General features: G+C 40.3%; 5 protein-coding genes and 2 long non-coding RNA genes across 18 annotated transcripts; 3 read left to right on the top strand and 4 right to left on the bottom strand.

Annotated features, from left to right (window-relative positions):
- Window positions 1-11,855: 11,855 nt before the first annotated feature.
- Window positions 11,856-161,728, bottom strand: LOC135702193 (uncharacterized). The gene is made up of 4 exons (XR_010517687.1): window positions 160,917-161,728; window positions 73,325-73,354; window positions 53,746-53,793; window positions 11,856-11,930 (listed from the first exon to the last, which is right to left on the bottom strand). It is a non-coding gene; the product is annotated as an uncharacterized LOC135702193 (long non-coding RNA).
- A 103,502-nt stretch (window positions 161,729-265,230) lies between these two features.
- Nrx-1 (Neurexin 1) lies at window positions 265,231-824,804 on the top strand. Of its 12 annotated transcripts, none has more exons than XM_065223149.1 (23): window positions 265,231-265,814; window positions 293,835-294,843; window positions 362,479-362,612; window positions 406,452-406,596; window positions 431,548-431,601; window positions 474,034-474,267; window positions 552,345-552,480; window positions 622,725-622,874; window positions 692,717-692,877; window positions 693,094-693,120; window positions 700,786-700,944; window positions 701,004-701,156; window positions 746,592-746,699; window positions 746,764-747,148; window positions 747,218-747,594; window positions 747,790-747,910; window positions 797,988-798,135; window positions 808,420-809,177; window positions 809,237-809,415; window positions 809,479-809,650; window positions 809,718-809,950; window positions 820,420-820,753; window positions 820,813-824,802. In XM_065223149.1, exons 2-23 carry the CDS (start codon window positions 294,259-294,261, stop codon window positions 821,958-821,960), a joined length of 5,901 nt encoding a protein of 1,966 aa, XP_065079221.1. In that variant the 5' UTR covers window positions 265,231-265,814; window positions 293,835-294,258; the 3' UTR covers window positions 821,961-824,802. The 12 variants fall into 12 exon arrangements, with proteins under 12 accessions (XP_065079221.1, XP_065079224.1, XP_065079225.1 ...); XM_065223152.1 differs by lacking the exon at window positions 265,231-265,814 and adding an exon at window positions 293,501-293,567; XM_065223153.1 differs by lacking the exon at window positions 265,231-265,814 and adding an exon at window positions 293,512-293,535.
- On the top strand, window positions 554,716-556,224 carry LOC135702115 (uncharacterized). The gene is made up of 2 exons (XM_065223115.1): window positions 554,716-555,723; window positions 555,788-556,224. The coding sequence occupies exons 1-2, from the start codon at window positions 554,752-554,754 to the stop codon at window positions 556,025-556,027; spliced, it is 1,212 nt and encodes a 403-aa protein (XP_065079187.1). The 5' UTR covers window positions 554,716-554,751; the 3' UTR covers window positions 556,028-556,224.
- On the top strand, window positions 558,691-561,157 carry LOC135702175 (uncharacterized). Its single transcript, XM_065223200.1, has one exon. It carries the CDS (start codon window positions 559,941-559,943, stop codon window positions 561,009-561,011), a length of 1,071 nt encoding a protein of 356 aa, XP_065079272.1. The 5' UTR covers window positions 558,691-559,940; the 3' UTR covers window positions 561,012-561,157.
- Window positions 569,797-573,487, bottom strand: LOC135702114 (uncharacterized). Its single transcript, XM_065223114.1, has one exon. It carries the CDS (start codon window positions 573,115-573,117, stop codon window positions 571,912-571,914), a length of 1,206 nt encoding a protein of 401 aa, XP_065079186.1. The 5' UTR covers window positions 573,118-573,487; the 3' UTR covers window positions 569,797-571,911.
- Window positions 608,119-617,683, bottom strand: LOC135702194 (uncharacterized). The gene is made up of 3 exons (XR_010517688.1): window positions 617,544-617,683; window positions 617,341-617,467; window positions 608,119-608,961 (listed from the first exon to the last, which is right to left on the bottom strand). It is a non-coding gene; the product is annotated as an uncharacterized LOC135702194 (long non-coding RNA).
- A 33,228-nt stretch (window positions 824,805-858,032) lies between the features above and the next one.
- On the bottom strand, window positions 858,033-858,861 carry LOC135702113 (zinc finger CCHC-type and RNA-binding motif-containing protein 1-like). Its single transcript, XM_065223113.1, has 3 exons — window positions 858,697-858,861; window positions 858,503-858,614; window positions 858,033-858,447 (listed from the first exon to the last, which is right to left on the bottom strand). Exons 1-3 carry the CDS (start codon window positions 858,810-858,812, stop codon window positions 858,040-858,042), a joined length of 636 nt encoding a protein of 211 aa, XP_065079185.1. The 5' UTR covers window positions 858,813-858,861; the 3' UTR covers window positions 858,033-858,039.
- Window positions 858,862-861,422: the final 2,561 nt, after the last annotated feature.

Genomic DNA, 861,422 nt, shown 5'->3' with positions numbered 1-861,422 from the left:
TTTTGATTTTTGATTTTTGATTGATTTTTGATTTTTGATTTTTGATTTTTGATTTTTGATTTTTGATTTTTGATTTTTGATTTTTGATTTTTGATTTTTGATTTTTGATATTTGATTTTTGATTTTTGATTTTTGAAAATTGCACGAATGTGCAACTGTTGCTTTGATAATTAAAATTATCACCGAATCAGAAATCATCCAGAAATCATCAAGAAATCATCCAGAAATCTCATCAAGAAATCATCCAGAAATCATCCAGATATCATCCAGAAATCATCAGTGTTCACTCGGCTGTCGACAAAAGCAGACCACTCTTGATGTGTGCTACGCGATCGGCTGTTTTCTCGGCAGCAACCATTGTGTGGTCCTCCTCATTGTTCTTCATCAGCAGTTCTTTCGGTCGATGCGTTCGTGACTTTGGAAAGCAACCGTTTCGTGATGAGTGTGTGAGTGCTGACCACGTTTTGCGTCCATTGCTGCAATGGACGCGCTCTGACCCTCGTTGGCGTACAACAATTTGCCATACAATGAAACTACTGGAAGCGGCTCCAGTTCTGATGGAGGAGGCTTTTTGGATAGCGGAAGATAAAGTGTTTATTGTGTTGTACCTTTTGACTATATTTTTAAGATGTATTGTATAGTATACCAAGAATCCTCGGCTCTGTAAAGTTAATTCGGTTGAGCCTTACCAAATAAATTTAATAAACAATCCAGAAATCATCCAGAAATCATCCAGAAATCATCCAGAAATCATCCAGAAATCATCCAGAATCATCCAGAAATCATCCAGAAATCATCTAGAAATCATCCAGAAATCATCCAGAAATCATCCAGAAATCATCCAGAAATCATCCAGAAATCATCCAGAAATCATCCAGAAATCATCCAGAAATCATCCAGAAATCATCCAGAAATCATCCAGAAATAATCCAGAAATCATCCAGAAATCATCCAGAAATCATCCAGAAATCATCCAGAAATCATCCTGAAATCATCCAGAAATCATCCAGAATCATCCAGAAATCATCCAGAAATCATCCAGAAATCATCCAGAAATCATCCAGAAATCATCCAGAAATCATCCAGAAATCTCCAGAAATCATCCAGAAATCATCCAGAAATCATCCAGAAATCATCCAGAAATCATCCAGAAATCATCCTGAAATCATCCAGAAATCATCAGAAATCATCCAGAAATCATCCAGAAATCATCCAGAAATCATCCAGAAATCATCCAGAAATCATCCAGAAATCATCCAGAAATCATCCAGAAATCATCCAGAAATCATCCAGAAATCATCCAGAAATCATCCAGAAATCATCCAGAAATCATCCAGAAATCATTCAGAATCATCCAGAAATCATCCAGAAATAATAATAACTTTCACGAGCAGCTCAATTCCTGGCTAATCATCAGCAACGGAAGATCTTCCATTTGGACACCGCGAGTGCACGTACATCGACGGTCTGCAGGACCAACAATATCCCCCAGCTTGTTCCTGGGGCCACTGTCAAGCCAGCAAACCCCAACGTCCCATCGTTCAGTGCGATCATGTTGCCGAGGTAGGACTTTCAAGTGTCAGAGAGAAGCTTACAGCTGACAAACGTCAAATGGAAATCGGGAATTTGGTTAACATTGGAGGCATTGATTTTAGTAGATCTTCATAGATGTCAAGACATTTTTTGAGTTCTTCACATAAGTTCAGTGATCTTCATGGAATCTTAGACATTTTTAGGACAGTTTAATTTAATTCATGGCAGCACAACAAGCTTCAAGCGAACTTCAAAACGTTAGATAGGTTTCTAGATTTTCAAGAAAGAACAGAGAACCTTAGGGCAGTTCCATAAACTTTAGAGAAATTACATAAATTAAAAAAAAAAAAAACAGTTCGGAGAACTTCTGCGAATTGTTAAAAGATCAGGAATTTCTAGAGTTCTAGAATAATTGCGAAAAACTTCACTGCCGTCAGATGAAAAAGTGACGTAAGCGACACTATGATAAATTTTCACTATTCACAATATTCGAGTTCTTCATCCTGAATGACATCCAAACCACTGGACACTTGCACAACATTCGATTTTGAAGCAAAGTGGCAATGTGACCGTTCGGAAAATTGAGGAACTTTAGGGAAATTCATCAAAGTTCAAATACATTTAAAAAACTACAAGGGCCAGCCTTATGGGGTTGTACGCAATGGTGACGTAGGACTACGTGGTCTTATATGATAAATCTTATTTGTTAACTGCAGCAGGAGCTTGTGTTTTGTCTAGGGATAGGAATTTGAGTGGGGTTCTCTCTGTTTATACTCTTTAGTATGACGCGCTTGACATACTAGTAGATGGCACACAAAGACTTACGAAGAGCTACTGATTCCCGATCAATAGTGGTGCGGCTTCTTCCTCCTGCTATGGATGCTCATGTTGGACTGCAGCTCGCTGCTTGCAGGCAACCTTTCGTTGTGAACTTGAGAACGGCACCACTCACTACGTAGTTATTGAATAAACACCGTTTGGTGAGACCGGATGGAATTCAACTTTGAAATCTGTGCTAGGGAAATCGTTTTCGCAGGCAATCGGTGATAATTTTAATTATCAAAGCAACAGTTGCACATTCGTGCAATTTCAATAGTGACATTTTGAAAAATGATAAAGTCTTAATTTAACAGATCTGTAGAAATATATCTGATCGAGTGGTGATAACATTATTGAAATTGGTCCAGGGGCAGCTGAGTTATTAACGTTCAAAATCTTTCATAATTTTGTTACATGTTCCATTTTCGGTTTTCACAAAGTGTATCCCCATATAGAAATCACAGACGTAGTCCTACGTCAATAATTGAAGAAAAGTATTGTGTGCATCAGGCTGGATTCTCATACTACAAATGAACTTCAAGGTAGTTTAAATACCTGCTGGGAAATTTGGGGAACAGTCAAGTAGTTCTGGTAGAAGAGTCCAAGAGATTTATTTGAAATTTCACTTATAGTAATTCTCCCGCCGTTCCATGGAATTAATCTAGAAAATCCATACATTTTCTGAAATCCGCCTCATAATTCGCTTCCAACGCTTCTTTGAATTCTCTAAAATATCACCGGAATACTTACTTTTCTGAGTTCACTAGAAATATTCCTCAAAACGTTGGAACTATCCTCAGAATTCAATTTGTTGCTACCGGTCAAGGGGCCTCCCTTAGATCAGTCGGTAAACGTGCAGCTGTAAAGTAAGGCCATGCCAGCTGGAGGCGGTTGGGTTCGATTCCCGATCTGGTCTACAATTTTTGTACTTGCCACACAATTATACTAATGCAAAAACTGTACAAACTTAGAACGCTCTCAATTAACAACTGTGAAAGTGCTCAAGGAACTTAGAAGCAGCGAACCGGCGTAAACCCCCCGTAGGAACTTAATAAAAAAAAAACCAAAAGATGCAGCAAATCTGTTGCTACCAATTGCTGCCGACAGGCGGTCATCAACAATCCAAATGTGAAACGACAAATCCCTCTTGGCAGTAGTCGACCTTTTACGTCCTCACACTTACTCACATAACTTCTGATGAACAAACTCTCTCAGCCCAGTTTAGGAGGATTTGTGGAAACTCAGCAACCCAAAAAAAAAACAAGTTCAGTAGCCACGTTGAAGAAACTCCCATAAATTCGCCAACTTATTTCGCTTATCGCACGCATTTGCCTTAGCAACAAAACTTCCGTGCGGCAGCAAAGTGAAAAGTTTACTTCATCTGACCTGGGCCCTGGGCTGTTGCTTCGGGGGTAGTAATTTGTCCAAATTAATGTGCCTGTTTTTCATCGGGACCGACCGGGGAAGTGGAGGAGCAGCGAGCGGCGTAAGCTGAAATAATAACGGATGAGTGCTTCCCGATTCGATGGGTGCGTTTCTGCCGCTGCTTTCGGGCCTTTTCACCTTCCCGTCCCATTATCGGGCAGGATTTTCTACCGAACAATACCGGACAATTGCGAAACAAATGCTTCCTTGCTGGCAGCGATCGGGTTAATGTGGTTGTTGAAATTTAATTAATCAATCTACGCGCGAGACTTCGTTGGAATTCGAAAGCGAGGTCAACATTTATCCATGATTGAAAATTGAAACTTCCACCGCCGGCAAGGAACAATAATTCGAAAAATCAATTAGCGAATGGAGGGAAAGTTGGCGTGATGCTCACTTTGTTGGAAGCCGTCCTCGTACATCGAGAGTTCTTCTTGGTAAATGATTTGATAAATCTTGTGGTCGTGTTTAGAACATGTGGAATCGATGCGACTATTTATTGTGGAGTGGATTGATTTTATGATCAGTAAGCAAAAACGATCGCTACAAGGCTCCCGAACCCCTCACTTCATGACGGACCACTACGCCCGTTAAAAGAAATTTATTTTCTTATTTCAACCCCGCACTATCGTTCAAACGGGTCTACTCCATTTCGGAAAAAATGGATTTACTCAAAAGTGAGTTGAATTTTCCGAGCAAAACCGTGGAAAACCAGCAAAAACTTCTCGAATATGAGAAAAGTGAACAACATTTTACTTGGTCTACGTGTATACTAATAGACTGAGTGAAACCTCTATCGATTTTCCTCATATTCGAAGAGTTTTTCCTGGAAAATCCAGGAAAATTCAACTTACCGAAATTGAGTCGACTCCTGGGGGCAAGACAGCTATCGATCATGAGTAAAACCGAAGTTAATTTTGAGTAACTCTGAGTAACTCACGGTGCTCAATGTCTGATATACACATAGCAACCTGATTGTTATATTGAAAATAATGTTGAAACCGATGCTGTCAAGCATTACTTTGCTTGTTTGCTTACTTGTTGACGTGTTTTCTTGGAATTTCTGTATAGGAACTTTTGGTGATTCGATAGGTTCGGATTATACTAAAATAATTCAATAAATTCAATTCTTAGAGCAACACAGTTTTGTAGCACTGCTGCCATCTCTCCTGTTAGCGTTGAATTCAATTTTCTGTAATTTTTTTAATTGGACCGCTAAAATTCATTAAATGGTCGTTTTTTTATTTATTCAGTTTCTGATATTTATTCACCATTAAATACATCCAGTTTAACTTCACAATTGCTTGTTTTAATAAATATTAATTCATTGCTAGAGGCAATACATCTGGCAACGCTTTTTCAATGATACATTTACGATTGCTGGCAAAGCGCTAAAGTTGAAGTGGTTTTCTTTCGCCGGCGAAGCTGGCCAAATCTGGCCTAGAATCAGCAGCTACATAATATGCCACAATCAGCAGTCCCAATTCAATTGACCATGAAGGAACCTTAAAGCTCTGGTTGTACCTCAGGTAACCAAAAAGGAGCATTCTCCTTTTGGAACGGATCACTCCTGTATCGTCCTAGGCCGTGTCAATCCTCACCAATGAGGGAAGGCGCCTGAATGGCATCCAAGCCACACACGAACGACAAGCCCCGTAAAACCAACGTGTAGTCAAACCACCACAGTAGCATTTCGTTTGTCCACAATTCGATTTCTAAACGCACGATTCGATCTGCCAAATGGGCAAATAGATGCTTCAAACGAAATATGCTGTCAGACGATATTTCTTTGATCAGAAAATCGAGACTACTTTGATCATTTTTGAGTAAATATGAGTAACTCAAATTTACTCGCTGCAAATATATTTACTCTGAGTGCAGCTGTCTTGCCCCTAGGTCGACTCTACCTCCATCTAAAAGTATGATTTAATGTTCGTTACATTTACCACCTCTGGACTCTACTCAATTTTGAGTCACTCTCGTAAAACTCGTCACTCTCCACGATAATAAAGCCTTCTTGCAATGTCTCCATTGCTCTAGTGCATTCTGAGAGGAGTTCAGAAATACACCAAGGATCTCAGAGAACTACCTAGACTTGATAGAAGTTCTAAGAATTTAAGAGAATTATCAAGACCTTCAAAAAAATTGCGAGAGGTCCAGTGCTGTCATGGTAAATTTAGAGCTGATTACTAACTGATTTCTTAGATGATTGCACCCCATCCACCTCAAAGCCATGCACTCCCATTCAAGAGCATGCTTAATTCCAATAAAGGAGTATACACACAATTTCGTTCCCTCAAACCAAGAGTAAAACTTGTCTTCATTCAGCTCGCCATGCAACTAGCTGAGATGTAGTTCTGTAGCTAAGGCTCACGTAACTGCCCTACCCAAGTAACATTGCGGGTTTTACCGTGGTTTTACAGCATTCTACAGGTCTAAATCATGGTCTGCAGAACCCTCATAAAACCAAAATTGTTGCTTGCGTAATAATCTGTAAACATTTGTGAAATTCTCTATACTTCCTCCAAGTTCCAATGATTCCCTTACTGTCTCTGGACTTCCTTGAAGTTCACTAGAAGTCCTTAGAACTTCTTAAAAGCTACAGAAGTTTCCTGAAGGTGCCTCATAATTCATCCGAAGTTTTCGGAAAAAGTCAGATCCTCACTGTGCTTCCCTTGAAATCTTTAAACTTCTCTGGACTTCTCTGGACTTCCCTAAATCTACCTCAATTTCCCTAGTGTATCATCATTTTTTTTCTCAAATTCTAGGAACGTTTTGAAGTCTCAAAAAGTTTCCTGAAGTTCTCAAAACGGTTGTAGTTTCTCTGAAATTAATAGAACTGTCCTAAGGGTCTCTGATCTTGAAGTTTTTGGAAATTCTCCAAAGTTCTTGCAATTATCGTTCTTCTGAGTTCTCTGAAATTGAAGTTCCCAACAATTTTCTTAAAGTTTTTCAAACATCCCTGAAGTTTTCTGATTTTTCCTGACGTTCTCTAGAATTGTATGAAGTTCCTGCAGTTTTCCTAAAATTTGATAACTTTCCTTGAGTTCTTTAGAATTAAAAAAAAATGAACTCCATTAACGCCCCACAATTTACTTGTAATTGAATTGAAATAAGATTTTCACTTAAGATCTCAACAGGTTCCTGATGCTCATGAAAACGCTCTAAAACTAATCATATATTTTTTAAAATTAAAAAGTCCCCGTAATTTTGCTGTAGGGGAAAAGTTGGCTTCCGCAATACCTTAACCAATTATCGTCAGGGGGGTAAACAACGTCCTTGAGAGCGCAATTTTGGCATGTGGATACAATGTGTTTCAGATTTGAGTGCTCTAGGACTTTGTTTACCCCCTGACGATAATAGGTTAAGGTATTGCCGAAGCCAACATTTCCCCTAGTTAATTTAATTTCCTGCACGTTCCCGTTCCTTAAGTTTTGAAAACTTCTTAAAAGCTCACGGAACTTCACCAAAAAAAATCTATTTTGTTCTGAACTTTTCTGGATACCCATGAATACATGCTCGGAATATTTCATAATTCTTTGCAACTGCAATTTTCCTTAAATTAATGAGGCTGCTCTGAAGATTTCTGATTGGTCCCTGAAGAACTCTGACCTGAATATAATTAATCTTCCTAAGCATCTCTCAACTTTTCATCAGTTCAGTGATATTGGGTGAGGCTTATGCCTTGTTTTTTAAAGTTCTTGAAACTAGCATTAAAATCATGGAATTCCCTTTAAATGCGCTCACAATTTCCTGATGTTCATATTTCTTGCCAAAACTTTAATGAAATTCTCAGAGCTTCGTTATTTTCCTGAGTTCCCCGAACTTCTATAAAGTTCATTATGTCCTTAGGTTCTTTGATTTGTCTTAATGATCTTGAAGCATCCCTAGAGTTCTTTCAATTCTCCTGAAGATCTTGGTATTGCCCTAACAATCCATGAAATTTTCTTAATGTTCTCTGGGCTTCTGTGAAGTTACCGAATTTTCATTGAAGTTTACTTAAGTTCTTTGGAGATCACTGGAATACTATGAAACACCCGAAACTGTTTTAGGATTCTCGAAATTTTCGTGAAGTTTATGGAACTTTTCTGAATTTATTGGAACCTACGCTTACAGATCTTTTAAACTTCCCAGAAAATCTTGACTTTCCTGCAGTTCTCCGAACTTCCCTGAAGTTATTGGAACTGCCTCTAAGATCTCTGAAATCCTCCAAAGATCTCCAGACGAAGCTTCTCTGCGGTACTTGGAACTTCTTTAAATAATCCACAATTTTCTTTAAGTTATCTGTACATTTCTGAAGTTCGATTGGATTTTCTGGATATTCCTGAAGTTCTTAGAAAGTTTCTACAGTTTTCTTAAAGCAAATGGATCCACTTTGAAGTTTTTTAAGCTTCGCTGAAGTTTAGAAAAAAAATTCTGGAATTTTTGGAGCATTCCTTATATTCTCGCAGTTTGTTTATGAAACTTCCTTGAACTTCTCATCCTTTCCTTTAATTCCTCAGAATTTCTTCAAAGTTCCATCAATTTCTGTGAAGTCAATGGGACTACCCTGAAGATCTCTAATCTTTCTTGAAGTTCTCGAAGCTTCCCTGAAGATCTCACTAGTTTACTGATGATGATCTGGAATTGCCCTTAATATCTCTAAACCTCCCTAAAGTTCTTCCGGGAACTTCTCAAGATCTATGTGACCCTTCCAAAATTGTTCTTAAGTTCACTAAACCATATGGAATTTCTCAAAGTGTGTCGCAGTCGACAAACATTTGAGAACCACTGAACTAGAGGAAAGTTCTGTTAACTTCAACAACATCTTTGAGTACTTTTCAGAAATTCTGAGCACTTCTCAGATACTCTGAGAACTTACCAAACATCCAGTGAATTCCCATAAGTCCCAAGAACTTTCTAGAAATTCCAAAAGCTTCCAGAATTTCCTAGATCATCCCAAAAAAATCCCAATTATTCTGAGAAATTTCAACAACTTCCAAAAACGTTTCAGAATTCACAAGATCATCCCAGAACTTGACAGAACTTCTAAAAAATTCCATTAAAATAAAAAAAAATGCCTTCATTTTCCCAGAAGTTTTGGTATTTTTATAACTGCGAACATTACTTTGATCTATTGTGAGCTCCTAGGATTTAGTAGAAATGCCTAGAACCTCGCACCAATTCCAAGGTGAGCCCAGAAAACCCAAAACCTCCCATAAACTTCAAGAGCTTTTAAGATGTAATAAATTCCATGAAAATCCCGGAAATTCCAAGATTTTCCCAGAAGTTCTGTGAACTTCACAGAAAATCCAAGAACTTTACAGAAATTCCGACAAGTTTTCCGAAGTCACAAAACCCATTGTGATGGGTATTTTTTATCACTGTGACCATTACTTTAATCTATATCGAAACTTCAAGGACACTTGAGAAACTTCAGAGAAAACCTGAGAACTTCTGGACAGCTGAAATAAATTAAAGGAAGTTTCAAACACTAATGGATAACTTTGATAGGTTCATGGAAGGTCCAGGGAATTTCAGAAAACTTAGATGTAACAGTTATGGATATACGTTCCTAGTATGGTGTATTCCAATCATGGAACACACCATAAAAGGAACGAAAAGAAGTAAAAAACATCAATGGAGTACCAAGAACCCTTTTCCTAGAAGTTTTTGGAACGTCCAAAAAATACCATGAATTTTCTTCAATTTCTGAGAACATTTCGGAAATATTGAGCACTTCTCAGATACTATGAGAACTTATCATCCCAGAACTTCGTAGAACTGCTAAAAACTTCCTTGAAAATTCAAAAAAAAAAATGCCTAAATTTTCCCAGAAATTTCCAGAAAATCCAAGAACTTCACAGTAAGTCCAAGAACTTTCTCAGAAATTCCGGAAAGTTTTCGGTAGTCACAAGTCCTTTTTGGTGATGGGTAGTTTTATCACTGCGACCATTACTTTGATTTACTGTGAGCTTCTAGAATTTCCTAGAAATTCCAAAATAAGCCCAGAAAACTCAAAATCTTCCCAAAAATTCCAAGAACATCAAGAGCTTTTCAGATGTCGCTAATTCCAAAAAAAATCAAAAATTCCAAAATCTACCCAGAAATTCTGAGAACTTCACAGAAAATCCAAGAACTTCACAGAAATTCCAACAAGTTTTCGGTAGTCACAAGACCTTTTTTTGTTGGGTATTTTTTATCACTACGACCATTACTTTGATCTAGAACCGAGAACTTAGTAGAAATTCCTAGATGTAGGGAAGATCCTAGAAAATCTAAAAGCTAACCAGTAATTCTAAGAACTTCCAAGATTTCTTCATAAGTCACAAGATCTTCCCAGAAATTGTATGAACTTCCGAGAAAATCTAAGTACTTCACAGTTATGGTAATTTTTATCACTGAGACTATTACTTTGATCTATTGTAAGCTCTTAGGATTGGCTAGAAGTGCCTAGAATTTCACTGGAATTCCAAGATGTACCCAGAAAATCCAGAAACTTCCTAGAAATTCCCAGCACATTCTAGAAAATCCAAGAACTTTCCAAAATATCCGAGAATTGCCCAGAAAATTCTTCCAAGAAGTTCCGAAAAACTTCCCAGAAGTTCCGAAGAACTTCCCAGAAGTTCCAAAGAACTTCCCAGAAGTTCCGAACGAACTTCCCAGAAGTTCCGAACGAACTTCCCAGAAGTTCCGAACGAACTTCCCAGAAGTTCCGAACGAACTTCCCAGAAGTTTCGAACGAACTTCCCAGAAGTTCCGAACGAACTTCCCAGAAGTTCCGAACGAACTTCCCAGAAGTTCCGAACGAACTTCCCAGAAGTTCCGAACGAACTTCCCAGAAGTTCCGAACGAACTTCCCAGAAGTTCCGAACGAACTTCCCAGAAGTTCCGAACGAACTTCCCAGAAGTTCCGAACGAACTTCCCAGAAGTTCCGAACGAACTTCCCAGAAGTTCCGAACGAACTTCCCAGAAGTTCCGAACGAACTTCCCAGAAGTTCTGAACGAACTTCCAAGAAGTTCCGAACGAACTTCCAAGAAGTTCCGATGAACTTCCCAGAAGTTCCGATGAACTTCTCAGAAGTTCCGATGAACTTCCCAGAAGTTCCAAAGAACTTCCCAGAAGTTCCGAAGAACTTCCCAGACATCTTCCCAGGCTCACAATATTCCTGTAGTTCACAAAACTGCCTTGAAGGTTTCTTAACTAGGTATTTACGATCAGTGGGAAAATTCAGTGTAAATGTTTACTTTGGTAAGCTTTGTAGTATTTTAAGTCCTGAAATTAATCTTGTTGGTTTTCCCGACAAGTAACTCCATAAAATGTGTTCCTATTTTAACTAAGTTCTCTTGATGTTTCCCACGAATCCAACTTCCCATAAAATTGTCGTTTCTGATAAAACTGTGCTAAGATTTAGAAAAAAAACATACACCTCCACACGAAAAGGAAAATGTAATTTTTCTGTTTACCGTCGGGCAAAATCTTTCATCAAACATTTGTCCTCCTTTCATCCACCATCTAACTTTGGTGCCGCGTTTTTTCCCCATCGCCAACTTCGCATGACACAGACATCAAACAGAAAAGTTTGTTGTGCTCGTTCGCACACGGTCTGTGTAGGAAATCAAAAACTCATCTCCAACTCACACCGAACGGAATAAGCGAAAAACAGGTATGTAGGTGGTAGCTACCTAGATAGGTATCAGCGTCGTCCTCGACTCCGACAAACAAACCTGCTTCTTCACAGGAACCCCTCGAGAACGAACCCCCGCCCGTGCTGCCATTCACAAGCAAAAGCTGTCTCAAGCACTTGGCGTCCTTCAAGCATCCGCTTTGCTTTACCTGTCTTCCGCTCCCGTTTCGTGATTCTTGCAAAGAGGCAAAACAGGTGCTAAATGAAGACGGAAAAAAAGGTGAGTGTTGGGAGACGATCTCCCGCGCACTGCCACCACCACCACCACTATGTGGTGTTTGTCAACTTTTTGGACTTGACATTCGTTCCTTGAGACAGCTCCGGGGTCTGGGATTTTTCGTGATTTCGGAACGGCTTAAGGTTCTGGCACATTGTTTCGCCTTTTTTGTCTAGCTGCCATATGATACTTACCGTAAACCAGGCCATCGTTGAATCGTCGTAGAGTACCACCCATTCCTCCGACCATCGACTCCAGAGGACTGATTCTGTAATGGAAGATGAGAGAAGAGCGGTGGGGAGCAATTAGAATGGGTTCTATCAAAAGGGCAGTCGAAGAAATACAAAAATACTCTTTATAGAGATAGCAGCTTTAACGGAAACGTACGGCTCATTATGGCCGTTAAAAATCCGAACATGTGTCCTTGTCGTGATGGTTGTTTGTTATTTTTCAATGGTTCTATTAAATTATTCGAATATCAGCATTTACTATCCTATTTACATTTGTTACATACGACCTATCGAAAAATGATTCCAGAATGGTATAATTGTGTTTTTGTAATGTTACACACAAAGAGGATAATTGAAAGTCTACAATAGCGACCGTCACGAAAAGGTGTTACGTTTTGAATGCTTATAACTTTGTCATTTATAGTTGAAATCCAATTCCAAATACACCAATCGATAGGAAATAACTCTACAAAATTGCTAAAATAAATACTTTTAGAGTTTTCTATTAAAAAAGTTTTGAAAATTGTTCAAATCACTGTTTTTATGGAATAAACGTTTTTTCCCAACCCAGTTGTCATAATCGAGTACCATTTTGTAGCGCATCGTTCTGCTTGAGGCTGTAAGGCTGTAAGACTTTTAAAAGTGTGCTGCTGTCACGACACCACTCATTTTTGCATCGGACGGTGTGGTGAGCGGATGGCTTAAGATAGCAGTTGTTGTTGTTCCTCAAAATGGACCTTTGCTCGCTTTGAACTCCTTTATTTTCATCTTCTCATCTATCGTATAAAATGACCAACTAGGGGAAATGTTGGCTTCGGCAATACCTTAACCTTTTATCATCAGGGGGGGGGTAAACAAAGTCCTAGAGCACTCAAATTTGGCCAATGAATGCTCTCAAACTCAATGTATCCACATACCAAAATTGAGCCCTCAAGGACGTTGTTCTGACGATAATAGGTTAAGGTATTGCCGAAGCAAACATTTCCCCTATGTAAATTGTTAACTTCACGCATGAAGTTATCCAAACATGTTTAGTTAAAAAACAATAGTTGTAATCATTTCATCATCCGCAGGTTTTCGTGAATAAAAGCATACTCGCACAAACTAGCACATCTCCACATAGAATAATATTTTTCCTCTACCAGTTAGTATGCGTAGTTTGTTTGCAAGATTGAACTTTCATTCGCGAGAATTCGGTGATTAAAGTAAATGTTTACGAAAGCAGTTTCGTCATGACGAACCTGTTCCATCAAACTTCATCCGCGGCGTTCCATCGAAATCCTGTTCTATTCCGGAAGCGGATGCATGCTGTTTTTCAACAATCGACAAAAGTTGACACATAGCGATGGGAACCGTCGTTCCGGTGAACCCGGTTCCGGTCCCGGGGTACAGGATAGAATTAGTTTCGCAGCTTGGGAGGAACCCGGGCAGACAGTTATTGACAGACGATACCCTGCTCATCTCCAACTGACTTTTCTCCCCAACAGGATGTTGAAATCGACTGTTTAGACAAAAAGAAACAACCGAAAAGTAAATAGGCCGCTGGTGGGGAGTTTGCCATTCAAACGGGCATCAATGGGGGAAAATGGGATGACAACTTGTCCGTAATTTCCCGTTCGATGGAAAAGGATACTGCGGCCGTATGTATTGGGATATTGACTGGATGGCCGAATCGGCTCTTTTGAATTGGTGTGTAAGGATGTTGCTTTCCGTTGATGGAGGAGAAGATACCTTCATAATGGAATTTTTTAAATGGATACCTAATGGACTATCCACAGTTTGAGAAGGGAACGGATTTCTCCGAAATGGGAATCCCATTATCGATGGCGAAGGTGGAGGTGGTTGGCATCGTTTGCTCATTGTGATCTTCGGAATGCAAATTCTTTTACGTACTAAAGAGATTTGTTTGGTGTGAGGAAAGCAGTTTGGTACTCTACGGTCAGGGAAGTTGGGAAATTGTTTGACAAGGAACGAGCCTCGCGAGAGGTTTCACTTAAAAAAAATGCTCTGTGTAGGAATATGAAGGAGATGTTTGAAATTGTCGTCCCACAGCAGTTCTTCTTTCTGGATTTTCCGATCTTACACGAGGTTTCACCTGCTCTCGACTTAGTGAAGCACTACCACAGCTATCAATTGATCGAACTATATCCATGTAGTTTCATGGAGGCAAAATCCAAGCAAGATTGCAAGTTTTATCAAGTTTTAAAGCAATCTACAGGGCTAAATCTAGATGAAATTTTCAAAAGGTCCTATCTGCTTTGATCGATTCTCTTCGTCGACTTTCCTTTTTGATACCCACCGATCTGTTTGATCGAATAATATTTTTGCAGCTGAGTGATTGAAGAAAGAGAAAACCGATGAAGAGAATCGAACAATGCATATAAGACCTTTTGAAATGTTCATCGAGAAATCATGGTCTTCAACAATTGTTCAGTTTGTGGGAAAAACTCATCGAAGCAAATGTAAAGGGACATAATCCAGCTAGTCTTATTGGAATACATCGGAAACGATTGTTAAAAGGATAAAACCTCCCTAATAAAAATTGTATGGTTAATTTGCTTAACGACGTGTTCTGGGTATCATCCAAACCATTTGTGGAATAGTTCAATGATTTGGGTTGTCGTTCGTTTATGGTTATTTTTTATTAGGGCTGGGACGGGCCTTGACAATCGGGTACCGATTTCGAGCCAATTTGCTGTCAAATCCGAGTTTATGATTGGTCGATTTGACTGTACACCGTTTGAAAAATTCATGTTAATTTCTGCGAGATATAGCGCACATAAAATTAACACTAGTTTTGGCATAAATTTACGCGATATTTCTTGTAAATTTAAGCGCAATATCGCATAAAATACCAATATTGTATGCAAGTTTGTAAACAATTTTGCTGTTTATGCCAAGTATAGCACAAAATTAAACAAAGGGAGATTTTACGCGATAGTTAAAGTTCAGATTTTTTTTCTGTGTAGCAATCGTGTAATAAAAAACATGGACAGTTGTAATCAATAGGACGTCGACTCTACTCAGTGAAATTATTTTCCTGAAGAGGTACTAGTAGCATATAGAACTTCTACCTATCACAATCACGATCGTCAAACAGCTGATGGTAGTTACGCTTTGTACATTCCTATCAATGTGCTCGTCGAAGCTCTCTCCATGACCATCCATCAAGTTGACGAAAGAAGTAAAAAGCAACTGGTGAATGTCGTCTTCGGTTGCGATCCATCTCCGATCTGGTCATTCCCTACAATCACGACACTCATCTGTGCTCCTTTTTAAGCAGTTGCTGCTTTGCTTGCATATGTGAGTGTGTTTGTGAATCAGCAACAGCTTCCGTTTAATGTTGCCTGCTTTGTTTGTAACTCACACAGTCGCGCCTGCCGAGACGAACTCGGAATGCGTAGGCATTGTTTTCATTTTCTTCTGTCGTTACGTTTTTTCTCATGATCGTACTGCAGAAGTCTTCACTGTTTTCGTTTTGCTTTTCATCATCAGCAGCGAGTGTAACGTTTTGCTTGTGAGCAGCGACCATTACTGGTGATTGTTGTTTGCCATGGCTCTACCTATCACTGCGTGACAAAACGTTCTGTCAGCGATAGTCGGTTGATGCGTATACGAGTGTCGAGTGAGTGTCATGATATTTTGCATCACTGTATAGAAGGAGAAACAGCGAGTGCTTTAGCCCACCTAAATCGAAGTCAAACGTCATTTCTGACAGTGCTGACTCCATTGTGTTTCTGCCAATATTCGTGGTCGTCGATTCCTGATGTGCAATATCTACATTCCACCGGACAAAAGCCGTAATGTCGATCTGATTGAAGAACACATCGCCACCGTTCGTGAATTCTGCGACAACGCTTCTCTGGGTGACATTGTACTCGTGTGCGGCGATTAAGTCAACCTCATACTTCCTGGTCTGAGGATGAAAATGGCATTCGTCTTGCTTCTTCGACGCTTTTGACTCTGGCGAGTACAGCGTTATTTGACGGTATGGACTTCTTGAACCTGAATCAAGTTAACGTGCAGCTGAATAATTTAGGTCGCACTCTCGATTTGGTTTTCGCGCCCGTGGGTAGCTCTTCTGTAGTATATTCTGCTGATGGTCCATTACTGCCAGTAGATCTGCAACCCTCCCCCCCCTCAGAGCACTCAATTACCGCAAAATCGACTTTGATGTGCTTTCCGCTTATCTGTCAGGTCTACGACAGTGTGGATGTCCATGACATGGCCTCAAATTTTTGTGTAATCATCCGCCAATGGTTGAAATTAAACGTTCCTACGAAGAGAAAACCTGTCTTTCCTCCTTGGAGTACGCCCCTTCTTCGGAAATTTAAGAAAGAACGCAATCGGTGGCAACGTTATTTCCGGGCGCAAAAAATCCGTATTTGCAAAAGCTAACTTCAAACGAGCGAGCGACGGCTACTACAGAAAGTTGAATACTTCAGTCTACAAATCACACGTTTTGAAGGTGCAGTTTGGTTTACGCCGGGATCCGAAATCGTTTTGGGTTTGGTTGTCGCCTAATGTGATCTATGATGGCAAAGAGTCCAATAGTGAAGAAGAAGCATGCAATTTCTTCGCGATGCATTTCGCATCCATCTTCGAACCAGTGTCATCGTCCGACGTCGAGGCCGAATTGGCTGCGTCAAATGTCGCGCTGGATGCTGTTGATTTAGGCACGTTAGAAATTTCATCTGCAATGATCATCGGTGCTTCAAAAAAGGTGAAGAATTCATTTGCTCCTGGCCCGGATGGTCCCTCCTGATGTTTTCCGTCGCTGCGCATGCGTAGTAGCTGAGCCGCTAGCCTTCATTTTCAACCGATCGTTTGAGCTTGGTGAATTTCCCATGAGATGGAAACTATCGAACTGTTTCCTGTGCACAAAAGTGGTGACCGACGAGATGTTAAAAACTACCGTGGGGTAACCAGCCTTTCTGCCGCATCGAAGCTTCTCGAGATTATCGTCAGTGATCAAATTCTACGCGCTACAAAAAACCACATTTCGTCAGATCAACATGGATTTATTCCCAGTAGGTCTGTTGCTACTAGCTTGCTGGATCTAACTACTACCTGTTTTTCGGCTATGGAAGATAAAGCGCAGGTTGACGTAATCTGTATGGACCTAAAGGCGGCTTTTGACAAAATTGATCATAAAGTGTTGCTCTGTAAGCTTTCGCGATTGGGAGCCTCAAATCGATTGGTGTCGTTGTTGTTACCGTACTTGACTGGCAGAACGCTGTAAGTTAAACACGAATCTTATGTTTCATCGCCATTTGCTAGAACGTCCGGTGTCCCGCAAGGAAGTAATTTCCCTTGGCCACAAGTGCAAGCTCGTATATGCTGATGATCTGAAAATCTATGTGGTGGTACGCTGCATCGAGGACTGTTTTCACCTGCAAATGTTGCTCAACATGTTCGTTCAGTGGTGCCGCTCGAACAAGCTTGTCATCAGCGTCGCGAAATGACCTTCTATCGGTCAAAAGACCCGTTAATTTACTGTTCTTAGCAGAGTGGATCAAGTGACGGATCTTGGTGTCGTATTGGACTCGAAGCTTTCCTTTCATTCCCATTATGCATCGATTATTTCCAAGGCTAATCGTCAACTTGGCTTAATCTCTAAGATTTCCAAGAATTTCACGGATCCAGACAGTCTAAAAGCATTGTATTGTTCACTCGTAAGGCCGATCCTAGAAAATGCTTCAGTTGTATGGGCCCCAAACGACGTATCATGTAATCTAAGAATCGAGCGTTTGCAAAAAAGATTCATACGACTTGCGCTCAGAAATCTACCGTGGCGTGAACCGTTTACCTTCCAGCATATCCCGATAGATGCCGTCTGCTTGACCTCGAAATGCTTGATCCTAAGCGACGTAAGCTACAACAGGCTACGTTTATAGCTAAATCACTCAACGGTGACGTCGATTGCTCTCATCTTCTGTCACTACTTGATTTCCGTGCTCCAAGGTAAGATGTTACGTCAGCAATCCCTGATGCAACCGAGCTTTCATCGTACTCTCTATGGCTACAACCAGCCTATTTGTGCAATGGTTCGTACGTTTTATTTGAAAAATAAGACTATAAATTACTCACCATGGCGGTCAACACCATGCACTACGTTTTACAACGATTGCACCGAAACGTATTTGGTCCACAACACTCAACTTTACCAACCAGTGGAAACTAACGATTTTAAATTGGCTCACTAATTGACTAGCCTATTGGTCCCAAGCAAATCGATTAAGGTACCTAATTCTAGTCAAAATTCTAGTACTACACTATGTTTGTTTTGATTCGCTATGAAAGTTTGACAGATAAAATGAAATGGATTTGCCTATGTTTCGAGGGGTACACCTTTTAGCTTGGGACCGAAAAGAGTACCAGAGCTGAGCCAAAAAATTGAGCACGTTTCTTCGGTACCTTCTAGTCTTAGAGTTACCTCTCTGACTTTACCGTTTTTATTTTGACGTATGATGGAGAAAGCTAGTAACCATAGCAACATGTGAAAAGGGCCTATGTGCCAAATGTAAGAAATTACTTCAAACGTCGATTTCTCGTGAATGCAGACTCATTCTGGCAAACCAACTCCAGCATCTGAGATAAAGTTTGCTTTATCAGATGATATAGTAAGTTTGTGTAGGCGTGTTGCAGTTCGTTAACAATCGACGTTTAAAAGCATTGTTTACGTAGTAAGTTTGTGTAGGCGTGTTGCAGTTCGTTAAGGTGATTCCCTGTAGCGACCTTTTTCGTGTTACACTTCGCAATTTCACATATAAAAATAATAAGGTTTCTGTGAATGCACGTAGCTGAAACTACTAACTTGTTGTTTGCTGCGGAGAAGCAAGGAATGTCTGAAATTTTCAGATGTATACACCTCGTAGATCTTGAGATGTGTGCTCTTGAAATTGCGAGGTGTGATGGAAAAACGGACTCTACGAGGAAACACCTTAACAATCGACGTTTAAAAGCATTGTTTACGTATGGCCTCTTTCACATGTTGCTCGAGATCGTTCTGGTGCACTCAAATCTGTGTACACTGCCACTGAGGATAACTCAGACAGAGAGTCACGGGTAGTATACTCAGTTGCACGATAATTTTCTAAAAACTGCAGGTACTCAGCTCTGAGTTTCTGCAGTTTTAAGAAATTTCTCCATACCTCTGAGTAGAAGTGACTCTCTCTCTCTTTCTTTGAGTTATTCTCAGTGGTAGTGTAAATCAATTACCCAAATTTGGGTTAACGTTTCTTAGCATATTGACAGTTGCCAATCTGGTATGCAAAGAAGGATGGCAGATATAATTAGCCTTTTCCTTTATATTTTTTGGTTCACCTTAAAGCTAATAGTTCAGACTTTAGCTGACATCACGTAATATAAGTGTTTAGAATGAAGTAGCTCGGATAAGCCTATGGTTTAAGTTGTGGACCTGTGTGTGATGCAGTCTATAGGTTGATTGATCGAGAGATGAGAGGAGTGATAAGAGCATCATCCGAAATTAATGGGAAGTTTGAAACGATGACGTCACGAAGTACGCGGGTACAATGATCGGGTCTGGGATCGGATTAGGGTTAGGAGATAAGAAATATAATTTTAGGTGCTACATGTTAAACACGGTGTCCGGTCAACGGTCTATTTTTGTATATCAAGTAGGCAGATTCGGAATATTAGTTTAAGTTCATTGTGTAATAAATGTTAATATAAATGTTTTTGTTTGCCTAAAATAAATGGTGTATTGCTTAACTGGGCAGTGTCGGGATTGTGTGTCACAGTGAACAGTCCACTCACTTGGATTCGCCCTGCACCTTCAACCTGCTTTAGGAACCAGGTTTGGGATTGCTGCAGTTGGAAATCGATTGGTAGGAAGGAACTATTGATTACACCCCGACAATAGGTTTTCTTGATATTATATTATATTGCTTGATACCAACTATAGTCTGAACGTAGTATCATGACGTCAGGGTAGGTATGTAAGAATGCATGAGAAAGCTAATACCACAGACAAACAGACATAACACATTTAATATTTCTCACTGGAAAACACCGTCTTTAAAACACTACCGCCTTCTGTTGAGTACACTGTGGTGGGCACTACGCTGAACAGATGGCGGTAGTGTGTAAACGTCAAACGCAAGGGAATTGACTATGCACGCCACAAATAGCAGTACTACCATAGAGGTAACTCTAAGACCAGAAGGTCCCGAAGAAACGAGCTCAACTTTTTGGCTCAGCTTTGGTACTCTCTTCGTGTGGCCGGAAACTTGCGGCGCGGGCTGCAGACAGTGTTGTTGCAGCTTTGGGAGAATGGCGGATCTGGTGGCGTTCATCAGCCACATACGGCTCAGCAGGCGTTGCTGAGTCGTTTGGCTGGCCGGCGTCTTCCGTCGTTGACAAAATCAGCTGACCGTGGCCACCTTGGTCGAGCCGAGACGGGACCCTCCTTGGCAATTGAGGCCACCGGCCTGAGGGAATCGTCCCTGACGGACGATCGAGGATCATTTACTATTAGGCTCGGAAGCCATCTTGACTTCCGAGCCGAGCCGTGTAAAACCGTTTTGTTTACGGTACGAGGTGTACAAAATGTGCAAAAGCACAAGAGGTCCTTAACGGAGGTAGGCTTTCCAGTCCAAACCCCACAAGGGGGGGGGGTTTGTTTTATATATGCACTACACTTAACACTCAACTGGTCTACACAGACACCTGGTTACTTCTGCCTAATCTTCCAAATCTCAGATGGCTAGCTATTTATCATCCAATTCGCGCATCCATTGTTATTTTAAAGCCAAGATATTCCTCCCTTCAGTAACGTTACGTTGTTGTTTGCAGCGGCACAAACCCTCTAGCTCTTGTGTGTGTCTACTGTTTTAGGTTTAACAAAACGTGAATTTTCCAAACAACAACAACTCATTCAAACGAAAATCCACGGATTGTAACCAACTGGTTACCCAAGCAAATCGATGCACCCCTCGAAACATAGGAAAATCCAGGAAGCCCTCATTTTATCTGTCAAACTTTCATAGCGAATCAAAACAAACATAGTGTAGTAATAGAATTTCGACTAGAATGGGGGTACGTTATTCGATAATTTAAATCAAGAGTTTTTGGAAATCTTATCTGAATTGTACGCAATAACCACACAATAAAAGGTTAAGACGTCACCTTAATTCTGAAAATACCCACGTTGAAATGTATTTGACTGTATATCACAGTTTTTCTATAACCGGAAGCTGCCATCTTTGATTTCAACATGGCGTCAGACATCTATTTCCGGTCTTAAGACGTCATCTCGATTCTGAAAATACTCATATTGAAGGGTGTTTGATTGTATTCCCTTGTTTTTCGACAAAAAAAAAAATCAGATTGACCGCCCACGGTTGCTGCTCTGTTATTACCAGATCAGCTGCAATTACACAGAGAACCAACAGATGATGTTTGGGACTAACATTCATCCTCAATGTGTAAGAACTGGAGATCTAATATTTAGCAATAACAGCGCCGGCCGTGTCCGAATGCAGGTCAACTAGGGAATGGGAAGGAATGTGTTGACGTGGTACTCGCTGTGAAGGAAACCGAGAAATCCTCTGCGCTTCCACGAGAAATCACTGGGATGTTGGATGTGGGGAAAGGTTGCACGCACACGCAGGGGATCGTTTTTGGTAGAGCGATTATAATACACAAACACACACACACACACACGAGCGCGCACTCATCCAATTTCTATTTTTAGATCAGGACCCACACTGTGGTAAGTGATGCGATCGGTGTTAAAGAAGAATTTGTTTTCATTAAAATCTAGTGGGTATAGAATAAGGCAAAGTGAAAAATTGCAAGGAAGGGGACGGGCCTGGGATTGAACTCCCGACCTTCTGCTCAGTAAGCAGAAACGGTAACCACTGAGCTACCGAGCCTCGTCGTATTCCCTTGTTTTTTGACAACCGAAAATCGCCATCATGGGTTTCAAGATGGTGTCAGACATCGTTTTCCGATCTTAATACCACCGACAAACCGACATGAATGACCATAGCAAAAACAATAAAATTTCTGACCAAAGCATACTACTGACATCTGGCTCCATGTTCGCGGGAAATATTTAGCTCAACCATGAACCCGCATGCAAAAGTCATGAATTGGTTCGTGTCTGATCTATTCTGGACAAACTATTTTTATCTAGATAAAAGAATCCTATGGTTTGGACAGTTCGGATCACTGCACATTTAAATCGGCCGTTTACGATTTTCCGGCATAAATCAGAATTAAGTGTCATGTCGGTTTGTCGGTGTTAATACCACTGACAAACCGACATGAATGATCATACAAAGTATCATCAAAATTCTGATCAAAGCACAAAACTGACATCTGCCGCCATGTTCGCGAAAAATGTTTATCCTAGCCACGAACACGCAAACAAAATGTATGAGTTGGTTCGTGTCTAATCTATTCCGGGCAATTTATTTTTATCTAGATAACAAATTTCTATGGTTTTGTCAGATGGGATCGCTGCACATTCGAATCCACCGTAATGGATTCTCGATCAAGAGTTAAGTTTAAGTTTCATGTCGGTTTGTCGGTGTTAATACGTCGTCCCAATTCCGAAAATACCCAGATTGAAGGGTATTTTACTGTATTTCCCAGTTTATCTGTAACCTGAAGCCAGCATCCTGAATTCCAAGATGACGTCAGACATTGATTTCCAGTCTCTAGACGTCACTCCGATTCCGAAAATACCCATATTGAAGGGTACGTAACAGTCTTTCCCAGTTTTTCTGCAACCGGAAGCCGCCATCTTGGATTTCAAGATGGCCTGGGACATCGATTTATGGTCTCTAAACGTTAGCCCGATTCCGAAAATACCCATATTGATGGGTATGTGACAGTCATCTCCAGTTTTTCTGCAACCGGAAGCCGCCATCTTGGATTTCATTGTAGAAAAAGATGCAAAAGTTTGAAAAACTTCAACGAAGCTTAGATACCTTAAGGAAAGTTACGCGAACATACAGTTCTGGTAACTTTCTGGTAGTTTTATTTAATTCGGGAATTTTTTTTTCGGAACATCAAACAAGTTGTTAGAGTTTAATAAAAGTTCCGAGAACGTCAAAGAAGATCCGAAAACTTCAGGGTAGTTCCAAGATTTTCAAGATCATCTGGAGTGCTTCAGGGAAGTTTAATGACCTTAAAGGGTACGTTCCACTAAAAAATTCTAGCCCTTCTGTGAAGATTATAGACCATCAAGGCAGTCTCATTGAGTTTTCAAAATTTCAGGAACTTTACAGAAGTTTTCAAATCTTCCAAAGGGAAGCTTAAAAATGTTTCGGCAAGTTACGTAAACTCCTGGGTAATTCTGAGAAGGTCGGTACAGTTCCGTGAATATCTGGAAATTTGTGGAATCTTCTGGGAAATATCTAAGCGAGAACTTTGTGAAAGTTCTAGGAACTACAGGGAAGATTAGAGAAGTGTAGGGAAGTCCTAATAACTTCACAACAATTTAAGGAACTTTAATGAAGTTCCGGAAAATGAAAATAATTTCTTAGAATTTCTGGAGAGTTTCTGAAACCAACTGCGGGGAACATAAGGAAAGTTCTCAGAACATCTGGAAAAGTTTCAAGCTCTTGTAGGAAGCTTCCAGAACTTCAAAACTTTAGTAATTTTAAAAAATTCTGAGAACTTCAGGGATATTTGGAGAACTTCCAGAAGTCAAAAAAACTGCAGAGCTGCAGAGAGCTTGAGGAAAATTGTAAAAACTTCAAAAAAGTTCTACGAAGCTCAGGAAAGCAAAGTTTAGAAATTTTCAGGGATGCTTTGAGATTTTAAGGGAAGTTCCAATAACTTCAGTAATATCCCGAGAATTTACTGGTCAGTTCCAAGAATTTCAGGAAAATTTCTCAATTGATTGATGGGCGTTTTAGTAGAATAATTGTGTTGTTTTCCCATTTAATTCTACTATTATTGTATCACTTTCACTTTCACTAATTCACTTTCACTATTTATTTACTATCAATTTAAAAAAAAAACTACAATAGATACGTATTTCGTTTACTACTTACAAACTTCTTCAGTGTTTTTAAGTCTATAACTACACACTGAAGAAGTTTGCAAGTAGTAAACGAAATACGTATCTGTAATAGATTTCTTTTAAGGTGATAGTGAAAATATATAGTGCAAGAGAATTAGTGAGAGTGAAACGGTACAATGTTATTAGAATTAAAAGGAAAAACAACTCAATAAGGTATAGGAAAATTTCTATAAACTTCTAAAGCTCCGGAAATTTGAAAGAAGTTCAGTTTAAGGAATTTTTGGTAATTTCCATTCACTTCAGAACTTCAGAGCAGCACTTCAGCAGAATTTGCGAGATGTTCAGGAAATCTCCGAGAATTTCAGAGAACCGCAGAGCAGTTCAATTAACTGTGTATGTGTAGACTAGACTAGACTAGAACCGCAGAGCAGTTCAATTAATATCAATGGAATTACAACACTTTCAAAGAAGGTCTGAGTAAATGGGGAATTTTTGAAAACTTTTGCAAAGTTTTGAAAGCTTTAAGAAAATTGCGGAATCCTTGGTTAAAGTCCCTGAACCTTAAAAAAAAAAAAAAAAAAAAAAAAAAAAATTGCGGGATTTTCAGCGTGGATGAAAGAACATTTAAGGTGTTCCGCGATGTTTAAGGAAGCCCAAAGAACTTCAGAGAAGTTTAATTTTTTTGAACCTATCGTGAGCATAAGAACATTTTCCCCTTGAAAACCATGCTTGCATCCTACTATTTGTACATCAGAGCAAACAACTCCAACTCCATTAATGAACGGTGCTTGTCCCTCGTTTGTTGATTGCTCCACAAACATAGTTGAAATGTCCATTTCATTTAATCCCTTCCAAACATCACAGGCTCACTTCAAGAGCAAAACCATTCAAACCGATCGACCTCTCTCCGGTCGGTTGAAGTGAATAATTGAAAAATAAAATTTCCCGCGAACAATCATCTCCCGACAGCACCGGCGACGACGACTACGATATTTGCATCCCCGTGAAGAGCCGTTCGCTGAATGTTCGAATGTTCGTTCCATGGTCATCATCACCGCTGTCGTAGCCCCTGTGGGACTGACGGTTAGATGGGATAAGGAATCAATACCCGATGGCAAAAAACGTGTTTTGGTCCACTGATCGAACGTTGCTGGTTGGGACGAATCCATTCATCCAAAGTGGGTTGACGCGAACGTTTATAGTGATGGATGAGGACGGTTGCGGGTTTCGATTGGTGGACATGTGTTCGACCTGATTGTGCTTGGTCCCAGAGCGATGTTTTTTTTTTGGGGACAAACGTGGATCCTCACTCTGTGGAAAGCTTTGATTGAGATCCAAACACACTTATCTAATGCTCGGAATTTGGAATTCGGTTCCACTCATCCAAGATGAGCTGCATAATTCAAGCAAACAGAGAACCGTGACTACACATTCTGGCGGTGAGTGGCTCATCCATATGTGGAAGAGCGATGGAAAGACAAAACAGATGCGTCATAGTCATTCCTACATCCAAACGAGAAGCTCTGAGAATGACAATTTATGTCACAACCAAAAATGTCACACCACATCACATGCATCCATCGCAGGCAGGCAGCAGCAGCAGCAGTTGAGTTTTCTCGAATTTATTTTCAATCAACGAACACCGGCTGAGTCTGCAAGTAGTCAACCGACTTTTAACGCCTGCAGGTATGCTAAGCCGGTCCGAGCTCTCGGATTGCATGCTGCTGCACAGGCACCCTCAGCTCCCGTGTGTCGGTCTATTTCAGCTCAATTCAATTTCGGTTCGAGTCATTCAAGTTAAAATACCCGTGCAGTTTTCCTCCAGCCCTTTCGGCCACACCCTGTTTGTATGTACGAAAATCGAATTTATCTGCTGCTTCGCACCGATCCAGCTCCATCCATCGGGCAGCTTCTTCCCGAGACATTTTGCTAGCAGGATTCGGTATAAGGGAGAGAAAAAAAAATAAATAAATAGGAGACTCATCCGCTTAAGATAGTGAATTTATGGGACACACAGCTCGGGCAGCTTCCGTTTTCGCAGAGCAAGGAAATTAATGGCACGTCTTATCGTATTTCGAGCCAATGCAGAGGCTGCATTCTGTTACTCAAACCGTTTCTCTCTCTCTCTCTCGCTGTATCTGGAAGATGGCAGACGTCTTCCGGAGTGGAACGAAGGAGCTGTCTTGAAATAAAGTCGATGATTGATGAAAATTTCGTTCCGCTTTTGCGCTTTTGCAAGCCGGATTTTGACGGATTTGAGACACCGGTGCGTGTCTATGTGTGTTTATCTAGGATTTGGGACCGGGAATGTACGGTTTTAAAACATGAATTTTTTGGGTGAAAACAGAGTCAAATAGTCAAGTAGCCTGAAGGTCTTGTTGATATCTGTAAGGCTATCAAGCTCAAGAAATTTTGTTTGAAAACGGTTATTGAATCTGGGTAATATTTGCGTTCCGTTAAGTCAAATTCGCAAAAACGTAGGGCACTCACCGACGGAGTAATTTTTTACTCAGTCTATGAGTGTTCTACGTTTGTGTGAATTTGAGAAAACTGAGCTCAAATATGAGTCAGACTCACCGAGCGTGAATTCCTTTACAGTCAAACTTGTTCTTGGCGAACTTTGGAGTTCTGTGAGAACTCTAAATCGTACTGGTTGGCCGGGCTTTTGAATCATTCTTGAACTCTATCAAGTAGCAGTGTGGGCTTTCTATAGAGCAGTTCTAACGCCAACTAACGAATCTATTTTATTTATCCCTCTCCGAATTCCATGAAACATCGCCTAATTTTTCGTTAGGGACAAAGGCCAAAGTTTGTCATATGATTCAGCCGCTGGCATAATTGTTCCAAATGATGTTTTCCATGTTTTTTTTTTAATAAAACGGCTCATCTAATTGAAATAACGACTGATACACACTGAAAAAAAAAAGAATCATAAATGTCCGTCAAAATATAAAAAAAACTTCACTAACAAAAATTGACAGTTTTAAGTTTTTAATACTCATGATTATTTGAAAGCTTATCGAATATGCTAAATTATCTTAAATGGACACAACGGACACTTATGAAAAAAAAAACCAACATCGTAGAAGATTAGGTTAAAGTCAAATTTTCGAACTTATTTTCACAAAAAATTTTTTGTGATTTGTGCAAGGGAAACATACTTTACTGAACTTAGCAAAACAATACAAATTATGTGTTGAATAAATAGAGGAAATTACATCCATGTCGGCCTAAATGCCCCTAATTTGGGCCCATACATAAATTCAGCAATCGACTAAATTTTCAGTAGCGACCAAAAATATACATTAGTATCGTCCCAATGACGCGTTCATCTAGATAAAATTGATAAATAGCAGATGTTTAGCGATGGGCCAAATCTTAGGCCAACATTAGAGCCATTTTTTCTATTCAAAAATATGCTGCAAGTTAATGTTCTACGATTTTGGCCAAATTAAAGTGTTCATTGTTTACAGTGTCAGAATAGTTAGCATTTTTGATAATTCAATTTCAAAGCGTTTATAAGTTTAAATTTTTTTGAAATGTACTGTTTTTGCTATCGAAGTTTTCCACATTATTTTTAAATTTTTACACGAGAATATTTAATATATTTAAGAGTGCCTATTTTTTATTGAAAAAGCAATCCTGTTACCTACAACTTTGTGGGAGACGTCATTACGACTAGACTCGCCCCAAGTTAACAATTATGTGAAGTTTCATGGAATTATAAGAGGTAAAATCTAAAATTGGTCTATATAATCTCTAAACCTTCAAATTTAAATTTTAAAGTTAAGGGCTGTCCATCATAAATTCCTTGTGGACAGTTTTTGACATCCTTGTTCTCATGCATTTTATTAAAATTTACATAGTCCGTGAACATTCGTCAAGTTTCCACTCTCATTCTGGCGGTATCGCTATGATGAGATAAGGAAACCCTACCCCCAAGTTCCTCCCCTTTTCCTATTCTTGGACTATGTCCCCCTCTAACCTCGGGTAAGCCGCAAGTATTCGACCCAACTCCTACTAGACATAGAATTAAGTGAATTTTGTTACAAACAAAGAACAATGAATTATCGGCTCCGTAAAGCTAACAAGATTGAGCCTTACACTCAACTCTCTTCCTGTACCAATTTGCGATATTTTAATACCCAATTTTCCACGGTTGATATTTATAAATTTTCCAATTTTCCAAATTGTCAATTATGTAATTTTCCAATTTCCAAATGTTCCAAACTGCCAATTGGCCGGTTGGCATATTTTCCAATATTCCAGTGTGCCAATTTGTCGATTTATCAATTTGCTAATTTGTCAATTCCCCATTTTGCCAATTTATCTGTTACTTTTAATTTTTATTTTTTTCAATTTTAAAATTTAAAAAATTCCATTTCATTTTTTCAATTGCCAATTCTTACAATTTTGCAATTTATAAATGTTTGAAATCGTCTATTTTGCAATTTTCCCGTTCTGTTAACTTCCAGTTCACAAATTTTCTTATTTTCTTCTTTTCAATTTTGCCAATTTTAAAGCATTCTAATTTTTCAATCTTCCAATTTGTCAATTTGTAAATTTTCAAGTATTCTTCTTTTCAATTTATCCATTTTCCACTTCGGCCAAATCCATATTCCCAATTCTTTTTCCTGTTAGTGGCCTGTTTGGTGAAAATAGGCCATTTTTTTAAAATTTGGATACCTGCCGGTAATCAGCCTGTTTACTGTAGTTACTATAACAAAAACAAAATGTAGATTCACCTTTAGGAATCTACCTTAAAAACCTTCAAATTGACGTTCTAAGATCACAAATAGCTTATTTGGTTGTGGAGTAATCTCTTCTGTAAATTGAAATTTTAGAAAATCTTGGAAATCCAGGGTTGTAGCCTAAAAGGATCTCGGCACTTTAGAGCAAAATCAAAAGAGGAGTTTGTTCAGAATGTAAAAATAAGCGTTTTGGCCAAGTTTGGCCAAGTTTGACTCCAATCGGTTACATCGACCGCAACTTTTTTAAATTCTGCACCCACTTGAACTGGAATGACCGAAATATGAAAACTTTTGAAATTTTCCAATATAGAAAAATTTTCAATGGTTAAATTTGGCAATTTTTCAGGTATTCATTTTTAAAGTGTTTTATTTTCATTTTTACAAATTTACAATTCTATGATTTTACAATTTAACAATTTAACAATTCTACGAGTTTACAATTTTACATTTTTACAATTTAACAATTTAACAATTTTACAATTTTACAATTTTACAATTTTACAATTTAACAAATTTACAATTTTACAATTTAACAATTTAACAATTTAAAAAATTTACAATTTTACAATTTTATAATTTTACAATTTTACAATTTAACAATTTAACAATTTAACAATTTAACAATTTAACAATTTACAATATAACAATTTTACAATTTTACAATATAACAATTTTACAATTTAACAATTTTGCAATTTTACAATTTTACAATTTTACAATTTTACATTTTTACAATTTTACAAATTAACAATTTTACAATTTTACAAATTGACAATTTTACAATTTTAGACATGAACTAGCCTAAGCCTAAAAATATCTTAAATAAAGCCTTAAAAAAAATTACAATTTTACAATTTTACAATTTTACAATTTTAAAATTTTAAAATTTTAAAATTTTAAAATTTTTAAATTTTACAATTTTACAATTTAACTATTTTACAATCTTACAAATTTACAATTTAACAAATTAACAATTTTACAAATTTACAATTTAACAAATTTACAATTTTACAATTTAACAATTTAACAATTTTTTCAATTTTACAATTTTACAATTTAACAATTTTACAATTTTAAATTTTACAACTTTAAATTTTTACTTATTTACAAGTTTACAAATTTACAATTTTACAAATTTACAATTTTACAAATTTACAATTTTACAAATTTACAATATTACAAATTTACAATTTTACAATTTTACAATTTTACTTTTTTTAATTTTAAAATTTTACAATGTTCCAGTTTTCTTATTTATTGGCCAAATTTTCAAGCTTCTAATTTTTTAATTTTCCTATTTTTCAGATTGCCAATTTTAGACTTTTTTGTTTTTTTTTCAATTTTCCAAATTGCCGATTTGTTTCAACGCAACATTTAAAAATTTCAAATTTTTAACTTTGCAATTTTGCTGTTTTTAAATTTTTAATTTTAAAAAATTTCCAAGCCCCAAATGTTTCAAATTTTCTAATTTAATTTTTACAATGTGCCAAGTTTCATGTTTCTGTGTGTTAAATTTTCCAAATTTCGAACGTTCCAAATGGCCAATTTTATTTTTTTTTAATCTGTCATATTGCAAGTTTCGAAATTTTCCAATTTTGCAATTTTCAAAAGGTTTTGAATCTAAAATTGACTTATTGGCATATTTTTAAGCTTTTTTTTTATTTTTCCATTTGCAATTGCCAATTTTCAATTTTCTATGGTGACATTTTTTTTCAATCAACCAAATAGTAAATTTCACAATTTCAATAGTTTAAAATTTGCAAGATTTTATGTTTTTTAAATTTTAAACTTTTGAATTTTTAAATTTACCAGATTTTCATGTGTTTTAATTTGTAATTTTCCAATTAATTTTTTACTAATTTACAATTTAACGATTTTAAAATTTTCCAATGTTCTTGTTTTCTAATTTCCACTTTTCAAATGTTCCAAATTGCAAATTGGTTAATTTTCATGTATTATAATTTCCGTATTTCTCAATTTCGCATTTTGTCAATTTAACATTTTGCCAATAAGTCGACTATAAACATATATAGGAAGGCTTATTTGCCTGTTTTGAAATTTGCCTATTTTGAAGTTATTTTAATTTCCATTCAATTTCCCAATTCTTTATTTTCTAATTTTCCAATTAATATTTAAACAAGAGGATGAAGAATAAAAAATAAATAAATAAAAACTATGAATTTAATTATTTTTTTTTTTAATTTCAAATTTTGCAATTCTACTTTGTTACAATTTTCTATTTTTCTATTTTCAATTTTGCCAAATTTGCCAATTTTTCTATTTTGAAGTTTTTTTTTTTTTAATTTTCCAATTTTCAAATGTTCCAAATAGCAAATTTTCTTCTACAAAATAAATCTTCTTTTTCTTCTTCTTCTTCTTCTTCTTCTTCTTCTTCTTCGTCTTCTTCTTCTTCTTCTTCTTCTTCTTCTTCTTCTTCTTCTTCTTCTTCTTCTTCTTCTTCTTCTTCTTCTTCTTCTTCTTCTTCTCCTTCTTCTTCTTCTTCTTCTTCTTCTTCTTCTTTTGATTTCAAGCTTATTGCTTATCGCTTATTAGCTTTTTGCGTGCTCTCAACTTAGTGTTCTAGATGCACTTCCACAGTTCTAAATTGGAAGCTTTCGATGCCTGTACCATTTTTGCATTGGTATAATTGTGTGGCAAGTACAATCATACTCTATGCCCAGGGAAGTCGAGAAATTTTCCAACCCAAAAAATGCCTAGACCGAACCCAGCCACCTCCAGCATGGTCTTGCTTTGTAGCTGCGCCTTTACCGATTGAGCTAAGGGAGGTCCCACCCATTTTTATGTATCAATTGCCAAATGTATGGATTTTACAATTTACAAAGTAACAGATGCCCAAACTTCCAGTTTTCTTGTTATCTTATTTTCAAATTTGCCAATTCTCAAATTTTTTCAAATTTCATCTTTCAAATTTTTTATGATTCCAGTTTGCCAATTTACCAATTTGCAAGTATTTTAATTGTTCAATTTTGCAAATTGCCAATTAGCCAATTGAATTTTTCCAAATTTCTACAATTTTCCAATTATTCATGTTTTTGTTTTTGAGATTTTCCAGTTTTACAAATTTCAAATGTAACAAAATGGTGATTTTCTTATTTTTAAAAGTTTAAAGTTTTCTTATTTTGAAACTTTCAAATTTGCTAAGTTTCAGGTTTCCAATTTTAAAATTTTCCAATGGTTCAATGTTCAATTTTTCAAAATTGTAAATTTTCTAATTTTTAAACTTTTTATATTTTAAAATTTTATACTTTAGCATTTTTCAAACTACCCAATTTTGAAATTTTTCAATTTTCAAATTGTAAATTTTACAATTTTGCAGATACATAATTTTTCTGTGTTTTTGTCCTATTTTCAAATGTACAAGTTTTCACGTTTTCTGATTTTCTATTTTTTTAATATGACAGTTTTAAATTTTATGAATTTAAAATTTAGCAATTTTGCAGTTTTCAGTTTTTAAAATTGTAAATTATTCAATTTAACAAATTTACTATGTCTCAGTTTTTAAATTTTTAATCGTTCCAATTTCCTATTTCGCCAATTTTCCAGATTTCTAATTATTAAATTTTCCAATTTGGCAATAAATTTTTCAAATCTTCACTTTTCCGCACATCCGACTCTCCAATTTCCAAATTTTCCAATTTTTCATTTTTCCAATTTTGAAATTAATATAAGATAGAATATATAAATTTCTATTATACAATTTTTTATCTTAATTTTTTTAAATATTTTCAATTTTTAGTATCTCATTTTTCAATGTATAGGGGAAATGACGGCTTCGGCATGACAGACTATTTTCGGCAACCTAAATTGAAACACTATTTTCACTGAATTTTCTTACGAAAACACTTCGCTGACTGCATGCAAACGATTCTTTAGGCTATCAGCTTCAATTTGACTATATTTTTACCTCTGAGAAAAAGCAATCTAGCAGGGTTTTCTTGAAATGAAACACACGCACTACAAATTGTAGCTGATTTCGAGTTGCCGATAATAGAACAGCAGATTTACATGCAGTTCAAATGGAACGGTTGCCGAAGAAAAACTGGTTGCCGACAATACTCGGTCTCACTAGAGAAAATTGAAGCTTTGTAAAAGCGTTTCAAAACGGTTTTTAACCATTCTTTCGACTAAAATTGTTAGAGCAGCTGGCAGCAAAAGATTGTTATCAAACCAATACTGCATATGTGTGCGTTCCTTAGAGAAAAAGGCTATAGAAAGAAGGTCGCTGCTTAGGTTGCCGATTATACGTAAATTCCCCTATTTGTTTTTTACAATTTAGCAACTTTTCAATTTTCTTATTTGGAATTTATCAATTTTGCAAATGTTCAATTTTAAGTTTTCCATCGATCCGATTTTTAAATGTTCAATTTTCCAATTTTCTTATTTTACAATTTGCCAAGTTTAAGGTTTTCATATTATAAAGTTTATCAGCTGTCCAATTTTCCAATTTTCTAGGTATCAAATTTTCAAATGTTCAAATTATCTAAATTGCTGATTAGAAAATGTCAATTTTTTTTCAATTTTGCCATCTTTCTGTTTTCCAACATTGCAATTTTTCAATTTTTCACTTTTGCTATTTTTCAAGTACGCAAGTTTCCAATTTTTCAATTTTAATAGGGGAAATGGATGTAATGCTGGCCTAAGAGCCCCTAAATTGGGCCCATACATAAATTCAGCAATCGACAAAATGTTCAATAGTGACCAAAAATATCCATTAGTACCGTCCCAATGACGCGTTCATCTAGATAAAATTGATAAATAGCAGATGTTTAGTGATGGGCCCAATCTTAGATCCATAGGCCAACATTTTAGCCATTTTCCCTATTACAATTTTACAAATTTCTAATATTCCAGATTTCTTCTGTTATTGTTTTCAAATTTTACAATGTGCGGAAAATTGCGGAATCGTCAAAGAAGTTCCATGACCATTGAAAAATAGGGGAGGTTCCGATAACTTCGTGGAAGTTTCGGACACTTCAGAAAACTTTTTGGCAGTTTCGAGAAGTTCGGAATGATTGCTGGAACTTCTGCGACGATCAGAGAACTTTAAGGCAGTCCCATTAATTTAAGAAAACGATCAAGAAATCATTACATTTTCGAGACTTTCAAGGAAATCCAAAGAACTTCGAAGAAGTTAAAAGATTTTGAGCAGTTTTTTGAACGTCAGGAAAGTCCCAAGATCTTCAAGCAAGATCAAGGACCTTACGAGCACTGTCAATAATTTCAGTAAAATCTCAAATCATATAAAGAAGTATCGAGGAATTATGGTTAATAAAAAAAAAAATCATAGATGGGTAGCCTTGTTTGCATGTTTAACGGTACGCGCAGTACATGTTGAAGTCGCTCACAGCCTCACCACTGACTCCTGTGTGAAATGCATGTGGCGATTCATATGCCGTCGTGGTTCTCCGGCCGAAATATGTTCGGACAACGGCACCAATTTTCAAGGCGCCGAAAGACTACTAAATGAGCAGATCGAGCAGCTAGCAGTTACATTCACGGGTACCAACACGAAGTGGCTCTTCAACCCTCCAGGAACACCCCACATGGGCTGAGCGTGGGAGTGGATGGTACGCTCCATCAAAGCTGCAGTGGACGTAGCATACAATAACAACCGCAAGCTAGATGACGAGGCGTTGGAGACATTCATGGAGGAAGCTGAAGCGGTCGTGAACAGTCGTCCACTCACGTATCTACCGTTTACATAGGATGAATACGAATCCCTTCCGTAAAATCATTTTCTTCTGGGCAACTCAAGTGGTGTGCGGCAACCGGCAGTTCTGGCAACAACTCCAGCGGACGCTCTACGAACCTCTTGGGGCCAGATACAACAACAGCTCGACGTGTTCTGGAGAAGATGGTCCCGCAGGGTTGCTTCCACTCACTTGCTATAAAAACTTGTTTTTCGGAATTGTGTGGTCGTTGGATGTTGTAGTGATGATTGGTACTTTTGAGTTGCAGGAAGTGGTTGTAAACTAGGTGTTTGACACATGAGGCCTGTCATTATTTCTTTCAGTTCATCACAGTCGGCGATTTTACGATTCGTGAGCGCTCACTCTGAGTGAACGCTCACGAGTCGTTAATTCGCTGATTGTGACGCATTGAAGGCGAGATTGACAGGTTTTATGTGTCAAATACATGCTATCCAACCTCTTCTTGTGTCTGGTAAGTACACAGTATTATTGTAGCATCCGGTGGTTCCATAATTTCGAGAAGCATTTTTTATAGTGAAGTGAGTGGAAGTAACCCTGAGTCCCGGGAGTATCTCTCAAGTTTGACTAAACGTCCGAAGTGGTGCGGCGAGGTGAAGCCGATAGCTGAAAAAGAACTGGTCTTGATAGTTGGCGATGGGCGAAGGAATGAGTGGATAAGAGGTCGTATAGTCCAAGCAATCAAGGGGGTGGACGGAAGAATACGGCAGGCTATGGTACAAACTGCGAGGGGGATAGTGCGTAAGCCGGTGGCTAGATTGGCGGTCCTAGAGGTTGATGAGACGAGTAAAACTGGACCTGGTGGCCAGTGTTACGGGGGAGAGAATGTTGGCACTGGGAACACTGCTTGTGACGTTACAGTAGCGGCTCGGGTGAACTGACAACGAAACTGTCACAGTGACAGAACCGAAAGAGAGGAGGGAGATAGAGCGTGAAGATCTACATTGTCTCGTTTATTGTAGATCATTATATTGAATTCAATCAAGTAAACGTGCTACCAGAAGGAGAAAAGTTAATAAAAATTGGATTAAATTTTGCTTAAAATTACATAAAATTATTCCTTACAGCTAATAATCATACCGCTAAACCTATTATTGAAATTAGTTGTTCCTACCTTAAGTTTCATGCAAATTCATGCAAATTGTAAGTTGTTAATCTAAATTGTTTGAACCTAACCTAACTTACCTTACTCATGCAGGGAAAAGTGAAAAGTTTGGTCTAGTACAAATGAATTGTCCTTAAAGCTACACATGCACACCGATTTTTGTAAGTAAAACTAAATCTCATGAACTTCACTCTAAAACTAGGCTGCCTTTAAAGTCTCCTGAACTAACTTTTGAGATCTTTTGGACGATAACATGTAGGCCTTCAGAAAGTAAATTTTCTTTATTAAATCATGAAACTAAGTTGCCGAGGTAAAATGGCGTTAGCTTTACGGAGCCGTAATCCAATAGTTGATTACCAATGTTTGCGAAACCTAAAAGCAGAGTTCAATGCCAAAAATCGTGTATGAAACAACTTATAAAGTACAATCATGGCTGTCTCGAAATAAGCTGTAATAATTATTACTTTACTACGATTAAATGGCTTTCAGCCAACTTATATTAAATTGTTACAATTATTACCATTCTCACATCAAGAGCCTCAACAATCCCAACCGCATCAGCTCTTTCTCTCTCTCTGTGTCTTTCTCGATCCAGAATCCTGTTCAAGCTCTTCAACGTCCTGTACCCAATCTTCAAAGTTTCCATTCACCCTTTACTCCACTCCCTAGTCGTTACCCACCACAGAACCAGGACGGCTCAAACAGGAAACAAGCTTCCCCCTTGTCGCCTCCAAGGGGACCACCTCCCTCCACGTCAGCTGTTGTTCGATTTTGTGTTGTCACTCCTCCCCGCCCCCAAGGAACAAGCTCCTTCTATTGCAGCCCATACCTCTCCAAGAGCTTCCCAGCACCCAGAATGAAGAATGAATGTTTTGCTTGGTTTTGCTGTAGTTTCCCTGCCCGTTGCCCGAGGAAGCTAGGAAGCCAACAAAATGGGAAAAGTTGTAATTGCAATACACAGGTAAATAATGAAAAGACGTGTTGCTTCAGAAACGTTGGGGAGGATGAGGTGCTGCTAGGTTTGAAGGCTAGTTTGACCAGTGACGTGGGATTTGTAGGGGCTCAAGTGTGTCGCATTTCTTTAAGCTGACTCGCATTGAGATTCAAAACGTAGAAGCGCCATCTGTGTCCGAGCATCGAAGCGAGTGATTGCCTAAATTTAGGAAATTTTCTAATCTGAAGGTTTATGCAGCTCAAACCGAATACGCCCCTGGTCAAAAGCAACTGGCTTGCCACGGTAGAGAATCCAAGAGATGTGATACATCCGAGTAGGGCGTGTCTGTGTGCAGCGTTTCTGCCCTCTGGTGGAACAGGAGCCAGCTAGAATGCAATTTGTTTCAGCTTCTCCGTTCGAAGTTTACGACTGTGGCTGAAGTCTGCATGTAGCAGCACTCCTGCGCTGATGGAAACATCGTAACAGCTGGTGGCGTCTGTGGTGTGGTAAAAGCCCGGAGGGACCGTATGCTCCCCACCCCACCGGCATCGAAAGTTTATTACTTTGGAATTAAATATTGAGCTACCCACTTCGAATGGAAACTAATTTTCAGCTTGTTTCTTTCATGAGTGTTTTATCGGGAAGGACTCTGGATGCAGCAGGTGTGGGTAAAATGTGGTTGATGTTTCCGAACGTGACAGTTTTGTGTGACCACGTGGCCGTCTCAAAAATTGCAAATTTAGTGATGGATACATTGATAGAGAGCAGGTTTATATTATATTTTTTTTTCCAAAATCAAATTTAGCATTTGTCCTACAGTTTTCCATTATTTCAGTTTTGAAATGATCAAATTTTTTACATTTTTCAAAATTTTTCTATTCACTTAAGTCTGGTTTGAACTGGGTTTTAAACGATGTTTTTTTCTAAGTTTTTTTTTCCTTCATTGGTACCTGTCAATCGCAATTTACATGGTCTGGCTTTAACGATTTCTCAAAAACGATACAACATATCGAACTTATTCCAATCACATTGTCCGTTTGGAGTCGTTGGTAATCAAATGGCGTACTTAAAATAGTTTCCCAATTTTTGATGAAAATGCAGAATTTTTTTAAAAATATGCTGGAACTGGCATCAAAACATAAACGATTGAAACTATTTAGGCATTTGGCTTCCAAATATTGGTATTTTATTTTAAAATGATTTTTACACGATACGTAACCCCCTTTTAAAAAGTCCTGACTGTATTGCGTTTTTATAGTTTTCTTATGGCCCAATTTCCAAATTTCGGATTAGCCAATTTTGAAATTTAAAACTAATTAAATTTTATAATTAATTTTTTTTTTAAATTTGTATATATTTCAATGTTTCGCTTTTCCAATTTTCCAACTGTCCATTTTCAGATTTGCCAGGTTACCAATTATCCTTTTTTCCATTTTTTAAATTTTAAAGTTTTTCAGTGTTAATTTTTCACCTGTGCAGTTGTGTTATTTTAATATTTTGCAGTTTCTGGTTTTTAAATTTTCTTATTTTATTCAGTTCAAATGTTCCAGTTTACCAATTTTACAATTGCATATTTAGTATTTTTTCTAATTTTTTTTTATTATTTAAAATATTCAAATTTTCCTGGCTAATTTTCAATTTATCATGGTTTTAAAGCATTCTTTAAGTCTCAATCATGGTCTACAAGACTACACATATTGATGAAACACAAATTATTACTTGGGCTAGTACAAAAGACTTTCAGTGTAGCTACCAGGTCTAGTCCAAAGAGCTTCCAGAAAAAACTCTGGGGTCTTCCAAGACAATTCTTATGCACCTTCCGTGTATTTATAGAAGACTTCATGGACAAGCTCAGAGAACTACCATGTGAAATTCCGAAGACTTTTAGGGAAAGTTCAAAAGACTACCGAGTTCAGAGCAATTTTAGGTCAATTCCAGAGGATTCACATATAACGTCCCAAAAACAGATGTCCCAAATGGTTCTAGAAGAAGTACATAGCTGTTTAATGATAAGTTAAGACGTTACTGCCTGGACTTTCATAGCAAGTACTGAGGACTATCAGCGTATGTCCAGTAAACTGCTTGGTCAAGTCCAGTGAATTTCCAGAGCAAGTGTTGAAACGTTCCAGATGACTTCCAAGGCGAGTTTAAAAGACTTCAAGGACAAGTCTAGAGCAAATTCAGAGGGAAATCGTGATAAGCTGAAGACTTCCAGTGTAACTACCAGGAGAAGCTCTGTGAAATTTTCGCGTAAGTCTAGAGGACTTCATGGGTAAATTTAGGGAACTTCTAAAAAAAGCTTAGATGAATTACAGATCAACTTCATAGAGCTTCATCCCAAGTAACATTGCAAATTTTATCAAGGTTTTAAAGCATTCTACAAGTCCAAATCAGGGTCTACAGAACCTTCATAAAACCCAAATTGTTACTTGGGATATCAAGTCCAGACAACTTCCAGGACATGTCCAGAAGAACTCCTGAGAACTTCCATATCAAGTTCATACGTTTTACAGAAAATGTGCTGAAAACTTCCAAAGTCAGTCCAGAATAAGTCCATTGGACTGTTATGACTAGTTTAGAGGGCTTTCAGAGTAAGTCCAGAGTACTTCACGGTCAAACCCTGAGGGTTTCCAAAGTAAATCCATGGGATTTCCAGTTCATGTTCTAGAACCTTCCATAGTTAGTCCAGAGGTCTACCAAAATAAGTCTTAACGACTTTCTGGACAAGTTCTGAAGACTTCCAGGCGAAGTCCCGAAGACATCTAGGGCAAGTCAAGAAGACTTTTATGATACGGTCAGTGAGAGGATCTGTACCAGGTCAAGCACAGAGGACTTCCAGAAATTCAATAAACTTTCTATGTAGTTCTAGAGAACTTCCTGGAAATTTTCAAAAAACTTGCAAGTCAACTTCAGATAACAGTCAACAGAAGCAGGCTACTCTCGATGTGTGTAACGCAATGATTTGTTTCTAGATAGAGCTGGAATTAGGGTGTAACAGCCACGCCTACACAAACCAATATATCCATCGGGTAGGAGAAGTCTTCCTCTACTCGATGGTGATGTTGATTTGCCAGGGAGAGCCATGGCTTCCGAGAAATCATCGAGAGAAGTCATTGCTTACAAAAGCTGTTACGCCCTAATTCCAGCTCTATCTAGGTTTATTCGGCAGCAACCGTTGTGTGGTTCTTCTCATTGATCTTCATCAGCAGTTGCGTCATCGACTTTGGAAAGCGTCAGTTGCGTGATGAGTGTGTGAGTGATGACCACGTTTTGCGTCCATGGCTGCAATGGAAACGTTTTGCTCCCCGTTGGCAATACTGACATACAATGAAACCACTGGAAGCGCATCCCGTTCTGATGGAGGAGGCTTATTGGCTAGCAGAAGATAAAGTGTTTATTGTGTCGGCTCTGTAAAGTTGATTCGAATGAGCCTTATCAAATAAATTTCTAAACAACTACAGATAACTTTCAGTGGCACCGGTGGTGTAGTGGTAAGCGTGATTACCTCTCACCCCAGCAGGCCTGGGTTCAATCCCAGTCGGCGCCGCCGGGATGTTCCTTCGGAAGGGAAGTAAAGCCGTTGGTCCCCGGTTCATGAGTTGATGGGTCGATAGGTAGGGTCCAGGTGTGGGAGCTGCCTTCTTGGATCGACGGAAAACAAATCAAAGGAAAAAAATACCGATAACTTTAAGGTCAAATCCCAGAAACTATCAAATCAAGTCCAGTGGACGTTCATGGAAAATTCAAAAGACTTTCACGATAAAACGAGAGAACTTCCAGGGGAAATTTGCAAATTCAATGGACTTCCATATCTAGTTCAATTGATCAAATCAGAGGAGTTCAGTTGTCTTGAAAAGTTGAGCCCGGTTCAACTTTTTTCGATTCAAGTGAATTAGATTCACTTGAATGACAAGATTTTCACCTTAAATTCACGTTGAAGTAAGTGGAATTCTAATAAGTTGATTAATTGACTTGCCTTATCTAAACCCAGCTTTATAGAATAAGCTATAAATGCCAAAGACAGTCCAGATAACTACAAAGACAAGATCTGTAGACTTCTAGGGCAGACTAACAAAAGGACTTCCGGGGTATCTACCAGGTCAAATCTAAAGGTCTTTCATGGTGAGTTCTCATGACTCTCTCGCAGGATAAGTCCAGAGGTCAAGTTGAAAAAACTCACTTATAAAGGGGACTGCAAAGACAAGCTCAAAAGACTTCCAGGTTAAGTCCAGTGGACTATCAGGGAGAGTCCAGATTACTTCTAGGTGAGCTTCAGAGGGCTTCCAGGTCACGTCCATAGGATATCCAGTACAAGTTATGTATACTTCCTAAGCCGAGACTCCCAGAACAAGTCCTGCAGACTTCTAGGACAAAGCTATAGGTCTTTTATGAAAAATTAATAAGGGAATAACTAGATAAGAGGTCTTATAGGGTAACTGCCAGATCAAATCTAGATGATTTTATCAGTTACTTCAGAAGTCTACCAGGGTAAGCCCACAGATAATCCTGGTTTAAACCAGAGGAAATCCAGGACAAGTTAAGAGCTCTCCATAGATAGGTTCAGTGAACATTCCACCTCAACTTCCCATACAATTCAACGCCCATAGAACTTCCAGGTCAACTCCAGAGAGTAAGTTGAGAGATTTATCCAGAGGACTTTCAGATGAACAAGTGCTGAAAACTTCAGAAGTCAGTCCAGAGGACAACCAAGACAAGATCAAAAGCCGTCCAGGACAAGTTTTTAAGAATTATAGAACATATCCAGAGGCCTTTTCCGGTAAGTTCAGAGAACTTGCAATGTAATTACCCGGTCCAGAGAACTCCCTGCACAAGCTCAGAGGTCCAGTGAATTTTTCGCGTTTGTCTAGAGGACTAGGCTAAGTACAGATTACTTCTAGGATAAGTGCACAGAATTATCAGGGAAGCTCCCAAAGAATACCTGAGTGAGTTCAGAATTCTTCCAGGTTCAGATCCATAGGATTTCCAGAATAAGTTCGCCAAAGTCAGTAAAGAGACAATTCTTGAAGACATGTAGGGCAAGCCTAGAGACGTTTTATGATAAGATCAGATGAATCTATGACAAAAGATCGAAATGGAAAAAAGTTCCAATGGAAAAATAGGTCAAATAGACAAAAGGTCGAATGGAAACAAGACCGAATGGACAAAAGGTCGAAATGGACAAAAGGTCGAAATGGACAAAAGGTCGAAATGGACAAAAGGTCGAAATGGACAAAAGGTCGAAATGGACAAAAGGTCGAATTAACAAGAGGTCAGATAAAATGTATACGGACAAAGGTCGACTTGGAAAATGTCAAAATGGACAAAAGTTCGAAATGGAAAAAAAGGTCGAATGGACAAACGGTCGGATGGACACAAGGTCGAATGGAAAAAAAGGTGAAATTAAATTTATAGAGACAAAAGGTCGAAAAAAAAACAAAATGTCGAACTGACACAAAGTCGAATTAAATTTACAGAGACAAAGGGTCGAATGTACTAAAGTTCTAAATGGTCAAAAAGTCGAATGGACAAAAGATTAAAATGGAAAAAAATAGGTCGAATGGACACAAGGTTGAATGGACAAATGGTCGAATCGACACAAGGTGGAATTAAAATTATATTGACAAAAGGTCAAATGGACAAATAGAATAAATGGACAAAAGGTCAAAATGGATACAACGTTGAATGGACAAAAGATAGATGTGGGAAAAAAAGCTGAACGGACACAAGGTCGAATTAAATATATAAGGACAAAAGATCGAAATGTACACAAGGTTGAATTGGAAAAAGAAGGTCGAATGGACACAACGTCGACTGAAATTTATAAGGATAAAAGGTTGAAATGAACAAAATGTCGAAATGGCACAAGGTTGAAATAAATTTATAGGAACGAAAGGTCGAATTGAATATAAAGTAACAAACGGTCGAAATGGAAAAAAGGTCGAATGGGCACAAGGTCGAATTACATTTATTTGGATAAAAGGTTGAAATGAACAAGATGCCGAATTGACACAAAGTCGAAATAAATTTATAGGGACAAAAGGTCGAATGGACTAAAAGTCTAAATGGATAAGCAGTTGAAATGAATAAAAGGTCGAATGAACAAACAAAAAAAGACGAATGGACAAAAGGATGAATGAAATTTATAGGGACAAAAGGTACAAATGCAAAAAAGATCGAATGGACACAAGGTCAAATGAAATTATAGGTCGAAATGAACAATATGTCGAATTGAATTTATAAGGACAAAGAACGAATGAACTAACGTTCTAAATGGACAATAGGTCAAAATGGTGAAAAGGTCGAATGGACAAAAGATCAAAATGGAAAAATAGGTCGAATGGATACAAGGTCGAATGGACAAAAGGTCGGATTGACACAAGTTCGAATTAAAATTATAGTGACAAAAGATCGAATGGACAAATGGTATTAATGGACAAAAGGCCAAAATGGACAAAACGTGGAGTGGAAAAAATAATGAAATGGAAAAAAAGATCGAGCGGGCACAAGGCCGAATTAAATTTATAGGGACAGAAGGTCATCATGGACACAAGGTTGAACTTAACCAAGGTTGAATTAAAGTTAAAGAAACGTAAGGTCGAACTGAATATAAAGGGACAAAAGGTCGAAAAGAAAAAAAAGTTCGAATGAAATTTGTAGGGATTGATTGACACAAATGATAATCGAAATAAATTTATAGGGACAAAAGGTCGAATGGGCAAAAATTCTAAATGGACAAGAGGTCGAAATGGACAAAAGGTCGAATGGTCAAAAGTTTTAATTGACACAAGATCGAAATAAAATTATAGGGACAAAAGGTCGAATGGACAAATGGCCTAAATGGACAAAAGTTCAAAATGGACAAAACATCGAATGGACAAAAGGTCCAAATGGATAAAAGGTCGAATGAAAACAAAAACGAATGAAATTTATAGAGACAAAAGGTCTAAATGGACAAAAGGTCGAATTAACAAAAGACCAGATCAAATTTTTAGGGACAAAGGTCGACTGAAAAAATTTCGAAATGAACAAAAGTTAGAAATGGAACAAAAGTTCGAATGGACACAAGGTCAAATCAACAAAAGGTCAAATTAAATTCATAGAGACGTAAGTTCGAAATGAACAAAATGTCGAATTGGCACAAAGTCGAATTGAATTTCTAGGGACAAAAGGTCGAATGAACTGAAGTTCCAAATGGATAATAGGTCAAAATTGTGAAAAGGTCGAATGGACAAAAGATCAAGATGGAAAAATAGGTCGAATGCACAAAAGGTCGGATTGACACAAGTTCGAATTAAAATTATAGTGACAAAAGATCGAATGGACAAATGGTATAAATGGACAAAAGAACAAAATTGAAAAAAAATATCGAACGGACACAAGGTCGAATTAAATTTATAGGGACAAAAGGTCAAAATGGACACAAGGTTGAATTGACTCAAGGTTGATTTAAAGTTAAAGAAACGTAAGGTCGAATTACTATAAGGTCGAATTTAATATAAAAGGACAAATGGTCGAAAAGAAAAAAAAAGGTTGAATTAACACAAGGTCGAATGAAATTTATAGGGATAAAAGGTTACAATGAACAAAATGTCTAATTGACACAGGTCTAATTAAATTTATAGGGACAAAGGTTCAAAAAGGACACAAAGTCGAATTAAATTTAAAGAAACGTAAGATCGAATTGATACAATGTCTAATTAAATACAAAGGGACAAACGGTCGAAAAAGACACAAGGTCGAATGGAATTTATAGGGATAAAAGGTTACAATGAACAAAATGTCTAATTGACACAAAGACGAAATAATTTTATAGGGACGAAAGGTCGAATGGACTAAAGTTCTAAATGGACAAGAGGTCGAAATGGACAAAACGTCGAATGGACAAAAGTTAGAACTGACACAAGGTCGAAATAAAATTATAGGGATAAAAGGTCGAATGGAAAAATGGCCTAAAGGGACAAATGGTCAAATGGAAATGGAAATGGCAAATAAAAGGTCGAACAGACACAACGTTGAATTAAATATATAGGGACAAAAGGTCGAAATGGACACAAGGTTGAACTGTCGCAAGGTCGAAATAAATTTACAGGAACGAAAGGTCAAATTAAATATAAAGTGACAAATGGTCGAAATGGAAAATAAAGGTCGAATGGACACAAGGTCGAATGAAATTTATAGGGATAAAAGGTTGAAATGAACAAAATGTCGAATAGACACAAGGTCGAAATAAATTTATAGGAACGAAAGGTCAAATGAGATTCATAGGGACAATCGGTCGAAATGGAAAAGAGGTCGAATGGGCACAAGGTCGAATGACATTTATGGGGATAAAAGGTTGAAATGAACAAGATGCCGAATTGACTCAAAGTCGAAATAAATTTATAGGGACAAAAGGTCGAATGGACTAAAAGTCTAAATGGATAAGCAGTTGAAATGGATAAAAGGTCGAATGAACAAACATAAAAAAGACGAATGGACAAAAGGATGAATGAAATTTATAGGGACAAAAGGTACAAATGTTGGGGGCAACCCCGGCGTAGTGGTTAACATCCATGCCTCTCACGCCAAAGTCACGAGTTCAAATCTCACCCCCGGACAAGTCACGAATAACCCAAGAGTGTTAAAGTGACTATAATAAAAAAAGGTACAAATGGACAAAACGTGGAATGGACAAAATAATGAAATGGAAAAAAAAAATCGAACGGGCACAAGGCCGAATTAAATTTAAAAGGACAAAAGGTCAACATTCACACAAGGTTGAATTTACTCAAGGTTGAATTAAAGTTAAAGAAACGTAAGGTCGAATTGATATAAGGTCGAATTGATATAAGGTCGAATTGAATATAAAGGGACAAAAGGTCGAATGGGCTAAAATTCTAAATGGACAAGAGGTCGAAATGGACAAAAGGTCGAATGGTCAAAAGTTTTAATTGACACAAGGTTGAAATAAAATTCAAGGGACAAAAGGTCGAATGGACAAATGGCCTAAATGGACAAAAGGTCAAAATGCACAAAACATCGAATGGAAAAAAATTCGAACGGACACAAGGTCGAATTAATATACAGGGAAAAAAGGTCGAAATGGAAAAAAGGTCGAGCGGACACAAGGTCGAATGAAATTAATAGGGATAAATGGTTGAAATGAACAAAATGTCGAATTGACACAAAGTCAAAACAAATTTATAGGGAGAAAAGGTCCAATGGACTAAAAGTCTAAATGGATCAGCGGATGAAATGGACAAAAGGTCGAATGAACAAAAAATGGAAAAAAAGACAAATGGACACAAGATTAAATGAAATTTATAGGGACAAAAGGATGAAGTGGACAAAAGGCCGAATTGACACATGGGTGATTTAAATTTAAAAGGACAAAAGGACTACATATTCAAAAGGTCGAAATTGACAAATCGTCGAATGGAAAAAAGGTAAAAATTGAAAAAAGTTCGAGTGAAATTTCCCGGAACAAAAGGTCGAATTGAATATAAAGGGACAAAAGGTCGAATGGACAGAAGGCCGAATGGACAGAAGGCCGAATGGACAGAAGGCCGAATGGACAGAAGGTTGAATGGATAGAATGTCGAATGGACAGAAGGTCAAATTAAATTTATAGGGACAAAAGGTCGAAATGAACAAAAAATCGAAACAGAAAAGAGGTCGAACGTTCCCAATGGCAATAGGCAAAAATGGACAAAAGCTCGAAACGACACAAGTTTGAATTACACATATAGGGAAAAAAGGTCAACATTTGAAAAACGGTCGAATGGACACGCGTTTGAATGAAATTCATAGGGACAGAAGGTCGAACGGGTTAAAGGCCAAATGGGTAAAAGGTCAAAGGGACAAAAAGTCAAATGGGAAAAAAGTGGTCAAATTTAATTTATAGGGACTAGAGGACGAATGGAAAAAGGGCGAAGGGAAAATGGTCGAAATTGGCAAAAGGTCAAAATGGACAAAAGGTCGAATTAAATTTATAGGGACAAAAGGTTGAATGGACAAAAGTCCGAAATGGAAGAAGGGTCGAACGGACCCAAGGTCGAATGAAATTTATAGGGAAAAAAGGTTGAAACGGACAAAAGGTCAGATTGACACAAGGTCGAATTAAATATATAGGGACAAAAGGTCCAAAAGGAAAAAAAAAGGTCAAATAAACACAAGGTAAAATTAAATTCATAGGGACAAAAGGTCAAATGGAAGAAATGTCGAATGGATTAAAGGTCGAAGGAACAAAAGGTCGACTGGAAAAAAGGTTGCATCAGCAAGGCCGAAAGCACTGTCGAGCACTTTATGATGGAGTGTTTAATAGCTGTTATCTTTTTAAGAATTGCTCATGTTAAAATAAATAGCTTTACCACAGACAAACAGACGTAACGCTCGCAAGTTGTTCATCGAACAAACATTTAACTGACAATTTAAAAGTATCGTAGTTGGTAGTACCAACAATCAATACGAAACTAACGATTTTAAATTGGCTCACTACTTGACTAGCCTATTGGTCCCAAGCAAACGATTAACGTATCCCATTCTAGTCGGAATTCTAGTACTACGCAATGTTTGTTTTGATTCGCTATGGAAGTTTGACTGATAAAATGAGGGGTTATTCGATTTTCCTATGTTTTGAGGGGTGAATCGATTAGCTTGGGACCGAAGATAGTACCAGAACTGAGCCAAAAAGTTGAGCACGTTTCTTAGGGAGCTACTAGTCTTAGAGTTACCTCTATGGTAGTACCATAGAGGTAACTCTAAGACAAGAAGGTCCCGAAATAACGTGCTCAACTTTTTGGCTCAGCTCTGGTACTATCTTCGGTCCCAAGCTAATCGATTCACCCCTCGAAACATAGGAAAAATCAATAACCCCTCATTTTATCAGTCAAACTTTCATAGCGAATCAAAACAAACATAGTGTAGTACTAGAATTTCGACTAGAATGGGATACGTTAATCGTTTGCTTGGGACCAATAGGCTAGTCAAGTAGTGAGCCAATTTAAAATCGTTAGTTTCGTATTGATTGTTGGTAGTACTGCCACCTGTGGCGCGCATAGTCAATTCCTTTGCGTTTGACGTTTACACACTACCGCCATCTGTTCAGTGTAGTGCCCACCACAGTGTACTCAACAGATGGCGGTAATGTTTTAGCAACGATGTTTTACAGTGAGAAATATTCAATGTGTTATGTCTGTTTGCCTGTGGCTTTACATCATTTTCAACTGGAGTGTACAATAGGTTTTATATATCCAAGTACTGCTCATGTTACAAAGAAGGGCTTAGCTTCAAGACTAAGAAAAATACGTTTCAACCATGTTCAGCTAGATAATTCAATAACTTTTGTCGGCCAAAGAACTGCTCATGTTTTAAAGAAGGAATAAACTTCAAGAGAGAGAAAGAAATAACTTTCAAGTATTTACTTGGTTTACTTGCTAAACTTAACATATTTCCTTTCAGAATATTTATTATTTATATTCTTTGATCCAATAAAAGTTATTTGTCCTTTGTTATTTTCGACTTTTTGTCCCATTAAATTCCATTCGACATGTTGTCTTTATAAATTTAAGTCGAACTTTTATCTATTCTGTCCATCTTCTGTTCATTCGACCTTTTGTCCATTCGAACTTTTGTCTTTCAAGCGTTCAGAGTATTTCTGGACTGTGTTTCCATAAAAGTTCCATAACAAGTCCAAAGGACATCGAGGGCGACTTCAGGGGATTCTCAGTCTTGAGAAGAGAAGCCTTGAGGCTTTCTGGATGAATTTCAGAGTCTTTCACGTAGCGTTTGAAAACATTCAAAGCAAATCAGACGAAATCCGTGGAATAACTTTCCGGCAGATTGCTAAAATGTAAATCTTGATTTGAAAGTCTCATTTCAATGCATTATTCATTCCATTTTAGGGATCAGTTATTCCAAACGAAAACTTTCCAAGAAAGATGAATTCAGTTACAACACTACACTTTCACTCATGCATATTGGCACAAAAGATAACTTTCCACATTCACTGTTTCCAGTTTTCCCTCTCGAAAGTCTTCTGCTGTGTCGAACTCCCACCTCCCAGAGGGAAATTTTCCGTAAAATTTCGATGTGTGCTGCGTGGGTGGGTGTGTGAATGTCACATCCCGATGTCAGTTCAGCATGTGACCGTCAGACAAAGTTTCCACTTCCACATTCCCTGCTATTTTCCGCCGCAAGGATGGAAACCTTTCGAAAGAAAAGCATTTAAGTTCGAAGTGCATAAATGTTGCGCCCTCCCGAAAAAAAAAACCGGGTGTCATTTACTCAACGGACTCAAAGCAGTTGAAAGTGCCTCTGGAACGACTTGGACCCAGGATAAAGTCATTCAGAGTGTCATGTTATTGTTGTTGATGTAACACCCGTCCAACGCGGCTCTCTGTTCGCAAGGAGATAAGCTCTGAGTTCACTTCCATCCGGTATAGAGGAGATTTGCACATCTCAGTGCACCCATCGGCAGTGGCAGGAGCAGCAGCAGCAGCAGTTCAGTCTGCCGGTCCGTCATCTTGACTGCTGAGGATGAAGAAGAACGGTTGTTTTGTACCATAATATTCACGGTCCAGTAACTTTGGCGAGATGCTTTTGTTATTCAGACTCAGCCATTGCGTCGAAAGCGATGCGGGCGTTGGCTGTTCAAAGTGCGACGTCAACATTGATTGATTCAAGCGCTTACGCCGGGCTTCCTAAGCTGTCTTATCGTGTGACACAAGGCGTTCTTTAACTGAAACTTATTTCAGTTGGTGGGCTTTCTGTGAAAGGACTGTAATTCCATAAAAGGGCAGAGTTTCAGATCCCATGAAATTTTTAGTGCTTTCCTGAAGTTCCTTAAATTTATGAGTAATGTATTTTAGTAGTTTATTTTATAGTTCACCAATCATGTCGTTTCAATCCACAAGGTCAAAATCTGTGATGAATCTGTTTCGTCAATTGTTTGTTTCCAAAAAAAAGAAGACTGACTCATGATTTATGAAAAGTTTAAAACCCCTTGTTATTGGAATAGCATGAACCAACCATAAATCAAACCCAAACACAACCTTCTCCAAGCGTCAACATCACGAATAATTCACACCGTTTGACCTAGAAAACTTTGATTCCCCCAAATTCCTCTTGGGGTCCCTCGAAGCTATTTTGCGATGCAACATTTATCAAGGGTTCTATTTTCATTGACATAGGACGACTAACATTCCCGCCATGGTCCAGTCCCATTCATGCTTGTTTTTTGGTGAGATGTCCTGTTGGAATATTGAGCAAACAACCTTTTTGATACTACATTTCCTTTCTTTTCTGGAGCTACTGTCCTCCACTAGAAAGGTTTACATGTTGCGAAGACACGTGGAGAAAATTAAGGTGTGTTTTCCTTTGATTTTGTTGTGATTGATTGCCTTTTTATTTCAATGTCGGAACAAGTTGACAACATTTTCAAGCTTCAATTCTCAATTTTCAATACTTTTCCCCGTTCAAACTGGAAGTCGATTTTTCATTGGCAAAGAATCCGGAATATCCTATCCATTCATTCCCCGTGAACAAAACAGTGAACCGTTTCTCCAAAGGACATTGTTTGCCACCGACAAAGGACAAAGAGCGCCGTCTTTTGTTTTTCTTGTTGCAGCAAAACAAAAGACCAGCTCAAGCTCCTCTCAGTCAGTTAGTGCTATGTAGTCCCTACCGCTGGAAGGTCAATCGATACAGCAGCAGAGTCGAGCAAATTGAAAGGCTTTGTCTCTGTCAAGGTTAGAGATCCTGCTTCGGCTTCCTCCTTCGTCCCGAAAAAAAAATGGGATGAATGCAAAGGAAAGTGATGCTTTTCGTTCGGAATGATTGATGCCATTCTAATTAGCAGCACCACTGGACTGGTCGGTGTCAGCAAATTAGACATGGATAGAGAGAGAGAGCAGAAAAGTTACGCGTTCGGCTTCGTTGCTGGCTGAATTGAGTTCCGAAACTAGGATTGGGCGATCTTCAGAGAAAGATCGATCTTATATTTGGCTCTAGGATCGATCCACTGCAGTGTGGGAATTCATTGAAAATCTGCTTTTCAAGAGTGCTATACAACTCCATAACTTTGGTAGGATCCAATACTCTAGAAGAAAGCGCCAGGCAACTGATGAGCCGCAGATTTTCCACCAGGTCCTTGTGTACGCCGATGATTTTTGCAAATTTTCCGGGTTCTGCCAATAAACGGTGGGCCATATTGCCGTTATTGCAGCTTACGGACCCACCAACCTTAGGACGGTTGATGTTCATGCCATACTCCCGTTCTAGTTCATCAGCTACCCAAGTAACAATTTCCAGTTGAAGAAACGCTTTCGTTTTGATTTTGTTCTGCTGCATGTTGAATAATAATTGCACAATGTGTTCACCACAACTTTTATAAAACCCTTGTTTACACTGGTTTGGAGAACCTATACAACTGCAACACAAAGGTGTTGTCTAACGCAGTGTTGGAAAAGTTCGCGATATTTCACGAAGTTCACCAAGGGAAAAGTTCGCGAGTCATAGTGAGTTTTCGCGAACTTTGCCATCACTGGTCTAACGTATTCAGTAAAACGTTTACTCAAAATCAATTTCTTGTTGAAGAAACGCTTCCATTGTGATTTTATTCAACTGCATGCTGAATAATAACTGTACAATTTGTTTATTACAACTTCTGTAAAACTCTGCTTTGAAATTTAGTAGAGAGTAAACCTGAGAGGCGTTTGTTGCACTCTTTTATGACTCCTAAATAATCATTGACAGCAAGCGGTGAAAAGCGTTTATAGCACTTTTTAATGACTCCTTAATAACCGTTGTGTAAGTAATACAATTTGGCAACACTGTGTGTGACGGTCAAAGATACTTCGGCACTTATATATTTTATTAAAATCTATGTTAAGTTAGTGTCTTAATTCTTATATGTGATATTTTGCTGTTGTTAACAATTGTCTGTTCAGGTTTAAAAATAAAGCAAACGGTAAGGTGAAACATCAACTGCAGAAAATAAGTTTCAATCTTGGTGACCGATGGAAATTGAATGGAAATGAAATGAAAATGAAATGAAAATGAAATGAAAATGAAATGAAAATGAAATGAAAATGAAATGAAAATGAAATGAAAATGAAATGAAAATGAAATGAAAATGAAATGAAAATGAAATGAAAATGAAATGAAAATGAAATGAAAATGAAATGAAAATGAAATGAAAATGAAATGAAAATGAAATGAAAATGAAATGGAAATGGAAATGGAAATGGAAATGGAAATGGAAATGGAAATGGAAATGGAAATGGAAATGGAAATGGAAATGGAAATGGAAATGGAAATGGAAATGGAAATGGAAATGGAAATGGAAATGGAAATGGAAATGGAAATGGAAATGGAAATGGAAATGGAAATGGAAATGGAAATGGAAATGGAAATGGAAATGGAAATGGAAATGGAAATGGAAATGGAAATGGAAATGGAAATGGAAATGGAAATGGAAATGGAAATGGAAATGGAAATGGAAATGGAAATGGAAATGGAAATGGAAATGGAAATGGAAATGGAAATGGAAATGGAAATGGAAATGGAAATGGAAATGGAAATGGAAATGGAAATGGAAATGGAAATGGAAATGGAAATGGAAATGGAAATGGAAATGGAAATGGAAATGGAAATGGAAATGGAAATGGAAATGGAAATGGAAATGGAAATGGAAATGGAAATGGAAATGGAAATGGAAATGGAAATGGAAATGGAAATGGAAATGGAAATGGAAATGGAAATGGAAATGGAAATGGAAATGGAAATGGAAATGGAAATGGAAATGGAAATGGAAATGGAAATGGAAATGGAAATGGAAATGGAAATGGAAATGGAAATGGAAATGGAAATGGAAATGGAAATGGAAATGGAAATGGAAATGGAAATGGAAATGGAAATGGAAATGGAAATGGAAATGGAAATGGAAATGGAAATGGAAATGGAAATGGAAATGGAAATGGAAATGGAAATGGAAATGGAAATGGAAATGGAAATGGAAATGGAAATGGAAATGGAAATGGAAATGGAAATGGAAATGGAAATGGAAATGGAAATGGAAATGGAAATGGAAATGGAAATGGAAATGGAAATGGAAATGGAAATGGAAATGGAAATGGAAATGGAAATGGAAATGGAAATGGAAATGGAAATGGAAATGGAAATGGAAATGGAAATGGAAATGGAAATGGAAATGGAAATGGAAATGGAAATGGAAATGGAAATGGAAATGGAAATGGAAATGGAAATGGAAATGGAAATGGAAATGGAAATGGAAATGGAAATGGAAATGGAAATGGAAATGGAAATGGAAATGGAAATGGAAATGGAAATGGAAATGGAAATGGAAATGGAAATGGAAATGGAAATGGAAATGGAAATGGAAATGGAAATGGAAATGGAAATGGAAATGGAAATGGAAATGGAAATGGAAATGGAAATGGAAATGGAAATGGAAATGGAAATGGAAATGGAAATGGAAATGGAAATGGAAATGGAAATGGAAATGGAAATGGAAATGGAAATGGAAATGGAAATGGAAATGGAAATGGAAATGGAAATGGAAATGGAAATGGAAATGGAAATGGAAATGGAAATGGAAATGGAAATGGAAATGGAAATGGAAATGGAAATGGAATGGAAATGGAATGGAAATGGAATGGAAATGGAATGGAAATGGAATGGAAATGGAATGGAAATGGAATGGAAATGGAATGGAAATGGAATGGAAATGGAATGGACATTGTTCCATCGCATTGGTCTAAATTGAGGCTCCAAATCGTTTTCTTATGAAATATATTGCCTCCGTCGTCATCATCGGAGGGTAGCAAAATGTCACAGCTGCTGCAGCTTACAGTGAGACGCGATATGAAGTGCGACGTCCAACAGCTTTTCCAGTTTCTGCCACCACCACTTCGTACCGTTGAACGCGAACGATGATTGATTATGACATCCACCGTATGGTGCTGCCTGGCACGAATGAACACGCGGGGACACATTACGGATGGTCAGTCTCTCTCTCCCACTTCCTCAACCTGTCACGGTTGAGATGTTTGTGGAATTAGGGAGAGACGGTGAGAATGGTCAGTAATTTGAGCTGGTGGATGTTGGAATCCCAAAGGAAGATTTATGGTCTTTGGGGATGCCTCGTTGATCCCGATGGAATTCAGTGCGGAATGGCAGCAGTGCGAACTATTTTCAGCAGCTGCCGGAGATGTCGGTTCGAATGCAAGTGTAGGGGTTACCGAACGGAATCAATTATGAGATGTGATTTATTATGAAACCGCTGAGTTGGAAATTTGGACTTTCATGAGTTGTTGAAATTCGAAAATACTTACTTTTGTATCGCAATAGATAGCCGCCTTTAATCTGTTTGCCCACGGATGCTGCAATGGAAGAATCAGAAAACAAACAGTGAATTTAAAATTCAAACAGAAAATCGGAAAACCAAACAATCAATTCAAAAATCTTTCAAGAAACCAAAAATATTCCGTATTTCTGTCATCATTTTTCAGATGTTATATCATAATCCATCCGATCGCATCGTCTCGCACAGATGGATATTCATCACAAATATTTACGTTCCATTCCTCAATCCTGAAATGAAGGATTAACAATTCATTCCACGGATCATTGCCGGCTTCCTGTTTTGCCCCTCCAACCCAACTTGTTTCATTGTAGCCATTATTACATCGTTTGTCTTTCCACGAACCCTCTGCCACTCTTCAATTCGCTGAAATTTCAGACTGCCAGCATTTACCTCTCCGCTAAATGGCGAACGCACCTCCGCCGAGACTCATAATAAAAGTTTTTAATTGCATTTACATTTAAAATTTTATCATCTCATATATCACCGACACAGGACCGTGTGCCAACCGACCTACGTAGGTAGAACTCTCACACATAACCTGGATTGGAAAGCAGTGCAAAAAGGTGGCGTCACGACGGCGACCGACTACGCTTTTGGGGAGAAGCAACAGTGTGTGCCACCAACAGGCACCTTGTTGGAATTTTCTGCTGCCATTCGTCATCTACCCACCCACCCACATCGCTCCCCATCCTTTCCATTTGGGCTGGGACCAGAAGTTTCACACGCTCAGGGTGTGGAGATTACACGCGTATAAATTCGTAATAGCGTTGCTCGACACCAAGTCATGCGGGAAAAGTCCTTCCATCGTTTGGGAAGGGAAACAGCCGGAACGGAAATGGAAATTTGCAACCGAACTTCTCCGGTTCTCGGTCGGCACGGTATTCAAAGCACATAGGCGCAGTACATTTTCCCGTCTTACTCGTAGGGCCGATTGTTGGTTGTTGGAGCAGTCCCAAAAGTGCTCACACAAAAAGCACACGTTCTCGGAAGGACATTTTTGGGTGGACGGTCGTTTTGGTGGCTTCTCTTGCGACAGACAGTCAGCGGATTGCAATGTCTTGACCATTTATCACTTTAGCCTAGCAGGGGGATGGACGTGGATGGGGATCCAGAGGAGAGGAAAACAAGGCTCTTTGATCACTTGACAGTGTGTATGTGTTTAGTTGTTTGGGATACTTCAAGGACTGGGATGTAAATCCTGCATGTATCATTTTCTTCTCCAGGTAATTTTGTTCAGCTGAAAATTGTGTACAATGTTTCAAAACTAAATTATTCGCTATCTTGTGTACCTTGTTCATCTGAACAGCTTTTCAGAAAACAGAAACTTTGCATCTTGCCTAGGTAACAAAATATAGAATACAGTCTATTGGGATCTTTGTTTTTGAAAAATATATCGGTTACTATACAAAACCACATGGTTTTGTGAAAAGGATCTAACTAGATATTATCTATTCCAAGTCCAAAACAATAATGAATTGCATTTCATTTGCCAGAAGTTACAGAGGCCGCACTGGAGAAACGTGCCTTAGATATGTGAGGAAATAGAATTGCCGTCGGGATGCATTGCTGATGAAGCGCGTTGTAGATTGTTTGATTTGTTGCTGATGAAAGGTTTTGATTTGATTAATCCTTGTGTATAAAATTCAAATGATTTCTGGAACACTGCGATCTTAACTTACATCGTCTGAAAGAGCTTCGTTTTAATAATCACTTCGCTTTGTGACACAAAACTAACAAATTGACAGCTCTCTCCTATACACAGTACCATCTCCCGAACGCAATCAATAGCAACAAGCAATACAAGAAAGAAGTTCTCATTTATTCGATTTCCCGACATTATCATGAAATTAGTTTTACTTATATTCAATCTCAATTGATCAGTGGTGTAATGGTAATCGTGACTACCTCCCACTCCAAAGGGCCTGTGATCAATCGCAATCGGCGTTGTCGGGATTTTCTGAGACAAATCTCTGATCACTCCAGGGAAGTAGGGTCCAGGTGTGGGGGCTGGGAAGAACGCTGGGCGCAATTAATGGCAGTCAAGTTGAATGAGGTTAAATACGAATCCGAAAAGTGGACTGACCAGCAAAGTTCCACCGACCAGCGAGTGCTCACTCGACTGCGCATCGGCCATACAAGGCTTACACGCGAGTTTTTGCTGAAAAAATCATCACCACCAGTTTGCGAATGCTGTTGTCCGCCACTGCAGGAAGTTCGAAACAGCCAGAGTGAAATACGATATTGAATCAACCAGCCGGACGGAACGGATGAAACGTGGTGAAGGGGACAGAAGAAGATGAAAAGGATAACAGGAAGGAAGCTGACGAAGAAGAGGGCAAAAGAAAATGTAGAAACTTAGAAGATGACGGATAGTAAAAAGAAGATGACCGAGCAGAAGAAGATTAATGGAAACGTAACTAAACAAAAAACAATGAAAAGAGGCGAAAATGCGGATGAAGGATTGCGAACCAAAACAATGTCCAGAGAAGGCAAGAAGAAGACACGGATTCAAGGCGAAGCAAGAAAATTACGAAGGAGGTAATTGAAGAAAAACAAGCAATTATAAGGACGCAGACGAAGTGAAGCGGCAATTGGAGCAAATCGAAAATATGGCGGATAGAAAGAAACGCACGAAGGCTACATAGAAAACAAAGATGGTGAAAAAAGAAGATAATGAAAAGATAGAAGAAGTAAAGGGGAAATTAATAAAGAAGAAGACGTGAAAACAAGAGAATATAAAATAATATAAAATATAAATAAAAAAACCGTAAATATATAAATAAATAGAAGAGGGGCTGTTCATAAACTACGTAGACAGTTTTTTGGGATTCTTTACCGCCCTCCCCTGCGTAGACAATTGTCTAAACAGTTTTTTTTAATTTGTATGGGCCTATAAATTTAAGAATCGAACAAAAAAAAAAAAAAAACAACTGAATAAATGATTAAATATAAAAAAAATCAAAAACAAATAAATAAACAGAGCAGAATGATGTGCAACCAAGTGGTATTCGTTTAAGATGGCTGGGTTTGGGGAAAACGTTTAGTTCATGAAAACAGTGATAAAATTATCATTTGAGCATTTTTCAATAGTGTTTTGATTAAAAATTACAAAAATATTTACATAAACAGATTCGTTAAGTTATATCCTATCGATTGGCGTATTTGGTTTTTAATTTCATCTATAAATGACAAAGTTACAAGCATTTAAAACCTAACACTATTTAACCACACATATTTTTTGATTTGTACCCCAGTATAGTCAACAAAGACGTAGTTCTACGTCAAAATAAATGAAAGACTAATCCAATATAATAATAAAAAAATACTAAAATATTAAAGAGGTAGATAATTAAGTATTTAAAAAAAAATATTTAAAAAATAATCAGCGGCGCAAGTGGTGTGGTGGTAAGTGTGATTATCTCTCACCCCAGCAGGCCTGCGGAAAACAAGATCGACGGAAATTAATCAAGGAAAAAAATATTGATAACAATTTATCTATTTATTAACTGATGTAGGCCATTGGAAATTGTTAAATAATTAAAACGAAATAGAAAATAAATTAGAAACCGGCGCTCCTTATTTATTTATTTTATTTATTTATTGTTTATCAGTCAACAGGTAGGGCTACAAAATGGTGAGTGACAATCTGGAAGGAGCGATATACCTAGCTCCGGTCCTCACAAGTTCCTACCTCACGCCTCCACGAGTCATATGATCACAAAAGACTGCCAGCTGAAACATGGACACAGCTGGTTGGCGTAGTCTGGGCAATGTTGTCAATCCGACAATAGCAGAGTGAGGAGGTGCGACGCGAACACTGGCGCGGTAACCATAGCACGGTGATAGAGGAAATGCTTCGCCAACCCGAGCGTCTGTTCACAATGGAGGTGCGGCTCAAACAGCGTCTGACTGGCATCCAGCGGCTGAATAAGAAATGCTCTTCCCCGGAAGCTACACCTAAGATGGCAGCCCCATCACGGCGGATAGGAGACCTTAGGCCAACCACCTACTGTCTCTGAAACCTTAACAATTGTTACAGAAACCAACAGAGAAAGACATCGAACTGATTTAACGGCAATGACTTTTAGCGCAAAACAACGGACACGAATTGGATCATGGAATGTATTGACGTTAGCCCAGCAGGGTAAACTGGCACAACTCGCCAACGAGTGAAGTTCGTTGGCCAAACTTTGCAGAACACAAACTGCCGTCGGGACAGGTACTACTATACTCTGGTATTCGAGGTGAAAACGCTTCCCGCCATCGTGGAGTTGGTCTCCTACTTAGCGTCCAGGCAAGTGCTGCGCTCATCAAGTGGGAGCCTGTTAATGAGAGGATAATCGTTGCCAGATTTAGAACACGGGTTAGAAACCTTACCATAATCCAATGTTATGCGCCAACCGATGCTGCCGAGCTACAGGACAAGGAGAATTTTTACAGTCAACTGAATGCCGTCGTGGATAAAGTTCCAAAGGGTGACATCAAGATCTACGCTGGCGGCTTCAATGCGAAGATCGGCTCCGACAACACGGACCATGAGCGTGTCATGGGACGCCATGGTCTCGGCGAAATGAGCGAGAACGGTGAGCTGTTTGCAGAATTTTGTGGCAATAACGACATGGTGATCGGGGGCTCGCTCTTCCCCCATCGGCCAGTGCCCAAAGTCACATGGGTTTCCCGTGACCGAGAATCAGATCGACCACATCTGCTTCAGCCGAAAATGGAGACGGAGCTTTCTTGATGTCCGGAATAAACGCAGCGCCGACATCGCGTCTGACCATCACCTTCTAATCGGTGAAATTCGCCTACGCATGGCGCGGATCCAGCGACGGGAGGAGAGACTCGGGCGGCGGTTCAACACACGTTTTGTTCATGAACTTGAGACTCGAGCTGCGGACGTTCCAGAAGGTGGCAGCGTAGAAGAACAATGGACGGCCATCAAGAATGCCTTTATAGAAACAAGCGAGAACAACTTGGGTGAGCTGCGCACCCAGAGGAAAGAGTGGATCACAGATGAAACCTGGCGGAAGATTGAGGAGCGTAGAGAAGCAAAAGCCGCGATAGAGCGGGCGAGAACCAGAGGAGCCAAGAACAAAGCCCGTCAACGGTACTCGGCTCTAGAGAAGGAAGTCAAGCGCTCTTGCAGGCGGGACAAGCGAGCGTGGGTGAACTCCCTGGCCGACGAAGGGGAGAAAGCCGCAAACACTGGCGATATACGCCTCCTCTACGATATCTCACGACGCCTGAGCGGAGCAAGGATGAACCCGAGGATGCCAGTGAAGGACACGACTGGGCAATTGCTTACCGACCCTACTGACCAGCTGAAACGCTGGTTTGAGCACTTCGAACAACTTCTTCAAGTTTCGACGGCCAACCAGCCATCAACATCTCGGCATGATCCGCCTAGGGTGCGGCGCATCACTCGCGTCCATTCCGAGGCCCCATCACTGCAGGAGATTGAAGCAGCTATCCCAAGCATGAAATCCAACAAGGCTCCAGGGGTCGATCGCATATCAGCAGAGATGCTCAAAGCTGACCCCATGCTATCCGCACACATGTTGCATCAACTATTTTGTAATATCTGGGACACCGCGACTTTTCCGGCCGACTGGATGCAGGGCATCTTAGTGAAGGTCCCAAAGAAGGGGGATCTGACTGTGTGCGACAATTGGCGAGGCATCATGTTACCCATGTCCGACCCTATCCGGGTAGTCGCTGGTGTGAGACAAGGATGTATACTATCACCGCTACTGTTTCTCATCGTAATCGACGAGATCATGGTAGGTGCAATTGACCGTGTACCGAACCGTGGGCTGCTTTGGCAGCCTATCACCATGGAGCATCTCAACGACTTCGATTTGGCTGATGATGTTGCTCTACTAGCACAACGGCGCTCTGATATGTAGAGTAAGCTCAATGACCTAGCCGAACGCTCCTCTACGGCGGGTCTCACCATCAACGTCAACAAGACCAAATCGTTGGATATCAACACGGGCAACCCTTCCAACTTTACGGTAGCGGGGCAAGCAGTGGAGAAGGTCGAAAGTTTCCAATATCTTGGCAGCCAAATAGCGTCGGACGGCGGGACCAAGAGCGACATAGGTGCACGAATCAAGAAGGCTAGGGCTGCCTTTGCGAGTTTACGAAACGTATGGAGATCCAACCAGATAAGTCAACGCACCAAAATCCGAATTTTCAACTCGAACGTGAAATCTGTGTTGTTATACGCCAGCGAGACGGGGTGTGTATCAGCGGAGAACACTCAAAAGCTGCAGGTCTTCATCAACCGATGCCTGCGGTATATAATTCGTGCCTGGTGGCCTCACAACTGGATCTCGAATGCCGAGCTCCATCGTCGATGTCATCAGAAGCCGATAGCAATAGAAATTCGAGAGCGAAAGTGGAGGTGGGTCGGCCACACACTTCGACGGGGCGGAAACGAAATCTGCAAGCAAGCGCTGGATTGGAATCCAGCAGGACATCGCAGCAGAGGCAGACCCAGGGGCTCATGGCGGCGGAGCCTCAATAAGGAAATTAAGCAAGTCGATAGAAATCTGACCTGGGCCCAGGTCAAGGCAAAAGCGAGCAGCTGCCCAGGATGAAAGTCTTTCACGTTGGCCCTTTGCACCGCTGGTGGTGCACAGGACCCTTAAGTAAAGTAAAGTCAACAGGTAAAATGTGACAATGACACTTATTCTACAACTAAATACAAAACTAACGAATAACATAAATTAACATAAAACTCGTTTAAAACTACGCTTATTTGTTTCTCGTGAGTCGTGACACGTTGAAATCGTACACATAATAACACCGGTTGAATACACGGGACATGCTTCGCAAAGGTTCGTGTAAGCCATAATTAGTTCTTGCCGGAGGGATGGTGATAAACGAGTGCGACCGAAGATTGCGACGACGTGTGTTGATGTCCAAGAGACTATGAAGCGTAGGACTGTCAATGTTGCCTTGCAGAAGATCCCCAACAAAGCACGCTTTTGCCACGTTGCGTCTTGCTTCTAGTAATTCCAGATTTATAAGTAGACAACGGCTTTCATAACTGGGCAGGTTGAATGGATCTCTCCACCTAAGATGACGTAGAGCGAACCGGACGAATTTTCGCTGAACAGCTTCGATGCATTGAATTTCATTCTGGTAATAAGGAGACCAGACGATAGACGAATACTCCAAGATAGGGCGCACAATTGAGCAGTATAAAGCTTTTAGGTAGTAAACGTCCTTGATCTTTTTTGCAAACCGAAATTAAAATCCTAGTTGCGATGAGGCTTTAGACACAACGTACGCGATGTGATCCTTGAAGGTTAATTTTGTATCAACCAGAATCCCCAGGTACTTGACTGTCGAATCACGTTGTAGATTCACGCCTCCCAATGCATAGCTAAAATGGAAGAGTGATTACTTGCGTCCAAATGAAATAACCGAACATTTGGACACGTTCAGGCTTCCAGTTGTTGTTGCAGAAAAAACGCGTCTTGTGGTTGCTTAATCATGTAGTAAAGCTTCAGGTCATCGGCATACGAGAGTTTTAGGCATTTCAAGATGAAATTGACATCGTTCATATACAGCAAGAATAGAAACGGCCCCAAGTGACTTCCTTGGGGAACACCGGACCAAACCGGAAAGGAGGGCGAAACGTGGTCTCCAATTTTGACGGACATACCGGTAAGGTAAGATCGAAGCCAGGAAAGCAAGTTACTGTTCATTCCCAGCTTGTCGATTTTAGCAACTGCGATTTGATGATTCATTTTATCAAACGCCGTGAATAAGTCTGTGTAAATAGCGTCTACTTGTTGACCATTTTCTATTTGGCGGCGTCGTCAAACGGTTAGGCATAAATCCGTGCTGATCAACCGAAATATAGTGTGCCTAGTTCTGAACCAGCTTATGCAGAACGATCACCTCAAACAGCTTAGAAGTGGCGCTCAACGCAGCTATGCCCCGATAGTTCGAAACAATCCGTTTGCAGCCTTTCTTGAAAACTGGGTAAACATACGACTGCTTCCAGCAGTTTGGGAATACACCAGTAGCCAAAGATAGGTTGAATACTCTTGCTAGTGGTGTTGCAAGTGTATCCGCGCAGCATTTGAGGACAAGCGATGGAATCCCATCCGGACCACATCCCGTGGATGATTTTAAATCCTTTCCGGCTGATATAACCATATCGTTCGTGACCACGAACTGTAGCCCAGAGGTCGAAAGTCGAGGAACATTTCTGGTGGCGACGGCTACATCCTGCGGGTCAATGTGTTCATTAGTGAAAACATTGCTGAATTGAGAACGGAACAGGTCGGCGATGTCAGTGGTGCTATCAGCTTCGAGCAATCCGTTGGTCATCGTAGAGGGCAGTCCGGATTCCATCCGTTGGGCATTGACGTAACGCCAAAAACTTCTGGGATTTGCCTTGAAGCGCCTTTGCAGATGGTCCTGATATGCGTTGTACAAACGATTATTAAGTTGGTTGTATTCAGTGCTCGCCGCCATATATCTCGTTCTCGTGGAGTCCGTGCGATACTTGCTATGTCGTCTGAGAGCTGCCCGTTTCACAGTCTTAAGATGCTTGAGGTCAGCATTTGACCAGGCTGGCTTAGCCGGCTAGCGTCTAGACTTCACGGGAACGAACTGATCGATGGCATACCACAGGATACCAGATATGGTCGACGCAGCGAGGTTGGCATCACAATTTTGAAGCACCTCGTCCCAATCGACATGTGCGAGGAACTCGTTCATGCTGTTGAAGTCAGAATTTCTGAAATCATAGCCGATGCTTTCAGAGGTATCTTGGAAGCGTTGCTGTGGACTTATCTTGAATTCCATCAGTACAGGAGGATGATGCCTGCAGATTTTAACGAGCGGTGATGGAGCTTGCATAACTGTACTGTGCTCGCAAAGTTCCTCACTAACGAAGCATAGATCAAGCGAACGATTGTTTTCATTTGCAATTCCACTCATTTGTCTGAGTCCACCGGTGCTATACGCATCAAGCAGCTTCCGTGATGCCAGGCTAATCGAGGATCGTGATGTAATCAGGTACAGGACTACGCTGCCAAGATATCGAGCTCAAGTTAAAATCGCCTAGGATGATAACGTTGTCTCTTGGTCCTAACTGCGAATCCACCCAGTTGAGCGAATCAATATGCTTTTCGATCAAAGATTAATCGTTTACTCGATCAGGGGGAATATACACAACGCATAGGTAGAGTGTTGCATCGACAGTGGCAATTGCGATACATATTTGCTCAACCGCCGAGCCATCTTACAGTATTTCCAAGTTTTCTCACACACACGTCTCTTGGCGATGTTAGGTGTTAACCTCTGAGTATGTTCCAACTTTTTTTTATAAATAAGTAAATAAATATTTAAATAAATTAAATCAATCTATGAATAAATAAAATATTAAATTATAAGAAAAAATACATTTTATACTAACACAAACAAATGAATAATTAAAAAGACAATCCACCAATAAACAATTATAAAATAAATACATTAATTATAACCATGCATTCCTTAATACAAATATAAATAAATTAATAAATCAATAGATAATCATTACTCAAATGAATCCATATATAAATAATTAAAGAAATTAAAAATATTTAATTAAAATAAATTAAGCTAACATTGCATGGTATAAAATAATAATAAATCGCTTGATAAATAATTAGGTAAATGAATAAATGAATAAACAAATAAATAAATAAATACAGAAAAAACTTAATAAATAAAAATAAAAAATAAGCTTAATAAATTTATAAATCTATTAATTTATTTATTATTTTTAAATCAAACAAATGAATAATAAAATATGTTTTTGAATTTGTTCAAATATAAAAATATATAAAAACAATAATAATTATATAAACAGATCAAAAAAGGAAAAATGGAACAAATAAATGTTTCAATGGTTTTATAAATAAATAAATATCTTTATTTAAGAATTAATAAATAAATTAAGCAACGAATAGGTAAGTTTTCAAAAAAAAAAAAATTAAATATTTATTAAAAATATACTTATTTGTTTATTTATTTTACTAAATGTTATGTAATTTATTTACTGATTTTTTAAGTTATTTATTTCTTTATTCAGACATTAATTTATATTCTTTTCTAATTTTTTAGTTTTGCTTTTGAGTTTTTTTAAATTTTAGCTTAAAATAAATAAATTAATATTTTTTTTTTATAAATTAACAATTAAATTATAAATTTATGTTTTTTATTGCATTATTATTTTTTGCAATTATTTCGTTTTTATTTTAATAATTAAGTTATTTCAAATAACAGTATAAATAAATAAATTATTAGTTTATTAACATATTGATAAACAAATAGTTAAGTAGATAAATAAAATAAAAATCAACTCAAAAAAATAATTTATATAAAAAATAAATTACTTAGTAGTAAAATAAATAAATGAACAAATTAGTGAATAAATATATAAGGAAAGGAATAAACTTCTGAATTAACTACTGATTTATTTATTAATTATGTTATCTATTAAGCAATTCTTTTTTTCTTGAAGTTCATTTGTTGAGTTGTTAATTTATTTATTTAAATATTTTTGATATGTTGTTAAGTAATTTGGTTATTTTTTGTGTTAAGTTAGTTATCTATTTATGATTTTTTTTTTGTGAATTTACAAATATTTAATATTTCAAAAATTAATTTATAAATGTATTATTTTTATGCCTTTATTTATTTGTTTTACAAATAATTTCCTGATTGTATTATGTATGTATCTCTAAGATAATGTTGCTATTTTTCAACCTATTCATATTTTGATTAATTTATTTTTTATTTTTTATTAAGTTATGTGTTTATTATCTTAATTTAAAAAAAAATAATTTATTTAATGATTGATAAAAAAGTAAATAAGTAAGTTACCGGTGCTCTTAGAATATTTCGCAAATTTTCTCATACACACGTCTCTTGGCGATGTTGTGCGTTAACCTCTAAGTATCTTCGAACTTTTTTTTTGTATATAAATAAGTAAATAAATATTTAAATAAAACAGAAGTAAATCAATCTATGAATTAATAAAATATTAAATTAAAAAAAATACATTGCTCAGAAGAAAACAAAAAATAATAATAAATAAATAGATAATCCACCAATTAATCAATTATTAAATAAAGACATTCATAAAAATGATGCATTCCTTAATAAAAAAATAATAAATGAATAAATCAATAAATAATCATTACGCAAATGAATCCATATATTATAAATAAAATAAAATAGTACATTGCATGGTATGAAAAATGAATACCAAAGGTTTGAGCCACGCGCGCGTATTATGGATATAAAGGACTGAATTTAACATTTGATAAAAAAAAATGCAATTTTGAAGCTTATTTGGAAGATACCTTGAGTTAGTAGTAAGTTTTCTGGCAAATGTTGGGGGTTCGTGAGCATTCCTGACATTGCTGAAAATTATGATAGCATCAGATTGCGGGGTTACTAGTGTAATAGGATGCTTTGTTGATTGTTCATTAACTCTTGATTGCTTGTAATGCTTATGAATATTTTAGGTGGACAAAAAGGCGAACTAAGAGGTGGATGCCTGAGCTTTTCCACATTTATATCGCTGTGAAGCAACTGTAAACTCTAGAGGGAATTTATATCTGTAACTGAAACCAGTTCGATTTTGTTTGCCAACCTGGTTAAAATGTCATATTTAATTATCTTAAAGATAAATCTTAAAAATAAACCTTTGTAGGGGTAAGAGGTGGGACCATCATCATCATTTTATTAATATTGATTAATAAATAAATAATTCGTTAAATAAATAAATGAATAAATAAAAAAAATATTCACTAAATTAATTAATTAATGAAAAAAAAAATAAATAAACAAATAAAACAAAACTTTATAAACTAAATAATAAATAAATAAATTTAAAAAAATATTAATGATTTAATAATTTTTAAATAAAAAAAATAATAAATTTAATACATGTTTGAATTTGTTCACAACTAAAAATAAATTAATAACAATAATAATTATATAAACAGATCAATTGAGAATAAAAATAAATTTATCAATGGTTTAATAAATCAATAAATTCTTTAATTAAGAATAAATAAATAGATTTATGGACAAATAAGTAAGTAAATAAAAAAAAAATAGTTTAGTAAATAAATTACTTATTTATTTATTTATTTATTTATTTATTTAACTAAATGTTATGCAATTTATTTACTGATTTTTTAAGTTATTTATTTCTTTATTTTGACATTAATTTATATGTTTTGCCAATTTATTTGTTTTGTTTATCAATGAGATTTTTTTTAAATTTTAGTTTAAAATTAATAAATCAATTTATTTATTTTTATAAATGAACAATTCAGTAATAAATTCATTCTTTATTACTGTGTTTTTATTATTTTTGCGTTTTTTAAATTAATATTTTATTCATTTAATTATTTAGAAAAATTAATTAAATAAATAAATAACCAGTTAAAAATCAACTTAAAAAATTCACTTATAAAATTTAAAAAATTGCTTAATAATTAAATGAATTAATTAACCTACTTAAACTAATAAAGAAAGGAATAAACTTCCAAATTAATGACAGATTTAATTATTTATAAAGTTATCTTTAGAGCAATTCATTTTTCCTGATGTTACTTTTATATATTTATTTATTTAAATATATTTTATTTCTTCTTTTTTTATGTTTTTGATTTATTGGTTTATTGATATGTTTATTTATACATTTATTTATTTATTTATTTATTTGTTTTTGTTTTGCTTTTATTTATTGATGCATTGTTTTATTTATTTTAGGATTTTAAAAATATGTGATAATTTATTAATTTATTTTAAATGAATTATATTTTTATGCTTTTATTAATTTGTTAATTAAGTAATTTCGTGATGGAATTACAGTGTATCTCAAAATTGAGCGTACACCTGAATGGGCAATTTTTTGAAAGACTGTGACTTTATTGGCAGAGTATGTATGAAGTTTGAGTAATTTCAGTAAAACGGTCGATTTTCAACTTTTTTCGTAGTAGGCGGATTTTAGTAAAATTGGCAGCATTTTGAAGATCTTTATTATGACTACAGATAAGCAAAATTTCAAAATGTTTGGCTCATCGTATTTCAAGAAAATATGTTTTTTAGTACATCTAGTTTTTCTAAAATAGCCCTAACTTCTTACATACTCATCCAAATAAGCCCAATGCTATACCGATAATCAATGAATGGATGATGAGCCAGCATCCAAAAAAAATAGATATCCATCTTTTTAAGTTGTTAAACTGAAAATTACATTTGATATCCATTTTTCCTGTTGATAACAAAATAAGTATTCCATTTGATGTTATGCTTAGGCAAAATTAGGTATCAACCCGAGCAAAGTCCAGCATCAAAATAACAGCAAATTGAAATCAAGTTTTGATATCAACATCAAACTGAAATCATCATTTTAATTTCAGTTTACGCAATTGACATAAAGGGTGATACGGTCAAAATTTGGTCAAGGGAAAACGCGTGTAAATCGGTGAAATCGTTTATTTAAAAAATCAAATTAGTATAAAATTCAGGAAAAATATTCAGTTAGGCTTCCGCTTTTCCAAATCTGAATTGCCGGGCCTTACGCTTGACCCCTGCCATCAGATTTTGTACAGTCACCTTATCCACCTTCTTCGCCGCAGAAAGCCAGTTTGCCTTGAACTGCTGCTCGCCCTTAGCAGTTTTTTTGGTCTTCTTTAGGTTCCGCTTGACAATAGCCCAGTATTTCTCAATTGGGCGGAGCTCTGGCGTGTTGGGAGGGTTCTTGTCCTTGGGAACCACCTGCACGTTGTTGGCGGCGTACCACTCCATGGCCTTTTTACCGTAATGGCAAGATGCCAAATCCGGCCAAAACAGTACAGAACAACCGTGTTTCTTCAGGAAAGGCAGCAGACGTTTATTCAAACACTCTTTCACGTAAATTTCTTGGTTGACAGTCCCGGAAGCTATGAAAATGCTGCTTTTCAAGCCACAGGTACAGATGGCTTGCCAAACCAGATATTTCTTTGCGAACTTTGACAGTTTCATGTGCTTGAAAACATCTGCTACCTTTTCCCTTCCTTTTGCCGTATAAAACTCCTGTCCCGGAAGCTGCTTGTAGTCGGCTTTGACGTAGGTTTCGTCGTCCATTACCACGCAGTCAAACTTCGTCAGCATCATCGTGTACAGCCTCCGGGATCGCGCTTTGGCCGTCGTATTTTGTTTATCATCGCGATTTGGAGTCACTACCTTCTTGTAAGTCGATAGTCCGGCTCGTTTTTTGGCTCGATGCACGGTTGTAGACGATACACCCAGCTTATTTGCGGCATCTCGGAGAGAGAGGTTAGGGTTTCGCTTGAAACTACCGGCAACTCTCTTTGTCGTCTCAGCGGCTTCCGGTTTTCGATTTCCCCCCGATCCAGACTTCCTGGCTGTCGACAAACGTTCCCCAAACACTTTAATTACATTTGTAACGGTTGATTTGGCAACTTTTAGCGATTTTGCCAACTTTGCGTGCGAGTAGCTCGGATTTTCGCGATGCGCGAGCAAAATTTTGATACGCTGCTCTTCTTGCTTGGACGGCATTTTGACAACTGAAGAGTGAATTCCAAAATCAAAATAGGAGCAACATTCTACACACACTTTCAAAATGAGGGGTGTTCAGGTTTTTTAAATGCAAAATTGAAAGAAATACGTCAAGTTGATATTGACCAAATTTTGACCGTATCACCCTTTATTTGATACCAAATTTTGTTTTCATTTTGCTGTACATTTGCTTTTCAAAAATATGTTGTTGCGGGTTTGTTTTCATTGCCTTAGCATAACATCAAATTGAATACTTGTTTTGTTATCAACAGGAAAAATTGATATCAAATTGAGTTTTCAGTTTGCTCTCACTGATAGCAGAAATAGCTTTCAATGTGATGTCCCAGAAAGATTTTTTTTGCTCTCAGCCAACGAGCAAAACGACAGCAACCTGAGTTATCATTTTCAGCGAAATCACAACATCAAACTAAGATTTCAATTTGATCTCAGACTTTGCTCGGGAAATTTGTCAATTGCGTAAACTGAAATAAAATTATGTTTTCAGTTTGATGTTGATATCAAAACTTGATTTCAATTTGCTGTCATTTTAATGCTGGAATTTGCTCGGGTATGTCGTGACCGGACCGAGGTTTCCAGCCTCGGTCACGGCTACACGAATCTCGGCTGCTACGGCCGGTCCGCTTCCATTACTGCTGCTGCTACTATTGTTGTTACTGCTGCTGCTGTTGTTACTGCTGCTGCTGCTGCTGTTGTTGTTACTGCTGCTGCTGCTGCTATCCGTCGCTTCCAAAACTCGTTACAAGAATGTCTTCAACAAGTTTAGGTATAGCTCATATTTATACCATCCGTTTTTTCCCTCATTTATCCAGCACTGCTTGCTGTGTCAGGATTTCCTTTCACTTCTGTCATGCTTCACGCTAATTTAGCTCAACTCAAATGGAGTGTTGCATTACTTGACACAACTCTCAAGTATTTTATTTATTTATTTTATTATTATTTTTATTCCGCATCAACCTTATCTACCACAGGGTACAGTGGCCATATTGAGAGTCCACGGTCACATTGTTCTGGTGCTTCCGAGGAAGTGTGCAATTTTCGTCAACATCCAAAATTTGTCGAAATGAATTCAAATCCAAAAATTGATGGGCAATAGGGTAATAGTAGCGAAGATCGAGGTAGGCCGTGTAATGAAATTGAAGTGTTTTGATTTTGTTGTTGCTTCATTATTCGCGAATTGTACTGCGTGTTAAGACCAACCGTACCAATGAGTAAATAAGGCAAATTTACCATCCTCTACCATAACGCTACTTGCGTACCAGGCAGTCTTGTAAGCGGTCACGGTAGTCGACACATTTTCTGTGATAATCGACTGCTTTTGCCTCCGACACTTGGAAAACAAGCTATCATAGTACAGTACCAAACTCAAATGTCATACGACAGGCTCTGTCATATGACACTGTCGCCGAAGACCGTCACGAATGTATTTTTTTAATTTTTCTCATAATAAGAGCTGCTGATGTTGTGCTTGTGTGAATTCTGAAAATAGCAAGCAATGATGTCCTAGGAATAACATTTCTGATCAGATATGGTTTAATTTACACCCAGTTGAGGAATTAGAACGAAATTACTCATGTCACACGATAGTTATTTGATAATTTGCTTTTCGCTCGAATGTTATTCTACCGGTTGTGTTGTGTGAGAGAGACGACGGTAGAGCATGAGTGTACGAATAAAAACAGACTGTCGCGCACGACAACGAAGCGAGTGTAGTAAAAAACGTCAACTGTTTCAACCCCTGGTACCAGGGGTTGCTATTTAGGTGTGGGAAATAGCAATCCGCACCTCGGGAAGTAGTGAGTTCACAAATTTAGCAACACGGTAGCAACGCATCAGAAGGTTGCTATTTTGAATAAACGTCAAAAGTTTGTTTTACTTTCTATTTATATCAAGTTTATTCTAATTTTTACTGCTGTTTCAACAGTGTTAATATTACAATTATAAGGTAAAATGTGTGGTTTAAAACGAGGAACAAGCTCGAGAACAAACTGGACCACACAAGAAGATGAAGCGCTGTGTATTGCGTGGCTGAACACATCGCAAGATGCAAGTGTCAGCATCAATCAGCTTGCGATAACTATATATGAATGACCAAAATATATGTTTGCAGTTTCATCATCTGCTACAAGGCACATGAATATCTTCCTTCTCATGCGAAAACGTCTGCGAAACTGGTTGTAACTGTAGGTGCAATTATCAGAAAAAACAATCTGACACCAAACGTTCTGATGCTCCTTCAATCACCATGTTCGATTTTGTGAGATGTTTGCAAGCACCATGTAAAATTGTAGATTTCAAGTATTTCGTTCCGGCCGGTGTGGAAAACGGTAACTTAAATTACGACTCTGATAGTAACGACCATTAAGCCAAAATTGAAACGCAGTGCGTAAGTAAAATAATGCCACAAATGGCAACGACTGGTACGGTTGCTCTAAACGTCAAACGTCAAACATCTTAACTACACGAAACGAAAATTAATTATTTTATTCATGTGTTTCACTTATACTTCTTCTTCTTCTTCGCATTTCAAGCTTATTGCATATCGCATATTAGCTTATTGCGTGTTCACAGTTGTTAATTGAGAGCTCTCGATGCTGTACCATTTTTGTATTGATATGATAGTGTAGCAAGTCCAATCATACTTTTATGCCCAGGGAAGTCGAGAAATTTTCCAACCCGAAAAATTCCTAGACCGAACCGGGAATCGAACCCAGCCACCTCCAGCATGGTCTTGCTTTGTAGCTGCGCCTTTATCGACTGAGCTAAGGGATGTCCCGTTTCACTTATACATTTTTGCCAAAACATCAGCCTTATACATTCCATAAGACAAACCACGTATGTAGGTCCTATAAGAATGCATAAAAGGTATATGTGACCGCATATACATTTCATTTGACACATGATATTCATTAACTTTTTGCAAGGCGTCTGCTTATTAGTTGACTTGCCTAAAGGTATAAGGCAATTTCTATCCGTGTACACGGTAAGAAAAAAGTACCCAACGGCCAGTTCACTTTTACCTACTTTTGACTAGTTTGTCTCCTTTTCTCCTTCTAATGTTGTCAAAAACGGAGGAGCAAAACCACCCAACTTACTAAATTGGGTATAAAGCGAGTGGAAAATTCCATACGAATTGCACACAAGTAAATGAAAACTACTTTGGCCCGCTTAACCTACTTTTGGGTTCCTGCACTATAGTGCCGAGATGAGTGAAAAGAACTTACTTTTGGGTACTTTTTTTTACCGTTTAGTGGACGCCCGAAAATTGCGTGTGTGTTTGAAAATGCTGTGCATGGCTGAAAGATTATTTTAGATTGCCGCGAGTGAACAAACGTGTGCTATTTATGAGGTGGAATTTGGTGAGATCTATCTGAAAAATAATAAATTATAAATGCCTATTTCCAATTACAACTAAATACAATCCGGATTCTGAAACTTCTCCTACCAAAACCGGACGTTTGTTTAGAGTACCATTATCCATATGATTACGGTAGTGTTTAAATGCGAGGCTTATTGTTTGTGAAAGTGACCGCGGAATGGACGGGAATTACCAGGCATTCTGAAATGAGGAGCTGGATCTGCAGATCACATTCAAACTCCCGGACTAAAGCTGCATTCAAGTGTCACTTCAAGGATTATTGCAAGTAGATTTCTTACATAATACTACTGCCGGCAGTGGAGGTTAGATTGAATACACACATACACATATTCAAAATGTGTCGAATTGAATTCAACAAAAACTCTAATCTGCATCCATCACCATTCATTTCACGTTAATAAATCCCCTTCGTCATACCACACACACACTCACAGCCGTTGCACAAACACATGCAAACCAACCTATGAAGTGTAACTTCCGGCTAAACCAACCCTCTGCTGGTATCCAATAAAATGTAATAAAGTTCAATTGTATTTCAAATTGACGAGATTATGGGGGTCTTCTCAGGAGTAGCTCAGCATCACTACGGTGTGGAAATGCCCAAGGAAAAACTAAATCACCAACTATCATGAGGGCGAGAGAAAGAGAGTTTGCCCGCTTACGAACCGGTTTCTTCTGGCGTTAAGTACCAATAAGGGATGAAAAAAAAAGACGGAAGAAGCCATCTGATATTGAAAAGTTCCGAACCGAGTTATGTTACTACCCCAGCATCAGCAGCAGCAGCAGCAGCGCGTCCCAATTCAATATCAACTCAAGTGAAATAAGGGGAAAACTTTTGCAACTCGAACCCCGTTTTTGGCGATCGCCCGCGGTAGCTGCCTTTTGGGGTTCGGCGAGTTTCGGGTTCAATGCAGGTACTCGAAACATGAAAGCGCGAGTGGGACCCCACTTGAAATAAATTACCACGCGAGGGTGAAATAATAGCGAGTGAGCTCCGGAAGAAGAATGGTGAGCAAATTTGAAAAGTTTTATGAACTTGGCTGCTTGAGATGAACGTTCCGGAGGAATGACTAGGGGTTGTGGTGGAAAGCGGTGCGATGTTGAACCGCAGGTCCCACAGGGTAGGGATCGGAATTTGTCGATGATGATGAAGATTCAGATCGCCAGGCGAAGGATGTGGTATTGATCCGTGGGGAAATAATGGAGAAATTTGCTGCCGGCAATTGTGTGAGTTTTGAATGAGTTTGAGAAGAGTCTTTGGTGGAGGGGCAAGGCGATTCTTGGTAGGTACATGATTGATTATCTGCGGTTGGAGAGGTATATACATTCGGATTTGTGCAATTAGTGCTTTCTAATTTTCAATTTTGATTCGTTCAATTCATGACTGTTTCAAATTTTTAAGTGTTCTATGCCCAAATAATCAATCAATTGTTCAGTTTTCAGGTGTTCAGTTTTTAAGTATTCAACTATTCCATTTTAACTATCTGTTCATTTTCAATCGCATATATCTTAAATTAAAGTACGTAAAGAGAAGATACTAAAAATGTATACATACACAGCTTACAGCTGCATCCTTTGCATGTGCCTGAAATGAGATAGAGAAATAGACGTTAGAGTGGTTAGTAATACTGAAAACGGATCATTTTTTTCAAATTATCATATTCACTCCACCAAACACAACCAAATCAGACCCAAATATAATCCCAGCAATCTTTTGGCCACGCTTCAAATTGGAAAAATAGACCAACCAAACAAATGGTGGACACGTTCCTCGCCCAGCAAATACCCCATAATCCGATCAAGCTATAATTTGGTCCCACTTTCAAAACAGTTCCACCAGCAGTGCTCAGCGTACCATTCTAAAAATACGATTCCAATTCCTTGAGCCATTTTTTTCGGCCACGCTATCTCCTACCATTGCACTGCCGTCGGGATGGTTTTTCCTTGCCACACGTAGGTCGTCGAAAGGAAATGAGCTCGCTCCGTCTCGTCGGAATTCATTGCCGCGCCGCAGCTGTGGCCTTATCGGATGGTGAACAAGCAGTTCATTTCATTTTCATCCCGATCTCGATGGAGAATGATGAAAGGACAAGAACGAACGAACGAACGAATGAACGAACGTCGAATAATGCGCTCTGTCTTGGGGCCCTACCCGAGTAGAAAGAAATAACTGACCAATAGCAAATTTTGATATTAAACTCTTTTGCTTTTGCTTTGACCGATAGAAGAGGTGAAGTATTATTAAAAAATAAAACAGAATAATTATTTTTGAGTAATTTTTAGTAAAATTTTTAAAAAGTGCTAAGACTCCAATATTTAATCGTAGAACAAGAACTTTCGGTAAATTTTTTTGAACTTTTTGTAAGATCATTTGTTAATGTATTTTTTCCGCAGGAAACAATATTTGAACTATTTCAAACCGTATCACGCAAAACAATTACTTTAAAAGTGTACTGACAAAAAATTCCAGAATTTGACCAAAAGTGCTACTATTTATGATAATTTTCAAGTATGCATGGTTTAAAATATTCCAAAAGTTTTCGGTTTGTGTGATCTTTTCTTAAAATAAAAAAAAATATTAAAATTGAACAAGGATATTAAAAAAAATGAGAGTAAACACTTTTTTAGAATTTCGTCAATTTGGTCAAAGTGGCCATACATAGTTTGTAACATTTAAAAAGTCTTAATTTTTCATTCATGCAAAAAAAAAAAAATTAAAAAAGTACCTACATTTTGAGATATTTGAGTGCTTTTTTTTTAAATTTTTTATAAAAAATAAAAATAATTAATAACCGCGCATATTTTTTAACCCAAAAAGAAATTACATTCCTCGCCAACTTTGTCTCAGACGACATTTTGAAGTGACGTTTACGTGCTGGTTCTCTGGTTCTCTGTCGAATTAGTTATGGTGTAAATTTTCAATTTGGCTTATTTTAGTTAGCTCTTCTTTCGATCGAGCTGATTTTGATTGAATATTGTTACGCACACTTTAAATTTTCTATGGCTCTAATTGGAGGCGGATTGTGCAAGAGTTTCTTTGAAGGACCCGATGGAATGTTGTGAAATGTTGAGCTAGAATTAGGAACAGTCTTTCAAGTTTTTGCTTCACAGGCAAAGCATCGTTCATTTGGTGAGTTCGACCCTGTTTATTTATAAACCTGTTTTGGTACCTTTTGACCCGTTCTAGGCCAAATAGGATAAACACATAAAAATGTAAACTCTACCTCTTCCGATTTGCATGAAACTTGGCATAATTGTGTGTGATGGTCAATCAATTATATTTTTGCAACAGTTCGGCAATTTTAGATCTTGTAATTTTTGTTCAAAATGGCGTCATTTACATTTTTCAATAAATTGTAGCACGAAAACCAAAGGGTTGGTCATTCCACACAGTGTTCCAAAAATACACATGGGCACACCAGTGCATTTTCATTGGCATGGTAAAAAATTTGTCGTATTATTCCTTTATTTAACGTCGGTCTCTGTTCCGCAATCTAGTGCCAATCATCGACGGACATCGATTGCCATCCATTGACGGCAATCAAGTGTGCAGGAAGGCAGCTTCCACACCTGCGTAGGATATCGCACCCATTCAACACACATGGGCTGGGACCAACGGCTTTACTTTCCTTCCGAAGGAAGACGTGACCAGAGATTTTTATGCCTCAGAAAAATCCCACCGACCTCGGCTGGGATTGAACCCAGACCCATTGGGGTGTTAGAAAGCAGTCACGCTTACCACTACACCACCGGCGCCGGCTCGTGTTTGTCGTATTAGATACTAGATAAAACTTCTTTTATCGATCTGTGTGCTGAAAATACCTGGGAATGTATTTACATGGCCGTGGGAATACATAGAGAAAGTCGACGAAGAGAATCTGTCAATGTTACTTAGGACCTAATGCAATGTTCAGCTTGAACTGTTCTCTGACCGGCACTGCTTTTCGCCAGAGACATCATACTTCTCTCCATTTGTCCGAGGGAAGTCTGCTTCCGGTTGAAAATCCCACTCGCTGGCGACGCATCTTTGACTGAGTCGAAATGTCATTTGGCGTGGAACTGCTTTTTTATCAGTTTTCTTTAACTTTGTTATATTGTTATATTATATTACTTATCGATTTATTTGATAACGCTCAATCGAATTAACTTTATAGAGCCGAGGATTCTTGTTCACTATACAAAACATCGTAAAACTACAGTCAAAAGGAACATCACAATAAACACCTTATCTTCCGCTATCCAACAAGCCTCCTCCATCAGAACGGGAGCCGCTTCCAGTGGTTTCATTGTATGGCAGTATCGCCAACGGGGGGCAGAGTGCTTCAATTGCAGCAATGAACGCAAAACGTGGTCAGCACTCACACACTCATCACGAAACGGTTGCTTTCCAAAGTCGACGACGCATCGACCGAAAGAACTGCTGATGAAAAAACAATGAGGAGGACCACACAATGGTTGCTGCCGAGTAAACACACGATCACGTGACACACATAGAGAGTGGCCTGCTTCTGTCGACAGCCGACAAGTTTGTCTTAGACATCATTTCGAAGAGGCCAAGTTCTAGCACAGATTTTCCCATTGGTTAATTCGGCAAGAGACTCGTCCTAGTACTTTTGTTTCAGTGAGTTTTTGTACTTGAAAGGTCCCATTTGAGCGATCGTGATGGTTTTAAAGAGTTTTTGAAATAGTTTAGGCGATTAGGAGGACAAAATTATGATATTGGATGATCTCTTTACTTTATTTTTATTTTTATACGCTTAAATTTATAATATATTCTCGTTCCATTTTTCTCTACTTAAATCTACACGGATAGAAATCTCCTTATACCTTATGGCAAATTTCTATTGTGTATTATTCATTAAATGTATAAGTCAAGTAATAAAGGGTGTCCACGATGAAATTGCCACACTATGAAATTGCTCTAACTTTTTAACCGTTGGGTAGAATTTAATGAAAATTTGGGTGGATTTAGGTCATAGTGCATTATTTACATCCTGCAAATTTTAAAGTCATGTGATCAAAACTCGCGGAAATGGAGTCGAAAGAACAGCTCGTGCGTGATAAAATCTTGCGCATTCATCACGAGAACAAGGATCTCTCGCATCGTTCCATCGCTAAAACGTTGGGAATCGCGAATTCCACGGTGTCGCGAGTGATTAAGCGGTTCGAGGAACGGTTGACCACCGATCGGAAGCCCAGAAGTGAAGGAAAAAGTATTCCGTACAACACCAAAAATCACAACCGCGTAGTTGGGGCCTTCAACCGAAATCCGAACGCCTCCGTTAGGGATGTGGCTAAGAAGCTGCACCTAAGCCGAAGTTTTGTCCAGAAGGCCAAAACTAAGGCTGGGCTTCGAACGTTCAAGGTACAAAAGGCCCCTAATCGCGACGAGAAGCAGAACAAGTCCGCCAAAACCCGTGCCAGGAAGTTGTACCTCAACATGCTGACGAAAGTTGAATGCTGCATCATGGACGACGAAACATATGTGAAGGCCAACTTCAAACAGATCCCCGGCAACCTGTTTTTCACGGCCAAGGATAATTTCAGCGTTCCGGAGCATGTCCGCACTCAGAAGATGTCCAAATTTGCGAAGAAATTCCTGGTTTGGCAAGCCATCTGCACGTGCGGGAAGCGGAGTGCACCTTTCGTGACCCAGGACACGATGAACGGACAGGTGTACATAAAAGAGTGCCTCCAGAAGCGGCTGCTTCCTCTCCTGAAGGCCCACAACGTCCCAACAATCTTCTGGCCGGATTTGGCCTCATGCCACTACTCCAAGGACGTGCTGAAGTGGTATGCGGACAATAAGGTCAATTTCGTGCCGAAAATGTTCAACCCTCCCAACACTCCGGAGCTCCGCCCCATCGAGAAGTACTGGGCGGCACCTTCTTAAACGACCTAAGATAGTGAAGACAGTCGAGGAACTGAAGAAAGTATGGGTTTACATGCAAAAAACGGTTGATTCACAGGTTGTGCAGAATCTTATGGCCGGGGTTAAGGCCAAGGTGCGGGCATTTGCGTATGGACTGTAAATAAAATACGAGTAAAATGGTAAAATGAAGTTTAATAGTTATTTCTCAATCCCTAAAAATTTGATGGCAATCGGATGAAAACTCGAATTTTGCGAATCAATTTTGTGTGTGGCAATTTCATCGTGGACACCCTTTAAGCAGACGCCTTGCAAAAAGTGAATGAAGATCATGTGTCAAATGAAATGTATAAGCGGTTACACATACCTTTAATGCATGCTATAGGACCTATGTGGTTTGTCGTATGGAATGTATAAGGCTGATGTTAAGGCAAAAATGTATAAGTGAAACACATGGATAAAAAAATTGATTTTTGTTTCGTTTTATCAAGTTCACAAGCTCACAACAGAAAATGTTTGCGAGTCATTGTCAGTTTGCATACAAGGCCAGATAGAACTAGGGGTTCTTCCTCCTTTTCCTCTACGTACTTTCTTCCATTCTTCTCTTTTCAGAAAGCGAGTAATGGCCAGGTCACACTGCACACCAATCTTGGGTCAACTTTTTTCTCAGTGTGCCGCAAATATGTGCCGATTGTGCCAGTTGTAGAGCATGCTGCGATTGTTTTTAAAATTCGTATTTCTGACAGTTTGAATGTGTTGGTTTGCAATCCCAAAGATAACATTGGTCTTGCGGCAACCAAGAAGGCAATGTCGAAAAAGAAAATATCATCGAAAAATACCAGGAAGGAGCAAGCGCTGTCGGACGTATTAGTAGAAAAATGTCTCACATAAATTTTGTTACTACCTCATCGGAACTAATCGGACCTGATTCTGCTTCTATGTTTTTGTAGATGATGCGCCAATTCGTAATATTCGTTCTTAGTGTTAATAATATATTTTCTCCTGCTCGGGTTTTACTAGATGAACTAGTCAAACCCAAGCAGGAACGAATATCTCGATACCTTAAATTGGTATGGATGAACCTGACATAGGAGGAAAAATACCAATTATTAGTATTGTTTTGATATCCAAATATCAATTTTTGTTATTTAATAATAAGTATTTTGCATGCAATTTTTTGGTATTATTCTCTATTATTTGACCTCTTATGTCATGCTGATCAACATAAAATGTTTGTATCGGGTCAGAATGAGGTATTCATTAGTTATTTTTTCCTGCTCGGGTAGACATTTTTTTTAAAGCAAGAATAACCTAATTTGCTATTCAAATGGTCTTTTAATAACAATCCAATAACTGTTTCAGGTGATATCAGGATCACGTTTTGTTATATAAGTTTTTTTTTACTAATAGACTTCTTCATGACAGCAGCAGTCAAAGCACTGACTGACCGGAAGTCTCCGGAGAACCGGAACGGACGGATACCCCTCGACACCCTCCAGCGGAAGAAGGTGAAACATTTGGCAAGTCGCATGATAACCTGTGTCACACTCCCCCGTCCGGACGAAGAATGCAGCGAGACGAGTGATAACCTCATACTTCCTCGCCCGGACCAAGATGTACCCATCCAGAGCGGTAGTCAAGGCACCAGTAGACCGGAAGTCTTGGGAGGACCGGAACGACTGGAACACCCTTGGCGCCCTCTTGGGGACGAAGATCGAACCAGGAATTTAGGACTCTCCATGAACATGGACCAAGGCAACTGTCGTTCCCCTAACAACCGACCGAATCCCCGCCGATCGGCCAGACTACGTGCCAGAGGCGCAATCCCCTTGGACGCTAGAACGAACCAGAGCAAGTACGATCGATAGAGGAAAAGCTTGGGGGACCCCTCAACCCCTACTGCTGAACCTTCGTCGACATCGTCCCATTTTCCCACGACTCTGGTATCTCTGCCGGTTGCGGGGTCTCCACGTACTGCTTCCTCCGATAAAGCTCTACCGGAGTCTGTGCCCTACCACAACACAAACACTAGTACTTCCTCGTCAGCGAACGATACCAACGATGCCGCATCAGCCGATGGCCCCAGACCAAGCAACGCCAAACGCTCCACCCTTGCTGTCCAGTGGAACATCAACGGAATATATAATAACATTGGGGACAAGAATGGTGATTAGACAACATGAACCACTGGTTCTGGCCCTCCAAGAGATCCACCGTGCTGATCCAACCCGCTTGAACCGATCCTTCTCGAACAAATACTCCTGGATCATCAAGATTAACCACAACGTATACCAATCCGTCGGTTTAGGTGTTGCCAGAGAGATCCCTTTCACCGCAATACCAATCGACACCGACCTGCCTGCAGTTGGGGTAAGATTAGAGGCACCGTTCCCGATCTCGATCGTCTGCGTTTACCTTCCCAACGGGAAAATCAACGGCTTAGCAAACAAACTGACCAACATCCTCCGTTCAATCCCGGAACCGATCCTTGTCTTAAGCGACGTAAACGGACATCATTCAACATGGGGAAGCTCTAAGAACAACACCCGAGGATCCATAGTTGCGAACACAGCCGAACAATTTGACCTCATCATTCTCAACGACGGATCAAACACCTTCATTCGACCCCCAATAGAATCGGCTGTAGATATCACGGCTGTGAGTGGGGATATCGCCCACCGAATGTCATGGAGAGTGGCTGACGACCCAGGAGGCAGTGATCACCTCCCCATCTTCATCACGGTGAACGATAGCCCTCCGGAAACCTCCCGTCGCCCGAGATGGCTATACGGTCGCGCCGACTGGGAGCGCTACGACGAATCCATCAGAAACATTTGCCAAGAGAACCCCCGCATAGCCTGGAGGAATTCACATCAAATATTATTAGAGCAGCGAATCTGGCCATCCCCAAATCCCGGTCAATTCCCGGGCCTAGACCCTTGCATTGGTGGTCGCCTGAAACAAAAGCGGCAATTAAAGCCAGGCGCAAGGCCCTTCGCACGGCCAAACGCCTACCGCACGGACATTCCGAAAAGGAGGGAGCCATTGAAGCCTACCGAGCTGCCAGAAACCAATGCCGTCAACCATCCGTGAAGCAAAGGAAGCGAGTTGGAAAAGCTTCCTGGACGAAATTAACCCAAATCAGTCATGCACCGAAATCTGGCAGAGGATCAACGCTATCCGAGGAAACCGACGTGCCCGAGGTTTTGCCCTCCGGGGCCCGGATGGACTCTCCCGAGACCCAGAGACAATTGCAAACCTCCTCGGCGACTACTTTGAGTCGCTGTCCTTCATTGAGGCCTACAACGATGATTTCAGGAACCGTAACGGCGTCTCCACCTCCAGCATCGAGAACGTGACCATACCCGATGACGAAGATACACTCACAATTAACAGGCCCTTCACCATGGATGAATTAAACTTTGCCCTCAGAAACGCCAAAGGCAACTCCTCCGGACCGGATGAGGTTGGATACCCGATGCTGCGAAACCTCCCACCCACGCACAAAGGAACCCTTCTCGAGCTTCTCAACCAGGCATGGACGGGTCGTCGGCTGCCTGATTCCTGGAAGCATAGCCTTATCATTCCCATCCCGAAAAACCTCGGTCCAGCACTATTACCGAAGGATTTCCGGCCGATCTCCTTGACCAGCTGTGGCAGCAAAATAATGGAGCGTCTAGTCAACCGGAGATTAGCGAGATTCCTTGAGGGGAACAACCTACTAGACCACCGACAGCATGCTTTCCGCCCGGGGCACGGAACTGGTACATACTTTAACAGTCCTGGCCAGATAGTACATGAGGCACTCCGTAAGGACCAGCACGCCGAGGTGGCCTTCCTGGATCTGGCCAAAGCTTACAACAGAGCCTGGACACCCCAAGTACTACAGCAGCTAGCCAGATGGGGCCTCGGAGGAAATATCCTCTACTTTTTAAAGAATTTCCTGCAGGACAGAACCTTCCAGGTGACCGTGGGGAACCACCGCTCCAGCACCAGACGGGAAGAAACCGGGGTTTCCCCAGGGTTCCGTAATTGCAGTGACCATCTTCCTGGTGGCAATGAACGGAATCTTTATGGGGCTCCCCAAGGAGGTTTACATTCTCGTCTATGCGGACGACATTTTGCTACTGATCATAGGGAAGACCCTGAAGGCCATGAGGATAAAGCTCCAAGCTGCGGTCTCCGCTGTTGGCCGATGGGTCGCTAGGACCGGCTTTGAGATATCTGCTGAAAAGAGCTCAATCTCCCACGTCTGCCGCCTTGGCCACCGACCACTTCCGACACCAATCAAAATTAACAGCCACACTATCCCTAGAAAGAAGACCATATCCATCCTCGGGGTCACGATTGACCGGAACTTTCGGTTCGGCACCCACCTTAATGATGTCAGGACTAATTGTCGAACACGATTGAACATCCTCCGCTCCCTCTCCGGGCAGCATAAAACGAGCAACAGGGCCATCGTACTCAATACCGCCAGAGCCATTGTTCATAGCCGACTAACCTACGGAATTGAGCTCCTCTGTGCGTCCAGCGATTCGGTCGTCACCCGACTAGCACCGATACATAACCAGGCAACACGAATTGCGGCTGGACTTCTGCCCTCAACACCAGCCGATACCGCCTGTATTGAAATCGGAGTGCTCCCTTTCCGATATTACATTGCGGAAACAATCTGTACCAGAGCCGTGGGCCTCGACGAAAAATTAAGCGGAGACGGAGAATTCTAGCTCATCACAGAAGGGAAACGAATCCTCCAGGAAATCGCTCACCAGGAGCTCCCCCCGGTGGCCCAGCTCCACTGGAACGGAGCCAGAGAGTGGGATTCTTCCCCCATCCGAGTAGACAAATCCATGGCCAAGCAGTTCCGAGCAGGAGACAACTCTACGGCAATGAGATCCTGCCTCACCGAATTATTACAAACACGGTACCACAACTATGAACTCCGTTTCACCGACGGCTCCAAGGCAGGAGACAAGGTCGGCTTTGGAGTAACTGATGGACAGATCTCACACTTCTGGAGACTCCTCGATCAATGCTCGGCTCGGTCTTCTCGGCCGAGACTGCAGCCCTCCATCACGCAGCTTCCTTACCGTCCTCCTCCCCGCTATGTGTACTAACCGACTCTGCTAGCGCCCTGGCGGCACTGGAATCCACCACTGCCCGCCACCCCTGGATTCAGGCCATACAAAACCACACCCTCCCTGGCACCACTTTCATGTGAATACCGGGACACTGCGGAATTGCCGGAAACACAGAAGCAGACCACCTCGCTGCCATTGGACGAAATGGCCGACTCGCCAACACTTCGGTCCCCAGACAGGACCTGAAAAGTTGGATCAAGTCAACCCTCAGGACGGCATGGGACCGCGAATGGTTCGCCAGGAGAGACCTCTTCATCCGGAAGACCAAAGGGGTAACCCTTCCCTGGACGGATGTCCCAAGGTTTAACGACCAGAGATTCCTGTCCCGGTTAAGAAGCGGCCATACCCGCATCACCCACAACATGGGGAGCAGCAGTGGCAGAAACATCCGCCAAAGATGCGACACCTGCAGAACAATAATGACGGTCGAGCACATTCTTATAAACTGCCCTTGTTTCCACGGACCACGAGAACTTTACGGGATCCCGGGCAACATCCGAGACGCCCTTCAGAACGACCCGGTAGTAGAGGCACAACTGATATGTTTCGCGAAGGAGGCCGGAATCTACAAGAGGGTTTAACCCAGATACATTATGACAGTAGGCCCGGCATTCCCTGCCGGTAGCGGGTGCCAGGTGCCAGGCAATAAAAAATAGTGATTTTCTCGAACAAATTTGATCTCATCACACTCATTTTCATTGTTTGAGCATTGTATCGTTAAAAATCGAAATTTATATTTTCTCCCGTACAATAATTTAACAATACATTTTAATGTACTTGAAATTCAACACTAAAATTCATTGTAATTTCGTTGTTTTATTATAATTATTTTTTAAGGGCTCTTGTCAGGCTCGTCAGTACCATATTTAGGTTGCCGTTATGCTGTACTAATTTCTGATTTTGGTATTCTTTTTTTATTTCCTCCTGCTCGGGTCCACGGGTAGTCAGTCGGGAAACGAATAAAAGGCGGAGCAGTGTTTCCTCGCTGAAGCTACCACCTCCAGTTTTTTTTTTCATATAGATGGAATCAGGTTTTTCGAGGTTCATAATGATGTAATCGGGATCTGTGCGGCGATGGGCCGGGGGTGGTTTTTTTTTCCGGGGTAGGGATCGTTCATGGTGGGAAATTTATTTGGGTTTGGGATCGGCCCAACCCTTGGGTTTCCAATATTTTCTAGCCGGTGGTTGTTCAACGATGGGTGCCGGATTCCGATAATTGGATTGTTTTTTTGGAGGTAGTTCAATAATCAACTTTCACTTTAAATTGTTCAAGTTTAGCTGTCCAATTGTTAATTTTATAGATTTAAATAGGTTCATTCTCGATTCATAATTTCTGTAGAGTATTTTGATCGCAAAAAAATGAAAATAGGGTCGTCTACTATTATTTAAAAGCGAAAGAGTCGTTACACGTTTTTTTCTTAAATGTGTGTTTATGGGTTTTGCAAGTGGCATAAGCTCTTTAATTTAGATTAATGGGCACACATGTTTATAATTAGCCATAATACAGTCACGGTTCCTACAAATGGATCCAGGAGTCAACGGAACGGTCCTCGGGAAGATCCAGAACATTCGTAAAAGTTGTCAATCCATGAAACTGATCCTAGAGCTCCGTGGTTTTTTGACGTTGTATAACGTCTTTCGGCAACATACAACATACATACATACGTACAAAATTGAAAACAGTCATTTTGGATGCGTTACGAAAAATTAAAAGATTTTGAACGATAATAACTCAACCGTCTCTCGATAGATTTACGAGATAATGGCATCAATCGATTGGAAATATTTCTAGCAATTTTCTGAATGTTTCAAAACTATTGATTTCATTCTGTAAACTATTGAAAAATGGTTAAAAGTAAACCAATGTCTAAAGATGGTGAAAATCGATTGATTTTTTTATATTCTTGTACTTTCTCCAACCGAGACATCAGATGCGAGTATCTGACACCTCTGTTATTTTCTGTTCTACTATATAAGCGTCCAACAAGGTAGCCCGTTCCACCATTGTCTATCCGATCGTCGACCCAGCAGCAGAGCAGCAGAGCAGCAGTACCAGAGCAGCGGAAGCAGAGCAACTGCAGCAGAGCAGCGGCAGCAGAGCCTGGGGGCGAAAGGGCAACTACGCCGAGTGCGTTGGTGCCAGTGCTCCGGTATACTGGGCCGCCGTCATGGAATGCCCAGCTGCTGCAGTTCTCAGTCGGTCGTATTCACCGTCTGCTCCGCAAGGGCAACTACGCCGAGCGCGTTGGAAAAATGGCCCTTTTCAGGGCCACAACATTATCAAGAAAGAGTTTAACGTACGTATGCGAGTATCTGACACCTCTGATATTTTCTGTTCTACTATATAAGCGTCCAACAAGGTCACCCGTTCCATCATTGTCAACAACATCAGCCCAACAAAACGGCCCTTTTCAGGGCCACCAAACTTTCGCAAAAGAGTTATTAAGGAATATTCCTAAAATATAATATACACAATTAAGTACAACACATAACCGACGTTATCCATCGCCAACCCTGCGGTCGTATCTAGTATACAACCCTTCCAACTTTTTCGAAAACGTTTGAATCTGTGTTATAAGAAAGAATTTGGAGTCGTGAAATAAATATGGTCCCGGATGGCCATGTTGCCGGCCACCGAAAGATCCGGAACATCCGTAAAAGTAGTCAATCCATGAAACTGATCCTAGAGCTCCGTGTTTTTTGACGTAGGACTATGTCTTTGATTTCTATATGGGGGTACACTTTGTGAAAACCGAAAATGGAACATGTAACAAATTAAGAAAGATTTTGAACGTTAATAACTCAGCTGCCCCTGGTCCAATTTCAATAATTTTATCACCAATCGATCAGAAATATGGCTACGCATCGATAACAATCCGAATGTTGATTTTCAACAAGAAACTATTGAAAAACTGGTAAATATCCAGCATTGTCCAAAAGCGTCGAATTAACTAACAAATCCACCAATTACCTACATGCATATGCTGCTTCCCCAGCACAGCCGTCGGCGAGTAGTAAGTAGACGAAACAAGTCGAAGTGGCATTCACCTCCGATCCTCGGGCGCGTGCGAATAGGGAGGATGGAATTGCGTAATATTTTGCACACTCATCGCCATGTTCAGAACCAAACGCAAATTCTTCGAGATAACCACCATTCGTCGTCTGGCTCGCCATGGCGGTGTCTGACGTATCTCCGGTCTGAATTACGAGGTGTGCTGAAGGTGTTCCTGAAAAATGAGATCCGTGATGCTGTCACCTACACTAAACACGCAATGCAACTCATGAACAGGGGATCAACGGCTTTTCTTCCCGAAGGAAGGTGGGATCAGATATGTTATGCCTCAGAACATGCTGGTGCGACTGAGATTGAACCCAGGCCTGCTGGGATGAGAGGTAATCACGATAACCACCGGCGCCGATATCTTTCAAGGCGAATGAGATCGGCCCAAATTTGAGTTTGGTTATCTCAGAAAGAAGAAATAAAGGGTGATACGGTCAAAATTTGGTCAAGGGAAAACGCGTGTAAATCGGTGAAATCGTTTATTTAAAAAATCAAATTAAATTTCTTTTTCAAGTTCAATTAGTATAAAATTCAGGAAAAATATTCAGTTAGGCTTCCGCTTTTCCAAATCCGAATTGCCGGGCCTTACGCTTGACCCCTGCCATCAGATTTTGTACAGCCACCTTGTCCACCTTCTTCGCCGCAGAAAGCCAGTTTGCCTTGAACTGCTGCTCGCCCTTAGCAGTTTTTTTGGTCTTCTTTAGGTTCCGCTTGACAATAGCCCAGTATTTCTCAATTGGGCGGAGCTCTGGCGTGTTGGGAGGGTTCTTGTCCTTGGGAACCACCTGCACGTTGTTGGCGGCGTACCACTCCATGGCCTTTTTACCGTAATGGCAAGATGCCAAATCCGGCCAAAACAGTACGGAACAACCGTGTTTCTTCAGGAAAGGCAGCAGACGTTTATTCAAACACTCTTTCACGTAAATTTCTTGGTTGACAGTCCCGGAAGCTATGAAAATGCTGCTTTTCAAGCCACAGGTACAGATGGCTTGCCAAACCAGATATTTCTTTGCGAACTTTGACAGTTTCATGTGCTTGAAAACATCTGCTACCTTTCCCCTTCCTTTTGCCGTATAAAACTCCTGTCCCGGAAGCTGCTTGTAGTCGGCTTTGACGTAGGTTTCGTCGTCCATTACCACGCAGTCAAACTTCGTCAGCATCGTCGTGTACAGCCTCCGGGATCGCGCTTTGGCCGTCGTATTTTGTTTATCATCGCGATTTGGAGTCACTACCTTCTTGTAAGTCGATAGTCCGGCTCGTTTTTTGGCTCGATGCACGGTTGTAGACGATACACCCAGCTTATTTGCGGCATCTCGGAGAGAGAGGTTAGGGTTTCGCTTGAAACTACCGGCAACTCTCTTTGTCGTCTCAGCGACTTCCGGTTTTCGATTTCCCCCCGATCCAGACTTTCTGGCTGTCGACAAACGTTCCCCAAACACTTTAATTACATTTGTAACGGTTGATTTGGCAACTTTTAGCGATTTTGCCAACTTTGCGTGCGAGTAGCTCGGATTTTCGCGATGCGCGAGCAAAATTTTGATACGCTGCTCTTCTTGCTTGGACGGCATTTTGACAACTGAAGAGTGAATTCCAAAATCAAAATAGGAGCAACATTCTACACACACACACCTTCAAAATGAGGGGTGTTCAGGTTTTTTAAATGCAAAATTGAAAGAAATACGTCAAGTTGATATTGACCAAATTTTGACCGTATCACCTTTTAAAGTGCAGGAACTCAGTGATGAGTAAATTTGCCTCATGTTTTCCCAGGTTTTTCCAGGATTTTCCTGGGAAAAAATCCCGAATTTGAGAAAAGTAAAGATAGGATTCACTCAGTCTATTGGTACTACTCCGAGACTGAATAAAATTTTCGTCAATTTCCTCATTTTTTGGCAGATTTTTTAGGTTTTCCACAGGAAACCATGAGACAAATTTACTCATCGCTAAGTTCCTGCACTTTTGGCGATTATGAGTGAACTAAACTCAAATTTGAGTCGTCCTCATTCGCCGTGTACGCAGAAGGAAAAGAGCCAATGTCGCTACTTGATGGCAAACTACTCATAATGGGTGGAGTCTTTGTAGCTTTTATACCACTTGGTTGCACATCATTCTGCTTTAACCTGAAAAGATATAAAAGAGCGCTGCTGTATGGCATTAGCTCAACATAATCGCTCAGATTCTCTGCTTGTACGTCAAGCAGTACAGTTCGGTCTTTGCTCGCTCTGTCGAGTTGTTCTAAAGTTTCTAGTTTGTTCCAAACATTCGCAGTTTAATCGCGTCGTCAGTAGTGTCGGTCGCTTCGTGTGATGGGAAGACAGCGCTCCCGGAGCAGGCTCCGAGAGAAAACGGAGAAGAAGAACAGCGGTGAGGGTAGCTTGAGTGTACCTATTTCGAATAGGTACGCTACTCTTCCCACCGATGTAGGGAATACCACCTCAGCCACGGTGAAGCGGTCAAAGAAGAGGAAGAAAAATCAAGGCCAGTCCGATGGTGCGAGTGGACGGGACGATGCCACCGCGACGAACGTCAGCGTCATTGGTGATTTCGGCGACGCCGTCGACAACGAAACTGCTGCCACCCCGAGTGCAGCAAAAATGAAGCTTCCTCCACTGGTTGTGAAGCAAGTCCCACTCAACACGCTGATTGGCGATCTTTCATCGCTGGGCGTTGCAGCTGAGTTTAAGCTCGGCAGGATCGGCACCAAGGTGATGCTCCGAACCAAAGCGGAGTACGAAGTGGCCGTGAAATATCTGAAGGATACCAAGGCGGAATTCTTCACGCACGACATCCCCGGTGAGAAGCCCTTCAAGGTAGTCATCAGGGGTCTACCAAACTTCGACCCCAAGATGGTCGAAGCTGAAATCAACCGGTACAAGCTTGCCCCAATCGCTGTCTTCCGAATGACAAGGAGAGACGAAAACGTGAAGACGTACCCGGATTGTCTTTTCCTGGTGCACTTCCAGAAAGGGACGGTGACGCTCAATGCGCTACAAGCCATCCGATCAATCTGCTCCATCATCGTACGGTGGGAGCCATACCGTGGCGGCCATCGTGACGTAACGCAGTGTATGAGGTGCCTCAATTTTGGACACGGTACCCGCAACTGCAACATCAAGCCACGCTGCAGCAACTGCGCTCAAGAACACGCCACTTCCAACTACCCTGCGGATGGAGCCGTGGCGATAAAATGCGCTAACTGTGGTGGTGCACATCAAGGTTCCGACAAACAGTGCTCCAAACGCGAGGACTTCAAACGCATCCGAAAGCAGGCGTCAAGTAACAATCAACCAGGACGCAAGAAGGACAAAACCCCAGCATTCAGGACGGAGGATTTTCCGCCTCTTCGTGCTCCCCAGCAAAGGCAAGCGAATTCGCGGGTGCAACCCGCCCCCCCTCAAGAAGCTTCCGGTGATTTTGCTGGCCAAAGCTCTCCATCCCCCCCTGGATTCTGGAGACAACCAACAGCGCAAAACAACAACCCCGATCTGTTCTCAGCGGATGAACTGATGGAAATTTTCATCAACATGTCCGGTGCTCTTCGTAAGTGCCGCAATAAGCCCGAACAGATCCAGGTGCTCGGTAAGTTCATCATCCAGTATGGCGTCTAAACCGCTAACTATCGTCACCTGGAATGCTTGCTCTGTAAGAGCAAAAGAGATTGAGCTTGCCGACTTCCTCCGCAAGCACAGCATCGACGTGGGTCTTCTAACCGAGACCCATCTAAAGTCCGGCGACAGCTTCTGGTTGGCTGACCACAACATTATCCGGCTTGATCGCACCAGCTCCAGGGGGGGTGGTGTTGCGGTCGTCGTCAAGAAAGGAATAAAATACCACACTCTGTCCCATATCCGCACCACTATCATCGAGGCCCTTGGTGTGGAGGTGGAGTCGTCGACTGGATACGTCCAGTTCATCGCCGTCTACTGCCCTCGACAGTGTGCCGCCAGCAGTGGACTAGCGGCTAAATTTAAGAAGGACCTGTCCACCATCACCCGTACCAGTTCCCGCTTCGTTGTTGGAGGAGATCTGAATGCTCGTCATGAGGCATGGCGGAACTACCAGCAGAACCAGAACGGTCGTCTGCTGTTCGACCATTCGCAGCATGGGCTGTACTCCGTTTGGTTCTCGGACGAGCCAACATTCATCTCACCGGCAGGCAACCCATCGACGCTAGACCTGTTTCTTTCAAATACCGGCTTGTCCAAGCCGGTAGCCTTAAACGAACTCAGCTCCGACCATCAACCGGTGGTGGCTGAACTGGGATACAACGTAGCTGCTGCTCTAAGCCTGCGCAAGGACTACCATCGCGTAAACTGGGCCCAGTTTGGACGCGTGGTAGACAGGCACATCATCGACAACCCGCCGCTTGACTCCGTGGAGGACATCGACCGAGCGTTGGAAGTACTCCACCAAGCCATAACCGTGGCTGACGAAGCGTGCGTCCGACGAATTCCTGTGAGGGGTAAGTTTATTGCCATTGATTCCCACACCCAACTCTTAATTCGCCTGAGAAATGTTCGTAGACGCCACTTTCAGAGGACTGGAGATCTAGCGAGGAAACGTGAAATGGCCAATCTGAACAAGGAGATTGCTTCCAGAATGGTTTCACTCCGGAACGAAAGTTTCGGGCGGCTTGTCCAGAATCTGGACGACCGCTCCAGACCATTCTGGAAAGTTGCCAAGGTCTTAAAGACGCACCCTAAACCCATTCCGCCACTAAAAGATGAAAATGATGACGATCGGCTCATAATCACCCCTCAGGAGAAAGCAAATGCGATTGGTGAGCATATTGCCAAATCGCACTTGCTTGGCTCCAACATCCAAAGTCCGCTCGAAGTTCAGGTTGAGCAATGCGTACTCAACCTTGATTCCTCCCCTTGTGCCATCCCTCCGGAGGATAGAATCACAGTGGAACAGATTTGCTCAGCGCTGAAATGCACCAAAAACATGAAGGTCCCCGGGTTTGACGGAATATTCAACCTAGTGTTGAAAAATCTCAGCATGAAGGTTCACTCTCTGCTGGCTGCTGTCTTCAACAGATGCTTGGAACTGCACTACTTTCCAAGTATCTGGAAGACAGCGAAAATCATACCTATCCGCAAACCCGGGAAGGACCCAACGCTAGCTTCAAGCTACAGACCAATCAGCCTCCTTTCAGCGCTGAGCAAATTGTTCGAGAAACTCATTCTCAATTGTTTGCTCAAGTTTGTCGAGGAAAATAACATTCTCCTTCCGGAACAGTTTGGGTTCAGAAAGGGGCACTCCACCAATCACCAGCTAGTGCGAGTGATGAATAACATCCGAAGTAACAAAGCTGTATCCAAGTCCACAGCCATGGCATTGTTAGACGTTGAGAAAGCGTTTGATAATGTCTGGCACAATGGGCTTGTATACAAGCTTTTTAACTTCAACTTTCCATTACATCTGGTTAAAATCACCGGTAGCTACCTCCAGCAAAGATCGTTTAAGGTATCGTTGAATGGTTGTCTTTCCGACACGTTTTCCATCCCAGCAGGAGTCCCGCAAGGCAGTCTGCTGGGACCCTTGCTCTACAGCATTTACACTTCCGACATTCCTCCCCTTGGAGACGGTTGCGTGTTTTTCCTGTTCGCAGATGATACCGCAATAGCCGTCAAAGGAAGGATGCCTCGCGAAATAACGAACAAACTTCAACGATGCCTTAACGCCTTTGCTGATTATGCTACCACGTGGAAAATCAAAATCAATGCTTCCAAAACACAAACAATCATGTTCCTCCATCGGCAATCACCCAAACTAAAACCGGCTCCCTCTTGTACTGTAATCATGGATGGCACAAGGGTTGAGTGGTCCGCCGAAGTAACCTATCTCGGGATGTTGTTTGACGAAAAGCTCCTATTCCGCTCGCATGTGGAGAAAACCGTAATCAAGTGTTCCGCCTTGGTTAGGAGTCTGTATCCGCTGATTTGCCGCAGATCCCGCCTCTCAAGGGTGAACAAACTGGCCGTCTACAAACAAATCATAGCACCTGCGATCCTCTACGCAGCTCCGGTGTGGGAATCATGTGCACAGACTCACAGGAACAAAATCCAGGTCGCTCAGAATAGAGTGCTGAGGATGGTTCTTGATCGTCCTTTCGACACTAGAATAACAAATTTACATGAAGAGGCAGGCATTGCCAAAATAGATTCTAAAATTAACGAAATTAAGACTAAATTTACACAAAAATGTAATTTATCAGAACATGCTTTGATAAGCAATTTGTATATAGTAGGTTAGGTGTACATAGTAGTTGTAGGTTAGTTGTAGTTGTAAATAGTAGTTATAAGTAGTCTCCTTTTTCCAATTCAAATCAAACCAATCCCACCAAGGTGGTCATACTTTAAAATAGGCCTGATAGGACTAGGAACTGTAAATAATAATTAAAATCTCAAATGTACTAAAGTTGAAAAGACGCATCTGTGTCACTTAACAAATTCATACATGTAAACCACACAATCACAAGAAATAAAGATCATTTAAATGGAAAAAAAAAATGGCATTAGCTCATTTTCGCTTCGGACGGCGTGGTGAACAGCAATAGCAGCAGTAGGAACAAGCAACAATTGACAAAGGAGGAAAAGGTCTTGCGTCATCGCAAAATTCTTCGAGATAACCGCCATCGGTCATCTGGCTCGCCGTGGTGGTGTCAAACGTATCTCCGGTCTGATCTACGAAGTGTGCAGAAGGTGTTCGAGAAAAATGAGGTCCGTGATGCTGTCACCTACACTAAACACGCCAAGCGTAAGTGGCCATGATGTCCTCTTCAATAAAACGGCCCTTTTCAGGGCCATCAAGCTTACATAAGTAAAGAGTTGGAAAAGAATTTATCTGTGCTTGTTTGTCCATATTCAGAACCACAAGCCCCAACGACCACACAAAATGCTATCCAGAGTTGTAATCTTGTAACCAAACTTGGAAGCAGGGGTACAAGTGATTTTGATTGATTCTCTTAATCAACTTTCACTTTGAAAAAAAAAATTACTACAAATTTGGTACGCCTACAATTCAAAAACGGAAAGAGCTTAGATAATAGATAATTGACCAATTAAAAGAACTAAATGCTCTTCACATTTATTCCGTCCACTAGCGGTCCTACGTCAAGCTTCCGTTCGTGCCGCTAGGAACAGACCCTTCTACTTTTTTCGAATACTTTAAGATCTGTGATATAAGAAAGAATGTGGTGTTGTCACATAAACATGGTTCCGGATGGCAATGGGACCATCCTCCGGAAGATCTGGAACATTCGTAAGAGTAGTCAATATATGAATCTGATCCTAGAGCTCTGTGGTTTTTTGGAAAACATTTAGATCTGTGATATAAGAAAGAATTTGGGGTCATCACATAAACATGGTTGCGGATGGCCGTTGCACAGTGGTTCCCCTTAGAACAAAAGTTGGCCAAAACCTCAAAATTGTTGCTAATAGGCAAAAAACAGTTGAAATAGATATTTTTTAGCTGTACGAAGAAAACTTGACAATCAAGACGTCACCAAAAGGAGTATAGTAGAACCAAAACCAATGCACAATGGTCCCAGCCGTATTTACCTAGGAAGACAAAAATGTTTGCGCTCAAACTGTCAGTTTTAGGTATCTGGTTTCTTAGGGAAAGTTGCTTCATATTTTTTGTTCAATCTTTTTATGTTCGTAAAATGAGGGTGGTCCATAAAATTGGTGAATTAAAAATACAAACTATTTATTATTTGAGATAGACCAAAGCTGTGTTCTAAACAGTTGTAGAACATTAAATTCAAAGCAACTTTGTGCAAGACACAATGTTTTTATCTCTTATGGTTCATGAGTTATGATTTTTTAAACAAGCAGGTTAGGGTGGCTACTAAAATCGATTTTCTTTGAATATCTTTTCATGCGTTAATTTCTTGCAAAAACATTGTTCTGATTACACTTAGAACTTTTGATGACGCATATTTTTGCTCAAGCAACTAGGTTACTATCTTTTTTGATTAGAAAGTTAAAGGCTATTTTCTTCGAAAAAATGACTCTTTTCAATTGTCAATACAGGTCGGACTTGATTATCCGGAGTATTAATTTATTTTTACTCCGGAAAGTCAAATCCTCCGGATAGTCGAATCACAAAAAAAAAAATTCAAATCTGCTCTTCCTCTTAGCTACATCCAATATTGTTAAAATAATCATATTGTATATTATATTACTAAATTATTTCAAATGTCTGCATAAAAACTAAAAACAAAAACGCAAAAAAAAAAATACTCCGTATAATCGAGTTTAAAATTCCGGATAATCGAATCCCGGATAATCGAGTCTCCGGATAATCGAATCCGACCTGTAATCATATTGTATATTATAATACTAAATTATTTCAAATGTCTGCATAAAAACTAAAAAAAAACCCAAAAAAATACTCCGGATAATCGAGACTAAAATTCCGAATAATCGAACCCCGGATAATCGAGTCTCCGGATAATCGAGTCCGACCTGTATCATTCATTGGAAACATCGATTTTTTTTCATTTTTGGAAAAAAAAAACGGCAAGAGCTTTTTGTGTTTAAAGCATTTAATTAAATTTAAAAAAGTAATATTTTTCAACAAAACTAGCCATAACTTTTCAAATTAAAGAGATAACAACTTTGCAAAAATATGCGTCATAAAAAGTTCTTAAAGTATATGGTATAAAAATGTCACGAGAAATGAACGTATAAAAAGATATTTAAAGAATGCCGATTGTCTAGGGGCCACCCTAACCTGCTTGTTTAAAAAAATCATAACTCATGAACCATAAGAGATATATATATGGTGCGTGTGTGTATGAGTGTGCGTATTGGTGTGCTTTGAAAAAGGCATTGTGAAGCTTGCTACGGTATACACCGCAGATTATATAACTTAGAAACAGATTTTTTCAAAGAACACTTTACTTGTTATTCCTAATTTCAACATGTTTCGCAAAAAATCGCAAAACACATTAAAGCCCATCTGAAAGCTAACTTTTTTAGCTATCTTTTGGTTACTAAATGATAGTGGGCGGATGTGTCCGTCATATGTTTTGCTTAGTCTAAATGCGAAAAAAGTATATTTTTACTAATTTTTATATCAGAAACTGTCACTAAAAACACTAAGACACTGTTTTTTTACATCTATTTGACGTGAAATAAGCCGAGGAACATTTCTTCTGTAGCAACTAAGTTTATAAACACATTATTTTTTGCTATATTTGAGCAAAACAGTAACAAGAAACATAACGATTTTTTTCAAAAAAATTTGATATCTCTACACTATAACAGCCATAAAAAAATATTTAATCAACAGAACTACACAAATCATTCAATTTAAGATACTCTTAACATGTAAAAATGATAAAAAAATATTGAAATAAAAAAATATGAACTTTAATTTTTGAGGTTTTTGCCAGCCAGGAACCACTGTGCGTTGGGCCGTCGTCCAAAAAATCCGAAACATTCGTAAAAGTGGTCCATCCATGAAACTGATCCTAGAGCTCCACAGTTTTTTCGCTCCTGGCAGTTTTCGATCAAATTCCACTACTCAAATTCCACCAAACAGTGGCACAACGAAAATGCCGTCACTGTGGTTACCAACGCGATGAAACCGGCCAATACTCCAGAACTAAGGCCAATTGAGGAATACTGGTCAATTGTGAAGCACATGCTGAAGATAAAGGGTGACCTGGAAGATTTCAAGCGGAAATGGGATTTGGCACCCAAACAAGCTCGTGCAAAAGATAATGGGCCGTGTACGAAGAAAAGTTCGAGCAATGGTCTATGGTAAGGAGGCAGACTGAAACAATGGTCGTACAATAAGCACAATACCTACTACTGTGCGTAGCTGTTACATTGGACTATGAAAAATAATACGCAGTTTTAAACCCTAACAAGATTTTCGCGTCCGGATTTTTTTCGTGTTTAACCTTTATTCTAATGTTCTTAGAAAATAACTCCATAACTTCAATGAAATTATAAGACTTCTGGAAGTTCACAGAAAAATTACTAAAGCTTTAGCAAAGTTCCGCGAGTTCCAGGTAAGTTGCAGAATCTTCAGGGAGCATCCATGAACATCGGAAAAATTCGCGGACATTTTAAGGGAAGTTCCGATAAATTTATGGCAGTTTAGAGGATTTCCGAAAAATTGCGGGAACTTCAGCGATGATGGCAAAGATCATAAAACATTATGGCAGTTAATCGAGAGCTTTCAAAACGTTTCAAGACCTGCAGGAAACTCTATAGGAGTTCTGAGAACTTGAGAAACATTTAAAATAGTTAAGGAATCTTTCTTAATATTTTTCAGAATCGTTCTTTGGTCCTTTGTGTTTAATATGCCTGCGATCCATCTTATTTCTAAATTCTCATGTAATTTGGTGTGTCGATTCTGATAGGGGGCGCATGGATTTTTAAGAAAAATCCTTGAGTAACCAACGCCCCGTAACGTGGGTAGATCACCTTTTCGTGGTACGTTCATCGTTCACGTAAGATCTACCACCGATTCCTAGTCCTGACTACTTCAAACTAGGGGAACAGGCTTTTTCAGTAATCAAAGGAACACCTTAGTCCTTTTTACTTTTTATGCCTTGTTGATAGTGACAAGACTCGGTTTTGTACAGCGAGGATGATCTTGAAACAAGAAAAAATTAGTTAGTTAGCCTTCATCTATGTGATTCCTAATCTTCTATTCGTTGTTCCCTAGTTTGAAGTGGTTAAGAGTCTTAACTCAATACTAGGGTTCTGATGCATGGTCACTATTGGTGTCATTCCTTAATTTTGTTACTAAGGAACTGACAAAGGTGCGCGCCTTTGGAGGGTGTTTCAACACTCCGAAGGGTATAAATAGCGGGACCTTTCAATTAGAGTCGGATCCTTGCCATAAATGCGAGAATGCCAACTGTAAAAACATCGAATACTTCATTATTTCTCGATAGTGATGGAATAATACGACATGCACTAAACTAAGGACACGGGATATACTACAATAGATCAAATTACTGGTCGAAGTGGTGTTAGGTCCCGAACAGAAAAAACCAACGCAAAAATTATCATAACAGCATTGGTCGGGTGTAGAATTATTGAGGAATGCAGGCCCCAACAGATGGCGAAGAAAATGTGCTCCGGCAATTCTCTTTACCTATTTTCATGCGTCAAATTTAGCCAATCGATGCTCTGAAACATGATGCATTTTCATGCAAAAAATGGGCGCTCAAGGATGTCATTCCTGTTATACCAGTTAAACCAGAAGCACAAGTAGGAGAGAAGTTATAAAATAGTTCAAATGGAACGTTAACTTCGGTTTAGATGCCAAAATTGAAGTGCCTCCCAAGTAAAATTGCAGGTTTTATAGCATTCTAAAAGTACAAATCATGATCTACAGGACCCCTAATAAAACCAAAATTGTTACTTGGGCTGTAAACAAACATCACATTTTCATGTGATTTATTTTCAAATTTTCAGTAACTATCATCATTAACTGATCATCTTTAACCTTCTTAATTTTCAATTTCTCCATCCGAGCAGCTGTCAACTGTTTAATTTTCAATGATGAAGCGATTCATTTTAAAATTTTCAACCAACCAATTTATATTTTCCAAATTCAGACTCTGAGCCACCTTAACCACCTCAGTTGATAAGGAACTGCATCCCCCCGGGGGATTGGTACTCATCAAATGCGGCAATGGGAACGGAAATGCTTCGTTAATCCCCCTGCTGATCTTGGGAATGCCAAGCCGTACATTGGTGTTCAGAAAGGATGCCAACGGCGGCCGTGCGCTGATGAAAGGGATGCCTCACGAGGGTTCTCATCTACATTCGCACCACCTCCCGACCAACCGACCGTCCATTTTCCAGTTTCAGTTAACGGTTAAGGTATACACACGTATAATCTCGGCCCCCAGCTGACGCGGAAAATCGGTACTTCTTGGAACTGTCGGTGAATGGAACGGCAATTTTGAAAGGGTTTTGTACAGCTGAAGGGATCCGAATGGGAAACCGTCAAAAGTCGAAAAGCCGTCTTGATCCTAGCCGTCGTCGTCGTCGCCGTCGTCGTGGTGGGTGGAGGGATTATGGCATTAAAATTCTACCCAATAAAATTGCACTGATATGGGTCGAGAGCGAGGGTGAACATCGGTGGCGCAGCTGGATTTGCTTGCGGTGGACAAATATAACCGGGTCGGAGGTTTCGCGATTGGTGGGGTTGAATGTTGATTAAAAATGGATTTTGCTCACAAAGTTGAATTGGAAGGGTTCGGAGGGAAATCGATTAAATAGATAAAATCCAAATGTTTAAATTCCAACACATGAAAAGTAAAGTACTGAAAATTGTTCTATTGAAAATTGGACATTGAACCGGTGAAATTTGAAAATTAAATTTACGAAGTCCAAGCACAGTTTGCAAAAAGTCTCAACGTCCCCAGCGTCACTTTTTCCCTCTCATTAAAATCGCTTCAGATGATTGATTTTGCATAATCAACTTGATCGCAGTCCTCGACTCGGGGGACTCCATTACCGAGGGCCACCCAGGATGACGACGACGACGACGACGATTCGAGAGAGTCAGCACAGTCCTGCCTGATGTTTGAAGTTGTATGCTTTTCCTCATTCCCATTGTACCACAAGTACTGTCCTCCACCACCCTCCGGTTTCGATTTCAAGTTCATGGAATTTCCCAACTTCTTCACTTTGGTCTGCTTTTCGACATGGTCGGTTGCTTGAAAGAAAGAAAGAATGGAAAAATGCTGATTCGTGGAGAATTTTCCCTCCACGACATCGGTTTGTCAACGCAGACACTGGCAAAAGCGATCCTGTTGTTACCGTAGTATGGTTTAGAAAAAAAAACAACTTTCTATTCTAACGGGAATACAAGTGGAATTGCATAAAGACTTTTCAAAAGCATGCACGGACGATTCAACCGACTCAAAAGTGAGGTGAATTCGACTCCATTGTGCCAAAAAAAAAAAAAAAAAAATTAAAATTTTACTCTGTCTAGGAATATACTAGGCTAATACTCATATACGAGAAGTTTTGCTCAGGAAAATCCCGGAAAATTCAACAAACTTTTGAGCAAATCCACTTTTGTCGAAATTGAGTCAAATCCAACTCTCTATTGAGTCGGTTTTATCGTTCGTGTGCTGATCCATTCCGGTGGGATGTGATGCTTTTGCATCGTCATCCAAAGGACTTACACGCTGTGTGCTTTATCGTCATTACACATCCGTACCCGTAAGTCAGTTGGGCTATACAGCCATTGCCATCAGCGTCGTCATCGTGGTCACAGAGCTACTCCATTGCTCTTCATGTGGAGAGGTTTTTCTTGTGAAAGTGGAAACAAAACTGAGTGTGAGATACATCCCCTCATGAGTATGGGAAGATGAGTGCATTAAAGATGGAGCTTTCCTCGTTGAAAGAATCTGCTGCGAACGGCAACCGGTCAGCGATCGAGCTACCAGAGTGAATGGATTTATTAAACTATCTGTGAATCGCCCCTCAGGTCAAACCAGAACAATAAGCTTTCGACCTGAGGTACAATATTTAAGTATCTCAAAACTCTGTCCATTTGGAATCAAACTAATTCCATGCACATTATCCCCAATTCAATAAATACTGCTCGCTCTAACAGGTCCTTGATGTACAATTAGTTCATGCCTACAGAGTTCGAAAAAGTAGTGTAAATTTCCGTTACTATGATGCACATAAAGGAGCGTCACATATTATACAAGTTGACATTATAGATTGGGTAAATTTATGAGACAATTAATAAAGTTTTCCAAATATTGTATGCAATCATTCTTCTTTGTTAGGAACAGTTTTTGCTAGTTTACGTTAAAAGGAAGATTTTATGAATGGATGTTTACATCACTATTAAAATTCAGATTTTTTTTCTGTGTAGAACGCATTTTCTGGAGAGCGCTTAGAACGAACATTTGCCTCCCTAGTGCCAACATTTAGCCGAAATAGTAGTCCTAGAGCTTTTGCTGCAATATTTATCCGTTTGGATCTTTGGTGATGTTTTTGTGCTTGAAAAGTCCCTTCTTTTGATGTTTGTAAACATTAGGGTGGACTTCATTGAAGACACCAAATGTCTTAATAGTGAAACAGAAGTACTAAATCACTTAATGAGGCCCTCTGACAACCATCTTTTGTCTGTGTATTTTGACGTAGACTACGTCTTACGGAAGGTGCAGGGGGTAAATCGAAAATCTAAAATTTAATTTCATCACTTATGAAATAAACGTTTTCCCTAACCAAGTCGTCATAATCGCATACCATTTGGATGCGCATCGTTCTACTTCAACCTGTAAAGCTATAAGAGAGTGCTGCTGTCGCACTACCGCTTATCTCATCATTCTCTGCTTGATCGTCAAGCTGTTCAGTTCAGTTCGGATTCTGGCTCGCCTTCTCGAGTCGATGAAAACCGTGTGCTACAAAGCAACCAGTTCTCAGTGCTCGAGGAAGACAATTGGTGGTGACGCTGTTGCCATTACAAAAAAGGAGCGGATTCCCCCCATTCTTCACTTCAATGAAGGATGTCAACCAGCTTATGACTGTGTTGACAGATCACAACCTACAGCCTCGGTTCAAGTCTGGAGGAGTACTAGGCGATCGGAAGTTTCATGAAAGACAACAAGGTGGATTTTTACACCCATGATTTGCCATCACTGAAGCCACTGAAGGTAGTTTTGCGAGATTTGCTGTCATTCGAGGCAGCCATTGGGAAGGCTGAGAACACTACCGGGACCAATTATTCCTGGTCCACTTTATCAAGGGCTCCGCCACACTTGCCGGGATGAAAGACAACATCCGGAATCTGTTCCAGGTTATCATCTCTTGTCAGTCGTACAGACTTCAACACTGTGATGTAACGCAGTGCATGAACGAAAAATTGCCATATGAAGCCACGCTTTGACAAGTGTGGAGGTACCCATGCTACAGCGTCCTGTGGTTAAACTCAGTACTCTGCAATCCAGCCCCGTTGACTGGTCCCAAACCCTCAACAATCAACGAGCCCTTATCACCCCCGCTGGGTATTCTCCAACAGAGCAAGCGGCCTCCGGCCGCCAATCAGCCCACCATCGCCTCACTGCTGCAGCGGCCCAGCCAAATCAAGGTCCCTCCACTGCCTCAGCCAAATCAAGGTCCCTCCACTGCCCCTGGTTTATCATTTGCCAGTGCTGTGTCAGGTGAGTCCATCGACGATTCCCCATTTACCTCGGAGGAACTTGTGAATCTCGTGGCAGAGGTCATAATCATCCGGCGCACCCGCAAGACCCGATCTGAACAGCTTCATGCTGCCCTGTCCCTTGTTACTAAGTATGGACCGTGAAGCTATAAAGATTGCAAATTGGAACGCTTGTTCGCTGAAGAACAAGCATATCGAACTGCTTGACTTCCATTGCCATCATCACCGAAACCCATCTAAAGCCGGAAGTCAACATCTACCTATCGGACTTTCGGCTCTTGAGACTCGACAGAACCAGTGCAAGAGGAGGGGGAGTAGCCGTTGCTGTGAGGTGTAACATCAACTGCCTCCTGCTGCCGAACTTCCAACCCAAAATTATCGAAGCTATCAGGGTTGAAGTCGGGACATCGCTTGGCCTCATAACCATCATTGCGGTTTACTGCCTCAGACAAATCAACAACAGAGATGGGTCGGCAGCGGACCTTCGACGAGATTTCATCAAGCTGACTAGGCGGCGGGAAAAATATATCATTGCTGGTCACCTGAACGCCAAACATCAAGCCTGGTGCAACAGTCGGCGCAATCAAAACGGCACCATCCTGAACAACGATCTGCAGGAAGCGCAGTACAACATCTTGTGTCCGGACACGCTCACCCGGTTGAGTCGGTCCGGTGCTCACATCACCATCGATATCTACATCAGCAACATGGGCAACATCTCGCAACCTGTCGTGATCAGGAACTCAGCTCGGACCACTATCCGGTGGTGGCTGAAGTGGGTTCCTCAGTCAACAAGTTCCAAGCATTGCGACGAAACTCGGGTAGATTGGTCGTAGTTCCAACACTGCGTTGACACCAGTATCGACTATGACGTCCACCTGGAAACGACCGACGACATCGACCGGTGTATGCGCTCCATCGATGAAGCGATTTCTCGGACCAGGGATCAACATGTTCCAGTACCTTGACAGGCCCACTAAAGACTGCATTAGACTCCGCAACACGATTCGTAGGCAGACCAATTGCAACCGTTTGAACAAAATCATCCAAGCCAGGTGGATCTCAGAAATATCGATTTTGCGAACAAGATTCGCTCTCTCCCAGATTGTGCTAAGCCATTCTGGAAAATGGCAAAGATTTTAAAAAATAAGCCGAGGCCCATCCCTCCCCTTTCCTCTCCTCATCAGAATTCGGATCCAACCTTACCCATAACCCTAGTTGAAAAGGCCTATGCTCTTGGTCAACACTTTGTGAATTCACATAACCTTGGTGAGTCCCCACGAGCCTGCAGTATCGGAGGCAATGTCTAGAGTTGCTGCCACCCCCCGTAGTTGTCCCTGACAAAAGTAGAATGTCGGCTGATGAGGTGATAGCAGCGATTAAATCAACCAAGAACATGAAGGCCGTTAGTATCGGTGGAATGGTCAACCTCGAGTTAAAAAAAAAATGAGTGTTGACTTCTTCGAGCACATTGAAGCGGTCTCCAATAAGTGTTTGGTGCTTGGCTACTTACCTGCATCACAGACAAACAGACGTAACTCTTTGGAAAAAATTTCATGAAAACATAGTATCTCAAAACATAGGATCTCAGTAGCGACATCTTTCAGGCTTCTCGCGGAAAACAAGCTTGCTCGCTAACTCGCAAACAATATTGCATAAAAGTTCTATAGAATGTATAGAAACGTCAAAGTGATCCGATGCCAGCGCTGCGGCGAGTAGTTCGCGGAACTGATAGTATTCAAAACAACCGTTAAATGCGTCAACGAAGGTACACAATGAAGAGTTACGTCTGTTTGTCTGTGCCTGCATGTTCGAAGTTAGCCAAAGTCATTCCAATCCAAAAGCTATCGCCCCATCAGCCTCTTGTCCTCCATCTCGAAGCTATTCGAAAAATTGATACTCAGCCGTCTTCTGGTGTTTACAAATGATTTTTTTTTTTTTCCTTGTCGGGTATTTTCATCACTGCGACCATTTTTCTGATCTATTGTGATACAATGATAATAACATATTTCTTAAAGAGCAATTCGGGTTTAGGAAAGGCCACTCTACCAACAATCAATACGAAACTAACGATTTTAAATTAGCTCACTACTTGACTAGCCTATTGGTCCCAAGCAAACGATTAACGTATCCCATTCTAGTCGAAATTCTAGTACTACGCAATGTTTGTTTTGATTCGCTATGAAAGTTTGACAGATTAAATGAGGGGTGATTGGTTTTTCCTATGTTTCGAGGGGTGCATCGATTAGTTGGGACCGAAGATAGTACCAGAGCTGAGCCAAAAAGTTGAGCACCTTATTTCGGGACCTTCTAGTCTTAGAGTTACCTCTATGGTGATACCATAGAGGCAACAATCAATACGAAACTAACGATTTTACATTGGCTCACCACTTTAGTAGCCTATTGGTCCCAAGCAAACGATTAACGTACCCTATTCTAGTTGAAATTCTATTACTACACTATGTTTGTTTTGATTCGCTATGAAATTTTGACAGATAACATCAGGGGTGTGTGGATTCATGCAGAACATGCAGGGGTGAGTGAAATAGCTTGGGACTGCTTGGGACCGTTGTTCTGGTACTGAGTGAGCCAAAAATAATAATGATTTTCTTCGGGACCCAGTGGTCTTAGAGTTACCTCTATGACTCTACCATCCACCAACTTGCACGGGTTATTGCCAGTTCAGAGAAAAATTAGCCTTTGGCGACAGATTTGACATCCGAAATTGACAATCGTCACTGACAGCTGCTTTTGGGATTTTCGAACACTGAACCAAAATCATTCCTTGAAGACCGAGTTGGAGACCTTGTTCGCATGACAACACATAAAACATTCAAACTGCATTTCAGCGCATTGGGACAAGAAGATCCTCCAACCAATCTATGGACTGCTACAGTATAGCCTGAGTGATACAATTGATAAGCCAGCGGTTCGGGTCGAACCATCAAGCAGTTTGATCCGTCTTCTATCGAGGCTTCGAAGAATGATAGTTCAAGAGTCACATGTGAAAAGGGTATAGAAGCTTTTTGTAAACAATCCTTTGTAGGCCCTTTTCTCACAAACCGAGGGCCACCCATGCAAACCAACAATATCATCGGGAAGGGGAAAGTTTCCCCTACCCGGTGATGCTGATGGCTTGCGTTGGTGTCATATGGGTAGCGAGAAAAGGCCATAAGAAGGTTTGTTTACAAAAAGCTTGTATGCCCTTTTCACATGTTGTTCTTGAGTTATTGTCGGGTTGGGATTTGTTTCGTGTTGTGTTTATGTTTGATAGCTGCGGCTGTTGCTTCTTCTTATTCGTGAAATGTCAATGCATGCTAAGATTTCTGTGAATCAGCAATACTAACATTATCAAGCGGAACATGTCAGTTTCCAACACATCTGTCATGGCATTGTTTGGACGTCGAGAAGGCGTTCGACAATGTCTGCCATGATGGCCTAGTGTACAAGCTGCATCGATACAACTTTCCGATCTACCTCGTGAAGATCATCAAAAACTACTTGTCGGGCAGATCATTTCAGGTCTACTTGAACAATGCCCCCTGTGATACGTTCAACGTTGATGCAGGGGTCCCTCAGGGTAGCCTGCTTGGGCCTATCCTATTCAACATTTTCACGTCAGACGTTCCTCCCCTGCCGGGTGGTGATATCCTGTCAATGTTCACAGATGGCACCTCCATCATCTATAAGGGTCGAGTGATCCGTGCTCTGGCTAGTAAACTACAATCAGGCCTCGATGTTCTGTCCGACTATTTCAAAAACTGGAAGATTTGTATCAATGCAGCTAAAACTCAGACCATATCCGCACTCCAACTCACCTTGGCTTGTTCCGCCTGGTAACTCAAAAGTCCACCTTGATAATACTCCCATAGAGTGGTCAAGTGAAGTCATCTACCTTGGTATCACCCTTGATAGCAAGTTGCTGTTCCGTTCCCATGTGGAAAATCATCCACCAAGTGCAACATCCTGATTAGGTCGCTCTACCCACTTATCAACAGAAAGTCCACCCTTTCCATTAAAAACAAGCTTGCCGTCCACAAGCAAATCAACTTTTTCACAACCATTATTCAATTTGTCAGTCGCATTGAATAACATCACCCAATAAACGCTAATGTTACTTCTATGCAAATATTAATCAACTTTCAACTTTAAGCTTCAAAACAAAGCTAATAAAGCGGATATATTACTCATTTGATGGCTTCTACACAACCAACCACTCTTGCTGAATAACATAAACATCAAAAGTGTAAACGCTTTAATCATTTCATTTATACAGCCTCAAGCTGTATTCAAATGTTATACGATATGAGGAAACCTTTACTCAACCTCTATACTAGCAAATCTGGCGAACTTAGTCAGCTAATTATGGTTGCTGGGACGGGTTGGGACAAGCTCTTATTGCATATACATTAACGCTTATATACAGCTGTTATCCTGCTGTTTAGTTGTGTGCGAAGTTGAAAGGCGCTTATTCAACCTTTTCCCGGTTATCGAATAATCACTTCACAAATTATTTACCCTGCACCGGAGAACCTGGAATCGAACTCGAGACGACCGATTGGCCAACCTTGACACTACCAACTGTGCTACGCCAACACTTTGAACTGACGTAAACAAATCAACATGCCCTTCTATAACAAAATCGCTGATTAGAGGCTTTATAATAGTGCACATGAATCACTTCTCTCGACTAGAGGAGCAGAGTAAAAGCTGTAAAACTGCACACGTCTAAAAATAAACCTAGTTGACTGTGAAAATGCTTCCGAAGTACAGTGGGGGAAATTCGTTTAAACGCAATGTCATTTTTGCGTTTATTTTCAACACAAAAGATCGAGACAAAAAATCAAATATAGTTTGTCATAGCCCATCAGAAGTCTCGTATTTGAGAACACAATTTGATTGGAAGTTCATAATGACTTTTGAAAAAATCCCAAAAAAGGTGATTTTGGGGGGGAAATTCGTTTAAACGCACTTTTAGTTTTATTAATCAAATCGAGTTCACAGTTCAAAAATCAACAATAAACAATAGTTAATACTTCGTTTGCTTTCCGTTTTTCTGAATAGTTTCGAAAATTCTGTTCGGCATTGATTTCACCAGCTTCTGCAGAGTTGTATCAGGTATCAAGCTCCAGGCTTCTCTTACGGCTGACTCAAGTTCACGAACTGTTTTAAACTGCCTTCCGCCTTTGTAAACCTGTCGTGCCAGGATGCCCCACAAGTTCTCGATAGGATTTAGATCCGGACTACGAGCTGGCCAATCCAAAAGACTGATGTCTCGTTCAGAAAACCATTTCAAAGATTGCTTGCTGACATGAATTGCTGCATTATCCTGTTGAAATACGAAATTTTCCGGCATAACGTCTTCAGTAAACGGGATCAAAACATCTTCCAGAAGCTCCAAGTACTTTCCCGAATTCATCCTGGTTGAAATGGTGGCAATAGGGGTCTTTCCATGGATCGAAAAAGCGGCCCAACACATTAGAGTACCACCTCCAAAGTTCCTGCTCAACTTAACCTGCGGAGATTTCCTCAAATCGTGCCAATAATATGCGGTGCAGTCTGGGCCGTCCAAATTGAATTTCTTCTCGTCAGAAAAAATAACATTGTCCCATTCCGTAGTCCAAGACATGTATTTTTTAGCGAAATTCAATCTGGCGCTAATGTGGGCCGGTTGAAGATTGGGTTTTTTTGCTTTTTTGGTGTACTTTAAGTGGCCACTTCCATGTAGAATCTGCCGTACACGCCTCTTAGAAATGGAAAGCCCCATTTCTTGCTTGATTTGCGCAGCAGAGAAGTTTCCAGAGTCTCCCATTTGTATGATTTGGTTTCGGACACGGTTGGTGATCTTCGAATTTCCCTTTGTTTTCTTTTTTACGTCATACGTCTTGCCTTTTTTCAGCAGGTTCCTGATTGCTGCTTCCGATCTGTGGATCACACGTGCAATTTTGCGATTGCTCTCACCGCGACTTTTGAGTTCTCGAACCAGTATTTGCTCCGACTGGCTTAAATACTTTCCTTTACCCATTTTGCTGAAAACAAGCAACAACTACCGCGCAACGCAAATTTAAACTCGTGTTAATGGCGAACGAGGGCTATACAGTGTAAATATGACAGATGCGCAAGATAACAGGAGCATAGGTACGCTCAATGCGGCTTTACGTTAGTGTGCGTTTAAACGAATTTCCCCTCTAAAATCACCTTTATTGGATTTTTTCAGAGACCACAATGAACTTCCGTTCAAATTGTGTTCTCAAATACGAGACTTCTGATGGGCTATGACAAACTATATTTGATTTTTTGTCTCGATCTTTTGTGTTGAAAATAAACGCAAAAATGACATTGCGTTTAAACGAATTTCCCCCACTGTAGCTCTATCACAGTTTATCAGCGGAGTACAGGATGTTTAGTTGTTGAAAAAGCACTTTTGATGTTCATGTTTTTCAGCAAGAGTGGTTGGTTGTGTAGAAGCCATCAAATGAGTAATACATTCACTTTATTAGCTTTGTTTTGCAGTAACAAGTTGAAAGTTGATTAGTATATGTATAGAAGAGACATTAGCGTTTTTTGGCTGTTGTTATTCAGTACGACTGACAAATTGAATAATGGTTGTGAAAAAGTTGAGTAAACGCTCTCCAAAAATATTTTGCTAGCTTCTGCTTGTTGCTGTATCTGCAGCTTCTTTTCAGCTACTTTACAGCACAACGCTGGAAAAGTTGGCTTATAAAACTGAAAATGTTAGTTGGGATCATACACAATCTTACTAATCAGGTAAAGTTATTAGTAGTTGGGGGTCGTCCATTAATTATGTCACACATTTAGGGGGGAGGGGGGTTTTGGGTTGGGTTTGAAAACTGTGACGAGCCATACAAAAAAAAATAAGGTCCATACAACTAATTTGACAAAGGGGGGAGGGGGGTTGAAAATGGGCCAAATTTGCGTGACATTATTAATGGACCATCACTTAGGTAGGTTATAAATTATTTTTAAATTCAAGCAAAACACACCCCAAAAGGGTATCTTGTATCTAGTTGAAAAACGTAAACACGTAAATTAGGATAACAAATTAAACAAAGATGAAGAGTCCTTCAGGCTAATCAATTGAAATGCATGAAAAATGTAAAATCCTAATCAATGGAAAATAACCTTAATTTTACTACTACCACTACCACTTTTCTTTTTCATTGGACGAGTGAGTTGGTGAGTTGATCACTTAAGTTTTGACTACCTGGAAAATCAGGGAATAGCCGGAAATTCATTTATGGACCCGGAAAATCAGGGAATTTTATTCAAATTCAGGGAAATATTTCTTAATCACAGAAACTTATTGAAAGGTATAACTGACAAACTTAATTACTCGGTGGGTTTGAGGATGGTTGTTCAGTTCAAAATTAGATGTGCAAACTTGCTTCTCTTAATAGATGTTTCACCCCGAATCGTCGAAAATTGTGCCTGCTGATTTTCAATATAAATTTTTTATAGTGGAACTACCCCCAAGGAACAGGATGAGTGGAATAAATATGTATAGAAAGGTCAAAATCAACTATAGAAGTGAACAGGATCAGTTTATTTTGAAAGATAAAGGGTGATACGGTCAAAATTTGGTCAATATCAACTTGACGTATTTCTTTCAATTTTGCATTTAAGAAACCTGAACACCCCTCATTTTGAAGGTGTGTGTGTGTAGAATGTTGCTCCTATTTTGATTTTGGAATTCACTCTTCAGTTGTCAAAATGCCGTCCAAGCAAGAAGAGCAGCGTATCAAAATTTTGCTCGCGCATCGCGAAAATCCGAGCTACTCGCACGCAAAGTTGGCAAAATCGCTAAAAGTTGCCAAATCAACCGTTACAAATGTAATTAAAGTGTTTGGGGAACGTTTGTCGACAGCCAGGAAGTCTGGATCGGGGGGAAATCGAAAACCGGAAGCCGCTGAGACGACAAAGAGAGTTGCCGGTAGTTTCAAGCGAAACCCTAACCTCTCTCTCCGAGATGCCGCAAATAAGCTGGGTGTATCGTCTACAACCGTGCATCGAGCCAAAAAACGAGCCGGACTATCGACTTACAAGAAGGTAGTGACTCCAAATCGCGATGATAAACAAAATACGACGGCCAAAGCGCGATCCCGGAGGCTGTACACGACGATGCTGACGAAGTTTGACTGCGTGGTAATGGACGACGAAACCTACGTCAAAGCCGACTACAAGCAGCTTCCGGGACAGGAGTTTTATACGGCAAAAGGAAGGGGAAAGGTAGCAGATGTTTTCAAGCACATGAAACTGTCAAAGTTCGCAAAGAAATATCTGGTTTGGCAAGCCATCTGTACCTGTGGCTTGAAAAGCAGCATTTTCATAGCTTCCGGGACTGTCAACCAAGAAATTTACGTGAAAGAGTGTTTGAATAAACGTCTGCTGCCTTTCCTGGAGAAACACGGTTGTTCCGTACTGTTTTGGCCGGATTTGGCATCTTGACATTACGGTAAAAAGGCCATGGAGTGGTACGCCGCCAACAACGTGCAGGTGGTTCCCAAGGACAAGAACCTTCCCAACACGCCAGAGCTCCGCCCAATTGAGAAATACTGGGCTATTGTCAAGCGGAACCTAAAGAAGACCAAAAAAACTGCTAAGGGCGAGCAGCAGTTCAAGGCAAACTAGCTTTCTGCGGCGAAGAAGGTGGACAAGGTGGCTGTACAAAATCTGATGGCAGGGTCAAGCGTAAGGCCCGGCAATTCGGATTTGGAAAAGCGGAAGCCTAACTGAATATTTTTCCTGAATTTTATACTAATTGAACTTGAAAAAGAAATTTAATTTGATTTTTTAAATAAACGATTTCACCGATTTACACGCGTTTTCCCTTGACCAAATTTTGATCGTATCACCCTTTATACTGAACAGTTTTTTATCTAGTAGGTATCAAAGATTTTAAATATTGAGAAATAACATCAACTGAACATACCAAACTCGTTTCGGGGGCTAAACAACCTAAAATCAAAGCACATCTCAGTCATTTATGCATTTTGTAAACCTGGTTAGCCCGGAAAATACGCTTCTCAGGCAAGTTTCAATATTGTGTTTGCTGTTCAGGTGGAATATACTTACAGAATTTTAAAGGTAATAGCGCTGCTTTTTTGATTTACCACCGGAGAAATCCAGCCTTGATTTAGCGTTTGGATAAACGTATACTCCGGAATAATTTTCTTCCGAAGGGATTAAAGACAAGTGTTTCTCCCTCGCGACCGTATACGCGAGCGTGACCTCATCGAAACCCATTGCCAATCGGTTTTCTCTGTTCGGGATGCCGTTAAAGCAATGTGTTTGGTGACTTCAATTTCCCGGGGATTTCATGGGAAAAAAATACTCACAACGGAGTCCTCTATTCTGATTTGGATCACTCTGTCATCCATTCCAACGTTTCACTCCTTCTAGACATTTACAGCTCAGCCACTCTTTCTCAAATCAATCATGTTATTAACCAGAAGAACCGCAATTTGGATTTTTCTTTTGTTAGCGCCCAGGACATTCCTTGCTTATGCGAGGCGCTTATGCTGGATCGTCACCACCCGCCGCTACTGGTGACGTTAAGTACTAAGTTTATGCATGATTTTAATGCTTCACCTGCCACCGTTTGCTACGATTTTCGCAACGCCGACCTTGGTAGTATCACCGAGTTACTCTCCAGTTTAGATTGGGACGACTTATTGGACACCGTTGACATTGAGCCCGCCGCTCAAACTATTTCCAAAGTCTTGGCATATCCCATAGACAGACACGTTCCGAAAAAGATTCATCATCACACGATCCATCCACCATGGCATTCGAGCGAATTTCGTCGACTGAAATCCAGAAAGAGAGCCGCTCTTAGGAAATTCACCAAGCACCGCACACTATCCCTTCAACGTCACTATGTCAGGATCAATCACGAATACAAACAAGTTACGAAACGGTGCTTTCTTCAATATCGACGTGGATTGCAGAGAAAGCTTAAGCCACGTCCCAAGCAGTTTTGGAAGTTTGTCAACGAACAACGTCATGAAGCTGGTCTGCGGTCGTCTATGATACATAATGGTAACGTGGCCTCATCCACGCAAGATATCTGTTAGCTGTTCTCGGAAAAAAATGCTGGTGCCTGAGTGACGACCATGCCTGACTGGCTGCCAGTTACGTACCACTCTCTAGCCAAACCATGACCAGAATTGACATCAATCCCGAGATGTTTTCTAGGGCTTCCTCGAAACTCAAGTCGTCGTACAATCCGGGTCCTGACGGAATTCCATCGGCGTTCCTCAAAATGCACTTGGACAGTTTGTTGTCTCCACTGCTGCACGTTTTTCAACGGTCCGTGAACGTCGGCATTTTCCGATCCTGTTGGAAGCTAGCGCACATGCTTCCAGTACACAATGAGGGCAACTACCGTGGAATCACTTCGCTAGCGCTGTTGCTAAATTGTTCGAAATCGTTGTTATGGAACCGCTTACTCGCTCACTGTAAGCCGTATATTAGCATCGACCAGCATGGTTTCATGACTGGTCGCTCCACTGCCACTAACTTGCTGTGCCTTACTTCCTACATCTCTAACAGTATGTAGGATCGTGCTCAGACGGATGTCATGTATACTGACTTATCTGCTGCATTCGATAAATTTATTATTATTATTAATTTAGAGAGCCAAGGATTCTTGTTCACTATACAATACATCTTAAAACTATAGTCAAAAGATACAACACAATAAACATTGTATCTTCCGCCAACCAATAAGCCTCCTCTACCGGGAACGGGAGCCGCTTCCAGTGGTTTACTTGTATGGCAGCTTCGCCAACGAGGGTCAGAGCGCTTCCATTGTAGCAATGGATGCAAAACGTGGTCAGCACTCACACATTCATCACGAAACGTTTGCTTTCCAAAGTCGACGACGCATTGACTGGAAGAACTGCTGATGAAGAACAATGAGGAGGACCACACAATGGTTGCTGCCGAGTAAACAGACGATCGCGTGACACACATTGAGAGTGGTCTGCTTCTGGCGACAGCCGAGTGAACACTGATTCGATAAATTTAATCACCGTATATCAATCGCAGGGCAGTCACCTGGGACCGCTGATTTTCCTGATTTACTTCAACGCCGTGAATCTGGTTATTGAGGGACCACGATTATCTTACGCAGATGACCTAAAACTCTTCCTTCGAATTCACTCAATTCACAAATTCACTGTTGCTTCCTTCAACGTCAGCTGAATGCCTTTGCTGATTGGTTTATTCTGAATCATACGGAGGTTAATCCGTCCAAATGCTCGGTTATCTTTTTTTAGCGCAAGAAAGAGACTGTTATGTTCAGGTATGTTTAGTTAGACACTGAAATTGAGCGCGTCAGCCAAATTAAGTACCTAGGTGTGATACTGGATACACAACTCTCTTTCAAGCATCGTCGACAAAGCTTCCAGAATTCTAGGGTTTATCTTCAGGATTGCCAAAGACTTCACGGATATCTACTGGCTTAAATCGTGGTACTGCTCAATGTCTCGCTCCATATTAGAATGCTGCTCGAAACAACATAAGGTCGACTAAAATTTAACGGAACAAAAGGTCGAATGGACATAAGGTCGAAGCATAAGCATGAATTTACAAAAGGTAGAAAATTAGATTGTATGACAAAGGTTGCTAAGCGGAATCAAAGAACTTTGCTATGAAATGAAATCAGGTAGAAAATACCATATCCGGAGATGGTCTAGTAAAACGTATTCGTAACACCCAGCAAGAGCCTGTAAAATTTCTACCTTGTTTGACTCTTATTTCTCTTCGATCCTTGTTTGGACCCTACCATAGGTAATCGTGCCTGGATATCGATTTGGAAAATTCTTCTTCGATCCTTCGGATTCTTATAGTAATCTGGGCGTACGATTGGACCTTCACCTCATCTTTGGCGACGACACTGAGATGAAGAAGAGCTTCCAATCAAGAATTGATCTACTTCGGACCCTGTCCAGAAGACATCTAACAAATAACCGATCGATCCGTGTGCGCGTGAGCAAAACGCATAAGAAACAGTTTTGGATTTATCATGGTCTTGAAGAATGCTTTAAAACTTTTATGTAACATGAAATTTTCGTCAGGCTCAGTTTTAACTCATCTGGGTGGATCCTACTCAAATTTGGATGTTTTTGGAAAATCGTGAAGAGCTATCAGTTTCGCGGAGAAGACAACAGGAGCATATGATGGAGTGTCCGATCAAAGTTGAACGTAGCATGGAAGGTATTCGGACAGATGAAAATTGGGCACATTCTTATTTGAAACAAGAAAATTGGATCGGCTAGTGTTGTATAGATGATAATATTATAGCTGAAAATGGAATAGTCGAAAAATCGTACAGTTGAACCTTCCCTTCAAGACGAACCGTCCAATTACTATCCCATCCGTGAAACGGATTTTTACCACTATCGTTCAACCCCCAGTAATCCTATTGACTCGGGTGAATGAAATTGCTCCGCATAATGTACTGTGCAACCATCATCGGAGGGCTTCAATGAGCTCTCGTTCCACCCGATCAGATTCAACAGAAGGGAAGCGGCAGCGGAGGACTTTCCGAGTGGAGATTTGTTCTGCTCCAAATGAAATGAACTGAATAATAGCCGGATTGATGAGTGGAGCACAAACAGAGAGTTGATGAACAGGTTGCACATGAATGCATTTCACTCCGGGTTGGTCGACTGACAGCTGTGCAAGCAAGAGGTGATTTTTTTTTCCCATCTGTGCTACAATAGAGAATCTCGTTAAGGAGCAAATGTAATATTGACTGAATCCGACGAGAGCTAGCCATTTCATCATGGTAATCGAGTTTCGCGTCAGCAGCATCACCGTTACAGATTCGGTACGGCAGGTGCATTTTTCTTAAATTCAATCCGTTTGTTTGGTAGGGGTCAACTGTCTTAATTAAACTCTGCAGAGCCGAAAGTCTACAATCAATACAAAACAAATCACGATTAGGAACTGAGTGTCTTGAGTCCTTCTACGGAAGGTTTGGATTAACCTGAAGATTTTCGCGACTGTACCTGAACACCAGAAAAACCTGAACCAGGAAGCCTAATCACATTGGGAGAAAACTTTCCCGACGGTAATCAATTGCTCTGTTGGGCTGTCGTAAGCAAGCAGAAATGGGAGAACTTCTCTCTATTGTGTTCGGCTTGAAAGGGTACCATTTTGGGAAACTTTTTCTCGGGTGAATCAAAGTGTACTTGAAACTCATCAAACTGGAAATGACTCCGCTTCCATTTTGATGATTATTTTGGTGCCGTTTTTCTTGTTCCTTTTCTTTCATTTGCCTAGGATTGAAGATTCCGACCTGCTTTGTTCAGTTGAGAATGATAGCATCGTTTGAGAGTGTTATTTTGCTAGTTGTAATCACGAAGATGAAAGGCTAGGTGGTAGATGTCAATGGTCAAAGGAAGATATTTTCAATTATAATATGATGTTCGAATTGATTGTAGTTTTGACATTCCTAATAGCCCGTTCTCATTACGCTTTCGAATGCTACACCCAACTGGGAACTGTAAGATTTGCTCAAATCGCAGGATCTTAGTGGGGACCGCATGAACGGAGGATGAGATATACCGAGCTGTGGTCCAATGCAAGAAAATAGAGTTTGAAAAATTCGGAGCAATTATCAAAGATGTGCTTTCTCCACTTTTAGAGTTTCAGCTCTAAAAAGATCAATTTGTTCCGTCTTTTCCGTTCTTACCGAACAGATCAGACAAAACAGAACAGTGTCTCGGCTTTCGTTTTATTGAAACAAATTGATTTCAAATTTCTTTGACTTTTAGAACTATGGGAGAGAATCCTCAATAATAACGACAAAATAATCGAATCATTGCTTGCAAGCAAGAACCATCACCATCACCGTAGCAAGTACACTGATCAGAAGATTGCAAACATCCTTTGAGGAAATCAAAAAAGGATGGAGCTGACATTGACGTTGACAAGAACTTCAATAACCGAGTGAAAACAGCTTTCAACAGGAAGTAACCTCCATATTTGACAACATATTCCAACAGATGGAGCAGCGTGGAGAAGAATTGGCGAATATAGCGTCGGAGTTTTCAACTTTTAACAGGCCACGGACTGACATCTATGAACATGCATGATTTTAAGAAGGTCACGGCAGACTTCAGGCTAAAGTATTATTCTAACATTACACAGTGGTCCAGAATGCAGATTTAGGTTGAATGATACGTTTGAGCCTGAAATTGAAACTTTAGACTAAAAGTCTCTTCTACAAAGTTGTTACTTATAGCTACGCCCTCATTTTTATGACAATGAATTCTAGGGTGGTTCCTATTATGATTAAAATCAAAAATCTAACTTTTTTGTTTGAATAAATTAAGGTATATATTCTTGAGCAAAGTTATAGCTGAGCTAATTTCAAGCAACTTTGTTGAAAATAACTTTTTTGTATCTCTTAAACTGGAATTAGAGCTATTTTCTTGAATTGAGTTAGGGTGGCTCTTAAAAAATAGTTGTTTTGCTCTAGTTTTCTTATTTCGAATTTCTCAGCAAAGGTGTCTTCAAAATTTATCATCTTCTAGAGACTTTTTAAACTCTTTCAGACGAATGTTGTATAGCGAGGTTTGTTGCCTGTATCTCTTCTAATAAAAAAAGTATACCCAAATATAGTAAAAAATATGATCAATTTCAAATTGATTTTATACGAGTTTAAAAATAACATACCTCCAATTTTTTCATATTATTGAGAATGACATATGCCCTTTCAAATGCCGTAAAAAAACTTTTTTTTTGTTTGCCCCAACCAGAGATATTAACATTTGAAAAGTGTGTATTTTTAGTATAAAAACGTCAATAACTCTTGATCGGCGAAAGACATTGACAAGCTTTCTGCAGCAAAAATTTGCGCCTTCTTAAGATCTAAAAGTTATTCTGAGACACCTTTGCTAAGAAATTCGAAATAAGAAAACTAGAGCAAAACAACTGTTTTTTTAAGAGCCACCCTAACTCAATTCAAGAAAATAGCTCTAAATTGGCCAATTTAAGAGATACAAAAAAGTAATTTGCAACAAAGTTGCTTGAAATTAGCTCAGCTATAACTTAGCCCAGAAATGTATACCTTAATTTATTCAAACAAAAAAGTTAGATTTTTGATTTTAATGATAATAGGAACCACGCTAGAATTCATTGTCATAAAAATGAGGGCCTAACTATAAGGAACAACTTTATAGAAGAGACTTTTAGTCTAAAGTATCAATTTCAGGCTCAAAACATATCATTCCATCTAAATCTGCATTCTGGACCACTGTGCATTGAGACAGTGGAGCTTGCATCTGAGGTGGAAGTTTTTAAAATACAGATTAAAGAGCTATATAGAGCCTGACCTGAGTTCTTCGACTTTTATAGACATCTTGAACTATATCCTTGGATATAATCTCGAAGCATTTTATCCTAACATCGAAACGGTTCTAATTTTTTTTGGTAACGCTTCCAATTACAGTGAAATCGTGTGAACGTTGCTTCAGTTAGCTGAAAATAATAATAATTAAAAAAAATCATCTACGTTTCAAAATGAGCCAAGACCGACTTTCTGGCTTGGCTGTTCTTCCGATAGAAAAGAAATCGCTTCGAGAACTTGATTTGGATGCTATTGTGTATCAGTTTTCTTCAGCTATCCCTGTAGTGGTTTGATCTGGATGAATAGTAACAGTACGATGCTGTAATTTAACTTTAACTGTACGCTATTATTTTAGTTTTTCGTCTCCTGTTTCCAAATCGCGTCCTCCCGCTACCAGCTCCATCCTCCTCGCCCCTTGTCTCTCTCAGTCTCCCACTCTCTTCCTTTCTCTCTTCTGTACAAGGTTTTTCGACGTAGGACTACGTCTGTGATTTCTATATGGGGGTACACTTTGTGAAAACAGAAAATGGAACATGTAACAAAATTATGAAAGATTTTGAACGTTAATAACTCAGCTGTCCCTGGACCAGTTCCAATAATTGTATCACCAATCGATCAGATATATTTCTACGCATCTGTTAAATTTAAGACATTGTCATTTTTCAAAATTTTACTATTGAAAATTGCACGAATGTGCAACTGCTGATTGTCTGCGAAAAGTGATTTCCCTAACACAGATTTCAAAATTGAATTCCATCCGGTCTCACCAAACGGTGTTTATTTAATCACCACGTGGTAAGTGTTGTTGTTCTCCAGTATACAACGAAAGGCTGCCTGCAAGCAGCAAGCTGCAGCCCACGTGAGCATCCATATAAAGAGGAAGAAGCCGCACCACTGTTGATATTAATCAGTAGCTCTTCGTGAGTTGCTGTGGGCCATCTATGTTAAGCGCGTCATCCCAAAGAGTGTTTTTTTTTCTATTATAGAGAACCCCAGTCAAATTCATATTCCTACACAAAACACAAGCTGCAGTTAACAAATAAGATTTATTATATAAGACCACGAAGTCCTATGTCACCATTGCGTACAACCTCATAGGGCTGTCCCTTGTAGTTTTCTCTTTCAGTTTAACGCTTTCTTCTCAGGACCCTACATTCTACCTTATTTCTAATTTTAATATGGCACATAGTCTTCAAACTTGTTTGGTTCCAGACACCTTCGCTTAGCTTTAAGATATGGATTTAATTCTGGTGCCTCGTAAGTTCCCGTTTCTATCTCCTGTCCACCTACCGACAAATTGTCGAATTTAGCTTCAAGGTTCTACTAACAGTTCCGTGTACAACTTAATCACCTTTTGAACCCGTGCCTGAATCTGTTGCTTTCAACTGAATCTCTGCCTTCTTCAAATGTGTAACATGTCGTTGATATTCATTTCCGGTTTCCAATGTCTTGACTGTCGCTTCTGACTCCGTACGCTTGATTTCTCCTTTATCAGGATGACGCGTGCTTTTCGTTGATTATCTGCATATTCCTTTCCCTTTCCCTTAATTAATTTGTCGCGGTCCCGAACTTGTTCATCCTTTGTGCAGTATGGCATTGAAGGTAATTTGTTTCTTATCCTGCGACCGAACATCAATTCCGATGGTAACTCCCAGTGACCGAATGATTTGTTGAGTGGTATGCCAACAAAAACTTCCTCAGCTCCAAACGTCAATCCTTGCCTAACTCCTGCGCTATTCGTAAACGTGACAAAATTGTTTCAAATATTCATTGTTTAGCTGTGGCCCATTATCAGCCCTCATAATCGTTGACAACTCTCGTATCACTTGCAGTGATTTTAGCCATCTCAACGACTTCAACAAAATGGGTGTAATAGTCCAGCACTACGAAGAGCCATTGACCTTCTGGTAGAGGCCCTAGAACGTCTACCGCCACGGCCCCGCTGGCATTTGCCTTCTTCTCATCGGTTCTGGAGCATCCGGTACCGACACAGGTATACAAACTCGACATGGCTTTACGAAGCCTTCCATTTCTCTGTCCATTTTGGGCCACCATACTGATGGACGAAGTGTAGATTTCATCATAGAACTTCTCAAGTGTCCTTTGTAAGCAATATTAAGAATCCGTAATCTTAGTGACTCGGGAACAACTATCCGATCACCGCGCAACAGGGTGTCTCCTACTTCGCAAAGCTCATTACCGATCACTCGGAACTCTACCGGCAAATCTTGCCGTTGATCTTGGCGAAGCCGCTCCAGAACTTGGTTGCTTCGACCAGCTCATTCCAAGGAACAGCAAAATTCACTATATCCCTGATCATAATTTCTTCACGATGATCAAATGTCAATGTCGACAACCTAGATAGCACATCGGCCAATTTTTGCTCTCCCGGAATGTAGGTTATTGAGTAGTCGAATTCTTGCAGCTGAAGCACCCACCTTTCAATCCTGGCACAAGGTCTTGAATGGGAGGGAACAAGTTTGTCAGAGCTTTACAATCAGCTAAAATTTCGAACTCCATCCCATATAGATAAATATAAAACTTCTCAACACTCCAAACAAGTGAAAGCGCTTCTTTTTCAGTGTGGCAATAGCGTTTATCCACCTCGTTAAGGGATTTTGATGCAAAGCTAACGACCCGATGTTTTCCTTGACAATCAACTTGTATTAGCAAGGCTCCAAGTCCGATAGGACTTACTTCTGCCATCATTAAAGTTCTGTCCCCTCGTTTGAAAAATCCTAATGTTGTTGACTTGGACAACGCTGACTTAATTTCGTGAAACGCTGTTTCAAGTTTGGCTAGTAGTTCGAATGGAGTTCCTTTTCTTGTCAGATTCCTTAAGGGAGCATCCACTGTTGCCAAGTTTGGATTTCATCCATTGTTTTTTGGAAAACTTCAGGTGCTGTAACTAGACCAAACGGCATTTGTTTGAACCGGTACAATCCCCGAGGTATCAAGAAGACCATTGTATCCCTTGAGGTTTCATCTTTGCCCTACTCTAGCGACCTGTACCCTTCTCATTGGCTGAAAAATTGGTTTCGTTTCCGAATCTAGAATGAACCGAAACATCCTTGATCTTGGAAAGTGGCTCCAACTTTCCCGTCACCTGATCAATATCCAGACCGACCTTCAGTATACCCAGCATTTTAGCGGTTTGATCTCCCAAAAAGGAACTCCTTGAATCACGAAAAACTCAGCTTCAACAGATATACCTCTTACGCTTACATCAGGTCTGAAGGTTCCTAAAACTGTTAGTTGAATACTACTTGCATAGCTCTTCAGCACGCGATCACTGCCCTTCTCGCAGCTTCGAATGCGAACCCCTGCTGATTTTAGTTTTTCCCAAGCTGTATCGGTAATCAAATTTGATTCTGCTCCTGAATCGACCAACATAGGATGTACCACTCCACCGATCTTGCAGTTTATTACGTTGGACTCATTACCCGAATAAAAAGCGTAGTACGTTTTCTGGGAGTCGTGTGTAGGTGGCTCTTCTGCATCCACCGCATTTGATACTCGCACAGGCGAATCACGACTGTACATTCCACTACTCGAATCCCGTTGCACACTCTACTACATGAACTTTCTTAGTTTCCGGTGATTGGCCTCGAGACTGTTCCTTCCACGTGGACGAAGGTTTATTCTAAAGTCAGCAACGTGACTCAAAATGCCCTATCTTCTTGCAGCGCTTACACCATTTTCCTCTGGCTGGCTGGACATTTACTGTCAGTCGAAATGTGTCCCAGGAATCCACATTTGAAGCATTTTACTTCTGCACTTCCAAACTCGGATCGAAAATCTCCGAAAAGATTCGGCTTTTTCTAGCTTGCACACCTCTTTATGGACTGAAGTAAAATCCCGCATCTGCTTTTGAACACCTTCCACTCAAGTAACCAAAAGTTCTGCTAAAAGGCTATTTGTGGCTTAAGCAGCTTGGTTGAAGGTGGTGTATAGAATTCTAAGCAGCCTCATTTTTAAGTCGTTATAAGAACTTGAAAGTTCCGGTACTATAATCGGATGTAGGATGAAATTTATCTGCCAAGTCTGAGTATCGGATTTGATTCACGTGAACCATTCGAATGTTTCCTTCGACACTAATTAAGTACGTTAAAGGACTGAGCTTTTGCAAAATTATCGCGGGAATCAATCGGATTAATTCCTTATCTCTGACGTTGAACGACTTCCTTACTTCCGGTGGAGATTGTTGAATTTTAGCTTCAACTCGAACGGGTTTAGAATACACGGACTCAAGTTCGACTTTACGCGGATTAATCATATTCGTTAACGTTCGCGGCGTATACAAGAATATTATCGATGACGGCGTACGACTCGTGACGGTAGATGGAGTGTTACGGTAATTAATAAGGAATCGATTAATCTTCCGCGATATCGATAACGACTGATGCCTTTCATCGAGCAGGTATTTTTTTAAAACGTCTTTCACCGTCCTTACGCCTCTCTCGGCCAACCCGTTAGATTGGGGGTGGTAAGGTGGGGATTTAGAAACCTTAACACTATTTGCTTCGAGAAATCTTACGAAGAGTTCCGAGTTAAAGGGGGGACCATTGTCGGTGACGACCTCTTCGGCTATTCCAAAGTAAGCGAAAATCGATTCTACTTGCATTAACCATGTGCAAACTATTTGAACCTTTCATTAAGCGAACATCAATGAGCTTGGAATAACCATCTACGACTATCAATAGGGTGCTACCTTCAAAATAGAACAAATCCTAGTGAATCCTTTGAAAGGGACGTTCACACTTTGGCCATTTCGATTCAACAACCTCTTTAGAAACCGCTTGACGTTGTTGGCAAACATTGCATTTTCGGACATACTCAGGCACATCTTTATCGAAATTTTTCCACCAAACGGACGACCGACCCAACATTTTCATTCTAACGATTCCATCATGGTTTGAATGTAACTGTTCTACAATAATCGATTTTAGACTATCCGGGACAACAACCCTATCATCGAACTATAACACTCCTTCATCGATTCCTAGATGACAGCTCACTTGACAATGTGATTTGAATGACAGATCAACATTTTTCGGCCATCCACTGGAGACGTATTCCAACACTCGAGACAAAATTGGGTCAGATTTTTGGTTATTACGGACAACATCTACATTAACAACATCAGAACCATTCGACGAGAGATTGTTGATACCCAGACCTACATGTTCTACATCTGCTAGACCGGATAACGGAAGGCGCGACAGTGTATCAGCATGGCTCATGAATTTACCAGGACGATGCTCAATGGTGTAATTGTAACCGGCCATAATGAGAGCCCAACGTTGCAACCTAGCAACAGCGATAGAAGACGTACCCTTAGCTGGATTGAGGATCTTCTTGATACCGGTGTTATCTGTGATCAATTTGAAGGTGGTACCATAAACGTATTTGTGGAATTTAGTGATTCCGAATATGACAGCAAGAGCTTCTTTGTGGACTTGAGCGTAATTCTTTTGCGCGGGGGGGGGGGGGGGGAGTAGACGACGCGAAGCAGATTGGTTTTTCGACCTGATCGACTAAATGGGACAAAACAGCTCCAACCCCATACGGACTAGCATCGACAACTAAGATTATCGGTTTCGCAGGATCATACGGCTCGAGTAAATTGTTATCCACCAATAGCCGTTTAGTTTCCTCGAAGGCGACTTGGCATTCTGATGACCACAGAAATCGACCATTTTTCTGCAGTAGCTCATACAAGGGCCGGAGTTTTATCGACAGATTGGGAAGGAATCGGTGATAATAGTTGAGCAAGCCAAGGTACGCTTGGAGTTGGTTAACATTTTCCGGCGAAGGAGCGTTAACTATTGCCCTAACTTTGGACTCGCTAGGACGTATACCATCAGCAGTGATAGTATGACCTAGGTACTCAATCTCGCTTTTGAAAAAACAAGACAAGTTAATTCTCACGTTATGGTCGTCAGCTTTTGAAGAACCATAAACAAATTTTGCTGACACTCATTGTAGCTAGCTCCACCAACTACGATATCGTCCAGGTATGCAATACCTGGTGAATCGATCAAAATTTGATCTATGATCGACTGAAAAATGGCGGGGGCAGAAGTTATACCGAATGGCATTCGCGTGTATCGAAAAAGACCGCGGTGGGTGTTAATCGTGCACAAAGACTGAGACGATTCGGACAATGGAACTTGAAGATAAGCTCCGGACAAGTCAATTTTGCAAAAAAAAAAACTTTCCAGTTAGCCAACTTGGCCAGAATATCGTCGATTCTGGGCAAGGGATAATGCTCGACAGTAGTATAACGGTTTAGCGCTGCCTTCCCATCGAGACAAATCTTAATCGAACCGTCTTTTTTAGGCACAACAACGATTGGATTTGCCCAAGAAGAAAAGCGAACAGGGACTAAAACGCCATCTTCAACTAACTTCTCTTAACTGTGTTCAACCTTTTCACGGAAAAGAAACGGAACCGAATAAGCTTTATGAAAAATTGGGGCAGTATCGGGCTTTAAAACTATCTCCGCGGTGAAACCGGTAATCACGTCATTCGCGGACTCGTTAATTACGTTAGGAAATCGCGTTTTCAATTCCGACTCGAAGGAAACGTCCAACTTACCCACAGACTTGACAGAAAAAATCCTTCTCCAGTCCGAGAACATCATATCAAGACCGTCTCGACCGAGTAACTGGTTTACTGCTTTGTCGGTTCGAATCACCACCAGCTCTAGCTTGCCTTGGATCCCCGAAGGTGCGGATACGCGGACATCAATCGTACCCAGCGGTTTGATTCGTTGGCCTGAAACAGAGACAAATTCCAATGCAGTACTATTTAACTTACTTTTAGCAAAATACTTCTGATACGTATCTACAGAGATGACGCTACGACAGGCTCCACAGTCAGCTTCGAATTCCAATCGACGACCATCGCAATCCAGCGATACGAACTCCGGTGAATCGACCTGATCCGGATGCGAGACTACTTGCTTGCTCCAGGATTGACAGACTGTTATTCGGTTGATTGGTTTGCTGTTCCACCGGCTGATGTTCAAGACTTGACAGGTACGACTTTTCCGGTTCTACTAACTCGATGGGACCACCCAGCATGTTCAGACGAAGGACTTCGACGGCTTCCGACATTTCCGCGACTCGATTGCTTCCACCAGACTTCTTGGGTTGACTGTTTTTCGACCGACAGCATGTGGAAACATGACCTACCTTCCCACACGAGTAACACTTCCAGCTGCGTGCTGGGCACGTGTTCGGATCATGGTGACGGCTGCACCGAAAGCATGGTTTTGATGACTGTTGACTACGACTTGGTTTGCTCTCCTCCTTTTCCTGGTTGCTTCGTTTCGGTTTCGTCTTTTGATGTACATCCTTCCTAAGTGCTCCGAGCTTCTGCGGCAACTGACTCGACATCTCCTTGTTCTGACTCAAGGCTGCTTCCCAACTTCGGGCTAGCGAACACGCTTTGTCGAAGGTTAGGTCCGGTTCTGTCAATAACTTTTTCCGGAGACTCTGATCCCGGATGCCTACGACGAACTGATCTCGCAGTGAATCCGACAAAAACGCTTCGAATTTGCAGGGTTAAGCGGTGGTTTTCAGGCTGATAATAAATTCCGTGATGCTTTGCGAGACGTGCTGCTCACATTTCCGGAACTTATACCTCTCAGCGACGACATTCGTGGTAGGAGCCAAATGTTCCTTGAGGAGACGAACTTTGTACGAGGATCGTCCGGGGCACACAATCTGGCAGCGATTGAATACAAGCTGGGACCAGAGACTGTAACTAACACGGGGACTTTTTTATCATCCGGCATGTCGTTCACAAGGAAGAACATTTCAAGGCGGTTGATATATTCTTCGAAATTCTCCCAATGACGAAGTGCTCGATTTGGCCAAACAGGCCAGCTCGAACGATAGGAACTATTGCATTCGGCTCCTGCTTAACTGCACCGCTTCCACTATCACCAGTCGACATAATGATGTTTGAGGTTATGTTTTTTAACACGTGTAAACGACCGTTTCACACTTCGCGACTTCACTTCGTACTAACGCGCGACTATTCACGTTTTATCCTCGTCGCCAACTTGATATGTTGCGAGGAAGGAAGGAATCACTTTACACAGTTGAATCAATTAAACTAGAATACTTTATTAATTAATTATAGAATTACAATTTGTACGTCCGCTCTGCAGGCTGGTCGGATGGAAAAGAGACCGAACGGAAGTCTTCTATTGCTAGCTAACCTGACTGCTATAAATGTACTATAATATAAGATGAATCACAGTATACTATTAATTCATCAACTATGGACTTCCCTATAGATACACTACACATAAATGAAGAGCATTCTAAGCAACTTCTGGTGGAACTTGAACGGAACTCTTAGAAAATTAATTTAAAAAGAGTGTTGTCCTCTACACCACAATTCTATATTTAGTTCGCACCTTTATGAAAGTTAGTTATAAAGTCAGGTTTTTATGAAAGTTATTTCTAAAGGCAAGTATGAACGTGTGTTGATTTATCAAGCATTAGTAGTAGTATTGGAGCTGTTTGAAGAATTAAACCCAGTCCTTCTGAGTGAGAGCCCCAGCAAGAACCGCTACGTCATCTGAGATATATTAAAGTGAGCTGTTGTCCCGCCTACTGTTGAAGTTTTCAGTGCCAGCTGACTGATCTGAATACGAAATACAACACCTTGATGAATTTTAAATTAGTGCCCGCGGTATTCCAATATACTTGTAGCGCAGTGATCATTTCATATATTTACGTACTTTAATTTTTGTTCCTAAAAACGACTTGTGCGGATTGCTTCTTCATGTGGGCTATGACGGACCTTTTAAGAAATTTTCAAGTTGCTAAGAAGTTCCGCAGGGAGCTTTTAAGATACTTTAAAGTAGCTAAGAATTTCTGCTGGGAACTTGTTCGGAGCTTTGTTGTGGCCATGTTTTCAGCTTTGCCTGAAGTTCCTAAGAAGTGCTTAGGGATGCTTTTTGGAACTTTTTTTTTGAACTTCAAGAGCCTGAAGTTCCTCGTGGGCTTTCTTTAGCTTCTAAAGTAGCCAAAAGTTGTGTTGGAACTTTATATGCACTTTATGAAACATGAAAGTGGGTTTTATCGTTGAATCTGGAACTTTTGGTTGCTTGGGAAAGTACTATTTGAACTTGATGGAACTTGAAAGGTCTGTCGGAACTTTAATTGAACTTTATGAAACTTGAAGGTTCTGTCGTAATTTTATTTGAAATTTATGGAACTTGGATATGTGTTTTATCGTTGAATGCGGAACTTTTGGTTACCTGGGCAGTGACTTTCCGATTTGTTCAATCTCCTTTACTGACCGATCCTTCTACAAAATTTGCTTATGAAGTTCCTCGGATACGCAACCTTCCACTGTGGTGTCCGTCAACATAATGTCCGGTTCATACATATTCACGCCACAGTCGCTGATTCGCTGTCAAATTCTGATCACAAATTCAGCAAAGCGCTCACCTTCCAACTGCTTCATTCGTCACAAATGATGCCATTCCAAAACATCTTGCCGTCCAGGTTGAGCAATCGAACTCAATCATTTCATGATTGCAGCAGCATTTTACATCTCAAAACTCGGTGCACTTTACTATTTTAATTTCTTTTGTTTACCTGTTCCTCATTTCCATTCTGCAGCTCAATTTTATTTCTCTTGCAACGAAAACTAAAATCACAACACAAACACCGTTGACATAATGGGAAACGACTCACATCCCTCATGGCCACGGCCAACATCTTCTTTAGCACTCCGAATACGGTGGGTAAAAAACTTTACGCCGACTACGAAGCTTCCGAAAAGCGTGTAACGGTATGTTTGCAATGGCATAGCTTAGCCATTTCTAGATGAATTTCAAAAAGTGTGGTCACAAAAATATTGAAAATAGGGTTGTCTTATTTTTTTTAAAGTGAAAAGAGTCGTTACACGTTTTTTTTAAAGTTGTGTTTATGGGTTTTGCAAGTGGCTTAAGACCTATAATTTAGATTATTGGACACAAATTTTCATAATTAGCCAGAATACAGTCATGGTTCCTACATATGGATCCAGGAGACAACGAAAGATCCGGAACATCCATAAAAGTGGTCAATCCACGAACTGATGTATATGAAAGAATGTGGGTCGTGGTATAAACATGGACCTGGATGGCCATAGGACCATCCTTTGGAAGATCCGGAACATTCGGTAAAGTGGTCATTTCATGAAACTGATCCTAGAGCTGCGCAGTTTTTGAAAAACACTAGGAACTGTGATGATTAAATGAATTTGGGGTCGTGACATAAACATGGGCTCTGATGGCCATGGGACCGTCCTCCGGTAGCGGTAGCGAAGAAATCGCGTTAAACGCGGTAGCAAAATTCGCGTGGGTACCCACACCGAAGCGGCAGTTTTTTTTCCGATATTTGCAGAAATTTGTTTACAGTTTTGTTTGATATTACAGATTTCTGACGACTGGTGATCACGAAAGTTCATGGAATTGAAAAGAAAATTTATCAATCTTTAGAAAAAAATTACAAAACTTATCTTCCCCTGGAAAGCATATCATCAGAAGAATTTGCAGATCTTCGGGAAATTTCATAGATAGAACATCGGGGAAGTTCGCTTAACTTCAGAGAAATTTGCAAAACTTCAAAGAAAGTTTGTATGTCTTAAGATAAATTTGCAGAACTTCAGGAAAATTCGTAGATCATCAAAAACTTAGCATAATTTCAAAGAGGTTCACAGAACTTCAGAAATAAATCATCAAAGAAATTCAATTTGAAGATTGAAAAACATATCTTCCGAGGAATTTTTGAAAGTTCAAGGAAGTTCATAGAATATCAAGGAATTCCGTAGAACTTCAGGGAAATGTGAAGAGCTTCATATCTGAGGCGTGTTGAGCTGTTGAATATTTCCAGAAGAATGATCATACTGAAGTCTTGGGTGTTTACGATAATTTCTGAGCATGCTGCTAATATTCTCCCGATATTTCAGATGAATTGTCTAAGGATTTTTTTTTTAGTTCGGCTAAATGCTTCTTGGGAACTCACCTTTGAATTCATTTGTCATTCTCCTAAAAAAGCAATGGGATTATTATGAGAACTGAATTTATTTCTAAAATCGCTTTGGATTTTCTCCTTCCCTTGGAATTCAACTCGATGGTAGTATGGCGTACAAAGTAGTGTTTTTGTTGAGTTGTGCTGTGAAAATAAATTAATAATTTCGTGTGAAATAGTGGCGTGTGCCGCGAAAGGATTATTCCAACGCGTGCCCGTGGTGTTTTTCTAACAGGATAAGTAGAGGAAAGGTTGCCTAGCAACTAGTTTTTGTTTAATTTTGTATTTTCCCCCCGGCGCGCTATTGATTTGTATAGTGAGCTGTGGCGGTAAAATTTTATTTTGTGTTCTCCTCCCCTGTATATGTCTGCTGCTAACAGTGTTAGCGTTTAATTTGGTAGAATGGATGTGTGTAATGTATGTGAGCAGTCTATTGCTATGAGTGGGCTCCCAGTTACGTGTGTAGGTCCGTGCAATGGAACGTTCCATTTCGCTTGTGCGGCACTCACTAAGACTGCGGCCAGGCTTATAGCAGATAATGCAAATATTCTGTTCAAGTGTGATAGTTGTCTATCAGATCAGAGTTGTGACGAGCAGAATGATCTGATCTCGCGCGTCAAAAGGATAGAGGAAGAGATGAAGAAGGTTTTTCAACTCTCGGACTCGATCACTGGCATGCGAGATCACATTGCTGCTCAGGTGGACATCGCGGTTAAAAGCGGGATGGCAGATATTAGAATAAATGTAAATGGTCTTGAAAATTTGATTTGTGAGAAATTGGATAATATGAAAAGTTCATTTTTTAAAATTGATGCGGAAAACCAATTAGCTGTAAAGAATGATCCGTGCAGTTCATCTAGGACGATTCAGTCGGAATCGGACAAAAATACCAGACGCAAAAAACGTAAATTAGTAATTAGTAATAGTGATCATGATGATGATGTTGTTTTTCAAGAAAATGCGAGTTTTGCGGATGTTGTAAAAAGACATAGTCGTATTAGTCAAAGTAAAACTAATAGTAACAGTAATAGTAAAAGTAACAAACCAGAAAATCGTAAGACTCGTCCAGTCATTGTGATTAAACCGAAAGAGTCCAAACAACCTTGCGAAGATACTCGTAAGTTTTTAAAAACTCAGTTGGATCCAAAAACACACAAAATCAGTAATTTTAGGAATGGTAAAGATGGCTCCATTATTGTTGAGTGTGCAACAGGAGCAAACGTAAGTGATGTGAAAAATGGTATTGAAAGCAATCTGGGTGAAAAATATAGTGCTGTTGTTCCCACTTCGGTGCCAAGATTGAAAATAGTGGGCATGAGCGATCAGTTTTCCTCCGATGTCTTTATTGACTACTTAAAAAGTCAAAATGAAGACATCGCTATTAATGATGTAAAAGTAGTGAACATGTTTGAAAATCCACGCTTCACTTATAACAAGTTTAGTGTTGTAATTGAAGTCGATGTCGATACTTATAAATGTTTGTTATGTGCGAAAAAAGTAAATGTAGGGTTTGATCGGTGCTCGATAGTTCCCGCGATTAATGTGTTGAGATGCTTCAAATGTGGAGAATTTGGGCACAAGAGCATGGATTGCAAAAATTGTGATAGATGCTCTAGGTGCAGCCAACAACACAAAACGTCGGAGTGTACGTCAACTGTATTGAAATGTATTAATTGTTTGAAAATGAATAAAGAACGAAAAATGAACTTGGACGTCAACCATGCCGCATTTAGCTCGGAATGTTTGCTCTATAAAAGACTTTTTGATCAGAAGAAAAGCAGCTTGCGTTTCAATAAATAGCAGCCAAGTTCCAGGAATGTGAATCAATTCGATTTTTTATATTTGAATATTGCGGGGTTGTCAACAAACTACGTAGCATTACGTCAGATTGTTGAGGAAAAACGTCCTCTTTTAGTTTTATTATCTGAAACTCATATTGTAGAAACTGAAGCTTTTGATCAGTATAGTATTCCGGGATATATTGTTGCTGCTTGTTTATCACATTCTAGACACACTGGCGGTGTTGCTATTTATGTCAAAGAATCAGTTCAATTCAACCTTCGTACCAACGAAGTTATTGATGGCAACTGGTTCTTGGGCATTACAGTTGTACGTGGCATGAAGATGGGTAATTATGGTGTTTTGTATCATTCTCCCAGTTCTAGTGACCAGCGTTTTGTTGAAGTTTTAGAGAACTGGCTCGAGACATTCCTTGATTCTAGTAAATTAAATATATTGGCTGGTGATTTTAATATTAATTGGCGTGATAACCATAATTCGAATCATTTGAAGCGTTTAGCTGAGTTTTTTAATTTAAAGCAAACGGTAAATGAATATACGCGTATTTCCAGGCACAGTAGAACTTTAATTGACCACGTTTATTCCAATTTTGATTCCATTTGTTCAGTTACGGATACTGATTTGAAAATAACCGATCATGAGACTTTAGTGATTAATGTCTTAGACCATGTTAACGATAACGATAATTTTGTAAAATTGAAGTGCTGGAGGAAATATTCGAAGCAAGCTGTTTCAAATCTTGTTGAGAGAAGCCTGGATTTTCCATTCGCGGCCGGTAACTTAGATGAATCTACAGCTGTTCTTAATAACGCTTTGAAAACGTGTACCAATCAACTAGTTGAGCAAAAGTTTGTTTCTTTGAAAAACTCGAACAGCTGGTACAATTTGGATCTTTTGCGTCTTGAACGGAAAAGGGACAAATGGTACAAAAAGTTTTGTAGATCTAATAATGACAATCATTGGACTAGGTACACAATCGCGCGTAATAAGTATTCACAATCGATAAAGAAAACTCGTTGTGAATATGTTCAAAGGAAGATTGATCAGCATCAAAACAACAGCAAAGAGTTATGGAAAATTTTGAAATCTTTATTAAAACCTAGTAATTGCAAACCGCGGTCCATAACTTTTAATGGCACATTAGAACAGTCAGAACAAGTAATTGCATCTAAGTTTAATGATTATTTCGTAGACAGTGTTTCATTGATTAATCAATCTATTGAATTGGTCGATGAACCTGACGAAATAAAACAGCCAGTTAATAGTAGTTGCAGATTTGAAGTTTTTCACCCAATTACATTAGATGAACTTAGAGTTATTTGTTTTTCATTAGGAAAATCGGCTGGAGTAGATAATGTTAATGCTAGAGTTATTCAAGATTGCTTTCATGTCATTGGCCACATCTTTCTGGACCTTATTAATGAATCATTGCAGAATGGACATGTGCCACAAATTTGGAAGGAATCCTTAGTGATTCCTATTCAAAAAGTTGCTGGAACGATTAAAGCCGAAGAGTTTCGTCCCATCAACATGTTGCACACTTTAGAGAAAATCTTAGAACTTGTTGTTAAAGGCCAGCTGTTGGAGTATTTGAATAGCAACTCTTTGTTGATACCAGAACAATCGGGATATCGGGAAGGTCATTCTTGTGAAACTGCATTGAATTTGGTGTTAGCAAAGTGGAAAGACAACTTGGAGCGTAAAGATACGATTGTTGCTGTTTTTTTGGATCTGAAACGCGCTTTTGAAACAATTTCTAGGCCCTTACTGTTAAGTACAATCAAGCGCTTTGGAATTACGAGTACTGCATATAAATGGTTTGAAAGCTATTTGTCTGACAGAACTCAACGGGCTGTTTTTAATGATTCTGTTTCCAGTCCCGTGGGGAACAACCTTGGAGTGCCCCAGGGAAGTGTATTAGGGCCCCTTTTATTTATTATGTATATTAATGACTTGCTACGTGTTTTACGGTTTTGCGACATTAACCTTTTTGCAGATGATACTGTGTTATTCATTGCAGCTAAGGATTTAGAAGTTGCCGTCTCACACTTGAATGAAGATTTGCAGTATCTAAGTAGATGGTTGAAGTGTAAGCAGTTAAAATTGAATACAAGTAAAACTAAATTTATGGTAATTTCGCGGAATCGATTAAATGAGAACGTCTCTGTTGTAATTGATGATGAGACTATTGATCGCGTTCAGGAGATTAAATATCTTGGCGTGATTATTGATGACAAACTTAAGTTCAACTCTCACATTGACAATGTCATCAAGAAAATTGCCAAGAAGTATGGAATTCTATGTCGATTGAAAAACGATTTAACTATTGCCAGTAAAATACAGCTATACAAATCAATCATCTCTCCTCATCTAGACTTTTGCCCTTCCATTTTATTTCTGTCCAATGCAACACAAATATCGAGATTACAGCGCTTGCAGAATAAAATAATGCGTTTGATTTTGAGATGTAATAGATTCACTTCCTCAACTTTGATGTTAGACGCCTTACAATGGTTGTCGGTGAAGCAAAGAATTGTATATTTGACTATGGTGTTCATTTTTAAAGTAGTTAACGGTTTGCTGCCTCGATATTTGTGTGATCGAATTGAAAGAGGAAGTGATTATCATAGATATAATACTAGAAACGCGGATGAAATAAGAACACCACATTTCTTGACTTGTGCTTCACAGAATTCATTATTTTTTAAAGGAATAAATGTTTTCAATTCGATGCCTAGACACATTAAACGTTCAACAACATTAGCAGAATTTAAGAGACATTGCATTTCACACGTTAAAACTGTCTTTTGAACGGTTATCCAGTGATTTTTTTTTTATGAATTGACAAATTATGTATCTTGACGAAGTTATTTTTAACGGATTACTTTGTATGGATAGCTGTTATAACGACTTTTTAATAATTATTGTAGCACTGCAAAAACTATTTTGTTCGCCACGATGGTGATGATGGATTTTTGATATATGATTTAATAGTAGTAGTAAAAAAAAAAGTAGTCTACAAAGGTTTGAGCCTCGCGCGCGTATTACGGATATAGAGAACTGAATTTAACATTTGATAAAAAAAAAATGCAATTTTGAAGCTTATTTGGAAGATATCTTGAGTTAGTAGTAAGTTTTCTGGCAAATTTTGGGGGTTCGTGAGCATTCCTGACATTGCTGAAAATTATGATAGCATCAGATTGCGGGGTTACTAGTGTAATAGGATGCTTTGTTGATTGTTCATTAACTCTTGATTGCTTGTAATACTTATGAATATTTTAGGTGGACAAAAAGGCGAACTAAGAGGTGGACGCCTGAGCTTTTCAACATTTATATCGCTGTGAAGCAACTGTAAACTCTAGAGGGAATTTATATCTGTAACTGAAACCAGTTCGATTTTGTTTGCCAACCTGGTTAAAATGTCATATTTAATTATCTTAAAGATAAATCGTCCAGCTCAAACCTTTGTAGGGGTAAGAGGTGGGACCATCATCATCATCATCAACTTACAGTTTCTTAATTCTCCTTATAAATAAATGTAGTTCTACTAACACATTCCTTAGATTTAGCATAGCATATGCAATTTTACAAATCGTGGATCAACTATCCTCACAAATACCTTAGATTTCTCCTCCGGAAGCTTCTTTGAAGGGCAGTGAGTTTTACAGCAGTTTACCGATCTTTGTACAAGTTGAGCGTTCTTGGAACTACATAGAAGCTCTGCTAGAATTTGAAGAATTTCGGGGGATTCAGGGAGTTTTGTAGATGGAAATATTGTAGAAATTCCAATGATAGTCTGAGATGTTGATCAAATTTCAGGGAGCAGTAAATTAAATTTACAAGCTCAGAGGTCTTTGAAAAAAATAGTTTCGAACCAATTGTATTAAGGTTTCCGTTTTCTCCATTTTTTATCACCTGAAAACATAGGTGTAGCCAGAGGGGGGAACACAAAGGCTTTCGGGGAAATGGCGTTAGGTGAAATGGCATTCTGCCAAATTTTCGATAGTAATTTTTTTTTCGCCCCTCCCTAGCTCGAAACCTTTCTACGCCCTTGCCTGAAAATCACCTTCGGTACAAAACCGCGCTTCTTCGGCGGCAAAAACGCTGCAGACAGCGAATCGAATGGGAACGCAAAAGAAACGCTGCCAAAACGCGCAAACAGCGTCAACTTGCCGCGTTGATTTGAGCGCTTCCGTAACCCGCCATGCATTTAAAACGCGGCGAATTATTCGCTGCCGCCGCGTTAAAAACGCGCCAGTTTAGAAGGACCTTGATACGGATTCTAGAGCTCCGCGATTTTTTTCGAAAACATTTCAAGCTGAGATATATGAATGAATTTGGGGTCATGCCATAAACATGGACTTGGATGGACATTGGACCATCCTCCGGAAGATCCGGAAGATCCGTAAAAGTAGCTCATCCATGAAGCTGTGGAAAAACGCATTTTTTTTTTCGGAAACTCTTGAATTTGTGACGGTCTTCCAAAAGATTCGGAACAACCCCCTAATCGGTAAATCTGTGAAACTGATCCTAGAGCTCTGTAGTTCATCTTTAACCACTTTGAACTGTGATATAAGAAAGAATTTTGGGTCATGACTTAAAAATGGATTCAGATGGCCATGGGACCATCCTCTAAAAGTTCACAGAGTTTGTTTACAAAATTAAGTTGAGGCCTTTTCAATTGTTGGTCTTGAATTGATCGATTTAGATGGTAAGGTTTTGAACCCACCACAGCATGCTTTTGGCGCTACTGTATAAGGACGATCAAATGTAAAATACTGTGGTAGCCACAGCATAGTGCTGTGAAAACCTTAGCATTTTCATTGATCCATTGCTAATAGAAGTGTGGACGCTGTTTATATTGATGAGAATACGTAAAATCCCCTAGTTGTTTCTTCATGACAGGTTTGGGTTAAGTTAGAAAATGACTATCAAACATTGCTTTGATTAATTGACGCTCTTGAAACAACTCTAATGAATACTGCGCTACATGCTTGGCATGCACAGTTGTACACACCAACTGCTCATTGGTTAATAACTTTTCACTCAGTTGTTGAAATTTGTTTTTCTTAAAGCAATTGCTAGATTAGGATCATAGCTTACTATTGATATGCAAAGAGTAGATAAATCTTAACATTTGAATAAACACCAATGCATTTTTACACTTAAAGTCCGGGATGTGCAGCGAGCATTTCTCACTTCATTTTTACAACACAAAAACAAATACAGTTTATTACTAAAATTAAAATCTACTTTTTTGTACGTACTTACAACCGGCTTAAAATCTATTCTGTCTACTGCTTCAAAAAGAGTTATGTTTCGTCAACTGTGTGCAAAGTCAATAAGAAATGAGCAGTTCGTGACTAAAACTGTGTATGCCAAGCATGCTGCGCTATTCCCAAAAAATCGTTTCAAACACTCCACAAGGACAGGAGTGACAACCATTTGGGTGGATCCGGGAACAAACGACCCCATAACTCTCCATAAACCGCAGAGAACCTGAATCTGTACACCCGGCGCCAGTTCCAATCGATTTATTTATTTACACAGCATAGTCACAGTTTGCACTTCCAGCAGAGCCATCCGCTTTAGCTGAGCAATCCTGCCGGTTCCAGTGAATTGACTATGGGGGCATGCCAAAATGGAATTACGACAGGACAGCTTTCAGCTGCCGGGAAAGCATTCGTTCTGTTGTCTCCATCGGTAACTACACAGACAACGGATTTCTCTGTTTACTGTCACGGGCAGGCCTTCTTCGGCATTGGTGGCGATGCTCCAGAACGAGATGGTTTCATAAGAAACTGGCAATTGTTACAAGTGGAAATTTTCCTACAATGACTTTAGCAGCAGACGCTTCGAGCCAAATTTGACGTTTTTTCCGACTAAATTCCTCCATTCGCCAACCGTTTCGGTCGATTTTCCGCCTCCGAAATCCGAGCAGTGTAGCGCACGAGCTCCACAGTGTAATCATAATTTCCAGTTGAATGATCTTAGCAAATTTGCCGACAAGCTTTCCTCCATGCAGTTCGTCTGTTTCCCCCTGGGGAGCACCCATGGGGAGCTAGAGAAAGGAACCCATTAGAATACACGGTTCAGCTATCCCCAGCAGGTGCAGTGTAAGCAATTGGAAAGCAGAGCTCCCAGAACCCATGGGTTTCCCTTTGTCTTCTGTGTGTTTGTGTCTGTATCTCGTTTGTATCTACCGGTAAATTTATCATTTAGGTTCGGAATATGCAACCCAGTAGATATCGATGAAGCCATCTACTTCCAATAAAAGCCGGATTTATTCTGCTAATATACTCAATCGATATCGGATTGGGGAACGCTCGATTGCGAATTGGTTATTTTCGATGTTAAATTAAGTGAATCAAAGTGAGTTTGAAAGGGAGTTCGTGCCAACGGTATTGGATTGAAATAGTCCTTCGTGCGAACAACTGACTTAACCACTGTAAGCGTTTGTTTTGAAACGCTTGAGAAATACTTGATACAGTTGTGTAAAGTTGTTTATTATTTTCCTCTGACTAACCTAGAAATGCATGAAATTTCAAACGATTCATCAACACGCTCTTTTCAGCTTTCGCTTTCCTCGAAATGCTGATGAGTTTCGCAAAAATTGTTTCGTTAAAAATCACTAACCGTTCCATCAAAAACGCTTGAGCACTTCCGTTAATGTTTTCCAACTAAAAACTCATCCACTGTTCTGAATGCGAAACTGCTTCTTAAGTTCATGGAACTAGTCATACCGCCCCAAATTTGACCACGAGCCAAAACAAATCCCCCAACCAGATGAAAAAATATAAACAAACGCTTGAATTTGGTCCACAAAAAAAAAAGTTGGAAAAGTATCCACTCGCACATGGAAAGCGGCCTTGATGGTGTCGAGTCGAGCATGTTTCATGTTTTGAATTTAATTCAAACATCGTCCTCCTTTTGCGCCATGACCATTCCACGCCAGTGAGCTGCGAGAGCAAACTGATGATAAAATATTCCAAACAGGAAATGAGCTTTTTCACCAATTCCCGTGTCGGCACCCGGCCGCTTGGCTCCTATATATGAGTGTTCGTTTGTTGGGATGCCGGGGAAAAGCTTTTTAAAAAAAGAGAACACTTTCCCACCCCGGTTCGGATGGTTCCCAGTGCCGTCTAAATGCTGATTTGATTAAATACGCCAGCCCGTTCCAGTCGAGGGATTTCGCGGGGGAAAAAAGTTTCACGGTTGGTCCCGCAGGAGGCGAAGAAGGATGATGGCTGCGAAGAATGCTTTCAAAATGCGTGCCAAATTAGGAGGTGGAATTTTAATTTTGCGCCACATTTTCCACGAAGCTCAACACGGCCACGGCACACGTGTTTCGATTTTGGATCCGTTCGGGGAAGTTCAACACAGACGAATGGGCTAAGACAGTTGAGCGCTTCAGTCGGGGCTTTGATGCGTGGAAATATGAAACATTCCGAGCGAAATATTCTAGGATTTGAATGTGTTCTGAGATTCACAAAGGGTACCGTTTTCATCATTTAAGTTTGTGCAGCATACCATATTTTAAGCGGAACCGTATGCGATAACAATTGGACTGAACTGAAATAATTTCTTGGAAGTTCTCGGAACTTCTGGAAATTTTTCAGAATTTCTAGGAAGTTCTTGCAACTTCTTGGAAGTTTTGAAAAGATACGAGAACTTCCCTAAAGTTCTCAGAACTTTTCAGGAACTCCAAGATCTAAGAATTTCACAGAATTTCCGAGGACTCCGAAAACTTTAGAGAAGATCCGAAGAGTAGCCAGACAATTCCTAAAAATCCTACTGTGTTATTATTATTTTCTGCACAGTAGAAAGACCCGTAGGAGTGAAGCTTCTAAACAGCCTCATGTGTCATAAACACAAAACCTTTACTTTTTTCAATAAACAATTCAAAACAGTTGCATTCCCAGTGAGTTGAGCTCTTTTAAGGTAATGCGTTTGCTGGCTTAGACTTACAGCTCCAAGCTAAACTGACAACATTGGCTGAAGATTGACGTGTGGCAGGGTGCGTTGAAACTTGGAGATGGTGATGGTGTTGATCAGGTATGGATTCCAGAAGGATCGGAGTGGTTAGGTGCCATAGGTGCAGGCTGCAAGATCTGAAGAAGAGCTGCTGTTCCACCAGACCGAAGAACACATGAGAATCCCAGAAGCATCGAACTTGACAGTTGCTGAAGCTACAGGCGCAAAGATGGTCGGACATCGAAGATTGCGAAGGTTTATATCGGAGCTAGAACAGTTTGTTGTATATCTGATGAAGAGGTGGTGTTTTGCCTACAAGCTAGTCGAAGCTACGGGCGCAAAGATTGGTCGGACATCGGAGATTGCGAAGGTTCATGTCGGAACTGGAACTGGTGGATATCTGGTGATCCACTAGACCGAGGAAAATATGAGGATCCCGGACGCATCGGATTCGATGGTTGCTAAACTATAGGCGCAAAAGTGGCCGGACATCGGAGATTGCGAGGGTTCATGTCGGAACTGGAACAGTTTGTTGTACATCTATTAGAGGCGCATTATCACTGGTGGCTTCGGCCAGACGGCCACCATTTCGAAGAACAGATGTGGATCCTCATATACACAAATACACGTTCTGCCCATGGACATCAAATTCAACGCATATTTCGTCTAATTTATGCATTTTCAATGCAAAATCAGACCTCTTCATATTTCCCTGGATTCCAAATATATTTGTTATAACGCAGGTAGATTTTTCAAGAAATGCAGAAATTATTATAATGACTCCAGGAGATCCGAGAACCAACCAGAAATTCCGTTCTTAAACACTCCAGAAATTTTGAGAATTTAACAGAAAATCCAAGAAACTCTTCATCTTAAAAAAAAAATCCGAGATATACCGAGAACTTCCCAGATATTCTGAGAGCTTACCAGAAATTTCTAAAACTTTCAAATGCTTTCGGAATTCTCGAATCTTGAAAAGATTTTTTGCCGAGATGGGCACCACCGAGTAGCTCGGCATTTTATTTTGCTGGATCTCAGTGAAAAACTTGCCGAGATTCAGCTAACAAATGGGAATTTTGCCGAGATCTCAAGCTAACAAACATAATTTTGCTGAATTTAGACAAATTTTTCACTGAGATAATAAAATGCCGAACTGCTCGTTTGTGCCCATCTCGGCAAAAAATCTAAGTGTGTGGGATTTTTGAAAGCTCTCCCAATTTCTGTAAAGTACTCGGATCTTGTGGCAAGTTCTAGTTACGATATTCTGGGAAGTTCTTGGAAATTCGTGGAAAATCTCAGAAAATACTACATAATACTACATTCTGGTTAATTCTAAAAACTTCTGGGATGTTCTCGCATCTTCTGGAAAGATTTGTTAAATTTGAAGAAACGAATTAAGAAGCAACTATGAATTATTGTTTTCTTTGAACTCATGCAAATCTTCTAAGAAGTTCTTTGAATTCGTCGATCCTCTGGGAAGTTCTAAGAATTTTTGGGATATTCTGGGAATTTCTGGGAATTTCTGGGAAATTTCTCGATTTTCTGAACGGTTTTTGGAAGAAATTTCTGGGAAGCTCGCATAAACTGTGAGTAGTCATCGAATGTTCTTTGAAGTGTAAACATATTGGAAGAATCCAAATCTGAAATTCTGAGAAGTTATTGGCAATCCTGGGCAGTACTCGGAATTTTCAGGACATTCGAAAAACTTCTAAGAGGTTTTCGGAATTCCTGGCAAGCTTTCGAAAATTCTGGAAAACTCTCGGAACTGATGGGAATTTTTCGAATTTTTTGGGAAGTTCTTGCATCTTCTGGAAAGATTTCGAAATTTCTGGGACGTTCTTTGAATTATTGTATAGTTTTTTTTCTTTCTGATAAGTTCTTGGAATTACTAGGAAAATGCAAATCTTCTTTGAAGTTCTCAGAATTTCTGGACAGTGCTCGGACCTTCTTAGAAGTTTTTGGTATTTTTGTGAAATTCACCGATCTTCTGGGTAGTTCCCGGAATGTTTTGTAAGTTCTTGGAATTTCGGGACAGTTCTCGGAAGAATCTTCTGGAAGAATCGGAATCCGTGCATAGGATTCCTAGAAAAATTAAAATATTCTGCGACACTCTTAGAATTTTTGGAAAGTTCTCTGAACTTCTGAGAAGTTCTTGGTTTTTCTGCGAAATTCGCCGATCTTCTGGGAAGGTCTTGAAATTTCTGAGATGTTCTTGGAATTTTTGAAATTTCTGGGAAGCTCACATAAATTGTGGGCAGTTCTCGGATGTCCATCGAAGTGTACGCACCTTGGAAGAATCAAAATCTGAAATTCTGAGAAATATTCGAAAATTCTGGGCAGTAATCGAGTTTTTTCGGAAGTCCTCAGAATTTTTAGTAAGCTTTCGGATCTTCTGGGAAATGAGCAAATTCCCTTAGAGGTTCAATCCCTGGAAAGCTTTTGAAAATTCTAGAAAGCTCTCGGAACTGATGGTAAGTTTTCGAATTTTTAGGAAATACTTGCATTTTCGAGGCAGATTTAGACATTCTTTAAATTATTGCAAAATTCTTTGAACTCCTGAGAAGTTCTTACGATTCCTAGAAAAAATGCAAATCTTTCTCGAAATTTCTCTGAAATCTGAGAAGTTCTTGGTATTTCTGTGAAATTTGCCGATCTTCTGGGAAGGTCTTGGAATTTCTGGGATGTTCTTGGAATTTCTGAACAGTTCTTGGAAGAATCTTCTTAGAAGCTCACATATATTGTGGGTAGTTATCGGATGTTCTTCAAAGCGCACGCATCTTGGAACAATCAGAATCTAAAAATCTGAGAAGTTCTCGGAATTTTCGGGAAATTCTCAAATCTTCTATGAGGTTTTCGGAATTCTTGGCAAGCTTTCGAAAATTCTGGAATGCTCTCGGAACTGATGGGAATTTCTCGAAATTTTTGGAAAGTTCTTGCATCTTCTGGAAAGATTTTGAAATTTCTGGGACGTTCTTTGAATTATTGTAAAGTTTTTTTTTTCTTTTAAGAAGTTCTTGGAATTACTAGGAATATGCAAATCTTCTTTGAAGTTCTCTCTGCGTAGTTCCCGGAATATTTTGTAAGTTCTTGGAATTTCTGGACAGTTCTCGGAAGAATCTTCTGGAAGAATCGGAATCTGTGCATAGAATTCTAAGAAAAATGAATATCTTCTGCGAAGTTCTTAGAATTTTTGGAAGGTTCTCTGAACTTCTGAGAAGCTCTTGAAATTTCTGTGAAATTTCCCGGCCTTCTGGGAAGTTCTTGGAATTTCTAGGAAAATGCAAATCTTCTTTGAAGATCTCAAAATTTCAGGAACTGGATTCGGACCTTCTTAGAAGTTTTTGGTATTTCTGTGAAATTCGGCGATCTTCTGGGTAGTTCCCGGAATGTTTTGTAAGTTCTTGGAATTTCTGGACAGTTCTAGGAAGAATCTTCTGGAAGAATCGGAATCTGTGCATAGAATTCCTAGAAAAATGAAAATCTTCTGCGAAGTTCTTAGAATTTTTGGAAAGTTCTCTGAACTTCTGAGAAGCTCTTGAAATTTCTGTGAAATTTCCCGGTCTTCTGGGAAGTTCTTGGAATTTCTAGGAAAATGCAAATCTTCTTTGAAGATCTCAAAATTTCCATAACTGGATTCGGACCTTCTTAGAAATTTTTGTTATTTCTGTGAAATTCGTCGATCTTCTGGGTAGTTTCCGGAATGTTTTGTAAGTTCTTGGACAGTTCTCGGAAGAATCTTCTGGAAGAATCGGAATCTGTGCATAGGATTCCTTGAAAAATGAAAATCTTCTGCGAAGTTCTTATAATTTTTGGAAAGTTCTCTGAGCTTTTGAGAAGCTCTTGGAATTTCTGTGAAATTTCCCGGTCTTCTGGAAAGTTCTTGGAATTACTAGGAAAATGCAAATCTTCTATGAAGTTCTCAGAATTTCTGGAAAGTGCTCGGACCTTCTTAGAAGTTTTTTGGTTTTTCTGTGAAATTCGCCAATTTTCTGGGTAGTTCCCGGCATGTTTTGAAAGTTCTTTTAATTTCTGGACAGTTCTTGGAAGAATCTTCTGGAAGAATCGCAATCTGTGCTTGGGATTCCTAGAAAAATGAAAATCTTCTGTGAAGTTTTTAGAATTTCTGGAAAGTTCTCTGAACTTCTGAGAAGCGCTTGGTCTTTCTGTGAAATTCGCCGATCTTCTGGGGCGTTCTTGGAATTTCTATGAAATTCAAGGATCTTCTGAACGGGTTTTGGAAGAAACTTCTGGGGAGCCCACATAAATTGTGGGCAGTTCTCGGATGTTCTTCAAAGTGTACGCATCTTGGAAGAATCAGAATCTGAAATTCTGAGAAATATTGGAAAATTCTGAGCAGTTATCGAATTTTTTGGGAAGCCCTCAGAATTTCTACTGAGTTTTCAGATCTGCTGGGAAATTAGCAAATCCTCTTAGAGGTTTTTTGGAATTCCTGGAAAGCTTTTGAAAATTTTGGAAAGCTTTCGGAATTGATGGGAAGTTTCAGAAAATGTTGGGAAGTTCTTACATTTTCTAGGAAGATTTAGAAATTTCTAGGACGTTCTTTGAATAATTGCAAAATTCTTTGAACTCCTGAGAAGTTCTTACGATTCCTAGAAAAAATACAAATCTTCTTCAAAGTTCTCAGAATTTCTCGAAATTTCTCTGAAATCTGAGAAGTTCTTGGTATTTCTGTGAAATTTGCCGATCTTCTGGGAAGGTCTTGGAATTTCTGGGATGTTCTTGGAATTTCTGAACGGTTCTTGGAAGAATCTTCTTAGAAGCTCACATACATTGTGGGTAGTTATCGGATGTTCTTCAAAGCACACGCATCTTGGAAGAATCAGAATCTGAAATTCTTAGAAATATTCGAAATTTAAGTAAGTTTGGGAAGTCCTCAGAATTTCTACTGAGTTTTCAGATCTGCTGGGAAATTAGCATATCCTCTTAGAGGTTCTCAACATTCCTGGAAAGCTATTAAAAAAATCTGGGAACCTCTCGGAACTGATGGCAAGTTTTCAAAAAAATTTGGGAACTTCTCGCCTTTTCTAGGAAGATTTTGAAATTTCTAGGACGTTCTTTGAATAATTGCGAAATTCTTTGAACTCCTGAGAAGTTCTTACGATTTCTAGAAAAATGCAAATCTTCTTCGATGTTCTCAGAATTTCTGGAAAGTTCTCTGAACTTCTGAGAAGTTCTTGGTATTTCTGTGAAATTTGCCGATCCTCTGGGAAGGTCTTGGAATTTCTGGGATGTTCTTGGAATTTCTGAACAGTTCTTGTAAGAATCTTCTTAGAAGCTCACATACATTGTGAGTAGTTATCGGATGTTCTTCAAAGCGCACGCATCTTGGAAGAATCAGAATCTGAAATTCTTAGAAATATTCGAAATTTAAGTTAGTTTTGGGAAGTCCTCAGAATTTCTACTGAGTTTTCAGATCTGCTGGGAAATTAGCAAATACTTTTAGAGGTTCTCAAAATTCCTGGAAAGCTTTTAAAAAATTCTGGAAAGCTCTCGGAACTGATGGGAAGTTTTCAAAAAATTTGGGAACTTCTCACATCTTCTAGGAAGATTTCAAAATTTCTTGGACGCTCTTTGGATTATTGCAAAATTCGTTGAATTTCTGAGAAGTTCTTACGATTCCTAGAAAAAATGCAAATCTTCTTCGAAGTTCTCAGAATTTCCTGAATGTTCTTTGAACTTATGAGAAGTTTTTGGTATTTCTGTGAAATATGTCAATCTGCTGGGAAGGTCTTGGAATTTCTGGGATGTTCTTGAAATATCTGAACAGTTCTTGGAAGAATCTTCTTGGAAGCTCACATACATTGTGGGTAGTTCTCGAATGTTCTTCAAAGCGCACGCATCATGGAAGAATCAATATCTGAAATTCTGAGAAATATTCGAAAATTTCGGAACAGTTCTCGTAAGTTTTGGGATGTCCTCAGAATCTGTAGTAAGTTTTCGGATCTTCTGGGAAATTTGCAAATCTTATAAGATGTTCTCGAAATTTCTGGCAAGCTTTCGAAAATTCTGGGAAGCTGATGGGAACTGACGGGAAGTTTTCGATATCTTAGGAAAGTTCTCGCATCTGCAGGGAAGATTTCGAAATTTCTAGGATGTTATTTGAATTATTGTAAAGTCCTTTGAACTCCTGAGAAGTGCTTGGGATTCCTAGAAAAATGAAAATCTTCTTTTAAGATCTCAGAATATCTGGAAAGTTCCCTGAACTTTTTAGAAGTTCTTGGTTTTTCTGTGAAATTCACCGATCTTCTGGGAGGTTCTTGGATGTTCTTCGGGGTGTACGCATCTTGGAAAAATCAGAATCGGAAATTCTGTGCAGTTTTCGGGATGTTTGGGAAGTCATCAGAATTGCTAGTAATTTTTCGGATCTTCTGAGAAATTCAAAAATCTTTTAAGAGGTTCTCAGAATTACTGGCAAGTTTCCGATAATTCTGGAAAGCTCTTGGAACTGATGGGAGGTTTTCGAAACTTCTGGGAACTTTTCGCATTTTCTGGGAAGATTTCGAAATTTCTAGGACGTTCTATGAATTACTGTAAAGTTCTTTGAACTCTTTAAAAGTGCTTGCGATTGCTATAAATAATTAAAATCTTCCTTGAAGTTTTTAGAACTTCTGAGATGATCTTGGTATTTCTGTGAAATTCGCCGATCTTCTGGGAAGTTCTCGGAATTTTTGGGAAGTTCTTGTCATTTCTGAACAGTTCATGAAAGAATCTTCTGGAAAGCTCACATACATTGTGGGCAGTTCTCGGATGTTCATCGAAGTGCAAGCATCTTGGAAGAATCGATGGGAGATTCTGAGAAGTTGTCGGAAATTTTGGGCAGTTCGCGGAATGTCTGGGAAGTCCCAAGAATTTCTAGAAAGTTTTCAGATCTTCTAAGAAATTCGCAAATCTTCTAAGAAGCATTCGGAATTCCTGGCAAGCTTTCGAAAATACTGGAAAGCTCTCAGAACTGATGGGAATTCCTGGAATTCCTAGGAAAATGCAAATCTTCATTGTAGTTCTCAGAATTTCTGGAAAGTTATCGGAGCTTCTTAGAAGTTCTTGGTATTTCTATGAAATTTTCCGATCTTTTGGGATGTTCTCAGAATGTTTTGTACGTTATTGGAATTTCGGAACAGTTTTTGGAAGAATCAAAAATTCTGAGAAGTTTTCGGAAATTCTGGTCAGTTTTTGGAATGCTTGGGAAGTCATCAGAATTTCTTGTATGTTTTCGAATCTTCTGAGAAATTCGCAAATCTTCTAAGGAGTTTTCGGAATTCCTCGCAAGTTTTCGAAAATTATGGAAAGCTCTCAGAACTGATGAGAAGTTTTCGAAAATTTTTAGGAAGTTCTCGTTTTTTCTGGGAAGATTTCGAAATTTCTGACGATCTTTGAATCAGTGTAAAGTCCTTTGAACTCCTGAGACGTGCTTGGAATTGAAAATTTTGGAAAGCTCTCAGAACTGATGGGAATTCTTGAAATTTCTACGAAAATGCTAATGTTTTTTATAGTTCTTAGAGTTTCTGGAAAGTTCTCGGAATTTTTCAGAAGTTCTTGGTATTTCTATCAAATTTGCCGATCTTCTGGGAAGTTCTCGGAATGTTCTTGGAATTTTTGAACAGTTCTGGAAGAATCTTCTGGAAAAATCAGAAATTCTGAAAAAATTTCGGAAATTCTGGTCAATTTTTGGAATGCTTGGGAAGTCATCAGAATTTCTAGTAAGTTTTCGAATCTTCTGAGAAGTTCGCAAACCTTCAGAGGAGTTTTCGGAATTCCAGGCAAGTTTTTGAAAATCACGGTAAGCTCTCAGAACTGATGAGAAGTTTGCGAAATGTTTAGGAAGTTCTCGGATTTTATGGGAAGATTTCGAAAAGTCTGGAACGATATTTGAATTATTGTAAAGTCCTTTGAACTCCTGAGAAGTGCTTGGGAGTGTTAGAAAAAATGGAAACCTTCTTCCATCTTCCATCTCAGAATTTATGGAAAGTTCTCTGAGCTTCTGAGAAATTTTTGGGATTTCTGTGAAATTCGTAGATTTTCTGGGAAGTTCTCGGAATTTTGGGGAGTTCATGGAATTTATAAACAGTTCTTGGAAGAATCTTTTTGCAAGCTTACATAAATTGTGGCTCTCGGATGCTCTTAGAAGCGCACGCATCTTGGAAGAATCAGAATCTGAAATTCTGAAAAAATATTCGAATATTATGCACAGTTCTCGTAAATTTTGGGAAGTCCTCAGAATCGCAAATGGGAAATTCGCAAATCTTCTAAGAGGTTCTCGGCATTTATGGCAAGCATTAGAATATTCTGGAAAGCTGATGGGAAGTTTTCGAAATTTTGCAGAAGTTCTCGCATCTTCTGGGGTAGTTCTCGGAAAATCTAGGACATTTTCAGAATTTCTTCGAAGTTCTAGGATCTTCTGGAAATTTCTGGGAATTTTTGGGAAGTTTTTGGATTGTGTTGAAAATGCACGTTTTTTTTTTGGAAAGTTCTTAAATCTTCTGAGGATATCTTGGAACTAATGGGATGCTCTCGAAAATACTGGAAAGCTCTCAGAATTTCTGGGAAGTACTCATATCTTCCAGGAAGATTTTAGAAGTTCTGATATCTTCTGGGAATTCTCGGATTTTTTTGGAAAGTTCTAAGAATTTCTGTGAAGTTTTCGGATCTGCTAGGAACTGCTAGGGTCTTCTGAGAAACTCTCGGAAATACTGGGACATCTAGAAGATCTAGATCTAGTAGTACTCGCAGCTAGTGTGAAGTACTCAAAACTTCTGGGAAGTTGCTGGATCTTCTGTGAAGTTCTCAAAATGTATGCAAAGTGTGCAGTTCCCAGAACTTCTGAGTATTTACCGGAACTTCTGGAAAATTCTCTATTATTTTTTTAAATTTTTGAGAAGTTCTCGCATTTTCTGGGAATTCTAGTATTTATAGAGAAGGTCTCAGAATTTATGGGATGCACTCGGATCTTCAAGGAAGTCTTTTGAATTTCTGAAAAGTTCTGAGATCTTCTGGAAAGTTCTCGGAGTTTTTGAGAAGTTCTTGGAATTTCTGGGAAATTCAAGGATCTTCTGAACAGTTCTTGGAAGAATCCTCTGGGAAGCTCACATAAATTGTGGGCATTTCTCGGATGGTCTTCGACGTGTACGCATCTTGGAAGAATCGGAATCTGAAATTCTGAGAAGTTGTCGGAAATTCTGGGCAGTTCTCGGAATTTTTGGGAAGTCCTCAGAATTTCTAGTAAGTTCTCGGATCTTCTGGGAAATTCACAAATCTTCTAAGAGGTTCTGGGCATTTTTGGCAAGCTTTCGAAAATTTTGGAAAGCTCTCGGAAGTGATGGGAAGATTTCGAAATTTTTGGGAAGTCCTCGCATCTTCTGGGGAAGTTCTCTGAATTTCTGCGCAGTTCTTGGATCTTCTGGAAAGTTTATGGAGCTTCTGGAAAGTTCATGGAACTTCTGGAATTTTTGGGAAGTTTGCGCATTGTGTTTAAAATGCACTTTTTTTTAGTAAAGTTCTCAAATCTTCTGTGAAATTCTCGGAACTAATGGGATGCTCTCGCAAATACTGGAAAGCTCTCATACTCATATCTTCGAGGAAGATTTTAGAAGTTCTGAGATCTTCTGGGAAATTATCTAATTTTTGGAAAGTTCTAAGAATGTCTGTGCAGTTTTTGGATCTGCTAGGAAGTTCGAGGGTCTTCTGGAAAACTCTCGGAATTACTGGGACGTTCCAAAAATTAGAAGATCTAGATCTAGTAGTACTCGGAGTTAGTGTAAAGTACACAACACTTCTAGGAAGTTGTTGGATCTTCTGTGAAGGTCTCAAAATTTTTGCAAAGTGTGCAGGTCCCAGAGCTTCTGAGTGATTATCATAACTTCTGGAAAGTTCTGTTTTTTTTTTATTTTATTTTTATTTTTGAGAAGTTCTAGGAGTTTTGGGCAAGTTCTAGTATTTATAGAGAAGGTCTCAGAATATCTGGCATGCACTCGGATCTCCAAGAAAGTCTTTAGAATTTCTGAAAAGCTATGAGATCTTCTTGAAAGTTCTCGGATTTTCGGGAAGTTCTTGGATTTTCTGGGAAATCCAAGGATCTTCTGAACGGTTTTTTAGAAAAAAAAATTCTAGGAAGCTCACATAAATTATGGAAAACTTTCGGATGTTCTACGAAGTGTACGAATCTTGGAAGAATCAGAATCTGATATTCTGAGAAATATTCGAAAATTCTGGGCAGTTATCGAATTTTTTGGGAAGTCCTCAGAATTTATAGTAAGCTTTCGGATCTTCTGGGAAATAAGAAAATCCTCTTAGAGGTTCTCGGAATTCATGGAAAACTTTTGAAAATTATGGAAAGCTCTCGGAAGTGATGGGAAGATTTTGAAATTTTTGGGAAGTTCTTGTATTTTCTGGAAAGTTTATGGAACTTCTTGTAAGTTCTCGGAATTTTTGGGAACTTTTCGGATTGTGTTGAAAATGCACAGTTTTTTTGAAAGTTCTCAAACCTTCTGATAAATTCTCGAAACTAATGGGATGCTTCCGAAAATACTGGAGAGCTCTCAGAATTTCTCAGATCTTCCTGGAAATTTTAGAAGTTTTGATATATTCTCGGAAATTCTCGATGTTTTTGGAGAGATCTTGTTTGTGTGAAATTTTCGGATCTGCTAGGAAGATCGAGGGTCTTCTGGGAAACTCTCGGAATTTTTAGGTCATTCCTAGATCTAGAAGATCTAGATCTAGTAGCACTAGGAATTTGTCTGAAGTACACAGAACTTCTGGGAAGTTGTTGGATCTTCCGTAAAGCTCTCAAAATGTATGTGAAGTGAGCAGTTCCCAGATCTTCTGATAGTTACCGGAACTTCTGGAAAATTCTCTAATATTTTTGGAATTTTTGAGATTTTCTGGGAAGTTCTAGGTTTTATAGAGAAAATCTCGGAAATTGTGGGTTGCACTTAAATCTTCTAGAAGGATTTTAGAATCTATGAGAAGTTCTGAGATGTTCTTGAAAATTCTCGGATTTTTGGAAAGTTCTAGGAATTTCTGGGAAGTTTTCTGGGAAAAACTCTTAGAATTTCTGGGTCGTTTCTAGATCTAGAAGATCTAGTTCTAGTAGTACTTGGAATTTGTCTGAAGTACACAGAACTTCTGGTAAGTTGTTGGATCTTCGGTAAAGTTTTAAAAATGTATGCGAAGTGAGCAGTTCTCAGATCTTCTGATAGTTATCGGAACTTCTGGAAAATTATTTAATATTTTTGGAATTTTTGAAAGTTCTCAGATTTTCTGGGAAGCTTTAAGTTTTATAGAGAAGATCTCATAAATTGTGGGATGCACATAAATCTTCCAGAAGGATTTTAGAATTTATGAGAAGTTCTGAGATCTTTTTGAAAATTCTCGGATTTTTTGGAAAGTTCTAAGAATTTTTGTGAAGTTTTCGGATCTGCTAGAAAGTTCGAGGGTCTTCTGGGAAACTCTCGGAATTACTGGGACGTTCCAAAATATAGAAGATCTAGATCTAGTAGTACTCGGAGTTAGTGTGAAGTAAACAAAACATCTGGGAAGCTGTTGAATCTTCTGTGAAGTTATCAAAATTTATGCGAAGTGTGCAGGTCCCAGAGCTTCTGAGTGATTATGGGAACTTATGGAAAGTTTTCTATTATTTGTTTAAATTTTTGAGAAGTTCTCGCATTTTCTGGGAATTCTAGTATTTATAGAGAAGGTCTCAGAATTTATGGGATGTACTCGGATTTTCAAGGAAGTCTTTTGAATTTCTGAAAAGTTCTGAGATCTTCTGGAAAGTTCTCGGAGTTTTTGAGAAGATCTTGGAATTTCTGGGAAATTCAAGGATCTTCTGAACAGGTCTTGGAAGAATCTTCTGGGAAGCTCACATAAATTGTGGGCATTTCTCGGATGTTCTTCGTCGTGTACGCATCTTGGAAGAATCAGAATCTGAAATTCTGAGAAGTTGTCGGAAATTCTGGGCAGTTCTCGGAATTTTTGGGAAGTCCTCAGAATTTCGAGTAAGTTTTCGGATTTTCTGGAAAACTCGCAAATCTTCTAAGAGGTTCTTGGCATTTCTGGCAAGCTTTCGAAAATTCTGGAAAGCTCTCAGAAGTGATGGGGGGATTTCGAAATTTTTGGGAAGTTCTCGCATCTTCCGGGGAAGTTTTCGAAAACTCTAGGAAGTTCTCAGAATTTCTGCGAAATTCTTGGATCTTCTGGAAAGTTTATGGATCTTCTGGGAAGCTCTCGGAATTCTTGGGAAGTTTTCGGATTGTATTGAAAATGCAGTTTTTTGGAGAGTTCTCGAATTTGCTTAGAAATTCTCGGAACTAATGGGATGCTCTCGAAAATACTGGAAAGCCCTCAGAATTTCTCTGATCTTCCAGGTAAATTTTAGAAGTTTTGATTAATTTTCGGATCTGCTAGGAAGGAAGAGTCTTCTGGGAAACTCTCGGAATTTCTGGGTCGTTCCTAGATCTAGAAGATCTACATCTAGTAGTACTCGGAATTTGTCTGAAGTACACAGAACTTCTGTGTAGCTGGATCTTCCGTAAAGTTCTCAAAATGTATGCGAAGTGAGCAGTTCCCAGATCTTCTGATAGTTACCGGAACTTCTGGAAATTTGTTTAATATTTGTGGAATTTTTGAAACTTTTCAGATTTTATGGGAAGCTCTAGGTTTTATAGAGAAGATTTCGGAAATTGTGGGATGCACTTAAATCTTCTAGAAGGATTTTAGATTTTATGAGAAGTTCTAATATCTTCTTGAAAATTCTCGGATTTTTTGGAATGTTCTAGGAATTTCTGGGAAGTTCTTGGATCTACTAGGAAGTTCGAGGGCCTTCTGGGAAAGTATCGGAATTTCTGAGATGATCCATTATCTAGAAGGTCTAGATCTAGTAGTACTCGGAATTTGTCTGAAGTACACTGAACTTCTGGGAAGTTGTTGGATCTTCTGTGAATTTCTCAATATGTATGCGAAGTGTTCAGTTCCCAAAACTTCTGAGTACTTACCGGAACTTATGGAAAACTCACTAATGTTTTTGAAATTTTCGAGAATTTTGCGGATTTTCTGGGAAGTTCTAGGTTTTATAGCGAAGATCTCGGAAATTGGGGATGTACTCAGATCTTCTAGGATGATTTTAGAATTTCTGAGAAGTTCTGAGAGCTTCTTGGAAATTCTTGGATTTTTTGGAAAAATCCATGAATTTCTGGGAAGTTCTCGGATCTGCTCGGCAGCTTGTGGGTTTTCTTGGAAACTCTCGGAATTTTCGGAACTTTACGAGATCTAGATGATCTAGTTCTACTAGTATTCAGAATTTGTGAGAATTATATGGAACTTCTGTGAAGCTGTTGGATCTTCCGTGATGTTCTCGAAATTTATGGATGGTTCCCGGAACTTCGGTGCAGTTCCCAGATCGTCTGAGTAGTTATCGGAACTTCTTGAAAGTTCTCTAAAATTTTTGAAATTTTTTAGGCGATCTGGGATTTTATGGGAAGTTCTAGGATTTATAGAGAAGATCATGGAAATTGTGGGAGCATTCAGTTTTTTCTGGGAAACGTTCGAAAATTCTGGGAATTTCTCGAAATTTTTGGAATTTCTTGAAAAGTATCGGAGTTTTACGAAATTATCAGATCTTCAGCAAAGTTCTACGATTTTTTTTGAAAAGCTCTCAGAATTTGCAGGCAGCTCTGGATTTTCAAGAATGTTGTGCAAAATCTTGGTACTTCTTGGATTGTCCAATAATTATTTAACTAGGAGAAATTTCTGCTTCGGTGATACCTTAACCTATTATCGTCTGTGGGGATAAACGAAGGCCTAGAGCACTCAAATTTGGCCAATAGATGCTCTGAAACACAATGTATCCACATGCCAAAATTGAACTCTCAAGGACGTTTACCGCCTGACGATAATAGAATAAGGTATTCCCGAAGCCGTCATTTGCCCTATTCTTAGATTTCAGGGAACTTCCACGGATTCTTTGTTATGCCTAGAACTTTAGGAAAGTGTCAAAAAAATTCTCAGTTCTCAGATGTTCAGGAAAGTTTTCGGATTTTTTTGAAAAGTTCTCGAAGTTTCCGGGAAGCTCTGAAATTTATAGAATGTTCTGCAAAGTTCGAGCACTTCTGGGATGGTCTAAGAATTCTTTAACTATTCCTAGATTTTCAGGTAAGTTCCGAGCATTCCTGTTAATGCCTAGAACTTTGAGAAAGTATCGAACAAATTTGAAAAGTTCCGTGAGCTTCAGGGAAGTTCCGTATATTCGAGGAATGTTCTGTAAACTTGAGGTAAGTTTTGGAGACTTAAGTGGAAATTTCCCAGAACTTTAGGAACGCTTAAAGTGTTCAAACACGACCAAAATTTTCAAAGAACATAAAAGAAGTTCTCTAGAGCGCTTTGAACACATTTGCGAAATCACGGGAGCTTAGGGAAGTTCTCAGAAATTTAAGTCAATTCTTAGAAGGAAATTGTATTTGGTAGAATGCTGACCTGCAGTTTCAAAATTTTACCGAAGTTCTCGAAACTCCCCTAAAGCCTCGGAGCTTCATTGAAGATCTCGCTATCCTGAAGTTCTCGGAGCTTCACTGAATTTCCTTCAAATGATCTGGACATTTCGTACTTGAAAGTATTGCTAGAACCGGAAGTCGCCATATTGGATTTCAAAATGGAGTCATACCACGATTTCCGACCTCTACACGTCATCTCAGTTTCAAAAATACCCATAGTGTAGGGTACTTATCAGTTTTCTAGAGCCGGAAGTTGCTATTTTGGAATCCAAAATGGTGTCAAACATCAATTTCCGGCCTCTACACGTCGTCCCCGTTCCTAAAATATGTATAAAGTAGGGTCAAAAAAAATCCGGCCTCTACACGTCGTCCATTTTCCAGGAAGATCCATATTGGTGGGTATTTAACAGTTTTTTCAAAAACCGGAAGTCACCATTTTGGATTCCAGAATGACGTCAAACATCGATTATAACAAAAATTTCGGACGCGTGGCCTCAGACTTTAAGCTTCATCGGAATACCTACGAATTGTGACCACAGTATTGGGATTAGGTCTGAATATTTGAACTGGATACGAAGTTCAGTAAGGCTGAAAACTATACTTCACGCCTGGGCAACGCTTGTCTTCAAAATTCCAAAAACCATCTGCCAGTTATGCATCGAATAATTCCGATCCTCATAAAATGGATTTCCATCATCCAACACAGACAGTTCAGTATCGCACCGGAAAGCTTCTTATGCAAAAACGCTTCGCCCATCGCCCACTCAAGCCATCATGATTTATCGAGGTGATTATGAGTTCATTATAGCCCTCCATTTACCACCATATTGCTCCTCCACAAACAAGATGTTTACATCCACGGTTGGAAATCTTTTCGCCATTAACCGTCCCATCGAGAACCCATCAAGCAGCCATCTCGGCAACCGTTCGAGTGTTGAGTCAGGAGGAACTGATGCTGCACCTTATGATGGAGTGGTCCCCCGCCCCCCTTCCTAAACTCATCGAGTTGAAATGAAGCATTTAATGGTGATTACTGGCACTGCCGGCGCACTACTGTCGTCGTTCTCGCACTTCGTTTAACCAGCTGCTAACTTTCCCTCGGATAGAAGCGTCTAGCTACGTGTAGAAAAACGAACCGGGACATTGTCATCCCGAAGTGGTGTTGTTGTTACAGGTGAAACGCGAGATGATGACAAACCGGTTTCCGTAACATCATTTGCAGTAAATTAAGAACCCGGGAAACTCGATCCGTTTTTCTTCGGCTTGTGCTACGTGGCTCCGGTAACGTCTCCGGACCGGCATGCGGGGAGAAATTGTTCCGATTTTCAACCTTCATCGGATATGTCCGTAGAGCTAATTTCTCCCCGCCAAGCGATTGTTTCTGGGGCCTCCTTTAGCTCAGTCGGTTAAGGCGCAGCTGGCTGGGTTCGATTCCCGGTTCGGTCAATAATAGAGTATGATTGTTCTTGCCACACAATTATACTAAATGCAAAAATTGTGCCTGGCATCGAAAGCTCTCAATCAATAACTGTATAGAAGCGCATCTTAGAACTCTGAGCGGAGAGCTCGCAATAAGCTTTAAATGCGAATAAGAAGAAGAAGAATCGTTTGTTTTCGAAGTCACCGTGGTCAGTGTCAAAGCAACCGTCGGGCACGGTACACCAGTCCCGTAAGTTATGATAATCACCGCTATCGGTTTCAAGGACCCCCCAGCCAACAGTAACACGCTGATAAACCCGTTCTACCGGATCCTCTATATGACAAGTGTCGGGGGATGTCCTAGGCTGCCGAGTGTGTCGCTATCGCGTATAATCACTCAATTAGAAGGCAACGAGCAACATGGCACGTGAAGTACGGTTTAACGAGATGATTCCGGGGAGGGGGGGGGGCGGTTTGGGACGGATTGACGGATGGGTGGATTCACCGCCACCGCAACAGAGATAGATGCCTGAAACTGTGGAACTGTGAAGCGTTCCGCATCGAAGCACAGGTGGCGCTCCAATATCCGAGCCGAAGGGTTTCAACGGGAATTGGCAAACGGGAAGGATGGGGGGTAGATGATTATCATTAACAACGATGAAATGGTGAATGAATGTTGAGACGCGATTCGCTTTCGGAACCGCCTTTGGGGTGCGGGAGGATTTGATTGATTGAGAGTTGCTTGCGGGTGGAATGGGTTTCCCATGGAGTGGATGGTTTTGCAAAAGGGGGTTCGTAAAAAAGATAGCATTGTCTTTGTATGGTTTCGTTCTAGTGGTTGACCGACAGGTAAGTTAAACCTTTGGAGAATCCTTGTGACAGATTGCTGCAGCAAGGGTAATAACGTCGTTGCGTCTCGTGTTTCAAATGATCGTTAACCCAGTATTAGTTGCGTAGAGTAGGGTTCCTAAAAAGTGGCAAGGGAGGTTTTTGTGGGAAAATCTGATATTTTTTTCCATACTCTCCATAGTTTAATAATGTTTGACTGTCGAAGACACACATTTAAATTTGTCTATGAATCTTGGAAGAAAGGCCATGCTCATTTGTTTATTTGTTAATTTGGTTCTTAATCAACAGACTGGGTTTAGTCCTAATGGTGGATTAAGCAATACTAGAAAATACAATATAGTCAAGAAATAACAAGCTGCAAGGCCGTGATGTCCAACTTAATTCCTAATTCTTAAAAATATATTACGGAATCTCTGACGCAGCGTCTCGCGTGCCAAGTGAAAATCGAAAAAGGAAGCAACACGATTGAAAACCCTTTGTAGCCCATTGATAGCACCATACGAACTATAGTTTGTACGACAAAAAGGTATCCTCAGCATTGCGTAGCTACGGAGTGCCCGTGGTTGAACGTTAACGTCGATTTGTTGTAGAATAGAAGGACAATGGATTCTGCCCTGTAGACTATCTGCCACAAACAGGGCCCTTGTCGTATCTCTTTGACTCCACAAAGGATCCAGGTAAATTAACTGGCACCGACTTTCGTAGCTTGGAAGGCGATGAGGATCCCTCCAAGGCAATCGTCGAAGGGCAAACCAGATGAATCGTCGTTGAATAGAGTATACTCTTTGTACACTGGTTTGGTAATTGGGATTCCATACAGGACAGCAATATTCTAACACCGATCGGACGAGGGAGCAGTAGATCTCCGTCAAACATTAGATGTCCGTGAAACTTTTAGCTATCCTGAAAATGAAGCCGAGCGTTCTGGATGCCTTGTCGATCACGTACGAGATATGCTGGCTGTATGTGAGTTGACAATCTAAGATGACTCCCAGATCCTTAATGTAATTCACATGATGTACGTCAATGCCTTCTAGGATATAACTGAATGTATTTTGGATGTTTCTTCCGTGAGAACGTGATTACTGAACATTTTGTTGGATTTACAACCATATGGTTCAGTTAGCGCCAATGAGCAAAAGCGTTGAATTGGAGTTGGAGAAGGTGGCAGTCAGCGATGGCTTGGATTCGGAAATAGATTTTCATATCGTCTGCGAACGACAGTCGTCGACCGTCGGGGACGAAATTGAGGTCGTTGAAATACACAAGAAACATCAACGGGCCAAGGTGGCTACCTTGCAGAATACCCGAAGTGACAGGGAACGAATGAGATCGGCAGCCGACGATTGCAACTTCCAACTGACGATCAGATAGATAGGATGCGAGCCTATCAAGTTTGGCGATCGCTATAGGATGGTTCAACTTGTCGAAGGCGGCTGATAGGTCAGTGTAGATGACATCTGTTTGCATATGGTTGTTCTCATTAACCACGTGGATGAATTGCTTTAGAGTGGCGATACTGTAAAGATCCAAATAGCGTACAGCTTTATAATCAAAAACCCAATTTAAAAAAAAAAAAGTTTGAATGCAGGTTCGTTACACAGTGGTTCAGCAATGCAATCTAGCGGAACAAAATTAACAACTCTTAAGCAAGTCACTTGAGTGAGTTTTTTAAATGTGCCATCTTTTGTTCGAGAATTAGTTGTACTAAACTTGTATGCTATTCAACATGTAACTTTTTAATAATTTATTTTAGAAAGTTGGCGTCTTGCACAAAGTTGTTTCTTAGTCTAAAATATAAAACTCTTGCAAAGACGTCAAAATTACAGCGGTCTTAGTTTTCAAGATGTTGATTCATATTCGAAATTATTTTGCTTTTGCTAGCGTCCTGCAGAAAACCTTACCGTAATTCGAAGTGTTCCTGGTTAATTGACAAGGTCATGTGGTATTCGGTCACTGCGTGAATTTGTATGTACCACTTAAATATAGTACTGTTACGCATTTGACCACAAACTTTAGGTTGCTGGGTACATTATGAAAGAGCTTTGGGGGTGATGTGGCTGGCAGCAATGCGAGCGAACGTTCAATGATAATTAACTCTTAAACAACAATCATTTATGGTGGTCCTGAAAAGAACCGCGATTGAATAAGCACCATTCGGTGAGACCGGATGGAATTCGATTTTAAAATCTGTGTTAGGGAGAGTGCTTTTCGCATGCAATCGGTGATAATTTTTACTATCATAGCAACAGTTGCACATTCGTGCTATTTTATATTTCTTAAGTCTTAATTTTAACAGACTCGTAGAAAAAATTCCTATCGATTGGGTTATCAAGAATTAAAATTTATCGTCTTTGGATCAACATCAGACCACTTTCATGCTGCGACTGACTTGGGTTTTGGAAATTGCACTCCCAATGTTGCTTTAAAAATGCATGCCATGTTAGATTTAAACTTATGGGAACTGACATCCGATTGATGTCAGGACCTTGACAAATGTCCAGAAAATACTATTTAACAAATTTATGGTGGTCCTGAAGAGGACTATTTTGTCGTAATGGTTGAGTAATGCTGAGCTATTAGGGCGTTCAACACAACATGTTGATTGGGAGAAGGACGTGCTTGGCATAGATGGCCCACAGCGACTCATTTTTTTGGTTAATGGACGCTCATGTGGGCTGCAGCTTGCTGCAAGCGGGCAGCCTTTCGTTGTGTACTGGAGAACTGCTGCTGCTGATGACGACCGACCGGACACCACCATAGTCGGTGATTCAATAAGCACCATTCGGCGAGACCTGATGGAATTCGATTTTGAAATCTGTGTTAGGGAAAGCGCTTTATGCAGGCAATCGGTGATAATTTTGATCACCACTGCAACATTTGGACATTTATGTAGTTTTCAATAGCGACCTATTGAATATTGATAAAGTGTTCAATAGTGGATTCGTAAAAACATTTCCAATCGATTGGTTTGTTTAGAATTTAAATCCATCCGCTTTTGATAGAGTTATAAGAGGTCAAAACCTGACCACTTTTCGTAACGCGGTCGATTTTGGTATTTGAAAATTGCACCCTCAATAACTTGCTGGAAGACGTAATCCTACGTCAAAATTAAGAAAAATAACTTATTTAAAGAAGTCCGTCCTGGTGTAGTGCTTCGCATCTATTCCTCGCACGGTAAAGGTCACTGCTTTAAATCTTTTTTCCCATACAAGTCACGAACCACCTAAAATTGTTAAAGCGACTGTAAAGAGAATGTTTTTATTTATATGAAATATTATGAAATATCTCCAAGATTTTTATCTCTAATCAAAATATACGAATTTAATTTAACGTATTTTCTCTTATATGAGAACGAATTTTAGTCACGAAATTTTCAGACTCAGAAAAAGTACAAACTTTTCATAAATAAGACTGCAACTTGGACTTCTACAACAACACATCCTAAGCTGCCTTTGGCTAAGCTTGGTGATAAAATTTTCGTGATGCGCTACTGGAGTAGGATTTTTCATCGGGCCCTAGCTCCGACTTGTTAATTTTTTGTGGCTTGTTAGTAGTGGCAAGACTTGGGTAGTGACCGCTCCAGTTATGTATCGGAAATAACGTCGCATGAAAATGGAACTTAATGAAGGCCAAAGAGCTTTTTCGGAGCTTTGACTTTTCGGATTTGAAAGATTGTCGCTTGCAGTGGCTTGCTTACTGAGCAGAATAATACGGTCCCAAGAATATCCATATCAAAGAGATTTATGGTGAAATCGCTTGTTTATCATGCATTTTGCGTAACTTGTCGTTGTTGTCGGTGCCGGGTTTGAATGGTTACAACAACTCTAGCGGTATGATGTGATATGAAGGGCTCGGTGGCCGTAGAGTGACCGTTTTTGCTTACTGAGCAGAACATCGTGAGTCTAATCGAGTCATCCACATTCAAAAACCGTCGTCAATTTTTTCATTTGTTAGTATGACTACATGGTTAAAAACAGCAACTCGATGATTAAAAAGAGCTCGTTTGCCTATTGATTTTTTTTTTCATCTGTTCGGGACATAACACCACTGCGACCAGTAAGTTGATCTAATTTGTATATTCCGTGTTCTTAGTTTAGTGCATGTCGTATTACTCCATCACTATTGAGAAATGATGAAGTATTCGGTTTTGATAGAGTTGTCATTCTTGCCTTCATCGCACGGAATCGATTCTAGCTGAAAGGTTCCGCTATTTATACCCTTCGGAGTTGGAGCACCCTCCAAAGGCGCGTCAGTCAAAATTGGATTCCTTAACAACAAAAACAAGCTATGACACCGATAATGACCATGCATCAGAACCCTAGTCTTAACCACTTCAAATTAGGGAACAACGATTAGAAGATTAGGAATCACATAGGTGACGAGATGAAGGCCCATGTTAAACCGAGAAACTTTACCAAAGACCAATTCAATATAATGCAAACCCAATGCGCTAGAGGTTTTGTCTTGCTAATCTTGGTTCCTAATTCAATGCTCTTATTTAGGTTCTCATAAATTTCTCGATAGCCCAACCTAAGTACTTCTATTAAGTTCTTGCATTTTTCCTTAAGTTAATGGGACTGCTCTGAAGCTTTTTCATCATCATTGAGTTTCTAGAAGTTTTCTGAAATCTATCGAACTGTCCTGCAGCTATCAGAGCTTATCTGAAAAATCTTAAAACCTGTTCGTAGTTCAGGACGTTCTTGAAAATTTTGGAAATATTGTGTCTGTGTGAATTGTGTTTCGCGTGTGTTTTTGGGTGTCGGAAAGTGTTTCTGTGTGTTTTTGCATGTCAAGCTAGCTGTCAAAACGTTGAGCGAAGATTAATGATTACTGGCAACCATTACATCTCTATTTGTCTACAAACAGAATTCTTTTTTTTTTGCTCTCACCAAAAATTTACCAATTTAATTATGCACAGTGTAAGCATGGAGTCCCATTAAAAAGCACCCGTCAACGTAAAAAAGTTACAAAAAATAAAATTCTCATCCCTGATCGTCATCCGCATCACCTATCTAAAAGAGTGTGCTGTATATGTCCGACTCCGATCTCAAAAAGTACTCCCTCAGCCGTCAAATTCTCATGCTGGAGATCCTGGCTAAAACCAGTAAGGCCTTCTCTAATTCATTCCAAACGAATTCCAGTCGCAATAAAGTCATGATAACCCAGCCGAGCATGCCCCTTTCTAAGCAATCGCTGGATCTAAATTTCAATAAGAATATGAACTTTTTTGTACGCCGCAGCTAGTAGTATGGGTCTCTCTGATTTAGTATTGAAAGATTTTAGAATTAGAAAGAAATACCTCTCTTTAGCTATCAGTCAATAATTGACGTGTTAATTACTATTCGCTCTTTCATTCATACACAGTTGCAGATATTCTAGCTTGTTCTAGAGGCTAAATTGTCTGTTTTTTCAATGTCCCAATTGCGGAAGTGAGTGTTACTTCCATGTCCCGACCAGTTTTCTGTGGAATCCTACCGATTGCTGGAGGGAGGTGTCTCCTTCACAAAAAAAAATAACAAAAACAAAAACGAATGTAAACATGCTTTTGCTCTAGGCAGTGCTGCCAGAAAAGATTGAAAAATTATTTCTCATGGTGGTTGTGAACAACACTCAATCTCTCTAATAAAGTAAAAAAAAAACAAAACAAGGTGGCAGAGTGACTTACCACCTGATACGGATACATTTATATTGCACATTAGCCATCTAGTTTTTCAAGTCGTTATCCTCGCAAATCATTTTGTTTTGGAAAGTTTATGCAGTAGGGACCTATCACCTATCAAGTAACACAATTTTCTCGATTTTGACAAAAATGGTATATTAGCCAATTTCTCATTAATGGGCAGTGTAGGAGAAATAGATTGGGCTTAACACGTGGAACGCATTTCAGTTAGCGAATGCCAGTCGCCAATTGAAAAGTAAACATGTTTCAGTTATCGGACGTCTAGTGTACTTGTAGTTGCCTGGTTCTGAGGGTCACAAATAGGTCAACTGTGGTCACGATGGCCACTGAGACTAATTTAAATTTGAGTACAGTTCTACGCATTTTCCAAACTGTTGAGTGTAATTTACTCAAATCCTGAAAACTATTGCATGAGTAAGCCCGGTTTTGCGAACATTAGAAAAATCCTTTGCATTTTTAAGTAAGCGATCGTGTGGTACTTTACTTTTGAATTTCTGCCAAAAGGTGGCACCAGTACCCTCCGCATAGAGATGCGAGCCGCCCACTATCCATCACGCACATAACCCTGTGCACTCCTCAGCAGACGCGACGGGTGACAACGAGAACACGCAGCAAACGTCTCTCGAACTCTTTGCCCTCGGATCACGACCCCGTACGGACGCATAGGTAAGCTCTCAGTAGAACTCCCACAATGGACACCAAACCATACCCCGGGACAATCAGGCTTTTCTCCGGATTGGTGGAACCCCACAGGTACGACCTTTTTCATTCCAATATCTCATGATCGTCACCAGATAAAGACATGCTTTCTTCAGCTAAATGATTCAGATTGACTCATTATCATGCGATGAATCAAAAAGGCCAATACCACATCTACCCGAAAGGGCAACAAAGTAATGCCATTTCTCTAGCGCTCGTTAAAAGTAATACGACATTTACTACGATGCTGCCTTTTACTGCTTAACCATTAAATGGAAATGCCAACGTGCACTCAAAGTAGAGCAACCAACATAGGGAACCACCACCCACAGCCAGCCACAACCAGATAGAGTTCAACGTACCAAATTGAACCACATGGAGAAAGCCATTCAGGCAGAAGCGAAAACAGAACTTCCCAGATCCAGCATCGAATTCAATCAACTGAGAGCCAATTCATGGCTGCATTTCATTGCCACCCCCTGGTAGCCCATGCCAAAACGCGAAATGCCCATCGCAGTAATGCACTATTTATAGGTCGGGAGGAACTTACCGTGCTGCTGAGTGCGGTTTGATGACGAAGCACTGCTGGAAGCTGGTTTCGAGCAGAGTGAGAACATGGTTGGTTCGGTTTATCGGTGTTTTCGTCGGTGGAAAATTCAATCAGCGATTGTCGCCGGCTATGAGTTTTCGTTATATTTGTTGAAGAGTGCGTGCGTGCGACAATCGCCGCTGATGATTGCGTGAAGCTGCCCTCTCTCGTTCCTCGATGGCCCGACGGATTGCGTTGTAACCGGAACCGGTTCAAAGTTAGCACATTCTGCAGATGTAGGATTCAGCTCCGTTCACTTGACCTACGACAACTGCGTCTTCTCGGGCTGCTTCGAATTGACACTGACAGGCCAGTTGCATCATTTCGTTTCAACCCACAAATTTCCAACCACCGAATTTCTCTCCGTGCAGTGAATTCACCTTTATTCGCTCCGATTGGGACACCGGCCAGCACCTGGCAATTTGTTGGGAGGCTTTCAAAATAAAATTCCCATCACAGAGGTTTAGATATCACAACAATTCCACCGACCGACGAGGACGACGACGAACTGCTATGAGTAACGGCACAGCCCTCCGCTTTTTATTTTTGAAACGACCAAAAGACACGCACTTTTCCACTTGAACGGGTGAGATTCTTCCGTCCGCTGCTGCAAACCACACGGATCACGCGATATTTTCCCGGATGATTAACCTCTTGTTCTTCCTCGCGGTCTTCTTACGCCCCTTTCAGCTATCACTAATCACTGAGCTTAGGAAAAACTGGATGATTATGCTGGTTATGTCTTCCTGTCACAAAAAGCAAACTACGAACGACGACGACGATGACGACGGCGACGACGAGAACGACGACGACCGTTTTTTTGGTGGGGGACTCTTTCTGAAAATGCTTGCTCACTGGGTGCCGGCCGAGACTCTACTGGACAGTGATTTGCGGATTGCTGGTGATGCTGCTGCTACTACTGCTTTTGCGAATCGAGAGCAGGTCATGAATGGGATCCTTGGTCTATGCCACTGCCACCGCCACCGACTGCTACCGATGATATCGACTAAAGCGACGCGACGGTTCCTGGCTATGGTTGTGTCCTGGAATGCTGGGTGGATGGCGAGAGTTTATGCTGAAATGTGTTTGTGAGGTGGAGAGTGGGAGCGTAGTAGGTTTCTCTCCTGAGAGATTGAAAAAGGACCAAATATTTGCGGAACGGGGATGTTTTCGCTACGTAATAGATGATCAGGTTGAGCTGAGGGTGGATCTTAAGGAAAGATTAGGAAATTCCAGCATGAAGTCTGATTGAATTTGATCAAATGTTCCGACACCCAAACGGTAAATGTAAGATTCTATTACAGATTTGAAAATCATCTCGTGAAGGTTTATGAGAGGAAAGTTGATACTAGCTATTTAAAAAATAAAAATATTAAATATTGCGTTTTCACACCAAAGTAGATTCCTACGGTAAAATTTATTAATTTTCCAAATTCAATGACTACTAGAATGTCAATATGATACTCTATTGAAAAATTTAGCACTTCGTTACATTCAAATGGTTAACTTTTATTGTTACTGGGCTGAACGAAAAAGTAGGAGGTTGTCTCCAAGACACGACCGAAAATTTTACGTAGGATAACGTGCTCGGTATCCAGGGATGGAAAATCATTTACATTCATTTCGTACATTCATTTGCCTCTAACTTTTTTCATCAACAGAATACCGTTGAATGATGTATGAAGCTTTTGTAGCTTTTGATATTAACTAAAATCTGAATCTCTTATGCATGATGAAATAGAGCTAGCAGAACATGTTATTGTGTTTCAGTGAATGCAATTAACATTCACTGAAAAACAAAGGTTCTTATCGCTTTGATTCATCATGCATAAGAGATACAGATTTGTGCTGTTAACAAAAGATGTAGTTAATATCAAACCATACAACAGCTTCAAATACTATTTTACGAAATTCTGTTGATGAAAAAAGTTAGAGGCAAATGAATGTAAATGAATGAACGAAATGAATGTAAATGATTTTCCATCCCTGTCAGTTTCAATATTCGGCGACTGTGTTAGGGAAACTATTTTTGCCCATCTTGGAATTTTTGGCTTATTCAATATATTAAAAAAGCAAAAATTGATTGGAGGAATTTCTTGCTAAAATTCATATAAATTCGAGATTTTTTGCTTTTCTCTAGCGTCCTGGAGAAAACCTTGCCTTAATTCGAAGTGTTTTTGGTTAATTGGCAAGGTCATATGGTATTCGGTCATTGCGATAATTTGTATGTATCACTTCAATACTGTTGTTGCGCATTTGACCACAAACGTTTCGTTGCTGATTAACTCTTAAGCAACAATAATTTACGGTGGTCTTGAAAAGAACCGTTTTGTCATGATGGTTGAGTAATAATGGACTATTAGGGTGTTCAACACAGATAAGACTGGCGAGCTGTATGTTGTTTGGAACGAGAGTGACGTACTTGGCATAGATGGCCTACATCGACTCACGAAGAGCTACTGATTCCGATCAGTATCTGTGCGGCTTCTTCCTCCTTCTTCGGTTAATGGACGTTCATGTGGGCTGCAACTCGCTGCTTGCGGGCAGCCTTTCGTTGTGTACTGGAGAACAATGTTCACTGCTACTGCTGCTGCTGATGATGATCGACTGGACACCGCCACACACGGCGTTTGAATAAGCACCGTTCAGTGAGACCAGATGAGACCGCACCCAACCCAACTCGATTTTGAAATCTGTGTTAGGGAAAGTGCAATAATTTTGATTACCATTACAACAGTTGGAGATTTGTGTATTTTTCAAAAGTGACCTATTGCAAATTATTAAAGTGTTCATTTCAGCAGATTTGTAGAAAAATTTCCAATCGATTGACTTGTTTAGAATTAAAATCCATCCGCTATTGACAGAGTTATATGTGGTCAAAATCTGACCACTTTTCGTTGTGCGGTCGATGTTGCCGAAAGACGTTATTCTACGTAAACGAAAGGTGGATTATTTTTAGCGCATGAGCCTATTTTAGTGGAAATCAAATATTTTTACAATTTTGATTTGCCATAGTGAGAGCGAAGAGAAACGAATAGGTAAGCAAAGCTTATATAATATCAAAAATGGGAATTTCCATTATTGAAATTAATCTTTAAATTCTTTTCACTACGTATTTGTATTCTTTCTACACTTTGCAAGTACGGAAAATGAACATGTAACGAAAAGTGGTCAGGTTTTTAACGCAGATTTTTCCAAAGCATTAATGTGAAATATGTCATGCAATATGCCATTCGACGGGGGCTTCATTCAGCAATTTTGTGGCATATAGTACAAATAATGAAAATAGTTAAACAGCTAAAACATTTAACTAAAATTGGTAGCATCAAAATTCCTCATACACTTGCTTAGACCACAAGGTGTCTTTCCTAACACAGCCATAGTTGGTCCCAAACGAAACAAGCTCAAGCCGAATTTCTTTTGGAACTTTGGACATGTTCATATCGATCGCCCAACACACGACTTGCGGACCGGTGGAGAGGCTCCAAGGCTGCCTGCAAGAGCGCTCTAGCAAAAGAAATAGTAAAGGAGTCACACCGCCACTGTTCAGGAACAGTTGCTCATCGTGATAAACATCACTGTGGATCATCTTCATCAAGAGCGTCATCGTCATGCCGAAGAACATCAAATTAGCTGCTAGATGAATACGAATCTGTGATAAGTGGCGTCACGAGATAGTGCGTGTTGTTCATCGTAAACTGGGGATCTGTCTAATATCAAGGCTACACTTTTGCCTAGGTCCAACAGCCGGGTAATTTGCTTGCCACTCGACAGACGACCATGCGCATCAAACCAAACCCGTCCTTTTCAGGGAGCAAAAATATTTCCCCTTGAAGAGTTGATTTTCATAATTTTGCCAGAAGCAAAACCCATGTGAGATTAGTGAATCAATTGCTTCCCGCTCGACCGAAAACCATACGCGCAAACCAAAACCGTCCTGTTTAAGGCAACAACATTAATTTCCCCTTAAATTTTGGTGAAGGACCAGGACCCCGGTGAAGGAAGCTCGGGTGCGAGATGTTTTTAAGACAGGTGGGCAGGAACTCACGGTCTCCCAGTGTTGGTGAGTTCTTTGATGTTAATGTTCACGAAAAGTTCACTATTTTGCCATACAGAAATTCAAAACAAAAATTTTTATCTGCGGATTTGGACTGTTTTTGACTTGTTTCGTACGACCGGAAGGTGTATGCTGGTCACAAATGCCGTGCCAAACTGATTTGAAGGTTTGCTATTCTTACTATCGATGGCAATACCCAGCCAGCTGTGACGGAAAAGCGTAGTAAATAGAGGAAGAAGCATCGAGGCCAGTCCGATGGCACGATTGATCGCAAGGATGTTACCGTGACAAATGTCAGCGATATCGGTGATTTCGGTATCGCTGTTGAAACCGAGAATGCCAGCCCAAGTGCGGCCAAGCTACCACCGTTGGTAGTAAAAAATGTCCAAGGCGGAATTCTTCACTCACGATATCCCAGGCGAGCAACCCTTCAAAGTGGTCATCCGTGGTTTACCGAGCTTTGACCCGAAGTAAATGGAAGCGGAAATCAACGACCGCTACAAGCTGGCCCCAACTGCCGTTTTTAGCATGACAAAGAGGGGCGAGAACGTCAAGAAGTATCCGGATTACCTTTTCCTGGTGCATTTCCAGAAGGGAACGGTGACACTCAATGCGTTGAAGGCCATCCACTCCATCAATTCCATCATTTTCCGATGGGAGCCATACCATGGCGGCCGTCACGACGCCATCCAGTGTCAGCGTTGCCTGAATTTCGGGCACGGCACCCGAAACTGCTAAATCAAGCCGCGTTGTAGCAAATGCGCCCAAAACCGTATCTTCTCCGAGTGTGATGTCGTCGAGTCAAATGCGCTAACTGTGGTGGCGCTCATCAAGGCAACACGGTCAAGCAAATCCGCGGGTGCAATCCGGCCGTCGTCAAGAAACGTCTGCTGCTTCTGCTGGACAAAGCTCCCCATCCCCCTGGATTCTGGAGACAACTCTGCGGATGAGCTGATGAAGGTTTTCGTCGACGTGGGCCTCCTTACAGAGACCCATCTCAAATCCTGTGACAGCTTTTGGTTGCCTAATCACCACATTATCCGGCTTGATCTTGTTGACTCCAGGGGGTGTGTTATTGCGATCATAATCAAGAAAGGTTCAAGCTCTTCACGCTGCCCCATATCCGCACTTCTATCATCGAGGCCCTTAGTGTGGAGGTAGAATCACCAACTGGAAACGTCCGGTTTATCGCCGTATGCTGTCCTCGTCAGTGTGCTGCCAGTAATGGATTAGGCATCCAATTCAAGAATGACCTGACCACCATCACTCGCACGACTTCACGATTCGTCATTGGGGGCGATTTACTATAAATGCTCGCCACGAAGCATGGCGGAACTATCAGCGGAATCAGAATGGACGTCTGCTCTTCGGCTATATACAGTGAAATTCCCGTTGAACATTTTTTTACCGAACTTTGGACTATCCAAACCGATGGCGATCAAAGATCTCAGCTCCGACCACCAACTGGTTGGTGGCTGTAGTCGGCATCAACGCGGCAGCTGCTCAAAGCATGCGCAAAGATTACCATCATGTCAACTGGGTGCAGCTTGGGCATGTGCACCGTTCGAAAAATTCATGTAAATTTCTGCGAGATATAGTGCACATAAAATTAACGCTAGATTTGGCATAAATTTACGCGATATTTCGTGTAGAGTTAAGCACAATATCGCATAAATTAGCAATATCGTATGCAAACTTGTAAACGATTTTGCTGTTTATGCCAAGTATAGCTCAAAGTTAATCAAAGGGAGATTTTACGCGATAGTTAAAATTCAGATTTTTTATCTGTGTGGTTGATAGAAACATCGATGAAAATCCGCCGCTAGACACTGTAGAGGACATCGACCGGGCATTGGAAGGACTCCACCAGACCATATCCGTGGCTGACGAGACGTGCGTTCGACAAGTTCCTGTGAGAGGTAAGTTTGTTGATTCCCCCACCCAATTACTGATTTGCTTGCGAAATATACGTAGACGTCAGTTTCAGATCGGGTGATCTGGTTTAAAAAACGTGCAAACAGGCAGATTGCTACCAGAATGGACGCACTCCGAAATGAAAGTTTCGGGCGTGTTGTTCAGAATTTGGATGGCAGTTCCCGTCCATTCTGGAAGGAAATCATATTGCTGCATCGCATTTGCTTGGCTCTACTATCCAAAGTCCGCTCGAAAGTCATGTCCCCTTGTGCCGTGCCTCTGGAGGATAGAATTACGGTAGAACAGATTTGCGCAGCGCTGAAATATTCCAAGACTATGAAAGCCTCCGGGTTTGACGGTGTATTTAACCTAATCATGAAAAGGCTTAGCATGAAAGTCTATGTAGTTTTAACTGCCATCTTCAACAGATGCTTGGAGCTGCACTACTTTCCAAGTACCGTATGCGTGATAATGTGTGCACCATCGTACAAATATGGTTCCCGTTTCACCTGTGCATACAATGCCTTGGTTTTCTTTGCATGCACGTAGCCTATAGCTCATACCGTAGTAGGCTGTGTATAAAAGAAAATGATTTACTTAGTTTGACAGTTGCACCATGACGAAGTGGCAGCGTATTCGTGATTTGTCCCACGCGCAAATGTCGCAAAAAGACATTTCAATCACCGTGGGAGCGTCTCGGTCGAAGATTCGGGTGAGTCCAGTGCGTTCAATAAGGAAAATGGCAAAGGAACACGGGATCAGTGACTTTACGGCACGGAAGATCGTAAAGGAAGATTGCGGGGCGAAGTAGAGGGCACGGAAAAAACTCACATGATTACCAACCGCATCCGGAAGCTACGAGTCGAACGATGCAAGAAAATCTTGAACTTTTGTCAAGCGAAAAAATTCGGTAATCCTGTTCACGGGCGAGAGCACGTTTACCGTCGATCCAGTATCAAATTCCAGACGGCCGACGAGCACAAGAACGTGTATCTGACCAAGCATCCTGCTAGCGTTATGGTATTTGGATTGGTGGCTTCCGATGGCAAAAAAATGGACCCGGTGTTCATTCCAGAAGGCGACAAGGTCAACACGGAGGTCTACATCGGGATTTTAATTAAGTATGTTCTTCCGTGGATCAAAGAACAGTACGGTTCGAAGCCAAATGTTGTATTTCAACAAGATGGGTGTTGGTACGGCCAAATAAAAAGGCGCGGCACTGTTATTGAACAGCGTTTCTTTCCTTTTAGGATCGCTTCAAACTAGAAATTTATGTTAGGGTTAGTTTAGCAATGTAGTTCTCCATCAGAGTCAGCGATGATCCTTCGTCCAAGAAAGCATACGTATTCACCTCACCAGTTTGCCCATAAAGCGTAACAGGCACGATCCGAAACAGAACGCTTGATCCGAGCTACTCATGAGTATGACTCTCTGCCTGTTCTGTTGGCGCAGTAGCTGCTGCAGTTCGTCTTGTTGAATGCAGCAACGGATGATGGCGATACTGACAGCCATCGATATTACAACGGTTGTTGCTTCTACACGACCGCCTTCCGTGACTGAATAGACAAATCTGACATAGCGACAAAGCTCTAACTTTTCGCCAGCGACATTCAAAATCTTGAACCCCAAGCACTCGCGCAACCGATGCCCCACCTTACTGCAGAAGATGCATTCGATTCGCTTGCTTGCTACCGACGGCTGATCATCAACGGCGTTCCCGGTGTGGGAATTAACGTACCCTCTCGGCTTTGGTTTGTCCTTGCTCCTGCAAGACTCCGGTTCGAACAGCACCACACTAGATGCATCACTGACGACGTTCTCCATGTATCTGCTGAATGTCTTCAGATTCACCACGCCGAGACTTCGCTTGTACCCGGCCCACATAAGCTTCTGGTCGGCTGGTAGCTTTCCGATAAGTTCCTGAAGAAGCATCGGATTCGACAGGTGTGCATGTTCGTTGGCTGCTTCGATATGGTCACAAAGAGCTTGCACTGCCATACCATATTCGATCAGCCCTTCCAACTTATCCGACTTTGGAGCGGGAATTTTCCGCACCTTTTCTAGCAACGCGTTAATCAACAGCTCCGGGCGTCCATATCGCATACGAAGTGCCTCGATTACCTGTGGTACCGCAACAGGCAATACACCGTCTCGAGAGCGGGTTCTTTGAGGCACCGTTGTAGTCGGAGCATGTTCTCCCCGTGCGTGTACCCACACGACGCCGTCGTATACTCGTAGTTGCAGATGAACATAGGCCAATCCGCGGGATCACCCGAAAACTGTGGCAGATCGCGCGCCAACGATTGACGTGCGGCAAGCTGATGCGGTGACGGACCGTTCTGGTTAGCGTTCAATCGCTGCTGCTGCTGCTGCTGCTGCCGATGGTACCACTCCTCCAACGACGTAGGCTGTACGTTCATATTCGTTGTGCGCGCGAATGGTTCACGCTGCTGTTCGTTGTTGACGAAGGGGATGCGTTGCTGTTGGCGACTATCGAGGGTATTTTGCCCGAAATCGCGAGAATCAAACCGTTGTTCCCTCGTAACAATGGGAACCGTTTCGAAAGGGATCGCGAAGGACTTATGAGGGACATTACCACCGTACATTTTATTGAGGAAACCACTATCGTTAACATTACTCTTACCTGCACCGCCAACCTCATTAGCATGCGTTTTCGGGTAGGCACCAAGGTTCCTTGGCCTGGATAGATTCGGGTAATTCCTCTGACCGATCGTTGGGCTGATGTTCCAATCGGTTGGGTCTAATGCAAGCTGCCTTTTGCACTGCTGCAGTTCACGTCGCAGTTCCTCCATTTGCTGACTGGTTGGAACTGATTGTAGTTGGCAGCGTTCAAGCTGCTTTTCGAGATCGTGTAAAGTTGCCACTATGTCGCTATCGTTTACATCCGCGGGCTGAGCGACTGCTGGTGGATTCGATTGTCTACCCACCGTGCCGTCTTCTTGCTCCGGATGATTGCTGATCCAATCGGCAACTCTTTCTCGTCGTTCGCGATTGCTTACCCGATTCCGGGATTCGATCGCCTTGTCCATCAGCTCCAACTGCTCGTCCAAAAATTTCTTCTGCAGTTCATGCTCCATTCGTTGTCGTTCGAGCTCCTGGCGTTGCTTCAACAGGGCGAGATTGCGTTGTACGTTGGTTGTACAGCTGCTCGAAGAGATGTTACCTGGTGGGGGTGGATTCGGTGGTGGTGATGCAGTACAGTTCGAACACATCCACGCTCGGTCACTGACGGACTCCGTCACACCAGCACACGAAAAGTGCCACAACAGATCACACCCATCGCACTGCACATAATTTTCATCGGCATCTGGATTGTCGCAGGCTACACAATCGCCGTGCTGTACCATCTCCGGATCTCTTGCGGGAACCGGCAACTGCTCGATGATTTTTTGAAGATGTTGGAACGGCCAAATAAAAAGGCGCGGCACTGTTATTGAACAGCGTTTATTTCCTTTTAGGATCGCTTCAAACTAGAAATTTATGTTAGGGTTAGTTTAGCAATGTAGGTTTAGATTTATAGGTTACCACTTACAAATCAGTGGCCCTTCCTTCACAGGCCATTTCACTGGCTGTCCAACTTAGCTTTTGTCCTAGTTTTAGTGTTAGTCTAGGTAGAAATCAGTATAATTAGGTTTAAATTCACCCTGTCGATTTAGGATTATTTACCGTACGCAATAATAGGAAACTAGATTAAGAAACGAACTATTTAGGCACTAGTTTAAGAAAAATACTTTTCACCCGCGTGATTCTTCGTCTGCTTGACTCAAAGGATGACGTCTTTTTATTAGGTGACGTTTATGCTGTCGATCATTCCGTCGCACATAGATTGGCGGTCTGCTATGCACAGTTGATTGGACCGGTTGCCAGTTCGCCGGGCGGTTGAGCAAGTGCCCCTGTGGCAACATCCTCCTCCGGGTGCGGTCCACTGGACTCCATGACCGCACTGCTATTCCTAACGTCGAGAACCGCTAACTTCAATACCGATCGACGAAAAACTCCTCTCGTTGTCTTGATCATAGCTTGGCGAACGTGGCCGTCTGGTGCCCTGATCGATTCGCACCCAGCCGTTCCGCTTGCCTTCGTCTGCTATCAGCACCAGGTCACCCACTTCCACACGCCGAGCTTCGTCGAACCACTTAGCCTGCTTCCGAATCACGTGCCACACCTCGAACCGCACTCAGAAGTGGTTGCAGGAACATCTTCCGTTCTGGGCGAAGGATATGTGGCCGCCATGCAGCTCCGATCTTAATCCGCTGGATTACTCAGTATGGCGCGTCATGAAGGAAAAAGCCTGTTCTAAACGCCACCCGAGTACAGCAAGCCTCAGACAAACATTGACCCGTACCTGGAGAGAAATGGACAAAGACTACATTATTAGAACCTGCCGTGCATCCCGAAAGCGTGTGGAGGCCGTAATTGCAGCAAGTGGAAACTCGATCGATGATTAACATAGTTTAAGACTTTGAGAAACATTTCCTCTTTGAATAAATAAAAAAAACTCGAAAACGGAATTTTGGAGAACTTTTTTAATTTTGACATTGCTAAATTTTGCAAACATTATCACGCATACGGTATCTGGAAGATAGCAAAAATAATACCGATCCGCAAACCCGTTAAAGATCCAGCCGTCAAGCTACATGCCGATCAGACTTCTCTCAAAGCTGAGCAATAGATTGCTCAAGTTTGTGGAGGAAAACAATATTCTCCTACCGGAACAGTTTGGGTTCAGGAAGGGGCACTCCACCACTCATTAGCTAGTACGGGTGATAAACAAAATCCGAAGTAACAAGGCTGTATCCTAGTCCACAGCCATGGTCTTGCTAGACGTTGAATTGGCGTTTGACAATGCCAATGTCTGGCATGACGGACTTTTTTACAAGCTTTGTAACTTCAATTTACCGTTGTATTTGGTCAAAATTACGCGTAACTACCTACAGCAAAGGTCGTTCAAGGTATTGTTGAATGGTTTTCCGTAAGGCAGTTTGTTGGGCCGTTGATCTACAGCTTGTATACTTCCGACATTCCTTCCCTAAGAAACGGTTGCGGTTTCAAACAAACTAAAGGGTGTCCACGATGAAATTGCCACACACAAAATTGATTCGCAAAATTCGAGTTTTCATCCGATTGCCATCAAATTTTCAGGGATTGAGAAATAACTATTAAACTTCATTTTACCATTTTACTCGTATTTTATTTACAGTCCATACGCAAATGCCCGCACCTTGGCCTTAACCCCGGCCATAAGATTCTGCACAACCTGTGAATCAACCGTTTTTTGCATGTAAACCCATACTTTCTTCAGTTCCTCGACTGTCTTCACTACCTTAGGTCGTTTAAGAAGGTGCTGCTTCATAATCGCCCAGTACTTCTCGATGGGGTGGAGCTCCGGAGTGTTGGAAGGGTTGAACATTTTCGGCACGAAATTGACCTTATTGTCCGCATACCACTTCAGCACGTCCTTGGAGTAGTGGCATGAGGCCAAATCCGGCCAGAAGATTGTTGGGACGTTGTGGGCCTTCAGGAGAGGAAGCAGCCGCTTCTGGAGGCACTCTTTTATGTACACCTGTCCGTTCATCGTGTCCTGGGTCACGAAAGGTGCACTCCGCTTCCCGCACGTGCAGATGGCTTGCCAAACCAGGAATTTCTTCGCAAATTTGGACATCTTCTGAGTGCGGACATGCTCCGGAACGCTGAACTTATCCTTGGCCGTGAAAAACAGGTTGCCGGGGATCTGTTTGAAGTCGGCCTTCACATATGTTTCGTCGTCCATGATGCAGCATTCAACTTTCGTCAGCATGTTGAGGTACAACTTCCTGGCACGGGTTTTGGCGGACTTGTTCTGCTTCTCGTCGCGATTAGGGGCCTTTTGTACCTTGCACGTTCGAAGCCCAGCCTTAGCTTTGGCCTTCTGGACAAAACTTCGGCTTAGGTGCAGCTTCTTAGCCACATCCCTAACGGAGGCGTTCGGATTTCGGTTGAAGGCCCCAACTACGCGGTTGTGATTTTTGGTGTTGTACGGAATACTTTTTCCTTCACTTCTGGGCTTCCGATCGGTGGTCAACCGTTCCTCGAACCGTTTAATCACTTGCGACACCGTGGAATTCGTGATTCCCAACGTTTTAGCGATGGAACGATGCGAGAGATCCTTGTTCGCGTGATGAATGCGCAAGATTTTATCACGCACGAGCTGTTCTTTCGACTCCATTTCCGCGAGTTTTGATCACAGGACTTTAAAACTTGCAGGATGTAAATAATGCACTATGAACTAAATCCACCCAAATTTTCATTAAATTCTACCCAACGGTTAAAAAGTTAGAGCAATTTCATAGTGTGGCAATTTCATCGTGGACACCCTTTACAACGATGCCTGGACACCTTTGCTGACTATACAAAAACTTGAAAAATCGACATCAAAGCCTCCACAACTCAAACTATCATGTTCTTGCTCAGGCAATCGTCCAAACTGATACCGGCGCCTTCTAGCGCACTAGTCTTGGACGGCACAAGGGTTGAATGGTCTGCTGAAGTTACGTACGTTGGAATGGTATTCGATGAGAAGCTCCTGTTCCGCTCGCATATAGAAAAGACGCTAGTTAAGTGTTCAAGCTTTGTTAGGTGTTTGTATCCGTTGATTTGTCGCAGATTCCGTCTCTCTAGGGTTAACAAACTGGTTGTTTACAATCACATCATGGCACCTGCAATTTTCTACGCTGCACCGTCGTGGGAATCAAATGCTCAAACTCACAGGAACAAAGTCCAGGTGGCACAAAACAGAGTGCTTAGGATGATCCTCGATCGTCCTTTCGACACTATAATAACAAATTTACACGAAGAGGTAGGCATTCTCAAAATAGATTCCAGAATTAACAAAATTACCACTAAATTTGCGCAAAAAATAAATATATTAGAACATGCTTTGATAAGCAATTTGTGTATAGTAGGTTAGGTGTATATAGTAGTTGTAGTTGTAAATAGTAGTTATAAGTAGTCTCTCTTTTCCAATTTAAAACAAACCAATCCCACCAAGGTGGTCATTCTTTAAAACAGGCCTGATAGGACTAGGAACTTTAAATAATAACTATAAATTGCAAATGAACTAAAGTTGAACAGACGAATCTGTGTCACTTGATAATTCATACATGTAAACCACACAAATACAAGAAATGAAGATCATTTAAGGTGGTTCGCTGTGGGATCCTTATTCTCGCTACCACTTCGAAACTATAAGTGCACAAACATAAACTTCCACGACACGTACTACAATGAAACTGTAACTCCACATGCAGCAGCAATTTCAGGTGAAATGGGACTCTAATTTTCGAGATTTGTGTAATTGAAAATTCGAGGTGGAAGTGCAATTATAGCTTACGTGGCGGCCATTTGTGGACTCTGATGAAGGAGAAGCTTCGCTCGTCAGCAACATGGAGAACATCTCCCAACCGGTAGCCCACCAAGAGTTAAGCTCGGACCACTTTCCGGTGGTGGCCGAGGTGGGCTCCTCCGTTAATCGATTTCATGCTTCCCGTCGGAAATACCATCGGGTAAGCTGAGATCGAGTCCAACAAGCCGTCGACGAAGACGACTGATGTCATCGATAGATCTTTGTGTGCCGTCGAGGAGGCGGTATCCCGCGCCCGCGAACAACATGTGCCAACTCCCAGAAGGGTGATTAATTCTCTGAACCTTGATCAGAATACTAAACCTAGTCAGACTCCGTAACGCCATGCGTAGGCCGTACCAGAGAACTGGAACTGACTATCTTGAAGATCCATTCCAACCATCTAACCAAACTTATCAAAGCCAAAATGGTGGAACTCAGAAATGACAATTTTGCTAATAACATCCGTTCCCTCCCAGATTGTGCAAAACCCTTTTGGAAACTAACAAAAGTCCACCGACACAAACCGAGGCCTATTCCACCGCTGGTTCTACTGAACTGTCCCGACGGTTCAGTGGTTCCCCTGATAACACCTGAAGAGAAAGCTGCCATGATTGGTCAACATTTCGTCAGCTCCCACAATCTCGGACAAAACATCACCAGCCCTCACGAAGTTGAGGTTGCTGAAAATGTAAGCAATCTCCACCAGGTTCCTAACATCTTTTCCGAGGAATCCGAGATCACGGCTGACTGTTGGCTTATATCAAAACTTCCAAAAACATGAAGGTCCCTGGTTTCGACAACAACCAGCGTTCCTCATTCGGAAACCTGGGAAGGATCCTTCAATTTACCGACCCATCAGCCTTTTCTCAGGGTTATCCAAGCTGTTCGAAAGAGCAGTCTACTAACATCTGCCGAAGATCTCAACTTGTTACTCGAGTAACAGTTAGGCTTCCTGAAAGGTCGCTCTGCCGTCCACCAGCTGACTCGAGTGACAAACATTCTCCAACGGAACCAATATGTTTCGAAAACTTCTGCCATGGCATTGCTGGACGTTGAGAAAGAATTCGAAAATGTCTGGCACGACGGCCTGGTCTATAAATTGCAGCAGTACGGTTTTCCAATCTTCCTCGTGAAGTTCATCCAAAATAATGTATCGGACAGGACATTCCGAGTCTCTCTGAATGGCATTTTATTGATTGCATTCAACATCGGTGCCGGGGAACAAGGAAGTATCCTTGGACCCATTCTATTCAACCTGTTCACCTCCGATATGCCGGCTCTCCCTGATGGTGGATCGTTGTCTCTGTTCGCAGATGACACATCCATCGTCTACAAGGGTAGGGTCATCGGAGCTCTGACTGCCAAACTTCAGAGAGGCCTGGACGTCCTGTCTGAACATTTCAACAGCTGGAAAATCCTTATCAACGCGGCAAAGACCCAGGTCATCTTCTTTGCACACTCTAAATCTCCCAGAATTAGTCCGTCGGAGAATAATAAGATCTGCCTGAACGGCACAGTGGTGGAATGGTCGAAAGCGGTAGTCTACCTCGGCTTAACACTAGACAGCAAGCTGATTTTCAGGGAGCACGTTGACAAAACAAAAACAAAATGCAGCATCTTGATAAGGTCGCTGTACCCGCTTATCAATAGGAGATCCACCCTATCCCTGAAAAACAATCAATCTGGGAGAATTGCGAAAATTCTCATCACAAGATACTGAGGATGATCCTCAACAGTCCACCGCGAACTAGAAATTCTGAGGTCCACCGTCTGGCTGGTCTTAAAGACCTTGGCGTTACGGAGAACTACTACCATCGAAAGGTTCAAAGATTGCTGCATGCGATCCGATCAACAGATTATTAGGGTTCTGGCACGTTAGGTTAGGCAACTAGGTTGAGTAGGTAGAATATCAAATTTTTTAATTAAAATCCAAAAAAACTTGCTTTCATTAAAACTATTATAATGAAAAACTCAAATCAAACAGTAACTTATTACAGACATAATCACCAAAGATGAAGAGCTTTCGGGCTAAATCAAATAAATAAACGAACATTTTAGTAGTAGTAGTAGAAGAAGCTTTGCTCGACTGCAGTTCACAGTCGGTCGCATCCTTTATGTGCTCTGGAAGAATAACTACGCCGAGTCTGGGTACCGGTACTGCTGAAATCGGTGAGATGATAAGAAACGCCGGCTGTGATGCAAAGAAGGCAAACATTACAGTATCACCAAAACGGTCCTTTTGAGGGCCATAAAACATCCAAACAGCTCTTTTCCGAGCCACAAATCAGCGAAACAGCCCACAACATTTTTCAAAGAAAGAATTAGTTTGGAATATTTTCTTACAAGAATAATTATACATTTTTTTAACCGTCGATCTTGTTTTCTGTACTGAGTACCAATGCTACACCGACGCCGGGCCAGGGAGGCATCTTCCACACCTGGACCCTACCTATCGACCCATCAAACTCATGAACCGGGGACCAACGTCTTTACTTCTCTTGCGAAGGAAGGCGTGATTAGAGATTTTATACCTCAGAAAATCCCGTCGGTGCTGACTGGCAATCACGCTTACCACTACACCACATGAATCGTTTCAATAGCCAAGTTATTAACTAAAAAGTCGACAAAGAAAATAGACCAAAGTTACCCAGGACCTTGTCCATTGTTCGGCTTGAAATAAAAAAAAAATACAGCTTGAAACATGTTCAACCAACATAGATACATCCATTATAAAAAGCAAGTTTAGAATGGTTGAACTGCCCTGATCCAATGGGGCACATCTTCTGGTCAGCCCTTAGAACCCTTTCCAGGACATAATTTCCCGGAAGACTCAGGAACACTTAGCTTCCATCTGCGAGCAGGTAAAAATTTCCCTTTTCCATCCAATCAGGCAACTTTCGTCCACATGTTTTGCTGATAACAGAGCCAAACACCTGGTCAGCGAAAAAGAAAACTGCAAACGTTATCAGTTTTTCTCGGAAAACTCATCCGTCATCAAGCGAAAACATTTAGTTGTGAGCGAAAGTGAGAGTTGTTTTAGCCTCTTTCTCTTTGGCAAAGAAAAATCAAAACAAAAATTTGCAACCCACCGGAGAGAGAGAAAGGGAGAGAGAACCGAGAGCGAACGAACTCCGCCTTGTTTCGTGCGAATGTGTTCGTGTGTGAGGTGAGCGTGTGTTATCATCCTTTCGTCATTGATAATGCAAAAGTCGGTCACGTAATCAGCTGCTGCTGCTGCTGGCTTTTCTGCTTGTGAGCGAAGAAGAAACGGGAGACGATTTTCCTTTGAGAGAGGGAGAGTGACCCACCCGCGTGCAGGAATTTTTATCAATGAATTCAACTCTCCATGCACACCAACACATTTGCGTTGTTGTTGTTGGTCACTGACTGACGGCCGATTCGGTTGATTCGGCGGAACAATTGGCACATGGTACCCTTCCTTTGATGCACACATTGGAAATGGGGTTGCGATTCTCTTGGTCGGAGCTGGAATGCATTGTGCTGAGTGGGAAACATGTCAGCGAGAAAGAGAGATCTATGAAATTTTGAAAATACGGGGATCAAACGGGGCCCAACGGGAGACGGTTGAAGACGATGGCGAAAGAAGTCGTCGTTTTGCTGAAATTGAATATTGATGAATTCTCGATTGATGTTCAAACGAGATGGAATATTCATTTCTTTGGCAAAGTTTTTGAAGGAACGCGTGACTAGTTCATGGAGAACATTTTACTTCGGGAGTTACTCACTAATGGGATTATTATTTTTGTTATAGATCATGATCATATCCTATCATATCCAAATCCAGTAGCGATAATTTCCGATCATCATCATCAACTGTCGTCACTGAAGATTCACCAAATTAGGCGAGAGTAGTCTGTTTATCTTTAGCTCCCTGCCATTTAGACAGTACGTTCGATTTTGGCAACAAGTCAAACAATTTAGTGTTGCCAAAATCGAACCGTGCTAAAATCGAACGGTTTTATTTTGAAATATAATTAATGATTTCGTTGATTTTAGACCACCGTGAGTATTTTTTATGAAATTGACGTTATTAATCATAATAATTATTCTTTTACTTAAAATTGTAATCACAAGGAGCAAAAATACATTACACATCGAACGGGTACTGTAGTTGTCTTCGGCAAAGTAATTCCGATAACCACAGCCTTTCGAATGGTGAATAAATTAGTTCTGATTTCTGCCACTACAAGGCACTAGTGTGCATGTGAATTTTCAAAATGTGCTATTTCTCGACAGCCTGACTATCTGAGAAGGTACTGTTTTCGGAAAAGCTGTTAAACTAACCAAAGACTTATACATGGTGGATACGTCAGTTGAAAATTTACTCACGAAATATGTGGCGCAAATGTGCATATGAACTTCCAACATGTTCAAACAACCAAAACCGGTCGAATAGCGACTGATTAGTTCAGGATTATAAGCAACACTGCTCCAGTAGAATCATATAGAGCTCAATATCGTGGTTTCATTTTAAGATAGTGATTTCGAATGTTCAGCAAAGTTTGAGTATGTGTCAATGGTCATCCAGGATTGACATGAATTATTTGAAATGCTGTCATTAGATGAAAACACAGTTTGTGTAGGATCAATGAAAGCTCAAAATCTCGATATCATTTCAAGATAGCGACTTCTAATACTCAGAAAAGTTGAAATATGAGTCAAGCAGGCTTGATGGAGCCTCACTCGCGAGTTTGACATGAGCCGAGCGTAGCATTTTTCTGAGGAGTAGAATGCCTACTGCCAAATCATTCCTCTGAGCCTCAGAGCTTGTGAGCGAAGGGGGATAAAATGAGAGTGAGGTTTGCTGCCATCCATGTTCATGTTTTCTAAAACACGCTTTTAAGCTGGGTTTAGACAGGGCAAGTCATTTGATCAATTCAGTTGAATTCAATTGGCTTGAAAAGTTGAGCCTGGTTCAACTTTTTTCAATTCAAGTGAGTTGATCAAGTCAGTTGAATGGCAAGGTTTACACGTACAATTCGCGTTCAAGTCAGTTGAATTCAACTGACTTGAACAATTGACTTGCCCTGTTTAAACCCAGCTTTACTCTCACTCTGGGTGAACTCTGAGCTTCTTGCGTCAAACAAACAAGTCATCCGGAGTCTCGAAAAGCGCACCTCACGTCAAATCATCCTCTCGCTGCAGTTCACTCTCCCTCTCTCTCTCGAGGAGTTTTTGTTTACTTCTGCCATATTCCTGCCGCCACTCACTCGAGGTGAGGGCTGGCTAGACAAGAGTGTTTTAAAACCTCCAGTGAATTTGAGGAGTTCTAGGAAGCCTGGCAACTGAGTCAATCAAATGAGTCAATCAAGAATCAAGAATCAAGAATCAAGAATCAAGAATCAAGAATCAAGAATCAAGAATCAAGAATCAAGAATCAAGAATCAAGAATCAAGAATCAAGAATCAAGAATCAAGAATCAAGAATCAAGAATCAAGAATCAAGAATCAAGAATCAAGAATCAAGAATCAAGAATCAAGAATCAAGAATCAAGAATCAAGAATCAAGAATCAAGAATCAAGAATCAAGAATCAAGAATCAAGAATCAAGAATCAAGAATCAAGAATCAAGAATCAAGAATCAAGAATCAAGAATCAAGAATCAAGAATCAAGAATCAAGAATCAAGAATCAAGAATCAAGAATCAAGAATCAAGAATCAAGAATCAAGAATCAAGAATCAAGAATCAAGAATCAAGAATCAAGAATCAAGAATCAAGAATCAAGAATCAAGAATCAAGAATCAAGAATCAAGAATCAAGAATCAAGAATCAAGAATCAAGAATCAAGAATCAAGAATCAAGAATCAAGAATCAAGAATCAAGAATCAAGAATCAAGAATCAAGAATCAAGAATCAAGAATCAAGAATCAAGAATCAAGAATCAAGAATCAAGAATCAAGAATCAAGAATCAAGAATCAAGAATCAAGAATCAAGAATCAAGAATCAAGAATCAAGAATCAAGAATCAAGAATCAAGAATCAAGAATCAAGAATCAAGAATCAAGAATCAAGAATCAAGAATCAAGAATCAAGAATCAAGAATCAAGAATCAAGAATCTGAAATCTGCAATCTGAAATCTGAAATCTGAAATCTGAAATCTGAAATCTGAAATCTGAAATCTGAAATCAGAAATCAGAAATCAGAAATCAGAAATCAGAAATCAGAAATCAGAAATCAGAAATCAGAAATCAGAAATCAGAAATCAGAAATCAGAAATCAGAAATCAGAAATCAGAAATCAGAAATCAGAAATCAGAAATCAGAAATCAGAAATCAGAAATCAGAAATCAGAAATCAGAAATCAGAAATCAGAAATCAGAAATCAGAAATCAGAAATCAGAAATCAGAAATCAGAAATCAGAAATCAGAAATCAGAAATCAGAAATCAGAAATCAGAAATCAGAAATCAGAAATCAGAAATCAGAAATCAGAAATCAGAAATCAGAAATCAGAAATCAGAAATCAGAAATCAGAAATCAGAAATCAGAAATCAGAAATCAGAAATCAGAAATCAGAAATCAGAAATCAGAAATCAGAAATCAGAAATCAGAAATCAGAAATCAGAAATCAGAAATCAGAAATCAGAAATCAGAAATCAGAAATCAGAAATCAGAAATCAGAAATCAGAAATCAGAAATCAGAAATCAGAAGAATCAAGAATCAAGAATCAAAAATCAAGAATCAAAAATCAAGAATCAAGCATCAAGAATCAAAAATCAAGAATCAAAAATCAAGAATCAAGAATCAAAAATCAAGAATCAAAAATCAAGAATCAAAAATCAAGAATCAAGAATCAAAAATCTTAAATCCAAAATCTGTAATCTGAAATCTGAAATCTGAAATCTGAAATCTGAAATCTGAAATCTGAAAACTGAACCCTGAACTCTGAACTCTGAATTCTGAAATCTGAACTCTGAAATCTGAAATCAGAAATCTGCACTCTGAAATCTGAAATCTGAAATCTGAAATCAAGAACCATGTTAGTTACTTACTTGAACTACTTTACCGAAGACAGCGTCATCCCAGACGGTCAGGGTCTGCAGATAATGGGCTGGCTAGAATTCCACAAAGTTTAGTGAGTGCATTTTGAACTTACGTGCTAACCATTCAGTAGGTCTTGATAACCTGAGAAGCTACTCCGAATACAGCATCTTCCCAAATTGTTAGGATTTTGAGATACAGGACATCCTAGAATTCTAAACGCTAACTAGCACTGCGTAGTGAAACGAATTTGTATCTTACGGTTTCACCATGTGGAAGGTCCTACTTACCTGAACTACTTTACCGAAGACATCGTCTTCTTAGAAGGTCAGGGTATTGAGGCATAGGACATACTTGAATTTTACAAGCTCGCTAGCGCCTCGTAGTGAGTGGAATTTGAACTTATTTTGCCACCATGTAGAATGTCTTATTTACATACCTGAACAACTTTGTCGAAGATAGCATCTTCCAAGATGATTCGGATTCCGAGATAGAAGACATAGTGAAAGTACATGTACTCTGTAGCTGCACTTATCGGTGGATTATTGGTGTTTGTTCTGATCTTGAGTGTAACAAAAATGATAAAAGGGTAGGCAACTACTTTGGCTTGATCGCCCAAATATTTCCATGATTTAGGCGCAAACGAGTCAATTTTTATGTTTGGTACGATACTTCAATTCAAAACCCGAGCAAAAGAAATACCTTATGGATAAAAAAAAAATAGGTATGACAATAGCATAACTGGCGACCTTAATATGGTATTGACGAGGCTGACAGAAGCGGAAAATACCAAAAATAATACCTTCCTCCTTCTTCGGTGAATGGACGCTCATGTGGGCTGCAGCCTTTCATTGTGTACATTGTTCAACGTCACGCGCCGAAAGCACTGCTGCTACTGCTGCTGATGACGGCCGACCGGACACCATCACACACGGTGATTGAATAAGCACCGTTCGGCGACACCGGATGGGATTCGATATTGAAATCTGTGTTAGGGAAAGCACTTTTTGCAGGCAATCGGTGATAATTTTGATCCCCATAGTAACAATTGAACATTTGTGTAATTTTCAATAATGACCTATTGAAAACTACTAAAGTGTTCATTTTAGCAGATTGGTAGAAAAATTTCCAATCGAATGGTATGTTTAGAATTAAAATCCATCCGCTATTGACAGAGTTATAAGTGGTCAAAACCTGACCACTTCTCGTAACGCGGTCAATTTAGGTTTTTGAAATTGCACCCCCAATATATTGTTGATAATATTTTAGTAATTTGTGACTCTTTAACAAATCTAACGGTATGTATGGGAAGCTCAATAAATTTGAAATACATCTGTAATCGAAAAATTACATTTTATGTAAAAATCCACTCGAAAAATAGAGGCAAAGTGCGGATTGTGCTAAGTAGGCCCAAAATTAGGTCTAAGACCTTGCATTATCCTCTCAGAAATTCACGATTTGGATTTGCTGGTTTGCAATGCTCATTAGTGTAACAGTAAGAGACAACCTCATTATCATTATCAGCTAACAACCATGAGAAACCAAAGATCTGCCCATTCTTTCATCTTGAGCAACAAGGCATCTTCCAGCACATGTTCCACCGCTCCCCCCGCCAAAACCGAACGCTACCCTGACGAATGCAATAAATAGGTCAGGCACGCGTGCATCATCCACGCCCTGATGCCGAAGCGAAAGCCAGGCAGAGCTCAACATAACAGCAGAATCAAACCACCACCACCACCACCATCGATGAACAACGGGGTCATGGAAGAGGGATGACAAAAAGCGGACTAGTTATTGATTTTATCTCATTCTGAGTGCGAGTGCAGTGCAAGTCCGTCGGTCCAGTTTGACAACGGTAATAATGATGACGATCTCGGGACGTGTGTGTGTGTGTGTGTTTGTTCTGGAATGCAATTATCTCGCTGCCCCCTCCTGATGTGTCGGTGTGACTCTAGCCGGGATTCACTCTCCGCCGGGGTTTGATCTCATTTGTTCTGAGGAGATTTTGGGGGTTGGGGGAGACGGGGTAAAAAGTAGGACAACAACTACTGCCTCAGATCGTCGTCGTCCGGCGGACTTTGTTTCATATCAGGAGAATTCTGACTGCTAGATGGTAGGTTGGTAGGTATAGAGTGGAGAGAGCAATGTAATCTGATAATTGGTTTGTTTGAACTTTGAATTGCTAATGCGCTTGGGTTTGGTTTGTTCGTCTCAGCGCTAGTTGTGGTCGTTGGGATTGAGCACTGGTTGTTTTTCTCTCTCGTTGGATTGTCATCAGAATTTGGATAAATTGTGGGAAAAAGTTGGACATGTAGATGAGATGTAATGTAACGAGTCCAATCGATTGTCCGAGACGACAAGGGTCGTTGTTGAGAAGTAAAATATTAGTGGGAGAAAGTTTCTTGTTTCTGGTTAAATTACTCGTGAACGTTGGAAGGGAATGGGACTCAAAGTTGTTCCTTACATTAACTGATTGAATCACTTCTTTGGCGCAAGATATCACTTGGGTGATCAAAAAAGTTCAGGAAACTGAGTTGAATTTGTTAGGAAAACATGGTCTTTTGAATTACATTTTGTAAGATAAATCAGTTCTAGTAATGCTTTGAGATAGGTCTTTCGCTTTCAACGGATTAAGGGTAATATCGTGTATTTGTGTCATGAAATCCGTTCAAGCTGTCACGATTGATAATTGAAAGTAATAAAATGAGAACTACTTGTCAGCTTGTTTTCCCGAAGACGATTTGAAATCAATTTATAATTAGGGGTCATGCATTTATTATCGCCACGTTTTTCCTAAGCCAAATGCATTGCTTGTCTCAGAGTTCTCTCTATCCCATTAGAGCGTAACATAATTTATGCATCACCTTTTAACGAAAATTACTCTTGAAATATGGATCTTATACTAGCATAAAAAACAGCCCCATACAATGATTCAAACGCCAGCATTAATGTTGAAGCTTTCAAATTTGCAAAATAGGTCACTGATTTCATCGAAGGCACTGCAAAAATTTGAAACATTTCAACACCAATTGAAAGCTAACTCAAACCGAACTTATCAACGTCATGCTTTTATCCAGCTACTGAAAAGCTTTTCCTTTGATCAACTTTGCTTGCGATAAAATTATTGATGCCATGCGCATGACCACCATTTAGGAAAGCACCGTTTCGAAAATGTTCAACAACTAGAATAAAAAAGGCTTTTTGTTCATTCTCACTTTCTACCTAACAACAGTTATGGAAAAGTGTGCTAAGCACGCTGAGTTGTCTCGGTAACCATTTATAATAAATCTTGATGTGAGCACGAATCTTACGATTAACGATGTACACAGCAAACAAAATTGTAATATCGATCAACGATTGTCGTGACGTAATAGCAAAAAGCAGGTACAATATTACATCAATGGATGTAATGTTGTTCGCAAAATCGATGTACATCGTACAACGTAACATTACACAACCATCGGAATGACAAACATACTTTTGCATATGCGTCAATTCACGCCAAGTCACAATGGTCGGAGATGGCAAAATCACGAACCTAATTGAATTGTGTATAAACTATTGAGGCCTTCTTTAGCTCGGTCGGTAAAGGCACAGCTACAAAGCAAGACCATGCTGGAGGTAGCTGGGTTCGATTCCCGGTCCAGTCTAGGAATTTTTCTGGATGGACAATTTCTCGACTTTCCTGGACATAGAGTATGATTGTACGCAATAAGCTAATATGCGATAAGCAATAAGGTTGAAATGTCAAAAAGAAGAAGGAGACAAACTTTTGACTTAATAAAAAAAAATCAGAGGGATTTTTCATACAAAAGATAGAAGGATACTTTTTTTTGGGAAAAGTTGTAGAACTACTCAACATGTGAAACTTTGTTGAAAACACAAATTTTCTATGTCTAATAGTTTTGAAGATATGGTAATAATGTTCAAGACTGAAAACTACATGTTTCTGCTGAACCACAGTATGTGGCCATATACATTATTTGCAAAGTTATAGGAATTTTTTAATTTATTTTTCTCTGCCATTTTCTATACAAAAACGAGCCAAACTGAACTAACTGCTTCTCAATTCCTTACTTACCTTACCAATCAGGCTAAGGCCTTGATGTCCTCTGCTGTCCGAAGAAGTCGTCTCCACTCTACTCGATCCATGGCCACACGTTGCCTGCCTCGTAGTCTGCGAAGGGTTCGCAGGTTGCCTTCTACTTGGTCGATCCACCTTGCCCGCTGCACGCCTCTTCTTCTTGTTCCTGTTGGGTTGCTTTCGATAACCAGTTGCCCAGCCCACCGTAGTCGCCCAATTTTTGCCATTCGGACGATGGATGGTTCTCCCAGCAGCTGGTGCAATTCGTGGTTCATTCGCCGTTCCGTCATCCATCTGCACTCCACCGTAGATGGTACGCCACACCTTCCGTTCGAAAACACCAAAGAAGAAGCGTTGGTCCTCCACGAGCATAGTCCAGGTCTCGTGGCCGTAAAGAACCACCGGTCTAATCACCATAACGCCATCGCCATCGTCGTTCGTGATTCAGTTTTTGTACTACTGCTTTCTGTTTTCGTGAATTTCGTTCGGTGTGTTGTGATTTTCGTGGTGCGGTGATAAAGTGAAAGTGACTCATTGTTTACATACACTTTCCGAAGCACTCCCCACGCGAATTTTTTTTTTCCGAGGCGCCATCTGCCAGCAAAACTTTTAAGCTTGCAATCTTTCATTGAGCTCGTGGTGTAACTGCTGCATAAATTTCGGCGAATTGCTGTCGTCTGGACCCTACTGTTGTATTGCGCTACGTTGGAATTTCGTTGTTGGTCTGCATCGCCTTGTTCCTGCAAAATGAGTGTAATCTGCCACGCTTGCACCAATGATGTCCAAGAGGAACGCATTACCTGCCGTGGGTTCTGTAGCGCGGTGTTTCACCTAAAATGCTGTCACCTGCCAAGTGAAATGTTGGATGAAATCGATCGGAATAGGCAGCTCTTCTGGATGTGTAAATCCTGTGCTGCCATAATGTCAGACGTTCGTCACAAGAAAAACGTGAAGGCTGCTTACAATGCTGGTTTGGAGAAACAACTGAGCGGTCATACTGAGCTACTGGGGAAACTAAAACTGGAAATTCTGGAGGAATTGAAAATCGAAATTCGATCCAATTTCACAAAGTTGACCAATACCACTTCCACCACTCCGGTGTCCTCTAGACGGTCTGGTAATAGGTCACGCACCATAGGAAGCCGACGGTTATTCGAGAAAAAGGACAATAACTTGCCACCTCTTATGACTGCTACCGGAGATTCACCGTCTCCAAGTCTAGGCCGTCTAACTGTTCCCGTTTCTAAGGATAAGTTTTGGTTATACCTATCTCGGATTTCCCGTGACGTTTCTGCTGAGCAGATCACCGAACTTGCCAAGCATCGTTTGTCAACTGAGGATGTTGAAGTTATCCGACTGGTTGCTAAGAGTAAAGATATCCAAACCATGTCGTTTGCCTCCTTCAAAGTAGGCGTCTCTACAAATTTGAAGGCGAAAGCATTGTCGTCCTCTACATGGCCCAAAGGAATGCTGTTTCGTGAATTTGTTGACAACCGCAAAGCCGAAAATTTTTGGAAGCCGCCTGGATTGCCAATAAATACACCGCAGACAACTCCGAAATCCAGCGAGTCACCTCATCAAATGCCTATGACGGAGTGATATCACTGAGTCAAGACCCAGAGCCACTACGTCGTATTACCTACTACCGGAATCCGGGACGCTCACTTGCCGCTAGCTTCTTGGAAGCCCCTGATCCCCTCATCACAGTCGAGCACCTCCAGCCAGTGACCTTCAGCCGTCCCGGTCCTGTGTATGAGTCCGGAAAAGGGGTCTTCCAAAATCCAACTGCAGGCGAGTATTCTAGTTTTCCGAACAATTCTGTCCCTGAAACGCTTATCACTTCTAGTCGTAATTCGTCAATAAACTCGTTCGTGGTTTACCCTAGTCGGACACCGGGACGCACACTTGCCGCATGCTTTTTGGAAGCCCCTAATTCACCCATCGCAGTCGAGCCAATTCTGCCAGCGACCTCCAGCCGTCCCGGTCCTGCGTTTGGATGTGAAGATGGGGTCTTCCGAAACCCTATTTCAAGCAAGTACGATGATAATTCGAGCAATTCTCTTCCTAAAATGTATGATGCTTACAGCCGCTTATTGCAAAACAAATCACATCCTGTTGTCTTCAACATGCCACTGGGACGCACACTTGCCGCCAGCCTTGTGGAAGCCCCTAGTCCTCTCATCGCAGTCGAGCCTAAGCTGCCAGCGTTCAACAGTCGTCCCAGCCCTGCGCATGAGTTGAGAGAGGGGGTCTTCCAAAATCAAACCGTAGGCAAGTACAGTCAGCAAACAACAACTTCTCTGCCTGTAAATATCTTGGTTTCCAGAGTACCATCTTACGTCTCTGCTCCACGACAATTGTGGTCTAATATTGACAATAACAGCACACCAGCCTCACCATGTTCAATCCAGTTGCCGCTGCACGTCGCAGGTAATTCTCCAGAAGCATCGAGGCCCTCTGACCTTGTCCTGCAAGATGCTGTTTTTGTTCATCGCAACCGACTCGTTCCTGAGATTGAAAGTGGTAGTCCTGTAATCCACCCAGTCTGCGCTCAGACTCAACAGATTACTGGCATGCCTCCCTCAAATTCTTCTTCTCAACTTCGTATCTTCTATCAAAATGTCCGTGGACTCCGAACGAAGATCGATGCCTTCTATCTCGCTGCGGCAGATTCGGAGTATGATGTGATAGTTCTAACCGAGACGTGGCTCGACACTTGCATCCTATCAACTCAGCTATTTGGTGGATCATTCACTGTTTTTCGGACTGATCGCAATCCACTGAACAGTAGAAAGCTGCGCGGCGGTGGAGTTTTGATTGCAGTGTCTACTAGATTGTGCTGCTGTGTCGACCCAGCTCCAGTTAGTGATGCTTTGGAACAGCTGTGGGTAAAAATCAAATTGCAAACGTGTTCAGTCAGTATTGGAGTATTATATCTACCACCTGATCGTAGAGATGATCTGTCTCTCATTCAGCTTCATAGCGATTCTGTTAGTTCAGTAATATCATGCTTGAAACCTCATGATTTTGCGCTTCAGTTCGGTGACTACAATCACCCCAACATGCATTGGACTGCTTCAGAGGATGGCGGACTTCATATAGATTCCAGTATTTCCCGTTTTTCAACTTCGGATGGTGCTCTATATGATGCCTTTTGTTTCAATGGTCTGACGCAAATCAACTCTGTGAAAAATGCCAGTTCTCGTACTCTTGACTTAGTACTGGTGAACGATACAGCACTACCTAACTGCAGCATTTTTGAAGCGGTTGAATCTCTTGTAGAACTCGACACTGCACATCCCGCTATTGAGGTTGCCGTTTCTTTGCCGTCACCAGTGAGATTTGATCAGCCACACGAGAACCCGCAATTTGATTTCCGCCGTGTCAACTATGACTTGATGAGTGAAGCATTTTCTGTGATTGATTGGCAATTTTTGGATGACGAACGAGATCTGGATGACATCGTTGAGTCGTTCAACTCTGAGATACGTCGTGTTATCGAAGCTCACGTGCCACTTCAGCGTCCTACTCTGAAACCTCCATGGACAAACAATCGGCTTCGTAGATTGAAGCGCCGTCGACGTACTGCTCTTCGGAAATTCAAACGTAATCGATCACAACACCTGAAACGTCGTTTTGTTCTGGCCAGCAATAAATACACTAGCTTTAACCGCGAAATGTATGCTCGTTATATAGACCGTACGCAGAGAAATCTACGCCTGCATCCCAAACGTTTCTGGTCATTTGTTCGGTCGAAGCGTAAGGAAAATGGGTTACCTTCGTCTATGTATCTCGGTGCCCGCTCTGCTAGCACAGATGCCCACAAGTGTGAGCTGTTTGCTGATCACTTCAAGAGTGCCTTCTCGGACATGTCGATTTCGTCCTCGCATCTAAATGCAGCCATCCATGACACACCATCAGATAGGCTCGACTTTGGAATTTTCCAAATCACTGAGGAGCACGTACAAAAAGCGATACGTAAACTTAAACATTCTGCGTCATACGGTTCGGATGGTATTCCTGCATGCATTCTTAAGAATTGCTCAAGTGTCTTATTGATGCCGCTAGTGAAATTGTTTAATATTTCATTACAGCGAATGACATTCCCATCCGCGTGGAAGACTTCGGTCATGATTCCTATTCACAAAAAGGGGGACAAGTGTGATATTTCCAATTACCGCGGGATAACGTCGTTGAATGCTTGCTCCAAACTCTTTGAGATAATCGTGAACGATGCCTTGTTCGAAGCTAGCAAGAATTACATCTCTAGTGCCCAGCATGGATTTTTTCCAAAAAGATCTGTGACAACGAACCTCACTCAATTCACTTCATTGTGCATTCGATCGATGGACGCTGGCATGCAAGTAGATGCTATATACACTGATTTCAAAGCTGCATTCGACCGAGTGAACCATGCTATTCTGCTTCGAAAACTCGAGAAATTTGGAGTATCCGTCGCCTTTGTTCGTTGGTTCGAATCATACCTGTCAGGACGGTCTATGAAAGTTAAATTAGGCTCCTCACATTCAACCGCCTTCCCGATTGTATCCGGAGTTCCACAAGGGAGCAACCTAGGCCCCCTATTGTTTTCGCTTTTCATTAATGATGCATCGTTTGTTTTACCATCTGGAAATCGTGTTTTCTACGCCGATGATGTTAAGATTTACATGGTAATCACATGCATCGAGGACTGTGCCTACCTGCAGAGTTTGTTGGAGTCATTTGAGGATTGGAGCAAACGGAACTTACTGGAACTGTGTGTAACGAAATGCAACACTATTTCGTTTTCCAGAAAACGTCATCCGATCATCTTCCACTATCGTCTTGCTGGTCATGATCTAGAACGGCTGAATCAGGTTAGAGACCTTGGTGTGATATTGGACTCTGAACTTAACCTCCGGACACATTATGCTGATGTGATTTCAAAAGCGAATAGGCAGCTTGGATTTATCTTTAAACTTGCCGATGGATTCCGTGACCCTCTGTGTCTGAAATCACTGTACTGCGCCTTGGTTCGCTCGATCCTTGAATCTGCTGTAATAGTTTGGTGTCCGTACAGCAGTATATGGGTTGACCGTATAGAATCGGTTCAAAGAAAATTTGTGCGCCTAGCTCTTCGTTATCTACCTTGGCGTGAACATCTAAATCTACCTCCCTACGAACATCGATGCATGCTGTTAGGAATTGAAACACTGGAGAAACGAAGGTCTGACATGCAAGCGGTTTTTGTCGCCAAAGTATTAACTAGTGAGGTGGATGCACCTGCCATTCTTGCCGATATCAACGTTTATGTACCTGAACGCCCCCTTCGTCGGCGTAACTTCCTGCATTTGGCATCCCGCAACAGTCGATACGGGCAACACGACCCAATACGGTTCATGGCCTCTCGCTTCAATGATGTATCTGAGCTTTTCGACTTTGAAGCTTCTGCAGCTACTTTTCAACGCCGCCTAAGTAATCGATTGTAAAGCTGTTATGTGCATGGATTGATTATGAGCAGGTGAGTGACTGTCCATCCCCTGATGACTGTATGAATTGTGCTACCTGTTTTCATTTTTGTTTCCGGTTGCTTTCGACCCTTCCACGAGGACTTGACAATCAATGACGATGCTGCACTGTTGCTGACACACTTTTATGACACTGACCGCATTTTAACGTTTTTAATTTACACTGTAGTAATTATTGTATTTTGCATTGTTTTTGCTGTGAACTGTGTAATTGTTAATGTTTAGTTTCTGTTTCTATGTACTTAATTTAAGAAAAGAAACAGGGTTTTTATGCCAATTTGAGTTCACCATGACTCAATTTGGCTTTTCCCTGTCCAACTTCATTAAGACAACCTTGTCAGATGGAGGAATACAAATAAACAAATCACTATAATGCGTCTTTGAATTACTCTGCTGGTATCATTTTCGACGGTCACCAGCAGTTTCTGTTTTTATAATATACCATCACACGCAAGGAGTAGGGCTTCAACCAGGAGTAGATGAATGGCGTTTTGTTTTGAAAATCTTTGCTTCACTGTACATCAACGTATACGCGTTTGTTGATATTCAACAGTGCTTGATTATCCAACCCAAAATTGTCAAAATCAGAAGCGATCCTCAGAAGCAAAATAAAAAAATTCATTCTGGTAAAATGATTATTTTGAATATTGTCGACCCCAAGAGCCTAAAACCTCGATATTATAATCAAGAGGCAATCATTTTCTATCGATCTTTTACACCCAGATGACATGAAAATAATAATTTTACATTTGATCCTCAAAATCATACCCACCAAGATGAAGACGAATATTAATATGGACAACAACACAGCCGATAATGAACATCCAATCAGGAATGAAGAAAATCATATGTTGACTTCGATACTCAGCGGTTGCCTTGATCCAGCGAATGTTGTTATGTCAAAATTCAAATTCATGCTGGTAGTTGGTCTATCTGATAAGGTTGTCTTCATTTTCAGCTAAGTTGAGTGTAGAAGAAATGATTTTTATCAGCACTGGTTAGCAGTGAGTGCCATGATGTCGATGTCATCGGCGAAGCCAAGAAGCTGGATGGACTTCCTGAAGATCGTGCCACTCGTGTCTATCCCAGCTCTTTTGAGCACACCTTCTAACGCAATGATGAATAGCAGACACGAAAGTCCATCACCTTGCCGTAACCCTCTTCGAGATTCAAAGGGAGTCGAGATTGTCCCCGATACTCGAACAACGCACATCACTCGATCCATCATCGCCTTGACCAATCGCGTCATTCAAAGTGTTTTTGACGTAGGACTACGTCTTTGATTTCTATATGGTGGTACACTTTGTGAAAACCGAAAATGGAACATGTAACAAATTAAGAAAGATTTTGAACGTTAATAACTCAGCCTTCCCTGGTCCAATTTCAATAAATTTATCACCAATCGATCAGAAATATGGCTACGCATCGATAACAATGCTTTTGAGTGTTGATTTTCAACAAGAAACTATTGAAAAACTGGTAAATGTCCGGCATTGTTCAAAAGCGTCGAATTAACTATCAAATCCACCAATTACCTACATGCATATGCTGCTGCCCCAGCACAGTCGTCAGAGAGTAGTAAGTAGACGAAACAAGTCGAAGTGGCATTCGCCTCCGATCCTTGGGCGCGTGCGAATAGGGAGGATGGAATTGCGTAATATTTTACACACTCATCGCCATATTCAGAACCAAACGCAAATCATTCGAGATAACTACCATCCGTCGTCTGGCTCGCCGTGGCGGTGTCTGACGTATCTCCGGTCTGATTTACGAGGTGTGCTGAAGGTGTTCCTCAAAAATGATGATCCATGTGCTGTTCACCTACACTAAACATGCCAAGCGTAAGCGGCCATGTATGTCATCTTCAAAACGTAGACAGAGAGTGACAGAGATGCACTCTGTTTGGTTTCGGAGGTTAAATCATTACCAACTTTGGCAACAAAACGACTCTTTTCAGGGCCACCAAGCTTATTACAGTAAAGAATAGGAATAGAATTCATCTGCCTGCTTTTCCATATTCAGAACCAACGAACACACCAAATGCTCATGTAATCAAACTGGAAGTAGGGATACAAATTATTTTGATCAACCTTAATCAACTTTGAATCGTCACGGCCGGATATTTTTGATGGAAGAAACAACAATCTAGCATCTAATTCGACGAAGACGGCAGGAAACATTTGTGAAGCCGAGTTATTTACTAAAGATAGTGTCGATGAAGAGAATCGATCAATGTAGATAGGACCTATTGAAAAGTGACGCGAGATTTGTCTTCCGTACTGAGCTCCAATGCTACCGACGCCAGGGAGGCAACTCCCACACCTGGACCCTACCAATCGACCCATCAACTCAACCGGGGACCAACGGCTTTACTTCCCGAAGGAAAACGTGATCAGAGATTTTTTTTTTATTTCTTTTGGTTTGTTTTTTCCGTCGATCTTGTTTTCCGTGCTGAGCACCAATGCTACCGACATGCCAGGAAGGCAGCTCTTACACCTGGACCCTACTTATCGACCCATCAACTCATGAACCGGGGACCAACGGCTTTACTTCCCATCCGAAGGAAGGCGTGATCAGAGATGTTATGCCTCAGAACATCCCGGCGGCGCCGACTGGGATTGAACCCAGGCCTGCTGGGGTGAGAGGTAATCACGCTTACCACTACACCACCGGCGCCGTTGTGATCAGAGATGTTATGCCTTAGAACAAGCCAGAGGCGCCGACTGAGATTGGACCCAGGCCTGCTGGGATGAGAGGTTATCACGCTAACCACCAGGGCCGATATATTTCAAGGTGATATCACGGCGAATGAGAAATTTGAGTTTAGTTATCTCAGAAATAAGAAATAAAGTGCAGGAACTCAGCGATGAGTAAATTTGCCTCATGTTTTCCCAGGTTTTTCCAGGATTTTCCCAGGGAAAAATTCCCGAATTTGAGAAAAGTAAAGATTGGATTCATTCAGTCTATTGGTACTACTCCGAGACTAAATAAAATTTTCGTCAATTTCCTCATTTTCTGGTAGATTTTTTAGGTTTTCCACAGGAAACCATGATTCAAATTTACTCATCGCTGAGTTCCTGCACTTTTGGCGAATATGAGTGAACTAAACTCAAATTTGGGTCGTTCTCATTCGCCGTGTACGCAAAAGGAAAAGAGCCAGTGTCGCTACTTGATAGCAAACTACTCATAATGGGAGGAGTCTTTGTAGCTTTTATACCACTTGGTTGCACATCATTCTGCTTTAACCTGAAAAGATATAAAAGAGCGCTGCTATATGGCATTAGCTTATTTTCGCTTCGGACGGCGTGGTGAACAGCAATAGCAGCAGTAGGAAGGTGGTGGCTAGTCCACTCCTTCACACATAACAAGCAACAATTGACTGGTCGTGGCAAAGGAGGGAAAGGTCTGGTAAGGGAGGCGCCAAGCGTCATCGCAAAGTTCTTCGAGATAACCGCCATCGATCGTCTGGCTCGCCGTGGTGGTGTCAAACGTATCTCCGGTCTGATCTACGAGGTGTGCTGAAGGTGTTCCTGGAAAATGAGGTCCGTGATGCTGTCACCTACACACTTAGATTTTTTTGCCGAGATGGGCACCACCGAGCAGCTCGGCATTTTATTTTGCTGGAAATTCAGCAAAAAATATGTTTGTTAGCTGAGATCTCGGCAAAATTCCCGTTTGTTAGCTGAATCTCGGGAAGTTTTTCACTGAGATCCAGCAAAATAAAATGCCGAGCTGCTCGGTGGTGCCCATCTCGGCGAAAAAAATCTAAGTGTGTACACTAAACACGCCAAGCGTAAGTGGCCATCAGACTGATGCAAAATTTGGAATTTTCGCTCCACAGTGTTCAAACGGCTTCAAATCGGGTTCTGATTAGCCTCCGAAAGTTTAAACTCATATGATAAGAAACTGACTTGGCACAAACCATTCGAAGTTTAAATGGAAATTACTATGGGAAAACAAAACTTTTTGTTAATTGTCTTTTAGCCTTTCTACATATTGTTCTGTTAACAAATTCTATTGCTATTATTATGGGAATTTTTTATCAGCTACAACTTTGCAGAAAATCGTTTTTCAGCCAATCGTCAAATTAAATAGTTATTAATTGTTTAAGAGATTTATAATCTTATGGCAAGATAAAGCAACTGTATTGTGGGCAACACTGTATTCTGCAGTGTGACATAGTAGCCATGATTTGTGTTCTCTATTCTACGCGCCATAAACACCCATGTTGCCTGCTGAACAGATGGTTGAGCATAATCATAAGACATCAAAGACTTGAATCATTTATAACTTTTGTTCCTTACATTTTATAGAAAACTGGTCTTCTACAAAGTTGTAGCTATCATTTTCTAAAGAAAGGTGAACTGGTGAATTTTGAGATAGGTATGAATCGAAATTATGGTTTCTCCATAGTAATTCCCATATAAACTTCAAATGGTTTGTGCCATGTCAGTTTCTCAATAAATGAGTTCAAATTTTGAGAGGCTAATCAGGGACCAATTTGGAACCGTTTGAGCACTGTGGAGCGAAAATTTCAAATGTTGCATCAGTCTAGTGGCCATAGATGCCCTCTTCAATAAAAGGGCCCTTTTCAGGGCCATCAAGCTTACATCAGTAAAGAGTTGGAATAGAATTTATCTGTGCTTGTTTGTCCATATACAGAATCACAAGCCCCCAACGACCACACAAAATGCTCTCCAGAGTTGTAATCTTGTAACCAAACTTGGAAGCAGGGGTGCAAGTGATTTTTGATTGATTCTCTTAATCAACTTTCTCTTTGAAAAAAATTACTACAAATTTGGTACGCCTGTAATTAGATAATAGGTAATTGATCAATTAAAAGAACTTAATGCTCTTCACATTTACTCCGTCCACTAGCGGTCCTACGTCAAGCTTCCGTTCGTGCCCCTAGGCACAGACCCTTCTACTTTTTTTTTATGTTACTTCATACGCGAAGTTAGCGATTTTCAGAGTTGGTTGGAAATGTTAACATGAAGCTTTAGTGTGATAATTTATAAGCTAGGGAATGATCTTTAGAAGAGGGTAGGTGGATAGTTCCGTTAGAGTACGGCAGTATGAAAATTGAATAGAAGTTGAAAATGAGCGAAATGCCATTAATGCGACAGTTTTTAAAGTTAGACCCACATCTTTTGCCTAACCCGTACGATATACGCGGAGACTTGAAGTATGTCTTCAAGTCTACAGGCAAAAGATGTGCGTCCTCCTTATGCTCATAACTGACTGCGGCTGTGGAACTGTCGCATTAATGGCCCAAAGCAGATCGCAGCCCAAATTCAATTGTTCATCAAGGCAATTTGTGTATCAAGGAAGATTATTGATTAATGTGCATTGTTGATTAAATCTTACTACAATAATTACAATAATAGATCAAGACAGGTTGTTCTTCAAGGCAAATAGGTGATCGAAGCATATTGATTATCAAAGACAATTGTTGGCGAAATTGTTGATCAAAGCAAGTTGTTGTTGACGGAAGATTGATGACCAATTTGTATTGTTGATAAAAGCTATATATAATAAATCCAAATTATTGATCAGGACAGGTAGTTTATTAAGAGTGATTGTTGACCAAAGTAGACTGATATCAAAGGCAAATTGATGATTAAAACAATGATAAACGAACATTGAAGACCAAGGCAGATTGTTGATCAAAGCAAGTTGTTGATCAATGAAAATTTTTGATCAAGGCAAATAATTTATCAAGGCAGTCAACTAAACTGTTGATCAAAACAGATGAATTATAAAGTAAATTGTTTTTTTTTTTTATTATCTGGTTCGTTTATTTGTAAGGCTCAATCGCGTTAGCTTTACGGAGCCGATAGTTCATTGTTCTTTGTTTGTAACAAAATTCACTTAATTCTATGTCTAGTAGGGGTTGGGCCGAATACTCGCGGCTTACTCAAGATTAGAGGGGTACACTGTCGAAGGATAGGAAATGGGGAGGAGCTTGGAGTAGGGTTTCGTTGTCTCATCAGAGCGATGTCGCCAGTATGAACGGTAGTGTGATTCTAGATTCGTCTGGAGTTCGACCGGCTATGGTGACCAGTGGGCGACGATGAGACTCATCGAGACGGGGGACAAGACAAACAAAAACTAATAAAGAGATACAAAAGACAAACGAATTTAATTCTTATACTAGATATTTGCAGAAACACATAAATCGACTGCATATAGCAGAGATCGCGGGTACCCAACACGTCTCTTATAGGGATATAGGGTTGTCTTCCTTGGGCCTCGAGGGTATTCAAAACTCGCTCTCTGGCGGCGTCACTATCCGTACATTGCCAAACTGCGTGATCGATGTCGCCGTAACCGTTTCCACACCGACATATGTTGCTGTCCACGAGGTTTATTCTATTGACGCATTTCGCGCCAAATCGTATTCGGAGCTGGCAGCACCCTCTCAGATTTCAATGAAACTTTCTGGATGTGTGGACCTTGACTTAATATGCCACTTTGCATACTTAGTTTTTCCAAAATTTATCTAGACTAACATTTGAGAAGGGAAAAAACTTTTTCTGACGATTTTTTTCAAAAAAATATTATAGAAAAATGACAAATCTTGCAAAAATGTGTTGAATGGATGACTTTTAGGAAATTGTCCAAGTTTTCGAAAAAAAAAAATACTGGAAAAAATTTTGAGACCCAAACTGAAACCATAACGAACCACCTTTGCGTTCGGACGCGCTTTAGCAGCGCTCTTGTATATACTTTTAAATATCCAAACAATTTTTTATCATATTTTAAAAACTGACCCGCGCGAACTCCGTGTTTATTTTAAACGTTTTTTTTTTATCATCCGACGCGAGTGCAATGAAGTGCGGAATAGTGAATTGCGTGCAAAAAGACAATCGCTTTCTATGGCGCTGCCATGGCACCTGCAACCGGACCTTTCACGCAGGTTGTGTTGGTGCACAGCGAAATCATGAAGACATTCTTCGGACCTTCATGCTGCCTTTGTACTAAGACTGCCAGGATAAGTTCATAGATGAACTTAATCTGAAGGAACTGTCTACAACATTGAATGGCATCAAAGAAAACATTGGCAATACTTTGGAAGCTTATCACAAATTGCTTACTAACTTCAAAAACCTCAGTGCGACGCATGACGCAGTGCTTGAACACATTGAAGAAATGCTTGACAATATTAAGCGTAGCATGTCGACCGTCACCAGCAGCAACAAACTTATTGCTGTTGAAATGAAAAATGCAATTTCATCAATTCTGGACACACCTTCGGCGGACACCTGCACAGCTGTAAAAGCGGCAGCCAAATCAGCGGCAACAGCAGCAGTAGCGGCAATAACAACAACAACAACGCACTCAATTAACCAACTACCTGCAATAATTTCCACACTCAAGAATGAGTTAGCGGTCTCCCAAAGTACTCTAGCATGTGAAATAAAATCTCACATAGAAGAAATGGCAAAATCTCTTTCAACACCAGCCGTCATCATTTCCAAGAATTACACAATTGACGAACCAGCCCCCAGCTGGCGAATCTTGGGAAATAAAAAAGTATGGAAGCGTGACTGGACAGAATATGACGCCAAGCAACATTCTCCCCCCCTCTCCATTAAAAAAACTTAGAAAAGCCACTTAGCCAAAACGAAAAAGGATCCAACAACCCCCCCACCCCCCCCCCACCCACAACAACAACAACACAACAACAACAACAACAACAACAACAACCAACAACAACAACAACAACAACAACAACACAACAACAACAACAACAACAACAACAACAACAACAACAACAACAACAACAACAACAACAACAACAACAACAACAACAACAACAACAACAACAACAACAACAACAACAACAACAACAACAACAACAACAACAACAACAACAACAACAACAACAACAACAACAACAACAACAACAACAACAACAACAACAACAACAACAACAACAACAACAACAACAACAACAACAACAACAACAACAACAACAACAACAACAACAACAACAACAACAACAACAACAACAACAACAACAACAACAACAACAACAACAACAACAACAACAACAACAACAACAACAACAACAACAACAACAACAACAACAACAACAACAACAACAACAACAACAACAACAACAACAACAACAACAACAACAACAACAACAACAACAACAACAACAACAACAACAACAACAACAACAACAACAACAACAACAACAACAACAACAACAACAACAACAACAACAACAACAACAACAACAACAACAACAACAACAACAACAACAACAACAACAACAACAACAACAACAACAACAACAACAACAACAACAACAACAACAACAACAACAACAACAACAACAACAACAACAACAACAACAACAACAACAACAACAACAACAACAACAACAACAACAACAACAACAACAACAACAACAACAACAACAACAACAACAACAACAACAACAACAACAACAACAACAACAACAACAACAACAACAACAACAACAACAACAACAACAACAACAACAACAACAACAACAACAACAACAACAACAACAACAACAACAACAACAACAACAACAACAACAACAACAACAACAACAACAACAACAACAACAACAACAACAACAACAACAACAACAACAACAACAACAACAACAACAACAACAACAACAACAACAACAACAACAACAACAACAACAACAACAACAACAACAACAACAACAACAACAACAACAACAACAACAACAACAACAACAACAACAACAACAACAACAACAACAACAACAACAACAACAACAACAACAACAACAACAACAACAACAACAACAACAACAACAACAACAACAACAACAACAACAACAACAACAACAACAACAACAACAACAACAACAACAACAACAACAACAACAACAACAACAACAACAACAACAACAACAACAACAACAACAACAACAACAACAACAACAACAACAACAACAACAACAACAACAACAACAACAACAACAACAACAACAACAACAACAACAACAACAACAACAACAACAACAACAGCCATCTCTACAACAGCACTGCATTACCTTTGGATAAAGAACTTTTGGCTGCTGCACGAATACAATTTTCTCGGCCACCCAAAGAAAGCGGACTAAATGAAGCCTTCTTCCAAAGTGCTGAGCAAATTCTATCTGAGCTTCCTCCTGAGGTTAAAGTTCACATCTATGGAGACTTTAATCAACGCCATGCTGACTTCATTCTGGACTCTGAAAATGAATGTATCTTACTCCCAGTCGTTGGGGATAATGAAACATTGCAGTTCATTTTTGACAAAACTGCTAATTTAGGACTGAACCAAATTAACCACATCAAAAACCAACAAAATTGCTATTTGGACTTTTTACTAACGAATATTTATGAAGATTTCTGTGTGACCGAATCATTAAATCCACTGTGCTGACTTCATTCTGGACTCTGAAAATGAATGTATCTTACTCCCAGTCGTTGGGGATAATGAAACATTGCAGTTCATTTTTGACAAAACTGCTAATTTAGGACTGAACCAAATTAACCACATCAAAAACCAACAAAATTGCTATTTGGACTTTTTACTAACGAATATTTATGAAGATTTCTGTGTGACCGAATCATTAAATCCACTGTGGAAAAATGAAGCGTTTCACACAGCAATCGAATATTCTTTATTTATGCATGAAAACCAAAGACCCAACGACTGCGAATACGAAGAAGTCTTTGAATACAAATTAGCAGACTACGAAAAAATAAAATTTAAATTAAACAGTGTCAATTGGCAATTAATTTTAAGGAATGTAGGAAATGTCGAAATTGGTATAGACGTGTTCTACAAAATTTTAACAGAAATAATTTCGGAAGAAATACCTTTGAAGAAAAAAAGACGTAACAGAAACACACAAAATCCAGTCTGGTTTAACAGACAAATAAAAAACTTGAAAAATCGGAAGCAAAAAGCACATAAAATTTATAAAAAACACAATAGTAGTAATAATTTATTAATTTATTTGGATCTATGCGATCAACTGAATTTAGCTATCAGTACTGCATTTGAAGAATATAATGCAAAAACTGAACGTGAAATAAAGCCCTGTCTGAAGAACTTCTTTAATTACGTAAAAACGAAATAAAAATCTGACAATTTTCCTTCAATAATGCATCTATACGAAAATGTCGGTGATAGTTCGGAAAAAAACTGTAATCTATTCGCAAATTTTTTTCAAGAAATTTATACGACATTTTTTGAAGAAGATCGTGACCGCGATTATTTTGCATTTTATCCAGAATTTTCAAGGGACATTGGCCTCAATCAACTTCAAGTGCAGGACATTTTGCAGGCTTTAAAAAATTTAGATGCCTCAAAAGGTCCTGGACCTGACGGAATTCCTCCAGTATTTATTAAATGTCTAGCAATGGAACTCACTGCTCCATTGTTTTGGCTTTTTAATATGTCCCTGGAATCCGGAACCTTCCCTAAAATTTGGAAAAGCTCATTTCTAGTACCTATCTTTAAATCGGGTTGAAAATCTGACGTACGTAATTATCGTGGTATAGCCATTATCTCTTGCATTCCTAAGTTTTTCGAGTCAATTATCAACGAAAAATTATTTCTCCAAATCAAAAATAGAATTACTGACATGCAACACGGCTTTTTCAAAGGTCGTTCGACCTCGACCAACTTACTTGAATTTATAGACTATTCATTGAATGCAATGGATAATGGAAACCACGTAGAAGCTCTCTATACAGACTTTAGCAAGGCATTTGACCGCATTGACATACCAATGTTACTCTTTAAACTGCAAAAAATTGGAATTAAGTCAGGGCTCCTGAAATAGCTTGAATCATATTTAACTAACCGCCAACAAATTATTAAATTCAACGGAAAGAAATCGAGCCCAATTCAAGTCACTTCAGGCGTCCCCCAAGGCTCTCATTTGGGACCTCTCCTTTTTATTCTATACGTAAACGACATATCTTACATTCTCAAAAAACTTAAATTACTTATTTATGCCGACGACATGAAGCTCTTTTTGGAAATAAGAAATGAAGAAGACATCAATATATTCCGGAATGAAATACACATATTCTACATATGGTGCAAAAAAGTCTTCTAGAATTGAATGTTAAAAAATGTAACTTAATATCATTTAGTAGAAAAAGAACAACTTCAAACATTTCAATTGCATTAGGAAATCAAACTGTAGACAAATGTGAAAGAGTTAGGGATTTAGGAATTATCTTAGACTCTAAGCTAACTTTCATAGACCATTACTAGGCTTTATCAAGCGCTTTTGCTATAACTTTCAGGACCCTTACACAATTAAAACACTATATATCGCCTATGTGAGGTCAATACTGGAATATTGCAGCATTGTATGGTCTCCATTTTCAATCACGCACGAAGAAAGATTAGAATCAGTACAAAAACAATTTCTATTATACGCTTTTCGTAAATTAGGTTGGACTTCATTTCCTCTTCCATCATATGAAGCACGCTGCATGCTTATAAACATACAAACATTAAAAGAGCGTCGTGAATATGCAATGGTTTCATTTGTAAATGATATCGTTTCGCAGTGAATTTGACTCAACAGAACTTTTATCAAAATTAAACTTCCATGCACCACCTCGGCAACTCCGAAATCGAAATTTTTTTGCCATAAAACATCATCGCACAAATTATGCAAAATATGGGCCATTAAACCGCATGATGGCCTCTTGCAATAAACACTGCGAAACCATTGACTTTACAATATCTCGGCATAAACTAAAGCAATATTTTTATTCCATAAGAAATAACAACTCATAAAAGAAAAGACAAGAAAGCTGAAACTACTTTTTTTTATATAGATATATATTTAAGAAAACAAAACTGTATTAGTTGTACTAGTCTACGTTGGTTGACGAAATAAATAAATAAATAAATGTGAAAAAAATCGATTTTTAAAATTTAAAGTCGATTTAAAAAAATGGCCATGTTTGATTTGGATGAAACTTTGCCTCAAGATAGGTAATTCTGTTTACTACCAACCATCCATAAATCGCGAGATGGGCACTTTTAAGGTAAAAAAGTTTTTCTTACAAAAACTTTTTCATGTCTGAACTGATTTTTTTTTATTTGCCATTTTCATACAAAACTAAACCAGTGAAGCTCAAAATCATCTCAGAACCCAATGAAGCTCAATTTGCTATTCAATTTTGTCTAATCAACACTTAAGTTCACTTTGATTAATCGAGAATTTCATATGTAAAGGGCTCATGATGCATTTCTCGACAAATTGTATTTGGAATTGGCAGCACCCTCTCAGAGTGCAATAAAAGTATTTGGACATGTAGACCTTTTCAAAAAAATATCATTCCCTTATTCTGTTGTCTACTACTGATGAAAAGATTTTTCATATATCATTTATTTATATATTTTCAATGTTTTAAACCTATTTTCATACATGCTATTTTTCCTTTTTCCAATCAAGTTAAATATTTTTGGTTCATCTTCTGAATTAGAATACCTTTTTGCCGCTACTTTGTCACCAGTTATAGGCACAAAACTGTGGAATTTCTGTGTGCCAGATATTGTCTTTGTGCTGTAATATAGTTCTTCGAGTTCTTCTGACATTTCGATGTAATGTTCAGTGGATATGTATCCCCAATGCGAAGTTGATTGCTGCCAGCTCAGCATTGCCGCAAACTCAGTTCCTGGAGTTTGCAGAAGGCGCTAGAGTTTTCATTCAAGACACCGAAGCCAGTGGATCCATTGAGACGTGACGCGTCTGTAAAATATCTTTTCACGCAATTGACGTGTTGGTACTTTTCAGTAAAAATACGTGGGATAATAATAGTTCGAAGTTGATCTGGAATCATGGACAGATCATATTCAATTGAGGAACTGCGATTGGTGAAGTGAGCACGGTCTGGAGTATAACAAGGAAGACACATATCCGACGATATGTAGTGGTGGTAGATTCTCATAAATCGAGATTGTGTGTTCAGCCCAAGAATTTCTTCAAAATTTGCAATTATAAGTGTGTTCGTCACTCCGCATTTGATTAGTATTCTGAGAGAGAGCTCCCAGAAACGGTTCTGGAGGGGTGTTACTCCTGCCAGAACCTCGAGACTCATGTTATGCGTTGAGTGCATACAGCCAAGAGCAATACGCAGACAATGATATTGAATTCGTTCCAATTTTATTAGGTGACATTTTCTTGCCGAGAGAAAGCAGAAAAAGCCGTACTCTAGAACAGAGAGAATAGTTGTTTTATAAAGCGTTATAAGGTCCCCCGGATGACCACCCCACCATGTGCCGCAAAATTGAACGGAGAAAGTTGATCCTCTGCTGGCATTTTTGCTTCAAATACGTAATATGGGTATTCCAAGTGCACTTTGAATCAAACCAGACTCCAAGGTACTTGAAAGACAATGATTGAGTAATGTTTCTGCCAGAAATATTAAGTTGCATTTGGGCTGGGAATGACACTGATGCAGACTACACATTGTAGTCGAAGTACGTATCGGTCATGGATACCGAAATTATTTAAGTGGAATTAAATGAAAGATAACCCTTTTTTGCTGTTTTACATAATTTTGATATTGATATGTTTAATTTGAAATATTTACCATTTAAATTCCCCTTCACATTTATTATGCATGAATAAAACTGTTATAAATAAATAAAAACATCCATTCCATAATATGTACATTTTTAATAAAAACTCTTGTGATAAACTTCAAAAAACTGAAAAATATCTGAACCTTTAACATTTATTAAATTCTATTCATTATAAAAGTTTAACAAAAAACAAGCTTCGAAACCTCAATCATTGGATTCACAACCTGATGCTTGTGACCACTTGTCTATAAGACCATTGATGCTCAAACAAATCTTTATTAAAAACAAACTGGTTGCTGCGCTCGGTTTCAGACTCTACATGCACATTAGACAATTTATCATTTATATTGCACATTAGCCATCTAGTTTTTCAAGTCGTTATCCTCGCAAATCATTTTGTTTTGGCAATATTATGCAGTGGGGAATTGACAAGAGTGCCACCTATCAGTTAGCACCATTTTCTAGATTTTCACAAAATCACATATTACCAAATTTCTCATTTATGGGCATTACAGCGTTGTTGAAATTCTCATGAAGAGCAGTTTTATCAACGTTGTATTTTAAATTATGGACGATTTTCGACATAGCATGTTGCGTGTTTTTGAGCCCATCTACTTCCAGTTTTAAATTCTCATTTTCTTTCTTCAACTCTTGAAAATCAGCTACAATGACATTAAATTTGTCAGAAAGGAATTGTTGAGATTTATCAATGGCAGTTGTTATTTGTTGTACTTCGCACCTAACGCTCTTCATTTCCTGCACCGTTTGAAAAATTCATGAAAATTTCTGCGAGATATAGGGCCGCTAAATGACCGCTAGATTTAGCATAAATTTAAACGATATTTCGTGTAAATTTAAGCGCAATATCGCATAAATTAGCAATATTGTATGCAAGCTTGTAAACGATTTCGCTGTTTATTCCAAGTATAGCTCAATATTAAACGAAGGGAGATTTTACGAGACGGTTTAAAATTCAGAATTTTTTTCTGTGTGAGAGACAGCATTAGAAACTGCTCCCTTAAGTTCAGCAGGCTAGCGTATCACCTACCTATTAAAGATTTTTGATTTTGCATTTCAGTGATTTGTTGGTAAATGCTGGAACAGTTATGCGAGCAGAAATAAATCATGTCCTTTATACGCCGGGCTGCATTGCCAACGAGATTTCGGTATTTGTAATGCGCCTCAGAGAAACAGTACATGCAAGTAACCAATTTACTAGCATCTTTCTCCTTTTTTTTACATTCTACACACATGCTGTCTTCACCATCCATCAGTGCGTGTTAAAAACAACAACAACAGATCCTAAATCAATCGCCGGTGGTAAACAAGCAGCTGCAATAACGAAAGAAACGTACACACACCAATTAAACAAACTCAATCGACAGTTCACAAATCAGTATACCAGTTGGCTAAACAAACAAAGAAGCATCTACAATTGGAGCTGGCAGTACACCGTTCGAAAAATTCATGTAAATTTCTGCGAGATACAGCGCACATAAAATAAACGCTAGATTTGGCATAAATTTATGCGATATGTCGTGTAAATTTAAGCGCAATATCGCATAGATTAGCAATATTGTTTACAAGCTTTTAAACGATTTCGCTGTTCATGCCAAGTATAGAACAAAATTAAACGAAGGAAGGTTTGACGCGATAGTTAAAATTCAGATTTTTTTCTGTGTACAAACAGAACAGTCACGGATACTTCCAGAAAAATTGATGTATCATTGCTAATATGTTACACATGAAACTACCGTATGAATGTAAACTCTTGACTCATACTCCAAAACTGAACATGTAATCAGTGCAAGATGCCCGTTCATTCAGATTTGGCTGAATCTGCCTACCCAGTCAGAAATACTCAGACTTGCATGCAAGGCTTGCACGCAACCGATTCCACTCTCGCCAGAAACAACAGAAACACTCAAGGCCGGCGCACAATAGAAACGTTTTCGGGTTTTTTGACAGTTATCCCATGCATTATCTGTCAAAAAACCCGAAAACGTATCTATTGTGCGCCGGCCTTCAGAGTGTTACTATTCAAACTTCTATAGCACCAGTACACCAAAGCACGAACCAACGGCTAGATTGTGCAAGACGCCTGTTCATTCGATTTTCGCTGAATCTATCTAACAAAATAGCATGTATTTCACATCTAATACAGTAAACAGAACCACTTTGTGGGCACTATACGAGATACTTCAGCACCCATACACCAAGTTCTGCTCAATTATTGGAAGAAATTTCACTCTATAAATCAAAATCAAACAAACAGTGTTGCCAGAAGCATATTATAAGCAACAACTTCACAGAAGACCACTGTTCATTGATTGGCATAGAAAGCTCTCAATAAAAAGCGATGCTTCAAGAACCCTTGAGCCCTTCCTTAGCTCAGTCAGCAAAGGTGCAGCTACTAAGCAATACCATCCTGGAGGTGGCTGACTTCGATTCCCGGTCCGGTCTTTGCATTTTTCGGGTTGGAAAATTTCTCGACATCCCTGTCTTGCCATACAATTATACTAATTTAAAAATGGTACATGCATCAAAAGCTATCAACTATTAACTGTGGTAGTGCATCTAGAACACTAAGTTGAGAGCACGCAAGCTGAGAGCATGTAATAAGCTTCCATAAGAAGCGTCGTCGTAGTCAGAAATAATAAGAAGAAGATTACCAATGTAGGCCTTTGTGGAACTTGGCCTAAATGATACCTCGCTCATGAGGATTTAAGCAGTACATTAGGCTCAACGAACATTTTTTACTCGTTTAAGACTTATTCCAGAAGTACGATTTAAAACAAAATCCCAACGTCTCTCAATGAAGTCGAGTACCAATCCTTTTTCTGCCCAAGCTGGTTTGTTGAATGTGGGACGAAAATCGAAAAGCAAATCAGGAGCACCCCGAAGAAAGCGAAGCAAAAAATCCTGGAACAAATCCACATGAGCAGCCCCGGACCTACCATTACTGAAATTACATGTTCTCGAATGCAATTCGCTCAGCTACGATGGTGTCCCCCTTTTTCTCCGTCGCTCTCGGAACCATGGTTCCGATTTCTTTTGCAATCGAGCTTATCATCAAACCCACATCGATTACGATTTCGATTTCAGATTTTGAAACTCCACCCGTCTCTTTGGACGCAGCACCCGCCGCCAACCGTTTCGATGTGTGGTGGAGGGAAATTGATCGGAAAACCAAACCCGTCGGTACTGTTTACTGTGGAAAAGGACGGTTGTTTGCACTCAGCGCGATTTTTTCCTGGATTTGTGGAATCAGGGTAACGAGCAGAAAATTACCAGTTCCCTTCCCTTTGTCGGAAAGTACCAACACTCGATTCTAGTTAGCACACACCATGTCTGTGTGTGTGTGTTTATGATGTCGAACATCGTTCTGTCATCATTCAGTTCTGTTTGTAAAGAGTGGTACGTGACGTTCAGTAGCTACAATGTACAGTTATAGACAGAATGAGACGGGGTGACCTCAATGTTGGTTGCATTGTTCTACCACCCACTTCGGCACTGCACTGCAATAGACGTCCTCGTCAGAGGGAGAGAGTCCTGAAAAAGAGACAACAACCCCGGAGGCTGACAAATATTACTGTCTGTCTGTCTGTCTGCCTGTCGTGATGTCGTCGATTGTGCCAAATGTTTGCCGCTGGCATATAAAATAACCTACTCGATGCGATGATGTGTGGCACTCCAGCTTTTCCCATTGCCGATTTTGGATAGGAAAGGCGATGACATCTCGGATGACCTCTCATCCCTTGCCATCATTTGACGACGACGACGACGACGACGACAACATGCTCTCGTATGTCACTTAATCAATGTTTTCAATTGCTATTCAAATCAGTTGCATGCAAGGTTGCAAAGACTCATTTCAGCTAAAATAATGTTTTTCGGAATAATAAAACCAAAATATGGTATGATGGCATGTTTTACTTGTAACTTACAAGAAGAGGTTACAAAGTATGCGTTGGAAACATAAAACCTGTAAATTTTGCTTTCTATGAGTCACAATCAGCAATTTGCTGATCGCTGAGTGAGTGAGTGAGTGAGTGAGTGAGTTTGTGAAAAATCGCTGATTGTGACTCTCATGAAGTGAAATAAACAGGTTTAATATGTCAAACACATTTTTTGCAACCTCTTCTTGTATCCTACCAATTCAAAATTTGATCATGGCATCTAATTATTTCATAATTTAGAAAAACATTGTTTTAGCTGAAATGAGTCTTTGCAACCTTGGTTGCATGTGCCGCTTTTATCTCTGGTTTGTTCTTTCCATATTTTTCTTGTTTTCAATGCGATTTCCATGCAGCATGGCTGTTGGCCAGAGGTCGTTGACATATCGGTACGTTTTGCACGAGCATGCTGGAGCACGAATCTACAATTTGGTTGATATTTCTTAGTGGGTCGATCCACCTCCTTATTACGTCGACGATTCTATGAAGTCCCATTAACTTGTGGGAAGTTACCTGAACTTTTACGATTTCTTCATAACTCGTACAATGCTTACTGAATATCTAGAAAATTAACTGAATCTCTTTCAAGTTTTCTGAACTTCTTAAAATTTTCTACAGCTTATAGAATATTCCATGAAGATCTTCAAAATTCCCACAGTTTTTTAAAAAACTTTCTCGAAGTTCCCTGAATTTGATCTAATTCCCAATTTTTTATAACTCTTTAATGCTAAACCTTTTTATCGAATATTTATGAATATGCGGGAAATAGGGGAATTTACGTATCCTCGGCAACCTAAGCAATTGTCAAAAACTGTTTTGAAACGCTTTTACAAAGCTTTAATCTTCTCTAGTGAGAGCGAGTATTGTCGGCAACCGTTCCATTTGAAATGCATGTAAATCTGCTGTTCTATTATCGGCAACTCGAAATCAGCTACAATTTGTAGTGCGTGTGTTTCATTTCAAGAAAACCCTGATAGATTGCTTTTTCTCAGTGGTAAAAATATAGTCAAATTGAAGCTGAAAGCATAAAGAATCGTTTGCATGCATTCAGCGAAGTGTTTTCGTAAGAAAATCCAGTGAAAATAGTGTTTCAATTTGGGTTGCCGAAAATAGTCTGTCATGCCGAAGCCGTCATTTCCCCTATGTGTTTTTTTGCTGGGAGGAAACTTTCAAAAAGGCCATCATGCCATCGCTTGACGACCGGGCGCACGGTCGTGGTGACACGGTGTATAGGATTCTTACTAATCTAATATAATCTAATCTAATCTAATCTAATCTAATATAATCTAATCTAATCTAATTTAATCTAATCTAATCTAATCTAATACAAACGCAGTCAGTACGAGAAAGCATCCTGGAAAATGATTAGGTTAGATGAGGTCTGATCATTTTTCTTGTCTAATTGTTGTTTACAGCATATCTGAGGTATGATATAAACATCAATACGGCCAGGCCTACTGCGTTGTATTTGTCGCAAAGATGATTCTTGGAAATGAATGGGAACATTTCTTGAATCTACAGGGGTGGAAGGATGCGTGGACATACCGTACCAAACGCTCCGAGTTACTATGTGTAGTTGTGTGTAATGTGTAAATATTTGTACAATATTAAAGAATCATAAAATAATGCAATTGAAGGATCTCACCTCATTTTCTCCTATGTTGGTAACACGGTGTATGGGATTCTTACCGCACTAAAACTCCTTGGACGCCTTACCCTTTTTCCCCAGAACCACTTGTTGTATTACTTCGGAGTGGGCTGTGCATTACGCACCTCACTTTACCTCAGCTAACTAGCACTTCCACTTCGCTGATCGTCGCTCCAATTTGTGAGCCATTTAGCCCCCAGAGTAGTTGCGTTCTATTTGGCTAACCCCCGGCGGTGGATTCAGCCTACTCTGACGGAGAGCACATTACTACTTTCTAGCTGATCTGACTCTGCTGACGGCGTTAAAGGTGCCCTCCTCTCGACACATTTTTTCGACGACATTCTCCTCTCACACATCATCAAATCTAGGACATTCGAAGACCACGTACTCTGGTGATTCTTCCACATTCCCACACTACGGACAGTAGGGTGACGTTGTGTGTCCGAACCGATGCAGGTACTTCCTGAAGCAGCCATGACCAGACAAGAACTGCTTCAAGTGAAGTTGACTTCTCCATGCTTCCTGTTCACCCAGGTCGAATGAGTCGGTATTAGCCGCCATCTACCGTTCTCTGCTGCATCCAACTCCTGCTGCCACTTAGCCATCGACACCGTTCTCACCATTTTTCGTACTCCTCTGGCTTCTCTTCTCATATAGCACGTGCAGTCCTCCGCCAAAGTGATGCCGATTGGGATCATACCGGCGATAACGCATACTGCCTCCATCGAAATGGTTCTGTATGCACTCACGACTCGCATGGTCATGAGCCGGAACGTACTGCTCAATTTATTTTTGTTCTGCTTCGTTTTCAGCGCTTCAATCCAGGCTGGACCTTCGTACCTTAGTATCGATGAGGACACACTAGCCAGAAGACGTCTCTTGCTGCTGCTTGAACCAGAATTGTTCGGCATGATTCTGGCTATTGCGTTGAAGACCTTCGCCGCCTTCTCGCAAGCATATTCGATCATCACTCCACGATACTTCAGTACGCGCTTCGAAACAATGGTGTGCTCTCCAACGGTGATTTCAGCCTGCTGCACTGCTGACCAACATCACTTCTGTTTTGTGGTGGGCTATCTGCAGCTTCGCTCCTTGCATTCAGTTACCAATCGTATCTATCGCCTCGGCCGCCAGCATTTCCACTTCTTCTAGGGTCTCACCTGTTACCGTCAAGACGACATCGTCCGCAAAGCCAACGATCTCAACTCCATTGGGCAACTTGAGCGTCAGCACGCCATTGTACATTCCGTTCCACAGCGTGGGATCTAGAATGGAGCCTTGTGTAACCCCCACTGTGTCTGTCTCGTAGACCAGGACCCGGTTCTGGAAGTAACTACTTAGAATCCTGCAGAGGTAGTCTGGCACCCTCATTCTATGGAGCGCCTTGCCGATTGCCTCCCAGCTGGCGCTATTGAATGCATTCTTCACATCAATCGCAATCACGGCGCAGTATCGATTTCCTCTCCGCTTCTGTTTGGAAGCTTTCTCGGCTCTGTCAATCACTGTCCGAATTGCATCCACCGTCGATCTCCTTTTCCAGAATTCGAACTGCCTCTCCGACAATACGTGTTCACTCTCCGTGCACTTCGTCAGCCTGTTCAGGATGACCCTTCCAGGATGAGCTTTCCGACAGTATCCAGCGGTTTTCCAAGCTTTTGTACCTTCCACTTATCAGCGAACTGACCCTCGTCCAGACATTTCTGCAGCACCATCCTGAACATGTCCGGGAACGTCTGGATCGCCGCCTTCAACGCCACGTTGAGAATTCCATCCAAGTCCGGAGCTTTCTTCGCCATCAACCCTTTCGCTGCTGCTAGGAGTTCCTCGTTGGAGACTTGTTCAACGTTGTCTCCATGTTCAGGTCTTAGGGTCATGCTGTTGGAAAAGTCCCTCCACGATGACTTTCAGCTTGTTGGGGCACATTTCGGTGGACATCTGATCTTAGCCATCGCGACTCGGTTTACGTTGCCCCTGGGGTTGCCATCGGCATCTCGACACAGCTCCTTGAAACTGTTTGATTTGCTCAGCTTTATCTATTCACAGGTCTGGCCTCTCGGAACACCACCCTGCGCTCCTCTCTGTCTGATTCCGTTTTTGCTCTCTGAGCGCGCCTTCTGGCTAGAAGACAAGTAGCACGGAGGGTGCTAATTTCCTGTTCGTTGGCTCAAGTTTTCTCGGCATAGTTGTGTCACATGCCCTTGCTAATGACTCGGTCAACTCGTTCGCGCTTAGGCCCGGGACGCTGCTGTCTACCCTTGGAGCTTCGATGAAGAGATCCTTATTGAATGCCTTCGTCTTCCACTTCCACTCGCTTACTTTCGTCCTCCGCATTTCCACCGGTGTCCGTTCGCCGATACTGTACCGGATCGCCTGATGGTCACTATGGGTGTACTCTTCGCACACTCTCTAGCTCATATTTGCCACTAGCGACGTACTGCAGAAAGTGACGTCGATAATGGATTCCCTACCATCTTTGCGGAAGGTGCTGCTGGTTCCTAAGTTGGCCAGACTGACGTTCAACTTTGCCAGAGCTTCCAGCAGGCTGTACCCTCTTGCGTTGGTACACCTGCACCCCCAATCCACTGCCCAAGCATTGAAATCTCCTGCGATGACGCCTGGTCTCCGTCCAATGAGCTCTCCGGTAACCACTAAAACCTTACTCGCCTCTAGCCACTATCCCCCCGGAACTCCCCTAGAGTATTTCGACGGTGGGGGCCCATGCTCAAGCACTTCTCTCTAGCTCAGCTAGCCGGCGTTGCTAACTCGCTGATCATCCATTTTCGCTGCCTTGCTGACGACGCTCAACGTCCTCTCATCCCGGCACATTTCACTGACAACATTTCCCGCTCTAAGGGCCGCCATCTCCACTCGCACTGCCTCAAATCTTGGGCAGTTGAAGACCACGTGCTCCGGCATTTCGTCCACGTTGCCACACTCCAGATAAAGGGGTGACGTTTCGTGTCCGAAGCGCTGCAGGTACTTCCTGAAGCAGCCATGACCAGACAGGAACTGCGTCAAGTGGAAGTTGACTTCTCCATGCTTCCTTTTCATCATTCCGATGTGGGAAGCATTAATAATGTACTGGAACTTTCAATCAACCTGTATTGCTTGATTGATGCGTATTTAATAAATTGGAAATGTTTGTAGTATCACTAGTACAAGTACTCGGATATTAGTATGAAAATATTATAAAGGACAAAATTGATCGAACTCACCAAAGCTGGCCTGATGTGTTAAAGGGGAAGTCGCAATTGTAGACGGTTCGCTTCACGGGGTAATCCGGTTTCTCTACCACAAATGTCCCGAATGTAGTTTTGAAACACCTCTTGGCCGTCCGACGCAATCCACACACTGTGGAACTCGATTCAGGAAATTCAAGTATCACTTTACTGTTTAAAAAAAAGCCGGAACAACGCAAAATCCAAAATTTTGACGGGAGGAAATTTTTTCGCTTCCACCTACAAGCACAGCACTCTTTGATCTTCTGAACATGTGGGAAGTTCCCTCAAAATAAGCGTCGTTCCCAAATCTTCCAGGAACTTCAGTAACGGAGATCCCTGAAGTTTTTTTTAACTAGTTCGTTTATTTGGAAGGCTCAATCGCGTTAGCTTTACGGAGCCGATAGTTCATTGTTCTTTGTTTGTAACAAAATTTACTTAATTATATGTCTAGTAGGAGTTGGGCCGAATACTCGTGGGTTACTCGAGGTTAGAGAGGTACATTGTCGAAGGATAGGATCAGGGGAGGAGCTTGGTGGTAAGGTTTCGTTGTCTCATCAGAGCGTTGTCACCAGTATGAATGGTAGTGCGGTTCTAGTTTCGTCTGAAGTTCCCTAAAGTTCTATGAAGCTTGTTGAGCTATTCCGAAATTTCTTTAGATTCTTCCAAGTGAGCTTCTACAAAGTTTGACAAACTACTACGAAGTTAGATAATCTTTTACAAACTTGTCTACTCTTCTATGAATTTTTATGAAGCTCCTCGTATTGCTTCGTAATTCGCTGGACTACTACGAATATCATTGCAATTCAAAAAAGTTCGTTGTACTTCTACGTTTGACGTAGATTTTCTTCGAATTTTCCTGAAGAAATTTTATGAGAACTTGTACTGAATTTCCTGTAGTAATGCCTGTTAATGGAACTGTTATGAAGATGAAGATCACGTAATTATCATGGAATTCATGGATCTGGATTGACGTTCTCTTAATTTACCCTTGAAGAGCTTTAAACTTCCCCAATGTTCTGGACTTTTCTGTAGCTCTTGGAACTAGGCGGAAGTTTTTGAAAAGTCTCTAAATGTTTTGGATTTTCCTGAAGTTCTCAAAGCTTTCAAAATTAGTCTAAGGAGCTCTGAACTTCCCTGATTTTTTGAAGGTGATCCTCAGGCTGAAAGCCTCCCTAATAAAGAAAACCTTTCCTAACCTTCCCTGATTTTTGTGGAGTTCCCTGGAGTTTTCCAAGCATCTTAAAAGTTCTTATATTTTTTTCTGAAATTATTGGAACTGTCTTGAAGTTTTATATATATATATCACGTAAACAAGACGTATAAAAAGCGACCAACGAAACATCATGGCTCCTGCAAACATGTGCACAGACTCACAAGAAGAAAATTCAAGTCGCTCAGAATAGAGTTCTAAGGATGGTCCTAGAGGCGGACGTTCCAAAATTAGAATTTAAATTTGCTGACATTAATACTGGGTTTGTGCAGAAATGTAACACATGACACCACCTACCTTCCCTCACGTGCTGCCTCTCCAAGGTTATGGAGAGGATGGCCAGGCCAACCGTCGTCTCTGCAGCTTATTTAATGACCACGACTTGTCAGATCACCGGCAGCATGCGTTTCTTCGCGGTTACAAGACGAATACGTATTTTGGTACGCTTGGGCAAGCATTCCATGATGCTTTGGCGGGCGATCAACACGTCAAGATAGCTGCACTAGACATCACTAAAGCTTACAACCACACCTGGATGCCGGCCGCAGCCTTTCTTTCAAGGCCCACTTCGATGACGTTAAGACCAACTACCAACCTCGACTGAACCTACTCCGCTACCTCACTATTTGGCCGTCCCGATTGCAACCAGCACATACGAATCCGTATTTCCCAGACGATCATCAAATCCCGGCTTACGTACGGGATCGAACTTACGTACATGGCTAGATCAAACCTCGTAGAAAAACTATCTACTGTCTATCAAAGGGCAATCCGCATCACCTCTGGTCTACTTAACCCCCCCCCCCTGGTTTAGCAAGAAACTTATCGACATGACCATCTGCCGCCAGACCATCGGATTCCTTGAGAAGACTTCGGGTTCTAGTGAAGCAGTGTTCCTCTTCGAGGAGGCCAACCAACTCCTTACCAGAACTGCCAATCAGACCCTCCCCCGAGTGTCCAGGGTCTACTGGTGGAGAGCCAGATGGTGGAAACAATCTTAATCGAACACCGATACAAAGGATATAGCTTACGTTACTCTGACGGATCACTTTCCCAGGGTAAAGTTGGCATTGGGATCTCCAGAACCGAAGTTAGGGTTTGTTACAGCCTCCCAGACCAGTGTAGCGTGTTCTCGGCTGAGGCCACCGCCACTTTCTTTGCCATCTCCACTCCGTCAAGCAAACCAATCGTCTTTTTACTGACTCACTTCTTCTTCTTCTTCGCATTTCAAACTTATTGCATATCGCATATTAGCTTATTGCGTGCTCTCAACTTAGTGTTCTAGATGCACTTCCACAGTTATTAATTGAGAGCTTTCGATGCCTGTACCATATCTGCATTGGTATAATTGTGTGACAAGTCCAATCATACTTCTATGCCCAGGGAAGTCGAGAAATTTTCTAACCCGAAAAATTCCTAGACCGGACCGGGAATTGAACCCACCCACCTCCAGCATGGTCTTGCTTTGTAGCTGCGCCTTTACCGACTGAGCTAAGGGAGGCCCCACTGACTCAACCCTTGTTGTAGTCGCCATTGATGCCGAACACCCCACATGGATACAGGCCATCCTCTCGAGTGCCCCGCGACGTCATCCAGACGGCAGAGGTGGTCCACCGGAAACGAAGGGGCATTCGTTACTGCGCGGTGGTAACCTTAGATGTGAAGAACGCGTTCAACAGTGCGTGCTGGGGGGCGATAGCCCGCTCGCTACACCAGCTCCAAATTCTTGGAGGGTTGTACAAGATTCTGGAAAGCTACTTCCAGAATCGTGTGTTGACGTACGACACAGAAGATGGTGAAAAATGCGTAAGAGTCACCGCAGGAGTGCCACAAGGCTCCAGCCCGGTTATGGAACGTCATGTACGATGGATTGTTGAAGATAAGATTCCCGGTAAATAGGCGTGACAGCGGCTCACTGCGTCAAGCTTGTGGAGGAATGGATGAGATCCAGGAAACTGGAGCTTGCCCATCACAAGACGGAAGTGGTCGTAGTCAACAATCGCATGTCGGTACAGCATGCGCCGTTGACAATCGGCGGAAGCACAATTAGGTCTATGCGCTCTCTGAAACTCTTGGGGGTTATGCTCGATAATAGGCTCAGCTTAGGCTGCCACGTCGAGTACGCCTGCAAGAGAGCGTCTACGGCTGTGGGGGCATTATCCCGCATGATGTCAAACAGCTCGGCAGTGAATGCCAATAAGCGCAGGCTCCTCGCTGGGGTCGTAGTATCTATCCTCAGATACGGCGGCCCTGCGTGGGGTGCGGTACTGGATATTGACTGTCACAGGCGGAAATTAGAGAGTACACACAGGCTAATGTGCTTGAGGGTGGCCTGTGCATACCGCACCATCTCGAGGGAGGCCGTCTGTGTCATAGCAGGGATGCCAATCGGCCTTATCATTAAAGAGGACGTGGTGTGCTATGACGCGAGGACCGTTCGAGGGGTGCGCAACAACGTGCGAGCGGTGTCGATTGCGAGATGGCAATCGGAGTGAGAAAACTCCACAAAGGGGAGGTGGACCTACCGCTTGATACCTTCCGTATCAAGCTGAGTCAACAGGCGCCACGGGGAAGTAAACTTCCACCTGACACGGTTCCTGTCAGGCCATGGCTGCTTTAGGAGTTACTTGCATAGGTTCGGACATGTAAGTACTCCCACCTGCCCCGTGTGTGCTGGAGTCGAAGAGACGACCAAACACGTTGTGTTCGCCTGCCCACGCTTCGAGCCAGTATCGAGCGCCATGCTAGCAATATGTGCAGCGGATACCAGTCCGGATAACATCGTCCCTAGGATGTGTGGTACCACCGAGAACTGGAGTGCGGTGGTGACTGCGGTCACCCACATAGTTTCGGAACTACAACGACAGTGGCGTGCCGAGCAGCAGTTGCCTACTGCCCGACTAGATCGTTAGACTATTGCTAGAGAAGCGCCATAGCGCTATAGCGACCCCTCCCACGAAGTAATGCCTTCGGGCGGTTCCGGGGAGGTCAAGGGCCAAGTGCACAGGGTAAGGTTTAGTGAGTTGGAAGTGCAATTCTCCCATCCCCACACCCTAAGTCCATTCTCAGGTGTCTGTGAGCAGATTCCTCCCTGTATAAAAAAAATGCATATGTGCCTATACATGGGTAAAGTCCCTGGCCCAGACCTCAAAAAATAGATTTTTTGCATCACTTGGATGGCCTGGAATAGGGACTGAATTAACTCCCGCGACCTCTTCATCAGGAAAATCAATGGAGACACTGGCAAATGGGAGGATCCAGCAGACCATCGCTCTTAAATTGTCCTCTCCCTCCTAAGATGTGATCATACTCGCCTTTTCCACAACCCCAGTGGAAACCATGATTTCCACAAGACCTGCCTTCTATGCCACATTCATAACTCTGTTGAGCATTTCCTATGTCACTGCCCCGAATACCAGGGAGCAAGAGAGCTTTACGGGATTCCAAAGGATTTCTCAAAGAGGCAGAACTCTTCCACCTAGTTTGACAACTACCACTTCAATGCTCGCTGCCAGCAGCGAACCCCTCATTGAAGCCTGCTACCGGTGGCAACCTCCACTTCATCATAGACCGACCACCCTACCATCACCCGGATTACCGAGCCTAAACTGATCAATGATACAACCAAGACCCATGCGCACCAAAACTCGGACTACTGACCCCAATAGACCTACGGCACAACCACAACCCGACCGCAAACAACTATCGATCCTCCCTGACAGCAAACTAGACAGCATACAACACTCTGTTTTAAACAACTCTGTGTGAGGGGGACCCAATTCTGGGGTCTCATCCTCCTTCCCAGGACCTCCCTCTGAGATCCCCAGAGACAAACCAGCCAATGGCTGAAAGTCCCGTGCAAAATCATAAAGTTTGAAATGTCGCACGACAGATTTTGGTTCTTGTCAATAATTGAAAATATACCCGGGGACGCCGGAACATGCCAGGGAGGGCCAATGGGATGTTGGGCTCTCAAAAAGACCATTACTGGCCGAGTTCTTCTTCTTCTTCTTCTTCACATTTAAAGCTTATTGCATATCGCATATTAGCTTATAGCGTGCTCTCAACTTAGTGTTCTAAATGCACTTCCACAGTTATTAATTGAGAGCTTTCGATGCCTGTACCATTCCTACATTAGTATAATTGTGTGGCAAGTCCAATCATACTTCTATGCCCAGGGAAGTCGAGAAATTTTCCAACCCGAAAAATTCCTAGACCGGACCGGGAATTGAACCCAGCCACCTCCAGCATGGTCTTGCTTTGTAGCTGCGCCTTTGCCGACTGAGCTAAGGGAGGCCCCGAGGCTGGTCGAGTACAGCAGAATCATAAAGTTTGATATGTCGCATGACGTGTTTTGGTTTTTGTGGAGAATCAGTCACTTGCCCGGGGACACCGGAACATGCCCGAGAGGGCTAGTGTGACCGTCGAGTCTCATTAAGGCCATTACCGGCCAAGATTTGTAAAATCATGCAGTTTGATATGTCGCACGATGGGTTTTGGTTCTTGTTCAAAATTGGCCACTTCCCCGGGGGCACCGGAACATTCCCGGGAGGGTTAGTGTGACCATGGACTCTCAATAAGACCATTACCGGGCAAGATTTAGAAAATCATGTAGTTTGATATGTCGCATGATGGGTTTTGGTTCTTGTTCAGAATTGGCCACTTCCCCGGGGGCACCGGAACATTTCCGGGATGCCCAATGTGTTCGTGGACCGTCGGTATAGCTGCCATTGGTCCAATTACATCATTTGAGAGAAAAAACATGATGTTCATCGTGTGTATACTTATTACAGAACAGTAAAGCCGAATGCCGACCAAAAGTGACCCCAACGGGAACCTGAATAACTCCGGAACCATGTATTGATCCAAATATTTTCAGATGGATTCAAAAACTTCAATAGATTCCCGACAAAATGCAATTTTTTCACACCACACCGAAGAAAACAAATTATGTTTTTAGAGCTAATTGAATTTTGAAATCTATTCAAACATAGACGTTAGGCACGCAAAGGTTAATAAAGTAACCTAACCCTAAAAGTCCAGCAAATAAAAGCATCCAGAAAATGGTAATCCGAGAAATGGGAAAATGATTTTGTAATTCAGCCCATTTCAAATGTGAGTCTAGAATTAAAAAGTAGAAGGGTCTGTGCCTAGGGGCACGTACGGAAGCTTGACGTAGGACCGCTAGTAGACGGAATAAATGTGAAGAGCAGTTAGTTTCTTTTAATTGATCAATTATCTATTACCTCAACCTTTTCCTCCTTTGCCACGACCAGTCACTAGCCACCACCTTCCAACTGCTGCTATTGCTGTTCACCACGCCGTCCGAAGCGAAAATGAGCTAATGCCATACAGCAGCGCTCTTTTATATCTTTTCAGTTTAAAGCAGAATGATGCATTCTCTGCTTGTACGTCAAGCAGTACAGTTCGGTCTTTGCTCGCTCTGTCGAGTTGTTCTAAAGTTTCTAGTTTGTTCCAAACATTCGCAGTTTAATCGCGTCGTCAGTAGTGTCGGTCGCTTCGTGTGATGGGAAGACAGCGCTCCCGGAGCAGGCTCCGAGAGAAAACGGAGAAGAAGAACAGCGGTGAGGGTAGCTTGAGTGTACCTATTTCGAATAGGTACGCTACTCTTCCCACCGATGTAGGGAATCCCACCTCAGCCACGGTGAAGCGGTCTAAGAAGAGGAAGAAAAATCAAGGCCAGTCCGATGGTGCGAGTGGACGGGACGATGCCACCGCGACGAACGTCAGCGTCATTGGTGATTTCGGCGACGCCGTCGACAACGAAACTGCTGCCAGCCCGAGTGCAGCAAAAATGAAGCTTCCTCCACTGGTGGTGAAGCAAGTCCCACTCAACACGCTGATTGCCGATCTTTCATCGCTGGGCGTTGCAGCTGAGTTTAAGCTCGGCAGGATCGGCACCAAGGTGATGCTCCGAACCAAAGCGGAGTACGAAGTGGCCGTGAAATATCTGAAGGATACCAAGGCGGAATTCTTCACGCACGACATCCCCGGTGAGAAGCCCTTCAAGGTAGTCATCAGGGGTCTACCAAACTTCGACCCCAAGATGGTCGAAGCCGAAATCAACCGGTACAAGCTAGCCCCAATCGCTGTCTTCCGAATGACAAGGAGAGATGAAAACGTGAAGACGTACCCGGATTGTCTTTTCCTGGTGCACTTCCAGAAAGGGACGGTGACGCTCAATGCGCTACAAGCCATCCGATCGATCTACTCCATCATCGTACGGTGGGAGCCATACCGTGGTGGTCATCGTGACGTAACGCAGTGTCAGAGGTGCCTCAATTTTGGACACGGTACCCGCAACTGCAACATCAAGCCACGCTGCAGCAACTGCGCTCAAGAACACGCCACTTCCAACTGCCCTGCGGATGGAGCCGTGGCGATAAAATGCGCTAACTGTGGTGGTGCACATCAAGGCTCTGACAGACAGTGCTCCAAACGCGAGGACTTCAAACGCATCCGAAAGCTGGCGTCAAGCAACAATCAACCAGGACGAAAGAAGCACAAAACCCCATCATTCAGGACGGAGGATTTTCCGCCTCTTCGTGCTCCCCAGCAAAGGCAAGCGAATTCGCGGGTGCAACCCGCCCCCCCTCAAGAAGCTTCCGGTGATTCTGCTGGTCAAAGCTCTCCATCCCCCCCTGGATTCTGGAGACAACCAACAGCGCAAAACAACAACCCCGATCTGTTCTCAGCGGATGAACTGATGGAAATTTTTGTCAACATGTCCGGTGCTCTTCGTAAGTGCCGCAATAAGCCCGAACAGATCCAAGTGCTCGGTAAGTTCATCATCCAGTATGGCGTCTAAACCGCTAACTATCGTCACCTGGAATGCTTGCTCTGTAAGAGCAAAAAAGATTGAGCTTGCCGACTTCCTCCGCAAGCATAGCATCGACGTGGGCCTTCTAACCGAGACCCATCTAAAGTCCGGCGACAGCTTCTGGTTGCCTGACCACAACACTATCCGGCTTGATCGCACCAGCTCCAGGGGGGGTGGTGTTGCAGTCGTCGTCAAGAAAGGAATAAAATACCAAACTCTGTCCCATATCCGCACCTCTATCATCGAGGCCCTTGGTGTGGAGGTGGAGTCGTCGACTGGATACGTCCAGTTCATCGCCGTCTACTGCCCTCGACAGTGTGCCGCCAGCAGTGGACTAGCGGCTAAATTCAAGAAGGACCTGTCCACCATCACCCGTACCGGTTCCCGCTTCGTAGTTGGAGGAGATCTGAATGCTCGCCATGAGGCCTGGCGGAACTACCAGCAGAACCAGAACGGTCGTCTCCTGTTCGACCACTCACAGCATGGGCTGTATTCCGTTTGGTTTTCGGATGAACCAACATTCATCTCACCGGCGGGCAACCCATCGACGCTAGACCTGTTCCTGACAAATATCGGCTTGTCCAAGCCGGTAGCCTTGAACGAACTCAGCTCCGACCACCAACCGGTGGTGGCTGAACTGGGCTGCAACGTGGCTCCTGCTTCAAGCCTGCGCAAGGACTACCATCGCGTTAACTGGGCCCAGTTTGGACGCGTGGTAGACAGGCACATCATCGACAACCCGCCGCTTGACACCGTGGAGGACATCGACCGAGCGTTGGAGGGACTCCACCAAGCCATAACCGTGGCTGACGAGGCGTGCGTCCGACGAGTTCCTGTGAGGGGTAAGTTTATTGCCATTGATTCCCACACCCAACTTTTGATTCGCCTGAGAAATGTTCGTAGACGCCAGTTTCAGAGGACTGGAGATCTGGGCAAAAAACGTGAAATGGCTGATCTGAACAGACAGATTGCTTCCAGAATGGACTCACTCCGAAACGAAAGTTTCGGGCGTGTTGTCCAGAATCTGGACGATCGCTCCAGACCAGATAGTCCAGATAGTCGAAAATGATGACGATCGGCTTTTAATCACCCCACAGGAGAAAGCAAATGCGATCGGCGAGCATGTCGCTTCATCGCATTTGCTTGGCTCGAATATCCAAAGTCCGCTCGAAGATCAGGTTGCGCAATGCGTTCAAAACCTAGATGCCTCCCCTTGTGTCGTGCCTCCGGCGGATATGATTACAGTACAACAAATTTGCTCAGCGCTGAAATGCACCAAGAACATGAAGGCTCCCGGGTTTGACGGTATATTCAACTTGATCTTGAAGAGACTCAGCATGAAAGTGCAGTCTCTTCTAACCGCTATCTTCAACAGATGTTTGGAACTGCACTACTTTCCAAGCATCTGGAAAGTAGCAAAAATCATACCAATCCGCAAACCCGGTAAGGATCCAACATTGCCTTCAAGCTACAGACCAATCAGCCTCCTTTCAGCGCTGAGCAAATTGTTCGAGAAACTCATTCTCAATCGTTTGCTCAAGTTTGTCGAGGAAAACAACATTCTCCTTCCGGAACAGTTTGGATTCAGAAAGGGGCACTCCACCAATCATCAGCTAGTACGGGTGATGAATAACATCCGAAGTAATAAAGCTGTATCAAAGTCCACAGCCATGGCCTTGTTAGACGTTGAGAAAGCGTTTGATAATGTCTGGCACAATGGGCTTGTATACAAGCTTTGTAACTTCAACTTTCCATTACATCTGGTTAAAATCACCCGTAGCTACCTCCAGCAAAGGTCGTTTAAGGTATCGTTGAATGGTTGTCTTTCCGACACGTTTTCCATCCCAGCAGGAGTCCCGCAAGGCAGTCTGCTGGGACCCTTGCTTTACAGCATTTACACTTCCGACATTCCTCCCCTTGGAGACGGTTGCGTGTTTTTCCTGTTCGCAGATGATACCGCAATAGCCGTCAAAGGAAGGATGCCTCGCGAAATAACGAACAAACTTCAACGATGCCTTAACGCTTTTGCTGATTATGCCACCACGTGGAAAATCAAAATCAATGCTTCCAAAACACAAACAATCATGTTCCTCCATCGGCAATCACCCAAACTAAAACCGGCTCCCTCTTGTACTGTAATCATGGATGGCACAAGGGTTGAGTGGTCCGCCGAAGTAACCTATCTCGGGATGTTGTTTGACGAAAAGCTCCTATTCCGCTCGCATGTGGAGAAAACCGTAGTCAAGTGTTCCGCCTTGGTTAGGTGTCTGTATCCGCTGATTTGCCGCAGATCCCGCCTCTCAAGGGTGAACAAACTGGCCGTCTACAAACAAATAATAGCACCTGCGATCCTCTACGCAGCTCCGGTGTGGGAATCATGTGCACAGACTCACAGGAACAAAATCCAGGTCGCTCAGAATAGAGTGCTGAGGATGGTTCTTGATCGTCCTTTCGACACTAGAATAACAAATTTACATGAAGAGGCAGGCATTGCCAAAATAGATTCCAAAATTAACGAAATTAAGACTAAATTTACACAAAAATGTAATTTATCAGAACATGCTTTGATAAGCAATTTGTATAAAGTAGGTTAGGTGTACATAGTAGTTGTAGGTTAGTTGTAGTTGTAAATAGTAATTATAAGTAGTCTCCTTTTTCCAATTCAAATCAAACCAATCCCACCAAGGTGGTCATACTTTAAAATAGGCCTGATAGGACTAGTAACTGTAAATAACAATTAAAGTTTCAAATGAACTAAAGTTGAAAAGACGCATCTGTGTCACTTGAAAAATTCATACATGTAAACCACACAAACACAAGAAATAAAGATCATTTAACTGTTAAAAAAAAAAAAAAAAAGCAGAATGATGTGCAACCAAGTGGTATAAAAGCTACAAAGACTCCTCCCATTATGAATAGTTTGCTATCAAGTAGCGACACTGGCTCTTTTCCTTTTGCGTACACGGCGAATAAGAACGACCCAAATTTGAGTTAAGTTCTCTCATAATCGCCAAAAGTGCAGGAACTCAGCGATTAGTAAATTTGTCTCATGGTTTTCTGTGGAAAACCTAAAAAATCTGCCAGAAAATGAAAAAATTGACGAAAATTTTATTCAGTCTCGGAGTAGTACGAATAGACTAAGTGAATCCAATCTTTATTTTTCTCAAATTCGGAAATTTTTCCCTGGAAAATCCTGGAAAAACATGAGTTCCTGCACTTTATTTCTTATTTCTGAGATAACTAAACTCAAATTTGGGTCGTTTTCATTCGCCGTGATATCACCTTGAAAGATATTGGCGCCGGTGGTTAGCGTGATTGCCTCTCACCCCAGCAGGCCAGAGTCCAATCTCAGTCGGCTCCACCGGCATTTTCTAAGGCATAACATCTCTGATCACGCCTTTCTTCGAGAAGTAAAGACGTTGGTCCCCTGTTCATGAGTTGATGGGTCGATATGTAGGGTCCAGGTGTGGGAGCTGCCGTCGGTGGCATTGGAGCTCAGTACTGAAAACAAATCTCGGGTCACTTTTCAATAGGTCCTATCTACATTGATCGATTCTCTTCATCGACACTCTCTTTCGTAAATAACTCGATTTCACAAATGTTTCCTGCCGTCTTCGTCGAATTAGATGCTAGATTGTTGCTTCTTCCATCGAAAATATCTGGCAGTGGCGATTCAAAGTTGATCAAGGTTGATTAAAATAATTTGTACCCCTGCTTCCAGTTTGATTACATGAGCATTTTGTGTGATCGTTGGTTCTGAATATGGACAAACATGCAGATTAATTCTATTCCTACTCTTTACTGTAATAAGCTTGGTGGCCCTGAAAAGAGCCGTTTTGTTGCCAAAGTTGGTGATGATGTAACCTTCGAAACCAAACAGAGTGCGTCTCTGTCACTTCAAAACGTAGATGACATGCATGGCCGCTTACGCTTGGCCTGTTTAGTGTAGGTGACAACATCACGGATCTCATTTTTCAGGAACACCCTCAGCACACCTCGTAAATCAGACCGGAGATACGTCAGACACCGCCACGGCGAGCCAGGCGACGGATGGTGGTTATCTCGAAAAATTTGCGTTTGGTTCTGAATATGGCGATGAGTGTGCAAAATATTACGCAATTCCGTCCTCCCTATTCGCACGCATCCGAGGATCGGAGGCGAATGCCACTTCGACTTGTTTCAACTACTTACTACTCTCTGACGACTGTGCTGGGGAAGCAGCATATGCATGTAGGTAATTGGTGGATTTGTTAGTTAATTCGACGTTTTTGGACAATGCTGGACATTTACCAGTTTTTCATTAGTTTCTTGTTGAAAATCAACATTTGGAAGCATTGTTATCGATGCGTAGCCATATTTTTGATCGATTGGTGATAAAATTATTGAAATTGGACCAGGGGCAGCTGAGTTATTAATGTTCAAAATCTTTCTTAATTTGTTCCATGTTCCATTTTCGGTTTTCACAAAGTGTACCCCCATATAGAAATCAAAGACGTAGTCCTACGTCAAAAATTAAACTTCACGTTCATTGTGAATGTCAAGAAAAGAGGGGTTTATTCCTGCTACTGGAAGAACCTTTCGTAGCTTTTTCGTACTGATCTACAAGACCTTGTCTGATGTTAAGTCTTAGCAGTCATCGAAAAAATTTCAAAAATTGGGTCATTGGTTTGATAGCTTCTATATAAATTAAGTCATTTGTGCTGCTGATTTCAACAAATCGTAGCTTGATCAAACAGATTTACTTCACCATAAAGACAGACACTTGGAGGAAAACAGGATGAATTAACTGAATTCCTTTGGTGAGACTTCCAGATTCCCGTTAACTATTTTTTACATAGCAAAATGAATTGCGCATCAATTTCTTGACAAACATCGCAAAACTTCGCTCTAATGTCGAGTTGGCTAATCATAATTAGCTACATTCACCGTTCAATATCTCCACGAACTACATTCTCAACCGCCACCACCCAACGCATAAAAGCACTCATGGAAAGGTAGTAATCCTTAACCACACGTCGTGGTCGTCGTCGTCGTCGGTGGAACATCATCAAACGAAGAGTTAGTGCTGCTCTGTTTGCCTAGGAGCGTTCCACCAATGAATGTCACACCACACCGACCGCGGTCGTTTGTCACCGTCATTTACGCTTTCAAGTCAACTGTCCTGCTGTTGTTGACTCGTTTTTGGGTGAGGGAGGTGACTTTCCGAGTTCTTATACCACATTCTAGGTCAAGCCGTCTTTCGTCTGTCAAACCGCGACGACCGTCGTGTCATTACCGTTGATGGTTTGTTGATGACTGTAATAATGAGTTAGGTGACAACGGCGACATTGGTAATGGTGCTGGTGCTGGTGCTGGTGCTGGTGCTGGTGGTGGTGGTGGTGGTGGTAATGAACGTGATTTTGACGGAATCCTTAAAAAAAGAGACATGCTTTTGCCTCCCAAATTGGAGCAAGGTCTCGAAATATATATTTATATATATATTTTTTTGACGAGCTGATTTGAATTTCATGGCCCTCCACCGTCAAGTAAACTCGCTGTTCTTTAATGGCATCATACGAGGGGAACAAGAAACAGTAATTCGCCAAAACAAAAACTTTTATCAAAAGCTATTTTTTGTTCAACTCTTTCGAAAGTAATCCCAGCAGGTTCAACGTTAAACAAAACGCTTCAAACAAAGCCCTCTCGAACCCCCCTCTCCAAGTAAGGTATTTCGTTCCAATTCGCTTAACGAAAATTACCCTCGAAAACTGAGTTCTTCCCCCTCCCGAACTCCATCCACTCCCCGACAAGCTCAGTAAGTATGATTTAGATAATTTAAATTTATTTCAACTTCCGGTCTGACTTTATCCTTCCCCTACCCCCATCACGCCGTTGTTGTTTGCACTTTCAGCTTTTCGGCTTCGTTCGCTTGTTTTTCGCTGTTTGCTTCTCGCTATCGTCGTCGTCGTCGTCGTCAGCACTGTATTTACATTTTCCTGAGCTACAATCCTCGACCCGTTCCGCCCTGCTCTTGATGGGAGTAAACTTTTCCCATCCAAAAAACAAAAATGCTGCTTGGAATGTGATTTCTTGTTTGGCTTTGGGATGCAGCTGGCATTTCCTTTACACAAACCCCTCCCAAACACCGCACCACGTTTTGTTCTGATGCAGGTCGTTTTGGAAAACTTGCTCTCCGGTGAGAGGAATTAATTTTACGCGATAAGCAAGGACCAGGTTTTTACAGCAGGCGTCGTCTAATGGTAAGAATTTTCACAGATGCAAATTGTTATTCGTGTGACAGAGACGCTTCCTAGAGACCTTGGCCCGGATCCGTTCGTCAAGCGAATCGATGGAGTACACACGTGTTTAATTCACGGTCGTCCACCCAATTATCACGTCGTCCCGTTGGCGACGGTTGACCTGAAATGTGTGCGAGGAATTCACCCCACCCTAGGCATCCCGTCCGCAAAGGATCCAAAGGTGAGTGGAGGTGAAAAAAGACGGTCGTGACACATTAGCGGTATGCTACTCGGCACTTGTGTGCTTGATGGCAACCAACATGCAAGAAGAGTCATGCTTGATTGAGGTAACTCGGAATGTAGATTTTGTGTTGGAAACAGTTCAATCGAACAATGGAACTCATTTGACCTAAGTCTGGTTGTCTTTTGACTGTAACTTGGAAGCTTATATTGGTTTGGAAGTCCTCTGGATCTGTGCAAGACGTCGTCAAAACGTGCCTTGATATTTGCCGAAATTGCATTGGAAGTCCTGGAAGTCTTGTTTCTCTTATGGCTGTCGGCTTGCAACGATTATACGGGATTTAGTCTAGAATTTCAATCTAGATTAAATTGTAATACCCCATTCGGTAAGCACCAAGAGAGGATAAAAATTAGGAAGCACGCAGTCATTTTCTCTCGCTCAGTAGAGAATGTCCAGGTTTGAGTGAATTCAGTTATGCAGGCGGTAGAATAATATTCTGCTTATTTCTGCTTTAGGATCTGATTCGGCGTTGGAAGCCGTCTTCGAATACCTACTTCTACCTTGTTCAACAAAGCTGCACAAATACAAACAAATTAAAAATTGCGATCTTTTCATCCTGACGCGTGCGGTTGAACGGTGGATGATACCCGTCGTGTGGTCCTGTATGCACTGACTTATCATCTACGGGAAAGTAGCCAGCATCACCGGCTCATCCATGGAGTGCGTGTTTTTTTTTTTTTTTTTTTTTTTTTTTTTTTTTTTTTTTTTTTTTTATACAGGGGGGAATCTGCTCCCAGACACCTGAGAAGATAACTCAGGGTGTGGGGATGGGAGAAGTAGCTCTCCCGACCCACTAAACCTTACCCTGTGCTCTAGACCCTTGCCCTCCCCGGAACCAGCCGAAGGCATTACGTCATGGGAGGGGGCCGGTTGCGCTATGGCGCATCACTACGTGTTGTGTCAGACATGACACTCGCTACTGCACAGTGAGTAGCTGTGCAGGGCCTTCCTCTTGTTGCTCGCTGTTCGTTGTTCGCCTGAGTTCTAGAGCAGACGTGATAGCCAGCCAACTGTCCAGGGCCCGTACAGGACAGATGTGACCGCTTACCAGCTGCGTGTGCTAAGCACTCTAAGAACCCGGCGTCACTCCTGCCTTTGCACAACGAGGGTTTGTGCAGGGCTTCTCAACCTCCTCTTGTTGTTCGCTGTTCGTTGTTCGCCTCGGTTCCAAGCAGACGTGATAGCCAGCCAACTGTCCAACAGGGTAGCTTAGGACAGATGTGACCGCTTACCAGCTGCTTGTGCTAAGCACTAAGAACCCGGCGTCACTCCTGCCTTTGCACAACGAGGGTTTGTGCAGGGCTTCTCTGCGGTAGTTCGTTTAGCCGCAATATCTCTCCCTTGGGTTCGATAATTAACGTTTCCAGGGCACACCACGAGGAGGCGAACTACTTCATGCCCCATGGAGTGCGTGTATAGGCAGCCTAATATGACGACCGGTGGTAGTGGTCAACGGTGAGTCTGGTATAGGCGACTGCTTCCTCTTGATAACACCTAGATAGCGTTGCTGAACATCCTGCCCCCGGCAGAAATGACTATTTCTGGAGATTCTCGACGCTGGATTCGTGGAAGAGCTCGGTGACATGAACATATAAAGAAGACCCGGTAGGATTTCCCAAAAAATTAAAAGTGTTGGACAGGTCCTTACCTGGACCCTACTGTTCGAGGGCCTTGTATGCTGATAATCTACGATGAGTTCTGCCGCCGGCTGACGTGACGTCCTTGCTTTTTATCGCTTTCGTTGTGGAGTTGATGGTACGATTACATTGAGAAGCACCAGCAGTTGATCCGATCCTCGTGGAGTATAGTGGGAAACACTTACAGGTACATGTAATGTGAATAAGACCCGGTAGCCAATTTCGAGAAGGTATGTGTTATTGGAAAGGTCCTCACGTGGACCCTTCGCATTTAGGGCCTTGAATTCATTTCGTTCCCAGCAACTTTGTAGAACTTGGTTGAAATGCTTCTGCAGAAACCATGATGTTGGCCAGGTTGATCCACAGAGGAAACCTCTAGCCCGACCGCGGTTGCGGTGCTGCTGACGTTGATGGCTGATCGTCGACTGTTGATGGTATTGGAAGTACGCAGATTTTTGCCGCAGAACGAGTTAGGAATTCGGTTGCTGTTTGCAGAGTGACTACTCGTACTACGCCGTCCTTTCCTGGGTGTAGATCGTAGATTCGTCCAGTGGCCCAGCGCATCGGTGGCTGGTTCTTGTCTACGATGACTACGAGCTGGTTTTTCTGCAGTGGTACAGACGGTTTGCACCACTTACTACGTGGTTCCAGTCGTTCCAGTTTCTTGATGAGCTGCCATTGGTGGAGACGGTTTGCTGGAATTGATTCATAGTCGACGTCTGGGACGGACTGTAAGGACGAACCGATCAGAAAGTGTCCCGGTGTGGGGGTTTGCAAGTCTGACGAATCCTCGGATAGTTTGGTGAGCGGTCGTGAGTTGAGACAGGCTTCAATCTGCACGAGGAGTGTCTCCATGTCGCCGAAGGCTAGCTTACGATCTCCGAGTACACGGACGTAGTGCTTCTGTGCAGAGTTGATTGCAGCTTCCCATAATCCTCTGAAATGCGAACCACTGGGCGGATTGAAGTGCCAACGAATCCCGTTGGTAGCACATGCACTGGCGAAAGTGTGCTGAAAGCCTTTGTCACGTAGTAGTTTCCGGATTTCATTCGCTGCCCCAACGAAGTTTTTACCGTTGTCGCTGTAGACGTCTGAACAAAAACCCCTACGAGATACGAAGCGACGGAAAGCCTGGAGAAACTTGACTGTAGTTAGGTCCACGACGAGCTCCAGGTGTACAGCTTTTGTGCTGAAGCACACAAATACTGCGACGTAAGTTTTCGGAGGTGCATCTCTGCGGTGGCGAGACTTGAGGTAGATCGGTCCCCAGAAATCAACACCGACGAAGGAAAAAGGTCACGAAGCGGTAACACGCTGAGTTGGAAGTTCAACCATGAATTGCTCGACTGCTTTCGGTTTGGCTCGAAAACAAGTGACGCAGCCGTGAACAATGCGACGAGTGATGTTTCTACCGCCCAGGATCCAAAACCGCTGCCGAATAGTGTTCGTAAGCAGCTGTACAGTTGCGTGCAGAAGGCGTTCATGCTGACAACGGACGAGAAGTGTCGTGAATTGATGCGATCCTGGCAGAAGTATCTTATGGCGGGAATCATACAGTTGTGTGGAACGACTCAATCGTACTCCGATGCGTAAAACGTTATCAGGAGCAATCATAGGATGGAACCAGCGAAGTTGTGAATTCGAGGAGACCATTTGATTTGCCTGCAGTGCCTTCCATTCCATAGGAAAGCTGTCCCTTTGAACAAGTCGAGCGAGTGCTAGTTCGGCGCTACGGAGTTCAGCTGCCGTTAGCGGGGATGAAACGGTTCTCTCGGCCTTGGGTAGTCAAAGGTTTTCGAAATATCGCCGCCAGTAGGTAGTGATGCGTAACATATGCTGGTAGTTGGAGAACCTGCTTACGTATTCCTCGACGAATGATGAAGAAGAAGAAGTGACTGCAAGCGGCGATTTCCTTGCTTCCTTGGCTTCTTCGTTGTCAACACCTGCGTCAACTGGAACTGTCCACGATACCTTTTCTCCTCGAAGCCATGGACTTGCCACCACAGTCTACACTGTATCAAGTCCGCAGCTGGAAGACCTCTCGAGATGATGTCAGCGGGATTCTCTCGTCCTACTACGTGGTTCCATTCGCAGTTCTCGGTCTTCTGCTGGATTTTGGATACCCGGTTTCTATCAAAGGTGGACCAGGTAGATGGTGTAGCCTTGAGCCAGCTCAAAACGGTGATTGAATCTACCCAGAAATACGCCTTGGGTGTGACTCGCAGGGTTTCGGAGACCTTCTGGTAGAGCTCAGCAGACAGAAGTGCGCCACAAAGGTCTAGGCGCGGAATGCTTTGCTGTTTGAGTGGAGACACCTTCGAGCGAGACGTTAATAGAGCGAGCTTGACTTCACCTGACTCATTCGACGATCTGATGTAGGCACACGATCCATATGCAGCTAAAGAGGCGTCCAAGGAGAAGTGCAGCTCCACAGAAGTAGCATTTGGGAGTATGACGAATCGATCAATTCGCAGAGCGTTCAGGCGGGGAAGTTCGGTGTAGTATTCAACCCAGAGTTTCTTCATCTGCTCCGGTAGTTCATTGTCCCACGCGTACTGCTTTCCGCTGTCATCTTTCAATCCCCACAATGCTTGCATGAAGGTCTTCACAATGACTACGACCGGACCCACCAAACCAAGTGGGTCAAACAGTTTGGCGATGCAGGAAAGTGCACTTCGTTTCGTGACGACTGTTGAGGACTTGGTTGTCGCTTCAGGAACGACGTATTTCAACTGGTCAGAACAGGGTTCCCAGTGTAGACCCAGTGTCTTGATGGCCTGATCCTTGTCGAAATCCATCGAAGCCTGCAAGGTGCGGTTGTTTTCCGGAAATCATTCTAGAACTGCAGGGTAATTGCTCGCCCACTTTCGTAGTTGCATTCCAACTGAGTTGAACATGGCATCCATTTGCTCCCGTAGTTCGATTGCTTCGGTGACAGTCTGTGCGCCCGAAAAGAAATCATCGGTGTAAAAATCCTCAAAGGTTACTTTCGCTGCGAGGGGATATCTCTCCTTCTCATCCTCCGCTAGCTTCTTCAGTATTCGAGTGGCTAGCTAGATACGGAGCTGAACCGGTGCCGTAGGTTAAGGTCTTCAATTTGTACATGCGGATCGGTTCTCATAGTGAAGGACGCCATAATATCAAATGAAATCGGCAGTCTCTGGGAAACAAAACCATTTGCCGGTACATTTTGGCGACGTCAGCAATCATTATGATTGGATGCAGGCGAGATCGCATCGTTATGGACCGCAAATTTTCTTGAACAATTGGACCCACTAGCATAGCGTCGTTCAGGAAAATTCCGGTGGAGCTCTTTCGTAAGAAGCATCGAAGACGACACGAACCTTGGTTGTGCTGCTCTCCTCGTGAACGACTGGATGATGTGGAAGGAAGTATGCAGGCCCTGACACTGCATCTGATTCTTCGATTCGCTCCATGTGTCCCAACTCTTCGTACTCGTCCATGAATTTACGATATTCGGCGGCTAATTTTGGATCGCGCCCGAAACGACCCTCGATCAGGCGAAAACGGTGGAGTGCAGTACGCTTATTGTGTCCTAGTTTGTCCAGAACATCTTCCTTGAACGGTACTCGTACCGCTTTCGCCTGATCGAGGGTCGTTTCGGGCGCGTTCCAAAATTAGCCGCCGAATATCGAATTTGAAAAAAAAAAAAACATACCCAATGTATTCCATGACGATGATGCTATCCAGGAAACATAAAACTCTGTAGTGATTGGTGACGGTCCGGCAGGCGTGATTAACTTTAGGCAGGATATTGTACCGTCGTGTATGCAGTTTATTTCAAAGATGCTGTACTGTGGATTGATCAAGGATAACACTTCTCATCGTCAGAATAATCCGATGAATCGTGAATTTGATACCGCTCATGTAATTGTTTTCTATGGACTTGAAGGGTTAGTATTTTGAACTGGTGGGCAAATCGCTATGTCTTGTTGAAGAGTAAAAAAAACGGTTGACACCGTCTTCAACTAGACTGAACACTTAACACTAGACCAGTGCTGAAAAATTTCAACTGACAAATTGGAAAATGACAAACCAAAATATTTCAGTGTGGTGTTTTCTCTCTCACTATCATTATTTTCGCCTTTGTGAGAAGGATTGACAGGCCGCCGTGAGCACAATCCATCAGTGATTCTTACACTCGCCTGTTTTTGTTCTTTTCACTCTTTCTCTCGATTTCTTCATTCTGTCTGGTGTCATTTCGAGAATGACTAGGCAATGGTGCTTCGTCATTTTTGGTTTTTTCTATATCACTTCCTCAGTCATTCGCTATGTGACATGACAGGCTAAAGTGAATGACCTCTGCCTTTCAAAGGTTCGTTCGCGGCCCATGTCTCGCCTCTTTCAAATAAAATTTGACACGTGCTTAAGTAAAATTTTTCTTCGCTTCTCTGAAGTAGTTGTATTTGCCTAGGCTTGGTGAAATTCAGGTTTTTTTTTCGTGATTTTTAAGTGCTAAGTGAAAATATCATACCACCAGCTAAAGGGTATCCAAAAGAACATGTTTTTATGTATTTGTAAAAAGAAATCTAGAGAAAATAGTGATAATTTACCGAGCTACAGCTTTTTTTCTCGAAACGCCTCAGTTTTTATAGCAGTTGCGGTTAGCACAATATCTCCATAATAAATTCACCAATCGATCTGTTTTTTTCATGAGCTTTTGCTTACTATAATAGCTAGTTCGTGAAAAAGGAAACGGCGAATTAAGTGTTGGGAAATCCAGGGTTTTTACAAACATTTGCGGATTTCGTGAATTTTGCGGATTTGTCGCGGATTTGAACTTTCAGTCGCGAAAATCCCGGAAACATTAAATTATATCACGAAAATCGTGAAGAGACTGACGTGCTATCACATAGTTATGTATAATTTATGATAATTTTTAGGAAAAATTATCACGATTTTCCATTTATGTGTATTATGAGGTACAGAGCAGTGAAGTGTGATGATGCCTGGTGATGCCTACATGGTCCAGGTTTTTAGGACGCATCTAGTTAAACAGTTAAAGTTTGAAATCTTCCACTTTTTTAAAAATTCATCCAGTTTTCCACTGTTAATAGCAAAATATGTTGAGGTATGATTACCAGTATGATTGGAATAAAAATCTGTAAATTGCAGTATTCAAATTAAATGCAATATTTCAATTGAAATCTGCAAACTGCGTGGCGATGATAAAATCAAGCTCGCTTCACGGCAATGAGACAGGCGTGCTGTGTCACAACATCGACACGTATTTTGCAGGTTCTTATGCAGTTACAATTTTTCATGTTGTTTGTTGTCTCACAATACCAAAGGAGCTTGTAAATAAATAACAAGCTTGATATTGTGTTCCAATATCACTAGAAAGATTAAAAGCGAATACGTTTATTATCGGGGTGCGAAACCGAACTTTTTGTCAGTGCGAACCTCAACCTGAGCCAGGTTTTAAAAACAAACGAGCAAACTGACGTTTGTCAGAAAACAAGCAGACCCAATCTTGAAACCCGGTGCAGGTTGGAGCTGAATAATAAACGAATACGATATAAGAGTCTTTGAGTTCACAAAAAATCAATTAAGTGATAATTATGCCGTCACTTAGTCCGATGATTTAGTTTTCTGAGCATTAAAAATACAATTTCCATCCAAATTAAAATCCCTTCGTCCACGAGCTAGTTAGATCAACCCCTGGACATTTCAGATCGATCGGTGCATTTGTTGCGGAGATATTGTGCACAACGCAAAGTTTTCGTAAAATGTAATTCGAGTTTAAAGTTGCACGCTGCACTCAAAAGTAGAACTGCTAGTGCTAGTGCTCGGATCTTCATGTTCACTTAATCCGAATATGAGCGCGCTCTTTCAAATAAAATTTCACTCCACTTCTCGTGATCTGAATTCGAGCGCTCTTTCAAGTAAAATTTCACTTCGCTTTTCTTAATCCGAGTTCCATTGCTATACTATTGACTGTACCTCTCAAAATCCAAATTTGAGCGCGCTATTTATTGCAAGATTTGACTTCACCTCTCTTAATCCGAATTTGAGCGCACTCTTTCAAGTGAAATTTTACTTCGCTTCTCTTAATCCGAATTCGAGCGTGCTTTCTAGTCAAATTTGACTACGCCACTCAAAATGCAAATTTGAGCGCGCTTTTAAGTGAAATTTTCCTTCGCTTCTCTTAATTCGAATTCAGGTGCCCTTTCTAGTGGAATTTGACTTCGCTTCACATTATCCAAATTTGAGCGCGCTCTTCCAAATAAAATTTCACTTCGTTTCTCATTATCTGAATTCGATCGCGCTTTTTCAAATAAAATTTGACTTTGCTTCCCTTAATCCAAATTCAAAAGCGCACTTTATAGCAATAATTGACTACGCCTCTCAAAGTCCAAATTCAAGCGCACCCTTTCAAGTAAAAAATTACATCGCTCTCGATTAAAATTTTACTTCAGTTCTCCTAATCTGAATTTGAGCGCGCTCTTTCAAGTAGTATTTGACTTCACCTCTTGTAATCCGAATTTGAGTGCGCGAGTAAAATTTCGCTTCGCTTTTTGTAATCCAATTTTGAACGCTCTCTTTCAAGTAAAACTACACTTCAATTCTAATACAAAGTCGAGCGCGCCTTGTAAAGTGAAATTGACTGATTTGAATCCAAATTTAAGCGCACGTTTTCAAGTATAATTTCACTTCGCTTCTTGTAATATGAATTCGAGCGCACTCTTTCAAGTAATATTTGGCATAGCTTCTTCACATTTAAATTGCTCATATGTATATTTTCCTTGTATTGAAATATTTTTTCCCTTTCAGCGAAGTTCTGAACGTATCCAAAATGGAAAATCAAAATAACATGGAAGTGTCACCCGCCGGTAAGAAACAAGTTGGTAAAAGGCGCAGTGGTTCCAACGAAAACCAAAGTTCTTTGACGGAAATTGCTTCGAAGTTCATCCTGAGGAACGGAAATAAAGCTTCATGTCAAATCGACCCAAGCAGCAACTGTAAATACACGCAGGGATCCTATGACGTTGGCAACTTCATTCGCCATTTTCGTGCTCGGCACACGGAGGTGGCAAATGCAAAAGGATTACAAAAAAGTCCTGATGGATCCAAAAAGCCTCGAATTGCTGCGAAAAGACCCATCGCAATCGACAAACAACTGTTTGTTGATTCAAGCATCAAAATGGTATCGTACCACAATATGCCACTATCCTGCTTCGAGTGGGAAGGAATAAAGCAGCTTTTTGATCCGATCGCAGCAGCTGTTGGTGTATGTATTAATCGAAGTAACATAAAAGTCCATTTAAAAGTGGCGTATGAGAAAATACACGATTACATAAAAGACGAAGTTCGTGGAAAATTACTTTCGATCAAAATCGACTCTGCTTCCCGGTACAACAGAAGTGTACTAGGCATAAATTCACAGTACACAGTAGATGGCGTGGTTGTAGTCCGCACATTAGGTTAGTAAATGTTTTCTAAAAGATTCTGGTTACGGAAGTCTTAAGCGTGGAGGTCTCTCTATTCTTAAACAACTACGCACAATGGATACGATTTTGTTGCTTTGCCCTAAGTTAGACGGATAACCCATGGGTTAACTGCCAAGCTAACGTCAACGCAACGTAAACGTATACATTGTGCTTGGGTCTTTAGCATCGAATTTTCATTGAAATTAATTGAAACACATGCGAAGAATTAAAGTTTTCCTGCTCCGTAAAATTAATGCAATTGTCCAAACAAACAATCTAGCTAGAAAAGAATTTGAAACTTTTTTCGCCATTTTTTTAAAATCAACATTGCACATTTAAGGTTTAAGTCACGAGTAACAATTCTGTATGCAGGGGGAAATGGCCTATCTGCTGTGATCGATTCTTTTCATCGACTTTCTCTTTTGAAAACCACAAAAACGTTCAAATTCCAAATCGTCGAACAGAACAAAATTTTTAATTTTAAATTTTAATTTTAATAAATATTTAATAACGTTGTCGATGTACACGGATAGAAATCTCCTTATACCTTTTGGCAAATTTCCATTGCTGATTATTCATAAAATGTATAAGTCAACTAATAAGCAGACGCCTTGCAAAAAGTTAATAAAGATCATGTGTCAAATGAAATGTATAAGCGGTCACACATACCTTTTATGCATTCTAATAGGACCTATGTGGTTTGTCTTATGGAATGTATAAGGCTGATGCTTTGGCAAAAATGTATAAGTGAAACACATGAATTAAATAATTGATTTTCGTTTCGTGTAGAGAAGCGATTAGAGCAGATAGGCCATTTTTCTAGCTCTGTATAGAACTAAAAGCAATGGCTTCTAACGTTAATTTGACGGAACTAGTCACGTTGATGGTAGTGCGAATTTGCGAAAGCAAGCTAGGAATTCCAGGAAATTGACGTTTGAAGTCATAGTTTACGTTAAATGTGAACAGATTTTCTTATTTTCAACCAAATGACTTTTCAAATAGAAATGCTTTCTGCTTATTGTTTCCATGTCCACCAATTTCTCGAGAAAGTTTCAAATTGTTGAAAGCTAAAACTGTTAAAAATTACTTCACATGTCAAATTCTGAGCAGTACTTAGAATTTAACGTTTGAAATTTAGGGGAAACGAGTCAGTCAAAACGTAAAAAATAACATGTATTGTCGATTTCTCATAAATTACAACACCCACGCAAACTAACTAAATCATCTGATAGAAAATTTTTTGATCTAACAGATGGTGTACATTAAACCACAGACAAACAGACATAACACATTGAATATTTCTCACTGTAAAACATCGTCGCTGAAACATTACCGCCATCTGTTGAGTATACTGTGGTGGGCACTACACTGAACAGATGGCGGTAGTGTGTAAACGTCAAACGCAAGAGAATTGACTATGCGCGCCACACGTGGCGGTACTACCAACTGCGATACTTTTAAATTGTCCGTTAAGTGCTTGTTCGATGAATAACTTGCGAGTGTTATGTCTGTTTGTCTGTGATTAAACGTTCGCTTACTGAAAAATGTTTACTTTTTAACTAGTGGACGGCATTCACTAACTGAAATGCAGTTTTATTGTGTCGAACTAGCTATCATTTTTTTTTTTCAAAATGCCAGTGTTCATCAGCTTCTGTCAGTCTCTCTGACATTTTGAAAGTTCATCATTTTGACTGATAAATGCTCTTTAACTGAAAAATAGTTTCAGTAAACGGACATTCAGTTAAAACCATTCAAGTTAAAAGTCTATTGCTAAGATTGCGTGGGCATTCGCGGGAAATCTATGTTCAATGTTTACGTAAAATTGTGTACGTTTTATGTTAGGCCATTTTAAAATGTTTCCCCTGAATTGTTATTTCCAACCTTAAGTAAACATTCTCGAGATTTTAGATCCTTTGACCAATTAAAAAACAATGTTATACCTTTCAATTATTACGTAACATTTTACAGGTATGCTGGAAGTACAACAAAGACAAACTGCTTCATTCCTTAAATCTAAGGTACTGGAAATCATTAATGGTTACGGAATAACCATTGAACAGATTTTTTCTGTAACATGTGATAACGGTGCAAATATGATAGCAACGGTGAAGCTTTTGAAGCGTGAACTTGAAACTGAAATGTTGCGTTGCGAAGATGCTGAAGAAGATGCTGCTAATGACACTGAACAAAAATTTCTGGAATCTTTGACAGAAGAGTTTCAAGGTCAATTAAACTTGGTTAGGTGTGCAGCGCATACCATTCAACTAGCCATATTAGACGTAGTGAACAAGGGAAACGAAAACATCAGGCAGATTACAGATGTGGTAAAAAAATGTAAACAAATCAAGTACCGAACGAGCTTTGAACTATACCATGCATCATACCCGCCGGTCTGGAACCAGACGAGATGGTGCGGCATTTATTTAATGATGGAAAGCTTAACCAAGCAAGAAGTATTTTTCCGCCACCTTGCTGAGGAGTTTCCTGAGTTAGGTAATTTTAATCAAATATTTCAATGAAAACTGAAGGGCTTAACTCAAAACGTAAACAACAGCTTGAATCGTTAGTTCCTCACGTTCTATCAGAGGGTATAAACAACAATCAATGCGAAACTATCGATTTTAAATTGGCTCACTACTTGACTAGCCTATTGGTCCCAAGTAAATCGATTAACGTACCCCATTCTTGTCAACATTCTAGTACTACACAATGTTTGTTTTGATTCGCTATGAAAGTTTGACAGATAAAATGAGGGGTTAGTGGATTTTCCTATGTTTCGAGGGGTGAATCGATTAGCTTGGGACCGAAGATAGTACCAGAGCTGAGCCAAAAAGTTGAACACGTTTCTTCGGGACCTTCTAGTCTTAGAGTTACCTCTATGGTATAAGCAAAAACGAAGTGACAGACGGAGCGGCTTTAAAACTTTGGTGACGAACCTACTATTGCAATTTTTCAGTGTAACACATGGCAACACTACTACTGGATTGTACTAGCATTTTCATCAAATGTACTCGAATGTTTTGGTTCTATCTCTTTCACTCTACTCAAAACTGAAATGCCTAAAAAATAACAGAATGATACACTCTTTGCACACTGTCAAAGATCATTAGCACACAAAATCAACTTTGTTCAAATAAAAACAAAAATACTAGCCTATCTGGTGGCTGATGACACAAGCTTCTAAGGAAATTCTATTACAGCGAACCACATTATTTAATCGATTTTTTCGCCAGTTAGTCGTCTGTCACTTCGTTTGTGCTTGTAAGAAAATTCTATTACAGAGGCATTCCACGAAGGTTCACAAATTGATCCTGACCGATCATTTCCAATTAAGCTGAAACTTTGCACAGTTGTTCCTTTTAAATAAAGATGCCAATTTGTTTTATCAGTTCTTCAAATTGAATAATGACTACTTTTTGAAAAGGGCCTGTGTAAAAATAATACTAATGAGTTTAAAAACATATATTGCCGAAACGCTTTGTTCGATTGATTTGGTGTTCTCAGCAAAGTTGTAGATATTATTTTGGCAATTGTGTAAAAAATAGACACCGTAAAAAAATTTGTTTGTTTCAATGAAAAAAAATTATATTTATTATTAAAAAAGTTCATTTCTCAAAAAGTACATTTTAATACATTGCAAAAACGGCTTGCTTGATTGCTATGGTGTCTTCAAGAAAGTTGTCCAAAATTTAAATGCGATTCTTGAAAAAATATACACGGTTGAAAAACATGTATTTTTAATAAAAATGTAAAAATCGTGAAATTTTCAAAAAATCATAACTTTTTTGTTTTTGAGTTTACCATCACCAAACTTTGCCAGTTTGTAGCAAACAATATGAGCTTCAATAAGGTATAAAACGAAAATTTTCAAAAATGTACTTTTTGAGAAATTAACTTTTTTAATAACAAATATAATTTTTTTCATTGAAACTAACGAATTTTTTTACAGTGTATATTTTTAACATTATTGCTAAAATTATATCTACAACTTTGCTCAAGAAACCAAATCAATCCAACAAACCGTTTCAGCAATATATATTTTTAAACTCATTAGTACTATTTTTACACAGGCCCTTTTCAAAAAGTAGTCATTATTCAATTTGAAGAACTGATAAAACAAATTGGCATCTTTACTAAAAAAGAACAACTGTGCAAATTTTCATCAAAATCGGAGCCGACAAATTAAAAAAAAATTAAAAAATTCGTCAATCTGTAGAGAATTGCTCTACAGCGAACCACATTATTTAATTGATTTCTTCGCCAGTTGTCTGTCACTTCGTTTGTGGTATAAGTGGTTAACGTGGATATTGTAAGAAATCGAAGTTCATAGTCATGTTTACGTTTCGAGTTAGATGCTTCTGACATGTTTGCCCTGATTCCTAAAATAAAATTCATAAGATTGAAAGTTTCAAGGGGTCATCCACAAATTATGTAACGGATTAGAAGGGGTAGGGATTCTCAGCATTTCGATTCAGGAACTTTTAAAATCTTTCTTAGATTTGAGTGAGAAGGGAGTTTAAATGGCAATCTTAAAGGGTCTTACAAGGGAGGGTTCCATAATCAAAGTCCCTTACATAATTTGTAGATGGCCCCCAATTGTTAACAATGACTTCAAACATTAATTTCTCAACACTGCCAGCTCAATGATCTGTAAACGATGAGCTTGCCGTCTGTTTCGTTTGCTACACTCCGTCATAAATTTAAATAGCCGAGTACTAAACAGACCTCAAATGCACTAGTCCTCACCTGTTTACATCTCATTGCTGCAACTGTGTTACCTGACTTATAGCGAATAATACGAATACACGTTGGATACGAGTATCTCAAATACAACGTATAGCTCGTCTAATATTGAATTGCAAATGCTATGCAAAATTAGGTGAGTTGTACGTTGTATTCGGGGTACTCGTAAGCAACGCATATTCGTTATAAGTCAGGTAACACAGTAGTTCACCCACGTAAACAAACACCAGAAGAAGGTTGGATAAATTTCCCCCTTCCTATTGATGGTGCTAGTCGTGGGCGAGCTAGTAGTGTCGTGAAATGACGTCATTGGGTAAAATTGTTCCTTTCGACCATATGACAATTTTCTCGAGATTATTTGAGTGTTAATCCTTTAAAAAAAAATAAATGTGTTGTTGAACAATTGCAGAGCTCTCCAACTACTGGCCATTCATTTGTCAGTATGAAACAGCTTTCCGCCCTCTGTACGTATGTACTAAGAGAATGCAGGCCAACCACTTGCCACTGTCTGAGTGTTATATTCAGTGGTTGATGGTTGTTAATGAGATTCGGAAGCTAGATTCTAACCCGTTTGCAGCCGATCTCACTCAGTCGCTCAGCAATCGCTTGGAAAGTTTACGGACATCTAGAGCCTTTAAAATGGCCATTTATCTAGACCCCCGATTCACATACTTAGGATCGAAGATAATTGAACATGACCAAAAGGATATAGTACAGGTTTGTTTTTAATGTATTATCTTCCATGTGGTTAAAATATCATGCTATTTTTATTATTTCAGTCTTATATTGTCGAAACCTGGAAGCGGATCTGCCAGGTCAATCCTGTCCCAAATGAAAAGGATACAAACACCCCAGTAACTGTTGGACATGATTTCGATGACTTCCTAACAGAGATGTTCGGTGGGTCTTTGACATCTCCATGCGCTGCAAGTGGCTCCTCGACATTCATGGAGCAGTTAAAAGCGATTGATGTTGGACAGCGTCAGCCACATGATTTTGATGTGTGGCAATACTGGGTTAGCCGAAAAATTACACACCCCGAATTGCACGCAGTTGCAATGGTAGTGTTTGCCACTCCTGCAACTCAGGTAACTGTGGAGAGAGCATTTAGTGCCCTTGCTCTAGTGCTTACAAGTCATCGGAGCACACTTGGTGAAGATACCCTTCAGAACATTTTGACTACCAAGCTAAATAAGGACTTGTACGAGAAACTGCTTCCAAATTTGTATAATTGGAGGGAGGATTCGCTGGATGAAAAGCTTGATGCGAGACTGGATGCTCTAAGTACTTCCTCGAGTACACTTCAAAGTCCAAGTACTACCTCGAGTACACTTTTAACTCCGAGCACATCATTGAAGTAGTCGGTTTGATGTCCGTCCGTCCGTTACCGTAGACTATAAAGTTGAATTTAACACTTAAATCCACGATTAGACACTTGTTGTTTTTAAGTTCCATGACGAAGGTGATGTTTTTTCAAGATCAAAGTATGTTTAAATAGTAAATTGTTATAATCTGCAGAGAAATAAGCAACAAAATTAAATTAATTGTTTAATAATAAACCAAAAAAAAAAGAACATTTTATAGGGAAAATGGCTTCAAAATTGACTTTTGAAAAATCTTCTGTTTCCTGTAGATTGCGCGCAATTCGGCTCTCTTGAAAAAAAACACTCGTTTCCGTGCAGCACCATTTCACCGATGCCGGATTTGGCAGTGTTTCGCACCTCATTGTTGGACAAGAACATGGGCAACTGCAACTCGACCCAGTTCGCAGTAAACACTTTCAGGCCACGGAAGCACTCGTACAGTACGCCAATTGCAAAGGTCCGTCGTTTGGTTTTCTCCTGGTCATTAGAATAGTCAATGGTCAATGATTGGATAGGGGCCTAAGAATCGATAACAACTTACGATTTTTTGAATGAAGGCTAAACGCTTCCAAAATACACGGTAAATTTGATCGGAGGTAGGGCACTTCCAAATTTAGCCAGAATACCAAACCGACTCGATGATTGCCTCACTGACTCGCTTTCCTCTTGCTCTTCTTCGACTGGTTCATCAAATTTGCAGACTACTTTACCGTTCAGGACATCAACGACACACCCAGAAATGGCATCCTTCTGTTCTTCTGCATGCATAGTAGCAGCACCAACTGCATCCGTCCAGAGCCGACTTGACGATGATCCGTTCCTCGTTCGTCCGGATAGTATCGCTCTGCTTGGGAATCAAAATCCGAAAATTTTTAATGACTTCCTCGACGTTTCTCAGCTCGTGGAGCGACACGACGAACCGCTTCAAGACATCAATCGAAGCTTTGCGGATGTCTTTGTTGCGGTAGATAAGTTTGTAGATTTCTTCGAAAGCGGTTTGATTGAACGGCGCAAAGACTGGTTCAGTATGTTGGGCAAATTCCATCAATGCCAAGATAGCTTCCTCCTCTTCGTCCACGCAGGCGTTTTCCACTCTTTCGTCGTCGGCACCGTTCACTGCCAGATCATCCCAATCATCCTTGAACGTTGGCACGATTCCTTCCGTACTTTTGACGCTTTCCAGCAGATTCTTATCTTCGCAACTGATCAAAACAAAACAAACGGATCAAAACGTCAACTTTGATTTTCGCCCGTTTCGCTTGATATGGAAGGAGCAAAAGAGACAAGGAAAATGACTAGAAGAATACGTGAGTGATGAGATCGCTCGTTCTGAGATACGAGCGACGAGAATTTTATTCTTTTGTCATTGACAAAGCGAATGAAAGAGGTGAAACCTTTGTCAGTGAATGACTGGGGATGACTGAGAAAGTGTTGGTGAATGACAAGAAATTGTTCTTTCTCGTTGGCGACTGAGCAGTAATAAATTGAAAAATGACGATAAAAGAATGTAGTTTTCGGCGAATTTTGATAGTTGATAGTGATAGTTTTCAGCACTGCACTAGACAATGGGCAACACACAAACCCCAGTAAACCACAGTAAGGAAATTTTCGGGTCGCGAAAAGTTCCACCGGCTGCAGCGAGAATCGAATCCTCACTTCGTGTCATTCACACGGAAACAAATCCAATTTCATTTTTATGAAAAAAGAATCATGAAATGAAAAAACTTGCCATCCCATGAAATTGTAAGAATGATTCATGATTTCAGGATGGAAATTCATGATTTCATAATGCAGAGGAATCAAGACCGCTAAAAGTGTTGCACATACTTGGCAAACTGTGTTCATAAACCGCACTACATAGGTATCTCTTATACGCCTTTTGCCTTCCATCTTATACAAGTACTGACAGTCTAGTGGTCAAAGTATGGGTTTAGTGATCTCAAGGTTCTTGGTTCGGATCCAGTGTGATGCTTTATTTTATTCTTTTTACATTTTTTGGTGAAAGTTAAAGCCGTGAATTTAGCTCATTGGAAATGTTTGCTGCGCTACGCAAAAGTTACTCATGATATCATGAATATTATTCATGGTGTTTTTTCATAACAGGAAAATACGCTATGTTCATAAAATCATAAAGCCATTTTTCTCAATTCAGAGATCGGATTTTTTTCCCGTGCACAATACGCCTGAGTGACGCCGCTTTTCACACGACCACAAAGCCCACCTTTAATCGAAAAGGCTTGCATTGTCAGGTGGCGTCTCATTTGCGTACCCTTCAACGCGTCCCAGTAGAAAACCCTCACCCTTAAGTCAATCACTAACTAGAGCGATATCATTCCTCGTCGTCTCCAAGCTATTCATCGTCGCAAACCAACGGTGCATTGTATTTTTCAACTTCTTCATATTCATTTATCGAACATTCCAAGCTTCTCCAACTATTTACCAAATTTCCACTGCATACCACGTAGCAAAACCTACTTCCTTTATAAGTTCAATCACTCAATCCTTTTCCCATAAATGCCGTCATATTCTGAAGCTTCTTATAATTCATCAATCTTAATAAGCAGAAAAATTTGACAAATTTCATTGAAGTAATGGCTCGAAAAACGTCAAATAGCTTCGATAGAGTTCTCTAAATTACACTAAAAATCTCAAAACTGTTCTGCATACATCACAGAAGTTCAGACAACATCAGAGAAGATCTGTGAATTTTAGCAAAGCTCTGCTATCATAAGAAAAGTTCTAGGCGTTCTGATGAAGTCTGCCCTAATTCAGAGTGGTTTCACAAATTTCGAGTACTCTTCCCAATTTCAAATTTACAAACTGATCCTTGACCTCTGCGGTTCTTTAGAAGCCTCTCATAGACGTGTAATCGATGAACTTGGACTCTGGGAACCAAGGGGTGGTCCACTACGGCTTGTACTCGAAGAAAATGTACCATTTTTATCCGTGTGTAACTATTTTATCCGTTGGTAAAAATTGATGAAAATCTGGGTATAACTAGTTTGGAGTGATTTGTTTACATGTGCAAAATTTCATAACAATCGGTTAAGTGGTTATTGAGATGTCATCGAAACAAGAAGAAAATCGCCGGAGAATTTTGCGCGCCGTCTTGGAAAATCCGACTGCGACCATGAGATGGATAGGAAGACAACTGGGAATCACCCATACAACTGTGTCTCGGGTGGTAAAATCGTTTAAGGAGTCCCAGACGACCGAGCGGTGGGCTGGAAGTGGAAGAAAATCGAAGACAGCTGACCCCGTGAAGGCCCGGAAGGTGTTAGATTATTTCAAGCGTAATCCGAACCTTTCGATTGGCGACGTGGCTTCAGAGGCAAAGTGTTCCGCCTGGTTTGTTCAGCAAACCATGAAACGAGCTGGGCTTCGTGTATTCAAGGTCCCCAAGGCACCGAACCAGCGTGATCAACAAAACACGGCGGCCAAATTCCGGGCAAGGAAGCTGTATCAAGAGTGGTTACCGAAACCGATGTGTGTGGTTATGGATGACGAAACCTACATCAAGGCAGACGCAAAGCAGATACCGGAGCTGGAGTTCTACGTTGCCAAATCACGGTTTGATGTTCCGGCAGACATAAGGAAGAAGAAAGTGGACAAATTCGCCAAAAAATACTTGCTCTGGCAGGCCATATGCCAATGCGGTCAACTGAGTAAACCGTACATCACAATGGGTACCATCAACAGCGAAATTTACCGCACCTAGTGCCTTCAGAAGCGTCTGTTGCCCTTCCTGTGGTCCCACGGAGGCGAGACATTATTTTGGCCGGACCTTGCATCATGCCATTACGCGCGATCGACGTTGGATTGGTACAGAGACAATAACGTTGTTTTTGTACCAAAAACCGCCAACCCGCCAAATTCACCAGAGATTCGTCCAGTGGAAAGATGTTGGGCCATAATGAAGGCCAAAGTTCGAAAATTTTCCAAGGTGTTTAAGAACGAGCTGGAGTTGAAGAAAGAATGGATGAAAGTGACCAAAAAGGTCGGCTCCACCATTGCACAAAATGTAATGAGGGGTCTTAAGGGAAAGGTGCGGGCTTTCAGCGATGGAAAGGAAATTGAATAAAATAATTATGCCGGAACATAATCCATATGTATTAGTTCCTTCCCTGAAAGTTTCAAGAAAATCCGACTTAAAATAAATTTTTGGCGAATACTTTGGTCTGGTGCATTTTTTTCAAGTACAGGCCTTAGATGTTCCGGAACATCCAGAAAAGTGGTTAATTCATGAAACAGATCCTAAAGCTCAGCGTATTTTTCGAAACGTTGTAACCGTTTAGTTACAATGCCCTAGGTTTTAATTTGTGCATGTTGTTTTAGGAAACTGTAGTGTTTGTTTAGTGTCAGTGTTTAGTTAGTAGGATTGGTAGGATTGTAGGTAAAATTACTGTTATTGAAAAATGTACAAATTTGTCTTAGTAGGTAGTTTGAAAATGATATTTGTTTATAAGCTTAATTGGATGTGACAGGATCGAAAGGGTGTTATAATCAACTGTGGTAGAAAAACTCAATAGGCGATGGGTGGTGATAAGCTACAAGGAAGGAAAATGGAGAAAATAAGGAACGAATTGAAAACTGGATGGGAAAAGGAGGGCTTTTGATAGCTGGGATGGTCAACCATTGCCCAAAAGTAAACCGACGTTTATGCCTAGAAGACGTGAGTAGAGTGCAAAAGTGAACCAAAGTGCAGAGAACGACCTTTTTATGTTCCTGGTGTTCATTCAGGTAACTGAATTTGACCAAAAATGATTTTGGCTTGGTTTTAAACAACCATTTGTCCTTTAGAACCTTTTTTTTTGGTATTCCACGGATATCCTCACGATCGGCACTTTTCGACCAAGTCAGTCTCGACTGTCTTGTTCTAAATGTCAAGGACAGTTTGTTCCGCGTACCCCTCCGAATTACCAAGTAGCATGCCGGCCCTGTCACACAGTTCAGGGGTCTCATGTTACTGAGCTAGATATCCGGGAGTCTTGGATGAGCCACATAGGGTGAGTCTCATCTAGTCTCAACGTCTTAAAGCCGTCTAATCAGAATGAATTCGTTCTTGTGACCGGAATAAGAATAATGAACATCTAAGTATTTCTCGAAAAAATACACCCGCTTAAAACGAAGAACCCTTTTTGCATGTTTTATTGCTCAAAAAAAAATGCACTAACTGTTATTAAAAGTTAAATAGTTACGTATTTGAGGACTAAAACTTACTCATTTGTGGGAATAATCTGCTTTTTGTATGAAAAAGTACCCATCACTCCAAAAAATACAGGTCTCATTGGATGGGTAACGGTTTTAACGCACAAATGAGCAACGACCACAAAATTAAATTTGGAAAACTAACATCGCGTTTCACACCTAGCCACCTTTTTCAATCACAGGGGATAGCAAGTCAAATTTATCAAACATCTTCTTAGAAAGGAGCAGGGAACACATACTACCTATATACATCTCGATATAGGAGTGTTTACTCGGTTGTCGACAGAAGTAGACCACTCTCGATGTGTGTCACGCGATGGTCTGTTTACTCGGTAGCAACCATTGTGTGGTCCTGCTCATTGTTCTTTCGATCAATGCGTCGTCGACTTTGGAAAGCAACCGTTTCGTGATGAGTGGGTGAGTGCTGACCACGTTTTGCGTCCAACGCTGCAATGAAAGCGCTCTGCCCCTCGTTGACGATGCTGCCATACAATGAAACCACTGGAAGCGGCTTTCGTCCTGATGGTGGAGGCTTATTGGATAGTGGAAACCAAAGTGTTTATTGTGCTGTACTTTTTGACTATAGTTTTAAGATGTATTGTATAGTGAACAAGAATTTGCGGCTCTGTAAAGTTAATTCCATTGAGCCTTATCAAATATATTAATAAACAACAATCTCAATATGGAAGGGACCATCGGGTTGTGGGTTGAGGAATCAATGCATAACTAAGATATGAACATTTTTTGGAGAGTTGTGTCATTTTTTTAGCGTGTGAAATAGTAAACATGTTCAACAGGTTAAACTATACAATACTTTAAGTGGTTTACAAAACATTCCATACTCCGGTCTAAACTCCTAATTCATTCTGATGAGACGTTCATGAGTGTTTACGAGAAAAAAACTGCAGAGTTCCAGGATCAGTTCCATAAATTGATCACTTTTTCGGAAGTTACGGATCTTCCGGAGGGCAATTACGTGGTCCTCAAAGGCTATTTTCTGATCACAACTCTGAATTCATATTGATAAGAGTTCTAATCTAATAATCTAATCTAACACCAACACAGCCAGTTCCTGAAAGCATCCTGGAAAATGATGGATACACCTCCATATTTTTTCTTGTCACATCAAAGATGCGTCACACATATCAAAACGGCCAGGCCTACTGTGCAGCATTTAAGGGGCAAGATGATTCAGAAAACATCGGGCCTGTCTAAATCGAAGATTTAAACACAATACTTCAGAATCCAATAAATGGATGAAACGTGGACATCTCGAACCGTGCGTTCCGAATTTGATAATAAGATATTGATATTGGTTGTTCGAAGCATCAAAGCTAGAAAGGTTAAGTGATGCTCCATTTTCTTCTGACGGTTTGGACATGAGCACTAACTCTTGTCCTAGCCTTTTATGACTTATGGCTATAGCGCCATTACTCGCTTTCTGAAAAGAGAAGAGGGAAAGGAAAAGTAGAAGGACAAAGGGGACAAAGGGAAAAGAATTATCAAGTCATAAAAACTAACAAGCACTAAAATGTAATCCTTTGATTACTGGAAAATCCTGATTCCCTGGTTTGAAGTTGTCACGACTAGAGTTCGGTGGTAGATCTTATACCAGTAACGCACCACAAAAAGATGATCTCCCAATGCTACTGGTTTGAAAAGATAAAAATTTGGTTCAACGTTCAACGCTGCGACTCAACGAATGATGGGACGCCTTGTGGAGGTTCTACTTGGCTTCAAAACAGCCTCTCAGCGGCAAATAATAGGGATTGAGGAACTAGAAATTGTCTCCTGGGCCTTGTTTTGGCCAGATCAGCAACTGATTATAGATAAAAAAAAAACACCACGGAAAAAAAACAAACCGAATTCATATTGATAAGGGTTTTGCGAATAATTTAGAAAAATTCTGAGAATCAGTTTCATGAATTGATCATTTTTACGGATGCTTTGGATTTTCCGTAGGTCCATTTCGTAATCCCCTGGATCCATATTTCGATCACAATTAGCCAAATTAATTCTGATAAGACGTCTATGAGTGGTTTCGACAAAACCGTAGAGTTCTAGGATCGGCTTCAATAATTTATCACATTACGGATGTTTTGGATCTTTCCCATGATTCCCAGCGACAATTTTCTGGACACAACTCCGAATTCATTCTCATAAGACGTCTATGAGTGTTTTCGAAAAAAATACGGAGTTCTAGAATCAGTTTCGTGAAATGACCACTTTTACAGCTGTTCCGGGCCTTTCGGTAGTTCTTAGAGTCCATATTCAGGTCACAACTCCGAGTTCATTCTGATGAAACATCTATGAGAGGTTTCGAAAAAACGGCGGACTTCTTGGATCAGATTCATGAAATGACCACTTTTTCTAATGTTCCGGGTCTTTCGGTGGACCAACTTCAACTTCAACTTCATTCTGATAAGACGCCTTTAACAGGTTCGAAAAAACCGCAGAGCTGCTCAGTTTCATTTTTACGTATGTATGGATCTTTTGACAGTACCATCCTGTTGTTTTGTGTGTTCATAATCTGATTCCAACTCTTAATTCATTCTGATGAGACGTCTATCAGTGGTTTCGAAAAAACCACGGAGTTTTAGGATCAATTTTAAAAATTGATCACTTTTTCGGATGTTCCAGATCGTTCAGTGGACCATCCCGTGATCCCCAGCGTCAATTTTCTAATCAAAACTTCATTCTGATAATACGTCTATGGGTTCGAAAAAAAAAACACGGAGCTTGAATGAATTCACCACTTTTACGGATGTTCCGGATCTTCCGGTGGGTCTTCCCGTATTCCCCAGAGTCCTTTCACAACCCCTCATTCATTCTGATAAGACATCTATGAGTGGTTTCGAAAAAAACCGTGGTACTCTAGGATCAGTTTCACGAATTGACCCCTTGTACGGATCTTCCGAATCTTTCGGTGGACCATCATCTCCAGTGTCAATTTTTTGGTCACAATTCCGAATTCATTCTGATAAGATGTCTATGAGAGGTTTTGGCAAAAACACGGACCTTCCGGTATCATTCCGTATTCCCCAGAATCCATATTTCGATCACAATTCCTAATAAATTCAGCTAAGACGTCTATTAGTGGTATCGACAAAACCGAAGGGTTCTAGGATCAGCACTTTACGGATGTTCCGGATCTTCCGGTGGGCCATCCCGTAGTTTCCAGAGTTCATATTCCGGTCACAACTCCTAACTCGGTCTGATAAGACACCATGAATTGACCACTTTTTCGGATTTTCCGGTTCTTCCACAGAACCAGACTTGTGACCTACCGGCTTGTGACTCTTCCCAAAAAGTGGCCAACTTTATGATTAACAACTTCTCCAAAGACATCAGGATGCTATCTTTTTAAATTGCTGTACAATCAGTGTTTGGTTCCAATTAGCTCAAATCCTATATGGTACGTGTATTCATTAATTCCGGATCCACCGTATTATAGGAATCCAGTGGCAGCCGTACTCTAGGAATCCGGCAAGCACGAATCCGTAGTATAAGTATCTTCGCTTTTTGTCCGATATTAAAATTGAGGATAATACGGCATGGTGCTTAGTAAAATCGAGGATAATTTGAGATTGACGTATTGTCCTCGATCGAGCTTACCGCTATTAGAGGTCGAAAGTCGATGTCCGACGCCATCTTTAAATCCAAGATGGTGGCCATCGGGTTCAGAGAAAGTTCAAATTACGAGCAATATGGATATTTTCGGAACGTGGACGACACTTAGATGCCAAAACTTGATGTCCAACACCATTTTGGAATCCAATATGGTGGCCATCCGGTTCTGAAAAGTATCATATACCATTCAATATGGGTATTTTGGGAACGGGAAGGACGCGTAGATGCCGAAAATCTGAATCCATTGATTGCCTTCAATCCTGTAAAATCTGTATCGATTTTCGGTATCTACCGAAAATACTCATATTGCAGGGAATTTGGAACTTTTACTGAATCCGATCCCTAGTAGCACGGTTGTCACAAATCAACTGTAGGAACTTATATACGACTTATTTCAGTCATAAACAAGTTGCTGTAACTTATTGTGATCAAAGTGTGCTACTCGGGATGGCCGCCATCCGGAATTTCAAAATGGCGTCGGATATCGATTTCCAGCATCTACGCATCGTCTCTAATCTAATCTAATCTAACACCAACACAGCCAGTTCTTGAAAGCATCCTGGAAAATGATTTATATATATATACCTACATCATTTTTCTTGTCCATTTGATATATGTTTCACATCGAAGATGCGTCAAACATATCAAAACGGCCAGGCCTACTGTGCAGCATTTAAGGGGCAAGATGATTCAGAAAACATCGGGTCTGTTTAAATCGAAGATTCAAACACGATGCTTCAGAATCCAATGAATGGATGAAACGTGGACATCTCGTACCGTGTTTCCGATTTTGGTAATTATATGATTGGTTGGTTGTTGGAAGCATCAAAGCTAGAGAGGTTAAGTGATGCTCCATTTTCTTCTGGCGGTTGGGCCTTTTATGACTACAGCGCCATTACTGGCTTTCTGAAAAGAGAAGAGGGAAATGAAAAGGAGAAGGACAAAGGGAAAAGGATTATGTGAAACCTATGAACATAAGCAATTTGATTTGAAATATACAATATAGAAATGCATAACGGCGCGGAGTCTTGTCACTATTATCAAGTCTTAAAAAGTAGCAAGGACTAAAATGTGATCCTTTGATTACTGGAAAATCCTGATTCCCTAGTTTGAAGTTGTCACGACTAGGGTTCGGTGGTAGATCTTATACCAGTTATGCACCACAAAAAGGTGATCTCCCAACGTTACTGGGTTTGAAAAGATAAAAATTTACTGCCTGACATGTGTTGATGTAGAAGTCCAAATTTTAGACGAAGCTTGACGAAGTTCAACGTAAACTAGTCCGGTTTAAGGTAGTTGCGCGGAATGTCTTCCTTCGATTTTAGATAAACAAATGTTCGGATGTATGTAGTCGATTTTTGATGTGCGTTGGCAAGCCTTTTCGTGACCAATAGTCAGGTTCAACGAATGATGGAACTAATGATGGGACGAATGATGGGACGCCTCGTGGTGGTTCTACTTGGCTTCGGAAATGCTTCTCAGCGGTAAATAATAGGGACCTAGAATGAGGACCTAGAAATTGTCTCCTGGGCCTGATTATGACCATATGAGCAACCGTTTAAAGATAAAAAAAACTCCGCGGAAAAAATCAAAAGTCAGGTTCGAACACACGCACAGCCTACTCTCTCCAGCGTCTACGCATCGTCTCCGTTTAAAAAAATACTCATATTGTAGGGTATTTGACATTTTTTCTAAACCTGATAGCCGCCATGTTGGATTCTAAAATGGCGTCGGAAATCGATTTTAAGCATCTACGAGGCGTTCTCGTTCTGAAATCACCCATATGGTAGGATATATGACACTTTTTCTGAACCCGATGGAAGTCGTCTTGGATTCCAAAATGGCATCAGTCATCGATTTTCGGGATCTACGCGTCGTCTCCGTTCCGAACATATCCATATTGTAGGGTAGAGAGGGTCAAGTATAAGAGAGGAGCGGACTGGTTTGTTTTGAGCCAAAAGAACTGTCAAAGCCAGAGCCAATCGAACGGCGCCTATCTTGATTGCATTGGCAGTGTTGCTAGATATCACCTAGGCATAGGTTGCCAAGGTAGTTTGTTTTGAATCCGCTCCTCTCTTATACTAGACCCTCTCTATTGTAGGGTATTTGACATTTTTTCAAAGCCCGATGGCCACCATCTTGGATTCTAAAATGGCGTCGTATATGGGTCTTCAGCATCTACGCGTCGTTTCCGTTTTGAAAATACTCTTACTGTAGGGTATTTGACATTTTTTTAAACTTGATGGCCGCCATATTGGATTTAAAAATGGCGTCGGATATCAATTCCTGGCATCTACGCGTTGACCTCGTTCCAAAAATACCCATATTGTAGGGTATTTGACATTTTTGCTAAGCCCGATGACCACCATCTTGGATTCTTAAATGGCGTTGGAAATCGATTATAGGCATCTACGCACCGTCTCCGTTCCAAAAATACTCATATTGAAGGGTATTTGACACTTATTATAAGCCCGATGGCCACCATCTTAGATTCTAAAATGGCTCGAAAATCGATTTTAGGCATCTGCGTGGCGTTCTCGTTCTGAAAACACCCATATGGCAGGGTGGAAGTCGGCTTGGATTCCAAAATGGCGTCGGTCTCCGTTCCAAAAATAATCATATTGTAGGGTTTTTGACATTTTTTCTAAGCCCGATGACCACCATCTTGGATTACAAAATGGCGTCCGATATCGATTTTCAACATCTACGCGTTGTTCGGAGAAACTCAGGAAAGTTCCGAAAGCTTCACCAGAGAGCCGCGCGGATCAGGAAAATTGCGGAATCTTCAGGGAAGATTCATGAACATCGAGAAAATCCAAGGACATTTTAAGGGAAGTTCCGAATGCTTCATGGAAGTTTCGAGAACTTCTGATAAATTGCAGGAATTTCAAAGATGATGAACTTCAAGGTAGTCTCGTTGATTTCAGAAAAAAATCAAAGGCATCAACATTCATGTAGTTCCAGAGGGAGCTTTCTTAAGAGATTATCAATCCCAATGACCATCAGGGAAGTTCCACTAATGTCAGGAAAATTGCCGGAACATTAAGGAAGTTTCGAGAACTTATTGACAGTTTAGGTAATTTCGAGAAAGCTCCCTAAAACTGCATTTATTATTTAGCTATAACTTTCGGAAAATAACGGGAACTTTAAATTTCCAGAAATTTTACGAAGAAGTCCAGTGAAGGATTTGGGAATTTGGAAGACTTCTGTTCCTAAACGAAGAAACGGCTACTATGCCACCCATTTTAAGTCACCAATAACAGCATCTCGTGATAGATATGATCTCTATTCAAGACCGTATCGTAACTGATTGCTGAAAAACAAAATTTTGAGGGCTGTGGAGAGAAGTTCTGAATACATTATAGGAAGTTCCAAGAATTCCAGAAAAAAAGGCAGGAACTTAATGATAGATCCAAGATCATTAAGAAAACTGATGAAACTTCACGGATGTTCAGGGATGGTAAGAGAAGTTTACTGCCGATGAAAGCATATCAGTTCAATCTGAAAAAAAAACAGCAAGTCGAGAAAAACGCTGTTGAAAGCTTATTTATCCACAGACTCTTATGGATGGGACAAACAAGTTTTGGTAGTTTTAAACCATATTTTATGAACAAAACATGTGACTTTTAGTGCAAAGTGTAAAATACATTGACAACACATTTCTGAAAAACAAACCCACATGGGACTGTTATGCTTTCATGGGCAGTTTGAAAATATTTAGAAAAGTTTCGTGTGCATCTTACTTTCGAAAACTACAGGAACATTTTGGGTGCTTCCGGGAACATCAAAGAACATCAAGGTAGTTCCACTAACTTTGGGAAAATCGTGGAATTTATTAAGAAATACTGAAGATTTCTGCGAAGTCCAAAGAATTTCTGGAAAGTCCCAGGAACTTCCAAAGTTTTAAGAAGATTACGAATGTTTAGAGAGTTTATGAAAGTTACGTTTGAAGTTCACATATGAGAACTTCGGGAAAATTAAGGGTAGCCAGCGCTTAATTTGCCATGACAGCACTGGTAGTAAGAAACACCTTCCGGACCATTAGTAGAAAATGCCTTTCGCAATTTGGAGGCTGTCCGGAGTTCAAAATCTTCAAACGCATGTTTTCTCCGTAAATATCACATACACACATACACAAGTACAAACCTTCCGATGCTGCATTAGAAAGCCAACTTTCCCCGTCAAGCTTTCGAGATCCTCCAATTCAATAGCGCTTGCAGAGTCAATATTTCACAAAAACATCGTTGTAGTGCAACTTCTTCCACCAATCATCTGTCACTTCCCATCGTTTCTATTTAACAAGCGTGCACTTCTTCACTAACTAATGCACAGAGAACTGCAGCAAAAGCCATCCATCCGCCGCCATCCAAGTAAATGGTGCATTCTCTGACTTTGACTCGCACAACACACAGCATTTCAATATTCCCCCCTCCCTCCATTTCCTTTCACCGTCTGCCCAGAGAAGTGCAACCATGTGGAAGCAAACTGAAGATGGATTTCAATCCATACACTTAACGAGACGAGTCCAGGAACCATTTAATTATGTTTGCACAAGAGCTTCGTCCTTCGCTTCGTCGTCGTCGTCGTCGTCGTCAATGCAATATCCGTCTATAGAGCAGCTGATGGATGCGAAGACGTTACCTGGCCGGAGGGAGCGTTTTCAAGAAGCGGTGAAAGTAATTCAATGCGAAATGCTGACGATGACGCTGATGCACGTCTAGAACGTCGGAGGGAGATTTCATTCCCGGGAGCCAGTTTGGGATGCCTTTTCAATAGATGAATGACGGATGATGATGATGATGCTGATGGTGAAGAAGACGATGGATTTTGCGACTGAATTCGATTCTGATCAACCATTTCCGGACTTCGCATTTCAGCGGATGCAGCCTCCATGGCGACGGACGAGTACTTCTATCAGTGGCAGGAAGACGGGAAGGACAGGAAGGACGACTGTGTGCGGTAGGTTGTGTTCTAACCGAAACCGAACCGCCTCAGCTGATGTGGAAGCCCCAGCGGAAGAAGAGGTGAAACAGAGGGCGAACCGATCCAGGTGGGAAGCTTTTACGCTATACAATCGACGCTTCTCGTGGTTTGTGGAGGAAAGCTTTTGCAGTTCAGTTGAGTAGTTCTGCTCTCAAATTTTGAGGGTTGTGGCACTCATTGCGAGCTGGCCGAACATGCGGGACTTACAGAAGCATTTTAGAATGGGTGTACAAGTTCTAAAGTGGGAGTCTTGATTCTATTTGGATGTGTATTTGTGTGCCTCGGAACAACACTACTGAGCGATGCAGAATGGCTGCGCTTTTGACTGGTGTATGTGGGAGAGCCTCCTCTCATAATCTTTAATTTCGTTTGTAGAGGCATTTCTCTGCTTAGAATTTTCGTTATATGGGAAATTGAAACATTTTCACGGGATTTGAAGGGACTGTTGAATCATAATACTGTTATTTATCCATTTTATCAGCTTCCAGAAGGGCTTGCAGTGTTTGGGCAGTTTTCAATTTTGTTGGTCCACAAATCGTGCCTGCACTATATAATTAAAGGTCCTAGCTATTAACTATTTCTCAGGATGGTGAGTTCCCTAAAACGATTTAGGGGTATAAAGTCGAAAGACACTGAAAGACAGACATAACAGAAGGTCGAAAGATAGAAGGTCAAAAGACAGAAGGTCGAAAGACAGAAACTCGAAAGACAGAAGAGCGAAAGACAGAATGTCGAAATACAGAAGGTTGAAATACAGAAGGTCGAAAGACAGAAGGTCAAACAACAGAATGTCGAAAGACAGAAGGTCCAAAGACAAAATATTGAAAGACAGAAGGTCGAAAGATATAAGGTCGAAAACAGAAGGTGAAAAGACAGAAGGTCGAAAGACAGAAGGTCGAAAGACAGAAGGTCGAAAGACAGAAGGTCGAAAGACAGAAAGTCCAAAGACAGAAATTCGAAGGACAGAAGGTCGAAGGACAAAAGGTCGATGGACAAAAGGTCGAAGGACAAAAGGATGAAGGATAAAATGTCGAGGGACATAAGGTCAAAAGACAGATGTTCAAAAGACAGAAGTTCGAAAGACATAAGGTCGAAAGACAGAAGGTCGAAAGACAGAAGATCAAAAGACAGATGGTCGGAAGACAGAAGGTTGAAACACAGAAGGTAGAAGACAGAAGGTCGAAAGATAGAAGATCAAAAGACAGAAGCTCGTCAGACAGAAGGACAAAAGATAAAACGTCAAAAGACAGAAGATCGAAAGATAGAAAGTCAAAAGACAGAAGATCGAAAGACAGAAGGTTTAAAGACAGAAGGTCGAAATACAGAAGGTTTAAATACAGAAGGTCGAATGACAGAAGGTCGAACAACAGAAGGCCGAATAACAGAAGGTCGAAAGACAGAAGGTCGAAACACAGAAGGTGAAAAGACAGAAGGTCGAAAGACAAAAGGTTGAAAGACGGAAGGTCGAAAGACTGAAGGTCACAAGACAGATTGACGAAAGAGAGATGGTCGTTAGAGAGAAGGTCGTAACACAAAAGGTAGAAAGATATGAAGTCGAAAACAGAAGGTGAAAAGACAGAAGGTCGAAAGACAGAAGGTCAAAGGACAGAAGGTCAAAAGACAGAATGTCGAAAGATAGGAGGTCAAAAGACAGAAGGTCGAAAGACAGAAGGTGAAAATACAGAAGGTCGAAAGACAGAAGGTCGAAAGACAGAAGGTCGAAAGACAGAAGGTCGAAAGACAGAAGGTCGAAAGACAGAAGGTCGAAAGACAGAAGGTCGAAAGACAGAAGGTCGAAAGACAGAAGGTCGAAAGACAGAAGGTCGAAATACATAAGGTCGAAAGACAGAAGGTCGAAAGACAGAAGGTCGAAAGACAGAAGGTCGAAAGACAGAAGGTCGAAAGACAGAAGCTCGAAAGACAGAAGGTTGAAAAACAGAAGGTCGAAAGACAGAAGGTCGAAAGACAGAAGGTCGAAGAACAGAAGGTCGAAGGACAGAAGGTGGAAAGACAGAAACTCGAAAGACAGAAGGTCGAAAGACAGAAGGTCGAAAGACAGAAGGTCGAAAGACAGAAGGTCGAAAGACAGAAGGTCGAAAGACAGAAGGTCGAAAGACAGAAGGTCGAAAGACAGAAGGTCGAAAGACAGAAGGTCGAAAGACAGAAGGTCGAAAGACAGAAGGTCGAAAGACAGAAGGTCGAAAGACAGAAGGTCGAAAGACAGAAGGTCGAAAGACAGAAGGTCGAAAGACAGAAGGTCGAAAGACAGAAGGTCGAAATACAGAAGGTCGAAATACAGAAGGTCGAAATACAGAAGGTCGAAAGACAGAAGGTCGAAAGACAGAAGGTCGAAAGACAGAAGGTCGAAAGACAGAAGGTTGAAAGACAGAAGGTCGAAAGACAGAAGGTCAAAAGACAGAAGGTTGAAAGACAGAAGGTCGAAGAACAGAAGGTCGAAAGACAGAAGGTCGAAATACAGAAGGTCGAAATACAGAAGGTCGAAAGACAGAAGGTCGAAAGACAGAAGGTCGAAAGACAGAAGGTCGAAAGACAGAAGGTTGAAAGACAGAAGGTCGAAAGACAGAAGGTCAAAAGACAGAAGGTTGAAAGACAGAAGGTCGAAGAACAGAAGGTTGAAAGACAGAAGGTCAAAAGACAGAAGGTTGAAAGACAGAAGGTCGAAAGACAGAAGCTCGAAAGACAGAAGGTCGAAAGACAGAAGGTCGAAAGACAGAAGGTCGAAAGACAGAAGGTTGAAAGACAGAAGGTCGAAAGACAGAAGGTCAAAAGACAGAAGGTTGAAAGACAGAAGGTCGAAGAACAGAAGGTCGAAAGACAGAAGGTCGAAATACAGAAGGTCGAAATACAGAAGGTCGAAAGACAGAAGGTCGAAAGACAGAAGGTCGAAAGACAGAAGGTCGAAAGACAGAAGGTTGAAAGACAGAAGGTCGAAAGACAGAAGGTCAAAAGACAGAAGGTTGAAAGACAGAAGGTCGAAGAACAGAAGGTTGAAAGACAGAAGGTCAAAAGACAGAAGGTTGAAAGACAGAAGGTCGAAAGACAGAAGCTCGAAAGACAGAAGGTCGAAAGACAGAAGGTCAAACAACAGAATGTCGAAAGACAGAAGGTCCAAAGACAAAATATTGAAAGACAGAAGGTTGAAATACAGAAGGTCGAAAGACAGAAGGTCAAACAACAGAATGTCGAAAGACAGAAGGTCCAAAGACAAAATATTGAAAGACAGAAGGTCGAAAGACAGAAGGTCGAAAGACAGAAGGTCGAAAGACAGAAGGTCGAAAGACAGAAGGTCGAAAGACAGAAGGTCGAAAGACAGAAGGTCGAAAGACAGAAGGTCGAAAGACAGAAGGTCGAAAGACAGAAGGTCGAAAGACAGAAGGTCGAAATACAGAAGGTCGAAATACAGAAGGTCGAAAGACAGAAGGTCGAAAGACAGAAGGTCGAAAGACAGAAGGTTGAAAGACAGAAGGTCGAAAGACAGAAGGTCAAAAGACAGAAGGTTGAAAGACAGAAGGTCGAAAGACAGAAGCTCGAAAGACAGACGGTCGAAAGACAGAAGGTCGAAAGACAGAAGGTCGAAGAACAGAAGGTTGAAAGACAGAAGGTCAAAAGACAGAAGGTTGAAAGACAGAAGGTCGAAAGACAGAAGCTCGAAAGACAGAAGGTCGAAAGACAGAAGGTCAAACAACAGAATGTCGAAAGACAGAAGGTCCAAAGACAAAATATTGAAAGACAGAAGGTTGAAATACAGAAGGTCGAAAGACAGAAGGTCAAACAACAGAATGTCGAAAGACAGAAGGTCCAAAGACAAAATATTGAAAGACAGAAGGTCCAAAGACAAAATATTGAAAGACAGAAGGTCGAAAGATATAAGGTCGAAAACAGAAGGTGAAAAGACAGAAGGTCGAAAGACAGAAGGTCGAAAGACAGAAGGTCGAAAGACAGAAAGTCGAAAGACAGAAGGTCGAAAGACAGAAGGTCGAAAGACAGAAGGTCCAAAGACAGAAGGTCGAAAGACAGAAGGTGAAAATACAGAAGGTCAAAAGACAGAAGGTCGAAAGACAGAAGGTCGAAAGACAGAAGGTCGAAAGACAGAAGGTCGAAAGACAGAAGGTCGAAAGACAGAAGGTGGAAAGACAGAAGGTCGAAAGACAGAAGGTCGAAAGACAGAAGGTCGAAAGACAGAAAGTCGAAAGACAGAAAGTCGAAAGACAGAAGGTCGAAAGACAGAAGGTCGAAAGACAGAAGGTCGAAAGACAGAAGGTCGAAAGACAGAAGGTCGAAAGACAGAAGGTCGAAAGACAGAAGGTCGAAAGACAGAAGGTCGAAAGACAGAAGGTCGAAAGACAGAAGGTCGAAAGACAGAAGGTCGAAAGACAGAAGGTCGAAAGACAGAAGGTCGAAAGACAGAAGGTCGAAAGACAGAAGGTCGAAAGACAGAAGGTCGAAAGACAGAAGGTCGAAAGACAGAAGGTCGAAAGACAGAAGGTCGAAAGACAGAAGGTCGAAAGACAGAAGGTCGAAAGACAGAAGGTCGAAAGACAGAAGGTCGAAAGACAGAAGGTCGAAAGACAGAATGTCGAAAGACAGAAGGTTGAAAAACAGAAGGTCGAAAGACAGAAGGTCGAAAGACAGAAGGTCGAAGAACAGAAGGTTGAAAGACAGAAGGTCAAAAGACAGAAGGTCGAAAGACAGAAGCTCGAAAGACAGAAGCTCGAAAGACAGAAGGTCGAAAGACAGAAAGTCGAAAGACAGAAGGTTGAAAGACAGAAGGTCGAAAGTCCGGAGAACTTGCTGAACAACTCTAGAGAACTTTGCGAAGAAGTCCGGAGAACTTGCTGAACAAGCCCGGAAAACTTGCTAAACAATTTTGAAGAACTTACCAAACAAGAACTTGCCGAAAAAGTCCACAGAAATTGCTGAACAACTCTGGAGAACTTGCCGATCAAGTTTGGAAAAATTTCCAAACAATTCCTGAGAACTAGCTGAAAAACTCTGGAGATCTTACTGAACAAACCCGAAGCACTTACTGGACAAGTCCGGAGAACTTGCTAAACAAATTCGGAGAACTTCCTGAACAAGCTCGAAGAACTTACCGAACAAGTCCAGAGAACTTACTGAGTGAATCCGGAGAACTTGCTGAATAAGTCCGGAGAACTTGTTGAACAAGTCCGGAGAACTTGCTGAAAATGTTCAGAGATCTTACTGAACAAGCCCGAAACTTACTGGACAAGTCCGGAAAACTTGCTGAACAAATCCGGAGAACGTGCTGAACAAGTCTAGTGAACTTGATGAAAAAATCTGGAGATCTTCCTGAAGAAGCTCGAAGAACTTACCGAACAAGACCGGAGAACTTGCTGAACAAGTCTAGAGGACTTACTGAGTAAATCCGGAGAACTTTCTGAAAAAGTTCAGAGATCGTGCTGAACAAGTCCAGAAGACTTGCTGAAAACGTCCGGAGAAATTGTAATATGAGATGAGTCCGGAGAACTTGCTGAACATGTCCGAAGAACTTGCTGAACAACTCTGGAGAACTTGCTTAACAAGTTCGGAAAAAAATGCCGAAACAGTCCGGAGAACGTGCTGAACAAGTCCGGAGAACTTTCTGAACAAGCTCGAAGAACTTACCGATCAAGTCCGGAGAACTAGCTGAAAAACTCCGGAGAACGTGCTGAACAAGTCCGGAGAACTTGCTGAATAAGTCCAGAGAATTTTCTGAACAAGTTCGACGAACTTACCGAACAAGTTCGGAGAACTTGCCAAAAAAGTCCGCAGAACTTGCTGAACAACTCTGGAGAACTTGCCAAACAAGTTCGGAAAAATTGCCGAAAAAACCCGGAGAACTAGCTAAACAACTCTGGAGAACTTTCTGAACAAGTTCGGAGAACTTGTTGAACAAGTCCGGAGAACTTGCTGAAAATGTTCAAAGATCTTGCTGAACAAACCTGAAGCACTTACTGAACAAGTCCGGAGATCTTGCTGGACCAGTTCAGAGAACTTACTGATTGAATCCGGAGAACTTGCTGAAAAAGTTCAGAGAACATGCAGAACAAGTCCGAAGAACTTACTAAACAAGTGCGAAGAGCTTTGCGAACAAGTCCAAAAAAATTGCTGAACATGTCCGGAGAACTTGCTGAACAAGTCTAGAGGACTTGCGAGATAAGTCTAGAGGGCTCGCGGGCAAAGTCTAGAGGACTTGCGGGACAATAAACTTGGGGGCCTCCCTTAGCTCAGGCGGTAAAAGGCGCAGCTACAAAGCAAGACCATGCTGGAGGTGGCTGGGTTCAATTCCCGGTCCAGTCTAGGAATTTTTCGGGTTGGAAAATTTCTTGACTTCCCGGGGCATAGAAGTATGATTGGACTTGCCACACAATTATACCAATGCAAAAATGGTACAGGCATCGAAAGCTCTCAATTAATAACTGTGGAAGTGCATCTAGAACACTAAGTTGAGAGCACGCTATAAGCTAATATGCGATATGCAATAAGCTTGGAATACGAAGAAGAAGAAGAAGAAGGGACAATGAACTTGTGGAACATGTTCAGCGTGTTTGCGAAATACGTCCAGTGAACTTATAGCACAAGACCAAAGGTTTTCCTCTGTGGATTTGACCCGCAAGTCGCCTGAACTTGTTTCACAAGATCTCTGGACTTGTTCCGCAATTCCTCTGGACTTGTCTTGCTAGTCCTCTGGTCTTGTCGTGCAAGTCCTCTGAAATTGTCTTTCAAGTCCTCTGGACTTGTCTTGCACACTGAACTTTAACTTGTCTTGCAAGTCCTCTGGATTTGTCCTGCAATTCCTTTGGACTTGTCTCGCAAGTCTTCTTGACTTGTCTCGCAAGTCTTCTTGACTTGTCTCGCAAGTCTTCTTGACTTGTCTCGCAAGTCTTCTTGACTTGTCTCGCAAGTCTTCTTGACTGGTCTCGCAAGTCTTCTTGATTTGTCTCGCAAGTCTTCTTGACTTGTCTCGCAAGTCTTCTCAACCTATCTCGCAAGTCTATAAGACTTGTCCCTTCAAGTAAGTCTTCCAGACACGTGTTGCTCCTGAACTAGACTCTAAAGAGCTTCTACAGTACTCTGGACTTACCTGCAGCTCCCACTGGGTTTATTGGTGATGCCCTACCTCGAGATTTTTGGCTTTCTTCAAAAGGGCATTCTTGCCCTGTAGTTCACTGGAAAAGCTATTGGAGTCCTCAGTCGTTGATATCCTTAGAACTTGTGCCGCAAAATATTCAGGATTTATCTGAAATGAATGTGGCAAAAATATAAATGACACCTTAAGAATTCACACCTTGTACTTAAAATGGTCATAATTGAGCAATTAACCTGCTTGCCCAGGAGCAATAAACTATTGGTCCTGAGCAAGCAGTTAATTGGTAATTTCATATTAAACTACGAGAGTTTTCTCTTCTTCTAGCGAACATTTATTAGGCTGCCAAACCGTGTAGACTCGTCAAGGAACGCATTGAGATTTTCAACGGTAATCTCAAACCGCTCTAGTAAACGTCAAATGTTCGACCTCAGCTCTTCTAACCCATTCAGTCACTAATGTGTGAGTGCTGTGCTTTCTAAGCAAATCCACCCTCTGCCAACCCACCCATTTGATAAACATTTACACCCGACGCATGTATTGGTACCATCAACCCACATTACTTTCCCATTGATGCATTGATCAGTGGATTCTACTCCACGCATTCTGTCACACGGGATGAAAAATCGAGTTTTCCAACCACTCGCAGAAGCAGAAAAAACACTAGCAATCCCACCTGCGCCGAATCGCTCTCCTTCCGATCTCTGCTTCCTTCGCTTCAAGTGACGAGCGACCAAAACAGAGAGCGTGAAGCGTGAAAAGCTCTCTACCGATCGCCCGCCCGCCCCCTTACAGCGATGCAATCTAGCAATCCGAATGCGAATGAGAGAGAAACGACGAAGGAGAAAGTTGTAACGCACGCGGCAAGCGCCACATTCCAATGCACCCGAGTTGCATGCCGAAAATTTACGAACGAAAACATCCCCTTTCCGCTTTCCGTTCTTGAGTGAGAGAGTGAGTGGTCCGGTGGGTGGACCACTCACCTAGAACAGGGGGAGGAAAGCTTTCTCCGCTCTGCTGATTGATTATGTCCGACTGCGAGCGGAGGCTGATGGCGTGTGAAGTGAAGCTGCTGTGGATGATGAAGCTCAGGCCGCGAGAGATCCGTTCGACCGAGTTTAAGTCGGAGGACCGAGTGCAGTTGAGCTTTGTAACCCGATGTAGAACGACGTCTCCGGTTGATGTACTGCAGGACTGCGAAACGGGTCGGTCGGTTTACAGTCAGTCAGCCAGTCAGTCAGTTAGTCCCCGGGAAGTGCTTGAGAAGTTGTCTGATTCTTTGTTCGAAATTGTCCGAGGGAATTGTGAAATTTGTGACAAGTGATCCGCTGGAGAAAAAAATAAATAATTGGAGAACAGATTTACCGCATTGGGAAAAAAATTCGGCTGAGAAGAACAAGAAGAGCAACAACCGAGGATTCGTTCTGAAGTGGATGGAGGAAGAGGTTTTGTGAGAGTGCAAAGTTTTGAAAATTCCGTGGAACTGTGGTGGAAAATGGCAAATTTGATGATTTACAAAGTGGTCAAGTGTCGACTAAAAGCGATTTCCGAGCGGAAGATGGTTTGCGAAGAACCGAAGAGAGGATAAAGCTAGCGAAAGTTCCCGGATGATTCTGTGTGCGGAAAATTTAAGGGTTCTGGGCTCCAGCTAGAGAAAGGATTACGTGACAGCAATAGACTTGCTTTGCAGTAAATGTTCCTAGAAAAAGACGTGAAAATTATTTGGCATAAATCTAATCTTAAAGGTGATTATCGTGTTTGCAATCCTTGCTGGATACAAATAAAAAAAAAAACGGGGAAGAGAGGAATCTGAAAATTTCATAATCTTCGTCCTGAGGAAACATTGGAAATGGGAAACCAATACATTCGCACAAACGTGGAAATTGAGGAATTCCGAGGAAAACATATATTTATTAAAGAAAAAAAAAAGTAAATGTACCAGAGGAAAACTGTTCCCTAAATTTTTCACTAAAATTCAAAGGAGGAAAAGAGACGGAGCAAACCATCCAGTCAATATTCAAGGATATTACTTCACTGCCGGAGGAGGGCAACAGTAAAAGGCATGGAAAGTCGCGTGAGAAAAAAAAAACGCGAAAAACTGGTCGTTTCTTGTCAAGGATTTTTGTATCGATTTCTGGTGGCTCTGAATAAGAATGAGAATGAAAATTTCATGTGTCACACCGATGTGTGAGTGTTGGGGGGCCGCGTGAGTGACTGGCCGACTGAGCTTTCGTGCGTTCCCGCTCGGGAGTAGTCAGGGATCTCACTCATACCAACGAACGGACACGACGACGACGACGACGACGATCTGCTAGTACTATTACTATTACACTATACTACTCTGTTTTCATTGTGGCGATACTATCGGAAAATGTTCTGACGCTACGATGGCCCTACATTACACTGCTACTGCTGCTGTCAATCCCCCTGTTGTGGATTACTGATTCATAGGAAAATAAAAAAAAAAAAACAAAAAAAAAACGCTGAGAGAGCGCAGAGGAAACTGTCTGTCAAGGGAGTTGATGGAATGATTGACTTGGAAAATTAGTTTTTAGATGAATAAGAACATTTCTTTGCGCCGTTCTTTGATGCAAAATGTGATGTTTGGAAAGTTCTCAATTCTCCATTCTTCTCATGTTTGCTTGCTGTCCCGGAGGATTAGTTTTCAATTGTATGTATCAAAATCGAAGTTTTTCGTTGAATCGATTTGAGTCCCGTTAAGAGGCGATTGAATCATGTTGGAATTTATAGAGACTCACTTCCTTACTTTTCATGTATAGGATCGAATGAATTGTGCAAGTTATGCTATTGTAGATACGACTTAAAATCAAAGCGTCAAATCTCGCTGGCAGCACTGCATTGGGCTCACTTTGTCGCAAATATTAGCTTTCACTTCGGAAGTCGCTTTGATGCCAAAATAATTGTAATTTACTATTTATTTATTTATTTATTTATTTATTGACTTATAATTTGTAACTTAAGACTTATGTCTTTCTTCTGTTACATCGATTATATCAAAGTATAACAAGCGCCACAAGTATATTACAAAACAAAAAAAAATGATACGTAACACAAACTGAACTACATTTACTACTCAACTAAAATGCTCAATACATCCTCTCTTAAATGCTGTTAACGAATTTACATTAGTTAGACTATTGGGTAAAGAATTCCAGTGAACCACACCTCGCACGAAAAATGAGTTCCCGTACTTTGACGTGCGATGTCTTGGCAAAATATATTTAATGGACCGATTGCTTTGTGAAACTTGCAATTTTCTGTGTAGATAACCGGGTTGTTTTGTTCTCGACAGACTATGCAAAAATAAACAACAGCGTAGCTTGCCAAAGTTTACCAAAGGGCATCCTATAAGATGATGTTGCAAGTGAGAAACTCTAGAATATCTACTTAATTTAAAAACATATCGAACACATGAATTAAGAGCCACCTTAAGTTTATTGAACGTACCAGCAGATACATCATCGAGGAGAAAATCACATGCCAAAAAATAAGGAAGAAGGAGGCTTTTGAATAGTTTAACTTTAACATCAGTTCTAAGAAATGATGATGTTATGTGAAGTGAACGTAAACAAGCATACATTTTTCCACATTGTGACAACACATATTTATCCCATCCAAAATTGGATTGAATACGGTTACCCAAGCTGGTAGCATTATCGACGTATTCAATTGTTTCATTGTCTAAAAGCAATGAAGGTTTTAATATATTTTAAAAAGAACTATTTGTAATAAAAATTGCGTTTGTTTTCTTGGAGTTCAAGCTAAGCATATTCTTTACAGGATTCTCTTCAAGTCTTCATTAATTTTCTGAGAAATTTCAGCAACAGAATTACTTGCACAGTCAAAGTATACCTGAGCATCATCGGCAAACAGATGAAATTTACAATTCTTTATTACTTCAGGGAGATCATTAATGTACAATGAGAATAAGATTGGCCCCAGAATAGAACCCTGGGAAACCACAGATGTTATGGAAATAAATTGAGAAAAAAAAAACATTATTAAATACAGCCTGTGTTCGCATACTTAAATAAGAATTAATCAAGTTTGCGGAATGATCGGAAAAACCAAAAATTTGATCTGAGTTTTTGACATAAAATTCTATGCGACACAGTATCAAACGCTTTAGAAAAATCTAATAGTATTAGAACAACCGGGCGACCCTTGTCTACTACTATTCCTATATCATCAATTATTTTGAGCATAGCTGTTTTAGTACTATGTTTCGAACGATAACCTGACTGAAATTGATGCAGAAGATTGTGTCTATTGATGTGATCGCAAATGTTTATCTTAACAATTTTTTCAAATACTTTTGATAATGCACAAAGGATGCTTAATAGGTCGCAAGTTTTCTAAAGTGTTCAAATTAGCATTTTTCTTAATTGGTATAATTTTTGATTTCTTCCAAGCATCTGGAAATACACTTATAGTTACAACAGTGTTAAATAAGTGTTTTATAGGCTCAATTAATAGAGGACAAATAGCCTTTAAGAATTTCATTGATAGCATGTCGACTCCAAGAGCATTTGATTTGATGGAGTACATGGCATTTATGACATCTACTTGGTTTATTCTATCAAAATAGAAAACATCGTGGTTAAACCCGTTTGAACCCGTAGAACTAAAACTTCGAATATTATTGTTGGAAAAATAATTGTTAAAGTTACGGTTTATTTCATCAGCCGTAAAGCTGTTCGATGATTGTTCATTTGCTTGACCGAATCCAAGTGCCCTGAGATTTTTCCACAATTCCTAAGGAGAAACCTTCGGATCAAGACGATAAGCAAAATAATTTTGTTTTGCTGTGCGTATCATCTTATTTACGTGGTTTCGTGCTCTTTTAAACTCATGATGATCAACCACGTTGTTACTTAATTTCGATTGTTTGTATAATAAGTCACGATTAAGGATGGCCCTACATATTCTAGAATTGAACCAAGGATTATCCTTTTTATTACTAATAGTAGTTCGGATTGGAACGAAAGTGTTGTGGAGATCTGTCAAAACATTGTTAAAAAATTCTAACTGCAGGTTGGAGTCATCAACGTGATAAAAAGAGCTCCAATCAACCGAGTTAAAAGCTTCCACCAATGAATCAACTTGAATAGCATTGTAGTCACGATATTCGATTTTCTTTGAAGTATGCATGACACTGAAATCAAGGGATGCAAAAATTAAGTCATGGTTGGATAATACAGGTACTTCAATTTGGTTAAATCTCAACACTTTTGACGAATCATTAGCAATAATTAAATCCAATTGCGACGCTCCACTTCTATGAAAGAATGTTGGCTCGTTACCCAATGAATATAGAGAGTGAGTGGTGAGCAGGTTACAAAGCCTGGCAGACTTTCCTGAATGATTGGTCAACAAGTTCGTGTTGAAATCACCCATAAAGAAAACATTTTTATAGGCAAAACCATAAGACGACAGTAAATTATCCATTGTATCCGAGCAGTCAATTTCAGGAGGGTTGTAGCATGCAGTCATTAGAAGTTTTTCATTTTGTACGATAACTTCGACAGTAATAAATTCTGTGCAGGTTACTCCTGTCTGGTTATTTGACTTGGTTATAATATTGAAGGCAATGCCATTTTTTATGTATAGTAGTACACCACCTCCCAGCCGTCCTACACGATCATGTCTAACTATATTATAGCCATTGATATTTTTTGCATTTAAATGATCTTTATTTCTTGTGATTGTGTGGTTTACATGTATGAATTTGTTAAGTGACACAGATTCGTCTTTTCAACTTTGGTACATTTGATATTTTAATTATTATTTACAGTTCCTAGTCCTATCAGGCCTATTTTAAAGTATGACCACCTTGGTGGGATTGGTTTGATTTGAATTGGAAAAAGGAGACTACTTATAACTACTATTTACAACTACAACCAACCTGCAACTACTATGTACACCTAACCTACTATATACAAATTGCTTATCAAAGCATGTTCTGATAAATTACATTTTTGTGCAAATTGAGTCTTAATTTCGTTAATTTTGGAATCTATTTTGGCAATGCCTGCCTCTTCATGTAAATTTGTTATTCTAGTGTCGAAAGGACGATCAAGAACCATCCTCAGCACTCTATTCTGAGCGACCTGGATTTTGTTCCTGTGAGTCTGTGCACATGATTCCCACACCGGAGCTGCGTAGAGGATCGCAGGTGCTATTATTTGTTTGTAGACGGCCAGGATCTGCGGCAAATCAGCGGATACAGACACCTAACCAAGGCGGAACACTTGACTACGGTTTTCTCCACATGCGAGCGGAATAGGAGCTTTTCGTCAAACAACATCCCGAGATAGGTTACTTCGGCGGACCACTCAACCCTTGTGCCATCCATGATTACAGTACAAGAGGGAGCCGGTTTTAGTTTGGGTGATTGCCGATGGAGGAACATGATTGTTTGTGTTTTGGAAGCATTGATTTTGATTTTCCACGTGGTGGCATAATCAGCAAAAGCGTTAAGGCATCGTTGAAGTTTGTTCGTTATTTCGCGAGGCATCCTTCCTTTGACGGCTATTGCGGTATCATCTGCGAACAGGAAGAACACGCAACCGTCTCCAAGGGGAGGAATGTCGGAAGTGTAAATGCTGTAAAGCAAGGGGCCCAGCAGACTGCCTTGCGGGACTCCTGCTGGGATGGAAAACGTGTCGGAAAGACAACCATTCAACGATACCTTAAACGACCTTTGCTGGAGGTAGCTACGGGTGATTTTAACCAGATGTAATGGAAAGTTGAAGTTACAAAGCTTGTATACAAGCCCATTGTGCCAGACATTATCAAACGCTTTCTCAACGTCTAACAATGCCATAGCTGTGGACTTGGATACAGCTTTGTTACTTCGGATGTTATTCATCACCCGCACTAGCTGGTGATTGGTGGAGTGCCCCTTTCTGAACCCAAACTGTTCCGGAAGGAGAATGTTATTTTCCTCAACAAACTTGAGCAAACGATTGAGAATGAGTTTCTCGAACAATTTGCTCAGCGCTGAAAGGAGGCTGATTGGTCTGTAGCTTGAAGCTAGCGTTGGGTCCTTCCCGGGTTTGCGGATAGGTATGATTTTCGTTGTCTTCCAGATACTTGGAAAGTAGTGCAGTTCCAAGCATCTGTTGAAGACAGCAGCCAGCAGAGAGTGAACCTTCATGCTGAGATTTTTCAACACTAGGTTGAATATTCCGTCAAACCCTTCATGTTTTTGGTGCATTTCAGCGCTGAGCAAATCTGTTCCACTGTGATTCTATCCTCCGGAGAGATGGCACAAGGGGAGGAATCAAGGTTGAGTACGCATTGCTCAACCTGAACTTTGAGCGGACTTTGGATGTTGGAGCCAAGCAAGTGCGATTTGGCAATATGCTCACCAATCGCATTTGCTTTCTCCTGAGGGGTGATTATGAGCCGATCGTCATCATTTTCATCTTTTAGTGGCGGAATGGGTTTAGGGTGCGTCTTTAAGACCTTGGCAACTTTCCAGAATGGTCTGGAGCGGTCGTCCAGATTCTGGACAAGCCGCCCGAAACTTTCGTTCCGGAGTGAGACCATTCTGGAAGCAATCTCCTTGTTCAGATCGGCCATTTCACGTTTCATCGCTTGATCTCCAGTCCTCTGAAACTGCCGTCTACGAACAATTCTCAGGCGAATTAAGAGTTGGGTGTGGGAATCAATAGCAATAAACTTACCCCTCACAGGAACTCGTCGGATGCACGCCTCGTCAGCCACGGTTATGGCTTGGTGGAGTCCCTCCAACGCTCGGTCGATGTCCTCCACGGTGTCAAGCGGCGGGTTGTCGATGATGTGCCTGTCTACCACGCGTCCAAACTGGGCCCAGTTTACGCGATGATAGTCCTTGCGCAGGCTTGAAGCAGGAGCCACGTTGCAGCCCAGCTCAGACACCACCGGTTGGTGGTCGGAACTGAGTTCGTTGAAGGCTACCGGCTTGGACAAGCCGATATTTGTCAGGAACAGGTCTAGCGTCGATGGGTGAGATAAATGTTGGCTCATCCGAAAACCAAACGGAGTACAGCCCATGCTGTGAGTGGTCGAACAGGAGACGACCGTTCTGGTTCTGCTGGTAGTTCCGCCAGGCCTCATGGCGAGCATTCAGATCTCCTCCAACTACGAAGCGGGAACCGGTACGGGTGATGGTGGACAGGTCCTTCTTGAATTTAGCCGCTAGTCCACTGCTGGCGGCACACTGTCGAGGGCAGTAGACGGCGATGAACTGGACGTATCCAGTCGACGACTCCACCTCCACACCAAGGGCCTCGATGATAGTGGTGCGGATATGGGACAGAGTGTGGTATTTTATTCCTTTCTTGACGACGACCGCAACACCACCCCCCTGGAGCTGGTGCGATCAAGCCGGATAATGTTGTGGTCAGGCAACCAGAAGCTGTCACCGGACTTTAGATGGGTCTCGGTTAGAAGGCCCACGTCGATGCTGTGCTTGCGGAGGAAGTCGGCAAGCTCAATCTCTTTTGCTCTTACAGAGCAAGCATTCCAGGTGACGATACTTAGCGGTTTAGACGCCATACTGGATGATGAACTTACCGAGCACTTGGATCTGTTCGGGCTTATTGCGGCACTTACGAAGAGCACCGGACATGTTGACGAAGATTTCCATCAGTTCATCCGCTGAGAACAGATCGGGGTTGTTGTTTTGCGCTGTTGGTTGTCTCCAGAATCCAGGGGGGGATGGAGAGCTTTGGCCAGCAGAATCACCGGAAGTTGCTTGAGCGGAATGCACCCGCGAATTCACTTGCCTTTGCTGAGGAGCACGAAGGGGCGGGAAATCCTCCGTCCGAAATGCCGGGACTTTGTCCTTCTTGCGTCCAGGTTGGTTGTTAGTTGCCGCCTGTTTTCGGATGCGTTTGAAGTCCTCGCGTTTGGAGCACTGTCTGTCGGAACCTTGATGAGCACCACCACAGTTGGCGCATTTTAACGCCACGACTCCATCCGCAGGGAAGTTGGAAGTGGCGTGTTCTTGAGCGCAGTTGCTACAGCGTGGCTTGATGTTGCAGTTGCGAGTGCCGTGTCCAAAGTTCAGACATCGTTGGCACTGGGTCACATCGCGATGGCCTCCACGGTATGGCTCCCATCGTACGATTATGGAGTAGATTGAGCGGATAGCCTGCAGCGCATTCAGCGTCACCGTTCCCTTCTGGAAGTGCACCAGGAAAAGACAATCCGGGTACGTCTTCACGTTTTCGTCTCGCCTCGTCATCCGAAAGACAGCGATTGGGGCCAGCTTGTACCGGTCCTTGAGTTCTTCTTCGATCGCCTTGGGATCAACATCCGGTAGACCCCTGATGACTACCTTGAAGGGCTTTTCACCGGGGATGTCGTGCGTGAAGTATTCCGCATTGGAATCCTTCAGGAATTTGACTGCGATTTCGTATTCCGCTTTCGTCCGGAGCATCACCTTAGTGCCGATCCTGCTGATCTTGTACTCAGCTGCGATGCCCAGCGATGCGAAATCGCCAATGAGCGTCTTGAGTGGCACTACCTTCACCACCAGTGGAGGAAGCTTGATTTTCGCCGCACTCGGGCCGGCAGAATTCTCGGTTTCGACGGCGTCGCCGAAATCACCGATGTCGCTGGCGTTCGTCGCGGTAACATCGTCGCGTCCGCTCGTACCATCGGACTGACCTTGGTTCTTCTTCCCCTTTTTCGTCCGCTTCACCGGGACTGGGTTGGTATTTCCAACATCGGTGGGCAGAGTAGCGTACCTATTTGAGGTAGGTACCGAGCTACCCTCACCACTGTTCTTCTTCTCCGCTTGTTAACGAAGTCGGCTCCGAGAGCGCTGTCTTCCCATCACGCGATGCGACCGACACTTCTGACGACGCGACGTGCAGTATATCTGCAAACGTTTGTAACAAACTATAGATTTATCGAACAACTCGACAAAGCGAGCAAAGACCGAACTCAACTGCTTGACGTTCAAGCAGAGAATGATGACTGATGTTGATATAGCCATTGATAGTTATAACAGAGTCTTTTATACTTTCATTCAACCAAGTTTCACTCACACATACAATATCAACATTACTAATTTTTACAATCTGACGCAATTCCTCAATTTTACAAAGCCTATGAGCACAAATACTTTGGCTATTTACACAGCATACAGAAAGCTTACCATTATATAACGCGGATTTCATTACGGTACCGGGAATGCACCAGTTCGTCGAGGTGTAAAAGCTGGAATTGTTAGCCATTAGACAAATGAGAAGACGACACAGCAATAAAGAGAGGGTAGTATATGAGCATTTCTTCAAAAACAAAGTTTACAATTTTCAATATATACATAAAGTTACTGCAAATGTGACGCAAACAATATAAACAAACTATAGATTTCTTTACCAGAGCCCGAAGCATTAAGGTTATAGCACCATCCAAAGCTATCATAGCTAGATCACAACAACGACAGCAGCAGCAGCATCTCGAACAGACTTTTAGGAAGGGAAAATCAAGGAACTCAAGGAGAGGAGAGGAAGGAATAACAAAAACTAGTAAGGAAAGGGTTTAAACTGGTATGTTGAAATCACTCTCCGACGATACAGCAATCTCCTTCTCTTCTCCGCTTCGCTTCACGAACAGTATACCACCTCGCGTAAACACGCCCTGCAGCTTACCATTCTTCTTCAGTTGCAGTGCCTTGGACCGTAATTCTCTGATGTTAGGTCCCAAATTTTCATTAATGTAAATTCGTTTGTTAAATGTGAATCCGATCCCGGAGAGCGACAAAGACCGAGAGCGTTAATACCGGGAGTAAAAGTCGTTTCGCTGGACAGTGATTGCAAATTGCAACAAGATCATGTAGACGTTTCCAGCAGCCAGAGCTCCCTTTGAGAGCCGACGGATGTCTACCAGTGGAAAATTACTCTCAGCGTAGCCGAAATTTCTGCACCATGTGTGGAAGTAGGACAGCAGATCTTCTCCATCCACGAACGGGATTCCGCTAATCACGAGATCGTTCATACGAGTGGATCTGTCCAGTGCCAATGATGTCTGCCTCTTTGCCTTATCAACCGAAGAGGAAATTTTGGCAAACGTTCTGTTGTTCTCCTCTCGTAGTTTCTCCATATCCGATGCTATGTCTTCCCGAAGTTCCCTCAGCTGTGATGTGAGTGATGTGAGCGAAACTCCCAATTTTGGAAGTCCTCTTTTGCACTCTGTTGATAGCTAGCCAACTGAGACTGCATAAGGTTCGCGAGATCCACAACGGTCATATCGCCATCTGACTTAGCGGTTGAGTTATTACGCAAACGTGTTTGTTTCTCAGCCATGGCGGGATTTATCATACAACACAAGTAAACAACTGTTCGAATTTCTGTCTTTTGTTCACCGCACAAACAGCTTATGGCGAAAAAACTGATACCAAAAATTCACTTTTCTCCGATAATCGGCGTGTAATTCAATTACAATTTACTCGCTTGCGAATCCGGATCACTTAATCTTCTACTTTATTAGTCTGTGGTGATTTATTCGCGGGAATAAAACATCTGTTTTACTGTTTGCACTTCGACAGCAAACTTTATGTACACTTATATTACATCTTTAGTATGTGTGACTTTACGTAAGCTTACCGGTTACACCATTGCTCAGGTCAAGGAAAACGCAACATTTGATTTTTAAACTTGAGGAAAACAATAAAAAGTCACTGTAAGTGTGTGTAGCTTTCTGTGTGTAGGTGAAAGTAGCTTTCTTAACCCTCCGTTAGTCGCGCTGTTGTACTTTGTACGAGCAACGAGCATTCCTCAAAAACTTGTTTTGATCTAAACAAGCTAAACTTTGATTACAGTAAACACCTAAAAATGCGGATAATAGGAAAAATGTAAATGGAAACCGCGTAAAATGTGACCGTACTACGTGGGATTTGACTTAATTGATTACAACCAAGGTTGCGAAGACTCATTTCAGCTAAAACAATGTTTTTCTAAATTATGAAATAATTAGATGCCATGATCAAATTTTGAATTGGTAGGATGCAAGAAGAGGTTGCAAAGAATGTGTTTGACATATTAAACCTGTTTATTTCACTTCATGAGAGTCACAATCAGCGATTTTTCACAAACTCACTCACTCACTCACTCACTCACTCACTCACTCAGCGATCAGCAAATCGCTGATTGTGACTCATAGAAAGCAAAATTTACAGGTTTTATGTTTCCAACGCATACTTTGTAACCTCTTCTTGTAAGTTACAAGTAAAACATGCCATCATACCATCTTTTGGTTTTATTATTCCGAAAAACATTATTTTAGCTGAAATGAGTCTTTGCAACCTTGATTACAACATGGAATATATCGAGATCCTGGCCAGATAAAAAGTTACTGTCTCCGACAAAGTTGTTCAGGAGATCATAGCCTTGTCGCTGGTGGACAGTAGTTCAGAATTTTCTCACTAAGTAGCGCTAGTATACATGTGAAATTCTCGCATATGATATATCTCGAGATCCTGACCAGATAGAAAGTTACTGTCTTTCAGGAGGTCAAAACCTATTGCTTGGTGCTCAAAAGTTCAGAATTTGCTCACTACGCGACGCTAGTATACACGTGAAATTCTCATATAAAATAACTCGAGTTCCCAACCAGATAGAAAGGTACTGTCTTCGGCATAGTTGTTCAGGATGTCAAGGCTTTTTCGCAGGTGGACAGTAGTTCAGAGTTTTCTCACATATAAAATATTTCTAGATCCTGACCAGATAGAAAGTAAATGTATTCGGCAAAGTTTTTCAGGAAGTCAAGATCTTTTTGTTGTGTGACAATAGTTCAGAATTTACCCACTATGCGGCGCTAGTATATACGTGCCTTTCTCGCATATTCAATAGCTCGAGATCTTGATCAGCTAGAAAGTTAATATCTTCGGCAAAGTTGTTTAGGGGGTCAAGACTTTTTGGCTGGTAAACAGTAGTTAAGAATTTTCTCACCACGTGGCGTTAGTATACATGTACACTTCTGGCATATGCTATATCTCGAGACCCTGATCAGATAGAAAGTTACTGACTACGACAAAGTTGTTCAGGAGGTCAAAGTCTTTTGGCTGGTGGACAGCAGTTCAGAATTTTCTCACTTCATGGTGCTCCTTAGAGATGAACTAGCCTAAGGCTGAAAATCTCTTAAATAAAGAATAAAAAAAAAAAAAAACTTCATGGTGCTAGTATGCATGTGAATTTCTCGCATATAAAATATCTCATGTTCTTGACCAGATAGGAAATTACTGTCGTCAGCAAAGTTGTTCAGAATATCACAAAATTTTTGCTCGTGGACAGTTGTTCAAAATTTTCTCACTACGTAGCGCTAGTGAAATGTGAAATTCTCGCTTGTGATAGATCTCGTGATCCTAACGAGATCGAAAGTTACTGTCTTGAACAAAGTTGTTCAGGTGGTTAAAACCTATTTTTTGTTGCACAATGCTTCAGAATTTTCTCACTACGCAGCGCTAGTATACACGTGAAATTTTCACGTATAAAATATCTCGAGATCCGGACCAAATAGAAAGTTACTGTTTTGGGCAAAGTTGTTCAGGAGGTCATGGTCTTTTGGCTGGTGAAAAGTAGTTCAGAATTTTCTCACTGCGCTGCGCTAGTATACACGTGAAATCCTCATATATGCTACAGCTCGAGATCCCAAATAGCTAGAAAATTACTGTCTTCGGCAGAGTTGTTTAGGAGATTAAAGCTGTTTTGCTGGGGAACAGTAAATATTCCAGAATATTTTCGGTGTGCGACGTTAGTGTGCATGTAAAATATTTGTATATGCTCTAGCTTAAGGTCAGGAAGTAACTGTCATCGTCAAAGTTGTACATGCGGCAAAGTTCTTCCAGATGACGAACATGCAAATGTGTTTTTTTCAAAGCTCTTTCATTTTACGTCCAATTTTTGATCTCTTTAGGTTATTTGAATGGTATGAATGAACGATAATAATGTAGTAATGACAGTTCGACATTTGTTCGCCTTGTTCGCCTTGTTTACGTTCGTGTTTTACCATAGAATTTGTGTGTGTAAATCTGGTTTTTAATGTTCAAAATTGTGCGTAAACAATACTATTTTCGACAATCTCTCCGAAACGTGTGGAATATCGATAAATTTCGTGCTGTCGTTTGCTGTAATCAACACGTCATCCTCGCATCATCGAATCCCAACCCGTCTCCATCTTTTCACTGTGCAGCTCCGTCAAAGCAGAATGGACCAAAAACAATGCGGAGAATGTCAGCTCGTTATCAACGAGCTCGAGCCGCTGCGCTGTGGTTTTTGCGAAACATTCTGCCACATCAGCCAGCAGTGTTGCGGTATTAATATCCGCAATCTGAAGGACCCATTATCAGCTGGAAAGATACTCTTCGTTTGCAATTCCTGTCGTGGGGTTCTACATGGCCGCTCTATCCGCTGTTTCATTGACGATCAGCAGCAACAACAAATGCAACCCCCCTCGCTTGCTTCGTTGCCAGATCAGGTTCGGCAACTGTATGATGCCATGGCTGAGCTAAGTAAAAAAGTCGACAATTTCGACATTTGTTAGATCTTGTTCTGGCAAATGACTCAGCATTACCAGACACTTCTGTTTCTCTACCGGTCGAGCCACTGATCGATCTAGATGCCGACCATCCCGCTCTCGTCGTGTCACTCAGTTTATCCACTCCAATTGAATATATACCGTTTTCCGAGTGCTGCTTTCTGGACTTTTGCCGGGCCGATTACACTGCATTGAACAATGCGCTTGCCGAAATAGATTGGCACTGTATCGAAACGGCCGCTAGTGTCAATGATGCTGTGGATTGCTTCAGCTCTGCGCTGGAAGAAGTTATTTTCCGCACTGTCCCAGCAAGACGTCCCCCGCAGAAGCCTCCATGGTCGAACCCACGCCTACGTAAACTAAAACGTCAGCGATCCGCCGCACTCCGAAGGTACTGCAGCTCTCGCTCACCGTTCTACAAGCAACAGTTTAATTTCGCAAGTCGTCGCTATCGAAACTACAACCACTTCCTCTATAATCGGCATGTGAGACGCACGGAAGCAAACCTTCGGTCGAACCCGAAAGGTTTTTGGTCGTTTGTAAATTCAAAACGGAAAGAATCCGGGCTGCCTTGTTCCATGTTCCTCGGAGTTGATACGGCCAGCCGCGAAAGTGAAAAATGCCGCTTGTTTGCTCATCAATTCAAACAAGTCTTCCACGATTTTTCCGCTTCACCGACACAGGTGTTGGTCGCAACCTCCGGGATGCCACGTGATGTTTTTAGTTTTGACATACCTCACATCACTGAAGACATGGTGATAGCCGCAACACGCAAAACGAAGAACTCATTCGCCGCTGGTCCTGACGGAATTCCCTCGTCAGTTTTAAAACGATGTGCAGTCAACCTCTGCCTTCCACTTGCGCGACTTTTTAATTTCTCGGCACAGCAAAGTGAATTCCCCGCTGGAAGCTTTCCTATCTGTTTTCAATTCACAAAAAAGGAGACAAACGGAATGTCGCTAATTATCGTGGGCTTTCCTCCATGTGCGCCTGCTCTAAACTTGCCGAAATTATTGTAAATGATGCTCTGTTTATGTGCTGTAAAAATTATATCGATACGGACCAACATGGTTCTTACCCCAAGCGATCGGTTTCCACGAACCTGGTGCAGTTTACCTCTGACTGTCTGCGAAGCTTGGATGCTGGATGGCAAGTTGATGCTGCATACATGGACTTAAAAGCCGCTTTTGACAGGGTGGATCATGAAATCCTGCTTGCTAAGTTGGAGATACTAGATGTCTCGTCTACGGCTGTGAAATGGTTCAGATCGTACTTAGTGAATCGCTCTGTACGAGTCAAGATTGGCGCGACGGAATCAAATGTTTTCTCAAACAACTCGGGAGTCCCGCAAGGCAGCAACCTGGGACCTCTGCTGTTTTTGATCTTTTTAAACGCTCTGTTGTTACCATCTGGATGTCGTCTTTTCTACGCAGATGACGCCAAAATCTACAAAATTATCAAAAGCCTCTCGGACTGTTGGGATCTCCAGCATATGCTATGTATTTTCGCTGACTGGTGCACGAGAAATTTGATGGGCCTGAGCATCGAAAAATGCAACGTCATCTCCTATCACCGTAAAAACGAACCAATTATGTTTGACTATGTGCTCTTTGGACGTTGCATTGCCCGTGTAGAACAAATAAAGGATCTCGGTGTTACTCTGGACTGCGGGCTCACCTTCAAAATCCATTACAACGACATAATTTCCCGAGCCAATCGCCAACTGGGTTTTATTTTCAAAATTGCCGATGAGTTCCGGGACCCGTTATGCCTCAGATCACTTTACTGCTCACTTGTGCGGTCTATATTAGAATCAAGTGCAGTTGTATGGTGCCCTTTCCAAGCCACTTGGATCGCTAGAATCGAATCTGTTCAACGAAAGTTTGTGAGATGTGCTCTTCGTTTCTTGATCTGGCGTGACTCATCGAACCTGCCACCGTACGAGGAGCGTTGCCGTCTTCTGGGCATCGAACCGCTAGTGGTGCGACGGACGGTCGCTCAAGCTATGTTTGCTGGAAAGCTTCTCACGGGTGACATCGACTGTCCAACGTTGCTGGCCCAGCTAAATATATATGCTCCTGAGAGACCTCTTCGTCAACGCGAATTTCTGTTTTTGGAGCCACGAGGCAGAAATTATACGCAGAATGAGCCAATTCGTGCAATCAGCCGACAATTTAACTACTTTTATTGCGAATTTGACTTTAACGTATCAGCAAATGTGTTTCGTCACCGGTTACTTGACCGTTTTCGGTTCGTTGACCATAACTATTTAGATTAGGTTTTATTCATTAAGACATTAATTGTCAGTTGAATTATTGAATAAACACATAAACAAATAAACAAATGGTATACCATAAGGGTTCTACTACTATTTATATTTCGTTTTATGACTTTCTCAGTCAGTTTGACGACAAACGGAGACTGTTTTACCCTTGAAAAAGGCCACAATAAACGGCCGAAACGTCGGGCAATGCACAACTAACGGTTTGAATTACCCTAGACTGAGAAAGCCATAAAAACGAAATCTCCATACAACCAGTCGAACAACCAAATCAATCACTACTTATATTTTCAATTTTTTTTTTAAAGAAATCCAGAATATATTTGTCTTATCCCACTTAGGCTGATGTAAGTTGTATTTTTATTTTATGATATTTGATATGCGAGAATTGTCCGCCAAGTTTTGAGAAATTTCTGAGCTACTGTTCATCAGCCAAAAGATATTTATCTCCTTAACAGCTTTGCCAAATACAGTAAATTTCTACCTGTGCAGTACCTCATGATATTATATATGCGAAAATTTCACGTATATCCTAGCACCGCGTAGTGAGAAAATTATGTACTGTCGACCAACGAAAAAGTTTTGATCTCTTGGACAACTTTGCCGATGACAGTTTAGTAGGTCTCGAAATATATCTAATGCGAGAATTGCACGTGTATACAAGCGCAATCATGTGAAAAAAAAATTGAATTTCTGGCCACCAGCCAAAAGGCCTTGGCCCCCTGAACAACTTTGCAGAAGACAGTAACATTATATTTGGTCAGGATCTCGTGATATTTTATATGCGAGAATTTCACGTGTATACTAACGCCACGTAGTGTAAAAATTCTAAACTATTGTGCACCAAGCAATAGGCATTGACCTCATGAACAACTTTTTCAAAAACAGTAATTTTCTACCTGTTCAGAATCTCGAGCTATAGCATACGCGATAATTGTACACGTTTACTGGCGCCACGTGGTGAGAAAATTCTGGGCTACTGTCTATCAGCCAATAAGTCTTGACTCCCTGAACAAGTTTGCCGAAGACAGTAGCTGTATATCTGCTCAGGATCTCGAGCCATTGTATATGTGAAAATTGCACGTATATACTAGCGCCACGTAGTGAGAATTTTCAGATCTACTCCACCAACGAAAAAATCTTGACTTCCTGAAAAACTTTGCCGAAGAAAGTAACTTTCTATCTGGTCAGAATGTCGTAATATTTTATATGAGAATTTCACGTGTATACTAGCGCCGCGTATTGAGAAAATTTTGAACTATGGTGCACCAAGAAATAGGCTTTGATCTCATCAACAACTTTGTCGACGACAGTAACTTTCAAACTGGTCATAATCTCGATAATTTCACATGTATTCTAGCGCTACGTAGTGAGAAAGTTCTAAACTACTCTCCACCAGCGAAAAGGTTATGATATTTAGAACAACTTTGCCCAAGACAGTAACTTTCTATCTGGTCAGGATCTCGAGATTTTCTATGTTGTAACCAATTAAGTCAAATCCCACGTAGTACGCACACCGTTTACGCGGTTTTCATTCACATTTTCTCTATTATCCGCATTTTTTGGTGGTTAACTGTGATAAAAGTTTAGCTTGTTTAGTTAAAAACAAGTTCTTTAAGGAATACCCGTTGGTTTCATATCGATTGGTAGCTCGGCTGCAAAATGGCAATGGAAAACTCACACTGTTGTACAAAGTACAACGCGCGAGTACTCGTGTAACAAAAGTTGGCGCGAGTAACGGAGGGTTAATAGGTATGAAGCTCTAAATCTAGGTTTGAAATCTTGTTGAGAGCGCTGCCTTGAATGCGTTGATCGTTGTCTGGTGTTTTGTTCCAGATGATAGCACCTGCGATCATCACACTCTTGTTCTTCGAAGTGGTGTGATGGGGAATCGCAAAGCAACGCGTCCGCTCATGCTGTCCTCTTCTCAGGTGTTGCTGCAGATAAGGAGGGAAAGTTCCAGCGGACCCCTGGTGAATAAAACAGCTAATTCTATTCCGGTAGTTCGTGTCAAGATCGTGTCCCAAAATAGAGTTCATAACCGCAGCAGTAGCCTTGAAACAACGGTTTAGCTGATCACGGAGCGCTGATGACAGTCCACGATAGTAAGTGACGTCACAGTACACAGCAAAAAAATAATTTTGATATCACATCAAAGTGGATGCACTACAATCATGTCGAAAATTTCATGTAATTTTTATGACCACATAAATAAACAAATGCAGTAAAAGCAGCGTAATGTCAGTTCATGCATTGTATTAATGATAATTTTGTCCTTTTTAGCATATTACTACATCACCATATTTTCGACATGATTGTAGTGCATCCACTTTGACGTGATATCAAAATTATTTTTTTGCTGTGTAGGTAGAAAACGGCACGACCACTTCTTGCACCAATTTTATTCGGCTTTGAACTGACCAAACTGGAGCGAATCTTCGGACCGTCCGCAACGTTCCAAAAACTTTGGCCGTTATATCGTTCACATGTCCATTCCACTTCAGATTACGATCCATTTTTAGACCAAGATTCACTACGTTGTCTGACAAAAGAATGTGTTCTCCACAGAAAACGATTTTAGTAGCTGGTGCTACCGCCCCTTCTTTGCAAAAAATGATTGCTTTCGCCTTCTTCGGGTTAGGGAAAAGAGAGTTCTGTCTGGCCCATCGCTCTATGCTCTCCAGATCGTTTTTCATGATTTCGACGAGTTGGTTGGTGTAGATCCACCGACAAACCGACATGAATGACCATAGCAAAAACAATAAAATGTCTGACCAAAGCGCACTAATGACATCTAACTCCGGGTTCGCGGGAAATATTTAGCTAAACCATGAGCCCGCATGCAAAAGTTATGAATTGGTTCGTGTCTGATCTATACTGGACAAATTATTTTTATCTAGATCAAAAAATCCTATAGTTTTGACAGTTCGGATCACTGCACATTTAAATCGACCGTTTACGATTTTCGGGCATAAGTCAGAATTAAGTGTCATGTCGGTTTGTCGGTGGTAGATCTGTAGGTCATCAGCGTTGAGCTGATAGCTACATCTCAGTCCACGGGGTAGGCTATTGATGTAGAGGCTAAACAGTAAAGCGCTCAAACAAGAGCCTTGGGGTGTACCATCCACCACTGAGAAGATATCACATTTCCTATTCGTACCACCTGGGTGCGATGATCGAGGAAAGAAGAGATAAGATCACATGCACCATGGGTGAAAGAAAATCCCTCTGTAATTTGCGATGATCAATACAGTTGCATGCCAACGAGAAGTCAACAAGGACCATAACTGTGCACTGTTCGTCATAGATATCGTGCTTCACCTTTGCCAAAGCTGTTGTTGTGCTATGACCTTTTCTATAGCCTGATTGGTTCGATGCAAGAAGCCTACGATCATCCGCGTCCACGTGCCCAACAAATTGGTCGGGCAGGATCTTTAGGTTCAGTCTGATTTGTTACTTTCGGTATAGGAATGATGAGAGCCTTTTTCCAGACAGCAGGGAACGATCTAGCATCAACCACCGCATTGTAGAGGTGAACCAGCATAGGCAATACAAACGGAACCAATATCTTAACAAATGAGATAGGGATTCCATTTGAACCTGCAGCGTTGGTTTGAACTTCCATGACACTCGTGACACTTCGTTGGTTGTAGTCCTTGGGAAATCGAGCTGCGTCCTACCACGGTCCGTAGCGGTACGGTGTGCCTGTTCAACTTCTGCTCTATTGTCTGTCACAAGAAGTCGATGTCTTTCGCAGAAGAAACGGTTCATCTCATCAGGATCAGCATGTTCAGTGGCTACGTTCTTCTTGGCATTGTTATGCACGCCTTCACGCCGGAGGTTGCTCAAAGCTTTTTTTGTTTTGCAGGAAGGTTGTGTGCAAAATGCGTTTCCGCGTATCACCTCTTTGCTGCTGATATCAACGATGCTACCTTACTGCGTTTTCGTACGAAGTCGTTCCATCATTGATCGTCGTTTCTTCTCCTGTTCAAGGTTGCAAATACTCATTTCAGCTAAAATAATGTTTTTTGGAATAATAAAACCAAGAGATGGTATGATGGCATGTTTTACTTGTAACTTACAAGAAGAGGTTACAAAGTATGCGTTTGAAACATAAAACCTGTAAATTTTGCTTTCTATGAGTCACAATCAGCGATTTTCTGATCGCTGAGTGAGTGAGTGAGTGAGTGAGTGAGTGAGTTTGTGAAAAATCACTGATTGTGACTCTCATGAAGTGAAATAAACAGGTTTAATATTTCAAACACATTCTTTGCAATCTCTTCTTGTATCCTACTAATTCAAAATATGATCATGGCATCTAATTATTTCATAATTTAGAAAAACATTGTTTTAGCTGAAATGAGTATTTGCAACCTTGCTCCTGTTGGGATTTCGCGAGTAGAGTGCGTGTGCTAGGTCTCTCACGGCAATCGCCATTTCAATTTCTGCTGTAATCCACGGCGTACGTATATCTTTTACTACAATTTCACGTTCAGGAGCATGTCTAATAGACAACGTCTATCCATTAGGTTATGCAGTTTGGTTGTTATGATCTGTGCCTTAGTGTTAACGTCGTCAGTATTGAGTGCCTCTCTGAAGTCCGTTGCTTGGAAGTCTGCCTTAAGTGCAACAACATCAACATTACGAAAATGTCTGACCATACTACGTTGAGGTGCTGCTTTCCTAACTCTAACGTCGGAGGTCAAGAAAATGAACTGATGATCTGAGAGGCTCGAGGGTTTTTGTCTTAGCTGTACGTATAGATTCAGGACTGTCTGTGATGAGCAGATCGATTGTCGTTGAACTGCTTTCTGCTATTCTTGTAGGTGGTGTTGTTAGGATGGTAAGATGGAAAGCATCGTGATTACGGATGAGCGCTCTTAGATTTTCTGATGGTTGTGGAGCAGTGACGTTGATGTTAAAGTCTCTGGCGACGAAGAATCGGTCGGAGGCGAAATTCTGGTTATCGAAAGGAAGCTTCTCGTACTCTCGTACAAAATGCGGGTTCGAAACGGAGGGATTGTAGATGGTGACGATTCCAATGTTGAGATCGTTGATTTTTACCTTAACGACGAGATATTCGAACCTTTGCGCTAGAGAAACATCTGGATCGTATGTAGATTTGAGTACAGGGGTTGCCGTCAGACCTTTTAACACGTAAATCCCAATTCCTCCACAGGATTTGCTTCCACGGCCTTGGTTGGATGGTAATGAATGTTTCACGAAGTTATATGCTGGTACATGAACTGGTTCAACAGTAGCAGATGATTTTAGTTTCATTTCCGTTACTGCGAAGAAGTGGTATTCCGTCTTGTGAAGCGATAGTTTGAGTTCGTCTATGCGGTTTTCAAGTCCTCTTACATTTAGATGTCCAAGTCGTAGGTTAGAGATGTTATTGTTCGGCATATTTGTTGGAGATATTCATATTTTGAGAAAGGTTAGCGCACGGTGGGTGGCCATTGTTGGTATGATACGTCTGCAGACACGGCGTCGTAAAACACTGAGGACTCATCCATGCAAGCATCAGTCCCAGAGATCCTATCGTGCCGGACGAAAATAGACTGGGCTATTTTCTTTTGCTTCAGCCTTAGGGCATAACTTGGCGTCTTTGTGCTTTTCGAAGTAGCGTTTGAGAACTAGCGATCTCATCTCTCTGCTATCGAAAGCGACAAGCACCGTGGGGGTGAGGCTTCGGTCACTCCATTTGAAAGGCTTCACTGGGGGGTCGGAACCAAGCTATAACGTGCGACATATTTTCTGTGATGCCGAAGAAGCAGAAACGAACGTTTTCGCCAGAACGAAAAGGAACCTTCCCAAGTAACATTTTAAGTTTTATGAAATACTACAAAGCAACTATAAAACAACATTCATAAAACCCTGGTCAAGGCTATTTTATCATTAATGCATCCACCAAAAACTCATTAAGACTAGAATATGTCTAGTTGGCCCACCATGGAGAAGGTTATGAAGGGTGTATTCTCGAAGCTCTTCAAGATTTATTTACTGCAAAAGGTTGTATGACGAACGCATTGAGAACCATTTGAAAGCTACAATAAAAACTATTTAGCAACAATAAAAACCCTTTCCACGCGATTTCCCCTAGCCGCTCGCTAAATCCACTAGGAAAGCATCAATCAAAATAGAAATGGATTTATGAATATCGATCTTATCAAAATAATTAAAATAGAAACTGATGGTATAAAAATCTTGTTGAATGTCCAAATTTATAACAATAGTTCTCAAGTAGCCATTTAGGCCTAGTTTTAAGTATCTGCACGAGCTTTTCAGTGGCAATGCACGTCATCTCAAGACCGTACAGTAGGCGACTATCGATGACGGCTTTTGCAACCCGGAAACGAGTGTCGCGATTGTTAGACCGGTGGGGGCGAGAGATGGTGCGGATCAAGTTGATCCTACTGCGGCAGTCGTCCTTGATCGCCTTAAAGTCGATCGTCGATCGGACCGCCTTCTTCAGTGGTATGGGCTGGCTTTGAACTTTGATAGGTGGCCCGCTGACACGGTGCCGGGATGGACACACGTGGCACCTGACGCTTTTGGTGGCCGAGAGCTGGAAACCTACCGCGCTGGCCCACCTGGCTACAGCGGAGACAGCTGCCTGAGCATTATATAACAGTAAAGCTGAATGTCGTTCCAGAGTGACCCAAATGGAAACCGAAATAACTAACATGGTTATTTCTGACAATCAAGAAGTTAAATTTTGACAACCATGGCTCAAAAACCGGTCGATCGACAGCACGGGGATTTTCGAACATAGAAAATAACTTTCGAAGTGTCACTTTTATCCACGAGTTAAATTTAACTTAGCAAATGGTTCACAGCCTAAAGCGTGTCATTATTCAGCGTAAGATTCTGCGTTCACACATTCGGATAACTGTACATGCCACATGATTAATTATACTAATGCATAAATGGTACAGGCATCGAAAGCTCTCAATTAATAACTGTGGAAGTACATTTGGAACACTAAGTTGAGACCACGCAATAACCTAATATGTGATAAGCATTAAGCTTGAAATGCGAAGAAGAAGAAGAATAAGAAGAACACCAAAATTAGTGAACTCACTACTATCAACCGGTGGAAACTAAAGATTTTAAATTGGCTCACTACTTGACTAGCCTATTGGTCCCAAGCAAATCGATTAACGTACCCCATTCTAGTCGAAATTCTAGTACTACACAATGTTTGTTTTGATTCGATTCGCTACGAAAGTTTGACAGGTAAATTGAGGGGTTCGTGGATTTTCCTATGTTTTGAGGGGTGCATCGATTAGCTTGGGACCGAAGAGAGTACTAGAGCTGAGTCAAAAAGTTGAGCACGTTTCTTCTACTAGTCTTAGAGTTACCTCTATGCTACTGTGCTGCGAATGGTCAACATTGCATGCATAACAATATCCCACTCAATCAATTCCACATTCTTAACATTACCGATTGTTATATGAAGAAAATGTTCCTCCATGAAATCTAATCGCTCTAATCCTCGGTAAAAATCTCATTCCTGCCGGATGCATGATACCCTCCAGCTCCGTAAGCTCAATCTGTTATTTATCTACACACTTAGAAATAACTAATTTTACACGTGACGGAATCCATCTTTGACATAAAAGATGAGACGTAAACAAACATGGCATGCAATATTAAGTGCTCCGAGCCTGAAAAGTTCGTTGCTCGAAAAACAGTACGTTTGAATAAGCTATATTTCGCGTCTGTTATGGCTCAAATTGTCAAAATTGACGCTCGTATATGTCACTCTCAAAGCACCTAAATTAACATGATTCTGTAGATATATAAGCTGACAGTGGATTTATGTCCAGAAGAAAAATGCTCAAGCTAATTTTTTTTAGCAGCCTGAAATACCATCCGGCAGGAGCTACTCGTCCTGATACTGCGCTGTTATTTTTCACCGTACTGCTTCCACGACGGCAGGTGCTGCTGCTGCTACACCGGACATTGCAACAACGTTTCGCAAATCTTGGCATATTTATCGCGCAGCCTGTCACGCAGCTTAAGTTCCGTTTCTCGGCTAGCGTCGTCCCGGTCGTGCTCCCAGTATAATGTTCTAGGCAAGAAAAACAAAACATTCAAGGTGTCAGAATACCGGGCTGCCAAGCATGCAATTATTCACAACCAAAGTTAGCCCGATGATAGGCACTGTCGGCACTGCCAGCACAGCGCGGCATCCTTGAGGCACACTGAGAAAAAAGTTGGCGTAAAATAAGCGTGTAGAGTGACCAACACTTGTATTTTGTCCATAAATCTTTTGTTCATTCAGCTTTTTGTCAGGGGGCTCATCATTTGACCTTTTCTTTATTTGAGATTTGTTCATTCAACCTTTTGCCCAATCGACCTTTTCTCCATTCGACCTTTTCTCCATTTGACCTTTTTGACGTAGGACTACGTCTTTAATTTCTATATTGGGGGTCACAATAAAAAAAAACGAAATTCAGTCATGTAATGAAAAATCCCAAACACGGACGCAACGATAGAGCGCAAATCGAACAAACGACACATTGTGCTTGCTCACAAGAGCAAGCGCAATGCTCGGTTGATCGCTCACCAGTTCACCACTGAAAGGAAGAAAGGAGAAAAGCAGCGATTGTAAAAACGCTTGGCAAATCTTCTTTTCTTCGTCATTTGCTTTCGAGCAACGGACGAATAAGCGTCAGAAACGACGCATGAGTGGAACAGCACGCATCGCAACAATACGAAGACGACCACGACAACGAAAGCACCCACATCGACCGGAGGAAAGGCTTCCCGCAATAGGAAGCATGATTTGGCATCGACTTGCACTGGTGTGGCCACCATTTGAAGAACAACCGGCCCTTTTCAGGGCCACCAATTTGAAAACGGAAAGAGTTAAGAACTAAATTATCAACATAGTTGTTCCGTCCACTAGCGGTCCTACGTCAAGCTTCCGTTTGTGCCCCTAGGCACAGACCCATCTACTTTTTCCATTTAACCGTTTGTGCATTCGACCGTTTTTCCATTCGACCATTTCTCCATTCGACCTTTTCTCCATTCGACTTTTTCTCCATTTGACTATTTGTTAATTCGACCATTTGTGCATTCGACCTTTTGTCTATTCGACCGTTTGCCCATTCGACCATTTGTCCATTCAACCTTTTGTCTATTCGACATTTTGTCCATTTGACCTTTTTTTTTCCATTAGAACTATTGTCTAAAGGGTGTCCACGATGAAATTGCCACACACAAAATTGATTCGCAAAATTCGAGTTTTTATCCGATTGCCATCAAATTTTCAGGGATTGAGAAATAACTATTAAACTTCATTTTACCATTTTACTCGTATTTTATTTACAGTCCATACGCAAATGCCCGCACCTTGGCCTTAACCCCGGCCATAAGATTCTGCACAACCTGTGAATCAACCGTTTTTTGCATGTAAACCCATACTTTCTTCAGTTCCTCGACTGTCTTCACTACCTTAGGTCGTTTAAGAAGGTGCTGCTTCATAATCGCCCAGTACTTCTCGATGGGGCGGAGCTCCGGAGTGTTGGGAGGGTTGAACATTTTCGGCACGAAATTGACCTTATTGTCCGCATACCACTTCAGCACGTCCTTGGAGTAGTGGCATGAGGCCAAATCCGGCCAGAAGATTGTTGGGACGTTGTGGGCCTTCAGGAGAGGAAGCAGCCGCTTCTGGAGGCACTCTTTTATGTACACCTGTCCGTTCATCGTGTCCTGGGTCACGAAAGGTGCACTTGTAAATAATGCATTATGAACTAAATCCACCCAAATTTTCATTAAATTCTACCCAACGGTTAAAAAGTTAGAGCAATTTCATAGTGTGGCAATTTCATCGTGGACACCCTTTATTCGACCATTTGTCCATTAGACCTTATGTCCATTCATCTTTTTATCAATCTTCTCATCATTCGACCTTGTGTCCATTTGAGAAGCATGTTTAATTCTTAAAGTCAATCTATAATATCTTTACAACGGTACCAAAAAATTCAAATTTGGTCAAAAAATGACAACGTTACAGGCTCAAACGTGAATTTTTTTTTATCAAGAATATCCGTATACACAATACTTTATTTCAATTATAACTATACCAGAATATTATTTCAGAAGCATACTTTGTTGCAAAAGTTCTTAGTACACGTAATTATCATTAAATTAGTGCCCAAGATTCAAATTGGGTTAAAAACTACAAAGTAGATTGATTTTTGACGTAGGACTACGTCTGTGATTTCTATATTGGGGTACACTTTTAAAAACCGAAAATGGAACAAGTAACAAACTTTTGAAAGATTTCGAACGTTAATAACTCAGCTGCCCCTGGACCAATTTCAATAACTTTATCACCAATCGATCAGAAATATGTCTACGCAATTGTTAATATTAAAACTTTATCATTATTCAAAATGACACTGTTGAAATTTTCCCGAATGTGTAACTGTTGCTATGATGATTTAAATTATCACCGATTGGCTGCGACAAGCGATTTCTCTTACACAGATTTCAAAGTTGAACTCTATCTGGTCTCACCAAACGGTGTTTATTTTAATCACCGGTTGGTTAGTGGTGGTGTTCTCCAGTACACCACGAAATGCTCCCCGCGAGCAGCTAGCGACCAAGGCTGGCCTCAACCGCTGATCGGATTTCCAATCTCCGTGTGTGGGGGTGTCCGGTCCGTCGGCATCAGCTGCAGCAGCAGCATTGCTTTCGGCTCGTGTCGTTGAAGATTGTTCTCCAGTACACAACGAAAGGCTGCCTGCAAGCAGTGAGCTGCAGCCTACATGAGCATCCATAGAAGAAGGAAGAAGTCGTGAGTCACTCTGGGCAATCTACGCCAAGCGCGTCACCTTCATTCCAAACAACATACAGCTTACCAGCCTTATCTGTGTTTAACACCCTAGAAGCTCAGCATTACTCAACCATCACGACAAAACGGTCCTTTTCTGGACCATCATAAAATTGTAAAAGAGTATTTTTTGAACATTGAATCGGATGTCAGTTCCCATATTAAGATAGATCTGGAATTAGGACGTAACAGATTTTGTAAACAATGACTTCTTTCGATGATGTCTTGAAAGTCAAGGTTCGCCCACGCAAATCAACAACACCATCAGGTAGGGCAAGACTTCCCCTACCCGGCGGTAATGTTGGTTTGCATGGTTGTGCCTTGAATTCCTAAAAATCATCGAGAGAAGTCATTGTTTACAACAACTGTTTACAACAACATTGGGGGTTCAATTTCAAAAACCAAAGTCGGTTGCGGCTACTTTCATGTCTGATTTTGATCCAGAGATGATGGATTTTAATTCTTAATACGCCAATCGATAGTAATTTTTTCTACGAAATTGTTTAAATTAAGTCTATCATTTTTCAAGAAGTCACTATTGAAAATTGCACGAATGTGCAACTGTTTATAGTTAAAATTATCACCGAATGCCTGCGAAAAGCGATTTCCCTTACTCAGATTTCAAAATTGAGTTCTATCCGGTCTCGCCAAACGGTGTTTATTCAATCACCGCGTGGCTCCATTACACAACGAAAAACTGCCTGCAGGAATCGATCTGCAGCCCACATGATCATCCATAGAAGGAGGAAGAAGCCGCGCCGCTGATTGGAATCAGTAGCTCTTCGTGAGTTGCTGTGGGCCATCTATGTCAAGTGCGTCATACTAAAGAGTATAAACAGAGAGTACCCCACTCAAATTCCTATTCCAAAACACAAAACACAAGCTCCTGCTGCAGTTAACAAATTAGATTTATTCTATAAGACCACGTAGTCCTACGTCACCATTGCGTACAACACCATAGGGTTGGTCCTTGTAGTTTTATAAAAATATTAGATAAATTTTAAGAAAATCACGTTAAACTTAGTGCAGAATTAGACAGAAGTTAGGTTTTACAAACATTTTAGGAATTTAGTTATGAAGAAAATAGTGCAAGTGGAACTTAAACTGGTTGACAAATGATAGAGTTACGATGATTCCAGTAAAAGTCGTTTCTTAAAGGTCAAAAATACACCTTCCAGACATTTACGCCACCTCTAAATCTAAATATTTTTGCCTAGCCAAGCCATTTTGAAAAAGAAAAACGAACGAATTTAAGATTCGAAAAATTAGCCGCACCCTATTGTGCATTGAGCCAGCATCTACCAGCAGGAGATTTCAGAAATAACTGAAACTCGTGCTAGTTGCTTTAGCTGTATGAGTGAACTAGCATAAGTGTAAACAGCCCATTATCATAAAATTGGTTAGAATACTGGGCCACGGAACCTTTGAATCACCATTGTAGGAATGGTCCGAATCAGTAGTTTACTTGAGCGGTAAGCGGGATTTCATTAGTGACAAATTCTTTGAAAAATAGTTAAAATTTACATCACTCATCAAGGTCATGAGCAAAAATCTCATCCCTTGTATGTTGCGTCTGAAGTTCATTAGGTATTGATTAGTCTACTGATAAAGCAACCGGGTTCAGAGAAATATGAATGTTGCAATAATATTGTGTTGGTTCCTTGACTGATAACCCACAGTATGACTCTATAAAACAACTTTCTTTCTCAGAATTTGCAGTCGCAGTTCTTATACGACGTCTAGATCAGCATCGTCGAGAGAATACTGCGAGAAGTGCGATTCAGTATGGGATTAGAACTGCTGCGAGGCAGAGTGGTGTGTTCAAAAATAGTGACTTTTGAATATTTGATGGATTTTCTGTGGAATTATGTGCCGCGATTAGAACATACAGTCTTCGTCACTTATCTTTCCGGTTTCCTTGACGGATGATTGTTGATGTAAACAAAGTAATAACCGTGCGAACGTTTGTCCATATCACGGCCTACTTGAATTCCTATCTCTTCCCCGTTGCAGCGAGAGTGACAAGTTCCGCTAAAACGTGACACTGATCTAAATTTCAACCCCATTTTTTCATCCTTTCAGCTTTCCATCGTTGACAACCGTGTGTGGGGAAAAAAGTGAAAAACTGATAGAACAAAACAGAGGAAAACTGATCCTAGTGAAACAAATTGCCAATACGAAAAAAAAATCACCCCTTTGAAAAGAAGAAAAGCTCCCAAAGTGTTACAACACATACACGCAAGCGGGGTGAGAGCGAGAAGCCATCACTCCCCTTCGAGTGAGAGTGAGCAGGTCCCAAATGGGCCAAAGGGAAAACAGCGTGAGTGTTTTGGAAAAGTGACAAAAACGGCGTTTGGTGGTGCGTCTGTGTGTTAGTGAAGGTAATGCGATTAGAACTTTTTCGCCAGTGAAACAACAGTGAGTGCACAGAGCGAGAGATCGATCGAGAAAGAGTGAGGGAGTGAGTGAGAGCGGGAAGCTCTCGCACCAGTGTGGTGAGACCAAGATGGCGTCGGCGCCTAAAGTTATTCCAGCAGCAGCAGCAGGTCAGGAGGAGCAAGCTGCTCTTCGTGCCCCTTCCAGCAGCAGCTGCACCGTCAACGGACGCCATCGTTCTCGGTTCTACAACTGTCAGCAGCCCAGCTGCTCCTGCTCCACCTCCCCCAACTCCAGCGAATGCATCCGGCACAGTCGTAACAATAATCATAATCGCAATAATAATAACCGTAACAGTTGCAACCGTCGCCGCCGACGGTTAGATCTTATGAGTGCGTCTCGAGTGTGGCTGTCGGTGGGCCTGGTCCTGGGCTATCTCGGGTGCCTGGGAGCCGGTTTCGTGCTGGATGGATCGCAGAATAGCTTCGCCCAGTTCCGGAAGTGGTACACCGGACTGAATGGCACCCTGGAGCTGGAGTTTAAAACCGAACAGCCGAACGGGTTGGTGCTCTACACCGACGACGGGGGGACGTACGACTTTTTCGAGCTGAAACTGGTGGAGGGGGCACTGAGGTTACGCTACAACTTGGGTGGTGGAGCGCAGATTATCACCGTCGGGCGGGATCTGCACGACGGACACTGGCACAAGGTTCAGGTGAGTAGCAGCGTCTATTGTGGGTTGTTTTGGTGGTGGGGGAATGAATTTCTAATTAGGAACCTACGCGGAATTTTATGAATGTCGGTGAATGCGTTGGAATCCCTGATGATGGAGGAATTTCTAGGAGGAGGGACAATTTGCGCGGGTGCATGCATTGTTAATAACAGTTAGCTTCGTGGAAGTGCTGACCATTCTACTGGAATGGGCTTCCGGTAAGTGAGAAAAATTTGCTACCTTAATTTCTGCTACGGATCGAATTTAAATATTCTGTAGGGGATGACGGAGTAAGACCGCCACCCTAAACAATAAATTGTGTAGCTCTGAATGAGCGGGAAATATCACATTTTGCTATGCTACATTTGAATTAGCGTTCCCCTGATAAAAAAAATGTATGGCTTTATTGCTAAACTACGTGTTAAGGGTATTATAGACATCATTTGTGGAATAGTTCTACCATTCCGGTTATCGTTCGTGTATGGTATTTGTTTATTAAAGTCAGTTACCTACACACAACATTTTTTAAATTTTCTTATTCATCACATTTTCTTAAATTTCCATCAATTTTTCGAACGAAAAAATGACTGCTTCTTTAACAAGCGGGGCAAAAATGGACAAAACCGTGACTTTAATGAATATATCGGCTGACAAACGGTTTCAGACAACATGTTGTACATACACAAAAACTCTGCTGAATAGATTGGTGGCACTCTCATTGGCCGGAGACTGTTGCCTGCTGAGATAAAAGGCCGGGATCAACCCGAGTTCCCAATCAAATAGGAAATGCCACTGATATATTACTGAAAATTTGTAGCACCAACAATCAATACGAAACTAACGATTTTAAATTGGCTCACTACTTGACTAGCCTATTGGTCCCAAGCAAATCGATTAAGGTATCCTATTCTAGTCAAAATGCTAGTATTACACAATGTTTGTTTTGATTAGCTATGAAATTTTGACAGATAAAATGAGGGGTTATTGGATTTTCCTATGTTTCGAGGGGTGAATCGACTAGCTTGGGATCGAAGATAGTACCAGAGCTGAGCCAAAAAGTTGAGCACGTTTCTTCGGGACCTACTAGTCTTAGAGTTACCTCTATGGTAGCACTAAGTATATATGGTGTAACGACACCATACACATCCTCGACAAAGTGGCAAATTATTTAAATTGTCCAAGATCCTTGCAAGTTTTTCTTTATCACCGTCGGGTTTCAGAATAGCAAGTTAAAAGCCTATTTCATATGGAAATGATATTTTGAGATAAAGTGGCCATATCATGGTTCTCCATTTTGTAAACAAACCTTGTAAGGACATTTTCTCGCAAACCGAAACCTACATTCGCAAACCAAAAACACAATCGGGTAGAAGAGAATTTCACATACTTGTTCATTGTGTTGGTTTGCGTTGGCGGACTTCGGTTTGCGACAACAAGGCCTTTTTTCCGTGTTGGGTATTTTGATCACTGCGATTAGTACTTAGATCTATTGTGATATATTCCCCGTTTTAATATTGCTTTATCAGCATGCAGCAGGAAAGCATTTTCCCAGTCAGGTATTACATTTCGAATGAATTGCACTACTTGGCTGGAAACTGAATTCCAAATATCATAGCGTTCTGTCAGAAAAAAATCCGCCTCTTATTGAAGATTGCTGTACAACAGCATAGCAGGTGTTCAGAGTCTTCGTTTTCTATGCCACATAATCGACACATGTCATCTTGAAGTTTTCCTATTAGCTTCAAGTGATATTTACATGGACAGTGCCCTGTTATTAAACCAGTATACATACTGAGATCTTTCTTTGATAGTTCAAGAGTTTTGCTAGTCATTGAAATGCTCGGATTAATAAACCGATTCGACTGCCTAGCAATGAGAGTGTTATTCCAATTGAACTCCATTCTAAGAGAGCAAGCAGAAACTCCACAGATTGGTTCTGGTCCTAAAAAATGTTTAGATGATCCAAGCCTAACTAGTGTGTCGGTTTTCTCATTCCCTTGAATTCCGCAGGAACCCAAAATAGGTTCTCTTGGTTTTGACAGGCCAATTTTTGGAGTGACATTACACATTCTCACACAAGTTTAGAATTACATGTTGCTGATTTCAAAGCATTTAGTGCTGCTTGGCTATCCGACATAAGGCAGATATTCGAATGTCTTTCATTTCTACGCAAGCAAATTTTAGAACATTCAATAATTGCTTGGACTTCTGCTTGGAACACGGTAAGCCAGTAGCCCATAGATATTGAGATATTTATTCCTGGACCTGTTACCCCTACTCCTACACGATTATTCAATCTAGAGCCGTCTGCATAAAAGACAATTGATTCTGCACGAATGTTTGGTCCCCCATTGTTCCACAAATCGTGATCCGCATCTGCTACATTGTAAAGACGATCGAAGTGATATTTTTTCTTCATCCAATCTTCATTTTGTATCACAAGAGAATCAATATTGAACATTTTTAGGATGCTCATATGTCCTCTAAGATCACCTTCAAGGAAGTGCTGTGACCGTTGGATCCTTAATGCACTCCTTTCGGCTTCTAATTGAGTAAATTGATGCAACAGAAGCAGATAAAGTAGAGCATCTAGTGCCATACTTGGTGTGCGCTCATTGCTCCAGTTATTGAGAGAGTAGCTAGCCTTTGCAGCCTCCCCAGCTTCTTCTGAGCTAATTTTTCATTGGTTTTAGGCCACCAAACCAATGATGCATAGCTTATTCTGGGTCTTACAATCGTCAAATAAATCCAGTGGATCATTTTAGGTCCCCATTTCCTACCAAAAGTTGTTTTACTTATCCAAAGAGCAACAATTACTAATTAATGACTTGTTCTAGATGCGAATTCCAATTTAGTTTGCTGTCAAAAGTAACTCCCAAATACTTGACTGTGTTTGAAAGTTCTAAAATTATTCCTTTCAGTTCAATACTATTTATGGACATTTTTTGACGTAGGACTACGTCTGTGATTTCTATATGGGGGTACACTTTCTGAAAACCAAAAATAGAACATGTAACAAAATTATGAAAGATTTTGAACGTTAATAACTCAGCTGCCCCTGAACCAATTTCAATAATTTTATCACCAATCGATAAGAAATATTTCTACGCATCTGTTAAATTTAAGACTTATCATTTTACAAAACGACACTATTAAAAATTGCAAGAATGTGTAACTGTTGCTATAAAAAACATTTGGTAATAAATGGGGACTGAAACCTAAAATGATCGATTGGATCTATAAGGCTATAATAAGACCCAGAATAACATATGCATCATTAGTTTGGTGGCCAAAAACAAAAGTAAATATGCTCAAAAAAAACTCGAAAAGTTGCAAAGACTTGCTACAATTTCCATCACAGGAGCAATTCGTAGCACGCCCTCTAAAGCGCTAGATACAATGCTAAATCTGCTTCCCTTACATATATTTGTGCAGTTAGAAGCCGAAAGAAACGCACTAAGGTTAAAAAGAACAAAACAGTTTTTTGATGGGGACGTTAGGGGTCATCTCAGTATTTTGAAGGAATTTAAAATTAATTCTTTATTAACTCATGAAGACTGGATGAATAGACAGTACAACTTTGAAAGACTATTCAACGTCACTGAACCTAGTCGCACTGAATGGGAATCAGGGGGACCTAGTATTCAACCAGGATCAGTAATTGTCTACACTGATGGATCCAAATTAAACAACAGAGTTGGCGCTGGGGTAACGGGTCCTGGTGTCAACATATCAATATGTATGGGTAAGTGGCCAACCGTATTTCAAGCAGAAATACAGGCAATTATTGAATGTGCTACGGTTTGTTTATGTCGTAATTACAAACATACAAATTTATATATTTTCTCTGACAGTCAAGCTGCCCTAAAAGCATTGAGGTCAGTTACATGTTGTTCTAAACTGGTTTGGGAATGCATTCAATTACTACAGCAGGTGGCTAAAAATAGTACAGTTAACTTATTTTGGGTACCTGGGCACTGTGGGGTTGAAGGTAATGAAAATGCTGATTTATTAGCAAGATTGGGATCATCAAAACCATTCCTAGGTCCAGAACTATTTTGTGGGGCCTCAGAATGTACCCTCAAAATAGAACTAAAAAACTGGGAAAAATCGATGATAGATAACATTTGGAAAAACACTAAAATAGCTCGACAGTCCAAAAGATTTATATCACCTAATAAAGGAGCAACTCAAAGACTTCTTAGTCTCTCCAAAAAAGATCTATGTACTTTTAGTGGCCTAGTTACGGGCCACTATTCAAGTAAATATTATTTAAAACAGCTAGGCAAATTGGAAGATGACAAGTGTCGATTCTGCAACCTAGAGAGTGAAAACTCGGAACATTTACTATGTAACTGTGCAGTACTTTTTCATAAAAGGAAAACTTTTTTCGATAAGCGTTTAATACAGCCCTCAGAAGTATGGATGACTCATCCCAGTAAGGCAATAAAGTTCATTCGTTCTATAATGCCTTACTGGGACAATGCCTATAGTCAGCTAGTGGAAATCACTCAAACAAATAGTGATACAACACCCTGATGTGGCATACATTAAACCGGGGCCCGCCACAATAGATCAAATAACTGGTCGCAGTGGAAAAATGTACCCAAAAAAAGGAAAAAAAAAACTGTTGCTACGATAATTGAAATTATCACCGCTAGCGTCCGAAAAGCGATTTCCCTAACACTTATTTAAAAAATGAATACCATCCGGTCTCACCAAATGGTGTTTATTCAATCACCGCGTGGTGAGTGATGGTTTTCTCCAGTACACAAAGAAAGGCTCCCCGCAAGCAGTTAGCTATCAAGGCTGCCCACAACCGCTGATCGAATTCAGTTCCAATCACCTTGTGTGGTGGTGTCCGGTCGTCGGCATCAGCAGCAGCATTGCTTTCGGTGCGTGACGTTAAACATTGTTCTCCAGTACACAAAGAAAGGCTGCCTGCAAGCAGCGAGCTGCAGTTCACATGACAATCCATAGAAGGAGGAATAAGCCACACCGCTATTGATCAGAATCAGTAGCTCTTCGTGCGTCGCTGTGGGCCATCTATGTCAAGCGCGTCATACTAAATAGTATAAACAAAGAGAACCCCGCTCAAATTTCTATTCTCACACAAAACACAAACTCCTGCTGCAGTAAACAAATAATATTTATTATATAAGACCACGAGGTCCTACGTCACCATTGCGTACAACCCCAAAGGGCTGTCCCTTGTAGTTTTTTCTTCGTGTGAATGGTACAATAGTTGTTTTAGATGGATTAATATTCAATCCTTCGCTAGTGCACCACGATGAAACATAATTTAAAGCAATTTGCATTCTACTTGAATTGACATAGTCATATTTTCCACGCACTAATATTACTATATCATCCGCGAAGCCAATAATCTCGAAGCTCTGTGCTTCTAAGTTTTTGAGAAGATCATCAACTATTAAAGACCAACTAGAGGTGAAAGAACACCTCCTTGAGGACACCCTTTTACAGCTCTTACTGTTGTGGATGAGCTTCCAAGGCTTGCTGAGATTTCTCTTTTGCAAAGCATTTCGTTAATTAACTATTCTTATATCGAACTCATGTTTTATCATAGCGTTTTTCATTGAGTGATAAGATGCATTATCAAATGCTCCTTCAATATCAATGAACGCTGCTAGGGAAATTTCTTTTAATTCAAAAGATTTTTCTAGTTTTGTAACCAGCGTATGAAGAGCTGCTACGGTTGATTTACCAGTTTGATATGCAAACTGATATTTATTAAAAGGAATTCAGCAGTTCCATTTCAAATGACAATTTTTTTTAAAATTTTTTGATCGACCTTCTACGATTATGTTGAAACTTTGCACAGTTGTTTGTTATTGTCTAACATCTTCTTCTTCTTCCTCTCATTTCAAGCTTATTGCGTATGGCATATTAGCTTATTGCGTGCTCTCAACTTAGTGTTCTAGATGCACTTCCACAGTTATTAATTGAGAGTTTTCGATGCTTGTACCATTTTTGCATTGGTATAATTGTGTGGCAAGTCCAATCATACTTCTACGCCCAGGGAAGTCGAGAAATTTTCCAACCCGAAAAATTCCTAGACCGGACCGGGAATTGAACCCAGCCACCTCCAGCATGGTCTTGCTTTGATGCTGCGCCTTTACCGACTGAGCAAAGGGAGGCCTCATGTCCAACATGCCATTTTAAATATTTGGTTCCCTAGTTTTGTACACGACTAACACTTGAAAAGGGCTTATGCAAAAATGATGCGCATCAATAGAAAAAAACATATATCTTGCGAACGATTTGTTTGATTGAGATGGTGTCTTCGAAGAAGCTGCGGACGAGAAAAAATGTGCACTGTAAAAAATTTTAACACTCTTGGGTCATTCGTGACTTGTCCGGGGGTGCGATTTGAACTCGTGACTTTGGCGTGAGAGGTATGGATGTTAACCACTACGCCGGGGTCGCCCCTCCAAACAAAAAAGTTATGAATTATTGAAAAAATAAGTATTTTCTAAAATACCACCTACAGTTATCGAATATCTTTAAAATAGTGTTAATATTAAAACACATCAAATTTACAAACAAAAAAGCTCATAATGCTTAAATTGCCCAAAATTGTTATTTTCGAGATACTCGTAGGTTAAAATTCGCTTGTCGCATAATTTGAGCAACTTTCACTCTTTTGGGATGTTATTCGTGAGTGTTCAATCTTGAAAATATTTTTAACAAAAAGCCCAATTAATTTCCTTAAACTTTGCTGCTCACAGTTTTTCAATCATACGCATGAGTTAAGGCACCATCTCGATCAAACAAATCGTTCACGAGATACGTATTTTTCTATTGATACGTATCATTTTTGCATAAGCCCTTTTCAAGTGTAAGTCAAGTGCAAAACTAGGGAACCATATATGTAAAATGGCATGTTGAGCAATAACAAACAACAGTGCAAAGTTTCAACATAATCGTAAAAGGTCGATCCGAAACGATTTGTGTGGAACTGTTCAATTGTAACCAAGTACTTTGACTTTATATACTCATCTATTATTTTATCCATTTTTTTCAGCATAATGGAAGATAGGCTAATCGGTCTGAAGGATTTAGGAGACGTTTTATCCTTTTTTCTAGCCTTCGGAATAAATATAGCCTTAACTTGACGCCAGTTTATTGGAATATAGCTTAATGTTAAGCTTGCTCTAAACATGTCTGTAAGAATAGGTGTCAATGTTTCTTTCCCTTTCTGGAGTAGTACTGGAAAAATTCCATCCCTACCTGGTGATTTGAAAGGTTCAAAATAATCAATCGCCAATTCCATTCGTTTCTCTGTAAAAATTAATTTGGCCTGATTTTGAGCATATTTCCTGGCTCTCGAGTTCTCAAAAATTTCGTTTTGAGTTTTTTTTTTATTTATTCAAAGGGAGGATGTTTCTCAGAGTCTTAAGCTATGTTAATCATCAATCGAGTTTCCACTTGCTGCAATTACGACCTCCACACGCTTCCGGAATGCACAAGAGGTTCTAATAATGTAGTCTGGATCCATTTCTGTCCAGGTACGGGTCAATATTTGTCTGAGGCTTGCTGTACTCGGGTGGCGTTTAAAACAGGCCTTGGCCTTCATAACGCGCCATATTGAGTAATCCAGCGGATTAAGATCGGGGCTGGATGCCGGCCACATATCCTTCGCCCAGAACGGAAGATGTTCCTGCAACGACTTCTGAGTGTGGTTCGAGGTGTGGCACGGAGCCCCATCTTATTGAAATACAACATTTGGCTTCGGACCGTACTGTTCTTTGATCCACGGAAGAACATACTTACTTGAAATCCCGATGTAGACCTCCGTGTTGATCTTGTCGCCTTCTGGAATGAACACCGGGTCCATTTTTTGCCATCGGAAGCCACCAATCCAAACACCATAACGCTAGCAGGATGCTTGGTCAGATACACGTTCTTGTGCTCGTCGGCCACGTCTTTTACCGGAAGAGAACTAATATACCGGTCGGCTCTAGACTGTCAAATTCCCTATAATATGGATATTTTCAGAAAGGGAACGACGTGTAGAAGCCGGAAATCGATGCCAGACGTCATTTTGGAATCCAAAATGGCGGCCATCGGTTCAAGAAAAACTGTCAAATACCCTACAATATGAGGGGATGACTCGTAGAGGCTGGATATCGATTCTAGGCGCCATTTTAAAATTGAAGATTGCGGCCTTTGCTTTAACGTGAACTATTAATGGGGATGACGTGTATAGGCCCAAAATCGATGTCTGTCACCTTTTTGGGATCCAAAATGGTGGCAATCGGCTTTCGAAGGGACATTTAGTGGCTATGGACAGCCTCGTATCAGTTCAGCACAGTTAACGTGTACCGTTTACGAGCTAGGTTTGGCGATAATCCATTAGGAAGATGAATTTTGTCTAAATAATGTTTTAGGGTATGTTGGAGCTCAAAATCTTGCCTCGCTTCTAAAATGACATCTGGCATGGATTCTAAAATGACATCTGGCATGGATTTCCGGCCTGTTCACGTTGTCCCCTTTCCGAAAATATCCATATTGTAGGGTATTTTACAGTTTTTCTTGACCATATGGCCGCCATCTTGGATTCCAAAATGGTGTCTGGCATCGATTTCCGGTCTCTACATGTCGTCCCCTTTCCGGAAATACCCAGATTGTAGAGTATTTGACAGTTTACTTGAACCGATGGCCACCATGTTGGATTTCAAAATGGCATCTGGCATCGGTTTGTGGCATCTACACGTCGTCTCCTTTCCGAAAATACCCATATTGTAGGGTATTTGATAGTTTTTCTTGAACCGATAGCTGCCATCTTGGATTCCAAAATGACGTCTGGCATCTATTTCCGGTCTCGAAACGTCATCCCCTTACCGAAAATACCCATATTGTAGGGAATTTGACAGTTTTTCTTGAACCGATGGCCGCCATCTTGGATTCCGGCTTCTACACGTCATCCACGTTCCAGAAATACCCATATTGTAGGGTATTTGACAGTTTTTCTTGAACCGATGGTCGCCATCTTGGATTTTAAAATGGCGTCCGAAATCGATTTCTGACCTCTACACATCTTTCCTTCTCCGGTTCCTGTCCCCACATTGCACAGCAACATCTTATATGGACAAGCTTTCCACACATAACATATTAAGGAAGTTCATGTGCACACTAGCGCCGCATAGTGAGAGAGTTCTGAATTAATATAACCACCATTCGAAAGGACTTGGTCACCTGAACAACTTTGCTGAAGACAGCAACGTTCTATATGGCCAGGATTTTGAGATACAGCTTATATAGCAAGCTCACGTGCACACTAGCGCTGTGTAGTGAGAGAGTTCTGAACTAATATGGCCACCATCCGAAAGGACTTGGTCACTTGAACAACTTTGCTCAAGACAGTAACTTTCTATATGGCCAGGATCACGAAATATTCTATGTTGGACCTATGATCCATATATTATAGCTCCCGTCATAAGTAACATAAAAGTGAAGCACCTCTAGGGGCGTAGTTTCCAATTAAACCTGAATCCAATGACACAGGCTTGTTGGTCTATCTAAGTACAACAACTTTGTCCAAAACAGTATAGCTCTATATATTGAAACAAATGAGATAATCCACCACAGCCCCTATTAGTGAAAATCTCATAAGCTGTGGGTATCCTTATTCGCGGATAGCCCGGCAATAAGGATCCGGCAATAAGGGATACCGGCAATAAGGAATCCGGCAATAAGGATTCCCGACTGTAGATAAGACCCTATTCAATGTAGTGTAGAAACAGTGACGTGAGAAAGTAAATAACTGTAACGTATAATAACAATTATTCTCATGGATGCCTTAAGTGTTTTCAAATGCAGTGCTGGAATTTCGAATCCCAAGTGCAACCGAAACAAACTACGTTACTTAACACCAGCGTTAATTCAAAAATGCAATCTATGGGATATACTCACCAACTGAATGTACAGATGCGCATTTGTGAGTCATGCCGTGCATTGGTTCAGCACAATAGATATACATCCAAAAAACCGCCCTCGGATCTGTGCGATCCACAACCATCCACAAGTGGGTATGAACCACCAACAAGTGATGAACATTACCAAGTTACCAAGTTACCATTGGAATAACGCTCAGGCAACTATTCACCCTTTTGTGGTTTATTATATGAAGGACAGTAAAATAGAAAACGTTAGTTTTATAATAATATCAGAGGTATTGGCCCATGATACAATAGCAGTTCAATTGTTCATTTCAAAACTGATAGAATTGTTGAAACTATCAATAGATTTCTCCAAAATTAAATTTATGTCAGATGGAGCAGCTGCTCATTATAAGAACAGAAATTTTGTTTGCCAGTCTATGTAACTTCAAATCAATGCACAAATTGGAAGCAGATTGGCATTTCTTTGCAACATCTCATGGCAAAGGTCCCTGTGATGCTATTAGTGGAACTTTAAAACCAATGGCAAAATGAGCAAGCCTTGCCTAAGAATACGGAAATACTATTACAACCCCACGAGATCTCGACGACTGGGCAGTTAAACAAACAGACAAAAGCATCACAAAATTGAATTTCTTTTTTTTTTTTTTTATAATTACTTTATTTGTACAGGCTCAATCGAATAAACTTTACAGAGCCGAGTTATCCTTTGCGTTATACATTATTACTGTCTTAAATTTAAAGTTAAAGGAACTGGACCGAGTACTCGCGGTCGTCTCGAGGTTAGTGGAGATTTACAATTTTTTGGATGGGAAAAGGGAAGAAGGAGGTTTGAAATGTGGTTTACGATACAACTATTTAATTAATCCTAAAGCATGAAATTATTTCTATTCATCTTGAAAACAAACATTGAAAAAAAACCCACACGTACAAAATACAAACTAAACACAAGGTTAATCAAACTTACAATCTAAGGTTAATATCCTTAAAGTAAACATATATGAGTTTCATAAACTCCAGATCGCGTCTAGCCAAAATATCCCGAACTGGAACATTAGGTTGTCTACCTCGAGCCCGAAGGGAATCATAAAAATGTGATCTGACTCCACGATACTCCGCACAAGACCAAAGGATGTGATCAGCGTCCTGGTAACCTTGTCCACATTCACAGAGATTGCTGTCTCCCAACCCCACACGGAACAAGTGAGCGTTTAGACAATAGTGATTGGACATGAGACGAGACATCACGCGTATGAAGTCTCGACTCAAGTCCAACCCTTTGAACCATGCAAACTTCGACACCTTAGGGATAATTGAATGTAGCCATCGTCCCAAGCTCCCTTCACTCCATTGATGTTGCCAGCTAACGAGCGACTGCTGACGATAAATAGAGAAAAATTCACTATAGGCGATCTGTCGATCATAAATGTCGCCTTCCATAGCGCCCACCTTCGCAAGTGAATCCGCCTTCTCATTGCCCAAAATTGAGCAATGCGAAGGGACCCACGCGAAGGTGATGATGAAAGAGCGCACGGATAAAGTACTAAGCAGTTCTCGTATTTTCAAGGGAAAATACGAGAAGTGCTTTACCGGCCTAATGGAACGGATAGCCTCGACAGAACTGAGACTATCCGTAAAAATAAAGTAGTGGTCTGGAAGAAGTGAAGCAATAGTTTCCAAGGTGTAGTGAATTGCTGCCAGTTCAGCCACATACACAGAACAAGGATCTTCAAGTTTTCGAGAGGCGCTATGAAATTCATTAAATACACCAAAACCAGCGGACTCCTCTATTAGAGATCCATCTGTGAAAAACGTTCTTGCAGAATCAACATGGCCAAACTTTGCAGCGTATAATGACGGAGCAATCATAGGACGATGATGCTCTGGAATTCCGCGGATTTCCTGCGTCATAGATAAATCAAAATTCACTGAATTGCCGAAATCGGAGAAGATTACACGATTGGGAATATTTCTTGAAGGGCTGACATCCTGTGTTAAATATAGGTAGTATAAAGTCATAAAACATGTTTGAGGATTTAGCTCCAGAAGCTTCTCAAAAATTTCGATCACCAGTGGGTTCATTACTTCGCAACGGATGAGGAGCCTCAGAGATAACTCTGAAAAACGGACGGATAGTGGCAACATGCCCGCCAGCACTTCGAGACTCATAGTATGAGTCGAGTGCATGCATCCTAACGCGATACGAAGACAACGATACTGGATCCGTTCCAGCTTGATGATGTGCGTTTTAGCTGCCGACTGGAAGCAAAAACTACCGTACTCTAAAACCGATAAAATCGTTGTCCGGTACAACGTCAGAAGATCTTGTGGATGGGCTCCCCACCACGTTCCGGTAATTGATCGAAGGAAATTGATCCTTTGTTGGCATTTTCGTCTCAGATACTCAATGTGGGATCTCCAGGTGCATTTGGAATCGAACCAGACCCCGAGATATTTAAAAGACATGGAATGAGTGATCGGTTTACCCAAAAGTTGAAGCTTCGGTTGTGCTGGGCTATGCTTCCTAGAAAAAACGACCAACTCAGTTTTCTCCGTGCAGAATTCGATACCTAGCTGAATAGCCCAAGTAGACAAATTGTCCAAGGTATCCTGTAAGGGTCCTTGCAGGTCAACCTCTTTTGGCCCTGTGATAGACACTACGCCGTCATCTGCAAGTTGTCTCAACGTGCAATTGTCACTAAGACAGACATCAATTTCTCTAACGTAGAAATTGTACAAAAGGGGGCTTAAACATGAGCCTTGGGGGAGACCCATGTAGCTAAATCGAAAAGCTGTAGAGTTTCCATGAGAAAAGCTCATATGTTTTTCTGACAGCAAATTGTACAAAAAATTATTCATTAATGGAGACAATCCACAAACGTGGAGTTTCTCTGAAAGAACTTCAACGGATACTGAATCAAAAGCCCCCTTGATACCCAAGAACACAGAAGCCATTTGCTCTTTCTTAGCAAAAGCTAACTGAATTTCCGAGGAAAGCAACGCGAGACAGTCGTTCGTTCCCTTACCCCTACGGAAACCAAATTGAGTATCTGAAGGAAGGTGGTTCGTCTCAACCCATTTGTCGAGGCGAAAAAGGATCATTTTCTCCATCAATTTCCGAATACACGACAGCATCGCGATGGGCCGATACGAATTGTGATCCGACGCGGGTTTATCAGGCTTTTTAATGGCTATCACCCTTACTCGTCTCCAATCGTCGGGAACAATATTGAGCTCCAAGAACTGATTGTACAAGTTCAACATGCGCCTCTTAGCGACGTCTGGGAGGTTTTTCAGCAAGTTGAACTTGATTCTATCAGATCCCGGGGCAGAATTGCCACACGAAAGGAGAGCGAGTGAAAGTTCGACCATTGAAAAAGGGTGACTGATTTCGTCTACCGAATTCGCGGTTTCGCGAGGAATCAACTGCGACGGCACGGAATCCGGACACACTTTTCGCGCGAATTTAAGGATCCATTGATCCGAGCATTCCTCGCTTTCGTTGTTAGTAGACCGGTTACGCATTCTTCGCGCCGTACTCCAAAGCGTATTCATAGACGTTTCGCGCGACAATCCGTCTACAAACTGCCGCCAGTAACCCCGTTTTTTGGCCTTGATGAGGCTCTTGAGTTCGCGTTCAAGAGATGTGTATGCGTCGAAATGCTCGCGTGTTCCGCGTTTCCGAAAAAGTTTAAACGCGTCGGACTTTTTACGGTAAACCTCCGTGCATTGTTGATCCCACCAGAGCGTTGGTGTTTTCTTACGAATAGACGATCGCGGCACCGGTCGTGTTTGAGCTTGAAGTGCGCTGTCGACGATGAGATTAGATTGGAAATTATATTCCTCCAACGGCGGAAGCTCTTCCACTGACGATACTGTATCGTCTATCGCGGATTGGAACTTAGTCCAATCGATGTTACGGGTTAGATCATACGCGACGTTAACGGATTCTGACGAGTTGAACCCACTGGCAATCGAAATTTTGATCGGCAGATGATCACTACCGTGCGGATCCTGGATTACATGCCAAGTGCAATCCAACGATAGTGAATTGGAGCAAAAGGTGAGGTCTAATCTGCTACCATTCGAGGATGGACCAGCCAAACGTGTTACTTCTCCATTGTTAAGTATTGTCATGTTGAAGTTGTCGCAGAGATCATAAATCAAAGTAGAACGGTTATCATCGTACAGCTCCCCCCAGCCTGTACCGTGGGAGTTGAAATCTCCCATGATCAACCATGGAGCGGGAAGTACCGCACATATGTCGAAAAGTTGTTTGCGATTAACAGAGACTCTAGGAGCAATATATACAGAAGCAATACAAAGGCTCTTACCTTTAATGGTAGCCTGACATGCGACAACTTCAATACCGGGGAATTCGGGAAGATTCACTCTATAGAAGGAATGGCACTTTTTGATCCCCAAAAGTACCCCTCCTCCACGTGAATCCTCACGATCCAATCGAATAATGTTAAAATCGTAAAAAGGGAGATCAATTTCTGAAGAGAGCCATGTTTCACAGAGGGCAAATGCATCGCAATTATTGTTATGGACTAAATACTTGAACGAATCTAATTTCGGAATAAGACTTCGACAATTCCACTGTAGAACAGTGATCAAATCCCCGACCTCGTTTGGAAAATTATCCATCGAAGGAGATGATAGCTGCAAGAAGGGGCCATTTTGAAGTCAATTGCTTCAAGAAGGATTTCACAGTCGGAAGCAATGTGAGGACAATGCTTTTCAGAGGATCAGAAATGTTGAGGTATTTGAGAATACCGTCCACAATGTCATCAAATGAGAACAACCCAGATGAAGAAGGGGCTTCTGTTCTTAAAATTGGGGCATCAGGGGTTTTGGATGTCCCCGGAAGAGGTGGAAAATCCTGGGTATAATCAGTTCTGTGGAATCCAGGAGGAGTAGAAGTCTCCTTTTTTCCACCACTCCTTGATTTGGGCAAGCTGATTTGGGGTTCTTGATCTGCAACTTTCCGCGAACGGATGCGTTTTCGTTTCCGGGCAGAACCTTCCGGAAAACTGAAAGAAACTCCCTCCTCAGCCAAGTCAGAGCCAGACTCGTCATCTGACAAAAGAGCGAAGGGATTTGTTTCGTTGGTCGATGGCTTGGCTGTCTTAAGCATTTCTGCAAAAGACCGCCTGGAACGTTCCTTAAGGGAGCGTTTCATTTTGTCCCCGAGCTGTTTGTACGCCGGGCACGACGAGAGAGCATGAGGAGGAGTTCCATTGCAGTACACGCATTTTGGTGCAGTAGCTGCGCAGGCGCCATCCTCATGCTTCTCCCCGCATGTGGAGCAGCGTGCCTTGTTGCCGCAGTGGGAGGCCGTATGTCCCAACCGCTTACAATTCTGGCAGTTCATGACCCGAGGTACAAACAACCGCACAGGAAGACGAAGTTTTCCCAGCTCGATGTATTGAGGAAGGGCAGATCCAGAAAAGGTCACCCGAAACGAGTCTGTGGGGGTAAAACTCTTTTTACCCTCGCTGAGCGATACTGACTTCATTCTATGAACGGCCAGTATCTTTACCGGAGGAAGCAAGGGGTTCTTGAATCGGCCAACCGCTTGCTTCTCCAGTATCTCGGGGTTCAGGCTCGCCTCAGTGACCACGCCTTCGATCTCCACATCAGAAGCTAGAATGTACACCCTATATTCCAGTGTGAAAAACTGGGAAACAGCAATTTCATTGGCCTGTTTCAGGTTAGCGACGGTCACACGAAGTTTGTTGTGCCTAACCTTCGTTATTTCGGTCACGGCAGAGAATCGCTTTGTCAGATCATCAGATATCTGAACAACATTCAAGGGTTTGTTTTTGGGCTGAAAATAGACAACCCATGGGCCAGTCGAGTCATTCGGGTAGGCCCGCAATCTGGAGCTTTTCTCAGCCTGCCCATCGACAGACTGAGACGACGAACCAGGGATGACATCATCATTATTCTGAGATGAATGGTCATCCATGTCGTCTTCTGACAAAACATCCATTTTGTTCAACTAGTGGGAGCGCAAAACGCTCTCCCACTGAACGCACAGACACAATACACAGAAAACACTACAAACACAGAAATACAAAATGAAAATTTAACTAATGGGGGAGGAAAAGAAACAAGAAAAAACAAAAACTTATCTGATAATCCTATACTACTACCACCGAGCGTTATATGTGTAGGCGTTTACACCGATGGCTGGGAAGCGACGCGCAGCGTGGATGACCTTCGCTGTGGTGCACTTGATCGAGGCGCGGCACTCAGCGCACACAGGCGCACGATGATTGATGAACGATGTAGATGTAGAAACGGGTGCTCACACTCGATGATGATGATACGTAAGCGGGTATGCGTGAGCGCGTATGCGTGACCACGCAACGATGATGCCCAAATTGGTTTGCGAATTACCAATAGCACGGATTAATCGTTCCGAAAATGACACTTTCTACTTAAAAAAAAACTCACTTTTCGATCAATTTACCGGGAACTATGCCAGAAGTCACTTAGTGAGAAAAAACTGATAATTTATATCAAGCGAATACCGAGAAAACTTCCAAAACAACGGAGCGCGAAACAAGTCGACCGTACTTCTTGCTAGGACGTAACGATTGAAAATTGAATTTCTGTTATACATCTACTGAGCAATACGAAAAAAAAATGTCAGAAAAACTAGAAGATTTGTTTCACCACCCAAAGACGATATCTGGTACACAACAATTTCACAGTTTTCAGCCTATTGCCGATAATCAAATTGCAGCTAAAAATATTCTAATTCAACGTAGCATAAATACCTCTCACCCCAGTAGGCCTGGGTTCAATCCCAGTCGGCGCCGCTGGGATGTTCTGAGGCATAACATCTCTGATCACGCCTTCCTTCGGATGGGAAGTAAAGCCGTTGGTCCCCGGTTCATGAGTTGATGGGTCGATAGGTAGGGTCCAGGTGTAGGAGCTGCCTTCCTGGCACGTCGGTAGCATTGGTGCTCAGCACGGAAAACAAGATCGACGGAAAAAACAAACCAAAGGAAAAAAAAAAAAAAAAAAACGTAGCATAAAAAAAAATTACTTTTTTGACAATGTTAAGAAATAATGTACATAAGTTATTATTTAAATAAGATAAAATAAAAATTTATGAAATTAGAACATCATTGTTTCATACTCTGCCAATTAAACATAACATTAAAATTAAATTTTCTATATCATTCACATTAGGATTGCATACGTCTTCAATATCTTTTTTGGTGTCCTTTCATTTGGAGCTTGTTGAGTGAAATTCGGTTGAGTGGTAGGTTTCACATGAGTCTCAACATTTCAATATTTTTCATGTCTCGATGTCTCTCAGTGCGAACACGAAAAAGTTTTTGTTAAATAGCTTTTTTTCTTTAAAAAAGTCTATCTTGAGATATATGAACGAGTTATAGATAAATGGTCTGCCTATCTGTAGAAAAAAATTCCGATTTAAAAAAAATGTATTTTTGAGAAATCTTAATTCTAACTTTAAACATTTTTTTTCTTCAGTTCAGCAATAACATTTTTAATGTTTTGGTATTTTATTATGCAAGCTCATTTATTTATCTACAAATCATTTTCGGGCAACATTTTTGTAGGACTTGAAATTATTGAGTTATAATTTTTTGAAGAAAGCATTAATAAAAAAAAAAGTTCCGCCCTTTTTAAATGTGGGTCTAGCGTTTAAAAAAATAAGTATGCAAAGTTGCTTCGCCCGATACATGCCAATTCTTGATATTATCAGAAATAGAAAGGCTGCACAATGTTACGTCAAGAACTTCTTGCCTAATTGCATTTATAAAAGTTGCATCCACCCCCTTATTATTTCATGCTTAGCTTAGCTTAGCTTAGCTTAGTCTGACTGCACGTATCGATAGTTGCACTCCGTGATTGATCTGAACCAGTGAAATTGTACAAAGAATCAACTGAATGGGGCTTGGGAGTAACCTGCCATTCTCAGTGTACATGTTCCAGTGACTCCTACCTTTAAAGATCAATAACGTCACCGGCCACGTCCTTGCAATCAGGTGGGAGAGGGAAGGAATGTTAGTGTGTGACTTTTGTTGTTTTGGGACCGTGTTTACCTCTGCATCCCACAAAAGTCACAGGAAGGAGGTTTTGTTAGTGGGTTAGGTTCGTTGGATCAGGATTCACCTTGATAAGTGATGCGATCTTTTGTTTTGTGTAGTTATTTATAAGTGTTTTCGATTTATGCTCTAAACAGCCGGCTGTCTAGAGATGTAGATCATTATTAGATGTGTGTATACCGATTTAAACCAACAATAAGGATACTGTTGGGGCCACTCACAAAGTGTGATGATGGTTTATTTTATTTTATCAATGACCAAAATAATTAATTATAAGCGGTTTGAACCGATTTAAACCAACAGCAAGGATGCTGTTGGGGCCACTCACAAAGTGTGATGGTGGTTTACTTGATTGAATATAAAATAATTATTAGAACCGATTTGACCCGATTTAGACCAACAGCAAGGATACTGTTGGGGCCACTCACAAAGTGTGATGGTGGTTTATTTAGTTCGGAAGAAAATGAATATGTATACTTCTTTTTTTTTTATATAATAGAACGAATTTGTACTGATTCAAACCAAAAGCAAGGGTTCTATTGGGGCAACTCACGAAGTGCGATGGTGGTTTATACTATAAGGGCATAAAACAAAATCAAGAGCCATTTCGGTTTCCATAGCTTCCTAGACACTCGGCCGCAAAATAATCTTATCCGACGGAAACGTCTCGATCATCGCGCGATTTACCGTATTGATTCAAATTCCGAACAGTGCGTTAAAATCATCCTTTGAAAAACACCTTTTTTACCTAAAATATTGCTGATCCGCTCAGAATGTATTTAAACTCACGACTTATCGTAATATGGACATCCTAAAAGAAAATTTTTCAAAATCCGTCCCATACAAAAACACAAGTGCTCAGAATTTCAGGCCTATATGCCTGCTGGATACACTCGGAAAACTCTTGGAGAGGATCATCCTAAACAGGCTGACGAAATACACGGAGAGTGAGCACGGATTGTCGGAGAGGCAGTTCGGATTCCGGAAAGGGAGATCGACGGTGGATGCAATTCGGATAGTGGTCGAGAGAGCTGAGAAGGCGTCTAAACATAAGCGGAGAGGAGATCGATATTGCGCCATGATAACGATCGACGTCAAGAATGCGTTCAACAGCGCCAGCTGGGAGACCATCGCCGAAGCACTGCATAGAATGAGGGTCCCTGACTACCTGTGCAGGATCCTGAGGAGTTATTTCCAGAACCGGGATCTGGTCTACGAGACAGACATGGGACTGAGATCGATTAGGATCACAGCGGGAGTTCCACAAGGCTCCATCCTTGGTCCAACGCTCTGGAATGGGATGTACAACGGCGTGCTAACACTGAAACTGCCCAAACGAGTTGAGATCGTTGGCTTTGCGGACGACGTCGTCTTGACGGTAACAGGCGAGACGCTGGAAGAGGTGGAAGTGTTGTCAACCGAGGCAATCGACATGATTGGTAACTGGATGCAAGGAGCGAAGCTGCAGATAGCCCACCACAAAACGGAAGTGTTATTGGTCAGTAACTGTAAAGCGGTACAGGGGGCAGAAATCACCGTCGGGGAGCACACCATAGCCTCGAAGCGTGTGTTAAAATACCTGGGTGTGATGATCGATGACCGGCTAAACTTCAACAGCCACGTCGGATATGCCAGTGAGAAGGCTTCAAAGGCCATCAACGCGATAGCTAGAATCATGCCAAACAACGCTGGTCCCAGCAGCAGCAAGAGGCGTCTTCTGGCCAGCGTGTCATCATCGATACTGAGATATGGAGGTCCAGCCTGGGTTCCAGCGCTGGAAACGAAGCAGAACCAAAGGAAATTGAGCAGTACGTTCCGGCTCATGGCCATGCGAGTCGTGAGTGCGTACAGAACCATCTCGTCGGAAGCAGTATGCGTTATCGCCGGTATGATCCCAATCGGCATCACCCTGGCGGAGGACAGCGAGTGCTACAGGCGGAGAGAAGCCGGAAGAGTACGGAAAGTTGTGAGAGTGGAGTCATTGGCTAAGTGGCAACAGGAGTGGAACACGACGGAGAACGGTCAGCAGGGCAGTCACGCAGATTATGTCGGAGCTGCAGCCTAAATGGAGAGAAGAGCAGCGATCTAGCAACGTCAGCTAGCGCTGAGAGTACGACAAGTGCATGAGCACAGCCACCCCTCGAAGTAGTCGCTTTACAGTGGTCCCGTGGGGATCCAGGCAGAGGAGAGAGTAAGGAATGGATTTTAGTGAAGCTGTACTAGGCAACTAGTGGATACCACACCGTGCCAACTTCACTACAGGCTAGGCTTCTTGAAGCTTTCCTAAACCTTACTATAAAATAAAGAAAAAAAAAACACATGCATAACGTACATCATTTTCAACTAGCCCCTCAACCCCTGCTTCCCCTGCTTTGATTTTGCCACCACTGCACATTTAATTCTCGAAAAATGTCATTATTGAGCTAGACAATCAATAAAATACGAATACGACTGTAAAAAACAGTTCACCTCAACCAAAACTAATTGAATCATATAGGCTGACAAAATCGGGTCAAAAAGCTAACAAAATCGGGGGCTGACAAAATCGGGTCACCACTGTATACACAATGTAATTAATGAAAATAATGTGACTCTTACTTTTGTAATAAGTGCTATATTCGCACCCCTCGACTGTAATTGAATGATTGTTGCTGACCTTTTTCAACGCTAGATGGTGCGTGAAGCGATATTTTGCGGGTCGCCATTGAGCAATTCTCTACAGATTGACGATTTTTTTATTTTTTTTTTAATTTGTCGGCTCTGATTTTGATGAAAATTTGCACAGTCGTTCCCTTTCAGCAAAGACGCCAATCCGTGCCATCAGTTCCCCAAACTGAACCACGACTACTCTTCTAACAGGGCCTGCGTAAAAACAGCACTTTTTGAGTCAAAAATACATATTGCTGAAACGGCCCGTTGGATTGATTTGGCGTCCCCAGCAAAGCTGCAGACATCATCCCGGCAACAATGCCAAAAACACACACTGTAAAAAAATTCGTTTGTCTCAATGAAAAAACCATATTTGCTATTAAAAAAGTTAATTTCTCAAAAAGTGCATTCCCGAAAATGTCCGTTCCAAGCCTCACTGAAGCTCACAACGTTTGCCACAAACTGGCAAAGTTTGGTGAAAAAGCTATGATTCTTTGAAAATTTCACGACCTTTACACCTCCACCAAAAACACATGACCTTCAAGCGTGTATACTCCTTCAAGAACCGCACCCCAACCTTGCACAACCCTCCCGAAGACACCACAGCAATCAAGCAAGCCGCCCTTTGCAATATAGGCATGTTCACTTCATTAGCGTCCTCCACACAGGCCATATTGAAAAGTTAGGATTCATTACATCTGATCAGGGCTCTACATTTTCGAAGCTCTAAAATAAACTCGTGTTTTTTTTTCTCATACATACGTGTTCGACGCTTCATTTCTATAACGCCTAGCTAGACTATCAGCAAGAAATGATAGTGAAAAAGAAGCACGCTTAGAAGGAAACGCTGGCTGTGGAACTTCTCGTCGTTGCTTTGCTCATCGCTTTCAATGTAACTAACGTCGATTTTTTAGTTAAACGAACCTCATTATGGCTTTCAATCCCCTTTCACGAATACTCTATCACCGATCTTTCAATTTGTTTAAAATGCGTTATGTCCCGTTTTTGATAATTTTTTTTAGATAAATATATGGATGGAAGATAAATTAAAAATATTACGTGTACTCTTCACGTGTTTTCACGTGAGAAATGCTTTAAACGTGTTACCCCCTTATTATTTCATGCTTTGAGATAAAGTCTAAAAGGTACTCACCTCTGTTGTTGATGTCTGTACTGGCCCACAACGTAAATGGCCTTACAAGGTTTGTTTACAAAATGGAGTTGAGGGCTTCTCAATTGTTGGTCTTGAATTAGAAAAAAAAACTTTCCGTTAAAAAAACATACCTAGTATCTCACTTCTGGCAGGTGCTTTAAAAAAATGTATTTTGAAGCGAAACATTGAACACATTTCCAGAACTGTAGAGCAGATTTCAACTCAATTGATCATAACAGAACAAAGTTGTAGAGCGATTCCAATCAAATTCGCAAATCCATTAATTTTCGTTTTTTTTATTTGGCTGAAATTTTGTAGAAGCGTTCCAATGCCATTTTGCAACTTCATAATAAAATTTTAAATCAAGTTTGATTTTGAAAAGGGCCTATAGACAATGTTAAGCTTAAAGGGTGTACCGTTTAAAATCCGCACACATACAAAATTCATTCTCAAAATTCGAGTTTCTGGAGAGCTCTTCACTTCTTTCGTTATGCTTTACATCATCAGCAACGAGTGTTACGTTTTGCCTGTGAGCAGCGACCATTACTGGTGATTTTTGTTTGCCATGGCTCTACATCTCACTGCGTTCTGTCAGCCATAGTCGGTTGGTGCGTTAACCGAGTGTCGAGTGAGTGTCATGATATTTTGCATCACTGGATACAGTAACCCCCCTCCCCTATCAAACTACGCCTATTAGATTTAGCAAATAGTTTTGAATAAAAAATCTGAGCATACCAACTTGACAAGATGAGAAACACCGCAGTTATTTCAGTTTGAAGCTTTACTTCCATTGAAATGAGTGAAATGAACTTTTTGACAGTTGAGTGGTACTGTTTACAAGCACTTAGAAGTTTTTTTTTTCGAAAAAATACATTTTAAAATTTCCGAATTTCAATTTGAAAATTGTCGAGGAAATGTGCGGTACGAACATCGCAGCAGTGTGATTTACTTCTCACTGCAGTCTGAAAAATATCGAGAAAATCTACCCAAGAAAAAGTCGACTAAGTCCACGTAAACAGTAACACTGAATTATTGTCATCCGAGTGAGGTTAACCTTGGCGGTGCAAAACCTTGTTGGTACATATTGGATACAAGGTGCTGCCATCTTTCGGCGATCCGTTGACGTACCCTTCCAAATGCCCTACTCTGTATTCGGCTGATGGGCCTTGCCTTTCCACACCATTTTTTTCCGCAAATTCCCAGGAGAACCGAAAACGAGTTTATTTCCATTCTCGAATTCATCATTCACTTAACATTCCGGGCAATATTCCGCTCTTACCGAGTCAACACTTCTTCCTCGTCTTATCGACGTCCGTGGGAGGCAAGTACAAACGCAGACACACTTTGGACCGTTTTTCTTCGGAGATGAAAGTGGCTTTATGTACAGGGGGAGGAGGAATGGTACCTTTTTTACATATGCAAGCAACGCGGTTGAATGAAGAAGCGAATTTCGTCCTCGTTAGGGACGTCCTTGAGCTTGCCTGCCGTGCGGAAATTAAAAGCTTGCACATGTAATATGTAAATTGTAACACATTTTCCCTTTCGGGGAAACGGGCGAGCTTCTGAGAATGGCATTTTGTTGGCAAAAGAATGCCGCACAGGAGTGAAAAGCATTCTCTTTGTGTTGTTTAGATGCCCGTGAAGCATTTTCGTCCGTCCTTTCAGACGATTGCAGAAAATTCTAAGGAGGGTGAGTGCTTTTAAACGGTTCTTTTCATTTGAAAATCGTGCATCAGAGCATGACGGAAGCACCTCCTGGCATCATCAACCTTGAGATGCTTCCCGTACATCAAGCGGTACGGAGCGAACGCGTCAAGGTGAATTTTCCATCACCGAGTTGACTAATTGGTCTGTTCGGCCATCTGTCCATCGTAAAAACGGAGAAAGGACTCAAAATTGACATCCAAAATAAACGGGCATCTTGTTGCACCAAAATTTGACGCACGTCTCGAGGAGAATGAACATAAATTAGAGGCTGCAAGGAGCCATCGAGCGGAATGGTCGTTTGATGAGCGTTGTTTACGTTGACAGCACGCGCGGCAACATCTGGTTCCGTGCCGACGACGACTGTTGAGTTGAGCTCGTTCGTTCCGCCGAAACGACGACGTTGAGCCTTTTTCCTGCCTGACGTTTTATGAGGAAAGCGTGATGAAACGTTCCATGGGGGGAAATAAAGAACGAGAAGGGAGCCTTTTTCTCCAAATGGTTCGCCGGGCTGTGATCGGTGTATAATAAATGAGGATGGCGGCGAGACTGGAGCATTACAGCGTCGTTTTCGAGGGGGAAATTGGTTTTCGCCAGAAGAGTCAATATTGGCGATTTTTTTTTAAAAGTACTATTGAAACTTGTTCAGCTGGGAATTGGGCAATAATCAGCTTCGTTCGAGTTTTTTTTTCGATATGGAAGGGGATTCTGGGAGACTGATTTCTGCGAATCGATTTTGATAAAATTCTCCAGTGAATGCTCTTTGCGGGAAAACGCTTCTGCCAAGTTATCTGAGAAAACCGTTGTTGAATTCACAAACTGAAGAGTGCACGAGTGAATTCGAGCTTATGCAAGAACAACAAAATTGAAAGGGTGCTAAGCGCTTTGTTTAATGAAAAAGAAAATCATTTCGCTCACGCATATTTCAACGATGTACATAAGAAAGTTTCACTGTAGCATCGTTGGTGTAGCTAGAATAATGCTTCTGTAGGGGGAATAGGGGGAGCATGTTGTGTTTTGACATAGGATCACGTCTTTTGGCAACATATTGGAGGTGCAATTTAAAAAAACCAAAATCGACCGCGTCACGGAAAGTGGTCAGGTTTTGACCACTTATAACTCTGTCAATAGCGGATGGATTTTAGTTCTACACAAGCCAATCGACTGTTAATTTTTCTACAAAGCTGCTTAAATGAATACTTTATCAATTTTTAATAGGTAACTATTGAAAATTACACAAATGTCCAACTGTTGCAATGGTGATCAAAATATCACCGATTGCCTGCAAATAGTGGTTTCCCTAACATACTCACCAAATATTGATACCGAGCACGTAATCGTACGTCAAATCTACGGTAGAGTCTTGGATAAAACCTCTAACTTTTTTATTTTATTTGTTAAACTACGGTTAAATAAAATCTCGAGAAAATGCTAGTCTATCAAATGGCGTGAAGGCAACTTGTCATTTTATTTTTCTGTTTGATTAATTTCCACTGTGATCAATAACAAAAGGTTACGTCGATAAAATTTTACACACAAATAAAAAGCTGTAACTTTTGGGCTAAACCCATAGCCAGTACTGCGTGCTGTCAACAATGTCAATTGACGTAAGATATTGGCTTTGCACTGAATTTCACTTGGGAAATCATTTATGAATATCACTAGGAAAAAGTTGAAAATCTTAATTTTATTTCAATGAATCCACTTTTTTTTGTATAACCGTTGCATTGTTTTAATATAACTAATTAGTTTCCTAAAGATGGGTACTCGATTAGCTGGCTTATATGAGAAACATTTGCAGCAGAACGGTGAATATCGGTGGCCCCTTTACGATGTCAATGTCATTTGCGCACTGCTATTGAGGCGAATGATATTGATATTCTAACTGTGTGAACTGATACTGACATCAGGTGGCTAGGGAAATTCAGCATTTTGTAGGCATTGATATCGATATTTTGCAGCACTGCCCATTAGACTGATGCAAAATTTGAAATTTTCGCTCCACAGTGCTTAAACGGTTCCAAATTAGTTCCTGCTTAGCTTCCCAAAATTTGAACTACTTTAGAAAGAAACTGACTTGGCACAAACCATTTCAAGTTTATACGTGAATTACTATGGGCAAACTTATGTTTTTGTTGATATCTATCTAACAATTCACCACATTACTATGCTTTTAAAAATAATAGCAGTGATTGTAGCAAATTTTCCCAGCTACAACTTTGTTGGAAACCACTTTTCAATCAAATGAAAGGAACAAAAGTTATTAATGATTCAAGTCACTGATGTCTTATGATTATGCTCGTTCAACTGTTCAGCAGGCAACATTGGTGTTTCTGGTGCGAAGAATAGAGCACAAATATCATGGCTACTATGTCACACTGCAGAATACAATGTTGCCCACAGAACAGTTGCTTGATCATGCTATAAGATTATCAATCTCTCAAACAATTAATAACATTTGGCTGAAAAACGATGTTCCAGAAAGTTGTAGCTAAGAAAATTTTCCTTAAGAATAATTATAGAAATTTTCGAAAAAGCAATGCGGAAAATGGGTAGAAGGCAATGAACAAAAGCTTTGGTTTTCCCATAGTAATTTCCATATAAACTTCGAATAGTTTGTGCCAAGTCAGTTTCTTACCAAATGAGTTTAAATTTTGGGAAGCTAATCAAGACCTGATTTGAAACCGTTTGAGCACTGTGGAGTGAAAATTTCAAATTTTGCATCAGTCTACTGCCCATAGCCGACTTAGGCTGTGTTCCATTTGGTAAATTTTCATTAAAATTTGACAGATGATTTTTTTTAATAAAACTGCTATTGCATCAGACTTATTTCTGACAGACCTGGAATCAATTTTGACAAACACATTATCGAAAATCGAATGATCTTCAACAGAGGGGTTTTCGAACATTATAATTTATTTTCGAAATGTCAAATTTAACTGAAAATTCACCAAATGGATCTCAGCCTAAGTGAAAGGCTTGCGTTAGGATGGCTGATCCGTCAAGCTGAAAATTTGGTTGAGGGATATCACAATCCTTGAGCAACTATCTCAAGTGTTCATCCATGAGCCTCTCGAAAAGGAATCAGGACTGTCAGAAATGGGCTTCAGCCCAACTAACGGAACCCCAACTAAAACATTTCCCACTTTAAGATAGCCCACCGACGAGGGGGATGAAAGTAATCCTTTCTACATTTAATTTAACAAATTTAACTAAAATTTGCTAAATAGTTCAGTTTTTTTTGATAAACTTCCTTCATAATGAATAATAACACGCGTCTGCCGATATCATCCGATTTTATCCACTATTCTTCGATAATCTTGGATGAGTTAGAATTATATATCTGTTTACTCTAATATGTTTTAGTGTGTCCAGTTGAAGATTGTTCTCTCTAAATATCCCTTTTTTGAATACGTTTCATTAATCAAACATTATTATATGCTGGGTTTGGGGGGGCAGCCTAAGGGTTTCAATGGATTTGTAGACTGGACAAGGGTTCGTGGATTTGCCAGTCCCTTGTCACGTGTTGATAGACGTCATCATCAGGCAGAACTTTACAACCAGTGAAGTATCTGCAGTCATAGGTAATCCTTGCACTGATGGTGGGTTCTATTCACATCACATCACATCACTCTAATATGTTTTAGTGTGTTTATGTTTACTGTCACTTTCATGATCGCGCGGTTTTCGCATTCGATCAATCTCGAAAAAATCGCAAATCGAGCGGCAAATTCTTTTAGGCCACTACACTCTTCCCTGGACTAACAACAAAAACCACTCTTACCTGCCAATCTTCCGTTCAGCAAAGCAGTTCCTTTCAGTTGATGCAGTCTTTGACCCCAAACAGTGGATCCAGCAGATGCGCTTCTCAGTTATCTAAATTGAATTCCAAGATGAAAGAACTCATCGAGGACTGGACTAGCATCCACCCCCTGGGGTCAAGTTAGCTAATCTGTACTCCAAGGGGTATCCGGCTTAAATACTCATCCCCTCCATCCTCTGTCTCTGGTCCATGACCGCCGTCCCATTCCCTGACCCATAGATTCCGATCGCGATAATCTACCTAAATATCAGCGACAACGCCTCGCAAATCACCTAACCACTCCCCGGTTCGCAATCAATCAGAAGAAGAAGCTTATCTCCGGCACTCCGCCTATACCGCTCCCAACCAACAACCTCCCTCGCAAGATCGAGAAAACCCCTCACCGAGTCCTCCCGAAATCCAGCCGTCAACCGAATCTCGTTTGGTCTTACCGAGGCTCTTACAATTGGGTTTACTTAAAGACGCACTAGACTTGTTCGAAAATCAGCTTCCTTCGATATATTGGACTTAGGCCACTAGCGCCACCTCTAAATCTTAACAAAAAACGCTCATTTTTCTTATATGTTGTTCGTTTGGCTCTAGTAATCATTTTCCACATGAGAAAACGTGTCCCCGAAAGGTTTTGAAAAATAAACCCCACCCTACTCTTACAACCACCTTAGCCTCCCATCCGGAAAACGCTCAATTATTTCATGATTCTCAGCCATGCAAGCATCCAAGCAAACCTGGTGCTGCTCGGTCAGACGTCGGTTGCACCTATTTGGACAGAACCCATTATCCAGGTTGCGATTCGTGAACTCGAAGCACCCACATTCCTGATCGAACTCTGACGAAATCCACCTCAACATCTCGACAATGAGCGTTCATAAGGGCAAATGTTGTAAACGTAAACAATGGCTTCATTCTTAAATTCTCTCCCTCTACACAATCATTGTGATATTTTACTTGAGCGAGTTTTCCTTTTCGAGAAATTCGCGGAAGAAGTCATTGTTTACGTTTGCGACATTGGACCTTATGAAAAAGCAGCAAAGAGTTGTTAGTTGTAATCTAAGAGGAAGAGGAAACAACTGGCTTCTTACTCTTTTATCTCTATCTCTCTCTATTTTACGCACTTCAAATCGGCCAATCACGAACTGGTTCGCGTCTGACAGTAAACTGGTTCGTTTTCGCCCCCGTATTGTCTACTCTTCCTCTTAGGTTGTAATGATAAATCCGGAGTGATTTGAGATTTGGGCGTAATTGCTTTTGTAAACAAACACGTCAATCGCCGATTTCTCGTGAATAAAACCTAAATCTCGTAAGCAAGCTATGCCAAATGAAAGAGGAATAATTTCTTCATCTCATAGTGTTATTATTTTTCGAAATTGAGCATTCATTCGCGAGAAATCGGCGATTGACGTGATTGTTTACAAATGCAATTACGTTCAAATCTCAAATCACTCCGGTAAATAATCTGTCATGTGATAGATAGAGATGTGGCCCGATATATTAGAGATGTGACCGATAAAAAGACGATATTATTAATTTTAAAGATTTGTACGCGATTCTTTCGGATAAAATAAATTTGCATAGATTCAAATCATTTCATCAAACTAAAAGCACAGACAAACAGACAAAACACATTGAATATTTCTCACTGTAAAACATCGTCGCTAAAACATTATCGCCATCTGTTGAGTACATTGTGGTGCGCACTATGCTGAACAGATGGCGGTAGTGTGTAAACGTCCACCGCAAGGGAATTGACTGTGCGCGCCACAGGTGGCGGTACTACCAACTACGATACTTTTAAATTGTTCGTTAAATGCTTGTTCGATGCACAACTTGCGAAAGTTATGTCTGTTTGTCTGTGCTGAAAGGTATTTTTGGATAAAATTTGAATAAATCTGGGACTTTCGTCCACCTCGCCCACCGAGCAAAATTCTACCTTTTAACAAATATTCTACCTCAAGAAATTCTACCTAATTAAAAAAATATATCTTTAAATTTTCAGAGAGATGTTGAACAAGTAAAAAATATAGCTTGGATCGCGTACGAGCTTTGACTTGGGTTTAAATCAAGAAAAGAAAGTGTTGTCTTAAACATTATGTACAGTGGCGAAAAACTACATTTTATCATAATATTTGAAGTTCCTGGCAACACTGCACTACCTCTGCCCCTGCGCAGCTCATGTGTCAAATCTTTGTTGTTTACACGATCCAATTTTTGGATTCGTATAGCTGCAACAGCGAACTTTTTACCTATACCCGCCAAATATTCCGCAAAACCTAACGTTTAATACATCAAATCCAATAGTAGTAATACCAATCTCAATCAATTCGAAACTAACGATTTTAAATTGGCTCACTATTTAACTAGCCTATTGGTCCCAAGCAACTCGATTAACGTAACCCATTCTAGTCGAAATTCTACTACTACACAATGATTGTTTTGATTCGCTATGAAAGTTTGACAGATAAAATGAGGGGTTAATGGATTTTCCTATGTTTCGAGGGGTGAATCGATTAGCTTGGGATCGAAGATAGTACCAGAGCTGAGCCAAAAAGTTGAGCACGTTTCTTCGGGACCTTCTAGTAATAGAGTTACCTCTATGATAATACCATAGAGGTAACTCTAAGACCAGAAGGTCCCGAAGATACGTGCTCAACTTTTTGGCTCAGCTCTGGTACTATCTTCGGTCCCAACTAATCGATGCACCCCTCGAAACACAGGAAAATTCACGAGCCCCTCATTTTATCTGTCAAACTTTCATAGCGAATCAAAACAAACAAAGTGTAGTGCTAGAATTTCGACTAGAATGGGATACGGCAGTTTAAAATCGTTAGTTTCCACCGGTTGGTAATACTATAGTAATAAACCGCATATGAAATCGCTTTAAGCTTCGCTTTTTGAATGCACCCACCTGCAGATACCGCTGAAGCAGCCAGCGTTAGCAATAGTAACAAAGGAATCAAAAATATTACCAAATGACAAAATGACAAGCGATCAACGAACCGAATGATAACGCTATGTCAGAAGTTGAAAGCAATAATGATATAATCTTCTTCCTTCTTTTTCACGACACAGCTCACTCAGGGCGGTAGAAGGAAACGAGCAAATTGTTGGCAAGCTGCTTCACGAAGTACCTAAAGCCGAAGATGATACACATGTGTTGATGTGATTTTTTTTGTTATGTCTTTTCTCGCTTCAGATCAAGCTATGTCCTCATCCGTGTACACTCAAAAAATTTCACACGTTTGATCGAAGTGTTTAAACACTTGATTTTCTAAATGCACAATCACATTTACTTTAAGTGTATTTCACCTTGGTTCAATGTGTTATACACGTTAATTTATAGTGTTTCAAACTTTGAAATGTTGAAAATCTTTCACTATCTATTCAAGTGTATTGCACATTGAATCACGCTACTGTTCAAAACAGATGGATTAGTGTTTTGCATTTCAATACGATGTGAATTGCTTGCTCAGAAAGGTAAGCATCTATAACAAGAGTTGTAACTTTATCCTATCAACCTGCCTCATATATGAGAACAACCGTGGCACAGTGAGATCGAACGAAGACTCCGGCAGCAGCATACCCCAACAGTCCATGATCGAATCCCAAATCAGACCCATTAAAAATATATGTGAAAGCTCTGGCCTCTGGCAGTTTTGTTTATATATTTGTCGATTCATTTTTAGAGTCGGTAAAATAGAATTCGATAAAGTAGAATATTGTAGAATATTGAACTATGGTGTGCAAAGCTTTTGATATCACCATATGAGGCACATAGAATCCAAGTGTGTCACAATTCAAATCCACAGTGTTCAGGCATGGTTCGTAGCATAAGATTCACACATGAAATGGATGTGTTTCACAATATGCGCAAAATTAAGTGTGAGACACATGATGATGACGTGTGGAATTTTTTGAGTGTATAATGCAACGAAGCAAGCAAGCAATAGGGGAAACGCTCCTTTAGTTGGGTACGTTAGAAGCGTTAGGTTCCTACCCAAGTAACCAACAAGACCGTTAATCGCCCTTTTTGCTATATAAGGTTGCTATACGACTGATATAAAGTTCGGAAACCCTATATTTACCTTATATCGCAAAAAGGGCGATTATCGGGTAGTTAGCAGGCATGATGGTTACTTGGGTATAGTTGTGCATGTGCGCTTCTAACGTACCGCAACTATAGGAGCGTTTACCCTATATCATTATCCTTCTACCACTCCGATCGAGCGGTGTTGCAGTGAGAGTTCAAGACCAACAATTGAAATGGCCTCAACTCCATTTTATAATCAAACCTTGTAAGGCCATTTCTGTAAACAAACCTTGTAAGGCCATTTCCTCACAAACCGAAACCTAAACCACAATCGGGTAGAGGAGAAATTCCCCTACCTGTTCATTATGTTGGTATCCCTTGGTGGACTTCGGTTCGCGAGAAAATGGCCTTACAAGGTTTGTTTACAAAATGGAGTTGAGGTCTTGTTGGTCTTGAGTTTATCGTGGTAGCCGTAGCAAGCGATTTGTCTGTATCGTTGGTTGGTTTATGTGTTTGAATTCGCTGATAGGAACACTTTCGTCGCATTGCACAGTGGTTCAGAATGCAGATTTAGGTGGAATGAAATGTTTTGAGCCTGAAATTGAAACTTTAGACTAAAAGTCTCTTGTACAAAGTTGTTCCTTATAGTTAGACCCTCATTTTTATGACAATGAATTCTAGCGTGGTTCTTATTATCATTAAAATAAAAAATCTAACTTTTTTGTTTGAATAAATTAAGGTATACATTCTTCAGCAAAGTTATAGCTGAGCTAATTTCAAGCAACTTTGTTAGAAATAACTTTTTTGTATTTCTTAAATTGGCCGATTTAAAGCTATGTCTTGAATTGAGTTAGGGTGGTGCTAAAAAAATTAGTTATTTTGCTCTAGTTTTCTTATTTTAAATTTCTCAGCAAAGGTGTCTTGTAATGACTTTTAGATCTTTAGAAGGCGCAAATTTTTGCTGCGGAAAACTTGTCAATACCTTTTGCCGATCAAGAGTTATTGACGTTTTTGTACTAAAAATATGCATTTTTAAAATGTTAATATCTCTAGTTGGGGCAAAAAAAAAAGTTTTTATACGGAATTTGAAAGGGCGTATGTTGTTCTAAATAATATGAAAAAAATTGAGGTATTTTATTTTTTTTACTCGTATAAAATCAATTTAAATGTATTCATATTTTTTACTATATTTGGGTATATCTTTTTTATTAGAAGATATACAGACAACAAATTCTGGTACAAAACATTCGTCTTGAAGAGTTTTAAAAGTTTTTAGGGGATGACTTTCATGAGAAATTTTAAATAAAAATGTTAGTGCTAAAAAACTATTATTTCCAGGAAATCCCTAGGTCAACTCCTATAAATTACTCTAAAATGAGAACGTTAAGAGATAGAAAAAAAATTCTCTGACAAAGTTGCTTGCAATCATTTTAACTACAACTTTTTCAAACAACACATGTTTTTATTTTGTAAAACAAAAAAGTTAGTTTTAAAAATTCCATAATTTGAGGACCACCCTGACGTTTGCAAACACCAAAGAAGGGAACTTTTAAGAACAAAACTTCGTCTAAGACACTAAATGTCCAAATATTGAAACAAATGTGCTAGCACATTTTATTCAAATTTATCACTAGAGTGGTCCTATGAAATCCATCTTATGTCAATAACTTTTTTATTTGATATTTCTCATGAAAGTCATCTTGTACAGACTTTTAAACTCTTTTAGGCGAACGTTTGTTGTCTGTATCTCTTCTAATAAAAAAGATATACCCAAATATAGTAAAAAATATAATAATTAAAATAATTTCAAATTGATTTTATACGAGTTTAAAAAATAAAATACCTCCAATTTTTTCATTTTATTGAGTAAAACATACGTTCTCTCAAATGCCGTAAAAAAACTTTTTTTTTTTTGCCCCAACCAGAGATATTAACATTTAAAAAGTGCATATTTTTAGTATAAAAACGTCAATAACTCTTGATAGGCGAAAGATATTGACAAAAATTTGCGCCTTCTAAAGATCTAAAAGTCATTACAAGACACATTTGCTGAGATATTTAAAATAAGAAAACTAGAGTAAAATAACTGTTTTTTTTTTAGCACCACCCTAACTCAATTCAAGAAAATAGCTCTTAATCGGCCAATTTAGAGATACATAAAAGTTGTTGAAATTTGTCGAAGAATGTATACCTTAATTTATTCAAACAAAAAAGTTAGATTTTTGATTTTAATGATAATAAGAACCACCCTAGAATTCATTTTAATAAAAATGAGGGTCTAACTATAAGGAACAACTTTTTAGAAGAAACTTTTAGTCTAAAGTTTCAATTTCAGGCTCAAAACATTTCATTCCACCTAAATCTGCATTCTGGACCACTGTGCATTGATACAGGATTTTGACCACCTCTAATCGTGCTTCCGCGTTATCCCGGGCCGTTGATAGGTAGCAGTTGTCTCCGCAGCCGATTTAGATCTTTGGAAGAGCTTCTCCTGTGCCTAATTGATGACCAGCTTCACACTTTTACAAACAACTTGTCAGGCCTTCTTCACGCGAACCCAAGAACGCCCACCAAACCAATAGCACCCGATAGTGTTTTTGGTTTGCGTGGGCGTACTTTGATTCGTGTGAAAAAGGCTTAACAAGTGGTTTTTAAAAGTTGATAGAGTCTTTTCTAAAGCATTACGTCATGTGTTCATTTTTAGTAAACACGGCACCAGACATGGGAATTGTCGCGTTTGTCATTGACGCACGACAAGATACATTAAAGATGGTCATCCTGGAAAATTCTCGTCAAACAACAATTTCTTGTCGCACGACAAGATCACCACGACAAAATCAATAATCCATCCAGTCGCGACTATCTATTCTAGTCGTATGTCACTCATACTGTTCCCGGTGACAAAGTACTATAGGTCATTTAAAAAGGAGCATCACGACAAGAAACCATCCATTCTAATACGGAGGTTGGATTTAAAAAAAGGCCGGAAATAATGTTAATTCCCTTCAATATAGGTATTTTCAGAATCGGTATTTCACGATGGCGGCTTACGAGAAAGTGGGAAATATGGATATTTCCAGAATCGGGCTGACGTCTACTGGCCGAAAATCGGTGCCTACCCAACAAACAATTTTAGCTACAAACTAGCTTATACAGGCAAAAATTAGCTGTATAAACCAATTTTTGGTTGTATAAGCTAATCTACAGCTAAAATTGTTTGTTGGGTAGTGCCTGATATTGAAGGGTATTTGGGTAGTATTTCCCACTTTTTCTGATACTGGATGCCGTCATATTGGATTTAAAGATGGCGCTGGACATCGATTTTCGGTCTCTAGACGTCATCCCGATTCCGAAAATATCCATATTGAAGGCTATTTGTCAGCATTTCCCTCTTTTTCTGAAACCGGAAGCCGCCATCTTGGATTTCAAAATGGCGTTGGACATTGATATTCGGCATCTACATCTCAATAAATCGATAATACGGTATTTGACAGTTTTTCTGAAGTCAATGGCCACCATCTTGGATTCAAAAATGGCGTCAGACCTCGAAAATACCGTCAGACTTCCGATAATACCCTACCTATTGTAGGGTATTTGGCAGTTTTCCGAATCTGAAAGCCGCCCTCTTGGATTTCAAAAATGGTATCGGACATCGATTTTCGGCATCTAAACGCATCCTGTACCGAAAATATCCATATCGTAGGATTTGACAGCTTTTCAGAAAAAAGGCCACCATCTTGGATTCAAAACTGGCGTCGGACCTCGATTTTTGGGATGTACACGTAGTACTTGTTCCGAAAATACCCAAATTTGATAGTTTTCCTGAATCTGAGTGCTGCCATCTTAGATTACAAAATGGTGTCAAACATATAGTTTCGGGATGTACATGTCGACTGGCTATATGACAGTTTTTCAGAATCTGAGAGCCACCATGTTGGAACACAAAATAGCGTCGGACATCGATTTTCGGCATCTACACGCAAACCAAAAATCTATTACAATGAATGTTAGTTCCGTTTCCTATCATCCTCTGTTCATGAACATCGCAACGAATGTTATAAATTGACCATGCAGGCGATGTAATGGTTTTTTGTCTTTTTTATTTCGTGTTCTATCTACGCTTTCGACTATACCAGTAAGCTTGTAGAACGACGCACATTGTAGAACATTGTAGAACGACGCACACACTTGCCTCGAATCTCTCCAGCAGAAAAAGTATACGAAGTCGAGTATGCGAGAAAATGAGCGCTTTTAGGCTATCCATATTCAGGAGCATGTAGAGAGCAGTGGAGAAAGCACAGGTCTGATAATCGCAACGTTCATGGTTCGAGTCCAGTCGGCCACCAATTTCCTATTTTTTTTTCGACACAATAAATTTACCTCACTAATACACTCTAAATTTTTCGGTCTCCAATTTTCTTGCATTGGACCGCAGCTAGGTATATCGCATCCTCGGTTCATGCGGTCTCCACTTACATCCTCTGATGATGAATCCCACATAATTGTAAGCGAATCTTACATCCACCGGTTGGGTGTAGATACTTGCAAACACGAAGTTCAGCGCCAAGATTCAAGCTACTTCGAGTCAGAGGTGAAATCTTGTACAAACAACACAATTCCAGTTATTTCAATCTTGTTATGTCTCGTATGCAAAGCGACATGCATTTACTAGAAAACGACCAGCGTCAGTTTTGTCGCGACAGAATGGAAGAATGACATGACAGACTTTTTTCGTCAATAACCATGTCAACAGTGCCCGTCAATCTTGTCGTCCGACGTACGTGAAACAACTAAGTCGTTCTGGAAAACGTCACGCAACAGATGTTTCTTGACCAAATGAGAGAAAGACAAGAATAGAAAATGTTTCGTCGAGAGACAGCCCAGTAGATCAGTCTTTCAGGCAGAAATTTGTTGCATCGTGCTTGTCAGATGAGCGTTGACTTTTTGTTGCTGTCTTTGTTACATAGTTTATCGTAAAGCCCTACAGTAAAAGTATGGACGACTGTCACCACAAAACTGAAAAAAGCTGTTCCAATCGAGCAAAGCGGTCCATTTTGACGGTTCGATTGGAACAAATTTTGACAGACGTCCATACTTTTACTATAGGGCATTAGTTTATCGTGATGAGGTTGACAATTCCCAAGCCTGCACGGTACCACTCAAACATCATGAGTTCCGTGCATTGGTCATTTTCCAAAATGCAACGTCGAGTGGTTTGAATCGATAATGAGAGTTCGTTCCAGCGGTTGAAACATCAGCAGAAGCTTGCTACAGCGGCTGTCAATTTTGAAAGCCACCAGATGCGTTTCGATTTTGTCTTTGTTGAGCGGTCGACGAAAGCATGCTCTACTGGAGTGTCCCTGTATCATCGTCTCTTGCTTTGGATTCCTCTGCTATTGAGTTCTCCAAGCAGGATCTCACGAACACTACACTAATAATATTATTTTACACACACTAGCGTATACTGTCATGTGCACGGTAAGAATGAGTAAAAGTGAACCCATTGTCAATAAAATTGGCACAACTAATTAATGAGTAACTTGTTATACCAATTAAGTAGTAACTGTTTGCTACTGTTAGCAGAAACTCATTGTTGTTAAAATAATTTACTCATTAATGAGTAAAGCCACTTTTATTAAAAATGGGTTAACTTTTACTCATAAAAGGGTATTTGACTGTTACCGTGCAAGCATAGGGTTTGTTGTCGTTCTGTTGTTTATTTTTACTTTAGAATGACAGTTCTTACAGCAAACAAAAAATTTCTCACAGCTAACAAAAAATGTTATCTCACTAACACACGCAAATCGCGCCAATACGAACCCGCTTGGAGAGGACTATTCGTGTTGTTGCTTCAAAACAAAAAATTGAACTGTCAAATTAACTGGGTTGTCAAACATGCCATTATTCACAAACAAATAATGTCAGTCCGATGACTGACTCTCTTGGCACTGCCAGCACAGCTGAGGTACACGTGAGGCACACTGAGAAAAAAGTTGGCGCTAAATGAGTGTGTACACAGCAAAAAAAAAATTTAATATTGATCAATGTAATTCAAGCTGACGTATGAAATAATGATGTAATAGCAAAAAGCAGATACAATATTACGTCAATGGATGTAATTTTGTTCGCAAAATCGATGTACATCGTACAACGTTATATTACACAACCGATGGATTGACCTGGTTGCAGCAGTTTGGATGTAATATTCAACAACTGACAAAAGGTCGTAATGTACAAAAGGTCGAAATGCTGGTTGAGAGTACATGTACATCTAAATTTGAATGAGATAGGATTTGCATGTTGATACCTGTGATCAAATGTTCAATCTGGCAACGACGGAGTAGCATCTTCGGGCGGTCATTCCAGGTCACGCTGGAGTAAGAATGAAAACAAGTAGTGAAGGTATATCTACCCCCATCAAATACTGTTCGGTTGATGATTTTCACTGACAAAAGCAAAATTATCAAAGCTCGCCCAGGGAGCCGGTGAATTGAGGAATCAACCCACGCTAAACCAGAACGGACGGTACTGTCAAGTTTAAGTCTTCCAGACATCGTCGTTATCTGATTGTTGATTGCTTCCATCTGCTCGAAAAGCACGTGGGTGGTCCAAACAGCGCACAGTGGGGCAGCGAACCCGGTAGCGTGTCCAAAACCTCTAGTGCCGTGGGTATGGCATCCAAGAGATTTGCAGTATTCGACAGAGTTGCTCAGTTTACAGAGGGCCAGTTTTTGGGAGTTTTTGATTGGTTCGCATAGGTGGTGCTCGAATCTACCTATGAAACGGAGCGTCCTATGAGGATCATTTCTTGGGCAAAGTTGTGAATTTTATAAGTTTGAGTGATGTTGTGGAAGACATCAAAGACCTCTGACTCGCTGAAAGTGAGATGTCGGCTTAACAGCATGGTTGATTTTCACAACAGATGTCGCTAGTAAAAAAAACGGTTACGGTGATTGTGTATGCACAAAACCGAACAAAGTCTTCGGCTACATTTCTCAGAACTATGCAATGCAAAACTTTGCCGAAGAAACCATCCTTCAAATACACTCCATTTAAATAATAGATTCCAGCGCCACCTATGCGATAGGAAAACGAACTAATCGGAAACCACCAAAAGCTGACCCTTTATAAACTTTGTCGAAGACTGCAAATCTGTAGGATGTCATACCCACGACACCAGAGATTTAAGCCACGCTACCGGGTTCGCTACCCCACTGTGCACCGGTGGGCGATGACATTTTCTCCAGAAATTCTTCAGAAAGTAACCACCTAGTCTGAGTGAATCACAAACATCAGCCAAAACAGCAACCACGATAAAGCCCACCAACTCTTTCACAGTACGTTCCTCCAGACCAACTCCGGCGGCTGCGACGGCGGCGATGGAGTCCATTGAAAGTCAGCCGTGCGTGCAAACTTCCGGGGACATTTTCCCAAGAGTTGTTCGTTCTCATTTTACCACCCCGAAGGATAGCACAACAAAAAAGGCAGCACAAAAATCCTCTGTCGATTCCGGCCGTGGCATAGAAGGCACGCACGCAGCATAGAAATGATTATTGCTCCGAAAATTGCTCGAATTATGATTCTTTTCGCTCGTGTTCTCGCCCATCCTTGCTCAGCCTGGTGGGTTATCGATTGGATCGCGAGATATGCTTTTATCTTCGCCACACACACACACACACACGCACAGTTTTTCATGGAATTCGGATGGAAGCGTCGGGAAGGAAGCATCTGTAGGTGGCGGGGTGGATGAGAATCCTATTATTCTTCCGCCACAAGCAGCTAGAGTTTGTGCGATAGGAACGACGAAATGAATTAATGATGGCCTGGTGATAGGAATCGCGGAAAGCTCCCAACCGGCAGACAGACAGAGAAGGAGACCAAGAAGCACTAAAGACCGGAGCGGAAATTGGCTTCATTCGGTAATGATTCGGCGGAAGGAGTGGTGGAAGTCATAAAAGACCTTGTCTAGGCCAGATGGTGCTGCAGATTATGACACCAGTCTCAGCCCCGGCGTGTTGTGCGTCGTGTGTGTGTGTGTGTGTGTGGGACCCGGTGAGCCGTTTGAGGTCGGATGTGTGGGAGTCTGACAGTGGGACGCGTTGTAGGTCGGGTCGAGTTGGGGTAAACGCCCGAATGAACTCCGATGCGGTAAGAATACGACTCGGGGAATTCGCAGGAAGTGGCTGACGAGGGGGAAGATTTTGGCGATGATGGGGGATTTTCTTAGGAAACTTTTTAGGCGTAGCTTTTTCAGCTACATGGATGTTTTGATTCGAAAGGATGTTCTGGGTACTTTTAGCGTTGGTGGGGTTAGTTAAAATGATTGGGAAATTTCGAGAAATTTTTAATATAGTGATCTTCTAGGTTTTAACAAGAAAGCTAGGGAACTTTGAAAGATTAAGAAACTTCTAGGGGGCGTAGGATTTCCTCCAGAGAATATTTAACAATTTGATGATGTGTTTTTAAAAAAATAATACACTTTGCTTCCATTTTCTCAATAGGAGAACGAGATCCTCCTGGGAAAAGAGAGAGAGAAAGTTTCTTGGAAGTGAAAGTGTTATCTTTTAAGGTGATATCTATTTTTTTATGAATTCCCCTAAAGCTGCTATGATTTTTTTTTTTCAATTAGTTTGTTAGACTCAAATGTCCAAAATGACTCCAAGCAGCCTGAGAACCATTCAATAATTTTAAAACTATAATTAAGTTTTAAAGAGCGACTCAAATTAAAGGGTGAGTTGATATATATTGCGACACTTTCAAACTTTCGTAACTTTTTTCATACTTGACAAATTCAAATTAATAATTAATCAAATGTTGCCCAATTTCTCTTTAGGGTGTATTGTTTACATCCGCTCAGTTGTGCAGTTGTCAGTGGGATTCCGGTCGAGATGGAAGAAAATCAGCAAACCGTTCGCGAAAAGAATTGTGTTCACCTCCATGCAAAATCCTGGGTTGTCACACCCTAATTTAAAATTACAATAAACGAACGATAACCCAAATCATTGAACTATTCCACAAATGGTTTGGATGATACCTTGAACACGTCGTTAAGCAAATTAACCATAACATTTTTATTAGGGCATCGCGCCTTGGGAAAACTGATGAATATACATCATTCGACCGTCTCAAGGGTCCTCCAAAGGTTCCAGAAACGGATGACAGTGGACCACAAGCCAGGAGCTGGACGAAAACAAGAGCGCTGATTTATCATTTCAAGTGGAATCCGAAAATTTCGACTCGAGACTTGATGTTTCGCCAGAGGGTCAAAAAACGATTCGGATTAAAAACGTTCAAGGTGCAGAACTTCCCAAATCGGGACGAATGCCAGCAGAGTGTGTCTTCATGTCACTACTCCAAAACCGTGCAGGAGTGCTATGTGGCTAATTCTGTGGATTGTGTGCCGAAAGACATGAACCCACCAAACAGTCCTGAACTCCGTCTGATCGAAACCTATTGGGCCATGATGAAACGCGAACTTCGGAAGACCAAAGGAGAGGCGAAGAACGAAATGGAAATGATGAGGAAGAGGGAAAAAACTGAGAAAACGTATCGGAAACGACTGTACAGGTTCAGATGGAGGGCGTCAATAGAAAATGTCGAGCATTTTACTCAAACTCAGCCTAAAATTTATCCGACGTATGTAAGCTTAAATAAATACATTTACTAAACTACTGTAACAATTTGGTTTCAATATTAATAACTATATCGGATCTACCAATTTTTCTAAAGTGTCGCAATAATTATCGACTCACGAGTTGTGGAAAACCTGAGGTAATTAGGCCCAATTAGGATTTGGAATTTTGATAATTTACCTGCAGACTTCTGTCAGGTAAATAATTTTAGAGTGGAATATTAAGCTTTTTCAATTTTGCAATTAAACCTTCATGCCAAACACTGTCGAATCCTTTTTCTATGCCATCCACCCAGTCACTGGGTAGATTCAGAATAGCGTGTAAATTTCAAAACAAAACTGTATCAGGAATCAAAAGTAAATACTTCCATAATGAATTACCGGAAAATTCCTATAGCTTTGTGGAGTAGGAAATTGTTGCTCAGGAGGAACACCGGCAGGGACCTGGCTCATCTTGTCCTTCAAGAGCTGCGATATGAAGTCGAAAAAAGATTTCAAAACTTCGCCAGGACGTCGATCCAAACTTTCGACAAGCTAGTGGGTTATGTTCTCTATAGATCTACATGATTTCTTGAGTTCTGAAAATTTCTATTAAGAACTCAATTCTGCAAATTTATGTAAAGACCTTCGGACGTCCATGATTTTTTTTTCTGTTCTCTGGTAAAATATCTTTGAAGATCAACTAACTTTACTGATGATCTGCTAATTTCTCGGTAGTTCTGTGTGTTCTTTAGAAGTTCTACAAAGTTCTCTAAAAATCTACTAAGTTCATGAATCCCTGCAGATTTAAGATCCTTCAAGATCAACAATTATCTCTGATGTTCACTAGATTTCTAATAATCTACGAACTTCTCGAAGGTTCTGTAAATTTCATGATTCAATGAATGTGTGCAAATATCTCTGTACATCTACACAATTCCCTACAGTATTAAAAAAAAAATATGTAGAAATTATGAGCTTCCCGGAAGTCTTAGGAAGTTCTCTGGCGATCTACTATTTTTTATGAAGTTGTTCAAATATCTCTAATGAACAGCGAACTTCCCTGAAATAATGTAAATTTATCTTAAAATTCAAAATCCTAAATAAAATTCTGAAAATTTATTTAAACAACTTCAGATTTGTCGGTAGATTTACGATCTATTCACTTAACTTTTCTGAAGTTCCTAAAATTTCTTTAAAATCCTGTAAAGCTTTCCCAAAGTTCTGTAAGTTTTGCTAAAGTTTTGCAATTTTTTCTAAAAATACACGAACTTTCTGAAGTTCTACTGACCTTAGTCTACGGACTTCTCTGAAGTTCTTTAGATCTAAAGTCTGGAATGTGCAAAAATTGGTCAACGTCAAGTTGGTGTTTTACTGTTAAAAATGGATTAAAAAACATGAAACGCAGCATTTGAAAGTTGAGTGTATATACAATGGTTGCTATGATGAGTTTTCACCGTTTGCTCTCCAGTTTTCAAAATGACGTGAAGGCGGATTTCAAGCAGCTTCCGGGGCAGGAATTTTACACCGCATCAGTAAAAGGGAAGGTGGCTGAAATTTTTAAAATCATCAAACTATCGAAGTTCCCGAAAAAATATCTCGTCTGGCGGCATTTTCATTACTACGGGTACCATCAATCAAGAGATCTACGTCCAGGAGTGCCTGGAAAAGCGGCTGCTACCATTCCTAAAGCAACATAATAGACCTGTGCTGTTCTGGTCGGACTTGGCGAGCTGCCACTATGGGAAAAAAGCAAACGAGTGGTACAATGCGAACAACGTGGTTGTGGTACCCAAAGACCACAACCCTGTCAACAGCCCAGAAGTCCGCCCTATCGAGCGGTATTGGGCCTTGATCAAACGGAATCTCAAAAAAACTAATAAATCCATGGAAAACGAGCAGCAATTTAAATCTAACTGGCATTCGGCGGCGAATAAGGTCGATCAGACCACTGTGCATAATTTAATGGAAGGGGTTAAGCGGAAGGCACGGCAGTTCGGATTTGGCAAACCAAAAGAATAACCAAACATTGTTTCCTTTAAATATATGAAATGAACTACTAAAAGAAAAATAAGAAGATTTTTGTGATATGGATTTTGACTGAAAGAAACGATTTTTTTGTCGACCAATTTTTGCGCGTTCCAGTCTTTATCTATTTCCAACTTCCATTCGTACTTCAATGAGATTTGTTTTTGAAATTGAAGTACTCTTCTGAAGTATTACGAATTTTCCTGAAGATCTCACATTTTTCTGAAACTGTGAAGCTTTTTGAACCTCTGAATGTCTCATGAAGACCAGGAAAATTCCTTGCATTTCTGCAGATTTCTCTTAATATCTACTCTTTTGAAGTTTTGTAAATATCTTTAAAGTTCTATAAAGATGTCTGACGCTCCGTAGTTCTATTCTCAAGATCTACGAATTACCTTGAGGTTCTATACATTTCTTAGTAGATCTGCAAATTTTTCTCAAGTTTTGTAAATTCCTCTGTAGACTCTCGGGCTTCCCTGAAGATCTGAAAATTTCCCTGAAGATCTTCTGAATTACCTAAAGTTTTCAAAAGGTATCTGAAAACATTTGAGCTTCTTGTGGTTTCAAATGTTTGTATGAAATCGTATAAACATTTCTTTTAAAATCGCCGAGCTTCCCAGAAGTTCTGCAAATTTCACTTAAGATCCATTAACGTTTCTGAGATTCTAAAAATGTATTAGAAAATCTGCACACTTTCTTGAAGGAAAGTGTCAAATTTATCTGAAGATGTATGACCATTCGTGTGATTTTTTCAGAAGTTCTGTAATTTTTTTCAAAGTTCTGTAGCTTTGTTCTGAAGATCCACCAATTTCCTTTTCAATAATTTTTCAGTAGATCTCCAAACTTCTGTGAAATTCTTTACATTCACTTAAGACTCTTGGACTTGTCTGAAGTTCTTAGAATTTCCCGGAAGATTTGCAAAATTGTCCTTATAGTTTTACAAATTGATCTGAAAATATTTTAGCTTGCTTGAAGATTTCAAAATTTCTTTGAATATTTATCTAAAGATCTAGAATGTTCTGAAGTTTTGTAGTTCTGTTCTCAAGATCCTGAAGCTCACCAAATTTCTCAGTAGACCTCCGAACCTGTCTGAAGCTTTAAAAAAATTTTAGTAGGCTTTTGGACCTGCTGTCCGCCATGCTTATTGTGACAATGAGGTGGCTAAACACTCCCGGGTAACTAACGATACCGGCATGTTACTGGGTATTCGGAGGGGCTACGCGCGCAAAGTATGAAAACAGGAATATTCCCATCTTCTATAACATTTATTGCCCAATTCTGTGGCGTGTTGGTGTGGGACTTCACAAATAATTGGCGTGTATGCGAGGGTTTAGAAAATTTAGTACTGTACTCACTGCTGCAGTGGGATCTCCTACGGCGTCGCGACTCTGGCGTTGAACCACACGGCTGCTCCTGCACTGCCGTGTGGTCGGAAACTTGCGGCGCGGGCTGCAGACAGTGTTGTTGTAGCTTTGGGAGAATGGCGGTTTTGGTGGCGTTCATCAGCCACATACGGCTCATCAGGCGTTGCTGGCTCGTTTGGCTGGCAGGCGTCTTCCGTCGTTGACGGCATGGTCTTGGTCGAGCCGGGACGGGACCCTCCTTGGCAATTAAGGCCACCGGCATGAGGGAATCGTCCCTGACGGACGATCGGGGTTCATTTGCGGTTAGGCTCGGAAGTCATCTTGACTTCCGAGCCGAGCCGTTTATTTACAGTATGAGGTCCTGAATGGAGGCAGTCCAACATCCCAGAAATCCCAAAGGGGGGGGAGGGAGGGATACAGTAAATGGTCTACACGGACGCCTGATTACTTCTGCTCATTAGAAGGTTTTTGTTTTAGAAGATGGCCACTCGCATGCCTTTTGCCGATCGTTCTCCATTTTAAGCTGAAGGCTACTTCCTCCCTTTAGTATCGTTCGAGTGTTTTTGCAGCGGTACTAACCCTCTCGCTACTGTGTGTTGCCTTCTGTCTTTGACATTAAAATACGTGAATTTTCCAAACAGCAACAACTCATACAGACGAAAATCCACGGATTGTAACCAACTGGTTACATTATTCTTATATAATACATGCTTCGTATTATATAAACACTGTTTAGTTGACCATGTCATGATCAAAGTCATTACGGCATATTTCGGCCAATAATACTGGAAAATAAAAATCAGTCAAATCATGCACAGGACAATATTGAATAGTGAAATCGGTTTACCTTGTTGATGGGTGCCATCTTAACACAAATCAAGCGTTCTTTAGCGGATCAAATCGATGAAATTTTAGAAAACAAGAAATCAATATTTGCAAATCACTTGCGGCTTTTTTGATGAATGAGTCGAATGAATATTAAACACAAACCCATGGACGAGGAGGTCACGGGGGGGGGGGGGTGGCCATGTGCGGTTTTAGGGCAAATTGTAAACAAACTCGGTCGCTGTCCCATACAAAAATTCCACATGGCTGAATCATGAATTTGTTACATTAGAACACCTATATGTAGTCACCTTGCACAAACCTATAGAGCTTTTTGACGTTTAATCGGCGCACACTACTGCACCATTTAAATCGAACGAGCAAGAGGGAAACAGATTAGTGGGAAAACAAACCGTCCATTCAACCATGTGTGCTAGATAGAGAAAGACGATTAAACGTCAAAAAGGTCTATAAGGCTGTCCACGAGACAGTTGTGATCAGCCAAGTGTAGAGTAACCAAGAACTTTTGACAGATCACAGTAGGCCTGGCAGTTTATTCTCATTCGAATTAATGCTTTGTTTATGTTTATATTCGGCACCATAAACATCAGATCACTCACACACTCTAGATTTCTAGCTGTCAGTTCCACTGAGAAACGTCTCTTGAATCACCTTATTTCGTTCGACAAATGAAACGTCAAATCTAATCATAATATCGAAAAAGTGTGAACGCATCCGACCATTGCATGCGACAAAATAATCGAGCAGTCCGCTCGAATCGGACCAACAAATCAAATAGTCTAAACGTACCTTAATTAACTCATTTTTTCCTTGTTTCAAGATGATCCTTGGTCAGAGCAACCCGAGGACTTATCACTATCAACAGGGCATAAAAAGTAACAAGGACTAAGACTCCTTTGATTACTGAAAAATCCTGTTCCCCTAGCTTGAATCTGGGATGGGGCTTGACAATCCGGTAGCGATTTCGAGCCAATTAACCACTTCATTCGAGCAGTTAGAATGACGTTTACTACAAATCGAATTTTGAAATAAAACATTATTTTGAGATTTTTTCTTCTAGAACCTCGAGAAAAGTTGCCAACATTTGTGCGTTTCATAAAAAAAAATTAGTTGGTCCAGTTTTGTGAAATCGCTGGTAGAAAGTCACGCCAAAACTGCTTCACAAAGTGGTCAATTTGCTGTCAAATCCGAGCCAATTTCCGATTGGTCAATTTGACAGTAGCAATCGTGGATTAAAACGAAAGAGGGATCGCATCAATCCGGATGGCAGTGATGCCGGAATCAATGTTGACGTCAATGGCGTTGTTAATTGTTTATATTTGCGAAAGGAAAGTTGAAAAATTGAGTGCACTGCGTGTTTCAAGCGATGAATATTGTTGTTTGTTTATGGTTGTTTTTATTGTAATGAGCAAAAATGATATATAAGCTGCTAAACTGCGGTAGAAACTTCAAATAAAATCCAAGTTAAAATTGAAAAAAAAAAATATTTACAATCCTGGCATCCTTGGTCAACTCCGCCAAACACCACGCACAAGTTTCCGAATGGCATTCTTCAAAAACATTAAGAAGAGTAAGAAGCTCGATTGTCAAGTTCAGTCCCGGGTTTGATGTAGTCTGGTCTAAGAATCAATGGTAGATCTTACATCCCGTAACGTACCACGAAAAGGTGATCTACCCACGTTACGGGGCCCCCAGTTTGAAAAGCTTTGAATTAGTAAACATTTCATTTAAGGAGCAGTACGTAATTTAAAATCATCAAAATTTGCTAGAATTTTGATTTCGAGTTCTACCAGCTGAACATTGTTAGCAGCATATATAGAGGGAGAATATGAAGCAGGAGAGTTTTGCCAACAATCAATACGAAACTATCGATTTGAAATTGGCTCACTACTTGGCTAGCCTATTGGTCCCAAGCAAATCGATTAACGTATCCCAATCTAGTCGGAATTCCTATACTACACTATGTTTGTTTTGATTCTCTATGAAAGTTTGACAGATAAAATGAGGGGTTCGTGGATTTTCCCATGTTTCGAGGGGTACATCGATTAGCTTGGGACCGAAGATAGTACCAGAGCTGAGCCAAAAAGTTGAGCACGTTTCTTCGGGACCTACTAGTCTTAGAGTTACCTCTATGGTTTTACGTACCTACGGGTACGAATGTAGAATTTGTTCCTAGCTGACCGTTGTTAACAGCAGAGAAATTAGTACATGTTCGGGAACGTGGAACGTTTCCTACCTGTCACTTAGAATGAGAGTGTATTAGGATCACTTTGTGAGTCTTCACTGCAAACACGGACAAGACTTTTGATAAAACAAAATGATACCCCAGGAGCTTCTTAAAACCGCAGCACGAACCAAAGGCCATATTCTATAGAACGGCAGCATGTCTCCGATGAACAGCCCAACGCCTTCCCGACCAGTCAGTGACACGGTCTCGTTAAAATATCCAGCCGTGAACGACATCTATGCGATGACGTAGGGGATTTGTTGAGTCGGCTGTGTCCAAGGTCAGAATGTTCTCCAAAACATTCACGTCGCAAGCTCTTTCGTCTGGGCACCGATTGACAAGCTGTGGATATATTGGCTCACTAAAAGTAAAATGGTACGCCCCTCGCGCGCTGCTAGCACGCCTCTAGTGGTGGGAGTTGAAAATCTTTGACAGTGGTTTGTTTACACTTCTGTAATAGAGAACAACTGGTGCAAGTTTGATCAAAGTAGTCGATCGCGTTCAAAACTAACGTCAAATGGAACTCGAAAGAAGAAAAAATATTGTGCAGAAACACCTGGAAAATCCGGAGTGGTCCGGATTCAAGCTGGCTAAAGTACTGAAGATGCCGAAATCAACAGTTTGTCGAGTGCTCAAAACCTACAAGGAAAGGAATCAGCGGACCTACGAAAAAACTTGAGCCAAGGATTGTCAGCTGCGCAGCAAGGTGTTGAGGTGCGTTAAAGCCAATCCCGGATCCCGGATCCGAGATGTGACTAGAAGATACAACGCCAACTTTCAAACGACGCGGAACATCCTTGCCAGGGAAGGAAACAAGTCGTACAAAGCTAGTAAATATCCGAACCGGCACATGAAGCAGAATTCCGTGGCCAAAAAACGTGCAAGGCGACGAAACACAAGGGCTGCACTTTGATCGATGACGAAACATACGTCAAACTCGATTTTCAGCGGCTTCCCGGTCAAAAGTTTTCCAGCAAGTTCAAGAAGAAGGCCATGATTTTGCATGAATATATTTTTGTTCTGTGCCCTCATCCCTGGCACTTACGGCACTGGGTGAGGTTTTGGAAATTTCCTCCAGTATTCCTGAAGTGTTCCCACATCACTCGGACATGGAGCATAAGGCTAGTTTTTACTAAGGCTTTACGGTTGTTTAGATAACTAGACTTGAAGTCAACTAAATAAAAATCATTAGAAACCTCATTGCGCGAATCGCCCGGGCTGGATTTCATATACATTTTGATTACTTGGACTTGCTGAGCTCCAAGTAATTTTGTCAATTTATCTTTGATATGATCCAGGGATTCACCGCTGGGCAGGCCTTTCAAGACTACCTTGAACAGCCGTTAAGAATTGGTGTCGTAAGTGCAAAAATTGAATCTGTCCATGGGTTCAGTCAATACACGGCATTCACCCCGACAGCCAATTTGAAGTGAAAACTTCCTTGCGAAGGGCATGGAAATCGGAAGTGGTTATCACAATAGGGGGGGACCTTTTCCTTCTTGGCATTAATCTGGGAACGTTGAATGGAATTTTGCCTGCATGATGGATCGTGAGCATATCAAATTGCTCAAATAAATGTCATCAGAAGGAGGATAAAGGGATTGCCCTTTCCCTTTGCCTTTAGGCACCATGGTGGCAGAACAACGTTTCTCCAAATCGACTTCAAAGTAGATTCCTATAAGAATCCGAAGAATTGAAGAGGAATTTTACAATTCGATGTACAAGCTGGATTACCTCGGGTAGGGTCCAAGCAAGGATCGAACAAGGTAGATCATTTTCAAGTCATTAATAGCACTGAGAAGTGCTGTTTACATTTGTTGTAGCTTGTTGCGGACTGGCGTAGTTTTAATGATATTAACTGAACTCAATCTTTGGCCCCATTTAACCGTGCATTTCTTGTATGCTTTTCTTCTCCAAATTGGCGAAACGGCAAACTCATATCGATCAGCTTAATCGTCAGACTATTAGGCCAAATCCATAAGAACAACACCAAATTTGACCACCATAATCTTCCGAGCAAATGGTCCGGAATAGCCGACATTGCCAGGCTCAGCACAACTGGTCGATCAACGGAGCATTGCTTATTTGTGTAGGAAAATACAATATGCAATTTTATGGTCCGCTCTCCGTCCAGCCAGCAAAAGCAGAAGAAGAAAAAACCAAATAACCTTCCCAGCTAAATAAGCCAATCAAATTGTCTCCATCCCATTTGCGCCGGATTCGATCCGGATCCGGAAAAAAAAAGTAGGAGGAAAACTGACCGCAAACGATCGGGGAGCTGACAGTTTTATTCCTTCCTCTCCCCGTCTGGGCCTTTTTGTTATGGCACCAATTAATAAGAAGAGAGATGGGTATCGTTTGTTTCGGTTGGACTTTGCGTCTGCTTTGTTTCGCTTTATTATCATTGAGTTTGAGGAACAAAGTGCCACACAAAGTTTCAGCAGTGGGGACACTTTCCACTAGGTACCATCATTGAACCGTTCCAATCCGAATTGAGGCGATTTATTTTCTCTATTTGACCTTCAAAGCATCGCCGTCGTGCTGAAAGTGGAGGACCCACTTCTGAGAAGTCACCTGGCAGGCGGCAGCAGCCACTTCACCCACCCACGCGCGTCAGTTCCATTAATGAAGCACTCATCCAAATATTTGAAGCCACTTTGAAGCCCAGCTCCCGAGAATTGGTTGACAGGCAGGCAAGAACAGCGGAGCAGGTGAAGTAGCGCTCAAGATAAAAAGCAAACATTCTGCTTGAGCTTTCACACTCCATCCAATACACGGGCACAGGTCCAAAGCCACTATAGCCGAAGGATAAAATGCTTCCCACACCTCCTGGATTCAGTACTGCGCGATGGTGGAAAAAAAAGCAGCTGGCGTGGGAGAATCCCAATTCGGCATGTTGAACCTTCCTCCCACCTACGACGCGAATGAACTGTCTGGACTGGCATCTACTGGCCTGGAGTGACATCGAACAAACTCAACCAAGCGATGAAATTGATCGCCTCTCACGTACAACCACCACTGCCGTCGACTACCTGCACCTTTCCTGTCGATTTCTATTTTATTCTGTTTATGGAAGGAAGTGTGTGGGTGATAAAATGCAAACAAGACGAGAAAAAAAAAATGCAAACAAACGCCCTAATTGAGTTACTTTAAATCTAGCGCGAGAGTGCGCGAGCAGGAACTGGGTAGGGGAAAATGGGGCAGTTTGGCCACCTTTAGTGGAAAATTCGAATGATTTGCTATCAAATGGATAGCTTCAAGCCCTGTTTACATCCAGAATTCAAATTGGATATTAAAGGTAAACTTTTGAATCCTATGAGAGAAGATTTAAAAAAACTACTAGGGACAGCCCTCTGGGGTTGTACGCAATGATGAGGTCGAACTACATGGTCTTATTATAAGGCTCTTATATAATAATTGTTGTTTGTTAACTGCACCAGGAGCTTGTGTTTTGTGTAGGAATAGGAATTTGAGCGGGGTTCTCTCTGTTTATACTCTTAAGTATGACTATGGTTGCCCTGACAAGAACCTTGTGATATGAATTATAGTTGGGAAATGTTCAGAAATTTAACTCTTTTGGAAAATCTTGGAGGCCCTGAAAAGGGTCGATGGTAGTACAGGCATGAATACCATGATACTGTTGCACCTGTAGTTTTGGCATACTTTCATTGATTGCTTCCCGAGGATCCTTGTTCACCCATAGCAAGATGTGCGCGTGAGTACTTCCACGGTGCTGAAATGCAATCGTGTCAACCAGCTTGTTGTGCGGCGCCGGTGGTGTAGCGGTAAGCGTGATTGCCTCTCACCCCAGCAGGCCTGGGTTCAATCCCAGTCGGGGCCGCCGAGATGTTCTGAGGCATAACATCTCTGATCACACCTCCCTTCGGAAGGGAAGTAAAGCCGTTGGTACCCGGTTCATGAGTTGATGGGTCGATAGGGTAAACGCTCCTATAGTTGCGGTACGTTAGAAGCGTTAGGAGACTCCATACACAACTATAGGAACCTAACGCTTCTAACGTACCGCAACTATAGGAGCGTTTCCCCTAGGTATGGTCCAGGTGTGGGAGCTGCCTTCCTGGCGTCGGTAGCATTGGTGTTCAGCACGGAAAACAAGATCGACGGAAAACAAATCAAGGAAAAACACAGCTTGTTGAAGTACACACAGCATATGACTCGATCGTCATTGACCAGAGTTGCGATTTGTAGTGCATTGCTGGATAGGATCTGTTAAGTCATTGCTATTGTGTCCTTCTGACAATTCAACAAATAAGGCCACTTCATCTCATTCGCACTTAATGTTAGGAACATCGCGGTCCCCGTGCACTTAAAAGTGCATTGCAAGCCTTCGGAAACTCTAAGGCGAAGAACTTTCATTGCCATATACAACAAATGTTGGGGTTTTGCCCCACGCCTGTCTCGGTGGCAAGTTCCACTGGATGCCATCATGACATATGTCACCTGAACACCTGGCTTGAGTTTCCGTGGATGGTTGAAATTTATGACAGGGAAAGCTAGCTCTTCGCCGTGCTCATCATAAATCAATGACAGAGGAACCCTGTTTTGCGCGGGAGCAATCTCCAGGCATTTGTCCTCTTTCCAAAGGAGCGTTTCCTATTGCCCAAGCAGCAATTCTGTCTCGTTATCCACGGCAATGGTTTCCAGCTCCATTTGCAGGGGCTTTAATACCATCTATGGCGATCTGATCAATTGTGATCCCGTAGCGGCGGTACAGTGGTATCGTAATCTAATAAGAAAACCACGCTTTAACCACGCTTTAACCGGAACAAGTTTGACGACTTATGGATTACGTGCTTGTTGATGAACACGTTAAAGGCCTGATCATCATCGAGCTGACGGAAAAGAGCGTTTACCATTTGAGCCATATCCACGGGACAATTGATCACCTGCCAGATAATAGAATAGCTGCCTGTAATTGAAAACATAGTTGATACATTACAAGTCGTAAGGCATTACAATTTCATTTACCTGCTCCAAACGCAATCGGTGGATTTGCATGAATGGCAACCGAGGGGATACCAACCGTTCCGTGACGATATCAAGTGGTGGCAGTCCAGATGGCTTGTCTGGAAATGCGAAACCGTTCTTTGTAGTGTAGTGAAGTAGTAATGATTGGTGGTGCCGTCAACGTCAATTTTGAAAGCACAGACTCTCTTCAAGACCTTCATAAATTCAAGAGTGATTTTGCATTCGACATTTTTTGTAGAGGTATTGCAAAAGTAAGATGCACTGTTTTAGAACTTTCAAAAATTAAAACCAAAACATATTATTTTGGAGATTGTTAAAATCTGGGAATAATCAAGAAAACTTTTACATAGCTCTTATAAAACGAGGGATGTTTTCTGTATAATACGTTTATAAAGCAAGCTTTTCAAATTCTTGTTTAATGTTTAACTTGGGTAATCCAGCTTGGTCATCGATTTAGAAAATTACTCTTCGATCCTTTGGATTTGTATAGTGATCTGCTTGGAAGTCGATTTGGAGAAACTTTGTTCTGCCACCGCCATGGCACCGCTAAACGCAAAATAAACGGGCAATCTCTTGGTCCCCCTTTTGTTGAAAATTATTTGAGCAATCAATTTGATATGCTCACGAATAATGAGAATGATCCGTCATCCAGGCAAAATTATATTAAACATACCCGGCTTAATGCCAAGAAGAAAAAGGTCCCCCCTATTGTGGTAACCACTTCCGATTGCCGTACTCTTCGCACGAAACTTTCGAACTTCATTAAATTCAAGTTTTCACTTCAAGTATTGGCTATTATCTTGGACAGATTCAAACGTCTTCTCAAGTATCTTACTGAAAAGCAATGCAAATTTTTCACTTACGACACCAAACTTGTCTGGAAATGTTTGCCAAGCGGTGAATCTCTGCATCAGATCAAAGATGAAATGACAAAATTACTTGAAGTTGAGCTTTTTGAGAGTTCATAACGTGCACATTGCCGTTATAACTGAAACGTTCCTTAAACCTGACCATAAGGTTAAGAAGGACGCAAATTACTTGATTTATAGAAATGATCGTCTTGATGGAACCTGTGGTGGCGTTGCCATCATTATTCATAGACGAATCAAACATAAAATTCTTTCTTCATTTGAAACCAAAGTTTTTGAAACCTTGGGAGTTTCTGTTGAAACAAAATTTGGACAACTTACGTCTATTTGCCATTCCAATACGTAGGCCAGAAAAAGAATTTTCTCAAGGGTGACCTCCAGAAACTTACCCGTCATAGGTCTAAATTCTTCATTATTGGTGATTTTAATGCAAAACACCGCTCATGGAATAATGCTCAAAGCAATTCCAATGGTAATATTCTGTTTGATGATTGTTCTGCAGGTTATTACACTATTCAATATCCAAACAGCCCAACATGCTTTTCTTCTGCGAGAAATCCCTCAACTATTGATTTGATCTTAACTGATTCATGTCAACTTTGTAGCCAACTGGTTACCCATGCTGACTTCGGTTCTGATCACCTTCCAGTAACTTTTGAAATATCCCAAGAAATAATTTGTAATCCCAACAGCTCTACTTTCAATTACCATAGAGCTGATTGGGAGCAGTATTGAACATTTATGGAATATAACTTTGATCCAAACATTCCTTTGCAAACCAAATGCTCTTGAATCTCTGACTACTTCTATAGTTGCAGCAAGAGCTGCCTCAGTACCAAAATGCGAGGTTAAATTCGATTCAATTATAATAGACGACGATCTTCAGCTCTTGATCCGTCTTAAAAATGTCCGTAGGAGACAATATCAAAGAACACGCGATCCTGCCATGAAGGTTATCTGGCGGGATTTGCAAAAACAAATTAAAAAGCGATTCTCTGCCCTGAGGAACAAAACTTTTGAAAATAATATTTCTAAATTAGACCCGAGTTCCAAACCCTTTTGGAAACTCACAAAAATTTTGAAAAAACCTCAAAAGCCTATTCCAGCGCTTAAAGAAGGTGGTAAAATTTTGATCACAAATTTGGAAAAAGCTCAGAAACTTGCTAAGCAATTCGAGAGTTCCCATAATTTCAGTTTGGGTCTTACTAGTCCTATTGAGAATCAGGTTGCTCAGGAATATCTGAATATTTTCTCTCGGGAAAATATTTTTGATGATTCCTGGGGGACTGATTTGGACGAAGTAAGGTCTATAACTAAAAAGTTTCAAAATATGAAAGCTCCAGGTGATGATGGAATTTTCTATATCCTCATCAAAAAACTCCCAGAGAGTACTTTGTCTTTCTTGGTAAAATTATTTAACAGATGTTTCCATTTGGCATACTATCCTGATAAATGGAAAAATGCAAAAGTTGTTCCAATTTTGAAGCCGGATAAAAATCCAGCTGAAGCTTCTAACTACCGCCCAATAAGTTTGCTTTCTTCAATAAGTAAACTTTTTGAAAAGATAATTTTGAATAGAATGATGCTTCACATCAATACGAACTCAATTTTTGCAGATGAGCAGTTTGGATTTCGCCATGGGCATTCAACTACTCATCAACTCTTAAGAGTTAACAATTTAATTCGTTCAAACAAATCTGAAGGCCACTCAACTGGAGTTGCTCTTCTAGACATAGAAAAAGCATTCGACAGTGTTTGGCATGAAGGTTTGATTGCTAAATTGAAAAAGTTTAATTTTCCACTTTATATTATGAAATTAGTTCAAAATTATTTAACTGACAGAACTCTGCAGGTAAATTATCAAAATTCCAAATCTAATCGACTACCTGTTAGAGCAGGAGTTCCTCAGGGTAGCATTCTTGGGCCTATATTGTATAACATTTTCACTTCGGACCTCCCTGATTTGCCTCAGGGTTGCCACAAATCTTTGTTCGCTGATGACACAGGCATTTCCGCTAAAGGAAGAAGTCTTCGTGTTATTTGCAGCAGACTGCAGAAAAGTTTAGATATTTTCTCTTCTTATTTACAAAAATGGAAGATTTCTCCCAACGCTTCCAAAACTCAACTTATAATATTTCCACATAAGCCCAGGGCTTCCTTTTTGAAACCTAGTAGTAGTCACATAGTCACTATGAACGGAGTTCCAATTTCCTGGTCAAACCAAGTGAAATATCTTGGATTAATACTTGACCATAAATTAACTTTTAAAGATCACATTGAGGGCATTCAAGCCAAATGTAACAAATATATAAAATGTTTGTATCCTCTTATAAACAGGAAATCCAAACTTTGCCTGACGAATAAACTTCTAATATTTAAACAAGTTTTTAGACCGGCCATGCTTTACGCTGTGCCAATATGGTCTAGTTGTTGCACTACCAGGAAAAAAGCACTTCAAAGGATTCAGAACAAAGTTCTGAAAATGATTTTGAAGTTGCCTCCCTGGTACAGTACTACCGAGGTACATAGAATTTCGAATGTTGAGACTTTAGAACAAATGTCCAACAAAATAATGAATAATTTCAGGCAAAAATCGTTGCAATCCTCAATTGCAACGATTAATTCCCTTAGATAAGATTTAGTTTTAGTTTTTAGTTTTTCAGATATCAATTGTTATACTGACATGCAGGTTAAAAAACCTGTTTAAAATACTTAATTGCCAAGACATGAACAATGTAAAAACACTTAGATATATATCATAACAATTAAGGCTGGTACGTTACTGCAGTAACTGGAGCACCTGGGTTAAAAAAATGAAATGTAATTTATTTTGAATTTGGAACAAATAAAGAGTTAAAAAAAAAAGAAAAAAAAAACTTGAAGTTGAGCCAGTCCAAGTAATAAATATGAAAATGGTGATTCACGCCACGGGATTTCTAATTAATTGTATTTAGTTCACTTCAAGTCTATTAAACTGAACAGCTAAGGCCTTAGGTTTTCGTTTGAGCAGCTTCCGCAAGATTCCGGTGGAGATTTCCGATGCTGCCAACGGAATTTCACGTTCTCTGCGGAGCAGGTTTTGCGCAATTCCGGTGGAGGTTTTCAATGTTAGCAATGGTTGCTCCGGAGGGAGGTTCGGGGGAGTTTTCGAATGGTTACGGCTGAGAGGGTTCCGAGCAATTTTGGTGCTGCCAACGGAGGTTCCAGTGAGTGTCAACGGACTTTTCCCACGTTTTCGGTGGAGGAGGTTCTGAACGATTCCGGTGGTGATTTCCGATGCTGCCAACGGAGGTTCTTGGAGAATTTCACAGAGTTTCTCACGTCCGATGCTGCCAGCTGGATTAATTTTCTTGAGTCAGGAGAGTGGATTTGAGCGATCCGAGGCAAACAAAAACCAGAACAAAGCGTTTTATGCATGGAGCTGTCAACGGTTAGTGACGTTAACGGTAGCTCATTTTGCCCCATTAAGCCCAAAACTCATTATTTAGGGATAATTATTAACAGTTTTGAAAACTGCCGACTGAAAGTCCAAAGAATCGACAAATAAAGACTGTACTCGAAAAAATGGAACAGACAAAAATGTTCAGATATTTTTGAAATTCTCAGGGAATAAATAAACACATATTTATTTATTATTTGTCGTCAATCAGTGTAGACCGTTTTACAATTGTTGTCTTAAGTGCTATTTTTACAATTTTGTCTTTGTTTATATTTTTTATAATATGTCTTAAGAAAAAGTTAAAACATTACTTCTAGTTGACGTTATGCGACGAATTAAAATATTGCTTTAATTTAGTTTTTGTCATTGTAAAGTCAATGTTATCGCAGTGCTTATTATATGTATCCATCATTTGGTTCAAGGGTCCAAATTTGGCATAATTCGTACGATGACGATTTGTAGCAAATATATTTCTATTTCGTAAATGCCTAGATGGTGTATATAAATTTAAGGATGACAATAGTTCTATTGAATCAATTCGATGTAATACGATATCGTTTACGAAAGAAATCATAGCAAATTCACGACGCTTTTTTAATGTTTGGATATTTATGAGCATACACCGAGCTGTGTAAGATGGCAGAGGAAATACAGTCCAACCTAACTTGCGGAGTGCATACAATAGAAACTGCTTTTGAACGGACTCTATTCTTTCTTCGTGTGTGATTGAAAAAGGTGACCAAACTATGCTGCAATATTCTAATATCGATCTTACATAAGCAATGTACAATGTTTTTATCGTATACGGATCGTGAAAGTTATAGCAGAAACGTTTTATGAAACCAAGCATGTTGTTAGCTCTGTTAATAATTGTGTTATAATGATCGGTGAAAGTAAGTTTTGAGTCTAAAATAACACCTAGATCCCTGACTCTATCACATTTTTCTACGATCTGGTTTCCTAAAGTGACTGTTATAACAGGTAGCTTTTGTTTTCTACTAATGGTAATGGAGTTACATTTTTTATATTTAATTCTAGCAGGCTTTTTTTACACCAAGTATGGAATATTTGAATTTCCTCTTTGAATGTGATGATGTCTTTGGCATCTTTTATTTCCAAAAAAAGTTTAATGTCGTCAGCATATATTAAAACTTTCAATTTCTTAATAATGAAAGATATGTCATTGACGAAGAGTATAAATAAAAGTGGTCCTAAATGGGAGCCTTGAGGAACTCCTGAAGTGACATCAACGGGATTTGATATCTTTCCTTTGTATTTTACTATTTGATGACGGTCAGTTAAATATGATTCAAGCCACTTGAGGAGTGCGTAATGAATTCCCATTTTTTGAAGTTTAAAAAGAAGCATGGGTATGTCAATGCGATCAAACGCTTTGCTGAAATCTGTATACAACACTTCTACATGGTTTCCGTTATCCATTGCATTCAAGGAATAATTAATTAATTCGAGCAAATTCGTAGTTGTTGAACGGCCTTTAAAGAAGCCATGTTGCATAGTAGTTATTCTGTTTTTGATTTGAAGAAAGAGTTTTTCATTTACAATCGCCTCGAAAAGTTTCGGAATGCAAGAGATAATAGCTATACCACGATAATTACGTATGTCGGATTTTTTACCCGATTTAAAGATAGGCACTAAAAACGAGTTTTTCCATATTTTAGGGAAGTTTCCGGATTCCAGTGACATATTGAAAATCCAAAATAATGGAGCAGTAAGTTCAATTGCTAAAGTTTTCATAAAAACTGGCGGAACACCGTCAGGGCCAGGACCTTTAGATGCATCTAAATTGTTCAAACCCTTTAAGATATCATGAACCTTGATTTGACTTACGCTGATGTCACTTGAAAATTCTGGATATTTACCACCAACTGACTGTAAAACATATATGGTAACTCTATGTATGCAATTAGATAAACATCCGAAGTCCATCCTTTTTTACATATTCTACACAAAAGATACTTTCTGCCCCGCCCCATTCATAAAAAATGGAGGGAAATCCTGTCAGGGGCGGGGCTTAGAAAGTATTTTTTGTGCAGAATATGTAAAGAAGGAGGGATATCAAAAATAAACTAAATACATGCCAGGTTTGAAAAATATATTTTCAAACCTGGAAGCGTGTATGTAATACAAATATCCATTTGATAACGGTGATGCATACATGCGGGGCTTATTGTAAGTGAAAGTAACCTCGGAATGGGCGTGACTCTCCAGACATTCTGAAATGGGTTGCTGGATCTGCAATAGAGCTATGACCTTCTAACCAAGGTTGCAAAGACTCATTTCAGCTAAAGCAATGTTTTTCTAAATTATGAAATAATTAGATGCCATGATCAAATTTTGAATTGGTAGGATACAAGAAGAGATTGCAAAGAATGTGTTTGACATATTAAACCTGTTTATTTCACTTCATGAGAGTCACAATCAGCGATTTTTCACAAACTCACTCACTCACTCACTCAGCGATCAGCAAATCGCTGATTGTGACTCATAGAAAGCAAAATTTACAGGTTTTATGTTTCCAACGCATACTTTGTAACCTCTTCTTGTAAGTTACAAGTAAAACATGCCATCATACCATCTTTTGGTTTTATTATTCCGAAAAACATTATTTTAGCTGAAATGAGTCTTTGCAACCTTGCTTCTAACTCCCGGACTAAATCTGTCTACAATGACCATAAATACGACATTGTAGAGAGAATTCTACCATAATAACACTGCCGGCCAGTGGGGGGTTAGATTGCATACACACACACACACACACACACACACACACACACACACACACAGAATATGTAAAGAAGGGGGGACGTCAGATGTTAACCCAAATGCATATACCGTGCATCATAGAGAAAGAAGCTCTATCTACTGTTTCCAATTAGCGTAATTACTAAGGAATTCTTGTGTGATTACGAGCCCGCGTTTCAATAAAATCCTATTTTGAGAACATTGTTCATTTTTAAGTATTATTAGACACCAAACACAAATTTTTCATGTCCATATGTAATATTCATGGAAAAAACACGGCATACATTTAGACGCAGTGCGAAAATGACATGAATAGGTTCAACCAAAATCCATTACCCTACTCCGGGCTAAGTAGAAACGGGTGGGGAAGCTGAAACGGTAGATGTATCTCTTAGCGGAAGTGAATAATCACTGATATTATTTCTAATATAGTTTGCGGTAGTACACAATGCCTCTCAAATATAATAACAGTGGATATTCATTTCCAAAGAGATATACACACTGTTTCAACTTGCACCGGTGTACCTCAACTATGATGTTTACTGTCAAAATATTAAACAGGTGGAGAACCTGTATACAAGCTTTTGCTCTGACTTTGAAATTCTCAGCCCCCTAATTTTCAATTAATGTTGTACTAAGCACCTACTTATTGGTAACCAAACGTTTAATTAATGTATTTTTTGACATGGCGTTTTTGTGTACTATACTGAGGTGCAAATCAACAAAAAATGAGTGACGAAATAGTGTCAGTTCCAATTGTAGTTGATGTCGATGTCAAATTTAGTGTACATTGATCACAGCAAAATAGCTCAACATTGATCAACCAAAGGTAGTTATGTAGGTCAAATTCTGTTAATTCTTAACCATTACATTAAATTTAAATACATTATCTTATGCGTAAGATGAACCGTGGTCTGATTATGCTAACATGAACTGTCGCGAGTTTTGAACCATAACCGAAACATTGAAAAACTTGAAAAATTTAAGATAAAGTATAATAATCAAAAATGCATGACATACATCAATTGCGTAGCATGGACCCCAGACCGACTCAACCGGGTGGGAGAGTCCGGGGCCAAGATGGTATAGTGGCCCTCTAGCAGGTCTTCATTCAGGATGGTGCCGTTTCGATTGCTCCGACCGTTGCCCCAAGCATGGTGTTTTGCGTTCAGATCGCCAGCGATGGAGCACATGATCTTTGTTCCAACGCTACAGATTTTGAATCGCGGGAACAATTTGCGTTTTGCCAGCTCATCCCTAAGCTGGGCGACGTCCTTCATCGGGGTAAACAGCGGGGGAATTCACTCCTTTCATTTTCTACTCCGAGCACCGAGAATTGGTTGCTCTGTAGCAGCCGATTTGCTGCGTCATCCGAAGCAACGCTGGGATCCGTTTGGGCCTTCTTGCTAGGGCCATCCGATGTATGAGCAGTAGTACGCTTGCGTACCATGCTTTGTTTATTGGCAAGTGCAATTAGACTTTCCAATGCGCCTGTCGATGACGGCACTTCCTCGACGCGAACGTAGCAATAAAACGAACTAGAAAAAGCTCGATAGCGAAGCGAACGAACGAACGAACTATGCTACTAGACGGTCTAGCAACGAATGTCGAGCCAGACGACGAATGGCAGGCCCTGGATGTTATCACACGATGACACCGACACCGATGTTTACCGTTGAACGGGTGAATCGCAACTGCTCAAATCTATGCTTTTTTTTTGCCATTTAAATGATCTTTATTTCTTGTGATTGTGTGGTTTACATGTATGAATTTTTTAAGTGACACAGATGCGTCTTTTCAACTTTAGTACATTTGAGATTTTAATTATTATTTACAGTTCCTAGTCCTATCAGGTCTATTTTAAAGTATGACCACCTTGGTGGGATTGGTTTGATTTGAATTGGAAAAAGGAGACTACTTATAATTACTATTTACAACTACAACTAACCTACAACTACTATGTACACCTAACCTACTATAAACAAATTGCTTATCAAAGCATGTTCTGATAAATTACATTTTTGTGCAAATTTAGTCTTAATTTCGTTAATTTTGGAATCTATTTTGGCAATGCCTGCCTCTTCATGTAAATTTGTTATTCTAGTGTCGAAAGGACGATCAAGAACCATCCTCAGCACTCTATTCTGAGCTACCTGAATTTTGTTCCTGTGAGCCTGTGCACATGATTCCCACACCGGAGCTGCGTAGAGGATCGCAGGTGCTATGATTTGTTTGTAGACGGCCAGTTTGTTCACCCTTGAGAGGCGGGATCTGCGGCAAATCAGCGGATACAGACTCCTAACCAAGGCGGAACACTTGACTACGGTTTTCTCCACATGCGAGCGGAATAGGAGCTTTTCGTCAAACAACATCCCGAGATAGGTTACTTCGGCGGACCACTCAACCCTTGTGCCATCCATGATTACAGTACTAGAGGGAGTCGGTTTTAGTTTGGGTGATTGCCGATGGAGGAACATGATTGTTTGTGTTTTGGAAGCATTGATTTTGATTTTCCACGTGGTGGCATAATCAGCAAAGGCGTTAAGGCATCGTTGAAGTTTGTTCGTTATTTCGCGAGGCATTCTTCCTTTGACGGCTATTGCGGTATCATCTGCGAACAGGAAGAACACGCAACCGTCTCCAAGGGGAGGAATGTCGGAAGTGTAAATGCTGTAAAGCAAGGGGCCCAGCAGACTGACTGCCTTGCGGGACTCCTGCTGGGATGGAAAACGTGTCTGAAAGACAACCATTCAACGATACCTTAAACGACCTTTGCTGGAGGTAGCTACGGGTGATTTTAACAAGATGCAAAGGAAAGTTGAAGTTTCAAAGCTTGTATACAAGCCCATTGTGCCAGACATTATCAAACGCTTTCTCAACGTCTAACAATGCCATGGCTGTAGACTTGGATACAGCCTTGTTACTTCGGATGTTATTCATCACCCGTACTAGCTGATGATTTGTGGAGTGCCCCTTCCTGAACCCGAACTGTTCCGGTAGGAGAATGTTGTGTTCCTCGACAAACTTGAGCAAACGATTGAGAATAAGTTTCTCGAACAATTTGCTCAGCGCTGAAAGGAGGCTGATTGGTCTGTAGCTTGAAGCTAGCGTTGGGTCCTTCCCGGGTAGGTATGATTTTCGCTATTTTCCAGATACTTGGAAAGTAGTGCAGCTCCAAGCATCTGTTGAAGACAGCAGCCAGCAGAGAGTGAACCTTCATGCTGAGATTTTTCAATACTAGGTTGAATATTCCGTCAAACCCGGGGGCCTTCATGTTTTTGGTGCATTTCAGCGTTGAACAAATCTGTTCCACTGTGATTCTATCCTCCGGAGGGATGGCACAAGGGGAGGAATCAAGGTTGAGTACGCATTGCTCAACCTGAACTTCGAGCGGACTTTGGATGTTGAAGCCAAGCAAGTGCGATTTGGTAATATGCTCACCAATCGCATTTGCTTTCTCCTGAGGGGTGATTATGAGCCGATCGTCATCATTTTCATCTTTGAGTGGAGGAATGGGTTTAGGGTGCGTCTTTAGGACCTTAGCTACCTTCCAGAATGGTCTGGAGCGGTCGTCCAGATTCTGGACAAGCCACCCGAAACTTTCGTTCCGGAGTGAGACCATTCTGGAAGCAATCTCCTTGTTCAGATCGGCCATTTCATGTTTCCTCGCTAGATCTCCAGTCCTCTGAAACTGGCGTCTACGAACATTTCTCAGGCGAATCAAAAGTTGGGTGTGGGAATCAATGGCAATAAACTTACCCCTCACAGGAACTCGTCGGACGCACGCCTCGTCAGCCACGGATATGGCTTGGTGGAGTCCTTCCAACGCTCGGTCGATGTCCTCCACGGTGTCAAGCGGCGGGTTGTCGATGATGTGCCTGTCTACCACGCGTCCAAACTGGGCCCAGTTTACGCGATGATAGTCCTTGCGCAGGCTTGAAGCAGGAGCCACGTTGCAGCCCAGTTCAGCCACCACCGGTTGGTGGTCGGAGCTGAGTTCGTTCAAGGCTACCGGCTTGGACAAGCCGATATTTGTCCGGAACAGGTCTAGCGTCGATGGGTTGCCCGCCGGTGAGATAAATGTTGACTCATCCGAAAACCAGACGGAGTACAGCCCATACTGTGAGTGGTCGAACAGCAGACGACCGTTCTGGTTCTGCTGGTAGTTCCGCCAGGCCTCATGGCGAGCGTTTATATCTCCTCCTATTACGAAGCGGGAACCGGTACGGGTGATGGTGGACAGGTCCTTCTTGAATTTAGCCGCTAGTCCACTGCTGGCGGCACACTGTCGAGGGCAGTAGACGGCGATGAACTGGACGTATCCAGTCGACGACTCCACCTCCACACCAAGGGCCTCGATGATAGAGGTGCGGATATGGGACAGAGTGTGGTATTTTATTCTTTCCTTGACGATGACCGCAACACCACCCCCCCTGGAGCTGGTGCGATCAAGCCGGATAATGTTGTGGTAAGGCAACCAGAAGCTGTCGCCGGACTTTAGATGGGTCTCGATTAGAAGGCCCACGTCGATGCTGTGCTTGCGGAGGAAGTCAGCAAGCTCAATCTCTTTTGCTCTTACAGATCAAGCATTCCAGGTGACGATAGTTAGCGGTTTAGACGCCATACTGGATGATGAACTTACCGAGCCCTTGGATCTGTTCGGGCACTTACGAAGAGCACCGGACATGTTGATGAAAATTTCCATCAATTCATCCGCTGAGAACAGATCGGGGTTGTTGTTTTGCGCTGTTGGTTGTCTCCAGAATCCAGGGGAGATGGATAGCTTTGGCCAGCAGAATCACCGGAAGCTTCTTGAGGGGGGCGGGTTGCACCCGCGAATTCGCTTGCCTAAGCTGGGGAGCACGAAGAGGCGGAAAATCCTCCGTCCTGAATGCTGGGGTTTTGTCCTTCTTGCGTCCTGGTTGATTGTTGCTTGATGCCTGCTTTCGGATGCGTTTGAAGACCTCGCGTTTCGAGCACTGTCTGTCGGAACCTTGATGTGCACCACCACAGTTAGCGCATTTTATCGCCACGGTTCCATCCGCAGGCCAGTTGGAAGTGGCGTGTTCTTGAGCGCAGTTGCTGCAGCGTTGCTTGATGTTGCAGTTCCGGGTACCGTGTCCAAAATTGAGGCACCTCTGGCACTGCGTTACGTCACGATGGCCGCCACGGTATGGCTCCCACCGTACGATGATGGAGTAGATCGATCGGATGGCTTGTAGCGCATTGAGCGTCCCTTTCTGGAAGTGCACCAGGAAAAGACAATCCGGGTACGTCTTCACGTTTTCGTCTCTGCTTGTCATTCGGAAGACAGCGATTGCGGCTAGCTTGTACCGGTTGATTTCAGCTTCGACCATCTTGGGGTCGAAGTTTGGTAGACCCCTGATGACTACCTTGAAGGGCTTCTCACCGGAGATGTCGTGCGTGAAGAATTCCGCCTTGGTATCCTTCAGATACTTCACTGCCACTTCGTACTCCGCTTTCGTTCGGAGCATCACCTTGGTGCCGATCCTGCCGAGCTTAAACTCAGCTGCAACGCCCAGCGATGAAAGATCGCCAATCAGTGTGTTGAGTGGGACTTGCTTCACCACCAGTGGAGGAAGCTTAATTTTTGCTGCACTCGGGCTGGCAGCAGTTTCGTTGTCGACGGCGTCGCCGAAATCACCAATGACGCTGACGTTCGTCGCGGTGGCATCGTCCCGTCCACTCGCACCATAGGACTTTCCTTGATTTTTCTTCCTCTTCTTAGACCGCTTCACCATGGCTGAGGTGGGATTCCCTACATCGGTGGGAAGAGTAGCGTACCTATTCGAAATAGGTACACTCAAGCTACCCTCACCGCTGTTCTTCTTCTCCGTTTTCTCTCGGAGCCTGCTCCGGGAGCGCTGTCTTCCCATTACACGAAGCGACCGACACTACTGACGACGCGATTAAACTGCGAATGTTTGGAACAAACTAGAAACTTTAGAACAACTCGACAGAGCGAGCAAAGACCGAACTGTACTGCTTGACGTTCAAGCAGAAAATGGGTGACGATCAATTCTATGCTGACGACGTTCAACTATATATAAGACGGTTTGGCCCGTGTGTTCGTGAGCTAATAAGAATGGTGAACGAAGACCTTGAGAGAGTTGCTGAATGGTCTGATCGTAACGAGCTTTTTGTGAACCAGTCGAAAAGCAAGGCAATTTTCGTTAAGGGACGCCGTCGTAACTCTGTTCACACTGATCCGCTGCCTGTTATCTCCATGAAAGCGAGGGGGACGACTCTATCTACGATGCAAAACAGATTGTGTTTTGCTGTAGCTACCTGCGTGCACGCTGAGTAGATAGAAAGAAGATTGATGACGATTCGGAAGATTTCCTGCAAAAACTTGATGAGCGATGCAAGTAGATGCTACAAATGAAAGAAGATTGTTTGAAGATTGATTCGCTAGTGTGAGATTTGTTGAGCATCTAAACTTGAGATTTAGATGTGTCGCCCCCCTCGCATGAAAGGACAATCCTTTGAATGGACCGACAGAGCTGTAAATCTTGGTTTCGTGTTTCAAGCTGACTTGGAGTGGGATGGACTAATTAATCAGCAATGCGGAAAAATCTACGCTTGTCTGCGCACGCTCTATAGTACAGCTTCTGCCGCACCCTCGAATGTTCGGCTTAAGATGTTCAAAGCTCTAATACTGCCGCATTTTCTGTTTGGAGATCTTCTGCATGTAAACCCCAGCGCAAACTCCATGGGCAGGTTACGAGTTGCACTTAATAGCTGTGTCCGTTTCGTCTATAGGCTTGACCAGTACGCAAGAGTGAGTCATCTCCAGCCAAACTTGATCGGTTGCTCGTTGCAGAATTTGTATGCATACCGATCTTATGTCTTTTTGTGGAAACTTGCCAAGACGTGTTCCCCACCAGCGCTCTTCCAGAAGTTGATCCCGTTTCAAAGCCGTCGACCGCAAAATTTGATCCTTCCACCGAACAGCACGTCAGGTTACGCAAGCACAATGTTCGTCAGAGGTGTGGTAAATTGGAATATGCTGCCTTCTACGATTAAACGTTCGACTTCAGATGCAAATATTAAGAGGGGCTGCCTCAAGTTTTGGAATTGTCGATAAAGGTTAGACATAGGTTAGTGTTTGAATTATATAACTGACGACATACGATGTTATGTACAAAACATTTTACAACACGGAGGTAGTATTTTAAAAGGGGCTACCCCTTACACTGCCAGATGATAAATAAACAAACAAACAAACAAATAATCCTGTCATCTGCGAACAACTCGAGTGAAGCCGAGGGGGGCGACACATTTAAATCTCAATTCTAGATGCTCAAGAAATCTCACACTAGCGAATCAATCTTCGAAAAATCATCTTTCATTTCTCGCATCTACTTGCATCGTGCTCATCTTTTTGCAGGAAATCTTCAAAATCAACATAAATCTTCCTTCTATCTACTCAGCGTGCGTGCAGCTAACCACAGCAAAACACAATCTTTTCTGTATCGTAGATAGAGTCGTCCCCCTTGAGTGAAGCAAAATTTCTCTGGTGCTCTGGTGCTAATTTGACAGCTCCTCCTTTTCCTCTATGATTAAGATTGGTACATGTCACGCCGCGTTGGAGAAAATAGATGGAGTTTCCTAGATAACGTGATAGTAAAGCATGATTCACGCAAATTGTACTCGTCAATTCGAAAACAACTAAATCATTTTTCAATTGTCCATTACGGGAAAGTAAGAATGGTTTTGAAGGCATTACATTTGTTGTCACCTTGCCACATTTAATATTACATGGTTGGAGCTTAAATATGTTATGGATCATGATGTTTTCGGTAGTTTCAAGAACTGGATCGCATTGCAGGGGGTTGGATATAACATGTTGCCTATGCGCCTGACCTAGACTGGAAAAAAGTAAACGTAAGCAAAAAAGATGTGATCCACAAAATTCGATTTCGCTGGAACGTACCCATATGTTTACACTTCCAAGCGAAGTGATATATTTGCGAATTTCCTTTTTCACGCAGGTGAAAAATGTAAAATTTTGTATGAGATTTTCACTTCGCTCCGATCTCGGTACAGGCCTATACGGAAAGAATACAATCGCAATTATCTAATCATTGTTGTTTTCTTGTTAACCTTCTTTCAGGTCCTCCGCAACGACGAGCACTCCACCCTGACCGTCGATGGCGTGTCCCAGAGCCGGACCTCCCGAGGGAAGGAATTCCTGTTTGGGAAGTTCGCCACCAACTCGGACGTGTTTGTCGGTGGCATGCCCAAGTGGTAAGTACCAATAGTCAAAATCTCAACACTAGATATTTTATTTAACTTCATCCAAGAAGTAAGGAAAGTGTACAAGTTTGGCACTAGTGGTCCTCTCATTGGCATTGTTATTAAACTAGAAATTTCATTCACAGGATATTAGTCTCAACGCTGTCCTGCATGACTACGTTGAAAAATTTGGAAATAATTAATTTGAACTTGATTTAGGCCGCATGGCCAGTTGACCGCAGTTTTGGCGTGACTTTCTACCAGCGATTTCATAAAACTGGGCCAACTAATTTCTATTTTTTATGAAACGCACAAATGTTGGCTACTGTTCTCGTGGTTCTAGAAGAAAAAATCTCAAAATACTGTTTTATTTCAAAGTTCGAGTGGTATTAAACGTCATTTTAACTGCTCAATTGAAGTGGTTAATTAGTAAAGCCCGACCTCGAACCACGCCGTATCCATTTAATAATATTGCATAACTATTCAACGGGATAAGATTTGTTAAGTGAATCCGGAATGAAGAACCGCCGCCCTCACCGCCATCAGTCCGTGGTAGAAATGCTTTTCCATAATTAAAAACATTTAATATAAAACTTTATCCTGTTTTGGCTTTTCGGTTCCACCGGGCCACAGAGTGATATAAAAGCTACAGACAGAGGCAGATGCGGGAAAGCGAAGTGGATTCAGTCGTGAACTTAATTCCACCTCCGGTTTAAACCCCCGTAGCACACCAGCACTCCGGAAAGGAATCCGCAAAAGGAACGGTGCGAAACGAGCTTCCTCCCGAATTCGGAATTTTTCCGGCTAGGTCGGTGGGTTGGAGAAAACGGGGAGCTGTCAGATAAATTTCGCTCGGTTGTTCGGAATAAACTTTTTCCATTTGGAAATGTTTTTATGCTCTCTGCCGGTGGTGGTGCAGCTGCAGACGCGCAGACCGAGATTCTGAGGACACCGAAAATAGACGTGCTAGAAATTGGTTTTCCGGGAAATTGGCCTGGTTTGAAGGGGTATTTTCAAACGATATTGATTCCATTGTATTCTTCTTCAGAAAACAAGTAGTTTGATGTGTCGCACGGTAGGCTTCGGTGCCAACCGGGAATTGGCCACCGGTGCAATCCGTTCCGGATTTTTTACCGGTGAAATATTCCACAGGCTGTATCTCGGTGGGTTTGCGCTGTAAAGAAGTATTTTTTTTTTCAAATCCATGAGCTTGAGTAGGAGCTCTTCACATAATAAACACCAACATGCCTACCAATTCACAGAGTGCAGTCGGGTAAATAGAGCGAGAGACAGGCAGGTGACATCTGTCTCACATTCGCAATTTTGCTAGAATCTCAACCAAAGTTTCCATCGTCGTCGTAGCTATCTTTTCGACCCTAAATTGAATAACGTGCTTCCATTGCCGTATCACTTTTAATTAGTGAGAATGCTTTTTGCCAACCTTCTGGCAACAACCGGCTCGCTCTTGAAACGAATGACGACGTTGAGCGGAACGAATTTGGGTCAAGTCTTGGGTGCATGCATGGACTGACTGGGGAGGGGTGGCTGATCCACCTGCTGTGTGTGGTGATGAACAAAGTCTGTTTTATCCTTTCGTTCTTTTTCGAGTCAGAATCAGATACGGCAGCTGCTGATGGGAGTCGGGTGCGAGAAAAAAAAACAGTGCACGACATCTGGATTATGTCGGCATGACGGGTGCTGAGTAATTACCTTGGCTGGGTGGCCATGGACAGATCATTGTACTTGAAATTCTATGTTTCAGAGATAATTTCAGCTCTTTGCTTTCGGTGGAATCGAGTTGCTAACATCGAACACGATTTAAATTGGACGTGGATATTTCAGTCTACTTAAACAAATATCTCATCTCCAGCATGCTTGACATGCACAGTTGTACACACCAACTGCTAATTTGTTAATAACTTTTCACTCAGTTGTTGAAATTTAGTTTTCTTCAAAGTAATTGATAGATTAGGATCATAGTTTACTGTAGACATGCAAAGAGTAGGTAAATTTTATCATTTGAATCAACACCAATGAGTTTTTATACTTAAAGTACGAGATGTGCAGCGAGCAGTTCTCGCTTCATTTTTGCAACGCAAAATCAAATACAGTTTATTACTAGAATTAAAATCTCCTTTTTTTACATATCTATAAAAAAGCTCAAACTCTATTCTATCGACTGCTTCAAACAGAACTATGTTTCGTCAACTCTGTGCAAAGTTATTGGCAAATGAGCAGTTCGTGAGCAAAACTGTGTATGCCAAGCATGCTCACCAGAGTCCTATTCCAATTTGACAGGCGCTCTCTAAAAGGTCTGAGAACTTACCTGTGACCACCATGTTGAAAGAATTGGTTATCAGAACAACATTTCCCAAGACAGCAACGTCCCAGATGGTCAGATTCTCGAGATATAGCACAAACTGGAAGCTCACATTGACACTAATGAATGGATTTTCAACTAACCTAAATGCCCTAGCTACCTGTACCACTCAATCGAAGACAGGAACTTTCTATTTCCTGATTTGAACTACCCATCTGAAGCTTCTGAGGACTGCTGGAAACATTCCAATTCACCGATGAAATCAAAAACTTTCGAAACGTGAAAGACATTCTTGCTCTCGAAACTGTAAGGCTTTCAAGAGTTTCCGGAAGTCCCGAAACTCTGTGAACTCTTTGAAATACAACAGGTTCGGAATACCAGAATAGAAATATACAGCACTGCATGAACCTTTTAAGCTTCAGCATATTTCGAAACTCTGGTACTCTGGAAGCTTTTGAGAATCCTGGGACTTCAATCTTACTATTGTCCATGCGACCTCTTGCCCCTATTCATTTCATTCAACCTTTTGTAAGGTCGAAGGATAAAAGGTCGAAGGACAAAAGGTTGAAGGACAAAAGGATGAAGGACAAAAGGTTGAAGGACAAAAGGTTGAAGGACAAAAGGTTGATGGACAAAAGGTTGAAGGACAAAAGGTTGAAGGACAAAAGGTCTAAGGACAAAATGTCGAAGGACAGAAGGTCGATGGACAAAAAATCGAAAGGAAAAAAGGTCGAATGGATAAAAGATCGAATGGATAAGAAGTCGAAGGACAAAAGGTCCAACAAGCCATCCAATGCATGAGGTCAAAGAATCTCGAATCTACGACAAAAGGTCGAGTGGGAAAAAGGTCGAATGGATAAAAGGTCGTATGGACAAAAGGCCGAATGAAATGTATAGGGACAAAATGTCAAATTAAATTTGTAACGACAAAAGGTCGAATGATCAAAAGGTTGAAATTTACAAAAGGTCGAAATGGACGCAAGGTTGAAAGAACTTTTGTGCAATTTATGTTGAAGTGATTAGTAGCTTTAGCTTCTAAAGAACTGCTCATATTTCAACAAGAGTTGAAAGAATTAAGTTCAAGAAATATCTTCCAAGCATTTTCAGCTGGAGTAATCAATAGCTTTTATCTGTCAAAGAACTGCTCATGTTACCAAGAAGGAGTCAACTTCAAGGTTGAGAAATAACTTTTGAACATTTTCAGCTAGGTTGTTCAATAACTTTTATCGACCAAAGAACTTCCTATTTTAAAGAAGGATTTAACTTAAAGTGGGAGAAAGAACTTTCGATTCTTTCAGTTAGGCTACTCAAAGCCAAAGCTTGGTTTACTTAATTTACATAACATATTTTCATTCTGATTTTTTTTTTTCTTTGATCCACTAAAAGTTATTTGACTATTTGTTCATTTCAACCATTTGAGCATGTGACCATTTTTCTTATAAATTTCATTCGACCATTTTTTTTAATTCGACTTTTTGACCATTCAACCTTTTGTCCATGTCGACTTTTTTCCATTTAAAAAATTAATTCAACCTTTCGTAGATTCGACCTTTTGAGCATTCCACCTTTAATCCCTTGTAATTTAATTCGACCTTTTGTACATTCAACGTTTTGTACATTCGAATGGACAACCTTATGTCTATGCAACCTTTTGTTCTTACAAATTTAATTAGACCTAGTGGGGTGACCCCGGCGTAGTAGTATCCATACCTCTCACGCCAAAATCACGAGTTCAAATTTCACCTCCGGACAAGTCACGAATGACCCAAGAGCGTTAAAGGTACTATAATAATTGAAAAAAAATTAGACCTTTTGATGTGTTGACCTTTTGTTCCGGTATTATTTAATTCGACCTTGAGTCCAATTCGCCGTTTTGTCCATACGACCATTTTGTCTACTTCGACTTTTTGTCCGTTCAACCTTGTGCCCTTATAAATTTAATTTGACCATTTGTTCATTCGACATTCTAGGAATTCGACCTCCTGTCCCTTTAATTTGATTAACCCGATTCGATATTTTGTCCATTGGACTGTTTGCCCATTCGACCTTTTGTCTATTAAGACATTTTGTCCATTTGACCTTTTGCCCTTATAAATTTAATTTGATCTTTTGTCCATTCGACCTCTTGTCCATTCAACCCTTGGTTCATTTGACCTTTTGTCCCGTTTCAATATAATTTGAGCTTCTGTTCATTCAACAGTGGGTCCTTTCGAATTTTTATTCATTTGACTTTTTATCCATTCCGCCTTTTTGTCCATTCAACTATTTTGTCTAATTCAACATTTCGTTCTTATAATTTTATTTTGATCTTTATTCCATTCGACTTTTTGAGAATTCAACCTTTTTGTCCCTTTAATGTAACTCATCATTTTGTCCATTCGACATTTTTATCTATTTCGACTGTTTGTCCGTTCCATCATTTTTCCTTATACTTTTAGTTCGACCTTTTGAACATTCGACCGTTTGTCCCTTTAAATTTGATTCGACCTTTGGTTCATTCGACGGTTTGTCCATTTAACTTGTTGTCCTTTTGACCTTTTGTCCATTTAGACTTTTAGTCTACTCGACCTTTTTGTCAATTCCAACTTTTTGACTTTTGTTCCCTTTAATTTCAATCGACCGAAGTTTTGTCCATTCCGACATTTTGTCCATTCTACTTTTTAGATTTTTGTTGGTTCAACCTTATGTCCTTATAAATTTATTTCGACCTTTTTTTCCATTTGACTTTTTGATCATTGGAACTTTTGTCCCGTTTAATTTTCATTCAACCTTCTGACCGTTCGGCAATTTTTCCTTTCGACTATTTATCCATTCCAACTTTTGTCCATTTCAATTTTTTGAACATTCGACCTTCTGCAAATGTCGGTTGTAAGTCCATTCAACCTTTTGTCCTTACAAATTTAATACAACCTTTTGTCCACTCGAACATTTTGAACATTCAACCTTTTGTCTATTTTAATGTAAATCCCTTTTGTTTATTCGACGTTTTGAGCACTCGACTATGTGTCCATTTGATGATTTTCCTATTACGACTTTTTGGCGATTATACCTTTTGTCGATTTAGACTTTTTGCCCGTTTTTATCCTTTTGAATTTAATTCGTCCTTTTGTTCATCTGACATTTGAAGCATTCTACCTTTTGTCCCGTTTAAATTTCATCGGATCTTTTATTCATTCGACGTTTTGTCCATTCGGCTTTTTGTCTATTCGACCTTTTGTCCATTTTGACTTTTAGTCTGTAAAATTTTTTGTCCGTTAAGCTTTTTGTTCCTTAAATTTAATTCGATCTTTTCTCCATTCGACCTTTTGAGCATCCGATCATTTGTCTCATTTACTGTAATTTAATTTAATTCGACTATTTGTCCCTTTAGGCTTTTTGTTAATTTGACCATTTGTCTTTTTCCACTTTTGGTCCAATAAACCTTTGGTACTTATAACGTTATTTTCAGCCTTTGTCCATTCGTCCTTGTAATTATTCGACCTTTTGGCTCGTTTTAACTTAATTCGACCTTTGGACCATTCAACGTTTTGTCCTTTCGAATTTGTTTCCATGCGACCGTTTGTGTATTGCGTCTGTTTGTCCATTCGACCTTTTGTCTTTTGAGACTTTTTGCCGTTGAACCTTTTTTCCATATAAATTTAATTTGACATTTTGCCCATTCGACCTTTTGTACTCTCCACCTTTCGTTCAGTTAATTTCATTTGAAATTTTGTACATACAACGCTTTGTCCATTCGAAGGTTTGTCCATTCGAAATTTTGTCCATTTGACGTTTTGCCCATTCGACTTTTTATCCATTTCGACTTTTTGCCCATTTGACTTTTTGTATTTATTCGACTTTTTGTCCATTCAATCTTTTGTCCTTAAACATTTTATTTAACTTTTTGTCCACTCAACCTTTTGAGAATTCAACCTTTTGTCCATTTAATTTCATTCGACGCTTTGTTCATCCAACTTTTGTCCATTAGAAATTTTTCCCATTCGACCATTTGTCTATAGCGACTTTTTATACGTTCAACCTTTTGTCCTTATACAATAAATTTGATGTTTTTTTTCTATTCAACCTTTTGTCTTTTCAACCATTTTAAATTCGAACTTTTGTCTATTCGACCTTTTGTATATTCGACAATGTGTCCATTCGACCTTTTGTCCCGTTTTAATTTCATTTGATCTTTAATTCAGTAAACATTTCGTCCATTCGACTTTTTGTCCATTTCAACTTTTTGTCCATTCGAACATCTGTCTATTGCAAATTAACCTTTTTTCCATTCGACTTTTGAAGCATTCGACCATTTTTCCGGATTTAATTCGATTTGACCATTTATCCATCCGACGTTTAGTTCATTCTACTTTTTGTCCATTCGAGCTTTTGTACATTTCAACATTTTGCCTGTTCAACGTTTTATCCTTATAAATTTAATTCGACCTTTTGTCCATTCGAGTTTTTGAGCATTCGACCATTTGTCCTTTTTTATTTCATTCGACATTTTGTTTATTATGTATATGTTTTGTCCATCTTAATGTTTGTCCATTCGATCTTTTATCGATTTCGACTTTTTGTCCGTTTAATCTTTTGTCCTTATAAATTTAATTTGGCCTTTTATCAATTCGACCTTTTGTCTCTTTAAATTTCATTCGGCCTTTTTTTCATTCGAAGTTTAGTCCATTTGACTTTTTGTCTATTCGGCCTTTTGTCCATTTCGATTTTTTGTGCATTTCGGCTTTTTGCCCGTTCAACATTTTGAGCATTCGACCTTATGTCCTGTTTTAATTTCATACGACCTTTTGTTCATTCGACGTTTTGTCTGTTCGACTTTGAACCTTTTGTCCTCATAAATGAAATTTGACATTTAGTCAATTCGATCATTTGTTCATTCGACCTTTTGTCCATTTCAACCTTTTTATCCATTCGTCGTTTTGTGCTTCAACCTTTTGTCCATTTCAACCTTTTTGACCTTCGATCTTTTGTCCATTCTTCGTTTTGTGCTTCGACCTTTTATTCATTCGACCTTTTGTCCATTTCGACCTTTTATCCTTTGACGTTTTGTCCTACAATCATTTAGGGTATCCACAGTTTGTTTGGGGAAGTTCCATGATCTTTTCCTTGATTGAAGGTTTGATAAGATCTTGGAGAACTTCAGATGAATTCTTAAGGAAATTTGGAGAACTTTTGTGGCAAGTTTTAAACGTCAAATTAGGTCTTTCAGAGCTTTAACATTTTGGAGACTTTCTAGGAGAAGTTCACTCAAGTAACAATTTGGTTTTATGAGGGTTCTGTAGACCTTGTGGCATGCTTTAAAATCACTATAAAGCTTGCAGTGTTACTTGGGCAGGAGCCTTCCAGAGGAAGTTCAAAGGATACTCCTCTTCAAGTCGCCTTGGAAGTTCTTCAAACATATCTTATCAAAGCGCTAGTAAGATAGCCAGGAAGTTCCTGAAATGTGAAGAAGTTCACTTCTAGAATGAATTGTATGACAAGTTTCCAAAATGAACAGCATCAATAGATCATATCCACAATTGTTTCCAATGTCTTCCAGGGAGTGGTTATTTTGTGGGTCATTAGGATGATGTTTAACGAACATCCAGGGGTCGTCCAGATCATTAGGTCAGATGCCTTCCAGGATAAGTTCAGAGGTCTGTCAAAAGTTCTACGATCTTCTTGGTCCGTGATGAGAACTTCAGATGATTTCTTGATGAAATTTGGAGATCTTTCGTTGGAAGGTGTGTCCAGGAGTGATTTGGAGACCTTCTAGGAGAAGTTCAGGAGCCTTCCGGAGTAGCTGCAGACGATACGCAAAGGAAGTTTTATTCCTCCTCAAACTACTCTGGAAGTTCTCCGATCATATATTCTCAAACCGCTAGGAAAATGACCTAGAAATTTCTGAAATTTTAATGAAGTTCATCTCTATCGGTCAAAGAAGACTTGTGCTACATTTTGGATCTATCGAGTTCTGACGAAGCTTTTAGAAGTCACAGACGGCTCATTCGTTTTCCTTGTGTTTTCCATAGGACTCGTTGGTTCGCCAGCAGTTCGACTAGCTGGTTCAAGTTCAGCGATCGCCAGGTGGTTCAGGTGGTCTTCTAAAAGAAGTTTGACGAATATGCAGAGGTCATCCAGAGCATTAGCTCAGAAGCTCAGGAAGTGATTTAGAATAATGTCAAGTAGTAGTTCAACGACCTACGTGGAAAGACGAATCAAGTTCTGGAAAAATCGAGGAGAAGTTAGAACTTCGTTTGACTCCAAGGGGAAGATCAGAAGTATTTAATGAATATCCCTGAGGAAGGTCTTCTACTTGAAAGTGATTCCCCTCTCTAACTCTATCGGCATTCGATTACGCTGGAAATTACAAAAAAAATGACACAAAAAACGGCTACGTTCGAAGCTATCAAGGATTTGACCACCCGGATAACCCGTTCTGGATTGATTTTCGGTGAAATGTTCCGTCACCGATATCTCGATTGGTTCAACGAATTATAGAACGGTCTCTTCGGCAAACGTTCTCTACGTTCTGAATGCAATTGAATAAGAATTCAAGCTTCAAAAAATCATGTTTCAAACGACATTTCCCGGATCATTCAAATTCGCCCACCCAAAGAATAATAATCGATTGAACAAATTACCGCCCACCGCCAAATTTCAACTCTCCGAACGAACTTCCTGCAGTCCATCAGCAAGGAGAATCCTCCCACTTGAAGCCCCCTCCATCAAACATCATTCCGGCGGATTAAGTTTATTAATAGCTAGATTGTGGTCGGCATTTCCATGACCATTTCCACGATGTTCGGATATTTCGGCCACTGAGTCCATGAAGTGTTTCACTTTCTCTCACTCTAAGCTGTGATATCGGACCGTCCCACCACCGCCACCATCTACACAATCACAAGAAATGTGATTAACTAGAATTATGAACCGGGCGGAATCCCTTCACAGGTTCGTTTCCGTCCAGTAGGAGGACTAACGTAATTTGTTACATAAGAAAATTCTTTTTTCGCCGCCGGCAGGGAAGAAAAGGGTCTACCTGCCACGTGGGAGCAAAGTGAGTTTTAATTAGTTTGTCGATTTATGCCCGGCTGAACCTGCACGGGCGCCGTTGCCGACGCTGAACGACAATTTCTTCGTAATTTAGAACAATATCATTTACGTGCCGCTTCCGTGCGTTCGTAGATTTCCGGTGGAGGTCACCACCGGAGCTGGTGGCAAGGGGAAACGAAAATGAATGAGCTTGGTACAATAACATACTGCGATGGGATCGGGTGAGATAAAAAAAATCCTGACAGTGTTGCCAGTTGGCCTATTTGCACGGCTTGCAATGTTAGTGCCCGGAACGTCTCCCGGAGTTATTCGACATCACCTCAATTTGCGTCGTTCTTTGCGGTCAAAGGTTGAGATTGGAGTGAATTTTCCAACACTGCCATCCACAGCCAAACATTTGCGGATAGGTGTTTTTGTCCTGATTGTACCCCACATCCTTTTAGCAATCCTCTCACGCTCTGTCACTGGCAGAGTCGTTCCTTCTGTTGTCACGGAGGTTGAGAAGCTCGATTCAAAGTTGTTTTTGCATGCAAAAGCAACCCACCTCCGCTCCCACTCGACCTGGAAAATAAAAACGTCGACAGCAAAATCGAGCTCCGGTTTCAGTCGAAGCTAAGTGGTATCCTTTTCCAGATTGAGTCTCCGTGCAACCGAAAAATCTCGCTCATCCTACACTCAAACGTTGATCGTACCCTTTTCCCACCCAGTCTCAATTTCGACAAAGGCATTAATTTCACTGAACCGTATGAGCTAGTTATCACACAATTTTCTGTTCTTTGAGTCAACCCTTCCGACTTTGGATCCGAAAATTTCCAACCATATCTCTTTAATCCTCAAAATTGCAACCTTTCCAACCTATGTAAAATCAATGTTTCTCCCTAGCCAAACGATTCATGGCTTTCCACTTGATTAAATTCCATGACCCTCCAGCTCTCAACACCCCGGAGCATGATTTTCCATCCAAATAAAAGTTGCCATCATCAGCAACTGTCGCCACCGTCGACGTCGTCCTCATCGTCGTCTCGTCTGCACCGACTGTGCGCTACTTGTCAAGTCAAAGAAATAATTCCATTCGCTTGCCGTCTGCTGGTAACAATCGAGAGTGAAATTGATTCGAAGACCGTCGTCCGACGGAGGAGCAGGAGTCTGTGAGTTTGTCCTTTAGAACTCGATTTTTTCTGCACGCAGTGTTTTTCTTTCCAGCTAGTTGACTGTCCCATGAATAATTTACATTTTATTCTGCTTGGAAAGTGGGGCCCTTGACGTCGACGGGCGATGCCGCTTAGTCAGAGGAATAATTCAGAGCATTTGTGTGCGGGGGTGATAGGGAAAATTGTTGGATTGGGTTCTTTCGCCACTTTTACGTAGATTTCAGCATGACAGGAGGCAACAGCAAGCTGAACTGAAGAGCTTTGTCGAAGAAAGCAATGCGATTCATGGCATATTGAGCGAGATACAGCTGCCGGAACATTTCACCGGTGAAAAATCCGGAACGGATTGCACCGGTGGCCATTTCTCGTCTATCATTCAATGTCGCCGTCCGACATATCAAACTTCGCGTTTTGGCATGAGGAATTGGATGGAGGTACTGTCACTTGACGAATCACATATCAACTGGAAATATTTCCCGAAAATCTTATTACATTTCGTTTGACCGTTGAGGAACATGTTCAAATATTTTATTTTAATCAATCTGTGAATACTCAAAGGGGCCGTCCATAAACTACTACGATGATGGTTTTTGAGTAGACAGTTGTTCCTGCTGTAGAGTCAGTTCGATCGGGAGTTCATCTAACTTGCCGCCGTTCACAACACTGGTCTGGATCAAAGTGGCCGAGTCGTTTGTTCGCGCGTTTTAACAACTAGCGATTCGATCACACTCAGGGTGGCCAGATTATTTTTTTTTTTTCATTATCGGTAGCTTCTCAAAACTTTTATCGGTAGTTATCGGTAAGCCGTCTTAAGAAGCCTTCCCGAAACTTAAAACCTTTGTGAGCGGGGGAAGGATGAAAACAAATGACGCACAATTTTGAACTTTCGACCCGAGCCACATTGGATAGTCTAATCTAGAGTCGGTGTATAATGAATCACGCCAAGAGTGAAGCCAAGTCTCCCAATTGAACTGTCAAACCGGCTACCTATCGTGCAAAGTAAACAAACATTACGATCCTATGAAAGGTCCACGAAACACAGCAAAAAATTAATTTGCATATCACATCAAAGTGGATGCACTTCAATCGTTTCAAAAATATGGTGTAATATTACTTGCCAAAAAGGACAAAATTATCATTAGTACAGTGCATGATCTGACATTACGCTGCTTTTACTGCATTTGTTTAATTTTGTATCCATAATAATTACATGAGATTTTCGACATAATTGAAGTGCATCCTCTTGGAAGTAATATTAAAATTAATTTTTTGCTGTGAAGGTATATAAAAATAAAAATATACAACATAATAGAAGAAATGATCATAAGCACGCAGTGAACATTAAATTGTCGTGGGATACGTTTGGTAATGATCAGTAATGAGAATTTCTACTATTTTTTGTTAAGATAATTTGACAAAATCCAAGGGGTAAGTGACTCAGCACATTGTAACGAAATTAGATTCGGCACAGCTTGGGCACATCCATCGGCACATCTTCGGAATACCTTCGGCACACCTTCGGGACAATCTCGTAGGCATTGGATTGTTGTAAATAAAATGGGAGCACTGCTGAACAACTGTCATTGAAGTTGTTCCCAACATTACGTGCTGTTTTACTGTATATTCAGGAACATCCTCTAATTGAATATACCAGAGGAAGTCAGAAATGTAGGTTCTAGAGTGAGCTCAAGAGGAAGTTAAGCAGACCCCATTAGTACCCTTAATCAGGGTTCCTTCATTCATTTCAGCTAAAAAAATGCTTTATTAAATTATGGAATGATAAGGTATTATGATAATATTTTGTTTGTGTAAGCAACAAGAAAATATTGTAAAGTTTGTGTTTGACATATAATAGCTGCCAATTTTGCTACATGAGAGTCGCAATAAGCGATTTTGTCATTTATTTCACCCACTCTTCGCTCTTCATTCTTCGCGAAAAGGTAATCACAAAACCACTCATTGTGACTCTGTCAAAGCTACATTTGCAAGTTTTATGTGTCAAACACAAACTTTACAAACTTGTCTTGTTACTTACACATACAAAATATCATTATAATATCTCATTACTCCATAATGTCATAAAATATTTTTTAGCCAAAATAAATGGAAGGAACCCTGCCCTTAATTCAAATAATACTGCAACTCACACAAAACAAACTACAGAAGTCTATTCATCATCCTCTATAGTCGGTCTCCTACAATGTTCCCCACTTGTTCTGGCCGCTGATAGACTGTTGTTTTACACATCACGAAAGGCTAGGTTTCTGGTCTACCTTTGAGGACATTATAATACCCAAAAATACAGGACTTTTATTATCCTATGAACACAAACAAAAATAGCACACCCGCCACTTCCCAAATCATTCTCAATCCAATTTATCCTTGCGATTTCAAACCAAAATATTCCAGGTGTCATGACCGGCACAATTGGCACACCAGCGGCACACAAGTGGCACACTGGCAAAAAAGATGACCCAATATTGGTGTACCTCTCGACAAAATCGCTGATATAATGATTTACTACAGCCACTATTTTTTTCTCGCTAGAAGCAATTTTTTTTAATATATTGAATGAACCGTACACGCTTGCTAAAACCGCTGGACCCCGAATACGTCATTTTGAAAAATTTTGCGAGATTCAACAAGGGCGGAATTTTAGCTCAAATGTGAATAATTGAACATCGCTAAGAATTCTGCAAATTGAAGAGGGTTGCATCTGATCGACTTGTCATGACTGTTTTCAGATGAAATCAGAAATTGGACGCTTCCCCTGGAGGGTTTCGGAATCTGTTCCGGGGCCATCGGATGACGATTGGTGCCCGGACCTTTTTGAAATCGTGTTAAGTATTTTTCATAAAAAAAATCACATGCTGTAAAATCGTTTTCTGTTGATAAGAAACATTTCCCAATTTCACTGGTGCTTCGGGAACCTGTGCTGAGGATATCGGGAGACCATTGTCTCGTTGATTAGTTGGCATGGTCTCTCAAGAACTGTCCATGAATTTAAAAAAAAATTGTTACGTCATTTGCCATTTGTCATTTGACTATTTTTTGTTGAAATCAGAAATTGGCCACATGGCTTTCTGATCTTCGATTGATTAAAGGGTTTTACGGCTCTTTCAGTCTTTTTAGTGCAGCAAAAACGTTGTATTGCTTCAACTCTTTTGAGCCATCGAATGACTACTGTTCCTCTGATCATTTTAGTATTGTCTCTAAACAATAGATTCTGAAAATGTACGATTCTGCTGATTTTTCTGATCAGAGTGTAACAGTATTGACTGCTTAGGAGTGTGAAAGCTTTACACTATTCAATTCATTTCTCTATCCAAACTGTTTGTACCCAACAGTAGAAGAAGAGGCAATGAAAGAGCCAAAAATGCTATTTGGTCACTCACAAACAGGCGAATCACACCGCTTGCATTCGCTCGCACTGCATTGTAATTGTGGCATTTTTCCATAGAAAATATACGCTCAAGCATTCAAAGAAAGGATTGGGTACCATCATGGAAGAATAAACGTGTTGACTGAGTGCTCTGCTGTCAGTGACTTGTTTACTTCCCAATCATTAAGACTCTCACGAGGCAGTGAATGATGAGGCGGATGGCTCATACGATTTACGACCATACGATTACGTCTGGCATCGATTTCCGGCCTCTACACGTCGTCCCCATTCCAAAAATATCCATATTGTAGGGTATTTGACAGTTTTTCTTGAACCGATGGCCACCATCTTGGATTCCAAAATGGCATCTGACATTGATTTCCGGCCTCTACACGTCATCCCTTTTCCGGTTCCTGTTCTCACATTGCACAACATCTTATATGGACAAGCTTTGGAGACATAACATATTAAGGAAGTTCATGTGTACGTGTACGTGTAGCGCCGCGTAGTGTGAGAGTTCTGAAATAATATGACAATCATCCGAAAGGACTTAGTCATCTGAACAACTTTGCTGAAGACAGTAACCTTCTATATGGCCAGGTTCTCGAGATACAGCTTATACAGGAAATTTACTTGCTCACTAGCGCCACGTAGTGAGCGTGTTTTGAACTAATATGACCATCATCCGAAAGGACTTGATCACCTGCACAACTTTTCTCAAGACAGTAACCTTCTATATGGCCAGGTTCTCGAGATACAGCTTATACAGGAAATTCACTTGCACACTAGCGCCGCGTAGTGAGCGTGTTCTGAACTAATATGAACATCATCCGAAAGGACTTGCTCACCTGCACAACAGCAACTTTCTATATGGCCAGGCTCTCGAGATACAGTTTATATAGGAATTGCACATGCACACTAGCGCTGCGTAGTGAGAGAGTTCTGAACTAATATGGCCACCATCCAAAAGTACTTGATCACCTGCCCAACTTTGCTGAAAACAGCAACTTTCTATATGGCCAGGCTCTCGAGATACAGTTTATATAGGAATTGCACATGCACACTAGCGCCGCGTAGTGAGCGTGTTCTGAACTAATATGAACATCATCCGAAAGGACTTGGTCACCTGAACAACTTTGCTGAAGACAGTAACTTTCTCTATGGCCAGGATCACGAAATATTCTATGTTGGAAATTTGATCCATATATTATAGCGCCCGTCATAAGTAACATAAAAGTGAAGCGCCTCTAGCGGCGTAGTTCTCAATCTCGAATCCAATGGCACAGGCTTGTTGGTCTAACCCAGTACAGCAACTTTGTCGAAGATAGTATAGCTTTATGTATTAAAACAAATGAGATAATCCACTACAGCCCCCATTAGTGAAAATCCCATAAGCTGTGGGTATCCTTATTCGCGGTTCCTTATTCACGCCCCCGTTACCCCGGCAATAAGGATTCCTGACTGTATATTCTTATGCCTTCAAAAGTCTTCATAAAACATGGAATGTCTTCAAAATGTCTGCGGAATATAAAAGGCTTTACAGAATGTCAAGTGTCTTCAAAATTTAGACATGTCGTCAAAACTGGCAGCCCTGTTCCTGATACAGACAATAAAAGACAATCCATACACTGAAGCAAAGAAACGGCAATCTTTCATAAGTCGAGCCTTATGAAATTCTTAAGTTTGTTCACTTCAGTGTACATACAATAATCATAACTATCTGGCATCCCTGGCCAATCCTGCAGGATGATGGGCTTGTAGCAAACAAATCCCCGACATTGCAAACTTCTCTCCATTCATCCACGCCTTGTAAAATCCACCAACCTCAGCGGATTGCACTTCATTTCAACCACTTTATTGGAATTTTTTCACGTTTCTCGCTCGACTGCCACTCGGAATGGAAGATTTTTCAGAGCTCTGTTTTGCGTATAACCTGCCATCCGGAAAACTCGGAAGGAATCCACTTTTCTTCACACTCAGCTCCACCGACTGCGGCACTGCCAACTGGTCGCATGAACAGCAACATTCCAGGATCCGAAGCAAAGTGGAAGATTTGGAATTTCAATTACAGAGCGATTGTCAATGCATGCGGAGTTAACCGCAAAGAATGTCATCAATTTGGGCGCTTCGGATGGAGTCGACTCAAACTGGAGGCTGTCTCTGAGAGAAGCAGGGAAATCTAATTTTCCCGGAGCAAATTTGATGTGTCGATCGAGCAAAGATCGAGTCATCAAAATTGATCAAATTTGCATTTTAATTCCCAGTTCAACACGTACCTAAAGCGGTAGGATGATGATGAGGGGCAGGTTTAATCATCCCACAGCTTCTTGGGTCTTCCGAGCTTTATTAAACCATCTTTCACTTCATCCAAGGCACATCGTTATTGAGTGGTGACCCTGAGGCAGAATCCTTCCGTTGTTGGTTGGGCTTCTGCCTTCTCTTCCCAGCAAGCGCAGTTAATACAGTTCCAATTTGTCGGTGCAGTCACGTGCGCACTAGCTGACGTGGCTAAAGAACGAGAACTCCCCAGCTCGGGGGTCCCCAGAGGCGGCGGAATCGCGTGAGAACTAGGACCGAGACCGACCTACGGCGACGTGCAACATGGTCTTTTGTGCATTGTTGGAATTCGCTTCTTATTTTTTTTTCTCCCTTGAACAGTAACACCACCAGAAAGGATGCGAAGTATGTGGGACGATGTAAGCTAGATGAATTTTTCAAAAGGTCCTATTCGCTTTGATCGATTCACTGTATCTTCAGCAGGAAATGTTTTTGCTGCTGAGTTATTCACGAAAGAGAAAGTCGCCGAAGAGAATCGGTCAAAGCGGATAGGAGCTTTTGAAATGTTCGTCTAGCAATAATGTGACCGTTTGAAACTAGGTTATGTGTGCTTAGGACCCATCGTTTGGTTTACAGCAAAGCTAGTGGTTCCGGGGGAAATTTTATTTGCGATCGAATTCTTCTTGCCGCAGTCATCATTTTATCCGACGAATTTAGGTTTAGTTTGTGGTGCTTAAACGGTAGGTTAACGGTGGGTTAATGTCTGTCCTCCAAGGCTGTGGACCATTTGCCGAGTTAAATTTAACGCAGGTGAATGTTCACTTTAATACGACAAATGGATTTTTTTTTAAATAAACATTCTATTTTAGCAAACTTATTTCTGGCAGACAAGGAATCAGTATTGTTGATGCCGATCAACAATAGAGAAATTTTCAAACATTTTAATTTATTTTCGAAATGCTATATTTAAGTGAAAATTCACCAAACCGGTTCACAACTGTCAGGCCATCTCCCACTATCCATACGGATCCAAATTAAAGATTGCGTAAAATTGCGAAAGTCACTGCCAACGCCAACACCCCGCAAATCCGAAATCGCAAGCAGCAAAAGTTCCAGAACCGAAGGAAAACAAATTTGTTCCAGGCTTAACAATCGTATCAAGCGAAAGTGACCGAAGAAAATTTCGTCCCATTTATGCTGAAACGCCTCTTCGTTCCGACTAAGTCGCAGCGATTTTTTTTTGTTCTCTAGTTGAGATTCATGAGAACAGAAAAAAAAAGTTCTTCTCAAGCTGCGGTAATTTTTGAGGCATTTCGCATTTGAGAAAAGTTCCAACCCCGAAGCGACTCGTTGCGCCGGACATAATGTGTCGTTTTATTGGGCCACTCAATCCGGAGGGGAGGATTCCAAAGGGAAAAGTTTTGCAAGATTTTGCAGAGCACTCGGTTTTCTTTCCTGTCCGGATTTTCCGGACTGCCTTTTCCGCATTGTATTGGCAAGACAATGGCCAGCAGCTTCTCGATGATGGTGAATGGGTGTACGGCGAATGAGAACGACCCGAACTTGAGTTAAGTTCACTCATAATCGCCAAAAGTGCAGGTACGCAGCGATGAGTAAATTTGCCTCATGGTTGCCTGTGGAAAACCTCAAAAATCTGCCGGAAAATGAGGCAAATTTACAAATCGCTGAGTTCCTGGACTTTAGGTGATTTATGAGTTAACTAAACGCAAATTTGGGTCGTTCTCATTCGCCGTGTGAACGATTGTTGAATGATGATTGTTCTGAAGAAAGAAGGAGAGAGCTCCATTAAGGCAGAGAGGCGTTTTTTTTTTACTTTATTGTGTTGGTTTGCTTCCGCACTCTGAAGAGGGAAAGTTGCAAATGGACTCCCGCGAGCTGTTTGAAGACGTTCAGGGTAAAACTTTCAAGGTCTTTGGAAAGTTTTCACTGACGGTGCAGTAGCTCGCTGTTTTGAGCAAGGGACGAGGGTAAATCGGTAGGGTTATATACCCCATTTCCGGCCTATTAAGCATAAGACGCACTTAGTCTTTCTTAATCTAGATCAGTTTAGCACCAAACGGAATGTTATTATTACTGATGGCTTCCAAATTTATTTGCCTTTCCGTTCGTACCATAAGATTTGAAAACGAGAAACCAAACGTTGAGATATTGTCAAAAGTCCAACACTGCTTCTTGAAGCCAAACTCGGCCTACGGATTTTAAACTCGGCCTAACGCATTGAAACGCAATTGAAACGCCAATGAATTCACTTCGGCCTATCGTATGAAGATAAAAATTGATTCGGTGGGAGCGCTTCTTTTGTTTTTGGGAATAATGGGTGCAAATTTTCATACCACGCGTTCTCATTGACTTCGTTCGGTAGCTTATTAACTAAAGTATCGTACCAAACGCATAATTGACTTGTTAACTCTGAAATCATGGATTTATTTGAAGTTTTCTGCTCGATAGGCCCAAAATGGGCGATTAGGCCGAAGTAGTGCTCTACCCTACTTTAAGACTAGGTGACTGTGTGCCAGATGACATAATAGAGCAGCTCCAAGCCAAATAGCGAAAAAGAAAATTAATTTTTGACTGGACCTTGTACGATTTGCATGAAACTTTGTATAGGGTAGATGTACCAGTTATGGTTATACGTTCCTATTATGGTGTGTTCCAATTATGCACACTTAGAAATTACTACTTTTACACCAGACGTAATCCATATTGAACGTAAATCATAGAACGTAAACAAACATTGTATGGTAAATTAAGTGTTCTCAAAGCGAAACATCAGCTAGTCGACGATGGGGACCTTTGAATGAATTGATTTTCACGTTTCTTTCAACTGATTCTTATGTCAAAAGGCCCGCTTACACGTGTCGGTCTCAGGGAACCGAAATTTACATGACTTTTTAGTAGTGTGCATGGCCTATGGGAATTCCATAGGCCATAATTGGAACACGCTTTTAAAGTTCGAAAGCAAATTTTATCATCTTTAGTTTGGCGTTAAAATAAATAATGTAGCTTCATTACAGTCGGAGATATTTGTATTTTAATAAACACATTTTTTAAAGTGAAATTTCATTTTTTAGTTATATTTTGAAAACTATCCTACTGATTTTTTTTAGACTACATTTATGAATTAAGCGCACGATTTTACATGGGAAATGACCATCAGCGTACAAAGTTAAAATATGATTCCAAAAATCAAATCAATTTTGTAAGATATTCTTGCAAGAAAATCAGATGATCAGGAATTATTCCAAAAACCATCGGTTGATCAAATACATAACAGGAAATAGAACATTTAGTTAACACATTAACAGAACTCGTCCTAAATTTGTCCCAAAATATGTCTAATCTAATCTAATCTAATACAAACGCAGCCAGTACGAGAAAGCATCCTGGAAAATTATTAGGATAGATGAGGTCTACTGGGGGGGGGGGGGGGGGAGGATGCGTGGACATACCGTACCAAACGCTCCGATTTGCTATGTGTAGTTGTGTGTAATGTGTAAATATTTGTACAATATTGAAGAATCATATAAGAATTCAATGGAAGGATCTTACCGAATTTTCTCCTATGTTGGTAATGATTCTTTTGCGCTTAAAAGTTTCGTTGGATGCATCCGCTCCTTGCTTATCATGGGGTTTGGGATGCAGTTCCTCGTCATTTCACGTGGTTATGATTAGTGATGTGATCGAGATCATTTCTTTCACTAGAAATTGCAAGAATCATCAAAGCTGCTAAATTTCCATCCTGGGCCTCTGGTGCTTCCGATCGAAATCGATGCACAATCCGCTCACAGTCCATTTCGCTGCGCCCGATTCGGTAAAACAAACACAAATTTCCATGACCATGTAAAGAGGGCTTCCCGATTCCTCCACTGAATTTTCACCAAACATTCCGTAAAATTTGCGGAAGAAAATTTGCTGCAAAATCAAAACACGCCAGTTATCCAGCGTGCCCTACTTCGATCACATTAGATTAAATTCATTTTTCCGGCTATTTACCGGTTATTTTTCGGTTTTCCCGGTTTTCCCGGTTTTCCCGGTTGGGTGGCCATCCTACAGATTATTATTATTATTATTCTTGATCAACCTTGCAACTTGACTTTCTTGCAAGAATATCTTAGAGGAATGATTTGAGCTATTGAACAATTAGAAATCTTCAGAATAATTACTTATCAACCAGAAGAGTGCTAATACACTCAGAGAACATTATGCAGTTATCTGATGAATTGAAGGTCTTTGGAATAATTACATCTGTGGACTTCAAAACATTCTTGTTAGCTTCACAAGAGTTCAAAATAAGTCACTAAAATTCTGTGTATTTCACATGTGCTTTGAATTTTTTTTTTTTTTTTATTCAACAAACATCATAAATACTCAATATTTTCAAAGGTGCAAACCTTTGAGAAGCTTGTCGAATTGTAAGAAAAATCGCATATAAGCAGAATTTCCGAATTTTTTTAAGAAATGTTGTGTTGTATTGTGAATGTTATGTTATTAAATTTTTCTGAAGTTCACGATGTTCTTTGAAATTTGCAGGACTTTGCAAAAGTTGGTATTTATTTCCTAAATTTCTAAGATCGTCTTTTGAAGTGTACAGAAATGATAAAATAATGTATTATTGAATTATAAGAGACGGTGGGTGGTCCGCGCTCCCCTTGCCCATTCGTAGCACTGGTTCTTACGACATAAGAGACGCGGATGCTAGCTTCTTCATAGTAGCATGCAGAAGTAGCTAAGCTGCGCACTCTTCCTTCTAAATAGCACCGCAGCTGAGCTGCGCGTGCAATGAAATAAAAGGGATATCGACTTATTACCACTACCTGCTTCTCTCTCTTCCGCTTTAGGATTCGCCGATTCGGTGTCTTTCGTTGAGTGTTCTACTAAAACGGAAAAATTACGCATAAACCAAGGTGACTACATATAGGTGTTCTAATGTGTCATGTTGGATTTTTGTATGGGACAGCGACCGAGTTTGTTTACAATTTTCTCTAAACCGCAACACCCCCAAAAAATGAATAAGATTTTGACGAAGGTTTTTTTGAGGATCAAGTCTGTCAGTGACTATGTGACGAACAATTTTGTCAATATCGCGCGAAAGTCTGTCAATGACAATGACAAATCTCAGCACTGGTCTCCATACACAACAATAGGCTTCTAACGCTGCTAACGTACCGCCACAATAGCGCTGTTTCCCCTAGTAGAATAGGAATATCAGATAAGTTTTTGTTCTTGTTTCGTTCTCTCGCCCATCAGTTGAATTTCAAGCTTGTGTTTCTGTGTTTATAGTTTGTTCTGTGTATTGTGTGAAGTTGAAATTTGTCTTAGGGGTAGAGCGGTTTACGCTAGCCCTAGTACGGCAAAATGGACATTTTGTCAGAAGGCGACCATACTTTGCCACCCGATGGTAAGATGGGTCGAAAACGCACATCATCTCAAAAGAAAGATGATACGGTCGCTGGTTCGTCGTCTCAGTTTGGTGATGGACAAGCGCAGAAAGCCTACCCGGAAGACTCAACTGGCCCGTGGGTTGTCAACTTTCAGCCCAAAAAGAAACATTTGAATGTTATGCAAATCAGTAATGATCTGACAAAACGTTTCTCGGCCGTGACCGGAATATCGAAGGTTAGGCACAATAAACTTCGTGTTGTCATCTCCAACCTGAAGCAAACTAACGAGATTGTTTCCTCCCAGCTCTTTACGCTCGAGTATAGAGTTTACATCCCAGCTCGTGATGTGGAGGTCACTGAAGCAAGTCTGACCCCCGAGATCTTGGCGAAGCAGGTGGTTGGCCGTTTCAAGAACCCCTTGCTTCCCACGGTTGAGATACTGGAAGTTCAGAAACTGGACTCAGAATCTTTCAGCGAGGGTAAAAGTAGCTTTACCTCCACAGACTCGTTACGGGTGGCCTTTTCTGGTTCAGCCCTTCCTCACTACATCGAGTTGGGAAACCTTCGGCTACCTGTGCGCTTGTTTGTTCCTCGGGTCATGAACTGCCAAAACTGCAAACAGTTGGGACATACGGCCTCTCACTGTGGCAGCAAGGCACGCTGTTCCAAATGCGGGGAAAAGTACGTGGATGGCGCCTGCAAAATGCGTGTACTGTAGGGGAACTTCTCATGGCCTCTCGTCGTGCCTGGCGTACAAACAACGCGGAGAGAAACTATAACGCTCTTTTTAGGAGAACAGTCTTTTGCAGCAATGCTAAAGACAGCCACACCATCGTCCAACGATAAAAATCCCTTTGCTGTTTTGTCTGATGACGAGTCTGACTCTGACTTGGCTGAGGAGGGAGTTTCTTTTAGTTTTCCGGAAGGTTCTGCACGGAAACGAAAACGCATCCGTTCGCGGAAAGCTGCAGGAACCCCAAATCAGCTTGCCCAAATCAAGGAGTGATGGAAAAAAGGAAGTTTCAACTCCTCCTGGTTTCCGCAGAACTGATTGTAACCAACATTTTCCATCTCTCTCGGGGACATCAAAGACCCTTGATGGCCCATTTTTAAGAACAGAAGCCCCTTCTTCATCTGGGTTGTTCTCATTTGATAAAATTGTGGACGAGATTCTCAAGTACCTCAATATTTCTGATCCTCTCAATGTTTCCTTCTGTGAAGACCCTCTTGGAGCAATGGACATTGAAGTGGCCCCTCATTGCAGCAATCATTTCCTTCGATGGATAATTTTCCAAACGAGGTCGGGGATTTGATCACTGTTCTACAGTGGAATTGTCGAAGTCTCATTCCTACACCCAACCGGGGGATGTAAGATTTTCTTACAATTATGTGGGATTCATCATCAAAGGATGTTAGTGGAGACCGCATGAACCGAGGATGCGATATACCTAGCTGCGGTCCAATGCAAGAATAGATAGATAGAAAACAAAATAAAAAAGACAAAAAACCATTACATCGCCTGCATGGTCAATTTCTAACATTCCTATCGATGTTCATGAACAGAGGATGATAGGAAACGGAACTAACATTCATTGTAATAGATTGTTGGTTTGCGTGTAAATTAGATTCTTCTAAGTGTTTAGCTAACAATAATGATTGTGATGCATTTGCTCTTTGTGAAACTTGGCTCGCTTCAGATATCGATCTTCCTTTTTATGATTTTAACATTATTCGACTGGATCGTGAGGATTCGCGTGGAGAACGGGTACTTTTGGGGATCAAAAAGTACCATTCTTTCTATAGAGTGAATCTTTCACAATTTCCAGGTATTGAAGTTGTCGCATGTCAGGCTATTATTAAAAGTAAGAGCCTTTGTATTGCTTCTGTTTATATTCCTCCTAGAGCCGTTGTTAATCGAAAACAACTTTCAGATATCTGTTCGGTACTTCCTGCTCCACGGTTTATTGGGAGATTTTAATTCCCACGGTACAGGCTGGGAGGAACTGTATGATGACAACCGTTCTACTATGATATATGACCTCTGTGACAACTTCAATATGACAATTCTTAACAATGGATAAGTAACACGTTTGGCTGGTCCATCCTCGAATGGAAGTAAATTAGACCTCACACTTTGCTCTAACTCATTATCGTTGGATTGCACGTGGAATGTGAACCTGGATCCCCCCGGTTGTGATCACTTGCCAATCAAAATTTCGATTGCCAGTGAGTTCAATCCGTCGGAACCCGCTAACGTCGCGTACGATCTCACCCGTAATATCTACTGGACAACGTTCAAGACCGCGATAGATGAAGCCCTAACGTCGGTAGAAGGGCTTCCACGTTTGAAGGAATATAACTTCCTCTCCAATCTGATCTTGGAAAGCGCGCTTCGAGCTCAAACTCGGCCGGTTCCTGGAACGTCTTTCCGTAGGAAACCTCCTTCCTCTAGGTGGGACCAGCAATGCACTGAGGTTTATCGTTAAAAGTCCGACGCGTTTAAGCTTTTCCGGAAACGTGGAACACCCGTGCATTTCGAAGCGTACTCGACTGTTGAATGCGAACTCAAGGGCCTCATCTAAGCCAAGAAATGCGGATACTGGCGGCAATTCGTTGACGGATTATCGGCGCGAAGGATGCGTAACCGGTCTTCAAACAACGAGAGCGAGGAGTACTTGGATCGGTGGATTCTCAAGTTCGCGCGAAAAGTATGTCCTGATTCCGTGCCGGCACAGATGATTCCTCGCGAAACGACGAATTCGGTAGACGAGATCAGCCAGCCTTTTTCAATGCTGGAGCTCTCACTCGCGCTCCTTTCGTGTCGCAATTCGGCTCCGGGGGCTGATAGAATCAAGTTCAACTTGTTGAAGAACCTCCCAGACGTCGCTAAGAGGCGCATGTTGAACTTGTTTTGTCAGTTCCTGGAGTTCAATATTGTTCCAGATGATTGGAGGCGAGTGAGAGTTATAGCCATTAAAAAGCCTGGAAAACCCGCGTCAGATCATAACTCGTATCGTCCCATCGCGATGTTATCGTGCATTCGAAAATTGTTGGAGAAAATGATCCTTTTTCGCTTGGACAAATGGGTTGAGACGAACCACCTACTCTCAGATACTCAATTTGGTTTCCGTAGGGGTAAGGGAACGAACGACTGTCTCGCGTTGCTTTCCACAGAAATTCAGTTGACTTTTGCTAAAAAAGAGCAAATGGCTTCTGTGTTCTTGGATATTAAGGGGGCTTTTGATTCAGTATCGGTTGAAGTCCTTTCAGACAAACTCCACGCTTGTGGCCTTTCCCCATTAATTAATAACTTTTTGTACAATTTGCTGTCAGAGAAACATATGAGCTTTTCTCATGGAAACTCTACAGCTTCTCGATTTAGTTACATGGGTCTCCTCCAGGGCTCATGTTTAAGCCCCCTTTTGTACAATTTCCATGTCAGAGAAATTGACAATTGTCTAAGTGACAACTGCACGTTGAGACAACTTGCAGATGATGGCGTAGTTTCTATGACAGGGCCCACAGGTGTCAACCTGCAAGGACCCTTACAGGATACCTTAGACAATTTGTCTACTTGGGCTATCCAGCTAGGTATCGAATTCTCCACGGAGAAAACTGAGTTGGTCGTTTTTTCTAGGAAGCATAGCCCAGCACAACCGAAGCTTCAACTTTTGGGTAAGCCGATCACTCATTCCATGTCTTTCAAATATCTTGGGGTCTGGTTCGATTCCAAATTCACCTGGAGATCCCACATTGAGTATCTGAGACGAAAATGCCAACAAAGGATCAATTTTCTCCGAACAATTACCGGAACGTGGTGGGGAGCTCATCCGCAAGATCTTCTAACGTTGTACCGGACAACGATTTTATCGGTTTTGGAGTACGGTAGTTTTTGCTTCCAGTCGGCGGCTAAAACTCACATCATCAAACTGGAACGTATCCAGTATCGTTGTCTTCGTATCGCGTTAGGATGCATGCACTCGACTCATACGATGAGTCTCGAAGTGTTGGCGGGCATGTTGCCACTATCGGATCGGTTTTCGGAATTGTCCCTCAGGCTCCTCACCCGTTGTGAAGTTATGAACCCACTGGTAATCGAAAACTTTGAGAAGCTTCTTGACCTAAACCCTCAAACTCGTTTTATGTCATTGTACTACGTGTACATAACTCAGGATGTCAGCCCTTCACAGCATAATCCCCATCGTGTATGCTTCTCCGACTTCGGCAATTCAGTTAGTTTTGATTTATCTATGACGCGGGAGATTCGTGGAATCCCAGAGCATCATCGTTCCATGATTGCTCCGTCAATTTTCGCTGCAAAGTTTGGCCAAGTTGATTCCGCAAGATCGTTCTTCACAGATGGATCACTAATAGAGGCGTCCGCTGGTTTTGGTATTTTTAACGAATTTCATAGCGCCTCTCGAATGCTTCAAGCTCCTTGTTCCGTATATGTTGCTGAACTGGCGGCAATACACTATACGCTAGAGACGATCGCCTCACTTGCACCAGATCACTATTTTATTTTTACGGATAGTCTCAGTTCTGTCGAGGCTATTCGATCCATGAGGCCGGTAAAGCACTCCTCGTATTTTCTCATGAAAATACGAGAGCTTCTGAGTGCTTTATCTTTAAGATCTTTTGTCATCACCTTTGCATGGGTCCCATCTCATTGCTCGATTCCGGGCAATGAGAAGGCGGACTCACTTGCTAAGGTGGGCGCTATGGAAGGCGATATTTACGATCGACAAATCGCCTACGATGAATTTTTCTTCATTTATCGTCAACAGTCACTCGTCAGCTGGCAGAATAAGTGGAGTGAAGGGAGTTTGGGACGATGGCTATATTCGATCATCCCTAAGGTGTCGAAGAGTTCTTGGTTCAAGGGGTTGGATGTGGGTCGAGACTTCATTCGTCTGATGTCTCGCCTCATGTCCAATCACTACTCGTTAAACGCTCACTTGTTTCGTGTTGGGCTGGGAGACAGCAATCTCTGTGAATGTGGACAAGGTTACCAAGACGCCGATCACATCCTTTGGTCTTGTGCTGAGCATCGTGGAGTCAGATCTGAGCTGTGCGATTCCCTTCGGGCTCGAGGTAGACAACCTAATGGTCCAGTTCGGGATATTTTGGCTAGACGTGATCTGGAGTTTATGAAACTCATATATGTTTACTTTAAGAATACTAACCTTAGATTGTAAGTTTGATTAACCTTGTGTTTAGTTTGTGTATTGTGCGTGTAGTTTTTTTTAATGTTTGTTTTCAAGATGAATAGAAATAAGTTCATGTTTTAGGATTAATTAAATATTTGTATAAAAAATCACATTTCAAACCTCCTTCTCCCTTTCCCCATCCAAAAAACTGTAAATCTCCACTAACCTCGAGACGACCGCGAGTAATCGGTTCAATTCCTTTAATTTTTGATTTAAGACATTAATCATGTATAATGTAAATGATAACTCGGCTCTGTAAAGTTTATTCGATTGAGCCTGTACAAATAAATTAATATAAAAAAAAAGTCGGGGCTTCATTCGCGTTATGTCGAGACTACTACTCGCTAGACGCACATCTCTACAGAATAAACCTCGTTGACAGCAATATATGTAGGTTCAGAACCGGCTATGATGACATCGATCACGCAGTATTGCCCGGGTAATGACGCCTCCAGAGCACGACTTTTGGATACCCTAGTGGCCCGAGGTAGACAACCCTTCCGTGAAGTAAGAGATGTATTGGGAACCTGTTATTTTCCCTACATGCAGGCGATCTACGAATTCCTTTGTTTGTTTGATGTTAGAGTTTGATGTGACCATCCCCTCCTTTCCAAACAATTTCCAGCCATTGTGTCCCAGCCTTATTATCCTCCTGTTTCTGTGCTGCTTGCCCCTGCCCAGCCAGAATTTGGTCAACCGTCCGAGAGTAGTATCTGAAGGAGGCTTCAGAAACCAGTTTCCTATTTACCTAGCTCCTTCCAATCGAAATGGGAGCCCGCCACGAGTAATTAGTACTCAATACTTACCTAGAACTACTGCTGTATAAAATGTAAATTCAAACATTACTGATTTTGGCTCCGCAAAGTGTCACACACGACTGAGCTTAGTAAATAAACGAATTAGTTAAAAAAAACTCAATAAGAAATCCTCTGAATATTTTCTAATGAGAGTGCTCGTTTGGCTCACATTTTGACAGTTCTCGCTGTTCGATTGGCTGGAGATGGCCGCTTCCGTGAATCTCTATAGGATTACCAGTATAACTGGTTCTAAACGCATACAAGCCAGAAGAAACCTACATTGTTTGTTTTCGTTTGGCACCAATTTCATACAAGAATGATGAGTAGGATGATTTGGCGCAGTTCGAAATGTTTGCTCGGTTGACGAATTGGTTGAAAGTCATCCAGTCGAAAAATCAACGAAAATAGCTTCATTCAAATCTACAGAGAGATATCGTTGTTTGTGAATGGAGTTGTAACCGGTATCTTTTTTTTTTTTTTTTTTGAAACAGTCAACTTTCTCTCTTTGGCTTTCGTTAGTTGGGCTGAACTGTCAAGCTAAAAATTTGTTGAGGGATACACCGCTTGTTTATTAAATATCATCAAAATCGTTTTGCAACTTTCCAAATTGTTCATCCATGAGCCCCTCGAAAAAGAATCAACACTGTCAGAAATGACGTTTGACTTCGGTTTAGGAGGGCTACAGCCTAACCAACGGGAGCCCAACTAAAACGTAGCCCACTTAAAGATAGCCCAACAAGTGAAATTCGACGTATCTGCTTTTCGGTAATAAAGGTCATTATTCTTACGACCAATTCCCAGGAAAGAGGGATTTTATTTTCAGTGTGACGATTGAAGTCTTTGTTTCCCAAAGTACTAACGGCTATTTGAAATTTTGTTCTTCAAATTATAACGCTACTAGACCCATGAATTTCCACCCCCCAAAACAAATCTTGACCGAAAGATGTGTTGGTCCAATTTGGCCGCAGAACCGTAAATCAACCCGGATCGATACTGGCCCACATTGTGCTCCACCCACTGCGTCGGAGGCATGGAGGCACACTACACAACCAGTTACCACCTACCAAACAGCCAACCATGCATTATCCCATCGATGCGTGAAATGGCACAAAAGTGGCAAGCAAGCAAAAATAAGACACCTACACACTGCTGCTTGTGCTTCTGATTCTGCTGCTGGCTAAGACACTTCCTTTCCGTCCCTTAAAAGCCCACACTAAAGCGGCTCCGGTAGGAGGCAGCAGCTTCGCAACACATTTGTGTGCAAGTCAATCCTTCTCCACTTGCTTCCTGCCAGTTGCTTCCATGGTGGAAACAGAGGTTAACAATACATGTAATAAGCTCCAGGCGTCGTCGCCGTCGTCGTCCGTGGGTGGGAGGTTGGGTTGGTGAAAGCACTTTAGGGTCGTTTTTTTTTTCTTCAAGGACTGCATTCGGTTTTGAGCAAGTGGAACGGGAAGGCACGAAGACGGATGATGGGGCACAGAGAGAGAGAGAGAGGCTATGTTTGCATAACCCATCCATTCGGAAAGCTTAGCCGGGGTTCGGTTCGGAGGGTGTTGGTTTGGGTGAAATTGATACCGAGGATAATCTATGGCAAAATAAATATAAATAATATTCCTGGGAACTGCGCGCTGCGTTGCGTTGGGTGGTGTGAGTGAGGACCGACGGATGGACGGACGGATGCTGTGCGTGTTTCGTGAAACCAGGTTAAGGTGAAGGAAAGGCTGCTTGGGCGTCCCTTCTTCTTCTTCTTCTTTTTTACGTGATTCATCGAATTTGGCCTCCGGTCGATTTGCGGGGATTTTCGGGCCATTTTTAAAAGAGGATTTATTTCCGACGGTGATTTGTTGGATTTGATTAACATCGATGCGAGAAACGTGGTGGCACGGATTCCGGAGTGCTGGTGGAGTGTTGGCGAAGGGAGGGGGTAGGTGTTGGTAATGGATTAGAACGGATTATTTTTCGGCTCGTTTTTCTGCGCCTCTGGAAAATGATTTCTTCGATTGTGCCACGTTTGGAATGGAGCAATTTGGCATAACAGTCGTTTGGCATAATTAGTAAACTTGAGTTATATTCTGGTTCGATTAAAAGTAATGGATTTGTGATCAGTGCTTTAATAGCTGTTAATTCACTGGTATACCCGTGAGGCACATTAAACGTTGTGAATTTTCCGCAGTTGTCAATGAATAAATTGTACCTGCTAATGTCTATTATATCTATCCGGGATAACAAATCTTCCAAGTTCTTCAGTTTTGTGCCATCACAAATCCAGTCAACAAACTTTCGATTCGTTTTCGTATTTATACGCGTTCTCGCAGCTGTTTTGCTTATTCCAAAAGCATGAACTCCGATCCGCTGGAACCCATAATCAATGCACAGTGGCTCAGACGAATTAAAATTAGGAGGAAATAAATATTTTGACCAGTGTTGGCAAAATCAGAAATCAATTGATATTTTTTCGCTCTCATGGGCTCGCAATATCACGCGTGATATTGGAACAAAATATCATGCTTGATATTGATTTTACAAGCTCCTTTGATATTGCGAGACTATTCACAACGTGCAAAAATCAAGCTGAGAGTTGACTCGACACAAAAATGATTCCATTGCACATCGTTTTCTTAGAAAGAGAAAGCGTAGCTTCCTATCTCTTTTTAATCTTCACCGATGGCAGACGCGAAGGGACTGCTGCAAGCCGTTATGGAAGTTTTTGTTGCAGTCGGGTGCAAAGCAAAAATCATTAAACTCAATCTCACCACAGTTTGGTGAGATATGCAGTTGGTGAGTTTTGTTAGCTTGATATTCTGAGCTGCGATATCACAGCTTGCAAAATCAACGGCAGTTGCTTGCTTGTTGTATTTTGTCTACGAAAATTAAGCGTGATCTTGGGCGTTGGTGAGATTTGATTTTTTGATATTTTCCCAACACTGATTTTGACCCAGAAATTGCATCTTTAACAACACAGTGTCTGCTGTGGCGGCTCTGCTTATAATAAGGGCTTTATTTTGCTGAGAGTTGCTAAGGGGCTATTCATCAATCACGTAGACAGTTTTTGGGATTCTTGACCCCCCCTCCCCCTGCGTAGACAATTGTCCATACAAAACTTTAAAATATGTATGGGCCGTTGATAATTGTCGAACCTAACCTAAACTGTGTACGTATTTCATGAACAGCCCCTAATAGGGTTGACCTTAAAATGACCATGGAAACACTTCTCACCATCCCTCATCAGCAGATGAGTTTAGTAAAGGGACTCAAAAGATTCCAAATCAGGTCCTGATCAGGCTTCAAAAGTATCCACTGATTTAAAGCAACTGTAACATGGTCACAACGTATGTTAGTCTAGTCCCAGAGTGAAAACCCAAAACTAGATAACTTAGAAAAAAATAACTCAAAACGAAAAAAAAAAGAAAAATCGCTTATTGTTTATGTGTTGTGTAAAAAAGCCTTAATTTTCAAGGAAAAATATAAAACGTATTGCGCCCTCTCTCTGAAAAGGATTTACACCATAAAAAATGCAATCCATGTTTTTCAATAGAAAATCCTAATGTTTTAATGTGATTAAGTTTTTTTTTCTAAAACAATTTTGAATAACCTTTCATTTTATATTTTGATCTTTGAAATCGGCCAAGTTGTTCAAAAGTTATGAATTTTTGAAGAAAGTCATTTTTGGAAGAACAAGTCGATTTTTTTGGACCATGGAAATGATCACCATAATCACAAAATATGGCTACAAAATGGTGATTTGACAACCTGGAAGGAGCGGAATACCTAGGTTTGGTCCTCACAAGTTCCTATCTCTTCTTCTTTTTCTTCATTCCTTTATTTAACGTCGGTCTCTGTTCCGCAATCTAGTGCCAATCACCGACGGACATCGATTGCCATCCATTGACGGCAATCGAATGTGCAGGAAGGCAGCTTCCACACCTGCGTAGGATATCGCACCCACTCAACACACATGGGCCGGGACCAACGGCTTTAAGACGTGATCAGAGATTTTTACACCTCAGAAAAATCCCACCGACCTCGGCTGGGATTGAACCCAGACCCATTGGGGTGAGAACGCAATCACGCTACACCACCGGCGCCGGCAAGTTCCTACCTCACGCCTCCCCGAGTCATATGATAACAAAAGACTACCAGCTGGTCACCTTTTTCAAGAGAGCCCTTGGGGCAGGCGGGATTCATGGATGCCCGCGCTACCACGGAAATGCCACGAATACAACGTGCCCATACATCTTTTGTTTATCGATTTCAAATCCGCATACACTCAAAAAATTCCACACGTTTGATCGAAGTGTTTAAACACTTGATTTTTTTAAATGCCCAATCACATTTACTTTAAGTGTATTTCACCTTGGTTCAATGTGTTGTACACGTTAATTTAAAGTGTTTCAAACTTTGAAATGTTGAAAATCTTCAATCAATTCAAGTGTATTGCACATTGAATCCCACTACTGTTCAAAACAGATGGTTTTAAAGTGTTTTGCATTTCAATGCAATGTGAATTGCTTGCTCAAAAAGGTAAACATCGAAAACAATAGTTGTGACTTTATCCTAACAACCCGCCTCATATATGAGAACAACCGTGGCACAGTGGGATCAAACGAAGACTCCGGCAGCAGCACATCCCAACAGTTCATGATCGAATCCCAAATCAGACCCATTAAAAAGATATGTGAAAACTCTGGCCTCTGGCAGTTTTGCTTATATTATTTGTCGATTCATTTTTAGAGTCGGCAAAGTAGAAGTCGATAAAGTAGAATATTGTAGAATATTGAACTATGATGTGCAAAGCTATTGATATCACTATATGAGGCACATAGAATCCAAGTGTGTCACAATGCAAATCCATAGTGTTCAGGCATGATTCATAGCATAAGATTCACACATGAAATGGATGTGTTTCACAATAAGCGCAAAATTAAGTGTGAGACACATGATGATGACGTGTAGAATTTTTTGAGTGTACGACACAATCGATCGAGATCAGCTATGGCAGATTATGCACGAGTAAGGATTCCTGGATAAACTGACGCGATTGGTCAATGCGACGATGGATTGAGTGATGTGCGTTGTTCTAGTATCCGGGACACTCTCGAGTTCCTTTGAATCTCGAAGAGGGTTACTGCAAGGTGATGACACTATCAATAAATAGAGTAGTATCTCGAATACCTCCGCCATGGCAGGCCGGTCAATCAAACTGTGTCTTTTATTCATACATCCTTAAATAAACACAACGTAGGGAAGTTCTGGCCGTGCGCGATCAGTTTCCTATACGAAAGTAAGGTTTCTTGTACGAGAGCCAAATGGGATGTGCCATTTTGCATTATTTTACATATATTTTTATGGTTACTATTATTTTATGCTGGCGATTGATTTATGCTATCTTAACAGCAGTCATAATTTATAATATGGGCTTCGTGGTCGTGCGGTTAGCGGCGTCACCCGTCGTTCAGGCGTATTGTGAGTGCCACGAAGTGAGGGTTCGATTCCCGCTCCAGCCGATGGAACTTTTCGCAACCCGGAAATTTCCCTACTGGTCTACTGGGTGTTGTGTGTTGTCCATTGTCTAGTGTTTAGTATTCAGTCTGTACAACCTTTGGTTGAAGACGGTGTCAGTTGTCTTTGTCTTTGTATAACTACTCAAGATATCACAAATCCACCACCTCCAGCATAAATTGAACAGCAACGTAGAAACCAAATTGTTAATCCATATTTATGTATCTATATTTTTTTGTTTTTTGATTTGATCATCAAATCCATAATCTTCCCCTTATTTAGCCTAGTACTTGTGACTTAAGAAAGGGGCCTCGGAGAAACAAAAGTCCGTTGCGCCATTGTTTCGGTTAGCGCAGTAAAGCTGGGTTTAGACTAGGCAAGTCAAATGATCAACTCAGTTGAATTCAATTGGCTTGAAAAGTTGAGCCTGGTCCAACTTTTTTCAATTCAAGTGAGTTGATCAAGTCAGTTGAATGGCATGGTTTACACGTTCATCTTGCGTTCAAGTCAGTTGAATTCAACTGACTTGATCAATCGACTTGCCCTGTTTAAACCCAGCTTAAGTGCTTCAAGGAGAAAGTCAAGTATGATATGAGATAAATAAGAAAACACAAATTATGGTGCTTGGAAAATGTTGACGGAACTTTTGGAAATAAATCATATTTTCAAGAAGAAACGATAAAGGGACTTTGTAGATATTCAAGGAACACGTGTCTGCTATACAACATCGCGTTGGAAGGTAGACACGACCTAACAAACAATTTGAGTTGATTAATAGTTGAATAAGCTATTTTTTAGCTGAAGAAGCATATTTTTGCCTGAATAAGCTCTTATTCAGCTTTCAATGTTTGTTGGGGAGTGGCACGATCTTCAGAAAGCCCATCCAGCTTCTTGGCTTCACCGATGACATCGACATCATGGCACGGAACTTTGAAACGATGGTCGACGAGTTAATGTATTTGGGATCACTGGTGACCGCCGGAAATGAAGCCAGCAGAGAAATTTAAGGACGCATTATGCCAGGGAATCGTACCTACTTTGGACTCCGGAGGACGCTCTGATCGAATAAAATTCGCCGCCGCACGAAGTTGACTATCTACAAGACGTTGATTAGACCGGTGGTCCTCTACGGCCACGAGACCAGGACTATGCTCGTGGAGGACCAACGCGCCCTTGGTGTTTTCGAACGGAAGGTGTTGCGTACCATCTACGGTGGAGAGCAGATGGATGACGGAACGTGGAGGAGGCGAATGAACCACGAATTGCACCATCTGCTGGGTGAACCATCCATCGTCCACATTGTAAACATTGAGCGACTACGGTGGGCTGGACACGTCGTAAGAATGCCAGACGACGACCCAGTGAAAATGGTTCACGAAAGTGACCCAACTGGAATAAGAAGAAGATGCGCGCAGCGGGCAAGGTGGATCGACCAAGTAGAAGGTATCCCGCGGACCCTTCGCAGACTACGAGGCTGTGGCCATGAATCGAGTAGAGTTGAGACGACTTCTTCGGACAGCAGAGTACAACAAGGCCTTAACCTGATTTGTAAGGTAATGATAAAATATAAAAATACGGGTCTAATATTTTGCGATAAGGAACAAAACTACAAATTTTTACAAAATTTTGAGATCCAATGCATTGTTTTGCTATGAAATGGCTGAATATGGGTACTTTTGGAATTGAAAATCCAGAGGCCAGAAATTGATATCCGACGCCATTTTGAAATACAATATGGTTGATTCCTGTATCATAAAAAGTGGCAAATACTCTGCTATATGGGTATTTTTGGAACGGGGTCGACGCGTAGATGCCGATAATTGATAACCGACGCCATTTTGGAATCCAAGATGGGTTTCCATAGGTTTCAGAAAGTGTCAAATATCCTACAATATGGGTATTTTCGGGACGGTGTAGATGCCAAAAATCGGTGTCCGATGCCTTTTTGTATTGCAATATTTGGGCCATCGGGTTCCAAAAAATAATCAAATACCCTTAAATCTGGGTATTTTCAGAACGGGGATGCCGTGCAGATGCCGAATATTGTTTTTTCTTTTGATTTGTTTTCCACCGATCTTGTTTTCCGTGCTGTGCACCAATGCTACCGACGCCAGGGAGGCAGCTCCCACACCTGGACCCTACCTATCGACCCATCACAACTCATGAACCGGGGACCAACGGCTTTACTTCCCTTCCGAAGGAAGGCGGGATCAGAGATGTTATGCCTCAGAACATCCCGGCGGCCCCGACTGGGATTGAACCCAGGCCTGCTGGGGTGAGAGGCAATCACGCTTACCACTACACCACCGGCGCCGCTATGCCGAAAACTGATGTCCAATGCTATTTTATAATGCTATATGTCGGCCATTGGGTTCAAACAAAACGGAAAATACCCTGAAATATGGGTATTTACGGAACGAGGACGACGTGTAGATGCCGAAAATCGATGATCGACGCCATTTTTGAATCCAAGATGGCGGTCATTGGGTTCAGATAAGTGTCAAATACCCTAGAATATTAGTTTTTTTTTCTGAACGGTGACAACGTGTAACATGGTGGCCATCGGGTTGTAAAGAAGTGTCAAATACCCTAAAATATGGGTATTTACTTTCACGGGGACGATGTGTAGATGCTGAAAATCGATGTTCGATGCCATTTTAGAATCCAACATGAACGCCATCGGTGTCAAATAGCCTGGAATATGATAATTTTTGGAACGAGGACGACGCGTCTGTGCGTTTACGGTATTTTACACTTTTTTTTAAATAGGTGGCCTCTATCTTGGATTTCAATTAGGCGGCGTACATCGATATTCAGCCGCTAAACGTTGTCCCTATCCGAAAATACCCATATTGTAGGGTATTTGACACTTTTTTTTTTAAACAATGGGTGCTTTCTTCCGAAATGGCGTCGGACATCGATTTTTGGCATCTACGTTACACACTACGAAAAAGTCATGTAAATTTCCGTGCCCTGAGACCGACACATGCAAGCGGCCCAAATGACATAAGAATCAGTTGAAAGAAACGAGAAAATCAATTCAATCAAGCGTACTTATCGTCGAGTTGCGCATGTTTCGGTTTGGGAACACTTAATTTTACATGAAATGTTTGTTTACGTTCCATAATTTACGTCAAAGATGGATTACGTCTCGTGTAAAAATAGTTATTTCTAAGTGTGTAGTTCTCACACATATTTTTTAAATGAAACGTAATGGAAGTAATAAGGACTGTTCATTAATGAAAGTAGACACCTGTCAAAGGAAAATATTTATTTTCGAACAAATTCATAGGTTTACTTTATATAAATGAAAATTAACATACCCCAGACAACCAGAAATCGTATAACAATGTACACACAGTATCGTAAATTGCTACAGTTTAAGTTAAAATCGCATATAAGAATGGCATACCTCGCATTATGTTTAAGTTAAATCGTATAGAATGCAAATTTCCGACCTATATGCGATGACTCATTTTTCCGTCGTACTGTATCCCAAATTAAATCGGATTACATCGTAAGACTTTTCAAAATGAATTTGTTATTACAGATGAAATCGTGTATGATGTTAAATCAACTCGTTTAAAATTAATTTAAAATATGCACGTATATGGCCTCCACTTTTGTACGTATAAGCCATTTATTTGCATTCTATACGAATTGTTTGTTTGTATATATATTTGTATATCACGAAAACAACTTTGAATATACGTGCATTTTGGTTGTCTGGGACATATGACCGATTTCACGTGAGTTTGAATGTTTACTTCTCATTTCTGAAGAACGCTTGGACTTTTCTCTCGATACCGCCCATTACCCAACAAACAATTTTAGCTGCAGACTAGCTTATACAGGCAAAAAATAGCTGTATAAGCCAATTTTTGGCTGTATAAGGTAATCTGCAGCTAAAATTGTTTGTTGGGTAGATTCTGCACAACTTTGTTCTTAAATTTTAGTTGGGCTGCAGACCAAATTTTCTTGAAGCAGTCAACAGAGCTTGCTTCTCTTCCATCTTTCTTAAGATGCTGTTTAATTATTGCCCAGTATCTTTCGATAGGACGCAGCTCAGAGCAGTTTAGGGGATTTTTGAATTTTTCGACGAAATCGACTTTTTCCTTCTTGAGCATCTCCAAACAAAGGAGGATCTGTATGCTTTGGATAGATGGGTAGAAGCCGTCTTTTGATGCGTTCTGTTCTGTAATTTTCATTGATTGTGTGCCCAGGGCGTAAAATTATTGACTGCTTAGGCTGAGTGTGAAAGCACTGCACTATTCAATCCATTGCTCTGTGCAGACCGTTTGTGCCAAACGGTAAAGGACGAGGCAATGAAGGAGCCAGCAAAAACATTCAGTCACTCACGAACAGACGACTCACACCGCTTGCCTTCGCTCACACAGCATGTAATTGAGGCATTTTTACATAGAAAATGTACGCTCAGTCCAAAACAAGTATACGGAAGAATAAACGTGCTGACTGAGCTACTGAGTGAGTGCTCGGCTGTCAGTGACTCGTTTACCTTTCAATCATTCAGACTCTCACGAGGCAGTGAATGATGAGGCAGATGGCAGTTCATAACACTAGTTTACAAAACAACATAAAAAGTGTGAACTTTAGTGGTTGACCAACGTTTCTAATGCAAAATCCTACGCTGAATTCAATGCCGTGGTCAGAAAAAATTAAAGTAGAGCCATTTTTGAGATATACAAAAATTTTGATTTTTTGAATATTGGACAAAAGTACTATTACTAAAATGTCAATATCTTTGGAACTAGTGCATCAATTTTAAACCTTTTTTATGAAAATGAATTTAAATAAATTTGCTATCGTTCACTAGAATATTATGTCTTAATTAAAAATTTAATTTTGAAGTCATTTAAAAATTTACAGCATTTTTTTTTTATTTTTCCTGCGAATTTTCCATAAAAATCTTGTTTTAATCAACATTTTTAATGGGATAAATAGATTCAAAAAATCATTCCATAATTTATTCTTAAAGTCCATTAAAAACTGGAGAAAATGAGCCTTTAATGGATGAAATCGGTTGGAAATTGTCGAAGTTATGAAATTTTTTGTAAAATCATGGAAATTGAATGTTCCAAGATTGGCCGTTGTCCCGCTCCTAGGTTCATGCACCACTTCCAGTAAGCCTTTCTGCGGACGTGTACGCATACGGTGCATTTCACTAACACTACCAGCTGTCACTCAAAATTAAATGGGATATTTTCAACAATATAATTTACGCTAGTGTTTGTGGGACCGCTCGGCGAGAACCTAACGCAACCAACTCAATTTGACAGCTTTCTTTCGTTAACATTGCTTAACGATGTATACGACAAAACGTGAATTCAAGTGTAAAAATGATCCTCAAAAGTTTTGTTACGCGTGTGGCAACTATATATTTACAAAATCGGTCAATTTCACTGCTTCGTTGCAAACTGCATACAGGCTTTATTTTAAAATTGATCCTGGAGACTGACGAACCGTGGTATTATGTAGTTCGTGCAAAACGTGCTTGGCTAGGTGGATGTCAGGCGCAAGGTAAATTGATTTTTTGAATAACTTTCATATAAACAATTTATGTACAGCATGGTAGTGCTTTGTTCTTTCCTGATCGACATTATCTTACTTCATCTATTTTTGATAAGTGTTAATGTCTTACTTACTAACTCACTTATTTGTTATCTGTCAGTCGCTATTTGTCCTTTGACATGCCCACCATATGGCGTCGACCGTTTTGTCATGCAACGGATTGTTATTTCTGCTTGACAAAAGTTAAGCAACAAGGACGTCACAAAACAGTTGAGTATCCACAAGTGGCTTCTATGACAAAACCTGTTCCACATTCAAGTTCGGTCCCGTATCCTGTTTATCCAAAGCGGAAACGAGCGCCCTCTGTTGAATCGACCGTTACAAAAAGTGAGGAGGAATTCAAGGAGGAATGCGAGGAAGACTTCGAGGTGGAATTGGAAAGACACCCAAAACTGTTTACACAATCCGAATTTAATGATTTGGTGCGAGATCTCGACTTATCGAAGGAGAAATCCGAATTGCTGGCATCACGCTTGAAAGAACACAACATGCTGAGCAAGGAGGTCAAAATTTCTTGTCACAGGAATCGTCACAAGAAATTTGACAAATATTATTCTACAAAGGACAAGGCATGTTTTTGCCATGACGTAAACGGCTTGTTTGAAGAGTTTGGTGAGCCATATGATCCAGCTGAATGGCGTTTATTCATCGATAGCAGCAAGTTGAGCTTGAAAGCCGTTTTACTGCATCAAGGGAATGAGAAACCTTCTATTCCATTAGCTCATGCCGTTAATATGAAGGAAACGTATGAATCAATGGCTCTATTGCTCAATTTGATAAATTACAATCAACACAATTGGAAAATTTGTTCCGATCTTAAAGTGGTTGAAAATATATGTGTTTTTTGTGTAAATGGGACAGTTGAGCTCGTAAGGAACACTACGTCCGAAAAGATTGGCCAAAACGGGATAATTTCACAATTGGTAAAGACAACGTTAAAAATGATCCTCTTGTGGTAAAAGAACGCATAATACTTCCACCACTACATATAAAACTTGGGCTATTCAAAAATTTCGTCAAAGCGTTGCAAAAAGAAGGGCCGGCATTCCAGTACTTGAAATCAGTATTTCCAAATTTATCTGACGCAAAGATAAAGGAAGGTGTATTTGTTGGCCCACAGATCAAAAAACTGCTCAATGATTCCGCATTCAATACAGTTTTGACACCAGATGAGGAAGAAGCGTGGAAATCGTTCCAGCGTGTTGTCACAACCTTTTTAGGAAATTTCAGAAGCCCAGATTATGAGGAAGCCGTCGATGAATTGCTCAAAAATTATGAGAAAATAGGTATAAATAAAACATATTGTGTTTGTTGCATATTAATTTCAAATCCTTTTATTTCACTGAACACAGGTGTGAATATGTCTTTGAAGATACATTTCCTACATGGATTTTTTCCCGGAAAATCTTGGTGACGAGAGTGATGAGCACGGCGAACGTTTTCACCAACAAATGAAGATGATGGAACGTCGTTACCAAGGGTTTTGGGATGAAGCAATGATGGGTGACTATTGCTGGTTTCTGATTCGAGAAACAAGTTCAAAACATCGAAGACAAAGTCATTCGATTCTCAATCATTTTTAATAAAACCTAAATAAAATTCTAGAAAAGGAACTCTAAAGCTGTTGTATTTCAGCAACATTTTTAAGTGTTTTACAAAAATGCTCATAACTTCGACAATTTCCAACCGATTTCATCCATTAAAGGCTCATTTTCTCCGGTTTTGAATGGACTTTAAGGATAAATTATGAAATGATTTTTTGAATCTTTTTATCCCATTAAAAATGTTGATTGAAACAAGATTTTTATGGAAAATTCGCAGGAAAAATAAAAAAAAATGCTGTAAATTTTTAAATGACTTCAAAATTAAATTTTTAATTAAGACATAATATTCTAGTGAACGATAGCAAATTTATTTAGCTTCACTTTCATAAAAAAGATTTAAAATTGGTGCACTAGTTTCGAAGATATTGACATTTTAGTAATCGTACTTTTATCCAAAATTCAAAAAATCAAAATTTTTGTACATCTCAAAAATGGCTCTACTTTAATTTTTTCTGACCACGGCATTGAACTCAGCGTAGGATTTTGCATTGGAAATGATCATCACCTTACCGAGTTCAAAAATGCTGTAAACTAGTGTAATCATATGAAAATGACTCATTGAACCTGACTCTTTTGCGCACTGCCGATGCCCCCTATTTTGCGCCCAGATTTCGGTAAATCTTCAAGAGAACACGTTTCTCCAAACTGTTTAACAATCTTGAACACTGTAGATTTATTGCACTTCACGCTTTTTGCCAATTCTCGAAACGACAACTTTTCGGAAAACCATTTGTGCAGAATTAATCTGTGAGTTGATAAGCTGATCCGACCCATCGTTCGAAATTTCTCACTTTTTCGTCTGATGTGTTGCCAAAATAAACAATGTGTTTACACACTGAGCGAAATTTTGCAATTTTTCGTTATGTTTTAACCCTAAACCATAAACAGGTGTCCACTTCCTTTAATAAACAGTCCTTAGCTATTAGGTATACATAATATTAATATAAGTTTTACTAAAATAATAACATTTATTTTTGTATTATTGCATACATGGGGGGGTTGGTCCATACAAATTTAAAAAAAATGTTATGGTTTCAAAACCTCTCAAAATCGGTCCACGTAGTTAATGAATAGTCCCTAATAGCCCATAAACTGTATCATATTTATTTGTATCGGGGATAGTGCCAACTTCATGGAATGCCTCATAGCGGGTCGTAATAAACGTTAGTTTGAGAACCGCTGCTTTCAAATAAGTGGAATTGTGGAAGCGAAGAGCAATCGCTGATGCCACGGTTCGATAAGGTTCGCCCTCGAAAGGTCAAATAGCTTCGAAATTCGGAATGAAATCATTAGCCGGATTATTGGCTTCCTGCAGAGAAAGGAAAGAACAACCGAAAAACCCTTAAATAATGAAGTGTGTTTGCTCTTGCTGCATGGCTAATTAGCGATTCCTTGGGAGGGAAATTGGACCGTGCTTTCGATGCCATTTTTTTTTCGGTGTCGTGGCAGAATTCCACTTAAAGGGTGATACGGTCAAAATTTGGTCAAGGGAAAACGCGTGTAAATCGGTGAAATCGTTTATTTAAAAAATCAAATTAAATTTCTTTTTAAAGTTCAATTAGCATAAAATTCAGGAAAAATATTCAGCTAGGCTTCCGCTTTTCCAAATCCGAATTGCCGGGCCTTACGCTTGACCCCTGCCATCAGATTTTGTACAGCCACCTTGTCCACCTTCTTCGCCGCAGAAAGCCAGTTTGCCTTGAACTGCTGCTCGCCCTTAGCAGTTTTTTTGGTCTTCTTTAGGTTCCGCTTGACAATAGCCCAGTATTTCTCAATTGGGCGGAGCTCTGGCGTGTTGGGAGGGTTCTTGTCCTTGGGAACCACCTGCACGTTGTTGGCGGCGTACCACTCCATGGCCTTTTTACCGTAATGGCAAGATGCCAAATCCGGCCAAAACAGTACGGAACAACCGTGTTTCTTCAGGAAAGGCAGCAGACGTTTATTCAAACACTCTTTCACGTAAATTTCTTGGTTGACAGTCCCGGAAGCTATGAAAATGCTGCTTTTCAAGCCACAGGTACAGATGGCTTGCCAAACCAGATATTTCTTTGCGAACTTTGACAGTTTCATGTGCTTGAAAACATCTGCTACCTTTCCCCTTCCTTTTGCCGTATAAAACTCCTGTCCCGGAAGCTGCTTGTAGTCGGCTTTGACGTAGGTTTCGTCGTCCATTACCACGCAGTCAAACTTCGTCAGCATCGTCGTGTACAGCCTCCGGGATCGCGCTTTGGCCGTCGTATTTTGTTTATCATCGCGATTTGGAGTCACTACCTTCTTGTAAGTCGATAGTCCGGCTCGTTTTTTGGCTCGATGCACGGTTGTAGACGATACACCCAGCTTATTTGCGGCATCTCGGAGAGAGAGGTTAGGGTTTCGCTTGAAACTACCGGCAACTCTCTTTGTCGTCTCAGCGGCTTCCGGTTTTCGATTTCCCCCCGATCCAGACTTCCTGGCTGTCGACAAACGTTGCCCAAACACTTTAATTACATTTGTAACGGTTGATTTGGCAACTTTTAGCGATTTTGCCAACTTTGCGTGCGAGTAGCTCGGATTTTCGCGATGCGCGAGCAAAATTTTGATACGCTGCTCTTCTTGCTTGGACGGCATTTTGACAACTGAAGAGTGAATTCCAAAATCAAAATAGGAGCAACATTCTACACACACACACCTTCAAAATGAGGGGTGTTCAGGTTTTTTAAATGCAAAATTGAAAGAAATACGTCAAGTTGATATTGACCAAATTTTGACCGTATCACCCTTTAAACGTGAAGGTCAATCGCATATTCAAAATCTCGACCAAGATTTCCATCGTGAACTGAATTTATAAATGAGTTAGCAAGAAACGTACAGTAGTTGCATTGATGACTTTTTTTTCCCATGACCAATTTGTATGTAATAGCAGACATTCAAATGTCAAATGCTGAAGAAAAAAAACACGGTCCAAATGAAGTGAACATCGGCGTCACTTTTTTTTCGAACCTCGTTACACGCCCGACAGTTTCAGCCGTAATCAAATATGACACCTCGTGCCATCACGAAATCCCCACGCAAAAAATGAAACGAGTAAATTTAGATTGAAGTGACGGTTGCGCAAGAGGATTCCATTTCCCATTCCATGTCCCTCCCACACACCAAATTTTCGGCGAAACAGAAAAACAAATTCTTTTGCCAGAATCCCCTGACAAATGCTTTACGGCATCATCGGGCCAACCATCGCGCACTTGTCGCACATAAACTGCCGAATTCCTGCTTTCAATTCAGGTGACGTCAGACGAAAAAAAAAAAGCGAAATTCTCTGATCTTATCACCATAAAGTAAATCCTCACCGCACAGAACCCAGCTTCCGTCTGTTCTCCACGACCACGGTGAAGAAGCCGGAGACTGCTCAGTAGGCTTTTCCCCGATTCGCAAGAAAGTGCCATGAAAAATTAATTCCTGCCCCGTTATGGAACTGTTCTTTTTTGTTTGCCTCTTGCTCAAGTTCGACAGCCATTTATCAAAAAACACCTGCGTGCCGGCCATTATAAATTCTCTTTATAACGATTGAATTTTTTTTGTTTTCTCTCTGTTCTTCCCCTTCCACAGGTACAACTCCAAGCTGGCCCTGCTGGCACTGCCGAGCGTCATTTTCGAGCCGCGGTTCCGCGGCTCGGTGCGCAATCTCGTCTACTCCGATCAGCCCGGAGTGTCCCCGCGGCGGCAGGAGATGCGCCAGCCCCGGGACATTAAGGTGAGTTGATTGCGGAGATTGGTTTCGGGGATAACTGTTTTCAATCGGTTAATTAATTTTTTGAAATTTAAGTTTGTATTTACCTATTATTTTTAATATATATATATATATATTTTTAATCATCTGACAAATTTTGTCTAGAGTCTGTGTATAAGAGTCACATCCATCAATCATACTTTATGTATTTATTATTATTATAGTCCATCTGACTCCCTAGTACATATGAGGGTGTCGCTAATTCGGTGGCGTCTCGTTGAGTAAGTACTACATGAAAATTTCCTTCCCTATCCCTAGTAACAGCAACGAAAGGCATGGCCGGGGATAGCAAGTCATGCTTTTGGTATCATTGTTTGGATTTCAAATAATGTTTACTCCGCAGCATTATTCCTGAAATCAGCCTTACTAAAAATTTCAAAAGAGACGTCATTGTCACTAGTTTCCAATCTACGAAGTATACCGTAACAACACTGAAGCTAACGCTAACATGTTGATCGCAAATTCATATCAAATCCTTATCAAGATCAGGTGTTGTCGTCGGTGAGGTCACCACCGGGATCGAAATCTTATGACGGCAAGTTGAACGGGAACTTGATACTAATTGTGTTTTGCTCGGTGGCCTTGTGGCGACTAATTTTGCTTACTGAGCAGAAAATGATGGGTTCAATATCAAGCTCCCTCACATAATAGAGTAGTAGGTGCTCTGAATGATGTTTGAACCGTTTTTAGTTTGCACGTCGTGCAGATTAGCGGGGTTCAAACATAAAATTGTTCAGATTAAAGGCAGGCCAGGGGGTCCACAATATAAAACAAAATAAAATAAAAATTTAAAAATTATAAAAATAATTAAACAAAACAAAAGTGAATGAATTCTCTACTATTCTGCCCACCATACAAAAGGTCTTGGTGACTTTAACAACTTTACCAAAGACTGTCCTAAAGTTGTCAGAACTTTTCCGACGCTATTTGTCTTTACCTAAAGATCCTTAAACTTACCTAAAGTTTTCTGAAGTTTCTTGAAGTTCTTTAAAAATTCCTGTAATTTTCCAGAAGTTCGCGGAACTGTACTGAAATTCTTGGAACTTACCCGTAAAGACCTTTATTCTTTCCATAGTTCTGACCTTTTCTGTTTTGTTGTGTAGATCGTATAAAAATACTATGCAGTTTACAGAAATTTCTCTACGGTCGCTGCAAATGGCAAGTCACATTCGGTGGATACATAAGGAATATATTCAATCAGATGATGATTTGTGTCAAGGACAGATAAAAGCAGTGGACGTCACTAGAAGCTCCAACGAGCATCTACGAGGTGACATTTAGGTTGACGTACTTTCCCTGCTCGATCCAATTCGTTAAAACCTAAACAATGAGGAACTCGCCGCTCAATATCCAAAAACAGCTACAGCCATTACAAACCCATACTAAGTCAACATGGTGGATGATGCAGTCAACTCACCAGAAGTGCTTCGTTAAAAGCTTCGTCAAGTTCAGAAGTCTTGATGGCAGCATGCAAATCTCAATGGAATTCTGGAAGCCGAAGTCAACCTTTCTTCGAAATCGGAAGCCCGGTCATTGCGTCCTAACTAAATTTGAGTTACCCTAGCCATTGTTCGCCGCTGTAACCTTCTAGCATTCCCAACAACCAAACAATCGAAAAACCGTAACGATAAATTCGGCAAACGGGTTCGGAACAATACACACATCTGCAGCATGAAACGAGAGCATAGCCAACAGACTTTCGAATAAACAAAATATATGCCGCATATAAGTGGCTCAGCACGGTAGCCCAAACAGGAAAAGGCCAAACGGAACGAGGAGAAAAGTTTAAATCGATTTCCCAACCCGCCTTCCCCCAGTTTCTGCCAGTCAGTCAGTGAAGCAAGATTGTTGCAACCCAACCAACAATAACGACTTGACCTCTACTCCTCTCAACACTACAACTCCACCCCTATAGAAGAAGTAGCTGTTTCAAGATGTTGGATCAAACCTCCTAGAAGACTCCAAGTTTCTTTCTCACAAAACCCGACAACAACCTTCTTAAATCCTTCACTCCAATTCATTCCTGTTTCGCCTGCATCCCGTCAAGCATTCTTTCAAGAGGGTTGATCCAAGGAAAGAGAAAAAAAAACCCAGGAAGTAAATACTGACCCAAAAACTAAAACAGAAATGAAATGAGATATCGAGAAAGCGTCCCACGTCCCCCTTCCAGCCGCCGTTTGGCAGAAGCTCGAGAACAGTTACTTTTCCGCTACACTGGCACTGGTGGCGAACATCGAAATTGCTTTCGGCCTCCTATCCTACACAACACAGTCAACGGAGTCAACAGCAGCAGCTTCTGGAGTTGTTGGCTGTTTTATTTCTTTATTCATTTCCTCCGTGCCGGGCCCGGTTCGGGGGTTGTTGTTCCGATTGTTTGGAATGGGAACCGGTTCGGATCTCGAAACAACTTTATTCGACAAACTAGAATTTATTGAAATTTCTTTGGCGCCGAACTCCCACTGACATGGCATGGACAAAGGGAAATTTTGGGTGATGGGGATAGGGTAGAAAGGACTCCGAATAAATGGGAAAACTCGCACCCAGGGATCTATTTTCTTAGGAAGGCTGGTCAAACTAGAAAAGGGAGGTGATACTTCACATATGCTGCCCAAGGGTTGGTTGAGAAAAGTGTTTGACTGTCGAATCGGAAAAGAAATTGAACCCAAATTTAAAGGTGGTGGATCAAGAATGCAGCAAAATCTCGCGGGGGGTTTCATCAGAATACCGCTTGGGGATTCAACAGAATCCCACTTGGGAATTTATCAGAGTTCGGCTTGGGGATTCATCAGAATTCCACTTGGATATTCATCAGAATCTCGCTTTGGAATTTATCAGAATCCCGCTTGGAGATTCATCAGAATCCTGCTGGGATTAATCCGGGATTCAAACGTTTAATTTTCCACTGATTTTGCCCTTGATTAAAGGTTTGAAGAGTTTTTTAAGGACTACAGATGACTTCTTGAGGCCATATAATTCCATGAAAAGTTTACACATATCTTCTAGATCCATTAGTAAGATGACCTGAAAGTTCCAGACATTTCATGAAGTCCACATCTGCTGTGCTGCCATGGTTTTTGTAAAGCTGGCTCTTCACTGATTTGTGAGATATGCACTGCCCCTCATCGCAAGTCGGTCCCAATTGCGTTTTTGTCAAAACTGAGTTTTCCAATGGAAATGAAATGGTAGCTAATCGCAAATGTGCCAAATGGCAAATACCGAATGCGCCAAATGGCAAATGCCGAATGCACCAAACGTCAAATCCCCAAAATTCCAAATTCCAGAAATGCCAACTGTCAATTGCCAAATGTGCCAAATTCAACCCAAGCAGCAAACTTCCGTCAAAATAAGATGCTGCAGCTTGATTGTGACTGAAATAAGTTGCAAAAAAAGTAACCACAACGGTTAAGTGACAGGTGTGCTGCTAGGAAAAATGTCAAAAGCGTCGAATGCCAAATGTGAAAATCATGAAATGCCAAATGTCGAATTCGCCATATGCCAAAAGCCAAATGCATTACGCGCCAAATTTCAAATGCCAAATTCCAACTGCCAAATACGTCAAACATCAAACGCCAAATGACAAATTACATTTGCCATGCCATATGTCAAAAGCGCAAAATGTCAAATGCCAAACGCCAAATCCAAAATGTCAAAGGTGCCAAATACGAAATGCACCAATTTCCAAATGCCAAATGTCAAAACCGTCAAAAGATAAACGTAGAATGCAACAATTGTCAAATTCTATATGCAATACGTGCGCAATGTCACATGCCAAATGCCAAATACCAAATGTACCCAATACCAAATACCAAATTTCAAATGCGCCAAATTTTAAATGCCAAATATGTCAAACGGTAAATTCTAAATTCCATACGTGAAATGCGCCAAATGCCCAATACCAATTGCCAAATACGTCTAAAACCCAATTTCAAATAACATATTACAAATGCCATACATAGAATCGAGGGGGACAACTCTATCTACGATGCAGAAAAGATTGTGTTTTGCTGTGTCTAGCTGCGCGCACGCTGAGTAGATAGAAAGAAGATTGATGACGATTCTGAGGATTTCCTGCAAAAATATGATGCTCGATGCAAGTAGATGCGACAAATGAAAGAAGATTTTTCGAAGATTGATTCGCTAGTGTGAGATTTGTTGAGCATCTTAACTTGAGATTTAGATGTATCGTCCCCCTCGCGTAGAGTGCACTAAATTCCAAATGTCAAATACTAAACGAGCCGAATGCCAAATTCGCCAGATACGACAATAGTGCAAAATGTAAAATGACAAACACGAAACGCCAAGTGCCAGATGAAACGCCAAATGTGCCAAATCCAAAATGTCAGAAACGCCAAATGCCAAATGTCAAAACAGTCAAACGACAAATGTAGAATGCACAAATTGTCAAATACCATATGCAATACGCACCAAATGTCAAATGAAAAATGCCACATGCGCCCAATACCAATTGCCATATGTGAAATGCGCCAAATTTTAAATGCCAAATACGTCCAACGTCAAATTTCAAATGACACATTACAAATTTCAAATGCGCTAAATACGTGAAATACGCCAAATGCCAAATGCCAAATGCTAAAAGAGCCGAATGCCAAGTTCTCCAAATGCGACAAAAGTGCAAAACGTCGAATGCCAAATGACAAATGCTAAATGACAATTTAGAATCGCCAAATGCGCCAAATTCCAAATTCCAGAAGTGCCAAAGGACTAGAGATGAACTAGCCTAAGGCTAAAAATCTCTTTAATAAAGCTTAAAAAAAAAAAAGTGCCAAAAGACAAAATGTCAAAAGCGTCGAATGTAAAATGCATCAAATTTCAAATGCACTAAATGGGGAAAAGGCAATGCCAAATGCCATATGCAGTACGCCAAATATCAAATGTTGAATTCCATCTTACAAATATGTCAAACGCCAAAAGCCACTAGTTAAATGTTCTAAATTCTACATGCCCTATGCGCGAAATGGTAAATGCCAAAAAGTGCCAAAAGGAATATGTCTTATACGCCAAATCCAAAATATCAAAATGGGCGAAGGACAATTACCAAATGGACCAATAGCCAAATGATTGCCAAATGCCAAACATCAAAACCAATTCCAAATTCTATACGCAATAAGCCAAATAATGCCAAATTACAAATACCAAATCCACTAAAAATGGGCCAAATGCCATTTGCATCAAATGCCACATTGCCGATCAGTTTTGCGATGGCCTACTAAAAGAGGTTTTGAGAAAATGAGGCTCATTGTCAATTGCTGATTTTTCACGAAGAACACGGAGGTTCTGGAAGAAAGATTCTCAAAAATATTGTTACACGGCCAAGATACAGTAGTAGGAAACGTTGTTTTGAACTGCTTTGATTAAGTGATCCATTTCAAATGTCAATTTCTAGATGCCAAATGTAAAATGTGCCTAATGGCAAGCATCGAAAGCTTCAAATGCCAATTGTTTCAAATACCAAATGTCAAAAGATTCAGATAGGGATTTCTTATTATCGGACAAGTTTGGGCTGAAGGGTCATGGTTTTATGAGTTTTCATCCACAGGTAGAATGTATGTACATTAGCTCAAAAAATGGGCAAAAGCATATCAGAATTCGGAACTTCGGTAATTCCAAATGCTAAATTCAAAATGAAAAATTCCAAACACTAAATTCCAAACGCCAAATTCCAAATGCCAAATTCCAAATTCTAAATGCTAAATTCCAAATTCCAAATGCCAAATTCCAAATTCCAAATTCCGAATTCCAAATTCCAAATTCCAAATGCCAAATTTCAAATGCCAACCTCCAAATGCCAAATTCCAAATGCCAAACTCCAAATGGCAAATTCCAAATGGCGAATTGCAAACGCCAAATTCCAAATACCAAATTTTAAATACCAAATTCCAAATGAAAAATTCCAAATGCCAAATTCCAAATGCCAAATTCCAAATGCTAATTTTCAAATTCCAAAAGCCAAATTCCAAATTCCAAATTCCAAATGCCAAATTCCAAATGCCAAATTCCAAATTCCAAATTCCAAATTCCAAATTCTAAATGCCAAATTCCAAATGCCAAATTCCAAATGCCAAATTCCAAATGCCAAATTCCAAACGCCAAATTCCAAATGCCAAATTCCAAATGCCAAATTCCAAATGCCAAATTCCAAATGCCAAATTCCAAATGCCAAATTCCAAATGCCAAATTCCAAATTCCAAATGCCAAATTTCAAATGCCAACCTCCAAATGCCAAATTCCACATGCCAAATACCAAATGCCAAATTCCAAATGAAAAATTCCAAATGCCAAAATCTAAATTCAAAATGCCAAATTCCAAATGCCAACCTCCAAATTCCAAATGCCAAATGCCAAATTCCAAATGGCAAACTCCAAATGGCAAATTCCAAATGGCAAATTGCAAACGCCAAATTCCAAATACCAAATTTCAAATACCAAATTCCAAATACCAAATTTCAAATACCAAATTGCAAATGCAAATTTCAACTGCCAAATTCCAAATTCCAAATTCCAAATGCCAAATGCCAAATTCCAAATTCAAAATGCCAAATTCCAAATGGCAAATTCCAAATGGCAAATTGCAAACGCCAAATTCCAAATACCAAATTTCAAATACCAAATTCCAAATACCAAATTTCAAATACCAAATTGCAAATGCAAACTTCAACTGCCAAATTCCAAATTCAAATGCCAAATTCCAAATGCCACATTCCAAATGCCAAATTCCAAATGCTGAATCCCAAATGCCAAATTGCAAATGCCAAATTGCAAATGCCAAATTGCAAATGCCAAATTGCAAATGCCAAAGTGCAAATGCCAAGTTCCAAATGCCAAATTCCAAATGCCAAATGCCAAATTCCAAATTCCAAATACCAAATTCCAAATACCAAATTCCAAATACCAAATTCCAAATACCAAATTCCAAATACTAAATTCCAAATACTAAATTCTAAATACCAAATTCCAAATACCAAATTCCAAAAACCAAATTCCAAATACCAAATTCCAAATACCAAATTCCAAATACCAAATTTCGAATGCCAAATTCCAAAGTCAAATGCCAAATCCCAAATGCCAAATTACAAATGCCGAATTCCAAATACCAAATTCTAAATGCAAAATTCCAAATTAAAATGCCAAATTCCAAATGCCAAATTTCAAATGCCAAATTTCAAATGCCAAATTCCAAATGCCAAATTCCAAATGCCAAATTCCAAATGTAAAATTCCAAATGCCAAATTCCAAATGCCAAATTCCAAATGCTAAATTCCAAATGCCAAATTCCAAATGCCAAATTCCAAATGTCAAATTCCAAAAATGTGAATCATTGCCTATAAATAACAATCAACCAAAGATTCAAGCAAATTGGAGAAGGTTGAATTTGTCCAATTTGTCATTTGGCGTGGAATTGCCCCAAATGTCAATTGAGCCAAATGTGAAATACTAAATGCACCAAATGTAAAATGAAACATATCGAAAGTGTCAATTGCCAAATGAGCCAAATACATAAAATGCCATGCTAAATGCCAAATTCCATATTCAAAATGTGCCCCAAGCAAAATGTTCCAAATGCCACATGCCAAATGTATCGAATGACAAATGCCATATTCGTCAAATGCTCCAAATCCCTATGAACTATTGACCTGTTGACCTGTTAAACTATATTCAAGATTGAAAATTTTAAACTTTAAATATCAACAACTGCCGTTCCCCACGTAGATTCCACTGGCACACCCCGCTCCAAAGTCCGTTAATAACTTAGCAGAGGAGAAAAAACCTGATGATTTGATGGACTTATGATGGTCCAACCAGAGCTATTTAATGCGACCAGAAAGCTCCTAACATCCCTTCAGGGCAGCCCCATTCAGAGATACTGTTTTCAGTGACAAAAATCCCATTCCCAAAACATAAAAGACAGACGGACCTGTTTACCTTTTCTATCAACCTGCAGCAACCGTCACAATACACATTCATAAAACACGACACGGCTTGCTCGAGGGGTACGACACAGAGCAGGAGAGGCGGCGAGTCGTAGCCGTCAAAAAAGGGAAGGTGCTCTTATCGTATTAGATTGCTGTTTGCTGCCATTCCGACCCAACCACCCCATCGGGTTCCTTGTAGAGCTTCCCCATTTTAGAAAGATTTTCTGATTGGTCCTTTTGGGTTGCCAGGTAGCATCATCCAGAGTTTCCCTTTCAATGCTTTTCAGAATAATTTATTTGCTCTGCTCGGAAGAAGTGAAGTTTTTGAATGAATCAGTGGTGCAGTTGGTTTTTTTTTTTGTTTTCGGCGAAATGGCTAATTATAAAAGAAATATTATATCGCATAAGACTAATGCGATTGAAAAGATCCTAAGCGTGCTTGAAAATTGAACTAGCGACCTTGATGAACGCTTACTCAAAAATTCGATTGAATTTCGGATTTATCCATGAAAATCAGTCCCCCTACAATGTGGCCATTTGGCATAAAACTGTGATGAACCTTTCCACTAAATGCACCCCTGCTCGACGACTGCTGCAGCACTTCACCATACCGACGAGAAAGTAGGTAGAAAGGTAGCAGAACACAGATCTTTGTCTGGAAGGTGTTTCCCTTCACATTTTATGTGTCAACCAGATTTTTTCCATTGAGCTTTCCTACCGCCTCCGGTCTTCTGCCCGCCCGTTCCACCTTTCTCATCCAATAAAATACCCTGCTCAAAATATGAAGTGTTCACCGCCACCGTCGGCTGTGCACTGGAGCAGAAGGCCCCAAGATTATAAGGATTCCGTTCCGTTTTGGTTGATTTTTTATTTCTCCCAGTGAGAAGGACCTTCCTTTCTTCTGTGAAAGAGTCTGACCTCGTCGTTGGAAGCACTTCATCTTTAAATCTCTCTATCTGTCTCCTGGCGTTGCTGCGGCAGCAGATAGACGTAACGCGTTCCATTTCGGATGGGAAAATCTGTATTCACAACGTTTCTTCCCACTAGACGGAGTTTCAGCAGCTTTGGCTTTGTTCACACTGCTGCCACTAGGCAAGTAAGTAGCGTTAAACAGCCAGCGATGAACGAACCTGGTGAAGGTGAAACCTGTGATAAATTTTTGGCTTTGCATCCCGTTTTGGGGGAGTGAAACAATGCATAGGGCTTCAAGGTCGGAACATGGAGACGCCTGGTTGGTTGAAGATGCCAGGGCAAGGGACTCGGCTGGAGGAGAATTTATGACCAATAAATCATACCGCTGCTGTCACCGAACGAGTCCGGTTCGCTCTGATATGATGTATGTTTTAGGTTGTAGAGAGGTCTTGTTGCGTTTTTTTTTGTTCAGTGCTAGGGCGAGGAAATGGGTCCTTTTTGAGATGGGTACGAAGGTACAAGATACTGACGTGGTTGAAATTGTAGATGATGCTTTTTGACGGAGGATGACATTTTTTGTAGTAAACGCAGAAACCGTAGGAAACTGGAATCAAAGTAACTGAAATTTGAACGTCGAATAAATCTTTGCACATAATTTCTTTGCGAAAATAAAGATCACGTTGAGGGAAGTTTGAGGCAGCTTCAATTGAAGCTCAAGGCAATTCGCCGAAATGATTTTTTCTCCTTTCCACTGAATTCCGCGTATTTCCCCCAGATCAGAAGTCAATATTTCTCAATTACTTCCAAGAGCCGGCAAACGCATTCAAAATTCCATCAGAACTGGACCTACTCCAACGAAATTCCCCATTTGGCCTTCACCGACAGCGAAAGATTTATTCCTGACAGGCTTATATCTCTTTCCATGCAGCCCCATAGATGAAGTGGCCATCGATTGGAGAGGAGGGGGGCACGGAACGATGATGAACAGACCACGCTCGACTCATATCGCCGCAGCAATCCATCACCTGGTTCGCTCGAAATCAGGCCATTCTCGCCCTCTCTCCACAATCGATGTCGATTTAGAAATGACCGAACGGATGATGTTTTTTTTTCTCTCACCCTCTCGAAATACTTATTGCCAATCACACACACCAATACCGTATGCTCAGCTAACCGGCAGGGGAGAAATAATCATTCAACTCACCTCGGGTGGGATGGTCCCTCAACGGCGATCGCACTGCGTCCGATTTCGAACAACTATTAAAATGAGGGAAAAAAAGCGAACCGATTCGGAAGAGGCTGAAAGGGACGTTTGATTGCTGAAAAGTTTGCCCGGTCCAGCGCAAATCCCCCGGGGGGAGCACAAGTATTTCGGACCGGGTGGGGGTCTTTTGGAAGCGAGCAATCAATTCCAACCGTTGCGTCGTTTGAACGTGTGTAGTGAAATATAGGTGGGGGTTGGAAATTTGATCGAAATCGAATCAGGTGGGCAATTTTTTGAATAACATTAGTGTGTATATTTGACCTAGAAATACTTTTTGTCTCAGACGTCATTTTCATTAGAGGATATTGTTTCATACTACAATTTATTTGAAAATGTCAAAAATGACATTTAAAAAAATCAATGCTTTACTTTTACTTTACTTTTACTTTACTTTTACTTTACTTTTACTTTACTTTTACTTTACTTTTACTTTACTTTTACTTTACTTTTACTTTACTTTTACTTTACTTTTACTTTACTTTTACTTTACTTTTACTTTACTTTTACTTTACTTTTACTTTACTTTTACTTTACTTTTACTTTACTTTTACTTTACTTTTACTTTACTTTTACTTTACTTTTACTTTACTTTTACTTTACTTTTACTTTACTTTTACTTTACTTTTACTTTACTTTTACTTTACTTTTACTTTACTTTTACTTTACTTTTACTTTACTTTTACTTTACTTTTACTTTAATTTTACTTTACTTTTACTTTACTTTTACTTTACTTCTACTTTAATTTTACTTTACTTTTACTTTACTTTTACTTTACTTTTACTTTACTTTTACTTTACTTTTACTTTACTTTTACTTTACTTTTACTTTACTTTTACTTTACTTTTACTTTACTTTTACTTTACTTTTACTTTACTTTTACTTTACTTTTACTTTACTTTTACTTTACTTTTACTTTACTTTTACTTTACTTTTACTTTACTTTTACTTTACTTTTACTTTACTTTTACTTTACTTTTACTTTACTTTTACTTTACTTTTACTTTACTTTTACTTTACTTTTACTTTACTTTTACTTTACTTTTACTTTACTTTTACTTTACTTTTACTTTACTTTTACTTTACTTTTACTTTACTTTTACTTTACTTTTACTTTACTTTTACTTTACTTTTACTTTACTTTTACTTTACTTTTACTTTACTTTTACTTTACTTTTACTTTACTTTTACTTTACTTTTACTTTACTTTTACTTTACTTTTACTTTACTTTTACTTTACTTTTACTTTACTTTTACTTTACTTTTACTTTACTTTTACTTTACTTTTACTTTACTTTTACTTTACTTTTACTTTACTTTTACTTTACTTTTACTTTACTTTTACTTTACTTTTACTTTACTTTTACTTTACTTTTACTTTACTTTTACTTTACTTTTACTTTACTTTTACTTTACTTTTACTTTACTTTTACTTTACTTTTACTTTACTTTTACTTTACTTTTACTTTACTTTTACTTTACTTTTACTTTACTTTTACTTTACTTTTACTTTACTTTTACTTTACTTTTACTTTACTTTTACTTTACTTTTACTTTACTTTTACTTTACTTTTACTTTACTTTTACTTTACTTTTACTTTACTTTTACTTTACTTTTACTTTACTTTTACTTTACTTTTACTTTACTTTTACTTTACTTTTACTTTACTTTTACTTTACTTTTACTTTACTTTTACTTTACTTTTACTTTACTTTTACTTTACTTTTACTTTACTTTTACTTTACTTTTACTTTACTTTTACTTTACTTTTACTTTACTTTTACTTTACTTTTACTTTACTTTTACTTTACTTTTACTTTACTTTTACTTTACTTTTACTTTACTTTTACTTTACTTTTACTTTACTTTTACTTTACTTTTACTTTACTTTTACTTTACTTTTACTTTACTTTTACTTTACTTTTACTTTACTTTTACTTTACTTTTACTTTACTTTTACTTTACTTTTACTTTACTTTTACTTTACTTTTACTTTACTTTTACTTTACTTTTACTTTACTTTTACTTTACTTTTACTTTACTTTTACTTTACTTTTACTTTACTTTTACTTTACTTTTACTTTACTTTTACTTTACTTTTACTTTACTTTTACTTTACTTTTACTTTACTTTTACTTTACTTTTACTTTACTTTTACTTTACTTTTACTTTACTTTTACTTTACTTTTACTTTACTTTTACTTTACTTTTACTTTACTTTTACTTTACTTTTACTTTACTTTTACTTTACTTTTACTTTACTTTTACTTTACTTTTACTTTACTTTTACTTTACTTTTACTTTACTTTTACTTTACTTTTACTTTACTTTTACTTTACTTTTACTTTACTTTTACTTTACTTTTACTTTACTTTTACTTTACTTTTACTTTACTTTTACTTTACTTTTACTTTACTTTTACTTTACTTTTACTTTACTTTTACTTTACTTTTACTTTACTTTTACTTTACTTTTACTTTACTTTTACTTTACTTTTACTTTACTTTTACTTTACTTTTACTTTACTTTTACTTTACTTTTACTTTACTTTTACTTTACTTTTACTTTACTTTTACTTTACTTTTACTTTACTTTTACTTTACTTTTACTTTACTTTTACTTTACTTTTACTTTACTTTTACTTTACTTTTACTTTACTTTTACTTTACTTTTACTTTACTTTTACTTTACTTTTACTTTACTTTTACTTTACTTTTACTTTACTTTTACTTTACTTTTACTTTACTTTTACTTTACTTTTACTTTACTTTTACTTTACTTTTACTTTACTTTTACTTTACTTTTACTTTACTTTTACTTTACTTTTACTTTACTTTTACTTTACTTTTACTTTACTTTTACTTTACTTTTACTTTACTTTTACTTTACTTTTACTTTACTTTTACTTTACTTTTACTTTACTTTTACTTTACTTTTACTTTACTTTTACTTTACTTTTACTTTACTTTTACTTTACTTTTACTTTACTTTTACTTTACTTTTACTTTACTTTTACTTTACTTTTACTTTACTTTTACTTTACTTTTACTTTACTTTGGCTGAAATTTAGCTGAAATTGGACGAAATTTTGCTGAAGTGTACAGGACCTGAATTTAACTATTACATTAGCTGATCTTTAACTGTAATTTGACTAAAAGTTTGGCTGTACTTTAACTGAAACTTGGCAGAGATTTGACCAAAAGTTTGCTGAAATTTGGCTAAGAAGCCTCAATTGAAATTTGCCTCAAATTTGGCTACAATTTTGAGTAAAGTTGACTGAAGTATTGTTTAAATTTGGTTGAAGTTTGGATGAAAAATGTCTGCAATGTGAAATCTGGATACAATTTGGCTGAACTGGGATTTGGATGAATTTTTTTCTGAAATTTGTCTAGTCTGAACTTCATTATTGTTTTAGCTGAACTTTGGAAGATCTTTGGCAGAAATTTGACTGAAACTTGACTGAAGTTCAGCAGCACATTAGCTGAAATTTTGTTGAAATTTAGCTGAATTTTGCGTCAAATTTGGCAGAAAATAACCCTTGTCTCTTTTTGACATGAACTTTACTATCACTAAAGTTGAGCTTTGACTGAAATTCAGATGATCTTTGGCAGAAATTGGACTGAACGTTGACTGAAGTTTGCCAGCACTTCAGCTAAAATTCGCCTCAAATTTGGATAAAATTTGACTGAAATATGACTTAAATTTGAATGAAATTTCTCTAGCCTTTACCTGACCTGAACTGAACTGTTCTATTACTTTAGATGCACGTTGATTGATCTTTAGATGATCTTTGGCAAACATGTTTCAGAAATTTGCCAAAAAGTTGAATTAAATTTAAAAGAAACATTGTTGTAATATGACTGCCAAATGGATGCAATTTCACTGATCTTGAATGAACTTTAGCAGCAATTTCGCATAAATATGGCTGAACTTTAACCTAAGTTTGACGGATATTTTGTTGAACCTAAACCTGACCTGAACTTAACTAATACTTAAGTCTAACTTTGATTGAACTTTAGCTGAAATTTGGCTGAAAGTTTGTTGCAATATGCCTGAGATTTGAATGAAATTTAGTGGCTGAAATTTGGTAGACTTTTTTTTTTTAAATTTGGCTGAAATTTGCGTAAATTTTGGCAGAAATTGTCTGTAGTCTTTGCCTGACACGAACATTACTATTACTATACTTGAACTTTGACAGAAATCTCGATGATCTTTGGCAGACATTTGCATGATTGTTGACAGAAGTTCACCAGCGTTTTAGCTGAAATTTTCCTGAAATTAGGATAAAATTTGGATAAAATTTGACTTAAATATGATTTAAATTTGGATGATATTTCTATGAACTTTGCCTGACCTGAACTTTCCTATTACTGTAGATGAACGTTGACTGATCTTTGGATGATCTTAACCTGAAATTTGATAAACTTTTACGGACCTGAACTGCACTATTACTTTAGCTGAACATTGATTAAATTTGAAAAAAAAAAATCTGAAATATGGATACAATTTCGCTAAACTTGTTCAGAACTTTCAATTATCTTTGGCAGAAATTGACTGAACATTGAATGAACCTAGGCAGCACTTTAGCTGAAATATTGCTGAATTTTAGCTAAAGTTTGACCGATATTTTGTAGAACTTTGACTGTCCTGAATTTAACTATTGCTTTAGCTGAACTTTGAGTGAACTTTAGCTGAAATCTGGCTGAAAGCTTGCTGCAATTAGGCCGAGATTTGGTTGAAATTTTCCTCAAATTTGGCTGCAGTTTATTTAAAGTTGACAAAAAATTTGTTGACATTTAATATATGACTGAAATTTAGATTACATATCCCTGAATTTTGCGTGACGTGAACTTAAAATAACTTTATCTGAAATTTGACTGAAACTTGACTGAAGATCGGCAGTGCTTAAGCTAACAGTTTCTAACAGTTGACCTAAATTTGGCAGAAATTTGGCAGAAATTTGGCAGAAATTTGGCAGAAATTGGCTGACTTACTGAAATTTACATAAAATTTCTCTGAACTTTGCTGAACTTAACTACCTATAACTTTAGTTGAACATCGACAGAGCATTAGAAGATCTTTGGCAAAAAGTTTACAGAAATTTACTGCAAATTTTGCAGAAATTTGCTACACATTCGGATTTAGTTTTAAATAACAAATTGCTGAAATATTATTGATCGCGCACGGACTGAACTGTTTCCTACGTTGTGTTTACGGATGTTTGAATAAAAGACACAGTTTGCTTGACCGTCCTGCCATGGCGGAGGTATTCGAGATACTACTCTATTTATTGATAGTGTATAGGGATACAATACAACACACAGCTGGTAGGGTAGGAACACAGGTAGTGGACGTTTGCACAAACAATTATATATTGCTGAACTTTGTCTAAACTTTAAATTATCTTTGGCAGACATTTTACTTAACATTTGATGAACTTTGGCAGCACTTAAGCTGAAATATGCCTGAACTTTAGCTGAAGTTTGACTGATATTTTGTTAAACTTTGCCAAACCTGAACATAACTTACCAAACATTAACTGAATTTTGACTGAACATTGATTGAACTTTGACTGAGCTTTGACTGAACTTTGAATGAACTTTGATTGAACTTTGACTGAACTTTGATTGAACTTTGACTGAACTTTGACTGAACTTTGACTGAACCTTAGTTGATCTTTGACCTAAATTTTACTGAAGTTTGGCAGTATTTTAGCTGAAATTTGGCAGCTTCCAATTTGGCTGAAATTTTGATGAAAAATTGCTGCAATATGACTGAAATGTGGATGAAATTTTTCAGAACTTTGCCTAAATAAACTTAATCATTGCTTTAACTGAACTTTGACTGAACTTTATCTGCAAAGGCTGGCAATTAGACGAAGCACGTTGACTGGAGTTTTACAGTGCCATAGCTGAATTTTGCCTCAAATGTGGCTGAAATAATAAATAAAAATGACTGAAATATGACTGAAATTTGGAAGAAATTTCTCTGAACTTTGCTTACTTTTAATGAACGTTGACTGATCTTTAGATGATCTTTGGCTGAAATTTGACGAACTTTGACTGACCTGAACTTAACTATTACATTAGCTAAGCTCTGATTAAACTTTAGATGATCTTCGGCAGTTGAAATTTGACTGCAATTTTGTTGAATTTGTACTGAAATTTGCGTCAAATTTGGCTAAAAATTGAATGAAAATTGAACGAAATTTCTGTGAACTTTGCCTTACCGGAATTTAACTATTAGTTTACCTGAACTTAGAAAAAACTTTCAAATGATGTTTGTCAGAAATTTTACTAAATGTTGACAGAAGTTTGGCAGCACTTTAACTGAAGTTTGGTTGAAATTTGACTTAAGGGGGTATTCCCAATCTTTTGCCTTTTTTCGGCCTGTTTTTCAATTAATTTTTTTTCAAGGAAAATGAATAGTAATGCGCCTAACTCTTTTGGATTCTTGTTTATTGAACATTAAAGTTTACAAATAAATTTTTTTCGACATAAAAAAAGACATTATTGACGTCACAAAATGGCGGCAAACAGACCCCTGTTCGCCGCAAACGCCTGGACGGGCGAAGACTTTTCTCTGGAACGGCTTCATCTGAAACAGATTTCGTGATTAAATTAATAATCTGCATAAGATTCTCTGGAGCTTCTCCCGTTGGCAGCAAAAAATCTTGCAAATTAACAAAATGGCAGCCATATGAAAAAACAGGAGATTTTTAGCCCGCTTTTTTGCAGCTTTAAGGTGCTTCAAACAATGTTAAATGTTAATATTTTTGGCTGAAAGTGGGAGAAGCTCCAAAGAATTTAATAAGGAACAAAATGCGCAAAGATTCAAGTCAATATCTCTTATAGTTTCTGAGAAAAATTTTCGCCCGATAAAAAAAAATGTGGTTTCGAGAAAAACGCGTTTAAAGTTTTGACTTTAGTTAAAACCATTTGGGGGTTCTTACCATTAGTCAGCTATGCCTGGACACCGAATTCGCTGATCGGAAAACGGCTTGGGGGGGTGAAAGTATATAGTCTAAAGACAAAAAAACGTGAAAAAAAAAATTTGATTTTTTGAAAAAAAAAAAGATCGGGAATACCCCCTTAAATATGACTAAAATTTCAATTTCATTTCTCTGAACTTTGCCTGACCTGAACTTAACTATTACTTTAGCTGAACTTGGATTGAACTTTAAATGATTTTGGCTGAAATTTTCTTCAAATCTGGATGAAATTTGGGTTAAATTTGGATGAAATTTTTCTGAACATAGCCTAATCTGAACTTAACCATTATTTTAGTAGAGCTTCGATTGAATTTTTAGCTGAACTTTGCTTCATATTGGAATGAAATTGGAATGTAATTTGTTCGAATCAATGTTCGAAAAATCTTCTGTCATTTCTTGCACCTACTTGCATCACGCATCATTTTTTACATGAAATCTTCAGAATCAATCTTCTTTATATCTACTCAGCGTGCGCACAGCTAGCCACAGCAAAACACAATCTTTCCTGTATCGTAGATAGAGTCGCCCCCTCGGAACTTTGGATGAAATTTTGATGAAATTTGGATAAAATTTGGATGATATTTCAATGAGATTTCTCTGATCTGAACTTAACTATTACTTTGGTCGAACTTCGATTGAACTTTCGAAGATCTTTGTCCAAAGTTTGCTTCAAATTTGGATGACACTTTAACTATTACTCTACCTAAAATTTCAATGAAATTTCTCTGAACCTTGGCTGATCTGAATTTAACTATTACTTTAGTAGAACTTCGATTGAACTTTTGCAGATCTTTGGCTTAAATTTGCCTCAAAATTTGGATGAAATTGGGGTAAATTCGGATTAAATTTGGATTAAAAAAGGATGCAATTTTGATGAAATTTGGATTAAATTTGGATGAAATTTCTCTGAAATTTGCCTGATCTGAACATAACTAGGGAAAATGTAGGTAATGTCGGCCTACATGTCCCTAATGTGGGCCCATCGCTAAAAGTCTGCTGTTTATCAATTTTATCTAGATGAACGTGTCATTAGGACGGTTGCTATTGAAAATTTAGTCGATTGCTGAATTTATGTATGGGCCAAAATTAGGGACATGTAGGCCGACATTACCTACATTTCCCCTTTTACTTTAGTTGAATTTTTACAGATCTTTGGGTGAAATTTAAATGAAATGTGGATGAAATTAATAGGGGAAACGCTCCTATAGTTGCGGTACGTTAGAAGCGTTAGGTTCCTATAGTTGTACATGGAGACTCGATACACAACTATAGGAACCTAACGCTTCTAACGTACCGCAACTATAGGAGCGTTTCCCTTATGTGATTTGTATGAAATTTGCATGAAATTTTGATGAAATTTGTATTAAATTTTGATGTAATTTGTATGCAATTTGGATGAAATGTGGATGAAATTTTGAAAAAAAATTGGATGAAATTTGGATGCATTTAGAATGAAAATGTGATGAAATTTCGATGGAATTTGGATTAATTTTTGATGAAATTTCTCTGAACCTTGGCTGATCTGAACTTAACTATTACTTGCCTCAAATCTTTGATGAAATTTGGATTGAATTTGGATGAAAATAGGATGCAATTTTGATAAAATTTGGATGAAATTTATTTAAAATTTGCCTGATCTGAACATAACTATTACTTTAGTCGAACTTCGATTGAACTTTCGCTGATCTTTGGCTGAAATTTGCCTTAAATTGCGATGAAATCTAGATGAAATATTGATTAAATTTGGATGAAATTTGCTAGGGGAGCGACACATCTAAATCTCCATTCCAGATACTCAACAAACTAACCAATATTCGAAAAAAATTCTGTAATTCTCGCATCTACTTGCATCACGCATAATTTTTTTGCATGACATCTTCAGAATCGTCATCAATCTTCTTTATATCTACTCAGCGTGCGCACAGCTAGCCACAGAAAAACATAATTTTTCCTGCGTCGTAGATAGAGTCGTCCCCTTTGGAAATTTGGAAGAAATTTGGTTGAAATTTTGATGAAATTTTTGATGAAATTTTGATAAAAGTTGGATTTAAATTTGGATGAGATTTCAATGAGATTTCTCAGATCTGAACTTAACTATTACTTATGCCGAACCTTGATTGAACTTTCACAGATCTTTGGCTAAAATTTGCCTTAAATTTGGATGAAATTTGGATGAAACTTCAACTATTACTTTACGTAAAATTATAAAGAAATTTCTCTTAAATTTGCCTGACCTGAACTTAACTATTACTTTAGCTGAACTTCGATTGAACTTCAGATGATCTTTGGCGAAAATTTGTCTCAATTTTTAATGAAATTTTAATGAAATTTGAACGAAAATTTGAGGAAATTTATATTAAATTCGGATTAAATTTGGATGAAATTTCTCTGAAACTTCTCTGATCTTAACTTAACTTTTGCTTTAATAGAACTTCTATTTAATTTTTACAGATCTTTGGCTTAAATTTGCCTTAAATTTTTGATGAAATTAGGATTAACTTTGGAAGAAAATTGGATGCAAATTTGATGTAATTTGGATTAAATTTGGATTAAATTTCTCTGAAATTTTCCAGATCTGACCCTATCTATTTCTTTAGTCAAACTTAAATTGAACTTTCGCAGATCTTTGGATGAAATAATGATGAAAGTCGGATGAAACTTAGATGAAATTCGGAAAAAAATTTGATGAAATTTGGATGAAATTCGAATTAAATGTAAATGCAATTTTGATGAAAATTGCCTGATCTGAACTTAACTATTACTATAGTTGAACTTCGATTGAACTTTCGCAGATTATTGGCTACAAATTTTCCTCAAATTCGGATGAAACTTTAACTATCACTTTACGTAAAATTTCAGTGAAATTTCTCTAAGCTTTGCCTGAACTTAACTGTTACTTTAGCTTAACTTCGATTGAACTACAGATGATCATTGGCTGAAATTTGTCTCAAATTTTTATGCAATTTGGATGAAATTTGAACGAAAATTTGATGAAATTTATATTAAATTCGGATTAAATTTGGATGAAATTTCTCTGAACCTTGGCTGATCTGAACTTAACTTTTAGTTTAGTAGAACTTCTATTGAACTTTTACAGATCTTTGGCTCAAATTTGCCTCCAATTTTTGATGAAATTTGGATTAACTTTGGAAGAAAATAGAATGCAAATTTGATGAAATTTGGATTAAATTTCTCTGAAATTTGCCTGATCTGAACCTATCTATTTCTTTAATCGAACTTCAATTGAACTTTCGCAGATCTTTGGATGAAATTTTGATGAAATTTGTACGAAATTTGTATGAAATTTGGATGAAATTTGGATGAAATTTGGAAAAAAAAAATTGATCAAATTTGAATGAAATTCGAATGAAATTCGAATGAAATTTGAATGAAATTCGAATGAAATTCGAATGAAATTCGAATTAAATGTTAATGAAATTTTGATGAGAATTGCCTGATCTGAACTTTACTATTACTTTAGTCGAACTTCGATTGAACTTTCGCAGATCTCTGGCTACAAATTTGCCTCAAATTTGGATGAAACTTCAACTATTTCTTTACGTAATATTTCAATGAAATTAACCTTAACTTTGCCTGAACTGAACTTAACTATTACTTTAGCTGAACTTCGATTGAACTTCAGATGATCTTTGGCTGAAATTTGACTCAAATTTATATGAAATTTGGATGAAATTTATATTAAATTCGGATTAAATTTGGATTAAATTTCTCTGAACCTTGGCTGATCTGAACATAACTATTACTTTAGTAGAACTTCTATTGAACTTTTACAGATCTTTGGCTCCACTTTGCCTTAAATTTTGGATAAAATTTGGATTACCTTGGGAAAAAAATTGGATGCAATTTTGATGAAATTTGGATTAAATTTGCCTGATATGAACCTATCTATTTCTTTAGTCGAACTTCGATTGAACTTTCGCAGATCTTTGGATGAAATTTTAATGAAATTTGTATGAAATTTTGATGAAATTTCGATGAAATTTCGATGAAACTTGGATGAAATTTGATGAAATTTGGATGAAATTCGAATTAAATGTTAATGAAATTTTGATGAGAATTGCCTGATCAGAACTTTACTATTACTTTAGTAGAGCTTCTATTGAACTTTTGCAGATCTTTGGCTTAAATTTGCCACAAAATTTTGATGAAATTTGGATTAAATTAGGATAAAAATTGCATGCAATTTTGATGAAATTTGGATTAAATTTGGATGAAATTTCTCTCAAATTTGCCCGATACAAACTTAACTATTACTTTAGTCCAATTTCAATTGAACTTTCGCAGATCTTTTGATGCAATGTGGATGAAATTTGGATGAAATTTGAATGTAATTTGGATGTAATTTGTATGTAATTTGCATGTAATAAAATTTGCATTAAATTTGGATGAAAATTGGATAAAGTTTTGATGAAATTTGGATTAAATTTTGTTTAAATTTCTCTGAAACTTGCCTGATCTGAACTTAACTATTCCTTTGATCGAGCTTCGATTGAACTTTAGCAGATCTTTGGATGAAATTTGGATGTAATTTGTATGAATTTTGGATGAAATTTGGATAAAATTAGGGTGAAAATTGGATGAACTTTTCCTGATCTAGCCTGTATAAAATTTTGAGGAAATTTGGGTGAAAATGTTATGTACTTTGTATGAAATTTTGATGAAATCACTATAGTAGAACTTCTTTGAAATTTGGATGAAATTTGTAAAAAAAAATGGATGAAATTATGACATTTGAATTTAATTTTGATAAAGTTTCGATGAGAGTTGCCTGATCTGAACTTAACAATTACTATAGTAGAACTTCGATTGAACTTTCGGAGATCTTTGGCTGAAATTTGCCTCAAATTTGGATAAAATTTGGACGAAATCTGGATGAAATTTAGATGAAAATTGTAAGAAATTTGAGATGAAATTTTTATATAATTTGGGAAAAATTTGGGAAAAATTTGGATTAAGTTTGGATGAAATTTTGATGAAATTTTGACGTAATCTGGATGAAATTTGGATGAAAATTGGAACAAATTTGGATGAAATTTTTATGCAAGTTGGGTGAAATTTGGAGGAAATTTGTATGAATTCCCCAAAACCCCATCAGATTTGAATGAAACATTGCTAACATGTTCGCTACTACCAATGATCTGATTCGTTATCTAAATATTTTTGATCTCAAGAGTAAATTTTGAAAAGGGTGTTTTCTAAAAATGAATTATATTTTTCATAACATGCAAATGATTGATCTGATAAAAATAATAGCTCGAAATAAATTTTAGTTAATTAAGTTTTTTTTGAGAAAAAAAACTACACTCAAATAAAAACTGAGGTAGTTCATAGCAATAAAACATGAAACGCTGATTTTCTCAAAACATGACACAGTCACTTTAAATAACTATTAAGAAAATGATGAAATTTCAAAAGGAATTTTGAGGAGCAATAAGAATAAATTCTAGGGATAACGCCAAAGTATTGCATAGAAAAATTCCAAGGGAGTTTTGGAAATGACTTTAAGATAGTTTTGAAAAGAATTTATCGTCAAATTTAGGAAAAGATCCAATGCTCTTGTATGAAGAGCTCCAGGTGGATTTTGAGGACAATTCCATAACGATTGTGGATAGAGTTCCTGGTCCTTTTCAAATGACTAATCCAAATAAGTTCTGAGAAGAAATTCTAGAAAGTTCTAATAATATTTCCAATAAAATTCCGAGGGTATTGAATTCTGAGGATAGAACCATGATAGTTCCAAGGAAATTCAGAAAAAAATCCCTAAGGAATCAAATTAAGAAATTCTGAGAAGATTTTTAAGCAATTTCCAAGGATAATTTAGATATGAGTATAGATAATTCTGAGCAGAATCTCAAGACTTATCTGAGGTGAATTGTACGGAAATTCTATGGAGAATTCAAGCGATTTAAAAATAGCATTATGAAAGGAAACTTTAGTGAAATTTTGGAAGAATGATTTAAAAATCATCTTAGGATGAATTTCATGATTTTTGTAAGAATTGTTCTGCATAAAATTTCTCAACTGTGATGAAGAAATGTCAAGGGAATTCCGGACAAGGGTTCTCAAATTTGATTAGAGGAATTCTTTAAAGAACTATGTCAACGAAAATGATTTAAGAAGAATGATTAGAACATTCCAAAAAAAGAGTTCTATGCAAATTTCCACGACTGTTAAAATATAGACCAACTCAGCTATCTTTGTAATTTCTCATTTAAGTTAGTGATGCTTTCGGCTGAATCCTGAATCGCATTCGGCCTATGCTTAATTTAAATGAAAATCACTCAACCGACAAGTTAAAACGAAGAACAAATGACCTGTCAGATGCAGTCGACCGAATTAATCACCGCTTTCGGTCGGGGTTGAGTTTTAAAAGCAATCAACGAGGAATTCGACGGATGACAATTTTCCGATGAAATCTGCGAATCTTAAAATCAGCTCCGTTTTAAGCAACCGACATGAAGTCCTACATACATCTGAAGGTGGCTGAAAGCAATAAAACCAGAGGAAGCCATAGTAACCTGGTAGCATTTTATTACTTTTCGCGGTGGCTTCTGCGGTGAAATGTTACGATTGCTGCGTCTGGAGCCACTCGTTTTAGCACTCTTTTCGTTTGAATTCAATCATAAAACCAAGATTAATCCATCTATCGGCGTGACTTGAGCCATTTCTCCTACGCAGTGCAACTTATTCGGTAGGCAAATGGCAAAAGGATCAAATATTTTCGAACGATAGTACAGCCTTTCGGAATACCTAGATGCACGAAGAATGATAAAAATGGTAGAAATTCACCCACCGACCGCTGTTCAATATTCCTATCGAAAACTGGTGAGAGAATTTTACTACCCCAAACCAGCGCTCTTGGAAGAAGTCAATAGTAAAACTTGAAATTCCATTTTCCCCTAATCGCCATTGTTTCTCCTCCTACAGCAAAAAACGATTCCGTCTGCTGCGTAAACTGCTGGATTTTTTTAAAATATTTAAGCTGCTGCAGCACTTCATCCAAAACACTCATATTGAGGCCTCTATTGCTTCTTGCACAGCGAACTGGATTCACGGCTATCGCAGTGATGCCAGATTCACAGATATAAAATGTGCGGATCAAAATTAAACATTCGGAATATTTAAGTCATATTTATAGAGTTGAAAATTGAGCAGATTTCCAGGTGATGTCAGATTCAAAGTTCACAAAAAACTAAAGAATTTACAAACGATTTTGAGACATAATTCAAAGGGAATTCTTAAAGTGGCACTCCAATGGAAGTCGAGATTTATTTGCTATGGGGGCCTTGACATGTTCTCAAGTGTTCGAGGTGTATACATAGTGAAGTAAAAGGAGACTCCTTCCACACATACTTTGCTCCCCCTGGATGGGAAATACATGTCATGACGGGAATAAAAATAACTGCTTCATATGCAAGACGAAGGAACACCGGATGACTTCCAGCTCCATACGAAAGGTCCAAAAGCAGCTCGAAAAGCAACCAGATAAGAAACAAGCCCTGGACAAAGAACCTAGCGATAGCAGCTTGGATAGCACGGCTATGTTCTTAGATAAATAAGAGCTCTTTCAGAGGTTTTTGAAGGCGTATCCAGAGAACTTCAAGGGTCAGCCTATAGGCCGTCAGAGACAACTTTGAACCGCTTCTAGGGGAGATATAATTCAAAGGGCTAGTTCAAAATTGCGCAGCCACAATGAAATATAGATTTCTACGCAATCCAATCGTCCAATCTATTCGTCCAGTTCTTTAGGATGACCATTTTACTACAACAGTTTTATCCATCCCTTTTTCGTTTCAGTGCGGTGACTCACCTTGTGATTTGACGGCCATTCCACGGGAAAAAGTGACACGGGTAAGTACAGAGTGGCTGTCTACCTATCTTCTCTGCTCCTAGCCCATCCATGCAAAACAATAAACACAATATTGCTAGACGCTAATTATCGTTATGAAACTGTAATTATTGGTTCAACGGGGAAAGATAAATAAATGGGGAACCAATCAATTGCCGTGCTATTAGCCATAGATTAATGTACTCGGTGATAGTGTATTGCTAGATGGAACTGAGTAAGGTAGTTGGGGATCCGTCGTCCGAATGATATTGCTTTTAAATTTTTAGCCATCAGTTATCGTTTGCAATTTTAAGCTTTCGTTATCAAGTCTACTTAATCATCGAATTTCCAATAAAAGGCTCACTTAACCGAAGCAGACGAGGGAAAGTGCTTCAGATCCCATATCAATAAAATATGATTAAGGGCCCAAAATATTAAAGGCAATTAACACCGCAGCTATTCAAGTTGCTCTCCGAATGGGATTAATGAATCATTCATCAGCATCGTTACCCCCGGAAAATGTGCGTCTACCGTCAATTGCCCAGTACTAGAAAAGAACACACAGCCAAACCAAATAATCGATCTTCCCCCCTTCTCCAGCCCCAAACCAGGCACACGAACCAACGAACGAATGAACGTCCTAATTGGGTTACCATTAGGAGCTACTTACCCATTCCCCCATTCCTCCGGTTCACAATAATTCACCGCTCGAGACAGACTCAATGAATGAAACCAACGACGACGACGACCACCACGATCAAGAGGGTGAACTGGACTCTCATACTCCCCCATGTACGTCATGTCTATTCACATTGATTTTTACTCGCTTTTCATCCTCCCCCACGAACAATGGGCTCACCGCAGTTCAGAACAAACACGAAACTCCAATCCATCTTGCACCGCCTACGTCAAAGCGTGAAGGGCAAGAGGAGGGATGCCACGTGTGAATGATGAGCGAAGTTGTTTGCCGCTGACTGCCGGCCGCGTCTTCCCAGCAGTTGATCCGAGCGCCCCGGCTGACTGAGTGATGACGAGGTGGTAAAATGGATCGACGAAGTTGCTGCCAATGTCGGCACATTTGGTTAATTTTGTTAGTCGGTAGTGCTTTCGTGGAGTCGAGCAGCAATGTTTTGGACGTGGTTGGACAGTTCCAAGCTAGGCAATAGGAAATGGAACACCTGAAAATTTGACCCTTCGAAACGGAACGGCTCAGTGGCCAGCAAATTTGCTGGCTATTGAAATTCATCGTTTTGTTCCATTAAATTGAATTCGACCATTTGTTCATTCGACCTTTCGTTTATTCGACCTTTTGTTAATTTAGACCAAATTCCGTTCGACCATTTGTTAATTTAGACCAAATTCCGTTCAACCATTTGTTCATTTCGATTTTTCGTCCATTAAATAAATTTCCTATCTTATTTAATTCGGCGTTTTGTACGTCAAATTTTAATTCGACCTTTTGTCCTTTCGACTATTTGTCCAATTCGATCATTTGTTTATTTCGACCTATTGTCAATTTCAACCTTTTCTTTATTTACACCATTTGTCCTTTTCGACCATTAGCCCTTTTTAATATCATTTGACCTTTTGTCCATTTCGACCTTTTGTCTATGTCGACCTTTTGTTCATTTCGACCTTTTGTCCATTTCGACCTATAGTCCACTTCGACCTTTTGTCCATTTCGACCTTTTGCCCATTTCGACCTTTTGTCCATTTCGACCTTTTGTCCATTTCGACGTTTTCTCCATTTCGTGGAACAAATGGTCCAAATGAATAAAAGGTAGAAATGAACAAAAGGTCAAAATGGACAAAAGGATAAATTGACCTATTTTAAATTTAATGGCCAAAACGTAGAATGGTTGTTTAATCCAGCAAATCAGCCGTCACGGATGTAACGGTTGAAAATATAGAGACATTCCTAAAATTCTCGAAGTTTTCCAGAAGTTCCCGAAACTTTCCAAAAGTTCTCAGAGGCTCCGCAATTTTTCAGGTGTCCATAAAGCAGCCCTTAAAATCGCTTATTTGTCCAAAAGTTCTCGGAACTGCCTTGAAGTTCGCGTAACTTTCGTTAAGATCTCTAAATTTCCTTAAAATTCTCTAGCGTCTTAAAAAGGGAAGTTCTTGAAGTTCATTGGACTTACCTGAAATGCTTGGGCATCTTTGATGTCTTCAATATGCATTCCAAGTTCCCACAGTTTTCCTAAACATAATGGAGCTGCTTGATGATCTTTGCTCTTCCAGAAAGGTTCCAATTTTTTTCTAATGTTCATAGAGTTTTCTTGAAGTTCCACAATGTCACAATTTGTGTGGAATTTTTAGAACTTCCTGACATATTTAGAACTTTACTGAAAATATCAAAACTGCTCTGAGGTTTCGATCTTCCCTGATGTTCTCGGAATTTATCGCTAGTTCCTGCGATTCTCCTGAAGTTTTTGATACTGTTGTTCCATGGCGATCTTCTGTGAAATTCCGGAAAACTTTCTGACGATTTCTAACCTTCACTGATGTTTTCTGGACTTCCAGAATACTGAAATTTCCTCAAAACATATTTAAATCCTCCTGGAAGACAAATGGAACGGCAATGATCTTCCCTGAAGTTCCCACCATACTTGAAACTGCCCTGAAGTTTACGGAACTTGAATTAAAACGTTTCTGCATAATCCTGAGGAACTTTGAACTTTTCTGGAGATTTTGCAATTTTCCGGACATTTTTGGAACTTTCCTGAAGATCTCAAAATTTCCCTAGAATTTCCAAAACTTCACTGGGGTTCTATGGACTTCTTTTTCATAAAAGTTCAATGGACTTGCTTAAGATTCCCGGAAATTCTTCTGTTCATAATTATTCAGAACTTATTCCTCAATATTTTTAAACTTTTCTATAAGTCTAGATTTTTTGCCAGACGTTTTCGCTGCTTCCGTGAAATTTCTGGAACTACCCTAAAGTTCTCCATAGTTCCCAACATTTCTCAGAACTTGTTAAATGTTCCCCCCTTTTTCTGAAATTAATTGGACTTTCAACGGTGATCTTCTCTTAAGCTCCCGAATTTTTTCCTTTTTTCTGGACTTTCCTATCAGTCAAGATTTTTTTCCAGACGTTTTCACTGCTTCTGTGAAATTTATGGAGCTACCCAAAAAATATCTAAAAAATTTTGAAGTTCTCCATACTTCCCAGAATTTCTCAGAACTTTTGAGAAGATCCCACCTTTTCCTGAAGTTAATTGAACTTCAACGTTGATCATCTCTGAAGCTCCCGGAATTTTTCTCGAAGTTTTCGAAACATCCATGATGGTCACGAATGATCTTTTAAAATCTCTAATCTTTGCTAAACTTGCTGACATACAATTGAGTTAAAGATTAAAGCTAAGTACGTCTGTTTTTAATTGCCTATGGCCGATCTGCAGCTTGAATTGTTTACCCTGAAGTTTTCGGTGCTTTCCTAAAGTTCCCTAAATTGTCAATAAGATCTCGGACCTTCCGTAGTGTTCTGGCAAATTTTCCTGATAATTATGGAACTTTCGTGGGGACCCCACCATTTTCCTGAAATTTTTGGAAAATTCATGAAGTTTTCAGGAGTTCCCATGATTCCTTGAAATTTTCTGATAGTTTTAGAAACTTTTCTGAAGATAATGAGGAACATTCCTGAAGATAAAACGACTGCCTAAAAATGTCCCAACTCCTCCAAAATTCTGCTAATTGAATTTTTCAGAAGTTTTCTGGACTTCCAGAATACTGAAATCCCTTCAAAACTTTTTTCAATCTTCCTGAAAAACAAATGGAACTGCAATGATCTTCCTCAAGTTCCCACCATACTTGAAACTGCCCTGAAGTTTACGGAACTTTCTGCATAATCCTGACGATCTTTGAACTTCTTTGGACATTTTGCAATTTTCCGAAAGTTTTTGGAACATTCCTGAAGATCTCAAAGTTTTCCTAGAATTTCCATAACTTCACTCGGGTTCTATGAACTTCATTGAAGGTCCTCAAGTTTTCATAAAAGTTCTATGGGCTTGCTTAGGATTTCCGGAACTTCTTTAAAGTTCCCATTATTTTCTGGAAGTTAAAACAAAACAGTTAATGCAATTTTGAAACTTCCACTGAAGTTCATGGATTGCGTCAAAGTTCATCAAACTGCACATAGTTATTCAGAACTTATTCCTCCAAGATCTTTAAACTTTCCTATAAGTCCAGATTATTTGCCAGACGTTTTCGCTGCTTCCGTGAAATTTTTGGAACTACCCTAAAATGATCTAAAATTTCCTAAGGCTCTCCATACTTCCCAGAATTTCTCGGAACTTGTCAAACGATCGCACCTTTTCCTGACGTTAATTGTACTTCAACGTTGATCTTCTCTGAAGCTCCCGGAATTTTTCTTGAAGTTTTGGAAACTTCCATGATGCCCACGAATCATCTTTTAAAATCTCTACTGTTTGTTAAACTTGCTCATTTTAATTGCCTATGGCCGATCTGCAGCTTGATTTGTTCTAAGACCTGCCCTGAAGTTTTCGGTGCTTTCCTGAAGTTCCCTAAATTGTCAATAAGATCTCGGACCTTCAGTAATGTTCTGGCAAATTTTCTTGATAATTATGGAACTCCTGAAAATTTCAGAAAATTCACAATTTTCTGGATTTGCCATGATATCTTGAAATTTCCTAATAGTTTTAGAAACTTTTCTAAAGATAATGTGGAACATTCCTGAAGATGAAGCGACTGCCTTAAAAATCTCCCAGCTCCTTTGAAGTTCTGTGAGCTTCGCTGAAGAGCTCAGAACTTCTTAAAAGTGTTTCTTGAATGTTTGTTTTTCTAAAATTAATGGTTAATTCAAATTTGTCTACCCTGAGGTTTTCTGATCTGAGGTTGTTCTTGGAGCATTCCCGATGTTCTCGCAATTCTCCTGAAGTGCTTATCTTTAAACTGAACTTTCCTCGAATTTCTCGGGACTTCTTTAAGGTTATCGAAATTTTCTTGGAATTCCTATAGCTGACCTTTTTCGAAACTTGTCCTTACAGATTATTAAACTTCCTAAAAGTCTGGACTTTCGAGAAGTTATTGGAACTTCCCATTACTATCTATGAGCTTCAATGATTATGGTGACCTCACAAATTTCTTGATTTTTTTTTTATTTCCATGATTTCTTGAAATTTTCTGATAGTTTTCGCCATTTTCCTGAAGCTAATGGAAGTGCTCTGAAGATCCTTGACCTTACGCGAAGTACATCAAACTTTTCAAAACATAAAGGGAGTGACTAAAAATTTCCAAACTTTTTTGACGATCTTTGGTCCTCCGTGATTTTTTCTGAAAATAATGGGACTGCTTTAAAGTTTTCTGATCTTTGCTGAAGTACTTGCGAAAAAGCTTGATAAACTGCCATACAGTTATCGGAACTTCCCTTAAAATGTTCCCGCATTTTATCGATATTCATGGAACTTACTCGAAGACTCCGCAATTTTCCTAAAACTTTCGGAACTTTGCTAAAAGTTGATTGGCTGGAAATTGTGGAAATGTGCAGGTAAAATTGTTTAGTTGAAAATTTGACATCTGTAAATTGGACAGCAGTAAATTGATCAGCTAAAAAATTATAATTTAAAAGATGATAGCCTTAATAATCGTTATCTGTTAATTGAACAGTTAAAAAGCCAACAGTTGAAAATTATTCTGTTGAAAATTGCGCAACTTAAATTGATCAGTTGACAAATGGACAGCTGCAAATTAAGCAGTAGAAAATCTTTCAGCTAAAAATTGATCAAGTTGAACCGATTAGCTGGAAATATGACAGCTGTTAATTGAGCAGTAGAAAATTCAACAGCTATAAATAGATCATTTAAATGCTGATAACAGCTTAAAACATTAGCAGGTAATTTAACAGTTGAAAGTTCAATGTTTATAAATGTTCAGTTGGAAGTTGTACAGCTAAAATCAAACAGTTGCTAAATGTGCTGCTGCAAATTTGACAGTAGAAAATTTAACAGCTATTGTACAGATGAAATTTGATTGAAAATTGTTTAGCTGAAAATGGTCAGTTGAAAAATGGACAGGTGTAAGTTCAACAGCAGAAAATTGAACAGCTAAAACAATACTACCACTACAAAATTTAGTCGACGAATGGACATCTGCTATTTAAACAGCTTAAAATTTAATAGTTGAAAATTGATCAGTTGAAAATTGTACAGCTAAAATTGAGCATGTGAAAATTGTACGGCTGTAAGTTGAACAACATACAATTGAACAGCCAAAAATTTATCAGGTAAATGCTGATTAACTGAAAAGTGACACCTGTGAATTGAACAGCTGAAAATTGAACCGCTGAAAATTGTACATCAAATGATGGTCAGTTGAAAAGTTAACAGCTGAAAATTTATCAGTTTAATGTTGAGTAGCCATTGAATAGACATCTGTTAATTGAACAGCTGAAAATTGATCAGTTGAAAACAGATCTGTGAAAAATTGTACATCTAAAGCTGATAAGTTGACAATTTAACAGCTGAAATTTTTATCAGCTAAAAGTTGAGTAGCTGTAAAATGGACATCTGTTAATTGAACAGTTGAAAATTGAACAGCTGAAAATGGATAAATTGGGAATTGTTCAGCTGAAATTGATCAGTATAAAAATGAACAGAAGTTAATTGAACAGCAGAAAATTGACAAGCTAAAAAATATCAGATAAAAGTTAATCTGCTGATAAATAGCCATCTGTTAGGGGCTGTTCATAAACTACGTAGACAGTTTAAGGAGGGGGAGGTGGGTTGACAATTATCCACGGCCCATACAAATTAAAAAAAAATGTATGCACAATTGTCTACGCAGGGGGAGGGGGGTCAAGAATCCCTAAAAGCCGTCTACGTAGTTAATGAACAGCCCCTTATTTGAACAGATGAAAATCGAACAGTTGATTAAGGATCGATTAAAAATTGTACAGGTAAAACTGATCAGTTGAAAATTGAACAGTAGAAAATTGTACAGCTGAAAATGTAAAAGCTATAAATAGATTGGGTAAATGCTGTTTAGCTGAAAAGTGACAGACGTTAATTGAACAGCTGAAAATTAAACCGTTGAAGATAGATCAGTTCAAAATTGAACAGCTGAAACCGAGCAGGTGAAAATTGAATAGCTGTAAACTGATCAGTAGAAAATTCAACAGCTGGAAATTTATCAATTTAAAGTTGAGTAGCCTTAAAATGGACATCTGTTGATTAAACAGTTGAAATTGAACAGTTGAAAATAAATCAGTTGAAAGCATTTCAGCTTAAATTAATCAGTTGAACACTAGACCAAGGTTGCAAAGACTCATTTCAGCTAAAACAATGTTTTTCTAAATTATGAAATAATTAGATGCCATGATCAAATTTTGAATTGGTAGGATACAAGAAGAGGTTGCAAAGAATGTGTTTGACATATTAAACCTGTTTATTTCACTTCATGAGAGTCACAATCAGCGATTTTTCACAAACTCACTCACTCACTCACTCACTCACTCACTCAGCGATCAGCAAATCGCTGATTGTGACTCATAGAAAGCAAAACTTACAGGTTTTATGTTTCCAACGCATACTTTGCAACCTCTTCTTGTAAGTTACAAGTAAAACAAGCCATCATACCATCTTTTGCTTTTATTATTCCGAAAAACATTATTTTAGCTGAAATGAGTCTTTGCAACCTTGCACTAGACAGGTGTCAATTGAATTGCAGACAATTTAACTGCTAAAAAATCATCGCCTAAAAGTTTTCTGTAACTTGAACAGCTGAAAATGGATCAGTTGACACATGTGCGGCTAAAATTGATCAGTTGAATATTGGACAACTGTTAATTTAACAGTCGAAAATTGAACAGTTGAAAATAGATCTGTTAAAAATGGTACATCTAAAGTAGATCAGTTGAAAATTTAACAGCTGAAAATGTATCAGCTAAAAGTAGAGTAACCGTAAAATGGACATCTGTTTAATTGAACCGTTGAAACCGTTGAACAGCTAAAAATAAATAAATTGGGGATTTTTCAGCTAAAACTGATCAGCATTTCTTCAAGAGATGAACTAGCCTCAGGCTAAAAATCTCTAAAATAAAGATTAAAAAAAAAAAAAAAAAAAAAAAATGATCAGCATAAAAATGGACAGGAGAATAGCAAAAAATTGACAAGCTATAAAATATCAGGTCATAGTTAATCTACTGATAAATGACCATCTGTTATTTGAACAGTTGAAAATTGAACAGTTGATTAAGGATCAGTTGAAAATTGTACAGGTAAAACTGATCAGTTGAAAATTGAACAGCTGAAAATTAAACTGTAGAAAATTGAACAGCTAAAAAAATAAAAGCTATAAATAGATCGGGTAAATGCTGATTAGCTGAAAAGTGACACACGTTAATTGAACAGCTGAAAATAAAACAGTTGAAGATAGATCTGAAAGCAAAAAACTGAGCAGCTGAAAATTGAATAGCTGTAAACTGATCAGTAGAAAATTTAACAGCTGGAAATTTACCAATTTCTTAAAACCTTAAAAATGGACATCTGTTAATTGAACAGTTGAAATTGAACAGCTGAAAATAAATAAGTTGAAAACATTTCAGCTAAAATTAATCAGTTGAACACTAGACCAATGTAAATTGAATTCCAGACAATTTAACAGCTAAAAAATCGTCACCTAAAAGTTTTCTGAACAGCTGAAAATTAGACAGTTGACACTTGTACGGCTTAAATTGATCAGTTGAATATTGGACAACAATAAATTTAACAGTAGAAAATTGAACAGCCTAAAATTAATCAGGTAAATGTTGATTAGCTGAAAAAGTGACATCTGTGAAGTTGAATAGTTCAGTTAAAAAAAGTGCAACTAAAGTTGATCAGTTGAATAAAGGAATGCTGTAAATTGAATAGTTAAAATCTAAACAGCTAAAAATTGAACAGCTAAAAATTAAACAGCTATAAATAGATCGGGTAAATGCTGATTAGCAGAAAAGTGACATCTGTTATTTGAATAGCTAAAAACTAAGCAGTTGAAAATAAATCAGTTCAAAATTGAACAGCTTAAATTTAGCAGTTGCAAATCTAACAGCTGTAATCTGATCAGTAGAAAATTCATCAGCTGAAAAAAAATCAGTTTAAAGTTGAGTATCCGTAAAATAGACATCTGTTAATTGAACAGTTGAAATTGAATAGTTGGAAATAAATTAGTTGAAAATAATGATCAGTTATACACTGGACAGGTGTTAATTGAATTGCAGAAAATTTAATAGCTAAAAAAATGATCGGCTTTAAGCAATATATTATTTGAACATCTGAACAGCTAAACCTTTGAAAATGGATCAGGTGGCACTTGTACAGCTTAAATTGATCAGTTGAATATTGGACAACTGTAAATTTAACAGAAGAAAATTGAACAGCTAAAAATTAATCAGGTAAATGCTGATTAGCTGAAAAAGTGACATCTGTGAATTAAACAGCTAAAATATTAACAGTTGAAAATAGATCAGTTAAAACTAGTACAACTAAAGTTGATCAGTTGAAAATTGGAAAGCTGTAAATTGAACAACTGAACAGCAGAAAATTGAACAGCTTAAAATATAACAGTTATAAAAAGATCGGGTGAATGCTGATTAGCAGAAAAGTGACATCTGCTATTTGAACAGCTTGAAACTAAACAGTTGAAAATAGATCAGTTAAAAATTGAACCGCTGAAATTGATCAGTTGAAAATCTAACAGCTTTAAACTAACAGTAGAAAATTTATCAGCTGAAATAATTCAGTTTAAGGTTGAGTAGCCGTAAAATATACATCTGTTAATTGAACAGTTGACATTGAACAATTGGAAATAAATCAGTTGAAAATTTTTCAGCTAAAATTGATCAGTTGTACACTGGACAGGTGTAAATTGAATTGCAGAAAATTGAACCGCTAAAAAAAATATCGTCTAAAATTTATCTGTTATTTGAACAGCTGAACAGCTTAACCGTTGGAAATGGATCAGGTGATACTTGTACAGCTAAAATTGATCAGTTGAAAATTGGACAACTGTAAATTTAACAGTAGAAAATTTATAGCTAAAATTCATCCGGTAAATAATAATTTGCTAAAATAGTGACATCTAAGAATTAAACAGCTGAAATATTAACAGTTGAATATGGATCAGTTAAAAATGATACATCTAAAGTTGATCAGTTGAAAATAGTACAGCTGTTAATTGAACAGTAGAAAGTTCAACAGCAAAAAATTGATCAGTTAAAAGTAGAGTAGCTGAAAAATGTACATTTTTTAATTGAACAGTTGAAAATTGAACAGTTTAAAATAGATAAGTTGGAAAAAGTTCAGCTGCAATTGATCAGTTGAAAAATTTACAGGTGTTCATAAAACTGCATAAAATTGACCGTCTTAAAATGTATCAAGTAAAAGTAAATCTGCTACTAAATGGCCATCTGTTATTTGAACAGTTGAATATGGATCAGTTCAAAATTGTACAGCCTAAATTTATCTGTTGAAAAGTGAAGAACTGTTATTTGAACAGTTGAAAATTGAAGAGCTAAAAATTGAACAGCAGAAAATTTAACAGATAAAAATTTAACAGCTAAAAATTGAACAGCTATAAATAGATCGGGAAAAATCTGATAAGCTGAAAAGTGACATATGTAAAATTAACAGCTGAATAGTAAACAGTTGAAAATAGATCAGTTCAAAATTGAGCAGTGGTAAATTGGACAGCTGGAAGTAGCCATAAAATGGACAACTGTTAATTGAACAGTTGGAAATAAATCAGATCAAAATATTTCAGCTTAAATTGATCAGCTGAACACTTGACGGGTGTAAACTGAATTTCAGGAAATTTAACAGCAAAAAAACTTTGAGCCAAAATTTATCGGTCTTTTAAACAGCTGAAAATTGGACAGTTGAAAATAGAATCAGTTGAAAATTGTACCGTTCAAATTGATCAGTTGAAAATTGGTCTGCGGTAAATTGAATATTATAAACAATAACAGTTCAAAATTGATTAGGTAAATGCTGATTAGCTGAAAAAGTAAAAACTTTTAATTGATCGGCTGAAAATGAACAGTTGAAAATTTAACAGGTAAAAATTTAACAGGTGAAAATGGTACAGCTAAAATTGGCAAGTTGAAAACTTAACAGTAGCAAACTCAACAGCTAAAAATTACACAGCTATAAACAGATCAGATAAATGCCGATAAGTTAAAAATCACTCCTGTTAATTAAACAGCTAGAAAAAAACAGCTTCAAATAAACCAGTTCAAAATTTAACAGATGATATTGATATAAGCTAAAAGCTGAGTAGCCGTAAAATGGACACCTGTTATTTGAACAGTTTAAAGTGGCTCGGTTGAAAATTGAACAGTTGAGCATAAATTAGTTGAAAATTGATCAGCTAAAATTCATCTGTTGAAAATTGGACAGCTGTTTATTGAAAAGCAGAAAATTCAAAATAAACAAAGTGAACAGTGAAAGTATAGCCACTGAAAAAAATCACATTTGTTCATTGAATAGCTGAAATTGAACTATTGAAAATTGTTCAGCTGAAATTGATCAGTTAAAAAATGAAATATTTTAAATTGAATTCCAGCAAAGTGAACAGCTAACAAAATATCAGGTAAAAGTTAATCTGCTGACAAACGGACATCTGTTATTTGATCATCTGAAAATTGGACAGTTGAAAATGGATCAGTTGAAAATTGTACAGCTAAAATGATCTGTTGGAAACTGGATAGCTGTAAATTCAATAGTAGAAAATTAATCAGCTATAAATTGATTAGCTGAATTAGTGACAGATGTTTATTGAACAGCTGAAAATTGAACAGTTGAAAATTCATCAACTGAAAAGTGATCTGTTTAATGAACATTTGTCAATTGAAACTGGATCAGTTGAGAATTGTACTGCTAAGATGTATCAGTTAAAATTGAACAACTGTAAATTGAACAGTAGAAAATTGAACAGCTAAAATTTTAAAAGCTATAAATAGATTAGGGGCTGCGCATTAACTACGTAGACAATTGTTTTGGGATTCTTAACCTCCCCTCCCCCTGCGTAGACAATCATCCATACAAAAAAATGTGTATGGGTCGTGGATGATTGACACCCCCCCCCCCTAAACTGTCTACGTAGTTTATGAACAGCCCCTTACAGAATAGTTTTTTTTGTTACTGACACCCCCCCCCCTCCCCTGCGTAGGCAAATGTCCATACACTATTTTTTTTTTAATTTGTATGGACCATGGATAATTGTCAAACCCCCCCTCCCTCAACTGTCTACGTAGTTAATAAACAGCCCCTTAGCTTAAAAGTGACAGCTGTTGATTAAACAGCTAAAATTTAATCAGTTGAAAATAGATCATATCAAAATTTAACAGCTGAAAATTGATCAGTTTAAAGATAATTAACCGTAAAATGAACATATTTTAATTGAACAGTTGAAAATGGATCAGTTTACACCTAAATAGTACGCTTAAAATTGATCAGTTGTAAATGAAACAGTACAAAATTTAATAGCTACAAATTGAACAGTTAGAAAAGAGCAGGTGTAAAATGCACACTTGTTCATCAAACAGTTGAAAATAAATCAGTTTAAAATTGTTCAGCTAAAATTGATCAGTTAAATAATGACTAGGTGTTAATTGAATTTAATAAATCAGCTAAAAAAACAGAAAAAATTTAATCGAAAAATGGACATGTGTTATTTGAACAGCTGAAAATTGGACAGTTGAAAAGGGATCAGTTGAATATTGTACAGCTGTAAAATTAAAAGAAAAAAATTTAACAGCTATAATCGATCTGATAAGCTGAAAATGACACAGTTGTTTGATGAACAGCTGCAAATTTTACAGCTGAAAATTGTAAGCTTAAAATTGTACAGCTGAAATTGTGCGGCTAAAATTAATCAGTTTAGAATTAAAAAGCTGGAAATTAAACAGTAGAAAATTCAACAGCTAAAAATTCAAAAGTTATAAATAGATCAGATAAATGCTGATTAGTTGAAAATTGACATCTGTTAATTTAAGAGCTAGAAATTATACAGTTGAAAATTGATTAATTCAAACTTGAACTGCTGAAATTGGGCAGCTGAAAATGTATCACTTTAAAGTTGATTAGCCATAAAATGGACAGCTCTCAATTGAACAGTTCAATATGGATCAGTTGAAAATTGTGCTTCTAAAATTGATGAGTTGAAAATTAGACAGCTGTAAAGTTAACAGTAGAAAATTCAACAGCTTAAAATTTAACAGTTCAAGTCGAGCAGTGGTAAAATGCCATTTGTGAATTTAACAGTTGAAAATTGAACAGTTGAAAATAAATAAGGTGTAACTTTTAACACTAGAAATTTGAACAGCTAAAAATTGATCGAGTGAATGCTGATTAGCTGAAAAATTTACATCTGCTAATCTGTCTGAAAAATAAGCATCTGAACATTTGAAAGCTGGCTTGCAATTGCTCATTACAGCTAAAATGCTAGTTATCGTAATTATGAAACTATGGGATACTATAATGATAATTTATATATGTAAGAAGCAAGAAGAGGTGGTAAAGTTTGTGTATGATGTATAAAATTTGTCAATTTTGCTTTCAGAAGGTCACAACTAGCGATTTTATGATCGCTGATTGCTCGCTCATCGCGTTGCTCATCGTTACAGATAATCGCTGTTGTGACCCTCTGAAAGCTAAATTGACAGGTTTTATGTGTCAAACACACACTTTACCCTCTTTTCTTGCATCTTGTAAATAAGAATTATCATTGAAATATCTCATAGCTTCATAAATCCGAAAAATAGCATTTTAGCTGTAATGAGCATTTGCAAGCTTGTTTGAAAGTAAATCAGCTCAAAATTATACAGCTAAAATTTATCAGTCGAATATTTAACAGCTAAAAATGTATCAGTTAAAAGTTGATTCACTGAAATTTTTAAATCTGTTAATTGGACAAGTGAAAAATTAAACAGTTGACAACTGAACAGATGAAAAATTATCAGTAGAAAAATAGCCAATAAAAAATTGGACATCCGAATATTCAGCAGTTGAAATTAATGATTTACAAATCGGACCGATGGACATCGAACAGATCAAATTATTCAGTTAGTAATATACTGCAGTAAATTATACTGCTGAAAATTTAACAGCTAAAAATATATCAGGTAAAAGCTGTTAAATTACCTGTTAATTGAAGAGTTGAAATTTGTTAAATTGAAAATTGTACAGTTGAAATTGCTCTGAAAAAACAGCTGTAGTTGTAGCTGTATTTTAATCATATAATGTAATTTATCGTTTGAAAAAGGACAACTGTAAATTTAGCAGATGGAAATTGAACAGTTGCAAATTAGGCAATAGAAATGTATCAGCTGAAAGTAGAGCAGTTGAAATTGAACACTTCAAATTGAGCGATGATATGGATCAGTTGAAAAGCTGACAACTGTTAATTGAACAGCTGCAAATTGATCAGTTGAAAAATTTATAAGTTGACATGTTTTAAATTCGATAGCTGTTAATTAGACAGCTGAAATTTTAACATTAAAAAAAATGCTACCGATAAAGTTTGTACCAAATTGCAACATCGCACAACCTAGAACGTCCAAACCACAGAATTCCTTTAAAGAGTCTTCGCTCAAATTCCCAAAACCCAAATTGACCGTCATGCGTATCCCCCCCTAACCCCACAATCCCCCTCACCTAGCCGATTCAACCCGACGAAATTCCATCGGCAAATTGAAAACTAATCAGTGCAACCGCTCGCACACGCTCTCATTTCACCGAGAACCCAATTAGCAACCATCCAAAACAACCCCCCTCCCCCTTCGTGCGAAATGAAAACTCGATAAGGTCCTTCCTTACCCCCCCCCCCCCCCCGCAGTCACGACCAACGACGACGACGACGACGACGCCAAGCCATGTTTGGGATCGATTTTCTAATTTTAGGATTTCCCGGCTTTGATGATGGTTCCGTTTCAACCTAGAATGAGAGAGACCCGGTGCGAGATCGATGGCCTTTTCGACAATGACGACGACGACGACGACGACGACGACGACGACGACGAAGTCGATAACAAACAGTTGAACGACCACCCTCTTCCGAGGGTGCCTAGCTTTGAGAAACCACTTGGGCAATGGAAGTTTCGATAATGATGCGGAAAGATGCGGTCGAAACTTTGACTGCCGTCTGTCTTGCAGTGAGTGAGAGACTCACAAATGAGTTTGCATGTTTACGAGAGTTCTTGTTAGAAAAGATGAAAGGAAGTCATGTGCCATCCCCGTCTGTCAGTGGATCGGTTTTGAGTCGTCGATGTTTCTAGCTATTTGAACGAATTCATAAATGCATCAAAAGACAGTTTTTTTTTATGAGGGATTGAATACCTAGGTGGTTATTCACAGCACGAATCATTTTCGGGTAGTTTGGGGTGAAAATAAGGGTTTGGAAAAGATTACTAGAAAATCCTGTTTTCCTAGATTGAAGTAGTCAGGACTAGGGTTCGGTGGTAGGTCTGCCCGTTTTACGTGGGATCCTGTGGACTTCCTCGAAATCACACTGAGTAATTCCTCCAAATCTTCCTGTGGACTTTCTTCAGATCTTTTTGTAGACGTCCTGCAGATTTCCTTGTGAACTTTCTGCAGTTCGTTTTTGTAGACTTCCTCCAAATCCTTCTATAGACGATTTTGTTCAGATTGTCCTGTGCAGCTTCCTTCAGATCTTCCTGTGGTTTTCCATCAGTCCTTTGCGGTCTTTCTTAAGATGTTTGTGTAGACTTCCTCCAAATTTCCCTGTGAATTTTCTGCAGTACTCATCCTGCAAGAGGCATGAGGCACAACGGTTTGCAATAATATTAAGATTTGTTTGACGTAGAACTACGTCTGGGATTTCTATATGGGGGTACACTTTGTGAAAACCCAAAATGGAACATGTAACAAAATTTTGAAAGATTTTGAACAGTTATAAGTCTGTCCATAGTGGATAGATTTTAATTCTAAACAAGCCAATCGATTGGAATGTCATTTACAAATCTGTTAAAATGAACACTTTATCAATTTTCAACAGGTCACTATTGAAAATTGCCTGAATGTACAACTGTTGCTATCATAATTAAAATTATCACCGATTGCCTGCGAAAAGCGCTTTCCCTGACACAGATTTAAAAATTGATTTCACTCCGGTCTTGCCTGGTGAGTGGTGGTGTCCGGTCGTCATCAGCAGCAGCAGCAGTGCTTTCGGCGCTTGGCGTTCTCCAGTACATAATGAAAGGCGCCTGCAAGCAGCTAGCTATCAAGGCTGCCCACAAGAACCCTCGATTCACCGAAGAAAGAGGATGAAGCCGCACCGCTACTGATCGGATTCAGTTGCGCGTCATGTGCCGCTGTGGGCCATCTATACGAAGTGCGTCACCCTCGTTCCAAACAACATACAGCTCACCAGCTTCATCAGTGTTGAACACCCTAATAGTAGCTCAGCATTACTCAATCATCACGACAAAACGGACCTTTTTAGGACCACCATAAATTTGTTAATGAGCTGCTTCTGCAGTTAACAAATAATATTTTTTCATATAAGACCACGTAGTCCTACGTCACCATTGCGTACAACCCCATAGGGCTGTCCCTTGTAGTTTTTTTTTTACATATTGAGAACCCAGTTTTTACTAACCGGTTTATGTTTGATGGCATATAGCGTCATTTTGATGTTATTTACAATGAATAGAGTGACCACAGTGGCAGTGAACCCTCAGTTTAGTTTTCAATTAGTGATTCCTACCCGGGTCAACAGCAGATAATTCTAGTATAAAATAAATGCTCTTTTGCAGTATGTTGGAAAAAACTTGTTCAGATGAACAGGACCGATATTATGAAAAAGAGTTCAGCTCATAATTTACTCACCAGGCACCGTGAGTGACCATTCATGTGTCATTGATTGCCCTAACTGAACATATTGACTAGATAGAAGGTTCTCGTCTTAGAGATAGTATTTTAGAAGTACAATATGTATCCGAAAGTAAAGAGATTGAATAAAAATTAGTGACTTATAGTCAGATTTATATTGTTTATGAGAAAGTTAGAAGATACTGAGAAGTAAGCACATATCATCGTTAAAAGATGTGTGTGCGAGAAAATTTGCGAAAGAATCTAAGGTCACCGGTGGGATTCGAAGCCACAATTCGTATTCAGTACACGGGTGCATTGCCAATTATACAACGGTGGACCTATGGCTAATGATAATTTGAGTTTCGAATCCGTTTCACTCCCTAGTAGTTTTGCTCTAATACACAACAATCGTCTATTATCGACGATATTTAGGTGCTTGTACGGCAACCACTCAGTATCAGTCGATGCGAACAAACACAGCTCGGTTGTGTTCTACATCATCCCATGTTGGATTAGGGTTGTCCAACCCAGTATGAATAGAGCAGGAAACTGCCGGCGGAGCTAGTACCAAACTCTTCCGTTGAGAGGGAAATACGATGCCGTAGATATTATGGTCAGGACGAAAATCGGCCAGTGACGACGAAGCTGTCAACCATCACATTCAATTGAAAATCATTCTGTCTGATTCCGTCTTGCTTGAAGAATCTCTCCATCGATTTGTTCTTGAACTCACCACCGTTATCTGAGCGCACGACGGCTTCGGCGGCTTACCGAATGTAGTCTTCACTTCCAGCAAGCAATCCACCAGTTTCTCTTTTACATCACATTTCTCCCACAGGAAAAACACGGTTGTGTATCGTGAATAGTCGTCGGTGATTGTGAGATAGTACCGACATCCTCCCGGCGTAACATTTTTCATCGGACCGCAAACGTCCACGTGGATCAGATTCAAGGGCTCCAGTGATCCTCTCTTTGCTTTCTTCGGAAACGGGAGTCATGCGAATTTACATTTATAGCAACATTCACATACGGTCGCTAATGCTTTCGGAACAGCTCTTGAACGGCATCATTGTCACGGTGACCCATCTTCCTGTGCCAGGCGTGTTGGCAATTTTGTGTGTGCGTTTTCTCGTTGACCTTAATGGCGTTGTGGGCGTTCCTAATGTAATAAGTCTGCGGGACACACCTGCTATAGCCGCATCAGTGTCAAAAATTACTTTTGCCTTTATTTGATAAGGCTCAATCGAATTAACTTTACATGTTCACTATACAATACATCTTTCAATGAACACTTTATCTTCCGCTATCTAATAAGCCTCCTCCATCAAAACGGGAGCCGCTTCCAGTGGTTTCATTGATTGGCAGTATTGCCAACGGGGGCAGAGCGCTTCCGTTGTAGCAATGGACGCAAAACGTGGTCAGTAGGGTGTTTCATTCTGGAAAAAGATTGATATTTTTGATAGGCCACCCCCTAGTTCAGTTCATAACACAAAAACAAACATCTATGCAAAGAATCAGCTAAATTGGTCAACGTTAAGAGGTCGCGCCAACAATTTCAATTTTGTTCGGGATTTTCGTTAAATTAGTATGGGAGAAAATTATGACACACTAAAATAATTCTAACTTTTATTCTAATTAACTGATTTGCATGAAATTAAAATATCTTATACTTAAAACTATAATGAACAACTTTGTTGAAGGCTGCAAGTTGATTTGATGCTTCAAAAAAATAGAAATTGGCTTTCGGAACTCAAAGTGCAGATAAACCTTGATTTGAGCAGAAAAGCAGGTATGCTGATAGGGTGAGATTCATAGTATGCTTTGCCAGATTTTTTTTACCTCAATCTTTATAAACACATTGTGCTGTCATCTCTGGATACAATAGTGCCATGGAGTTGAGAAGTGATACGGAGCCGGGACGGGACTTGACAATCGAGCTTCTCACCCTTCTTAATGTTTTTGAGGAATGCCTTTCGAAAAGTTGTGCCTGGTGTTTGACGGAGTTGACCAATGATGCCAGGAATGCAAAATATTGTGGTCAGTAACTTAAACATTCATCACGAAACGGTTGCTTTCCAAAGTCGACGACGCATCGACCGAAAGAACTGCTGATGAAGAACAATGAGTAGGACCACACAATGGTTGCTGCCGAGTAAACAGACGATCACGTGACGCACATCGAGAGTGGCCTGCTTCTGTCGACAGCCGAGTGAACACTGGTCTATCCGGCATCTTCCGGACCGCAGCAACTCACTTGACATCTTGACAATTTCTTTTCCATTTGCAGCTGTCGCCATTCCGTCTGCTAGCGTGACGTTTTTGTTCCAGCACGCAAACCAAAAATCTATTACAATGAATGTTAGTTCCGTTTCCTATCATCCTCTGTTCATGAACATCGCGACGAATATTAGAAATTGACCATGCAGGCGATGTAATGGTTTTTTGTCTTTTTTATTTCGTGTTCTATCTATGCTTTCGACTATACCAGTAAGCTTGTAGAACGTCGCACATTGTAGAACATTGTAGAACGACGCACACACTTGCCTCGAATCTCTCCAGCAGAAAAAGCATACGAAGTCGAGTATGCGAGAAAATGAGCGCTTCATTTTTGCTTTTAGGCTATCCATAATCAGTAGCATGGAGAGAGCAGGGGAGAAAGCACAGTTCTGATAATCGCAACGTTCGTGGTTCGAGTCCAGCCGGCATTCTGTTTCCATTTTTTTCGACATAACTAATTTACCTCACTAATACACTCTACATTTTTCGGTCTCCAATTTTCTTGCATTGGACCGCAGCTAGGTATATCGCATCCTCGGTTCATGCGGTCTCCACTAACATCCTCTGATGATGAATCCCACATAATTGTAAGCGAATCTTACATCCCCCGGTTGGGTGAGCTCAAGATAGAAATCCCGCTCAGCGCACATGAGGGATGTCACCCCCGAATCGACTATCCACCCTCCGAAATGTTCCATTTCTATTCATTGTGTGAAGGCACAGTAGCTACTCCTCGTTTCCCGAGCTACCTTGCCTTTGGATGGATTCTTCCGTACCTTTTGAACGTTTTTGACTTCAGCTTCTTGATCACTAGCTTGCTTCCGACATTCCTTCTGCTTATGGCCTGACTTCAACCCTGACACGGAAAGACGTTCGACGACTTCTTGATAGAGCTGGAATTAGGGCGTAACAGCTTTTGTAAACAATGACTACTCTCGATGATTTCTCGAAACTCAAGGCACGCCCACGCAAACCAACATGACCCGATGGTGACGTTGATTTCAGTGGGCGAGCCTTGGATTTCTAGAAATCAGCGAGAGAAGTCATTGTTTACAAAAGCTGTTACGGCCTAATTCCAGCTCTATCTAGACTTCCTCCATTTCGTTGACGTGCTCCTTCATGTCCTTGCCTTTACAGTACGGTTTGGAAATCAGGCTCCGCAGATGCGATACCTGTAGGGTTCTTGGTGAAATACATTCATAGCTTTTATACTAGCATACCTTGTACTATACATTAATCTTGTGATAAAGGGTGATACGGTCAAAATTTGGTCAAGGGAAAACGCGTGTAAATCGGTGAAATCGTTTATTTGAAAAATCAAATGTTCAAGTTCAATTAGTATAAAATTCAGGAAAAATATTCAGTTAGACTTCCGCTTTTCCAAATCCGAATTGCCGGGCCTTACGCTTGACCCCTGCCATCAGATTTTGTACAGCCACCTTGTCCACCTTCTTCGCCGCAGAAAGCCAGTTTGCCTTGAACTGCTGCTCGCCCTTAGCAGTTTTTTTGGTCTTCTTTAGGTTCCGCTTGACAATAGCCCAGTATTTCTCAATTGGGCGGAGCTCTGGCGTGTTGGGAGGGTTCTTGTCCTTGGGAACCACCTGCACGTTGTTGGCGGCGCACCACTCCATGGCCTTTTTACCGTAATGGCAAGATGCCAAATCCGGCCAAAACAGTACGGAACAACCGTGTTTCTTCAGGAAAGGCAGCAGACGTTTATTCAAACACTCTTTCACGTAAATTTCTTGGTTGACAGTCCCGGAAGCTATGAAAATGCTGCTTTTCAAGCCACAGGTACAGATGGCTTGCCAAACCAGATATTTCTTTGCGAACTTTGACAGTTTCATGTGCTTGAAAACATTTGCTACCTTTCCCCTTCCTTTTGCCGTATAAAATTCCTGTCCCGGAAGCTGCTTGTAGTCGGCTTTGACGTAGATTTCGTCGTCCATTACCACGCAGTCAAACTTCGTCAGCATCGTCGTGTACAGCCTCCGGGATCGCGCTTTGGCCGTCGTATTTTGTTTATCATCGCGATTTGGAGTCGATGCACGGTTGTAGACGATACACCCAGCTTATTTGCGGCATCTCGGAGAGGGAGGTTAGGGTTTCGCTTGGAACTACCGGCAACTCTCTTTGTCGTCTCAGCGGCTTCCGGTTTTCGATTTCCCCCCGATCCAGACTTCCTGGCTGTCGACAAACGTTCCCCAAACACTTTAATTACATTTGTAACGGTTGATTTGGCAACTTTTAGCGATTTTGCCAACTTTGCGTGCGAGTAGCTCGGATTTTCGCGATGCGCGAGCAAAATTTTGATACGCTGCTCTTCTTGCTTGGACGGCATTTTGGCAACTGAAGAGTGAATTCCAAAATCAAAATAGGAGCAACATTCTACACACACACACCTTCAAAATGAGGGGTGTTCAGGTTTTTTAAATACAAAATTGAAAGAAATACGTCAAGTTGATATTGACCAAATTTTGACCGTATCACCCTTTAGCCTTGAATTCGCGAACCCTGCGAATACGGTCGGATCCTTGGCTAGTGAGACCTACACGGAGATGAAAAACTACCCAAAATTAAGTACTTTTCCCTCAACTCCGGGGTTCAGCCCAAATTTGAGTAAATTGCATATATCTAGATAGAGTTGGAATTAGGGCGTAACAGCTTTTGTAAACAATGGCTTCTATCGATGCTTTCTAGGAATTCAAGGCACGTCCACGCAGACCAACCTACCATCGGATAGAATCTACCCGATGAGGATGTTGGTTTGCGTGGGCGAGCCTTAAATTTCTAGAAATCATCAAGAGAAATCATTGTTTACAAAAGCTGTTCGGCCCTAATTCCAGCTCTAGATATCTAGTAGTTTCCATTTAAGACCAGCAAAAAAATTGCCTACTCTTAAGTATATTCTACCCAAAATTAAGTAAATTTGAGAATATGCAATTTACTCAAAAGTACCTTATTGGGCTGAACTATATCGTTGGATAAAATCTCTCGTTACTTTTTTAACAATAATAAAGTACTAAGTAAAAATAACTCAAATTTTGGGTAGTATTTTTTCTCCATGTAGATTTGAAAGAGGTGAAGGAGGGGTGTTTAGAGTAGAACAGGCTGCGAGTAAAGAAGGTGGAAATTATCTGCGAAATAAATACTTAGTTTGTGTCTCGACGATCGGGAAGTTAACTAGGGATAAACCGAAGACAACATATCAAGAAGACTGGCAACTCTACCATTTTCTCATATGACTGCTATGAGACCGGCACAATCGCGTCATTCGAAGCATTTACGAACGAATTGGATAGCAAAGATTGCAACCTCAGAAGAATGGTTTGTGTATTTGCTCATTTTTGCGTTACTCCCACCTTCGCTCGAGCGCAGCGGTACTGTATCTGTCACTTGGATTATGGCAGAGTTGCCAGTCTTCTTGATTTGATGGCTTCGGATAAACCCTATATATCTTCGATATTAGTGTCGGCTTCTTGAAATGGTTCTTCAGCTTGTTCCACGTCTCACGTCTGTTTGATGAGACCGTGTTCATTTGTCTCCTTCAAAAGACCAATTTTTGCTTGCGCTCGTTGATCGCCAAGCTTCGAGTGCAGCAGTATTTCCGGTAGCATTCTCTATCGCTGCTACTTCTGCTGGCCTTGGTTTGACGAAGAACTTCCAGAGGTCTTCACGGTATGTGCTGAACTTCCAGGTGCTGTAATTCAAACCACCTAAACTTGAACTTTCTTCATTTTGACTTCCGCTGCTTGAATTTTTTTCTAACTTGTTGATCGGTTTCGACGGTAATGCTGATCGAAGCACCTGGGCCCATAACCTCTTGGACGAAAAAGAGAATACAACCTCCTTGCTTGGTGGTGCAATAGTTACTAACGGTATTTGTATTTCTAATCATCTACACTTGGGGCAAGTCAGCTTTTGATCATGAGTAAAATTTGAGTTTATTTTGAGTAACTCGCGTTGATCAACATCAAATACACATAGCAACGGATACTGAAGGTCCTTCATATTTTCTAAAAATCATAAATCTCTAGGTCTGCCTCAAGAAATTGACCTTGATTCCAGTGATTTCCGATATCCAGAGGACCGGTTTTCTGGTCACTCGGAAGCTGCATAGATATGGTGGTGGCATATTTCCTCTGAGCTCATACTTGTTTGCAATTAAAGAAAGAAATCGTGGAACTCTAGGACCATTTTTAAGAATTGGTGAATCCGGATATCTAAAAGGGCACTTTATGGCCATCCGGCAGCTGAATCGATGGCATATTTCCTCGATGCTCATGCTTGTATGCAATTTAGAAAAAAAAAATCGCGGGTCTCTAGGTCAACTTTTAAGAATTGACTTTTTTCCTAGTGATTTCGGGTATGCAGAGTACCGTATTCCAGCTACCCAGTGGCAGAATCGATATGATGATGACAAATTTCTTCTATGCTCATGATTCACACTAAGATTATTTTACCGAAATCTGTGAAATTTTACCGAAATCTCAACAGCTGAACGTTCGATAAACAGTTCGGTGATTTTTCACAGATTTCTTGTAATTTTTCACAGATATTCGGTGGAAAATTACAGGAAATCTGTGAAAAATCACCGAACTTTTTACCGAACGTTCAGCTGTTGAGATTTCGGTAAAATTTCACACATTTCGGTGAAATAATCTTAGGGCCTGTTCATAAACTACGTAGACAGTTTTTTTTTGGGATTCTTGACCCCCCCCTCCCCCTGCGTAGACAATTGTCCATACAAAAATTTTAAAATTTGTATGGGCCGTGGATAATTGCCACCCCCCCCCCCCCTAAACTGTCTACGTAGTTTATGGACAGCCCCTTTAGTGTGTTGTAAGCAAATCTAAAAAAAACATGGATCTCTATGTCTACTTTGAAGAATTAACTATTTTCCTGGTGACTCCGGATATCCACAGGACCGTTTTCTGGCCACTTGGTTGCAAAATCGAATTGGTATGAAATTTATAAAAAAAATCACGGATCTTTAGGACTAATTTTCGGAATTGAACATTTTCCCGGTGAATCCGGTTAGCCAGAAGGGCTTTCAATAACCCCTGCGGGATCAAATAAATATGGCACTGACATATATCTTCTTAACTAAGGGTTCTTCACATTTTCTAAAAAGTCACGGATCTCACAATTTTCCCGGTGATAATCCTGGATATCCAGAGGACCGTATTCTGGCTATCCGGTAGCAAATTTGATATGTTGATGTCATATTTCCTCTATGCTTATGATTGAATGCAATTTAGAAAAAAACGCGGATCTCCCGGCGGATTTTCCCGGTGAATCCGAATTTCCACAGAGCCACCTTTCACGGGTTTTATCGTTCCGATTGGCCACCCACAATTCCAATCGGTACCTTGTCTGTTCCGTTTGAAAGTAGGTAGTCATACCTTTCAAGTAGTGGCTCAATCTTAAGATATGGTAACCAAATTGCCGAGAGCCAGTCATGTCAACATGAATCGACACGCATTTTGCTCGGGACTTTTCCGGGTTTTTTCGGTTCCGGCTGGCCAACCACAGGTTCAATTGGGTTTCTATCTATTCATAATAAAATAAGATAGCCATATCTTTCGATTGGTGGATGAATAATAACCATGGGTCATTGCATTGCTGAGAACCAGCCATGTCAACATGCATCGACACGCTTTTTGTAGCCTTGGAAGTTTCGATGGCTTGGTATTATGTCAGTTAATGCTGAATTTCCCCATTTTAGACATTAATGCAACAAGATGAGAAACTGTTTTGACCGATTTTGTGAGATTGAGTATTAATTTTCAAGAGCTAAAAATAATTTTCTGAAAACGTTTGGCCAAATTACACATACTTTGGTCGTGAAACCACATCACCTAGCGTTGCCCTTACCCGGAAAATTCATAAGATTTATCATTTCTCGACTCCCGGGAAAGTAGTTTGTGTTCCCGGGAAACAGTTTTATTTATAATTCTGGAGAAAATTTGACGAATCTTTAGTGCGAAGTCAGGAAAACTTCCAGGCGGAGAGTCTGCCATGTGACACCGGCAGACGCTTCTGAAACAATTTTTGAGAAATTCCTGTGTGAAGTTGGAAGAGTCTTCCTGAAAAAGTTGATAAAAGGCCAATGCAAATTTAGGCAGCCAGATGAAACGTTCAGAATAATTCAGAAAAGTTTCCCATGGGAAGTCCGGCTGAAATGGAAAATAATTACCACTGCCAGCGGTAGCCAGTATTACTTCTGAGGGTATTCTGAAGATACTGTTGAAACGGAAAGTTGATGAAACTTCCGTTTAACGATGGAAGAAATTTGCCGGAGAAGGTGGACGATTCTTCCAGGACAAGTTTTAAAAACTTCCGGGAGATGTTGGAAGAAACCTCCATGCAAAGTCGGACGAAACCTCCCAAAGAAATCATAAGAATCCATCCAAAGAAGCCGGTCGAAATCTTCAACGGAAAGTTGGAAGAATTTGTCAGAAAATGTCGGAAAATTTTCTGGGGGAAATCCTGGTGAAGTTCAAATTTTAATAAATAGCTACCGAAAATTATGTCACTGGATAAAAACATTTCCCGATTCCCGGGAACTCCCGGAAGAGTCTTCAGATATTTCTTGATTTCAGGGTATCCAGAAATAGCTGGAAATTGGAACCACTAACACCACTGCAAAGCACAAACACCACAAAAGCTTCAAAGACATTACAGTTAAGCATAAAGCAAAAGAGCTTTAGCATCCCCTGGCCTGGACAAAAGCAATCTAACTTGGATCTTTTAATGAAAGAAAACTAAATCTTGAAATTAAAACCTTATGTCAGACGGCGATTGTTTGAAGATCATTTGATGAAAAATATTAAACTACTTTGTTTATTTTGAGTAAATATGAGTAACTCAAATTTACTCACTGCAAATATATGAACTCTGAGTACAGTTGTCTTGCCCCTTGCATCTACATCAATATAATCATGGCATGCTATCCATCGTTCTTGTTCTCCTACTTCCAACAATATTTCACATTAATGCTTTGGAGAAATGTGCGTTTGAAAGCTGCCCCATTTTCGTTACATGCCTCATTTTCGATTTCTTAATGTGGCCCCCAGTATAGTACAGAAAAACGTAGTCCTACGTCTATAAACGTTTGCATTGTCCAAATGAGACGTTTCTCTTTAAAAAATAAGATCAGTTCCGAGTGCTTTCTGTCCAAATCAGCAATGCGTTAAAATGCATCACATGAAAATTCAAAAACAGACCCACATACAATTCAGAAATTATCTTACTTACTCTTCCCTAAATGCGGACTTGAACAATTTTGTCGAAATTTAAATAAGTAAGAAGGGTCAAATCTCACTATAGGTGGATAAATTTAGGTTTTATCCTGTCATAAGATTTTCCTGCTACCGTTGTCGGTGCGGCCATATGGTGCGAGCATGTTCTACCGATGTCGTGAACAGCAGAACAGCAAGTGCATCAGTGCACACTGCACCGGTTATCCATCAAGCTTAGATAAACCAGAGCATCGCAAAAAAAGGATAGAAATAAATAACGTCATGAAATAGAGATGAAAAATTGTCGGGACAAAAGAACCGGACAGTTTTGCTCTTTATTTTCACCACACCACAGCAACATCAAACCAGCTATATATATAGTAGTATGAAGTCGGTGGAATGCAATTCAGACACAAATGGAAACGAACAGTCTGTAGCAGAGCAGTTGAGTGACTGACATATTATAGTAGTGTGGAATGTTGCAGAACATGGGAGCGGGAATTTCAGTTGAGGGAGGAAGGATTTGTCGGATGTGATTGCATTTAGAGATGGATTCATCTGGACATTACATACACTCGGGCCACTATTGTATCAATTTTGGCCTGGTTCGAAAGATCCAATTGTTCCACTGCTCGTTGATGAATAGCATTGTGGATGGTTTTCTGGCTGTTTTCATTCACAATAGAGGATGCAAACCGATGAGCTGAAACATTCCCAGCCCATTCCCAGCCCATTCCCAGTAGAGTAGCAATCGAGACCGACGATTAGGCCTGTTACCGCATCCAAGAATGGTCAGTAATTGAATTCCGTCAAAATTAATTGTCGTAAAATCACATTAATAATCCCGCATCGCATCGCACATCTACTGCATTATTCACAAAGTGAACCGACCCCAACGATAAAAGTTAGAGCATCCACGGACGAGCGAACGAACGAACGAACGAAAGAACGGTGGTGTGACGACGGTCGATGTCCCGCCTGCCGGAGGCCTGGCCCCATGCATCATATTCATATTCATCGCAGCTCTCGCACATGGTTAAAAGGTGAAACGACCGACCGGTTGGTCGGTCGGTCGGTCGGTCGGTCGGTGGAGGATAATTTGTTTATCCTACACCAGGGATTAATGAATGGAGAGGTGTGGAGCCTGGGACATTCTGCTGCAGCTCCCGTGTTCCGAGAAAGCGCATATGATGCATACATGTTGACCTCTGACTCCGGGAAAAATGAGAAGAACCACAGGCAGCCGAGCGTCGCAAGAAAGCTCGGAGAGGGAGCGGAAAGAGCGCGAGCAAGAAAGTGTGGAGGTGAATAATGAGGAAAACTGGAAACTTTGATGCTGACTATGGAGGTCTGGCACAACAGTGGAGGCGAGCCAGAAGGATTACGTTACTTAACTGCAACGCAAATCCCTTTTAATTGGCGACTTGTGACTTATGAAATTAGCGTTGTAAGAGGCGTCGCCAGTGGGAACCAGTTTCAATGCTTACCACACTTGTGTCAGACGGATTCCTTTACAAAAAGATCTGCTTGACTGAACCCATATCATCGCTATCATTTGTTCCGATATGTGGCGCTGTTGAAAGCAATGAATGGTACCGAATCGTACCAAATGGGAATGGAGAAGGGTCCTCGAAGCTGGGAAAGCTGAAAGGAACGGTTGTTATCTGTGTTCATCGTGGGAGGGGGGTTGCCTGCTGTACAGACACTCATGCTGAGCTTTCCCGCTGAGCAGAGGATTCAGCAATGTGAAGCGACGAGATTTATCGGTTATCGATTTTGGTTGAGTTAGGAAGATTGCCCGGTATTTGCGTGTGGAATAGTTTCCCAAAGTTCGATCACCATTCATCCTGAATTGATATCTCGCTGCATCAACCTCTTGAAGTGGACCAAAATGTATGGTCCAATTTTCCACAAAAACAATGCCGATCAAATTGAAAATGATTATCCTCAATGTAGAGCCAGTGCCAAGCCGGGGCAAGGTCGGGCCCAAAAAATTCCACCTAGAAGGTTTCCGTGTTTTACCGGTGAAATATGAAGACAGACAGAGAAGAGCAACGAACGACGACCGTCACCTGAGACTGCAACCGATGGTTCATATTTCAAGTTTTCAATTATGGCTCTCCGCTTCGACACACAGATCGAGTGTGCTTCGAATGGAACATATACGTCAACCCATATGCCGGCGGCGGTCGACATGAAAACCTGAAGAAGAGCAGGAACGTAAAACCGCAAAACAAATTATATTTTCTGGGTAAAGTGGAATACAAAGCAGTGGGTTCGGAAATTCGATACGACGAAGGAAAATTGAGGGTTATCGATGTGGTTTTCCCCCTTTTCCGATCACATACGGCGGGGTGCATTGTGGCAGCTTTAAGCCAGCGGTTCGGATCCGGAGCGGTTTTCAGCCTCAGCGTCAAGAACAATGTAAAGTTTACATGGAAAATCAATTGACGTCAAACTTCGCCGGTGGGAAAGCTGAACGATTCCACCCACTGCTTAAATATTCACAACAAGTGAGGTACATGTACCTACCACCATGTATTCTTTGCGTGACTCTTTATTTGCTCGGCCGAATAAAAAAAATACGCTCTCAGTTGAGCTGAATTTGAGCCCGCATTACGATTTTCCGATGGACTGTGAATGGAAGAACATTCGATGTTAGTTTTTTACTCGGGCTACAGACACGACCGCACACGCAGCCAGAGAGTCCTTGTGTGGGGTTAGTGTTTGACCAGAAACGATAAAATCCAAGGTACAGCCTTTATCAGAACTATGACTCGAATTACGGGCTTTGCTTCAAGAATGGTATTTGTGCTTAATTTTCAATTTCTAATTTTCTACTGCTAAGCTAGTAAATGTTCAATTCTGAAACTTTTTCATTTTCATTTAATGTAATAGATTAATCTACTTTTTAAAGTTAATTTTTTCACGTCAAATTATATCTTTTGGCAACATATTGGCGGTGCGATTTAAAAAAAAAAACCAAAATCGACCACGTTACGAAAAGTGGTCAGGTTTTGATTACTTATAACTTTGTCAATAGCGGATGGATTTTAATTCTAAACAAACCAATCGATTGGAAATTTTTCTACAAATCTGCTAAACTTACTTTTTAACCAATTTTCAAAAGGTCTCTTTTGAGATTCACACAAATGTCTAACTGGTGCAATGGTGATCAATATTTTTACCGATTGCCTGCAAAAAGCACTTTCCCTAACACAGATTTCAAAATTGAATTCAATCCGCTCTCACATCAACAGCAGCAGCAGCAGCGCTTTCGGCGCGTGGCGTTGAACATTGTTCTCCAGTACGCAACGAAAGGCTGCCCGCAAGCAACGAGCTGCAGCCCACAAGAGCGTCCATTCACCGAACAAGGAGGAAGAAGCCACACCACTACTGATCGGATTCAGTAGCTCTTCGTGAGTCGTTGTGGGCCATCTATGCCAAGTGCGTCACCCTCGTTCCAAACAACATACAGCTCGCCAGCCTCATTCGTGTTACGTGCATTACTCAACCATCGCGACAAAACGGTTCTTTTCAGGACCACCATAAATTATTGTTGGTTAACAGTAAATTTTCATTTAACGTTCGCTTCCCTTGTTGCCAGCCAGGTTTCCTCCAGAACGCTAGAAAAAGCCAAAAAATCTCGCATTTATTTAATTGATCGCGAATATCTCGCGATTGGAAAATGTTAGCAAGAAATACCACCAAACAACTTTCTATTGAATAAACAGAAAATTCCTTGCGTTTTGTGCACGAAAATGCGTAATTTTTTCATCAGAAATCTAGCACGTAATACTACGTCAAATCTACAGTCGTGTCGTGGATACAACCTCTTAATGTTTTTTTGTAATCACGATTCTTCGACTCCCCAGAAAATGTATTAAAGGTAGTACAGGTGACCAAATCTGGCTCTGGCTAAGCTATTGAATTAAACTCGTTAAGTAAATTTGGCCACATTTTGCATATAACGTGCTCGATCCTGATTGGAATTCACGGTACAATCGTTCCGAACAGGTTATTCTACGTATCTTCCAAAATTTCTGTTGTTTTCCAACTTTTTTTTAATGTTGTGTGGCGGTCGCAATCTTCACGGATTTTAACGGTAAAACCAGCAGCCCAGTTAAAGGTGTTCCAAGCAATCGTAGTGGTATGTAGTGATATGAGAGGCTTGGTGGCCTAACGGCATCCGTTTTTGCTTACTGAGCAGAAGAGCATGGGTTCAATCCTAAGCTTCTTCACAATGAGAAAAGTCGGTTTATTATCACGTTCAAATATGACGAACGCTTGATCAGGATTCGAATTGTTATTCATCGTACAATGGAAGTGTGCTGGTGCAGTCGTCTTCGCAGAAGCCACCGCCAAGATTAAGCGATAATATCAACAACCTGATCGGAAGCTCGACTTTAATTGTTATCAGCACCGTGCCAGCAGGTGGCGAAGGTATTTTTTACTTAACGGTGAGATCAAAAATAATTTCTGTTCGAAAATCGTTTGATCGATAATGTCGATAATATAGAAATGTTCGAGTTTGATTTTTTTAACTGTCACTAAACATGCATAAATTTTTCTTCAAATAACGATTCCTTTATGTTGTATCCGTATGATCTAAAAGACATATCTCAATTGATTGACCACCCAACGATGCAACTCCGTTATTGCCCGATCAGCTGTTATTACACAGGGAACCAATAGACGTTGCTTGGGACTAGAATTCATCCTCAACGTGTAAATACTGCTGATTCAAAACTAGGCAATACCAGCGCCGACCACGTCCGAATGCTTGTAAATAAAGAAGTGGGTACAAATATGTTCACGTTTTAATGAAAGCCGAGAAAACCTCTGCACTTGCACGAAAAATCACTGGGATGGTGGATAAAAAGGTTGGGATTGCAGCAGGATTCGTTTTGGTAAACGATTCTATAGCGCGAAGGAGCTCGGTAGACAAAATCGTTCGCCACTAAGCCCCCGAGCTTCTTATATCACAAATCAATTACGATCAAGTTTCCGTTCAACTTATTGTTATTAGGTTTCGATCCCGGTGACGACGACAACAACTGGTCTTGAGAAGGATTTGATATGGATTTCCGATCAACACGTCTTTATCAGAACTCAAATGTTACCTCTTTTACGTAGCCGTTCCTTCAACCAAATTTCATTACGCTTCATATCATATTATGAAAGAAAGCCGATTTAAAGTATAGCTCTATAATGTACAGGAGCTTGGGATTGAACCCATGATTTTCTTCTCAGCAAGCAAAATCGGTCTCCACAAGGCCACCGAGCTCCTTATTTCATCAATCAATTAGGATTTAGTATTCATGTTCTACGGACTCAACAAAGTCTATGATTCTACGCTTTGCTTTGAGATTTCAAAATACTATAAAATGAAATAACAACTACATATCCTGTATGATATAATGGGCTTCATGAGCTCTGTGTGTTCAAAAAAATGTGGTCGAAGCAACGAACTCTCGTTGAGTCTGAAGAATTTTAAAATCTGATTTCTAAGATTATTTGGATAATATCTGTATGTCTCACATGATGCGATGAGGTCTACCTTTTAGCTTAATGGATTCAAATAATAAGTCAGAATATCGTACAAGACTTCGGTTGAGCCTACAGAAGTTTAAGATGTAAACTTCTGGATGATTTGGAGGGCTTGAATTATTTAGTCATTTCATCTATGTTTCCTCCATTATAAAAGGGGGTCACGAGGCTCTACGAATGCCAACATTTAGTCGAAACATCGTACAATATCTCGGTGAGTCTACTGTACGTCAATATAAGATCTCTAGGACAATTTGGTGAATAGAAAATGTTTTGGTTTCATAACTTCTTATTTCACTTGATGTTGTGAGGTACCGCGAAGCGTCATTGATCCGTATAATAAATCTGGACATCATAGAATACTTTGTTGAGCCTGTAGAACACCACGACCAAATTCTCAGGATAACTTAGAGACTCCAACATATGTTGTCATTACAACTACATATCCCACATGACATTATGGGGTTCCACGAAGCTTTTTTTTTTGGTTCAACAATTTTTATCAAGACCTCGTTGAATCTATAGAACAGCATTATCTGATCTCCAGGACAATTTGGAGAATGGAACATATAGTGTTAGTACAACTTCTCATCTCACTTGACTTGATGCGGTTTCACGAAGATCCATGGATGCAAATAATATGTCAGGACATCACACAAGACTTTGGTTGAGCTTGTAGAACTCCATGATATAAATTCTAGGATGATTTGGGAAATCTGAAATATTTTTTCATTGCAAATATAAATCTCACATGATATAATCAGCTCTAAACAAGTTCAGTGGAGCCGTACATTTAGTCGATACAGCGTGTAAAACTTGATTGAGCATGTAAAACTTCAAGATCAATTTTTCAGGATCTGCCTCGTATATGTTGTTTCTAATTTCATATGATGTGTTTGGGCTCTACGAAGATTTTTGAATACATATCTTTGAATAAAATCTCAAAGGAAATTTATTTAAATCCTTTAAATATAAAAGTCTGAACTTCAGAACAATTTGGACGTCCTAGATAATCTTGTGCAAGTGTGTATAGGTAGGCATCACCTGGAATGGCTACAGAGTTGCTTCAACACAGTTCCCATATTTTTCCTAAGGATCCAGGAAATCCTAAGCATCCAGGAAAGTTCTACGAACTATATAGACGTTTAGCGAGCTTCAGGGAACTGCACTGTACTTTATGATAAGTTCGGCAAACTTATTGCTTCAGGTAACATCTACAAACTTCAGGAAAATTTTGCAAACATCCGGAATGTTTTACGAGCTTCAGGAAAACTCTACAAACATCAACTCCAGGGAACTTATGCAAACTACAGCGAAGTTCTGCGAACTTCAAAGAAGTTCTGATAATTTCAAGGAATCACTTCAAACTTTTGGGGGCGTTCTGCATTTTTTTTTCGGCAAGATCTATGAAGTTAAGCGAAACTCTGAACTTCAGTAAAGATCTGCAAACTTTAAAGGCGTTCTGCGAACTTCAATTCTTCGCAAACTGGAGAACTCATGTAAATTCTACGAACTTCAATAAAGATCTCCAAAGGGAAGGAATATTTAATGAACTTTAGTTTTTGAGTGCCTAAAGTCTAAATTAGCAAAGATTTCAAAATTAAATTAGCTCTAATAACATCATTCTTAATCTTTTTCTGCAAAACAGTAGTTATTCTGGTTTCCGTTGGGGTTACTCTGTGTCGGAACTCGATTTTACGGTTTTGTAATAATTATACACACGGTGAACTTAATATTGCCTCACTCAAATGATGTTATTGGACTAATGGTGGTTATAACGATTGTCCATCATCACATTGAGCATCCCAGAAAAGTTCCGGTGCCCCGGGGAAGTGGCCAATTCTCGACAAGAACCAAAACCCGTCGTGCGACATATCCAACTTCATGATTTTACAAAACTTGGCATGAATGGCCTTATTGACAGTCCACGGTTACTTTAGCCTTCCTGGGCATGTTCCGGTGCCCCCCGAAATGTACCGGTACCTCCGGGGAAGTGGCCAATTCTCAAAAAGAGCCAAAACACGTCTTGCGATATTTCAAACTTCATAATTTTACCAAACACGGCAGGTGGTGGCCTTATTGACAGTCCACGGTCACATTAGCTCTACCGGGCTTGTTCTGGAGCCCACGGAAATGTTCCGATGCCCCAGGAGATGTGGCTAATTCTTGACATGAACCAAAACCCGTCATGCGACATATCAAACTACATAGTGTTTCAATACTCGGCGGGTAATGGATTTATTGACTATCCACGGTCACATTTTCCCTCCGGGAAATATTCCGGTACCTTCGGGAAAGTAGCAGATTTTCGACAAGATACTTACTAACACGTTGCTATCTCCCCTGAATAGATTTTATTTCACGCAATGCATATTTTATAACTGCTACGGTCCAGTGATAAAAATAGTATGTTTAACATTTAGTTTGAAACATATATTCACTACAAAATACATCATGTTACCTCTGGTAACGAGAACTTCTGATTTGATCGTTGCATCTGGCAACGCTTTTTTTTCAATGCAATGCCTTCAACTGGTTGTGATCCAAATAGCACAACTAAGCATGTACAGTGAACTTAATTTACAGAGGAAATTATGGTGTCACGTTTAGAAAATACGTGTATGAAATATTTGGGAGATTTGAGTGACAGTGATGATTGAAGAATATGAAGTTCACAAATATCAGTTCCCCGGCACGTCAAACTGTTAATTCACGTTTGCTGTACTGCAGCATACATGAAATAGAAATTTCAGGAGAAATGGGGCATTAATTTCCGAGATTTGTGTAATTGAAAATTCGAAGTGGAAGTGCATGTATAGCCTACGTGGCGGCCATTTTTGGACTCAACAAGGAAGCACCTTAATATTGTGCTTCCGACTAAAAATCAGAGCGACATTTCTCGCTGGCATCACTGACTGGTCTTCCTATAGAGTTCTCCAGATGCACAAAAGAGTGCGTTACACTGCGCGCTATCTTTTTAAAGTAGTTGTGACATCGCGATACCTTTTTGGTTCTTCTTCTTCTTCATTTTTATATATGAACGTTGGATTTTAGTGTTCGTGAGATTGCGCTTGGAGATCTCTATGTCGCCAATGTCTTTCAACATAGACACTAGTGGACACAAATGGACGATCAAATGCATTGTTTACAAAAGCAGATACGTCTCTTCGAAAAAGTAATCGATAATGAAAGATTTTCATATGAATTAACCAATGCACGGAATTAACTGCCGTGCTTACTAAAAATTATCACATGACGTTATGCTCGCGTAGGTTTAGAAAAAGGCCTATCAACTTTTATTAACAACTTGTTAAGCCCTTTTCGCGCGAACCAAAAAATGGCCTAACGATTTGTTTATAAAAGTTGATAGACTCTTTTCTAAAGTTACGTGAGCATTAAATAATGTGTTCATTTTTAGTAAACACGGCACTGCTCAAACTTCAAATTTTTGTTCGTGAGTTCATTCCGTGAATCGGTCAATTTGACGGATATCGTCTTCACTTTCACTTCCTCGTGAGAAGCTAAATTTAAATATGGACCAACAGGTCTGTGCCATAAAAGAGGAAAGGCTTAATTCATGAAAGTAAACAAATCACTGACAGCAGAGTACTCATTCTGTAGTGCAGCCCGCAACTGCCTTGAGCCAAATGAATTGTTGTTTTATATAGAGCTTTTTGACGTTTAATCGGCGTAAAATGTTGCACCATCTAAACCCTGGGACGGGACTTGACAATAGGGTAGCAATTTCAAGCCAATTTGCTGTCAAATCCGAGCCAGTTTTTGAATGGTCGATTTGACAGTAGCAATTGTGGAAATGGCGTTGACGGCGACTCTGTAGCTCTATACTCCAACTGTAAAATCCATAAGCACACGCCAGACTTCACGCACAGCGGACATAACGGACTTCGTACTATCTTTTCACTCCACTGAAAATTCTCATAAGAAACTGTCAATCTTTGCTAGAAGAGACGATTTTTCAACATCAATAAAAGGACAGAGGGACCACCGACAAACCATCATGAATGACCATAGCAAAAACAATAAAATATCTGACCAAAGCACACTAATGACATCTGGCTGCAGGTTCGTGGGAAATATTATATCTATTCTGAACAAATTATTTTTATCTAGATCAAAAAATCCTATGGTTTTGAGAATTCAGATCACTGTTCATTTAAATCGACCGTTTACGATTTTCGGACATAAGTCAGAATTAAGTGTCATGTCGGTTTGTCGGAGGAGGGATCTCATCAATCTGGCTGACAGTAATGCCGGAATCAATGTTAACGTCAATGACGTTGTTAATTGTTTATATATGCGATAGGAAAGTTGAAAAATTGAGTGCCCTGCGTTTTTTAAGCGATGCATATTGTTGTTTGTTTGTGGTTGTTTTTATTGTGTTGATGTACAAGCTGCTAAACTGCGGTAGAAGCTCCTAATAAAATCCAAATTAAAATAGAAAAAAAATATTTTACATTCCTGGCATCATTGATCAACTCCGTCAAACACCTCGTACCACTTTCTGAATGGCATTCTTCAAGAATATTTAGAAGAGTATTGTCAAGTCCCGTCCCGGTGTAAACCTAAGAGAAGAGGAGTCAATACGGGGGCGAAAACGAACCACTTTTATGTCAAACGCGAACCAGCTCGTGATTGGCCGATTTAAAGTGCGTAAGATAGAGATAGAGATAGACATAGAGATAAAAGAGTAAGCCAGTTGTCTCCTCTTCCTCTTAGGTCTAAACCTAAGATGTTTGAGCAAGAGGGAAACAGATTAGTGGGAAAACAAACCATCCATACATCCAAATGTGCTGGATAGAGAAAGACGATTAAACGTCAAAAAGGTCTATACTTTTGACAACCTGACATTATCATTCACGTCGATAAGCACCAACAATGCCGGCGCCGGTGGTGTAGTGGTAAGCGTGACTGCTTTCTAACACCCCAATGGGTCTGGGTTCAATCCCAGCCGAGGTCGGTGGGATTTTTCTGAGGCATAAAAATCTGTGGTCACGTCTTCCTTCGGAAGGGCCGTTGGTCCCGCCCCATGTGCCATGTGTGTTGAATGGGTGCGATATCCTACGCAGGTGTGGAAGCTGCCTTCCTGCACATTCGATTGCCGTCAATGGATGACAATCGATGTCCGTCGGTGATTGGCACTAGATTGCGGAACAGAGACCGACGTTAAATAAAGGAAAGAAAAAAAAAAAGCACCAACAACCAGTAAGCAGGATCCCGATACCATTTTATCGATTCACATCAGTAGAGCCACTCAGCGGATCGACTATTGGACATCTCACCAACTACCCACCCATCCACCACAGGCCAACAAATCAGATGCAGTAAATCCTGTCATGTGGTTGCATTATGAAGTGGGGTTTGGTTGAAACTTGCCCACAACCGATCATTGTTGGCCGTGGCTAAGCGCATAATCGAGACCATGATTGGTCCCTGATGAGCCCGCTCGAAGCACTACTGAGCCAGCATAATTGTTAGCCACAAAGTTGCAATCGATTGACAGATTGATTCTGGCAACAGTAAGCGCTGTTCGGAGAAGTAATCGATTTGTTTACAAAGCTTTCCACGGGGTTAAAGTTTCTCAAATAGAAATACACCGTTTAGTGCGAGACACACGGCCAATGAGATCAACCCAAATTTGAGTTCAATTTACGCATAAATCGCAAAAAGTGCAGTGAGTAAATTTGCCTCATGCTTTTCCAGGTTTTCCCAGTACTGATTGGATTCTTTCAGTCGATTTGTACTACTCCTATACTGAGTAAAGTTTTCGTAAATTTTCCTCATTTACTGGCAGATTTTTCAGGTTTTCCACAGAAAAGCATGAGGCAAATGTACTCATTACTGAGTTACTGCACTTTTGGCGACTATGAGTGAATAAATTAAAATTTGGGTCGTTCTCTTTCACCGTGTAGAAATAAGAAATAGCTGATAACTTCGTTCACACGGTTCACACGCTATTTCAAAACTACCCAAATTTGGGTAGCATCTACCCAGATCGATCTAAACTGAACCTACCCAAAAATGGGCAAATTATGTTGTGAGTGACAGGATGGCAAATGGACAACATCGACATGAATCCGGTCGACGTTGCTCATATGTCAACTTGTCATTCTCAATATAGTTTACCCATTTTTAGTTAGGTTTAGTTTTGACCGATATGGGTGGATGCTACCCAAATTTGGGTAGTTTTGAATTAGCGTGCAGAACACCTGTTCAAGCTAGATTACCGAAGTGAAGCAATTGGTTAAGTTGTGTTAGTAAAACCCCTGTACGATACAAGCAAATAAGTACGTTACCTGGGAGGGAGAAGCAGATGGCAGACACGGAAATTATATTATAGCTTGTTCTTCATGTCATGAGCATTTGTGCCATTGAAATCAATTCAAAACAGAAATAGCCTGTTTTGCTTTGAGCGTGTAGTGATTGCATGAGATTGTCCAGTGTGCAGTGAAAACATGTACTGTTCTGTTCTGTATTTTATTATGTCACTAAATATTTTGACAAACACCTTGGTTAATGGTATCTCTCAATATTGATTTGAATATATTCAATGAATGAATTTAAAAAACGATGTCCCATTGAATAAAATAGCTGGGAACGACCGTTTGTCACAAACTAAATTACGCAAGATTCCAATACCACCTTGTGTATTCTTGTTCAACTGTAAGAAAAGCATAATAAAACCAACCGATAGAAACTAACGATTTAAAATAGGCTCACTACTTGACTAGCCTATTGGTCCCAAGCAAATCGATTTACGTACCCCATTCTAGTCGAAATTCTAGTACTACACTATGTTTATTTTTATTCGCTATGAAAGTTTGACAGATAAAATGAGGTTTTCTTGGAGTTTCCTATGTTTCGAGGGGTGCATCGATTAGCTTGGGACCGAAGATAGTACCAGAGCTGAGCCAAAAAGTTGAGCACGTTTCTTCGGGACCTTCTTGTCTTAGAGATACCTCTATGATTAAACTGCTTAGCTCCCAATGACAGTTCGTGACAGCTTGATTCTGGCTCCTTTTGACGTTAATATTTTTCGAGTCTGCTTCCCATGCCATTTGAGTTTATGTTGAAACCATAAATCAAGCTGAACAATGCATTAGGTCCTAAGTAACATTGATCGATTCTCTTCATCGACTTTGTCTTTCGTTAATAACTTGGGTACAGAACAGTTTCTTGTCGTGTCCGCCGTATAAGAAGCTAGATAATAGCTTCTTTCGTCGATCTGTGTGCTGAAAATAGCAGAGAATACCTTAACATGGCCGTGAAGATGTACAGAGACAATCGACGAAGAGAATCCGTCAATGTTACATAGGACCTAATACATTGATCAGCTGGAAATATTTCACGATCTGCTACACACGCTATTTAAAATCTACCCAAATTTGGGTAGAATCCACTGAGAACAGTCAAAACCGAACCTACCCAAAAATGGGTAAACTATGACAAATGGAAAACATAGACATAAATCCGATCGACTTTGTTCATTTGTCAACGTCACTCCCAACATAGTTTACCCATTTTTGGGTTGGTTCAGCTTTGACCGATCTGGGTGGATTCTACCCAAATTTGGGTAGTTTTGAAAAAGCGTGTACTTATCTCTGTATCTCATTGGTTTCGGGATAAGAGGAAGAGGAGACAACTGGCTTCTTTTTGTCTGTGACGTGTTCTTCTTTTCTCGCGGAAACGACCGCGAAAACTATTTCACTCAAAATCAGCGAATCCAAACACATAAAGCAACCAACGATACAGACAAAACGGTTGCTACGACTACCATGACAAACTCGCTCTGTAACAAAGCTCGATCCGAGTGGTAGAAGGATAATGATATATTGCTTGCCTGCTTTGTTGCAATATACACGGATGAGGACATAGCTTGATATGAATCGGGAAAAGACATAACAAAAAAAATCCCATTAACACACGTGTATCATCTTCGGCTTTACTTCGTGAAGCAGCTTGCCAACAATTTGCTCGTTTCCTTCTACCGCCCCGAATGAGTCGGGTCGCACGAGCTGCTTGTCATGAAAAAGAACGGTGAAGATTATATCATTATTGTTTTCAACTTCTGACATAGCGTTATTATTCGGTTCGTTGATCGCTTGTTATTTTGTCATTTGGAGATATTTTTGATTCCTTGCTCAAAATACATGAAAATAGATTTCCTGTTTTTAAAATTCTTGCATATCTATACGTTCGCCCGACCAATCAGGCGCTGGTTTGCGTTTTGATAGAAAATTGGTTCATCAAATACCCCATATTGTCTCCTCTTCCTCTTAGGTTTCGTATGGCTTCTGACAGGACTCATCAATAGAGCTTTTTGACGTTTAATCGGCGCACACTACTGCACCATTTAAATCGAACGAGTGCGAACAAGAGGGAAACAGTTTAGTGGGAAAACAAACCGTCCATTCATCAATGTGTGCTAGAAGAGAAAGACGATTAAACGTCAAAAAGGTCTATAGAGGGCGAGCCACCTTCGATCTTATGGAGCTGATGGAAAATCGACTTTAGAATGTATGGAGAAATGCTTTTTTTTATTATTTATATCGATAGTGGTGCACTTTGTTCGATATATTATTTCCACATAATATTGCTATTACTACAAGGAACAATATATAGAAATTTGGTCATCTCTATTCAGCAAAACTGGTTTCTTTACCACTGGCGAAATCTCTTGGTTTTGATGGATGAAAGTAGTACACATTTAGGTGTTTCATGCTGCTTCTGACAGCACTCACCACCAGTGCACTATGGGCAAAAATGGGTCCAAAATTACCCAAAATTCAATATATCAACAGCACGCTGAATTCCGGCTATGACAAACGACTTTTCCGAAGGGAAATCGTCCGGGGAATCGATTGCACGTAGTCCCATAGACCGGAGAGCCTTGTAGGTATGTGTTTTGGACCATTTTACCCCATTTTCCCTTACTTTTTGGAGGAAATGATTTTCACAGCTCTATTTTTCGTAAAACATAAGCACTTTATGCATGGTTTTAGAATACTATGTATTTAAACAACAGTTCATGAGATATTAGGCGAATACGGGGTACACTTTATATGGGAGTAAGGGGTAAAAGTGAACCCTCGCTAAATTTATTTTAATTCATAAAAATGTTGAACGATGCGATTGTTTGAATGACTCCAAAGGTTGCCTGCAATAATAAGATTTTTTTTTTCAAATTTTTAAGATTAATTGGGGTTAAATAAGTTTTAATTTACTGCTATCTGTTTTAAAAGAGTTTTCACTTTTTTTGTCTGTATACAGCAAAACGCTATAGTGGTTCTCAGAATTTTGAAAAAATTGGTAGTTTTGTTCCTTATCGCAACATATTAGACCCGTATTTTTTATTTTGTCATTAGGGTGTTTATTTATATATTAAGGCGGTTAAAAAAAATTTTTTTTTTCGATATTTTTCAAAAATTTATAACTTTTGAACTGTTTGGCCGATGACGGAACTCAAAATACCAAATGAAAGTTAATTAAAAGTATTTTTCAGAAAAAAATATGATGATATTAAAAAAAAATGATTTTGTATTTAAAAAACATTGATTGTATTTTCACTTTTACCCCTTACTCCCCTATAAAGTGTACCCCGTATTTCCCTAATATCTCATGAACTGTTGTTTAAAGACATAGTATTCTAAAACCATGCATAAAGTGCTTATGTTTTACGAAAAATAGAGCTGTGAAAATCATTTCCTCCAAAAAGTAAGGGAAAATGGTGTAAAATGGTCCAAAACACATACCTACAAGGCTCTCCGGTGAATGGGACCACGTGCAATCGATTCCCCGGACGATTTCCCTTTGGAAAAGTTGTTATTCATGGCCGAAATTCAGCGTGCTGTTGAGATATTGAATTTTGGGTAATTTTGGACCCATTTTTGCCCATAGTGCAGTGGGTGATCAGCCTTCAATCGAAATCGGTAGAGAATCGATTTAAGAATGTATTCACTTTTAATAAAAAATATCATGGTGCAATATGTCCGATATATTATTTCTACATAAAAATCACTAAAAAGAACAACATATAGAAATTTTCTCACCGCTAAAAGCAAAGTTTGAAGAGAAATCGACGGTTTTTCGAAAATCTTCATATCGCAAAACTGGTTCATCCACCACTACTGGCGAGGCGACATCTGTCGGATTTGATGGTGGAAACCTTTACTCAATTCAAGAAATGTTGATCTCAATGAGACCCATTTGTCATGACTTACTTAGTTCCTTTCTCTCTTTCTCTGTTAGCACAGTTCCTAAAATAGACCGTAGAGGGCGTAGATTAGTTCGGGGAACTTTCGATAACCTTTTTTACAAGTAGAGTAGAATTACGTTTCGAACCAACAAACCACAAGTTTTGTGCACTAACGTTGTTTTCTTTTTCTTTTCGGTTCATTCTGTGTTTCTTTCTTCTGTTTCATTTCTGATTTATTGATGAAAACAATTAACAATTCACCACCACCACCACCACAAAAACCACAATCGAAATGCAACACAAAATCACTTTCTTCGTCGGCACCCGCTTCCGAATGGATTCTAGCAGGACAGCACGCACCTTCCCTACCACCACCACCACCACCATCACCAGCACAACTACAGTCACAAAGTGCCCGGCGGCCCACGGCCAACGACGCTGGCTGGCATCGCCACCGCCACTACCAGGACGGCACGTGACGCACAATTTTCCGGCGTCTATCCGCCCAACTACGACCTGGTGCACAACTGCATCCGGACACTGCCCACTGCCCACGGCGACGACGCCGACAACAGCAAGGTGAATGCATTATGCACCCTCACCCACACTTCCTTGCAAATATCCAATATAACACTTGCCTTACAGTAGACTCTTGCTAGACAGAACTTCTGAATTTCGTTTTCCGACCGGTTTTGTAATGGTGCTTGAATTTCCTGTTCAGAGTTCCTATCTCTTTCTCTCTCTCTTTCTCTTGTACGTAGCGTATCTTCATAGGCCAATATTGATATAACCAGCTACTTTATGTGCCTTTCGAGGAGTGCTTGCAGGCTGATGTTCATGCCTGTACCTCGATGTAACGTAACTGTCACTTTTGACTTCCATCGTCAATATTTCGCTAATAACAATTGGATCGTACAAATTAGTAATACCATTACTTTGCTTCTTTGAACGATCGTTTACGAAAAATCAACGATGGAAGTCAAAAGTGACCGTTACGTTGTATCGAGGTTTACCTGTAATCCGATTGTACAGTTTTGTGTTGCTTGTTTTAAACTCTTTATAAGCTTTTGATTTCATTTCAAGTCATGTTTTATTATGAAAAAAAAATCAAACTTTGGTTTCCGTTGTGTTAGACTAGTTTGCGTTACTAAAATCTAGTAGAATAGAATGTACAAAGATATGACTTGATTAAATATCGTATTGTACTTATTTATATAAAAATTTCATAGCATTCTTGAAGTTCAACATACCGGAATCCCCGCATAGCACGGTGTGTGGAGCAGTCCATCCATCGGGTGTCCTCCAACCAATTGAGCTGACACTTTTTTGTGATTAGTGTAAATTATAAACTATTCACCTACTCCATCCTCAATCGGTTGGAGGATAGCCGATAAATAGCGGTGCATTTATCGGAGGATTCCAATAGTGCGCATAATATAAAACACTCTAGTAAAAGTATGGACGGCAGTCACCACAAAACTGATTAAAAAGTTGTTCCAATCGAGTAAAGCAGTGTATTCGAACAACTTTTGACAGACGTCAACACATTTACTTAGATGACTTAAGCTTAATAGCGAAGACAACATATCAAGAAGACTGGCAGCTTTGCCTGATTCCAAGCGACAGACGCCAACAATTAATACGAAACTATCGATTTGAAATTGGCTCACTACTTGACTAGCCTATTGGTCCCAAGCAAATCGATTAACGTACCCCATTCTAGTCAAAATTATAATACTACACAGTGTTTGTTTTGATTCGCTATGAAAGTTTGACAGATAAAATGAGGGGTTATTGGATTTTCCTATGTTTCGAGGGGTGAATAGATTAGCTTGGGACCGAAGAGAGTACCAGAGCTGAGGCAAAAAGTTGAGCACGTTTCTTCGGGACCTACTAGTCTTAGAGTTACCTCTATGGTAACACTGCGCTCGAGCGAAGCGCATACAAAAAATGAGCAAATACACAAACCTTTCTTCTGAGGATGGAACCTTTGCTATTCAATTCTAAAGGAGCATTTACCTTTGAGCGGCAGATGACGCGATTGTGCCTGTCTCATACCGGTTGTATGAGAAACAGGAAGAGTTGCCAGTCTTCTTGATATGTTGTCTTCGTTAATAGGGCCCACGCTAATGAGCAGTTCTAGGCCAAATAGCGAAAAAATTAATAAATTTTAGATGTTACCTCTGAGAATTCCATGAAACTTCGCATAATTGTTCGCTAGAGCCAATGGACCAAATTAACGCTCTAAATCAGCCATTTTTGTCAAATTGCGTCGATGTTTTTCAACAAATCATAGCACGAAAGCAGCTCATCGAGTCGAAATGACTTCTGATACAAGGTTCTAGGAAACTGTATTGCCTTTGCCGATGAACATTTCAAATCTCAATGAACATTTCAAAAGGTCCTATCTGCTTTGATCGATTCTCTTCATCGACTTTCTCTTATGATAACCACGCCTACGCAAACATATTTTGTGCTCTTTTTGCCACACAGTTTGATAGCAGAAGTTATTGTCTTGCGCTTAGAACTTTGAACACAGCAAGGAATGCTTTTGAAATTGAGTTATTAACGAAAGAGATAGTCGATGAAGAGAATCGATCAACGCAAATAGGACCTTTTGAAATGTTTATCTAGAATGGTCCTATATGCTTTGATCGATTCTCTTCATCGACTTTCTCTGTTGATAACCACTGCTATGTAAACAGATTTTGCGCTAATTTTACCACACAGCTTGGTAAAAGAGGTTCTTATCTAGCGTCCAGAACATCAAATACAATAGGGAAATGTTTTGCAGCTGAATTATTAACGAAAGAGAAAGTCGATGAAGAGAATCGACCAATGCAGGTAGGACGTTTTGAAATGTTCATCTAGAATTTATTTATTCTCCCACTATGTAGCGCTAGTGTGTATGTGAACATTTTGCATATGCTGTACCTTGAGATCCTGACCCATCTAGGAGGTTGCTGTCTTGGGCAAAGTTGTTCAGGTGACAAAGACCTGTTGGATCATCCAGAGCATCTCGTTGGTAACCATGAACGAATCATCCATGTGGACATGCTCATCGTCATCTTCACCAAAGACATCATCCAAAATTAAACTGTGACGAATTGATTTCCTCCGTCATCCATTCCGTCTCCAGTATGGATGGTGATTCGAGTTTTGGGATTCTTGTTCAACAGCAATTCTTCGTAGGATTGCATGATTTTCTCAACGTCCACGAATGGGTTCTCGAAGAACATCAACACATACAGTTTCACACCGAGAGCCCACATTTCTAGTTCTAGGCTGGGTTGCCTGCCAACACTTCCGGACTCCAGTACTCGGTCGTGTCGTAGAAGGTAGAAAAAAGTTGCCCTTCCTGTACGAAGGTCGCCGATCCGAGGTCAATCCGCTTGATATGGAAATTATGATCGATGATAACGTTCTCGTCTTTGATGTCCCGGTGCAGAAACCTAGTGCAGGAAAGCAACCGCATTAGCAATCTGTCATCACGGATACGGATAAACTCGAACAGATCCATCCCGGAGCCGTGGAATTCCATCACAACCTGGAAGAACCTGTAGTTCTCGAACCTGTTTTTCTCATGCGTCAACACAACACTGGTACACTTCCATCGGAATTTCCCGCTTCTCCTCGGTCTTAATCATAAACTGCGGCACGAGCTTCTCCTTCAGTATTAATTTCGATATCACCAGCAACCTATCCGAGTTCCGATAGCTTAGCTTTACATACCCGTACGCGCTCTTCCCGATGTTCCTCACCAGTGTGTAATATTTGCTGTACTCTCCGTTGATTAAATCTTCATCACACTGGAACATACGGGAGACGGAACTGGGCCGATTCGAGTGCTTCACAGCAGCAGTATTCTCAACCAGTGGAAACTAACGATTTTAAATTGGCTCACTATTTGACTAGCCTATTGGTCCCAAGCAAATCGATTAACGTACCCCATTCTAGTCAAAATTCTATATGTTTATTTTGATTCACTATGCAAGTTTGACAGATAAAATGAGGGGTTCGTGGATTTTCCTATGTTTCGAGGGGTGCTTCGATTAGCTTGGGACCGAAGATAGTACATGAGCTGAGCCAAAAAGTTGAGCACGTTTCTTCGGGACTTTCTGGTCTTAGAGTTACCTCTATGGTATTCTTGTTGGTCTGCCCAAACGAATTGTCCACCATACTGGTCACACTGTTGAACGTCAACGTAAGATTCTGATACTTATCTTCATCCTCCAGGTTGTTACTTATCCTCAGCCTCCGATGCAGTAGACCTTCCTCCCGCAGGGAAGCGTCTGATTCAAAATGGTGTACTGTATGTCGATCACGTTGCCGTCGTAGTGAATCGCCTCCCGGACGTACTTCCCATCCGAATAGATCGACCTGCGTGGTGCCCACGGAATCGGAAGCTTTCCAACGGTCGAATGTCGTTTCTGTTGATCTGACCTTTACGTGACCACACAGAAAAAAAAAAGTTGTTGAATATTACATCCAAACTGATGCAACCAGGTCAATCCATCGGTTGTGTAATATAACGTTGTACGATGTACATCGATTTTGCGAACAAAATTACATCCATTGATGTAAAGGGTGATACGGTCAAAATTTGGTCAATATCAACTTGACGTATTTCTTTCAATTTTGCATTTAAAAAACCTGAACACCCCTCATTTTGAAGGTGTGTGTGTGTGTAGAATGTTGCTCCTATTTTGATTTTGGAATTCACTCTTCAGTTGTCAAAATGCCGTCCAAGCAAGAAGAGCAGCGTATCAAAATTTTGCTCGCGCTTCGCGAAAACCCGAGCTACTCGCACGCAAAGTTGGCAAAATCGCTAAAAGTTGCCAAATCAACCGTTACAAATGTAATTAAAGTGTTTGGGGAACGTTTGTCGACAGCCAGGAAGTCTGGATCGGGGGGAAATCGAAAACCGGAAGCCGCAAAGAGAGTTGCCGGTAGTTTCAAGCGAAACCCTAACCTCTCTCTCCGAGATGCCGCAAATAAGCTGGGTGTATCGTCTACAACCGTGCATCGAGCCAAAAAACGAGCCGGACTATCGACTTACAAGAAGGTAGTGACTCCAAATCGCGATGATAAACAAAATACGACGGCCAAAGCGCGATCCCGGAGGCTGTACACGACGATGCTGACGAAGTTTGACTGCGTGGTAATGGACGACGAAACCTACGTCAAAGCCGACTACAAGCAGCTTCCGGGACAGGAGTTTTATACGGCAAAAGGAAGGGGAAAGGTAGCAGATGTTTTCAAGCACATGAAACTGTCAAAGTTCGCAAAGAAATATCTGGTTTGGCAAGCCATCTGTACCTGTGGCTTGAAAAGCAGCATTTTCATAGCTTCCGGGACTGTCAACCAAGAAATTTACGTGAAAGAGTGTTTGAATAAACGTCTGCTGCCTTTCCTGAAGAAACACGGTTGTTCCGTACTGTTTTGGCCGGATTTGGCATCTTGCCATTACGGTAAAAAGGCCATGGAGTGGTACGCCGCCAACAACGTGCAGGTGGTTCCCAAGGACAAGAACCCTCCCAACACGCCAGAGCTCCGCCCAATTGAGAAATACTGGGCTATTGTCAAGCGGAACCTAAAGAAGACCAAAAAAACTGCTAAGGGCGAGCAGCAGTTCAAGGCAAACTGGCTTTCTGCGGCGAAGAAGGTGGACAAGGTGGCTGTACAAAATCTGATGGGAGGGGTCAAGCGTAAGGCCCCGGCAATTCGGATTTGGAAAAGCGGAAGCCTAACTGAATATTTTTCCTGAATTTTATACTAATTGAACTTGAAAAAGAAATTTAATTTGATTTTTTAAATAAACGATTTCACCGATTTACACGCGTTTTCCCTTGACCAAATTTTGACCGTATCACCCTTTAGAGTATGATCCGAGCCGTGACAGTTTAGCCAACAGCACATTGTGATCGATCTTGTCGAAAGCCGCCTTCAGGTCAGTATAGATGACATCAACTTGAGCCTTGCTTTCTATAGCAGTTATGCAAGTGTTGGTGACGCTTAGTAGATTCGTCGTGACCGATCTTCCAGGCATAAAACCTTGTTGAACGGTAGAAATATAGCTGTGCGACTGGCGTAGAATCATATCGCTGACAATTATTTCAAACAGCTTTGACGCAGCTGATAAGCTCGTTATTCCTCTGTTGTTCCTGACCTTTTTCTTGTCACCATTTTTGAAGACGGGAAACATAAATGACTGCTTCCATACCTCAGGAAAAACCCCTTCATCGAGTGACCGGGTGAAAATTGCAGACAGTGGCTCAGCTAAGTCAACAGCACAGCGGCAAAACAAAATCGATGGTACACCGTCGGGACCAGCAGAAAGCGAACTTTTCAACTTTTTGGCAGCAGATATGATCATTACAGGAGTAACTACGAATGTCGACAGACTAATGAAGTCCATGGGAATGTCTAAAGCAGCAGACTCAGCTTCGATTTCAGAGGCAGGAGTTTGGTCAAACACAGAAGCAAAAAATCTGGCAAACAGTTCGCAGCTTTCAGTAGAAGATTTCACTTCGACGTCGTCAAAAATCACGTTGCTCGGTACAGATGAACTATTCCGCTTACTATTGACGAACTTCCAAACGCTTTTTGGATTTCTCCGAAGATTAGTCTGCACTCTCATGACATGAGCCTTGTACAAAGCTGAATTCAAATTGAGATACGCCTTACTAGCACGTTGGAATCCAAGCTTGCTGTCAGACGACTGTAGAGCACGATGCTTACGTTGTTTGGCATTTTTCTCACGTTTCAACTTTCGCAGCAGTGGCGTACTCCAGGCAGGCGAAAATGGACGTCTTGTGGGTGGAACATTCCTCTGCAACCACTGTTGAATAATAGAGCAGAAGTTTGAAGCCATTTCATTAACATCCTCACAATTCAGACAAGCCCAGTCAATCGTAGAAGGGTACTCACGAAGCATGCCGTAGTCAATCTTGCCAAAATCAAGAGTAGGCTCACAGTCAGCATGGTGCGGATCATCAACCTGGCACCTGGCTTGAACGGGAAGAAACATTTCCAGCGGAGGATGGTGCAAATCTATAGGCAACAGTGCAACAGTAGCCTCATTTACGGTTACCCCACGAACAAAACACTAGATCAAGCGTTCGATCAGAATGGTTACGAATCCAGTTAGCTTGATACAAATTCAAAAAATCCACTCCATCAATCAAAGCAGCACTTACTGGAGGTACAGTTGACGTTGCAGCCAGAAACACCTCGCCGTCTGCATTCTGCAACCACTGTAGGCGGGGCTGGTTGTAATCACCACATATCAGCACCTGGTCATCAAACGAAGCGCTGTCACACAGTTCACGAACGGAGGCCACATGTTCATCTATCAGCTCTGCATCACGGCTACGGTCAGGAGGGATGTACACAGCACCAATCAGCAAACGATTACGACCAATAACAGCATCAACAAACACCTGTTCCAATCTTTCACCGTGGCGCGTCACCGTGAACTTGAGTACAACGGTAACGGTGATGGACTGCAATCAGTACACCTCCGAAGCTCGATTTTTTTAAGCAACCTAAGGAATTTTCAAAACTATTAAAATATAATTTGTTTCTCGAAACAAGAAGGACATTGCAACATGCAAAAAAACTTGCTTATAACGGAGTATTTAGGTTTCGAGATTTTAGACCACCCAAACGGCAATATCAAACCACTTAGCGATCTAGAACAAAATTCAAATTTCAGCTAGAATTATGCGCTATTTGCTGAACAACTCAAAACTATCAAAAAATGTATCGAGAGTGTCCTAAAACCCTGTATTGTTTAGACATTTTTAGGCATTTGAGTAGTCGAGTGAGCAGTCGATCGGATCGGTCAGATTCTCTATTAGCTCCAGAGCCTCACACGATAAATTAATTGCATTAGTTGGTTTTCCTTTTTGTTATGACGGGTAACCTCGATAGTGCGAGATTGATTGTTCGGTTGGTCCAATGATCCAGGTTTTTGTTAACGCGAGTGTGATTTTTGTTCGAACTGGTGTGGGGCGTTCTTGGAAAAAAAAATTTCGCGATCAGACGTGCAAATTCTGGACTAGGCCGTTATGAAAGTGCCAGCTAAATTATGATTATCGGGTTGCGTCTACAGTGGTGATTTGGAAGTTGTTTTGGTAATTTAAAAGCTGGTTACTAACTAGTTTTCCTTATGTGCACCCCCACTCAGCCTCAAATCCATGCGCTGCTTTTAAATAGAACCAACAATTGTGTGTTGGAACTTCCTCGAAAGTTCCTAGTATTAATTGGTGGAACTGTTCCTCAGTAATCAAGTAATCGGAACATCCCTAAAAATAAAGAACAACCAAAAGTATTGCTTGGCTTGTTCAGTCGAGCCAACTCATTTTTTCAATACATATTACAACCTCGACCTCGGTCAGACTGTGGAAGTAAAGTCTTCCTTAGCGTTCAACCCAACATTTTGCTGCTGCTGCTGCTGCTGGAATTGACGCAAAAACTTTTTTAATCTTACTGAATCTCGGGTGATTTTTTGTTCGTTTCGTTTTGGACGTGTCCTTCGTGGTATAGTTGAAGGGGGGAGGGGGAGGTGGGCTATACTGAAGAAAGTAAGTATCGTGATTACGAAAGCTGAAAGCTCTCATCGTTGGCGTCGTCACAACTACTACACGGTCGATCAGAGCGACACAAAATTGAGTCGAGGTGACTCAATTTCGTCAAGATTTTCTAAAAAATGAGATTAATTTACCGGGCTTTTCCAGGAAAATCTTCTCGAATATGAGGAAGTCTGCTATTTGAGTTTTATATGGGTTCTATCGACCATGATTTAGCACCTCAATAAAACTCGAAATGTTACTAGTGTCTAGAGTGAGTAAATTTTTCATGGATTTACCTCATATTTGAGATGGTTTTCCACGGCTTTTGTCCGGAAAATTCAACTCACTTTTGAGTAAATCCACTTTTCACAAAATTTTACTCAATTTAGAGTTGGTCTGATCGACCGTGTACACCCTACTATAGCTATATAGAAACTCGTTCACTGCCGGAAATTCACTGTTTAGGGACCGCACATTTTGTTGCAGTACGAGCAAGGGCATAGCACTCTGCTTCTTTGGCGCTCCACTAGTGTGGTGTTATTAAGAAAGTTTAAGAGGTTACACTTTCCGTGTCACCGAGTGGAATAGTTTTTGCTTTGTTCCTCCTCAGTGACAACTTCAAAGGTGGCAAATGAACTTGCCATGAATTATGGGGAACTGCTGAAGCTCGTCACCTGTTGTAGTTGAAGTCGCTTGGTCTTGGTTTAAATGAGGGGGTTAGAAGGAAAGGGGTGTAAGTGACTTTGATCGATTCTCTTCATCGACTTTCTCTTTCGTTAGTAATTCAGCTGCAAACACATTCTTTGATTCGTGTGCCATTCTGGATGCTGGATGAGAACCTCCTTTATCAAACTATGCGGCAGAAGTAGCGCAGTTTTATAAAAAAAAACTGTGGCTATCAGAAGAGAAAGTCGATGAAGAAAATCGATCAAAGTCACCTACACCCCTTTCCTTTCAACCCTCTCAAATGTGTTCATGAGCAGTTCCAGGCCCCATAGGAAAAAAAATATTCCGGCTGTCTACTATGGCCGTTTTTGCTAAGGGTAGATGCATAAATAACGTAGAATTATAGGGTAACCAGCCTATAAAAATATGCTGCAAGTGGAAGTGGGACCAACGTTGGTGATTCTTGAAACGTAAACACACGTTAAACGTTTGTTTACGTTTGATGAAACACCAACTTTGCACCCCTCCCCCTTGTAGCGTATTTTTAGACATGACTGGTCACCCTAAAATTCAACGTTTTTATGCATTTTTCCTCAAATTCAACCTTTTAAAATTACGTAAAATACTTCAAAATGGCGCGATCGAGATTTTTTAGCAAATCATAACTCGAAAACGTCACTTTCAATCGGAATGACGTCTGACATAAAGTTGAAGGGAAAAATATTTAAAAAAAAAATGGTTTATACATAAAGTTTAAAAGTTGTGTGGGTGATGGGACACCATGCTAATTATGACAATGACTCAATGTCCCTGGAACAATTTCCGGAAGCCCTGAAAGATGTGGTCAACCTCTAGTTTCAACAAAAACTAGACATTTGGCGTGGAACTGCTCTTTAGGGAAATGAATTTATGCTGAAAAAAAAGCAAAAAATGCATTTTATTGAAACGCATCGTCCCAGGTAAGCAAGTGTTTGTATGCGGTAGAATGTTGAATTCCCCCCTTCCCTTACAGATCCAACGTAGGACGTGGTTGCATACGGGAATTTCCATTATTAATCGACGTTTTCTACTTTCCTTCGCCCCCCACCTCGATTCTCAAACGTAGAACAAAGCACACCTCTATCTCTTCTTGAAAAGGGAGCAAATACCAAAAAAAATACAAAATCGAATAAAGTGGTTTTCGACTTGGCCGTGCATGTGAGATGACATGAACGGAAGTGAAGTAATTCAATTTTGAATGCTCTCCGGTACGAGTGGGTAGGAAGTGGAGAACGGGTTGGAGCACAAGGTGAATTGGTTGCTGTTGTTGTTGTTGTTTCACCCATCCACATCCATTTGGAGTGGATCCAATTCTGCACCTGGGCCCTGATGGGATCGATTCTTTCAATTGCAGAGACAGCTGCTCCGAGGGTGACAAGGGTGATTCTGAGAGAGGGGTGAAAGGGAGAGAGGTTGACGTCAGGTGACACATTCCTTGGCTGTACCTGGCGGACGGACGACGTGAGACGGGAGGAGGGGATTAATCAATTATGGAGAAAGTTCTTGGCTTCCGGTGTGGATGGCTCAGGCTTAGATGGAGGCTTAGCAGGGCATTCGAAGTTGTTGAATGATGGGACAAGTTTGCTTTGGATTGATGCTTAATTATAGGAGGGATCCATTGAAAGGTTTGTGTTTGCGTAAGAGGATTGATGAAGGGATCGTTGGTGTATCGAATGGGGATGTCTAGAAGGCCAGGCCTCCTCCTATTTTTAAAGATTAATATAATTTCAAATGCCGGTAGGGTTTTTGATCTAATTTCCGTTCTACTAAGCATAACCCACGCTTTACCTCTCTTTCATGAACGGGTTCTAATAATATCGAAGATGACTTATAAATTCATTCCCCTTTCCACAAGTACCGTTGAATTTGATAAAGAGCCACACATTGTTGAGATATTGTTAAAAATCTAACACTGCTTCTTGATTCCAAATTCGTCCTACGAGTTTCAATTCCGTCCAAATGCATTGAAACGCCATTGGATTTTCTTCGTCCTTCGGAGACGAGCCAGCCAACGGCTGAAAGTCTCCTTAATAAAGATATAAAAAAAAAAAATTCTTCGTCCTACGGATGAAGGTAGAAAAAGCGAGTTCACTAGGAGCGCATCTTTTGTTTTGAGAACGTTGAGTGCAAATATTCACACAATACGCTCTAATAGGCTTTGTGATGTAGCTTGTGAACTAACGCATCGGTATAAAAGTATTACTGATTTGTGCACGGTGACATCATTGATTATACTGATGTTTTCTGTTCGATAGAACGGAAATGGACGATTACGACGAAATAGCGCTCTTCCCTATTGGAATCAAATTTGGAGGAGGCCTAGATCATTCTGGAGGGGGTCAGGCGCCCTAGGCACCCCCATTAGCTACGCCTATGGGAGGGATGAAGTCGCTTGAAAATTGACCCTATCACGCTATGGATTATCATTGAAGTTCAGGAAATCGAAAAAGTCGAATTAACATTTTCCTGGCAGTTATATTTTTGTGCATGAGGCAGCAATTTTCATCAAAAAAAATAAAAAATTGTCTTGAATAAAAGCGAATCACTCGAAAAATGGTTTTTCCCGCTTTTCTTTGTGAATTTCCTTCATCGTGAAATTTTTCGTGGGAAACATTTTTCAGATTATATAGGGGAAATGTCTCCAATGTTGGCCTAAGGATCTAAGATTGGGCCCACCGCTAAAAATCTACTATTTATCAATTTTATCTAGATGAATACGTCCTTGGGATGGTACTAATGGATATTTTGGTCACTATTGAAAATTAAGTCAATTGCTGAATTTATATATGGGCCCAAATTAGGGGCATTAAGGCCGACATACCATCCATTTCCCCTATTAAAGGGCGAACACGAAATTATTGCGACACCGAAAATGTCATGCCAATTTTCTTATAATGTTTAGAATCAAACCAAAATTTTAGGGTAGTTTTATACATATATTTACTTCAAAAATCAAAAGAAAAGTTAATCGATGGAGCTTTGAGTGTAAAATTGAACGCATTTTCGCTTGATGCCCTCCATCAAAGTCTTTACAGTGTCATCCGGTACCAGTTTCTCAGTTTTTTTTTTCCATTTTCTTAACATGTCCTTCTCGTCTTTGACTGTCTTCTTGCTCTTCCGAAGTTCCCGCTTCATTATTGCCCAGTACTGCTCCACCGGGCGCAGCTCCGGACAGTTTGGCGGATTCATGTCCTTTGGAACAAAATGGACAGAATTGGCCTCATACCACTCCAGGACACTTTTAGAATAGTGGCATGATGCCAAATCTGGCCAAAATAGCGGAGCTTTGTCGTGCTGCTGCAAGAACGGCAAAAGGCGCTTCTCGAGGCACTCAGATTTGTAGATCTCGCCATTTACTGTGCCCTTTGTCACGAAAGGCTCACTCCTCAGTCCGCAAGAGCAGATGGCCTGCCAAATGAGATATTTGGAGGCGAACTTTGACATTTTCTTCTTCTTAAATTTGTCGTCCACATCGAACTTGCTCTTGCCGGTGAAAAACGCCAACCCCGGAATTTGCTTAAAATCGGCTTTTATATACGTTTCGTCGTCCATCACACAGCAGCCATATTTTGTCAGCATCTTCTCGTAGAGCTTCCGTGCCCGAGTTTTAGCCGTCGATTGTTGCCGCTCATCGCGGTTTGGGAAGTTCTGTACCTTGTATGTATGTAGTCCAGCTCTCTTCTTTGCATTCTGGACGTAGCTCTGCGACATGCCGATCTTTTTAGCCAAATCACGGCTTGAGACGTTGGGATTCGCTTTAATCATCCGCTTCACCTTTCCCTCCGTCTTTTTGTTCTCCGGTCCCGGTTTTCTTCCAGCTCCTTTGCCGTGGTCCAACGTCAACCGCTCCTGGAACCGCTTCAACACTCTAGAGACGGTTGAATGGTGAATGTTCAACATTTTTCCCAACTGCCGGTGCGACAGGTCAGGAAATTCCAGGTGTTTGGAAAGAATTTGTTCTCTCAACTCGCGTTGGTTCACCTCCATTTTCGTTGAATCGAAAAACACGACTTCGAGTTTGACAGCATGTGCACAATACACATCAATGAGAAAGTGTGCAAAATTTGGTTGATTTTTACCCAATGGTAAAAAAGTTATGCCCTGTTGAATGTGTCGCAATAATTTCGTGTTCGCCCTTTATATGGATTGCTGAGATAATTTCCTTATCATTCCAATACGTGCCATTTGATCTACAATGCTCGGTTCATGAGTTATAATTTTTCAAAGTACGCGATGTCCGGGAGAATCTGAAAACTTCAATTAAAGTTTTCTAACAAGGTAAAACAATATGGTTTCGAGAAATGTGCTAAAAAAGAAACAGTCTGGGCTGATATTTTTTTAAATATAAACCTGACATGTTGCTTAATAACATACTGAAAACTCGAAGTGATTGCATTTATTCTAATGTTCTAAAACAAATCTAGATAGAGCTGGAATTAGGGCGTAGCAGCCGTTGTAAACAATGACTTCTCTAGATGATTTCAAAGAACTCAAAGCACGCTCACGCAAACCAACATAACCGTCGGGTAGGGGAAGTCTTCCCCTATCCGATGGTGATGTTTATTTGTGTTGACGAGCCTTAACTTTCTATAAATCATTGAAAGAAGTCATTGTTTACAAAAGCTTTTACGCCCTCATTCCAGCTCTATCTACAAATACAAAAAATACCCTTGTTTTAGAGACCTCAACAGATGTTTCCCTTAATATGTAACTGTAAGCAGTTCGATTTTGTTTGCTAATTAGATTAAGCTGCTATACTTAATTATCTTAAAGATAAATCACTCAGCTTAAATCTTTGTAGGGGTAAGAGGAGGGACCAATTATCATCATCTCACCTCACCTCACCTCACCACCCATCACATCAATTAACCTCATCTCATCTAACCGCACCTAACTTCACTTCATCTCATCTCACCTCACCTCACCTCACCACATTTCACCTTACCTCATCTCACTAAAATCTCACCTAAATTCACTTCAACTCACCTCAATTTTCGTTACCTCATCTCACCTCACCTCAACTCAATTGCCTATGGTAATGTTTAAACCCCTTAGAGTTGACATGGCATTCTATTTCAGAGTGGTCCTTACTCAGAAATGTGTATTGGAGTTCTTTTGAATTTCCCATACAATAAAATCAATGAAATTCTCATCAGGATTTTCTTGAAATACTCTTCCAAGTTATCTTGATACTCTTCTTATGAACCATCCTTAGAATTCCCTAGGAACAAAGCTTAGGATTGTCTTCTGAAATTCCTTAAACTTTTTCTAAAAATCAAGGAATTTCATATTCTCCTAAATTCCTTCAGAAGAATAATCCTTCGAATTGTCTCTTGAAATACCTTAAATTTTTTCTAAAAAAAAAACATCTTCTCCAGAATTCATTTACAGCTATCATCATAATTCAATTCTCTTTGATTTCTTCCTATTGTTCTATTTTGTTCCTCAGCATTAGAATATTTTATAATTTATCACCAGAAGACTTTCTAACCCTTATTCGAATCCATATCGAAATTCCCTTCAGAATGGGATGATGATTTTCAATATATTGAAAATTTACAAAAATCGAACAATCTTTAAGATTTCAGTAGGTATTTCGTATTCCAATTTCAAAGTTTCATATCTGGTTGGTTGGTTGGATGGTTGTTTTAATTAAGGAGATTTTCAGCAAGACGCTGGTTCATCTCCGGGAACCCCTGAAGGAGGTTCTCCAAGTTACATAATTGAAAATTGGAAGAAGTGTCCGGAGGGGGACTTCTGAAAAATTGAGGAAGCTCCAGAGGGGAGTCCCCTTAGTGATGGAATACTTATGTAAGACAGAGCAATACGTAAGGTACGGTTGTTGTCTTTTGATGCTGTCGCCGGCGGGGGGTTCCCTGGGATGGCTGGCGGAGCTGTGGTCGTGGTTGTTGAGGGTGTTCGGGCTGGTCGTGGTATGGTGTTCAGGCAGTTGTCCTCATGGTCGGAATTGGAGGTCTGACAGCAAGTATCATTGAGGGGTCCGCTTCCGTTATATTTGAGAGAACATGCCTGTCTCACGGAGGAAAGCCAATAGTGCCGCTGAGCGGCAGGGATCTTCGCTGAGGACATCTTGGATGCTGCTGGGGATATCGAACAATGCTCTAGCTCCTTGATATTGCGGGTATTGGCATATGAAGTGAGTTCCATATCTCAATTTTCACATTTCTTTCTTTTTAACAATTCAGTACACTAGCTTTCGGTGAGTGATTGATTATTCTTTATTATTAGTATTATTTATATACTTCAATGGCTCCCATGAACATTTCCAGGCAAGATAGCAAAAACAGACTCAACCTTCTTCGATTTCCATAAAACTTTGCATAATTTTTTGTTCACATTTGAGTTGAAATTCGTCCATTTTTCAAAAACGCCACTTCCAATCTAAAAAAGGTCTTCTGGAGTTGGCTTGAGCCTAGCTTCGCCAATCTTGTCATGGAATTCCTTTGGAGAAGGCTTAGAAGCCTCTCAACTTGCCTTGGAAGACCCCTGGACTAGCCTTGGAAGTCCCCTGGACTTGCTTTGGAAGTCCCTTTGCTTTTGAAGTCCCCTGGACTTGCTTTCGAAGTCCCCTAAACTAGCCTTGGAAGTCCCCTGGACTGGCCTTGGAAGTTCCCTGGACTGGCCTCGGAAGTCCCTTGGACTTGCTGTGGAAGTCCTCTGGACTAGCTGTGGAAGTCCCTTGGACATGTTTTGGAAGTCCCCTAGACTTGTTTTGGAAGTCCGCTGGACTTGTTTTGAAAGTCCCCTTACTTTGGAAGTCCCCTCAGGACTTGCTTTGGAAGTCCCCTGGACTTGCTTTGGAAGTCCCAGGACTTGCTTTGGAAGTCCTCTGGACTTGCTTTAGAAGCCCTCTGGACTTGCTGTGGAAGTCCTCTGGACTTGCTTTGGAAGTCCACTGTAAGTATGCAGTAAGTGCATTGTAAGTCCTCTGGACTTGCTGTGGAAGTCCTCTGGACTTGCTATGGAAATACTCTGGACTTGCTTTGGAAGTCCTCTGTAAGTATGCAGTAAGAGCATTGTAAGTCCTCTGGACATGCTTTTGAAGACCCTTGGACTAGCCTTGGAAGTCCCCTGAACTAGCCTTGGAAGTCCCTAGTGCTTGCTTTGGAAGTCTTCTTGCTTTTGAAGTCCCCTGGTCTTGCTTTGTAAGTCCTCTTGACTTGCTGTGGAAGTCATCTTGACTTGCTGTGGAAGTCCTCTGGACTTGCTGTGGAAGTCCTCTGGACTTGCTGTAGAAGTCCTCTGGACTTGCTGTAGAAGTCCTCTGGACTTGCTGTGGAAGTCCTCTGGACTTGCTTTTAGAGATGAACTAGCCTAAGGCTAAAAATCTCTTAAATAAAGAATTAAAAAAAAAAAAAAACTCTGGACTTGCTGTGGAAGTCCTCTGGACTTGCTGTGAAGTCCTCTTGACTTGCTGTGGAAGTCATCTGGACTTGCTTTGGAAGTCCTCTGGACTTGCTGTGGAAGTCCTCTGGACTTGCTGTGGAAGTCCTCTGGACTTGCTGTGAAGTCCTCTTGACTTGCTGTGGAAGTCCTCTGGACTTGCTGTGGAAGTCCTCTGGACTTGCTGTGGAAGTCCTCTGGACTTGCTGTGAAAGTCCTCTTGACTTGCTGTGGAAGTCCTCTGGACTTGCTGTGGAAGTCCTCTGGACTTGCTGTGGAAGTCCTCTGGACTTGCTGTGAAAGTCCTCTGGAGTTGCTGTGGAAGTCCTCTGGACTTGCTGTGGAAGTCCTCTGGACTTGCTGTGGAAGTCCCATGGACTTGCTGTGGAAGTCCCATGGACTTGCTGTGGAAGTCCTCTGGACTAGTTATGTCTGTTGGATTTTATTTGAAATTTCGGAGGATGTGCGTCCGAGTTCTCTGAACTTGTCTAGGAATCCCTCTTGGCTAGTACTAGGAGCCCTCTGGACTTGCCTGTTAGGACTTTTGGAATTAGCATGGAAGTCTGGAGGACTTGAGCCGTGCTCCTCTGATCTTGTGTAGTAATCCCTTTGGAGTAGGGCTAGATGTCACCAGGTCTTGCTATGGAAGTCCTTTGGACTTGCTTTAGAAGTCCCTGGACTTGCCTGTGAGGTATGTTGGAGTTGGCTTGAAACTACGGATTATTTGCGACTGAGATCTCTGAACATGTCTAGGAATCCATCTGGACTAGTCCTAGAATCAATATGGGCTTGCCTCTGGTCTTGCATTAAAACAGCTCTGGAAGTTCCCTAAAGAAAAAAAATGTCATTCCCACTACCCCGTAACGTGGGTAGATCACCTTTTCGTGGTACGTTACGGGATGTAAGATCTACCACCGATTCCTAGTCTTGACTACTTCAAACTAGGGGAACATGATTTTACAGTAATCAAAGGAACACATCTTAGTCCTTGTTACTTTTTATGCCTTGTTGATAGTGATAAGTCCTCGGGTTGCGTGGACCGAGGATGATCTTGAAACAAGGAAAAAATGAGTTAGTTAGTCTTCACCTATGTGATTCCTAATCTTCTATTCGTTGTTTCCTAGTTTGAAGTGGTTAAGACTAGGGTTCTGATGCATGGTCATTATCGGTGTCATGTCTTGTTTTTTTTTGCTAAGGAATCCAATTTTGACTGGCAAAGGGGCGCGCCTTTGGAGGGTGTTTCAACACTCCGAAGGGTATAAATAGCGGGACCTTTCAATTAGAATCGATTCCTTGCGATAAAGGCAAGAATGACAACTGTATCAAAACCGAATACTTCATCATTTCTCAATAGTGATGGAGTAATACGACATGCACTAAACTAAGAACACGGGATATACTACAATAGATCAAATTACTGGTCGCAGTGGTTTTATGTCCCGAACAGAGGAAAAAAAAAAAAAGACTTATCAAAAACCTAACCCCCCCCCCTAAGGTTCTACAAAGGGTCAATAATTTGTTTACTTCTTCTTTTTGAAATATTCTTCGATAATCATTTTCTTAATGTATGGGTAAAATTCATTGGAAGTGCATGTCCCCACGCCAAAACTGCCCATGTTTCATAAATATCAACTGGTATGATGAGGAAATTTCACCATCTCTTTTTTTCCTTCATTTCAATACAACAGCAAATGTGATGTCACACTATCTAGTGCATAAGAATGTAGCAGACAAAACGTTCACACTGCCAGACCTTGCTGTATGCAAGTTTGTTTACACCCCTGAGCGGGAAAGTGAATACCAGGCTACGTGCACTGCTGCGATCAACCCTGTTAGTGTTGAATTCAATCTTCTGTGGCTTTTTAAATTAGACCGGTAAAATGCCTAGAATGGTCGTTTTTGTATTATTTACTCAGTTTCAGATATTTATTCACCATTAAATACATGCATTCATCTATATTAATGACTCAAACTTCACAATTGCTTGTTTTAATAAACTTAAATCCATCGCTAGAGGCAATACACACCAAATTTAAGTTTTCAATATTAGTCAAACGGATTGCTGGTCATGATCCAGCATACTGAAAAACAGCAAACGATATTTTTACTGAAAACATCAGCTAACATAAACTAACACCCAGTAGAAGAGCTGTCAAAATGTTAGCATCACAGTCGCAAGTATTTTTGCATTCGTACACCACCATTCAAACCGTAGGAAGAGGAAGAGCTAAAAAAAACTACAAATAGATAAAATTATGTAGGTAAGGACACTGGCTCGGACACTGGTTACATTTAATAAACGATACTTGGAAAGGAATCTGGCGATTTTATCTTTATTATTCGTATATTTACAGAAGCTGGAAGCTCATATAGTGAAAACAAATTTGATTAACTGAATTTAATTGTTTAATCAGCAAAATGCTACCAAATGTCAATTTGACAGAAGTTGGAATTGCTGAAAAAAACAGCAGCATTATTTTGCTGGAACTTTTCCTGATCTTTCATCAAGGCTGAAATCAGCAAAATTTTGCTGATGTTCAGTGATTTAAATTTGGTGTGTACATCTGGCAAACGCTTTTTCAATGATACTTTTACGATTGCCGGCAAAGCAGTAAAGTTGAAGTGGTTTTCTTGGCGTTCGATTTTGTTCACCAAAAGTTTTGAGTAGCAGTTGTTTTGGATTTTGTGTATTCGATTGTGTGTTATTGTGCTAAGTTTCAAAGAACACAAGTAAGTAAATACAGTGGATATGTTTTACCCAGGAATGTTCGTTCTAAAATCATGAAATACAAGTGTTAATTTTTTGTATTAATAATATGAGAATGTATGTGTAAACCATTGATGATGATTGAAGAATATTTCAAAAAGAAGACAAATACAAATTTAATTACCCTTTGTAGAACCTTAAGTACTCATCCCCTAGGAGAAAAACTCTATTCAAATCTTTAATAAGGAAAAAAATCCCAAAGGCTTGGTAGCCATCATAATGAAGTAATGAAAATGGGTTGTTAGCGGAATGCTTAAATAAAACAGCAAGAAACCCTGAAGAACTGATGAAGACTGCACATTGTAGTCGAAATACGTATCTGTCATGGATACCAAAATTATTTAGTAGTATTAAATGGAAGATAACCCTTTTTTGCTGTTTTATTCAAGCATTCCGCTAACAACCCAATTTAATTACTTCATTATGATGGCTTCTTCATTACTTCATCTAACGTTTGTTTTTCCTTTTAATTCTACTAATATTGTATCACTTTCACTTTAACTAATCGACTTTCACTTTCACTAAGGTATACAATTATTCTACTAAAACGCTCATCAATCAATTTAGATGAACAATGACGGTTTAACATTGAAGAACATTGATTATAATCGATTTTCATGATTTTCATGGTCTCGGAACCAACAGCGCTGTTGATTGTTATGTTTTGTCTTGAAAATTTGGACTTTTTTACACGACAGATCAAAATGCAGCGATGTATGTTAACTTGATTTTTTGACAAAATGTAGGAAGAATTGGCTCTTAGAAACTTAAGATAGGCACTCATTATCAAGAGCATAAGAATTAGGAACACATGTCGAACTCGCATCCCGTGGCCTTCTAATTTTGCCATATTGAAGAGTCACAAATTACCCACCCATCAACACCCCACTCGGAAGGCCCCATTAAGAACATCCCTCGCAAAAGACTAATCCTCGAAATTACAAATCCACCCTGAAAGCCGACGCCACACAGATTGGCCATTGTTCCAACTTTTTTGTAAATTGCAAAAATCTTGCTGCACAATCACTTCAATAATGCGACGACGACGACGACGACGACGACGACGACGACGACGACGACGACGACGGCTTCGAAAGCTCAGTGCACAGTGGACCAGGATGGGAATTTAACAAGACACAAGTCATAGTGCCTTTGTCTTATTTTTTAGGGGTTTAGTGTCTTCTGGGAGCATCGCTCTTCTTTAGGTTGTTTTTTCTTTCTTCTTTTTATTAGGGTGGTTCTCAAAATATTGATTTGGAACTCCTAGCTTTTTAATTTTTGAAAATAATGTCGTATGTTCTCCAAACATATTGTAGCTGAAATGATTTCAAGCTATTTTCCTTAAGAAACATTGTTGGGGAAATGGATGTAATGTTGGCCTAATTTCTCCAAATTGGGGCCCATACATAAATTCAGCAATCGACTAAATTTTCAATAGCGACCAAAAATATATATTAGTACCGACTCAAAGACGCGTTCATCTAGATAAAATTGATAACCAGCAGATTTTCAGCGATGGGCCCAAACTTAGATGCATAGGCCAACATTAGAGCCATTTCCCCTATCTACTATATCTCTTGTCGTTCTCATTTAAGAGGAATTTCATGAACATCCTTGTTGGGCACAGCCAACAGACACGAACGAACACGATTTTTCTTGTTGGCTCACTGCCAACGAGATCGACGGACAGACTGATTGTTGACCACTGCCAACGATGAACACGAACTATGCTTCGTTGACCCACTGTCAACGACAAGCGATGGAACGGATTGCTGCTCCCGGAACGGAGTGGGCACTAGTTCTGCTGCTGAAGCCACTTACCACACGATATCGGAAGTTCTGAAAAGAACTCCGATGAAATAAACTCTTTTGGAAAAGTGATAATGTGGAAACACGCAGCAGACAACTAGTAGGACCATGTCAGAGCAGGACGCTGACGACCGGAACTTCAAACAGCAAGCAGACGAAACCAATCAACAGCAGGAGCAAACAAACTGGAAGACGTTTCTTCTTGAAATAATACTGCGAGAAACCTTTTTACTTGTTGTGGTTGCTTTGTTCTTCAGGATGCAAGAAAGACTGACAAAGTTTTTGGTGCGTACTCTACTTTTAAACATTTTAATATTTGATCAGCCACTGCTGATTGGCTGTTACTGCGCAACGCAAAAAGGATAGAAAAGTGTACTAAAAAATACAATCTTGATTGTGATTGGTTGTTGTCATGTTAGTAAGGAGGCCGTTTTCCCGCGGCTATCTCGGGGTTAGTAAAAAAAGGATGAGGAGGAAGGAAGGGAGATTTTTTCTGCTGCTGATGCGTTGACGGTCGGTAAACTCAGGACGTTTACAGTGCCAGCGGCGGTGCAGGGTCGTCTCGAAACTTATTCGCTGTTGCGAACATCCTCCCCCACGCGATTCGATGATTCACCTGGAGATTCCTGATTGTTGACCTTAGGCTTATTGTCATCTATGGGTAGAATGGAAATTTTCGTTATTGGGCGTCGGTAAACTGTATCTCCCACTTTTACATCAACAACTCTCACTAAGTTGTCTTCGCCAGGGTGCGAGTGGACAATTCTTCCCAATTTCCACTGCTGTGGTGGCAAATTTTTATCTTCGAGTAAAACGACTGAACCGGGGTTAACATTGGGCTGACGAATCTGATTTTTACCCCTTGGTTGCAAACTAACAAGATAATCATGGACCCAAGACCTCCAAAAATGCTCTCTCATTAGCTGTAAATGCTGCCACCTGGACAACCGGTTTTTACTCAGGCCTTCATAGGAAGGCTCAGGAATAGCGGTAAGTGGTCTTCCGATGAGGAAGTGTGCAGGGGTAATTACTTCGCCTTCAGTTGGATCATCGGAATGGGAAAACAAAGGTCGTGAATTTAGAATTGCTTCCACTTGAGTAAGCAGCGTGTAGAATTCTTCGAAAGTCAACGGAGTTTCCTTGAGTATTCGTTTCAGGTGGTACTTTGTGCTTTTGACGCCAGCTTCCCACAAGCCTCCAAACTCGGGAGCATCTGGTGGAATGAAATGCCAAACAATTTCCTTGGTTTGGCAGAAGGATTCAATTTCATGAACAGCGGAGTGATCACGAAATAAGACAAAAACCTCATGTAGTTCTGTCCGGGCACCTCGGAAATTGCTACCGTTATCCGAGTGCAACTCTCTAACTAAACCTCTCCGATTGATAAACCTCTGTAGAGCGGCGATGAAGGCAGCCGTAGTCATGTCCGACACTAATTCCAGATGAATGGATTTTGTTACCAGACATACAAAAACCGCAATGTATGCCTTCACGAGAATTGGTTTCCTTACTCCATGCTTAATAACGAACGGCCCTGCATAATCGACTCCAGATACTTCAAAAGGAGCTGCAGGAGTAACGCGACTAACTGGCAAGCTACCCATATATTGAGTAACTCCCTTAGGTTTTATACGGAAGCATCGGACACATCCTCGTGTAATCTTCCGTACAGCCGATCGAGATCCCAGCAACCAAAAGCGTTGACGAAGAGCGGACAACAAACCAGACGGTCCGACATGGAGGTGTTCCTCGTGGTATGCTCGAATGAGAAGATCGGTCAAAGGGTGATTTGGCAAGATGTACTGGTGTTTCGTACTCAGGGGAACCCGGGAATTCTTAATCCGTCCTCCAACACGTAGAACGCCATCTTCCAGAAAAGGTCCTAGCATTCCGATTTTTCGACAAGGTTCTCCATTCTCAACCCTTTTTATATCGTCAATCAGTACATTTTGTTGGATAACCTTCACAATCGTATGGAGAGATGATCTTAGTTCGCCAATGGTAGCGAGACATTTCTTAACACGGTTCTCAGAAATTTTCGTTCGACAGTTATTTATGAAACGCTGTACGTACGCTAGTACACGTTGTAATTTACGGAAAGAACTAAATTTCTTGAATAAAGGAAGATCGTCAGAATTTAGAACAGGCATCACAACTACCGGAGCGGATTTAAATTCTGGGAGTTGTTCATCGGGAATATTTTCAACCTCAGGTTGATTGAAAGAAGTGGATCTCAAAAAATCAGGACCGTCCCACCATAACGAATTTGATTTCAAAACTCCTGGTAATTGTCCCCGGGAAACCACATCTGCTGGATTGTCTTTAGAACGTACATAATTCCACTCATTGTGACCATTCTCGACCGTGATTTCCAAAACACGATTGCGTACAAATGGTTGCAACATCGATGGGGGTTTACGGAGCCATGCAAGAACAATTTGACTATCTGACCACAAGAACAAAGACGAGAAGTTTAATTGCATGGCAGGAATGGTTTTTTGGACAAGCTTCGATAGCAGTAAAGCGGCACAAAGCTCTTTACGAGGAATCGTCAGTTCATGGATAGGGGCAATTTTCGACTTGCTACGAAGAAGTCTCACCGTGATCACATCATTTGCTTGGACACATCGAACATAAAGACAAGCTCCATAGGCGATCCCTGAAGCATCAGCGAACCCATGTAATTCAACATACTCAAAATGAGGAACCAATACATGTCTTGGAACTCGAATGTTTCTAACCTGAGCCAAGGAGGAACGGAATTGCAACCAAGAATGAAGAATTTCACCTTCAAGGGGCGTGTCCCAACCAATCTTCAGAGTCCATGTTCTTTGCATTAGGTGCTTAGCAAGCACGATAACTGGGGACACGAGGCCGAGTGGATCAAACAGTTTCGCGATTTCTGAAAACATACTTCGTTTTGTAACGGGTGACATCTCGGAAAGATCAGGGTTGATCGCAAATAGAAATTCATCGCTATTTGGACACCAAAGAAGACCGAGGGTTTTTATGACTTCATTGGCGGATATTTCGTTCAATTGGACAAGAGTTTCACGCTCAGATTCGGGAACACCTTCGAGAATCCTTTGATCATTGGAACACCATTTATGCACTGGGAAACCTCCTTTCTGCAACAAATTCCGAATTTGTTGACGACATTCGATGGCCTTCTCGATACTGTCAGTACCTGACAGAACATCGTCAACGTAGCAATCCTCTCGAATAATATGCGCTGCCAGCGGAAACTCGTCACCTTCATCAATACACAACTGAAGCAACGTTCTGGTTGCAAGAAACGGAGCAGCAGAGGTACCGTAAGTCACGGTTAGTAGCTCGAGAACTCTGAGAGCTTCCGATGGCTTTGAACGCCAGAAAATTCGAAGGAAAGCGACCTGTGAAGGATCAAGAAAAACCTGTCTGAACATTTTAGCAATGTCAGCAGTGAACACGTATGTGTGTTTCCGAAATCGCAAGATAATTTTCTCAAGGTCAGATTGGACGACTGCACCAACCTGCAAAACGTCGTTTAGTGAGGTTCCGGAGGGGAGCTTTGCCGATGCATCGAAAACAACTCGAAACTTGGTACTTGAACTCGACGGCCTTAGGATAGCATGATGTGGCAAGTAATACTTCAACATGCTGGGAGGATCATCTGACTCACGAACTTCTCTGCAATGCCCTAGGCTTTCATATTCCTCGATAAATTTCGAGTATTGCGCGTGAAGCTGAGGCTCACGAAGGAGACGCCTTTCAAGAAAGTAAAAGCGACGAAGAGCCAACGAACGATTATCATCGAGCTGAGAAACATTTTCACGGAATGGTAACTTCACAACATATCTACCGGTAGGATCACGACGATGAGTGCTGCGGAAAGTCTCTTCACACTCCTCTTCTTCAACAGTACGCTGGGAAACATTGCTGATTTCTTCAATTTCCCAGAAACTTTTAATCATTTCGTTGAGCGATTCGATAGTAACGGTGTTGATTTGCTGGGGGCTTAGGCACGCTACAGACTCATCACGAATTTCACCGGAAACAACCCAACCCAGTTCGGTTTCACGCAACTCTGGAAGACCATCACCAAGAACGAGATGTCCAGTCCTCAATAGTCTGAAAAAATGGCCAAGTCCAATCAACAGATCCACATCAGAAGGTACATAGAAATTAGGGTCAGCCAACTGAAATCCAGAAGGAATGTTCCACTGACTGATATTAACAGGTTTGGATGGGAGAGCATTCGTGATCTTTGGAGTTACCAAACATTTGAGATCTACTTGAAAGTCCTTGTAGAGGGATTGGAGGCTCACGGTTACTAGACGTTTGGATTTGGTGCGCACATTGCTGACTCCAACAATGTCAATGGAAACAGGAACTCCCTCGAGACCAAGCTTTTCGTACATGGGAAGAGAAATCAGATTCGTTTGAGCACCACAATCCAGGAAGGCACGGCATGGAATATGCTTATTATTTTTATCAACCAAGCTCACCACAGCAGTTAGAAGCAAGACATTAGGGACGGCAACACTCAGAGAACAGACGGACGGCTGGGTGGACACAGTAGAGGAATTTGCGGAATCATCACACGGGGTTTGGGGAGTTACCACAAGGGAAACCCGTTCATTCTCACCTTTGCTCTGGACGGGATGGTTGTTGGAATTCACATTACTTTCACGTTTGAATCCATCCTCATGCAAAAGAGAATGGTGTCGCTTGTTACACTTGCTGCAGTTTCTCTTAGACGAACAAGCAATGGATCCATGTCCACGCCGCAAACAGTTAAAACACAAATGGGACTCTCTCACCTTTGCTACTCGATCCGACACAGGCAGTTTATGGAAATCGGGACATTGGTAATTAAAGTGACTCTTAGCACAGAACTGACAAGACTCACTACTACTGTCGGATGTAGTAGCGTGAACCTTCACGCTATTGGGCTTAGCGGTTGGTTGAGATGGTTTAACAGGATGGGATTTTACGATTGTAGGATGATCCGCTTCACAACGTTCAAGGACACGACACTGATCCTTCAGGAATGTCAGTGTCTTTTCAAGATTCGGTAGTTCCCCATGGGCAAGAGAGCGTTCCCATTGCTTACGTGTGGATGCGTCGAGACAAGAAGTCAAAATCTTATTGATAATTAACCCAGTTGTACCCTCAACTGATTGTTTCATAACCTTAAGACCCTCAACGTGCCGCGTACACGTATCCACCAAATCACGTAGTTCCTTGTGAGACTCTTTGCACATCTTTCTCATAGCTAGAAGCTCGTCAATATGGGTATCGATAATAATCCTCGGATTTTCATATCTATCGGTTAGTATTTCCCACGCGTGGTTGTAGTTGTTATCAGACAGGGTTTTGGCATCAAGAATACCGGAGGCAGCACCAACTAGTGCCTTTTCTAGATAATGCAGTTTGATCGCATCCGAATCAGAACATCGGCTGACGATGTCTTGGAACATGGATTTAAAACGAGGCCAATTTTCGTAGCGCCCGTCAAAAGTGGGGATTGGGGCCTTGAGCGGCTGTTGCTGTACTATCACTTGGGTGGCACTAGCTGGCGTAGCGGCGTTGGTAAAGGAAACACTGGTAGGAGTACTTAAACTTTCCATGAGAAATTCCAACCGAATCAAACAATCGGTATGAAGTTTGTCGAATTCGTTCAATTTTTCATCTTGATCATCCGTTTTACCAGGAGGAATGGAACAAATAATCTCCTTGTGTAAAACGGAATATTCGGCGTAATGAGCTTCTAGCTTTTTGGCGTAAACTTTAAGAAACGGAAGACTCACCTGGCTAGGATCATTTTCGTATTTTTCCAAGGCATTGGCGATCGCAGTCACCTTGCCCTTTACCTGACCGCGTTGGTGGATGAGCGGCTTGATTTCCTCCATGGTTGGCTTAAGCGGTTTCAATGGGGTACGATCCACTGGCATCGGAAAGGAATGGTAATTGCTACGGAGAGAGCAATTCTCGAACGTCACACGATGATACCAGATGAAAGGCAGGAGCACTAACACTTGAGTTCTTGGAGTTCTTTTTGCGTTCTAGCAAATAACTTTACTGTTCTGTTACTGTCACATAAGCATCGACGGTAGCGTTCAATGTTCACTAAAAGTTTTTGTTCTTCTTCACTTGCTACCGTGACGCGAGAAAAAATTCACTTCAATAGCGGACTGTATACGCTTCACAAATCCGGTTCCGAACGGACCACTATGTTGGGCACAGCCAACAGACACGAACGAACACGATTTTTCTTGTTGGCTCACTGCCAACGAGATCGACGGACAGACTGATTGTTGGCCACTGCCAACGATGAACACGAACTATGCTTCGTTGACCCACTGTCAACGACAAGCGATGGAACGGATTGCTGCTCCCGGAACGGAGTGGGCACTAGTTCTGCTGGTGAAGCCACTTACCACACGATATAGGAAGTTCTGAAAAGAACTCCGATGAAATAAACTCTTTTGGAAAAGTGATAATGTGGAAACACGCAGCAGACAACTAGTAGGACCATGTCAGAGCAGGACGCTGACGACCGGAACTTCAAACAGCAAGCAGACGAAACCAATCAACAGCAGGAGCAAACAAACTGGAAGACGTTTCTTCTTGAAATAATACTGCGAGAAACCTTTTTACTTGTTGTGGTTCCTTTATTCTTCAGGATGCAAGAAAGACTGACAAAGTTTTTAAATGTTTAAATGATCTTTATTTTAGTTTAACTTGGACGATTACCATATAAATTTTTACTAAGTGATTTAATGATTTCTTCATCTTTAGGTATGGGCAAAATTCAAAATTTGTTTTACAGAATTAGTCCTAGACTTAGTACACGGTCGACCACCTTGGTGGGATTGGTTTGTTTTGTTTTTAGAATTTGAAGAGAAACTACTTAATACTACTATTTACAGCTTAAAACTAACCTACTCTACTATATACACTTAACCTACTATGTACAAATTGCTTATTAAAGCATGTTCAGAAAGATTGCATTTTTGAATAAATTTAGTTGTCATATCATCAATTTTGGAATCTACTTTGGGAATTTCTGCCTCTTGATGGAGGTCTGCTATTCTTGTGTCGAATGGACGATCTAGGATCATCCTCAACACTCTATTCTGTGCAACCTGGATTTTGTTCCTGTGGGTCTGAGCGCACGATTCCCACACCGGGGCGGCATAGAAGATCGCGGGGGCTATGATCTGTTTGTAAACAGCCAGTTTGTTTTGCCTTGAGAGGCGGGATCTGCGGCAAATGAGCGGATACAAACACCTAACCAAGGCGGAGCACTTAACTAGGGTTTTCTCTATGTGCGAGCGGAACAGGAGCTTCTCATCGAACAACATCCCGAGATAAGTAACATCAGTGGACCACTCGACCCTTGTACCATCCATCATTACGGTACAGGAGGGAGACGGTTTAAGTTTTAATGATTGTCTGTGAAGGAACATGATCGCTTGGGTTTTCGAGGCGTTGATTTTGATTTTCCACGTGGTGGCATAATCAGTAAAGGTGTCAAGGCATCGTTGGAGCTTGTTCGTAATTTCACGAGGCATCCTACCCTTGACAGCTATCGCGGTGTCATCTGCAAACAGAAAGAACACGCAACCGTCTCCTAGAGGAGGGATGTCCGACGTGTAGATGCTGTAAAGCAGTGGTCCCAGCAGACTCCCTTGTGGAACACCTGCTGGGATCGGAAATTGTCCCGAAAGGGAACTATTCAACGACACCCTGAACGACCTTTGCTGGAGATAGTTACGGGTGATTTTCACAAGGTATGGTGGAAAGTTAGAGTTACAAAGCTTGTATATAAGTCCGTCGTGCCAGACATTGTCAAACGCCTTTTCGACGTCTAACAAGGCCATGGCTGTGGACTTGGATACAGCTTTGTTACTTCGGATGTTATTCATCACCCGCACTAGCTGATGATTGGTGGAATGCCCCTTGCGGAACCCGAACTGTTCCGGAAGAAGAATGTCATGTTCCTCCACAAACTTGTTTAGTCGGCTGAGGATCAATTTTTCGAACAGCTTGCTCAGCGCTGAGAGCAGGCTAATCGGTCTGTAGCTTGACGGTAGTGAAGGGTCTTTCCCAGGTTTGCGGATCGGGATGATTTTTGCCACCTTCCAGATGCTTGGAAAGTAGTGCAGCTCCAAGCATCTGTTGAAGGTGGCAGCTAGCAGCGAGTGCACCCTCGGGCTGAGATTTTTCAACGCTAGGTTGAATATTCCGTCAAACCCGGGAGCCTTGATGTTCTTACTGTATTTCAGCGCTGAGCAAATTTGTTCCTCTGTAATCCGTTCTTCTGGAGGGACGGCACAAGGGGAGGCATCTAACGTCAGGACGCACTGCGCAACCTGGTTCTCGAGTGGACTTGGGATTTTAGAGCCAAGCAAATGCGACTGGGCAATGTGCTCCCCAATCGCATTGGCCTTCTCTTCGTTGGTGATAAGCCGTTCGTCATTGACTCTAAGTGGTGGAATGGGCTTGGGGTGAGACTTCAGCACCTTGGCAACCTTCCAGAATGGTCTGGAACGGTCGTCCAGGTTCTGAACGAGCCGCCCGAAACTCTCGTTCCGGATTGAGACCATTCTGGAAGCGATCTGCCGATTCAGATCGACCATTTCGTATTTACGATGCAGATCCCCAGTCCGCTGAAACTGGCGTCTACGAACATTTCTGAGCCGAATCAAGAGTTTGGTGTGGGAATCAATTGCTTGAAACTTACCCCTCACAGGAACTCGTCGAACGCACTCTTCGTCAGCCACGGATATGGCTTGGTGGAGACCCTCCAGGGCCCGGTCGATGTCATCCACTGTGTCGAGCGGTGGGTTGTCGTCGATGTGGCGGTCGACCACGCGTCGAAACTGAACCCAGTTGACTCGATGGTAGTCCTTCCGCTGGCACGGTGCAGGGGCCACGTTGTAGCCCAGCTCGGTCAGCACCGGTTGGTGGTCCGAACTCAGGTCGTTGACGGCAACCGGCTTGGCTAATCTGGTGTTTGCCAAGAACAGGTCCAGCGTCGATGGGTTGCCCGTCGGTGATGTGAAGGTTGGTTCGTCCGGAAACCAGACGGAATAGAGACCATGCTGGGAATGGTCGAATAGCAGGCGGCCGTTCTGGTTCTGCTGGTAGTTCCGCCAGGCCTCGTGCCGGGCGTTCAGGTCCCCTCCGATTACAAAGCGGGCATTGGTGTGGGTTATGATGGCAAGGTCGTTCTTGAACTGCTGTGCTGTACCATTGCTAACGGTACATTGCCGGGGGCAGTAGGCGGCGATGAACCGGACGTTTCCGGTCGATGTTTCCACCTCTATGCCAACGGCCTCGATGATGGAAGTGCGGTAGTGGGGTAGGGTGCAGTACTTGATGCCTTTCTTGATGATGACCGCGACACCGCCCCCCCTGGAGCTGGTGCGATCAAGCCGGACAATGCTGTGGTCGGGCAGCCAGAAGCTGTCACCGGTCTTGAGGTGAGTCTCGGTGAGAAGGCCCACGTCGATGTCGTGCTTGCGGAGGAAGTCTGCAAGCTCAATGTTTTTCGCCCCTACGGAGCGAGCGTTCCAGTTGGCGATCTTTATGGGTTCACGGTCCATAATTAGCGACGAAGGAGATGATAGCTTGGAGCTGTTGTGTTCTTGTTGCGCAGGTGCGCTTGATGATGATGGCCTGGGCCAACAGTGTGACGATCTCATCCGTTGACAGCGGAGAATCGTCTGTAGCTTCACCGGTTGTACCGGCCAATCCCGGAGCAGGGGGATCCGTCGATGGGCCGGAGGCTTGACTGGGTACTGCAGCGGCAGCCGACTGGGCAGCAGCCAACTGTTGGTTGAGCGGGAGCGGCGCCAACACTGGAATTGGCCGTGGTTGGACCGGTGATAACGGAGGAAAGTTCTGCGCGTTGTTTTCCGGGACCTTCTTGCGACCGGGCTGGTTGTTGGACGAGGCCTTCTTCCGGATCTCGGCGTATTCGGCCCGCTTCGGACAGGCCTTACTCGTGGCCTTGTGGGCAGCACCGCAGTTGGCGCATGTGGGAGCGGCTTCCTCGATGCTGTCGCAGTCGTCGATCTTGTGGTTTTTGCCGCATTTGATGCAGCGGCTGGCCATGCGGCAGTTCCTGGTGCCGTGCCCGAACAATAGGCAGTTCGAGCACTGAGTGACGCCACGGTGGGTTGGCTTATACCGCTCCCACTTCACTACGATGTGGAACAGTGTGCGTGTCGTATGGAGATCCTTCACGGTTGTGGAGTTCTTCTGCAGATGGACCAAGTAGAGCTGGTCACGATACTTGATGGTCTTGCTGCGGGTCATCTTGTGGATTTCGACCGGCTTGAGGCCGTTCGCCTTAATCTCGTCCATTAAGGTGGTGGTGTCCATGTCGTGGAGCCCGCGCAGCTCCACTTTCAGCGGCTTGGTGGCCTCGACGTCGTGGGAGAAGTACTCCAGCTTCATCCTGTCCAAGAGGGCCTGGACTGCGTTGTAGTGATTTTCGGCCGAGACCATCAGTTTGTAGCCTTCCGTGCACCGTTGAATGGTGCAGCGAAGGCCCTGCTTAATGTAGAAATCCAGCTGCTCCCATAGCCCGGGAGGGAAGCCCTTCACATAGAAGGGTGGCAACTTAACTTTTTTAGGCACCGTCTCAGGGTCCGACTGCGGCTGGGCTCCGTTCTGCAGGGCGGAGAACGGATTGTTGCTCAGCAGCTTTTTTGCTGCCGATGCGGTGGCGCTGATGTCTTCAGGTCTGGGTCGTTTAGTTCCGGGAGGCCCCGGCTGCGGGTCCGCAACGCCTGTCGGGACGGGCAATGGGGTTTTCTTCTGCTTCTTCTGAGCTGGCTCGGTGGTCGCGCCGTCTCCTGGGAGAGTCTGTTTTCCCGGTAAGCCGGCACTCGCGTTACCGCGCGATTTCTTACCCATGGCTGGGTCAGCGAGAGCGTCACTATACAACGCGGAGCTAATTCGACTTGCGAACGAACGAACGAAACTAGAGAGAATTCAAATCGACTGAACTGCTCAACAGTCTGGCAGCGAAATGATCTTTTTGAACTGACAAAGTTTTTGGTGCGTACTCTACTTTTAAACATTTTAATATTTGATCAGCCACTGCTGATTGGCTGTTACTGCGCAACGCAAAAAGGATAGAAAAGTGTACTAAAAAATACAATCTTGATTGTGATTGGTTGTTGTCATGTTAGTAAGGAGGCCGTTTTCCCGCGGCTATCTCGGGGTTAGTAAAAAAAGGATGAGGAGGAAGGAAGGGAGATTTTTTCTGCTGCTGATGCGTTGACGGTCGGTAAACTCAGGACGTTTACAGTGCCAGCGGCGGTGCAGGGTCGTCTCGAAACTTATTCGCTGTTGCGAACAATCCTAAATCACATTAGAAAAAAATGCTGTAAAGTGAGAACGTGGAGAGTGAAAAAATATTCTTGAGCATAATATCTTGAAATCATCTCAGCTAAAATGTTGCCCAAGAACATATGTCTTGTTTTTCAAAAAATAGGAAGTTAGTTTTTCAAATCCAATAATTCGTGGACCACCCTTATTTTAAAAACGTTCTTTAGAAGGAGCCTGTTAAGCTGAAAATGTTCATGTGTGAAAATCGATATCTGACGCCATTCTGATATTCCAGATGGCGGCTTCCGGCTTCAGAAAAAGTGGGAAATACTGTCAAATATCCATCAATATGAGTATTTTTGGAATCGGGGAGAAGTCTAGAGGCCGAAAATCGATATCCGACGCCATTTTAAAATTCAAGATGGTGGCTTCCAGCTTCAGAAAAACTACAAGGAACAGCCCTATGAGGTTGTACGCCATGGTGACGTAGAACTACGTGATCTTATATAATAAATGTTATATGTTAACTGCAGCAGGAACTTGTGTTTTGTGTAGGAATAGGAATTTGAGCAGGGTTCTCTCTGTTTGTACTCTTTAGTATGACTATGATTACCCCGAAAAGAACCTTTTGATATGAATTTTAGTTGGGACATGTTCAGAAATGTAACTCTTTTGGAAAATCTTGGTGGCCCTGAAAAGGGTCGATGTTAGTACAGGCTTACAACCTTTGAAAGATGATGATAACGTGTAGGCAGCTGGATCAGCAAATCGGACCGGGCAATCCCATATTCTTCGGTTCAATGATTGGGCACTCGCAAAAGTCTCTGCTACTCGACAGGGGTTGAACTGGTGTCTGCGACAGGTTGGAAGGCCGCAGAATATCAGTGTCCACCCAGCTAAATCTCCTCCCCTTTTTAGTTTTTTCGTTAAACTCCTTCTCTCAACAAGTTGGTAAATCTTAGCCTTTAGCAGAAAGACGCTTAACACTGTTTTCGGCGAATGTATGATCCTGTTTCACGTCATGGTTCAAAATTAGTTCTTTTATTTATTTTCTCTACGAATAATTGAAAATTCTATAAATATTTCTTCGAATAGCTGGAAAAACTTTTACGATTAATCGTTAATCGAATAATTGGACTTTTAGGCATCCCTAGAAAATTGTGTAATTTCTTGTTTTTTTTTTGTGGTCCTTCGAAAATGTCGAACAGCAGAATTGCAAACAGCAAGTGTAACCCAAGAACCAAAAGCGTTGCGATGCTAGTTTTCATTGCTATGATGACGACTGAATTAAAAGGCTTAGAGGGGTGAAAGTCAATTCTCTTCATCGATTTCCTCTTTTGATGACCATGGTGTACCCTCTGGTGTTCCCCAAGGTAGCCATTTGGGGCCTTTAATTTTCACCCTGTTCGTGAACGATCTGTGTAGTCGACTGTGTTCTTCGAAACTTATGTTCGCCGATGACTTAAAGATCTTTCGTACAATTAAGTCAAGACTTGACTGTTGCGCACTCCAGAAGGATATTGATTCCCTTTTGCGCTGGTGTATAGTCACAAAATGCTGCGCAATATCTTTTAGCCGTTCACGCGAGCCCTTACGACATGACTATAGGATAGGACTCAGTAGTTTGCTCTTCGTTTCTTCAGTTAAGGATTTGGGTGTTATCATCGACTCTAAAGTCAGATTCAATGAGCACATCTCCATAACTGCTAAAGCATTCGCAACATTAGGTTTCTTGAAACGAAACACAGACGCATTCCAAGACATCTACGCGCTGAAATCACTATACTGTGCTCTCGTCCGCAGTCTTCTAGAGTATGCTGTTGTTGTGTGGGCACCCTTTCACGCTATTCAAGCTAACAGAATCGAAGCCATTCAGCGAAACTTCGTAAGATACGCTTTACGTGTTCTGCCCTGGAACGATTCGGTAAATTTGCCGCCTTACGAAGAACTGTGCAGGCTGATTGACCTGGACACGTTGGCAGCAAGGAGGAAACTACTTCAGCGACTCTTCGTGTTTGGATTGCTTAACGGTGACGTGGATTGCAACTCTCTTGAGAGCCAAATCTACATCAATGCTCCTCAAAGAGTTCTACGTAGTTACACGCTTCTGTGGCAACCTGCCCATCGGACCAACTATGGATTCAACGAACCGTGGACTTTGTGCTGTCGTGTGTTTAATGAAACGTTTGATGTATATGATTTTAACATTAGTAAGTCTACTTACAGACATAGAATTCGACAGCTAGCCAGAAAATATCTGTACAACATTATGTTGAAGATTTAATTAAATAAATAAAAATAAATGGCTTCACTAACCTATTTCGCACAATTTCTGCTATGCTCTTCTATCACCCAGAACAACTAACGTATCAATGAATGTGTTTGCCGTCGAGTTATTAACGAATTAGGAAGTCGATGGAGAGAATCGATCAAAATCACTTACACCGCTGCTTCCAAGTTCGGTTACAAGATTACAACTCCGGAGAGCATTTTGTGTGGTGGGTGGTTCTGAATATGCCGATGAGTGTGCAAAATGTTACGCAAATGCCACTTCGACTTGTCTCTTCTACTAACGACTCTCTGTTTTGACTACTAACGACTCTCTGTTGACAGTGTTGGGGAAGCAGCAATGTTACAATGTTACATTTCGTCTAGAAAGGACTCTTTGATGACTGTGTTGGGAAAGCAGCGTATGCATGAACGTAATCGGTGGATTTGTTAGTTATTTCGACGCTTTTGGACAATGCTTGACATTTACCACTGTTTCAATAGTTTCGTCAACATTGTCAGCATTGATATAGATGCGTTGAAATATTTCTGATCGATTGGTGATAAAATTATTGAAATTGGTCAAGGGGCAGCTGAGTTATTAACGTTCAAAATCTTTCATAATTTCGTTACATGTTCCATTTTCGGTTTCCACAAAATGCACCTCCATAAAGAAATCACAGACGTAGTCCTACGTCAGAATGCTGGATACTTTTTCTTTTTTTTTCAATCCGGATAATTTTCAAACGGATTCTATCCGGTTAGTTTTAACTCGGATATTATCCAGTGATAAATTGGGTAATGGATAAAGATAATGTTTTTGCCTGGTAACGAAACACTTTGATTGAATGTAATAACTCAAGGCGGGAGTAACCGTCAAAAATGCTAATGATGGTATAGCAAACAATACCACCTTACTGTTTCTCTCTGAGATGACAACGTTGGTCAGAACGAAAGAAGCAAAACAAAAGTTGAGTCAAGGGGTAAGTAACTCAGCACAGTGTGCCGAAAGAAGATTCGGCACAGCTTGGGGACATCCTTCGGCACAATCTCGTAAGCATTGGATTGCTCATTAAATAAAATGGGAGCACTGCTGGACAGCTGTCATTGAATTTTTTTACAACAGTACGTGCTGTTTGACTGTGTATTTCAAAAACATACTTTAATTGAATATACTAGAGGAACTCAGACCAGCAATTCACTTCATTTAAATTTGAAATGTTGGCTTCCGAGGGATGTCGATTGCTATCGATGCCGGTCACAAGTCTTTTAGCTACTACGTAAACCAAGTGTACTGCGAACCGGAATACAAGAACAATTTGGATGGTGGTGGTGGTTGGATACGGAAAACTCAAAGTAGAAGATTACTGGCTAATCAAGAACTCCTGGTCCAACTACTACGACAACTGAACTTCAAACTGTAATTGCCGCCCGACTGGATAGTCGACGGGTAGCACATGTCCAACTAGTTGGTATCCACACCGGAGACGTACTTTTTGTCCGTCAGGGCCTGCTCGACACCCTCCGACAGTTTGGCACATTTTACTTTCTTATCAGCATCCATAATCTCCATGATATGATGCTTGAGGTATTTGTTGAATACGTCTACCGTCTGATGGTGAAAACCTCCTCCTTAGAGAACATGATGTACGTGATTTAGACGGTGATATCCACCGTGTCGAAGCTCTTGTCCTTGATGAAGGCTCGCCACGATTCACAGAATTCACCCGAGAAGTTTTCCTTGGAGAAGACGCCCAACGTTTTGCCATCCTTGGATCCCTTAATCGCCTCCAGCAGCTTTTCAAAATTGGCCTTGTCTTTGTCGTTCTTTTCCCGAGCCAACAGCTTCACCGACGACATGCCCACCTCACCGTCCTTCTCGATCTGCTTCAGGAAATCGACCTTCTTCTTGCTGGTCAGGAAAAAGATTGACTTTTCGCACAGCACTGTAATCGTATCGGTCAGAATGCAATTCACCTTCTGCAGCGAATCATCGTGTGAAAAATTTGGTTCCTTCCAGCTGGCGTAGAGGCGTTTTATTCGTCGGTGGAAGGAATCCTTATCGAGTACGATATTCGACATTTTCGGGGCCGTTGCGATTGCAAACCTAAACATTCAAGCTGTCAGAAATACCGGATTGCAAAATATACCATACTATACGTATTTAAAAAAAAAATCGCAACTTGCTCTATGCCCGGCACTGCCGGCACATTGGCACACCAGCGACACACCAGAAGTACACTTGCGACGCACTGAGAAAAATGTTGACCCAAGATTGGAGTGCGGAGTGACCTACCCCTGGAGTTGGGTAAAGAAAAGTTTCATGATAAAACACCATCGCCTGGAAATGCTTTCGGCAACGTGGGGCGTTAGCTAGCGATAAACGTCGCTAGAACTATTCCACAGCCGCAGACAGTATATGAGTAAGTCAAACGCGCCCTTTTTTTGCCTGTGGATGTGAGGAAATACCTCAAATCCTCTCATCCATCTAAGTGTGAGTTAGGTAAATGAGTGCGGGTTGGCCCTTCGATCAATTTCAACTTCTGTTCAATTCAATAAACACTGCCGTATTCTGGCGGAACTGTCAATCCATTCTCTTCAGAACTTACTCTAGCTATTGAATTATCGAACTTAAGCTTCATGTTGATCCCAACTCTGAAAATCGTAATCTTCACGCATGAAGTAACAAAACACTTTAATTGAATGTAAGGCCGATCGCAATGCTGTTGTATTTTATATGGAATGTTTCAGTTTGAAACTAGAACTGAAACTGTTTCATTATTCGACCACTATTTCGAACCAGATTTGCAGCTGCTTGAGCATTCTGTTTTATTTCTTAGCGGGTTTGAAACTTGAATGGAACTCTGTTTCCAATTTCTTTAGATGTATTTGGTGAGCCCTTGAATCCTGATAAATGTAGGCGTCTTAGTGGAATACCTGCATAAAGAAAGGGAGACGGATTAGTAATTTCCATTTAATTTCACTACCTTTTTTTGCTTATCCTTGACGCGTATTTGGTCTACAATGTGCAGACTTCTACAGTGGCTTGTATTAATATTCGAGTCAAGGATAAGAAAATAAGGTAGTGGAATTAAATGAAAATTATTAATCCATATCTTTTCTTTACACAAGCCCTTATTTACTGCAGTCACAGATGTCACTGCAAACACTGCAAAGTAGAAAAACGAGCTTCTAAGGCTGTGAAGCATCTGCCGAGTTAAATTTAACGCGTGGCTAAAAGCGACATTTCGAAAGTTAATTTCCATGTTCGAAAATCCATGTGTTAAATTTCGTGCAAAACTCAGCCACGGTTGTCAAAATTTAACTTCTTGAGTGTCAGAAATAACCATGCTTTGATAAAGGGTGTCCCACATCAAATTGAATCACGGAAAAAACGCTGTAGAAAATTACCTAGCTGACCGATCCTTTTCAAACTTTCAGATAGTAAAATATAACTCATTAGTAATCTTTTTGCATATTTATTTCATTCAACTTCAAAACCATAACCGTACGCTCGCACCTTACGGTTAACTCCACTCTTTAGGTTCTGTACAACATCTGGCTGCAGCTTCTTCTGTACGGAAACCCACTTTTTCTTCATGTCTTCCTCAGATTTGACCTCCTTGGAATGCTTCCGTCACAGACAAACAGACGTAACTCTTTGAAAAAGTTTTTCTTGAAAACATAGTATCTCAAAACATAGGACCTCAGTAACGACATCTCTCGGGCTTCTCGCGGAAAACAAGCTTGCTCGCTATTCGCAAACAATATTGCATTAAAGTTCTATAGAATGTATAGAAACGTCAAAGTGATCCGATGTCAGCGCTGTGGCGAGTAGTTCGCGGAACTGATAATATTCAAATCAACCGTTAAATGCGTGAACGAAGATACACAATGAAGTGTTACGTCTGCTTGTCTGTGCTTCCGTGGTGCCTGCTTCATAATAGCCCAGTATTTTTTGATGGGCCTTAGTTCCGGTGCGTTGGGGGGTGGGGGGGGGGGGGGTTTCATGCCCTTGGGTAAGAAAGTGACCTCGTTGGCTTCGTACCACAACATTTGAATAGCGGCACGAAGCTAGATCCGACCAGAAGATCGTAGGGCCTTTGTGTTGCTTCAACAGAGGAAGCAGACGCTTCTGTAGACGCTCCTTGAGGTAGATCTCCCCGTTTACAGTATCGGTCACAGTCACGAACGGCGCACTCCGTTTGCCACATGAGCAGATCGCTTGCCAAATCAAGTATGTCTTGGCAAACTTTGAAAGTTTCTGCTTCCTTACTTCCTCCGGAACATCAAATTAGTGCTGGGCGGTGAAGAACAGTAGCCACGGAAGCTGCCGGAAGTCCACCTTGACGTAAGTCTCATCATCCATTATGAGACAATGAGGCTTCGTCGGCATCTGGGTGTACAGGGCCCGTGATTTCCCCACCGTATTTTGCCTGTGTGGAGCCCTGTGCACTTTGTACGTATGCAGTCCCTCCTGGTCCTTGGCTTTCTGAACGAAAGGCTTGGACAGATTCAACTTTTTGACCACATCCTTGACCGAAGCATTGGGATTCCGCTTGAACGCTTTCACGGCACGCTTGTGATCCTGATCACAAATAGAACATCAATTCTGACCGCATTTCTCCTTCCGTTCGATGCTCAGAGTTTCGTAGTAACGTTTAATCATACGACTCACCGTAGACTGCACGATTCCGAGTTGTTTTCCGATGTCCCGATGAGAGAGTCGAGGATTTTCCAGGTGCTTGCGCAAAATCAATTCGTGACGTTGCTTTTCGGGTGACGCCATTTTTTCCAACTTTTGAAAAACTGACAGCGATAAAAACAATACACTCTAAACTACTTCCACCCAAATGTTCAAGAGAAAATACCCAATGGGTAATTTTCTCCAGCGTTGCCAAATCAGCCAAATGGTTCAGAGCCTAATCTCACAGTGGGCAGATGGTCAGTGGAAAACGAGGTGACGAATCCAAAATCTCATTCTGTTATTGTTCGGAATCGACAAATTGGTCGAGAAAAGAGGTTTGCTTTACATCATAGAATTTGCAGGTCATTAAATTGAAATTATTGCTTCTGAAACGGATTTGCTTTGCAGTTGAAGAAAAGTTATAATTTAATATAACAAAATTTAGGAAAATATTAAAACTTGAAGTCTGACAGTTCTGCTTCTTTCGCTAGCATTCAGCATTTTCAGTGCAGTGTGGTTGCTGCGATTTCTGTTTTCGATCTGAGGCTGATTTTTCCCCGAAAGATTGTGAAGTTCCATACGGTATCAGATATGGCTATAAATTGTAGATCGGGTGCAGTCGTTTCGAAACAAAGATACAGGCAATTGCAACTTCTGCTGACAAAAGTTAGATTATATTGAGATCCCAAGGATGACTCCGGCGGAAGTTGTAACAGGGAACAATTAGTGATTGCAATTACTAATAGCCAGCTGCGTTTTGTAAATTTATCCCAGGAAATTTAATAGAAATTTACTTATAGTATATTATAGAACATCATTAAATTCATGGATCTTCACTGAATTTCATGAAATCACTTGCGTCTTTTACAGCAAACAGATATTCTTTCATGTGACAGGCTGCTCAGAAATTATTTTGAAGATCTTCAGATATTCTAAGATCTTCATGAAGTTCGAGTACTATTTTTTCAAGAATTCAGGTTGATTAGGTATTATTCTAAAGATTTTCAACTATCCAAAAATTTAAATCACGCGTATTAGATGTTCTCTCATGATACCAGTTTGCTTAGAAACTATTCCGAAGAACCTCAGGTGATCAAAGATCCCCATGATAACCTCAGGATACTCTTTCAACACATTGAGTTGATCAGGTATAATTGTGGAAATACCGTTCCGATTCAAATTTCGGACGATTCAAATTTCGAACACTTTCATTTTTAATTAAATATTACATCCAGTTAGAAACAAAGTAATAATGTTAGATGATCGTGCACTAGTCATAAAAATTTAAAATTTACAAGACATGTGGATCATATTCGACCGAGATAATCAACTTTTAAAAGTGTCCGAAATTCGAGTTTAAGTGTCCGAAATTTGAATCGGTACGGTATCAAACAATCCAATCACATCTTTCATATATTCTCTCATATGATACCAGGCAGCTCAGACATTATTCCAAAGACCTTCATGTACTTCAAGATTTCCATTTCTAAAACGAATCGTCTGGATACTTTTCCAATACTTCAGGTTGGTAAGGTGCTATTCTGAAGATTTCATACTGTCCAACAATGCAAATCACATCACAAGATGACTCAGAAAATATTCCAATGACCTTCAGGTGATCAGAGATCTAAAAAAACTTCTCATGATTATTTTTCGAATCTTCTAACGGCCGAAAAATGAAGATTTTTTTAGCACAAAAAAAAAGTTCACTGAAGACACTAAACTTCCGAAGCATGAAACAAAGGCACTGTAGGACTTTTGTCTTGCTAACTTCCCATCCTGGACCACTGTGCCAGCGAGTGCGTCAGTTTGCGCGGCAGCAATTTAAAAATTTAATTTAATGAGTTTTTCCGCTCTGGACCGATTTTTCTTCCCGGCGACCGACGACGTGGCAGCGGTGGGGGAGAGGAAGTGAGTGCCATTATTATCGTTTCCTTGCTGATGCTCTTTGAGGGGGGAAGGGAGGACCACAGGAGATTTTTCAAGCTTCAAACATTCTTATTTGGGATCGACGGAAGGGTTGCCAGTTTGTCATTAATTTGAGTTTGATTGAGTTATGTGCTGAAATTCATCGCCCTAACCCCAAAATACCACGTCCGGTTGTTCAACCAGCAGAAAGCGTTAAAAGTATCAACCTACCTCTTCCTGACTAGCTGGCAGCCCATCGTCGTCGTCGTTGTCGTCCTCGGAAAACTGTGGGAGTAAAAAAAAAGTTCAATCTTAAACCGCCCACCCGTGGTGGGCTGCGTTGGATGAGTAGACCGGTTGACGATGCGAGATGGTGGCAACAGCAACACCAGAAGCCTTCTTTCTGGCAGCTAGACTAGCTGTCAGTAGCAGCACCCCGACGCTCAAGTGGTGCTAAGGGGTATAAAATTTAATATATAAGACCCCCATCATCTTAATGAGGCTAAAGTAGTTGATGTAATTAATGTACGAGTGTCAACGCCAGGCAGCCACCACTTCAGCAGCCAATGACAGTAGCAGCGTGACATTTCACACTTTGATTGTATGGTTGCTGTACTCGACCGGTTGAGTGCAGGTTCGAACACAACATCCAGGGCCTACTACCAGCATCGTCAATAGCATCATCGATGGGGGCAAAACCGGGCCAAGTGGTGCTTCGTTCATAGCCACCATAGAGATAGAGAGAAAGCGAAAAGGCAAATTCGATTTGACATAAAATTTGCCAAAGAGCCTATCAAACCCAGGACGAGATGTGTTCGAGAGAGGCGTTTGCACATTCATTCATTACATAAGCATTGCTCCGATGATGATTACACGCAACGATTTGCTCTTGTCCGTTCTTTACCAGGCCCATCTCGGGGAAATGGAAGAGTTTTGTGGCTTGGCTTGTTCCGTTACTCCGTAATATATTCTCTATTTAATCGAAGACAGGCATATCGAGAAGATTTATCACTCGCAAGCAAAGCTGACAGCTCCAAATGGATTCCAAGAGAGGTTTGCGAATTTGAGCACTCTTCAATTCAATCTTTAAACCCAACATACTTTCATCAACTTGAAGCTGACAATTTGTACCAAAACCTCCTCAGCTCGAAATTCTCCACCCAGTTGATTGCTTTCACCATCCTATGCCCGCAAATGTATCTTCCATTAGGTAAATGAATAAGCACAACAATGTATGCAAAGCTTTCAGACACCCACCCTTTCCACTTTCGCTTGCCGGAGCACTACATCAGAACACCATCATATTTCTCAGTCTTTCGCTAATCCCCCCTCCTTCCATAGCGATTCGAAGGAGCTGTGAGCGCTGGCTGTCAGTTCCATGTTTTACGATTCTCGAAACAAGTGCAGCCCCTCAAAATGCGGCAGCAACTGGAGCCGGTCGGTTGGCGTGCGATAGCATTTTATAACACATTTACAACTGGTGCTGGCGCTGTGTACAGTACAGCATAGTAGCAAGTGTAAATGCCACTCACTGGCAGGCTACATAACATTGTCAATTTCTGATGGCTAGCTGCTTGCCAACAGTGCGCATTCAAATCAAAATCTTTTTTAAACAGGACCGCATGTTTGAAATGAACTTCTACAGAACACGATTTGAATGTGTCCGTCATTGGCTTGCAGGCATCACAATTATCTCTACCTGTTATCCATTATCCAAAATGTTAATGATGCCGAAAATCGGTATACGACGCCATTTTGAAATACAAGATGATGGCCATCGGGCTCAGAATAAGTACAGTATCTGTTCGATTTTGGTACGGTTCGAATTTGGCAACAAAACCACAAAACCGTCCCTTTTTAGCTCGGTGTTCGATTTTGACGCCGTGAGCCTTCTTTTGAGGATTGGGTCTAACAGTCTGAGGGAGCCAAATCGGGCGAATACGGTGGATGCGGAAGCAATTGGAGCCGTAAGTCATTGATTTTAGCCGTGGTTGCGATGCTCTTGTGCGCCGGTGCATTGTCTTCAGGGGGCCCAACGAAGTCACTTTCAATCGAAAATCGTCAAGCGACGATGAAGCTGTCAATTGAAAGTCATTCTGTCTTCTCTTCGAGCAGATCCCCGTCAACATCAACAGAACCACTTTCGATCAGTTTTCATGCTGTTTGTGCTGGCCTGACTCGTGTTCATTTCTTCTTTCATTGTCAAATGAACTTACTTTTGCATTGAAGCGAAGTTGTTCGATCCAAACTCGCGCAGTTTTTATGACTTTTGTTGATTGTTCACTCGGTTCATTTAAGCGTATGCGCATAGATCTGTGCACGTGGATGTTAAATTCATCATTGTCGGGTGGCTTGTTTACCCATCAATGTGGGTATTTTTTTAATCGGGGTGACGTCTAGGGATCGAAAATTGATATGCGACGCCATTTTTAAATCCAATATGGTGGCATGCAGGTTAATAGAAAGTAGAAAATACTGTCAAATACCTATCAATAAATGTATTTTTGGAATCGGGATGATGTCTAGAGGATGAAAATCGATATCCGACGCCATTTTGAAATCGAAGATGGCGGCTTTCGACTTAAGAAAAAGTGGAAGTACAGACAAATACTCATCAATATTGACATTTTTGTAATCAGTATGAAGTCTACAGATCGAAAATTGATATGCGACGCCATTTATAAATCCAAGATGGCGGCTTCCTTTTTCAGAACAAATGGGAACTATTGTCAAATACCCACCAATATAGGTATTTTTGGAATCGGGATGGCGTCTAGAGGCCGGAAATCGATATCCGACGCCATTTTGAAATCCAAGACAGGGACTTATGATTTGCGGAAAAGTGTCAAATACCCTAAAATATGGTTATTTTCAGAATAGAGATGAGGCGTAGATGCCAAAAATTGATGTCACACCGTCTTTAAATCCAAGATGGTGGCTTTGGTTCAGAGAAACTGTGAAATATTGTCAAATACCGATCAATATGGGTTTTTTGGAATCGGAGTGACATCTAGAAGCCATAAATCGATGTCCGACGCCATCTTGAAATTCAAGATGATGGCCTGCAAATGGCACCGAATACCGATTTTCAGCATCTACGCGTCGTGCGAATCGGAAAGGTCCCCGTTTGGGAAAATACCCTGATATTAGGGTATTTGACACTTTATATGAAACCTGATGGCCGCCATATTGGATTCAAAAATGGCATCGGATATCGATTTTCGGCATCTACACGTTGTCCCCGTTCCGAGAATAACCATATTGTAGGGTATTTGACGCTTTCTGAACCCTGATGGCCACCATATTGGATTCCAAAATGGTAATACCGATTTTCGGCATCTACACGTTGTCCCCGTTCCGAGAATAACCATATTGTAGGGTGGTTGAAACTTTTTCCGAAACTCGATGGCCACCATATTGGAGCCCAACATAGCGTCGGTTATCGATTATCGGCATCCGTTCCGAAAATATCTTAGGGTATTTGACACGTTTTATTAAACTTGATGGCCACCATCTTGGATTCCAAAATAGCGTCGAATATCGGCTTTTGGGAATCGGAATCGGAAAGGTCGTGGGAATCGGAAAGGTCTCCGTTTCGAAAAATACCCTGCTATTAGGGTATTTGACACTTTATATGAAACCTGATGGCCGCCATATTGGATTCAAAAATGGCATCGGATATCGATTTTCGGCATCTACGCGCCGTCCCCGTTCCGAAAATACCCACATTGTAGGGTATTTGAGACTTTTGCTGACCCCGATGGCCGCCATCTTGCAAAAAACGAAGGAAGCAGTTATCGAGTCATTCATTGCGTCCATTGAAACAAGTCTTTGCTTCAAATGAAATGAACTGAAGCACTTGACGAACGAAACAAGCGATAGTCAAGTCATGTTTGAAAGGAGGAATGTTCATCGTGACTCGATAACAAGAAACACAATGACTTACACGAAAATTATAATGCTCTAAATGAAGCGATTCTGCGGAGAGTTCATTTTCTTTTGTTTGTTTCGAAAATGGATAGCACTGATTGTCTTACAAAAACAATTTTTTTTTCGCTTCATGTGATGCCGTTTTGTAGCGATTTCGACCTTCAATCGCTCCAATAATGCGCTGTTGATGGTTTTTCCTTTTTCGAAGTAGTCTGCGAGGAGTATGCCATGACAATCCCAGAAAACCGACGCCATATCCTTTCCGCTCATCGAGCCTCCGTCGGCCGCTTCGGAGCACTCGTGCCGGCTTCAGTCCATTGCCGGGTACTCATTCTGTTCTCTGGCGTGTAATAGTGGATCCAGGTTTCATCAACAGTTACCAATCGACGCCAAAAGACCGCTCGATTCCGCATCACCAAGTCCAAAAACTCTTTCGAAGTGCTCTCGCGTTCGTGTTTTTGGTCAGGAGTGAGCTTGCGTGGCACCCAGCGGCAGAATAACTTTTTCATATGCAGAATCTCGCCCAAAATATGACGTGTGAGGGCCTGCCGCTGCGGACTTGATCGGTAGTGGAGTTGCGGCCACCACGAAACACTCGAAACCAATATTTGACGGTGTAATCTGACGGATGGTGTAGTGGTAAGCGCGATTACCTCTCACCCCAGTAAGACTGAGTTCAATCCCAGTCGGCACCGCCGGGATGTTCTGAAGCATAACATCTCTGATCACGCCTTCCTTCGGAAGGGATGTACAGCCGTTGGTCCCCGGTTCATGAGTTGATGGGTCGATAGGTAGGGTCCAGGTGTAGGAGCTGCCTCCCTGGCATCGGGAGCATTGGTGCTCAGCAAGGAAAACAAGATCGACGGAAAACAAATCAAGGGAAAAAATGATGGGTATTTGACTCTTTTTCTGCATCCCGATGGCCACCATTTTGGATTTCAAATGGCATCGGATATTGATTTTCGACATCTACGCGTCGTCTCTGTTTCAAAAATACCCATATTGTAACATTTCTTCTTAAACCGGAAGCCGTCATTTTCGATCTGACATCAATTTCTGGCCCCTAGATGTCATCCCGATTCCAAAAATACCCAAATTGATGCATATTTGACCATATTTCACACTTTTTTCGGAAACCAAAGCCGCCATCTTGGATTTAAAAATGGCGTCGGACATCGGTTTCAGGCCTCTAGACGTCACTGGGATTTCTAAAATACCCATGTTGATGGGTATTTGACAGGATTTCTCACTTTTTCTAAAACCATAAGACGCATCTTGGAATTTAAGATGGCGTCGGACGTCGTTTTTCATGTTCTACGTGTCGTCTTCGTTGCGAAAATACCCATATTCATATATAAGGTTTGTAGTTTTGTTCCTTATCGCAAAATATTAGCCCCGTATTTTTTTTTTTTAATTCGTCATTAGGGTGACCGTTTCCATGTTAAGATGGACGAAAAAATCGATGTTTTTTTTTTCGAAAAAAACCTTTCTATAAAAGTTTATAACTTTTGAACCACTTGGACGATTTCAAAAATCAAAATATCAAATTAAAGGTATTTTTTGTATTTTTCTGTCCTTGTTATAAAACGTTTATCAAATGTAAAATATAATGTAACAGTTGCTTTAAATTAATGGCGACGCATGGTAGTCTAGTTGCATTGGAGTATTGAGCGAAAACCCAAAACCTGATAAGATCAAAAATATTTAACTCAAAAACAAAAAAAACACATCGCTGATTTTTTGGTATGTTGTTTCAAACAGCCTAAACTTTCAAGTAAAAATATAAACACTTGTTGCCATAAACCATAAAAACATAAACAATCAATGTTTTTTCATTACAAAACCCCAATTTGCTTATATCATTATATATATTTTTTTTAAAGTATTTTTAGTTTCCTTTCATTTGATATTTTGATCTTTGAAATCAGCCTAGTGCTTCAAAAGTTATCATTTTTCAAGGTAAAAGATCGATTATTTGAACCACCTAATCGTGGAAATGGTCACCTTAATGCCAAAATATAAAAAATCGGGTTTAATATTTTGCGTTGAGGAACCAAACTACCAATTTTTACGACATTCTGAGAACCACTGTATCGTGTTGTTATGGAATGGCTGTAGGGTATTTAATACATTGGAAATGGCATCGGACCTCGATTTATAGCCTCTAGACCTCTAGGGTATTTTACAGTGTTTCTCTCTTGTTCTGAAATTGGAATTGGATTCAAAGTAATCGATTTCCGATCTCTAGACGTCACCCCGACTCCAAAACTACCGATTTTGATGGGTATTTGATAGTATTTCCATCTTTTTCTTAAATCAGAAGCTGTCATCCCAAACAGTCAAAAGTTCCGCATTGAACGATAAAACTCACTTCCAAGTTCCATAAAGTTCAAAAAAAAAGTTCCGACAGAACTTTCTTCCCAAGCAACCAAAAGTTCCGCATTCAACGATAAAACCCACTTTCAAGTTCCATAAAGTGCCTAACACACCCAAGCGGCACACTTCGATTGAAATAAGTTGCTGATACTTGATTGTGACCGGAATCAGTTGTACACAAGTGTCCACAATTGTTCAGTGACAAGTGTGCTGCTAGGGCAACTTTCTGGCTACTTTAGGAACTATAGAAAGCACACGAGGAACTTCAGGCTCCAAAAAGTTCCGATGCATACTCCTAGCAACTTGAAGTTCAAAAAAAGTTCCAAAAAGCATCCCTAAGCACTTCTTAGGAACTTCAGGCAAGGCTGAAACATGGAACTTCTTAGCAACTTTAAAGTTAAAAGTTCCATGTGGAACTTCTTAGCCACTTGAAAGTTTTTTAAAATGTCCGTCATAGCCCACATGATAAGGTAGTGATGACACGTCGCTAGAACTATTCCACAGCCACAGGCAGTAATGAGCAAAGGCGAGCGCACACTTTTTGCCTGTAGATTTGAAGACATACTTCAAATCTCCGCGTACATCGTACGGGTTAGGCAAAATGTGTGCGTTTGACTTTTTACTGTCGCATTAATGGCCCTTCGCTCATTTTCAACTTCTATTCTTTTTTCATACTGCCGTACTCTAACGGAACTATCCACCTACCCTAATAAAAATTGTATGGTTAATTTGCTTAACGACGTGTTCGGGGTATCATCCAAACCATTTGTGGAATAGTTCAAAGATTTGGGTTAACGTTCGTTTATGGTAACTTCTTATTAGGGTACCCTCTTCGAATATCATTCTCTAGCTAATAAATTATCACACTAAAGCTTCATGTTAGATAGCATTTCCAACCAACGCTGAGCTCACTTTAGTTTATTTTAGATGACGTAGCGGTTCGTGCTGGTGCTGATAAATCAATACACGTTCATATCTGCAACTATCATTAAAACCTGAATTTAGAATTAAGTTTCATAAAAGTGCGAACCAAATATAACATTGGTGTAGAGGACAAAAACCTTTTATTAACTTATATTCTAAAAGTTCTGTTCAAGTTCCGCCAGAAGCTGATTAGAATGCTCTTCAACTATGGTACCGGACCTTTCAAGTTCTTATAACGGCTTAGAATTCTATAGACCACCTTCAACCAAGCTGCTTCACAAATAGCCTTCTATCAAAACTTTTGGTCACTTGGGATGTTGGATTTTAAAATGGCGTCATTTCGGTCTCCAGACGTCATCCCGATTCCATAAATACCCACAATAATGGGTATTTGACAGTATTACCCTCTTTTTTCTTTAACAGGATGCTGCCATCTTGGCTTGTCTGATTTTAATTCGTCCAAAAACATTCAACTGTTTTGTTTTGTCGTTGACTTATTTTGCGTAAATAATTGTTAAACAAGCTATTTGCAATGAAATTAAACTGATTTTCACCGTACAGTTTTACCAGCTTTACTACCAGTCCCCAGAGATCCAACAAATTCAAATGTGAGAGAGAAAATTCGCTCTCACGAGCTCCATCTCGCATCATGCCATATATTTTGAGATGACACTCTATTTGTGATTTCCCTATCACAGACTACAAAATAGAGTACCTGACACTGCAAACATGGTATAAAGAAATTACGCATACACTTAGTTCCGTTAATTGTTAACAGAGGGCCGTGCAGTCAAAACATGCCACACCCCTTTCGTAAAAAAAAAACGGCGAGAAATCCTGTCAGGGGCGAGGCTTAGAAGGTATTTTTTGTGCAGAATATGTAAAAAAGGAGGGGCTTCGAATTTTAATCTAACTGCATATATAGAGGTACCATACATGTTTTGACTGCACGGCCCTCTGTTAACAATTAACGGAACTAAGTGTATGCGTAATTTCTTTATACCATGTTTGCAGTAAATTCGCTCTCACGAGCTCCATCTTGCAACATGCCATATATTTTGATGACACTTTTTTTGTGATTTCCCTATCACAGACTACAAAATAGAATACCTCTATTTTGTAGTCTGTGATAGGGAAATCACAAATAGAGTGTCATCAAAATATATGGCATGTTGCAAGATGGAGCTGGTGAGAGCGAATTTTCTCTCTCAAATTTGAATTTGTTGGCTCTCTGGGGACTGGTAGTAAAGCTGGTAAAACTGTATGGGGAAAATCAGTTTAATTTCAGTTTTATAAATCTGAAATATTGAACAGCTTCCACCGCCCGCAAATTTTTGAAAGTTGCGGTAAATAGATGTGAAAATATATCGAAGATTTATTCTAAGTACACCAGGCATCCCTGCTAGCGTTGTAACATCGCACCATATGCCCAACGGTAACCAAGCACTGTAACAGTTCTTGGATTGCTGACAGTTTCTTAGATTCTTAGTCAAAGTTGCCAGTCTTCTTAATACATTTTTTTCGATTGAATCCACGATCAAATTAAGCCTCCTGGTTCGTACGGATGCTTTAGGAGCATTTAATAGGACTTGTTTGATGACACATAAACATTCATCCATCGCAACAACGCCTATGCTATTCATTTAATTCCGGTTGTCTGGTTCAATGTTGATTTGAAATTATGCTGCCTTCAGCAAAGTTCTGCTTCCATCATCAGTGTGCCGCATCTCAGCATTTATTAAAAGAGCGATATCTGTCTCGTCTTGCCATGACCTTCTCCGGGGGGCACGAAATAAATACCAACCAGCCTGCTGTACGAGCCAGGTCCCAGGTCCAGAACAAAGTCGAATTTCGTCGAGCAATTTAAGCGGAATTGGATTAGTCCGGACCGAACCAACCGAAAACTATAAAATGAACGATGACATTGCCCCGAGAAAAATGCTCCAGTTTTCATATCATTTTGTCGTCGTCGTCTTCGTTGTTGCAGCATTTCGTGCCGCAAGTGGAAAAACCCCTTTCGCAGCTCAGCTAGCTCATCTAGCTAGATTCTCGTATTGAGCAAGCAAAATTTCCCACCCAACGACGAAACCAGCCGAGCCAGCAAACGTCTAATAAAATTATGAAAATGAATTATTTACCCTCCTCTCACTCCAGTGACCCCCTCCCCCTCCCTCAACAACCGCCTTAAGTTTCGAAATCTTCCAGTTTTATCGTCACCATTTTTTTGTCGCCTCATTTCTTGATTATAAACGGGGAAATTTTCCCAGAGCCGGTTGCCAAAAACGTTGCTGCCCGAATGAAACGACGATCTGCGGCGAGCAAGCAGGCTCTGGTGGGTCATGTCGAGATCCCTATCGCGGGGCTCAGCTCTAGCGACCTGATGGTGCTGCTACGCCCTTCGCCGAGGTGGGCCCGTTCGCGCTTACACTTGCATGCAATTATTTCGAACTGATTGTTTCATATTTTTCCTCGTTCCGCTCAGCCGAGGGTCGTTCGTGATTTATTGCGACGGAAGTGGTCCTGGCGTCACGCGTGCGTTTCTTCTCGGTAGATGCAGTGATTGGGTGAGAATTACCATATGACGTGGTGCGAGGGTATTTCTCGCTGAAGGTTCAAGATTTCGATGAGCATTTTAATTGCACTGGGCACTAGCTTTTCAATTATTCCATGTTGGGTGTAATACTGCTTTATCAGTATGTCGTATCACCATTATGTGAAGCGACCGACAGCCCATTTCCCAGCCAGGTATTACTTTTCGAATGAAATTTACTACAGTATAGATCGGATTTTGTCAGCCTTCTTTTTGGGAAATCTTTCCAAATCTCATGCGCTTTTTCAGTGGTCTTTTTGCGCCAAAGTCCATTATTAGAAAGATTTGCAATCATGGCTATGTTAAATTATTGAAAGATAAAAGGAGGGGCTGACAAAATAGGATCATTACTGTACTGGGCTGGGCTGCGGATTGCGATTTTTGGGACAATGGGGGATCAAACATTCGTCCAGGATCAATTGTCTTTTATACAGACGGTTCTAGATTGGATAATCGTGTAGGAGCAGAGGTAACGGGTCCAGGAATAAATATCTCAATATCTATGGGCTACTGGCCTACCGTGTTCTAAGCCGAAGTCCAAGCAATTCTTGAATGTTCTAAAATTTGCTTGCGTAGAAATTATAGACATTCGAATATCTGCATTATGGCTGATAGCCAAGCAGCACTGAATGCTTTGAAATCAGCAACATGTAATTCTAAACTTGTATGGGAAGTGCAATGTCACTCCAAAAATTGACCTGACAAAACCAAGAGAACCTATTTTTGGTTCCTGCGGAACTCAAGGGAATGAGAAAACCGACACACTAGCTAAGCTTGGATCATCTCAACATGTTTTAGGACCAGAACCAATCTGTGGAGTTTCTGCTTGCTCTCTTATAATGGAGTTCAATTGGAACAACACCCTCATTGCTAGGCAGTCGAATCGGTTTATTAATCCGAGCATTTCAATGACTAGCAAAATTCTTGAAATATCAAAGAAAGATCTCACTATGTACACTGGTTTAATAACAGGACACTGTCCATGTAAATATCACTTGAAGCTAATAGGAAAACTTCAAGAGGACATGTGTCGATTAAATGGCATAGAAAAAGAAGACTCTGAACACCTGCTATGCTCTTGTACAACAATCTTCAATAAGAGGTGTATTTTTCTGGATAAGGAGCTGACAAAACCCTTTGATATTTGGAATTCAGTTCCCAGTCAAGTAGTGCAATTCATTCGATATGTAATACCTGTCTGAGAAAATGCTTTCGGTCAGTTTATGTCGGTCGCTTCTTAAAATGGTGATACGACATGCTGAGAAAGCAATATTAGAGCTGGGAATATATCACAATAGATCCAAGCACTGGTCGCAGTGATCAAAATACCCAACACGGAAAAAAGAAAAGAAAAATGGGTATTCAACTCTGCACACCGTAATCTGTGCTGCGAGATTTAGTTGTGCCGAAAGCTGTGCCGAAGTAGGCCGAAGGGTACCAATCAAAGTGTCAATATCTCATGAGTTTGGCAACCCTGAAGCTATAATGACTACTGTGATTGTGTAAACATTTTCAATTTCTTTGATGATTTATGGCAAACATTAAGCTTCACACTCATTTTAACGTGAGTGGAGTGGGTAGTGGAAGAGGAACTGGAACCCATCCCTATACGGTGTTCAATCAAATTCGACCCGTCCAAAAGAAACGTGTCCAGAAACGAAGGTGTATCCTGATTGATGGTGGACGAAATTTCATCCAGCTGGCTGTCAAATGATCCACAACAAAATCAAATCCAGAACTCCAACGGACGAAAGACCTTAGAAACAACATCCTCGAACTAGTTCAGCTGATCGACTCAGAAGTAAGTGACCTACATAGAAGACATCACCCAAGCCTATCGTGTCGCCTTCCACCACCCAATTACACACGTTCAAGTTAACCAAGTTCATGATCTTATGTAGTTGTGCTACCTTATGCAATGTACTACCAATGATAACCAATGGCCAATGTATTTACCACCGATGAAAACCATCAAAATTTGAGATTTAATATCCCCGTACTCTAGATCAGTCATACTTCGGTAATGGTTTTTGATCCAGATAAGCTTCGCATCTGCAGTTCTACTGCAGGCAGGACCCTGTGGTCATTGTTGCTCATCTGAACGCCCAGTGGCTTAGTATCGTTATGCCGAAACCGTTGTTCACACCAGATTGAGCAAGGCCTTATTTGCCTTACAAGAACTGATCGGTAGGCCACCCATCGCATCGGGGCCTCTTGAACAGTGTCAAGTAAATAATTCTCAAATCTATTTCATTTAACCTTCCTGTGAGAATAAGCGGCAAACAAAATTGACACTCATACTCACAATGCCGAAAAATTATGTCATCTTCAAACTCATAAAAACCATTCAAACGTCAATTTTCCAATTAGTTTTCAAACCCCTGATGCACAAACAATAGTAATAACAATGAGTAATACCAAACTATAAAGAAATGATTTTTTGAACCTGAAAACTCATCTGTTATTTGGCGACGTTGAATTTTGCAAGGCATAACTCATAGGCGCATAAACTCATGCATGAGATTTGAGTTTTTGAATTTTTCCGGACACTGCTCTTGAGACAAACTAGTTCAACAGAAGGATGATGACAGAAATGCATCTGCAAAATGGCCGGATTGCTTGTGGTCGGACTCATGGAATGGAATGCACTGATCTATTTCTATTAATCCTATTCTATTGCGCTAAGGCAACCGTACGTATGTTAAGATATTATGGAACATTTTAGGTTAATTCGTTTTGACATCTCCTAGCAGTATAGGAACTTCTATGGACATCCATATCCATATCCACAGTCCTGTGGATTTCGCATCTAACTACATATCCTATTGAAACCAATGACTGGCAAGAATATCTAAGGAAAACGCAGAACATTCCGATCCCGGAAGACCCTTGGCAATACTGGGATTTCTACCTGTTGTCAACCTTAGCAACCTTAGCGGCAAAACTTCAACACTCGACAGTGATGCCGTTTCATATTATATTGTTTGTGTCCTGCTTGTCGACGTGTGCCCTAGCGTACCGAACAGTTTGCCATGCCTTGTTTCGGTACAGTGTGCAGAGTTGATTACCCCTTGCATATTACGTATAATCTTCAAGTGTTTTCTCGCAAGAAATGATTTAAATATATATTTTCATTTTCCATCATATAGGGGAAATTACGTATTCTCAGCAACCTAACCGCTGCGACCATCTTTGTATAGTTTTTTTTCTCGAAGGAACGCACACATATGCAGTATTGGTTTGTTTACAATCTTTTGCTGCCAGCTGCTCTAACAATTTTGGCAACGTCAATTGTCACAAACTGTTTTGAAACGCTTTTACAATGCTCCAATCTTCTCTAGTGAGAGCGACTATTGTGGACAACAGCTTTTTATTCAGCAACCTTTCTATTTGAGCTGCGTGTTAAACAGCTGTGCTTTCACCGGCAACTCGAAATCAGCAGAATTTTGAAGTGCGTGTGTTTTATTTCAAGAAAACCCTGCTAGATTGTTTTTTCAAAGTGGCAAAAATATAATCAAATTGAAGCTGAAAGCCTAAATAATCGTTTAAATGCATTCAGCGAAGTGGTTTCGTAAGAAAATCCAGTGAAATTAGCATTTCAATTTGGGTTGCCGAAAATAATCAGTCACGCCAGTCAAGACGAAACTATCAAAGTTGAGCACTCGTCCGTTTCGCCGATGCTTGAAATAAGACGAATGAAGCGACGAGAGAATGCGAGACGACACGAATGAAAATGTGTTTGTATACGCCTACTGAGCTGCTAGAATGCTGAGAAGCTGCTCGACTTCAACAGAAATAGAAAGCTAGTAGTCTCTTCGTCACATCAATTTTAACGATTGAAGCTGATAATGTGGCGCCCTGGTTCAGAGTTTTTCTTTTCTACGCCGCATAATCGACACATATCATCTTGAAGTTTTCCTATTAGCTTCAAGTAATTTTTACATAGATTGTCCATATCCTATTATTAAACCAGTGAGATCTTTCTTTGATAATTCAAGAATTTTGCGAGTCATTGAAATGTTCGGATTTTATTTTAGCTAAATTTAAACACATATTACGCAAAAATAAAAGCAAATATTAAGCAAAAATTTAACAAAAGCTCAGCAAAAGCTAAAAAAAGTTAAGCAAATATTGAGAAAAAGTGAAGCAAGGGTGTAACAAATGCTAAGCAAAAAAAAGTATTTGCTAAATTTAAGCAAATATTAAGCAAAAGTAAAACAAACTATTGGGGCAAACTTCCATTATGTGTTGTACTACCCTACCAGCAATGAGTTGAATTGTATCCTATACACTATCAATAAATAATAGAACTTCTACCTCCGCCATGGCAGGACGGTCTATATCCATCCGTAATACACAAAGTAGGAAGAAGTTCTGCTCGCATTGTTGTTCAGCAAAGTTTAGGCACAATTTAAGCAAAAGTGTAGCAAAATCAAAGCAAAACTTGAGCAAAAGTTAAGTAAAATATTAGCCAAATTTATTCAAATTTGCAAAAGTTAATCAAAATTTATGAAAAAGTTTTGAAAAGGTTTAGAAAAACTTAAGCAATACTATGAAAAAAGTTAAGCAAAAGAATAGCAAAAGTTCAGCTAAATTTAAGAAAATATTTAGCAAAATTTGAACAAGATCTAAGCAAAAGTTAACCAAAATTACACCAAAACTTAAGTAACACTTAAGCAAAAAATAAGCAAAAGTAAACCAAAAGTTAAGTAAAAGTAATGCAAGACAAAATGAAAAGCAAAAGTGTTGCAAAAGCTAAGCAAAATTTTAGCAAAAGTTCAGCCGTATCTAAGCAAATATTAAGGAACAGTTAAGCAAAAGATAATCAAAATGCATGCAAATGTTAAGTAAAAGTTAAGCATATTTTGGTTAAATATTACACAAATTTTAAGCACAAGTAAAGCAAACGTTTATTGAAAGTTAAGCAAAAGTAAAAGTAAAGCAAGACAAAAGCAAAAGTTACGCAAAAGTGTTGCAAAAGCTAAGCAAAAGTTACGCATAAGTTTAGCCATATTAAAGCAAATATTAAGCAAAAGTAAAGCAAAACTAAATCGAAATTAGTGCATAAGTTAAGCAAAAAATAAGCAAATATTAAGCAAAAATTAGTCAAAAGTTATTCGAAAATTAAGCAAAAGTTAAGCATAGCTTTTAAAAAAGTTAAGCAAATATTGAGCAAAAGTCAAGCAAAAGTAATCCTAAAGTGTAGTAAAGCAAAAGTTGAGCAAAAGTTTGCTTGAAAAAAAGTTTAGCAAAAGTTAAGCAAAATTTTAGCCGTATTAAAGCAAATATTAAGCAAAAGTAAAGCAAAATTTAATCAAAATTAGTGCAAAAGTTAAGCAAAAGTTATCCTAAAGTGTAGCGAAAGTAAAGCAAAAGTTAAGCAAGAGTTTAGCGATAGTTGTGCAAAATTTCAGCCAAATTTAACCAAAACTTAAGCAAAACATTAGAAAATACTAAGCAAAAGTTAATCAAAAGTAAACTAAAAGCTAAGCAGAAGTTAAGCAACATTTTAGCACAATTTAAGCAAATAATCAGCAAATTTAAAGCAAACTTTAAGCAAAAGTAAAGTAAACCTTAGCAAATATTAACAAACAAAAGTTTTGCAAAATATAACCAAAAGTAAAGCAAGACTGAAGCAACAGTGTAGCGAAAACAAAGCAAAAGTTTAGCAAACGTTTAGCAAAATTTAAGAAAATATTAAGCAAATGTAAAACAAAGGTTAATCAAAATTTTAACAAAATTTAAGCTAAATTAAAACAAAAATTTAGCAAAAGTTAAGCATAATTAAAGCAAATATTTAGCAAATGTAACGCAAAGTTTCAGCAAAATTTAAGCAAAAGTTTAGCAAAACTCTAGCAAATATAAACAAAAATTCAGCAACAGTTAGGCAAGACTAAAGCACAATTTAAGCAAATGTGTAGCAAAAGCTAAGCAAAAATTAAGCAGAAGTGTAGACAAAATTAATCAAAATCTATGCAAAAGTTATATAAAAGATATCCAAATATCCAAACAAATATTAAACAAACGTTAAGCAAAAGTTATGAGAATATTAAACAAAAGTGAAAGAAAAAGTTAAGCAAAACTTATGCAAAATTTTAGAAAAAATCAAGCAAATATTAAAAAAATGTTAAACTACTGTTAAACAAAGGCAGAGCAAATATGTAGCTAAAGTTAACCAAAACTTATTAAAATATATAAAAGCAAAAGTAAAGCAAAGGTAAAGCAAGACTAAAGTACAATTTAAGCAAAATTGTAGCAACATTTTAGCAGAAGTTTAGCCAAATCTACGCAAATATTTAATAAAATTAAAGCAAAAATTAATAAAAATCTTTCTAAAAGTTAAATAAAAGTTATTCAAATATTAAACAAATATTTAACAAACGCTAAGCAAAAGTTTTGAAAATATTTAACAAGAGTAGAAGGAAAAGTTAAGCAAAACTTAAGCAAAACTATAGTAAAATTTTAGCAAATATTATGAAAAAGGGAAGCATTGGTTAGTTAAAAATTAAACAAAAGTGTAGCAAAAATTAAGCTAAAGATTAGCAAAAGTAAAAAAAAAATGAGCAAAAGTTAAGCAAATATAAAAAAACGTTCAACTACTGTTAAGCAAAGGTTGATCAAATATGAAGCAAAAGTTAATCAAAAGTAATTTAAATATTAAGCAGAAGTTAAGCAAATCTTAAGCAAAACTATAGCAAATATAAGGCAAAAGTAAAGCAAAGGTAACGCAAAATATAATGCAAAAGTTCAAAAAAATTTAATCAAATATTAGGCAGAAGTTAAGCAAAAGATAAACAAATCTTAAACAAAAGATAGGCAAAAGTTAAACAAAAAATAAGCCAAAGTCAAGAAAATATTAAGCAAAAGTAAAGTGAAGGTTAAGCAAAAGTTAAGTATAGGTTAATTAAAAAGTTATGCAAATATTAAGCATATGTTAGACAAATGTAAAACAAAAGTTGATCAAAAGTGAAGCAAAAGTTTAGCAAAAGTAAAGCAAAAGTTAAGCAAAAGTTTAGCAAAAGTTATTTAAATATTAAGCAAAGGTTAAGCAAAATGTAAGCAAAAGTTATTGAAATTTTAAGCAAAAGTTATTGAAATTTTAAGCAAAAGTTAAGCAAAATTTTAGTAAAATTTTAGCAAATATTAAGAAAAAGTGAAGCACTGGTAAGTTAAAAATTAAACAAAAGTGTAGCAAAAATTAAGCTAAAGATTAGCAAAAGATAAAAAACATTAAGCAAAAGTTAATCAAATATTAAACAAACGTTTAACTACTGTTAAGCAAAGGTTAAGCAAATATGAAGCAAAAGTTAATCAAAAGTTATTTAAATATTAAGCAAAATTTAAGCAAATCTATAGCAAACTTTAGCAAATATAAAGCAAAAGTTAAGCAAAGTTGTAAAGCAAAATATAATGCAAAAGTTCAACAAAAGTTAAGCAAAAGATAAGCAAATATTCAACAAAAGATAGGCAAAAGTTAAACAAAAGTTAAGCCAAAGTCAAGAAAATATTTAAAAAAAAACTGCGTAAAAAGCGACTCCAGCGTAAAAGCTAAGCGTATATTGGTTAAATATTACACAAACATTGAGCACAAGTAAAGCAAACGTTTATTGAAAGTTAAGCAAAAGTAAAAATAAAGCAAGACAAAAGCAAAAATTAAGCAAAAGTGTTGCAAAAGTTTAGCCATATTAAAACAAATATTAAGCAAAAATAAAGCAAAACTTAATCAAAATTAGTGCAAAAGTTAAGCAAAAAATAAGCAAATATTAAGCAAAAATAAGTAAAAAGTTATTCGAAAACTAAACAAAAGTTAAGCATAGCTTTTAAAAAAGTTAAGCAAATATTAAGCAAAAGTAATCATAAAGTTTAGTAAAGCAAAAGTTGAGCAAAAAATTGCTTGAAAAAAAGTTTAACAAAAGTTAAGCAAAAGTTTAGCCATATTAAAGCAAATATTAAGCAAAAGCAAAGCAAAATTTAATCAAAATTAGTGTAAAAGTTAAGCAAAAGTTATCCTACAGTGTAGCAAAAGTAAAGCAAAAGTTAAGCAAGAGTTAAGCAATAATTGTGCAAAATTTCAGCCAAATATAAGCAAAACTTAAGTAAAACATTAGAAAATACTAAGCAAAAGTTAATCAAAAGTAAATTAAAAGCTAAGCAGAAGTTAAGCAACATTTAAGCACAATTTAAGCAAATAATCAGCAAAGTTTAAAGCAAAATATAAGCAAAAGTTAAGTAAACATTTAGCAAATATTAACAAAAGTTAGGCAAGATATAACCAAAAGCAAAGCAAAAGATTAGCAAAGTTTAAGCAAAAATTAAGCAAAAGTTAAGCAAAGGATAATCAAACTTTAAACAAAATTTAAGCAAAAGTAAAATAAAAGTTAAGCAAAATTAAGCTAAATTTTAGCAAATATCAAGCAAAGTTTCAGCAAAATTTAAGCAAAAGTTAAGCAAAACTTTAGCATATATTCACAAAAATTTAAGCAAATATTAAATAAAATTAAAGTAAAATAAATCAAAATCCATGCAAAAGACAAATGAAAGATTAACAAATATTGAACATATATTAAACAAATGTTAGGCAAAAGTTATGAAAATATTTAACAATAATTAAAGAAAAAATTGAGCAAAACTAAAGCAAAATTTTAGTAATTAAGGCAAATATTAAACAAAAGTGAAGCACTGGTTAAACAAAAATTAAACAAAAGTGCTTCAAAAGTTAAGCTAAAGATTAGCAAAAATTAAAAACAAATTAAGCAAAAGTTAAACAAGTATTAAACAAATGTTGAACTACTGTTAAGCAAAGGTTAAGCAAATATGAAGCAAAAGTTAATCAAACGTTAAGCAAAGGTTTAAGAAAAGTTAAACAAAAGTTATTTAAATAGTTAGGAAAAGCTATGCAAAATTTAAGCAAAACGTTAGCAAATATAAAGCAAAAGTAAAGAAAAGGTTAAGCAAAAATAATGCAAAAGTTCAACAAAAGTTATACCAAAAGCTAAGCAAACGATAAGCAAATATAAAACAAAAGATAGGCAAAAGTTAAACAAAAGCTAAGCAAAAGTCAAGAAAATATTAAGCAAAAGTAAAACGAAGGTTCAGCAAAATTTAGGCAAAAGTTAAGTAAAACTTAAACTTATATTAAGCAAGAAATTAACAAAAGTTAAACAGTAGTTCAGCAAAAGTTAAGCAGATATCAAGCAAAAAGTAAAACTAAAGTTAATCAAAATGTATGCAAAAGTTAAGTAGAAGTTATGCAAATCTTAGCATAAGTTAAATAAACGTAAAAGAAAACTTAATCAAAAATTAATTAAAATTTAAACAGAAGTAAACCAAAAGTAAAGTTAAAGTTAAGCAAAAAAAGTCAAATATGGAATAAAAATTAAGCAAAATTTAATCAAAAATTTAGCATAAGTTAAGCTAAACTTTAGCTTAATTTAAGCAACTATAAAGCGAAAATAAAGCAAGGATTATGCAAAACTTAAGCAAAATTTAATTAAAGTTGTATCAAATAACAGGGTGCCTTCCATTCATTTTGACTAAAAAAATGTTTTAGGAAATTATGGAATAATACGATATTATGATGGTATTTTGTATGTGTAAGGAACAAGACAATTTTTTAAAGTTTGTGTTTGACACATAAAACCTGCAAATTTAGCTTTGACAGAGCCACAATGAGCGATTTTCTGATCGCCTCTTCGCGAAGAGTGAAGAGTGAAGAGTGGGTGAGATAAATGACAAAATCGCTTATTGCGACTCTCATGCAGCAACATTGGCTGGTATTATGTGTCAAACACAAACTACACAATCTTTTCTTGTTGCTTACACAAACAAAATATTATTATAATATCTTATTATTCCATAATTTTATAAAACATTTTTTTAGCCAAAATGAATGGAAGGAACCCTGTCAAATAATAATCAAAATATCAACAAAAGTTAAGTGACAGTTAAGCAAAAGTTAATCAAATATGAAGCAAAAGTTAATCAAATATCAAGCAAAAGATAAGCAGAAGAAACACAAAAGTTAAACAAAAGTTACGCAAAATTTAAGCAAAAGTAAAGTAAAAGCTAAGAAAAAGTAGAGCAAATATTAAGCAAAAGTTCAGCAAAAGTTTAGTTAAACAAACGCTAGTCAAAATTTATGCAAAAGTCAGGTAAAGATTAAGCAAGAATTAAGCGTATGTGAAAAAAAATCAAACAAAATCTAAGCAAAAGTTTAGGAAAAGTTAAACGAAAGAATAGAAAAAGTTAAGCAAAAATATGACAAAAATTAGTTAAAATGTAAGCAAAAGATTAGGAAAATTTTAGCACAATTCTAGCATAATTTAAGCAAATATTAAATAAAATTAGAGCAAAGGTTAGGCAATATTTATTTAAAATTTATGTAAAACTTTAGCAAATATTTAAGCAAAACTTCAGGAAAGTTAAGTAAAACTTTAGTGAAAGTAAAGGTTATAAAGTTAAGTAATAGATTTGGAAATATTAAGCATATATTGAACAAAAGTTAAGCAAAAGATAAGCAAGAGTATTACATAATTTGATACAAAAGTTAAGCAAAAATTGAGCAAATATTCAAAAACATTATTTAAAAGTTAATCAAAAATTAAGCAAAACCTTGGCAAAGTTTTATCAACATTAAAGCAAATATTAAGCAAAAGTAACGAAATGGTTAAGCAAAAGTTTAGTAAAACTTTAGCAAATATAACAAAAGTTAAGCAACAATTTAGCAAAAGTGAAGCAAATATTAAGCAAAAGATATCCTAGTAAAACAAAAGTTAAGCAAAAGAAAAGCAAAAGTTAAACAAAATTTAGGCAAATATTAAGCGAAAGTAAAGCAATGGTAAGGCAAAATTTGAACAAATGTTCAGTAAAACTTTAGTAAAAGTAAAGTAAAAGTTGAGCATAAGCAAAGCAAAAGTTTAGCAAATATAAAGCAAAATTAAAGCAAAAGTCAATCAAAATGTATGCAAAAGTTAAGTAAAAGTTAAACAAATATTAAGCAAATGCAAAACAAATGTTAAGCAAAAAGTAGGCAAAAGTTTAAGAAAAGTTAAGCAAATATTAAGCAAAAGTAAGTTAATCAAAAAAAAAGCAAAAATTAGCCAACTTTCTAGTAAAATTCAAGATAACATTAAGCAAACGTAAAGTAAAGGTTAAGCAAACTTTTGCAAATATTAAACAAAAATAAACCAAAATTTAAGCAATAGTTAAGCAAAAGATAAGCAAATGTTAACTTTCCTAGTCATTCGGGTCTCTTATGGCCTGCAAACACTGTAAATGTTTTTTTAACGCATTGTTAAGATTAACCAACAATAAAACTAAAGATAAGCGACAGTCACACAAAAATTAAGCAAAAGTAAGGTACAGGCAAAGTGAAAGTAAAGGAAAAGTATGCAAAAGTAAAGAAAAAGATAAGCAAAAGTATATCAAAAATAAGGCAGAACTATGGCAAAAGGTAAGCAATAGAGTGATGCAAAATTTGAAATTTTCGCTCCGTAATACTTAAACGATTCCAAATCGGATCCTGACTAACCTCTCAAAATTTGAACCCATTTGGTGAGAAACTGAGAGGGCACAAACCATTTGAAGTTTGTATGGTAATTACTATGGTAAAACCAAGATTTTTGTTCATATCTATCTAATAATTCACCATACCAGTCTGCTTCAAAAACTTTCAACTGTGCTTGTAGGAAATTTTTCCAGCTACAACTTTGCTGAAGACCACATTTTGATTAAATGCAAGGATCGAAAGTTATCAATGGTTCAATGCGCTGATGTCTTATGATCATGCTCAATCAGCTGCTCAGCAGGCAACATTGGTGTTTCTGGGGCGTTGAATAGGACACAAAAATCATGGCTACTATGTCACACTGCGGAATACAGTGTTGCCTACAGAGCAGCAGCTTGATCATGCCATAAGTTTACCAATCTTTTAAATAATTAATAACTTTTTCCTGTCTCGTTTTACATAGAAACGATCTTCAGCAAAGTTGTAGCTGAGAAAATTTTCTATAAGAATGGTTATCGAACTGTTCCGCAGCTCAATATGGAAAAAGTCTAGAAGGCAATGAACAAAAAGTTGAGATTTCCCATAGTAATTTACATGTAAACTTCAAATGGCTTGTGCGAAGTCTGTTTCTAACCAAATGAGTTGTAACTTTGGGAGGCTAATCAGGACCCGATTTGAAAACACTTAAGCACTGTGGAGCGAAAAAGTCAATTTTTGCATCAGTCTAGTAAGCAAATATTATGCAAAAGTTAATTAAAAGTAAAGCAAGACTTAAGCTAAAGCTAAGCAAAAGTTAATCAAGAATGCAAAAGATAAGAAAAATATAAGCAAAAACTAGGCAAAGGTTAAACAAAACTTATCAAGACAAGTAAAACTGTAGCAAGCAGTAAGCAAAAGTCAAACAACAGTTATGCTAAAGTTAAGCAAAAATAAAGCTATGATAAAGCAATAGTAAAGCAAAAGTTAAGCAAAAGTTAAACTAAAGTAAAAGTAAAGAAAAGCAAAAGTAAAATACAAGTTAAGCAAAAGTAAAGCAATAGTAAACCATAAGCTAAGCAAGACTAAAGTAAAAGTTAAGTAGAAGCTACCTCTAGCATGCTCTAGCTTTGTGGTTGCATCTTTTACCGACTGAGCTAAAGGAGACCCCCTGCCGAGAAACACGATTCTCAATTTTTGTAACACACACACAAAAGTTAAGCTAAATTAAGTCAAAAGTTTAGCAGAAGTAAAGCAAAAGCAGTATAGTTGAAGTAAAGTAACAGTAAAGAAAAATTAGAATAAAAGTAACGTAAATGTAAGGGAAAAGTAGAGTAAAGAAAAGCAAATATTAACCTAAAGTTCAAGAAAAGTTAAAGAAAGGTAAACCAAAAGTTTATCAAATATTGAACAAAAGTTAAACCAAAGTTAAGCAAAGCTAAAGAAAGACTACAAAAAAGTTAAGCAAAAGTTAATCAAAATTTACCCAAAAGTTAAGCAAAAGTAAAACAAAACTAAAGCAAAAGTTAAGCAAAATATAAGCAAAATTATAGTAAAAGTAAAGCAAATGCAAAGCCAAAGTAAAGCAAAAGTAAACTAAAATTAAAGTTAAAATACTTCAACTTTCGGTATCCCGCCCCGTGGGAGCCATCTTTTTCGCACTCCTCGCAATGTGTGGCAAGTTCATGACAAGTTCAGCGGTTCATTAAAGTCGATGTGAACCTTCTGTCTATACCCATCCACGCCAGCCACGAATGTGCGAGCGAGGGTGGTAAAGCAGCAGCTCATACAGAATCCAATTTTCGGAATAGCATAAATTCTTCTCGCCACCAGAAATTGGATTGCGCTTCTGAGTCGCTCGCTCGGTGGAAGAGCTTTGATAAGCGTCCGCAATCCTACATTCTTGCTCCACAAGCACAGTCAAGTATGCACATCAAATTGTGCGAGCCCGCAGCGAAACGGCGAGACGAACATCGCTCAAGACACACGAGACAATGCCGTATCAGCAACGATTCCAAACCTTTTCCCCATTACTCACGGGGGAAACGAAATGGGAAATTGATTCCCTTTCCGTTTTTTTTTCCCCGCTGGATTTTAATTTTCTCGTTACGCTTCACGCAAATCCCTCCCCAGTCAAGCCTGTGAAGGAGCGCTTTCGAATTTCAAATCTTGCTCTCCCCGCCCCCCGATTTATCGCTAATCGAAATCGGGGATGTAAATTTTTTTTAGAAGTCATCGTTCTCCACCAACTTGAGACTGAGGCGAGGTTTTTCCGCCGGCACTTCTGATTGAGCGAGGCTTGTGTGCAACAAGCTTGTGAAACGGTTTTTAGGGCAGGGTGCGCTGCAGGAAACCAGTTTACGATACCCCCTTGATCGTCCTTGTCGTCGTCGTCGTCGTCGTCGTCGTCGAGTGGATTGGGAAATTGTTCCGAAGATGAAACCGGCTCCGATTGCTGATTGGGTTCAATTGAGAGATAAGAATTTATGGCGTGCTTGGAATCTTTGCGATTTTCTTTTTGAATAATTTAAGAACCTCGTCGTCGGATGATGGGAGGGTGAATGTGCTCAAGTTGTCCGTAAAATTGGTTAAAATTGCAGGGTTCGTTGCTTGCGGGCCATTGAAGTCGCTTGGGTAAAAATCGATGTTTTCGCGATGTTTTTCGGTAGTTATCAATTTCAACGAACCTTTCCAACCGTCAAAAGAACCAATTCATTGAAAATGATAGCCCCAAAGGTAGGCAAAGCTCCTCGAGCTCGTCAATTTCCATCGACTTCCTAGAATTGCGATGGATCATCACACCTTTTGATTGTCTGGCTCGCAATCCTTTTTCTGTCCATTCGAAAGGAAACTCCTTCGCAGAAGATTCACCTTTCAGACCCCATCAGTCACAGGTCGATGCTTTTTGCCAACGACGAAGATAGTCCGGCTGAGTTGTTTTTTTTTTCTAATTGGAATGTAATCCGACAGATGGCGGCCCCGAATCAAACAACACTGACACGTGCGATCGAACGACCGACCGATTATGAAACCGCATAAGCATGAGAAAAAAGCGAAACGGCAACCTCGGCAGGGCAGAGCAAAAACCGAAAAATCAAGTCCGGGGGACATTGGCAGAGAAAATCGACTGCGATTAAAATTCTGCTCACACATGGGAACCGGAATGTGTGACCGGCGAAGTAGACCTTCGTCAACTTTTTGCCGCTTTCTTCAAAAGAACATTTGAGCCAGCTGTTACTGAAAAAAAAGGAACAGGAAAAGGATCGTGTTTGCTGGTCTGGTTGAGGAAATTTTTATTTGAATTTAGCGACACTTGCTGCCGAGGGAGGTTTGAAAGATGAAAAAAACATACAGTTGGAGGATAGAAATGTTGCAGCAATCCAGGCGGGGCTTATCTTAATCTGTTTCCATTTGTTACAGCTTGTGTCCCTGCCTGCACATTCGGTGCGGTTTCGGGATTTGCGCTTGCCGGTCGTTTGGCGGTGAACAATGGAATTATAAGGATTCCATTTGCTTGGAATAATGGAAGCGATTTGGAAAGTTTTCCTGGTGTTTTTTTTTATGATTTCAGAAAAACAATTTTGCCTCCTTGTGTGTTTACCCTATTTAAGATATGTCTTTGGACTGTTTGAAGTCCAGTGTTTTTAAATTCATGCAAGCGAAGTTTTTGGCATTTCCAATATTCAGTATTTTTGAGTGATAAAATTAATTCCAACATAACCGACCTAATTTAGAGTCTAGAGACGCAATGAAATCCATTTTCGACCCCTACACCATGCATCTTTTTTATTTTCAATATCAATATTTCAAACATCGTCTGAAATTTGCTCAGCTGCTCAATTTCCTGTTTGTGCACTAACCGCCCACGGAAGCTGCCGGCAGGCAATAAAACCTAACCCACCCATCTTAAAAGGATTAGAGTGGCGATCTCCGGTCGTATACAAGAGCCGTCCATATGCCCTAAAAATACAAACGCCCGATTCCTCTGCGGAAGTCCAAAATCGTCGGTTGATTGGTTGGTCCGCTTGAACCTTCGTCGTCCGTCGTTTTAAAGAGAGACTGGAGAATGGGAGGTTTTTCTGTGCGTTGCTATAACGAGCACTTGGGGCATCAGGCCAAAGAAAAACCGGCAATCGATTGATTCTTCCAATCAATTATTTATTTACGACTGCCCCGACTCTATATATATATATACTAAGGAGAGGTTTTCCGGATGGTACTCACCTGTGGGTTTTAGAGTTTCAAATTGGAGAGAATGCGGTGAAATGGATTCTTGGAACAGTCAGCGAGATTAGGAAATTCTAAAACGGTACGGTGCCATCTGTTGGCGAACATAGAAACTTTGCACCTTTGGGAAGACCCGCAAACCGATGATGACTTCTCTCCTGCCTACGCCTCCGGCTTTCCTCAATGTGCCTGACGAGGGTCGAACGGCGCTGTGTGGCTCGTATAGGATTAATTGTTCTCCAGTGAGGTCGATCTGGATGATTGATTAAAAGAACGGAAGAATTTGTGGTTTTTGGTGCTTCATTGAGTGTCTGATGTTTTGCTAGTGGGATTCTGTTTCTTCATAGGTAGGAAACGATTTTCTATAACCCTTAAGGGAATTTTGAGCATATTTCATAAAGATACAGATTGGCAACGACCGTTCGAGAAAAGCTGTTCGACGTTGAATAGAATTTTGCATTGCAAATTTAATTTCGGATAGCATTCTGATAGTGTATTGCTTGGCAAACTTCGGACGATTTCCAAGGAAAGATAAGGTTATCATCAATTGGAATTCAGATGGAAGGTACATCCATCTTTGGCACAATATTTTTTTCAGAATTCCGTGTAAACTGAACGCAGTGCTGATGAAAATCATTTCTTCTACACTCAACTTAGCTGAAAATGAAGACAACCTTAACAGCTAGACCAACTACCTGCATGAATATGAATTTTGACATAACAACATTCTCTTGATCAAGGCAGCCTGTGAGAATCGAAATCAACATTTGTTTTCATTCGTTTGTGACTGGATGTTCATTATCGCCTCTGTTGTTGTCAATATTAATATTCGTCTTCATTTTGGTGGGGACGATTTTGAGGATCAAATGCAAAATGATTATTTTCATATTACACAAACACAGCGCTATAGAACGGGTTGTGTTGGTCTCTACACATAGATCGATGGAAAATGATTTTCACATGCTGAATTGATGATAATATCGAGCTTTTAGGCTCTGATGTCGGCAATATTCAAAATAATTATGTTCTTACCTGTACCGTGGAGGGGACCCTTATTTCGGACACTTGAAATATTTATTCTTGAATAAATGAACACTCGCGTTGACAATATAGAAAACGAACACTTTATTGACCGACGGAGTTCGATTGCAAAAACTGTTTATTTGCTGCTATTTGGAGCACGATCGATAGCTAACTAACTGTGCCCTGGTATATTGAAACGATACCTAGGGTCAGTGGTGAATATGAAGACCGAGAGAAATACCGATCGCGTACGATCAGTCCTATCCTCATCTAGTTTGCGCCCTAGATAGTGATAAGGAAAACTGATAACGATCACCATGGGAGAGAACGGGAAGCTACTATTCATTGCTGTGGAACATGTCCGGGTTGCCAGTATTGCTGGTTTCTAGTAATTCTCAACAAATTATTTAGCCCAAAATGAATTTGATTGACTTGCTTTTGAGGATCGCTTCTAATTTTGACAATTTTGGGTTGCACTGGTGAATATCAACAAACGCGTATTCGTTTGATGTATAATAAACTCAATTGTTCATTTCGCTCGTACGTGACAGCGAAGATTTTCAAAACAAACGCAAATCATCTACACTGGGTTGAAGTGCTGCTCGTTGCGTCTGATGGTAAATAATGATAAAAACAGACACTGACTGAGGCTCTGAACCATTTGGTGGATTATTTTATCTTTTGGTTAAAATTTGACAGATGGAAAGTTATCGATAAACCCTGCTATCCGAGCGTGGTTACTTCTGACAGACAATAAGTTAAATTTTAACAACCGTTGTTTAGTTCTCCTCGAAAACCGGTCGATCGACAGCACAGAGGTTTTCGAACATAGAAAATAACTTTCGAAATGTCACTTTTAACCACGAGTTAAATTTAACTCGGTAAATGGTTCACAGCCTTAAGGTTCAATTTACTTTGATGCTTTTTGGAAAATTTCAAAAGCAGTTTTTTCCGACGCATTATTTTAGATTGCAAAAAGCTCGCACTATTCGATTACTGTTGATATTGTACACAAAATGACGCGAGCTTTTTGCAATCTAAAATAATTATTCGAAAAAAACTGCTTTTGAATTTTAAAAAATGCATCAAAGTAAATTGAACCTTAATGTATGAATCTCATTTTACATTTAACTGAAATTTTTTGACCATAAATAACACCAAAAGTTCGCTAAGTGACCCAAGACCTTTAACTGAAATGTCTTTTATCGCAAAGCGGAGCAACTATTGTCAAAAGATACAATAAACACTTTATCTTCCGCCATCCAAAAAGCCTCCTCCATCAGAACGGGAGCCGCTTCCAGTGGTTTCTTTGCATGGCAATATCACAAACGGGGGGAGGGGCAGAGCGCTTCAATTGGACGCAATGGACGCAAAACGTAGTCAGCACTCACACACTCATCATGAAACGATTGCTTTCCAAAATCGACGACGCATCGACCGAAAGAATTCTCGATGAACATTTCAAATAGTCCTATCTGCTCTTCATCGACTTTCTCTTTTCATAACTACTGCTATGCAAACAGATTTCGCGCTAATTCTACCACATAGTTTGACAAAGGAGGTTCTTATCTAGCGTCAAAAACGTCAAATACAACAGGGAAAGGTTTTGCAGCTGAGTTATTGACGAAAGAGAAAGTCGATGAAGAGAATCGATCAATGCAGATAGGACCTTTTGAAATGTTTATCTAGAATTGCTGACGAAGAACAATGCGGAGGACCAAACAATAATATTGTAGCTTGAGAATATAACGACTTGTTCGTTACACGTGTTATAACAGAATGAAGAAAATTTATTTCGCTGATTGATGAATTTACGCAAAGGTAAAACGGGCCATGCGACACCTTTTTTGCAGATATGCAATTACAAAACTGATGATGTACTAAATATTCCATACGATTTGACAGGTAGCAAAACGTCATTATCATTTTCACATCATTTCCATCTGCTGGTCGACCGTAATGCTGGGTTTAGACTAGGCAAGTCAAATGATCAACTCAGTTGAATTCAACTGACTTGAACGCTAATTGAACGTGTAAACCATGCCATTCAACTGACTTGATCAACTCACTTGAATTGAAAAAAGTTGAACCAGGCTCAACTTTTCAAGCCAATTGAATTCAACTGAGTTGATCATTTGACATTTGGTTTATAAGTTCAATTCGTATTCAAGTCAGTTGAATTCAATTGACTTGATCAACTGACTTGCCCTGTCTAAACCCAGCTTAACGGTTTCGTGAGACCATCGACGGGTTGGTTTTCCGAATCGACATACTTGATTTTGACGACTTCTCTTTCCAGCGCATTCCGTATATAATGGTGTTGAATGTCGATGTGCTTGGTCCGAGGGTTGTAGCCGACATTTTTTGCCAACGGAATTGTGCTCTGATTGTCGCAGTTGATGGTAATTGGACCGCACTCTTCAAATTACTCTGTCTCACAGGTCGATAAGGCAATAGATAGAAATAGCTGCTCCCTGCAACATGGAAGCCACTTGTAGAATTACGAAATGTTGACCATCTGATTCCCATCATCATCGCTCTTCGGTGACATGTCCTTCGTCAGCTTGCGGTACCTTTGCTGGTTTGCAGTTCATCATGCTGAATTTGTCCAGCATCGCCTCCACATAGGCTTCCTGGTCGAGCGCTATCGAATCTTCTATGCAGGTGATTCGAATTCCGAGACAGTTCTTGGATCCTTCATGCGGAAGTGACATCCAAAATTGCTTTCACCTGTTCTGTCCATTCATTGGCGTTCCATCCACATAAACTGCTACGAATATCATGCTACCAACCTTGGATGCGATAGTACACACAAGGATCGTACTTCACTGGGTCAGCCCGAAACCCTTCAACATCTGATCCAGTTTCTTGTTCCAGACGCGACTGGATTGTTTCAGCCCATACAGTACTTTGTTTAGACGGCACATTTCGTCGATCTACAAAGAGCGGAGATTGCTCCATGTAGATTTCTTCCATCAGTACGCGTTGGAGGAAAGCCGCAACAGTATCCAACTGTTGCATGTCCAGATTGTGCTTCTCTGCCATCGCGAACAGATATCGCAGCGAACTATGACGAACAACGGGGGAGTATGTCTTGTCATAATCCACTCCCTTTCGCTGCGAGAACTCCTTGAACTCCGATCAAGGTTTCCTTCGGCATCCAGCTTTGTTTTGAACACCCACCTGCAACGGATCACCTGCCTACTCTTAGGAAGTTCCGCCAGGGTTCACGTTTCTTTATGCATCGCATTCCTTCTTGAAGCGTAATTGCGTCATCGGGGATTGTGGGTCGCTCGTCACTCCGCTGCTGAGAAACCAAACCACGTGAATTAAGTCGGCCTCTCAGGTCCCAGGGATGGACCATTTGCTTAGCTGCTCGACTTAACGGGTTTTGGACGGAATGTTGCCATCGGATGTAGCAATCTGCGATGATGGAGAACAGGGTAAGCCTTTGCTTGAAATAGCATAATCTCTAGACTTGCCTGAAAGTTTGTGCTCCCGACCACAGCGCTTCAGCACCTGTGACAAAGGTGGATGTGAAGTTTGCTGTGGAGGGAGCACAGTCACATTGGTCACGGTATCAGTAGAGCTACTAATGTTGCTTTCAGCTTCTTCAAAGTCTTCATCATCCCAGCCGCTCTCCTCGACTTCAGCTGGACCAGTCGCATTATTCACGGAAATCGAATGTTCGTCGGTAGCTTCTTCTTCAGTGTGATCACCGGCTGAAACAGGATTCTGCTTGATCGTATTGGTGGAGTTGAAGTATCGGTCTATTTTCGCCGGTATTGTTTTGGAGATTTTTTCCAGTACTTTTGATCCATTTACAATTAAAAATAAGCAAATCAAAATGACAGCAATAGCAAACCCTAAACGCAAATAAATCCTGGGAAAGCATCGAAAGCATACTTGCACTTTACACTATCTATATACATAAAGCATGTTTATACTAAGTTCGCATTCTCTCTCTCTTTATACCGAGCTATGGGTCAACTATAGGCGAATAGCAATTTAGGGAGGATTTTAAAGCAGTTAGTTTAGATTTTTTTCTGAGTGTAGTGCATGATGTCGTCCGCCATACACGCTAACTTCTGCTTACTCACCAGGTGAGTCGATCGTACTCACTTTCGTCCGATGTATCGAGTTGTCAAAAATTGAGTAAACGAGAAATGTCAAGCTGAGTAAAAGCCACTCAGTCAGCAAAATCCAGGACTTGGAAAAAATTCCGGTCATGCCAGTCATGTCGGAGCAGCGTTGCCAGATTGTTTTCCAGCCTATCGGTATCAAATGTTTAAAAAATCGGTATTTATCGGTATTCACAATTTTAATTCGTTTTATATTTTTGCCTTTTTGTAGGCGAAAATTCAAACCTTTGGACTAAGAACGAAGTAGTAAGTCGGAAGAAATTTCCAGGAATATTTGAACTAGTCTCTTGATGATACCGAAAAAACCTCCAGAGAAAGAATGAAGAAGATCTTGTGGTGGAAATTTGCAGGAAATTCTTAGAAAAACATCCGATGAGGATCTTCCAAGACAAATATTGAGAAACTTCTGACGAAAACTTTAGAAACTGTCGGAATAAAATCAGATAACACACCCAGGAAACCAGAAAAGTTTTGGAAATTGGAAGGCAATTCCAGGGGAAGTCATAAGAAGCTCGAAAAAACCTTCCAATAGAAGTCGGAAAAAAACCTACGGAGAATGACTTATGGAGAAACTTCCAGAGGATGAAAGAAACTTCTGGGAGAACTTCCTGTAGAAGATGGAACAAACTTTTCGGAGGCGCTGGGAGAAACTTACTAAGGTAGATTGGAAGAAACTTCTGGAAAAAGGCGGAAGCCAGAGGGCTTACGGAACAGAAGGAGAAGTTGGGAAAAATCTGGAAGAAATAGAATTCTGGGTGGTTCTTGAAGTTCCTTACATGATCAAATGATCCAGCAATATTCCTGATATTTATAAATAAATAAATAAATAAATAAATAAATAAATAAATCACAATTTCTCGAAAGTTTTCAGAACATTCCTGAAATGCACTTCGGAATATTCTTTAATTCCTTGGAACTCCTTGAAAGTTCTAGCAATTTTCCAGAAATTAATGGGGCTGTTTTGAAGTTTACAAAGTTTTCATGAACCTCTGGGAACTTTGCTGAAGTTTTTGGAAATTCTCTGAGTTTCTTGGAACTCCTTTAGGGGTTAAATTTTTTTCATGAATTGGCGTGTCCTGATATTCTCAGAGCTTTCCTAAAATTACCTCAATTCTCCTGAAACAAATGGAAGTGTCATGAAAACCATTAAGTTTCTATGAAGTTCTTTGGACTTGTGAAGTTTCCAAATTATTTCAGATGTTTCCTTCAATTCACGGGAGTTCACTGGACTTTCCTAAAATTCCCGGGTTCTCAAATTTCAACAGCAGTTAATGAAACTGTCTTTAATTTATCGGAACTTACCCAAAAGTCCGAACTATTCTGCAGTTTAAGAATTTCTGAAAAGATCCTGCAGTGTTCCTGAAGCTAATGGAACCGCAATAAATCTCTGGAAGCATTTCTGAAGTTCCGGGGAAGTTGAAAAAACTGATGCGAGAAGACGAAGTAGAAGGCGACCTGCGGACCATTCGTAGGCTACGAGGCTGACGACGTGTGGCCATGGATCGAGTAGAGTGGAGACGACTTCTTCGGACAGCAGAGGACAACAAGGCCTCAACCTGATTGGTAAGATAAGGGAGAAGACGAAAGAACCTTTCAAGGGCAGCCAGAAGAAGCTTCCAAGGGAAGTCGAAATAGATTTCCGAAAGGAATTGTAAAATAACTTCGAAAATAACTTACACCGAAAATTGCTTGGGAAAGTTGGAAGAAACTTCGAAGGGAAGATAAGAGAAATTTCAGGAAGGAAAAATTAACATTTTGATGGATTTATTTGTTCACTGAATAAAAGTATTTCCCAATTTACAGGAAATACCGGGATGCGCCATCAGCTGTTTCTCGACCCCTTGGTAGCCAAAAAAGGCGAGGAAATGGAAGCATTAGTCGAAAGAATATCAAGCAGAATACATTTTAAAGAAGTTTTTTTTAGAGCTGGCTCAAAAATTTTATTGTTTAAATAAATAAAAGCCTCTCACAATAGTTTCAGCGCATGTGAGCAGTAATCATTTTGATTATTATTAAAATCGGTATAAATCGGTATTAAAACTCAAAAATCGGTATTCTGAGTTACCTTATCTGCACGGCGAATGAGAACGACTCAAATTTGAGTTTAGTTCACTCATAATCGCCAAAAGTGCAGGAACTCAGCGATGAGTTAATTTGCCTCATGTTTTCCCAGGTTTTTCCAGGATTTTCCAGGGAAAAATTCCCGAATTTGAGAAAATTAAAGATTGGATTCACTCAGTCTATTGGTACTACTCCGAGACTGAATAAAATTTTCGTCAATTTCCTCATTTTCCGGCAGATTTTTTAGGTTTTCCACAGGAAACCATGAGACAAATTTTACTCATCACTGAGTTCCTGCACTTTTGGCGATTATGAGTGAACTAAACTCAAATTTGAGTCGTTCTCATTCGCCGTCTGTACATCGGTATCAAGTGTGAAAATCGGTATAAATACCGATAAATCGGTATATCTGGCAACGCTGTGTCGGAGGGAACCTCATAGAAAATGTTACCCAAAACCGGCTGAAATGCCTTCAGGTAAGTACGAATTGCTTAGGAAAACGGTGTTGAACCGTGTTTTGCTCCGGTAGAATGAATCCAGAGCAGGCAATTTCCATTTCCTTGAATGAAAATCAAAACAAAAACCCTCCCCGCAACTGAAAATACCAGCGAGTGGATTTGACTCAGTCTACGTGAGAACGTAGTTTACTCAAAAGTGAGTCAACATAACTCAGATTTTGACAACCTAATGCATCAGACAAAATTTACTGCGATCGACTCACTCGGTGAGTAAGGTGAAGTAAGCGTGTAAGTAAAAGTATGGACGTCTGTCAAAAGTTGTTCCAATCAAACCGTCAAAATTCACTGCTTTGCTCCCGGGACGGGACTTGACAATCGAGCTTCTCACTCTTCTTAATGTTTTTGAAGAATGCCATTCGGAAACTTGTGCGTGGTGTTTGACGGAGTTGACCAAGGATGCCAGGAATGTAAAATATTTATTCTATATTAATTTGGATTTTATGCGGAGTTCCTTCCGCAGCTTAGCAACATGTGCATCATTTTTGCTCAACACATAAAAACAACCATAAACAAACAACAATATCCAACGCTTAAAACACGCAATGCACTCAATTTTTCAACTTTCCTTTCGCAAATATAAAAAAATTAACAATGCCATTCACGTCAACATTGATTCCGGCATCACTGCTAGCCAGATTGATGCGATCCCTCTGTCCTTTTTATTCCACGATTGCTAATGTCAAATCGACCAATCAGAAACTGGCTCAGATTTGACAGCAAATTGGCTCGAAATCGCTACCCGATTGTCAAGTCCCGTCCCAGCTTTGCTCGATTGGAACAACTTTTTTTCAGTTTTGTGGTGACAGTCGTCCATAATTTTACTACACGGATAGAAATCCCCTTATACCTTTTGGCAAATTTCCATTGCTGATTATTCATAAAATGTATAAGTCAACTAATAAGCAGAAGCCTTGCAAAAAGTTAATAAAGATCATGTGTCAAATGAAATGTATAAATGGTCACACATACCGTTTATGCATTCTTATAGGACGTATGTGGTTTGTCTTATGGAATGTATAAGGCTGATGTTTTGGCAAAAATATATAAGTGAAATACATGAATAAAGTAATTAATTTTCGTTTCGTGTAGAGTGCTAAACTAAAGTCCACAACACTCAACTTTATCGTTTTGATCACATCAAATCACAGCTTGATTTGGTATCAAATTTGAGTTAAAAAGATTCATTAAAAATCCGTGTGTAAATTCTGACTAACAAGAAGAGTTGTGAACAGAAGAAAACGTTAACTGTCCAATTGATATTGACGGAATCACTAATATTTTCTTTTTTTTCGGTCACGAAATTGTCATAGACCTATCAAAAATGGTCAGAGGTTTCGACAAAAGTTATAGACCCAATATTATGGCTATTTTAGTTCGAGATCTTGAATGTTTTCCTAGCCTAAAATGTCAAAAATGGTCTAGTCTAGCGCTCGACTTTTTTTCAAAGGTTAGAAGCTTAAAAAATCTTTGGCACTCGGTAGCTTTAGTGTTAAATTGTATTGTATTTTTCTCGTACAAAATAAATTTCCAGGTCCAGGTCTTAGAAAAAAAAATCCATAATCAAAAAATGTTTTCTATGTTTAAGGAGCATTTAAATTTTTCAAAGAATGTGAACTTACATTCTATAATGATCCGATTTTTTCTGCCCCTCCGTGCATCAGACTTTTATTTTTCGTTATTTTCACATAACCGCAATTCCAAATCTTTCTCATTCATGTTCAAGACTACTTTGGTGCAATAAGACCACTGAAAAGCGGATGGGTTTCGTAGAACAACAGATTTTCAAAAAGGGGCTGACAAAATCGGCTCATTACTGTATAGAACATTATTTCAGGCCGCAGTTTTTTTTTTCAATCTGTTTGTCTTATGGTCCAAAGCTCTCAAATGTATCCCTATATCCCTAATTTTTCACGATCGAGATTTTAAGGCCTAGACGCATTCAAATTTTGTTTTATGTCCGTGATCTTTCCATCTGGGATAACATTCCTCGTTCCATAATAATGAGATTTTGTCTTAGACTGCGATCTAGAAAACTTGTCTAGATCCCAAAGTTATGATTTTTTTTTTCTATGGTGTTACGAGGATGGAATGGAGACGACCAGTCCGCTATAGCGGCTATAAAGAAGAGAACAATATTTTTTATTAACATTAATTAATTAATTTAGCTTTATTTAGGAGGCTTTCAGCTTTTTTATTAACATACTCATGGCTAACTTAAATATAAAGGCTGACTAAAAGTAAATTGGTACGCACAAAAGGACCTGTAATTCGTGATTCAATAAGTTTAAACAGTCCATTAATGGTTGCTTTACAGTACTTTTGTTAAAACTTCAAAGTTATGCTGTAACATTGATTACATTTCTCCAGATCGAACGAGATCTCGATCCTTCCTCTTGATTGAACGCTGCTTTGAAACTGCCCAGTATTTTTAGATAGATCAAAATTCCGGGAAATTCGGAGGATTCATTAGCTTGGGGACAAAATCAATCATGATGGCAGCATACCACTCCAGAACCACCTTGGAGTAGTGACCCTATACTTGCGGATGAACGGCAATACACGCTTTTTCAGGCATTATTTGATGTAAACTTGGGATTTCATCGTCGAGGATGTGACGAAATTATTCCAGAAGCTCCTCGACCGAGAACGCGGAAAAAATCCGTCGATATTCCCGTTCGATTCTAGATGCTACCACCGAAGGTTCTTGGCTTTTCATCTGGTTCTGATGAAGGGTTCATCCACCAGGATTTCGTTTGACTCAGTTTGGCTAAATAAACTACTTTGGGACTGCATTGAGTCTGTTGATTATGACAAATAAATAAATTACGATTACATCAATATGGCCCATTAAAAAACGCGAAATTTCAATAGCGTTTTCTTGCGTTCATATTGGACGAAGTTCAACCAACAATCAATACGAAACTAACGATTTTAAATTGGCTCACTACTTGACTAGCCTATTGGTCCCAAGCAAACGATTAACGTATCCCATTCTAGTCGAAATTCTAGTACTACACAATGTTTGTTTTGATTCGCTATGAAAATTTGACAGATAAAATGAGGGGTTATTGGATTTTCCTATGTTTCGAGGGGTGAATTGATTAGCTTGGGACCGAAGAGAGTACCAGAGCTGAGTCAAAAAGTTGAGCACGTTATTTCGGAACCTTCTAGTCTTAGAGTTACCTCTATGGTTCAACACGGTTTCGGAGGCGAAGTGTTTTTCTTTTTTTTTTTTTCGTTTTTGAGTTATATTTTTTGAAGTTACCAAAACTTTGGTTTTTCACTCAATACTCCTATGTGACAAGTCTACCATGCGTCTCCATTGTTAACTAACATAGTCACATAGTATAGTATAGTCGCATAGGAGTGCTTCTTGATCAATCGAATCATCAATCGAGCGAAAATAAAATTTGATAACTTATAAAGGGGGTAGGACGAAGGGGGTGATTAAGATACAAGAAAATTTTCGTTTTGCTGTTGTGAGATGCGCGCTCGCTTATTAGATAGAAAAGAGGATTGATGGAGATTTTGAAGATTTCCTGCAAAAAAGTGGATAGCGATGCGAGTTATATGGATTTAGACGCAAGTGATGAAAATAGATTGACACGCTAACTTGAGATTTTTCATCTATATAAATTGAGATTTAGATGTGTCGCAACCCAAGGGTAAGCAGATAGTACAAAAGCTTAAAAACTGTAAAACCATATTTTAAAATGAGTTTGTGTCTTCAAAACAATGTTCTGTATGGACTAAGAAACATCTTAAAACAGCCTACTTCGACCAAAAGAAATCCCTCCTGAACTAGTCTACCGTACATCCAATCGACATAAATCAGCTACAACCAAGAACCAACTATAACCCAAAATGCACAATTCGATTCAATATTACAAAGTGACACATTTCTTCTGTCTCTCCTCTCTTCTTCCAGGGAACGCGCAGCAACGTGACGGACGCCTGCGAGCGGCACGATCCCTGCCAGCATGGCGGCATCTGCATATCGACCGACTCCGGACCCATCTGCGAGTGCCGAAATCTGGAGTACGAGGGGCCCTACTGCGAACGAGGTAGGTCTTTCCGCCACCGCCACCGTTTGTATATATGTATTTACTGACTGCAGAGGCGAGAAATTTTCAATCTAAATTCCGGACTATCCTTTCCTCCCATTCCGTTACTACTGAGCGTGGTAATAACGCATAAATTTCAAATGCTTTCTAACAAATAGTTTTGCACTCCGCGCTTATAAGCCTTTCCGTGCCTCAGCGAACGACGGAAGTGATTGCCACAAAATAGACAACCACTGATTTGAAATTCATGGATACATTTTCATCATGGGCCAGGGTTCGTACTATAGCTGCTATATTCATAGTCTGGCGAAGCCAATCGTGCATTACTGTTTCTTTTTGTATCGATGGGGTGGAAGTATTGTGGTCGTTACGATAATTAAATCGAACAAAAATTAAATAAAAGATCGATGACGAGGGAATCGGTTCCCAGCTGAATCAGGAAGTAGGTCTTCAGTTGCCGTATGGAGCAGCGTTTGATGCCGTTCGACGCGGCTAACGAATGCCTGTTCAAGTTTATCCCAATGCTTAGCAACACTACGAACCGTTTCCTCAAGCGACCCAACGTTTTCGAAGAGGCGCGCACAAAGTCTTAGCCAAGCAGGCGGAACTCCTGATCACCTGATGATGATGTAAAGCAGGCAGGATCAGAAGAAGAACATCCCAACTAACAATTTTCACAATGTAAACGCTTTACTCATTTCATTTATACACCCTCAAGCTGTATGCAAACGTTATACGATATGAGAAAACCTTTACTCAACCTCTATACAAGCAAATCTGACGAACTTAGTCAGTTAATTATGGTTGTTGGGACGGTTGGGACAACCTCTTATTGCATATCCATTAACGCTTCTATACAGCTGTTATCCTGCTGTTTAGTTGTGTGTCAACTTGAAAGGCGCTTATTCAACCTTTTCCCGGTTATCCAATAATCACTACACACCTTTCTCTTGAAGCCGGGTTAAATACTGTTTACGCTTTTTTGTTATGGAGGAATTTATTGAGTTTCTTTGGCTGTGAATCAAATTAATCGAAATTAGTTAGGCAGAGACGAGCCAGCCAACGGCTGAAAGTCTCCTTAATAAAGATATAAAAAAAAAGAAATTAGTTACACAAGTCATCACCAAATTATTTACCCTTGCACCGGAACCTGGAATCGAACTCAAGACGACCGCATTAGCAAACCTTGACACTACCAACTATGTACACCAACACTTTGAACTGATGTAAACAAATCAACATGCCCTTCTACAACAAAATCGCTGAGTAGAGGCTTTATAACAGTGCACATGAATCACTTTTCTCGACTAGTTACTGCACACGTCTAAAAATAAACCTATTTGATTGTGAAAATGCTTCCAGAGTAGCTCTAACACAGTTTATTAGCTGAGTACAGGATGTTAAATTGATGAAAAAGCACTTTTGCTGTTTATGTTATTCAGCAAGAGTGGTTGGTTGTGTAGAAGCCATCAAATGAGTAATATATTCACTTTATTAGCTTTGTTTTGCAGTAACAAGTTGAAAGTTGATTAGTATGTGTATAAAAGAGACATTAGCGTTTTTTGGCTGTTGTTATTCAGTGCGAATGACATTGGTTGAATAATCGTTGTGAAACAGTTGAGTAAACGCTCTCCTAAACTATTTTGCTAGCTTCTGCTTATAGCTGTATCTGCAGCTTGTTTTCAGCTACTTTACAGCACAACGCTGGAAAAGTTGGCTTATAAAGCTGAAAATTTTAGTTGGGATGGATCCCGTTTCGAACTGAATGTAGAAGCTGTCACTGCCTGGATTGTCGAAAATGTTGATCAAACGGTTGCAGCACATCATCACTACGAATGAGTTGTCATTGCCTTTGAAGGCGTGGTGACCGTCTGATTTGAACTGAACGCCGATCTGCGAAGGTGATTCGGAAATTTTAGGAGTTCTAGGTGACTTGCTTGGCGGGATCGACTGTTACGAACTATGTTAGAGGTTATGTGGCTTTCAGTCTTTTGATGCGCAAAAACGGGGTTTATAATGAAAACTTCCAACACAGTAGGTGACCTTCATCGGAAGGACGGGACTCGTCAACAGCTGTCGTAGAAAGTTTCCTGTGATAATTGCAGCGGAAATTTTTGTCAAATAACTTTCAGGGAAGTTTGAACTGTTAATTTGATTGAAATTCACTGAACAGGGCGAGTTAAAATGGGTGGGAATGCAAGCATATGTCGTTATCGGTCGGTAGATAGTTTTCCAATAACTCAACCATTCAGTTCACATCAGACGCTCACCATGATTGGAATTCTTCGCTACGTCAAGTCCTACCTTGTTGGAAAGTACCAATCCTTCCGTGACAGTGAAAACTCCTTTGTAGTCATGATGTTTTGCAATCGCTTGGTCGGCATCTTTGATAATCCTAACAGTGAGTTAAACCGGCTTCACCCAGTCAAGAACGTCCTAATTACGCTCGCAATAGTCTACACACTACTCGAAACGGGTTCCATCATTTTCTTCAAGCCGTTCAACACGAATCAACACTTCGAAATTCTATTTATGACGTTTAGTCGGCAGCTTTGCGTCATCTTATGGACCTCGCTAGCGGTCTACCGTGGTGATTTGAAGCAGATCTGGATCTACCTGTTTGATCTCCAGTGCAATACCCCAGATGAACGCCGAAGCAAACCAATCCGCACCATCAATCGATTCATGCTCACCTTTCTAATGCTGAACCTATTTCCAACGGTGGTATGGTCCTTGAACGGCCGATCCGGATCCCCGATAGATCTCTTCAAAAACGATCTGATCGACATGTTCAACGCCATTCTGAATCCTATCGCTGTATTCGTGCTGACATTCATGTTCCATTACTCCATGATCGTCGTCTGTTCGATTCTTCCGGCACTGACCCTGGAATTCCGACTGCTCGGCTTAGATTTTGAGCGCATCTTTGAAGACGTTGGATCGCTCGAGGAAACAGTACGTAGTGCTGCTAAGCATTGGGACAAACTTGAACAGGCATTCGTTAGCTGCGTCGAACGTCATCAAACGTTGCTCAACACTGCAGCCACATTCCGTCAGCAACTGAAGACCTACTTCCTGATTCAGCTGGGAATAGACTTCATCGCCATCGTTCTCAGTACATTGATGTATGCTTTCACTCGACAACAAGTGGACTCGAGCTTTGTGTTCACCGTTTTTGCAGCGATTACCAACTTGTTCAACCTTTTGTTGTTCGGGTTCCTGTGCGATCAAATGGAAGAGCAGGTAGGTTGTTGATCTTCGTTCACCGACGATGCGTTCATCGCTATCACGTTGAACTCTCCCATAGGTTGCTGCCATCAACTACCATCTGTACTGCTCCGGTTGGACGGACAAGCTGATCTACTCGAGAACGTTCGGATGGCGGTACATTAAGCTCCGCAAGATGATACTGATCGTGATGGAGCGCACACAGAAGAAGGTCGGCTTTACCTGCGGGAGTATGTTCGGGATGTCGTTGGTCATCTGCCGGAAGGTGGTGTGGTTCGCCTACTCGGTGCTGACCGTGCTGATTGGTTTCCTGCAGTAAATTGATGTACAGTATTTCAAGTTTTCGTAGAATCCGTACAGTTCTGAATTGATATGAGTGTTGATATCGAGGTCGACGGTTCTGTTCAAGAGCAGTTCCAAGGCCAAATAGTGAAAAAATAAACAAATTTCAGATTTTACCTCACATAATTTTATGAAACTTCGCATAATTGTTCGCTAGGGTCCAAGTTTGTGATGGAATTCGGCCATTTTGACACGTTCGTGTGTGGCGTGTTCGATATTTTTCAATAAATCATAGCACGGAAACTGCTCATCTAATCGAAATGACGTCTGAGATATTTATGGGAAACTGTATTGAGTTTCCAGGCACTACACTGCACTGCGTAGATGATATTTCACATCACGGACAACTGAATTCCTCATTTACTCCACACTTCACGAGTGTTCTTACCGATATGAGTCCATGTCACTCGTGTCCAGATTGTCAAAGAACGACTTGTCGTTCGTTATGTGGCTGGAACGCACACTATCAACGATCCAAGGTCCACTGCACTTTGTTACAGCCACAAAATGCTCCGATTTGCCGTACTGAAAGCCCCCTCTAAATCAGCCAATCCTATTAGCGACCTCATTTCACGGAACCGTCCAGTGCATTTGTGAATGGATCTGCTAACTGTCCATAAGTTCCTATTGGTTCCACACGAAAAGTTCCACGTAGAAGTTGGCCCCGCAAAAAGTAGTGCTTGATATCAATGTGCTTAGCACGTTTACATTCAGTATTACTTGCCATTGCAATACATCCAGGGTTGTCTTCGTATATTGTGAATGGTTCTTCAGCTGGCAGTACACCTAATGGAGCTTCCTTCGGATGCCGCAGCGCTTAGAGCCACATACTCAGTCTCGCTTGATGACATTTCCACAGTTTGTTGTTTTCTGCTCCGAAGACCTCTTCCTCGAAGAACGACGTCCGCCAGCCTCGAGCGCAGGAAGGATTCCCTCCTGCCACTCGCCTCTCACCTGGCCCCACACTGTACCGAATCGCCTGATGGTCACTATGGGTGTTACCCTATCGACCCTCCAGTGTAGGTTACCCTCCAAACACGGGCTGCAGTACGTCACGTCGATGAAGGATTCTGCAACATTCCTTCGGTAGGTACTGACCGAACCGGTGTTGGCAAGTACTACGTCCAGTTTGGCCATTGCCTCCAGTAGGATGCATCCTCTCTGGTTGGTGTGGTGGCTGCCCCACTCCACCGCCCATGCGTTAAAGTCGCCCGCAATGACCACCGGTCTAAGGCCGACAAGTACCGCAGTGAGTCTGTCCACCATCTGCGAGAACTGCTCGATAGACCACCTGGGCGGAGCATAACAGCTACTTAAATATACTCCATTGACCCTGGCGATCACGAATCCCTCGCTCGAGTTAGACACGACTACCTCCTGAACGGGGAAGCTCCCCATCGTGCATATCACCGCCATCCCCAACGCGTCCGTGATCCAATTCCAGTTGTCGGTTGGGACGCGGTACGGGTCGGAGATGATTGCGACATCCGCTCCCCATTCCGCTGCCGATTGCTACAACAGTTGCTGGGCAGCCGAGCAGTGGTTCAGGTTCAACTGCCCTACCTCGAACATGGCTGAGCATGCTCTTTGCCGGGGCAGCATTGCTCTTGGCCCGTGGGCAGCGTGGGCCACCTGCTATGTGGTTGGTAGGGGATTTCTCTTTCTCCGCGCATATAGTGCACGTCGGCGGCTTTTGGCAACCTTGCGCCTTATGGCCCTCCGAGCCGCACCATCTGCATAGCTTGCTTCTGTCGGTGTTCTTACAGGCACGGGCCACATGGCCCTGACCGAAGCACCTAAAGCAAGCTGCAACCGGTCGGGGAATACTCACAGGGCAAACCGACCAGCCCACTCGCACCCTCCTTGTGGGTACCGCCTTTCTGGCATCAGCTGCCGAGAGCTTGACGGTAGCCACTTGGGTGGAAAACAGTCCCTTCCTTAAGGTAATCGTTCTTTGCGGTACCTCGACTCGACACTGCTCCCTGAGCACCGTGACTAGCGACTTCACCTGCACCCCATTACCAACGACCTCCTTTGCCAGTTTCTGGTAGGTTGGTCCGTGGTCTTTAGCGCCACGCTTGAGCACCAGGAGCATCTCGCCTGTACGAGTGCGCCTGATGCTCTTCACGTTGCTGCCCATCTCCGCAAGACGCTCGTCCGTTCTCATCTTCTTCAAGACTTCCGCGTATTTCGACGCTTCCATCTTGAAGATGAGAGCCTCGCCCTTCGTCTTGTTCCTGTTCCGGGCAGAGCTGCTCTTGGGGGCAGTTTTGTCCGGGGGTTTCGGGGGTTTCGGTGGAGCGCCCTTCTTACCGCCCTGCTTACCACCCTGCTTGGAGCCGCTATTTTTCTCAACTGATTTTCCATTCACTATTTCAGCCCTCTTCTACGGAACGTCCACTGTTGCAGTGGACTGATGGGCAACCGCCACGCACTCCACCTGGGCAGAGACTTTCCGTTTCTTAGGGCGTGCCGCGCCCTTTACTGGCGAGGGTGAGGGCCGATCGTGCTTCTATCCCTGCGTAACGGCAAAGTGGAGGGCCTCGCTGGCCATCGTGTTGTTGCCCGCGAAGGTGAAGGCGTCCGTCTGGGAAGACTTCGGCTCGTTCTGTTCCGCTCTCTCGGTGACCTCTAGTCGCTTCCTAAGCCACTCGTGGTCGTCCTGGGCCTCGTTCACGATTGCGCTGAGCTGTCGCAAGGCCTGCTTTAGGTCCTTCGCGATGTTGCTCCGCGTGCTCGTGAACTCAATGATGGTGTCGAGCTGTCCCGCGATTGCAAGCAACCTAGGGAGGGGCCCAAAGCTATTCATGGCTCTGATTAGCCCGGGTCAATCCTTCGGTTGCTCCTCCGGCTGTCCACCGATCTCGACCGTTATCTCTGCGTCTCGCGGAGATTTCGACCGTTTGTTCGGATCACTATGTTGGGGAGATCTGGTTAGACTTGTTCTCTGGGGGTTTGGGGTTTCGAGCTTGTTTGATGGGTGAATCGATTAGCTTGGGACCGAAGAGAGTACCAGAGCTGAGCCAAAAAGTTGAGCACGTTATTTCGGGACCTTCTAGTCTTAGAGTTACCTCTATGTTAGAACCACGTACAGAATCTCGTTTGATGACATTTCCACAGTTTGTTGTTTTCTGCATGCCCAACTGACAGTACAGCCGTTGATCTTGAAAAGGTATCCGCTTATTGATTTTCAATCGCTTCTATCTGAAGCCCAGTCTGCATCTGCATATCGGTCAACGCTGATGCGTCATGCTCGCGGCGAAACAACAATCTCGATGACTTGGTCCCCTTCAAATATCTAACAATCTTCTTCAGAGCTTGCCAGTTGCTATCGCTGGGGCGTTGCTGGTATCTTCCCATCATAACAGATGTCAGGTCTGACGCTTAGCATATGGTACATCATACTGCCAAGCAGCTCGCGGTAGGGTTGATTAATTCGGGAAACGCAAGGCCCTTCTCCATCGGATTTTCCATTCCAAATTTCGGCAGAAGTTTGTCAATGGCCGCCTCTGACACTTAGAAATACCCATTCTTACACGTGATGGAATCCATCTTTGACATAAAGGATGAGACGTAAACAAACATGTCATATAAAATTAAGTGCTCCGAGACTGAAAAGTTCGAAAGTACGTTTGATTGAGCTGAATTTCACGTCTATTATGACTCAATTTTATGTCAAAATTTACGCTCATTTATGTCAGTCTCAGATCACCTAAATTTACATCAAAATTTCTAAGTGTGTAGGTGACCTTCATCGGAAGGACGGGGCTCGTCAACAGCTGGGGTAGAAAGTTTCCTGTGATAATTGCAGTGGAAATGTTTATCCAATAACTTTCAGGGAAGTTTGAACTGTTAATTTGATCGAAATTCACTGAACAGGGCGAGTTAAAATGGGTGGGAATTCCAGCATATGTCACTATCGGTCGGTACATAGTTTTCCAATAACGCAACCATTCAGTTCAAATCAGACGCTCACCATGATTGGGATTCTTCGCTACGTCAAGTTCTACCTCGTTGGAAAGTACCAATCCTTCCGTGACAGTGACAACTCCTTCGTAGTCATGATGTTTTGCAATCGCTTGGTCGGCATCTTTGATAATCCTAACAGTGAGTTGAACCGGCTTCACCCAGTCAAGTACGTCCTACTTACAATCGCAATAGTCTACACACTACTCGAAACGAGTTCCATCATTTTCTTCAAGCCCTTCAACATGAATCAACACTTCGAAATTCTATTTATGACGTTTAGTCGGCAACTTTGCGTCATCTTATGGATCTCGCTAGCGGTCTGCCGTGGTGATTTGAAGCAGATCTGGATCTACCTGTTTGATCTCCAGCGCAACACCCCAGATGAACGCCGAAGCAAACCAATCCGCACCATCAATCGATTCACGCTCATCTTTCTAATGCAGAACCTATTTCCAACGGTGGTATGGTCCTTGAACGGCCGATCTGGATCCCCGATATTTCTCTATAAAAACGATCTGATCAACATGTTCAACGCCATTCTGATCCCTATCGCTGTAGTCGTGCTGACATTCATGTTCCATTACTCAATGATCGTCGTCTGTTCGATTCTTCCGGCACTGACCCTGGAATTCCGACTGCTCGGCTTAGATTTTGAGCGCATCTTTGAAGACGTTGGATCGCTCGAGGAAACAGTACGTAGTGCTGCTAATCATTGGGACAAACTTGAACAGGCATTCGTTAGCTGCGTCGAACGGCATCAAACGTTGCTCAACACTGCAGCCACATTCCGTCAGCAACTGAAGATCTACTTCCTGATTCAGCTGGGAATAGACTTCATCGTCATCGTTCTCAGTACATTGATATATGCTTTCACTCGACAACAAGTGGACTCTAGCTTTGTGTTCACCGTTTTTGCAGCGATTGCCAACTTGTTCAACCTTTTGTTGTTCGGGTTCCTGTGCGATCAAATGGAAGAGCAGGTAGGTTGTTGATCTTCGTTCACCGGCGATGCGTTCACCACTATCAAGTTGAACTCTCCCATAGGTTGCTGCCATCAACTACCATCTGTACTGCTCCGGTTGGACGGACAAGCTGATCTACTCGAGAACGTTCGGATGGCGATACATAAAGCTCCGCAAGATGATACTGATCGTGATGGAGCGCACACAGAAGAAGGTCGGCTTTACCTGCGGGAGTATGTTCGGGATGTCGTTGGTCACCTGCCGGAAGGTGGTGTGGTTCGCCTACTCGGTGCTGACCGTGCTGATTGGTTTCCTGCAGTAAATTGATGTACAGTATTTCAAGTTTTCGTAGAATCCGTAGAGTTCTGAATTGATATGGGTGTTGATATCAAGGTCGACGATTCTGTTCAAGAGCAGTTCCAAGGCCAAATAGCGAAAAAATAAACAAATTTCAGAGTTTACCTCACAAAAATCCATGAAACTTTGCATAATTGTTCGCTAGGGTCCAAGTTTGTGCTGGAATTAGGGCATTTTGACACAAGCCTATTTTTTTAATGGCGTATTCGATATTTTTCAATAAATCATAGCACGGAAACTGCTCATCTAATCTGAGACAGTTATAGGAAAAACTGTATTGAGTTTTCAGGCACTACTCTGCACTGCGTATTTTTTTTTTTTTTTGAGTCTGTACAGGACACCCCCTCTTAATCAGCCAATCCTATTAGCAACCTCATTTCACGGAACCGTCCAGCTTCGAGTGCCTTTGTGAATGGGTCTGTTAACTGTCCATTACTTCTTATTGGTTCCACACGAAAAGTTCCAGCCAGAAGTTGGCCCCGCAAAAAGTGGTGCTTGATATCAATGTGCTTAGCACGTTTATATTCAGTATAACTTGCCATTGCAATACATCCAGGGTTGTCTTCGTATATTGTGAATGGTTCTTCAGCTGGCAGTACACCTAATGGAGCTTCCTTCGGATGCCGCAGCGCTTAGAGCCACATACTCAGTCTCGCTTGATGACATTTCCACAGTTTGTTGTTTTCTGCTTGCCCAACTGACGGTACAGCCGTAGACCTTGAAAAGGTATCCGCTTATTGATTTTCAATCGCTGCTATATGATGCCCAGTCTGCTTCTGCATATCCGATCAACACTGATGCGTCATGCTCGATGACTTGGTCCCCTTCAAGTATCTAACAATCTTCACAGTCTGACAGCTCGAATTTCAGCGACAATGTTTTCTTCAGCTGATCTATCATACCAATGTTGTCCCCCATCAGGAGTAGACCATCCACGTACACAATCGCGTAGAGTATTTCGTCTCGGCTCAGCCTGGTGTACAAACGATGATTTCCCTAGTTTGCACACCATATTGCTTGGAGCTTCTACTCCTGTTGGAACTGCTATAAACATATCTTCTCTTAGTTCACCACATAGGTGTAACGTGCCAGTGCGGTGTTACTCCCAGCACTGATGAGACCCCCGTCTCCAAGCCTCAGGGTCGGCACACGCTCGTGATTATTCCGCGAACCAAGAAAACACTCAAAGTTCACTTAAGACAAACTCCCACTTTATTCGTTTTGATGACACTCACTTCACGGACGGTCTCCCACTTCCTTAGATGTCTACTCCTACCTTGTGCTAGCACTGCTCTTCTTTTGTCTTCGGGGCCCCTTCACCTACCACTGCCGTCGTCGTTGTTCCTCTCCTTCCTCTGGTACCGCCTCACCTTCTTGGGCCAGGGGTGGACGCCTCTACCTGTCCCGTACGCCCCTCGAGTATGGTGACGGACTCGAGGTTTCAACGAACCACAAGGGTAAGTTGACTTGCCTGGATTGGTGGCGTACACTGTAGCTGAGGGATCAGATTCTCGAACTGCGATTCGGACACACTACCGGCGATTGGCGTGGTCGACTCCGGAAAAATACGTGGAGCTCACAAATGTTACGGTAAAACCGCGAGGTCCTGGCTGTCCAATGGTATGTGGCAACTTCCTCTACAACTTCTTCAAACTTCCAACTTAGCTCACTTTAGCAGTTTAGCTTTAGTTTTCACCTTCAAACTATTAATTTTTAGCTTTGACTTTCGCTATGTGACCGTAGTCTATAATGATCACCAGGCTTATGACTGTGCCTCTTGGTGGACGATGACCCCAAACCGTGACCGTTGAACCATCGTACGTGCCACGAATTCTCCACGCAATGGCCCCGATTACGCCACCCCTATGGATGTCCATTCATGACTGCACACAGCGTGCTCTGGTGGTGGCTAGTGGCATTGTTCTACAGTTTATAGGGAAATGTCTCCTACTGGCTGCGTTCGTGGGGATTCTGGGACGTTTTACCTTTTACGAACATTTAAACTTTTTCTTGGAATTTAATAACTAAATATACGAAAACTACATGCGATAAATCTCACCAATCTTGGACGCAACACTTACACTTGTTACATAGGAAAGCAGTTTTGACATCAAGTTGATGAACGTGAAACTTCTTCTGAACCGACACTGCATGTGCTGTCCTTATGGAGCTCAGCTTTACGTTTCAGCATAGTCCACGGCAGCCTTCTGTTGGAATCCCTTAGCGACCGAATTCGTCCTCTTTGACTCGAAATACCCAATTTTGGTTGCAACGGCTTGATTCCCTCAGGACGCTTCACAAGACGCCAAACGTTATTGATGTGCAGTTCATCGTTCACAGCTTTCAACCAGCAGGTCTTGTCAGCTAGACCGGAGATCTCATCAAACGTAGTTGGAACATCTAGAACACAGGGAGATTGGTCAGCAGAAACCGTTTCTGTTCCAGTTAACATCGTAATTGACTTACCACAGAACGAGCGCTCCCGTTCGCAAGACCTCGTAGAAGTTTCAACGGAACTAGATCTAAGTTCAAAGCACGAAGGAAGCGCACTAAGTGTCATCCTCTTGTCGTCTGCAGGGGATGTATACGCAGAAAATAATCCTCCAACTAATAAATCTCGCAACTTACCGGGGAGCTTGCGCTCCCGTTCGTGGTGCCTCGTGGTTGCCGTTTCAAGGTCATGACCAGGCAGTGATGCAAAATATCATGACACTCACGCGACATTCGTCTCAACGCATCATCGACTATCGCTGACAAAACGTTTTGTTACGTAGTGAGAGGTAGAGCTCACAGAAAAGCCCAACGAAAACAGTGAAGATTTCTGAAGTCCGATGATGAGAAAAAGCGAAACGACAGAATAAAATGAAAACAATGCCTAGACACATTTCAAGTTCGACTCAGCAGGCTCACCTGTGCGAGTTACAAACAAAGCTGGCAACAGTAAACGGAAGCCGTTGGGCTCACACACCAACACACTCACACAAGTAAGCGATGCAGCAACTGCTTCAAAACGAGCACAGATGAGTGCCGTCATGCGCGACGCATGCAGGTTGGGGATGGATCATCACCGGAGACGACATTTGCCAGTTTCTGTTTTGCTTCTTCCGTCAACTGGATGGATGGTCATGGAGAGAGCTTCGATAAGCACTTTCATTGGAATGTACCAAGCGTTACTACCATAAACTGTTTGACGATCGTGATTGTGATAGATTGCAACTCTTTGACCAGGATCTAGATACGAAGGGAGCGCAGCCGATGTGTTGGAAGCAGTATCTGGTTCGACATCCTCTTGACCATCTGATTCGATATCTTCATTTGATTATTTTCCCTCTTGTTCGAATCTTCTAGTGCCACAGCCTGTACCCATCAGGTGCGTAGTCGACCATTTCTGCCAACTGACTCTTCGAATCTAGCTTTTTCCTCTGCTGAGTGGGAACCCATGCGTATGCCTTGCAGCCTCTGAGCTTCATCATATTAGGCTTTTGATTCGTCCACATCTCGAAAAGAGGGTTGCTTTCCGAAACAGCATTGGTTGGACTTTCATGAGACAGACTCCAGCTAGTGCAGCTTCACTCCACATATGTTTCGGTGCCTTGCACTCGATCAGCATCATACGAACATTCTCGATTAACGCCCGATTGAATCTCTCGGAGACTCCATTCTGCTGTGGAGTTTATGCAACCGTTGGTTCTATCTGGACACTCTTCTCGGAATAGAATCGTGCCTGGTCTTTTGAGCAGTATTCTCTGTCCTGATCCGCGGTAAGTGGCCCGTTGCAGCTGAAACCATTGCTTCATAGTTTCGAAACTTCGAAGTGCGTGAAATCATCAATGAAAGAGACGATGTACCGAGAACCATCCCAAGCTTTTGGCGTAATCGGTCCACAATGGCCGTTGAATGGTTCTCGGCACTGCCTCCCGAGAACACAAGTATCGAAAAAATCAAGTTTACCTTGTTCCACGGTCATACCTGATACCATTCCCGTTAGTTTACGCAGATTTTGTATCCCGAGGTGACCTAGCCTGCGGTGCCACAAATCAGCATTTCCAGCTACGCAAAGGTTTGCAGTTGCATGCTCCAGGCCTAGCTCGTAGAAATCGCCTACAATCTCACCATTGTGGCTCATCTCAGCCGATTTTTCTCCAAACGGCACCTTGAAACGTGCTCTAGTCAGGTTTCACCGATAGAAGGTTCGCTCGCAAATCTGTTGCATAGAGAACGTTGTCTATGGTACACTGAACACCGAGACTGTTGACTCCGACGATTTTTCCCTTATGTCAAGCTGTTACGGACTGGTCATCTTTTGCAACACATATGATGACGGGATTCTTCGCTAGGTGCTCACTAGCTCCTAAGTCCAGTTTGAAGGTAACTTTTCTTCGATCGCCGCTATCAGAAGATCTAACACCCATGAACACAACAGCCTTTCCGCCACTTGGTACATTTGCATCCGCATGAATCTTGCTTCTTTCTTGAGACAATCTCTCTCGAACGGCATCAAGGATCAACTTATCTTCATCGAGGTTCTCCAACACTGTGACTAACGGGTCATAGGGTTACAAACAGCTGCGAAGCCAGATCACATTCTTCTAGTTTTGCTCCTGCTGACTTCAGTTAACGATTAATCTCGTCGAAAGTCTTCAAATGGTCCTTGATTGATGTATCTTCGACCATTGCCAACTTTGCGGGTTGCTTGTGAATAAGCGGGCTGCTTGCGATGAAACCAACTTCTTGGCGTAGATTCCTTCCAGAGTGCTCCAACTTTCCTTGGCCGTTTCTGTTTCACGAATCAAATTCAGTAAATCATCCAGTGGATGAAGGAGATGATCACATTCGTTGCCTTTCTATATATCTCTTGAAACTTCACTGCTTCATCCGCTACGTTTGGTGCGTCTTTCTTTACCACATCCAGCAATCCTGTCGACTTCAGGGTTTTGTATTTTTTTTTTTAGAATAATACATAACAAACCTTAACGATTTAAATCTATAAGTGAACCGAGAAGCAAACTGCTGTACTGAGTTCCTTTGGCATATTCAATTCGAGTAATGTTGTGAACAACTTCAATGATAGTTGTCCAGCAGTGCTCCCATTTTATTTAATAAACACTCCAATGCCTACGAGATTGAGCCGAATGTGTGCCGATGGATGTGCCCAAGCTGTAAAACGAATCAACTTTCGGCACACTGTGCTGAGTGACTTACACTTGGCTAGATATTTTGATCCGTTGAGTTAATAGATGACTACTCAACTACTCAACACAATGAGAAAGACATTTGTGAGCAGTTGATTATGTAAGTAGGTCTTCAGTTGCCAACGGAACGCTACGGCCGCAATCCAACGCCTTCAAACAATCGCTCCCAGTGAAATCCAAACAGGTGTAATTCCAAGCTCAGGGCTGGTAGAATCGAGCGGAGGGCGATGATCGAATAGCATGAGTATTAGGAACCCTGGGTTTGTCATCTGTGACCAGCAATGGTCCTTTTCAAATTGGCAGAGCTTTTATATCTGACATTGACGTTGGAAGTCAAAATGACGCTTCACATTCATTTAGTGCTGACCGATTTTTATTTGAATAATCGACAATTCGATTAACGACCAAAAATTCAAATTTGACAGGCTGTTTTGTTATTGGCCTCGATGTTAATTAATACTATACTTAACAAACAGACGGCGCCGGTGGTGTAATGGTAAGCGTGATTACCTCTCACCCCAGCAGGCCTGGGTTCAATCCCAGTTGGCGCCGCCGGGATGTTCTGAGGCATAACATCTCTGATCACGCCTTCCTTCGGATGGGAAGTAAAGCCGTTGGTCCCCGGTTCATGAGTTGATGGGTCGATAGGTAGGGTCCAGGTGTGGGAGCTGCCTTCCTGGCACGTCGGTAGCATTGGTGCTCAGCACGGAAAACAAGATCGACGGAAAAAAACAAACCAAAGGAAAAAAAAACAAGCATTTGGCAGATCCTGCAATCAGGGACGATATCAAAAGTTAATCCAATTAGTAAACACTGCCCGCAGCGGGTGTCACTTTTTCTCGAATGAGTGAACTCAAATCCATCCATGCACTCGTCTATCGTCTGTCGGCGGTAGTAGTTTCAATGACGTCAATAGCCTTTTCTCAGAAGAACAGGGATAGAAAACAGCTGCTTGAAAAACTTTCTGAATGCCAGATGGCCAAATTCCCACCTGTTCAGTGAGCAGGTTAAAAACTTTTCCAACTACAATTGGATAAAAATTCCGCTCCAGTTTACTGGGGTCACCTCTGGCAATCATCAGTTCCAGAAGCACCTTCTCGCCAACCGGTCACCAACAATGGATACAGTGAAGAAAATCAATTCCCACATCGTCGGAAGGATGCGTGCCTTCCACAATAGCGACAACTGCTTCGTAGTCATGATCGCCTGCGATCGCGTCATCGGTATCTTCACAAGTGCCGCCAACGATCGACTGCGCCCACTAAAGTACATCCTCATTGCCTATACCGTCATCTACGAACTGCTGGAGTTCGTTTCGTTCTTCTTATTTAAGGCCATCACCCTGGAGCAGCACTTCACCACGATATTCCTGATGTTCTGCCGCGTGCTTTGCGTGATCAACTGGTCATCGTTGGCCTTCTTTCGGCACGATCTGCAGCAAATCTGGGTCACCTTGCGTGATCTCCAACAGAACCACTCAGACCAACGTCGGCTCAAGTATATCCGAGCCATCAACTGGTTTGCGTTCGGTTTCCTGGTGGAAAACTTGGGTCCCTTCTTTGTGTGGACCCTCAGCGGTCAAGTCGGTTCCCCGATCAAGGTGTTCCAGAACGATCGTCTCCATCAGGTGAACAACGTCATCTACCCCCTCGCTGTGATGCTTGTGACCCTTATGTTCTGCTACTCCATCATCGTCATCTGTACAATCCTGCTGGCCCTGGCCTTGGAGTTCATGCTACTCGGTACGGGATTTGAACAAATCTTCAAAGACGTTGGATCTCTTGAGGAAACGGTTCGCCGTGCCCAGCGCAACTGGAATCACCTGGAATTGGCCTTCAAACTCACCGTCGAATGACATCAGAAGCTGCTGGATCTAGCCATCAACTTCAGGGAGCAGGTCAAGCTTTACTTCTTGACCCACTTGATTACTGCCTTCATCATGATCACGTTCAGTTGCTTTCAATACGTGTTGACTCAGGACGTCAACCATTCGAGATTTACTTTAACGGCATTCTCCGCCGCAGCCATGACCAGCACGATCAACCTGCTGCTGTACGGATATCTGTGCGACCAGCTGGAAGGTCAGGTGGCTGCCGTCAACTACCACCTGTACTGTTCCGCCTGGACCGACAGGTTCATCTACTCGAGGACGTTCGGTCGCCGGTACAAAGCCTTCCGCAAGATGATGCTGATCGTGATGGAGCGGACTGAGAGGAATCTTGGACTAACGTGCGGCAACTTTACCGCGATGTCGTTGGTTACCTGCCGCAGGGTGTTGCAGTTTGCCTTCTCGGTGCTGACTGTGCTGTTGACGTTCTTGGACCAGGATATAGGAAGACGTTAAGACGATTGGGGGGTGTTCCGGGTTCTAAATTAATATTGCAATGCTTGACTGTATTTAGATGTGTTTGATCAATAAATGTGGTTTCTGTGTTTACATTCATCCTTGGGCTTCCCGTTGGATTCAGATATGTATTGAAGTCTTCAGTGTAGTCTTCAGCCGACACGATTGCTATTCATCGATACATCAAATTTCGGACGATTTGTGACGGCTGAAGACGGTTCAAAACCATTGAAGCGTCTGTTGACTACCGGAAACATAAAGAGGCTTCTGGAGTGTTGATAGTTGATTTAAGTTATCGGTAGTAGTCTTGAAATCCTCTGCAGACACGTGATCGAAACATGAAGCATCAGGCGGACGAAGATGTTTCAATCTCTGGAAGTCCTTTGGAAGTGATATGGTAGACCTTTTGCATTTATTCAAGTCGCCTGGATTTCTGTTTGGAAATTCTCTGAACCTACCTTGTAATTGCTCAGGCTACACAATGTCTGAAAGTGCTCTGGAAGTCCTCTGGATTTGCATAGAAAGCGTTCTGAATGTATCGAAATCAAGGGCAGATCACTTGAGCTACATTTATTAAAACAAACTAATACCTACTACCTAGAAACACTGGAATAAGAGACCAGCGGAGACACTGTTATGATTCCAATCGAACTGTCAAAAGCGGTTCCAATCTGCAATGTTTACAAATGGGTTGCTTCAATTAGGGAGGAGTATTAAAATCGTTGGACAATCACTCATGAACTCGCTCGTCGGTGCATTGGCGAAGTCACTCGCAAGCTGTTACAAATGCAAGTGTTGCCAGGATTGCTTTGATGTTTATCTTGTTGCCAAATTCATGTTTTTTTTCTCCGCTGGTCTCTTATTCCAGTGTTTCTACTACTACCTAATACCTAAAATACTAAATACCTCTAAGACCAGAAGGTCCCGAAGAAACGTGCTCAACTTTTTGGCTCAGCTCTGGTACTATCTCCGGTCCCAAGCTAACCGATGCACCCCTCATTTCATCTGTCAAACTTTCATAGCGAATCAAAACAAATATTGTGCAGTACTAGAATTTTGACTAGAATGGGGTACGTTCAACGATTTGCTTGGTACCAATAGGCTAGTCAAGTAGTGAGCCAATTTAAAATCGTGATAGGATATTTCCAGATATTTTCGACACACAGTTCGATGGAAGAAGAAACAATCTAGGATCTAATACGACAAAGACGACAGGAAACGTTTTTGAAGCCGAGGTATTTACGAAAGAGAGCATCGATGAAGAAAGTCGATCAATGTAGATGGATCTATTTGAAAAGTGACGCGAGATTTCTGACAGACGAGGAATCAATTTTGATAGACACATTCTCGAAAATCAGACGATCAACAACAGAGAGATTTTCGGTGTCAGACAACAAGGTGTCTATCAAAATTGATTCCTCGTCTGTCAGAAATAAGTGTGGTACAATATCAGGTTTATTTGAAAATTTTCCATCTGTCAAATTTAAGTGAAACAAAACATTCCATTGCCGTTCCGCTTCCGTTCACATTGCGTTTGGGCCTTAACACTCTAGAAAACTATTCCAGAAGCTCCTCGACCGTGAACGCGGGAAAAATCTGTTGAATTTCCATCGGAAATCTCCACCAGAATCGAGTGGAAGCTCCCCCTCCAAACACGCGAGAACACTATGTCGAAATTCTCTAGAACCTCCGAACTGTGCTCAACCTCCTCGAACAACAACACGAGCAAATTCCCTGAAACTTCCGTAGACAGCATCGGAAATCTCCATCGAAAGCTTGCGGAACCTCCACCGAGAACGCGGAGAAAATCCGTAGAAATTCCCTGTAACCACTGGTAGCATCACACACGATAAACTCTTTCGAAATCGACTGGAACCTCCGTTGGCTCCATCGGAAATCTCCAACGGAATCGTGCAGAACTTCCTCCGAAAACGTGAGATAATTGCACCGAAACTCACTGGAACCTCCGTTTGCAGCACCAAAATCTCCCGGAACCCTCTCCACCATAAACATATGAAAACTTCCCGGAACCTCCGCCAGTAGCATGGAAAATCTCTACCGTGAGCACGCAAAAACTTGGTCGGAACTCCCCTCGAGAATTCAGATGCTACCAACGGAGGTTCCCAGAGAGTTTCGACGGAGCTTCCACGCATCGTCGGCAAAGGAAGTTCTGCACAATACCAGTGAAGAGTTTGGATGCTACTGACGGAAGATACAGGAAATATCGTTGGTGTTTTCTCGCGTTCTCGGCGGACACGGTTTTGCGCGATTTCGGTGATTTTGGATGCTTCCAGCGGGAGTTCTAGGCAGTTTGTTACCTCTCAGGCTGCTACGAAGAGAATTTTCTTAGGAAGGATATTCGCAGAGCATGTTGTAGCACTGTTACGCATTTTCAACCCAGGTCACTTACCTTGGCAGGAGTTACACACATATGGGTGGAAGGTTCCTGAACGGATAGCTACCATCTACTTTTTGAATACGAGGTGGAGATGATCCAAAATAAAGGCTCTAATAAGGCTGTCCACGAGACAATTGCGATCAGCTGACTTTTTTGTTTACCAAGAACTTTTGACAGATCACAGTAGAACTGACAGTTCACTCTCATATGAATTTCTGTTTTGTGTATGTTTACATTCAGCACCATTAACACCAGATCACTCACACACTCTTGATTTCTAGCTATCAGTTCCACTGAGAAACGTCCGACCACGGACCTTCTCTTACAACTTTGAATTTTACGTCCCGTTTATGGACGGTTTGAGACGTTTGTACGATAATCCAGTTGGTAACCATTCCAACCAGGACGTCGATTACTACTAGACCGGTTGAAGCTAAGGCTTAAGGACGCTGTCAATGAACGACAAGGATGAAATGCGTAATGGGTGCTTTTGGAAAAAAAAACCGCTTAGCCGATGAAAACACCTCAAGAACCACATTTATTCATTAATTACATCTCCCGATACTTCAAAATATAGTAAACTATTGTTATGCAAGCTAGTCATCTATGCAAACCCCCTTTCAGACCCATAGCTTCTTCCTAGTCCAAGAACGACAACAGCACGGCCAGCACCGAGAAGGCAAACTGCAGCACTCTCCGGCAAGTGACCAACGACATCGCGGCAAAGTTGCCGCACGTCATCCCAACCTTCTGCTGCGTACGCCCCATCACGATCAGCATCATTTTGCGGAAGGCTTTGTACCGGTGACCGAACGCCCTCGAGTAGATCAGCTTGTCCGTCCAACCGGAGCAGTACAGATGATACTTGACGGCAGCCACCTGACCTTCCAGCTGATCACACAGATACCCGCACAGCAGTAGGTTGATCGTGCTGGTCACGGCTGCGGCAGCGGTAAAAGTGAACCTCGGACTGTTGACTTCCTGAGTCAACGCGTATTGAAAGCAGCTAAAAGTGATGATCACAAATGACGTTATCAAGTAGGTCAAGAAGTAGAACTTGACCTGCTCCTTTAAGCGGGTGGCCATGTCCAGCAGGTGCTGGTGGTGTTCGATACATAGTTTCAAGGCCTGTTCGAGTTGGTCCCAGTTGCGCTGCGCGCGGCGAATCGTCTCCCCCAGAGATCCAACGTCTTCGAAGATTCGTTCAAATGCCGTACCGAGAAGCATGAACTCCAACGCCAACGCCGGCAGGATCGTACAGATGACTATGATGCAATAGCAGAACATGAAGGTCACAAGTGTCACCGCGACGGGGTAAAGAACATTGTTGACCTGATGAAGAAAGTCGTTCGGGAACATCTTGATCGGGGAGCCGACTTGTCCACTGACGGTCCACACGAAGTAGGGACCCATATTCTCGATCATGTAGCCGAGTGCAAACCAGTTGATGGCCCGGATATACTTCGACCGCCGGGGGTCCGGACGGTTCCGCTGAAGATCACGTAGATTTAACCAGATTTGCTCCAAATCTTTTCGAAACAAAGCCAGCAATGACCAGTTGATCACGCAGAGCATGCGGCAGAACATCAGAAATAGCGTGGTGAAGTGTTGCTCCAGGGTGATAGATTTCAAAAAGAAGAAGAACAGGACAAATTCAAGTAGTTCGTAGACTATGGTACAGGCGATGAGGATGTTTTTGAGTGGCCGCAGTCGATCGTTGGTGGCACTTGTGAAGATACCGACGACGCGATCGCAGGCGATCATGACTACGAAGCAGTTGTCGCTATTGTGGAAGGAGCGGAAGCTTCCCACGATGTAGGACTTGATTTTGTTTACTCTATCCATCGTTGGTCCTCCTAGTACTGATGATTGTTATTCGCTTACTGTGCAGCCAGAGGTGACCCCCCTTCAATGGAGGTAATTTTCATCCAATTAACCTCGGAAAAGTTTTTAGGAAGCTCACTGAGCAGTGAGTTTGGTCCGATGGGAATTTGACCATCTGCCAGTCGAAAAGTTTTTAAAACTGCTGTTTACCATTTCAATGTTTCTGAAAAAGTTCATCGAATTCAACCAAAGCGGCCGCAATGACATTCAGTCTGAAGTAGAACTCCACGTCGAGCAGAATGGCCAACCGATCTGTTAAGGAAAGTAGCACAAGCGTTCCACATTAGTGACAACTGCTTGATAGTGACGATGTTCTGCAGTCGCTTGATCGGTTTCTTCGACTATCCGGGCTGCACCTCAGTTGCCATTCGCCTAATCAAGCACGTCTTTATCGCGTTCGCGATCATGTACGTAGCGCTCGAAATGATTTCCATAATCTCCATCGTAGTGCCATCGTCGAGCAGCTCTTCGGAACCGTATTCCAGTCGTCTATTTTGTATCACTATGTATCGCTAGTTGTTCATCGCCACTTGATTTGAAACAGATATGGATCAACCTGAGCGTTGAGGTAAATACATTCGAACCGACATAGATCACGCTAATGTTCACTTTATCCAACATCGCCGTCCACTCGATTCTACAGGCTCTAAGTCTGGAATTCCAACTGCTCAGATTTGATTTTGACCGATTGTTTGAAGGCCTTCAATCGTTGGATGAAACTGTCAGGAAATCGGTGCAAAACTGGGATCACCTAGAGGAGGCCTTCAAACGCTGCATCAAACGGCACCACACTCTACTCAACTAGCGGTGGCAACGGTTCTACGGTCGTTGAGAAATACAGCATCAGTGAATCTGAAGAACTTCCTCTAAGTTCTGGAAGAACTTCCCCAGTTCTGGAAGAACTTCCCCAGTTCTCGAAGAACTTCCCCACAGTTCTGAAAAAAACTTCTTCAATGTTCTAGAAGAACTTCCCCAAAATTCTGGAAGAACTTCACCGCTTCATGCTGCCTCGAACGGCACCAGACTCTACTCAACTAGCGGTAGCAACGATTCTACGGTCGTTGAGAAATACAGCATCAGTGAATCTGAAGAACTTCTTCTATGTTCTGAAAGAACTTCTCCGAAGTTCTGGAAAAACTTCCCCGAAGCTCTGGAAGAACTTCCCCAGTTCTGGAAGAACTTCCCCACAGTTCTGGAAAAACTTCTTCAATGTTCTAGAAGAACTTCCCCAATATTCTGAAAGAACTTCACCGAAGGTCTAGGAGCACTTTCCCGAAATTCTGGAAAATCTTCCCCAATTTTCAGGAAGATCTTCCCCGAAGTTCAAGGATAACTTCCCTGAAGTTCGTTTAGAAGGGTTGTGCAAATCTGAGATCACCTAGAGGAGGCTTTCAAACGCTGCCTCGAACGGCACCAGACTCTACTCAACTAGCGGTGGTAACGATTCTACGGTCGTTGAGAAATACAGCATCAGTAAATCTGAAGAACTTCCTCTAAGTTCTGAAAGAACTTCCCCAAAGCTCTGGAAGAACTTCCTCGAAGCTCTGAAAGCTGCCTCGAACGGCACCAGACTTTACTCAACTACCGGTGGCAACGGTTCTACGGTCGTTGAGAAATACAGCATCAGTGAATCTGAAGAACTTCCTATATGTTCTGAAAGAACTTCCCCGAAGCTCTGGAAGAACTTCCCCAGTTCTGAAAGAACTTCCCCACAGTTCTGGAAGAACTTCCACACAGTTCTGAAAAAACTTCTTCAATGTTCTAGAAGAACTTCCCCAAAATTCTGGAAGAACTTCACCGCTTCACCTCGAACGGCACCAGACTCTACTCAACTAGCGGTAGCAACGATTCTACGGTCGTTGAGAAATACAGCATCAGTGAATCTGAAGAACTTCCTCTAAGTTCTGAAAGAACTTCCTCGAAGCTTTGGAAGAACTTCCCCGAAGCTCTGCAAAAACTTCTCCAATGTTCCAGAAGAACTTCCCCAAAATTCTGGAAGAACTTCACTGAAGTTCTAGGAGCACTTTCTCGAAATTCTGGAAAATCTTCTCCAATTTTCAGGAAGATCTTCCCCGAAGTTCTAAGATAACTTCCCTGAAGTTCAGATTCGTTTCGAAGGGTTGTGCAAAACTTGTTCCCCGAAGTTCTAAGATAACTTCCCTGAAGTTCAGATTCGTTTCGAAGAGTTGTGCAAAACTTGTGTTCTACAAGAACTTCCCCAAAATTATGGAAGAACTTCCCCAAAATTATGGAAGAACTTCACCGAAGTTCTAGGAGCACTTTCCCAAAATTCTGGAAAATCTTCCCCAATTTTCAGGAAGATCGTCCCCGAAGTTCTAAGATAACTTCCCTGAAGTTCAGATTCGTTTAGAAGGGTTGTGCAAAACTGGGATCACCTAGAGGAGGCTTTCAAACGCTGCCTCGAACGGCACCAGACTCTACTCAACTAGCGGTGGCAACGATTCTACGGTCGTTGAGAAATACAGCATCAGTGAATCTGAAGAACTTCCCCGAAGCTCTGGAAGAACTTCCCCGAAGCTTTGGAAGAACTTCCCCGAAGCTTTGGAAGAACTTCCCCGAAGCTCTGGAAGAACTTCCCCAGTTCTGGAAGAACTTCCCCACAGTTCTGGAAAAACTTCTTCAATGCTCTTGAAGAACTTCCCCAAAATTCTGGAAGAACTTCACCGCTTCACGCTGCCTCGAACGGCACCAGACTCTACTCAACTAGCGGTGGCAACGGTTCTACGGTCGTTGAGAAATACAGCATCAGTGAATCTGAAGAACTTCCTCTAAGTTCTGAAAGAACTTCCCCGAAGTTCTGGAAAAACTTCCCCGAAGCTCTGGAAGAATTTCCCCAGTTCTGGAAGAACTTCACCGAAGTTCTAGGAGCACTTTCCCGAAATTCTGGAAAATCTACCCCAATTTTCAGGAAGATCTTCCCCGAAGTTCTGGAAGATCTTCTCCGAAGTTCTGGAAAAACTTCCCCGAAATTCTGGGAGAACTTCCCTGAAGTTCAGGTTCGTTAAGGAGGGTTGAAGAAGGAATCGGTCGTAAAATGAATATACGGTTGAATACTTTCTTTTTCTTGAAATAAAAGGACTAGATACGGAATATCGATCAACACTGAATCCCTTTCAAACAATTCGGAATCACTTCGGAAAGATCACGTTGCAAAGTTCGGAATTACTTCGGAAAATACTGAATCATTTAATAAAAGTTCGGAATCATTTCTGAAGGTAATAAACTACTTCAAAAATATATGGAATTACTTTGGGAAGTACTGATTCAGTAACTTATGAATGGATTCAGTACTTTTCGAAGTGATAACAAAATTTTCTGAAGTGATTCAGTGATTCCGAACATTTCAGGAATGCTTCAGAACTTTCCAAAGTGATAACTAACTTTTTCTGAAATGTTTCAGTACTATTTAAAGTGATTCCGGAATTTCTGTATTGATTCAGTAGTTTCTGAAGCAATTTCAAACTTTTCCAAAATGATTCAGTTATTTTTGAAATGATTTAGAACTTACAGAAGTGATTACATACTTTTCTGGAATAACTCAGTATTTTCTAAAGGGATTTAAAAAATTTTCTGAAGTGATTCAATAAATTTTGAAGTAATTCCAAACTTTTTCTAAGTTGTTCGGAACTTGGCGAAGTGATTCTAATCAATTCCTAAGTGATGTAGGACTTTTTGAAGCGACTGAAAACATTTGTGATGTGATTCAGTACTTTCCGAAGTGATTCCAAACATTCCTGAAGTGATTCAGTACTTCCTGAAATAATTCAGTACTATCCGAATTGATTCGGAAATTGTATGAAGCAATTCAGTCCTTTTTGAAGTGATGCCAAACTTTCCTGAAGTGATTCAGTATTTTCCTAAGTGGCTAATATTCGAACTTTGTAAAACATTTGAAGTCACTTCCTTGAACTGATGCCGTGGTATTGGGTCCTATTTGATTCTACTCCAGTGTTGGCATATACTGGCGAAATTTCAAACATCCACGACAACCCTGGCTGGCTATTGACTCATACTCCAACTTTGCTGAACAGGCGAAGTCGCCATGTTGAAACGCTCGATATCGATAGTGTGCTTTATTTGGATTTACTCTTTCTGTGATGCCATATCAGAATTTAGAATCATCGATGGCAACCCTGACTGGCTCTTGATTAATACTTCAACTTTACTGAACATTCGAAGTCACGATCTTTAAACGATACTGAAATATTGAGCTTTAATTGGTTCTACCCGAGCAGTGTTGCCATGTAATGACAGCAGTCCGGGTTATACATGTCAATCCTGGATGACCCTTGACACATACTCAAACTTTTCCGAACCCTCCAAGTCACTATCTTTAAGGTGATTCCCTGTAGCTTCTTTTTTCGTGTTACACTTCGCAATTTCACATATAAAAATAATAAGGTTTCTGTGAATGCACGTAGCTGAAACTACTACTTGTTGTTTACTGCGGAGAAGCAAGGAATGTCTGAAATTTTCAGATGTATACACCTCGTAGATCTTGAGATGTGTGCTCTTGAAATTGCGAGGTGTGATGGAAAAACGGACTCTACGAGGAAACACCTTAAACGAAACCGAGATGTTGGGCTGTAATTTATCTTACAGGAGCAGTGTTGCCATATCACAGCATAATTCCGAGCCATTAATGGAAAACCTGGATGGCTCTTGACACATATTCTAACTTTGGCTAACATTTGAAGCCGTTACCATGAAACATAACATGGTATCAATTATATCTGATTCTACTCGAGCAGTGTTGCCGTATACCGGCTGAATTTCAAATTATTTATGGAAACCCTGGATGGCTCTTGGATTTGCAACTTTGCTGAACATTCGAAGTCACTATCTAGAAACGATCCCGAGATATTGAACATCTAACGGCAGAATTTGTAGCCACTCATTATCATCATGGATGGCACTTGACTCGTACTCCAAATTTGCAGAACATTTGAAGTGGCTACCCACATAGGCGTAACATTTAAAAAAAAAAGGCACAAAAGCTTGTGTAAACAACAGTTTAAAGGCCCCTGGCAGCAGTTTTTGCGGCAATTCATCAATTCCCCAGGCAGTTCTGAACACATTCATTCGTTTCGATTCGCATTCCAGCAACTCTTCTTCACAGCACCAAATTCGGTACTCCGTCTACCGAAACAGCTCAATTCTTCCAGAAAAATAGATGAATAAACAAAAAGTGCATGGTATCCCTTCTCTTTCCATTTGAGGTATAATGGAGCTGTTCAGCAGAACCGTATGAAGATTTAAGGCCCCACGGCCTACCGGTGCAAAACCACCGATAAAACAAAAGCGACAGTTTCAGCCTACCGGAAAATTGCTGCAATAAATCTTGAGCGCTTGCTTGCTTGCGGCCTTTCCTGGTGGAGTCTGATTTATTCCATCGTCAGCTCGGTCCTCTTCTTGGACAGCGACAACCGCATCAGCGGATTATTCCAGCCCCGCGATGAAATACGGAACCCCTTTGATTGCTGGAAAACGATAACAGGAATATCGTTTATCTGTCAATTTGGGGAAAAGATGGCCGCTGACGCTCGGAGTAATCGGCGAAACGGTTAATATTATAATTTATGATAACGCACTCTTCGACTCCGTTCTCATGAGAAATCTCGGAAAATGTTTGCATTCAAAGAATTTGGTGCCAAACTCAAATTGAAATCCATGCAAGAAAATCCACATTCATTCAAAGACTGCACGAAGCTTCCAGTGCACTTACAAACGCATTATTCAAATGCTCGTTCCACTTTCGACTCAAAGTACGAAAACGAAGCACCAGAAGTGAGTGATGCTGTGTTTCTCAACTACCGTAGCATCCATTGCCACCGCCACCAACGTCATTATCATAAAATGGATGAATCAGTACTTTGTTTCCCATCGCTGTGGCGCACAACACAACAAGCTTTATCGGAAATCGACTGTGGCCCCGAGTAAAAATGGAAAAAAAATGTACGCATCGTCAGCCCCGTTAACACTTTTCCATTGTTTATGTTTGACAGATGGGGTGCAATACCTTCGTAGTGAATACACTCCACTTTTTCGTTTGCAATTAGGTTTTGCACCGTCGGGGTTAACCTCAATCTGATGACAGTTTAGTGGTACTGTTTACGTGGACTTAGCCGATTTTTTCTTGGGTGGATTTTCTTGATAATTTTTCAGACTGCAGTGAGATGTAAACCATATTTCTGCAATGTTCACGAGCAACATCCTTGCATTGCGCTGTTCCTTGACAATTTTCAAGTTAAAATTCGGAAATTTTAGATTTTTTTTTTTCGAAAAAACGACTAAGTGCTTGTAAACAGTACCACTGAACTGTCAAAAAGGTTCAGCCGATTAACACTGAGTTCATTCGTGACGTCACGCTGCAGAACATAATTTCGAAAATCAAATTTCCATTCGGGCGGCGCAGTTCAGCACGTAAATTGCAAATAGAAAGCTTTCTATTTATTTATCCTGCACAGAGGCAAAAGTTCCATCTTTTCTCATTCTAATTTGCTCTGCAAGGTCAATCGTAGACGGCCCAAGTGGTTGGAGCCAGATGCAATTATGCAATCCACCATGCAATAGTTGACAGGAGATGCGGTAGGATTTAATTTGATCCCCCACCTTCGAATGCATCTCTTGAACAACCACCACTGTGGGGTGGTGGGGGGGGGAGGAGCAGTGAAATGCGTAGATACCAAAGGGAATTGAATAATTACGGACTGTCCGGAAATTTCAGCAAGGCACCGCAACCATAAGGAAAGCGTTGGATGCGTTGTCACACGGAGTTATTAGCATTGCAAATTGTAGCAGAGCTGTGAGGTCAGTCGGTGGTGTCTTGGAAATGTGTCATTTGGGCTGACTTGCAGTAACATCCGTCCGGACAAGGTACTTTGCGTCGTATTCGTTGAAGATCGGTGTACTATGACAATGCTAATTTTGAGTGACTTTATCATTGTGGACCCTGAAGAAGTACAGAAGCTGGCAAGTACACGCTGGAGCACGTTCACATAGTTTACCCATTTTTGGGTAGGTTCAGTTTTGACCGATCTGGGTGGATTCTACCCAAATTTTGGTAGTTCTTAAATAGCGTGTGAAACATCAATTGTTTCTACCATTTCAGTGCCAACATTTCAAAGGGGCGTAATAACATTTGTAAACAATGGCTTTAGCCGTCGGTTTCTCGCGAATAAAAGCACACTCATGAAAAATAATCACACCAGCAGGTAGAGGAATGTTTCCTCTACCAGCTAGCATTGTAATTTTGGAGAGGTAAGATTTCATTCGCGAGAAATTGACGACTAAAGTCATTGTTTACAAAACAATTACGCCCTTTTGAAATGTTGGCACTGATTTGGTGAATTTTCACTCAAATTTGACACTTCGAAAATAAATTAAGATGTTCGAAAACCCCTGAGAAAAGGGCCTATCATTTTTGATCGATTCGCTTCATCGATTTTCTTTGTCGTGAATAACCCGACTGCAAATGTACAGGGGTTGTGAGAAATATAGGGTACTAGCAAAATTTTGTCTAACTTTGGACTGTTGAAACTTCGTTGAATATTGTTCGATTTTTAATCTTCAAGAAACATTCGACTGGAAAACTAATCAAGTTTTATGTTGAGGCAATGGAAGTGACCATGGCTACCGGATACCGGAGATATTCCGGGTTTCCTGAGGGCATGCCTAAATTGCTAAATTTGTGATGAGTTTTTCTCAGAGTGTCCGTTGCTAATCTGTGTTTTTTGTCCATACGCCAAAAATAGAACCATTTCCAAAGCAAATGACGTACCAAGAGCTAAAATCGACTCAGAATCAACCGAGATATGGCCATTTCCCTGGAATCGGTCCTGAGGGAGGGTTCTGAGTGCGGTCAGTTCTTTCATTCACTCAAAACATGCCATGTGACACCTCTTTCTTCATGGTTTATTACCAATAGGCTTTCTATAGACTTTAAATGGATCATTGACCACATTGGCCACTTCCGGAACCACCGGAGTACCCCCGGGGAACCTGCAGTAGGGTACAATTTCATTTTTACACCAAAACATGCCATGCGACACCTCTTTCTTCATGGTTTTGCATCAGTAGGCTTTCTATAGCATTGAATGGATCACAACAACTGGAAAACAGGTTATCAGCTGATTTTCGAAATACTAATACAGATGCAAGTCAACATCAAGGCTATGCTATGATTATCTTGGTCGCAATGTTCATTGTTTACATTTTTCATAACAATCGCAAAGAATGAATATGCATCTTTGTCTTTTTCTCTTTTTCAATCTGATCTTACTACATACTCGCTGCGAGTGTGAGTATAGTCACATGAACACAGACAATAGAAAAATTTGAATATTATGTAAGGATGAACTAAAATGCACCCCTGGGCGCACGTCATGTTTAGGTGTAAAAATGCAATTTTCCCCTACTACAGGTCCCCCCGGGGGTACTTCGGTGGTTCCGGTAGTGGCCAATGTGGTCAATGATCCATTCAAAGTCTATAGAAAGCCTACTGATGAAAAACCATGAAGAAAGTGCGCATGGCATGTTTTGGTGAAAAAATGAAATTGTACCCTACTTCTGGTTCCCCGGGGGTACTTCGGTGGTTCCGGAAGTGGCCAATGTGGTCAATAATCCATTTAAAGTCTTAATAAATCCTACTGATGAAAAACCATGAAGAAAGAGGTGTCATACGGCATGATTTTTGTAAAAATGAATTTGTCCCCTACTACAGGTTCCCCCGAGGGCACTCCTGTGGTTCCGGAAGTGGCCAATGTAGTCAATAATCTATTTAAAGTGTATAGAAAGCCTATTGGTAAAAACTATTAAGAAAGAGGTGTCGCACGGCATGTTTTGAGTGAATGAAAGAACTTACCGCACTCAGAACCCTCCCTCAGGACTGATTCCAGGGAAATGGCCATATCTTGATTGATTCTGAGCCGATTTTAGCTCTTGTTGCGTCATTTGCTTTGGAAATGGTTTTATTTTTGGCGTATGAACAAAAAACACAAATTAGTAACGGACACTCTGAGAAAAACTCATCACAAATTTAGCAATTTAGACATGCTCTCAGGAAACCCGGAATATCTCCGGTATCCAGTAGCCATGGTCACTTTCATTGCTTCACCATAAAATTTGATTAGTTTTCTAGTCGAATGTTTCTTGAAGGTTGAAAATCGAACAATATTTAACGAAGTTACAAGAGTCCAAAGTTGGACAAAATTTCGCTAGTACCCTATATTTCTCACAACCCCTGTATTTCCCATTCAGTGTGGTGTTTCAGGCGCAAGCTAACATCGTCTTCTGTCGACTGTACTGTGAGCTTTGCGAGAAATTCGTTTATGCTGCCGTAGTAAACCAAAGAGAAAGTCGATGAAGAGAATCGATCAACGAGGAAAGGCCCTGTCCAAATGCTACGCGAGAAATATAAGTAAAAATTCACCAAATGGAACACAGCCTGAGGCCCAGACAAGGAATCAATTTTGACGAACACCTTCTCGAAAATCGGCCGATCAACAACAGAGGGATGTTCGAACATCTTAATTTATTTTCGAAGCGTCAAATTTAAGTGAAAATTCACCAAATCTCGCGCAACACGAGAAAAGGGCCTATCATTGTTGATCGATTCTCTTCATCGATTTTCTTTGTCGTGAATAACCTGACTGCAAATCTAGATAAACATTTCAAAAGGTCCTATCTGCATAGATCGATTCTCTTCATCGACATTCTCTTTCGTTAATAACTCACCCGGTTGTATTTAACGTTGAGGACGCTAGATGAGAACCTTTTGTCAAACTATGTTGTAAAAATAGCGCAAAATCTATTTGCATAGCAGTGGTTATCGAAAGAGAAAGTCGATGAAGAGAATCGAGCAACGAGGATAGGCCCTTTTCAAATGCTACGCGAGAAATGGAACACAGCCTGAGAAAGGTTGACAGAATTTTTCGGGAAACTTATCTGAACATCCGGAGAAAAAAGTCGTATGTGCGAAGCTTAGTGAGCTTATAGAAACTTTCCAGCACCAGGTTAGTTCGTCAAGATGGAAGACTCTGTTATTGGGTGGGAATTCAGAAGAGCGGTAGGCAATCTTTGGAACTGGAGACACGTACAGCCAGGCATGGAAAATCATTTGCATTCATTTCGTAGATTCATTGGCATTCATTTGCCTCTAACTTTTTTCATCAACAGAATTTCGTAAAATTGTGTATGAAGCTTTTGTAGATTGTATAATCAACTACATTTTTTGTAAATGACTCAAATCTGTATCTCTTATGCTTGATGAACTAGAGCGGGTAGAACATGTTATTATTTTTCGGTGAATGTAATTTACATTCACTGAAAAACAATGGTGGGTTCAGTTTGCTCTGGTTCATCATGCATAAGATATACATATTTGAATCGTTGACAAAAGTTGTAGTTAATTATAATACCTACAAAAGTTTCATACATTACTATACGGAATTCTGTTGATGAAAAAAGTTAGAGACAAATGAATGCAAGAAATGAATGTAAATGATTTTCCATGTCTGCGTACAGCCATCTATCGAATGCAATGGAAATGACTAAAGAGCCTGAATTTATAAAGAGACGACATGTCAAAATTGGAACAACCGATTGTCTGTCAAAGTCATAGGAAAAGTCATTCCAATCGAGCAGAAGATCTGTCAAATGGATAAGGTGTCGCCTCTTTATAAATTCAGGCTCTTTAGAAATGACTTCTGTGTACAGCTTAGAAAAGGACTCCTTTTTGATACCCACTCCTAAGCCCAAGCATCTCGGAGATAAGATTTTACCCATTTCTTCACGTCAGGACCGGGGAACATCTGCCGGATCAGCCATTAGCAACAAGATGATCAGTTTCGCAGATACAGCGAACCTCGCCGTGTCTGGGAATCCATGGGCAGGGAGCGTTCGGTAGAGGTTTCTGTTCTGGAACCCTTGGATCCATGGTTTTTTGCCAGTTGATAAACTCAGAGTGTAGTTAGAGTGCTTGCGAAGTCTGAGAGGATGCAAAAAGATGTCTGCCTTGCCTGTCTTGTTGCTAGATGGAATAGCTTTCAAACGCTGGTGGCCACCCAGGGAACAACATTCAGCTACTCCAGCACCCCTCGGAGTGGAAGTTCACTTTACTTTTGAATGAAAAGACTACTGGATTTCTGGAAGAATAGTTCCCTAGATTTCTGGACGGATAATTTTAGAGGCAATTCGCAGGACTTCTTGAAAATTTCAAGCGGACTTATATATGAAATTCACAGGACTATGAGACAGTCACCAGAAGAAGTCAACAGCATTTCGTGGCAAAACTTCAACCATTAGAAATGCGAGTTTCTGATAGCCTTACTAGTTGTTTTGTTTTGATTCTGTGTTCCGTTTCGCATCGTTCCATTTCGCTTTTCTCTATTCCATGTGCTAAATGACGTTAGAGCATTTTTTTTTTGTTTTCACAGCGTGCAGATTAGAGGGGTGTGTTCAACCGGAGGTCTACTATATTGGATTTTCAGTTTAACGGTGGATCAAAATGCTAGGATCAGGGTTCTGCATTTTCGAAACAAAGAAAATAAAATGAACTCTCCGCAGAATCGCTTCATTTCGAGCAATATCATTTTCGTGTAAGTCATCCCTTTTCTTGTTATTGAGTCACGATGAACATTCCTCTTTTCAAACATGACTTGGCTAACACTTGTTTCGTTCGTCAAGTGCTTCAGTTCATTTCATTTGAAGCAAAGACTTGTTTCAATTGAAGCAAAGTATGACTCGAAAACTTCTTCTTCGTTTTTTTCACTTTCACTTCAATTCGGGGCTCATTCGACTTTTCACGACCTGACGACGCAGGCATCAAAATATAGTATCCGGATAGTATCCGCACAATATCGGTTGCCGATACGGATGGCATCCGGATTATATGTAGTATTAATATATTATTTTATATTAAACGAAAATTAAATTAACGAGGCCATTCTGGAGTCCAAGATGGTAGCCATCGGGGTCGGGGAAAGTCTTAAATACCCTACAATACGGGTATTTTCGGAACGGGAACGACGCGAAGGTGCCGAAAATCGATATTCGACGTTATTTTGGAATCCAAAATGGCGGCCATCGGGTTTCAGAAAAAGTGTCAATTACCCTACAATATGGTTATTTCCGGGACAGGGACAACGTGTAGATGCAAAAAAAAAGTGTCAATTACCCTACCCAAGCAACACACATTCATCAAAATAGGTTGCTGCAACTTGATTGTGACTGAAATAAGGTGCATACAAGTAACCACAACTGTTAAGTGACAAGTGTGCTGCTAGGGTAAGATCTGGGTATTTCGGAACGAGGACGACGCATAGATGCTGAAAATCGATATTCGATGCCATTTGTAGGCTATTTGACACTTCTTTTGAAATCGGAAGCCACCATCTTAAATCGCCATCTTGAAATCGGACATCGATTTCTTTCTTCTAGATGTCAACCCGATTCCATAAAACCCACATTGACCGGTATTTAAAAGTATTTCACAGTTTTTCTGAACCAAAGCCGCCATCTTGAAATTAAAGACGGCGTGACATCAATTTTCGGCATCTACGTCTCATTCCTATTCTGAAAATAACCATATTTTAGGATATTTGACACTTTTCCGCAAATCGGAAGCCACCGTCTTGGATCACAAAATGGCGTCGGATATCGATTTCCGGCTTCTAGACGTTACCCTGATTCTAAAAAAAACCGTTTGTATGGGTATTTGATAGAAATTACAACTTTTTCTCAAACCGGAAGCCACCATCATGGATTTCAAAATGGCGTCGGATATTGATTTCCAATCTCCAGACGTCACCCCGATTCCAAAAATACCCATAATATTGATGGGACGGCATTAGAATTTCCCATTTTTTCTGAAATAGGAAGCCGCCATATTGGATTTAAAAATGGCTTCGGCTATCGATTTCCGGCCTCTATACGCCATCCCGATTCCAAAAATAGCTATATTGATGAATATTTGACAGTATTTCCCACTTAATCTGAAATCGGAAGCCGCCATCACGGATTTCGAAATGACGTCGCTTAACAATTTTCGATCTGTAGACTTCATACCGATTACAAAAATACCAATATTGATGTGCATTTGACTGTATTTCCACTTTTTCGTCAATCGGAAGCCACCATCTTCAATTTCAAAATGGCGTCGGATATCGATTTTCATCCTCTAGACATCATCCCGATTCCCAAAATATCTTTATTGATAAGTATTTGACAGTATTTCCCACTTTTTCCTAAACTGGAAGCTGCTATCTTGGATTTCAAAATGGCGTTGCATATAAATTTTCGATCTCTAGACCCCCGATTCAAAAAAGTACCCATATTGATGGGTAAACAAACAACAAACTACCCGACAATTATAAATTTGGCATCCACGTGCACAGATCTATGCGCATACGCTTAAATGAACCGAGTGAACAAACAACATAAGTCATAAAAACTGCACGAATTTGGATCGAACAGCATCGCTTCAATGCAAAAGTAAGCTCATTTGACAATGAAAGAAGAAATAAACACGAGGCAAGCCAAAACAAACAGCATGAAAACTAATCGAAAGTGGTTCTGTTGATGTTGACGGGGATCTGCTCGAAGAGAAGACAGAATGACTTTCAATTGAAAGTGATGGTCGACAGTTTCATCGTCGCTTGACGATTTTCGATTGAAAGTGACTTTGTGGGGCCCTGGCTAGGATGTTTATCTCTAATGTTTCGGTCTTTCAACTTGGCGTTCTTCGTACCGCTTAAAAATCTTTATGATGAAATACTTCTTCAACCGGTTTTAAGAACAGCACTTGCGCCTTTCCTTCCTCACACAGCAGAGTAAACCCCCATCAAACACGAAACACACTCTAACTGCTCCAACTAGAGTGATCTCAGCAGAGGAAAAAATTACTGCGTCCACTTTCCTTCAACAATCTCTCGCGACACAACGGCTTCTTTTCGCTAGTAAACAGTCTGTAAGGAGCAGCGCCAGTTTCCTCACCGGCCGAATCAACTCACGACCAACGCCAAAATCAGAACCGACAACTCCATCAACCGAAAACAAACGCATCTAACAGAGGCCACGGCACACTTCGATTGCATTTCTGAAACACATATTCGACGTAGAAACATGACGACGAAAACATTCGACAAGCGCCTTTCATCCGGGAGGCGGAACGCCAGCACGTAGCAAACAAGGGAGGAAAAAATGCGCAGAGAACGGCACGAGTTGAACTGCTAACGTTGACAGCCAAACGCGAACTGCGTACCGCTCAAAAAGCTTTACGACTAAAACTAGGCCACATGAAGTTTTCATGGATCGAAATGACCACTTCTTTAAAGTTTCCACAAACTTCCTCAAGTTCTCTAAGCTTTTCGGAAGTTTTCTTGGCATTCCTGAAGCTCTCTGGATATTCCTGAAGCTTAAAGTAACAATCTTGGGTTTATTTTAGACCATGGTTTGGGCTTGAAGAATGCTTTAAACCCTCGATAAAACATGCAATGTCAGGTGGGCTGAAGCTGATGGAACCGTCTTGAAGTTCTCGAAGCCTCCTTGAAGCGTCCGAAATGTTATAGAAGCTTCCTTATTATCACGCAGTCTGTTAGTGAAATTTCTTCAAAATACTCAGTATTTCCTTTCATTTCCCCAGACCCTTATCAGCTGTAATGTTCTTGAAATTAATAAAACGGCCCTAAAAACCTCTAAGCTTGACGACGTTTTCTGTAGAACCATGATTTTTTTTTTCTGTGAGCTTATGACAGCTTATTTTCTAAACCTCCTGTGTTCTCTAGACTGTCATTAATTTTTGAAACTTATTGGCGAACTGCCCTAAATTTATCTGAAATTCTCGGAACTTCCCTGAGGTTCCCATGATGTTCATGATAATCCATGAAGCTTCCCTGAACTCTCATAACTGCTTGAAGTTCCGCAACATCCCTTAAACTTGAGCTTGAGCTTGAGCTTGATTGACCGCCCACGGTTGCTACTCTGTTATTGCCAGACCAGCTATAATTACACAGAGAACCAATAGACGATGCTTGGGACTAGCAATCATCCTCAATGTGTAAAAACTGCTGATCTTAAATTAGGCAACACCAGCACCGGCCGCGCCCGAACACAGGTCAAGAAAGGAATGGGAAGGATTGTGTTGACATGACACTCGCTTTGATGGAAGCCGAGGAGTCCACTGCACTTCCTCGAGGAATCACAGGGATGTTGGATAAGAGGGTTGGGTTTGCAGCAGGGTTCGTTTTGGTAAACGATAAGCTGAATGGATGTCCTAACGATCATATAACGCGAAGGAGCTTGGGACTAAACCCACGGTCTTCTGCTCAGTAAGCAAAAACGTTTGCCACTAGGCAGACGAGCACCTTTTTAATCAGCGAGTTGCTGTTATTACCATGTAGTCATATTAACAAATAAAACGATTGACGAATCTTGAATGTTGATGGGCCTGAGATTAGACTCATGATGTTCTGCTCAGTAAGCAAAACGGTTGCTCTAAGGCCACCGAGCCCCTCATATCACATAATACCGTTGCTCAAACTTTTGTATCCATTCAAACCCGAAACCAACGACAACAACGAGTTTTGCAAAATACACGATACACAAGCGATTTTATCATAAATCTCTTTGATATGTAAGGACCTGGGACCGCGTTTTTCTGCTCAGTAAGCAGGCCACTGTAACCGACGATCTTTTAAATCTGAAAACTAAAAACTACGAAAAAGTACTTAGGCCTTCATTAAGTTCCACTTTCACGCGACGTTCAATGTTTCAATTTGCAGTCTATTAGAAAAGTATAAAAACAATGGATAAATAAGTATTAAAACAAAACTACTTTATAATTAAAAATGCAATCCCTAATAAAAAATGACCATAAACGAACGACAACCCAAATCATTGAACTATTCCACAAATGGTTTGGATGATACCCAGAACACGTCGTTAAGCAAATTAACCATACAATTTTTATTAGGGATGCATGAGCGTTAGTTTTGGGATCATTTTAGTGTTAGAGTTATGTTAGCCTTGACCCGTAATCAACCCTGCGGCCCCTCCAACACTAGTTGCAGACAGTGGTTGTTAAATCATGCAACACTGTAACTACTACTATATTCAAGGTATGATTCGTCGAGTTTATACAACTCAGTGATTCAATCCAGGTAAACTATCTATCAAACAATTACAAAATCAACCTCAAAATTACAATTATATGCCAATCACAGACAAGCAGACATAACACTCGCAAGTTGGTAATCGAACAAGCATTTAACAGTCAATTTAAAAGTATCTTAGTTGGTAATACCGTCACCTGTGGCACGCATAGTCAATTCCCTTACGTTTGACGTTTACACACTACCGCCATCTATTCAGAGTATCCACCACAGTGTACTCAACAGATGGTGGTAATGTTTTAGCAACGATGTTTTACAGTGAAAAATATTCAATGTGTTATGTCTGTTTGTCTGTGTACCAATACTACGTTTCTGATATAAACAACTTTGAAGAAAACAAAAGCAACTGCAGAATGAAACCTGACAAATTATCGTCAATCCTCTCCTTCTTGGGCAGGGCGGTTTGCAGAAGGGTTCGTTTTTGGTGTCAAACTATTGCCTTGTGCAATTCTAAGCGATGTACCAGAGAAAATCGCCTCCAAACTCCAAAAACACATGCTCGTTCCCGTTTAAGACGCATACAAACTCTTACAAACAAATATCCACAAGCTCATCAACCAAATTACTCCCACGCCAACCAATAACATCATGTAGGGAAAATGTTCACCTCCGTCTACCTTTTTGAAAAAGAAAAAAAAAAACAGTGGGAGAGTAGAAGAGACGACCAATTCATAGCCCCCCCTACATCTACATCTCATTGGTTCGCATTAATAGCGAACCGATTTATAAGAAGTTCCGCAACATCCCTTAAGATCTTTGAAGTCAACTGAAGCTTCTGAAGTTCCTGAAATGTTTGCTGAATTTAATGGATCTGCTCTGAAGCTCTTTGATATTCACTGAAGTTTTCGAAACTTTCCAGAGATCTATGGAACTTCCCTGAAGCTATCGGAACCTACCCTAAAGATCTTAAAACTTTCATGTTGTTCGGAAAGTTGGTGATTTTTCTGGTACTTTTTTAAACTCCTGGAATTTCAATGCAGTTCGCAGTTTTTCTGATGTTAATGAAAATAACATAAATTTATAAAATAAATCTTTAAGATCTTGGATCTTCATCTAAGTTCCAGCAATTTTTTTTACGTTGCTGGGACTCTTAACTTTGTTGAAGTTTTCTGGACTTTGTTCTTGAAATTTTCTTGAAGTTTTTGGAACTTGCTTCAAGTTTCCATAATTTTCCGGATGGTCATGGAACAGCCATGAAATTCTGAAACTTTACCAGAAGCTCTCTGAGCTTTCTTCAAGATTTTTGAGCTTTCCTGAAGTTTTCTGAAGGTTCTTGAAGGTCTTGAAAAGCTCCTGGAATTTTCTAGAAGTTAATGGGACTATAAGTTCTCTAATCTTCATCTTAGTTCACAAAATGTTCCTGAAGTTTTTTTAATTAGTTTATTTTTTCTGCTCAAATGTCCAAAAGGGATCCACGAAGCCGAGAACCATTAAATAATTTAATAATTACAGTATATTATGAATGAGGGACAATGTTAACGAATGCTTCTTACTCTTCCTTGGAGGCGACTTAAGTTAACAGCTTCCTCACTTGGCGATGCACCTCCAGTAACTACACTAGCATAAGTACTGGCATCTTCCTCATTCCGTTGTTGGTTGACTTATTCCGTTCGTTGTTGTACTGACTGCTTCCGATCCTTCCGCTTGGGGCAGGAAATGCAGCGAGTTAGGAACCTCCTTTTTTACATCCATACATAGACCCCACACACCTGTGTGCATGTCGAGCCCCAAGGCAACTGGAAATTTCTCCCGATCTACACGCTTCCCATCACTGTATTTCCCTAGCACCAATGCTAGATCCGGGATTTCTGGTGGGATGTCGCACACTCTCACGTATTGAACGGTGCCCCAGCAGGCGACATGCGTTGTTCACAGTTGAGTGAGATTTGCATCCAGCGATTTCAAAAAATTCGCAATATCTTCCATTGATGGTTTCGCCAATCCATGTGGGAAGCTGAATCTTATCGTCAGTTTTATTTCCACTGACATCTTCACTATCACCAAGTTCTGAACTTTACTGTAGTTTGTGGAAATTCTCTGAACGCATCGGATATTCCCTACAGCTTTTGGAACATCACTGAAATATCCACAGTTAATCTGAAGAGCTCGGAATTTTCTTGATTTTTTTCTGGAGTTTCCTGAATTTCACAGAATTTCTACATATGTTCCTCACATTTTCCTTAAACTAATGTTACTTTCCTGAGTTTTGTGGAAGTTCGAATAACGCATCGGATATTCCATTCGGAGTTCCTTGAAATTCTCAGAACTTCTACAAATGTTCCTACAATTTTACTAAAATTAATAAAACTGTCCTGAATTTCGTGGAAGTTCTCTGAACCGATCGGTACAAGTTGTTGTTGGAGAATCATTGAAGTTTCCAAAATTAATCCAAAGAGCTCGAAACTATCCTGATTTTTTCTGGAGTTTCCTAAATTTCTTAGAACTTCTACAAATATTCCTGAAATTGATGTAACTGTCCTGAATGTATCTGGAAGTTCTCTGCAAACATCGGATATTTCCTACAGTTTTTGGAACATCACTGAAGTATCCAAAACTAACCTGAAAAGCTCGGAACTTTCCTGATTATTTCTGGAGTTCTCTGAATTCCTCAGACCTTCTATAACATTTTGCTGAAATTAATGTAACTGTCTTTGCACAGCTTTTATAAGAGATGCTTTGATGTGATTGATATGTTTGCGCCCAGTTAGTATCGAACGAAAAACAAGACAAATCGGTGTTTGGAGCTGGTTACTCATGGAGTAACCATGAATAACTAAGCCCAACAAGCAATTTAAGCTGATTAAATGCTGAATAAGCTATTTTTTAGCTGAAGAAGCATATTTTTGCATTAATAAGCCCTTTTCAGGTAACAATGTTCGTTGGGAGGCCTGCTTTAAAGATTTTCGAAAATTTGATTGAAATCGCCGTTTGAAACACAAACGAAGTGACAGACGGAGTGGCTCGAAAACTTTGGTGACGAACGTGCTATTGCAATTTTTGGCAACACTACTACAGGATTGTACTGGTCTTTTCACAAAATGTACTAGAATGTTTTGGTTATATCTCTTTCACTATACTCAAAACTGAAATGCATAAAAAAAAAACAAAATGATACACTCTTTGCACACTGTCAAAGATCATTGCACACAAAATCGACTTTGTTCAAATCAAAACAAAAATACTAGCCCATCTGGTGGCTGATGGCACAAGCTTCTAAGAAAATTCTATTACAGCGAATTATATTATTTCAATTGATTTCTTCGGCAGTTAGTCGTCTGTCATTTCGTTTGTGCTTCTAGCGCACCTCCTTGAAGGATCCTTGATCTTCCTCTAAGGTGTTTCCGGACCTAACTAATAGGAAGCTACATAATTTTCCTTACTGCTAATTCCCTTGAAAGTTTCCAGAAATTACTTTCGAAACATCTTTATGGATGTTCTCTCTCTAGAATATTCCTCAAGCCTCCTCAAGGAAGCCACACTGGGGAACCTTGGGCGGTGGAGATGCTCTTAACCAGTGATTTGGCATTTTCTTCCGAAACGAATCACAGAACTTTATCAGTTATTGCATGTCTCACGTCACCCGCCAAGAAACGTATAATTATCAACCGTTTGGTATTGCTGAACATGTTATTAAGTCACCGATAAACAGTTGAATCGTTCATAAAATCAGTCTACAGCACTCGTCTCAAACACACATCGGCCGGCGGTGGTGATAAACACGTTCGGTCGTTTACTGTTTGCATGATTTAACGGGGGGCCCCAATCCGAAAGGATAATAAAACAATGTAGGCATTTCACTGTAAACATCCGCGTTTCTGTCACACACATGAACCCGGCGGTTTTACGAGTCCGTACTTGGAAATGGCGATTTATTAAAACATTAAACACTCTACGGTAAACAAACTAATTTGCCGTTAAAAACAACGATGTAAAACGATGCTGCCGGGGAAGGCGTCAACTTTCGGCAGCTAAACGATATAAGCTGATTATCGACGAACCATTATCCGGATCTGGGAGCCTCTAGCAGTTTCAGCCATTGACCAGAGACTCAATCAACTAGTCCATTGTTTCGCCACTTAGACCGGAAAGCAATGGCGATGGGATTTGCCAAAAATTGAATTAATCACCCGTGTGACGGACAGAGTCCCGCATATGACGACCTGGTGAGGACATGGTTCAGCCCGGGTCACTCGTGTGCAACAGCAGAGGAATGACCTCGTTTGCTTGAGGCGGTCGATTGGAAGCAGCAGCAGCCACAGAGCATCTGACCACGACACGTTGAATAGCGAGTGAGCAAATTTGTACAATAGTTAGTTGGCACCCTGCCGCCACCCATCAAAGCTTCCGTGCTCCCCTGACTGAACCATCATCGTCAATATTAACGCGCGTTAAATCGTTGTTGGGACCGTTCGAAGGGGTGATCTTGAATCGCATGGGAGCTGAAGTGCGGTCATGAAAAGGAATTACCAACAATCAATACGAAACTATCGATTTGAAATTGGCTCACTACTTGACTAGCCTATTGATCCCAAGCAAATCGATTAACGTATCTCATTCTAGTCGAAATTCTAGTACTACACAGTGTTTGTTTTGATTCGCTAGGAAAGTTTGACAGATAAAATTAGGGGTTAGTTGATTTTCCTATGTTTCGAGGGGTGAATCGATTAGCTTGGGACCACAGAGCGCACCAGAGCTGAGCCAAAAAGTTGAGCACTTTTCTTCGGGACCTTCTGGTCTTAGAGTTACCTCTATGGAATTACCAACAATCAATACGAAACTAACGATTTTAAATTGGCTCACCACTTTAGTAGCCTATTGGTCCCAAGCAAACGATTAACGTACCCTATTCTAGTTGAAATTCTATTACTACACTATGTTTGTTTTGATTCGCTATGAAAGTTTGACAGATAACATCAGGGGTGTGTGGATTCATGCAGAACATGCAGGGGGGAGTGAAATAGCTTGGGACTGCTTGGGACCGTTGTTCTGGTACTGAGTGAGCCAAAAATAATAATGATTTTCTTCGGGACCCAGTGGTCTTAGAGTTACCTCTATGGAATTACTGCGTGCATTTTTGAAGCAAATGAAAAGTGTAAACGGGGCTGACCTCGCACACGTAGTTATCTCTATGGACTTCTTTGACTTTTACTGAATGCTTAAGTGTGAATGCAAGAATGCTGTCAGCTCTCTTATAGGTACACGGTTTTCTTGCACTTGGCGAGTTTGGAGAAACCCCAAGTTCTACACTAAGGACTTGGGCATTTATAAAAGTCGCGAGCATTGGTGATCCGAAAGTGTGAATTTGAAAACACGTCCTTTTCAGCTGGAAGCGTTAACGCGTCAATTGACACCAGGGTTGACACAATTAACGAACGCTCTATGATAGGAGGCAGTCACCTATCCATTGTGAGAAACAACATCAGTTTCATTGCGTCAGCCCGGTTCACACTTTGAATGAGGTTCTCTTTCCATGAATGCTCATTAATTTACTCCGCGCTGTGTCCATATAAACTTTACCAAAAGATCATCCTCTGTTCGAATAAAACCTCAGACCATTCAAATCGAAACATCGAAATCGCTTTTTCGAATAATAGCTGCGGATGGCGGTTGTTTCGTAATCAGATGATGCTCCTATAGAATACACGATGAACATTGATACGGGAAGCGAACGGACCTCAGTTGAAATACGTAATGCTGTATGTAAGATGAGTGTCATCATAAATTGAAATGCATATGATCAAAATCATCCAAAATGATGATGTAAATATTTCTATCGACCGTCATTTGCTGATCTGAGCTGACAAACGAGGTGGAAACCTTGTCATCGCTATCGGAGTGATTGGTGTGATTGGTGAAAGCCGAATATTATCAATTTCGTGATGGAGGAAGACTCTTCTGCCAACCAACGATTTTTGTATCCATGATGAAATGGCTGTTCATGGCTATTCAAAACGGAAATGTACACAATCAAATTATTCTTAAAATTGTTGTCCCCTGAGTGCTGGTTTTCCCTTTGGGATCCGTATTCGGTTTCCACAGGGATCCGCATTTGGTTTCCACATCGGAACCCGTCTACGGAATCCCCATCGGGATTCGTATTCAGTTTCTCCATCGGGATCCATATTCGGTTTCCCTATCGGGATCCGTATTCGGTTTCCCTATTGAGATCCGTATCCGGTTTCCCCATCGGGACCCGTATTCGGTTTCCCCATCTGAATCCGTCTACGGAATTCCCATTGGGATCCGTATTCGATTTCCCCATCGGGATCCGTCTACGGAATTCCCATTGGGATTCGTATTCGGTTTCCCCATCGGGATCCGTATTCGGTTTCCCCATCTGAATCCGTCTACGGAATTCCCATTGGGATCCGTATTCGGTTTCCCCATCTGAATCCGTCTGCGGAATTCCCATCGGGATGCGTATTCGGTTTCCCCATCGGGATCCGTATTCGGTTTCCCCATCTGAATCCGTCTACGGAATTCCCATTGGGATCCGTATTCGGTTTCCCCATCTGAATCCGTCTACGGAATTCCCATCGGGATTCGTATTCGGTTTCCGTCTACGGAATTCCCATCGGGATTCGTATTCGGTTTCCGTCTACGGAATTCCCATCGGGATTCGTATTCGGTTTCCGTCTACGGAATTCCCATCGGGATTCGTATTCGGTTTCCCCATCGGGATCCGTATTCGATTTTCCCATCTGAATCCGTCTACGGAATTCCCATTGGGATCCGTATTCGGTTTCCCCATCTGAATCCGTCTACGGAATTCCCATTGGGATCCGTGTTCGATTTCCCCATCGGGATCCGTCTACGGAATTCCCATTGGGATTCGTATTCGGTTTCCCCATCGGGATCCGTGTTCGGTTTCCCCATCTGAATCCGTCTACGGAATTCCCATCGGGATTCATATTCGGTTTCCCCATCGGGATCCGTATTCGGTTTCCCCATCTGAATCCGTCTACGGAATTCCCATTGGGATCCGTATTCGGTTTTCCCATTGGGATCCGTATTCGGTTTCCCCATCTGAATCCGTCTACGGAATGGAGATCCATATTCAGTTTTCCCATTGGGATCTGTATTCGGTTTCTCCATCTGAATCCATCTACGGAATTCCCATCGGGATTCGTATTCGGTTTCACCATCGGAATCCGTATTCGATTTTCCCATCTGAATCCGTCTATGGAATTCCCATTGGGATCCGTATTCGGTTTTCCCATTGGGATCCGTAATCGGTTTCCCCATCTGAATCCGTCTACGGAATTCCCATCGGGATCCGTATTTGGTTTCCCCATCGGGATCCGTCTACGGAATCTCCATTGAATTCTCCATCGAATTCACTTAATTTTTAGTAAACTTTACTAACCTTTATCTACCTTCTTTTGGGATCCTGCATCGGTTTGCGGTTGGATGTTGTAGTGCACTTTCCTAAAAAAAAAACAAAAAATTAAACAACAAACATTCAAGTATACCTATCAGAATAAACAGCCTGTCGTTTTCGGGGAACTTACATTTGATCCTCCTGCTCCGACCATCACAAAACAAAAACAAAACAAACAAAAAACAAATCAAACCAAGACGAAGATGTTATTTAGTAACCCGCAGTAGGAGTTTGAGCTTCTACAATTATACCCACCCAGCGGTGGGAAATCGAATTTTGTCGGGTTTGTAAACTAAATAGAGACCCATTCGGGGCGTAATTTAACGACCGAAATGAGAACCAGCGGTGGAGATGCTCTTAGGACCTAATGCATTGTTCAGCTTGAATTTGTTCACTCAAATACCGAACAAAGTCACCCCCATGCACGGCCACCTCGCTCGAAATTGACCTGAAATCAATTTCGTGTGCCTCGAGAAATGTCATTATAATTTCGTCGTCGGCAAATCGTATGCCTGATGCCATTATAGGAATTTTCGGCAGCACCCATCATCATCGGTAGAGGGGGGCCACAAAAGTCGATGTGTTTTGTCAGCTCTTTTTCTCGCGCGTGTAGCAGCTGTGCGTCCGGGAACAATAGACGACAGATTTGACCACCAAGTGCTGCCGTTGCTCGTTGCTGCTGACTGGTGGCAGCCACCATTTCCACCACAGCCGGTCGTCATCATCATCGTCGTCGTTATTCGCGAAAGCACGCTGTTGGTTCGCTGGATGGCATTCTGAAGCTGAAGCTTGCTACTGCTGCAAATATCCCATTAAGGAGATTGAACATTTAGGTGGTTTTGATGGGTTTTCCTGGTACGTTTGGTGGCTCCGGTGGACGTTAAGTGTCACTTGCTGCTGGAAGCGCACTCATTTCATATAAATGAATTTGAAAGATTTTATCTCGCAAAGTGTGGAGGATGATCATTTCTGATTCAAAATGGCGCCTGATTTTCAACCGAATTCGAAAGAAAGACCAATGAGGTTTTGCACCGATCGGATGACAGTTCAGTGGTACTGCTTACGTGGACTTAGTCGATTTTTTCTTGGGTAAATTTTCTCCACAATGTTTCTGGTGGCAATGAGATGTAAACCACAATTCTGCTATGTCCGCGAGCAACATAATTTCACCGCACATTGACAATTTTTAAATTAATATAACACAGCAGATTTGAGTCTTTCCTTAACATGTACATCTAGCATTCAGAATCATAAGGACCTAACTTGAATGATCGATTCTCTTCGTCGATTTTCTCTTTTGCTAATAACTCGGCTGGATTAACAGTTTTCGGTACGTTTGCTGTTACTTTTGTTAGTAATAGAAAGCGAAAATCGATTCAAAAGACACCTACGGAATGAACCTTGGAGAAATCTGGCATCACTGCTTCCTAGTCAGTATATGCACGGTTGATAATGGAACAAGAAACGAGAGGTTTGAATCGATACTGCCCCTACTACACTACCACACCATCCCTCCTGTAGACAAACAGCAACATCCACAACACAAGAGACAGAGTCTTAATTTCCTGTTTCGGTAAACAATGTTGGGACGTAGACGATACGAACCTGTATTGCCCACAGATGAGCTTCTGTTGCCGATTCATGCCTGGAACGGGTCAACCCATCAACGCAAGATTCGAAGCAAAGGCTCTGCACCGTTGCCCTTTGCTCTGCTCTGGAACGGAGCAACTAATGAGTTTGTTTTCTCAATTTCAAGATATGCATCCAACCGGATAGACGATGGATATTTCCAAAGTCCGATCACACAAAGCCAACATAAACAACCTCTGATTCCGAGCAAGTTCAAAGTTCGTTCAACCATCCACACATATCCCATTTGCCATGCTTGCTAACAGACGTGCACCTTAAAAGTCAATCCTTTCTGATCGCTTAAACAAACAAATTGCAGCCTTTGACTGGAACCAGCGAAACGCAACAATCCCATCGCCAATAAAACGTGTAAACACACATTACGACGCTCATTCCGCTCCGACGCGTATTTCCACGTGCTTGTCGTTAACCAAGCGCGTCATCGTGAATACCAGTTGAGAAAATTGTTGCTGGATGTCAGAAAACTAAACTGATTCAATTTATCGATACGGTCACGGTAATTTCGGTGCCACCTGAGATCTCGGCAAACAAAACCATGTGTGCCAAACAATCCGATTTTGACAGTTCAGAAATCGCCGTCTGGCAACCCTGCAGCCCTCATCGTCCGCCGACGTCATCATCAATGTTTATGGAAATGTGTGAAACACAAATCCAAGCCCAAACAAACAAACCCCATCGTCTTATATATAGTCGACTGCGGCCATTATTGCTCCTACGAGGAAGCACCCAACCGACTTGAACAGGAAATGAAGATGAAAACGGAGACGGCGGCACACGACACGACGATACTCCGGCACCATTAATTTGTAAGCTTTGTTCACAATAAAGCGTCTTATGCTGTTGTTCGTACGTTATGGCTATTTGCGAGCATAATCTGCCGATACGCTGCTGCCGTTCGGGTTCGGTAGTGCAAGTATAGGCAGAATCTTCTTTGCTCTGGACTATAATAGTGGATGCTGCAGCATCTCCCACTGTCTGCCACCCGCGCGCCGGTTGCAAAACGGACCGGACATAAACATCAACAACAATAGACAGTGGCTGGTGGCACTAACTGGAATCCCAGGAGGGATTTCGCTTGGGATCGGGAATCTTGGTAGCATGTGTCGGGAGAATTTATCGATGTTTATCATGGAATGGCGAATTTATGAGAGGCTAATACCGGGTTTGTTGCTTTCCGGAAGAATGAGCTGCACAGCAAAGTGGAACTGAATTCCCTTTTATAAATTGAAGCGAACGATGACATTATAATGCATGACATTTGTTTCGTTTCAAATGTAGCATTCTTATTCGTATTTCTGGCTCTTACAAGAGCTTGTTCCTGCTATTATCTTATTATTCTCTGACAGTAATTAATTGAGAGCATTCAATACTAACCAAGGCATGAATTTACAGATTAACTAGAGGGGTACTCAACTCTGCACACTGTACCGAAACACAGTATGGCACACTGATTGACCCGAAGGGCACACGTTGACATGTGTGACGCAAGCAATACAATTTATAAAACGGCAGCACTGTTGAGTTTTGCTAACCGTACTCATTACTATGGTTACTGCTTTGTTTACTTCAAAGATAAATAGTGAACAATTTAAAAAAAAATCCTGTGGGAAGTTCACTACCGATCGGAGTCTGCTGCAAGAAGATCTTAGCGTTACCTATAACGGTTCTATCATAGAGGTAACTCTAATACTAGAAGGTCACGAAATAACGTACTCAACTTTTTGGCTCAGCTCTGGTACTCTCTTCGGTCTCAATCTAATCGATTCACCCCTTGAAACATAGGAAAATCCACTAACCCCTCATTTTATCTGTCAAACTTTCATAGCGAATCAAAACAAACATTGTGTAGTATGTACTAGAATTCCGACTAGAATGGGGTACGTTAATCATTTCCTTGGGACCAATAGGCTAGTTTAGTAGTGATCCAATTCAAATTCGTTAGTTTCGTATTGATTGTTGGTTCTATTGCACGGAAAATACAGCATAATATATACAATATTATATAGTTCTTTAATGTTTATTTTCAATCTGATCAGGTACACGGGGGTAGCAATCAAGAATTTCGTCGTAGCTCACATCAATGTGATGAATATAGGGGTTAGGATGACTGCAACAGACTACTCTTTCTAGCATTCAGCACTCCGATGCAAGTGTGAAAGAGTAAGCTGATTTCAAGCTGAACATTGCATTAGGTCCTAAGTAACATTGATCGATTCTCTTCATCGACTTTTTTTTTTTTGATAACTTGGGTTTAGGCATGTTTGTCGTATTAGAAGATAGATAATAGCTTCTTTCATCGATCTGTGAGTTGAAAATAGCTGGGAATGCCTTAACATTGCCGTGACGATGCAAAGAGAAAGTCGACGAAGAGAATAAGTCAATATTACTTAAGACCTAATGCAATGTTCAGCTTGATTTGTTCCGTCAGTTTTACCGCTGACAGTAGTTCAGATAAGATTTCTCAAAATACAGATTTTTGAGATTTTATTCCTATTTATAACGATTTTTTTTTTTAATAATCACAATTATTATTGCCTGTCTGCGCTGAACTGTCAGAGGAAGCTATTGTGAAAGACTTTGTTTTTTTTTTTCTAAATATCACAATTGTTTTGCCTCAAAATACTCAAAAAATTGTTCATCTTTTAAAATGTCTTAGGCTTGATATATTCGACTAATGGTTCCATTCCCTCACCGTTTTTGGCTACCCAGGAATCGAAAAACAGCTGATAATCCATCCCGGTAATTGCTGGGATTCGTGAAACACTTTTACGCAGTGAACAAATGGGTTCATCAAAATGTTAATTTATGAACTTCCAGAAGTTTATTTAATCTTTCCTTGGAAGTTTCTTCCAATTTTCTCTTGGAATTTTCTTCCGCCGTAAGTTATTTTCGAATTCTTCCCAGAAAGTTATGCCGAATTCCCTCGGAAGCTTATTCTGGCTTCGCTCGAAACGTTCGTCCATCTTCTACCGTCGGATTTCCTTTTTTCAATTTCCCCGGAACTTGAGGGATAAGCTTTCAGAAAACTGCTGGCACTTTTGAGAAGTTCTGGAACTTCAGGTAAGTTCAAAGATCTGTTGAAGTTCAAGAACCCGGGAGTTTCAGGAAAGTTCTGAAAACTCCAGTGAACTTACGGAAACATCAGAAATATTTCGGAAAGTTCACAAGTCCAAAGAACGTTAAGGAAATTCAATGGCAGGCTTGCAATTGCTCATTACAGCTAAAATGCTATTTTTCGTCATTATGAAACAATGAGATACTATAATGATAATTTTTATTTGTAAGATGCAAGAAGAGGTGGTAAAGTTTGTGTATGACATATAAAATTTGTCAATTTTGCTTTCAGAAGGTCACAACTAGCGATTAGCTGTAACGATGAGCAACGCGATGAGCGAGCAATCAGCAATCATAAAATCGCTAGTTGTGACCTTCTGAAATCAAAATTGACAAATCTAATATGTCATACACAAACTTTACCACCTCTTATTGCATCTTACAAATACAAATTATCATTATAGTATCTCATTGTTTCATAATTACATAAAATAGCATTTTAGCTATAATGAGCAATTGCAAGCCTGTTCAATGGTTTTCAGGACACTTCCATCTGTTTCAGGAGAATTGAGAGAACTTTAGGGATGCTCTGAGAACATCAGGATTAATTGATTGCGAGGTAATTACAGAAACTTTAAAGGAGTTCATAGAAACTCAGGGAATTTCCGGAAAACTTCAGCAAAGTTCCGAGAGGTTCATGAAGAAGTTAGTACATGTAACTTCAGAAAATCGTGAGAATATTTTAAGGGAAGTTCCGTGCTTTCTAATGGCAGTTTCGAGAAATTTAAATGTTTTTAAAAATTTGGAAGATCAAAGAACTATACTGCTGATGTTTTTTTTTAATTTCAAGAAAAGTACTTAAGAACTTTTGAAGAAGTTCCGAAATCTTCAAGATAGTCCAGAGACCTTCAAAAAAGATTTTCCGGTAGTTTCATTATAATCAAGGATGTTCCAAGTACTTCGAGGATGATCAGAGAGCTTCAAACCAGACCCACTGATTTCTGGATAAATCGCAAGAACTTTTAAGTAGTTCCGAGGAATTAAAGGATGTATTTCAGGAATGTTCCGATAACTTCAGGGACATTGTGGGTTTTAGGGGCCTCATAGCCTAGTCAGTAAAGGCATGGTATTACCAAGCCGGAGGCGGCGGGTTCGATTCCCGGTCCGGTCGAGGGAATCTTTCGGGTTGGAAATTTTCTCGACTTCCCTGGGCATAGAGTATCATTGTGCTTGCCACACAATATAGAAATTCATGCATTGGTATTGGCATCGAAAGCTCTCAATTAATAACTGTGGAAGTGCATTTAAAACACTAAGTTGAGAGCACGCAATAAGCTAATATGCGCTAAGCAATAAGCTTGAAATGCGAACAAGAAGAAGAAGAAGGGTTTTCAGGGATGTTTTATGAATATCAGGAAATTTTTTAGATCATTAGAACATGTAAGGAACTTCAGGGAACATTGCCCTATTGTCCTCCGGATTTTTTCTTAACTTCTCCTTGAAGTTTCTGTCGACAGCTCCGTGAACGCTCTGTCTTCCGATCTTCTCCAGAAGTTTCTTCCAATCTAAATAAGGAAGTTACTTCCGTCTTCTCTACCGGATGTATCCATTGAATTCTCTTAGAATTTGCTTTCGTCTTCCTCTGGAAGTAAGCCATTCTCCTCCGTAGGTTTTATTTTCGACTTCTAAGGGAAGATTTTTCCAAGTTTCTTCTGGCTTCCCCTGGAAATGGCCACCCCTGGAATTAACTTCCGATTTCTGAAACTTTTCTGGCATCCACTGGATGTTACATTCGATTTTTTTTCCGAAAGTTTCTTTAAATTTTCGCCAGAAGTTAACCATTATTTTCTTGCAGCGCAGCGGAAAATATTGACAGGGATTTTCATGAACCCAACATCTTCCAATTGATTTCTCTTGCTAACCTTCACCCATAATCTTCCATAGATCGAAGAATGACTCCTAGGTGAATTTATGATCACTGCAAAATTTTGTCAACGGCATTACCCCAAGATCAAACAAATCTACGAAGTCCATACCTAGCCTGTAGTTGCTGACATCACTAATGAACTGCGAAACGATCTTCAAAGGCTTTCCAGATGATGAGAAGGCTTAGCCAGAAGCAGAAGCTGATGTAAGCCACGACCTCTTCAGTAAGGAGTTCTTCTTAGACTCACTGACTCCAATGATCTCAGGGTCGGGCCGCTTACCGATTGCAATTACGATGGGCAGGGCCATGGCGAGCACCGTATTACACGGCCTGGGCCTACGAGTTGCAGACGTACTCTAGCCGGCAGTCAGAGACAGAGTAACTCACTGTCTAAATTTAGCTAGCTTGCTATGATCAACCGTTTTAGCGATCAGTGATTTTGTATTTGAGCCATTGGGTAACTGCTCCAGGCTGCCATCAGTGATACGGGCCATTGGTCGTTCATCGCCAGCTTGTCGTGCTCGTTATCGTTATCATGGCCATCTCTATCGCCACACCTTATGGCCTCTCAACAGGCAGTTGTTCGCCCATCTGGTGGTTTTGCAAAGTTTCGGTGGAATGGATGGCTGCGTTCTGCGGTAAGCCCTACTATCTTTACCTACCAGGAAGTTTACCAATGGAGAAAACTGCACAACACTCACGAACACTACCTGACACTTTTCAACAATTTAACGGAAACTAAAAACCATGAGAATCTAAAAAAAATCCTCGAAACGAAGGCGCTAACTCTTACACTTAAGTTAGATCCCGTATCCAATTGAAGACATGTTGACTTTTTTTTTTCCTGTGTTCGGGACCTAACACCACTGCGACCAGTAATTTGATCTATTGTAGTATATCCCATGTCCTTCGTTTAGTGCATGTCGTATTACCAACAATCAATACGAAACAAACGATTTTAAATTGGCTCACTACTTGACTAGCCTATTGGTCCCAAGCAAACGATTAACGTACCCCATTCTAGTCGAAATTTTAGTACTACGCAATGTTTGTTTTGATTCGCTATGAAAGTTTGACAGATAAAATGAGGGGTTATTCGTTTTTCCTCTGTTTCGAGGGGTGAATCGATTAGCTTGGGACCGAAGAGAGTACCAGAGCTGAGCCAAAAAGTTGAGCACGTTATTTCGGGACCTTCTAGTCTTAGAGTTACCTCTATGGTATTACTCCATCACTATTGAGAAATGATAAAGTATTCGCTTTTTTTTACAGTTGTCATTCTTGCATTTATCTCTTATAAATAATTGACTCTAATTGAAAGGACCCGCTATTTATATCCTTCGGAGTGTTGAGACACCCACCAAAGGTGCGCCTCTCTGTCAGTTAAAATTGGATTCCTTAGCAACAAAATTAAGGAATGACACCGAGAATGACCATGCATCAGACCCTAGTCTTAATCACTTTAAATTAGGGAACAACGAATAGAGATTTTCACGTCCGGTTGTATTGGTGCGATATGTGAAAGCGTGTTAGTGAATATCCGAGGAAAATACATAACAAATCGATGTCAAACTCATTTTGACAGATCTACTTTCATACATTTTTTAGGTTAGCCAGAGGAAAATAATAAACAACTTTACACGGCGTTGCTCCCCCTAGTGTACGTGCGGTAAACGTCACTAATCTCTATAGAAGATTAGCAATCACATATATGAAGACTAACTTTCCATTCATCTCGATTTGCACGAATCTTCTTTGGTTCTGTAGATTATCGGTGAAAACGGACTTGATCTCGAACGGCTTCCGCTTCTTGAAATTCCTCGCTTTTTTGGCACTCATATATCAAGAACAACATGTGAAAAGGGCATACAAGCTTTTTGTAAACAAAACCTTCTTATGCCCTTTTCTCGTCACCCATATGACACCAACTCAAACCATCTACATCACCGTGTAGGGGAAACTTTTCCCTTCCTGATGATATTGTTGGTTTGCATGGGTGACCCTCGGTTGGTGGGAAATGGGCTTACAAAGGTTTGTTTACAAAAAGCTTGTATGCCCTTTTCACATGTGGCTCTTGATATGTACCTTCCATGTGACCAAGCTGACCGCATTCCTTGCATTTCCATATGTACCGTTGGCTGAGCGCATAGAACCAAAATTTCAACTTCCAACACGTCATTCTCTTCGGTTGACGATTCTGTTGTCTGAATGACTGGCTGCTTTGCGGAGGACTGCTTGCGCCGAACCAACTTGATAGTTACAGCTGCTTATGCGCCTTCAATCATGGCAGTGTCAAGCTTAATGCTCTCAAGAGTCGTTGACACTCTGCTCCATAGAAACATGACGATTTTCTTCCATCCGAATCAAGTACCATAAAGTCGAGAAATCAGAAAACCCACCATTGGCAGCATCGAAAATCTCCACCAGAATTGACTGAAATCTCCTCCGTCGACAACGTCTGAAAAAGCAAATGGAACTTGGCAACATCGAAAATCTTCACCGAAATTGCCTGGAGCCTACTTCGTCGATAATATAAAAAAAATCAACCGGAACTTTCGTCATCGAAAATCTTCACCGGAATCGTTTAGAACTTGCTCCGTCGACAACGCCTGAAAATCAACAATCAATACGAAACTAACGATTTTAAGTTGGCTCACCAGTTTAGTAGCCTATTGGTCCCAAGCAAACGATTAACGTACCCTATTCTAGTTGAAATTCTATTACTACACTATGTTTGTTTTGATTCGCTATGAAAGTTTGACAGATAACATCAGGGGTGTGTGGATTCATGCAGAACATGCAGGGGTGAGTGAAATAGCTTGGGACTGCTTGGGACCGTTGTTCTGGTACTGAGTGAGCCAATAATAATAATGATTTTCTTCGGGACCCAGTGGTCTTAGAGTTACCTCTATGTGAAAATTCCACCAGAATCTACGGATCTTTCGTCGACAGCATCCGAAGTCTCCACCGGAATCGACTGGAAGCTTCTACGTCGAGATCCGTGTTGAGAACGTAAGCAAAATCCATGGCAGCATTGAAAATCTCCACAGAAATGGAAAAGAACCTCCTTGGTCGACGTCAGAAATCCATCGGATCTTTGGTTGGCGGCATCCGAAATCTCTATCGGGATCGACTGGAACCTCCTCTGACAAAAATTCAGACAAATCCACTGGAACTTTCGTTGGCAGCATCGAAGGCGGCTCGAACTAAAGCACACTAGTTAAGGTTCAATTTACTTTGATGCATTTTTTAAAAATTCAAAAGCAGTTTTTTTCGACGCATTATTTTAGATTGCAAAAAGCTCGCGTCATTTGTTGTAAAATATCAAAAGGAATCGAATAGTGCGAGCTTTTTGCAATCTGAAATAATGCGTCGGAAAAAACTGCTTTTGAAATTTTCCATAAAGCATCAAAGTAAATTGAACCTTAAGCACGCAGAAAAATGGATTGCACGTTCAACAAAATATTGGGTCAAAATCAACAAACATGTTTGTTATCTGAGGGCTAACAAACAATTTTATTGATTTCAACCCGGTATGTTTATTGATTCTACAATCGTGATAGTTATCACCACCACTAGATATGATTGTCGTTACAACAATCTTTTTTGGTTGGGTCCACAATCATGTTTGTTAAATCAATTATAATGTTTAGTTGAACTGACAATGGTAGGTTATTAGAATTAACAAACATTTTGTTAACTTAATAATGTTCGGTAAGGACTTTTTTGCTCACAAAAAAAAGTTCATGTTTTGTTTTTTATTGAATTTTTATTGTTATTCTATATTTGCATTGAAATTACATTGCTGCCTTCCCAACTAACATTTTCAGTTTTATAAGCCAACTTTTCCAGCATTGTGCTGTAAAGTAGCTGAAACAAAGCTGCAGATACAGCTACAAGCAGAAGCTGCAAAGTAGTTTTGGAGACCGTTTTCTCAACTTTCTCACAACCATTATTCAATTTGTCATTCGCACTGAATAACATCAGCCAATAAACGCTAATGTCACTTCTATACACACACTAATCAACTTTCAACTTGTAGCTGCAAAACAAAGCTAACAAAGTGAATATATTACTCATTTGATGGCTTCTACACAACCAACCACTCTTGCTGAATAACATAAACATCAAAAGTGCTTTTTCAACAGCTAAACAACCTGTACTCAGCTAATTAACTGTGTTAGTGATACTTTGGAAGCATTTTTACAGTCAACTAGGTTTATTTTTAGACGTGTGCAGTTTAACAGCTTTTACTCTGCTCTTTTATAACTAGTCGAGAAAATTGATTCATGTGTACTATTATAAAGCCTCTACTCAGCGATTTTGTTGTAGAAGGGAATGTTGATTTGTTTACATAAGTTCAAAGTGTTGGTGTAGCACAGTTGGTAGTGTCAACGTTTGCCAATGAGGTCGTCTGGAGTTCGATTCTAGGTTCCGGTGCAGGGTAAATAATTTGGTGATGATTTTGTAGCTAATTTCGATTAATTTGATTCACAGCAAAATAAACTCAATAAATTCCTTCATAAAAAAGCGTAAACAGTATTTAACTCGGTTTCAAGAGAAAGCTGTGTAGTGATTATTGGATAACCGGGAAAAGGTTGAATAAGCGACTTTCAAGTTCACACACAACTAAACAGCAGGATAGCAGCTGTATAGAAGCGTTAATGGATATGCGATAAGAGCTTCTCCCGACCGTTCCAACAGCCATAAGTAGCTGACTAAGTTCGCCAGATTTGCTTGTATAGAGGTTGAGTAAAGGTTCCCTCATATCGTATAACGTTTGAATACAGCTTGAGACTGTATAAATGAAATGAGTAAAGCGTTTACATTGCGAAAATTGTTAGTTGGGTAGTCGAGAAAAGTGATTCATGTGCATTGCACTATTAGACAGCCTCTACTCAACGGTATTGTTGTAGAAAGTCATGTATATTTGTTTAACTCAGTTCAACGTGGTGGCGTAGCGAAGATGGTAGTGTCAAGGTTTGCCAATACGGTCGTCCAGAGTTCGATTCCAGGTTCCGGTGCAGGGTAAATAATTTGGTGGTGTGCTTTATAACGAATTTCGAATAATTTGATTCTCGCATCAAAATAAACTCAATCAATCTCCAACAAAAAAAGCGTAGATAATATTTAACTCGGCTTCAAGAGAAAGCTGTGTAGTGATTATTGCATAATCGGGTAAAGGTTGAGTAAGCGCCTTTCAAGTTCACACACAACTAAACAGCAGGATAACAGCTGTATACAAGCTTAAATAGATATGCAATAAGAGCTTGTTCCAACCGTCACAACAGTTAGAAGTAGCTGACTAAGTTCGCCAGATTTGCTTGTATAGAGGTTGAGTAAAGGTTTCCTCATATCGTATAACATTTGAATACAGCTTGAGGCTGTATAAATGAAATGAGTCAAGCGTTTACATTGCGAAAATTGTTAGTTGGGTTGTCCTTACGTGACAGAAGCTTGAGGTCAGATGAATTGTACTTTTCCATGATCGATCTTCATTCTGCAGAGTGAGTGAGTAGATAGGATGCCGTACACTCTTCTCGAGATACTGAGGTTTTCTCAACGTGTGCGACAGGAGTTGACGTGTGTGACAGGGTTGGAAGACCCTGAAACATGAAAAATTGTACCTGTTACTACGGTGAATAGGAATTGAGGAGGAATAGCAAAAACAGTTTTCAAGCGATGTACAGGGTAGGCCCAAATAACTGACTCACTTTTTTGCTTCAGAGTAAAGTTCTTCTGGATTATGCGAGAGCTATCTGGTGGCTAACACATGAAAGAGTGACTGATTAAAATGTAAACAAACTACTGTGCGCTATATTACATTAACAGGAAGTGCCTCAGTTAGAGATGGATTTCAAAAGAAAAAGGATTTTGCAGTTGCATTTGGAGGGTTAGTGTGCTTACCAGATATTGGCTGAGATCAGGAAGGAAGGAATATGTCGCACATTAATCGACCGGACGTTGAGAAGATGGAGGACGGAGGGGACCATCGTTCCGAAATTAAAACCTGGTCGTCCACGCAGCGTACGCACTAAACAGCTTGTGAAGGTAGTACGAGAACGAATTCAACGAAATCCTTGTCGATCGTCATATAAACTCGCTCAGGATCTGGCGGTTTCCAGGAAAATTATCAGATCAATTCTCAAAGACGATTTGGGATAGGTGCCGTACAAGAAAAGAAGAATTCATGGACTTTCAGAAGCTAACAAGAAGAACCGAATTATTCGTTGTCGTGAACTGCTTCGCCAGCACAGTGATTCCTTGATCGTTTTTTCGGACGAAAAAAAACTTCGTATTGCAGCAAAGTTTCAACGCTCAAAACGACAGGGTCTATGCAGCGATGATTTAGGATATCCCTTCTTCAATTCACGGAGTCGCGGACTGCTTTTTATTGACAAAGGAGTGAAAATCAACGCGGCTTACTATGTAAGAGAGGTTCTGGAATACCATTTGAAGAAGCATGCTTCAACGATGTTCGGTAACCGCAAATGGGTGTTCCAGCAGGATTCTGCCCCGTCCTATGGAGCAAAGATTACCCAAGCATGGTGCACCGCAAATTTACCAGATTTCATTCCTATACACACAAAAAATAATCGTTAATAAATCTAAAAAAAAACATTGGTAAAATTAAAAGTTAGCGTTGGTTCTTTTTGGTAGAAAGTATTTAGCATTCAAAACTAAAGTCCCCTTACTGTCAATTCAAAAGTAGCTCTCTTTCTACTTTTAAAAGTTGAAACTTTCAAATCGAATTGTAGAACTGTCAAACTGAAAGCCTATAGTTTTTAAATTGACGTATACACTTCTCCTCAAACCGTCGTTAAGAGCGGACCACACGAACCAAGCCATATAGTGCGTCAAGTGTAGTGAAGCGAATTTTACAAACCGCGTGCGTTGGGATTGATAAAAAATTTCTTTATTTTCCTTTTAATTCGATAAATTAACAGTTTTTTTCTTAGTGTAAATACTTGTAATATCAAATAGAGTGATATTCTTTAAGTGATCGTTAGTTTTTAAGGTGTAAATAGTAAAAAAAGAGAAAAAGTAGGTAATCTTTGAAGTTAGGTTAGGTTAAGTTTTCATGCTTGGGTAAAACCAAGTATGGAAGACACACGGGAAGAAGGTCCCAACTTACCACCAGACAAAGGTAAGGAATGGCTGGAGATATCGTTACCCCTATCTGACAATGACCTCTTTGAGGGATTTCCGGAAGACGAAATGGAAACAAACACAGACGAACAAAGAACAAGGAAAAGACGAGACAAATATACAGAAAACAAAGACAAAAACAAACAACTCAAAAAAACAAAACAATCACAACAACAATCAGAATCAAATTCACAAAAACAAACACTAACTTTTACCACTACAGTCAACTCACAAACACCAAGCACAAGCAAAAATAATACGACCACAAAACCAACAGAAAAAAACAACAAAAATCAACCAGAACAACATAACTGGGTTAAAAACGACCAACACAATGTAGTATTCATTGAACCAATCTCGATTAGAGAAGGTGAAAACTTGCTAGAACCCATGGAAGTGGGTAAATTTTTACATGAAATGAAACTTGACCAATTCACAGAACTCAAACGAGCAGGACAATACAGATATAAACTTACATACAAAAAACCAAAAGACACAGAAAAAATCCTTAATTCAACACAAACATTAAAAAACAATAACTACAAAGCTTTCATTCCAAAAATGTTACTTGAAACTACGGGAATCATTAAAAACATACCTACGACAATCACAGAGCGAGAAATCTATCAAAATGCAGTAAGTGAAAAAAAGATAATCAGAGTAGAAAGAATAAAACGAAGGAAAGATCCGAAAGACACACGATCGGGACTAATCGATACAAGATCTGTGAAAATAACCGTTGACGGTTCACAACTACCAAGAACAATCCAAATATACGGAGTTTATGCGAAACCAGAAATTTACATTTATCCTGTCAGAATTTGCACAAAATGTTGGAGGTTAGGTCATAAAAATGTAGCATGTAAGAGTAAGACGACATGTATTAAATGTGGAAAATACGAGACAGAAGATCACACAGAATGTCAGAAAACGAACAGACGAAAATGTAGGAACTGTGGAGGAGATCATTTACCGACTAGTAAGGATTGCCCAGAACGCATAAGAATGGAACATGTAAATGTTGCAATGACAGTGAACAAAATGACATATCAAGAAGCAGAACAACTATATCCAAAGCCTGAAATTAGCACTAGGAACAGCTATGCTCTTCTGGAGTCTACCGTTGATTTCCCTGAAATGGAACAACCAAGTACGACAAACAGAGAGTTCAGACAAGTAAATAACTCGAACAAGACAAAAATTGACTACAAACAAATTGTGCAAAATCTAACACAAAATAACACACCAAATCAGACAAACAATTATAAACCGGAAATTAAAAAAAATACTTACCCAACAGTAGAAATAATCCCAGAACAGGTCAGAACTATTAATTACAACTCACATAAAGTCACAGAAGCTGAAAAACTACAAACCACACAAAAACAAAACCTTACAATACTACTACAAAACATCTTTTCCAAAATCACGGATAAAAAAATCGTCAACAAGACAGAATCAGATTTACTTTTGATCGAGATTGGTTCAATGATACAAAACTTATTAAGTCTAACAAAAGAACAACATAAAACATAATAAATCTTATTTTGAAGTCATGGATCAATCCTACTTAGGAGACTTAAATATATCCCAATTAAACATTCACAGTTTAAGACCTCTTCATAAAAGAGAAACAATTAAAACATACCTAAAAAACAAAAATATTCACATATTTCTACTTCAAGAAACTTGGCTTAAGCCAGACGAAAAATATAAATTTCTTAACTACAACTTCGTAAAAAGCTGTAGAATAGATGGTTACGGGGGTACAGGAATATTAATTCACCCCACACTCATATTTGAAGAAATTACATTCCCAAATATTGACTTAGAACTAACAGCAGTAAAAATAAAAAATCTGAAACAACCTATAATATTCATATCCATTTACATTCCACCAGACTCTACATTATCAGAAATTAAAAATCATCTAGAAAACCTTTTTAACTATATGGATAAAAGTTCAACCCCAATCCTCTTAGGGGGGGACTTCAATGCCCACAACCCAATTTGGGATAATCAAACTGACAAAACAGATAGAAGAGGAGAGTTCATCAGTGAGCAACTAGAACTCAGTAATATAATATTTCTAAATACAGGAGTTTCAACCCGATGGGAAGACTTGAATCAAAGACCATCAGCAGTAGATCTTACATTTACATCAGCAGAATTAGGAACGAAAATCAGTTGGGAAACCAGTACAGAAGACTTTGGATCAGATCACAAATTAATCGAATGTGTAATAAACGCATTCAATAAATTTGATAATAATATTCCAAAAACATTAATTAACAAAGGAAAAGCAATTCATAATATAAATCAAATTAATCCTAAATCTCTTAAAAATATAAATGATTTAAATAATGAAATTAACGAAGCATTAAAACAAGCTACCTACACAATATACCCAAATAGCAAGAAAAAAATTAAACCTTACTGGAATGAAACATGAATGTATGAATGAACATAAAAAAACTTTACGAAACAAAAAATAAAAAACATATTAAATTCAGACAAAATCTAACCCTAGAAAACAAACATGAATTTAAAAAGGCAGAAAGAAATTTTAAAGTGGCACTAAAGAAAGAAGTAATGCAATACAGAAGCAATATGTTACAGGAAATCAATGAAAATACAACTATTGATAAAATGTGGAAAATAGTAAGATGTGTCAGTGGTACCTACAAAAATAAAGATAATATAGAACTATTAAATAATAAAACTCTAGCAAATAAATTTCTAGAATTAAACTTCAAACAAGAAAGTAACACAAATTTACAATTCTACAATTACAACGTAGAACAAGAAAAATATGTACAACCATTAAACATTGAAAATATGATGAAAACAATAAAAGAGAAAAAAGATACGTCTGCTGCTGGACAAAATAAATTGTCATATTATTTCTTAAAACAAATAAAATCTGATCTATTAATACGCATACTTGAGCTCACAAATGAAGTTTGGATGACCCAAAAAATACCAGATGAATGGCTAATCATAAAAATAATACCAATCCTAAAACCGGGCAAAGACAAAACATTAGAAACATCTTATAGACCAATAGCACTTATCAATATAAATTTAAAAATAATAAACTGTGAAGTTAAAAAAAGAATTAACTCTTTCATAGATGAAAACGAACTAATACCCAAACTTTCATTTGGTTTTAGAGAAGGCTATTCGGCAATAAATTGTATTAATTATATTAACTCCGTAATAACAGAAGCAAAACGCTCTAAACAAGTCATAGCTACAATTTTTTTAGATCTCACAAAAGCTTTCGATTCGGTAGACATAAACATATTATTAAAACAACTAGATAATCTTAAAATACCAAGAAAAATAGTTGCTTGGTTGGAAACATATTTAAAAAAACAGAACAATCACAATCGAAACCACACAGGGAGAAATAATTAAAAATACTAATAAAGGACTGCCTCAAGGATGTCCCCTATCACCAATTTTATTTAATTTATATACCAGGAACCTTCATGAAATAACGAACGATAAAATAATTTTTGTACAATTTGCAGACGACTTCTCAATAACAATACTAGGAGAATCACGTGAAGAAGTAGAAATAACAGCAAATATAATACTAAACCAACTTAAAGACCAATTGAAGTCACTAAAAATAGACGTCAATCCTGATAAATCAGGGGTTATATTATTTAACTCAAAGAAAAATGATAATATTATAATAAAAATCAACGAAAAACAAATAGAACAAAAAGAACAACAAAAATACCTAGGTTACATAATCGATAGTAAAATGTCACATAAAATGCACATAAACTATCTAAACAATAAAATTAAAAAACGATTAAATATTATGAAAATGATCTGCAAAAAGCAGGATGGAGCACATCCTAAAACAGCACTAAAAATAAACAAAGCAATAATAAGAGCGCAAATAGACTATGGAATAACAATATATGGGGGAGCAGCAAAGACAAACTTAACGAAAATAAACTCAACATTCAATGCCTCACTTAGAACATGTTTACGTCTTCTAAAATCAACACCGATAAATGTATTGTACGCGGAATCAGGGGAAATCCCGATTCAATGTAGGGCAAAATGGCTTGCAAAGAAAGAAGCAATAAAAACATTTACATATAACAAACCGTTAGTTAACATAACTCAGAAATTCCTAGAAATAGATAAACTTCCTAAGCACTACACTTTTTTGGAACACACGATATTTGAAAATAATTACCTAATCATTTTAACACACAACTCAACACAAACAACAAAAAATATAAAAAAATATATAAATGAAAACATTAAAACAAACATACCAGGTCTTAAAATTAACGATATGAATAATGATACAATAAAAACCATTTTCATAAACTTTTTAAATGAAACATATGATAATTTTTATAAAATATATACCGATGGATCGAAAACAAAAGAATCATGTGGAATAGGAATATGGATCGAGAATAATAACGAAAAAATTAAGTGCAAAGTCAGTAAGGAACTATCGATTATGAATGTAGAATTAATGGCTATAGACATGGCTTTGGACATCACAAACACAAAAATCGAAAACCAATTTGTCATATGCACAGATTCAAAATCAGCATTAACCAGCATAAATAATAAAAACTTAAAAGATAATTTTTTAATTCACAATATCATCACAAAACTAAACACAACAAATAAAACGATAAAACTACAGTGGGTTCCAGGACATAAAGGAATATTAGGAAACGAGAAAGCAGACATACTAGCAAAAGAAGGATGTCAAAGTACTCAAAGTATAAATTCAAAAATACCATTGGGAGACTCTCTCAATTTAGCTAAACACGAAACTATAGAAGATTGGATACAAGAATACACTACACTTTCATCACAGAAAGGCAAATTACACTACAATTTATTAAAAGACCCGACACTAAAACCATGGTTTGATAAATATAATTTAGCTACACACGAAATAGTCACAATAGGTAGACTAAGAACTTTTCACACACTAACTAAAGAAAAATTATATTCATGGAACCTGGTTAGAGACGACAAATGTGACACATGTGGGGTAAAAGAGGATATCAACCATATTCTATTTGTTTGCTTAAAATATTCTAGAACAAATTACAAAATTTTAAATGAATTCAACAATATTGAAGAATTATTACTTAATTCTGACTACAGAGATTACAAAAAAATAGCAAAATTTATTTCCTTAAACAAAATAACACTATAAAAACTAGATTTCACGTAGGTGTATCACTCTATAATCATATCATATATTCAACTGTTCATTAAATCGAAGAAAAAAAATAAATAAAGAGATCGCGACCGACGATCCAATAAATAAACATGATTAAAAATAAAAACGAAATCGCTTCATGACTTGACCACACTTGGCAGTATGGACCAACTATGGTCCCGCCACCAAAAGGAGAAGAAGAAGAAGAAGAAGAAATTGACGTATAACAAATTTTAATTCAAATTATAAGCATTTTAATAGCAATTACATACGTTTATATCTTACATGTGAATTAGTTTTAAATCAATTACTTTTATTTTTTAAAAGAAATAACCAGGGAAATTCCTTTTATTCTAATTTATTTTTTATAATAATTATATTGTCCATTTCAAAGCAGCAGAAGTGACGCTCCCGATGCTTTTACAATATGAATTATATTATTTTACAGATTGTTGATCAAAGCTGGAATAATTTGCTTCTGACGGACTCGGTGTGGCGGTGTGGGGGTACTTGAATGAAAGTGGCATCTTGATGGGGGTGAGAGTCGAGGTGGGAGTAACCTTCCTTTCCGGCAAGCCTGTGGCTGCTGAAAATTAAAACATCTCAATTAGAACAATCGGAAATTCATTGAAAATTATACCAAATTACCGTCAATTCCAGCACATGAATAGTTTCTTTTGCCCGAGAGCGCCATCATTGCCGCCATGTTATGATAGAGTTTATGTTTCATCTAAGATTGCTTCCCTCCGTTGGCTGCTTTGACGATCACCTGCAATCCGATGAAAATGAATTAGAGGTGCCGTACCACTTTTTGGGAACCAATTCCAGTTCGAAAGAGATACCGACGGAAGAGTAATGTGGAAACGTAGAAGACACGGTTTATTTTTCACGCTTTCGAATTTAGCGGCAAACGAAGGTTAAGTGATGCCAAAATCTTTGCAATAACGAGGAAGTTTTGAAAGATCTGCGACTTTTATTTAAAAAAAATAACTTTTGAAATTACAAGTTGAAATTGAAAGAAACACTGTTAATCCGAAAAAAATGTTTTGATTTTGAATATTTTCGTTGTTAAAACTACAAAATAGGAGAAACTTTTAAATTGAAGTTTCGTTATTTTTATAGGAACAATTTTTGTTCTTTGTGTGTAAGGAGCTATGGCCAGCTTCTTCGCCAGATGCAAACCCTCTGGATTTCTCTATATGGGGAATCATGGAAGCACATTTTCGGGATCTTAAGCCAATGGGTATAGAAAAATTCAAGGATACTATACAGAAGATATGGGATGAAATTCCCGAAAATTAGATGCGTGCCGCTGGTAATGCCTTTCCGAAGCGAAGGGCAATAGTTAAAGCAAAAGGCGATAGAATCCAAAAGTAAATATGTACATTTAGACTACAAAATGTAATAAAGAGAATAGAAGAGAACCATTAAAACCATTTGTCTTTCCTTGGGAGATCCGATCCTTAATTCATGCGTCACTTATTTGGGCCTACCCTGTAAACAATGGGTTTAAATTGACAAGTTGGAGTACATGTTTGGCAATACATGTTTATTCCATCCACTTTATGCTACGTTATAAGTGGTTAAAAGTCTTAAGTTATCTGTTAACACATACCTGATTATATCGCCACTGGTTCAGTCCGTGGATAACCTTAGTACTTTCAGCTAGGAACGGCGCCTGGATTAGCTCTTCACTTCCTTCCTCTCTATAAGCCGGAGCGAAGGCAACGAGTACTTATTTCCTGATAAAAAAAGCATCGCCCATTTTTTAATTTGTTTTTGTTTTTTTGTGGATTTTTTTCTTTGGGTGATACTTACTGATGAATGCGGTAATAACCTCCAAAACAAGTCGAATTGCTTCAACAGCTTAACCACCTCCAGCTCTTCAGGGTCCAGTTGATCAAACTGTACTTCCTCAAGGAATTGCTCGACGAGCGATTCCGCATCCGCTTCCGCAATTTCTGAATTCTCGTTCATTTTGCGACAAAATGGTGCCAATATTTACACTCTACATTTTTTTGTACACGCTTCGAAAAACATACTCACTATCAACAAAATAATTTGTAAATTCGAATAACATCATTGTCGGTTCTACAAAATACGTTTGTTGAAACGGTAAAATGGGATTGTTGATTTAACAAACCAGAGGGGTTGAATTTAACAAATCATTTTGTAGATCCAACTTTGCACAATTTCTGTGCGTGAGACTGAGAGGACTTTGGCTCGAACCTCCTTCTGTGGGAACGTTTGCAATCAAAACATTCGTGACTTGCGCTTCGCTCGCGCAATGAGTTTGACAGAATAGAACCACAAACGAAGTGAGCCGAGGAGGAAGACAGTGAGAAACTCAGAGCAATCCAGAGTAACTCTGAGGAACTCTCTTGCTCTCTGATGAACGGTTGTTTTGACAGCGCAGCCCAAGCAATCACATTTATCGGAGTTTGGAACTCGCAGGACTTATCCTCAAGTACATGTGATCACCGGAGCTGGTTGCTGGAAGGAAATATCTATCTATTCACTTACTCTAAGCATCTGGATGCTCAGTAGTATTAAGGTGGCAAGATCCTGTACAATTTCAATACCATTGCAAAACGAAAAGTGTCCTCCAGGAAGCCATAGCCAAAACCTCTATGACAAATGCAACGGTACGGTTTCTGATTGTAAATCCTAAGTTCTCACCAGCAGCAGTCCAATCACGACCCTACCAATTAATTGCAAGTTGCACCATGTCCTTCTTCCCAGGTCAGTCAATGCCCGTGTCCAGGACTAATCTGCACACCAACAACAGCAAAGGAGTCGCATGGGGATTTGTAATTTTCAGCTTTATGTTATGGTTGAGGTCCTCAATTTAAGGATATGATTGCCAGCAGAGTTGATAATAGAAGAGTTAAGGCCGGACAGTAGTCATGGATGACATATGGGTTGAGTGGGAGGGACAAGGAAACAACTGGTAGAAAACGAGATCATTTCCATTATTTAAGGACACTTATGACAGAATCCATTTTCCACACAATTTAGTTTGACCACTTCGCAATTTCACGGGTACACATCTGGCGATCTACTTAATGGACAAAGTTCAAAATTAATCTACATGTCTGCTGCAGAGAGGCAAGCATTTCATGAAATGTGCCCACCTGTATGACTTCTGGATTGACAGTGCCAGTGAAAACGCGAGTTGGTGAAAATGGTAATGACGGTTTGATATCTGTCAAATTGCACGACATTTTTTTAGTACATCATCATTTTTGTAATTGCGGATCTTAAAACTAGGTGTCACATTACCAGTTTTGGCTTTGCTTTGATTCGCCAATAGGGGGACGTTACTGGGCGAACGTATAGAAACGCGAGAATTTTTACAACAGGGAATCAATTTTCTTGTATTTTGACAGTCGACTGCGTCGCCCATAATGAAATAGTTTTTTGCACGATCGTTTCCGCGAGAGAAGAAGAACACGTCACACACAAAACGAAGCCAGTAGTCTCCTCTTTGATTTGACAGCTATTTGAGAATCAAAGTGACGATTGACTCACAGATAGCGAGTGGCTGAAAATGGTATTGACGTTTTGATATCTGTCAAATTGCATGATTTTTTTAGTACATCATCATTTTTGTATTTGCGGATCTTAAGACTAGGTGTCGCATGACCAGTTTACAGCTTCTGGTATGTAACTGCTTCAAACATGTAAATGCTACAAGCTTGTCATGTTAGTTTATTTGCAAGTCATGTAAACTTACATGATGATTATGTACATGGTAAATGATTTCGAATTACAAGTTTCTCCATTGACATTGAATCACAAGTTACATTGACAAAAAGTTCATACAGTGTTCACTCGGCTGTCGACAAAAGCAGGCCACTCTCGATGTGTGCCACGCGATTGTCTGTTTTCTCGGCAGCATTGTTCTTCATCAGCAGTTCTTTCGGTCAATGCGTCGTCGACTTTGGAAAGTAGCCGTTTAGTGATGAATGGAAGCGCTCTGACCCACGTTGATAATACAGCCATACAATAAAACCACTGGAAGCGAGTCCCGTTCCGATCGAGGAGGCTTTTTGGATAGCGGAGGATAAAGTGTTTATTGTTTTGTACCTTCTGACTATAGTTTTAAGATGTATTGTATAGTGACCAAGAATCCTCGGCTCTATAAAGTTAATTCGATGGACCCTTATCGAATAATTTAATAAACAACAAAAAGTTCATACGAAAAAGATCGAATTTCAAATACCTTTTTTTTTGCTGTGCGGATTCTTCCTTAAATATTGATTGAGATTTTTTCCGGCTTTCAAATGAAATTCTCTCTGAATCTCGGGAAGAGATTCTCCCCGAATCACGTAAAAGATTTTCCCTTGCGTCTCGAATTAGATTTTCTTTTAATCTCGAATGAGCTTTTATGGATCTGCATTCAGAAATTCTAGACGCAAAACAGCCTAGCAACGATCTCTGATATTGTCTTCGCAAAAATCATTCTGTAGTGCAAGTCAATCGATCATACCGCTAATCCGTCAATGGATGTACAGTGATTTAAACCCGATAAGTTCCTTTTAACGATTTACTTTTACTAGCCAAGCATTTTACGAATGTGTCCAACCCTTTTCTGCACAGAACTTTAAAGCACTTAAAACTGAAACAATCCAACAAGCCGATCATAATGCTAAACGAAATGGGCATTAAACACTGTATATGATAATAAACCGTTTTTCATTGGAAACCATGTAGACTCGGGTCTGTATGCCGTTTGCCATGCTCCATCTTCCCAAGAGCAGTAGTGTAGTGCTACCCCCAAAGTACAGACCCTAAATGGCTGAATGCCAAATTTCATTATTTTTATGATCTCCGTACAATTATTTATCGTGTGTCGCCTGCTTCCAGCCAGTGCCGCCTCCCTTTAACCCGATTCTGGGTGATGCGGAGTGAATTCATTCATCGTCATCAGTTGGCGTCAAACGCTGTCAAACTGCATGTATCATAAAGCCGTGACTCTTCCATTGTTTGTTTACGTTCGTAAATTCACGAAAGAGAAGAAAGAATCGTAATGAACCGTTTTAAGATGGAAAAGTTTAGAGAAATAATTGTGAAGCTTTGACAAAAAAAATGTGGCTTACATTTTCATATTAATAGACTGCATTTCTTCATGCTGATATGGTAAAATATTGATTCGATTTGTCCGCCCGAAAGTGGTTCGATTTCGGTGTCCGTCTCCGCATCACCCAGGCCCGATTTAAGCGACAAAACCTGCTCGCACTCTCATGCTGATTATTTGCTTTTGTACATCCGGAGCTGTGTGTAAACACTAATGCATCACACGCACACAATTATGAATGTGTCTCTCCCCTTTCGTGCTTCACGGCGCACCAGCGAGCCCTTGCTTGGAATCTTGGAGGACCAGATCCGAACGCAACAACGATTAATCTTGCTTCTTGTTTCGCAGTGGGTAACTTGGGTTCCTCCGCTCAAAGCACACTAAATCACTTCTTGCTGACTCATTTCCCTGAAAATTTCGCCAGAGCAATGAACTCCGGCGCTCCGGAGAGTCAACATCAACAGTCGGTTCGTGTTCGTCTCTTTATCACCAGAAATTTAATTATTGTTGGAGCAAATATTGTGATAGGCCTAATAAAAAGCTCCGACTTTGTGGGGCTGCCTTTTCGGTACGCAGGAAGGGTGCGGGTGGGTAATGGAACTGGACGGAAGTGATAAGAAGCCGGTCCTTCCAAGAACGGACTAATGTGTCAGACCCCTCTGACGACGGCTGCCGATAAGAGCATGTGTCAAAATATTCAGCACCAACACCGAAAGGTCGCTTTTTCTTTGTTCTTGTGGCGACTCCCTGATAGAAATTAAGATGAGGAATTTGTCTACGAAATTGCTGAACAACAGCTTCAAGGAACAGCAACATTTTTGCTCGGGATGCGTCAGTCGGATCTCGATAACAAACGGCCAAAAATTCACCACACAGAGCGTAAACACGTTTCAGTGTGAACCGCCGCTACATTAGCGAAATGGGAAAAGTTTCCAACCTGTACGTGGAAAATATGAAAAGTTTGCGAGCATCACATTAAACCGACGAGGGAATCGCTTTGATCCAATCGAGTAAATTTTCCAGAATTAGGATAGTAATGTTTTTGTTTGAAAACGAGTTGGACGCTTTTTGACAGATAAACGATAGATAATTATCGTTTTTTTTTCTGACATTCAGTAGTAATTAAACAAACCGAGCTACGGAAAAATGGCCAACTATTTTCGCTTTGGCAAATGAATAGCAAAAGTCAGACGAACGAACGATGTTCCAATTAAAATATGAAGTGGCTAGACAAGCGGAGATGATGAAGCTGTAAATTCAACTCAATTAAAATTTAATATCCTCGCTCGCTCCATGCTCCATCGTGGTGTAGAAGAAGGCACGTGTCGAAACCGCTCGTCCTCGTCTTGGCACCGTCGTTCGTCATTTCCAGATCGGAATGAATTGCGACTTTGCAGGGTAAAATCCCTCCCATGCTACGCTCTTTGACTGACAAGAACCCGTTAGAAATCGAGGAACCTTGTAGTATTCATGCAATACTATACTAGAAGAGTGAGGCTTCTCCTGAACACAGGCACCGCATATGTGAAGATGTAAATTTATTCGGAAGCTGCAGCAGCTAGGCCCGGAGGCCTGGACTTGTACCACCATCACTACTAGAGGTACACCAAGCCTACCAAAGTTATTTTTAGACTTATCACTGGCTGTGCAGCAGCACCGACCGCTTTTGACGCTCTCGGAAATTGTACAATCGAATGCTGTACTTTTCGTCCCCATACCCATTTGCACACCCCTCGGCCGTACGCGAAATGTATAGGTACAAGAGCTCTAAATAGAAGCGATAAGGAGGAAAGCTTTTCCGGATGGAATTTTATTTGAATTTTAAACTAAAGGTCTCACTTGCCAGCCACGACGATCTGGATCCAAGTTTTTTTTTTATCACCACCCTGTTACGTTCTTTTTACGTCTTTCCATTTCAGATAAAGCCCCCTCGGAGGCAACCTTTCGCGGGACGGAGTTCCTCTCGTACGACCTGGGCCAAACCGGCGGAGAACCGATAGTAAGCGCACAAGACGCCATCACGCTCTACTTCCGGACTCGGCAACCGAATGGGCTGCTGTTCTATACAGGTAAGTGAAATAAAAGGGGGGAGGGGGTGGTTATTCGGTGAGAGAACTGTGTGTGATGCCTCGTCGTCGTCATATACATACCGCATAAATCGAATGCAGTGTTGCCAAATTGGGAAAAAATCGGCAAACGTCGAATTTAGTTACATCAGAATTCAATTGCATCAGCCTTAAACGTCGAATCAACAATTAAATCGAAAAATTCACAACACTAAATTAAACAACAAATTTAAATCTCGAAAAAGAAATTTTCAGCATCTCGATCAGGATCTGGAAATTTCAACGTTGAATCCTGGATTGAGTTGCTTTCCTGAGAACTTTACACTCACATCTCCAGACTTCGGGAAGAAGCTTGTTTCGAGTTCCTTGAATGAGTTTCGCACAGAAGCTCCGAAAAAATCCTCATCGCAGAATCAGTGACGTAGCGAGGGATTAATGCGCTTTTCCCAACTAAGGCTTGTAGCTGCAGGCTTCCTTATACAGAAAAAAAATAGCTATATAAGCCCATTTTTGCCTGTATAAGGTATTCTGCAGCTAAAATTGTTAGTTGGGTTGGCAATCTTTGGAAATGGCGCCCCTTTTCTAATTGAAATAAAAATCTGCATCTGGTGGGACTGCATTCTCATGCCAAATTCTGATTTCCGTGAAATTTGATCGGAATTCTCTTGAAATGCATGTCAGAAGTTCTTTGGAGCTCCTGTCATAATTTTCTAGGAATTATGGACGAAAATCAAATGGAATTGTTATTTGAGTTATTGTCAGAGCTATTTAAACATTTTGCTCAGAAATACTCCAGGGCTGCTCCTTCCAATCCCAATGGAATTCTCTTCAGATTTACTGTACCTTAACTCATAATACCTTGTACAGACATACAAAGTTCTCTGTTGTACTACCGTTGTACCATAGAGGTAACTCTAAGACTAGAAGGTCCCGAAATAACGTGCTCAACTTTTTGGCTCAGCTCTGGTACTCTCTTCGGTCCCAAGCTAATCGATTCACCCCTCGAAACATAGGAAAAACCAATAACCCCTCATTTTACCTGTCAAACTTTCATAGCGAATCAAAACAAACATTGCGTAGTACTAGAATTTCGACCAGAATTTAAAATCGTTAGTTTCGTATTGATTGTTGGTTGTACTCCTTTAAGCTAGTACCACAAATTGTACGTTTTGAGGTACTTGATTAAAGGAGTACAACGGTACTAATTTGTATGTCTGTCTGTGGTATAATGCTCATTCGACGAATGCAGCTTAAGTTCTCCTTGCAAAGCCTTCTAAATTCATTTAAGAATCACCTTGAAATTCTCCACTGAAATCATTAAGAATCAGGATGTAGAGCCGGAGTCGAAGTCGCCTAGTCGGAATCGGAGATGAACGCATTTTTTTTAACTTAAGGAGTTGGAGTCGAAAAAAAGTACCGACTCAGACGTCGCCTCTTAATAAATCATGATTTAAACTAATGCTTCTCGAAATGTGGTCCCCGTCCATCTTTTTTGGCTCTTAATAATTCGATTGGATTTGAGTGACTATCATGCAAATTTATCAGTACTAAAGGGTGTCCACAGTGAAATTGCATCTTTTTCAAAAAGCTGCGACATTTTGCCCTTTGGGTTAATATTTATGAAATTTTGGGTGAGATGGCCTCAGCGTGTGTTGCTTACACTGCGTGAATTTCATTGAGAAATGATTAGTAGTTTTGAAAGTGGAGAGGAAGGAACAGCGAGTGCGCGAGAAAATTATGCACAAGTTAAAAACGTTGGGAATCCAACAATCTACTGTTTCTCGTGTCATAAAGCATTTCGGAGAACGTTTAACTGTCGATCGGAAGCAAGTGATTGCAAGAAAAAGTGTTCCGTACTGCGTTGAAGATCGCAAGCGCTGCTGCCTTAAAACGGAAACCCAACTATTCCGTTCGGGATGTCGCGAAAAAACTGCACCTTAGACTGCCAGCGAAAATGGTAATTTTTAATTTAGCTAACAAACCCCTACAAAATGTTTATTGCCTCGAAAAATGACCCTATGCAAAATTTGAGCTCAATCGGACATGATTTAGGGGTGGCGCAAACGCACTCTCACTCTCGAAAATCTCCCAAGGGGGGGGGGGTACATGAAATTTCGGAAATCAATTTTTTTTTTTTTGTTGCCAAATGTCTTAAAAATGCATGAAACGTCGAGATTTGGTGTTATCTCGAATTTTTTTTTTTTTTCAAAAATCGACTTTTTGGGCCTTGGATTTTTTTTTTCATGAGTTCTATATGGAATATAGAAGATTGATGAGTCGGCTTCTAAAACTGTTCACAATTGTCTTCAACCTGCTTATATATCGAATTAAACCACCATTTCTAATACAAAAAATTCACTAGGGTGGTCCAATTATTCTTCATTAGGGTGGTCCAAAAATCAAAATAGGTATGTAAAAACCATTACTTTTTACCAAACGCATGTATCTGAAAATATCATCATATTGTGTTTTGGAATTTTTAAGAATCCAAACTTCAAAACATTTGATGATATTACTTTTTAGTATCTGAGACCACGTAAAATAGAAGCAACCCTTGGGAGATTTTCGAAACTGAAAAAAGTCAAACTTTGACGCGTTTGCGCCACCCCTAAATCATGTCCGATTGAGCTCAAATTTTGCATAGGGTCATTTTTCGAGGCAATAAACATTTTGTAAATGGTTTGTTAGCGAAATTTCGTCAAGTGCATCAGTTCATTTCATTTGAATCAAAGACTTGTTTCAATGACTCGAAATCTGCATCCTTCGTTTTTTTCCACTTTCACTTCAATTCGGGGATCATTCGACATGTGACGCGTCGCGTATCCAGATAGTATCCACACAATATCGGTTGCCGATAGGGATGTCATCTGGACTATGTAGTAATGAAATGTTCTTTTATATTAAACGAAAATTAAATTAACGAATTCAAGATGGCGGCCACCGGGATAAGGAAAAGTCTCAAATACCCTACAATTTGGGTATTTTCGGAACGGGAACGACGCGAATGTGCCGAAAATCGATGTCTGACGCCATTTTGGAATCCAATATGCCGGCCATCGGGCTCAGAAAAAAATGTAAAATATCCTAAGATATGAAAATCGATATTCGACGCCATTAGTACGGTATTTGACACTTGTGTGTGTGTGTGTGCGTACAATCTAACCCCCACTGTCCGGCAGTGTTATTATGGAAGAAAACTGCTTTTTATTACCAATTAAAGCAGGTTTAGTCCGGGAGTTAGAAGGTGTTAGCTCTATTGCAGCTCCAGTGACCCATTTCAGAATGCCTGGTAATTCACGACCACTCCAAGGTCACTTTTACTTACAATAAGCCCCGCATGTTCACTCTACCTTTATCAAATGGATAATGGTATCATAAACACACTTCCAGATTCAAAAAATATTATTTCCAAATCTGGCACGTATATAGTTTTAATATTGTTCAACTGTATTAAATCGATTTGAAGGAACATTTCTTACCAATTTTGTTTGGAATACCTCTTGATTCATCTGCTGGCAGCACTTACTGGCCCTTACCGGCGACCAACTCGTCTGCCCGCAAAAGCAACAACGCCTAAATCTCAAATCTCTCCGGACGTCCCCTCGAAAATACAATCGAGATATGTATAAGAACAATCTTCAACTGGAACGTACTCACCAAATCAATACATCCGGGAGCACATTCCCGATGCTTATTTTTCTCTCGCATGCCCGTCGTCGGCGAACGGCAAAAAAACGGGAACTCGGTGAGCAATTTTGTGATACGGAATTTTCACTGAACATAAACCGCGAATTTACGAATTTCACCACTCCCAACTGCGAAACACGTTCAGAAGCACTTTTGGTACACTTTCGATCAATTACTTTTGAAAACACAAAAAAAAAAATGCAAGCAGCGAGCCAACATCAACACCGATTGTGCCAAACTCTTTCACGCACCTTGCAGCGCGTAAATAAACTGAAATTAAAAATTATCACTCGCGATGCACTAATTTCTGGTCCGGGAGAAAATCAAATAACGCAGATTGCGACATCTCTTCTGATGCTTGCAAACATGTTGAATCACGTTTTCTTTCCATTAGTACGGTATTTGACACTTCTCCTAAAATCGGAAGCCGCCATCTTGATGTCACTCCGATTCCTAAAATACCCCCATTGATCGATATTTGACAGTATTTCACACTATTTCTGAACAAAAGTCACCATCTTAGCTTTTAACATGGCGTCAAACATTGGTTTCTGGACTCTAGACATTGCTGCAGTTTTGAAAATCTTGGTTTTAAATATGGCGTCTGACATCGATTTTCGGCATATACGTTCTGAAAATTTCCCATATTTTAGTTCTAATTCCCTTATTTTAGGGTATTTGACACTTTTTCTCAAATCGGAAGCCGCCATGTTGGATTTCACAATGACATCGGATATTGATTTCCAGCTTCTAGGCATTAACCTGATTGAAAACTGTATGTATGGATATTTGATAGAATTTTCCATTTTTTCAAAATTTCAAGAATTTAAAAATGGCGTCGGACATTGACTTTTATTCTCTAAACTGCCGCTATTCGCATGTCCGTCCCATAGCGAAAATCAGTAAGCCGAGAAAATCACTTTTTAAGTTTGCTTCGTACCATTGCTTCTTATGTGATGGGACAACTAATTTGACTGTATTTCCAAACTTTTTCAGAACAAAGTTGTTGAGTTCATCCAGTATTGTGAAAATATGCGTGATTATCTAGCATTTGCACTGAAAAACTCATTTTTGACAAAAACAACTATGGGACCGACATGCGAAGAGCGGCAGTAAAGGACATCCCGATTCCAAAAATACCCATATTGATGGGTATTTGTTAGTATTTCCCACTTTTTCTAAATCTGGAAGCCACCATCTTGGATTTCAAAATGGCGTCGCATATCTATTTCCAATCTCTAGTCACCCCGATTTGAAAAACTACCCATATTGATGGGTATTTGACAGTATTTCCTATTGTTTTCTTAAATCGGAAGCCGCCATCATGGATTTCAAAATGGCGTCAGACATCCATTTCCGGCCTCTAGATGACATGCCGATTACTTATATACCATTATTAATGGGTATTTGACAGTATTTCCCACTTTTTCTGACATCGGAAGCCGCCATCTTTGATTTCAAAATGGCGTCGAAGATCGATTTTCAGTCTCTAGATTTCATTCCAATCCCAAAAATACCATATTGATGTGTATTTGACAGTATTTCCCACATTTGTTTGAACCGGAAGCCACAATCTAGGATTTCAAAATGGCGTCGCATATCTATTTCCAATCTCTAGACGTCACCCGATTTCAAAAATACCCAGGGTCGACATCAGTATTTTACCCTTTTTCTGATATCGAAAACCACCATATTGGATTTCAAAATGTCGTCGGATAACGATTTTCAACCTCTAGACGTCACCCCGATTAAAACATTACCCTATTGATCGCTATTTGACAGTATTTCCCATGGAAGCTGCCATGTTAGATTTCAATATGGCGACGATCATTGATTTCAGGACTATACATGTCATCCCGATTCCAAAAATACCCATATTGGTGGGTATTTGACAGTATTTCCCACTTTTTCTGTTATCGGAAGCCATCATCTTGGATTTCAAAATGGCGTCGGATATCGATTTTCAGCCTCTAGACGTCATCATCTTTTTTAAAATGGAAGTCGTCATCTTGGTTTTAAAAATTGTGTCGCATATCGATTTTCGATCTTCAGACGTCACCCCGATTCCAAAAATCCCATATTGATAAATCGTTGTCAGTAGTTCACACTTTTTTCTGGAATCAGATGTCGTCATCTTGGAATTCAAAATGGCGTCGGTCATCGATTTCCGGTCTCTAGACGTCACTCCGATTCCAAAAATACCCTTATTGATGGGTAAACAAACCACCCGACAATGATAAATGTTACATCCACGTGCACAAATCTATGAGCATGCGTTTAAATTAACCGAGTGAACAATTAACAAAAGTCATAAAAACTGCGTGATTTTGGATCGATTGCGCAAGTAAGTTCATTTGACAAACTGGCTATACAAACAGCATGAAAACTGATCGAAAGTGGTTCTGTTGATGTTGAAGAGCATCTGCTCGGAGAGAAGACAGAATGACTTTCAATTGAAAGTGATGATTGACAGCTTCGTCGTCGCTTGACGATTATCGATTGAAAGTGACTTTGTTGGGCCCGGGTCCAGTTACAATTGGAACGAAAAAAGGTTTTAGATCTACAGGAAACTGTTAAAGAGTTTAGTTTTTTTTATTTGAAAATAATGGTTCCGCAGAAACTCGATTGATTTCCGTTGTTTTGTCTTGTTTGTTTTGAACTGATTTGACAGTTCATTTGGATACACGGTCAATAAGATCAACCCAAATTTTAGTTCAGTTACCTCATTAATCGCAAAAAGTGTTAACTCGATGTTTCAGAGTCCCTCAGGAAATAGCAAGTGTTGAAGTTCCCCAAAAAATTCATGACTTGGCTTGTCTTGTCGGAAAACGGAGCAAGCTTTTCGTAACAACTACAACCGTAAATCAATGAGTGCCTGAAGAAACGACTGCTTCCGTTTCTCAAATCACACAACGTTCCTACAATTTTTTGGCTGGATCTAGCCTCTTGTCACTACTCCAAAGAAATTCTGGAGTGGTACAAGACAAATGGGGTCAATTTCGTGCCGAAGGATCTCAATCCTCCAAACACACCGGAGTTGTGGCCGATCGAAATATACTGGGCTATAATGAAGCACGAAATTCGTAAGCATCCTAAATCTAGTTGTCAATACGGAGCAGGAAATTTTGAAATCATGGTTGAAAGCAGAAAAAATGTCGATTCAACCGTTGTAAAAAACCTTATGGGTGGAATTAAGTAGAGCATTCGGGCATTTGGGTTTGGTGAAGAAATAGAGTGAAATAAAGATACGTAAACCAAGCTCAAATCTAGATAGAGCTGGAATTAGGGCGTAACAGCTTTTGTAAACAATGACTTCCCTCGATGATTTCTACAAAGTCAATGCTCGTCCACGCAAATCAACATCACCATCGGATAAGAGAAGACTTCCCCTATCTGATGGTTATGTTGGTTTACGTGAGTGTGCCTTGAATTCATAGAAATAATCGAGAGAAGTCATTGTTTACAAAAGCCATTACGAACTAATTCCAGCTCTATCTAGAAATATAGTTTTACATTCCCTGGAAATTTCATGACAATCGGTTAAGAGACTTATTTTTGATGAGTACTTCTAAGTAATACAATTTAACTGTGGACACCCTTTATCTAAGCCCAGCTTTACTATTAATTTCGATCTAACAAACCTCTTCATCATAGTTCATAAATCCAGGAGGTTTTAAGATTGTGACATTCATTTCTGGGCAAGAGAATTGCGAGAATTTCAGGAAAGCTCCAAGAGCATCTGGGAACATAAAAAAAAACTCAGGGCAGTACAATTTACTTCAGATGATTGAAAACACTTTTTAGAAGTTCCTTCGGGGTAGTTCAGACAACTTCTGAGAAGTTTAGAGGAAGTAAGGGTAAATTTATAAACTTTTGGGAAGTTTAGGGGAAGATCAGATAACTTCGATGCAGTTACAATAATTTCAAGAAGTTGCAGGAATTTGCAAGAAGTACCGAAGAAAATTCAGAGATTTTGAAGAATGAAAAGAGGAAAGTTCAGGAAAGTCTATTCTATTCAAGATTCTATTAGAGTAGAAAAATTCATGTAAATTTAGATGCTCTGAGACTGACATGTACGAGCGTCAATTTTGACATAAAATTGAGTCATAACAGACGCGAAATTCAATTCATTATTATTATTAATTTATTTGATAAGGCTCAACCGAATTAACTTTACAGAGCCGAGGATTCTTGTTCACTATACAATACATCTTAAAACTATAGTCAAAAGGTACAACACTTCTTCTTCTTCTTATTCGCATTTCAAGCTTATTGCTTAGCGCATATTAGCTTATTGCGTGCTCTCAACTTAGTGTTCTAAATGCACTTTCACAGTTATTAATTGAGAGCTTTCGATGCCAATACCAATGCATGAGTTTGTATATTGTGTGGCAAGCACAATGATACTCTATGCCCAGGGAAGTCGAGAAAATTTTCAACCCGAAAGATTCCCTCGACCGGACCGGGAATCGAACCCGCCGCCTCCGGCTTGGTAATACCGTGCCTTTACTGACTAGGCTATGAGGCCCCACAAAAAACACAATGAACATTTTATCTTCCGCTATCCAATAAGCCTCCTCTACCAGAACGGTAGCCGCTTCCAGTGGTTTACTTGTATGGCAGATTCGCCAACGAGGGTCAGAGCGCTTCCATTGTAGCAATGGACGCAAAACGTGGTCAGCACTCACACATTCATCACGAAACGGTTGCTTTGCAAAGTCAACGACGCATCGACTGAAAGAACTGCTGATGAAGAACAATGAGGAGGACCACATAATGGTTGCTGCCGAGTAAACAGACGATCGCGTGACACACATTGAGAGTGGTATGCTTCTGTCGACAGCCGAGTGAACACTGAAAATTCAATTCAATCAAACGTATTTTTTGTCGAGTATGGAACTTTTCAGTCACGGAGCCCTTAACTTAACATGACATGTGTGTTTACGTCTCATACTTTATGTCAAAGATGGATTCCGTCACGTGTAAAATTAGTTATTTCTAAGTGTGTAGTTTAAAGACCTTGACGAATTAGTTCCTATAAATTCAGAGCAGTTCCATGAATTTCAACAAAATTTCTTGAACCTCAGTGACAATCTTGGAACCGTGACAAATATTGGAATTAAGAATTTCCTGATAACTTCAAGGAAGTCCAAAGATCTCCAAAGAGTCTTGAAAATTCCAGTAAAATTACGGGAGCTACAGAGAAGTTCCAAAAATTCCAGTAAAATTATGGGAGCGTCAGAGAAGATTCATGCACATGAGGAAAATTGCGGCAATTGAAGAGAAATTCCAAGAACATCTAATAAATGTTGGACACTTCAGGAAAATCCAAAGCAGGTCAAATAAATTTGAGCATATTTCATAGAAAATTAAAGAACTTCTGGAATGTTCTATTACCACCAGGAAAATTTTTGAGATTTTTTTGAGAAATTCCAGGAAGTCCAGGTAATTTTTAAAAAAATTAAAAAAAAGCTTAAAGATCATTACAAGAGTCACGTGAAGTTTGGGGAAGTTCCAAGAATTTCAGGAAAAATACGGAATCTTTATGTCAGATCATTGAACATCTGGAAGATTTTGGGAACTCTAGGAAAATTCCGACAACTTTAGATCTCCGGTTCATGAGTTGATGGGTCGATAGGTAGGGTCCAGGTGTGGAAGCTGCCTCCCTGGCGTCGGTAGCATTGGTGCTCAGCACGGAAAACAAGATCGAGAAAAAAGAGAAGTTGGAGTCAGAGTAGGTCAATTTGGATTCAACTCCAAATCCCTGTTAAGACTACTCTCCAGAATTCCCTAGAAATTCTCTGGAGAATTCCTTAGGAATTGTGCCCATTGATTAAATGTCAGCCATTTCGCCCTTTAGGGATGCCGTTTTCTCCAACCTCTCACTACATTCCTGCTCAGAAATATGATGCTTAGAATACTGAAAGGACTCCTCCTGGAGCCTCGGAAAAAACCTTCCTGAAAACAACCCAAAGCACTTTGAGGATTCTAATTTGTCGTAGACACATAAGAAGATAATTTCTCAGACCTCCAAACTGATATGCCTTAGAATTGGTCGGTTGGAAACCTCAGATCATCAGACAAGAATTCTTCCCGAATCATGAAAAGAGGATTGCCAAACGCTTCGTGAAAATACTTCAAAATTCTGGAAAAAAAAGCTTTCCAATAACTATAGAAAAACATTATCCGGACGCCGGAGCGAGAAGCCTAGAAAATAACTATCGAAAATGTATCTCCGACTATTGGAAGGTTCATTAGAATCTTGGCAGATGATGACTGGGCATTGGATTCAGTATCTTATATTCCCAGAATGGGAATCTGATCTATAACTATAATCCAACCTCTGACCTAGGAATATAGCTCAGAAACCAAACTGTAATTACTTATAAAATTCGTCAGACATCTTAACACAGAACGTTGGAAAGGATACACAAAATTCTAATTCGTAAATTATTCAGAATCCCGGTAAAAATTATGCAAAACCCACAATGAAAATTTTCCAAGATTCCGAAAAGAGCCGCTACTATTTCAATAAACCATTTTACGCCACTTCTCGAGTCAGGAGACCACCACGCGTGATATTCGAGCAAAATATGATGCTTGATATTGATTTTTCAAGCTCCTATGATAGGGTTAACTACCCCATTTCCGGCCTATTTCACTTAGATTTGACACTTCAAAAATAAATTAAGATGTTCGAAAATCCCTCTGTTGTTGATCGGCCGATTTTCGAGAAAGCGTCTGTCTAAATTGATTCCTTGTCGGTCAGAAATAAGTCTGCTGGAATAGCAGGTTTATTTGAAAATTTTCCATCTGTCAAATTTAAGTAAAAATTCACCAAATGGAACACAGCCTTAGTCTTTCTTAATCCAGCGCAGTCTAGCACCAAACGGAATGTTATTATTACTGATGCCTTCCAAATTTATTGACCTTTCCGTACGTACCGTAAGATTTGATAAAGAGACACCAATCGTTGAGATATTGTCAAAAGTCTAACACTACTTCTTAATGCCAAACTCGGCCTACGGACTCTTAACTCGGCCTAACGCATTAAAACGCCATTGAAGCGTCAATGAATTCACTTCGGCCTATCGGATTAAGGTAAAAATTCATTCGGTCGGAGCGCTTCTTTTGTTTTTGAGAATAATGGGTGCAATCCTTTATATCACGCGTTCTAATTGGTTTCGTTCGGTAGCTTATTAACTAAAGCATCGTACCAAACGCATAATTGCCTTGGTAACTCTAAAATCATGGATTTATTTGAAGTTTTCTGCTAGATAGACCCAAAATTGGCGATTATGCCGAAGTAGTTCTCTACCCTATTGCGAGACTATTCACAACTTGTTAAGTTGAAGCTGAGAGTTGAACCGACTCAAAATGGATTCCGTTGCACCTCGTTTTCTTAGAAAGAGAAGGTACAATACTGTTGATAATACTGCTATCTCTTTATTCTCTTCACCGATGGCAGACACGAAGCGACTGCTGCCAGCCGTTATGGAAGTTTCGGTTGCGTTCGGGTGTAAAGCAAAAATCATGAAGCTCATTCTCACCACAGTTTGGTGAGTTTTGCTGCTGGTGAGTTTCGTTTGCTCGATATTCCGAGCTGCGATATCACAGCTTGCAATCTCAACCACAGTTGTTTGCTTGTTGATTTTTGTCTACGAAAATCAAGCGTCATCTTGATATTTGGTGAGATTTGATTGTTTGATATTATCCCAATACTGGCGTGAAGAGTCAATGCCGTCAACACGAATGCTATAACATGTTCAAATCAAGCTATCAGAGCTAATGAACCGTTGTGTTCAGTGATGCCGAATCTTCGGAATGAATTTGAATAGTTATAATATAATGCATAGTTGGTGATGCTTAACGTCAATTTCCGATTTAAGTGAACTTTCCATACGATTGATGAGGTGGTGAGTTGAAAGTAGAAAACAAGCAAAGAACAATTTTGAGGAATTTACAGATCGGATCGAGTATTTCCTTTAACAAATTCAACCTTTGATAAGGGGCGGTGAGAAGCTTTTCCCCCTGCCACGTCTAGCAAAAGGAATGATCGCCAATTCGCGAAAAGGGAATGCTCGATCCGATTCGTACCTTCCTCAAAATTGTCCTTTTACTCGATTTCTGCTATCTATATACAATTTCATACTGCCGTACTATAAAGGATCTATCAATTTTATACTTTCATCACCTTATCTATCGTATAAAGTATTTACTTTAAGTTTGACGTTAAGCATCCCCAACTATGTAAATCGTCAACTTCACGCATGAAGTAATAAAAACATGACTAGTTAGAGCGAATATAACGATATTCACCATGATATTCGAATAGATTTCTATATTTATAATTGAAAGTTCACTAAACCACATACTGGTAAAATGTGATCGATTTTACTAAATGTTTGGACAATAAAAAAGCAACTTACTATCGTGATCACTGCAGATCGCAACACTAGTGGCAAGATCTTCGGGCGTTCTCCAAGAGTTGCTTTCTCAGTTCATGCATTTTGACGATCAACTGCAATCGGCAATATAGAAGTTAGTAACCCAGAACTGTGGACCAGCGTTTTTTCTTCTTTAAATTCCAGAAGATAATTTTGCAAAACTTAGAGCGCAAGCTCCTCAAAATCATCCCCAGAATCTCGGAACAGCACGCTTTAGTTAAGTTTTATTTGCTTTATTAAAGAGCCTTTCTGCTCTTGTCTGGTTCCTCTTTGAATAGCACTCCTCAGTTGCAACATGGGATTTATGGAAATCCCGGAATATGACCCCATACAAACTAATGTTAAAGTTATGAAATTTCCGATTCCTTGGAATCCAAAATGCAATGCAAAATCCCGGAGATGAGCTTTTCCAGGTGGATTTTATTGTTATAATAGAGGCTTCAAACCTGATGGTAGGAGAAAATAGGACTCCGCTTCTCGTAATACAAATTGAAATTTGATTCAGCTTTTTCTAAGTAAAATTTGACATCCCTTCTCGTAATCCAAATTTGATTGCGCTTTTTAAAAACAAAAAACTGACTTCGCTTCTTGTAAGCCAAATTTTATTGCGCTTTTCCAAAAGAAAATTTGACTTCGTTTCTCGTAATATAAATTTGATTGCGCTTTTCCAAAACAAAAATTGACTTAACTTCTCGTAATCCAAATTCAATTTTGCTTTTCCAAGTAAAATTTGACTTCACTTCTCGTAATCCAAATTTGATTGCACTTTTTTAAAACAAAAACTGACTTCACTTCTCACAATCCAAATATGATTACGCTTTTCCAAAACTAAAATTGAATTCGCTTCTCGTAATCCAAATTCGATTGCGCTTTTCCAAATAAAATCTGATTTTGATTCTCGTAATCCAAATTCGTTGCGATTTTTAAAGTGAAATTTGACTTCGTTTCTCGCAATTCAAATTCTTATTCGATTGAGCTTTTCCAAGTAACATTTGACTTCACTTCTCGTAATCCAAATTTGGTTTTGCTTTTCCTCGTAAAATTTGACTTCGCTTTGCGTTATTCAAATTTGATTGCGCTTTTCCAATACAAAAACTTACTTCGCTTCTCGTAATCAAAATGTGATTGCTCTTTTCCAAAACAAAAATTGACTTCGCTTCTCGTAATCCAACTTTGTTTGCGCTTTTCCAAGTGAAATTTGACTTCACTTCTCGTAATCCAAATTCGATTTTGCTTTTCCAAATAAAATTTGACTTCACTTCTCGTAATCCCAATTTGATTACGCTTTTCCAAAACAATAACTGACTTCACTTCTCGTAATCCAAATGTGATAACACTTTTCCAAAACAAAAATTGACATCCCTTCTCGTAATCCAAATTTGTTGAGCTTTTCCAAGTAAAATTTGATTTTGCTTCTCGTAATCTAAATTCGTTGCGATTTTCATAGTGAAATTTAACTTCGTTTCTCGTAATCCAAATTCTAATTCGATTGAGCTTTTCCAAGTAAAATTTGACTTCACTTCTCGTAATCCCAATTTGATTGCGCTTTTCCAAGTAAAATTTGACTTCACTCCTCGTAATTCAAATTTGACTGCACTTTTCTAAGTAAAATTTGACTTCACTTCTCGTTATCCAAATTCGATGCGATTTTCAAAGTGAAATTTGACTTTGTTTCTCGTATTCCAAATTCTAATTCGATTGAGCGTTTCCAAGTAAAATTTGACTTCACTTCTTGTAATCCAAATTTGATTACGCTTTTCCAAAACAAAAACTGACTTCGCTTCTCGTAATCCAAATTTTATTGCGGTTTTCCAAGTAAAATTTGACTTCACTTCTCGTAATCCAAATTTGATTGCGCTTTTCCAAGTAAAATTTGACTTCACTTCTCGTAATCCAAATTCGATTGAGCTTTTCGAAGTAAAAATTGATTTTGATTCTCGTAATCCAAATTTGATTGCGCTTTTTTAAAGCCAAAACTGACTTCACTTCTCACAATCCAAATATGATTGCGCATTTCCAAAACTAAAATTGACTACCCTACTAGTAATCCAAATTCGATTGAGCTTTTCCAAGTAAAATTTGATTTTGCTTCTCGTAATCCAAATTCGTTGCGATTTTCAAAGTAAAATTTGACTTTGTTTCTCGTAATCCAAATTTAATTTTGACTTCACACCTCGTAATCCAGATTTGATTACGCTTTTCCAAAACAAAAACTGACTTCGCTTCTCGTAATCCAAATTCGATTTTGCTTTTCCAAGTAAAATTTTACCTCACTTTTCGTTATCCAAATTTGATTGCGCTTTTCTAAATTTTCAAAGTGAAATTTGACTTTGCTTCCGTAATCCAAATTCTAATTCGATTTAGCTTTTCCAATTAAAATTTGACTTCACTTCTCGTAATCCAAATTTGATTGCGTTTTTCCAAAACAAAAACTGACTTCGCTTCTCGTAATCCAAATTCGATTGAGCTTTTCCAAGTAAAATTTGACTTCACTTCTCGTAATCCAAATTTGATTACGCTTTTTTAAAACAAAAACTGTCTTCACTTTTCGTAATCCAAATTCAATTTTGCTTTTCCTCGTAAAATTTGACTTCGATTGGCGTTATCCAAATTTAATTGTGCTTTTCCAAAACAAAAACTGACTTCCCTTCTCGTAATCCAAATTCAATTTTGCTTTTCCAAGTAAAATTTAACTTCACTTCTCATAATCCAAATTTGTTTGCGCTTTTTTAAAACAAAAACTGACTTCACTTCTCACAATCCAATTATGATTACGCTTTTCCAACACAAAAACTGACTTCGCTTCTCGTAATCCAAATGTGATAACGCTTTTCCAAAACAAAAATTGACTTCCCTTCTCGTAATCCAAACTTGTTGAGCTTTTCCAAGTAAAATTTGATTTAGCTTCTCGTAATCCAAATTCGTTGCGATTTTCATAGTGAAATTTGACTTCGTTTCTCGTAATCCAAATTCTAATTCGATTGAGCTTTTCCAAGTAAAATTTGACTTCACTTCTCGTAATCCCAATTTGATTTTGCTTTTCCTCGTAAAGTTCGACTTCGCTTTGCGTTATTCAAATTTGATTGCGCTTTTCCAAAACAAAAACTTACTTCGCTTCTCGTAATCAAAATGTGATTGCGCAAAACAAAAATTGACTTCGTTTCTCGTAATCCATATTTCTTTGCGCTTTTCCAAGTGAAATTTGACTTCACTTCTCGTAATCCAAATTCTAATTCAATTAAGCTTTTCCAATTAAAATTTGATTTCACTTCTCGTAATCCCAATTTGATTACGCTTCTCCTAAACAAAAACTGACTTCGCTGCTCGTAATCCAAATTTGATTGCGCTTTTTAAAAACAAAAACTGACTTCACTTCTCGTAATCCAAATGTGATAACGCTTTTCTAAAACAAAAATTAACTTCGCTGCTCGTAATCCAAATTGGTTGCGCTTTTCTAAGTAAAATTTGACTTCACTTTTCGTAATCCAAACTCGATTGCACTTTTCCAAAACAAAAACTGGCTTTACTTCTCGTAATCCAAATTTGATTTTGCTTTTCCAAGTAAAATTTGACTCCACTTCTCGTAATCCAAATTTGATTTCACTTTTCCAAAACAAAATTTGACGTTGCTTTTCGTTATCCAAATTTGATTTTGCTTTTCCAAGTAAAATTTGACTTCACTTCTCGTAATCCAAATTTGATTGCGTTTCTGCAAAACAAAAACTGACTTCACTTCCCGTAATCCAAATTCGATTTTGCTTTTCCAAGTAAAATTTGACTTCGCTTTGCGTTATCCAAATTTGATTGCGCTTTTAAGTAAAATTCAACTTCGCTTCTCGTAATCCAAATTCCAATTCGATTGAGCTTTCCAAGTAAAATTTGACTTCCCTTCTCGTTATCCAAATTCGTTGCGATTTTCCAAGTAAAATTAAACTTCGATTCTCATAATCCAAATTTGTTGCCATTTTCCAAGTGAAATTTGACTTCGCTTCTCTTAATCCAAATTCGATTGCACTTTTCTTCGACCTTTAGTCCGTTCGACCTTTAGTACTACAACCTACCGCGTCCTGGATAACATCTCCCAGACCGGTGAAATAGGTTTCGGTTCCGTGGCCAGATCTGCAGGCGTGCTGCCGGTGGTCAAGGTGGCGAGTATCCTCCAGGAATCGCGTTCTCCGCCCAGATTTTGTTAAGTATGCAAGTTTAGTTTCAGGCGGTAGATGTCTGAGCAAAACCTTTAAGAGGAATTACTCTTAATACCGGATAGTGATCAGTTGAAGATCAGATCAGATTTCTTTGAATCCAGTAGATACATTCCTCTCAATCTCCAAGATAGAATCCTCTTAATTCCCTCTGTCTCCTGGAGTGATATCCTTAAATTTCGGAGAAGACTTCCTTTGGATTCCAGTATGAGATTCCAGGACAGATATTCCTTTAAATCCTGGGCAGAGAATCCATTTAATTACTGATAGAAATTCCTTCCTCGCGGCCTCTCAACGATTGCTGAGCTCAATCGTCGATGCCATCAGAAGCCGATATCAACTGAAATTTGAGGGGCAGAATCGAAAAGGTTTACTCAGTTGACAAATATCATCATTTGGGTAACTGTTACCCAGTTTCCTCCATAGGCACGTTTACTCAAATTTGCGTAAAAGCATGTTTATCCATTTTTGGGTAACTTCCCTTTTGGCTGAACTGAGTGATTTGCGACTCAAAAATGAGTACCCGCAGATCAAAAGAAACTGGGACGTAGAAATGGTACAAACACAGGCACAATTTTACACGTCAACGCTGTGATTTTCTCATTGATTTTGACCTATCTGGCCAGACTACATACGACCTCTCTCTCTCTCTCTCAAACAACCAGAGGCCATGCAGAAAAGCAAATCAATTTCGCTAATTTTAAATTTATATTTGGCAAATCGAAACAGCATCCCCCACGCGTTGCTCTTTCTATTTTTATTCCTCCATTAAAGCATCACGTGTGAGCGTGGATTTGTGTCGAACGGTGACCATTCGACAACAATATTTATAACATCGAATCAAATTAAAATTGATTCGATTTGTTTCCGATCTCGCCGCTGCAGAAATAGTTGCGAAGGCACAGTAGGCTATAAATAAAGGGGTCATCCAATGGAAAACCGACCTAACTCCCCGCAACCAAAGCCAACTACGAATACACTGAAGCTCTTGCGAGTGGACATGTGAACGAGGCAAAAAATCACCATGATAATTGAAGAATGAATTTTTGATGGCTTTAAAGTGCACACAAGGTTGAAACCCGGTCACGGTTCCTACACATCATCAGTATGTGTCCCTGCCGGCAAATCAAGCAAAATGTTTTGCTGCACGCGGATAAAGGTTAGGATTTAGCCGAGTTCAATTTGCAGTTCGGAGAAAATTAGTTTTTTTCAAATATCGTAGTGGACGACAGTTGGGTTCGTTTTTTTTTAATTTGGTTTGTACGAAATTACATTACACCGGTTTTTTCCCCTCCTTTGCTAAAGCGCACTAGACGGAGTCCTTTGACACGCGAAATGTCACGCGATCGGCACGCAAGGGTTACAACCGCCATTTTTGTTTTCCATTCTTCGCCGCCTTTGCTGTTGCTGCACGCCAAGTCAATCGATCAAAAAGCTTTCAACTGGCAAACATTGGTTCTTTTTCCGGCCATTGTTGTCGGTGCCAACGTTGTCATGCAATTTGTTTACCCAACCAGAGCATCCACTTGGAAATGCGGGCAGCACTAGCAAATGGAGCTAATAACCTCATAATGTTTCGAATAAATCTGTCACTCGTCTTCGCTCGCAGCCAAGAGGTCGCTGCAGCAGCCAATAAATACAAACATGGCGGCGGTGGATTGATCACTTCATTGTAGTGCACTTTATTTAGTAACATCCATTTGCTCAGCTGTCACTGTTGTCGCCAGTAACAGGAATGGTGACCCGAGGTGAAACTGTTCAGGGTATGGTTGACTTTTATATAATATAATATTAAATGTAATGAGACTGAATTGGATAAAGAGGCGACATCTTATCCATTTGACAGGTCTTCTACTTGATTGGAATAACGTTTCCAATGATTTGACAGATAATCGATTTTTCCAATTTTGACATGTCGTCTCTTTAATTAAATTGGGTTTTAAAGTCCGTTGTAATCTTATAAAATGCTAAAGGTATTATAATGGATCCAGGAAATGAAGCATAGACCAAGTGAATGTCACGATTTAAAACATAACCTAACGCTACTGCAACTTCCATTCGGCGAAGTCATAAAACTAACTGTGCTCACTTCATCGCCTACTGTGAATGGATTCCGGAAAACAACAATTATATTTTCATTCCGTCCCACAGTCCTGTTTTCCTGCTATTTCCTTCCATCCAGAGCGCTTGCACTGACGACTGCGGCCAGCTGCTAATCTACTGTGTTCAGGAATGAATCGATCGTTCCCGTCCTGGTTGCCATTAGCAGCCACCGCCTACTATCGTACAAACGCCAAAGTGCACCGAAGTTAATGCAGAACACGTTCCGTGTTTCTAACCGGAAAGTTGTATGTAACCATCCTTCCAGAAATGGTTTTGCTGAGTGGTTGTTGGTAACTGCACCGCAATTCATTACCTCTTTCTGACCGCTGCAGCAGTGTTCCGAATGTTTATTAGTGTTGTTGTTTAGTGTGCGGCGTTCGTTTATCGTGGAAAAAGTTGGGGTTTACGGAACGCAGTACATCCGGTTCTGATGAAAGAAAGATGATTTAACTTTCGTTTGAAGTGGACGTTTGCAAAGAGGAGTCAACTGCAACGGGTCTTCTAACCTCAATTTTTGCCTGCTGGAATATCACTGCTTGAATGTAAAATAAAAATCAGAAACATCAAAACGTCATCAGTTGTCAATCGAAAATACTTAAGACCTAGCTTTAGACTTAGGACCGAAGTTGATGTACAACGCAGTGGATTATAGTGGGCCAAGTTTGAAGAGATTATAACCCCCTGTTACCCACTGCTCTTTATATTTCTCGCTCAATTGGGTTCTTTAATTTTGAAAAATATATCGGTTATTATATATTATCTGAAAGAGCTTCGTTTTCTGAGCACAGCGATATTTTTTTCGAACCCACACACTTTCATCTCGATTTTTAAATAAAGATTTAAAGCAAAATACTAACTTCACTGTTTGAAACTAAACTGACAAACTGACAGCTCGCTCCCATACAAAGTGACACCGAGGGGTGCTAATAAGGTGATTTTTGCAAATGTAATCGTACTTACTTAAAATAGTTCCAGTGTACCAAAATTGATGAAATTTTGGGTTTGGGTTCCATTTTTAATGCAGACTACGAATATGCATTTACCTCAATACCCTTAAAGAACCCAATTACAGTGATTTTTTTTAATTAGAAACGAAATTTCGTTAAATTTGACCATTGTTCAAATCTGAGACGTTTCTTTTGATCTGTTGGTTAAATTAATGCGTTATAATTGGACAGTACAAAGAGCAGGGGACTAGCCAAAATGGCAGCACTGGTGTCAAACAGGATTAGTACATTTTCTTCAACGACTATCAGGGTGCCTTCCATTCATTTTGGCTAAAAAAAAACATTTTTTATGAAATTTTGGAATAATAAGATAATTTGATAATATTTTGTTCGTAAGACATTATTGTAAAGTTTGATTTTGACACATAAAACCTACAAATAAGCTTTTTAAGAGTCAACTTTTTGGCTCAGCTCTGGTACTCTCTTTGGTCCCAAGCTAATCGATGCACCCCTCGAAACATAGGAAAATCCACGAACCCCTCATTGTATCTGTCAAACTTTCATATCGAATCAAAACAAACATAGTGTAGTCCTAGAATTTCGACTATAATGGGGTACGTTAATCGATTTGCTTGTGACCAATAGGCTAGTCAAGTAGTGAGCCATTTTAAAATCGTTAGTTTCCACCGGTTGGTAATAGGGTGTTCTCTATAGTGCCGAATCGTTATTAACGGCCAAATTGTTACACATCGTGAAGTCAACCGATTGCTTTTTGTTTACATTATGAACTGTGAAGCAACAGCTTTTTCATGAGTTAAATCAAACTCCTACCCCGATAACATCCATAATCATCATCATCATCATCATCATTACTGACGCGACCCGGAGCAATCGCCGACGCGAACTCTGCTGATATACTTTTGACCCAGATTGTGAGAAAATTCCCGCATAATCCTACTCACTCCTAAAGGTATCCAACACAGCAGCAGCAGACAACTAGCGGGAATCAATTGATTGATGAGTATTGCCTGACATGCACCACCCGTTTCGTTTGATAGGCAGGCAGGAGGAGGCACATCACAAAGCAAACTCAACTCTGCGAACCCGTGTGCCGATCTCCGGCCTCTTATGACCTACCCCTCCCTCGCTCCATCTTTCCACGGGGTAGAAGGTGGCTTGCTAGTCATTATTCATCATTTTGCCAATATGAATGTTCATCATTTAGTCAGAATGGGAGGATTTTTTTTCTCGTTCTCGTTGGCTCAGTTCGGTGGTCTAGGGTTGTCAGATGATATATCTATATAGGTAGTTCAGGAGACTTGAATCGAGGGAAAAGTCGAAAAATGACAAAAACGACTCTTCGGGGCAAAAACAAAGTTAAGAGAACTTCAAAAAAGTTGAGCAAATCTTGAAAATTTTATGGAAACCTTTCATAAGATATAAAAATAACTACAGGAAATTGAGCGAATGTCACAACATTAAATAAGTCCAGAAAACTTAATCAAATTTAATATTATTATCATTTGGTGGAACCACAGACAAACAGACATAACACATTGAATATTTCTCACTGTAAAACATCGTCGCTAAAACATTACCGCCATCTGTTGAATACACAGTGCTGGGTAGTACGCGGAACAGATGGTGGTAGTGTGTAAACGTCAAACGCAAGGGAATTGACTATGCGCGCCATAGGTGGCGGTACTACCAACTGCGATACTTTTAAATCGGCTGTTAAATGCTTGTTCGATGAACAACTTGCGAGTGTTATGTCTGTTTGTCTGTGGTGGAACTATCAACAAAAATTCAAGAAACCTCAAAAACCATAAAAGAAGTCCCGCAAATCTGATAAATCGACTATTCGGAAAAAGAGGATTATTCTTGAAAGTTCTGAAAAAGCTCAAGATAGGCTCAGGAAAGTTCACAGAACTTCCAAAAGCAGTTGAGATAACCCTCGTTGAAAATTCCTTATTACAAAGTTTACTTTAAACCTTAGAATTAAGGTTCAAGCTCGGGTTCAAGTGGATTATCAATTGAAGAATTTACGTTACGGTCGACCAGCAGATGGAAATGATGTGAAAATGATAATGACGTTTTGCTACCTGTCAAATCGTATGGAATATTTTTTAGTACAACATCAGTTTTGTAATTGCAAATCTGAAAACTAGGTGTCGCATGGCTAGTTTTACCTTTGCGCAAATTCATCAATTAATAATGTTTTGTTGTTTTTGACATCATCCACATCCAGAGGGTCAGTCACTTCGAACACAGAGAACAGACATTGAGGCTCGAACAAAATTTCTCTAAAAACTTGTGTAAAGATTCCTATTTGACTTAAACGCCACTAACGGCGACTTTCCCACTTAAAACCCTCTTTGACAACATGATGGCGCTGGCGTTGCAAAACTTACACTAGACACTAAGTGCTGGTAGCACCAAGTGGCTATTTTCAACAGATAATTTATCGATACTAGCGCTCAATTGGTCGAAAGTGATAAATTTTTAAAGGAAATCAGGAGATGCTAGCGGTACGTAACGGCGACGTTTCCAATTAACTTTACACAAGTTTCTGATCGAACTTGAACGTCTGTTCTCTGTATGTATGGGAATGGTAGGAAACCATTTGGAAATTCATGAAAATTTTCAGTTTTTATTCATTATCGTCTTTATGGGCAGTTTTAGCGAGGGGGACGACTCTATCTACGATGCAGAAAAGATTGTGTTTAGCTGCACGCACGCTGAGTAGATAGACGGAAGTTTTATGTCGATTTTGAAGATTTCCTGCAAAAAGATGAAGCGCGATGCAAGTAGATGCGAGAAATGAAAGATGATTTTTCGAAGATTGGTTCGCTAGTGTGAGATTTTTTGAGCATCTAGAATTGAGATTTAGATGTGTCGCCCCCCTCGAGTTTTAGCTGCTCAAAAATTGCACGAGTACATTACTATGGTGATAAGGTAGACACTCGTTTATTTGTTTCCTTCTGTGAAAGCATGTTTAGTTACAAATCGTGGATTTACTGATATTCTCCATACTGCAAAAATGTTTTTACTACCACTGAAGGGGCGACATCTCTCGGATCTTCAGTATAGCTACTACTCAAATCATATAATTAATTGGAACTACTTTTTTCAATTTTTTTGTTTGAGCTCGGGTTTGAGTCGTCCATACCTTTACTAGAGGGCTTTAGTGGCAAGACGTACGATAGGCACAGAGAACAGACGTCTAAGTTCGATCAGAAACTTGTGTAAAGTTAAGTGGAAACGTCGCCGTTACTTACCGCTAGCATCTCCTGATTTCCTCTATAAATTTATCACTTTCGATCAATTGGGCGCTAGTATCGATAAATTATCTGTTGAAAATTGCCACTTGGCGCTACCAGCACTTAGTGTCTAGTGTAATTTGTGCAACGCCAGCGCCATCATGTTGTCAAAGAGGGTTTTTAAGTGGGGAAGTCGCCGTTAGTGGCGCTTAAGTCGAATAGGAATCTTTACACAAGTTTTTAGAGACATTTTGTTCGAGCCTCAATGTCTGTTCTCTGTGCGATAGGCGAGTGTTTAAATTGAACGAATTTTGTTTTTGACCGCTCAGGACTGTTGATCTGTTAAGAGCCGCAAGCTGGCGAATGTTTCAGCTCCGGTTCAGCCTGTTTCCCCATCACCAGGTATTTTACACTGTTGCGAAGGCAGTTCTAGCTTCTCCATAAGAGGTGAAGATAGCTCAACTCGTTGGGAAATTGCCTCCGTGCCATCCGCAAAAAAACACTGGAAAACTTGTTTTTTGGCTGGAGCTAATAGCGGAACGTTCCGGCAGAAGCACTTTCTTATACAGTTTCGCTTGAAAGTGACGGTAGCCTTGCTTGATTATTTTCCATGAATCCATGTTAGAATAGAGTAGGGGAATTTACGTATTCTCGTCAATCTAAGCAGCGTCCGCACTTCTATTAGCAATTTCTCAGCATCACACATACATATGACGTGTTTGTTTGTTTACATTTATCTGCGGTTTGGTATTCTATCCATTCAAATCGACAGAATTCTAGATAAAGCTAGAATAAGAGCGTAACAGCCTTTGTAAACAATGACTTCTCTCGTTGATTTCTAGGAATTCAAGGCACGCCTACACAAACCAACATATCCATCGAGTAGGGGAACTCTTCCCCTACTCGATAGTGATGTCGATTTGCCAGGGACAGCCATGACTTTCGAGAAATCCTCGAGAGAAGTCATTGTTTACAAAAGCTGTTACGCCCTAATTCCAGCTCTATCTAGAATTGTCCATAACGGGTTGAACACGTTTAACAGCACTCCAAACTTCTCAAGTGAGTGTGACAACTGTCGGCAGACTATTTTTTTTCAGCAACCTTTCCATTTAAGCCACAGAGAACAGACGTTAAGACTCGAACAAAATTTCTCTAAAAAATAGTGTAAAGATTCCTATTCGACTTGAGCGCCACTAACGGCGACTTCCCCACTTAAAAACCCTCTTTGTCAACCTGATGGCGCTGGCGTTGCACAAATTACACTAGACACAAAGTCATGGCACAGAGAACAGACGTCCATCTTTGGTCAGAAACTTGTGTCTTCTGATTTCCTGTATACATTTTCCACTTTCGACCGATTTGGCGCTAGTATCAATAAATTTTCTGTTGAAAATTGTCACTTGGCGCTACCAGCAGTGTAAATTGGGTAATGCCAGCGCCACCCGGTTTTCAAAGAGGGTTTTTAAGTTGGGAAGTCGCCGCTAGTGGCGCTTTAGTCGAAAAGGAATCTTTACACCAGTTTTTAGAGACATTTTGTTCAAGCCTCAACGTCTGTTCTCTGTGAAAGAAAGAAGGAGATTCTAGCACCACGTAGCAGCGACGTTCCCACTTATCTTTACACAAGTTACTGGTCGAACGTTAACCAGCTGTTCTATTATCCGCAACTCAAAATCAGCCATATTTTGTAGTGCGTATATTTCATTTGAAGAAAAACCTGACATAACAGGTGCTTAGTCGTAAAAATGTAATCAGATTGAAGCTGAATGACTAAGGCTGTGAACCATTTGCTGAGTTAAAAGTGACACTTCGAAAGTTATTTTCTATGTTCGAAAATCCCCGAGCTGTCGATCGACCGGTTTTCGAGCCAGGGTTGCCAAAATTTAACTTCTTGTCGGTCGGAAATAACCATGCTCAGATAGCAGGATTAATCGATAACTTTCCATCTGTCAAATTTTAATAAAAATTAAAAATATCGCCAAATGGTTCACTGCCTAAGGAAACATTCAGCGAAGTGTTTTGGTGAGAAAATACCAGCAAAATAAACGTTTAAATTTTTGTTGCCGAAAACAGTCAATGTGTTCCAAAGCAATCATTTACCCTACACTGTTTCAAAAATGATTATTCATAGCCAACCAAGGGGGAGGAGGAAGCCGGCGCCGGTGGTGTAGTGGTAAGCGTGACTGCTTTCTAACACCCCGATGGGTCTGGGTTCAATCCCAGCCGAGGTCGGTGGGATTTTTCTGAGGCATAAAAATCTCTGGTCCCGTCTTCCTTCGGAAGGGAAGTAAAGTCGTTGGTCCCGGCCCATGTGTGTTGAATGGGTGCGATATCCTACGCAGGTGTGGAAGCTGCCTCCCTGCACATTCGATTGCCGTCAATGGATGGTAATCGATGTCCGTCGGTGATTGGCACTAGATTGCGGAACAGAGACCGACGTTAAAAAAATAAAGGAAAGGGGGAGGACGGCTTTAATGCTAGTGTCTCTTTAGCTGAGAGTTACTCAGACTAACTCTGATTTGCTCTAATCTGAACCGGAAAAATAAAGAACAAGGCATATCTCGCGTAACACGTGAAAGGGGCCTATAATCAAAATGTAAACAAATCGATTTTTGATACCTCTCATAGCACCGCTTGATAGCTACCAATTGTGTAGGAATGTTCCGCATAACTAGTAAAAATCATTATAAATAACTCGATTTTCAAAACGGCCGAACAAAGAAATTTATCAAATCATTTATTGGCCCGAACGCTAAAACAGCCAAACATGTATTATTTGGGTGTTGTGTGCTAAGACACAGATTTTATTGTCATACTGAACTATAGAAAAGCTAACCAAAAAACTTAGGGTTTCTTATATAGGAATAGAAAGAGGTAGATTATTTACAATCCATTTTCTGGTTTGTTTGCGAGATAGAAATTAAAATGATTAAAAAGGCCGAGAAAAAGACAGAGATTATTAACAATCACCTTTCTGGTTTGTTTACATTTTAGTTGGAGGCCCTTTTCAAATGTGAACTGCTAAATCTCGATTTTAAATGGTCGAAAAGTCTCACACTAGCGAATCAATCTACGAAAAATCTTTTTTCATCTCTTGCATCTAAACCCATCTACCCGCATCGCTCTCCACCTTTTGGCAGGAAATCTTCAAAATCATAATCAATCGTGTTTCTATCTATTAACCGCGAGTGCATCTCACAACAGCAAAGCAAAAAAATCCTGTATCTTAGATAGAGTTGCCCCCTCGGTCTTAATCGAAACTGCCGTAAAAATCTGACATTTTCAGAAATCCATCTGAGTTTCGGACCCGAATTCGGACCAGTCTGGAAATACTTGTGGAAGCACATCGCATTTGCTCTTCAATACTTTTGCATTGAATTGTAATCAGCTCTTGGAAGTTAATGATGTTTTGAAGATTCAGAGCTAAATTTCCAACTTCTTGCTGCATTCGATGCCAAACTATATTCTTGATGGAAATGTGACGTTTCAAAAAACCTCGATTATAGTAAAAACTTACTGTTCGCTTTCCGGCTTGCTTGGAGCTGCAAGCTGAGTGTGAATCCGATGATGAGGAAACATTATTCTGCATCTCGATGTTTGATTCGGATTTTAGTATTCAAGGTAGTTAACAGCAACAACAGTGAAATATAAGTCTTCTGCTGCTCTTGATCACTTTCAAAACAAACGATGTTAAATATCTAGTTGATGATTCCAAAAAGTCTTAAACGAACCTCAAACTTGAATTATTGTCAAGAAATAAATAAGACCTTTTGTAAAAATCCACTAGAAATGAGAGAAAGATTCGCTCAGATAGCAAGAGATTTCTCAGAATAACTCTAAATTGCTCTTAATGTTTCACTGCAGAACCTAATTTCAGGCGTAACATTTGATAACGGCACAAAAACTTTTGTAAACAAAAGTTGTACCGCCCTTTACACGTGAACCGAAGTACGCCCACGCAAACCAATAGAATTATCGGAAAGGGGAAAATTTCCCCCACCCGATGATGTTGTTGTTTTTTTGACACTTCAAAACAACCATAAAACTTTTTATTAATCAAAATAGCTTTCCCAATCAGGGCGTCACAATATCAGCTTGCTTTTACCAACAATCAATACGAAACTAACGATTTTAAATTGGCTCACCACTTTAGTAGCCTATTGGTCCCAAGCAAACGATTAACGTACCCTATTCTAGTTGAAATTCTATTACTACACTATATTTGTTTTGATTCGCTATGAAAGTTTGACAGATAACATCAGGGGTGTGTGGATTCATGCAGAACATGCAGGGGTGAGTGAAATAGCTTGGGACTGCTTGGGACCGTTGTTCTGGTACTGAGTGAGCCAAAAATAATAATGATATTCTTCGGGACCCAGTGGTCTTAGAGTTACCTCTATGCTTTTACTGTTGAAGTCGAACAGATTCGCAGCATTCTAGTACCTCAGTCGGCGTCTTCAAACAATTTTTAAATCACTTGTCTCTCTTTCTCCGTCGCTCTATTGCTCCTTCTTTCTAGCTTCGGTGAAGCGGACGAATGAAAGAGCGCTCTACTCCGATAGCTTCGTCTTTCATGGATCATGGAACACATCAACAGAGGCTTCATGGACGAGTGCTCGGATGGATTTGAGTACACTCACTCGAGAAAAAGTGGCACAAGCTGCTGGCAATGTTTACTGATCATGAACACTAAATGTTCATAAATAATGAATCATGAACATTTAGTGTTCATAATTAGTAAATATTGCCCGCAGCTTGTGTCCTTTTCACCGAGTGAGTGAACTCAAATCCATCCGTGCACTCGTCTATTAGGTTCTGCAGCGTGACGTCACAAATGAACTCAGTGTTAAACGGCTGAACCTTTTTGACAGTTCAGTGGTACTGTTTATAAGCACTTAGTCGTTTTTTCGAAAAAAAATTTCTAAAGTTTCTGAATTTTAACATGAAAATTGTCGAGGAACAGCGCGTTGCAAGGATGTTGCTCGCAAACATTGCAGAAATGCTGTTTACATCTCACTGCAGTCTGAAAAATTATCGAGAAAATCCACCCAAGAAAAAATCGACTAAGCCCACGTAAACAGTACCACTGAACTGTCATCAGATTGAGGTTAACCCCGACGGTGCAAAACCTAATTAGGTTCTGCAGCGTGGCGTCACGAATGAACTCAGTGTTAATCGGCTGAACCTTTTTGACAGTTCAGTGGTACTGTTTACAAGCACTTAGTCGTTTTTTCGAAAAAAAAATTCTAAAATTTCCGAATTTTAACTTGAAAATTGTCGAGGAACAGTGCGTTGAGAGGATGTTGCTCGTGGACATTGCAGAAGTGTGATTTACATCTCACTCTAGTCTGAAAAATTATCGAGAAAATCCACCCAAGAAAAATTCGACTAAGTCTACGTAAACAGTACCACTGAACTGTCATTAGATTGAGGTTAACCCCGACGGTGCAAAACCTAATAGGATGCTGCACACTGACGTCACGAATGAACGCGATGAACCCACATTCATCAGTTTGACATCCAGTGGTGGTTTGTTTACCTTTGTTTGTTAGTCGTTTCAAGTAGATTTGAGGTTTTAAATAAAAATAATTAAAAGATATGATATCCGACCGAGTATATCATATAAGTCCCTCTTATGACCCTCTTATTATTTTGAAGAGCTGACACAATTAATTCTGCCCATTAAACCAAAATACACCCGATCGAGCAAGTGAATTTCAAAATGCTTTAAACAACCAGAAACGATGTTAAATAAGAGACGCACGAAGACTGAAGCCAAAAGTTCCAATCGAACCGTCAAACGCGGTTCCAATCGAGCAATGTAAATAAACACGAGCGCTTCACAAAGAAAAGCGTGGGAAGTATTGATATTGGGGTTGAATTTAATTGTTGCTGTTAACTTTTGAGATTTAAATAAGTATAATTAAGTTTGCGTATGATGAAAAGTGAAATTGGTCAGGGAATATTATTGTTATTCACCACCTGTATTCTAGTTTTGTTCTCACGAAATATTTGCTCCAGTGCAACGGAATACATCTACACATCTACACTAAAATTTGAAAACGACTTCAAAAGAGTGATTTCAGGAAGCAACAATCGCAGATTGAATAATTTTGTGCAACGCTCTGTAGAATATACCCTCCAATGTGGTATTTGGATTCACTCAGAGTTTTCAAAAATATAGCGCCATTGAATAGCGATACTACCGATACGGTTAAAAAAGTATTCATTTTACCGTGATGCTGGAGCAGATGACAGTCGCTCAAATTAAAAGTCACTTGAAGTAAACACAAAATTGTGGGTTGCCAAATCTTGCAGAAAAAGAAATTAGTTGGCCGAGCAACCAGATATACTTTTATTCTCTCCGCGCGTCTCTTATACAACATCGCCTCTGAAAACAACCAGTTTTGAATGTTGCCGTTGAACATTTTGATTTACCAGACAAATCATATTTGTAAGGGTAAATACCAAGGGGTAAGACAGCTCCTAATCATGACCAACTTTAGAGCTGCTTTTGAGGCACCTCGAGTAACTCACATTGCTCAGTGAGCAAGATCACTGTCATTTGCATTCTCACTTTTCACATCACAGCAACATATGAAGATGCGAAGCCAAAAAGCTGCTGTCAAGCAAAACAACAACAACAAAACCCGGCTTGATGTGGTAGAAGAACTCATTACACCTGACCAAATACTCCAGATCCGGCTAGATGAAACTACGATCGTTAAATGGGCCGTTTTTTGCGATACACCACCGAGATTCTCCGGATGAGGATCGTACTTACCGGAAATATTGGGGGCTGTGTCTTCATCGGCCTCCTCCTCTTCGACTTCAGCAGTGTCGACTGTGTTGATTCTCTGGCTGAACATTCTGGGGCAGTGGTTGGCAGCGTATCCTTCGGAGCTGGAATCGGGAATCGGATGTTAATCATCGGTTTTTATCCAACAGGGAAGATATTTCTTATGTATGCCAGTGATTTCCCACAACGATTTCACGTTCTCCTCGGTGGACATCTGAAAACGATTCCTGTGGTTATTTTACGAGAACAAATCGCATATGTCCACCTACCTACAGTTAATTCACATTCAACGTTTTGAAACGGAGGAATTCAATAACAGCAGCCAATTGGCACAGAGAAGCAGATGAAAATCCACGCCAATGCGCTCCCTTTAAAAGCTTTTCCAGCATCGTTGAAGCCATTTTCTGAACAAAATCTGGAATTCACATCGTTTCAATAGCCGAACAATTCTATTTTGTTTACAAACAAGACTTAGGTATAATATGGGAAAGGGATAAACGGAGTAAGCCAAACAGTAGCCAGACAAAACCATCGATGAACGTTGACTAAATGTTGAGGTACAGTGAGTTACTCACGAATTACTCGCTGCAAATAAGCAACTCAGAGTAAAGCCAACAATCAATACGAAACTAACGATTTTAAATTAGCTTACTACTTGACTAGCCTATTGGTCCCAAGCAAATCGATTAACGTATCCCATTCTAGTCGAAATTCTAGTGCTACACAATGTTTGTTTTGATTTGCTATCAAATTTTGACAGATAAAATGAGGGGTTAGTGGATTTTCCTATGTTTCGAGGGGTGAATCGATTAGCTTGGGACCGAAGATAGTACCAGAGCTGAGCCAAAAAGTTGAGCACGTTTCTTCTGGACCTACTAATCTTAGAGTTAGGTCCCGAAATAACGTGCTCAACTTTTTGGCTCAGCTCTGGTACTCTTTTTGGTCCTAAGCTAATCGATTCACCCCTTGAAACATAGGAAAAACCAATAACCCCTCATTTTATCTATCAAACTTTCATAGCTAATCAAAACAAACATTGCGTAGTACTAGAATTTTGACTAGAATGGGGTACGTTAATCGTTTGCTTGGGACCAATAGGCTAGTCAAGTAGTGAGCCAATTTAAAATCGTTAGTTTTGTATTGATTGTTGGTAAAGCTGTCTCACCCCTTGGTAAATACCGTGGACCACCGGTAATCTGAGCTTTCTTAATCTGAACACTTTTTAGTTTGAATCCCGCTAATCTGCACCCCGTCTAAAAATGGCTCAAACGTCATCTAGCACATGAAATAGAGTAAAGCGAAATCAAAGAGGAAAAGGAGACAATAGGGGGACTTTCATGAACCAATTTTCTGTCAAACGCGAACCATCGCCTGATTGGTTGGGGCGAACGTATAGAAACGTGAGAATTTTTACAACAGGGAATCTATTTTCTTGTACTTTGACAGCCGACTGCGTCGCCCATAGTGAAATAGTTTTTGCTCGGTCGTTTCCACGAGCGAAGAAGAACACGTCACAGACAAAAATAAACCAGTTGCCTCCTCTTCCTCGTAAAGGGAAATAGAACCATGCGAAACGGAATGCAATATCAAAACAAAACAGCAATTACTAAGAAGTTCAAATTAAAAATTAACCAAATCCAAGGGGTAATCAACTCTGCACACTGTGCCAAAACACAGTATGGTATACTGATCGGCACGTAGGGCACACATTGACAATTATGACACAAGCAATATAAAATATAACAGCAGCACTGTTGAGTTTGGTTGAAAATACTTCTAAAAAGTAATCTTTCAGAATAGATGGCATAATTTGGGAAAATTCATCGTACTTTTACAAAGCACTAAAAACTAAACGGCCAATCCTCAAGTAAAACCGGAAAGACTTTATTACTGCTATTTTTTGCACTTGGTTCCATCTTATCACAATAAGTTAAATATTTAAAACTGCCAAACACAAGCCGAATCCAAATACTTCTGGATGTTCGATGAATCGAAATACTTCTAATAGCGCTTCTTCTGCTGGTGTCCGAGGGCCGAAACTTGTCCGTCTCGGTGTAGAACATATTCATCGGTGATTTCCCGCTGGGAAGATATCGTTACGGACTAGGGGTAGGTCACTCCGCACACCAATCTTGGGTCATCTTTTTTGTCAGTGTGCCGCAAGTATGCCGATTGTGCCGGTCATAAAGCAAGCTGCGATTGTTAGTAAAATACCCATCCCGGCAACCCGGTATTTCTGACACCTTGAATGTTTTGGTTTGAAATCGCAAGGATAAATAAATCGGATTGAAGATGACGCGGGAAGTGGTGGGTGTGCGAAATTTAAGTGATTTGTAATCCATAGGGTAATAAAAGTCCTGTGTTTTAGTGTTTTATAATGACCTCAAAGGCAGACCAGAAACCTAGCCTTTCGACCGGAAAGAGTTGAAACCGGTGGAGAGCATTGTTGGAGACCGACTATCCAGCATTTTACGAGCGCTTATAGCCGCCACAATCTGGCTGAGTTCATGGTAGGGAACATATGATTTGACGTTTGGGCTGAGTCGTTTGACGTGTAAACGTTCAAATTTGATCGTTTATACGTCAAACGACACAAGTCAAACTTCAAATCTTATGTTCCCTACCAGAAACTCAGCCAGATTGTGGCGGCCATAAGCGATCGCAAAATACTGGATAGTGGGTGATGAATAAACTTCTTTAGTTTAGAGTTAAGGGTACTAATGAGGTCTGATTAACTGCCTCTTTCTCTTAAGCCCACTCTAGAACCTACATTTTGTATTTAGATCTATAAGAGAACTGCTGATCTGAGTTGCTCTGATGTATTCAATTAGAAGATGTTCCTGAACGTACATTCAAACAGCACGTAATGTTCTGAACAACTTGAATGACAGTTGTTCAGCAGTGCTCCCATTTTATTAACAACAATCTAATGCCTACGAGATTGTGCCGAAGGTATGCCGAAAATGTGCCGATGGATGTGCCCAAGCTGTGTAGAATATAATTTCGGCACAATGTGCTGAGTAACTTACCCCTTGGTTACGGACCTCTTAAGTCCCTTTTCATCTGCTTTGCGGACTTTCTCGGCACGTTTGGCATCACGTTCCCTGTGGAACTCTAGCTGGAACTGACTAGCTTCAGAACAGACGCATTGCCTTCGCGTTCCCGCAGCCAATCGTGAAGGTTCGGGAGAGTGTTTTCACGTGCACAACGATCTTGAGAAATCGGAGACAAAAAGCATTGTTTGAATTGAGTTCGTAGTTCTAAAGCAATATAGTACTTACATCAGTATCAAAAATAGATTTTTCTGGGCATTTTCCCACCGAGAAACCGATGTAAACATAAACGAGCACAAAAGTGATTATAAATTCAGGGTTGCTAAACTCATGGGATATTGACGCCTCGATTGACAGACTTCGGCTCATTTGGCACAGCGTAGGCACAGCTTTTGGCACAGTTAAAGCACTCGGCACAGATTAAGGCTAGGCATGGAAAATCATTTACATTCATTTCATACATTCATCTACATTCATTTGCCTCTAACTTTTTTCATCAACAGTATTCCGCAAAGTGATGTATAGAGCTTTTGTAGGTTTTATTATTAGCTACAACTTTTGCTCATAACTCAAATATTTATCTCTTATGCATCACGAACTAGAGCGGGCTGAACGTAGTGGCTTCTGTTCGCTCTGGTTCGTCATGCATCAGAGATACGGATTTTACTTGTTAACAAAACTTGTAGCTTATTACAAAATCTACAAAAGCTCTATACATCATTTTGGGGAATGCTGTTGATGAAAAAAGTTAGAGGCAAATGAATGTAAATGATTTTCCATGCCTGATTAAGGCGTGCAGAGTTGAATACCCCTTGAGCAAGTCTCAATTTTATAAATCTTAAATATTGAACAGCCCCCCTCACTTTTTGGAATAGTAGCGATGAAGACATGTGAAAGCATTTCGTCGATCTCAGTGAAGATTTTTTTCTAAATCTATATAGACGAACAATTCAAAAGGTCCTATATGCTCTGATCGATTCTCTCAATCGACTTTCTCTTTCGTTAATGGCTCAGTTAGGACCAGAACAGATTTGAAATGTTCATCGATAAATATCACCTGGTATCCGTCGACGACACGTGGGAACAGCTATCCCGCTTCCCAAGTGGTCACCCTATCCCATTTCGGCCATAATGAACAAGTTAAAAAATTTGATCCGAACTGTCGCGCGCACAGTCAGAAGGACGGCCGTCCCACCAGCCAGTGCCTAGCAAGCTGTCCGCGTCAAATAATGATAATTGGTTATGTGATAATGGTTGTTGACACTCCCGGGACGGCCACTGTCCAACAGTTCTTGTGCGTGTGTGTCCCCGCACAGCCAGGGCCTGGCATCGGACAAGCCAATTAACTCGATGATGCTGTCCGTCGTGTCGCCGACATTATGCTACGCATCTCTGTGGCAGTGTAGTGCGTTTGTGGTCGACGAACCTGCTGTCTGTCCCAGTCCCGGAGAAAGAGCGGCGGAAAATGGCGTGTCGGCAGCAGCGGTAATTCGTGTTTTTCTGAGGGAAAAAAAAAGATGACACCCTCCACTCAGGAGGATATCGCAATCCTTTCCCTTGAACTTTCGTTCATGAAGAAAAAACGTTGTAAAATTACACGTTGAACAGACTATTTTGCTTTTGCCCAACATTTGACAGAAGGTAAAGTTAGTAATCTATTGTCGCATTTCAAAAAGACCAATCCTACATTGATCGATTCTCTTCATCGACTCTCTCTGTTGCTTCTTCCATCGATGTGTGTGCCGAGAATATACGGAAATATCACACGGTTGTGGCAATCCAAAGAGAAAGTCGATGCATCGAATCGATCAATGTAGATAGGACCTATTGAAAATGTCATGTTGTAGATTTCATAATATTCTTTTTTCGAGCCAAAAAACGAATCAAAGCAACCCACAATTTACCTAGGTACTTAACCTCAAATATTCAATATCGATCTTTTTTTTTGTATGTGCGCTAGCCTTAGAAAAGCCAAGAAGTAATGAAAACATCGGGAAAACGGGTGCACCTCTATAAGAAAAATCACCCTTTATGAATAGAAGATTCAACGAACTACATCCAAGGACCAACCCTCCAAAAAAAAAAGAACAAGCCAGAAGACGGCGATGTTAGTCACTTTACGGTTAGGGTATGTACTCGTCGTCTTACTTTAGCACCAAGTCGCCCCGTGACAGACACAACTCTTATATGGTGGGACGGTGGCAGGTGGCCTCGCGTAAGTTCGCTGCACTCAGCTTTGTTGTTGGCAATATACCCGGAGCGAGCGATTTGCTGGTGGACGCGGAGGTGGATCAGCAAAAGCGAAAATAAAAGTTTTGAATAATGCAATGCGAACGTGAGGAAAATAGATTCTGGCAGGTGACAATGGCTCCCATGTGCCATCCAGAGAGATAGGTTAGAATGAAAGGCCAATGGCTTGGTGCTTAAAGAGCTGTAGTATAAGTTCGAAGGAATAGCGTGTTTATTCGATTAAAGGGACAACAGTTCCTAGCGAGCATCAGTCGAAAACTTTAAGTCAGCAACAAGTTATCACTGCTAGTGCAATCAAGCCATTTATCAGCGCTTCTAATGCTTAAAAATCAATCAGGGCTTAACAACAAGGCTGCGATTTTTAAAGCTTATAAACACTCAATTATAGCACTAAAACTGAATCTCTTAGTTAATATTTTGTTGTTCTCCTGATGCTGAATTTATGTGTGCAGCGCACTTCAAGGGAATCATTTCTAAAAACCAACCCACTGACTGAATCGATGGGTTTTGCCTTCTTCCAACGAATCCCCGTGGGAAGTAATTTCAAACTAATTTCCAACCATCTAGATATAGAAACCAACAGCTGCAGTCAGAGCATGACTTTCCATACACATTGATGACATCGGAATATGTAAAATTTCTTCTTGCCATCCCACAGACCGCATCGACGCATTAAACTTTCATTAGAGGCTTCAGGCAAGTGCCCGACTTGGCCGTCAACGTCATGAGAAGCAATTTCTCGGAACATGACCTATACCTGGTTTCCGTCGTTCGTACGCCCATTTAGTCCATCCGGTGGGGGAGGCGGTCGGGCAGTACGGCGCGGCGCTACGGTGGGACTATCCTCAAACAGACGGTAACTTGAAATTGAGCCATATAATGGCGTGTGGCTTGAGAGTTCCGTTTTCGCCCGTTGTGCTTCCTTCCGTTCCTTCCTCCTCGCTTCCTTTTCCGTGTATATTAGCCTAACTTTAGGCGAGACTCGACTCCGGTATGTAACGACGGCGAAAGGTGGCAAATCGATTTTTTATCGTAACCGCTGCCATTTTCGCGGGTGGCTTACAACAAGCGTACTTTATTCCGTCCGCTCGGAGGAAGATTCCACCGGTACCGTGCTTGGTTCTTAGAAGTAGCAACAACAACAACAAAAAACACACGTAATGAAGACGCCTGAAGGTATGCGCTACGATGGTAAGTGCAAGAGCAATTTTTATGATAAAAATTTGGCAATTTCTTTTTTCTCTGGTGCAACGAAATAATGGCTATGCCTTGAAGGCAAAAGGAAAATGCACTTTTCTTGTAAAATTGCCCGCTGTAGCGCGAAGGACGGAGCGTGAAAAATTTGAATGCATCCGGTGACGGTGAGAAGTTGAACCGTGACATTTCGGTAGTGCGGTGCTGTGCGCAGGAGGTGGGGGGAGGGGGGGGGTATGATGTAAAGTCCTCTACACAGTAAAAAATTAATTTGCAACAGCACGATTGAAGTGCATCCTCTTCAGGCCAGTGACAAGGCCTATACCAACAACAGCGTTTGACAGTAAGCAGCATGTCCCGGGCTCAAATCGCTTATTTTGCTGTACTGGGCCCGCTGTCACGGTATAACATGTTGACTACGCGCCTGCCTGGCTGAGCCTCTTGGATGTACAGCTTTCCCCCGAAGAACGCGTTACCCACTGAGTAGCGCCCACCGCTTTGTCTGGTGGGGTTTCAACCAAGCGCTCTGATTTTCTGCGAGTGACTAGTTCTCCATTGACCCTACTCTCATTCAAAAAATCAGATGTCTGTCAAAAGTTGTTGCTCGATTCGAACAACTTTTTTTTTTAGTTTTGTGATGACAGTCGTCCATACTTTTCCTTAAGGCCTTTAGTCTGGTGAACATATGTTATTCAATATCGAATAGATCCTCGTATTAATATCTAAACATTTAGGGTCTATTTAGGATTTGAATTAATTTATTTAAAAACGGTTTTGACTCAAGTGCATACTACCAACCGGTGGAAACTATCGATTTTAAATTGGCTCACTACTTGACTAGCCTATTGGTCCCAAGCAAATCGATTAACGCACCCCATTCTAGTGGAAACTCTAGTACTACACAATGTTTGTTTTGATTCGATATGAAAATTTGACAGATAAAATGAGGGGTTAGTGGATTTTCCTTGATGATGAGAATTGTCGTTTGAAAGGTCGTTGAAATACTTCGGTAATTTGACGTAAAGGGTGATACAGTCAAAATTTGGTCAATATCAACTTGACGTATTTCTTTCAATTTTGCATTTAAAAAACCTGAACACCCCTCATTTTGAAGGTGTGTGTGTGTGTAGAATGTTGCTCCTATTTTGATTTTAGAATTCACTCTTCAGTTGTCAAAATGCCGTCCAAGCAAGAAGAGCAGCGAATCAAAATTTTGCTCGCGCATCGCGAAAATCCGAGCTACTCGCACGCAAAGTTGGCAAAATCGCTAAAAGTTGCCAAATCAACCGTTACAAATGTAATTAAAGTGTTTGGGGAACGTTTGTCGACAGCCAGGAAGTCTGGATCGGGGGGAAATCGAAAACCGGAAGCCGCTGAGACGACAAAGAGAGTTGCCGGTAGTTTCAAGCGAAACCCTAACCTCTCTCTCCAAGATGCCGCAAATAAGCTGGGTGTATCGTCTACAACCGTGCATCGAGCCAAAAAATGAGCCGGACTATCGACTTACAAGAAGGTAGTGACTCCAAATCGCGATGATAAACAAAATACGACGGCCAAAGCGCGATCCCGGAGGCTGTACACGACGATGCTGACGAAGTTTGACTGCGTGGTAATGGACGACGAAACCTACGTCAAAGCCGACTACAAGCAGCTTCCGGGACAGGAGTTTTATACGGCAAAAGGAAGGGGAAAGGTAGCAGATGTTTTCAAGCACATGAAACTGTCAAAGTTCGCAAAGAAATATCTGGTTTGGCAAGCCATCTGTACCTGTGGCTTGAAAAGCAGCATTTTCATAGCTTCCGGGACTGTCAACCAAGAAATTTACGTGAAAGAGTGTTTGAATAAACGTCTGCTGCCTTTCCTGAAGAAACACGGTTGTTCCGTACTGTTTTGGTCGGATTTGGCATCTTGCCATTACGGTAAAAAGGCCATGGAGTGGTACGCCGCCAACAACGTGCAGGTGGTTCCCAAGGACAAGAACCCTCCCAACACGCCAGAGCTCCGCCCAATTGAGAAATACTGGGCTATTGTCAAGCGGAACCTAAAGAAGACCAAAAAAACTGCTAAGGGCGAGCAGCAGTTCAAGGCAAACTGGCTTTCTGCGGCGAAGAAGGTGGACAAGGTGGCTGTACAAAATCTGATGGCAGGGGTCAAGCGTAAGGCCCGGCAATTCGGATTTGGAAAAGCGGAAGCCTAACTGAATATTTTTCCTGAATTTTATACTAATTGAACTTGAAAAAGAAATTTAATTTGATTTTTTAAATAAACGATTTCACCGATTTACACGCGTTTTCCCTTGACCAAATTTTGACCGTATCACCCTTTACTTCCGACCACGATGACTGTTGAATCCACACCTATCTGAGGGTTTCTGGAACTTCTATTCGTTCACTTTGACTTGATCCGTGGAAAAGGCGAGAGTGCGAGTAGTTGATACTTAAGTGTACTTAGTGCCGGGCTGTGTTTTTCGTGGTATGTGAAGTTTAAAATGTGAGAAGTCTAAAAGAATGAATTTAATGTTACATTTCTCGTTCCTTTCCGTTAGCCTGTAGAGTTCAAACCTTAGGTTAGAAGTTACGTGCAGTCAACTTTTTGTGTGTGCAAAGTGTATAGAAAGGTAAGGTGAATAATGTCTTTTGTGTCGAGATTCTACTTAAATGTGTCGAACAGCCGTTCGACGGCTTTTTGTGCAGGATCGTTTTGTTCAGATTGGAGATTGCCCCGCATCGCTTCTAGCGATACATGGCTTTGCTCGGCACACCGCATCTATGATAAAATTTCGCGCTCTCTAGACCCCACGCTTCAGCGTCAAGGTTCCCGGTTTGGGAAGAATCCGGAAGGGAGACACCGTTAACCTATTATCCGACAGAGCGTTGACCAAATCCGCCAGCATCCACCACGTGAACTAACGTGCTTCCGTGCATAACCGATGATCCCTCGTCGACATCTGCGCCACCGGCTATCGGCGCTAGTATCAGTACTAATTCGAGGATTCGATTGGGAATTTCCGCACCATACCAGTCCGGGGTGCAATGTGCATCACCAACACCAATCAATAGAGTGCTTCTTTGCCAACCTCACTCCGACAAAGGGATGCTTCTGTGCCGATACGGATGAAGCAGCGACGACAATAATTGGTACCGTGAGTAAACAAAATGCATGAAAATCTCCACACACACAAACACATGAGCTCGAAGACAAGTAATAGGATAGGCTAGCAATCGCTAGAACTAGATTAGAAAACCGCACACACGATTAGGGAGAGCAAACAAACAAACAAACATATTGAAAGGAACAAGCTATGAACAAACCTAGGTTAGGAACTCTAATAAATTATACAATGATTTGTTAATTTTGGTTGACAAGGTTTTTCACATTTGGCGTCGTTCTATTTTTGCGTTATTTGTTGTTGTATTTATTTTTTGTTAGCAGAATTTACTTCAGGTTGGACTGCCTGGGAAAACAGTCTCCGCACTCAGGAAATCTGAAAGGGGAAGTTCCTCCAGTGATGATAAATGTGAGTGGGGTTTGTTGTGTTTCGGTAGAACGGTGGCTAGCACCAACTTTCGCTTAAGACTATTTGAAGCAGCCTCTATCTGTGAGCATCTCAATCCCTCATGGGATTTCAGTCTAATGAATCGCCCTCAAACTCTTCTACACATAAACCCGCCCTGAGGTTGGGTTTCTTGCCGGGCAAATCAAACCGTGACGAGTGGTCCTCTTCGGAGGTGGCGCTTAAGCTACTTGTTTTGAGACCGGAAGCATATTCAGTGATCGAAATCTCGCATGTTGCGAGGCTTCCGTTGTATGTCAACGATCAAAAATTTAAATCTTGATTTAAAAATAGAGATGAATGCCTTCGGGATCGATAAAAATATCGTTGTGCTCAAAAAACGAAGCTCTATCAGATGATGTTTAAAAAAAGGTGTATTTTTTCGAAGCTAAACAACCCAATTGAGCGGATTCAGGGTTTTGCGGAACAAACTGGTCTCCGATGTCATTGTACCATTGCTGTACTCTTCCCGGGTGTAGTGACAACTCGCAAGATCCGGCCAAAATGTCACAGAACCATCATGTAACTGGATGAAGGGCAGAATTCGCTTTTGGAGACATTCGGTTTTGTCTCGGTCATGGAAGCTGTCCGTTTTATCATCCATAAGTATGCACCAACCGGACTTGGTCAGCAGGTTATCATACACTCAAAATAATGTTCACGTCAATGCTACGTGAAAACATACGTAGATTTTTTCCATCATACTTTTCACGTAAGAGCTACGTGATTGTCATGTACGGGTTCTCATTTTATTGAGCCCAAACGTCATTGGATTATCACGTAAAAGTTACATGAATTTGTCGATGGCATTCACTGGTGAATTCACATTTGTTTGTAGTTGTTTACAACAGATTTTTTTATAAGATAAAATCAATTATGCATAGAAATCTGATAATATTCCTTAATTTATTGATGCACATATTCAACAAAAAAAAACCAAAATCAGAAAAAAATTTAATGATATCCGATATGCATCCCAAACAATCCTGGAGATACGAACAATGGGATAGGATGAATTTTCTTTTCACTGCCCGATCGTTTGCCGTCTTTCTATTGAACACAATAAAACAGCCAATGTATGTTTGATAATCATTAGAAATAATCAACATTTGTACTTACATCCTGCGATTATTATACAAAAAAAACGGACATAAGCACATCACGATGTCGCCGTACTTTGCACCACTCTGAGTGTAATGCTTGTAAGCCTTTGCAAATTCGGTGCACTGTACTCCGGGCGGCATCATACTTTTTACTCAAATCGCGATCGGACATACCTGGGTTGCATCTGATGGACCTCACGACCTTTCCATGGAGCTGACGGTTGGCAGTTCCACTCCAGCGTTTACTTTGAGGCTTCCGATTCGTCGTCAAGGTTATCCTGTACGTTTTGAGCACGTGTTAGCCAGCTTAGATGCGGACCACGATGGATTTTCCGGTTACTGTTCATGGTGACTGTCTCCAAAACAAGAGCGTTTTATGAACTGAAAAAAATGTTATTGTTATTGATGTTGTCAACAAATTTATAAATGGCAGATTTTTAGCGATGGACCCAATCTTAGATTCATAGGCCATCACTTCTGTCACTATCATCGGATGAGAAAACGATGACAGAGATTTTCTCCAAAATCTGATAGATATTTTTGTCATGACAGAACGTGGCAGTGTTGTGATCATCGTGATTACTAGCTCATTTATTGCTATTAATGTTACTTGTACCGAGGAAATCTTAAAAGTATAATTACTCTACCGATTAAATTCGGTTGCTTACTTAAATTCATCTAAATCAGTTAGAAATGTTGATGTCAAAACCGCATAAGAAATATTCTCGTGAGTGCTTGATCAGTGAGAGGACCTGTTTTCTCATTGTGACATGACGACCGTGATATTTACCTGCTCTGGCCAAGACCTTTTGAATTGAGGACAGATTAGTTCGGAATTTTCTTACTAGGCGGCACTAGTGTGTCGTAAACCAAACCACGCTACACATCCATTCACTACGCAAAGTATACTCACCAGAATCACGAGTTGTTTCATTTACTATGTTTCGCAAAACTTCATGCTATTGACTTCTCGCCGCAAGATCTCACTAATACAACCTTGTTAGTGTAGCCGTGTAAAATCGATGTGTTTCTAGCAAAGTGTTCAACTTGACAGCGATTTGTTCTTTTATTTTCAACCAGTAGAACGCATTTATTAGTAAAACTGCTCACTAATACTAGCGTTGGCAGAGAAGTCTATATCTAGATAAACATTTTAAAACGTCCTATCTGAATTGATCGATTCTCTTCATCGACTTTCTCTTACATTAATAACTCAGCTTCAAAACCTTTCGCTGTTGTATTTGATGTTTTGGACGCTAGATGCAGTTAGGTGTGCAGTTTTACAGTTTTTACTCTGCTTCTTACAAAGCTGAATTAACTAGTCGAGAAAAGTGATTCATGTGCACTATTATAAAGCCTCTACTCAGCGATATTGTTGTAGAAGGGCATATACATTTGTTTACGTCAGTTCAAAGTGTTGGCGTAGAGAAGTTGGTAGTATGAAGGTTGAGTTCGATTCCAGGTTTCGGTACAGTGTAAATCATTTGGTGGTATGCTTATAACTAATTTCGATTAATTTGATTCGCAGTAAAATAAACTTGATAAATTCCCCCAACAAAAAAAGCGTAAATAATATTTAACCTAGCGTCAAGAGAGAACTGTGTGGCGATTATTGGATAATCGGGTAAAGGTTGAATAAGCGCCTTTAAAATTCACACACAACTAAACAGCAGGATAACAGATGTATAGAAGCGTAAATAGATATGTAATAAGAGCTTGTCCCAACCGTCACAACACCCATAAGTAGCTGACTAAGTTCGCCAGATTTGCTTGTATAGAGGTTGAGTAAAGGTTTCCTCATATCGTATAACATTTGAATACAGCTTGAGGCTGCATAAATGAACTGAGTAAAAAGCGTTTACATTGCGAAAATTGTTAGTTGGGTTGCTAGGTATATAAAGTTGCTGTTTTCTATATTGTTATTCAGGAGGCTATGACCTTTTGAATTGTTCACAGATTAGTTCAGAATTCTCTCGTTTTCCGTCGATCTTGTTTTCCGTACTGAGTATCAATGCTACCGACGCCAGGAAGGCTGCTCCCACCGCTGGACCCTACCTATCGACCCAACAACTCATGGACCGGGGACCAACGGCTTTACTTCCCTTCCCAGGGAAGGCGTGATGAGAGATTTTATGCCTCAGAAAATCCCACTAACTGAGATTGAACAAAGGCCTTTTGAAGTGAGATACAGTCACGCTTACCACTAGAATACCAGCGCCGCTAGGTGGCACTTGTGTACTTATAATTTCGTGTAAATGCTGGGTGGACATCACAGTACGCCACGCCTGAAAGCTGACGTGTTTTCTTTTGCTGCGTATTTTTCATTAGCGAATTAAACAGTTTTTGCTCAAATTTGTTAATTTTGTGCTGAAATTCAGTTTCAAGTGTTCATAAAGTTATCATTTAGTGATTGCCTTCAGTGATTCGGTGCACCTTGAATCTAACCTCGAAAATCTATGACGCAGCTTCAGTTCCATCGTTCGGTGTCGGTTTCATTGCATCCCGGGAGCCCCGTTCTCCGAGTTTGGATGTCACACGTTCGGCGTGTAGTTCTATCATAGAAGTAACTCTATGGTTCTATTGAGAAATTCGTCACCGTGGGCGAGTTTGAACCCGGTCCGGTTGGTGAATTAGCCCGGAAACGTGCTGATAATATGTCCGATGTGAGTTTTGGTGATAATTCGGTGGCCGACGTAGCCGTGAATCAGGAAGTTTTCCGCTTGCAAAAGTGCTCGACTGCTGGTCGCTCGCCGGTGTCGGAGATTGCGATTAATCTGAAAGATTCCTCGCTGGATACGCCCAATAATGGACGGGCCGCGAACGGTTCCTGGGGAAAGCACTAGACGCGAACTTCCTCCCAGATGACCATGACAATGCAAGACCATTTTTGTTCGTTGAAGAAAGTATTACCACGTGAATCACGAAATGAGATGCACAGCGTTGAGAGAAAACTAAACTACGGAACCCATGGACTGGAGGATGAAATTAACATGGTGAGACCAGTCCAAATATATTTTACAATTTAAAAATGAACCGTTAATTAAATACGTGCCAGTGTTCAAGGAAACATTATGAAACTGGAAGTGTGTGTGTAATGCTAATATCCAATTGATAGAGGTAATACTTACATGCGGGGCTTATTTGTAAGTGAAAGTAACCTCGGATTGGACGTGACTCTCCCGACATTCTGAAATGGATTGCTGGATCTCCAATAGAGCTATCACCTTCTAACTCCCGGACTAAAGCTGTCTACAATGACCATAAATGCAACATTGTAGAGAGAGTTCTTCCACAATAACGCTGCCGGCCAGTGTGGGTTAGAGGGAATACACACACACACACACACAATGCTGGGTGGACATCTCGAGATGTTTGCTAGATACAAAGTTGCTGTTTTCTGCATTGTTGTTCTTAATGCTAAAACCAAATATATTATAGTTGAAGATGCTAATTTCAAATAACAGACTGTAGTGGTAATTTTTATACGATAGATGGAGTAGATGAAAGCATAGAGTTGATAGTTCCGTTAGAGTACGGCAGTGTGAAGAGCATATAGATATTAGAATAGCGAGCTAGAACAACTTTTAAGGAAGGTACAAATCGGTTTTTTCATCTCTCTTTACCAAACTCCCCCTTTGGAGAGGGATGGTGAGGGGTGTTTGTCCAAATTTGTTGAAAGTGTTTGATATCTTTGATTCCTTACTTCTTTCCAGAAAGCATCCGCTTTATCCGAGCCCAATATCTCTCGATTGGACGTAACTCTGGACAATTTGGCAGTTTTGCGGTTTTTGGTACAATATTCACTTGATTTGCTTCGTACCACTCCATCACAGTTTTAGCATAATGGCATGATACCAAATCGGGCCAAAACATAGGGTTTTTTTTTTTTGTAGCTTTTCATGAAGGGTAGCAATCGCTTCTGCAGGCACTCTTTGTTGTAAATCTCCTAGTTGATTGTGCCTGAAGGTATTTTTGGGAAATTTCGATGCCTTCTTCGTCCTGAAATACTCAGCTGTAGCATTTTTGGCCATAGCAGAATAGAAAACCAGCCCTGGAAGCTGCTTGAGATCCTCCAGGACATAAGTTTCATCGTCCATAACAACGCATGAAAACTTCGTCATATATTCGCAGTGCAAACATCGAGCCCGTGATTTTGCTGTCAAATTCTGTATGTCGTTGCGATTTGGAACTGTGTTTACTTTATATGGCTTCAGCTCCAAACGCTATTTTGATTTTTGGGCAACATCAGGTGACATTCCTATTTTACGAGCCACCGTTCGAACAGAGAGATTCGGGTTTTCCTTCAATGTCCTCTTCACCTTTCGGTTCATGACAGGATCAGAACGTCCAATGTTTTTTATAACTTCACGTGTTTTGACGTAGGACTACATCTGTGATTTCTATATGGGGGTACATTTTGTGAAAACCAAAAATGGAACATGTAACAAAATTATGAAAGATTTTGAACCTTAATAACTCAGCTTCCCCTTGACCAATTTCAATAATTTTATCACCAATTGATCAAAAATGTGTCTACGCATCAATAACAATGCTTTCGACCGATGATTTTTAACAAAAAACTATTGAAAAAAAATGAAATGTCAAGCATTGTCCAATGTACCCATAAAAGGTGATAATTCCTGCAAACTTTGAGATTAGAGCGTAATTGCTGTTGTAAACAAACACGACAGTCCTTTGGTTTGTTTTTTTCCGTCGATCTTGTTTTCCGTGCTGAGCACCAATGCTACCGACGTGCCAGGAAGGCAGCTCTCCCACACCTGGACCCTACCTATCGACCCATCAACTCATGAACCGGGGACCAACGGCTTTACTTCCCATCCGAAGGAAGGCGTGATCAGAGATGTTATGCCTCAGAACATCCCGACGACGCCGACTGGGATTGAACCCAGGCCTGCTGGGGTGAGAGGTAATCACGCTTACCACTACACCACCGGCGCCGTTTAACACGACAGTCGATTGAGTTTCAATTTACGAGAAATCGGCGATAGACAAAAGCAATTACGCCCAAATCTCAAAGTTCTCCGGAATTTTATTACTGTTTTCATGAAATAAACGTTCCTCCCAAACCCAGTCGTCATAATCGAGTACCACTTGGTTGCACATCATTCTGCTTTAACATCTTAAATGAAAACACCAATTATAGTCTTTTTCATCAATGAGCTATACCTCAGCGAAATTTTTCACTCCTACGTGCAATATTTCAAAAGTTACAGTGATTTGAAGGTGTCCGGATAAATGTGGATACAGACCTTACTTAAAGACATTTGGCTCCGTAATGTTTTTTTTGTAAACAGTGGAGTCTTACCAAATAAACAAATCGAAAAATAAAAATCCTGAAATGTTCATTTTTATGAAGATCCAGTTTTTTTTAATGCATTTTTCTAGTGATTTATTAAAATCGGTTGGCAACCTTGAGCATAATAGAGGCTTGAGGGCGATAACTGGGGTTTATATTTGGATCCAGTTTCTGGTCCAGCCGTTGATTGGTTGATTTTCAAGGTAAATATTGGTTTTATGTTTTCTATGTGAACTAAACTATTCCCCCTGCGAGTCACGTGACTCTCTGTCACCGTGCAAATCAAATGGAGGGTCACTTCAAACGAGGTGACAACTGGTAAGAGAGAGAGAGAATATTGGGGACTATCAGAAATGTTTGTACAGTCAACTTTCGCTCGTTGGGCTAAACCTGTTGTACACTTAGTGAAAGACTTTCGTTAGTTGGGCTGAGCTGTCAAGCTGAAAATTGATTGAGAGATACACCGATTGTTTATGATCATCACAATCCTTTAACAACTATCCAAATTGTTCATACATGAGCCCCTCGAAAAAGAAATAGCACTGTCAAAAATGACGTTTGACTTTGATTTAGGTGGGCGACAGCCCAACTAACGGGAGCCCAACTAAAACGTTGCTCACCTAAACATAGCCCAACGAGCGAAATTTGACTGTACGGCAGGAACAGCAGGAGCAAATAAAGAACCTGTAAAGAAGAATAAAAAGAAGCCAGATGTCCTGTCTTGCTTTAGAATAGAGGGCGCTAGTGTCCATACAAAATGTGCTTGACGATATTAGTTTGAAGAATTTTCTTCTAAGAGTTATGTCTGGTGCCTATAGTTCCGTTGTAATCCGAAACATCCTGCTCACGCTTGTGACCTTCATTTTCGCAGAATCAGGTAATGGAAAAATGAACCTTTACCGTAAGAGTGAAAATTCACCCCACCCCCTCTACCTCCATCGGTACTCCCCTGTGCACAACCTCAGTCGCTAGAAATGAAGTTCATATGGTTTGAGTGAGCGAGCTGACTCGGCACTTTTTGGTGCGACCACGTGCAACTGCCGACGAAGTGCTGTGGACAGGAAGCTCCGTGCACCTTCTTATAGGCACGTTTTCACCGGCGATGATGCCGTGTCACGTTAGTTAATTTCATGCTGTCACGACGATTCACCGCTGCTCCTGGACGAAAGTCAGCCAGAAATGAGGTGCAGTAATTAACGTCGGAGCTTATTCATCAACCAACCGAGAAATCACCACCGCCAGAAAGCGTTCGGCTTTGAAGGATGTGTGCTTGGGATGTTTTTGTCGTGTTCGAGCCGTTTGTGAATTGGCGTGGAATTGCCAGCGGAGGAAACATGCAATCGCTTCACCGGTACGGTTTTGTTGCATTGGAATTTGCTGTAAGCATTCGGCTTCGGAAAAGTGATTCATTTCCAGTAATATTAAAAGCACATCGTTGTTAACCACCATGCATAATTGTAGAGTGAGTTGGGTGACTGGATCCATAGAATTCTTCATTTTTTACATCTTATTGTCAATTATTCAACAGGATAAATTCTAAATGCCGGGGATTTTCAAGATTTGTTGAGTATTTCTTTAAATCGATTCGAGCATGTATCCCAGCACACCTCCGGCCGGCTGATCTTTCCATGCGAAACGACTTACATACACCATTATTCTAAATACCACCTCAGGTCTTGTCGTCCTTTTTCCTCATTCCGCATTCCTTTGTCCCATGACAAAGTCGGAGAGAAAACATAAAAAATTACAAGCGCAGCTCACAACACCTGTCCGGGGGAAAATCCAGCCACTTGACCGTCCTCTCTCCAGTCTTCTTGGGCAGATCTAGATTGAAATTAATGTCCCTTTGTTGTGCAACCAACCAAATGTCCCTTTGTTGTATTTTCGCACGTCCTAAAAAAAAATCCCCGTTCCCAGCGTAGTTCGTACAATCGTAAAAGTCACTGGACGTCGTTCTTGGACCGTTCCGTTCCCGTGGGCAGTCCAACCTCTTATTGGGTCTTTTTTGAAGAGGAGAAAAGGGAAGCAGCGGAAGATGCCAGGGCAGGGAGAGGACTAACGACGAAGCAACCTTTGTTTTATGATGATCCTGTCAGCGTTTTACAGTGTGCAGCAGCAACAGCAAAGCTACCCGATTAGGAATAGAATCGAATAAAATGGGAGTCGGACAATCTGGAGATGAACGACGATTCAGGGTCAGCTTTAAGTTTTTGTTTTTACTCGGGCTGCCTTCGCTCGCAGGAGCAATCGTTAAAAGTAGTCACTTACGAGTAACGCATATAGGAACACGGTAGCAGCAGGAGCTAAGAAAGTATCGCTCCGACGCCACCGTCAACGACGACGATGATGACAACTTGGAGAGCAATAAAAATATTACTTAATGTCCACCCGAGAGCTTACACCGTTCGGTGGTCACATTTTCTCCCGGTCGGGGCCGGACCGACACTCTGAACCGGATGTCGAGAATCCGTTGCTGTCTGGTTTATATTCATGGCCAAATGGAACGTCTTCTCCGGTTGTGCTGCTTCCTCTAGGATGAATGTCTGCGCAAGCAAGAATTTACTGCGAAGCCCGGACCTGGACATGGATTCGAGGAAAGAAACGCTTGCACACTGTCAGTAATCTAATTAAGATAATTGCTCCTCCGACGGAGAACATTGTAACCGGATCTGCAACTTTGACTCACGACGACGGCGACGACGCCCTTAGCTGGAAATCGAGCAAGCGGTGATCTGGAACAATTCGAATGGGAAAACTTGCAGAAACTGTGGAGATAATCCAATCAAGGGCTCATCCTCCTCCGCCTTCTCCTTGGTTCCTCACAGCCAACGGAGAAAGGATTAGACTGGTTGGAGACCACCACGTGGGAAAAAAGAAGAAGAAAGGTTAAACTGTAGCTCTAATCTCCCCCGCACAAGAATAAGGCACCGGATGATGGCAATTAATGCCCCCTCCTGGACCACATCGTTTGTGGCCGGTGGGTCGGAGAATGAAGCACGGGAAGCGCGTCAATCGTTTTGGGTTTAATCCACCCACAGTTATAAAATTGTGCGAGCAGCGTCATCAGGTGGGCCGACGGAATGTGAGTTTGATTTTATTGCCCAATCCGATTCCGCCAACGTCGTTGGGGCCACGCTACACTCAAAAAATTCCTCACGTCATCATCACGTGTCTCTCATTTCATTTTGCACTTATTGTGATACACATCCATTTCATGTGGGAACCTTATGCTGACCATGTCATGCCTAGATAGGCTGAATTTATAAGAGACGACAAGTCAAAATTGTAACAATCGATTATCTGTCAAAGTCATAGGAAAAAGTTATCGAATCGAGTAGAAGACCTGTCAAATGGATAAGATGTCACCTTTTTACCCAATTCAGCAAGGCATCCTAATCTGTGCCGAGTACTTTATCTGTGCCGAAAGCTAGGTCAAGCGTTGTGCCGAACGTGTTGAAGTGAGACAATCAAGGTATCAGTCTCAGAAACCCATGAGTTTTGCAACCCTGCACTTATAACTTTTGAGATTGTGTGTTTACATTTTCAAATCAAGGACGGAAAAAAGTCGTGAAACTTAATTCCAATATATTATTCAACGAGCTGGTCGCCGATCATCCGCTTCAAGAAAATGGCACTCGAAGATTAGCCCCTCCGCGAGAAGGAGAAGGGTGACTGATGGCAGAAGCTGTCCATCCAGGAGAAGACAGTTCTCTACCGTGCGTCATTCTGGCAGACGTTTGCCGAAACCAAGTACCCAACCGGCAAGTGGAAGATGAATCTTGTCTGCAATATCATCATGCTGTTCGGGCAGTCTTACAATCTGAAAAATAGGAAGGACTCGATCTAAAATGCCCACCGACCGGTGGTAGTAGTAGCAGCAATAGTCCTGCAGTAGCTTCCCAGTGTCAGCAGTCCGTGGTTAGGTAAGAAATTCGTTTGACTGCCCCCTATCCAAATGTCGGTCCAGAATCTCGATACTGGTTGCAGTCGTTTATTTCTAGATAGAGCTGGAATTAGGGCCTAACAGCTTTTGTAAACAATGACTTCTATCGATGATTTCTAGAAATTCAAGGCTCGCCCACGCAAACCAACATCCTCATCGGGTAGGGAAAGACTTCCGCTATCCGATGGTTATTTTGATCTGCGTGGGCGTGCTTTGAGTTCCCAGAAATCATCGATAGAAGTCATTGTTTACAGAAGCTGTTTCGCCCTAATTCCAGGTCTATCTAGATTTATTTATTGTAATTCATCTGACAGTAGTTATCTTAATGAATAAAACTTAGATAATACACAAAAAAGCAACATAAACAGATTACAAAAATAATCACAATTCCGGAGTGATTTGAGATTTGGGCGTATTTGCTTTTGTAAACAAACACGTCAATCACCGATTTCTCGCGAATAAAGCTCAATCTCGAAAAGTAATAACACTATGAGGTAGAGGAATGATTCATCTATCATTTGGTATGGTTTGTTTGTGAGATTGAGTTTTTATTCAAGAGAAATCAGTAATTGACGTGTTTGTTTACAAAAGCAATTACGCCCAAATCTCAAATCACTCCGGAATTCCGGAGAACTTTGAGATTTGAGCGTAATTGCTTTTGTAAACAAACACGTCAATCGCTGATTTCTCGTGAGTAAAAGAACAATCTCGCGAACAAACTATACCAAATGATAGAGGAATCATTCCTCTACCTGTTTGTGTTGTTAGTTTTTAAGATTGAGCTTTCATTCGCGAGAAATCGTTTAATGGCGTGTTTGTTTACAAAAGCAATTACGCCCTAATCTCGAAGTTCTCCGGAATTTTCTCAATCGGTTTCGAAATTGGTTCGATGTTTCTCCGAATTCAAGTGCTTCTTCCACAGCGGAGAATGCCCGAATCATCGCAGATATTGGCTCATGGTATCGATATGCAGTCCGATGGAATCTTGGTTGTAGTAAGGATGATTGCCGCAACATCCTTTGAGGAACACGGAAGTTTAATTGTGAAAGCAGTTGAGGGCAGTCCACATCGCCATTTAAAAGTTTCGCTACAAATAAGGCTTGTTGCATTTTTCTTCTGTGCTCCAATGTGTCCAGGTCCAATAGCATGCATCGGTCTGCATAAGGTGATAAATTCATTGGATCGCGTCACGGCAGGCTGTGCAAAGCCAACCTCAAAAATCTTTTCTGAACACGTCCTATTCGGAGATTCCACACTGCATTCTCAAGTATGGGCCGAACTAAAGAGCAATATAGTGCCTCCAAGCAGTGAGGGTCTTTGAAATCTCGTGCAATCTTGGAAAAAAATCCCAGTTGACGATTCCCCATAGAGATGATCGAGGAATAGTGAAGATTGAAGGTCAACTTTGGGTCCAAAAGAACACCAAGTTCAATCATACGTTCTACTCTGCGAAGCGTTACATTGTCAATGCAGTAGTCGTGAAGGATTGAACTCTTAGAGCGGTGAAACGTCATCACTGCACACTTTGGAACGCTGATGATGAACTTGTCGCGACGGCACCAATCCACAAACAAATCTAGCAGAGCTTGAAGACGACGACAATCCTCAATCGAGTGAACTATGACGTATAGCTTAAGATCAGCTGCATAAACGAGCTAGCATTTAACTCCCAACAAAACTGCTACAATCGTTCAAGAATAACGTTAACAAAAGGGGACCCAGGTTACTTCCCTAAGGTGCTCCAGAGGTGCTGGTAAACGTAGAAGAGACACAATAAAGGGTGATACGGTCAAAATTTGGTCAATATCAACTTGATGTATTTCTTTCAATTTTGCATTTAAAAAACCTGAACACCCCTCATTTTGAAGGTGTGTGTGTGTAGAATGTTGCTCCTATTTTGATTTTGGAATTCACTCTTCAGTTGTCAAAATGCCGTCCAAGCAAGAAGAGCAGCGTATCAAAATTTTGCTCGTGCATCGCGAAAATCCGAGCTACTCGCACGCAAAGTTGGCAAAATCGCTAAAAGTTGCCAAATCAACCGTTACAAATGTAATTAAAGTGTTTGGGGAACGTTTGTCGACAGCCAGGAAGTCTGGATCGGTGGGAAATCGAAAACCGGAAGCCGCTGAGACGACAAAGAGAGTTGCCGGTAGTTTCAAGCGAAACCCTAACCTCTCTCTCCGAGATGCCGCAAATAAGCTGGGTGTATCGTCTACAACCGTGCATCGAGCCAAAAAACGAGCCGGACTATCGACTTACAAGAAGGTAGTGACTCCAAATCGCGATGATAAACAAAATACGACGGCCAAAGCGCGATCCCGGAGGCTGTACACGACGATGCTGACGAAGTTTGACTGCGTGGTAATGGACGACGAAACCTACATCAAAGCCGACTACAAGCAGCTTCCGGGACAGGAGTTTTATACGGCAAAAGGAAGGGGAAAGGTAGCAGATGTTTTCAAGCACATGAAACTGTCAAAGTTCGCAAAGAAATATCTGGTTTGGCAAGCCATCTGTACCTGTGGCTTGAAAAGCAGCATTTTCATAGCTTCCGGGACTGTCAACCAAGAAATTTACGTGAAAGAGTGTTTGAATAAACGTCTGCTGCCTTTCCTGAAGAAACACGGTTGTTCCGTACTGTTTTGGCCGGATTTGGCATCTTGCCATTACGGTAAAAAGGCCATGGAGTGGTACGCCGCCAACAACGTGCAGGTGGTTCCCAAGGACAAGAACCCTCCCAACACGCCAGAGCTCCGCCCAATTGAGAAATACTGGGCTATTGTCAAGCGGAACCTAAAGAAGACCAAAAAAACTGCTAAGGGCGAGCAGCAGTTCAAGGCAAACTGGCTTTCTGCGGCGAAGAAGGTGGACAAGGTGGCTGTACAAAATCTGATGGCAGGGGTCAAGCGTAAGGCCCGGCATTTCGGATTTGGAAAAGCGGAAGCCTAACTGAATATTTTTCCTGAATTTTAAACTAATTGAACTTGAAAAAGAAATTTAATTTGATTTTTTAAATAAACGATTTCACCGATTTACACGCGTTTTCCCTTGACCAAATTTTGACCGTATCACCCTTTATCCTAGTCGTACTCGAAGGACCTAAGTTGCTCAGACACTCCTAGTCGGGAAAGCTTGCATAACAAAACCTTCTGGTCGATTTTGTCGAATGTGGCTTTCAGATCAGTATATATGACGTTGACTTGTGCCTTATCCTCCATCGCGGTGATGCATGTACTGGTGAAATCCAAAAGGTTAGTAGCTACCGATCTACCGGGAATAAATCCATGCTGGTCAGTTGAAATGTAGTTCTTCGAGCGCTTCAGGATAAATTCACTCAAGATGATCTCAAACAGTTTGGACGCTGCCGAAAGACTGGTGATACCGCCGACAAACCGACACGAATGACCATAGCAAAAGCAATAAAATTTCTGACCAAAGCACACAACTGACATCTGGCTCCATGTTCGCGGGAAATATTTAGCTAAGCCATGAATCCGCATCCAAAAGTTATGAATTGGTTCGTGTCTGATCTATTCTGGACAAATTAGTTTTATCTAGATCAAAAAATCCTATGATTTTGACAGTTCGGATCACTGCACATTTGAATCGACCGTTTAAGATTTTCGGGCATAAGTCAGAATTAAGTGTCATGTCGGTTTGTCGGTGGTGATACCTCGATAGTTCTTCACATCCCGTTTACTGCCAGCTTTGAAAACAGGAATACCATATACGACTGCTTCCACAATTTTGGAAATTTTCCTTGCTCAAATGATGCATTAAATATGGCTGCTAAAGCCTAAAGGTTTTGCTAAGGCAGCTGAGCAACGGCAGAACACCACTGCCGGAATTCCATCTGGACCAGGAGAGAGTGAGGTTTTCAGTCTCCTTGCTGCTGAAAGTACCATATCCCGAGTTACTTCGAATGTGCTCAGTTTCACCACAAACGAAGTGACAGACGACTAACTGGCGAAGAAATCCATTAAAATAATGTGGTTCACTGTAGTAGAATTTTCTTGGCAGCTTGTGCCATCATCCACCAGATGGGTTAGTTTTTTTCTTTTGATTTGGACAAAGTTGGTTTTGTGTACAATGATTCGTTGACAGTGTGTCATTTTGTCATCTTTTTATGCATTTCAGTTTTGAGTAGAGTGAAAGAGATAGAAACAAAACATTCTAATACATTTGGTGAAAATGCTAGTACAATCCTGGGGGGGGGGGACGTGCTGACAAATCAGCCTACTGATCATTCTTGTATGAAACTGGCTCCAAACGTAAACAATCGCTGTAGGTTTCTTATGGCTTGTTTACCTTTGGAACCAATTATGCGAGGCATGCAAGGTAGGCGACGATTGTTCGTATTTGACAGCCACCTCCCCCCCTTGGTACAATCTAGTAGTAGTGGTGTTGCCATGTGGTTCACTGAAAAATTGAAATAGCAGGTTAGTCACCAAAGTTTTCGAGCCGCTCCGTCTGTCACTTCGTTTGTGGTTCCAGTAAGTCACAAGGCAGCAGATTCAGCTTCAACGTCACAGCTTCAACGTCATCGAAGACAGATGCAAACTGTTTAGCAAACATCTCACACGCTTCGCTAAGAGAAGTGGACTCTTTCCCATCGTGTAGCATGTTGGACCGTATACTCTTTTGCTGTTGACAAAGCTCCAAAAATGTCGGGGGTTACTCCGCAAATTCCACTGGACTCTGAGACACTGTTACGTTTAATGTAAGCAATACTGGCACGCTTGAAGTCACGCTTCGTGTCAGCTGTTCTGTGACGACGTAGTTTTCTCTGGACTGCGTTACGCTCACGCTTCAGCACGCTAAGCTGAGGCGTACTCCAAGCTGGGGAAATTGGTCGTCTTTTGAGAGGAACATTTGAGTCCAACCAATGTTGAATAATGCTACAGAAACGCACAGTCATCTCATCAACATCAATGCGATCAAACACATCGGCCCAGTCTTGATCAAAAAGATACTGCAGTAATGAGACATAATCAATTTTCTTGAAGTCTAGAAGCCCTGCTCTATCATCCACGTTGCAAGCTGGGTGAAATGGCCAGTCAAGTGGAGCAGGTAGCGTCAGAATTAAGGAAGGATGGTGAGCATCAATAGGTAAAAGCGGCACAGCGGATTCGTCGATACCGAAATCATTTTCACCGTTGCAAAATACCAAACCAGCGTGCGGCCAAATTCTATTCGGACTGTATTGTGTTGACTGAGACTAACCAAATCCATTCCATCAACGAGAGCGATACTTGCAGCGGTCAGTGAAGATGTTTCGGTGAGGTAGACCTTGTTGTCATCGATTCACAACTGAAGACGAGACTGATGATAATCGTCACAAACAAGAATCTTATCACTAGATGCTCACTCTTTGACTGAGGCAATATGCGCTTCCATAACTTCGACTTCGGTCGGACACAGCGCATAAATATAGTCTATAGCCATATAAGTCCAGTGATACACAGACTTGTTCCAGTCTAGTACCGTGTCTGACATTCGCAAATGAGCTGACATAACATTGCGTCACAGCTATCAGCACGCCACCAAAGCATGTTTTATCGCTGTTGCGTAAGTTGCGATCACAGCGAAACACGTTGTAGCCAGGTCCAAAAATCTGAGTCGAATTGATGCTATCGTCAAGTCCGGTTTCAATCAAGATGATAACGTCATACTCGCAATCAGCAGCAGCCAGGAATAGATCATCAAGTGTTGTCCGAATACCTCGTACATTTTGGTAGTACACCCAGATCCGATTTTCAGCCGAACCAGCCGGTTGTTGCTCTTTGATGCATGTTTGATGACTACCTCCTCCTTGTATCTGCCTGTTATTCCTTTATATTTTTTATCCTTGGTCATGCCAGGATCGCATATTAATCTCCCTGAAACTGCCGCCGGTTCCGATTTCGTTCATTAAGACCGCGATTCAGATTGGCGCTGTTACCTCCGGTGTGGTTACCTTCACAATTCTGTTAGCAGCATCTTTCTTAATGTTGTTGTTGCCGTCGGTGATGCGAATGGTTCCGAAAGAGCCTAGAGAGACCTCCACAGTCAATCGAATCCGAGTTCAGTCCATAGAATGAGCTGTACGGCTGACTGATTGGTGAACCATCAATCGTACCGGGGTGTTCTGCGGGAGAAACTATAATGACTCTGACTAGTTCGTTTGGACTTCCCTGAAACTATGGACATCTCTCAAACGCCGTGTGGACTTTCTGTAGAGGTTCATTCCCACAGAAGGCATAAGGAAAAAGAGCGTCTCGTCAATTATACAATCTTTTATTATGATTAGGGACAATTTCGCTGGATAATGGCACTGACAAAAAAATCCCTTGAACTTTGAAGTAAACGAAAAGGTGAACCTTAGCAACGATTGGCAAAATGTCAACACAAAACAGTGATGCAATTTTATATTATATTTTGTGCTCTACTTGTCAACGTGTGCCATGACCCGCCGATCAGTGTGTCTCGATGTGTTTCGGCACAATGTGCAGAGTTGATTACCCCTTGTAGTGCGCAACAATCCACGATCAATTTGATCACACGGTACAGCTTAAGATCATCCGCATATAGCAACTTACAGGAACTTAGCATATCACACACATCGTTAATAAACAGAACGAAAATGAGAGGTCCTAGGTGACTCCCTTGTGGAACCCCCGATGGTATATGGAATACCTCGGATCTGGAATCACGTACCTTAACGAAAGCCTTCCTGGATGACAAGTATGATTTCAACCAACAAACGATCCACGGTGGAAGACCAAGGCGGTTTAGCTTCATAATGGCTAGGTCGTGAGGGACTTTGTCAAAAGCCTTAGAGAAGTCGATGTAAACGGAGTCCACTTGCTGACGCTTCTCGATGCTACCTATAAGAGTGTTCGTGTAAGTCATCAAGTTAGAGACTGTCGAGCGCTTTTTCATGAATCCAACTCTCAGATTATGGGTTGAACAGCTGGATACAACTTCTCATGCAGAAGACTTTCGAGAGCTTTGGCCTAGCAGTTCAGGATCGAGATAGGTCGTTAATTTTCCACTTTGTGCATGTTACCGGACTTGAAGATTGGTGTAATTAAGGCGAGCTTCCAGGCATCCGGAAAAAAAAGCCATCCTTAAGCGATCGATTGAAAATAGACATAACGGGAGTGGCCAACGATGCTGCACAGTTCTTGACGAAAGACGGTGGAATACGGTCCGGGCCTGGACTTTTCGATGGATCGACTGAGCAAAGGGCTTTGAGAAATAGCGTCTTGACTGAAGATGAGCTGCTGCAGGTGAATGTCGTATCTTGATAGCTGATCAATGTATTGCTGCGGTGGAGGAGTTTGATCGGGTTCGAAAACACTTCGGAAAAAGCCAGCAGAAGCGGTGTCGGTGGTGAAGCTTCGACTACCGGCTTTACTTCCCTTCCAAAGGAAGACGTGACCAGAGATTTTTATGCCTCAGAAAAATCCCACCGACCTCGGCTGGGATTGAACCCAGACCCATCGGGGTGTTAGAAAGCAGTAACGCTTACCACTACACCACCGGCGCCGGATCAACTCTTGTTTTCGATGTTTACCTTTCTGAACAAGCAATTCACACGTCGCATTGAAATGCGAAACACTTTTAATCCATCTGTTTTGAACAGTAGTGTTATTCAATGTGCAATACACTTGAATAGATAGTGAAAGATTTCCAACATTTCAAAGTTTGCAACACTAGAAATTAAGGTGTATAACAAATAGAACCAAGTGTATTTCACCACTACATAAATGTGATTGTGTATTTGAAATATCAAGTATTTAAACACTTCGATCAGACGTGGGGATTTTTTTGAGTGTAGGGCTTTATGACGGCAGTGGATTTACTCCCTAAAGCTGGGTTTAGACTAGGCAAGTCGAATGATCAACTCAGTTGAATTCAATTGGATTGAAAAGTTGAGCCTGATTCAACTTTTTTCAATTCAAGTGAGTTGATCAAGTGAATTGAATGGCATGGTTTACATTAAGGTTGCAAATACCCATTTCAGCTAAAACAATTTTTTTTTTAATTATGAAATAATTAGATGCTATGATCATATTTTCAATAGGTAAGATACAAGAAGAGGTTGCAAAGAATGTGTTTGACATATTAAATCTGTTTATTTCACTCCATGAGAGTCACAATCAGCAATTTTTCACACACTCACTCACTCACTCACTCACTCACTCACTCAGCGATCAGCAAATCGCTGATTGTGACTCATAGAAAGCAAAATTTACAGGTTGTATGTTTCAAACGCATACTTTGTAACCTCTTCTTGTAAGTTACAAGTAAAACATGTCATCATACCATCTTTTGGTTTTATTATTCTGAAAAACATTATTTTAGCTGAAATGAGTATTTGCATCCTTGGTCTACACGTTCAATAAGCGTTCAAGCACAAACGAAGTGACAGACGGCTCGAAAACTTTGGTGACTAACCTGCTATTTCAATTTTTCAGTGTACCACATGACAACACCACTACTACTAGATTGTACCACATGGCAACACTACTACTGGATTGTACTAGCATTTTCACCAAATGTATTAGAATGTTTTGGTTCTATCTCTTTCACTCTACTCAAAACTGAAATGCTTAAAAAAATGACAAAATGATACACTCTTTGCACACTGTCAAAGAATCATTGTACACAAAATCAACTTTGTTCAAATCAAAACAAAAAAACTAACCCATCTGGTGGATGATGGCACAAGCTTCCAAGAAAATTCTATTACAGTGAACCACATTATTTTAATGGATTTCTTCGCCAGTTAGTCGTCTGTCACTTCGTTTGTGGTTCAAGTCAGTTGAATTCAACTGACTTGATCAATTGACTTGCCCTGTCTAAACCCAGCTTAAGACAATATGGTGGTTGATCATTTGTAAGGGATTTTACGGGAGAACGTTCATCTAACAAGCTTAATAGCGAAAAAATAAACAAATGTTATACTTTACCCCTCAGCATTCTATGAAACTTCACATAATTGTTCGCTAGGGGTATTGAACCAAGTTTGTGCTGGAATTCGGCCATTTTGGCTCTCATGGGAATTAGTTAGCAAACAATTTTTAATGTGTTTATGCAGAAATCACAAAATTATTGCGAGAAAAAAAAAATACGTTAATATTGAAAATAATTTAATTATAAAATGTTGTGAGTAATTAAAGTATTTATTGAAATTAAGAGTGTATTTAGAGTATTTAATGCAGTAATGGCAAGATTTTAAATAGCTGGTCAGCAGGCTGTGTAGTATTGAAAGACTAGTGCGTGCCCCTCGGATTTTTTTTAGTGTACAGCAGATTGACAGCTGTGGTACTGGCTATTTTTCTTCTTTTCTTCTTTGTTTTCTTCTTCATCATCTTCTTCTTCTTCTTTATTCCGCTAAATGAGAAGTTTTCTGTGGATCAACATTCATTAACATTCATAACATAAAATGCATCATGTAACATTAACCATTTGACTTTTTCACTTAGAATACAACATTTATTATTCACCATTTAACCAATACTCGTGAATACTCGTGTTTATTTCAGTTACCGTCGGGACGTAATTTGTCATTAGCCCCAGTTCCTTTCAAATTGTATCATTATTTATGTGCGGTCCTTATATTTGCAATGACGTTTCACCACTGACGAACCGATATGCCAAAGGAACATAGTTTGTCCACAATTCGATTTGTTAAACGAGCGATTCCATCTGTCAAACGGGCGATCAGTTCTTTCAAACGAGGTGAGACGCAAACAAAGGCAATATAAATTCTACGTGTGTTCGTGTCCTTGCTCATGATATGACGCGATCGGATGAGTAGATGCCGGTAGTGTTTGACGTGTTTTAAATATGGCGTCTTGGGCAAGAATTTGAGTGTAGCTTGTATGAGCTGTCACGTCGGTTCATCGATGGTTTCACACCAAGAGGAAGTATAGTCGCTATATTCATAGTCTGGCGGATAGAATCTCGGGAACCAATTGAGCTGTCAAATAGCGGAACCAATCGAGCAAATCATGACCAACAACAGAAAAGAGCAACTCAGCTATTGTGAACAAAACTTCGGAAACTCTTTTCTTGTGACTAAAGGCCCTCCTACGCCATCTTTGCAGCGCTGCCATTTATACAGATTTATCTGTATTATACAGATTTTTTAATCTTAATACAGACCCGATACAGAATACAGATTTATCACAGATTTTTAAATTACAATACAGATTTATACAGATTTTTATAAAATGCTTGAGAAAAAAAATTCAAAATTTATAAAAACAAAATAACTTTTTTGATTGTATGGGGATTTACAGTATTAATTGAATATTTCCAATATAAGCATGTAGGGGAATTTACGTATTCTCGTCAGTCTAAGCAGCGTCCGAACTTCTATTAGTGATTTCTCAGCGTCACACACATACATGACTGGTTTGTTTGTTGACATTTATCTGCTGCTTCCTGTTCTACCAATTCCAATCGACAGAATTGATCAAAACGGGTTGAACATGTTTTTACAACGCTCCAAACTTCTCAGGTGAGTGAGACTATTGTCGGCAGTCTCTTTTTCTTCGGCACCCTTTCCATTTGAACTGCGTGTTAACCAGCTGTTCTATTATCGGCAACTCGAAATCAGCCGTATTTTGTAGTGTGTATATTTAATTTAAAGAAAAATATGGCATAACAGGATTGGACAATCGTAAAAATGTAATCAGATTGAAGCTGAAAAGGTAAGGAATCGGCTTAATACATTCAGCGAAGAGTTTTGATGGGACAATACAGTGAAATTAACGTTTCAATTTCGGTTGCCGAAAACAGTCAATGGGTGCCGAAGCCATAATTTACTCTATGTTAAATACAAGAAAAGTGCCCGAGCACATTAAAATGGTACACATACAAGTACTCGTAAACATTTTACTTGCATTGAAAATGTATTTCTTAAGAAATTGCGGATTTTCTGATATTATCCATACTGCAAAAATGATTTTACCAGCACTGGCGGGGCGACATCTCTCGACTTTTCGGTGTAACTACCACACAAATGATGTAATTAATTGTATTCATCTATATTAAAAATATCAAATAGTAATGAACTCGTGCACTTTTTTGCATTTAAAACTGCTTATCAGGAAGATAATGAATAGAAACTAAAATCTCCCTACATTTTCAAACGGCTTCATATCACTCTTATAAATAAGTACGGACGATATGGACAAATGGCGCAATTATATCCCGTATGGTTAGTACGACAGCCCGAATAGGTGGTTAAGCACTTTTTATGGTTATTTTGTATGCACTGTATTTGTAAAACAACAAGACATGATTAATTAAGAAAAAATCGTCAATACAGAAAATACAGATTTTTTAATAGAGTGGATACAGATTTTTTATAAAACCACCTGGCAGCTCTGCATCTTTGGGTTGGTGAAAGTTTCCCCTATCCGATGGTGCCAGTAATTTGCGATCGATAGGCGAGGAAAGAATAATTAACGTTTGTTTAAAAAAGTTGATAATACTTTTTCAATTGTTGGTCTACAAAATATTGAATTGGTTCCGCTTTTTGATAGATCAAAATTCTATCCGCCAGACTATGAATATAGCGACTATAAGAGGAAGAGGTGACAATTCGACAGTGAGCAAGCATAAGGGCGAATACGCGATGATCGATTCTCTTCATCGATTTTCTCTTTGCATTGCTACAGCTAAGCGAAACAATTTTCTAGAATTTGTTCAATGCAGAGTAGTAACAGGTTGTACTGGCTATAAAAAGCGACAGCAAACGCACCGAGAAACGTTAAATCTAGCGAGTTATTAACAAAAGAGCAACAGTCCGCATCGTGCTCTCTTGCCGTGCGGATCTATTTGCTTTTTGCTGAAGGAAGTGTTACTACTACCTAAAGCTACAACAAATTTAAACAGCACTTTTCAGTGCTCAACCTGTAAAAATTTTCTACCTTGTTAAACTCTTATTCCTCTTCGATCCTTGTTTGGACCCTACCCGAGGTAATCCTTCTTGGATATCGATTTGGAAAATTCCTCTTCGATCCTTCAGATTCTTATAGTAATCTGCTTGGAAGTCGATTTGGATAAAAATTTACTGCCGCCATGGCGCCTAAACGCAAAAGAAAGGGGCAAACTCTTGACCCCCCTTCTGATGAAATTAATTTGAGTAATCAATTTGATTTGCTCACGGATGATGAGAATGATCCATCATCCAAGAAAAATTCTAGTAAACTTTCCCGGCTTAATGCCAAGAAGGAAAAGATTCCCCCTATTGTGATAACCACTACCGATTTCCATGCTCTTCGCATGGAACTTTTGAATTTCGTGAAAGTTAAGTTTTCACTACAAATTGGACGTCGGGGTGAATGCCGTGTATTGGCTGAAACCTTGGACGGATTTAAATGTCTTCTCAAGTATCTTACTGAGAAGAAGCACAATTTTTTTACTTACGACACCAAAACTGAACGTGTGTTCAAGGTTGTCATGAAAGGACTGCCCAGTGGTGAATCCCTGGATCAGATCAAAGATGAACTGGCAAAATTACTTGGAGTTGTGCCACTCCAAGTAATCAAAATGAAAATGAAATCCCGTCCTGGCGATTCGCGCAACGGTATTTCTAATGATTTTTATTTAGTTCACTTCAAGTCTAGTGAACTAAACAACCTTAAGGCCTTAGAAAAAGCTAGCCTTATGCTCCATGTCCGAGTGAAGTGGGAACACTTCAGGAAGACTGGAGGAAATTTCCAAAACCTCACTCAGTGCCGTAAGTGCCAGGGATGGGGTCACGGAACTAAAAATTGCTACATGCCAGCTAAATGCATGAATTGTGGTGATTCCTCTCACGCAAAGGACGACTGTCCTGTGAAGGAAGATCCTAAGAAATTTAAATGTTCAAATTGTGGTGAAAACCACAAATCCAATTTTTGGGAATGTAAGACTCGCAAAGCGATCCTACAATCTCGTTCTAACCGTCAGGTAGGAAACGCTCCACGTTTCCGACCAGGTACAAATTCCTCTGCTGTTAACAACGGTCAGCGAGGAACAAATTCTACATTCGTACCCGTAGGTACAAATATCACCCCTGCTTCAAATTTTTCATCTGTACCTACTTCCTTCGCTGCTAACAATGTTCAGCGAGTTAATGGAGCTACCTATGCTGCTATTGCAGCGGGTAGAAATCAAAATACTAACCAACGTTCTAACGGAAATTTTGACAATTTTGACTTAGGAAGCATTACTGCCCCCAAAATGGAATTTTTACAGAAATCATTAATTGACATGATTTCTGATATGCTTAAATCTAACTCCATGTTTGATGCTATTCAAACTGGAGTAAAATTTGCAAATAATATTGTCATGACTTTAAAATTCAGTAATGGATTTTAAAGCATTAAATATTGTAAATTGGAATGCTCGATCTCTTAAAGATAATGAAGACGAGCTATTTAACTTTTTGCGAGTTCATAACGTGCATATTGCCGTTATAACTGAAACGTTCCTTAAACCTGACCATAAGGTTAAGAAGGACGCAAATTACTTGATTTATAGAAATGATCGTCTTGATGGACCCTGTGGTGGCGTTGCCATCATTATTCATAGGCGAATCAAACATAAAATTCTTTCTTCATTTGAAACCAAAGTTTTTGAAACTTTGGGAGTTTCTGTTGAAACAAAATTTGGACAACTTACGTTTATAGCTGCCTATTTGCCATTCCAATGCGTAGGCCAGCAAAAGAATTTTCTCAAGGGTGACCTCCAGAAACTTACCCGTCATAGGTCTAAATTCTTCATTATTGGTGATTTTAATGCAAAACACCGCTCATGGAATAATGCTCAAAGCAATTCCAATGGTAATATCAACAATCAATACGAAACTAACGGTTTTAAATTGGCTCACCACTTTAGTAGCCTATTGGTCCCAAGCAAACGATTAACGTACCCTATTCTAGTTGAAATTCTATTACTACACTATGTTTGTTTTGATTCGCTATGAAAGTTTGACAGATAACATCAGGGGTGTGTGGATTCATGCAGAACATGCAGGGGTGAGTGAAATAGCTTGGGACTGCTTGGGACCGTTGTTCTGGTACTGAGTGAGCCAAAAATAATAATGATTTTCTTCGGGACCCACTGGTCTTAGAGTTACCTCTATGGTAATATTCTGTTTGATGATTGTTCTGCAGGTTATTACACTATTCAATATCCAAACAGCCCAACATGCTTTTCTTCTGCAAGAAATCCCTCCACTATTGATTTGGTCTTAACTGATTCATGTCAACTTTGTAGCCAATTGGTTACCCATGCTGACTTCGGTTCTGATCACCTTCCAGTAACTTTTGAAATATCCCAAGAAATAATTTCTAATCCCAACAGCTCTACTTTCAATTACCATAGAGCTGATTGGGAGCAGTATCGAACATTTATGGAATATAACTTCGATCCAAACATTCCTTTGCAAACCAAAGATGAAATTGATTATGCTCTTGAATCTCTGACTACTTCTATAGTTGAAGCAAGAGCTGCCTCAGTACCAAAATGCGAGGTTAAATTCGATTCAATTATAATAGACGATGATCTTCAGCTCTTGATCCGTCTTAAAAATGTCCGTAGGAGACAATATCAAAGAACACGCGATCCTGCCATGAAGGTTATCTGGCGGGATTTGCAAAAACAAATTAAAAAGCGATTCTCTGCCCTGAGGAACAAAACTTTTGAAAATAATATTTCTAAATTTGACCCGAGTTCCAAACCCTTTTGGAAACTCACAAAAATTTTGAAAAAACCTCAAAAGCCTATTCCAGCGCTTAAAGAAGGTGGTAAAATTTTGATCACAAATTTGGAAAAAGCTCAGAAACTTGCTAAGCAATTCGAGAGTTCTCATAATTTCAGTTTGGGTCTTACTAGTCCTATTGAGAATCAGGTTGCTCGGGATTATCTGAATATTTTCTCTCGGGAAAATATTTTTGATGATTCCTGGGGGACTGATTTGGACGAAGTAAGGTCTATAACTAAAAAGTTTCAAAATATGAAAGCTCCAGGTGATGATGGAATTTTCTATATCCTCATCAAAAAACTCCCAGAGAGTACCTTGTCTTTCTTGGTAAAATTATTTAACAGATGTTTCCATTTGGCATACTTTCCTGATAAATGGAAAAATGCAAAAGTTGTTCCAATTTTGAAGCCGGATAAAAATCCAGCTGAAGCTTCTAGCTACCGTCCAATAAGTTTGCTTTCTTCAATAAGTAAACTTTTTGAAAAAATAATTTTGAATAGAATGATGCTTCACATCAATACGAACTCAATTTTTGCAGATGAGCAGTTTGGATTTCGCCATGGGCATTCAACTACTCATCAACTCTTAAGAGTTACCAATTTAATTCGTTCAAACAAATCTGAAGGCCACTCAACTGGAGTTACTCTTCTAGACATAGAAAAAGCATTCGACAGTGTTTGGCATGAAGGTTTGATTGCTAAATTGAAAAAGTTTAATTTTCCACTTTATATTATGAAATTAGTTCAAAATTATTTAACTGACAGAACTCTGCAGGTAAATTATCAAAATTCCAAATCTAATCGACTACCTGTTAGAGCAGGAGTTCCTCAGCGTAGCATTCTTGGGCCTATATTGTATAACATTTTCACTTCGGACCTCCCTGATTTGCCTCAGGGTTGCCACAAATCTTTGTTCGCTGATGACACAGGCATTTCCGCTAAAGGAAGAAGTCTTCGTGTTATTTGCAGCAGACTGCAGAAATTTCTCTTCTTATTTACAAAAATGGAAGATTTCTCCCAACGCTTCCAAAACTCAACTTATAATATTTCCACATAAGCCTAGAGCTTCGTTTTTGAAACCTAGTAGTAGTCACATAGTCACTATGAACGGAGTTCCAATTTCCTGGTCAAACCAAGTGAAATATCTTGGATTAATACTTGACCAAAAATTAACTTTTAAAGATCACATTGAGGGCATTCAAGCCAAATGTAACAAATATATAAAATGTTTGTATCCTCTTATAAACAGGAAATCCAAACTTTGCCTGACGAATAAACTTCTAATATTTAAACAAGTTTTTAGACCGGCCATGCTTTACGCTGTGCCAATATGGTCTAGTTGCAGCACTACCAGGAAAAAAGCACTTCAAAGGATTCAGAACAAAATTCTGAAAATGATTTTGAAGTTGCCTCCCTGGTACAGTACTACCGAAGTACATAGAATTTCGAATGTTGAGACTTTAGCACAAATGTCCAACAAAATAATTAATAATTTCAGGCAAAAATCGTTGCAATCCTCAATTGCAACGATTAATTCCCTTTATACTTAGATAAGATTTAGTTTTAGTTTTTAGTTTTAAGATATCAATTGTTATACTGACATGCAGGTTAAAAAACCTGTTTAAAATACTGAATTGCCAAGACATGAACAATGTAAAAACACTTAGATATATATCATAACAATTAAGGCTGGTACGTTACTGCAGTAACTGGAGCACCTAGGTTAAAATGAAATGTAATTTATTTTGAAATTGGAACAAATAAAGAGTTAAAAAAAAAAAAAAAAAAAAAAAAAAAAAAAAAAAAAAAACAAAAGAGCAAATCGACGAAGAGAATCGATCATAGCGCATAGTTCCTTATGCATGCTCACTGTCGGATTGGCTTCTTCCTCTTTTATTTCTATCTCTATCTCTATCTTTATCTATCTCTATCTCTATCTTACGCAAATGAAATCGGTCAATCGGGAGCTGGTTCACGTTTGACAGAAAAGTGGTTCATTTTCGCCCCCGTATTGTCACCTCTTCTCCAGAGAGAATAGGTAGAGAGGCGAAGAGTGAAAAACCGTGGAAACGGCAGCACTCTTTTTATTATGATTCCATCCTACAAGTTCTGGCAACTGTTTCTGAAGGGCACACTTCAAGTGACTTTTTTCAACCATCTATTTGTGTTGTTTTTACCCGCGTCAGAATTATTTTTTTATCGTTATTAAAATTTAATGATTGCTGATAATGAAGTGCGTTGCGAGGTTTTGTAAAAACCAGTATGTAAGTGGATACAAAAATATAAATTCGTGTAAAAATATGTTTTTAGGCGTATTTTCCGAGTCAAACCCAAATTTCGGTTAAATTTGACAGATAGGAATGAAGACTGAACCGAAAAGTACGGTAAAGTAGCGATATTTACCAGTTCGGTACTTGAAAACCGAGAAAACTCGGTAAACTGAACCGAATATTCGCTAAACTTTCTCAAACGTCAAACTCAAAACTTCGGTTCAACTTCACGACGGAAATTTTAACCGAAACTCGGTTTTCAGCTAAACCAAATATCGTCAGCAATTTTTTCTCGCGGGTGCGCGTTGTGTTTTTTTCGCAAGACGTGTTTTTTCGTTAGTGTCACACGGTGAATTGATTTGAAAATGGAAAAACTTCTGGAGGAACTGCATGTTTGATTGAATTCCATGTAGGAGGCATTATCACGACGTGTGAGAAGTTTTTTGTTTCCCTCTAGGGGGTTAACCCTCTCTTTCCCCCTGCACAGGTGAGCCATAATTTTCCGGTTCGTCTCAAGTTTGTTGTCAATAGTTAGTACATACAAAGCATATTTATGCATTAAAACAACATCTGACAAATATAATATAAATCATGCATCTCATTAAAAAAAACTAGTTTTATTTCTGATTCGAAACATCGTAAGTTTTTGGATTTGAGCGCTGTCAAAAAGAACCGAATTCCGTGATTGCAACCGGTGAGTCGGTTTGTTTGACAGCGTTCGGTAATACTTGGGTAAACCGATGTTCGGTTATTCCTGCTTGAATTGACTTTTTGTCAACCGAGTTTTTTCGGTTAGTTTGACAGGGTGTGGGAAAAGAAACTTTACCGAACACTCGGTTGTTTCTTTTTGAACCGAACAGACTACCGAGCGTTCAGCAGATAAAAACTCGGTTGAAATTAAACCGAGTTCGGTACTATTTTCTAAGTGTGTATGCTTTTGCAAATTTTACAAAAAATTGATCTTTATACTAAAAGAATAAAGAAATAAATATCCTGAATATTACTACATTTTAAATTCAAGCATTACTTTTTATTTGTTCATGTATTTTTCTCATCCTTAAAAGTTTTCTTCCAAATATATTCGCAGCGATTACAATACTTGCCTTCACCAAATTGGGGAACATCAACTTTTGTTTATTTTGTTCGATAGGATACCAGTTTGACGGTTCGATAAGGTTTTTTTTGCTTCACACTCTTCGCCTCTCTACCTATTCTCTCTGCTCTTCTCTTAGTTTTCACATTCATCTAGTGATGGCCGATTTTCATTCGAATAATCGATTAATCGATTAACGAACTAAAAATTTAAATATTGGTAATCGGTTATTTCATTCCTCTGCCCAAGGCTGAAAATCTTTCTAATAAAGCGAAAAAAAAAAAAAATTCATTCCGATACAAGCATTAACTTCTCCAGAGGATCATCACCGATCGTTTCAAACATGTGCTGCTTGGTGGAAAAATGACAGCACAGCTAACAAAAAATAATCGATTAGTTGTTAATCGAGTAATTCAAAAATGGGACATCTCTGATTTTGGTGTGATTGTTTTGATAAAAAAGTGCGCGAGGGGGCAACAAAACCACAAAATTACCTTGCAAACGGGAGGTATACATTGGATGCAAGGAACCCTAAAATAGAAAGTTTTTCTTTCGACAGTAGTTCTTAGTATTCTTCTTTGATTTAACATTGAACATTTAAAATTTAATAAGAAAAAATAAACTTTTAAAATATAAAATTTAACATTAGAAATTTAGATGAAATGTTTAACATTAATAATTTAAAAAAAATTTCAAATGTAAAATTCTAAATTGAACATAAATTTTTCTTAAATTTAAATTATAGATTTGAAATGTTTAAACTTTTAAATATTTCAAAATTTTGCATTTGACATTTATAATTTGAAATTTTAACCATTTATATTTTATAATATGAAATTTTGAATTCAGCATTTCAAATTTCCAGTTCAGAATTTTAACATTTCAAATTTAAATTCAACATTTAACAATATAAAAAAAGAATTTTCCATGAGGGGGGCGAGTCTATCTACAATGCAGAAAAAATTGTGTTTTGCTGTGGTTAGCTGCACGCATGCTGAGTAGATAGAAAGAATATTGATGGCGATTCTGAAGATTTCCTGCAAAAAGATGATGCGCGATGCAAGTAGATACGAGAAATTAAAGAAAATTTTTCGTAAATCGATTCGCTAGTGTGAGATTTGTTGAGAATCTAGAATTGAGATTTAGATGTGTCACCCCCCTCGATTTTCCATTATTTACAGTTTGTGTTCGATTTTACATTGAGTTTTTTTAGTATACAGCAGTTTGACGGTTGTGGCACTCTCCCTTATCCTGCGTCGCGAGTGAGGTGAGGTAACTCGCTGTCACCAGTGCACAGAGGTCTAAAAGTGCCCAAACGTGCGTTTTTAGATTTTGCGAAAACGATCCTTTTAAGCCATATAGTGTCTTGGGAGAAGTTTGTGCACTTTAAAGCCCCTTCTTTTGGGCTTAGCCATTTCATGATTATTATACAAACATTTTTGCTGAATACGTCAACCTTCTATCTTTTACGTTTACAGAAATATGTGATTTTTTTGGCAAGAGCCTTCATAAGATCAATATTTTGCAAATAACTTTTCAGGAAGCAATTTTTGGACAGTAGTATGCATGTAGAGACCAATCGTAGTTCAGTCAATTTTTGATTACTACAATAGTCAAAGGACCAACCTGCCACGAGAAACAAGAACCGCTGTTCATTCAGTCAACCGATCACTACAATAATGTCCATCTTCATTAATTTTGTCTTCACTCCAAGCAAGCGCCACGTCTGAGTTCGACGTACTGTTCTGAACTGTCATACTATCTCTCACCGTGTCAAACATAGCTTTTTTAACCAAACAATACACACACACAAAATCACCATCTCTAATCCGCCTTCATCTACTTTCTTTAATTTCCAAAACAAAAAAAACAACAGGTCACGGCACCGACTACCTGAACCTGGCGCTCCGCGACGGGGGCGTCTCGCTCACGATGGGACTCTCGAACGGCAAACAGGAGATGCACATCAAACCGGCACGGGTTCGCTTCGACGACCACCAGTGGCACAAAGTCACCGTCCACCGACGGATACAGGAGGTAAACCCCCAAACCTCGAGCACTAACCTAACCTAACCTAACTCACGTAAACGTGATCGAATTATGGAACTCTTCATTCTTTATACTTTTCTTCTTTTTTGGAGGGATGCGAGGGGTGATGGAAATGTCATGACTAACTCTCGTATCGTGTTCGATATTTTTGTTTCTTTCCACGCTTTTATGTGAATTCTAAACGAACTGGAATGCTAAACGCAGATCTCATCGATAACAAGCTTCTGTCGGGTAAGTACCTACTAGTACAGTACACTCGCGTTAATCCGACGAAACAACATCAATGTTGTTTGCAAACGTATTTACCGGATTAACGGGGATGTACTGTAGTCCATAACCAAGTCAACGCTCGTAGCGATGAGTTTTCTTAAAGCACAAAATGAGAGCCAGACGACGACGACGGAACGGAACGGGGCGAAAACTTTCCCTAATTGCATCGAGAAGTTGTAACTGGGTGATAGTTTGAAGGTGGAAAGTTTTTCCCCTAAGTGCGTCGTCTGCTGTCTGCTTGGCGCTGCAGTCTGTGTCAATTTCGGAAAAGCGCGACACGTCACTGCCATCGTCGTCGGTCACCTTGACTAACAGTAATAATGATTGGAACTTTCAGCAGATAAAAAAACGAGACGATTAAAATTGCTAAGATTTCCCACCAGGAGCATTTTACCGCTCATTCCCCGAGCTCATAAGTTATTGCTCACCATCATTAATCTTGCTCGCAGAAGCAGTGAAACATAATTTATCTTATCACCCCTTTTTCACTTTCCCCCAACCCTTCCACAGCATCCGGGTGACCCCCCCCCCCCCCCCCCACCAATGATTCAACGCGTAATAAACCGCACCAAATAGGTACGCTGCTGACTGGGCTGCTGCCACTCGACAAACTCGCGAAAATAATGAGTAAACTTAATTCCCAATTAGCGTCTCATCATTTGCAAACTGCTTCTTCGTCACCATTGGCCATTCCGCCGCCACTGCGCCGCCAGACTCATCATCATTATCTTATCGTCTACTGACTGGCATGTGCAGTCCTGACGAGCCTTAAATACCTGTCAAACGACATTAGCGGAAAAGTCTATCCACGCCTGCTCAGAGCTTGTGGATGTGGAACCAACGCCGCCTTCGCACTCACTATACTCATTACCTCTGGCTGTGACTTGACAGTGAAAAGGGAAGGGGTAAATGTTTTCCTCGGAAAGGGCCTACAGAATGGGAAATGTGAACAACTTTGTACAGTCAAGAGATTTCAGTAGCTGTTGTTATTGTTGCGAAGAGCGACAGGAAGTTTACTCCCTTTTTCGAACATTGTTGCTCGCTACAAAATGGCGTGTTTTATGGCCTTTGATCCTTTGCCGTGGAAGGAAGGGCAACTTGAGGGGAAGGGCAACTCTAGACAGTGGCGTACGAAGATTAATTCTATGCACGACGTGTAAATATTTACATCATTGACAAATCTCAGGTAATCATGACATTTTAATCTTTGAAAACAATGTGAATGAAAAAAAGAGACCTCAGGATCTGTCAAAAAAAAAACCGAAAATATTTACGCTTTGTGCAGCAAAGAATGGTGAGACTCATTCTAACTAATTCAAATTTCAGCCGCCTATTCAAACTTAAATTCGCCATCCGGTATCCCAAAATGGCTTAGATATTTTGGGAAATACCAGCCATCTTGGATTTACATTTTCGAATTATAGTGAAATAAATGTGGCAGTTTCCATTTTCGGTATGAATACGATACCTTGAATCATATGAGCACAAACAAACAGACATAACTCTTAGAAGGAAATTCTTCAAAAAATATCGTCAAGCGAATTTGCACGCACCACTGCTAGACTAGCCTATTGGTCCCAAGTACATTTGTAAGCGTACCCCATTCTAGTTGAAATTCTAGTACTACACTATTTATTCGCTATGAAAGTTTGACAGATAACATGAGGGGTTCGTGGATTTTCCTATGTTTCGAGGGGTGCATCGATTGGCTTCGGACCGATGATAGTACCAGAGCTGAGTCAAAAAAATGAGCACGATTCTTATGGACCCGTATGGTCTTAGAGTTACCTCTATGCTAGCACCAAAGAAGTAACTCTAAGACTTTTGTTCAACTTTTTGGCTCAACTCTGGTACTACCTTCAGTCCCAAGCTAATCGATGTACCCCTCGAAACATAGGAAAATCCACGAACCCCTCATTTTATCTGTCAAACTTTCATAGCCAATCAAAACAAACATAGTGTAGTACTAGAATTTCGACTAGAATAGGGTACGCTCATAGATGTACTTGGGACCAATAGGCTAGTCAAGTAGTGAGCCAATTTAAACCGTTAGTTTCCACCGGTTGCTAGCACCCTCTATTGTGCACATTTCTAAGCATTGATTTGCAGCCGGCGCATCCCTCGGACATGCATTTTTTTTCACTAGTTGGTTTTCCCTCGATCTGTCAACACCTCCGCTGTGTTGAATAAAAACAAAAACAGATGCAAGTCTGTGATGTCAGTTCTACGAAATTTTCCGTAGATCTTTAGAATTGATTGAATTTTGCAGGAATAAGGATCCGTAGGAGAAGTTCACAGAATCGTAGTCTTTATTTTTTAAGGACTCTAAACAAAGTGTGATTTTTCTTTTGCTGGAAGCAAGTTTTAAAACGTGGTAATGCATCACTAATGAGTGTCCCTCATCAAAATTATTTGTTCAAAAAATCCTGATAGAGATTCCAGTTGCTCTCGAAGGATACTCTAGACTCCAGAGTGATTCCTGACATTCCCGGAGATGATTCTTGTAGTTCCCGATGGAGATTCCGGACATTACCGACGGAGATTTAAGACGTTTTCCATACGTCCCCGAAATGAGTCCGGACGTTCCTGACGAGAAATTCAGCAGTTTCCGGTGAAGATTCCAGACGACCCCAAAATGATTCCGGACAATCCCGACGAGAATGTCAGCAGTTCACGATGGAGGTTTTAGATATTTCTCTACGGGTACTTCAGGCTTTCGAAAGTGATTCCAGCCATTTCCGATGGAGATTCCAGCAGTTCCCGATGGAGATTTCAAACGTTCATGAATTGATTCCGGGAATTCCAGACGTTCCTAGTGGCGATTCTGGCAGTTCCCGAATAAAATACCAGACATTCCAGAAAAAATACCGATAGAGATTCCAGACGCTCTCGAAGGGTACTCCAGACTCCAAGGTGATTCATGACAATCCCGGAGATGATTCCTGTGGTTCCTGATGGAGATTCCAGACATTCCCGACGAGATTTTCAGCACTTCCCGATGGAGATTTAAGACGTTCTCTATGCGTCCCCGAAATGAGTCCGGACGATCCTGACGAGAAATTCAGTAGATTTCAGACATTCTTGATGGATACTTCAGGTCATCGAAAGTGATTCCAGCAGTTCCCGATGAATATTTCAAACGTTCATGAATTAATTCCGGGAATTCCAGACGTTCCCAGTGAGGATTCTGGCAGTTCCCGAAAAAAAATACCAGACATTCCCGATGAAAAAAAAATCCTGATAGAGATTCCAGACGTTCTCGACGGGTACTTCAGACTTTACAAAGTGAATCCTGACATGCCATATGATGATTCCAGCAGATCCAAATGGAGATTTCAGACGTTCGCGAATTGATTCCGAGAATTCCAGACGTGGGGTTTCTGGCAGTTACCGAAGAAAATACCATACATTCCCGACGAAAACAAAATCCTGATAGAGATTCTAGACGTTCTCGGAGGATATTCCAGACTCCACAGTGATTCCTGACATTCCAGGAAATGATTCCTGTAGTTCCCGATGGACACTCCGGACATTTCCGACGAGATTGTCAGCACTTCCCGATAGAGATTTTAGACGTTCTCCATACGTTTCGAAATGATTCCGGACGTTCCTGACGATAAATTCAGCAGTTTTCGGTGAAGATTCCAGACGACCCCGAAATGATTCCAGACAATCCCGATGAGGATGTCAGCAGTTCCCGATGGAGGTATATCCGACGGAGATTTCAGACGTTCTCTACGGGTACTTCAGACTTTGCAAAGTAATTCCTGGCATTCCCTATGGATATTTCAGACGTCAATGAATTGATTCCGAGAATTCCAGACGTTCACAGTGGGGATGCCGGCAGCTCCCGGAAAAAAAATACCATACATTCCCGATGAAACCAAAATCCTGATAGAGATTTCAGACATTCTCGAAGGGTACTTCAGACTTTCCAAAGTGAATCCTGACATTCCCGATGATGATTCCAGCAGTTCCCAATGGAGATTTCAGATATTCTTGACGAAAAAAAAATCCTGGTAGAGATTCCAGACGTTCTCCAAGGTTGGTTAGTTGGTAGTCCTTATTAAGGAGAGTCAGACGTTCTCGAAGGGTGCTCCAGATTTTCAGATCTGATTCCTGACATTCCCAGAGGTGATTTCTGCAATTCTCGAAGGGGATATCTGACCCGAAGTGATTCCAGACATTCCCGACGATGATTTGTTCAAAACCGAAATTCTGTTTATGAAAATGTATTCACTAGAAAACAGTAAACATATACGCCTTTTTAATAGAAACTAAACGATCGATTCAACCTCTGGTGATGAATAGGAAAACGTCAAAAAGAGTGTTGTGAGCAGAAATTTCTACCGTGAGACAGGAAACGGAACACTTTTTTACTTTTCCTGATAAATTGATTTATCAGAGATGCTCCAAAACTTGATCTACAATTGAAAAATTTAATTCTGTAACGTTTTTGCAAAGATCCTGCTGGTGTTCAGGAATATTTTTGTTGAGAAAAATGGAAAATTCGAAAAGTGCCTTGGTGGTTATGATCTTCCGGATTTCTTGTGTGTGAATAGTTAAGGTACAAATCAATTCAGATCTGTGGAAAATCGTACAATAAGACAATTACCGATGGAAATTGGCAAGATATTGAATTAAAAATGCTTTAATTTGCGTTGTGAAAAATAGTTATTCTGATGTAAACAAACGATTTGGTTGACGTTTCTTCTCGAACTCGCGAGGCGCACTCTACGTTGGTGGTGCATTAAAAAGGCCTATTTTCATGAACAGAATTTCAGTTTTGAACGAAAAAAAAACTTGTTTTGCTCAGGAATCAAACCATACTAAAGTAAGCTGCTACGGAAGACATACGGTGATGTTCAAGCTTAATCAACCCCTCCCCAATATTAGATTCCAGCTCAGTGCCTTTTTGGAATCTACATCGGGAACGTCTCAAGTCCAAGTCCAAGTTGGGAACGTCTGGAATCTTCGTCGGAAACGTTTGGAATCTCAGCTAGGAATCGCTGAAAACCCCGTAGAAAATGTCTGGAATAGGCACCGTGAACATCTGGAACCTCCGTCGGGAATGTCTAGAATTCAAGTAAGATATCTTCGTTGAAAACTTATTGAATCTTCTTCGTTGGGAACGTTTGAAATCCCTCTCGAGTACATTCGGAATATCTGTTACTCTGTTTGGAATCCCGTAGGGAACGTCTAGAATCGTCGTTGGGAACATCTCGAATCCCCGTTGAGAACGTTTAGAATCTCAATCAGGAACCTCTGAAATCCCTGGCGAAAATATCTGGAATCCCCGGCGGGAACTTCCAAATCGTCTGGAATCCTCGTCCAGAACATCTCGAATCTAAGCTGGGAACGTCTGGAGTCTCCGTTGTGAACGTCTGGAATCCGCTCCGGAAATGTTTGCAATGTCCGCTGGGAATGTCTGCAATTTCTGTCGGGAACGAATGGAATCATCTTCGAGAACAACTGAAATATAGATATGGAACGTCTGGAGTCCCTGTCTGTAACGTCTAGAATCCCCATCGGAAACGTCTGTAATATGCACCAGAAATGTCTGCAATTTCCTTAGGGAACATCTGGAATCTCCGAATATTCGGGATTCCTGTCGGCAACTTCTGAAGTCCCCGTTGAGAACAGTTGGAATCTCAATAAGGAACCCCAGGAATCCCCGACGAACATGTCTAGAATACCCGGCACGAACGTCCAAAACCTTCACTGAGAGGGTCTGGCATCTTCGTCCTGAACGTCTCGAATTTAAGTTGGCCATTTTTGGAATAATCTTCGGCAACGTCTGGAGTCCCCGTTGAGAACGTCTAGAATCCAGTCCAGAAATGTTTCCAATGTTAGGAACCTCTGGAAACCAGGGAAAAATTAATAGGTTGCTTTGATATTTCATCTACATGAAGGTTTCAAAATGGGGTTCAGTTAATAGTTCCCTGAAAAAAATTCCAGCGTCTCGACTTCTGAGTTGGTTAATATCTAGATTCACAAACAAGAGCGTAACTTCCTGTGCACGCGCCTGACAGACACTTTCATACAAATAACAAAGCTACTCTCTTTCAATCCATTCCACATTCTTTACAAAGTGAGAACACAAACACCCCTTCTGCTGTGTGTATGTGTTTCTATTGATCCCACGGATGAACGGATCACAAGGCCCAGTTGACTCACTTCACCTACTAGCTGCGTTCTCAGAAGGATAAAACCACCCGACCATCAGCCGGCGCGGGAGTGTCGTTCAAGGGTTCAACAAAAGCGATGTAATCGCTAGAAGAATTTGAGCTACACAATAACAAAGGAAGACCTTTCCCCGGAAAGTGGAGAAACTCACATGAATTGATGTGACCCTCTTAAACTTGCTGGCTGTACTCGGGCTTCATGCAAGGGAAAATTGGTCTCATTTGTCGTCGGCGGTTGTTCTTTTCCAATTCTCCAATCGATTCCGTCCGGATCCGGACGGTAAAAGGCGAAAGTTAAATTAATTTTCCGATTCCGACAATGATAGGGGTGGGTTCGATTTCCTCCTCTCACGGAATTTGAGGTTGGGACTGAAAAGCAATCTAATTTAGATGTCAATTTCGGTGATGGGATTTGTAATGTGATAGTGCGTAGTTTGGGGTGTGGTGGAATGGAACTGGAAGATTGGCCATTGCTGTGGGGCCGAGATGAGGTTCTTTGACAGATCGAGTGATTAGGTTTGGGATTCTGAACTGACTGCTTCGATTGAACCAGTACTGTCGCTAAAGCAGTCAATCGAAGCTAGCGATAAATAGGGTTTCGCCCTCTGCTTCAGACGTTCGACCTAGTATAGGAGAGATGCGCATTCAAAACAAACGGCCTTGGCAACCTATGACTAAGCGGTTTCTAACAACACTGCCAATGAAATCAAGCTGTGCACTCCTCGATTGGCTCTGGATTTGACAGTTCGCTTGGGGTTATTGTACTCACAAGAACTTTAAACCATTCCATCAAATTCAACGACAAACAAATCCAAAAACTCCATTCCGGAAAATCATCTACCATTTCAAATTTGAAAGAGCTATGAAGGCAACCATTTGTAAAATGCAATTGCTGCATGCCCTTCCTAAACCACTACATCTCTCGAAAACTCCCGGAAACTGCAAATATAGTTAAAATCGGATTCGACCACCAACTGGAAGCCAAAAATTCCATCGCTTCGACTGCATGCTGCAGAGACGAGCAGCAGCAGCCCAGCAGCCCCATAGTTATAACCGAGTTAAATTGTTCGAAAAAGAACCACCAAACTTTGTTACAAACCGCGCCGCCATCGCCATCGCCACCACCCAGATAGGGCTTCCTTCATCCTCCTGCTGAGGACGACGCGAGTTTTCCTATGATGAAGTGAATAAAAATGCAAATAACGTCATAAATTAAGTGGGTAAAAAGAGGGGCAGCAGAGGTGGGGGGGACGTACGTTCAAACTTTTCGCCTCCCGGTGTGAGTAAAAGTTGCTGCTACACAGCGCACAGCTTCCCAGTAGCTTTCCGGAATTGAACAGACTGCCGAAAAAAAAAACATCTAATTCGGAAACTTATTTGCTATTCGAAGAATTCTTACCGATTTGGAAATACAAATTCTTCCATTTTTTCCTATCCATAGCTGGTAGCCGTGGTGGACGATGTTTACACTGACCATTCGCACATTGCCGGCAAGTTTACGATGCTCTCGTCGTCCCGGGTCTACGTCGGTGGTGCAGTAAACCCGCGGGCCCTGCTGGGAGCCCGGGTTCACAACAACTTTGTCGGATGTCTACGAAAGGTAAGTGAGGTAATTTATGTCCAGCCCAAATGACTTGCTAACTTGTTTTCTTACTTTAGGTGGAATTTTCGGCCGATACCCTCCGGTTGAACCTGATCGACTTGGCCCGGACCGGTTCGAAGCTGATACAGGTGGCCGGACGGGTCGACTACCAGTGTCCGAGCGGGGATCCGCAGGATCCGGTGACCTTCACTACGCGCGAGTCCTATCTGGTAAGTGGATCAGCACTATTATTTTAAAATCTTCCTTTAGGCATTAACTTTCATGACGAATGAGGTTTAAACGGATCATACTGACCCGAATTTTGTACTCGGTTTCGATAGGGTTTTTGTAACTAAATCTATTAGGGTAGAGAACAACTTCGGCCTAATCGCCCATGGTGGGCCTATCGAGCAGAAAACATCACATAAATCCATGATTTCAGACTTAACAAGTCAATTATGCGTTTGGTACGGTACTTTAGTTCAAAAGCTACCGAGCGAAGTCAATGAGAACGGGTAATATGAATGTTTGCACGCATTATTCTCAAAAACAAGAGAAGCGCTCCGACCGAATCAATTTTTATCTTCATCCGATAGGCGCCAAATTGAATTCAATGGCGTTTGAATGGCGTTTCAATGCGTTAGGCCGAATTTAGAATCCGTAGGCCGAGTTTGGAGTCAAGAAGCAGTGTTAGATTTTTAAAAAAATATCTCAGCAATTTGTTCCTATGCTAATACCATAGAGGTACCATACATAGGTTATTACACTGTTACTGAAAAGTCCCCATTAATGATTTTTTACCCATTCAATGGGTTAACCTACTTTACTTCAAAATGGGTGAAATTGTACTCATTAATGGATACTATAAAGTTAGAGTGTACACCGATTCTACTCCTGTCATTTTTTGTATACCCGACACGCATCAATATATTGACGCGAAAGGGAATTATTGACAATAATATTGATGATGTGAATTCAGAAATATTGTCAATCTCAATGTATTGACGTCAATATAGAAGGTATTGACAATACGATTATTGTCAAATAAACGAATAGATAGAGCTGGAATTAGGTCCTAACAGCTTTTGTAAACAATGATTTCTCTCGTTGATTTCTAGATAATCCTACACGCCCACACAAACCAAAATATCCATCGGGTAGGGGAAGTCTTGCCCCACTCGATGGTGATGTCGATTTGCCAGATAGAGTCATGACTTTCGAGAAATCATCGAGAGAAGTCAATGTTTAAATAAGCTGTTATGCTCTAATTCCAGCTCTATCTAGAAGTTTTCATTGTCAAAATTCACCAATTTTCAAACTTTAAAACAAAATAATTATGCACCTGTGATCTCGCCTGTGATCTAAAAATCAGATAAAGTTTATGATAACCACATTAAATGCAATCGAAAATGCAACGACAATTAAATCTTCGGTTTAACATGCTAACGGCGGATTGTTGCCTCTTGCTTACGAATGTTGCATCCGTGGGAATGAGTTTCTGAGCCTCTGCAAATTCCTGTCGAAGAAACGACTTTCCACCCCTGTTCCCACCTCGTAGGATCTCAGCGGGAACCGTAGAAAACACCCCGAAGGGACCGACTCCTAAGCTCAAGCTTGTGTTGGTTGTTCCATGTTGGGGAAAGAGAGCTGCTGCCGAGATAAGAAGCTATCAGGATCCTCTACACAACATCAAATGCAAGTTTTTGGAGCTGCATGAGTTCCGGATTTGCCACGACGTGCCAAAACCCGCATGAATTCAAATCCTGTCTGGCTCGTGAAAAAAAAATACTCCCTTCTGCACTATTTACTTTAACGATTCTGATGACGTCACTTTGGCCTACTTCGGTTGATGTTTACTCTCTAATGAGTTAGCCTGGTATGCAAGTAGGCCGTGGGGTTGTGACAGAAGTTTGTCCAGCCACTTAAAGTTTAGTAAACCGAAACATGGCTTAGCTGAAAATAACAATATTTGGAAACCTGTTAACCTGTTTGTACACACACAAAATAATCGTTAATAGAATTAATATTGGTTGAATTAAGTATATTCATTGGTTCATTTTGGTAGAAAGTCCCGAGGAAAGTCCAGAGCTTTCAATATAAAAAACGGGAAACTTGTCAAATAAAAAGTTGACATTTTCCGGTGGAACAACCACAGGAAATCCTTTGTTTCGACTGATGCGGTGTTACACCGGCTGTGGACGATGGTTCCCAATGCAGATGGCACTGGCAGCAGTGTCCTGCTTCACGGAGGTAACATAGAGGTAACTCTTAGACCAAAAGGTCCCGAAGAAACGTGCTCAACTTTTTGCCTCAGCTCTGGTACTCTCTTCGGTCCCAAGCTAATCGATGCACCCCTCGAAACATAGGAAAATCCACGAACCCCTCATATTATCTGTCAACCTTTAATAGCGAATCAAACCATGCATAGTGTAGTACTAGAATTTCGTCTGGAATGGGGTACGTTAATCGATTTGCTTGGGACCAATAGGCTAGTCAAGTATTGAGCCAATTTAAAATCGTTAGTTTCCACAGGTTGGAGGTAATCTGTTTCGTCTATATGGTTGTCGAAAAACAATGTGAGATAAATTATTTTATCAATACATAAATCCATTAAACCAAAAATGATTTCAACGATTCACAGATTCTAGCTTATTTTTGGTACTTGGATGTCCCAATTTTTCTGCACCACACGGTAAGAAAAAATTCCTCAATATTGAGTTTAAAAAAGTTAACCGTTTGAGTGAATCAGAAAAGTGACGTTGGTTAAAATTTAGTCATCTATTGAGTAATAATACATGAATTAAATTTAAGTTTATTTTCTTTTAATCATTGTTCAGCTCAAAACGTAATATTTTGCATTATCACTTTCCGTATTTGTTTAAAAGTTACATGTTCGTGAATTGTGTTGCATAAAGTAATTAACGAAGAATATCTTGAAATATTTATCATGTCCTTCATTTAACTAAAACACGCTGCAATCGAGGAAGAATAAAGTCCCAAATTTATTCAAATGTTGCCAAAACTAGCTCTAAAGTTCGATGAATTGATTCATAGTCGGACAAATCTATTTTATCGATTATATCGGATACAATCGAGCTTAAATCTCTAAAAACGGATAATATCTGTTTGTATCGTTCACATCTCTGTTAAAGCATCACATCTCTATAATTATCATGACAAGTAACGGTGACACCCGTTTGTTTATAAGAAAGGAACATCGTGAAATCTCGACCAACAATACAATAAGCTAAGCGAATAAGCTTTTGTAATCAAACTTTTAATGCTCTTTCCTCGTGAACCGAAGGTTTTCTTACCAAACCAACAACACCATCAGGTAGGGAAAATTCTCTGCTATTAGATTGTCTAGGTGAGCTTCGTATGCGAGATAAGGTCATTACAATTTGTTTGATCCGCCCTTGTGTATTGTTGGTCGAACTCGAAAATCTTTGCCCTAAAACAAATCTGTAGATAGAGCTGGAAGTAATGCGTAACAGCTTTTGTAAACAATGACTTCTCTCGATGATTACTAGAAATTACAGGCACGCCCACACAAACCAACATAACCATCATATAAAGGAAGCCTTCTAGAAATATTTTTATAAAAGTGGAACCACAAACGAAGTGATTTGACGCACTTACATTTACAATTTTCGAATGTACCTCACGGCAACACTATCTACTCATATGTACTAGATTAAACTAGGGGGTACCGCCTGTTATCTCTTTTTCTCTAACGAAAATTGAAAGGGAGAGCCTGTTGTCAAACAGCATGTCATTATATCGCTTCTTTTGTATAATGAAAGACCATAGGCCAAAATGATTAGGGATGAACACATCGGGTTAACATTTGCTTACAAGTAAACGATGTTGAGCTGTCAATGACTCGCGCTTGTTGCAATTGTTGCTACAGATTTCTTCAGTCCGTGCTAGAAGCCTAAGTCACAGTCATTCGCGACCGAGAAGACATAGACATCGTTGTTGGACGCCAAACAGAACCCGGCCATACTCGGTATGCTGGTATACATTCACTCCTCCGTAGCGGAACTGGAAGGATCCACCCAAGCTGCCGGATATCAGTTTTGTCTGCTCCAGCTTCTTCTTATTATTCTGCAGAACCAGACAGTGCGAGTACTGGTCGTGTTTGCCAAACCAACCGGTGGAATACTAATCTGAAAGCCGATTTCTTAGGCATGTTGAGTTTGTCGCAGTAGATCGTCACTTGCCGCTGCACTTTCATGGAGCGGATTACAATCGCCGTGGCAGTAGTTTCGTCGTACAGATCGATCACTGGATCGATATCAACCCGATAGGTATGGCCGGCATGCTTCGCGTAGTGACGCTCGCTCATGTCACGGGGAATCCTTTCCGAACAGGCGGCGCATTGAAACTTCTGTACGAATCGATCGGGACATAGGATTTGATGTCACGCTTTTGTCTCTTGCTGCCTCGACTGCTCAGCCTCTTCTTATTCATCATTCAAAACATTTTCCGGTACGGGTGCGGGTAGTGGATGTCCCTGTCGAATTGGTTGATTAGACGAGATCATCGTCATCGACAAGTACCAGTTATTAAACTTTCCAGTTATCATGCAGATAAAGTTTTCAACGGAGTAATCTCTTCCACCTATGCAGCACAAGCTCGGTTAACAAGCTGCGGCAAGCTTTTACGTCGATGCAAATGGGAAATTGGAATTCCTTTGGTTTGTTTTTTTTCCGTCGATCTTGTTTTCCGTGCTGAGCACCAATGCTACCGACGTGCCAGGAAGGCAGCTCCCACACCTGGACCCTACCTATCGACCCATGAACTCATGAACCGGGGACCAACGGCTTTACTTCCCATCCGAAGGAAGGCGTGATCAGAGATGTTATGCCTCAGAACATCCCGGCGGCACCGACTGGGATTGAACCCAGGCCTGCTGGGGTGAGAGGTAATCACGCTTACCACTACACCACCGGCGCCGTTAAAATTGGAATTCAATCTGAAATTGAAAACCAACCCTAATAAAATTGTTATGGTTATTTTGCTTAACGACGTGTTCGGGGTATCATCCAAACCATTTGTTGAATAGTTTTATTATTTGGGTTTTCGTTCATGTATGGTAGTTTTTTATTAGGGAAACAGTAAAAAAAAAAAGTTGTTGCATATATTACAGCAGATAAGCTGCACATAACATATACACATTAATCCAGTCAGTAATGTTTTACTGGGTTTTTGAATTGCGGACTGTTCGAAAAAAGTTTAAAACTTTGCAGGAAATTCAAAAATATGAAACTTTTTCTGAACTTGTACAGATAAAGTTCTGTTAATCTCATTTCTTTTCTTTTTTTGTTTTTCGTCGATCTGGTTTTCCGTACTGAGCACCAATGCTACCGATGCCAGCACTGATAAAAATCCCCTTATACCTTTTGGCAAATTTCCATTGCTGATTATTCATAAAATGTATAATACCCTGGACAGACTATGGCTTATATCATGTAATATAGGCTGTCTTGCAATGAGCACTCATACATAGGATTTCCTGTGAAAACTAGATGTATGAGTGCTCATTGCAAGATAGCTTATATTACATGATATAAGCCATAGTCTGTCCAGGGTATAAGGCTACCACCAACCAATTTGTTCCGAACGGCCGGAAGACCAAACTGAGGCATGGGATGCTCACTATGCCCCACTTGTTCACTATGACCCTCTTACCCCTACCATAAAATCACAACGAAAATCATGGTATATGAGAAATGTACAATAAAAAAAGGGGGCTTGTTAAGCTAAGCATCTTAACAATAAAAAAATGATTTTTTCGAACAAATTTGATCTCATCAAATTAATTTTCATTGATAATTGTATCGTTAAAAACGAAATTTATTATTTCTCCTTTCCAATAGTTTAATAATAAATTTTTAATGTGCCCAAAATTCAACCGTAAAATTCATTGTAATTTCGTTATTTTATTATAATTTTTTTTTGCGGCCATCCTCGGGATGCATTCGTTACTCCGTAGCGGAACCGGAAGCTCTCGACGAGGGCGATCTAAAGGAGGAAAATTTTCTCCAAAATCATGCCGAGATCCATCGAATCAAAGAGGCGATCGACGTGCTGGAGGTGAGAATGAAGGAGGATCGGATGAAACCGATTTTTTTTTAAATAAAACAGCAAAAGGGTTTATCTTCCATTTAATTCCACTTAAATAATTTTGGTATCCATGACAGATACGTATTTCGACTACAATGTGCAGTCTTCATCAGTGTCATTCCCACTAAAGAACTTATCAAAATCTAACCCCCTTAAGTACTCATCCCCTAGGTAAAAAAAGTCAAGATCATAGGTATAAAAATGAAACTACAATGTGTTGAATCGGAACCTACCTAACTAATAAAAACCAAAGATTTAAGTAAGCTAAAGGAGAAAAATCTATACAAATCTCTAATAAGGAAAATCCCCAAAGGCTTGGTAGCCATCATAATGAAGTAATGAAATTGGGTTGTTAGCGGAATGCTAAATAAAACAGCAAAAGGGTTTATCTTCCATTTAATTCCACTCAAATAATTTTTTTTAAATTTATTACGGCTAGAGATGCTGTATTTCAAGCGTTTGAGCATGATTGCGGTACGATGCACTATTCTGGACTGGTCTACTATACGTGGCAAAACTAGTCATTATACCTGCTACGTGTACCTTGTTACCTGAAGACGAGGAGGGAATCTTCGGATTCATGGAGGAGGACATCAGAAATGAGGAAGCTCGTATGCGAGGACAAAAGTGTACGTTGATGCATATATTATGTCACGCTCTAGGGGGGGAGGGGGTCTATGATTTTGTGACAAGCAATGCATTAGGTATAGGAAAAACGTCACGATAGGGGGGGATAAATTTCTCTTCGATTTAGCGTAACATAATTAATGCATGGGCCCCAAGGAACGGTATGCGAACGTTTTGTGTTGCACGAAGAAGCGCTTCCGTTCATTTCAGACGCTTTGTGGGATGTAGAATGAGTGCCTGTCGCATTACGTGGATACGTTCCAGTCGTGGTGCGATAAGCACGTTGCGCTGGTGGGTAAGGTGAAATAATCCGGGACCGAAGCCTGTGGGATTTGCTACGATGAGATGGGACCGTACAGGAAGCTGGAATCGATTCGTGCTGTCAGAATGTCTGGTTCCATCGGAGCTGCATGGCACAGTTTGCCCAATCGGCGGGGTACTTTTTCAAGTGCCCTTTGTGCAACAACAAGGACGACTTTAGTCAGCAGATGCAGCAGCGTGGCATTTATATTCCGGAAAAGTAAGTGAAGCAGAGGTGGGTATTTGAATACTGAATATTTTATTTTATTTGTTCCAGGGATGCCTCGTGGGAGCCTGAACCGAATGCATTCAACGATCAGTTGGAACGTCCTTCGGAGTGTGACGTTGAAGCGTGTCGCTGACGGTATGGGCGAGATTACGATTGCAAGCGTTGGGATATGATCCTGTGTGCAACGTGCGGTTCGACTTGTCGCTACGATCAGTGCATGGAGGTTCCCTCGAAGAACTATGTTTGCACCTTTTGTCTTCCGATTGTTTGAAGCTAGCCGAGGCTTCCCGAAGAGCGGAAGCAGCTTGACGTGCGGAAGCCAGTAGCAGAGAGGGGAGTTCTAGGGGCTGATCTCGTGACAGACGTCATATTAAATCGGATGATTCAGATTCTGAAGAGTCAGTTGCATCGACGACCAAACGCAAATCTCAGAAAAGACGAACCACAAAAGACAGTGACGACAGTGATTCCGATCTGGTTTCTAAACGAAAGAAACCAACGACGAAGCGACGGCTGTCCACGTCTTCGTCTAGTTCTTCCTCGTTCGTTTCTTCGAATGGCGAAAAAATCAGTCTGGAGGAACTGATCAAGAAGATTCCACTGCCACGAGGAACTTCCGTCGAAAAATTGCTTCGAGCCAAACCGGTCGTATCAAATCGTTGACTTCTTTGGACAATGAAGACGAAGCATCCTCCGCCGGATCGTCGACCGTGTTCAATTTCAACTATCGTGTGAATTTAACCAAAAAAGCAGTGCCGAAAATCGATGGTAGAATTGCAGTCGATCAAAGAGTTCATCCATTCCGACACGGACACGCTAACGGATGCCTCGGTGGGACAGGAGATCGTGCGTCCCAAGACGCCTGCCAGAAATCTTTTGAAAAACTGTTCAAATTGTAGCTTTTCGGGTCGAAAACCGTCCCACGAAAACGGTACACCAGCGAGTCTGATCCGGAGTACGTTACAGCGAAGAAAATTAGGTTGATTTAATTTTAATGGTGACGTTCCTTAAACGGTGAATTTTCCAGCACTAGTCAGGTCTTTCCCACGGTGCAGTGGATTACTGCCAACGGTGCCACCTCAAGTGGGAATGCGTTTCGAAACCGGGTTGACGTTGATGCTCAAAAGTGAGAAAATGTTCCGGATGCTGTCGATGCTGTCATTTTTTTTTGCGCTCCATCGCATCCGTACGTGCTCCATTAGTATTAGTATTTGTATCTTTTACTGCAGGTTTGCATCGACCAGTGCAGTGCTTATTGATGAATTTACGTTACGGTCGACCGGCAGATGGAAATGATGTGAAAATGATAATGACGTTTTGCTACCTGTCAAATCGTATGGAATATTTTTTAGTAAATCATCACTTTTATGGTTTTGGATTTCAAAACTAGATGTCGCATGCACTGGAGCAGCTTCGCGTAAATTCATCAATTAATTGCTATATTATAACTTCAAATAAATTCAGTTTAACCAACAATCAATACGAAACTGACGATTTCAAATTGGCTCACTACTTGACTAGCCTATTAGTCCCAAGCAAATCGATTAACGTACCCTATTCTAGTTGAAATTCTAGTACTACACTATGTTTGTTTTGATTCGCTATGAAAGTTTGACAGATAAAATGAGGGGTTAGTGGATTTTCCTATGTTTCGAGGGGTGAATCGATTAGCTTGGGACCGAAGAGAGTACCAGAGCTGAGCCAAAAAGTTGAGCACGTTTCTTCGGGACCTTCTAGTCTTAGAGTTACCTCTATGGTTTAACCATAGAGGTAACTCTAATACCAGAAGGTCCCGAAGAAACGTGCTCAACTTTTTGGCTCAGCTCTGGTACTATCTTCAGTCTCAAGCTAATCGATGCACCCCTCGAAAATAGGAAAATCCACTAACCCCTCATTTTATATGTCAAACTTTCATAGCGAATCAAAATAAACATTGTGTAGTACTAGAATTTTGACTAGAATGGGGTTCGTTAATCGATTTGCTTGGAACCAATAGGCTAGTCAAGTCGTGAGCCAATTTAAAATCGTTAGTTTCGAATTGATTGTTGGTTTAACTTTGGTTGTAATATATTCGATGATTTCCATTCTAAAGAAAGGAAAATTATAAAACAAAAAATCCAGCGTTGGGTAAATTTTACCTATTCCATTCGATTGATCGTTAGGTTATTTTCACTCAATGAATTGTTGATCAGGATTACTCACAATTGAGTTTTCTTCTTTAATTTAATTTTACCTAACCCCACTCAATTTTGGGTACTTATTTTCTTACCGTGCAGACGGCTGACGAAATTTCCACTACCGGAACAGGTGGCAAATGAGGGTTCAGTCATGTTAAGTGCTGCCAGTAAAAACGGCCACTTAACTTTTAAAAAATTCAGTTTTCAATTTACAAGTCGAAAGTGAAAGAAAAACTTTCATACCGAAAGGATAAATAGGGGAAATGTATGTAATGTCGGCCTAAGTGTCCCTAATTTGGGCCCATACATAAATTCAGCAATCGACTAAACTTTCAATACCATTAAAAATATCCAATAGTACCAACAATCAATACGAAACTAACGATTTTAAATTGGCTCACCACTTTAGTAGCCTATTCTTCCCAAGCAAACGAATAACGTACCCTATTCTAGTTGAAATTCTATTACTACACTATGTTTGTTTTGATTCGCTATGAAAGTTTGACAGATAACATCAGGGGTGTGTGGATTCATGCAGAACATGCAGGGGTGAGTGAAATAGCTTGGGACTGCTTGGGACCGTTGTTCTGGTACTGAGTGAGCCAAAAATAATAATGATTTTCTTCGGGACCCAGTGGTCTTAGAGTTACCTCTATGATAGTACCATAGTTACCTCTAAGACTAGAAGGTCCCGAAATAACGTGCTCAACTTTTTGGCTCAGCTCTGGTACTCTCTTCGGTCCCAAGCTAATCGATGCACCCCTTGAAACATAGGAAAAACCAATAACCCCTCATTTTAACTGTCAAACTTTCATAGCGAATCAAAACAAACATTGCGTAGTACTAGAATTTCGACTAGAATGGGGTACGTTAATCGTTTGCTTGGGGCCAATAGGCTAGTCAAGTCGAGGGGGGCGACACATCTAGATTACCTTCATTTTATTGGAAATTTCACATATATTTTGCATATTTATTTACCGTCCACTATCTGTTTCCATCTGTGGCATCTACTTTCACTTCTTTCGCATCTTTCTATCGTCTGGCATCTTGTCGCGATCGAACCAATTGCTGAACGAACAAAAGCAGCAAGCGGGGTAGGGAATCAAAGTTGTTTGTTTACATTTTGCTACGAGGTGGAGGTAGTGACCGTAGAGCCGCAATTGTAAATCGTCAACGCCGGAATTTGAGTTGCACGAATCAGAGGCAGTCTGTTCGAAGAGTGAGCTGGTGTCACTGATCGATTTTCCAATAGGAAAGCTTTGCAGATCGTAAGATGCTTGATGGATTACTTCGAAGTGAAGTACAAGAATTTTCCAGTGCTACGAGCTTCGCTTTGCGGGTACGAGTACCCTGTTGTGACAGAGAGCGGTTATCCTATCCTTCGACATTTGCCGCACGGAAGTTCCTGTGGAATATCTGACGAAGCGATATCGGGATGTGATCCTCAACAGTAATGTGTAGAAACTACTATAAAGCTACGCTTATCTTTAATTACTGAGCGAAAAAAGAAGCTGAAATAAACCGGGACATTATTTTGTACAAATGTCCGTGTTTTCAATAATCGTTTAATAAATCATAGAATTCACAGGTGGGATATAAAGTATTATAATAAATCTATGAGGACCATTCAAAAGCTACTGGGTATCTGTAAGTTGTTCGCAATCGTAGATGTCAGATAAACTCGGGAACACTTCATGATTGAAGAGATCAGTCCCGAGCCGGATGTCGTCGGATATAGCACTTTTGATCTTTTCCTAGAGCTCATCTTCCAGCCATCACCAGAATGTAGTAAATCTTCCGGGTGTCTTCCGTGCTAAACCTAAAGAGCGAAGCAAGTTGGTATTAGCCGTACTAGCCCAATAATTCTCATTCAATATGTGTTTCTCAACAAACCTGGGTACCTCGCTTTCCTTGATGACATTTTGAAAAAATTGCCGAGATATTATGCAGTTCCTTTGTCTAAACCAGGTCCAGATGCTTGCCTGATAAATGGGTGAAGATAGAAAGGATTAGATTGAACATATCTCTCGTACCTGTACGCCAACGACTGATCCTATGAGAGCTGGGTCACGTGACTTTTGAGCTCCGTAAAACAAGTTTGAATTTCTTCTGCGCCACATCCGGGGAAATTTTATAGATTTCTGTTTTGGTGTTCAGTTGCTCAGTTTTCAGAAACATGCACAGTCTATTTAAGCAGTAGTTGAAGTTTTGCTACCGTCCGATCAAATGTCCGTAGAAAATGGTAGAAGAAATTTATTTCCCGTCCACTGGTAAAGTTTTGACGCTGTTTGAGTCACTAAAATCAATACATTATTCCGTAATTTTAATAATTCACTGCTAATCACCTCTAAGAATCCGTTACACAGTATAATACGAAATATAATGAAACAACACTCATCACTTAAAATAGTTAAATTTACGGAAGGGTTTAAAATACCCAACATTTTTCTCTGTGCACTCATATTCAAATGTATTTTTCTCATTTCTTGTTCTGACATCTAAGTCAAAAACTACGTCTATCTTCTGCATCTTTTAAAGCATCGGAAAAGTAGATGCAGCCTGATGCATCGAATGATGTAGCGAACGGTAGGATGTCTTATCTGAATAAACTACACTGATCGAAAAAAGTAGATTCATCTTATCTGCCATCCACATGCCATTTTAGATGTGTCGCCCCCCTCGAGTCAAGTAGTGAGCCAATTTTAAATCGTTAGTTTCGTATTGATTGTTGATAGTACCGTCTCAATGACGCGTTCATCTAGATACAATTCAGTGCCAACATTTCAAAGGGGCGTAATTGCATTTGTAAACAATGGCTTTAGCCGTCGATTTCTCGCGAATAAAAGCTCACTCATGAAAAATAATGACACCAGCAGGTAGATGAATGTTTTCTCTACCAGCTAGCATTGTAATTTTGGAAAAATAAGATTTTATTCGCGAGAAATTGACGGCTAAAGTCATTGTTTACAAAATCAATTACGCCCCTTTGAAATGTTGGCACTGAATTGATAAATAGCAGATTTTTAGCGATGGAACCAATCTTAGATCCATAGGCCAACATTAGAGCGATTTCCCCTATTATCGTAGTTGAAATTATGCATTTTGGGAAACTTTCAATTTGAAAATGCATTATATTTATTGATACAATTTTAGTTTTTTTTGTGTTTAGCATTAATCCAGAAGAAAAAAAAAATATTGGAAGGACTTTCTTCTGAACTGGAATTTCCAGAAACTGCGCAAAACGAACGACTCAGATAGTTGACAGATGAGTTAACAGAGAAATTGAGAGATGTCGGCGGTACACGGTCCATGAAATCAATTCTAAATTGAGTATGATTCACTTTTTCTAGGCTTTTAACGCTTCTGTAGTGAGTATTTTGCCGGATCTCAACTTAAAACAAACAATATTAATCGTTTTAGACACATGTTCTTTTCATGTCCATTACATATTATATTCTGTTTTGCCATAACCTCTAGTTTGAATAAAATTGTAGTATAATTTAAAACAGGTATTTTTTACAATTCTGAGTAAAATTTTACTCAACTACGAGTTGTTTTCCATGGCCTTGTTGAAATTGAGCTGTCAACTGCTAAGCGCTCAATTTACAGTGTACTGAGCACTTTTCGTGTCACTATGTGGCGCTAGGGTCGGGGAAAATCGTGGCTTGGGAATAACACAAGAGCAGTGATGGCATAGTTATCACTCAAATGATTTTGTTTCGCTCTCAAGGGCTCCCAATATCACGCATGATATTGGAATAAAATATCAAGCATGATATTGTTTTTACAAGCTCCTTTGATATTGCGAGTCTATTCAGAACATGTAAAATTGCAGCCACGAGTTGAAAAAGTAGAAGGGTCTGTGCCTAGGGGCACGAACGGAAGCTTGACGTAGGACCGCTAGTGGACGGAATAAATGTGAAGAGCATTTACTTCTTTTAATTGATCAATTATCTATTAGCTCAACTCTTTCCGTTTTTGAATTGAAGGCGTACCAAATTTGTAGTAATCTTTCTCAAAGAGAAAGTTGATTAAGAGAATCAATCAAAATCACTTGCACCCCTGCTTCCAAGTTTGGTTACAAGATTACAACTCTGAAGAGCGTTTTGTGTGGTCGTTGGGGGCTTGTGGTTCTGAATATGGACAAACAAGCACAGATAAATGCTATGTAAGCTTGATGGCCCTGAAAAGGGCCGTTTTAATAAAGAAGACATCCATGGCCACTTACGCTTGGCGTGTTTAGTGTAGGTGACAGCATTACGGATCTCATTTTTCAGGAACACCTTCAGCACACCTCGTAAATCAGACCGGAGATACGTCAGACACCACCACGGCGAGCCAGACGACGGATGGTGGTTATCTCGAAGAATTTGCGTTTGGTTCTGAATATGGGGTTGAGTGTGCAAAATATTTCGCAATTCCATCCTCCCTATTCACACGCGCCCGAGGATCGGAGGCGAATGCCACTTCGACTTGTTTCGTCTACTTACTACTCTCTGACGACTGTGTTGGGGAAGCATCATATGCATGTAGGTAATTGGTGGATTTGTTAGTTAATTCGACGCTTGTGGACAATGCTGGACATTTTCCAGTTTTTCAATAGTTTCTTGTTAAAAATCAGCATTCAGAAGCATTTTTATCGATGCGTAGCCATATTTCTGATCGATTGGTGATAAAATTATTGAAATTCGACCAGGCGCAGCTGAGTTATTAACGTTCAAAATCTTTCTTAATTTGTTACATGTTCCATTTTCGGTTTTCACAAAGTGTACCCCCATATAGAAATCAAAGACGTAGTCCTACGTCAAAAAATGATTCCTTTGCACATCGTTTTCTTAGAAAGAGAAGCATAGTTTGCTATCTTTCTTTACGCTTCACAGATGGCAGACACGAAGTTACTGCTGCCAGCAGTGATGGAAATTTCGTTTCGTGTTCGGATGTACAGCAAAAATCTTGAAACTCAAACTCAACACAGTTTGGTGAGAATTGTAGCCGGGGAGTTTTGTTAGCATGATATCATAGCAACCGTATCACAGCTTGTAATATCATCGGCTGTTGTTTGCGTGTTGAGTTTTTGGTCTACGATACTCAAATGAGATTTTGCACATTGGTGAGATTAGATCTTTTGATATTTTCACAACCCTGCACAAGAGTGGACCATATTGATTTTTTTTTTATTGAGTGCATATTCTGTAAAAGACGAGGAATTTTTCGCTGGCAAGGGTCCCACGAGTCTTCTTATCATAATGCCTAAATGGCAATTTTGTAACAACTCAATTTTGCTTCCTCGTTGTGACATTGTCTCATTGAGTTTTAAATTCCATCAAACACATTTACCAACGCTTCCTTGGCCAAAAACCGCAAACCCCACAACCGAAACCAAGTTCGCCCTGGGAAAAGAGACAACCAACCACAACCCGCACAAAATTTCCTTTTACCAAAAAAAAATCGAGCAGCGAAAAACTGACAACCATTACCTCACCTTCCAGTGGCCGTTTCCGGTTTCAGTCCGACGCTAACAGCGTCGTAATGAATCTTTGCCCCTATCTTGCATATGAGCGACGAGACGACCATCATCCATGTGTTGTTCGGTCACAAATCTGGTTAAATTAACGTGAGCAGCGCTGTACATCAACGATATTTATTACACCCGGAGAGTTTCGTGGAATCGTCTTCATCAGCACTGACAGCTAACCGCAAAAAAAGCCACTGCCCCTGCCCGAGTGAAAGTGGTGATGCCCATTATTTGAAACATTGTAGTTCGAAGGCACACGCATCGTGTGGCGACGGATAGACCATCATCGTCGTCGCCGTCGTCGAGGATAGATAGAAGGAAAAGTTCCAACGGAGGGCGGTTGAATTTCCCTGCCCGCCGTAACCGTTTGCCTGACAGCATGTGAATAATGTCTGTTACAATGAGGCTTTGGGGAAGGCTGGCTGCGTGCGTGTAATTACCCCAAGCCACCGTCCGTCAGTCAGTCAGTCAGTCAGGATGTCTAGTTTGTCGAAAGGAAGTGGATGAAAGTTGCGAAGTGCAACTATTAAAAGTTGACTTTGAATCACGTGCGGCAGTTTGTGCTTATGGGGGTGGCCGGCGAAGTGACGTGTATGGATGGCGGCTTGGAATTTAGTTAGGTTTCAGTGTACATTTTGTACAACACATAACTGTCATACGGGAACCACCGACAAACCAAAATGAATGACCATAGAAATTACCCTGAAATTTGTCTGCTTAAAGCACACTACTGACATCTGTCTTCGTGTCTGCGGAAAACGTTTATCTAAGTTAAGAACACGCGTGCACAATGTATGAGTTGGTTTGTGTCTGATCTATGCTGAACAAGTTATTTTTATCTAGATAAAATATTCTATGGTTTTGACCTAGGGGCAAGACGGCTGTACTCAGAGTTAATATTTTCACAGCAAGTAAATTTGAGTAACTCATGTTTACTCAAAAGTGATCAAAGCAGTCTCATATTCATCCATAAATTAAAAATAAATCAATATAAACATACACTCAAAAAATATTGAAATCTAAATAGTATAAAAGTTACGCTAAATCGCAACTCTCCTTACCGACGCAAAGGTCGGTATAAAGGGAGAGAATGTAAACTTAGTATAAAAATGGTTTATGCGTGCCATAGTACAATGCATAGGTACGGTTTATTCGAGAGAATGTATTTTTCGCATCTTTATTTTATTTATGGTAAATATTATTGTTTTCAAATATAAATAAAAATTGTGTCAGGAAGTTTTTTTAATTAGTTTATTTTTTATGAACATTATTTAAAAAAATACTTACAATTTCAATGCTGCCCAGTAGAAATCCGCCGGGACAAAGCTCTTCACCAGCACAAAGCTGGTGCAAAAGAATCCAGATGTTCTTTTTCCTGTCATTTTAGTAAACACTGATCGAATTCCACTCCGTTATTCGGACTTAGTATAATTTTGACGAAAATTTTAATCGAACCAATGTATAAATTTTGAAAAAGCATAAAATGCATAAAATTTAATCTATATTCGTTTTGTAATATTTTTGAGTGTACATTATCTGTCAGAGTGTTAGAGGGATCCTATCCGTATATTATTTTGTATTCTTGCATCAAATACTCATTAATCTGTGTGTATTTCTTTTCAGTGTAATTTTTTACTCTTGTATGCGTGGTCTCTACTATGGAGGGACAATAAAGTTGAAAATCGAAAAAAAAAAGATATTTCTGATATGATCTCGAGAAACGAACCCGTTATTTGGCGTGATATACGATGGGTTGCCAAGGATGTATTATTTCAATTGTTAATTTCAGCATCTTATATAAATAAGTTAAAATGAGATGCGAATTCTAGTTTTAATTGTTCTGATAGAGCAGTAAATTTGTAAATGTGACTAGACAATGGTCTTTCCATCAATCCATGGAAAACTACAACTCCTCAATGATTATTGCCCTCCACAGTCGCGAGTTAAACGCGATGCGAAGGAAGACACAACGTACTACCATCAAAAACTTCGGTTTTCATTCGTGGGCAATACAGTCCTGGAATCACAAGGCCGTAGTCTTTGATGCCACGTGAAGTGAAACTTTTATGGGGCACTGAAACATTTTGAATCTTGTTGGTAGGTATGCAATCTGCCAAAATGTTCACAATGGAATGCCTACCATGTGCATCAAGACGTTAAATTATGGTACAACTCCATGTTCACTTGAAAATTCAATAATTTTCATCGTCAACCAATAATAAGCATTCACAGATTTGCATGCTGCGACATAGGTTTTGTGGATTGCAATCCGGTATATAATGCTGTTGAATGATGGACGTAGATTTTTCTCGTCAAACGTCTTTGTTTGACAATCGTGGAATACACACAAAACAAATAGGTTGCTATGTCACCGTGCATTTAATATTGAGCAACTCGAGATACTCAGAGTTACTCAAAATTTACTCCAGTATGACTCATTATCAAGAGCTGTCTTACCCCTAGGTTTTGACAGATGGGACGGAGATGGGAAACACTACCGCTATCTGACTGTAAAACGCGTGTTCGATGAACAACTTACGTTGAAGTTAAGTTTGTCGGTGCTGGAACTGTCGTAAGGATCTGTGAACTTCAAAAAAAAACGCCCCTGAACTTCTCAAAACTTTTTAAAAGTCCTCTCAAATTAACTTGAAATTCCCGTAATTTTCCTGAAGTTTTTGAAATTTCCTTAAAGCTCATGGAATTTCCCATTAAATCTCTAACTTCCTTGTTATTCTCTGGACGTGTCTGAAGTATCCGTTCCTTAATGACTGAAATCATTGGAATGTGTATACAATTATCGGAGTTTTCAATAATTTCTCGGAGCTTCTTAAAAGTTCCTAAAATTATTTCAAGAAACTGCTGGCAGATTTGTCGCATTCCGGTCTTTTGGCACATATGCTGTATTTTGAACTTTTCGTCGTATTTCCGGGTCATCCAGCGCATTTGGGATTTCACGGCTGGGATTTGCTCGTCAGTGTACTCTGAGGATCTGGTTTTCGCTCTACGCACTATTCCCTCCTTCCTTAGAGTCTTAGAGTCACACATCACTTCGAACAACGGAACTTTCTGGCCGCTTCCCTTGTTGTTGAACATGAAGAGTGAAATAAACTGTATGACAACTCTGGAGGGTGTACAGTGGGGCAGCGAAGCCATTCGCGTGGCCAAAACCTCTAGCGCCGTTGGTTTGCTTTCTACAGCGGTACAGTGTTCTACAAAGTTGCTCAATATTAAAAGCGCCATCTTTCGAAAGTTTCATATTAGTTCATTTTTACGCTACATAGGTGGCTCTCGAGTCTATCTTTTGAACGGATCATCCTAGCCGAATGGATGATAGGAAAGCGATGAAAATTGACAAAAATGATGCTCGTGTGCTTCCTGTGCAACTTACCTCGAACAAATATAAATCGGAGCTTATTAAACAATCTATCACCTATAGCTAAATTTCAACAAATTTGAAAGAATTTAAAATATGCAATATTCAAATGATGTTATATGAAAATGCCTGGAGTTGCCTGTTGATTTGTGGTCGTTATTTTACCCAACAAGATCTACACTAATCACTGTAAAAAATAAAACAGCAAAAAAGGTTATCTTCCATTTAATTTCACTTAATAAATTTTGGTATCCATGACAGATACGTATTTCGACTACAATGTGCAGCCTTCATCAGTGTCATTCCCACTACTGATGAAGACTGCACATTGTAGTCGAAATACGTATCTGTCATGGATACCAAAATTTATTAAGTGGAATTAAATGGAAGATAACCTTTTTTACTGTTTTATTTAAGTATTCCGCTAACAACCCAAAATTGGCTGCTACTTTTTGCTATATTTTGAGTAATTGACATTTTTATGCATCACTGTTTTGAGACATTTATGTTAACAACTTTATAATAAAGCATGATATATAAAAAATGATTGAGTCAAACCATTTTGATAATTAGCAGAGTATAAAACTTATACATTTGACGTATATAGGTGAAACAAGGGGATAACTCAATTTTAGAGGTTAGTTTTCCTAATTTCCCAATATCTCGCTTAATGTGAGTCATAGAGTTTCGATGTCTTGGACAAAATTTCTTAACACTTCAAATTACACAACTTTGCCGTAAAAACCATTCGGCTAGGATGCTCCGTTCAAAAGATATACTCGAGCGCCACCTATGTGGCGTAAAAATGAACTAATATGAAGCTTTCGAAAGATGGCGCTTTTGATATTGAGTAACTTTGTAGAACACTGTGTCGCTGTAGAAAGCAAACCAACGGCGCTAGAGGTTTTGGCCACGCGAACGAGGAGGATGACTCTATCTACGATGCAAAAAAGATTGTGTTTTGCTGTGGCTAGCTGCGCGCACGCTGAGTAGATAGAAAGAAGATTGATGACGATTCTGAAGATTTCCTGCAAAAAGGTGATGAGCGATGCAAGTAGATGCGGCAAATGAAAGAAGATTTTTCGAAGATAGATTCGCTAGTGTGAGATTTGTTGAGCATCTAAACTTGAGATTTAGATGTGTCGCCCCCCTCGCACGCGAATGGCATCACTGCCCCACTGTGGGGTGTAAGGATTCATTTACCTAAGGTGAAATTTCTCTGCGAACGTGTTGGTTCTGCTAGAAAAGTATTGGAATCATTCTCATTTTTTAGTGGACACCCGTTAGTTAGTTTTCGCACATCTCCTGCAGTTCTTGGCATTGCGTTGAGATAAATTGAACTTTCCTGAAAATCTATGGATTTCGATAAAGTTCTCAAAATATGTCTTAAATTTTCTAAGCTTATAAGGACCCTAATAAAAATAACCATAAAATAGAGTTCAACGACGTGTTCGGGGTATCATCCAAACTATTTTTGGGATAGTTTACCCATTCGGAATGCAGCTCGTTTATGGTATTTGTTTATTAGGGGAGTTCTCTGAACTTCCCGAAACTTCTTGATGTTTCTCGGAATTTTTTTGAAGTTCATGAAGCTACCCTGAATTTATCAAAACTTGCCTTCACAGGTCTTTTAAGTATCCTGGTAGTCTGGGCTACCCTGAATTTATCGGGACTGCTGATAAAATCTCGAGGCCATGCATCTCTGAGGTTCTTAGAACTTCTTTAAAGTTTTTCCGATTTTCCTCAAGTTCTCTGGATGTCTCTGAAGATTCTTGAACTCTAGATATCCTTGAAGTTCTGTGAACATCTCAAATGTTACTGCAGCTTCCCTTTTCCAGTCTTGAAGTTCTCAATGCTTCCCGAGAAGTGCCCCAAATTTTACAAAAGTTCTCGGAGCTTCCCTTATCGCTTATTATCTCTCAGTATGTTCATGAAACTTCGCTGGCATTTCCTTTCATTCCTCAGAACATCTTCTGATGATGTTCCCGGAATTGCGCTGAGATTAATGTAACTGCTCTAACGGTATCTAAGCTTTAAGACGTTTTCTAAAGGGCGAACACGAAATTATTGCGACACCGAAAATGTCATGCCAATTTTCTCATAATGTTTAAAATCAAACCAAAATTTTAGGGTAGTTTTATACATATATTTACTTCAAAAATCAAAAGAAAAGTTAATCGATGGAGCCTTGAGTGTAAAATTGAACGCATTTTCGCTTGATGCCCTCCATCAAAGTCTTTACAGTGTCATCCGGTACCAGTTTCTCAGTTTTTTTTCCATTTTCTTAACATGTCCTTCTCGTCTTTGACTGTCTTCTTGCTCTTCCGAAGTTCCCGCTTCATTATTGCCCAGTACTGCTCCACCGGGCGCAGCTCCGGACAGTTTGGCGGATTCATGTCCTTTGAAACAAAATGGACAGAATTGGCCTCATACCACTCCAGGACACTTTTAGAATAGTGGCATGATGCCAAATCTGGCCAAAATAGCGGAGCTTCGTCGTGCTGCTGCAAGAACGGCAAAAGGCGCTTCTCGAGGCACTCAGATTTGTAGATCTCGCCATTTACTGTGCCCTTTGTCACGAAAGGCTCACTCCTCAGTCCGCAAGAGCAGATGGCCTGCCAAATGAGATATTTGGAGGCGAACTTCGACATTTTCTTCTTCTTAAATTTGTCGTCCACATCGAACTTGCTCTTGCCGGTGAAAAACTCCAACCCCGGAATTTGCTTAGAAAAGGCTTTTATATACGTTTCGTCGTCCATCACACAGCAGCCATATTTTGTCAGCATCTTCTCGTAGAGCTTCCGTGCCCGAGTTTTAGCCGGCGATTGTTGCCGCTCATCGCGGTTTGGGAAGTTCTGTACCTTGTATGTATGTAGTCCAGCTCTCTTCTTTGCATTCTGGACGTAGCTCTGCGACATGCCGATCTTTTTAGCCAAATCACGGCTTGAGACGTTGGGATTTGCTTTAATCATCCGCTTCACCTTTCCCTCCGTCTTTTTGTTCTCCGGTCCCGGATTTCTTCCAGCTCCTTTGCCGTGGTCCAACGTCAACCGCTCCTGGAACCGCTTCAACACTCTGGAGACGGTTGAATGGTGAATGTTCAACATTTTTCCCAACTGCCGGTGCGACAGGTCAGGAAATTCCAGGTGTTTGGAAAGAATTTGTTCTCTCAACTCGCGTTGGTTCACCTCCATTTTCGTTGAATCGAAAAACACGACTTCGAGTTTGACAGCATGTACACAATACACATCAATGAGAAAGTGTGCAAAATTTGGTTGATTTTTACCCAATGGTAAAAAAGTTATGCCCTGTTGAATGTGTCGCAATAATTTCGTGTTCGCCCTTTACACTTCCTTGAATTTCTCGAAGCTTTTGTGAAGTTTCGATTTTTTTCTTAAGTTCGCAAAACCTGATGTTCTGGACTATCTTTAATTTTCAAACTACTTTTTTTTTGTAAATTACTTTATTTTTACAGGTTCAATCGAATAAACTTTACAGAGCCAAGTTATCATTTGCGCTATACATTATTAAAGTCCTAACTCTAGAGTTAAGAAAACTGTTCAACGCCAAATGCCGGATCTGGAAAACTCGTCCAGATGTATATTATGAGCAATCGTTCACATTTTTGCGATAGCTCAGCCATTTTGGATCATGTTATTTTTTTTTTTTTTTTCAAAATCACATCTTTGTCATTTTTTAATAAATTGTAACACGAAAACTTGACCTCTGATCGAAATGGCGCCTGAGACAAACTTGTGGAGAAAAGTAAAGTATTTCTGCAATAATTATACATGGTATTCTTTTAAGTAATTTTGAGTAAGAATTCTAAAAAAGTTATAGAAACTCAAATTAAAAAAAAAAATTGTATCTTCGATTTTATTTTATTTTTTAACAAGGCAAACTTCTAAGAACTTTAAACAAATTTAGAAAACATTACTTTAATTCCATTAACATCTGAATTTTCGACAAGGGAAATTTCAGGGTAGTTCTGAGTACTTAAAGAACGTTGGTTACCATAGCTTCAGGGCAGTTCCATATATTTCTGGAAAATTTCGAGAACTTCTGTGAAGGATAAAGAGCTTCAAAGCAGTTCCATTATCTCCAGGAAAATTACAGGAACTTTAGTTCGGCTCTGTTAAGTTTAAAAATCAAAATGGAAGTTACGTGAATTTAGACCAGTTTCATTGATATCACGAAAATTGCGGGTATTTCATGGAAGTTCTACATATTTCTGGAAAATTTCGAGCACTTCTGTGAAGGATAAAGAGCTTCAGAGCAGTTCCATTATTTTCAGAAAAGTTACAGGAACTTTAGTTCAGTTCTGTTAAGTTTAAAAATCAAAAAAGGAACATACGTGAATTTAGGCCAGTTTCATGGATATCACGAAAATTGCGGGTACTTCAGGGAGGTTCCATTTATTTCTGGAAAATTTAGAGAACTTCTGTGAAGGATAAAGAGCTTCAGGGTAGTTCCATTATCTCCAGGAAAATTACAGGAACTTTAGTTCAGTTCTGTTAAGTTTAAAAATCAAAAGGGAAGTTACGTGACCAGTTTCATGGATATCACGAAAATTGCGGGTACTTCATGGAAGTTCCATTTATTTCTAGAAAATTTCGAGAACTTCTGTGAAGGATAAAGAGCTTCAGGGTAGTTCCATTATCTTCAGGAAAATTACAGGAACTTTAGTTCAGTTCTGTTAAGTTTAAAAATCAAAAGGGATGTTACGTGACCAGTTTCATGGATATCACGAAAATTGCGGGTACTTCATGGGAGTTCCATATATTTCTGAAAAATTTCGAGAACTTCTGTGAAGGATAAATAGCTTCAGAGCAGTTCCATTATCTTCAGGAAAATTACAGGAACTTTAGTTCAGTTCTGTTAAGTTTAAAAATCAAAAGGGAAGTTACGTAAATTTAGACCAGTTTCATAGATATCACGAAAATTGCGGGTACTTCATGGCAGTTCCATATATTTCTGGAAAATTTAGAGCACTTCTGTGAAGGATAAAGAACTTCAGAACAGTTCCATTATGTTCAGGAAAATTACAGGAACTTTAGTTCAGTTCTTTTAAGTTTAAAAATCAAAGGGGAAGTTACGTGAATTTAGGCCAGTTTCATGGATATCCCGAAAATTGCGGGTACTTCAGGGAAGTTTCAAAAATTTCACGTAAATTTCGAGAACTTAAGGGCAGTTCCATTAAATTTAGGAAAATAGTAAGTAGTAGCAGCCGGTGGAAACTACCGTTTTTTAATTGGCTTACTACTTGACTAGCCTATTGGTCCCAAGCAAATCGATTAACGTACCCCCATTCTAGTCAAAATTCTAGTACTACACTATGTTTGTTTTGATTCGCTATGAAAGTTTGACAGATAAAATGGGGGGTTCGTGGATTTTCCTATGTTTCTAGGGGTGCATTGATTAGCTTGGGACCGAAGAGAGTACCAGAGCTGAGCCAAAAAGTTGAGCACGTTTCTTCGGAACCTTCCGGTCTTAGAGTTACCTCTTTGGTAGTAGTGCGTTTCAAAATATATGATTACCTTCGGGCGCGAGGTAGACAACCTAATGTTCCAGTTCGTGATATTTTGACAGACGCGATCTGGAGTTTATGAAAGTGAATGTTAAATCCGTCGAAAAGAGGGCAGCAAGCTACCAGCATATATCTTGATAGAGCTGGAATTAGGGCCTAACAGCTTTTGTAAGCAATGACTTCTCTGGGTGATTTCTAGAAATTCAAGGCTCGCCCACGCAAACCAACATCCCCATCGGGTAGGGAAAGACTTCCCCTATCCGATGGCTAGGTTGGTCTGCGTGGACGTGCCTTGAATTCCTAGAAATCATCGATAGAAGTCATTGTTTACAAAAGCTGTTATGCCCTAATTCCAGCTCTATCTAGATATGTACGATAGCATTGGGTCTATGAATGGTGTGCCGATGTCGGTGAAGTGCCACTGCAAATCAGCTTGGTTGTCATCGCGAAATAGGAGAGCGATGACTCAATCGAGACGAAATCGAACCTAACGATTCCACATGCTCACGGATGACCGGGCAGTTGTTTTTTCGGTCGGGAGGCGGGTAGACATCGCATATGGACTATAGTCGCTATATTCATAGTCTGGCGGATAGAATTTCGATCTATCAAAAAGCGGAACCAATTCAATATATTGAAGACCAAGAATTGAAAAGGTACTATCAACTTTTTTAAACAAACCGTTGATTATTCTTTCCTCGCCTATCAACGCAAATTACCGGCACCATCGAATAGGGGAAACTTTCCCCAACCCAAAGATGGTGTTAGTTTGCGTAGGAGAGCCTTGAGTCACAAGAAAAGAGTTTCCGAAGTTTTGTTCACAATAACTGATTTGCTGTTTTCTGTTGTTCGTCATGATTTGCTCGATTGGTTCCGCTATTTGACAGCTAAATTGGTTCCCGAGATTCTATCCACCAGACTATGAATATAGGCGAATCGAATAGAAACTAAGCGATTGTTTCAGCCTCTGGCGGTGAATAGGGTAACCCTCAAAAGAGTGATGAGGGTGGAAATTTTCACCGTAAAGCATAGGAAGAGAAAAATATTTTCACCTTTTCTGATTAATTTATCCACCGCAGGTGCTTGAAACTATCATCCACGGGGAATATTTTGTTTTCTGAATCGGGTTTGCAGTGATGCTTTGCTGGTGCTTCGATATATTTTTGATGAGAAAAATTAAGATTTATAAAATTGTTTCAGCGGTTATAGGCCTTTTTAATAAAAACTAAGCGATCGATTAAACCTCTGGTGATGAATAGGAGAACGTCAAAAAGAGTGTTGTGAGCAGAAATTTTTACCGTGAGACATAGGAAGTGGAACACTTTTTCATTTTTCCTGATAAATTGTTTCATCTGAGATGCTTCAAAACTTAATCTACAGTTGAAAAAGTTAATTCTGTATCGTTTTTGCAAATATCCTGCTGGTGTTGAGGAATATTTTTGTTGAGAAATTAGAAAAGTGCCTTAGTGGTTAGAATCTTCCGGATTTCTTGTGTGTGAATAGTTAAGGTACAAATCTGTTCATATCTGTGGAAAATCGTACAATAAGACAATAGCTGATGGAAATTGGCAAGATTTTGAATGAAAAATGCTTTAATTTGCGTTGTGAAAAATAGTTATTCTGATGTAAACAAACGGTTTGGTTGACGTTTGTTCTCGAAGTCGCGTGGCGCACTCTACGCTGGTGGTGCATTAAAAAGGCCTATGATCTTCCGGATTTTTAATGTGTGGTTATTTCAGCTGCAAATCAGTTCAGATCTGTAGATAAACGAAAAATAAGACCACTCCCGATGGAAATTTGAAAATTTTGCTATAAAATTAACATTATTTTGAGTTTTGAAAACCGTCATTATGATGTAAACAAATGGATTGAATGACATTTTCTCCCAAAATCGGCTAGCGCACTCTACATCGATGATGCATGAAAAGAGCCTATAGCGACTAGAATATGGACAAGTGCGCCAATGAATTTGAGTTCATGCACTGACGAAAACTTGACAGGAGAGCTGGTCAATGTTCACTAACTGTTCATTATTAATGGACATTGCCCCGTCTGTCAAATGTCCATCAGTCTATACTGACAATGTTTTGTGGAAATTCCACGACAACCCAGAGCTGTTCAAGTAGACTAGAAATGGGTGAGGTACTTACGTAGCTGTTTCGTCTCGTTGATACAGCAATCAGAATGCCTCCACCGTGCGATTTTTTTACTGTTCAGGGGAGATCGGTCAGTTCTGAAGACGGAGTAAAGTGATCCGAAAAGTTGCGAAGAATAGATCCGATCATCAAGCCAAGTTTCCGTCAGTACGATCAAAACATATTCAGCCTCGGCAACAGCCAAGAAAAGCGAGTCGATTTTAGTCCTCAGACCATGCACGTTTTGGGATCCTAGGAGCTGAAAACAGAAGGAAGTTTAGGCACAGCAAGTTCAGAATTGCAATCATACTTGCCTGGAGTTGCACACTCAAAAAATATTGAAATCTAAATAGTATAAAAGTTACGCTAAATCTCAACTCTCCGTACCGACGCAAAGGTCGGTATAAAGGGAGAGAATGCAAACTTAGTATAAAAATGGTTTATCCCTGCCATAGTATAAAGTCGAAATATACTTTCAATGCATACATATGGTTTATTCTAGGGAATATATTTTCTACTTCTTTTGTTTTATATTTAATAGTATTGTTTTCAAATCAAAATTAATGTTGTCTTTTTTTTAATATTTATTATTATGAAAAACACGTACAGTTTTGAAATGTTCTTTTGGAGAACTCGTATTAACGCAGTCTTACTAAAGAAGAACTAACTGTCTAGCTGATCACATGCGTAGTAGAAATCCTGCTTATCGACCGGGACATTTGTTAGTCAAAGCTCTCCACCAGGACACGTTCTCACCATATGCGAGCCCAATAAGTCCAACCCGTTGTCCCGTTTGGTGGTATTGTATACACACCGCCACCAATATGATAAAGCTTGCGGTGTTTCAATGCATTGAGTACATAGTACTTGAGCAGATTCTCTTAGCAGACTCTGACCTTGACCAAATGATTCGTCAAAAATGCTGTGAGAACCACATTTTGACCAGTGGGATATCCATCGCTGGGAGGCAACGTCCCGAGCGAAGGTTGAAAGCGCCCACAGAAGAAATATTCCATTCGCAGTGCTGTCCTTATACAGAAGTGTATCCTGAAGGAACGGTAGGGTAAATTCTTCGTCAACATTCGGATAGGCCTCGATTGATTTGACGACATGACGGTGGGCGATCAGATTGATCACCAGATCGGATTACTCGATTTTGATGAAGATCACGTTCGGAGTGTAATATCTGGGGATGAGAAGCGAAGCAGGATATTTTACACGAGGTTTTCTCGGAAACTAGAGATTACATCCATTGAGCAAATTACGGCCGGGAATATATAATGATCTGGATACTGCAACGATGAATTCCTTTCAAGCGATGATCTTTAATAATAATTTAAAAAATACTACTTCTCAACTATCCTGTCACACAAGTCGAGCTATCCAAACCAGCAGGATTGGAAATAGTCACACAATTATAATTTGAATTGCATTTATATAAAACACCAACCGCACGACACCAACGCGAGATAATAGCAACAAGGAAATGATTACGAACGACTACGAGCGCTATCGCGTTTGATTTTGTAATTGTTTATCATTTTAGTATACACTGATCGAATTCCACTACGATAATCGGACTTAGCTTAATTTTGACGAAAGTTTTAAACGGACCAATGTATACATTTTGATTAACCATAAAATGCATAAAATTTAATCTTTATCCGTTTTGTAATATTTTTGAGTGCAGGCCGGAAGCCCCCGGTTTTATAGTTATTTTGCTTGACAACAGCTTTTCGGCTTCGCACAAAGTGAGAAAGCAAATCGACAGTGAGCATGCATAAGGGCATAACCACCATGATCGATTTTGCGTTTGTTTTTGTTTTTAATAGCCAATACTACCTGTTACAGTACTGTATTGGAAAAATTTCAGAAAATTGCTTCCTTTAGCTGTAGTAATTTAATGATAAAATCGATGAAGAGAATCGATCTTCGTTGTTAGGCCCTTCAAAAGACAGTGATCTTGCTCACTGAGACATGTGAGTTACTCGAGGTGCCTCAAAACCAACTCTGAAATAGCTCATGATTAGGAGCTGTCTTGCCCCTTGGTCTAAATGGAGAAAAATATTCACAGTGTTCGGCAGCAGACTTTAATAAACTTTTTAAAAATTAACGAATATCACGCATCTGGCTTTGGAAATATTTAGGATTTACACTGGAATCATTTAAGAAATTCTTGGACGATCTTGTGTTTGACAAATATTCGAAACTCGGGGACATTGATATTACCTGTGGACGCGTTTCATCTAGGCAAGCTTTTTTCGAGATGGCTCATGCGATCAATATGGTTGATATCTCGTTCGATAGGCCCCATTGCGCCATTGATCGCTATTGAATTTTTTCTCGATCTGACTTCCGGTTTCGGAGATATATAGGCCAGAATGATTTTAATGAACGATTTTTTAAAAATCACCGGTACACTTTATCAACATGATTTTTTTAACAGTAGAAAGATCTCATCCATATCTACTTGGGGAAAAAATTTCATACCGATCTGACTTCCGGTTCCGGAGATTTGCAGGATAGAATGATTTTAGTTAACGATTTTTTACAAATCAACGGTACATCCCATCAACGTGAAATTTGCAGCAGTGGAAAGACCTCATCCATATCTACCTACAGAAAAAATAGAACTCGGCGCGATGTGGCTCGACAGTTGAAGTACGACATCGTATGATACCTGCAATAATAAATCAAGAATATGGTTGATACGTGCATGTCGGTTAACCCCTGGTTTTTTTTTTTTTTTTAAGTCAGAAGAAGGCTTTATGTTTAGTTTGGGCGTTATGATGAGAAGAAGAAATTGTACGCAAAATCGTGGAATGTAGGGGAGAATAGTCCATAATGCACCCCTGGGGTAAAATGGCCCCGTGCAGTTTTTAGATCCTTATCCATTACTAATTCTGGAAATATCATGTGCCAGAATGTTAGTTCAAGCACTGAACTAGCAATGCTGATTTTTAAATTCACGAATTGACAATCAGAAAGCTATGAAAAACAGCGCAGGGCCATTTCACGCCAGGGGTGCGTTGAGAACCATCGTACCCTACGTATTCCAATAGACCTTCTCGATGCTTAATCGTCTTTCTCTATTTATCACACATGTATGAATCGACGGTGTATTTTCCCACTAATGTGTTTCCCTCTTGCTCGCACTCGTTGGATTTAAATTGTACAGTAGTGTGCGCTGATTAGACGTCGAGAAGCTCTGTAAGACCAGTTAGATGTTGTCCCTTCATATTTGGCACGGCCGATGAGATCAACCCAAATAAAAGCCTCAATAATCTGCTGGAAAATGAGGAAAATTTACCAAAATTTTACACAGTCTAGTAGTAGTACCAATAGACCAAGAAAATCCAATCGTTTGAACTCTGGCATTTTTTCCGTGAAAAAGTGCGAAAAAACTGGAAAACATGAAGTAAATCGTACTTTTTGCGATTAATAAGTAAAGTAAAATCAAATTTGGGTTGATCTCGTTGGCCGTGTGCAGAGAGTTTTTCCACCTGTCTGCACACGTTATTTCTAAACAATCCAAATTTAAGTAAGATCTACTCATTTCCATTAGAATTAGGGCTAAACAATATAGAGCGAACTAGATTGTAACTGACAAGATAACAAATTAACATTCGGATTCAGGTGTTCATTCGCCATCTTGTCAGTCCCAACTTTGTTTACTCAATTTTGGGGGATATGAGTAGATCCTAGTTGTTTAGAAATAGCGTGCATCCTGCATTGTTTTGCTCAGGATAGTGTATCTGACGCTTTAAACCTTGGTCTCTATATATTATATAATATATATAATATTCACAAGGAGGATAGTGTAACTGACGCTTTAAACCTTGGTCACCCTCATTTTTAAAAATCGCTATTAGGTTTTGCACCGTCGGGGCTAACCTCAATCTGATGACAGTTCAGTGGTACTGTTTACGTGGACTTAGTCGTTTTTTTCTTGGGTGGATTTTCTCGATAATTTTTCAGACTGCAGTGAGATGCAAACCACACTTCTGCAGTGTCCACGAGCAACATCCTTTCATCGCACTGTTCCTCGACAATTTTCAAGTTAAAATTCGGAAATTTTAGAAATTTTTTTTTCGAAAAAACGGCTAAGTGCTTGTAAACAGTACCACTGAACTGTCAAAAAGGTTCAGCCGGCTAACACTGAGTTCATTTGTGACGTCACGCTGCAGAACCTAATTAGGTTTTGCACCGTCGGGGTTAACCTCAATCTGATGACAGTTCAGTGGTACTGTTTACGTGGACTTAGTCGATTTTTTCTTGGGTGGATTTTCTCGATAATTTTTCAGACTGCAGTGATATGTAAACAGCATTTCTGCAATGTTCACGAGCAACATCCTTGCAACGCGCTGTTCCTCGACAATTTTCAAGTTAAAATTCAGAAACTTTAGAAATTTTTTTTCGAAAAAACGACTAAGTGCTTGTAAACAGTACCACTGAACTGTCAAAAAGGTTCAGCCTATGAACACTGAGTTCATTTGTGACGTCACGCTGCAAAACCTAATTAGGTTTTGCACCGTCGGGGTTAACCTCAATCTGATGACAGTTCAGTGGTACTGTTTACGTGGACTTAGTCGATTTTTTCTTGGGTAGATTTTCTGGATCATTTTTCAGATTGCAGTGAGCTGTAAACCACACTTTTGCAATGTCCACGAGCAACATCCTTTCACCACGCATTTCCTCAACAATTTTCAAGTTAAAATTCGGAAATTTTAAAATATATTTTTTTCGAAAAAACGACTAAGTGCTTGTAAACAGTACCACTGAACTGTCAAAAAGGTTCAGCCGTTTAACACTGAGTTCATTTGTGACGTCACGCTGCAGAACCTAATTAGAACTGGTACATCGTGAATCTCTCACCGATCAGCTCCTGCCGAGTTCACGGTAGGATTGGGCGATCCTCAAAGAAAGATCGATCTTGACGGATCGATCTTATATTTGGCTCTACACGGAGAAAAAATACTACCCAAAATTTGAGTTCTTTTTACTTAATTTTGGCTTCAGCCTCTCACTTGCACTCGTCATTGTTGTCAAAAAAGGAACGAGAGATTCGACCCAACGATATAGTTCAGCTCAATAAGTTACTTTTGAGTAAATTGCATATTCTCAAATTTACGTGAATTAAACTTAATTGATCATTTTAGATGGTCAAGTTTTGAACCCACCACAGCATGCTTTTGGCGCTACTGTATATGGACGATCAAATGTAAAATACTGTGGTAGCCACAGCACAGTTCTGTCAAAACCTCATCATTTTCATTGATCCATTTTGGGTAGAATATACTTAAGTGTAGGTAATTTTTTTGCTGGTGTTAAATGAAAACTACAATATGCGATTCTTTTCATCGACTTTCTCTTTGATTAACCACGGCAACATAAATGAATTTCTCGCTAAGCTCACAAGACAGTTCGACAGAAGATGATGTTAGCTTTATAGTCGCTATATTCATAGCATGCCGGATAGAATCTCGCGAACCAATTGAGCTGTCAAATATCTGTTTGACCAATTGATCTGTCAAATCACGACCAACAACAGAAAAGAGCACATCAGCTATTGCGAACAAAACTTTCGGAACCCGTTTTCTCGTGACTTAAGGCTCGCCTACGCAAACTAACACCATCTTTGGGGAAAATTTCCTGCCGGTAATTTGCGTTCGATTGGCGAGGAAAGAATAATCAACGGTTTGTTTATGAAACTTGATAGTACCATTTCAATTGTTGGTCTACAATATATTGAATTTATTCCGCTTTTTGATAGATTGAAATTCTATCCGCCAGACTATAAATATAGCGACTATAGTTAGCTTCAATTGCAATCGGGTTATTCGCGAAAGAGAAAATCGATTAAGAGAATTAGGCTGATTGATTATTCAACTTTATTGGTATATATTGTATATAATAAGATTGTGCACATACTTTAATGTAGAGCACAATAAAGCAGATTAAGTATAAAGTCATAAAGCTCCAGTTGTAAGCCAAGAAGAAGAAAGTGATTTATATATACTTCGCACTACGTTAAACTCATATCAGCTCCTCATAGATAAGCCACAATTATATCTTAAAATTATTGTCATGTTAGAAAATTAAAGTGAAGACTCAATTGATTATTGAATTATAATTGCTGTTCAATTGAGCAGTGCAGAAACTGAGACCAGTAAAAATAAAAATATCTATTAAGGCCTCGTATATCTATGGCTAATATGAAAAAACGAGATTATACTGGGTAACAAAGGTTCTATTCACCTGCCCGGTGGATCAATTTGGGTTTTTATTTTTAATCTCGGGTATCCTGTTCTAAATAAAAGTTCAAAACTCCGAACTTGAAGAATTGTTTAAGATACTAAATGAAATATTGGAGATATTGAACATACCTACATCTTATAATATAACAGAATTAAATTAAAATAGGTATTTAAAATATATGTAAAGCTCTAATCAAACTACTGGCTTTCCCGATTCAGTGGCCATCCTGCGATCAACTGAATGAAATCTAATCATAATCGTCTCAAAAAACGACAAATCCGAACAAAAATCAATCTCCTTTCATTCACATCTGACTAGCTTTGGAAAAAATCGCCCGGAAAATTCCACAAATGATCAAACCTCCTCCTGGGAATTTTCCCTAGCAAAAGCGAATCGACCGGCGTCAAAATCCGTTGGAATTTTCAACTGTCGAAACTTCTCGCATTGTTAATGTCCTTGAATTCCTTCGGGGGGAAATTGTACGTAAAGAAAAGTCCTTTCATCCATAGCAGACGCTTGCTGGCGAATGCTTGTTTGTACCTCGATAAATTTTCCTCCCAAACATGAGTTCATCGGAAGCACGAAGGATGCTGACGATAAAAAACTAAGAGCACAAAAAAAGTGTACGTATCTAACCGATATGAGTACGTACGTACGAGTGCAATCATTTACCGTGGTCGGGCTCAAAGTTAATCTTGTATGGCAGGTGAATGAACTCCCTCTAGAAAGTTTAATTTTTCCTCATTTTGTTAAAACAATGGGCAACACTAAAAAGAAATATAATTCATCAGATAGAAATTAAATTAAATTTATTTCAACTGAATTCCTCAGAACCTCACTGTATTCACCATACCATCTATCTGTTTCCCACCCTATCTACTGATCCTGTTTTGCCCTCCGGGAGGACGCCAGATGGGTGGTATATAAATTTCACAAAACCGTAGGTTTATCCGACAACGCATTCCAGCATCGTCGTAGCAGAAGAAGAAGAAGGTAGGATGTAGGTAGCGGCAATACTCCCGGTGCAGTCTATCCCGGAGTACAGAACTGGAAGCCGCCAGAAATGGATTTCACTGCATAAATCTTTTGCCCAAGGTGTGTGTATCTACGATGTACCTCCCATGCTCGCAGCAAATCTAAACGCATGACGGGAGGAACTTTGTTATCACAGCAAGACAATCATCCTACCCGTTGTTGTTCTGGTTGCTGTACACGGGAATGTCTGACTGTACGAGAAGGTTGGGAAAGTTGGTTGTTTCGGATCGGTGAAGCTTCACAGCAATAATGGCAAGAGGCGAGAGGTTTATAAATTATGACGATCGTAACGGACTGATAACGTGTCCGGATAACGGCGGTTTCGGAAATGAGAAGAGACAGCTCAACATTCCAGCAGCAGGCGAAGTAGGGGGTTCGGTGGGGACTTGAGTGGGAAAGTGATTTCGCTTATCAAATCTTAATCTCCCAAACTGGGTGATCTGCGGACACACAGTGTGTTGCTTGGCGAAAGGATGGCTACCGTGCTGGATTGAGTTCCGGAGACGCACCACCGACAAACGAAAAAAAATATCGCCGAGTTACTCTCCAGTTTGAATTGGGACGACTTTTTGGAGACCGTTGACATTGAGTCCGCCGATCAAACTATTTCCAATGTCTTGGCATATGTCATTGACAGACACGTTGGCAACTACCGTGGCATCATATCAATCCCGAGATGTTTTCCAGGGCTTCCTCGAAACTCAAGTCGTCGTACAATCCGGGTCCTGACGGAATTCCATCGGCGTTCCTCAAAACGCACTTGGACAGTTTGTTGTCTCCACTGCTGCACGTTTATCAACGGTCCGTGGATGTCGGCGTTTTCCCATCCTGTTGGAAGCTAGCGCACATGTTTCCGGTACACAAGAAAGGCAACAAACAGGACGTTGGCAACTACCGTGGCATCAATTCGCTTAGCGCTAAGTTGCTAAGTTGTTCGAACTCGTTGTTATGAAACCGTTACTCGCTCGCTGTAAGCCGTATATTAGTATCGACCAGCATGTTTTCATGGCTGGTCGCTCCACTGCCACTGACTTGCTGTGCCTTACTTCCTACATCTCTAGTAGTATGTTGGATCGTGCTCAGACGGATGTCATTTATACTGACTTATCTGCAGCCTTCGATAAATTGAATCACCGCATATCAATATCAAAACTGGACAGGCTCGTTATCCACGGCTGCCTTTTGCAATGGTTTCAGTCGTGCCTCACCGATCGCTATCTTAAGCTGGGCTTAGACAGGGCAAGTCAATTGATCAAGTCAGTTGAATTCAACTTACTTGAACGCGTATTGAACGTGTAAACCATGCCATTCAACTGACTTGATCAACTCACTTGAACTGAAAAAAGTTGAACCAGACTTAACTTTTCAAGCCAATTGAATTCAACTGAGTTGATCATTTGACTTGTCTAGTTTAAACCCAGCTTTACTGTTGTCATTGGTGATCAACAGTCCCGTATGTTCGCTGCCACGTCCGGCATAGACCTTTTTGACGTTTATTCGTCTTTCTCTATCTAGCATACATGTTCAATGAACGTTTTGTTTTCACACTAAAGGGTGAACACGAAATTATTGCGACACATTCAACAAGGCATAACTTTTTTACCATTGGGTAAAAAGCAACAAAATTTTGCATACTTTCTCATTGATGTGTATTGTGTACATGCTGTCAAACTCGAAGTCGTGTTTTTCGATTCAACGAAAATGGAGGTGAACCAACGCGAGTTGAGAGAACAAATTCTTTCCAAACACCTGGAATTTCCTGACCTGTCGCACCGGCAGTTGGGAAAAATGTTGAACGTTCACCATTCAACCGTCTCCAGAGTGTTGAAGCGGTTCCAGGAGCGGTTGACGTTAGACCACGGCAAAGGAGCTGGAAGAAAACCGGGACCGGAGAACAAAAAGACGGAGGGAAAGGTGAAGCGGATGATTAAAGCAAATCCCAACGTCTCAAGCCGTGATTTGGCTAAAAAGATCGGCATGTCGCAGAGCTACGTCCAGAATGCAAAGAAGAGAGCTGGACTACATACATACAAGGTACAGAACTTCCCAAACCGCGATGAGCGGCAACAATCGACGGCTAAAACTCGGGCACCGAAGCTCTACGAGAAGATGCTGACAAAATATGGCTGCTGTGTGATGGATAGGGACAGTGGAAATTCGCAGTCAAAAATCCAAAATTTCGCGGTCGATAAATGTGAAAAAGTGGAAATTTCGCGGCAATTTTGCGGTTGATTTTTTTTCTTTCAATATACCGTAGAAAAGTGAAATTTTCTTTGCTAAAACAACCAATGAGTCTTTATTGAACTAAAATACAGTTATTCAACGGTACATTTTATGCTTTCTTTGCATTATTAACCAAAAGTACATGATTTGTCAAATTATCTTCGGTCATATTCTGTCGTCTACAAGTATTAATTAAATTGTACTGACTTACGCTCCGTTCTGCATCAACCTAGTTTCCAGGGATTGACAGGTACTTTATCGCTATTCTGAAAAGCTCAGGAAAACGATTACGATTCGAAAACCAAAACGTCAATGGTTTCACACTGTCACATATTTCCAGTACTGCTTGCTTGTATGCTGTCAGTTCATCTTGCAAGGTCAATTTTCTGGTTGTGCACTCTGGAATCCCGTCGTACAGGTCATCAATAGACAAAAACTTCGCTTAATGGGGATCCAGTAGTCGAACCGCCCGAAGAAACTTCAAACCAGGTTGACATTGACAGAATCGCGTTGTGGCTGTGGGTGTGTGATAGTACTGTTTCATCTTATTCGATGCATCTGCAAAGGCTTCCCGCTGCCATCGAGGTACAGACTTTTCTTCAGATTTGTCTGAAAATACTGTAAAAAAAAAATTATCAGTGGACTTTTTTGAAAAAGTACTCCATTAATGTACCTGCTAGCAAGTCCATGATTTTATTGTACGCTAAATGTATCAGAACATGGCGGCTTTCAAACCAGGTCAAAAGCTCAACCAATTTGGTCGTACTTTTGTGGATGAACAGTATTTTCTCTCTCAGTTTTCGGTCCTGAAGCAATTCATGTAGCTCATTCAACGCATTTGTTGCTGCTGATATTTCAAGTTCGTTGCCGATGAAATTTTGGTAGTGATTCACATACTCAGCATGGTAGGCGACAGCATTTAGCCAACTATTCCATCTCGTAATGACTGGAACGGGAGGTAACGGTACTTTGTCCTTCCCAACCCCGGTAAGTTCAGCCATCAGCTCCTTAAAACGTTGCTTTCTCGAGGCAGAATGAGTAAAAATGGACTTGAAGCATGCCACTAAACGATCAACGCTAGGGAACTTCTTCCTCCACACTTCACCGATCAACCCCAAAATATGTGCATTGCACGTCATGTGAATGCAACACGGAAGTAGTCCTTTTAGATTCTCGAAAGCTTTAGTCATGTAAGTGGCGTTATCCGTCACAAAGGCTGTAACAGCATCAAAATTAACACCATATTTAGCCAATGTTTTTATTATACTTTGGGACACAGTTGTAGCATTGACATGTTCCAAGTAAATAATATCAGCTGTTACAGCTTCCATCTTCTCCTGTTCAGAGGTCGTAACAGGAAGAACAAATATTACATGTAGAACAAAACGATCCTGTGAATCACTGGCTTCATCTGTTATGATTGCAATCGAGGTTGAGGTTTTAACTCTAGCTTCAAGTTCTTTTTGGTTCTGATCGAATACCTTTGGAAGGTATTCCTTTCGGAGGTGGGATGAATTTGGTAGTTGTCCCAGATTTTTAACACTCGATTGGAGATACTCACGCAGTTTAGGATGGTCCAATTTATGTAACGGTACATTCACGGCACAGAAAGCCTCTACCAACTCGAAGTGTGCCACGTTTCGCGCATCTCTGGAGATCGTTTGACGCTGAAATGCTCCGACAATACTCGCTTGTTTTTTTTTTCTTTTTGCGCAGCCTCGTCCTGTTGCAATTTTAGTTTTTGCAAGTGCTGTTGTGATTTCAGGTGCTTGTCGATTGAGTTTTTCTTCGAGTTGTCCAGGGTCACGTTGCAGCAGGAACAAAACAGTTGTCCGGCATCCGCATGTAAAACTCCCTGCGGGTATTGTTTAACACGGTCTTGGCACGATATGTTCACAGCTTTCTTCATGATTCTATCACAACACGTCGAAACGCAATCACAAATTCACTTTGTATCAATTGTTTCCGGACAAAATAGCGCGATAAACAGCGAGCTCAGCACCGAGCGGAATTTCCTAAGCAGAGCTTTTTGACGTTTAATGACGCACACATGAAAAAATGCAAGAAGGAGGGAAAAAATAGTGAGAAAACTACGAAATCATGCATCCCCGTGTGCTAGATAGAGAAGGACAATCAAACGTCAAAAAGGGGGATTGGCACAAATGTCGAAACTCGTCGAAAGAAGGAAACCCCATGGGTATTGCATGCAAGTCGCATGAAAACAAAACGAAATATTTCAAGGTCGACATGCAGTGTTAGTTTTTTTCATGAATTTCGCGGCATTTCGCGGGTTTTTCTAAATTTCACGGACGATGCCAAATTTCGCGGAATTCGCGGCTTCCGCGAAATCGCGAATTTCCACTGTCCCTAGTGATGGACGACGAAACGTATATAAAAGCCGATTTTAAGCAAATTCCGGGGTTGGAGTTTTTCACCGGCAAGAGCAAGTTCGATGTGGACGACAAATTTAAGAAGAAGAAAATGTCGAAGTTCGCCTCCAAATATCTCATTTGGCAGGCCATCTGCTCTTGCGGACTGAGGAGTGAGCCTTTCGTGACAAAGGGCACAGTAAATGGCGAGATCTACAAATCTGAGTGCCTCGAGAAGCTCCTTTTGCCGTTCTTGCAGCAGCACGACGAAGCTCCGCTATTTTGGCCAGATTTGGCATCATGCCACTATTCTAAAAGTGTCCTGGAGTGGTATGAGGCCTATTCTGTCCATTTTGTTCCAAAGGACATGAATCCGCCAAACTGTCCGGAGCTGCGCCCGGTGGAGCAGTACTGGGCAATAATGAAGCGGGAACTTCGGAAGAGCAAGAAGACAGTCAAAGACGAGAAGGACGTGTTAAGAAAATGGAAAAAAAAAACTGAGAAACTGGTACCGGATGACACTGTAAAGACTTTGATGGAAGGCATCAAGCGAAAATGCGTTCAATTTTACACTCAAGGCTCCATCGATTAACTTTTCTTTTGATTTTTGAAGTAAATATATGTATAAAACTACCCTAAAATTTTGGTTTGATTCTAAACATTATAAGAAAATTGGCATGACATTTTCGGTGTCGCAATAATTTCGTGTTCACCCTTTAATCTGTTTCCCTCTTGCTCGAACTCGTTCGATTTAAATGGTGCAGTAGTGTGTGCCGATTAAACGTCAAAAAGTTCTATACTCCAGGGTAGTGACCAGGGACCGCTAATTTTCCTGATTTACTTCAACGACGTGAATCTGGTAATTGAGTGTTTTGGGCAACCCTAATGCGGAATATATCAGTTTCATCGTTCGTTCGATACTCCGTAAAGTCGCAGGGCTCACATGGGCGGCAGCATAGCTGTCACTGCGCGATGCTGGAGATACGCATCAATGATTTTAAGGTGGTTGTGAGTTGTTGTTGTTTTGTACTGTAGTGATTCAGTTAGTTATGTTTCGTCCATAATAGTTATTCTTTGTACCGGGTTCCGAGAACATTCCGAGTGCGACATGCGAGAACATTCAAAAGTGGCGACGATTAATCACGAGTGAGCGTTTTTTTTTTCGTCGGAAAAAACAAAAACACCCAAAATTGCATCTCCCGCGCGGAAGAAGCGAAAGTGGAGTGCAATTGCGAGTGATGGTGAACAAAATGGTGCTAACCCCCCGAGGGTAATAATTCAGCGGCAAATCAGCAATCAGCCGATTATTCCCGTGCCGGCGGTCCACCAACAGCAACAGCCGTTTATTCCCGTTTCGACCGCACAGCAGCAGTATGTACCCCACCAACCGCAATTCCAGGTTAACACCGAAGCAATGCTCATTCAAATGATGCAGCAGCAGCATGCCAAACACCAACAAACGATGGCTCAGATCCTCCAGCGGCAGCAGCAAAGCGACGCAAATCAGGAACTTTTCCTTCACAGCATTGTGTCGTCTATCAACGTCCAGGTACCTAATCCGGAACAAATCCTTGACTCGCTGGCCAGTAACATCAAGGAATTCCGGTTCGAGGCCGACTCCAACGTGACGTTCGCTGCCTGGTACTCAAGATACGACGATCTCTTCGAGAAGGATGCTGCTAGGCTGGACGACGAAGCAAAAGTTCGCCTTCTGTTGCGAAAGTTGGGTGCATCGGAGCATTGAAGGTACGTGAGCTATATTTTACCAAAATTTCCGAAAGATTTTAGCTTCGTACAAAGGGTGGCCAAGCTCAAGAGTCTGAACCGATGCCTGCAGCTAGCGAAGAACCCTGCAGAGGACCATGTGGCATTCGCTTGCAGACTGAACAAGGCTTGCGTGGAGTTTGAGCTTGGCAAGCTTTCAGAGGAGCAATTCAAGTGCTTGGTCTACGTGTGTGGCCTGAAATCGGAGAACGACGTCGAAATTCGCACCCGTCTCCTCACGAAGATCGAGGAGAGAAACGACGTGACATTGGAGCAGCTTTCTGAGGAATGTGAGCGCATCTACAACCTCAAACACGGTAGTGCGATGATCGAGTCTCCGTCCACGTATGATCAAGTACAAGTGATTCGCAAGTTTGGTCGAAAGCGGTACGAAAAGCGTGACCACGAGTCACCGAAACGACGACCTTCCAGGCAGGAAACCAAATTCTCCTTGTTGGTTCTGCGGTGCATTTCACTACGCAGGGAGATTTGGCGGAAACTTGGCAGTCCTGCGTTATCTTCGGCAACGGTGAAAACGAAAACGGCATCTGGCAGCTTCCTATCACTTGACGGAGAATTCGAGTGTGACGTCACCATCGGAAGCAGCACACGATGTGAGCTCATCCGTGTCACCGAGAAGCAGCTGCAGTTTGTAACTCTCCTCTAGGGTGACAATTAATAACCCACCCTTTTAACGTGTTTGCCATGAGCGTGTGCCTTGTCTGTTATGATTTGTTTTTGTTTTGGTCACACGCTCGGCAACATACTAACCACTGCTTTATTTGTAAACATATTAATTTGTTGTTTTCTTAGTTGATTCGTGTAGGCATGTTTTTAGGATTAGAATGTAGTGTAAAAATTATCGATTTAAATTGTCTCGTATTTAGAATTAAATTAGGTCCCGTTTCTCCTCCCGCTGCAAAAGAAGGCGAAAAACATAAGCAGCATGACAGACGAGCGCGGTTGCAGGAGAACGATGGCGGTTGTTGTGATTGTCAGTCGGTACGAACGAGAAAGTTACGAGCCACGGTTGGAATGCGACACGTTTTTTGCCCCGTCCGTTTAAGTGGAAACGAGAGTTGGAGTGCCATTTTCGTGGCGTGTGTCCGCTGAAGGGATAATTCCCAGCATCGTAGCTCAATAGTGACGTCGTTTCCCCGAAAAGTGCCGTGGTTCGTGAGCAGGAGGAGGATTTTTCCGCTTCCCGGCTAACCACCAAGGATCTCCGAACACCCACCGTTCTCACTGTGGTGACTCAGCCAGTAGAGCCAGTCTCGCTACCGCAGTTAAGAGCCAAGGATGGACGAAGCTGGCCGAACCGAAGGAGCGTTCGCCTGGGTAGTGCACTGTGGTGACTACCGGGACCATCTACGGCGAGTAGTTGGTTCGGTGATTCGTCACCATCGTCGCCGGGGGGGGGTTCCGATAAAAGAGCCTTGCTCATTCCTCCCACTAAAAGCAAAGGACCGCTGCTAGGCAGCTGAAAGTGAAGTAGGAGACGCTCGGCACAGACCGTGTCTGGAGCCGACGTGAACAAGCAGCAACCACCGACGCTATCGTCGAAGGGCCCCACCGAGTAACACCGAGGACAACGAGGAGAGAAAGGGAAAGGTCAGATTAGTCAATAGACGTCTTAAATTTCATATTGCTTTCTCTTTTTCTTATAAATCCATCCAAATCCGAACTTCTTTGGGAGAAGTACTCTGTACGTAGCCGCCTCGCCGAGGTAAAATCGGGCCAGCTATAGGCTGGCAGGTAAGAAGGACTTACAAGTTACTCGGATCCGATTTGGTCGACAGTTTCAACCTTTGGTCCGTGCCAATGGACACCTTCTGCTGTCACGTGTCAGGATTACCACCGTCGACAGCTGCACTCAAGTCGTATTTTCCAAAGGTCTTCAGCGAGCAGCTCGGCTTGTGCAGCAAAACGTTAGAGCTGAAAGAACACGTTCGACCCGTCTTCGGTCCGAAGCGTCCGGTAGCTTACGCAATGTATGACACCGTTGACCGCGAGCTCGACCGGCTAGAGAAGCTGAAAATCATCACCCCGGTCGATTATTCGGAGTGGGCCGCTCCGATCGTCGTAGTTCGCAAAGCCAATGGCTCCATCAGGATTTGCGGAGACTACTCTGAACTCAGCTCTCCAACCACAGCAGTATCCACTTCCACTTCGAAGTCGATGAACAGTACCGTAGTTTGCTGACGATCAACACTCATCGTGGCCTTTACTTGTACAACCGCCTCCTGCCGGGTGTGAAGATCGTGCCTGGTGCGTTTCAGCAGCACATCGACACGATGTTAGCCGGACACAAGGGTACCTCTGGTTATCACGACCGCAGTCTACGGTAAGTTCTACAGCGTATCCAAGATTTCTGATTGACGATCCGAGTCGAGAAGTGTACGTTTCGCAAGCAGCAAATCCGTAACCTTGGGGCACATCATCGACAATCGTGGGTTACGCCCGGATCCGGTTAAGGTCGAGGCAATATCCAAGCTGCTGCCTCCAACCGGTGTGCGATCGTTCTTGGGGGTCATCAACTACTATGGCAAGTTCGACCCCAACATGCGTATGCTCCGCTACCCGCTTGAAAATCTCCTTAAGACATAAACGAAGTTTCACTGGAATCCAGAGTGCGAAGCGGGAGATCATCGTTTCTGCTGACGCTTCTTCCGTTGGACTCGGGGCAACCATCAGCCACAGGTTCCCCGACGGTACCACAAAGGTCGTCCAACACGCATCCAGGGCACTCACGAAGGCAGAGCAAGGATACAGTCAGCCCGACCGTGAAGGTTTGGCCATCATTTTCGCCGTTACGAAGTTCTACAAGATGCGCTTCGGACGGCACTTCCAGCTTCAGACCGATCATCGCCTTCTGCTTCACATCTTTGGTTCCAAAAAGGGAACTCCAGTCTACACTGTGAACCGATTCCAACGCTTTGCTCTCAACTTACTGCTCTACGATTTCAACATCGAGTACGAGTCCACCGAGAAGTTTGGCAACGCAGACTTGCTCTCGCGGTTGATCAACTCGACAGGTCAGACGTTCGTCGGTTCCAATCGAGACAGAAATCGCTCTCCGTGGTGGATGGGTGCATCCTATTTGCCGAACGACTCATCATTCCGTCGCTGCATCAAAAACGATGCCTCGAACAGCTCCATCGTGGTCATCCAGGCATGCAGCGAATGAAGGCCATCGCAAGAAGCTACAGAATTGCAGGTTAGTTTCTAATGAATATTCTAAATAAATTCCGAGAAGAATGTAAAGAGAGTTCTTATGAGAATTCGATCCGAGAGTTTTGAGTTCTGAGGAAATTAGAATGATAATTTCAAGTGAATTCTAATGAAAATTCCAAGGGTCATCCGTGAAAAATATCAGGGTATTCGAATTTTCAATTAAATTTCTAAACCATTTATTTTGTCATTTTGTCATATATATAATTGAATGGAAAAGCAAATAATCTCGTATTTCTACGTCAACAATGCGGTCGTGCTTTGGACACAAACCTTTAACTTATTTACAAAAAAAATGTCACTATGAAAACGTATGTCTATGGAATTTACCACCTCTGGCTCCAAGACAACATAAGATATGAGCTTCTCTAAGTCTCTAATGATATAAAATTCAAGGACAACCAGACATGAACTTCAGCTCAATCAAATGTAAAATTCATCGAGTTACTTAATTTTCGGTATTGAGGCACCTAATTTTACAAGACATTTTTGCCAACATGAATTCTGTTACATTTAAAGTTAGTTTTTCTTCTTCTGAGTCCTAGAGTAGTCCTAGAGGGCTTCTGTGACCCCAGAGGGCCACCACGGATGGTACATCGCAAGAATCAAAACATTCGTTAAAAGTCGAATTCATAAACATTCACAGCAAGTGATGTAGAAACGAAGTCTCCGCGTGGCATTCGATTCAGCACGGTATTCAGAAAATCGAAGACGAGTTGAGGTGGAGGTGCAAATGTCTGCGGTGATGAGAAATGACGTTAAACAGAAAGTTATAAAACCGTACATGTATCAGTGTTCTTCTGGTGGCTTTGCCTGCCGCCTCCGGCTGTCTGTTTTGGCTGCTAGTTGGTTGGTTGGTTGGTTGGTTGGCTGGTGGGTGGTTGGGAAAAGTTTTCCTTGTTAAGTTCGCACCGTTGACGTCGTCGATGTTGAACTTGCCACTACCGCCGCCGATGTGATGTTCATCTTATTCTTGGTGTGTTCTTCCACGCGCAAACTTTAACCCCAAATCTAGCGATCTAAGTAGCAAGGGGAGGGGGAAGGGGGGGGGAGTAAGCACACATCATAGAGATAATCAAGTGAATACAAACACACATTCGGATCGGGAATGAGTTTCATCTCGATGATTCGTCAATAAGGTGGTGGGAGATTCCAATGTCATTAGCTGGAGGTGTTTTCGGATCGGTTTTGGTATCTTTTTCGTTTATCTTGAAAATCCGTTGGGCACATGACTAAACATATGTGTGGAAATAGAAAATTGGCTTTGAAATTTCTTACATTTAATTAATGTCAGAGGACCACTTCTGATCAGAAATTTCCAATCGTGAACTTATATTTCTTCGTACCTACATGATGTCGACTTTTAGTAATGATAAAAATAGTAGTTTGTCTCATGGCTCCGTAAAGCTTTCTCACTAGAGCTTTATCAAATAAATTAATTGGAAAAATACTCGGCTGCGTCGCAACAAACATGGGGAAGCAGTTTTGTTATTGTATGTTTTCTGGTAGCTGATAGTTGTACTCCACAAAATCAGACGATTCATTTTTCATTCATGAATACCTCTTGATTTCCAGTGTTGCCAATATTTCAAATTTGAGCTCCGTTCACTCAGTTTAACATAAATCATGGTACGGAGTAAATGTCACTCATATTAGACCGAATGTTTCTCGAATATGAGTCACATTTATTCAAGTTCGAGTAGATCGTTACTCAGTCTATGAGTAACCGTGCGGTTTTAGTGAAACTGAGTAAATGGAGCTCAACTTTGTATCAGATTCTACGGCCCTGCAAGTCGATATATCAAACTTGACAAACAAACTTGCATGCACCCATGCAGCGTCACGGCAAATCCTTCAAAACGGCAATCATTGCTGCACACGGCTCACAACTCATACTAAATAATTCAACACCCCCAATTCAGGCACGCAATTTATCATCGCGTGACACTCCGGGACCGAGGATAATGATACCGGACCTGATTTAATTTCACCAGTCAATAACATTACGGGAAGAGAGCTCCGAGACGAGCCCATTTGTCAGAAACAGAAGGCAGGAATCCGAGAAAGCCGTCTACATCCAAATAAGATGAACACACCCGACACACGCAAATGGTTGGTGCTCTTCATCGAATGATAATTGCGATATGACACAGTCGATATTGTACAGGTCGCCGGCGACGACGACGACGACGTCGTAGGTTCATAATGTATGCTAATTACCTGCTGTTGTACATTTTAATACATAAATTACCCGCGTGGTGGTGAAAGGGAAAGCGTGGAAGTGCTTTCAGCACTTTTTCCTCGGGAAAAAGCACACGTGTTCCGAAGGATTCCACCGCCATCGCCCAAGAAAGGGAGAAACACGGCAGGTGGTTAAATTACATTTACATTTTCCCGCGGCGCTTGAAATCAGGAAAAAGTTTATGCTGGGAAATATGAATATAATTAACGGCTCCGGCAAACTTTCAAATAAACAAAACGCAAAAACGTTCATCTTCCGAGAAAGAAAATTAGAAAAGCTTTACAGTGGATTCCCGCTGCGGCAGAGCAAAATTTATATTTGTTTTTGCCATTTTCTGTACAGCGCCATCTTTGAACGAGCGAGCCCGCTTTCCGCCAAAAGTTATGCAACCGCGGGTAAACACTCATTTGTCATCCGGCCGTGTGCACCATTAAAACCGGAATTATCTTATCCAGCATCGACAATCATCTGCGTGCCCCTCACCATTGGATCATCGTTTTCATGTTCTGTCATTCTGTTTTCCATTTTCAGCTCCTACCGCCGTGGAATGTTTCGAAGCAGAGTATGCTGTCGTTCAAGTTTCGCACAAATGAACCGAACGGATTGATCATCCTGAACACTGTGATACAGCTATCGAGGGTGAGTATTTCGAAAGCAATTTTCAGGGAAAAGAATTTGCCACAAACACCATGTCCATTTGCAGCCGGACTTCTTCGCGGTTGAACTGCTGAACGGGCACATCTACATCCACATGGAGCTGGGATCGGGAGCGGTTAAGGTCCGAGCGTCAAGACGACGGGTAGACGATGGCGTTTGGCACGAGCTGACGATGAAGCGGAATGGGCGCGAAGGAAAGGTGGGCGTCGATGGACAGTCGAACGACTTCCGGATGCCTGGCGAATCGACGCAGCTGGAACTGGATAGTCCCATGTACGTGGGAGGCATCGGGCCACCCTATGCAGATGTAGTGATTCCGCCGGCGATCTGGACAGCTACGCTACGTCAGGGTTTTGTCGGATGTTTAAGGGATCTGTTGCTAATGGGGAAACCGGTCGACATAGCTGCCTACGCTAGGCAGCAGGATTCAGGTAAGCAGAGCTGCCGGGGGCTAGCTTGACGGCAGCTGTATTGTGTGTGTATGTTGTACTTAATTGCAGGAGCCATCAAACTGTCCTGCCACGTGGTGGCAAATCAATGCGGCGGCTCGGTGTCCCCATGTCAAAACGGAGGTCAATGTACGGAAGGTTGGAACCGACCGCTGTGCGACTGTTCGGCAACACTGTTCACCGGTCCGACGTGTGGTCGCGAGTCGGCAACCCTGGCGTTCAACGGCTCGCAGCACATGGCCATCTGGATCGGTGGCACTCAGGGTACCCGAACACAAACCGAAGAGCTGGTGATACGGTTCAAAACTTCCCGCCCGGCCGGCCTCCTACTGCTGACCAGTGCCGAGTCGAGCTCATCCGATCGACTCGAAATCGGACTGGTAGCGGGCCGCGTACGGGCAAACGTCAAACTAGGTGAACGCGAGAAGGTAACGCACTTTTGCTCACAAAATTCACACGCTTTCCGAAGTTCGATCACTCACCGATGTAGAATAGAACCTCAAAGCATTTCTCTCTATCTTCTCTTCCCCCATTTTAATCGCAATCAATAACTTCTTTATCGTCCATCAAAACCAAAAAAAAAACTCGTTCCCATAACAACGCGTCCATATCTGAAACCAAAGAATCTACTGGCCGGCCAGGGCGTCCTGAACGACAACAACTGGCACACGGTGAGATTCTCCAGGCGGGCGTCCAATCTGCGACTGCAAGTTGACGGGGCACCTCCCGTCAGGGGTACGTTATGTATGTATCAACAGCACCATATTTTGCCCTATTACGTGTCGTGACGTGTCGTTTCTCTTTTTTGATGAATAACAAATACGAACGGGCTTGGGGAGAGCTCTTCTGCTCTCTCCGCCAAAACGTTCCAAAATTAACTTCGATCCTAAAAACAAGTAAAATCAAAAAGAGCAATAATAATGAAACTCTGAATTGGTATCGATCGAGCGGAAGAAAAATCGGTGTAACTTTTCTCGGTTCCTCTGAACAAAAAAAAAAACAACCAAGAACAAAAAGTCAATCAAACAACTCGACCTATTGTTCCGAATCCCCACCCCCCTACAAACAACCTTCCCAATCTTTATAACAGAGACAACGAAAGGAAAACAAACTCATTTACTATCATCTTCCGTTGTGCTTCACCACCACCAACCACCAACTACCACCACCACCACCACCATCAACACCAAAGAAAACAAAAACCTAACCTCAAACAAATACCAAACCGCCGATGAAAAAGCGCAGAACATCAAATTGCCCCTTCTTGTACTTCTTCTTCTTCTTATGTGTCTCTTATCGTTAATTTTCCATCACCGTTCGTTTCTGTTCGGTTTTTCATTTTTGCTGTCACCAACATTCACCACTCAACCTTCCCGCATTGTCTTCCCTGTCGTGATCACGTGAAACAACGGACGACAACCGAAAATGAAACAAGACCGACGCCATCGAAAACAAAACTTCATAACCGAACTTTATAACAACACCTGCTTTCACTGACCACCACCACCCACCATCAGTGTACATACCTCCGTCAACCATCAGTACGCGCTTATTCACCACAAGATTCATCGCCTTCATCACTCACTTGCTCATACGCACTCACCACAAATAGAACCGAAAGTTAGTTCTGAATTAGAATTCATGAAGCTTTTCCGGTTATGTTTTGAGCAGCTGGGTGGCATCCCTATCTTGTTTGCCTTGCCTTGAAAAGAGCTAACATCGCTGCGGGCCCGCGAATCGTGGGCCCCACTGACAGCTCATAATTTGTAAACAAATAGAAGATTCAAGCCAGAATTTCAAAAAAGGCGTGACTGATATTATGGATATTCTTAATATTTTTGCTTACATTTTGTGAAAAATAAACTTAGAACTCATAAAATATTATTTTTTTGATTTTCTACCACGAAGTCAACCATTTATATGGCATAAAAGGGAAAATAATTTCAGTTGGTAAAAATAAGACAATTCAGTCACGCCATTTTTGCAGTTCACACTGGAATTGTGACGTTTCAGATGTTGGTTTCAATAACATGGCGGCATGTCAGCCAGCTGGTTTTGAGTCATTGACGGCTCATCTTAAGCGCCCTTTACACATATCAATATATTGACAATAAATTGACATACTGACAATATTATTGAAGAGGTGATATTGAAGACGATGATTGATGACAAGTATTGACGAAAAGCTGATTTTAATTCACTTTGTCAATACTCAGAATGTATTGACAAAAAACCGTCAATATTGACAACATTAATGGCAATACGTTAGAAGTCGTTTTTACCTCAATGTATTGAAGTCAATATTACTTGTCTCAATTTCCCCACACAAGAAACATGGATCAGCGAAAGAAAGTGTGTTTAGAGTTCATGTTTGCACTTGGCTCCAAACAGAAACGGTTGCTGAACCTGTATGTATTGAAAATACTAGCTACACGGTAAGAAAAAAGTACCCAAAATTGAGTTCCTTTCACTCATCACGTGGCTTCCGTGGGGCTAGGTAAAATTAAGTTAAAGAAGAAAACTCAATTTTGAGTAATCCTGGCGTTGACCAAGTTAACAAAAAAATAATAAAACGGAGCAGACTGGAACCGAACCATGGACATTGAGATTACGGGGCCCGTGTGTTGACCACTCGTCTATCAACGCTTGTGTAAATGTAATGGTTAAAGGCGCATAAAAGCAACCTCATTGAAAATAAACTTATATTTGAGTTCATTTATTATTACTCAATAGTTGAGTAAATTTTAACCAACGCCGCTTTTCTGATTCACTCAACGGCGGACCTCAAATGATAGAACCCAACGTTGAGTTTTTTTTAACTTAATTTTGAGTATTTTTTCTTACCGTGTACACACTGAATTCGGGTTTTTGAACAGCTGAACAAATTGGAAAAATTTCAAATGACCGTTACTCGAAGGAAATCAACAAAATCGACAATTTGGTTTTGTATCGTTCAAAAGGGGTTAACTAGGTCTGAACATTTTCGGCATAAATTTCCATTTTTTTTTAATTTTTCACTGATTTGTAAACATTTACCGAACAGTTCCGTAGTTCAAAAATTACCAAACAGCGGAGTCCTGGTTTCGTGGATATACATAGAAACCAACTTTCACCCAACTTCAACTTACTTGCTCATTTCAAATTAATTTTCAGGATTTTCAGAATAGACAGTGTTAAATTATGATCTATTCCAGGCCTACTATTTAGTTCTCAGAATGATGTAAGAACTAGGTGATTAATTATAGCATCCAATTTTATTTTTGATATCACTGAACTCTCCTGTTTCGTTAGAACAATAATGTTTACCTAATGTTACCCATACATATAGGGGGTTATTCCGAGAGTCGAAGTGATTTTTGTCACTAGTGAAGTGAGAAAAGTCTCGTCGTGGTGTCGTTACTCTCTATGCAAATCAAATGGAGAGTCACGTTACCACGACGTGACTTTTCTTACTTCACTAGAGACAAAAGTCACTTCGACTCTTGAAATAACCCCCATAATGCTTAGCTTTATCATAATGATACACTAGTTTTATCATGATGAAAATCTTCTTATACTTTCTGGCTAATTACTATTGATGATTATTAAAATCAACTAATGTGATATGTGATATAAACTGTATTAATGACCACACATATAGTATATTAATTAACATAGGATGTAACGTTATTCTGCGTGAGCAGTAAATCCGCGGATTTGTCCTTCAAATACCAAATGGGTATACCAAATGTTGTAACTTTTTGACAGGACACAGAAAATACACAGGACATGTACTTCCAAATTGATCGAATTTAATCAAATCGATTGTCGAGTGCGCGGAATTACTACACTTGTGGAATACCCCACGTTAACGGTACGCAGTTTCCCAAATACTAACTATCATGCTGATGTTTTGGTAAACATTCATAAATGAAAATCATGCATATAATAATTAATTTACGTTACATGTAGGTATGTGAAACGCTGATAGTATTTATTTTATTTAACAGCAGAAAAAAATAACATGATTATGCTTGTAATTTTGTAGAACGTGTACATCCATATAAACGAAGCCTGGGTGATTGGTGACTGTAAAAAGATACATTTTTTATTTAGTTTGAAATCGATTGCATATCACACCCGAAAATTTGAACTAATGGCAACACTGCATTTGACGCTGCATGCGCGAAGGTGCTTTGTGAGTCAGTCTATCTAAATGACGTACCTTCTCCCTCCTCTTGGGTAGGGGAAGAATATTGACAAAGTGAAATGAAAATCAGTTGTTCAACAATCCATCGTCATCAATATTACCTTTTCAATAATATTGTCAGTATATCAATTTACTGTCAATATATTGAACCGTGTAACGAGCGCTTTAGCGTATTGTCATTAATGTTGTCAATATTTATTTTTATTAATTACTTTATTTGTACAGGCTCAATCGAATAAACTTTACAGAGCCGAATTATCATTTTCGTTATACATTATTGATGTCTTATATTATATATAAGTTAAAGGAGCTGGACCGGATACTCGCGGTTGTCTCGAGGTTAGTGGAGATTTACAATTTTGTCAATATTTATGTATTGATAATATTGTACGGAAAATTGACAATACGATGTTTGTCAATATATTTACATGTGTAATGGGCGCTTTATCATCAAAATTATGGATGCAATGCCTCCCGGAACCCTGCAGAACTTTTAACTATGGACTAAGGCTGTGAACCATTTGCTAAGGCTCTGAACCATTTGACAACTTCCCATATGTCAAATTTTAACCAAAAGTTAAAATGATCCACCAAATGGTTCAGAGCCTTAGGCTGTGAACCATTTCTCGATGAACATTTCAAATGGTCCTATCTACTTTGATCGATTCTCTTCATCGACTTTCTCTTTTCATAACCACTGCTATGCAAACAGATTTCGCGCTAATTCTACCACATAGTTTGATAAAGGAGGTTCTTATCTAGCGTCCAAAACGTCAAATACAACAGGGAAAGGTTTTGCAGCTGAGTTATTAACGAAAGAGAAAGTCGATGAAGAGAATCGATCAAAGCAGATAGGACCATTTGAAATGTTCATCGAGATTTGCTGAGTTAAATTTAATTCGTGGTTAAAAGTGACATTTCGAAAATTATTTTCTATGTTCGAAAATCACCGTGCTGTTGATCGACCGGCTTTCGAGTCACGGTTGTCAAAATTTAACTTCTTGTCTGTCAGAAATAACCATGCTCAGATAGCAGGGTTCATCGATAACTTTCCATCTGTCAAATTTTAACCAAAAGTTAAAAAAAAAATCGCCGAATGGTTCAGAGCCTAAGAACTCGGATGGTTCCCGACCAACCGTTCGTGAAACTTCTTCAAAGTTCTTTATACAGAAATAAAGATTAATGTCGGAAATTCTTTACTTTAAATTTTCTATGATTTCGATGTACACATTTAAAAATCTTTATGGATCGATACTTACATTTAAGATTATTTCTTCATCGGTCATATGATAGTAATCTTCAAAGGTGCCATACTAAATTTCTTTTAATTTCGATATGTCACATGGACTTAAGTATTCTTTACAAATATTTATCAATAAATATTTAAATACTGATATCATCGTAACTTTGAACTTTGACAAAGAACAACAAAGATTGCCATCGATGCACATTTATAATCTTCTTGTTATTGATTTGCATCGCTGGTTAAAGAGAGTTCGATACACACCAGTTGACAGATGGCAATGTTTATATTATTTATCGACATATATTCGGCATTTCATCGGAAGAAACAATCTGCCGGTAAATGAACGAGAAGTCCGATGGCCGCGACGCAGCAAATGTTTACCATTGTAGTTCTTCAAGTTTACGTCTATATATTTAATAACCCGTGATAGCATGCGTGGTGGGATTCTCGGCATTTGGAACCCAATGAGGAAAATTGATACTTTTTTGCCCTCTATTACACCTACATGGCTGACTGGTTGATGGTTATGAGAAATAAATTTATATAAATATTGAATTCATGTATGAAAAGATTTACAGAAATTCCAATACACCACATACTAGAGTGTGTTTGCCTGTCGTTGATAAGCTCATCAACAGCAGCCGTGGACCCGAGGATTAGCAACCAACAACGAAATCAATACACCCCAGATGGCATGGGATCGAAACTAGAAATTATGCAGATTAAAAATCACAAATAAAATCAGCAGTTGTGTATCGATATTTTGATTTTACAACAGAAATCGGTATTTTGATCTGGCAACACAATCGATATTTTAGCATTGGTAACGATTGGTAGCAATATTTTGAGAAAGATCTTTATAAAGGATTCACGATTATACTTTTAGCATCTTTACAATTATTCATGAAATGGTGACGATCGCTATCGATTTTTCTTATGAATGGCTTTGAAGATCGATGTATAGAAAATTAAAGAAAATTAACGAAATTGTTGGTCGGGTTGAGCTATACCACAGTTTGAATTTTACGTGTGTATTATACACGGTGTTTGGCGAAAAGCCAGGCATGGGTAAAAACACCATTTCTGCTGAAACTGTCCCTCCTCATATGGGTAAGCTGTATAGTCGCTATATTCATAGTCTGGCGGATAGAATCTCGGGAACCAATTGAGCTGTCAAATAGCGGAACCAATCACGACCAACAACAGAAAAGAGCACAGCAGCTATTGCGAACAAAACTTCGGAAACCCTTTTCTCGTGACTCAAGGCTCGCATATGCAAACTAACACAATCTTTGGGTTGAGGAATGTTTCCCCTATCCGATGATGCCGGTAATTTGCGTTCGATTGGCGATGAAAGAATAATCAACGTTTTGTTTATAAAAGTTGATAGTGCCTTTTCAATTGTTGGTCTAAAATATATTGAATTGGTTTCGCTTTTTGATAGATCAAAATTCTAACCGCCAGACTATGAATATAGCGACTATAGTAAGCTGGGATTTACTCATTAATGGCTAAATGTGATCATTGTCATAAAATAGAATAGAATCGAAGACAACAAAGGTAAATGCTTCGAACGAATTTTATAGCAAAGATTACATCCTCAGAAGAAGGGTTTGTGTATTTGCTCATTTTTCTATGCGTTGCTTTCACCTTCACTCGAGGGCAGCGCTACTGTATCTGTCGCTTGGATTCTGGCAAAGTTGCCAGTCTTCTTGATTTGTTGTCTTCGATAGCTGATTTCTTAAATTATAAATTTCAAAATATAAGCAGCATGATATGGTTTTGATTACCTTTTATTTGGATTTTGTAAAAAGCTTGAAGCGAAGCTCTAGTACAGACTGTACATGTAAATTTAATAAAATATCCTCCATGATAAGATGTGGTCTGGCTGTTTAAAGTTCCACTCGGAAATGTGTTCGTGCTGCCCAGCTTGTGGCATTCCCTTGTGCATTCCATTATTCTGTAAAAAAAAAGATTTCAAAAATATATTTACTAGCTAATTCCTTAAGCAAAAAACTAACCGGAATTAATCGCTCCAATGGTCCTGCAATCTGCTTGCTTCTTTCGTAAATCTAGATCAATTGACAGGACATGTGACATGGAAAGATCTCTAGGTTCAAAAGCTTACAAAATTATTCAAACTGCCGGAAATAGGACATCAAAAACTAGAGAGGGGCTAGTATAAGAGAGGAGTGGACTGGCTGGTTTTGAGCCAAACGAACTGTCAAAGCCAGAGCCAATCGAGCAGCGCCTATCTTAATTGCATTGTCAGTGTTTCTAGAATTCACCCAGACATAGGTTGCCAAGGCAGTTTGTTTTGAATCCGGTCCTTGCTTATACTAGACCCTCTCTATCAAAAAATTATGGAGATATCGAAGTTAACCAAAACTTACTCTTCTCTCACCCGTAAATTTTAACAGTTTTGGGTGGTTTGTTTTGGCTCCCATTCGTTGCCATCTCTTTTACTCAGAGGCAAAATGATAGGGAGCAAAAAATGAGGTTAGAGACCGTGTAATGATCAATAGTCAAGGAAAGTTAAGGACCACGCACAATCGATCCGGTTATGATCCGTTCCTGCAAATTTTACAGATAATAAATATAAGAGCTAACTGACAAATTTGCCGAAACGGATCACAACCGGACCGAGTGTGCGTGGCCTTTGAAGACAGAAGCTTCAGTGGCAGCGGAAAGGAACATGATCGTGATAAAAAAAGCATGTCACTACAATCTATGAATCTTCATAAACGAATAATTGACCAACACGGCCAGTAATTACAGTAAACATCACATATGTCCACGCCGCTGAGCAGTTTCAATTATATGCACTGCAGCAGCAGCAACATGGGTCAACAAACAAAGCTTTATTGCCATTTCCATTGCCACCATCAATTAGGCTGTAAAGGGATTTCTTGCACCCAAATCAGAGCTGAAATAGACGAAAACGCATTTTGGAATTGATTGCCTGTCGATTGAGATAAAAAGACAAGCTCAAGCATCAGCCCCGTTCACATTTGTTATTTCGATAAATGAGATGCTCTTGTTTTGAATAATCTCTATTTCGTATCCTTTTGAACCAGAGACGATGTTGTATAAGAGACGCCCGGAAATAATAAAAGTAAATCTGGTTGCACGGCTAACTAATTCCTTTTTCTGCAAGATTTGGCAACCCGCAATTTTGTGTTTACTTCACGTGACTTTTAATTTGAGCGACTGTCGTCTGCTTCAGCATCACGGTAAAATGAATACTTTTTTAACCGTATCGGTAGTATCGCTATTCAATGGAAGTATTTGAAGACTCAAGTTTTTGCAACTCTGAGTGAAACCAAATATACCACATTGGAGGGTATATTCTACAGAGCGTTGGACAAAATTATTCAATCTGCGATTGTTGCTTCCTATAACTGAAATCGCTCTATTGAAGTCGTTCTCAAATTTTACTATCTTGAAAAATTACACCGGAAACGCCTTGATCTTTGTTACAGAGCCTGTATAGATGTATTTCGTTGCACTGGAGCAAATATTTCGTGAGAACATAACTAGACTACATTCCCTTTTCATTCGCAAACTTGACTATAATTATTTAAATCTCAAAAGTTAACCAGCGTCTGGTTGAAAATCTCCTTAATAAAAACAACCAACCTCAAAAATTAAATTCAACCCTAATATCAATACTTCCCACGCTTTTCTTAGAGAAGCGCTCATGTTTATTTACATTGCTCGATTGAAACCGCGTTTGACGGTTCGATTGGAAGTTTTGGCTTAAGTCCCCGCGCGTCTCTTATTTAAAATCGTCTCTGTTTTGAACGTGAACAGGAATACTTCATCTGAAAAAAAGTAGAACAACAAAAGTGTGAACGGAGTTCATGGTTGAATTTCCTTAATAAAAATGCCCATACAAAATTACTTACCGACGTGTTCGGGCAAATGTTCGGGATATCATCCAAACCATTTGTGGAACAGTTCTACCATTTCGATTATTGTATTTCTTTATTAAGGTTGTCTCCTTTAAGCCCTTTAAAATTAAATTGTGCGTGATGTATACACATCGCGGTTCCAGTGCAGTTTTGTTAATCGGAAATCAATGACATAAATTAATCCTTCAAGTTCAGGTTCGCCCCACCCGTAGCACTATTTTCGCATGGGTTAGCATGAATCTGTTGTGGGGCACCACCAGTGAGCAAATCATTTAAACAACACAAACAAAATTGCTACATGAACGATTGAAATTAATTAGCCTCATGATCAAACTGAAAAGTATAATGAAGAGAAGGCATTCATATCGATTACCTCTGAGCCCATGCTTTCCTCCTTAAAATTATGCGGAATTTAACATTTGCACATTTTTTTTTAAAATCAGATATACACAACTAAACGGGTCAAAAGTTTGGCTGTCATCATCAAAGCCACTCTTGCGGTCACCGCACTTTTCTCTAGTACGGGAATTTGCTTCTCATCTTTGAACACAACGAGAACCTCAGACAAAGCTCCCACTAACAATGTGGTCAGCAGCTTACTTTGAATTTCTGCCTTACTGTGCCTTCTCGTAAGAACAGGGTGAACGGTGCATAACGACCGAAGTATTTTAAAGCAAATAAGTATTTAAGGTACTTTGCATAACGCTGCGCTTGATAGTAGACAAATAATTTCAACAGGCGAATGCTCGTGTCAGCTCCGTTCACACTTTTCATTTGTACTTCTGACCATCTACTTCACATTGATTTTGGTGAGTTGCATTTTGGTACCCACTTTCTGGTTGCTGTACCCCAAAACTGGTGCAATGGCTCATTGAGATCAGTGCAGATGCAAATCATTTCTATCTTCTACACTCAACTTATCTGAAAATGAAGACAAGGTTAGTAGATAGACCAACTACCTGCATGAATTTTAATTTTGACGAAGCATTATTATTTTGATCGTGGGCAACCCCTGAGCAGCGTTGCCAGTATTCCAGATTTATCTGGATTTTCCAGATTTGCGGTCATCCGGCCAGATACACAGACAGATCACGTATATTTCCAGATTTTTAAAATATGTTCCAGATTTTCCCAGATTTTTCAAACATGTACATGTTGCTTTAAAAATGTCATTGCAATTAATTTACACTCTAATAAAAAAAATAAAAACTGCTTTTTAAATTATTAAAGGCCATCAACGTTGGAAATTATAACAACATCGTACATGGAATTGTTACAACATGTTTGCATGTTAATGGGTTGCAGAATCATGAAAATGGAGCCATTTTCTAAAGATTATTCGCTGAAAAAAATCTTCAAACTTTTAAAAAAAATGGGCCTGAAGGTATTTTTAATTGAAATTTATATTTATTTTCTATATTTACAACCACCAGGAGTTTGAAGTATGTTTATGAGATTTTTGAGGATAATTCATGAGGAAAATTTGAAAGGCATCTGATAATTTTTAGCATTTTTTTAAGTACCTGTGAATATTGAGTTACAGCAGTCTGAATTTCTTTAGAATTCTGAATTGCCCTAGAATTTCAAAATTTTAAGGTAATGTTGAAAATAGTTTACAGTGAAGTGTATTCTTTGCGAAACCAAGTTATTTCTGAGTAGAGTTCCATATATCTTTGTAAGTGCGATGTCACCCGTCCTTCAGGCGTATTGTGAATGGCACGAAGTAAGGGTTCGATTCCCGCTCCAGCCAGTGGAACTTTTCGCAACCTGGAAATTTTCCTACTGGTCTACTGGGTGTGGTGTGCTGTCAGTTTTCTGTCTGTGCAACCTCTGGTTGAAGACAGTGTCAGTTGTCTTTTAAAAACTCTGATGACAATTGCATGGAGATTTTGTGAAGAATGGAAATAGAATTCGCGAGAGAAATCAAAGAAAGTTCTTATGATGAAACTTAAGGAGTATGCTGATACAAATAGTGAGAATAATTTCAATGAAATTCTGTTCAATGTGTCTATGGAGAATCATTTTTATAAAATTTTAAGAAATTTAATCGGAATTATGCCAAAAGAACATCTAGCAATTTCTGGGAGACTTTCAATGCCATTTTGGCAAAGTATTTCAGTACTTAGCAAATACTGAAAAGGATTTCAAAAACAATTCTGTCCTTACCTACAAAGAAGCTTAAAGGGAATTATCGGATAAGTCTGAGAATTGTGTGACGGTTATTCTAAAGAGTGTGCCAAGGAAATTATTATTCTAATGGAATTTCATAGAGAAATATGAAAACAAAATTATGCCAATTCTTGGAAATTATTGCTAGTTTGAGGGAATTGTGGAATCGGAGAGTGATTTATAAGAGATAACAAGAGAACTCTTAGAATGTTACTGAAAACGTTGGGATATTATCAAGATTATTTTAGGGGAATCCAGAAAAGAAATATGATGGAATTCTAGGATGATTCAAATGGAACTCGAAGATATCCTGTAAATCCTGTAAAGAAAAAGTTTCATGATCTGGGACCCAGGAAATATATAAATTCCGCTTTCAGACTTTCATTTTAGTTATATAATAAAATCATTCGTAATGGTAATGCAAACAGTTGAGTTACCTGTAGTTTAGGTAAACTGTGTGTGAATACCACGATGTTAGGCTTTGATTTCCACTTCAGCCTGGTGAATTTTACTTTAAAATAAAAATTTCCTACTGCCTACTATGATGTCAAGAATTACATTGTAAAATGCTGTCCAGACTGGAGAGTTATAACATGTTATAACGGTTGTCAAATAATTGCAACACAGAAACCAGCATCAAGATAGCGCTATAACATGTTATAACTATGTAGTATGAACGTACTATAAGCACAAACGAAGTGACAGACGACTAACTGGCGAAGAAATCCATTAAAATAATGTGGTTCACTGTAATAGAATTTTCTTGGAAGCTTGTGCCATCATCCACCAGATGGGTCAGTTTTTTTGTTTTGATTTGAACAAAGTTGATTTTGTGTACAATGATTCTTTGACAGTGTGCAAAGAGTGTACCATTTTGTCATTTTTTTATGCATTTCAGTTTTGAGTAGAGTGAAAGAGATAGAACTAAAACATTCTAATACATTTGGTGAAAATGCTAGTACAATCCAGTAGTAGTGTTGCCATGTGGTACAATCTAGTAGTAGTGGTGTTGCCATGTGGTACACTGAAAAATTGAAATAGCAGGTTAGTCACCAAAGTTTTCGAGCCACTCCGTCTGTCACTTCGTTTGTGCTATAAGTCTGACCAACCTCAGGGTAATATTAGAATTATTTAGAACCATTGAAATCTTTAAGACATATTATGGTATTGCATCAAAAAGTAAGGACTATATCGACTATTAGTTTAAAAAAATCCATCCCATCAAAGTTGATTGATTCTTTGCTTTTCATTCTTTTTTAAAAAAAAGTTACAGTTCAAAAAGCAATTCTATAAATATATTCTGCAGTATTTTACCAACGATTTAACTCAATTTTTGAAATGCGGCGTAATGGATATTCAAACTTTTTGGGCACACTGTGTCAATACTTTTCTTATCTTTCGGACGATTTAAGTAATGCTAACAAGTTATTTGTTTTATATAATTTATTTAAACATGTAATTCATAAACATTCTGGTAATATGAATAAATTCCAGATGATCATACAGACCAATTTTTACGGGAGATTGGCACATCACTTTGATTTCAATAGCATTATGTTAAAAACAGGATTTTTGAAGCCTTCCAGATTTTTCCAGATTTTATATTTTAACTGGTCCAGAATTTTATGAAAATGACCTGGCAACGCTGTCCCTGAGTATCGAAGCCAACATTTGTTTTTCTTCATTCGTGGCTGGCAGATATACCGATTTATCGGTATTTATACTAGATACCGATATACAGATAAGGTGCCTCAGAATACCGATGTTTGAGATTTTATATCGATTTAAACCGTTTTTTTTTTTTTAATAATTAAAATTATTATTGCCTGCCCGCGCTCGAATTTCAGAGAAAATTTTTGTGAGAAACTTGTATCTTTTTGAATAGGGGAATTTACGTATTCTCGGCAACCTAAGCAGCGACCTTCTTTCTATAGCCTTTTTCTCTAAGGAACGCACACATATGCAGTATTGGTTTGTTTACAATCTTTTGCTGCCAGCTGCTCTAACAATTTCAGTCGAAAGAATTGTCAAAAACTGTTTTGAAACGCTTTTACAAAGCTCCAATCTTCTCTAGTGAGAGCGAGTATTGTCGGCAACCAGTTTTTCTTCGGCAACCGTTCCATTTGAACTGCATGTAAATTTGCTGTTCTATTATCGGCAACTCGAAATCAGCTACAATTTGTAGTGCGTGTGTTGCATTTCAAGAAAACCCTGCTAGATTGCTTTTTCTCAGTGGTAAAAATATAGCCAAATTGAAGCTGAAAGCATAAAGAATAGTTTGCATGCATTCAGCGAAGTGTTTTCGTAAGAAAATCCAGTGAAAATAGTGTTTCAATTTGGGTTGCCGAAAATAGTCTGTGATGCCGAAGTCGTCATTTCCCCTACCTTATATTTTTTGAGCCTTTAAAATTCTAAACAATCATCTCTAAAGATGCCTTATGTTTGATAATCTTTCTACTAAAGTTTGCATTTCCTCGCTGTTTTTGGCCACCCATCAATCGAGAACTAGTCGATGGCTCTTTCCGGTAATTACTAAGGAATCGAGAAATATTTCTTAAACATTATTTAACTCCTGGAAGCTTTTATTCATTTATAAAATTCCTGAAGTTTTATCCAACTTTCCCTGGAATTTTCTTCTACCTTACCTTCGAAGCTTCTTCAGCCTTCGCTCGAATGATTCTTTCATCTTCTCCCGCCAGTTTTTTCAACTTTCCCGGAACTTCAAGGATGCTTCCAGATTTTTAAAGCGGATCCACACTAGCTGCAGGCACATTTAAGAATTTCTGAAGCTTCAGAAAAGTCCAGACTTTTGTGTAAGTTTCGATAAATTAAAGACAGTTTTATTAGCTTCTGATAAAATCGGAAAACCCGGAAATTTCAGAAAAGTCCAGCAAACTCCAGTGAACTTAAGGAAACATTTTAAATATTTTGGAAACTACACAAGTCCAAAGAACTTCAGGGAAATTTAATGGAACTTTAGTGAAGCTCACCAGAGAACATCAGGACAGATCAATTAATTTCAATGAAATTGTTGAAATTATAAAGGAGTTCCGAGAAACTCAGGCAATTTCCGAAAACTTCAGCAATGTCCTGAGGGGCTCATGCAAATTTATGAAACGTAAGGAAAGTTACATGAACATTAGAACATTGTGAGCAGATTTGATGGGAAGTTCTATGCTTTTTAATGTCAGTGTTGATAACTTTTAAATGAAAAAAAAATCGGGAAGATCAGAGAACTTCAATGCTGATGTTACAATAAATTGAAGAAAATTCTGAGAGCACTTAAGAGATTTCGTAATCTTCAAGAAAGTCTAGAGATCTTCAAAAATGATTAGAGATATTCCGGTAGTCTCATTATAATCAGAAAAATTCCGAGCACTTCGAGGATGACTCCATGAGAACTCCAAAACAGCCCCTAATTTTAGAAAAATTACAAGAACTTTTAAGGAATTTCGAGGAATTATGCAATATTCCTATTTATGCATTTCAGGAATGTTCCGCAAACTTCGGGGAAATTGCAGAGTCTTCAGGGATGTTTTATGAATTATGTCCTAGTTTCTGTCAACTGTTCCATAAGCGCTCTGGCTTCCAACTTTCTTCAGATGTTTCTTCCAATCTACCTTAGAAAGTTTCTGCCAGCGTCTCCAGGAAGTTTCTTTCGTCATCTCCAGGAAGTTCAATTAATTCTCCCACAATTTTCTTTCGTCTTCTATTGGAAGTTTGCAAATAGCCAAATTTTTTTTTTGTTCGACTTCTATTTGATGGTTTTTCCGAGCTTCTTCTGGCTTTCCCTGGAAATGGCAACTTCTGTAAATTTACTTCCGATTTCCGAAACTTTTCTGGCTTCCTTTGGATGTGACATCCATCACCATCGTTAAAATTTTCGCTTTCAAAAACGGCAAAAATATAAAATTAATTAAATAGTAAATAACGATTTTTTAATACCTTTGATACCGATAAGCTTTATAACAATCTGGCAACGCTGGGCTGGTTGTTCATTATCGCCTCTGTTGTTGTCAACATTCGTCTTCATCTTGGTAGGGATGATTTTGAGGATCAAATGATGATTTTCATTTTATACAAATACAACGCTTAAGAACGTTTCATGTTGATTTCTACAAACAGATCGATGGAAAATTATTGCTTAAATCATGCTTAAGTGATGATAATATCAAGGTTTTAGCATAGAGGTAACTCTAAGACTAGAAGGTCCCGAAGAAATGTGCTCAACTTTTTGGCTCAGCTCTGGTACTCTCTTCGGTCCCAAGCTAATCGATTCACCCCTCGAAACATAGGAAAAACCAATAACTCCTCATTTTATCTGTCAAACTTTCATAGCGAATCAAAACAAACATTGCGTAGTACTAGAATTTCGACTAGAATGGGATACGTTAATCGTTTGCTTGGGACCAATAGGCTAGTCAAGTAGTGAGCCAATTTAAAATCGTTAGTTTCGAATTGATTGTTGGTTTTAGGCTCTGGGGTCGGCAATATTCAAAATAATCATTTTGCCCGATAATCAAGCACTGGTGAATATCAACAAACGCGTATTCGTTGATGTATAATAAACTCATTTCAAGAGCAAATTTTCATTACGTCGAATGTAACAAAGGTAAACAAAGTCGAGCTATCAGTGTCAATCGATGCTCCTGAATTACACTATATACTGTCCGAATATAGGATCACATCCCATTTTTAAATTTATTTACCTGTCGAATTGCTTTTTGACGTAATCACCTTCCGATCAAAATAGTTTTCGATGTTACTTAAGTCACCCGATTTCTATGGAGATGCCGTTTGCTTAAGTAACAGCACTGAGAAACCCGTGAGAAGTGTACTTTCGTTGTTTCGCTTTCTCATTATTAAAGTGAATAAATTGAACTGTTTGTTGCTAAGATGATTTCGGTGGTCCTAAAATGATGAATGGGCTGCACGTAAGGAGACGTCATTGATAATTCTCCCGAATATCCTGGTAAATACACTTTGACTTAAGTAACAATAGGGGCCACCAAACGACGTATAATAACTTTTGACTCAAAAACCAGTATTTCTTAGCATGAAAGCTAGCGATTTGCCTTTGTATGATTAAAACCCGGCTGAATATGTTAAACATTGCTACACTATGAGATTATATGTGTTTAATTGGAAATAGGAATAACTTTTCGGTCATCAAAACAAAACTTTATTTTTCTCGGATCGGTGCGAATGTCACTTACGACATAATGAAAATTTGCTCTTGATTTGTTCATTTCGCTCGTACATAACAGCGAAGATTTTCAAATCAAACACAATCATCATCGACACTGGGTTGAGAAGCGCTACTCCTTGCGTTTGATGGTAAATGATAAAAAGAGGCACTGATTGAGATCAGTTAACTAGTTTTGGAATTTCGATGTTTTCAATATATCGCTGCAAAAAAGGTTATCTTCCATTTAATTCCACTTAATTAATTTTGGTATCCATGACAGATACGTATTTCGACTACAATGTGCAGTCTTCATCAGTGTCATTCCCACTAAAGAACTTATCAAAATCTAACCCCCTTAAGTACTCATCCCCTAGGTATAAAAGTCAAGATCACAGGTATATAAATGAAACTACAATGTGTTGAATCGGAACCTACCTAACTAATTAAAACCAAAGATTTATACCTAGGGGATGAGTTCTGTGCCTAGGGGCACGAACGAAAGCTTGACGTAGGACCGCTAGTAGACGGAATAAATGTGAAGAGCATTTAGTTCTTTTAATTGATCAATTATCTATTATCTCAACTCTTTCCGTTTTTGAATTATAGGCGTACCAAATTTGTAGTATTTTTTTCAAAGAGAAAGTTGATTAAGAGAATCAATCAAAATCACTTGCACCTCTGCTTCCAAGTTTGGTTACAAGATAACAACTCTGGAGAGCATTTTGTGTGGTCGTTAGGGGCTTGTGGTTCTGAATATGGACAAACAAGCACAGATACATTCTATCCAACTCTTTACTGATGTAAGCTTGATGGCCCTGAAAAGGGCCGTTTTATTGAAGAGGACATCCATGGCCACTTACGCTTGGCGTGTTTAGTGTAGGTGACAGCATCACAGACCTCATTTTCCAGGAACACCTTCAGCACACCTCGTAGATCAGACAGGAGATACGTTTGACACCACCACGGCGAGCCAGACGACCGATGGCGGTTATCTCGAAGAGCTTTGCGATGACGCTTGGCACCTCCTTTACCAGACCTTTTCCTCCTTTGCCACGACCAGTCAATTGTTGCTTGTTAAGTGTGAAGGAGTGGACTAGCCACCACCTTCCTACTGCTGCTGCTGTTCACCACGCCGTCCGAAGCGAAAATGAGCTAATGCCATACAGCAGCGCTCTATTATATCTTTTCAGGTTAAAGCAGAATGATGTGCAACTAAGTGGTATAAAAGCTACAAAGACTCCTCTCATTATGAGTAGTTTGTTATCAAGTAGCGACACAGGCTCTTTTCCTTTTGCGTACACGGCAAATGAGAACGACCCAAATTTGAGTTTAGTTCACTCATAATCGCCAAAAGTGCAGGAACTCAGCGATGAGTAAATTTGTCTCATGGTTTCCTGTGGAAAACCTAAAAAATCTGCCAGAAAATGAGGAAATTGACGAAAATTTTATTCAGTCTCGGAGTAGTACCAATAGACTGAATGAATCCAATCTTTACTTTTATCAAATTCAGGATTTTTTCCTTGGAAAATCCTGGAAAAACCTGGGAAAACATGAGGCAAATTTACTCATTGCTGAGTTCCTGCACTTTATTTCTTATATCTGAGATAACTAAACTCAAATTTGGGTCGTTCTCATTCGCCGTGATATCACCTTGAAAGATATCGGCGCCGGTGGTTAGCGTGATTACCTCTCACCCAAGCAGGCCTGGGTCCCATCTCAATCGGCGCCACCGGCATGTTCTAAGGCATAACTTCCTTCGGGAAGTAAAGCCGTTGGTCCCCCCCCGGTTGAGTTGATGGGTCGATTGGTAGGGTCCAGGTGTGGGAACTGCCTCCCTGGCGTCGGTAGCATTGGAGCTCAGTACGGAAAACAAATCTCGCGTCACTTTTCAATAGGTCCATCTACATTCATCGATTCTCTTCATCGACACTATCTTTCTTAAATAACTCGGCTTCACAAATGTTTCCTGCCGTCTTAGTAGAATTAGATGCTAGATTGTTGCTTCTTGCATCGAAAATATCCGGCCGTGGCGATTCAAAGTTGATCAAGGTTGATCAAAATAATTTGTACCCCTGCTTCCAGTTTGATGACATGAGCATTTTGTGTGGTCGTTGGTTCTGAATATGGACAAAAAGGCAGAATAATTCTATTCCTACTCTTTACTGTACTAAGCTTGGTGGCCCTGAAAAGAGCCGTTTTGTTGCCAAAGTTGGTGATGATTTAACCTCCGAAGCAAATAGATTGCGTCTCTGTCACTTCAAAACGTAGATGACATCCATGGCCGCTTACGCTTGGCGTGTTTAGTGTATGTGACAGCATCACGGATCTAATTTTTCAGGAACACCTTCAGCACACCTCGTAAATCAGACCGGAGATACGTCATACACCGCCACGGCGAGCCAGACCATGGATGGTGGTTATCTTGAAGAATTTGCGTTTGGTTCAGAATATGGCGATGAGTGTGCAAAATATTACGCAATTCCATCCTCCCTATTCGCACGCGCCCGAGGATCGGAGGCGAATGCCACTTCGACTTGTTTCGTCTACTTACTACTCTCTGACGACTGTGCTGGGGAAGCAGCATATGCATGTAGATAATTGGTGGATTTGTTAGTTAATTCGACGCTTTTGGACAATGCTGGACATTTACCAATTTTTCTATAGTTTCTTGTTGCAAATCAACATTTTCGAGCATTGTTATAGATGCGTAGCCATATTTTGTATCGATTGGTGATGAAATTATTGAGATTGGACCAGGGGCAGCTGAGTTATTAACATTCAAAATCTTTCTTAATTTGTTACATGTTCCATTTTCGGTTTTCACAAAGTGTACCCCCATATAGAAATCAAAGACGTAGTCCTACGTCAAAAAATACAGTGAAATCAAATCAGATAAAATTTTTAGCAAACTGGACCCGTTTTTGGGGATATCTGATCACTTGATGGGCTATGAAATGATTTCTGAGTCACGTGGTATCATAAGAGCATATCTGAGAGACGCAATTTGAAATGTTGGATACCTTCAAAATGGTACCTGTTTAGCATGAAGGCTTGAAAAAATATCCTGAGGATTTAATGCAGCTCTCTGGTCACCTGATGGCTTTTGGAATAATTTCTGAGCAACCTGATATCATTAGAGAATATTGGAGGGATGTGATTTGAATTGTTGGACAGTAGAAGGTCGTCAGAATAATTGATCTACCAGAAGTATTGAAACAATATCCAGGAAGTTTATGGGGATCTCTAATTACCTGAAGATCTTTGGAAAAATTAAAAAGGCATCTGAATTCCTGAGAGAATATCTGAGAGCCACTATTTGAATTATTGGACAGTTTGGGATCTTCCAACCAGATGTTTTCAGAATAATACCTGAACAACCTGAAGACTTGAAAAAATATCCTGCGTACTTTATGAAGCTCTGATTACCTGAAGGGTTATGAAATAATTTCTGAGTTACTTGGTATCATATGAGAAAATATCTTGAGGATGTGATTTGGATTATTGATTATTTATGGATATATCTGATCACCTAATGGTTTGTTATTTAACTAAATTTGAATTTCAATCCACTTTCAATCATGTTTATATACAGTCAACTTTCGCTCCTTGGGCTAAACCCATAGCCCACTCAGTGAAAGGCTCTCGTTAATTGGGCTGAGCTGTCAAGCTATTATCATCACAATTGGCATTGACGGCGATTCTGTAGCTCTTTACTCCTATGGTAAAATCCATAAGCAAACGTCAGACTGTGCGTGAAACATGGCGGACTTCGTACTATCAACAATCAATACGAAACTATCGATTTTAAATTGGCTCACTACTTGACTAGCCTATTGGTCCCAAGCAAATCGATTAACATACCCCATTATAGTCGAAATTCTAGTACTACACTATGTTTGTTTTGATTCGCTTTGAAAGTTTGACAGATAAAATGAGGGGTTCGTGGATTTTCCTATGTTTCGAGGGGTCCATCGATTAGCTTGGGACCGAAGATAATACCAGAGCTGAGCCAAAAAGTTGAGCTCGTTTCTTCGGGACCTTCTGGTCTTAGAGTTACCTCTATGGTACTATCCTTTCAGTCCACCGAAAAATGCTATAAGAAACTGTCAATCTTTTCTAGAAGAGACGATTTTTCGACGTTTTTTTTTTTTTTTTTTTTTTAATCTTTATTTTAGAGATTTTTAGCCTGAGGCTAGTTCATCTCTTAAAGATTTTTCGACGGTGCCGTCAACGCCAATCCTTTAGCAACTATCCAAATTGTTCATACATGAGCCCCTCGAAAATGAATCAGCACTGTCAGAAATGACGTTTGACTTCGATCGAATACTACAAATCATTGATTTGCAGTCTTCGCTTCGATTTAGGTTGGCTACAGCGCAACCAACGGGAGCCCAACTAAAACTTAGCCCACTTAAACATAGCCCAACGAGCGAAATTTGACTGTATTGGAATCTGGCCATTGTGGTTATAAGTTTTCGTTGTTTTGAAGCCTGAGAACTAATAAATTAAAATGTCTGAAATTACCGAAGTTGATAATCATTTCAGAGTCTGTAGATTAGAAACTCCACAAATACATCCAAAGAAATTTGAAACATGTCTGGGAAGCTGCAAAACAAAAACCAAAGGAAAAGTGTGAACGGGGCTGTTTTCTCCAAAGGTGCGTATTGCTCCGTGAAACCGTTTGTCGTCAGGTGCACCCAAAAATAGACCGACAGCTTTGTCCTTTTCCACCACGGCACTCCCGGTCCGCCTTGGATTGGGGTGCCATCCAAAGACGCTTGCGTCCTCCTTTCGGGAGATTTTGCTGGGAAAGGAGCAAACCGAAATGACTTCATTATGATGTAACCTCAAGGGAAAACTTTGGCACACAGAGCAACATCAAACCGGCGCGGAGCCGGTGGCTTTTGGCCTCCCTTTGTGTGGAACCAAAAGTCTTCCATTTCGCATTAATAATCGAGCACAGGAGCTGAAGCGCTGCCGGCCTTGGTGCACCTTAACTTATACCGTTTTAAAAGTGCCATTAACACACCGTTTTATGGCTGTTACACCTTCTGTTCTCCCAAGATGATGACGACGACGACGGCGCTGATGATGGTGGGCGTATGAATCTCATTTTCCAATAAATCGAGACAAATGGCCAACGTGGCATGGCGCACCATGCGTGTCCCATTCATTTTAATTTTTCTGCTATTTGCAAGGTGGGTAGGAGAGTAAACAAACCCGAAGGGTGGCACAAATTGCAATAAAATTAAGAATCATGTCGAATGTGGGAGGAAATCTATGGACAAACCAAATGCCCACGTCAGCCCCGTCTACACTTTTCGTTTGCTCTTTTGGTGGATAGGAACTTTTCTTCAAGAACGCTTGCCACCTAATTTCAACATTTCAGCGAATCGAAACTGTAAACTGCACAAAAATAGTCGAAAAGTTCGCCTCAATTGAAGCGAATCAATCATCGGTCGTCAAATATTGTCTCTTCTCAGGAGGATGGATGCAAATCCATCGCAAATGTTATGGGTTTGAATCGTCGATCACACCCATAGACAAACAGACGAAGCTGTGCGAGAAAATAGACGAATTGGGCCCTTCGTGAACGCACTCCATTTTTTTCCCATGTGGATATGTCAATTTCAAATGGGTATATGTCCTGTGTGATTCGAAGTAGGTTCCTGGGAAATGTTTACTGATGAAATTGATAGCTATATTTCGGGTCCATTGCGTAGGATTGTTGGCAGTATGGTTGGATGGAACCGATGTTTGCTTTCAATCGAAGGAAAACAACACTAAAACGGATGAAACTGCACGGTCAGGTGGGCTAATTTATGTGCACCGATGGTGCTCAGAGTTCCGGAACTTTCTACTATTGATTCCATTCCATTTTACCGATATCGACAGATCGGCAGTAAGCATTCATAAGGGCCTCAGTCACAAACATCGACAATGGCTTCTTGCGCAAATTTCTCGAGAATGGCAACACTTCTTCTTCTTCTTCTTCTTCTTCTTCTTCTTCTTCTTCTTCTTCTTATTCTTCTTCTTCTTATTCTTCTTCTTCTTCTTCTTCTTCTTCTTTTGCATATTGGCTTTTAGCGTGCTTTCAACTTAGTGCTCTTATGCACTTCCACAGTTATCAAGTGAGAGCTTTCGATGCCAATTCCAATGCATAAATTTGTATTTTGTGTGGCAAGCCCAGGGAAGTCGAGAAAATTTCCAACCCGAGAGATTCCCTCGACCGAACCGGGAATCGAACCCGCCGCCTCCGGCTTGGTAACACCGTGCCTTTACTGACTAAGCTATGAGGTCCCCTATGGTAACTCACTCAAACTAATAACTAGGATGATTGTCACTCTACCCGTTAAAATTGGTGGCTTACATGGATGGACTTTGAATTACGAGAAAATTGCCGAGAAGCCATGGATCCCTTTCAATATATCTGAATTTTTTTAATTGAATTATTTGAGTTCTCCACACAATCTCTCAGACGTGTGTTGCAATTCTACTCAAAATTTACTTGGGATTCTCCTTTGAATTTACAAGAGGTTCTCCTTACGCCCAACTAAAACGTAGCCCACTTAAAGATAACCCAACGAGCAAAATTTGACTGTAAATAGCTACAAATTTCCAAATAATTCTGAGTATTGTCGCGCTTATGTTAAATTCTCATTTGGTGACGGTCGAAACGCGCCGCTCAGAAGTGCGATGAAACCCCGCCCATAAGAATTATACACAGGTGTGTAACTTAGATAGTATTTTATGGCAGCGGCTTGAGGAGCGAATCATGGATAAATAGCCACCGTGTGTTAAATCAATGGGCGCAGTCGTACGGCCATAAATGGAAAGCAGTTGGTTTAATCCCATTCTGAGAAATTATCCTGCAACACACAATAGCATTCCAGGAAGATTCAAGGGACTCGAATTCTCAGAATAGTTCCATTCCAAGGAAATTCTAAAGGGCCACCCAAATTAGATCCATTTGCGTTTCGTTGACATAAATTTGACATTTAGACAATAGATTTAGCTGTCACTTTGCCGCAATGCGTCAGTTCCGGATCTAATATGGGTGGCCCTTAAAATATTCCCTCAAGGGATTTTAAGAAGAGTTTCAAGAGAACTCAGAGAAACAATCCAATGTAATTTTGAGCCGGGGTCGGAATTGGAGTAGCCGGAATTTCAGCACCGATGAGTAGCAGCCTACCACCACAATGCTCGGTTTTCTCCGCTGAAGCTGCGGCCATCTTTGTTGCCGTTACAACACCCTCGGACCGGCCCATACTGGTGCTATCCGATTCGTACAGCGTGATACAAGCCCTTACATCGGAGACCATGACTCACCCCTGGATACAGGGTATTGTGGAGGCCACACCTCCCAACACGGTGTTTTCCTGGATCCCTGGGCACTGCGGTATCCCAGGCAACAGCGAAGCCGACAGCCTGGCAGGGTCTGGACCAGCTGGCCCCCGTTACACCGACGAAGTGCCACTACAGGACATAAAGCGATGGATAGTCAGCAAAATGTGGGAAGCCTGGGAAGCAGAGTGGTGCCAATCCCAATCCCTCTTCATCCGAAGAATCAAAGGAACGACAAGCAAGTGGACGGATATGTCGAAACTACGGGACCAGAAGGTGGTTTCTCGTCTTAGGACAGGCCATACAAGGATCTCACATAGTTTTGGTGGGACGCAGTTCCACAGAATGTGCTACGTTTGCGGAACCACTGCATCGGTGGAACACATCCTATGCCTGTGTCCGCAATACCAACAACTAAGGGAGCAGTACGCACTTCTCAACAGCATTAGGGACATACTGGGCGACGAACCTTCCACTTTAGCGACAGTTATTTATTTCCTCAAGGACGCTGGGTTATACAACAACATTTAGGTCCTTTTAACTTTGTTTTGGCTGACGGTACATCTCTACCGGACGGGGGATTACCCCTCCTACGGTGGAGCTCTTTCAAAACCCTACCTAACTTTGATGTACCAGATTGTTTTTTTTTTCTTCTCGTTGCCTGTATTCTGGAATCTGTTTTAATTGCTTCTATTTGAGTACATGTGAATTGTAAGCCAACTCCGTAACAAAATTTGCTGGCGGAACCCCCCTCTGGGGCCTCCCATTTTATAGAGATGAACTAGCCAACGGCTAAAAATCTCTCTAATAAAGTTATAGTTATAAAAAAAAAAAAAAAATTGATGTGAATTCCAGGATAGTTTTGGGACAATGCTTTAGGAAACCTCGGGTGGGTTCCAAAAACAGAAGAATCCTGAGAATAATTGTAATAAGAAATTCAAGAATTTTATGGAATTCTGAGGAGCATTCCGATGTAAGGAATGAAGAAGTATTCTAGATTCTTTGACATAAAAAGTTCTCAAGGTTCTAAAACATACAAAGCTATTAAAACTGCTGGACCTAGAGCATCAAAAAACGTTTGAGATATCGAAGTCAACCAAAACTCAACTTAATTTTTGGTATCCTAACTATCTCTCTGGCACCACAGAGAACAGACATCCAAGCTTAAACATTTTTTCCGAAAAATTATGTGTAAGAATTCAAATTGAAATACGTTAGAAACACTAGCGCCGCCATACGGAATGTTACTACTCGAGTTATCACTTTGTGCGATTTTGAGTAAACTGAACTAAAATTTGGGTTGACCTTATTGACCGTGTATTCAAATGAACTGTCAAATCAGTTCAAAACAAACAAGACAAAATAACGGAAATCAATCGAGTTGTTTTGTAATGTGGTAAGATTTGAACACTGCTTACCATGCATCCGTTCTTCCAGGAATTCGAAAAGCCTCCGGGGGGAAGTGGTCGGAAGGCTTGATGGAGCCTCGCTCAAGAGTTTGAAAAGAGCCGAGCGTAGAATTTTTCTAAGGAGTAGAATGCCTACTGCTAAATCATTCCCCTGAGCTTCAGAGCTTGTGAGCGGGATACAATGAGAGTGAGGTTAACTGCCATTCATGTTCATGTTTTCTATCACACGCTATTATTCTCAAGCGAACCCTCACTCTGGGTGAACTATGAGCTTCTTGCATCGAACAAAAAAGTCATGCGGATTCTCGAAAAGCGCACCTCACGTCAAATCATCATCTCGCTGAAGTTCACTCTCCCTCTATCTCGAGGAGTTTTTGTTTACTTCTTCCATATTCCTACCGCCACTCACTCGAGGTTAGGGCTGGCTAAACTCGCAGGACAAGAGAATTTTAAAACCTTCAGTGAGTTTGAGGAGTTTTAGCAAGCCTGATCGGAACATAACTTTTTCGTTGCAAGCGCTTGGACTCCACGTGAGAAGAAAATCTCCTGTAGTTCGGGCAATACAGCATCCCTAGGAAAATTGTGAAAAGATTTTCGATTGGTAACACCTTGTTTATTTGCGCACTTGCGGCCCATGTTTTATCGGTTTTAAACAAACAATGTTTTATGTTAAGATGACGATGGGCAGCGACACTGGCACCACCACGATATTGCTAGTTTCAAATGTCTATTAAAAATAGCAGTTAATTTCTTACACACTTTAGGAATTTGACTTGGATGTCTGTTCTCTGTGCTGGCACTAAGGGAAAGTTAAGAATATGGAGATTGAAAAAATATTCAATATATTGGTCTTTTCATTAATAGAATTCGATTATTTCTCGGTTTTTGCCAATTCCTGGTTCTACCGGTTTTTCGGTTCAGTAGCCACCCTATTTTTTTCTTAGTTCAAGATTTATTAAACAGTAAATTTTTAATTTTGTATGGTAGGTACTGCATACTAAAAAGTTTTTGAAAATTCTCAAGTATTGAATTTTATTTTTTGAAATTTGTGTCTTTGAAAATTTGACTTACATTTCTTAGATTAGAAGAATAAGTTGTCATCAACGAGCTTAACAAATATTCAAATAGTTGAACTTACAGAAAAAAATCAAAACTGCCTCACCCTGACTACGTGCATGTCCAACTTTAACGCAATAATACATACCATTCTAAAAGATTTTGGGTTATTTAAATTAAAGAAAAATTTCTAGCAATCACTCGAGTAACTTTTTTATAATATACAAATTTCCTCATTTTCCGGAAGATTTTTGAGGTTTTCCACAGGAAACCATGAGGAAAATGTACTCATCTAAGCTAAGTTTTGTTTTGTGGAGCAGAGAAAAGCCCGCTGGAGTAGAGCATTACAACGTAGCCCATCCTCCAGAAGGCATAAAACCTTCTCATCTTTTCTTAAATTCCAAAAAATAAGTTCAATGATATTTTCACATGACACGAGACATCTCCAGTGAGTTTGCACTCTTTTAACGAGATGAGGTTATGAAAGCTTTTCTAATGCACAGTTCAACAGATGAAGGTGGACAGTTGCTAGTGAAGGGAACGTGGACTGCGATGAATCGGTCAGACGCCGAAGGTATATAATGCCAAGCTAAAGATGTCGTAATGAAGCAGGGCGGTGGGTGCATTGACTCAGCTAGACTTTGAAAGCTTAGGATACCATGCTGACAGAGAGTTGGTGATCAATCAGACCAAAGGGCAGATGATGACTGCTGGGAGCGATGGAACAGCTAAACGTCAGGAACGAAGGATGCCAGAGTTGCTGACAGAGAGCTGATATTCAAACCGAACGAAGGACAGATGAGGGCCGGTGGGAGCGTCGACGCCACTAGACGTCGAAATCGACTCCACTAGAGATCTGGTGTTGAACCATACCAAAGGACAGATGACGGTAGCTGGGAGCATTGACTCAGATAGACATCGGAAGCGTAGGATGCCATGCTGATAGAAAGCTTTTGTTCATTCAGACCGATGTGCAGATGACGACCGTTGAGAGCGTTGGAACAGCTAATCGTCGGAAGCATAGGATGCCAAACCATCAATCATGTCGATCTGGAACCATTTGTTGGACAAACCATTAGGGGCGCAGTATCACTGGCGGCTTCGGCTAGACATATACCAGTCTTAGTTACCTTTCAGAGAACTGGTGTTCAACCAGGCCGAAGGCGATTTACGATCTCGTTTGATGTTCGCCTTGAACAAATCGATGGATTGCTGTTGTTTGATAACTGTTGGGATCTCGTTGTATAGTTTACCACCATGGTAACCAAACCGTTTTTTCCGAGTTCTGAATGGGGTGAGACCAATCGAATGAGAGGTTCATTGTGACTGTCTGTTGTGATGTGTGGCTGGATTTGTTGCAATGTTATACATGTGTCTTAAGTCCTCGAATTGGTAGAAGCGAATTCTGCAGGTCATTGTACAGCCACAGACAAACAGACATAACACTCGTAATTTGTTCATCGAACAAGCATTTAACGGACAATTTAAAAGTATCGTAGTTGGTAGTGCCGCTACGTGTGGCGCGCATAGTCAATTCTCTTACGTTTGACGTTTACACACTACCGCCATCTGTCCAGTGTAGTGCCCACCACAGTGTACTCAACAGATGGCGATAATGTTTTAGCGACGATGTTTTACAGTGAGAAATATTCAATGTGTTATGTCTGTTTGTCTGTGGTACAGCTGTTCCGTTGAGTAAAAATGGGTTTTTTAAAAGACGACTCTCAAGCAACGATTTTGTAGTACCTGAAGTTCTCGTAGCCTGGACATGCTTGTGGTTTCTCCATAAATCCACTAAATATTGTAGCCGCGAGTGAACCAATGAGTTCCTGCACTTTTTGCGATTCATGAGTAAACTGAATTCAAATTTGGGTTGATCTCATTGGCCGTGTATCAGAAACGGAAACAGTCTGTGTCTGTGCAATCGCAAATGTGGGGTTTCACCTTTCGCAGCCCGAACCACTCGTTTTTCGCTGCTGTGCCTTAATTTATGAATTGAAATTGAAATACGTTCACATAAACATTCAATTTTTTTTTTCATTTGACTGGAATCGAAAACAATCAATTACACATACGGAAAATAAAAGCCACACACCGTGTCCGTACCGCAATGGATTACGGTCTTTTTTTCTATCTGCTCAAATGGGGAACTTTTTAATTGAAAATCCATTTCGATTTCGCACCATGCGTGCAGCTCATCTGCCTTCACTCGCTTTGTCATTAGTTCGTTGGAATCATTTGTATATAGGAAGCCACATTCACACAGAATCATAAGCGTCATATTCAGCAAATTCCTATCAGACGAATTCCACCACCTCAAATTGATCAATCGACACAGCGCCTGAATGTAGCTAGACTGACCCAAAATGAGCATGAGTATGAGCATGATTGACCACCCACGGTTGCTACTGTGTAATTGCCAAATCAGCTGTAATCACACAGAGAACCAATAGACGTTGCTTGGGACTAGCAATCATCCTCAATGCGTAAAAACTGGTGAACACAGGTCAAGAAAGTAATGGGTAGGAATGTGCTGACTTGACACTCACTTTGATGGAAGCCGAGAAATCATCTGCACTTCCACGAAGAATCACTGGGATATTGGGTAAGAGCGTTGAGTTTGCAGCAGGGTTCGCTTTGATAAAAATACCTAATATCTCAAAATTCAAACCTTGCACCATGAAATGATAGTTTGGGTTCCTATAGGCCTCTAAAATTTACCTGTTTGAACCACTATTATTAAATATTTTGAAAATTTTCAAATATTTAATTTAATACGTCTATTGAATTGCCCTTGAGATTTCCTCCCCGTTGAATCATTTAAAAAAAATAACAAATTTATTTGGGAAATAGAAACATTTTTAAATTTCAATCCTATACCTCACCGTGCAAAATTTTGGAATCTGTATCATCAAGCCTTTTATTCCAAGATGGCGAGTTTAAGAGGCCTATTAAGATCCCCTAAAAATCTGACTTTCCCTTGGCTTTCTTTCTCCACGCTCCATTGACCAAAACCAACTAATTGAATTTCAAATCAACTCTTAGGTCAAATAAGCGAAGATGAGGATAGGTTAATAATGCATGTGACTTGAGCGCCACTCTTGTGAAAGAGGCCACAGACACAGATGAGTCCGGCTAGAGACTATTCTCCTCAGAGCGGGTGTGATTTTCCCTATCTCACTCAACGAACACTTACCAGGTCCCAAAACCGACAAGAACTTAAATACATTGGATTGGATCTGGACTAAATCCGAGCTCGAATGGTGTGCACTGATTGTTTTATTGGGAAAATTCTAGCAGCGTAACTAAATCCATTCAATTTATTCTACGGGGTTAAACGTTAATGGTTCATTGAATCTATCAATGCTCACAACTCAACTGAAAGGTTCATTTCAACCTGAATTGACTTTTATTGAACGGGACAAAGTTGTAAGATTTTACTAGAGCTATTTGAAGTGTGTGCAGTTAGTTGGGTTTTTCGCTAGCTTACTGTTTGCGCTCCCTCATCGGTCGACCAGGATCTACGACGGGCGTGCAACGGTTTCGGGAATTCGGCACTCGTGTCCTACATCGACAGGTGCCGGCACAGTGTGACTCACGGAAAAAGAAACCACTCGCACGGGGAAGAGATGTCCCCGGAATAGATTGATGGACGCTTCGCTACTTGCTAGCCGACGGAAAATTTGCTCAGCCGAATCCATGCGCCCCAACTAAACACCCACAGTTAACTTACTGCACGTCTAAACTTTAGCCTATCTCTTATCTGGTTCAATTTGCGCAAATTTGCGCTTAACAACTAAATCGCCAACTGCCCGAACCGCAAAACGTTGAGAAATTCTATAATATTTTAAATTCATCGAAACACTATCCACTGTTTTAAGGTTAGAATTACTCACATTAAATCAAACATTAAATGTCAAATGATACGAAGTTTTAAAATATAAGAATCACTGCTCGAGTTAAAGGTCTAACTCGTTTGAAGCTTCCACCAAAAAGGAGATCATCTTAGTTTCAAAATCCGCTTTTTGGTTAGCACCTAGGGTAGGTGTTCCAGTAATAGTGGTGTACCTATAGTTGCAGTATGGAGGTTGTGCCGGAATAGTGAGGAGGATCCGGATAAGATTATTTTTCATCGGTAGCTCTCCTAAAATAAAGCATATTTGCATATTTCAAACTTAAAGTGTGCCCAAAAGTGACGGAAAATAATTAATTTTCCTTAAGATTTTCACTCCTTTGCACCTATAGTTGCGGTAGTGTTCCTGTAATAGTGGAACCCATAAGAAACCAACGCATTCCACTATTATAGGAACCAAAGTTAGCAACTACCACAACTACTGGAACAGTGGTCCTATTAATGGAGGACGATCTTTCTAAAATTTTATGCAATTTTATTACAATGTAATATTTTTCTATCAAAATAGAGGTTGAAAGCTCACCCACCCTACCTGCTCTAGATTTAATTTTTATTTATCGGCTATTTTCCGGATCATTTGCATATAGGAAATCAAATAGCTCGACCTTGACAAGGCTAATGTAGGTTGAGTGAGTGAAAAGGAGAAGCCTCCCTCCGCCTAAAGTTAGGCTACTTGGGAACTGACCAATGGGTTGAAACTGATCGAATGTTCTAAATGTATGCAATTTGGATTGAATTTCGGTTCTTTTTTTTTGTCTTTATTATAGAGACTTTCAGCCTTAGGCTGGTTCGTCTCTTTATTTAACAGAAGATGCATAGAAGGAGACCCCCTTCGCAAAGCATATTTCGTAGCTTTCATAACAATTATTTTATAAAGTTCCATAAATTGAAATATCCGGTTTAGTTGCGTTGTTCATCATCAAGTCAGTAAAAAAAGTTCCAGAAGTTCCCGTGGTTGATGTCAGCTAAATTTGTTCGTACAGTTTTGTGTCTATAATCAATCAACATAACTTCTTCTTGTCTCGGGAATACTCTCGATGTTCGTCCAAAATCCGGCTGGTAGGAAATCGAGTCCACCCCATGCTCAGCTGGCGACGATAGTACCTTTTCAGAGTCATAAAGCTTAAATCGAACATCTCCGCAGCACCTTTGATAGATGCTCCTGCAACTACACATGTTATCGCATTCTTAATCCGATCCGGGTTGACTGGTCTGCGTTCCACTGCACCTTTTTTCCGGATGTTACTATACCCAAGAGTATGTGAAATAATTTAAACATATTATAACCACAGACAAACAGACATAACTCTTGAAAGTTGTTCATCGAACAAGCATTTAACGGATAATTTAAAAGTATCGTAGTTGGTAGTACCGCCACCTGTGGTGCGCATAGTCGATTCCCTTGCGTTTGACATTTATACGCTACCGTGAACAGATGGCGCCCACCACAGTGTACTCAACAGATGTTTTACAGTGAGAAATATTCAATGTGTTATGTCTGTTTGTCTGTGTTATAACTATTCCATACTTACAACAGTATTTTGAGAAGCAGAGATTTTTGAAAAACCGGGTAAACAAGTAATCACGATCCACTTATTGCAAACGTTACAACTGATGTGGGTGTGGCTGTTTGTTTACCCTTTTTGATCTTTTAAAGCAAAGGCAATATGGTGATTTCTTTTTGGGGGAGACTTGATCCCGAGATCAAGTGTGTCCAAACTTGCTGGGATCAAGTCTCCCCGAACTGTGTTTTCAATATCAAATCAACCTGATCTCAAAATAATACAAAACTTACCAATGCAATTATACAGATCGATTCTACTTTTTCAGAGGTTGAAAAGATCAAAAGTTATTAAAAAATTATTATTCAATTAAACAAAAGCTTCGAGGTGGTGAAAAACTAGCAACTGATCCCAAAAATAAATAACAAGACCAAATTGGTTCAAATGTAACTATAGTTTTACCACCGACGAACCGACATGACAGCTCATAGAAGCTACTCTCAAAATCTTGCCGCCATATTTAAAATACGTTAAACACTACCGCCATCTACTCATCCGATCGCGATATATCATGAGCAAGGACACGAACTCACGTTAAATTTATATTCCAGTGTCATGTCGGTTCGTCGGTGGTTTTACCTTCCGTCTATGATGAACGATTGTGGGGGGCTGGCATTTATCCATGGCCCATACAAATTTTAAAAATTGTGTATGGAGAATTATTGTATCCGCAGGGGGAGGGGGGGCAAGAATCCAAAAAAACTGTCTACGTAGTTAATGAACATCCCTCATGGGGGGATCAAGTCTCCCCAGGGATCAAGTCGGTCCAGTCTCGCCTGGGAAAAATAAGAGACCGCAAGATCCATCGAGTTATACAAAATACCGAGTCATTGATCATCGAATCGTTGAGAGTTGACTGTATATATAACCGTGGCACTATGGGGCATTTTCATACAACCAGGCGGTCAAAAATATTTCTATCATTTTTTCACAATTTCTGCTATTATTCTTGCTTGGTTTCATCAATATAAGGTGTGCGTATCACTTTTCAACATTTTCACGACCAACTTTTGAAAAGGGCCTAACTTTTGATTAATTAAAATTTAATTTTTACGATTTTATAACGGTTACAGTTTCAAGCTTGTTTTCAGAGAATAAAATCTATTTAACAAAGGCAACCTACCATGGTTTTATTGGGGGGAACACCGTAAAAAATAAAAATAAAAAACCTTTTTTTTGGAAATATGTTTTTTTTTTTTTATTATTATTATTATAGTCACTTTAACACTCTTGGGTCATTCGTGACTTGTCCGGGGGTGAGATTTGAACTCGTGACTTTGGCGTGAGAGGTATGGATGTTAACCACTACGCCGGGGTCGCCAACAAATCTTCTGTAAAAAAAAATACAAAAATCCATGATACAAAAATCAAAATCAAATATGTTTCAACGAATTTCTTTTTATTCCTCTGTTAAAATATCATCATGAACAAATTCTTCTTCAATTTCATCGACTGCTTTCATAAGTTCCTTCAAGGCATTGAAGTTATTAGTATCGACTACTGAATCACTTACAGAATTTTCAAATATCATGAAACTTTTCACGATGTCGGAATAATCCAGGGATACTTTTTTCTGTCGTCTTTTTGCCATCCAAATGGAACTGATCAGTGGGTTCGATTCATTGATGGCACGTATAAAGACATCATGTAAATTTTCTACTCTTGATCGTTTTCTTGCATGATGGGTTCGATATTTTTTCAATTGTTTATGTTGACTTTCTGCTGCCTCTTCCGCTAATGAACCAAGTGGTGCTGGTAAATGTATGATTATTTCTCCGGCATGAGCGAGAACTTTATGCACGGTTGCAGAAATTTTGTACCAATCATACAATTTAAGATAGAGCCTATATGTTTCCTTGCAATATGCATCAAACTTTTCCGGGTTTATTGGCTCTTGGCAGTTAAAAGCAATTAATATATTCCGGAATCTGAAAATTAACTCTTCATCAATGTTCAGCACGGAGCTTAAAAGCTTGGGATTTCCAAATGCTCTTCGACAAACGTTTCCTGGAGTACTGGTACCTGCTCCACCCGATCGTGGTTGATCTACTCTTACTCCAAATTTTTCGTAAAGCTGTGTCGTCACATGTTTTTTTCTTTGTTCATATAGTTCTTTGAACGGTTTCGTTACCTTCAATTTTTTGATATCCATTCTGTATGCAATATGCAAAAGGCATTCGAAAAATCTTATCCAAGCATGAAGTGGAGATATGTCGTACACACTTCGAAAAAATCGTGTAAAATTATGATCAAAAGCATGCACATAAAAGGAGCGGCTTAATTGATTTAATATTCAGTTGCGAGTAAAATTACATGACCCATATAAACTTGAATTGTAAACTTACAACGTGTAATATTTAGTTCATGTAATATTCCAGGACGACGTAATTGCCACGGAACGTAAAAATATGTAAAATGGATGCTAAATTAAAGAAGTGGGTATCGAAGATCGTGTATTTTGAGTTCAACATGGTAACCCGGTAGTTCTATCATATGTGGTAGGACCACCAGCACAACTGCGGAATAGCAAAAAAAACTACTGATTTTGACTCCAGATGCTTCAAACATTCGTCCGGCTTTGGCCCGACTCCACGCTTGATGGGTTGAATTTGTTTCTGCGTTCCATTGAGCGCATCGCAATTCAGCAATACATATCACGTTTATATTTTCAAGTGACTAAACCACTGTTTGCTTTGAGTCATTACTTCACATTGGAAAAAGCTCTCATCGGCTTGTGCGAAATAATAAAAGAAATAAGCGACGGGAGCGAAGAAATTTTAGGAATTCATCTGATCAACTTTCACCTTAAGCATTAAATGCCTGAAAATAAAAATTGTTCTTAATTAAATCCAGCCTGTCAGGTTCTTAACGAAAAAACTGCGAAAAGTTTAGACTGATAATGAGTAATTGAAATCGGTTATTATCTTTTTCATCAATTTATGGAGCATTCTTATTTTCTTCTGGATTTTTTGTATAAATAAATTTAACAAAATTAATTTGACTCATTCGATTGTTTATTTTTCTCTTGCATTAGTGTAAACAGCTACAATTTTGTTTAAGACATTTTGGGCCTAACCTAAATGAAACCTGAAATATCAACTTTCTCTATTTATCTATGAACATTTTGTCATTGATGATTGATGATTGATGCTCATATTCATACGGAGTGGTTAGAAATAGCTGCAATTGTTCTTGCAACGACGCGCTGTTGTTGGTTTTTGCGCGTGGCATTCGATTTTGAGCCAGTAATTGTCAAAATTTTTAAAAAATATTCCTGGACGAACTCAAGAAATTTGGATGCCTTCATCAAATACATAAAGTTATGGATATAATAAACATACATCAAATCAGAGACTGCGGTAATCACATTGTCAGAGCCTTCTGTCAGTCGCACTTGCTCGGCATATACGTAATGCATCAGTTGTCCGTTACCAATATCTGAAAGATAAAAAAAAATCTATCATTCTTACTCTGTTAACGTTTACTACTACCGTGGACCGCTGCTAATCTGACCAATTTTAATCTGAACCACACTAATCTGCACGACATCTGCACAAACGTCATTTAGCACATGAAACAGAGTAAAGCGAAATGAAAAATTGCGAAACGGAACGCAGAATCAAAACAAAACAGCGAAAACTACCAGAAACACACTTTTCTGATGCTCAGAGGGCTACTAGAAGTTCAAATAAAACATGAACCTTGTCAATATGAACGGAGTGTCGATGAGATTAGCGGGAGTCCACGGTAAAACTAATCTAATTGATGACAAAGTAATTCAAAACTTTCTGGATGGTTTTAACTATATTAGATTACACATTAATACGTTTAATTATAGACATAGAGGCTGTTCAAAACTACAAAGACCAATTTTGAGATGTTTTAGAAACCCCTAAACTGCCGGTGGACGCATAATTGTCCCATATGTAAATGAAGCTCCATATCACATGGGAAAATTATGCGTCCACCGGCAGTAAAGTAGTTTAAAAACAGCCCCCTATCAGTATTTATCGCAAATAGCATATTTTTGAATGAATGTCTTGAAGTTTCTAATCTAAAGAGACACACAAAAAAAGCAACTGGCTGTGTTCGTGTAGATTAAGCTAGACTAGACTAAAGCGATACACAAACAGGCAAGCATCATCACAAAGTTGGTCTCACGACTCAACTCGTCAGGTTTGCCAAGCATTAAAAGGCAAGATGGACCAACCAATGGCAACCATTGTCTCAGCCGTCATCAGACAACAGCAAACAAAAAACAAAAAGCATTAAAAACTTGTTTTATCCATACCTACGGAAACGATCGCTGGTCCTGGACTATTTGTCGTTATGTCACGAAGTTGAGTTCCTTCCTGAAAAATAATCAATCAATATTTATTTTTACAAATTTATTTACAAAAATTACCTCTTTGTGCTCAAACAGATCCGAAATATCTTCACCCAACAGCAGGAATAAGAAATTCAAGATTTCGTAATCTGAGGCATCCTCATTCAACTGTAGCTTTTTGCGAGCTGTCTTAGAATAATCGATGATTTTGCGACGTTTGGCCACGAAGTAGCTCAATAAAGCACCTGCTTGAACCCCAGTGGCTTTTTCAAAATGGAAGGCCAGTAATTGACGACGCCGGAGAACTGGAAGTTCATCAATAGTCTTCTTCAAATCTGGACAGCCTAAGCGAAAACGGACGTACGACTGAGATTGCTCCATGAATTCATTAGTCAGCAGGCCAGGTTCGTTTCGAATTAGCTTCGAGATAATATCTTTGCTGCATTCCTTCGACGTCAGCTCCCAGTATTCCTTTATAGTTCCTGCTTTTACATTTCGGTTCCTCTTGATATCACTTGTAGATGGCATTTGTACATCCGGGTCTTTAAAGCGATTCAAGTATGTGTTCCTGTTGAGCATTTTGTGTTTCCAAACGACATAACTTTGCCCATTTCCGAAACCGTCGTCATCCACAAAGTTTAAACCTGGATATTTTTGCAGAATTTGCTGGGCGACTTCTTCCATAGTTGCAGCACTTATTTTAGAATCAATTAGCCTCAGTTGATCCACCACTATGTTGCAAAGGTTGTTCATTTCGGTTTTCGAAAGTTGTATTGCACGAGGAACATTTATTGTCGCATTTCTGTCACGGAAGTCCTGAAGACATGAAAGTCGGTTTAATAAGCCGTCACTTATTTTCGACCAGTTTATTTTGAAGAAGCGAAACTTCATCTCAGTTGAAGCCACCCCGGGAGCAACTAAACAGCTCCAGTGTAATGCTAATGTACCCCGAAAATTCTGGTACTCTGGTTCTGTCAAATCGAATAATGGTGGAGTAAATTTACAATTGGTCTTATTTTTTTATCAACTTTTTTTTCCCCGTTTTTAAGTTTTTTGTTTTTTTTTTTAACTTTTTATAAAAACATTGATATTTTTTTCTAATAGTCTTCCAATCGACTCAGCATGACGGGATCGGAAAATGTCTGTCTATTTATGTGTGTGAGAGAGCGCGTAAGACAATTTTCTTATATGTATTTCTCGGCAACCACTCTACCGAATTGAACGCAACAACAACCAAATAAAAGCTACCATGATTCTATAGAATGTTAATAAATAGACTTTCAATCTATTAACTGGTTCCGGATATATGGACGGAATAAGACCCTAAAATCCGGGAACTAAGTGATGTTTGTCGGCAACCACATAACCGAAATAAACGAAACCCTTTAATCGGGTTACTGCCCAGTGCCCACATAGGAAATAACCATAAAAAGTGCAAGCGATGATGATGAATTTTGATATAATTAAATCGATTGAATTCCAAGATACAATACAACACCAGTAATACGTCTCACTCAAAATTTATTCTTGGTTTGCTTTCGACGTCCACATGAAGTGAAACAAAAACATGTTTTCTGATGTGAAAAAAGTTGTGCCACCAACGATGGCTGACCCCATTGTTTACGTACGGTGGAGACATCTACAATTTGCAAGTGGGTACGTGAAACTAAGGTTTTCTGTCTAGATGCTCGGGGGGTGGTTGAAGCATACTTTTTCACGCTTTTCTGCAAGTTTAATTCCTCGGACGTCTTTCTCTTGAAATCAACATTGGGTGAAATGTTTTCCTGTTCGTCAGTGGGGGAATTTTCTGAATGTTGGGTGATGTTGGATTCAAGATCGATAGCTTCCTGCATTTCTGTCGGTTTAATTTCTATTTCCTCAGTCTTTATGGGTGACATGCTTTCGAGGTCAAATGTCATGATATCGTTCTCCGGAATCGAATGAATTAATCCATCTTCTCGTCCACTTGGAATGGACACCGAGTGCGCACTTGTTAGTTGTGACTCAGCAACTGGCAGCGGTGTGGTTATCACTGTGATAACATTCTGAGGTGGTTGGAAGGGTCCAACAACTAACGAGTTGTCAACGTTTCCATTTGATGTTTGCTGCAGCGGAACGAAGTTAGTGGCAGGAAACGATTCTGTAAATAAATGTGTAATGCGTAAGAAGTTTAAAATCTCGCTGAGGCTCAGCTCACAATATAAAATAAAAGGCATGAATTTCTGTTTGTGTTGTACTGCACATTAAATTCAAGTTGATTTCACAGTTTGGGGGTGTGTAAAACGGTTTGTTTAGATATGCTGATGGGCCCTTTTCTATCGTTCATCCAGATTTGGTGAATATTCCGAATTTTCACTTGAAACGACAGCTCGAAACGTAAAAGTCCTTTCTATATGCGCGTGTATTGCTGGTCCGAAAGTGTGGATAAAATAACAAACTTTTTTTTTTGGCTGCACGGTTAGAAAAAAGTACCCAAAATTAGGTTTTTTTCACTCATCTCGGCACTATAGTGCAGGAACCCAAAAGTAGGTAAAGCGGGTCAAAGTAATTTTCATTTACTTGTGTGCAGTTCGTATGGAATTTTCCACTGGCTTTTTAACCAAAAGTAAATTAGTTGTACCCAACAGTAGGTAAATATGATTATACTCAACGTTGGGCTCCCACACTTTACTACCCCTGTTGGGTGGTTTTGCTCCTCCGTTTTTGACAACATTAAAATGAGAAAAAGAGACAAACTAGTCAAAAGTAGGTAAAAGTGAACTGGCCGTTGGGTACTTTTTTCTTACCGTGTGGAGTGAAAGTGAGGATAACAAACCTCGCACTTGAAAATGAGATTACTCAAGTGTGCGTGTTATAAACGTCAGAAAGGTCAATTAAAAACTATGTCGACAGTAAGCATTCATAAGGGCCAATACCGCATCATGCTCAAACGGAGAAAACCGCGTTTGAAATTTCGTTGGGGTTTTTTCAAATATTAATTTGTTTTAGCATTAATTTGTTCCATGATTTATGTTTCATTTGTTTGATTAGACACTGCACTACAAAGGAATTATGTTTGAAATTTCTTTATCATTAAAATTTAAAGAAAATAAAAATAGTCATACGCCCATTTTTTGCGAGGTTATGCATTCGTCTCTCAAAAATGTATTAGTAACTAATACATTTTTGAGAGACGAATGCATAACCCATAAAGGCCCAAACGCAATGTGGACGGAAGCGGAACGGAAACGGAAAGTTTGACAGTTGTCACAAATGACATCAAGATGCCTAGCCGAAGTCGATTTGGTTCTAACAAGTTTTCAATCCGACAAGTTGGCTTAGTCAGATCGGGCTTTTCCGCTGCCGCTGCCGTTCCGTTTCCGCTGTCATTGCGCTTGAGCCTTAACTCTTTTGATAGCCTGTACAAATTTCAGAAAATTGCTTCCCTTAGCTGCAGCAATTTAAAGAGAAAATCGATGAAGAGAATCGATTATCGCAATTAGCCCTTATGCATGCTCACTGTCGAAATATCGTTGAAGCCGAAATGTCAAAATTTATTTTGTGTACATGGTGGACATGGTGGGTAGAACATGATGCTTATATATAGGTGTTCTAATGTGTCAAATTCAGGATTCATCAGTTTGACCGAGTTTGTCTACAATTTGCTCTAAAACCACACCCCCGGGATCTCTACGCCCATAGAGGAACAAAGCTGTATCACCATGTTCTACCCACCATGATAAGTACCTTGGTGTGGAGAATGTTGATAATATTTATCACTCAAGTGATATTATAATCTTTTATATTTGGCTCAACTTTAGCGTAGACTCCCTGATAACGGTGTCAATGGTTCGAATTTAGATCAAATCGATTGTTTGTGACGTGCTGGTGTTGACAAAATTCATTGAAATTTCAGAGATTCTAAAGGCAAGATTTGTTCTTCGGCAGGAATATCGTAACAAGGCTAACAGTTTGTGTTTGGCTGAACGTGGGTGAAATAGAACTGGTCAAGCTGTTCCAGAGAGTTCGAATTACGAAGGCCAATGATAAGAGGTCAATAGTTCGTTCATTGAATTGAGGATTTCGCACCAACGACGTCAAATCTCTGACCATGCTCCACGATGTGTTACTCTCCAGTGAAGTTGGTGATATTATACGTTTGTTTTGAGCTCATTTTTACTAGAAATACTCAGAGAATTTCTAATTTTTACCATTGACATTACTACAAGTATCATTAGGGCAGCGGTCTATGCTTGTGCTGAAATATGTGAACTCTTTTAAACCGTTGACCTTGAGTTTCCCCATCGGCCGAAAGCAAAAAGGTTCTGCATGAACACATCGAGCAATACACCGTTTCGTCGAATTTCAAATGGATAATCTACTCGAGCGATTCAACCTTTCGGCTGTCCCGATGACCAGCGAGCAGTTCCGGAACAGTGTGAACCTGACTACAGGGTTGAATTCACCCACGATTCGAAGGGAGTTTTCCTATTAAAGTGTAACGAAACGATTGGTTGCATTGCTTTTAACGATGAATACAATCTCAATCAAAATCAGACAATAAAACGGAAAATGATTCGCCGATAGGCTTTGCACCAGCAGATGAGGGAAGCGAAATCAGTAACATGCAGCACAAGAGAAGAAATTCAGGCATTAAAAGTGGGCCAAAGGAGAATGAAGGTGCCACACCTCCCATAGGGTAAGTGCACTAATTTTCAACCTATTTCTAATTTTTGACTTTTTTTTGCCAAACATAATTTTTTTCACGTATTTTGCCTATTATGGATGCTCTGATTATTTTGATAATAAAAAAAGTTAAGTTTTAAGTTAAGATTTTTTAACGTTTAAAAGTATTCTGAGTGGATATATCACAGAAACATTAATGTTGTACGACTTGAAAGAACACTTACCGCATGATGCTGCGCCGTCATCCTGTTCGAAGGATGGATAAAGTGTTTCAACTTGGCTCCATAGTTCATCCTGTTCCAACAACATCAGTAGGTCACCCTTGAGTGCATTCAATACCAAATCATTAGTGATTAGGCATCCGTCCGAATCAGTAACGATTTTTGTAAATTGTCTCTTCAGGGTAAAAGATGCTGAAAAATGTTTACAAAATCAAATCAGCATGTGGATCATGGTACCAAATTATACAAATACAAAGAAAGCACCTACCTTGATGAAGCAAGCTTCGCATGTTGCTTATAGCCGGTATAGCAATCCGGTTCAGGCGTGCGGAGTCGCATATTTTGAAAACCGTTACAGTGTCCATCTCTGATTATTTTTTTACGAAGCCGAGTGAAGCGTTGATTTACTGCATAAGCGGAATTGTGTGTTTGATAAACAAATAATGTTGACCTTTCTCGTGATAAGCGATAATCGGTGTCGTATCAATAAAGCTTTCAAGGTGCTGAAGGTCCGTTCGCAATGGAGCGTCTTCGATCACCATTAATCCTTGTTCGTGAATGTTTAAAACCTGATGAACCTCACCCAATATAATTATGTGTTTGCTTGTTCTTTGAAAAATTACAATATCAATCTTGAGTACATAAAAAAATTCGCCATATGAATCGTGGCTTAGAAATAGGAAATCATTTGCTCTGTACGTATGTCCACAGTATGAAGCAATTTCAGCGCAAATGATATCTTTATCTTGATATTTGTGCGCTGCCAGCTTGTCTTTAACTGTGGGAGATAGGTCCTCTACGCTATCGACGTATTTCTCGACCAAAAACTCCTTATCAAAACGAATATTCCTCGTATTAAGCAAACCCTGGTAGTATTGGTGATGCTCTGAGCAAAATTTTAAAACATTTTTAAAATTCAACGTGCTGCGTACTGCTCTTTTGAAAAAGCAGTGCTTACGCTCGCAAAACAAAGTACAATACGACATAAGAGGACCCAACGAAATAATGAAGCGAGGGTAATGCATCATAAAATGATGCTTGGGTCTTAGTGGAACATCGATCAGTAGGGTTCTCATTTCCAGATACTCAGTGATAATGCAAGTCAGCAGTTCGATCTGTGCGGTGCTTACAATTGGTGAAGTCACGATATCAGTGATTTGCTTAATCAACATAAGCATTAAAAACATTGGATTGGAGTAATCAAATGATTTACTAATAAAAATTAATGGTAAGATTTGCACGAGATGCCAAATATCACATGCTTTTGCTTTGATATTCCTAGCTTTTCTAGCAAAATCAATTGTTATTTTCGTATCAAGCTTTAGTTGACGAGATATGTTGTTAATTCTAGCTTGGAGAAAGTTGATTGAAACCAATTTATCTTTTACAATCTTTCGCAGTATAAGGAACAAGTCAGCATTGACCCATCCTTCGAAAAGATCGTGAGCAATGCAGGGGGGAGCACCGGATTCGAACACATTGAAATGCTTCAGTTCATTGAAAATGCACTGTGCTTTGACCCCCCTATAAGGAATGTTTGACGGATCGTGTGTAATGATGGCAATATCTCTAGAAGCTGACTCCGAGGTTCTGATTTCCGCAGTATTCGTAAAATCCTTTTGGAACGTCTGGTAATCTATGTAACATGTACGACAAAAAAATGAACTTCTAGAGAAGTTCTCAGTTAATCCGGCCAATTGGTGGGCACCGAGATTGTCGTTCATAGTGGTGAAAATAGAACCATATATCTGCTCCTCTATTCCACCACCGTGGATTGTTATTCCTTCTTCCTCCAGAACCTTAAAATCTTCCACAAGTCGCCTGAATACAGCATTTGAACCGCAATGAGCAAAGTCCTTCGTTTTGCAGATTAAAACCAATTGAACATTTTCAGTTAAGCACCGTAGATGCGGATCCAGATTTCCAATGACCGCGTAAACACATAATACTTTATAGCGGCCAGTAGCATTTCCAATGGAATTGACTACAAGTTCCGCTGCATCTTGGTATAGGAAAATATTAAGAGTTTTGTCACTAAAAAAATCGCTATTTATGAACTTTAGTCCACCCCGGTAATCTGATAAGTATCCTGACTTCTTAGGTTTGTCACGGAAAACGGCACGATACACCCTTTCGTCGTTCAACATAGCTGTAAATGTTTCAAGAATTGGAACGTAATAATAGAAACACTCTCTGTGATCGTTGTCTTTCTGTAGTGGTATTTGCACTGGGGAAACATAAGAAAAATTCTCGCGGAAGAATTTTTTTCGCATGTGAGCTGATCGAAATTTTCCTTGAGCTCCAAACAAACGATCTAGAACGTTTTGACTGGCAATCATCCGCTCTAATTGAGTTTGTTGTTCGCAGGTTAGATTCAGGTCCTTGGCAACTTGTTTACACCGCACTTCGAGAAACTTTTTCTGAGCGATTGTCACTTCTTCCAATGTCACAACTATTTCCTGCACCGCTGCATCCGGAATATGATTTTTTGAGATGAGTTTGATAAAAAGGCTACCGAAGAGTGTTTCTATAGCACTGTAGCCTTTATCGGGTGCTGTATCTTCTTGGAAGCACATATCTTCAGATTTCTCACGACTGTATGAAACATTGTCTTCTTGTTCTTCTTCTTCGTTCGTATCAAAGTTGCCATTAAACTGCGAGCGCAACACGTCCCGTTTTACACGATGGCAATATAGATTGTGTAACCGTAAGCTGTTTACGGTTGCAAACGGTTTCCGTGTACGACACTTTAGTGGGCAAAACACGGGTTGGCCGGCTTCGATGTGCCGCTGAACATGCTTGGTAATAAGCTTAAAACTTGATAAATCTGCGTTGCAGCCATACACCGGACACAAGATACGGGAGCAAGAATTTTTTACAACATGGCGTTGGTTCAAATGTTTTCTCAACGCCATTAATGACTTGAAAATCACGTCACAATTTGCTTCCGGACACTCAAAAACTGCCAAATTTTTGTGCACTCGCAAGTGTTTCACTAAACATTTAATGTTTTCACTCTCCGTACCACAAATTTTGCACACAAATGCCATTTTTTCATTCGTTTACCGTTGTTACCGCTTCCGCAAAAAAAAAAAGACGCACGCCGACGACCGTCGAGAACTAACTGCAGCGTATTTGAAGCGAGGGGTGGCTCGGTTAAGCTTGGTTTACACGAAAGATTTTGTAATTTTAAATGGACATACACAGGAAAAAAATAAAAGGAAATGTATTTTTACTTCCAACCGGAATGGTTTTTGGAAGTCATGTAATATTATGTTATTTTGTTTGTATGATTTAATGGTTCGTAATGGATGTCAGAAATACACCAAATGGAACGGAATGTTACAGAAGCGAATCATTATGTCACTCTAAATTACGTGATTATTTAAAATTGCGTTTCGTGTAGTTTTCATATTTTTTTAGTGTGTAATGCAAGGCTTCTTCCTTCCTCGAATTTCTCTGCATCATTCATTACATTTGGTGTTGCCCCACATATTGGAAAATTCTACATCGACGAATTTCCAGTGATATAAGTTAAGACTTTTCCGTCTATCATACTGAGGACAAAATCAAAATCAACAAGTATAAACTTGTCGTTTGAGAGTTCAATTTTCACTGGCGTTAGTTCACTCATTTCTTTTTCTACATTCTGTCTTGTAGCCAGAATAACTTCTTTACTCTCTTTAATGAATTCAAGGATGAATGGCCTACAAAATCGAATACTTTGAGGCATGGGATTAAACCACCTAATTTCCTTTCGATCATTGTACATGAACAACTGAATTGGTGTTAAAGTGGACGAAAATACATCTGAATCGTCCTGACATCCTTCTGGTAGCACTTGATGATATTGCGAATATCCAGTTGATCCGTCCATACCCCAGCTACATAGAAGAACCAGTTCCGTAGAAACTAGATCGTTGCTATCCATATACTCGTTGAGCTCTGCATCAATTATTTGGACGATTCGTTTCACTGTATTTTCCATCAGCGCCTGGAGTTTCACTCTTATTTTCAATGCACTTTCTTCGATGAATTCACTAGGAGGGGCGCATATTTGTTTCACTGCTCCGATCACATAGTAAGGTGGAAATCTTGAAGGTGATTCACTATGTATTACTTCGTATTGAAATCTACTCATTTTGGATCAACTGCTTCTTTATCGATGACGCGACGTTTTCCTCTTTCACTCAAATCCAAGAAAGGTTTTGAAGGTCGTCCACGTTTTGTTCCCGAGGCCGAGGTTGAGGCAACACATTGCTCCTGTTCGATGAATTCCTCGATGCCAAATTCTCCATCAAGCCAATTCCGAAAATACGACTCAAATCGCTCTTTCGTGCGATTAGCTTCATGCCATTTGTTGATGTATTTAGTAACGATTTTATGGATCTTTTCATCGAGACGTTTACGTTTTTCCACCGAGATGTTATAATTTTCACAAATGAATTCAATGGCTCTGTGAACATTGTCACTATGGCTAAATTTTGCGTCTAATAGATTAATAATGGTTCTATTATCCATGCTCACACTTGGTCTCAACCGTAAATTTGAATTACACTGTAGTAGTTTAAATAAAAGCTACACAAAATACACTATGGCTTCAAATTGGCACTACAGTAGGTTAAGTACATACTTAGGTATAAATTATACTCATCTGCGCATATGCGTAGGTACATACTTACGCATATGCTTCTATAATCGTCATAACCCAGGTACTTACTTTAGAATAAAGCATAAACTAATGTAGTTTTACGTTCATCCAGCAGTGAACTTTATGATAATGATGACTTCTTTTTGTACAAAAGCTTAAGCCCTTTTTGAAAGTTGGTCATGAAATATTAGAAAATGTTCTTTAACAATATATTTCGACTATACCAACCGAATATAACTCCAAATAATATAATTCCAAAAGTTGCAAAATAATTGTTGAAAAAGTTTGTTTCCAAGCCGGCTCTTGTACAATTTGAAATCTCCCATAATAACCGAAAATTTTCAAATCGCTTATATTTCCAATGGGGCAGGTTGGGGCAGACAAACTCTTCAGTACTTGTTAGAGTACACTCAAAACTTCATCCAGAGCTGATAATTAGCCTGGGAATGTGCGAGACTCGAAAGTTTGTGATCAGTAAAGTTAAATTTTCATTAATTTTCAAATTTTTTTTTCTATTTTAATTTTTAATTTTTTTTGTTTCTATCAAATTTCCAAATGGATTTTATTTTCGGAAAGCTTATTAAATTACCTTTCCAACGATGTATAATGATGTGATAGTTATATGATAAATAGTGGATGACATTTTATTTGAGTAGTAGTGTATTTTTGTGGCAAAGTTTGTACTTTTCTTACTTTTTTTTTACTTCGACATCCGATATCTCAGAAACTAAAACTGCTAGAAGCTTGAAACTTTCAGATTCTCTTAGTTGAAATGTTTACTATCGACCAAAAATAACGAAATAAGGATTAGTGAAAGTCGATTTTTTGATTTTTGACCGCCTGATATCTGATAGTGCGTGGGTTTTCATAATAAAAATAATGCCAATTTGGAACATTTCAAGTCTAACGCAATTGTCTACATTCAGGCATGCAAAACATCATTTCTCTTTTTACAATGTATGTATATATTTACCATTTACCATATCATCGCATCATCCATTCATTCATCCACCATCGACGGAGGTAAACCCCGATAAAAACAATCATATTAAAACCATCCTGCAAATTGAAATTCGATTGAATCTTTCCAAAAAAAAAATATGGACCACATAAACACCCTCCACAAACGCCACCATCTATCATATTTTCCTTTCCCACTTACCGATTATCCTCCTGTACTATTTCCACAACACCTTGAATCACACAATCCCAAGCAATATAAAATACAATATTGATGATATAATAGCCCACACACAAAAACCACACACCCCTCTCAAACACCGACGACGGACGGCGGCGCGTTTTCCAAGCGAAATTTATTGCATTAATAACTGTCTCGGATTGGAAAACAACCAAAACAACAATAAACAGACAACTCCAACCCCTTCCGGCCTGAATAAAAAAAAATGCATACCCGGTGCCAACCAGAACACACTACTGCTCCGATATTCCAAACCATTTTTGGCTCAACTTTTTTCCTTCGGTTTGGATCGGAAACGAAATAGCTCGCGGTTCCTCTCAGTTTGGCGCACTAAGATCGGAACGAAAGTTTTTCCTCAATTCGATGTAACGAAATGCTAAACCAAAACAAACTCGAACGTCAGGGCGCTAGTTTATTTGCACCACAATTTGAAACCAAAAAAAAAGTATTAATTATTAATCGTTATTAGTTAGTTGAATTTGTTCCCTTCAGTTTCCGTTTACTCTTCTGTCCTTGAAATATGCATCAGTTTCTTTCCGATTTGATCGGTATGATTTTCCTCTTCTTTTTGTACCTCAACTACTTTCCCTTGCTTGCTATGATTACCACCTACCGATTCGATTGAATTGGATCTTGTTTTCATCTGTCACTTTTCATTTTTTTCTACGATTATCATTCTAACCTATATCGTTTCGTAAGTTTCATTTTCGTTTCATTACGATATCGGAATTGCCTGCGGCTTTACTCTGGCATGCACAAAATTATATTACCCCAATAACGAAACAACCAACTGCATGCGGTTTATTTCCAACCAATCAAAAAAGCAAGTTTCACATTCACCGGAAAAAAAATAACAATTGAAATTTCAAAAGTCACCACCCCACTTCACCACTATACTGTTTATGTTAACCCCGAACGCTAGCGAGAGCAATCAATAATTGGAACTGTCACCACTGCTATGTACTGAAAATTTGCAAACAACAAGACCCCGCCTGCCCCTGCCCTTAAAACACCCCTGTCTCTGTTCTGATGTCTCCTGTCAATGCTTCCACGATCACCACGATTCCATAACTAATAGTGTTGTTTACCATGGTAGGGTACCCCATCCAAAAACACGAGCCGGATGATGTTGTCCTTTTATGTTTTATGGAAACTCATAGTTTTTGATTTTTTGAGTTTTGTTCGCCAAATGCAAGCGAGCCTATATTTGTCCGAAAAGTCAACTGTTTATGGGTTTTTGTTTTTCGCTGGCTGAGCTATTCGTTTTAATTAACACAGTAAACAGTAGTTAGTAGAACCGCCTCCTCCCGTTCACCTTTCTTCTTTTCGGGTCAAGAAAAGCTCCATGTCGGAATTTTACTTTTTTGTACATCAGGTTGACAGTCAGATTAAAACCGTCATATTCGTAATCTACTATCAAACAGCTTTCATTTGACGGTCGTTGAAACTAACTCAAAATTACCTTACTGCTGTCGAGCACATGTTTTGTGGGTTTAGAGAGAAAAAGTCGAAAGGACAAAAGGTCGAAAGACAAAAGGTTGAAAGACAAAAGGTTGAAAGACAAAAGGTCGAAACACAAAAGGTCGAAAAACAAACGGTCGAAAGAGACAAAAGGTCGAAAAACAAAAGGTCGAAAAACAAAAGGTCGAAACCTTTTGTCCTTTCGACCTCATGTTCTTTCGACCGTTTGTCTTTCAACCTTTTGTTTTGCGACTTTTTGTCATAGATTCGTATTGTGAATCGAGCCTGATGAACATCACATTTTTCTTTCGGCATGAAGTTGTTCTCAAGACCACCCAGTAGATTTAATTGTATCCGTGAAAAAGTCAGCCATTTCTCCAAAATTCTTCGAATCATGTGACTTCAAGTGACTCCCTCTTACCTTATAAGGGCTTATAGAGATACCTCATAGAGTGCTTTACATCAGGTAGGCTAAAGTTTGGTGTTAGTTGGCGTGGGTCAGCTAAGAGTTTCGACAAATTGACGATGGAATCTTTGTTTACAAAAGCAGATACGACTATTTGAAAATTCATTCTTGATAAAGTCCACAAATCAACAGTGCAATGCAGTGCAATATGAATTAAATCTGTTTGAAAGCCAATGGGAGTTCCTGAACGTCACATGACCCACAGAATTAAGAAGACCCCTTCCAACTTCCAGTTTGTAAAACAAACAAAAACCTCCTCACTGAACCCCCCTTATCCCATTGCACAACCATGACAGCCGTTCTTGCACCAACTGTCTCAGTTCCTATTGTTTAATTTATTGTCTTTAATATTAGAGATTAGATCTACATGCTAATTCAAAACTACCCAAATTTGGGTAGAATCCACCCAGATCGAACCTACCCAAAAATGGGTAACAAGTTGACAAATGGACATGAACCCGATCGACTTTGTTCATTTATCAACTTATCATTCCCAACATAGTTCACCCATTTTAGGGTAGACTCAGTTTTGAACGATCTACCCAAATGTGGGTAGTTTTGAAATAGCGTGTACCATGGCAACCACAATGATCATCATCATCATCACCAACATCAGCAAGACCGTCCCCGTTGTTCGCTTTTTCACCGATTGACGATGATTGTATCCGTTTGTTATCAGTTTCTGCGCACAGACTTACCCACACAGTTCCGTTTCTGAGTTGTGAAAGCAAATGCACCACCTTAATACACCGCCCTCACCACCCCACGTTCACATAACCCCCCACCATCACCACCACCACCACTCGTTAACTGAAAGCGCACTGAATTTCGCACCAACACTCACAACCCAATAACCCACCACGTTTAAACTCTAATTTTGAAATGTGCACCGTTTTGTCTGAACCAACTACTGTTATTGTAGAGAAAAGCAGCCGTCGACACCATTTTCACCATTTTATTATTATTGTTATGATATGGCGATTGAAATCATCCTTCGAAGCAATCACAAGGCAAACATTAGTTTCCGCTTTTTCGGCTGAATATTGTTTGATTTTCCCTCCTTTTTCCCGCACTTTCCCCACAAATCCGCTTCCTGTCATTGTTTTTTTTTTATTCCCTGCCCAAGCCCGCACTTCTTCTTTCTTCGTTTCGATTTCCATGTATCAAAGCAAAACAAAAAGCTTTTTGTGCGTCTGTTGTCGTGGTGATCATCAAACGTCACCTGTGTACACACACACACACTCATTCCCCCCCAGCCTCCAACACCTTTTCCACCACCCTTCGGGAGTTTTTCACCAAAACCACCACCACCACCACCACCACCGCCTTCCAAGATCAAAAATCAAATCAAACAACAATCAACAATACAGCCTTCCCCCCCAAGCAAGTTTTCAAGATTGCCTTCTAATGAAACCCATATAATATGCATTATACAAGTTTTTCTTTACCTGTACAAAAAAAAAAGCAAACTCTCCACACCAGAGAGGAGAAACGAAACAGTTCATTTTTACTAGAATGTGTCCTCTTCTTTCTCTTCTTCTTATCTCTTTCTTCCTTTTTTATCTCTTTCTCTCTCTCTCCATTCGCGTGTATGTGTGTGTGTGTGTGTCTGTGTGCGTGTGCTTCCACTTTCATATTGTGTATTTTCACAAACCTCATCGACGACGCCGACGTCAACCGAATCGACGCTGAATTGGTTATCCAAAACAAAACTATTGCGCGCGTATTCCCCCCAACATTCCCTTTATCGAATGTCGTCACACGTGTACTAAACTCACCTCACCACACCTTCACATATGCAAATCGCAAAACAAAACAAAACCCAACACAACAATCTAGCGGAAGCAATCCTCGGAAAGCACAGCACCCTGGAGGTGAAATCGCTGCACCTGGGCGGCCTGTTCCACGCCGAGGAGGAGATCCAGATGACGGCCGCCATGCCGAACTTTGTCGGCCAGCTGCAGGGCTTCGTCTACAATGGGCATCGGTAAGTAGTAGGCTAGAGGGAATTAGCGAGTGTCTATGGAAATACCTTCGACAGAGCGGTGTACCAACAATCAATACGAAACTAACGATTTTAAATTGGCTCACTACTTGACTAGCCTATTGGTCCCAAGCAAATCGTTTAACGTACCCCATTCCAGTCAAAATTCTAGTACCACACTATGTTTGTTTTGATTCGCTATGAAAGTTTGACAGATAAAATGAGGGGTTATTGGATTTTCCTATGTTTCGAGGGGTGATTCGACTAGCTTGGGACCGAAGATAGTACCAGTGCTGAGCCAAAAAGTTGAGCACGTTTCTTCGGGACCTACTTGTCTTAGAGTTACCTCTATGCTATTGGTCCCAAGCAAATCGATTAACGTATACCATTCTGGTCGAAATTCTAGTACTACACTATTGTGGTGGATATAGTTGGTGTGAAATAATAATATTAAAATAAATATATAAAAACTTGAGAGTTGTGTCAAGTAATGATACACTCCATTTGAGTTGAACTAAATTAACGTGAAGCATGACAGATGTGAGGTGAAATACTGGCAAAGCAAGCAGTGCTGGATAAACGAGGAGAAAATACGGAGGGTATAAATATGAGCTATCTAAGCTCGTTGACGACATCAAACCAATCCCACCAAGGTGGTCGACCGTGTACTAAGTCTAGGACTAATTCTGTAAAACAAATTTTGAATTTTGCCCATACCTAAAGATGAAGAAAGCAATTAAATCACTTAGTAAAAATTTATATGGTAATCGTCCAAGTTAAACTAAAATAAAGATCATTTAAACTAAACTCGTTGACGACATTCTTGTAACTAACTTTGGCAGCGAAGGACATCAGCAGCAGCAGCAGTAGCAGCAGCAGTAGCAGCAGCAGAAGCAGCAGCAGTAACAACATCAGCAGCATCAGTAATGGAAGCGGAGCAGCATCACTGATTTGTGAAGCTGTTGTACCTGATTAACAGCTTGCTGTTTATTCAGACATATGGCTGAGGCTGGAAACCTTGGTCAGGTCACGACAACTATGTTTGTTTTGATTTGCTATGAAAGTTTGACAGATAAAATGAAGGGTTCGTGGATTTTTCTATGTTTCGAGGGGTGCATCGATTAGCTTGGAACCGAAGATAGTACCAGAGCTGAGCCAAAAATTGGAGCACGTTTCTTCGGAACCTCCTGGTCTTAGAATTATCTCTACGGTTGTACTTCTTTAATCCAGTACTACAATCGACGTATACTAGATTAAAAGAGTACAGGTACAACCATAGAGCTAACTATACCAAGCCAATCTAAAATCGTTAGTTTCCACCGATAGGTATAACGGTACTATAATCATGTCTGTCATAAGTATAAAGCTGGGTTTAGACTAGGCAAGTCAAATGATCAACTTCAATTGGCTTGAAAAGTTGAACCTGGTTCAACTTTTTTCAATTCAAGTCAGTTGATCAAGACAGTTGAATCATAGAGGTAACTCTAAGACCACTGGGTCCCGAAGAAAATCATTATTATTTTTGGCTCACTCAGTACCAGAACAACGGTCCCAAGCAGTCCTAAGCTATTTCACTCACCCCTGCATGTTCTGCATGAATCCACACACCCCTGATGTTATCTGTCAAACTTTCATAGCGAATCAAAACAAACATAGTGTAGTAATAGAATTTCAACTAGAATAGGGTACGTTAATCGTTTGCTTAGGACCAATAGGCTACTAAAGTGGTGAGCCAATTTAAAATCGTTAGTTTCGTATTGATTGTTGGTTGAATGGCATGGTTTACACGTTCAATTCGCGTTCAAGTCAGTTGAATTCAACTGACTTGATCAATTGACTTGCCCTGTCTAAACCCAGCTTAAGAGAGCAACGAGTTCAAAACAAACTGCCTTGGCACGGCGAGCAGAGGTGCCATTAAAACAAGATAGAAGTTACTCGATTGGTTCCGACTTTGACAGGTCGTTTGGTCCATTGGATTTGTCCTTGAGATCTTTTGATACTGAACTTATCCGAAATCTTCCGAATGTAAGCTTATTCACGATGAAAAATTACCCTTCGTGGTGAACATTTGAACTATCGTGGAACCATAGAGGTAACTCTAAGACCACTGGGTCCCGAAGAAAATCATTATTATTTTTGGCTCACTCAGTACCAGAACAACGGTCCCAAGCAGTCCTAAGCTATTTCACTCACCCCTGCATGTTCTGCATGAATCCACACACCCCTGATGTTATCTGTCAAACTTTCATAGCGAATCAAAACAAACATAGTGTAGTAATAGAATTTCAACTAGAATAGGGTACGTTAACCGTTTGCTTGGGACCAATAGGCTACTAAAGTGGTGAGCCAATTTAAAATCGTTAGTTTCGTATTGATTGTTGGTGGAACTGTGATGATTTAACAAAAAATCAGGCAATAAGGTAGTGGCGTGGACACGTCTTAAGAATCTCGGACGACAACCAGGTAAAAATGGTTCTGGAAAGGCGAAGATGAACAAAAACGAAGTTAGAACAAATCAAATTCCATTAATCCTTAGAATTTGAGCAATTTCTTAAATAAATCTACGAAATTTTTCGTAAAAATGGCATCACTGATCGACAGTGTTGTTACGCCCTTCGACCATTAGCCGTACGTTTGGTAAAATTTTGCCTTGCTAAATCAAAAAATTACCTCAAATTGTATGTTACACGCACAGTTTTCGAGAAAAGCGGCTGCACACTCATGAAATTACGTGATCTCAGAGAGAGTATATCAAACTTCTTTAGATTCCAATCATACTGGGATTCTGAGAATCTCGAATGGGATCCGTAGAAGTTGATTGGAACCCGACGATATTCTTCTCCCTTTAGAACTGCATCGAAAGCATTTATCCCTGTCAAAATCCAACTGGATTTGATTATCAGATCCGTTGGAATCCTATCGAGATCAGTAAAAATTCTTGACTGGTTTCATAGCTCCAGTCAAGATCCGTTTAAATGCCATCAAGATGGAAGTCTTTACCTTTATATGGAATTATTGTCACGATCCGTTGGATTTCTAGTCAGGATCGATTGGAATCGATAAAATCTCTGAGGGAATCCGTCTGATTCTCTGTCAGTATCCATTAGAATCCCACTTCATGTCGATTGGAATTCCTGTTCAAATCCGTGAGAATCACAGTCGAAACACGATCAGCGATGATTCAACGTCAACGTTAACTATATATAAAAGCGAAGACAACATATCAAGAAGACTGGCAACTTTGCTTGAATCCAAGCGACAGACACAGTAGCGCTGCGCTCGAGCGAAGGTGGAAGCAACGCTTATAAAAAAGAGCAAATTCACAAACCTTTCTTCTGAGGATGGAACCTTTGCTATCCAATTCAATAGGAGCATTTACCTTTGAGCGGCAGATGACGCGATTGTGCTTATCTCATACTGGTTGTATCGGAAAATGAAGAGTTGCCAGTCTTCTTGATATGTTGTCTTCGATAAAAGGCATGGCGTGGTTTAAAGGTCTGGATGTAAGTCGGGGAATCATTCGCGTGATGTCAAGACTTATGTCCAACCACTACTCGCTAGACGCACATCTCTACAGAATATTCCTCGTTGACAGCAATATATGTAGGTGTAGAACCGGTTATGATGACATAGATCACGCAGTTTGGTATTGCCCGGGTTATGACGCCTCCAGAGCACGACTGTTAGATACCCTAGTGGCTCGAGGTAGACAACCCTTCCGTGAAGTAAGAGATGTATTGGGAACCCGTGATCTTCCCTACACGAGGCAGGTTGATCTTGTCTGATATTAGAGTCTGATGTCACCATCCCCTCCTTTCCAAACAACTTCCAGCCATTGTTTCCCAGTCCTAATATCCTCCTATTTCTGTGCTACTGGCCCCTGCCCAGCCAGGATTTGGTCAACCGTCCGAGAGTAGCATCTGAAGGAGGCTTCAGAAACCAGTTTCCTATCTAGCTCCTTCCAATCGAAATTGTTACCCATTAACCTCGAGCCCGCCATGAGTAATTGGTACCCAATACTAACCTAGAACTACTGCTGTTTAAAATGTATATTCAAACATTACTGATTTTTGGCTCCACAAAGTGTCACACACGACTGAGCCTAATGAATAAACGAACAAGTTAAAAAAGGCATGGGAAGGGCCATGGACGCTTTTGAATCCAATATGGAGAATTTCTTCAAAGATGGCGAACCGAAATCCACGGTGGCGACTTCCGGTATGCTAAAATGCCTCGAAGACCCTACAATTTGGGTACCTACGGAACGGTCTTGACGAGTGGAATTCAAAAATCAATATCGGGTGCAATTTTGAGAACCAATATGGCGAACAGAACTCCGAGATGGTGACTTCCGGTATGCTAACATGATTTGGACATCCTTCAGTATGGGTATGGGTAGTAGATGTCATAAATGGATATCCGAAACATTTTTTGAGATTCAAGATCGCGATGCACAATCCAATACGGTGACTTCCGGTTTATGAAAATGCCTCGAAGACCCTACAATATGGGTATCTACGGAACGGGCTTGCCGAGTAGATGTCAAAAATCGATACCCGGTGCAATTTTGAGATCCAATATGGTGAACTGAGATCCAAGCTGGTGACTTCTGGTCTATGAAAATCGATATCCGGTATGTTAAAATGCCTCGAAGACACTACAATATGCCTATCTACGGAACGGGAACAAGTAGATGCTTAAAATCAATATCCGGTGAAATTTAGCTCCGCCATAATCCAAGATGGTGACTTCTGCTTTATGAAAATACCTTATTTAAATGCCTTGAAGACCCTTAAATATGGGTATCTACGGAACGGGATTGACGAGTAGATGCTTAAAATCGACATCCAGTGAAATTTTGAGATCCAAGATGGCGGATCTAAATTCAATATGGCGACTTCCTGTTAGTGAAAATGCCTTGAATACCCTACCAAATGAGTTTCTACGGAACGGGGTTGACGAGTAGATGTCGAAAATCGATTTCCGGTGCAGTTTTGAAGTCGAAGATGGTGGACCTAAATACAAGATGGACTAAAATGCTACACCCTACAGTATGGGTATATGGTCTCTACAGAATGGGCTCGACAAGTCTGGAGAACTTTGAGATTTGGGCGTAATTGCTTTTATAAACAAACACGTCTATCGCCGATTTCTCGTAAATTGAAACTCAATCTCGCAAACAAACCATACCAAATTATAGATGAATAATTTATCTACCTGTTAGTGTCGTTAATGTTTTAGATTAGGCTTTAATTTGCGAGCATTCGGCGATTGTCGTGTGTGTTTACATAAGCAATTACGCCCTAATCTCTAAGTTCTCCGAGTAGATGTCAAAAATTGATATCCGGCGAGGGGGACGACTCTATCTACGATGCAGGAAATATTGTGTTTCGCTGTGGCTAGCCGTGCGCACGCTGAGTAGATAGAGAGAAGTTTGATGACGATTCTGAAAATTTCCCTGCAAAAATATGATGCGCGATGCAAGTAGATGCGAGAAATGAAAGAAGATTGATTCGCTAGTGGGAGATTTGTTGAGCATCTAGACTTGAGATTTAGATGTTTCACCCCCCTCGATATCCGGTGCAATTTTAAATCTAATTTGGCGGACTGAAAACTACAATATGGGTATCAACGGAACGAGCTTTATAAGTAGTAGCAATTTTAATACTCAAGATGACGGATCAGAATCCAATACGGCGACCTTCAAATATAGGTATCTACGGAGCGGGCTGGACGAGTAAATGACAAAAGTCGATATCCGGTGCAATTTTGTGATCCAATAAAACCAGTCGAGATCCATTTATACGCTATCAATATTCGTTGGAATCCCAGTCAGAATCCGTTGGAATCCCGGTCGGGATGCGTTTGAGTTCCCTGTCAACATACATTGGAATCTCGTTTCAGGATCAGTTGAAATTCTTGTCGGAATCCATTGTACTCCTAGCCGGAATCCATCTGGGACTCTAGTAGGAATTCAAATCCATTTAAGGTCGATTTGAACTCCTGTGCAGACCGATTTTACTCCCTATCGGGATTCGTTACAGTTCCCGTCGGGATCCATAGGAATTCCATTTTTCATCGATTGGAACTTCTGTTCAGATGCTTTTTTTAATCCCAGTTAGAATCTCTAACAGAATGCTTAGAATCACTCAACGGATCCCTTAAAATTCATGTCGGGATTTGTTGGAGTCCCCGTCAAGATCCATTGTTATAGAGCAATTTACGTATTCTCGGCAATCTAAGCAGTGTCAGCGCTTCTGTGAGATTTTTCTCGACGTAACGCACACATATGCGGTGTTTGTTTGTGTACATTCATCTGCTGCCTGTTGTTCTCAGGTGAGTGTGACTATTGTCGGCAATCTCTTTCCTTCGGCAACCTATTCATTTGAACAGCGTGTTAATCTCCTGTTCTATTATAGGCAACTCGAAATCATCAACATTTTGTAAGGCGTATGTATCATTTCAAGCAGTGTTGGCAAAATCAGAAATCAATTGATATTTTTCCGCTGTTATTCGCTCGCAATATCACGCGTGATATTGGAACAAAATATCATGCTTGATATTGATTTCACAACGTGCAAAAATCAAGCTGAGAGTTGACTCGACACAAAAATGATTCCATTGCACATCGTTTTCTTAGAAAGAGAAAGCATAGTTTGCTATCTCTTTTTAATCTTCACCGATGGCAGACGCGAAGGGACTGCTGCAACCCATTATGGCAGTTTTGGTTGCATTCGGGTGTAAAGCAAAAATCATTAAATTCAATTTCACCACAGTTTGGTGAGATTTGCAGTTGGTGAGTTTTGTTAGCTTGATATTCCGAGCTGCGATATCACAGCTTGCAAAATCAACCGCAGTTGTTTGCTTGTTGATTTTTGCCTACGAAAATCAAGCGTGATCTTTGGCGTTGGTGAGATTTGATTTTTTGATACTTTCCCAACACTGATTTCAAGAAAAACCTGGTCAAATCCGTTTGCTCAGTCGTAAAACCCAATCAGATTGAAGCTGAAAGACTAAGGAAAACATTCAGCGAAGTGTTTGGTAAGAAAATGCAGTGAAATTACCGTTGGTTGCCGAAAACAGTCAATGGGTGCCGAAGCCGACATTAACCCTACCTTTTCAGATCGGTGGGAATTCATGTTCAGATCATTTTAATCTTATGTCGTGATCTGTGGGAACATGGGCAAAACCTATTAGAGTTTGTATCTCAAGATCCAGTAGAATCACTGTCAGGATCCCGTTGGAATAATTCTTCCTAGTGGGTACCGATGGAATCCCCATCGAGATCTGTTTGAGATCCTGTCGGAATATGTTTGAGATCCTATCGAAATCAGTTGGAATCCCTGTCAGAACCCGCTTGTACACCTTGTCGGGATCCGTTTGAGCTCTGGTTAGGATATATGGAAATCTCTTTTCAAATTGGTTGGAATTTTCCGGAGTACATTGTACTTTTAGTCGGGATTTGTTAAAGGCCTTATCAGGATACATTGAAGTTTCCTCTATGTTTTCTTTTTCCTCACTTGAACTTCCTGACGGATTCCAATAGAAATATTGGGATCCGTTGGAATCACTAACACAATTGGAATACTTTGTCAAATCGGTTGAAATTCCTATTCAGATCGGTTGGATTTCTTGCCGAGATCCTTTGGAACCGCAGACCTTTCAGGATCCGTTGGAATTCTTATCAAGATCCATTAAAAGCTCTGTCAGGATCCCGTAGGAATCATTCTCGAGATCTACTGGAATCCTTAGCGGGAACAATCGGGGAACCAGTCGGAATCCGTTGGAATTTTTGTCAGAATCCAGTGGAATCAGTCCCGCGAGGGATCATTTGATTGATTGATTGATTTATCTTTATTAAGGAGACTTTCAGCATGAGGCTGGTTCGCCTCCAAGGGATCATTTGAGTTTCTGCTAGGATCCATTGGAATCCATTTTCAAGTCAGTTGGAAGTTCTGTCGGAATCCATTGTAATTCTATCCAGAATCCATTTAAGGCCCCATAAGAAATTGAAATCTCATTTTAGAACGATTTTAAATCCTGTTCCGATCCATTTTTAATCTCAGTTTGAATCCATTCGAATGCCTAAATCACTGAAGGGATCCCTTAAAATGCCCAAGAACGGGATCTGTTGGAGTCTCTGTTAAGAACTTTTTAAATACACAGATCTGTGCGATATCTTGTCACGATCCATTGAAGCCACTGGCAGGATTCATTGGAATTACCATCTGGATCCGTTGGAATTCTTATCAAAATCCATAAGGATCTCCATTTGAAATATGCCACGGGTACACTGGAATCCCTTGCGGGTATTTTTTACATTCCTATGGTCTGTTGAAGACCTTGTCGGGATCCGTTTGAGTCCTATCAGGACCCGTTGGAATTATTGTAAGGATTCGTTGGTGGAATTCTGACCAGAGCTCAAACGGATCACGACAGGTGCCGGTCAGGATCCATTACAACCCTTTCTAAGACCGATTGGAATTCCTACCGGACACCATCAAACCCCTAACCGGGATCCAATATAATGCCAGTCGGGATCGATTAGAATTCCAGTCATGATCGTTTTCCAGTTGAATCCGTTCAAATCCTATCGAGATCTGGAATCTCTGTTGCAATTCTCCAGAATTCATCAGGCCACATGAATGTCTTCTGAATTCGTCCTGGAGATTCGACCTTGTAGAGTCACCGTATTCATATACACCTTTTAGAATCGTAAAAAGATATTATTATAATACTGACAGCTCTGCGGGATGTCACATGTTCACGGCGAAGAGAGTTCAAGGCGATTCCCGTGCGTGGAGATTTACGATGCTACCCGAGGGGGACGACACATCTAAATCTCAAGTTTAGATGCTCAACAAATCTCACACTAACGAATCAATCTTCGAAAAGTCTTCTTTCATTTGTCGCATCTACTTGCATCGTGCATCATCTTTTTGCAGGAAATCTTCAGAATCGTCATCAATCTTCTTTCTATCTTCTTAGCGTGCGCGCAGCAAGCCACAGCAAAACACAATCTTTTCTGCATCGTAGATAGAGTCGTCCCCCTCGATGCTACCAACGAAGGTTCCAGTAGATTTCGACGGATTATTCCGCGTTCTCGGTGAAGGAGATTCCACAAGATTTCGGTGGAGATTCCCGATGCTATCAGCGGAAGATTCAAGGAGTTTTCTCGCGTTTTTTGTGGAGCAGGCTCTGCACAGTTCCGGAGTAGATTTCCGGACCTGCCAACGGAGGATCCAGAGAATTTTGACGGAGTTTTCTCGCGTTTTTCGGGGGAACGTCCACCCGATTTCGGTGGAGATTTACAATGCTGCCAATGGTTCCAGGGAATTTCGACGGATGTTTTCGGTCGAGGAGCTTCCACACGATTTCCGATGCTTCCAGCGAGGGTTTCAGGGAATTGAAACGCTGTTTTCTCGTGTTCTCGGTTGTGGAGGTTTCGCAGCTTCGGAAATCTCCACCGAAATCGAGTGCAGGCTGCTCCGAGAACGCGAGGGGGCTCCGTCGAAGTTCCCTGGAGCTTCCGTTGGCAGCATCAGCAATCACCACCAGTCTCACGGAGGCTTCCGAAACAAGAACGTGAGAGGACTGAATTCCCTGTAACTTCCATTGGCAGCATCAGAAATATCCAAGGAAATCGTTCGGAAGCTTCTTTTTCGAAACCGCGAGAAAACTCTGTTGAAATTTCCTGGAACAGATCCTCGTCCACCGAAATTCATTGGAACTTCCATTGGCAGCAGTGGACACTTATGAAATCGTAAGTTCGTCAACCAAGAACGTGGGAAACATCCGTCGAAATTCCCTGTAACTTATGTTGGCAGCATCGGAAATCTCCATCGAAATCATGCAGAACCTTTTTTTTTTGTTATATTAAATGCACCACAACCCAAGCAACATTGTAAGTTTTGTCGAGCATTCTACAAGTCTAAATCATGGGTAACAGAACCCTTATAAAACCAGAAATGTTACTTGGGAAGTGATCTGCCCCTATAATTTACGTCTTATGAGCTTAACCTCATAGCTTTATGGTCTTCCGGATGCCTCTGAAATTGCCTCGGTGAGAAATTCCAGATTTTTTAGGCTCTTACTGAAGGTTCTTCGAAGTCCGAACCGAACTTATTCGGGTTCATTTACCTTTTCCTAGAAAATTTTGCTAATTTCCATGAAGTGTTCAGGAGACTCGCCCATAGTAAGATCCACAAAAATACATTGTATGCTAGGCAAAATCCCAACAAATGAACATCTCAGACACATTTTTAAACAATCTTCTCTCTTCCACAGCTACATCGACCTGGTGAAAACGCTCGGTCCGGAGCTGTCGGCCCTGCCGACGACAACCTTCAAGCTGACCGCCCGTTTCATCAACTCTCCGCCGGGATCGCCCTACCTGCCGGCCACCTTCCGCTCCAAGCACTCCTACGTCGGTCTACCGATGCTGAAGGCCTACTCGTCCGTGTTCATCGACTTCCGCTTCAAAACGCTCGAACCCAACGGTCTGCTGTTCTACAACGGTGGCAAGCTGAGTGACTTCGTAGCGGTCGAACTGGTCAACGGTCACATCCACTACGTGTTCGATCTGGGCGATGGAACGATTACGGTCCGAGACAAGGCCCGGATTCACATGAACGACAACCGGTGGCATTCGGTGAGCATCCGGCGACCGGGACCGAAGACTCACACCCTGGCGGTGGATGAATCGATCGAAATCTACACCGCCAGTGGGAACAACATGCACCTGGAGTTGGAGGGCATTCTCTATGTGGGTGGGGTATTCAAGGACATGTACCTGCGGTTACCGCCGAGCATAGCTTCCCGAAGCGGGTTCGAAGGTTGCATGGCTTCGGTGGATTTGGCGGATACGTCGCCGAGTTTGACGGAGGACGCTGTGGTGCCGAGTTCGTTGGTCGTGTCCGGATGCGAGGGACCGACCAAGTGTAGCCAGAATGCTTGCGCTAACCGGGGGATCTGTGTGCAGCAGTGGAATGCGTATGCTTGCGAGTGCGACATGACGTCGTTTACCGGACCTACGTGCTACGATGGTGAGTTGATCTGGGGTCTACAGGGGAGGTTCAAAGTTTGACCGGTTGTATCTTTGCAGAATCTATCTCGTACGAGTTTGGCACCAATAAGGGATTGATTCAGTACACGTTCCCGCCGGGACGGCAACCGGACACGGAAGAGGACAATATCGCCCTGGGATTCGTGACGACCAAATTCGATGCGGTACTGCTACGGATCGAAAGCTTGACGACGCAGGACTACATAGAAATGGAGATTGTGAGTTATCAACGTAGATTTGAGTTAATCATTCGATGCTAACGATCTAACCTCTCAAACCAGCTCGAAGGAAATTTGTTCATGGTGTACAACGTCGGATCGCACGACTTTCCGGTGGGCGAGATCGGCGTCAAAGTGAATGACAATAATTACCATATCGTGCGCTTCACCCGGTCCGGAGCGAACGCTACGCTCCAGATCGACGACTACAACGTCCAAACGCATTTCCCCACTGGTATGTAATCGCTGGTGCACGTTAGCGAACCCGATCCAAGCTCAAACACACTGTGTGATACTTTCAGGCCACCAATCGACGACCTTCACGTCAATGTCCAACGTCCAGGTCGGTGGGAAGATCAACCGCAACGGACGCGCCCGTATCGAGCGGCCGTTCAGCGGAGTGATCGCCGGTCTGTCCGTCAACCGGCTGCGGGTGCTGGACCTGGCGGCGGAACGCGATCCCCACATCAACATGCGGGGCGATGTACAATTGGTAACTGGCGTTTTAGATAGAAATGACCAAAGAATGCAGCAGGTTAGAATTTTAAACAAAAAGCAATTCGAAAGTTAAATCTTAAAACAAGTCTGAACCACAAAAAAAAAAATCGAAGACAATCAACCAGTCGCTCGTATTTTTTTTACTATCTTCATTTTCTCGAGATATTCTTGCTATCAGTTTATTCTTGAGTTCCGTTTCACATTCGGCGCTCTCTTTAGCATACCATTGATAAATAGTTCAAAATTGACGCCTGAATAGTCCTTTTTTTTCCATCAATCAACTATTGATCTTAATTGAGCTTATTCACATTTCGGTTTTGTTTTAGAAAACGCAATCTTTCACGCATCTTTTACATTAATTTCTTCCCTAAACCTATTTGGGGAAAAAATGATGGCAAAAACTTAGAATTTTGAGATGCACCAAATTTGGTTCTTGTTTGTTTTTGATTTTCTTTAAATTTCATTTCTTAGAAGTGTACATGTCTGTTTTGTGCTGTCCCTTTTTGCGAGTAACTAATCGAGTAACTACAATAGCTGAGTGTTTTTGTATTCTGCACCATTTTCAAGATTTCCAATGCACCAGTAAATATGTGAATATATTTATATAGTTCTATAACAATTCCTTCGATAATTTAGGTGTCTTCTGGAAAGCATCAAAGTTGAAATTAGATTGTATTTCGTTTACAAAGGAGACTCATTCTTTTTTTTTACTGAAAAGGGAATAAACATTTACAATGCGGCTTTAAATTTTCTATACAGAATACTGTACATAGCCTCGCTTAGTTCGGTTCTTTCTTCAACGTACAAAAAATTTCTGCTTTGTTTTGAATTTGATTGAGTTTTGTTTAAAATTCAAGTATCTTTCGAAATTACCACGCCACTACGAGAAGCAGAGAGAAAAAATAATACAAAAACAGTAAAGAAATTGCATGATTGTTTTTTCTTTATAATTTGTAAACCAGCTGCAATCGAATCTCGTAACCCCCCTCTAAACTTCCTCCAACAAAACCAGTTCCGCTCTCTTTTGATCAAACAACCTAATACACTCACACTCGCAGACAACTACTACACTGAATATCCTACCTGTTGAGCTTTTCAGAACCACGAATCACGATTAAACACAGCACAAAACAGAACAAAACAAAACACACAACTAGCAATCAAATCATCATTTATGATCTGTCATGCTTTTAGCATTCCTGCCATTGCCAACAAATCACAAACAAAACACAGTTATTTATTGTTTTGTTTTCTTTTCCATAACTATCATGTAACCATTGCCATCATCATCTCCCTTCGAATCAACAATACTAGATAGAGCTGGAATTAGGGCGTAACAGCTTTTGTAAACAATGACTTCTCTCGAAGATTTCTCGGAAGCCATGGCTCTCCCTGGCAAATCGACATCACCATCAAGTAGAGGAAAACTTCTCCTACCCGATGGATATGTTGGTTTGTGTAGGCGTGCCTTGAATTCCAAGAAATCAACGAGAGAAGTCATTGTTTACAAAGGCTGTTGCGCCCTAATTCCAGCTCTATCTAGAATAGAGTGTACAAAAATGAGCCTTGACATGTACCCTAACATTAGCCTACACTATACCAAAACATCATCCTCTGTTCGAATGAAACTTCAGACCATTCAAATCAAAACACCGAAATCGCTTCTTTGAATGATAGCTGCAACCGTTGACGATTGTTTTGTAATCAGATGAAGCTCCTCTCGAATACAGGATGAACATTGATACAAGAAGCGAACGGACCTCAGTTGAAATACATAATGCTCTCTGTAGAATGATTGTCATCCCAGATAGAAACGCACATGGTATTGGTTCAGCCCCATAACGCAAATCATCCAAAACGATGATGTAAATAATTACATCGAACGTCATTTGCTGATTTGAGCTGAAAAACGAGGTGGAAACATAGTCATCGCTATCAGAGGTGGTACGAACATTGGTAAAGTGTGGAAACCGAAGATTGTCTTTTTCGTGGCGGAGGCAGTTTCCTCTACCAATAAACAATGTTTGTGTCCATGATAAAATGGCTGATCATGGCCATTAAACATGGAAATTTAAACAATCGAATTATAAATCCAATCTAAAGCATTTACAAGTCATGCTATTCTTGAATTGTTGCCCTCTGGGCGCTGTATGTCTTACCAGCCAATCTTCAAATAAAAAAATTGAATGGCTCCAATATTTTGTTGACTGCGACCCACTTCGAGAAATTTCATTAACTCACAATCACAACCCATGATGAGCATTAGACTGATGCAAAATTTGAAATTTTTGCTCCACGGTGTTGAAACGGTTTCAAATCCTGATTAGCCTCCGAAAGTTTAAACTCATTTGATAAGAAACTGACTTGGCACAAACCATTTGAATGGAAATTACTATGGGAAAACAAAACTTTTTGTTCATTGTCTTTTAGCCTTTTTACATATTGCACAGTTAATAAATTCTATTGCTATTCTTATGGGAATTTTTATCAGCTACAACTTTGCAGAAACTTGTTTTTTCAGCCAAACGTCAAATTAAATAGTTATTAATTGTTCAAGAGATTGATAATCTTATGGCAAGATTAAGCAACAGTATTGTAGGCAACACTGTATTCTGCAGTGTGACATAGTAGCCATGATTTTTGTACTCTATTCTACGCGCCATAAACACCAATGTTGCCTGCTGAACAGTTAATTGAGCATAATCATAAGACATCACTGACTTGAATAATTAATAACTTTTGTTCCTTACATTTGATCGAAAACTGGTCTTGAACAAAGTAGTAGCTGAGAAAATTTTCAACAAGCTCAGTTATCATTTTCTAAAGTAGAGTAAACTGGTGAATATTGCGATAGATATGAACCGAAATGATGGTTTCTCCATAGTTATTCCCATATAAACTTCAAATGGTTTGTGCCAAGTCAGTTTCTCACTAAATGAGTTCAAATTTTGGGAGGCTAATCAGGGCCCAATTTGGAACCGTTTGAGCACTGTGGAGCGAAAATTTCAAAATTTGCATCAGTCTAATGAGCATTTTTCAGGCTCCTTTAATATAAAACAAATAATAGTTTAACGATCCCATAAATTTGATCTCGAAAAGTTATTATTTGTTTAATTATGTACCGTTAGTGAACCGGGAAATCAGGAAAACTGGGAAAAAGAAACGAATTTGAAATCACCGGGACCTTTAAACAATTTGATGACCCCTGGACTGGACAAAATTTTCAGGATACAGTCACTTTGATGAACTAAATATTATGAGAATTTTGAAGAGATTTTAGAACGAATTCTGGAGATAACAACAAACTCTAGGGAAGATTTGGAACTTCAGACGTTCATAATAGAATCCTTAGGTTGTTTTTTTTTTAATTTTTGGCGATTGTGAAGCGGATTCCAGGCCCATTGCTGATGAATATTCCAAATAAGTTCTTAGAAGAATTTAAAAAGAGTTGTGATGACAATTGGGTTCTTTAAGGGGGTATTGAGGGAAATGCATATTCGTAATCTGCATTAAAAATGGAACCCAACCCCGAAATTTCATCAATTATGGTACCCTGGCACTATTTCAAATAAGTACGATTACATTTGCATAAATCACCTTATTAGCGCCCCTCGCTGTCACTTGGTATGGGAGCGAGCTGTCAGTTTATTTATTTATTTATTTGTCGTCAACAATTGTAGACCGTTTTACAATGGTGCTGTTGCCTTACATGCTATTTTAAAACATACGTTTTATTTGAAATTGTCAGTAAATGTAGACTGCATATACAAATATCTAAAAAATAAAAATTGTTTTAAACTCAACGAGATGAAATCCTAGCAGTTAGTGTTCTACTTACTGTATCTTTAGACATCGTTAGATCTATACGCTCACAATTATTATTATACACTCTCATCATTCTATTAATTGGTCCATTTTTACCATAGTTCGTTCTGTGAGGTGACAGTTGAAATACATTTCGAGTTCTTAACATGCGTGATGGTACGTAAAAATTTAATCTTGCTAATATTTTTTCTCAATTTACGCGTTGTGAGATAATATCATTGACAAAGGAAATCATGGAAATTTCTCTTCATTTCTTAAGTGTTTCAATGTTTATCAACAACGGGACTCATAAGAAGGAAGGGGAAAAGAGGTCCAGCCTAGTTTCCTAAGAGCAAATAACAAAAACTGTTTTTGAACTGATTCTATACCATTTATATAAGTTTCATGATATGGAGCCCAAACCACAATGCAATATTCGAGAATTGATCTCACTTAAGCTATATAAAGTGTTTTGATGGTATATGGGTCTTTAAAATGATAACTAATTCTTTTTATGAATCCCAATATATTATTTGCTTTGTGAATTGTGGTATTCACATGATCTACAAATGTCAACTTCGAGTCAAGAATTACTCCTAAGTCCCTAATTTTATCGCACCTTACAACCAGCTGGTTTCCTAGAGTACATGTAAAATCTAGAGTAGTGTTTTTTCTGGAATATGATATAATATTGCATTTTTTAAGTTATTGTGAAGTTATTATTTTCTGGGGGGGCGTGCTGTCAAATCACCCTACTGATCATTCTTGTATGAAACTGGTTCCAAACGTAAACAAACGCTGTAGGTTTCTTATGGCTTGTTTACGTTTGGAACCCGTTATGCGAGATAGGCGTATTGGACAGCCACCTCCCCCCCTTGATTATTATGCTTTAAATCGAAGACAACAAATCAAGAAGACTGGCAACTCATCCATTTTCTCATACGAACGCTATGAGATAGGTACAACCGTGTAATCTGCCGCTCAAAGGTAAATGCTTCGATGGAATTTGATAGCAAAGATTACATCCTCAGAAGACGGGTTTGAGTATTTGCTCATTTTTCTATGCATTACCTTCACTCAAGCGCAGCGCCATTGTATATGTCGCTTGGATTCTGGCAAAGTTGCCAGTCTTCTTGATTTGTTGTCTTCGTTTGAATCTTGATTTAAAAACAGAGATGAAAGTGTGTGAGTTCGAAAAAAAATATCACTGTGCTCAGAAAACGAAGCTCTTTCAGATGATGTGGAAAAACCTATTTATTTTAAAAAATTAAAGAACCCAATTCAAAGGAAATTCTTAGAAAATTTCAAGACAATTTCAAGTGAATTCTAAAGACAGTTACAAGGATCTCACGAGAGCTCCAAGATAATTATGAGCAAAATTGTATGACAATTCTGAGGAGAATTGCATGAAAATTATAAGAAGCATCTTCAAATCTACAGGCCATACAGGACATACTTCAAATCTCCTCGTACATCGTACGAGTTAGGCAAAGAAAGTGTGCGTTTTGCTTGTACTGTCGCATTAATTGTCCTTCACTCATTTTCAACTTCTATTCAATTTACATACTGCCGTACTCTATCAAACCAGTGCTGCGTGTTTTCAACAATGCCAAATGACGCAAGATATTGGTCTAGTACTGAATTTCAGTTCCAACACTGATATTCTTCGAAAGCATAATATCAGGCGGTACAGCTTTGATATTACTATCCATATAAATATAACTAAAGAAAAGTTGAAAATCTTACTTTTATCTCAATAAATCAACTACTTTGTATAACCGTTGCATTGTTTTAATATTACTGATGGATTTACATAAGATCGGTACTCGATTAGCTGGCCTATACAAGAAACATTGCGGCAGAACTTTGAATATCAGTGGTCCCTTTCTTAAAATATTATTTGCATCAGCCATATTTTAGGAAATTAAATATTTTTTTTAAATTCAATAAGGAAGTCTTCTCTCTTCTTCTTCGCATTTCAAGCTTAATGCTTATCGCATTTTAGCTTATTGTGTGCTCTCAACTTAGTGTTCTAGATGCACTTCCACAGTTATTAATTGAGAGCTTTCGATGCCCTTTACCATTTTGCATTAGTATAATTGTGTGGCAAGTACGATCATACTCTATTGCTCAGGGAAGTCAAGAAATTTTCCAACCCAAAACATTCCTACACCGGACCGGGAATCGAACCCAGCCACCTCCAGCATGGTCTTGCTTTGTAGCTGAGCTAAGTCTGCGATTTAGACAAATGTTAACAAGTTTTAGACAATCAACAGAAACTCAAGTTTTCATAACTCTGAGACCTACACAACTTTTCTAGATAGCAGTCCAAGAAAAAGTCTCATTATTCTGGAACGAGGAAAATGTTCCAAGATGGAAAGATCGTGGACATACACTTCAATTTGCTAAAACGTAGGATACAGGAATGAGTAAATGTTAACTCAAATATGCGTAAATGTCACTCATACATGAGTCAATGTCACTCAAATATGAGTGATATGTAAAAATTTACTCAAATGCGAATTTGAGTGAACTAGACTCACATATGAGTCAGACTTAGATTGCCGTGTAGAAAAATTTGCATGCAACCGAAGACGACATATCAAGAAGACTGGCAACTCTTCCATTTTCTCAAACGACTGGTATGAGACAGACACAATCACGTCATCTGTCGCTCAAAGGTAAATGCTGCCAACGAATTGGATAGCAATGGTTCCCTCTGCAGAAGAAAGGTTTGTGTATTTGCTCTTTTTATATGCGTTGCTTTCACCTTCGCTTGAGCGCAGCGCTACTGTGTCTGTCGCTTGGATTCAAGCAAAATCGCCAGTCTTCTTGATATGTTGTCTTTGATGCAACTTAAAATCTGATCTCGAAAAAAAATGTAATATTCCGGGATAAATTTGAGAGATTTTAGGACCAATTTTTCAATGCTGCGACTCAAAAATTCTATATCTTGTAACGTGCCAGTGCGGTGTTACTCCTAGCACTGATGAGACCTCGTCTCCAAGCCTCAGGGTCAGCACCAAGGGCCTGACACGCTCCTTTTTTTCGTTGCCAGCATAAAAACGCGATCACATATCAATCTAAGCTGGAAATTTGTCGCACCCACATATCGCCTGCCACACTAAGTACTTCTTGGCAAATTTGTCCACCTTCTTCTTCCGAAACTTTTCCGGAACATAAGAATACGGTGGGACTTGCCGACGAAAAACTCCAGGCCGGGGATCTGCTTGGCGCCCGCTTTAATGTACGTCTCGTCGCCCATTACGATGCATTTCGGCTGCACCAACCACTCGCGGTACAGCTTCCTACAGGATTTGGCCACCGTATTATGTTTATCGGTTCGGCCCGCTTCACTGTCTGCTGGACGCACCAGACGGAAGAATTGACCTTTTTGGCCACGTCCCGAATCGAAAGGTTCGGATTGCGCTTGAAGTAAGCCCTCACCTTCCTTGCGTTCACGTAAAATTACTTCTGATACTCTCCCTAGTCGGCAGATTGATCAGGGCAGTGATGGCATAATCATTAGTAAATTGATATTTTCCGCTCTCATACGCGCTCAATATCACGCGTGATATTGGAGCAAAATATAATGCTTGAAATTGATTTTACAAGCTCCTTTGATATTGCGAGACTATTCACAACGTGTAACGTTGAAGCTGAGAGTTGAATCGACGCAAAAATGTTTCCGTTGCACATCGTTTTCTTAGAAAGAGAAGGTATAATAATGCTAACTATCCCTTTTTTGTCTTCACCGATGGCAGACACGAAGCAACGGCTGCCAGCCGTTATGGAAGTTTCGGTTCATTCGGGTGTAAAAAATAAAGACACCCAATCTCACCACAGCTTCTTTACAAGAGGTATGTAATTCGTACTCAACATAATCTGCAATGCCACCCCAAGGCATTCTGGTCGTTTGTGAATACGAAGAGGAAGGAAACTGGACTGCCGTCAAAAATGTTTCTCGGCAATGACGTAGCATTGACAACTGAGGACAAATGCAGCCTATTTGCTAGGCACTTCTTAAGCGTCTTCTCGAATGACTCCCCATCGCAAGCAGAAATTGAGCGAGCCGTCCGTGATGTGCCAACCGACGTCGTAAACATGGATATTTTTGCCGTAGATGTACAAATGGTTCTCTCTGTGATGAGTAAAACCAAATCATCATTTTCACCAGGTCCGAGTGTTATTCCATCTGCTGTCCTAAAAAAAGCTCCGATACCTTAGCTGCTCCGTTGTCCTTGCTCTTCAACCCGCACTATGGAAACGCTCTACTATGTTCCCTGTTTTCAAGAAAGGAGAAAAACGCAATGTGGAAAACTACCGTGGGATTACCTCGCTTGGGGTTGAATCTAAGTTGTTTGAGTCGCTGATAAATGAGAGATTGTTTGCTTACTGCCAGCAATACATAAGTACATGTCAACATGGTTTCTTTCCTGGCCGCTCCATGGAAACTAATCTCGTCAGCTTTACGGGCTTTACGTCGTTCTGTATGGAAAATGTATGCAAGAAACTTCAAGTGGATGCCATCTACACTGATCTTATAGCTGCGTTTGATAGAGTTGTGCACGACGTTCTGCTAGCAAAGCTTGAAAAAAAATGGATGTTCTGTTTCCTTCTGCAGCTGGCTTAGATCGTACCTCGTGCAACGTGAAGTTACTGTATGCATTGGAAACTACTCATCGTACCGTTTCTCGAACATATCAGGAGTTCCACAGGGTAGCACTTTGGGACCACTGCTCTTCTCTTTATTTGCGAACGATGTAACGTTTATTCTATTACGTGGAGGTAAATTGTTTTTTGCCGATGACTTGAAGATTTATCTAGTCGTTCGAGGCTATGCCCACTGTTTGGAACTACAAAACCTTCTTGAAATCTTTAATGATTGGTGTGAACGTAATTTTATGATCCTGTCCGTCTCAAAATGCTGCGTAATTAGCGAACTCGGACTGCCTTTTTGATTGTTTATAACGTTGCTGGGACTGCAGTTCAACGTGTGGATCACGTTAAAGACCTCGGTGTCATGTTGGATGAAAAGCTCACATACACTCGCCACTTCTCAACCACGATCGACAAAGCTAATCGTCAGCTTGGATTCATGTTCAAGATATCTAAGGAATTTCGTGATCCTCTGTGTTTTGAAGCCCTTTACTGTTCATTGGCACGCTCACTACTGGAATTCACGTGAGTTGTCTGGAATCCCTACCAAGCAGTATGGAGTGGACGATTCGAAGCTGTTCAACGCAAATTCTTCAGATACGCACTGCGCTATCTTCCATGGAGTGACCCGTTGAATTTACCACCGTATGCTGACCGCTGTCGTCTACTGGGTTTGGATACTCTTGCTAAGCGACGAAACATATCGCAGGTCGTCTTCGTTGCTAAAGTTTTGCTCGCAGAATATGATGTTCCTGAGTTACTGGCCAAAATTAATCTGTATGCTCCTGCCCGAACACTCCGCCCGAGAACCTTGCTACATGAAGTAGTACATGCAACCAACTATGCTGCAAACAGTTCCTTTGTCGCCAAGAAGCCTCGGACCTATTTGACTTTGACATCAATGCCTCCAGGTTTCGTCATCGTTTGCTGTCGGCCAATTTTTAATTTTTAATGAGTGACTACATTTAGATTTAAGTGTTTCATTGAGACTATCAAGTCAGATGGGCTATAATAATAATAAATTTGCAGCTGGTGAGTTTTGTTAGCTTGATATTCAGAGCTGCGATATCACAGCTTGCAATATCAACCACACTTGTTTGCTTGTTGATTTTTGTCTACAAAAATCAAGCGCGATCTTGATCTTTGTTGAGATTTGATTTTTTGATATTTTTCCAACACTGGATAAGGGAGTAATTAAAAGTTCTCCTGCTGATCGAAGATCTCAGTAGTTTCTTATGCATTGTCAAGTCGATCTAATATTATTCTAAAAAAAATATGATTACATTATTCATAATCAAAATTTTCTAGAAGAAGTTTAAAATACGAAGTCATAACCTTCATTTCTATACCAAAAACCTTCACATGTCTGCTTAAAATAAATAGAATCCTTCGAAAGTATTCTTCAATTTGAAAATGTCTTCAAACATCCCCACAAAACATGGGATGTCTTCAAAATATCTGCGGCAAAAAAAATGTCTTCAAATCTGGCTTCCCTGGTTGTACTGTCTGAAGAAGCTTTTTAAAGACTGTAGGAGGAAGATTATCAAAATACCTGTACAGATGAAGTTTACAGGAAGTAAATTGTAAGATTTATGCGTCGTGAAATCTACCATCAGATACCAAATTTTCCTTCATTTTGTACATTCTACTGCACCCTCAAACCAGATTGCATTATACAAATTTCATCCATCCGTAGTATGCAGTATCGTCGCACGCACTCTTCTCGTTATCGCTCTACCTCTCTTTCGCTATCACGCACACTACTCGTCTGCAATATAAAACTAAACCGCACACATACTCGTTTTAAATATCTCCCTCTCACTTTCTCCAACTCTCCATTACCTCTATCTCTCACTGTTTTCCGTTAAAAAATATAAAATACCATTCTCGCTTATCGCATCCATCACTCAACACACCTCTATCTGTCTTTCTCTCGAAATCTCTCTTAACAACCCATCATATGTTTACTCTCTGAAATGTTCGGAACGTGGATTGCGCTTCGCGATCCGCTCGCCGAACCCTTCCCATGAGTGTTAATTGAAGAATTCTTCGGACAATTTCAAGACTCCGGCCAGCGGCTATCCGGGCGTGATCGATGATTTGATCTTCAGCGGCGCCGGTTCCGGCTGCCGTGGAGACGACGAAGACGAATGCACACCGCCATTCGAGACCGGAAGTGGAGACGACATCATCACACCGGTCTACGTACCACCGACGAAGCAAACCACGGCGGCCGGTACGGGAGCGGGCAGCGGTGCTGGGAAAGGCGGTCGAAGGAAGGACGAAGGCAAACTGTGTGACGACGAGGATTGTATCCACGGGTCCGGGTCCGGAGAGGTAACCGAGGTGTACACCGGTACGACGGCCAAGAGTTCGGGTGAGTAGATGCGGGGTTGATCGGTGAAAGGGTTTTAAATGGTTGACTGTTTTTTGCAGAAACGAGTCCCGAAGTGACGTACACGACGGTGGATTTCGATAAGAAAACAGATGGTACGACGACTTTGACGACTCAAGGGCGATCGGAGACGTATGCGCCTAGCGAGACGACCCGGGAGATGGATACGACGAGCAGCGGTACGACGGGTTACGGTAGTAGTAGTGCAGGCACAAGTGGATCCAGCTACGGAACAACGGTTTCGATAGGTACGACAGGAACGACGGGTGGATCAACCAGTGGAACGAGTAGTCGAACGACGTACACTACGGGTACGGCGTCGGGTTCGAGCACTTATGGTTCGACAACTCAACAGCAGACACCGTCGGAAACGACGGTCAGCTATCGTGACCGTGATCGGGATCATATTCGAGAGACGACCCAACCGCAAACATCGACCACGACGGAAGATGACGAGGTTATCGATGTTAGAGATCCGGACGATGAGGATGCAGCAGAGGAAGAGCGGCCAAAGAAGGGACGTCGACCACCACCTGTGAAGGTGATGGAACCACCGAATCCGGAACCGGAACCACCGTTCAACGCCCATCCGCCACCCTTTCCACCGACGAGGATTCCAAAGCACAAAGGTGGTCGAATCAATTCGGAGGCCGAGGAGCGAACGGCCATGATAATCGGGATCGTAGCCGGAGCGTTGATCGCTGTGATTTTGGTCATTTTGTTGGTGTTGTGGATCAAATCGAATGGGGACCGCTCGTATAAGACGGAGCACGACAAGAGTGGGTTGTACGGACAGGGTCCGAGTGCGGCACTGCTGGGCGGATCGCATACCAATACGCAAAATTCGCACTACAATACTCATCAGCAGCAACAGCAGCATCTTCAACAGCCACCACACTACAATGGGAATGGCGGTGGAGGGGCAGGTGGTGCTGGTGCTGGTGGTGCAGGTGGACATCACGGTAATGGTGGCACTATGCCGTTGAATGGGTCGTTACGCCACCATCACAACGGCGGCAACGGCATGGGCGGAGGTGGCGCCGGAGGAATGGGAATGGGCAGCGGTGGCAGTGCGGCCAGTATGGGTTACAACGGCAGCGATCGAGGCAGTATGCAGTCCGGAGGAATGGGACCGCCGCAGAAGCCGAAGAACCGGAATTCCAAGGACATCAAAGAGTGGTACGTCTAGATCCGCTCACGTTGCACTCACCCACACTCAACAACAACAACAAATAAAGAACGCACTCACACGCGCATCAGAGACGTTATATTTATATGAGTACCACTACTGAGAATGGAATACGGCAGACGATGCGCGATTCACGCATACAACAACGGTCACCCACACCAGACTTATTTATACCTATCATTGATTAATTATAGTCGATAATTAATTAATAAAGAAGATTGTGATGATATAAACAAGAGAGAAAAAAAATTAAGGTTAAGACACATACCTATCACTAAACGTTAAATTAACGGGAAAACAAACTATGAGGGCAGAAAATATATTGAGCAAAACAAACACATCCAAGTAGGCCGTAAGCGAAAGTGTACATAGTAAACAAACCAAAACAAAAGAGATGCAAATACACAAAAGAAGTAAATTACACAAACACACAGACACACAGAGACTAGGCTAACAAGTGCGGCGAGAATGAAAGTGTGCGTTATATATTAGTAGTGGTGTCCCCAGAAAATTGCATTTCCCTTCGGCCCATGACGGATATTCGCTCTTAGTGAGATATTTTAATTGGGACTCTTATTGTTATGAGACGCGCGTCGCCTTTGTTTGCGTTAATCGTGTTCCACCACCTCTCTAATCGAAATGTTGTTCTCGTTTGTTTAGAAAGTACGTTTATATTGGGAATAGTTTTACATAAGAATCGAATTTACCCAGTCGAGCATGAGAAGCTTTTGTCGGTTTTATGCCTTTAGGAACAGAAACATAGCAGCGGCCATTCAACCGTGTGTTCAACATCCCTTCCGCGCCCGTAGATGACGTTTTTATCCAGTTACGAACCCTGTTATAGGAACCTTCTGTTTGAGATAGTTTACGAATCGAAGCAAGCCGTGGTGAACGAGTGAAGCGTTACACACCGACACACACAAACACACATATAAAAATACACTGTCAAAAGAAGTTACAACCGTAATTGATATATTTGAGAACGACTCACAAAGAAGATTTAAGCGAGCAAATTGTTTTTCTGCACAAATTTAAGACTACTGTAAACTGTAAGTGAAACGCAAATGAGCAAACAAAAATCTACCGTAATTTTGAACTACCTTTAAGATTCCGATTACTCAAAACCAAATCTCTTCAAGATGAAATATACTGCAAATTACAAGATGGTAAATGTTCTCGTTTTTTCGTATACTCAACTATAGAAGAAAAATCTGTTTTTGCCTCCTTTTTCCGTGGATTTTGTCCCTCCTTTTATAAACAAACAAAAAAAAAACATTTTCAATGTCCCAACTAATCGAACGAATCGATCGAAAAATGACAACCACTCGCGAGTAGGTAAGAAAGCAAAACCAAAAAACAAAACTATTTACACAATCACTATCACTTAAGTAAGTCAAGATCAAATTCTAACATTTTTTCGCGAGGAAAGCCCAAACTTTGAACCGCCGGATTACTTTTTTGACGACTTAAATACTCATTAGTATTGGAAAACAACCACCACTACCACCAATCCATTCGGCGTTCTTTCTCCCTCTCCTCGGCCTGTGTGCGAGAGAGAGAGTGAGGGAGAGAGGCCAACCTTCTGTCAGATTAGCAGAGAGCGACCCTACCGAGAAAAGAACTCTATCTTCTATAATTCACACACAAACACTCTTTACAATGCACGAACCCACACTAGCAGATTTGCCACAGTAAACAAATGCACTGACAGACACACTCAGAAACACACTCACACTCGCAAACAACTGTACTCTTTGACAATGGAAAGTAATCAGCTATCGTTGAGCAATGCCATTAAATTACAGTATTTTTCTTGCTAGGAAATTACATTTATACTTGGAAAAGGAAGCAAACCAAAACAAAAGCGCATAACCTAGGATGACAGAACTGCTTGTACGCAACCAGCAAAAAAAAAAAACTGTATACAAAATTTACACTTATAAACACAGCGAAGCAAAAATCTAAAACGGAAAAATACTAAATGTTTTCTCTTTCTCTTACAAAAAAGCAACACGAATGTAAACAAACCCCAATCTTCAACCAAACTTAAAGTACAGCAAATCTTTCTTATGGAAACAAACGAAAAAAAAAACAAAGTTAGAACGTCAGTTTTGTGTTTTTCTCTGCGCCCCCCAAAACGCGGCTGTAGACAGAAAACCGGATCAAAATTTTACGCACACACGCCTCTCTCACTTTGTCTAATGATAAACAAACAAATCGAAAATAAACAAAACAAGCTCTCTATTATATTATCGTTTATTCGTTATTCTCTCTCTCTCTCTTTCACACAAACTCATACACTCAAATACACTTACACAAACACATACAGACGACTACTCTTACCCGGAGGAGCGCGACTTAGGAATATGAGAACCTTATATGGAACAACATATCAGTTTTTATACCAAGTCTACTAGGGAATACCAATACAACAATCCGAAAGCGAATCGATCATTCCGAAGAAAGCAGCAACCACAGAAGAAAGTGCGGTTAGAAAAGACTTATGAACCACTCAATCCCTGTCGAGAACCCCAAAACAATCAAAGCATGCGCGTTTTCTCCTTCAATCACACCGATCTGTCACCATATGTAGGGCAATCATCCGCCGGCCGCTGTGACAGATTGATAACTCCCCCAACCCTCGCAATTGTTCATTCCCATCCAACCGTCAGTAGTAGATTGACCCCAACCGCCGTGCTGCGAATAAAGCCCCCCCCCCCCTCTTTTTTGTTGATAATCTCTCTCTCTCTCTCTATTTAGATAGGTAGTTGAAATATTTATCCGCCCTCAGGCACCCCCTCCCCCTCCCACAATGCAGCAAGGATGAATGCACAGATGGATTTGAGTTCACTCACTCGAGAAAAAGTGACACAAGCTGCGGGCAATGTTTACTAATCATGAACACTAAATGTTCATTATTCATGAACATTTAGAGTTCATGATTAGTAAACATTGCCCGCAGTTTGTATAACTTTTTCTCAAATACATCTGTGCACTTGTCTGTTAGGTTCTGCAGCGCGACGTCACGAATGAACTCAGTGTTCATCGGATGAACTTTTTGACAGTTTAATGGTTCTGTTTACAAGCACTAATTTTTTTTTTCGAATTCGGAACTTCCATTTAAAAAATGCCGAGGAAATGCGCGGTGAAAAGATGTTGCTCGCGGACAATGCAGAAGTGTGGTCTACATTTCACTGCAGTTTGAAAAATATAGGAGCAAATCTACCTAAGAAAAAATACAATAAGTCCACGTACACACTACCACTGAACTGTCATCCGATTGAGGTTAACTCCGACGGTGCAAAACTTTATGGATAAGAGAGAAACGAACTGGTTGGTTTTTTTTTTGGAGAAAAAACGAACCGGCTAAGTCCGGGTCAAGGCAGTTTGTTCCTCTCTTATCGGTGAAACTCGCAGCGCCCAATCTGGGAGTCCGTCACCCCGAGAGTTGTGTAAACAAGCGGTAGGCAATCTTTCATTGTATTATTTTCTAAAACCCCCAAAAACCACGAAAACAGTGCGGATCAGAAACGCTACATTTGTAGTCTTTTTTTTCTAAAGAAAGTCGAAAATGAAAACTTGACGGTTTTTTTTCTTTTGAAGCGCTATAATTTGAGTTAATTTGTTAGTTTGGAACTTCACCACGTCACACTCTTCCAGTATTGTTCAGCAGAGTTGAAAGGGCCTAGCTCGTGAACGTTTCAGACTAGATTTTCATTGAGATGCGCCGTTAAAATCAGTAAATCCCACCATCTAAAAAGTCTCACTCAAATGAACAACTTTGCTGAAGACTGAAATTTTTGCATATGGTCAGGACTATTATAAACAAAGCGATTATTAGTACCACCTAGTGGACAATTTTTGTAATAAACTACACACCATGTGAATGATTTCACTAAGCTGAACAACTTTTCCATAGACGAGAGCTTTCCATGTGGTCAGAAGTAATCAGAAGAAATTAGACAAAACAATATTTTGCTCACCAGCGCCTCTTAGCGATACATTTTTTAACTAAACTATTAGCCATCAGCAGTAAGTTCTCACTCAAATGAACTCAGCCGAAGATTTGAATGTTCTATATTCTGTATGCATTAGGGTGTGTCAACAGTACAACCCCATGCTTCCCACTGCTCTTTCGATGCTCATTGAGGTCCTCAACAACTGTGCAAAATTTGAGCGAATTTGGGTATGATCTGGATTTCCAGGAAAGTTCCAAGTTAATGTTCGAAGAAGATCTCCGAACTCAAGGAAAATGCTATGAACTTCAATAAAGTTCAGCGAACCCCAGAAAATTCTTACACACTCCAGAGAAACAAAGAAGTTCAATTATTTTCAGAAAAGTTCTTCAAACTTTAAGAAAAGTACTACAAACTTCCGAAAGAAGTTCGATCTTAAGAGAAGTTCTAAAAAATTCAGGATAATTATGCGATGTGTTGCGAGCTTCAGGGAAGTCGGGTCAAAAGCTTCCACTTGTCGAATGACCCACACAATTTTCCTGGAATTTTCACCAGAATTATGTAGGAAATATCCTGGGAGTCCAATAGCCTCAAATTTCGTCTAGGAATTTCCTATAACCCTTTTATACCCCTTTTTCAGACTAATACAAGACCCTTAGTAGCGAAACATCTCCAAATAGGTTCATAGAGATTATGCTTATCAATGACGGTTGAATTTCGTGTATAAAGGATGTTCAAGATTCTCCAAACTGTCGTGGAGTTCAGAATATTTGATCTACTGGATCAACTAAGGCCTGCACGATGTCCTCAACGACAATATCTGCTCAAACATGTTCATAGAGCTTTGAGGCATCATGTATAATCTATAATATAAGATGCACAAGGTTCTCCAAGTTGTCCTGGAGTTCAGATCAAATGACCTACAGGTGTTTTCACTGAGAATATCGTGTAGGTTGACCCAGTAGATCAAATAATCTGAATTCCAGGACAGTTTGGAGAACCTAGATCATCTGATAAACATGAAATTGAAACATCAATGATATGCATAATCTCTATGAACCTATGTTTGGAGATGTTTCGCTACTAACGGCCTTATATCAGTCATGGTTGATCTAGTAGATAATTTTATCTGAACTCCAAAACAATTTGGAGAACTTTGAGCATCTTATATACACCATTATGGGTAAGTACTAAATGAACGTGTTTAGGCAAGTGATGCCACTGAAGACATTGTGCAGGCCTTGGTTGACCCAGTACATTTCGGAACTCCAGGACGTTTTGGAGAACGCAGAACATCTTATACACTTGAAATTGCAACGTAAACGACGTGCATAATTTTCATGATCCTGTTTGGAAATGTTTCGCTATTAAAGGCCTTGTATCAGTCATTGTTGATCTGGTAGATCATTTGATCTGAACTCCAGGACAATTTGGAGAACCTCGAGCATCCTATATACATTAAAAACGATTATAAATGATGTGCTAAAACTCTTGTCGCTGTTCAGATTAAAGTCTGTATTCGCAAACATAAAAACTTCATAAGGTTTTGGAGACGTAGGTCGTTGAATATGGCTATAAACTAGTGCTTTCAGAACTACAACTTTACTGAAGAAAGTATGTAGCAGTCTTGTATACAACCAATCATAGAGTGTGGGCTTGAATGGGATAAGCCCTCATCATAACTCTCTTGAAATTAATATTTATTAGAATTGGATTAGAATTTCCTCGACTTCCCTGGGCATCAACGCCCCTATCCTGCGAGTCGAGTGACTCTCTGTCACTAGTGAGGTGCCAAAATCACGTCGTGTGACATGAGGCTCCATTTGATTAACACATTCACATAAATACCATGAATCTGTTTGGGCATATTCCGGTACTACAGAAGTTTTATCAGTATTGGTTTATTTAGTTCGTCATCTGACTTAAGCTCCAGGACGATTTGGAGAACCTAGGAAATCTGGTGTATATAACAATAGGTCTGGCATGATTGGGATAAATACCATGAATCTGTTTGAGCACATTTCGATACTACAGACAGTTCATCACCAGGCTTAAACTCCAGGATGATTTGGAAAACCTACATCATCAGGTGTACATGACTATAGGCCTTACGTGATGCACATAAACACCTTTGATCTGTTTGGGCTTATTTTGATACTGTAGGCATTGTCCCACTCTTGGTTGATTTAGTAGAACAAATCATCTGAACTTCAGGACGATTCGATGAACCTAAAACATAGGGTATACCTGCGAATGTATCGCAAATTGTGTATATTGTGTATAACATCTGGAATACATGACAATAGGTCAGGTCAGGATTCACATAAATACATATTTGGGCATATTTCGATACTACAGACATTGTCTAATCCTTAGTTGATCTAGTTCATCACCTGATTTTAGCTCCAGAACGATTTGGAGTACCTAGAACATTTGGTATGCATGCAAATAGATCGGGAATGATTCACATAAATACCATGAATCTGTCTGGGCATATTTCGATACTACAGACATTGTCTAATCCTTAGTTGATCTAGTTCATCACCTAACTTAAGCTCCAGGATGATTTGAAGAACCTAGATCATCGGGTGTACATGGCAATAGGTCTTAGGTGATGCACATAAGCACCTTGGATCTGTTTGGACATATTTCGATATGACAGACGTTGGTTGATCTAGTATAACAAATAGCCTGAACTCCAGGACGATTTGAAGAACCTAGAACATAGGGTATACATCCGAATGTATCACAAATGTAGTATATTGGTTCCATGAATCTACATGAACTCCTTTCGATACTACAGACATTGTGACAGTCATGGTTGATCTAGTTCATCACCTGATTTTAGCTCCAGAACGATTTGGAGAACCTAGAACATCTGGTATACATGAAAATAGATCGAGCATGATTCGCAAAAATACCATGAATCTGTTTGGGCATATTTCGAAACTACAGATATTGTCTAAGCCTTAATTGATCTAGTTCATCACCTCACTTAAACTACAGGATTATTTGGCGAACCTAGATCATCTGGTGTACATGGCAATAGGTCTTACGTAATTCACATAAATACTTTGGATCGGTTTGGGCATATTTCGATTCTTTAGACTTTGGCCCGCTGTTGGTTGATCTAGTATAACAAATAGTCTGAACTCCAGGACGATTTGAAGAATCTAGAACAAAGGGTTTACATGCGAATGTATCTCAAATGATGTATATTGGTTCCATAAATCTACTTGAATATATTACGATACTACATACATTGTGCCAGTCTTGGTTGATCTAGTTCATCACCTGATTTTAGCTCAGGACGATTTGGAGAACCTAGAACATCTGGTGTACATAAAAATAGACTGGGCATGATTCACATAGATATCATGAATCTGTTTGGGAATATTTCCATACTACAGACATTATCTAAGTCTAGGTTGAACTAGTATAACAAATAGTCTGAACTCCAGGATAATTTGGAAAACCTAGAACATCTGGTATACATGAAAATAGGTCGAGGATGATTCGCAAAAATACCATGAACCTTTTTGGACATATTTCGATACTACAGACATTGTCTAGGCCATAGTTAATCTAGTTCATCACCTGACTTAAACTACAGGATGATTTGGCAAACCTAGATCGTCTAGTGTACATGACAATAGCTCTTACGTAATTCACATAAACACTTTGGATCGCTTTGGGCATATTTCGATGCTTCAGACTTTGGCCCGCTGTTGGTTGATCTAGCATAACAAATAGTCTGAACTCCAGGACGTTTTGAAGAACCTAGCACATAGGGTATACATGACAATAGGTCGGGCATGATTCACATAAACACCACGAATCTGTTTAGGCATATTTGGATACTACAAACATTGTGCCAGTCTTAGTTGATCTAGTTCATCATCTGTCTTAAACTCCAGGATGATTTGAAGAACCTAGATCGTCTGGTGTATAAGGAAATAGGTCTTACGTGATGCACATAAACACCTTGGATCTGTTTGGACATATTGCGATACTACAGACTTGGTCCTAGTCTTGGTTGATCTAGCATAAGAAATAATCTGAACTCCAGGACGATTTGAAGAATCTAGAACAAAGGGTATAAATGCGAATGTATCTCAAATGATGTGTATTGGTTCGGTGAATCTACTTGAATATATTTCGATACATTGTGCCAGTTTTAGTTGATCTAGTTCATCACCTGATTTTAGCTTAGGACGATTTGGAGAACCTAGAACATCTGGTGTACATAAAAATAGACTGGGCATGATTCACATAGATATCATGAATCTGTTTGGGAATATTTCCATACTACAGACATTATCTAAGTCTAGGTTGAACTAGTATAACAAATAGTCTGAACTCCAGGATAATTTGGAAAACCTAGAACAACTGGTATACATGAAAATAGGTCGAGGATGATTCGCAAAAATACCATGAACCTTTTTGGACATATTTAGATACTACAGACATTGTCTAGGCCATAGTTAATCTAGTTCATCACCTGACTTGAACTACAGGATGATTTGGCGAACCTAGATCACCTGGTGTACATGACAATAGCTCTTACGTAATTCACATAAACACTTTGGATCGATTTGGGCATATTTCGATACTACAGATTTTGGCCCGCTGTTGGTTGATCTAGTATAACAAATAGTCTGAACTCCAGGACGATTTGAAGAAGCTTGAACATAGGGTATACATGACAATAGGTCGGGCATGATTCACATAAATATCACGAATCTGTTTGGGCATATTTGGATACTACAAACATTGTGCCCGTCTTAATTGATCTAGTTCATCATCTGTCTTAAACTCCAGGATGATTTGAAGAACCTAGATCATCTGGTGTATAAGGAAATAGGTCTTACGTGATGCACATAAACACCTTGGATCTGTTTGGACATATTGCGAGAATACAGACTTGGTCCTAGTCTTGGTTGATCTAGCATAAGAAATAATCTGAACTCCAGGACGATTTGAAGAATCTAGAACAAAGGGTGTAAATGCGAATGTATCTCAAATGATGTGTATTGGTTCGGTGAATCTACTTGAATATATTTCGATACATTGTGCCAGTCTTAGTTGATCTAGTTCATCACCTGATTTTAGCTCAGGACGATTTGGAGAACCTAGAACATCTGGTGTACATAAAAATAGACTGGGCATGATTCACATAGATATCATGAATCTGTTTGGGAATATTTAGATACTACAGACATTATCTAAGTCTAGGTTGAACCATTATAACAAATAGTCTGAACTCCAGGATAATTTGGAAAACCTAGAACATCTGGTATACACGACAAAAGGTCGAGCATGATTCGCAAAAATACCATGAACCTTTTTGGACATATTTCGATACTGCAGACATTGTCTAAGCCTTAGTTGATCTAGTTCATCACCTGACTTAAACTACAGTATGATTTGGCGAACCTAGATCATCTGGTGTACATGACAATAGCTCTTACGTAATTCACATAAACACTTTGGATTTCTTTGGGCATATTTCGATACTACAGACTTTGGCCCGCTCTTGGTTGATCTAGTATAACAAATAATCTGAACTCCAGGACGATTTGAAGACCCTAGAACATAGGGTATACATGACAATAAGTCGGGCATGATTCACATAAATACCATGAATCTGTTTGGGCATATTTGGATACCACAGACATTGTGCTAGTCTTAGTTGATCTAGTTCATCATCAGTCTTAAACTCCAGGATGATTTGAAGAACCTAGATCATCTGGTGTGTATGTCAATAGGTCTTACGTGATGCACATAAACACTTTGAATCTGTTAGGGAATAATGCGATACTACAGACTTGGTCCTAGTCTTGGTTGATCTAGCATAAGAAATAATCTGAACTCCAGGACGATTTGAAGAATCTAGAACAAAGGGTATAAATGCGAATGTATCTCAAATGATGTGTATTGGTTCGGTGAATCTACTTGAATATATTTCGATACATTGTGCCAGTCTTAGTTGATCTAGTCATCACCTGATTTTAGCTCAGGACGATTTGGAGAACCTAGAACATCTGGTGTACATACAAATAGACTGGGCATGATTCACATAGATATCATGAATCTGTTTGGGCATATTTAGATACTACAGACATTATCTAAGTCTAGGTTGATCTAGTATAACAAATAATTTGAACTCCAGGATAATTTGGAAATCCTAGAACATCTGGTATACATGAAAATAGGGCGGGCATGATTCGCAAAAATACCATGAACTTTTTTGGGCATATTTCGATAGTACAGACATTGTCTAAGCCTTAGTTGATCTAGTACATCACCTGACTTAAGCTATAGGATGATTTGGCGAACCTAGATCATCTGGTGTACATGACAATAGGTCTTACATGATTCATATAAACACTTTGGATCGGTTTGGGCATATTTCGATGCTTCAGACTTTGGACCGCTGTTGGTTGATCTAGTATAACAAATAGTCTGAACTCCAGGATGACTTGAAGAACCTAGAACATAGGGTATACATGACAATAAGTCGGGCATGATTCACATAAATACCATGAATCTTTTTGGGCATATTTGGATACCACAGACATTGTGCTTTGAAGAACCTAGATCATCTGGTGTATAAGGAAATAGGTCTTACGTGATGCACATAAACACCTTGGATCTGTTTGGGCATATTGCGATACTACAGACTTGGTCCTAGTCTTGGTTGATGTAGCATAAGAAATAATCTGAACTTCAGGACGATTTGAAGAACGTAGAACATGCGAATATATCACAAATTATGTGTATTGGTTCCATGAATCTACTCGGATATATTTTGATACTACGCACATCGCGCCAGTCTTGGTTGATCTAGTTCATCGCCTGATTTTAGCTCCAGGACGATTTGGAGGACCTAGAACATAGGGTATACATGACAATAGGTTGGGCATGATTCACATAAATACCACGAATCTTTTTGGGCACATTTTGATACTACAGACATTGTGCAAGTCTTAGTTGATCTATTTCACCAACTGTCTTAAACTCCAGGATGATTTGGAGAACCTAGATCATCTGGTGTACAAGTAAATAGGTCTTGCGTGATGCATATAAACACCTTGGATATGTTTGAGCATGTTTCGGTGCTTCAGACTTTGTCCCAGTCTTGATTGATCTAGTATAACAAATAATCTGAACTCCAGCCTCAGAGTTCCTTGAAACTGGCCTCAGTTTGGGACATTTGACTTAAACTTAAACGGGCCTGATGAGGAAGCAAACCACTTTTTTACCCGACCTGACCCAGGAACCCACCGGATATTTTTCCACAAAATAGACAAAATTCCCATTTGCACTCAAAATTTCATAAGGATGTGTCAAAAATTGAGAACCTGGTGATTTTTTGAACTTCAATGTTTATGTCGGTAACGGGTAAATTAAATTTATCAGACGTTGACTTCAGATCTCTTCAAGGCATCTGGACTAAACTTTAAAACTATTGCCCTAGAGTGACACAAAAGATCTCTATAGGTCTTTTGGAGATTACCAATAAGTTCTACACCGTTAGCCCATAAGATCTCTGAAGATGACCCATAAGGTCTGTTGACTCGATAGGGTTCTGGATTTAACGCACAAGCACAAGAGTTCTGAGGCCATGAGGCATCAAACCTGAAAAAATCGCTCGCAAACCTAGATCGTAACCAAATTAGTTCAAATTTGGCACAGTTGTTCGGGACCTCAAAACAAATCGAAAGAGCAGTGGGTTAGCAGGGGGTTGTGATCCGTCATACAAACTTGACCCACCCTAATACCCATTTTGTAGTGTTTCGAAGGCATCTTGGATTGAATCTCCAACAAAGCACCGGACATCCCTTTTTGGCTTCTTCACGTAGAGTTCATTCCGTAGATGCCAAGGCATTTTCAGAAATCGGAAGACACCATTTTGGATTGAGGTCGACCATCTTCGGAGGTTTTCACAATATTAAAAGTGTCCACTGTTCGGAAGTCACCAAGTTCCTGGAACTCATAGTCTACCATGTCCATGACCAAACGATGAAACTTTAACAACCATGCGAACAAACTTTCAGTGTAAATCCAGAGAGCTACTAGAGCAGGAACGTCTAGCACACATTCAGTGAACTTCCAGTGGATGTCCCCGCGGCAGTTCAGTGATCGCACGCTCAAGAAGTTTCCAGCGCAAGTTCAGTGAGCTACCAGAGAAAGTCGACGATGCTTTCTGTGGAAACTCAAGGAAATTCTTCTGTAAGTCCAAGGGAAGGTTTCCTCCAGTTTAAGATCAGAGAACTTCCAAAGTTACTTTCAGTAGAAATGTGGCGAAGTACCGAATTAAAAATACAACCTATAGATAGCGCTTCAAATAATAAAATAAATAGAGTCAACTTTTATGAAAAAAAAATGCCTACGAATTTGACTCTTTGATCCAAAATGTTCCAACAGTGCAAAAATCACACAGAAACATCGAAGAGTGTCCGATCCCGCCTACTTTTTAGTTTTGTCCAATGGCAGCAATTTTTTGAAACCCGAACGACGCAGAATAAATTCAACGGAAGAAAAAGTAGATGAAGAAAGCGTGGTAAAAAAAAAACTACTAGCAAAATAGGTGCGCTGCTCAAGCTGTGCAGCGAACGAATGGAAGGATTTGACTGAGAACTTAGGAAAACGGAAAACAACAGTATAAACAAATGAAAATATATAGATAAGCTTACTAGTAGCGAATAAAAAGAAAACAAACAAAGTAAACAATGGAAAATGAAGCTTTAAGTTACGACCCCTTGACACTGTCGAAAACACTGAAAATACACACTGAAACACACATTTTCTGAGAACCCATCTTTTCCCCCTTGTTGGTATGTAAAAAAAGCAACACAAACGCGTTTCTACAGAAACCCCGCTACGCTACTAGCTCCCGTACAGTGGAACGCATAAAATTATACACAGACGCATACATGCAAAAAAAAAGAAAACAAGAAACACGACGACAAAACCCAAATATAGGAAAGAAAGAAGACATTGCCCGTTGAAAGAGCAACAACCATCATGTTATTTAATTTATTAAGTTGTAGAATTTGTATAAAAAAAAGATTAGCGAAAAATTAAAACAAATAAGAGGAAAAAAACAATAATTACTGATAATTATTACTTAACAAAAAACAACTCGAAAACGAACTACTAAACACAGAAACACAAACTGAAAGAAAAAAAAAACTTACTGTTGAAATCCAATAAAACAAACAAAAGTGTACTAGGAAAAATAAAAACTGCAAAACCCCGCAATTTGTTCCCCAATTGAAAACAAACAAAAAGTGCAAGATAGATGAAAAACCGATACCATTTGGAGCAATTCATCAACGCTGGATTTAATAAATTCTTCATACAACGCATTTGAACACACACTCAAACACATACACAAATAGGATGCATATTTATGGGCAAAACAAAACAAAGCAAAACAAAATATGACAAAAAAGCAGAACACAACACAAGGACTTTTTTCTTGTTAGCTGTATAGGTTGATGTTATGTAAGAGAAAACTAAGGAAAAAATTAAGCAAAAAAAAAATGCAAATTAAGCAAAACAGAATACACACACACACACTCGGAAAAGAAGCCATTTTAGTTCCTGACGTTTTGATATTGATTTATACTCTCTTCTTTTCCGTTGCTGTATGATAGCGGTTAAGCGACAAAAAAAAGTTAAGCTAAAAAACAAGACAAAAAAAAAACACGAGAATCGATAAATCTAAACTTAAGGTAAATGAAGAAAAAAATGTATATTTGAAGAAGAACAGAAAAAAAAAACTGCAGTTTTGTTGCTGAAATAAAGATTAAAATTATATCGGTTGGTGTTTTACGTTCATCCGAATGCCATTGTATCAGGGTGTCGACTAAATGAAGAAAACCTACTTCCCTGATGGGGGGCCTCCTTTAGCTCATTCGGTAGAGGCGCAGGGGAAAATCGACAAAATGTATGGGGGAGCGAGCCACTTTCACATTCGCGGCTCAAGGTGGCTCTGTAGTGGGTCGATTTTCTTCGTGTACAAAATGTAGCACCTTTGAAGTATTGGGAACATCTTGGCTGAAGACCGGATGTGAATCCGAGTAACCTCCGAAAAGTTATTAGCGTTTCAAACGAACACCACCTGCTTCACTTCTGGGGAGGGCCTAACGCGCTTGTGCAGTTTTTATTTTTACGAACAGGTGTACGAATAGCAATGTTTGCATAGGTATAACTTTTTTGTTTAACCATGAAATTGGTTGAAATTTTCACAGTGAGTAGAAAAATGTTCGAAATTTTGGTCTACTAAAAATTGGAACAGATTGGCCAAGTGGTTCCGGTTTTATTCCGGGTTTCCGAAAGGCCATCGGGGGGGGGGGGGAGGGGGAAAAGGTACCAGTCGTCTACAACAAGGTGGTGCTGAAAATCCACAGCAACAGGCATCTATGGGTAGTGCTGATTAATATTTTAACAAAATCAACCCATAACCTGGTTCTAAATACTGAGCGTCCACCGGAAGGCCTTCCAATGACCTGGATCTACCTTAATCTGGATTATTATGTATTTTTGATCAAAGTAGGCCTTGATTATTCTCTGCAACTATATGAAATGTAGTAAATTAATGATTTTAGATATATAAGCGTTTCAATGGCTCCAAGTGGTCACCAGATGATCCGCCGGAAGATCCGAAACATCCGTAAAATTTAGTGCTACATAAATTCGATCAAAGTAGGCCTTGATTTTTCTCTGCAACAATGAGAAATGTTGTAAAATGGTGATTTTTCATATGTTAGCTGTTCAATGGCTCCGAGTTATCACCAGATGGTCCGCTGGTAGATACGGAACATCCGTAAAATTGATTGTTGTGTAAATTTGATCAAAGTAGGCCTTAATTTTCCTCCGCAATTATATGGAATACAGTAAAATGGTGATTTCTGAAATATTAGCTGGTCATTGATTCCAAATGGTCACCAGATGACCCACCGAAAGATCTGGAACATCCGTAAAATTGGTTGCTAAGTAAATTTCATCAAAGTATGCCTTGATTTTTCATTGCAACTGTATATAATGTAGTAAAATTATGATTTTTTTTATATATTAGCTGTTCACTGGCTCCAAGTGGCTCGCCGAAAGATCCGGAACATCCGTAAAATGTATTGCTGCGTAAATTTGATTAAAGTAGGCCTTGATTTTGCTCTGCAACTACGTGAAATGTAGTAAAATGGTGATTTTTGTTATATTAGCGGTTCAATTGTTCCGAGTGGTCACGACATAACCCGCTGGAAGATCCGGAAAATCTGATAAATTTATTGCTGTGTAAATTTGATCAAAGTAGGCCTTGATTTTACTCTGCAACTATGTGGAGTGTAGTAAAATGGTGATTTTAGATACATTAGTTGTTCAATGGCTTCTTCAATAGATGGTTTTGAATAGAAAAATGCCTTGGCAACAAATCCTTCTTAAGTACCATTAAGTTTTGATGAGTTTATTTTATACCTGCATTATAAAAAATATTGGTATTAGTATTATATAAAGAGCAATAGGCTGAAGTGTTTTTGCAAAACAAAGACCAGTCCACGCAAATAAAGAAAAAGTATCCAAGTATTTTGTTGTTAAATGATGTTTAAATTTTGTTTGTTAAATTTTAAACAAAATATGCAAAGGACGGGTATACACTACTGCTGAAAAAACTCAGAGTACACTGGAAAAATAAACTCATAATTTCATAAATATATTACTTTTGCTTTCCTTTTTGCTCGGGTATGCTCCTGGAGTTAAAAATTGTTTAAATTCGACTCCTAAAAAACAGCTATATTAAATTGCTTCTTGTAATCGTTACTTGTTTGTTGACTATTATATCTCCAATAAAACCTTTGAGCCGTATTTCACTCAGCAACTCATTTTGCTTATTTCTTCCGGGGACTTTATTTTATGTATACTATCTGGAAGTGGGCAAATATTGTGGTTGAAGGGACTATTTCATGCAAAAGCATGTTTCAAGTAGACCTGTAAACCAGTCATGTCATCGGCAGCGGTGGCGCAGAAACTATTTTCGCCTTGGTAGTACTTGCCACACAACGTGATGCCGCTGGTTTAAATCATTGATAGAATAACCTGAAAAAAGTTTCTTGGTACATACTCCCAACAAACCCCCCGCCGACTGTGAAATGTCAAGAGCGATAGCACAATACAGAACAGCAGCTTTTTATCCCCTCGGAACTCAAAAATAAGAACGGCTATTTCGTAGATATCCTCCACGGTTCTATGAATACACACTTAGAATATTTCACAAATTTCAGTGAAATTTTACCGGAATCTCAACAGCAGAACGTTCGGTAAACAGTTCGGTGATTTTTCAAATCACCGAACAATCTGTGAAGTTGCATAAAAGTTATCTGTCAAAATTACCGAAAAGTTCTGTGATTTTTCACTGTTTCCTGTATTTTTTCACCGATATACTGTGATGTTTTTGTTAAAAATTAAATAAATTTACCGAACGATTCGGTATTTTTTTTACAATAATTTTATAAGCTAAGAAGTTATTTCTTTCATTTTTTTTTATTCAAATGTAATAAATACTGAAATTCATAATATTCTGACTGGTGTCCAAAAGTAAGAAGTATATGATAAACACACGTTTACTTCCGGAACGCAGTCGTACATTTAGACCCTCAATACTTTTTTTTCTACAAAGCAATCGAAACGTTTTTTATTGCAATGAAAAATTTGTGATAAAGAATCACTTGTAAAAACTTTACTTCGGAAAAAAGTGTCTCTCGGCGGAAGTGGTCTTTCTTCTAATTATCGTTTTTGTGACAATGAAAACACTTCACATAACCGGGAACTTTGACGCGGGAGTAAACCAGATTATCGGCTACTAAAACAAAAGATAGTGTTAATAATACAAATTTATCATACTTACTAAACATACTGACGAATTTTTAGTTGTGCTCTTGTATAGTTTCCAACATTTCTTCCAAATTTTTACACTTTCAAAGGATGACATTATAAATTTTGTACAAATACCACACAAACTGAAACTGTTTAATATGGGACGCAAACAATTGTCAAATGGCTGACATCTGTATTTACAGAAGTTCGGTGAAAAACACAGTATTCTGTAAAAAATAGCTACGTCACCGAACTATCCGTAATTATTTCACAGATTTTTGTAAACTTGTTTGATTTCACCGATTTTTCGGCGAGTTTGTGAAAAAAATAGTAGAAAACATTGATTTTACAGAAAAATCTGTAAAGTTTTCGTTTACAGATCAATTTCGGTAATTTTTATCACAGAATTCTGTGATCTATTCTAAGTGTGTACCGAAGAAACCAAAAGAGCTAGCTGCCAGGACACCCAATTTTGTCCTGCCGCTCATCGGAGAAATAATAATGATCTCCGCCCCCAGAATAAAAGCCTGGAGAGGTAATGTCACCAGCACACTTAATGGAAACCTGACTAATTGAGTGTTGTTTTCAGCACAGTTCTAAACCATCCCTTACCCCGCCGAATTGGAGAACAATTAAACAACGAGTCCTACAAACATTTTCGAATTAGAAGTATGAATAATTTTGCTGGGAGAAAATGTTCTAATTATAATTTGTCTTGTAGCTCCCATCAGGATGGGTGAATCTGACAGACACCTAGATGCATTCCAGTCAGAAAAATGCCCTTATATGAAGTAACCAAACCGATTTAATTTAGTCATAGCTGGAAGCTAATCGCCATGCTTATACAGGACCATTTCTTTCGTCGTCACGCATTTCTCTCGGTGAACGGACTACAAATCTGGAGTGACAGAGTCAAAGTAATCATACATGGGAGTATTCGCCATTAAGCAGTGGTAGTGGTTAAGTAGCATTGTCCTCACGGGCAGCATCCTTCCCGCAGCCAGAGTAATAACAACAATCAATACGAAACTAACGATTTTAAATTGGCTCACCACTTTAGTAGCCTATTGGTCCCAAGCAAACGATTAACGTACCCTATTCTAGTCGAAATTCTAGTACTACGCAATGTTTGTTTTGATTCGCTATGAAATATTGACAGATAAAATGAGGGGTTATTGGTTTTTCCTATGTTTCGAGGGGTGAATCGATTAGCTTGGGACCGAAGATAGTACCAGAGCTGAGCCAAAAAGTTGAGCACGTTATTTCGGGACCTTCTAGTCTTAGAGTTACCTCTATGGTAATAATCCGCAGCAGTAGCGTCGAAATACACTGCTCGGGCAGAAACACCATGAAGCTCAAGTAGTGGTAAAGAAACGGTGGACGGACAACGGCGAAAGTAAACAGTAAGTTCACTATGCTTTCAAGTAGGTACTGTGGTCGTAAGAACACGAAGGTTCGAAGCAGCAGCATCAACACAATGCTAGGTACCTGCTAAACTGGTGTAGTGTGTAACGAGTATCCTGATTAACTGGTTCAGAAGTTATTAGTTATTAAGTTTTTGAGGTTAAGGCCCAGTTAGGTCCAGGGGGATTGCCACCGTTTATTGGAACCCTAACCGATGAGTTTAGTTTCCGTCGGTGGGCACTCTCTAAAACTCATCGAGCCGGTACCCCATACACGGAACCCTTGGAGTCTTCATTCCTTGAAGGACTACACCCAACAAACCATCCGCGACCCTATGTAGGAGGAGCCAAAGAAGCTAAGTCACACACAATAACCACGATTCAGACTACGAAATATCCATCATCTTAGGTATAAGTTTGATCATTTATTCCCTCCTCCTCTTATGTACTAACGAAGCTCTTACCCTCATTTATGTATTTACCTGAATAAACGTAACCCTAGCAGCACACTTGTCGCAAACGGCAACTCCTATGTGATTTATTCCGGTTACAATCAAGTTGCCTCAACCTTTAGAGACGGAAGTGTATTGCTTGGGAAATTATGCTTAGTGGGACTAATACACATTACAACCTGATTGTAAAACTCAATTTTGTGACTTGTTTTGGACACGGTATCTCCAACCGGTGAACACTCGTGTTTATTTCAGTTACCGTGGGGACGTTATTTGTGATTAGCCCCGGTCCCTTTCAAATTGTATCATTATTTATGAACGGTCCTTATATTTGAAATGACGTTTCATATTCATCTAGTGATGGCCAATTTTCATTCGAATAATCGATTAATCAATTAACGAACCGAAAAGTAAAATATTTGTAATGGGTTATATCATGCGATGCACCGATCGTTTCAAACATGTGCTGCACTCTCATTGGTGGAAAAATGACAGCACAGCGAACAAAAAATTCAGTGTCAACATTTCAAAGGGGCGTAATTGCTTTTGTAAACAATGGCTTTAACCGTCGATTTCTCGCGAATTAAAGCTCACCCCTCCAAATTAACAATGCTAGCTGGTAGAAGAAACATTCCTCTACTTGTTGGTTTTATTAATTTTCATGTGTGAGCTTTTATTCGCGAGAAATCGACCGCTAAAGCCATTGTTTACAAAAGCAATTACGCCCCTTTGAAATGTTGACACTGAATTATTGATTAGTTGTTAATCGAGTAATTAAAAAATGGGACATCTCTGATTTTGGTGTGATTGTTTTGATCTAAGAGGAAGAGGTGACAATTGGCTTCTTCCTCTTTTATTTCTATCTCTATCTCTATCTTTATCTATCTCTATCTCTATCTAACACACATGAAATCGGCCAATCAGGAGCTGGTTCACGTTTGACAGAAAAGTGGTTCATTTTCGCCCCCGTATTGTCACCTCTTCTCTTAGGTTTTGATCAAAATGAGCACAAAATTTCATCTCTATCGAGGGGGCAGCAAAACCACAAAATTACCTTGCATACGGGGGGTATTCATTGGATGAAAGGGACCGTGAAAGAGGACACTAAAATAGAATGTTTTTCTTCCGACAGTTTCATCTTAGTATTCATCTTTGGTATCTCTGTTCGAAACATAATTAACAGTCAGAGTACTAAGGATGCAAAGCGCGTGACGATGCTGTGAACAAGCATGGTTCTCAATAACGGGACAGTCATGCAGTGTTGCAGCATCGTCATGCATTTTGCTCCCTTGGTCTTCTGACTGATTAAATAAATAGTACTGTAAGACGGGGTGACATTGAAACTAGGAAGTCACATTGGGCCAAAATTTAAAAATGTTTATTGATGCAAATATCTTCAATATACAGAAAATGATGTCTAGTATATGTTTCTAGTTATTTTATTTTATTTATGCTGTAAAGTGTCATAAATAGTAGTAGATTTTTTTAAATGTCCACAGGCAAACAAATGTTTGAACACACTTTTATGAAAATAGACGAAGGCTACAAGCGATCTTTAACCATACATACGAAGTACGTTGTGATCATAACAAGTGTACTCCTAATAGCTACGATAAATTTATATATTTTAAGATATGTTAAGATATTTTAATTAAATTTATGTGTTGGCCCAATGTCAGCCGCCATAAGGTTTTACATTGGTCTATTTTTTAATTAATTTTAGTAAAATGAGCTTTCAATTTCAATCAACCATTTCCATGACAGTCGTAAATATATCATTGATGAATATATTCACATGCTTAACATTGTTTTCCTTGCTAAAATGTGAACGTTGTTAGGTAGGGAACGATTTTTTTTTTTGATTTTTTGGCCCAATGTCACCTCCACTTACGGTATCACTGAAACACTAACCAAACAAAATCTTAGATTATCCCATTTAGTTTAAGGGTAGTGTCAAAATGTTCCCCCCGTCTTGTACTGGCCGGAATCAACCCAAGTAACATTGCAAGCTTTATAGAGGTTTTATAGCATTCTACAAGTCCAAACCATGATTTACAGAACTCTCATAAAACCCAAATTGTTACTTGGGAAGGCAAACACCACTTTTGCGGGATTGTTGTCCGGCATTCTTACAACGTGTCCCGACCATCGTACCCGTCCAGCTTTCGCAACTTTCTGGATATTGGGTTCGCCATAGAATTGCGCCAGCTCGTGGTTCATCCTTCTCCGCCATACACCGTTCTCACATACCCCGCTAATGATAGTCCTAAGAACTCGTCGTTCGAAAACACCCAGTGCTTGCAGGTCTTCCTCGAGAACTACCGGTCTTATCCTCGATTGATATAAGGATTAACTTCTCCAGATCATCACCCGTCGTTTCAAACATATGCTGCACTCTCATTGGTGGAAAAATGACAGCACAGCGAACCAATAAAATAATCGATTAAATGTTAATCGAATAATTTAATAAATGGGACATCTCTGATTTTGGTGTGATTGTTTTGATAAAAAAGAGCGCAAAATTTCATCTCTATCGAGGGGGCAGCAAAACTACAAAATTACCTTGCATACGGGGGTATTCATTGGATGAAAAGGACCGTGAAAGAGGACACTAAAATAGAAAGTTTTTCTTCCGACAGTTTCATCTTAGTATTCTTCTTTGCTCAGGGTCTTGTGGAGTCCGTAGTAAGCACGATTTCCGGCAATTATGCGTCTGCGAATTTATTTCTTGCAGTTGTTAACCGACGTCACCAATGATCCGAGGTACACAAATTCATCCACCACCTCGAACTCATCTCCGTCGATTGTCACGCATCTGCCTATGCGAGCTTTACCGCGGTCGGTTCATCTAGCTAACAGATACTTTGTAGTCCGCATCGTGCTCTCTTGCCGTGCGGATCTATTTGCTTTTTGCTTAAGGAAGTGTTACTACTACCTAAAGCTACAACAAATTTAAACAGCACTTTTCAGTGCTCAACCTGTAAAAATTTTCTACCTCTCTTATTCCTCTTCGATCCTTGTTTGGACCCTACCCGAGGTAATCCTTCTTGGATATCGATTTGGAAAATTCCTCTTCGATCCTTCAGATTCTTATAGTAATCTGCTTGGAAGTCGATTTGGATAAAAATTTACTGCCGCCATGGCGCCTAAACGCAAAAGAAAGGGGCAAACTCTTGACCCCCCTTCTGATGAAATTAATTTGAGTAATCAATTTGATTTGCTCACGGATGATGAGAATGATCCATCATCCAAGAAAAATTCTAGTAAACTTTCCCGGCTTAATGCCAAGAAAGAAAAGATTCCCCCTATTGTGATAACCACTACCGATTTCCATGCTCTTCGCATGGAACTTTTGAATTTCGTGAAAGTTAAGTTTTCACTACAAATTGGACGTCGGGGTGAATGCCGTGTATTGGCTGAAACCTTGGACGGATTTAAATGTCTTCTCAAGTATCTTACTGAGAAGAAGCACAAATTTTTTACTTACGACACCAAAACTGAACGTGTGTTCAAGGTTGTCATGAAAGGACTGCCCAGTGGTGAATCCCTGGATCAGATCAAAGATGAACTGGCAAAATTACTTGGAGTTGTGCCACTCCAAGTAATCAAAATGAAAATGAAATCCCGTCCTGGCGATTCGCGCAACGGGATTTCTAATGATTTTTATTTAGTTCACTTCAAGTCTAGTGAACTAAACAACCTTAAGGCCTTAGAAAAAACTAGCCTTATGCTCCATGTCCGAGTGAAGTGGGAACACTTCAGGAAGACTGGAGGAAATTTCCAAAACCTCACTCAGTGCCGTAAGTGCCAGGGATGGGGTCACGGAACTAAAAATTGCTACATGCCAGCTAAATGCATGAATTGTGGTGATTCCTCTCACGCAAAGGACGACTGTCCTGTGAAGGAAGATCCTAAGAAATTTAAATGTTCAAATTGTGGTGAAAACCACAAATCCAATTTTTGGGAATGTAAGACTCGCAAAGCGATCCTACAATCTCGTTCTAACCGACAGGTAGGAAACGCTCCACGTTTCCGAACAGGTACAAATTCCTCTGCTATTAACAACGGTCAGCGAGGAACAAATTTTACATTCGTACCCGTAGGTACAAATATCACCCCTGCTTCAAATGTTTCATCTGTACCTACTCCCCTCGCTGCTAACAATGTTCAACGAGTTAATGGAGCTACCTATGCTGCTATTGCAGCGGGTAGAAATCAAAATACTAACCAACGTTCTAACGGAAATTTTGACAATTTTGACTTAGGAAGCATTACTGCCCCTAAAATGGAATTTTTACAGAATTCATTAATTGACATGATTTCTGATATGCTTAAATCTAACTCCATGTTTGATGCTATTCAAACTGGAGTAAAATTTGCTAATAATATTGTCATGACTTTAAAATTCAGTAATGGATTTTAAAGCATTAAACATTTTAAATTGGAACGCTCGATCTCTTAAAGATAATGAAGACGAGCTATTTAATTTTTTGCGAGTTCATAACGTGCATATTGCCGTTATAACTGAAACGTTCCTTAAACCTGACCATAAGGTTAAGAAGGACGCAAATTACTTGATTTATAGAAATGATCGTCTTGATGGACCCTGTGGTGGCGTTGCCATCATTATTCATAGACGAATCAAGCATAAAATTCTTTCTTCATTTGAAACCAAAGATTTTGAAACTTTGGGAGTTTCTGTTGAAACAAAATTTGGACAACTTACGTTTATAGCTGCCTATTTGCCATTCCAATGCGTAGGCCAGCAAAAGAATTTTCTCAAGGGTGACCTCCAGAAACTTACCCGTCATAGGTCTAAATTCTTCATTATTGGTGATTTTAATGCAAAACACCGCTCATGGAATAATGCTCAAAGCAATTCCAATGGTAATATTCTGTTTGATGATTGTTCTGCAGGTTATTACACTATTCAATATCCAAACAGCCCAACATGCTTTTCTTCTGCAAGAAATCCCTCAACTATTGATTTGGTCTTAACTGATTCATGTCATCTTTGTAGCCAATTGGTTACCCATGCTGACTTCGGTTCTGATCACCTTCCAGTAACTTTTGAAATATCCCAAGAAATAATTTCTAATCCCAACAGCTTTACTTTCAATTACCATAGGGCTGATTGGGAGCAATATCGAACATTTATGGAATATAACTTCGATCCAAACATTCCTTTGCAAACCAAAGATGAAATTAATTATGCTCTTGAATCTCTGACTACTTCTATAGTTGAAGCAAGAGCTGCCTCAGTACCAAAATGTGGAGGCGAACCAGCCTAAGGCTGAAAGCCTCCTAAATAAAGCTAAATAATAATAATACCAAAATGCGAGGTTAAATTCGATTCAATTATAATAGACGATGATCTTCAGCTCTTGATCCGTCTTAAAAATGTCCGTAGGAGACAATTTCAAAGAACACGCGATCCTGCCATGAAAGTTATCTGGCGGGATTTGCAAAAACAAATTAAAAAGCGATTCTCAGCCCTGAGGAACAAAACTTTTGAAAATAATGTTTCTAAATTAGACCCGAGTTCCAAACCCTTTTGGAAACTCACAAAAAATTTGAAAAAACCTCAAAAGCCAATTCCAGCGCTTAAAGAAGGTGGTAAAATTTTGATCACAAATTTGGAAAAAGCTCAGAAACTTGCTAAGCAATTCGAGAGTTCCCATAATTTCAGTTTGGGTCTTACTAGTCCTATTGAGAATCAGGTTGCTCGGGATTTTCTGAATATTTTCTCTCGGGAATTAATTAATTAATTTAGCTTTATTTAGGAGGCTTTCAGCCTTAGGCTGGTTCGCCCCGACTCTCTCGGGAAAATATTTTTGATGATTCCTGAGGGACTGATTTGGACGAAGTAAGGTCGATAACTAAAAAATTTCAAAATATGAAAGCTCCAGGTGATGATGGAATTTTCTATATCCTCATCAAAAAACTCCCAGAGAGTACCTTGTCTTTCCTGGTAAAATTATTTAACAGATGTTTCCATTTGGCATACTTTCCTGATAAATGGAAAAATGCAAAAGTTGTTCCAATTTTGAAGCCGGATAAAAATCCAGCTGAAGCTTCTAGCTACCGCCCAATAAGTTTGCTTTCTTCAATAAGTAAACTTTTTGAAAAGATAATTTTGAATAGAATGATGTTTCACATCAATACGAACTCAATTTTTGCAGTTGAGCAGTTTGGATTTCGCCATGGGCATTCAACTACTCATCAACTCTTAAGAGTTACCAATTTAATTCGTTCAAACAAATCTGAAGGCCACTCAACTGGAGTTGCTCTTCTAGACATAGAAAAAGCATTCGACAGTGTTTGGCATGAAGGTTTGATTGCTAAATTGAAAAAGTTTAATTTTCCACTTTACATTATGAAATTAGTTCAAAATTATTTAACTGACAGAACTCTGCAGGTAAATTATCAAAATTCCAAATCTAATCGACTACCTGTTAGAGCAGGAGTTCCTCAGGGTAGCATTCTTGGGCCTATATTGTATAACATTTTCACTTCGGACCTCCCTGATTTGCCTCAGGGTTGCCACAAATCTTTGTTCGCTGATGACACAGGCATTTCCGCTAAAGGAAGAAGTCTTCGTGTTATTTGCAGCAGACTTCAGAAAAGTTTAGATATTTTCTCTTCTTATTTACAAAAATGGAAGATTTCTCCCAACGCTTCCAAAACTCAACTTATAATATTTCCACATAAGCCCAGGGCTTCCTTTTTGAAACCTAGTAGTAGTCACATAGTCACTATGAACGAAGTTCCAATTTCCTGGTCAAACCAAGTGAAATATCTTGGATTAATACTTGACCATAAATTAACTTTTAAAGATCACATTGAGGGCATTCAAGCCAAATGTAACAAATATATTAAATGTTTGTATCCTCTTATAAACAGGAAATCCAAACTTTGCCTGACGAATAAACTTCTAATATTTAAACAAGTTTTTAGACCGGCCATGCTTTACGCTGTGCCAATATGGTCTAGTTGTTGCACTACCAGGAAAAAAGCACTTCAAAGGATTCAGAACAAAATTCTGAAGATGATTTTGAAGTTGCCTCCCTGGTACAGTACTACCGAAGTACATAGAATTTCGAATGTTGAGACTTTAGCACAAATGTCCAACAAAATAATTAATAATTTCCGGCAAAAATCGTTACAATCCTCAATTGCAACGATTAATTCCCTTTATACTTAGATAAGATTTAGTTTTAGTTATTTAGTTTTAAGCTATCAATTGTTATACTGACATGCAGGTTTAAAAAAACCTGTTTAAAATACTGAATTGCCAAGACAGGAACAATGTAAAAACACTTAGATATAGATCATAACAATTAAGGCTGGTAAGTTACTGTAGTAACTGGAGCACCTAGGTTAAAAATGAAATGTAATTTATTTTAAATTTGGAACAAATAAAAAGTTAAAAAAAAAAAAAAAAAAAAAACAGATACTTTGTCTTCGACGTATTCACATGCTTTAACCCTCCGTTACTCGCGCTGTTGTACCATAGAGGTAACTCTAAGACTAGTAGGTCCCGAAGAAACGTGCTCAACTTTTTGGCTCACCTCTGGTACTATCTTCGGTCCCAAGCTTGTCGAATCACCCCTCGAAACATCGAAAAAACCAATAACCCCTCATTTTATCTGTCAAACTTTCATAGCGAATCAAAACAAACATTGCGTAGTACTAGAATTTCGACTAGAATAGGGTACGTTAATCGTTTGCTTGGGACCAATAGGCTACTAAAGTGGTGAGCCAATTTAAAATCGTTAGTTTCGTATTGATTGTTGGTTGTACTTTGTACAACACACATGAGTTTTCCATTGCCATTTTGTTGCTGAGTTACCAATCCATCTGAAACCAACGAGTATTCCTCTAATAAGTTATTTTGATTTAAACAAGCTAAACTTTGATTACAGTAAACACCTAAAAAATGCGGATAATAGGGAAAATGTAAATGGAAACCGCGAAAACTGTGACCATATTACGTGGGATTTGACTTAATTGATTACAACATGGAATATATCAAGATTCTGACAAGATAGAAAGTTACTGTCTCTGACAAAGTTGTTCAGGAGATCATAGCCTTGTCGCTGGCGGACAGTAGTTCAGAATTTTCTCACTACGTAGCGCTAGTATACATGTGAAATTCTCGCATGGGATATATCTCGAGATCCTGACCAGATAAATATATATCTCGAGATCCTGACCAGATAAAGATCTTGATCATCTAGAAAGTTGCTGTCTTCGGCAAAGTTGTTTAGGGGGTCAAGACTTTTTGGCTGGTAAAAAGTAGTTAATAATTTTCTCACCACGTGGCGTTAGTATACATGTACACTTCTCGCATATGCTATATCTCGAGATCCTGATCAGATAGAAAGTTGTTCAGTAGGTCAAGGTCTTTTGGCTGGTGGACAGTAGTTCATAATTTTCTCACTTCATGATGCTAGTATACATGTGAAATTCTCGCATATAAAATATCTCACGTTCTTGACCAGATAGAAAGTTACTGTCTTGAACAAAGTTGTTCAGGAGCTTAAAGCGTAGAGTTTATGAGAAAATTCTAAACTATTGTTCACCAGCCAAAAGACTTTGACCTCCTGAATAACTTTGTTGTAGACAGTAACTTTCTATCTGATTAGGATCTCGAGATATAGCATATGCGAGAAGTGTACATCTATGCCACGTGGTGAGAAAATTCTTAACTACTGTTTACCAGCCAAAAATGCTTTGTCCTCGTGAACAACTTTGTCGAAGACAGTAACTTTCTATCTGGTCAGGATCTCGAAACAAACCACGATTTTTCTCAAGTTGAGGGGTCCCATGGCGTGGTTGGCTGCACGTTCGCGTCTCAAGCGGATGGTCCATGGGTTCAATTCCATTTATCTTCTTACCAAATTTTGATGTATTTTAATGTGCCTCATGATAGGTTATTATCCAAGTCCGATTCTGGTCACTTTCCCGGGGCACTTGGAACTTGTCCGGAAGTGGCCAATATGGTCCAAGGTACTTAATTTTTTCCACCATTGATCTGGTTATCGAATTTTGATATAATCTGATGTGTCGCATGATAGGTTATTATTCAAGTCTGGTTCTGGCCACTTTTCCGGAGGCATCCGGAACTTGCCCGGAAGGGGCCAATATGGTCCAAGATAATTAATTTTTGCCACCATTGATCTTGATATCAAATTTTGATTTAATTTGATGTGTCGCTTAATGGGTTTTGTTCCTTTCAAGTCAAATTTAGCCTCATGGCCCATAAACGCCGGAACTTGTTCCAGCCATATCTACAAAACCAGTGGTCCGATTCCATAATCCTTCAATAGCGTTCAATGGGACCATTAAAAACATTAAATGAGACCACATAAGACCAAAACAAATATTTTTTTTTTTTTTTTTGATGACTCGATTACCCGGAGTGAAATTTTTTTCAAGATTCCGGATAATCGAGTCCGCCCTGCATTAGATCTACAAAACTTTTTGTACCATTTGTCCCTCTTACGTTTAAGACGCAAAAGATCCAAATTGTACCAGCTGTTCGAGTTTTTCAAAGAAACAAACTTTTGTTCAACTAATTTATTGGTACAAGTTTTCAAAACGTTAGTAAGAACAGCTGCATCTTCATCTAAAGTTCCGGCAACTAATGGAAAATCCACGCTTCTCTCAACAAGATTTGAAACAGCTTGCTTCGAATATTTCCTCCAGCACTTCAATTTTACAAAATTATCGTTATCGTTAACATGGTCTAAGACATTAATCACTAAAGTTTCATGATCGGTTATTTTCAAATCAGCTTGAGTAACTGAACTGACAGAATCAAAATTAGAATAAACATGGTCAATCAAAGTTCTACCAACAATCAATACGAAACTAACGATATCAAATTGGCTCACTACTTGACTAGCCTATTGGTCCCAAGCAAATCGAGTAGCGTACCCCATTATAGTATAAATTCCAGTACTACACTATGTTTGTTTTGATTCGCTATGAAAGTTTGACAGATAAAATGAGGGGTTAGTTGATTTTCCTATCTTTCGAGGGGTGAATCGATTAGCTTGGGACTGAATATAGTACCAGAGCTGAGCCAAAAAGTTGAGCTCGTTTCTTCGGGACCTACTAGTCTTAGAGTTACCTCTATGGTTCTACCAACAATCAATACGAAACTAACGATTTTAAATTGGCTCACCACTTTAGTAGCCTATTGGTCCCAAGCAAACGATTAACGTACCCTATTCTAGTCGAAATTCTAGTACTACGCAATGTTTGTTTTGATTCACTATGAAAGTTTGACAGATAAAATGAGGGGTTATTGGTTTTACCTATGTTTCGAGGGGTGATTCGACAAGCTTGGGACCGAAGATAGTACCAGAGGTGAGCCAAAAAGTTGAGCACGTTTCTTCTGGAGCTACTTGTCTTAGAGTTACCTCTATGGTTCTACTGTGCCGGGAAATACGCGTATATTCACTTACTAATTGTTTTAAATTAAAGAAATCAACTAATTGCTTCAGATGATTCGAATTGCTAGTATCATGCCAATTAATGTTAAAATCACCCGCAAGTATATTTAATTTACAAGAATCTAAAAATGTCTCGAGCCAGTTTTCTAAAATTTCAATAAAACGCTGATTACGTGAACTGGGAGAATGATACAAAACACCATAATTTCTGCTAACAAAACCAAAAGTGGACGATTTTCTTCTACAATCTGACGTAACGTTACGTAGTTTGTAGATAACCCCGCAATATTCAAATACAAAATCTCTAATTTACTCACATTACTGGAACTTGGTTACTATTTATTGAAATGTAAGCTGTTTTTTTCTGATCATATAGTTTTGATACACAAAACAATTAGAACTAAATGCTGCGTGGTTGACGTCCAGACTAGCGTCCAGATTTATTTTACGCTCCTTATTAGCTTTTAAACAATTAACGCATTTCAATACATTTGACGTACACTTAGAGGTGCTGTGTTGTTTGCTGCATCTAGAGCATCGTTCGCAATTTTCGCAATCCGTGCTCTTGTGCCCAAATTCTCCACATCTGAAGCATCGCAAAACATTAATCGCGGCAACTATCGAGCACCGATCAAACCCTACATTTACTTTTTTCGCACATAACAAACATTTATAAGTATCGACATCGACTTCAATTACAACACTAAACTTGTTATAAGTGAAGCGTGGATTTTCAAACATGTTCACTACTTTTACATCATTAATAGCGATGTCTTCATTTTGACTTTTTAAGTAGTCAATAAAGACATCGGAGGAAAACTGATCGCTCATGCCCACCACTTTTAACATTGGCACCGATGTGGGAGCAACAGCGTTGTAGTTTTCACCCAAATTGCTTTCAATGCCCTTTTCAACCTCATTTACATTGTATCCTGTTGCACACTCAACAATAATGGAGCCATCCTTCCCGTTTCTAAAGTTACTGATTTTGTGTGTTTTTGGATCCAGGTTTGTTTTCAAAAACTTGCGAGTTTCCTCGCAGTCTTGTTTGGACTCTTTAGGTTTAATCACAATGACCAGACGAGCCTTACGGTTGTTCAGTTTTTTACTTTCAACCTTACTTTTATCATTTTCAACTTTATTTTTGGGGCTTATTACGGATGTCACTTCACGGTGAAAACTTGTCACGGTGAAATGATTCCCATTTGATTTGTACGGCAATCACGGCTCTTATTCTGAGTATCACTTCCTTACCACCGTGTAGTGACACCCGTAATAAGGCCTTTTATTCCTATCCTTACTTTTACCGTCCCCTTGTCCGTTTTTCAAAGCATCCGCGAAACTACATTTAACTTTATCATTAGTAGAATTCTTTTCGTCATGACTATTACTATTACCACAAACGAAGTGACAGACGACTTTCTCCGAAGAAATTAATTAAAATAATGTGGTTCTCTGTAATAGAATTTTAGTCCACCTTCCGCCCCTCACCGCCAGGTTCGCTAGTATTTTTGCTTTGAAATTAATTCAAGTTGGTTTTGTGTGCAATGATCTGGCAACCCTCGTTCTCGCTCGCGTTGACGTGGTGCTGTTTTCTCACTCATCGAAGGAAATTTTGATTAGAGTGAGAAAGTAAGGAACAATCAGCGCGGGAACCGTGTGCGTTACTGTAGGTGCGGCAGAAGGAATGTTGACAACTCTTTCATTCTCACGGTGTTCTTACGCATGATCCAACGTTACGTCACACTAGATTATGCATAAGAACGTCGTGATAATGAAAGTGCTAACTTGTTTCCTTCTGCCTCACCACAGCACTTGCGATTCTCCGTCGGTTTCAGGTGCATTCTTTGTGTCATAGAGATTGCTGACGTTTATCTTACGCACACTACGTCACGTATACGTATACGCAAAATGTTTTCATCGGGATCATACTTTAGCAATCTCCACCAGTCCAAACACTAGGAGTTTTGGAAGGTTCTCCATCAGTACCTGAAAGCAGCGTGATACCAGCTGACATTCGCTTAATGTGGGTCACTTTTGAGCATCAACTTCAACCCGGTTTTGAATCGCATTCCCACTTGAGGTGGCACCGTTGGCAGTAATCCACTGCGCCGTGAGAAAGACCTGACTAGTGCTGGAAAATTCACCGTCTAAGGAAGGTCACCATTAAAATTAAATCAACCTAATTTTCTTCGCTGTAACGTACTCCGGATCAGACTCGCTGGTGGACCGTTTTCGTGGGACGGTTTTCGACCCGAAAAGCTACAATTTAAACAGTTTTTCAAAAGATTTCTGGCAGGCGTCTTGGGACGCACGATCTCCTGTCCCACCGAGGCATCCGTTAGCGTGTCCGTGTCGGAACGGATCAACTCTTTGATCGACTGCAATTCTACCATCGATTTTCGGCACTGCTTTTTTTGGTTAAATTCACACGATAGCTGAAATCGAACACGGTCGACGATCCGGCGGAGGATGCTTCGTCTTCATTGTCCGAAGAAGTCAACGATTTGATACGACCGGTTTGGCTCGAAGCAATTTTTCGACGGAAGTTCCTCGAAGTTTTCGACGGAAGTTCCTTGTGGCAGTGGAATATAAATGCCACGCTGCTGCATCTGCTGACTAAAGTCGTCCTTGTTGTTGCACAAAGGGCACTTGAAAAAGTACCCCGCCGATTGGGCAAACTGTGCCATGCAGCTCCGATGGAACCAGACATTCTGACAGTACGAATCGATTCCAGCTTCCTGTACGGTCCCATCTCATCGTAGCAAATCCCACAGGCTTCGGTCCCGGATTATTTCACCTTACCCACCAGCGCTACGTGCTTATCGCACCACGACTGGAACGTATCCACGTAATGCGACAGGCACTCATTCTGCATCCCACAAAGCGTCTGAAATGAACGGAAGCACTTCTTCGTGCAACACAAAACGTTCGCATACCGTTCCTTGGGGCCCATGCATTAATTATGTCACGCTAAATCGAAGAGAAATTTACCCCCCCCCCCCTATCGTGACGTTTTTCCTATACCTAATGCATTGCTTGTCACAAAATCTTAAACCCCCCCCCCCCCCCCCCCCTAGAGCGTGACATAATATATGCATCAACTCTTGCAGATGTAACACTTTTGTCCTCGCATACGAGCTTCCTCATTTCTGATGTCCTCCTCCATGAATCCGAAGATTCCCTCCTCGTCTTCAGGTAACAAGGTACACGTAGCAGGTATAATGACTAGTTTTGCCACGTATAGTAGACCAGTCCAGAATAGTGCATCGTACCGCAATCATGCTCAAACGCTTGACATACAGCATCTCTAGCCGTAATAAATTTAAAAAAAAATCGGTTTCATCCGATCCTCCTTCATTCTCACCTCCAGCACGTCGATCGCCTTTTTGATTCGATGGATCTCGGCATGATTTTGGAGTAAATTTTCCTCCTTTAGATCGCCCTCGTCGAGAGCTTCCGGTTCCGCTACGGAGTAACGAATGTATACCGAGGATGGCCGCAAAAAAAAATTATAATAAAGTAACGAAATTACAATGAATTTTACGGCACATTAAAAATTTATTATTAAATTATTGGAAAGGAGAAATAATAAATTTCGTTTTTAACGATACAATTATCAATGAAAATTAATTTGATGAGATCAAATTTGTTCGACAAAAATCATTTTTTTTATTGTTAATATGCTTAGCTTAACAAGCCCCCTTTTTTATTGTACATTTCTCATATACCATGATTTTCGTTGTGATTTTATGGAAGGGGTAAGAGGGGCATAGTGAACAAGTGGGGCATAATGAGCATCCCATGCCTCAGCTTGGTCTTCTGGCCGTTCGGAACAAATTGGTTGGTGGTAGCCTTATACATTTTATTAATAATCAGCAATGGAAATTTGCCAAAAGGTATAAGGGGATTTTTATCAGTGCTGGCATCGGTAGCATTGGTGCTCAGTACGGAAAACCAGATCGACGAAAAACAAAGCAAAGGAAAAAAAAAAAAGAAATGAGATTAACAAAACTTTATCTGTACAAGTTCAGAAAAAGTTTCATATTTTTGAATTTCCTGCACTTTTTTCGAACAGTCCGCAATTCAAAAACCCAGTAAAACATTACTGACTGGATTAATGTGTATATGTTATGTGCAGCTTATCTGCTGTAATATTCAACAACTTTTTTTTACTGTTTCCCTAATAAAAAACTACCATACATGAACGAAAACCCAAATAATAAAACTATTCAACAAATGGTTTGGATGATACCCCGAACACGTCGGTAAGCAAAATAACCATAACAATTTTATTAGGGTTGGTTTTCAATTTCAGATTGAATTCCAATTTCCCATTTGCATCGACGTAAAAACTTGCCGCAGCTTGTTAACCGAGCTCGTGCTGCATAGGTGGAAGAGATTACTCCGTTGAAAACTTCATCTGCATGATAACTGGAAAGTTTGATAACTGGTACTTGTCGATGACGATTATCTCGTCTAATCAACCAATTCGACAGGGACATCCACTACCCGCACCCGTACCGGAAAATGTTTGGAATGATGAATAAGAAGAGGCTGAGCAGTCGAGGCAGCAAGAGACAAAAGCGTGACATCAAATCCTATGTCCCGATCGATTCGTACAGAAGTTTCAATGCGCCGCCTGTTCGGAAAGGATTCCCCGTGACATGAGCGAGCGTCACTACGCGAAGTATGCCGGCCATACCTATCGGGTTGATATCGATCCAGTGATCGATCTGTACGACGAAACTACTCCCACGGCGATTGTAATCCGCTCCATGAAAGTGCAGCGGCAAGTGACGATCTACTGCGACAAATGCAACGTGCCTAAGAAATCGGCTTTCAGATTAGTATTCCACCGGTTGGTTTGGCAAACACGACCAGTACTCGCACTGTCTGGTTCTGCAGAATAATAAGAAGAAGCTGGAGCAGACAAAACTGATATCCGGCAGCTTTGGTGGATCCTTCCAGTTCCGCTACGGAGGAGTGAATGTATACCAGCATACCGAGTATGGCCGGGTTCTGTTTGGCGTCCAACAACGAAGTCTCTGTCTTCTCGGTCGCGAATGACTGTGACTTAGGCTTCTAGCACGGACTGAAGAAATCTGTAGCAACAATTGCATCAAGCGCGAGTCATTGACAGCTCAACATCGTTTACTTGTAAGCAAATGTTAACCCGATGTGTTCATCCCTAATCATTTTGGCCTATGGTCTTTCATTATACAAAAGAAGCGATATAATGACATGCTGTTTGACAACAGGCTCTCCCTTTCAATTTTCGTTAGAGAAAAAGAGATAACAGGCGGTACCCCCTAGTTTAATCTAGTACATATGAGTAGATAGTGTTGCCGTGAGGTACACTCGAAAATTGTAAATGTAAGTGCGTCAAATCAAATTTCGAGCCGCTCCGTCTGTCACTTCGTTTGTGCTATTACCATCGGGGATTTTACCCGCTTCAGAGGGAATCGGCCCAGATCCACTGCCATTATTTATTGCAACTAAATTGTTGTCCGCAATAATTCTCGAAAATGAACTATTCATATTTTCCAATTTTTCATTTAATAATATTTCAAATCCGCCAACGGCTTCCTTCAGGGTACGATTTTCCATACCGGTCTTCAACGCGTTATCAATTTGAGCAGCAATCTGAACTCGCATGTTTGGAGGATCTGCTACTTGACTACTTGACTAGCCCATTGGTCCCAAGCAAACGATTAACGTACCCCATTCTAGTCTAAATTCTACTACTACACAATGATTGTTTTGATTCGATATGAAAGTTTGACAGATAAAATGAGGGGTTAATGGATTTTCCTATGTTTCGAGGGGTAAATCGATTAGCTTGGGACCGAAGAGAGTACCAGAGCTTAGCCAAAAAGTTGAGCACGTTATTTCGGGATATTCTAGTCTTAGAGTTACCTTTATGATAATACCATAGAGGATGTCAATTAGGGCTATCATTTTCGGTTGAAATCAAACTGCGGTAATATACAAAAAAGCTCCTACTGATTTTTTATTGTTTTGACACTTACGTCCCACATTGGTTCAATAGTGCAAATTTATTAACATAATTGTTTTCTGATAAATGCGTACATTTTGGCGTTTAAGTGTGTTCAGATAATATTCATAAATATATCTTTGGCATCTTCTGAAACATGCACCTTAATGCAGTATGGGCTTACCAAATGTATTTAAGGTGATTTCAAGAGCACAAATCTCAAGATTTACGAGGTTTATAAATCTCTAAATTTCAGAGATTGCTCGATTCTCCGTAGCAAACAACAAGTAGAAGTTTCAACTGTGGGCATTCACAAACATTATAATATTTTAACTTTTGAAATTGCGAAAAAGAAGGACGCTGCCTGGAATCACCTTGAGGAAACGATTGACGCAATCGTTTTCCATACAATTTGCCTTTTCATTTGCACGCATCTGGCGATCCACTTAATGTACAACAATTATAATAAATCTACATGTTTGAAGCATAGAAGCAAGTATTGCGTTTTCAGATCTGTATGACTTGTGGATGGCGAGATTAGTGCCAGTGAAAACGCGAAGTGGAGGGATTCCGTGACCGTTGTCCTTAAATTCTGTGTTCACCTAATTTTCTTCTTCTCTTATGGCGGTATGCTCGATCTCGGATTAACCTTCAAGCCCGCCCCTGTTTGAATGATCTCAAAGTGCTTGCTTAGAATCGTGTTGATTAACTTTGATGTCGATCTCAAAACAGCCGAACAGTCTTGATCCGAAGATAATACCGATTGGAGCTTATACCTTGTACAGACATACAAAGTACACTGTTGTACTACCGTTGTACTTCTTTAAGCTAGTACCTCAAATTGTACCTTTTGAGGTACTCGATTAAAGGAGTACAACGGTACTGCTTTGTATGTCTGTCAATGGTATTACCGCCATGAATGACAAGTTCAATCTTCATCCAACTCTTCATCGTCGCTAAAGTATGCACTCTTCTTGTACCGGACCCTTTTCACCCCCGACGATGACGACGTTCCTTCTCCCTGTCTCTCGGCTATCCTCCTCAGGCGATCATCGTCATCACTTTCCCATGCACCACCACCGCCACCATCAAAGTCCGTAGCTTGTTCCATCGATCGCTTACTGCCTCCACCCCCTCCTACTCCACCCCTCCGTCTGACCTTGGCCCGCGGTGGTGACTTATCGCCCAGTACATTGCGGGGACATTTGTAGCTCAAATGTCCCTGCTCGCCACACTCGTAGCACCGACTTTTATCCGGATACTCGCGCCGTTGGCCGAACTCGTCTCCCTTGCCGTTGTCTTTGGCGATGCTGGCCTTCAGCGTTCGGCCGAACATCTTTAAAATGTAAATCGTAAATTGGAAGTGTCATGAACTTTTAAACAGAAATTACCTCAACGTTGTTGAGCGACGTGCAGCAGAGGTCCGCTTCTTTGACATTGGAGAACAGAACAAAAGCAACACCTTTGCTTTTCCTGGTTTGTTTGTCTCGTAGGATCGTTACTCTTTTTCCGGAGTCAACAAAAAAAAGGGGTGGAGATAGCTTTTATTAAAGATTTTGAGTAATAAGTTAACGCACTCACTAACCTAACAACTTGACCGTATTTTTCAACAATCTTCCGAACATCGATGTTTGTCAAATCAAATGGAAGATTCGATGCGTAGACCGTATGCCTGGTACTGGAGGCAGCTGATTGGTTCATGATTTCCAGTAGATTTTAATTGTAGATTAATCACTATTGGAACACGTGAGACTAGCAAGAGAGTGTCTGTTGTAACTGAGTTTGAATCACTTTTGTAAACTTCTACCGCCACCGGTTTGTTTACCAACAAAAAAACGATGATCATCGAAATTCGAACAATCATTCGATGACAGATAAACACTGGATGAAAATGTTTAAGAAGTTTTGCGTCATTTACATTCGCGAAATAAAGGGCAGTCTGTATTGAGGTGAAAGTTGCTGGAATATCCACACTCTCTTTTATGGTTATTTTGCCTTTCCAAGTAACATTGCAAGTTTTATGGAGGTTTTAAAGCATGCTAGAAGTCTAAAGACCCACGCACATTAGATCCGGATCGGACGCGTTGCGGCAAAGTGACAGCTAAATCTATTGTCTAACTGTCAAATTTACGTCAACGCAACGCAAACGGATCTAATGTGGCTGGCCCTTAAATCATGGTCTACAGAACCTTTATAAAACTGAAATTGTTACTTGGGTTGCCACGAATCTCAAATACTATAGAGATTTCGAGCAGGAAATTGTAATCACGCATGGAAAATCATTTACATTCATTTCCTGCATTAATTTACATTCATTTGCGTCTAACTTTTTTCATCATCGGCGCCGGTGGTGTAGTGGTAAGCGTGATTGCCTCTCACCCCAAAGGGCCTGGGTTCAATCCCAATCGGCACCGCCGGGATTTCCTGAGGCATAAAATCTTTGATCACGCCTTCTTGCGAAGGGAAGAAAAGCCGTTGGTCCTCGGTCTATGAGTGAGATGATGGATCGATAGGTAGGGTAGGTATTGATACTCAGACTGTGTTCCATTTGGTGAATGTTGACTTAAATTTGGCAGATGGAAAACTTGCAAATAAACCTGCTATTGGACCAAACTTACTTCTGACAAACAAGGCATCAATTTTGACAAACACCTTCTTGAAAATCGAACGAACAACAACAGAAAGATTTTCGAACATCTTTATTTATTTGTGTCAAATTTAAGTGAAAATTCACCAAATGGAACACAGCCTCAGTACGGGAAAAAAATCAAGGAAAAAAAACATTTTTCATCAACAGAATTCCGTAAAATATTTTATGAAGTTTTTTTTTTCCTTGATTTGTTTTCCGTCGATCTTGTTTTCCATGCTGGGCACCAATGCTACCGACGCCAGGGAGGCAGCTCTCACCACTGGACCCTACCTATCGACCCATCAACTCATGAACCGGGGACCAACGGCTTTACTTCCCTTCCGAAGGAAGGCTCAATTCTTAAATTCCTATATTCTTAAATTCCTTAATTCCTAACTTCCTAACTTCTAAATTCCAAACTTCCTAACTTCTAAATTCCAAACTTCCTAACTACCTGAACTTCTAAATTCCTAAATTCGTCAATTGGGTTCTTTGAGGGTATTAAGGTAAATGCATATTCGTAATCTGCATTAAAAATGGAACCCATACTCAAAATTTCATCAATTTTGGCACTCTGGAACTATTTTAAATAAGTACGATTACATTTGCAAAAATCACCTAATTAGCGCCCCTCGGTGTCACTTTGTATGGGAGCGAGCTGTCAGTTTGTCAGTTTAGTGTCAAAGAGTGAAGTTATTATTTTGCTTTAAATCATGATTTAAAAATCGAGATGAAAGTGCGTGGGGTTGAAAAAAATATGGCTGTGCTCAGAAAACGAAGCTCTTTCAGATGATATATAAAAACCGATATATTTTTCAAAATTAAAGAACCCAATGGGTTGTTTAGGGGTATTGAGGTAAATACACATTCGTTATCTGCATTAAAAATGGAACTGAAATCCAAAATTTCATCACTTTTGGTACACTACACTGGAACTATTTTAAATAAGTACAATTACATTAGCAAAAATCACCATCTTTGCGCCCTTTGATGGGAATTTGCAATTTAGCACAGACAAACAGACATAACACTCGCAAGTTGTTCATCGAACAAGCATTTAACGGTACATTTAAAAGTATCGTAGTTGGTAGTACCGCCACCTGTGGCGTGCATAGTCAATTCCCTAGCGTTTGACGTTTACACACTACCGCCATCTGTTCTGCGAACTACCCACTATAGTGCACTCAACAGATGGCGGTAATGTTCTAGCGACGATGTTTTACAGTGAAAAATATTTAATGTGTTATGTCTGTTTGTCTGTGGATTTAGTGTCAACGATCAAAAATTTATTTTTTTATTAAAAAATCGAGATGAATATCTACGGGATTGATAAAAAACATCGTTGTGCTCAGAAAATAAATCTCTATCAGATGATGTATAAAAATCGATATCTTTTTTCGAAGTTGAACAACCCAATTTATTAATTCATTCATTCATCCATAAATTCATAAATTACCACATTCATAAATTCCAAACTCCTAAATTCCTTAATTCCTGAATTCTTTATTTCCATAATTCAATCATTCCTCAATTCCTTAATTCCTAAATTCTTCAATTCCTAAAATCCCTTAATTTCTGCATTCCCAAATTCCTAAATTACTAATTTCGAAAATATTAATTTCCCAAATTCGTAAATTCATAAATTATTAAATTCCTGAAATTCCTAACTTCTTGACTTCATA

This window comes from Ochlerotatus camptorhynchus, unplaced genomic scaffold (genome assembly GCF_037179485.1).
Source record: "Ochlerotatus camptorhynchus isolate MF236.1 unplaced genomic scaffold, CSIRO-AGI_Acam_v1.1 ptg000185l, whole genome shotgun sequence".
NCBI classification, from domain to species: Eukaryota; Metazoa; Arthropoda; class Insecta; order Diptera; family Culicidae; genus Ochlerotatus; species Ochlerotatus camptorhynchus.
This window is presented reverse-complemented; position numbering and strand designations above follow the sequence as displayed.

Excerpts from the sequence above, each read along its gene's own strand:
- Nrx-1 (XM_065223149.1), top strand. The coding sequence starts at position 294,259 with ATGGCGTCGGCGCCTAAAGTTATTCCAGCAGCAGCAGCAGGTCAGGAG. Across the intron at positions 406,597-431,547 it reads GCCAGCCCCGGGACATTAAG|TGCGGTGACTCACCTTGTGA; the intron begins GTGAGTTGATTG and ends TTTTCGTTTCAG. Across the intron at positions 747,149-747,217 it reads CGCTAGGCAGCAGGATTCAG|GAGCCATCAAACTGTCCTGC; the intron begins GTAAGCAGAGCT and ends ACTTAATTGCAG.
- LOC135702115 (XM_065223115.1), top strand. The coding sequence starts at position 554,752 with ATGATTGGAATTCTTCGCTACGTCAAGTCCTACCTTGTTGGAAAGTAC. Across the intron at positions 555,724-555,787 it reads GCGATCAAATGGAAGAGCAG|GTTGCTGCCATCAACTACCA; the intron begins GTAGGTTGTTGA and ends ACTCTCCCATAG.
- LOC135702175 (XM_065223200.1), top strand. The coding sequence starts at position 559,941 with ATGGGTGGGAATTCCAGCATATGTCACTATCGGTCGGTACATAGTTTT.
- LOC135702114 (XM_065223114.1), bottom strand. The coding sequence starts at position 573,117 with ATGGATAGAGTAAACAAAATCAAGTCCTACATCGTGGGAAGCTTCCGC.
- LOC135702113 (XM_065223113.1), bottom strand. The coding sequence starts at position 858,812 with ATGAACCAATCAGCTGCCTCCAGTACCAGGCATACGGTCTACGCATCG. Across the intron at positions 858,615-858,696 it reads AAATACGGTCAAGTTGTTAG|AGTAACGATCCTACGAGACA; the intron begins GTTAGTGAGTGC and ends CTCCGGAAAAAG. Across the intron at positions 858,448-858,502 it reads CGTCGCTCAACAACGTTGAG|ATGTTCGGCCGAACGCTGAA; the intron begins GTAATTTCTGTT and ends TACATTTTAAAG.